Source organism: Serinus canaria, chromosome 7, assembly GCF_022539315.1.
Source record: "Serinus canaria isolate serCan28SL12 chromosome 7, serCan2020, whole genome shotgun sequence".
Lineage (NCBI taxonomy): Eukaryota > Metazoa > Chordata > Aves > Passeriformes > Fringillidae > Serinus > Serinus canaria.
Window position 1 is genome coordinate 9,180,176 of NC_066321.1, and position 1,006,463 is coordinate 10,186,638.

Consider the following 1,006,463-nt stretch of genomic DNA (forward strand, 5'->3'; position numbering starts at 1 on the left):
AATTAATAAATAAATTCTTCATCTGTAGCAAGCATGTTCTGTTATCTGTAGGTATCTGTGGCATGTGATAACACCAATTATATTCTCCTCAGAATGCAGTTGTAAGTGGCCGCAGAAGATGAAAAGTGGGGAGGTTCCCCGGGACGCAGAGGTGGAAAATGAAGCAGTCGGAGGGAAAAGGCAACTCCGACCGCCCTCTGGTGGGTCTCCAGTAGGAGCTCTCAGGGCCCGGCATGCAGGATCCCGCTGCGGGAGGGAGGTCAAGGCCACCTCCTCCCCTCCTGCCCTGCAGAGGTACGAGAGCAACAGCCGTGGTGTAACTGAAGCCTAAATACAAAGGGATGGGTAATCTGGAACAGTTTTCCATGCAGGATTTAGTGCTGAGTTAGTGTCCTGCTGGAGGTTGCTGTTAATAATACTGTGTATTACCCTGTGATTTGCAGCTTGGGTGCCCTTTGGCACAAACTGCCATGAGTTGTACTCAGAGGTTTCTGAGCTAGCAGTATTTTTTACTTATTTATTTATTTTTAATAACTTCTTGGATGTGGTGCCAGCTGCAGGGTCAGTAGGAATGATCTGTGGCCACTTGTGCAAGCTGCAGTCCTGTGTAAGAGATGGCAAAGTCACTCTGCCCCAGTGCTGCTTTGAATGAGGTTTTTCTGAAGTGTGTGCTCTCTGGTGACAGAGAGGCCAAGTCCCATATGGTTGTTCCTGGGGCCAAAAGGATAGACTTCATTTCCAGTCTCCTTTGTTTTGATCAGATTCTAAGCATAGTGGTGGTGGCTTCTGCCTGCTCACCTCTGATGGCACTGCAGACACTGGATGCTCAGAGGGCAGCAGGGAAGAGCTGTGGGCTCCTTGGGCTGCAGCAAGATCCCTCCTAGGCCACATGACAGAGCTGTGCATCCCATCTGCCATTTGCCAACTTGAAGTGGGTGTTGCAACAGCCACAGCAGCGTTCCCACTCCTGTGTGACATTCCCTGTACTCTGCCATGGATTGTGTTTGCCACCAAGGTCACTCTAAGCTACCTCTGGTGCTCCTGCTATTGTTCAGAGTGGCTCTTCCCCCAGCCTGACCACACTGGGACTGCCTGGAGCCTTGCAGGGCCTGCCACTGACCTGCTCCTTGCTTCCTTCAGGTGATTCATCACTGCTTCCCAGCAGCACAGCCTTTTCTTCCAGTGGCTCCCTAATCCTTTCCACTTCCATCTCACCTGTGGTCTCAGTAATGCTCTTACTACTCAGGCTGTCAGTAAGGACTCTGACCAGCACAGAGCCAATGGGAGAACACAGCAGGACCCTGCTTCCCTAGAGAGTTCCCATTTCCAGTTGCACCCTGAAGGCTTTGACCAGATTTTAGTTTATTTTAAGGAATGCTGGGCTGGCTTTCTGATTCAGAGCAGGACTGGCCCAACCGGAGGGAGGAGAGATGCGATGCTCTGGATTGCTGCATTAATGCTATTGCTCCATCAAGGAAGCTGTAATCTCTTGAAATGAGAATTAATTTGACAAGATTTGTTTTTCATGAACGTGTTGATTGGCATTAATCTCTTTTAGCTCTGTATCAACTATTCTTTTCCCAGGGATTAACTTCAGAGTGACAGGCCTATAGTAATTCAGTCTCTGTAGTTATATACTTTTATAAACAGACAAAATATCAGCCTTCTTTTAGACTTGTGGGATTTCTCCTGAAACCCAAGAACTGTTGAAAATCAACATTCATGATTCAGAGATCTCTTGTGTTGAGACTTCTGTAAGCTGGAGAAAAAGCTACAAGGATCTGGAGATACAGGGATTAATTTAAGCAGCTAATGTCTAGTGCTGCACCCTGGGTGTGTCTCAGGAGAAAATATCCCCTTGTAATGGAGCTAAGGCACAACTATGGTTGATGAAGAGCATGCAAAGACCATGATTTGGTTTTAGCATCCTCCTAAATGAAGTGAAAAGCATATTCTTGTGTAGTTCGACACATTATTACATTATAGCTCTATGCTGTTGCTGAAGTTTGGCATCTCAGAATGAAAGTGAGGAATTAACCTTTGAACCACGTGAAGTGTCAGGAATATTCACAGACAGAGTGGACTCGTTTGTGAACTGGGAGCAGCCAAACTATGAGAGGAGATCAGGAATCCTCCTTTCAAAATTTGAAATCATTCTCAGTGTTAAATCTTCCCAAAGAATATCTTGCTTCCTTATAGGTAATTGATCTTTCCTAACCTCTAATTTCTCTTTATGGTTGGCTTTAGCATTCCTCCCCTCTATCTAATACTTTACCTGGTTATATTTGTCCTGTAAGCCTGGACAGGGATTTGAACATGTGCTGCCTTTTTCAATTTCAGGGCACTTACTTAAAATATCCAGAAATAATTGCTGGTGATCATTCACTTTCTGTTCAAACTCCTTCTCCCTGCTGATGTAGTTACTACTATTTTTAGCTTTAAAATGCTAAATACATAGTGCTTAGCTGGGCTTTTTCTGTTTCCAACCAACAAGTATAATGAATTCGATTACAGGGCAATTTAGTGTTTGCTGGGTTTCAGGTTATTTTTCAATTTGAAAATATTTCCTTTTTCTCTCTCGTGTTGGCACCCACTGTGGAACTTCCTGGGCTGGAGTTAAATGAAGGTGATGATGATAAGTAAAATAAAGTGATGTTTGCCAGCACATATGTGAGTGGCAGGACAGATGCCTCCATGCTGGTCCTTGGCAGATGGTCCTGGGGAATTATTGACTGGATCCAGGTAATGTTTCTCTCTATGTCCAGTTACTGGAGCAGGATGGCTTCGGCACTGTGGTGAGATTCCCAGCAAACACACAGGGATCAGAGAGCTGAATCTGATGGAGGTGTTCCTGGAGGGTCACAGGGCAACAGGTTCCTGGTTTGGGGGTGCTGGCAGGATTTGTCTGGTTTCAGGGGGGCAGAGGGTGGTGGGCAGCTGTAGGACCCCACCTTTGGGAGCTAATAACCTCCATGTTGCAACATCTCTCTTTGAGTAGGCAGATCAGGATGTAGAGGGGAAACTAGCTGTTAATAGGAGCAGAGCTGGAGATAAGCAGGGGGAAGAAACCAGAGCTCTGCAAGCCCAGCTGGAGGTTTGGGTTAAGTTGTATTTGGCAAACACACTCTCAGCTGGTGGAAGGGTTTATAAATTTGGCCTCCAAGACTGACTTTCACATGGATCTGCCATGGTCAGCAGCTGAGTTGGGATTACTTTTTCCATCTGAGGAACAACATGTGGGATATAAGAGCTCTGGTCTTGAGCAACAGAGCTGAGAGTTGGTGCCTCAGATGAGAGTGGCCTGTGTGGGTGAGGTGGCAGTTTTTGGTGTCCTGGGCAGGTAGACAGGGTTGTGGGTTCAAAAGTGGTTCCTTACATCTTTGCCAGAGGATGAACCTTTCCTCTCCTGTCACTTACCTTTCCATTGTTGTTGGTGGTTTGGCATGTGAATCTTTTCACCAGGTATTGGTAACACCCTAGTGCTAAGCTTGTGCCTGAAAATGTGTCATAACAGTTGATTTTATGTGTTACCCACTCTGTGGCATGGTGCAGGCAGCTGGTCCATTTCCTTCATTGCTTTTGTTCTGAACACTCCAGCTCCACAACTGTTCCCCTTCAGCCTCTTTTCCTGCTGGTTCAATCCCTTCAAACTTGTTTAGTCTGCCTGAGCCTGATGCTCAGAAAATTTGGGTGGCTCCTGTGGCCATCCACAGTACGCAGCCTTCCCACTGGACGAAGGTGCCACAAAACCTTTATCTATCATTTAAAATGCAACTGCACCCATGATTTCTTTCTGTTCTTCCCATCCACTGGTTAAGGATGGAAAGGGTGTCAGTAAATGCTGCTGGCATATCTGCTTCTTTGTGTTGTGCAAAGTCCTCTAAGTCCTCACCAACCCTCCCAGCCTGCTGGGATGTGTGTTGGCAGGGATGGCACTGCTGCTTTACAGGTGGCTCCATAATTAGCTGTCCCTGGAAACGTAAGCTTAATTACATTTTATATATTGGCTCTAGAGAGGCAGGAACTGAGTCCCCTGAAGGATGTTCTTCTGCTATCCAGAGATTTGTGGTTTTTTGCAGTGACTGAAGAGCTCTCAGGTATCGTGGATTGCCTTTCAGATTGGATTGAGCACCCACCATCAGTGATGCTTCTCATCCCACCATTTGTATTCCTGCCCTTTCCTCTTCTGTCTCCAGTCAACAGTGTTTTGTCCTTTTGTCTCTAAAACCTGAAGAGACTCTTGCTTAGCTTTGATATGAACCATGTTCCCACCAGTCACTTTTCCTTTTCCTCCCATCTTCCTTCCCCCACTGGAATATCCTTTTCATGCCTCACAGCTGTCCCTGAGCAGGGACATTTCTGGATATAATGAATAGAAAAGCAAACTTGCATGGCTGTATGGGAACTCTAAATCCAGTTATTAGATTGCCATCATCTATGGAAAGAAGGGAAAATAAAGCACAAACCATGAAATAGTCTCCTCTTGCAGACTGATTGTGCCATTGTTGTAGTCCCTTGGGTCAACACACACCCAAGGTGTTCCTTCAACTCCAGCTGTTTGAAGAGGCTAAGATTTGGAAGGACAGGTTCTGCTGAGTGTAAGAGTTCAGTCTGACTTGCATGTCCCAGAAGACAGTAATTCTGGAGTAATTTCAGTGTAGCATCCCTGGGTGCTGGGTGTGAGACAGAGTCGGTCACATCCCCAGGCAGGTGTTTCAGGCGGGTTAAAAGAATTGCTCCTTGGAGATCCCTCTTTGTCTGCCTTGACTGCACAGGGAGTTGCAGAGAGATAATTAGATTTCAGATGTAGTCTACCCTAAATAAGGAACAGAAGCAGCAGTGGGTTTGCTTTTTGCTTTGGCCTCTTTTTTATTGGTAAAATTTAGAAAGTGGGAATTTTACAGAGCCTTTTTGGATTTGGTCCAGAAACACTAGATTTGCTGCTCTCTAGGAAAAGGAACCCCTGTCTTTATAGGTGTTGTTTTTTCTCTGTACTTGGGGGAAAAAAGAGAAAAAAAAAAAAAGAGAAAAAAAAAGTTGTTTGCGGGTCAGTGTCCCTGCAGCACCTGGGTTTATCTGCTTGGACCGCAGGACATTAATCCCAGAGGAACCAGGTGCTGGCTGCAGAGCTGGGTGTTGTTTGCTCCTGCGGGTGGCTGTGGGCTGCCAGAGAGGAGTCAGCCGGTGGTATCTGGGCTCCCTGTGGGCAGAGCCGCCGCTAATCTGCAGACGAATGTGTTTCAACAGGAAAAATAAATCCTGTCCGTACCTGTGCTCGCTTGCTCCTGCCGGAGCCCAATCGCGGCGTGGCTCGTAGGCTCCGGCAGCGCCCCAGCAGCGTCACTGCCTGGCTCCGAGCTCTTGTGCAAGCCCCGCCAGCCGGGGGGCTCCGAGCGGGGCTCGGGGCTGCAGCGCCGGCCCGGGCGTGGTTTGGCCATGCGAGCTCAGCTCGCGGTCCCCCAGCCCCCTCCCCGCTGTTTGTTTGTTTGTCTGTCTGTCTGTCTGCTGCGCGCTCGCAGCGCGTTTGCGAGTTCCGCCAAAACTCGGCGTTTCTGCACAAATGCTCGCTGACGTCACGGTCACAGGCGGGGAGCCCCGGCACAGGTTTGGGGACCGCGTGTGGCAGCGGGAGCGAGCGCGCAAGGCAAAGCCACGCTGTGCCCCGCTCTGCCAAGGGACACTCGATCCTGCAGGTTCTGCAGAGAACTCCAAATCTAGGCTAAAAAAGAGCCAGAAAAAGAGAGACAGATTTAAGACATGCTTTTCACAAGCTGACCGATTGTTTTGTGTTTCTGCTTCTTTGGCTTCGGTTTGCAAATCAGACCACTTGTCCAGAATTTTGGGAATGGAAAGAAATGTGGAAGCCCCAGGCCCCAGAGTGGCAGCCGCTGTTATGGGATAAGTGTTTGCAAGTGACAGCTGGTACGCTGCTCTCAGCGTGGTGGGGGGCGCTGGGGAGGAGAAGCCACTTCTGCTATTTGCCAGCACTCTCAGGGAAGAAATGCTTGCTAGACAGACTGGTTTGTGACATAAATGTAAAACAACAGCAGAAAAGAAACCCAAAAGAGCCATCTAAAACCTAAGAAAAGCCACTTGCTGTTGGTCTTTTCTTGCAAGTTGATATATTGTCTTTGCTTTAATGATGAAAACAAAATCCTTCAGCTCAAGTTTTTCCTACTGGACAATGTTTGTGAGAAAAACTATTTCCATTTTCTGGACCTGAAAAGTTATAATCGGCTTACCTGTCAGAGAAGAGGCAGATCTTGGCCATCATGCTTCCACCCCCATCCAGACTTCCTCAGTGTTTGGAGCAGACTGATCTGAGATTTTTTTATCATACATGGCTCCAGATACAAAGCTTTGCTCTAGCTCCTCCAAGACTCTTTTTGGATCTCCTATTTGGCTGGGCACCATCTCTGACAAGATCTTTAGGAGCAGAGCCTGGACTTGTACCTCCTGTTTAGAAAAAAACCAAACAAAACACTCCAGGGCAGAGACTGTGCAGTCAAGGTGCTCCTCTGTCCTGCAGTCTTTTCTATGCTGACTTTCTCCAGCTGAGTGGGAGATGCTTCTTCCCTTCCTCTTCATGTGTAACCCCAGCTACTGTCCAGCCTTCATTTTCTTTGGTTTGGGATTGTTTGGTTTTTCCCTCCTTATTTGATAATTTATGTCCTTTTTCCTTGTGACATGTTCTTTTGCTCATCCTTAATATTTCTGTCTTTTCTCAGAGCAGTTGAAGGAGTCAAACTGTGGGTGAGTCTGTGCCATCCTGGCCATGGCACCAGTGCTTTGGATGCAGCCATAAATCCTGAGACTTGGAAGGAGCTCATCTACTGACAGCAAGGCTCCTGTGGGTCTGCTTGATGCAAATGATTTGTGATGTATCACTGGGCTGGGCTGCCAAGATGTAGGTTAGGGGCAGATGAGCTGGAAATCACTGCAGAAAGATGAGGACAGGGTAGTTAGCCACCTCAATCCTCTGCTTTCAGTGTCCATGGTAGAAAGCAGGAAAAGAAGAGAGATGGATTCATCTGCCAGCAATTCCCTCAATGAAGGGCTGCTAGGGCTGTGGCAAAGGCTGTCCCTGGTTTCTGGAGGTCTCTGTGCTCAGGCAGATGGGCACAAGTGGTGCCACTGGTGGCTGTGCTGCCCCTGGAGCTGCACATTCCCAGGGCTCTGTCTTCTCTGTTCATCCCCTGGGCAGGACACTGGCAGTGTCTGCCCTCTTTCTGTCACACCTGAGTAATTTATGGTCACAAGTTGGTGCCAATATGAGATTCACTGGGACTTGCTGGCATCCTTAAACACTGCTTTAAGAGGGGCTCAGACTTGTGTTCCTCTGCAGTGTGAACAAAATCAGCTTTTGCTAAGTTTCCAGGAAGGGTCCTTTTCCACAGGGGCTGCTGCTCCTTGGGTGCCTTTCCATGGGGAATGCACTGGAGCATTCCTCAGGGCTGGGGAGATGCAGACCTCCCTGTTCTTGCAGAAGTTAAGAGAGGGGGAAGGGGAAATGGAGAGACAAACCACCTGGTGCTGTGGCCACCATGGCCTGTCTGCTTTAGGAAATAAACTGAAGGCAAGTTCCTTCTGTGTACCATGGTCCACTAAACTTGCGTCTCATACCAGTTTAGTGCCTGGTGTCTGCTGATGTCAATTTGGAGGGAAAAACCTGTTGTGAGATGCTACTTCAGGCTGTGCAATGAAGCATGTGACTAGCTGGCAATTAATGAAATGGCAGAGAAGGGTTTTTTGGGCTGAGATCACCCATATTTTGTCCTGTGTGTGGATTGCTCTGCTCTGTGACTGCCCTGCTGCAGATGGCAACTACTCACAACCTCTTCCTCCCAGGGCCCTCCAGTAGCAGACATGGTAATTCCCAGAGTGGGTCTGTGACTGATTGGAAAACACACCAGCTGCCATGGGAAGCTCCTTTTCTGTGCATGTCGTCAAGTGCAACCCATGGCCCTGGAGGCTTCTCACAGGAGTTCAGAAAGTTTGCACTGAGTGTGTTCAGGAGAGTGGAGTATTTATGGAAGAAAACTCATAGCAGGACAGAACTCCAGTGCAGCAGCTTGATGGAGCTGGGCATCTCCAAAGAGGCCCTTGCTAGCTGGTCATTTTGTTTTCCCTTGGTTCCTCTGCTTTCCTTACTGCCTTGTTCTTTGCAAAATTCCATGAGCTTTGCTCCTCCAGGTATCAGCTCTAGGCTGCTTCATGCTCATTGTCAGCAATCCTGTATTTCACCACAAAGCAGGGGCTGCAGGTGTGGCCCCACGTCTCTGGTGCCTTCTTTGCTGTCTCCTTGTTATTTGTGTTCCTTGGTAACTGCAAAGGCAGGGAATCTTGGAAGGGGTCTAGAATAAAACCCAGTGACAGGTTAGTGAGCTTAGCAGTGTGACAGCAGGCAGTATCTTGTCCCACCTTTTCCAGCTTGGAAAAGGTTCCAAGGGAAGAAATCTGGGTAGCTGGTAGCTTTTGGTGGGCTATGATGTGGTTTGAAATGTCCCTGTGGGAGGAAGCAGTTTAAAGAGTGACTTAAGGGCTTTAAGGTGTAGGGAGGGAGGCTGGGGACAGGCAGGACCATCTGCACCAGGCAGTGCCCATCTGCATGGAGGCTACAGCGAGGGGGTGCATTGCAGGGGACCACTTCCCACCTGGTGGGAATGGGGCTGAGCTGGGGGTGGGGGATGCCATGCCAGGGATTCAGGACCCTGGCACATCCAGCAGTGCCCAGGCGGTGACAGCTGCTGGGGTGTTTAGAAGCCAACTCAGGGGTACTGCTCCTCTAACAGGGCTTGTGAGCACATTCCAAGGCTTGGCTGCTGTGCCAACTCCAGGATCAAATGGGTCATCTTGTGTAGTTCAAGTATTTTGTGAACAGTTAAACTGCAATTCCTGTCAGTGTGATTGCTCTTACAATGTGCTGGCAATTACAGGAAGTGCAGTGTTTGATGACCAGTATCTCATTTGCTAGAGGGTGACTGAGATTTCTTTTTCACACTCTGATGAAAATTTCTTTAATTTTAAGGTCTACTGAGGGGAGAAGAGAACAATTTAGCTTAGATGAATTGTAAAAACTTGATAAATACTTTAGGTGCAGTGGTCTGTGTTTGATGGTGGTTTGCAGCTACAGACTTCAGGTCTGAAAAAGCTTCCACCATGCAAAGAAGATTTTTTCTTTTTTGGACACTGAATCCATGACCCTCACTAGAAACTATGCAATCACACAGGGACAGCCTGACCGTGCAAGGTGGTGCTTTTACCAGCAGCTGCTGCTGGGGTCAGGCAGATCACAGGGAAGGATCACAGCAGCTCCCTGTGCTCCCTCTCTCCTCCCCACATTCCCGAGCTGCGGTGATTTAAGGTTAACATTCCTTCATTTGTTGCAGCTATAAAAAATAGACATCTTGCAGGGAATAGTGAGATGATGTGCAAATTCAGCAAGGAGAGAGAGAGAATGTTATATTCCCGTTGGTGGTTGTGTCTTCACATATTTTAACAGACTTGAGGATGGACAGACATCTTGTTCTTTTGATGGCTGTGTCCTGCACAAGCAGGTCTTCAGCTCCAGCAGGACCTCTCGGGTAGTACCCCAATACCAACTAGTTAGGAATGATTTGAAGTGTTAAAAATTTTCACAGGTTCAGACTATTAACAATTTCCAACAGTAACCATCATCTGTGTTTTTTTGCCCTGTGTTTCAGAGGGCTGTGCACCCTGAGCTGCTACCTTGTAGGAATTTTGATCTGATTTAACTGTGAGCAGCTGGTCTTTGTCATTGGCTTCAGGATACTGCTCCTGCAAGGGCAACTGAAATTTTTGTACCTTTGCCTTTTTCTATTTTAGCTTCAAAGGATATGTCCCTATATTATTATGAAAAATCATCTTTTGCTAGACTAAACTTTGAAGCTGCAATATTAACCATTTTATATGCCTATGATCAGCGTTTCTGTGGCAAAGACAGAGCAACATCCTCTTTCTGTTCTAACCCAGACTGTTTGCTATTTTTGCATGTGATATTTTGATGCTGCCTCACCTTATGCTAAACCCCAGTCTTCTACTAATTTTCTTTTTTTGTGATTCAGTTAGCTTTTGTATTACCAACACAATTTACTTCAATAACACATCCTTTGGTATTTTGAAAGTTGAGTTGTGGGGTTTTTTTCACTCTCTTACAAATTATTTTATTTTTCTATTTTGGCACTAAATAAGGCCTGTTTTTTTTCTTTTTAAGGACACTGACTTACTGATTTCTACATGAAAATTCCACCAGCATTAAGACTACTTGTTAGTATGCACAGCTACAGCAGAGGATGTTTTATTTTTTGACAGCTCCAGCTTCGTTAACGTCTCTGTAAACTGTGGAAGGAAAGCTGCCATTTTAGTACATAAGTGGGCTGTACTACAAACAGACACATTTCCGAAGCAGGAACCAATCCACAAAATATTGCAAATTTGCATGCAATTAGATTGACTATCATATCTTTAATTAAATATGCTAAGTGAGTTGATAAAAAAAATGGCCAAGCTGATGAAATGAAAGTATCCTTGATCTACATCTAAAGATACATTTTTTCAAAGGAAGTCATAGCCTTTTATCATGCCTTCATATTCCAATAGCTGGCATTGATTTCAGCCTGTCAGCTTGAATCTACTGGAGTTGATAAGGAGTCTTTGATAATATGATGATATTTTTTAAAAATAAAGCTATTTTTTTCTCCCAGAGGTATATGGATTTGGGTTCACCTTGTTGGGTTTGCCGTTTTGTATTCAATGAGTTACCCAGAATCTCCTGCTCCTGCTTATTTATTTAGTTTTGTGATTTTGTGAAGGTTATCAGCTAGATATTTTATCAGGGTCTGTTTTCTCTGTGCCTCTAGTTTCTGAAAATTGAGATTTAATTTTGTCTGGCAGTTAGGACCTACTGCACAACCACGGTCAGCTCTGCAGACCCTGTCAGCTCACCAGAGGGGCTGTGGGGACCCAGAAGAATGTCCTGGGCATTACCTTGCAATCCACTGTCACCATTTGTCCTCTCCAGATGTGTGCTTTCATCCACCATCACCTCCTTGCCCAGCTGCCCTGTGAAGCACTGATGGGATATTTTCTTCCCCCTTTTACTGCACCTCCTCTCAGACTGGCCAAGGCTCTCTCCTTAAACCCAGGTACCAGTTTTTCTTCATCTGCTTGTCTGTCTTGGTGTGCATTCATCCACCCAGCAAACAAGGGCATTTTACTTCACAAAGAAATATGGTTTTACTTACTACAAGCCATTTTAAGCCATTTATTTGACTTTTAAATTATCCTCAGCATTGAACTCTCATCTGCTTTGCAGATGGAAAGCAGCTCTTACCAAACAGGCTTTGTTGTCTGGGATATCCCCAGCCCACACTCAAACCATTCTGAGGTTCTCCTGACCACTTTCATTTTACATTGTCCCCAAGGCTTAGCCAAGCTCCCTGGATTTCCCAAGCAAGTGGTAATTGCTGTTCTGGAGCTTTCTGAGCTGGATTACATGGACCAACCTCCTGACCAACCTCAGGCTCTCTGAATCTGCCTGGGCACAAAGTGTGGCATTGTGCTCTCCTTCTGCAGGGACAGTTAGTCCTCACCAAAACCTTCTAAAGGTGATTGTGAAAGGGGCTTTGCACCTGCCACACCAGGTGTGATGTTCTAGGAGACCAGCAGAGATGGTGCTTTTCCATCAAGCTTGTTGGAAGCCAGGTACAATTTGAAAACTGCATGAGTGCTGTTAGCTGAAAATAGGCTGGTGTTGCTCCATCACTAGCTCTAATGTTGAAAAACAACTGCTGCCACTCCTGAAGTGATCAATGGAGAGGCCATATCACGTGCAGCATCCCTTCCTTATCAAAGTGGGCCCACAGAGAGAAGTTGAAGAGGGACCTGTCTCCACTTGTGTAAAAGTGTGATGTAGCAGCATTACAAAGGTCACATTTTTCTTAATGCTTACACACAGCACCACATTCCTTCAAAGAAATTAGTCTCTTAAAGTTTGCTTTGTATTTTAAACAAATTTCTGGCAAAATTTCTGGTGTATCTCTGAGATTTCTGATGTCTCTCTGTGTCCTTAAATGGATCCCCTCCAAGTTTAGTTCTTCGTAGGCACCAGATGATACGTATAGGTAATTGCAAATTTCATGGTTGGAGTTATTCAGTAATAACCAGGTTTGTTAAGTTAACTTTGAGTAACACTTAGCCCTGAAGACCTTTGCCCTTCTGTTTTTAGGTAGTCAATGCTGTCATGGGGATTGGAGCTCCTTTGTCACTGTTAGCTCGTTATAGGATAAACCAGACACACAGAGGCACCTCCTTCACACGCACACAGTGTTCTCTTAAGATGACAACGAGACCATGACTTTACAAAGTCTGTTCAAGTTTCTGCTTTTGGGCTAAGCAGAAAACTCAGGACGTGATAAATTTAACACAGAGAGTGCTTGGAACAGACTTTTCCTCTGTTCTTTCAATGATAAGCAGGCATGGCCAGCCAGACCCAGCCCACCAGGATAAACAGCATCCTCTTGGAAACAAGAAGTCTTTTTTTTTTTTTTTTTTTTTTTTTCCCCCTTCGCTGTTTTTAAAAAGAGCCATATATGAAACTTCAGATTTGTCTGCTTTTGTCCATTTTATGCCTGTTCTGTGACAGAGCATGGTACAACCACAGGGTATAGTGCAAAGGGCTGATGTCAAGCAAGAGGAATCAGTTTCTAGCCTTGCAGGTGGCTCAGGTACCCATTTGGCAAGACATTTTTCTTCAGAATCAGAATCCTTTTAGGTTTAGCATAAATGCTTTGGATGTGCCATAGCAGAGAAGTTCCCCATTTTAATCTCTTGTATTCTTTCTTTGTGGATTTTTTTTCTGTACCAGACATTACTTCATGTACTTTTAGTCTGTCTCCCTTGCTTTTCTCTGTAGATAATAATCCAGATAATTCCAGTCTTTTGGGAATTGCCATACCCTTGATCCTACTTGTTGCTCTTTGAATCCTCTGAAGTTCCCAGTCTCTGAGATGGCTGGAGATGGCTGGACCACAGCAGTCTGCTTGAAGTTGTACCACAGATCCATATCAAGATAGTGTATCTTTTTACTGTTCTTCAGCCTATTTTATCTGTTTGCTTACTTTATCTGCACACAAAAACCAAAGCTGGGTGGCACCTGGTGGCAAAGGCTGTGATCTAGGTTACTTCTTCAAGCATTCATGGCTTATTTGTGCAAACTGCTTCTAAAGACTTCTATTGACTCCACAACCCCATAGGCCATTCCAGTGGTTTGTGACCTTTGCTATTAGAAAAACAGAAAAATATCTAACCTAAAGGTAAAAATTTATGTCTTGCATACCTCCCAAGGGAAACCAGTCTTCTCCACTTGTTTGTGTAATGTCTTCTTGTATGTTTGAAGACCCACATCATGCTTCCCCTTTAGCATTGTCCTTGGGAACATGTGCCTTTTGGGTCAGTTTTTTAGACCTCTTGGCATTCCTACTGGCCTTTCCAAATGGGCCATATCTTTCCTGGCCGTTTGAACTCTCAGCGGTCCTTGCAGACTGAATGGAAGTGATTCCCCTGTGTCCCATGAGGTTTAAGCCAGGTCACACTAACAGCATGATGTGCACATCAGCTGATGCCCAGCTTGTGAACAACTGCACTGCCCTACTAAACCACCTTCTGCAATATTGCTGTCCTTTAGCCCAGCCATAGATTCAGGTCTTTTCTCCATCCTTACTGAGCTGAACTGCATTGTCTTCTTCTCCATCCTCATCCAGAGGAGGCTGGACCTGGACCTGGGCCTGCTTGGTGCCATTGAAAATTTACCTGTCCTCATCCTCCTGTTGAATAGTCTGCTACAAGTCCTAATCTAGTCCATTCAATGCATCCTTATGTTTTAAAAGAAAAATAAGCCATCACTACACTCAAGTAGCATTTAATTTGCTTGCTTTGCCCTTATGACAGCTTTCATCCAGTTCACTTCTCATTTTATGAGAAAGGCACACCAGAAAATAACTTATCAACAACTTTACTTTCTTGCCTTTTCCTGCCAAGCCCCCCCTTCTTTAGCTGTACCTTGGCCATTTGTTATTTGTAATGGATCTTAGCAGTTTGCATGAAGTTCTGAATTTAGAAGAAAAAACAGATACAATGAACTTTGTTGGCCATTGTGCTGTCCATTCATTTGGCATTTCTGGAGGCCTCTGAGGTTTTGCTTAGTCCCCGCTGGGGCCTGATTAACCGAATAAATTTATGGCAGCCCAGTCAGTTCAACTCCTGACAGGCACGAATAGGCTTTATGTCATTTGGAGAATGGTTAATAGCCTGTCTTGTTCCAATATTTCCTTATTTTGACACAGTTTTTGAGCATAGTACCACAGGAAACCAGTAATGGGAGGGCAACATTATGATTTTTATTGTGTTTCTACACAAAACCCAAAACCCTTCCTTTTTTTTTTTTTTTCTTTTTTTTTTTTTTTTTCTTGTTGTGTGATAAGCTTACAGAGCTCCAATTCCAGCCTTTTAGAATTTGTCCCTGGTCTTCAAGGTCCATTTGTGCTCTTCTCATTCCCCCTTCCTTCACTGCCAAATAAAAGATTTTAAATTAGAGATTTTACTGCCTTTCACAGATTCAGATTTCTGTACTCTGTTAGCATTTCCATATATTGTTTATTGGCTCAAACAATGTATGGAAACAACCCAATTGGCATAATGGCTTGGTCTTTGTAACCCCGGGAATGTACAACCTCTTGGCCTTAAATATATAGAATCATAGAGTTGTTTGGGTTTTTAAGGAAGGGACCTTAAATGTCATCTACTTCTGAGACCCCTGCCTATATATCCACACACACACACACACACACATATATATATATATATAAAAGCTTAAGTATATGCTTTTGTGTTTGAACTTCTGGTTGGTAAGTATCAATCTCCCATCCTTACCACTGCATCAGAGCCTGGTGTCCTACCTGCTCTGCACATCTTTTGCCTTGCTTTTAATCAGGTCAATGTTAGACTTGTAAAGAGGTGTGAATCTGAATTTAAAATGCTGGGCTTGGCTTGCACAAACTCTCAGCACATGCAAGGTGTGATGCAGCCTACAACAGGATAAAGTAAACCAAGAGTATTGACACAAAGTAGGTATGAAGTAGCTGGTTACCCGTCCCTGAGTAAACTCCCCACCTCGACAAGCCTTTAGCCAATGGTTCAGCTAATTCTGTCTTTCAAATTAGATCCACTATAATATTTCAAATTAAAGAACTCAGCTGCAGTGGGACAGACACATGGGAAAGATTAAGATGCATTAAGTAAAGGTGTGACATTAAATTGCAACAGTTAAAGCCCACCAAATCCCTGTGTGGGTGTTCTCTCTTTTACAGATAAAATATCCCTCACTTCCTTTACATTTATTTCTGAAAAGCTTAATCCTAAAGTGTTCACACTGGGGCTTAAGGCCCTCTTGCTTTCCTATCTGCAGTTAATTCAACTTAAATGTCTTAGGTAGGCTGCCAATCTAAGTTAAGAGTAGATGGTTTTCTGCTCTACTTATAACTTGTGTTTTAAGGCAGAGAAATGGGTTCTTTAAGTTCTGTCTTGTGTCACCTGACAATTTGTGTTAGGCAAGTGCTGCATTATCATCATTTTTGTTGCTTTTACTGTCTATTAGACATCACAGCATGGGACATTAAACATCCTCTCTTCTTTTAGTCTAGAGATTTATAATGCTAATTTTACAGGAATGCCAGGTGGGACCAAGCCAGACGTATTACAGATATCTGAATGTCTCGTGTCTACACCATCCCACTCTGACTGATGCTGCTTTGCTATCTTTCTTTTTTTCTGACAGGTATGTCTCTCATCAAACTTTTTTTTTTTTTCCCTGGGATTTTTGTGCTGTCTTGACCTCAAGTTTTAAAGCACTTCAGGCTGCTATATTATCACAAAATAAATGACTGAGTCAGGCCAGGCATGTTTGTGACATTAGAAACTAATCTGATACGAAGAATTCTTTGTGGCTCAGGTGGAAGTGGAACAGTGCTCTCCTGCAAACAGTTTTGGGAACAGAAAAGGTTCTGGGAATAAGGAAGAGATCTGGGTGACTTGCATGCACCCTCTAGCCAATATTGACTGTAAGTAATTATTTTTGTTTGTAAACATCAGATGCCCAAATGTTTTGAGCCACTGCATGCCACCACATTTCCATCCATTTCCACCCCATCAGTAATGTCAGGACGAGCATACTGTGCCCCTCTGTGGCATTGTCATTGATCCCTGATCTGCCAGCAATATAGGGCAAGGCAGACTATTGAGTCAGGCTTATGTGGGATCATGAATTGAAAGCTTGCTTTAAAAAACATTAAATAATTAAAACACAAATTCCACCAGGGATGCTGAAATGAAGAGAAGCAATTTACAGAAAATGTGAGTGGATGCTCAGACAATGGACTCATTACATTTCTGCATTGAATATGTGTGCTAGTTAAAGCCCTGGTGAAATATTCCAATTGAAAAAATGGATGGAAAGTGATTTTCTAGCTTTCAGTAGCAACTGTTCCCTGATTGACTCCACTGCTGAAATGTCAGGCATTCACCAAGGCATTTCTAAAGCACCACACATTCTATCACTGACACATGCTGGCTACCAACCTGTGACCTGTGTGGACAAGGCAGGAGGGGAGGAAAGAAAGTGAAGAATAATGGGAGTGGGGTGCAGAGAACACACCTGTAATCTCTGAAAGTCAAGTTACTCTCCTCTCCCACCGAAGCTGTGAACTTCAACTGTTTGATGATTCCACAAGTACAGAAAAGGTGGGTTTAGCTTTGTTTAGGAAGATGAATTGTGTCTGTCCACACCCTAACACCTCACAATTTCTCTTGGATTTACAACTTTCTGTGTGAAAATACCTTCGAGAGCATAAAATGTTTTTCAAGCAGTGCTCTCTGTATGTAGACTACTGACATGAACTCTTCACTGATATCTTCAGTCTGTTTTTTCAAGACTTAGCATCATTATAAAATACCCAGTAAAAACATTGATTGCTGAAGTGCAGATTGTTTTTCACATTTCCTTCAGCCTGATCCTGTAACCACAAACAGACATAAATAGTCCAACAGATCTTTATTGTTTTGCTCAAGAGAAGCCAACCGTATGTGTTGGAAGGAGTGAGACTGTTAACGGTGAGTTGTGACATCTGCAGGGGGAAGGGGAGAAGATGGACATGCTGTATCCTTGTTTTACGTGGCAAAGGACAGAGAAGCAGCAGGGAACTTCAGCCTGGACAGAGTCAGTAGGACAGGTCACATCACTGGACTCTGTGCTCCAAAGGCACAGAAAACAGGTGAGGTGGGTAGGTGAAAAGAAGTTGCACTTGATGTTTGTTGATTTACCTGTTTGTAGTCTAAATGATTGAGCTGTAGGCCCACCCTAACAGTATTTTCAAACACACAAAAACCAAATTTTGACAAATGGGAAGGGGAATTATAAAGAGTTACAAGGATAAAGCAAGACCTGGAGAATAGTTAAAAATCTTGATACAAAGTCCTTAAACCTGATAGTTAAAATGAATAATTAGAAGCTCAGGCTTGATGAATGCAGACAAATACAAAGGCATAAATTTGAGGGCTAGGCTACAAGGCCATCTTAAAAGCCCACATAACTGGTGGACTTCTCCCTCAAATTCCCAGACTGGATCTCTCCAGGTCAACAGCTACTTCAGTAGAAGTTACTGGCTTGATGTATACATTTCTGAATTAAATCCTTTACTTTTTCATGCAGGAGTTCAAATGTGTGGGTTCTGCTTGATGTGTGCAGTTACTTCTGAAGCTACTTCCTGCTTAAGACCTTTTAAAACACATGTATTCCCCAGTAATTCCCCAAAGCCACTTTTTAATGCATAAACTACTTGTGCTTCCTGATTTTTTTGTTTCCAGATTTATACAGAAAAGAGAAGAAAAAATATAACAGGAAGGAGGATGAAGTGCTTTTTACTGTCCAGTCTTTAGCCCTCATAAAACTGAAAGGTACTGTGCTCCATGCTGCATACACGTTGCCTTTTAGAGGGTTTCTCATGGGTGGGCAACTTCTGGAATTCAGAAGGGAGAGGAAAGACTATATTAAAGACTATTAATTATTTCACCTAGCGAAAAGCAGAGTTTTTCTGCTATTTACAGAGCAGCGTAAGGAAGGAAATATAGGTCAAAATGCAAATGCTCCTTTTAAGCTTCTCAAGCTACTGAGTTTATATATTTATTTTCTATTTTGCTATGTCACAATACTAAAATTAATAAATAAACAGCACAGTATTAAATATGTGTCCAAACACCAAGATGAACATCAGTACCACAGCTGGGTGACTTGGTGAGGAACTGCCATAATTTGAAAATACATGAGGGAGAGGTCCAGGGGCTGATGTGTCCCTGCCCCACCTCTGCCCTGGTGCAGGGCACTTCCAGATGAACAAAGCACTGTAAGACTCTTACTGAACTTGACAATTTATAGGTGCTTAATTTCTCTTAAAACAACACAAAAACCTGCACCCTAACCCAAACTGTCATTTGAAAATTGGAACGTGTCTTGATTAAGGTCATAGAAGAATGATAAGAGAGTAATGAAGAGTAATGAACAGCACTCAAATATGCTGAGTCTTACTATTTTGCATTAAATACAAGGCAGTCTTTCTTCTTCGTATTACACTGTTAATTGCCAAACAGATATTTTGAAAAGCAGGTTCCAATTGATGTGTCCTTGGAGAAAGACTTGTGCTCACCCTGCAGAAAGCTTTAATTCCTCAGTGTGTTTTAAAATAAGGCTTTAGTGTTGAGCTTTCCGACTCAGACTTAATGCAATTCAAAAGATATTTTTTTTTTGACAGGGAAAAGTGAGTAAAGTCACCAAGTTAACTGTCTTTGAAGGAAAAAAAAAAATCAAAGCTGAATAAATGAATGTCTTCCCTCAGCTTCTAAACCTCTGGTTTTGGAAATGAAAAAGTTTCCCATTTTATTCAATAAGAGAGTTAATGACACTTGTTGTATTTGTGTAAAATTGTAGAGGACTGCATGGAATGGAGCTACATTTTATTAACCCCTTCCTCTGTTCATTGAGATCGAGTACTCGACACCATCATTTTGAAACGTACATATTGCACAAAGTCAGGGCAGACCTTCTTCAGGGTCCCGGTGTCATTAATACTCTCCTCTTAATGAAATTTCTTGCACTGTAACTTGATGGCACAACCTCTGACCCATGTGAGGGTGCAGAACCTTATTAATGCACCTTGCTGAAGGAACTCGAAACCCTGTGTTCAGCTGACTCACCAGGCAGATGCTTCTCACTTCTAACAGGACCTGAGTGAAGGGCATAAGCCTCATCACGGAGACAGGGTGATCCTGTAGGACAGCCTGGGAATAACTAAGCTTGTAGCAAAAAGCTTTGGGCTTCTGCTGATTGAATGAGTCACAGAGCTAAGCCCAGCGAAGCTGGTAAATTTTACCCAACAGAGCTTATGCAGATCTTGGCTTCAATCCAGCAGAGCACTTAAGCACATGCTTAATTATACGCAAATGACATAGAGCAATTGAGGTACGCACGTGTTTAAGTGCGTTGCTGGGTGAAAGACTTTATTTAGAGAAATGTGGAAAAGTTGGTAACCCCTAAAAGAGGTGAAGTTGAGAGGTACAAGTGACACCGTGCCACAGCCCAGGCTGCAGAGGTGCAGCCAGTTTGGGTGGAGAGCTAGTTCAAGGAAGGTGTTGGGTTTTAAGACTGGGCCTCTAGCAATTCTCCAAATAGTTTATTGTGCAGGGTCATGGCAAACATCACGATAATGGAGATTACAGTGCAGAAAACTCATGCTGGGACTTTCAGATGGATTTGAAGGCCCTGAGAGTCCGAGGGACACCACGTGTGTAATGGCACTGGCAGTCTGCAGTGGGGCCTCATCCCAGAGATGCATCACGAGTGGGGAACCACATCAGGCTTTACTTCTTTACAGTGAGGGCGGCAGAGCCAGGGAACAGGCTGCCCAGGGAGGTAATGGAATCTCCCTCTTTGGAGACATTCCAAACCCACCTGGACGCGTTCCTGTGCCACCTGCTCCAGCTGACCCTGCCTGGGCGGGGGGTTGGACGGGTTGATCTCCAGAGGTCCCTTCCCACCACAACAATTCTTTAATAGTTGAGCCTTCTCCCTGACGGCCACCGCGGCCGCTCCGGCCTTGTCTCCTCCAGGAGGCCCTGCTGCGCATTAAGCCGCCGGCCCGACACCGCGGGGCACGGGGGGCCGCCCCACGCCGGGGCCGATGCCCGAAGGGTCTCTCCCGCCCCGCCTCCGCTCGGGGCCGGCGCGGGCAGCGCTCCCACGGCCGCGGCGGCCTCCTGACCCGCGCGTAACCCGGCACCGCCCGCCCCGGCAGCAGCCGCAGCCCCGGCGCGGCTCCCGGCTCCCGTCTCGCTTCCCCATCGCCGTCATCGCCATCCTCCTCCTCCTCCTCCCGTCCCGCCGGTCCTCCGGGCGCGTTTCCCGTGGTGCAGCGCGCGCGCGGCGCTCTGGCCGGGTGTCGCTGTCACCGCCCGCGGACGCTCGGCGGAGCAGCAGGAAGGAGCCGCCGCCGCCGCCGCCGCCGCTCCCCCCGGGCTCCCCCCGCCGCCGCCGCCGCCCCGCCGGCCCCCCCTGCCCGCGCCCCGCCGCCCCCGCCATGCCCGGGGCCGCGGCACGGCCGCTCTGAGCCGCCGCCGCCGCCGCGCCCCGGCCCGGCCCGGCCCGGCCGCCTTCTCCTCGCAGCTCTGCGGCCGGTAAGTGCCGGCGGGAGCGAGCCGGGGCCGGTCGGGGCCGTTCGGTGCGCGAAGGGAGGGCGGGAGGAGGAGGAGGACAGGGAGGGGAGGGAGGGAAGGAAGGGAAGGGGGGGCCGCGGCGCGGTGCGTCCCGCATGGGCCGCGCTTGGCCCCGGCGCGGAGAGGCCGGCGGGGAGCGGGGGATGAAGAGGCGGCGGGCGCCCTCCGCCCGCTGCTCCCGCTGCTCCCGCTCCGTCCGCTCCTCCGGCCGGGAGCCGCGGGGCCGCGCAGGCCGCACCGGGGCGGCGGGGATGGGGCCAGCGGGGCTGCCTGACAGACGGACAAAGAGCTGACGGACGGACGGACGGACAGCGCGTCCCGCCGGCCCCGTCCTCCCGGGCCGTATCCTCCCGCTGCCCGCCTCTCCATTGTTCCCGGTGTAAGATAGGTGAAGCGTGCCGACCTGCGAACAGTCATTTCGTTTGGTTTTATTTCTGCATAACCTTCTCAGAGTCTCCTCTCAGCTGCTCGGAGGAAGCTTTTGCACGGCACCTCTTTTCCCCAGCGTCGGGAGCTGCTAACAAGTGCCAGGCTGGAAGTGGCTTGGGAGAGCAGGGGGGACCAGTAGGAGTTGAAGAGAAATTAGTTGGGCTTCAAACACTTTCACTCATCAACATCATTCCTCCCCCGATTCCTGCCAAACCTCAGCTGGGGTGAGTGCAGCAACGTCTGCATTAAGCTGGCTCATGGAAAGGGAAGACATTTATGTTGCAAACATAAATCATCTCTCTGATCACTTTGTTTTTGTAAACTGTTTAGGGCAGCTGTGAGAGATTTTGCAGAATGATTTAAAAAAAAAGTGGATGTGTGCAATCCAGTGATCACAACTTTAGTCTTGCTTTGAAAGTCTGCTTGGAGCATGACCTATCTCTGTCTGCATACACGTGACATTCTGGTCCAAGAAGTTGTAGATGGGAGAGATGTCTTAGTCCTGATGAGCAGCATCTTTGCCTCTGGACAGGACAAATAAGAGGACTGTGTTTTTTCTTTTGAATAGGATCTCAGTAGCTTTGTTTATTTCTGTACGTATTTGCAAATATCAGTAGTACTTTACAAGCTTGCTAGGAATATATAAATGGGCCCACCCATCATGCTTCACATTTTGGAATGCCCATATGCAATTTCATTATTGTAAGTGGTATAAATTTTGTTGCCATTCTCCATGAGTTTGGTCAATATGCCTTGTGCATGGAAGAAGTGGAAAACCAGTACTACCCTGCATCAATTTTTGCAGCTGTTCTTATCCTGTTCTCAAAATCAGTCCAGATAAACCAGTGGTTTGATTGAGACTTAACATCTATCCTGCTGTGTGAGAAGTTTGCATACCTTCAGGCCATGTTAGTTTTTCAGTGTTCACTTGCAGTGTTGGGTTTGTGCAGAGTCCAGTGACAGCTGTCATCTGCAGGAGTTTGGGCTGCACCGGAAGCTCTGGAGCATGTGAGGCCTGCTTTCCTGTGGATCTCGTGGGATCTGCAGGCTCTTGGTACAGACACATTCATAGGAGAGACCAGCAAAGCCTGCTCTTGTTGCAGTAATTTAGGAAAACAAAATTCAATTTCAGTTGCAGTTTCCTGAAAACTGTTGTCATGGCCTTTCCTCGTGAATACGCAACTGAATGTATGTGTGTGTTCAGTTTCCAAAAGTGTTTTCTTTGTGTTTTTTTCTGGATGTCTGCATGCCTCTCTTCCTCAAGTATACCTGTACTTCAGTCAGTGAGCTGATATAAATGAAGAGAGCTGAAAAAGATGAGGATGATCTCTTTCATTTAGACTGCTGTGTGCATGTGTCCTTCTGTCTTTGCTCCTCAGGCTGAGACCTGAGAGAACAGATGTGTATGTAACTATGCTTCTGTTACTCTGTCTTGTCCATGTGTGCTTCATGCCTACTGTATTGCAAACATATCCTGTTCATGGAAAAACCCCTAATATAATGGATCATGAAATCAAGCTATTAAGTGGGTAAGTAGCTACTTGACAACCACAGTGATTTTTTAAAAAAGGGAGAAGAATTATTCAGAATGTGAAAAGTTATGTTGCAGGCTGAATTGTTCACCTGAAGGAATATATACTTTGGGAATATTGTTTTGTAGTTTTTCAAAAGGTGGTTTTCCCTCTGAGTTCAGTGTGTACAAGTTTATTTGTATGAGGATTTAAAGCACTGTGGAGCGTGGGGATGTTCTAAAGACAGTTAGTGTAAAACCATTGAGGTTGGAAGTTTGTACTTCCCTCTGAGAATTTCTCTGTACCAGTAATGTTGGAGTTGAACGATCAGAATGCTAATAATATATTACTCTAGTGAAATATGGTGATGGTTCATCTTAAAGATGAACACTTCTAGATGTGTTCTCTGCACCACAGAGTCAGTAAAATAGATTTGCAAATAGTGGAGCTCAGGGTATCAGTTGTTAGTAGATGGATTTATGTTGAACATTTAAACATGTACTAATGGGGAGGAAGTGTTTGTATTCTAGTGATTTGGGGAGAGGCATGGTGTGTTTGGTTTTTGTGTCTGCTGCAAGACATTTGTGATTTTTTTGTGACTGGAATCTCTGTAGTGTCTTCCTCCAGGGAGGGTTGCTGTGTGGGCTCTTACAAATGGAGACCTGTCTGTAGGGAGCAGCTTGATGGAGTGGGCCTTAATCTATCAAAACCCCTTTAAGTATTTAGCATAATTTGGGATTAAGTTTGATTTAATTTTGGCTCTAATATAAAATACATTTTTCTCTGTGAATTAGTGGAAGTTAAATAAGAAATAGTACCACTGGTAATGTCTTTTGTAAATGAAGATACTGCTGTTACCCTAAATATGGAATGAAGCATCCAGCTTTCTTGTCCAAACTCAGCATGTCTTATATGTTAAATGAATGGCACAAGCATTGAAAAGTAAGCACCAGTGGAAATATTTTTTACTTTAAAGGCTCTTAAATGGATCTAACAGAGAAATAGATAGATTTTATTTAAAATAAGTACTTCCTCTGCCTTTGCCTGGCAGTTTAATGATAGCTGCCTTTCAAACCAGCATCATTTATGAAATAGATTCAAGGCTTCAGCCTGCAGTCTGATCTGCATAACTGAGTGTTTAAAGACAAAAGTGGTCCCACAAAGGCTCCATGGATGTAACCAGGCATGGGTGTCTGCTTCTATCAGGTTGCAGGGCTTATGTAGAGGATCAACGCTGTAATTAAGTTCCACTTTAATTTGTTTAGTTTTTTTTTGAAAGAAATACTTTTGGGAAAATTATATTTCTTCAAGTACTGAGATTCATGATTTTTTTCCTGCTTTCTGTTCTGTAAATTGATATCTGTGCAGAAACCCTTGTGCTAGTATTGAGTTAAATGTACAAACTTACTGTTTTTTAACAGCTGAGACATAGCTATTGACAAGACGTGTCAGCAAGCCACAGCCATTGGCTATAATATGTAGTTATATGCCAAGCCCAAATTTCTGTCTAACAAAGGAAAATCCATTCAGATTTTCATGAGATTTATTTTCATTTACAGAAATGCTGTTAGTTACTTTATTTCGGTACTTTCCAGTGAAGTTAAATACACAACCCCATCTGTTTAGCTCATTAGCTGGTTCTCTATATACATTTTAAATATACATTTTTTAATCTACATAGAACAGAATGTTTTATACATCAGCAGTAATTCCATAAACTACACAAGTGATAAAATTTTAAACTATTTAACTTACAATTTATTGTACAAATTAAAATACAATAACATATGTGAGTATTCAAATATTATATGTGATTAAATTATCTTCCCCTGACTCCATATAGAGATATTTTTTTGTATATCATTCATCATCTTGGATAAAATACTTGGAAAAAACCTATAATATGTTCTCACAAAACTTGATTCTAAGTGTGTCCCAAGGGGAAATTTGCTGTCTTTTAGAAAGACTGTGCAATCCACAACATGCAGAAGGGTTAGAATCTCCTGATAACTTCTTTCACACTGTCAGAATGTTATTTTGGGAGATAATATAGAAGCTGGTACTGCTTTTGCTCCAAAATAATTTTTAATGTACTCTTAGGATATTATCAGTGTGTTAATGTATTCCAGGCTATGATATCAAGGGATAGCACTGTGAATACTCTAATGTAGTTAATGTATTACTAGGTTATATTATTTTATTATTTCATTGCCCTTTTGAAAGCAGCAAGCCATAGCTCAATAACAGCATGTGTATTGGCCTGATCCTGGAACTGATATACTCTGCTGGCATATTAGTATCACAGTATCTGCATCTTGTCACGGTATGTGCAGAAAATCTTAAGACATTGCTGTCTAATTCTTCCCTTATGACTAGGATGACATTTTTATAAGCGCAGAATTAAACAGTCTGATGATAAAATGAAATCTGTGTGGGAAGAAGTTCCAACCTGCAAACAGCAGTAGACTATAATTTATGAACAGCCTATCAAATATAAACTGTCTAGATCTTTTGCACTGGAAAAAACCAAAAAATCCAACATAAAAACCAAAACCAAAAATCAAGGTGCCTGTAAAATGTCCATAAACCAGTTTCTTGATATAACATGTGATATTACTCATGTGTAAGGCTATTGTGGTGTCTGTGTGAGCTCAGCTATGTGACTGATAGAGCCTTCTGCTCTAAAATAGTTTCAAATGGCAGCTGTGTCTGCAGGGGTAAAAGATGCCCATTCATAAAAACTTGTATAACTGTTTTAAATGTTTTTGTAATAATTTCCCATAAAGGGTCTATGAACTTTTGTTACTTACACACCCCACCATGCATATAAAAGACTTCATTAGAGAGGTTTACAATGCCAGTAACATCATGACCAGGTCACATTTCCTTAGTGCAAGAGGTGAAGTGAGAAATACTGATGCTGTGCAGATGTGTCATAGTTACATGATCACTAGCAGTATTTAAGAAAAGGTAAAACCCACTTGTTACATTCTCTGAATATTAACTGCTAAGGGATAGCCCTGAAAATTTATCAGATTTTTCTTTTTGTGTTGTTAGGATTGTATTTGAATCAAGGAAATTGTGGTAATGCTCTTAAAAAGTGTGTGTGCATGCAGATATGCAAGACTCTAGTAGCATGTATTTATGATGCTGTCTGGCCTAAAACTCTAGTCCTGGAGAATGAGAAATATTCACCATAAAGTGAAGTTTATTTTGCCAAACAATAAGCAGTGTGTTTTAGTGCCTGGGATGTCACTGGGAAGGGGCAAAGCAAGGAAGCAGTTTCTAAGTACACTGGGTTTCTGCAGGTTTCCGTGGGTACTGAAAACTCTCCAGGCTTGCTTTCAACAAGTGATCTTTAGAATTGCACTGCAGACATTCTTCAGTTTTGTAAAGGCAGGAAAGAGAGAGCAAAGTGAGTATGTAAGCTAAGAAATAAATACATTTCACAGGATCCATGGATGATTTTTTTAGTCTGTAGGCATTATAACAGTCAGAATTTCCAGATTCGGTGGATGATTTCAGAGTGTCTCAAATAGGAGTACTCTGAAGGAAATTATCATCTCCTGAGGCATGAGTCTCCTCTGGTTTTGACCACATACACACAGTGGTTTCTAACGTAGGTCTCTGTTGCATGTCAGTCTCTATCAAACAAAATACATGTGAGATGGGTGACAATTGCCAGGCTTTTAAGTTGGGTCATTTATAGCACTGAGCAGTTCTTGATGCAACAGTAACTATATACATAAATTTAAGTCATGTTCTCTTTTGTGTCTGTAAAGTTTCTTTTAACAATAGAAGTTCTTCACAACTCCTTTTTGCTAGAGTAATCTTGCACTGCTTACATTGAAGAAAGTTTTCAATGATGAACTGCAGAAGGAGGTGGTTAATCCTCAGGGTACCAACATGTGATACAATTATTTTACCAAAATTTCTTGCAGATTTTCCAGACATACCCATGAAATATTGGTTTTCAACTTCTGTTTTGACCCTATAACTGTTTTTCTTGGAAATAAAGGCTAGTGTGAAGGTGCCCAGAGTGAATATTGCTTTAACAATATCAAATAAAAATGAATCTTTCATATGGGAAAGACTGCTGTCATCCTTCAAGGAGGAAAGCTTTATTAGGCTGTGGTTCTCAGGAGCTTCCTCTGTCACTGGTGAATCTGACAGTTATATTTTGTGATGAATTTTTGTCTGAGTCAGCAAAAAGATGTCAAAGTTATGTGATTGTGTTCTGAAGAGCAGGAAAGCTTGTATTGTTATGGGGTATAATGAAGTAAGGAAAAGCTACTTGACTTTAGTGTTGTTTTTTCCTGGTAGAGATGATGAAGTTGTCTTTTTAAATGGCTCGTAGAAGAGAATTTTTATGTATTCGAAATGTGTTTTTTATGATCACCAATGATAAAATTAAGTTACTGAGAGGGGAATTAAAATAGAGTTTATAAAAGAGGAGCACACAGAGGATGATCATCCAGTTGTCACAGTATTTTGCTGGAAGATGTGAAGTAGGTGGCAATTTGTAGACAAAACCAGTGGGCTTGTTGTCTGAATCTGACAGTTAAAAGTAGATCATGCAAACCAGGCATGTTCAGCTGGTGCCTGTTAGGAATCAGTGTTACATACACTATATTGGATCAACTGTAGTGCAGCTTTAAGTGTGAGTTTACTGTCACTTTCCAAGGAACAGTGATGTAAAAGGACAAACTGACAGAAAACTTAATCTGTCAATTCTTTGCATGATCTCACATTTTACTGTCTAGTGTGCCTTTGTGTCACCCCTGGATTACATTCCTTGTAGGTCACAGGACAGGCAGAGGGCTTTCTGCAGTTGAGCTGGTGATGAGAGTGTGGCTGCACATGCAGAAAAACTGGAATCTGTTGTACTTATATCTTATGTGCCTAAAATTTGCTGTAACATTGGGCAACTCTTAATTTCCCACATTTTGTTGGACACAAGTTAAGCAGAGAAGTCTTGGCTCTGGTGCTTCTATCTTGGGTACTTGGACAGGTAGTGTTAGGGCAAGGGGTAATGAGCTGAAACAGGGTAGATTTAGAGCAGCTATTAGGAAGAAATTCTTGCCTGTGAGGGTAGTGAGACACTGGAAGAGGTTGCTCAGAGAAGTTGTGGATGCCCCATCCCTGTCAGTATTCAAGGCCAGGCTGGATGGGGCCCTGAGCAACCTGGTCTAGTGGAAGGTGTCCCTGCCCATGGCAGGGGGATTGGAACTTAGTGATCTTTAAGGTCCCCATAGAGCCAAGCCATTCTAGGATTCTGTTACAAATTGTTGCCCTGTTACCTGTGGAACACATCTTTGCATTGAGGGAACCTGGGTGAGTGCAGCTGCATCAGTGTGAGAATCTCAACATGGGTGGATGAGGAGCCAGTATCTGGAAAGCAGTCCATAAAGGCAGAATATGCTGAATTTTTCCTTCATCTGAATCCTGTCAGAATATTTTCTGGCTTTACAGATTGGTTTCCTGCTTGCTTAATAATATGGATTATATGGAATGTGTTTTACTATGACTTGGCCTCATCATGAAGTTATTTGACTATGAGTTCCCAAAAATTTCAGACCTGTTTGGAATGGTAGCCCTTAATTATTGGTCTGTGAGTTAATGGCATCAAGAACCTTCAAGATTTTTATTCCTAGTAATTACAGGAGTTGTTATAAACATGTATCATATCTTTTAATCATTCTGAAATTCTGTTTTAGTGTATTCTAGGACTTAATTAGGGAGAATTAGCTGCAGGGCACCAAAGTCATTGAGGTAGAATCCAATTTCCACAAGCTTTTTCTTCAAGAGGGCACAATCCTGAGAAGTCTGTGTTTTATTTTTTGGATTATTTTCCGTGTTAGCTAATGGGCCAGGATATCTGTGTTATTACTGCTCTTATAAAATAGTTTCTAGACATCTCATGTTTTGGCTTGCCTCAATCTGAAAATGGGCCTAAGTGCCTGAAAATTGTTTGAGAAATTTTAAACTGTAATGAGGAAAAATCACCTTGGGGTATGTGGTAGAAGTCAGTGGGATTCCTTGTTCATACCATTTTTGAAGTATCAAGGGAAAGAGTTACCTGGAAGTTCTTGCTGAGGTTATGGATAGTCTTTTGAAGAGGATACATTGCAGAAGCACACTGGATTTAATACTTGATTTGCCTTTTTTTCTTTCTTTTGAAGTGAGGGTCATTGAGATTAAAAATGAATTAAAAGAGGCTGATTTACAATTCTGGAGTTTTATGTAAGTGGGATAGGAATAGTTCTTAGTTGATTTAATCTGACCACAAGTGTTGGTTAGCAGTAGGGAGGTGGTGGATTTGTTGCAACAGTGTGGAAAAAAAAATCCTAACTGGAGATGAGTATACTCTTAAAAAAACCTTCTTTGTTGTCTTGGCAAATGTACATGGGCTGTAACATGCTTGTGTTCCAAGAGGGGTTTTGAGAAAGTGACCTGATTGCTCATTTCCATGATTTTAGAGTTTGTTTCTACTCCTTCCTCCTCTGGCCGATTTCATACTATCTTTAAATACTAACACATGTCAGTTTATGTGCTGAATCTTCTGTTTATTCCTGATGAAGGTGCTTGATACTGTTCTGATGCTATAACAGAGTGCTGTTTAGGCCACAGCAACCCCTGATCCCACTGATGAAAATTGCTCCTTGATGCCCAGTTTGTAACTGCTTGAATATTTGAAGAGCAGTGATAGATTTTCTTTTTCTGGCTCTGTGTTGGTCAGTGCTCTCCCTAATTTAGCATCACAACATCCTCTGCTCCTTGATTTTTATCATGCTTTAAAGGAAAGAAAGGGCTACCACCAGGGTATACAGGTTGAGATCCTGCTTCTAGTGATACCTAAATCATTGTCACTGCACTGGTTTTATATTCCCGAGCTGCCATCTCTGAAGGGTCCAAATGCTTTATGGAAATGTCATGAGCATTCTGTGATTCTTTTTCTTACCTGATGAGATTCTTATATGGGCTTTTTTTTCCCATTGACTATATTACATGTGTGTTGCCTTGTGTTTATGTTAGGAAATGTGAAGTAGATATTTAATTTTTAGTTGCCAGGTATATTAGCTTTGTGGAATAGTTAGGTAGCTAAAAGGACTTTTTTTTTTTTTTTTTTTTTTTTTTTAAATATAGGTAGGATAAACCTATAGGGCTTGAAGAGTGGAGCAGTGGGTGAAGATCTATGTCTTTGAGCTTTAGGCTCTTTCAGGTCTCCTGGCCCACATTTTTGGCCCCTGAAGGTAACACTGTGGTATTTGAAAAGCAGTACAGAAAGCATAGGATTTGCTTGGTCTGCCTGGTGTGAGTCTTTTGCTCAAGAGGTATTCATTCTGTCATGTTTCGGATTAACTGGATTGTTTGAGTTTCTGTTCCATGTGTAGATAGATGAAGGGTGTGTTTGAAACACAGCTGAAATTAAAAATGAAGTTACACTGAGGTATGACAGTGCTTCCTCTGCACAAGAATGAGATGAGAAAATGTTCCTTGCTTGGTGGAAAGTTGATGCAGAGAGATCCAAACACATTTTGTAGAATTTGTTTTGAGATGTTACACAGAATGTAATCTTACCCTGAATAGGTTTGCTGAAATGAAGTTCAGGAAAAAATGCCTGCTCCTTGCATGGTGATGTGCTGAAGTTGAAATTGGAACTTAGGAGAATGGTTCCTGTGTTCTGAAATACTTGCATTGATTTCACAACCTGAGAGCCCATGTTGAAATAACGTCGAGTGCTGAAGTAAGATTTAGAAATATCACCTGGACTCTGTAAGATCTGTGTTGTTGTTATTCATGGCCTTCTCACCTACGGTTTAGAATAGTGTTGGTTTTTTTTCCTGAAAGTTTTTCCTGTGCTTTCATGTATGTAAATGAGGAATGTCTTTCAGAATCTCTAAGATGGCTTTTGCAGCTAACTTCCAGGCTTTTTGAGCAAAACCATCTTGGTTATACTTCTGTTAGCTGATTGTCCATAGTTATTTAATGTATGTGGATGTTTTAAGTAATTGTCTTGAATTTTTCTGTAATTACTGTTTTTCTTTAGTACATGTAGATGGCCTTTTAGAAAATATTGAAGCTGAAGTAAAGATATTACAGGAAAAGCACGGTTTTAAAAGAGCAATTTTAGGTGCAAGTCAAGTATGCAAGCCTTAAAATTGCAGCATTGAGCTTTACCTGTGCCACTTAATTTTACCATCCTCTTTATATTATTAAAAAATTGCATCTTAATATTATGCCATATTATTTCATGATACGTGAACCCCAAAGCCCCTACCTTTTTGAATGTCCATGAATTGGATAAGCAGCTGCTCTGTACTTTGCTTTCTTCTTTTTGTGTAACGTGCGTTCTCTTATTGTGCTCTGCTTAATCCTGCTCTGAAGGCAGAATTAATATATTTCTTTGTGAAATTTCTGTAATAGTTATCAGTAAGCTTTTGAGGCCCTCAGAGATAATGTCTGCTGCTTGCTTCACACCTAAATCCTTGGTAGATCATTGCACTTGATTTAGAGACAGGAAGTGGAAAGATGGGAGGGCGAATGATTTGCCAAAATAACAGATTTGCCCCAAAAGCAGAGGCAGACCTGCAAAAAGAAGTCAAATCTCTAGTAGTTCTGTTACATCATGGTGGTAAACAATATTTCTCTTTTCAAAGTTTTACTGTCATGCTTACCTTTTCTTGATGGCAGTCCCACTTGGTGTGCCCCATCCTCTAATGATTCTGCTTCAAAGTGGCTGCTCCATGTTAGTTGGAAACCTGCTGGTTGGGCTTTCTGGTCAGTAGCTAGGTCCTGGGGAGGCTAGACCCCCCCTTACCTACCTTCTCACAGCAGTTTTTTCAGTCATTGGTGCAGGTTTACCTTTCCATCTGAGGTGTGCTGTCTTTTCCTCTCAGGCTGCAGGAACAAGAGCACCACAAAGTGATTTGTTCACCCTTGTGACCTATATTGAATATTGCTTGTTGTTACAAGTATTTTACTGTGCCTCAGGGAGAGGAAATGGATATTTCTTATTTTGTGGCTGGAGAATTGGTGCCTGTGAGTAAGATGAAAATTTGTGTTTGGTGTGGATGTCCATTGAGCTCTTTAAGAGCTTTTTTTAAAATTAAAATAGCAGCATTGCATTCATCTTTGTATTTTTAAAGTAGTGCTGTAAGTGATGTAATTGCAGCCCTGAGTACTCAGCATTTTGGGTAAATCTGACCCAAATGTGTCAGAATAAGCAGCCAGAAAATGTGCCAAATATAATTATTGATCCCCCATTTTAAAAAAAAGTTTTGTAAGTGCTTGATCCTATTTTGCAAGGTAGGGTTCAACTGCCTAAATGGTCACGGCTTTCTTTTCATGTGCTCTGTGACTTACGCATGTTTTGGCACTTGTAACAAACAGAACAAGGATCTTATAATCTGTCTGCCTAGTTTCACATATTCTTGTGGAGCATTCCATCCAGTGTGCTGTAAAAAACCACATATGTGTGTGTGTATATATATATATATATATATATATATATATATATATATATATATACACACACACACATGCACATATATTTATGATATTTGTATTTTAAAAATGTACAGTACCAGTATTTGTGCTTGGGATTGTCCTGTCTCACTTGCAGGATCTTACACTTAGCCTTGTTGAACTTCATGAAGTTCACACAGGCCAATCTCTCCAACCTGTCAGAGTCCCTCTGGATGGCATCCCTTCCCTCCAGGGCATCCACCACTTGGTGTCTTTGGGAGCTTGCTGAGGGTGCCCTCAATCCCACTGTCCATGTCCCTGACACACATGCTAAGCAGCCCCAGTCCCACTACCAAGCCCTGATGAATCCCACTTGTCACTGGTCTCCACTTGGACATTGAGCCATTGACCACAACTCTGGGTGCAGCCATCCAGCCAATTCTTTACCCACCAAGAAGAAGGAACAAATGCACACACATATACAGGCCTTTGGTGCTTGGGCCAATTTGAGAGCAACAGCAGTTGTCATCTTCTGTAAAGCAGAAGTAGCATAGTGCTTGTGATGAGTAGAGATGCTTCAGGAATACTTGCAGATAGTAGAGAAGTTGTGCGCCCAAGGAGTTTAAGGACTTGTAAAAAAACCCACATTTTTAAAAATCTGAGCAGTAGAGCAGGCACCAATTATAGGGTGGACTCTCAGAGTTAGGAGGAGGGATTGCCCCTTTCAATGACCTTAGCTGTTGGATTGGCTCAGCTTTGTGATAGAACTACACTGTTGTCAAAATCAAATGAAAAACCATTTGACACACTATCTGAAGTATTTTTATAAAGTTTCAGCTTGGGGCATGCATGAGATAGATGAAATTTCACAAAATTTTCACCAGTTGAACTGATGTTGTAAAATGCTACTAAGAAGATGCTAGGTAAACTTAGTTATGTGTAGTGTTTGTTTTCCTCAATATAAATGTCACCAGAAGTCCCCAGAGTGAGCACTTTTGAGTGTCCAAGTTTCATGGTGCAAAGATAGAAATCCTGCAGTGTTCTTCTGAGGTTAACTATCCAGTGGGAAAAATTCCCAGATAAATTCTGAAAAATAACTATTTTTTAGTAGTTTATGATTTAATGCTACAAAACCAGTGGCTTTTATTTTTTTTTTCCCCAGATAAAAAGTAGCATTGCCTGTGATTTTTGGACTATTTAAAGTATGTTTGTGACACTGGTAATACCCCTGTGGATTTTGACATGGAACTGTGTCTTTTTAAAAACAGCATCACAAGCTTTTCCATATGCACATTTGATATTAAATTATGGTTATGCTGGCGATGATGGAATACAGATTTCAGGATAAGAAAGGTGACAAAGATTTTCACACATGGATAATTTTATGCATGATAAGGAGATTTTCTGTGAGTAATCCTGTTGATTGTAATAGGACTATTCACAGCTCAGTATGAGTGTAAATCTTGGTGGAGTCAGGCCCTGCACTGGCATGTGTTCAGCAACATGGAGCACTCAGAAATAACTGTGCAACAAGTCATAAGAGTGTATCATATGTTACCTTTTAGAATGTGTTGATTTTATGATCTCTTTACCTTTTCATGATGATTTATGTTTGATTGCTTTCTTTTTGCAAGTCAACACATTCTAATTGATTCTTAAAAATCCTTGTGTGTTAATTTAAAAATCGTTCTTTTAGCTGAGTGTTATTTTTCTGAGTAGGGATAAGAGAATTTTATTTAATGTACTTTATTTAGAACCATTAAGTAGGATATTATTCTTTGCTCTCTAGGCTTCTACGGTATGGTAAAAATTGAACCTTTGATATTGTGAAAGCTAGCTGTGTTTCCTTTTGTATTGGACTATATCCATATTTTAATAGTGCAACTAAATATATTTTCTGATGTGATGAGAATAGTCAGCATTTTTCATGGTTTGATAGGGATTTAAAATGGATATTAGGAACCTGTTCAGTTCTAATTTTTGTCTTCCTTTTCGAGGGGCTTGCATTGGTGATGGTTTCGTTCATGGAAATGCTTAAACATTAGTAGTTTTAAACATGTTGTTAAGCCCTGTTGCTATCTTTCTTCATTACCATCAGGAATTGTAGAGTTATTGGTGATTTTTATACTTCATTTTAGGAGGAAAGCATTTGAGATGTAGATAGCCATTTTTCCGTGGTCTGAATTTGGCATAGCCCTTGAGTATGTGTGGCTGGCAGCTCTGAGGTGTTCCTCTGTGTGTGCACATGGCCTTTGTGGAGCAGTTTCACAATGCACTCTGATCTGATCCAACCACTGACCACTCCTGGGAGAAACTGTCCTGTTCCCTGCTCCTCCTTCCTCACTGCCCATCTCCCGTATGTATCCTTCACCTGCTCTGTCCCACTGATCCAAATGAAACCTCAGGGCTTTTCTGTGGGAATGTTTTTGTCCAGCTCCTTTCTCAGCTGCAGAATGCTGTGCTCAACCCAAAGTAGGCAACAAGGAGATCTGAGGGGGAAGAGGTGCAGGACACTCCTCTTTGGGCAGGTACCCCCTCTGTTGGATTGTTTCTTGCCGTATCTTTGAGAGTTGGGTAATTAACAAAACACACCAAATGTCCCACTGGAATGGGACATTTATTAGCTGTAGTTGATTTTGTAGAAGTTTGGCTGTTTAGAAAGGTTTCACTAATCATGCCAGTAAACTGCCCTAATTATAAAGGGGTTGACTTTTTAATTCAGAATAAACCTTTCCAAAGTGAATTATACTATTCCACTAAACAGGGAAGGAAAAAATTCTGTACTAGAACAAGAGTGTTTATTTAGGAAGTTTTATAGATATATATACACTATATTAATTTAAGTTTACAGTTTAGCACAATTAATTATAACATGACCATAGAGATGAGCCCTAAGAAACTGAGGTGTTTCCCCAGCTTGCCTTTTGTAATGTTTATTCTGGGTGCATTTTGCACAAGTAACCTTTTTATGTTTTGTAGTTTGAGCTCTGCATGTACCCCTTCTTCCAAAAGCTCTTGAAGAAGGATGTGGGAGGAGTGCTCAGGTACATGTTCTGTAGCTTCAGATATTTGCTCGTCAGGGATTTTGCCTTGTCTTTAATGAAAACACACTTCCCAAAATGTGGAGCTAAAATAATGTCATCAGGCTACTCCCAGTGTAAGGTTACCCTGAAACCATTTAATACCTTGGGCTGAGCACAGTGTCAGCTTTTGTGAGAGGAATCTTGGAGGTAGTTTTCATCAGGACAGTATCAGATTGCTAAAGGCAAGTTAGAATTGCTGTTGTGCATCCTGACTCTTGTATTTGGGTTGTATCTTAGAAAACATGGTCAAAGAGAGCTTATTGCTATAGTGAAAGTCATATTTCTGTCTCAAGTCTTTGCTACAGTCCTTCAGAAGGAGCTCAGGTTTAAGCTAGAAGAATAGTTATATTTTAACAACTTTCCTTTCATGTTTTCCTTAGCCTTCTTTCCTTCCTTTTTGCCTTGCAAAAGTAGGGAGAAGATAGTATAGGAGACAGGGTGGAGTGGGTTATGGATATAGAAAGCAGCTAATCCTGCTTTTTAACACTTAAAAGGAGTAGTAGAAGTTCTGGAACAACACAGACTTTTCGCAGGACAATGTTTACAAATACAAAAAGTCCATATTACTTCAAAAGGAAAAGCAAAAACATTAATTCTGTTCTACAAATAGATACTAAACTGCAGATGATTTTCATTTTTGTCTCTGCTGTTAATCCTTAAATATGTTTTCTTTTCTCCTCTGTCATAAATAGTCTTTTAAATTGTACAGAATTCAAGTTTCTGCACATATGGATTTTATTTTTAAAGTGAACCCAATTAGTATCTCTGGATACTTGCTCATTAAATTAAATAATGCCTTACTTCATGCTTAAGAAAAGAAGGGAGAAGATTGAATAACCTTTACCATTAATCAAAGTGGAGAACAAGAGCTGGACCAGGTGTTGAACTCTGATGGCTTACAAGTTTTGCTGCTTTCCTTTAGGGTCTCTGTTCACATCTACTTCATAGCAGCCACCACCCCAGCAGACTTTTTGAATCAATTAATGTTTTCTCTTGATGATATTTTTATTTTTGATTCTGAATTGAAATGTTGTCATGCTTTTCATGCAGCATGTTTTCATTTAAGTGGCTGTTTCTTTAATTAGGAATATTGTCTTTACTGCTCAGCTCTCCAGCTCAGTGCAGAACTCTTTGGAAAAGCTGATGTCAGGGCTCCTGAAATGAATAGTTGTGAAGTGCAGCCGGAGGCTCTGGCGAAGCAGCGGTTTCTGAGCGAAGCGATGTGCTTCACTGGCTGGGGATGTGCTGCAGGCAGCTGGGGAGCACCCTGTGAAAAGAGAAGGAGCTGGCAGGATCCTGTGAGATGTCTTCTGGGCAGTCGTTCCCCTTCCTCTCTCTCCTCCCTAGGGAGCTCTGCCTGTAGATGTCTCTTGTGAGATGCTTTGCCTACAGTAAATGCATGGAGAACCTCTATCAAGCAAAACGTATTCTTTAAATGTTTTGTTGACAGCTCTTTTTCTGTCAGTTTATAGAGGAACTATATACTCCAAGAAAAATCAAGATATTACTTGGTGAAGCTTAATAGAACTTTTGAAATTCCATGAAAAATATCTCTGCAATAGGGATAACAATGTCTTATGCCAAGAAATTTGCTTGTGTGTGTGTATGTGGTTTGCATTTTTGTAGCTTCCCTAGAGATAATCTCTAAGTAAGTTGATCTTTATTTCACAAATGCATCTTGCACTTAAAAATGTATTTAATCTTTACAAATTGGTAAAGTGTTCTTGTTTGAATGCTTTTAACTTACATTTCTTTATCACACTGTCATTCTTCCAAGAACACGTCTCATCTTCAATTTAAATGATAGGATTCCTTTTATGTGAGCCGAAAGGTGTCACTTGACAAATTACAAGTGTTTTACTGAATTAATTGCATTTGGGATGCTTCTTGCTTGGATTAATAGCCTGTTTTTGTTTGTGGTTCTTTGTTTTAAAACATTACCTCTTTGTTTTAAAACATCACCTACAAGTCATGTAACTGACATTGTTTTTCATCACTTCTCATATGCAGCCTAACACTGAGTTCTCACTATTTTTCTTTGAAAAGCCTGGTGTTTGAAAGCCTGATTAATAAGCAGTGCACTTACTGCACCACTTCTGGTATGACTCAAGATCATGGCTGGAAGACAACTTGAGGGCTTTCAGTTGCATGACTCTGCTAAACCTGCTAGTCAGGGTGGGAAAGAAACTGTTTCCATATCCGTTGCAACTGCGGGAGCCAGCTAGACCCGTGAATACCAGCCCACAGCTGGCCTGTCCTCTGGGAAGCTGCTGTATCTCGCCACCTGTCCCAAGGTTTGGCATGTCAGGAGTCTTCCTGGCCCTGGCTCTTCTGTGTGGTTAACTCAGCTTCTTAGCCTGCCTAACTTCCTGCCAGGAAGTAGCTTTAAATCCAGGATTTCCACAATTCCTGCCTAATTTCAGAGTGATGTGGCAATATCATCCTTCATGTAGAACAACCTTCTGTGCTGTTCTTGCCAGTGGCCTGAGCAGACAGATTAGGGCCACCATGTTCTCACACTTGATGCTGTTTTTTCTCCCTTGAATGTGTTTCAGCATCTTGAGTTCTTGTGTTCTCATACCTGTCCATGTCATTCCTTTGGAGATTCTGCAGTGACCTGATGCTGTTGTATTTCTGTAGTGTGGAAAAAAAGCACAGTGAATGACAGTCTGTGTGAGGTGTACCCTGAGTATGGATTGAGTTCAGATAAAGGCTGAAATGAGTAGATACATCTCTTTTATTTTCCTTGAAGTCTGTCTTTCAAGCTAGATATTTAGAATGCGCTACCAAAATAACCAGTCTCAGCCCTAGGTCATTAGCACCATCTTTTACCAAATCTTAAGAATTTCACTTCTATCTTACCTTTCTCACTTGGCACAGGATATTCCAAACCAAAAAGATGATAAATTAATCCTTACTTTCTTCTTTTATGATGTTGTTGCAAGACCTCCGGGAGATCTGCATTGGTGGGAAGAATACAGCCTTAGTGCTGTGCCAGGTTTTGTTTGTTTGTTTGTGTTATTGCTGAGAAACTATCAGTTTGGTTTCCCAGTTACATCTGAAAAATACTTCATGGATTATATAATGTCTGCAAGTGGCTCTATGGCGTACCAGACCTGCATTTTCCCTTGAAGACATCTCATTCTCTTACTCTAAATGGATTAATTTGAGAGTCAATTTGTCACATAGCACTACCTGAGCTCACTCAAGGCATTAAGAAATTGTCTGTATTTGAAGACAGATACTGTGAAAATCAAAAGCATGATTTCAAACTTATGTTAGAATTACAGGAGAACAAAAAAGCATAAATGTGCTGAACAGAATTTTTCCATGTTCTTCTCCTGTCATTTTGGTCCCTAAAATGGACTTGTTATGTAGGAAGGAAGAATGCTAAAAAGATTGATGACACTGTCATATATAAAGACATTTAGCTTGGTGACTCTGTCCTCCTGATTTCCAGCAGAGCAAGGCTTACTAAAAATAATAAAAAAAGTATTTGCCTGAAAAACGTCTTCCTTTGGTGTGCTTCTTAAGTATTTGAAACTGAGAGAGGTCAGACCATCCTGGCTGTCAGCCTTTCTATGATGTATTTGGAAGCTTAGAACCTCTCACGGTACAGAATAGGGACAAATGTTCTTTCACTTTTGAATTGTAAGACATGACTTGCCATCAGGATGTGTGAATTGGCTTTTTACTTTATTTGTTGTGGTGAGGTTGTTTTTCTTTCCTTTTTTTTTTTTTAAGACATTGAGTTAATTTTACTTTCAGAATCTTAAGAACCAATAGTAATATTTGAAACAAAGGACAATGTAAGAGAAACTCAGGAGAGTTTTCAGCTCTTTCAGCTGGTGGTTCCATTCCTACCAAGTAATCCAGGATCTCACCCAAAAAGAAACCACTGTTTATTTTGTAAACTCGACGTAGTTTGATATAAAGAAAACTTCACAAATGTTTAGATACACTGAGAGTTTTTGAAATATATTCCCAGAGAAGAAAATTATTTAGAAAGTGATCAAATGGATGAAACTGAATATGGAAGTTTAGACACTTGATGTGCATTTGTTTGATGGAGTGTTTTGGCATGTTGGCAGCCTGTTAGACTGGCAGGGGCTGTTGTGGTGGAATTCTGCTGTGATGGCCCTGCTGATTTCTGTGGACATAACCTGTAGAGAGACCTGATTTCTTTGGTTATGAATAGTCATTGTGAGCTGCAGGGAAGGCAGCATAGCCTCTGACTTGAGACTTGAATGGAGCTGGATCCTTTCTCCATGCTGCACTCTCAGGGAGATGGAATTTGAAGCTGATGTATAACAATGAACCCACATCACACCTGTATCCTAACTCTGAATGCATCAAAGTCAAGGGTGCTGCTGCTGTTGTGATGCTGCCCAAGGTCCTGTCTGGTGCTTTGGCTGGGCCTGCTGTGTGCTGTCCAACTCCCCTGTGCCTCTCCTCCCACCCCTGTGTCTGCTGTGGCCTGTGTGTGTATTGCCTCTGCTCTCTGGCTGTGGGAACATAGAGGGATGGAGGAAGGATGTCTGTCTGTCTCTCTGTTGGTGTGTCTGTCTCAAGGAGCACTGAGGAGCGGGTAGTAGGGATTATGGGCCTGGGGAATAGGGTGAAGGAGACTGACTGCTCTGACTGGACATCCAGTGTGCCAAGGAGAAGAGTCCTAGAACTATCGTGCATATATATTGATTAGTAGAAAGAGAAGATGCTGCCACTTCCAGCTTCACAAAAGCCTCCTGCTCTGTGCTAAAAACTAATTAATAATGTCATTATACTTGTTGGGATATTGTGAATTGTATTGCTTTTCATGTTTGGAATTTATATTTCCTCACTAATGCTCCTGCTCACTGTGAATGTCTTTTATGAACAGCTTTGACCTCTCTATGGTCTTTATTTGATGTATAGATTTAGCTACAAAGTTGCATTTTCATAGAATCACAGAATTGTTTGGTTTGGAAGGGACCTTTAAAGGCCGTCCAGTCCAACCCCCAGCAATGAGCAGTAAATCACTTAAATCAGTTTGCTCAGTCCCATCCAGCCTGGCCTTGAATGTTTTCCTGGATGGGGTATACACTACCTCTCTGGGCATCTTGTGGCAGTGTTTAGCACCCTCATTGTAACAAAATTCTTCCTTGTATCTAGTCTAAATTGACCATCTATCTAGTCTAAAGTGACCATCTCTCCATTCTAAACCATTACCTGTTGTCCTGTTGCAACAGGCTCTGCTAAAGTTTTCTCCACCTTAAAAGCTCCTTTTTAAGTAATGAAAGGCTGCAATAAGGTCTGTCTCCCCAGAGCCTTCTTTTTCTCTCATCCTGTTGGCATAGCAGAGATGTTCTAGCCCTTTGATAATTTTCCTTTCCTCCCCTAGACTTGCTCCAGCATATCCACATCCTTCTTATGTTGTGGCCCCAGAGCTGGATGTAACCCTGCAGGTGGGGTTGCAGGAGAGTGGAGTGGAGGGGCAGAATCACCTCCCTCAACTGCTGCTTTGGATGCAGCCCAGTTTTCTCTCACTTGTGGATATTAAGATGTTCCAGGAGCAACAATGCCCCAGGGTAACTGCAGTGGAAGAGCGCTGGAAGGACAAGGAAGTAGGGAGAACAGGACCAGTATGAAAGAGGTGTTTGTAAAAGACAGTCAAAGTGGAAAAAGAGAACAGAGCAAAGAGGACATACAGGAAAAAAAAAAGTAAAAGTTTTCTAAGGAATGAGAAGGAGGAATTAGCCATTACTTAATTACTGTACTTTTGCCAGAAGTTGGGAGCATGATTTGAAGCCTTTTATTTGGAAGTGTTCAGTTGTGTGCACACAGATGTGCAAAAGGAGTCTTGACATTTCTTGAAGATATCCAACTTTTGGTTCTTACTCAGCATCAATTTGAGGACTGCATGTGTGTTTGTTGAGTACTGACTTGAGTTCTTATAAAATGTTTTTAAGTAAAAAAATTTAAGCAAGCGCACCAATTGTAGATGTTTACTATTAAAACTTTCTTTGTAGGTAATTGCACTTAAGAATGAACATTGAAGACAAGCTGGGAGGATTATTTCTTAAATGTGGTGGCATAGACCAGATGCAGTCATCCAGGGCTATGGTAGGGATGGGTGCAGTATCTGACCAGTCTGGAGTATCGAGAGAACGGCAAGAGGCGGTGCTTCAAGATCGGACTATGCCGCACCAAGAAATTCTTGCAACAGATGAAGTGTTACAGGAAAGTGAACTTCGACAGCAAGAGATGATTTCACATGATGAACTCATGGTCCATGAGGAGACGGTAAAAAATGATGATGAAATGGATGCACAAGATAGACTTCCTCAAGGGCTGCAGTATGCTGTTAATGTCCCTGTAAGCAATTTCTTTGTGAAATATTGGAGAGATTACTAGGAAGCTTGATCTGGTAGTCTAATCCTACTCTGGCAAGAATCTATTAATTGCTTGTTTGGATTTTGATTATCAAAATATTTATGTCATTTGCCTCTGGCTGTGGGTAAATTTTGCCAATTAAGTATAATCTTTAAGTATCTGTTTTATAAATATTTTATAAGCAGGCTGTTACCATAGAAGTAAAGTGTTAAAATGTGCTCCTTTAAGGATATTTAATGTCCAGGGGTAACTACAAAGCGCAATAAATAGCGTTATTAGAAGGTGCATACTGTTTATGCTGTTCATAGTACTGTTTAGCTGCTTTTGCTATAGGAAGCATCTTGTCTGTTTTTAAGGTATGTGGACGCTTAGCAATTGCATTCACACTGCAGGTTGGACTGTGACACTTCATACATGACCATAAATATGCCCCTCCACAAATCTCATAGAAGGCATACCTTGGCTTTCCCAGAGAGCATAGAGATGACTTCCCTTTGAAAACAGAGCATCTGTCTGTAATGCAGCACACCATCACTGTTACCCTTCAAACATAAAGGACAATCACCAGGACTATAAAAGGAGATAGCCTTACATACGAAGAATAATCTTCAGAAACACAGCACTGTTAAAACACTACTCTGTTAGCTGTAGATCAGGTGGCTCAGGTGTTAGAAAAATGTAAGAGTATCATGGTCTTCATTAAAGTTCACATTAGATCAAGATTTTTAAATTTTTTTTTTTCAAAAACATCATTGGAACTGTTTTTTTTTTCCTTAAGAATTCTTCTGTATTAAATATATAATAAACTATTCCGTTAAATCTTATATTGACAACAGCACGGACTAAAGTAAAATAGGTATGAAAAACTGAATTGTTTTACAGATGGAAGTGATTTTTAATATATGAACTGATCTCAAAATCACCACAGGTCAGGAAAAAAGACCTTGGGAGATGAATGAAAGGATACATCAAAATGTTACTGAGGAAATTAACTGTGCCCTTTTTATTTAAGATACATATTAATTCTTTCACTTAAATTTCTGAAAGAGTGAAGCCAGAAGATAATTCCCTTAGGAAAAGGTTTTCTGTTTCAGCAGTTTGTCATCTTCTAAAATTGAAAAATTGCTTTTCTGTAGTGAGAACCTTACCTGAAACTGGCACTTGGTATCTTAACAGATCAGTGTAAAGCAAGAAATTACCTTTACTGATGCATCTGAACAACAGAAACGAGACAAAAAACAAATACGAGAGCCAGTAGATTTGCAGAAAAAGAAGAAAAGAAAACAGCGTTCACCAGCAAAAGTAAGACATTGATTTGGCAAAACCAAGATTAAAAGGACCTGAAGATTTGGTTGACTATGACTAATTTCATTAGCATTTGAACTAGTTAGGCTGGAAATTGTTTGTTTGCTCAGTAAAGATGCAGTTCTGAAGTTCACCAGAGACCCAAAACAAAACTGATATAACAGTGTTTTTCTTTGAACTCCTTTTAGCAACATGAACTCTTGACATATTTTAACATCTGTCTCTCCAGGCAGTTCTCTCTCCAAATATTTTTTTTAAATTATGAGTCAGTAGCTTTGTAGACCATTTATAAATCATTACTCTGTATCTATCTAATAATAGTTGTGCTTTTCTGTGAGCCTGATAATTTTATATGCTTCATGCATAGTAGTGAAAAGTTTAAAAAAAAAAACTAAAATGGTAGTTTTGAAAATTCTAAAAAGCTTACTAATATTTATAAAATAATTTACTGGTAGGGAAAATTCCTGTGGTCATAATCATCTTCATATATGTATTTATTTATATCAAAAGGTTCTTACCCTAGCTGCTGGTTTGTTACTTAAAAATTTGTTTTGTAGATCCATTCATGAGGACTATGTATCCCTGTATGTCTGAAAACAATTTTCTTCTGTTGAGAAGCACTTCAGATAAAACCAGAATCATTTCACCTCATGAGGTAGCAGTGTTACATCTTAGAGTAATTCCCCAAATCAGTATTAATCTTCAGATTTAAAATAGAACATATGCAGGCTGCTCTGATAGAAGTAAATCAGTTATATGTTATCACACAGCAGCATTAAAATAAGCCTACTCAGAAATTAACCCAGACTGTTTGTACATTAAAGAAAAACTCTCCGTAATACAAAGAAAATCTCCCAAACCTCCTTTTTGTTGCCCTGGGAGCAGGACCTTCCAGTCCTCCTCAAAGCACTGTCAAATAAGGTTGCACCTGTAGTATTCTTGGAAAGCTGAGAAATTGCTTCAGATTGGGTGTGGAAGCAAGTTCCAAATGCTGTGCATTTTTTTCTCACTTCTCCCTTTGAGAGAAAAAGGAGATCTAGGTTGAGTACATCCAGAGATCACTTCCATGGAAACATGGCAAGGTAGAAGAGGCGTGTGCCCCTCTTTCTACAGACGTGTACTTGCATGCTTCCTTTTTATTTCCCAGTCTGCCAGGATTAGTCTTTTGAGATGACAAAAGATTGAAAAATGATCAGGAGAATAGTTAAACAGGTTCTTTTTCAGTCTCTCTTCCCCTTTTTCAGACCTGTCAGAGTAGAAAGGCAGAGTAGAAAAAAGCTGAAGGACTGACCTAGGTGAGAACCTACTGCAGTTTCAGTATTTCCAGAGTAGTGGGGTTGATTTTCCATCCAAACAAGCAGCTGGAACTCTGACAAATGGAAGTCCGTTAACATTCTGTTCTAAATTCTGTTTTGTATCAATGCAGTGGTCAGGTAAGGAAGAAGTCATCAGGTATCATGACTCCTGTCTCCTGTTCCCTCTCCCACGCAGACACACACACGTGCACACACGGACACACACGCACGCGCACACACTCACACGCACAAGCTTTTTTGTTGCTTTGGTTAGGGAAGCTGCTCTGACAACGCTAACTCTCATCATTTAAGAGGTGGTAGATTAAGTAGAAGAGCCCAGGTTTAGGATAACCATGAAATTAAGTGTATTTTCTGCACAAGTATTTTAAAATTTCAATATAATATATGAAAAGCATTTCATAACATGCATTTAAATTTGTTTTAAAGACGCAGTTGGCTTCATCAGCTGGATAATGTTACAGAGCAGAGTCTTTACAATTGTCTCTCTCTGTGACTGGAGCTGTAACACACCAATCTTACAAACGTATGAATGTGCTTGTCCTTCAGAGTGAATGCACAAGAATTTGTTAGTCTGAGACTTTCACTCTTGTTTTGATGCAGGAGGATTAAAAATTAAGTAGATCCTACAGTATTTGCTATTTCAGAGATACTGTTTCAGTTATTGACTCTCTCTTTCTCATCGCTGTCATTATCATAAAACCTAAAACGCTGTAGCTAATCAAACTGCAGATATGTTTTCCCAGCATACTTTTATTTTTTTTAATAAGAAGGGACTAAACTGTATTATTTAAGGTTCCTTAAGCTCTTCTTTATAGTTGTGTTTGCAGTTAAGCAAGATTTTATTAACGTAATTTGTTTACTGATTTTCTTATTCTCTTGCCAGAGATAGTAGAGATTTTGAGTTTTGGTTTAGTTTTCTATTTTTATTCTTTTTCGTCGAATTAGAGAAAACCTGTGATTAGCTTTATTGAATAAAGTAGATGTGGTGCATTTTTAAAATTTAAGTTTTTTTATTTTTATATGAAAATAGTGGCTTTGTTTGACAGCAGAGCAATTGAGTGTGGCAAGTTGAAGTCATCAAGGAGATGCTTTAGTATGTATATTAAGTGAGCAATACTTTATTGAGTAAAAAACCTGAAAGGGGAGAAGAATAATACTGTTCTCTTGGTTGTTTGGCTTTGGGATTTTGGTTTTTAAAATATAATTTTACCTTTGAGACTACTGGTTTTATACAGATGTAGATAATATAAATTACTATTCTGGTTAAGCTTTAATGACTTTTAGTGAACATTTAGAGTTGTGATTTGATATAAAGAATTTAACTGTTCGCTTTTTCTTTAAAATATGATTGTCCATGGTTTAGTGCCCAGGAGTGGTTTGATTACTTTGCATCCTTTCCAACAGACGGACAAAATAAACAGTAGTGTATAAAGTGACTCAGCTGTGCCTAGGGAAGCTCTAAGCTGATTTTCCATGAGCTGCCTTTGTCTCCGTCCTGTTGAAATATCTCTTAATGCACAACGAGACACAAGTTGGATTGGACTGCAATTGGAAATGTGTATTAGAAGCTTAACGCATAGTTTTGTAGAAATTAGCATTGTTTTACCTGAAATATTTACATTTTCTGCATCGAAAAAATTAATGTTTTTTTTTTGTAGTTAATAAGACATCTTTAGAGGGTAGTGTGAGAACAAATTTTACTCTTTTTAAAATAGATCCTTACAATAAATGAGGATGGATCACTTGGTCTGAAAACCCACAAATCTCATGTTTGTGAGCATTGCAATGCTGCCTTTAGAACCAACTACCATTTACAGAGACATGTCTTCATTCATACAGGTACTGCTTGACTTCAAATTTGTCTTTTCTACTATATAAAGAGTTGTTTACTTATGTTAAAAATGTCTTCAGCTCTATGCGAATTTCAGTTTAAAGAGTGTAGCTAACTTGGCATCTAAGCTTAGAGATTCCATGCACCAAAGTGTCAAAAGAATATCAGAAAAAAAATCAACATATATTTAATAAACTGAAGAGCTAACTGTTTACAAGGTTTCTTTTCTTTCTTTATCAGAAAGTAATGGGTTGACTTGTAGCCTAAGTGCCAAAAATTGACCCCTTTGTAAAATGTGCTGCAGCTGCTTATTTGCCTGATGAGGTATCTCTGTGTTTGGAGAAGTGAAAAAGGTACTTACTGTTATAACAGCTTGCCAGTATCCTGAATGCAGTCTATGCCAGCATCCTGATTGATCTTGCACTTGAGGAAATTACAGCCATTCCAGATCACTCTTCCGTGCTAGTCTTAATGTGACTCTTAGGATCATGGAGAGAACTCTGCAGTTCATGTACCTAGTAAGGCAAATGTTTTTTGGTATCAGGGTATTTTTGGAATTCGCTCAGATGCTGGTGTTTTTAATAGACATTTTAATATTCCTCGAAAATAGTTATCAGAAACAACAGTGTGTAGTTATTAACTTATGGATGTGGAATTATATTGTTCAAGGTGAAAAACCATTTCAGTGCAGTCAGTGCGACATGCGTTTCATACAGAAGTACCTGCTACAGAGGCATGAGAAGATTCATACTGGTGAGTATAGTGCCTTGAGTATCTTTACTGGCGTGCTTAAAAACTGTTTCCCCACTCAGGCAAGGTTTCTGGTAATAAATATGCAGCCAAAAACCCTGTCGTAGTTTGTTTTAATTTAACACATGTTACAAAGTTATAAAGCTTTTTAAAAGAAATTAGTTTTGTGCTTTCAACTTGTTCCACTTTCCTTCGGCTGTAAAATGAGTATGAAGTCCAGTAAGCGGATCTGAAAGTAGTTTTCTATAAATAACCCCAGAGCAGCAAATCCTGAAGTTTGTGCATTCATAAAAGTCAAAGTTCGTTAAGCAGTTCTGTCTTTTGTTGTATCGAGTTAATTCGGACAAGGGGGACTTCCAAATTACATTTCCATAGATTTATTTGTTTGTTTGTCTGTTTGTTTGTATTTGAATTTGATGGAAAAGTGCCAGGACTAAAATGGCCAAAATGCCTAACCCCAAAGGTATTAGTATCAGCTTTTCTTTTCACTTTTTTTCTTCTTTTAGGTTTAATTCAGAACTGTTCTAAAAAGAAGAGTCTTAGTTTAAAAATATGCAGTATAGGTCAAATAAGGCCCAAAGCTTTAAAACAAAGCAAGTTAAAGTTTATGTATGTTTATTTTTTTTTTTTTACTTTGTTGCACCACACAGAACCACATTCTTTAACAGGTTTGGTTTCATTGGGTTTTTGGCATTTTGGTGCATGGCCTTTCAATCCCTCTTTAAATATTTTGTAATATGGTCCCTTTTGGACTAGATGCCAATTTCTCAGCCTCTTTTTCAGAAAAGCAGAGCTGGTGAATGTGCACAGTGTTTCTTGGCTGTAGCATTTAAATGGATATGAAAGCTACTAACACGCAGTGCAGTGTGTGCATGTGTAAGGGTTGAGAGGGAGAAAAAACTCTGCAAAATGAATTTTCAGAGCAGTGTACAGGGAGTTACATGCACAAATGCCCTGTTGTTTGTGGGATTTTTGTATCCTAGGTTGCCATGAGTCCAGACTAAGTAGGTTTCCTCCAGCCAGTCAGCCACAGAAGAATCTTCCATTCTTCTGTCCAGTGTCTTTGTTCTGCTTCTAGTCTTTCCTCTGGCTCTGAATTGGTGAACCATGCTGCCTCCACTTTGTGTAGATACTTATTCTGAAAAGAATGCTCATTCAGTCTCTTCCATCTATCTGCCCTCCAGCTCCCCCCCAAAAAGGCAAAAATTTAAGAGCAGTCTTCACATTTTTTAGAAGATTTTTCTTTTTTTTTTTTTAAATGAGGATTATTCCCTGTACGTGGCTTTGAAAATGAGAGTCTGGGCAATATAGTTAATTAACACTTGACTGCAAATATTTTATAAATTGATTTAATTATCTTTTAAAATTTAGCTTCTAGCTCTAATGAGAGATCTGTGTTGATTGTAAGCTTTGGAGGGAGGGGGGTGGATGTGGTGGGATTGTAGGTTTTTATGCCAGCTCTTACATATGCTAGTCTTTGTTTATCAGAGAAAAAGGTACCATTTAACTAATTAACCATATCTGACTTTTTTTAGATAACTGTGTTTCCTCCTTTCCTCACATCCTGAGCTATAGTTTGGTTGTTTCTCAGAAAATAGAAGATGGTTTAAATTGTTGAATCATGCTAGTAATGATTAGGAGAAAACATTTAAAACTCAACTTCCAGGAGTGGCAGAATTTTTTCTGAAGGCTGTTCAGTTAACAAGAATTTAACTAGAGTTTAATTTTTGGCTTCACCCAGTTATAGTATAGCTAATTGGCACTCTGCATGCCTGTCTGTGCTTTCACCTCTATAATGACAGTGCTCACTACTGGCCCTTAGCTGTTAGTGTAGTCGCTCTGTTGTTCAGGGCTGCATAACTAAACCCATCCAGAAATGAGAAGGTGAGCAGTGGGTCTATGAAAGTAAAGATCTGTTTGTATTATTCATACCCTTAAAAAAAAAAAAAAGTTTCTTAACTTTATTAGATCCTTTTTTATTTTGCATTTTTATCTCATTTTTATCTCTCTCCACTTTTAGCAACAGCTTTTGGACAGTGTTCAAAATGCTGATGTGGAACAGGAAAGCTCTTACTCTTTTAAAGATTTTTATCAAATTTCCTAGTTTATTTTAAACCAATCAAAGAGAGTAGTAACAGGTAGAAGCCCTGTTTTATGCCTTTTACAAGCCCCCAATTTACAGGTGCTCCAGCTATTTCCAGTCTGATTTGATTTTAGTTCTCTGAACCACTCCTTCAAAGGAAGTGTTGTGAGGGAGTTAGGAAGCAATCAATGAACAGCCTTACTCTGTGTAAATAATTAAACAGTTGCATCTAAAAGCAGACATTGCATTAATACAAAATTTGCTTATAATTGTGTGTAGAGGAGGACAGCAGTGTCGGAACCCTGCTGCTAAACTTGTCCCTAATGATACAGAAAATTGCTATTTTAGTTTTAAGAGAGGGAAGAGTCACTGGTATTCAAATATTTTCAGTTTACGAGGTTGGAGAAGATGCTGAATGTTCTTTTTTTTTTTTTTTCTTTCAAATATGTCTGCTTACTTTTTGCTTAGAGATGTTTCTTTATACCTTACCCACTCATGCATTCATGTGTCCTAATTGTGTAAGCCACCCTACTTTCCATTTTAAACACAAAAACTAAGATTACATTAAAAAAATAAAGGACCATTGGGGCTAACAGTTCAAGTGCCTTCTTATTCAGTCATGCTGCTTTTTTATAGCCTTCTTTTAGTATTTGCTTTTGTCTGTTTAGCCTTTAAAATGCCTGGCTTTATAATTGTTACAGCCTTCATACACATAATATTTGTACTACACTGGATGAGTGGTTCTATTGCTTGACTTTAATAGATTCCAAATGCAGGCACAACACATGAGCTGTTTTCATAAATAATGCATTAATTGTTGTATTGTATTTTTAAATTTTGAGGGGTTTTTTATACATCTGATTATTTCCCAATGACCAAGACATTTCAGAAAAATGTGTCCTGGATTCTCCCTGCATTATCAAAAGGCTGTTATTAATGGTCTCCTCCATTTGCAATAGATCCTCTCTGAAAAGTACAACAAAATTGCAGAAGGCATCTGAAATTTTAGGCTTCTGCTAGGATGAAATTATTATTGGAAGCCTATCTTCAGATTAATTTTTAATCTTTTCCTAAAATTATCTTCCATATGAAGATTAAAGCCAAAATTAAATATGGTTCAGTTTCACAAAGGTTTTCTTAATCTTACTTTCAGAGTGTTCTGGAATTCTACTGAAAAATATTATTTTCTGTACTGTGCTAAGTTAACTCCAGGGCACTGTCCCCAAATTCTTCTCCCTGTTAAGGCATGGCCAGCAGTGCTTTTGTCTGTGCCCTGAAAGTCTCCAAAATAGCTGGTGACTGTAATCCACCTAAAATCCACAGGCCCCTGTTTGGCCCTGTTTAAGCCTTGAAATGGGGATAGGTAGCTGTGGAGTCTTCTGCCAGCAAGTAGTCAGCTTGAACAGGAAAATGTTAAGGAGCTCTGTGTGCATTCACTTACAGAAATGAGTGTAAGGCTGCAGGTAAGTGTGTTAATGAAACCTTCTGCATTTCCTGGGATTGCAGGATGGCTCCTTAGAGGGCTGTTCAAGGCCAGAACAGGACTCAGCTCTCTTGCCTTAAGGCTCAGGATAGTTTTCAACCTAAACAGCCACTCCATTCTGTAAAATAAATCTAAGGTAGTATGAAAGCAAGCTTTGAAACAATTAAGGAGAGTTGTTTGAAGGTGCAATTTAGAATAGTGGAGCAAAGGGAAAGAAAACAGTAGGTAGCAAGGACTAAGTAGTAGTCTTCAGGAATGGAAGAGTTCCCATGTATGAAACAAGAGCAATGAGATCTAAATGTCCTGCCTCAGCATCCTGAAAGTGGAAGGCAAGGATTGGTATTTGATTCAGAAAGTCTGAACAGGCTTGTTGGGAGTAAGGCACAGTGATTTTGAGGGTGCCAAACAAATAAAGAGAACATTAAGAATGAACCTGGAGTTTGAAAGTGAAGAGATAAGCCAGAGAGGAGGATTTGCTTATAGGCAGGATGAGAGGGAGTGATATGTGTTTATAACTTAAAAGGGATGTTGAAAAAAGTGCAAAACTTTATTTTATTTCTTGCTTATTAATAAGCAAGAAATGGTAAAATTCTCTAAGTCAAGTGAAAGAAGAGATATAGAGTGCTGGGGTTGTGAGCCTGTAGAAAAAGAACTGATAGAAGCTGAGAGATCTGAGGAGAGGAGATAATTTGATTTAGGAGAGAATAAATTGATATAATTTCATCCGAGAAAGGGATTGACTGAGAAGCCACATGGAGAGGTAAGAATTAATAATTTGAAATAGGACATAGGCTTAAAAAAGAGAGAGATTTAGAAATTGCTTGGAATTAAGGAGGTTGAAACTGGGCATTAGTGATCTGACCAGGAGCACATGTGTGGGTGATCCAGATATTTTCCATTCTAGTCTCTATAAATACTGGAACCTTATTTTCATGTACTGTATTCCCCTTTGTAGAAGGATGTGGGTAAATGTCTCTACTCTAAATGGAAAATACAAACTCTGTCAACATTTTAAATAATTAAATCTATTAATTTAAGGTTTTAAACTTTAACAATTAATTGTTGGTAATTCAACATTTCATAATATAATTAGTAAGAATAAAACTACTTCAGAAAATAGCAATAGTCTGCATATTTCTGGAAACAGGACATAAATAGTTCATATCCCAAAAATCAGTGCAGTGCAGTACCCAGAACAAAGAGGGTCTTGACAGATGCTGCCAAGACAATCCCTGACCTCTATGTCAGTCCAAAAGATTTAATAGTAAATACTAAGAGGAGAGATCACTGTTGTTCAGGGTGAGTTCTAGTAAATAATAGTGAACTTCTATAAAAGCAGAACTAACTTTACAGTGCATTTGAAATTTTTAGGTTTTGTCAGAGAAACCTAGGAAAAAATATCAGAGGGAACATGTAAGGCAAAAGTTAAAAGAAATAAAAATAGTTACTCCCTGCTCAGAAAGTATTGTTACAGGGTTTCTTTGTGAGGAAAAATAAGGGGAACTGAAGATGAATTCAGGGCAGTGCACATTGTCTGAACGAGTATTTCCTGAAACTAAAGAAAAAATCCCAGAAACCAAAACTAGCTAACAAAACAATCAAAACAAGAAACCTGTAAGTTGGCAACTGCTGGTTCTGCTACAGAGGTTTCTTGGGTTTTGACTTAATTAAAAAAAAAAAAATTAAATTAGTTCTTAGAAAACAAAATTGGGTTTCAACCAAAATAGTAGGACTTTTTCAAAGCAGTTCTCTCCATTCCACATGCAAATAAGGGAAATAATATGGAAAAATAGAAAGCACCCTCCAAAATGTTATATTTGAAGTTCGGATATGCATTAATTCTCTCCTAGTAGGGATGGGTTTGAGGTAATGACTTGGTGAGAGGCTTGAGGTATTTTTATACAGTTTTCTGCCCTAAAAAATGCATACTGTAGCAATAATTCAGGAAGACCATCTTTGCAGTTCTTAATTTGTTAGGTGTAAGACATACGTGCACTTGGATTAGAAAGAGGAGTAAGGATTTCATTTTAAAGGTGGGGTTTTTTTAGCATAAAAGCTTAAAGTGATTTGAGGCATCAGCAACTGAGTATTGAAAAAATAGTGATATAAGCAAGCCCTGTGTTGTTTTTCGATAGCAATAGACTAAATCCTCTTACTGTTTCTAATAGAGAATGTAGTGTTTGGTCTGGTAATTTTATGGAAAAATGTTGATTTATTCTTTTAGATTAATATTGCTATGTGTTTTTTATCAGGTGAAAAGCCATTTCGTTGTGATGAATGTGGTATGAGGTTTATTCAGAAGTATCACATGGAAAGGCACAAAAGAACTCACAGTGGAGAGAAGCCTTACCAGTGTGAATATTGTTTGCAGGTAAGATGACTTGGTGAAATCTTCTGTGCTTGAAAGCCAAAACGCCAGTCAATTCCCCAGTATTGCAGATGGGCTTTCTCCATTTTATCCAAATAAATATATAATGAATGTTTTTTCAGCCCAGATGGGCTGTCTTGGTGGTGCAGAGTCACAGCTGACTGTGGTTGATTTTATTGACTGTATACTCTTGTTTGGCACTTCATTAGAAATTGGTCAAGTGGGTGAATCATCAAGTAAATTCTTTAGAATGAAAGGCTTCTTTTCTTTCTGCTAACACATTTCTTTTTGCAAAATAATAATAATGATGATAATAATAATAATAGTATTAATCAGCACCATAATCTTTTCCAGTATTTCTCCAGGACTGATCGTGTGCTGAAACACAAACGTATGTGCCATGAGAACCGCGAGAAGAAACCCAACAGAAGTGCCACCAAAGTTGGCTTTTTGCCATCAGAGGAAGATTCTGGTTTCTCTACGCCTCTGAAAGACAGCTCCTTGCCAAAGAAGAAAAGGCAGAAAACAGAGAAAACAAAATCTGGGGATAAGGAAAGTTCAGATAAATCAGAACACAAGAAGGACAAAAATGACTATTTGCCTTTGTACTCTTCTAGTACTAAAGTAAAAGATGAATATATGGTAGCGGAATATGCTGTTGAGATGCCACATTCTTCGGTTGGTGGATCGCACTTAGAGGAAGCAAATTCTGGAGAAATACACCCACCTAAGCTTGTTCTCAAAAAGGTCAACAAGAGGAGTCTAAAGCAGCCACTTGAGCAAAGTCAAACCATTTCACCTTTATCTACATATGAAGACAGCAAGGTTTCCAAGTATGCCTTCGATCTTGTGGATAAGCAAAGTTTACTGGACTCTGAAGGTAATGCTGACATTGATCAAGTCGACACATTACAGGAAGGGCCCAGTAAACCTGTACACAGCAGCACTAATTATGATGATGCAATGCAGTTTTTGAAGAAAAAGAGGTATCTACAAGCAGCTAGTAACAACAGTCGAGAATATGCCTTGAATGTAAGTACCATAGCATCTCAACCTTCAGTAACGCAGGCAGCTGTGGCCAGTGTCATTGATGAAACTGCTACAGCCTCAATACTGGACACACAGGCACTGAATGTTGAAATTAAAGGTAACCATGACAAAAATGTCATTCCAGATGAGGTACTGCAAACTCTTTTAGATCATTATTCACACAAGGCTAATGGACAGCATGAGATCTCTTTCAGCGTGGCTGACACAGAAGTGACCTCTAGTATATCCATCAATTCCGCTGAAGTATCTGAGGTGACCCCATCTGAGACGGTTGGAACAAGCTCTCAAGCTTCCTCATCAGATAAAGCTAGTATGTTACAAGAATATTCAAAGTTTTTACAGCAAGCTTTGGACAGAACTAGCCAAAATGATGCCTATTTGAACAACCCGAGCCTTAATTTTGTGACTGATAACCAGACACTTACAACCCAGCCAGCATTTCCTTCCATGGAGAAGGTCTACACATCTATACCCGTCAATAGCTTTCGGTCGGGAATGAACTCTCCATTAAGAACAACTCCAGACAAGTCTCACTTTGGACTAATGGTTGGTGATTCTCAGCACCCTTTTCCCTTTTCAGGTGATGAGGCAAATCATTCTTCTTCCTCCTCTACACAGGACTTCTTGGATCAAGTAACTTCTCAGAAGAAAGCAGAGGCACAGTCTGTTCATCAGGCATATCAAATTAGCTCCTTTGAGCAGCCCTTTAGAGCTCAGTACCATGGGGCAAGAGCTGGAATATCCTCTCAGTTTAGCACTGCCAATGGACAGGTGAACCTTCGGGGACCAGGGACAAGTGCTGATTTCCCAGAATTTCCCTTGGTGAATGTAAATGATAGTAGAGCTGGGATGACTTCTTCACCTGATGCCACAACGGGCCAGACTTTTGGCTAAGAAATTTTTGTAAATAATACTGGCACTTTAGAACACATTTGTCAAAAGGGGGTTGCTCTGTATAAGATGGAGTTCTGTACAGCTTTTAAGAGCGCTATGTTAAAACAGAAGTAAGCTGATATTAGCAAGACCAATAACTGCTTCTTTTTTCTTTTTTTCTTTTTTTCTTTTTTAAAAAAATTTGTTCGTTAGCCATCAGTCATTGAACTGCCTGATGTTGGTGCCCCTATCAAAGGCAGTTTATTATTCACTTGTTTGAATCCAGAAAATATTTTACCTTCTATGAAATTTCAAAATAAACAAAATCCCCAGGTAAGACTTTCCCCCATGATTGTTTCCTTGCTGGTTTTCTTGTATGCTTTGGGAGGACAGTTTTTTGTCTGATACTATTCACAATGTCATTTCTAAGCTTGTCAGCATAGTTGTTGCTCTTCAGCAGGGAATCAACGTGTACTAAACACACAGAATAAACAAGTTAGTTTTGGAAGTCAAACAAATATGCTTTAAAAGGAAGCATTTCCTAGAAAAATCTTCAGTCTCTCTCAAAAATAATTTTAGACCATGTGCCCTTTATTTCTGCTTTGCATTACCTTGAGTTGTGTTTGGAGGGAAAGAAAATGAATTCTGATAGACTAACTCTACTATTTAAAAGTCTAATTAATTTAAAATACTTTAAACACTTTTTTAAGCAAAATGCCTAACTGCTAAAGCCTTTACTTCATTCCAGAAGTAATGTGTATTTCTTTGTACAGCTGAATCTAGATGTAACTTTTTAATGACTTTTTCATATGCAGAAACCAAGATTTTGAAGTTTTAGTTAAAATACTCTGTAGATGACATTCCCAATTGCAAAATGCTTACACAAACAGTGTATTCCAAGATTTCAAAGCTTAATTGTACCTTACCCTACATACTCATAACGATTAACATAGAGCACTTAGCCAACTTTATAGTTTTTGATTTCTCAAGAAATAAAACCATTTTTAGGTGTTTAGTTTTGATACGGTTGCATCATTTTCATCTCATACAGCAGCTCCAGTAATTCTTTTCCTTATACTTGAGATTGGGTATTTTTAGCTTCTGTAAAAACTGTTTTAATTCTCTGTCTAGAATTTTGACAATTCCAATTATTAATTTTATTGAAGTATCCCTGAAAGCTGAAGAAGTGGGCATTCAAATTCCCTATTTTTTATTGTTTGCTTAGTAAAAGTCACTACAGTTTTACCAACACAAACTGATGAATGATGCTAGTGAACGGAATTTCTTTTTCCAGCCTAGGAGAGTGATCAGAAGTTTTTATTGCATTTCACAGTATAAATAAACTGCAAAGTTTATCCCTGTACCATGAATATGTTTTTTTGAATAGTACTTTGTCTTGAAGTATACAGTATGGTACGATAAGTAGTTCTGTGTGCATTTTTAAGGTGGTAAGATTTGAGTAGCCTAACTATTGTGTAGTTTAAGTTAACAAGTTTCAGATTTTTGAACTGTATGTTCATTCTATTGCACCTTCCCTAAAGGGACACTGTCTGGTAGTTCAAGGCAGTTTAAGCCTCATGTAGGCTGATTAACCAGGGAAAAACACACACACACACATACACACACACATACACATATAGGTGGGTGTGTATATGGTGGGTTTTGAAATAGGATTTCATCCAGGTTTTTACAGCACTGTTGCTAGCTAGTGTGTCTCAGATAAAGCCATCAGGTAGGAGAAAAGGTTGCATCTCAAGGGGCTAAAATGTATCCTGTCTTTTAAGAAAGGACTTGAGCAGGACCTAGAACAGTTCCCACCTCTTACCAAAGCAGTAGCAATATTTTTCTGAATTTTCATTACCAGGAAACTGATCCCACTTTGTCTTTTCCATTATGGGAGCACTAATACAGAACTAACTTCACTTGGTACCGTTGAGGGAGAAAGGGCATTTATTATCCATAGCCTACTTCTTCTATTGGCAAGAATACAGTTTATATAAACTAATTTCTTCATACTTTTGTATAAGAAAACAGGCTCTTTTGATTTGTTGACCCTGTGTGTAATACAGTAAGGCATTTCAGCATGCTATGACTTACCGGTAATTTTGTCTGAATATTTGGCCACGACTTGAAAAGAGTGGGCATCAAGGGCGAAGAGTAAATTCCTTATGGATTATTAATGATACATGTAAAGAAATTTCTTTGAAAGAATATTTTTAAACTGATTTGTGGTCTCTCTGTTGTTTTTTTTTTTTCCTTTATGGTCAGTTTGGTTTTTTGACTTTCCATTGTGTGTTGCACAGAAATAGCTAAAGGGTCCCTATATCCCAGGAAACCACCTCTTGTAAGGCATACTTTGTTTTCAGTGTCCATTTCCATGACATCCTAGCTTGTGGTGCCTGAATAATACTGTGTTGGCACTTTTGTTCCTATGCCCTGATGTTGCAAGGAGATGGCAATTGTACTATTTGTTAAATATAGCAAGGAACAAAAGAGGAAAAAAAAAAAAGAAAAAAAAGGCTGGGTTATTACTGTGTTACTGCACTGCTGTGGGCCCATAGGGAGGTAAGAGGAATGAAGCCTCCTTTTCCCTGAGGGGACTGACTCAGCTTTATTTAAAAAAAGTTGCTGCATTGACACTCTGGTGTGAGAATGTGATTGAGGACTTGGAGGGAGTGGCTCTGCCATGCCACTGTCACACTTGGGAATCACTCCGAGAGGGTGTGAGGGAGCAGGCTGCTGCACAGACTGAAGGAACCTGCTCTTCCCTGCAGCCAAATGGGGATCACCAGAGGAACTGCTGTTCCTTCCATCCCAGCTCATTCCCTAGCCTGCTGCTGAGCCATTCCAGCTGTACTCTGTGCTTTAGGACAGGCTGTGAAGTCCCCTAAGCCACAGGGACTGTCTTGTAGGGTTCTTCCACGTGTACACGTGTACAATTAAAGTGGTGTGAGTAGCTGATCTGCTGATGCTTGAAGCTTTCTGCACTGGAGGAGTTAGCCAAATGTACTGCTGTGATTTCCTGAGTACATCCTTTTCTATCCTGGAAAAAGTGTTTATGTAGTCCTGGGAGGTTTAGCTCTGTAAAAAGCTCTTGCTTGTTTAATAATGGCATTATTTAATAACGTTTTTCACTGCTCACATTTTGCTGCTTCTAATCTGCTGCAGATGCACACTCTTCATGTTGATCTGGTCATTTTTGTTAGTTTTCTGTGTATGTGTAGAAAAAAGCAGCTTTGGTTGTCTGTTCTGTTCTTATGCTGTCAGTATAAGGCTGGGGTGAGCGTGGAGATTCCCTGAGCTAACAGCAGCCGTTCTACAAAAGGTCATGTGAGCACCAGATATGTGTGTGTGTGTAAGGTGGAATTTTTGGGGATATCTACTAGTGATAGCGCAATGATAATTTTGAAAAAGAAGAAATTGATGACATTTATTACCAAGCTCTCTCTCTCTACATATATATATATATATATACACACAAATACATACATACATATATATATATATATATATATATATATATATATATATATATATATACACATGCACTTATTAATAGGCCATATTTTGGTCCTAAATTACTTGACAGTGTCCCTTTTAGCATGAATCTTTTGATATGTTTTGCCATTAATATAACAGACAATGAAGGAATCAGCTTGTAATGGTATACTAATAGGCATTTACATTTTCTTCATTTGATTTGAGAATGCATTAATCATAATTGACAAGTTTTGGGGAGAAGGATTAACCATGTGTATTACTGTATGTTGGTTTACGAATAACAACATAAACAATTTAAATTGGATGATAAAAGAACCATGTTTATGATCTTGTGTCTCCTAGTGTTGTCTTTAGGAAAATTGTGTTTCAAGAAAAAAATAGGACAAGAAAGTATTCATGTTAAATAACACTTGTATTATTTTTATATTGTACTTGTTGGTTTTTTTGAATGATGGGAGCTCTTAATTGTTAATTGAGAAGTACAGTAAAATCTTGCTAATTCGCTGACCTCTAAACAGATCATCTGACAGGTTTCCACATCCCTCATGGTCCTTTCCCACCTCTGCAATGGTCTAAAAAGTACTGTAGCAAGGTATCACACAATAATACTGTACTACTTCACCCAAGTATACTACAGCATCTCTATTAGTATACTAGGAGGTAGAAGGAGTATTGAAAACTAAATTGCAGTTGTCAAAATAAATTAACAAAGTACTTTTTGTGATGTGACATCCTTGCTTTTCTTGCCTGCTTCTTCACTGTTTTCAAAATTGTAATTTGTAAAGGGTTTCTAAGGCATTGCTGCAAATTATTGGGGTTCTACTGTAACTTTTGGAGTTTATTCCGAAGTATTCGTGTTCTCTGAAAACTTTCCACCTGAACAGATATGTTGTATTCCACACTTGATCAGGATATTTTTATAGAATTTGTATCATGTCTAGTAACTATTTGAAATGAACCACAATATTTGGATGAATTAACTCTGAATTTTGCAGCATTGGACTACATTATGTATGTATATTTGCTAACTAAATTTTCTTGGCTTTGAGAGCTTTGATTTTTATTCTTTGTTTGCTTGCTTTAATACCATTACAAATCACAGGGAAAATCCTAATGCTCCTGGGAATCCGTTTGGAAATGTTAACAGGCAGAAATGTGTTTATGCAGTCGGTACCAGTACACATGTGAACTTTCAAATTACATGGTTGGTACTGAAGCAAATGAATAATTTTACAGTTTCCTAGAGTTAAATGTCTTATTAAAATGAAGCCTTGAAACTTTGAAAGTTCATTGAACTTAGGGTAATGCATGTTTATGTTAGGCATGTAATGCATTTAGCTGAAACTCACTTTGCAAAGGACAAGCACTAAGAAAGTATTACTGCTAATGAAAAGACATGTTTTTAATTTGAAATTTTAACTTCTGTTCAAGTTCAATTTGCTTTGTGTCAGGGAAATAAATTTATAGTCACTTTTGCTCTACTCAATATACAAAACCTTCTGTTTCCTTTTTAAAATTACATCTTTTGGTAGGAAACACAAACTGAGGCAAGCAAACATTTCTAAGAGTTGTTTCTTGCTTTCCTTAATCCAATGGATGGAAAGGTAATATTGTGTAAACAACATTATTTTATTTTTTTATGCAATATCATGCTGTAAATATGATTTATCAAATAAGGATGTACCTATGATTGAATCTTTGATTCTGCACAGCTAGAGTTTATATATAACTATAAATGTGTCTTGACAATCAAGGACTTATGTCAGTCTTCCTTTATGACGTTTCTTATTGTTATGCATTCCATTTGTTTGACTTGAGTATTTGTATTGTCTGTAAAGTATGTAATGTTTTTATAGCTTGTTTAAAAACAAACAGAAAAGCCTGTAAATATGAACTGATCACAGTACTGCTCTGTTAGAAGGCATATGATGACGTACTGTTTGTAAGCAATAATACATGACAGTGCTAACTTGACAAGTAGCATAAGGATAAGTTCCAAAAATACCTTTGGGAGTTAATAGCCTTGTTTGAGTTAATGAATATTCCTAATCATTTTTTTATAAATAAATTCAGATGTCCTCCTGCTGGAATATAAACCATTGTTTACAGAGCACAATTTCGGTCACAGAGAGGACAGTCTTTAGATCTATGGCTTCACCCACTTTGAGTGACAAATGAAAGGCTTGGCTGCACTTCTGCGAGACGAGGAAGACTGCTGAGGTTGAATAGCTGTGTCTCTAGAGGATCAGAGATACTATTCTGCTTCTGTGCTGATTCCTGCCAGTTCCTCTACATAAATTTGGAGTCTTTTAAGTCCTGATATTGAACTGATGAGGCTTGGGCCACCCATAGAAAGGAATAGTTCTCTTCTTATTTCATATGCAGATAAACAGTGAACTTTTGAGCCACCTCTTCCTTTGAGTTGCATATTTTTCAAATTATGAGCTATGAGATGATGAGATGGGTTTATTCTGATAAACTAGATGTCAAACTTATAGTTTGAATTGAATAGCTATTAGACTGTACAGAGCAGCATATCAATTTGAACAGTCATCACTGCTTTAGAACCTCCCCCCAATTTATAAATGTAAATGACCTACGTTTTATAGAAAAAGAAATGTTTTTAAATGCTAGTCATTTATATAATATGTGCTTTGAAGGATTTGCTAGTCCACTTCTGTCACTTTTAGTACACTGGTATCTTTTATATGTAATGTATGCTTTTTATTATTATAATTATTATTATAATTATTATTATTGTAGACATTTCAGTAGGAGGAATTTTGCAACAGTATGAGGGGTTGAAATTTTCATTGTCAGAAATGAATTATACTGGACTTTGTCTGTGTAGTCTTGTCTTTCTTTAAATACTGTCTGGAAGGGAACTTGGTATTCAATAAAGCAAGTGACTTCCTTTTATTTTGAAGGCATACTATAGAGTGCTGAATTGGATCTGAAATGTAATGAATTTGAAGACAGAGAAATTAGTACAAAATCCAGTGTACAGAAGAAAATGTCTTATGAAAAACCTGATGATATATATAGTGAAACACTGTTACAGTGAATTTCTGATATAGTGCTATTTTCCTGGAGTCCATATGCCTTCTTTGTATTTCAGTTAATAAAAAATGATAATTTGTATAGATAAATTTAGGATAATAGGTTTATTTCAATCATTATACAGTATTTCTTTATCCTACAACATCTATTCCGTCCCTTTATTATCAGACAAAAGACCATAGCCTGAATTCCATTATGTGTATATAGGTGAGAGATGGAAAGTATGAATTTAGATATTCCTTATGTTTCTGACAGAAATCAGTAAGAGTCTTTCATTATTCCTGTGAAATGAGGAATTTCCTGATACCAAGAAGAGTGTGTGTGCGTGTATGTGTGTGAGTGTGAGTGTGTGAGTGTGTGTGTAGGTCCATGGAAGACGTTTTGGTCTTAAGGCCAAAATGATAAAAGTATAAAAGGATTTAATGTAGCTCAACACATGACTTACATTTAATATGTAAAAGAAACATTTAAATTTCATAACTCACAAAAAGACAAAAATAGTTTTGCAGGGAACAAAACTATTTGGATAGCAGGCTTGACCAAATGAATTTTTTTTTTTTGGTTGAACTTGATATATTTTAAATGATTCTATTTCTGCCTTTATTTCTGCCCTAAAAGCAACTTAAAATATTTTGGGAGTTACTCTTCCTGTTCATTTGACTGTGAGTGTAATTTATATCATGGTTTACAAAATGTGGCATGAAGGATTGGATTGTTTTATCTGTATAATACAATGAAAGTTTGCTTTTTTTTTTACATAATCATGGTGAATGGTATTGTATTCTTAGACTGATTTATTCATTAAGTGACTTAATGAGTTTCATCACTTTTGACGTTATTGTTTTCTTATGGTTAACTTAGTCTTTTTGGGTTTATAATACCCTTCTATGTATTGTGATACTAAGGGAAGTTATGTTTTTGCTTTATTTTTAATTAAACTAATAGTTTGATAATTTATATTTGCAAATGATGCATTTTAAATGTGGTCACTTGCTGTTTGAAAAATAAAAAATATAGAATACTGTTTTATGAATAGACTTAGCAGTATTTTTCATGTTAGATAATTTCAAACAAAATCTGCTTTCTTAATGAGACAGATGAAGGCATGTAAAGATACATATTGTTGTGCAAGAGCTGAAGTGGATACTTTTCAACAATTACATGAAAAACTTAAGTATTTTATTTGAAACACACAGAACTTACTTGGGTTTTCTTCTTCTTTGGATCTCATTGCCTCCTTTGATTATAGAAAACAGAATATCTGACCTTAACTCCAATCCTTGTTGTCTGAGAAGAGTGCACTGAAACCACTTTAATAGAAACACCTAGTGTTAGACCAGCTTTCCTTTTGTGATTTTTGTTTGCACTGGAGTGAGTTTGTTCAGTGCCAGCAGCTCTTCGTGTACATGAGAATCAGGACTTTGTTTTAGTCTCAGTTGTAAGAAGGGTGCACTCAATTACTCAAGATTTCAAGTCTATTGGATAAAAGCATGTGTGCACTACAGCATTTTGTAGTATGTGTAGTATATGGAGTATTTGTTACATAGATTTTTCCATTGTTAAAGCAAATATTAAAAAAAATATTGAGGATAACAGCATTTATGCACCAACAAAGCCATAAATATGCCCGGTAACAGAATTACCAGTAATTAATGCTTTCTCCTCTTTATTTGTTTGTGTGTATCAGGCATGAATGTTTCCCTGAATCTTTTGGTAGGGTCCTTTTTGGTAAATACTTGATTTTTGTGGAATGCTTGGCTGTGTTGGTTTTACTTCATGTAAAAAAACAAGTTTTATGTAAGAAGGTATTAAAAGCAGCACAATACCTTTCAAAGAGAAAAGAACTGTAGTGAAGCAGTGTGTGAAGACTGGAGCTGTGATCAGATGAGTGTGGCAGGAAGAGCTGGTGGGTCTGGGATGTCACCAGCCCCTCTCCTGGTGCCCTCATCAGGGCCACTGCCTTGGCATCCACTGGCCACCTCGGGAACCTCCTCTGGGCAGCAGTGGCTGTGTGAGAGGAGCTTCTCATCCAGCCTCAGCTGCACCCTGCTGGGGAGGTTGGCTCAGCAGGATTGGCCGTGGCAGAGAAGGGCACTCAGATTTGCTCTCGTGTCTTACCCAGGGCCAGCAGCCCTGGCAGCGGCGGCCACACACAGCCCAGGGTGTCACTGACTGCAGCACCACAGACTGAAAGTGGCCATAGGAAATGCCCCTGCTCAGTCCCTCTGAGCCGTGGGAGGCACTGCTTTGTGAACCCCTGGAGCAGGGTGTGAACACAGCTCTAGCACTGGATAGGACTTGGTTTCAGTCTTACTCCAGTCTGCAAGTTACAGTATTGCCTTTTGAAAATACCTTATCAACCTCATGTGATATGTTAGCATCCAGCCAGCTTAATAACTGCTTTTAATGGTTTCATGTGTGATAGTTTTAAGTTGTGGGTGCACTCTGACTCTGCAACATGCCTGATGACGTGGTGTCTGTGTACTCAGCCACCCTGCTTGTCTTTATTTTCTCTTACATTGGTTATACTGATTTTCATTTGTTTTAATTATATGGTGGAAATAGGAAATCAAAACTGATCACATCTGCCTATTGACTTTTATGATTGATACTGTCAAAGAGTAAAGTGATACTGAAAAGATACTTTTCAACATTTTGGTATTGAAAAGAATTATCAGAACCTATATTTTGTGTTGAGGGAGAAAAATAGCCCGTTTAAATTAGCTTGCTTTTAGTTTTTGCTAGGAGAAATAAGCATTTTTCTATTAAAATAATTGGTTATTTGTTTATTTAGAGGCATTAAAAATATATCTTTGCAATTAATATTTTTCTTGCAGTGCACAGTGTAAACTATCTTGTGGCTTCAGGACAGACAGCAGTTTATAAAAGTTCGGAGATTTGGAGGTGTGTTCTTAGGGAGAGGCCATCTCAGAAAGTATCCTGTTTGTTGATTATCTTCTGCATTGCACTTGCCAAATCAACAGAAGATAGTCTTCCATAGAATATTGTTTGCTTTTCTGTCTGCTTTAGTTGTCAAGATATGAAGTTCGATGAAGAGAGCTGTTCACTGGAACAGGGGTTTAAAAGGAGCCCATTTGTGCTGCCCTTTCAAAGCCAACAGCCCTGCCCTGGTTGCTCAGGTAAGTTGCCTCCTCTGCAGTGCTCTTCCCTTTCACACCAGGGCTGGTCTTCAGGTTCCTGACATCCCTGCTGTGCCATCTGCTTCAAATGCATACATGTACAAGCCACTGGCAGAGATAAAATAGGATGATTTGGTGAGGTTCCATTTTAAAATGAGTGTGCAGGTCTTTTGCAGTCCAGCCAGTCTATGTCACTTTTACTGTGTCAGCAGCCGTGCACATCATGCAGAAATCACAGAATCCAGTTCCTACCTCTGTTATTTAAACTCACTTCTGGATGTTTGCTGGGTGTACAAGTCACTGTTGTTTTTTCCACTTGGAGTCCGTCTCCCTGGGCAGCTCTGCCTGTCTGCCACAGGACAGCCAAGACATGTTGGTGTGTCATTGCTGTTGGTGTGATTTCAGTGGGTCTGTGGCTGTGTCTTCCAGGCCTCTTGGCTAGAAATGTGGTGCCTAGGCCCAGACCAGGCTTTTTGCTGACATCTTTTTAGATAGATCGGTGCCTTGGCAGTAGCTTGTATGTAGCTGCCTTCATTTAGAGGAGGTGATACCTTCTCAGCAGCTATGGAAAGAAAAGTAGTACCACTGAACATGTTAATTTTCACTTTTATTCACATAAAAATCTTTGTTTTCATTGTCAGATGTGATCATTAGTGCCATTTCACAAAGGCAGTAGTAACAGCTTTTGTTAGATCAAAAACCTGGCCCAAATGAAACCAAAAGGATCCATTACTTTAGGTGTGTAAATTATAAAGAAATACTTCTCTGTTGTATTGTGAATAATGGCTGTTCAAAATGTGTAAGTATTATACTCTGAAAGCTCTTCAGGAGCAGCACATCCTTAATCAGTCTTGTCACAGGATAAACTGAGCCACGAGAGAGGATCAAGCAGCGCTGCGAGTGCTGGGAATGTTCAGGGTAATTGCGAGGTGATCTCGACCATGCAGTGACATGCAACAGCAAAACAGAGGATGGCATCAGAAGCTCAAAGGATGACTTGTTTGTTTTCTCTCAAGTCCTGTGTTTTCTTCTAGTTCTCTTTGCCAGTTCCTGAAATCATCTTTGTTAAAAAGCTAATGTAGACAGAACAGCCTAAGAAAGATACAGCTCAGAAAGACATAAGCAAGTGCAAGGGTGTCAGCGGGACAAAGTGGTCTTTTCCTGCAAACCAGGACTCTGAAAGGGAGATTTTCTTTAGGACTACCTCTGTTCCCTTAGAGGAGGAGAACGGGGGATTGATAATACTCCTAGTCAAACACGTAGCTAGAGTGATGGATGTTGCAGCTACTTAAAAATGAGCCATAAGGACAGTGTGAGTCCCCACAGCAGGTGTGCAAATGTACTTTGCAGTATTGGCTCTCACAGAGCTGTTGCCTGAAAATCCATTTTAAGGAACTGAAACAAGAATGTTGTTTGTAGTGATGCTCCAGTATTATGTTGATAACTGCTATTACACACGCTGAATATCACCAGGTAAAAATCTGTTTTAAAGGCAAAGTATTTTACAGTTTGCAGCTGTGAGTGAACTTGAAGATTGTCTCTTAATTTAGACTGAGAACATTCTCTATGGGTCACAGCCCATTTTACAGTCAGTCTAGGGTTTGTAGGTCATTAAGTGATGTGATTAGCTAAACTGAGTAGCTAAACTCACAGTTTGTGCTGTGTGTGTACATGGAAATTGCACATTGTGTTATAAGATGTGTATGTCTGGCAGCTGAAGATGATGATGAGGTAGGTGACAATATTCATCCTATTAAGAATCAATTATTTTCCACATTTCACAGGATGGCTCAGACTTGTTGGTGTTTCAAATTCTCATCTTCTCTTGCTGATGGAATTCTGCACTGCTGTTTCCTTTCCTTCTTTCTGGAGGCCCTGCTTATATCTTTGACACCTCTATTGTTCCCATACCTGTTCTGTCCCACACAGCCTTTTGTCACCATCTTCACTCTCTTAAATCCATTTCCAGTCTCCGTTCCCTGGAGCAATTTCCAGTCAGTGACACCACATGGACATCAAAAGTCTTCTCAAATCATGGCTCAGGATGTCCAGTGTGTGGGTCTGCCAGGCTTTGGATGGCTCCATCTGCCCAGGACCTTTGTAACTTGAGGGAGAGAATTCCAGCCGGTCTGTGGAATTCACAGTGTCCTTTGCTAGCCCTGAAAGCACTTGAGATTTGGACTTGGAGAAAACAATTTTAACTATTAGTTTCAGTTTTCTCCCCATTTATTCCCTGTAGAGCTAAGGTAGTCAGCATAATGAGAGAGAATTTTAATTAGGGCTTTTAGAAAGCTTTCTCAATTTGTGATAGTTTTCTTGGAAGCCCTTAAAGTGGTGTGGACTAAGACTTACATGAAGACACTGGTTCTGAACGGCAGACAGCCCTGCTGAAGGAGGGCTTTTGACAAGCAGGAGAATGTTGAAAATTGCCATGACTAAAATAGGAAGAGACAGAGATTAACACCAAACATTCCTGAAAGTGTTTCTTAGCAGTGCTTGGTGATTTTAATTTGTCAGTCCATGAAAAAACACCTTTTACTGGTTTTCTCCTGTGGTTCTTCCCAGTGCAGAGGCAGGATTTCCTAAAGGAGTGTTCAGCAGTGGCAAGTGGCAGTAGACGCTGGCCCTTTAGCACTTGCCAGGTGTGCACATGTGTGTGGAAGGGCACGGAAGTGCCTGCAGGCAGGCTACAGGGCTTGGTCCTCTGGGAATTAGTGACTCTTCACCAGTGCTGCAACAAATTCAAGATACTTATTTCAGATTTTTCACTGGCCCTCATGATGGGGGAATCTGGCTGAACCTGTTCCCTGGTAGTTGTAGAGTGTAAAAAGAAGGGAGTGGAGGGAGCTTCCAAATATTCCAGGAATGGGATATCCAGGGAGCTATCCATAGGATTGGGATTGTTCAGCTTGGAAAAGACACTCAGGGGTGACCTAATTGCAGCCTTCCATCACCTGAAGGGAGCTTAAAGGGAGCACTGCAAGAGCATGTAGTCACAGGACAAAGGGGAATTGCTTCAAACGGAAAGAGAACAGGTTTAGGTTAGATCCTGGGAAGAAATTCTTTACTGTGAGGGTGGTGAGGCACTGGGACAGGTTGCCCAGAGAAGCTGTGTGGATGCCCCATCCCTGGGAGTGTTCAAGGTCAGGTTGGACAGGTCTTTGAGCAACCAGCTGAAAAGTGTCTGCCCAAAGCAGGGCAGTTGGAATCAGGTGAGCTTTAAGGTCCCTTTGAACCCCAGACATTCTGTGTTTTCTTCAGGCTTCATCCTCCTCTGAGAAGTCATCTGTCTTCTCTGAACTCTTGCTTTCCTTTTCTGCCACTCGCAGAAATTTGTGGATTTATTCAAGAGTAGAGGCTTGCTCGCACTTTGGCTCTGCAGGAAAATCAAAAAGATTCACTGGATTACAATAATGTCTTGTATGGATCCTTTTTGAAAATTAAAATGGCTCTAACCTATTTTGGAAGTAAATTAAATCAAAGTGTGCTACACGAACTCTGAGGAAGGGTGGCTGGCTCTAGATATGACCCTCTTAATATTGAGACTGTCCAAAATTCCTGCCTTTAATTCAGGTGGAGCTTTGCCTGTGCAGGGTCACAGGGCTGGGAAGTTCGACTGGATGGAGTTCCTATTGAAACATCACTGCAGCCGCTCCTGTGCGGAATCAGAGCTCCCTTTCCCCGTGGCCATCGTTTCCTCAAGCAGCTGTGAATTTGCTTATTTATTCACTTATTTTGTCAGACTCCCGAGAACTGCAGATTGAGTGGCAATCTGCTCCCAGCCCCTGATGATTTCTGTTCCCCCCGCTCGGCGCTGCGGGGTCTCGGCGCTCCCGGAGCCGGCGTGTCCCGAGCACGGCTGGGTCCGGCCGGAGCCGGGCAGGTGCCGGTGCCGCCGCGGGGGCGGGCGCGGTGCCCGGGCAGACGTGGCAGCGCCCGGGGCCGCCCCGGCGGGAGGCGGCGCCGCGGGAGCCGGCGGGAAGGAGGGAGGGAGGGTCCGGGAGCCGCCAGGTGAGTGGGGTCGGCACCGCCGAGCCGGGGTGGGGGACCGGCCTAAGCCGCGGGGACCGCGAAGGTGGCGCCGGGCCGGGCTGGGCTCTGCCCTCTGCTCCCTTCGGTGCTGCGCTGTTCTGTCAGGGAGGAGGCGGCGGGGGGAGGGAGGTAATGGGGGAGAGGAAAGCTAAAAAATTAAAACCATGGTGGGGGCGGAAAAAAATAGGGGAAAAGATCTCCCCCCCTAAAAAGTTAAAGAAAAAAGAAAGACTAATAAAAAAGGGCGCGGGGAGGAAGTTAAAAAAAAAAGAAAGGTAAAAGAAAACGAGAAAAAAGGAAATAGAAGAGAAAAAAAGCAAAAACTGGGAAACAAAAAGATAAAAAAAAGATGGAGAAAATGGAAAATTTGAGAGAAAAAGAGTTTTAAAAATGATAAAACAAACAGAGGGAAGAGGGAACGGGGAGGTCGGAGCGCTGCCCGGGCGGGGTGGGCAGCCCGGTGCGGCCGTGGCAGCAGCCCCCAGGTGATGGCAACGACAACGTGGCCTCTGCCAGACTGAAGCTCTCCGGCCACATGGGAAAACTGAATTGCTGGGGAGAGTCCGGGCTCGTTTCCCACGTCTGGTGTTCCGCAGCCTCCGTCGCTCTACGGAGATATGGGAAAACAAAACGAGTTCGGTAATTGTCCTGGCCGGGGCAGTAAATGAATAACTGGGAATAGCCAAGCGCCGCTCTGCGTGGCGCTACCTTTGTTGCGCTGATGGCTGCTTCATATCCCTTTAATTCCGCTTTCCTAAAAGACTCCTAAATTAGGTGTTTTTAAGAACTTGACCCGGAGAGGAGTTGAAGGGATTGATTAAAACTAAAATGCTGCTGGCTGCTGTGTCCCTTGGGAGGAGAGGCTTTAGGAGCACCTCCTCTGGCGAGGACGGAGGCTTCGGAGGTCGTGGGACCACACGCAGTTGTGCTTGGGAAGGCGTTAACCTTTCCTCTTCAAAATCAGCCAGCTGTTGAGTAGCTCAGAGCAGCGACGCTTAGCTCAGAAGCAGCTTTAATGTGATGATTAGTAAAATAGTGCTTTGAAAGGATATGGAGGGCACAGAAATTTAATCTATAGGAATCTGGTTTTGCAATTAAATATAGAAGTGTTGCAGGAAAAGGAGATGAGCCTTTGTAATGTTTCTGCGAGGTTTGCTAATGCTCTTCTGCTCTCTTGAGTGCTAAATGGTATGGAAAGATTAAAACAGACGTTTGTCTTTAATTTATAGACTGGCTAGTGTATTTGGCAGAAACTTGAGGAAAAATAACAGCAATTTACTTTCAAGTTAGAGGTTCACTTATATTAGAGGAAAATTGAGTCTGTTTAGTTTATTTATCCTGCTGGTGTGTGTGGCAGAAAAAGCTTCCTCAGGGTTGGTGACCAAAATACAAAATAGCACCCAAAAACATCCCTGTGCTTGTAGAGTGCTGTGTGGGGCAAGAGGAGGGCACCTGCCCCAAGGACTTTCCACTCACAGACCCTAAATTGCAGAAATACTTGCCTGTCCGTGGATGGGGATGTAGCTGTGAGTGTGTTTGTTCAGCTCCCACTCCTGTGCTTTGCACCCCCTCCCGTGTTTGCCTTGGCTACCTTGAAAGGACCAATGGATCCAGGAGTTGTGGTGGGATGTAAATAATTACAGAACTGGGTAATGAGATTTTTAGGCAGTTAGAAATACCACAGAGGAGCAGTAGTGCAGAAGCAATTTCCTGGGATTGTGGAGGAGGAAGATCTTATAGCAAGGTGAGCAGTAGCTGAGCAGAAAGGGCTCTAGAGCACAGGGCAGGAGAAGGGTTTTAAAGCAGAGAAAAAGGAAGGAAATGGTGAGATAAGGGGATTTAAATGTCTAGGCAGGTAACATTTCTTGCTAGGTGTGCTTCAGGTTTCAAAATCCATGTGTGCAGCCCTTCTTTTAGCGTTTTGCAAGTTTCAGGTGGGTAATATGGGTTCATCACACCTATCCATGTAATGTCAGACAGCAGACACACTGAGCAAGTCACTTCAGCCCTGAGCTACTGTAAGGGGTTGGAGACATCTCCTTCTGACTCCCTTGCAGTGGTTTGGGAGAGCAGAGGGCTGCAGAGCTGCAGCCTTCCTTTTTTCCACATCTAGATGGGACTGCTGTGGCACACTCGGTTGTGTGACCCCAGTAAATGCTTTACTGAGTGAAAGTAAAGGAAGGACTGCACTAGGGATTCTCAGGAGAATATAGCTCTTCAATTGTAATCTTGTTTCACGTTGTGTATTTTCTTCCATTTTTTCTTTCTGTGGCTATTTGAAAAAAACCAAACCCATGAGCTCTGTTTCTTTAGAGTTCATCTGCTCCTGCTGCTTTTGCCCTGCTTGAAGTCCCAGTCTCCCTGTAACAGCAACCATTTGTGATATTGTGAAGGGTTATTTGCTCCAAGAAATGTGGGGGCAGCAGCAGGGCATCGTGAAATCTCACGGCTTTCGTGCTGCTTAACTGGCCATGTGGGCAGGGCAGAGAAAAACCTCCTGTGCTGACATTGAACCCCAGCTGCAACTGAAACACTGTGGTGGAGCAGCATCTGCTTTGGTTATTTAATACTGGCTATTTCAAAGTAGAGCAGTAAAGGCAGGATGGTGAAAGGCATTCAGACCCTGGTGCAGAAATCCCGAGTGACACAAAGTAGTTTCTCTATGTCTCTGTGCAATAGGCAAAGCACATTTCTGTTGGGTTCCTGCCCTGTGATTAATTTGGTCTCTGGTCTCAGGTAAGGTGTCCAGCCCTTGGTACAAGCCTTGTGTGATCATGGTTGGTTCTTGTAAGCATGTGGGCTCAGCTGGCCAGCAAATTACCTGCCCCAGGAGAGCCAATGATCCAGACAAGCTGCCTTCTCCAAATTTGCGGAACAAGTCTTGCTCCCCTCTGGCTGCACTGAGGAATAGCCAAAAGGTCTCTCTTGACACCTGGTGTGGGAGACTGTGGGTAACTGAATACAGAATCCAAGGCAGGACCTTGGTCTGGAAAAGGTACAGCTGAAGCAGATGTGGTCAAGGCTGTGAAGTGATGAGTGGTGCTGGGAAGTGAATAATCCATGTGTCCCATGTCACTGGAGCACGGGAGCATGCAATGACATTACCAGGCACCAGATTTAAAACCAACGAGAGGAAATGCATTTTGCAGACAGCACTGTGGAGCTGTGCAGCCAGTGCTACAGGATGCTGGGGTCAGGTTTGGAAAAGGCTACCAAGGGCTGTTAAATGTGTGGCTGATAGTGGAGCCTGTGCTGGGGGAGCCTTGCTCTTTGCTTGCTGTGGTGTCCCTCTGGTCCAGCATCTGCCACAAGCTGCTGTTGGCTGTGTGGACAATGGCCTTGTGCTTTGGCAGACTAAGAAAGCAGCAGTCGTGTCTTTCATCTTTCCTGCTTTCACAGCAGGGCTGGGATAAAACCATGAATCTTCTACAACGGAGGAGCCAGCCCTGCAGGAACTGGACTGAGCTGAGCTCCCACCCAGAGCAGCTTGGCCTGTGGCTGTGCTAGAGCTGTGCTTTGGGCAGGCAGTGCCCGGGAGAGGATGCTCAGCCGCACTGGTGCCCGCAGTGAGGGATATGTCCAGGAGCTCTTCCATGAGGAAGCACAGCAGGTATGTCACACAGCCATCTCCTTTCCCAAATTGCAATCTCCACTGCCTCTGCACTCCTGGTCACCTCTGTGCAAGGGAACAGGACTGAAGTAACAAAACTGCCCTTTGTTTTGCTGTGTATATCTGAGGTGTATGACTTAGAAAGGGAAAGAGGAGACTCGATTTCCAGAGGGCAAGAGGAAGCAATTCCATAGGAAAACTGCAGTTTCCCTGGAGTTTCAGATCTTGGTTCCAGCAACTCTGGAAAATCACCAGGCCCCAATATCCAGAGCCCCATGTCTCCTTGAGAAGCAAAGGGTCCTGATCAGATATGGCTGTGATGGGAAAGCCACCTCAACCTGCTCTGTTGGTCCCAGCTGGTTTGTCATATCCTCTAAGGGACTTCTCCCATGCACTGAGAACCCTGCTTGGCTTGGTGGAGTGTTTGGAAGGGACAGGAGGAGAAGCACAGGGTGTGGCTGCAGGCTCTGTGAAGGACCCTTGAATGGTGTTTTTGGTTCATGCTTTGGGGTTAATTCACTGAGGCTCAGTAGGGCTCTGTTGCTGCTTATCCTACAAGAATATAAACAGGGCATTGTAGGAGCCATCTCTTTCAGGGCCCAGGCACCCCAACAGCCTGACAGCCCCTTATCTTAGGGACAGCTTGCAGCAAAGGAGTGTCTCAGCAGCTGTTGGTGTCCATCCCCTGCTGGTGGCTGGCTATGGCACCCCTTTGTGCAGCCTGCCCATGCAACATGAGAGGTAAACCCCAGGCTTTGCTTTTCTCTAGGTATCTCAAACACAGACCAAGCCCTGGTGGAAGATCCAGCTGTTTGTATGGGAGCCAGTGCTTTTCGGAACGTGGGATGGGGTCTTCACCTCCTGCATGATCAACATTTTTGGAGTGGTTCTTTTCCTGAGGACGGGATGGCTTGTGGTGAGCAAGTGCTGACTCGGTTGGATGTTTGAAAAGATATTTTCCTCTGCCCTCCCTTGCCTTGTATCCATCACCACCCAAGGGTTTTGGATTCAATGCTCTTCATTTTAATGTTGCTCATGCCCTCTGGTATTTTGTAGCTTTTCAAAAAGTTCCACTAAAATGTGCACCTGAAGTGATCTTTGTGAGTGGTTTCCTACTTTAGCTTTCAGGAAGAGAAAGGAAAACACAACCACCAACCTTGACAACGGACAGGGACACCCTGGTGTCGTATTGTTGAGGAGAAATTAGCACTTCTCCAGGTAAAGTGGTTACAGCCACTCACCCATCTTCCCAAGACCTCTGAAGGAGGTCTCTTCCAAGCATGCCAGTGTTGGAGTTCCTGATTTTTTGAATGGGGAATCCCCAGTCAGGTGAAATTGTCACTGCTATCAAAGGATCTTCCACTGCTGGGTCCTAAATAGTATCTCTGAGGGTCAGAGCCTGGAATACTGTCCCTTCCTGATATTGTGTTATGCCTCAAAATTTCCTCTTAGAAGAAGAAAAGCTTCCCCAGAGATGGATGGGATTTGAGCTTCAGGCAGAGATCTTGTCACAGGCATGGTGGACACCTTCCAAAAGGAGCAGGAAGACACTTGCACTCTGCACTGAAAATTGCTTTGCTGGAGGTGTTGATGGGAGCTGCAGTTGTTGGGGTGGAGAAATTGGGATGATTTTTTATCTTCCTTTTCCTTCCGATTTTATTTCCTCCACATCTCCTTTTTGAAAGCAAGTTACTTCTGGAGCAAACACAAATATAAACAAAGCCAGTAAATGAAAGAAAAACAGAACCAGCTGGAAGCTAGCATGAAAGGGAAGGGAGGAGAAGTCAGGGTTGGCAGAGAGCTCCCCTGGCAGAGGACAGTCATATGTCAAGCTATTCCCAGAGTCAGGCTTTTGCTATAAATTTCCAGAGCTGGAGCTGGGGCTGGTGAAGCTTTGCAGTTCCGGGGGACCTAATCTTGCTGAAATGTTCAACAGGGATTGCTGCTGCACTAACCCCTTCCAGCATGCATGCATAAATAAGCATCAGTGCTTAATGGGGGCTTTTTCTTCCCACTTTCTCTGCTTGCTATTGTTGCTGTGAGTCCAGCATTCCCCCTCGGTCTTAGTGTTAACCCTTTATTTTGTAGGAACCATTGGATTGCCCATTAACAGCTGCCATAGCCTGGCACCACCTTTCTGGAAAAGCCCAAGGCCAAGTGAATGTTTGCATATGTTTGCTTTTTTTTTTTTTTAACTGAAGCATATAATGTTTATTAACCATTTAACCTGGGGTAAGCAGCTGAAGAAAAAGAACAGAGAATTGACCTTTTAAAAAGAAGTATGGGGTTTGGGTGGGCTGTGGTGCTGACCCAACCACAGCTGTGTTTATAGCAATCCTTGGCTCTGTTCCCCACTGACCAGATAACACCCCTGTCAAAGGCAGCAGGATGCTGAACCAAAATAGGATTTTATGATGATACCAACATCCTGGATATGTTTCTGGTTTTTCACAAAAAAAAAAAGAGAAAAGGAAAAAGAATCTGGGATTTCAACCAACCCCAGAGCAGGGAAGCAGCGGTGATAAAAACTACATCATGGCTAACATGACCTCAGAGATGAGCACTGCTGGAGCAAGGCTGGAAAGAGGGGATATGGACATGGCCTGGAATAGGAGTAAAAGGAAGGGAAGCCAGATGTTAACAAAGCACTGGGCACAGGAGGAGCCTTCTGGTTGCTGTGCACTGGCCTGAGTGATTTGTCAACAGGGGAAGGTGGGCTGGAGCACAAGGGAAAACTCCTGACCCTGGAAAATAAATTACAGGCATGCACAAGTGAGTGGGAAGGTCCTGAGCTCAGAAAAGTTCTTGAATCCTTTTGGAGGTACCAAGCACCTTTTCTTTCTGAAAATCTGACCCTAAATGGCAAACTGAACCCCTCCAAAGAAAGGGGTTACGCTGGCATTTAAATTTGCCGGCGGGGACCTGCAGCTGTGTTTGTTCAGAGACTTCTCTTTGCCACACAGTGGCGGGTGCAGCAGCTCCTCCTGGAGCCCTCCCTCTGCCCCAGGCAGGAAGGGTTGTGGGGCTGAATCCTGTGCAGAAAAGTCTCCAGAGCCCAGGCAGGGCGAGAGCCACCTGCCCCCCTGAGCACGCCCCCGCAGATAAGGGCCGGCACTCGCTGCTTTGTGAGAGCATTATTTATCTTCCACGCTGCCTTGCCTTTGGGGTTTTGTTCTTTGGCATCTCATTGTTTGCAGGGATCAGAGCTTTCAAAGGTAAATGTTCTGAAAAATTAAAATGCAAACTCGATGCTGTTAATAAATCAGTCGTTGCAAATCCCAGGGGTTCAATTTTGAAACTGCTTTTTGTTATGAAAGTGTTCTGGTTTTTTTTTTTCAGTCATGTCATTCTAAACCATGCAGACAGGCAGTGATCCCCTGACTGTGGTGGCTGAATCATTGTTTGACCTCATTCCTTTTAAACCAGTGGACAAAATCAGTGATTCATGGAGGAGCCCATTGACAGAGCAGAACCTGCTCATGCAAAGGTCTGCCCAGCCCCAGGCTCAAGGACAAGACAGGTTCTCATCAAAGGGGCGCTAATAAAGGCTCTAAATTTGGCAATCAATTACGTTAATTAGACAAGTAGGGGTGTCTGTGTGTGTTTCTTTTAATCTGTAATGACTCCAGATCCATAGTTCACTAGTGACTTGAAGTGGTAGGTCCTTACTCTGTCCCAGCAGATTGGTGTGAATTAATCTTCATTTGATTTTTTTTTTTTCATTCCAGGGAAACACTGGCATTGTAATGGGCATGTTTCTGGTGTCCTTTGTCATTCTGGTTGCCCTGGTGACAGTCTTGTCTGGAATTGGGGTGTGTGAGAAGTGCAGCATTGGAAGTGGAGGAGTCTACTCCATGATTTCTACTGTCCTTGGAGGTCAAGTAGGGGGCACCATTGGCCTCCTTTACATTTTTGGCCAGGTAATTTTATAAAGTTATTCAAAGAAAATTTGGAAACTTTGCAATGCAGATATTAATCCTGTGCTGTCCTGCTGCAGAAAGTAATGTTTCAAGTAAAATCTGGGTAATGCAGCATGGGAGAGCACCACAGGGAGCACTCAGCCCTCGCTGCTCCCCAGGAGCAAGCCTGTGCATGGCACTGTGCTGCCTGGCATGGGGCACCCTGGTGGAGGAGCTGAGTGTCTGGACAAGCCGTGCAGGACTTGAACTCCCATCCCAAATTACCCCCATTGCCAGGACATGCCCTTGCTGGTGGGAGAGTGAAATAAAACAAAGCAGGAGAGGCCAGGGTGGCCAAGCAAAGCTCAGTGAGTGGCTGTGGACTGGCAGGTTGGCCTTGGCATGCCCCATGTATCCTTAGGGATCGGGCAAGCCTTGGCTGCTTCTCTGTGGGAGCCAGCAGAAGTGGAGCTGGTGTGGGAGGAGAGCTGGGCAGGGGTAAGGGCCACAGCTAATTGACTTCTTGTGAGCCAAAAGTCACAGTTCTAGATTTTCTGAATGATCCCAAGGAGCTGTTGGGGTGGTGAGGCACAAAAATACACAAGTAGTCTACAAAAAGAATGGAAAATAATCACTTAAACCTGCAGTAACTTAACCCTCTCCCCCCATAAAGATGTTATGAACAGTATAAAATGTGGTGAGCAGAGAAGCATTTTTATGGAGGTTTGTTTTTAACTGACTGGCTTACAGCAATCTCCAAAACCCCTGAACAGCCCCCAAACCAAAAATAATCCCCTCTTCTCCTTTCACTCCAGATTATAAGCAAGTGTCCATAAAACACGAACTGAACCCAGCCACAAGCCAAGATATGGAAATGGGCCACACATGAGAATCCTTCCTGTCAGATTTTCCACTCTTGCTCTCTGAGAGGACCCCATCTGGGGAAGCAATCAGGTTGCAGCCTGTTCTGAGGCTCGTAAAAGCTGGGCTGCAGCAGCCCTGGCCCCTGGCTTGGCATCCTGTGTGCACTGGGGCTGCACAGGGGCTGGGAGCTGGCAGCTCACTTAAAATCGCTTTGCCTGCTCCCAAAAGCTGCTGATGCCTTTCCTTTCTCAGCTGTGCTTTCTGCCCAATGTGCCCTGCACCAGCTGCAGGCTGATCCTCTGCTACAGGATGCTCAGGAGAGCTGTAACCTCTGCCATAAGGCAGCTGCTGCCAGAAGGGGGGTACTCCCTGTTCCCTGCTCTCACGGTGCGGGTGGGGAATGGCTGGCAGTGGGCTGCAGAGGAAGATTCTCAGGGTGCAGCTCCCCTGATCTAGGTGTCTGCCTGTGATGGAGGGGAATCCTCCAGGATCTCCAAGTTGTAGGTGCTCGACTCTGAACGTCTGCATGCCATCAGCCTTGCTGAAAACCTCACCAAGCCTGCAGCTCCTGGGTATGGGCCAGGTTGTCCTGAGCACCCTCAGTGGAGCAGTGCTGGGTCGATCCCAGGTGGGGGATCTGCAGTGAATGGGGGCTCTGCTCCTGCTGTCCTTTGTCCCTTCCAGTCGTGTGGGAGCTGCACATCCCTCAGCTGTGCACTGGGATTGCAGGACCCAAGGGCATGCCAGCCATATCAAATGCAGCTGCCTGCCCTGACCTGGTTTTCCAGGGATGCCATGCACTGGAAGGGCTGTTGCTGGAATGTCAGCGAGTGGGAATTTCTGGAGCGAAACCTCCTGGTGTTTTGGGTTGTTGTGCTGCAGTGGTGTTTGAGCCTGTGCTGCAGATGTCCTGTCCTGCAGGCTCTCAGCCACAGAGTGTGTGTCCTGTCCTGCTGCAAGGCAAACGGGCAGCTTTCCTGGGAGCCCAGGGAGGCATGGCTCACACAACGTGCTCTCCTCCAAAGGGCAGGCTCCATTCCAGCAGCGAGATGGGGAGCCCATGAAACATCAGAGTTTGCATCCAAACTAAACACCAAGCTAAAAATAACCCCCAGGAGGCAGGGAAGGGGGAAACAAACTGCTGCTCTTCAGGCAGGTGTTGAGCTGGGACCCTTTCCTCCAGAGAAACAGAAGAGGAGAAGAAACAGAAGTTGTCTCATCCTTTTCTCTCTCAGAGAAGCCAGTGTGGTTTCTCCTGGATTGTTGATAGAGGGTGGATGTTACAGTGGAACCCAGCCTTCCCTGCCTGCCCGGGCAGGAGCTCAGCTGCCTTGGCAGTGGCAGTGTGGCACTCACATTAAAGGTTGTACTGTGACAGCCAATGTCTGTCTGTCTGTCTGTCTGAACAGAGCCCCCACAGCCTGGCATGGGGCTGTGGATGGGATCATCCCTTTTTCTCCACGGGGCACTCACAGAGCTGTGTCCCTCAGTGTGTTGCAGGTGCCATGTACATCACTGGCTTTGCAGAGTCCATTGCAGGTGTCCTGAGCCTCAGCAACATCTGGGCAGTGCGTGGCATCTCCCTGGCTGTCCTGCTCGGCCTCCTGGGAATCAATTTGGCTGGGGTGAAGTGGATCATCAGGCTCCAGCTCCTGCTGCTCTTCCTGCTGGCTGTCTCAACACTGGACTTTGTCATTGGATCCTTTACACATCTTGATCCAGGTAAACTGGTAAACTGGGGGTTCATTGCATGGGGGTCAGCAGGTATTCTTCTTAGCTGTGTTTGTGAAGTGACACTCACCTGGACAGTGGTAGGGCTCAGGGCTTCCAGATGTGTCCCCTGTCCTTTGGTACTGGTCTTTTAGAGACAACCCATAATTTTACAAGGACTGTTTCCAGTGCATGACTGAAGATGCCTTATTAGTTTAGGTGTTTAACCCCAGAGACTGAGCTCTCAATTTGTGCTCCTGTTATGTTTCACTTGGAGGTTTTCTAACAACAGAGAGCATCTGTGTCTGCAGTGTTCTCTGTAGCCTTCTGCTGCCTGACTCAGCACTGTGCCTGTGAAAAAGGAGGATTGTGAATTTGAGCTGTGGGGATCTTGTGTGGACACCTCTGAGGTCCCTCAGACCAGGCTGTGCTGTGCACTCTGCTGGGTGTGCTGGCCAGGGCTGTGCTGGGGGTCCCAGCAGGGAGCTGGGTGGGGGCCGGTGACTGCTGGGGTTTCAAGGACCCGTGAGTGGGAATTCTCCTGCTGACTTTTCCCAGACTGAGTTCAGCCTGCAGGGACAACTCCAGCTCAGGCAAGGGGGAGGTTCAGGGCTCCCTCCTGCAGCCCTGCTCACACCAAGTCCTGTTCCCTTTCTTCTGTCTGTTTGCTAACACAGTTCAGGGCGATAATGAAGTGCAATTAGCTGAGTAAACAGAAGGTGTCACCTTTTTCTTGGCTTCCTCTGTGTCCAGCAGCACCTTGGGGGGTGGCAAGTGACCTGCTAAAGTGAGTTTAGGGAAAGATCTTCAGTTTTCATTGGCAGCTGGGCTGGGTAGCAGGAGGTGTCATGTGGGCACTCGTAGCACCGATGGCACAAGTGTCATTAGTGCTGCTGTTTTATTTGGTGCTGCTGCTGTGGTGTGCAGGGATGGTGGTGTGGGGACAGAAGCAGCTGCTCCCCTGCCAGACAGAGCCTCATGGAAAGGCATTTGCACTTTATATGTAGCATGTAGGAAATGCACCGAATGAGAGCCTGCGAAAGTTTCAGCAGTACTTGTAAATGAGAATGAAGCAGGGACAGTTGTGTTGCTGTGGTGTGTTTTGCAGAGAAAGCAAGTGACCTGCCCCAAACAGCTGTGTTCCATAGGAAGTTGTTTTCTGGAGGAAACGAGGCTGGGAGGAGTGTGTTGGATTTTTGTTGTGCTCCTAGTAGACCTTCCTAATAGTAGAGAAAAATGAATACTTGAGGTGAGAGCAGGTAGTAGGAAAGTGAACACAGGACCAGGAGGCAAGAATTAAAGGAATACAAACGTCAGCAGGAAACATGCCCAGGTGAAGGCCACCGCAGTTGTCTTTGATTTCCTCCACTGCCGAGCCACTGTCATTTTCTTCTGACAGAAAATAGAGACAGGAAGGGAAAGGAGGAGGCTGAGCATCGTAGATGCTGCAGGGCTAAAGAGAGGAGGGCTTCCAGTGCCTGAGAGGAACCGGGCTGATGGAGCCGGACCCAAGCCCTGCCAGCGCCCCGGAGCAGCTGCCCTGGGGTGGGACAGCGGCACAGCTGGAAGGGAGGGACAGCCGCGGGCTGCTTCCACAGACCCTGGGCGAGTGCTGTTTCCCTCCAGCCCGGGCCGGGGGATCCTCCCAAGCGCTGCATTTCCCCAGAAGGCCTCTGAGTGGTGTGTCAGCACCGAGGGTGAGCGCTGGGCTCCGAGGAACCTCCTCACGCTGTCGCTTTCTGTGCCGCAGGGATGGATGGACGGATGGGAGGAGGGATGGATGGATGCCTGTCTCTTGGGATCGCACCCACCAGCAAAGCATCCCTCCTGCGAGGAGCCTGCAGGTGGGACAGGCAGGTGGTGCTGCAGCTCCAGCCTCCAGAGGCAGCTGATGACAATGGCAGGGTGCAGTGCACCCAAGCCCAGCACCAGGGGAAGCATCTGAGACCCCTTTGGGGTGGGCACTCCACTGATCAGCCCTCAGGAGTGTGCAGTTGTTTTCAGTTTGGTTCTGTGGCTGCAGCAGGAGCTGAGATGCAAGGGCAGCATGCAGGGAGAGGTGGTTTTGAGGCTGGAGCTGTGAGTTGGATTGTAGCTGACAGCTTGTCTGGGTCATGTCCTTGTTTTATGGCAGGTTTATGGGGTTTCAGTTCACAGCCTTGGGTCTCAGTCTCTGACCCTGTAAAATGGGCCCTGTGCAGCCATCCTGCCTTTTCTGCCATGGCAGCCTTTTTCCTCACATAACATTTCCAAGTGCTGCGCACACACGAAGGGACTGCACATCTGCCAAGCAGCAGTTGCTAGAATTTAAATAATCTCCAGGAATGCCTGTCCATCTTGAAGGTCTTAACTGGCTGCCTTTGTGTGGCTGGGCTGGGTGGAGTTCCTGCTCTTCTCCCCATTCCCGCAGCTCACACCCAGGCACACACCAAATCGGATATTGTCCAAGCACTCACTCCCTTCCTGTGGTTTGCCTTTATTTTTAGTCTGAGGACGGAGCATGTTTACACAAAAGGGGGCTTCTCAGCAGGGCTTCCTGCTGCTCTTTCTCCTTTTTTTTTTCCTCTCTCTTACTGTGGCTTGCTCCTGCTCCAAGAGCCAGCTGGGCTCCTGCAGCCAGGAGCTGGGACTGGAGGAGCTGAGTGCCTCCAGCAGACAGGGAGTGCTCTGGGTCACTTGTTCAGACATTTGTGGCCCCTCTGGGCCTGCCAGCCTGCTTGCTGCCAGGCTACCCTGTCCCTCTGCCTGGCCCCCAGGGCTTTTGCTCCTTTCCACAGGCTGCCTGTAGGGTGGGGTGGGACTGGCTGATTTTTTGGAGTTAATCCTAAATCCTCCCTTGGCTTCAGCTGGCACTTCCCCTGGGGCTTGGTCACAGTCCCAGGCTGGGATCTCTGCCAAGGGTGGGTAGCAAGGAGAGGGGCTCCCTGCTCTGTCTGAGAACCAGCCTCCTTGAGCTGCCTCTGGCCACTCAGCTTACAGTTCAGGCCCTCCTCCAGGAACAGAGACCCTCGTGCTCCTTCCTTCAGACAGGACACATCCGTATTCCCTTTCTCCCTAGGCACAGGTTAGTGTTTTCAGCAGACCTAACACAGGTGAATTGAAATCAGTCAGTGCTCGACTTTTAAACCCATCATCGAGACCCAGCACTAGCTACAAATTTTCCTAGCAGCAATGCAGGGTTGTTTTGGCTTGTGTGTGTCTGTATTTTAATGATAGAGGTCCATACCTCAGCATCAACCTGAGTTATTTTGGGAGGAGCAGTAAAAGCAGAGGAGAGGATGCTCCTCTCCCTGACCAGTTTCTCAGAACAGCATGTGAAACTTTTTTGGCCTTTTCACATCCTGAACACCAGAGTCACGGAAAAAAGAAGATAAGCCGTCCGTTAATGCCCACTATTTTATTTTCCTAGCATATCTCTGCTAATTTTTGTGTAGGGTGACTCCCAAATACTCCCTTTCAATTAGGCGCCTGCCTTCCTGTTTGGGCAGTGGCTCCCAGGTGCCCTGTGAGAGCAGAGCGGCTCTGGGAGCTCGGGGGGGGCACCACCGGCAGGAGGGCTGGTGTTAATTTAGTTGTGCTTTGATGGGGAGATGAAAGGAATCACAAGAGGCCCAACAACAGCCTCTTAAATGCCTGGTGGGGGTGAGAAATAAATGATCTTGTTAGTAATTCAGTAATTGTGTCCCCTTGGGCTGGGATTCCCTAGCCCTGCAGTAGATGGTACCACGTGGCTGGGGTGAGCGTGGAGCTTGGCTGTGTGGGGCTAAACCCCTTTCCTCAGGCTGGGAAATCTGGGTAGTTCCTTTCTCAGGGATGCAGGGAGGTTTGAAAAGCGTATTGCTGTCAGGGTGCTTCTGCTTGGGATTATTTTCCATGCAAACCACATCCTTCATGTCACCCGCTTGGGTTTCAGCTTCCCTAAGCTGCTCACACAGAGCCCGGAAAACTCATTTATCATCTTCATCTATTCCTCTGAGGACAAGTGCTTTGGAGGATTCATATCCCTCCAATGTTCTATGGCCGAGCTGGGGAGCTGATGCTGTCCTGTGGGTACCACTGGTGAGGATTTGTGGGAGATGAGTTTTGCCTGGAGCTGCTCCAGCAGACAGGGAACCTGCAATTGTTGAAGTGATTTATGTATATAGACACTCTGGTGTTGTAAAGATGCCTCAAATGCTGCCTCTGGGGCTTCGATGGACTGAATTAATTAAAAATATTTCCAGAGATTGAATATGAAAGTGATCAAAGCATCCCAATCAGGGGCTTCTGCTCGGCTCTGGGTTGTTTTATTTTATTTTTGGGCACAAGGGGTGTGCCCCAATATCATAAGAGAGGGTGCAGGAAGGATGTGTGTGTCAAAAGATGGTCTGCAGCAAATCCCAGAGGCTTTATCCAGGCTGATTGCTGACTTCCTGGCCTGAGACACATCTGGAAACTGGCATCAAATCCCAAGTAGAAATCACTGTGCAAGCGGCAGCAGAAAAAAAAAAAATCCCACTTTGCTACTGAGCAGGGTACACACCGTGGTGAATAAAGGCAGGAGGCTGCTAATACACTCTTTATTTATTAAAAAACATGGGATTGCTTTTCCCAGGTTTTTCCAATTATAGTGCATTGAATGGCCCTGACATCACTCTTGAGTCGGGGCCAGCCTATTCAACAGTCTGGCGAAGACATTTATTAACTGGTTACCTGCCAATTGTCTGGGCTAGGAGCTGCGGGACAGATGTGTTTTGGAAAGTGATAACATTGTTAGAGGCCTTATTTAGATAGTGAGAGGAAAGCTGCACCACTCTGTCCAGGTTCTCTGAAGTAGGTATTTAAAGCAGTTTATTTAGAAGAAAAAAAACCCAAAGCAGTCAGCTTGAGATGCAGCCCTGTTTGTAGGTAGGTTTTCACGGTGTTTCCCTGCTGGAGGACATCCAGCAGTAGGACTGCGTTGAGGAGCAGCAGTCTCGATTGCTGCAGATGTTCAGGTGTCAGCACAGCTGCTGCACCCCGGGGCTGGCGCTGGCATCGCTGTGTCTCTGCTCTGCCGAGCCCAGGCGGGATTCCCGAGCCACCGCCCCGAGGCATCTCCCAGGAGGTGGGTAAAGAGGGGAGGAGGGCTCAGGGTCTGCGGGTCCCGCCCTCCTGCGCCTACTGGGCTGCACTGGGGATGGATGCCATGTGCACCCAATCTGCTCCTAAAAATTTCCAGTGGTGGATCCTTTGCCGCATCCTTGGGGTACCCTGCTCTAGTCACAGCTATGCCAGGTTATCTCCTCTTCCTGCAGCCTAAACCCACTGTTTTGGGTCTCTTGAGGGCTTGGCACAATCTGTTGTCCTTCCTTTTTGCATTGAACCACCTTGCTTGGAAGATCTGTGGTGCTCTTCAGTCTTCTCTGGGCATCTCCATCTGAGCAGCCATGGGAGTGAGCAGCCCTGTGCCACGAGCTGCTGAGGATGAGCAGAGCCCTGGCCTCCCCTGAGACCCTAAGATGTGACACTGAATGGTGCTGTCCTGTACTGGCTGGGCCAGGCCCATTCCTGGAGCCAGGAGAAGGCTTGCTGAGGTCGTTACAGGTTAAACTTGCTCAGTAGGTAACAGAGTTCCTGATGCACACAGGAGGTTTTGTACACATTGATTTAACCTTTAATTGCTTCACTCTTTCCCTGTAAAGCACTGCTAAGCTCATCTTCCTAGAACTTGTAAATAAATCCTGAGATACCTTGGCTGGCTTTGCTCCCTGCTAGACTCTGCCTTTATGTGGGCTTTGCCCATCCATCCCTCCCATAAAACCTCCTGTGCAGGCTCTCCTTCGGCAGCAACTTCTTTAATTCTACAGAACTAACAAAACTGACTGCTTTGAGGAAGATATATATCCTCCCACAATTTCTCCCTCTTTCCTCATTGCTGTGTTTGGATGGGACTGCTTTATTTAATTGTACTGAATTTTTTTCTCTTTTTTTTTGGTGCCACCATATAATAGTTTTCAAATGATGGAGATATTTTGCCCCTTCTTTCTCTCATTTCCCCAGTGTTTAATTCCAATCACAGTTCAGCTGTGCCCTGAATCAGCTTTCCTTATTTAGGGATTTTATTTATTAAGATAACTTCTAGATATGAGATTCTTCCTCCAGCCACTTCACTTCTAGTTTGCATTCCTCTCCTAGGCTAAAGAGAAAACTTTGTGTGGGAAATAGGTCCTTATCTGCTGTTCATCCATTCTCCTGGCTTGTGTTAACAATTTTTGGCCTTTTTTGTCTGTAAGTGAGGGATTTTATCCTGGTTGTACCTTCACTAACCTGGATGGTGGCTCAGTGGTTCTTTCTGGTTTTCTTTTTCACTCTAAGGGGGAAAATTATCCATTAAAAAATTGATTTTTTTAGGGAAAATGTGTTCTATGACATACACAGAATTAAATTAATAGTTTCAAACAAGCAAACAAAAAATCCTTTTAGGTGACAACATCTTGCTTAACCTTTCCAAAATCTAATGCTGTTTGGTTTGATTTGCATTCTGAAGCCAGACTTAAGGCTGTAGCTCTGTGTGTGTTGCATATAGAGATAATAAAAACCTTCCAAAAAGAAAAACAAACTATTGTTTTAGACACAAAATTAAAAAGTCAACAAAAGGAATAGTTTTATTTTGAAGTACCTCTGTCATATGGATAATACATCCATAATTTGTTATGGGAAGCTGGGAGCATGGGATGCTGTAGTCATGAGGATGGCAGAAGGCTCAGGGCAGGATCTGGTGGATTAAGTTGTATCATCTTTCCTTTGAAAGATTTGATCAGGATGGATTGGGCTTTGTCCCAAACAATACATGGAGCAGCTCTGAGATGGAGAGGAGGTCACTCCAAAGTCCAAAGGATGTGTGTCATCACCACTGGGCTGCCACTCATTTTCCTCCAATTGTTGTGCCTTGACTCAGCCTAAATTCTGATCTCTCGAGCCTGGGGCTTTTCACTGGAGAAGTTCTTCAGAGCCTCCCACAGCTGGGCACTCTGGGCATGCCTTCCAAGAAATACCATTCTGTAATTGATAATGGTACCCCACTGATGAAAACTATTTTCCTGGAAGAAGGATGGAGCAAGGAACCTGGTACTTCTTGTCCTCTTTGCAATGAATAAAACAATTTTTGCCAGCTGCTTTGAATACCACAGAATAAGGCAGGCTGAAAATACCGCATCAAAGAAATCAAACAGTAATGGAAGGATTTATATATTATAGCAAGTCTAGTGCTTAGCATTAAATAATGCAAAACATAAGAAGAATTTAAAAAGTTGAAACACCTGTGTTAAAATATTTTTTTTCCTCCTAACAAGAATTTCAGAGTTTCTAACTGCAGAAAATGTTCATTTTATGTCTTTTTTTTTTTTTAATTATTAAACCCCACCAACCTGTAGAGACAAAGTAAGTGCCAAAGATAGAGTAAGTGCCAAAGATCCTAAGTTTCCTTTATTTAAGCAGTGCTTTTGTGGTGAGGAGCTGTCTGTGCAGGCTCAGAGTGTGCTCTTGTGTACGTTAGTGGTTTTCCACTTTCCCCAGAAGCTGAGGCAGAGATAAAGCAGGCGCAGGGCAGTAGGGCAGAAATTAGCATTTCCTCCCAGCCCGTCCAGTCCTGCAGGAGATGTGGAGTGGCTGGGGGGAGCTTGGGGGACCGCAGGCTGTCTCCTGATCTGAGAGAGGTGACAGCATCCTGCACATGAAAATTGCTCCATTAGCTAAAGACAAACATCAGAGACAGATTTGAGCAGCTCCCTTTGTTTATTCTGCCTTTTATGCTATTTTTAGCTGTTGGCTAGCACCCAGTGCTGCAGGTCCATTGCCTTCAGGGAGAGGAGGTGCTCGTGATCTGATGGCTCTCATGGCTGGGATGCTCCACGAGGAGACGGGGGTGCAGTTACCAAAAAGGATAAATAAAAGGATGATGACGCTTTTTTCTCCGGGTTTCCTCAAACAGATCGGCCCTGGCGCTTCTGCTCCAGTTTTTCTTGCTCGCCTGAGGGTATTCAGAGCAGAGATCCCACGTCCCCCCAGGCCTCCTCTAACACAGCAGAGCATTGCACTGGCTGATGTCAAGCCTCTTTCCAAGAAGCATCCTGCAGCAGGCTGACCTGCAGGACGTGCTGCCGAACCCCTGAGCAATTTGAGAAGAGGTCGCCCAGAGTGCTTTCCCTCGACAGCGCTGTCAGCATCCCCGCTTGCTCATTTGTCTGCTCGGCTGAGCCGTGTTTATGCCCGGGGGTGATTCACAGCCCTGCTCCTGCCCTCAGGGACATCCAAACACCCCGGGATTGTCCCTGCCGCTGTGGGTGGGGATGCTCAGGTGCGGCGGAGGCTGGTTTTTGGGACAGGGCTAATGGTGGGATCCCCCGGAGCCCCCAGCAGCAGGAAGCCGCATTGTGTGTTGACTTTAAACAGGAGGTTTGGGAGATCAGCTCTGGAGCAGAAAACAGGGACTCGGGAGGAACAAACACTCGCTGCTTCAGAAGGGCGGCGATTTCCTTTCGGGTAAACACGTCATTAATCTCAGGGAGCACATTCTTTTCCATCAAAAGATAAGGGATTCCAGTTGCCTTTCTCAGGGCTTGGCCTTTTTAGATTGTTTTAACTGTGGCTTTTGCTCCTTCAATTACAGACTGTACATACTCTCTCTTTTTAGGTTTGCCGGCTTTATTGTGGGTGCAGAGAAAGTACTGGGCAAGGCAACTCCTTCCCTGCTTCCTTTAAATTTGCTCTAATCCTTCTTCCCCACCACCCTCTCACCAAACTCTTTTCCCACTAAAACCTGTCTATTTTTTGCTACTTGCAGCTCTGACGAATTTGAAACGTGAGTGTGGTGTTTGTCCTGATTCACAAAACCATCTCCCCAGTGCTGACGATAAAATAGGAGCTTATTTGTTCACAAGTGGAAAAATAGCATGGAGCTTCTCTCTCCACCCTGGGCTGCCTCTTGCTGCTCAGCTCTGCTTTGGCCCTTTTGACTTGCTGTGAGGTGTGGGGCAATGCTGGCTGTGGCAATTTTCAGCTGTCATGGTTCTGACACATTGTGGGGTCACAGCAGTGGCAGAGGTGCTGCTTTTGCTTCTGCTCCCTGGGGCTTGGGGTCTGTGGTCACTCTGAGCCCTTTTGACCATTAATGTGTTTAACTGGCATTCAGGGATGAAATTACAGAGGGAATGGAGTCTCTTTGCATTCTTACCTCTTCTCCCAATCCTTTCTGCTAAGGGCTGCCAACAGCAACATGGGTTGGGGTGGGGTAGAGCAGGAGCTGAGGAGCTCCCACATCCTTCATCTCTCAGTGCCCTGGCAGCTCAGGCAGATGCTCTGCAGCCTTTCTGCACTGTCAGTGTGGCCACATGCTGATGTGTTAAGTGCATAATTTTTATCTCTGCATAATCATTGACCTGCATGTGTTCAATACAAAAATTCCTCTCTATTTTTTTCCCTTGCTCAGTTTGAGATGCTAAAAGCAGAAATACCGAGACTGTGGGAGCTGCCTGCAGGCAGGATGTGGTCCTGAGAACTGAGATGAGGCAAAGTCATGACATCATTTGTGACATATGGAGAGAGAATGATCCAGTGTTTGCTCTTCTCTGTCTGGGCTGGGCTGCACATGCCCCTCTCCAGCTATGGAGCTGTGCTGCTGCCCACAAGTCCAACGTGGAGCTGATGTACTCCTGGCTTGCAGGACATGTGCAGTGCTGCATGCTGACTCACGTGGCACAGGTGTTGCATTGGAGCTGCAGAAAAAGGCAACCTGGGTTTGGTGCATGTGGTCCCCTGGGTGGGTGAGTCCAGCAGTAGCTGACAGGAGACAGGGGCATCAGTCTCATCAGTTTGCCTCATCTCCTCAAGCTCTGCTCCCCTGCAGCTCTTGTCTTTTCCTTCTGCTTCTTCTGAGTCTTCCAGCCAAAACCTGTCTATCCAAAGGTGAAGCAGGAGATGTCCTGGAAAGTGTTAAAACATTTTTGTATTCCTGTACAAGTTCAGCAAAGGTCATGTTTATTCTCTGCTCTTGTCAGCGCAGCTCTGCTGCCCAACACTCTCTGCTTCCATGACTCATCAGTTCCCTCACCTCGGAGAACTGGGACTTTCTGGTGAAAATCTGTTCGTGCATCCTGCAGGTTGAGTGTCAGCCCACAGCAAGCTGAGCAGTGGACTGGCAGCATGAGAAAACCACCACACTGTCCTCTCTCCACCTCCAGCATTACTGCCCTCTGCCTGTTTTCCTTCCCAAACTTTCCACGTTTCTCTCATACATTGCTGCCTGCACCTGACCTGTACCAGGCTGGCAGCTGTAGGGCAGTGCCTGGGATCAGCAGTGGTGGTGTTGGACTTGCCTGGGAAAAAATATTGTGAGGACCTTGGGATCTGGAGCTGGGTAGTTGTGGAGGCATGGCTACAGAAACAGGCTGGCCTTGGAAGAGCTTGGGAATGTGATTGTTAATGCTGGTGTTAAACGAGCCCAAACACAGGAAGCCAGGTGTGTGCATGGAGGGATGTGGAGGCTTGTGACTGCACTGCTTTGATTGATTTATTTTTCATTCTGTTGGGAAAGGTGATTCAGGTGTTATTTGTGACCGTGGTGCCCTCTTCATGCCTCTTTGATTGTGCCATTTTCAGTGGCCATTGCTGGGTGTGCTGTGTGGCACTGCAGGGCTGTGGCGGTGGTCAGCTGGACCCTTGTCATTTTCTGGCACATCCAGCACTTCACTGAGGAAATCCAGAGCCACCCAGAACGTGGCAGTGCTGGTGCACAGCATCTTTCAGAGCTGTTACATCAAGTGATCCTGTGCTGTTTGTTGCCTGAAGTTAAATTTCAGAGTTTGCATGGGGGAGTGGGGGGAACAGAGAGATAAAGTCCTTGGGGTGTGGGCACCATCCATGGCTTTGCACCCATCTCTGCACATCCACAGTTCCTGTGTGGATGGTGAACCCTGTGTACCTGCAATTGCTCACTGAGATGCTGAAAAACCTATTGCTGGTGGTGCTTTGGCATCCAAATTTTACTTCATTTAAGCCAGACATGCCTAACTTGCCTTTGACAAGTGAATATGCTGCTCTCATGTGATAAGCTGTGGGTTGTATGTGTGTTTGGGGGAGTTTGGCCACCACCAGACTATGGGTGAGCTTATTCTGCAGGCAGGAGAAGAATTTGTATTTCAGGGGCTTTTGGGGGGAGAATTTCACTCTTTCCCTGCTGTAGAGCACTCCAGCCTATGTAGGAATTTATTTGGTTTAGGACACCCAAAAGTCACCTGATAGACCACAGCCTCTGAGAGTTACCAGCCTGACAGGGCTTGACTTACCCGTGGGGAAATCAACAGCTCGGAAGTTCTGGGCTTGAACCTTGCCCTCAGCTAAGAGTTTGGAGGAGGAAAATGTAAGCATGTGGATGGTGAGGAGTGGAACTTCATCTTATGCAGAGGTGTGTGTTCAGATGAGGATGGCACGGTGGGGCCAGGCTGTGAGGACCATTCCTGTTTTCTCCACAGTGCTGTGCCTGGATATCTGCAGCACCCACCAGGACCTCGTTCTGGGTGTGTGCTTGGACTGGCATCCAAGGCAAACAGCTGGAATTCAGAACTTATGCCAGAAGGGTTTGGTGGTGGAAGAAGAAATGGGAAAAAGATAGAGAGCAGAGATAATTATGCCAGGGATATATAATTATTCTTTGGCACTCCATGTCTTACACATCACACAGGATCCTGAAAATGCTGAGGTCAGACCTGGGAAATGTGCTGCAAGACAAACACTTCCAGCTGTTCCCCTGAAAGCAAATCTCAGCAAGTACCTTCCAGGAGGGAATGTGTGGGCTCACTTATTTTGGAAAAGAAAAAAAATCTCACCATTTCAAGCCTTCACCATTCACCTTTGTAATTAAAATCTCTAATCACAAGCAGAGTGCAATATGGGACTGTCCTCAGGGAGCTGTTTCTTAAGGTGGTTTTCAATTTTTGCACTATTTAGCCCCTGCCTCGGTGCCAGGCTTTACTTAACCTTAAGCTTGTGAACAGGCTTATTGAATTTGGCCAAGGCTTAACTAATCTGTAATGAGCTCCAGGTTGCCTGGAACTTGGCAGCGCCGCCGTGCTCTGTGCTGTTGCATAATGGCCTGACCCTGTGTAACCACAGCTTCTCCTTGAGCCCCTTCTCCAACCTCTTTGAGTTCCCATTCTGGGCTCCATGGAGGGGCTGCCCTCATAAGGGGAGGCCTGAGTGCCAAAAACCTCCTGCTTTCATGCTCTTCCACAGGGTGAGAGGTGGGGGAAAGTATAAGAAAAGCCCAAACCTGCTGGGGAAGAGAGGGGATGCAGCAGTGGCAAGCAGATGAAAGCTGGTGCCTCCTCCCAGGCATCTGTGATGGATAGAAAGACATCAGAGTTGTGATCATCTTCCTCCTCCTCTGGCTACATTGGGCTGGTGTACAGCCTCCTGTGCTCCCCCTGCACAGGTGAATGGAAGATGCTGGTCCTGAAAGCTCTTCCATTTCAAACTTGTTAGGTGGTTTTTACTGTTTATTACATCATTTTAGTAAGAGCAACTGGAAGGACTTGATTTATGAAGAATCACAGGAATAGCTCAGATGTTGCTCTAAGTAATTTTTTTCCCTATTGTTTATTTAGATCAGCTCAACCACTTGAGAAATGCATTATTTGCTTTCTACTTATTGAGTATCTAATGATGAAAATAAATTGTTACTGCTCTTTATTGTGCATTTCCCATAAGGCTGACACGGCACAGAGAAGGAACTGGATTCTTTTCTTCTAGCATGACACAGGGAAGATTGTTTATAGCACTTCAGCTCCAGCCCTCTGCAAGCCAGCTGAGAGAAACATCATTAAAGGCAGGATTTAGAGGCTGTGGGTTGCATAAATTGATTGAGAGCAAAATTTTCCAGACAAATATTTTGTAATGAACAAGGAGGGAGCAATCTGGTTTGAAAAAGAGAAAGCAGAAAAAGATCTCCTTACAGAAAAAAGTATAAAATGATCTTGCCTCGTTTGAAGATCAGAGTGCCAAATATAGACCCTATTTCATTTCCTTCCCTCCTCCTTCCGAAGCTCGTCCTTTTGAAGTGCACTTTCCATGGGATGTGGATAATTGACTCTGCAAACCACTGACCGAGGGCTCTCTTGGTTTCACCGATCTGTCTCAGTTGCTGATTCCTGTTTTGTTTTGGATGATTTTCAGCCCAGTTGCCCTGTCAGCTACAATTAGTGGCATTAATATTAATAAGCTGAAAGGTCACGGATGTCTTGCACTGGTCACAGGCACATGGGCAGGCAGGAGGTGCTCCCAGCATGACGTCCTCAGCCCCATGCTCGTGTGCCCCTAAATTGATGGTGACTGCAGATCCTAAAGGGATGTGAGGTTTGCTTCAGGAGGGTGATTGAGTGAGAAACGAGGGTGCAATGACAACTAACATTTGGATGAACTTCTCTTTAATTAGTCAAGAAGGTTCCTGGTTTCTGTGTACAGGGGAAATGTGGAATGGCCTCTCACCTGCCAGAGCTGTGAGGAGAGGAAGCAGAAGTGGGATAGTGTTGTAGGCACATCCTGTGGCTCTTTCAGCAAATCCATGGCTGTTGTTTTCTGTGGTGCCAGTGACATCTGCCATGGCTTTGGGCTTTTGTCTCTTCCACTGAGGGTTTCCACTGAGGGGAATAAAGTAGGAAAGGGAACAACATACAAATTAATGGAGCACTAGGGGATCATTTAATTTCTGAAGGTTGATAGGGCTCAGATGCACGCAGGTGCGGGTCAGACATTGGGCTCATGGGTCTCGTGGTCAGTGTGGGGCCATAATATGGCCAAAGTGGTACCACAGAAAATGTAGCCTGGTTGTTCACTGGTCTGTACACTTGGCCTTTTGTACGAGGAAGGAAACAGAAGGCACCCAAAGTGCCTCATTTGAATTATATAGCCCCAAAAGACCATTGGAAGACCCCAGTTGGAGATGGTTTACTTGCAAAGCAGGATGCTGTGCCTGGTGAGGTTCTGCAACAGTCTGGTTTTGGTTTGATGTTATTTGGCATTTTTCTTAACTTCCTGGAGGATGGAAAAGGGAATGTGCAGATTCACTCTGAAGATGAACCCCTGCTGGGAAGAGCTTGCAGCAGCCTGGCAGAGAGGGTCAGGATTTCAGATGGCCTCCACAAACTGGGCAAGTGGTATGAAAAGGACAGTTTGTGATTAGGGAAAACCTGAATGGTAGGAACATGTGAGAATAAATTGTCAAGAGAGGCTAGAGTTCACTTCACAGGAGATTTTTATGAATCAGTGGGGCAAACTTTTATCAAGTAGCATAGATGTATTTGATGCTGCTGCTTCAAAGCTCTGGTTGGAGAAGGTCTGCAGATCTTCATGGCGCGAGATGAGTATTTTGTTCACTTTTCAAATGAAAAATTACCATTTCTCTGAGGGGCACATACTTGGTGAAAAATCCCTTGGCCAAGGACCAACATTTTCCTCGAGCAGTTTGGTGAGAGCTCTGCAGACAGGCCATGGGCTGTGCTGTCATGAGCATCAATTCTGGTTGAAGCCACATAGTTCTGGACTTATAGGAACATACAGCCTACAAAATTTCCCCCTCTATTTCTCCAGACATCTGTGAGGTCCAGAGGTCAGTGTGTTGCACTGAGCTTGTTCCCTGTAAATCTCATCTGGGACTTGTTCCTAGTGAAGAGAGCTAGTGCTTTTACAAAGCCTAGCAGCAGGAGACCTCTTCTATCAGTGTGTTTCCATCCATGTTTGGGCAACACAATGAATGCAGATGTAGTAGGAAACTTTTGATTATCTGTGGGGTTTTCTGTGAAAACTTCAAAGCTCTGTGGTTAGTTATATTCCGAGACTTTAAATGGATATGTCTTGTGCTCAGAGGTCTGATTTAATGTTCTGGTCTAATCTGTTGTCCAAACATCATTAATGTTGTCTTTGAGGCATGGGACAGCTTTGATGGAGCCTTTTTTTAATTTCTGGCCATCACCCTATGCGGCCATAAACAACATCCTGCCTGCTAATGAGAAAATTCAAGTTATTGGAGTCACATGTCTTGTGGAAATAGATTGTAGTGGCAGGAGAAAAAAAGGAACCGACTTTGCTCACCTTCCACCCCCAGCTGGCATAAGCATTTGGATTACTGACAGGGAGGAGAAGTTTCCACAGATTAAGATACTCCATCAAAAAGCAGTGTTGCCTGTTAAAAATGAAATTATTATTTAATAGTCACACGCTTTAATTCCTTAACCTGCTTTTGTGAGTTATCTTTTCTGTCTATAAGCATCAAAAACCTTTCCTAATTGATGCTTTGCATGCCAATTGTCAGGCTTAACCCTTCCTAACAAATTGAGGTCTGCAGAAGGATTCCAGCCGTCCTTCAAGTGTGCAGTGGGGGAGTGGGATCCTCCATTATATACCCAGTAAACCAGGTGCATGACATTGGTATCCCACCCATCGCTTTCCCCCCTCCCCTGTCTTCTGTAAAACTTGTTTGGAAAGCAAAACCTGTGTGTGTGTGACCTTAGAAAGACAGGGCAGGAGTGGCAGCCCTGGCTTCTGCCTCCTCCCCTATCATATAAGTTGATGTTCATCCTTTCAGGTGGTCCTTGGAGCCAGCCCCTGCAGGGGCATGTGTTTAGAGGGGGGTGGTCGCTGAGAGCAGCTGGGGGGGCTCCTGCAGCCCTGGTGGCTCCTGGGGCTCTCCTCTCACCCTCCATGTCTCCACAGAGCACGGCTTCGTCGGCTACTCCCCAGAGCTGCTGTTCAACAACACCCTGCCAGACTACAGCCAGGGGGAGTCCTTCTTCACTGTTTTTGGAGTGTTTTTCCCAGCTGCCACAGGTACAGTTAAATTTTATCCTCATCCTTTTTTCCTCCACAGGAGCATCTCAGAGATGAGCAGAAGCAAGGGGAGCTCCTCTGGGCTGTGAGCCGGACTGCACTTGGCCATAGCAGACCCAGGTGGTCAATTCAAATGTTCAGGCTTCCCTCCAGCATCTCAAATTTTTTGCTCTCCTGTCTTGTTCACTTGAATGTGCTCTTCTGTCTCTGTGGTGAGAAACTGTTGGTGGACTCTGTGGGTTGATGTGGTCTTGTAAATCCTCCCAAGCCAAGGACAAGGCTCAGGCACTGATCTTGGCCAATGCTGTCAGGGCAGAAGGTATCAAGCCTATCTAAAAGAACTGACCATGATTTATCAAATCAGATGAGCCTTATGAGCACTGGGAGAGTGGGAAGAGCACAGGAGGACTTTCTCTTCATCCTTACCTTAGCAGGGGGTTGAGCTGGGCTGATGCCATTGCCCATGATGGGCCCGCCACTCACTGCGTGGTGTCACAGGTTCGTCCTTGTATGTCAGCAGAGCTCATATTTATGAGTCTAATTAGGCACCTTCATATCATCCACTCCCTTAAATTACCAGGAAGATGCATGTCCTCTTTCCAGAGCTGACAATCTCCAGTGGGAATGCAGTAACTATCAGCTGAAGTTACAATACCTTTTGTTGATGCTGGGTGTTTTAAGCTATAAAAAGTACTGATTATAAGCAGTTTCCATAGTGATGAATCCTTGGATTACAGAATGAATTTTCAGAGGATCAGCTCTAAGCAACTCACTGGAAGTTGCAGAATTGCTGCGGTACAGGGAGACAAATGAAAGTGTTTTGTGAAACAGAGGGGACTGGAGGAATGGCTGGGTAGCAGAAGTCACTTTGTCAGGTGCACCTAGTGCAGGACTTCAAATTTGTCTTTGAGATCCTCTCTCCCACCTTATCAGGTTAGCTATTACCTCTCCTGATTTCCTCCTGGAAAACTCACCTGCCTGAACTATTGGCACCACGGAGATGTCTTCTGCTCTCTTTTCTGTTGTCATTTTTGATTGGCCCAAGTGAGTCCCCAAGAGAAAAAAAAACTTTCTTATGAGCTCTGTCACTGGTGTAGGAAAGCAGGTTGATTTCTGGTTCCTTGGTTATAGAAGAAGGAACAGTTATGACAAAACTGTGCAGAAAATGACCATGATTAGCCATATTAAATGAGTTTTTGTCACTGCTAATGCTTGGCTGCTAGGAAGAATGCCAAAGCTAATAGATACAATTTGTTTAAAGCCCTGGCAGGCTGTTGCTCTGTTTAGTTAGCAGTAGTAATACCAGTAGTAATGTCAGACATCCTCTGAAAATACAGTTTGGCATGATGTATAATTACTTTGGTTGTTAGCACAGCTTTTTCATGTGTTCTTTTTAATTGCTTGGTTATTTACTGGATTTAAATTATTCCTTCAGAGTAGCAGTGCCAGTGGTACCATATAACATCACTATCACTCCTGTCACTGCTGTTTGGAGCACTGTGGAGTTCGGGAGCCTCATGAAATGCAGGGCTGTGTTTGGTGCTCTGCATGGAAGAGGTTATGGTCTGATTAAGAAATTCCTAGGATGGGAGTCAAGACTTCTCTGCTGCCAGTGCTGCTGCTTCAGGCAGGCAACGTGATGCAGAGAGTGAGCAAGTGGCACTAAGGAATGACAGGGACAGGCTAGCACTGCTCCCAGGCTGTCCCCTCCAGCCTGTGGTCCTCCCCACCACCCACCTCAGTGGCATCCACCTCTGCTGGAGCCCCCACAGGGACCTGGTTGAAGCACTGGAAGCAAAATCCTTTGCCTTAAGATACAATGGAAATTTGGTTTCAATATGCTGTTCAGTTCTGAGGGGTTACACTGAGCCAGTTTGAAACAGTTCTTTGACCCACAGCAATGTTCTGTTTAATTATAAAATGTTGTGTTTACTATTTTTAATTTGTAGCATGTGCTAGCTTGAAATCCAAGATGCTATTTTGATAACACAGTTTTTAAAAAAGAATATTTCGGAAATTGTGAAACAAATTGTTTGGGCCTTTTGAGATGAAATGTTCCTCTTTGAAGTGAAACTATTTTGATCTCTTCAGGATAGGCTTCTTCCTCTGTCTCTGAGATGGCTATCTGAATTCAACCAGTTTGAGTTTGGTCTCTGGGATATACTGAAAAGTGGCTGCAAGTTGCCCATTTCCACCAGACATGGCAGTGAAGCAGAAATGTCTGAAATGCAGACTGGTAGCTGTAACAGCAAAGAGGGGCAGCCACTTCCCCTCTTTGGAGGGAGGAGGACCTGTGGGTCTTCCCACAGGTGGAAGGGGGAGCAGGACCTGTGGGGAGACCCTGGCCAGGACCAAACAGTCAGGAAGGAGGAGCAGCTGGGGACATGCTTCAACTGACAGGTATAGGATGGTAATCCCAGCCTTTTGCAGACCAGTAGCATCATGCTGCCTCCTAGGAGCATCCTCCTCGGGGTGTTTTGCTCCAGGTCAGGTTGCTTTCTCTGTGTTTTACTGGTATGACTGCAGCAATGCAAGTGAAGTTACTCCAGTTTTATGGTTGAGCACTGGTAAGCAGAGGCTGCTCTGTTTGCTACCTGTGCAATAGCTGTTAAAACTATTTCAGCTGGATGTTCAGTGCAGCTGGCCTAATTCCTCCAAGTTTTTCATTTAATCATAGGGAAGTAGCCAAGGGATCCAAAACATACATCTAGAGCTGGCCTAAATGGGAGAGCATGGGCACAGAAGCCTGGGATTTGCTGGCTTCAGTCCAAAGACTGAAATATAGCTGTGGAAGGTGTGAACATGCCCCTGCAGAGGTGCTGTGCATTAGCCAGCTGTTCTTCTGCATGTTTGTAAATACCTTCTCAGTGCACACCTTTTGCTGCTGTGCTGGGAACACTTGGATACCCACCCAGCCAGGCTTTTTCAACAGGGAGGGAGTCTCAGGGGCAGCCTGCCCACAGCCAGCTCCCAGCAGCAGCAGCCATGCAGCCGTCAGTGCATTTTAAAATTAAGATAAATGCTGTTTCTGTTGTGCAAAAAATGTTTTTCTACTAAATCCCCAAGGTTTTCTGTCTAATGAAAGAAGTGTGTTGTCTTGTGATACAAGAAAGTAAGATGTCATTTGAAGCAGCGTTAGTGGAAAATATCACTGCACAGAAACCAGTTCTGAAATAAACCATATCTGGCACTTGCAAAATGACAGCAAATAGATTTAGAAGTTTTGGGCTAAGTTATCAGATGATGTAAACTGGCACAACTCCATTGAAGTCTATGGCAAGGTGCCAGCTTACATCAGTGGAGAAGTTGGCCCTTAAAAAAAAATTAGCTACAAGCCTTATCTAAGATTTTCCATTCTTCACCTCCTGGGTGAAGGAAAAAAACCCACCTTTTATATTTTATAGTATGCTCACTGAAAAATGCACTGGGCGTTTGCAAGAGTGATCATATCTGCAGCTATAAACCATGGCTGGTGGGGTGGTGGCTGTGCCTGACACACAATGTAGGTGGTCCCCTCATGCACACATCCACCCCCTGGATGATGCCCAGGACCAGATTACACTGGGAATAGCAGCAACGTACAGACTGTCTCAGCCATAATTTCCTGGCTGGGTTGACTGTGTTTTCATGCTTCTTTGTCCAGAAGCTTTGTCACTATCTGCTGCTCTCTAAGATAATAGCCAGTGTGGAAAATCCAGCCTGCTATCTCATTGAAACAGAGAGGTGGATAATTTTCTCCATGGAGAATCTGCAGATATGATTGCTTGAGTTCAGAAGGGATTGGCCATTTCCCTGGGGACAGGCCTGTTTCTGAAGGAAGGAACATCCCAATTTCTTCCTACCTTGACTGCCAGGAAGGACATGCAGAAGGAATCTGCAACGAGTGTTGTGGTAGTTCTGTATCTGCACTGCCTGCCACACGTGTTCTTAACTTGAAAGAAAAAAGAGCATTTTCAGAGGAAAGACTGATTTGTTCAGGAAAACTTGTTAACTCAAAGGGTTTAAAAGGCTGCTGGTGGTGGAGAGGTGGCTCTGGCATTGTCCGTACATCTGTCCTACCAGATTGTCCACACCTTTGCACTGGTCATGTCACAGTCGTAACTGCAGCACAGAGGAGATGGCTTTGGCCTGAGTGGATGAGAGTTTCTGAGTTGCTTCCCTCTGTGGTGGCCTTGACCTTTGGCTGTGGAACCCATGCAACTCCGGTGACCTCCTGGGAGCCCTGACAGAAGCTAGTGGTGTGCAGTGGCCTGGGTGTGACCCCTGGCCACTGCTGGGCAGGAGGTCAATCACCAGCCTCTAGATCCTCTTTATGTGGGCTCTGGGAAGTCATCTCCTGGCTGCTCCCGAGCGTGTGTGGGTCTGTGGGAGGGAGGCAGTGAGGCAGCCCAGGCTGTGCAGTCATCGCTCTGCCGATGACTCACGTCTTCAACTTTTTTATGTTCAGTCCAGAAAATGCCATTTTGGTGTTTCCCCAGTGCTTTGCTGAGGCAGGAGTTTGGATGAGGAAGAGGTGACTCAAGCTGGAAGATTTAAAGGTGGTGCCAGATGTTTGAGAAACTTGGCCAAGAAGCACATGAGATTAACAGCTGTCCTTCTGACAATAGTTTGCTCCCTTTGGAAGAAAAATTCAGAGAATTCTGTTTTCTGCTTTGTCTCTGAATTGCAGAGTAGCATGTCACCAAAGAGTGCTTCATAGAGAATTTATTTAGCATATTTGTGACCGTTTCCATGGACTTCTGCCTTCCTAACTTTTCTTACCTCTGGCTAAGCCTGTTGTGTAACTGTTTGAAAGGAGCAGGGCTTGCACATTGCACGGAATCTTTATCTAGAGAAAACCAGAGCAGCTGACAGGCTTTTAGCTGTGCTGTTCAGAAGTATATCCACAAAATAGTCTTCCAGGAGAAAATTAAGCACTTGATTTGTAATGCTTTCAATATGGTGTCAAGGATTCAAATCTGGTCTGAATTTGGAGGAAAAGCTCTTCCAGGAGCTGAGGAATGCCAGGATTCTGTGGGGACCAGGGAACGGTTGTCAGAGCTCTTGCTCCATGGTGGAGATGACAGGAAAAGATGGCTGGTGAGTGGACTGATCAAGGGGGGAAAAAAGAGATGATCAAGGAAAAAGCATCAATAATAAATAAATAAATAAATAAATAAATAAAGCCCTGGATGTGTTTGGCAGCAGGAGAGTGCCTTGTGCTCATTTGTATGCTGTCCTCATGGCAGAGCAGTGAGGAGAGGAGGTGTTACAATTCCCTTTGAGCAGATGTGGAGATGGCTATGAAGATGCACAGCAGTGCCTGGGACAGAGCAGAGCAGAGTTTGTGTTCCATGATTAGCAGCCCAGCCATTGCTGACAGCCCATCAAAGGCCAAGGTCTGTAGGGAATAGGGAGGCCATCCTGTTCCCTGCCATCTGGCTGATTTGGGTTTGTCCCCTTTACCCTGAGCTTGGTCCCACGGCTCTTGTCTATTTCTCATCTTGGGGGAAAAACCCTTCCAAGCAGCAATCCGTGTCAGAGCTTTAAAATGCGATGGGCTGTTGCTGATTTAGAGCTGTAGTCACTCAGATTTGCAGCTGCAGAGACTGACTTTGTCATTCTTATGCCCTCTGAACACGAGGATTGGCTGCTGGGCTTGGCAGCCACGGTGGACTGGCGTGTGGTCAGTCCCTGCTGCAGGGGCTGCCAGATGCTGTGAGTGCCATGGTGCCATGGTGCTGGCATCCTCCTTCCCATTGTTCTGTGGTGATCTCACCCTGGCCCCAGGGACCGTGCCATCAGCACTGCTGGCTGGCTCCTGGCTCACGTGTCCTTATGGAGACATTAGTCTGACATCCCGGGGGGAACAGTGATGGGCAGAAGTTAGCATCCTAAAGCATTTGGTCTTGCCTTCAAATTGTCCAGATTTTCATCAGGATTCTAAACCATAGATTTTTATTTATAGCACTTACCTGAAGTCTTCTAAGAAAACTTTTGGCATAATGTGACAAGGGAATCTCTGTTTTCTTGACAAGTCTGGTATGACTCCTCCTTCAGCTATGGACAAAGCCCCTTAACCAATCTGTACCTTGGCTTTCTAGTCTTAATGTAGAGGCTCCAATCCTCTGATTCATCCTGTTTCCCTCTCTTGCTCTTTAGCTGGTAATTTTTTAGGCTAAGGACTGTCCCTGATTGTATAATACCCTGTACTCTGGCCTAAAATAACAGTTCAGTATTTTATTCTTAGTCCTAGCATGTGTTTTCTATGTGACACTGGGACAATCACTTGCCCTCTCAGTGTTTCTGTTTCCCTATCTGCAAGGCAGAGATAATGCCTACTTCCAAAGCAGATCCCTTGGCTGGAAGGTGCCACCTACGTGCCGAGAGCCCTGTCATTCCCTCTGCTAATGTGATCATCATTTAATAGGGACAGGACATTCTGTTTTGTAGCAGTGGCTGTCCCCTGTGAATGCAGGGACCTGTAATGGACCTGGGCTGGGGTTCGTGCCACCTGCTGCGTGTGCTGCCCAGATGAACAGTGGCATTTCTCTTTTCAACAGCCGGGCAGCATTGTCTACTGTTAGGTTTGTATGAAGATAAGATGGGTTTTGTTCACATACTGCTTCCCCCTCAGCATTGTTCAAACCAGACAGAGGCTTCTTTGACATGTTGGTGGTGACTTGCTTCTGTTAAAGTCATGAACATTTTTTTACCAAGCAATTGATGGGAGCCAATATTTGTCTGTGTGGCAGTGCAATGAAGTGATATAGTTACTGCTCTGAAGCGACCAATGAACTGATTGATTAAATTATATTACATTGATTAAATTATATTACATATTGCAATGTGTATTATATATACTGTAGCTTAGATTGACTATATATATATTATAACTTAAATTGCACTTGTGTCTGCAAACTACAGGTGTGATGGCTGGGTTCAATATGAGTGGAGATCTCCAGAAGCCTTCTTCCAACATCCCTCTGGGGTCTCTGGCTGCTATTGGCACCTCGTAAGTCATTGATTGGGGAAAATTTGCTCTGGAGACTGCCCTGAGTGTGACCAATCCATTTCATATTCCCATCAGCCTTTTATTACTCAGCCATCTGGAAAATTAAAGTGTGGCTCTCATTCCAATTGTCATCCATTACCACCAGATACTCTGGGTGGGCTGGAGATGTTTGTTAGTGAGGATGTACTCAGTCCTCCCACTGCTGGGTGGGATCTGTGCTGGTGCTGGGTGCTTGTGCTGCTGCAGCCTGGCTGCCCCAGAGTGAATGCAGAGTTCTCCAAGGCTTTGGGGGGGATGATTTTGTCATTCAATGCTGTTGATTTCAAGGGGGTGGTGGGGGGGGGGTTATTGCCCCCCCCCCCCCCCCCGGTGTTTTTTCTTCTATATAAATAGAAAAGAAGTATCAAAATTTTGTAATTTTTATTGCTGGGCAAATGAGGCCAAGAGAGGTGAAACCTACCCACCTGCAAGACAGGGGAAGCAGAGGCCCCTGCATCATCAAGTCATGCTCTTCCCAAGGAAATGCTGCTTTCCAGGAGAGCTTTCCACTGCTGCTTATTAAAAACATAAAAGCCCTCAGTAGGTTTTCCTGCCTGCTTTTATTGCCATCTAAATTGCCTTTGAAATTATTTCTTTTAATTGTGTACCAATGTTCAGTCAGGAAGGAAGATTCTTCACAATTTGGAGGCATTCCTCTGGAATTGGTGCTTGTTTTAAGAGGGGGGATTCCACAGGATGTAGAAGTGTCACATGAATCCAGCTACCTACAGGTGTGGTCATTCCCTGCCTTACAGACAAAATTATCCCCCAGCCTGAGTATGGAAAGGCCAGAACTCCAGAAAAGGATCTGGCTGAGGCTGCAGAGCAGGCTGGCTGTGCTGTTAATGTTGCTGCCAGATGAAGGGACCTGTGTACCTGCAGAGCCACAGAATCACAGAACAGTTTGGGCTGGAAGGGACCTTTAAAGGCCATCCTGACCCAACTCCCCGCAATGAGCAGGAACTTCTTCACCCAGATCAGATTGCTCCATCAAGGTCCATCCTGACCTTGAATGTTTCCAAAGATGGGGCATCCACCACCTCTTGGGGCAGCCTATTCCCATGTTTTACCACCCTTATTGTAGAAAATTTGGTTTTTGCAGCTCATCTGAATTGACCCTCTTAGTTCACACCATTACCCCCTGGCATTTAGCTGCAGGCCCTACTAAAAAGTCTGTCCCTAGGACTGGGATATTTCCCCCCTGCACACCTAAGGAGTGGGGGCAGCTTCCTCTCGGGCTGGTGTCAAATTTATCCCTGAAGCAAAATCATTCAGGAACCATGCAGAGTGACTGAAAACCCAACCTGTGGGCATCTGACTGTCTCCTGGCTCTCCTAGTGGCAGAATTCTCTATGGCCTTGTCTTGCTGTGAAGAAATTGGTTTATTTTTGTTGTTTGCAGGTGGTTTCTGTACATTGTCTTCGTTTTCTTGCTGGGAGCCATTTGTACCCGTCAGTCACTCCGCTATGACTTCATGATAGCAGAGAAGGTAACTCGTGCTTTGGTGTAATGCTGGTTTCAGGTTGCCATCTGCCTCACTGAATGCCTGAGCTTTTCAAAAGCCTAAGGAATTTGGGTACCCATCCCTTATTAAAATTCAGGGGGATTTCCCTTTTGCAAATCCCAGTGTACAGTTGGTTTGAATAGCCTTGCATTCACCAGCACAGCCAAACCTTGGCACTGCCACCCAGCAATAGCTTTAAGAGCTAAAGTATGGTAATGAGGTTTAATGATAAATGCTTTATTTCATTTCATGTATCCTTTCTCGCTGGTGAAAGCTTAGAGCAAGTTGAAATCTCTGAAGAACCCCCCTGCTTACCTTGACTCAGTCAAGCGAAGCTCATATTTCCATATCCAAGGGCTGTAATTGCAGGGGGAGCAATTGGATTGTTAAACTCAAGGCATTCCACCGTTCCACACTGAGTATTTACACGAGTTGGGTTGTAGTGTGACACACAATGAACCTTACCACTGCAGGCCTCTAAGAAGAGAGCAAGAGATTTTGGTGTGTGACATTGTCTTTCTTTGGATGGGATATGGAAGGGCTAATTTCCTGTTCTTAGGTATTATCCAAAATCATGGGTTGACTGTATTTGACACTTTTTTTTGTGATTCATCTGAAGTTGAGAAGTTTAAGTAGTTTGATCTGTGACATGGTTTTAGTCTAAAATATCAATTTGAAACTTGGGTTTTGTTTCTTAACTCTAAACTTCTTCCAGCTCTAAACATTTCCACCCCCCCAAAATAAACTCCCAATTATTGGTAGAGCTCTGCCACTACCTGCTGAGGTAAAAAAATCCACCTCTGTTTCAGGCAAAAAAAGAATGAACCTGCCTTCTCTAAGGCAACCTCTTTGTATGTCAATGACTTAATGGGCAAAAAGTGCAGTGTCCAAAAGAATCAGCTTTAAATGAATCTGCTGAAGAGAAAGAGATTGTTAAAGCTGTGTTTTAACTTCAGAACCCTCAGGGGGAAAATGAAAAATCTCCTAATAATGAATATATTCAATAGAGAAGATATTCAATACTGTCAAATACAAAAAATAAACAAGCAAACACCCCCCTCCAAAAAAGTAAATTCAATTTTCTTTCCCGTAATATGGAACAAACAAATGGTGCAATATTCCTGTTTCTTCTTTGAATTATTACGAGATGCTTTAGATTTTAATGACTTTGAAGAGAGGAAGGGGGGAAAGATCATTGCTCCTCCAAACTCTCCCTTTCTATCACAGGTGAACGAGTGCTTGGCTGCTTTTCTCTGTTACAATATTTGTTTGGCTCTTTAAACATAAAAATGAGATTCAGTAATTTCACCTCTAATGAGCTCCAACTGCCAATTCCTTGCAATGTATTCACACTCTCTATGTTCAAAACTCCTAGCAAAACCTTTCATCAGCCTTGGTGAAAGGGACTCTTCCCCTCTAACCCTGATTTGAATGTCAAGTAGCACATTTAAATGCAAGCATTTTTGGCAGCTAAAATAATATATGATGTCTGGCACAAGTGTTAGTTTCTTCCGAGTATTTCTCGGAGCAGGGTAGGATTAGAGGAGAGGGAAGGGAGGATTCCCCCCTGAGTGTCTGCCTGTTGGGCTAATGAGAGCTGGTATCTGCTCATCCTTGCCTCAGGTTCCTTCTGTCCCACAAGATACAATTCACAAGGCCAAGTGGATTTTCATGGGGAAACGTTGTGCTAGGGAGTTTGAGCAGTTCTGGATCATGACTTTAATTTCACATGTCTTCCCCAACAGCAAGATTTTTAAGGCTTTTTACCCAATCTCCTTTTTGCTGCCTGCAGATTTCATAGACAAAAAACTTAAGTCAGATGGAGCTTGGATCATCTTTAGCCATGTAAATTTTTGTAATTTCTCCTAACAAAGCATGTGCCACCTGACTTCAATGGGGGCAGAAGCAGGGAGGACCTGTGTTCATTTAGACCCTCTTTTCCATGGAAGGAGGGGTGGGAGCAAAGGACTTGTGGGATGCAGGGGACCTGCATTTGGTGACATCCTCTGCCACAAATACTTGTCTGTACCTCCAGCACTGGCTTCAGAGGAGTATGGGCATGTTGGATTTGGACCAAAATGTGAGGTTTTTCTCTCTGCCTGCCCTTTGTGCTGGAGTTACCCCCATGCCTTGCCATTCTCTGTGCCTGGCTGCTGGCTGTCAGACCTCTGTGGTCTTGCAGGGCTTGGGGGTGTCTCAGGTGACCCTAGACCTTGTTTTCCTTATTTTTTCTGTCTAGGTCCTTACACTGCAGTGCCAGGACCACTCCCATTTCAAAGCTTTCTTGCACAGTGTTTATATTGTGGGGTTTTGTGTATTTGGGTGGGGTTTTTTAGATACACTTTCTGTTCTTGCAGCTCTCAGCAGTGGGGACCGGCTTAGGGGGACCCCAGTGCTCACTTCTGTGTGACCGACCAGGAGTTGTGCTTCCTTTCCCTCCATGCCTGAAGGAGATGCTCCCAGCTTGAAAGGGTGCTACAAAAAACAGTTCTAAAACCAGTCTTGTTAGCACTATGACTTTAAATTTTTTCTTTTTAATGTTTCATGCTGGCCAAAGGAAATTCTTTTCTCATTGAAGACAGGAAAATAAGGTCATTGTATTACATCCTTTGGAGCGTGTTTTTTGAGATGCCATTTACTTAAGTGGCAATTTTGATTTGGTTTTACTGTGGGTTTTCCTTCAGGATTGGTTTTCCCCTCTGAGACACAGGGGTTTGTCTTCCTGTTTTGGATGGTGGGAAGCCTGGGCAGCTTTTCCTGTATGATGTGCTCTGTATATAAGTGATCTTGCCTGAAATAAACTCACTTCCAGTTACTTAAGGGGAATCTAATAGCTGCTGCTTTGCTGCACTTGCTCCAAGTGACAAAGAATTCCTTGGATATGAGCTTGTAAAATGGTTCTGTCGGTACAGGATGTTCAGTATTAAATTACTTTTATGGGATAATTTTCCTGTATTAATTGCTTGTACTTTATACCACAGACCAATTAAATTGATGCTTTCCCAGGGCTTGCTCTGTTCGTTTAACAACATTAGAAAATATATGTGATCTGTTAAAATACATGTATTTAAGATTGCTTGGGTGTCTTTAAGGCATAACATGATGAACTTTGCATTCTCTCTGTTTCCTCCAGGTATCCTTGGTGGGGTTTTTGTTTTTGCTGGGGCTGTACATCTCATCCCTGGCCTCCTGCATGGGAGGGCTGTATGGAGCACCCAGGATCCTGCAGTGCATTGCCCAGGAGAATGTGATCCCCATGCTTGCCTTCCTTGGACGTGGGGTTAGTCATCCTTTCTGCAGGATTGCTGTCAAACCTTCACCTGAGCTTCAGAAGCCAAGATTTCTATGTGTCTGTGGAGTGAGATGGGGGATGCATGAAATGCACGGAGGGGAAATCTCAGGCTCTGGTATCCCATGCATAGGCAGAAAAGCCAGGAAATGGGTGGTTTTATGAAAAAACCCAAACATCCAACTGTCTGTGGTCCTTTCCCTGCCTGTCCCCTGTGTGCACTGCCTCTGCTCTGAGCCCTCCCACGAGGTTTGGCATCGTGCAGTGCCAGCACCTCACTGACCCACCCGTGCGCCCTGGCCTGGGGCTCTGTGTCCTGCCCCAGTGCACACACAGCCCTTCCAGGCTGCCATCAGTCCCCTCCCCCTTCTTCAAGATGTGCCCAGCAGGACAGGCACTTATGATATAACTTTGCCTGTGGGGTTTTTTTGCAAACACCTTCTCCGAGCTGGTGCTGATCCCAGCCATGACCGAAGGAAGTACCTCCCTCTCCTCTGCCCTCCTGTCCAGGGCAGAAGCTTGAAGCTTTTGTCTCAGCACTTGGTGAAATAGATGGTAACTGTCTCTTTACCTTGTATCTGTTTCCTTTCTTATTCTTCTTTCCTGTACATTTTCTTTGGCCTGTTGCTGTCCTCTGTGGTAAGCTCAGAGCAGGGTGTGTGACCAGCTGTGATGCTGTGGATTCAGTCTGTCTGCAGTGGAGAAGAAGACTCTTCTTTGGAAGATAAGGTGCCTTTGGGACACTATTAAATAAAAACAAAGAATAGATTTGAAAGGTTAAGTTAGGGGTCTTCTCAGCTTTAGATATGCATTGAAACAAAATCTTGCTTGGAATATGACAAGAAGCTTTTTTCTTGCTTCGTGAATAGTCTTTATGCACGAGTCCTTCTACTGATATCAGTCACCAAGGACTCTGTAGTCTTGGGCTATACATCCATGCATGATTTTCCCTTTTTCTGAATAGGGAGAAAATAATTCCATCACTCTCAATAACCTGCAGTACCTAACTATCTCTACAAAGTGTCTGGAAAAGCCTTATGATGCTTTGCTCCTTCAGAGTGGCTCAAAAATACAGAAAAATATTTTTCAGTATGGATATTTATGAATGTTTAAAAGTATTTAAATATTTTATAAATATAATAATTTTCTCTCTATTGTTTTATGTTTCTCAAAGCAGATTTCTAAACTAAAATTTATAATAATAGCAAAAATAATAGTAATAATTTTAGGGAAATCAGGAACAGGAATGACTGCAAAAACTTCCAGCTCCTGAAGGCAGTTTTCAGGTGATCTCAGAATAAGCTGTTCTCTACTTGGCAACCCTTATGAAATTCTCTTATTCCCTCCCTTCTTTGATAGTTTTCTGTCTTTCTGTCAAGTTTTCTGCTCTGAACTCCAAGCAGAGTGCCATGATGAGAAGGGCTCAAAAAGAGGTGAGAAATCAAAGGCAGATCACTTTTCCCCCTCCCATATCTCCACACCTTGGAAATTGTTTAGATTTGGTATATGGAGGGTAAATACATTTAATTTGTCCTTATCAATCTACTCCACATCAGTTCTTCTTTTTCATGGTTGAAGAAGGTGGTGTGGTCACCATAACCCCAGCTGATGGGAAGGACACAAATGTTTTCTGTGGAGTTAAATCCAAGGCAGATGCATCCTGAGATCCTCCCATCTGTTCCCCATCTCAGTACTCTTTCTGATACTGAAGATGCTCTCTGAGATCTGTGTTCCTTTGGCCCTGAGATGTATTTTTGTTCATTCTGAAAAGATGTAATGGTCCAGAACTTGTCCCCTTTTCTATTAATAAATAAGAGTGGAGGAAACAGAAATAGTTTCCATTTGAGCAGTATGTTTATTAAAGAAGTAAATGCAGTTAAGTGAAAACTTAAGATGCTTTGTAAGATATCTTGCAAGATATTTTTAAGCAAAGTCTTTACACAGCTTGCACAGGCTTGTCAGGTGGCAAAATGGCAAGATGGTGCCTGGTCCAAGGGAGGGTATGTTTGACCTGGGATTAAAGTTCATGAGCTGAAGGGTCAGGTATTCCCACTCCCAATGCTCTTTGTTTTGTGCCTCTTTTCCTTCTCTTTCCCTGCCTTCACGCAGTCCCAAAGGACAGGAGCAGGCAATGTTTCTCCTGCCCTCCTGACACATGGCTGTGGTTGCAGGGGCTGACTGCCACCCCAGCCTCCCCACCTGCCCAGCCTCAGTGCTGCTTTCCACCTGCTGCTGGGGTGGATGGAAGGAAGGGAACCCTGCCTGCAGAGGCTCAGCAGACCATGGGTTCAGCTTGGCTGCCTGGCAGAGCAGGGCAGGGCCAGGAGCTGCTGATGTGCAGGTGGCACTGCTTCTTGCAGGGCTTTTCCAAGGGCAGCATGAGGGAGCCTTTTGGGTAGGCAGTGATGCAGAGTCCTGTAGAATAATTAGAGATGGACAGTTAACTCTAATTAACACGTTTTATTGCCAGACTTCCCATAAGCCCCACAAATCTCTCTGAAGGTTTATTGCTGCTTTAATGACATTGTTTTACCATGGAGATATGAGTGAGAGTGGATGAATTTACCAAATAAAAAGCTTGAATAAGGCTTTGGGATGAAGTGGGAGCTCCACAGCTTTTGGCTTGCAGTCTGTTCTTTAATTTATTAGGCCTGAGAGCCTCTGTTTGCACATGCATGTATTTCATGACTAGGGGGGTACTGCAGACAGCCCAGGTAACCACATGGAGCAGCTGAGCAAGTGGGGAATCCTCATGGCAAGGTTCATGGTTATTAATTTAAACATAATCTTGTTTTATTTATGAACTAGAAAGGTCCCAACAAGACTCCAGTGGCTGCAATTTGCTTAACAAGTCTCATCACCATGGCTTTTGTCTTCATTGGGCAAGTGAATGTTCTTGCTCCCATAGTCACCATCAACTTCATGCTGACTTATATTGCTGTGGACTATTCCTATTTCTCACTGTCCTTGAGCTACAACATTCAGCAGAAACCTGAGGAGACCCAGATGGGAACTGCTAGACCTGCTGACTCTTCCCAGCCTTTAATTTTCAACAAGCCCCACAGCCGTGCAGCGGATGGGGTAATCCAAAGCAGATCAAATGGCACCTTGCTGGAATTCAGAAAAGACATGGACCAGCTTTTCAAACCATTTCTTAGTGAGCCAAGTACTTGCAAAAAAGAAGGGGCTGAGAATTTAACCCAAAAGGGCAAGCAAAAGAAGGTGAAGAAGCCAGCCAAGCAGACATTACAAGACAGCTTTCTCCTGGATCTCCACCACGATGCTCCCCTGGCTCAGAACAGCTGGGATGAGACCACAGAGCCCCATGGCAGGCAGCAGGACATGGATGAGCAGGGTGGTCAGTGGGATGCAGGTCTGGGCTCATCACCCCCTGCAGATGCCCAGCACATACCCAGGAGGCTGGAGCAGAGGGAAGAGCCCTGCAGTGAAGTGATGATGCTCCCTGGCCCAGGAGGAGAAGGTAAGGGCTGTAGGAGAGGGACATCTCCCTTTTCAGAGGAAATTGTTTATAACCTTGGTCCTCCCTGTGCTTTCCTGAAGGCAGGCATGAAACAAGCTTTATATGGGGCTGTCATTCAGTGATTCATGGCAATAATATCATTTATTCCAGGTGAGGGTAGAGTTCATTGCAATGCATCACAGGAGAAGTTCCAATGCAATTTCCTACAGAAGATTAATCACAGGAAAGCAGCCAGGACTAAATTTAGTGCTGGGTTGTTTACGATATACTCATAATTCTTCACAGGCATGCTGAATGCTGTACATTAAAAAGGGTTTAGGTGTATCTTGGGATTTACTTCATCCTGGTGTGGGGTAGGATGGTTGGAGCCCTGTGACTCTAAAAGTCAGGCTGTCTTAGTGCAGTGGTCCCCACAACACAAGTGGAGTCTGCAACTCAGCATCCATAGGTGAAGATCTGAATTTGTTGGTGATATGGGCATTTGATACAGCACGTGTGCATGGAGTTTGTCATTCCCAGTGCTGTAGGGTTTCATCAGTATTAGTCAGTTAAACTTCCTAAGCCCCTCTGAGAGAGAAAAGTATAATTTTTCTTATTTCACAAATTGTGAAACTGAGGTAGAGATAGACAGATGCAGCCTTTAAACGGACTTAGTAGGACAGCTGACACCTTTTTGGTTTTTTCCTTGGACTTCTTTTCAGTTTTCATTTTGGAGGTTTTGGTTTAACTCTATCACACCCAGCTGCCAGCTAGAATTTTTCCTTTGATTCCTGGAATATGGTAATATAAATTAGAGGAAAAAAACCCCACATTATAGCTTCTTTCTAATTTTTTTTTCATTTTCTTTAGAATCATCTATAAAGCAACAAAATCCAGAACTGGGAATTCCCCAAGTACCAGAAACCTTCTACTCCAGATTTTTCAGTCACTGGATTTCCTTTGCTGGTGTAAGTAATTTTCTTTTATTTTGAGCAGTGTTTTGTGATAGTAGAAAACAGAAGGACATTCATTACATACTGCAGTGTAAGTACTCCAGCACCTTAAATAATGGCTTTTCATTCTCGCATTCCAGGTCACCTGAACTAAATAATCAAGGTACCAGGAATCCAGCAGTTCAAATTCAGGGAAAGCCCAATGGCATAATTAATGAAATAACAACAGGAAAAACCCCAAACAAAGAAACAAGCTCCAAAGTACAACTCAAAAGTACAAATTAAAAGTCTTAGGTCTTTAAAGATGCATGGATGCATGGGGAAAAAAAATAATCAGTGTCCCTCTTGTGTGTGCCAGTCTGCTTTTTCTTGTTGTGTAATGAACTGAGACACCATCTTCAAAGCTGGGTTGCTTTTATTAATGGGTCAGATTCTGCAAGCTTGGGGTGGGGTTTTGTTAGAGCTGACTTCCTGATACCAGCAGCCCAGCTATGAAACTCCTTCTTTTGAGAGAGGAGAGCATTCCTACAGCATGTTACTTTAAATAACTTTTAAATAGTTTCTGCCTCAAGTTGTTGAGAAGTTTAAGACACTTAAATTTATCTTGGGAAGATGGATTATTGGGCAGATGACAAGGAAAGGGTCAGATATGCATAATGAATGAGCCATATGGCTTTGCTGCATGGATGAGGATTTCATAGCTGTGCATAAAATGTAACAAACCCACTCAAACAACCAACAAACCCTGTTAGTTTAATCCTCAGATGGAGTTGGACACCTGCTTTTCAAATTCACCACTGCTGCTGCCAGCAGCCAGCTCCTGGTCAGGGGGTCCCACTGGGCACCAGGGGTGGGCTGGGAGTGGTGGCCCCTCTTTAGGATGGCATCTTGAGGAGGTTGTGTGCTGATGCCATCTCTGGGCTTGTTTCTATTGTGGCTCCCAAGTGCATGTCATGGCAGAGCCATCAGCTCTCTCCCTTTGTGGGGGAATTTGCTTATGGAGATGATAGCTGTGCTCATTAAAGCAAACTTGGTTTCCTGTCAATAATCAGGCTTGGGAGGAGGTTGCAACAGAGCTGGGATGGGATTGACAATGCAAAATAAAATCACAAGAGCAAAAATTGGATGTGTTTACTCATCCTGACTCCTCTCCCCTCTCTCTTTGAGTTTCACTTGTGTCAGTTGGGACCATTTTAGCTCTTTCTTTGTGTGCTGCCCCTTGCTGTTCCACACTCCATCTCCCATGGAGGTGCTACCTCTGCCCCTGTTTGTAGGCAACTTGAGCCAAATCTCCTTCTGAGCTGATGAGCCTCTGGATACTTCTCTTGGAGAAGCCCAGGCAGAGACCCACACTGCCCCTGGGACTCAGGGTAGCTCACTGGAGCTACCTTCAGGCTGCTGAAGGTGACACTGTTAACCTCTGCTCTCCCTCCTTTAAAGTGAGACCAAACAAGGCTCCCTGTAACATGGAAACCTGAGCTTTGGCTGTCCACATGGTCTTACCTCCCAGACTCTGGGGTAATCCCAAACCATGTCTTTCCAACAGGCAATTGTGTCCCTCATCATAATGTTTGTCATTCAGTGGATCTACACCCTCGTCAGCCTGGGAGCAGCAGTTATCCTGTATTTCTACATTGGCCAAGTCAGCCCAGGACTCCCTCTTGGTGAGTTTTTTTTTCCTCTGTATTATTAAACCTGCTTAAAAATTAATTAAATTTTAATTTACCTTAATTAGGAATTGAGACTCTTGTGTTTAATATGTGGGTGACACAGTGAACGATGACAATTTGTTTCATTGCTATTTTAATACATTTTCTCTCTGAGTCTTTAATTTTCTGTTAGATTCTAACAGGAACTAGCATTGGTGTGATAGTTTGAACATGGTGCTTGTTGCTTTATTATATCATGCTTCAAATGGCAAAACCAGATACTAAGATTTGATAGGGGTGGCATTTTGTAAATGTATCCCAGCCATGAGAAAAATCTGCCATAAATAAGGTTTATTAAACCAAATCAATCTAAACCCACCTGAGAGAAGTTTAAGGAAAACGGGAATTATGATGAGTGTCTCATCAAATCTCAGCATTCATAGCTGTGGAACAAGAGAGCCTTTTGATTCCAGAGCTAAACAGGTTGAATATGTTGGGAACATAATCTGGGAAAATACTTTAAGGCAGAGGGCATTAGAGAGATCTGTGCACATGATCGGCTTAAACAAGTTCCAAATCAAACAGTGAAGCACATTGAGCAAGCAGCTCATGAGAGCCCACAGCTCCTTGCCAAGGCCAGTGGGGGGGTTTGCAGTGCTCTGTGTCTCTGAAAGGACATGGTGTGGGCATCCTCACCTGCCCATGAGTCCATCCATCCATCCATCCATCCATCCATCCATCCATCCATCCATCCATCCATCCATCCATCCATCCATCCATCCATCCATCCATCCATCCATCCATCCATCCATCATCGGCAGGTGTGTGAGGTGCATAACTGAGCGCATGCCTGGATGTGCAGTTTTTTGTTCAGGATGAAAAAAAATCAAGAGGCTGAGTTCATATGCAATATGTGCAGAAATAGCTGCTGGGTTTATTTAGGTGAAAGATTATTAGACAGTAGGTAAGTATGTACTAGATTTTAGAAATGCACATGATGAGAAACCAAAAACCAATCACCACCTTCCAAACATTGCTCAGCTGTTCTTTTTCTACTTTTGAGTGATTTCCTTCCTATGTATCTGTAGGGGATAGTAGAAAAGAGCTGAGATTGTGGATAGTAGTTGCTAATTTGTATCTTTTGAAATATCTATGTTTTAATCACGTTTTTTATGGCCCCCAAATATCAAACAAAACACAAATAATGTTTTTAGGTGTTGGAGTCTTTTTTGTCTTTGTATACCTCATTCTATTATATCTCTGTAATCTGCTTTTGAAATATTTATCAAAAATTAGTTTAATAAGAATTTCTCTGTCAGTGTGTAGAGGGTTTTGGAAGCTGATTTGAGAAACAGCAGCATGATTAGACTTTTTTTTTCTTGGTTTCTTTTGCACGTGCATTCTCATGCATACAGTGAAACAATGCATGGCATTGAAAATGTTAGAAGTGAATGCTCAAAATTCAGCCTGATTTTTACTTGGGAATGTTATTTTTTGGTCACAAGACTCTGATGATCTGTGAGTTTGTTCTTCAAAGGATCAAACAGCCCTTCTGGCTGGAAAGGCTGGAAGACACTGAGAGAAGCTCTGGATTAGGGGCTAGATGAAGACCTTGGGAGGAGAAATGCTCTGTGGCTGACACATCCCTTCTCCCTCTTCCTCCCCAGCAGCCTAAGCCAAATCCAGCAGGCACTGACAGGGCTTGGTTCTCCCTGCCCCTCACCATAAACTTCTCCTGCTGCTTTTGCTTCCAGCTCTGGCACTTCCCTGCCCCTGCAGGGACCCAGTGCAGGAAACTAACTCTACTGAGAAATCAGAAGAGAAATCAGTGTTGGTGTAATAAGCTTAGCCAGCTCTCTGTGGGGGCAGACAAGAGGAAATGAGTGGTGAGACCACAGCCACCCTGGCTGAGGTTGGTTGAATGGCTCCTCCTGTCTCCCCATCCCTGCAGTGGGAATGGTTTTTGCAGTCCAGGGAGTGAAAGGCAGTGTGGTGGCTGTCTGTGCTTTGCTCAAACTTTACTGGGGTTTAACAAGATGTCAGGCTGGAAATGCATAGCTGTTCTCCATAGGAAATTTGGGTTCATACCTGGACAGCTGTTTAAAAGCCACAGAATGTAGGAAGACTGCAGGAATGTTCTCACTATCACAAAATCTTTGGGTACTGCAGGCTACCAAAGTGTGCTGGTTTGAGATTTGATGCAAAAAATTCAGTGGTATAATGCTATTATGAGAGAATTAGCAGCATACTGACTTCTTGTGCCTTTTCTCCATAGGAACAGCAGCAAATTTCAGTTTCTTTGGCTGGATTAAGTCGGTTTTGATCTCTTCATGCAGGTTGGTACCAGTCACTTGGCAGTGACCAACCCACTGCTCATTGTTCCCATGACCCACTAATGAGCACAGAGAGGGCTGGAAGAACTGACTTGCTTATTTCCTTAAGCAGTCTTTCTGCCCTTTCTTGCATACTCAGGGTTATTCTTCCTTAATTGTAAAAAGGGCTGCTTGCTCCCATTAGCCTGGCATATGGTTGGCTGTGTATGTGGGGAAGCAGGAGTTTCCTCTGCTTTGTGTGTGGGAATGTCGGCTGATAACTGTATCTTGGTGCCTGAAGCTTTATCTTAGCCCAAAGGTTCTGTGCTCAAAATCTATGGCTCAGGTTGAACTGGGAAATCTGCAAAGAAATGAGAAATTGGAGACTCCTTCTCTTCCACCCATCATTCACCGAAAGCAAATTCCTCTGGTAGTGATGGAACAGGCACACATGGCAGCTGTGTTCAGGTTTCAGAGAGGAAATCTGGGGTGGGGGAACTGCAACAACTTTGGGGCAAATATGATAAACAGGGCCTTTGGTGAAGGAACCATTCAGTACTGAGTTTACATGGGACTGCAGTAGCATTGTCTTGGGGTTTTGATTACCAGAAGACCTTGAGGGGGTTTTTTTGGTTGGTTATTAACTAGTTTTGTAAAACTTATTTGATGCTATTAATTATTAATCAATCACATTGGGTTTCCTGTATCAGCTTATGAGCACCTCTGCCTCTGAGCAGTGAGCTTTGTGTTTCTCAGTCTGTTGGGTTTCTTTTTTGCTGGGGTGAGTGAACGCCGTAGTGAGGACTGTGCAACACGAGCTGCCATGCATTATATCTGCCAATTTCCTGGCTCCTTCAAAATAATTGAAAGTCCAGGCAATTAAGCACATTGGGCAGCCTTGCTAGGTCCTGTCTCTGCCCACAGCTCCTATAACATGACCACAAGCTTTTGGTGTGCAGGCATGGCTGGGGAGAGAAGCCAGGGGTGAGGGATCTCTCTGAGACCCCTTGGTAGGCCTTAGACATAACAGCACTTAATTTATACCTTAATTTAAACCACTTAACAAAAGATTCTTATGGAATTATGATGCCTTTGCATCTTCTCATCAAGTTAAGGGTTGAAATTTGAAGAGTGGTGGACTCAGCACAGGCTCTGTCATCGACATTTGGTGATGGTCCTCCAAGTACAGCACACTTGGGAGCTCGCTGCTCTGCTCTGCCCACTCAGAGGGAGGTGCTGGTCTCAGCCCACTGTGGGCCAGGAGAGCTCAAAGGGTCTCACTCTGCACTGCTGCTTACACTGCAGCAAGAGAGTTGGCTTGGTCATGGTAATTTTCCATCCTGGCCACAATTTTTCTCAGTAACTTTCTTTGAATCCTCTATAACAAAAAGGTTGTTTCACTTGGGTTGTTACTCATGCAAGAAAAATAAGTTTCCAAGGATATTCATTAAAAACCAGGAGCTGTCAGCATTAGTTCCCTGGAGCAGACAGTGTTTCTGATAAGCTCAGGAGTAGCTGAGCCCAGGTGCTGTTTGTCAAGGCTGAGCCTAACAAGCATTTCTCAGATCACAGTGCAGCCTGAGGGGCAGGGGCAGTGGGATGCACCACCACATGTGTTTTCTGCATATCTCATTCTGAGTAAGGGATTGTCCCCTATCCCCTTGCACAACATCTGCTGGACTGGTGACACAAACCCAAGCCAAAGGTGAGGAGTTAAGACTGGGAACAGGGAAAGTGGGGCCATGCTGAAATGCTGCCAGAATTACTCATGGCACAGTGAGCCAGACCCTGCTGCTTCATGCCCTGGGCAGTTCTGTCTGCTCCCACCCCAGGCAGATTTATGGCTGGTCATTTTAGCTCGGTGCCTCTGTGATGACAGAACAGCATTTTCCTCCCAGTTGTCCTTTGGTGCATCTCAGTTGTGTCTCCTGTCCGTTGCCAGAAATCCCTGTGGGAGTCTGGTTGAGGTGTGGGGCTTCATGGAGAATGACCACATGTGAAATGGAGAGGTGCTGCTGTCACAGGGGGATTTTATCTTTGGATTACCAGACCAACAAAGTCCTTGTTTCTTTGGTCAGTGCAGTCGATGAGCAAAGACCCTGCCAAGAAAGGCTGAGGGGAGATCTGGTGAGTGCCCAAGGTAGAAACTGATCCTGGTCTTCTCCTCTCAAAGAGTGCAATGTCTGGGTCAGCCAGCCAGCTTGGTCACCTTGTCCTAGTGCCAGGGCTCCTGCTCTTACTGGCACAAAGGCACCTTGGGCTCTGCTTGGGAGTCGGGTCAGTTTGAAGCCCATCTATGTTGTGCCGCAAAAAATTGCGTTGAAGTAATTTAGAGGTTTTTTCCTGAGCCCTGTTTTCCTGAAATCCAGTCAAGATATTTTAATGAATTGGAGAAAAATAATAAGTCCCATTAAGCTGCAAAGGAGTTGGAGGCAGCCAAGGGTTCTTGACACCTCTAAGGCTCTTAGGTGCTTGATGAGGTCTTAGTCAGTGCTATATTTGTCTTACAGTTTCGATTTAAAAATGCCAATAAGGTTTTCTTAAAATCAGCTTCTGGGATGAAGAGATTGCAGGAAAATCTCCTGTTTTATATAAAAGTTACAAAAATTATTACAATTTTTTTTTTATTGCTTAGGAAACCATAAAAAGGATATTTTTCATTAGAAATGGTTTGTGCTCTTTCTCTTGCTCGGTGTGGAAGGTGTTGACATAGCCAAAATCCAAAGAGGAAATCCATTTGTTGCAAAAATGTTTATTTTACAGTGTATATTTGGGGAAAAGGAGAACATTTCTTTTGTGCCTTCTAAGAAAAATGCTCTCAGGTTAACTCTGTGCCTCCAAGGGGCACTGGGAAGGATTTAGCCTCTTCTGGAACCCCTCTGCCTTGCTGGCACAGCCGAGAGCACGGCTGGGAATGGATAACAAACAAGGGGTGATGCAGGCACCTCTGCTTCTCTGTTTGCAGGAGAAGGCCAGCTCCCAAGGAGCAGATCGTGGTGACACCATCCTTTGCAACAGTTGGCATGGAGACCAGGCAGCTCACCGAGGAGAACGCAGACTTTGCCTCTCGGGACCGCTACCACCAGTCCTCGCTCATCAGCAGAGAGGAATTTGGGAGCCAGTTCCAGTGAAGGACACACACACAAACACACCAACCAAAAAAAAAAAAAAAAAATCAATCCATCACTTCAAAAAGCATTTAGAAGTGCTAATGGCTGCCACGGGTGCCTTTTGAAATACTTGAATGTACACACAAGGATGTGAATTGCTATTTATGTATTTGAGGCTTGTTTGTTTATGCAAACTACAGCATTGCTGGGCTTCAAACCTCACCCAAACTGAGGGGAGAAAATGGAAATGAAAGGGCCAGTCTGGGAAGTGATGAGTTACTGAAGACAGTATAACCCTTTTAAGGAATTCAATTATAAGCCCTATTGAGTTCTAAAAAAGGTTGCTGCTCTAAAAGCTTGCAACACCCCATTTCAGATGTCCTCTGGGTGACTGGGGACACTCTGCCTGGGAGCAGTGACGTTGGTAGCAGGAGCCAGTGCCCCACTCCCAGCTGTGCCACAGATGGATGCGACCTTCCAGGTCAATTCACTTCTCCTCTAGGCATGAATTTCCCTGCTTGTAATACAGTAATTTTCTACCTCAGCATTTCAATTACCAAGGTCTTAGAAAGTATTTTAAGACATTAGACAATAGGCCAGAATCAGGGGCAAGTATGAGAAGATTATGAAGTATATTCACAACTGAAATCGCACATTCAAGTGCAGTAATGCAGGATAATGACCTCTTCTGTAAAACTGTGAAATTATGTCTTAGAAGCCCTTCATAGTTATTTCCCACATCCTTTCTGATGTGAGAGCTGAGACCTGATGAAATAGCTAGGCCCACTTAAAACATCTCCTGGCTGAAGGGACAGATGGTTCAGAATTGCTTTAGCAAAATAAGTTTACCCCCAGCACCACACATCAGTTCTGACATTATGAGGAGGGGGAAATAACTGCCTTTCACTTTGTTTCATCTCTGATAATTTCAGCCTTTAGATTATTTATTTCTTCTTCTGTGCAATAAAAGCCTGAGACACCAGGAACTCCTCTCCATCCTTTCTGTGGGCACTCTCAATGCCTTTGAGCACCTTTCTATTTGGTGTTGCTGGGTGTTCCACTGGTGTTGCTGGGTGAGGGGAGTCCTATCCCATGGCCTGGCCAGCTGCAGCTTTGGCTTTTCCCTTTTTCTTACAGAGGGAGGCACAGGAGGCTTTCTGCTGACATGGAGAAAAGAGCCACCTTGGCACACTGCAGAAAGTGTATTCATTTTTCAAGGTTGCAGGTCTTTGACTAAGTGCTTTTAACTTTAATTATCTCAACAGAAGCAAGAGGAAAGTTGTGTTTGTGTGACCTGCTCTGACCCACCTCAAATCAGTCACCCAGTGTTGGAAATACCTTTCCAGGATTCCTTCCTGCCTGCCTCTTGCTGCTGGTTTCCAATGAATCTGAATCTGCTGTGTGGATTTTGGGCCCATGTTGAAGTTTTCCTGGGGCCAGTGGCCCCAGAGAGCCCTCCCTGTCCTTGTAGCATCCTTGACCTTGGCAGATACCCCTGTTGTGTAAGCTTCAAACACTCCTTGGTGCTGCCCCACTGCTGGCCAGCTGCTTGGTGCTGTGTTGCAGTTTTATACCTGACCATAATGCCATTACTGTAAAACCTTGTATTTCACAGAGTCCAGTCACAGGTGTGGTCCCTTTTCTCCCAAGCCAAGGGTTGCTCACCCCGACATTTCTCTGTAGCTTGAACAAAATAAAACACCAGAGCACGGCATGAAGAGATTAAGAGGCAGAAAATCCTAGGTAGCTTCTTTGTTGGCTACTAAACAATTTAATTCCCTTCTTAAAATAAGACATGAGTTAGGAGATCCAGAGAGGGAGGGTGGGGAAGGTCCTTGGCTGTGTATCTCTCTCGCTGAGGAGTTGCACTGGTTGAAACCAGATGGTTTGGTGAAGAGTGTTTGCTTCTTCAACACTGTGGCCCCTGCTTGTCCCCAAAACTGGGATGTGATGGGCCCTTGGTCTAGCAGTACTGGGAGGAGGTCCCAGCTTTGCTTTCAGCTAAGTGTGCAGCAGCTGTCCCCTTCTCCTGCCAGCACCACCCAGCAGTCCTTTGCTCCTGAGCATCCTCTGGAAACATTCTAGTTGTGTTTGTGTGCTGGTCAAGCCTCTGCTGGCTGCCAGGGAAAGGTGCTGTGCTGGGCCATGCAGGGGCCTGGGGAGGGGACATCTGGAGGGCTCTGGGTGCAGGGATGGGGTGTGCCTTGGTGTGTCTGGAGAAAGGCAGCTGCGGTCCTGGCATCGGTCCTGGATGGCTGTTGCTGCTCTTGAGACCTGGCAGTGGAGGGAATGCTCTGCAGAGCACACTGTTCCAGGGGTTTCTGGGGGCTCCACGTGCTGCTGCTGGAGAAACTTTACCACTGCCTTCACTGACACCTCCACCACCACAGCAGGAAGCAGCTCCTTCCATCACCTGGTAAGCACAGGCACCTGCTCCTTCCCTTGTGGCTGCAGGGAGAAATGCATCACACAATCCTTGCTGCACTACAGGTTAAGAGTACAACACCCTTCCTGGGTAATGCTTGGAAAGGGACATGCTGATCTTGCCTGGAGCATTAGCTCTGCTGTAGTTAATGGTGAGAGTGGCAGGAGGCCTTGTTTTAGCACCAGTAATCCTGCAGTCTGGGTAGCACTGGAGACCCCATGAGACACTACAGGAACGCAGGGCTTTACACCAAGGAAACTTTTCCAGCAGGAAAGAAAGCAAGCAAGCAGTTGTACAGCTAAAGACCATGGTGTCACTTCAAAAATCGTTGTAGCTTTGGTTGCACTCTAAAAAAAATGGGTGAAATTAGGTGGGCAGGAATTTATCATCTTCACATTTAGTGGCTGAAGGGAAGAAATGTGGGTGGGGACTGCTCCTGTTAGTGGAAATGTGCTGCTTTCATCCCCTTAGAGCCCAGCTGAGCCTCCACGTGCTGGGGATTTCATGAAGTTTCAGGTTCCCTGAAGTGAGTTTGGGGCCCAGCTCTGAGCATCAGATGCCTCGTTGTATGTCAAGGTTGCAGCTTTGCTAATGTAATTATGGAAAGGCCTTACTGTTTTTTTAGCCAGGTGAGCTTTTTTATCATCTATAATTATTTTTCTTTTGGTTTGAAATTTGACTTTTTAGTTATTATTATTATAATTAGTAGTAGTAGTAGTAGTATGCAAGAAATGAAAATGTTCTGCAATGGGTCAAGGTGTGAAAACGTTTGTTTTTGAGAGAGATGTGGGTATGGTGCACAGTTTGGTTCCTTTTGAAGGCTCCAGCTCTAAACTGGTGGCTCTACTTTGATGGTTTCCTTTGCAGAGCATACAAGCACAGAAGGCAGGTGGAGATAAATATTTTATTACTTGCCTTGCAGTACTGCCTGGAAGCTCATGCTGCATTTATGATCCCTTAGCACTAAGTGGGTCCAGAAATTGGAATTTTCTGCCTCAAAAAAGTTCCAGCACAAATAGTCAGGACTAAGAATGGGTAGAAGAAAAATTAGGTTTTGTTATGATATTGGCATTAAGAGACAATTTCTCTCACTTGGTATAAATTGTCATCCACCTGGATCTGTGTCCCATTAGGAGTCTGCACAGGGAGAATCAAGCTCATTAAATCCATATCTTAGCTGAAACTTGTCTTACTTTTCACTCTCCTCTTGGCTTCTCTTGATGAGCCTTGAGTTTCCTTTGATGATTATTGCTGTGTATGGTGGCCAAAATATCACACACCTGCCATGGTCACTTCTTCACAGCAGAGAGTTGTGACCACAGCATTGAAGCAGCAAAGAAGGGTGACAGTATGAAATGATGCTTGTGTGCATGGCTGAATTAAGGCACAGGGGGCTTTCTGTGCCTTATGAGGTGGTTTGCTCTCACCCATGTGGCTCAGATTTAGATTGAGACAGGCAGTGTTTCTTAAACAGCATCATTCTTACACCTGCAAGGTCAGAAGAGATTTGCTGAAGCACAAGAGCCAGCCTAGGATTAACATTTAGGTTAGTGGGAAATGGAAGTTATTTGAATTATTGCCCTTGCCTGGCGAATTTTAGAGAAGGTAATTACAGGGATAAAAGAGAGGAGATTTTGTAGACAACCTATAAATTTGTTAGCTCTGTATGAAAGTGGAATATAACACACTTGTTATGTTCTGCAGTGGTGTCTTGCTGCAACCCAGATTTGGCACAGCATCCCTTAAACCTAAGACAAGGTGAGACCTCAGCGGTAACAGCCTTAAAAGCTAGGGATGAGAGGCTCTAGCAGCAAACTGCAGGCTAAAAATAAATCACTTTAAAGCCCATACGGCACAGGAGAGGCTCCTTTCCTCTCTGCCTTCTGCTCTTCGTGGCTTTTTTTCACAGGATTTTTATGCTCATATCCCCCAATACCTGGGATTTTCCCTCCTTATGCAAGAGCAAACAGAACCATGGGTGCTCCCAGAAACTTAGTGATAGAAGAGCACACCTGTAACTTTATTGGATCCAAGTGTCCCTTCTAAATTTCACTGGGGGCTTCTTTCCAGATCTAAGAGCACTGCTCTGAAGTGTTTAGCTCAGCTCCAGAATACCTGGGTGTGCTCCAAACCAGAGCTGGAGGAAAAAGGTCCTGAAAGAAATAAATAAGAAATTTAGAATTGCTTCTTCCCAGATAGATTTGGACGGCTGGTTTATTTTTTTCCCCCAGAAAAGAAGGGATTTTTTTTTTTCCAGTGACAGGATTCAAAATGCAACATCATTTCAAGTTGTGCATTTTTCTGTGAGGGATGAAGAGAGATCACAAGACCCATATCCATCCTGACCTCCAAATGTCAAATACCTGGAACAAGCTGCTTCCAATAGAGGTACAAGGCAAGCAGTTTTTGATAAAATAAATCAATAATATACCACCACCCCCAAAATTTCAGGAATAATGGCCACGTATTAAGTGCCTTTTGGATGATTGGTGTGCATTAATGGATGGCTTGTGGCATCAAGAGGAGATGTGAAGGTAATTAATTACTCAGGAACTATTTGTCCACTTTGGAAACTCAGGGCTTTTAATAACAAATTCCAGGAGGAGAAAATATTCACTTCGTACCTTAATTCATCATCAGCTTAAAACTTGTCTGAGGTTTATGAGCCTGATCCAAGTTTTGGACAGATCTGGGATGAGTTTCAAGGGAGCTGCAGGAGTTTCATGACATTGGCTGTGCTGTGAAAGGCTCCTATGGAATCAGAGGGAAGGGACTGGTCACTGTAATCCTCCCAAGGTGCTACAGAGATGCCTCTTCTGCAGAGATTCTCGTGGTTTTTTGGGATTTCAGACCAAAACAATGTAGAAACCAGCAAATTTTGTCACATCTCTAGCCCCTCAACCTGGAAAATGGAAATCAGGGTGAAATAAAAACACACTCTGTTTTTCCTCCCCCAAAACAAGGTGATGGGCAGTTTTCAATCAATCAATATCAATCATGTTTTATATATAGCTTTGTTAGAAGCTTCCTGCATTGATGAGATTGTTTGTTTGTTTGTTTTTAACTCCTTTGCTGTGTGTGGATTGTGCTGCTGGCTTTCAGATGGAAGTGCTAAATGTGTTCTGTACATGGTTTGGGGAGGCGTTTGAGGTCGCAGCCCCTTTCAGGAGGATGCTGTGGCATTACTCGCCATCAGGCTTTGCCTGGCCCATCTGGCTCCTCAGACATGATTTCATGCATTTAAATCTCCTATTACAAGGAGGGTGGGGAGCAGCCCTCAGCCTGGAGCTGCCCTGGGAGCAGCATCAGCAAGATGCTGAGCAGTTGTGCCATGGGGATAAACAGCTCCAGCACAACATGGGGAAAAGCCAAGTGCTGGTGGCCTTCACTGAGAGCTTGTGCTGCACACAGCCACCTTCATCCTGCTGCAGTTCTTCCATCTCCCACCACTGAAGCTTCTTTCCCAGCCCCCAAGGAGGGTGTCAAACTCATCACATGGGTGGCAGGGTTGATATCCCCTCCACACTGTCCTCTGCAGCTCCAAGGGGTAAAAGAGTATTTTTTTAATAAACCCCAACAAAGTGAGGATTTTTTCTCTTTTATTTTCACATGGCTGTTGAAACTGGAGCTCAAAAATATCTGTCATAAATTGACTCCTTATATTCCTGATGAAACCCTGAAGGTAGGAATACAAAATAAGATGGCAGGAAAACACAGTAGCTTTAAATTTACAGGCACTAAACCTTGACAAATCAGACACCTGTGGGGGAAGGGACTGCATTTAGGAAGTCTGAAACTGCCTGAATGTCGGTGTTTCCTTTCCAGGTGCTTGTAAATAATATGCTGCTCATGGAGCCATGATGGAGAGCGCAGGGAGATTATTTTCTGACGGTGAGTACTGGTTTAGGCCCACGGGTTCACACCTCTGAGGACTTTGCTGGGGCTTCAGAGGCTGCAGTGGCATTCCTGTCCCAGCTATACTAAGCCCTGCCAGGATGTGGCTCACCCAAGGGCAGCACGGGGCCCTCTGGCCGGCGTTTCCTGCTGCTGGCCCTGCACTCGGGCACACGCTCCTCATGGTCACCCTGTCGTGGTCACAAGTGCCCTGTCTGCTTCGGAAATGCAGCAGGTCAGGCAGGTTTAATGGCAGATTTTGGGAGGACATCAGCTACCCCCTTCCCCCACACCCAGAAGGGGTTAATTCAGCCTTCTCTGCTTTCCTGGCTAGTGGTACTGCAGGGTGGGCCGTGCTATGGGGGCACCACGGGGAAGGGTGAGACGGAGCCATTCAATACCATTCCACACGGGCTGCTCCTGCAGAAGTGTTGGGTTTGCATTTGCCTGTGTCTGCTATGGCTCTCCATGGGCCTGTTGAGTGAAACAGTAGGAAGAATTTATTGAGACCCTTTTGGAAAAGCATACGATACTGTGCTTCCTGCTTGTTGGATTTACAGCTTGGAAGGATGCAGTAGGAGTGGGGAGCTGCTGTGAGGCTTAGATGTTAGGGAAGTCTCTGGGAAAAGGCAGGGGAAAGGGTGTGAGCTCTAGACTCAGTATTAGGGCCCTCAGGCATGAGAGTGAGTGGACAGGAGAGCATCCATTTCATGTCAGGGCAAAGCTTGGCTTTCATTTGGCCCCTACAGCCCTGAGGATGCATCCTTGACCTCAGAGAGGTTTCTCTGGCCCTGCTGCCTTACCTGTATTGCACAGTTAAAAGTGTCAGATTTGCTGGCTGGCAAGTGTTTCTTTCCAGGGACTAACAAAACTTTCTAAATAATCATATTTATTGCTTTCTGTCTTAGGAATTGGTAGTGTGGAGTCGTGCATTTCATGTAGAAAGATATCCCCAAGTGTTTGAGCTGCTGCATTGCACTACCTGTGCCATCTCCCAAAGTAACAAAATACTTCACAGCTCTTCCCCTGAGCCTTAGCTGTGTATTGGTCTCTCTGTCATATCAAGACAGAAGCTTTGTTTTGCACATCTATTCCATACAGAATGTGCAAATACCTGAATACAGAATGAAGAGGCCTAAAAATGTCCTCTTTAGATCAGGCAACTTGGTGTTGCCTGTGGCTTCTGGGTCACTCCATTTGCCAGGACTGGGGTGCTCACCTGCATGACTAAAGCATAATCATGATTGGTTTGTGCTTCATGTTCTAAACTGACCAGCCTTGACTTGTTCCTTGGGTTTAGGCAAATGTGAAGCAAGAAGATGGCAAAAGGGAGTAGACTAGAGTATGGATTTATAGAGGAGTGCCTCAGAGGTGGCCTTACCCAGGGCTTTCATTCATGATTATTCAAGTACCAGAATGAGGATTTCTGAGTGTGCTTCATGGTGAAGTGTGAGATGGTGAGGGGAAAAAACATTCGCGCATGGAGAGAAAAGCCCAGGGGCAGAGGAGAACGAGTCCTGTGGGGTAGAGCCAAGGCCCTCAGTGGGCTGGTGTGGGCTCATCAGTGCCACCTCTTGGGTGGAAAGAGGCTTCCAGGAGAGTTCGTGTGCGTCAGCCACCGACTTCTACTTTTGGTGAAGAGCAAAGGCGGCAGCGGGGGGCTCGGGACCGGACCCCGGGGTTGTTCGAGGCTGCAGCCGTCCGGACGCGGTGAGTTGTCACAGCCACCCTCCCCTTCGGAAGGTCGGGCTCTGCTTGGCTTGTGGAAATTGTCTGATTCTGAAGCAGCTCGAGGGAAAAGTGTAGGGCCCAGGAGCGACTCGAGGGGAGAGGTTGGCCAGGACGGGTTTGTGCTCCCTGGAGAGGGAGAGCTCAGGGGGACCCTAAACCCGGTAGCCCCGGCAAAGCCCAACCCACTGCTCTGCGGCGTGCTCTCTCCCAGAACTAGGAGCGTAAAATTATGAAGGGGAATTTCAGAACAATGAAGGGAAATCCTTTGCCTCCCGTACAGCCCGGCCTGGGAAATTCACCACTGCCAGAAACTGCACCCTCAAACGCTGCTGCTGGCGTTCAAAAGGGAGTCAGCTTTATGACCAAGAAAAGAGCTGAAGTTATTTGTCAAGGACTCGATTTCGATGGGATTTAAGTCCGGGGCTGTGCAGTGCGGGAGCGGGGGGGTGACCGGGCCGTGCCCGTCGGGTGCCGCTGCCCGCGTTTAACCGCGGAACCGAACCGGGCCGTTTAACCGCGACACCGAACCGAACCGGGCCGTTTAACCGCGACACCGAACCGAACCGGGCCGTTTAACCGCGGAACCGAACCGGGCCGTTTAACCGCGGAACCGAACCGGGCCGTTTAACCGCGACGGCCGCGGCGGTGGGCAGGGGGGGTCACGCTCGCCCGGCGCGGCTGGGAGATGCAGCAGGAAAAATAAAGTAGAAGTAAGAAGAAGCGTTATTATTATTATTATTACTACAACTGCTAATACTGCTGGTGATGCCGCGGCGAGCCGGGTGAGGGAGCGGGCGGCCCGACGGCTGCGCGGGGCGGGAGGGGGCGGCCGCTGGGGGCCGGCCCGGGCCGGGGTGGGGGGGGCCGTGGGGAGTCGGGCCATGCCGAGCCGAGCCGAGCCGCGGCTGGGTGATGTCAGGCTCGAGGAGGAGCCTCCGCCGCCTGCCCTTTTACTTTCGGGCGCCGGCACTTGGCCGCAGGCTGCTGCCGCTGCTGGCCGGGCCCCCCCCTCACCCCCTCCGCTATGGGCACCCCGCACTTTTAAGGCGCCGCCCCGAGGGGGGGGGGCACGGGGAATTCATTAAAAATCGCTATTTACGTGGTTATTCATTGCCCCTCTCCGGGTATGTGAACAACCACCCCCCAGCCCCCCCCCGGCTCCCCTTCCATCCACCCCCAGCGCCATGCCGGCAGCCTGCACCCTGCTGCTGCTGCTGGGCTTGGGGCTGGTCCCGGTCCCACCGGCCGGGTCGCTGCCCCTCGCTTCCCCACGGCGTCTTCCTCCACCTCCCCCTCCTCCTCCTCCGTCCCGAAACCGTCTCGGCCGCCCTCCCTCGCTTCCCGCCGCGGGACACGCCGGCAGCCCGGGTGAGTGCCCCGCGATGGGGATGGGCATGGACACAAGGGTAGGGACGGGATTTCCTCCAGGCAGCGGCCGGAGAGTGCGCGGGGTCCGCATCGTGCGGGTCTCCCGTGGCGTGGGACCCCGCGCTCTCCCCACGGCTGTGGACTGCTGAGCATCCCGACATCACCCAGAGCTGATTCAGCTGAGAAGGATAACACTCCCCCCCCCCCCGCCAATTCCTTTTCCTTTTTAACCTTGCCCAGCTCATCGTGCTACAGGCAGCTGCTTCAGTGGGTGAAGGTTTGGGATGGGAATGGTGGGTGGGAAAGTGTATACACGTTGTAGCTGTGTGGACTGACTGGAAGGAGAGCGGTGAAAACTTCACCGACGAACTTGAGAAAGGTTTTGGGGGGCACCAGGAGTACTGTGCACATCTGTCTACCCGTCCAGGTGGGAAACAGGGGGCTCCTGTAGGTCTTCAGGGTCTGGGTTGCCTCCTGCTTGTCTCCAGCAACGCTCTCATCTCTCCTTAGGTGCTGACCCCTATCAGGTGTGGGGACAGATGCTATCAGCTTTCTGTAAATACCCTCTTTTTCTAGTCGCCTACAGACTGTCAGATTAGTCACGTATAGAGTCAAATTTTTCCTTGCATGCCACATCTCCAGTGCTATTATCACAAGCAATGCCTAGTTTCGTGCTTTACGGATTGTGCTGAATTTGGTTTCAGCACAGGATAAATCTTATTTTTCCCAGAACAAGCAGGGATGTTTCAAGTGTCATTCAGTAAACTGGCCCACTTACTCACCAAAGAAGGCACATAGCTCTAAGGATGACTAATTCTCAATGAGTTTGGAAAGCACTGAGTGTCTGCAGGTGGTATAAAGAATCCAATATGTCAAATTAATCCTGCGTAGGTTTTAAGTGGGTTTTAGTATTCATTGCCTGCCTGAGTTGGACTGTCAAATTTTATCATTTAATTTCTGATGAGGAGAGAATTTTGTGCTTTGGAACTTGGGGTTAAGTTTAGTTGCATGGAGCTGTAAAATTTCAGGAAATGTGACAAAGTACATTTATAGCATTTTCATTTTCTTCACAAACCCAAGGCATGCCTTTGTAGGATGTGTCCACACTAGACCAATGTATAGCTAGGGATATCAGCTGGAATGTAGCCTGCTGTGGATTAGAAAGCTCCTAACTAGCAGTGCTTGTGAGAGCAGCTTTGTGACCAGGATACTGCATGGAAATGAAGGAGATTTGGGTCTGTTCCCAGCTCAGCTACTTCTTTGTGCCACTCCAAGTATCGGTTTGCCCTCCAAACTGGGAGAGAATAATGCTGTCTCACCTGCTACCAACCTTGTGAAGATAAAATCTGCAACTTGCCAGCAAACTGCTCACCTATTATTTGTTGAAAGCTGTGCAGATTCCTCAGTGGACAGAAAAAAATATTTAATTTCATCTCAGCTTTCAGTCTGGCATCTTTTCCTGTGACCTTGATGACTCCTGAGAGTCAGTAGAGGAATGCATTTCCTTTGTTAAGAGTCTGAAAAGCTCGGACTATCTGTCCACATGCTGGAAAAGCCGTTTGTCAGCCCACCAGTGCCTGGCTGGCCAGCTCGGGGGTGAAGGCTTTGCTCTGTGCAGCCAGTGCTCAGCAGCTACAGGTGCTTGTGAATTATGTCAGCCACAGCCAGAAGGAGCAGGACATGCAGTGAAGGAGTGATAAATAGCCCAGCAGTAGCTCACTCCCCAGCAAACAGCATCATGAATTACCCTGGGTCCTGACAGCTGCGATTCACTCGCTGTTAGCGCCAGCTCTATGCCTGTCAGTCAAGGGAATTGTCTGGTGTCACAGGAGCAGGCTGGGGGATCTCCTGAATCACCCTCAGGTTGAGCTGCAGACTCCTGAGCAATCCCTGTTTGTGTCACCACTGCTCCTGCCCCTCGGAGGCATTTCCCACCTTTGAAAACACTTGCTTGTTGCAGGAGGACCATTTTTTGTGAACCCATCACCCTGGCACTACCAGGAAATGAAGATTACATCTCCCTTCGCAACAGTCTGGGGCTGGGTGGCAGAAGCCCTTTCTCAGGCAGGGCTTAGTGAGCAGATGGTGAGGCAGTGGGTGTAGAAATGGGGCTTTTGAGTCTCTCACAAATCGTGGGGCAAGGAAGCAGGGCTGCCCTCGCAGCCTCACTGCCTTCCTGGCCAGCTTGTGCCTCAGCCTGCATCTGCCACCCTCCCTGCCAGACCCTCTGTGGGCTTGTCTGCTGAGACATGAGGACAGATGGCTTTAGCCTGTGTTTATAATACGGTCTGAACCCAAGGAGAGTAACACAGGAAAAAAAAATCGGTGAAGTAGGAAGCAAGAAAGCTGGTGACAGTAAAGTTAAAGCATTAGCAAATGCCTCCATGAAATCTCTTCTGGCAGCTGCTTCACGTGGGCACTGTGTGAGCTGAAGGGCACTGTCTGCCACCAGCCTGGGTCAGGTCAGGGTTTGGTTACAAGCCCTGTCCTCCTGCAGGTCTCTGTATTTCAGGTTTCCCATCTGTGAAATGGGAATAATTCCAGTGACACCACAGGGACAGCAGAGGTAACACTGAGCCCCTGACAAAGTCACTATGGCTGGGGTCTCCCTGTTCCTGCCATGTCCCTTTTCCTGCTACTTCTGCCCACACAGGTGCCCTGCCACGGTGCCCAGCACAGCACGGGGCCTCTGGCAATGGGATTTCCCTGAGAAGCTGATCTGCTTTTCTGCCATCTGTGTCTGTCCTTCTGTCCCTGCTCCCTCTCTCCTATGGCAGGTGCCACCTTTCTATTTGGCTTCCCTGGTAGGAGCCCTGGCAATGAGGTGTGAAATTGCCTGAGAAGGAAACAGCTTTGGTTGCAGCAGAGATTTAGGCTGGCTGCTGGGGGAGAAACTTTCCAAAACTCTTAGAAGGGGTAAACAGTCTGTATTTATTTATGTATATTTTTAACTTTCTGTCTGAAACTTTCTGTGTGAGGAAGAAGCAAAGTTAGGAGTGAGGAAGGAAGGTGCTGAGGATGTTTGTCTGCACAAAGGTATGGTGTTGCCTCCAAACCTGCCTCACATTTTGCAGTGTGTATTTTGTGGCTCCTGGGGGCAGAACCCAGCTCTCCCTGCAGCCACACTGATGGAGAGAGGTGTAAGATGCAGCTCTCTAGCTTTGATGCAGTTTCAGGTGACTGTGGGTGGTGCAGGAAGGATGCTTCCTCCCCCTGTGGTGCAGGGACAAGGAAGAATTGCCTCCTATGCCCCTGCATTGCTATCAAAAGGCTGCAGGGTTTTCCTGTCTTGGGCATCTTTGCTGCTCCTCTGTGAGCTCTAAGTGGATTTGGTTGGTGGACTGTGAGCATGAACTCCCCGGGGTAGTATGGATATAGCTCTGCTCCTTTGGGGTACATAATTTAAAGCAAAAAAAAAGAAAAGAGAAGGAAGAAAAGGCATTTCAGAAACGGAGGAAGATTGGAGATCAGCTTTCCTGCCCGTTCTCCATCTCAAGCCCTGGAAGGTAGCAGGGGTTCTCCACCGAGCAGCTGGGTTCACATCAATTTGTGGAGGCCCTTGATGTGATATTTAGGTGCTAAATGAGTAGTCTGAGGGATAGCTGTGTGACCTGGCTGGCAGGGAGCACGCAGTGATGAGTATTGACTGACACCGCCGAGCGCAGTGACCGCGCCTGCGGAGATGTGAGCAGGCAGTGGGCGAGGGGAGAGCTGCCCATTGCTGGGCTTCCCCAAAGTCTCATCTCCCAGTCCCAAACCACCAGTGCCAGCCTGTGCCCATTCAGCAGCTGTTGGCAGCATGTTCTGCTCCAGCAGCCACCACCACTTCGGAGGGATAATTTAACTTGCTGTCTGTTTTTCTCGTGGCTGGGGGGACGAGAGAGATGGGCTGTTGCTGCCACGTTTGCAGGGGCTGGTGCCAGCCTTGCTGGTGTGTGGATGCATTCCTTGGCAGATATTCTTTTCAGTATCAGAAGTTGCAGATGCTGATCTGTTGAGAGGAGTGTGGAGTTTCTGGGACAACTTTTTTCCTTCACCTGCTCTTACAGATACCAATTTTTGGGCTGCCAGTCAGAAACTCTCCATGACTGAACTCTCAAGCTGTTGTGTGTGCTCCACCCTCCCTCCCTCCATTCTCCCCATCCTGCTCATCTGCAGGGAGCATGTCAGAGCTGCTGAGACTGACTCCATCACCATCACATCTCTCAGAGGTGGCAGAGGATTTTGCTCATTTAACAGAAGGGTTATGATGCCAGGTTAGAAAGGCTGTTAGTTTTGGTGCTCATAGTGAAAATGAATGGATGCTGCTGACCATAGCTGTTCACCCAAAATGTAAAACATGAAACTTTGTAGCATCAGTCTGGTTGTGTTGGTTTTAATGAAGCATTCATCCATGCTAACAAAATAACCCCAGCAGAATACAGAACTATTTCAAATAACAAGCTAATCAAGGCAATGAAACCTGTCAGTACAGCGATAGTGTTTCAGTGCTGTGATGCAGAGATTAAGGCACCACCAAGGTCCACAGCACTTCTGGAGCTGCTGCCAGAGGAACCTACTGGCTGGCACTGTGGGTTCCCCATCCATGGCAGCTGTGTGCCATTTCCAAAATAAGGATAGCTACAGAGTGGCAAGGTTAAGCTCTGGCTGAGCCTGCTGACTTTTTGCAGCACAGAAATACTGTCTTTCTGCCTCTCTCTGTGCCATTCCAGCCACCTGGGGTGCTCCAGGCAGAGCTGCAACCCCTGAAATACCCCCAGAGAAATAGTCTGGAGCTGGATAGATTGTAAATAGTCAGTGTAAACCCTCTGGATCCTGGCTTTCCTTCCTCACAAAGTATCAAAAGGGTTTCTCTGGTATGGAGGGGTGAGGAGTCTGGGGGTGTCAGGATATTTCTAGGCAGACAAACAGCACTGCTGAAACCTGGGCTGATCCTCTCAGGTGTGCACAGAGCACATCTGGAAAGAGGCAGGGCCAGATCCTGGCAGTTGTTCTGGTATCTTTCTGCTGTTGAAATGGTGCAAAGCAGCACTGGGGTAGTTCAACCAGCTGGAGTGTCACAAGGTGCTCCGAGTGAATCAAAGGTTGGTAGTTCAGAATATTCCCTTGAAAATGCTCAATGTAAAAATCCATAGTCTGTAGCTTGTCATGAGGCCTGAATACCCCAACCACAGGCCCTGTTATTTACATTCAATTGAAGATGTAGGTCATACAATAGGCTTTTTCTCTTTCCTGAATGGCTGAACACAGAAGGCAGAATCCAATTTTCAGTGGCAGCAGACCTGATTACAAATTCAAATTTTTATTTCTTTGAGCAGTTTTTGCAACATTTGCATTGTAATTTGCTGTTTCTGTAAACATGAGAGGTTCATTTGCTGGGATATTCATCCAGAGGAGATGCAAGAGGGCTACAAGCACAGGCATGGTGAAAGAATGAAGTCTGTGAGTGCCTCTCAGGAGGAAATGGTTTTGTCACATCTGGCACCTCTTCTTTCTCACCATTTTCTGCATACATGCAGCTGATGTGTGTGCACCCATTACCATGTATTTTTTAATGCCCAGCTGTTTTATATATATATATATATATATATATATATATATAAAACATCCTGCTGCTTCAGCAAGGGGCACAGTTCATGCAGAGTCTGCGTTCATCCTTTCAGGCTGAAATCATTCACATCTGAGGACAAGGAGAGAATTTTCCCACCCAAAAGGGAAATGATGTTGCATTACTGAGCAACCAGCCCAAGTAATAATATAATCTTAGAAAAATGCAGTTCCCTTGAGTAAAGGAAGCTCTGTAAACTTCAGCTCCTCCAAGCTGTTAGTGTAGCTGTTGCCTGTGCTGTAGTATTGCTGCTGTCAGGCCTGGTTTACTGAAGTGCTCTGGAGAGAACAGGGGAAAAAGGGGATAGGAACCAGCTCCTATATAAAATGAGAACCTCTTGTAGGATTTGAGTACTGTGAGGTATATAATACAGATTTTAGGACCTTGGGTTATATCCCTTATTTGCTGTTAATTTGTTTTTTGTCTCATCTGGGTGCTGGAGAGGGTGATGGCCACTCATGGTTATGAAGACTTGGAAAAGGGACAGGCAGAGCCAGGCTGAGCACAGGGATCAGCTGAAGGAAGGTAAAACGATGCAAGGTTTCTACTCACTTGGCTCAAAAGCCTGTGGTTTGTTCTCTTCTGCTTGCCACAGGATGTGTGGCAGTGGTGTGTACTGTGGCTTATCTTGGGCTCTGTGGGTGCTGAGTGTGTGCAGGTCCCAGGGCCAGGGCATGGACTGAGTCATGGGGAGCCCCCTTGGTCTGGGTGCAGCAGCTCCCCAAGCTGGGCACTCACTGGAGCTTTCTCTCTAAAGTGCTTCACAAAACCTGTAGGAACCTGCTGTGTTAGAGGTCTCTGCCTTCCAGGCTAGTTTGTTTTAATGTATGAGAACAAACAAAGCTGTCTCAGGAGCTTCATCCTTTCAGAAACCAGTATGAAATGTGTGAGATATAAAAAATATCATTTAAAAAGTGCCCAAAATGCAGAAACAGGGTGTAATAACCCACAAACTGTTGACGCTGCCATGCTGCTTTCCCCATCCCTCTGTGGCTTTGGATGGAGCTATTTCCAGTTGCCTGTCCTCTGTGCAGACAGGGCTGTTGAGGAGGGTTATATCTGCTTTTGCATCTGCTGTGCCCTTGACTTGGAGTCATTTGATAAATAGGTTTGCTGTTGGTTACTTAAGCATCTCCCAAGCTGCAGTCAGCATCTCAGCTGTGGGCGAGGGAGCACTGCTGCCAAAAGTCAGGATCTGTGTCAAGAGCCTCCTAAGATTTGGCTGTCTTTCCCTAAAACCCCAACTCCTGGAGTTGTCATTACAGGAGAATCACTTAGAGGGGTAGAAAAAGAGCATCTGGCTGTTGAGGTGGTAGATAAAAAAGCCTGGAAACTATTAGCTGCAAAGTTAGGAGTCACAGAGGAAGCCCAGGTTGGGTTTATTTAAAAATACCACTAGCTCAAAGCTGGTCTCCAGGAGCTTCTGTGTCCAGACAGAAGGGTTTCAGACACCCCTGCTTGGCAGGGCTCTGCCACTGCATCTGCAGGAGAAGTGCAGCCCTCTGCACTGTCCTGCTCTGCTAGGGGAAGAGAGAGAGCACAGCAGGAATGCCGAGGGCAAACCCAGTTGTTCTCTGTCCAGCTGTTTGAATACCTTGTGCAAGCACCTTGACCTTGGTGGATTGACTCTCCACTGGGAAAAACAAGCTCCATCTGCCTTGTCACCCTTTGCATGGCCATGGAGCTGGGAGCTGTGCAGCATTCTGACTGTGCTTTGGCTGAGGGTGATCATCTCCCTTGCACTGTGACCAAATGCTGCAAGTCCTTCTTTTGCCTTGCACTGTGGACACCACCCCATCTTGGGCTTCCAATCTGGTGCTTGGAAAAAGTCCTCTGGAAGTGCTGTGACCTTTGCAGTTCTTTTGCCAAGGCAAACATGGAGATGTTTGAGGGACCTTTTACAGGGCGGTTTGGTGGCAACGAGGCTCTGGCCACTGACGTTTGGGAGAAAATAACCTTTTCTTTTTAACTCTGAGATAAAGTCAGTGGGAAAGGAGTGAGGAGGAATTTTAAGTGGTTGATAGAAAGGCATGCAGACTGTGCACAAAGGGTTAAGTCGGCAGGGTTAGCTGTTGTCCCAAGGGTACAGCTCAGGCTGCATTTCCCAGAAGACATCGAGTTGCACACACACATTCAGGGCGTTTTTCTCAGCATTTTTCAGCAGGCTGTGATGGCAGAGGTTTTGAAGGCTGTTACAGGATCAGTCTGACCTCTCGCCTCTATAACCAGGCAGACACTGTGGTAATTTCAGCTACCAGAACCACCCTTAGATTCCTGTGAAATCTCCAGAGCATAGAAGAAACCCAGTGCAGGCATTTTGGACTGATGGACAGGCTTCTTTTGTTACTGGTAGCAAAGGTGGGCTCTCTTTTTCCTTGAAGAGCATGCTAAAAGGCACTTCTGCATCTGGAGTGACAAGAGGAATTTAGATCTATGGAGCACAATTATTCACGTCACTGCTTGTTAGGATGCTGGTGTTAACACCCTTCCTCTTGTGGAAAATCTCTTAAGCCCTGAGGACTGATGTGAAACGTCACGCTCTGGTGAACTTTGCTGAAGCAGGGATGAATCACACTAAGTTTGGCTTCAATATATTGTCCAAAGATACCTTCTCCGATAGCCTAGGAGGAGGGTTCTGCTGCCCACCCACCCAGGGTGTCAGGATCTATTTTTGGGGGAGGACAGCACTTTCTGGAGTATGCATAAATTGGGGGGTTAATGTGGGAGTTTGGATATTTGAGGGGTTTTTTATTTGGCTTTGGTTTTGAGTGCTCTATAAAAGCAAAAGGTAGGTCTATAAGAGATTTCAAGACATTTCCCAAGGGATCTCAATATATCTCCTCCCTATCTTCTGGGATCACCCAGAAAGGTAGATAAAGATACCACTTTTTTTAAAATGAGAAGGGTTTCACTGCATCTCTGAATAACTGTCCTGCTACATCCATGCCACTATAGGTAAGAAAACACTTTCTTATCAGGGAAACTGTAGCAGCTGGTAGTTAAACCTTCTGCAAAGAAATATCCCAGACAAGTGTTGGCCAGGTCTGACCCTGCATTACTTGTAAGATCTCCCAAACTGACAAGGTAATTTAGCAGTTTGGGGAGGAAATGCAAAAGGTAACCCTGTCTATTGAACTCATTTCTCTCCTGTGATGGGAATGATTTCCAGGAGTGGAAGCATCCGCAGACCAACTGCGCATGATTTGAGCTCCTTGTCAGTTGGAATCAAGGACCCTGATTGTGGAGCATAATGCTACTCTTGTAATTCAGCCTTTATCTTTGTGCTGGAGCTGGGTATAATTGTATCTGTGTCTGGAGGAACAAGGAGAAGGGTTTCAGTGGCTGGTACTCACAAAGGCATCTTTAGAAACCTCCTCATCCCTGGTACAAGCTTGGTAGGGCTTAAATGAAAATACCCCTGAGTCGCTTTAGACATTTGAACAGTCATCATTGTTTGACTCAGATTTGGTTACAGGACTAACATCTAAATGTTAATTCTTTTTAGGACATTATCAGCTCTTTCAGCAAGTGCAGAATGGGGATGCAGTATTAGACCATCAGCCAACCCTGCAGATAAAGGCCCTTTGAAAGGATGTTTCTTAGGAGGGAAACATAATCAGAGAATGCAGAAAATCATGAAGATGGTCTCTTCTTAGGAACAGGTAGCAAATGTGATGCATGAAGAAAGCTAAATGAACCAGGTGGCTTTTAAATTGAGGAATGGGAATAACAGCAATTTTGTGGCCTCTGAGGACAGTCCGCAGCATGCAGTCAGAGATCCTCATCATCCTGTCCTGCAAAGGGCTGGTACACCTGGAGAGTGTAGGGTGTTGGATAAGCTGTGTCACATGCTGGGTTGAGACTCAAGTTGGTGGTCACTTGATGGCATGGATGTGCCAAGGTAGTGGATGTGTGGTGGCTCTGTGCTGGGTAACATGTCTTTGTGTGGGCAGGTGGGTTTTGGGCACAGATTTCTGTCCTTTCAGTCTTCTGCACTGCCTTGCTCACCACTCTGTGCCTGTATGCATCGAGGTAGGATGTGACCTGACCATGACTCCCTCTGAGCCCTCAGTGACAGCTCAGAGGGTGACAGCCCAGCCCTGCCCTTCTCCAGCACCCATTCCCACTGCTGCCTACATCTGAAAGAAGGTGTCTATTTTTCAACGTCCCTGAAACATGTGCAGAGAGGCACTGGAAGTGGCAAATCCCTTCCCCCATTCTCGGAAAGGAAATGTGTGGCTACAGAGGCAGTGGCACGGCGGTGGCTGTCGGGCAGGGCCTCTGTTCCAGCTGCCCCTGGGCAGTGCTGCTTCTCTGCTTTCAGTGGGAAAAGACCTGGCTCATCCCCTGGAGGAAGGAGGGCTGGCACCATCCTGAGCTGCCACTGCTGCTTCCGGCGGCAGGTCGGCGCGGTGTCATCTAGGAAACGCGATTTAGATCATCATCCTTTAGCAGCTGATGGGGGAAGGGAGGTGGGGGCCCTTGTCTCTCCTGGGGATTCAGTTCTCTTTGAGCTGCTTTATTTATTTTTTGCCTGTTTGCCTTTTTCTCCATCCCTTCACAAGTCTCACTGCCCCTTGCTGAAGGGTAGGAGCCACGAGAGCATCCATGGTTCCCGCTGCCATGACATCGTGCCCTGCATCCTGCCTTCAGCTGGGTGTCAGCCTTGGGCTACCTTCAATTTTCCCTTGGGATGGGGTTGCATTTTGCTGGTTTACATGGAGGGAAGAATCCACTGAGCCTTGTGTCACCAAATAGCACCTACCTCTTGGCAGTCTGATGATTTTCCTGCATCCAAGAGGGCTCCTTATCCTTCTCATCCCCACAATGCCTTTGAGAAATTGCTCAATTCCCAGGCTGGTCATCATCCCTGGAATGACTGCCAGCCAGCAAAGCTCTTTGGCCTAATGTTAAGCACGGGGAATAGTTCCCTGGGGAGCTCTTAAGTACATTGCTGGAGTGAGGCTCTGGTCAAGACACCTGGACCAAAGCCCACCTGCGTCAGTGAGCAGCATGGCTTGGCCCCCAGGGACTCATGGCAGCCCCTGGCTGCTCCCAGCCTCACCTCTCAGCATTGCAGCACCTTTTCCTACTCCTTCCTCCATCTTCCCAGTATTTATTGTCTCTTTCTGTGTGTGAGAAACAGGTCCTGGACTCGGACCACTTTGGAGCAGGGACTTGTGGTTTTGTTTCCAGAGTGGGATGTGAAAACACAATCTTGTTTTCACCTAGGTCTGCAAAAGGCTGGGTCCTCAGCCCCTGGGGTAGATGTCTTTTGCCACTGCCTGGCATTACTTTTTGATAGGCACTGAGGTTTTGTGAAGAAAAATCTGTGCTTCAGCCCACAGTCCTTGTGGTTTTGAGTAAAAACCCAGGTAATTACAAATACCAATAGTTTGGGTGTTTCTTTCCCCTGCAAGAGCTGTTTAAGTCAAATACAAGTCACTGAACTTATATTGGGAGTAAATAAGCTTCATGGAATGGCTTTGCTTATCATGAGGTCACACAGAATGAGCTAATGCTCCCTTCTGGCCTGGAAATTTGACTTTCCAGACAGCAAAATTTCATCCTGCAGGTTCTAAGCCTCTAGCACCTTTCCTTTCAGGGGAGTCCAAGCCCCAGGTCTGTGCAATGCTCAGCCCCTCGGAGAGATGCTCAGCCCTTATCACCAAAACCCTGCTGGGGGGCAGGTTTCCTGCATTTCCAGTTCCAAAGAGCCTGGACAGCTGCTGTGGGTGAAAGCCATCCCGTGGGTTGTGGTGCCCAGCTGACAGGCAAAGTGCAGTGAATGTCTCCACAGCAGAGTGAACTTGCTGCCCTGGAAATAATGACCCCTGTGAGATCTTCCCAAGCTGCAAACCTTGCAGACAAATTCCAGGTTTATGGAAGTATTTGTGTGAGAGGTCTGGAGAAAGAGCCACATTAGAAATGAAGCTGTGTGCTTGCAGAAGCTGACAGCAGCCTGGTCCTGCTCCCTCCAGCCTCACCAGCCTGTTTCTTACCACTTCACCAGAGCTACTGTACACACCACCATGGATTTTTCTCTCCCCCCCCCCCATCTTTTTTGCAGCCAGGATGTTTTTTTTTTTTTTCTTGCCTTTTTATTGTTCCAGTGACCTAGCAACTCCACTTTGGTGGAGTCCTGCCAGGAGACTTCCTCCCCAAGCCGTCTGATAGTCTCCAGCAGCACTGCCCTCGGATGGGAGCAGAAGTTAAAATGACACCAGGCTGGGTCCCTGTGTGGCTTTTGCTCTGGCCTCATGAGTGCTGGTGAGGGCAACAGTGCCTTCCCAACTAGAAAAGCTTCCAGGGGGCTTTAAAAACCTCAGAAAAAGGAAGGAGAAGCAATGTGTGGATGTTGTTTTCTGTAATACTTCTGCAGGACATTATAGAAAAGACTGGGGGGTTTTAGAAGTGAATTTGCTGATGCTGGGATTTAGCATTTGGGATCTGTGGTGCAGGCAGGGTAGCTGGGGACATTTCAGCATTGCAGGGTTGCAGGAAAGGGGATGGAGAGGAGGTGGGAGTGCTCAGAGAGCTGGGCAGTTAGGGAGATTTATTTTGGCTTGTTTTTACTGATGTTTACTAAAAACAGTAGAAAAGAAATCCCTTTGGTAAGTGCTTCTGGGGCTGCCTTTGCTCTGCTCTGGGCCTGCGGGGGCTTTTCCCACATTAGCGCTGGAGGGACTCTTCCAGGGCAGAATAGAAACGAGCTGTCAAGCAAGAAAATATGGCTGGGTTTGGCTTTCTGCTCAAGAAAGGCTGTCAGGACACAGGGCCTGGGACACTGGAGGTTCAATCCCTGCTAGATGGATGGATTGAGATTTTACTGTAGCCTCAGCATGGTGATGGTTTTTTTAGCAGTATGGTAAGTCATAGCTTATCCCTGTTGGAAATGGAATTTTATATAAATGTGTTTTTCAAAGACTTGATGATAAACCAGGACTTTTTTTTTTTTTAAATACAGTTGCTGAAAGCTGTTTAAATACAAAAGTCTATGAAAAGAGGTTTGAGGAGCTGCCCTGAGCCACGGGCTGGTGGTTTTCAGGCAGCACAGGTGGTCCCATGGATCCATGTGGTCTCAGGGATCTGTGGATTGAACCAAACTGCCCAAGAAAGATAAGTAAGAAGCTTAGGATTTCATGGGCTTGAGCAGGTGATCTGGGAGCCTGCACCTCCCCAGGGAAATGTTTAGGACACCAAAACTAAGAGGCTGTAAACCTCTTGATAAGCAGAACAATATCCTGTCCCTGCACTGTGCAGGTTTTATCCCAGTTGTGGGCTCTCCATATGCATATATCCTGTGCTTTTGGCAAGGATCACAGATTTCTGTGTACTCTTTATTTTGGGGAACCTGTTTCCTTGCTTTAAGGTACTGCTTTTAAGAGCAGTAATTGGATCCTTTTTTTTTTTCTTTTTTTTTTTTTGCCTAATGGCATCTCTGAGCATCAGGCTCTGGGATGGTGAAAAAAGGTGTAGGAAACAAAAATGGCCTTTAGCATCCTCTGAGGTTTTACAGGTGCTAGAGGGGAGGTGGTGTGGAAGGGCAGAGTGGTTTTGTGTCACAGAGCAGAACTGCAAGCAAGGTGCTGTGGCGTGGCACTGGAGTGTCTGAGGATGATGCTGATGTCCCAGCCCCGTGGGCACCCATGGCTGCAAGTGGCCAGGTGGGCATTAGCCATGTGGATCTTGGCATTAACAGCTTGCAGGGGCTGCTGCTGGCATTAAACCCCCATCACTTTTCTTGAGCTGACATATTAAAGCTCTAGGCACCTTTGTTGCCTGCATAAATCCTTCCAATTATGGTTAAAATTACTGAAGGTCCTGTGAATTGCTGTCCTGCTCTGCCTGGGGGCCAGTGGGGCGAGGAGGAGGAGCGGAAGCACCAGAGCAAGGGGATGTATCTATAGGGTACTGCATCCAAACCAACCCACACAAAAGGGTGAGAGGCTCTGGCAAGGCTTCTGCACCTCTTCCTTTCTTCCCCATACACCCTCTCTTGCCACCTTTCTTAATCCAGACAGAATAAATCCTTGTATTGATATTAAAAAAAAAAAAATAGCAGAAGAGGGTTGACTGCATGTGGTTAAAAACCTCTTGCATTTTCCCTGCACTTAGTGCACACGAGGGACCTTCCCCGAGCAGTATTATCAGTGTGTTTACTCTCAATTGACCCATCTCAAGTATGAAATTTTCTTTTAAACTCCATTTCAGCCCCCCCTGCTCACCCCCCCCGCCTTGAACTTCTTCTTTCAGAGCAAGAACAAGGAAGGAAATTGAAAATCCCAGAGAGCCCTGGACGGTCCAGATTTAGGGCTTTAGCTTTTGTTCGCACAAACTCGCTTGGCTCCTAACCGGCCTCCACCCATGATCCCGACATCCGCAGCAGCCGTTCAAAACAGAGCGCAGAGCCCAGAGCCCAGAGCCCGGCCCCGGCGGGGACCGGAGCCGCCCCCGGCCCCGGCTCCGCTCCCCGCTTCTTCTCCCGCGCTGCCCGCCTTTCTTCCTAACCTCTTCCTACGGCCAGCGAGGAGTTTTCGAAGTCGGGATGAGTTTTTTCTCCCCTCCGCGAGCCTCGGATGATGTTGAGGTTATGCAACGTTAACAGATGTGGGGTTTATAATTATAGCTGCCTGTCCTCGGGAGGAGCCTCCGCGGGCGCTCCGCTCGGCACGGGATGCTCCCGGGGCGGCCCTGGCAGAACAGCGGCTCCATGGGCGGCTCCATTCCCATCCCAGCAGGAATGCTTCCCAGGGAATGCCCACCCTCCCGACGAGTGACTGCTCCGGGTAAAGGGCTGCTCTGGACAGCCAGTCAACTGCTCTTGGCTTTCCTTCTGTGCAAACTCAGATTAAATTTGTGTTCCCCCGTGAAGAAAGTATTTTTCTTCTCCTCGAGGGGAAAAAATTCCCATCTTCAGGGGAGCAGTGGGGCTGGGATAGCTTGTGGCATGCCTTGGTGGCTGCAATCCCCTGACAAATGCTGCCTCCTGACATCAGTAGGATACATCCCTCCTCCCTGCCTGCCCTAAGGTGTCTGTGTGTGATCACAGTCACTGCAGAAAACTTGCATTATTGTGCTTTTTGGTGTTGTGCTGACCCGTGGTTGAGTTGTGAGCATCACCTAAACACTGCCTTGGTAGCAGCCAGCTGCCTCTGAAACAGGGCAATGCCTGTGTCACGGATGGAGACACAAGACTTGGCCCAAAAGAGATTTTTCAGAAGTCTCACAAGGTAGATATCCAACTGGGCTGCCAGGGGCAAGCCCAAAGCCTTGAGAAAGCAGCTGGAACTTGATCTGTTTGTCCTGGCTGAGCTGTGTAATGGCTCACAGCAAGCCACGGACTTGTTATGCTTGCAAAGAAAAAGTAACTCCGAGCCTCGACCTGTCTGGTGAGCATCAGTGCTAGTTTTCACTGGGAAGGAAAACACCAATCCAGTGGGTGGCAGGGTTTTGTGCTGGAACTCAAATATTTTTCAGTGGCTGTGTTATGTGGAGTTAAACCATGCAAAGCTGTTGGCAGCTTGGGATGTGACGAAATTGTTAGTGACAGATCAGTACCTCCGCTAAAGGGCCACTCTGCTTTAAGCCTTTAATGCATCAGGGGAGGCCAGATGGTCCCATGGGGAATTTTTTGGAAGAAGTTTGATCTGGTCTGTCTGCTCCAGAGCAGGGTCGTCATTGAAGTCTTAATTTCTGCAGGCAAATCAAAGAGGATATTGTGGTTTTATCTTGCACCTCTGGTAGGCTTGATGGATGTGAGATTTCATGTCTATTTTGTTGAACAACACTTTTTTTTTGGGGCTTCCTTACTACATGCTGTGGGTTGAATTTTCCAGTGTAGCTTGTGCTCTGCACCCACTGATCTAGGGAGCTGAGCCTGTGCTAGCACAAGGTTTTCCTCCCTGCATCAGGACCTGGTATACCTTGCAGGGCAGGGTTAAAAATGCCAGATGACTCTAAAAAGCCCGTGTAAATAATACTTTCTTATTCAGCCCCTCCACTGCCTGGCTGCACTCAAAGCCAGGTTTGCTGGCGCCCACAATAAGGGGAAGGGTTTTGATTCAGTTTATTCCCAGCATCTCTGCAGAGCCAAAAGAAGATAGAGAACGCTCTGAGGTGATTTGCAGGGCAAACAACCACCAGATAAGCAAATAGCAGTGTTTTACTTTTGAACTGGTCTCATTCAATCAAGGAACATAGCTGAAGGCATTGCTTTCTGGCATTTCCAGGGTTACTTTTTAAGAAGTGTCAATGAAATGCCTGCTGCAGTGTGATGCTGTATTTTTTAGCCTGTCTGTCCAGAGCCCTTGTTGACAAATGAGTTGGTAACTTGAGAAAGCAGATTTCCCTTTGTCTATCCTCATACCCTAAGGGTTTCTTTAAGCATCTGCTGCTTTGCCTTCTCTCTGTGCAGCAAAGCTGGCCACAGGCTTTCCAGTCAGCATGGGCTGCACAGCTGAAAGCTTTCAATGAGAGGGGGATGGAGAGAAATTCAGCGCACTGCCCTCCAGCACAGCCACGTTTTTTGAGGCTGCTATAAATGGACTTGTGGGCTTCAATTACAGGCTGGGTATTGGCTTGGAAATGAACACAGCAAGCATCCCTTGCCACTTCCCATCCCCTTGTCCAACTGGTGAGGACCAGGAGCTTGTCCCATGAGACAGGCAGTGGCTCACAGTGGGCTCTGGGAGGCAGTGGCTGCTCGGCATTGCAGCCACAGTGAGGCTGCCAGTAATGCTACCCTGGGGGCTCTGCTCCACCACAGCTCCTGTCTCCGTGGTCTACAGGGGGCTTAGACTCCCAGGATGAAATACAGACGGTCCTACCTACCCCTCTGTTTCTTGGTGAGTTCCCACTGAAGGTATTGCAGATGTAGAGAGGACACCACTTCTGAAATTGCCACCTCTGTTGTGACAGGTACAGCAACTCCAAGACAAGGAGGAGGTGTCCCATAGGTGTTTGTCTTGGACGCACAGTTTTCTTACAGAAAATGTTTGGAGGCCCAGAAGAGGTTTAACCTTCAAAATCAGAGCTTTTGGGCAGAGACTGACTGCCTTTATCTGCTGCCTGTGGATGCCATGCACATGACAGAGACTGCGTTTTGTTGTAAGGAAGATGGACAAAACGGGGACCTTGCCCTTTCAGATGTGGACTTGCTTTTGACTTCAAAGCTTGTTGTGGGCTTTGTGTGAACTGATATGCAGTGAAATCCTCACAGTCCAGTGAAGATTTTTCATTTCCATAAGCTGAAAACCCTGATTTCCCAGACTACCACTCATGCAAAATCTTCTTCTCCATCTTGTTTCTCATATTCTGGTAGACATTAATGTTAGAAGTGCTAAAATACCTCATACCTCAGGGTGCTTTGGCACCTGGGTGGGCCATGTAATCCACACCATACACTGATCTCCTCTGTCCCCAGGCTGCACTGTGGCTGGGTGGGTTATGCTGACCATCCTGGGTGCCCTGCAGTTCTCAGCCAGCTCCCTGCCAGCTCTCTGCAGGTGATGGGATTTGAGATCAGGTGTCCAGCAAGCACTGGCCAAGTGGAGAGAGGGGAAGAGCTGTGGGGCCCTCTTCCTTCCCATCTTGCATTCAGAATGGAGCTGTGCTGGGCTGTCAGCTCTGGAGACCTTCACACTCCTGCCATGGACCCTACACTGCGAGTATTTCCATCAGTTATTTGTTTAAGACTGTCTTTTTGCTCCATTCAAAATTTATTTCTCCTAACACAAAAAAATCCTGAGGGTGCTGAATTGAATTAGTCTTTTGCACAGTGGTGGATTTTTGTATTTTGTCCCACAGACCAATCTAGTTTCCACTGGTGCAAATCCAATAATAAATTTCATGTCTGTGTTTTGATTATGCAAAATTTTTCTCTAGTGTAAGTAAATGAGCTCAGAGCCTGGCCTTGGTGTTACTGCAGTGAGCTGAGCCTGCACATCAGTGCTGATGGGATCTAAGTTTTTTTCTTGTCTTTCCTTTCAGTCATTGAAAGCAGCCATCAGGAGAGAAGTTCAAGCACAGAGATAAGGACTGCTGGTGCTCCTGTGGAGTTGGTGACGATGCTGGCTGGGAGCAGGGAGTGGGCACCACTGCCTGCCAGGCACGGGGCAGTGCCAGCAGCAAGCAGGGTCACAGGGCACACTGGCCCCCCTGCCAGTGATGGGGATGTCACCCCTCCAGGAGCAGGATCCCCAGAGAACCCATCTGCTGGGACAGTGACCCACCTGCTCACCCACAGCCATCCTCCTGGTGAGTTTTATGGATGTGGGAGTGCCTGTTAGCTGTTCCCAGCCCATGGACTGAGCATAGCCAGTGGGTTAGGAAGTATTGCTGCCTCACAGCTAGAAATGCAGATTTCTGAGAGAAATCCAATGTCAGGAAAGCTGGGCTTTGTTTTTTAACATTACAGTGCAGATGATTCTCAGGAGCTGCCACTGTTTTTCACTCAGCAGTACCCAGGGAGTCCTGCCCATCCACTGAGCTCAGGGGCTGTGCAAAGAGCTGAGACCCCTGGGTGTCACCACAGCTTCTCCTATCAGGATCTGAACCCCATTGCAAGCCCATACCACGTTGTAAGAACTCAGCTTAAGGATACCTGACCAGCTGTGATGACGATTTGTGGCCGAGGTCCTTACATGGAAATCCTGCAAGTGAACGCTTACTTTTGGGCTTGTTCATAATCTTCAGTCATAAGTAAACCAATTTACTCTTTTAAATATGAACTTAAATCAAGGCCTGTTTCTCACAGCAGCAAGACAAAGCTGTGCTGATTGCCCTGTTCCCCACTTGAGTTTTTTTCTTAATATCTCCAACTGAAATAAGATATAAGCATAGAGGTTTTCTTTTTTTTTTTTTTTTGATTCCTTGTTTTTTTTCTGCTTAGGGACTAGAATGTGGAGCTGGCATACCCAGGCTGCCAGCTGTGGGCTGTTCTGGCACCAGCTCCTTACTGCCTTCTGCATTTTTAATGTCTCTAAAAAAATCTGTTTCTTTTGCCATGCTCAAATGAAGACAATATTTAAAATGCCATTATTTTTTTGGCAACAGAAACCTTCTGTTCCCACCAATCCCTCCTGCAGTTCAACTGTGCTCTGTTAAACAGAGGAAACGTGAGGGATGCAGCTGTGACCCTTCCTGTTGCGTGTAGTAGGGCTGGGTACCACTGCAGGTGACACTGCTGCCACCCAGCTGAGACAGAAGAACTTTTCCAGGTGAACGTGACCGTCTCCCTGTTGCTTTCCAGACCCTGGAAGCCATCACCATGCTGCAGGCTGGCTGGGGAGAGGCAAGAGGGCTCTGGCTGCTCCCAGCACCCCTGCAGCTTCTGCTGCCATCAGCACTGATTCAGCTGAGGGGACACAGGGAGGGCACCATGGGGTCTGGAACGTGTCAGGGTTTAACACCATGAGGACAGCGCTGCAACCTTCATCTTCAGAACCTCATCACCCAGGTGAGCCATCCCAGTTCAGCCTAGGAACACTGGGAAAGTGTTCCAGCACCTGGGAACAAGGTGAATGCTGTTCCCCAGAGCAGCCAGCATTGGTTAAGCCTGGTTCTCCTGTACTGTAGAGCTTTGTGGACCCAGCTCTCCATCCTCACTGTACACTCAGGGCAGTGTATTGGCTTGCTTTATGCACAAGGATGGAGAGAAGAATCCATGTGGCTTCTCCCAGTATTCAGAATTATGAACTACTTGGTGCAGCTTCTAGACACAAAGTTCCTGTAGGCACAGTGCAGACAGAGGGCTGAGGGGCAGGGGAAAGTTGGCAGTGTGGAATGGCTCAGCAGGCAGCTGAGCCCATCTCTGGGTTCTTATCTGCTTTCTCCTGTTGCCTTGTAGGCACTGACAGCCTGTCTCAACCCGTGAGCAGCTGGGTGGGCACAGAGCTGGGCACTGCAGCTGCTTCACCCAGCCCCTCGGGGAGCAGCTCCAGCTCTGCCCTCCCTGGCTCCCTGGGACAGCCCCAGGCCTCCTCCCAAGCCTCAAGTATCCAGACTGGTGCAGAGCACATCATGCTACACCCCAGGGGTGTCACAGGGAACTTGACCAGCCCTTTGCTGACTGCATCACCTCCCACGGACAAGGCCTTTGGAGGTGAGCTTTGCTGGCCTTTGTTTCTTAGCTTTGAAAAGCCATTTTATGGTATCTGCTTGCTTGAGGCAGAGGAGATGCTCTATTTTGCATGTGCTCTGTTTTTTATTATTTGGATGGTTAGCTGAAATTCCCTGCTGAAAGCAGGAAAAAGCAATGGAAAAAAATAATTTGATCCAACCCCCCCAGCATTTTCCACTTAAAAAAAAAGAAGTTATTTGGATGTTATCACAGTGTTTTCTGCAGGGTGGATGTCTGCAGCTGTGAAATATCTTCACTGGGCCAGTGCCAGCTGCAGAGCAAGGGCAGCTCTGAGCCCTGTCTGACCTGTGCCCAAGTGGTGACGGAGTGGGGTGGGAGGTTGGGAACCCACACTTGTGGCCACATGGGTGGGTTTGCCCTCAGCTAGGCTGGGTGAGATGTGCTTAACAGCTTGCTCAGGGCAGCAAACCTGAGATCCCTGGGCTCCATGGCTTCCCCTTGCTTGCTCTGCAGCAGCCAGCTTCTGGAGCTCCCAAAACCAGAGATTTTGCCCAGCTCCACATGAATACTAAAAACCTGAGTGTTGCTGAATCCTTATCCTGTGTCCAGGGCTTTTCAGGAGCAAACACATCTCCCAGGTTCTGACACTGATACAGCTGTTTGGAGCACTGCTGGGCTTCAGGAAACCTGAGACCCAGTGTCTGAAGGACAGTGCTGGGCCCTGGGATGTGTAGTGAGCTGCAGGGAATGTGGCTGTGCTTAGGCTTCCTCCCTTTGCTGTTTGATGCTGTGCTCAAGCCACAAAAAAAAAAAAAAAAAAAAAAAAAAAAAAAAAAAAAAAGAAAAAGAAAAAAGCCTGAGCCTATTTCCAGCAATATTAGAGCAAAGGTGGGATTTAAAGGCAAATCCCCACAGTCCTTGTCCTGTGGGGTTTCCTGCTGTCTGGGCCATGCCACTCTCACAAAGCCTGGCAGCAAGCCCTGGGTCTTGTGCGAGGTCTTCCTGTAGTGAGGGGAGTCCTGCCTGTCCAAAGGAGCACTTTGTCCAGATTGAACACTTCCTATGCTTAGTGTCTGTATGTGCACTGTATGCATCTGGGAAGAAAATGGATCCATCTGTTTATAATTTCATGTGTATAAATTGATTTTTTTATTGTACTGTAGGCGTTGGAAGCAGCTACCAGCCATCCAACAGCTCGGCTACGGAGAGGTTCGGTTCGGATTTCCCCACCACCAGCACCTCCATTTCCACTACAGCTGCCAAGGGTGGAGGGAGGACATTAAGGTCTCTGCCAGCCAGCACCAGGCTGGTCACCATGGCAGAGATTTCCACCTCTGGGACTGAAATCACCAGCTCTTCAGCCCAGAGCCAGACCCCGGCCGTGTCTGTGGGTGCCCAGAGTGATGGAGGCAGAGGTGTCACAGACCCATTGCTCTCAGGCTTGCCCTCTGTTTCAGGAAGTGCTTCCACAAGTGAGTTTTGATAGATAGCTCAAAACTCTTATTTAGAGACTCTTTATTAACAAAATATATCCTTTTTATTTTAAAGAAAGGAGGAATGATATTGTATTTGGCACATTCTGTACATTTAAAAACATTTCACAGAAATGAAAGTATGGGTAAATATTATTCTTGTTGGAAGGGGAGGATAGATTTTCCTTGAAAACTTCCAGTTGAATTTTGCAAGCAATAACTTCAGCAGTTCCTATTCAGAGACCACTTTTCCCCTGTCTTAATGATTTCCCAGTATTAAATATTTCCGTATTGAATATTCACACATACATTGTCTACATCTACTGACAGTGGGATGAAACCGACCCAGCAGTTTTTATTTATGTTTATGCAATTTTGTCATTCTCTTCTCCTTTTTCAGCTTCTAGCAGCAATTATGAACCCCCCAAGAGCATCCCAGGTGCAGAGGAGGCGACGCTGCACTTGGACATCCAGGCTGCTGACACGTCCAGCATGGCAGTGGGGACACTGATGTCCCCAGAAAATGGCCACACAGCTGGGGTGACAAGGGACTCTGCCACCAGCAGCAACCCCACAAGCTCTTTGGGCAGGACCTCCTCTTCCTTGAGGACTGGGACACACCATCCCAACAGCTCACGGGAAGCCACTGATCTCCCAGGCCTTGCTGGGGCTCCTTTGCTCACAAGCTCCCTCTCTGCCTCTGAAGGTCCTTTCCGAGGTAAATTTGTTTGTCTGAAAGCTGTTTGCCTTGGTGCTCGATGAGATTTCTCATCCCTGTGCTGTTTTTCTTCAGATATGGTCATCAGTCATTATTGGACACATGGGTGTTTATGTACTGGCTGCACTGAGCTGGCAGTGAGGTGGGTGGGAACAGGGAGAGTGGAGCTCAGTTTTTGGGTAAAAAAGTGAAAAACATTGATGGCCTCATTACTGATGAAACTCCTGTCCTGGGAAGAGCCTTGCTAAGGAATGCATGCCCACACTTTCCCTGCCAGAGACACTTGCTGGGGTTCTGCAGCTGTCACCTGGTGCTCTATCTGCCATGCAGGCTGGTCTCTAGGATGTGGGTTTGAGATTTTCCATGGGTTTTTGTAAGGCACATGTGCCTGTACTGAAGAGATTCATCTCTTCTCAGAGAAACCCCTTCAGTTTCTCAATGGGCAGTGTAGAAGTGGGTGCTGAGCACACAGGTGTATGTACAGCTCTGTATGCACGAATCAAACCTGGTTTTATTGTACCCTAGGTGTCAGAAGCAGCCACCAACCAGTGGCAGAGAAAACCTCCCTCACTTCCTCTGCCTCCAGCACTCCCATTTCAGCCACATCCAGCAGTGGGGGGAGGCCACCCAGGTCTGCCTCGGGCAGCAGCACCTGGGCAGCAGCCAAGGGCTCCACGTCCAGCAGTGCCATGTACAGGACCTTGGGCACAACCCAATCCTTGTCCACATCTTCTGGGAGAGAGACCTCCAGAGCTCAGGGGTCCACAGGAATGACAGATTTCACTGAGGTGGCGGGCTCTCCCCTAACACACTCTGGCTCTCCTTTGGAAGGTCCTTCCACAGGTGAGCTCATGTTAGAATTGAAATTTCATTTTTCTTACAAGCCAAAGGAGGAATTCCTGCAGCTTGCACCTGCCTGACTCTTTCCTGCTATGTAGAATATACTGTTTGAATGGATGAAGTGTGATTTTGTGTCTGAAATTGTTCAGCTCTTTCTTGACCAAAAAAATGTGCTTTAGATTTTTTACAGAAAGGGCACATGTGTGGAAAGTTTCATTATGCCAAGAAAAATAATTAACTTTCAAATCACAGTCCTTTTTTTACTGTCTCCAGTTGCTATCCATGTTACAGACAAGAGAACTAAGCAAGTGAGGATTAGATCATGTCCCTGTGGTCCCAGGGATCAGACTTCAGTTCCTACCTTCTGTCCTACTACTGGGACCCTGCTGCTTCCCAGAATTTGAACCAGCTCAACAAATTTAAGGCAACTTTGAATGTGGTCTCTGAGGTCCTTCATGTTGCTGTTTGGTCATAGTCCCCACTGTGGTTCTGAAGGGGTCTGATCCCCCTGATCCTGTTTCCTCAGACTTCTCCAAGACCTTCACACTGCTCAGGGTAGTGCCTTGTCTGAACTAATTTCCAGGCTTTTCTGGGTCGTCACGGTATTTGTTCTAGCAGCATGGAGTGCACTCAGGCACATAATGGTGAAATCAAGTGCACAGCATTAGTATTTCAACAGTTTTTATCTAATAGCACTTTTGTCAGCGTCACACTGTTTTTTAGAAGACAAATTTTTGTAGGGAGGATTTACATCTTTGGAAATTGACATCTTCTCATATTTTCTACTTGTGTTTGTGTACTGTACTTGCTGCCTCTGGGTGCTATTGGAAGAAAGCTCATTTTTATTTATAGTTCCATATGTGTAAAAATGTAAATTGTTTCTTTATCGCATTTTAGCTACTGGAAACAGCCATGTGTCATTCAGCATCGTGTCAACAGAGAGAAGAAACAATTTCCTCACCACCAGCACCTCCATTTCCACAGCAGGCACCAAGGGTGGAGGGAGGACGTTAAGGTCGCTGCCAGCCAGCACCACCCTGGCCCAAACAACAGAGGTTTCCACCCCTGGTACTGAAGACATCAGCTCTCCAGGCCATTCCCAGGCTTCTTTGGGAACCCAGGGTGGTGGTGGCAGAGGTACCACCCTGTCATCTGTGAACCCATTGCTCACAGGCTCACCATCTGCTCCAGACAGCACTTCCCCAGGTGAGCTCTGACCACCCATCAGACACCCATCTGCATGGGGAGGGAGGGCATGCTGGAAGGTGCTGGATGATGGCATTGGATTTATGGAAGAAAATTTCAACTTCCAGAGAAAAATGCATTATCTGTTTCTTACATTTAGGCACCAGGAAAAGCCAGCCTTACTGCCAGAGCAGTGTCAAGATTTGCTGTGTTTTCAGGGGCAGCACAATTTCAAGACTGCCCCACTGGCTGTGTTTATACCAGCAGCAGCAGCAGTCATTCCTGACTCCCACCCTGGGGTGCAAAGGCAGTATTTACTGATGCCATACAAACCTGCCATGCTTTCTTTCAAGTACCAGGGATTTGGGTGCTGTGTGACCTACCCCACACTCATTGTGGGTGCAGAGGTGACAGTGTGGGTGTCTGGTCCCAGGTCAGGCCTGTGGCACTGGGAGCAGCACTGGAGGGAAGCAAACCCAAAAGTGCTGACATACCTTGTTCCTAGTGCCTTCTCCAGGGTGTCCTGCTGTCAGCAGCTCCTCCTAGCACAGGAAAGAGCTGTGCCTTCACAGTTAGCATTTTCTGCAGGATTGGATTTTCTGCCACGTTCTCTCTGTGTCCTCAGCCTGAGGCTGGTGATGGAAGAGAGAACACCTGCTTATTTATAGTTCAGGGTGCAGAAATCATTTTGCTTTGCTCTCTCTCAGCAGACAAGACCTCAGCAACGGGGGGACACCTGCCTCTCACCAGCACACCCAGTGTGGTGAGAGCGGCCACCAGGGAGGAGAGCAGCACAGTGCCCGTGTTGGACACCCATGGAGCTTCCAGTGCCACAGGGAGCTCTGCTCCCTCTGCTCCCCACACCAGCACCCTGGACACAGTCCTGCTCTCCTCACCAGCAGCAGAGCCTGGGACCCCAAGTCATGTTTCACAGAGTGGGGCAGGACTCAGTGAGCTTCCAACAAAGCTTCTGCCTGCGTTCTCTCCCAGCATTTCAGTGCCTTCACCTTCAGCCACACTCTTCGTCCACAAGGAAGGGACACCTCAAGCCCCAGGTGGCCGCAGCATGTGGAGCACAAAAGCAGAAAGCCTCACATCTCAGCTGGACACAGCTGGGGACACCCACACCGGCCCTGTCTCGCCCTCCACGGCATGGCCTCCAGAGAGACATGTGCCATCTGGCCAAGCAGGGTCCCCAGAGCCCAAGGTCACCTTTTCATCCAAGGTCTTCACCTACTTCTCAGCTGCTGCTGAACCTTCCAGTGAGTTTTTCTAAACTCTGGGGTAGTGTTTGACTGCCTCTCCCTGCCCTTCTCTGTAGTATTGGTATGACACAGCTGTTGCAGGTGTCATGGGCAGCATTTATAAGTGGTCGTGGTTCTGCCCTGTGGTGTTGTATATCTGCAGCTGCTGATGCTTAACAAGAAGGGTTTCATTCTTGAGACATGTAGCTTGTTTCTGTAGGACACATCAACTGCCTGTCTGGGTTGGGGTGATAATTACAAATAACATAAACATACCATTTTGACTCTAATGGTACTGATTCCTCAGTATTTGGACAGTCCTGTCTGCCCTGAGATGATAAAATCAGACTCCTGCTTTTCAATCCTTTTCCAGCTATTGGCAGCAGCCATCACTCCATAAACAGCTCAGGTGCTGAGAAGAGGATGTCCAGCCCCATCACGGATCCCGTGTACAGTTCACCCACGTCTGCGGGCGCTGAGGAGAGCATGCTGACAGATGGCACTCGGGCCAGTGGCATGGAGAGCTCTTCTTTCCATGCTGGAGCTTCCAGCTCTCCAGGGCCATCTGAGCCAGCATTGGTGGGGCAGGGCAGGACAGCCAACGCCTCCACCAGCAGCAGGGGTTTCACGGGTTTTGCGACAGAGACTGTGTTCGTACCTTCTGCCAAGATACCCACTTACTCTTCTTTCCAAAATGATCTCACAAGTAAGTTGATGTTTTTTTGGTGTCCATTGGGGGGAATTCACATTGTCTGTTTTTTGCCATGTTGTACATAAGGTTCTCGTTCATTCTACATTCAGTACCCCCTGTGCGTTCACTCAGGGGGATGTTTCTATCAAAGGATTCAAAACCAGACCCCACACAGATGGGAAACTATTCCAGAAGTGGAGCCATAAACTCTCCTGTTTTGATGGATGCTTTTTTTTTTTTTTTTTGCACCCCAGCTGATTTCTTTTGGGTGATGCTTTCAGAGGAGTTTCATGGTGACCTAAGTCATTTGTAGAGTTAAGACAAATTTTCAATACATTTTTTAATTTTTTTAAAGTTGCTTGAACTTAGCTAGTCATCCTGAAATTGACACCATAAGATTGACTTGCAACTTTTGTGTTTAATAATCGGAACTTTTTGCATGCTGGTGTGCATTTCAGTTTTCCTGGCTGCAAAGTTTTGAATCACTGGGTTCATGATAAGCTGCAAATTAACATAATGTAACAATTTCATCCTGCAGAGGCATGAAGTTCACTGTGTCTAAAAACAAATTGGCTGAACAAGATGGATATTCTTTAGATGGGAATGGGGGATAAGAGGGAGAGGATATGAGTTTTGTAAATTATGAGTGATGAAGAGAACAGTGGGGTTTTCCTGCTTAGCTTGCCACAAATACTACAGAAAGCAATATCACTTTAGGAAAGCAATATGTGAAGAGCAGTGATTTGGAAACCTACACATTTCATGGGACTCTTGTGTCTGTCAGGGTTCATAATTTTACAATCAATTAAGGTGTGCATAAGGCTTCTAATCCTATAATCATGCTTGAATGGTGCTTGAAATGCTTAGAAAATCATGGACAGGTTCACAGACAAGAACCTCTTATTTAGCAAGCAGTTTTAATACAACATCAAAATGCTTTCATATTACTCTGTCTTTCTAATATTTTTTGTCCTTTTACTCCAGACTTTTCAGGTAGCCATCAGCCAGTCAGTAGCAGTGATGCTGAGAAAAGGACCTCGGTCTCTCACACAGACGGCACATACATTTCAACCACATACACCAGAGGAGGAGAAAGGACCCTCCTGTCTATCTCCAACAGCAGCACCTCTGCTGACTCCTCAGAAAGTTCCACATTTTTTTCTGAAATTTCCAGCCCTTTTGATGCCTCACAATCATCTGTGGCTCATGACAGGCAGACCAATACATCAAACAGTAGCAGTTTTGTTGAGCCATCTACGGAGCCGTTGCTGGTGCACCCTTCCAAACCGTCTACATCTGCTTCTACAGGAAGCATAGAAAATACAACTCTGTTCAACTCTGCCTCTGAGTTGTTGACCACTGACAGCTCATCTCTGTCTTCCTCAACATTTTCAGCCTCTTCGTCACTGTCATCACTGCAGCACTTGCTGTCATCAACACCACCACCAACTCATCTGTTTACACTGTCAGAATCACCTGAGCCACGCTCGCCCTCTGTGATGGCATCTTCACCCCCTCTGCAGGCTTTGCCATCCTCCTTGCCCACTTCCTCCTTGCCCTCCCCATCTTACTCATTAGCATCTTTATTGTCTGTGTTTTCATCACCCTCATCCGTCTCGCAGTCCAGTGAGAGTGATCAAGCAAGCACCGCTGTGCCTACGGTCAGGCAGGTGCCCTCCACAGCTGCCACAGCCAGGAGCTCACCCAGAGAGACCAACAAGCCCAGTGTCACACGCCAGCCCCAAAAGAGCATCTCCTTCACTCCCACCAGGTCACCTCTCCCTACAGAACCCATGGAGCTGCTTGGCGGGCGCGTCGTGTCCGTGTCTGCTCCCGTGACAGTAACAGAGACTGCGGCGCCCAGAGATGCCACCACCCAAGGGGACAGCTTTGGGAAGGCAACACCGCTGCTCACCACAGCCAGTGTTGCTCCACAGGCTGCTCCAACAGATGGACCCCTTAGTCCCTCACCAAGTGTAACAAATCACAGCAGCATTGTCCCCACAGTGGCAGTGACCACGGTGAAACCTCCTGTGCTGACAACGCCGTCCGGTCACCGGCCCACCCCAGGTGAGGCCAGCACCATGCAAGACCACAGGGCCCAGACACCCACTGCCACTAAGCACAGTTATACCACTGGTAAAAGCACAGAAGCCATGGGTCCCACCACTGCAAAGCCTGGTAAAGTCACTGAGGGAAACATCCCCGTTACAAGTCCTTCTGAAGCACCTCCAACCACCAAGACCACTGGGAGCATTGCAACGACTTTGGCTGCTGCCAAACCAACCACTGCTCCTCTGCCAAGCAGCACAGTTGGGCTGAGGACATCACCTCCAGCTACAGGTAACGTGTGCAATGGCTCTCACCAGTGGTGGGGCCGGGAACAAGCGGGCAGGAATGCCTGGGTCCCACTTCAGGAGTTTCAAAGAGCTGTGTGTGCGTGCATGTATGACAAGGCTGTTGTCAGCAGGGCTGGAGGGCAATAATTCGTCTCTGTGTTGTTTTTTTAAGCTAAGGGTTTAGCAATTAAGTTGAATGGGTGAAATAAGGGTGAGAACTTTGGTCTTTAATCCCCTGAGACACCATCTTATCACAATGGTGTCTGCTCCCCAAGCTCTTTCTGACCCAGCAGGAAGGGCACTGGGAGTGGTGGCACAGGCAGGAATCACTGCTGTGACCATCCCCAGGCTGGCATGGAGGAGCTCTGGAGAAGGAGGTAATTGCAGCCAGGGCTGCCTCCACCATTACTGGGTAGCCTACAGACTGGATCAGTGCTCAAGCACTGCCTTTGGAGCAGAGAAACAGGGCTTGGATGGAAAGGGCAGGACTTTGGTGAAGCAGCCCATTCCCACATGTCTAATATGGGCTGTTGAGGTTCCTTTTTTGGTCTTCTCCTGCATAAACTGTTGGGTTATTTGTCTTTGGAAAAAACCTTGAGATCTTCTGATGAGCAGTGCAGTATATCACTTGGGTGTTCTTATTAACATGGATCCATGCTAGACCTCAAGGGCTTTTGAATGAATATTCAAGTGGTTTATATTTATTCTTTCAGTTTCAACAGAATAATTATGAACAGAATAAATAGTAAGTGCAAATGATGCAATGAAGCATCTGATAATGCTCAAGGAGTGACAGATGGGGAGCCAAGTTCATCTCTTTTAGCCCAACAGCTGATGATTTTTATGATTCTGTAAGTATAATCTGTTTTGTTGGGGTTTTTTTACTTTTATAGAGGTGGATAAATGTCTTTCCAACCCTTGTCCTGCGCTGGCCACCTGCAACAACACCCATGGCTCCTATATCTGTCAGTGTCCTCTTGGATATGAGCTGGAAAAAGGAAAGTGCAATTTAGGTAAGAAAACAAAAGTGAAAAACCAGGGCTGGAAATAATTATCTTTAATCTTCTAAAATAAATTGACTTAGGCTCAAACTAGTTCAAGACCTTAATGTTCCTTCCAACCACCTCTTTTATCAGAGTCTTTTAGTGTTTATACAAGTGGGGTGTCTAATGCCTGTTGTGTTGGGCTGCCTGGGGAGCAGGCAGAGATATCTGAGTTCTTCTTAACAACAGTGGAGCAGTGGGCTCAGGCTGGTTAGTAAGGACAGATGTGCCCCTTCTGTTCCTGATGTGTTTTAAAACAACTCCCCAAAAGCATTCAGCAGCTTATCAGCCCTGCAAACTCTGGTGAAGGCACTTGGCTTGGGAGAAGTGAGTGGGGCTGTTGTGTAACCTGGCTGCAGTGGGATCAGCCATGTGTGCAAAGTTAAGCAGCCGTGGTGAAAGTCTTTGTAAGATCAAGGTCTGCTTTCATACCTTAGCATTTTTTGAGCAGCACAGTTATTAGCTGGAACTCAGCTTCTGACCCCTTCCTGTCTATCAGAGGACTCTCAGTCTCAAGGACTTACAATATTCCATTGTAAAGGGAAATTGTTTTCATAGATTTTCTTTTGACCCTTAATCAACAAGGATTAGAGGCATGGAAATTTTGCTATGGAAACATGGGTGAGGTGTCCCTGAAGAGTGTTTTGGAATATTTCTTCAAGTTGGAATATGTCAGCTTCTAATTTAGAGGCTTGTTTTGATTATGCCTTGGAGTATGGACAGATTATATAAACACTGTGAAGGTGATTCTCTTCATATTTTTGGTCTGGAGTTGTTACATTAGAGATGTCTGATATACAATTTGTGGTGAAGATAGGTTCAGCGGATGGGAAAAAAAAATGGGAAAGGATTGGAGACTTCATAATGTTATCTGCAACTGTATTTGTTTTTCTGGTGGAACATAAAACTGGAATTCTGAGTTCTCAGTTCCACTGAGTATCTCATGGCACTTAATACAAGATTTAGGGGTATTATCTCTGCAAGTCTGGACAACTCAGATTATTGCATTCTGCTGCTGTGAATCAAATATGAATCTAAGCACAGAAAAATGCATCTTTTGGACCACTTTTCAAATGTCATTGCTCATTCTCTCCAGCAGTTTGAAAAATTAAAATATCCTTTCTACAGTGCTTTGTTTTGACTTGCTGATTTGATTTCCTTCCATTGCAGGGAAGAGTAAGAGATTTGACATAATTTGACCCCCAACTATCATAAATAGTTTTGGTACCTGACACTATCTTCTTACTGAATTTACCCTTCTCTCTGTGTTCAGGAATCTATTTAAGTTGTTCTGTGCTTCTGCATGAAATGTATGAATACTGAAGTGAAATGCTGTCTGTTCAGCAACACTGGGCTCTGGAATTTGACTGGGACTGTGGGAACATTGCAGCCCTTGGGAAAAAAAACCCAAGGCTGTGACTTTGCTTTATTGGGGCAGTGACTTTCAGATCTGAGTTTTCTGTATGCCTTGTAAAGGGATTTTTCATGCAAACAGCCTCTCATGTAAGGCAGATGAAACCACATCTACACATGGCACAGAGATGTGTTCCAACTAACTTGTCTTATTCTACTTTTTAGTGAGAATATTTATTGGCCAGGTTCCCCTGAAACTTAATATCACCCATGGGAAGTACACAGAGCTCTTCCACGTCGAGAGGGAGATCCTGGAGGTGGTGAGTGTCCTTGCTGGGACTTTGGCAATGCTGATGGGACAAGTGTCCTTCACTCCTCTTATGATTGTCACATTTCCCAGCCATTCAGTGTTAGCCATGTGGCTCTTGGTCAGTTGAGAGCCAGTGCTGGACAGGCTATTGGCTTCCTCAAAGGCTGTGCTGTCAAGAGCTCCAAAAAAACCTATGGGCTGGGGATCATCTACACATCCCTGTGCAGTTCTTGTCCAGATCCCTGCATGCACAAGTTCATCCTGTTAGTGGTTGCTGGGATGGGTGCACTTCATTCCAGCTCTTTGGAGATGGATTTGGAGATGCTGCCAGAGGAAGGAGGTGCTGGGTGGAGTCACTGTGATGCTGCCTGCACAGCTTGTGCTGGGGAGTTGATACAAACAACTGCACAGATCCAGGGTCAGGGAAGATCTGCAGTCTCCAAGGGTGCTGCTTTGAGGCTGGCCTTGCACAGGGCTCTCTCCCTGCTGACATCTGGCTCACCCCTGACCTTTGTGGTCATTACACAGCAGGGCCATTGGCCATTGATGCTCATGTCAAAATCCCTGGGGCTTTGTTCTTGTCCAAGGCTGTGCAATGGTGACTTTGTCCCCTCCTTACTGACAACAGGGCAGTGTATCTCTCTTATAGAGCAGATGAACCTCTTTGATGCTCAGAGCCCCCTTGGTCTCAGCAGACATCCCTGGGAAACACAGGGGATGGTGTCAGTGACCCAGAAGGACTGTCCCATGCTACATCCCATGGGGCTGCCTCCTTCCATCATGCCCTGGAGCACTAACAGCTGCTCTCTTCCTCCTTGCAGCTCAATGCATCGCTGTCAGGCTTGCCAGGATACCACCACTCCACAGTTAAGGCAAGCAGGTAAGGCTAAGGCTGCCAGGGGAAGAATGAGAAACTTGAGTGTGTGAGATCTTCAGCTTGAGAGCCACATTCTCCATTTTGAGTCAGTGCTGGGCCTGATGCCATCAAGCCTGGCAGTGGTACAGGGCATGAGGAATGCCTAACCAGCCTGCCAGGCTCACCTGGTACTTTCCTCCTGTCCTGAGCAGCTTGGGGATGGGCTGCCCAGGAGGGTTTTATGTCTGGTTCCAAAGTGAGCTACCAGCATCCCTTCTAACTCCATATTCTCCTCTCTGGGTATGGGTTAGTCCTGGTTTTAAGGTCTGTTACAATGCGTGCAGTGCTGTGTCTGTGATAAGCATCTCTTGTGTTAATAGCAGTCCTATGTATAAGGTGCTAATGATGACATCAAACTGACCTGTGATACTCAGGGCTGTTTTGTTTTGTTTTTTTTCTTAGGGAGGCAAATTTTGTGCATGTTTCAGTGCAATCCACGTTCTCTTTAGCATCCAATGTGACTTTCTTCGATGTTATCAGCAGTGTGAAAAGCTACATTCGAGCTTGCAAATCCCCCACTGAAGCCTGCCAGTTCATTTCAAGCCTGAAATCACTGCACAGAGGTAAATAGCATCTGGAAGGACTGTGGCAGGAGGGGAAAGGGATGTTTTATTTGGCTTCTTTTTTAAAAGGGGGACAACATTTTTTCATTTGGAAAAATCCCACTGTATCTTTTTATCTTACTTAAATGGGAGTCATCTTAAGAACCTCCCAGTACAAAAGGGATGCAGATACCAAGCCTTATCTTTGCCACATGTGTGAGAAATCTGCCTCTCTGTGAAAATTTTGTGTAGGACAGGATTAGAGACCTTGTAGGGCAGCCTTTCATCTGTGGGATGTGACACTGGGGCCAGCCAGATCAAAAAGTGTAAGTGTTAATTTCACAGGCGTTGCCGGGAGCCAGGGAAATGGTGTGAAAGCCAAGAGACAAAACCCTGCTGGTGAGCTCCATTAGAGCTGCTGGAGGCTGCATGGCAAGCCCTGCTCTCCTGCCTGCCCACTTTCAGTGTTGCAGGTTGTAAAATGGTTCACAATTAGTGAGAAATGTGATTTCTGTACTGAATCCTCCATCTGCCCAAGGGCAGTGTGGATACAGCTCAGAGAGATGTGGAGAAGGACACCAGTGTTGTGGGTGACCTTCTCCAGGTGGGCCCCAATGCTGTGCCCTGGCATCTCCCAGCTCTCACCTCCTGAGGGAGTGATGGAGGAGATTTAACTGTGAGAAATTCCTGCAAGGAAACTGCTGCACGTGCTGTTTTGTGACTTTTGGGTTCAAGACTTTGAGGTTTGGCCTCGAGGAGTATGAAGGGTGACAATGCTTAGCCTGGCTTTAGTGGGAAACTCCCAGTATCGTTTTGGCAAAGTAAACATGCAGAGGAGAAGTTCAGGGTGTGCTTTTATTGCAATGTGCTGTATTTTACAGCCATACTCTGCCCATGGTTTGCTTTAAATTATTTGGGTAAACCTGCTTGGATTATACCTACCCATTATCTCTGATACCTTCTGTAAAGTCAACTTCTAACTTGAAATAAGCAGAGTAAGAAACGAATGATATCCTCATGTAAGTACCTCAAAGAAAACATGTCAGATAAAAAAAAAAATTGATCTAGGAAGGAAAGGTTTATAAAAGGAGAGTGCCAAACAAGTGATATATTTTCCATAAAATCCTATTTCTCACAAACATTTATTAATTCCATTTAGTCTGACTTCCCAGTAAAAATGTAAATTTGATGTCACAATTTCCATAATTTATCCACAGTTTTGCTGAATGCTCATTCTAACAAGTCTGACTTTCTAAATTAAAACACTGCTTCAAAGTAATGCAAATGAAAGTACAAATTTTTTTGTTTGAAAAATGGAAAAATCCAGTGCTTAATACTGAAATGGAAAAGAATTGGTTTGGTGTAATGTTTTGCTTGATATAAACTTAAAAATTGATTTGTTGAACTTTGTCAGGGGATGAATGTGTTTGAGCTTGAGCCAAACCAGATTTCTCTTTTTCATTTCCCCTTCTGTTTCTGAGCTGAAACATTTATTATTCACCCCCTCTATTTGCCTGTACAAATGATGGTAGATACACAAGAAATGGTGACATAGGGTAATGCTGACTCCCTCCTAATGGAACAAATAGTACTAAAATAAAAAGAAACAGCAGCACATCAGCTGAATGGGATGCCCAGGGAAAGCAAATGTGCATAATGGTGGATTCAGAGAGAACCATGCTGATGTTGGCCACCTCTTCCCAACAGCTGGCAGCTTGTGCAGACAGAAGGACCCTGAATGTGACAAGGAAACTTCAGAATGCACCGACTTTGATGGGGTTGCTCTCTGCCAGTGCAAAAGTGGGTACTTCAAATACAACAAGATGGACCACTCCTGCAGAGGTATTGTTCTTTATGTGGTGTACTTTGCCTGAATTTTCCTCAAAGTTTTTGTTCCAGTGGAAATGAGTCTGTGAATGTAGTGCTGTGCATGCATAACCCTCAATATTATGAATAAATATTAGCAGCTCAAGTTTCTTTTATTTAGTTAGGGGGCTTTTCAGCAGACACTGAAGACACAGTGTCTCTCTAGGAATAATATTATCTCTTTCTGGAGCATGCTGTGAGTCACAGTGGTTGAGGAGAGGGAGAAAGGGGCCTGGCTGCTTTGGGCTCCACTTCAGTGGCAGAGAGCAGAGATGACGTGTGTCTCTGCCTGTTTTGATTTTGTCTGAACTCTCAGTGAACTTAGGGAAAGTGCTTTAAACTCAAAATCTTATATTAATGTATCATCAGTATTTTAAAAAAATTTATCTGAAAATGATTATGAATTTATTTTTCAGGTGGGTTCCAAATAGAATTTTTAAGCTTAAAGATTGTGTTATTTTTTAGCTACTCCTCAGATCAACAAATCTGGTTTTGCTGCATTTTAAACAAAGTCTTTACATGCCAGTGTTCAAAATTACTTCTGGAGGATCAGGGTGTCCATTCCTTAGTTTGTGGTTGCTGTAAGGCTTTTCTGATGACATATCAATAACATTTGCAGTAGTGGTAATATATTGCTTCTGGCACTGCCTGCTGGGCTGCTCTTGAAATAGGCGGAGATGTTTTGTCAGTTCCAAATCTGAGAGTGAGAAAAATGTGTCTGGAAATAACTCATGTGCTACAGGCTCTGGGAGGGACAGCTCAGAGATGGACATCTCTGCTTGCCAGGTCATGGCCCTGCCTCTCCTTCACTCTGTGGCTCCTTTGTGACAAAACCTTTCCCTTTGAGTTTTCCTCCCTTCCCCTCATCTTGTATGTTGGAAGAAGGATTTCTTTTGGGAAATATTGAGCATCTCCACCAACCAGAGAGTCAGAGAGGGGCTTATGTAGTGAGTGAGGAGCTGAGCTGAAAGTTGAGAGATTTTTACCCAATTCTTGTTCCATCATGGACAGTGGGGACCCAGGGAAAGTTACTCCATTTGTCTTGTTCAGGTCTTTTGCCAAGCAGTGAAGATAAATACCTGAAAGACTGTGAGGCACTTGAGTGTGAGGTTGCAGAGGGATAAGAGATCTAAGACCTTGTATGTGTGACTGCTCCATACTTATGAAACTTGTTTGCCGTAGAAAATACGAAACCCTTATCTGTAAACAGTGAGGCCTAAATGCCACCTTCATCTCACTGCTGTCAGTAGGAAACATCTTACTGATCACTCTGAGAGTGTCTGAGGGACAGGGCTGATGTTGGATTTAGGCTGCAGTGCAGAGGCATGGGGGCAGCACTGACTGCATGGTGCCACTCTCGGACAAGATGCCAGATTTTCATTATCACTTGTGCCCATCTGGGCAAGCCAGGTGGTTGGTTTTAAAGGCTTTTCCAAAAGCCAAGCTATGGGTCCCATTCTGATATTTAGGGCTATTTTGCTGATAAATATAGCATACAATATACCAGCCTCTTTGAAAACCTCTGCCCTTTCAGTGCCTAAACAGGAACCAAGGTCTCGGGAGCATCCGACCCTCATTGTGGGCTGTGAAAATGTGGAGTAGTAGCTCCAATTATAGTATTTGCAAAGGGGGAAATGACTATTGTGCTGCCCTGTCCGGTCTCCCCCGTGGGAAGGCTGGGAGAATTGGCTGCCCTGACCCACAAGATTTGTTCTGTCCTCCTTGTAGCATCTGTCCTCAGGGACATGCTTGGGAAAGCATGCCATGGGCCAGGCAAGGGTTGGATCTCTGAGCCACAGCAGGTCCAGCATGTTGGCCAGGGTACCTTTTGCTGTGCTCTTCAGTGTCTCTGAGTTGCTGCTGATTTTCAGCCTTCTCAGTATCTTCAGGGCTATTTCAGTAGCAGAGCAGCAAACCCAATGTGCCAGCCTTTCAAGGGCATGCTATTTTTACCAGTACAGAGTGTTTCTGGAGTGAAGCAAGGAGCAGCAAAGCAGGTTTCCAAAGAGACCCCTGAGTGTCTTTGGGAAAGCAAAGGAATCCTAGGCTGAAGAGCACAACTCAACAGCTTTGCTTGGCCCCTGACACTTAGGCCTTTCCTCTGTTCCCTGCTTGTGTTTGGAATCTTGCCAAGTGAGTGTGACAGTGAGAGCTCTCCTGGGAACGTGTTCAAAGGAGCAGCAAAGATGCCAAAGGAGAAAGCAAAACGGCAGGAAAAGACACAGGGAGGAGAGGAAAATACATAAGCACCAAGTTGTTAAGTAATACAGAGAAATGCATATTCAGGATCTTGCTTTTCCTCTTTTCTGCTCCTATATCCTCCTGACCTGAGAGCTGTGTGCCAGCAAGGTCCCAGGGCTGCTCCTGCCCATGGCACAGCTCCAGCTCTGACACTGCTCAAGGTGGATGTGCCTCACACACATTGCTGAGCTTAGGGTGGGCTCCAGCACCTGTCTGCCTGCTCCTGCAGCCTTCCCAACATGCAGGTGGTGGGCTGGAGCTGGGATACTCTGAGCTGCTGTGCTTGTTAGAGAAGGCACCTCCAGTGAGCTGTGAGGTGATGCTTCCCTCCCTCCCTCCCTCCCTCCCTTCCACTGCACATTTTGTTACTGCCCAGTCCTGTGGTGGAATGTTCACTCCATGATGTTTTCAGTCTGCATTTGTTAGCAAGTGAAAGGAGCAACCCATCCAGTCCCCTTAAGCTAATGCCCCAGTGAGATGAATGAGCCAGGCAAGGATTCTTTGGGATTTACTATCCTTGCCCTGGCTGTTTGCTGACTGGGGCTGCTCTTAACTCTCTTACAGTTACCTCTGCTCTATTCCTTTACTTCAAAGAAATCATCTTAGAGGGAGAAAAATATATCTAGTACAAAAAGCATCACAGTGTGATGCAGCAGGGGAGGTGTACAATGAGCTTCACCTTCCCCATCCCCAGCTCTGGAAAAACAAATGGAATGGGGAGGTGAAGGAGTAGTGGGGCCACATAGATTAAAGAAAGGTGTGCAAGACCAGGTGTTGTGGGCATCAGCCCCCCCACCATCACTGGTGCCACTTGCTACAGCAAGTCTGTGTCTACAGCCACAGAAGTGATGTGAGTGCAGCAGTCTTCTGTGTCCACACATCCTGAGGATTTAGGGAAATTTTGTTATCCCTGGGCTTGCAACATCCATTTCTGGGAATTAGAAATCAAAAGGGTCAAAGAGAACCTGTGAGCGTTCAGAGAAAAGCTGCAATAATTAGGGAGACTCAAAGATCTCAGTGGCCTTGGCTTTATTAAAGATAAAGGAGTGATTTGGTGGTGAGAAGGAGAAATCTGATCATATAACCTTTTCCAATCTAATAAGTAAACATCCAAAGTCTGGAATTTGACACTGGGGTAATTCAGACCAGAAAGAAGGTGAATGTTTTTAATGGCTGAGGAAAATTAACTTTGTGAGCTCCTGACCCAGTGCTGTGGTTGATTGTCTGTCACTGAAAATATTAAAATCAGTCTTGGGTGTTTCTTTAAAATATAGCTCCAGTCCAACTATTTGATTTGAAACTGAAATTAAATTTAGGGAAATTTTGTTTTAAGCAAAAGTGTTTAATGGGGGAGAAATCCATGAGCGTTTTTCTTGAACAGTTCCCCGTGAAATGTGCCACAGGGGGTTTCCAGACCCTTGGGTGACGTCTTGCCCATCCCCAAGGGCTGCTGCCTGTGCTAGCTCTGGCTTGTCAAAAGTGACTCCGTCTGTGTCATTCCTGCCCAGGCCTTTGAGTGTCCACCTTCACTGCCTCTGTGAGAGGCAGCAGATCTGCCAGAGCTCTGGTGGGACTATTGCTGGGAAAAGCAGTGATCTTATCAGTAGTTTGAACCTTATAGTTGTGTGTCCTATGTATCATCCCCTTTGCTGTTCATCAGAAGGATTATCCTCAGATAATTTCCTCAGGATAGCTGTCCATAAGCATGGAAATTATTTTATTTTGAAGTGATGGTTCCAGGTTTTTTTACCAACATTTTGCACATAGCAGTTTTACGGATTATCTAGACTTAATAAATTCATTTTCTATTGTGAAGTAAAATATGATATCTCAAAATTTGATTTAGCTGCAAATTTGAAAAATCAAAATAAAAAAAAGTGACATGAGGAAAAAAAAAACTTTAGCATCCCACTTCAGGTTACCCTGTGTTTGCATAATGACTTGTTGCAGTTCTAACATTTAAATGTAATTAATAACATGCACCAATGCTACAGTAGCATAATTTAAGTGGGCTTTCAAAATGAAAACTGGAGGCACTTGCACATTTTTTACATTGCTGTTTTGTGTGAGGCAGTACAAGTGTGCAGTGAGTTTTCATCTGGGCAAGGAGCTCCGCAGGGAAGGACATTGCCAGCAGCCCTCCCTGTGCCAGGCTCCAAAGTGGCTGTGCTTGGAAGGCCTGAAATGGTTCCATTAAAGTCAGCAGGAGGTATCATTTACCTTATTCACCTGGAGTGCGCGATGTTTTCCCCGAGCCAGAGCGCATCCGGCCGCCCGTCCGAGCTCACGGCGCTCCCGCGGTGCAGCCGCGGTGCGGTCGGGCCGGGGCCGGTGCGGGCGGGGCTGCCCTGGGCGCGGCGCCGGGAAATCCCTGCCTGCTCCACTGCGCGGTGCTCACGGCCCTTCTCTCTGGTTTCAGCCTGTGAAGATGGATATAAGCTGGAAAACGAGACGTGTGTGAGGTATGGTGACTGTTCTGCTCTCCTCCCACCCCACCATCCTTGCTCTGGTGACCTGTTGGCACAACTGAGCTGCTGAAACTCCCTGTTGTTCTCTGTTCCCAGCTGCCCCTTTGGCTTGGGTGGATTCAACTGTGGAAACCGTGAGTACCAAATTTCATTTCTTTCATTTTCTACAGTGTCAGAAATAGGAGATTTGAAACAAATAATTACAAGTGACTGTGTCTAAAGTGCAGTAGGTACACACTACTTTTTTCAGTGGTGTTTGTTCCTTCATTTTCTGTTAAAAGTAATTTTGTGGACCTTCTTTTACAAAGCTGGCTTAATGTCATGTAAGGAAAGGAGATCTCCTTTCCCTGTTTAGTCTGTCAGGATAGCACATATAGTGGGCATTCTTGAAGCAAGATATTTGAAGGTGAATCCATTTGAGTTATTCAGATCTACCAGTGAAGGCAATCTGTTCCTTAGGGAAACAAGAACTTGTTTCTATCTTACTTGAAAACTTAAGGCTATATTGCTTATGCAGAGGGGGGAAGGTGGGAAATAAGCAGCTAATCCCTTTGCATGTGGACTGGGGATATGTTACACTGGGGTTTAAAACCACACTGCTGTTTCTCAGCCTCTGTCTCTCCTGTCTGCAGCCTATCAGCTCATCACGGTGGTGATTGCAGCTGCGGGAGGGGGACTGCTGCTGATGATGGGCATAGCACTGATTGTCACCTGCTGCCGGTAGGTACCGCTGCCAGCCCCGCTCAATCCCCCCCTGGATTGCACCACACTCAGAGCTCCCCGTGTGAGCTCTGAAGGACTAAAACATAGCAGAGCTAAGAAACAAAACACAGGTGAAAACATAGGCTAAGCAAGTGGGTTAATCTGAGATACTGAAGCATCACACTGTGCTTTTATTTGGAGAATTTTTAAATTTTTATTTTCCCCAGCAGCCAGGCTAAACAATGGATTGGGTGTCTCTTAAAGGTACACTTGGAAATCATGTCCTCTAAGGATGGAGAGGCAGGAGAGTCCTTCCCATGCAGAGCTGTAAGGCTCTGAAGCCAGGAGGCAGGCTCCAAAAGTGCAAGCTAAGTAGAAAGGAGCAGTTTAGGCCACAGGAGAGGTTACTTGCTGTTGCTCAAGTGGTGTTTGAGTGTATTTAAGGCTATTTTCATTCACCTTTATGGACAAGTCCTGCATGTGCTCTCGCTCTGTGTGTCTCTCCCTCTCACACACAAACTCACACACATACACACCTTGTTTCCATACCAGCAGGTGGCTTTGGACAAGATGTGCTTGCCTAGGATGCTCTATTTCTTGATCTATGTAATCTGAAAAGGGATGCCTTGCAGTAACACCCTCTCCTCCTCTTCCAGTCCCCAAATCTAGGATTTCAAAGCTCTCTGATAAAGTTGGCAACTGGATTTGTCAGTAATATAGATGTGGCAGTGGTTTGGCTGTGCCCCTGTTACCCCATATTTTCAGCCAGGGGGGTGATAGCAAGCCCCAGCCAGGAGATGAGGTGGCCCAGACTGCAGATCTCCACAGGGGTGGACTGATCTTCTCATGAGCCCTGGCCTTGGACAGCTTACGTAACTTCCTGGAGGATACTCTGCTTTGAACTGGAGGTGTCACCAAAGTCCACTCATTAACCATTATAGTCCTGGAGGTACATTTGGTGTCACTCAGACCAGCTCCTTGCAGGTCTTCCTTCTTAGGAATTAACACAGTGCCTACAAGTGCTATAGTTAATAGCATGGGGGCTCCTGTATGTTTTTCTTCCTCGATTTTAATGATTTTTTCATTGACTTAGATGAACACACATGTTTTTAAGAGACAACAGACATAGCTGGAACAAGCTGGAAGAGGAGGGATTCAAACTGAATGTAGGGAAAAATTCTTTCACCATGGGAGAAGTAAGGCAGTGGAACAGGTTGCTCAGGGAAGTTGCCATGTACCTTTGGAGATTCCAAATCCCTCCAGATAATGCCCTGAATTGCATGATCTGATTTCATATCTGACTTGGCTTCAGAGCAGGTGGCTGGACTATAGTCCTTCTCAGGTGATCTTTGTGCCCAGTCAAGATTCGTAGCATCAAGTAATGATCTCTCCTGAGATCATGTCAGAAGTGTATACAAGACAGCAGGATAAGTTGTAAGTTTTCACTTTCCCTCATTCTTTTATAAACAGGAAGAATAAAAATGACATAAGTAAACTGATTTTCAAGAGTGGGGATTTCCAGATGTCACCTTATGCTGAATATCCGAAGAATCCCCGGGCACAGGAGTGGGGCAGAGAGACCATCGAGATGCAGGAGAATGGAAGCACCAAGAACCTGTTGCAGATGACAGATGTGTATTATTCGGTATCTATCCATAGATTAACTTTTAACCCTTTGTGCCTCAGACAGGAAAGAGGTATATTCCTTTATTTTTGGAAGGGCAGATCCCTTTCCTGCAAGATAAAAGGGCAAAGCAGATGTCTCACATAGCAAGGCATTTTAGGAGTCCTATGGGCTATAGCTATTACCTGTGGTGAATATTACAAAGAAATGTCATTAGGAAGAATGATGAGGAAATGTCTATGAATAGTTTGGTAAAAATGCCCAAAATCCCAATCCTAGACTAGAGAAGGACAGTTAAAGGCTTTGGATAAACTGCTAGGGTTCCCTGTTAAGAGTTTTCTGCTGTCCACTCTCACCGATGAAGCAGAAGGTTGAAACCTGTCTGGGGAACTTTGCCCCAGAATAGGAAGGTGCTGGTTACTGAGGACCCCTCTTTTCCTCCATTCCTTCCCTCCCCAGGGTACATAAGGAGCATCCCTTCAGCTCTGAGGAATTAAGGAGTAATAGGCTGTGTAGGGCACAGAAAGACACAAGCACAAGTTTATGTCATGGTTGGTACCATCTGCTAATGGCTGTATCCAGAGCTGTGATGCTGCTGTATCATCTGTCACTCATTTTCAGCAACATGTACTTAAGGTGTGTGTGGGTTACTCATGAGAGTGAAAGTCGCAGGATTTCACCCAAATCACGCATTCTGGTCTCCTTGCTTTCCAGAGCAGAGAGCATTACTATTTTCCTGGCTTATATTTTAAGTTTTTCAGTGAGCAAATTTAAAACAATTCTTCTTCATGCTTCCACTAAGAATGAGATATTTGAAATGAAAATGCATTTCCTAATTTTTTAGACTAAATAAAGACTCTCATTATGCTGGAAACTAGAAATGGAAACTTTTTAGCAAGCAGTAGGTGATGAGGGTTTTGCATGGATCTGCTCTGTAACAGATTAAACCAAGAGGCTTCATGTTATTCACTGGGTGAAAGGATTTTACAGACTTGATCTTAGACATCAGTGTTCCTCCACCAAGTGTCCCCAGGAGTCTTATTTAGTTACAAGAAGGGGAGAGAAAGGAAAGTCAGATGGTTTTGTATTTGACATATAATTCAAGGGCCTGTGTTGGGAGAGGAGGTACCTATGGTAAATGGGGATAGAAGTGCCCAGGTAATACTCAAAGCATGAGACTACCTTTGATTTTCTATAATTGTCTCCTTTAACGATGGCTCTGGGATGATATCCTTTTAACGAGAGTTGTTTCAATACCTGAACTCAGCAGCAGATTTTGTTTTTAAATTAAAATTTAACTGTGTACTTATAAGCACAGTTGGCAGTGTCAGGTAAACTTCAAGTCTGTTCATTGGCCAGATGCTGAAATTAGATTTCATCATAATAATCCCTTCAGCCAATACCGCAAAAATCGTTCTAGAGTATAGAGATCTTTAGAGATCCCGTTGTTCCCTCTAGCTACTGAACCAACAGCAAAGAAATGTGGTAAGGCTGTGCCTGAAGAAGGATTTGAGTGTGAGAATAAGATTTTTTTTTTGTTGTTGTTGTTTTTTTTTTTTTTTTTTGCTAATACAGCCAACTGGACTGAGAAATCCTGAACTGGAAAGAAATGGACTTTACCCTCCCTACACTGGTTTGCCTGGATCTCGACATTCGTGCATCTACCCTGGACAATACAATCCATCCTTCATTAGTGATGAAACCAGAAGAAGAGACTATTTCTAGCAAGGAGTGGAGAGGGAGTGGAAGATTGACACAGTTGTGTGGCCCTTAATTCCCAGGTACAATCTGTCTCCTGGGTAGTTGAGGCCACATCAATCTTACTCTTCCCATTTAATAGGAAGGACTTTGAACTTCATGCTGAGCATTGCTGCCCTGAGGGACGGTCACAGTTGCTGAGCATCAGAGAGGAGGAGGAAGAGGAGGGAATGGCTCAAGAAGCACATCACTAGAAGACCCAGTGGGAAGCTAACACGTGTACTCCTTATTCATTCTTCGCTCTTTTTGCTACATGGGCAAGCATGGATCAGTACAGGCATATGAACTGTGCCCAGCACTCTGCATTGAATACCACTAGGGAGTGTCTTGTTTACAGATCTCGTTCACTGTTGACTGTGCTTGTCTTCCTAGCCAGCCTTCATGCAAAGATTCACTGTGCAATTGCTTTTGGTCAGGCAAGTTTGTCCACTCCTTTTAGATCACTGCCTTGCTCTTGGCTTTGTCCATGACAGGGAAGCTGGCTTGTGTTCTGGCCCTCACCTTCATACTGGTAAAAGTTCTCCAGATTTCTGGGTCCTTGCCAAAGCCAGGTGTCTGGCAATATTGGCTGAATTTGTGGGTTGATTGTCTCCAAGGAGTGCAGGAAGGTTAGTCACAGCACTGCAATTTTAACAGAAAAAAGGCACAGTTGTTCCTCTGTGCTGCTTTGAAAACCTTCTGTACATAGGGCATGTTGTTGTTTTGTCAACCAATATTGTTCAGAAGTGATGCCACTACAAGCCGTCATGGTGCTTCCATGTGGGATCCTTTGGGGCTCTGTTTCCCTGCAAGGATTTAAATGCTTGTAGACAGAGCAATACAATATTAAATAATTCCTCACAGGGAAGAAGAAGATGAGCTGTGAATTCAGAATGCTTTTTATGAGGAATCTGTGTAGGAGTAATAATGCTGTAGCCTTGGTTGGGCAGAGGACCCTGAATTCTGGGCACTGAAGGTGGGATATGTTTTCAAACCTCCAGAGTCCTCCTTGAATTTGTAGGTGCTGTGGAGACTTTCAGTGCATTGGAAAAGAGGGCTTACTGCAGTCAGTTGCATTTAAGGAAGAGAAAAACATGATGCTTGCAATCCTAGCATAGCAAAGATCACTTATGTTGAAGTGTTTTTCTTTCTTCCATCCTAGTTTCAAGTGATTCAGACCAGGCAAGTTTCCTCACCCAGGTGTGTTCGTTCATATTAGCAGAAGCTGAAGAATGTAAGTTATTGCATTTCTCACCAAAGATCAGGTTGAAACTCATGGACTGTATTCTGACCTAAAGTGAGTGAGGAAAGAGATCTTACTAATCACAGAACCCTGGAATGGGCTTGGAAGGGATTGGCTTGGAAGGGATCTTACAGATAATTTTTTTCCAACTCCTTTACCATAAGCAGATGGAACACCTTCCACTAGACCAGGTTTCTCAAAGCCCCATCCAACCTGGCTTTGAACACTTGCAGGGATTGGGTAACTTCTCTGGGCAACCTGTTTCAGTGCCTCACCATTCTCACAGTGAAGAATTTCTTTTTTGTAACTAATCTAAATCTGCCTTCTTTGCTTTAAAATAATTTCCCTTGTCCTATCCCTACATGCCCTTGTAAAAGTCCCTCTCCAGCTTTCTTGTAGGTCTCCTTTAGTTACTGGAAGGAGCTTTAAGGTCTCCTTGGAGCCTACTCTTCTCCAGGCTAAACAGCTCCAACTTTCTCAGACTGTTTTCATAGGAGAGGTGCTCCAGCCTCTGACCACCTTTGTGGCCTCCTCTGGCCTCATTTCTTCTGATGGGACCACTGAACACAGCACTGCAGGTGGGGTCTCAGGGGAGCAGAGCAGAGGGAGAGAATCTCCTCCCCACCCTGGTTCTGGTGCTGCCCAGGACACAAATTGGCTTTCTGGGCTGTGAGAGCACATTGCTGGGTCATGTTGAGCCTCTCACCAGCCAACACCCCAAGAACTCAGGGCTAGTTTCTATTCTCCAACAGGCTGCATTTGCGCTGGGATTGCCCCGGCTGACATGCGGGAAATAGAATGAAATATCATGAAGTATATTTACCACTTATCTTTACTGCACTGTTAATCTGAGTCATCCAAAGCCTGTTTAGATACAAGGTCCAGATGCAGTTTCTCTTCTTGAATGGGAAAGTGCTTTTAATTCAAGGTGGCTGCTTGTATAAGGATAACAGCACAGTTCGTTCATCACTAACTCACCATATCTGTAGGGTGTACATAAGCTGATATTCCCTTCTCCCCCACCATGCTTTAAAAGACACATGCCTACAGCTGAGTTCATTAGGTAGCTCAGCTCACTGAAGCACTGAGGTTAATGGGGTGCATCCCCCAAAGTGCCTAACCCCAGTTCAAATGCTTGTGTGTTGTGTGCTCACTGGAGGCAAACCTGGGGTGATGAGGAACTCTCCATCAGGAAGGAGGTACTTGCATCCTACAGATGGTGTGAGTTCCCAGATCCTTTCCAAGTGCTTCAAAGGCTGTTGTGTTGCCTACCAAAGGTCAGTAACAGGTATCCAGAGGGAAGTGAGACAGCAACAGGCAATTATAAGCTGTGTTGGCTAAGAGGTTTCTGGTCCCTGGTTTCAGTTCCTTCTGTTTTCTCAAAACTTCAAGACAGGAAAGGTGCCACAGATGTGCCTGAGAAGGCACAGTTCAGTGCACCATAGCACGCAAACACAGTGTGTTTTTTATGCCTCAGCTCTTGTCTTCTATGTAGAAGCAGCAGTGTGAGCTTGCAGAGAAACAGAGCTTTATGGACACCTAGGGCAGTACCCTTTGCACTTACATGAACTTTTGGTGACAATGCATGCAGCTTCACACCTGTCTGATCCATAATCAGCCTTGCAGCTGGTAGTGCACAGCTCATCTCAGCTGTAGGGGAAACGAGGATGCTCATGGGAAGTACAGCTGCCTAAGGAACTGTATTTAGGGAAAGCTCTGCTTACAGTGTCCAAAATATTACAACAGGTAAAGCACAAGAATTAGGTGCTCTCTGCCACCCTGATCACAGTTTTCATCCAGGACAGAAAGGATTGCCTTTCCCCTGGTATGGGGCAGAGCTATGTTTTTGTTACGGAAGAAAAGACGAAGATGCAATTCATGCTAAATCTAAATCCAAAGCCTATAGACAAGCACTGGACTTTGTCCCTTTTCAGTAAAGCAGTTTGTGATAAGGAGGTGTCCCAGAAATTATGAGAACCCCATGATCTGCCCATGTGCCAGCATTTCCTCAGATGGGGAAGCATTTAGGCCTATGCTTATAGGCAAAGGTGTTTAACTGCTTGGTTAGTTCAAAGACTAGGAGATGAACTTCTGCGTGTCAGGTACAAAGGACAAAGTATGGCACACCAACTCACAATTGCAGATCAGTCCTTCTGCACAAAGAGTATATGAACAAAACTTCTGGCTGTATCTCCCAGCACATTGCAAATTGCAAGGGATTTGAGTGGAATTGAGATAGGACTATTTCTAGTGAGAGCACACAAAAGTTTGCAAGTAGTAATTTTAATACCTTAATGGTCTTCAAATTCTTCTTGAATTGTATCTGGATAGAAAGAGTCTTAGTAAATCCAGCAGGATTTTCTGAGTGAGGACTGCAAAACTTGGAATTTTCTGAAAGAGTGTTATTGCACTGAATTTTTTTCTCTGCCAATGCAGGTAAACATTGGAACATTTCTTACGAGGGTTTATCCATCGCAGCCTGACCTAGAAAGGAGTCTCAGAGACAATACATAGTGCCTAGGAGGAGGGGGAAAAGGGTCTCTCCTGACTTGCCACACCTTCTCTGGGTGTCTTAGGAGGCCCTGCCCAGCAGGCAAGAGAGGAGTTCAGGCAGGAGTCAGTGCCCAGATGAGTGCAGGTGCTTTCCCCCAGAGTGTTCCAGGAAGCTTTTGGGAAGGTGACAGAGGTAGCCTGGGGTGATTCAGCCCTTGGGTCTCCACTGGCCCAGATGCAATCTGTGCTGCAGTGCTCCTGTCTTCAGCCAGGCACCACCTGCTCCCAGCTCCTCTGGGACAAAGGGGTGGGTGCAGAGCACTGTGTTGTGTCACAGTTTATGGTGGTTATTTTACTGCAGTGTTCACTGCCTCACCCAGCAGTACAGACTCGCCCAGCCACAGGAGGGATGTGGGCAGTGTTTCAGTGCAGGTTGTCTCTGTGGAAAGCTGCCACCAGGATCCTCTCTGTGTCTGCCATGAACAAAGCTCCCTTTGGCAGTGGAGTGGGGCCAGTTACTCCTCTTGGGTATAAGAAGGGTCTCTATATGCTCTCATGCCCACTTTCAAAATCAGATGCTTCTCTGTTCACAACCTAACTCCCTGTAGGATGTCTAAATACATGCAGCTTATTTCTCATCTCTCTTTTAGATTACTTCTAGCTACCCCAAATTGAAAATTTTGAGCACACTGGATGTTTTTGCTAAGGGGAATCACTCTCCACTATGTTAGAGGATAGGAGGGAAGTGGCATGTCTTTGGTATGGAGAATGCAAGTGGTTCAGCCAGACGTGGGGAAAGGAAGAAAAACTACACCAGCACTGCTCATAAATCTGCTAATGCTCCTGGCTGCTGTGGAAAGTGAGGGGAGCAGTCAGCAATGACCCATGGGCAGTTGTGTGGGTGTATTTTTAATTAAATTTGGGAAAAAAGTGTTAATTCTGTTGCTTGACAGGAAAAACTGTGAAAGGCATGTGTTTGCTGCTATGGTGCTCTGCCAGTTATACTGGCACAATGCCTTACCCACAAAAATACCCCTGACAGTCAGCATAGGAGAGGCAGTCCCAGTGAACTGATCAGCAAAACACAGATTTGAGGAATCTTTCAGAAGGCTTCTTGAACATACAGTCTTCCTGTGTCCTGCTGCTTGCCCTGGCCAGTCCTTCAGGCTGCACTGGGAAAATCAGGCTTGTTTTTTCACGCTGTTGAAACCTCACAGCACTGAGTTGGGCTATAAGTGGAAAAAGTGGGCCAGGTTTTCCCCCACACTGGAAGTGTTAGGTTTTATAGCAGCAATGAATCTCATTGCTTTTGTGGCTTTTCCTGTAAGACCCACTGGCACTTCATGTACTGAGTTACTGCTCATGAACTGCTTTGTGAAAGTTGTCTGCCTCCATGCTGCAGGGTAGTAAAAGTAGCAATAAATTGCAGTTAGAGAGAGATATTTATCATTGTGAAATTGTTCGTGCTAGTACTTGTACAGGTTGTTTGCTTGGACCTGAGTGAGCACAGAGTGGGTTTGGACACTACTGCAGGTATGCTGAGTTGCTTTCCCATGACTTGTCTCTGATGCTGGTCAATGGCCATATCCCTTCCAAACCAGCTGGAATTTTCATTCCCCAATAGTAACCTTTAGCTTTCTTCCTTAAATTAACAAGAACGGATGCATTTTAGTTAAATGCTCTTCCTATGCTGACTAATGTTTTTTCCTCTTTACACACAAAGGATGTAATCCAGCATCCCTACAGTGACTGGGGTAACTCTCCCATGGACTGTAAAGAAGTTTTTTTAGGCCTGAATTACTCCACCACCAGGGTCACCTGCATGTAGTACATGCTTTCCCATGGCTCTGTCTGCCTATTTCTGTGATACTGTTCCTGCCTTTCCATGTTGTGTCTATTTTTTTTTTTTTAAGCTTGCTTATTACTGTAGCAGGACCTGTGTTATGTGAGAATGAACAAAACAGCTTTGAGGCTGGAAACAGTTTCCTGGGAAGACTGAATGTGAATTTTGTGTAGTTGTTTTACTGGTCAGCCAGCCTTTTTCCTATCATGTAATATCTAGGGATGTAGAGATGCTTCCTGCTGTCACACATATCAGCTGCTCTGCAGATCACTCTTGCCTGTCCCTTTAGAAATTAAGCAAGATCTCGTATTTTCAGAAGGGGTATGTCCTATGCTAGTAAGAGTTTGGGACCTTTTCAATGCACATTTAATTCTTCATTCCCTTGAGCTGCTGAAATTGAAAAGCAGGAGAGAAATTCACGAAGGAGTAAGAAGTACCAAAATTAAAAAAAAAAAAAAAAAAAAGAATATGCTTACTTATTTTGCAGAAGTGTGACTTCAGTACTGTGAGATCAAGTGTGGGATGACACCTTTTCTGTGTCTAGTCTGTGTTGCATAATATCCTTGTTGAGGGAACACCTAGCAGGGGTACCTGATGTTCCTCCAAAGTGGTATTGAAATGCTAAATTGCTCAGTCTCTATTTCAATGAAATGCTAGAAGAGATGGGAGTCCTACTTGGGTTAATGACTGCAACAGGCAGCCCCCAGATCAGCAAAATCCTGTATGGAAAAGTCCTGTGGAATACTGTAAATACTGATCACTTCTCTTGAACTCAGCTATAGAATTTTCTGGACATAAAAGGTCTTCAATAAAATCTGTTAGGATTTCTTTACTTTAAAGAAAAAAAAAGAAGCTCAACAGGATAAATATTTATTACCATCATTTTGTAAAGGAAATTCTGTTAAACTCAGTCATTTGCTTTAAACCCATTAAATTCTACAGGACTTTCTCCTAGTCAAAGGTGAAACTTGGTATGTAAAATCATAATGATTTATTTAAGCAGCTTTTAGAATTGCAGTAGTAAAGCTCACCTTTTGTGAACTCTCTTCCAAAAGATAAATTTTCAGCCTTTGTTTGTGCTTCTTTACAACCTGAATGTAAACTGCTTTATGTTTCTTGACATTGCTCCACTCCCTTCCCTCTATCTCTGAATGTTTGCTTCCAAGTCTCTGGGGTTCTGAGGATATTTTCCAAACCAGTATTATTTAAAGTTGTATCATATTTTCAGCCTCCACTAATTATACAGTACTGTAGTAGCAAACTATAATTTTTAAGGATTGGATTATTTTTATACCTGCATCCAATATTATTAAATCTGGCGTTCTAGTCAGTATCATAAAAAGGATACAATAAAACAATGAATATTACTATGTCCCTGCTTTTTTATTGTCTTTAGCTTTGCCTGTAAGGGGAAACATGGCGCAATTTTTAGGTGGTTTTAATTATTATTATACATCTAATCCAGAAAATAAGAAGCTGCATAGAAAAGAAATTGCTTTTGTTCTTCTGATGGTGCTTCCTGATTGAATAACTAAATTGAAAAGCAAAGAGGAAATGGGTATGTTCTGTTAGTTGTGCAAACAAAATTCTGCTCAGCTGAAGTACAAGTTGTGTTCTGATACATTTATCTTGGTGGCACCAAGGGACTCAGTCTAATTTTAATTTTTCCTCAGTTTAATTTTTGCTGGAACTGGTAAAGTTGTGTGTTTATGTGTTTGAGTGCATGTTGAGGGGAGGAAAACCTAAGGAGAGGTGGGTGCAGCAGGGCTGGTTGCAAGGGCAAAGGACTGGACCTGACCACCATGAGATCAGTCCTGTCCCAGTAAAAACCACCAAGGACAGTGAAGAATGCCCAGCTGAGTGTCCCTCAAAGGAAGAAGGAGGGCACCTTGAATCCAGAGGAACACCAAGTCCAGCTCAGGCTGCTGAGAAGAGGCATGACTTGAAAGAGCATCTGGCAGGTAGGTTCATTTGGGGCAATTTTTTCAGTATTGCTCCAGAGCAGGACAGCTGTGACAGAAATCAGATGGGACTAAGGTGGGATTCATCTGTTCTGTGAAAAGTTAGGTGAACAGAGTTTGAACACATGATCTGGCTCTCACAGTAGCCATGAAAAGAGAGACACACCCACAGAGAGCACCTCACCCCATGGTAAGAGACCACTTACCACGACTGTCTCATGTTGTTCTACTTTCTGTGTGAGGTTGGTATCTTTTAGGAGATTGGCAGTGTAAAACCACAGCTCACAACATTTCCATAGGACTAAGTAAAAGGTCTTTGGGGTTATGATTTAACAGCCCTGCCCACTTCAGATTTGCATGTCAGTGCCTCTGAGACCACTGAATGCATCCCTAGTGTGTGCCCTCAAACTCTTGGAACCCACCTGAAAAGAAGTTAAAGAACATCTGCTTCCCCTGATTATATATGAATCTGTATCCATAGCTAAAGCTTTGATTTAGACTGCTGAAGTTTTTTTTTTAACTTGTAGCTAATCAAAACATGTATTTCTACTTATATATGTCATATATAGTGGAGGAACCAAATTTACATGAAATAACAAAATATAGAGAAATCTAGTAAGAAAAAGGATTGAAAAAAGTATTGAGCTGATGCACATAAAGAACTGTAAAAGACAATTTTTCCTACTATCACTTCTGACAGCATGATTGCCTCTTGATTACACGCACTTTCTAATAGATAGATAAGGCCCTTTACTTTCGGTATTTCTTTTTCCTGCCATAAAAAAGTATTGACAATAGAGCAGCTACTGGTACTAAACATAGCATATTTTTTTATTCCATAATAATTGTTCAGTGATCTTGATTGTCATATCTGAGTTTTGACACACAACAGTTTTGTTTTACAGCCTCTGGAAAGTTATTGAGATATTTCTGCAATGGAAGTTTTCTCTGTAGTTCCTTGCAGGACATCACAACTCCTGTGGCTGTGTGAGTCTGTCTGGACTAACAGTCAACTATTTATTGTGCTTAATGACTTAATTAGTAAGTGCAGTTTCACTGGTATCAGTTCTCCTCTTTGGTTAATTCTCTGTGTCTGTCCTCCTAAACCACCATATCTCTATAATTAATTCCCCCACAAATCACCAAGCAATGGGCACATAGAGCCTGTCCCTTTCCTTCCTGGAGAGAGCCTGTTGTGACCACTGGTGTGTCACAAATGGGCAGGGAAGGGCACGCAGAGATGAAATCTGCTAGTCTGTGAAGATATATTACTGTTCAGGGCATTACTTCCTGGAGGAGCTGGGGCCTTTTGCATTGCAAATGACTCACACTGCCAAAACTGTGATAAAAGCAAACAACCAGGCAGGAATGGAAGTAAAGTTTATAAGTATAGGTAACACACCAGCTCCTGATGTGCATTCACTGTAGAGAACAGTTCTAATGTGCAGGACTGCACACTCAACCAGTAGTCTCTAGTGTGGGCAGGAAAGCTGCACCATTTACACCTGCTGAAGACCTGGCCCTCATTTTCTATAGTGCCCTGAGAAGTTATTTTGGTCCCATGCACTTGCTTCACAGCCAACAGGGAGATTTTGAGACCTGGATTAATCTAGCTGCACCTTGAGGCAGCATTGGAAAACTGGAGTGTAAGTCTGGGAGATGGACGTTGCCAGAGGATGGGTGACACAAAGCTGTGCCACTCTCCAACAGCCAGGTTTGTCCTCCTCTGCACACCCACTCCCACCTCAAGCACCTGCTGGGTCTGGGGCTCACAGCACTGAAATTTGTTATTCTGGCAAGACTTTGGGATTAGTTTTTGGATGTCCCCTGAAGCTGGGAGGGTGGTGGTGGCCTGAGGTGGAGGCTGGACACTGGCCAAGCAAGTAGGCACAGGGCACTGGGGCCAAATGTTTCCCAGGCATTTCCTTCTCTTATTCTGTCAGCTTCCTGGCAAAGCAGTTTTAAGGAGGGGCCTGGAGGAACTGAGTGATCTGATGGGCAATGGGAAGGAGCAGCAGCACGGCAGGAGCTGAATCCAGCATGGCCTGAAGGAGCAGACAGAGGGAGAGGGGGGCTGCCAGTGGGTCACTGTGGGGACTAGGGGTAGGTGTGGGGAGCAGGTCACGCTGGAGGGACTTCAGGGACAGAGATACAAAGGAAGGCACATGCAAAACCCCCACATTTCAGGCTCAGCATCCTGAGCACGTTCACAGAGGGACAAGGCTGCTCATTCCTTGTGCCAGCAGAGAGGCACACAACTGTTTTTGCTGTCGGTAAGCCAGCACTGTTTCCTGGTTCAATGCAAGTTAAAAGTTTAAGAAAACCCTATGCTCAGGAATGACTTTGAGAAATACTTCTGGTCTCTCTCACCCTCCTTCATTCAAGGAGATACACCCTCTCAAAATAGGAGATTACCCAAGACTGCATTTCTTGTTCTTAAAACAGAAGATCAAACAAAAGCAGACAAAGGGAGAGGCATTTACTACACTGAGCTGTTACGTGGCATTCAGCAGTGTGTTCACAACATGCCTGTGTTGCTGGCAGTGGGGTCTGCCAGAGGAGACAGACCAGGACCACAGCCATTAGAAGTGGCATTGCAGGGGATATACTGGTGGGTTGTTTGTCCTTCTTTTGTCTGGTAAGGATGGCATATACTGTGTTTATTTCAGAGAAAGACTTTACTGGCCGTCGTGGCAGGATACAGAGTCACTCAGACCTTCAAAATGAGAGAAATTGCACCTTTGCCTGAAAAGGAGGAACTGGAAATCACAGATCTGGCCCAGCTGACCTCAAGCAGTGCATTTTACTGGAGCACAAAGCAGAACAAACAATGGAAAACTTGGGCAGGGGAGGCAGCTAGAAGTAAGAGACTTTGGGATAACCAACTCCTCCCCACAGAGACCTTTTTTTCTCATCTTGGTCTCTCACTGGCCATTTCAGAAGCTTCCTAGAGTACAGTGTTAAAAAGTCTCAGTCTCCAATCTATTTTCCACGTGTCACAGCAGGGTTACCTGGTTAATGGCTTTCTGGGCTTTTTGTCATCTCTAGATCTGCTGCAGGCTTTCTGCTCCAGCCTGACATTCCCTGGTTACAAATGTCTCCCTGGCAAAAATACACTTTGCCTCAAGAAGGGGAGGCTGCCACTCAGGTAAAGACAAAACCAGCTGTCCTGCCTGCTCCTCCTTTTCGACCACTACTTTAGTGAGCCTGCAACACACATAAGAGGGCAGCAAACAAAACAGCCATGATCACTGCCAGAAGGGCCAAAGTCAGTCCTGTTTCTTTGATGTCAAAGGTGCAGATGTTTTCTCTTTCTTTTAACGCTGTTAAGCAGTACGAAGTGCTTTAGCATAAGATTTTGCTTATAAGGAAAAAAATATTTGGACTTTGAGGAATGAAGCTCCTCTGTACTAGTAATTTATTGCACGGGAAGTGAGCATGTGGATCCCAGGTACTCTTTTCCAAGTGCATAATTAGCATGTATTGGCACAGGGTCACCTCTTCCACTTTAAGAACAGATTATACTGCACTCTTCATTTAATTTGCGTGGAAGGTATTGGTATGGAAAGCTGGCAGGGGATAGCTGGTGCACTGTCAGTTCCCATGTCAGCTTATTTAGCAGTAACTTCCTTGTGTCAACATATCTCAAGTATTTATGACTTAAAAGAAGAACTCTGCAGGTCCAGAAATCTCCTCCCAGCCTGAGGAGGAAGAAAAACACCGCTTGAATTTATCATTTGCCACTTGCCACCATGACGTCAGCTCAGGGCTGAGCTCTTTACCTGTGCCTGGGACCTTAAATGAGCTGACGCCAGAAGAGAAAGGCACTTTCTCTGAGGCTCAGCAGCAAGTGGCAGCAGCACCAGAAGTGGCAATGAGACGCTCTGTGTTCTTCGCTGTGTGGCTCAGCCTGGTGCTGAGCCTTTTGAAAGGTAAGAACCACTATCTTCTGTTTTGTGATTTATCAAGGCAGCTATTGTGTGGCAGTGAATGGATTTTCTAGTACTTTCAGCAGCTGTTGAGAAGCCAGTTGTGATACACAATTCAGCATGTCTAGATTTTGATTAATTAATGATGAAAGATGTCACTGTAAGCCAACGGCTTTCCTTGTTAGCAGAACAATGGTAAATCACTGGTGCTTATGATTAACCTAATTCAGCCTAATTCCAAGAGCAGTTTTCAGGACTTTCATACTAAACCCAGGTAATTCAAGCTGTGTTACAGTCATAACAAAAGGTGCAACTGTTCCACCCCAGTACCCTTTTGGCCAGAGGCTCCTTAACCAACCAGTCTGGAAAGCAGCTCCCTCTGAGCCGGCTCACTGAGCTTTTGTTCTTTCCTTTTGAAATAAATTAATGGAAACATCGCCACCAGCTTTCAAGAGGGTTGCACCATAGTCTGTTCAAACTAAAGGTGTCATTCCTTAAGCCACTTAGTACATTTTCTGGCTTTATGCCAAAGTTGGTAGTTGTGGGCCAGAGCCTACAGCTAAACTTGCCTTTTCCTGATACTCAGTGAGAGGTATAACGGGGTGGAGGCATTAGCAGCAGTAAAGCATCTCTATGCAGAGTTTTGTAGCAGCTTGAAGCTGTGAGAGGACAGGAACTCCTAGTTAATACAAAGATAAAATTGCAGAGTTATCAGCCGAATTAAAACCTGTTAAGCTTGCAACTGGCAGCAGATGGTTGTGGGTCTCTGTTGCCTACTGTGAATGAACTGATGTATTTCCAGCAACATCCACAGTGTGCTACAGACCAATTTTCAGCTGTAAATCATAAGCACAGAAGTCTTCAAGATTGTCTGTTGGTTGGTTTCCTGGTTGGAGGCTTGTAGGTAATAGCAAGATGTGAACATTCTTGTGCCAAGACTTACTGAAAGCAATACCCGTTTTTCACTTGATCTGACTTTGCATCAGGATAGATCTGCCCAGAAACCTTTTTCATTCTAAGCAAACACTGTAAAAGCTTTGCAGGATGTGTCCATTTGAATAGCACTGGCAAAGGCCCTGCCCTACTCAGCAGCCAGATGTCTCTGCTATTGTATATGCTTGGTGGTGACATCCATTTCTTTATCACAGTGCTAATGCCCAAGCCCATTAACACATCCTGTTTCCATACATAGAAGGTTAGATCTAGGCACACAGAGCCATAAATTAGCCACCTTTGCTCAGCTTACCTTTGTCAAGTCCATCCAGAAGGTTCTATTGCAGCTCATGCACTCTGCTGGCACCATGGATGTTGTTCTTCCTGAGTCCAAAGGGCACTCCTGGACGATGGCTAGCCAGAGCCTCCCAGCTCTAGCAGCTGTAAGAAAAGCTAGCTCTGCAACAAGTTGCTGTTCCAGCATCCATTGCCTGTGGCCAGCAGAGATTCATATTATCACAGTTATAGGAAAAATACCCATTTATACTAACTGGGGAACAAATACTGCTGTTTATAGAGCTCAATGACCAGTGGAGGCAAGAGACCTGGCAGGGAACTGCCACAATTGCTCGTGTTCCCCTTCACCTAGAGGAGGCTAATGGATTACTTGTCTTTTGCATGAGCCTTTTCTATGTGAGATACATTTTCAATCAGAAAAAATGTCTAGAAGATTTTCCTCACTTTGGATTTTCAAAGCCCTATAAAGCTCTAGAAAAGTGGGGTCTATTTTTCAAATGTCTGCTGAGATGTGCAGACTGTGATAGTGACGTGGTTTTTAGCTACAAATATGTTAGTCTTTCAGCTGCATGCTTTTAATGCTTTAGATAAAATTATGCTTGCAGCAGCCTTCATGAAGAGTAAATAAGCTTATTCTTAACTTGTCAATTAATGATTAATTAATAATAGTTTATAATAATAATTAACTAATTCTGATTAATTATGCAAACGGGCCATTTGTCAGTATCACACATTTATCAGCAAGGTTGGTTTGTTATTTGTTCTTCTTACATCTATGAAAAACAAAACAAACCCCTCAAACCTGAACTCATTCCTTTTACCAAGAGTTGAGAATGACAGGTTAAATAAAGCAAAACCCAACAACTTAAAAACAAATAACTAGAACATTTTGGAAGAATAAAAGCAATAGGGTGAAACCAAAATTTGAGGAAGTATTTTCACCAATTGGCTGATATCACTCAGGGTTCCCTTTATTCAGAAATAATGATGACAGGGAAGGAATAAAAAAGAAAATAGTAATGTAAACTATCAGAAATACATAGAGCTGCAGTCCAGGGAAAGAAGGTCTTGATGCTCCAGATGATGCTGTAGCAGAAGAAGCATTCCTGGAACAGAAATAGCCAGCTGTCAATGTCCCCAGGAATCTGTTACAGCCCAGCACGAGGCCTGGGGCTGACAAAAGGCAGGGTAAGGCTGCCCAGAGGTGTGGCTGCTCAGCCACACACACAAGTCCTCCCAGACCTGTTTACTCAACAACTATCCTGTGTGCAAAGAGTTCCCTAGTGCTGCCATCTCTTTTCTTTTCCCTCCATCAGAAGCCCCTGCTGCAACACCTGCTGACACAGCAATGACAACGAGCTCAATACCTTCAGGTAAGGAGCAAAGCCCTCAGGCAGCCCCTTTGGGGAACAGTCCCAGGGAATTATGCAGCCCCCACAGAAGTTTCCCTGAGTTCCTCTCCCAGGGGAGACAAATGTGCTCAGATCAAGGCTGTGAATACCCTCCACAAGTCCGTATTTCCCTGCTGCTCTTTGCTGCAAGGAGGAAGCACTGGGGAAGAGTTGAGGAGGTGGCTCTTTTAGTGCTTGGCACCTTTACCTCCTGCATCAGGCCTGGATAGAAGTGGATCCCTGTAGAGATGCCCAGGGGAATCCTGTAACCAGATCCTGCAGGGACCTGTGACTGAGGCTGGTTGCCACGGGAAGTGACAGCTTTGGCTGACACAGCAGTGGCCAGAAAGCAGGAGACACTGCAGAGAGTGTGAGGGCCTTGTGTTCAAGCGCTGCCCTAGGGGGACAAGGGGTCAGGGACACTTCAGGTGACATGGGCATCTGAGCCAGGGGGAGCCAAGAGGCTGGGAGAGGGTGCTCTGGGCTTTGACTGCTCAGCCTCACAAGGATCCAAAACACTTCCCTGCTCACCACTTGGCCTGCACACACAGAACTGCCCAAGGCTTTTTAAACAGACCATGTTAGGCCACACTGCCATGTCTCTTCTCTTCCCTTGTTCAGGAAAAAGTACTGATAATGGAACAGCTCCTGAGCCACCAGTGGTGCAACCCCCAGAACCTTCAGGTAAGGAGAAAAGCTTTCAGGCTTCCCTTTCTGGGGACAGCTTGCAGTGACCAGGTTCCAGGGAGCACTGCAGATACTCAAGAAGGATGGAGTTCCCCTGCCTGGGTTTCCCTGAGTTTTTTACCATGGGTGGCAATGTTACCCAGACCATGACCTTGAAAGACTTCCACTCTTCCATCTTTCCCTGCTGGTCTTTGTTGTAAAGGAAATGTGTTTGGGGAGATTAGGGCAGGCTGCTCATTCCATGCTTGCTGCCTTTGCCTCCAGTGCTGGTGGGTGGGATTGCAGGGTACAGGGTGATCCATGCCAAGGGGTGCCCAAGGTCCTGCAGGGAGTTATTCCTGAGGCTGTTGGAGCATGGGCTCAGAGGGTTCTGGGTCTCAGCCCAGCAGGGAGTGCCTGTCATCCTCCACTCCCAGCTTGATGCTGGGGAGCCCAAACCTGCTGACAACGAAGAATGCCTCAAGGCTTTTTGTACAGTCAATGCTAGGCAGTGCTGCCATGTCTCTTTTCTTCCCCTTTTCAGGAAACAGTACTGATAATGGAACAGCTCCTGAGCCACCAGTGGTGCAACCCCCAGAACCTTCAGGTAAGCAGAAAAGCTTTCAGGCTTCCCTTTCTGGGGACACCTTGCACTAACCAGCTTCCAGCGATAATTGCAGATACCCAAGCATGGAGAGGTTCCCCTGCCTGGGTTTCCCTGAGTTCTTTTCCCACTGGAGACAAAGTTACCCAGAGCATGTCCTTGCAAAGTGTTCCACTCTTCCATCTTTCCCTGCTGGTCTTTGTTGTAAAGGAAATGTGTTGGGGAAGATTAGGGCAGGCTGCTCATTCCATGCTTGCTGCCTTTGCCTCCAGTGCTGGTGGGTGGGATGGCAGGGTAGAGATTGATCCATGCCAAGAGGTGCCAGGGAGTTGTTCCTGAGGCTGTTGGAGCATGGGCTCGGAGGGATCTGGGGCCCCCAGGGAGAGGCTGGGGCCATCACGGCACCACAGGGAGTGCCTGTCATCCTCTACTCCCAGCTTGATGCTGGGGAGCCCAAACCAGAAGGGACAGAACTCCTGCTGGGATCACCCTGAGGAGGAGCAGCTTCCTCAATCCCTCAGCTCTTCCTCCATGGTGGGCTTGCATAAGCACATCCCTCCTACCAGCCAGCCACCTTCCCATCATGATGGCCATTCATTTTGAATGTGTTTGTGCCTCTGGCTTCCACCTGCATGGACCTGTGCCCAAGGCCACCATGGGCAGTGCAGGTGTCCGGCTGTGCCTGGACTGATGGTCTACATACTGCTGTTATGGGTGTAGCTGTAGAAGAAGCATTCCTGTAATAGAAATAGCCTGTTCTCAAAATCTGTTCCAGCAGAAGAGTGTGTGTTAGCAAAGGCCGTCATTCTTCCAGTGCTCTGGAAGAGTATAGATGGAGTTTTACAGGATGCTCTGGCAGTGCTGAGTGCAGAGGCTGTGTGCTTGTGCTTGGGATTCCTCAGAGCCTTCTCTGAGAGCCAGTGCTGCTGCAGGAGCCTAGAACTCAGCACTAGTCACCTGGAGGAGAGAGGCAGGAAGGGTACAGAGCTGCTACTGGAAAGGAGGAGTCCAAGAGCAGGGTGTGAGAGAAGGACTGTGATTGAAAGGACAGAGAATGGCTCAAGGCTTTTTGAACAGTCAGTGCTGGGCAGTGCTGCCATGTGTCTTCTCTTCCCTTTTTCAGGAAACAGTACTGATAATGGAACAGCTCCTGAGCCACCAGTGGTGCAACCCCCAGAGCCTTCAGGTAAGGAGAAAAGCTTTCAGGCTTCCCTTTCTGGGGACAGCTTGCAGTGACCAGGTTCCAGGGAGCACTGCAGATACTCAAGTGGGGAGGGAGTTCCCATGCCTGGGTTTCCCTGAGTTCTTTTCCCACTGGAGACAAACTAACAAAGACCATGACCTTGAAAAATCTTCCACTCTTCCATCTCTCCCTGCTGGTCTTTGTTGTAAAGGAAATGTGTTGGGGAAGGTTAGGGCAGGCTGCTCATTTCTTCCTTGCTGTCTTTGCCTCCTGTGCTCCTGTGTGGGATGGCAGAGTACAGGGTGATCCATGCAAAGGGAAGCCCAAGGTCTTGCAGAGAGTTGTTCCCAAGGCTGTTGGGGCATGGGGAGGGAGGGACTGGGTCACAGCCTGCACTCCCAGCTTGATTGTGGGGAACCCAAACCAGAAGGCTCAGAGCTCCTGCTGGGGTCACCCTGAGGAGGGGCAGCTTCCTCAATCCCTCAGCTCTTCCTCCATGGTGGGCTTGCACAAGCACATCCCTTCTGCTAGCCGGCCACCTTCCCATCATGATGGCCAATCATTTTGAATGTGTTTGTGCCTCTGGCTTCCACCTGCATGGACCTGTGCCAAAGGCCACCATGGGCAGTGCAGATTTGCAGTCTGTGTTTAGTCTGATGGGTGTAGATACTGGTGATGAGGATAAAGGAGATGAAACCTTCCTGCAATAGAAGTATTTGACGTTGGACATTGAAGTCAATGTCCAGAGGAATCAGTTCCTGCAAGGAGTGTGTGTTAGCAAAGGCAGTCTTTCTTCCACTGCTCTGGAAGCATATAGATGGAGATTTACAGGATGCTCTGGCAGTGCTGAGTGCAGAGTCTCTGTGCTTGTGCCTGGGATGCCTCATAGCCTGCACTGAGAGCCAGTGCTGTGCAGCAGCTCACAACTCAGGAGAACGGAGGAGAAAGGCAGGAAGGGTACAGAGCTGCTACTGGAAAGGAGGAGTCCAAGAGCAGGGTGTGAGAGAAGGACTGTGGTTGAAAGAACAGAGAATGCCTCAAGGTGTTTTGAAGCTGGGCAGTGCTGTCATGTCTCTTCTCTTCCCTTTTTCAGGAAACAGTACTGATAATGGAACAGCTCCTGAGCCACCAGTGGTGCAACCCCCAGAACCTTCAGGTATGGAGAAAAGCTTTCAGGCTTCCCTTTCTGGGGACACCTTGCACTAACCAGCTTTCAGTGATCACTACAGATACCCAAGCATGGAGAGATTCCCCTGCCTGGGTTTCCCTGAGTTCTTTTCCCACTGGAGACAAAGTTACCCAGAGCATGTCCTTGCAAAGTGTTCCACTCTTCCATCATTCCCTGCTGGTCTTTGTTGTAAAGGAAATGTGTTGGGGAAGATTAGGGCAGGCTGCTCGTTCCATGCTTGCTGCCTTTGCCTCCAGTGCCAGTGGGTGGGATTGCAGGGTACAGGGTGGTCCATGCCAAGGGGTGCCCAAGGTCCTGCAGGGAGTTATTCCTGAGGCTGTTGGAGCATGGGCAGGGAGGGACTGGGGCACACCCAGCAGGGAGAGGCCAGGGGCCATCACTGGGCACCACGGGGCAGACCGTGCCTCTTGTCTTCCACTCCCAGCTTGATGCTGGGGAGCCTCAACCAGAAGGGACAAAGGTCCTGCTGGGATCACCCTGAAGAGGAGCAGCTTCCTCAATCCCTCAGCTCTTCCTCCATGGTGGGCTTGCACAAGCACATCCCTCCTACCAGCCGGCCACCTTCCCATCATGATGGCCCAGCTCTGGGAAAGACTTAGTGCCTCTGGCTTCCAGGTTCATCAACCTGTGCCAAAGGCCACCATGGGGGAGTGCAGATGTTCAGCCTGTGCCCAGCATGATGGGACTAGATACTGCTTCTTGTGCTACATCCTACTGATGAGGATGCAGGAGAAGAAGCATTCCTGTAATAGAAATAGCCTGTTCTCAAAACCTGTTCCAGCAGAGGAGTGTGTGTTAGCAAAGGCCGTCATTCTTCCAGTGCTCTGGAAGAGTATAGATGGAGTTTTACAGGATGCTCTGGCAGTGCTGAGTGCAGAGATGGGCACGTTCGTGCTGCAATGCTGCACATGTGGGGCAGTGCTCCTCCATGATGTCTTCTCTTCCCTTTTTCAGGAAACAGTACTGACAATGGAACAGCTCCTGAGCCACCAGTGGTGCAACCTCCAGAGCCTTCAGGTAAGGAGAAAAACTTTCAGGCTTCCCCTTCTTGGGTCAGATTGCCGAGACCAGGTTCCAGTGATCACTGCAGATACCCAAGCAGGGATGGGTTCCCCTGCCTGGGCTTTTCTGAGTTTTCTCTCATCAGAAAGAAAGTTCCCAGATCATGATTTTGACAAATCTTCTATCTTTCCTTGCTGGTCTTTGTTGTATAGGAAATGTGTTGGGGAATATTAGGGCAGACTGCTCATTCCATAGTTGGTGCCTTTGCCTCCTGTGCTGGTGGGTGGGATTGCAAGGATCAAGGGCTTCCATGCTAAGGACTGTGGGAGAAAGAACACAGAATGCCTTTTTGAACTGTCAATGCTGGGCAGTGCTGCCATGTCTCTTCTCTTCCCTTTTTCAGGAAACAGTACTGACAATGGAACAGCTCCTGAGCCACCAGTGGTGCAACCCCCAGAGCCTTCAGGTATGAAGAAAAGCTTTCAGGCTTCCCCTTCTTGGGTCAGCTTGCAATAACCAAGTGTCTAGTGATTGCTGCAGATACCTAAGCAGGATGGAATTCTCCTGCCTGGGCTTCTCTGCATTCTTCTCCCACTGGAGACAAAGTTACCCAGACCATGACCTTGAAAAACTTCTGCTCTTCCATCTTTCCCTGCTGGTCTTTGTTGCAAAGGAAATATATTGGGGAATATTAGGGCAGACTGCTCATTCCATAGTTGGTGCCTTTGCCTCCTGTGCTGGTGGGTGGGATTGCAAGGATCAAGGGCTTCCATGCTAACCTCTGTGGGAGAAAGAACACAGAATGCCTCAAGGCTCAAGGTGTTTTGAACAGTCAGTGCTGGGCAGTGCTGCCATGTCTCTTCTCTTCCCCTTTTCAGGAAACAGTACTGATAATGGAACAGCTCCTGAGCCACCAGTGGTGCAACCCCCAGAGCCTTCAGGTATGGAGAAAAGCTTTCAGGCTTCCCTTTCTGGGGACAGCTTGCATTGACCAGGTTCCAGGGAGCACTGCAGACACCCAAGCATGGAGGGGATCCCCTGCCTGGGTTTCCCTGATTTCTTGTTTCACTGGAGACAAAGTTACCCAGACCATGACCTTGAAAAACTTCTGCTCTTCCATCTTTCCCTGCTGGTCTTTGTTGTAAAGGAAATGTGTTGGCGAAGATTAGCTCAGACTGCTCTTTTCTTGCTTGGTGCCCTTGCCTCTTGCACCTGGCCTGTGAGGAGGGAATTCTGGTGCACACCGTGGGCAGGGAGGGATCTGGGGCACCCCTTAGCTTTCAAGAGCCAGGGCCCATGGTTGGGCACCACGGGACAGGCTGTGCCTGTCATCCTCCACTGCCAGCTTGGTGCTTTTTGAGCAGAGAAGGCTTTTTGAACAGACATTGGTAGGCAGCCCTGCCATGTCACTTCTCTTCCCTTTTTCAGGTAACAGTACTGATCCTGATGCAACACAGATGCCAACCTCAGCACCTACAGGTAAAAGGCAAAAATGCTCATGCAGCATTTTCTAGGGGACAGCTTGGAGTAACCAAATCCCTGGGAGCTCTTTATCTCCCTCAGACTAGCAGGAGTTCCCCCTGCTTTGGGTTTCCCATACTCCTCTTCCAGAGGAGACAGTGCTGACCAGATGGTGGCCATGAATATCCTCCTTGGGGAGGATTGGAGGAGGCTGCTTTTTTCAGGCTCGGTGTCTTTGCCTCCTTCAGCAGCCATGGATAGAAGAGGATCCCTGCAAAGAGGTGCCCAGGCCACCCCCTGACCTGGCCCTGCAGGGAGCTGTGCCTGAGGCTGTTGGAGCACAGGCAGGGAGGGAGCTGGGGCACACCCTGGTGTGGGGCTGGGGCCAGGAACCATGTCTGGGGGACAGGACATCTGTCTGTCCTGGAGCTCTCCATACCCCACCTTTTTCAATCCCAGTAGGGCCTTCCAGTGTAGGTAAAGTGTCCTCATTTAAAGCTGTATCTCCCTGCCACTCTTTCCCGAGGGCCCTTGCTGCAAGTGGAATGTGTTTGGAGGAGTTCACAATTGTTGTAGCTTTGTGCTCTTTTTCATCAGGAAAAAAAATGGCTTCACTAGGTTCTCTGGAAAAACTATTTGGAGATGAACCTTATAGGAAATGAAAATTCATTGACTGTTTTACTTTTTATTTTTTGGGGTATGAATGAGAATTCCTATTTTTTCCCCATTTCACAGAAAACGTCTCATCCATGAGACTGTACTTATGGAGTGAAGTGTGAAAAACAAGGCAGGGTGAAAAACAGAATTTGATATCTTGAAAGAGAACTGTAATTGCCATCCTATATATAAGATGTATAGAAATATAACTTTTAATTACTTATTAACCACTTAAATTATGTATAGATATAAAATACATACTCTAAAACCTTACAGAATATATATATATATAATTACTCTGAGAAGATATATTATGATTCACTGTGGTGTCCTCATTTTATTGATGTGTCTGCAGTTAAGGACTGTGCTATGACGCTGTCAAAATGAGGCAAGTATGTACCAGTGCAGTATTAAAGACACACAGGCTATTGCAGTCTGTCTTTTTCTAACAGTCACTGCTTTTGTCAAGCCTTGATATCTCTTCTTTCTTTGATTTGCTTTTGGTTGTATTAAGTAGCTCAGTATGACAAATAATGAATTTCAGCCATACTCTGTGTCCCCACTGTGATATCCTGCTGGGCTGTGTAGGGAAAACAGTTACTGTACATTAAAGAAGCCAGATATATAGATGTATGCTCTGCAATTGCATCTATACTCCCAAAAACATATCTGGTAGATTTCCTTACTAGAAGTACATATGAACTACTCCATGAATGACTTTATGAACTGGCTATTGCAGAAATTCACAGAAACCCTAATGTCAATGTGTTTCATCTTGGTATTAGTGGACTTTTGCCATGGAGATCCTTGTGGAAGAAGTTCAGCTACGTGTATTTCCTTACAAAGAAATTATACCTGTGTGTGCAAATATGGATACTACTACAGCAATGAGAATTGTTACAAAGGTGAGTTTCAGAAGGGCATCAATGCTTTTGGTTACCTGCGCAGGTGAATTTTGCTTCCCATATAGCTTGTTGCCATGTTACAATTGAAAACACAATCAGTCTGGGAAAGTGACTGCTGAGTGATTTCTTGCTTTGCAGGCAGCCACTCCTACAATGACCTAGATTGCAATCTTGCAAAACAGTGACAGCCAAGGAGGTTAATGTTCTAGGAAAAGAAGGGGAATTCTCTGTCAGGGTTGCAGGAGATTAAAAGGAGTGAAAAGCAGAAAAAAAAAAAAAAAGCAAGTGTAAACCTGACATTGATATTAATGGCAATGATTTAAAAAGGATCAAACTTGTGAACAACCAGATTGATTTTCCCCATTGCTAAACACTCATCAGAGTCCTGTGGATATGCATCTCTGAAATGCTTCTAAAGGCCAAGCATGTGAGAAAATAGGGCTTCTTATTTAAGGATCAGCAGGCAGGATTCTCAAATTTACTTGTGAGGCTTAAGAAGCAGGTTGATTCTGAGTTACTTTCTCTGTAAACCACAGTGAACCACATTAGCTGCTTAATAGCTGCAGATTTGAAGTACTTGATATACATTTTTTCTCACTAAATTCTGTAACGCCTTGCAAAAAGTCTTGTAGCTTCAGGCCATGCTGACAGTTTAATGTTACTCAGTTTCATAAACAGGACAGATTGGTTGGGCTCAGGATCCTGCCTTCTTCCCTGGCAGCCAAAGTACATCCCCCATCATGACTGCATTGATTTGTCCTATGCTGATCCCTCCCGTGTATGAAAAATAGCACTGATTCATTTTCTGCATTGGATTTCCCCATCCCTAAAAGCTGGAGACATCTAAGGTGAAACTGGGGTTTCTTGAATGCTTTCTAATTTACACTCTCTGTTCTCATTCCAGGGGAAGTATTCCCAGCCACCATTGCAGTGAACATACCTTACAGTGATAATCTTGAAATTGTAAATTCCACAGAGTATCAAGAACTTTTCAACGATGTATCAGAATTTGTGAGTGACACTGGTTTTTTCCCCCATATATTTAAAGCTATATTGGATGTCATGCAGACAGAGAGGACTCTCTCTTTAATGTGGGGCTTAGAAAAGTTTCTCTCTACAAGAGATCTACTTCTTTCAAAGAATGCTTCCCATTAGTTTAGACCTATTTATAAAAGACTTGAACTTTGCCCTCAGATGAGCACATACATGGCTCTTGCTGAAGTGAAGGGAATCCCTGAAGTAATATCTGCATTTTTTAGTACCACTTCTGTTCTGGTCTGGGGAGTTCTCACATAAATTTCTCTGCATCTTTGACCATTCCCTCTCCAGAAACAATGGGGCTGAGTGAAGTTTTCCAGCCTACTGAGTTTCTGATCTCTGCTGTTTGCTGAAGGCTCAATAATACTCAGTGGTATGAGTAAAAATGAACAGCCTTAATTTTTTTTTAAAGAAAATTATTGGTTCCACACTGCACAAACTTTTCCAAATGGCAATCCAGCTGTGTCTAAATACCAAATAACAACCCTCTTCCATAAGTCTGCCAGTATTAGTATTTTAGTGTTTTTAGTGAAATGGATACTGCACATTTTCTATAATTCTATGATTATACATAAAACCTGGTAATAGATATTACTGGAGAATATCTGGAGAAATAAGATGATCAGTTTAATTTATACAGCCATGTTGAAACAAGTGGATTTGCTTACTTCTCTTTCTGGAAGTAAGGAAAAATATACATGCAACTACACCAGATATCTGATTAAAAAAATATTCCCAATATTTATCAGGAATGATCAAAAAATGGTTATAATTTTCTGCATATTATTATATTGCTTACTCTGAATATTGTTTCAGAAAGTGGCCAAAGTTGTTCCTCCAGAATGTTAAAAAATTTTCTCAACTCTTTTTGTCCAGCATTTTTTTCATGATATGGCTACAGAAGAGCATCATATGCAGACTAAAATAAATACATAATAGAATGCAAAAGTGAAAATAGCATAGAAAATAATTTGAATTTTATTACAAAGAAAGAGAGAGAGTTAATCTTTCATTCCAGTTGAATTAGACATTTTATCCTCTTCTCATGGTGCCTCCTGCTTTGGTGGCAGTTGAAGGCAGTTGCCTCCCCTGGTTGTTCCCTGCTTCACATGGCATGAGGGAGAGCAGTGACGTTTCTTCTGATCCTGTTCAGCTGTCAATGCTTTCATCAGTGCTTCCTCCCACAAGACTGACCCTGATGATCCCACTCCACTGCCTCTCAGGGACATGTGCCCTCTGTGAGGAGGTCAACTTCTGCCTCTTCCCCCAGCTTGTACTCAGATTGGTGCTGTGGAGACACCCTCCTAAACAATGAGTTTGCAAAGGGTGATCTGTAGCTATCAGCCAGTTAATCCAGCCTGGCATTCATTCTCCATCCCTCCACTGCCCTCCCATCCATATTCTACAGCACCACCCCACTGTTCCTCTTCTGCAAAACCTTGCCTGGTGGATTTAACACATCACCTTCCTTTATTTGTGCCTATAGTAGCATATTCCGTATAAAAAGTTTAGTGCTGAAGCCTCAGTGGTTCATGTGATTTGGTCTATGTTTCTGCTTGCCTTGAACTGCAATTTCTTTCTTTTTTGCAGTTTAGAAAGGCCTTCGAAGATCTACAAGGCTATGTAGAAACTGTCATCAAGAAAATTCAGTAAGTTTGTTGGTTGTTTTTTGCACAGTACACACTTCCACAAAACTCATTTTAATCTGTTTCCTGTGAAGTTCTCAGTTCAATAAAAGATATGGGATGAGTTCAGCTCAGAATGCTTCCCCATAAAGGAGGGATGCTGGCCCCATTTTACCCCAGTGTTTCTGTGAAATGGGCAGGCTGAGGCAGCTCCACACCGTATGTCCTGCTTCTAGCACCATGTAGGATACAACACTGTGCTGTAGCTAGCAGTCCCTGTGATGTGTCTGAAATTCTAACAGTTAACTCTGAGTTCCTGTGACCATTGGCAGTGCTACCCAGCTTGGAGTCCCAGTTTAATTTGAAAACCCTCCTTACAGAAGGCATAGCAATAAAATGTATTTCATTGTGCATTTGTTGGTGTCTCTGGATGGCAGGTTGAGCAAAGATGCTACTGAATGGGTTGTGGTGTAGCTGTGGGCATGGGTCCCTTGCTGGTCTAGGTAGACCCTGTGAGATGTCTCTTTTTTCCCATCCCTCTGACCCCAGAGCTCTGCCAGCTTCTCTGTGTTTCCTAACCCCTATCAAGCAAAACCTGGCATGCTAGCACACAGTGTCACCCCTTTCAGGGCACTCCAGGGAATAAGCAGCTATGCAGAATGTTGTTCTAACAGAGTTGTGGGGGCGGTAACTTCCAGCAGAGCAGCTGTGGCATGGGGCACAGTAACACCTCAAGGAACTGCAGCAGTCTGCTACTTAAGGATATTTGTGTGCATATCCTGGCAGCAGGAAGTTTAGCTGAAGGACAGGGAAGTCTGCTTCTTTCTCTCCACCTCACACCAGGGAGGTTGCTGTGACCTGAACCCAACCCAGATGGTGTGTAGCCTGCACAGATACCTCTACATGGCAAACAGCCCCTTCTGCATTCATGGGGGTCACACCCTGAATTATCCTCACCACCCTTCAGGCTGGGTTCCCCACATTATGCCTGGATAACACCACAGGCTGATGGAAGAATGGGAAAGTTAGGGTCTAAGAGATGAGGTTCTCCACACTGCAGCTGGTTTGAGGTTAACCCAGCTAGAAAATGCCAGTTGTCTATCAAAAGCACACAAAGGAGCAGTGCTGTTATCATTAAATCCAGCAGCACCTGGACCTACTGGAAACATGGCTGTTAATGTATTCCTGAGCAAGACTTACACTCATTTTCAGGTCTCTTGACAACTACCTACTTTATGGGAAGAAAGAAGGTAGTTCTGGGGGAGAGAGGGAGATTTGGCAGAAATTTTCTCTCCTCTTTGCATCTAGCTAGCTTGGCTGGCTAGCTATCCATATGGATTATGTGAAACTTTAAAATGGTCCTATCTTTCCTTTTCAGACGTCCAACTCAAAACAGAAATTCTGCTCCAGGACTGAATGTAACAGTGACAAACGTGTTCAAAGAGAACTCCAATGAAACTACAGCTGCAGTTAACAATGCAGTACAAAATGCAATCAAGAGTGACCACTCCTTTGTCAATTCTTATGAGGGTATGTAACTCCTTGCTAGGGAAGCAATCAGCAGAAACAGAGAGTTTTAAAACCTGGTTGGAAGATTTCTGTGGGCATAGGAGCCCATCAAATCATTAGCTTTGTTGATTTTAAGGAGCTGAATGTTCAATCTTGGGTAATTTTGACAAGACAACAGTTCAGTGCTAGTCTGTTTTGTCTTATTAAGGATTCCTACTCCCTGTGTAAAGAAGAAAAGGAAAATACTTTTCCCTGGTAAGCAATGGCATGGGGGTTTTAACCTGTTGAGTGTTAAGAAGTGGGAAAAATCAGGATAAAATACATACATATATATATTATGCTTCTGAGAATAAGCCAGTTTTGGACTGGCAAAATAGGATGAAACTCTCTTTAGACCTCTCCCATAATAAGCCATGGTAATTGAAATGAGGCCTCACTGATTAGCTACTGAGCTAAGGGATTTGTTGATCTAAAGCAGTACTCTTGCATTATTAAAGGTGTAATACTGTGTGAAAGAGTTCCTAATTAAAATAACGATGTTTTTCCTTCTTTTAATAAAAGTTTCTATTTTGAAATCAGCTGTTTTAAAAGGCATAGCTAATAATGAAAAGTCAGTTTAATGGCTTAAAGCCGGAGTTTGTTGTCTGAAGGTGACTGTATCCTCAGCTGTGAGAAGGAAATAGAAAACCACAGAGAGCTCCCAAGGCACCAGTGCAGACACATCCCTCTACAGCATGCCATGCCCTGAGGTCTTTGAACCATTCCCACCACAAGGACATGGATCTAAAGAGCAACACACTGGGCACACAGGATACTAATGGTGCTCATGAAATGAGCTGTAAGCCCATAAACGTTTATATCTCTCCAGAACTGTATGGGATCTGGGTCTCAGCTTAGTTGTGAAAAAAACTAGGAGAATAGTTATGGTTTTTCTCTGTAGGTTTTGTTTTGTTTTGGTTTTTGGTTTGTTTTTTTTTTTTTTAAGGTGAGTCAAAAAGTTAGTTTTCAGAAAACGAACTTGCAGGAAGAATGTCTCTTTTCATGGGCTGGAGCCAGGAATGTTTGGAGATAGTTGAAGGAGGCTGAGAAACAGAAGGTCAGAAGAAGTGATGGAAACAGGACCTCAACTGTTAAAGAGCAAGGAGGGAAAAAGGGCTGGTCTGAAAGTCTGCAATATTGATGTCCCAAGAAAAGGAGTCATAATTTTTTTCTATTTAGAATTATGAAATAATTGGTTTATTATTTACTGGGCAAGTGCACTGCTTTCTATGAAAGGGTATTCAACTTTGCTCCCTGTTTCTCTTTTAAAGCGACAAGCCACTGTGCTGTTTATGAATGTGATCTTAAAACCACAGTGTGTGAAGGGCAAGAGTTTCCAGAATGCAAATGCAAACCTGGTTTAGAAAAGACACAATGGGATGATCGTTCTTGTTCAGGTAAGAACCTTGCTGCTTTATCTGTCCCTGAAAGACTGATCTGCTTATTCCCTGTCTCCATCCCTTTTTTGAGAAATGTGCTGGGCAAATGTGCTGACCTCTAAAAATCAGGAAATATGCATCCTGTTAAGAAAGCCATAGAAACATATCCTCATGTTTCACTTTAAACACATCTATAATTGTATTCCAGCAGAATAAATAATTAAAACTTGATAAAATCATCGCTGAAACCAGTGAGTAGGCAAATCCTTAAATGCACTGTTAGAGTCCTAGTACGAACTGAAACCTAAACAGGTAAAGGATGGAATAAATGGAATCCTAAACTCACAGCCTTCTCTGCTTGGACATATTTTGGGAATAAATTCTACAAGTTACTTGAAGGGAGCTGACAGAACTGGAAGTCTCATGATGCACTACAATAATATGTTAAGGCTTTCTCTCTTGTTCATAATTCTATGTTTGCATTACCTGGATTTAGGCAGGCTTTTGTGAGAAGAATGATTTCTGTCACTTTTGGGAACTGTTAGTTGTTAGGGTTTTGTTTACTTTCTTGTTTTGAGTCTTCTAGTGAGTGCTCTGCTTATATTTTAGCTACCCTCCAAAGCCCTGTAATGTACCTAATTTTCTTAGAAATACCTTCTTTTCTTCTTATGGAAACTAAAACTACAGAAGTAAAAAAAAAAAAAAAAAAACCAAAAAAAACCAAACTACTTTTCACACTACAGAAGTAAAAAAAAAAAAAAAGTAAACTTCAGGCCATTGCTTGCCTATGGACGATGCAGCCTAGCCAGATTTCCCTGTTGATGAAGTTGGATGGTTTTGAGCACAGCCTGTTCACTTCTAATTTTGTGATTTTATATTTCAGTTTTTTCTTTACATGGGTACAGTCCTAAAAAAGCCATTCTGATGCTTTAAAGCACAGGAGAGGGGTGGGTGTGTGTTTCCAGAGCAATAAAACAAACTCCTATCTGCAATTCACTTATGTTTTTCTCCCTGAAAATACAGTTTGCAGCAAAAACTGTTCTGCAGAAAACCACAAGTACTGTGTACAAGAAGAAGAGGGTCCAACATGCAAATGTATGATTAACTTTAAAACTGAGGCTGGAAAATGCGTGGCGTGAGTACTGAGCTTTTTATTGCCCTCCTGTGCTGTAGGTGAAGGTAGGGGAGAGGAACATCTGTCACAGGGCCAGCTGAGCCCAGAAGAACAGGCTGCAGCTGTGTGAATCAGAGAGCTGCCCAAGGGAGGAGCAGGGGGTGTCACAAGCTGGGGTGTCACAAGCTGTGGCGTTTTCACTCCTTGGCATTAGTCTTTTGTGTGCACTCATAACACTTTGGAGGAGAGGCAGGAGACCCAAGGTCACCCCTGAGTCAGTGAAGAGGACAAAGTACTTCACCACATCAACACAAACTGCTCTGACAGCGTGGCTGAGCCATGGGAGCTGCTCTGCTGAAGTGTTTAGTAAGCAACAGGCATTGGAGCAAGACATGCCTCCAGTCCCTGCAATGTTTGCACTGCTATCAGTGGGGACTGTTTCCCAATAACTTTCAGATCTTAATTCCTGCTTGGTTTTCTCTCTGAAATTATTTCTGTCAGCTAAGGATCAGAACAGAACAAGGGTGTTTGCTGGTGAGGCCAAGTGAGTGACTGGTTGTGCTCTGCCCTTGTGGATAACCAGAGAGGCTCACTCCCCATATCCATTAATTCAGCTCTTTTTGTAGTTATTACTGCTGCAAATTGAACATTTCTTACCATAAAGTGGATATCTTTTAAATATAAGAAACTACTATGAGAGGAAGTTAGAGTTGCCTGTCCTTATAGACCTTACACTGAGGCTTTTGTTAAAGACATTGCATGGCAATTCTAAGTGGCTCAGAGGTGCAGAGTTTAGTTCTTTAGAAAAATTAGGTCTTTTAAACATTTTTCAGACTGAGAAACTGAAACTTTAAGTGCCAAGATCACCAGTCACTCTGAAAATCTCAGATTGTTTCACTTCAATGAAAGTAACAGTAAGATAGGGTTAAAGAGGAAACCTGTAATGAACACACTTTGTGGAGAAATTGCTGACAAAAGGGGGAAATATGCTATTGTTTTGTGACCATAGAATGGTTTGGATTAAATGGGACCCTAAAGATCATATTTTCTTTCTTTCCCCCCTTTTTTTTTTTTCTTTTTTCTCTCTTGCAGTTGTTCAGTGGGCTACTCTGGGGAGGAATGCACTGACAGTAAGTATAAGAATTTCTGATTTTTAATTATGGTCTTGAAAAATACCTATAATGCCTAATCTGTCTGAGATAACAAAAAAGTGGTGGCCTTTAGGGGTGCCACTATTCTGCATTTATAGAAGGACTATGTTAGGGGGAAAAAAGGTGAGATTTCTCTGTTATCTTATGTGCCTAGGGCATGGGAAGAGCCTTTTTTGACACCTAACTACATAGTTTAGCATCAATACTAGCTTAAACCACTCCTACATCCTCCCAGTTGTTCCTGTCCCTCACCTATAACTCATTCAGTGCATAGCATTAGGACCCAGTGCTGGAGTCAAAACAGCCACCCATCAGAGATGGTCTTTAATGCAGATCCTTAATTTACATCTTTCTGTGTCCACAAAATGTTGTAAGCACCAGGAGTCTGAAAATAAATCCCTTCCCTTCCCTTCCCTTCCGTCCCTGCCCGTCCCTGCCCTGCCAGCTTACCTTCCCGTCCCTGCCCGTCCCTTCCCTTCCCGTCCCTTCCCTTCCCTGCCCTTCCCTGCCCGTCCCTTCCCGGTCCCTGTCCCTTCCCTTCCCTGCCCTTCCCTTCCCTTCCCGTCCCTTCCCTTCCCTTCCCTTCCCTTCCCTTCCCTTCCCTTCCCTTCCCTTCCCTTCCCTTCCCTTCCCTTCCCTTCCCTTCCCTTCCTTCCCTTCCCTTCCCTTCCCTTCCCTTCCTTCCCTTCCCTTCCCTTCCCTTCCCTTCCCTTCCCTCATTTTTCAGTATTCACTGTGGGTTATCAGTTAACACATTTCTTTTTTGCTGTTTTTCCCCCAGACAGTGAACTCATCCTTATAATAGTGGGCACAGTGCTCGGAGCCATTGTCCTGAGTTTACTGATTGCAGTCTCTGTTATTTCAGTCAGGTAAGAATATTTCTTACAGTTGAACAGAAACTGCTTTGCTGTGTGGTCAAAATAAGGGTTTTGCACTAGCTAAAAAACCCCCATGCTATAAAAATCTGTTGCATGCTTCAGAATGGGGCTGAACATTCAAAACAAGGTTGGAGTGGACAAATCTCTAAGTTGGACTTAATAAGTAAGGCACATGAAACAGTCTTTTAAAATCTCCTTTGTTCTTTCATCTCCTCTGAAGAGCAAAGCACAAACAAAATCCAGAGAAGAGGAGCCTGATCAAGTCAGGGTATTCTGACATGAACATCTCTGATGACAGACCAAGCATGTTCCCCAGGGTCCAGACCACCTCTGGCTATGGAAACCCAGGATATCAGCCCAACAACCCCTATGAGATGCGTTCCACAAACAGAGATCGTTTTCCAGAGAGGGATTATGATGATTTGGTAAGTGTTTCACATAGTCCTGTGGGAATGCAATTCCTGAACAGTAGCACTGTGGGCTACAGACATTGTTGGAACCTCATCTCCCCTCTGTACCTCCTTCCTTGGTCTCAAAGGCCAAAGTGACATAAAGGCACCCAAACAACTGTAGCTGCAGCTGAAAAAAATATCTTAATACAGACATTTTCCTCAAGGCAGAGATCAGCACTCATGAAGACCTTTCTAAAGCTCCAGTAGTCATCCTTGAGCCACAGGAGGGATGTGTGAAAAGCAGGGGTCAAAGCAAGAGCTTGGCTGCCCAGTGGTCTGCTGTGTCATAGGATATTTGTCTGCTCCAGCCAAACTCATCCCTCAGCACAGGTGTGCCTGCAAGCATCACAGGCTGCTACCACCTGAGCTGCCTTTAGGCTGCTGTAGAGTCAACAGGTGCTGCAGTGGCACCTCCCAGCTGCAGCCTCATGCAAGATTCACAGCCAGTTCAAGCTGGGACTGATGCCCAGGGGGTTGTGTCCTCCTTCCTGGCTGCTGCTGCATGGTTCACAGCAAGAGCACCTGCAGCTGCTGCAGCATTGCAGAGGGGAAAGGTGTGAAGTGCCGTGAGTAATACAGAACAGGCCCAGGGGAGCCTGGTCAGCAGAGGTGTGTCATTATGTGGAAGGCATGTTCCAAAAACAAAAAGCCTGATTCATCCTTGAATTCTGCAAGGGAGCCACAGAGGAAGCAGAGGCTTGAGATTAGCTCAGTTTGGGTTAATAACACCAAGGCTGTGGGATCAAACCCTGTACGGGCCATTCATATGTTAGACTTGATGACTTTTTTGAGTCCTTATTTCTCTTCTTTTCTTGTCTGAAAATTCTCTTTAGTATGAAGTATCACGGGAGCCCTCGGGCTTTAGGACACAGAGCAGATATTGAGTGACCAGAGCAGTAGAAGGATGGATGAGCACCACAGCCCTGGGTCAGAGCAAAGAGTTCCACAGCCTCTCACCAACGCAGTTACTTCAGCAGAAGAGACATCAAGGATGTTAACCCCAGATTCTCTCAAGATTGTCTAGAGGAAGATTCCTGCTTGACAGAGATCATGGACAACTTTGAAATAAGGGGAAAATGTTAGGGAATAGGGAGAAGAAGAGGACTTCTTTTAAAAGAACTGATGTGCTCCAATAAACATTAGACTTCTTCAATGAGGCCAGTACATTGACAAGAGAGTGAGTGTACACAAGATACCAGGATTTTAACCCTGCTGGTTTTCAGTTCTTCTGGAAGATGGTCCAGGCAATATGTGTGATGCTGCGAAACATCAGGACCCATAGCTTCACTTGGATTTGTGCTCACTTCATTTGAACTTTACGGCTTTGGGCAGATGAAACTGTTTTTCTTGAGAATCTGACCTGTTTCAATTTACGGTATTAGATACAGGATTTTTCACCCTCCTCAACCCCTCAATATTTCCCATCTGAAAGCATTCTGTTCAGATCTCTGCTGACATGGGTTGTGAGAGACAATGGCACTTCTCTGACCTTTTCCAAAGCCTTCTTTCCCAATACAATGGCAAGATACAATATCTCCAAAAAACCACTATTCTTCATCTTGCAAAACTGCATTGATTTTACATTTTAACTCCTGTGGAAAGTGTTAGCATTTTTCTTTCTCCTGCAGTCTTTATGGTTGAATGATAATAAGCTTGGTGTTTGGGTTTTTAAAAAATTTCTTACATACAGCCAATAAATCTGTCTGTAAATGAATTTATATTTTACTGTATTTTACTGAGTGTGCATTATCTGTTGACTGGCATTACCATTATATTTATATAAAGTACTTATATGCACACATATGTACATATATTTATAGATTACAATCATTTAAATAATCATTTAATTCTGTTGTATTTTGTGTTTTGGTTTTTATATATGCAGATTAACTTTTCTTATTAAACATTATTTTTTCTCAGTACCAAGGTTTTCTTATGTTCCTCCCAGTGATTTAAGTGTTTTTGGTTTTTTTTAAACTACAGAGACTTTTATGTTAAAATTTATGCAGAATTTAGACACAAGTGTGCACAGACTAGTGCAGATTTCACTCATTAGTTCAGAAATGTTATTAAGTATTAATGAAGTTAGAATGTTTATTGTTGTGAGACTGGCACCAATATTCAGTGGTTGATTTTGGTGGGAAACTGTGTAGTTAGTGCAGCTGGATCTCCTTTGAAAATGCTGGACAAGCTGCTCTGTCTGATGGGAGCTGTTACTGGCCCAGATGAAAAGAGGTGTCTTTCAGCTTAAAGGACAAGTTTGGGGGTCAGTGGTAGAGAACACTGTTTGTGGCTGCTGAGATTACCAGGGTGTCCATGCAGATGCTTGTTTCCAGTCTCTCCATGATCAAAACCAGCTCCCACTTGCCAGTTAAGGGATTGAAAGCTGGGACCTAAATAGTCCTGATCTTTCTCATGTGGCTTCTGTTGCAAAAGGAGGTAAGCCCTGCTTTCTCAGCCTGGTGAGAAAAGGTGTCATTTTCTCTCTGTTGTTTTCCTGAGGTTTCATTGTTTCCTCCAGTTCACTCCTGTCCCCTTTGCTGTTGTCACCTGGCTGCACAGTGTCTGCCATTGGCAGGGTCTGTAGGAGACCAGGTTCTGGTGGCCTCAGCCAAGCCCACCATCTGTGTGCATCTCTGCACACCCAGCACGGCTCCATGGGAGCAGGGCTAGCTGCATTTAACTGCTCATCACACCTTGCTCAGAGGATGGGGATGGATCTGCTCTTCTTTTCTTGACTTTTCCTCTGAGAGTACTGTCCTGCGAGGAGCAAAGCAAGGCATGGTGGCTACACTTATCATAAGAGGCAGAGAAACCCTTTTTCCTCCAGCTAGAAAAGCCCAGCAAGCTGGGCCAGATCCCTCCCCCAATAATTTAATGTGTGCCTCCCCCCCCCCCCCCCCACTTGCTGCTGCCCCCTTCTTTTTCTTTGAGCCCTGTGTGTCTCCACAATAACCTGGGTGAAGGACATGCTCCCAGCTTCTAATCCTTCTGCTCAGACCTTTTCTTTCCCCCTTTTCTCTGACTTTTCAGCAGCAGGAAAAGGGGCTGGTGTCTGCAGCACTGTGTTAACCCCATGCAGACTCCACCCTGGGGAACATTGCATGTGGTGAGATGCTGGAAAATGGATGGGATAAAGGCAGATACTGGCCAAAAGTCATGAAGCTCAGCTTCATTCAGCTGGCTACTTCGGCTTGGCTATCTCCTCCTCTCAGTCTGTGGTCATCGTGGTCTTCCACTGAGGTAGATTGCCTGGCTCCATGCATAAAATACATGTAACAGTAACCTGCTATGGAGGCATGTGGAAAGGCTTTTAAGTGTTATCTCCTATTCTTTTGCAAAGCAACAGAGGTTGGAAATGCAGCTGAATGCTGAACGAGACACTTTATTGCAGTTAAACTTTATTGAGGGTGTGATATCCCGACATGTGCTATCACTGGTAATAAAACCAGCAAAAACAGTCAGGTGTGAGCATCATTTAACTGCAGAGGAATTTTCATTGCTCTAATTCAAAGCTAATTTCTGCAACCGCTACCAGTTCTCATTTAGCCCGTGCTGGGGAGGGGCAATCAGATACCACTGTGAGCCTGCTCCTTTTTAGCATTTCAAAGGCTGTTACACTTCTTTTATCTGGACTGGAATTCTGTACCGAAAGGGCAAACTCCCAGATATTTCACTTCTGTTTGTATATTAGCAATGTGTGACTATTCTGGGAAATGTCATCATGGAAAATAGCTCTTTGTTGGGTTTTAGGAGTGCTGCCTCTTGACTCTTGCTTTCTTTCAGCTGCACATCCTTCAAAACCCGAGTAGGCATAGGAAAGGAGCTGAGTTGGGTCCTCGCTGTCAGTGTGAGTGTGGACATGCCTGCAGGCAGGCTGAGAGGCTCCAGGGATCTGCCACAACTCATTTTGCATCCTGGGTTCTCCCATCCATCTTCTCCCTTGAGGTGTCCTTGAGAAGCAGAGTGTCCTGCTGGCACATGACCCACAGAAGAGGTGGGAAGAGGCTGCCACTCAAATCTGCCACCAACTTTCATCCTGGACCAAAAGTCACTCTGGAGAGTGTAATTGCTTGGCACGTCTGCACAGAGTGTGCTAAAGGAGCTGGGACAGAGGTTTGCCTGGCTACAACACATACTTGGGAATTTTGGGACAGCTTCAGTCATATTATTTAGATATACCCGAGCATATTCCAGCAATGTGGGGTGGGAGGGGCATGGTTGGAGCAGTGGGTGGCAGTGGGGTAAGAACCTGGGCCTGGGCAGCTGCCTTAGAGGAGCTGCAGCTCAGGAATGTAATGGGATGGCAGGGTAGAAATGGGTGGGCTGATCAGGCCTGCTGCTGTTAGCACTGCTCACACCTGAAACCAGCCTCAAAACTGAGAGCTGAACCTCTACATCCACACATTCCCCAGCAAAGCCCAGCATCCAGACTTGCAGGTGAAAGCAGCACCTTTCAGGCCTGAAAGCAGGAGCACTTTTCCTTTTTTCTGGTTGCCTGTTGGAGGAAGCCAGCCCTTGTTTCCTCTTGGAGACTGTTTTTATGCAGTTTCTGGATGTGATGTGCCAAGCTGGAGGCATAAACAAGCAAAAGTGAACAATGAAGGTAAGATGCCACTGCAGACCAAGGGCTTGACTCTTCACTTCTTGTGCACCTTGAGTCTGATTGCTGGCTGTTTTCAAGGTGAATGACAGCACTCCTTCCAACAGGAGGGACAGGGGTAAGGGAAAATGAGCAAGAGGTTTTCACCTCCTTGGTAGGAATGGCTTCCCAACAGAAACTCCTGGTGTGGAGAGTGGGGAAACTGAAGTGAGGGTTGAAGGGATTCAGGCAGGTGTCCAGGTGAACATGACTGTTCCTGGTTTAGGAGAGACCACCTTAACTTCACCCCAGGCTCAGGAAGGTGACTGGACCTTGGTACAACCCAGAGACAGAGGATCCTGCTGGTAATTTGTGGTTCAATAAACCACAATCTACACCCAGGCCAGCCTAGCCCTGCCTCCTCTGTCACTCCTGTGAGAGGAGGACTGTCATTTGTCAAGTTTGGCAACTGCAACTCATCAGTTGCTATTTTATCCAAATTTCCCATCCTTCAGCCTTTTAGTTTTAGCCCAATAATGCTCTCTGTTTCAATTCCATGTGTCTTGTGTTGGTGGGGGGAGATGGAGCAGCTTTGCTTACTAAGGGTTCCCAGCAGCATTAAATTGACCTCTCCAGGTTTTGAGGTGTGGGCTGAAAAAACTGATTCTTATAGCAACTTCCAAAAAAAAAAAAAAAAAAAAAAATCCTCAAACCCAAAACTAAAAGCTCAAAGTGGTCTAAGAACAAAGAAACCCAATAAAACATGTCAGGTCACAATTAAACAGGAAAGAAACAGGGCTAAAAATAAGATCTGCAAATTGCCTTGCCAAGGATGCTCTAGCTGCTGATAAAAGGCTCTTTAAATATACCAAAGCCACAAAGGCAGCAAGGAAATCAGTGGGAATGCTGACTACAAGGGTATAGAAGGGCAGATGGGGATGATGATGAAGCAGAGAAAGTCAGTGATAACTTTGTGGCTGCTTTCACAGCTGAAGTTGTTGGGGAGTTCCCCATGTCTGCCAGTCTGCAGTGCTGGAAGAGCTGGAGCAATTGGAAGGAGAAGGGCAACACAGAGTCAAGAGATAACAGGAGTAAAGGAAGAGTAAGGGAAGTCACTTTCTCTGAGGTAAGAGGAGGGATAAGGTCAAACAGAAAAAGTGGTTGTTAAAGTGACTGGGACCCGGCACTGGTCCTGGGGACCCAAAGGAGCAGCACATCCCAGTGGTGCAGGTGTGGGGGCTGTGGTACCCAGCTGCATTCCCAGGCACACCCTGCAGACTCACTGAGGGGCAGAGCCATCATTAAAGGGTTTCTAAAGCCTCTGATTCAGAGTGGCAGCCAAACACCCACCAGAATTGGGGTACACAATGCTAGAGAAGGTCAGTGTAAAGCAAACAGAAAAAAAACTACAGGCACAGCTGGTGAGCTTGGTGTCACAGGATGCTGTGGATGCTGTATCTGCAGGTTTAAAAGGAGATTAGGGAAATTCAAATGCATATGCATCCTTGATAATTGTACCCCCTAACAAAAGGATGAGAAAGTGGAGGTGCTGGAGAAAGGGTCTGTCCTGTTGCACTTGCTGGACCAGTCTGGGATGGGATGGACATCCTGGACTAGAGGGACATTTCTCAGCTTCTGAATGCATTGACCTGCTTTATTCAACAGCAGCATGGGCAGAAAGGTGATGCCTGTGGCATATGAACATAGTGGATTTTATGTGCCCTAATTATGGCCAGGCTGTTCACAAAAGAGAGGCAGGGTAAGGTGCTGTGCATGGGGCTCTGCTGGTTGTGTAAAAACAGCCTCATAAAAGAAGCAAAAGGAAATTTTCACAAGCAGATAACTGAAAATATGCAAAATACTTCTTGCTTTGGAGTCTGGAAGGTGCTGCCTTTCACACACAGGCTCCAAAGAGCAACCTCTGGAGAGCAAAGTCTATTCCTCTCCAGGAGAAGCAAACTGAGACCAACAGCTCCCACTCTCCCTCTCCTGGTGGAAGTAAAACATCTTATAAAGGAGCTATGCCTCACCTGCTTCTCACTGCTCCCAATCCCCTGGACACTGTCTCCAAGCCCCAGGCAGTGTCCCCCAGAGCACCCACTACAGTGGGTGACACCAAGGGGAGCAGAGAGAAAACATCTGTCCAGCTGGTGGCCCAAAGATGGCAGAGATTTCCCCAGGGGAACTGGGAGACTTGCAGAGTCAGATAAAGGAAAAGGAAAATAGGGTACTGAGAAAAATAAGAAATGAAAAAAATATTACTCCAGGGAGATCTGTGGAGGACCCAACATTGCTTTAGGTGGGCATTTATGGCAGCCAAGCATTTTCTTTTTTTAGTTTTAGTTTGTTAGGGTTTTGGTTTTGTTTTGTGGTTTTTGGGGTTTTTTTGGTGGTTGTGGGTTTTTTTTTTTTTTTGTTTTGGTTTGTTTTTTTTTTTTTTTTTTTTGCCTGTTCTGAAACTTTAATACCACAGGTGCCACTCTGAGGAAACCCAGCTGGTTTCCCTGTTTGGTCATTTTTTGGCAGCCAGTTTTTCAAAGGTGATATTAACATCTTCCCACAGTAACATCCATCACATCTTGGTGGGTGGGAGGGCAAGGAAAGCCCCCAGCCCTCTTGAGAGAGCTGCCCTTGACCCTCACTGCTGCCTGTTCCATGCTAAAAGACATGAGCCTGGTTAAGATTGGGGAATCTTGCCTCTCCTTTAGTCATAAATGTCTGCATGTAGCTGGGGAAAGAAATTCTGCTGCATAAATGAGAGTTTGTGGGGGGGGGAAGGCTTTCTCTCAAGTTTTTTTTAGCCACAGAGATCTTTTATAGGGTAAATCAGCCAAAAGTTAAAAGAAGAAATGTTTCATATCTGGAACAGTCAATGAATTCAAGAGATCATTATAGTGCTAAGGTTCTTAATCCCCTCTCAGACAGAGGAATGTTTAAATTGGTGAGAAACAGGGGTCAAGTCCAGGCAGGTATTTCAGTGCCTAACTTGTACTGACATTAATGGGAATAGGGGTCTCTGGGGAGGAATTGTGGCCCTGGGCCTGTATATCATTCCTAGAACTGAAACAGGGCTTGTACTGCACTTTTGTTACAACATATGCACATTATTATTTTTTTCAAAGCAAGGTCTTTGCTTGTAGGCTCTTTAGCATTTCTCAACTGTTTTGTCCTTCCAAGATTGGTGTGAACAGATTCTGCAGCAAGCTCATGCTGGGCAAAACCCACTTGCCAGAAAAATAAGCAAAAAACCGGAGTGCAGTGATTGATTTCAGGTAGTGATTAAACAGCCGGGTGTCAGCTGTGATTTGAAAAGCTGCATGGAGCATTGTGAGGTCCACACTGCACAGATCCAGGTGAATTCCTTGGAAACGCTCTAGCACCTCCAGAGTACTGTGCTCATCAAGGTGCTTAAGACAGGAACTTTTAGTCCATTCAGTGGGAATTTTGCCAGAGATTTGAGTGGACCCAAGCCTAGTTGGCTCTGCCTGCTGACATTTTCAATTGTGTTTAACGATGCTCCCCCGACGTGCAGGCACACAGAGAAATCTCTTTGGGCTCTCCATCTCTCTGAACCCCCCTGCCAGATGCATCCAGCATTTTCTCCTGGCTTTTGCGGCTCTCCCGCCGTGCTAACCAAAGTGGGGCCAGTTTATGTGGGGCAAGATGTGCAGGAAGACAGAATGTTTTCCAACTCGCCGTGCAGGGTGGTGAGGACGGACTTTGCGGCTGTCACCCTCTCGCCTCTCTCCGCCACCGAGCAGAACCCCTGGCCACAAGGTGGGGCTGGCTCTTTGCAGTTGCAGAAAAAGGCTCACCAGAGGCAAAACCTTTTCGTGAGCTCGCTTTCCTTGGGGCTAACCATTAATAGATACACAGACAGGTTTCCATGGAGCTGCTAATTTTTAACCCTCTCCTGTGTCCCTGCCTAGTGCATTCCTGTTCCTCTGATGGCGCATTACTTAGCTCTGGGGATTTGGGCTGGTTTTTTTAGGGATGGTTCATGCCTGGAGATATCCATCACCCTTTTCAGTTCAGCACACCAGTGAGCCTCTCCTGTAGACAGCCTCTCAGGCAGCCAAGGGCCTCCCAGCCTGCTCCAGGGGCTGTAGGCACACCAAAACTTGGCCAGGTTTGGCCAAGTTGGCTTCAAGTTTGGCTTCATCATCCCTGTCTCAATTTTATGTACCACAGAGGAAAGTCTCCCCCTTGTACTTCCTTCACTTTCCAGCCCAGCAGCTTCAGGCATGGACTGGCTCAGAAAATTATTCTGAGCTCTGCTTTTTTTCATCTATTAGAGGGCCAAAACTTGACAAAACCACATTGGGTGCCATTCTCTGCTTCCCAGAAGTGTTGCAATGCTGCTCTTCAGCAGGTCAGGAGTCTTTTGGGAGTGGTGTTACTCTTGAGTATCTGAGAACAGAGGTATTTTTACCATCCTTAGATGGTAAAAATATCTATTTTTATAGCAGGCAGCAGCAACATGTGCTGCATCTTTAGCCAGAGAATAGAAATAGGATTAAATTTATTATTGTAATTTTTGGCACGTGGTAGCTGCCTTATTACTAACAAGCATTTTGTGTGAATTGTATTTTTTTTTACAGTTTCCTTGGAAAAAGAAGGAGACAAACTTTTTCCATGGAAGTGAAAGCCCCAGCAGCCTGGTCTGTGGGCTCACTGGTGGGAGGAGGCAGCATGGGAATGGCAAAGCTGCACAGCACCCACAGCTTGTGTCTCTGCTCCCCTATTTCCCATCATGGCACAGCCAGGAGGAACAGCAAACAGCATGGTGAGGACCTGGAAAGGAAAATGAAGTGTTTTCCTAATACAAGGACTGCTTGTAACATAGTGGAGGTTTCCAAGGTTCAAGTGAGTTTGCCTTTTATTTCACATCCCTGATCCTACACCCCAGTTTGACCCTAGCTCTCCTAAAACTCGTTTTCATTAAAACTATAAATCAGTCCACTCTTTTCACCACCTGAATTCCAATCTGGCCATCCTTTGTTGCATAGAGAATTGCTTGGACCAAAGGACTGAGGGATGTTCAGGACCTGCTGTGCACCCGTGGTGCCTGAAACCAGGCTGCACCTGGGTTCCCCATCCAGCCATTTGACTTCTGGAAATAAACAGTCTTAGATGTCTTAGCTGGTCTTTCTTGCACACTAGAGAGCTGTGCCTGGATCCTGAACTTACTGCAAATATGGTGGTTGAATGAGGTATACCCAATAATGTGGCTGTGATGAGTTACCTCCAGACAGATGAGGTTTCTTCCAGTTGGAGCTGCTAGGAAGCAGCAAACCTCGACTTATGCCACAGAGTCTGGAAATGGGAGAAGGTCAGGGATGGCCCAGGATTTTGCTCCTGGAGAGTGGTTATATTTTGTGAAACACTAGGGCAGAAGTGGAGCTTCGCCCTGCAACAGGCTGTGGCTTTGTGCAAGGGCCTGGGAGTGGCTCAGGCTGGTGCAGAGAGAAGGAATCACCACTGAAAATCCAGAACCTCTTCAGTGCCATGGCAGACATCTAGATGTGACTCAGATGCTTTTATCCACCCTTCCTGCCCCAAGCAAAACAGGACAATGAAAACCTATCTGTAGAAGTATCTTAGATAAAGGATGTTTTTTGTTTTAACTGATCATAAAAGAGACAGAGAATCAACTTATAATTACATCACTTTCATATCCATACCCAGGTCAGATACCCTGGGTCTATGTCCTGCTTTAACCACAGGTTAAAGTGTGAGTGATAAGAAAATGAACATAAAGATCAGGCCTTTCCAAATAGGGATGTTCCTCTCTCTGTTACAGAAAAACTGCAATGATACTGAAAACCCAAGTCCAAGAGCCTTGGCAAGTATTTATGGGCTGTGGCAGGTAAATACTTGAAGCAGCCTGAGGGATCTCATGGACTATGTGATCCTCAAGAATGGCATTTTGTAGACAGGAGACATGATGGTCAAGAGAGAAAAGACCCAGGCTGTGTGGTGGCTGTTCCTGGAGATCAAGGGAGACTTTGTTGTAGCTCATCCTTTCACAATCCCAGGAGACAGAGCCCTTTTTTCAATTCTCTTCCCAAAACCTTGGTGCTGCCTCAAACTCATCTTCTACTGAGTAATAATCTTGTTGGGACATGGGCACTAAAAGCTTTTTTTGTCCATCCCTTATTCAGAACAAGGGAATCCCAGGAGGAAGATGAAGGGGTTATCTGCTTTCGTGTGGTGTTACATTTTAATGAAGGAAATCTTTTTTTGGGGCATCTACTGCTACCCCCTGCTTGACTCCAGAAAAACAACCAGGGCATATTGTCACCTGCAAGCAGGAAGGTTTTATACCAACAGCTTCTCTGTGGATCTCATTTCAGGCCACACATTACCCCTGCTCATGCCCCATTTCTTGGTTGGTGGCCAAGCTCAGGGACACAAGGCTGCCTGCTTTCTCTGGAACTGAGCTGCCCATCTCATGCTCACCATGAGCCCCCCCTCTTGGTGTTACAGATGCTTGTTTGGCCATTGGTGCAGTCACATCCTCTTTTGCTGCTGCATGTGGGGCGAGAGCACAGCACCAGCTTCAGAGAAGGGTGTGAACATTCTTCTCATTAGGGAAGCCACAGCACTTCCTCCCCTGTGGCTCCTGGGGTCTTTCCCTGTACACACCACACAGTGGCCTGTTGGTCAGTGGTGCTATACTGGGATAGGATAAACCACCTGTGCCTCTGCAGGACCTTCAAAGGATTTGGCTTGAAAAACGTGATGACTGATAGCAGATGTTGAGCATCAACAACATCTTACTGCTCAAAAAGTGCATAGCAGCAGCTCCTGACCTTCTCCCTCCTCTCAGGGGTTTCTCAAGGGGGCTGTGGGATGAGGACAGCCTGGGCACAGCGAGCACCAGGTGCTGTGCCAGTGCCACAGGCGCCTGCAGAAAGAGCGAGCTCGGCCCCAGCTGAGCCCAGCTAAATATAACCAGGGACTGGGAGCTCCTACGCCTCGCCTGGCTCTGGTCCTGCTGCAACACATTCCTTCTGAGAGTACTGCTTGCCTCCTCAAGGCCTCTTCTCTGCCCCTTGAGATGCCACAGTTCAGTCTCTGAAGGTGGTTCCCTTCCCTCCCTGTAGTTTCTTTACCCCATGGCCCTGCTTTTCCTTTTTCCCCCTTGCTCATTTGCCACTTGCCCCTCGGCATCTGCTCCTCCACTCAGTGTTCCTGGGGCAGCATGGCAGGACACAGGGATGAGAGATGAGTGTCTCCCTGCTCCTGCAGCCAGGAATAGTTTAAAGCTCTCAAACATGAGTCTATCCATGGATAGTTGCAGTTGCAGTTGTTTCTTGGGGTACTTGGGCATGGCCAGAAGATTCAAGAAGGGACTTCAAGGTCTACACAAGGCTTCTCTGGGCAGTAATGCTCTTATTGGGTACTTTATCTCCTGCAAGTGCAGGATCTGCATTTCACTTTCTTTTTTTTTCCCCACAGGAACATTAAAAATATTCCACAGAGGAACAACCTGCTTCAAAGTCCCCACACACCACAACCTGAATGTCCAGGTCAGTCCTAACATGGCCAGTATTAATTTTATTATTAATAAAGGGTGACAGCATGCACCCCATGTTTTTGGGATTACAAGGAGTGCTGATGCTGCCCCTTTCCCCACACACAGCCAACAGCTCGAGGCAGCTTGTAGGTTACTGCCTGTCCCACACACCACACTCCTACCATGGCAGAGGTTTTGGTGAGGCATTTAATCATATTTTTGCACTGGTTGTGAGCAGTAGGGTTGTGATGCTCCCACAGCCACCCCAGGACTTGTTTTGATTTAGCAGCCCTGGGACAGTTAAAATGTTACAACTTTTGTAGGTGTGTATTTCCTAAAACAACAAATAGTCACTTCAAACCCAAACCTGGTTTCTCCCAGGGGTATGAAGAGGTTGAAGAAATCAACAAGGTTTGTGAAAGCAGAGTTGGAAATCAATGCAAGTAAGGGGGAATTTTGGAAGGTGGCATTACAGTTAATCACTTCTGTCTGAGAACAGCAACATAACACGTGTTTTAAACAAAATCTGATGGTGAGATCTAGCAGACATGAAGGTGTCATGAAGGTCTGCAGGTCACGAGTAATTTACCTGTTACTATAAACTGCTTTTGAAACCAATGATCAGCTCTAGGGATGATTTATGATTTATTTTAAAAGCAGGAGAATACAGAAAGCTCTCCAGCAACTCAAACACGATCATAAATCCGATGCCTCCTATGGATACGAAGTGTTGATGTCCCAGGCGGTGGGGGCGTGGACCGTGCCAAGAAGCCGCCAGACCGTGAGTGCAGCGCTGCCCGGGTGCCGTGGCTCAAAGAGCCCTTCAGTAATGGACACAGTCTGTTTGCACAGAGAAAATCCCTGGAGCGGGAAAAACGCCACGTAAGAGCAGGCACTGACCCGTGGGGAATGAGTGCAAGCCCTGCTGCGAGCGGAGAGGAGGGCGCGCATTCCTCGTGTGCCTGCGGGTGCATCTGTGTGCGTGCCCGTGTCCGTGTGTCTGCGCACGCCGTGCGTCTCTGCCTTTGCCTGTCCGGGCGGCTACACGTGCATCCGCAGAGGCAGCCTGTCCCTGTCCCTGTCCCTGTCCGTGGGCCCGGCTGTGCCCGCTGGTCCCGCTCCGGACGGGGCTACGCCTCCCTGCGCGGGGCGGCGGGGCGGGGAGGCGGCAGCGCACCCTGGGGAGCGGGACAGACACACGCACAGACCCACGGACAGACGGAGAGGCGCACGGCCAGGGGCACCCGCACGCCGCCCCGTCCCGTCCGGTCCCGCCGCCCCCGGGCAGCTCCGCGGCGCCGCCCCCGCCTCCTCCTCCCGCCGCCGCCGCCGCGGCCGCACAAAAGGCGGCGGGGAGGGCCCGGCCGGGAAGGGCAGCCCGGCCGCCCCGGCCGCCGCACCATGCCCCGCCGAGGGGGGCTGCCGGCCCCCGCCGCCGCCCGCCGGCCCCCCCCGCTCCTCCTCCTCCGCCTCCTCCTCCTGGCCGCCCCGCTGCAGCCCGGCAGAGGTAAGGGCCGCTCCGCTCCCGCCGCCCCGGGCCCTGCGAGCGCCGCTCCGGAAGGCGGCTTGTCCCCCAGACCCGCCTCGGTGCTCTGTGTTACCGGCTGTGTTCTCCGCTCCTCTCGCCCCCCTTCCCGGTGCCTCCCCCGGCGCCCGCTTTGCCGTGCGCCCGCAGCCGGCGGGACGCGGGTCCCCGCTGTCCCCGCTGTCCCCGTGCCCGGGGTGGCCACTGCCGGGGCTCTCCGCGCATCCCCGCGGCCCCGGCACGGCGCTGGCCCCGGCCCCCTCCCGCCGTGCCCCCGGTTGCGGGTGGCGGGGACCCGCGCTCCGCAGCGCTGCGGGGCACGGACCGCATCCTCGGGGTGTTGCACCTTCGCCTTAAAAAGCTTGGGACTGCTACTTATACACCTCGCTCTATGTATATTCCTAATGGGAGCGGCTGCAGCCACTTCTGTTCAGGGTAAGCACTTCCCGGGATGTTTGCCTGAGCGCGGTGTGATAATCGATGGGATGAGGAGTAGCAGCAGAAAGCACGCAAGCTGTCGCCCTGTCGGTCACCGGTCTCTACGCCCCTCACCTTGTATCGTTCCTCACTTGCACCTTGAACCGTGGCACCCAGAGAGAGGTCCTTGTCCCTCGTGGGGATGCTCCCAGTTTTCACACGCACACGTGAACTGCAGTGCAGTTAGTAACTCTGCTCCAGCAGTAGTGGAAATAGGGTTTCCCTCCTCTCTGAGCATTTGGGGAAACGTTTTTATAAGAAGGAACCCCACAAAATGCCTAAGTCCACCATTCTAGTACTTGATATTTTAATGAGTAATCTTAGGAAGAGACTCATCTTGTCGAGTGCTGTGGCACATAATTGCAAAAGCTCAGGAGAAGTTTTTTTTTTTTTTTTTTTTTTTTTTTTTTTTTTTTTTATGTGTATGTGCCTAATCCATGAAATAGATGGTTCAGTATTGAGGCAGACCATCTCAGGTCTCTTAGAATGCTTATTGCAAACACAGATAAAATGCTCCCTTTTCATGCTTAGCTGTATAAAGTGCATCACTTTTTTTTTTCCTCTGTCTTCCCTAAGCAAGCCAGTACATTCACCTCCGTTTGAGGAGCTGCCCAAACTAGGATTTCTTGCAGAACAGGTTTAAAATGAGGTGTGATTGCCTGGAGCATCTTCATGAGTAAATTTGATGAGTACCTTTCATCAGAGTTTCCTATCTTGCTCTGCATCTGTAGTTTGATGTATTAAAATCTCCGCTGTCTAGTGGGATACACTGTCATCTTCCACTTTTTTGGGCTCTCCTGCAGCACATCCAAGGGAAGGATGTAGTTTGGAGATGTTCTTTGTGCTTGCTGGACACTACTGTGCAAAATAAGTAGGGTGCAGGGTTTAGGACTCAGTGGCATCAGTATGAAGGGCTGTATGTGGGCAGTGCAGCTCAGCAACCCAGGGAGTGGATTATTTACCTCCAGAGTAATCCCAGCTAAACCCTGGATGGAATTTTCTCCATTATAAGAACTTCAGTTGCTTTTTCAGGAGGGGTTTCATTACCTGTATCACAGTCCAAAGAGCAGACTGAGTTCCTTCCAGTCTCAGTGGGTGACTTGCCCCAGCATCTGCAAGGATCTGGACTGGCATGAGCATCATCAGGTCCTTCCTCTGCTGGATTTGGGAAAGACTGCACTCAACCAAGCACAGCAAAGACTTGCATCTGGAAAATCCTGCGTGTTTCTACTCCAACTCAAAAAGCTCAGGTTTCAGTCTAAAATTGGAGGGCTTCACAAAGCTCTGTTTTCACAACAATGCTGGAAATGGTTTAGTGTTGCTGCACAGTGGAAAGAAAAGCATACTTGGAAACTTCAAAAGCTGCCACCGGGAGGAATGTCACCCCATGGCTGGCCACAGGAGCCTGGGCTGCTTTGGTCATGGCACTCAGTGGAAGGAGGAGACCTTGGTTTTCATTCAGCTATTACTGTGACTAAGTAAACTCTCAAAAACCCAGCAGTCAGGAATGGAGGTAAATATTTCCATGCGGATGGGCGAGTGAAGCTGTGGGAGAGCTAGGCCTGGGTAGCCAGGGTATGAATGCAAGTATTTGCTATATAAAGCCCATTATTTTTGCTGGGTTACCCTGTGCACAGCAAAGCACCCAGAGCAGCAGCAGCTCTCCAGGAGAGGCTTTGGGCCATGTTGTAGGGTTTGCAAATGCAAGTGTTAGTTGCTGTCTAAATTTTAACTCAGTTGAAAAAGTTACATTTTGCTTTATGTAATTTATTTGTGTTTTGAGCTCTTGTAGTGTCCAGGAGCTGGAATATACTTCTGAATGCAAAAAAGGAATGAAACGCCTGGGGATGTGGTAACAGCCAGAAGGAAAAAAAAAGCCCACACTCTTAAGAAGGCTGTTGTTTGGTATGAATGAGCCCAAGGAGCCTGTTTGAATGAGAGCCATAGAGAGAGTGCAGGGCTTGGCTCTCTGGGGTTAGAGTTAACCACCTTGCAGGCAGCAGAGACCCATCAGTGCAGGGCTCTGCCACAGCCAGGCCTCTGCAATGACTGACAGGACCTACTTATCCTCTTTTTGTTTTTAGTCCAGGGCATGCCAGGTTTTCCTCCAGCTGTCTAGCTTGATTCACTGCTTCCTGTGCTAACAGCTCAGTCCCTTATGGGAGCGACTCAGGCAGCCACTGCTGTCCATTTCTTGGTACAATATTCACATGGGATACAGCAAAAATCCTTCTTCCAAAGCTCTCGTGGCAGAAAGTTCTTAGGTCAGGAGAAAACTTCATGGGACTCTTCAGCAGCTATTGGCAACTCTGTGGAATCTGCAGATTACAACCAGCAGCAGCATGGTGCACTGGTATCTGCAGATGCAACTGGCTGAAAATAGAGGCCTGACAATGCTTTTATTGACATTTGGGTTGGAAAAAATAGCAGATTGGGAGTTCAAGCCTGAGGCATTTCATTTGGAGTGTGCAGCCTCTGTGCTGAAACCTTGGTTGAAGATTTCTTTAATCATTTATTGACAGTGGAAGTTAATAGCTGCACCCGGGGGAGCTGGGCCATCAATGGCATGGAAGGGCACATTCATAGCCACAGGCATGCTTGAACAAGCTGCTGCATTCAGAGCCCATACCAGTCTACTTTGGCTTTATTTGTGTGGTTCCACTTCATTTTTAAAGCTGAAAGTGCAAATTGTGGATTTTGTAAGTGAAACCTGCTTGGGACCCCTTGTGCTGCCGGACACCAACAACCCAGGAGCAAAGAGCATCAGCCTGGCTGGTGATGCCCCTGCTGGGATCACAGGCAGGGAGAGCCCTTGGTGCCCTTCCACTCCTGCTGCCTTGGACATGTCCCAGTGCAAACACACTGCAAGGCTTAACCTGGATATCCTGTGGAAATGTCTCTTGTAGTAAAATTAAAGTAATGTACTGCAATATGAGTCCACTGTGAGAATCACCTGTGTGGGAAGGAGAGATGAGTATGTTTCAAGAGTGCTTTAATATGAAAATTATGGGGAGAGGCCCTCCCCATGTATTCAGCTAGAAAAAAATGAGAAGATATGCCTAAATATGTGTCTTTAAAAGTCAGCGTCTCAGGGCTTTTGGACAGGCATCTCTGTGTTTCAGAGTGGTCAAACAGTTATTGCCTTCTGCCCACAGCAATGGGAATCTTTGATTAGGCATATGAGTAGCTAGACTCTATGATTAACCAGACACCATTGAAATGGAGTAAAGAAAAATCATCAGATTCAGTCATTTTTTAGAGGTTCTCAGCAAGTTTTAAGAGGTTCAAAGCAAGTTTCTGTCCTTTTCATTTACCTTAGGGAGGGAAAAGAAAACAAGACCTCCTTACAGGTGAAGAGAGATTTACAGCTTCTTCTGCCTTTTAGGCTCCTGGGAGATTATTTAGTCTTGTTTGAATTTACAGTGTGTTTAGCGTTAAGAATGTCTCAGAAACCCCCTAAGTGCTATTTTAGAGTGGAATAACCATTCAGCCTACACTGTTCTCTCTTGCTGAAGGTCTCAATCTGTGCACCAGTGGAAGCGCCACGTCCTGTGAAGAGTGTCTCCTCATCCATCCCAAGTGTGCCTGGTGCTCCAAGGAGGTAGGTGGGCACACCTCATTTGACTTTCATGCTTTTTGTAGTGCTGGAAGGCAGCTCTTTTCTCACCTTGCCTGTTCCTGACTCGTGCCACAAGGGGTGAGCAAGGGGAGAGGATGCTCCATGCTGAGTGTATTTCGGGTATATGGGACTCCTCAGCTCCTTGACATCATAGGAAATAAGTCTCTGACCCCACTCTGACTCCCTCACAGAGCAGCACTGTTCCTTGAGTCCTTCTGTCCCTTCAATTACCTTCTTGTTTTTGGTGGGTGCAGGGTCCCTGCATGGGCTCTGTGTTGCAGGGAGCCTTGCTCCAAAGCTCTCTCCCCAAAGGGCCCCAAGCCCTGGCTAGTGTCCTGCTACGTGTCCCTCCTCGTGTGGCCTGGCACGGGCTCTTTGTCTGTAACAAAGATAATTCTCCTTTCTGAATCTATTGTGTCATTTTGGGGGTGTGACCCATGCTTCTGGCATCGGTGCCATGAGTTTCACAGAGTAACTGAGCACTTCAGAGGGAAAATACATCCTTGTGCTGGTGCTGAAGCTGCTCACCCATAATTCAACTGCACCTCTTTGTGAGCAATGGCAGGTACCTCCCCCTGCTCCCTAGGGGCTGCTCATGAGTTTAGGTCTATATATTTAATCCAATATATGTCTTATCAAGCAGACTTACAATTTCTGAAGGACAAGGTGTGTGAAAGCCCTAATAATGTTTGATGCATAGAAAGCAATTGTCTGCTTAGTGCCTGTCCTAGGTGTTCAGGAGAGAAGTATGGATGCTTTCAGATGCATGGAAAAATCTGAAAAATAGGCTGGCACAGCTGCTGTGTCAGGAACCAGTTTTGGGATGGGAGAACCCCAGAGCAGTAGATGATCTTGAACCTCTCGAAGGGCATGGCCAGTGGTGATGATCTTCTGTTCCCTGCTGACCCTTATTCCTCTAGAGTGGCCATCCCTGTCCCCTTCTGAGCACTCACTTCACCTTCCAGCTGCAGCTGGTGTTGCTGAGCTGAGGATGCAGGCTCTGTCCCCTCTGCTGTTCCCCTCCCTCCTGCTGCCAGGCCTGCCTGGGGCAACTGCCAGCTCCAAGGCAGAGGGTGGGGTTGGGGTTGGAGATGGATGTGGGATGAAGGTGGCTTCCAGTCCCTCTGGTTTGGCTGGGTCCTGGGGAGGTGCCCCAGCCACTGTGTCAGTTTCAGTGGATGTTTTGCTGGTAAAGCACAGCTGCAGCTCTGCAGGGAAAACCCTGTAATGCTGCAAACACCACACTGCCTGACAGTGTCACAGCTTTCCTGGGTTGTTTTTTCCAGCCAGGCAATTGGTGTGCAGAAGGGAAAGGGTAAAGCAATAGATCTTGCTTCTGAGACATCTTGTAAACAGCTGTAAGAGCTCCTCTTCCAGCCAGCTAATCTGTGGTGGTGAGATTGGATCCAGGAACGCTGGCTATTAAGCTATGGGTACCCAATAGTTTGTGCTTTTTTTGGTTTTTTTTTCCCTTACTTGGCATCAAAAGACAACTTTCTGCAGAACGCTGCTAGTGGAAATGTTTATCTGGTGGTCACTGTGACCACTAATTGTACTAATGGGACTGGCAGCCTGACTCTTATCATGCAAACAGGGTAGTTACTGAAAAAAAAAAAAAAAAAAGAAAATTCCTGACTGGAATGGAAGGGCCAAGGAGGAAGATGGGTGTTTACAGGGAAGTCCTGTAATACTTCCTGACCTTTAGCCTGCAGAAGCTATTTAAAAATACGCAGTTCAAGGTGTTTTGTGCCAAGAGCCATGTGTTCAAAAGCTGCTGTTCCTATTACATGCTACATGCTAAAACTTAGCAAGTTCTTATCCTAATTCTGTATTTTTTTGTATTTTTTTTTAGAATGTACTGTTTGAAACTAATTATTTCTCTTTAGCTGAGATCATCAGGTGAGGTAATGGGATTTCAACGATACCGGGAGTTTTTCAACTTCAGAAAGTTTTAAAGTAATATTACAAACTCCATAATATCCGCCTTCGTTTCATAGTCATTTCACCACCTTATTCCCCTTCCCTTCTGCTGCAGCCTAGTCAGGTTTATTAAATTTATTAAATAGCTCTTAATGTGTTTTCCTTAGCATTTTCCATTAGCAGCAGTTTGCTATCTATGTTTCCTCATTGCATATATGCCAGTCAAATTTTATAGCTCTGCTGCTCTTTAAATATAAGGGGTGGATTTGGAGTGTGTTCCACAGATGGCAGCTGTATTAAGGTAGAACCTCAGTCAGCTGATTTGTGTGTATTTTGTGCTCCCTTTGCATTTACTTTACAGGTTTGTGAGCAAATTGGGTCAGCTTTTATCAGCTTTGTAAACAGAAATTAATAATTTTGTCAGGAAATATATATAAATATATAGTAGAAGTCTATCAGTACATGTAGTATAATTCTATATATAATGCATACAGTATGTGTAGAGATGTCTGTTATATATATATATATACACACACACAATATATATATATATACACACACACACATTGTATAGCTATATATGTAATTGCATTCTATAGTTATATGTATAATTGATCTTCCTGTATATCACTTGGTGGTACCATCATACCAGTTTCTTTGGGAGCTCTATCCCAGTAGTTTCCCAGGAGGGATAAGGCTTCCTGAATTTACATTGCCCTGAATTGTGAGGGTAAGGGGATATGTATGGATAGATCTTACAGCAGAGCAGGCAAGGTGCTCTCATTTTATGACTGCCACCTCCTCACCTGTTGGTACAGGGTGCATAATGTCCCCTGGCTTGGCTGGACTTCTTTTCACTTCTGCTTGTGCTCAGCATCTCTGTTCCCATCCAAAGGGATGCTGATGGATGAGCTGATGATAGCAGCTTCTGGTGTGCAGCAGCCCTAGAGCCTCCAGATGCTGCTGAGCTAACCACAGGTCTTTGGGCTCTTGGAAATTTGGGAGCAGGCATCGATTCTGTTGGCTTGTGGAAGAACACCTTGAAAGGCAGGCCTCAAAGGTGGTGATTTCAGTGGCCCTTAGAAGAGGAGGTGTGACCATGTGGTCTTAACCATCACCTGAGCATGCCTTGAAACAGGGCTCTCTGAGGGAGAATGACTCTTGGTGTGATGGAGACTGCTGCAGCCTGTCCATCCATGCTGGAACTGAGGAATCTGCAGGAGAAGCTGGGAATGATGAGAAATTGCTGGCATGGTGTTGGTAAAATATTCTGACTGGAAGCTGCACACTGGCAGGTGGGTTGCTGTATCTCTGTGGCAGCCTGGTTTCCCTGTGTGGGACCAGAGGATGCTTGTGGAATTTTTTGCTGTGACACCTGGTTGCCCAGGCTGAGCAGGACTTCTTGGGTTTGCTGGGGAGAACAGGGAGCTCAGGAAGTGGCTTCAGTGCTGTCTCCTCTGACTGCCAGGGCAGGTGTGATAGAAAGGTGGGGGTTTTGACTGTGATAAACCTTCCTGGGGTGATTGCAGGGGGTGAAGCTCTTCAAAAGAGCATTTGGGAGTACCAGTATGGGGGGGAAATGTCACCATTACGTTTTCTTTTTTGCTGCTTTGGGGAGCAGTGTACAGTGTGCAGAGGCTCCTCTTGTTTGTTAGGTGGATGAACTGTGTTCATCTGTCCATTACCTATGTGGATGCATTTGTGTGTGTACAGAAACCAGAGATACACATTACTTAAACTGAAATGTCCTTTTTGAATAAGTGAACTGAAATTTCCCCAGTGGCACTCTCTGTTTTCCAGCAGGTGCTTTTACCCCATCCTCTTCCATCTCAGAAATGTATGCCTAGAGAATGAGGAAAGAAAATCAAGGTTGTTCCTAAAGGGAGCATGTCAAGGTTTTGTTGTTTTGTTTTGGTTTTTTTAAATGGAGAAAGCAGGCATGTTTCACACTGAATTAAGGCAGAACTGGATTGATTAAAGCAAAAAATGATTGAGATCTTCATCAAAAAGAACAGGATGGGCTGAATGGTAGGGACATGCCTAGTCAGGAATGAGATATTAGATACAGTGAGTGCTATTCTCCGTTTTTATAGCATGAACTGAGCAATTTGTCTTAAAACTGTCAAACTGATGAGCATGTAATTGTCACACTGTTGTCTCCATTCATCCTGCCTGCCTGTGTGCATTTGCCTTTGTGAGCTTCTGAGCACCAACCAGGAGGCTGGAGCAGCCAGAGTGACTGACAGGGGCTGGGGATTTTCCAGAATGCTCCTCTGTGGCACAAAGCAAAGGTTGGGGTGGTTCCCCCTTGTGAGGGGCATCTGCTGCATTTCTTGCCCAAGCAGGCCTGCAGGCAGACAATTGGCAGATGTGTGGGCACACTGAATTGCTTCACTGACCCCAGGGTGTTCTCTGCTTGGGGAGGATTGGGCTTTGAACCATCATATTGTGTCTGAGCTGCTGTGGGGCTGCCTTTTGCTGTGGTTGCTCAGGAGCTGTCTGGACCTGTCCAATGTCCTTTATTCCCCAGGTCTGCTCACCCTTTTTCCCTTTACTGAACCCCAATGAGCCTTGATTTTCTCTGTCACAGAAAACTTTGCACTAGAGTTGGATGGTACCTGGTATCCCCAGTTTTGGCTTTGGGTTTTGACCTATGGGTGCAGCTTGGGTGTTTGTTTGCAGGGTGCAGTGGTGATTGCTGGGACTTTCCCAAGGCCACTGTCACCCTCCTGCTCAGTGTTACTCTGCCTGCTAAGAAATCAAGATGAAGTAGGGGTCAGTCCTGCACCCCTGAGTGCTGAGCTGCACCACCCTCCCCTCAGGCATCTGCAACCCTGAGGGTGGATATTTTCTTCCACCTCAGGTAATATGGCTTTTCACAGGACAAGAAAACAGCTGGATTTGACTGGAGCTGCAGGTTAGCAATTGCTGCCCTTTGGCAAGTCCTCTGGACCCATTTTAGAAGAAAGTTTAGAGAAAATAGCTGGATCAAGCAAGGGGAACCTGGAGGAGTGCAAAGGTACTGCTGACCTAAGAGCTGTGTAGGGGCTTCCCCCTGACCTCCCAGACTTCCCTTGGAATCTTTGGAGTAGACCCTGGGAAGGCTTGGGAACACCTGAGAGAAGCTGCAGTTATGTGAGCAGCCCTAAATATTGTCCCATTTGGATGCTTCTCTCCAATGTTAGTTACTCAAGAGTAACTACAAGTTCCTAGCTGTGCTCCTGGGCTGTTTGTATTGCTTTTTGCAGCACTTCTTGAGTCTCCTTTCTAATAGGTGGTAGCAGAAATGAGCTGGCAGAGGTGTTCACCTGCAGCTGTGGTCTGGGTGCTGGGAGAGTAGGAGAGCATCTCCCCCTGCTGCTGGGTGGGTAGGCCCAGGGGAGCACCGGGACCCCACCAGCTTTTTGCTGGTTTCAGGTAAAACCACATCTGAGAGAAACTTTTCTCCAAGGCTGCCTGAAATGTGCAGCTCTGAAAGGCTGGGCGTTGTTTTCAGTTTTGTGAGGGACTCTGATTTTTATTTTGTCATGCTGGAGATGATTTAAATAGTCCCAGTCCTCCTTTTTTGGAAGTTCATCTGTTTACATGATGCGTTCCAAGAAATTCGTGTTCGTATCCATCTGATGTGCCGTCGTCGGTTTCTTGGCTGGACCCTGCTGCTGGATGCTGGAATGCAAATCTCTCATTTTTCAAATAGCATTGGGACCTTGTAGTGAGAAAAATGCAGCTGGAAGCCTCTGCCTGTGTCCCAGGGCTCTCTATCCAAGCTTGTCCTTGAGGGACCCCTGGAGATCACCCCATGAGGATGTCAGGAGCCTCTCCCTCCTTGATGTCTCTCCTGTCCTCTGCCATGCTGGAGTTTCAGCCCCACACTGGTTTTGGCTGAGCAGCTGAAGGAGGGGCTGGCATGGCTGCAAGCATCTTCTCTGAATTACTTCATGTCACATTAGTCCCTCAGCCCTGGAGCTGAAGAGGGTTGTCTCTATTGTTGTAATGCAGAAGTAAGTAGGAATCGACTGTTGAAAATCCAGTAAGTTTTGGGCATGTGACTTGTTCCCTTTGGCACTTTTGGGGAGAAAAAAAAAAGGCATTCTAACAAACAGGCTCTTGCAAAAGGGTGCATTGTGTTCCCGGCTGTTCCTGAGCGCTGCCCTGCACAAGGCTGCTTTGTGCACCATGCACGGGGCTCACAGCAAGGGCTGGAGCTCTGGGATGGGTGTTGGGAGGCCCCTGGCCATCCTTTGGCAGTGGGCCTCTGCCTGCACCTTGCTGCCTGTGCCTGACTCTCTGTGGTGGGCACAGTCTGCATTTTCACCAGCTCCGTGAAGTTTCTCCCACCTCCCTTATTCCCCACACTGTGCTTGTGTGGGGACATGCAGTGTCTCACCCAGGGAAGAGGGAGCCGCCCAGCCTGTCTTCAGCTTCACATCTTCACTTGGCTCTCTCTGCGTTGGTGGGTTTGTCCTGCTTCCTTCAGTGCCACTTCCTTGTTCTTTCTTCTGTCTTCTGCAATGCTCCTTTGAGACTGTGCATGTGCATAAAATAATAGGGATGGCAATGGGCTGTGCCTGCAGCAAACCAAGTGCTTTGCTTTGCTGTCTTGTGGTCAGGCTGGGAACAGGTGCTGCTGCTGTGGCTGGGCTGAAAACACAGGCTTAGGTTTCTGTTTCAGTGCTCTGTGAGCAAACTCAGTGTTCAAATCCACACAGAGCTTACTTTTTTGGTCGATCCTTTTGAAAGGCTCAAGGCTCAGTGCAGGCTCCTTCCAAGTACCGTCACCACAAAGGACACCAGCTTCTCCTTGTCATAGTTGTTAGATACCAGCATGTCAAAACAAAGCCCCTGCTGTGGGATTGATGCATTCCCCTCCACTTCCTTTTTGTCCCTTCTTCACCCCCCAGGATTTCAGCAGCACAAAGTCCATCACATCCCGGTGTGACTTCCTGCAGAACCTGGTTGCAAACGGCTGCGCCGGAGCCATCGAGAACCCCAGCAGCAGCATCAGCGTGGTGAGGAACGTCCCTCTGAGCAGCAAGGGCTCTGGCCAGAGCCACCTGGACGTCACACAGATCACACCTCAGAAGGTCGCCTTGAATCTTCGTCCTGGTAAGTCCCCAGGAGCTCTGTGTGGTGTGGGGGGAGGGAGAAGGGGTGGCCAGGATGTGCCAAGAGCACACTGTGGCTTGTGGCCTTGTAGCCCACTAAGGCAGGTGACTGCTGGCCCCTTCCATACCTTTGTACTTTGGTGGTGAGTCACAAACAGGTTTGGGGCTGGGGCACGTGTTCTCCATGAGAGGACACCGCTGTTGGGCAAAGTCAGTCAAAGCCCACCCACAACTTCTACCAGTAATGGTTTTAACACCTGCGTGTGTTTAGGAGGAACCTGCTCGGCTTCAAAATGGAATCACTGTGTGGAAGGAGTTAAAATAACTTTGGTTCCTCTGCTAAGCTGACAGGGCATGACTCTAAACTGAGACAGATCCTTCTATAAATTGGAAACAAACCCACATATCTGTTTTCTGTCAGTATGCAAAAGAGCTATGGGATCAAGGCAGAAGATGGAGATTTGAACTTGTGACTCAGGCCTTGGACTGTAGCCAGATCCCTCTTTCATTCTCCTGAGCCATCACTTTTCTTCAATTTCTTCCTTTTAATTAAAAATTAGAAGGGAACAGCTCATCTGAGCTATGCGAGCATGCTTGTTATCAAAAGTTTTTGCATGGTGGGGGGAGGCTTTAATGTGGGTTTAGAATTCTTGAAAAAATTTGGCAGCTGACATTTCTGAAGAGGGAAAAAAGCTCTTTATTGCAAAGATAAGAAGCAAATATAAAAGCTTGATTCATTTTAAGCGATTGGTGTGGGTTTCTAAGGCTTACAGTTTTGTGACAGCTCTCATGAGCATACAGAAAAGAGAAATATTGATGTTTTGCTAAAGAAAAACAGGGGTTTGAGCTGGTGCTTATGCTATCAGTGCTCTCCCAGAGCCTACCAGTTGCTGCAAGAGTATTTGTTTTAGCTGTGTAAGTTAGAAGTTGTCATGTTTTTCAATTAACTTCCTCAGCTGTCGTTGGTCAGACCCTCAAATCTAAAATAATTTGCTTCAAACCTTAAAATCAGATACCTGAGAGCAGTCACCGCTGTTCATACATCTGGATGCATGGCTTCTGCCCCTGAATGTTGTGTTAAAAAAGGGAGCAAAAGGGAGTTGTTATTACTGCTGTTTCTTGAGGCAATTCCTAACAGAAAGGGCTGGCTCAGCCTCCACATCTCATCTCCTGTGCATCCTCCACACACAGTGCTCGGTGCTCAGCAAATTCTGCTTTGCCAGTCCCCAGCAGTTTTGCCCATCCAGTGTCCACTGCTCCAGTCAGTGGCAGGGTGTGGGGATCCACCTCCCTGTGGCCTGCTGGGGTCGGGCTTTTGGAAGCCTTGGGCTGCACTGGGCTGATGTGCTGCTTCTGCCCACCCTTGTGGGGACCACACTCATGGCCATCCTCAGTTTTTCGTGATGGAGAAGCCCTCCAGGTCTGGGCTGAGCTGCAGGAATCACCCTGAGGACCCCTGCAGCAATTCCCTCTCTGAGCCAGTGAACTCCTCTCCCTGTGCTCCTCTTGCAGAGCATCACAGTCATTGCAGGAGGAGGGACAAACCTAGATGTTTGTGATAGTATCTCCCATTTTTCTTCTCTTTTTGATGTTGGGCAACACTTCACCTTCAAGCTGATGACTTCCTAAACCCTTGCATTAACAGGGCCAGTTTAAATCATCCATTAATCCTTGAGCTTGGGAGAACAGGTTTCACCCTGTGAAGACAAAAAGGAGACAACGTTGATTTAATTTTGGGCAGGAGGGGTGTCCTGTTTCAAAGACGAGTTCACGCGGTGGCGGTCTGTGGCAATGGTGATCTTTTATTCTTAGACCACTAAGCAGAAGCAGAAGGGAGTGGATTGTCAATTGTTTGCTGTTCCCACCCAGGCAGTTTGATCTCATCATCCTGTGGCAGAAGTCACATCCCCAAATCTGTGTCCTCAGCTAAACTCCAAAGGCCTTAAATTGATGTCCTTAAATTGAGGCTTTTGGATGGAGCATTGAGTTTTTATAATATTGCTTTTTAATCTTAAGCCCAGCTATAAAGCAGCATGTCCTAGTTAAAAAAAATAGCAATAGTGTAAACAGACTTAAAAAATGAATAGATGCAGCTGTGTTGCTCATCAAGCCATAAGCCTCACCAAGCAGGAATAAGCTGGATAAGCATGATTGTTGAGTTTATGTTCTTAAATTGATCAAAATCAATTTTTCCAATTTTTGCACTGCTTCTGCATGATGGTATCTAAGAAAAATTTCTGAATTAAGCTCTGAGTTTAAAACTTTTCAGTAAAAGCCCTAAGGGAGAGGATGGTGGCAACAGTACATGAAGAAGGAGGGAGCTGGATTATCCCTAGAAGTGTGAGAGTAATACTGTCCATAGAGAATAATAAATTCTTTTGCACTTACATCTACATACATTAGCGAGATTTTCTCTGACATAATTGGTTTGTGCAGTTAGGAATGAAAGAAGAACCAGCTACAGGATCCTGTTGGTTTTGGTGCTTCTCAGGGACTAATAAATTCGTAACTATTAAGAGAAGCACGTTTGATCACAGCATCCCAAATACCCTTTCTGGCAGGAAGAGCAGTGTTTTTGGAAATGAAAACATTGCAAAATACAGAGGACACATCCCCTTTTTGAGTGGGAAAAATATGTAGGAATTAAAAATATGGGCATGGGAAAGAATTTTCCCAGATTTAAACACATTTTTGCAGCACTGAATTAAAGTCAAGCTTGCAATCACAGTCTTTTACCCTGCAATCAGTGCTAAGTTTTTGTGCTACATGAGTTGTGTTCTTCTTTGTTCCCCCACCAAAATGCATGCCAAGTATAACGTGAGGCCCAGCTGGAGCACCTGCTGCACTCCACATCCCAGCTCTGTGCCCTGTCCTGCTCCTGCTGGACAGGAAAGCTGGGGAGAGTAAGGAGGAAGATTTAGGGCATGAGCTTCTTGCTGCCTACAGCTGGGCAATATCTACATGTTCATGGTTGCACATGATGCCTCCTGCAGCCCTGCCTTTTCCAGGTGGGGCTGCAGCAGATTGCAGGGAAATGCTGAGGGAGAAGGAGGGTGTTGTTTGAGGGTTTGAGAAGCTCTGGCTTGGTGCAGCCTGACCCCAGGTGCCAGGCAGGGCTCTGGCACCAAGGCTGCAGAGCCCCTTGTGCTGTGCATTGCCAGCATGGCAGTTTTGGGATGCTGCTGTTGGGCTGGAAGTAAGTGGGAGCAGCTGTGCTGCTGTGCACATGGAGGAGAACAATAAAGCAGTCAGGGAAATGTTTTCACAATACAAAAAAATGTGAGTTCCATTTCTGGGGAAGAAGAGGGGAAGCCACAAGTGTTTTGCAGAACCTGCCACTGCCCCAAGTTCAGCCTTGCCCTCAAAGGGCTGGGAGAGGGCAGAACTGGGAGCTTGGTTTTGAAATGATCCAATTCCCTGGATCCTTTCACTGGGCTGAGACCCGGTGAACTGGAAAATGGGCTAATTTGGAAGCTGGGAACATGGGATCTCCAAAGCATGGCTTGTGAGGTTGGGGTGTGTGGTTTTATTTAGACCCCCCCTTAGCAAAGTGAAAGGCAAACTTTTGCCACCTGCTGTCTGGCTCCACCAAGGTCCAACTGGTGTGAAGTTGAGTTCACTTTGAAGCCACCTCAGCTTTTTGGAGGGGTAGGTGTTACCTGTGGTGGCCTTCCCCAGTGCCCCTTCCAGAGGGTGTCTTTGAAAACCAGTGTGGCAAAGGAGAAGGTCAGGGGCAGGCTTTCCTCTGCTTCTCTTTACATCTGCACAACCTGTGACTCAGCCCTGTCAGCCCCTTCCCTTGTGCTCATCACTTCAGGAAGTTTCACCTCTGCCTCAGTGCTTCCCTGGGTGACCCTAACAACTTTCTTTTCCACTTTCCTTTTGCTCTGATTTCTCCAGCTCCATTTTTGGGGGAGCTCCTTTTCAAAGGTGTTTCTTCTGTGTCTGCTTCACCTTGACTTCCCTACACAGCTCAGAGGACATCTTGCATTCACTTCATACTGGCTGTTTTTTTCTGATCCTCTTCCTTCTTCTGCTCTACTTCCTATTCTCTTTTGTGCAGGACTTCTTGGACTTCTCCTATTTTTCTTTGAGAATCTATGCAAGTAAGTGTGGGCAGGGTCCCTGTTGCAGTAGTTCCTGAAATATCCATTAAAGGTTCACTCTGCTTTTCTTTCCTGTTTTCTAAGAAGACATCCCTGGACTGCACACTGGGCAACAGTGTTTTTCATGTGTCCCTCCCTTAGTGTTCTCTCAGATGAGATGGAAAGACCCTCTCTGACACCTCCAAAGAGCTAAAATAGAGACAAGCACTCCATGTCTTTTTCTTGCCAGCCAATACGCTACATAGCTTAAGAGGACCCAAAGTCAATACCTGTTTTCCTGTTAGTCCTAAGGGATGTATTTGGAAAAGCTTATTGCCCTCACCCTTTTCTTTTGAAAAGTGATCTCTCTGCTCTGCAGGGGGGAAAAAAAAAAAGTGATCTGGATTTGTATGTGTGCTGGGAGTTTGCTGCTCACCGTGCCCATGGTTTGTGCACATGCAGGTGACCGGACCTCGTTCCGAGTGCAGGTGCGGCAGGTGGAGGACTATCCTGTGGACCTCTACTACCTGATGGACCTGTCCCTGTCCATGAACGACGACCTGGACAACATCCGCAACCTGGGGACCAAGCTGGCTGAGGAGATGAGAAAGCTCACCAGCAACTTCCGCCTGGGCTTTGGCTCCTTCGTGGACAAAAACATTTCTCCTTTCTCCTACACGGCGCCCAGATACCAAAACAATCCCTGCATTGGGTAAGTGGTGGCTGCACCTGGAGGGGTGAGGTCTGTGTTTGCATGGAGCCTGGCTGCAGTCTTCATGTGCCTTTTTGCTGTAAATAATGAACCACACTTCAGCCCTGGCTTTTGGAATGATGATGAGCCTGGCTGTCACTGTGATACTTGAAAACTTCAAAATAGGACAGCTTCTAATTTTGCTGTGGCTGTTGGGAGATCTCTGCATCTAGACATGGGAAGCTCTCGTATCAGGGAGCCTGAAGCTATTTTTAAGCACCTGAAAAGGATGCAGACATAGCGGGTGTTTTTTACAGCCTTTAAGGAAAAGGAGCCAGAGCCAGAAATTCCTGATTTCTGATCCTAGCTCTGAGTCATAGTTTGGCGTTGAGTAAATCAATTAAGCTTTTTGTCTGCATTTTACAGATAAGAAGAACAAGGCAATGTAACTTCTTAACAAAAGTGTTTGGAGGAACTGAGATTTGCTAGGGCCTATAGTGCTGATTAATGAGTTTTTGTAGAGTGTTTTTACAGTGGCAGGAGGGTTTTTTCATCTTTATTGCTGTGGAAGGAAAGCAAACTGGTAGTTACAAAAGACCCAAGTGATGTGGTTTACTCTGTGGTGATATCAGAGCCTTTATCCCTTTATTTCCTTTTTTTTTGCTTGTCTCCTTGCAAGTGTCTTTTTGTTTGCCTTTTAACCACCAGAGTTGGGATCAAGTCCATTGAATTGAGGATTATGGCAGAGCGAAATTGGGTGTAGGGAAGGGTGTCCAGGCTCAGATGGGTTTGGGTGTTGGCACTGAAGGATGGATACAGCAGCAAGTGGCCTCCTGGGAGAGTGTCACCACTGACACCTTTGTAGTCCGCATTTTCACCTCATCCATCAGTGGGTGCTTCCTAGTCACATAAGGGCAGTGAGGAGAACCCTTTTATTTGAGCCATTTGTGGATACTTACATTGTAAGATCACCTCGTGCATGGGTGCCAAGCTCTGTGCATGCTCTGCCTCATGTAAGTCAGATAAAGACAGCTTGCATCAGCTGTGAGTTTCTAGGCCAGCTTTTGGCTCTGACCAAGCATTGGCATCTCACTGCACATTGCTTGTTGACCAGACAAAAACTGTCTGTATTCGCTTTTCACCAGTTCTGTCCAAAGTGGAAAGTCAAATGGATTTTAACACTGAAAACTCTTGCTTTAATCATGAGGCAAAAGTGACCACACTGAGCCAGGAAGGTGTCTCTGCCACGGTGGCATTGCACTCCACGCTCTTCATAGTGCCTCTCCCAGAAATTTGGCATAGCCTCTGAGGCATCCTCTGTCATCTCTGTCCTCCTCAGTCTCTGACACCTGCCCTCAGGCTGGGAACAGACTCCAGCTGGAGAAATCTTGGAAACTTTGGCTGGTGTGTGATTTAATTGGAGTGACATGGCTTTTGCTGAGTGAAACATGCAGGAGGAGATGGGTGCAGAAGGAGGAGAGGATGGAACTGGACAACTCAGCAACAAAGGTGTACCTGAAACTTCCAATGACCTTTTATCAAAAACATCCAGAGCCGTCACCTCAGCTTTTCCCACCATGATCAGGCTATCTGTGTGTTCCTTTGGCTTTACCCAGGTGGTTGCTTTTCGTTCTATGGGTTACTTTAAGCCAGCCTGGTCTTGGGAAAACATTTACGAAGGACTGCCCATGGCAGCTGATCTGGTAGGTGCTCCCTTCCAGTTGCCATGTGTCTCTCTTCATCCAAACCAGGGATGCTGGCTCCCAGCTCTCTGATGGAATCTCCTTCCCCAGCCTACTCTGTGTGGGGGCTCTGGCTGCTGCCATGTGTCCCCGGGGCAGCGACGTGGGTTGTCAGGTGTGGTTTTGTTTGCAGCTATTCCTGGTGTCAAAACAAACCATTCAGCATCTAAGAAAAGCACCAAGTCAACACGAGCTGCAGTGGGTGCTTTTTGCACCTGGTCCAGGCTCTCCCCTCCTCTTGCTTGTGGTGGTGACTGACTTGCAAGTCTGGGTGGGGTGCAGCCCTGTTTCCCTTGTCTCCTTCATCACCTCTGCTCCTGACTCAGCATCCTGATGGGCGAAGGGCAGCTTGCTGGAACCATGCAGTGAGAGGTTTCAGACATGGCAGACTCCTTGCCTTGCCCTGGGTGCGAGCGTGATGCAAGTCTGGATGTGGATCATGGATCAAAAGGGATGGGTCTAATTGCCAGCCAAGCCCAGGGCAATGAGAACTGCCCCACAGTTAGGGGGTGTGTGTGTGTCTTTGTATGGAAATCCCTGCTTTGGGGTCCCTTGTGAGGAATTTGAGTTCTCAGTGATGGTAAATTTTAAATACTCCATTGTGTAAAAAGCCTCTTGCAGCTTAACCATAGTGGGTCATATGTCAGCAGAAGCTCTTAATTGTACTCAGGGTTATATGTTTAAAGATAAGAGTGAATTAGTGCCAGGCCAACTCCTTTTTAAACACATTTATTGTTAACCCTTCCCATCCCTCTCTCTTGCACACACTCACTGATTTCCCATGCTACAGGAGCTGCTCTGCTGAGCTCTCCAGGAGAGCACCAAAACTGCCTTCTCATGATTTTGATATGGGGAAAAAAAGGTTTCCTGGTAGCCTGCCAAGACATTTCTCTGCCTTAGGGTGCCCCTCCCACCTTTCTGCTCAGGTGGAACCCTGGGAAGTAGAGATGGTGTTTGCTCACCAGCTTGCAGGGAGAGTGGGAGGAAGCTTGAGCTGGTGTTGGTTATTACTCCGTCTCATACTGGGCGCTTGCCAGGTGCCTAGTGATGTGCAGTAGGTGTAGGGTGGTTTGTACTGACAAGAAAACTGGATGACACAGTGAAAATCTGTACTGCAGAAGAGGGGAAAGCTAGTTCTTGGCAGTGATGCTCCTGCCCTTTGACACCAGCCCAGAGGCTCTGCAGGTGTGGGACACAGCTCCCATGGCCCTCCTGGGCTGCTGGGGAGGGTGGATCTGCCAAATTGCAGCCTCCCTATCACTGGGTCGCATTCTTGGCTGCAGATTCCCAGTGAAAACCACTTTGAGTGCTGAAACTGCAGAGCTGCATGGCCCAGGGTGGGCTGGTGCTCAGTATCCACTAACATGGTACTTGGAAAGAGATGTTCAGTCCTGGTGGGATCTCTGGAAACTTCAGCTTCTTAAAGCCCTTGAGAGGAAAAAAATATGGGCTCTACTGTAGGATTTTGTAGAGAAGTAGCCAGAAGCTGAAGTGTCCAAAATACAAAGCATTGCGAAAGTATTCCAACCCTCTGAACAAAACCTTAGAGACCAACCTGGTAGAGCTGTGAGCTTCTGCAGTTCTTGGCTGCGGGTGTGGTTCCTCCCAGCTGACCAGTCCTCTGTTCTTCCCACAGTTACAAGCTGTTCCCCAGCTGTGTCCCATCCTTTGGCTTCCGCCACCTCCTGTCCCTGACGGATAAAGTCGACCGTTTCAATGAAGAGGTCCGGAAACAGAAAGTTTCCCGCAACCGAGATGCTCCAGAGGGCGGCTTCGATGCCATTCTGCAGGCTGCTGTGTGCAAGGTGAGTTGCTCAAATTTCTGGAGGTTTCTTCTGCTCTGCTCTTGAGCCAAGGCAAAGCTTCAGATTCCCATTTCATGGAAGTAACTACTGAATTTTTCTTGGAGAAACTGAAAAATGCTTTTAAAAGTAGAGGCTTTTGTTTTTATGTGCTTCCGTAGATAAACAGGCATAGGAAAAAAAGTTTTAGTTTTAAGGGATAAAAATGGAGCTTTTGCAAATGCAAATTTAGGGCTGAGATTTCATTACACAGTTAGACCTCTAGTGCTGAGCACCTGGGACAGACTCCTTCCAGAGTCACATACACTTGTGTGCAGCAGTACTGCACATCAGCTCAATGTGTTTATCAAGGGTGTGTCAAATACACCTTGCAGCAGCAGACCCGTGTTGAGGGTTGGAGCTGGTTCCTGCTGCTCATACCCTCCTTCTTTGTGTGTGGAGGCATGATCTCACCTCTGGGTGCTGATAGCCTTCTCTCTCCCTCTTTGTCAGCAGAACTGGAGCAGAGTTCATTAGCTTGGTGCCATGTTAGCCATGTCCCTGGGGTTTTTGGAGATTGCTTGAAGATCTTTCTGAAACAAGTAGTTGGGTTGCTCCATATCCCTTTGTCATGAGCAAAGTGTTTGCTCCACTCTGACATGAGGCTGAGCTTCCCTGCTTATCAGGACTGGTTCTGTTTGCTTTTTCCCCTATTGCTGAAATTTGCTTAGTGTTTGCTTCAGCCTAGCTTAGTCCTTTTGGTTGGGCATGTTTTTTTCTGGGTCTGAATTATGGGAGCTGGGACATAGGAATGGTCTGTGGGAGCAATGGATTGTAGGCATGTGGGAAGCCAGACCTTTCCTTGCCTGGGCTGGCTTTGTTGTGCTTCATGGTCTTGGCAGGACTGAACCTGCCCCACTGGGGCATCTTCCCACAGATATTGTTGTTGGCACAGCTACCGTGCTGCTCCCAATAACTGTCTGGATATAAAGTGCTTCCCAGTTTTGGAGAGGTGGCTCCCAAGGTTAGAGCAGGGATGGCTCAGGATGGTGAGTCAGTTGTGCCATTCACCATGTGGGTTTTTGCACTCCCTTCCATGAAGTTACTGCAAAAACAGGCAAATATTTCCCTATGGTGCAACAGTACTTCAGTGTGTATCACAAGGGCTCATTTCTGAAGTGCTGGTAGAAGGCAGGAGACCTGCAAGATATTTCCTCTGAATTTGTGGCAGTCTCAGATTGTTGTTAAGGACTAAAATCTTTAACTGTCCTTCTTGGATGCACAGCCTGGTCCCTTCTAAATTTAGAAGATGAATTTAGATGCTGGTACCATCTAAATTCAGGAATGAGCGCCCTCAAGGAAGGGTGAGCAAAGGTGAGCATGTATACATGAGTGACTGGCATGATGTGGCAGGTCATGACAGCAAATTTCTGCAGCCACAGCAGTTAATTAATTACTGGAGCTTGGGTGTGGGAAAGGAAGTCTATGGGCCTGGTGTGCAAGGCAGGAGAACTGGCTGTGCCATGACTCATGCTGCATTGGCAGTGCTTTGCTCTGGCAGAGCAGCTGCCTCTCATCACAGCCATGAGCAGCAAAGATTCTGTCTGTCCAGAGTTAAAAAAGGCAAAATTTCAAGGCAGCTGATCGACATTGGGATGTTTGGTCCCATAGTCAAAATGGGAACTTATTGCTTAATTTCCCTTGTGGTCCCCAAGCAAAGGCCCAGACTGGTCAGTGGCTGTGGGCTGTGGTGAGATCAACACCACTGAGATGGGTGAGGGTTGCAGATGTCTGGGGTGGCAGAGAAGTGCAGCTTGCTGACAAGGATGTTCTTGGCATGGAGTATGTCATCCTGCAGTGACTAATAGGGTATCATGGGGATGAAAATCCCAGAAACAGACAGTAATTTCTGTTAACTCAGGACCTATTCCCCCTCCCATGCAAGGAGAGCAGCATATGGGTACCTTGGTGACTTCTGAGGTGGGTTTCCTCATCACTGCTGTGGTACCCCATTGCATCTCACTGGCATGCTCCAGCTTTTTCCAGGGTAGTTATCACCTTAGAAAGTCCCCTGCCTTGGGGACAGGCAGCATGTTCCCCTTGAAGCACTTTGTGTTCAGCACCAAGGGGAGAGGGGGTCACGGCACAGCAGAGCCTCGCAGTCTCCAAGCCATGGTGTCTAAACAAGGCCTTCTCCTCCCCTTCTGAAGTGTCAGAAACAATACCTCCTGTGTCAACTAGATGTTTTTACACTGGAATGCATAGCAAGCATTTCTTCTGCATGAGCTGCCTCAGGGATCTGTAGCAGTCAAGTAATGTTTTGGCCTGGTCTTCAACCCAAGGAACGGGGAAGGTTTGTACAGCTAACAGAGACTAAGGAGCAGGCCCAGGGTTTGGCTCCTTTCTGAAAGATGAAGGTATGGTATTATTCTCGAGGCAATGAAAGAGCCAGAGACAATAAGCCTTTATTCTGATGCTAAAATAGTATGCCAGGAATATTAATCAGCCTTCCATAATTACATTTTCCATTTGCAGTATTTTGGTTTTTTGCCATTCTCTAAGTGCAAGCCTCATATGGCTTGGTGGCATGTGTAAGTTTCAGATCTTATATGCTGAGATGAAGTGAGGAGATAATGCTAGATTGGAAAATAAAGCATCTTTTGAAATGGTTTTGATTAGTGCTTGCTAGACACTGGTAGTTGGAGATAGCCAAGGCATCTGGGAGACACTGAGTTGCCTTTCAGAGCAATACCAAGTGAAGGAGGTTTTGGCTTTTGAGCCCTAAGGCATACTTGCCTTGCACCTGTATCTGTTTCTTGCTTCCAAGAAGGTCTGCACCTGAAAAACTGGTGAGGTTTTAGACAAACTGATGAATCCAGGGGGGTCTCCTGGCAACTGAGTCTTGGCAATTGAATGGCTTTTATTCAGTGCCCAAAGTATAAATGCAGGTATTTTTTCAGGCATGGAAATACAGGCTTTGCTGCTTTTTCAATATTATTTGGAGAGCTGTGCTGAGGCAGCTGCGGCAGTTTTGTCAGTCACTATTGGTGTATGGAGTGAGAAGCTGGTTTTTTGGGGTACAGAAGGCAAGTACAGCTGCTTGTAGGAGTAGGGGCAGGATCCATAGCACCCCAATCCCGGTGGAAGCATGTTACTCTGCTTTGGGTCCAGTCTCACCCCTGCTTTAAAAATCCTTCTTATCCCATAAGGATCAAAAACCAGATGAGAGGGTAGGCATTAGTGCAGGGTTTTTTGTTCAGCAATCCCAGTCCAATAAAAATAAATGAAATTCTCCTTGGTTATTTGCTTTAAGCGGAGTGGAGTGCTGCTCTGGGTTTCTCTGTGGAAACTGCATGCTGAAGAGCTGTATTTTCCAATGCCTTGAGGCCCCTGGCAGAGGCAGTGTGAGATGCTCCTTGGCATGCCAGCCTCCTTGGGGGGCTTTTTTCATAGGTCTACAGCTTTTTTTGGAGTGGGATCAGCACTGGCTCAGTCAGCCCATCTAAGGCACCCTGGTTTGATGCTCTGAGGCATCACATATTTTCAGTGCCTGGATATTGGCGCTGAGACTGTGGGTGCTCATTGCTTTTTGGGAGAGAGTTCCTGAGCTGAGCAGCCACAACAGTTTTGATATTGTTTATGAGGGAAATTGTGTTGGACTCATGGAGAGTTTGTCATCAAAGGAATTCCTAACCCATGATTTGAAGGTGGGCTTAGCAGGCAGGTGACCAGCAGCAGCACCCCTGAAGTGACTTTGTAAATGCTGCTTGAATGCAGCTCCTTTTCTTTGTGTGCAGCACACTTCTAAGGAAATGAAACTCAGATTAATCCTTCTAATCTCTTAGGGAGTTTCTTGGCCTTAATAATTTAAAAATAAATCAGCTTTGGATACTCAAAGAAAAGTGAATTGGATGGGCTTCTGTCTGGTGGCTGAGTAGACTGAAAACTGCCTCTTGCATTATTAGAGCTGTAATCACTTTTGGGTTGAGTTCTTAAGAAGTTACATTTTGGCATGAAGTTTTAGCCTTTTGTCCAGTGGGGTGACTTCAGAGGAATGAATCCTGCTTCCCAGAGCAAAAAGTATTCATTGCTTCCTGAGCTGGACTGTAAAGTGCTGGTGCATGGTAAAGGATGTGTGTTGCCAAAAATTTCTTCCTATGGCCTTATATGCATCATGGGGGTCTTTAAAATGTCAATAAAGAAAAGAAACCTTCTGTAATTAGGAAGAAAAAGGAATCTACTCTGGAATAATGTCCCTGAAGCAAGAGTTATATTTATTGGAAAGATCAGCAGGCTTTGGGCTATGACTCACATTTGGAGGCGAAAATTGCGCTGGCACATGTGATTCTACACCCTTCTCCCTAACCTGCCCTCCTGTCCTGCCCATGCCACTGCTTTCCATAGGAAGGGCCAGCACCTTCCTGTAAACAGGGCAGAGTTTGGGTTTTGCTAAATAAACTGAGCAGTAACTCTGAAGGAGCTGGTTATCTCCACCGGCACCATGTTCCCATCGGTGCCCAGCTTTTCCCTTGTGCTTTCCCAAAGGATTTGTGTGGTGGCACTCTGAGCCAGGTTCTGGAGGGAGAGGGATGCTGGAAGTGTGGGGGCAGGGAAGGTGTGGGCAGTGTCTTTGCTGGCAGATAGTCAGTGTGGCAGCCCAAGGGGAAGCTCTGGACAATGGGACTTTCTGCCTCCAGTCTGTGCCGTGGCAGGATCTCCCTGCTGTGGTCAGCAGCAAGACCCATGCTCACCCAGCTTGGCAGTGACCTGGCAGCAGGAGCAGCCACTGAGGGGAGGGGGTTTGCTTCAGCACAGTGGTTTGCAAAAATTTCCTTTTGGCACCTCTGTTTCCTTCCACTTCCATTGCAACAAAGTGCTTCAGTGTGCTGTTATAACCACAGATCTGCTTCCAGGGCTGATGAAAATGTGCAAACCTTGGGAAGCTCCATGGGAGGGAAATGTTTGTCATCGAGATCTTATCCCTTTACTTGAAAAAAATCTGTCCTTGCATCTCTCTTTGTGCAAAGACGGTGATAATGTTTGGTCCTTGCACAGAGGGACCACGGAGGGGTCAGAGGACACTTCATGTGCTGTGCTTGATGCCTCAGTGCTTTCGTACGGACCACTACAGCATGTCCTGACATTACCATGCTTTTAAATAGACAGAAGTTTCTCAGAGCAGCACTGTGCAGAGTGGTTGTGTGGGATTAGTGCCAGCACCAATGCCAAAGGTCCCTGCTCTGCTCTGGCTGTGTGTGTACCCCTGCTCTCCTGGGCCGTGGTGCAGGGGGACAGAGCTGCCTGGGGCATGTGTACAGTTGTACAATGAAATAGCAGAGGCACCGTGGCTTCCAGGAGATGAGTACAGAAGGGGATCAGGGCAGACTGCCTAGGCATGAGTGTGGTTGCACCAAAGCCCGTCGCCTCAGGCAGGGACCTGACTTTGTCCATCACAGCTCAGAAACAGCCTTTATGGCTGGGCAGCAATGAAAATGCTGAGCGGGGATATTGCAGCTCTTGCTGTTGCATTGGCCGCTCCACAGAGCTGAGGAAACAAGGTCAGATTAAATGTGTGTGGAGGAAATTGGCAGGTCTCCTTTGGCTGTGAAAGCAGCTGAAATTCTTACTCTTGGATCTGGGCAGAGAAGGTCTGGTGGACAGTCCACATACCTCCTCATGCCTTTTAAATTAATGTGTTGGAAGGAGATGCTGGGAAATGCTGGATGGGCTCCTGACATTTTGTTTTTGTACCAGGGCTAGGTGGACAGGAGCGTGGTACTCTCCTAATTAATGCTAATGGGTTTGCTGCTGGCCAGGCACGTGGCTGAGACCATGTGCAGGGTGAGGGGTGAAGCGTGAGCTTGGCAGGGGCAGGCTGCTGTCTCACAGGGTTTGCTTTCCCCAGGAGAAGATTGGCTGGCGTAAGGAGGCATCTCACCTGCTGGTCTTCACCACGGATGATGTGCCCCACATAGCCCTGGATGGGAAGCTGGGGGGGCTGGTGCAGCCCCACGATGGCCAGTGCCACCTGAATGAAGCCAACGAGTACAGCGCGTCCAGCCAGCTGGTGAGTGGGGCACGGGCCCAGCCCTCAGAGACCTCGAGGGCTGGTGGACCTCTCTGGAGACCAGCCAACCTTAGTCTAGCAGCTTTTGGCAAATGCAGTGCCTGGTTTAACCCAGCTTCTGCAGTTTGCAAATAAAATTTGCTCTTCCTTTGGGCATTCCCCCATAGTGAATGCTTCCGTGATGGTCAAAAATGAGTTGGTGACTTAGTGAGTTCCTACAAAACTCGTTGCAAGGGATGGAGAAGTAACTTGGTGTCCTGAAGAGCATTACATTTTTCCTGCAAAGTGTAGAGGAAACAGAATATGTCATCCCTTTTCTAAAATATGTCTGAGGAGGGTGGAGGCTGAGGACTGTCCAGAGGACTCTTCCTGAGAAGGGTGTATCTCCCTTGATGTGACTACACTAGCAAGTACAAGAGAATGCTGCTTTTATTCATAGCCTTTGAGCACAACATAACTAACATAAGTCTTAATAATAAACAGGCAAACTAGCCTTCTTAAAAGTTGAACTCAGTGGAGGAAACTTCTGGGATGAATGAGCACTTGCCTGCCACTTCATTATCCCATCCTTCTGCATTATTCAGCAGATCACATGCACTAATTATGATTTTTGTTCCTGAATGTCACCCTGTGAGGGGAGGGGAATCTGGGTGGCTGTGTTAAGGTCAGAAGCTGGGCTCTACAGTGGAACCCCCTGTGCAGTCCTACCAAGTGGATGTATATGTAAGGGAGCACAGTCCCCGAACTAGCTCCCTTATGTGGAGTAAATGCTGAGGGGATGGTATGGGGATGCTGCCTTGGCTTTTCCATGTTTGAATCTCAGAGGCTCTCAATCAGCTCTCCAGTCTTCAAGTAAATGAGATTTTTTTTTCCAAGGATAGCACTTCAGAAGCAAGCAGGAGTTCTGAACTCAAGCTGGTCTCTAGAAACTGAGCCCTGGTTTGTTATTTTGTTGCTAGAGCAGTGTCTCCCTGCCATCCTCTCTGCCTGGGATATCTGCAGAATTAAAGAGCTTATTGTAATCTCTTTATGGTCCCAGTATGCAGAAAGAACAGGCAATGGATGTTTCTGCTCTGGTAGAAAAAAAATTGCTATATTTCCACTTTCTGTAGTTCTAGATCTCCCTTACCTCGCATCCCTTGAGGTAGCAGCCATTTAGCACATGTGCATGTGCTGATGGCAAAACAGGAAGTGGAAAGAAATAACCCTGTGTTTTGGGTATTGCTGTGGCTAGTGGTGTTGTCAGTCATCATTTTAGTGAGCAGTGCTGTAGAAATATTTAACAGATTTCTACTATTTCAGTCGGGTTTGTGCTGGTACATCAGGGACTTCATCCCACAACAAAACACACCATGTGTCTGGAATGAATTTTGCTATTGGGAAGCGAAGAGCAATGAAATTAGTCTTTGTTTCTGTCTGGTTTTTTCCCCCTAGGATTATCCTTCCCTGGCACTTCTTGGGGAAAAACTTGCTGAAAACAACATCCACCTGATTTTTGCTGTTACAAAAAGTCATTACATCCTCTACAAGGTAAGTGCTGCTGAGTTGCCTGAGCTGGGAGGAGACTGAAACGCCTCTTGAGGCCCTGGGGAGTGGAGGCAGCTGCAAACATGAGTGTGCAGTGGCAAACACGTGTGTGCAGTGATAAGGGTGCATGCATGTGGCCACAGGCTGCCACAGGGCTGGCCACAGGCAAGGCTCAGCCCTGCCGGTCCTTTCAGCAGAAAGCCCTAAAGCTTCTTAGAGCACACAGATATATGTGTGTTAGTGAGCATGTGAAGAGCTAAAATAGAGCCCATGTTAATCGGGATGTTCGGACTGCTGCCAGCGTGCAGCGTGCCAGAGAGCAGAAACCTGCTCAGCCCATTCTGCAGTGACTTAATCCCATTACCTAATCGTGCACAGTGTTTCTGCCCAGCTGTGTTTTTCCATCACGGAGTCCAGGGCCCTGATGTGCCACACACAATTTGAACTCTCCTGCCATTCCTGCTCTCCCCTTCAAAAGGAAAGTTGACCCAAGGCACAAAGACCAACCTGTGTCTAGAGCTGGCCTGTGGGGTTTTGCTGCTCTGTGGATGCAGGGGTGGTGTTTCAGGCGGGGTTGCTTTTGGAAACCTCTGCTGAGGCCCTCGAGGCTCAAGCAGGAACAACAAGCAGCCCTGTTGCTATGGTGGGGATGCTGCTGTTTGCCCATGGGGAGTGGGAGGGCTGAGCTCGCTCTCCACCCCCTCTCCTGGGGATGCTCAGGGTTGGGAGGGAAGTCGTGACAGCCGCCCCTCCCTCCCTGCAGTGCCAGCTTTCCCAAGTGCATGGTGGCTGGGTCTTGCCCCCCCCAGCAGCAGAGCCAGGTATGTTTGTTCCTGACCCATGGCCGTGAGCTTTGTTTAATATTTGACATGCTTCATTAGCAATGCTTTACTTTTGAAAGCTCCACATTAACTGGCGCCAAAATATACCATGTACACTACTGGGTGATGGGGCAGTGTGTGTGGCCTGTGTCCCTGGCATGGGGTCAATCCCTCCTCATCCTCTGCTTTTCTCTCTGCACCTCAACATTTTAATTTTTCTTTTTTTTATTTTTTTTTTTTTTTAATAAGAACTTTACCACTTTGATCCCTGGAACAACAGTGGAGATTTTGCACAAAGATTCCAAGAATATCATTGAGCTGATTGTCAAAGCCTACAACGTAAGTGCATTTTAATACCACAGCTGCTGAAGTGAGAGGGGCCAAGAGCTTGGCCAGCTCAGGTCCCCACAGTGAGCTCCACCCGGCTTGGCTGCCTCCCTCTCCTGTCCTCTCCACACTGCTGGAGCTGGGATGTCCACCCTGGGGAGGGAAACAAGGTGTGTGAAGAGGATGAGAAGCATGGATACCCAAGAGAGCCTGTGGGACCGCAGAAATTTCACCTCATGTGTCTTGTGTGCAGAATTACCCACAAAACACAGCCCCCATCTAAAACAGATCTCTCTCAGAACACCCTACCAGTAGGTAAAATAGATTATTTCTTTGTTATCTGATGTTCAGAGGCCTCTCAAGGATGGGACCAGGTCCAGATAAGGTCACATCTTTGCACTGCTCTCTGTGCAGCCCACACTGGTTTTCAACATGCTATGAGTATCACCATGCTCCCAAAGGAGCCCTGCCTGTGTGGCACTGCCAGTGCAGCCTGCCCTGGCACAGTGACAGCAAAAGACTTGGAGTTGTACTGCTGACCTGATGGTGTCCATCTCCATGGAGATCAGGGGAGCAGATCAATTAGAAGCAGCTAAATTGCATGTTCATAGCATAGTTAGTGTCAACATTTGTGTTAACTTCACCCTGAATTCTTATGGGTCAGGTGCTCATGATCCTGCAAGGATATTGCTGGATGTTGGGCATGGAGATGTGATCCCATAACAGGTCAGCCTGCATGGGACCTGTAGGCACAGCTTTTAATGGCTGGAAGCTCTTCTTGGTACTATGTTCATTAGTGCAGGGAGTCACTAAGAACTTCTTTGGAGGAGTTTATCCATTCAGAATCCATGTGGGGTTGTGGTGTGCTTTATGTAAAGTTCTTTCTTCCTTTCCTCCAGCTCCCTGCAGTTAAAGCAGCATTTGGTTATGCCCTTGGGAAGTGCTTCCCAAAGCTTCACCCTCTGAGGAAGGCAATGAACGGTTAATGCTGCTAATGAGGCCCAGGAGATACTGCTAATCAAAAGCCCAGTTTTCCCAGTTTGTCCCCTTGAGGTAGGAGGGTCTTCTGGCTGAGATGCTTGGCTGGGAAGAAAGAAATTAATATTTATTCCACGTTGACTTTGCATGTGGTCTCAGTGTCATCAGGTGGAAACCTCCCTTTGCCTTGTTTTTGCAGCTGTAAGATGCATCCATGCCTCTGTTGAGATAAGGCACGAAATGATGACACAGACACTGCTGCTCTCGAGGGGAACAAAAGAGAGAGAGCCTTTATTTTCTGACTCCAACATTTATAGTTTTCCAAAGGTGACAGTGGATTGGAGGGTGACAGTGCCACCTCTCCAATGCTACTGGACAGACCAAGGGTCTATCAATTCTCTCCACCTCCATGAAGGAATGCAAAACATAGGTTATTTACAGAATTGTGTGTGAGAAAGTTTGTTGAAAGAATATAAACATCAGAAGGCTTTACAAAGTTTTACAAAATCAGGGCGACATGCCTCCATTTCACCACCCCTCAAGCCTTTGCAGATCAATACAAGCTGATGAAAACCATTGGGAACCCTGTGGCTGCACCACTGCTCCCTTTTTCTCTTTGCTTGTGAGCTTTCCAGCACATCTGGCTGGAAACCACTTGGGTGCTTGACCAAGGTGGCCCATGGAATGAGCTCTGTGGGTTGGCTGACTGCTGGGGCTGGGGTTAGTTTCTTGCCTGTTCAGCTGGTGATGGGTGTGGGTGGGACCCCCAGGAGTGCTGTGGGGAGCTGGCAGCTCCTGCCTGTGCCATGGTCAGCCTGGGGCCACTGGAAACCTGGCACCTGCCCAGCCCGTCTCCTCTTGGTAGCTTTGTTTTTTTCCTGAAATGATGGAGGAAATTCTCACTGAAGGAGATGACTAAAATTCTGTTTCCCAAATGGGAGTGAACCTTTTTTTATTCCCTGTGCAAAGGAAAGTCTGAGCCTGGAGAAATCCTTCATCTGCAAACAGGGACTGCCTTCTCCTGCGGGGTGGCAGTGGCTGATGTTCTGGGCCTGGGCTTAGTCCCTTCCCTTCAGTTTTTTCTCCATCTCAAATCCTCTCTCATCTGCTTCCCCTCACTGATGCACACAGCAGACTTGCTCAGGGCTTACGTTACCCTCAAGACAGCTTTTCCTCATCTCTTCATCTTCCATCTCCCTTTTCATCTGCCCAGTATGCTATTCCCTCTCCCTCATCCCACCAGCTGTGAAGCAAAAGAGAACAGGGACTGCTTTCTCCCTGCCCTTTCTCCAAATCTCAAGATACCTGGGAGATGGAAAAGCTCATGGGAGGCTGTGCCCAGACACAGGGCTGGGTTTGGACTGACGAGGGCAAATGGGATGCTGGTTTAAGAAGCACTTTCCTAAACCAAATCCAGGCAGGTCCTGGGAGTGTTTCTTGTTGCAATCACCAGTTGCCCTCTGTGGTGGCTGTGGTGTTGTCAGAAGACACTGGTGTGTACAGTGCCAAGAGGCTGATAATAATGGCACTGCATTTAGGGTAACAGCAGGACTATACAGGGCTAATAAGAGGATTTGGCATCTGAGTAGGAACACAGGATGAGCCTGTGCAAGGCCATACTGAGGCTTGGCCCAGTGTCCTGTTTTCTGCCATGCTACTGATGGGATGCTCTGGGAAAGAAGACAGGGAAGCATTTCAGTGTAGCAGCTAATTTCTACAGGATGAATTGGGCAGAGCAGCATCCATAGATTAATTGGTAATTGGCACATGCAGTGTTCAGCCCACAGGTAATGGATGCTCCATGTGGTCCCAGGTGCTACCCCATGAACAGCTTCTCCGTTACAGTAGAGAGATGGGAATTATCCTTTCTTTCCTCAAGGACTGTTTAGATTCACCCAGCCAAAACTCATTTATTTCCTGTCCATTTCTAGAAGCATTGGCTCTTTGCTGGCATGTGAACCCTGCTTTTGTCATCACATGTACTGGCAAGAGGTCTGAATTAGCATTTTTCCTTAATCTGGCCTCTTTGGTGAGGGCTGGGGACAAGGGGAAGCAGGATGGAGCTGGAAGCTGGCTTTGGATAATAAGCATATTTGTACAAAAAGCTCCATTTTGAAAAACTTTGTCGTTTTTGGACACCACTGGTATGAAAATCAGTTCCAGCCATTGGAAAAATTAAACAAAACAATGTCATTCCGAATTAATATTTATAAACTTCATTTTGTTGTGACTTAAAAAGTCTGTGTATGCAGCAAGGCAGAGAGTTGAGAAGCAGAAGAAAGAGGCAAAAGCACACCAAAACCTCATAGATGGAAAATGTTCTTCACTTTGAAAAGTTTTTTCATAGAAAGAGATTTTTCATTAATTTTTTCCCATGGTGCTGTTTCCAGCTAACACTTAAGAAAGGGTGCTTTTTGTTCAGCTTTTTCTTGTAAGAGGGAGAATACATTTTTCTGACCAGTTGGGTGAAATGAAGAAAGCAGGACAGAGTTAGTGCAGTTTCACATCTTCTCTCTGCTGCACAACAGACATTGTAGGACAGCTGCCAGTGGAGAATCAGGCTTTGCACTTTGCTCAGGAGCTGGGTTATGGGGAGGAGAAGGTGCAGATGTGCACAGAAAACTCTGACCTTCAGTTCAGAGATACTCTGTTTGTGACCAAGGTTTTCTTCTTGTGCACCTGTATGTTTCCAGAGCTGGCTGCAGTGTCCATCACACCCTGCAGGGGTGGCAGGCAGCTCCCTGTGAATCTAGTTGTGGACCTCAGAACTCTTCTGGGCTGCTTGAGTCAAACTCAAATGTCAATGAGTGTGTGCAGGGGGGATTTTTTTTCATATAGGTGCAGAGATATCCTACCCATTCTCTGAAAGAGCAGGAGAAGAGACTAAAGCAGAAGAAACCCTTCTGTCTTTGGGAGCTTGATGGTTTGCTTTCCCATTGTGTTTCCAGAGTATTCGGTCCAAGGTGGAGCTCACAGTCTGGGACAGCCCTGAGGACATTGGCTTGAGCTTCACAGCCACATGCCAGGATGGGTTGTCCTATCCTGGGCTCAGGAAGTGTGGGGACCTCAAAATTGGAGATACGGTGAGTCTGCCTTTTAATCTGTTCCCTGGAGAGGCTCTTTCACCTGCTTCCCTCCACCGATGAGTGGTCCTGGGCAATAAAACACAGTTTTGCTCATTTTCCTCTGCTTTCCTCATGATGATATAGAAACCCACAGAGAGTGGCCCTGCTAGAAGTAGTTCTGGGTGGTGCAGGTCAGTCCAAGGTGAGCTGTGAGGAAAGGGGGAATACAGGCATCCTGTCTAGAGTACTGAGCTAAAGGTCCTGATCAGGGAGCATGATGCAATGGTGGGTGTGGGTTCATTAGCAGCCTCATTGCCTTATTTGAGAAGAGTGACTCTGCAAACATACCTCAGGGCTCTCAGTGCTGTGACATATAAAAATAGTTTGAAAGAGTCAACAGTAGCTGGAGTTTTACCCCACCAAATAAGGATCATGTGAGATGTTAATCAGGGAAATGGCCTTGCTTTTTAAACTGAATTTACTGGGTCTTGGGTAGGTAGGTAAAAGTAATCCCTGTAGCTCCTTGTTCCTACAGCAAAACTTGAACCCCCAAGGAAGCAGAGTCAATCTGGTGGTTGATCCTGGGCTCCCAGCTTCAGCAGGAGCAGGGGATGGCTCCAGCTGCTGCAGCTTGTGTCATAAAGGGTATGGCTGTGAGTGCAGCAGGGAGCTGGCACTGCTCCATTTTAGGGACACCCTGAGTGTCAAGGTGCCTGCACAGGCAGAGATGCCACAGGATGGCGGGGTCATGTAATGTACCTCTACCCCCTCTTTTCAGCTGCTTTCTGCCCCACTGCTTTCAGGAGATTTGACTCCTGTTAAGGAAGTTTCCCCAAAGAAGATCATGCTGGCACTGGACCCTAATCTGCCAGGGCTTAGTCCTGGGGCTGTGAGTGTCAGTGGGTGAAAGGGAGCAGGATTACCCTGATCCCCTTAGCTCGCTTTCTGATCTCCTCCTCTGTAATTTGAGCTTCTATCCTAATTGCTTCAGGCCTTGGGAATGGGAGGGGGTCAAGGGAGGTGTCCTGGGGGTGCAGCTCTCCTGCCAGGGAAGGCTGCTGTGTCTTCATCTGCACATCACCCCTTGACCTGTGGGACCGTGAAGTCAGTGAGAGCTTGAGGTGACCCCCAGATGTCCCCAGAGAGAAAGCATTCCTTCCTGAGGCCTAGGAAAGGGTCTCTATTCCTTGGAATAAGGTTAATCCTCCTTGCTAACTGGCAGCTCTGGGCAGTGCTGACCAGCCCCAACAAAGAGCAGGATTAAATCAGGGGCTAAGCAAGCAACCAAAGTATGGTCTTGGTTTTCTCAAGGAGAAAATCCCTGACACTGGATTGTAGCAACATAAAACAAGCAGGGGTGTGATGTATAACCATTTAATGATGTGCAGAACCCTTCTGAAGCCAGGCTTGATAGAAGCATCCATTCAAAATGGCCTGTGAGCAGCATGCCAAAAGCTTGGGACTGTGGGGCTGATACAAATTTCCTCATGCAAATCAGGAGTCCCATAAAACCTTTGAAATCCATGATCTTACAGGCTCCTTGGGTTCTTTGCTGTGCGGGGTAGATCTTGTTTTGAGAGAGTTTTCTATTTTTCATAGCATGAAAACTGGGTTATTTGCTAGAGTTTTGCCCTGTTTGTTTCACGGGAATAGGCAGGTTCCTTCCCACTTCACAGAAACCAGTGGTGCCTGATGGGGAGAATTGCTGTGGATGGGTGACAGCAGAGAGTTTTAAAATGCTTTGGATGGCCAGCCCCTCACGGGACCGGCAGATGTTGGTGCACTGAGCTGCAGGTGCCCTTGCTGGATGTGCAAGTGAAGCTCTGACACACCGAGCTGGGCCCCGTCGCGTGGAAGTGCTCCATGGATTTTCCCCAGCACTTTTGCTCTTCCCTGCCGGGGAGCACCACTGGCAGCTACTTTGGGGCCGTGCCCGTCACCTTCCATCTCCCCCCAGGTTTCCTTCGAGGTGGCTGTGGAGGCGCGGAGCTGCCCCGCCGAGGACGCGTCCCACAGCTTCACCATCAAGCCGGCCGGCTTCCGGGACACGCTGGAGGTGGCCGTGAGCTACAGCTGCCAGTGCGGCTGCACCGGCCGGGCCGCGCCCGCCAGCGCCAAGTGCAGCGGCAACGGCACCTACGCCTGCGGGCTGTGCGAGTGCGAGCCCGGCTACCTGGGGGCCCGCTGCGAGTGCCAGGAGGGCGCCATGGGCGAGCTGCACCACGCGCTGTGCCGCGAGGCCGAGGGCAAGCCCCTGTGCAGCGGCAGGGGCGAGTGCAGCTGCAACCAGTGCCAGTGCTACGAGAGCGAGTTCGGCAACATCTACGGGCCCTTCTGCGAGTGCGACGACTTCTCCTGCGCCAGGTACAAGGGAGTCCTCTGCTCAGGTAGGAGCCTTCCCTCCCTTGGGCCCTCCGCGTCGTGGCGGTGCGAAAGCTGCCCCGAAATGGGGCTGGAGTGTGCAGGGAATCTGCCCTGTTTCTGGAGAAGTCTTGCTCCCTTTCTTTTCTTTGTTGGGAACGACGAGGGAGAGGTTTAGAGGCATCCACAGTTGAGAGCAAAAATTGCATTATCCTCATCAGAACGGGGTTTCCAGCATTGGAGTCAAAGCTGTCTCCCTGCAGGTTTTTCTGCTGCCTGTGTCCCACAGAGATGAGCAGAGTCTTGGCTTTGGTGTTGTTATTTTGATGTAACTATGCACATCTCTTGCACACTGAGGTATTTCCCCAGGAAAGAGTAAACCAGCACTGGCATGAATCCCCTGCGGCTTTTTTGATGTTGTCATAGGTTGGATTTTTCCTTTGTGTGCCATCCTTCCCTGCCTAGGCAGAAACAATCTTCTTTTAAAGATGAAGTCTTCGGTTTAATCCCCTGGTGCGTCACAGGTGAAAGGAAAGATTGTTTTTCAGGCTGTTACTTATTGGAGAAAAGCTGTATTAAAGATTCCTAAAGCTGTTTATGTATGGATTTTTCTCCCACTGGGAAAACAAGTCATTCACTGGGAAAGCTGTAGCCAGTCAGCTTTGCTTAAACAAAGGTAGAGGAGTTATTTAGCTGTGTTTGCTAAAATGGTTTTAAAACCTCATCAGTCCAAGGTCAAATAATTTACCTTGAACATAATTGCCTGGATTAGCCCTCAGACATAATTCCCTCAGTTGGATCAGGGCAAAGGGCTGCTTAAAATTTGCCTGCTTTCAAGCAAGTAAAATATTTCCATAGCTGAAAACCTTGAACAAAAATTCCAAACAAGTGTAGGCTTGGAAAAAATAGATACTTTTTATGTTTTCTCCAGGGAAGTGATGTTTTTTCCGCTGCTGTTTATCTTGCCCTCCATATTTCAGAGTGGGGCAATAAGCTTTGGTTGCAAGTTTCTGACTATTTAAGGTGATTGTGTTGTTAGGCGGATAGAGGATGTTTGTGTTAATTTTCCTGTGGCCTGGCTAGTGATTTTGTCACTGCTGAAGATGAGGCAGGCAATACTCTGGGTTTGGAATTGCCCTGGAGATCCCTGCTGGAATCCAGTGGGAAAGGCCAGTTCCACCCTGACAGTGACTGCCCAGACTGGGGGGTCTGTGGGGCTCTCCCTGCTGGTGCATGAGTGGAAAGATGGGTGAGCAAGCACAAAAAAAGTGTTTGAAGGTAGACAGGGGGAACAATTAAACTCAATTGTGAAATAATTAGGAGCACTGCTGCCTGGGAGTTCTCCAGAAGACCACATTGCTTTGATAGCATCATCCCACCCAAAGGAGTATATTTAAAAGCAAGCAGGGCATCAATGCTATAAAAAAAGGTTGTAAGTTACTGGTGTAGCTGTTGCTGCAAGAGGACACACCTCTGCTTAAATTTCCTTTCCAGCAGGAGGGCTAGAGCTCTGCTTCTCCACAGGAAAGCAAGTTATGTATCTTCTGTTGCACCTGTTTGCCTCTGTCCCTGTGGAGGATGTCTGGTGCTGGGAAGCACATCATAGCTGGTTTGGGATTTGCTGAAGTTTTTTAAAGTAATTCAAAAGTCCTTTTTATAGCTATGAAAGAAAAAAAGGGTAGGCTAAGGCTAAGCCAGCTCTTTGCTTGAGGGATAGGATGGAGTCTGGCATGGCTAAAAATGAATTGTAGCAAGCACTGTGCCAGTGACATAACATTTTGAGGTGGTTTTGTCAGGCCAAGAGGCTTGGGATTTCCCAGCCCACCACAAGCTTGCGTGGCAGGGCTATGCCCAAAGCTGCCCCTAACAAACAACCCTCTGCTACACAAACATTGCTGGGGGCTTCCAGCAGACCACACTCTCTCCCCTACAGCTGGGATTTTCTTAGAAAAGACCAGGTGTTTAGCTCAGCACTGAATATCTGTCCACCAGCACAAGTAGACTTGGAAGCCAGAAGAGTTTGGGTGATGCCTTGGGAGCAGGTTGATTCTCAGGGCAGTTGCTGTGATGGCTGGTTGCTGTTTTTGTTCCTGCTGGGGGTAAAATGACACCCTGCCCTCACTCTGTCTTTTCTTGGGCACAGTGTCTGTCCCTGTAAGGCTCTGTCATCCCTGTGCCTGTCACTCTCTGGGAGAGTGCAGGTTTTAGCTAAAGCACAAACCAAAAAAGCAGAGTGTAGGAAGCTGTCATTTTAGTGCAGATTATTGTCTCTGTCCTTGCTTGGAAGTTTCTTGGCTTAGACCCATGAGGGAAACTCATCACTGCTGTCAAGGGTTTTATTTATACTCTTTGAATCCTCTGGTTGCATGGAAGGCAGTCACTGCCTCTCAGTGCATTTCTGATGACTGACTGTGCTTTGAACAGTGGAGCCCAGCCTCAGGTTTAGCTCACAGGCTGTGGTGTCCTCAGCCTCACATCAAATGCACTTACACCTTTCCCAGCTGTTGAACAAGGTGATACCATGAACCTGGAGTGCCCTTCCCAGACAGAGCCAAGGAGAAAACAGCCAGTCCAACCCAAGCTGAGGTTCTGGGGAGCACCAGGAGGAGAGCACAGTTTCCTGAGCTGAGAAGTAAAAATCCACTCAGACACACTGCTTTGCACTTACATGGCTGTGGCATGAGCCCATCACCAATCTGTGCAGGCATTTCTTCCTTTTATGATCTGTAGTAAAGCTGTCCCCATTGAGTCACTGCTATGGCACAGGGATGGGTGGCATGTTATGCTCAGGCATCCTGTATTCCCAGCAGAAGCCAAGTGGGGTTGAAATACTCAGAAATTAACTTGTTTCTTGTCTCTTGGCATTTTGTCCTTTGACTAGGAAAAAAAAAAATTCCTGGGTCCATTTATAAATATTGGAGCCTCATTTTTGTCAGCATTTGAGAGGAGAGATGCCTGCAGACAGTCTGCCTATGGCTCCAGTCCTTTTGTAGTCCCTCTCATGAGGTGGAGAAGCAGATTTTGGGTGAGAAAGAATCTAAAGAACCAGCAATATTTAGTTCCTTTAATTCATCTTAGTGGGAGGTTTTACATGCCTCCTGCATCTGTGAGGGAAGTGGGAAAAGGGAGTAATATGTAATATAGAGTAAATGTAATTCAAGTTGCATCCAACTCAGAATCAATGTCACTTAGTCACTAATAAGTTGTATTTGTTCTGCTGCTCCCAAGTCCAGGTAACAGCTCTGGAGTAGGTGTTTCAAGTCATTAATCCAGCTTCTGGAGGGGCCATAGGGGATGGGTTACACAAGTGTTCTGTTCTTACAAAAGAAATGCAGCTGGGTTATCTGCAGCACTGTGCTCTGACAAAGCAGGCAGAGGCTTCCCAAATCCTCAAATGCTTTACTCCCAGTTTTTCTTTGGGTGCAGAGGTTGCCTTTTTGCATTGAGTTCTTCGACACATCACTCTGTCCCCTCTACTCTGAAATGTGGGTTGCTGTGGGAGAGGGGCAGAAATCCCTCCTGCCTGCAGCTGGGCTGGGGAAGGGGCAGCTGGCTGCACAGCCCACAGGCTTTTGAACTCCTTGGCTGCCTGCCAGGCACTTTGACAAAGGAGGAAACATCTCTGCCCTAATTGCATTCCTGAAGGTCCCATAAAACAAGGTGGCAGGAGGGAGGAGAGGCCCCAGTAAGGGCATCACACACTTGCCTCTAATGAAGAAAGACTGGCTTGTTGGAGGCCAAGCTTCATTAGTTTCAGTTGCTCCAGACCTATTTTTTTGTGGATGGGGGGACACAGAGTAATATGGCATCATATGGGTCTCTGAAGAAATTTCCCTTACCACCACCACTGTTCCCCAGCTCCCTGTGTGAGTGTCATTTGTGTGCTCTTCAGCTCAGGACTCTGGTTGTGCACAGGCACATCACTAATTGCAGAAGAGCACTTGTCATGCTGCAGCCATTCCTCCCCCTAAAACATAAAAGATCTCATCCCAAAAATCCATACTGCCTGAGCAACATGGCAGCTGCTGATGGTGGTCCAGCTTTGGGGGATCAAGTTTCTCTTCATTTTTTTTAGAATTGGACAGTAAATCAGATTTATAAACAGTTTTGCATCTGTAAATGAAGCTAGTCTCTCTAGCTTGTGAGCAGCTGTGAGCACCTGAACTGGTTAAGGTGACTAGAGGTCGTGGCTGGCTGAAGCATAGCAGGATGGGGATGCCTTGGAGCACAGGAGCTGGTCTGGCCTCCCTTACCAGCACAGGGCTTCCAGTGACACAGAAAACTCAGATCAGCAATGGAGCATCAGGTGTCACATCTGCAAGTATGTGCAAGTGTCAGAATCACTTCTGAGATGGGATGTGGGAAGGGACAGCTCATTGAAAATTGGGGGTTTATTTTGCAGAGAGTAGCCAAGCTGATGCACGATGCTGCTCCTGCTGCCCTGTTGAAACCACTACATAAACTGCTGAGCTCATTCAAGTCCTCAGTATTTACTTCTGAATGCTTCCTCTCTTGGTTTTAGCAAGTAGGGAAGCTCAGGGAGGTTTTAGCCTGTTCCAAGGCCCAGGGAGATAAGGCTTTTTTGTTTTGTTTTGCTTTGTTTTAACACGCCTCAAATTAGAAACCTCAGTCATGCTTTTGCAATTTGTTTTCACTGTACCCTGTCCATAAGGCATTTAACAGCCAGTGGGATGATGGCTCGGTGCCAGTGCCCTGGTTTCTGGTCCTGCATTAGAGCTCCATGCTTTGAGAGTGGCACTTGAGTTTGATTCCCCCACTGGTATCTCCACCCTGGGGATTTGGATGGGATCTGTTACTACACAAATCACTGTGCCCTTGGACACAACATCTAGAAATAGACTTCCTTGCACATGGACTTTTGTAGTTACTATTCACCTACCCAGTGGTGAATAAAGCTACCATCCTGGATGGCAATAATAACTGCCTCTTGGATGGAGGATTCTGGTGTGCATGTGAAAGCTCAGATGTGAGAATAAAGGTGATCTACATCTTCCAGACACACAACAGCATTTTATTTTTGATCTTAATTATTTTCATTCCTAATGAAATACTACCTAATTCTTTGACGAGAAGCCACTGTCAAGAAAGAAATGGGTAGTATTTGATTTGTTAACCTCTGAGGTGCAGGTGATGTTTGAGTGTTGTTTGGGGAGGAAGGAGAGCTTCCTTTGTGCCCAGTGTCTGTGGCTGTGCTGCAGGTGGGGTGGCTTTTGACAAATGTACCCCTGCCAGAAGGGAAGAGGGTGGCGTGTGGCAGAAGGAAGAGGGGGAACAGAGCCTAAACCACATCTGCAATGTTTCCTTTTAAGTCACGTCAAGTCTTGTTATCTGTAGGTTTTTCTGAGCACTACTTAGTAAAAGAGAACCTGAAGGGGAGAGACAAAAGGACCATATAGATATGGAAGTTAAAAATAATCCTTTGGCTGTTGCTAAGTGCTAGTGCAGCTGTGAGCCAGCTGCGGGGAGATGCAGCTCCCTCTCTGGGGCAGCTGCCCTGCAGGTCAATCCCTCTGTGCTTCCCATGTGGGAGGAGGATGGGGAGTTCACATCTCCCAGCATATTTGAGGCTTATTTTGGTGACAGAGGATGCAGTGTCAGCTTGGGTCACTGTGCTGTAACCTCACAGTACCAATTGCTTTGTGAGTATTCCCAGTCATTAGCAGCAGGTTGGGGGCACAGGGGTCAGTGGCTGCGGGTGCTGTCCGGGTGCAGGGCATGGGAGAGTGGTTTGGGGTGAGCAGAACCAAGTAAAGTCCTCTGGAACAAAACCCTGTATCATTAGGGTGTTGTAGCACTGCAAATGCCTCTCTTCCCCCCAAAGAGCAGGGTAGGAGGAGTCTGGGCTGGAAGACACAGCAGTCTGTGTATGTTGTCACAGTCTGTGGGGCACAGGGTACCCTTGGCAGCCCACAAACCTGATTTCAGGCACCCTAGGTCTCTTGCCTACAGTGCCCCTTGCAGAGCCCAGGGGACCTTATGCCCAGAACAGACAAGAAGGAGATGGCACTGCTGTAGCATCTCTCTTTTCCAATGTGGTCAAAACTCAGACTGCATGTTTATCTTCTAGCTTCCTAAAGACCTTTCTCCTTGGTGCATTCCCATTTGGCCTTTGCTTTTATCACCTGCATGAATTGCTCAGCCAAGGGTCCTGTCCTGAGAAGTCTGCAAGACAGAGAATAAATGGATAAAACAAAATTATGCCCCTGAATAAGAAGGAAAAATAGACCTCTGACTTGCTGTGTCCCATAGCTGTGAGGAACTGAGGCCAGAGCACCTGTTCCTGGTGTCACTGCTGAGTGGGCATCTCCTCTCCAGCTTACATCCCTCCTCCACCTGTGAAACTGGAGTTTGCCTCCAGTAAGAATAGACTACAGACATTTAATAAGGAACAAATCAAATGGGGCACCTCTGCTGTCCTCTTCCTTTTCTGAGGTTAAACTGCAAAGCTGTTTTGCTCTCATCACATGGACTGCTGTAAAGAAATGGAAGGTTTAGGTCAGTTCCATTTATTCCAATCCAGTGGGTCAGCTTAAAAAAAAAAAGCAAGGACCTGGACAGCTGGAGCAGGCAGGGCTGAGGGCTGTGGTGGGGAAGAGCAGTCAACGGAATCCACCTTCATCTTGCTCAGACTGATGCCACTCTTGTCCTGCTTACAAGCTCCCTGCAAATGCTCTTTGGCTTATGTCCAGTGTCATTTGGCAATGTCTAACTCCCAAACCAAGAAAAATGCCTTATTTTTTTTTTTTTTGTGTGTTTCTGTAAACCAGACTTTTTCTTAGGCCAGCTGTTGAACTGTTGGTATTCCTGCTTGCCCTCCTGTAGAGTGTGGGGCTGCCGTGCTGTTGCAGCATTTTGGAGCGGCAGAATGTGATTGCTCAAGCAGTGATTTAGAAAACATTTCCACAGGTGAGGAAGGAGCTGTGGAGGCACCTGCTGCTGCTGACACATGTGGGATGTTGGTTTTTAGGCCTTGTTCTGGCAACAAGAGCTGGTGTCTGAGCCCTGGGGACAACCAGGGCTGCTTCCCATGGTGCCTTGGGTCTGGCCATGCTCTGCCAGACAGCAGTGGGCTCTGAGAGCAACACTTGAAACCTCTCAGCCTTTAGTGTGGAGAGTCATTAAGGAAGTCTGCTCTTCACACAGTGTGAAGAGGAGCAGACACGACAGGGACATGGCTGGGACATGCTCACCTAAGGCTGTGGGCAGCCTGCAGTGCTCTGTGCTTGCATCATGTCCTCAGTGTTCCAGGGAGGCACCTTCTGTGCAGGGAAGGCTTATTTGAGGGCAGAGACATCCAGCCCTGAGCTCCCAGATGGTTTGAAAGGCTGTAGAGAGACTCCACGCTAGGACTGTGTGAGTGGCTGGCTGGTAGTAGCATTCCTCTGTAGAAGTGTTTGATATTAACCTGTAGTCAGAGGGCTCCTGAGTGTTAGCCAGGACCAAATTCAGCAGGGTGTCCTGTGGTGGTCTGGCTGTGCTCATCTCCAGGAGCTGTGGCTCATAGTCTTAATGCAGAGAGGGGCTGAGAGCCACGTGGGAGGTGTTTGCATTCCAAATTTCATCTTCATGAAGTCTGGTACACAGATCCTCAGTGGCCTTTTGGAGGAGCATGGGGCTGACTCAGTGCATGTGTTTACTCACATCTCCGCCAGTCCTTGGGCGGCTCCTGAAACCGCTTCCTCCCAGGGCATTATTTCCATCCTTCCCCAATCTCTCTCTTCTTCTTTTTCCTCTCAGAATTTATTTTTCCCCCTTTAACCTGGTTTCTCTTCTCTTTTCAGTTTAATATTGAGTCATGTGCCCCTGTCCTCCGAGAGCGTGTGCTTCCCCATCCTGCTCCCCATCCTGCTCCATGCCTGTTCAAAAGACTGAAGATCCCAAAGTTCAAATGGCCTCTGGGCTGGGACAAACAGCATGGGGTGACCCTTGTCTACTGGCTGTGACCTGTGAAAGCATGGCCAGTGCTTGTGGCTGCAATTTAAAAATGCATGGTCCCTTCTCTAATTGCACTGCTAACGACCCCTGTGCTGTGCTTCAGGTCAGAGGTGGCTGCAGGTCAGTACAGGTGGATGGTTCTTAGCTGGAATGCTCTGTGCTCCATGGATATGCTCTAGATTTCTTTCACAGCAGTTAAATGCAGTATTTGTTATTACACCACCAGGCATTAGCATTACATTGTAACCTGGTAAATATTAATGATTATTGTGGAGTTGGACTCTGTGGTCCTAATGGGTCCCTTCCAACTTGAGATATTTGATGATCTTTGCATGGATTTCTCACAGGAGCACAAATGATGATTCCATTTGTGTTAGTTCTCAGTGCTCTGTTTATTCCTTTTGTTCCTTGGTGTTCCTGGCAGCAGGCATACCCTGCCTGCCCCACCTTGCTCACACCAGGACTTTGTGTTGGCATTTCACTGAAACAGCAGCTAGGTTGGACATTCTCTCCCCAGTGTATGGAGTGCTGCTCTCCCAGAGTCTTTATTCCTGGCACGAAAGGGCAATGCTGCCCTTTGTTACCCCTCCTTTCTCCCTGCCCAGGCTCTTATTGCTGTCCAAGCCTTGCGGCTCTCCCCAGATCTGGCAGCAGCTCCTTGAGGGCCAGCCCGCACAGAGCGCTCCTGTTCCTGCCTCCTTTCACTGCAGTTTCTCCTTGTCCCTGAGCGGACCTTTAGCAAGTGTGAATGCAATGCTAATGAGCCATTAAATGCCCGGGCAGAATTAAAGAATACAGGAGTGATGTCTTTGACATCTTTATGGGAGCCAGAGCTCTGTCTTTGGGGCTCTGCTCTTAAAGTGGCATAACGTGTGGGTTGCAACCAGAGGTCATCTGAAGATTCATGCACATACCCAAACCCCCTGTCCTGTGCAGCTGCCCTCTCTCAGGGCTAAAAACCCTATAGAAAGCTCAAAAAAACCCAAGATGAGCTCAGAAAATAAAGCTTAGATGGTCTTAGAACAAGCTCACTTTAAATGCTTTACTGGCTAGCATCTCGGTGAGTTTGGTGTCTGAATTTGGTCTCTCTGGTGATAGTCATTGACAGAAATGCACATTTGGAAATGAATGTTGTATTTGGGGCTTAAAGGCTGAAAGCCTCAGACCAGCAGGTGAGTGGAATTCTGGGTGTCTGTGCTTCTTGATGACATGCACTGACAACCTGTGAATTTTGCTCATTTTCATTTAAAAAATTGAGCTTACATAATTGACCTGAAAGGGAAGTGCAGCACAGCCTGTGTGTTCATTCTTTCTCTTTGTTTTTCTTCCCTTGTCTTACTTTGAGGGATATTCTGACTTTTTCCAGGTACTTTGTTAAGGGAGAAATCTGTTACCAAACCACGGAGCTTTAGGGAGCTTGCACCATAGGAGACCCAATGAACACCTGCATGTGACAGATGGAAGGGAAGGGAAAGTGGCCCTTCTTGATTTAGAGGTTTGGAGGGAGATAGAGTAGGGGCAAAAACCCCAGAGGATTCACGCACACCGCCTCCTTCTGATCTGGCTTAAGGAATAGTATGAATTGTTGGCAGTTCCTGCAGTGCTTTCCATGTCAGGTACTTAGGGGGTAACAAAGCCAAGGAACAGCTCGTGCCCAGAGTGGTGGGATGGTATTTGGGCCCATGGCTCAAAGGAGAACAGCACATCCATCCCACTGCCCTCACTCAGGATAAAGCTCTGTGCCTCTGGGAGGATCTGGCACCAGCTCTTGCCCCATAGCTCTCTCTGCATCAGTAACAGAGTTGGCAGCAGGACCAGCTCCAATTCCCAGCTCTGGGTCTCCATCCAAAAGGCCACATGTGGCAGGCTTGGCTGAGGAGCTAATGTGAGTAGAAGTCAAGGATTTGTGGAGTGCTCAGCTTACTTGGAAAAAAAAAAAGAAAAAAGAGGAAGGCTTTATTTTAAGAAATGCAGCTTTAGATCTCTTTCAGGAAATGACTTCTCACTGCCCATTTTGGCTTTCTGATGGATCATCAGCTGTATCTCGTGGTTGCATTTCAGCTTCACTTCTTTAGCAGAGAGAAGGAAAATGAGGAAAGGCTGGCCAGGGTTGCCACAGGAAATCCGCCTGCCCCGGATAGCTTTCAGCTGCCTTCGTGAAACAGCAGTTTCCAAACCCATGTCTTCCTTGCCCAGTTCTCCCTGAACCCAGAAATTCCCAAGTGAGGAGAAACTGTAGTGCTGAGGAGGATTTTTGTAATGGCAGTGCTGCACTGTGGGGGATGCTGGCTAATGTCCAGCTGGTGATGGGACTTGTGGTACCCATAGCTGAATTAGCATTTATTCCTTCACTGCATTTATTTCTTCACTTTTGGTTTCTTTAGTCTGCATCTCCAGTGCTGTTTTTGGTGATTGGTGGGCCCAGTGCTGGGACTGAAATCTTGGTTAAACCCATATGCTTCAGGATATAAACATCCATTGCAATGGGAAGATGCACAGATCCATGGTGTCTGGTAAATAACATTCAGAAAAGCACTATTTACTTCTTACTAACCCCTTAGTGTTTTGCTGCTCCAGTATTGCATCGTGGATAAATGAGTGTGGGCACTCACACTCTCCTGGTGTGAGTGGAGGCAGTTGGATGAATTTCAGGTTACACGGAAACCTTGTGCCCTTGACATTTGTCTGTCTGTGTTTATGTAGTAGCCTCCTTAGCACAAGGAGGTTGTTATGCTCAGTGGGCTGCAGGGGTTGGGGATGCTCCTGCCAACCTGCCACCCTTGTTTTCCGTGCTGGACTGGCATGACCCAGGGGGTGGATCCTAAACCCATCCTCACTGTTTAAAATTTCTGGAGCTCTCTCCAAGTCCCTGTGGGTGCTGACCATCTGGCAGTGTCCTGGGCCTGAGCTGTGCTGTGGGCAGGCTGCCTGCCCTGGTCTCTTGATGTGCAGCACTGCCTGCTTTGAGCCATGGAAAAAAATTACTGGGGAAGTTGATGATTTATTTGCCTGGGCAGGCACTGTGTCTTACCCTAGTCCTTTCCCAAATGAAAAGCCCTATGTTTCCTAAGCGTTCCAAGCCTTTTCTGCTGCCCTTCTTCCTCCCACTCAAAATGTGCTGTTTACAGAGCCTCTCCCCCAGACACTGAGCACTTTTGCTGAGAGATTGGCTGGTCTGGTACAAAAGTGGTGCTCAAGCAGTGCCCTGTGTCTGTAGGGTTTGACTTCTCTCATAAGCAGATGTTTTTGATCCATGATTGTGGACCCCTTCTTCACTGGGGCTCACTGGGTGAAGAAGTAGCCAGGGCTTGTTAAAGGGATGAACTGGAGAATTTGGAAATCGCTTGCCATAACTTATTTATCTTAGTTGTTTTTCCTGTGGGTTTTTTTCTGTTTCAGACTAGTTGTTCAAATAACCAAAAATGACAAAAGCACAGCCTTTTGGAGATTGTGACCTAAAGTCTGGATGTGAGAACAGAGGCTCAAAAATAAATGGCTTGATTTAATGGGAGTAAAATACAGTATGATGTTTCTCCTCCTGAGTGCTCAGAAACCACTAAACTGACTTAAAAATCCTGACTTGTTTTTCTTGTATGTTAGGCACATGAGTTTAATGTTCTAGAAGATGGAGAAGAAAGGAGTGTTGGAGGAGGCTTGTTTTCAAACCTTTTCCACCTCTCCATAAAAACTAGGATTATGTTTTTTCTTTCAGAAGAAAGATGGTATTTTTTGCATGATTTTGTCATCCCCAGTAGTAGGAGGCTTTAGGAGAACCACCTTCTATGAAAAGCCCCAGTGACAGAGCTTTTAGTGCACTGAGTTTCAGACCTCTTGGTGCAGTTCCGAAAAGGCGCAGTTATCGCGGAGGGCAGACGGGCTGTCCTGCCAAGCAGGGTCACAGCCTGCTGTCAGGAAGGCTGGGATGAAATCAGGGTCAGAGGCTGGAAGCTTCTGCCAGAAGCTGCTATCCTGATTTGGGAATGACTCTGCTTGGGTACAACGAGAACGGCGCTGCTGTGGGGGTGCCAAGCTGGGTTTGTGCGGTGCCATGCTGGGGGCAGGGAGGATTTGGGCTGTGGCTGCCATCCAGGGGGGCAGCTGGGGTGAAATGAGGATTGATGGATGTCCTGGGAAAAGCTGCCTGAGTGACAGTGAGATGTGCAGCCCAGTCAGAGCACAGCAGTGGGATGGGGATGTGTTTTGGGATGGGGAGAGATGGAAGCACCAGCTGGGCTCCCAAGGACCCCACTCTGGTGGGGTCTTTGGGAGCAGTGCACCCCATGGCTCCTGCCCAGATGGATCCCAGACTAGTAAAGCTCAGTCTGGGGACTGCTCTCCCCCCACAGAAGCATTGCTTTCCTCTGCTCACCCTCCCAGCAGGTTTCTGCAGCCTCCTGACATGTGTTTTACGTTAGCCTGGCCCTGAAGGTCAGGAGCTAACTGGAAAGAATGTTATCAAATTCAGGGGGAGCATTTAATTTCCTAGTTAGAACTGGATCTTTAAACTTTTAAGCTTGTCTCATTTTGAATATGGGAACAGAAGAAAACATCTCTTATTATGTTTGGAGAACATAATTAATGTATTTTGGCTTCACAAACCAGCTTTAACAGAGAATGTACAAACTCAAAGGGTTCAAGGGGGTTACAGTGTCCAGGGTGATGTCCTGCACCATGAGACTGCTGCTGGTGCAGAGGTGTCTTGAAACACACCCTCCTTGAGGACACATTGCCGTGGAAATGAAACTGGGAAGTGAAACTGGGTTCATCATGGACACGGTAGTGGAAGGTTTCCTGCAGGCACGATGACACAGGGACTGCTCAGCCACATCAGCACTGTGTGTGACCGTGGGAGAGAGAGCTGGGACTGGGAACGAGCAGTACACTGTGCTGCAACCTGTGAGTACTGGGTAACACTGCAAACCACAGCTCTGGGTCACTGTCACCAAAAAGCCTTGCTGCCGCATTGCCTTGGAACTCCTCTCAGTTTGTGTCCCAAGCGAGAGCATGGAGGGTATTCCCACCTCTGGTGCTCCAGGTGAATGTTGAGAAGTGGGACAACTCTTATTGTGCCCATATGAAAAACAAATGTTTCTCATTCACTGAGTTTCTCCAGTCTTCAGGCTGTGTGGGGGATGGATGGCACCAGAAGTGTAGTTCATGGTGCTTGCACTCTTTCAGTCTGATGGAAGCAGTGGAGACTGTGACATCTTTGCCATTGAAGGACAAGTTGGAAATTCCTGCTCTTGGCACATTGACCATGATGAGCTTCAGCCAGTGACTTCTTGAACACTAAGCCAGTGTGACCAAGGCAGGAAACACATGTCAACGTGTTTTGACATTTTAAGCTCGCACCCCACACTTAGTCACCCTCATACAGAATGGCTTTTTCTTCATCCCTGTCAATAAACAAAACCACATCCTTTAAGATGTTGTTTCTTAAGTTTTTCAATCACAGTGGTTTAATAGGATGCATTATTTGCAAATGGCCATTTCCCTTCCCCAGGACAGTAATTTCAGGCTCCACCTCCAGCCTGCCAGGGGCTGGAAGGGATGTGCAGTCTTTCTAGCCTCCTGTGACCTAGCACTGATGCCTTTAAAAACAGAACCATTTTGTGGTCCAGAGACAGATTTCCTCTGGACTCACATCTTGTGCTGCATTCTGTAGTGTCCTAGGAGAACTGAGGGCTGATATGAATACCATCAGCTTGCTTCTCTTGGCCCTCACAGTTCAAATTCAAACCTGAGCACATTTACTAATCGCCAGCTGCTTTGAATTCCTTGAAATAGTGCCATTTATCAAAACCATAGTTTATAGCTAATTTGGACACTTGCATTGCCATGGAGGCACCAAACCTGCCGTGTGTGAGAGCCCAATCACCTAAATTAATTGTGAATAAAAGCCAGACACCCCATTTGGTTTGCTTGTGAAGTGATGGTCCTGGGAGTCCCCTAGTCTGCAACTGCCCTCCAAACAGCAGCTGCTGTGGATGTAGCTGAGCCCACGGGCTCAAACCGAGAGCTTTCTGTCTGAGGAAAGGAAAGAACAAGGCTGTCGTTTTGAAGGCAAGCGGAGCAAGGGATTTTAATCTCCATCAGATGTAGGCACAGAAGGAGATCACCTCTAGAGATCTTGTAAAGATAATCTCCTTTGTCCAGTAATGTTTGAATATGCAGGCTGGATCCAAAGCAAATGGTGGGAGTGCAGAGGAGGCTGTAGAAGGACAGCTTGTGATGTGCTGGGATATATGAGATGCCTAGTAAAACAGAAGGTGCTCCTGTGACTTTTGGCAGGGAATGTAGCTTGGCAATCCACAGCCTCTGGTAATCTTGGCGGAGTGGGAGAGGCAGGGAGATCCGCGGGTTTGTGTCGATGAAAGGAGCGTGTGTATAATTTATCATGTCTGAGATGCTCGAGGCTCTTTCCAGTGGAAAAGCTGAGCTGTAATTAGGTTGCTGATGAGCCTTGTGTACAAACCCTTCAGCTCTATAAACTATGCCTGTAAGAGGCATCCCTTCTCCTAGGGACTGGCCAGGGAAGAATTTGAGCAGTCCCCAGCAGATGGATGCCTCCCTGAAGCCAGCTGCTCAGGGGACAGCCAATCCACTTACTGACAGCCTTGGAGCCTGTTGACTTTCTCACTCTTCACTAAGCCACACAGCTCCAAGGGGATGCTTCAGTGGAGGATAACTGTTACTGGGTTGGTTTCTCCATCAATTTTTGCTGTGAGCTGCCCTGACCTACTCCCTGGGGGGGACTCAGCTGGTCCCAACAACCTTTGTGGCTCTGCCTGGGACACAGAGGTCTTGTTTGGACACAGGAAATTGTGCTTGTTGATATAATTTTTTTCAAGCTTTCAAGAGAACTTCTTAAGTAAAACCGTTAAGAAGAAAGGGAAGGAAATACTTTATGAAGTGGGCAACTTGATAGGCTTTTTGCTGCTAAACTCTGGGCTCAAAACCAGCAAGGGAGAAGTATTCCATTCCCATCTTAATATCTCTTGATGTAGACAGAGAAAGAAGAGATTATTTCATACAAAAGTAGGAAGGGGGAAGTGCCCATTTGTCTTGAGCAACTATAGAGGGAAGCTGGAAGAGTAATGAGTGGGTTTTTTTTGCTGCTGAATGTTGATATTAATTTGATATTTAGGTGTTTCCCATCATCTGTTTGTTGCCCTGCCAAGTAAGGTCTCTCTGACAGCTCTTCCTGCTGGGCTGCTGGTCCCTCCCAACCACAGCACACGGTGGTGGCCATTGGAATTCTGCTGATACCTCTCCCCTGCTCTCCCCCTCAGGTCACGGGGAGTGTCACTGCGGGGAGTGCAAGTGCCACGCCGGCTACATCGGGGACAACTGCAACTGCTCCACGGAGACGGACAGCTGCGTTTCCAGCGACGGGCAGATGTGCAGCGGCCGGGGCGCCTGCGTCTGCGGCAAGTGTCAGTGCACCGAGCCAGGGGCTTTCGGAGAGACCTGTGAGAAGTGTCCCACCTGCCCAGGTGTCTGTAGCACTAAAAGGTACCCACAGGCAGTTCAGGAGGGATTTCTAATCGCTGGTGGGAAGGGCAGCTCTTTGCTTCCTGGGAGACTTTTCAGCTAAGGAATTACTTCTTCTTTGTTAAATGTGTGATCAGCCCCAAGCAAACCTGCTGCTGCTAGGAGCCCACACTAAGTACCCTGATAGTATCCCACATAAAGCAGCAACAAGTCTTGTTGCCCTAGTGCTCATGGAGATTCATGTCCCTGCTCATTTCCAGTGCTGTCTCATTCTGCAGGAAGGGCTGGCAACCCCAGTTTTGCTGCACTCTGAGCTGCAGATGTCTGGGTGCAGAGAGCTGTGAGCTGCAGAGGAGGGGAGGACTGGAATCAGAATCACTGCCCCTGCCTCACAGTGGTCAAGGTGCCCCAGGCATCAGCCTCAGACTAGCACAGAGCAGTAGGGCTGCCTGCCTTTATCTCAGGCAGGATGGATTTTGCAGTAGCTGACGTGCAGCTCCTCACATCCAAAGGGCAAACAGACCCCAAACCTACAAGCTGCTTTGCACTTTCATGGAATCCTTTGCACTTTCATTGAATTCTACAAGCTGCTTTGCACTTACATTGAATCCTAGAATAAGTCCATCCTTGTGATGGAGATGCCTGGCCCTGAAGCTGCTCCTCCCTTGTGGTGCAGATGTGCAGCTTCCAGACCAGCACCCAGGGAGTCCCTTCCCAAGGGCTGAATCCCTGAGTTCATGCAGTTTCTGACGTGTGCTTAATCTTCCCCTCTGTGTGTGTTCCTGCAGGGATTGTATTGAATGCAAGCTGTTTAACTCAGGAAGACTGGCTGATAACCAAACCTGCCAAAAGCACTGCAAGGATGAGATCATCACCACTGTGGATGTTCTTGGTAAGTTGGCAGCATCAGGACTGCAGGTGGTGGGAGCTGGTGACTGTGGCATTGAACTCTTCTTAACCAGACTAAGATATATCTGTAAAGAAAGCTTCAGGGAGCACTTGGTATTTAGAAATGTGTGTGTGTAGGTAGTATGAATGTGTGTATGTGTGGTATGTGTGATGCTTTCTCTGGGATATAATCCATACTGAAGTAAAAAACTCATTGATTTCAAATAACATCTAGCCACTACTGCCAGTGCAGGGCGCAAAGAGAGTCAGGTGAGGTCCTGACAGAGACAGATGAGAGGAGTTGTGAGAAAGTGCAAAAGGACAAAGTGTCACCCAAGAAAAGGCATTTTCTAATCTTCTCTTGAAAGAAGTGAGCTGGTAAAAGAAAGCAAAGCTGTTTTGAAAATGAGTTCTGCTTTGGTGGAACTGACTGCTACAAGTCCCCCTGGTAATCTTCTGCCCTTTGTGTCCGCTTCTAGAGGTCACCTCACATGTGCATCCTCAGCAGATGACTTTCTCCTCACTCTTTTCAAGATATGTTCTGGGAGTCCCTGGTTGCTGTTTAGGGGAGTAGAGGGGATCCAGACTTGTAACAGATTTGATCACAATCCTGACCTTGGCCTTAGCAATATCTCTTGGAGGGAGGGATGGATATCAAGCAGGGATAAGTTACTGCCTGCATCTGGCATTTCCTCCTCTTCCTTAGTTTATAGAGGTGGGACTCCGGCACGTTGCTCAGCTTTTCACTCACTTCCTCCTAAGCTGTGTGCAGGTGATGTTTTTCCCATTGACTCCTCTCACATCCAGTGCCCCGCTTTTAAATTATGACCAGTGGAGTTTCCTACCCTTCCCTTGGGGACACTTGCTCTCATTCTCTCCATTCACTGTGCAGTGCACCTGCACCAGCACCCTGTGAGAGGTTTGGAAGTTCAAAACATACAAAGCTCCTTTCTAATGCCTGTCTGGCCAGCAAATATTGGGAATCAAAGCTCATTCCTCCTGCCTGGTTAGTGTATTATGCCAAGGTCAGCTTTTGTTCTGCCTGCTCCCTGGAAGGTGAGGTTGTGCTGTAGTTTGCCAGTCCCTTGCATGGCTTTCAGAGAAAAAACAGCAAGATTTAAGACATTTTTGGGAATTTTGCTTATGCTTCTGTTGAACTATTGCAGTCAGATTGCACATAGTGCTGAGATCTTGGGAGCTCAAGGCACTTTGTAGCTTGGAGATCTGAGCTGCTAGAGAAAGAGGTAAAGCAAAATATTCCTAAAGAAAGTTCTTATGGACTTCTTCACAGGCAGACTTGGTCAAATCCTTGTTTTCAAGTTCCTTTGTATAATTTAGCACATATTACAAGTCCCTGCTGAAAGGCAGAATGCTGATATTTGTCACAGAATACATAGGTCTTTATTGTCCTGGCAGAGGAAGATAGGACCTTCTTAAATATCAAATTGCAATGAACACAGCCTTGAGCATCCCAGCTGCCTTTTGACTCTGTATATGATGCAGACAGGGCTTCAAAGTTCATAGAGCAGAGGCCTCTGTAATTGGACTCACGAGCCAGAAGGCTGCCTCATAGGAGGCTTGTATGACTTGCTTTGGATTATGCAGGATCTCCTTTGGTTCTGCATTCCTTTGCATTCCTGGTAATTCCAGAGAGGAGCTTTCAGTATGAGAGGAGCATGACAGGTCCTGCTCCGAGATGAACCTGGCAGCAGCACACATCAATGAATCTGAAAACTCAGTGGAGCCCTCACACCTCTCTCTGTTGACATGTGATCTCTGAAAACTAGTGAAAATCAACAGAAATCATTACTGTTGAGACTTTAATCTCTGTATCTTGTACTGAAATGATGGTGCAAGGATGGGAGTGAAAGCAGCTAGACCTACAGGAACTAAGATTTGCTGCTTAACTCAAAAGGGCATTAGTCAAGAAAGATGGAAATATTATTTATATTAATCTAATTAGTACTCTGCTTTGTGACAATCAGCACTTTTCCAGACCATGTTTTGCTACCACTGTGTAGATAGAGGAGGTTTTCCTGTCCCAGGGTAGGAACAGCTGAGGTTTGTCCACACCAGGAACGTGTCAGGACTCACCAGAGGGGCAGCTGCATCTGAGCTCAGCTGTTGAAATGGAGGGTATTAATCTTTTAACTGGATGCAGGTCAAAGACATTGAAAGGAAAAACAAACAGACAGGAGAGAGCTAAGGGGCTGGCATAGCAGTGGCTAGCATGACAGGCATGGATACAAGAGCTGTGGAAAGCTCCTTTGAGGTGCCTAAGAGAAGGTCATGCATGTCTTTGCTAGCCAACAGCCCTGGGTCCCCGAATTCCTGTCCTGTGAAACTCTCAGCCCTTGCAGGCTTGCAGAGGTGTGCTCCTGTCACAGCCAGAGATGCTTCCCCAGCTCCCTCCAGTCACTGTCCCTGCAATGGGGGCATTGAACAAGCTGTGGCTGTGCAGGACAGTGGCTCTGCTGAAATCACCCCTTAAGCTAGAACTGCAAACCTTAGGTGATGGCTTTGTTCAGTCTTAACTTGCTTCTGTGAAGCAGCCTTCCCCAGGCAGCACTGACAGTGACCAGGCTCTGTCTGGCTCTATGGTGCGCCAGACACAAACACACAGCGCTCGCGTGGCTCTGGGAATAAACTCCTCTCATTTCTTGTAGCTCGCATATCTACACATCATCCTTGCGACCAACTCCTCCCTTACCCCTCCCTCCCTCCCTCTCTCCCTCCCTCCTCCCCTTCCCATTTTCTTTTTCTCTCTCACTCTTTGAAATCAAACTTCTCAGCCGTTTCCGGAGCTGGAGCCATTCGGTACAGCTGGAGCACAAGCTGGCCATGGGCTGCTGCTGCTTCTGGCTCTGTCTGAGTCAGTGCCCCTTGTTTTCCCTTCACCTTCCACTCTTCCAGGAAATTTAGCAAATTAGGAAGAAAATGGCATTTATTGCAGAAGCAGACTTGCATGAAGGAAGAATGTGTGTGCATGTGAGGTTGAGTCTGTTTGCTATGCAATGTTTGCCAAGTGCCACGTTTTCTCAAGCAGTAAATCTGGACACTGCTCAGTTACAATTTGTATGAGTTGTGATCAAGCTGTGCTGCTTTCCAGGCTTACTCCCCATTCCTCTGCTCCCAGGCATCCCTGGAAAGCTCTTCTTATCTTGCAGGGGAGAGCTGTGCTAATTCCTAATACTGAAGCTGCCAGCTAAGTCAACCAAGTGCTGTATTGCAGCTTTAGGCATAGCCTATTAGACAGGGTGACTAGCTCAGAATCAGGGAACCCTCACCATTAAAGATTGTTAGGTGGTAAGTACATTAAAAAATAGAGGGTCTTGGAAGCATTTCTTTGAAAAATTATGGTACAAAAGTTCTGCAGTGTTTAGGATTTTTTTTTTTTTTTTTATGTATAAAAACTTCTACAAAATCCTGTGATTCTTGCATCTGGTTCCAGAAACAGATGACCCAAACGCGATCCTCTGTGCCTACCCAGTGAACAACTGCGTCATGAAGTTCACCTACTTGGAGCTTCCCAGTGGGAAATCCAACCTCACCGTCCTCAAGGAGCCAGGTTGGTCCTCCCTTGGGTTTCCTTTTTGACAGCACTGGCAGCCTCAGGAGAGGTGATGGCCTGCTGGGGAGCCTGGTGGGCTGCAGAAAGGCTGGCTGCATGTGTGAGCAAATAAACCAGGGTGATTTAGACTGACATGTTTTACTGTGATGAAACCCAGCCCCAAATTCTCCCAACTTAGTAAAAAAGAACTGTGAGAGTAAACCTTGCACCTGAGCCATCAGCATTGCCAGCAAGTTGCTGAAGAGCTTTAGGAGGCTGAATTAACTGGAGCCTATTTAAGTAGCAAGAAGTATGCTTGATTTGGAGATAAAGCCCCTGTGAGCAAAAACATCAGAAGAGGACACCTGGTGCAGTTGCTGCTTAAGTTGGGATGTTGGGAAAGCCCTACACCACCTAAGGATTTCCACATTGCCAAGGAGTTCTGATCCAGGCAGTGTTAAGGGCTGTGTGTCCCTACTCCCCTCCACAGGCTGTGCAGACAGCTGTGCTTCCCAGCATTATTTTAATCACATGCAATGCAGTTGCTCAAAGAAAACCTCTTGTGGTATTGCAGGACAAGCTGGCGAGCATCCAGCAGTAGCTTCTTGTGATTTGCTCTGGTCCTCTGAGGCACGGGCCAATATGGGAAAGACTGAGATTCCTCATGTTCTATTTCAATTGTGCTGTAGCTTGCACTTAATTGAAAGACCAGCTGATTAGCTGGCAGTTAATGTCCTTATATAAAGTCCTTAGTGATCACCTGTCTCTGTGTGAGAGAAGCTGAGCTGGCTTTTGCCAGAGGCATCTTAATACTCTGTGTCCCACATGGGTCAGCTGGCATTAAAACCCTGCATCAGTGTTGGACAGTGGCACTGCAGCCCTACTACGTGACATCCCAGCTCTGGTGACATCCATGAGAGGTGTCCTTTTGACCTGCCTCTAGCCAGGAATTAATTTAATTTAAAAAAAAAAAAAAAAACAGTTCAATTTCGGAGGGGACTGTTGCTTTTTCAAATTTAGCCACTGCTGCTAGCGCTGCCTGAGGTCACTTGCTCTGTGGCTGCAGTCCAAGTTATTACCTGACCCGGGATACCCTCACACCAGAGCTAATTAGCTTTTCTGCCTCTCTGCCAGCCTGCAGCTCAGCCCCCAGTGCTGTGACCATCGTGCTGGCAGTGATTGGCAGTGTGGTGCTGATTGGCATCATCCTGCTGGCGCTCTGGAAGCTGCTCGTCACCATTCACGACAGGCGGGAGTTCGACCGATTCCAGAGCGAACGTTCCCGCGCCAGATATGAAATGGTGAGCTTGGGGTGGGGGTACTGCTGGAGGGGCTCTTGGGATGCAGTGGCAGCAAACAGCTCTGCAGTGATGGAAAAGGGTGGCAGGAACAAGGGGTGCAGGTTTCCGTGCCCTGTGGTGCCTTCAGGGTCCAGCATCTTGCACTGCTGTTTCCTAGGCAAGTTATAAATGCTTTGCAAAGCTATACCCAGCCTTTGGTCTCATCATCTATTTCCAAGCAGAGCTGGAGGCTGAAGGAGGTAGGAGAGACTGTGGTGGCAGCTGCATTGGTCAAGTCTGTGAGGGAGCCCTTCTAGGAGGCTTTGAGGGGGGATATTCAGCACTGGAGGGCAGTGCCTCTGCCTGCAGGCAGGATGGAAGGTGGGTCTGATGGACCAACTCTGGGTAAACAACACAGCCTTTGGATCTGAAAGTTCAGTTCACTCAAAGCCAAACACAGCACTGTCACCAAATTAATTGGTGTGTTTTTACCATGGCACAGACTTTGTTCCTCATCTTTGTTCTTTTTGTCTGCTCCTCTCTCCAAAGGCATCCAATCCTCTCTACCGAAAGCCAATTTCCACGCATAACGTAGAGTTCACGTTCAACAAGCTCAACAAGTCTTACAACGGTACAGTTGACTGAAGGGGTCTCAGTGCCTGGCACTGCCGTGGACAATTGCTTGAATGGCTGGGCTGCTTCCCCACTTGAAGATGGGATTCTCTTCAGGGGCGAGAATCCCTTACGACGGGACTGGTCGATGACCAAAGCCTGTTATTTGCACAGTAAGGAGAAAGGTCTGGTTCATTCTGGAGGCACAGATGTGAGGGCAGGGTCCCTGCCTGTGTTGATGGACTCTGAGCCGTGTGCATCTCCATACCCCAGCTTTCCAGATGTATTAAACCTGCCAACTAAGTGAACCAAGTGCCATATTGCAGCTTTAGACATATCCCGTTAGAAAAGGTGACTAGGTCAAAAATCAGGGGAACCCACTCCATCACAAGTCGTTAGGGGGGAATTAGCTTGAAAACAGGGTCTTGGAACCATATGTGTAAGAAATTAAGATAAAAAACTCTGCAGTCTTTAGGAATTTTTTTTATATAAACCCCAAAATAAAACAGTTGTGCATATATGATGCTGTGAATAGAGTGGATTGTTTCTTTGCTGAGACCCCCACCAAAACTGGGGCTTGCTCTTCCTGCCAGCAGCAGTGGTACTACCTGATGGATTTATTAATAGAGCCTTATCAGTCAAAGCATGGCCATAAAACATGGAGCTGGAGCTGTAGGGACTGCCACAGAAGTTGTGTTGATTTAATACACTGGTGTTGACCCAAGGCAGGAAGTTCCTGATCTGAGCCAATGGTGTTAAACAGATTGGAAACTGGTGGGAGCCCAAGAAAAAGGGAGTTCAGTCTGAGGAAACTAATATAAACACCCATTTCTCATGGTGTGCAAGTAGGTGTCCAGCCTGGGTGGCTGCAGGAGGGCAGCTGAGAGCACACAGCAGCTCATCCAGACTTCTGACTTTTTACCAGAGGACTGTTGCTGTGGGGTCCCGTGGAGCCGAGCTGGAAAAGCAAGGGAGCCCTGAGCTTTTGGAAAGGGAGTTGGATAAAGACCAGTGTTGTTGCTTCACGACATATATTTTGCTTTGGTTTTTTGCTTTTTTGTTTTTTTCCCCCCAAACTATTCCCTCAGCCCTGTCTGTTTTCCTCTGGAGCTGGGGTTTGGGTTTCCCTGCTGACAGCTGCAGCTTTAAACCCACACAGATGGGGCTGCAGCCGCCACAGGAGAGAGAAGCTGGAGCAATTGCTACTGCCTGGATTTTTTTTTCTCTTCTTTTTTTAAATTTCTTTTTTTCTTGTCTCTTCATCCTGAACAGATCATGCAATAGTCAGCTGAAGGAAGCTTGCCAGGGAAAAGCAAAAACAAATGGTGTTCATTGTTTTGACTTGCTCTTCTCATTGGAAAAGGGCCATGGGCCCATCCTTCCGGATTTATTTTTTTTAATGTGTTTTTGCCTCTATAAACAGAAGCTCTTATTTGTTCAGTAAAAACAGCTCTCCTTCAAGAACTTTATGGCCCCCCTCCGCCTACAAGCAGCACTGAAGAAATGCAGCAGACCACACTAAAAATATCCAGAACTGGCATTTTTAGGAGGCAGCAAGTGGCGCCTTGGCGGCATCGGTGCTGATCAGGTGGGATAAAAAAACTCAAAACCTCAAGCAAATTAACTTTATGCTGTCTTCCCACTTAATTCCACTAAATCTGCCCTGTCAGGGGAGGAGGGTGCAGAGATCCACCCTGAAAACAAGTGCAGGGCAGGCTCTGGTTAAATGCTGCATTAGTGTAACCCACCATGGGTGGGCTGGAGGCTGTGCTGCCTCCTCCCTGCAGCACCACGAGCAGCAGGACAGGCCTGAGTACTGCACAGGGGCAGCTCTTCAGAGCTCCACATTTCCTACATAATAATGAAGTCCAGGCTAAAGTTTGCAGGCTGAGAAATTGCATTTTGGATTGCTGGAACTAACCCTGCCACCTGGGAAGGAGCATCCTTGGGGTAAATTTGGGGTTTGTGATCATCCCACTGCCATGTGCCAAGATGGCAAGACAGATTTCATCACTGACACAAAAAATAGAAAGCAGTCAGAAAATAATCATCACAAGGAGACAGAGCAAGTTTTAGCTTGTTTCACATGGCTGCCTCACACAAGTCATACTGCCCCAGGCACAGAAAGGGGGAGCAGGAAGGAAAGCCCAGGAAAAGGAAGGGCAGGAATGCTTTAAACCAGCGTTGCTACCCAAAGCAGTAAGTGCTGTGAATACATTTCTGCTTCAGTTAATTTGTGAGGGACCAAGCAGTTTAAAAACAAATCCACCCCTTTGCACTCTGAAAGGAGAGGCACAGGCAGTGCCCCCCTGCCACCCTTTCCCTTGCACTCTTGCAGATTACCTTTGTGCTGTGGCATTTCCCACAACACAGGGCTAGGGCTGAGAGACTGGGCAACCCAGGCAGTTGTAGGGAGCCAAGATTTGACTCATTGCTAAGGGGTGGTTTGGGCAGGGAGAGTGGAAAAAGCAGAGAAAAGGCTTGGGGATGGGACTGCAAGTGCCCTCCTTCCCCTGCCCAGGGAGACAGCTCAGCTGTAAAAGCAGTCTGGTCTGCAGAGTAGGCAGGGAGCAGTGTGAACCAAATAAGCAAGGAAAGGGTGCCACGAGCCAGGCTACTAAGCCAGTGTACAAAAAGAAATGAATGGGGTTGATGCTCTCAGTGCTGCCTGTGATGCTGCACCCAGCAGTGCAGAGCAGGCCCCCAAATTCAGCTTTTCCACTAAGTTGCATTTAAAAAAAAAATAAGGAAGCACTGCTAAGGCTTTGTGTTACTGGGTAAGCAGATCCGCCTTTACCCTTGCAAAAGTAGTGCCAAGCACAGTCATGGGAGTGGTGTATTTCAGTCAGCAGCAGTTTATTTGTGTCTGTAAATACATGCAGCCTGACCACAGCTAGCATTCCTGAATGCAAGCTCCAGCAGAAGGCATCAATGGGTCAGATGTGATGGAAAAATGTCAGTGCTTGTCTAGCCAACTTGGAATCCGGATGCCCTTGCAACATCATCTCCTCCAGTTTCCCCAGCCACGGCTGAGGGCTGCTGCTGCTGCAGGGTTGCTGGAGCTGGGGCTCACCAGTGCCTTTTCCCTGTGCTGTTGGCCTGGGGGAGGAGGCAGCACCATTCCTTGGAAAAGGTCAAGGCTAGTGGCAGCATGATTTGTTTTGTTAATTGTGGAGGTGCAGTGAAACTGTTCTCTGTTACACAAGCCCGAGTGAGGCATGCCTGCCTGCATCCTCATTGCCCTTTACAGTGGACTAAGAAGGTGCTCAGCAGCTGCAGGCAAAGCCCAGGCTCTGGAAGATGAATGCTCCACACTCTTGAACTTATTTAACCTTGTGTTTCTCCGGCCAAGTGGAAAGCCAAGGAGCTACAGTGTTGAGAAAAGGATCACTAAGCTGCCTGCAGGAAATGCCACAGTGAGGTAACTCACTGCATCTGCAGCCCAGCAGCATATCCCAGCACCATCTCCATACCTGAACACAGGAACTGGAATTGGCTGTTGTTCTCCTCTCCACTGCCAGCTTGCAAAGGTCACAACTATACAGCAGAGGCACAGGAGTTTATTTCATCCTGTCCCTTTCTGCATGCCCACTAGTTTCTGCTGGTGTCTACTAGATGCAGCCAGATCAGAACCTTGTCCACTCAGCTGCCTGACCCAGGATCACCCAGTCTATGTGGGGGCAAAGGTTGGAACCACGGGCTTGCAGGACCCTGTTGTGCACAAGGCCATGGAGGCTTTATTTCCTAATCTACTTCATTGCATTTCAATACAAGTCACCACTATCATGGCAAGCATACTAGTGATTAGCAAAACAAGTATATCTGTGCTATGAGTAACTACTGTAAGGCTGTCGTGGTTTAACCCCAGCTGACAGCTCAGCCCCACACAGCCACTCTCACTCTGCCACAGTGGGATAGGGGAGAGAATCAGAAGAGTAAAAAAGTGAGAAAACATGGGTCAAGATAAAGACAGTCCCAAAAGTAAAGCCTCAGCTGCATGGAAGCAAAGCAAAACTAGGAATTAATTCCTTCAGAGTCTGGCTGGCAGGTGTTCAGCCAGTCCCAGGAAAACCGAGCTCCTTCACGCCTGACAGTGACTTGGGGAGACAAGCGCCGTGACTGTGAAGGTGCCCCCCTTCCTTCTTCTTCCCCCAGTTCTATGTGCTGAGCATGATGCCCTGGGATATCCCTGTGGTCAGTGGGGCTCACCTGTCCTGGCTGTGTCCCCTCCCAACTCCTTGTGCACCCCCAGCATCCTCACTGGTGGGGTGGGGGGAGGAGCAGAAAAGGCCTTGAAGCTGTGTAAGCTCTGCTCAGCTGTAACTAAAACATCTCTGTATTATCAACACTGTTTCCAGCAAAAATCTGAATTGTGCTAGCTGCTCTGAAAAAAAATTAACTCTATCCTAGCCAAAACCAACACAAGCAAATATATATTTCAACAGCAGCAGAAATCAATATTAGCATTAATGAATATTAGTCACAAGTCTATATTTAAATTTTACAAGTCACCCTAAAATTACCACTAGTAAAGCAGCAAAAATACTTACCAGTAATTATTATTTAGGACAAGAGGAAATGGTTTCAAGTTGTACCAGGGGAGGCTTAGATTGGATATTACGAAAAATATTTTCACTGAAAGGGTTGTCAAGCATTGTAACAGGATGCCCAGGGAAGTGGTGGAGTCAACAAACCTGGAAGTGTTTAAAAGGCAAGTAGATGTAGTACTTTGGGACGTGGTTTACTGGTGGACTTGTCAGTGCTGGGATTCAAGGAGCATAAGGGTTTTCTCCAACCTAAATGGTTCTATTGTTTTATGATTCTAATGTAACCCTTGCTTATTTGGAGTGAAGAGCTCATGGTTCACTTTGGAGGTATTTGAGCAACAGTGTGCTCAGAAAGGCAGCAACCCTCCTTTTGTGTGTTCAGCTCCTAGGGTTACTGGATGGCAACACAGACTAAAAATACATACTCAGTGATTCTGAAGATCTTTTCCAACCTAAATGATTCTGTGATTTTCTGCGTGCCTGTATATATGTGTGTGTGTGTGCATATATATACATATATGTGTGTATATGTACAAGTGCATATGTAAAATGTTATAAATACATACATACATATATAAAATGTTATATACATTGTTGCTGGTACCAAGTGCTTGTCAAACCCATCCCAGCAATGGGGCCAGCTGACAATGGGTGAAGTCTCACTTGGACAATGTATTGGGTCTGACTGAGATGGAGTTCATTTTCCCTTTGCAGTGCTGGGCTTTGCAGTGGAAAAGGTGTTGATAACACACCAGTGCTTTGGCTACTGCTGGGCATACCTGTCCCTCTAACATTCCCCCCCCATCAAGGGGCTGGGAGTGGGCAAGATCCTGGGAGGGCACACAACCAGGCCAGCTGACCCAAATTAGCCAAAGGGATATTCCATACTGTATGATGTCAGGGAGGGAGGAGGATCAGGGAGGCATTTGTTACTCTGCAGTGTTTGCCCTCTGGAGCCACCACCACGCGTGCTGCAGCCCTGCTTCCCGGGAAGTGCCTGAACATCTCTTGCTGATGGGAAGTAGAGATTGACTTTTTCCCTTCGTTTATGCACATGCAAATTTCTGCTTGTCTATTTTTATGCTTTAGTGAACTGCCTTATCTCAACCTACAAGTTGTTTTCCATCTTATTCTCTCCCGTGTCCTGCTGGGAAGAGGAGCAATAGAGAGATTCAGTGGGCACCTGATGCCTGGCCAAGGTCAACACACTACAGTCCTTTTTTGTGCCCAATAGTGGGGTGAGATAAAGGCAGTTTTATATACATATATATATATTTGTATTGCATGCTGTAGTAAAAAGTAAATCGTAGTTATAGAGTAGCAAGCTTTTGTGCAGGACACTGAGTTTGTCAGCTGCACTGCTTATCTCTTTATTTTGCTGAGTTTGGGAACATGTTAACAAAAACAATGGCTCTGTGCTTTGCTCTTACAGTGATGGCCTTGTTGTGTGTGGGGAGCTATGTTCTGGGGACAGTAATTGATGTGAATGCTTTTATAATGCAGGCTCCCATGGTCTTTGCTCATCCTTATGTAAGCCATTTAATACTCTTAGTAATATTGGCTAATACTGTTGGCATTCTGTGGAGTTCATGTAATCTGGCATTATCCTGGGGTAGGAGAAAACAAACTTTAGGTGAGGAGATATTGAAAGATGCCCCAAGGCATCCAGTTCCTGGGTGGCAAGGTGCATGGAAGGATTTGGGCAGGTTCCTAGGGCGGTTTTCACCTCCCATTGCCTGGGACTTTACACCTGAACAGGTAATCAACCCTGACAAACTGACCCATCAGCTGATGGAAGGGTGCCTTGTCCACCCCACTGAACACCAGCAGCTTCGTGCCCTGTACTGGGGCCTGGCCTGTGCCTACCGAGCCACTGTTCAGTACTCTCGGAGGACTGTAGTTGAGGCAGGAACCCAAACTGCATTTGAGGACACTGTGTCTGAGTCAGGGACTCAAACCACAGCAGCTACAGTAACTGCCCTAGAAGTGAAAGCAAAAAAATGGACAAGGCAAGTTACATCTCCCTTCCATCGATTAGTAAGGGAGGAAGAAGAAGAGGAGGAAGAAGGGGAAGTAACAGTAGGAAAGGAGGGGTTGGATCAAGAGGCAGGTCCTTCAACAAAGAAATCAAAAGGAGTGAGGCAAATCAAACAGGAAACCGAAGTGACTCGGTCCCTGACCTCATCAGAACTCCGAGACCTGCGCAAAGATTACAGCCGGCAGCCCGGTGAGCCGATCGCTGCCTGGCTGCTCCGATGCTGGGACAATGGGGCTGGCAGACAGCAGTTAGAAGGTCATGAAGCCCAGCAGCTGGGATCCCTTGCTAAAGATCGGGAAATTGAAAGAGGAATTGGAAAAGAAGGAGCAATTTGCAGCCTCTGGAGACGGCTCCTCTCAAGCGTGAGGGCAAGATACCCATTTAAGGAAGATCTGGTGAACTCCCCAGGGAAATGGACCACTGCAGATGAAGGTATCCAGTACTTGAGAGAATTAGCAGTGCTGGAAATCGTCTATAGCGATCTAAAAATTGACAGGGTCCCTGAAGATCCAGAGGATGCCCCTTGCACAATGGCCATGTGGAGGAAGGTGGTTCAAAGCGCCCCTGCATCATATTCCAGCAGCTTGGTATCACTGTACCACCCGCAAATGGATACACCAACGGTGGAGATGGCCTCCTCCTGGCTCCGAAATGTAGAAGAAACTCTGGGCACTTCCTCGTCCCTACAAGCCAGCAGCCCAACTTTTAGGGGCAGCCCAAGAGATCGGTCCTCTCCTTCCCCAGTGAGAGGGAAGGGAAGCCCCAAGCGCAGGCCCCGTGGGGAGCTCTGGTTCTTCCTGCGTGACCAGGGGGAGGACATGAGGAAGTGGGTAGGTGAACCCACCTTTAAGCTGGAAGCCCGTGTCCGTGAACTGAGAGGGAAGAAGGCTGTTAAAGGGTCACCCAAGAAGACTGCCAGTGTAGTTGCCACAGAGAGACAAGAAGGCAATCAACGATTTCCCAGACATAAAAGAGCTAAAATCACTTCCTTTCACCCTGATGAGGGGACTTCTGATCTGGCATCACAAAGGTCAGATAGTGAATACTCTGACCAGGAACAGGAATAGAGGGTCTCTGCCTCTGGCCAGGAGGAGGAAAGGGATGACCAGGCATACTGGACTGTGTGGGTTCGATGGCCTGGCACATCAGATCCACAGAAGTGCAAAGCTTTAGTAGATACATTGTACATTGATGCCATCAATGCACAGGAGTGCAGAATCCATCTGGATCTTTGGAGTGACGGGGATGCCAGGAGTTTTCTCTGTTAGAAGCCAAGGTGAGCTTAACAGGGAACAAGTGGGAAGGATGCTGGCTCTGGCTGTGACTGGCTCAGAGGCCCGTTGTATCCTTGGCATCAGCTAGATACTTCAAGGATCCAAGAAGATATCTATGGGCTTTTAGGATAGCTACAGTGTACAGAGAAGATCAAAGAGTTAACCACCCTGTCTGGCCTCTCAGAAGATCCCTTCATTGTAGGATTGCTGCAGGTTGAATGAAGACCGGCAAGTACCAATTGCTACCAGGACTGTGCAGCAGCAGCAGTATCTCACCAACCAAGACTGCAACCCCCATCCATGAACCTCCCATCATTAGTCCTTGGAGAGCAAGGAATGCTCAGCAGGACCTGCTCACCCTTTGGCCAGTGTGAGTCTGATGGGGAATGCAGGGCTGACAGTGGACTGTTGGGCCTGAATGATACACCTGTGAGTGCTGCTGTACCTGACGTGTTGGAAATTCAATATGAGCTGCAGGCAAAGGCAGCCAAGAGGTGCCACACAGGTTATACATGAATGTGAAATGTGCTGCAATCAAGGAGCCACCCAAGTGGAGTCTCCTTGGAAGAGAGGGCAGTGGCTGGGGTTCCACTATGGTGAGGCCTGGAAAACTGACTATATTGGGCTGTTGCCATGAACACACCAAGGCTAGAGTTACATCCTCACCATGGTAGAGGCAACAAATGGCTGGCTGGAAACATCCCCTGTAAAACACTGCCACTGCTTGAGAGACCTTGAGATCCCAGGCCTTGAGGGACAGATTTTGTGGCAACGTGGTACTACAGAGAGGATTGAATCAGACACTGGGGTTCACTTTAAAAATAAACCCATGAACTCTTGGGCAAAGAAACATGGCATTGAGTGGATATTTCACATCCCTTATTACCCACAGGGCTCTGGGAAGATTGAAAGGTGTAATGGACTGCTGAAAACTATGTAAAGAGTGTAAGGTAATGGGCCATGGAAGCACTGGGATGCAAATTTAGCAGAAGCCACTTGGCTAGTCAGCCCTAGGGGATCTGGTAACCCCCCTGGTCCTGCCCAAATGAAACCTCTATGCACTGTGGGAGGAAATAAGGTCCCTGCACACACAGGGAAGTGGGAAAGTCAGTGTGGATTTCTCCTGCCATGGGAAAAGGCAATCCCATTTGTGGGATTGTCTTTGCCCAAGGACCTGGGTGTATGTGGTGGGTGATGAAGAAGGACGGGGAGACCTTGTGTGTACCTCAAGGAGATTTAACCTTGGGGGCAAAATAATCTGTGGTGTGAGTTGTATGTTGCAGGAACTAGCAGAAATGAGATTCATTCTTCATTTTGCAAGGAGCAAGAAGAATGCAACAACAACCAGAGCCAGGCTGGTGTCAATGTCCAACAATTAAGTGTGCTGCTTCTGTCCTGATCACTCATCCTGATGGAATGGAGCCCAAGTCATAGATCTGGAGGGATGAAAGAAGCCCATGAAATGGAAAAATAATATCTTAATTGAAAGGACAGGGGATAGTGGTTAATAAAAATGTATGTTTGGTATAGAGATGGTTTAAGAATGTAGTTTAAGTTGTATGTGTGGGCAAGAAGGCATCCCAGTAATGAAAAATAAATGCAGTGGAACAGTTGGAGGATATATAAATTATGTGGGATCTGAGTATGACGCAAATGGTATGGAATGAGGAGAGTGCAAGGAATAAGGGGTCTGAGACTGGACTGAGATAGAGTTCATTTTCCCTTAGCAGCCCTCACAGTGCTGGGCTTTGCAGTGGGAGCTAGAAAGGTGTTGATGACACACCAGTGCTTTGGCAATTTCTGAGCAGACCTGTCCTTCTAATATCCCCCCCATCAAGGGGCTGGGAGTGGGCAAGATCGTGGGAGGGCACACAACCAGGCCAGCTGACCCAAATTAGCCAAAGGGATATTCCATACCATATGATGTCAGCTCAGATATAAAAGTTAAGGGAGGGAGGAGGGTCAGGGAGGAATTGTTACACTGCAGTGTTTGCCCTCTGGAGCTACCATTATCTGTTCTCCAGCCCTGCTTCCCGGGAAGTGCCCGAACATCTCTTGCTGATGGGAAGTAGAGAAGGACTTTTTCCCTTTGTTTACACACATGCAAACTTTTGCTTGTCTATTTTTATGCTTTAGTAAACTGCCTTATCTCAACCTATGAGTCGTTTTCCATTTTATTCTCTCCCGTGTCCTGCTGGGAAGGGGAGAAATAGAGGGGCTCAGCGGGCACCTGGCACCCAGCCAAGGTCAACCCTTGCTGCATCACAGAACCTGGAGTCAGCCTGGCATCCCCAGTGAGGGTCTGCTCTGCCAAGGAAATACCACTGGGAACAAGGATTTGTGCACACTGGGATGCATCAGAGAAAGAGGCTCTCTTTGGGGTAAAAAGTAAGTCCTTTTTATACCACAGAGAAATAACCAGGCATAGGACACCAGCACTTGGAGCAGCTAGTAGGTGCTGCTGACTTCTATTTTCATCTGGCACAGTCAATAAATGATGATGTAAATGGGACAGAACACAAGCTTGTATTGATTCTGGAAACCTCATGGACCTGTAAGTACAATGTTAAACACTCTGCCTTGATTACCTACAGGGTAATGGTTGTGTTGAAAGTTAAATGTCAGATGAGATGGGAATGCCTAAGGAGCAAGATGTGCTGTGGTACAAGTGTCTCTCCTCTGTGGTGGTAATCTCTTAGTGCCACAAAAACAGAACCATCCAGGGGTTAAAAAGTTGGCCACCAGCTTCACCCAGGGTCATTGTCATGTTTGTAGAATAAATTAGAAAAACATGGATTAGAAAAAAAAATTCAATTTTGTTATAATCAGAGTGCCCAGTCGAGGTTATGATCTATACAGCCAGTTGGGTTGCTTGGGTCATAGATGTCCCAATTACCATTAGTACTAAGCCAACCCTGTAGACAGCATCATGTAGAATAAGGACCGGTGAGATTACAGTATCTTTGACAATTCATGTTACTAACATTCCATGTAAGATGCCAGAGTCCATTAAAACCTCTTTTGTTTGTATTTGCTGATTCATTATTTCAGGTCCATGAGGTTTCCAGAATCAACAAAAGCTTGTGCTCTGTCCCATTTACACTGAAACCATGCTTGGGTGTGATTGTAACATGAAGTGTAAGTATAGTTGCTTGTCTTCCTCACCCAAATTGAATCTGTATACTTGGGCATTAAAATGGACTATGGGGCCTTAACATATGAATGTGCTTTAAAGGTTGTTGGTTTTGATAATTTGATGTATTAGGGAGTAAGTATGCCAAATTAGGTTGACACCAAGATCCTTCAGAGACAGGTTCTGCTGAGCCTCAAAATTTGGCATCTAATGATCAAGGGTGGTGTAAGGAATGCCAACAATCCAATTTGTTGCCTGTTTGAGAAATTATATTCATAAATTGTACAATGTGATCACTATTCCATCCTTGAAATAAGGAATAAGCAATAACATAGTGACAAGGCATGATGTGCATAATATGAGCTATAAAAAAGACTCATGGTGTTGTTTCAATTCATGCCAACTTGCCAAATCAGTATGACATCTGGAGGAGTGGAGACCTGAGAATTATAACTGTCTGTTAAAGGACGGGGGACAGTAGTTAATGAGAATGCATAAATTTCTGGGTTGTTATGAAGGTGGTTTAACTGTGAAGTTTGATTTGCAAGCATTGGTAAGAATGGATTTCAGTAATGAGGACTAAATACAATTGAATCATATCCTGTGTGAAGTGCTGGGCCCCACAATATAAGAAGGATGTTAAGGTCATTGAATGCATCCAGAAGACTCCAGGTTTATCTAGTTTAGAGAAAATGAGGCTGAGATAAGACCTCATTGTGCTCAGCACCTTCCTGAGGAGGGGAGGTGGCTCATTCCCTGCCTGCAGTGTGGTGGTTCCACCCCCATCATGCCTATCCCACAGTCTTTGCAAGGTGACCATGGGCATCTCTCTTTTAGCCAGCCTACTGTTTCTGTTTGCAGGGGACCACTTTGTGTCAGATCTATTGCATTTCAAGTAATTTGTCCCTTATTCTTACTACTCTGAGCTCCCTTAAGCCTCTGGATGACCCTGACCTGACCTTTGGGAGTGCTTCCCTGTCCTTGTTGCCTCCCCTAAGGACTGTCAATTTTCCAGCCCTTCCAGGCCACTGTGGTGTTTCAGTGCCACATTTCATGCCAGAACATTAAGGTCAGGTTTTTGTGGTCTCTCTGGATGCTGTATTTTGCAAGAATTTTAGTTTCCCTGCTGCTGTTGTTGGCACAACCATCATGACCCAGGGTGTTGCCTCTGTTCCTTAAGGAAATCCTGAGCAGTCAGCTTCATTGTCCAGCCAGAGCATCCATCAAGACCACTACAAGGAGGGGAAAGGAGACAGCCCCACACTCCCAGCATTTTTCTAGAAACATTTATATGGATGATAACAGGGAGAAGATTTTCACTCTGGCCTCTGCATCAGTGTTTAGGAGAAATATTCTTTTTGTCAGGAATATCTGTCAGCCTCAGCCTGATGAAGAATCCCTGCTTCAGCCCCCAGCTGGTACCACCCATCCCACCCAGCCCTCAGGAGGCTTTTGGCTGTCCTGCATGGACAACTACCATAACTGCTCAGCATAAAAATTCCTAGAGGTCATTGTGACCATGGGTGGCAGGGGGACCTTCCTCTCCAGCAGGAGCCAGGAGGAGCCCCTGGGGAGTTTTAATGTCATGAGGCTGCATTATCTGGACAAAGCTTGGGCAATGAAGAAGGAGAGGAAGACTCACTGCCAGAATTAAAGCCTCCTCCTCATTTTCCATTTTCAGTATATATCTTTTCAGTGATCTGCTCTGAGACCAGGCACATAGGCTTTTGCTGTAGGTGCCATATAGGTCCAGATGGCTGAGGGTAGTTTTTAACTAATTGGTTTGCAACAAAGCCATGGGATTCAAAGGGAACTGCTCACACTTCTGCATCCTTAGCTTGCAAAGCTGCCAGTTCCTGCCTAGCAGTGCCAAACAAAGCACCTACAGCTGACACCTCTGTGAGAAGCCCGATGAAGGGCCCCTTGCTATTCCCTGCTTTGCATTTGAGTGTCCTGTCACCTCTGAAACTCAGTTTGCAGCCTTTCCAAATTCAACCAATTCTTAGACACCTTATCCCTGTCCCATAGAGGGGTTTTCTACAAGCATCTTGCCATTTTCACTGCTTTTCTACTGCCTTTTCCCAAGCATCCACGACCTGTTTATCACAGATCCACACTTCTGACACCAATTAATGCCACAACCCAGAAGGATGACTTGGCTTATGAGCATGCAAAGATTGCAACTGTTTGTAGTATGCCTGACTCTGTCATGCACAAGGACACAGAGAATTTATTACCTATTTTCTCTTATTCATTACAGTTTGCTACTATCAAGGCAAGTATAGTTACAGTTGGCAAAACAAGCAGATCTACTCTACAAGTTACTACAAATTGCTACCAGAAAGCAAACAGGGATTTCCACAGCAGCTGCAATCAATACTAGCATCGAGTCTGTATTTCAATTTACACATACCACCACCTCATGCACAGTTACAGCCTTGCTCAGGCTTCCCCCTGTCCTTTGTCCTGGCCAGCCTCCACCTACAGCCCTGCACATTCACAGCCTGGCTGTGGCTCACATCAGCTTATGAGAAAATGCTCAAAGGCCTCATGGGTCATGTAGGAACAGAGAACCAAGACTGAGGACAAAGCCAACCCAGTTTTAATTTCTTGCAGCATTCATAGCTGTACTTGTCACTGTGGTACAGACCGACCGAGATCCACCAGCATGGTTACAAACAAACAAACAAACAAACAAACAAACAAACAAACAAACAAACAAACAAACAACCAGCATGTCTAGCCCACAGCCCAATCACAAGTCTTCCAAAACAGACCATTCCCTGAGACAGTGACCTCCAAAAGTCAGATCTGAAAACAAACTTCCTCTGGGTGTTTCACATTCCTTTGGTGCTATTCTCTAAACGCAATGTTTGTGTCTCTTACTAAAAAAATCCACAGCAACAGGCTTTCCACATAAACTTCAAGGGAAGTGATTCAGTTATTTTTCTGGGATTAAGTTTCAAATAAATTTTCATGGACTAGGCTATGGAAACTATAATATGACCTGTCAGTTAACCAGTAATAAAGCAGTGCTGATACTGTGACATACAAATAATACTTTTAAGGATGATGCTGGTTTAACTCGGCTGGTTTTAATTCAGAAGTGGGCTTATCAAGATTTTGCAAGAATTTTAAGTCTGAGTAACGCACTGTATTTATGCAGTTATACTGATTTAAGTGCCCTGGCTGGGTTCTCTTGACACAAATACCCACAACCTCCAAGACACAGAGTGGACTTTGCACACAAATATCAACAGCTACGTAACAATTCCTTAGTGGTTCCAGCTTGTGCTGGTCTCACAGTTCTCAGGAACTGCTGCTCAGAAATAGCAGCAAGCCATGCAGCTTTTTTGCTGCAAGCACTTGGTCACAATCTTATTTCACTATGAAAAGAGTGTTTAATTTTGTTATAAACCATACTCCAGAATGGGTAAGGATCACAATTTCATATAAATGCCTGCAGCCAGTTAACATTAAATTAAGAAATTTAAATATAGCCTTATGCCTCTACCACGGGCTCAATCAGATCACAGAATAAACTGCAAGAGTTTCAGATTCATATATTATGATGCAAATGAGTTTTGTAAATTGTGACCTAGTTCCCATGTTAGGAACAGTTGGGACCAACAGCAGGGACTGTGTGATGAATGCAAGCAGCAGGAGCAAGCAAGGAAATTAACATTTGTTCTTAATTTGAAATGGATTTTTAATCACTTTCAGGTGCCTCAAAGGAAGTGCACACACTTGTTTACTATAATCATTCTGACAGAAGAATGCATATAGGAGGTAACACGTTTTTGTTTTACTAATTGAAATGTTTGCAGCAGTGGTGTCACATGAAGTGCCAGAACACAGCTCTTTCTGGAGGGCACAAAGAAGGACTGTGAAATGAAGTTTCCCAATTGATCCGTTCCTCAGCACTCGCTTTGTGAAGAAAGTGAGTTGCACGTACCCTCTAAAAGTGACTGGATATTTGATCACATCCAAATCCAGTTGCTATTTTTTAAGCAAGACGCCTGATAAACTTGCTCTCCTAAGAGCCTGCTCAGGGATTTAGCTCCACGGCTGTCAGCCACATGCTTAAACACGATTCAGCAGTTAGTGGAAAATACTGAACTCATGAAATTCTGCTTGTGCTGTAACAGTGAGTCCACAACAAACTGTGCTGAGCTTCAGCCTGAGGCAGCTTTCTGATAAACCATTGTTTTAAATGAGCTTCAGAATGCTGCTTTAAATGTTCAATGACAGCTAATTGTTTTAAATACACCCAACAGCACTGGTGTAACTTATTAAAAACCAGACAGATTTTCATTCTGAGGATTATTTAGAGCTGGAAATTATTGGACGCTGTAAAAACGGCAGAACATCAACGCTCCCCAGAAATGGAGTCTCAGCTCCCTCTGGTGGAAAAGGTCATTTTCTGCAGAAAGGTTTACGTGAGAAAATCTCATTTCTGCTACAGGATTCAAGGCCATGAGATACAGAGACAGTAAATAAAATCCTCTGTTCACTCTGAAGGACTGGAACATCTTACAAGTTGATGTGAAATATCCCACTGACTGTTGCAGGGTGTCTAAACAGGATACCTCATAATCAACTAGTTCCATCTTCCACAGGGTGGAACTCTCCAGGTGTGAATTATGATACTTAATCCTACAGAAGCAATTGGTAGCCCCAAGGAAAATAACACACACAACGTCCTAACATTCTCTCCACAACATCTTAAGCCCCACAAGCAGCTGAATCATGGAAGAGCACTTAGTGACTAAAATAGGAGGCCTAAAGCAAAGCCCTCAGATCCCAATCTGTGTCCCTTGGTCTTAGACATCCTGCATAAGTTAAACCAATCAAAAAAAGCCTCCTCCAATCTCCTGTTTCCAAAGACTTGGTGAAGAGCCCAGCACTAATGGCAAAACCCTCACTAAATGCAGTTGTTCCTAGTCTAGACCTAAGTGTATTAACAAAAGGACCCAGCTTTCTGTGTGCTCTGGAACAGCAACAGTCCAGAACTGCATCACCATGTTTTTGACTTCTTGCTCAAGAAAATTTTCAGATACACCTAAAGTTATTCCATACATTACAATCAAAACCAATCATGCAAGATTTTTCTATTTCTCCTTATTTACCATGTACACTGGAAAGTAAAGCCTGCAAGTATTCCAGCTATTGTCTAAAGAAGTCTAATAAAGTATATTTTTATTTCATATTAATCAACAGCTCCACTGTAATTAAGCACACAATTAACTGCTCTGACAAATTCTGTAAACAGAATCATGAGCAACTCCTGCAGTCACAGACACACCAGAATGACTTTTTATTATACTTCTGTCACAGAACAAAGACATATAGAGCCAGTGAAAAGGAAAATGTAGCAAAAATGGTATTTATTAAACAGCACATAATTCAATTTCAGTGTGGCATTAAAACCTGCACTTGCTCCTTGGAAACAGGAGAGCTGAATAAACCTGTGAAGGTGGGGCAGCACAACAAGTGTGCAGGTAAAGTTTATTAAGAATGCAACTAAATACCATTTCCACAGCCAGAAAGAATTTGAGGTGGGGAAAAGAGACCAAGGCCACAACAGCCAAAAAATACCCTTGGAGTGTTTTGTACAATGTTTTTCAAACAAGAAAACAACTTTGTAATAGATTTTTCTCCAAAAGGGCAGTTTTCTACAGGCTGAAGTGTCCACATATTTAACTGGACCCCTCATGAGGGTGCAGCTCCATCAGCTTTGCTTTCTGGCTAGGACAGTGTGTGGTTTTCAGTCTTCTGCAGGAGCACCAAGCCTGCTCATGTAGCTCTCCCACGCTGCCTTCCTGTACTTCTCTGCTTCTTGGAGACGGTCTGAAGCTGCCAAGATGCCCCGTCCCACAATAATGACATCTGAGCCTTTTTCACCAATAACCTCCTTGGGGCTTAGGTACTTCTGTCCAAGGTTATCACCTGAAATACAGACACCATTTCTTTTTGTTTGTACAAAACTGCATGTATTAAAAACCTTCAGGGACGTGCTGGAACACAAAACAGGTCCCCCGTCCCAGCTCTCATCCTAATAATCCACAAACAGAACTAGAAATTGCATGGCCAACCAAAAAACACAGATCAAATTTGACAGCCAGCACCTTCCTTTCTCATGGTTTCGCAATTATTATAGAAGAACAGTTACTCAAAGAAGCACCATAAAATAAGCCTTAGCTTTCTTAAAGCAGGCAAAAACCCCAAACATTAATATAAAAGCTTGTGATTTCAGTTTAGGTCTCATAAAAATTAAGTATTGCAGAGAAACATATCTCCCTTATCTGCTTCAAAGATAATCTCTTCAGTCAGCAAAGTCACAAGACTTTCCATTCACTGATACTGCATCTATATCAATACCCAGTGCTTCAGCTGGACTTCTCTATTTGTTATATATTTTTTTACTACTAAATAGTTTAACAACTAACACATATCTGAAGACATTTTACATGTTTTCAGGAATATGCTTTATGGTATGCACAGATCTCAAAACAGGAAAAAAGGTGGTAAGCCTGCTCACTGCCTTCCGGAGCTCCCAAGAAAGGGATCAGCATATCCAGAAATATGGGAGACAGCCCTTAGTGGGAAACAGACTGCTCCCAGCTGAGAACCAGCACCCAAGCCCTCTTCAGAAGCTACTTTTTCACTGGAGACTTACAAACAGACTAAAAATATTTCAGAAAAAATTACCTCCAGTTTGCAGCTGCACTCCTGGGGTTAAGTGAAGAAATTCTGGTTTATTACTAACTCTAGATCCACATATGAATCCAAAAACGAAATCTGAGTTGTCTTCAGCCATCTGTACCTGAAAAAATCAGTGAACAATTAAAAATAATATAAAATAATAAAATAATAAAATAATAAAATAAAATAATAAATTAAAACTCAGCTGGCCTAGCAATCTGTTTCTCATCCACCCTCTGACACTTTAAGGTGTGTGAAGCAGGGGTATGAAACACCTCTTGCTTTCCCAATGTAAAGTCTTCCCTCTGGCAGAAAAGTGAATATTATGTTTCTTTCTATGTTGTAAATAATACTGCAAATGGATTTAAACTAATTAGAAATGCACTGCTTAAAGAAAGAAATAAAAAAAAAAAAGGGGAGAGTGCTAATAGAAAACGTGATGTGTACTAGAATTCCAAGTGTGAACTCTGACCACCTTACATCACTGGCCTATAGCTGTAACCTTTAAACACCACACAGTCACATTCCTGAGTCTCCAAGGAAAAAACAAACACCTGTAATAGTTAGAGCTGGAGGGACTTTTGGAAGTGCAAATATTAGAAACACATAAAACCTCCCTGTGCCACTTCACAAGCTTTTAACCCGACACAAGACTGCCCACTTACTGCAGCTTTTGTGTATTCACCCATTGCAAGGGAGCCTTGGGAACTCATCTCTGCAACCAGGAGACAGCCACGCTGGAGAGGAAGACCCACTTCCTTCAGACCTTTCACAACTCCAGGGCCTGGAACCACGTGGGCATTGACGATGTCCGCCCAGGACGCGATCCTGAACACGCCACCTGAGAACACGGGCAGGAAGACAGGCAAAGAGTCCTCAGAAAGGTCTTAAACAGGAAGCACAAGTTAGACAAGAACAGCTGCACACCTTATCACTCACATATTTAAAAGACAGTTTTACTGCTGAAGCTTGACTGTTACAAGTTCAGTCTCATCCGACAGTTCTGACAGCTGCCTAACCACCAAGCGTAATCTCTCGGTTTACTTTTCACAAACACTTGTTAGTGTCTCACCTTTAATATTTACTGAGACATTTATGGTAGCCCAGAAATCTGCTGTCACAGGTGCTTTTCTTCCCTGATAGCACATAGATCATATGGGACATAAGGATCAGGAAAAGAGAACAGCAGTTCTACAGCTTTCAAAAGAAAGCCAGGCTGGGCACACAAGTAGTACAGTAACAGCAGGCAGCAGTTTCTCATGGCACACAACTCAGAAGTACTTACTGAGCACAGCCACAGATTCATAAAAAAGTTGAGGTTGGAAGGGACCTCAGGAGGTCATGCTCTCTCAGCAGGATTAACTTCAATGCTAGGTCAGACTGCTCAGGGTCTTATCCCCTTGAGCATTTCCCAAGGCTGGAGACTCGATGCTGTCTCCTGGCAACCTGTGCCAGTACTGCAGTTACACACGCCAGAAGCAAAGTTAGAGTAAATCCAGCTTGATGATAATCACCTTCATACTGGTGTTTCACTGTGTTTCCAATATCTGCAAATTTCCTGTCTTCAAAAATCAAGAATTCATGTTGATCTGCGAGCATTCTCAACTCCTTTACTACCTCTTGGGTGAAATCGTTCAGGATGTCTATATGAGTCTTCAGGATACAGATGCTGGGGCCCAGGGTGGCAGCTAGCTGTAGCAGCTCCTTGGAGCTGGTGGCATCAGCAGAAAGGCACAAGTTTGTTTTCTTTTTCTCCATGAGCATGAGAAGCCTGGCTGCAATAGGATGCACCCCTGGCAGCTGGGCACGAGCGCTGAAGCTCAGCTCCTTGCAGAGTCTCTTCACAGGAACAGCACCATTCTGAGCTACTGCCTCAAACACATTTCCCTCTATGAATTTCTTCACCTTTTCAACCATCTCAGCAGCCACTTCTCCCTGCTGCTGGAGAGTCTCCAGCACCCCAGACAAGGTGCACACGGAGTGCAGGCGAATTCCATGTTCCTCTAGCCTGGCCTTCCCACCCTGCTCCCTGTCCAACAGCACTATGGCATCTGTGACTTTTAATCCTTCTTTCTGAAGAGCTTCTGCAGTTTCCAGTACACTGGATCCACTTGTTACCACATCCTCAATGATCAGGCATGTCTCTCCTGGATTAATGGTGCCTTCTACCATCCGCTTAGTACCTGAAAAATAAAAAGCAAACACTCCACCAAATTAAGAAAGGTTGGACAACCCAAGAAAACCTTAATCAAAACTTTATTAGATGATACCATTTATCACAGCTCTTACCACAGCTCACTCACTGATCTGATCTCTTTTTTCAGTTCATAAAGACTGTTACTTCTCCAAGCTGATAAAATACTACTTTATGTTTCCAGAAGTTATATTCCATAACAAAACTGACACACTGCACAAATTCAAATGTTTGAATAAGATGACTTTGGAAGTTTAGTATTGTCATGACTTGAAAGCTCAGACTTACAAAATTATTCTCTTGTTATTTAAAACATCTTTAAGGCAGCCAAGTTATTGGCACTCTTCAGCATGTCCCCTGTTTTCCACAGGCAGCACTGTGTGCTTGATATGCCTGTTAGAACAACCAGAAGCAGTAAAGCCTCAAGAGCCTTTGTCCTACCTAACAGGCACACAACCATGAAAGGACTCCTGGGGGGAACGACAAAGGGATGCCTGGCTTTCCCAGGAGCAGTTAATCGTTGTCAAAACTGGCTTGTGCTTCACAAGAAGGAACAGCAAATATTTCCATGGCTGTCCCACTGCCTGACACAGGAGCAGCTTTTAGATTTGACAAGTGCACTTTCTAATTACACACAGTTGGAAGAGGATGTGTAGAAATCCAGTTATATGGCAGGTTAATGCTTCAATCTGCTCTCCCACATCCTTTATCACAATCAAATAAATGGTTCACTGAGTAGAAAAGGGAGTGCTGCTCACCTGGCTCACTGATTACAGGACCACAGCATAAGGAAAGAAAAAGGGGTTTGAGAAATATATAAAAAAGAGACTAGAAAGGTTCCTTTTGGTGTCACTGTGCAAAAAGCTCTGTTTGAGAGCGAAACGTAGCTCTGGTCTCAGCATGCTGGAGAATCTGAGAATCCTCATTTCTGGATGAGGCCACTAACCCAGAACCATAGCAAGGATAACAAGAGAAAAAAAATTGGTACAGAAAAGAAAAAACCTCTCACAAATACAACCAAAGAATCAGAAAACACCCTTCAAGAGTCTCCAAATCTCCTACAGCAGGACTAAAGCTGCAGGTTAAACAGCAACCAGCCAGAAGAGGCTGGTCAGGCTGGAATGCTCTGGGAGGTTTGCTTTAGGGGGAGAGGGCCTCCTTCTTAAATTGCAAGGGAAACCTTAAACTGGAAGGGAGATGCTGTGCCTTACAAAAGAACCACAAATTATATAAAGTCATTTCCCAAGCACGGTAAATTGCAAACTCTTGATTTGAAGGCTTTACCATAGTCTTTTCCCTCCTTCCTCCGTATGAGCATGGGAACCTGATTTTCCGAGCAGATGATGGTGGCGAGCGGCAGCGCCGTGTACGGAACGCCGCACACACAGTCGTACTGCAGCCCCGCATCCTGGGCTGCCTGGAAAAGGAGTCCTGCCACCTGGAATGCAAAACCAAACGCTTTTTAGGAGCCAGGCTGGAGCGAACGTGACTAAATCAATGAAAACCCCTCTGCCTGACACGACCCGAGAGCCGACCCTGCGGGGTCCCGGCCCCGGGGAGCCGCGGCAGCGCTGCCGCCCCCGCTGCCCCGGCCGTGAGGGACCCGCCAGCCGGACACACGCGGCGCCCGGGAGGGTCCCGGGGCTCCCGGGCCGCACCTGCCGGAGGAGGCGCGGGTGGGACACGAGGCCGCGCAGGTCGATGTACACAGGGGAGGAGAGGCCGCTCTTCAGCACGAAGTGCCCGAAGCGCAGCGCGCCCGCCCCGCTCAGCGCCGCCGCCACGGCCCCCACGCGCCCCGCCGCCATGGCCGGGCCCGGCGCACGGAGATGATGCGGAGCGGGAGGGGCGCGGGGCGGGGACACCGTGTGACACACGGGAGGCGGTGTGGCCGTCCCGCGTCCCCTCCCTTTGGGCGGGAGCCCCAACTGCGCCATTCTGGCGTCCGTGTGCCGGTCCCGCGTCCCCTCCCTGCGGAGGGAGCCCCTCTGCGCCATCCCGGCCCTGCTCCCCGAGGCCCGCTCTCCCCTCCACGATTCCCTGTTCTCTCGTCATCCCATTCCCCGGGAAGCAGAAGCCGCCGGTGCAGAGGGTTTGGTGTGACCCGAGGGTCTCTCCGGGAGATTCCCAAAGGACGCTCGGTGGATGCAGCCAGGGTGACAGTCCCACGGGCTGGGTCCCTGAGAGAGCCCCCCGAAAACATGAGTTGAATAAAGCCCTTAGCCAGCCCTGAGTCTGCAAGGCCTCACTCAGAAAGATTTGTGAAATAAGACTGACCCGGTCTTCTCTGAATAATTTTATTTAATCAAAAAAGCCCAGAAACGGAGTCTTTAGTATACTCTATTTATGGGAATGCAAGGACAGGAGATGTACAGGTTGAAGCTACATCTGTAGATGACCATATATACTGCAGTATAGTAACAACAACATGGGACAGCAAGTAGTCACCTCACGACAGTACACATGAGTGATTAGACTTACAAAGGAAATATTTACAAACTTGCCTTTACAAACCAACATTGTGTGCATACAAAATGAAATCTGCAATAAAACTGAAGATACATTTAAGGCAGACCAGCAATACACTGAAATAATTAAGGCTGTGGAATTACTTTGCACCTTGAAAATGCTGAGCTGTTAGCAATACTGTTTCTTTTTCCCTCCTTCGGTGGATTGTTGCTAGGATTGAAAAGCATCAATACGTTCCAACTGTTTGCTCTTATCTCGGTGAATAAGTCTGAGATTGATTTTTTTTTTTTTTTGCACTTGCTATTGCATTTGCTTTCCAAAAGTTATCAGCAAATTGACCTCAGTGGCAGAGCAGTGTTGAACAGTTTGGTAGAAAGAGAAGTAAAAGCACCAGCATCAGAAGTTGGACATGAAGGTGAAATATGGCTTGAGTAGAGAGGATGTTGGTTTTTCACTAGCTCCATAATAAAGACTACAGTTACAGCAAACATTCAGCATCCTGACGCTATGGAAACACTCAGCACTATACAGATCCCAGAACGAGAGTACATCACTTGATGGCAGTGTGCAGTCAGCCTAGTAAAATGGGATTTGACTTGGTTTCCTTGGGAAAGCACCATTTTCTGATGGGACATGAGTGAATGAGCTCAAAAATAAACCCACGCCCTGTGTTAGAGGAGAATCCACCTCTGCTGGGAAAGGAACAAGAACAAAAACAGGTGGTGAGCCCCTGTACATGTAAGTTTTCTGCTAGACCTTTACGTGCACAGAGAAGCCTTTACATCTGTCTCTGAAATTTATATTATCCTAGGTTACTTGACACAGTCCCCTCATGGCAAGGGCATTAAAATAGGGTTATATATAGTCAGGTTATAAAGTGTGGTTCTGCATTCAGCCTTTATGCACAGTATTTGTAGCACAGGCCTAATAGCATTGTCAGAAATGCCAATGAACTCCACTGAAGCCACAGCCTCGGGCAGTTGAGGGCACAGACTTTGTCTCAGCATTAACTTAGAAGTAAAAAGATACATGTTACTGAAAAAACCCAATCCATAGTCTTTTAAAAAGAAAAGGCAGTAAGACTAAATGAAACTTGTTGGCATCACTGAGAAGAGAGAGACATAAATTTCAAAGCCTGGATTGCTTTAAAATACTGAAGTCTACGGCCCTGAGCTGGCTGTGTGTCACCCCAACAGGACCATGCACAGGGGGCTTGGCAGCCTGGGGGTACGTGGGCCTCCCCCAGGGCAGCAGCTCCTGATGGGGGCTGACAGTTTCCACTGGCCAGCAGAATTCCTGCCCTGGCCTGGCTGCTCCAAGTGGAGCAGAAAGAGAGGTAAGTTAACTTCTCATTGCACATTCATTAAATGAAGCCATCTTACAGAGCCCCCCATGTCACCATGTCCTCTGGGCTCTGTGTCACCAGCACCTTTGCTGCTGCCCTCCTGTCACCCAGCACCTGGGGACACTGTGAGCCACATTTTGATCTCAGAGCAGGGTAAGAGCACTGTGGAGATGTCTGATGGCAGTGGCTGTGTGCACAGTGCCACTGCACACAGAGCTTGTGGTGCACTGTGGTCAGTATTCCTGTTGGTCATCCTGGATGGTTGGAAGCTGCTGGAGAAGTTAAAGGGTGCAGCTACAACCACACTTTCAAGCCATCTTGGAAACACAGGAAGAGGTGTTCTAACATGAATATGGAAAAAGCAAAACCACAAAAGAAAGTAACTCCAGAACATTCAACATCTTCAGAATTCAGCACCCCCAGCTCTCTCAACAAGGAGTCTTTTTTGATTTGAGCACCAGTACCTAATCATATATCATTTCTCTTTCAGGCTTTTGGGTTTTCTTTTCTGTTATTGGATAGCAGTGAGAGGCTTAAATATTACCTTAAATGGTCCAGCTTTTTTCCCCTGTGCATTCAAAGGGTCTGCTGTTGAAGTTTGACATATGAATGCAGGATGTAGGAAAACAAAATGCTAAATAACTCCAAATTTCATGTGATACATGAGAATTTGTTTGTATTAATGCCAAGAAGAAAGCCTGTGGTTCAAACTGTACCCACGGGCCTAATAAAAACTGTGGGTTTTACAGACCACACTTCCACAAACATTTTTTTAAGGGCAGCACAATCACAGCACAAAGAGCCAGCTTTGACAAATAGGAAGAATTACAGACAGTCCTGTAGTGAGAAAGTACCTGAGGCTGGTGGTAATTAGAGACCCCCCTTGACTGCTGCCTGTATTCAGTTGCTAAGAAATTGCATACTTTGCACGGTGGCTCAGGATGAGAGTCTGGTCTTTATCTAAGAAGTGCTGCTGGATTGCTTAGAAAATCAGCTGCTGCTCTAGAGAGAAACTGAGATAGGTTCTAGATGATTTTCAAAAAGCTTAACCTTCTATGAACACTTGTCTCTTTCAAACCTTTCCACACTCCCTCCCTGTATGAGATCTCTCACAGAACTGCTGCTGACTCTGCTGAGATGCCTGGGCTCACCCTTCTCCCTGTGGCTTCCCTACCTCAAGGGCTGTTCTTTGTTGCACACACTCAGTGTCGAGCACTGAGGGTTTTTGCTGTGCCTCTTCTCCACTAACAAAATTCGTCGGACCACTCTGCTGTAATGATAGAGCAAGCACAAAGAGAAGGGCCAGGTCTCCTCCCTGCTGTGAAAGGGAGCTTGGAGGTGGATCAAAAAAGGGCTAACAGAGCCCTGAGAATTTAACAGTACTTGCAGGGTATCTCCACCACCCACTGGCAGAGACAGCGCTTGCTCCTGCTGGCTCACAGTGCAGTTACTCAGATGGTAAATGAGATTTGACTCTCTCCCTTACCAGAGAGTCTGTATGAGCACACGTGGTCAGATCAAGCCCTTTTCCTTAGGAAAACCTTTGGTAACAACTGCCATTTCCCATTACAGACACATAGATGGTACTCAGCACCAAGACAAAGTCCCCACATGCCAGGGGAAAAAAAATCTCTTTGATTGTAACCCCACAAGGCTGTAGAGCTTTGTGGTGTGGCAGTCGGATGGGGAAGCCCCAGACGGTTTTCCCTTCCAGTCCCATTTCTGGAAAGGAAGATTTGGCCAACCTACAAACTGCTGATTTGTCACTGCAGACTCCCTATGTTGGTTATACTTAAGGCTGGCTCCATCACTGTAACATCAATATGATGATGTTGCAACTTGGCTTGCAAGAGAGAAATGTTTTAATTGTAAATATTATTTTTTTATTACAAATTAGGCTTTGGACATAAAAATATCCTCATGAATGCTTTGGTTATGAGGTGCTAATGGTGGCTGAGAGATATTTACAAGTTTGGAAATGAAACAAATGACATGCTTTAAACACTGAAAACGATTTTCAAGCTGTAAGCACAAGAATGAACTCACCACTCCTACTGCACTCTAAAAGGCTTAGATGGACTTTGGGCCAAGCATTTCTGAAGCTAGAAATGGGACAGGATCCTTTATATTTATATATATTTATATCTATGATACAATATATGTATACTGAAAACCTGTGATAGAAAAAATTGTCTTCATCACCGTCATCATCTAGTTTACAGATACTGCAAAAATTGGACTCTGCTTTTTCTCAATGCACAGGTTTTGCAAAAGATTTCTGTACAATGTGTATAAAATGCTTTTAAAAAACCCACCATAGTCCCATTGTGCTTAATCAGAACCAGCTGTATGCTCCAGTGAATTCATTGCCCTAACCGTAGCTCTGAAAGGTGCCGCACGTTGACTTAACACAGCAGAAAGCCCAAGGAGGGGCTTAATGGAGGATTTTGGTCTGAGCACTACCACGCAACATGAGTGTACCTAATCCACGCCACCATGGGAGCTGATCCAGCAGTGACTGGAGCCTGATCTTGCATGTCCTATGCAGGCAAAGTCCCCACTGAAATCATGGCAGACCTGGGCATATGGGGCGTGAGAAATCTGACTGATAACCTGGAGCAGGCTTGCAATGATTTCAGCAAAAACTGACTGGTCCAGTTCTGCAGTACATGCTAAGGTCAGGCTGGTCTCACTCTCCCCCACTATCCTACTTTTAGTCTTTTGTACATTTTGAATCCAGTTCAGCAAGATCAAGAGGATTTCTTATAAGGCTGCCTCACAAAGATTAAGGCAACTGCAATTTTGGCTCTCATTCCCAGTTGGTGTTTGCTTCTTGCAGTCCTTTTTTGGCAGTGGATGTGTCCCTCACGTGCCCCGAGAGAGGGAGCGTGTCCCTGCTGCTGTCACCACCTTCGCCTTGGTCCCATTGCCACCCTGCAGTTGGTGAAATGCAAACACCGATATGGGATATGTACAGACAGATCCGCACGCTCCCGGCACAGGGCTCAGGACCAGCAGCGTAGGATCCCATGGATGGAGGCACTACGTGCCCGGGCTCATCCTGCTCAACAGGAAGCTCTTGACGCTGGGCACCGGGTGCACATCGTACTGGTGCCTGCGGCGCTCGATGAAGGACGCCAAGCGGGAGGTATCCAGTGGGATCTTGGAATAGCTGCCATTGTGTGGCTGCAGCCACGGATGCTGTAAACAAGTGGCTGCTGTTGGTCTTCTCCTGAAGTCTTCCTGGAGGATAACGTTGATGAAATCTCTGGCGGCGTGGCTCACATCAGAGAAGTACTCGTGTGGGAAGCTGAAATCCACTCTACACACATTGATACAAGTCTCCTCTTTGCTTTCATCCAGGAATGGAGAGACACCGCTTAACATGACGTAGGTGAGGACCCCAATGCTCCAGATATCCGTGCTCAGGGAGACAGGAAGGCCTTGGATAACTTCGGGGGCTGCAAACTCCGGGTTTCCAAGGAGGTGGTGGACATGGTAATGACCTGTGATCTGGACCGCATCTTCCAAATCAATGATCTTGACACGAGGCACTGGGATTCTCAAATCAATGAGCAGATTTTCTGGCTGTTGAAAAGACAATGAAATAAACTTATCTGTAACTATATTTTGGTAAATAAAATGTGTAGGATTCACGTAGGCTTAATAGCTAATCAAAACTTGCATTTAATCACATGTGCAAGGGAGAGATCAGGAGAGTGAATGATAAGGAACCAGCTCAGCTGCTGTTTGCTCTAAATTAAGATCAATGCTGCAGTCACAATGAAAAGATCCTCCTTTGCACTACGGCAGCACACTGGGATTTTGCGTTTTATCCCAAACATTCACAGTTTATTTTCCCAAATGAATCTCTGCAGATTAAGAGCGCTGACAGATTTTTAAATTTTTATAAGACTTATCTGATCAGTTTCTTTAGATTCCATTTGTTCAGATGACAGCTGGCTAAGTAAGTGTGCATAACTTGCAGCAGAAATTTTCCTCATGAAGTAAATGTTCAATTTTGCACCCACTACCCTGGGAGGGATTGATGTGTGCCATTACTGTTGCTGTCAATTGACATGGAGTTCCCCGGCATACACCAGGACACAGTCATGCTTTCTAAGACAGAGTAAAATTACATTTAATCCCAATTGGTTTCTCTCTGTTTTAGCAGCTCTCAGTATTTAAGGTCTCTCTCTCAGTGAGAGACACTGAGCATTGCCTATACGCACTCTTCTGGGGACTTAACATGGATTACATGGATTATCCTTCCTTTGTTGGCTCTGAGATGATTTCTGAATTTACATCTTGGACCGTTCTAGATCTTTTTTTCTCTCCCTTATCTTCATGCATATTTTACTGCTGCCTCATGGCATGCATAAATATATATATATATATATATATATATATATATATATATATATATATATATATATAAAGCAAAGTTAACTACATGGCTGTTCCAGTCTCTCCACTTGCTCTTCTCTATTGACAAAATCAACTGAGCAGGATCCTGGGACATCACAGTCCATGAACAGGTCTACTGTCACTACCAGTGCATCTCCTGCTTCCCACTTAGCAACAGAACATGCTTTATTTAGCATCCCTCATTCAGAGGAACTGCAGATAGGTCACAGAAAATTAGCTTCCCACCTTGTTGCTTTGTTTATGATCAAACCGAGAATTCATTGCAGTTTCTTACCTCAGTAATACTTACTTTTTGACAGGTCACATAAATAGAGCAAAAAATACAAACAATTGCATAGAAAGAGACCAAGATGATTTAGCCTTTTGTGTCTAATTCTTATATAAGGTCCTGTACAAATGGAATTGTAGGGGTAGAGGCAGCAGAAAAATGAAAGTATCACTTCATCTGACATGCCTGGGGCTTAGAGAGATGAGACTAAATCTCCCTGAAGCTGGATTGTCCACTATATAAGAAAGTTAAATCCATTCCTCATTCCCCATTTTTAATTGTCATTTAAGTCTACAAAGTGTTATAGATTATCTGATATCTCTGGCAACCAGATTCAATGTTGCAGATCACAAAACTTGAAACACTTGATCACAATTTCAATGGCTAATTCTCTGTCATCCAAGGTAACTGGGATGCTGGGGAGGAGAGGAGTACAATGCCAAATCCAGGATAGTACAGTGCCTCCTGCCATGTGTGCTCACAAAAGCAGGTACAAGCTGTACTAGTCTGAGTGTGACGTTAGAGAATACCCCAGTTTCTTCTCCATAGTGCAACTTGTCCTTTGTTCTTCCTCTGAACCCTTCCCTGGGAGTATTTCCCACCCAGTTCCCCTCTCAGGCTGTCCAGCACAATGTAGTGTGCTGCTTTCCTTTTCCTTTGCCCCTGCCAGCCTGGCACAAACCAGCTCTGCTCTGGAAAGTTGGTGGCTGAGGTGATACAGTGTGAGCCCAAACCAAACCAAACTCCATAGAATTATTCATAGTTTCCCTTCAGACAGGTGCTAGTGACATCTCACTCTCTGACATCCTCCTTCCCCATCATTAAATCCAGAAAGCCCTTGGGAACAAGCCAGGGAACTAAGGGGAAAGGTGCATTTCTTGTTTGAAGGCAGAGACCTGGTGCTGCAAAGGAGTCAGTAACTCCTTTCTCTGATCAACAGCTTGTCCATTTAGTGATCATCACCGTGGGGTACGGGCTGCACCTCCTCCCTGTGTGTACAGCTGGGAACTCTCTGTTCTAGGGCACAGAAGAACAGCATCATTCTCATTTGTTCCTACCTTTATATCCAAGTGAGCCACTCTGCAGTTGTGGAGATACTGCAAGGCTTCCATTGTGTCTCTTATATAGAAGGCCACCTTCTCCTCCATAAGTTCATCGTGGTTCATCAGATAATCTAGGAGACGACCATCATCCATCCTGCAAATAAACCATACCCTGTGCATGAAACATCACATGGCATCTCTAGGGACAGTTAATATCTGAAAACAAAATTGCAACAGAAACTTTGTGACCTAAAAAAGGGAGGAAAATAAAATGCAAGATCTGACGAGTAATTAATGATATCTCAAGATACTGCAGGCCATGGAAGTGGTAGAATGCTTAATCCTCAATTGTTATCTCCAGTCCTTGACAAATTTAGCAACAGTCTTAAAGTAAACTCATTTGCTTAAGGATAGATTCAATAGAGAGACAATCCCTTTGGAAACAGAGCTTCTTAATTATTTGGATCCATCTATTTATTTATAGAGCTGGTTACATAATTGCAGAAAAAAAATCATTGACATTTTCAGCTGGTAATATTTTCTGTGGGAAAACTAACCCAATAAAACTTTTCCACCTAGTTTATTTATCTGTACAAACAAACAATGAAATAGCCCAAATATACTTTGTTGGACATACCGTAGCAAAGCATTTTGGAGTTTGGTTGCTGTTTCTTCTTATAGGACAAGCATGGCTGCTACACAGGTCTTTTCACCAAAAAGCATTAGAATGATGAAGGCTTTGATCTAGCTGAAACACTTTTACTCAAATGTAAAAAGTGGACAAAACTGCCTGAGTAGGCAGTTTGATGCTTTTCACTGGCACAAATTACCCAAGCAGACAGCAGTTTTATTTGTCCCTCTTAATCTTACTTCCTGTAAAGAAAAGGCAGTGGAAACTCTGCAGAAAATGGCTATTTCATTTGACATCTCAAGCCATAAAATCTTGTTCCTGCTGATCTCAGGGTGATCTTTATGCTTGGCTTTAATAGGGCTGTGATTCCTACCCAGACTCTTAAATCCAAGCTCCGTGTACTTACAGTTCCAAAACTAAGATGTAAGAAGTTGGAGACTCGTAGGTATCGTGGATAGTGATGTACTGAGGATGCTGTAAGTGTTGTAACAAAGCTGCTTCATGTGCTGCCTGCTCTTTCTTTTTCATTTTTTTACTAATGAATTTCACAGCAACATCTTTCCGGGTGGCTTTGTGGACACATTTCTTTACTATGGAGAATCGACCCCTGAAATTATAAAGAAAACAAAATAATGAGGTGCTTCATGAATAAATCATGCCTAGTTTTTAGCACAATAACAGAGTGATTTTCGATTTTGATTCATCACATTAGTATTTCACAAGGCATCAGATTTAACAAGTTGTTCATAACCTTTTCCAGCAAAGGCCCTCCATCTCTTACCCTGGGTGTAGAGATTCTTTGGGGATTTGCAAACACTGAGAGCAAACGGTGTCACTTTGCTTTGTGCAGCCACACTGATATCCTCTAACAACCTCCCCTGGGTTCAATTTGCTGCCACTTTTACACGTTCTATCTCCTTTTATTTTAGCTGTGGGTCTCCCTCTCCAGCTGCTTTATTAAGAGACCAAACCTTCTCAAACAACGAAAAGGAAACCCATGTTAAATAATCACTGACCTAACATTTTGTCTCATTTTTTCAGACACACAGTAAGAAATCAGGAAAAAAGCTGTCAGCATTTAGGAAACTCCTACAGACCATAGTACAATTCCTGAAAGTAAAACTACCCAGTGAAACCATGTGCTGAACTTGAGCTCTTAGTAATACATCCCAGTTTACTACAGAACCAGAGGGACTCCTGTCCATTCAGCCCCAGAATTGTCTCTGACATCTGAGCTGAAGAAATAATTGCATTAGCCAGAATTATTTGCATGCCCCTTATCTGTTATCTCTGGAGAGCACGAAGGCCTGACCACATGTGCAGCTCCTATTTAGGCTCTGTTCAACTCACCCTCCCAATCAGCAAAGATAAGTCAGTCATAACATAGGCCCAAGTGTTTTGGCAAACTCAGTCTTTGAGGTTAAGCTTACCCGGAACCAGTAAATAATCATGACTTCAAAAGAGGACCTCAAATCAGAGATGACAGAGAAGATACCAACTGCCAGAGAGCTGGCTGCCTAATTGCTTACCAGTTTGCCAGTCTGCAATTCTCAAATCAGAATTTACCTTGAAAAACATAATTTATTCAGTATTTTCACCAGTATCTGATATGCAATGCTCTTTGACAAGAGCAGCAGTTTTCAAGCTAACTACAAATGTAACCTAAACTCCTCACCAAGGAAAAAGCTTCAAGCCTTTGTTTGAGTGTTTTATTGCAGTGATAAGCAGGGTTAGTATTACCTCCCAATCTCATGCAGCTCTGCATAGGCAAGGTCAAAGTTTTCCTTCCATGAAATAGTGGCACCATCGGCAGCAGAGTCTTTGAGAGAACAAAGAACACCCAAGAAGGTATAAAGATGGTTTGCTGAGGACTATAAACAACATATTTGAAAGTTGTGTGAGACTTTATTATTAAGACAGGAAACATTACCACTAGGAGTCCAGTTTCATCCTGCTCAGGCACAGCTCCACTGAGTTGGACCACTAAATGCCAGAGCTCCCTGGGGGAAGGTGTGAAAAGGGGGACACAAATCTGTCCTTGCAGTTTTGGGCTGAAAAGGGCTACAGAGATGGGGGTAGAGTGATGTTGTGTGAGCTCTTGCTCCTTCCAGCACTAGCTGTCCAAGCCAGTCACAAACCTAGCTGCACACCAGGGCTGCTAAAACAGGGGGGAAAGTGGGCTCTGCTCACAGCACTTGAGAGTGAGCTGTGCCCCAAATTCCTGCAACACTGAGTGTTGGGACTTGCCTCCATCACAGCATTCCCCTTCCAGTTGCATTGCTCAAGGAGGGAGATTTAGCAAGTGGAATTGCAGCCCCCAGCTGGGCTGCCCAGCAGAAGCTGCAGCTGTTGCTAACATTCCTGAAAAGACAGGACAGACACCTGCCAGGACATGGAGCCCACTGGGCAGAGTTAAAGACTAGAAATAGTTTGGCATAGAAAGCAGGGACCTGCTCAGAATCTTCAATAGCCTCTGTGGCAGAGGCAGGCTCTGAGCCTGGATGGAGGTGAAGACAAGAAGATCCTTTCTGGGGCCAGCAGCTAGCTCTGAGCATTTCCCAGGCTTTTTCTTACATCCCTAGTTGGTCCAGGATCCCTGCTTTTATCAGGACCCATCAAAACAAACCACCCAGAGCACAGGTGGGTTCCTGTGTGCCTCATTCCCTCCCTGCAGGGCGCACTCACCGTACTCCGGGAGCCGCACGAACTCGGATGGCTCGCTGGGCAAGCTGATCCCCCAGGGGTTGCTGGCACTCACTCGGAACTGGTACTGGCAGCCTGGGGACAGGTCCTCAATGACCAGGTACGTGTCTAAAGTTGAGGCTACTGACTGCTCCCAGACCTGCGAGCCTGTTGGACAGAGGGAGAGAAGGGGAGCTGAGGGAAGCACTTGCTGTGTGAGCTCAGGGCTGAGGCTTTCTCTACCCTGCTTACGCAGGACCCTGGGAGGGTAAAATCTACAGGGTTTTTAAGAGTGTTACAGCAGACTGTTAAACCAGAAATGGATCACAAGAAGCTATTTTGTGTTGCAGCCACCTTCCCATCTGGCTAAATGAGAAAAGAAGGAAATGCCCCTCAGTTGACTCAGGATAATGACGGAAAAAGCTCAGCCCAGGGACAAACTGATCTCTCCAGCACTGTAGCTGTGGCTGTGATCTACAAGTGATGTCTCAGGGCAGTATGATAAGATAGAAGGGGAGGGCTGGTTTTATGACAATTCTGTTATGAAAGAAACAGGAGCAGAAATACTGCAAAAAAACCCAAAACCAGGGGCAGGGGAGATAAAACTGAGACAGGGTGTCAGTGCAATCCAAATGCTTTTGCAGATGAAGATATGGTGGCTACAGTGAAAACTGCAGCTGCAGGAGGAGAACCAGCTTTCTGACACTTAACACAGGCAGCTTGCAGGTGAGCAGAACTACAGCAAAGAAATATGTGACTCTGTCATGTGTTTCTTCTCCTGTCAAACTCAGCCACTGTCTAACCTGTGACAACCAAAGGATCAGTACTTACTCATCTGTACAGGATTAGAGAACAGAAAAGGACCCCTGGAACACAGAGCCCTGTCACAGATGAAGATTTCTTCAAGAATACATAAAATTTTATCTTATTTAGTAAGTTCAGGGCATTTTACCCCTGTATTATTTAACATGACCCAATTGTTTTACGTGTCCTTTGGACAGATTCTGATTTCCAGGTTTCACAAGGCCATGATTAGTTTTACAAGAGTCAGTTTTACCTTTGAAGTGGGAGGAATACTGAAAACACTGCCAGGGGTTTTTTATGTTTATTTTGGTGGTTGTTCTTAATAAAGGAGCTTTTATTCTTTTACAAAAATGCCAGTCACTGATGGCACAGTGAGAGTCAAGATAGAGTATTCACTAGGAGAAAGCATTAATATGATGAGTGATTAGGTTTGCACACTTACTAAAATGGGGTAGGATTTTTTGAAGGATGAAGGGAGAAAAACAGAGGCCATATGCCTAAGGCAAGGTTTACTGCCCAGGGACCCTCACACCTTTTTAGGAGGAATGCAAAAAGGGTTGGGAATCATTTCAAATGCCCTTTTCAAGAGCATATGCCTGTGCATATTGGGAAAACAGTGCATTTAATATCTAGCTAATTCTTCAGGGGAAACGGATGGTTGGATTTAAGAAAAAATAGGTTTCAGAGCCAAGCTTGAAAAGTATGCAGGGATCTGCAACTTTATCCAGATAAAAAAAAATAATGAGTTTGATTTGGTTTTGCATTTCTGGGAAGCACCCACCAGAAAGAATGGTGGTAAAATGCAAATGATAAAAAGATGCCTTAGTGATGGATATGTTTTAGCTTAGCACACTTTACTTGTTGTAAGGGACCAGAGGAAACAGAATGGTCTGTAACATATGAGAGGCTGGACTGGATTATAGAAGGGCTTCTTTCTGCCTTAGACTTTGAGATCTGTAAGCTACAATTAGTGGCACACTAGTGGTGACAAGAATGCTTTTGGGACCTGTTGTGTCATAAAGGAAACTTACCTTGTTCTCAGTCTCACAGCCAGCAAGCACAGCTCACACACTTACCTTCTTCTCTGTACTCCACTGTGTAGCCTGAAATGGTGCAATTGCCTGTGCTGGTTGGGGGTAGCCAGCGCAGGATCACAGAGGTGCAGCTTCTCTCCTGAGCAATGGGGCGGTTTGGAGCAGCTGGCACACCTTGGGAAGAGGAAACAATACCAAATCCAGCATCACATCAATACGTGTGAGTGCTTTATTCTGAACATTGGGTGTATCAGGTGTATCAGGTCACTAGAAAACAGCTGCACCTTGTAGAGGGTCTTAACTAAGCAGCAGGTGAGGAGTCAGCTACCACTGAATGCCCAAAGATGACACAAGCAAGGCATTCAGGATTCTTCTGTGTGTAGGGTGCTTTGTGTGCTTGGGAGCAGACTGACAAATGACCAGTAATCCTTCTGTGCTTTGCTTAGGGCTCCCTTCAGCACAGGAGTAGTTAGTGCAGCCAATGACTTGCTTGGATAAATTAGAGAAATTGGATCTCCAGGGTTTGTGAGACCAAATAAATCAACTTTTAAATGCTTCTGACATTGTTGCATCTGTAACTCTGCAGTTAGACATTAATCTCTGGGCCATCCCCTTCAACACAGCTGGCACCTCATCTCTAGAGCTAACAAATCCCTTCTCAGAGCTGGAGGCAATGAGCATCAACTCATCATTTTATATTCATTCCAGTTAGATGGGTCACTAATTACAGTGCTGAGAATTCACGCTTGGAGATATGTCTCCAAGTGGAATCCCTGAAGAACAGTTTCACCCAGGCTAAACCTTACTCTCACCTCCTTTGTCCCCTGAAGAGAAGGGGAGGCAGAACATCAGTGTCACTGGATTCCAGTTCCTCCCATTCCAGGCAGAATCTGAAGCCCAGATTTTTCTGCAGTTTCTGCAGTTTCTGCAGTTGGGGTATCATTCCCCCAGGGACTTGGCTGCCCAAGGGAGCTGAGCTTCCCCTGGCTGACCTTCCTGAGCTCCTGGAAGCAGCACTAGGAGCAGGATGCAGGAGCTGAACCCGTGCCAGTGCATTTTCATTTTCCAAATGTGATGTTTATGGTCAGATGACTTAATCAAGCACAAGGAGTATGCAAAGCCTTCAGCCATCAATGGGAACTGTGGCTGAGGAATGGTGGTATGACTTAAACATCTCAATTCACCTGGCACAGCTCCACATCTGGCTGCCTCTGCATGGGCTGTTCCTGTGTGCTGCCAGCCCCCAAGGGACCACACAGAGGGAAAACTGCATGTGTTAAGGTCAGATGTGCTACCTTGGACTTTGATGGTTGCAGAGGTTGATGCAGTTCCGTGTTCATTGGTTGCCACACAGGTGTAGATGCCGCTGTCCTGAGGCATCAGGTTGCAGATCTTCAAGGTGAGCTCTCCTGAGTCACTGTGGATGCAGGAAGCCCAAGTTATAAAACACTGTTTCACCTGCTAATGGTTTTTATACAGTTCCTGTCCTGCCTCACTGCAAACAGACGTGCACACAAGTCCTGTTAACTCATTTGAAGGAACATCCCTCTGTCAATTTGATGCCCAAATACAACCCCTTCAAATGTCAGAGTCTGTCTGTTAATGAAACCTTTGAGCAAACCTTTGGTCCAAATTGCCAGGCAAATCCTCATGTCTCTTGTGGTCTGTGAAGAGATGTGAAGGATCACTCTAGCAGCAAGCAGTCCAGGAGTTAAACACTGCCTGTGCCTGTCCAGAGCTGGATGCTTAGACTTGATATATTTGGAAAGATTTACCCATGAAGATCTTTCCTATCATGGGAGATGGTAAGCTGCTGTGCCTCTGCAGTGAAGTCCTACACACACCAGACAAACTGGGCTTCCCACAGATGCAGGAAGCAGTCACACAGCACAGGGTGACATTTCCAGGGAGCTTCAGGCCCCTGGAGCATGTGTAAGGGCCCCAGTTGGAAGACTGAATATCTCATAGCAGCCAGGGATAAAGAGCGTAGCACTGAGTTTGTGAGACACACTCAGTCTTTGGGCCAATCTGAGAAAACAGCTCTGTGCAGTCTCATGAATTTATAGCAGGTCTGTTAAGTCACTGCTGTTTGCACACTTCAGTCTCCAATATGCAATTTGAGGGAGCTGGCCTGAATTAAAGGATTTTGCTTGTGTAACTGGAGACCCAGCTTAGAGCCAACAATAAGTTCCCTTGATGGCAAAACTAGGCTAGTTCTTGAATGCCTAATCTGTCGGGTACTGCAGATGGACATGGTTGCTGGGATAACTGTCTGGACTCTGCAGCTTCTGCTGGTCTGACAGTGCTGGTTTAAAACAGGACAGAAATATCCCCTCTCCCTGAAACCCACACACTAGTGCCAGCAAGATTTCTAAGAGCCACTCATCTGCTGGGCCTCTGCTTGGCAGGCAGTGTCTTCACTGGAAAGATTATTTGAGTAACAAGACAATACGAGTGCTGATAGTGCACAGGGAGACAACAGGAAAAGGACTGTGATGAAAACCAGAACCCTGTATGGAAATATCCCCCTATTCCAAGCCCAGACAGAGGCTGAAGATAAGGCACTAGGAGATCTACTGAGCAATAGCTAAAGACAATTTTGGATGCTCTGGGGCAGCTGCGCAAGCCAATGGTCTCTGAAGGAAGCTCTTAAACAGATGTAAGGGTTTTTTTGTTTTTTTTTTTATTGGACATGTAAAATCCCTTCTCTCTTACTGTTCTTTTTTCACTTTCAGTGACTTTGTACTCCCTGGATTCATTTCAGCCTGTGCCAGAAATGCTGAAAAGTTGAAATGAAAGATTGCCTCCTGGAGATTTCCACTGCAGTTTGGCCCAAATTTCTTATATAAGCTGCAGATGAGCATCCAGCAGCAGGCTGTTACCTGACCTGAATTCAACTCCAGATCTTTCTGAATCTTCCCAGTTGTAAAGACAGTTTTCCTCTCTGCTAGCCAAGCCAGGAACATTATGACAAGAATCTTTCTGTCCAAGCCAGATGTAGCCTTCCCAGAGCACATCTGGGCTTTTTTAGGAATAGCTGAGGAAAGGCTCAGGAAAACTGCAACCCCACCACTGCCAGTAGGATGAGAAAATGTCCAGTGACAGGGGTATTGCAAGCTGGTGAGGGCCTGCTCTGCTTGACTCCCAAAGGAGATCAAGGCATCAAACTCAAGCAGAGAAGCCCTAGCTGAGGCAATGCTAGCCAGACTAATGGGTTGTAAACATTCTGCCTTCTGGCTGGCAGCTGGCTTGGGAAGTCAACAGGAGCAAGCCCACGTCTGCCAGCAGCACTTTGTGGATATACCCTACACCAGCTTGGGAAACAGATGCAGCTACCCCAGCCCTAAAGCCTGACCCTTTCCAGCCAATGTTTGCCACAATGATGTGCGGACGTGCCATGCCACACTTAATTAACTGCATCCTAATGAGTCTTGTAGGCAGGCTGGTGCCATATTTGAGGGTAACACAACCATCAGGACCAGCTATGCTGGGATCCACAGGCAGGACCTTACCAGGATGACACGGTGTAAGTGGCCGTGCTGTTGTCATTGTCAAGAATGTTTTGGTCTGGTCCTTTCCAGGTTATAGTTGGTTTGGGTCGCCCACAGACTTTGCACTGCAGCATCACTGTGTCCCCAAGCAGGCAGGTGATGTCCACTAATGGCACAAGAAACTCTGGAGCCACTGTAACAAAAACCATGGGGACACAGAAACACCTCTGTTAATCTCCAGGTGAAGATGTCTAGAGTCAAATAAGGCTGGAGAATACATTACAGGATGAACTAGGGGATCTGGGTCCCAGGCAGCTGGGAGTCCTTGGATTGTGTCCTTGAAACCACCCTCCAGTAAAATCCAGCTGTCTATAGCTCAGAGAAGGAAATAGAGGGGAGCATCCATCCCTCAGCCCTGTGCTCTGGCAGGTGGATGAGACTGTGAGAGGGCAGGTTTGGGGGGTTCAGCCTGGCCTGTGGCCCCAGGCTGTCTGAGCCCAGCAGCCAGCAGGAAGCCTGCTTTGTCTGGGGACTGAACAGCAGAGAGCTGCCTTTGCTGCAAATGCTGCTAGGTGAAGAGCATGCTGTGGCACCAAGTAAATCACAACTGCAGCACAGCTGTCCTCAACTCACCTTCTTGGATGAAATTGGGGTTGATTATCTGAAAAATACAAAGAGATACAAGCATTTATTTCCTAGACAGTGACAAAGAGGCATCTGTTTTCACAAGGTACCATGGTGACTCTGACCAGAACTGCAGAAGGGCTGCAGAGGTAACAAGTGGCACCTTCTAACAACCGGCAGGTGCAGCAAGCTCTAGTGGTAACACACATGGGAAAGTAAAAGAAAGCTATGGCTTCTTGAACCCTGAAAAATCAAAGGTAACAGGCACAGCACCATGGCTGAGGAGGGTGGACACACTTCCTCTTTGTCTATTTGATAACGATGAAGCCATTAACTCTTCCAGAGGTGGTTTGTGCACCCCTGTGGCTGGCCCCAGACCTGTGTCACACAGCACCTGCAGTCAGCACACACCTGGGGCATGTCACCAGCACTCTGGCCACTAACCAGGCCTGAGGAAATGTCTTTTAACTTGTGCTGAACTTCAGGAGAAAAAAGGTAAAGTGCTAGACCATAAATACTGCATTTTGCCCACTTTCAAGCATCAGTCCTGCAACAATTCTTAGTCTATTACCATGAGTGAAAATTCACTCATTTCATTGGACTACTGGAAACTTTCCAGCTTGAAACTAGGTTTGGACAGCTAGGAGTTATTTTATCTCACTAGTTGATTGATCAAGTTAGCAAAGACTTGAAAAGCTACTGTTACTCTGTGGTCCCTGTGTGCCAGTGTAACTCTGGAAGCAAAGGTGGAAAAAGCAAAGACAACGCCATGAGTTCTTACAGAATCGATCCTAACTTCATTGTGCTGTACAATGGTATAGAGGTTTTAGCCTCATTAACTGTTTTAATAATCTCCTAAGGCCTTGTTATTCAATCGAATAATTTCATGTTCAAGCAGTTTCATGTTCATCCATAAACACCAATGTGGTTTATCTCACCTTAAATATTTCTGTTGCTATTTATTTCAGAGTTATTTTGGAAGATGCCAATGAAGCAGTGACCTAATTCATGGCCTGCCAAAGCTGATAGGAGGTTTTTGCAGAAGCTCAGAAACCAGGCCACAAAACAGAAGCAATAACCCTTCAAAATAAAGTAGATACATCTCCAAGATTTATATTTACATTTTGCCCTTATATATAGTTTTCCAAGGTCGATGGCTCAGGGTGCCATTCAAGGAGGCATTTGGGGACATTCAGGTTCATTTTGGTTTCACAGCCTTTCTTTGCAGCTCCAGGCAAAGCTCTGGTACCAGCACTGAGACCTCAGGGTCTGCTTTCCCCAACCACCACTACAAAGCCCAAATGAACCAGGCATAACATGAAAGCACAAAGTCCCTCTGAAGGATGCAGCTGGGCACTGCCACAGCACATGGACCTGCCAGCCCAGGGGTGTGGAGAGCAGCTCCAGGACTCACACACAGCCCCTGGACCCTGCAGACAGGAAGAAATTGTGGCACAATGGAGTACTGGATAGAAAACATCCTCTGCCCTGCTGTGCAGGTGAAAAAAAAAAGATGGATCGTTGTGATTAAGTTGCATCTCTCACACAACACAGCAAAGGAAGAAAAAGCTGTTTTGTGGATAACCATTGCTTGCCACTTTCACTCACAGACACCATCTACTTTTCAGCTGAGTAACCCCAGGCATTGGCTCATTTGCACATACATCTTCATTTTTGTGGTGTTTGCCTTAACTGCAATATCCTTTCTCCAAAGTTCTCCCTTTCCTTCCCTGCAGCATGCACTAAATTCCCTTATTATTCACTGATCTCCATCCCTGTAGGATTAGAGATCAGGAGAAAGAAACACTAGTTAACACTTTATATTAATTTTATTACCCTAAAGGATTCATTAGAAGATGCAACTACAATGATGAATGTAATAGATATCCCTATAAATAAATGATTTTACATTTCTAGTGACTTCCAAGGTACAGTAATTTATAATAATTGCCTTAGCAATTTTTTTTCATTGCCTCACCATGGGAATAGCAGAAAGAAAATTATCACTGCAACATACTATTGGAAAAGTCTGTGGGTAAAATTTACATTTTCTTTCTCAAAACGTCATTTGTTAATTAATCAAATGGTACCTAACAACACCCCCACAGCCACAGCACAGCTTTAGCCTGCTATAACCTTAGCCAAAAATAAAAGTCTGTCTGCATGAGAACATTTAAGTGATTTAATACAGCACCTTATTAGGGAACGGGATTTCTTCCGCTTTGAAGGAGGGTGTCAGATGATGGGGTGAGAAGGGCAGAAATGGGAAAGCAAAGGTTCACAGCCAGATCTGCATCCAGGGGCTGGCTCGGTGGTTCACCCATCTGCTCCCAGGCCTTGGGGTTCTGCTGCCTCTGTCTGCAGGCTGGCCAGGTTCCTGGGCTGTGGCTGGATGGCAGGAGGTGGCAGCCTCCATAGAGTCCTTCTAGATAAAGTGCAAGACCTTTGGAGAAAATTTCCTCGTTTTCCAAATAGGTTTGTAATCCCCGGGGGTGCAGAAGGGGAGCTCCAGAGTGTGTCCTCACTGCCCTCGGAGGATGGGAGCTCATGTGCTGCTTCTCCACACAGCCTCCTGCTGGTGCCAGGGCTGGATACCCTCATGGATACACTTGCCCATTCCTTCTGCAGCAGCTTGAATGAGGATCTCACAGCCCAGCCCTCAGATGAGATCTGTGGCCACAGTGGCCATGAGCAGGGGAAGGTGACCCAGGGTCTCATACTGACAAAGACAACCTGAAGAAATCCCAGCACAAACCTCTGCACCAGTGTGCCTGCCAGTCTGGCTGTGAGAGGACAAACTCATGGGATGGAACCACCCAACAGAAGAACTTCTCACTCCATCTGCAGTGTCAGTCCACACCATGCAAACACAAACCCTAAGGTTTGTGTAAGAAACACGCAGTGCAAACTGCGTGAAACTACGTTTGGACAGCTAGGAGTTATTTTATCTCACTAGTTGATTGATCAAGTTAGCAAAAAAATTATGTTTTTCCTTGAAACATAATTTTAATTGAGATGAGGTAGATTTTTTTTTTGTTAACTGGATGAAATAAATACCTGTTGCATGGCCCAGAGCAGGTTAAAATTTCTCCCCTCTGTGGCCAGGAGAGCTTGTTTCCCATATGCTGATAGCTGAAAATGAAATCCTACGCAAGGTAACAAAAGGCAGAACATGAAATGGCCTCTGCTCAAGTACTGTGAGGTCTAACACTTACCAGGCAAAGCCAGGCAGCTGGAGGGACAGGGGTGAGATAAAGGAATGGGACAGCAGGTCAGAGCTGTTCAATAAAAAGCCAGAAATAGATCTTGCTTCTCTCCTTCCAGCCTGTGCTGTTTCAGGGCTCAGAGCAAGAAAGGCACATAAGGCACACACTTGAATGCCTTTGAGGACCTGCAGGGGTCTAAGTGACTTACATCTAGGTCAATTTAAGTGTAACTTAACAGTCAAGCTTTAGAAAAGTAGCATGGGGGCCTCTCCAGAAACTCTCTGTTAAGCTTATGTTATCAAGATAGAAAGGCATCTGCATCAGTAGCTGCAAAGCCCATTTGCAAAGTGACTCTAACTGCCCTAATTCTTGGCACAATCTTATCTTTCACTTGTGCACACATGCTTTATCTGGTGGGGAGGGAGAAGCCATCCTGCCATGCCAGTGGCCAGTCCCAAAATGCTCTGCAAACACAGCTCAGCTGCTTGAGAGGGTTCTCACCTTGGCCAGGGTTTGTTTCTCCAGTGCAGGGGTGTCCCTGCCACGCCTACCCCACTTCCTTGGAGGGATTACACCCAGCCCAAACACACCAGTGCACAGAAGAGCCCAGCAGAGGCCCAGATTTTTCCAGTGCCATGTTTCAATCCCATTATAAGGGAATATTTCAAAACCAGGAGTGAGGATATTACTTTTTCCCCAAAGCATAAGAATAGTCTGCAAACCAAACCCACCATAACAAAGTCGGTGCCTCCACTAAACAGCAGAGGGCATGTTTACTCCAAGACAAGCAGCTGAGCATTTTGTAAACCATCTCATGGCACCTCTTGGTCACTGAGTTAAAACACAATACTGACACATTTGCTCATACTGGTAGTAGAGTCAGTAGCATGTTCCTTGCTACCTCACTCAAAACCAAAACCTACGATTCTCTGGAAAAAAAAATGAAATTAATTAGAGAGAAACTAGGTGAACTCTAATTTTTAGGAAAATATCTACCTCCCATCTCTGGCTAGGTCAACTTATTTGAGACCTTCAGGGTGACAGACTCACAGTGTCACCAGCCTCCCCTCCACCAAAAAATAAACAAATTAACTAGAGGAATTTCTTGCTAAAATGAGCAGATAGGATTCCACCACAGATGGACAGAGGCTATCAAAGAGAAAATTTAAAATGGCATTGATGAAGCATCCCATGACATCAGCCTTTTGTCAGGGATGGGGGATACCTTCTGGCACCAGTGTGGATGGGCTCAGCTGCCTTTGGGACTAATGGGGAAGGCACAAGGGATTCTGTACTGCATCTGTGCAGAGCAGAAGCCTTCTGGCCTCATGTTCTTGCTGCCTGGCCCTAATGGCTGGTGGCTTCCACAGCTGAACCTGTGGGACTTTGTTGTAGCATCCTACACCTTCCTGAAGATGAAGTAGGTCATTTCTTGCTTTTCCAAAAGCCAATCCCCCATGTCTGTGGTGCTGGCTCAGGCTATGTCACACCAGATGAGCCACCTTCCTGGTCTGCCTCAGCAAGCCCTGGCCACTCCGGGCAGCAGGACAGTGGGGTTGCCCCTGGGGGCTACTCCAGGGAAACCCAGGGAAATTCCCAGGATTGTACTCATTCACACAGTGGTAACAGGCCAGGAAAGACTTTCTTGTAAGAAGATTTTGCCAAGAGAGAGTTAGATCTACTCTGGAGGTGGACAGCCTCAGGCAGGGGGTGAAGGCATAAAGCACTTGGGAATTCTTGGCCTGAGCTAAATGGAGCCAGTGCTGTGTTCACCAAAACATTACTTACTCAACCACGTGGACTATGGGGACGCTAATACAATATAGTTCTTCCACAGTGCATGTTTCCTAGTGCTTATCTTGGTCTAAGTGTCTCTGAGTAGTTCTTGACGTGCTAAAATGTCACAACTGAAAAAAACAGATTAAGAAGCCCAACGTACGTACCTTGGCAAAAGCTCGGCTCACTAATCTAATGATGGCACTTCCAGTGACTTGGCCTGGGCTTCATCTCTGCTTTGCACAGCAGAGACACTGGAACAAACACCAGAGTGCAGTGACAGACTTGGGTCACCAACAGCACTTGTAACACTGCAGCTGGAGTTGTGCAAAACATCTGGAGCCGTGTCAGAACCCTGCACCTGAGGTGCACCCCAAAGCTGGGAGGGGCTGCTGCTGGATTTAGTGAGGTTTAACTCTTCTGACTGCTGGAAGAACATTCCCTTCGACAAGAGACGCATCCTGATGGCATCTGCACAGCTGCCTTTGACCCCTTCAGCAATACTGCAACCCCATTACAACACAGAACTGTAGGACAATTGGTTGTGTCATTGTCCAGGACCCCAGACTTGGGTGTGGATACTGATTCACAAGGGCATGCATCTTCCCAGAAGTGGAGTTGCCTGTGCCTGTGCAGTTACTACAGACATGTGGAAAGAGTCTCTGATGATCCGTAAGTGCCGGTTACTCCTGTCACTCCGTGGCTACATGTGGCCCTTAAGTGCCTGCTCCTACACTCACATACTTAGTGAGTGAGTTTGTGCCCTCTGTTTTATGAAACTACAGCACAAAGCAGAAAACTAGGGGGGAAATAAATCAAACTTCATTTCCATCTTTATGCACTTTCATTATATATTAATAAACAAAGAGGAAAAAAACCAGTCACCAAGAGATGCTATTTCTAGTCAAAGCTACAATGAATAGGAAATCCTCCAAGGCCTGTGTGAACAAAAACCCAGGAGTGGAATTTTAGCTCTTTTAAACAGTCACCCAGAATTTGTTTCCTGCTCCCACAATGTATGTTTTCCACATTTCTTTCTGTCTTTGTGTTCCCTTGAAACAAAGGCAAAGTGCTTCCAGAAACCTGGAATCTACTGAATGGAATCCACTGTGGTAAATAGCAAGCAAAGCCAGATCTGAAAGACCACAGTAGCTGTGAGACTTCATGGGTACTTTGAGCAGCTTTCTGATCTCTTGTGCAGGAAGTAGGGTGGAGATAAATTGCACCCACATTTCCAATTAAAAGCACCCAATTAATATGTCTGCTTTGCATGTAGAGACAACTCTCTCTGTTCTAGCACTGGGTGCATGTTCTCATGCACGATGGGAAGAGGAGGGACATCAGGGGTGACAGTCCCACATGAGAAGCCAGGTGACTGGCCCTGCTATTACCAGACTGTAGTGATGACTCCACTTTAATGACACAGGAAAGGCACCTCTGGGTGTTGCTGGCCATGACACAGCTCTGCAGTCACCACTCCCAGCATCTATAAAACCACTCACGAGCCTGGCCAGCAGTGAGGACAAGGTGTTCCCTCTCCTTGGGCTGTCACGTTGTCCCCAGCTGCCCTGGGAACTCATCAGTGGACATTCCACACAGAGCAGGGAATGCAAACCAGGTAAGATGCAGATGTTCACTGCACACACAGGTTGGGCTGGAGGGGTAGCACAGCTGTCTGTTATTTAAGCCCAGCATACAAGGCCTAGAAGGTCAATGAAGCCCTGAATCAGGCTCTGGTGTTGGAATTAGCTTGTTTGCCCTCTCATTAAATGAGCAAAGGCTTTGGTCTCCCAGGCTGTAATGTAGCCCATTTATTGTAACATGTTTGGAAAGGAGAATCAAAACACTCAAAATGAAGGGAAAGGGAGAACACTTGTGGCTTCCAGAAGGTGAATACTCAGACCTCTACAGACCAGGCTTCCCCATGGCCTCTTCCAGGGCTTCACCAGCATTTTATGAGCCTGCCCTTGCTCTGCTCCCTCCAGATGACTTTATTTAGTTTATACTGGGTATCAGCAATCCATTCTCCCCAGTATTTCTTAGCCAGACCAACAAGATGACCACACTCAATCCTGCAGATGTGCTAAAACCAGCACAAAGCAAGGGCTGTGCTGTTCCTTGCAGGGCAGTGTGACCTTAGTAAGTCACCCCACAATTGTTCTCTTATTTTCTCTTTCTCTGCTGTTTTAAATATTTGCTTGTCCCCAGAGAGTTTTGCCAGAAGCAAACTTGAGCTTTCCAAGCCATGAGGAATTTCTGGTGGACACTGCAGTGCAGTGGCACTGTCACCTCCAGTAAGTGACCTGGGAGATGCAGGATGGGGCTTTCTGAGTGTAAGCAGTCACACAGAAGGCACATAGTTACTCCCCCAATAGCAGACTGATACCATAGCTGAGACTTCACATTGGTGCCTTCTGGTTTAGGTAGAAAGGCTTTTTTTCTCCTGAACTTCTGAACAGTAGACTGTACCATGGCAAAAACCCAAATCAAACCATCAGAAAGAAAGATTAGAAATGCTGACAAGGCAAGGATTCAGACACCTCCCACTGGAAATTCTAAACCATCTGGTTTTCCTCCTGTTGAACAAAGTCAAAACACAGAAATCCTCTGCAAAAGAACAGTGATTTTCACCCAGCTCTGCACAATCACCCTTGTTTCAGCCACCTGTTGGTCCACAGGACAATTTTGAATTTAAATTACACAGACTTCTGTGTAATAATGGGCACTGCCTTATAACAAATACACACACTCTTTGAAAATGTAAACACACTCCTGAGAATAATGCAGCTTTAGAGGTGAGGACCATTCAATCTCCAGGATGTCAGCTGGGTCAAAAGCTTTCCTTTTGTATACATCCCAACACAATTAAAATAAAAGCAGGCTTTCTTAAATAAAAGCAGGTTAACTGCCTAGGTGGTGCACCTCAATACACTTCTCTCTCTTTTTATTTTCCCTTCAGGAGAAAGATCAGCTTTCTTTTGCAGGATGTTTATAGTGCAGCCTGGCTGACAGCATCTGGGAGATCTGCTAGGACACAGATATTTCTGTTCTCCAGTGACCTGTCCTGTCATCACCACAAAATCACCAACTCTCTGAACCATGTCCCTGCCTGTTTCAACAGGAATCTTTTTCAGCCTTGGAAAAATGTATAGAAATGCTTTGTGTGGTCACTATAAACAGGAGAAAAAGAAAGAAAAAAAAGGATCCTGCTAGATTTTAATTGAGGAGAATCAGACACATAACTCTTAATGATTTTAAGCTCTCTCAGGCTCTCTCAGCAAGGCACTCCACTAAAACTGGTGGTTTCACAATGGAAAAACAGTGGCATAATGTAGCATAATTTGGGTCCACCAGTCTGCATCAGCCTCCTCTGAGATACAGGTACATTCACACACCTGTTTTTACCACTCTCCTTCAGTACCTTGACAGAAATGCAATTCCCACTTTGCTAAGAGAAAAGGGAAATGTTGTCTTTTCTGATTTTCTAGACAAAATGCTGGTTGTGGTACAACAACACTTGCCCTGACTGGCAGCTCAAGTGTATATTGCCAGGGCAAAGGGTGTTTTTAATATAGAAAGATGCTACAATTACCAGCAGCTGACACACTTGCATTATTGTTGGAATGAGGTTTCAGGTGGGAAGCAGAGACTGTGAGCCTCCAGCTCAGTAGGAGCTTGTTACTGAGCTCCCTCCACTGCTCCCACTACAAAAGAAGGCCAAACTCCAGTTCAAGGCTTGGCAAAACCAGAATTGACACTTTTTGTGACTCACACTAAATTGGCACACACGTCTGCAAGCAATACAGACCCACCAACTCCCCTTGCAGCAAAGGCATTTCAAAACAGACACACGTTTTTGGGAAAAAATAATCACAAGGATGATTGTCTCTACCTCCATACTAGTATTGGGGTCAAGGTCATCACACTCTGATTCCTCTGAGCTGTTTGTCTCCTTGTTTGGCAGCATGAAGAGGAAGAAAGAGAACAAGAGATTAGAAAAGAGGTTGGTTAGTCAGGGCAGAGCAGCACAGTTGTGAGCAGCACGGAAATGGGTAACGGTAGGGAAAATGCTCCTGAAACACAAACAAAAAACAAACTGACAACAAAAAAAGGGAAGCAAAGGTAAAGACATGCTTTTGCCAGAGAAGCAGCAGTGATTCTGCAATTCATTCAGGTAGTGAAAACAAGGAGGAAGCAAGAGGAGGAAGAACTGTGCCACCATGCTGGAGCAGCGCTTCCCACGGACCCAGTCCTTCCTCATCCGGAGGGTGCGAGGGCGCCCGGGATGCAGTGTCAGGGCTCCTCCCTTTGCACATGCCAGGGCTATTGCACCAGGCTTCTAAGGCAGAAAGCCTCTGCAAAGGAAAACACTTCATCATGGACTCTCCTGGAGAGGGGTGGATCCAAAGGACATGCTCAAGTGCTTTCCTGCATCAAGGCTGGGCTTTGGTTGTGTCAAAATCACAACAAGTGTTTGCTTGCCTCTGTTGGGAGGGAAAGCCCCAGATTAGTCCTGAGCAGGCCTCATGGTCGGTTTATAGGGGTGGATCCTCTGAGTTGGAGCACAGTAGTCAGGCACCCAGAGCAGAAGATGGAGCTTAACCCCACAGTTGTCAAACTTTTCCATACTGGGAGATCTCAGAGAAAGAGAGAGAGACGCAGACACACAGACACACAGAGACGCACACACACACACACACACACACACACGCACACACGAGACCTTCTCCTGGCAAGACAGTCAGCATCTCTGCCCTGTCTGATAACATGGAAAGAAAAAGGTCATTGAGACCATCTCCCTAGACCAAAAGCCTTAAGAATCCCCAGACTGGGAACCCCTTATCTTAACATCTGGTGAAATACTGACCTAAAGAAAACTCATCAGCAAGGCCACTGGTTCACCCAGTGGCTTTCTCACTGCTGCAGCTGCTCTGATGAAGCAGATCAGAGGTCACTAAATTACTAGTGTCCCAATTTTAAGTTATTTAACCATGTATATAGTTGGGTTTCTTAATGAGGATTACTTACTTGCATGTGGGATGCCAGGAAAAAGAAAACAAAAAACAAAGACTGCATTTTATCTTGCATGCAAAAATCCTGCTAAAATGGATACTACAAAAAAGGACCAAAAAAAAGATAACTGAAGTTAAAAAAAAAAAAACAACAAACCAAACCAACAAAAAAAACAAAACCCAAACTCAAAATTGCCACCCCCTCCCTCTCTCAGGAGAGGATGCTACAGGGGGTGGAAAGGATGGGAAGCAGGAGAGCAGCACAGAGCTTTCAGATGGCCTTACTCACTTTAACAGAGACTTTGTTCCCCAGAATATCCTTGGATTTACGAGGCCCATTGGCTTCATTTTTGCCACTGCTCTCCTTTTCCGCCCTCTTTCTCATGCGCAGGGTATGCCATGAACATGACTTCCTGTTGTACCAAAAAACGCAGCAATCAAATGGCAAATCATAGCAGGAAGAAAGGTTTTGGAAAGGGGAACCAGCATCCACATTTGCAATTACTGCAATTCCCTAGAAGGTGAAAGCCACTGGCAGGCAATACGCCTGTCTCAATCTCAGCAATGAGAGCTGAAGTTAAAAACCAAACCAAAGAGTTCTGCAAAGCAGATGTTGTGCCACACTTGCTGTTTAAATGCATGGAGCAGGAAAAAAATGTCCATGATGAAAGCACAGGCAACTCAAACTTGGTCATCTGGTTTCAGGGACTTTGTCTTGCATTGCCACAAATAGAAATTTATTTTAATTTTGCTACATTTAAGACCAACTTGGTCCTTAGTCTCATTGGTTGAAAGTAGTATAACAAATATAAACATGTAAGGATGGTCCTAATAGATTACTCAGTATAATAAACTTTAAAAAATTAGGAAATTCAAGTTTTTGCTCACTATGTGCTGCTCAGAACACAAACAGCTCAATAAATAGGAACTGGTTATTAATTTTTCAAGAGATAAGTAATTTCCTAGAATGACAAGCTCTGCTGTGTCTCTCAAGACCAAGAATTTCTCATTTGACTTTGCCAATTCAGTTAAAGAGAACATCGGTCAGCCATGGATTTTGGCTAGCATTACAGCAGGCACCATTTCCAGTAAGTTTTTCACCCTTCAGTACTGTTCCTACAAACTTATTCTCAGAAAAAATAAAAAAAAAAACCAATATCAACCTTTGTAAGAGCAATGCTGTGTTGACAAGAGAATTGCATATCAAAGCAGACATAAGAAAAAATCAAAACAGTTCTTGATATGGGTTTCATTTGGTTAAAATAGTGGACAGGTTGGGGGGGAATTTGGGGAAGGGTATGTTGTCCAAAGCATAAAGCTCTCAAAACAGCAGTGTGATGAGCTGGGATCCAGGTTCAAAGCATCTGCCCACCTTTAAGTCATGCAAATTTGATTTGCATGTTCAAGCCCAATGTTTGGCACATGTCACGTCTACAGTACCTTGATACATTTTACAAAGGAAGTTGTATGAAATCCAGGGATCACCTGTGATGCCAATAAAACGCAGTATGTTAGCAAGGTAGGACCCAAAGGATGCCCCACACAGCCGACGCTCCCCCGTGAACACTGCGGCTGCCTCCTACACGCCTCCTGCTTTTCCCTCAGCATCTGATGGGGGCTGTACTACAGCTCTGGTAAAGAACAAGCAAACCCTGCCACAGCCACAAGGCTGAACTGGGTCATGACAACTGTTTTTGCAACCAGGGTAAGAGTCTGCACTAACTCAGCCTGTAAGGGCAGTTGTGTCTGAGCAGAGGGAGCACCAGAGCACCCTGCATGGCTCAGACAGGCACTCAGGGCTGACTGGTATTTGGGTGTTTCTGGACAAGGTCCAAATGTGAACTGCACGGCAGGGGAAGTTATCCATCACTTCAGGACTGTTCTGTTTTCCTTTAGGATATATAAGAAGCAAGAACGTGGCAGATGGGGCTCCCTGATCTATATAATGAATATAGGTGAGTAATTCATGGTGCCAACACTGCTGGATCGACTGTATATTTTGTGTACAGTATTTGTCACAGAAGAAACAGCTTTATGACTTAAACTAAATAGTCACTGTGATCTGCCAGACCAGATAGGGTTGAAGATAGCACAGCTCCAGGTTGTTTTTTACTCATAGGACTCCTATTATTCAAGCATCTTTTTGTTTTCAGGGTTGTTTTAGTAAAACATCATTTAGGACTTTAAATCTCACTGCAGTGAGGAAGAAAGAAGTACAATTCACGTGTCTTTCAATTTTGTTACACCTGCCTGGCCACAATTCATCTGCCTACAGAATTTAATGCAGAATTTTACTGTACAGCTGCCATGAAATCAGTCTTCACCAGGAGTCTGGTACCGTGGATGATTCTAAGGGCACGTGGTTGCAAATTGTGGCTAGAGAGGAACCGGGGAATGGCCGTGGCAGATGTGCAAGAGATGTGCCAAGCAATTCCTTTGGCTTAACATGCAATTTCAGGTAGCATTCATTACTGACTGACAGGTAAAGTCATCATTTCTCTTAACTGAAACGGCAGCAGAGATCAAGTTATTATTTTTAGTGAATCTGTCACAAAATCTTTCCTTGTGTTCAATTCTGCGCCTCGAGGTATTTGTGTAAGGTAACACAATTTGTAGCATACATCATGCATTACCATCTAGTCATTTTAGATGTTAAAAGAAATCAACAGGTATTACTGAAAAGAGGGTTGTACCTTCTGTATTTAATACCAAAAAACCACTTCCTTGCATTAGTCATTTCAGACTGACAAATTTCTAAAAATCAGAAAAGAAAAATATATATCCACACATTTGTTAAATAAGCAACAAAATATTATAAACAAAATTAAAATTAAAACAAAACAAAATCAAACAAAAAAAAGGGTCAAACTAATTCTTTTACCTCATTAAAACATGCTCATAGTGAAAATTTATTTTACATATTTAAAATAGTACATTTAAAATTAGTTACATTACAGGTACAATGATGAACATTGCGACTATTCATTATTATATTGCACAACCTGACTTCATCAATGTGAGTTTGTTTCTTTTTTTTTTTTAAATAGTGCAAAATACTTTTTACAGGAATGTACTTGGATGGGGGTCTTGCAAACAAAAAAATATATTACAAAAGTTACTGCAAACAGAAAAAAAACCTAAAACAAATGAAAAAAAAAAAAGAAGAAGATACAAGCTGTACAAGGAAATTGCCATAGACAACAAAATCTCTCCTCCTTGAGAAGCAAATCTCAGTCCAACACAGAGCCTGGATTTTTGTGTTTGTTTTTTTTTAATCTAGATGCTGTTATAACCAATATATAGATTAGTAACTTAATACAACATAAATATAAGTCCAGTCCAATCAGGTCCATGTTGGTGTAAAATGGTGTCACGTAAAGCATATCTTTAACCATCTATGGTTTTATTTCTCTCCAAAGTATAAACAAAATCCCACAAAATGAAAATAAGCAAAACCAGAGCTATCCACCATGGCTGCCCGACGCTGCGGATTGACCACTCAGCTTGTTCCAATGGCACTGTAGATAAAAACCAGCAGGATTTCCCTACCATTTGAGTTTATTTTTTATTCATTTATTTTATTTTCCTCAAAAAATCCACATAGTGCTCCCAGCGAAGCCAATAGGGAACTTACTTGATGCTTCCATCGCTATTATCTGTAGTGGATTTAGGGAGGGGAGCCAAGATACTGCCAGGGATCCATCCTTCAGCAGCTGGAGAGTGGTCATTTGCAGGCTGGTACACCAGGAACATGTTCTGCTGGTTGATAGCAAGGATCTGAACCACCTCTCCTTGATTCACACAGATCTCATCCTCCTTCAGTGCATAGTAATCTTTAATCACCACCATGGAAGAGGTCCCATTGCACCCTCCCAAATCAGTCTGCAAACGGACACAACACAAACCGGTGAGCGGCCGGCACGGAGGAACCTGCCCTTTCTGGCAGCAGTCCCACTACTTCATGTCCAGCCTAACCAGACCAGGGAAAAGGACACAAAACACTTGGAAGTTCACATTGGCAGAAAAAGATTTTAAAGATCTGAAAGGTGGCAGTAACCTAATACAAACCAGTCTCCTATTTCACATCAGACTTCAAAGTTGCTAATGACTGCGTCCCTGGGTGTTCTCATCTGTGGGGGTGTCACAGATGAATGGTCTGTGCTGAGCCAAACGGGGAGAAAGACAAATGAAGCTGAGTGAATACTCACAGTTAAATATAGGTCAGATGGAAAGTGGCTTTGGTCAACCTCAGACAGCAGCAGGGTCCAAACACGGTTGGTGGCCACTGACTCTTTGGTGGGTTGTGTGCAGCACACCGGTACCCCAATTTTACCTTTAGCTGGCACCCTGCGAGCTGTTACGTGGGAAAAGGTCTAAGCTCTTCCCTACCACAGACTTTTTCAGGAATAGGTGGTTAATGGCTATCAGAGAAGCCTGAATATTACTTCTGCCAGTACTGGAAATGGATATCTAATTCACCAGATCTGCAAGCACAGTGCCCTGAAAAACATCGAGATCAGTGCTTAAGGGTCAGGCTCTGTCTCTGTTTCCCAGATGAAGTGTCATCCATGCGGATGCCAGGGCTTTTGCATGAGCTGTTTAATCCCAAATCACATGTTACCCCATTGCTTCAGTATGTCGATTCCTGTTGACCCGGTTAGCTGCTAATTAAAGATAACATCATGGATCACCTGTGGCACAAGAAATGGGCTGTGAGATCATGTTTTATTAGATGAGCTCAGTACCTTGCTTTGTTCATACTTGTCTCCGGGCTGTGAGTGCTCATACCCTGTGCTGCCATTGGAGGTAGGTATCTTCAGGGGTGGGAGAGATGGGTTACGGCTTGTAGCCTTCAAAGGCTTCTCAGACCCTACTGGAATAGAAGAATGGGGCCTGGTGTTGGGCTGGGGGACCCTGCCGGCCTGGGGCCGCAGCACCGCCGAGCTGTTCTCCTTGCGTTGGTACTCGATGGGCGACTGCAGCGCTGCAAGAGAGAACAGGAGTCAGCCACCTGCTCCCAACAGCCTTGCCAGGGGCTGCAGAGGTGCTCCAACAGGTGGGATGGCTCAAACACCACAGACTCATAGGCTGCAAACCAAACAGGAACAGGAGATGCTGCCTATGGAAGCACATGGCGTGTTGATGGCCAGACAGGACACAAGCACTTCACACTGTGCTGTGCATGAACTGAACACAGCACTCCATGCTGATGTGAAGAACAGCTTCTCTAACCTACTCAGTGAGGAGGCTAAAATGTCTGCCATTTACAGCATACATAATTGCATTCATTTTCTTTGAAATCACACAAATTAATCACATCCTGTAGTCAAAATAAATGAAAGCCTGACTAAGAGGTGCACAGCACATTTGCAGAGAATTTTGCTAACATCAGAAAACACAGGTCAGGACCTCTAAGTCTCATTTGCATATTGCCAATAAAGTGTGACTATTAAATACTCTTCAGGTGTGATGCACTGCAACTTGGCTCTCAATGTGCTTTCTACATGAACTGCTTTGGTTCAAGGAAACTGGCACCAAGACATTAATCCCAGCAGTCCAAACCTCTCCAGAAAACACCCAACAGGCAACATTAAACAGCTTCATAAGCCATAAAAAATAAAGTCTGCTTGTGAGAGTAGATTTTATAGTCATGGAGGGAGCTTGCACTGGGAAATGGAAAGACAAAAATTTCAGACCATAAAGAAATAAATAATCTGTTATGTTTGGAGGAGGAAGGATCAGGGCTGGGATTCACAGTGAGCAGATTTGCTGGGCTCAGGCTACCAGCCCCAGACCTATGGGCTTGGTTTTTTGCATGTCATGGGGCTTTAACAGATGATTTATAGTCAGCTAATACTGTGTACATGCATCAGACTAAACCTACTGGAATGCAGAGAGACTAGTCTAGCAAGAGGCAGACAGAGGACATAATGTCACAGCATCAGCCCCACCAGGGAACCACAACAGAAGGAATGTCTTTCCCAACAAAATAAAAAGGAAAGAAAACCAGAAAAGCTCAGCACCATACAGCATACTCTCTAACATTCCCCTTCCAGAGAAAGGCAGGACCAACTCAAGAAATCACTAAAGAACAAATGACTGGAAAAAAAATCAATCAAGGAGGATGCCAGATCACCATTATCTTCAAAAGGACACAGACACAGATCTGTAGCAATCTGGAAGATTACTTGTCTCTAAAACCTGACCCTTGTCACAAAAGCAGGCTGTATTTATGCCATGGTGACTGCCAGTTTCACTTGCTTACCTCAGCTGCAGCTGAAAATGGTTTGGTCCTGCTGCAGACCAGCCACAGAGGGCAAGGAAGGCTGGGGAGAACTTTGACAATGATTTTAACAGTGACATTTTTCTCCTGTATACAGTAAATAAGGCTGCAAGGTAGTTAGCAGTAAGATCTGAATGGATACTTCTCAATCTATCCTGAAACAACCTACTGTACTCAGTACTTTTAAAGGGTATTTAGCTGAGTGTCCATGTCTGCTCATTCCACCACGAACTACCACAGTGATGCCTGGCTTCCAGCCTCCTGTTAAACACCTGCCAGTATTCTTAGAAGCTTCTGGCAAAAGTCAGTGTCCATCTACTTGCATGTTCTCTCTTTCTCTCTCGAATTCCCCCCACAAAACAGGATTAAAAGAAGGTAGAGATGGATGGAATTTTCCTTATGAAACATGTCCAGCAGTGACAGACTTTTGTAACGTTTGCTTCCTAAAGAACAGTCACAACAGCCCATCATTTGATGTACAGCCCGTTTCTCAAGTTTAGCAGCTTTTACTTTTCTGTGGAAAAATATTAAAAACTTGAATTTGACACTTTTAAATTAATGAAGTTTGGATGCAAATCCCTTGCTTTGTACATAGCCCCTACTCTTTAGGACTTTCCTGGTGAAGAGAGAAAAATCAGAGACAGCTTGGGCAAGAACTCAAGGGGAGTATTTTCTTATTAAGTTCACACAGCATTGGCTCAGTGTGGATTTAATATGACTTTAAGGACATAAAACATCTGCTTTAATGAAACTCAAAGCTAAAGATTAGTCAGCCTCAATAAGATTACATTCTAAAAGCCACTTAAAATATTCTGGACTGGACAGGCTCTACTAGATACAGTATCATTTTCTTGGATCATATTTATAATTTTAAGGTAAATCCTTAAGCTTGTGTTTTAATAGAAATCTATTTTTACTTTTGCTTTAGAGATAGTGATGATTATGTTCCTAACCCATCACATTGCTTGCTGGCCTCACAGAAGATAGGATGAGTAGGGGCTATGGAGATGTCTCAGTAGAAAGAGAGGCTCACAGGGCAGTAAGTCCTGTGAAGATAAGATGGAATATTTAAAAAATAAAAAGAACAAGCAAGAAAGATATGGAAGGGACAGGAAAGCCCTGCATCAGTGCCTGCAGATCTCTCCCCAGGCTTTTAAAAAAAAGTCTGCAGCTAACTGTTAGTGGAACCTATTATTATTCCAATAATTCCAAAGCAAACTGCACTGTCATAAACCCATGAAGTTTTGATACCAGCTGGTCAAACTGGAGCACTTAGACTCTTCATCTCACCAGTGTATTCAAGGAATCATTTTGCCATGGTTGTATGAGGCCGTTTCTATTCCAAGTCACAAAAACCCAGTATCAAGTTGTGGCATCATGGGTGAAATATATTTCCCTTCTCAGCCCAGCCATAGATTCTGAACTGTCACAAACAACTTTTGCATGTAACCCCTTCCCAGTAAACTTCTGAAAAGTAAAATTAAGCTGAATTAAAATTTTTAAAACCTCCACATTGAAGAGAAGGGGACCTTTGCTTTGATGTGAACTGAAAGAGCCTCTTCCCATTTTGTGGCAAAAAAATCCACAAAACCAAATAACAAACCCTGCCCCCAAAAAACCACAAAACCTAACATATTGTGTCAAGTCCAAACATCTTGATTCAAACAAATATGTTTTTATTATTGAACATGTATTAAGCTATTAAATATAGAACTTGAATATAAGCTCTATAAAATAAGCTGTTTTGAAATGAATAGTGCAAAGCAATCTTGGAGGCATCCAAGGTACTTTGTTGATTCCAAACAGACAAAAGAGATACTATTTTTAGATTCTTTGTCTAGTCCTGTTCCCTTCTCTTACCCTCATCCACTCAGGAGCAGGAATAAGCTAAAATTGTTAACTGAATTTGATTCCTCTGTATTTTCAAATTACACACTTTTGTTGATTGTGTATGTGTGTGTGTGTCTGATTTTTGACAGATTTTTTTTTTTGAAACTTATCTTTGAAATATTTTTTCAGACCACCTCAGATTTATTTCTACAGCAAAGCTGATACTTTGGAGAGGCCCCTTTTCATGCACAGCTCCCATGGCTCCTAGGAGAAACATGCCCTTGCCCTTGTTTCCTTGCTCTTTCCTTTGTTTTGTTTTTTTTTAATTGAAAGCTGCTGCAGCCCTGCAGAGCTGGGACCTGTAGAGGATGCATGGTGGGGCAGCCTTCGTCCCACCTCACATCCCCAGCTGGTAGCACACAGTGATGTCTAACAGGAGGCTCCTGGGGATAAACCTTGCCCTGAGTAAATGAGAGATGCTGTGTAGACACAGTGGCAACCTGGCTTCGTCATGATCTTGAGATGGCTTCAGATTTAAAATCTCACTGTACAATGGAAAGCAACAGGTGACAGAGCCCTGCAAGCCCCAGTACAAAAGCACCACCCACGGAGGGACCTGAGGAACATGAGCCCAAGTGACACATGCAGAAGTGTCTCAGTAATTTTCTCACAGAGGAAATTCACTCACAAGGACATGAAGATTCTAAATCCCATTCAGCATTGCAGTTTGGGAAACAGAACAAAGACCATGTACGTACCATTTAGGAAATCCCGTTGTGTTTCCAGGACCTGGTTGATGTCCTGTACCCAAGCTTGTTTAATTTCTGGATTAGCTGCCTGCAAAATGACTCTCTCTGATGTTTCCCGGCTCATTAGAGCAAACTTGCAGGGATCATTGTCCACATTTTCTTCAATGATAAGGTAATTCATCTGAAACAAGCCAAGGTAAGCATTTTACAGGGAGCACAAGCTAACATTATACAAGAATCAAAACTATTGTGAAATGTTCCTGAAATAATTAAGTGCCATAATAAACTGTTAGATCATAATAATAAGAATTTGTCTCATCTAGATGTACCCAGATAAATCTAAATCTTAAATATGGTGCTTAATAAAGCTCTGACAGATGTACCAGACATCCACCCACCTTGTCTTGAATTACAACTTCTATTTTAAGTAACACAGAAACTGACTGATGTGCTTTGAATTTACTGAAACCCATAAATAGAACAAAAATGTTCCTATTAATATGTTAATAAAGTCTATCATTCCTCCAATTTAAATAAGTGTTTATATTTCTTGTCCTCTGATAAGAAAGTCTCAGTCTAGAGCATTTTAAAAATGGAATAGACTGTGCACAGAGATATAATGAAAAAAAAAGAGCAATTCTCCCGTGATGCTCCAAAAGATCTTATTTCTAGCAGATTGGAGTCATCTGTGTGTAATCATTTCACTTGACTGTAGTCACAGATACTCTTTATGGAAATCATATGGATGGGAATTTTGGCTGCTATCCTGCCTTTGGGAGGCTTCTGTTTTAAGTGTACTCATAACTTTAGCTTTTCCAGAGATACTTAGAGTGGTAAACAAGAATAAGTTGGCATAGCCTCCCAAAAAAATAAGAGAGGGAGTGTCTTCAAAAGCAGACAGCTCTGAAGACTAAGGCAGTAATGTCCCCTAGAAGAAATCCATCTCTAATTGCTCTGAGTATCTGTCACAGTATGGAGATCCATTCCGAAATATTGTCCAGCATTCAAATTGCAAGATGGAATTAGCATCTTCCTTTGCTCCTCAGGGTCCCTGTGAAGTTCAGTGACAAGCAGGAACTTCCCTGACATGAGGACATGGAAAGGATGAGGGCAAACAGGTGAGCCTGGACAGTGCTCTTGCTCCTGATCTGAGCTCATTTTCCTCTGGTTGACAAAAGCAATCCTGGTATGACTCCAGGTAAAAGATGTGTAGAGTCCCCTAACCTCCTGTTTGTGTCTCAGGGAGATGCATTCACCAAGGCTTCCACTTAGGTATTTTGAGAGCCTGAAAGGTATCCAACAGAGCAGTATCTGAGAGGAGATGTGCCATTTCTCAACACTGAGGACCTGATTGTGTAAAAAAGGATTCTTCCCTAATGCAGGACAAGATGCTGAAGCTTCTGCCACAGTTTAAATGTGACAGACCTTGGAGAACAATATCTGGGAGTCCCATCTTGCTGACAGACCAGAACAGCTGCAATTGAAGCCATTTGCACTCTTTGCTCTGTGGCTGTGACAGAGGAAAGAAATGGGATCTGTGGTGCTGGCTCAGGTGGAGGCCCCGCTGCAAGGTGGGGATGCTCAGGGCCCAGGGAGGCAGGGGATAGTCCTGCTCCACTGAGAGCCACAGCTCTTCCCTCTGGGAAACAGACAAATGCAAAAGCACTGAGAAGCTCAAGTGGGGGCTGGGAGGGAGGGTGTGAGAGCTGCTGGCACACAAACTCCACGCTGAGGTGGGGAAGACACGCATGGACCACAGGGGATCCCACACTTGCACTAGACACCCAACAGGAGAATGGGCTGTTTGCCAAGAGGAAGAAAAGGGGCTGGAAAATTATCATACAAAAATTTTAAACTCAGGCAGTGGGAACAGCATTCCTTTCGTAGGCTGTGTAACTAGAAAAGCAACTCCTACCCTTGAGGCAAGCTAATTTTATTGACATTAGGAGAGATTTATTTTTCTCTCTTTATCTACAATATACAATTCAGGAATTGCTTCCTGCAGATAAAAGCCTCATTGTTAAAGTAAAAATGATTCATACTATTTCCATCTCCAATTTTAATGCGATTTAAATCAGCAAAAATAAAATCAAAGCCGATCATATAAATGAAGATGATTGTTTATTTGTACACTTTGGGTTTTCCCTTTATAGCCTATTATTTGGTTGAAAACTATAAAATACACTGACTTGCAAATGGATATAGGCTTTTCAGTAAATGCTGCTGTTTCCATCAGCCAAGAAGACAACCTCATTACAGTTTACTGTAAATTTGTTTAATTATATATGTTAATATGCATTGTTTCAGCTGGTAGTGTTCTCTTCTATTTCATATTAATCCATCATTTAAAACTTAGAGCAAACATAATACATTCCCCCATGTCTCTTACCCTGTATCTTTGAAAAGGAAATCAATGCTAGACTGGTTTCTTAGCTTTGAACAAGCCAGAAATTCAAATGAATCAGTGATTTTGCTTTTTCTGCAGGCACAGCAAAGGCTGTTCTACCAGGAGATGTGCAGCACACAATCACTTTCACTGACCATTTCACAGGTTAACTTTGCATTTGTTAAACAAAGAAGTATTTCCACTGGTTACTTTCAGCTTTTACTTTTAGCGCCAGCCCCATAATCTGGACAGATTATTTAAAACCAAAATTAATTTCTCAAAACTCTCTTTATAGTTTATCTGGTTTTGTAATTCCTCACAGCTGTATTTTTGGAATTATGTGTGGTTTTATTTGTCTTTGAAACATTCTTGCAACATCCAAATTTGTACTAAGAGCCCTCACCCAAATTAGGGAGAGTATTTCCAGAAATATCGTACTTAAGGCTTAGTATTGACTTACAGTTTGGCCTAAAATGACTGGTTTGGATACTGTACCTTCATTTACCTTTTATAATCATGCATAAAAGCAACTATTGTAAATGTCCTTTGACTACTGCAGGTTTTGTAGCAATATTTGCTAATTCAGAGCTATGAATGACAGAGGATCTGCCCTGGCTGTGTTCCTTGTAAAAATTACCCAATAAATTTAGACACCCATGGTTTACTTAGAGATGATCTCAAACAGCCTCTGATCCACTGAAAGGTAAATGCAAATGTTTTCTGCACGTTGCTGTCCCCTATGACAGACTGAACCTTACATGATCATCAAAGGAGTATGCTTCTCCCTCTGCATTTCTTACCTTTATGCTCTTCTTGAACATGTAGCCTGGTGTCAGAGATCCTTTTCTAAGGAGTTCACTGAAGATAACTATTTGCTCAAAGAGAAACACCCTGCGCTCCTTGGGTCGAGACTGCACCCCGGAATCCTGCTCTGTCACGTAGAAGGTGTCCTGCTGCAGCAGCTTGCCTTGAGCTGTCAGCTTGCCCTGGGAAGCAGACAAGGCACCAACATTACAAACTCTCACCCACTGTGATCCCACAAGGTGATATGATCTACTTCATGCAGCCCAAATTTTCCAGGCAGCCCTGCATTCATGTGAGACACATCACATCCCCTCTGAGTTGCCCAAGCAGCAATCCTGTAAATCGTGACCTCAGCTGAAGACAAACAACAGAGGTTTTCCTTGCTCTCATTGCCACTGAGTACATAAAACCTAAAGCAAGAGGTCTCAAGCAGACAGTTTAGTACACTTCATTCCAAATCCTGTTCCCACTATGTTCCTGTAGTGCTCCAGCCAAGAGCTCTCCATTATGCCCTAAGCCAGCAGTCACTGACACAAACCTCTCAAAGGTTTGTGCAAAGGCCAGGACCTCCCTGTTTGCAGTGCATAAGACATTAAGACAAATCTTAGTTCATTTTGGAGATAAGACCTCTCCCCAAAGCCTACCCTGGCTTATTTAAAAGCCACAAGCTGTACCCTGTGGGGTTGTAACTCCCAAGTCTCCTCTTGGATGTTGTTGAATTCGGCAGGAGCTGTTAATGTGTTAATAATGCCAGGTGACCTTACTAATAAGCAGGGCAGGTTGGTTCATCACTTATTTTGCTCTGGTAATAGATATAATAAGTCTCATTAAAGCTTCCAGAAGCTTTTAAAGACCTCCCATTTTGAAGAAACAATATGAATTGTCACAAGTTTAGAGTGTGTCATTCCCCCACCTTTGAAACCTCACCAAAGCATAGAACTCAGCACTGCAGAAGAACAAGCCCTAGATAAGTAGCTTGGGTAGATTGTAGAGACACTCATAGAAAGAGAAAGCAATTTTCCTTGCCTAGTTATTATTCTAAGAAGAATGCAAATGCATTACCTCAAAGCCTTGGAGGCGACCCAGGTTCATCATGTCATTGCAACGTTTTGGTACAAGGCACATTAATTCAACTGCTTTCTGTTGAGGAAAAGGGATGTTGCATTATTACAAGAGAACCAGAGGGCTCCTGAAAGCACAGTGTCAAATAATGAAGTTCAATAGCAGGATTGCTGTGCTCATGGCAAAGCCTTGATGAATAGATATCTAAAAGAGGATGGTGCAGGATGAAAATGCAGGACTGCACCATCCTCTTTTAGCTCTGGTTTAAGCTAAGAGAAATACCACATTTAGAATACCAGCAGGATCTTCAGCTATTGTCAAAGGAATATTGGGGTTTTCATTTCTCCACACAGAGTCCCATTAGTCCTATTGTCCAGGGCATGAAAATGTACCTCTATCTCGGAGCACTCCAGACCAGCTTTTTCACTGTACCTCAGGAAGTCCTGGAGAAAGCAGAAAGGTTTGCATTAAGGCACTTCAGGAAAGACAGAACAAAAGGCACCAGTTTGAAAAGGAAAAAGCATATTCAGCATGTGATTTGAGAAGAAATTTGCTAATATTAATAAATTCATCTTCAGAGATTGCTGAACATCATAACCACTTTAGAAATATGGAACAGGGGTGTGGATGGTTGTTGAGAAGATCACAGAAAATAAAGCAAAGCTGGGGTTAGACCTTGGGATTGCTTATTTGGTCCCTGTCTTAAGCCACAAGACCACACAAGCACACACTCATGAAGATTTTTCTTTTCCTTTTGGCATTTTGGGGAACACACTGCTGTGCCTTTGCTAGTGTGCAATTCCCAAACCCGGGCTGATGGCAGCCTGCTGGGGTCTAGTTCATAAAGAGGAGAAACCAGCTCAGAGCCCCAGTGCTGCTGGAGATTACAGGGTAGGTTCAGACATGCCTGATTGTAGATATTGGCTTCAGACCCCTCGGGATGAATTTTCAAAAGTGCTGAGTAACCATCATTATGGATAAGTCAGCATAAACCAGAGTGGTCAGGCTCCTTGGGAAAAAAATTGTGGTGAGCTCCCCAAATTTTAAGACGACAGAATATTCTGAAAATAAGTTTCTTCAGCTGATTTGAAGGCAGATATTCAGAAATGGAGGCTATAGCATTTCCTAGAAGCATGCCATTCAGCACCTAAGACAGACTTTAGCAGTACACTTCTGTATCTTTGTTCCAATTAAAAAAATTGAAAGTTTCCTCTGAAACTTCAGAGGAAGAAAAGTCCTATTCGAAGCGTACTCTTCCATAAAAAAATTTCAAAAGAAAGTTAAAAAAAAAAAATCTGTTTACGATCCTAAATTACAAACCACTCACACAGATGTGGCCTCCTGCTCTCTGGACACTTTCCACAGACCTCTGTCACTGCATGCCCAGAGAGCAGACCTCTTTTCTTCTAATTTGATGTATTTATTCCTCACTTAAGTCTAAGGCTGATTTAAAATAACAGCATCTAGTGCAACATGCAGACAAGAGTTAAATCCAAACTCTATTTTTTCACTCACCTTGAGAAGAAGCTGGTATTTAGTTATTCTTTGAATGGGTTTAATCAAAAAGTCACTGATGGTCAGCCGTTGGCTTATTTCCTGCTGAACCTCCTAAAAAAAGAGGATTAAAAACAATTGCAAACAATCACAGAGTAAGACAGACAACATGATAAAACGTCTCAGCAGAGACTTATTTCCACTGAAAGTTGGTCTGTTCTTAATCTTTTGTTTGCAAGAGGGAATTTCTGAGGATTTAAAAATCTGGCATACCCTATTTAGGCAAGGCCTGGGTAGAAGCTGTGACCGAGCTGGGAGGCGTTGGGAAGCTCAGGATCCCTCCTGCTCTGAGCTGAGCCAGCAGCCCAGCAAGGACTGAGGGTCACCCTCCCCTCTGCAGTGGGGATTAGCTCTCCAGCGAGCCCTGCAGAACAACCTCCTGCTCTGGGGTGAAAGGAAACATCTTTCCCTTGTTAAACAAGCTTCTTTCACATTACCATCGAAATGTGTCTAGTCCCAAAGACTTCTTGAAACAGACAGAGTTACTGGGGATTTGTGAGAGGCACCACCCAGCTCCAACAGCTTTTACCTCCCCTGTTGTTTGCACACCACTGATTTAAAAGCCTTGTTTTACTTGGAACAGAAATTAGTGCATTTGTGGTACTCTGAGGGCCACACACAGTTAGTACTGAATTAAATATTTATTAGAAATTCACAATATGAGAATTTGAAAGCACTAAATAACAACACTTTCTCTGTATGGCAGAGACCTCAGCACCACGTGCAATATCAAAATCCTCAGGAGTTTGTTTTAGACAAACCCCACAGGTTACAGAACAGTCTCCTTGACCTGGACTCAGAGCTGTAAGCAGTAACAATGTACACTGAGCTGTGCTTACCTCAAAGTAGGTTTCATACTCAGCTACTATATACTCAGAGCGGGGCTTGTTTTGGCAATACACCACATACATGTGCAATCGCCGCTCCTGTGAAGGCAAGAGGCACAGCAGCCTGGTGAGATACTGGCTACCCTTCTGGCATTAAACGCTGGCAGAAAGTTGCTGTGATATTCTCCTTGGTCTCCCTTATTTGTGGTCTAATCAAAGATTTAGTTTGCTAAAGCAGGAAAGAAAATCGGTAACTGCTTCTGTTCACATCTGCACCTAGGCAAGGGGAGATTTCTGGGTTGTGAGATTTGTGGCCAGTGAGAGATGCTACACCCACACTGACAGGTCTCAAAGCTCCTCTAGAGTTATGCTTTGGCTAACATCACATGAACATGTAAATTGTAGCAGTTGGCAAGTACCTGCTGTAATTGTATTTTGGCAGATGTCCCTGACCATATCAATTTTGCCCCCCAAGTAAGTTGTCTGCAAGAAGACAATGATTAATGCCTTAGTGCAATCCAGCTGCCCAATGAAAATGTGTAACTATAGGGAAACTTTGTGTTTAAATTCAGTAAAAGTATGGAGTCGGCACAAACAGATGATTTTGAAAAGGAGCCATTGCACCCTAAAAGACAATTGTAGTAGATATAGCAAACAAAGTAAAACTTACATGCTTAATAAAGAGCTGTGCTAAACGCTCAGGTTCTTGAAGACATTTTTCCAGTTCACCCAGGAAAAAGCTAAAAGAAAGGATAGGAACACTTCAGAACACTTGTTTAGGCCATCCCAGCAGCAAACCAGTCATCCTTCAGACGTAACAGTGGCATTTTAACTCCAGAATTCAGTAATAAATTAAAAGGTAAGCTTGGCTTCAGCCCTTAATGGTGGGATTTCTAAATCATTAGATGAGAGCTGTGAAATGTGGAGATCTTGTCTTGCAAATTGTCTGCTCTTTTTTCCTATCAGAGTGGTTTCAATTCCCAGAAAGTGCTGATCACTATCTAATTCCATGACTTGCTTTCCTTCACTGAGAACTCCCAAAGTAAAACCCTCCCAGATACCAAAATGCTTGTGAAAACTCAACTTATGAGAACTCCCGTTTTACCAGGAGTTCTCAGTTGCATGAGCAGATTTGGAGTCAACATGAAAGAGATTGCTCTATGCTTCCACCTGAATAAATGAATCAACATGATTTGCTGGTGGAGTTATGGTATGTTCTATTTCCCACTGGTTTTAATTTCATAATAAATTGCAATATCTATTTCACAATAGTCACAGTAATTCATAAACACCATCTCCATCTTGACTTGCAGCTTCAGGGAGGTCATTCACTCTAGCTCAAATGCCCTTATCAAGAATATTCTGGGATGCCTCAAAGTGAGCTGAAAACTTCAGACACATTGATAGATTTTTCTATCTGGTAGGCAAATCCAGATAATCATCCTGTCCATGATCTTTTTCATTTCAGGATTTCAGTCTCAAATGACTCCACAGATTTGCAACAGCAGCCAGATTTTGTGAGAGGACACGCTTTTTGATCCCAAGAAATCCCAGAACTTCAAAAAATGATGTAAATTGGACAGATGTCCCAATTAAAAATCACCATTAGATACAGCTGCTTCCATAACCCAATCCTCTATAAATGCTACATTCATCTGCATTTAAATAGTCTTCTTGACCCAGATATACAGAGCTAAAAATAGGGAATCTTTCCATTTGTGTTTCAGAAAACTCCTATCCTCACATTTACTCAAGGAAAGGCACTGATAAACACATTCCATTTTCTGGTATCAACTTCATAGGAAGTGAAGCTTTCTCTGACATTTTTTAGCTTGTGCCCACAAGGTCATCTGTCAGAACATAAGGACAGGCACAGACATGGGATAAACATCTATGGGGGGACACATGACAGCAAGGATACTGTGATTCCTAGGTGAGGGAAATGTCCAGAGCTGAAGGAAGATCCAGCCCAATGCCCATTGTTCAAGTCTGCATATGCATACTTAAAGTTTAGTTGGTTGGAGCTGCAGAGAATTTATGAGTGGCAGAACTGAAATGATGACCATATTGTCCATAAGCAAGACATTTTTCACAAAGTTACATGGGAAATGGCCCAGGGTTTGTGTTTCCAGCAGCTTTTCAAAATCTGCTTCTAAGGAATGTAGTTCCCAAAAAGCATCAACTTGGCCAAAGCATGCTAGGGCTTTCAGGTGAGAAGGACCTTGAAGCAATTTGCATTTTATCACCCTTCTAGCATTTTATCACCCTTCTAGCCAAACACCACTGGTATGGTCAGCCTTTGTGATCCCATCAGCTGCATGTGAAGGTATTGCTGAGAAACATCTTAAAGAGGAACAAAACCAAAAACTTACTCTTTGTGCCAGTCATAGATTTGGTGAATATTGCCAAATACAATCTTGTCTTTCCCTTTCATATCTTCAGAAACTCCTTTTTCTTCCATCCTCTTCATGAAGCCCTTTAGGATTAAGGATCATTGATTCAGCAAAGGATTCATTTGAAGGGCGAGCACAATTACACTCTTTTTTGAAGAAGCAAAAGTTTAATGCCAGGATTTTTTACACTGAAAATGCTTAAAATATCTTTCAAATAATTTCAAACCAGAAACCTAAGTAGACACTTTAAATTACACAGTTTGATTAAAAGAAAACTTTAAAGGATCTGTTTAGACTATCTGCAACACTTACACAACACATTATTAAATGTAATTGAAGTGACAAGTGCAATTGTAAGATAAAAGTTAAAGTAGTTTGTCGAACTCTTGGCTTCTCTGGTAAGAGGAGGAAATCAGACTTTATAGAGCCTATACAGTCTATAGACTATAAAGGTCTTCCATTCATCACCATGAGTATCTTGTGGGAGCACAAAACCAAGCAGTGAGTTTAGAGTCACAAGAACAGGATTTCTCACACCTCCTGGGAGTTTCTTTGTAAGTCTTTGGAGCATGACAGCCCTGTCAGGTTTGCCAGTGGTGCATACATAACACAAATGTTTTCAAGTTTGGAAGCTGCTGAAATTCTCTAAGGACTAGTGAATGCCACTAGTGAATCACATGTCTCCAGTTCTGAGTTCTTGCTGGGGAAAAAACTGAACCTTGCACTGAGTTAGATGTGACAGGTGATCCCTAAGGATCAGCCAAATCTTTGCAAGTTGAAACTTAAAAAAGACATTTTTTAATGCTAAAAACCCTCAAACTCTCTTTTATTTCAGGCTTTTTTTGAAAAACAATAATCTACAGGACACACATGTACCTCAACACAGTTCCAGGCCCAGCTTCTGGAAAGGTACTCAGAGGACATAAGTCCAGGTGCAAATTCAAGGAAAGCATGTGTTACCATTACCCAATATCATGGGAAGAAAAACATGAAATAAGTGGTAGGGTCATAAGTTAATTTTCCACCCATGCCTCCAAAGCTGCATTACAGCAAAAAGAGTTTGTCACAAGTAGGGTAGCCAAGAAAAACCTCTGCACACTGGAATTGAACCTAAAATACAACATTTGCTAGATGGAAACAAAAATAGTTTCCAAAGGCATTTCTTCTTGTTTCTGTCAACATGAGAAGGGGACCATGGAAGCAGACTGCAAAATAAAGCAGTTTGTTTCCCCTGCTGTATTTTTTGTTGTCACTTGTCAGCATGGTGCTTTTTAGTGGGAAAACATTTTGCATAGCAGGGTTTGCTTCAGCTCACCTCCACAACAATTCCCAAGTCCTTGACGTAGTCTTTTTCAGTCTGCACCAGCTCATTTAAGACAAACCTAAATTAAAACAGAACACACAAGTATTTGACCATAATTCTCGATGTTACCATTTGCTCCTTTACCACATTCGAGCTCACCATAAAACCCCATCATCATCCAGATCACATAACACAATTCACCCTTCACTCAGAGCTCAGTGGAATGTAACAGACAAAAACATCACATGTCAGGTCAGAGTAGTTTCAAACCTCTTAGCCATTCTTTCCTGCTATCCCTCTTCCCTCCCCATGTCCCAGGATGGTGCAAGAGCAGCAGCACAAACAGCTGCCTGTACCTTACACTACCCCTCCCTGATCTCCTCTCCCCATCCCCTACACAGCTTCCCTGAGAATGATGGACACGTGTCCTGAGCCACTTTCCAGCAAGCAGGAGTGGATTCCTTGCCCCAGTCCATCTGGCTTCACCCAAGATTCATCAATTAAGTACCAGTTTGGAAGTTTCAAACACTTGGAAAAAGAATCCCCTCTCCTGTCACAGCTAAGAGCTTAATCTTTTAGAGCAGGTAATCTATGTGTGGGTGTCAAATGTTTGAACTCTGACTTCAGAGCTAATAACCCCAGGTAGGGGAGTCATCTGATGAAGGCCTGATGCATGCAAACAACAGCAAGCTAAAAAAAGCCCCTCCTTTGTAACTCCGACTGACTAATCACATAATGTTCTTTTGAGGATAATTTTAAAAAGTTACAGCTTGCTGCAGACAGTTTGTCTCTCAATTATGCCAATACACAGATTTGGCATATGACAAACTCCATCTGTCCTCAAGTTTGCTATGGCAGTAACAAGGCTAACAAGATAGAGGAGTGCTTTCATGTCTGGTATTGCTCTGTCCACATCAAACACCAGACTGACCCACTTGAAGGGACAGGACTGAGGGCTAACAGTGCTAAGATAAAGCCTGGAGAGGAAAAAGACAACCAGACTGGCATTGCAGGACAGATTTAGTCAGGAGAGGCTACTGGGGAAGTAAACCCTGCTCCTGCTGCATTTGCAACACGTCCCTTGCTCAGACAAAGCAGAGGCAATAATTTTTCCATGTGGCAGAAAAAAGTCAAACAGCTTCTTGTTGGTTTGAGAGTGAAATCCAGCCCCCTTGGCAGCAGGCAGGGCTGGCAGCAGCCACACCAGACCCTTGTGCTCTCCAGAGCACTGTGCCAAGTTGTGCCCGGGCAGCAAACACGTGTGAGCCAAAAGGCAGGAGGCTGCTCTTTCCCAGAGCACATGGCCTGAGCAGGCGTGTGCTGCACAGCCCCTCGGGCTGCCTGACCCACTGTGCCCTTGGGACAGGCTCCACAGTCCCCTCTGCCCAGAGAGAAAGGCCAGGAGGGGACCTTGCAGCTGGCACCACCTCTGTTTGCATTGCTCCCAACAGGCACAGAGAGCTGCGCAGGGAATGGCAGAACCTCTCCCACCTACAAGGTTACTGCAAGGATCCACCCTGCCAAGTTCTGCTCTAAAAATGAAGCAGCAGGTACTTGTAGTACATAACACTGCAGGACATGCAGGCAGGTGTGTGTTTATTAAAAATCAATGCAGCAACCAGGTTTTTGGTGAACAGACAAAACCTGCCAATTCACACCTCTACTATGATTCGGGGTCTGCACCTCCATTGCTTACTTTAAATTCAGCACCAGGGTTCCCTCTGCTCCTCTCTTCCTACCAAGCAGGAAAATCAGCCTTGACCATCTCTACTCCTTCTCTGAAGCCTACCTGACACAGCACCTTAGAGGTACTCCCAAATATAAGGTTTCTAAGTTGCATGTAGGCAAAAATTCAAGTTTGCTTGTCTCCTGCTCTGATAACAGGGAGCAAGGGCAGGGAGCTGTTTGCAAAGTGCCCTGGTCACCAGCAGGTATTGACTACACAGCTGCATTTAAACTGACATGAACAGGATTTCTGACTGAGTCTGAATAGCTGGATATCTTGGAAACTCTGTATTAGACCTATACTGAACAATGACACTCAACAAGACTATTGTCCTACTCCTCACAGAAATGCAGCAATCAAGCCTGATGGAATAAGGAGCTTCCCCTCACTAGGGCTAACTGCTGGCATGGATGTGCTGCCAGGAACAGAGGACATTGCTGCCCATGCCTGTACAAGGGTTCAGCTGCTGTTTTGTGGGGATTGGAGGGTCACAGATCGAGCTGGGAGATCAGCTGCTTCACATGACTATGGAATTAAACCCAGCAAGCTGCAGGGACACAGAACACAGACACAAAGGAGCTGGAGGGGAGACAGATGTCTTGTGCTGAAAGCCACTAGCAGGTGCTCCTAAACATCCTGGTGTTTAGGAATTCTGGCAGCTACTAATTGCACATAATAGGCTGCCAGTCCCCTGCCAGAAGTGTTCCTGTAGCCGAGCTCACAGTGGCAGAGGTCGCTGCACTAAAACTGCAACTTGCAGTTAGCTGCCAGCCACCTAATTAATGAATTGCTACCAGAGGAACTCCAGATCCTGCAATACTGAGGAGCCTCTAGGAGACAGTTATGGGCAGAGGTTCCCTGCGGGAAGGCTGACAGCTGCCCTGTAGAAAACTTCTGCCATTGAGAAACACATCTAGGACTGTCATGTCTTTGCTGTTGGGAGTTGCTCCAGTCTCCCACTGTATCCCTTCTCTGGCTACCTGCAACAAACTGCAGGAGCAAATGCAGGAGCTTTCACAGACCTGTGACACTTTGCTCCTACTTCATCTTCTACTCTTAACCACCTCCTTGTTCTCCCTGACTTGGCACCTCTCCCAAATGGGGTGCTCTTTTTCCTCCTCTCACCTTACCACACTCCCATGAGAGCTGTATGGAACATTACTTTTCCCCTCAATCTACCATTTGATTAGATCATTGCAATTACTGTTGTTAGTGTAAGAGGTGATACAAAGAAAACAGCCACCTCAGCTTTCTCTCAGATAATTCTTGATCCTGCTGCTCAACTTCTCTGTGTTCTTCAGCTGAACACACATTTAAGAAATGCTTTAATCATTACAGGCTTTGAAAGAAATAAGCATTATTTTTCTTAAATTTAAAGGGGTGCATAGCTAATTTTAAAAAATAACTTTCATGAGCTGTCACCACTTCTTTTTTCTCCCATTACCATGAATATGAGGGTTTCCCAAATGGAACTTTCTTTGCAGTGATGTGTTTCCACGTCAGATGCATCTGAATCCTGTCCCTTCCTTTGCTAATAATGAGGGCAAAAAATATATCTTTCAAAAAATCCTAGAGGGATTTTTCTTTTTCTCAAAGGTAGCTAATAAGGTCAACCACATAGCCCCTCTCTGAGAGCTGATTTCACCTCTGGCAATGCTGTAATTACCAATGCAAACATCTCAGTAATACCCATTGAGCACTTCAGAGGCTTTTACAGCAATAGCTATTTGCTATCTGGTGTAAAAGCTGTACATTTTCGAATGATGATGAATTTACTGTGTGTGGAAGTGCTTTTATGAGGTGTTTTTACCGGTTAAGAAAACCAGGAATCAAGCAGAACACAGTTTTACTCTCAGTTCCATGGTCATTCACTGCCTACAAAGTACTCCTTGAGTGCTGCTGTGTGTCCTCCTGGGGTACATATTTTGGAAAGAACCAGTAACACAACTTACATCCTGCCTCTCATTGCTTTGGCTTTTTGTTCCTCTTCAAGGTTTCGTGGGGGAGTTGAAGGCGTCATTCCTTCATTTAAGCAGCCAGTGGCATCTTTTAAGCCTCCTCGGTAAGATCCTCCTTCAAGGGTCTAAAAAACCCCAAAGAACAATAGAATAAACATTCTCCTTGAACTTCAGCATCAGTATTCAAGTCAATTCTGCAGACAACACTACAAAGTATTCAGAAATACTCTCCTGCAAAATTTCATAAAACACAACCCAACTAATTTTAGGTTGATGTAGGACCCCACAAAAAAAGCCTTAAAGTGCAGTTGTCATCCTCTTGTTATAAGATGGAAAAAGATGTTCCAGTAGATCTGAAAAAAAACCAAAACCAACTTCTTCCAAGTTATTTCAAATCCACCTGGAAAAATCCTGATGTCTCAATCAGCACCACTGTTAGGCTACATGTGGTTAAAAGCTCCTCTGCCAAAAGCTGAACGGGGGATTCTTGTAGTAAAATAAAACATGACATAGAGATAGATGGACACCTAGTAAGGTTCTACAATAATTAATGTTTGCCCCAAATCCCTTGAAAGTAGTTGTAATAGTCTAATAGACTGCATGTGGGGGAGAGAAAATAAAATATCATCAAAAAAATATGTATGACTGGATTAATGAAATACTTTTCAGTTTGTTAGTCCCGCCATGGAATAAAACTATTTTAAGTGAATTTTCTGGGAATAGCCTTCTTGGTTTCCCATGCCACAAAGAGCTCCTTTACCACTCACGCCTTATCAAGCACGTTGTAAACATTGACTCTTTCATGTACCAACATCTCAAACTGAGAAAATACCAAAGTCTTCTGAAATGATTCACTAGGTAAAGATGCTTGCTCAGAGTTGCACTAATTTAATGAACACTGTGGGGATTTTTAGATTTTTTTTTACTCTCTTCATCATTCCAGCAGATGTAAGAAAACGAACCTTTGTAGACTCATCATATCCCTGCTTGTTAATTATGTTGAACTTGTTCAGATAAAGCATTTAGCTAATTTTAGAGGTCCTGGGATATGTAGAAAAAGGTGTAGCTTTGATATTAACATTTTTGAGCTGCACTGGGAAAACTTAAAAGGAGCCAAGACATGACACAGGATTTACTCCTTGTCCACCAGACACGGGGATCAGACAGTGAGAACACACGATATGAAATTTTTGAACAAATTAATCCCAGAGCATTTTTATTGCTTATTCCACTCCCTGCAAGAAAGAGTTGACAAGGCAGATTAAAAGTGACACATGAATCTTTGTAAAATTAAAGCACAGCTGTGATACTTCAAGCAGTTCTACTCTTTAGAGAGTCTTTTCATCGAAACCAGAACACCAAACAAATTCACGTTGGGTAGTAAAACCCCTGTGCCTCAGAACACGCTTTAAAACAAACAAAACATCCCACTGTGTAAAATATTTGAATACTAACAAGACCCCAGAAATTGTACTGTAGCTCAAGTTCTGCAAAGCCCACTCCAGAAGTGACTTTTGACTATGCAGCGCAGAGCCTATGTGAGATGTAGGCTTCATCTCACAAGGGAGCAGAATATTGGACACTACTGAGAAGCAGAGCACACAGGGTTAATAAAAGCAGAGCAGATGAAGGTAGAAAGCAAGGAAACCAGAACAAGAAGTATCCTTTAAAGCCCTTCCTTGGAGTCACATTGAGCCTGTTGTGTACACAGTTTTCACAACACTAAACTTACCAGCTTAGTTTTGACCAACTTTTCTATTGCACTGACAAGATCCGCAGCAGTTGGGACATCGGAGGAGCTCTGTCGAGCAGCTAGCAAAGAAGAGGACTGCAAGACACCAGGTGGCAAAGGAAAAGCAAGTTAGCAGGATGAGAAGGGAGAAGGAAACCAGGAGGTCAGTGAAGAAGCTTCTGAGACAGGAGAAGGAAGGTGGAAGGGGAGCTGGAGGGTGAGAGGGACACATGCAGGTCAGGTGAGCGAGTGCTGCTGTGCCAGACAAGCATGGGATTGCCATCCACTTCTGGCTGAACATCCCCCTGCAGCAGCTCCAAGACTGGAACCAGGGAACAGCATCAAAGAACTGAAGTTCATTTACAAACAGGTTACAATTCTCTTAAAAGTTGGTTCCTCCTTCTAAGGCCATCTACAGTCTTACAGGCTCCAGAAAATTGATTTTCTTACTGCAAATGTAACAAATTATGCCCTCCCCCGTACATGCATATTTGATAAAAGCAGTTAAGCACAAGGTACACATGGCATTTCAGGCAGTAGGGGAGGGAGACAGGGAGGAACTAATCATCCCCCATCCTTTCCTCACAGATCAATTGCAACTCCAAACGAACTTAAGATGACATCTCCCACTCATGCAACCTCAGTCATCTAAAACTCTTCTGTACCTTCTCTGCAATCACTGGAGACAAAACACCCCTACACGCCCCACCTCTCCTGGGTACCTGGCACAGGAGGGCAGAAAAACTCTGTTTTAGTTGAAGGTTTTTGCTGTACAAGGGCAAAATCACCCCTTGACTGCTGTCCTAAGAAACCTCAGTCTGAACATCCAAACCCACTTGATAGCTGTGGGAATTGGGATTTATTAGCTCACCTGCATGTACATTTCTTCCGATGGCAACACAAGCACTGACTAAAACTACAAGCCCTTGGACAACCTCCTTTTGTCGTCAGGCTGACACAGACTAAAGCATGGCTCAATTTTTATAAATTATGAAGAAGCTTATTCATCCCTCAGCTGCTAAATGAAAGCTTTGTGGAGGGCAGCTATTTCAGTGAAGTCACTGTGCAGGTGCCAGCGAACACGCATCTGAGATTCAGCAGTGCTGGGGAGGGAGATGAGGAAAGGGGATGGCAAGAATTAGGCAGCTGGCCACCGTTTTTCAGCAGCCCTTTGGGGAGCTGCTCCTGTTGAGTGACACATGTCCAGTACAAGGAAAAAAAAAAAAAAAAGCAAAGGAGATTAATCCTAACCAGAAGCCTTGTAACAGAACAGAAACATGAACACCCTGCTACTCATCAAGTTGTCTTTCACAAATGATACATCTAATCAACAGTTCTAATTGCAACAACAACAAAAACTACAGGTAATCAGGCTGTAATTGAGGAATTAGGCCGGCAATGAAGGAATCTCATACTAATGTAAAAACTCAGCCTGCCTGTTTCACCTGCAATGCAGATGGATGTGTCTAGGAAAAAAAAAGAACAACTGAAAATAAGGACTTTGTAGAGATACTGGACAAATACTTCGATCATAAGTGCCAAACATGGCCATTCTAGCAGGAGGAGTTCAATTTTCGGAGGCACTAAACAGCTGTTGCTGTCACTTATTTTAACTGAAATTGCTCAATATCTCTGAAAAGTAAATAACTGCAGGATTCTGAAGGAAGCATGAAAACATTTGCTGCCTACAAGATTTCCAGGGTTAAATAAAACTTCTGTGATCGACAGGAGTCTGGTCTGAGTGGGGAAAATAGAAATACAGTATTTCTATTCTTCAGGAAACAAATTATGAATTTCTAATATGAAAAGATCTCACAATGTGTCTTCATGAGAACCTCCAGGAGCAATGAGGCACAATTGCTGCTGTCTGGGAGATGGACTCAGGGAAAAGTGTCACCTCCCATCCATGCAGACATCTCCTACCTACCACAGCTACTGCCCCTCGCTGCTGCTGCTGGTCCAGCCTAAGGCCATGCCAAGCACAGAGGGAGGACATGAGCAGGAGACTGTGCTCAAATTAACACCATGAAAGAGCTTTCAGCTCCAGCATGGCTCAAACATTGCTAATGTGGTGCTCCTGTGACAGGAAATTCAGGACCCTATGGGCTTAATTTTTTTACCCCTTTGAGAAAAGGTTGAATAGGGCAAGAAAAACAAGAGGCAAAAAAAGGGGTTTCAGATGCATCTTGCTCTATCTAATCTTCTGTTTTAGGAGTGGGTGAAGAAAAAGGATGCCAGAACACTCTGTAAAGCTCAGACATCTGAAGCAGAAAACAGCTTAGTTCCATGACATTTATGCTGTCAGAAGCATATTTAAGAAATACTGAAACCACATGGCATGTTGGACACCAAAACCAGTGACCTGAGCTGCAGTACTTCTGTTTTTCTTCAAAAAAAACCCCAAAATAAAACCATCTCCCCAAAACCAAAAAGCAAACCAAGCCCCAAACATTTAGCTGAACACCAAGGGGAACAAGCCAGGAACAATTGTGCTGGGCATGGATCCACCAGGGCTCTGCTCTGCCGACCTTTCGCCTCTGCCCCTCACCAGAGAGCCATGAGCACACAGAGCACTCCGAGGGCAGGAGTCCACAGCTCCAGCTGCTTCCTTCTGCTCCTGCTGCCACCACAATGTCATAACATTTCCTGACAGATTAGCAGCAAGCCCCCAAATCCTTTACTCCATCACTCTGCTCCTTGAGTCCCAGAAATATTTACATCCTCCTCTCTCTGTATTTCCAAACTTCTGCTTGAACCTTCCCCAAGAACATTCTGGGTTGTTTTGGTTTTTCTTTCCTGACAATTTATTAATCTCTCCTATCCTTGCCTCTTTGCCTGCAGCAATTACAATCAGAGGACAGCAATACAGAAGTGGCAGTGCTAAAAACAGATGCCAGCAGGAAAGCAGGAAACTGAAAAACAGGAGGATGGTTTTCTACAAAGGAGATGACAGCACCAGGAAAGGGTGGGGGGACATGTACAGACAGAACTGGCTGTGAATGCAAATCACTGTCTCAGCCATATTCACAGGTTCTCACCCCAAGTCCAACACAGAACTCTGCAAGCCATGGGGCCAGTTACCACAGCAAATCCTGACTTCATGTCAGAGAACTATCACCACCAGCATGGTGCCACCAAACACCAAACACCAAACACCAGCATGGTGCCACCAAACACCAAACACCAAACTTCCACTGCTACAGCCAGACACCAGCAGCACTTTTCAAACAGCAGTAGCAAACACAAATTATTGATCTGAAGGGAGTTTCTGCCCACACACAGCACAGGCACACCATCGACCTGCCATGAAATGGGATGCCAGGGCTAAATTGCTTATCTAGCACTGCTTGTAAATTCACTTGGAAAAAGGTATTAGATTATGATTTGTACACAGGAGACTCTTATAACCCCAAGTCTAGGCCCTTGAAACCAGAAGACCACTATGAAACCACTGTGATACATCTATGCAAGAAATGCACTCAAACAGAAAAATTGTAGAGTAAGGGAGGCCTTACCATATCATCTTGGGTTGGATCATTGTCAAAAATCTTCATAGGAGGAGGAAGAGGTGTGTGAGACTCTTCATCCGCTTCATCTTCTCCCCAGCCCTTCTTGCTCTTCTGAAGAAAAGTTAAATACAATTAGAAACAGGGACAGGATTCTTTTATCTTTTCAGTTCAATATTGTGTTGGACAGAGGAAATTGCAGGTAATGGAAGAGAAGCAGTAAAGACATAAGGTTTTGCTGGTTAATCCTGGTGCATTCTAAGGCTTACAGAAATACAGTTTATAGGTCATTCATACAGCTAAGGCAACTACATCTGTCTGTGTGCTGACAGAACAGTAGTTTTTCCATTTACATAAAAACTGTTTGATGTACAGTTTTTAAAATGTGTTCCTCTTATTTGTGTTCAGTTAGTACCTTCTGCATTTTTGGCTTTTAATTCCTCATTCACTTTATCAGGAAAGAGCCATTCTGGTGGAGAACATGCCTGCAGAAAAGCTGCAGGCACAGCTACATAGCAGATTTAACAGAAACATGGCTATTTCTCAGAGTATTTTCTTTCATTAAGGAATTACACTGCCACGGTAGCATAAAGGTGATATGAACCTCAGCAAACTGCTCAAGAATAACTTAATTTCTGTCCATGGCAGCTTTCTAATAGGCTATTAAAAAGGCTCATCAAAGGACAATAATATAGGCAAACTGTGAAGCACTATTCCTTATATATTCCATTGCTCTTTGGATCATAAAGCTGTTTGCAACAATGCAGTTTCATGTATGATTCGCTGTTCCCTCCAGACCCAAAGGGAACTGCATTTACTCCAGCATGACTCACACCCCACGGAGGAGATGATATTTCCCGTAACAAACACCAACAAACACCAACACACACCTCATCTGCACTGTCTCCCTGAGGAGTGGTTTCATCTCCAGTCTTTGGTGAGCCAAGGTCAAAGCTCTTCCTGCCATCTCGCACCTTCTTCTGTTTCTTGATGTGGCTCTCGGTCTTGCCGCTGTTCAGGCGGCGCACGGGACTGGTCAACCATTTCTTCAGGGTGTTGGTCGAGCGCTTGGGGCCCGGGGAGCTCTGGATGGAGTTGAGGGATGGCTGAGGCTGTAAGTTGGCCACCGAGTCAGACTTGCCCCCGTTGTCGTTGGCAGAGACCGAATACGCGTCTGCAAGGAAACGGCGCAGGTGAGACCTCATCCCAGCAGCCCTCGGCTCCCGCGGCACCGAGCACAAGAGCGCTGCCTGCCTTGGGGAAGGGCTTCCTGACCTATGGACTTTATGCAAACTTTATTGCACACCAGAGAGAGGAACATGCCCTGCAATGGGCATTTCCCACAATCTCACACGCCTCTCTCATTTCCTACCACACTATCTGTCCTTATGAAAGATCGCAGACAGCAGAGTTTTTTATATGCAGGGTTTTATTCAGGTTTTTTTATGGAAGCCTGATTTTCATGCTAAGTGCTGAATTTCTCAGCTTCTTCCCACAATTTCATTGTGAATTGCTAGGAAGAAAATAAGCACAAAAAGGAGATCTACTACAGGAGACCTGACAGCCACCAACACATTGTCAGGTTCCATAATTGTTTCTCAGCTGTTTCCTGACCCCAATGACATGATTTAGTTAGACTACTTATTAACTTTGAAGCACCTTAAAATTATCTCCTTTGCCTCTGAAAGCAATCTGTCAGAAGAGTTCACAAATTCGCTAGAACTAAGAAACTGGAATGAACAATTACAAAAGATGACAAACTGTTCAAACCAAAGGAAACTCAATAAGGTTTAAAATTAAAAAATAGTTTCATTATATGGAAGCAGGAGGTTCTGCTGAACTGCATCCAACCCCAGTTACTGATACACATGTTCAGACTGGCACCTTAGAAAGGGCTGCAACCTTCCTTACTCCCCCCAAATGCAACAGACCAATGACGTGCCAATGTCAGAAAGGCTTTAAAACCAAAACAAACAAGTTGCACAAAGATTTCCCAATTGCCCTTCAGGAATAAGTGCCCTGCTTTCAACTTTTTGAAACCATGTTAAGGCAACTCCCTCCCCTCCCTATCAGGGTCTGAGATGTTTAATCCCACACAGTTTAAGATGAAGGTTTTTTTTACAAAATTCAGACACTGTCATACTCCTATAAGAAACACCTCAGGCTGTACATCAGAAGGAGCCAACTGATGTGATTAAACATTTTTACATTGTTATCTCTGAATCTTTTGTCTGTCCCAGCAGAAACCAAAAACCTAAGTTACAACACATGAAAATAGACTGCTGCACCCAGATATGCTCAGTTCAGCAATAAATACCACTAGAGATGCTGGGTTGCACACATATTGAGAGAGAGCTACTCTTGCAGAGAATCACTACCTCTATTGTTTTAGAAGCCAGTTCCTGCTACCTGCATGAAGAGATCATATCCCCTCTGGGCAGAGCTGCTGCTTGCAGCTGTCTGTGGACAGAGCAGAGATTGCATCCTGCCTTGTCTGCAGCTTGCACAATGCAGACCACGAGAGTCAGAATGTTTTATAGCCATACACAGCATCAGTCAGAATTTGAACCGAAGAGTTATTACATACCTGAGGTCAAAGGTTAAATTTTGGAAGAGACAGAAATAATTTTACCAAGCTAGAGAAAGTCAAAGTTCACTTCCCAGACAAGAAGAAAATCTCAATCATCTGTTTTTTGACAAAAAGACTGAGAGCAAGAGGAACTGAGAGGAGGACAGGTTCCAGGTGGAGCTGCTAGAGATTTTCTGGCATTCCTCTGTAAGGGCAAAGTAGCAGTCTTATCTCCAAAAGGCCTGGGGTTTAGCCAGCTCCTGCTGATGTTATTTCATGTACACGAGGTAGCGCTAAATCAACGAGCGACAGATAATGTTTGTCAGGGGCCAGCTTATCTTCCACTCAATAGGCTTTGGATAGCTCTCCCTGCAGGCTCCACGTGATGCTCTGCGAGTTTACCAGTGGCCTTGCGTCAGCAAATGCAGGGTTTCACCATGGTGGGCTTGATTTTCCAAGTGCCCTCGTGGCCCTGGCAGCACTGAAAGCCCCACAGGCGGTGGGGAAAGCTGGAGGGTTCTTGGCCAAGGGACTTTGCTTCGTGCCCTGAGGTGCCCGTGCTCCTACTGCTGCTGCAGGAGGATGAACTTTGGGAATTCCTGCAGCAAAGGGAGCTGGGCTGCAGTCAGAAGGAGAAATGCTGTAAGTGATTGATCTGGGGGGCTGCCACTTGAGGGATGATTTGGGGGGAGCAGCTGTATCACAGAGTTGCTGCCTTTGCTGGGAACTGGGCTCAGTGGGAGGTAGAGGAGAGCCAAGGATGAGCTGATCTCACCCCATCTCAGCTGATGTACAGAGAGGTTTTTACTACGCCTTGTAAATAACACAATCCAACCTCCACCTCCAGTCCACAGCAATTGGACTTAAAGTTAGCCTCCCTTCCCTCACCAAAAGTTAAACTGGTAAAACTGGTCAAATTCCCTTTGTTAGCCTCCCTTCCCTCACCAAAAGTTAAATTTCTAATTTAACTTTTGGTAAGGGAAGGGAGGCTAATGAAGCCAGAGACAACCCCAAGAGTTTGTTACTGCGATGCCAATCCTATCTCAGCCCAGTGGGCTCAAGGCAGGGCCAAGTCCAGGAACCCTGATGCCTTGAAGGGGCAGGGACCTCTCTTCCCAGCGGGAAACACCCCAGGTTTTACCAGCAGGGTCAGGCCCCAGCCTTGCTGCCTCCTTCTCCTTGGCCCAGCAGCACAGCCACAGCTGGGGCACAGACAGACATACAGCACATCTCCTGCCGTGGCACTCTGCTCAGCTCTCCTGGGGAAGTGATGGTCAGTAATCCTGTCACTCCCAGGAAGGCAGCACGTGGGCAGAACCATTCCCAGTTCCAAGCTGGCCCACAGCCCACCGTGCCTGCTTGTAACAATTTTGATACCCAGAGCCAGGAACCCTCTGCAGACTGAACATCAGAGTTTCAGAGCCACCAGCCATAACAGAAGCCAACCCACAGGTTTCCAGAGGAAGGTTGTTAACACTGTCCAATGATCCCACCTGAAAAAGGCTCTGGATTTTCCTGCTCAAGGTCATGCCTTTGGTGATGAAATAGGCTGTTCACCAAAGGGTTACTGCATGCTGGTCATGCCATACAACCCTGTCAGATGTGAAGTTCCCTTCTTTCCCCTTGTTAGCTGAACTGCCCTGGCTGAGCATGGTAAGGCATCTGGGACAGAGCCCATGCTGTGCCTGGCCCATGCAACCCAAGACTGGAAACATGGCTTTATTTTGCCTAGTAAGGCAGTTTCTGCTGGCTAAACAGGCAGGGAGGTGGGAGAGAAAGGCCGGCATGAATTTCCCTTCTCCCCAGCCACCGCGAGAGCCCTTCGACCGTGGGTGACTTATCTCTGCCCACACCCTACACTGGTACAAAGCACTTCCACCTCACCATCCCAATTCCTAGTGCTACCAAACATGCCTTATCCAAAAGCCACACCGAGGTTATACTCATAACCTTTTTTTTTCTTTTTTAAAGGTACTACAAATTTGGATACATTTGTGAGCAAGTCACATTTGCAGTTTGCCAGCCCTGCTGAGAACGATCTCCTTCGCACATAAAGGAGGTCACATCAACATGGTTGCAGAGGCACAACTGGAGCTCAAGGAAGAGCAGAGCTCACAAAATGAAAGAAAGAAACAAGAAAAACAAAAAAAATCCTGCCAGGAAAGACCTTGCAGACAACCTCCTCAGCCATGTGAGCTCTGTTCTGCAGCACACATGTCTACAAACACATTAATCATGACACCCGATACTGGCCCGAGACCCAGACACCAGGTGGATCGAGCGGAAGAGGAGGACACGTTACCGTGCTCTTCTTGCAAAGCACTAGCACATATGTGCTTTGAAAACTGCATTATCAGAGCTCTTTAGAAACTGTTTGTTTAAGAAAAGCCAGAGAGCTTTTGGGAAAGATGCAGCAGCTCACTGCGTGATAAACGAGGCAGCTGCTGCCGCCCGCCAGCACCAGTGGAGCAGCGGCTGTGCTGCACTGCAGCGGGTCTGCCGAGGAGCTGTCCTCCCACCAATGTCCCAGGACACATGTCTAAAAAAAGGTATTTGGTGAAGCAAAAAGGGTGTAGGGAGGTCAGCAGACTCGTGTGGCTAGATTGATTTCCTGGCCAAACCATTCATTCAGACAGAAGAAATGATGGTTTCCAAAACACTCCTAAGCAAACCTCCAAGAAACTTCTGGCAAGAGGACTGTGAGAGATACTCAGCCAGACCAAAGGGCTTTAACATTCAGAGCTTCTGCACCACTGCAGCCATGAAATGTTTGTTATTGTTGGTCAAACGAACAAACATCTGTAAAAGCACAGCTCTTGTACTTGAAAAATAGAAGGTTCCAGTTCTGTGCAACCTCGGGTGAAAAGAAAAACGATAATCTCATAGACCTGGTTTTAGAGGCACAGTAATCTCACTTGAGCCAGTAGGAATTCCAGTTAGAACATAAATACAAGGCATTTTATTTTTACCTCCCTGTTCCCCAGAGCACACATGGGAGGGAAGGTTTGTCTGATCAGACTCAGGTAGCACCAGACTCCTTTGTAGGACCTCAGATCTCTAACAGGGAAAGGAAAAGGCTTCTCAGAGCAGCTCAGAAGAAAACATAGGTCTACTCTATTTGATACATAACAATTACAGATCATAAAGGATAGGAAAGAAGTATGTGCCCATAAACAGAAGATAATACAGAATATAGCTATAAAAACAGGCCACTAGAGCAGGGCACAGTCTTGCTTTAAGTGAGGTGAATCCTTTTCTGATTTATCTATGGTTCCATTTACATCCCAGAAAAACACCCTGAGAGAAAAGGATTTTTCCACAAAAGTCCAAGAAAATGAACCAGAATGGGAACTCTGAAGTCCTACTGGCATGCGCATTTAAATCAACAATTTTTATTTCACAGAGATAATGCCACTTGTGAATGAAAGCCAATAATGACAATCTGACTGATGAACACGTAAATCAGCTCTGCTGTGCTAAAGAGAGCCCATTTTCCACATTCAGTGGTTCCTGTCACCACTTGTGACAAAGACAGAATTTAATCAGATGTGGGTAAAAGACTAACTCAGTCTATACTCAAGTAAATTTCCTAAAGAACAGAAATCTCCATCCCAAAAAATCTTAGAAAGCAGGAATCGTCTAGACTCATCCTGTGCACAAACAAAGCCTCTATGTTAGTATTTCACACTAAACACTAAAGAACCATCTAAACCATAAAAATGCACCTTCTCCTGCCCTTTCCAAGAGCACCTCCATGATCATCCAGGCTGCAGGTTCCAGTTCACAGTTCTCAGCCCCTCGAAGCTTTATGCTCTCCCTTGGGAAATGCTGCTTTGAGAGTCCCCTTGGATCTGCTCAAGGGATTTGGGACTAAAGCTCTACCTGATGGATGCAAAGGTGGCAGAATGAGGTATGAACACTGCTCCTTTGGTCTCTTCTGTGCTTTTGTATTAAATGTCCAAAACATGCTCAGTGAAACATTTTTATTGGCACGAGTCAGGGTTACAAAATTTTGTGGCTTAGGCAGATGACAGTACTAGTCCTGGATTTACTGTTAGAGCCCATTCTGCCTGTAAAATCTGGCATGGATTTGCAAAAGTTTGGGAGGCAACAGCATTCGGATAATATAAAGTCACTTTACAGCTATTCCTTTAGTAAAAACACTAGGTGTTAACAGTGTAAATAATGTATCTTACAACTTCCAATGTAAACAGGTAAGTTGTCTCCTCAGGATGCATCTTTTTCAGAGGATGTACCCTCAGATACATCCTCTGAAAAAGGCTCTAGTGAAGAATATAAGTGAACACAAGCAAATTTTCAGTGGCCATGTCAGACAAAGACAGAGGACAACAGGCTTGAAAAGCCCTTTAGATTAGAAATACATTAAACTTTCGCAATGGAATTGCAAAACGTGCCCTGGAGACTTCCATCCGCTCCCAGCTCTGCTCAGCAACTCCACACGTGTCCAGCCCCAGACCTGCCCTGTGCTCCAACCCGAGCTAAAAATGAGATGGGACCATGAAGGAAAGAACTTCACACCAGAGGCTATAAACATGTTCAAACTACACCACTGAAATCTAAATGCAGATTTTGTTCAGAGATTCAAATGCTCTCCCTAAATTCATAATCTCCTGGAGATGAACAAATTGAAAAGGTTTAACTGAATTTTCTGTTTATCATTTGAAGCTTCAAGCTGGAAGTAGCATCAAAAGGTACAAATCAATCTGGCAGGACTCTCACAACTTCACTTACATGGATGAAATTACTTTGGTCCAAACTCAAGAATAATGGTATGGAGTTAAATATTTTATAAAATAAGTTCCTAGACCAATAGAGGAAGCAGCAGACATATTGGACAAACTTTCTGATCACTGTAATGTAAAACCTCAAAATCGGACTTTCTGTTTCTCTGCCAAGCATGCAAACATGACTAACTTCCAAAGAACAGGGGGAAAAAAAGGACTAGAATCTAAATTAATCACACAACATTTAGAACACACTGTTTTGCAATTGAATAGCTGGCATTTCTTGGAAATATATAAGAAGAGCTGCTTTGAGATAGAGAATGACCTGCAGAATTCCCTTTAACCACACTGCAAAGCAGGGGATGCTCCAGAGGGATTTTGCAGATCAGTTTTGTCTTTGGGAAACAGACACCAACCTGTTGGCTTCAATATTCAGCTTTCTGATCATTATCATTACTTCAGGTTGAAACCTAATGTGAGGAAAACAAGCACTCACCCAGCTGGGGTGAGTAAACACTGTCACTTGGAGCCACTCATTTCTGTGGCAGGCAGCAGCTTCATCTCCTGCTCCCGGCAGTCAAGGAGCTGTGCACGCTCTGCCCAAGGGCGCTGCAGAGTGGGACACACCCCGTAGGAGCCTCTCTCTTTCCATTAACTACAGAGGGAGTCCGAGGAAATTATACCCTCTGCTAAATTTAGTTACTGTGAATCCCCTTCCCACATCCGAGTACGTTTCATACCAGGCCGATCTCGCAGCAGGGAATGATTAGCTGAAGTTAAGCATCTGTCAATTCACTTTAATGAGCAATAACTTGTGGCAACCTGCCATTAGCTTCAGCTGAATAGCTTTTATTTTTAGCTGGTGTTGCTCAGATGCAGCTTCCATCCAACATGTGCTGGGAAAGCTGACATCCCAAAGTAGTCTCCAGGTCTTCATTGTGCCAGTCGGAGTGTCAGGGCTCAAGAGCTGCAGTTCCTGGAGGTCAGAGAAAAGTCACTGCAGTTCTGGGAAAGTTTCAAAGAGTGAGATAAAACCAAAAGCCTGAAGAAATAGCACAGAGGCGCATGGTCCCCAGAGACCTTGCAAGAAAAGTTACTGAAATCCTGAGAGCGTGCTGAATGAGTGAGCTGGGTCTCCAGGGACAGAAACAGCACAAGGGGAAGGCACAGAGAGAGAGAGCCTGCTGAAATAAAACATGACTTCAGTACTGTCCAAGAGTGCCTAGTGAGAGGAACAAATGCACAAGTTCTCTGCTGTATCTGCTGCTTCATGTGGATCTAGGCTTTTATCAGAGGTGACCACGGGGAGGGCAAGATGAGTCCTCAGGTGAGTATAGGGCAGGGTCTCATTCCCTCCAGAAAGGAAACCCAGTTAAACTAAGGAGCTGCTGCTGAAGCAAAATGCTAAACATGAAGGCAGAACATGTGCTTGTGCCTCCGAAGAGACCCTCAGCAAACTCAGCTCCATGGCACCAAGTGCTTGAAGAGCAGCTGGAACACCTGAGGTCCTTCCCTCTGAGTGTCCTGCTCTGCAATGGGTTTCCACAGAACAGCTTAAAACTGTAACAACAGGTATCTACAACTTCTCTGGTTGGAGGTTTGAGCCTTTTTGTCTCCATGTACCAGCCTAATTCATCCTGCTTCAGAGTCCCCTCTGAGCCCTCACATAAGCTGCTGTGAATTCACAACAAGGATAATAGGACAAATATTCAGAGAGAATCCACCAACCTGTTGGTGAGATACTCCTAGCCAGCTCCTATCCTAAACCACTATGAGACACGAGGCAAGGCAGGGCAGTAACAGACCTTCAGGGGAACCTGGAAGCAACATCATTTTAGAACAGGCTTTTACTGCATAAAAAGGTGTGGAAAAGCTAAGAAATAAAGCAATTGCTCCACACAGCAGAGTTGGAGGCCAGATGCAGTATCTGTGCGCACTTGATTTCATTCACCCATTCCCTTGACTCGAGTTTGTGCCCAGCACAGGTCCCAGGCCAGCCCTGAGCACAGTGACAGCAAGTCCAACACATCTGCTGGGAGTGCACGTTGGAGCAGCCCTCCCGTAATGCCTCACAGCTGGCTGAGCACATTGCTGAAGTCAAGAGGCACGCATTTCTTCAGCAAAGAAAGGAAATAAAAAGTCAAGATTAACAAGATCCAGAAAGGGCATGCTTTTTTTTTTTTTTTTTTGAACAAATCAACATTTATTTCAATGTAGTGAAACAACTTGTTGAAGCACTTCTCTCAGTTCTACTTTACATTTTGTATTTACACTGTCCTCATTCTGTGACAAAAATAAAATAATCTCCAACCCTGAAGTTTCCGGAATAAGTGTCGCTAGCAGCAAAAATAACAAAGCCTCAAACACAAAGCAAAAATCCCCCTTGATATATTCTGATGGGAGATTTTTGCATGTTCCATAAAAAAAGTTTTAACCCTGAAACTTTTTGAAAAGCTATGTGGGATGACAAGGAGGAAAATGTAATGTGTTTGAAGCTGAATGAGAGCAGCATTTGCTGGCCTTTGCAAGCACACTGTTACTTTTAGCATAAGGAACTGTGAAATGCTTAGACACCCACATAGAAGCAGACTTTTTAACTTGGATCAAAGCAGTTCTGCTCTTCTGGGAGCGTAAGGGTACCAGAGTCAGCAAATGCCATCTTTTATCCTGGATGTTGGGCACAAAAACAAACTTTATTACACATGGTTTCCAAGCAGCTGTTAGTAAAACACAAGCCTTATTCTTTTGTCAAGTGTCAAGGGTCAGCTTCATTCAGCAGCTTCCAAATTGAGCTACTGTAAGAATTTTGAAGTAATTTCTCAGTTAAATGACATCATTGCTAAGGTCAACTCTGCCTTATACTTGAAGTCAGCAACCTCTGTGATAAGGTGGGCGACTCTGCTAAATGGGAGGAGAGGAGGGAAGACAATGATGTTTGGGTATCATATTTAGGTCTCCCTATCTCAAAGGAAGCTGTGGCTATGTACCCAAACAATTCTCCACAGAAACAACAGAAGAGTATCAGTGACAAACTTGGAATTGGAAAAATAAAAAAAAAGGCAAGAAGAGAACCCAAAGCTTTTTGGGATAGGAAATAAAACTGCATGTTGAGAAAGAAGGGATTGGTTATTAAACTTTCCAGGCACAGAGAGGGCTCGGAAAGCACAGAAAACAAGCAGAACAAACAAACACAACTGTGTGCATCTTTGCATCAGCTTCTTTTGCCAAATGCAGTAGCTTCCAACATTCAGCAGCTGCCTCTTGCTTTCTAGTGCTGTGGAGTTCTCTTTGGTACTTGGAGGCTGTGAGGAGCTCCGGGCAAAGAGAAAGTCTTTGTCCATTTACCAACCAATTCCAAAGGCGCTGATCTTGAATAACTTTACTAAGCAAGAGTGACACAGATGTCTAGGAAAGGGGACTTTTCTCTTAGCAAAGTTGTGGTAGGTGCAGTGGAAACCCAAGGCAATCTACATGCTTGTCAATTTGTGCCTAGGTAAGAACAGAGTCCTCCATGAACGTCTCTCATTTGTTCACTCTTAAATTATTCAGGCTCTGACAGCCCCTGAAAAGAAAAGAACGGAATAAGGATAAGTTGCAAGTGGCGCAGGGCAGGAGCGGACACCACGAAACCACCAAGAACAACGGGGTTGGGGTGTTTGACAACAGACACACTGCAGCTGCAGCCTCCAGGGCTGGTGCCCAAAGCAGCTTCCTCCACACCCTCGTCCTCCAGAAATGCCAGCAGGAAATACAAGCTCACAGCAAAGGTACTGATTGGGATGAATTAAGAGAAGGAATGAATGAAGTCAATGCAAACAGCGGTTTGGAAATAAAACACACAGATAAGAACTGCTGGTGCTCGGGACACTTTGCTCTTTGAACACAGCACAGGGAGATGGCTAAGCAGCTCGGAGACTTTTAACTGCACACTCAAGACTATCAGTTAGGCTTGTGGGAAGCTTTAATTCATTCATCTTAAGCAGCAAAACCAGAACACCACTTGCTGTCCCATATAACAGGCTCACACAATCTGTGTCTTGGTTTTCCGTTTGACAGCTTGGCAGGGAGCAGCTCTGTGAAGAAGCTTCCCCGTGATGCCAGTCAACAAGTTTATCAAATTTCAGGTGACAAAGTCTCTACTACACTCTATCTGCGTCAGCAAGAAAGATGGACAGGAACTTAAAGTCTCAGAGAGCATCTGCTACATGGGAACAGGAGAGCTGGCTCCCTGCAGCACCCTGCCGAGGTCTCAGCCCTCTGAAGCTGTGCCAGTGCCTTGACCCAGACACCAGCCTTTCCACTCAGGCTAGCCCTAAGGAACTGATTGATTGTGACTTCTGAAGGGCCACACAGAGCCACCCACAGCTTTTATGGTGCCTACATCATTGCTCCTTACCAGCAGCCTCCTTATGGAAAAAACCCCCCTACATGCAGCTTTGCAGAGATGTGGAGGGGTGCCCTGCATAAAGTGCTTCATTCCCTTCTGCATCACCAAGTCTCATCACAAACAGCTGTAAAAATGGTCTACCAAACAACATGTCTAATAAACTTTCATTACAAAAGCCACCTTCTCTATTGCTGGGTGGTTACTTTCTTTTGGCTCCATCTTTCAAAGGAAGCAGGAAAAAGAAACACTTGAACACAACAGCAAGGATTAGTAGCAGAGACTCTTTGATTCTACAAAGGCTTTGTTGAATACAGGTGACCTGTTACTGCACTTTAAGGTGATCACAGACATCACCTGCCTGACAGTTGAGTATCTCCAGGACAAGTGACTACAGGGAATATTCAGTAATAATCAGCCTTTCAATGTTTCTCTGGAGCTTGCCTTGCTGTAGGTTTGTCTTAGCCACACTGCCAGATCCAATTTTACAGCAACACAGCTCTGAGCACCTACTGTCCTGCCATGAGCAGCCTGGAACACTCAAGCCTGGGTAATTTCTCTGATACTAAGACAAAGTCAACTAAGATGCTGCCCTCTGCTCAGCACCTGCACCCTGGCAGGAGCTGTGCTCTGCTAATGAGGAGCTGAAGTTACTGCTAACATTCAAAGCATTTGACTCCTCCTTGCCTAAAGCTACGATTTTCCTGCTGCCATCCCAGAAAGAATCCCTGTTGATTAATATTTATTTCATTTCCTAAAGAAATCTATTCAGCCTCCACATGCTTCAGCTGAGAGAGATGTTTGAACATTGTGTTGATCCTCAGAGTTCAAACTGTAGAAGGTACAAAGAATACCAGACTTGAGGCACTTCAATGGTATTCACTGTGAATCTTCATTTTTCATTGTACCACTCAGACACATTTGGATCTAAAATACATTTGCATTTCTAATTAAAACAGATTACCATTAGTAACTAAAGAATGTCTTAAATCAGAATCCCTAGGCCATAAAAGCTAATTGCACGATGCTAAAACTGGATTTCAAAAATATACATATTATACCCCCTGCAGGATTAATTAAGCAACATCTCTTCAAAAGAGTCCTCAAAAGTGTATTTATTCAGCATGCGGTGAAATTATACGGGTTGTGCAACACTTCCCATGGCCTGCCTTGGCTCACGCTCCCAAGGCAGCGGAGAGCTGGAGCCTTGCTCATCAGGGGTGCTCAGCATGGACAGACTGCATTCAGGACTGCAGTCCATGAGCAGGGACACACACTGCGGGAGCAGGAACTGCTGCTCTGGCCACAACCAAGCAGCACCCTGGAATGAGGTGATCTGGGGTGCATGCATGATGGGCTCCCCAGGACATGCAGGCCCACAAAGAGGCTGATATCAGCTGGTCAGTATGAATCTGGAAGCTCCAACTCCAAATGCTCAGTTGGTCACTGGTTTCCTACACGACCTCAAGGAAGGTTCTAAGTGCTGACTGAGCTGTAAAGTGTTTTCAGAGAGGCTATGGCTGTACCACGTCTTGAGGATGTGAGAAACCTCTGCTCACCAAAGCTGTATGTTTCTTATGATGGGATGAGGGAAAAAACCCAACAGAGTCTAAGAGGTCCTTGGCTGCTACAGTCTGTAGCTGTAATGGTCAGCAAGCCTCAACTGCATGAAAAAGTGTCCTCAGAAGATTTAGCTGTAGCTGTGCCACTCCCATCTTTCTTTTGTGCCTGCTCCATGTGAAAAATGAACATGGAAAAATTCTCAGAAAATGGCAGAGACACCTTCACAGTCACTAAATTCAGGCTCTTATTATCACAGTCCATCACTTTCCCAAATGTTTACTTCAAATGTTTTTTTATGAAAGTGAACATGAGATCTTTGCTCAAAACTCACACATAGACTGTACTTGTGCTTTCCTGTACACAGCAGCTTTCAATTTCCATGTTTAACTTGCTTCCAATACAAAAGATATTCTCCAGAAGAAACCACCTACTGGTTCCTCAGGATGATGTTTGCTAATGGGTTCCCAGCAGGTCTGGCTCCCAGGCTTCACTCCCTTATGGAACTTCACAGCCTGGAATATCATTTTGCAGGGGATCCAAGATGTCAAAGCTGTTGAGCTGTCCCAGGACTAGCAATGGCTGTACCACATGGGACAACCAAGTGCACTGGGGTGCAATAAGGGCAACAGGATAGCAATTACTGATTCATCATGTGGCAACACACAAAACCTGAGACACACTTCTTCCATTTCCCAAAAGCAGCCATGGTTTCTGGACAGTAAAGGAGCACCCAAAACCATTGGGAAGTACTGGGAGGTCAGGGAGCAAAATCCAGTCAGGACCTCCTGCAACATAATCTTTTGTGTGCTACATTATAAAAAAATAAATGACAAACACACAAACTGAAGTGTATATAATGGATTTCTCCCCATCAAAGAGAAGAACCCCTATGGCTGTTCTATTATTAACTGCTGTAATTCAGCTTGCAGGTTCTATTTTTCATCTCATTAGAACTTCAGTGGAGACATTTTCATATTTTGCCCTAATTACATGAAGGGAGTCTAGGTGATGTGTGTGATTCTCAAGTTCTCAGCCTGCTGGGGAGAGCACTGTGGGGCTGGTCCAGGACTGAAGAAATGCAAGGCAAGTCAAACTCAACAGGGGACCCAATGGGATGCATTAACTACCTTTGACTCAAAGACTTGAGTTTTGTGTTTCAGCACAAACAGCCACATCAAACAACAGGAGCTAAGGGCAAACACATTAATTTTTGTTTTGTGGTTTTCCAATGGCAAGGAATGGTCAAGGGAGATGACTTCAACCTTATTTCATTAGAGATAATCTCATTGTTTTCTAATGATTCTTGAAGTCCTACTTGTGTTATATGCACTTTTTAAAGAAAACATCCAGATGTGCTTCTATAGTTATATTAAAAAGTAACTTCACATGACACAGAATTGTGTGACAAAATATTAGCAATTGAACTCTTCTGCAATAGCAACTGATGCAGTGGCTAAACTGGCAGAAAATTGGATTTCCTTACTGAACTGAAAACCACAGGATCTGTAGATCCCTGCTGCAATCACTAACTGCCCAACCAATTCCTCTCTTTTGAAAAGAAATTGCAACTTTTGCCAAATATGAAAATGCTTTCATAAAGCCTGTTAACAGACAAAAATTAGACTGAACTGTAACAGTGTTCTGGTGTGCTTGAGAAGTATCTTGATGCTATTTTTAGAATGAAAACTTTGGAAGTTTGGAAGGCTTTAAGTTTGAAATGATAGATTAGTTTTCCTAACACACACACAAGTTTTAACAAGGTGTGTGCTGAAACATAACAGTTTGGGAAAAAAACCCAAACAGAATCCTTCTGGGGTCATGTGAAATAACTGCCCTTTTTGTTTCACTTCAAAATGGAGAGATTTTATTTCAGCATCCGTGCATTGAATTCCTGAACAATACATCTATCTGGCACTTATTTTATAGGAAAACAGCATGCTTAATTACCCCACGTCTTCACACTGAGCAGGGAGAGTTATCCAAGCTATATTTTTCACAATTATCTGTTCTCTTTTCCCTAAGAATAAAGTCTCCTTTCTTTAGGTTTTTGACAAGATGAATAAAGCCTTGTGGGTTCTTATTTGCTCCTTGGAGTAAAGGGGAAGTTTTGGAGCTTTGCCTGCATAAAAGCAAATCCCATGTTTCCTTACAGCTGGAATTTGTATAAATTTAGAAAAGTTGAAATCAACATAGCAATCGGAATAATAAGGGTCCCCACCACGTATGCACACCCAGACCAGTAACTGAAAGCTGATGTTTACAGAAGCTCTTGCTACATTTTTTTTTTTACATATGAATTAATATCTGAAAGTTTATTTTCTCTATCACTTCTGTTGCATCTTGCATATAACCACATGTAAAGAGGCTGCAAGATCAGTCACAACAGGGAGACATGAAGCCAGAGGTTGAGGAGCCAGCTTTTATCAGGAGAGTTATAGCAGCCTAGCAGTGCATGTAACTTTCAAGAGAGAAAATAATAACACTGTTATTGCTTGGATCTTGGAAACTGAGAGAAAGCTCCTAAAGCATCCCAACACTGGCACTGACATGAGAAACATTTGATTTACAGAAAGGGCTGGTGGCGGATGAGAGCAGGGAGCACATGTGCAGCAACCAGCACTTCTGAAAAGCTCAAACATTCTGAGCTCTTGGACAGTTTATTTTTGACAGTAATACAGACCCACTGAAAATATGGCCTGCTGTATCTGTGAACAAGGTTCCTACCCTCAAGAAGCCCCTCTGCAAACAGGTAAGATTTTACAACACAAAGTAATCCTACAAGGAACTCACTGTTCCCCCAGCCTGCCAGCAGAGCAGTGGCCATGCTTCTCCTTTGACTGTCCATACTCAGAGGTTACTCATCAGCCCCAGAATTTCTCCTGAACTCCTCCTATGTGTCACTGCCACACAAATGCTAAGATGTTCAGATTAGTGAGGTTCACAATATTTACCACAAAAGGCTGGCATGGGGACTTTCAGTCATGCTTTTGGGACAGGCTTAACTGAGGACTGTGTGTCAGGAAGGTGTAGAGCAGGTGTGAGAAAGCAGTTTCACACCAACAAAAAGAGTGTGGGTTTTTTTTTTTTTGTTTTTTGGTTTTTTTTTTTTTTGCTAACAGTATTCACCTTGTCACGTTAATCCTGCTTGCTCAACTGAGCAGCATTTTCATCAACTCTTTTGTCCCTTCCAATAACTCTCTGCTATGACCTATTCTGACTCCTGACTCAGCCTGCAGAGGTGGGAAAACACAGGACTTGGAAGAGATGTTCCTGCCATGGGCTAACCAGTTTTCTCTTAATAGAACTGGAAGGAAATAACAACAACTCTTGCAAACCTCTCCACAGCCATTTGCTCATGAATTTGCCAGGACAAAGAGCAGAGCTCAACTCTGGCATGAGAGGGAAGGAGACTGCCTACAGAGGACCAGTACACTTGATCCTCTTAACTTTGCTGAGATACAACTAATGAGCAACAGATGGACATCACCCAAGGAGTTTATTTGGGAAACCTAAGAGTTTCCTCATATTTCTCATTCAAGAAGGACCAGGAAGCTAAGCAAGTTTTGGTTGACACCCTTTATTTTACTATTGTTTTCTCCTCTGCCTCAATTTTGACAGAGCTGCTTTGGCCATGCATTCCATTATGTTTTACACAGTGCAACGAGGGCTCAGCCCAAAGCACTAAATAAAATATGTTCAAATTAGGAAATGTTATGGGCTTGAATATATTGCTGCAGATCACTCCCTTGCTACCACTCAGCACAAAGGTACCAGTTCTCTTAGCAAAGCTCTGCAGCTCCCTGTAACAGTGTCAGCACCTTCTATAAAAAGCACCATCAGATCTCACTTTTTACCTAATGAAGAAATAACTTTTATTAATGTGCTGTTGACAGCCCTTGTGATGATGCTGGTTTTCTTAACTTCCAGTTAAGGCTCTGTTTCTGCCCAGCTAGCAAAGATGTACAGGGTGGTTGGCTGAGCCCCCTTCACTGCACAGAAGTCATCACCACTCTGTCAAGACAAGCTTGCTTTGTTCATCTTACAGCAAAGATCCAGTAACAAATCCAAGATTTAGGCAAGAAGAGGGAAAGGAAGGAAGGAGAAAAAGAAAAAGAAGACAGTAAACCAGAAAATTGCAGAAAGAAGACCAAAAGTGTAGGAGATAAGACCAGCTGGAAGAACAGAGAATTTAAAATAAGAGCTTTAATAGCAGCTTAACACAAACAGAAACCCACTCAACCTTTCAACTTTAACACACTGAGATTTAAGGTTTTTAAGATCTGACATTCAGATTAAGTTTCTTTTGTTCTGAAATCAGAAGTTTGCATACAACCAACAGCCTACTCAGAAGAACAACTGCTCAAGGAGGCACAGGATATGTTCTTTATCAAAGCCATCAAAGTGCATCCCTTTAAATCCTCCTCCTGGTTTCTGGCTACCCTCATATAGAAAGCATACTGCTTTCTCACTTGAAGCCACACTGCAGCAAAATGTTACCCATCTGAACTTTAAAGTTATTCTGCCAATTGATTACCTTCAACCACAGACCCTTTTCTTTGTCTGTACCTGGTACATTCACAGCCAGCTCAAGTCCAGCAGATGGGAACATCTGTCTCCTTGTGCTGAAAGAAAAGCATTTCCTACACCTTGTTTGTGCTTTCCACCCTCCTGGTGTCCCTTAGGGCAGTGAGATCCCAGCATGCTCCAGTTTGGGCTAGAATTGAATGAGCTGAACTACTGCAAAAAAATGTCCTTTAAATAAGGCCCTGGGTTTAAGGCAGCACACAGAATTTAATTTCCAGGTTAAATCTGAGGCATTGGCAATCTTTACAGCTCCCTGTGCATCAGAGCCTGGAATTTAGTCTCACCCAATGTCCATGTTCCCACTCTCTGACCAGCTCCAGTGCCCTGTGCAGAAGGTAGGGCAGAGGAATGACACTCACACTCTGGACTTGGCTCTGTTCTTAAAGGCAGCAGAGTTTTGATCTTCTCAGACCCAAGGCATGCAGCTGCCCATTTGCTTTAGAAAAGACATTTCACAAAGAGGGAATCCCTCCCATCTCTTCATTTTCACTCTTTTCCCTTTAAAAATAATTTCTAATCTGAGCCACACAGATAACTGAAGAGATAGACTTCATGTAAAAAAACCAAACTGTATATTCAATTGCAAATCTGGGGCTGATTTCTAAGGAGAGTTCAATGACTTTCTAGCTATTAGAAGACCATCAGAATTTGAACCCTTTCACCAGGGACAGTTTTGCAGCATTCAGAAGCATTCTGTTACACTAGGTCACTTTGCACTTCTGCATTTAGGAGATGCAGCAAAAAGCCTTACTTGCACATGCTTGGCTTAGTAAGGCCACTGTCCTAAAGGCTCTGCAAGTGTGCTGCTCCTCACTTACCCCTTTTGGCTGAAAGCAAGTGACAGACTCTTGCTCTGAGGCACTCCTATATTAGGATTCGTGTCTCTCTATACTGCAGAACAGAGAAGTAGTCCTTATTTAGTTCCTGCAGGCAACTATCAGGGTAACAGCAAAATTGCAAGTGCTATTGTCACTGGCTTTCTCTGGATGGATCCCAACAGCTCTGTACATGGGCAAAGCCGACAAGATCAGAAACTCACCAGGAGAAACAAGCAAAAAGCAGCATCTCTACTGCTGCAATAGACAGTGGAATACTAATGCAAAAGAGTTTGAGTCATCTGTCAAAATCCTTCAGAGAAATGCCCAGTTACACAAAACTTACGTATTGCATGATACACAGGGGACCTCGGGTTTGGGTTTTTTTCAGCTCTGCATTATTGCTGCTATTTAGGAGATCAAGCATCCACATCACTTCCAAGCTCCATGGAAAGCAATGATGCAGCTCGTACCAACTATCTGAGCCCAAAACCTGTGTTTGACACAGAATGCAGGCTCATCCTCCCTATTTCTCTCACTGGACAGTTCTTATTCACACACTAAAACCTACTGAGCTGTTGCAAAAGATCAAGACACATCAGGCACTGGCACCAGGAAAAAGCAGAGTCAAATTTCCAAAGAAAAAGGTAAGGTCACCTATGGGGCGGCACTGAGAACAGCTCTGAGATGCTTCACACCCATCTTTGATACAAACTACATTCACCTATTTGCACTGCAAGACTGAGATTAGTGAGGAGCCCTTAGATGAACAGTTTGCCCCCCAGGTGATCACTGACAACACAGAATACATGAAGTTAGAGCTTCAGAGCTCTGGTTCCACATGAAAACATCTCCAAGCTCAGTGGGGGAAGTTGCCAGCAAAGGCACACTGATGCTGTAATCTGGGGCACCTGAATCCCTTCTCCAATGCCAGGTTTGGTACTTGCTTAAATCAGGGAGCATTTCCACCATCTCTGGTTTTCTATAATAAACACAGCATGACAGACAGCCTTTTAGAACTTTTTGCCCAAAGTTTACAACCAAGGATAAGAAAGAAGTAAATCAATCTGTATCACAAAACACCTTTTGTTACCAACCCAGCAAACTAGAACTGCAAACACAGTTAACATTTCAAGTGGAGAGAGAAGAGCCAGCTGTTTCCCCTTCCCCCTTCTAGAGACCTCTGTAGGCAGGACAGGCAGCAGGGAGATTTTAATCCCTTAGAATCAACATTTCAAGACCAGAGCTCTGTCAGAGAGCTTCAATACTGCTCCAGCCTGCTGCATGGGCCAACACATTAAAGCACGGGCTGTCCAAGAGACTTGGCTTTCCCAGAGGTTTAGTACCACAAGCTTTCTGCAGGCAGCCCTACCCCTACAACCAGATTGCATGTTCCTTCTTAAAGGCTGCAAAACAGTGGGGTGCTGTGCATTGACCTCAAGAATCACTTCCTCGGCATGAGGTTGTGAGTTGTGAGTTCTCCCCAGGCTAAAACAGATCACATCTTAGAAGTAGTGGCAAACTCCATCACCAACTAGTTTGCTGCTGTCACCACATAAGTGTGACTAATTCAGTACCTGGGGAAAGAGGGCTCCTGCACTGCAAATGCGTGCCTCAAGAAATCAGCAGGCCCACCCATCCTCAATGGCATCTTTATCTGCTCTTTATTTGGGTTCCAGAGTTACCAAAAGACTGCATGTGAAAGTTTTAGTTATTAAAAAAAAAAAAAGGCACAAAACAAAAGCCAAGTCTTGTTCAAGACATTTTCCTTGGCCATTCAGAGAACAGGAAACATTGAGATACCACAAGCAGAACTTTGAAAAACCTCACATTATCCAGAACAAGTCCAAGAGCCATATCACAGCATAAAGCCTGTAGGCTGAGAAACCTTCAGTCAATGCATCTGAGCTGTGCTGCTCCACATAAAAGCCAGATTTTGATTTTATTTTTACAAGGCACTCCAGCTGCCCTGGCTTTCCCACATCTCTCTCAGCATTTCAGCTCAGCCAGCTTCCCCAGACCTTCCCCCATCACCATTCAGAGATTTGTGAACTGTGAGAAACAGATGTTCTCAAAGCTTTTTGCTCGTACTGGAGCCCAAGAAAGACTAGAAAGGAAAGGGGAAAAAAAAAATATCATTCAAGCAAATATTTCTCCCCGCCCTATTGACCCTACAATCGCAGACAGTTATCTACGAGCAATGCTAAAATGTAAAACTATACTGTAAAACTGTATATATATATATATACACTGTAAAACTGTATCAGCTCCTGCCCTCTCGCTCTCGGTGACCGTTACCGGCTCACCCGCCGCTGTTCCCCGGGCCCGAGGGCACCGCTGTCCCCCGCTGTCCCCGGGCCCGAGGACACCGCCGTTCCTCGCTGGCCCCGGGGCCGGGGACAGCGCTGTCTCTCGCAGTCCCCGAGGCCGGGGACAGCGCTGTCCCCCGCTGTCCCCGAGGCAGCCGGCGGAGGGACGCTGCCCTGCCGGACACCGCGGAGTCCCCGATCCCCCGCAGCCCCCCGGGCCAGGCTCCCCCGACGCGGGCCCCACCGACCTGTGCAGGAGCAGCAGCAGCACTTCGCCAGGAGCCATCCTGCACCGGAGCGGGCGGGATAGCCGCGCCTGCCCGCTTTCATGCTGCCTTCGGGCTGCTCATGGCAAGGAGCCACCGGCCCGCTTGAGAGAACCAACGAAAGAAATACTAATAATAATACTAATAGAAAAGGCCCTACAGAAAAAGAAGTAAGAAAGCTAGCCGTCGGCAGGCGAGCAGCGCGGCAGAGCCGCTGGCCGCGGCAGAGCCGGCAGCCGCTGTCCCCCCGAGCCGGGCGCGCTCCTCCGGGGGCGGCGCCTGCGGCGGGGGCGGCGGGGGCGGAGCGCGCCCGGCCCGGCCGGGGCGGGGGGGCTGCGGCCACACCGGGCTCCGCCACCGCCTGGAAGGAAAAAAAAAAAAAAAAAACAACCCAAAAAAAGAGTTTTCGGGAGGGTGAAATGCAGAACTGCGGTATCCGAGGTCGGGAGCGAGAAATAAAAAGTGCCCGGGAGGAAGTTTGCTAAAGCTCCGATACGTTGCGGATGAGGGGGGTTCCACCAAAGCCTTTAAAAGGCAAAACTTGTATTGCTGTGGGGTTTTTTTAAACTTCTCAGTGTTCTTGGCTTCCCTCCCCGCCCCCAGTGCCATTCCTTAACTTAAGCATCTGACAGCTAAAACTCTTTACAACTGGCTGAAAATACTGCCCAGCCGGCGGTGATCCCAAGGGTTCTCTCTGCTTCCTGCAGCAGCAGAGCTGCCTGAAGCACTGCAGAGGGAATGCCTACCCTTCTGACACACGGACCGAGACACTCGAGATGCAGGGGCACAGCTTGCTGTGGAAGGTGCCAGCCTGTTGTGTCAGGATTTCCCACCTAGAGCACAGAAAATTGGAGGTGCCAAAAACATCCCGAACCTTGCTGGAGGCAGCTGGTAGGAGAGGTCAGGCAGGATTCCAGAGCAACAGCATCATAGTTTTGCACTCTTGCATCAAAAGCTGAACAAACTCAACAAGCTACTTCCCCCAGGCCGACGTAGGTATGAGAGGGAAGAGCAGAGGGGAGATGTGCCATGCTTTGTGCCACTGTGTGCCAGGGCTTCAGCCCAGGCAGGCACAGCTCTACTGTGCTGCTGATCTGGACTACGGTTTTTGGCAATGGCTTTGGGTAAGTGCCACTCCCGGGGGGTCAAAGGCCATTTCTGGACATGAGGGGAGGGTTTGGGTGCTCACAAACCCATCTCAGGGTGCTCTTGTCCAGGGGCAGGCCTGGACTGAGTGATTCCATGTAACCTTTGGGTGGGATCGTGCAGACCCTGAAGAACTCCTGGCAGGAAGACCCCAGTACCTGGTGCCAGGAGAGCGACCGAGGAGAAACTCCCTCCACCACACTGGCAAATATGAAACCTTCCTGCTTCACTTCTGGCTGCTCTGCAGAAACTGTTCTTTGACTACAGCTTCACTGGAAGCACCACCAACCTTGTCACACTTGTAAAAGGCCTGAAGCATGCACATTTTCTTGCCAATGCCCTTGAGTACCAAGGTGTTTTTAGTACACGAGAACAAAGGGCTCTGTAACCGTTTCCCATTTGCTGTGCGTTGTGTCTTTCTTTGACTTGGGTCTTTGCCTATCTGGGAGCTGCAAGGGAATGTCTCCAGGGGGCACTCAGGGCTCTCGTGCCTGTAGTAGGGAGATAATATGTCACACATGAAGCAGAAACCATCGCTGCTGCCAGAGAAGGAAAAGCTGGGCTGGGGACCAGCTGAGACACCCTCATTGTCTGCACCTCTTCTTTCTGTGTTTGTCCCTGCCATGGCTCTCCAGGCAGCAGCTCAACTCAGGTCCTCTGAGTGATTCAGGAAACTTGCAGCAGGGCTCTTCTGAGGAGGCAGCTCCTCCCTTCTCTGCTTTCTACTTTGAACTACATCTCTCTTTTCTAACCCCCCTTGCACAGCATGCCCACCTCTTGCCCCATGGGCTGGCTGCCCCCACCTGATCTCAGTCTGCTTTGTGCAAGCAGAAAAGGGGGTAAGGTCTTCACTGGCATTTCCCTGTTCGTGTGGCATCTGCCCAGATGTGCAATACAGGACCTGAGGCAGGAGCAGGCCATACACAGATCCTGGTTTGCCACATCCCAGCTCTTGGTTGGTTTTAAAAAATCATCTTTAAAAAACTTTTAACACTCCTCATTTAAGAAACTAGGAAACAGCCTAAGCTGTTCACCTCTAGCATTCCACCTCTAAATTCCCATGACTCCTGGAAGAGTTGTCCACCCTGAGGAGCCTTGTGGGTCTCTTCCAGCTCAGCATGTTCTGTGATTCTGTGTGAACCTGGCATACTGTGGGGAGCTTGGGGAGGCAGGGGGGAACTGAGCTGATCAGAGCCATCAGCTGAAATTCAGAGTGATGGAAAACATGGAGAGTATGCCAGCAGAGGCACCACAATAACCCTGCCAGGGAATGAAGTTCACTAAACCAGCACATGGACATGGAGTCTGAGACAGTGAGGTGGGCTGGGAAGCAAGGTTGCAGCTCTTGTAATTGCAGCCAAACTTTAAAACATAATTAAGGTGCAATTTCAGGTCTTTAAAAAACCTCCTTCCCTAATTAAAACAGAATTGAAGTAATTATTGTGGGAGGAAGCAGGCTCTGCCCCTCCCCAGTCTACAGCTCCAGCAGTGTTGTGAAGATTATCTCTATAAAGCTGCTCTTTAGAAACATGAACATCCACACATACTCACTGATGAATGATACAGAGAATAAATATTTCACAAAATAAGGCTGAAAGGCATATCCTTAATAACCACACCATATCAATTAGCTCCTATAAAGAAGAGGAGGAGACATGCTGTGGGCAGTCTAGTGCAGCTCCAGCCCTAGCTGGGAAAAACATCTGTCAGCAGCAGCAAATTGGCAGTATGCTGCCAACTGTACTGATTCTTTAGCTTCAAGTAGGGAATTCAGCCTTTGGGATGTAGAAATATTGCAGACATTGTGTGGGGGATGGAAATCTGTACAGCCCACTTGCCCGAGGTGAAGGGCAAGGAGCTGCTTGTCTGGGACTAGAAGATTATTGGGTAGGATGAATTTATGTGTTACTGTGGTCCCTGAATTATCAGTATGTCACCTGAGAAAGAAAAGATCCCTGCCCCTGCTCTAACCTATGCCTGAGTCAAAGAATAGTCATAGAATGGTTTGGGTTGGAAGGGACCTTAAAGGTCATCTTATTCCAACCCTGCTGCCTTAGGGAGGGGCACCTTACACTTGATCAGGTTGCTCAAAGTCCCATCCAACCTGGCCTTGAACACTTGGCAGCCACAATGTCTCCAGGCAATCTGTTCCCATGCCTCACCACCATCACAGCAAAGAATTTCTTCCCAACATCTAACTTAAATATCTCCTTTTTTACTTTAAACCATTCCCCCTTGTCTTATCACTATCTGCCTGCGTAAAAAGGCACCCTCCCTCTCTGCTATAAGCCCTCTTTACTGGAAGACTGAGTCACAGGAGTTCTTTAAGGAAACATCTCCTGGAAACACACTCCAAATGCTCCAATCATTACCTGCAGTGGAGTGAACAAGAAAATTTTATGGCCCTGGCTGTCTGCATCTGAAGCTAAGTCTATTAGCAGTGTGCCTGCTCCATGGACCATGTGTGCTGCCCTGCCCAACACTGATGATGAACAGGATATCATCTCAATCCAGTGTCAGGATGACAAGGAAAATACTTCTGCCTGCTCTTAAATATTCCTTTAGAAATTCCCCAGGCATATGAATTACTTTCATATGAAATCTGAGATAGTCTGTAAAAAGTACTGTTGTTGTAGAGGGGAAATAAGTTCTAATAGTTTTACCCAGCCTTCCTGAGAAAAAATTTGGGTGAAAGATAGAAAAACAAATTTTTTCACTGCTTTCAGTGCTCCCTCAAACCTTCAGCAGCAACTTTATTTTCTTAATTTATGAACTGAGGGACCTATCTGAGGGAGACAAAGGACAAAATGACAAGGGGATGTAAACTGGCATGGCTTCATTTTGGGTCAACACGAATGCAGTGAAACACGCCTGGCCCAGATTGCCCTGGAGGTCTGTAAGGCAGAACAGCAGTGACAATATTTCTCCCATAGTAACAGGTGCTGTTTCCTTCTCCCCATCACATGCACAGGGAGATGAATAATGTAATAGCTGTCAGGAGCATCTGTTCATTACTTATGCAAGTCAATCCTACATTGTGCTTTAGGGTGTAAAGTGATCTCTGCAGAAAATCCATCCCTATGGACATCACTATCACGGAATAAGATGTACCATGGTTGATTTATTTTTTTAATCCAATGAAGCTTAAGTATTAGCTACTCCTTTCTTAGGGAGGAATTGCAAACCAGCTATCTAACAGAAATAATTGATGGACAGCAAAAGGAAGATGGATTTGTACAGTTTTAAAAACATATTTTAAATATTTGGTGCCTTGAAGTGTCAAATTCAGATAGTGCAAAGACAGGCATGAAATTTAAGTTTTGTTAAAGGAACATTTAGGTACCTCTACAGAGCAATTCAGAGGGTGCAGGCAGGACAGTAAATATGGATGTTCTGAAAACCAGTGCAAACCACCAGGACTTAGCAGAACTTGTTTTCAGATTATGGTCTTGCTTCAGTTCATGGAGAAATCAGGACTCATACTGCAGCTTCAGGAGCCCAGTAGATGCTGCTTTCATTACTCATTCTGTCACTTGCTTTCTGGGTGACTTTAGGGGAAAAAAATTACCATTTCATGCCTCAATTTTCCTATGTGAAATAAAAGGATATCAGCATTTCACATTCCCTTTAAAGTGGTCTGAAACAGATTAGACATCCTAAAGAAGAGCTGTCACTGTTAGCTGTGTCTTGAAATGAGTGTGACAAAATATGTCTCTGGCACTATTGGTCTTTGTAATCAGTATTAAAAAGCACCCTGATCAATACATCTTGCCTGCAAATGCTACTTGCAAAACCAGGTAAATCTGAACAACTGGAGGAAAACAGATTGGCAGAGTGAAGCAGTCCTTGCTCAACCAGCACATTTCAGTACATTATTCTTGGCTCTGACTCCAGCTATTTTCAACAGCACTAAACATTCATTAGATTAAATCAAATGAACCACATTCTTTAAAAATAGCCAGAGCCTTGTCGTGCCAGTTGGAAAAAACAACAAGTTTATTGGGTACTAAAACAGATAAAATAAATTAAAAATAAATAAATAAATGGAGTCATATTCCCTCCTGGTGCAAGACAGCACAACTCCAAGGAGAGGTTTTTGGCTCCTCAGTTCAGCACAGTGGTGGGCAAAAAAAGGAACATTTTGAACTAGCTAAACCAAACAAATTAAGAAGAAATATAGACAGTCCAGCACAACCTCCATGCTGAACTGCAATGTAGGCATATGTTCAGCAAATATTAGGATATATCATCCTTATCTCTCTGCTGTGGATTTCAGCACGGGGTGGATTTATGGCAGCTTAGAAGAGTTGCCATGACCTAACAGCATCCTGGCACTCCAACTCTACTGTAAAGCCAAAGGCCACAGCCAGACCCATCTGCTCTGCTGTGATGGACCTCACCTTTACACACTGCTCACCCACCTCGCCCAAACATCCTAGCCCCCCACTGACACCAGCCTTTCTTTCCTTATTTACAACCCATCTTTTCTCTTTCTCTGCATTCTAGGAAGAAGGAAGATCTACAGAAGGAGAGAAGTTGCTTGGAGACTTACTCCTGACAGTATCCTATAAAGAGCATCAAGTAAAGGTGAATGACTGTAGAGCAGACTACAGAATAAGGTACACATATTTGCTTTCATGTGATTCAGTCTGTTTCAAGAGAATTTAGATTTGCCCCCCAAATACTCAGGCAGGTACAGCCCAGGATAGTTTCACCTGCATTTGGAGCAGAACACACCTGCAGAACACATTTGCCCCTTCAACCTCCAGCCTAACTTTGCATCTCAGAGATCTCAGAACAGATTTCTACACTGTCCAGTTCCTCTAGTTTCCTGGGCACAGGACCAATTCTCCCATATACACAGGTCCTTCCTAAGCAGTGACCATTTGCTGACAGTGAGAAAACAGTTACAAGCTGGTGTAAAGTACAGCCCCCCCGACCGTCCTCCCTGATCTCACTGTAGGCTCACCTGCCCCTGGACTGGCTCTACAGCTTCAGCAAGGTCTTGTGTGAGCAGAGAGGACTTCTCTGGCCTGCCAGCAGTACCACCAGATGAGGCTGCAGCAAAGAGCCTCTCCTCACAAACCAGTCTGACCTGGGAGGCCCCGTAAGCGAAACCACAGACCACACTCTGCTGGTACAGTATCCATTGGCTGCTGGGGAGCTCTGCTGGATGGTGAGCACATCCTGAATGAGCTACTGGTCAGAACAAAACCCCAGCCCTTCAGCAGAAAAGAGTGAAATAAAAATTTAAAGCAGGTTTGTGTTGGTTTCCTGAAGCACTTATCTCCATTAGAACAGAGACCTATCTTTGGGAGTTACAGCAATACCCAATGACAGAAGACAAGAGGCATCAAAGTGCTGCCTTTTGGACATGTTTTGGCTCCTGTTTTACTGTGTTGGGCCTTGGTGGGGAAATCAGGAGCCTATCTCAGCCCATCATAGTCTGCTTCCCAAGACAAACAGGAGCCTTGCCCGCCGGGGCATGACAAAGGTGAGTTGTTCTAGCAACTACAAACTAACTGTGTAACAAAAATATTCCTGGCCTGCTTGTCCCAGCTCGCCTGAGGTTGTTCTGTTTGGATGGTAGAAGCCACAGCTGATTTTCCTTTAAATACTATTTCTCTTTCTTTAGAGTAGGTTGTTACCTTTTGGTTTGTTTGTTTAACGGAATGGTCTTATTCAGACTATTTTCCTGGGATAATCTGGGCAAGGCGTGTTCTGCAGCAAATTGCAAGTTCTGTTCATCTCCTTTCCCCACCCAGTACCCAACACAAATGGGGTTTAAGGCAAGCTAAAAGAAAAATTTAAAAACTGGCACAGACAGTTTGCTGCTTAGGGTGGGAAATTTTCTCTTTTTGGTCCATCTGGAGGAATTGCACTCAAATTAAAATAAAATTCAATGTCAGTATTGTAGAAGCTTGTATTTATTTGGGCCAAATTACTGCATTAAGTGTATTTTCCACTTCCCTTTTATTCTAAAGTAAAAAGCACGCAAAGGAGTTCTTACCAGGCAATGTTTAAGATGGCAAAGCTTTCTGATTTACAATACCAGATCTAAGACAAGCATAAAAGAATCTGTAAAGCTGCTATTGAAACTTATGGTGGGTATAAATAACAAGGGCACACATAACAAGCAGCCTGCTGTGCAGAGAATTGGAAAAAAAAGTACTTTTAAAGCTATTTTTATCAGCTGGTGGAATGACTGGCTAGAAAACAACCCTTCTTTTTTCAGCGTGGAGCACCTCTGCCTGCTTTCATTCTTTGGTGTCCATGTACCAGCAGTTAGGATATTTTGAGGATGTTAGCTCTCTGACAGACAGGATTTCTGCTGATGTTCAGTTCTGAAATGCTGCTCCTGGGAATGCCAGTCTAGCACTGAAAACTCTGGAAATTCCCCTTCTGCTTGGTACCATCAGTCATTGCCAAAAGCTGGATTTCTACACACTGGAATTTCCAGTCACCACAAGACAGAAAACCCTCTAGGTCTTTCTGCAAGAGGGACAAGTACATTATGCCATGGAGTACTTTTTAATTCCTTTGTTCAGGCAGTCTCTTGGCATGTAACAGTTCCACATTACATGATAGTTCCATGAGCACTTCGAGTTGTCAAGAGCCAAGAGTCCTGCCAAATCCCTTTGGTGCCTTTTCTGTCTCTCCCAGGTGCCTGCTCCTTCCTGCTGCTTCCCCTGTGCCAACAGAAATGTTTGTGCAGCCTCACAGTGAATCTGACCTGCAAGTGGATCCAGGTTAAAATTAGCCTAGTAGGGAAAAAAAGTTTTGTTTTAGCCCAGATTGGTTCCTTGATCTGCCTTCGTTCTCCTGTCAGCATTGCTCAGATTTCACTGCAAAAGCCTCAAGCCGTATGGCTGTGGCATCACCTGCACTGCTGTGCTGTCTGCTGATCTGGGGGAATCTGGCTGCTCAGGTAGGCACAGGACACATTCCTCATGCTCAGGGAGGTTCAGCCTCCTGGTGTGAGACAAAATGGGTACTTCCAGCTGGCTGACAACCTCCTGCTTAGCTGAGAGAAGCACCAGCCCCTCGTGCTGCTGAGCTGAGCCCTGTCTCTGTTGTGCCTGCATGTCCCATTTTATGATGGCAATCAGAAGCTGATGGGAGAGGAATGAGCATTTTTGCATTTTTATGTGCTGAAAGGCACATCTTTGGTATAATGAAAAGCTGCAGCAGATTGAACATTGCAGAATGTGCTGAGCTGCCAGGTGAAGGCAGTGTCCCAGCAGTTGTCCTGTGGAGCTGCACTGTGTGTGCACAGCACAACCACAGCAGATGTGTCTGGACAGATGTGCAATGGCCATGAGGGTTACAGGGTGGAAAGCCTGAACTACCTTCACCAGCCATCCATGCACAAAGCTTTTTTCATTAAGGTTTCTCACAGGTCAGATTGGCACCAAGAGCACCCCGATTCTTCCCTCTGCATGGAACCTAATTTGACTTTTCTAGTCAGTGAAAGGAAGAATGTTCTTATTTCACTGAGTAGGAGTCCTGCAGAGTTAATAAGTTCTTCGGTGCTTTTCTGAAGAATGCTATTTGGTTCTTAAAGCCAGAATCTGCTCTCTGGTAGCTAAATGCAATTCCCACAGATTTCCAAAGAAACTGGATGTATGTTCCTTGGCAAAATGCAGCTATTAACTTAAAATCCTGAAGATACATGAAATCTAAAGAAAATAGTCTTCTTTGAGACTGTACCCAGCTCTTTATTTTCTAGAGAAAATAAAGAGCTGGGTACAGTCTCAAAGAAGTAAAACTGAACTGTACAAAGACCTAAAAATACCTTTTAGAAGTGTATCTTGACTTCAAATATTTTGGTATTCCTCCCTAGTCTAGAAAAGAGAAAAATGCCCTTGAAATATGATCACTGGTTGCTACTGTTGAACTTGTAATCTTTTTGGCTTGAAAGAGAAAAGGGCAATTAAAAAACCTGTCAATTGGCATCAGGCAAATGTTATCAGTGAGAAAAATGGAACTTGAGGTTCACTTAATGAAAACGGGAGTCACCAATACTCAGGAGCTGCAAATTGTCTTGCGGAGGAGAAGTCAGGGCTGCTTTATCTGTGAAGTGTTGGATAGTGTATGACTACTGTTTTTCTTGGAAGGCACACGTTTAGTGATGCTGGAGGCCATCCCAATCTTTCCTGCAATATGCAAGCAATTATCTCTATGCTGTGTAAAATTTAATTTGCATTTTGCAAACTCTGCGAAGAAAAAAACAAACTTATTCAACTGCATTGCAGTTCTGCAGAATCAATGAATGTTCAATGCATATGAAGAATATACGATACAAATGTAAAGTAGCACCTTCTAATAAATACTTTGGACATTCAAGGACAAGAATTGTTTAACATCTGTTTTCCTGTTCTAGATTGTGAGAGACTTATTTAAACAGATTTAAGGAAAATGCAGTCAAATATGGACTCTGCCTTCAAGAAAAGAAAAGTACAATTCTGGACTTAAAGATGACATTTTTATAAAGAAATAATATTCTTTATGAGGCCAGCTAATATGAATGGGAAAAGATACACTGGCATTTATGTAAATGACCTCCTGTTCTAGACTTTTAGACCATCATAGTTGCAATAACATTAACTCTACTTTATGAAATTTGGGATTAATCTGAACTAAGCAAATTTGACATTGTTTCAGGCTCTTTTGCAAAATGTGTAACCTGGGAATAACTGCTATGGAAAAATACTTGCATACATAACAGGAAAAATCAGGCTTCTTGTGTCAGGATCAATATATCAAATCTGTGCAGTGTGCTGAAGCAGATACACAGAAACATAATTTCTGTTACTGGAAATACATTATTTAATACACATGTGCATCATGGTTTGCCTGTTTCCAGCCCAGGCCAGTCAGGGAAATGGGATTTTTAGCAGAACTAGTTCACTTCAAAACAGGCTCATAAAAGAGTTGTTTAAGATTAGCAACAGAAGGATCAGCCCAGCAGCATACAGACCTTGCAGGGTACAAATACCACATTTAGGATTAGTGCCTTTAACTGTCTGGAAGCTGAAAGAGCAGGGAGGCAACTTTTTGGGGAACCCAAAATCATCAGTCATTAGTATTTGTCTTACTGCAATTCTTGCAAGAACCAGTAGTTATAGGTTCAGTCTTTATGATGGTGCTGTTGAAAAGTACATCCACAGTCTGACATTAAGTTAGTAGGGATGTCTGAACCCAGAACCAGCAGTTTACTTTTCCTTTGTGCTTAAACTTTTAAAATTTCAGGGAAAAGGATCAGGCAGTAAGTTACACAATATTGAGCAAAGCAGAAAACCCTGAGGAACTCAGTAAGTGGTGGAGCACTGAAGCTGGTTACACAGCAAAAAGCCCAGGCAAACAGCTCCCATCCCACTTTTCACCCTGCAGTCCTAGATGGATTATGGTTCAATGTCCATCTGTGAAAATGCTAAATTTAGTCTGTGCTCAGAGGAAACACAAGACGCAAGTCATGCACATGCTCCTGCTGATCTTTGAGGATGACCTTCCTGTCAGCTCCATGGGCCAAGTGCTGCACAGCCACACCCCCCCACCACACTACTGTATTTTAAGACACTTGACTAAATACAGAGGAAATAGACTTTACCCAAGGAGCTGTTCTTATACCTACTGGGTGCTCATTTTTCACTGGTGGGTCAGAGCTGTGGGGATGCTCTGGCTGCTCCCTTTGGGTCAGTGCTGTGTAAAACCTCGTGGTACAAACAGAACTGCCTGCTTGCCCTCGTGTCCCTGCACTGCACTGAGGCACCACAGTCCCACCAGGAGAAGGAACAGAAGGCACCCATTGGTTCCTTAGCAGTTAATAAAAAGAACATTCAGACCATTTTCAGCAGGTACCTCCCCTGGCTAACTGTGCAGAGCACTTTGGATAATCCATGACCTGATCTCTTGACCCTGAGTACCACAGCAGGAGAGCTGAGTCCTTTCTCACTACAACAAACACTGCTCAGCCTCTGTGAGCACCACTTGTGGTGCTTCAAAGGCCCCTCTCTCTGCTCTGATCCTGCTAGCACAAGGGAAGGCTGAGCTCTGCCATTCTATGAACAGACACATGCTGGGATCACTGAAGAGCTGGGGACTGGTTTAGAGTCAGGAAGATGCCTCTGGTCCTCCCCAGGCCAAATGGGATGCTGCATAGCCCACATTACTCTAGAAAACTATCTCAATTGATTACAAGTCTAATATTTACTTAGTAGAACAGTCTTTGGTCTTTGTGGTTTCCCAGCAGCTGGGACATCAATAAGTGAGCAATAAAAATTAAAGTTTCCTTTTCCAGCATGTGTTTGAAAACAAGCTGGAAAAAAAAAAGGATTGATGCAGTCTTGTTTGTCAGCATGTATGCTCAGCTGAAGTCCTCTCAGACCATCCCCTCTCAGATGGCTTGTGGGGCCAGGAGAGGGCTGTGGCCACCCACTCACCCATCACCTGAGCAGCCAGGGGCCAGCTGGACCCTCCCCTTCATGAGCTGCAGCTGGGGAGGGAAGTTCTCACTTCTCTGCAGGATAGCAAAAGGGATATTTCTTGGTTGGCTGAACCTGGCCCTGAAAAACATGGGCTGGCCCCAGGAAAGCAGACTAGGAAGGCAGGCAGGAGAACCAGGAGAATTTATGACCCCGATCCTCCTCAGGGGCTGTGCGAGGATCTGCACTCCTGAGCCTGACACAGAGAGGGATACCACGACTGAGTTTCTCTGCAGTTTCCTTACCAGACCAAATGCTGAACCCTTTGGTGCTCTTGGTGAGTCTCAGTGGTCCACAGCATTTTAAATTCCCTCTATTTCTCTTTTTTCAGTGATAAAAACAGCATAGACACTGTACTGTGAAATTTGGGGTTAAGCTGACAGGGACTATGTGGATACATTTTATCCACCCCCTGTCAGAAGGGGAAGCAAAGGCAAAGTAAACAAGAAAATTTGCGGGCCTTCTCTCTTTTAAACAAAGAATCCTGTGTTTAAAATAATAAAAATCCACTGTACAAAAGCAAAGCAACTTCCCCCAAAATAGCCTTTCCTGTTTTATCAAAGCATTCATCAAAATTGTCCTTTTCCATAAAAACAAAGTCCCAGGTAGAGTACTGGAGGCCTTTGTTTTGACTAGATAACTGTAGCTGAAAGAAGTTGAGGCAATAAATATAAGTGACTTTACTGGTACTGGTATGTCCCCATGGCTGCATGTAGGTGTTGCTATCTAGTGATGCCATACTGAAAATAAAAAAAATAATGAAACAGAAATACCACATCAGTGAAATAGGGCCATTCACAAACCATGGAACAGCCTGCACACTATCTGGGCCTTGAAAGCAGGGCTCCCACAGCCTGCATATGAGCTGTGTCTGTGACTTGTAGGGGAGGACACATATTTCCCAAGGACTCGTCAGTTTAGTTTTGTTTTCTTGATGTACCTGACAGGTAAAACCCCTGGCAGGGCTACAGGCATAGTGATATGAATACCCATACACAGATATGGCTCATCCTCTCAGCCTTGGCTTGGCTTACCCCTTAGACACAATGAAAATCATATCTCATCACCCATACTGCTACGTATTTGTTAATTTTTTATTACTTTCAAGATAACTGTGCCCAGGAGAAGGTACAAGCATGGATAACTCCAAGGATGGACACTTTACGGGTGCCTGAGTTCTTCTGCAGGGTGATTGTGAGGCAGGAGAAAGCACAGAAGTGTGGGATCAAAGTACCCAGCAGGGAGGGGAGTCAGGCATCAGCAGCTCTCCAGCACTGCGGCAGACACTGCCCACTGAGGTAGAAAGGAGCAAGATGATGGGGAGAACTGTGAGGGGCCATCAAAGTGAAGGCAGACAGACTTTGTTTGATGAGAGGAGGGAAAGCCAGCAGAGAAAAAATAAGGCGAAGGGTGACGTGACTGAAATAGCAAAGTGGTTTTGAATTCTTTCATCTTTATTTTCCTGCTCCTTTCACAGCTGCATGGAGTCACACCTGGATACTGAGGCAGAGCAGCAGCCCTGAGCTGGGCTGTGGCAGACCTTGGTGCCAGCCCAGAGAGCTGCCATGTGCCACCACACTCGTGACTGACTTGTTACAGTGACTCTACTGCAACTGAAAAGGAATGAAAATGAACATTTTCTGATGTGATTTTTCTATGTAAGCCATGTCTTGAACTTGTAACAAGGACGCCATGAGGCACTTAATGCCAGCAGAAGGGGTCCATGTGACCTCACTTGAAAGACAGCCTACACTATAAAATTTTGACTCTGAACACCCTTGTTGGATCAGTATCAGGAACAGAAGTGAGGGTTTGGGTTTTTTTTTTTAATTTAAATATTGCATATTAATGTTGACAATGGGAGCCTGAACACTGTTTGTTTAATAGGAACCCCATGACCAGCTTATGTACCAGTTAAATCAACTGTGTTACCTAATGAAATGTTTCCTTTAGTTCAGAGCCGTACAAACATTTTAATTGACCGCTCTTCATTGAGACTCTCAAAACCAAAAACAATTTCTCAGCCTCCACAAGGACAAATGAAGGTTTGATGCAGTGCACTAAAACTTCTGAATTGTCCTCACACAGCTCCCCTGGGACATCAGCAGCCATTACCATGGAATATGTTCGCAGCAGAGATTGTTTAAAACACTACTGAGAGAGTGCTTGAGCCAATGCAGATCACAATTTAAAGCTCAACAGGAACAGGGATGTAACAAAAGCAGCCTAGACTCCTTTCCAGCACTAAAACCCAGGATGTTCTTAAAAAACAGAGATGTGGGAAGAAACAATTATGCTTTTCCCTACATAGATGATTCTTCTGAGATCAGGAACTGGAGGAAAGAGTCTTTCAAACACAGCAAGAGCTGGATCAGCATCACCAGCTTTGCACACCAATGAATTAAATGACCTGCTCTTTCCCACATGGAGAAATTACCAAAATTTGACCTCTTTCATTGATACCACTCTTCTCACCAGCCTTGTTATATCCTTATTCTGCTTCCTGCTGTCCCAGCCCAGCCTTCCAAGGCACCTACCAACCCCAGGCTCTCTCAGGCTGTAGGTGACCCCCAAGCACGTGAACAGCAGTGACTGGTGCAGCACCAACACTCTCATCCCTCCTGCCCAAAGCCTGGTGCTCTGCAGTGACTCCTGGGCAAAGTGCCTGGGAAAGACAGGCAAGATGGTCACTGTGCTAACATGCACCTTGCAAGGTCTTTGTTTCCTCTTCCTCTTGGAAAAATCCAACTATTTCTCAGTTTGGTCTGGTACAAGGACCAACCTCTGCCACCCTGCTGTTAAGTGGACTTCAGCCTGCACAGCAAGATGTTTGCACAGCATCTTAAAAAAATATATTCCTCATCTCCTCCAGAGATATGCACCAGACACAAGTATCCTGTGGGCAGGATCTGCTTTGGGGCCCTGAACAGGACCTTCCTCTAATGTATCATCAACCCAAAACAAATGCCATGAAACCCTATCTCTTTTTTAATGTCCTCTTTTTCTTTTTGTGATGGAGGTTGCTTAAAATTACTGCAAGAACTAACCTCTGTTACTCTCTGTTACCCCATGTGCTTGATGTTACAAGGAAAAAGCCTGTGTAAAGGGTCATCAGACAATGACTTTTAAGACCAAGAGTTCATCTAATTCTTTCATGGGCCAAATTCAAATTTGAAATCACTCAAAGTTAACAGGTTGCCGCCAGGAATATGCTTGGCTCAGTGGGCTTAATGAAGGTCATTAAATTAGATTTCTCTCTCAATTTGAAATTTATAGCTTAATACCTTAGAGCTCAATTATTGGATAAAAGAGACAGAAATAAAAGTCACAGCTTTCCTGTATATATTAATGTGGGATAGTTCAAAGAGAGCTTCATTTCTAGTACCAGAGATCTTTCTTTTTCCTTCCTAGGAATACTAGTCAGAAAAAAACCCCATCCTGCAAATTCTGGAGTCCAGTAACAGAGACTGCTGACAAATTCCTTTTACTCAATCATCTGTATATCACTTGCAAAAGGTTAATCCCAGAAACCTGCTTGCCTTTTTAGAGAGGGTAATTGCAAACACTGTCAGATCATCAGAAAGGAAGGACAGGCAGGAGGATACTTGTGCTCTGAGCTGCAGTCGGGTCATGAAGAAATCAAATGTGTATCCTCCAAAAGAACACAGCCAGGAGTCAGACAAAAGGCTGGAGACCAGTCCTTAAAGTCTCTGCACTCTTAATCATCAACAAGAGAGATCTGTGCAGATATTTCATTACAAAAGGAAAAGGTAGGAAGTGTTCTCTTCTGGGTGTGTTCTGTTATATTCACACCATGTCTTTCCTTTTGCAATATTTTATGTTAACTCACCACTGATTTTCAAAGGAATAGTGTAAAAGAATGGGAGCCAGACAGAGCACATGTTTAGTTGAGAAGTTTGGTTTTGCATTTCTAGTGGCTTTCAGTTAGACTGTTCAGAAAGGCTTGATGAGGATCATCATCACCAAATCATTCAAGCCTTCATTTATTCAGATGTTGGCTGACATATTACTTTCTTTAATCTTTCATTTTAAGGGCAATAGGTAGGTTCTATGAGCCATGATTTACATTTATCCTCCACCATTATTTATAATAGGACTAAACAGCGTAATTTGCCGTTTCTGCCTATGAAGATGTAACTATGTTTTGATACTTGGCAAAACTCTGTATATTTCGAAAATAAATGGTAAATACTATTATTAGAAATGTTAAGTTTTGAGTACAGGTACTTTCTTTTTCTTAAAATTACTTGTGCTTGTTAGAGCAAAGAATTATGTGCCTTGGTAATTGCAAGCAAAATTCAGCTATTAACCTGGTTTTCTGCAACTGTGTATGTTTACATACTTGAAGCAGACCAGGAGCATCATTAATGTTGATATGAGATGTGCTAGGTTTTATTCTGGGTTGTAGAGAAAGGCAAGAAATTGTGGAAGCCTGGACCAAGGGATTCTGCATGCAACCAGTGCCTAAAGCTACTGGAAGTAGAGAAGGGCACAACGCAGAATAGTTAGAAACCATTTGTCATGCTAATCTTTCCAGCACCTCAGGAGACCAGCAGGCTCTTTCAGCAGCTACTACATTTTCCTCTGTAAGTTACCCCTCTTTCTTTATTCCCAGCATCTGTTCTTTCAGTTTAAACAATTTCCTGTTTTCCTAATAGAGGGAGAACTGATTAGACACAGAGCCTATTTGCTGTACACTGGCCAAAATTGTGGACTGAGTGGTTATTTTTATTATTTCTAGCTGCACTTCTGGAGATCCCATTAATTCTGAGGCTCCCTGATACAGCTTTGGTATGTGCAGGAAGAAAACTGAGGCCAAGGGGGACAGAGATATAAAGGAAATAAAGGCCATGAACACATGGCTGGAGCCAGCCTGCCCCAGACTCACTTGCTCAGAGATGCTGGGCCAAGAGGCAGCTCCAGCCCTGGAGCAGTGGCAGAGAGTTAGGTGAGAAAGCCTGCCCACAGGCAGGCAAGGCAGAGTGTGCCAGCAAAGCCTTGGTGCTCTGCTGACACAGCCTGGTGCCTTCTAGCTATCAGTGGGCGCTGCTCCACCAGGCACAGCCCAGCACTGTCCCCATCCTGTCTTGCCCGTGGTGCAGTTGTGCCCTGAAGCTCACAATCATGCCAAAAGCAGAGTCTCCATGCCCCCTGGCAGCCTTCAGCCCCTGCACCAGCCTGTCTTCATCCCTGCTTCCCTTTTCACAGCCTACTCTTGCAATGTTGAAGTTTTATTTCATTTAAGGAAAAGCTCTACAACCTGACAGTCTCCAATGAGGTTTGGCTGGTGTTTCACAGTGCCCTTGAGCAGAGACACCAGCCCAGCTGCTGGACCCAGCTTCCTGTGAGTCATGCCAGCCAGTGACTGCTCTCATGCAGACCAGGCTGGTTTTTAGCTTTACCTTTCTGTTAAGTCACAGATAATTTGCATGCAGGCAACTGCAGCACTTCTCAGCTGAGGGCCACAGGGTCTGAGAAGTGCATGAGGAGTTTGGAGCTCACACTGCAGACAGAGCTGACAGCTGAGGGGATAAAATCGGAGATATTTGAGCTCTTGTCCCCCGGTTTGGATCAGATCCTCTTGCAGGGAAAGTCTGAGAGCAGACTCTGGCCCTAGAGCAGTGCTCTGTCCTGGGCGTGTGTCCCACTCCCAGCCTCCGCAGCGGGAGTGCAGGCAGGGAGTGAGGACAAACTACAGCTCAATTTCAGTGCTTTTTCTCCAAACAAACAAAACCACCAAGCCTAACTTGCTCAAGCAACAATGGATCATATTTTATTTCTCTTAATGCTGAGTGGAAAAAGAATTTAAAAAGACAGTTCAGGTTGCTGGCTTCCAGCTGGGAGTGGGATGATAGGAACCTTTCCTCCCTGGACATTACTTGTGTTGTGCCTGGCCAGAAGTGGGGCCATAGCCAAAAGGAGACCTGCTCTGGCCACACTGACCTGACCCAATCCTGGTCTATCAGTCTGGAGCATCTCCTAAGCCTGGTTGCATGGATGCTGTATGTGGGACACACGTTGCTCAGAACAGAACATTAACCAAAGAGGCCACAGACACCACAGAGACAAACAGTATTCACCATTTGTTGTGAGTGAAGCCCAAGCTCTCAGGATAATACCAGAGATGTGTTTTGTTCCACATTGATTGTTAAGGATTCTTTCCCCATTGTACTGTGCCATTACACACAATGTCTCCAGTTCACAAGGTACCAGAGTGTACCAGTACTCACTGGTGGCCTCTTTGCATTTACAGACAAGGATATACTAAAGAACATGAACTAGTGTGCACTATGGCAATCATAAAATAACATATCCACAATTTGGGGCATCCTGGGTGTACAGACAGCATGGCTTTCCCTCATTCTAGGCCTTTAGGCACTGAAAACAGTCCCTCTGTTGTTTAAAAGTCTTATTTTTATCCAGAATCTCAAGACAATGATTACCACATAGCAGAAGACGCACATGTACAAACACTGATTCATGGACACGGAGTCAGGCTGGTGCTGTGCCTGTTCACAGGGACCTGGGAACAAAACTCACCAAGGACTGAACAGCCTTTTACCCACTGACTGCAGGAGCAGCCCAAGCAGCTTTGCACTTACATGATACAAAAGGGAAAACCCAAAAACAATCTCAAAGCAGCCGGGCTGTTGCCTACCTTTTCCTGAAGGGAAGAAGCAATCCATCTCCACACTGCTGCGGGAATGGGAGATGCAGAGAGCGCTGCTGGGGACCAGACCCTCCTGCGGCGGGCTCCGCTCCGTGGTCCGCACCAAACACCAGCCTGGCCTCTCGCTGGGCCTCTCCAGCAGCTCCACTGTCTGCCCCACCTGAATGCTCAGCTCGCTGCTGTGGCCCGCTGTAAAGTCCTGGAGCACCACAGTTAGTTCACACCCTCCAGACAACTGCCCAGGTTCAACAGGGAAAAGAAGAGAAAAAAAAAAAGAAAAGGAATAGACGTTAGTGAGGGTAGGATGAAAGCAATCATCTGTGCATCATATTTACACTGGCAAAGACAGGATTTGTGTTCCTTAGGAGCCAAGTTAATAATTTGTTTTGTCAAAGTTCAACACATTGTGCCCCTGGTTTCCTTTACTTTTTATTGATTTTGCTGGGCTGAAGTGAGACACCTAAGCTACCCCCCCAGTAACCTTTTGAATACTAGCTGTGGGGGAGTTTTTGAGCTGTGAATCTTCTAGCTGTGAGTGTCCATCAGAAACCCTGGGTTTTTTTGTTGCTTTAATTTCTGGGGTCACTTTCCAGCTTGGCAATAGCCCAGGATGTCTCAGTGCTGTTCTTCATGGTGTGACAAATACCAGCTCATCCCTCTACAGCATAAGTGAGGCACATTCCCACTGGCCACCAGTGCAGTGGCCAGTGGGAATGAGGAAACAGCTTCTCTTTTCTTGGAAGACAAGAAACGTACCCTCATCTTTCCAAAGCTGCTCTAGGGACCTCCTGGGAGAGTAAAATCCTGATGGGGCAGTCCAGAAAAGCTCCTCCCATGCTCTCTGATGGAACCCAGAGGTGTGAATATATAAACACAGAGGGATTGATTGTATGCTGACTTTTAGGATTTGTACCTAGGAATAAATGTAACATTTTACTTCCGTACTGAGTGCTGGAACTGCTGCTTTCCTTCAGCCTCACACCCTGGGCTGTGACTCTTGAAGGACAACACTGGTCTGTGTAATCACAGTCTCTGTATGGCCAGAGACTGGGAATATGAGCACTTGTGTACACATAAATCAGTGATTGTACAGTTTTGTTCTTAACAAAGCTTGGGGTTTCTTTAATGGAATTGGATCTCAGGGTTGGATCCCTGCATGTCAAAAAGGTGCGAGAATGAATCTAAGTTTTTCTGGCCTGAGGAATCTTTCTTAATGCTCCTCTGCAATGTGCATTTCTTGCTGCCTGCCTATTGTTAGGGACCTTCTTTCTTTGTCCTGTGTGCTGCATGCTTCCCTGAGGTATGCAGGCATCTTTGGGGTCCTTTTTCCAGTGTCAAATTTGATAGAAATTTCGATAGAAATTACTTCACTGATTTGATTCAAAGGTTGTTAAGATGAGGGTAGTAGACAAGTATAATACTATAAACTTTATTTTCTTAGGCTATGAAGCTAAAACCAAGGATATTATACAATATTTTTAAATAAATTACTTGTAAACCCAACTGAATTGGAAGAAACCTTGACAGATGCACATTAACTGTGGAATCAGTAAAAACTGGGGTCTCCTTCTCAGTTTGAATGGAAGAGCCCTTGAGGAGAGCACACACATCTCTAGAGAGTTCACCCTTGAGCTGGTACAATCTCAGAATCCCTTCTCTCAGCCCAAGCAGCCCCCAAACACACTCCCATGGGAACAGCCTGTCTCCCCACTCAGCGGCACAGAGGTTTTTGTGTCCAATGCAGATGTGAAAGAAATCCCACTCACAGGGGTGAAATTCACAGTTACAGAAAGGGGTCAGTGGACAAGGACTGGTTCTCACCTGTCCTGTGTCTCTGCCGTAGACGAAATGCTAGATTTGGGGAAGAAGAAGGAAATAGTTCTCTGAAAGATTATTTGTAAGTAAATAGAAACAAACAGACAAAACAAACCATGGCAGCTGTTTGAGGCCTTTCAGACAAAGTGCTGGCATTAATCCTGGCAGAAGGAGCTCAGTGCACTGATGGGAGTGCACAGGAGGTCAGTGTGGCACCTAGCTGGACAGCTTATCAGCAAACCCACCACTCATCATGCTGACAAAATCACCAAAACTGGAGAACAGACATTCACAGGGATGGTAAGAAGGCGATACTGCTATAATATTCACTGAGGTTTCTTTGCTATGGACTAATTTGAAGAGTAGAAACTCTTCCTGACACAATATAGTACATGTTTTGGAATGGTGTGGGATATTTAAGACAGGAAGAAAAAAACTGATTACTTCTTGCTAAATACACAGACATATCCTACCAAAAATGATGGATTTCTCCCAATTCTTCCACTATTCCATGCTAAGTAAACTTTCTGTCCCAGAAATTATGCTATCTACAATATCTTTTCTGAAGATAATCAAATCTCTCCTTCTTTTAGGGGAAAATGTGAACAAATACTCTGCTCTATCAGCTTCTCTCCCCCAGAGCTGTTTAGAGCATTCATGTCCTGTCCCAGAGCACCACTAGGTGTCCGTGTTCACCACCACACAGCAACTGAATTTGCTATAAAGAATTAACTCTTGCTTGTCTCCGAGGTGCTAATCTAAGAATGAGGTGAGGTGCAGTGCCTGGGCATGAAGGAGCTGACAGCATCCCCAGACTCATTGCTCTCAATGATATGGGCAGAGGATGTTCAGAATATTAAAAAAAATGTCTTTAAATGGTTCAGGTTGAATTTTGAAAAAGAAGTCATTTTTATTGCCTAAGCAGGAAAGGTGAAACAGCTTGGGAATATTCCAGGGAAAAGGTCTGGTCAAGAGGACACCTGGGAAAGTTTGGGACAAACAAGGCCCTTTCCAGGGAGCATCAGCCTGGGAAGTGCTGCTCTAAGCAGCTGCCTGCCCTCCTCTCTGGGGACTGAGGGGCAGCTGACCAAACATCAGTTTATGGCAGGCCTTGTCACCCCTTCCAAAAGAACTAAACAGCTGGGACACAAACAGATGCTTCAATTTGGGCAACACCTGTAAATGTCCCAGAGGAGGCAGGTGTGCTCTATGAGCCTCAGGTACCTTCCAGCTCTGTGTGCCTGTTTTCTTTGGTTCATTATAACAGCAATTTAATATTTAATATTTAATTTAATTAACAGGAAGTGATCATCCCCTGGAGGAGCTCCTGGGCACCTGGTGTGATCAAGTTCTGCCTCAGCAGACAAGATTCTTGCCCTCCCCATTTCAGACCATACCCTTGGTGTGTGAGGGAGGGAGCTTGCTTCCCTCAGCTCCCTGGAGGCCTGAATATCCCTGAAGGCAAATGAATTGATATCATCTGCTGCTCCAGTTTCCACTGCATGGAAATGTGGACCAGGGCTTCCACATGCTCCAACTGACTGGCTGGAGGCAGTGCTAAAATAACACATTTCCAGGGAAAGAGCTCCCCTCTGGCAGGTAGAATTAAGCAGTTTCCCTTTTACAGGTAGGTGCAGGTGGTGGGTACAAGCAGTTAGCTCAGGGAGGGCCCATAGATCATTTTTAGGTGCCATTTCCAAAGAACAGAAAAGGAACAGATCATTTTTAGGTGCCAGCTCCAAAGAACAGAACCCTTCCTGTTGCCCAAGGGCTTCCAAGCATTTCCCAGGCCTGTTCCATGTCTTACATATCACCACACCACAAAGAACATTTTCTTCCTAAATTAACCCACAGCAAAGTAATCTCTCTGGAAAACTAATGTTATACTGTTATACATACAACTTGTAAGCCACTGAGGAATAATGCAAATACATCTGGTTCCCAATGACAGAAATTATTTCACCTGCAAAGTGATCACTCAAGCTGTTGGTTAGTTACTTAATTTGTTTTTAGAGAACAATTTTCCAACTTCAGAGAAGTATATCATGCTTCCCTCTATGCTGGAGCATGGAAATAGGAATACAGATGGACTGCTGGTTTCTCACACATATTGCATTTGTTTTGGAAAGAAAATAGAGAATGCCCTTGGGGTTGAAATTCACAGGTAAATGGCTTCACATTTTAACATGTAGTGTTCACTTTTATTATTCCTGTGATTAAAACCATCATTAAAGCCACTGACTGGATACATTTAGAACCCAGACAGCATCTAATCTGTATATGGCACAATGAGACACATTAAAATAAAAATAACAATGCAACATGCCTTTGAGAGCACAAGGCATAACTGAAAGATCTGACACAGGGACAGATCTAACAAACTACACAGCAAGCAACAGCCTTAAAATCAGGAAGAAAAGGAAATGGTAGAAGCAAATAGCAAAATGTAATGAGGAAGCAAGAGGGCCCCAAGCTGTCTGGAGTGGCTGTATGTCCTGAGAGAAGCTGGCAGGAGCCCCAGCCTGTCTCCACAGTGCCTGCCATCAACAAACCATTTCCCATCCTCTGCCTCCACGAGTTCCTGGGCTAAAAACATCACTGTGCATCCAGTGTGTAAATACTTTCATCAGATTATTTTAATCTAGTGATCAAATCTGAGCTAGAGGGGAGCCCTGCCCATTCACCGGTGGGGGCAGGGACCCAGGCACAGCTCTCAGGATCTCCCCTCTCTGCTGCAGAATGCTGCTCACAAACCTCAGAGCATTGATGGGAGCAGTTTATGGCAGAGACTGACTCTGGGGAATGAGCTCTGTCACCCACATGAGCCTTCCTGCTCCTGGGAGCCCCCACCCCAGTCCTGTCAGCTGCAGGATTGAAATACAAACAACCAAAATGATCCCAGGCATGGTCACCTCCTGCTGTGGGGCTGTCCAGGCTGCTCCAAGAGCAGGAGCCAGCCCAGCCCCAGTGACCAGCAGGCAGGGTGACCATGGGATTGTCCATCCTGAATCACAGTGTGTGTGCATGGTCACTGTGCACCTGTTTCATTTTCAGCCACAAAGCAGCAGCCAGAGGAAGCAAGGCTGAGCACCAGAGGCAAATTCATCATCAAAGTGCAGATGGAAAACACCTACCAGGTCACAGGCTGTGCTTCCTTCCCTCAAATAAATCCCTAAAATAGATCTTAAGAAGTACTAAATCCACTCCAGGTGAAAGTGAAGTAGCCATGGTTAGCTTTCCAACAGGGGGAGCAGGTATTTGGAGGTGGGTGTCTGAAGTCTGTGGAAGTGTTTTGAAATATGCCAACTCTGCTGTGGAAACCCACACGAGCTGGTTATTTACAACTGTTCAAGAGGACACAGAGCTCAGCTAGTTTAAACAAAGCATTTTGTGTTCTGCAGCACTATGGCCTAATATAAATTGCTGTTTTCTGTTGCTTTTAGGCTTTCTGCCTGTCTAGTTGTGGATGAAAGCCAGTTTTGAATAGAAGCATTTAGTCACCATAAACAGCCTATTTCAAGAGGGTGAGAGAAGCAGTGGGAGCAAGAATGGGATTTGCATTCTTATCAAGAGATTAAAAAAAGTGAATAAAACCACTTAGATGTTGGTTCTGTCTGCACTAAAATAAATCCAGGAGCTGTCAATTTAGCTGGGGGATGGACATGAGAAATCTTATCCCCCATGGAGTTAATTGTGAAAATTTCTGTAACTTCATAGAGATTTTCTTTTAACTGGTTAGAGACTGAGAGATCAAATTCAGAAAAAGCCTTTGAGGAATCTCAGTGCTAGAGAATTGCTTTAGTTTTTTTACTCTATAATAGGCTCTGTTTGGAGTGTGAACTCAGAGTCACCCATGTTTCTCACTCTGAAGCCTCTCAGCTCTAAAGGATGCTGAGCTCTGGCAATGCTGGTGGATGCTCTGTTGCATCTAGCCTGATGCCAGGTAGTTCAGGGCTGTTTCTGAGGAGACAGCCTGTATTTCAGGAGCTATGGGCTAACCAGCAATAACCTGCTACAGTCAGTAGCATTGCTCTGGACTGAACAGCTCTGAATTGAAAATTCAGTGGAAAATGCTGACTCATCTGGGTCCTTCTCAGTCCTCAGGCCCCACTACCCATCTTTAATGAAGATGGAGTTGGTGCTTCCCACTCTTTCTGCTTTGTCTGACTGAACAGAGAGGATCAGAGCTTCAAGGGAAGTTCTCTTTATATTTAGGCAATTGATCAAACACATGCTGGGATAATGGTGACGTCCAGTGGGCCAAATGTGCCATCTTTGCTCCTCTCAACAAGGAGATAACAGAGGTATTTGGGTGTGCAGCATTATAAATATAAGCACAGCAAGTTGTTCCACAGCAGGAAGAATAGACAAGTGGCATGTGGGACATATAAATATGCTAAAGGAAAAGAAATCTGGTGTTATGGTCTCAAATAGCACATACCTTTCCAGCATCTCTTGCTGGAGTTCCTACTACATGGCCATATCCTGACTCTGCTGGATTTTGGACTCTGGCACATGCTGACATCTGCAGAACAGCTTGAATGGAGCTGTCTGAATTATTTCTGGAGCCTTTTTTCCAGAAAGTAAGACTAAAGTTGATCCAAATGAAACAGCATTTCTAGCTATAAAAAATGCTTTTGAAGATAAAGACAACCAGATCCACTTTGTTTCACGCAACAAATTGAACCAGAGCATGCCTGTGTTTGATCTGAGGGTTTCCTCATGGCATTTGGCTCAGGGAGCTGTTATCCAAATTCCATTCTTTTCCCTTCCCTTGAGAAGCACAAAATGGAGCAGATATCATTTGTGTTCCTCAGTGACACACAGCCAGCACATCTGGCTCCAAAACCCTTTGGTTTTGGAGGCTGAGCAAGGCAGATGGCTGAAACCCTCCAAGGTAAGCCCTACCTGCTGTCTTTTGCAGCCACAAGATGTTCTAAACCAACACAGGGTTAATAAAAATGCAAGAGTAGACTGAAATCAGGGAACTGACTAGCTGCTTTCTTTCATGTTTGGCACTATTCTGAACAAGGGATCAAGAGTTCCAGTCACAGATGATTCATCAGACACCAACTCCTGGGACACTCCTAGCAAGTACACAGAACCTGATCATGTATTCTGGTCAGGAACTTTGGGAAACACCTCCAGGTTTAAGCAGCAGAGGCAAGTGTGCACAGTAAAAAGTCTTTTTTCACAGCTGATGAGTTTAAAATAGAAACCCAGCTGCTGGCATAACAGACCTGGTACTGGGGGAAAAGGAGGATTTGAGTCTGATGGAAGCTTTAGAAACAAAAGGGATTAGAAAATGAGCCCTTGCAAAAGGTGGGTTACATGAACATCTGTCTTTATCTGAGTGGGGCATTCTGCTCTGAGCAGAATTTTGAGAAGGAAGACCAAAAATATCTTCCAGGAACCTTCTTACTTCCACAGTGCTCCCAGCTATGTATGACCCCCACTATTTGTTTCTCTGCAAGGAACCTACAGATTCCCTGATATCAACATCAGGAAATAATTAGGACCTTAATTAACCACCTCAGCTTTTCAATTACACCAAAAGGAAACAGTTACCTGAAGAACTGTGAACAAGGGTTGACAATAACCAGAGGAAAAAATCTCAGATGGCTCTCTTGGGAAGGAAACAAGTGATATGACAGTAAATAAAAAAAAGCACAAAACGAGCACCTAAGAATGCTTTAGAACAAAGTAAATCTCACTTTGTACACTAGACCAGATTTTCTTAATATGCTATCCCCAGATTATATTTCCTTTATAATCTGGATAATTATTTTCAAATGTGTACATTGCTGTCGGAATAGTTATACTTTTAATGGACTTATGAAAAGTGATATCATTTCAATCACACCCAAGAGATCTCCCTCCCCCTGTCAAGTAAAAAGTAGACACTTCCAAGACAAGAAGTTGTGGATTGCTTCAAAGCTATGTTTTCCTGGTCCTGCTATAAGAAGTGAGGGCTTGAAGGTAGGAAAGGGATAATCTCATATTCCCTTCCTCACCTCTGCCAGCATGCAGGAATCAGGATTTAGTAACCCAGTACCACTGTGGTTTAGACACAAATATGACTGATTGCATTAGATAGGTATCCTCTCCAGGGACAGGCATGTCCATCAGACCCTCTACTGACCTTCACTGAGCTGCCCCAGGTGCTCTGGACTCTCCTAAAACATCCCCCTTCCCCTGCAATGAATGCTGGATATCTGAAGGCAGCAGGGATGGGGAGCCCAGCACACAGAAACACAAAAGCCTGCCCTCATGCCTGGTAGCATCATAGGAAACCACAGCACCCCCTCTTCAGGGATATTAACCCCCTCAAAATGGGTGGGAATCTGCACAGAGAGACCAAAATCATGATAAAGTACCTACAATATCCTCTGGTGTTCTTTTTTCCTAAATTGATGCATTCACAGAACAGATGTTTGACATAAAACGGGTTTTGTTTTTAATTGGAGGAGATTATTTAAACTATGTCTAAGCCATATGGTCCTGTAAGCCAGACTCCCCTCTGCCATTGCTGGAGAGACCAGCTTGGCATCCCTCTCTGTTTCCAAGTCATTTCCTCTTTACAGATTTAATAGCTGCTATTTTTTTTCTTATTATTGGTCCCTAGGTCCCATTACTATAAATCAGGGCCTTAGATCCAAAATTGATTCAAAGGTGGATTTGGACAAGCTGCTTTGCATGATTTTTCAGTACTAGGCTGGTTTACTAGAACATAAAGGGGAATGCAGATGTGAATACAGAAAACACACTGGGGGAATGGTGACAGTGAGTGGTGTTCATCTCCAAGCCACTAAAGGAAGACCTGGCTCTGGCTGGCGTATTTTCCTGCCCCTTTTCCCTTTGCAAGTGTCACACTGAAGACTGTGAATTTTCAGAAGGATGTAGTACACACTAGAAAAACCATGGATGTTACCAAATGACTGATAGAAGGAGGTGCTGGATGCCAGGCAGGCTTCAGGCTGAAAGAATGTGTGATGGCTGAGGGCATTCTAATGATCTGCTTCGGCTCAGTCTTCCCATTAATCATCACATAAAACCAGGCCACTGCTGCTGCAGATAGGCTGCAGGGGTGAACTCTGCTTGAAGCAAAGACAACTTGAGTGGGAGAGTTTGCAAAACTGTTGCATACCAGTACCCTCAGATGCTGTTTGGTACTGAGGAAAAAAGAACTTGGGAGAGATGATCACCTGTGTTTGAGTCCTCCCTACTGCTTGCCTGGTCCACTGCACCCCCTGAGCCTTTCCAGCACTGCTGCAGGATCTTCAGGCAATGATGGGTTGCAGCTTGATTCCCAACAGTTAAACCCTGGGGTTTTCACTCCCTTTTCCATAATACTGCCATTTACTTGAGGTGACCTCATTTGCCAAGTGATGTAACAGCGTGCACGATCGAGCCTGGCACGTCAAAGCAGATGTTTCAGTGGACACAGAAACAGTATTATGAAATAAAAATATTGCCTAAAACCTGAGCAGCACCAGAGATTACAATGGCCTTTATGAAGATCAGCTTACCTAAAATAGCATTGAAAGGCCTTTGGCTGCAGTCATATGCTTCCCTCCTAAAATGAGAGACTGTTGCTTGTACTACTGTAATGTGACTCCCAAAGGAACCAGCAGCTGCAGGTTTTGAATTTTATAATTTTTGGCCACTCTGTTTGACAGAGTTGACTAAAGCATGCTCAAAGGACACTCCTTCCATAAAATTTTCTTCTTTAAACTCCAATAACAATAAATGGTTGCATACTTTTTTATGGTGTGTTTTGCTTTAGTTTCTAACAAGGTAATAAATTCTATTTCAAAGAATGTAAATCCAAAGAGTTTGATAGTTGATCTCACTTGCTTTGTTTCAACTGAATAGAAATGCTCATTGACTCTGTCGTTTACATTTCTGTCATGTCATATTATCAGGGAGGGCTAAATATGAATCAATGAAATTGAGCACAAACAAGTAGAATATCGAGAGGAGCCTGAAAGAACTTGCTAGGTTCATTTATCAAAGGTTGAGCAGAATAATAAGGTCTATTGATAATCACATTCCCAGCCCCTGCCTAATTTCTTTCCCTGAAGACACTTCCAATAAAATGCTCTGGCTTGTGCAATCACTGTTACATGTAAATTGTTCCCAGATGAATACATTCATTTCTGTTCTTCCTACACTTAATTCAGCCAATATGGAAACCTCAGTTTTCATAGAGAGAGATGTGGGTTTATCCACAACACTTATACATGTGCTCTTTTCTTCCCTAAAACCACATTTCTCTTTTTGTGCTCAATGCATGCAGAGGAAGGTGACATGACCTGAGCTTAAAACATCCTCAGGGTATTTGACAGTGTGTAATGCAAGAGTGTCCAGGAGAAACAAAAGATTTTGGTAGGTGAGTGTAACATTTTCAGCTTGAGAGCCAAGTACATTGGCACTAGTGCGTGCCAAACCATGGGGAGGACACATCCAGGGCAGCTCAGTCACAGTGCTGCTGCTGGAAGGGACAGAGCCTGAAGTCAGTGAAATTCAGTGTCAATTGGACACTGCTTCCTTTGGGTTTCTTTTGCAAATCCTCAATGAAATCTCCATCTTATCCTTAATTGACAGATATAAAGATATGTGCTCGGGGGAACCACATTTAATTTTTTGCTAGTAACTGGGGAAAAAGATAAACTATTAGAAATTCTCCGTCAGAAAGATAGTGACTCAATTGCATGTGGCAGTGACTCTGAGATAGTTTATTTCAGCTTGAATAGTAAGGGATTTTGTGGCATCCTAGTTCAGGAGGGATGGCCAACAGGAGCCCATGCATGGAGGGACAGAGGCACTGGCAAGGACCAGGGCTGTGGGAGCACTGGACTGCAGTGATGGAGGGAGGACAGCAGCACAGGGACCTGGGGCTAGGCAAAGAAAGTGGTGAATAGCAGCAGTGATAATCAGCCAGGCTGATAAACAACCTTGTAACGAAACTGAGCAATTCCCTTGCACAACTTTAATTCACTTTGAGATCAGGTTCTCAAGCTGCATACTGGGGAATCTTAAAATTAAAGAAAAAAAACCTCTTAACCTTTGTTGCTCTTGCTTTAACTCCACTTCTTGTTACTCTTACATGGACAGCCTGCCTGCCATGCTTGTGCCTGTAGCCACTAACATGGTATTACCCCACCTACTTAACCTGAGTAGCCAATAGAGCACTTCCTCAGCTGAATATTTCCTTTTTCAGTCACAGAATTACACTCCCTTAACAAATTCTGTTCTATGAATTCAGTATTACTTCATCTCTGCTGGAAGACTTCTGTCATAAACATCTGTTTCCTTTCATAAAATAAGAATGATAAATAATAAGTAAGCAATTTCCTCTATTGCAGGCAATACAGTAGCAGAGCTGTGTGTTCAAACCTCATGAATCCCCACCCATTCCAAAGAAGAAACTGCTGAAATGCTCTGTTTGCCAGAATGAGTCCTAAGTGGAGGGAATAGAGGCTTGAAGTAGAAGAAAATGAATTAGCCTTTACTGCACGAAATAGGAATTTATTGTTGCATCACCACACCTAACAATATGGTTATGAGGGGGTGGCTCTTCCAATGACAAATTTCTGCAAGGAAACCATGAAAACCCAATGAAAATCATCTTTCCTTCTCAGAATTCACAAGGCCTTAGTAAGCAGTGACCCTGTTAAGGGCATGTACTTATCACAGCCTGCACTGCTTCCTTCTCTTCTTTCTGGGTCCCTTTTCTATCCCTCCAGCAAAAAAGGGACCCTTTATCACACTGCTCTGCACTGTACCATAACTAATGCCTGGATTGATCCAAGGTGCAGATAAATGAATCTGCCTCTCTCCTCTATCAAAGGTATTTTTGTCAGTAATATGCACCATTGAGGCATGGGAAAAGAAAAAAACAAAGAGAGTTTGAAAAGAGTCTGAAAAGGCCCTGCAGAAAACAGAGAGAAAACTCAGGGGACCCAGGATTCAGAGGCAGGCACACTCTTGGCAGGCAGACAGAGGGTTTTGGTCAGTGGCACAGCACTGCCCAGCTGCAGCAGCAACAGCAGCAACAATCTCCTTCCTCCCTTCCTGAGCTGAGAGGGTCCTGGGCTCCCCAAGGACAGCCTTTCCCCCTGCCCTGCTCCTGCTGCTCCTCCTGCAAGAGGCTGAGAGGTGGCAGCAGAAGACATGCCAGTGTCTGAGACTGGCCCCTTCCCTGGGGGTCAGGCAATCCATCAGAGGGAGTGAGAACTTAAGAAGATTCTTATTTCAAAATGTCTGTAATACCTTTTTCTAGCCTTCCAGTGAGAAAGTCACAAATAAAATTGAATGATACTACAGAGACTTTAGATCACATGAAATACCTTTCTGTTAGGCTGAAATCACCAGTAATGAGTGTAAAGAAAAAACATAGATGAATGTACAACATTTTCCAAACTGAAGCCAAAGAGAATTATAGTTCTTCACAGATATCTCCAGAGAATTTACACGTACCACAATGGCAACAATACTAATGTAGCTAAACCTTATTTCTTTCATATGAAGGACAATTTCATCTTCTACAGAAAACACTGTTTATTGCCCAGTTTTAGTTTTTCTACCTCCTTGAAACTTGGCAGCCATTTGACATCATCCATCTCCATTAAGATACCATGGGTTATCAATATTGCCTATTTGGGCAATGATAATCCCAGACAGTTCCTTTCCACCACTCACTGGCACCATTACATACAGCTGGGTTCTAATTGTACAGTTGGTTGACTGCATTTTCTTTTCTGATCACTTTATGTCATTTTATGCCACTCTTTTTCTCAGCCCTAATTCTACTTTGCAACCCAATATAATTTGACTCATCATCCCAATAACAGGTCTGCTTCTCCTCTCTCAAGCTAAATAATAGGGAATATTCTGCATCATGCATACTGGTTAGCAATAACAAGGGCACACTTCAGGAGAATTATTATGTGTTACCATAGATAAGAAATGCAACTAATGTAAATTCATGTTCTAGCCATAGTAACAAAACCTGCATCAGCTGTTGACACAGTGCAACACTTCAACTGATTCAAAGTCTCCTGCAAACACAATTTCTATGATTTTGCTGGTAAATGTGAATAGTGCAGAAAAGATGGACCGCTCTCCCTGTTTACATACTTCTCTGATGAAAAGAAGTAAGCCTATTTCTAAGGAATTGTTAAAGCATTTTTTGATTACTAAAACAAGGAAGGTAGTCACACAAGCAATGCTGAAGAAAGCAAAAAAGTGACCTAATCTCTCTTTACAAAAGAAAAAGCAGCCAATCACCAACACTAAACACAAAAGCACAGCGCCCACCCAACGGGCAGGAGAATGGTCATTCCAAAAATGGGCTACAGTGTAATGCTATACATCTACAGCTATAGATCTGGCATAGTGAATTTGGGTTTCTCTTTTTATAGAAATGTTTCTAAATAGCTCATTTGGTAAACACCAGCAGAGCCTTTACTCCCAAGCAAAGCAAACACACTGAAGGAATCTGGTGCTGTTCTTTTGAAGTACAAGTCTGCTCTCCTCACCCTCTAAAAGGATACCCAAAACAGGAGGGAATGAATGGCACTGCTTGAGCAAATGCCTTTTAGCAGGATTTCTCAGTGAGTGAAAGCTCCAGCACCACCTGCTCGTGGTCAGAATCTGCTACAGCCCACAAGAATTGCCTTGGGTCTTGAAAATAACACTTTTTAAACTTTCACCAAAGTTGTTTAGAATCAGGGACAGAAAATGTAAAAGCCAACATACCTTTCCCTCTGGCAGTTCAACAGGTGTGTGCTACATTAACTAACCCAGTCTCTGTGCCACTGCCACCCTGACGTCATTGTTACTGGGTTGACAAAAGGTTTCCATGACAAACTAGAAAGCTGATCTGTTATCTCCTCTTTGGAGGAAATTGAAATGGCCTCTCTCCCATATTCTGCTAGACCCACCCATCTTGTTTTTGGCACACAGCACAGAGAGTGAGCTTCTGTGATTGATTTAGATTTCCCTCTGCTCTGAAACAGAGAAACCAACTTGTTTGTTGTTTTTCCCCTAATTTAAACTAGAGGGTGTCACCCTCATCCCATTGCAATCCCAACCACCTCACCCACAGCACAACCTTCTTTGTAGGCATGTTGACTACCGTGCTCAAAAAGAGAACAGATAACACAGAAAGAGGAAAAACTTCAAGTAACGAACTAAAAACATTATTAAGACATTTGATTCTCTTCTTGGCTATAATTTATTGCCTCTACTAGCAGGCATGACCCATAATAGTTAGCAGATGTTTGAACAATCTCGTTTTGAACTTTGCCTAGGATTAAAAAAGATCTCTAGAATTTAAATAGCAGCTGCAGAATGAAATAAGGTTGCCTTTCTTAATGTGACAGAAATGTTCATCCTAGCCTTAAACAAGGAGGACTGTTTTATGTTCTGTAAATACTGAGGAAGCTAAACTTCTGTGCACAGACACCCACACGTTATAAATTTTATAGGTGTCTGATTTGCAGCAGTTGACATGAAATAACCTCAGTGGAAAGGCTGGCCCAGCTGCCTGAATGCTTCTTAGGTTTTTGCTACAAAACCTGTAGCTCAGCACAAACAGGAGAACAATGGACTACTGTGGCCATGAACATCAGGTTAGCAAATTTGGTGATACGAATTTATTCATTATCATCATTACTATTCTCACAGCATCAAGGGAGAACCCAGCAGTCCTCACAGAGGATCGTGTCTTGGATATGGAAATGAACCCAAACAATCTCCAGGGAGCAATAAAATACACTTCCCAACAGCTGTGCAACCCCCCCAGCCTTTCTGCCATGCTGGTGCCAGCAGGGTTCCCACCCTGTGCAGCAATGCAAAGGCACCCTTTGTTTAAGTAGTGAGATTGATGCTAAACTCAACCCCGTGGAAATAGTCCCTGTGGATCCTCTGGGGCTACTGATTCCCCTGCCTCTTGTTCCTACCATGATTAGACTTCAGCCAAAGGCTAACTAGTTCACTGACACAGATGGCTAAGCTTCTGAATGGAGGAAGTTAACATATAAACAGCTAATTTAAAAACAAGTTTAGATCTCAAAATGAATTATTGTTCCCTTTCAGACTGCATGCATTTCTTCTTTGCTTGACACTTAATGATTTTTCACTAATTCCCATACTTGCAGGTTTCTCAATGTTTGCAAACAGAGATCTTATATGGCAAACATAAGATCTGAAACAGGTTTTGAAAGACCTGCTGTAGTGAACAAAGATGTCCCTAGCTTTTATGCATCTGGTTTGAGTTAATATTTGTATCCCCTTAGAATACACAAGATTTTTTCTAAGCTAGGCTTTTCCTAGTACACGTGTTTTAGTAACATGAGGTTGTAATATACTGCACATCAAGCAGATGTGCTTCTGGAGGCTATCCCAAGGAGAACTGCTCACCTTCGGAGGGAGGCAAAGTCTAAACCAAGACTGTTCTATTGTTTTTGGGGTAGACAAAATGCCTTGATTCCCATTAAGATTATTTTAAATCCTGCTGCATGATGGCTGCTTACAACTAATGTGGCATGTATTATTAAAGATGTTATTGCTGAACATGAAAATAGCTAACACCTTTGCAAATCTAATCAACATATTTAATTCATTGTCCCACTGTGGTTCACAACTCTAAAAGACCTTCAAACCAGACTTAAAAACATATACTTAACCAAACTCTGTTCCTGTTGAGCAGAGCTCAGCATATGCTTAACATCAAGGGCATGTGCTTAATGGGCTCATGAAACATGTCTGGGTTTATGGCTCAGCACAAGCAATTTGCAGCTCTGTTTTCATCTTCCTTACAACCACTAACATGCCCAGGGAATTATGACAGGCCAGTGGCAGGAACCAGAGCTTTGGCCTCCTCAAGGGGCCCACTGGGCTGAGGGAGCCCAGCACACAACACCAGCCTGGGACACACCAACCTGTGCCAGCCCCAGTGGGGAGCCCTGGTCAGGGTGCTCCATTTACAGCCAGTGAATGGGCGAAGGAAAACCACTACAGCTAATTACACACCACAGGTATTTAGCATGAAGAAACTACGTGCTGCAAGAAGACCCCCAGGTGTTTTTACTGCAGATTTACTGTAACTCCACCACTCCCAGCAGGTGTCAACACTCCTGACTCGGAGAGCACACCACCTGCATGTAGTTTTTATTTAATTACCATGATTTTCAGAAATATGTTCTGCGGTGCTCAAAGCACAGTCATTAATCTTCAGTAATCTCTCTGAACAATTTCAACTTTTCTGAGCCTGAAGCCCCTCTATAAAGCAGGGGCTGTATTGTCTGAGCACAGGATTTTATGCAAGGCTGTTGCCATGGCAATGTGACAAGAAAGGGCAGAACCCAAACAATATTTGAGCATCAAAGAATTTTAAGTGCAGGGAAAATTCAGAGGTAGATTCTATGTTAGAACTATAGGCTGTCCAAACTGCAGATTTTGAAGCTTAGGAAGACTGGATATTATTATAAGCTCTCTTGGGGATAGCTGTATTCCAGCAATGCATTATCACTGATCTGTTCCCATTATAATCCATCCATTTCACAGAAAACGACATGTTTTGTAGGGGAGTGGAAAAGCAATCTGAAAAGGAACAATTGCACATCTCAGCTTTGGGTAGAGAAAAGAGAAAGAGGGAAGAGGAAAAAAAGGTTATAATCCAAACTGTGTTTCAATAGAAAGCCTGGCTGTTATAAAAATAATAATGGTCTTGGCTAGTCAATTGTTGTGAAATAATGAACCTTGTGCACCTTTATAATATTATTGCAGGCATTGTATAGAGCACCCTAATAAAAATGGATGGCTAACTAAATGAGAAAAGGCTGCTGCATTGTTTTATAAGGCAAGAATCCAGTTCCAGAACACATAAATCGTAAACTCCAAACCAAAGACTTTATACCCAAAACACAACATAGCTTTATTGTTATTATTACCCTGTTGCTCTTGTATGTGCTGCTACAAATGGGGTTTTCAAAATAATTAAAAATCCAAAAGCCTTAGCAATGGAGCAGAGCATAATTGTGTCTCAGGAGTGCTGAGTGCCCCAAGCTGTTACAAAACTGCATCTAAGAAAGGTGCTGCCTTTATGTTCATGTGGATTGCTTTGCCACTTAAAAATAGGAACATACAGATATGGAAGGTAAAAAAACCTAGCAGAAGGCCTGGGACATAGATGATCTTTGTTCTAACTCCATCTCTTTCTTGTCCAATGTTTAACTTGGATGACTCCACTCTCCTATATCTTCTGAGTCACAGAAACAGGGATAGTGCCAGTCATATTTTCATGAGACTGAGTACAAGCTTGCATTTAACTAATGGTTATTTTTTGCAAGAAGCATGCTTTTTGGATTAGCACATTTCTAGCAAGAGAAAAGCCACTGAGTGCTGGGCTCCTGAACACCACTACTGGCCCCTGAGCCTAAAAGAGGACTGCTGTCCTTCCCTCCATGACAGTGAGATCTGCAGTTTTGAGGACTGCTCCTGTTTACCTATGGAAAGCCAGCCAAGCTATTTGCATCAGCAGCCTGTTCTTTTTGCTCCTGACTGCTCATCCAGCTGCAGGCATTAGTGACATACTTTTAATTTTTTTGGCTTCTCATGCATAACTAGCAGTCCCTAAGGAGCAGACCCAGCACAGGCCAGCTTCCCACAGAGCTGGGCTGTGTGGACAGTCTCCAGCTACAGTGGAAGCCTCTCCTGAGGGTCAAGCATCTATGAGGTCTCTCAGCCATGTGTAGTGTCTAGTAATGTGTGTGTCCATAAATACATGTGTTTATACTACTGCATTTCTTCTAATTAGAGCAAATTGATGGTTGCTCTCCCTAGCCTTATGTGGATTTTCACAGAAATTATTTTTGAGTTTAAAAGTTTCTGCCAAGTTGCTTAAAATTTGTTCAATGGGTATAAAAGTTGTCAGAGGGCAGAGCACAAACAGATGTGGAAAACATGAAAGAAAATGTTGCTTTCTTATAAAACGAGGTTAAAAAATTTCTCCTATCATAAAGGTAAGGATAAGTCTCTCCAGGATTTCTCTACAAAATTGCCTGCCCTGTAATAATTCTATTTTATCTGTAGCTGTGAACTAGCCAGGTTTCCATCATTTAATACATCACATGTTTATTTTCTATTGTTCTCCTCAGTTAATAAAAATATCACATGGCCCAAATCAAATGCCTACAAAAGTCTTTCACTATTTCCTCTATTACCTGAATTATAAACTCATAAAAAAATCAAGCTAGCTTAATTTTATTTTCTATAAAAAGGTGCTAACTTTCATTACTTAAATGAACAGGGTTTAATACATCATTAACTCATGCTCTTTATTTGTCATTTCACTGTTATTCCTAGAGAAAATATACCAGGTTTGCAATTCAGTGCTATTAACTATAAATGAGACAGCAGATTTTGAAAACTGTAATGTTTTTATCAGCTGACAGGTGAGGTGGAATATCTGACAAGAATCCTCTTATGGTTTTTATTTTAGGTTAAATACAATTTCTGAAAGTTTCTTAGGCACTTTTGTATTATTTATATTTCATGCAGGAACACAGCCATTACTATGTCAGTAGAAACCATACCAGCTTTGCTGCTGTAGCTTAGATGTTCTTGTAGCATAAGAGACCCTGCTATGGAAACTTGAACAGATTTGGAAAGCAGCTCCCTAATAGACCTGTGAATTAATATGATCCCTTGTCCTGTTCCTCCTGGACAGGACCAAACTGTCCCATTACATTTACAGGTTTAAAAGCTGTCTTGCAACAGAGATCAAGGATCACCTGTTCCTGAGAGCTGAACTGCACTTTAATGTTAGCCCTGAACCCCAGAGTCTGGAAATGACTCAGGGTGGGTATAATCTGCAGTTGCTCAATGCCAGGACATTAAATCAGGTGTAGGTGCCTGTCTGATTGCTTGCAGGCTGCAGTTGTGCTCCTTTTTCTGGGCCATGCTAGAAAACACCTGCAGAGCCTCCAGGCTGGAGTGGTACCATCAGTATTGCTCAACACAAACCACAAAGAGCTCTTTGCATAGCTCCAGGATAAGCAACTTCCACTCACACACTACTGTAGTTCCTAAAGTGCCAATGAGGCAGGCCAGTCTATGGTATGGTGTCTTGTTTTACTGTATTAATCTCTGATTCAGCATTATTTGGTTTTACTGTAACCAGCTGTCTTTGCATTTCAACGTTTAAAGCTGTTTCTTTCCCTATCTACTCCTGACTGCCTCTGCAGTAATAACAAAGTCTGATCTTGGACAGTTTGGCATGTGATTAACAGCTGTTCAGATTGCCTTGGCAGTTTCAGAGTATACTAATTGGGTTAACAAGGTACTAAGTGCTCCAAGGTGTTATGAATATGTTGTAAAATCAAAAACTCTGCTGTCAAATGCATTCATTACTCACAGTCTGTAATTTGCTTGCAAGGAGCCTACTCCAAAGGCAGTATTTCCAGCCATTTCTCCTACTCATCTGTGAAAGACATTAGCACACCAGCACCAAGAACACCTTTAATCGATGCTGTCTCATTCCTAGAGAAGGAATCTCAGCCAACAGGCTCCTTGGTATCTTTGGAGAGTGTCAGATTCCTCCTCAGCTGCAGCCAACAACTGGGTCCCACCAGGCCCCTTGCCATGGGCTGCCCTCTCCAGTCTCCTCTCAGAAAAGCAAGACCCAATATGCCACCTGGACACAACCAGTCCCAATGGAGCATGGATCTGATCCCATCAGGTCCAAAGTCTGGAACACCCAGCCACGGCCTGGGGCTGTAACACATGCCTCACTTCCTGTTTATTCTCCATCCCAGCCCCTTTATTGCTGTTCCCATTCTCCCACTTGAGGCAGCATGCCTCATTCCCACCTCCTGCTATCCAGGCACACTGCCTGACAGTGTTTCTGATTTTTGCAAAATAACAACCTCAGCAATCAGACCAAAGGGCTTTCACAAGCACCCTGTGCTCTCCATTTCACAGGTAAGATCAGACCAATGACACTACATTCAAGCCAAGACAATCACAGTATCATTTGTTCCCATTACCCCTTGTGCTGAAACATGCCCAATTTGTCCACTGACATAAGAGACAAGTTCATGTGATTCCTTCTCCTGCTAGTTCTTTCTTACTAAAGGTCATACCTCCTGATTTCATTTCTTTGGAACAGAGCAACTCATTCTTTATTGTCTTCCCTTTTCCTGTTCCTTTCCCATTCCATTAACATGAAAGCCTCACCCAACAGTGACATTCAAGTTGACATTAATTTCTGCTGAATTTGAAGTCAATGTAATAAGATAAAACCTATACAACCTATAAAACCTTTGCCTGATACAACTGAGACATACTACCCTGAATAACTGGGCCAGTTATCCAGCCAGAACACTGGCTGGAATTAAAACTAGAGGTTTTTGGTGGCACAAAAACAATTCCTCAGCCAACTAGCATCAGTGAACAAAGTTCCTGGTAACACTGAGGTTGGATCTAGATGTATAGCAAAATGAAAGATAGAAAACTTCATTTTTTCTTAAAAAAACTGAAGATGGAATAAACCACTGCACACTATGCAGCAGGCAGGGGAATAACACATGAATATGAGTAACAGGTAAGGAAATGATCACCTGGTGGAGAGTTTGTTTGCAAAGAGTGAATCAGCCAAGAACGCACTTTAGCGGAGGCTGGAAAGGTGAACAGAGGATGGCTTGTTCCAAGGAACAGCTGATTGTACATGGTAGCAGCTCTTGATGCAGCCAGCACTCCTCAATGGAAACAGGTGTGACAGCAGGATGGAAATGTTTAATCTTTGGGTCTAAAAACATGACTCTTCCTTGCTTGACTAAAAGACTAGTGTGGGCTCAAAGCCAATAGGAGGCTCATAACATTCTCTTGTTTCAAAGCAATAACCTGCTTGAGGACACAGATTCAGGCCCCACTAAAGTCAGTTCTCATGTGCTTAAAAGAGACAGAGTTTGGCCTGGAATTGGTTTCCAAAAGTGGAGGTGGCAATGCACAGGTGGGATAGGCAGCTGAATGCAGACAGCTCATATGTGCATTCCAACACAATACTTCTAACAGGAGAGAATTCTGTATTTGTTATATTGCAGTTGAAGAAAAGAGAAACTGTCTTTTTTCTGCACCAAAAAAATCACTGAGACCAGTCATACAATGGAAACATGCTGACCCTCAAACAGCTCCTGGAATAATCACTTGCTTTAGCACATTGCATCAGCTCATAATGGTAGGCAAAGAAAAAAAATGCAGCATAGCAATCACAACCAAGCACAAAGGTTCAATCTGACTGATTTCAAAGGACAGTAACTAAATGCCCAGCATGGAGCTTATATTGTGCTAAATTGAGGCTGCCATTCCCTCTCTCTGCCTGCTGCTCATGAAAGAGCTTGGTCACCTACCCTGTGTGGTGAGTGAAGGCTGTGCAATCCAAGCTGCTTCCAGTGACTTCTTTCCTCCTACTCAGCCCCCAGAACCCCTGTAACATATCACAAGGCTGTGCAGGGGGAATGACTGCAGCTGGGTAATCTAACACTCCTACACTCCTAACCCCTTTAGCTCCAGCAATTTAAAAGGAATGCTCACAATTTATTTAATCCTAAAATAATCCATCTTGTCACAAGAGTTAATAGCCAGATAATGCTATGCATAACATTCTAAGCATGGTGCCATAAATATGAAAGCTTTTAAATAAAAGAGTTTGCAGCAAACCTTCAGATCCAAGGTTCACTCGTTAAAAAGCAAACCAATGTATTAATCTCCATTGCTGCATATTTTAAAGACATGAAAACCAGATCTAAGATGGATACAGAATATGAGACAGACCTCTCATGCAATTCAAGTCAGTTGCTCTCTTACAGCTTGTCAGCATGTTTGTTAGGACAGGATTTACCATCAAAATACAACAAACAGCGAGACCCCTTCTGTTAGTGATGATAATGTGAAAATGGCAAAAACTCTTCTTAATTCTGCCGTCATTCAAGGCTCATTTAAAACTCACTGAACTGCTAATAGCCACCATGATTTTATTTCATTTCCCTCAATCATACAGATGCTGTCTTGGGAAACTCAGAAACCCTTACTGAGCCCCATCATGAGTTTTATCTTTACAATTAAAGTTGTTTCTCTTTGCCAGATTTATTTTCTCCTCTAGAGCACAATGAAATTTAGCGGGAGAGACACAATCTGTTGTGACAAAAAGCAAAGTTAGAAAAGTGTTCTAGCTCTTGCAATGGTATTTTTTTATTGTTTCCCATGAGGGGAATTATCCCCATTAATGATGATTGCAAATCCCTGTATACTGGGACATTAGCCTCCCTTATGCTTGTTACTGAAATGAAAAGAGACAACTAAAATATTACAGAGCTGTTTTATAAAGCACTTATCCTATTAAGCCACTTAGCCATAGTCTTTACATAGGGATGGGATGCCCAGAAGAGTTCTTTGGGGAATTAAGCAGTTACAACATTAAGAAAAGCAGAGGAATGGTCTCATTCATTAGGATTAATTTCAGCAGTTACTGTATTGCCCTTATCAGCAAAAATGCCAGGTTTGTGGATGCAAGTGGTCACCTTTCAGATCTGTACCTGGGGAGTACATCCTGGTTCTCCTGAAATGCAGCAGTGCTGCTCTTTGTCTCTCACAGAGAGCAAGGACTTGGGAACCAGCAGATGGAAAATAAGTTGTATATTTGTTTAAGAGACATCCGCTTCAGCCCAGCTCTTACTCAACTATCTTATTCTTTTATCTTTCCCCCCACAGGCAAAGTGATTTGTTCCAAGGCTGGAGGCAAATCCTGCTCCTAGTGAAACAAAACCCTGAGCAGCTGATCCTGAAAGGCTGGATGTGATGAGAATCTGTGAGAGGCCCAGAGCCACATACCTGGTGAACAGTGAGGTGCTTTCCTTGACTTGAAATAAAACTGATTTACATATCACCCTGTTTACCTTGCATTTCTTCAAAAGACTTACCTTTCGTGACCATAACTGACCTTAGCATCTGCCTAACCTGGTACAACTGCACTCACCATCCCCCTTTTTGCCCTTTGCAGTGCCACATAATTAGTTGCACTTCAGCCTCAACAATAATTTTTTTTTGTGGAAACAAGCAGCCAAGTGCTCATAAATAACACACAGGCATCACACAAAGAGAAGGTCATAAGGCAGGAACTCGATGAGCCTGAGAAAGGGTTGATTTTTAAAGTCCCTTCTCAGTCCTCAAATTTCTCTGAAAGAAAAAAAGAAAGTCTGAAGGACAGAGGTTTCATAAAGGTAAAAAGGTACCAAAGGTTCAGTTCCCAGGGAGGCCAGCAGAACTTCAGAGTTGGAAGGAGTTTCTGCAAAATAACTGCACTGAGGCCAGGACCAAGGAAAGAATGTGAATCCTCAGAGATTTCAAAAGGCAACCCACAAAACAACCCCTGGAGGCCTGGTTCACACTTCTGTTCTATCTGAGAGGCAGAGGGATGGGGATGCTGCCATAATCTTCTCAGCCATTGCAACTAAAGCCAGCTTGTTAAAGAACCTCAGTCCCCAGCCTGTCCCTGCAGCCCCAGCCGTTTAAGCCAGTACAGAGCTGGGCAAGGCTGGATCTGCTGCTGGGGAGGTTCAGGGGACCATCAGCCTTTAAACTGCCCCAGCTGACACTGGAAGCCTGCAGAGTAGGGACTGTCCAGGATGTGAAGGCAAAGACTGGTCAGCCAAATGCCATTCTGCCCATTTGAGAGGTAGTGATGGGTAGAGAACACGGCCCTGGCATTTCTAAGTACAATCACTTAAATTCATACAAAAGTCAGCTCTCACTGCATTATCTGCAGCAAGCCAGAAAGCTGAAGTTTCTCAGTGTGCATTTCAATTTCCCTTCTTTTCTCTGTATAAATGTCACACTTCTAACTGATGGTTTAATGACTTGATTTTTAAAGGAAAATCCCATGGCTTGGCTAAGTGCTCTGTCCGCTGGATAGACCCCTGCTGTCCTTTCCTATTGACTGTTCAGGATCATGCAGTAAATATCAACACTGGAGAACTTCTAGTAATAATGCCAACTGGGGCCCAGGACCTGTGGGGCACAGCTGACTCCCACCCTCAATTCCTCCTGCAAGCTGAGAATGATCAGCACCTTGAGAGGTGGTGCCCTTAAGACACAAGAAAAAACCCAGCTGACTCTTGTGAATATAAATAATCAGCAATCAACCCACAGCTTTTCTCCATGCCAGTGGAAAACATGCATGTGTGGTCCAGCCTTGTGCTTTCAATAATTGTTTATTTGCAACCATGTTCAGGAAGGGATGCTGTAGTGTCAGGAAAAATTAACCCAGGCAGAAAAGGGCTTGTGGAGTTGTGCCATGTTTCACACACTCCTCTGTTTCTTGCCTGCACACATTTGAGAAAGGAGAGTTTGATTTGGATTGTTAGGAGATTTTAAATTAATACAAGACACAAACAGAAAAATAAAGTTGATCTGGATAACCACAGCACTTGGATCCTGGACAGGGAGGCTTGGGGAGATTTGGATGCCTCTCTCCCTTCTGTTAGCTGCCAGTAGCAAGGCATGCATGTGGTTTACAAGGTAGGGAGAATGCTGAATCCAAGTCAGGGAGGTGCCTTCTGGGGCAGCCTGCAGCAAAAATACTTGGCTCCAGAATAAATACTGCCTCAGATCCCTGAAAAGGCCGTGAGTTTGTGGACAAGCAGAAGAAACCAGAATAGCCCTTCCCGTAACTCAAAGCCTTTTCCTACCTACTTGACCTAGGGGTGCGAAGGAGAAAGAATCCTTTACTGGGATTTAAGGGGAAAGAGAAGACAAAATCATGATAAATCCAGTGGTGTGATTACTTCCTCCAGTCCTCTTGCATGGACCATTTCCAGTTCCAGCTTTCATCTCCCTCAGCTACTTTGTCAGCTCTGTGCTTCCCTGTGGCTTGCCCTCCATGTGCCTCCTTCTATTGCCTCCCAGTCCAGTATCTGTGTGCTTCTGATACTTCATGGTCATAGCTGTGCTCAACCAGGCAACACACAAAGACTAAAGGAAAAGAGTTAAAACAATTATCTCACTATCTGGCTGCCCATAATCAGGCATTCCACCTTGTATGAGGGCCATGCCACAGGAGAATGCATCAATGAGTTTTATAAAGTTTTATCTACATGTTTGGATGGAGAAACATTTACCAGCAGACAGCAAGGTGAACAGAGGAGAAGTATGAGCTGAGATGGTGGGCTGTGAAATTTTCTCAAGAACTGATGAGCTCTGGAGACACACAGTCTTGATGACTCTCCAGGAAAGGATGAATTCACCACCCCAAGAGTCAGCCAAATCTGGATAAGGCCACCAGCACACACCAACATCACTCAGAAGTGATGCAAGGTGGCAATGGCTGCTGCTGCAAATAAACACTTAATGAAAGCAGAGACCCTTCAGCAGAATTTCTGAACACCACCTAAAAGCTGCTACATGACTGTAGCAGCTTTTAGGTGGTGTTAATTAAAGGTGTTCTTATAAGTACTGTTTGTGAACTGTATTTTTCTGACTTGATCACCTTGATATGAAGTAAAAAGGAATTTGGAACTGTTTCCTTTAGTCCCCCACCTTCATACACAGGTTTTTTTTTTCCAATATCAAACCTCTTGCTAATATTAACTTCCAACTTGAATGATCTCCAGTGTCCTCTAATGTCCTTAATCAATGAAGTTTAGTGTTGTTCAAAGGTCAGCTCCTAACACTAAGTTCTGATCTCACTTAAATTTTCTTCATTTCTAGACAGTTACTCTGTGTTATCCCTATGTGCCCTTTATAGCTGGAACCATCTTGTTCCAAGGTTTTTTAAGTTTCTTGAACAAACCTGGCATCTCTAGTAAGCATTAACCACACACAAATGATGAATTCTAAAATAAAAAAAAAAACCTATGCCAAAAAGAAAACATATTGTTCCTCCAGAGGGATATATTTTATATTGTACATCCAAATTAAACAAACACACTGTAATCACCAGAATGAAACCCCAGAAACAACTCAAAACAACAGCACAGGAAAAATAAACATGAACTCAAGCTCTTTGAAGAACAGGAGGAGAACAATCAGATTGAGATGAGGAACAACTTCTTGCTTAATGACAACAGAAAAAGTCGAACTTGAGATGAAATTATAAAAAGAATAAAAAACCCTTTTTAAAAACACATTCTGAATACTGTTTGCTCATTTCTTTCCATGCCAAGTACTTTAAATGATCTAGTGGCCCAAGAATGGATACAGAGACAACCCCAGAATACTGATGGACGATTCCTATTCTATTTATGTCTTCATTTGGACAGGACCCCATAATCTATCCACTTTTAATTAACTATTCTGCCCCTTTAATCAACAGACTAATTTGGATCACCAGCCCAAGGCTGAGGCAGGAGTGTCCCTTTTATGTCCTGAGCAGTCTGGTTTCCAAAGTGGTGTCAGATTTTTGGGAAGGATGTCTGGGGAGGTGCTGTACACCCCCATTAGAGGTGATGGGGCAGGTCAGTCTGTGGCAGCCCAAGGTGAGGAATCACCTCAGCACTGTCACTCCAGGACTGGCATCCTCTGCTGTGCACGAGGTGCAAGGTCCAGGGTGAAAAGGAATTGCTTACGAGGAGAAGGGGAAGGAACACAGTGTTAGTTTTGATAAGCAATAATAGGAAATGGCCTTTAATGACTTACATTAGCAGATATAGAGGAGGAAGGCACTCAGTCACTTGATCTCTTCTAATACATATGCTTTTGTCTAACCATTTTTGCTGGAAAAAATACTAATTTTGACTAACATGAATCACTTTGAACTTTTCCCCAATCAAAGACCAGTTCAGAGAGAGAAACTCCTCTCCCACCTGAAATGCAACTCAATTTCTAATGCAAGGTAATTGGCAACATAACTTTGACATCTGATTCTTTGAAAATCACAGCACATTTATAAAAGTCAAACAACAGCTGGTCCCTCTGCAGAGCTGAAAAACAGAATATCCTTTAATTCATCTGTGCAAATCAATAATTTATCTTAATCCTTCTATTTTAAAATCACTGGGGCTGGTTATGTCTTTGAAATAAAGACAGAGATTTTACTGTACTTCCTTCCTTCATAGTCTGTTTTGATTGCATCAAACTCATTCACTTAAACATCCCCCTAACTTAAACATCCTCTTTCTTCACAGCAGGCATCAAAATCTTTTTTTGTTGTTTGAATGGTAATATAGATTGATTGATATGGAGCTTATTTCCTGTCATGTAAAACCACAGTGTTGTCCACAGCTGAGTTTTCCAGCCATCTTTTAAAGGGCAGCACTCTCCACCATATTCTGTACATTTTAAAACTACAGCCATCCTGCCTAAGCAGATTCACATGTGCTTCAGAAGTGCCTTGTGATTGAGAGATGTGATATTTGCAGTGGATTTAGGATACTCATCATATGAACTAAGATTATATTATTATACAAACTCCAACTTGTGTGCCTTGCACCTCTCTGGGGAATGTGTCCATCAGCACATCAGAAATCTGATACCAATCCAAGGAAGACCAAAGTCCATTTTTTCAAAATTCACAGGGAAAAAAGTGCCAAAAGCCCCAGAATTGTCCTGGGAGATCTGTGCTGTAGGCAGAACCAGTATTAATACCTGAGCTGGAGATTCTTTGCTACATGCATTATACATCACTAACAAAAGAGCTGCTCTGCCTGCAGATGGCAGGTGGGTAAATTCCTGTACAGCTCCAAGCCACAGTGCCCCGTGTACAGACAAGTAAAGGCATTGTGAGACCTATCAGCCAAGTCCCAAAGCAGAGATTGTTACACCAAGGTAGAGCAGAGGGCCAACACTGAGCAAAGAATGGGTGTAATTATTTGTATCCCTCTGAGCTTCAGTTTGCTGTGAGCGCCCATGAAAGTTTGCACAATTCAAAGTAGGTGTGGCACTTCAGTCCACATTTCCTTCATTTGGAACTCTAAAAACGTAGTTTCTACCTTGCCTGTTTGAGTGTGTTATATTTCACTACAAGAGCCTCAAGTTAATTTTCCAAGAGACTGAAAAGCATCAAATTTAGAGAGACAAGCAGAGCTCTGAAAATCAAAAGCTGGAACATTTCATGATGCTGGCACTGCTGCATTCCTGATAAGAAATACAGGAAGCAAAGGCAAAGTCCTTACTTATACTTAGGAAAGAGAGAAAAAAAAATAAAAGTGTCACAGTAATATTATTGAACATTAATGATTAGAAAGGCAAGTTCATGCCAAATCAGGCATTGCCAGCAGAGATAAACCAGTCTCATTTTATCAACTCCAAATGTCACTTCAATGACTTCAGTTTCAGGGAACCATTCACAGTGAAAAAAGATACATATATTTGTATATTTTTCTCATAGAAGAGCTGAATTTACAGGGGTCCTAAACAAGATACAGAGCCAGAACTGAGAGGCAGCCTCCCAAAGCCTAAGGAAATGTTAAGAAATTATTATTAGAGAGACAGAGAGATGTCAGCTCCTGGCTGAACAATTTATTTCCTGGTAAGATAAATATTTTGCTACTACATGACAGTATCTTCAAAAGAGTTAACCACCTATAGCTAGTGAGCTCTCAAGCAGGGCAATTAAAATGCCAAAATGGTTTATGTCAGCTTTTCCTTTGATCACTATCATGTTTTCTCTTTTTCACAGGTGAGGGCAGTAGGAACTCAGTGTGAGAACTGCTCTCATGCTAGGCAGCATCTGAGCAATAGAAACACATCCTCTGGGGCCATATTTCACTGCTCTTTATCATACCTTCACAGGCAAAATTCACTTAACAGTCAGCAGTCATTTTCTGTTACATAAATTTAATTTTACTTGTGGTCCCATAAATCACCAGTCCCTGCAGGGAAGCAGCACTCCAGACAGTACAGTGAATTCTGGCATATTCTGCTGGGACAGTGGCAGAATAACCACAACAGTACTTACAAAAATGAGACCAAATCAATCCCTTCCTTTCCTCTTTAGAAACTCACAGTTGTTTAATCCAATTTACTGAGAGTAAAATATCTTGCTTGGAGGAAGAAACCTCTTCAGGTCAATGCCTGGCAGATAAATTGATGGCACCTACCACAGTGCTCCAGAAAACAGGAGGACTTTGAAATAATCCTGATTCTGTACTTAAGTGACTTCCTGCTTCACCACCCACTCCATATTCCCCTGATCCTGCTCTCCCTTGGCTCTGCCACAGAGTTTGCATTGCACCTTTCAGCCTCCTTCCCATCAGCTGCCACACACAGCACCCACTGACCCCTGCAGAGAGATTTTCCCACTGACAGGCGTTTGCTGTTCAGGTCAGTCCCACTGCTCAGGTGCTGCACAGACTCCAGGCCATGGTGACACATGTTTTGGCCATACACAAGCACTGCTGGGGGCCAACACCCCCTGTCCCTTGATATTCCCCCAGCACTGCAGTAGAGGTGTGTCTCCTGCATGTGACACAGAGCTCACGGGCAGTGAGTGAGCTCTTCCTGCTTCAGCAACAACATCAAAGCTGTTTTACCTTGATTAGAATCTTCTCAAGAAAAGAGAATTTGCCCCAAGTGGCTTGTTCCAATAAGCCTTAATTCTAAAATCTCCTCTCTTGTACAAATTACCTTCAATTAGAAGAGTGATTATTCCCAGATTTTATATAATGCCACCAATGTGGAAGAGGTCAAGATCTCAGTCTCATGGATGCTGAAAGATGAGCTGAGTATAGTATCTAATGGAAAAGATAAAAGTGTATAATGTAGATTTATTTTTAGAGAGTAAAACGTTTTCAGTTCACATTTCAGAGCCTTTTTCCACATCCAAAAACAACAGAAGGAAATGAGAACTGCTCTCCTCAGTATTCTGCAAAAGCCAACAAAAAGGAGGCCATTGGAAGCTGGGCCAGTATCACCAGAAACAGCTGTTTCACAAGCCAGCAGCTCAATGGGCTTAACAAATGAGAATGCCCTGCATGTAACATTTCCTTTATGCAATTCCCCACTGCTTTGAATCCAAATATAAAGACTGAAATCCTGTCTGCTGTGAATAGGGCAAGGATTTCTCTCTAAGGAGAGGATTTTAGGTAGCAAGCTGAAGAGGGCTTGTATAGAACAAAAGCTGTCTCCTTTGCCTTTTGGAAAAGGATGAAGAAGTTTTGTGTAGTGGGTTACCTAGGACCTGACCTGGATGCTCAATGGGAATTGCAATTACTGTAATAGTATTCATTATCTATTGATTCTTTAGCACTGAGTCTGGGTCATCAACCCATTTTCCCCCTTCTATATAAGACTAACACAATCCAAATGACAATTCAAATAATTATTTTCCTGTGTATAAAGTATTTTAGATTATAGATTGCATATAGAAGTAGTCATAGATTGCAAATGGGAAAAGAAACATTTTATATGTTCTCTCCTTCTTTCATTTTACAAAGGTGCAGAACTTAATTGAAGTCTGTTTTTCTACTACATAGTATTTCATGAAAATGAAATGTTTGAGCCTGCAGATAATTGATCTACATATTTTTGACAGAGAAAAGCTCAAGGAAAGTAAAGATATCAAATACTCATATCCAGATGTAAGAAGCTACTTAATCAGATATTAAACAGACCAGGACATTATTTTATTTATTTTTTTTTAATCAGAAGAGTCTTTATATATAATCACCTGACCTCTGCCTATAGTCAGGAAAGTCTGAATACTTAAAGGCTTAATAACACCTCTGGGCTCAGACACATAACTGAGTTTTTTCAAAGCAGAGTTTGCCACCATAAGGCTACAAAAACAGGTCTGAATTCAGCCCTGCATTGTGTGTTGGGACAGTGGAGGACAATGCTGTAATTAATGTACTAATGTAATGTTTACATGAATTTGTGTCTCCCCCTGTAAATTTCTCATCCAAGCAAGGGAAAAAAGGAGAGGGCAATGTGCCATCAAATGTACTTTGTGATGGCATCCAACATGTGAGTGACAGAGCAGAACCAGGACGCAGCCCCCAGTCAAAGTGCTCTATCCTCTGTGCCAAAGGATCCCCCTGATAAATGTTGTGGCCACTTTCACATGTCTTGAGAGAAGACAAATCCCTGCTGAATTTACAGTAAGGCTATTTCATTCCCACTTAGCAACAAAAACCCTTTTTGTCTTTTTAGGAGTTTGAATGCAAAAATAAAGCTTAGCTCCAGGGCTGTGCCATGGTGAGAGAAAACAGAAATTGCTACTTACAACTCAGGAGGAGTTGACTCACAAATAAGTTGAAAGAAATACATATGAATTGAGGCATGAGGAGTGTTGTTAAGCAGAAGTGCTACTTGAAATTGAGAATCTTTGAGGAGTTGTGATTTTCTTTGTCTAAAATGTTGTTTGACATTCTTGTCTGAACATAAGACTAATGTGTTAGGCAATCCTCAGGCATAATAGCAAGGTTTAGGAAAAGGACAAAGTGTGTCAGATAAATCTTTGAACTTTTTTGGCTTCAGAGAGTGATATCAAGTCTTACATGTTACTTGAGCATTGCCTCTGGCATGGAATTAATACATAGATGGTCCCAAGGCAGGATGAATCTGCTGCCATCCTGGCCCACTGCTGGCAGTGCAAAGCTCTTGGCATGGGTTTGCAGACGAAGCCGCTCTGAACAGCCAGTTCTAAAGGGAGGAGCTCTTTCCATTGGCTCCTCTGGGTGGAGAGCTCACTGGAGCACAAAGAGAAGTCACCAATGGAGGCTGCAGCTAAAAAAAGCATCTAGTCTTGAATCTGAACTCATGAGAACAAGTCTACTGACTATGCTGGAGTTAAATAGGCAGGAAAACCCCTGATTGCTGAACCCTGTACCCATTGGAGCTGCCATCAGCCCCACAGGAGTTAACTATAGCATGTATGCTACATGAACTCTAGCATGTGTGCCATGAACTGTCAGCTCTGCCAAGAAAACCTACGTGGAGAGCATGATATGGCCCTGCCTTCCAGTGCTGATAACTACCACCCATCCATGTGAGAATATAAAACCTCCCAGGCCAATCACATTTCATTCCGACCCCCCTAAAAGTAAAACTCAACTACATACTGAAGGAAAAAATCCCATGTGGTAAAATGCCACCATTAGGAGTCCTTTCAGAGCTTTGGATCTGCTGACAGGACAGTCCCTGCACAGCAGGTGCCAGCAGGGGAGCCCGATGTCTGAGTGGACACTGAACATGGGTGTGACTCTGCCAGTTCAGCAGGAGACAAGGCAGCTCAGCCTCATCTGCCACTAATCTGGGTAACACTGTGCAGAAGAAATGAGAACTATAAAGAGATGCAGGGAGTTCATTCTCCTTGGAGCAAAGACATGATAAAGCAGCAATCATGGAGCTGAATTCTCCACAGCTTTAGCATCAGAGACAACAAGGAAACTGTTCAGCAGGAGCTGCCTCTCTAGTTAAGGCTGACACACTGCTACCTCAGGTTCAACAAAGCACATACAAGCAACCTTTAGCCTTAGCTAAGGTACACTCAGATTTGTTTCTATTCATTAAATGTATAACAGGACACAAAACCACAAAGCCTTAAGTCAGCAAGTCAAAAAAAGGTAAAAGCATGACACATCCCTTTCCCCAGTGGTAATAACTTTTTCCTTGTACAGTCTTTACTCAGTTTATCTCATACACATTTGCTGTTCAGTACAAACAAGGTTCTGGAGAGAAATTCCTATAAATGTTTCCAGTCTTTCATCCTTAAACCAAGTCCTGCCAGGCTGGGCTGTCTGTCAGGGTACACAGCCTGTGTTGGCACCATAGCCCTTGTATGCAGCTGCAGCATGCAACATGGAGCATCTTACCTAGACGTGGCCAGAATTCATGCAACCGACACAATGGGCTGGGGGAACGAGCAAAGCTTAGGCGAGTGCTTAAAATTAAGCATGAGCTCAAGTACTGCACTAAGTCAGAGCCTTTCAGCAGGAATGATAAATGTGAAAAACACAGAAAGTAAGACAAGTCCCTGTGGATTGAAGACTTCTTGGACATTGGGTAAAGTATTTGCATACATTACAGTGGCCTTTGGATTGTGAGGCTTAGTACTTTTCCAATGCACATTATTGGGCAAAAAAGTTAAATCACGGGGACATGCATTCAAGATAAATACAACAGATGGTCTTACAAAGGTAATTGTTTTGCAATTAACTTATATTTCTGAGTCCAGCTTTCAAAACAGTGTCTGCATTGAGCCTTACCTGTGAACTTTACAACCAAAGCTTGGACTTTGATTTTGTGAAGACACACTTCTACCTCGTCTGAGTGGCAGCATAATTAAAGCCCTGACAAATATGTAAATCCATAAAGACATGGGAGAATTCAGCTTTTTTCAAGTTACATGTGATTCCAAAACAATACATGAAGAGAATATGGGCATTCTCTCAGGGGATATGACAAACACCATCAGTGTAGTGCAGGGAATTATTAACTGCCCATTTTCTCCTACAATCAACTGCTAATTCAGTGGAAGAGCACAGCTGGAGGTATCAGGGTGACAAATTCAAGTGAGGCATCCTAGTGGAGCTGGGGATCTGGACTCAGATTGTCTGACAAGTAAAATGACAAGTATGTAAGTGCTGACAGTGTGCAGCTTTCCAACAGAACCCAGCATGTCTCAGGGCCATCCATATGCTCCAGCATATGTCTGTGAGGAGAGGGTCCAGAATCACAGTCTCTGGAAATGGGAGGTCTCCCAGGCTCTCAAGATACCAGCCAGGATCCCAGTGTTGCTGCATTAATTGTTGTCTAAGTACCTGCATTCCCTCCCACAAACAACTGATTTCAGCTCAGAGGGAAATATGTGACATAACCAGCTGTTTGTTCATTCCAAAGCTGGATCTCACAGGACAGATTTACTAGGCAAGAAAAGGTTGCTCTGGGCTCTTCCTTCAGAGCCAATTGAACCTCTGTGTATTAACCACGAACAAGCAGCAGTAACAGAGATGTTACTGTGTAGAAGAGCAGTACTGACAAGCACAGAAACAGACTGGGTTTTAATAACCTAGCAAAGGGGAATACAAGTTTCAGCTCACTCAGCAGAAGACAGGTTGCCTTCTTTTGCCTTCTATTCTGCTTTTCACTTACATTCTTCTGGGGGCAATTACCTGCCAAGCATTCTCACATTTCAGTCCTACCTTATCACTGTCCACTGTGTTCTGTGATGTCCTGGAGGCAATGGAAATGGTGTCAGGTTGACTGCTGCCATCCCCTTGGCTGTCTGCATCATCTATTCCATCTCTGCAAGAGAGGTGATTGGCAAACAATGACATTCCTTAACACACCACCAGTGAGCACAAGGTGAGAGGTGGAACTGAGAAGTGCTGAGTCAGCAGGACAGAGTTGGATTGTGCTAAAATTACCCCTCTGGGCCAGCCCATGATGCTATAGAGCTCTTGCAATTTGGAATGATGTCACCCTCAGCCATGGGATTTGGATTTGCACATAATCACAACATTTGCTTAAATTTTTTGGGGAATTTAATACTAAGCCATGAAGATGCTATTCAGATATAGATAAAGACAGTATAGAGCTCTACCTATTTACCTCACTGAGGCTGCTAGCACATTTTCTTCCCTTTGGCTGTACAGATAAAAGTATCATGAATGTTTATTGGTCTTTCAAAGTAAATAATTAAATAATACAAAATATATACTAAAGGACAAAGAAAAAATATCTCTCTATTCTGTACTAGAAAACTTTTGTATTGAAGCATGTTCTTGGAGGAAATGTCTGGATCTCTGCTATGCTACAGGTCTCCTGGGTGACTTGGTTATTTATGCTTTGGACATCTCTATGACACAGCCTGAAGTAAAAGAGGGATAAGATTTAATGAGGAAATGAAGATGCTCAAATTACAGGTGGCTTTTGGGAGCACCACAACAGAAAAAGAACAATTCATTATCTATGATTTCTATTTAATCCAGGATTGAACAAGGTGACAAAAATATTTAATATTACTTGACAGGCTGAAACAAGTTTGTATTAGATGATGAAATACAGATTATTCACTATATATTCTTCAATATATTGTTAGGATCAACTATGATTTTGATTGCCAAACAATTAAACATGCCAAACAAGGAAAAAAATCTGGTTTCACTGAAATGCGAAGAAGTAAAAAGTACTTTAGGAAAGAACTATAACCTTGGACTCTGAAGAATTTTTACTGTTTCTCTCTATACTTTGGAGCATAAAACTCTTTGTATGTATATCATAAAAAAGATTTCTACTTTTGCCAAGACAACATAAAAAAGCAGAGACAATGAAAACTGCTTTGACTACAGTAAAAACCAGTAAAAAGTCCACAGACACCCCATTGCTGTGGGTTGAGAGCACACTAGTGATTTCATGTTTTGGGGAATGAGGTTACCTTCTGCTGTTGTTTCTCTGCTTTGCTGGTGTCTTGGGGAGCTGAATGGGCTCTTTCAGAGCTCCTTTCAGATGAATGATCCTTTCTTGAATAACTTCCCGGATATTTTTGATCCATTCCTGTTTTGTTTCAATGCTGGATGCCTAAAGTTTCACAAGGCAGAAAGATAGAGGTTTTATCATGTTCTCACCTCCTGTGTAGAGGGGACATGGCCAGCTGATGAATGTCATGATTAGCTGTTTGTTCTCTCTGCTGCACTGCAGCAGCTGCTGGAGTCCCTGGTAACCCCAGGGAACTGAGAGTTTTCTGACCAGACCTACTTGGCAAGCAACAGCAAAGCAGCTAAGCTCTGGATAAATACATTTAATGCTAGCAGTACAGCATGCTCTGCAGAGGGGAAACAGGTTATCAGTGCACAGCTGGAAATTCCTTAGACAAAACATCTATAACATGGATTCTTCAGCAGAGACTCAATTGACAGAACAGGCTGTCAGCTCTGGAGGTCTGTGGAAGAGGTTGGTTGTTGAAAAGCCCAGTGGCAAAGGACTAAGAGAATTACACCTCCCAGCCAAACACACCCTGAGACCTGCCCTGTGTCAGTGAGCAGCTGCTCAACCCAGGCTGCAAGAGGAGATGCAACTCCAGCAAGGCTGCACAACTGCCCAGTTGCTGCTGAGACCTTAGAGCTCAGCTGCTCCTGCTGCAGGCATGAGCCCACAGGCAAGAGGGAAACCTGACCTTTCATTCACGGCTCCCAAGGCCTGAACTAGAAGTGCTAAAGGCAAAGAAAACAAACAGAAAAGACTTACTTTCAGCACTGTTTTATTGTCTGAGGATGGTGTTCGTCCAGACCACAAAGCAAATTTGCAGGGATCTCCTTCAACATGCTCAGTCACTCCCAGTTCTGAGGTCTAGTGTGGAGGAGAGATGATGAAAGATTTCATATATATGAAGCTTCATGAGTCCAGAAAACTTTGGACTTGTAGGAAGAAGTGAGGAGGCTGGGATGGGTAGGGGAACGGGATTTTATCTCCGTTTGCTACACACAGATGAAAGGAGCAGAAAAGCTCTGGGGTGGCAGGGAAGTGAATGGCTGGAGTGATCCTGCTTGCATTTCCCCCACCCTTCACATCTCACTACCTTAAACCTCTCCAGACTCCCTGCAGGCTGACTTCCAGGTGAGTCCTGCAGGACTCAGGGCCAGCCCTTCCAGGGCCAAAAGCATCCCCACCCCAGCAGGGGACACGTGAGCCTCCAAAACACCACTTCTACAAGGAACACAACACCCAGAATATTTTCTTTGCAGCCACACCTACCAGTAACTTGTTCTTGTAAACATATTTTGTGTGTCCTGAAGAATCTTTGATCTCTTTGCTAAACACCAAAGAGATTTCAAAGAGAAACAAATGCCTCTCACGGCCTTTCCGAATGAGAGACTTGGGATCCCACACTTGGAAGGAATCCTGAAGAATCAGCTCTCCCTGGACATCAAGGTTCTCATCAAACCCTAAAACCACAAAACACAATCACTTGTATGTATTATTGAGACAAGCAATTCACAGAAACACCAAAGTCAAGACTTGAATTAAAAGGGTCTTTGCCCCAGTGATAATATTTTTCATTTTCTTTTCCTACTGCAACAACGTAGTTCCTTCATCAGAGGTCAAATACATCATATGTGCTAAATGAGGCTGCTGCTGAAGTCTTGTAATAATTACTCAAAAATAATATTATGAAGGTTTCAGTGCTGGTTACTGTACACAGAAGTGCACTGCAAGAAATTCTATGCATTTCATTACAGATTCCGTTTGCCCTCCTGCAGTTTTAATCACCTGTGCTGATTGTACTGCCCAACTACTGGCACTAGTTCCTTTTTTCACTTGTTTTAGTATTCTGTTTGTTTCTTGGTTTTCCTCAAGCCAGGCTGTAAATTATTTTCCCAGGCCAAGAAAATGTGTGAGACACAATAAAGCATCTCAGTCCAGAATAAAATTTTTATATTTCAGAAATACTCCACACAATAATGAGCCAATAAAAGACTTCACTTTGTGCCAATCAAACTTTTTTCCTGTAGTTTTAAAATATTTTTTTAGTGTTTTTTAAAAAATCGTTGGCATAACTATGCTAACATTTTTAAACACAAGCTGTTTTGTCTCAGAAAACCAGAACTTTTAAAATGTTGAAACAGTATTGTGAAATGTTTTCATCCAATAATTTTTACAGCTGTCAGCAGCTAAACTGATACTGTTTCAGGAGGGGATTTTTTTGTTTAATGGAGAAGGAATGTTTTAGCTAAAAATATATGTACCCATACATTGCATATATATGTACATACATACATACATACATATATATATATATATATATATACACGCACACACATATATACACAAAAGATACAGATCAATAAATCCCCTCCCCCCCAAACTTCCTAGCCATCTTTATTCTTTCAAGACTTTTGGAGAAATATCAGAAAAGAGCCAGGAAGTACCTGACAATTATGATGAAAAAACAATATTGCTACAGTCAACCTCTACTAACTTCCACCCCAAGTTCCTAACAACACTAAAACATTTCCCAGCAGGTCGCTGCCCACCTTCCAGCATGCTGACGTGCATTGCATCGTTGGCCTTCTTTGGGACACTGAGCATCACTTCCAGACCATCCTTCAGCTCCCCTTTGCCCTCCTCACAGCAGGTCAGCAGTTCCTAAGGAGCAATGCAGACACCATAAACAAACTCTGATCCACGTGCTGCCTTCACACCCAGCTGTGCCACCTGGTCCCTGCAAGCTGCTTCAGAGACAGGAGAAAGGTGAGCTGCAACAAACCCCTCTGTGGATGCTCACAAATAGTGGGGGTCAAATAGGAACAGCTATAAAGATAAAACAGGGTGCTCTCAAGGGAGACTGGTGCCCTTGGAAGATTTCTGGGGACTTCTGCTTACAGGTCATGAAGCAGCTCCCTTGAGCAGAAGGTAACTCATGAACCTGTGACCTTGCTCTGCACGAGCTGATCTGTGCAGCTCACTGAGGTACCTTCAGCAGGAGTTGGTATTTTGTGATCCTCTGGACAGGCTTGATTAAATAAGAAGAGATGGAATTGGCCAGCCCATGTCTTTGCTGGATTTCCTAGAAGGGATAAAAACAGCAGTCAGCCATGGAAAACTGTTAACCCTTGCCAGACAGAACCACCCATAACTAAATTTAGTGCTGCATCCCTGCATTCTATGTTTGGATTTTTAACCCTCTTTAAGCTCACATTACATGAATGTGGTTTCAGTGAGGCTGGCAATAAACAGAAGAGTCCCCCTAGGGCCACTTAAACTGCAGAGTCCCTCTGCAAGTCAAGCTAAAGCTCTGCTGAGTAAACAGGCCTTGGCTTAAGTATGACTTACCTGTCATGTCATCTGGTTTCCCCTAGCTATAAAGGCTGAAAGCAGAGCCTTAACATTCAATTAAAATGAAGTGACATTAAATTAAATTGCATGAGTAAGGTGTAATTTAACTGTCTAAACATAGGCATTGAGTCCCATTTGAGAGCCCTGGGGCAGCTGAAATATCCACATGGGAATAACAGGTCTGATACAGCGCTGACAGATCTGCTCTGCTCTGAGGTGCCACCTGGGGGCCAGGAGAGATAGCCCCTCATGATACCTCTAACAGCACTGTTTCATCACCTGAACCTCAACCAGAATGGCTTGGCTGATCACTGTGATGTGCTCACAAATTGCTGGAGACATCACAGCCCTGATGAGGGCTGCAAAGGGCCCAGCTGCCTCCCCACAACTGTCCCAGGGGGAGTCAGGGCTCCTGAAAATTCTACAGGACCCTGATGAACATATTTAGCAATCTAAAAGACTCCAAACTCATGCCCTAAAGGGGCAGATTCTCTGCTGACATAGAAGAGATTGGAAACCCTTCTGTCTCTGCCATGCCCTGGACATGTTTTGCCTTGTTCTTGGCCACCAGGAAATCCTTGATTCCCAAAGAAGCAAAAGGAAAAGTGGAATGGGACTTTTCTCCAGCTACTGGATTGTAAATTTGAGACGGTACAGTGAAGAAGTTATGGAAGGGTGAAGGGAGAAGAGCTGCCAAGAACAGAGATTTTCCTTTTGTTTACAATCTGATTTTCTGCTGAGTACCAGGGAGGTTACTTCTTCTTTTTAGCTCCAGTGTTTGTCTTAATGCTGGGATGCAAAAGCATCCACTTTTCATGCAAGGTGCCAACAGATCTTTTGATTGCTGGTTTGGTTTCTTTCACTAGAAAAGTTTGTTGTTGTTGTTGTTTTGGTTGTTTTTTTTTTTTTTTTTAATAGCTCTGGTGCCATGAAGAACACCCCAAAGGGAAGGGGCTCTGTTTGGGGGTTAATGGAGTTTGCATGAAGCTGAGTCATAGCTGACTTCACAGAGGAACTGTGCCTGCAGAGCACATGGCTGAGACTCAATTCACAACTGCAGGAGCCAGCAAGACCTTGACCACGTCTGTGAACTTCCTGGAGCTGGAAAAGCACCCTTGTTTTTGTAGGATCCAAGTAACAAAATTAGCCCTGCTCCTTCCCCCCAGCTCTCTGAACAGCAGGGCATGCTCTCAGCAAGATGCTCCCCTTTGGGCACTCCTTGCTCAGCCTGGACACTCCCTGGTCAGACTGTGCAGACACAGCTGGCTGGGGGAGTGACATTTGACCAGCACTGGGAAGGGACATTCTCCCTGCAGCTCCTCCCTCTGATCCCTGAAGTGTTGGAGTAAGATCCTGTTTGTGCCTCTGCTCATTTCCTAAGGGACATTCTGGCTCAGCAGAGAAACTGTCCAAGAGCCCTCCTCCATTCAGAAACACCATGCTCTGCAATGCTCCCAAAGTCTCTGAGCTTTACCTTTTTCCATGCTGGTCATGCAAATCAAAAGTGCCCTGTGGCTTCTTGAATATAAAACCACATCTTTTCCAAGATTCAAAGCAAAAAAAGTATTCCAAACAGCAGAAGCATGTACATGTCTCAACCAAACTCTGTCCCAAAGACCAAAACTTGCTTGACTAAAGACACTAAAATCAACTTGATTACTTCAGTAGCATGCTGGTTCTATCAATTGAAGTTGATAGCTGACATATGTTGGTAATCAAAAATATACCTTACTAGCCTAAAGTATATGGTATTACAAATATTAAAGTTTGCTAAACATGACAAGCATCAAACTACTGAATAAAGAACACAGTTTTAAGTAATGATGAACAAGACAGACACAAAAACTGGAAGAGTGAAATTAATAAGTCTATTGCAATTAAGTCAGAATAAACACACTGTTCTCATTCCCTGTGCAATTTCCAGCTAATACAACCATACCAACAACTTCTGAATTTTACAAGCAAAGCACCATTTGTAGGGAGGGAAGATGTTAATCTTTATGCTTTATTAGACCAATGCTGTAGGATAAACTAGGCACGTTTCACAGCTGAGAGTTTGTGCATTGTTTTCCACCTGTCTCAACTGGTTCAATAAAATACATTGCTTTTCTCTACATACATGGCTTCACTTACAGCCTGAGAACAGCCCAGCTCTCAGCATTGCTCAGAATTCTCTTCATGGCTTCAAATGAGATAGGTCACCTGTCTTTGCTCCTTCTCCTAATCATTTAACCCTTACAGTGAGCCCTGTAGCTGCAAGCTTCCCATGGACTTGAAGGGTTCAAACAGATTACTGGGACTGCTTGTTTTTATCTCAGAGGTGGTTTTCTATGAAAGCTTATGAAATTTGAGGAACACTTCTGATTTTCAAGCAGGGTTCTTCCTAAAGGGTGTTATTCTAGATAATTCACTCTCATCATCAGGGTTTTGGGAAATTCCAGGTTCTGCCTGGAAAAAAAAGAAATCAACTATTCCCTCATTATTCCCTGTGACAGGCTGTCCTGCCCCTGAACTACTGCCACTCCAAGATCAAGGTAAGAAGGATCCACAGGTACTTGGCATTACCTTAGTCACTCACACTGAGTGCCTCCTTGAGGATTTTTTGGGGGGAGACTTAACTTTCTCTTTTTCATCACTGGGTGATGGCCCAGCACCCATGGGAGGCAAACACCTCCCCCTGGCAAACCAGCAGCTGCTGACACACGAATATTCACTACTGAGCAATGTCAGGCAGCTTTCCAGCCCCTGCAGAGAGCAGCAGTGGAAAAGCTTTTAACCTGTGCAAACAGCCGTATAAACCAGTACAAACCATTGTACAAACCATTCCACAGGCTCAAGCGCCACCTCCTGGAAAACCCCTTCCAGCTCCACTCGGCTTTCAGACCATTTGGTAACAAGGCAAAAGAAAAAGGCCCTCATCGCTTTCCCTGGGGCTCTTGTGAGACCTTTCACCGTCGAGTGAGACTGAAATGCTGTAACCATTGGCATGTGCAAACTCCAGAGGAGCTGATTTCTGTCAGCTGCCAACTCCAGCACAGCTTGGATCCTGCTGATCTGTTACATTTGCTACTTTCAATGGTTAAATATGAGGAAGAACTTGGTTTAAAGGTACTCAAAAACTTGATTTTTTTCTTAGCTTACAAAATTGGAATTGGAGCCTAAAATCATTTATCACTGGCTGTAGCACTTGTATGGGAAATAGTCTAAATTGGAGTCTGTGGAGTTCTTTATTAGCACAATGAAGTAAACCTGGAATAGGCTGGGTAGAATTTGCAGAACAGGAGGCTAGGAGCTCATTTTAGATTTAGGGATTTCAGGTCATAATATAGAATGGAATCTGAGATTTTCATTTTATCACTAACTCAGAAACAGAGATTACCTCTAAACCAGATCTTTAGAAAGGATGAGGTCTGAAAAATGCCCGGAGGTTCCCATAAGAATGTGTCTCCACACCTCAGCACACACCACACCACAGTTCTCACAGCACATGATATTTGCAGTGGAATGAAAAACCCAAATGCCCAGGCACAGAAAGGAACCCATAGCTGGAGTGTAAAAAAGCCCAGAGCTGCACCAAGTGTGTGGAAGGAAAACAGCAATGCTGCTTACATCAAAGAAAGTCCCTGCATGTTCCAGGATGAGCTGGCTGGAGTCAGGCTTGTTTTTGCAGTAGGTGACATACATCTGAAATTTATCTGCCTGTGAAAACAAACATCAAGGGAAAAGCAAGATAAGCTATTTCTCTGCTCCCACAGGTTTTTATTAAGGCACACCAGGATAAATACAGGTGACAACTCTCTCCCACACACCCTCCACCACCCCCACCCTGCCACCAAGCAGCACAAGAACTGTAAATTAGAACAGAAGACTTTAAAGGTTCATACCTTACTTGAGCAGTTCTGAGGGCTGTGGGAGGCTTTCTTTAACAAATATCACAGAGGGAAGGCCTAAAATTTTAATCCAGCTGTAAAATAATTCCTAACAGCTCTATGAATATTACACAAGAGTTTGAGGGTCTCAGAACTCAGTCATGAGGTGTTGACTCTACCACCCACTTGAAGATAAAGCCAATCTAGAAACTGGGCAAGTGACTCACCTAATCTAAACTGGCACAAGCCAACATTTTTTATTTGAAATTTGTGACACTTGGCCCAGACTTGCCTTTCCTACTTTGGTTCAAACTTCAATGGCTCAAATTTTATGTTGTTTTACATTTTATTTCCTAATTTGTTTACTTTTAAGCAGAAATTAAAAGCATCTGTGCACTCCCACCTCTTATTAATGTTCTCTGGTCTCAAGAAGAGGGAGGCAAATAAAAGAGGAGGATGTTTTCCTTTTATTGCTATTGTATTTTTTTTTTCCAGATATCTAAACAACAGGACCCTGCAATTGTGCAGGCAGCTTTGTATGTCCATCTGTAACCACACACCCAGCTCTGGACATGTGCCTTTGTTGAGATGATGCAGCAGTATCTTAAAGTATCATGAAGATTTGGCAGAGAATGATGCATAAATGCATTCATCTTTCCTAAACAGGTAACCTGCTCTTTGTAAACAATATTTCTGAATCCATTTCATCAAGACTTGTGACATGTTTTTAAATTAAAAACCCATCTGAAATCATCTAAACATGCTCATTTTCTGCATAAGTGAAAACATTCCATCTTTACCTTTAAAATACTAATTCCTAGCTTTGATATATGAATAAAACAATCAGACAAAACACAAAGATGGCTGACTTGACTGGTAAATATTTTGAAAAGAGAACAGATTTCATACAGATAAATTACTGTAGCCAATTCCCAGAGCCTCCTATGCTCACAAAGACTCTCTGCACCAAGAATTCAAAGTCCTGTTGGAAATTATGCTGGCATTGCATAATGCAATGAGTGAGCACAGTGGCTCAGAAATTTGACACTAATTTCTTGAGGAAAAAAGTCAATAAAATATTCTTCATGCCTTTGTGGAATTCTCATGGCATGACTAAAATTCTTTAAGGAAGGTGTATTAAGATTTTAAATGTCTGTGCTCCCAGGGCCTCTCACAGGGAAGTGAATGTCACATAAAACCAGGTTTGGTTTGATGAAGTTGTGCTAAACAGAAACCAGCAGAGGTAATAAAAGCTGTGTGGTCAGTACAGGACAAGGAGAAAGGCTCTGGAAAGCCTTCACACAATTGCTGAGGAGAAGGGTGGAAACTTTCCCCCTGGGCAGGTGAAGGACAAACCAGTTGTAGTTCCAGACTAGCTCCTAATCTCGTTTATCACTGGGGACATAGCCCTTGCACCTATTCCCAGCTTGTTCCCATCTGTGCTGGAGGAATTAATTTGAATAAATAATGAGAAGCAGCAGCCTCATTACCCAGGTGACAAAGCAGTGGCCCACATCCTCAGGCAGTTGTTCATATTTCTCCAGCTCCTTTAGAAAAATGCTGAAAAAAGAAGACACCAATGTAATTAGTTCCAGTCAAATACCCAGGAGATGCAGGATAAGCAATGAGTCAATCAGAGCTAAGGATCAATACTTGTATCTTGATTATGGGACTACCCAAGTGTCCAGCCAGCAGGAAGAGTGTCCCTTGCCAGGGTGTGCTTTGTTTTGTGAGTACAGTCATGCCTAACTCCAGCAGAAAGGAAAAGAAGCAATCCCTAGCAGGGAGCCAGTGTGCTCAGGACTGTTCTATCTGAACACAGATCTTCAAAGAGTTCTTGTGTAGTGGTTCACACAAAGAGCAACAAGGGAAGCCCAAAGCTGCCAGGTGTCCAACACCCAGCTCACACTGGGCAAAGGACAACAACTTAAACAAGCTCAGCATCTCATAGGTAAGTAATCAACTTTCAAAATACAGATTTTTTTTTTTTAATCAACTCTCTCTGAACAGCTTGTACCTCAAGTGACACCTGTTTGCATATAGAGCCCTGCACAAGGCCTGGGTGGAAAGAAGAATATGAAACAGTTTCTTCAGCTAGAACATGTTGTGTGTTCTCCTAAAACATATTTTCTGGACCATTCACCAGCTTTGCTGCCCTTCCCTGGACATGGGTGCTGAATCAGGCTGGAGGATGCCTCAACTTCACCCGCCAAAGGAGGAGGCTGTGCAGGACACTGGTGGAGGGGACAGGGGAAATTTATTTTAGCATTGCTAGGAAGAAGTTTTAGAGGAAAATAGATTACATAGAAACAGCAGGCTGCAGGAGGAGGGCTCAGAGAAAAGAGAAATGACAGCAGTGGGAAGGTGTGGGACATGACTGAGGGCTGGAGGGATGGCAGCTGGGAACAGTGCAAACTGAAAGAGGAGGGCAATCAGATGGCATCAGTCAGGGTCAGCAGAACAAAAATATAGCACCACAGGAAAAGGGCAGGCAGGAAGGCAATCAGGCTTCTATCCTGACATGCTTTGAAGCTGCTTGCACAAAAGCCTGCATATGGCAAGGTCTGCTGGGCTGTATTTATGTGATTGCATATTTATCTGACTGAAGCACTTGAAGTGTCCCAGAACTTGAACAGAGAAGGATTCTCGGATTTGCTTTGAATTCCAAATCTGTCTTCTAACCTGAAGACAGATTTGGAATTCAGACTGAACTTGTTGGACCCAGCACCCCTAAATGTTAAGTTTATAAGTGTTGTTTCATTCACATTACACCATGGAAACAATGCCCTCTAAGCTGCTCTAGTACACAGTCTTATCATAACAAGATGGAGTACTGCTAGGTACAGATTAAATACAGAAAGTCTCCAAGAAGTGGCAGAAAGCTACTTATTAACCCAGCTTATGCCAACAATTCCACTTTCTCCCCTTTGTGTTTTCCAAGATCATATTTTTGACAGGCAAGTGTCCAGACTAGATCTTGTGTTATGAGATGGAAATCATGTCTCAGACTGCAAAGCATTGGTATAATATGACTTTAACATTGTTAACCAGCTGAAGGTGAAGTTTTGAACTAAGTTCCAATTCATTTTTGTAAAAGAAACAAAACAGAAATCAAGAACTATTTTGCAAAATCAATTACTTTACACTCAGGAGTGCACTGTGCTGTAGGGGCTCTCTGCAGACACCACAGAGATGCACAAGTGCCTAAACATTAACAGAGCTGCTAAGAAAACCTACTTGTTATGGAAGTCATATATCTCCTGAATATTGCCAAAGATGATGTGTTCTTTATTAAGGATCCCAGCTGGTATTTCCTCCACTCCACTCGTCATTTCCCAAAGGTAAGTCTGGAAAACACCAGAAACTCTTAATTTTGTGAATAAAGGCAGTGGAAAAGAATAGATCTCCCTGTTTTATTGCCAAAGACACAGGCTGAATAAGAACTATGTATTTTGAGATTAAACAAACAAGCTAAAAAAAACCCCTATTTCCAGTGTTACAGAAAGCTCTCTAGAGAAATTCAAAGTGCTGATGCTTTGAAGTTGTCTGAGGAAAAAGCACAAATGTGCCAACAACACCTGTCTTTGCTGTCTACCTGATGGTGTCCAAAAACTGCAGGCAGAAACAGCTGAAAGATAAGCCAGATTTGCCACTTCAGTAGCATTAGATACATAAAAATCTCTGTCAGGCTGCAGGAATGTGAAAGCTGACATATTTCACTGAATTACACTCTAGTTTTTGCCTTGAATATCACCATCCACTTTAAGAACACTCTGCTGTACAGCAAGGCAAGGTATTTGACTGTGCAAATCCAGAAGTTTCTCTAGCATGAGATGATTCAAAGGAGCAGATTTGAATATTTAAGGAAAGGCTCCATGAATCAAGGTGCACAGCCTGCAGAGGACAACACATGCTTCCAGGAAACACTGGAGAGCTCCTGGGCCATAACTTACCTCTAAACATTCATGTAAATCCCTGACATAAGCTTTTTCTGTCTGCAGCAGCTCAGCCATAATGAATCTGGAATAAAAGGAGTATTTTAGGTGGTTTGGACATTATAAGCATTTCTACAATGAACAGAAAACAAAACATCCTCCTGTTGTCTTAAAGAATAAGGGTATTTCCACCCTAGACATTCAGCTGCCTTACTTTGCACCTTTCAGGTCCATGACCAAAATATCACTTCATACTCCAGTCCCTTGTAGAGGTATATTCCAAATATCTTTTCTGCACAACATCCTATTAAGTAGTATTCCTGCAACCTTGAGTCCATGGGATTTAGCACCTACATGCCCATCCTTAACTATCAGCTGATTCTCAGAAATTCTTTTCCCCCAGGATTAAGGAACTGTGATTCACCATCATTTGCACCTTTGCTGACAGTCAGTGGGAAGTCACCCTAAAACTTTACCTTCAGAGGCAACACAGATGGATTTGGGAGATACCACGACTTTGAACAGACTTCAACAGCTTGGTATCTGACCAGAGAAAATCCAGATGCTGTGAAATGCAATAATGGCATCTCTAGAGCCTGAGGCTGGGCCCCTCAAAGTTGAAATTCCTGAAATTTGCCACAGGCAGACCAAGCGTAATATTTCCTAAAGTATAAGTGGTTTCTTATCAGTCATGACCTGTGACAATTTCAGAGGGCTGAGAAATACTTTCCCAATATTCTTACACAAAAAAATTAGACAATACTGTGAAAATATTCTGTTCATGGATCTAAGTGCAACAAGCACTTCTCAACTATTTCCTCTAGTATGAACTATTTCTAGTTCCCTCAGTTCTATACTTGCTGAAATTTGAACTTACACTTCAAGTGAACTCTTGGGTCACTGATGTTTAGATAATATTTAGACACCCAAAGATGCTCTGTATTTTTTCCTGCTCATGTTAATTTTTACATACAAGCAGAAAGAAATTAGCAAGTCCACAACATCAGAGTTAATCGAAGTGCTTGACTCACTGCTTTTCCTTTCTAACTTCTGATGAAAACCAAAAGAAATTCAACCTTTATGTTCTGAAATTTTCCAACCTACAAGAAACAACTTCTGCCCTACACCTGCAGACTTATCTCAATAGCTCTGCAGGTGGAATGAGTTACAGGACTGTCAGTCAGTTCTGGTGATGCAAATATCACAGAATTATTCTTCAGCAGATAATGTGCCATGCAGACAGAGTGTTTGAGAACATACTCTTTCTTTCTGGCTGACTTCCTTTTTTCTTCATTGACTTCATGATTTGCATCTCTCAGCTTTACCTCTCGGTCTGAAAGACTTGCTGGAATGATATCTAGTTCTAGGTCTTTGTTATCCTAGGGAAAAAAAAAAGTACAGAGTTTCACTTCATTGTAATCCTACAGTTGTGCAAAGGGCAGCATGTTCATGAGATCAAAGAGGTGAGAAGGGACAAAATAAGATAATATCAAAAAGAAGGAAATTTAGAGAGAAATAGAAGTACTTTGAGAAGAGATAAAAAGCTGAGAGAGAAATCTTAAAAACCCAGAAATTATATTCATTGTAATCTTCACTGTTTCTCCTAACTAGGAACCAGTGCTGACAAAAAGGTCTAAATTACCTTACACTTTCATATCTAAATTAGTTGTCCAGTATGGGACTTCATAAAAAACAGTCTGATAAAGTAGAGCACCATGCAGAGACAACTTTCAGTGGCCATTTACCATGGGATACCTTTCCAGGCTGTGGTTAGAACTCTGTGTAAATCAGAGACCCTACAAGGAACAGTGCACTTAAAGTATCATGAAAGTGTGAAGGAATTTATTCCTTTTTCCTGATACTTAATTCCAAAGAGTCATTGACTGAAAGGTTTTCAAGTGTTTCTCCTTCTGGCACACTCCCTTAATACTTTGGCCAGGGAATTGCAGGAAATCCCAATTTTTGCTTCTTATGATCTACTTCACCTGAAAGAATTCAGAGATGAGGTTGGGGTTCAATTGTTTATATTAGTTAAAGGATGAGAGAATAAAAACTTGAGAGTCAAAGTTTGCATTGGATGCAAAATAATGGTGTGGGAACAGGATTTATGGTTTATGCCAAAATTAACACAGACTCAATTCAATTAGGGTGTTTTCTCCCCCTTTCCTCCTGAAAGTTGAATGGTCTCCTGAAAAATGGTGCAAACATTTGTTTAGAAAATCTTTCTGATCTTCATCTGCCTCTCCTCACATCACTGACCAACCACAGCAAAACCCTTGAACCCTTTTTCTCCAGAAGCAGTTCTGGCCATGGCCAGGTGGGCTGGCAGAGTTTTTAGTGTTTCTAATGGGCACAAAAAAACCAACAGCATTCATTCTGCAGGCTTCCCTTCCTCTGTGACTCTGGTATAACCCCCCAACAGGACAGGGTCTCACTGTACCTCTGGGTTGATTCCAAGGGCTTTTTCCAGGGAGTAACGGTATTTCCCCATCCTGAGAGAGAAGTCCCGGTAGCGCTTGTCTACGGTGGTGACCCACTTCCTAATTTCTGTGGCGTGTATGTGTCCTTTTTCTACAAAGCTGTCAGCCAGCTGGATGAGGAGCTTCACTTTCTCCTTTGTTTGCTGCCCAAAATATGGTCCTTGGTTATGTTTTATTATTATTTCCTTTGTTTTTAACTCACAAAGCAGTCAAAAGAAGTTCACAATTTTTATACATCATTTAAGAGTGTCTGCATTTCATCTTATACAGAATCAGACACTTCAAACTTTCAGTAAAACATGAAAGGAATGACATTTTTGTAAGGACACTTATGAAGCTGAAGAAGATAGAAAGTCAACTTTTTGAAACCCTGCAGACACAAACACATAAAACATGTTGGAAGTTACACATGCCTCCTTCCCATAAGCAAGAGCTTATTTTTGGTGAGCCCTGGAGTAGAAGACAGGATTTTAAAATCACAGCTCATGCAGTACAACAAGTTACTCTTAATCTGTATCTGGTGGATCTACAGACCTGTGGAGGAAGGTCACTAATACACCATATATCAGCCCAGGAAGTGATTTAGAGTCATTACTTGTCTGTTTCAAAAACAAAGAGAATTTAAATCCAAATTCATGGCCTACTATAAAATCCTCCATTAGTATTTCAGATCCAGTTAGAACATTACCAGCTAAAAGAGGCCTGAACTCCAAAGCAGACACTGAGCCCCCAAACCTTCCAGAGGTCTTTTCTATTCCACTTAGGCTCTAACTGCCCCTTAGTCAAAACTGGCACAAAGGAACTGGTTATAAACTCTAGCTCTGATTCCAAACCTATCCCAGGAAATGAGGCACTGGCAAGCCTGTGGTCCAAGATAGAGAGGATGTTCCCCCATGCCTGAAGCAAGACACACTGTCAGGCACTTGGCATTAGCAGTGATCTGACCACAAATGGACAAACACATGTCAGACCAGAAAACATCCAGCAGATTTCAGAAACAAAACTAAATTCAAGAAATTCCACCACTACAATAGATTAACAGCTGAATTAGACATCACCCTAACAAATTAAATGAGTACCTAAGCAAGGCTAGGTATGAAGATGTAAAAATCTAACTTCCTGTCATATTTAAAGGATGATTAATTCCCAAAAGCTGCTGCTGATTTTGCATTTCAAGCAGTTGGTTTGGCCAGAAAGTTATTGGGATCAGGAAAGCTTTCAGCTACAGCTTAATTTGAGAGTAACATCAGTCTGGGAATGACATGCATTTACCAGATTGCACATGGCAGTGAAAATATTCTACATTAGCAGTAGGAGCAGTAGGACAGCCCAAGGGAGCAAGACTTAGATGTGTCAGTGTAAGAAACAGCCAGTAATGGCTGATAACAGACAAGGTCTAAAATTCAATTCTAGGCTAAATCAAGAGTCAAAATGGTTTGGAAACTTCATTATGAATTTGGATTATTCTGATAAAAATTAAGTTATGAACCAGAATGTAATTTCAGGTTGACTAATTATGGGTGGTTAGAATTCAGAAGCAGTTAAAAGAATTTCATATGTGTCCTGTCTGAAGAAATTACCTTCCATTCACTGCTAGCTATCTCACATTTTCAGAAACATGCAAGTTAAGCTAAAAGAAAAGGACAAGAACACCACAAAGCCTGTGAATCAAACCCATACAAGCATAGACAGCCTAAGAGGGAATTTAAGGATTACAGAAGATCAATTTCAGGACACAGTGAAATGCAGCTACATAATACCAAAGCCATGGTCTTCCTGCAGTCCAACTCGGCAATTTACATCCTTATCAGAGACTCTTAATACCCCTGTGGATTCACTGTCTATGAATTACCTATGGTTTGAATTAATTTGTCTGAAGCAGATTCAATCACCATTCCTGTGTGAACCCTTCTAGATTTCCCAGAACTGCTCCATATAAATTATAATATTCTTGGTAATGCAGTTTTGTATTCAAAAATGTTCACCCCAGAGTTTAAAGAGTCATCTATTTAAAGTACTTTGTTGGGATCAGCAGATTATTTCTAATGAGATAAATGATCATCTGTGATCAACCCAGCTGGAATTAGTGAGACAAATGGTGGTTTTTAAGACAGGAGAAAGAGACCAGGAGTCCATGGTGACCTTGGATGTGTGCAGATCAGTTAGTCACTCTATGCCATTCTGGAATGATTGCTTGAGGATGGAATGTCTTATTAAATTGCTGTGAACTCTGTATGCAAATGGACTTTCTCTTCTTTCTGATCAGAACAGAAATTTTCTATAACCAGTACTAACCAAAGTGGAGAAAACCTCCTTTTCATTACTATGTCTTGCTAAAACTTCTCAAAAATCATTTATCTTCAGGGCTAGGGTTTTTAGAGGGAAACTATAAAAGCAAGGGAATATTATTACAGAGATTTGAGGCATTGACACAAGACCATAGAGACTAAAGCAGATAGCATAATTAGATTAAAGTCACTGTTTACTTTGGCAGGTACTCTGAATTCCCCATATTCCTTCAGGAGTTCCTGAGTTTCTTCTGCTGATTCCCCTGTGGAGTTGTGAGTAGAGAGGTAATATTCTCCTGTTTCTTGGATCCAGTCTAAGGCCTGTGAAAGTCAAAACACCAAAGGAAAAATAAAACAAACAGTTTTTGTACTTCAAGAATTAATCCTCAGACAAAAAAAAAAAAAAACCCTGCCAAAGAAAGAATATCAAATACATTGGGACTTTATACCCTGTATACTAAAACACTTTCTAGGAACACATGAAAAAAATGAAATAATGAAAGCAGGTGGGAAAGGATACAAAACGGTACTCTGTGTTTCCTAGGCAAAAAGGAGTGTAGGGAATTCCACCTACATATAGATAGATCTGCAGGGAAAGCAGTTTTCTCATTCAGAAATAGCTCAATAAAACAAATTTGCTCTTATAATTATTTTCAAACAAATGAAGAAATACAGAAATTAATCTGAGATGACAAAAACAGTGAATCTCATTGTCGGGTTTTGGAATTGTCTTAAGTTGTTTTAAAATCTGTATTTGCTATGTTTTCAGAAGTTACAGTGCTTAAACACAACTTGAGATTGCAACAGGAGCCCCACACAGAGGCATTGTATGGGTACAGGAGATTTTACACAGTGCCAGGAGAGAAGGACAAGGTGGGGTTTTCACATTACCTGCTTGGCACTGCGCTCAAAGACAACATACTGCTGGCACTGATCTAATCTTCTCTTCTTCAGGGTCCAGAAGTGAAGGACCCGATTCTCCCTCTGCAGCAGCTCGCTCAGAATGGCTGCAGGGCAAAGGAAAACATCTCCATGAGTAGGGATTCCTTGAGTGCATACAGAAACAAGTTATGAAATGATGAATTTCATCACTTTGCCTGGACCTTGCTCCCAAAAGCAGAGAGCCCAAAATTGCACTTCCTAAAAACAGGCATTGATTCAAAGTGGCTGCTAAAATAAACCCCAAAGCCAAACCCCCAAACCACATACACAAGAAACCACCACAAAGCGAGCGCAGTTGCAGAGTGATCTGGTAAAGGAAATGATGCTAGAACAGACTTTGCCTTCTGAACACATTCACAGACTTCAGGAGGACCCCCCTGCAGAGGGGGAGGCAAAGCAGACCCTCAGTGCTGTCTCTGCACCAACCTTTGACCTGCTGCTCGGGCCCTCTGGTGTGGCTGGCCACGCCGGGCATGCTGACGTTGTTCCTGTGGATGTACTTGAGGAAAACCTCGGCGTTCCTCCGTGCCAGGGTACAGGCCTAGGAAAAACAGCCCCCACCAAAGAGAGTCAGCAAAGATGAGCAAAGAAAGCAAAAAGTTCTCTTTCTGGGAAGATGAGAACTTCAGCTAAGAGTCAATAAACTCAGCTAATAAACTAACAGTCTTACAGACCTATGAGTGATATTTAATACAGTGGCTCATTTTATATACGAAGGCAGATTAATGGCAGTAATTAAACAACTGCTTGTTAAGAACTGGTACCTCACACATTTTCTGTCTGACCAAATCTAATCCATCTCTCAAGAAAAGTAGTCATTGTTTCAAAAACTGTCCAAATATAGAGGCATAATTTCTTAAGCCTTGACTGCAAGTGTAGTTTCATGTTGTGTATCAGTTTTAGTGGCAGGTCGGAGGCTGACTGACAGTTCACTTGTCAGCCTGGGAGATCCCTGTTTCTTCCAAAGCAGCACCTGGAAGGCAGGAAGAAATTTTTGTCTCCATCTTGGTGCTGCCTTGCAGAGACAAAATTGTTTCAGTTATTATTAGTTCTTCAGTTGTTGGCTTGGAGGACAAAATCTGAAATGCTGGATGGCTTTTACAAGCCAACACCAAAATGATATGTAATACCTGTCATTTATAGTGCAATTTTAAGAACTGAACTTTGAACCAGCACAACAACTAACATCCCCCAAGTGCAAACACCCCATAATTGGTCTCGATGACATCTCTCTGAGATATGTATTGATAATAAAGCTCATTACCCCTGCTACAACAAAGTAAAACTGGACTGGGGTTTATTCAGCCAGCCAGTAGCTGAACTGGAATTATTCATCAGAGCATCCTCTCAATCTTACCAACACTGCTCTAAATTGTCTATTTAATGGAAAGTTTTCCTAATTTATTAGAGGACTAAAATTATACCTTGAGAAAAGCCTCCTTCTGTTCCAGATGTTTGCTGATGAGAGGGATGACATGGTCTATCTCAGCTGCTGGCCCGAGTTTATCTCGGCCTCCACACCAGTCTTCATCCCGTCTGTATTCCTGCTCCAGACTCTCTAACACGCTGCACACCTGAAACATGCCCACAGCACAACTCAGTTATCCACAATCATTGCCAGGAGGAGAAATTCAGTAAAAGTCTGTGACCAATGGCACTTCATTTTTGTACTATGGGGCACAGCAGGGGGGTAACTGGGTATAAAACAGGCCCTAGACAGAGTGATCAAGGTGTTTTTCTTACCCCAGGGATCTTTACTGTTTGGGATACAATTTATTTGGTTCAAGGCTGATAAATCATTCTTCTCTTCTAATGAATAACGGGAGGAAGCACAAAAGGTTGAGTCAAGGCAGGAGTCAGTCCAACCCCAGCTGATCTTTCAGGAAACAATCCCTATTCTAGAATGTGTTTAAATCCTACTGAAGTCAAGGGACTTAACACATACTTAAGGAAAAGCACATGCTTAAATACCTTCCTGAAACAAAGTCTGAAGCTGGAATTAATTCTCTTCAGCTATATTTTAGTTGCTCCCTATACAGCTTTTTTAAAGGCTGATGGAAGCCAATAGACTTTAAATCAAGGTCACAATCTAGGTGGATGCAGGTGCTCCACTGCACAGGGCTCACACACATATGTTCTATCTTGTTAGAATAGTGGAAGAGTGGAATTGAGGAAAATAAACCAACAGAGCCTGGAAATTAGGCAGTTGCCCCAGGCTGAGTCTTTTATGTTGCATATCCTGAGAATATTCTCTTTGCAGACACAGCAAAAGTTTTCCAGGACATTTGGAACTTTCTTCTTCTTTCCCAAAGGACTCTTCCAACAGACTCTGCTGCTGAGATGACCCAGTCAGTTACTGCTGGGATCCAGGTAGCAATGTCCATCCTTTTCTTGCTCACTCTTGCAGCTTTAATATGAACACAGATATAATTCAGGAGAACCCACATTGTTAAGAGCACAGTCTGGAGGAAACTCCACAATTACTCCCCCATCATCCTCACCATCACAGGCCATTTTCATGTAAATCTGATCAAAAGCACATTGAAGTCCACTTTAAAACTGGGGAGTTAAGGTGAGCTGATAACTGATCCTGCTGCCAGGCTTATGCACTATGCATTATGCAAGGACCTCATGCACTTGGCAATCTAAAATTATCTTCTTGCTTGGATGCAAACCAGCATTCACCCTCAAGCATTTAGTGGAGAGCAAGTGCTTCATGTGTCATGTAGGCACAGAAAAGCATTTCCATTTCACTTCTTGGAAACCTTGACATTCTATTGAACTTGGGTGATTTAAAAAATGAAAATAAATGGACTGCCTGGAATTCACATATTTCCAGGAAGAACTGTCCCTGCACATGCAAGGATTGTCTTTCTGTTAAGGTGATGAGAGAAGTGAGTATAACATGGGCTGTCAATGAAGTCAGAGAAAAACTGGGCTATTTGAAATCCAGGGCTTCACCACTAACATCAAGAACATAATATACTTGGGGAAGACAGGCATGAAAAAGTTTGGCTGCATGTGACACTCTCTCTGTTCTTTTAGCTCCTTTTCCTGGCTACTCAGAGAATTCAGGACCCAGTAAATGATTCACTCCACTGTCAGGCAGTCACGGAGCAGACCCTTAAGGACTGTGGATCAGCTGTGCAGCCCAAGAGAAGATGACAGGCTTGCAGCATGAGTTCATGAGCATTCAAAGACTGAATGATCTTTGCCCTGCACGTTTGCTGAATAGACACAACCAATGAATGAACTGGTGGGCACTGCAGTGGGCTTGTCTGAGACTTGGAAACTGGAAGAGAGACTGAACTGATAAATTACTGCCAATGCATATTTTGGCCAGTACATTTAACTGTCTAAAGCTCTAATGAATCCCCTAACAGTTTTCATTTCTCACACTCCTCCATCAGCAGTAATTCATTTTGATCTTGAATGCATCAGGGACTGTAAATCTGTTTGAAACTCTTCACAGTGAAATACATTAGTTATAAGGAATGCATTCCTCTTAAACAGTCTTAAAAATACATTCAACAAATGACACCAAAAAGCAGCCCAAGGATCATCTCTAGCCTCCAAGTTAAGGAAAAGTACACTCTTTCCCTAATGACATATCTAGTTGTGTTAAAAATCTTCCCATGTCTGGTTCTCTAATTGAGGATCAGCTGTGTGGCAACAACAATAGAAAATGTCCTGGCAATCACTGCTGCCTTTTGTGTAAAACCACGGGTTCCTGCAGTGTCCCTGCTAACAGCAACTGCCTGGCTGCAGTAAAAGACATCAGGCAAGGCTGCTTGAGTAGCCACACTGTGACACTAATTCCCACTGACTACAGTATAAAGGGCACCTGCTTGTGCAAGGGATGAATAATCCCACCGTGCCAGCAGCCAACTGGAATGCGTTTTGCAATTCATGAACACCTGGAATGAAGTAGAGTTGGGATAGCATATAATGGGCTCCTGCTGTAATTATGTGTGTTGCAGGTGGATTTAAGAGAAATCCCTTCAAATCTTGGCATCTTTTTTGGCACAGTGATATTTAAGTACTAGTGAAAACATTGGCTCACAAAGTAATAATTAATTAATTGCAAGCAGTTATCAAGGAAAAACAGATTTATATTCCTCAAAACTAGGTATCATGAGAACTTTAAACAAAAGTGGTGGGATTTCAAAACTATTCCTGTTTGAAAGGGGAAAATTGAAGAAAACCCAACAAAAACAGCCCCTTCAAGAATTACATTTCCACACTGAAAACTGAGATGAAAGTTATTACAAGCTGCTTGCTGCTCCTTTTTGTCTTTTTTTGAGGGGTTAGTGGGTTACATTTTTTTGTGTTGCAATACTTGTCAAAGAAAGAATTTTTACTGTTCAGACTTGGTTTACTGTGGCTCAGAAATGGCCCTGTCCAGCTCACCTGCTCAGAGGTTTTATAAAAGGCCACGGAGGCATTGACGAGTTTGAGCCTGTCCTCCATCTTCAGCATCAGCTGCTGCCAGTGCAGGGCCACCTTCTCAGCACATTCTCTGATGGCATCAGCATCATAATGGCCAGCCTGCAGCAACACTTCAGCCTTCTGCTGGACCTGCAGGGCACTCTGGTGTGTCTTCTGTAAGGAAGTGGCATGAAAGAGGGACTGTGTATGAGGGGAGGAAAGAGAGGTTGTACAGATGTGCCAGATGTATGGTAGGTAGAAAGGTGAAACGAGGCGTGAGCATGGGGATGTGAGAGAGTGAAATATTTTCAGAGTTATCTTCAGTTAACAGTCACTTTCTGCAAAGCATTTTAGTTTCAGTTATTCACAGACACTTGCAACATGTTAATAAAGCTTGGAACATGGAAGCACTGCTAAGATGGGTTGGCTCCACTGGTCAGCTACTCCCCCTTGGGCAGTAACACAGGGTGGGGCTCCCAGGGGTCCATTCTGACTGCCTGGTGCAGGCAGCTCTCACTGAGCTCTCACCCAGCCTCAGTGCTGACTGCATCCTACACAATCTGCAGCCCAAAAGCCAACTCTAAACAGCTGGCAAACTGTGGGCCTCATCACCCCAATTCAGCTCTTGCCAGGCAGTTTACCTGGCATCAGCAGCTTTACTTGGGCAGTTGTTCAAAACATCAATCCCAGAAAATGTCTTACTAAAGGCCATGAACTTTATCACAAGTAGCAGCCCCTACAAGATGCATTTCTGAAAGTCAGTTTGCTCATACTGGAGATTAGACTTCTGCTCCTACCTTTAAGGTCAGAGCTGGGGAGAGTCAAACCATTCTCTCCACCATTCCCAGTTTGCTCAGTAGCCACTTTACAGGCAGGACTGAGTCATCTGCCCCATTCCTCAGCCTACACCAGCTCCTCTCAGTTACCAAGTCTTCCTTTGTGGGCTGCTAAAACAGCCCCCATCCCTTCCCAGCCTCCTGAGTAACTGTTCACACATGGTTAAGTCAGGTATTTGATTTTAATCTCCTGAACAGAAGCCCTAAAATCTCTCAGACTCCTCTGTGCTATGTCCCATTTGTAACTGCTGCTGACAAATTCTCATGTGATATTTTTATGATCTAAGCCATGAACCTGGAAAAAAGCTTGAAATCATCTGGCAATACACTGATGAATAATGTAATGTAGAGAAAGCTATTAGGAGGAAAAAAGGATTAATACTTGGCAGAAACTTAGGAAGATGTTCAAGAACAACTGGTTAAATTTAATATCCAGCTGCTTTACTGATGTTAGAATTGTAATACTTGTTTGAAATAGACTTTGAAGGATTTCAACTGAAAATCAATTCTACATCTAGAATGCTTTTAGAGAACTTCCTGCCTTGTGTGCTTTGCTGATCTCTTCCCCATATTGAGCATGAAATACTTTAAATATTTAATCTACTGTTTTTTCTTTTTGAAAACTTATTTTCCACTTAGTATGGTGTAACCCTCTTCTCCCTCTCCAATTTGCATTCACCACCAAATGCAAGCACTTCCCCAATGTCAGAAGCTGTGATAACTCAGCCAGTGGGTGTCTTGTTCCCCACTGCTGTCTGGTGGTGGCTGCCAAGATGTGGTCAGCACAGCTTGGTACCAGCCAGCTCATACAGAATTGATAAAAAACTTCTTCCTTTTCCTTTAGGAGCTGCAACAGCTGCTCCTTCATTACTCTGAGCATAGCTGGATCAAAATAAGTCAGTAGCTGAGATTTAAACTCTAGAATTATTACCATCACTGTAATGTATATTGACTAATTTCTAGTTTACCAGGAGACATCCCTTCCTCTTCCCCCCACCTCCCATCCCCAGTCAAGCATCTCTTCAAATCTCCATAGTTGCAGAGTTCAAAGTTTGGTTTAGTTTTCAAGTATAAGGGTATTTTTCAGCTGTTGTTTTCTCTGTAAAAACCTAACAATCAATATAATTTGGGAAGCACACACACCTTTTAAGCTGGAACAGGAAAAATAATGCTAGAAAGCAACCTCTTTCTAGCAAGTGATGTGAGCACACCCTGTGAGAGTTTGCTCACAATAACAGAGATATATGAAGCACTGAGCTTAATTAGGAATATTTTACTGCCCTGCTCAGGGCAGATCTTAGTCCTTCACTACCTTCTCATTCAAAGGAAAGCTGCTCAGAGCAGGGACTCTTCCTCCTGGCCCCATGAGTGAGGCAAAAGGGCTGGCTCACAGTCAGTTTCCAAGGGCCAGGTCAGAGATGTGTTGTTACTCCACAGCAAGAAGGGGAAAAAGCAGTTTAGGAGTCAATTCCTAAAAATTGCCCCTCTTACTTCTTTGTCAAAATTGTTTGAGGCTGAGAGTTGGAATGAGTTTCTTTTCTGGGGTTCATGAAAGGAAAGCTGAATGAAAGATTATTTAGTGTGAGACATTATCCAGTAAAAAAACATTCACAAATGAATGGAATGACCTCCAGACTGTGGATGTGGAAAGAAACTGACTTGACAAACTTTTCCCATTTCAGATCACTTTATGAATTTTAATCTTCTTAATTTTTTTTATCAAGGAAATGATCAGGGGATGCCTGAGTGTCATTTTCATGAATGGCAAAGCTGATATCTGGCAGCAGAAGAATTAGCTGCAGGTGATAAATAATTTGTTTCACTATTAGCTGCTGGCTACATTACGAGATTAATGATAAGTTGATTCTCTAAAGCCTCTACTCCTCCCCTTCCTTCAAGAAAGCAATGATTGATGCCCATGAGATAACCTTTTGTGTGCTGTTCACCTGGGAGTGAGAAACAAAGAGAAGGTGTTGGTGTTACCTCTATTGCCAGCTGAAACTGCTCGTGCTCCCGCTGGAGCTGCTCAGCCTCCGAGAGGGAGCTGGCGTTGACCAGGCTGGCGTTGAGCATCGACTCCCCGTTCCTGATCCAGCCAAGCACCTGCAAACAAAGGATGTGCTCATTGAAAGGGGCCTGCAGCGCCAGGGTTTATGCAGTCACCTGTCAGAAAATGCTTCAGCCTGCCTGTACAAGTGTGAGCAGAAAGAAAGCTTTTCTGTGAACAGAAAGAAATCCTGGCATAAGGTCTTAATGGCACACAGTTTTGAGAGGCAAAGATCTTATTGATAAAAGTTGTTGCTTGAAGAATTCAACTTCCTTTACAAGGATATTTGGATAGCAAAGAACACTCATTTTCAAGGTTTGATCACAAATATGAATGTGCCCCTATGCAAACACCCCAGGGCAAAACCATATAGCATAATGAGGGAGATTTGAATTTAAACATATTTTCAAATTTCTGACAGGAATCATAGATGTTGCAACACCTTTCTGTTTCACTTGCCTGTGTGCCTTTCACACAAAAGTCTGAGCTTAGGGGGGAGGAGGGAGAAGACACAGTTGGATTCATTTGGCATGGACTTAAGATGCAGTAAGAGTTTCCACCTGCACACAGCTAGGAAAAAATGTCAAATCTTGCATTTTGTGTTTAATCAAGAGGCTTTACTGCAGACATGTTAAATTATTTGTAGACATGCAATCCATGCTGTAATGACTGCAGAATCACATCCTAAATGTACATAATTAATCCATCAAGCTTGTACTCACTCATTTAAGCAGCAACATTTTCTGCTATTTTAGGACACGTGTTTAGGAAATTAGCACCCAGAACACACATGCAAGTTCTTTCCTGTGCTGTCTCAAAGCCTTTTTCCTACCTGTGAAGGTGTCATATTAGTCCAGTAAATCCAGAAAGTTGCTAAGCCCAATTCACAGATCCACAGGGAAGCCTGACTGCTCAATCACTGCCCTAAATTTGGCTCATGATTTCCAAAATTGACTTTGCTGAAATGGTCTACATAGCAATTTCCCTTTTGTACTATCATTTTCTACAGGTGATCCATTAATTGCCTGGGGGAAACAGGGATTTTTTATTGCTTTGTTTTTCATCCCTACATCAAGCATCACCCTAGTTAGTCCCATTCAGTTCCCTGTAGGGTAAAACATGAGTTTTCCCTAGGAGAAAAAAGGGAGATATCTATACATGTAGCTGACCCTAATTTGTAGAAAATTACATTCTGCTCAGTACAACAGTGTGGCAGATTTAATTTCATTTGTTTCTCTTTCATCAGCAGGTGTAATTGTTTCTGTGGTAAATGCATCACACATTTAAAGAAAAAGCAGTTGAGTTATCAGGTGGAAATTGTATTGTCTGGCATTTTCTATAACCCATCAGACTTGAACCCTGCATTATTATCAGCTACATGGTACCAAACTCTGAAGTTAACCAAAGGATCACTGGGAAAGGCCTGAATTGAGGACATCATGAGGCAAGAAATGCTTTCATGTTTTACATACTGCAATGCACCCAGCATTGGACTATTTGGAATGTAGAAAATATTTAGTGTGTATGCTAAAAATGCAGCATTTTTTTCCTCTGTGGAACATCTTTCATTTCAGCTGAGTTTTTCAAAAACTGCCACAGACAGTTTGACACAGATTTCACCCGTATATCTGAGCCTCTAAATAGAGAAAATATATATAAACTCAGCCTTACAACAAAGGAATTTGATTAGGAAGAGGGACCACACAACCAGTCTGCCAGGTTTCCTCTTGTGTTAACAACACATATTCATCCCTCTCTTCAAGAGTCTTGCAGGCTCAAATTATCCAGGGGAAAGCAGTTCAGGTGGACTGGTGGACTCCATGTGCCAACAATGCTGCCAGCACCACTCCTGACCAAGGCTGCTGCCACCCCTGAGCAGCTCTCATTCCCCCAGAGCTTGGGGCTGGACACCCATTCTGGTTCCTACATCCCCTTTTCCAGGCCCAAGGAGCACCCAAGCACCAGCAAATTTTGCTTGGAAGCATTTACACAGTCCCCCCTATCCACTTTGATAAGTCTGGCACTCCAGTGTTGGAGCCCCATCTGGGATTTGCATCAGCTATTTTCACAGTAATGTTTCTCTCTTATTTGTGTTGTTTACATACAGTAAGGAAAAAAAAAATCAGTTCCACAACCAAAACTTCTTAAGTCAAAATTCAAAACCCTGCAGAGACATTCCTTGTGTCCCTGGTTTAGAACTGGCTGGAAGGGGGCATTTATACATTTGTGTCTGGTTTACAAGACCTGCTCACAAAGTGGCTTCCACTCATTTAGTGCTTAATACCTTTTCATTAAAATATATAGAAAAGTTCCTAATACAGGAACATAGCACTTCTATGATTATTTCCTGTATTAATAGTTTCACCATTATTTTGCAACTTGCAGACAGGCCAACCCTAAAAATACAGCTTTAAAAAGATATTTTCTACAAATTACAGATTTTATCAGCTTTGTAGAAGCAATGCCTAAATAATTCTGGAGTGAAATAAATCTTCAAAGACTTTCTTATACATCCTAACAATTTTTTATAACAGAGAAGCAGAAACAATTTTATGGGATCTTATATAAAAGCCACTTGTCCCTGGAGAACAGTTTTACTTCAAGGCTTGGGTTGTTTAACAGGGCAACCACCACAACTCTGAAACAACTCCCACCTTTGACTCCAATTTGCTTTAGAGAGGCTATGCTCCTGTACAGGGATTCTCTGTAATTAAATAATAGTACCAAATTCTTCTAAAACCCCTAATTTCTTCTCTGGAACTCTGCCATCTTCACTGAGCAAGGAGTCAGACTCTACAGGAAAAATAAAGATTGAGGCTCCCCTTGTGCAGCCATCCTTAAGAAGTGAGAGCTCTGTGCCATGCAGTGCTTTTGTCTACTGCTCAGTTTAGTCAGAATGTTTCTAAAACTCTTTCTTCATGTTTCTAAAAAAGACTTTGGGCCTTGCTATGGATACCTGTCCAGTCAGATAAGAAAAGATTTTGAGGTTTAGAGGAGAAAACAATCTAAGTGAATCTTTTACACCTCCAGACCCTTTGTAGCTTCCTTCAGAAACTTTTACTAACACAGACCCAACAATCAAGGACAGCTTCTGGTAATTTTAACCATGTTTAAAACTTCATCTGTTTTCCAGGAGCTATTTGACATTAGATTAGGAAAAAAAAAAAAATATTCACTGTCTCTCAAATGACTACTTCCCATCATCTTTTGGGCATATATATATTTTGAAGCAAATCTAATGCCAAACAGCAAAAATAGATGGATAATAAGCACATCAAAAGGATTAAATATACTTCAAAACAACCTGGAAAGCAAGTGTAGTGGGACACCTTGAGGATATCTTGGAGCAAATTAGGTCAAGTTCAAAATTTATTTTTAAAAAAAGCCCAAACCATACAAAGATAAATTAAGGGGATAGGGGAGCCAAACAGCTGCAGGCACAGCATTAGAGTTTGTTTTTTTAAACTGATCTCCACAAATCTATTCAGATATTACTTTTATGTAAGCAGTCCAAGCTCTATCATTCTGTCAGAAATGAGTAGGATCCAAATGAGGGAAAATCAGGCTTGGGCAGAATTTTTATTATTAACAAAGACCTTGTGAATTACTGATCTTTACTAGTTCCACTCTAAAGCAGTTCACAAAACATCTCATTTGGAATTGTTCCACTTTAATGGCCCCAAACTTCAATTCATTGTCTTGGCATTCAAACCCTTGGTGCATATGATATAAAGCAGAAATCTCTGGTAAATGAAACTTAAATAGATAGAGACAGTTTAAAGACTTTTTATTTCCATGAGCCATTATATCAAAATGCAAACACATGTACATGTAGCAGCTTTGACCAATTTTACTCTGTCAGCAGAACTTAACACAGCTAAGGAGGTGTCTTGCAACAACCACATCTCAACTCATTCACAAGAGAAAGCAATTTGGTAATGAGATCATCCATCATCTCAGATGCACTAAACTGAAAGTGAAGGAAACCTGGTCCAGACTGGAGAGGAACTACAAGCCAAAATCAATACATTTCCCAATTTCACTAAATGGTTGGGAATATGACTCATCTACAGGAAACCAAATAGATAAGACACAGAAATATTTTAACTTGCCTCTTTCTAAGGGAGGTTGTAGCTCTGGTAATTTATAGGTTAACAAGCAAAGGGGCTCTTAGTATTCAGCTGAACAAATAAAATGTTTTTTTACTACTGGTTTGCTGGGAGGTCACACAATAACAAAGGCTCTGATGGTCCCACCTCTGTTAAGGAAATAATAATTGAAGGCAGCTGTTCTCTCACAGTATTAGCTCAGGCCTATAACCACACTTCCTTTGGGTAGATTTCAGTTGTAAAATAGTTAAGGACCAGCAGATATTTGATAATAAGGCAAATTACATCAGGTAACTGCAGAAAGTGCTGCACTGCCACTGAATGGCTGCAGGAGCAGCCACAGGGCTGACTGCACTTCTTCCCAGACAAGTGGGCAACCTGCACCTTTAGCCTTTCTGCTCCACATGTCACACCTCTCTGCTTTCTGTCATAAGTTAAAATGGCCCTGCTTTACCACATATCTACCACATACACCTCCAGGCTTAGCTAAGCTAAGAAACTTCAGGAACCTATTAAAAAAACCAAAGTATATACTTCATAATCATGTTAAGATGGTTGTTATAAATATCACAAAGTGTTTCTGGGTTTTGCTTGGTTTGTTTTCTTTTTTTTTTTTTCAGAGTAAAGCCAAGCAGTCTACAGAACTCCAGAATTTCATGAGGAGCTGGTCTTCAATAATCACAAATGCAAAATGACCATATTTTAAAAATAAAAATTAGGAGAGTTCTATGCTACTTTTAGGTAGAGTTGAAAAATATTCACATCAAAGTGGACTTTGAAAGAAAATGTATACACTGCTGTTAGTGCTGCCAGTTTACTGAGAGTAAAGGATTTTTTTTTTGCTGGCAATGATAAAGCAATTTAGATAAAACATCACTCAGTTATTCTGTCTTCAAAAGTGAATATTTATGGTCATATGTACTGAGCATTCAGAGGGTGTGTGTATGTGTTTACTTAAACAAATGAGCAGATATCTCTCATGAACACCTTGTAGTATTTGGACACTTGTCCCAACACCACCCCCCAGCCCACCTATTTGTACAGTAAAATGGAAAACTGAATATTCCAGATGTCTGGAAAAACATTCCTGGTTTTCCTGATGAAATCAAGAACATTCAATAAAAAGACAGACATACACTAGAGTGTGAAGCCTCCTATGGGCTAGGAAGCAGGAAGTGTAATGTTATCCTGTGCAGCAAAGGAAAACAAAGAAACACAAGGCATACAAATGAAATATTAGGGAAAACCAAGGGAGGCAGAACATGACTGCCTATGCTAGGTTGAAATCTGAAAGAAAACAGTGTAACAATACTAAGAGGTCTGAACAAGTCCTGGGATCTAGAGGCCACTGACAGAATTTTTTAAATCACTGGAAGATGTTAAAGATTCCTGCAAGACAACAGATGTATAGCAAGAAATGAAAAGGTGAAACTACCATAATGTCATACTTAGGCCTCACAGCTCAATTTTCTTTGCTTTGGGCCTGTTTTCCACCTCAGCTTAAATCTGGGTCACAAATCAAATACATATATTCCCAGAGCACTTGGAGTCTGAGGCCGCTTCTCCAGTTGAGAAGCTACGTGGTCAGTTCTGCACAGAATTCCCATTACTACTCATGAAGCCAAAACCAGGCACACTTGGGAGAGCAGAACCCCTTCTTATTGGCAAAGGGCCATTCTGTACCCTGCCAGCAAATCAACTACTCCTGAGGAAAGGGGGATTTAGACTGCCCACCTAAAGGTTAGTCCCTTAGCAGACTCTGGCTTAGCAGTGGGAATGTCTGTGATGGCTGAAAACCCTCTCAAGCCCCTTTGTTATTGTGTGGTTAAAAACTCTCACCTGCTTGACCTCAGCCTGGAGGTGCCTGAGCTGTAGGCACTGCTCTAACCTCTTGTGAGTTTGGTCAGCATTCAGCTCCAGCTCGTGCTGTTTCTCGTGAAGGAATTCCAGCAGTTCTTGAACCTGGGTTGCAAGATCAATGTCTTTTTCACAGATCAGCTCAATGCCTGTAACATGCAGAGAGAGAGAGAGAGATTGTTGCACTTACTCGAAATTTCAATTTTGCATAACTGGAAGCTTTAAAATTTTCTGCCATTTAACACACTGCTTTGCAACTGAGTAATTCTTTCTCACTTAACTTTCTCACGTGTAATATTTGGCTTTCACAGCTTCCTAATCTTCATCACTACATTTTTCTACAAAGTGGTGTTTCTCTGGTAGTCATTGCTCATCTGACTCATCAGCATCTGGCCAGTTGGACTGACTTAAGCACAGTCTTACTCAAAAACTTGCATGAACATCAAATTTTAAAAAAGACAGAAAAATCCTCAGTTTTTTAGGGTAATTAAAAAACTTATGCTTTAGAAATGCATGTTAAAAAAAAAGAAAAAAAACTAGAAGAAAAAAGAGAGAAGGAAGAAAATAGAAAAGTCTAATAGATCTACAGCAGTGCAGGGAGCTCCACAGAGAAAACCTTTTTCTGTCTGGATGTTTGTAGAGGAACATCAACAATGATTTAGTTTAAATCAGACTTTAGTTCATTCAGAATTATTCCACAGACTGACTTTTGTCCACTCCTCACACAGCAGACAGAAAGGGTGTCTTAGTACCACATCCCCCTCTCTTGCATCCTACATGAACTTGCTAACCCCTCAAAGGCCTGGTCTGATTTCATGGCCCTGACTTGATCTGGAGATTGAAATAGAGACTTCCTGAGGCCCTTCCTACCTCCTGAATGTTTTTCTGACACTGTGAGCCTTGTGTGCAGTGTTTATATGAAATAAATACAGTGCAGAGCTTCACACCTTCCTTCTGGGTGCCACTGATGAGATTGCGATGCTGGGTTCACCACCAGTGCAACTGGAGGGTTTGGTCTGGAGGAAATATGATGTCATCCCATGTTACTGCAGTCCCTGGGATTGCAAACTAATAAAGACCCTTCCGTTTTGAAGGTCTACTGGAATTTTGCCATTGGCCTCAAAGCAGGAAGGATAAGGAACCTAACATAAAAATAATATGATTGCAGTAATGCTGACAAAACACTGCACTTTCCACCAAAGCTATTTGATTTAACAAAATAAGACAGCATTAATAAAGAAATGTCTTAATTAGAAGTTGCTGAAAAAAAGTCTTGGACATATTTTTAAAACCATTTAGAAAGTTGTCTTTACCTCCCTCTTTGTCCTCCTCAGAGACTCATGACTTTCATTCAGCGGTATCTTCACAGTACAGCACACAAAATAAATACGACCTTATTACTAACCCTATCCCTTTTCCTGGTTTCTGGTTTTATCAGAAAAAGCACATGGGAATGCAAATGATTGGCTTATTCCCTTTCCCAGCCAAAACAAAACAGTTCCTTCATTACCAAATAAAGTGGAATGGCCCCTGGCTTCCCATTTAAAACTGGAAATTTAATATATGTTTCTATTCTTGGGAGTGAAGTTCTTTTCAATTGCCAGACACCAGGCATTGTTGCTGCAATTAGCCTGCATATGGTTCTGTATCCCGAGGACATGATGGCTTTTTGTATGCTTGACTTCACCACACCTCTTGGATATTAAATGCACAGCTTTCCCTCCTGCACACTCAGCTGGTGCAGCTCTGATCGTGCTAACTCATCAGCAGCAACCAGGGAACAGCCTGGGATGCCATCCAAGGGCAGTGTGTGCTCCCCATGATGAATGATCTGCCCTTTCCTGCTTGTCACATGTCACGCAGATTTATTCTGCGGTGCCAGCACGTGCGGTGAGAGCGCTTTTTCTTCTCAGGTATTGGCTGGCAAAATAGAAAGCCTTGTTTCCTGAATAATTTCATACATATTATCTTTACATTGTGTTTTGACAGCTAGAAAAGCACAGCTGACTTTCTGATAAAATGAACTTGGTTGCCATTTTCTTCTACTGCCTCAAACAGTGCAGCAGATGTCAAGTGAGTGATATTGAATTGAAAATGTTTTTTAAAAATCCTACAGGAAAGAGTACTGAGCCACACAAACTGGCATTCTACAAAACATACATTAGTGACACCTGAACTGCTTGCAGTGTGAGATACAATTCAGTCTAGGGAAGGGGTATTGCTTTTTAATCTGTACAAAACTGTCCTGAAACTGCTTCAAATCTGCTTTGTGCTGAAATATCAAGAGCCTGTGATAGCAGAGTTTATAGTCTCTTCTTTGCAATATAAACTACAGTTATAATTAACTATAAAGGACATCACAAAGCAAATGAAATAGATTTCTGTTTCCCTTTTAAGCAATGCAACACTTGGAAAAGAGGTGAACAATATTAGCTTGATGGCGGGAAGCAAAAGGACTTTGAATCTCACACATATGAGGCAGGTACTGAATAAATATCCCCAACTTCAGCTCTACAGTGTATTTCAGGTTTGACTTAGAAGCAATTTGTCTAAGATATTAAAAGGAGCTCTGTAAACCATTAGAGACCCCCAACTGGGGGCTCATTATCACAATGATATTGACAGTGCAAATGGACTTTATTAATCAAATAAATTTGCACAATCAATTAACTAGCTATTAGAGTGTAACTGCTTTTAATGCCTAGAATCAGACTAACTAAGGTGCATATGCTAATAAATTACCTGATCATGTCATCACCACAGCTTGGGCCCAGGTGCTGAATTACTCCTGAAGAATTATCCTAAACTTTCTGTGGGAAATGGATTTCTCAGAAGTGTCCAAGTTGTCACTTTTGGAAACACCAGGTTCCTTCAACGTATTGAGTTAGGCTTCCAGAAAAATCAACAACCATTTCTGAGAGTATTTACCCACATATTTAGCTTTGCTATCAGCAGTAGAAGTAAAATCAAACAGGAAAATAGCAGATAGGTTCCTTGAAACAAAAAGGGCTGCCTCATTAAAAACTTCAGTCTTGTTGAGAATATTACTATAATATTCTCTATATACAAATATGTTTCCTGATTGACACAGATTTTAGCAATGATTTGCAAGCACTGCAAAATTTCAGGAAATGCAACTGACTTCCTGATCTTACCTACTCCCTAACAAAACTAAATATTTCTTTAAAAAATAATTAATCTGCTGGAGAAAACAGTCTAATCCAGGCTCACTCCCACATGCTGGAGCATTGGAAGGAATCACAGGAACATAACCCTGAGCTGGATGGAACTCTGGAAATACTGGGCTTGCAGAGAAGCCTGATTGTGTGGATGGCCTCAATATCCACAGTCTGACATGGTGCATCACAGAACCACTGGATTTATTGTACCAACACAAGAATGTTTACAGGGATTGCCAGACACTCCACAGCCTACTAAGGGTCAGTGCTCCAAGTCTGCATCAGACATGCAAAAATCATGGCTGAATGTCTAAAACCTTCTTTTTCTACTTCCTGAAGACTTCCAAGTGAAAAAGACATAATAAATTGCAGTATGTGGATGTAATTTTATCTGACAGACTTGCTGGCTTAAAGACCTCCAAGACAAATGAGAGAGTGATCAAAATCAAGTCAGTCTCCTGTGTGGCATGTTGAAAAGAATGAAGCTCAAAGAGACTTATAGGGAAGCGAAGAAACTTGGTCAATTAAGTGTGGCTGGTTAGGTAGAATGGCTCTGGAAAATCACACTTTTCCTGGTTGTATCTTCTGTGGCTACGGCTGAGTTTTGATTGTAGCAGTGGTGACAGTGTACAATAGAAAGCAGCAATAGCAGCTGATTTCCCAGAACTTCTGCAAATTTCAGCTCTGGCAGTTAAGAACAATCATCCCTACCCTATACCCTGAATGGTAATGATAAAGGATTCCAGAAGAGGGAGTAAAATTCAATCACATTTTATGAAGTATAACTGCTCTTTACTGAAGTAAGAAGCAGTAGGCTCCCAAGTACTACCTTTCTCCCTTATATTTCTATTCTCCCAGGATTTAGCATTCCATGCATACTAGACATGGGCATTACCTTTGATTTACTATAGTTACTCTACATCCCCACAGGACTTCTGCTTCCCTGCTTTTGAGAGCAGTGGATTTTTATTAGGTAGGCTTCATAGAAAGTGGCCTCAGAGAATCTTACAAAAACATTTTACAAGTCAATTCATTGAGTTGCTAACCTTTTGTCAGCAATCCAAAAGAAGTTGTTTGTAACTTCTTGACAAACACAGAATTTATTTTTTATTTTTTAAAACTCAGTCACTGAGGCTCCTAACTGTGCTCTGCTCTGGATCATATTCTTTACCTCCCGTGGATTCCTTCAGGATGAAAAAACAAATAGACAAAGCACAAACATCTTAACCAATGTCTCAGGAGGAGTTTCCTAACTCAGAAAGCAGGGAGGCTGAAGCACAGGGCCAGGCATCGTGTGGGCAGATCTCAGAGGGGCTCACAGAATGCACCAGATTATCTAGTTCACAGCATCCTCTTGAAGCAGTCCTCAAGCCTCTGTTGAGTGCAGCCTGCCAAATCAGGCTGGATACTGCCAGATTGTTCTGAAGGTAGGTGCCTAGAGGTAAAATGTTTGCCAAAGAATAATACCATAAAATCCTTTTTATTTCAAACTAGGGAAAGAACAGGAACTGCTCTTGCTTTTCAATTTTTCCAAACGTTTTAGAAGGTTAAAGCACTACACAAGTAGCATTCACTTCTGGGCTTTATGCAGTGATTAATCTGAATTATGATATTCCTTTTCCAGATGCAAAATCCAAGGAAACAAAAATTTTGACTTTAGGATGTATTAGATATTCTCTTATGCTGAGAAGCAGAGTAAAATCAGACAGCATCCCTACCAAAATGAATCAAGACTTTAATTTAAGAGCACATCTCAAAGGGCTTTTTTACACCTAAGTTGCTACCCTTAAGTGCACTCTGAAACGGAGAATTCCAGTATGGTTTATCATATTCCCTTTTTACACAAAACAATTCCAAGTAGAACTGGCTAGAAACAAGAGTTCCATTTCATTACTGGTTTGAAGGCTCTCACATTTGGATTCTTTTCCAGAGGACTCTTAGATAACTAGATTCTTTCTCCCCTTACTCTCCCTCTCTTTCCCTTGGGCATGTTTTCACCCTGAAATGGGGAACAGGGAAAAGGTTCTCTTGAGTCTGCAGAGAATGAAGCCAGCCCATCTGGTCAGTTTGACTCTCACTAAAGTCAATCTGCAGTCAGATTAGCAAGCTTAGGAATCTAGAACCACTAGAATGCATCCAGATCAGAGGTTTGACTGCCCAGCTCAAGGATCTGTAGCTCTTGACTTCAGTACTTGTTTCTGAGCTGGAGCAAGGACAAGGAGCTTGTCATGCCCTCCCCTCTCCATCCAATTTGGAGTCAATCACACACTCCATCCTGCAGCTGTGAAACTTTCTGAATGAAACTTGAAATTCAGCTTCATTTTCTCAATGAGTTTCAGTCTCAAAGAAACAGCAGGTTTTTACATAAAATCCTGAATCAGAATTCTCAAAACTTGTGGAACAGTTTCGGGAATGGAGAGACAGGTATTGCCTACACTTATGTTAAAAGCTTATTTAATATGTAATGTGGTATTTTGGCTTGCTATGCATTTTGGGGGTTTGGGCTTTTTCTTGTTTTTGTTTTTGGTTTGTTTTTTTTCCACGTAAAAAAAAGATCTAATTGTTCTTCTCACCTGAAGCCTGGACCTCCATGATGTATTGGTGCAAGTCTTGCCCTTGCTGGATGACTTCAAAGGTCATGTTGTTCATGGCCAGTTTCCGCTCAGTGTGACGCTGCAATCGCTGCTCAGCCAGAGTCAGATCCTCAGTGTTGAAATCATTCATTTGCCTCAGCAGATCTTCATTCCAAGCATCCAGCTCTGCTGTAACCTTCATGGGCAGAAGACAGACACAGGATCAATGAAATGTCTTACTCTCAAACAATGTTTGGATTAGAAAATACTTCACATTTTGACTCTGATCCAGAAACCTTCAAACTCCAGATCCTGCCCACTTAATGGTGGTACTTCACAGTTTTCTTAGGTGAGGATCCATGAAAAGAGTATCAGTCCAACAAATACTGTCACCTTCCTTATCCCTTACATATTCCAAATGACACTGGAAGAGAATACACACTATATTCTCCTTGATGGTAGAGCAAACATTTCTGAATATATTCAAATTAAATGAAAAAACAATGCTTCTGGAATTACAAAATACCCTGCAACCACACAATCCCAAAATGGCCTGAACATTTCTAAAACATTCATTTTTCAACATATTATATGTTACATATCACAGATGTAATGCACAATATAGAAACATCACACTCAAGGTTTAGGTTAATCATCTACAGATTCACAAATGAAACCTGTCTGTAACCAAAGACCTGCCAGTAACTCCTGGGAACATGCAAAATCTTCTTTGCTTTCTCTGCTTCCTAATTGTGACACACAGGCTGATAATTTAGGCAGTCCATTTATTTTATCTTCTGCATTTTACATCTTTTTCCACAGAAGCCAGCTGGTATCAAAGTCCTACAGTTTTGCCTGTGCAATTAAAGCAAGATCTAGCCTCCAGCTAAGCAGCCCAGTCTCACCTCAACCTAGGTTCTGCTGCTGCAGGAAAAAAAAGAGGGAATTGTGCTAGTGACAATGAATGAGAGATGGGGGACAAGGGAAATGGGAATTAAGTTGTACAGTGCAGAATACAAGTCTTAGAAGGATTGAAAATGATTAAATAAATGCCTTAATTCTGATTAATAGGTCAATTCCTCACAGCTAAATTCAGGAGAGCTAAAAGTAGATCTCTACATTCCCACTTGTACATACTATGATGCAGTGAAAAGTTCTCTGCTTCTCACGAAAAGTGCTCTTCAGGGCCTCTGTGCAGAGAGATGTTTAACTTCCTAAGGAACCAAGATTCAGAATTTTCCATTCAGCTTTCCTTTTCAGAAAACATACATTATGTGCAGCGCAGGCTTAGGAAGAGGACCCAAATGGACCAGTTCTCAGCCCTTCTCACAGTAGAATGGACAAAAGCACAGAGTTTTGCACTAGAAGGAAAAAGGGCATGTTTTAGGCTCTTTTTTGAGAGAAGCAGAAAAGCAGACTTACTCAGTGAAGAACCTGGGACGCATCTGTGAAAGAGAAGGCAGAGCGTGGATATCCTGAGGGGTTTCTATTTTTCTTCGGCTTGTTCCTTTGCCCATTCCACTCAATTACCTTTAAATAATAGCTATCTCTCCACTGTCTTTGCCCCCATTCCTGGTTCCAGCAGCCTCTGATTCATTCACATATCACAGCAGGAGTCCATGGACTGAGGAGACTTATTGGCAGATTTAACAGTTAGGGGAAAATGTCCAAAGTTGATAGTGGAAAAGAATTTTACCAGATACATTTACATTTAGGGGCAGATGCTCAGCTAACAGTAATTAGAACTGAGGTGATCTTGACCTTCTTTCAAATTACAAACAACAGATTTAATTTAGAGTGAGTGCAGGTTCCTACAGCCATGACAGCAACACAAAGTTCAATGGAAATGTTCACTTGTTAAATGCAAATGTTCAGTGTTAATGTTCAGTTCCTTTCTGCTCTTTCTATGGCAAAGCACATGACACAAGTGAATCAGAACTTTCTCTTGGTAAATTCTTCACTTGGCTGCAGAAGGTACACTGACCACTATTGCTTTTATTGCTTGTGGACAATGGAGCTAAAAGGGGTTTTGCCCCGTTATCCACACTCCCCAGATCGAGCTAAGGAGGAAAGGATAGTACAGGCAGTGGGGATGCAAGCTGATAAACAATGCTGGATGCAAGGCCAGCAGCCCATGGTGCTCCATGTCACATTGTCAGGGCCAGGAACAGAGGCTAAGCCTGCACCTGAGCAGCTCTGGACAGCAGGACATGTCCAGCAGTAACAAAGCTGTCAGAGTGGGTGCCAGCTCTGCCAGACCAAGAGCACAGCCACCAGCAGAGGGAAGCAGCCTTTGAGTGAGGGCTGGTGAAGGAGTGACACTCATTCCCTGTGCTGGGTCAGGGGAAGAGAGGAAGGAATCAGGCACAGCAAGAGGTGGAACAACACCAAATTTCTCAGGCTAAGTGGGTACAGGAAGGATGGGTACATTGCTCTGAGTAACAAACAGATGGCTAGCCGGGAATCTAAAGCACACTAAGGCAAGAAGCAATAGCAGGGCTGTGATAACAACCCAGGCTTTTTGAATCCCAATCTGGTGCCCTGTTCCAGAGACCATGCTGCTTTGCATATCTCATTAGGACATTTCCTTTTCTCTCTGTACAGACAATGTCTCAAAATCCCAGCATTTTCTGTACTTCAAACAGAACCATTTGGAAATAGTGCCAGAGTCTGAATGTACTGGTTTGATTTAGGTATAGGGAAAATGATTTTTCTTGAGGGAGATGTAATTAGGCAGCTCTAATAACTACAGCCAAATACTTTTGAAGTCTAAAAAATAGATGCTTTCACAGATGAGTCAGGGCTTGATATCTCTGATAAAACTTGGGCTGCATTAAACAGAAGTGTCCTATCCCCTAAGCTGTGGTCTCTCTTGCACTGGGCCTCTGTCAGGAATTCTCTCATAAATGAGGGTCACTTGGCCATGAACTTGTTTTATTCCCTTTTCACAAAGAAGAATTGCTGATTAATTTACCCTGTTCATGTATTTTGGTGGGAAAAACTGACAGTACTTCTTATTTTACTCACTTTATTTACCAGTGTTAGTGATTCTAAATAGACCTCAGCACCCCCCACATGCAGTGAGAGAAGGGAAGCCCTGCTGTAATAGAAGACTGGAGTTCTGCTCTGTTCTGCTATGGCTTGAGAAAGCAATTTTACCAAAGCAGAAAGGTCCTGAGAGTAGCAAGAGCAGGAGTGCAAGGTCTACACTAGCAGAGGAACAGCCTTATTATCCCCTGGTTCCCACACTGTTCCAAGGAAAGCTACATATGACTCATTGTCAGCTACACTTCAGCCAACTCCTTGGAAGGAGCCACCCTCCTTTTCTGTGGGTCATATGAGGTCAGTGGCCAAGAAAGAGATCCCTATTATTAAAGGAAGATCAAACAACCCAGGAGTACTGATGGGAGAAAGCCGTGACAAAGCTGTTGATTCCAATGAGCCTAGGAAGCCCATTTTGTCATTCTTCACCTGAAACAGATGCTCCTGCTGCCATGAGAATGGGAGGAGCAGCAATGCTGGCAGTGAACCCACTCTACAAAGTGAGATATCTGAGATATCCTTATCAGAGAAAGGGAGGAAGCATGTGAGTAAATGCTGGGTTTGTGTGGGCTCCATGAGACTGTCCCAGAGAAATTATGGATATACAGACCATGGCAGCCAGGTCTGTGTTCGTGCAGACACAGTGACCACAGTCTAGACCACAAAGCTTTTAGGCAGGAATCCTCCTAAAGCAGCAACTTAATATATCCAAATTCCCACTCCTGCAATACTGCTGCACTGGCTGCCTCCTGGATTTGTCATGTTGCAATATCAGCAGGAAACATGAGCAAATGCAGAGGGACATGTTCTTCAGTCCTGGAGAATAATGACAGCTGTAGAGAGGAGTACACAGGTGAAAAGCTGCAGCAGTAATTATGACAACAGGAGCAGCCAGGCATCTCATGCCTACATTGCAGCTTGCTTGTGAATTAGGCCAAAGAGCCTACCAGAGCTGCAGCAGCTGCTGTACAGGCAATTGTACATCTCCAATAATTTCATGTCTAAATCCTAAAGTATATATATTTTTTATGATGCTGATAATGAGATTTTCTACAAAAGGATGCTTGAAAGCTGCTTGTTTGGCCCTAATTCAGTGTTCAACATCCAAAGTCATGTTTAATGGCAACCAGAAAATTTCGTTTGCCAGTTGAAGGAGGTGGAGAGGGGAAGTGAGGAATCAAGTGAAAGGAGATAAATGCTATATGGAGAATGAATCACAGAGAAGCTGATATTCTGAAGTATGGGCTGAGGAAGGTCATATGAGGAGGAGGGAAGAAAATTCTATCCTGGGAGCACAAGCCATCAACACAAAGCGAGTGGGCTTGAGAAGGATCTGAAAAAGAGTAAAGATGCCTGGGAAGAGTAAGCAAATGTAGGAGGCAGGCTGGAACAAAAATGATGGTGCAAGTAGGAAGAGAAGCGAAGGTGAGAAGAGTGGGTAGAGCATGGGGATGAGCCAGGACCAGAAGAACAGTCACACAGGCACAGAGCAGATCTGCACTGAAGACAAGATCTACCTCATTTCAAGAGAAAAAAGGTGACAGCCACACAGTTGGGATTAACAGGGGGGATGGATGAGATGACAGATAAGATTTGATCCAGGAAGGAATAAAAAAAAAAAATCCACATCCTGGATGTAGAAGGAATGTCTGTGAGTGCAGAAAGTGAGGAGATATAATAGAATTGATAAGACCAGATCTCACCAGAGATTGGGCAACAGGAATGCCAAGGGTAAGAACATTCAGAGCAGGCTGAAGGAGCAGAGGACTGGATGTGACAGTGTAAGTGGGTCTAGGAGCAGACTGAGATGGGAAAGGGTAAGTGGAACTGTCATTTCTACAGATCGTATGAGCAGAAAGTTTGCTGTTCCTCTTTCTCTTGGTTTTGGCTGATGCTGTGCAAAATGACAACACTGTCACCCCATTTTTTTTACAACAGACAGAGATGCCACACTGGCTTAGTGGGGACCCAAGCCACTGAAGTGTGAAAGGACTGTCACAGTGATGATTCTGCTCCAGTGCTTTTGAGTCCTTTGAATCCCAAAAATATCTGGAGCAACAATGGGATTCAGCTCCAAAACACAGGGTGCCCAGAACAGCTTAGAGCATTCTTTTCCTTAAAATGAAGTGAAATGCAGTTGAAAAACTCAGTATAGATGGAAAAGAGAAACAAAAACTCCCTAAGCATGAAACAGTACAGGATCCCATCTTATGAACAGAAAAGGTGGAAATTTCTTTCAAATCTATCACAAAAGCTCTGCAACACTTATTTCTAATAAAGAAGTTCACATATGAGAGCCAGCTCTTAGTCAGTGAGGGGGCTACAAAGCATCTTGTACCTTCATGCAAGCAGCTAATACTCTTGAAAGGTACAGCTACTGTTATAAACAAGAATGAGATGCTCAAATGAGTGGTAAATAACAGTGAAATGAGCTGCTGTGAAAGCTGGCTCCTGCTTCCTCCTAAATTCATGCTCAGGGATTGTTGTGAACAGCCAGAAGAGGCAGCAAGAGAAATCAAGACTGAAAAATTTAATTGGCAGGTGAAATGGAGCCAAAGAAATTGAATGGGGGAAAACTACATATCCACCAGGTGATGATTTTAGTGATCATGGGTTTTTTGAAATATAACAAACAGCCTACAAGGCCCAATTTATACTGTGCAGTGGGAAGTCCCTTAATTCTTCTCAGGACTGTCCTGGTGTAGGAATCACATCACTCTAAGACTACAGATAACAGGTTCTGTTGAGCATTTTACAACGTAGGAAAAGAAAAAAATACACACAAGGGAAAGAATTGGATACTTACAGGAATGGGAGAAGTGTTACAGCACACTTCAGAGTTGAAACAGCCAAGATACATAGAATACCACCACACAACTTCAGAAGCTTTAAGCATTTGCTCATACAGAGCAACACCACACTAAGTCACAAACCTGCAAGCATCTGCCCTTCTTGTACTTTAGCCCAGCCTTTCATCCCCCCATGTTCATGCATTGCACCTGTGGGCCCTCTGTTCCCTTCGCTGGTTGGTTACTGCACCTGGGCACACCATGGCTCCTTGCTTTCAGTGCTGCTCACCTGTTTCTTAGATCTGTACCCACTGGGGATGAGGCTGCGCTGCAGACCCACTCCGAATGACCACAGACTGTGTACCTAAAAGTATGGAAGGTTTTCTTGGAAATAACCAACAAATGTTGCAGGATATGGATTGGCTGAGATCATTTCTGTTCTCAGTAGTAGCATTCTACAGAGGCCTACAGGGGAATTTGATATTCGCTCTAAAAAAGCTTAAACGGAAAAAAAAGCATAAAATTCTGAACGGAAGTATTTTTTTAGGGGTTGGCACTCAGTACACTTTTCAACATAGTTCCTAAATATTTACTGAGCATTATACTGTAAATTTGAATTCACTCAAACAAAGGATAAAAAGCCAAATAGGTGTAACCCTACTCCTGACATAAGGCAAGAAAAGCCGCAGAGGCCTAGGGCTGCCTCCCAGGAAAAAGCCGTGGAGGCAGGCATCTTGGGGCAGTTTTGCGCTCCCCTTGGAATGCTTTAGGTGGCTGCGCTGTGCCTAGAGCCCTGGGCTTTGTGCTTTCCGAAACCCTAACCCTAGGCATAACCCTAACCCTAGCTCCAGGCAGCCCTGGCCTAGCGTTGCCTCCCAGGAAAATCCGTGGAGGCAGGCATCTTGGGGCAGTTTTGCGCTCCCCTTGGGATGCCTTTCGCGGCTGCGCTTTGCCTGGAGCCCTGGGCTATGTGCTTTCCGAAACCCTAACCCTAGGCGTAACCCTAACCCTAGCTCCAGGCAGCCCTGGCCTAGGGCTGCCTCCCAGGAAAAAGCCGTGGAGGCAGGCATCTTGGGGCATTTCTGAAGAAAGTGGGAAATTATACTTGACAGGTGTTCTTTAGGATATCACTCTGGAGGAAATCTGTGGTTTGTGTTAAAAATGTGTGGTGTCAGCACAGCTTCTTATGTCTGCCAGCCCTCACCCCTCTATCCCTTCTCCTAATTCCCTGGCAGCTGATCAGCTCCCACAATCACATTGCATGAAATCTCACGAGTTACCTGGCTGGCTGCACAAACTCAGTCAAGTTGTATCGTAGAGAAAGAGCAATTGTATAATCCCAAGGGATCCCGTATTTTTTTGAAATGTGCTGGGGCTTGGTAAAGGAATCAAACCTATCAGGCATCAGAGGTAGACACATTTCATAAATAAAGGATGGGCTGTCATCTTGTCTGTTAAAACTTAGGGCAGAACAGCTCCCATAGGGACAGCCAGGGTCTCTCATGTTTCTGTTATGTCTGTGTTCAGGTATTGCCATAGCTTGGATTTCATAACTTACCCCACAAACCCAGAGTGTAAATATCAGTCAATATAATGAGATTAAGGAAAGAAAGAGCAGGCAGGACATGCAATTGGCCTGTGTGTTTGTACCCAAATTCATATCTGCCAAGCCTGCCATGAGTCCAGTGCAACACAAAAGCTCCCTGTGAGGCTTAAAATTCATAAAGGAACACAGCTGGTCTACCCTGCCAAAGAATCAGGCAGGTGGCTTCTCTTAAAGGAAAGTATTTTTCCTGAAGACAAAATGCAACAATAGTTGACAGATTTCACTTAAGTACAAGATCAATAATGCCTAAATAGATGGAAATAACCGCTGATTGCACAGTAATCATTAATCTTAAAGTTTGTCTGGACTCCAAACCTCTGTCCGGATGCAAAGATTATAGAAAAGATCAAAAACCTAGGAGGGCTACAAAACAGATGGGCACAGTATAAGTTTAGGAAGGAGTGCCAGAGGAATGGGTTATGTGATCAATGGCACAAATTTCAGTATTTGTGAAGAACAGTCGAAGCAGGGGAGGTTCCAGAGAACAAAAGACAGACACTTCTTAAGCAAAACAAAAAGGCACATCACTCATTTGCCATTTGTTAATTTTTAAAAATCCAACTACTTTGTTTGCCCTATTAATTAGAAAGAGGAGAGAGAAGAAGGGAAAATTAACAGAATTGGAAATGTTCAGTACGAAAACTGTATGGAAAGAGAAAACATGAGATGTTTTCTGAGGCTGAACTCTAAAGTGCAGCCTTCCCTAAAGCTGTTGGAAGCAGATGGGCTCCCACAGCTGCATCCCTCCAGCTTCCACTAGAGAGATGCCAGGGAAGGGTCCTCATTTCAAGGAATTCCCCAGAGCACAAGAACCAGCAGACCCAAGAACACACAACTGAGGGGGGGAAATGGGAAACTGGGTGCTTGACAAGGCAGAAGTGGCAATGAGGAGAAAGGTGTTCAAGTTTGGGAGGAGGACACAGGTTTTGCAGGCAGTTTGTGTGAGTGCAGGAAGGATTAACATAGCTGCAGCAGGTACAGGTCTTTCACTAAGGATGTGTTCAATATGGCACTGCTCTTTGGACAGATGGAAGAGAGCTTATCTAGACTAGAAAAGGAAAAATTAATTTGACAATCAATCATACTGGTACACATTATTTCACAATTCCTAATCTATGGAGGATCTAGGCTGTTATGGAAAATTAAAACCTAAATACATCTCATAGCTCAAGCTACTTGTCTTTAGTAGAAAAAAATACTTAATTTCCTGTTTTAAACATCATCATCTTTTTTCCTCAATAGCTTGGAATAGTCAACCATCAGAACTACTACATGCTTTTAAATTATGGTGATGAAAAAATCTTTTTGTTTCTCAACAATGGCATGAGATAATTCTGTTAATTCTTGTAACTGTTTCCTACTGAATTGGAATCTTCATTATACAGCTGAGGCAACTGACTGCAATCTACTTTCTAAGCACCATTACTGTGTCAATTTGAGCCAATTCAGCTGTTTGAAATGCATAGCATACATGTGTTATTGAACATTTTATATCAAACTGCCTTTGTTTTATTATCCATCAAACTGCCTTTCTTGTTTAAGCACTAAACTGTACTTAGAGGATTTAAGACACTGGGTAAGTTTTTCGTTGTGTTTTCAGTAGAAATTGCCATACTTACCCTAAAATAAAAAATATTTTTCCAAGAGAGGGAGCTTTCTAAATAAAATCATCTGCCCACAGACTCTATGAAGCATGCTCTCAGATTTCCCTGTAATACTAATCTTGCAGAGGGAATTCAGATGTTCATATGATAAAAAAATAGCAAATCTACAGTGACAACTAATGGTGATTTTCTTTAAAATCCTTTCTTGCTAATCTGATTTTAGAAGACTCTGAAGCCCATTTCCCATTTTAAGTATCTTAATGCATCACAGCCACTCCATTCTGGGAATATACAGAAGGAAGATCCATGCAGAAACAAATCAAAGGTATCCACAAAATATCTCCATATTGATATCCCATGTGAGGGGAATAATGTAAGTCACATTCCCTCCTGATGCCTTGGTTGCCCCACCAGTAAAGTAATGCCTGGTAGTGACACTCTTTGATTGAAAGACTATTTACAAAGAAAGAAAAATTTGAGAACAGTGATTTGTTTTAATTTTTTAAAAATACTTTTACTTAAATCAGAATAATTATAGGTTTAGACTTGAATCTGCAGTGAAATAGGCTGAGACCTTAATGAGCAACTCACATGGGTTCACCACATACTGTCTACGACACATTTGGGTGCTCCAGAGGCACATATAGGTTGTCTCTTTCTTCTTTTTTGAAACCACAGATGCCATTTATGGGTATGTTCAAGTACAGCACTCACACCCATTTACATCTTTAAAGTAAAACTCTAAATTATTCAGCATCTGCCCCACCAACATGTATAAAAAGTATCTTCTATTTAAATACAGGAGATAACATACTCTGCTGAAAGAGCAGTATCTGACATGAAATAGATACATTTATACACAAATACAAAGAATACTGCCTCTCAACAGCAAGGAGGCTGCACATAACTGGTAAGGAAACGAAACTATTCTAATTTACATAATTTACAAGCACTGTAGGACAGACTGCAGTGGAATACCTCACTGTGCAGTCACAGCAGAGAAGCTCAGATACTCCTCACTGATTCCTATGTCTGGCATTCAGCAATAGAACAGGACACCTTTTAGGAAACTGGACACCTGCTTCCTGCCTTCTATTCCACTGTAATTCATCATGTCATGTCTTAAACACAAAATGTAACACAGCATTCTAAACCTCCCAGTTACCAGCACCCACCTCCAGACTACCTACAGATTTAAAAGCAATAAATAAGTAATAAATAAACCTACAAATTTACAAACAATACCTCCAGGAATGTATCATCCTCAAACACTTACAGGTGCTCCCTGAACTGAACAAGCACCAGGGGAATACAGCAGGAGGAACACACCCCATAAAGGACGCAAGCACTGACATCAGTCTCACAGACTCTGTGTACAAGTTAATACACATTTTTGTTCTTTTTTCATCTCCTATCAGAACTACAGAAACTAATTACTGAGATTGGCTGGAATATCATCAAAATTTCTCACTCCAAGAATACCCAAATATTTTCCATCCAATGCTTTTGACTCCAAAACAAAAGTACAAAACAGAACTGAAAGAGCCTTTTTTTTTCAAAAGGACATATAAACATCCCTTTAATTTTCTAAGGGGCACTTTTTTTCCTTTTTAAATAAATCCACTGCAGTGTCTAAAAAGCCCACCTTTTAAATACCCTTTCCTTTAATGCATAACATTCTTTTTCACTCTGTGGCTTAGAGACAGGCGTGTATCTGTTTGTATCTGAAGAGACAAACCTCACAAATAAGTTTTACAGAACTTTCAAATCCCTGAGTGACTCCTGTCAACAGAGAGTTATAACAGGCATCTCATAAAGCCTCTCTGCAAAGCAGGCAGATTCCCAGCATAGTCAGGGAAGCACCCATGTGCCTCTTCCAGTGCATTCTGGCACTTTATCCTAAAGCCTGCTTTAGGTCCAACAGTGTGAATTAAAGCACAGTTGTAACTGTCTCTCCCCTCACTGGACACATGAGCAGAATCAAACAGCCCAAGATGTACCCTCACAGGGTATGTTCACATGTTCTCTCTCTCTCTCTCTCTCTCCCCCACAACTCCCCCCAGCCAGGTCATGCAGCCAGCTCTTACCTCAATGGTGTACTGCTCAAAAATCCGGAGCTGAAGGAAAATGTCTAGCTTAATCTTCCTCTCATGGAAGAGCTCTTCCATCTGTACCTGGGCCTCGTCGAGCTGCTGAAGGACGGATTCGATGTGGCTGATGGAGCTGTTGTGGGGGGTCTTGTTGTTGGAAACAGCAGAGTCCCTGTGGCAAGGCAGAGGGCAGGGTTGGAGCTGAGCTTTGAGGCAGGCAAAAGAGCAAGAACTACACATCTGTGATTCTGTGTGCTGCTGAGGAGCAAAGCCAAGCACAGAGGGCTGAGGGAAGGTGTGTGCAACACTCATCTCCTCTGCTCCCTGAAATCCTGCAGCTCCTGAGCTTGGCATAAAGTTTGTGCAGGGAGATCATCCTTTCTTGTGTGGTGGACACTGTGACCTTACACACTTGGGAGGGGCAGGGGAGGAGATGTACATCAGTCTCAAGGGCTCTCTTGAGGAGACTGGCTGGCAATCACCTTTAATGCTACAGGGTCACTGGCTCCTGCCTATACTTACATCTACTGAGATGCTATTCAGCCTCCTGGACCTTTACAAGTTAATTTCCTGCATTTGCCCTATTACTTACAGACTAATTGAATCAGAATTATGAGTATTTTAAAACAAAGGCTAGTGATGACCTGGTATCCTCTGGATAACACAGTACAGCAATGGGTACAGAATACAGTGCAAAAAGTCCCCAGCACACCTTTCAGAAACTGCAAGAGAGATCCTGACTTGTCTTTTCACTGGGGGAAGTGAAAGGAGATGTGAATGTGACAGGCCAGATTCTGCTCCATTTACAGGCAGCAGAAGGGAGCAAACCCTTTACTTGTGGGCCAGGACCAAGGGAGAATTGCTGTACTTGAAAGATTAGCATGGGCAGAGGAAAGCCCTGATGGTTCCTTTCCTATTTGTGCTCTCATGTATATTAATTGGCTCACCTATAGTCTGCTATGTCTTCAGCAGTTTTCTTTTTTTTTCAGTGACTGTTTTACAGATAAATACCATTTGCAGACATAAAGAACTGAAATTTATCCTCAAACGCTCCACACAAGGCCCCTCAACATTCAGAAGAGCCAGAAAGGAAACTCTGAAGCCAAAATTTAATCTTGGCTTTGACACTTTGGCTAAAACAAGATTTAGATGTAAGTTCTACTGATTTCCCTTGCTTATGTGGGAATATTACACTGAAATTTCTCTCTCTAGATAATATGGTTTCTGCCCCACTCTGACTGTTTTCACATTCATGGTGATCACAGGGTCTCTGCCTCCACATTAGAGCTGCACAGAGGAAGGAGGAATTAAAATAACTAGAGATGTTCAAACTACAGCTTAATCTGAGGCTGCATCCAATCAAGTTCTGCTTCCCTCAGTCAGCACCTGTCTTCTATAAAAGGACATGAAATAAGTCTTCACTCAGATGCAGGATTATTACTATTCATATATTATCTAAATTACTCAATGAATTATTTAAGACCGGTGTTGAATAATCTCTCACGGGATCTAGAGGCACTTTTAGTTTTAGAAATTCTTTTTCATTAAACATTTCGCTCTTCAAATCAAGCCACACTTGCATTTCAGTGACTGATGCAATACAGAAGTTTAAGAGTAGTACTCTGATGGGTTTTTTAAATCTCCTTGGATAAGGCATTGACAACCTTCTAACTAGTCTGGTCTGAGAAAGATCTCCCTACAGAAAAAAACATTTCTGAGGTTGCATGCGTCTGTCACAATATTTCTTGTTCTGTCTGGTGATGAGAAACTCTGGGAAAGAATAAATATAAGACCCTTACTAATCTTTGAAAGCCTATGGATTAGAGCTTTAAAATTCAAAGAAATTATTGGAAAAAAAACCCTAAATAAACTCTGGAGAACATAAAATTGGACTCAGTACATTGCTGCTGACTTTGTTTAAAATGAACACTGTGCTCCTAAAACCACTTGCAGTGCTTTCACTAGGAGAAAACTCAATGAGAAATATCTATTATCTAAGGCTTATATGCTGAACTGCTGCAAAAAAAGCAAGACACCTAGCTCTTCAATGGCTTTTTTTTTTACATTCCTGCTTTTCACATCTCACTGGAGCAAGTCATTGTTTTGTCTTTCACAGATGACCAGAAATGTTGCCCCCAGCAGAACCATTGGAACTGCAGTTCAAAAGGTTTGCTTTGTGTTGACCACCGAGAACAACAACCACCTCAGTAAAGCACTGATAAGGAAGAGAGAAAAGTGTTTCCGATGTGAACCCTGACATGCCCAGAGTTTCTAGGCAGGCCTGTTTTATTCCTGATAGGTTTGGCCTCCTGATGGAGTCACTGAGGTCCTGAAGACCTTGTGTGAAGTGCAGTCCCAGACATGGTATTTAGTTCAGGCAGCTGAGCTTTTCATTGCCTATCTGGAGGAAACAGAGTGCTATTACACAAATGATCTTCTCTCAACCAAAATCTGTTCTCTCAAAGATAAGAACAAGAAATGTAAAACTTTCCAAAGCTCCAGTAATTTTATTGCTTTTAACCTGTGTTATGACATGTTTGATAAGAGCAGTGTATTTCATGCTTTTCATTGTTGTAGCATTTGCAGTCTTCATCTATTCTTCATGGCAGGGACAAGGTGATCCAGACTGAAACGCAATCCTGGGTTAAGGAAAGACTGCAGTAATTCTAGTTTTTCCTTTATCTGTGTGTTCTACCACAGCCAGCAGCAATGAAAGCTGGTAAGAGTGGGCACACACAGAGGCAGCTTCATTGGGGTTTTTCTTCCACACTGTTCTGCTTTGAAAGAGTCCAGGATCACATTACAAGCTTTGCAGTTAGTCAGAGTGCTCAAATCCAACACTTGAACCAGCTCATCACTGCAAACTTTTGTGTGCATTCAAATGCTTGGTATTAACTCCATCCGAACCAGGGGATCCATTTGCACAAATATGTTTACCTTGTTCCACCTTGCTCACTTCTCAGAGAACAAACCAGACCCCAAACCCAACTCTTCTTTGTTAAACACAGCTACCACAAAACCTGCCTTGATACTTTGCACACATTGGAGCATGACAGTGATTAAAACAACTCTCAAAGCTGAGGCCACTGTCACTTTTCCAAGACTGAAGCAAAGAATTTACTAGGTTCACATTAAGAAAAAGCTCAAGTCCCACACACCACCCAGCAGTTCACTTCTTTCCCATACTCCACTGACTTCTCAGCTCCAGGTATTACCCTGGCCACTCTCCACACTTCTCTTCTGACTCAGGTACAAGCAAAAATCCTTTAGGCCAAGCCCAGAACCAGGATTCTTTGAATGTCGACACTTTCTGCAACCCCCAAAAACACTCCAACTCCACCTGATGGCCTTGTACAGGGTCCCTTTCAGGCTCTACTCCATGACTGTTCACACTGAAGTGATGCCATTCCAAGAGTTGGGAAGAATAACAAAAAAAAAATTAGCCCACAATTTAACTGAAATTTTTTTTGATCTCATAGAAATTTTCTAAACTTTGCAAACAATTTCTTTGCACAAAAGTAAGTGACCATGCAGACCTTTGACTGACCTGCTGCAGCTGGCCATACACACATTCTCAGCTAAAACCCCTTCCCCTCTGGCAGCTCACTCACCAAAACCAGCACATTTTTATGCTACTGATCTCATCAGCAAAGATGAATAGAAGGATGGAATATCTACTCCTGATCCTTCCTCTCCAACTCTAAAACTGGCAAGCAATACCACAACTCCAGTCCCTCTCCCTCCCCTGTGGTGCTGACAAGTCACACACAGCAAGGGTAGGAATCTCCATGAGCTCTCTGGTGTGGCTGCCTAGGGCTGAATGACAATCTAGAGCAGTCCTTTCAAATCCCTCATTTTTTTTTTTTTCTGACCCAGCAGAGAAAACTCTGCACCCAGGATGACAGGTAAAAGCTTAGAGGAAAGCTCAGCATATGGCAGTAGGAAAATGCTTAAGGACTCCAGGAGGGCTCTTAAGGGCAGAACTCCACCAGAGCCCTCACTGTCCATTGTACTCCAGAGCATCTTGGGCTTTTCCCCTCAGGTTCCTATCATGGCTCATGGTTTTCTGCACATCTCAGATGAGAAGTAAAGGCATCGAATTAGGAAAGCTCAGGGTGAGGAAGATGATGTCACTCTCTTGGACTGTCTGGTGAGATGCATAAAACCTGGGATATTTGCATATTGTAATGTATACAGAACATGCACATTGTATACATGTGGTTAAGGGTAACCTGTAACAATACAAAGATCTAAATGATAAGTGATGTATTGGACTTGGTTCAGTGCCCAGCAACAATCCTAAAAGGCAGGAAAACTTCACTTCTGTCAACAAAGCTAAAGGCACAGAAAAACCACATTAACAACAAATGAGAGAGATTTCACAATTACAAATTCTGTATAAGCTTACTCTGCAAATATTCATTTGACAATACTTGCAGAATACTTGCAGATTAAGAAAGAAAAAAAAACAAACCACCAAACAGCCAACAAAAACCCCAACCTTCCCCTTCCCCCCCACCCCAAATTCTTGGGACTAGCCTCTTCATGTATTTTAAATTAGGCAAAAATGAGCTGGTTTAATTCATAGTGCTAGTAGAAGAACCAGCAGTGAAAGAGCCTCTTTGACACTATGAATAAACCCCACATACACAAAGATAAATAGAAGGGTGCTGCATGCAAAATGAAACAGTGAAGACCGTTAGACACGTGTGTATTTTATTAAGAGGAATACACTTACCCTACATCGGGAATAACCATATAAATCACGAGGCCTCAGTTCACAACCATTTAAAAATCTTCTATAAATACCAGCTAAAAATATTCACTTCAAACACATTTGGTTTCATTCACTTCCCAGTGCCTATAAATAATCTCTCAGTCAAACAGGAAACCAATGCTGATCCACAGACTACTCTAATCAGTCCACACAAATCACTCCCTGTAATTTCAATAAAACACTCAAAGGATCTGAAGAATTATAAATAAGCAAAGAATTACAAACTCTCCCAACTGATCCTAGCTTACAATTCCCTATTTAGGCACCCCTAAAGCACAGCATGCATCAGATTTCTCAACACCTGTGCCCCAGGTGGATGCTTACCTGAGCTGCTGGATTAGATCTTCCCCTTCTTTAATAACGTTGAGGGTAGCATCCAGGGTGGCTGTTTGCTGCTGCTGAAACTGCTTGATAAGCTCCTGAACTGCATCCACAGAATCAGCACAGACATCCTCTAAGAGCTCCTTCTGCAGATCTTCCATCCATGTCCACAGCTGGGAAGAAGGGGAGGGAAAATATAAATCAGAGAAGGATTGAGATTTAACCCTTTTGCTCTCTAATTCCAGATCAATAGGCATCAACTCAGGCTACATGTTTCACAGGAAAACTGACCCAAAATTTGTAAACCCAAAAAGATGCATTTGTTATTAATTCTATTTAAAGCAAGAAAATAAGATAAATAAAATATCAGGTAGTTAAAAAAAACCCCACAATTCAATTTCTGTTTATTATACAGCAATAACTAATTATTTTATTCTGATTAACTCTTTATACTGGTAACAAATTAAAATCTCCTACAGCTTTGATAACCTAACCCTTTCAGGAGCTGAGCACTATCAGCTGCTATTAATTTCACATGCAGCTGAAGCCTGTTGCAAAAGAGACCTACAATCTTTGGTGTGTATGTATGGTAGTGATTGAAGTCTAAGTGTGCCTGCTCAGCTATGCCTTCCCAGGGATTGAGGTTTTGGGGTTCCTTTTTTGTTTCCAGTACTTAAAACCCCTCCTCAAAATACACTCAGACTCTCCATTTTAACTCTGGGAAAATCCAAACATAGGAGAGAGCAACATCACTAATCGACCCCACGAAGATCCATTAATTTTGAATAGTTCTGACTACCAGTTTCAAAGCCACAATCACAGCAACAAATCATTGCCAGTGCCTAGATGAGAATTTGCAGCCAGCTGTTCATCAGAGGTCTGGACAGGGGCAGGAATGCCCCAGCAGCCTCTCGCTGGATGTAAGGCTTAAAGCGAACAGAGGATTCCCCTTTAAGCTTGTGCTGAAAAGTGAGTGTAAAATTGCACCCACCGAGCTGGCAGCCAGCCAGCACACCCTAATGACTCCACCAGAGACTTCGCCGTGCCACGCCTGCCCCATTAACCCACATTTTGCTGGTATGCGCTGGAGGTGGCAGCGAAGTCCCAGAGTGGGAAACACCAGCGCACCGGGAAATGCCAAAGGATGCGGAGCGGCTCCTCCCGCTGTCCCAGAGACTGCAGAGCTTTGTCCCTCAGGGACATCGGGGTGAACACGAAGCAGAGGAGGACATTGTGTGTGGGTGGCAAAGAGCTGGTGAAAATGTTTGTGTTCAAAACGAGTTGCGCTGGATCCCCATCCTGCAGCATTTCCTCTGAGACTGAATTCTGCACGTCCGCATTAAACGAGAGGAGGAGGGGGATGTCTAAAACTCCATCTGCCAAAGTTTCTCACAGCCGGGACCCACACCTAAGGCCAGTCACTAAGTTCTACACTATACACATGCTACAGACTTCAAGGATCTTACCCTGGCCCAAATCAAAATGACCAAAGCTAGAGGCTGTCCCAGCACACTCCTGATACCAGAAAAGGGAGAGCCCAGTGCCTTTTGCTCTGGCCCCAGCTCTGCTACTCAGTCCTTGTTTGAGCATTACAACATATGCCTTACTTATAGGTTTCTCAGAGTCAGCTTTGAATATTTTGGGTAAATGCCTCTGTTTAATCATAATTATTATAATGATAATGGCCTGCCTAACTACTGGCCTGAAACAGAATGTCTTTGCTTGGGATATTTACATATTTTCACATTCTTAGGAAAAAGGCGTAGTATAGTAGAGGAACTATTAATCAAAGAAACAAATGTAAGTGAATAGGCATGAGAAATAAGTGAAAAAAATGAAAATGTATTTAATGAGCCAAATAGAGGGCTCATTTCAGTTGTAGTCTGAGGTCCATGTGCTGAACTTTGGGAAGCTACCATAAAGGAAAATCCATTAGTGCCTTTATATGTTAATTATATTGAGAATCTTCCTGGTTTTGATCCAATCCTTATACCCACTCAAAGAGTAGGGGCAGCTGGACCAAAACAGACAAGGGCCAGGTTGTTCAGGAATATTACTTCTGCTTCTCCGATCTTCAAGTAATAGAGCACTTTGTAAATACAAAAAAATAGCTATGTATAGAAATGATCCTTCTTTTTGGAGGTGGGAAATCCAGTAGTTTTTAAACTTCTTGTAATTCTTAGTTCCTTTTTCAACTTAAAAAAGCTCAGGAAATTTCTTTATAAAAATGAAAGTAAAATCAAGATTTTTTTTCATTGTTAGGAATCTGCTGTTTTCTTCAAATTATTTTGTTAGGGCAGAGGAGAAAGATTTCAACCTTCAGAGGAAAATCCTGTACTCTAAAGTGTCTCCAGAACCCAACTTTTCAGAAGCAGCATTGAACATTTAAGATCTTACTCCACTTTTTGAGTAGGCTTCTAAATCAGTTTCAAAATACTTAAAACATAAACTGTATTGTATTCACCTGGAATCAAAACACTCACTAATTTCAGAGAGCACTCAAACATATTAACTCATATTAGCTTCAGATGTTTCCATTAATGACCTCTGTCTATAAGGATTTGCATATAAAATCTATCAGAATCTAGGTCATCCTTGACTCAGAGGCCTTTAATCCTTTAGACTCCACCAATCCCTGGAAAACCCTAATACAAAGAATCAGTCAATATTAATAAGATTAGGAAGATCTTTCAGGAAAAATTCACAATAGGAATCTGATTCCAAAACCTCCCAGGTTATGTGCTACAATTATTAGCACATGAAATAAATTGCTACCATGCCCACTTGTGAATGCCACAGGAATGAAAAGACCAATTCCATGTCACTGCAAACTACAGTCAGAACAGCTGGTAATCATAAAACAGAAATCACATCCTGATTGTCACTGCTCAGGAAAATCAGTCCCTCTTAGGGCCTGATGTTTCATCCCAATGCAAGTATTTGACTGATTAAAAAAATCCTGACTCTAAAAGCCCCAAATCACTGGATACCTTGTGCATTTGCAGTCCATGCTGTGACCTACTCTAAGCTAGATAGCTTAGACCAAAGAAACTGCTCCCATTAAAATCTGAAATATACACAGCACAACTTTTATTTAATATTTGCAGAAATTGACTTTTATTTCTAGCCTGAAAAAAATTTGTGAGTACTTGTCCCATTCCCATACATACTTCAAAGTATTACTAAGGCACCATGTGATCCCATACAGGGGATGTATGTAGATATATGCAGATATTCCAAATATAGAGGCAGAATTTCCACATCCACCTGTTGTGACTTCCACTAAGTTTGCCAGTCATGCATGTGTCCAGAAAAGGAGATAATCTCTGCATTATATTACTTAACAGGTACTAAAAAAATACAGAATCTTAGGAAGCAATATAGAAGTATCACAGAAGTAAGTTTTGTTCTTCCTTCAACTGATCTATGCTTTGGGGTGATTAATTGGGTATGGAGAACCTGATGCATTAGTGGCAACACCTGAATTCAGTCTTTGAGAGATCTGACTCATGCAAACTACATGTAAAAATGTCACAGTTGTTAACCACGAAAAGTCTCAGGTAAATCCCTAAGCTATTAATGCCAAATATTCATAGTGGCTCCACAACTGAAGCTTTATTTTATCAAGGCTTTACACAAGACAACTAATTCTCCTCTGATTACTAAAACAGTGGGAAAGAAGAATGACACCTCTCCTTTCTTTTGGGAGAGCATCTGGTGCCCTCATGTGCTTTGACAACAACTTTTGCATCTTTCTTGGATATGGAACACAGGTAGTTTTCCTCCATCCAAGAGACAATACAGCTCTTTATTCCCAGCTACTTCATCTGATGTAATAGCCTTCATTTTACTCAATTAGTGAGACCACTTAACTCGAGGTCTGAAGGACAGCTGTGCTTATTACCTAAAATTAATGCTTTTGACTTAGAAAAAGGAACCACTTTAAACAAAACCTAAAGAGATTGCTAAGAAAATCTTGCCTGCATGATTGGAATAACTATTAAACATCCAATGCTTATATGCTGCTATTTGTAAATGACAGAGATGAGTTATAATCCCCTCAAAGGCAGTTTAAAAGCACTGAGTTATGGAGCAGTGCAAAGAACCAGTTCAATCCAGGAGATTTACCATTGTACAGCATTTTTGCTAGTTTTCAAAACAAGGATGTTAATGGAAACAAGCAACTTCCCAGGGTGTATGTTCTGCCCCTTTACTATGTCAGAGAAGCATCATGTATTGCAGGGCAGGCCCCAAAAGGATGCTCATGAGAACTCAGGAAGAGAACATTCATCACAGCAATGGAGACTAGAGCAGAATGCAGAAGAATTCAGTGACATGCAGGGACCCTGCTGCCACTCCATGAATTGCAATGTTCAGAAAACCAAGGGCAGGCTGAAAACAACCCCCCAAAACCCTCACAAGCAGAACTGCTCCAGAGAGAGATGTCCATCAACCCTATTTCCCTCTGCTACTATGCCAGGCTTTTACAAGCCAATTCTGTGGCTTGTAATAATATTTAGCTTTGTCTTGATATGCACTAGGAAGTCACACAGATCCCAAGTTAGGTTAATTTATGGCAGAACACAAGTCTGCACTTGTGTTAAGTCATCTGTTCAAATGCTGTTGTGCATCCAGCTTGACTGTACAGTCTTTAGGAAATTGTCCCTACACCAACATGGGGTTGAAAATAAAACTTTCCAGCACAATTAACCTTCATCAACATGCAACATTAGAATGCATCCAGTCCTGTTTCTGTTAAAAGAACTGAGGGTTGTTGTAAACTGGAAGAATATTTCAGCAACATTGTCCAAAGTCAGTCAACAGAAACACAGAAAACAAGGTCTGTAATGATGAGCTGCAAAGTGACCTCATGCCACCAGCGAAGTGGCACATAATGGCAGCACACCTAATAAAAGGTGACAGGATTGGATGTGCCCAGACACTATGTAGGAAATGCCACCACTTCCACAGTAAGACACAACTCATGAGACTCCCTGCTGCAAGACCTAATGTTGTCAGATACCACCAAACTGGTTGGGAAGAAATGACAAGTGGGAAGGGAACATTCTGTGAGAAAACTGATCTCTCACTAACCTCCTTCTTGCTTTTTTCCTTTTCCTCGCCAATTTCTTGACATTTATCCTTGGCTGGGCTGCATCTGGTGCTTCTGTATGATCAGGCTTTTTAATTAGTAACCTTGCCTATGGCAAAAGGATTTGTACTGCCTAAACATCTGATGCTTTTTCCAAGTCCTGCATGGACCAGATTGATATAGCACAAAATAATCTCCTCTCAAGGCAAACATGATTTGGGTAGCTAGGCTTACATCAGGGAGTGTGTAGATCCCCAGTCCAAGGTCATGTAAATGTAATTCAGGGACTTTTTGATCTAGAAGAGAAAATTGATTTGAAAATGAAGAATAAAATGAACAAGTTCTATGCTTCCGCCACCATCATGAATTGTAAAAACATGTTCCTCTTCTAGTATAATTTTAATATGTTATTTGTGATTAGGAATCTTGTTGTAATTAACTGCAGTAACTGTAATAATCAAATTCTGCACTTGATCACACTGGCTTAGAAAAGTTCTTCCTACACTGGAAGATTTACTCAGTTTTACAGCAGTGTGATACAGGACAATTTGGTGCAGGGCGAGCTTCCCACAGTACAAATGCAGCAATCTACTAAAATAAACACAGGTACCCTCACATTCTCCTGTATATTGCTCATTGGTTCTAAACATCACTTCTCAAATGGAAGCTGCAGCACCTCTTGCTCTGTGCTTTTTCCATCCAGTGACTGGCTGTATCTGTCACTTGCAGTCCTACCCTGATCTGCTGCTTTGAGCCTTTGGTGTAACTGCGCACTGTGCCCTGAGAATCACAGAAATAAATAATTCCTGACAATTCTGAATCATTCTGACACTTGCTAAGGACTGAAAAAACTACATGAATATCAGTCTGTCTGGCTGGATCCACTGACTTGAGCCACCCCACTGACACCATTTTCAAGCAGTTAAATAGACTCCAGTGCATAGATGTACTTTAGGTGAAAGACATAACATGAGTGATGAGTGAATGACAGGAGTGTACCTGTATGGCTTTGATAAAGATTTACTCAGTACACAGATTATTGCTGGCTGCCCACTCTCTTGCTCTTATACACAGCACTGAAGCCCACACACTGGAACTGGGAGAAGCTCATCTTCCTCAGCTTCAGGAAATCAGAATAGGCAGAAATGTGTCTAATAAAAGAATGCTTTATGAAAGTTGGCACATCTTATTTAAAGATGCTTGTAAAACTTCCTTTTAGCACAAACCACTGTTATCTGGAGAGTGAGGCATACAGGCTCACATTTCCACAACATGCACAACACATGCAAGGGCCTCAAAAGCCAAGGAAAATATTTGAGGGGAGCCATTGGTCTGTAAGAATGCTGGTGAATGGCCTGAAAAATGTGAATAACAAAGTATGAACTTAAATGAAGTCTACAGGAATCCTTTGGCTAGCACATAGTGGAAGGATGGAAAGAACTTCTCTTCCATGCACAGGTTTGACTTCCTGACATTTGGTTTATGTGGCTCCATTTACAAGCATTTAATTCTCACTACTTTGACTCTGTCTCTTTTACCAATCTTTTGCCATCACAGATGGCAGAATTTATTCAGTAGTGGCCTGGCTGTGCTCCAAACTCCCCTGCTCAAGAGCAGGATGTGCTGCCAGAATACCACAGCTCTTTTCTTTCCTAGCTTCTTAATCCTTCATGAAAAAAACTCGCTTGTGGGCAACAAATGGACAGGAAAGAAGGGCACCCTGTACCACCCCAGCTGTCCTAATTCCTCAGTCCCAGATCTTTGGTAGCTTTACAGACATGATTTAGCTCTGCAAAAAACACCACCAAAGTTAATGACCTGGCATTCTGGTCCAGGCCACAGCCTACCCTCTGGAACTGGAGGGGGATTTGCTTTTATTTTACTGCTTCATGGTAATTGATTGCTGATAACCCAGAATGTACTTGGATATAACTCACACAAAAATAACACATTTTACACCAGAAGAGCCCTTTCCACAGCTACAATTATCAGAATGCTAAGTTGACAGGTGATCTGCCTTCTCCAAGGAATCTGCCACCCAGGCAAGGGACAGCACATGTGTTGCTGTATGGGCACCTCTGGCAGGTCACTTCTACCACATTCTCTAATTTCTGCCTGCAAATTCACCTCCAATGGGAGTAGGAGAATATTTAGAAACTGAGTATTTCTTAAAAATACGAAGCAAACACAACAAAACAGCTTTTACTTAGAATCACAGAATCATTAAAGTTGAAAAAGGCCTTTAAGATCACTGAGTCCAACCCTCCATTTAGCACCACCAGCACACAGATTCAGCTCCCAGCAAAAATCATGTTCATACTAATAGGAGGCATAGGTCTAAGGTTTGGCGTTTCACAGCCCTGCTGTGAAAAGAGGGGCAGATATTTTCAAAGTTTGATTTTGCATGCGGTTGTGCATCTATTTCAGCTGTTCATATAATCCTAGTGAAGGACAAAATTTCTAGCTTTTGAACAAGACACATCGTGCTTCATTCTAACATAGAAAATTATGGGGTGTGAATGGGCCACTCAGTGAATATTTTATGTGCAGTGAGCCAGTTTGGTTCATTTTAATATTTCATGCTTTCCTTTTTTTTTTTTTTTTTTTAATCTGGACATAATATGAAAAAACGAACAGAAGTGTTGTTCAGGACAGGAGCAGTGTGTAAGACAAACACATGTTCAGAGAACAAGACCTTTTCAGAACTTCCAGAAGTTGCCAGCAAGTGGAGTTGCTAAACTAAATATCCCCTGCATCACAAATCTTTATTATCTAGTGGGTGATTGCTCTGGAAAGTCAATATTAGCAGTAAAAGTCAAAAAACAAACGTTTAAGTTCAGTAACATTAACTTTGATTCCTGTGTCAATTCACAGTGAGTGACAGGATTACAGGATATATCCCAGAACCACTGTCATGTTTGCTCCATGATTAACTTTGATACATTCTGTCAACTCTTCTGATGGGAGTCAATAGCAGCTGACCTCAGTCCCCCGAGCTTTCTGCTCCCTGTGTCCCAGCAGCTCTGCCTCAAAGTGAAGAACAAGCCCTGTCAGAATTAGTGATCTACACTGAAATAATCCTCTAATCACAATATTCAACTCAAGCAGAGAAAATTTAATTTCACAGGTCTTGGTTATCGAGCAAAATTAAGTTAGCAGTGCCTCCAATACAACACTGTTACCATTCCTGACAGGGCAGCCCCACTCCATTACCCAGCTGAGTAACCCCACTGATGTCTGTGGGGTGACCAAGGTGACCTACTGACCACAAATAAGACAGGTTATAATACAGGAAGATGTCTGACACTTAATGGTCCAGGACTTGGCTCTCACTTTCTCATGCCCTTATCAGACAAGATTTTCAGAGTGAAACTTTCCATACCAGGTATCTGCCTAAGGCTGAACTTGATGAATTTTGAGGTGAAAGGGCCAGAATGAGAGAAAGGGATAGAAAAGGTACTTTGCCTGTGTTAGTTTTATTTCTGTTCAAATGAGATGCTCCAGACCCTTCATGCTTTTAAGCAAGGGTTTGAAATTTTGCAGGGCTTAGCCTTGATGTCAAGAATACACATTATGTCATTCATGTGAACATTTTCCCAAATTTGGTCACTCAGAAGACCTCTGCCAAGTTCCAGCTTGCACATGTTCATAGTAACCTGTTAGGAGTCTGGCAGTTCCTTTTTCTCAACATTAAATATTTTCTGAGCATACTCATCCCCCATTCTGTGGGCCAGGTAGGCATGGCAGGTTCCACATGGAAGTGCCTGCCCTGAGCACCTCATCCTCCTGCTCTTCTGACCCGCTAAACAACAACAAAGCACAGGGCACGTGATCTGAAAACACAATTCTCTGCCTCTCTGGTTTTTCATGCTGGATTCAACACAGAACTGGTAATCTCAGGCCCATTCAGAAATGAGAAACCTAGAGGTGGTGAGACATGCTTTTCAACCCCAAAGAACTATGAAAAAATTGCAGAACTGTTTTATAGTTTAGTTAAGGACCATATGCTATAAATGGATCTAAATTCAGTGAAGTTCCTTCTCATTCTTCAGTTAGCACCTGCATCACCAGCCAATACCAGTAACACAATCTAACTTACGTAGTAACACAAGTAACACAACCTTAACTATGCAAGAGGATTTAAAAATTTTTAATGATATAGAAGTGGTCATAGTGTTCTTTCCTGTCTACATTTTAATACTTGGAAATATAAAGTACACTGCAGAACCTTAAGTATAAAACTGTGAGACACTAAAATATTAAGATTCAGACAATGAATTGCAAGATGATTTTCTTTTGTCCTTGAGGGTTTTGAGTCTTCAGGGTGTGATTTTATGACATCTGCAACCTCTTCTTCAGGAAGCTCAAAAAAATATTCTCTTTTAAACGAAATCAAATGCCAGCCAAGAATCCTCTATCATCATTTGATCCTAAAGCCAAAAGTTCACAGAAAACATCAACTATCATGAGATTTGTGATAAAAGTGCAAGATCCGACAATCCTGACAATAATTGATTCAGATTTGAAGAAAGAACCTAAATTCAATTACACTTAGTCCTGAGAGAAATTATTCAGGTATGAGTCTGTTGAATGCATTTATGCCAGTGATAATAATTTATAACTTTACCCTGCCATACAGATAATTGGATTTGATTCCCACGGTACAGGTGGGAACAATAAAACTTTCCAGCACAACTAACCTTCATCAACTGGTATTTATTCACACCATCAGAAATGCCTTGGTGCAAAAGGGTATAAAAATATTGACTATAAACTAGAAAAGCATAAGGAATGCTATAGGACAGTGGGACACAAAAATCTTGTTTACAGGCATGGCAATAGGACACCTACATTATTCAAGAGTGAACAATCACCTAAAGCACTGCTTCCAATTCATGCCTCCAAAGTGTTATTACCACACCAAAAAGTCCTCCTTTCAGCCTATTGTATGTATTGTTCAATAAGGTCACTTTAAAAACCCATCAAAATTATTCTTATGCCTAATTGACTGCATTTTTGATATTCCTTCAGCTGTATGAGTCAGTGTTTAGCAGAAGGGACCCTCTTTAATGCTTTCACATGAAATAAGCAGTGATTCAAGTCTACTGTACTATAAAAAAGCCACTCTGAACTTACATTACCCATAGGGATGTCTACATTTAAATGACTCCCTAATTTAACACTACCTATTGTCCTGAAGAAAATACAGGAAGACTGACTGCAAAAGGAGACATTTGTTTGACAAGAGAAAAAAGGCAGGAGCAGTTAAATGTTTCTCAGGTGGTGAGAATTTGAGCAGTTGCATGTGGAGATGAAGAGGTGGGCAGAGTACAGGTGAAGGAGTGAGAAGTTCACCGTCAATGAACTCATCCACATCAGAAATTCACAACTCACACAACCCATGCTAGGAAGACTGTCAGAAGAAACATGTTCATTGCAGGAAGATCTTTGGAATATTTCCAAAAAAAGAAAAAGTGCCAGTAAGACCAATTCTTTCTACTTAATTTACCCTTTCACCAGTTGTGTCTCAATAGATTAATACAACATGAATCATAGAATAGTTTGGGCTGGAAGGGACTTTTATAGGAGAGAGGCACCCAGAGTCTGTCCACTCTGCACCTCCTTAAAAATGACGTGAATTAATTACTGAACTTTCCAAAAACACATCACAGAACCAATCTGTGTCACAGGAAAACATTGATGAGGCCAATACTTAGCATTTACTCTTAACATCTAGAGAACAGCATTGATGCTAGCATAGAGGTCTGGTTTTTAAAATAATTTTTAAAAAATGTTGTTAATTTTAATACATCTGCATTTTTATTCACCAAAACAGAGCTCGTTAAAACCAGGCGTGTAGAGCAGGCAAAGTCCCTTCTTGTGGAAGAAGAACAGGAGTGTAATGCACTGCAATTCCAATTCCTTCATACAGGGAGGCTTTATTTCCCAAATCCAAATTAGGCATCACAATACCACTAACTGTCTTTTTTTTACTAATCATCACCTGCATAGGTGAATCAAGGTTAATCACAGCAGGAAACTGTTATAAAATCATTTTTACAGAGGAAATAACCAATTAAGTTTCCCCAGTGGCAAACCAGCATAGCTGCAAGTGTTTGAGCAACTCTGGAAAGAACAGCATTATCCACAAGCTGAGAGTTAACTATATTTTGGTATATTGCAGAAGCAGGATGTAAAAGAAAAACAGCTATAACTGTAAACTCCATCTTTCATACACATATGAATAAATGTATGCATGTACCTTCTACTTCAGGGGCTCCCCAACATCCTGAAGCCTGATAAATGCAACTTGTTTATAACAGGTAAATCAACAAGCAGAGGCAAAGCTTTCACATTCTCAGAGTATCTTACTGATCAAGTGTGCTTTCAGAAACAGATGCTGCAGAGCATGAAAACAACCATCCTGACTAATTCCACCTCTCTCAGCAGAAACCCTATCTTTAAAAGTCACTCACCACTGAATGGCCTTTGGACTGCAGAAAATGTGAAGTATGCTTTAATTACATCCCCAGTGGCCTCCCATTTGATGTCCTGTCCACTGTATCTCCTCTGGCAAGTCAGTCTTATCTCTGGATATTTTTCAATTACACTAAACAGCATTTATTCAGATCCTCACTGATTCACTGCGTCAATATGTGGCTGTTTTTTTCTTTAACAGTTGTCTTGAAAAGTCAAGCCTGCCTCATTAAACAATGTAAGATTTCTAGTAACACATAATGACATAGGATGCATTAATTAAAAGTACATTTAAATGGAATCCTTAGAGGATCATGCTGCTGGCATATTTGCAGTTAAAGTGTTAATACCAACTCACGTTCTTACAAGAGAATTCTTGCTTTCTAATAATACATTCTATTTGTGATTAAGCACCACTGGAGATGGTGTTGCTATATTTTAGTGTACCTGTAACATTCATATGTTTCATTCATATTTTATTTACTCTTTACAACAGTTACTTATATGCATGAAATGAACTGGATAATATCAGCCCTGTGTGGTGAAAATGCCTTTTCTCTGAGTTTTCAGAGACAGCCTCTTGCAGCACTCTACAATACACAGCAAAATTCCCTCGTGCACCTCTTACCTCTTTGGTGTGGGTATGGAAGGAGACTGACATGTCCAAGAGAAGTTTCCTCTGTTCCACCCTCCGGACAAAGTCCTGAATCCGAACTTCCAGATGCCGGGCTGCTTTATAGATCTCTTCAGGGTCACATTCCCCAGTCTGAGCCAACTGCTCTGCAGCCTCCAAGAGCTTGTCTGCATTGGTGTATGTATTCTACCAGCAAACAAAGCAAGAAACACAGTATGAGTAATACAACTGTGGCAAGTAAACCCCTGAAAGAGGCTGTTTATCCTTAAGGCATGAAAGCAAGTGATTACCAGAGTTTTAAAACAATCACAATATTTCTTAGTGGCATTGCCATTTGTGAAAGGAGAACATATAAAGCCACACAGACTAATGCCTGAGTACACATGAAATTATTTCTTATTTGAAACATTCCACCTCAACCAGGCACAGCAATAGGACTTCCCATTTGTTTATTTCCAAGTTCCCTGCAATTTCTCAAAGATAATGGCACGAAGCAAGTGGGACTCACGAGCTCAGAGGGCTCCGGTGCCTCACGTGACACTCAGCCACCAGCTTGCTGCACTGGCCTCCCAGCTGCTCTCACATTACAGTGTGTAATCATGGTAGCCAGAGATGTCCCAGCCATATTTTCTTCAGAAATATTTTCCTTTCACTGGCTTTTGTGAGATAGACCATGTCTTCAAGCTCCTTCTATTTTTTTTTTTCCTCTTGTCTACTGTTCTGCATCCCATTTCTAGATGGACTGAGTCCATGTGATTTGCTTGCAGCTGCCAGTATGTAATGCTCAGTTCCAGTTTGCCCAGGACAGGTACCTACCCTGCATTACACAAGAATTTGAACACTGCACTATCCTGAATACATTTACCCCACAGCCACAGTCTTTATAATATGAGGAGTAGGACTCCTACTTCACAGAGAGGGAACAGAAGAACCCAGAAGCAAATTAATGTACCCAAGACATGCCAGACTGTCAAGTAAGAGAGGGGAAATCCATCCAACTTGCCTCAGGTTTCAAGCTACCTGCCCATCCTTTCTCTCTTTTTTTCACATCTCTGGAGAACACCACTCAACTAATACAGCAGAGAGTCTTATGAATAACAGGAAAAATGGAAAGTGAGTGCAGCCATCTTCTCCAGAACCATAGAGCTATGCCTTAGTCAGCGTAGGCAAACTAAACAGAGCCAGCCCTTGCTGTCATCTAAAAGCTTTCTTCACTCAAGATGAGGCCAATAGCTCTTTGGTATTCCACACTTAACAAAAATAAGGAGAGACAAAGATATCAGCTTCAGGGTGTTTCCATTACTGGGCTAGATCTTTGGAACTGCTTGGCATTGGCTTGAGACTGCTCTCACTGGGAATTTTAACCTCTGCTTCAATAGTATAATTGTAGCACCTTCCTTGTCAAAATCCTCCTCAGTTTAAAAATGCATTAACTTGATGCACATAAACAAAATACTTCTAACACTGTGGACACACACATATTTCTGAGCATTACATGAACACTGTTAAAAATAAAAGCCATGGATCAAGCCATTTTGTTCCTGCTTAGATAATGTCCTGCTGCTGTCAACAGTTATTGTTTGAGAAAATGTTCAGTACAGAGATGGAGCACTGACCTCTGAGTGTTTAATGGAGTAAAATATTTCCAGTTATAAAAAAGCAAAAAGAAAACATCTCATTCACTGTTCATTTTCCCAGTTTCTGAGCGCTGACTATAAATATTCGGTATTTGCATTTCTCCTTTTGGACTGTGAAGAAAATACTTGAGACAGTTTTGTTACCAATAATAAATTTTTATTCCCTCACTTTCAGGCTACTGCTATAATGGTTAGGCTGTTAACAGCAGCAAAATGTTATGTTTTAATAATCATTTTTTGGAAACCTCTTTAGCTGAGAGTTTGTAAAAAATGTTCCATTTAATGTCATCTGAATTAGGGTCCAGTTTCACTTAACAGTATCCTTTCTGAATGATCCCCTTCCAATAGCATTTGGAGTAGATGCCAAAGCTAGCACAATTTTTTCAAAGTCTAGTCCACACCAGTGTTTTTCACACATTACCACTACAACAACTCACACACCAGTCCAGCCCCCTGAGCACAAGACTGTTCCTACTTTTACATGTACTATTTTGTGTACTTGTAAGTGCCTTCCCTCTCTCCTTGTTGCACAGATTTGGGGCACAAAACAGTTTTGTTGAAATACAGTATGGACCCAGATTTGCTGCATTTGTCCCTGAGACATTTAGGTCCAGCTCTGCTGAAAGCCACACAGTTTACTGACTCCAGCATGTCTTATGTTGAGTTACCTGCAGATGAGATAAGTTCACAGATACAATGACCAGATGTAAATACACTGGTGAAAAGCAGATAGGAGGGATCCTAGACTTTGGGGGAGAAAGAATGCAGACTGGCCTCAACAGAGCCTCTGGCCTCACTGCACAGACAAAAAAGGATGTAGCAGCCCCTTTGCATTGCAGAAGGTTTTCCAAAGGCAAAGGAGATTTTCTTCAGGGAAGCTGATGGGGTGTGGCAGGAGCCACACTCAGTGTTTTCCCTGGTCTGTGACAGGCACTGTCAGCATACAGGGATGCTTCCTAATTTTGGATGTGTTTGCATAAATGTGTTATGCACAAAAGGCTTGAACACAGTGCATTTTGAGTATGGAGACATTTTTCTTCATCTCTGTTTCTGTCTTTGTCCACTGAGGTCACAGGTAAGTGTCTGGATTTAAAAACAGGTGCAGTTTATGATAGGAGAAACAACTAATGGTTATATTCCTGCCATTCTAGAAGGAAGGTCTGGTGCTGAGAGATTTCCAGCTCACTGTTACAGACTTAAGAGATTTAGATACATTTCAGATAAGCAGCCACATTTGGGAGCTATCCACCCTCGCCTTGAACTCCTGAGCCTGATGTGCTCACGAAAGGACTGTCCTCCCTCGTCAGCTGTCGAGATGTACACACAGCACAGGCCAAATAGGCCAGAGGTTACTCAATTGCTGAGGGCTTGCTCTACTTCTCTTCTGTTTGTTTGCTTAAAGTGCATATAAATCATACCAGATGTTGTTACACATATCAAATATTTTCATGTACATCTATTGCTCTACAAGCATTGAACCAAAGTGCTGTTGAAGCTGAGAGCTTCATTCTCATTGGTGCTATAATGCTGCACTGCTTCCCTGCTCCCTACATTTTCATCCTGACCTTGCTCTCTTATTAATAAGCTCTTTGGAGTACAGGCCCTTATTTTATTTATTTGTTTGAAGCACTTTCTACTTTTTTGGTGTGACGTAACCCTGGGTCAGGCAGGGTGAGAATCCAAGAGAGAATTAAGTTCTGCAATGAAGAAAAACATGAAATGCCTCCTTGTCCCACCATCCCATCCAAAAGAGGTTAGCTCAGATTCCCAGCCCTTCTGAGATCTGACAAGGAAAAAAAAATCCATGAGTTATAAAATAATATGCTTTCTGAAGTTTTAGAACTGTGTGGCATTTTTTCTTAATGTTGTCTTAACCCATGAGAGAACTGTCATATGCAAACCCTTGAAATTCTTGGTGAACTGCTGACTGGCATTCCACACTTCTGCACCATTTCATGCACAAAACCAACTTCCACCTTATATCTCTTAATAATATTTGTAGACCAATCTTTGCATAATGACCTATTTCAATCATGAAACCTGCAAACACAAAGAAATCTATCTATATCTATCTATATGTATCTTTGTGAACTTCCTCACATTTTTAAGGTATCAATCAGTTTAGCACATCACTTTGGTTTTGGCCCATGTGCATTTACAGCAAATTATTCCATGTAGTTTTTATCTACTGCTAGGAACTGCACATGTAAGTAGTTTATTGCTGCATGTTTTAAGGCTGATTACATTGAAAATAGCTGTGTCTAGTGATAGTCTAGGACAAAGTTCATGCCCTTAATCTGGACAATTTTTTTCCAGAACAATCTGCCCCTGCACACTCTTTTACAGCTGTTTATTTTATTTGAGGGATTTTCATGGTAACTGTCTCTGAGTTCTCCCAAGTGTAGTGAGCCATTTCCACCAGCCAGAGAAAGATGTTTGTTGTAAACACTAGGAGAAATATGGAGGAGGAACTGGGCAGGTGATGAGGTACATGATCCCATTAAACACAAACTACAGACCCCAGACCTCACATCCCAAGTAGATGTTGAGATAAGGGGGATGAGGTAGTCTGTATTGACCAAGTTCTGGGGCTGTGCAAGGCAGTTCCAGGCAAAGGTTCCTTGTATTGATTCAATCTTTATTGATTCAGAGAGCTTTGTCACCTGGGTTTTACCATGAAAAAGGCATGGAAGAGAAGGCATCTCTGGAGGCCAGGAAGTACCAACTAGAGGGAGAAAGAGGACTAGCTTAGACCTGATATTCTTGACTGAAGACTAGTGATGTGAATCCCTCATTATGTCTGCAGGCTGAAGTTTAGGAGACTTATTAGGCTTTCTCTGATATGATATTTCTCTGATATGATATCTCCCTTATGTTCTTTAGAGTTGTGACTCTCCAGTACCAAAGATGAAATGTCTGTATCAGCACTCCTGCTGGGAACGCAGGATGTCGAGACAAAGTTCAAAGCCTGATCCATCTCTCACTGAAAACAGTAAAAAGGATTTTACTGACTTCAGGGAGAACTGGGTCAGCCTTCTAACCATCTTCCCAAGATCACAGGAGAGAAAAAAATGGCAAAGGGCTAAAAATAGAGCTCTGGAGGACTGGTACCTCTTCTGTGCATAGACAGCAGTAGAGCTCCTGCCCAATGAAACTACAGCACTATTCACTTTGGCAAAACTGTGATTACAGAGCTGATTCTGCAGGTCTTGTCAAGCCTTATAAACTATTGTTATCTTTAATTATAAATCTCAGTTACTGCTATCAGATTCTTTGCTCAAGCTACTTCATTAAAATTAGCTCCAGTGTTGAGGTTAAGTGATCTCACAGTCAGGCCTTTGTGAAGAATTACATCTTTAGTAACTTGATATTCTAAAGCTAAAATAAGTGACCACAGTGAAATATTTCTTTGATAAATAAATCTGGGGTTTAACAAAGCATCCATCTTTGTCAAAATTCCTCCTCCCTTAAGAAGGGCAAAGGCTAAGTGCATATGATGATCTAATATAAGTTGTGATTTTATTCCATTTGAATTGTACATAATCAAATCAAGACTTATATTCTTACTTGTACTCTGTGGTTGTAATTCAAAACAGACTTACCAGGAATTACAGTTACAGAAGTTACAGGCAGAGTATCTCTCTGAGGTAATGCAGCCACTCACTCTGTCAGTACAAGATTGTTTCCCACTATAAACTAGAATGGAAACTTCTTTGGACCTTTTAAAAAAATATCCAGGCTAATGAAATTTCCATCAGCACCTTCTTCCTCAGACTGTTCTTCCCTTAAACATGGAAATTCATCTTTAGTTTTCCCTGTCACAATTTCATCCCAGTTCTCCTTGCACTGATATCATGCTGATACTAATGACTTCTTTACACGTCCAATAATTCCATTATTTCAGTGAATTGTATAAAATATTATGTATAATATACTGTGTTTTAATATATATGTTTTAAATACAAACATATGGCATTTTTCAGTATTAATTAGAAATGAAATATTCCCAGGAATGACAAAGTGGATACAACCCAGAATCCTCACTGACCATTGTGAAGGATGAAGGACCAGATATTTTTCTGTGTATTGTTACTTTTATTTATGATTTTCCCCCAGGGTTCACATACAAACCAAGGTGAATTTATTATTTGAATTTAAAAGGGTGACACTTACACATTACATGAACTGCTAAAATGCCAGACAAATTGATTAAAAGCTACCTCATACCTTCAAACTAATAAATAAGCAAGATTAGAATTAATAGCTGGGAATGCATTAGCTAAAAGAATTCTGCTTTGTGGTATTTCATATTGAGTGCTTACTTTAGATTTAAAAAAAAAAATTGTTGGCTATGGTGTAATTCATCCCAACAATTGTTCATCTCAATCAGTAGTGCACTCATACATCAAGTAGAAAACACTTCCATTACCACAATCATGCTAATTAACTCCAGTGTGATCACAACCATTATTCAATGAAATGCCAGTGAAATATATAGTGAAACAATGGTTTAAATTACATTTAAAATCACACATCTCATCCACTATTAATAAGTATATAAAGACACATAGGTGTACATAGTACAAGTACACAAAGAACAAAAGCTTCCTTGGCAAGGATGTCCACTTCTCAACCATCTTCAGTGATATCTGAGACCAAGAGAGGTGGACAGCTGGGAAAGCAAATTACATGTAGCCTCATTTTGTGCTTATAAGGATATTTCAGTTTTTATTTTCGGCCACCTTACTGGTCTTCTGGTAAAAGCATATCCAAACAGAATATTAAAATGTGATTATGAAACACTGCTGTTCCAATATTTTATGGTCTTTACAAGGATCTATAAGAATTAGAGAAGATATTTGAAATTGATGATTATTGGCTAGATTTTATTCTAGTATTCTATCCTTGGTAACATACATGAAAATAGCTTGGTCCTTTACCTTGGGAACACCCTTGTACAGGAACAGGAATGTGAAAGTGAGCAGAAGAAAGGAAAGAAGGAAAATGAAGAAAACAAAACAGTAGTTGTGGTGTCAAACATGAAACCAAAGTCATACTTCTTGGTGTTATCCAGCACAGTGAGTGTACCACTAAAAGAGAATTATCACTGCCCAATTTCAGAACTGAGTAACTTGCAGAGTGTACAACTGAGAGCTGCTCAAGTGACTGTATGGTAAGTGAGCCTTTGAAATTCAGCAAAAATGAGGAAAGCATTTTCTTTTATGAAAATGACAAGGGAGCACAAGAAGGCAGACTGACAGGAGTGAAATGCAGCTTGTTTTGAAGGCTTCTTAAATGATTAATATCATCAGAAAACCCAGGTGGTTCACAGCAAAGCTTCACAACTTCTTTATGATAGGGGCAAAAGGGAAGGCAAGTGGAGAAATAAACATGGAGCAGCTCCAAGGTGAGCAGCAATCCAGGAGGGCATGGTATTGTTTTCTGTCCCAAAAGCTCAGATCACATCTTTCCTGAGCCCTACAGACATGAGTGCAATCATGACAGCTTTATCAAGTCTGGTTGGTCTCTGGAATTGAAATAACTCCAGGCATTCTGGGTTTAATATCATGGTCATGGTTTGGAGATTTCAAAGACATTGCAACAATAGTAATAAAAGACTTTGGACTGTCAGCAGCACTGGGAAAAGTCATCACCAAATACAATTGGCATCATGGTTGCCTTGAAAACAAAAGCAGAAATAAACTTGTGAGAATGTGAATTCTGTGCCTATATTTTTATAAAACCTACTTTATATAAGACAGCAAAGCATTTCCTCTCCATTTCTTCCACAACCACTACCCTGACTCAGCTATGCTCTTATTTCCATTAATATGAAGTTAGGTTATTACACCTTTCCTGAAGCCCATTTGGAGTGGCATGGAACTGTTCACAGAGTGAGATAATGTTTAACAGAAGAAAATTTGGCAAAACTTTAACCCACATTCACCTGACCTTTCAGCTTAAGAATTCAGACACAGCTGAACATTGAGCACAATACAGCGCTGCATATAAATCACATAACAATCATTCTTTTTGTCTGGTAATAAATGACAAAAAATGCAACACAGGCTGCTGCAAAAAGTTAAGTGTACCACTAATGCATCACAGGACCTCCAGATTTGCAGCATTTTTTTTTTTTTGCCATAAGTGAAAGGCCACCTCTGACAAGGAAACTGATTGTTGGCAGAAAAAATACAGAGGAAGATACGCCACATCATTTTAGCACGGTCAGTGCACTGCTGCTACCTGAGGAAAGATGCAGAGATTCAATTAAATTTTTGCTGCTGCTCCTTTGTAATACAGGTTTCCACCCTGACAGGCTGCAGTGCATCAGCTCCCGTGCACCAGCCCAAGTGGGAGTGGTGCAGGAATAATAAAATGCTCTCAGTGAGAGCATCACATCTTGTGGTGCCATCTCCTAGCACTGTCTATACTCCCTTGAGATTCAGAGGGACCCCCTTGGTTCTCTTGGGTCCCTCCTATTTGCCTTGTTAAATTTAACTTCTAGCAAAGAATCACTTAAAAATTCATCACTTTAAAAAAAATCATCAATTTCTTTCCAGAATAAACCTCACAATTCAATACACTGCCTTCCAGAAACAAACACACGATTAGAATAAAACACCAACACTTCTGTTCACAATTTGGGTATTTCCATTTGGCAAAAGGAGTTTTCTCAACATACTCTGCCAACAAGAAACACATCACCTGCTCACCACTCAGATAACATCCATCCCCAACTCCCTGCTCTCTGGACCTCAGATAATTGCATGGAGAATGCCCCTCTGCTATCTACAACAATAAAACAGCCTCCCCCAGCTTTAATTAAAAATGAAGTAACTTTTTACTTCATCTCCTTGGTTTAGCTGAGCATCTTTAGGAGCAGGTCAGCAAGACAGTCCCTTTGGATTCAGAATCTCTTCACTGTCAACATTAATTCATCTCTTTGTCATGGCTTACACATTGGAATTTGTTTCAAATGAGTAGAAACCATTCTCTGAATCCTACTAGATTTATAAACCAATTTTTCACCACTGTCACTTCCCTGACATGTGAACTGTCTGTATGGCTTGCCCATCAAATTAGTTCTTCAGAGGTGCCACCAAAGCAGGATGGACTAAAGGCTTTGTCTTCCCTCAAACTTCAAAAGATTAAAATCTCCTGTAACATCTAGGAAGTATTGCATACTTATATTGAGGAAAAGTGGAAGGAGGTTTCACTAACCTAGAAATAACAGACCATTTTATTTATTTTATGCTAGACTTATTCCTAGACTTTAGAAAAGTTCCAGACAGGAACTAACATTTTTCATGTTGGCCAGAAAGCACTCATATGGGGTGCACCATAAAAATGTGTTCTACTGTGTGAATGAAATTCAGTTCAGCTTATCCATAAGCAAAATAAAGACTTAGAAAGATATTATGCTTTTATTTCTGGCTCTTATTAGGGGGCCACACATGATCTAAGATAAATATATCTTAATAATGACTTACAGTGAGAGATCTGGTACAGAGGCATTCCCACCAGAAATTTTCATGCTATAAAACATACTGGTTTCTGGCAAGTAGTAGATCCATGAATATTGCAGGCACATGAGATCCTGCCTCTATAGTCAACATCTGCCATATTTTTTACTATTAAAAAAATCCCAACAGCTTTCTAGTCTATTCTTTATTTAGTGTTGCTGAGTCTTCCTTCTCCCTATCCAATCCCCTTCAAAAGTCCCAAATCGTCCCCCAAAGGATAAGACTGGCCATGACATGAGACAAAAGCAAAGATCAGAGAAATTCTCTTTGAGTTGTCTTTTGACTCTGTCTGCCTGCTGTACCTTTGCCAAACCCCACCCTGGAGGCATGTGCAGCAGGTCCAAACAGCAAGTCCCATTCCTCCCAGCATTCTCATTCCAAAATAATCTCCTTTTTTCACATCCCGATGTTAGCACACAAATCAGATTCTGCTCTGTGCTCTGAAATATCTTTTGTTTTTCCTGTCCCACATTTACATGTGCCTACAAAAAACCTGAATTTGAATGGTTAAATGACCTAGTGACCCAATTCCCCATCCCAAGGGGAGCACACTGAGGAGAGATGACTGGCATTTCAGCATGGCTGCACAGCCCTGGCCGTGCTGTGGGGCTGCTTCCCTCCTGTTTGGTTTCCAGTGCATGACAGAGCAGTGAAGCCTGAGCAGGGCCTAGCACTCAGTGTGCACTGAGGGGCTGTGCTGTGGCACAGATAAAACTGAATCCTTTGGGAAGGGACCTGGAACTGGGAGGAGCAGCTCTCCACTTTCAGTAAGAAAAGGTTATTTTTTTCCAAAGGACAAATGATCTGAATGCATTCCTGACTAGGTAGTATTTATCTGAGCCACCTCTTTTGGTGGGAGCAAACACCTACCTTTGATTTTTAAGAGGTTTCAATTAGGTCTATTTTAAGCCTAAAGCAAACCCAAGAAGACAACAGAAAAAAAGACTCAGATGGTACCAGACCCTTCCCCACCATGGAGCACTGCAGGTTTCCAGTCCTTCCTGCACTCAACTTTGGTATGTGGCCATTGACAAATCCAAGCTCTGGTTGTCAATCTTGGCCACTGGCAAAATACCCAGGAGCCAGAAGCCAAACCCCAGTGCTCTCAGCTATCTCTCCTCCCCAAGCAGGGATACCCTTCATTCCACCCCACAGTGCACCCACTCAGCAGACACATTTAACATCAGGGCTGCACATCCTATTCCCTGATCCTAAGGAGTCACAGCCACCCTTTTACTACCACTGTGCACTTCTGAACTGAGCCTTGACATTATTCCAGAGGAGGCAACAGCAGGCTCAGCTCTCTGCTTGCTGCAAAGCCGTGGATCTCACCAATGTGACAAAGACTCACCTATGCAGCACAGAAAAAAAACAGCACTGACAAAATCTCATGCATTGGACAAAACACCCTGACAAAAATGAGAGCTGTGTGTTAATAGGAGCCAGTGCTGTTGTTCTGCAGTGGTTTCCATTCTATCAGCTGCATACTAAAACAGGCAGTCATGCTAAACTAACACGTGTGCGCACGCTCACTGACAGTTCAGAGACACCTCTTGTCTCAGTTCCTGACTTCTTGCAAATTCTGCAATTTCTTTCTCTCCAAATAAACTTCATTTCAAATGGAGAGGCAGGAGAAGGCTGATTCTGACTGCTTTTCTCATGTAAACGTTAGAATTTCTCTCCCCAGCTCAGCAGAGGAGGAGAGAGCTCTGTGTTTCTGCATGTGGTGGTGCTCTGAACCAGACACTAAACAAAGGTGCCTGAATGCCTCAAACCAGAAGCCATTTCCACAGTGACACAAAGCAGTGCTTCTTTGGGATTTGGTTATGCTAAACCAGACCTCACAGACCACAGTTATGGAGGGCAATATTAATGGCTGGGTTACAAGTACTGAATCACCAAGTGAATTATTTATATGCACATTAGGATTTTTGTCCCTATTCACACATGTAATTCCAAAAGTACTCTGTAAATCCACTGAGGTTGCCCTATCTTTATACAGGGGAAATTGAGACCTGAACACTATCACAGGAAAGTAAATTTTAAAAATAGGTTTATATGCAATAAAAAGATGGTTGAATACTTTCAATTTATATATTGTCAGTATAAAACCTCTGCAATAGCCTCATAATGCAAGTGTAGTTTTTAGACAATTCAAACACCTGATGAGGGACTAAGAGAACATCCTTCATCTAGATAATCAGGGATCCATGATAAGGAAATAAGAGAGGCACAATCTCACTGCCAAGCAGCTTCTCTGGATACTCCACTCTTCAGAACAAGTTAATTATAAGCAATGTATCTGAAATTGGAAGTGTGATTGTGTTCTAAATCTGGTGCAGCAGAGTGATCAATGGAACTCAGTCTATTTCCAGAAAATTTGCACAATGATAACAAATACTTAAAATCTGTCCTTGAAAATTGTTTTGTTCTGTCACTGCATACAAATCCCCGATATTGGATTAATCTACATTAAATTTCCTCTTTACTAGTGCCTGCAAAGCAGCATATTTGTGATTGGCAGCAATGTCATAACCACTTGTGCCATTCTCCTAAAGCCATCACTGGCTGGCCCAGAGGCAGCAGCACAGCCTGGGGCAGCTCCTTCTACTGCACTAGAACAGAATCACAAAGTAAAAATGCTGATACGATTCACAGTGTCACTCCTGTCCCCTTGAGCCTTCCCATTATCAATAGCTACAAGAAATTGAAGAGTACCAGTCCACCATCATTACAAATGAGACTTGGACATTGCTGCAATTAATCTTCTGGAATCGATTTGGTACAGTTTGATAACCCACTGACCTGCCAATAAGAAGAGCACAAAGAAAAATTACCAGAAAGTTTTAAAAGCCGTTAGATGATGATGGTTTTCATCAACACAGACAGGTCAGTCAGAAGAGCAGTGGTTTTTTTAAGTGGGTATATTTCACCAAAATTGTCAGAGGGAAATACCTTTTGTTTCAAGCTCTAGGTTTATTCAGTTGAATACATCAGTACCATACTGAATATATTTATAGTACTTATTTTATATAAGTATAGCATATCAGTGCTATAATTTTCTGGTGTTCTCTTTAAGAACTTTGGAGCTTTAAAAAAGCAAATTCCAGAATTTATCTTCTTTAGGAAACAGTGGTTTTCTCCTGATCAAAAAGAAATTAATTCAAAATCTCAGAATTTACCACACAATGGAAATTCTGTTTTCCAGAACCCCCAGAATTAAAAATATGTATTTCTTAAATAGCTACATTGTCTCTTTTTCTGCCATGAGAACAGCATTATGCATTTACAGGGAATTAAGGGATGATATTTTAAAGATACAAAAATAAACCTACCCAAATAAACTGGTGATAGGAAGCTAGCTCCTGGCAATTGTAAAAATATGCACTGTGTTGCCAAGACTTATGATTTTATAGGGAGCATTTAGATTGTGAATCATGCAGCAGGAGGTTTAATGAAAAGATCCAGCTGTCAAGTGATTTTGGCAGAGAAGAAATAGGAAAGAAAATCACCTTGAGCTGGATGAGAAATACACTGAAATGCAGACTCAAAGACATGGCATAATAGGTAGAGCCCATCACACAACTGCCAGGAAGACCTCTGTGCCATTAAAGAGCCTATCTAAAAAGAGGTTCCCCACTACCAATAGATCATGGGGTACCACTGGCCACCAATTCAATGCCATTGCTTCCACAAGATTTGCCAGGCTGCTGCTGCCGGAGTCTCCATGGGACTGAGATCCACGATGTGCTCTGAACAGTCCTCCCTTCACACCCCCCCCAGGGAAAACATGTCTCACATGTCCTGCTTCTGACTTAGCTCTGGCAGACAAGTCCCCACAGCCTCACATCTGACCCAGGCAATCTGTCCAACCCTCCCAGCCTTTCTGGCTCCTGGCCCATTTCAGTTCTGCTCTCGCACTGCAGATCGGTCCCGAGTCACCCAGGGGCTTCATGCACAGTTCTACCACGGCCCCCCTGATAAACTATCTGGGCCCTGGTTATGCTGTTAGAAGCTTCTGGATCCAGCAGGCCCTAGGTGACCTCCACAGAGCCCATGTTTTGGCAGTTCCACTGCTCTCTGCTGTCTGTCACTGCCAGATGCAGCCTGATGCCAGCCAGGAGGAGAAACCAGGAGTTCTGGAGCTCCTGCACCACGGTACAAAGGCCTGAGTAATCTGCTGCCAGTGGGCATTTTTTTCTCTTTGTCTAGAAGAGAATACATTTACATAAATTAAGTGAACAGGAAAATGCAGGTTATAGCCTCAGATCTTTCTAATGGCCATGTAAATGATGATTAAAATAAGAGTAGGACTGATTTTTTGTTGCCTGTCTCATGCTTTTGTTATTTTAAAAAAAATTTGGTATTACTGAAAGTACAGTTATGATTGCCAACTTTGAGCATATTTCTCACCAGGTTTAATGGTCTGCTTCTCCCTGTTTTGGCTTAATATTTCACCCTTCATAGGATTTTAGTCACTCAACCCAAAGGGAAAAAACCCCAGTGTGCCCAGCAGGCTACTCCTTTCAACAACCAGATAGGTTATAAAATTGTAAAAAGTGAATCAAAATAAAAATTTAAAAACCACCCTAGGACAATACTTCCTAAGTGCTCATTATCAACATGGACTCTTAATTTATTCCTAGCTGGTTTACATCAGTACTGAACTTCATGCCAAACTTTAGAACAACGACATCCAACAGAGCTGGAATTTGTATGGGAAAGCACTAGGTTTTTATCCTGAAGGCCAAACAAGTAGCTGTTTGCAATTCAGCTTTGGCCTGACTATTCCATTACCACACACAGTTTTAAAGCAGTTCAAGTAAAACTATGTGGGACTGAGAGGTCACAGAATACTATTTTTACCTGCAAAATTTCTTACTGGATCCTGTCGATATTTCACATGACAAACAATGTAACTGTATTTTTTCAACATATTTGCACCTGAAGTTCTTTTCATCTGCAAGGGCTTTTCAAAAACTCTGAACTGCCAGTATTTTAGGAACAGCACAGTGGAGGAAGGGAATACTCTAGAAAGGAATATTGGAGAACAAATTGTTTCTTAGATGAAGAACATCATCAGAGCTTTGATTTCTTATAGCTGATTCAGGCCTTTGGCTTTCAAGGTCTCTGCCGAAAGCCTTCACTTGCAGAAAATCCATTTACCTCCCTTAGATGAATAAAAGGAAGAACTGAATCTTAAAGGAAATGTGCATGTACACAAAGGTTAACTTTGATGGTACAAAGCCAGTGTTCAGGTGTTTAATCATCATCTTCCAAAGCTGGCTTGGAGGAAGGCAAACACAGACACCCAAGAACTTTTGAATGGCTTCCCAAATGCCAGAGTGCAAAGTCCAGCAGTTTTCCTCACATTTTGTCTGGCTCTTCTTCTTTGCAATAATTCAAGAAGAGTCCCCTGCACTGCAATTATGCCTTGGCAAAAGGGATCCCATAAAGCTTTCAAAGTTGGGAATAGAGGATCCAGCCTTGTACCTACATCAAATCTGTTCTGAACACAAGGCCTGAACCAAGAGCTGCTGCACTGGACAAACCCCATGAATTCTGAAGGCCACACTCAGCCTCCAGTCAACCTTCTTACTGTGTTTGATAAGAAGGGACAACCCCACACATTTTGAGCCAAGGCTGTTCAGAACATGATATTTGACCTCGTAAACATCAGTGCCTTCAGATTACCATGAAAAACACACCAAGTATTGCATGCACACAAACACACAGAGGTACTAAAAGCAAACCTAGTTGTAGCTGTGAGCTTAATGTGGCCCAAGAGCCTTGAGAACAGCTCCAAAGATCTGAGAGCAGCTTATCCCATAAACACAGATGACAAGCATCACCTTGACTTAAACCATGGACCGCCCAGCTTCGCATTAAAAAAAATAAAATATTAGGGGGGGTTGTTTTTCTGGGTGACCTTGAACAACGTGGGTTTTGGCAGGGGTGGGAGAACACCATGGGACAGGGAGTGAGCCAGCTTCCACTTCTGTTTCATTTCACTGCGAGACAATGTTTGGTTAGCTTGGATGAGAAACAGCGGCTCTGTTTGCCATTAGGGCTCCAGGCTCTCCAGCGCATTGCGAGTGCCATCTGCAGGTGGAAATCTGCACTGGTTCCCGGCCGAAACGGGGTAAACGAGAACCACAGGAAATCTTAACTAAATCTTAACTGCACGACTGAGGGAAAAGCTCGTAAAGGCAAAGAGGCTACAGAAATGCTCCTTTCAGACTATTCACAAAACCACTCAGACCTGTGGCAGCAGAATGCTAGGGATTATCAGAGCAGCTTCCTATGACATTTCCTAATTCTGAGCAGCACAAAGGCAGCAAGGCTCTCTGTGAGCGGGGAGGATGCTGAGAAGGCCACCTTAACCTCTGACTGCTGGGACTGCCAGAAGAGAGGAAAAGGGTACTGGGAACAGGAGAAGCACTTCCAACACGTGCAGTTCAGCTAGATAATGCTGAAATGTTGGGAGACTTTTCCAGCTGGAAGACATGCTGTTCTCAGGATAAAAGCACTGAATAAGGAAAAGTTACAGAGCCTAAAAGGAAATTATCTTTTGATTTGCAACTGTAACTGGCTGGACTACAGTTATCTGATTTGCAAAATATCATTCCAGCCAAGCAAAGAGGCCATCATTGGAACACTGTAGCTACAACCAGAGCAATATTCCTTTGGTGATGTCTTGATAATGCCTGGCTACAAAACATCAGTGCAGGGCAGGCACTGTGCTGTGCGAGGTTGGCACTTCCATAGAGGCAGCCTGCGAACGGTACCGGCACTGACTGGGAAACAGTTGCAGGTACGCACAAGACAACAACCTCCCTCCCAGGAGCTCAGGCTTTTTAATCCAAATTCAAACATTTGCCATCTGTGCGTTCCATGTAGCATAAATACAGTCAGAAAAATTGCCAGAGCTTTGTCTAAACAGCAGTTATGAGAGAAAGAGACCCCAAATTACATTTCCTATTGCCCGCAACACAGTGCTGTAAAATCACTGACATTTTCTGAGCACAGCTGTATGCAGGAATGTGATCTATTTGGGCCATGCCTGATTGAATCATTACATCCAGATTTATCAATCTGCAGTTTCTAATCAGACATAGAGGGAGAATGTTCCACCTCTCAGTCTGGTGCCATGGCAGGTCAGTCAATCAGAGCATTTCTCAGCACAGCAATGCTAGACACAAGACTCTGGTTTACACACAGTAAGGCAAAATTAGGAATGTTTGCCCCCTGTTAAAAATGTCAGGAAGACTCCTGAAAATTGCTTCTAGTCTGACCTTTGCAAATGCCCTCCTGAAACAGCAAGAGATAAGAACAAATATGTCAGAGCCAAAGAAAGTGGATTTTTGAGAATAAATTTATACTGTAGGGCAGGCTAAGCACTTTTATCAGAGAACTTCCAATAAGAAATACTATTGCTTATATTGTCAAGATCACCAAGTGTGTCAGGAGAACACTTTATTTATATATATATCGACACATTTATTTTTTTAAGAAAAACAAACATAACCATTTGTATTACTATTAAAACTAGTAATTAACATCCTGATGAGAGGAATGGGCAAACTCAACAGCTTTTTTAGGATGGTGTCATATCTGCTTTATTTAATGGTTATATTGGGAAAAAGTCATGCCAATTATCCACCCTAGCCATTGCAAAGGTGTTTGCTAGCTTGAAAAAAATAACAAATATTTAAACTTAATTTCCAACCAACTGCAAAGTGTTAAGCATCAAGAAGGGAGTTAGGAAGAATAAAAATTGGTCATAATCGAAGTAGAGAGGGGATTTATTCCCAGTTGTAAAACCAACCCCACTAGAAGCTTCTGGAAGAGAATTCCAGGTGTGATAAATTTATGGGCTCTCCTCTTACCCTCACTATTACTCTGTCCAAAGCAAAGAGTGTTGTATTTTCAAGTCCTTGAGCTCAGATAAAGCCTGAGATTCCTTTCACTTCCCCTCACCGTGTGCCCCCATGTCCATTTGCCAGCACCACATTCCTGTGTCCCACTGCAGACAGGCCTCATAAATTAGCAATGATATTCTCATCTGATTGCACCAGAGCAAAGTGTTCCTGTCAAAGCTGTTGGGAAGGGACCAGGTTCAACTTGTGTCAATTATTTGTAATTAGCATGCACCATAAACTTCATGTTCACAACAGTCCAGGCAGAGCAATGAGCTGCTCAGTGATTCTACCCATCAGCTGTAAAGGAACCAGATTTAGTGGAACCCAAAAGGTTCTATAACCACTTTTTTCTTTCCTCTGCATCCCCCTTTGAAACACCCACCTTCACTTGAACACTGCGGTCACCCAGAGAACAAGATTCATTTGCTCTGAATTTGGCCTTGGGAAGTGAAAGGAAATGTGTCTGAAATTATGCTCAGAGAGATGTGCTGAAGTGGTAGAGCAGGAGGCCTAACAGGGAGGTTAGAAAACCCTTCAGCAAAGTAATTACATTCTGACTTACCCTAGCACCTACAGGTGCCAACTGCACACTCTAACCTTCCTCAACCCTGATGAGGGGATGGATCTCCCAATTCCATCATCCCATGGAGCAAGCCTTAATGAGCTGCTATTTCCATGTGCAGACAGTTACATGGCTTGCTCTCATCTCTACTGTCAGGACTCTGTAATTTTTCTGTCTCTTCTCACCTGTTCTTAATTTGTTTCCTACATCTCTAGTTAAAAAGTACTCAGAGAGGAGGTAGGAAAAAATGCTAACTATGATCCAGAAAATGTGAGATGTAATGAGAATTATGAAGATAATGTATCAGAGGAGGGGGATTTAGAAAATATTAGTGACACAAAAGACATGAAATAACCTCGTTTCAGCTCCTGTATATTACATGATCCTAACTTTCATTTGCTAGCCCAGTATAGCATCCAATATCAGCAGACTCTAGCACTCACTCTGGAAAGGACTCTAATATTGATTTTAGGATTAAAACTAACACTAATTTGTGCTTCTGATGAGGCTTTGTAGAACTATGCTTTGCAACCTCCAGCCTAAAATCCATTTTAATAAATTTGCAGAAATTTAAGTTTTTAGAAATTCAAGCCTATTACCAGAAAGATTAATTCCACAGGTGTTTCCATGAAATTTTAGAAACCCACCAATGCAGAACTATTGTTTTCAGGCTGTGAGATTTTTGAAAGGTATGTAAGGATTTCCCATCACAGCTGAATGGTAACATTGAAATTCATTAGCAAGCTAAGCAATGGGATGTTCCATCAAGAGCTGAACATCTAATGAAAAGAAGGATGTTGGTAATTTAAATTTCCAACAACATAGATAGGAAAAGATTTTCAAGGGACTGGAGAATAAGAATAATATTAGTAGAATTAAATATGTTGGACATGGTTACAAAGCACATATGAGAAAATATGACAACATTATATAGATATTTCAGGACTGTTAATTCATCCCATTTCCTGGGATTTATCCCCTTAAGGGACATAAGTAAGACTACAGGGATATAAACAAGGGAATAATAATAATAAAGAAAGAGATTGAGAGAAATATAAATGCAATATGAGGGAGAGGAGAAAAAAAAAATCTCGTCAGTAGCTGCCATCAGGCAGTGAAATATTTTCCCTGAGGAAACAGTGAAAGAGGCATCTCCCTGTTACTGGAAATATCTTAAACTAAACTAGGCCAGCACATGGGAAATGTTTTGCAGAAAACCAAAACTAAAGTCTAGTAAATTTTTTATATTATGCCACATTGAAACATTTGAGCAATAATCTGCCCTGTGTGTATCAGGGGGACAAAGGAAAAATACATTCTGCTTTACATGGATCAATCAGGAATTTATCCAAAACTCCCAAAGGAGAAGTACCTTTACAGATTATCAGTTACAGACAGTAGATGTTTCAAACCTACCCCAAAATGGTGTAGCATGATCTGACAGTCAGAGCTGAGACTGGGTAATATCTGACCATGGATACTTAGGGGAAAAAAAATCTATTCAATCCATGGAAGAACTTAAAAAAGGTCCTCCTTATTTAAAATTCTACAAATAAGGACAGCGTGTATGCTTAAACATCTACTATGACTCCACTTTGAGGAATAGTTGTAAAATTTTAGTTTTCTACAAATCCCTGGAAAATCTTGCTTACAGTGTTCTATGAGTTAAATTAAGAATAATAATAATAATTTCTACCTGCAATTACTGCCTCTTAGTCCAAACTAAAAATCCCTTCCACACAATGCACTGAAGGATGGGAAGGATACTTGTCCTTACTGCAAACTCTGGTGTTTCCCCTGTTAATTGACAGCTGCTCCCCACCTTATGCTCAAGGCCCTCAGTCTCCACCTAGGAGTTAGGATTGATTTTTCTATCACTCTCACTCATAACCATTCTCCTCTATGTCCCTACAGAAAGTGCTACTTTCCTGTGAGCTCTTTGTGATTTCTCATGGGCTTTGAGACCTTTCATCAACCCAGTGTGGTGATTTTCTGACTGTATTTCCTGCAGTGTGCATGCTGCCCTCCAGACCTTGGAGACAGGATCCGGGGCAGCTCCAGATCATTGAAGAGAGCATCAAACGTATGGGTCACCAAAAAAGTGATAGCCTTTTCTGAATATGCAAAAGGAGCAACAAAAATCAAGTCAGCAGAAGTGTCCAGTTCAGACTCTTACCTGTGCTACCTCTTCAAAATCATCGTGTCTTTTCTGCAGTGCACGTGCTCTGTGTAGAGACTTCCCCACTCCCGTGTGTTTGCTCAGAAAAGCTTCCCCGTGATTTTCAATCCAGTCCAGGACCTGCCAGAAAAGAACAACATCCAGTTACCTCTCCTACCTCAGAAGCACAGAGAAACCCTGTGAGGGTGAGGATGGAACAGCTGCAGAGGAATGCCTTGGGCTGGCTATGGGTGAACACAAGCAGCTCTGTCAAAATCCATTCTAACTGGAGAGAAGATAAATGCTCATGGATGCTACTGCTAAATTAGATTTATTGAACTTTTGTTATTCAATTTATTTTGAAGTCTAGCTTAGTTATTGGAGCCTGGCAGATATTAAATATTTACTTTCACATAGATGACTTTTGGGGAAAGGGAATCAGAAATCTGGAATCTTTTACCAGAAGTACCCTCCTCTGATGAGCTTGTGCAAACTTCAAGACAGCAGCGACTGATTTCACATCTCAGTGTGAAACTCATTCTGAGTTGTCCCAGGAAATTGGCAAAAGACCAGATGTTGTTATGAGGCTCTGATAACCTGATAGGCCTAATTAACAAAAGAATCCTGAGCATTTACTAAGATGTTAATAAAAATAATATATTTTTCTGTATATAATGCACTTGGATCTAATAAGCTCACAATAACCTGCAAGCATAGAGAAATATCACATTTTTCTTTCCATCATAAAAGACAAGAAAGTTGGTACTTTAAAAAGCTGAACTGTGGAATAACAGAGTGAATAAAGTAACAGCATAAATATAAATCTGTGTGGACACAAAGCACTTAATCTGCCATGCAAACAATGAAAAATATTTAGCAGTCTGTGGCAAATGGAAGAAGAACTCTGAAAGGTCCCAGTCAAAGCTGAAATCACCAGCACTTGTAAACATCTATGTGTCAGCATATTTGGAGAAACTCTCCCTTACCCTGAAGAAAGGAAAAGTCTTTAGAACTAGAATAACTGTGTAATAATTCAAGATAAACATTTAACATTTTAATTGAGAGCATGGACTGTGTAATTTACTCTACTGCAAAAAATTAACATCCTGAGATACAGGTAGAAATTAAAGTTACAGTGACTTAGTTGAAATAATTTAATTACCCCTTAAAAACTTCAGAAGCTTGAAGATGCCATTAAAACTGCAGTTAGGAGTGTTTTCTAAATTAAATCTTCAGATTTCCTAATTGTCCTTTACTGCCAAGCTGTATTTTATTCTAGCTAGGAAAGGACTGTAACTCATGAGTCCGCTGGAATGAAAAGAACTATTCTGCTCTGTTAAAAGCTGTTTCTGTTCACTGGGGTAGCTATAATATGTTAATATCTCCATTTTAAAAATTATTTTTATTTCACTAGTTTAAGATCAACATTGATGGAAACATAATATTTTCTATTATGATGTGCATGTCCTGTCTCCTTATCTTCTCAAGGGCACAATTACACACCCAACAAAATAAGCAGCAAACCCAGGTCATGGAGAAAATGAAATAAAACTCAGTACAGATGCAGCAGGCTGACTGTGCCAGCTATTAGAGTCATTATATGGCTGGATAACCACAAGACTCAAAATGCTACCTGGAGGAAGAATAGCCCTATCTGTCCCTGCAGAATGATCTGTTAAAATAATGTAACTGTTAAAATAATAGCAGTGGCAATTCAGACAGCTTTCATCTGAGCAGAGCATTGGGAAGGAGGTATTTGAAGAGAGCCACTTCTAGAGCCCTTTCCACACTCCTTTTTGATGAGGATCAAACTCCTGCCTACAGCACAATTAAACTGGCAAAACAAATCCTGGCCAGGTAGGGCCAAGGAAAAACACACTTGAGAGTCCACTGGCAGGGGATGCTGATAGTTTGTATGGGATACCATAGGAAAACATGGGAACAAAGAGATGGAAGAATGGTTTGAGAGGGAAAAGGTTGAAGAAGCAATCAGACAATAATTTAGCAAAGTTCTGGGATGACAATTGCTCTTCCTCTAGGCTAATTTGTATGATAGGAATATGGCAAGATGATCACATTAGTGCAGTTAAGGTCAAGCCTTTTAAAAACTTTTAAAAAGTTAATTTAATTTTTAAATAATTAAATAAAAGCAACGGGACTCCATTTTAAAAGGGAAAACAGACATTTCAAGGCAGCACTTTGAAAATGAAGTCTCTTTCTGTAGGTATCTTTCCTAATCAGAAAATGTGAAAATTAAGAAACATCTCATAACTTTATCCAATTTAAATCAAAATCTCCTTGGGAACCAATTCTTTCCCAGCAAATCCTCTTGATCTGCACCCATTTTACAAGAACACAAAATGTCAAAGGAATAGTAAATCCATTACTTTAAGGAACTATATCTGCCCTTGAAGTTAGTTGAAAAACTTCTGTATTTTCAAAGCTTTTAAACCATATTTCTTTTAGCAGAAATGAATGAAGATGAAATAAGGATGACTTTGGCAAGAATCTAAGTTTCATTAAAGTTGGAAAAGAACTTGAAGATCAATAACTCCAACCCAGCACTGCCAAGCCCACCATTAAACCAGGTCCCTAAGATTCTGCATGTCTTTTGAATACTTCCAGGAATGGTGACTCCACACTTTCCCAGGCAGCCTGAACACTGAGGGGTGCCCAAACTCAGCAGTCACAGACCCCTGCCCTCGTGCAACAGGAAGAGATGAGAAGGGTGAGCAGGTGACTGGGATGCAGCACATGGTACCAGCGGTGACACAGCACCCTGACTTCTGCATTTGACCCAGGCCATGTCCAACAGCTCCACTGCTCCTGACTCAGGGACCCACTGAAGTGCCTTGGCCAAGGGAATCATTACTCTTTGCTACCCTGAGACCCACTGTTGTTGCCATAGTGACTCATAAAACGAGGTTATTCTGAAAACAGAAAATAAATTATACCATTTTACACTTCCAGCAGTTAAGAATCAGATCTTGATCTCAAAACAGTACAAACCTGGTATAACTCAAAGAGGTTAATTTAACTCTTTGGTAACAGAGTTGTAATAAATTCCAGAGAAATTCCACCTAATTTATTCAGCTTTAAATGAGGCTCCATTTCAAATAGGTGCATAAGCATTGCCTAACTTTAAACACATGGACAAAGCCTCTAAATCGTGTGGTGAAAGGAAGCCAGGCAGTATCAAGCTGCCACTATGAGCACTTTCTTGCTTTCTCCTGAGGCACTATGGGCTAACTAAATTCTGGTGAGATACTAGGAATTCATAAGGCACTTCAAAATTCACAAGAATAATATCTTTACTTTCCTGTAGCTGCTGTTATGAATACTCAGTAGATCGAAGGCCCTGCATGTCTGAAACTCCTATTCCAGAAGCTCTGCCTTTACCAAGCCTGCTTTTTGTACCCAAGAAATGCATTTCAAAGGTTCATGTTTCAGATCATACTTTACATCCAAAGCTTATTACAAATGCTTTGTTCCACTGTGCAGCAACAAAATCCAATCTTTTCTGTGAAAGCCCTTCAAAACTGTACAAGCCTAGTTAGTAATATTTACTGGATGTACCAGATTTTGCAATTACAAGACGGAATCTCTTGAAACTTCATTTTCTTCTATCAGAACTAGAAGCTACACATCATATATGCATTTATGAGTGACAAAGTTCAAAGAAGACGTGCTCTCAGGTCACCCACAAACCACTCCTTTACTGGGAGGCAAAAGTGCCCTGAAGAGATACCTGGCACATTTGCCAGGGGGACCACTGACTGTGAGGAGAGGCAGCAGCCAGTGTGGGATTGCCAGCTTCTATCCATTGGAATTCCATCTAGTGGATAATGCTCTGTGCAGGATGGCATGGCCAGCCCAACCCCTGGCCTGCTACCAGGCCTTAGAGGAGAACTTGGTCTCAGCAACAGCACCAGGGAAGGCAGAACAAACACTGAGAATCAGAAGAAAAACAGAATGAAAAATCCCCCCTAACTCACAACAACTCAAGGAGACTTAGGAAATACTAATCCTCTGTAATGAATAAAATGCACACATAGTCTGATTTAAAACAGTTTCTTTTTGTGTTCCAAATCATTGCTGAAAATAGATTCCTTTTCCCTATTATCCTGGCCCTGTCACAGCAGGGTAATGTCAAGTAAAGGTCTAGCTGAGAAAATACACTGAAATACAAAGGAACTTATCCTCTGGCTTTTCCTGCTATTATTAATGGTTTATAATAGAACCCAAAACAAAACTCAGCCATTCTCATCTGTGGTTTCTGTTTCCTAATAAAAACTCCCCTTTTCACTTCTTCATTATAAATTTATGTTGGTGGCACAATAAAATATTGTTACAAAACCTTTTAAAGATGGGGATCACACCTCATGTTTAAACCAGAAATATCAACTTTGTCTTCCACAAAATGATTTTTATTTCCAGAGGCATCTATATCTGACTCTAAAACTCAGATCTTGTTCCCACCAAAAGCCACAGTGAAATTTCAATTGCCTTCAGCAAAAATGGATCAAAGACCCCACATGAGTCAAGTTAAGAGGCAGGAACTAATTGTGCATCCAGCAGGATCTGAGCCTCTAGACACACATGTCAACCCCATGTTCTATTTTCCAAGTAGCAATGTGTGAACATGTGTAGTTCATAGGTTGCAGTGCAAAGGTTGGAGCAGTCCCCATGGCCAGGTACAGCTCTGCTGATGCAGCTCTGGGAGGGAACAGGGCTTTTCTCTGCTCACTGCCTTTGGTCAAATATGTCAAATCATGAAAGAGTTTCAAGAAAGAGGTAGAAAGCAACAAGGATTTCATATCAAAAGTGGACTGGAATTGGAGTGATTTTGTTCAATGCCCAGCATGGCAGTTGAGCAAATGACTCAACAACCCTGCCTCCATTCACTTTTCTCAAAATGACATTAATCACATTTGCAATTGTAAAAAGGAAGACTGACAGAGAAAGTGGAAAGCTGCCTTCCACTTTAAGTTTTTGAAGCCTCTATGTGGTTCCAAATTTGGTTGGGGATTCTAGGAACATACTGAAATATTATAAATAATAAGCAATGTGGTGGCAGCTGTACAAAAGGGAATAGGCAATCCACTGAAAGGCAGAGCTTTAAAATCAGGTGTCAGCTGCTCCAAAACCACTCAGGTACAAATGCCTAATTGCTGAATGTATACCTATAAATCCTGAAATACCATAGCTTGATCTGCCCATGCAGCAATGACTAGTTCATCTTCAGAAAATAATATAGCCAGCCTACCAAGTTCTTCTGTATTTAATTCAGCTCAGACTCTAAGTAATAAGAGTCACTAATTTCATGTCTTAAGACATGGTGTTGTCCACTATCAACAGACAAGCAATCTGAGGTTTCAGAGGGGTTTTTGGATTTTTTGTTTGTTTTAAGGTGGAATTGAGTGAACAGAGCTACAATCATTACCATAGTCTGAAGACTGGACTATGATAGAAAATAGTTCATCCATCCTGGAAGAAGGATGAACTTTGGTACTTCAATCCTTTCTCAAGAAAGTGTTCTCTTAAAATGCTACAACAGACAACGTTCCCTAAAGTCAGTTAAAAAATTTTGACCACCATTTTGCCTTTCCTTTTCAGCACAACTGCTCCATGTTGTATGTGTAGACTCAACTGTGCCTGGGTCTCTTTGAAAAGCCAGAGAACTAATACAGCTGCTATTAAGTAGGAGTTTTTAATCATTCCCTGCTTTTGCTCTCTAATTGTAGCTATTCCAAATACCATGACATAATTAAAGAGGTCTTTTGAAAAGAAAAAACATACAGTCCCATTTACCCTTGGAGGGAAAAACAACCTTACAGACCTATCAGTATTTTGCTGCATATTGCAACTAAATTAACGAGGGGAATTAAATGCAGAGCCAATTAAAACTTTTTTTTAAATTTCCTTTATTCCCTTGTCTAAATTCTACCACAAAAAGAAGTCCCTATGAAGTCAGATTGTAGGTGTTTTTATGAGCTTCCTGGACATTATGTGAAAGTTTCACCTCTGCACAATTTTTCATTTGAACAGTAAAAATCTAAACTTTGTAGTTTAAAGCCCCACTAGTTTGTCAAAACAGAACATCCATGTTCTGTTCTTTGCAGTGGGGGCAGCTTCACAAAGCACAGCTGACACTGCTGGACACATCTGAGTAAACCATACAGCTACTGAGACATGTGAGTCCAGAGGACTGTCAGCACGTCCTAGATGTGCAAAAATACATGCATATAGTCTTATTCACACTTCTCACTGCTTGTAGCACCCACAGATATCCTACAAGCCCATCTGGAAACAGGTTTGTAGGAGTTTATCCAGAGAAGACAGTCCCTGCAGCAGGATGCTTGATCATCAACAGCTTCTGCAGTGGAAAACACTACAGAATAACAACTCCCCCAGCAACCCCCTTCTTAGAAGTTTCTGTTGCAAAAATATGCAAACTGGTTATGAAAGGGCTGCAGACTTAACAGGATGACTAAGTAAAGACATCTTAAATATCTCCCCTAGCAATGGACTGCACATCAACGAGACTGTTCACAACTTCCCTAGCAGAGGCTCAAAAGTTCATGGGGACTTGCTGCAGCATTTCCTTGCCATTCCCCACCCATCTCCAAGAACTTTCATGTTATTGTAGACTGCAGACCTAGGCAATAGTCCTAGTTACTCATCTGAGTATCCCTGATTATCCCAGATATGCCACCCTCTATGGGCAGCACAGCTGCTACACTGATGAGATGGTGAGGGACACACTGCTCCCACTGAGCTGCTCCAGCTGAACTCCTTACCTTTCCACTGGCTTGAATGGCAAAAATAACCTTGTGTCTGCTTTCTGTAGATGGCTCCTATGTACTTGCACAGTTCTTCACATCTATAAAAGTATCATGATGGTTTGAAATGGATAGGAGTTTGGAGAAGAGTGAGAATACAATGTGTTCTGGTCCCATCCACCTTCTTGTAAAGGAAAGAACTGGTCCCAGCACTAGTAATTAGCAAAAGGTAGGATTTAGTTATGTCTCTCTTGGAAACAGCACGTTCATTCTGGGCTGTGGCAGAGCTGGCTGGGTGTAGGCTGGGCATTTTGAGAGCAAGGCTTGTCCCTTTCCTCTGGGCATTGCCTGAGGGCATGCAGCCCCAGCCTGCTCCTTCAATAAATGCCATCATCTGGGATGTGAGCTCCCCAAAAGGGAATGGGAACATTCACCACATGCCTCTCTTACCCTGAGTAGGAACTTCTTTCAACTTTAACATTGCTTTGCTTTGGTAAAGTTCACATTCATCAAATGTACCAATTATCTTTCATTTCTTGATTAAATATTTTACTTCATAAAATTTGGCAACCGCCTCTCTAAAAACATTCCAAGTAAGAGAACAATAGACAGACAAATGAAGAACTAATGTTTCTTCCTTGAGAAGATTGTCTGGATTGTTACTAATGTTCCCAGATTATTGTTTTTTTAAGGAACTCAAGAAAAGGAAAAACATATCTTCAAGTTAAAAAACTTGTTGTATTCTTTAAATGCTGAACTTCGTTTAGACAAAATTTCAAAGCCGAGTGTAGGTGGAGAAGCTATAAATAACCACATTTGTGCATGTTCCTTCTGTACAAGACACAGAAAATGTGCTCTGCATCAGCACAGAAAGATGCTGCTGTGCTCTGCATGAAGCTCCTCCAGGCTGACAGGTAAATTATTTCTTTTGCAGTAATGCTGCTGGGTTCCTATTTGTGAGTCTTTTCTGCAGCTCTCAGGAATCACACCTGGCACTTGGCTGCAGGGTAATGCATTAGCAATACAATTAATCAAGTCTGTCAGACTATGACCAATGGTAGTATTCAGAAATATCTTCTTTCTTAGAGCATACAGACACTTTTAGTTGTTGCTGTCCATAGCTCTAGTTAGAACAGTGATTTTGCTCCTTCTGAGACCAAGACATTTTTTCCCAGGTCTCTCTTTCTTGTCCCTTATTTGTCCTTTCACATCATTTTTCCAGAAGCAGCTGCTGGGTCAGACATGACTGTGGCCAGCTGTAGTTTGCTCTGGCTCCCCCTATCTGGGCAGTTTGCTTGGACATATTCAGAGTTTCCTGAAAGAATGTCACAGGTCTCTCACAGCTCAAGAGGATGGGAAGAACATTGTCCAGGCAGAGTAAGCATTTCAGCAAGGCAACCTGAAAAGCTCTTGATTTTTTTCTCAAGCAAATCTCCATTTCATTTCCGTCTGTTTCCACCACTTTAGCTTAAGTTTCTAAGTTCCCCAGAAGAGAAACACCTGAGCATGCCCAATGTCTGGCCCAGTTTCTTCCTCATGTGCCCTTACATAGGGGATTTCTACAGCTCTTTAGAACCAACAGATAATACAATATCTTAATTATTAGAAATATCTTTAGCAATGCTCAGACTCTGCTGTGACCACATGCACTTGAAGTTTTATTAATTCCTCAAATAATTATTATTACTCAGACTTATGAAAGCCCTTTCCAGCAAGAAACAACCTTGAGCTGTTCAGAGAAAAGAGGAAACACTTAAATGATTCCAGAAGCGACACTCATGAGAAGAATGAAGGGCAGAAGTGTTTGGGGACTTTCCTTGAGCACCTCTTTAAAGGAAAACTCAATTTTCCCCAAGCCAAAATTTTCTATGAAAAACTTCCTTTCTTATTTCTCTTCTAGTTTGATAGCTGCAGCATCCCCTCATCCTGAACTTCCTTCTCTTTTTGTTTCCTAACACCCCATGGACTTCAAAAACCTGAGGAGATAAGCAAGCAGGAACCAAAATACATTTTGATTGTTTAAAGTTACTTTTGTTGGAGGAACAGGGAAAATAATATTAATAAAAAAGTTTCATTTTGTGGTTTCCCTCCCCCCCCCCCAACTTTTCTTCCTTATTTGGGAAGGGAACCATCTGAAGGTCAGAATATTTTATATGTTGCTGAAGCCAAAAACAAAAGTAATTTTCTCCATCCCTCAATACACATTTCATCTAAAAAAATACAAAAGGCAGGGGAAAAAACCAAGTCAAGAGCTTTCAAAACAAAGGGAGTGGAAAGGTGAAAGACCAATGGATAGACCTGAAATGTGTTTGGTTTGCATATTTTCACATTTGAAAGACATTTTTGTTAAAGGGAACCACAGTGTAACATAAAAGAAGTTTATAGCTGTAAAAGTATACAGGAGTTGGAGCCAAGCAGCTCTGTCTAAATGTGCCTGAAGGGTTACCCCAGCCTAGGCAATAGCTTCCAGAACTACAATCCAGGTTACAGCTTCTAAAAACAAGCAAGAAGCTTTGTCTAAGAGTTCCCTGTGAGGAATATGAAACAAAAGAAGTTACCTAAAAGTTTCCTGTGAGATAAAACTCTGCATTTAGTTCAAAATGGTGCACAACCTCTCTTCCATGGAAAAAAAATACCAGAACTCTTCAGTCAAGCTGGTTTGGTAAGGCAGCAAACAGAGCCAGGCCCAGCCCACAGGAGATGCTACCAGGGCAAAGAGCTGCTGCCCAGCACAGCCAGGGAAGGCAGTTTTGTGGCATGGAGCAAGGCAGAGCTGTGAGGATGAGCAGAACTAACTGGAATGACTGGAATGGAGAGGAGCACTGGGCAGAGACAGGTCATGGTGCCAGAGCAGTTCAGCCTAAGTTGGCTCTTGCTACCCAGCAAGACAAATAATCTCAAACCATGAGTGTAATTCATTACAGAGGGGAATGTAACCAGCTGGCTGAGCAGCTGCTCCATGGAGGAAAACACAGGGAAAAGTGTTAGAGTTATACATTAGCAACTAGCTTTCATTATGCTCTTTGTTGCCTGGCAAGGTTTTTTTCTCACACAATGAAAATACCTTTTGTTGGCCATCAGTCAAAAGCAATATGAAAGAGGATTGATCACTCTGAGTGACAGGACCATGAAAAAGCTGTGAGGCCAATGTGGAGATAATTGAAAGGAAAGATCAAGGGAAAAGAATGAGTATTTAGGACTCCTAAACCAGGGCCTAAAATAGCATATTTATTTCTTAGCATAACATACCTTTATTTAATTTTTAGATAGTCCCAATAAATCCTATAAGATCTTTCCATAACGGGTAAAACTGGAGTAACAGTGACTTTGTTGGTTTAGAGCAGGGATCAGACATCCTGACATGAAAAGTTCTAGTCATGAAGCTTGAAGTGACCTTTGGCAGGTTGCTCAACATCAACATTTTAGAAAACCCATAATCCTGAAACTAAATAAACCTTAATAAGCAAGAAACACTACTATTATTGTTACTTCTTAAAGTTACAGGGCAGAAAGTTTTCTGGCATTTCAGTCTACATCTACTCATAGACCTTATTTTTCTCCTTGTCCTTATGACAATTACTCATTCTAGCAATTGCTTTCAAAAAATATACATATAGCTGGAGAAAACTCTATTTTATTTCTCTTTCTTTACCACTGCAACCCTTCTATTTTGTAGGGCTAATCAGTAACAGACAAGCCTAATTCTCTCTCCTCCTTTGCCATGACACTAGGAGCCAACAATGCCTTTCAGAAACAATAAACTACACATGATATTTTCAGGAATCCTGACATGCAAACAATCCTGGGACAGAAATAGATAATGAGGACAGGATACATAATGACTACAAATTCTGTTTAAATGCTACATCAAATTTTAGCAGTGTGCTGAGGACTGACTTCCCTGCAGAATGCTGCAAAGCAAATTTGGGGTCAGGAAGGCAATGAATGCCCAGCACAATGGCATCACACTGGATTTGGGCTCCTGCATCCTAATAAATCCCACCCAACATTAGGTAGTGAAATGAAGGTCTTGTCTGAAGAGCCTACATTATCATTATTTCCCTGACAGTCTGGAGTAAGAGAGGGAAGTATCCAGGGTACAATGAGAGTAGGTGATGCCAGTGTCTCTCCATTAACTGTAAAAAGAAAACTCTGCCTTAGGCTCCTGACTTGGATGATTCAGTTATGCTTCTAAAGACAGGCAGGATAAATACAGACCATGGATTATTACACCTGCCTACAGAGAAGGAACTGCATCTTTATATTGCCTTCTCCATCTCTCTATGCTATGACTTGTTTTCTCTTCATCCACTGAAAGACAGACCCAAATCCTCAATGAGTCAGTATGATTTCAGAGGGTTCTCATGAGAGCTTCTTAGCCTAACAACCCAAACATTTGTCATTCAAGAAGGAGCAAAACAGACCACCTGAGAGGAACTAGGTCTTGAAGGACAGACAGTGCTCTAAACAAGAAAAACACTTTTTGACAGACAAAGGAATTTTTTTTCTGTTCCTCTTCTCACTTCAATAGGTTCAGAGATCAAGCTGGCTCGTTCAGATTTCTTCAGATCTTATCTCCCAAGACAGCTGTAAAGCTCATCAAAGTGTTCTTGCACTGCTCATACATCAGTGCTAAGTAAACTTCAGTTGGTAACTGAATCTGGTCCCTGGAGTTGGATATCCCTTGCACTACTGCTCTGGGTATAAATTAAAAAGTGATCATTATTATATTTTCATCAGTGAATCTTGAGGAGCACAAAGAACAATGGTCTGCTTGTCTTAATAACTGTGTAAAGGAAGAATGAGACAATGGTTGTTTCCAGATAATTTCAAGTTACACTTTAAGTCAAATTATGAAGAGGATAGTGTATTGTTAATAAGTAATCTCTAAAGGACTTCCAGAATAAACATCTTTAAATAAGAATTTAAACCTATAGTTCTTTGTGAAGAATTTTGGCACAAAAATAATACAAGATAATATTGGTCTAAACTTAAGAGCATTGTCAGACATTAAGAACAGAGCTCCCTTTCTTTTTATGTAAGTTTGAAGTAAGTAAAGCAATTTACTTTGTAGGCTGATAGCTTCAGACATCTGAAGTGTTCTTTAACCATAAGTGATGAGAGGTTAGAGGGTGCAAACATCCCAGGTTCGGCCTGGACAGAAGGACAGAACCTGCATCTATAACATCAGCCACTGTCTGAATTTGCCCAACTAGCAACATGCCACATGATTGCACCTTCCCTCAGGAAACTCTGCTGTGGCCCTTCAAAGAGAGGATTTCTAAGACAGAGTTATTGATAAAGAGGAAAAGTGCTCATTACTTCTTTAAGTTGTGCTCTTTTTCCAAGAACCCTGTCCTGTTAGTGTTGCACAACCCTGACCACACTGCCAATAAATGCTCCAAGTCTTTGCAAGCAAAAGGAGCTAGAGAAACATCCCTATGAAATCACCAGAAACTGAAGAAATATGTCTGCAATATTCTTCTTCCTAGTGTGGTTCCTTGTGCAGCAAATCCAACACAATCTGGTCAAGGAGTACCAAGGGTTGTGTAGCTGTGCAGGATGCTCCTACTCTATACTCTGTCACCACTGGAGCTTAGAGACACATCCACAGTTATGGAGGAAACTCCTGCATAATCCCATGTCACTGTGGGTTCAAATTAAGGAATGAGAGTCCTTTTTTAACAGATCAAAACAAGCAACTAAATCACTCAGCAATGCTTGTTATTTAAGTGGCCATTTTCACTAGATTTGCAGGATACTAATCAGCACAAATAAACCACCACTTTACTTCCAGCACTGGATACTTATAAGACCTCTTCAGAAGATGAGTGGGGACACAGATCCCTTCAATGCCTGGGCTCACACTCACATTGCCTGAAAACGTTCCCATTCCTTTGGCAGGAACAACAGGAATGGAATGAAAATTGCTGTGAAAAGCAATTGACAAAATGTTTAATTGCACGGTCTGTGATGTGGATGGAAGCAAACAGAAAACCCTTTTACTACAACTGTACATCCTTTATTGCATAAATAATAAAGCAGAGAAGTGCTGCATCAGAGGTGTTAGAGATTATGTGAGTCTGGACACAAGTGCACATAGTATTAAGTTGGTCCTTTACAGCTGTCTAGGTAAAAATTGTATGGTGCTCTATCAGAATTGTCTGGTGAGATATTCATATCAGATAATAAACCAAGGGCATCACCAGCTGCTGGAAGAACAGGTTTGTGAGAACAAAGGTATTTATCTCTTAGCCATGGATAACAAAAGCTTGTTTTCTCTCCTATTGCATCCCATTGGAAGAAGGTTGCCAAGAAGTTTAACCAGTAGTGATTCCTTTTTCATTATTTTTGGGGAGCAGTACAACCATAATTAGAAACTCTACTATCACTTATGGCCAGTAAGGCCACACACACCTTCTAAGCTCAGAGAAAGTACAGCAGTAATACTCTGAAAATGTAAACATGTAAGTGACAAACATTAAATGCATCTCAAGACCACATCAATTTAGCAAAGGAGCTGTGAAAATTCTCTAGGATGCTTTGAATTGTTATGTTTTAATTAATGACTGACAGTGGGAGCTATTTACAGGCTAAATCTGTTCAGATGGCACACGGAGCATGTGATGTATTCTTGCAGGATGATGTGGCTGAAGTCATCTGGTAGTAAATATAATCTTGACTTAATTATAATGTTCTTTTCTCTTCCTTAGCAATTGTTTATGAATAAATCTCTAGTTTTACAAGACCCAGTGAAGGTATTATTGTAAACAAAGCATAAAAGCAGGTATATTCTTTTATTTCCTTTCATTTCCTTTGTCTTTGAAACAAACTATGACAAGCTGGAAGACTACAGAATGATGGACAACTCTTCACTGCCTTGAAGGGACCAAAACAAGCAAGTGTACACAGGCAAATGGGGGAGTCATACACAGACTTAATCCTCTAAAATCTTGTGTGAGTGCTAAATGAAACATAAACTCAAACATCCAAGCATTCTTCTGCAAATGGACTACATTGATCACATGGATCACATGGAGTGCTCAGCATTCTCAGATAGTGCATGGAGACAGACAGATGTTGGCAAGACATTTTTCCATACAAATGATGTCAGGATCATGCCCTGATCTGTTTTCTCTGCCAGTAAAAGCCAGACACATTACAAGTTAAAGTGCTTGGTTATGAAGAGAGACAGCCTTTTCTCTTCAATACTCTGCAGTCTCCAACAGCAATGGCAGCTGGTAAATGTAATGATATCAGAATGGCCACATGGCCTTTTTATCCATCACCAGAAGGCAGATAACAACGTAAGGAAACCAAAACTATGTCCCTTAATGTATCTGGGCATGAAGCCAACAGAAGGCAAATCCCAAATTTAAAGAAATCAGATGAACCTGACACTAGTCTAGCTTGACCTTCTCAGTAACCAAGAGGATTTGAGACATCACTGCAGCTGAAAAGGCAACAGCTCCAGCTTTCTTAGCACTGCCTACCCTCTCACCAGTATATGTTTTCAGTGTCATCTTGCTGTTCACCACTGGTCTTCATCTGCTCCATTCTGCCATGCAGAGCTACCACAGCTAACTCAACAGTGTTCAGAGCCAAGAAACCACCCGCACACAGTACCTCCACATCCACCTATTCTTCCACTCTTCATTTACAGGCAGACATCTCAACCAAAGTGAAACAAGAGGAAAGTAGCACCAGCAGAGTTCTTCAGCTAATCATGAGTCTATGGAGAAACAGGCTGCCTCTGCCAGGCTTTGTTGGCATGTAGGTGGAAATGATGGAAAGACCGAGAATTTCCATGAGAAGCAATGAAGGCTGCAGAATGAGAGTACCAGTGACTATTCTGACATGAAAGTGTGCTAAAGTACCAAGTTCAAGGTTTGTCCAGACCATTTCAATAATGCATCAAATGGGTCTCCTTTCTTCTACTTTAACAAGTGTGCTTCACATGAATGAGTTTAGAGTGGAGAATTCAGATGAAAGTCTTGCCCATGTGAAACAAAGACGATGGGGAGGCAATGGGGTGAAGAACAGCCTTATAAACTTATTTCAGCTATTTCTAAGGCTGTTTGATAATATTTCATGCTACAAGATTTTTGCTGCCCTTGCTGTTTCATGGTGTTACTGTTCATGAGGCAAAGGGAACATGTTAGAGTAGAGAGATGCACGAAGAGGCTGAGAGGATAAATCGGGACCTCACAGTGCAAAGCAGTGGGAACGTGAGAAAATATGAGAACAGTTTCAAATCTCAACAGAAATAGAAATGGTGTTAATGGGATGGTAAATAAGGGGAAGACCCAGAAGGGGTCTGCAGAAGTGGAAGACCCAGAGCAGAGAGGAGCAAAAGGGAAAAGGTACCAAAAATGGGCCAATGCAGCCACTACAAAATAATGTCATGAAAGTCAAAGGGATTTTTCTTCTCTCTTGCATGACAGAATCTCAGCACCTCCTCCCACAGCTGTGTTGTAAAAGGATCAAACAGTGCAGTTCTTCCCTATCTGAAACCAGAGAACTTCTAAAAAACAACTGAAGCAATGAAGTATTTTACACACTCAGCAACCCAACATTTTTATAATGATCCTAAATACTTTTGGTGTTAAAAGAGGTTCTTGTCAGTGCCTGCCTGTGTTGAACCTCATGGCAGCTCACAAATTTTCTTAACTGCTGTTGCTTTTGTGTGAATGGTGCTCTATTTCCTGGGAAGGCTGCAAATGCAGTTTCACACCATTTATTTTCTTTCCTTCTTTAAAACACTATATATTCATAACTCAGCATCCTCAGCACACCATTATTTATCTTGGTTCACATGTGCAAATGGATGTAATTGTATTAATACATAGATGTAGTAGCAAATAGTCTTGTAAAATGTCTGATGGTGTGAGATAGTGATTATTTCTACTGATATTTTATAGCATAACATTTCTTACATTAATATTGTAACTTGACAATCCACAGTGTTTACACTGTATTTTTATACAGCACAATGTGTATTTCAATTATGCTGTAACTGTAGGGATTTTTTGCAGTTCATGCTGAAACCCAGCTAGAATCAGAAGTATTTCCTTGACAGTGTGAACCTCTGAGAACACAGCCCTGACATGCCATTAGTGCATACAGCAGGCAGTCTTGCCTTCCAAATGAATTTCTGGATAACTAGAAATTATATGAACGAGCCCTGTTGAACACAGTTTAACTCTCAAATCCAGTTCAAATGGCACACACTTGACTTACACAAAGCCTGCATCCAGCTAATCAGTTCTGCAAGACTTCTCTATTATCTCTTGATATTCCATGTCCAAATACTCAATCCCTCTGACAAGACTAGAGGGATTAGTTAGATAAGTTAGATAAGCAATTACTGGTCTCTCAGGGTCCATAAGAGTCTCTTCTTGGAGATGTCTTTACCAAAATCTATAATGTTGTTGGTAGCAGACTGAGAGGATGCAAAATAAACTTGCACTCTTTATTAAAACATGCAACACAACAAAACCTGTCCCTATTAGCATCCATGTGTGAGACAAGATTGATGCACAACAGGTGACACAACAAGAAAGGCATGGATGAACACGGGAAGGAGTGCAAGCTCTGCCACAGAGGTCATCTTCCACCAGAACTTTTACCGCACTGGGCAACAGCTGGTGAGGGTGAGCCACAGCATATCCTGACAGGAAAGCTGCACCTGTGAGAAACTGTTTAATTCTGAGCTGTGTGAGAGGAATATCTTCCTCAGAGAAACTATGCCGTATCATTGCGCGTTTAGAAGACAGAGAAGTACAATAAACTCAGGGCTCTCTTGTCAGGATTTCTTCTCCCACATCTTTTCATTTTAGACTTGAACTAGGAGGAACTCCGTTGAAGGTTATTAAATTTTGACAAGGCAAGAAATTATTAGAGATAACTGTTGCTTATGATCAGTGACAATATACAGGTAGACAGCTTCATCTACCAACTGATGGGTATTGAACAAAGTAACCGTAATAGGAATTGCATGACAGATATACAGGAGGTGATTAGTTTCAAAAAAAGCCCCCATCAACATACTCAGATATCTTCCTCCTCCTCATGGAATCTACAATTCATATTTCTGTTTAGCTGATAATTTCATTTATGAGTTACAAAGCATTTATCTTGAATAGTACAGATGTTTAGTGAACAGAATGATTCATCTCTTCCTCTCTACTTCCTAAGTAGGACAAAGAGATGCCTCCAGTGTGTGCTAGGATGGAAGCATGTCTGTCATTAAGTTGTTGCTTCCCAGATAATAACTACCCATTAAGAGAAAAATTTGGAAAGACTGCTGCCAACAGAACTCACACAGAGTAATGCTCTCTCAAGTGATTGTGCTCCAGAGACTCTTACTGCCTGTTTCTTTTTCTCTCACCAAAAGCCACAGTACGTACAAAGATCTGCTTCTTTTGAAAACCAGTGACACAGCTTCATTGCCTTGCATGAGTGGGAAGTAAAAGTCTGAATGGGTTTCATGAATGAACCTCATAAACACCTTTACCAAATTCAGAAGATGTAGAAAGAAAGTTTCAGTTTGGAAAGACTGAATAAAAGTGGTAATCACCCTAGGGAATGAAGAATACCTAAGATTCTTATTGATGTTATTGACCACAATTAGAAAAAGTATAAAACTACCAGAATTTAAAAAACACTTGATTTTTCAGATTTTAGCCCAAAACCTGTATTGACTTCAAATCATTTGCTGAAAGTATGCTAACTGAATACCAAATACATGCTCTGTTTAATATATAGCTTATAAATTTCATTACCATGCAGTATGTTTACTGACACATAATGAAAGAAAAGTTGCTTAAATTAAGCATCTGTTACATTCAGTCCTAGTTTTAATTACATATATATCTCATGAATATTTTTGTGGTTTTAGAAGAAAACCTAAGTAGGTAAAAATACTGGCAAATTTTTGAAGACTGCCTAAGAAATGGTCACAAATATTTGCAAAAACATCTACAGCTACAGTTCTGTCTGTGCTGGTGCACTCCAGTTATGGCAATAATAGCACCACAGATTTGCACATTGAATAAGTTGCCTGTCTCCTCTCCTTGTTGGTTCATGTCTGTTTTGCATGTGAACAGCTTTGTTGCTCCATCTCTGCCTCATTTTTCACTTGGAGGAAGGCAGTGGCATAAAGAACCCCAGGGACATTAGAATGCTCCATAAACATGATGAGAGCATTCAGCCTCTTCATTTAAAGCAAGTACCATATTGCTCCCAACATCTGCTTTGGGCTATAATGGGGCCCTTAAGCAAACCACACCACCCTGAATGATCAGAGCCCTGGAACATCTGTGGATTGTGCCTGCATAGTTGGCAGCTACAAACATGGCATCTCATACTTACTGTCACTCACACCCTTGTGCTGGCACTCACATGGACTCCTTTGGGACAGAAAAGTTATCCACCTGGAGCTGAGGTTCTCGGAGACAAGCCTGTGCTGTATAAAGTGTATTTCTGTGAGGAGGGCTCTGAGCATTGGGGTGTGCACTTCACTGGAGCCAGCAAACTCATAGTATGGCTATGTGGATTCCATTAGTGGTAACAGTGCAAAGACCATGTAAACACTAAACTGTCAGTTTATGTTGTTTCCACACTGAAAAGTGAAACACACCACAGTTCAATTGCTTTTTACACTTTAAATTCTTGTTTCTATTAAGCATCACTTTTTTAGGAACAGTAGAGTGCCTATAGCTAATTGCTCACTTGTGACAAATTAACCACTGAAAACAGTGTCACATTCTTACAGGGAATGGACTGATCAATATTCAATGGACTGATGGATGATTTCCAACATGAAACCAAGAGATACCAAAAGATGCATTAGGATTTTAGAAGAATTCTAGAGCTGTGTGTGAAATCTTGCTTATGGCACCAGGCTCTGGATGAGTCACTAACCTTTATGGCTGCAAATAAAGGGTCATTTTTTTATCTCTTTAGTAGGGCTATTACCTGTTGAACATCCTGCTGGAAAACACAGAGCTGCAGCCTTTGATGTAGCCGGACCTTTCTGTGTTGCCAGATGCTTTCTAGGCGCCGCTGGTGGTGCAGGACCTCATGTACCACATCCAGCACCTGGTGAACAGCCTTGGAGTAGTTTGCAGTAGCAGTGAGGGATTCAGAATTCCCAGGACTCAAGGGACGCTGTAGGACATCCAGCAAGGCTTTTCCATCCTGGCTCACCTGAATGAAGAAATAAGTCTGCTTCACTGCACTGGTATTTAAATATCTGCCAGCTGACAGAGAACAGCCTAGCTCATTCTTTTTCTGCTGTGTGTTTTCCTTATTTCAGTCAAAAAGGAAGAAAGAGCTCATAACATCTCTTTTTGACTTGTACTTACACATGCAGCACTTGCCTTCGCTTCCTAGTGGCCCTGCTGTGTCACTCAGCAGGAGCACAGGTACAGCACTGCTGGGGCTCCACACAGAGATCCCAGGGCTTTATTCCATTGTGACACTTGGGCACTGAAAATTCCTGACACACACTGCTTGGTGACAGGTGGCATTTGCAAGAGCGGGCCTATCTTTGTGAGGAGGTGGCATTTTAAGAAAACCACAGATGGCAGAGTCATTCATATTCTGTATAATAAGGGAGAGTCCTTCTTTGTAGGATTGCTAAGTATGTCTATACATTGAGAAGTGTGACATTCCATTCTGTATTTCATTCAGTGCCAGTGAAAAATAAATTGGTATATGACTGATTCTTTTCTTCCCCAGGAACAGCTCAGAGGGACCTATGGTCTCAGTTTTCAATAGACTATGAAGATTGCTGGGAAATACAAAGCCCTTTGCACACATGTAACCTTTTTCAAGCATATTAAAAGATATTTACAGATGCAAAGGCATTTGGGCATTAAAAAAAAACCATCAGAATGCCTGGGTTTTTAATGTCAGATTTTTTTTTTCTGGAACATTCCTGGACCATTTTCATATTGCAGGGGCAAAATGACAAATTTAACCATAAAACCCAGATTTCTGCTAAAAAAATGTGTGCATGCACTGATTCTCAAAAAATAGCTTTTTGAAACAACTTTTCAGTTCCAGATTGCAAAATTAAAATATTTTGTTCAACAGAAATGATAAATGAGGACACTATTGGAATCCCTCTCCTTTGCCAGCCTACTTTTTGCTTTTCCCTCTGAAACAAACTGCAGTGAAAATGACAAGTTTTCCTGAGAAGTGCATTTGTAAGCAATCACAATCACCGATCCTGACAGAAAATAGGGTAATGAATGGTTTTCATCCAGTTCAAATTTTGAATATTATCAGTCAAAGCTAAAACACATCTCCAGGATTTCCATGTCCCATTTATTTCTGTATTATAAGTTGCTTATTTAAATGTAGCTAATACCCTTTTAATGCCCAAACCTGTGTCTTCTGGCAAGCCATGCCACATCCTGGTCTCTGGCAGCACTGGGTGTCCAGTGCATTTTCAGAGAAGCCAAGAGACCTTTTGAGATGCATACTGGTAAAAATTGGAGTCAAATCTCATCATATTTATAACTATTTGGTGGCCTTAGGAAAATGCTTGGGTTTTTTTTTAAGTATTCAAGGTAATTTGGAACTAGATCAGGAAATAACTGGAGAGTACAAAGGGAGTGGCTTCCCATACTCGATTTCAGTTGCTGCTGAAGATCAGCTGGAATAATTTCCGCATGCTGGAGCCTTTTAGGGTCACAGAAGGAACAACACCAGTGGAGAGTGGTGATATGATGGAGGATTTTGGGAGGAAACATTGAGGCACAGGTGTTACCTTGGCAAGATTATGGAGATGGCATTAGCTGCTAGTCAGGAAGAAGCAGCTTCCAGAGGAAGAAGATAAGGCACACTACATCCTATTTTATCTGTGGGAAGACAAGCAGCAACTACTTAATTGCTGGGAACAGGAAACCAAGGCCATGGACACATGTGGGTGCAGATTCTTAGACCAGAAACTCACTGTTTGCACTGGCTAAATCCACTGTGTAATTCACAGTTTCTGTTACTGGGATTTGGGCTTAGAGGTGGTTTGAATCACTCCCTGGGTGGTGTTCCAATGGTTTTAATAGAGTCCCTGCTGATTTACACTGCTACAATCACAGCAGAACTGGGATTAAAAATAAAGGTTCAAAAGTTTAGCAGTAAGAGATGTGATTGCACAGAAAATATAACACACATGTTTTACTCAGGAAAACTTTCTTACAAAGTTTGTGCTGTAATACAGACCTATTAATAGCTACACTTCTGCATTGGTTCTTACTCCTTTCTCTTCTGTGGGATGTAGGTTTTTATCTGTTCCATGGCAATTTGCTTCTGTTGTCTGTCTAAAAAGCCTCAGAGATTACAAGTGATGATTTTTCCCTAATGGGGATAACCTCCTGGTTATTCTCTGGACAGACAGAGATAAACCACCAGATGTGAAGTCATTGTGTTGTCCTGGTAATAATCATTAATACAAATCAGAGGCTATAAGAAGTGTTCTGCTCTCCAATTTACACCCCTGTCCCATCATACTGGACTAAACAAATGAAAAGGAGCATGGTGACCACCAGGTAACCAGTGGTACTCAGTATTCTCAAGGATAACATAGATATTCCAGGATTTCATATCATCTGCAGCTCTGAAATTCTTCAGCTTAAAAAATTTGTTTTCCAAAATTGTGACTATTATTGCATTCCAAATCAATAGCTCAGAAGATCTGTGCTCTCAGAGTTCCCCAATGAGCAGATTTCAGAAAGGAACAGCCTCACAATTGGAGAAGCCACCTACTGTGCTCTTTCATTCATTTCCATGTTCTCCTCATAACTGCAAAAATAATTCAACAAAACTCTTTTCATGTGAATCTTTTTTGAATTTTTCAGGGATTGTGCAAGGAGACAAGCAAAACAACCTAGGTTAGTCACATCAATTCACTTACATCTTATTTACAACATATTTTAAAGTATTGCAAAAGTCCTAAGCTGAATAGACCCACACCCCATGACTTGCAATCCCAGTAAGGTGTAAGATCCAGTGTTGCATTTGTCAAAGCAAACTGCTGCTGGACTCTGGGAAAGTTTAGCTCACCACCTGGCACAAAACACACACACACTCCTATCACTTGTTGATATTCCTGGCTTTGTGGTAAGGAAAGGATGGGCAGAATGCAAATGCTTCTGAAAGAAGTTATGTAACCTTGGGCAAACGAAAGGGTAGATTTTGTTGTGCTAGTGGAATCATCCCATGGCTGTTCTATACAAAGATAGGGAATAAGTGAAAATCTGCAGATATCCTTTATATCCTGAGGATATATACATCCCTAGGAAGACCTCCAGAGCCTTGAAAGTGACAAGACTAATGGTGCCATCTGTGAAACATGTACAGTTTGCACTAGGGAAAAAAAATAGGGTTTAGAGAAAATATATCATGCCTCTATGATGACCAGAGCCAGGCATGAACAAGTGTGAGATACATATATATATATATATATATATATATATATATATATTCTGTCCTGGAGTCTTCATTTGTTAACTTTCTAAGCATAGCAAATGCTACCACAGTCCTCCAGTCCAGCTTGGAAAACCCTGCAAGAAGCAAAATCCCTTCACAGTCAGAGAGACACTCCAGTACAGCACAGGGAAACTGTCTTTTTGTCAGTAGCTTTTGCTCTATGCTGTAGCCTGAATGGGGAAAAAAGCAAGAACTTCATGTGGGTTTTTTTGACAAAATTCCAGAGAATTTGTCTCAGCATTCTTGGCATCCTCTTTTAAAGGAAAAAAGCACATACCCTATTTAGGTCGGTGATATTTTACAACAGTATATGCAAATACATCTGAGATGGTGCTTAGGGACAGGATTTAGTGGCAGATAATAATTTTAGCTCAGCAGCTGGACTCAGGATTTTAAGGGTCTTTTCCAGCCTAAATGATTCTAGATTCTATGTAAAGCAGCCTTTTAAGCATTTGTTGCAATTAGGAGTTTACATCTCTTTGTACATTGAAGGAAAAAGCCTTTGGCATCCCTTGAGCCATTAGCATACCTGTGCTAGAGCCAGGACTCATCCACAGAAGGAAAGCAAAAGGAGTAAAAGTGCTGGTGGCACAAAGGGGTTCCCAGTTCAGCAGAGACACAGAAATGCCTCTTCTTTGGGGTGCCAACACTGGTTCTAGATTTCATTTCTGTCTGGTTTCAGATTTGTCCTTTGGTTCTTCCCCTACAGCAAATTGCTGGGAAGTCATGCGCTACAGCCTGGGATTGGGTCTGACTCTATCTTCGAAAGAGTTGCAGGAATGGAAAGGAAATCCTACCTCATTTAGAAAAGCTAAGCTGCTGAATGCAGCCATGTGTCTGTTGTCACTTAGCAGACACTCACATTTGCTCTGGGAAGCACATACCTCTGTGTAGGCCTGGGTCACTTGCTCGTAGAGGGTCTGGTGATGGTGGATGGCCAGTTCCAGGTCTTGCATTTCTGAGGGGAGGCCTCCATCACTGCACATTTTGCACCAGGCATCCACACCTGAAAGGAACTGAAACAATTCCAGGAACAATGAACAACAGTGACACAAAACACCTCATCAACACTAGAAAACTTTGCAGGGTGCCACACACGACTGCAGCAATGACTGAGGAGAACACAGAAGTTACAAAGGAGTTCTTTTGGGCACCTTGGAAAGGCACATTCCTGTCACCTCCTCAGTACTCAAAGGATGCCTAGATCTAAAGGAATGTTTTCTGTTTCTTCTGGATTAAAAATAAATGCTTATTTAAGCAGGTTCAGCAAACACCCATTCTAAAAGCCTTTGCAAACCATCAGGGAGGCTACAACACTGCAAAAGGGAGGCTGCAACAGGTTTAGAGAAAAAAAACACCAGTGTGAAGCACAAAAAGGCACAGTGACAGCTCCAGCTGCATTTGGCATTGTCTCATCTGTCTGTATTCCCTCATTTACCTGTCCTTAAAACTACTCACATGAGAAAACTCCCATTTAAAATCACTGCTGACATTCATTTCAATGAAAGGCAAACAGTCTGCATTCAAGGAGCTCCATCCCAGGTCCAGCTTGGTGGGGTTACTATTAAGGTGCCGAGGCTTTAAGCCCCTGTGTCACATGTGCTTCTGGCCCAGGTCAGCAGTGATCAGATGTCATTGCCATCTGATGGCTGCTAAGCAGCCAGCACAAAATGAGCTGCTGGTCTCAGCCCAGTTCCTGGTGGGCAGATGTCCATGAAGAGGGAGGGAAAAAAAAGCATTGCCATTGCAATTGATATGGTTTAGCACCTTGGTTGGAAGCCTTAACAGCCAGCCAGAAACCGAACACTTTGGGGTGCAAAGGGGTGGAAAAAATATTTTTCTACTCTAAAGGCCTCCAGAGCAGTGCTGATGCACTTTGGCAGAACAAACTGGAGGAAGCTCTCCTGGGTGCTGCCTGCTCTGTAAAAGAAAAGAGGAATTTAGTCTCTAAGACTCCCACCCTGTTTTTCTTTTAAGCAGAGCTTGGTTCAATGACACAGCTCACATGTTCATATTTTGTCCATATGAGCTGCCTAATGCCACCTCATTATTTCTCATTAATGCTTTCTCTTCCTCCATCTTTCTGTTAAACCAGCCTGCCACACCTTGGGCTATTTATAAAAAAGAACAGCTAATTATATAACAGATGTAGTGCCCTGTAGGACGAATGCATAATGCCACAAAAGCAGCCCAGGATCACAGCTTTGTCACCTCCTGAAGTGTTCACCTGTGGCTTGTTAGTTCAGCACTCACAGTGTGAAGGGCTGTGAGATTCAAAGCAAACAATTCCAATTCAACTCTGTCTCTGGCATCAGCACCCTTTTTTATAGGTAGTGTAAAGCTATTCACCATGCTGCTGTGTATTAAAGGCTCCAAAGTGTTTGCACTGTGAACACTTCTGTGCACAAAGATTTGTGACAAAAGATGAATTCCTAAGAGTTCATGTCTACAAAGTACAAATCTACCAGTGACGACTGTGCTTTCTAGAAAGCTAGAGGCAAGGATGGCAGGCTCTCCTGCACTGGTTTGACTTATGATCTGTTGAATCTGTTCAGATGAAATCCCCAAGCATCCCTGCATAAAGCTGAAGTCATCACATTTTGTGCCAAAGTAATGGAATTCACATGATTTCTGATGCAGTTTAAGAGCATAGGGCTCTTAAACTGCATCAATCCCTTTTGGGGCTGTTCCATGAACCTCTTGGTCAAAACAGTGAACAAAAGACCTTTACACCTCACAGATGAGTGCTCCTGCAGCTGGAATCACACTGTTATGGTTCTTATCAAAACTGCTGAATTCTACCCATTTCAGTAAAAGCTCTTACAGTCATGTTACTCATCTCTTGTCACATCTCCAGACTGTGATTTGCACAGTACATGGGAGAAGTCTCAGGAAGATCCACTGCACATGTCCACCTTGCTGTTCTGCATCTATCTTTTCTATACAGACAATGTCACAATTACTTTGTTAATTTTACTTCTGTCACTAGCAAGAGCAGTTGACATCATCTGTTTTAAAAAGTTTAAAGAGATGCAGCTTGTCAGAGTTTGATATTCTGAAAGAGTGCAGAGTGATCTGTGCTGTGTGTGCAGAGTCATGCAAAAAGTGCAAATAGGGTTTTTTCAGGGTTATTGTTGCAAAGTGTTAGTTCAGGCCATAGCCCTATTGATTTGATATTTTCAAAAGAGCAGCTTTGTTAATTTCTATTATTTGCCACACACTGTGGCAGACAAAAAAAAAATTAAATGTAATCCTTCACGTTAAAAGCAAATTCTTATCACAACACAAAATCACCATTTAACTGAGTTGCAAAAACTTGCATTTAAAATTATAAATTACTAACTGTTAGTTTGGAACAGGAGTCATTACTGTTTACTAGAACTCAATATCATTTAAATGAAATGCTTACATTTGTAATTAGTTTATTGACTAGAATATCCACTATTAGGAACATTAAAACACCTTAAATATGATTTGAAATGACAGACTAAAATAATTGTCCATGCTTTATAAGGATTTAGGAAAGATTAGGAAGAATGACTCTCAAAAATGAAAGAAGTCCCTACAGTACCTTTGTATCTCTGATACAATCCAAAAACATCTTTAAAATGATGACCTACACTTACTCCTAATTCTCAACCTGAGTTGCAAATTCTGTATGTAAATTCTAACAGGTAATAAAGGATTCTCAGACTTCTTACAAATTTTCCTCAGGGTCTGCTCTGCTGTACCAGGTGGTTGCTCCAAAACACAGCTCCGACATTTTGTACTCTGCATTTCTCTAGATTTTTTGCCCAGTCCTTGCTCACTGTTTGCTTCTGTGTAGAAGCTGCAGGATAACCAGGGTGGTTCACCAGAACCCAGAAAATCTAAAACAAAATTCTAGTGTGCTTTCATGCCAGAATAGCTAAGGAGAAAGATGGGAAGACAGCCATGAAGCCACTTTCCTCAGTGGCTTCCTTTATTCCTTAATTTCCTGGTATTCCTTTAATACTTCTCGCTACCCTGAATTTTTCAATTTTTTTATATGAAATTGTATTTTTCCTGATGCTGTTTCTGGAATCTCACTGTATATCTTGGTCTTAACCCTGAATCTTATCAATATTAACTGGCTTTCTTTTTTCTTTTCCTTTTCCTTTTCTCTTCTTTCATTTCCTTGGAGTTGAAGATGTGCTTAGAGAGATCCAGGCAGAGCTGAGAGATGAGAACAAGAAACTTCCTAGCTGGGGAGTAAAGTAACATGAAACAAATGGTCAAGGGTCACTTTTCTGAGAATCAGCATAAATATCTAGTGTGTGCACTTAACACCTACTACTTTAAACAGTAATTCTGCTCACACACTTCTGAGGGTAGACTCTGAGCCAGAATTAATAGGTTGAGATCTCTTGGCTCATTCAAAACATTAATTTGTTCATTCTGACAGGACATGTAGAGTGAACATCTTATGAACACTTTAGCCCATTTAGAGATTACATCCAAAATGGGGAAGACACCTGTGTGGGTGCTTCCCCCATGTGGCGGTTGGCAAGCTGGAAGCTCATCTGGAATAAATCAGCAAGCTCTCTTGAAATCTCAGTGAGATAAGACATGTTGTCTTACATCCTCCTGACACTTGGAAGAGCTTCAGACGTACATAAACCCAGAGAAGCAGATTCTCTTTTGCTGTAGAACACTTCCATGTTAGCATGAGAAAAGGAGGTGAAATTAAAAAAAAAAATAGGAAAGAAGGAAAAAACACCACAGAATTGAGAGATTTGTAGTAGGTGGAATGAAGGACATTTGGAAACACCTCCACTGAATCTGTTGAGTTGTACCTTGACCTGGACAAAATAGTTGTTTTGAATGCAGTCTACTGGCTTTTGATCACACACTTGTGTTGAAGACTGCCTAGCTAGAGGCTAAGTAGTTGGCAAGGTTTGTCTTGTTTTCTTTCTTTTCTTCTATTTTTTCCTTTTATTTACTGTTTTCTTGATGATGGTTTAGTACATACTAGTTGTGCTTAAAAATTTAAGAAGGACAAGTATGTGCACACACACTAAAGAAAAAAAAAAATAGGAAAAGAATTAAATAAAGCATCCAGGAATTAATTCAGCTGAGTCCCATTCATACATGCCACATGTATCTGCAATAAAAGCCAGGAAAGCACTGTGATTCTGAGGCACATGAAGACAGATGTGAAGTTCAATTCCCAGCAGGGTTGACTTAGCCTTTCATCCTTTCAAACCAGACAAATTGCATTCTGTGCAGTTTTCTGTGTGGGGTCTTTAGGAAGAACCTTGAAAAAACAAGGTTCTTCCTGCTCAGGTTGCCTATTGTAGATATTTTATAAATCTGTGTCCCCAGCCAACAACTCCCTTGCAGGCTGGGGTGGGCCAGAGGCTGAAAGATTATGGTCCTAGAAGACTGGCTTCCTGTTGGCACCACAATCAAGAAGGGATGAACAAAGAGACTGCAGCAGCTTATTGCACCAGAGAAGGAATGACAATCTGCACCAGAGATCCATGAGAGGGAAGCAGGGATACACTCTGGGAGAAAAGGCTGCATCTGCAACAAGATTACCCTTACTGAGAGAACAAAGGGAGCAAAAATAGATTTGATCTGCAACAGAGGAAATAGTGGGTTTATCTGTATCTTTGCTTCACAATAAAGCCCTATTTGACAGTAAGCCCTATTTATTGTAAAATAATGAAGCCCTGATTTGAGTTTAAAAAAAAACCCTGGCTGATGCCAACTAATAAAGAGTCACATTTGGAATGAATATTTGATAGACAACAGACTTAGTTACAGACCAAATCTCAAACACCTCACTATTTATACTATACAGAGGTTAAATGACCAAATTGTTAGCTCAAGGCATTGTTTTATGCCAGAGTTACTAAGGCAGGAATGAAATTTTAGTCTTGGCTCATGGACACAGTGACACCCACACTTTATTTTTGTGGCTGAGTTCACAGGTTTCACTTCAGCATTTCTCTTCCACTGAGTTTTCTCTTACTGCAAGAGAGGAGCAACTGCTGGCACAACTAGCAAATTTTTCTATCTGCTAATAAAGAGAGATTGGCTCCTGTCAGACAGCACAAACTTCAGTTTTTTGGGAAGAGGTGCCAGGCACGTCAGTATAGTTTTCTGGTTTATTACCTTTCATGCTGCACAATACCTCAGCAGCACCTCAGAGACAGAAAACAAGACTGACACTTCAGAAAAATTGGGAGTCACTCATTTATTAAAAAAAAAAAAAAAAAAGGAAAAAAAGAACAAAGTGGTTAAAATTACCCCAAACATAACCAAGCAAACAAGAACTATCTAATTCATTAATAAACCCTAACATTTTCACTGTGACTACAGACTGCATATGTATTCTTTCTTTGATTTTCCTTTATAAATATATGATGATTGACCAATTATTAACATGAAGATTACACCTAATCACTACAGTGCCCATTGTAAGGAGATGAAAGGTTTTGTACTGGGCATCTTCTTAGATTATCAGTCCATCAAAGGCACTGAGTGTGCTTACACGAGTAAGTGCCCAGTAGGGTGAGTAATTGCTCTATGCTATTGCCTGTTGTCAATAAGAAGCACGGAATAAAGAAAAATCCATTGTAATTTTACAGTCAGAAACAAACAATGGGTAAAATCTTTACTCTTTAAGATAACCTTTTCTACACATGTATTCTGGCTTAACAGATACCATTTCCTTCTTAGCTCTTACAATTTCTTCTTCAGATGCTTCAAGTATGGGTTATTTTAAAAATATCAAGCACACCCACTTAGTAGTTTTGGTATTAACTACTTGGAAAAACAAGCATACAACACTGAAGAGAGCCCCAAAGCAGTGTTTGTCACTGGAAAATGAATGTAATCAACATATCATCGATTTTGAAGCATCATCATTAGGTGAACCTGGCTTAGATGTAAAAAAAAAGCACAAGGTTTAGTCAGAGACATTTTAAATTTTTATTCTAGCTATGAACTATGGAACCGTTCTAGTAGTTGTTAAAGACACAAAATAGAGTTCAGGGGTATGGAAAATTTTCTTTGATGTTCACAGCTGTCTCTGAAATCTCTGCTCAGTCTCTGAAATCTCTGAGCTCTAACAAAGTCTGGGGCTATGGAGAGCACTCTAAGTGTTGGAATGAATTCCATAATATTCATTAAACAATAATCTTCTTTGGCTCCAAGAAACTGCCTGCTGGTCTACACCTATGTCATGTGTGTTATGTTCCTCCGCACATAGCACATATACATGAGTGCAGATACTGTTTTCCTGACCATAATAATCCTGAAATTATTCATAGCACTAATGAAATATTAGAAATAAAACAGCTTGTTAATGCACCAGTGTACTTCAGTTATGATCAGATTCCTCCTCATTAATAAAGTGAAAAGATGTCTTACCCACCAGGGGACATGGGACGTTTTTAGGGTGGAAATATTACTGTTTGTTTTTGGGACACTGAGCCCTCAAGAACAAAGCTCTCAGCCTCACTACACATAATCCAAAACCCATCAAGCAATAACTGCAGCATCATTTTATTGAGGTAGCAGGGAACCATTCTGCCTCTCCCCAAAGCCACTCACCTGTTCAGCTTTCTGGTGGAAGACAGCAGACATGGCTAAGATGGTGCTGCGCTCATCCAGAGCTGCAGCAAAACTCTTCCACTCTTGATCCAGCTGGCTGGATATTTGTTTGATTTGCTGGGAAGCATAGTGGCCTGCCTCGGAGAGCCTCGACGCCACAGACATGATTCGATTGATGTTGACATAGGCGTTCTGAAAATTAAAAAAGCACACATCAATAAAGAGAAGGAAGAACTGTGACCACCCTCTGCATTCATAACACATTCCAAGCACCATCAGTTGGAGTAAAGCCAAGCAGTTCAGTGAGAGCAATCAACCACCTGTTTCAATACGCATGAATAGCAGGCAGAATACCTTCCACTCTAAAAACACATCCCTCTGGATTCTTTCTGTACATCTATGCCATTATCTAACACTTTTATCTCCCCCTCTCTCCTTGAATTTATTTATGTAAAACTAATTTGCCATACTTCAGCTACTCACTCACCTGGTAGGGTGTACTCATTGCTTCTATATTATTCCTGATATTTTTGTTGTTTTAATTCATATTTCTGGATGCTATATCCACATATTCATAAGTAAAAGGTTTGCTTTGTGCCCTTTGAGAACTGTCTGATAATCCTTTATAGACATGTAGTGTCAACAAATGGAAAAGTCTTACAGAATTTAAAAGAGCTTATAAGGCTATCCTATAGAAATAGAAGTGTTTCCATAGAAATGTCTATTACATTATGGTGTTCAGTTAAAATGTTATCTTTTCTGCAGGCTATTTTAAGCTGTTCTCCAGCAGAGATAATATTCAATTCTATTCTGCATTTAGAAGGATTCAAAAGCCTCTAAAAGGGTTATATTTTCTGTTCTTTCATAAGAATTTTCCATTATTGTTTTTATTCAGCCTTGAAGAAGTGGAAGAAGAGTTTTTTCTCAAACTGAACCTCAGACAGCAATGTAATTGCATTACAATACCCCCATTCTGCATAGGAATGTAAGCTGAAAATAAATAGCCATCATGACAGTGTCCCACACTGATGCACCATCACAAGACAAATGACAGCTGTCCTGCAGATTCCTGGAAAGTCACTTGATGTAAGCACTTTTCCTTTCTCTTTCCTCCTCACCAGAGGAAAGGAACATCTCAAAATTTGAGATGTTTTGCTAATGATGACTTACTGCTGCTTTCTTGTCTTTCTAAAATATTTCCAAAGGGCTTTAGAAATTTCTGGGAGTAGAATCTGTAAGACCCTCAGGCACAAGGACAGACACAGCCCTGATGATTTTAGCAGCATTAGTCATGGGCAAATAATAAATCAGAGATGGAAGTGTTTGTTGGAGCAGGATCTCATCAGAGTGAGTGGGAGCAAAACGTGGAAAGGTATCTGCCAATCCAAACATGAAATGCAACAGAGCACTGCCAAGGTAGGCACGGGTCCAAACTAAGTTGTAAAGCAGGGCAAAGTATGTCTGCAAAGTGTGTGGGATAACTATGAAGTACATTCATCATAACTCTAGGTGCTAAAGGGGAAAAAGATTGGGCTCCAGCCCTTTGAGCCACTCAATTCTCCCTGGCAGAACCAAGACTGTGACAACTGTCACATAAATAACATAGATCTACAGCAATACCCAACCTTCAACCTTGTTTTTCCTCTTATCACAAAGCCTTTTCTTAAAAATTGGATTTGGCTCAAAATTATTAGATTGATTTTTAAGGAATAGCCATCTTTTTTTCACTACAACTAGAGAAACCAATCAAAACTGTTCTGGAGCTTAAAGTATACTAAAAAAAGACACTATGATTTGAAATTTTGACCACCAGGCACAGTCCAACATTTCTCTGTGTGCCTCTAGGCTAGAAACTGGAAATCCTGCTAAATGTTTAAGCCTTTTTCCCAGAAATCCTTCAGGAGTAAAACCTCAGCCAAGATAATTTTGCAACATTTCAGGTCAATCCTTTGGTGGAAAGTAGTGCAGCATAACTACAGGTGCTAAAACTTAGATGAGTTGTGCCAAGGTCATGGAACATTGCTGTGTTTGAAGAAAAAGTTCCTGAAGAAGTTTCGATATCCTGTAGAAAATGGTTGTTGTCATTCTGATTTTGTTTATTTATTTTTATTTTTTATTTATCTCAGCCACTGCAATGCAATGGGCATGGAGGGAACAACTGTGAATTCTGTGGTTCCCAATGGCTCCAGTGCACAGCTGTGTTAACCAGCAGGAGGGTAAGGGAAAGTTTAGCTGAACTGCAGCAGATGTTCTGAGAGTCTAGTTCTTAAGTCAGATAGATTTACATATTGTTATGTCTGTTGTATTTTTATACAGGGATAAGGATGAAACTGTCTCTTTCCTATATGAGAATTTTTCATGGAAGGGTACCAACCCACTAACTCCTTAGCTTTTTCAGCAGGAAGCAAGAAGCAGTTTGGGAATCACCAGCTCAAACTTCCATTCTTTGTGCACCAATTGGAAAAGGCTCAGAAAACAGAGACTCCTGACCTTCTCCTGCTCATATTTGAGCAAAAAATGCACCCAAGTGCAGTATCACCTGTGATGGGCTCTTCTGTATTGCTGTTACAGATTGAAGTAAAATGCAGTTTGGCCTCAAGGCAATCCATAATTTACTTTCAGGGAAAAACCCAACATTTAACTGATCACAATCCACAAAATGCAAGACATTTATTTTCCACCTTGAAGAAGAACAAACATTGTAAGCCAGGTTTTTTTCTTTCATCTTCATCTGCCAATGTGTAACGTCCTGAGGTAAAATGGAAAATCTATGCTGACGAAATTCGTCTGTTGACATTTCACAAAGTTAAATTTTCCTTTCCCTCTGGTGTGTTCACTTCTATAAACTGAGTGAATTGAGATTTCTTCTGTGTCACTATTATATAGATCTTTCAATCTTAACAGGAAATAAATTCAATACATCAACTAATGTCTGTGACTTTATTTTTCCTTTAGGCTTGGAAAATTCACAATAGTAGGTGCATGGAAAGGTTCACTTTAAATTCAACCTAACCTCATCTTTCTTTCAAACTTGAGAGGGGTCCCCAAAGAAGACCACTCAGGAATCACTCATTTATAGCTATATAAGAGCACAATAGGTCAAAAAATGAGGAAACAATATATTAATGTCTAGAAGTAAAAGCACTTCAGTTGACATTCTGTAGTCATGACACTAGGACGCACTGAAATTTTAGCTAATAAATACCTTTCAGCATGGAACAAAATTTATTTCACATGTACTTGCACACTTTTCAAAGGCACTTCTCATGTTAATTTTTTATTTGCAATATTTCATCAAAATCAGGATGAAAAAAACCTTTTTCTACAGGAAATCTAAACTTCTTCTGTAACAACTTTTTCAAACACAGCAACGTTCCATAACTTCGACATAGTTCATTATTTCAACTTTGAAACTTTAGTCCAAAAAGGGGGATTTTTGCCTTCTAAAAATCACTGGGCTGGAAAACAAAACAAAAATTTCCCCGCATGTACCTGGATATCATGATGGGCAAGAGTTTCTGTTACAGTTGTCAAAAGGCTTGAGCAGTGCCTTGCAAGCTCCCATTCCCCTCTTTGTCCACCAACTCTCAGCCCATTTCTGTGGCCCAGCCAAGACCCTGATTCTGGTCCCTAGTGTTGACACAGCTGTCCCACCAGCACAGCAAACACTGTGCATGTCCAGGTCCCTCCCCAGATCAGAGCCCTCAGTGTCAGCAATGAGCACTGACAGAGGTGGAGCTGAAACTGTGGAATGATCTCCCTCAGGGAAATACAGTCATTCATCCCTGATCACCTCGTGGGCATGCTGGGAGACCTCCCCTCTGAATTACACCCTCCAAGCCTGGCTGGGACAACACTTTCTTGTGACTCACTTGTAAAAAGAATGCCTGACACTCACAAAAGAAAAATTATAGTGGAAAGCACTAAATCCGCAAGGAATTTGGAGTGTTCATCTCATTTCCTAGAGGACTAGTTGAGATACTGTGATGGCAAGCAGCAAAGGTGGGCTACAAGAGAAGGGTTCTGCAGATTAACTGAAAGTGAAATTTGATTGCTGAAGGGTTTTTCTTTAAAATAAAATTACAAAAATATACTTTACACTGTGCTACCAAGACTTTATATGTGAAATGAGCCTAATGCATAAATCCAAAGCAGAATATTTCAGTGACAAAAAACACCTCATGAGACATCTTTAAGATCTTTAAGTTTCTATAACAAGACCAATTACATGTAGCCTGTGTAATATTGGATGGCATTTTAGCTCAGCCTACATACAGAAAAATACCATTCATTGAAGTAAGATATTGGGAATTTTCAACAGATATTATTAGCCTTTACATGATAATTGTAACGTGTTAGAAATATATTGTGATTTAGGACAACATGGATCTCTGTGTGGTGTCAGGTAATGCCCTGACAACAGGACAGGCAGCAGCACTGAATACTCTCTTTTTTGTGTGCAGAAAGCAGGAACTCATAATTTAAGGAAGTTATCAGATCCAGGCATAAAAAAGTCCGGGCAAGGGAAATACAAATAACTTTAGTCAGAACAACTGCCATGTACACCAGCTATCCAAGTCAGAGCTACACCCAGTATGCTTTGTGCCATACTGGAACACTGAGGATTGGTTTTCTAGTGAATTTATTGGATTATTGATATTGCTTGAAAAAGGTCTGAGTTAAATGTTCATCTTTGTGAATAGTATTATTGCTTCAGTATCAACATTATACAGCTGTGATAAAGAGTAACAATTTATTTTGAAACTGAAGTGAAAACAAGCACCGCCTCAAATCACGGGGAAAAAAAATAACCTATGCTCCTTATTTGAAAGAAAAATAGCACATTACTGTTTATTACCTCAAATATATGATTTCCCACATCCCACACTGATCATTTAGAAAGAAGAATTATTGTAACAAACAGAGTAGCAAATTGTTTTTCCAAAAGGGAGCTTTGGTCACAGCATGCCTATGGAGATGCACAGGAAGATCATGCAACAAAAGGCATGACCCAGTAAACATTAGGATGTGTATTTTCTAGAGGAACTGAAGACTGTATTTTAATTATAATTAGTTATGCCAGGCTTAAAGGACAGTAGGCACAGTGTAAAGAAAAAAAACATGAAAAACAAATACAACCGAAACAAAACACCTTAGAGACCCAAGATCTGATCCAGCTTTCACTGAAGTTTGTAGGCTTGTCCCCTGCTAAACATGCAGCCATCTTTAGCTACTTTGTCCTCCTCCAGATCTCCAATAGATACTGATTTTAATGTATTAAAAAAACAAAACAAAATTCAATACAATAAAAAAGCCCAAGCCCCACAACCAAAAAAAGTGCCTCAAGATTTCATTATTTTACTACTCATACTTCTGAGTAATAAACAGCTGAGCTATTCTCAATCCAACAGTTGCTGATGTATTGCATGTAAAAAGATCCAGCTAAATTATACATCAAATTTCTACCAAAATCATTAATTTTCTGTTAACAGCAATGATCTCTTTCCAAGCCTAACTCCCAGTTATTTTAAGAAAATAATACTAGACAACATTATTTTACATTACCATATTTTGTTATATTATTAGCACAAAAAAGGATAAAGGGAGATCCTCAAGCCTGACTCTTCTAATGGAATTTCTGAAGAATTATGACTGAATTTGCATATTTTACATGTCAAATGAATTCTAATGCACTCACCTCCAGGACACATTTACTTATTGGGACTCTGAGAGCAGCAGTGTTATATGGAAGCAGCGTTATCCTGGACTTTGCTAGATGGCACTGTGAGGGCAAGTTTAACTATCAGGTGCCTAGAGCCTGGTTTTCAGTGCTCTGCTCTGATATAACCACAATAAACACATTAATAGGCATTACAAACATTTCTCATCTCCCACTGTTATGCAATGCCCTAGTGAGGCACAGTGCTGGAAGTGGGGAGTAGCTAGCTAGCTGCAAGTGGCCTGTGGAATTCAGGTCAGAGAAGTTAATTACCTGACCTGGAATTTGGCCAGAACCCCAGGGTTAATGCCTGTAACCTGATGAAAGCAGTTCCTGGGGTAGTTGGGATCTCTTTTTCCCATTTCAGACAGCTGCTCTCCAGTGCCATGCCCTGGGCAGCAGAGCAGGTGGGGCTCTCCAGTGCCTTACACCACCAACTTCAACCACCTCTGAGCTGTCAGCCCCTTGCAGCTGCAGCCTGACCCTGCACAGCAGGAGGAGGCTTCACCTGCTGGAGTGCTTCACTCTGAGCAAGCTTTGCTGTAGTTGGCAGTGTTCAGAGAGGGCTCATCTCTGCACTGCACAGTTGCAGCAGGGGGTGTACATGCATTTTGCCATCCCACTGCAATGATCAAAACATCAATACATCCTGTCCTCATTTCTGTGCTGAAAGCAGGGCAGTTTCCAGGACAAATAACCTTATGTCTGGAAAGAATAAGAAAATTACCAAAGTACTAATAAAAGTATAATGATGGTTTTCTTTTTTTTTTGAAAAAGAAAGGTAAATTGAGTTGGATTCAAAAGTTCTGACCAATTAACTGAAAAAGGCAAAATCCCACTGTGGCCACAAGTAACAGCTTGATTAGTGTCTCCTTTTCGAGGTTTTGAAAAGTACCTTATATTTAAGGTGTATACCTCCACCCTCTGTGGAGGAAGAAGTATAAATTAATAAAGTGCATCCTACAGCTCTCATTAATTCCCAGTCAAAGAAATGTCAAAAAGTTAAAAAATATTGTATTTACTCTTCAAAATGCAAACAAACTCCACAGGACTGAGCTGCTCTTAAGTCAATGAAGTTACCATACATCAGTGTCTGGCTGGACAGAGCAACACTCTGCAGCTGCCACAGCCAGCCTGACCTTCCTTACATCACCTCTCACAGGTCCCTCACTCCCTGAGCACTGGAGGTGGCCTCCTGTGCTGGCCCTCTCCTCCCTCCTGTGCTGCTCACAGTGCCCTCAACTCACCATGGAATTCATGGCAAAGTGGTTGTGCTGTGTCTGCAGGTCCAGGGCGTGTTGGTAGCTCACACCAATCTCTGTGTGACTCTGCAGGAACAACTCTTTGTTGTGGCTGATCCAGTCGAACATCTGGAAGGGTTCCACACAAGAGAGGGAAAAAAGACAGAGTTAGACAAGGAGGGAAACAGTAAGAGACAGTGCAAAATATAAAAATCCTCTTCTGAGATAGATGTGTATGCAACACAGCCAAAATCATCTCACCTATGATCCTTAATAAAATTAACTGTTGCTGAGCAATGGAAGCATTGAAGTTATCACCAAATTTCACTATGAACAGAATGATAGGTCAGGAAAAATAATTTATTAAACATGTTATTCAGTAAGCTTGATTCCACAGTCTTGTCCTATAAGTAATGGGAATTTCATATATAGAAAAATTTCAGCAGAGGGAACTGTAATCAGGGATTGCTTCATTGACCAAAGATCTAGCAGTTGATAAAGTACTTTTGATTCACAAATGGACCAAAAATTCAATAAATATTAGTGATGCGATTTTCTCAAACCCCTTTGTTTTTTATCTATATATATAGTATATAGTTTCCAGATATTACATTCAAAGAGCCAGCTGATTTCCTACACTTTTATTTCCTAGATCTTTCCAAGTTCAAAGTCAGAATCCAGCCTGTCTGGCATTTACTATTTTTGGGAATGAAGAGAAAAAAAGAATAAAATAATTTTATTAATATCTATAGAGAGCACACATTTCAACTTCTTCCACTTCCAAATGTATTCCCAAGCAAAATGGATTGTTCAGTACTTCAGACACAGATAGAAATATATTGAATAAAGCTGATGAAACTCATTTCTTATTCAGAAACACATCAGTGTGACATTTCAATCTGCAGCCCATTCATTCATTATAAGCTGTCACAAGTCAGCTAAGAGACAGTTCATTTATGTTTTAGCTTGTTCTGTGTTGTGCTAGAGACCAAATGCATTCAAAGTGAGAACTTTTCATTCTTTACTCCTGACTGCAGCTCTGCAGGCAATTGCAATCTCAGATCTTTTCTGCAATTTTTTTTTTTGCAGAATCCCTTTAAAACCATGTTTTCTTATCTCCATCCCAGTAACCTGGGGAACTGTTCATTAATAAGGACTCTTTCATCATCATCATCATCATCATCATCATCAAACCCAATTAACTCATTAATTCATTGCAAAAAAGAAAAACTAATTACGGAGGCTGCACAGGTCAGGTCAGTGCACTCCCTGGTCTCAGACAGTCTTGGAGAAAGTGTTTTAGGTGTAAAAAGTTTAAGTGTTTTAAGGTAAAAAGGCAGTGATGCAGCTTCTAAGTAACCACCTTAGGGTCAAATATCAGTCCAGATCTTTGTTATATCATTTACATATCCTCCAATAAAAAGCTGGTTTGTTCTTTAGCACTGCATAGCAACTTTTAACCTGTGACAGCTGAAGAACACTCAGAGCCCACTGCTCTGTTGCTGTAGTTGCTCAGGGTCAGTTCCCCATTCCCTGTGGAGTTGGGGCTCCTGGGAGGAGAGCAAAGGCCCTGCACAGGTCACCTGAGATTTCTGCAGGAAAAACAGCATTTCATGCTGAGCACTCAATCCAGTTAGGAGTGCTCGGCTTTACAAAGGGGATTTGCAAAAATAACACTGCATATCCCTTTCAACAAAAGAAAAATAAACATTCCAAGTGTTACCAGACACACCACACTGACCTGGTCCCCAAGAAACTGTCACATATGCCTGAGTTCTTAATCTTTTATTTATGAAAATACACTTGCAGCTAGAGAGTCTACATCAGCCTTGTATGTTCTGTTGATAAATAGTCCTAAAAGCCAAATTTGGTTCAAGTTACAAAGATGCAAGTCTAAAGTAGTATCAATGACACAGATACTTTCTACCAATGGAGCTGATCAGGCCTAGCATCATTTTTTCAGGAAATATAAGTAACAACATTTTTGCAAGGATGAGGTCAGAGTTTTCAAACTTTACTGTCAATTAAACAAATGAAACTACCTACAACAGTTAAAGCTTTCTCATCTGATTCCTTTTTCTCACTTTATGAAGATTTAATAAGCAACATTAGCACAACAGAATTTGCCACACTTGTGGGCTTAAAGGGAAAAAAAAAAAAAGGACAGGAAAAACATAAAGGTAAAAAAAAAAGAAAAATTCCATAACAGTCAAGTTCAAGTCCTAACAACAAGATTTTATGTCTCTGCGGAAAGACCAACAGAGATTTCTTGTAAGTAGATATATGTTTGATGAGAACATTTTTTTTTTTATGTTTTAAACAATCTAAAGACAGGGAAAAGAAAATTGGCAGCAATCCACTAAAAATAAACAGTAAATTTAATATTTTACGCTCAGCAAAGCCAAATCAGGATCTTTTAAAGACAAGTAATTTAAACAAGTAATCTATTGTTCTGTGGATAGGGAGCATTTCTTTTATCTAATCTATACAGTTATTGCAGGATGAAAACCTAGCTTAAGTTAAACCATGCTTCTCCCTTTTAATGTAAAATAATAAACTATTAAGAAAAAGAAAGGAAGTTTAAGAGATTATTTGCCTTTTTTTTTGTCTTGTTAAATCAGCTGAAATGTAACAACAGTTTAAAGGATGTCCTTCAAGAATTTTGAGCAACACTGAGCATTAGACCTCAATGATGAGATATGTAAGTATTACACAGTACCACAGATCACAAGATTACCTTAACAATGATTCAAATAAACACTTAAAAATGGGGTCTTATTTACTTTTGAGATACAATGGATTGTGTTTTCAAACTTTTTTCTTTGACCAAAACCTCTAAAATGGTCTTAAACAATTTTCTCATAATAATGTGCCTCCAAGCTGAGACTCTGAAAGTGCCAGATGAAATGTGAGTTGTGATGGTGCCGTGAGAGTTTGCAACGCGTGGCCAGGAGGTTTTGATATGAAGGTTTGTCAGCATTGTCTGGCCTGGCCCCTATTACCAGCAATATTTCCTGAAAGCTTTCAAGTGAAACCTGTTTTCCACATGAGAAACTCTGATGCTTCCTGTGTTCCTGAAGCGATGTGCTGCCTCGTTTGTTTAATTAAAATGCACCATTACGGATGTGAACATGGCAATGACCCAACAATTGCTGTTCCTCTCAACCCTGCAAGGACTGCCCCAGTTTCAAGGGGCTAATGTGGGCTCCTGGAAAAATGTTCAAGATACTTTGACAAGTCAGTTTGCCTGTCAAAAGAATGAGTTTTTAATACAATAAATATCAAAGAGAGGAGAGTGTGCCCCGTGAGATCAGTTTAAGCCAGATAGAGTGTCTCAGCAAACAGATTTTCTGTGTCACTCTAACATTGCTATACAGCGCTGTATCAATTGATCTCATCCCATCCATGAAAAAGACTCTCTTAACAAACCTAGTCTAGTGATTATCACGAAATGAATGGATTTTTAATTATTCCTGTGACTTACTTCCTAGTTGGAGTCACGCTGACTGCCAGTGAAATAATTCTGCTCTCAAGCCTTCTAATCACTCCTGCAGTCATGAATTCACACTAAACAGCAGCACAGAATAACTAAGATTGGACATTACATCACTAAAAACACATGAACCAACTGTCCTCAGTGTCTCTCAGACTGGCACTTCTCCACAGTGCTGTAGATAATCTGGAGACCAGTTAAGTACTTAGGAGTTTTCCAGTGACTGAGAAGCAGGGGGAGGGGTTAAGCACACTTAAAAAAAAAGATAAACTTTCAGCGTGATTATCTCTTGCAGTCCTGTTTCTAAGAATACATAAAGAAAATTGAATGTATGTGCTGAAGAATGTGAAGTGCTACATTTAATTAAAGAAATTAGTCTTTTATGAGAGTCAGAAGAACTAAGAATGATCCAAAGAGTCTCTTATGCATTTTTAAGAATCTAGCCTCACTGTCACTAGTTGTCATATATGCACCAGTAATTATTATAGATGTAGTCTTGAGGCAACTTCACTCGAGATTAGAGTATCAGATCACATCTCCAGCATCAGTCCTGCTGGCAACAAGAAGTTCTTAACCTCATGTTTTGTCATCATAGTTGATGAGTTACTAGAAAATCCAGGTTAAGTGTTAGACCAAACAGCAGGTCTCAAGCTGGTCATGAGTAAGTCCTACAGAGGGAGAATGTGACTCCATATTTTCCCTGGATTTGTAACATCTGGCAGGCCAGTGAGTACAGGGTGAGAACAGCTGTTTGAGAACAGACAAGAAACACACGGATATGGAACAACATGTATGCAGGCTGTGCACAGTCCAGCTCTACATCAGCTAAAATGAGATTTATAACATAATTTCAGATAAAAACCTCTGCTCTCTGGCTTTTGTCAGTGCTTGCTGAGGAGCATTAGCACTGGATTCTGAACACAGTGGTGCAGAGCACCACAGGTTGACGTGCCCAGCACATGGCTGGCAGCACACACCATGCCAGTGGTATTGATGGGAGGATTACAGTCCTCATGGCCTTGGCAGCCAATGAAAATGTTTATAAATGCTGCAAATAATAAATCCCAAATCTATTGAACACTATACTAGGGCTGGAATTAATTATGAACTGGCTTATAGCAAATCATCTTCTCTTTAAGTTCTGAGCTATATATATCAAACTCATATGGTTAATTAAGGGCAGAATGATAACCATTATAGCCATGTAATCTTGAGGAACAATACAGGGTACATATAAAGAAAACGGTTCCAAAGGGACATTCAGGTCAAGTCCAATCCCTGCTTTTGGCAGCCAACCACAGGATAAAATTTCCTTTCATAAAGGGATGAAGCTCCACCTGAAAGCTAGTGAAGTGCTACAGCCCAGCTCCTCCTATGACAAGCAATTCCAAAAACTTTCTGCTCCTGTTACTGAGCTCTTCACATTCTCTCCGATCTACACAAGGCTCATGTCCAGTTTATACACATTTTCTCTTAGGTCAACATTTCCCTACAAGTTAAAAAAGTTCTCCCAGGTGTTAAACCTTTTCCACTGTGGACCAGGTGGGATCATTATCTCTTGTGCTGTTTGTTTTACTACAGCCTAACTCTTTTGAAGCTTCTTAAGATACACAGTCTTTCTCCGAGCTTGTTTTAGTTCATGGATATCTTTCAATCCCAACTGAGATTCTAAGGACTAACCCTAAGGACTTTGTGAAACGTTGATTTTATTTCTTGTTTGGAAATACTCCAGCTGACATCATTCAGGATAACTTGTGCAGTGCTTCTGGCATCAGTTCTAGAAAAGGAGATACAAAAATGGGAGGGCAACAGCTGCTGGATCAACGTCAGTACCTTCTGCTTTGCCTCACTATCTTTTCTCTTGGTAGTTCCCTGCACAAATACTGACAAAGACCAGTAGTGTTTATGTGATTTGCTCTGACAAGCACAACTTGGGTGATGTTCTGAATAAAAGCAAGTTCAAGAGCACTTAGGGAAAATACAAGACAGGGTTTTGAAATCCAGGTAGTCATAAATGCATTCTCACAATATGCCTCCATATGCTGCTAACAAAGAGACAAAAAATGTTAATCTAAAAGAATGTCTTGCCTGTAGTTGTGGAGTGGGAAGATCAGTAATTATATGCCAGATGAAATCCCTGTTAGATCTCTTCTGATCTGTGGACCCCATAATTTTTTTCAAGGCAAGCACTGTAGCCACTTAAGGTCTTCAAAGAATAAATCTGTTTTATCAAATACCTGTATCAACCGCTAAGGAACTTAATATCCATGATTCACAGGCTGGGAAATGCTAGAGGTAAGCATACATGGCTTATTAAAGAGAGGTCCATTTAGGAGTCCGTGTGCATTTTGTATTTTCAAAACTGTCCAGCCAGTGTTAAACTGAATAATCTATAGCAGAAAGTGGAAAGTTCCACTCTGAGAGCATCTAGAGTTAAGCAAGTTCATTTTCATGTATTTCCACAATATAAACAATAACACACACACAACAGTAACTGCCAGAGTCCCTCTCTTGAGGTTTACAAAGTTTCCAGCTACAAGGTCTATTCCTATCTCATTAAGGGAGTTCAAGTATTCTCAACAACTCAATTAAACAAAAATCAAGGCATATTTCTCACATCTTTTGCAAGTGAATTTAGCCAGCATTTAATCAAAAAGAATACTGAGCAACAGATTTGTGGTACACACACAGTCTACTGACACGCAAGGGCACGATCCAGGAAAAATTTGCATGTGAGCTAACTTTATAAGAGACAATCAAGAAACTCCCCCAGTGTCTCCAGACTAGAATCAAAACTACAGTTTAATTGGAACCAGCCATATGTCTAGGTCACCTAAATGTCTGGGAAAGGCCAACAGAAGTGCAACACCTCTGTGAAGGAGCACATGGGAAATGCCAGCAGTCTGAAGAATCAGGACTTCTACCTGGAATACAGAAAAATCCCTCCAGTCAAGCCTCTGAGCTAAATTCAGCAGAAGAGAGGAGTGATGCTGGCTGTCCAGGCAAGCTGATCCCAAAGGGATAAGGAGTCAGACATGAAGACTCAGTAGGTAGAACAGGGGGGTCATTAACCAGAGCCTGTCACACAGCCCCTGATTTTTACAACTGACAGTAACAAGACTTAACCAAGAGGACATTGCACAAGTTCTGGTGACAAGACAAGTTCAAGCTTAAGCTATGAAGTCAACCAGCAGGCCAGGATCAGGCCCAGTGAGGGTAACCAGGCTCAGCTGTAGCCCCAGGTCATGCCACAAAATGAGTGGATGGATCAGTGTCTGGCTCAGCGGGGGCTGTGGCCAGGCAGAGAAGGGCTGTGGCAAAGCTGGCAGTGAGGTTGGTCATTAATGTCCACCAGTGCCCACAGGGCCCTTACAGTGGGCTGAATAGCTCCACAGTCACTAGGAAAAGGGCTGTGCTCAGGTAAGATGGTACTGGCTCCAGAATAAATTTCGGACTTAAAGAAAACTTTGATAGCACATCCAATTTTTTTTTCATGAATCAACAAATTTTATGAAAATTATTTCAATAAGAAAACCCTCCAATCTGCTGTAATTCCTGTTGCCACTTTATAAATACAGCCTTAATTAAATCAAAGCACTTGTAGCTTTAAAACAGAACTCTGCATACATCTAAATGCCTTGCTAAGCCAGGGCCTAAATGCAACATTGTGTTTGTTTTTGTGTTTGTCTCGTGTTTACAGATGGTGACGGACAAGCCAATACTTCTGCCAGATCTTTCCCTTTCACATGTGTTCTGTGCAGTCCACAGCCAGGATAAATTGGTGTCATTCCAACAAGGCCAATTTACACCAGCTGAAGATTCAGACCCACAGCTGTATTTGTGTAAACCTCAATGCTGCATGAACACAGTTTTTCCATTATGAATATCTGTGTATATGATTCATGGAGTACAGTAAGTAAGGCTACAGCACATTAAATTATTCCAGACAATGGGCCCAACTGTCAACCCACTAGAAAATTAGTGAGATGTGTGACGTGACAAATAGCTTTGTATTTATAGCAGAGCACCACTTCCAACATACTCACACTGAATGTTCCCACTAAATGCCAGAGTAAGAGATCTGTGTATTTTTTCCTGACACATATCAAGCCACAGCCATGTACAAAGTAATGCATGTGATTCCTACAGAGAAGCAGGAGTTTTATTGTTGAAGGTGGGAGAAAATTACAGATCCTGAACATATAAATACAACTAATGACGTCTGGGCATGTTTTATACGTCTAAATTGTTTGCTTGCTTTTTGAGATACTGCACCTTTCCACCACACTTAGTAACATCAAACACTAAGGCATTCCTGGAAAGGATCTCTGTTCCTTAAAATGGAAATGGCCTTTTCTGGGCACAGATCATCTACAGAGAACTGCTTGATGTCTAGGTGGAAACTAATTCATTGGTTGGATAGGAAATATAATACTAAAAGATATAAACAGAAAACAGCCACATGAATGGAAAATACAGTGTAAATTATTAAAATTTCCCCCCGAGATGTGGATCTTCCTTTCAGTTTTCAGAAGAAATTTTCATTCAGTTGAAAATGCTGTAGGAGTTTGGTGACTTTGTTATAGACCCTGGTTCTATTCCTGGCTGAATGTGTAACATCGCAGTCACTCCAAATAGCTGCCACTAAGAACAAACCAGCCAGAGAGATGTTTGCTGGTTTGAACCAGAATCGTGGCATTTCCTCTACCAAACCCACATGTGTCTGAGGTCCAGAGATGCAGCTGGTGTAACCACAGCTTTAAACACCTGACTGCCCCCTCAGCAGCGCCCCTGGATCTCACAAGGTGGCCTTCAGGGGGTCCTGAGCTGCCACCCCCCATTTCCTACCAACTTTGGCACCAGGGGAGGCCCCATCAGGGAGAACCACCACATGCCAGTGCCTGACCATGCTGCCAGAGCATCCATCAGACAGAGAACACCTGAACACAAAGTGTCAGGAAAAGAAAATGAGGGCTGCTGAGGTACACTATGGGGTGCTGAGGGACACTGTGCTGGAGACACACTATGGGGACACACCTCAGGGACAAGGGGCCCATGTCAGAGCAGGAAACTCTAAAGAACAACAGCAGAAAAAAATTAAGAATCAGAGAATAGCTGTAATAGCAGCAAAAAGAAACTTATGTGAATATTATCCCTGACATGCTCCGCTGCCCACCAAAAAAGACTTTTGATGGACTGGGTATAAACCAAGACACAAATGAGGGAAATTTAAGCCGGTGAAAAGTAGGTGTTTATGGCAGTGTGTCCTGCTTTTTCCTTTCAACACCCAAATCAAGATCAGAAGTTTGTGTTCATAAGCTTTAAGCTGAGCAAAATTCCCGAATTCAAGACTGTTTTGTCTGTGACACCTCTTCAGCACCTGTGCAGGACATGAGACATCCAGGACTCTGGTGCCAAATAATACAGAGGAGTCTTGCAGGACATGAGGGCTCAAGAAAATATTTCTGAATTACTTTCTCTGCAATGTGCATGATTTGTAAGAAGAAAAGTCAGAGCCACCTGGTTTAAAATTACACTGATACTTCTGGAAGCTATCCACAGATCATGCTCCTGGTTTTTCCTCTTCAACCCTCACCAGCTCTAGAGAAGACAACCTCTCAGCTGTACACCCACCTTTATCTGCTCTCTATAAATAGATATGAAGGGTAATTTAAGACACACTTTTCAGACCCCAAGCCCTGCCAAGTGTGGGCTATTGAAAGCATTTCCAGGCCAGGAAGACATTAATTTGGAAATAATCACATCGCTACATCTGAAAGATGCTGCAGAATAAGTCTGTGAACCTCATGTACAGCTTAATTACATTATTTCCTGACAGCTAGTCTCTTGCCACCTAACCTTTTTGAGGATCAAAGCAATAAATTTAAAAAAACCCAGCTTTCTCATCTTTTTCTAGATGTGTGGGCCTTGTTACCCTCTAGAGCATTTGGGTCTTCTCATCTTTATTGGCTAAAGCTAAAGAACTTTGTGGTTAAGAGATGCTATAATAATCCTTAAAAATGAGTTTTAAGTCTGTATTCAGGTGCCCAAACTCATTTTTGTGCCATACTGATCAGGGGAGCATTCCTGTGCCTCCCAGCGGTGCCAAGTCGGAGATGCTGAAACAGTCTCAAAATGCTCCCTATCAAAATTGGCAAGCGAAAGAAGGAGGAAATTTCTGCAAATGCAAAAATATTCCATCAGAACATACTGCCTTCAATTATTTTTGGACCCATTCTAATGTTGAAGGAGGAAGCAGGAGGAATAGTAACTGCGTATCCCGTGTCGGCAGCAGGAAACTCCAAATAGCAGAGCACACCATGTTCCAGTTCCAGCGGCTGCGGAGCCGCTTCCTCACGGGCAGGGGCGGACGGGCAGCGAGGCGGCTGCTGCCGGAGCCTGGAGACAGAGCAGGAACTACGCCATGGCTCGGGCAGTGCCCCTTGCACTGAGAGGTCACGAGTTGTGCTGGATGCTCCAGTGCCAGTGGGACAGAGCGGCCCCAGATGCTGTAACTGTGCTACAGGGCACGCTCAGCATGGAGGAAACGCGCAACTCTTCCTCACCCCGAGCTGCAGCAGGCAGTGAGGCATTGTTAGTGTTTTTACATTCCCATCGAAAAGATCAGGTTCAGTTCCAAGTGCTGTGGAGGCAACGTGTTTATCTGCCAATAAAAGAAAAAAAACCCACCGGAATTGGCAGCACAAGGCAGAATGAATTAATGGAGAAAGAAGGGAAGCACAGAGATGTTTATTTTACACATCAGATCAGGACTCCCACTGCAGGACAGGCTTCCTGTGTGACAGGAGGCAAGGCAGTTAACCCCTGTGGTTTTTAATTCCCAATTTCTAGCTTTGAACTATACATCCTTTGCACTTAATTTTGCTGCTCCAGTGCCAATCCATCTCAACAGAAATCAGTGTCTGGCAGAAGACTGCCCTTCCTGATGGACAGCTGTCCACATCTGAAAAATTAGTACAAATCCCTTCAGAAGATTCTTGTGTTCTTCGCTTCTGGAGCCTGAATTCAGGTCATGGAAGTGCTAAGGAAGAAAGTTTGTACTCTCAGAGCTGTTGAACCAGCAGCAGACTTGTTGCAGGAGAAACAGAAATGTCAACAGGACGCTACAAAAGCATCCTGCCCCTTTGTCACAGAGAAAGAAATGATGCTTAAAGCAATGGAAGGTGACATTCACCACTAGAATCACAGCCACAAGGAAAAGAATTTCTGATATATACATATATTTACCCTGATCCCTGTATTGCTCTGCTCAGCAGGCAAGGCAATCCCACACTTCCTCAAACCAGATGGCAAAATAGGGCTTGTAGTTGTAGGAGCAGCACAAAGCATTTGGTGTGTACTTGTGAATTTGTCCTGTGGTTATTAGCTTTGTCCCCAAGCTTTCTACTGATGGATGGAAAGGCAGAAAAGCAATGTTCACAATGCTATTGGCACACAAGGGAAGACCCCCCTGGTCTTGACTGATAAATAGGAAAGTAGCAGGATACAAGCTTGACACGGTGGAGAAGCTGCAAGCTCCTTTGGAGCATCACTAATAACGAGGACTTTTTTCTTTTGCAGTCCAATTAGCAGAAATAAGCTCTCTTTGTGCTTTGAGGAAAGTTAAAAACATCTATAATGATCTCCTGATCTTGCAAAAATCTAGTGGTTTTTTTTTTCCCCCTACAGGTACCAAGAACAGGATCTTATTAAGTGTGACCAGCAGTGGTCAAAGTAATGAACGCTTCCCACAGAGCCCACCAGGATCACTTCCCGCTCCGACAACTCTTCACTTTAGATTGGGAGCAACAAATTGCGGATGGCGTTAGCAACCTGTCAGAAAGCGACTTCCGATTAAAGAGAGCAGATGTCAGCTCGCTGCATCCTTCATTCAGAACTGCAGCCTGCAAAGACAGCAAGTGCCAGCATGCAGGTGCTGAACTGAGAGATGCAGGCTAGGCAGGATTCATCCTTCCCTTAAAGATGAACGGGTTTGCAAGTAATTTATTGCTGTAGATGCTGAAGATTTGCCCCCACAGTTCCCCAAGGATTCTCTGGTGCCCATGACTAGGCGATGGAAATGGCAGATTTGACACAGTTTAGCTGCCACTCTCAGAGCCTTCCAAAAGGAAAGGTGCAGATTCCACTATGAAATCTCTTTAGCACATGACATCTACGCTCACAGCATCACAACGAACTGTCAACACATGCTCCGTGCACAACCACCCTTTGTTATAATGTTTTTTCTGCTTCTAGGCAAACTTTGTTCTTTTATTTGGTTTGTTAAAAAAAAAAAAATTAATCTGAGACCAGGTAAACCCAAGTATTAGGGGAAATCCATGAACCTGTTATGCCACCACTGTGGTTCCAAAAAATATCAGTAAAGATACATTCAGAACATTGTACTGTTTATCCAGCTGCATTAGAACACCTCATAGTGGCTTACCTATGACAGCGAGTACTGAGGTGCTTCAAGAAAAAGCAGCAGTACTCAGTAGCAAAAATTCAATCATTTTAAAATGCTTCAGCAAAAAAACATGATAAAGAACACATTTGAATAAATGCTGAAAGTTAATTAAAACCTACTACAATAGAGTTACTGCTACATGCTTTCCATTCTCACCTGTTTATTAGAGCCTCCTTTGTTCTAAGAAGTGTGAAGTAATTAAATATAAGTGATTAGAACTGGCATAGGTTCATCTGGGGAAATACACAGACTTTTAAGAATAGATGTACAGTTTCCCCCTTTGATATGAACTTCCTGTGTTGGTCTTTTGTCCATCCTTGATCGATGCTATCAGAAGAGTTATTGCTCAAAACAGCCTAAGTGAAGCAGAATATTCCCAGAATATGCCAAAGCAACCTAAATCCTCTGTGGATATACATAGGTGTTCCATAGGAATGTTTTCATACCCTTACATGTCCAAGGGCCATTCTCAACTGAAAATCTGCATTTCTTTGTTGGAAACAACCAATATCCCAGTCAGATTCAGGACCTCACTGTGCTAGATGTCATACAAACATACACTCAAGTATTTATTGTTTAAGCACCAGCTCAGTCCCAATTCAAGCCTCCTTTCCATATCACCTATGTAATCATCTTTTCAACATTTTATGATCTGATACTGTAAAATGGTGTCTGCTACTCCAACAATTTAGGGTCCTTTCTGCACTTATTTTCTGTGTTCTGCCTGTATTAAAAATGATGTGTCAGAGCAAACACTTCAACCTGAACATGGGGCCAGCCCTCTGCTGTCTAAGTTTCAGAGTGGGCTTAAGTACAAAGCATGGGATGACATGATGACCACATGACTATTCACATGGCAGCTTATTTCAGCTGATAGCTGACTTTCTTTCCCAACACTGCCATCCCAAACCTGATTTTATGAACAGTTGTCTAGTGAGAATCTCTAAAGCAAAAGAAGGCACCATATGCTAAGGGAAACTTCAGATTATAAAATAAAGCATTTGTCATTGGCAGCATGGGAGAGAAGATGCCAGATTTAGAAACAAGGTTTCAGGAGAGAACAGACACTACGTGCTCTGTTTAAGAGTCCATTGCATGAAAAAAGACAAAGATGCAACTTAAAGTATTTTGACTAAATTCAAAGACTCTTGAGCAATGTCTATTCCAGATCCATAAATGTAGAGATCTATATATTTATTCTATCTAATAAAAATAAGAACCATTTGTGTCAGGAATTGGTTTCAAAGCTCATTATTTATATATAAGGAGTATTGCAAGCCATGGCAAATGTTGCAAATGTGAACATAACTGGAATCCTGGGATGGGGACACCAGCATGGACAGGTAGAGATGTGGTCTCCTTACCATAAGTGGTGGCCATGGCTGGCCCTGCCACCAGCAGGGCTGGAGCCAGAGCCAGTAGCTGGTTCCAGGGAATGCCACACTGCTCCAGCTCACTCAGTGCTGTCACTGGGAGCTCTGATAGAGACCTCGAGTCCCTCACAGATTTCAATAGTAGCTGAAACTCTTTCTGCTTTACAAGACCTGGCTTCTGTCTGTTTAGCAGACAACTCAGGGAGACCTCGAGCATCAAAATGCAACTAGATCAGGGCTGCAGCTAAAACTACTCTGAAACTGAGTTGTTTCACCTGAAGGGAGAAGCAGTTGCTTTGGGCTGAGAGGGGTAGGTACTACTAGCAGTTTGGTCCTCTGAGAACTCTTTTTCTAGAATTATGGGTAAGAGATTTCCTTTTTGCTTAGCAGTAAATTCTTGGTCACTCTTCTTATAAAGCTCTCTGCAAAGACGTGGATGTTCAAAAACATGACAGCCAGTATTCCCAGGCAGAATCTGTACCCCAAGGCCCTAACCTTTCTCTGCAAAGACATTTGAAATAGTCTAAGGATGACAGAAACATCCTTAAATGAGTTTCACTTAGACCCTCAGTCAAATACCTCTATAGAAGACACTAAGCTTATTGAATCCTTTTATGGCAGAAGTCTTATGGAGCTTACCTCAGGTCTAACAACATCCCCCATGCTCAGAATCTCCAGGAAAGCTCCTTATTGCAATGCTCACTCACTGTGCTGTTCTGATATTCATGGTGTAAGTACTTAGATGGAAAATCCAGGGCATGCTGAGTTCTGCACACCAATTCAGTGTTCACGTAACTTAAATGAAATCTAAATCCTATACAAAAATCCATGTCTAATCCATTATTATTATGCCTGTATGATTATTACTGTTAACTGCTAAATACTATTCATTCAGTAACAAATCCCTTCATAATCAAACAGCACATGGGGCACATGTACTTCAGATGTGCCCTCATTACTAATCTTGACTGTGGTTCTGTCCCCTCTTAACGTACTTCCTGCCTCCTCCCCAGTTCTAATTATCCACCTCCCCAGAACTCCTTCATTTTTTATTCATTTCACATATGAAAGGTTCCTCTGCCACCTTCTCAGAACTCTCCTCATTGGCTTCCCATTCTCACTCCCTGGGACACATCCCTCTCACAGTAATTGTAAGCCAATAATTCACATGAAATCTTTGAGGTGATTGTATATATGGCACATAGCACAGATCAAAGAAACCAAGTGCTTCCAGCAGTGAAATAAGAGAGAGGAAATGGCCCTTCACTAAGTGGATTTTATCTGTCAGAGAAGCCTGTCCCAGGTGCTGTGCCTGGTGGAATTAGCAAGTCCTTAAGGGTTAATATGGCATGTTGCAAAAAGGAAAACTCTGTATATTTGCTTTATGCATCACTTCAAGGGTCTTTTGACACTGCTAAAAGAAGAGAACTTAGAGGTGATGTGCAATGTAAAAGGAAGCAAAGTTGGTTTTTAATCTTTCTTATACTGCTTTTCCAGAAAGTCAGCTAGGACCCATTTCTAGGAAATGCTTCCCTTGACTAAAAGGGCAGCTACAATTGCTCTACTTAATGGACTGTAATAAAACAAACTGCCTCCTATTAGCAAGAAGGATCATATCATCAGTTTTGTAATGCATTTTATTACAGAACATACAGCATCAAAATTTTCAAATGCAATGTGGGGCAGTAATGTACAAAACAGTTGAAGTGGATGCCATATAATCACAAATGTACTGATGTTTCCTTTCTCTCAAACATCAAGATATCAACGTTTCCTCTTTAATGCCATCTTTTCCCACCTGAACTACATCATGAATTTCCACATTTTTGTATTCTGTTATCCACCAAAGCCACCTTGCATCTTTTTAGACAAAGAGTAGCTTGCAGACCATTCCTTCCTTCTGAGGAACATGAACCCTTGGCAGGTGTAACACTCCAAAACCAGTATGAGCATGGTTCAAATATTTGGACTATACATTATTGGATATTCCTGTCTCCCACTGACTTTGCTGTTGAGCTAGAGCTTATCTGTATTTTTCTAGACTAACTCTGCCTGGTGTTAACTGACGTTCTGAATTAGGAACTCCTAAATTTTCTCTGGCACTTCAGAATGGGTACACCTTTAGTTAATGAGTACAATGTGCACACTTCTGCTGACAATTAATAGGAGTCTTCTCAATACTTTCATTAGGAATTGCAACTGTACACTGGACAGGAGCCAAGTACAGCTGACATATCTGTGACTTTCTTCCTTGAGAAACCCAATGTCACATCATTTATTTCACTCCGTAGGGCCTGAGTTTATTAGCACCTACTCAGGAGAATAACACACCAGTTCCCTTATTCAAGTGGACCTGCCTGAGGAAGGGGCCAGAGGTGGGTGTGAGAAGGGAGGAAGGCAGTGCCTGCTCAGTGCCGTGGTCTCACTGCCCACACTTGCACAGGGATGCAGGAGAACTGCTGCTACTGTTACTGCACCCTATTCCTCTTAACCATTTCCTTATACCCCCCTCCAAACCTGCCTCCTATCCATGAACTTTGCATTGTTAATCACATTCCCATCACTCTGTAAACTCTTTCTGTTGTTCCAGGCTGGTCACATCACCTGGGAAATGGGAGCTACAGCTGCTGTGGAGTAGGAGCTGCAAGTTATCCATGCTTTCTGCTCCCTCCCCCTGCAGACACGCGCAGAGCAGCAGCACCAGGGCAGCCCCAGCAGCCTGCACAGCTTCCCATCGCCTGCTCCACGGAGAAAATCACTGGCAGAGCTGTGTTTTTTCAAAGGGAAGCCTTGGTTTACACGGGGCTGATGGTTTTAACTGTAAGCCTGCTACTTCACTGCTCCTTGAAGACTAGATGTGGCCTGTGGTTTGCCACTAGACTTTCTACAAAGCCGGCCTGATCCAAATAAAATGTTTCTCCCACCGCAAGCTTCCAATGAAATTCACTTGTGGCATTTCTAACTCCATCTTTGGGAGTTCTCCTTTGTGTAGTGGACTGCGTGGGAAGTCAGGAAGCAGAAGGGGAGGTGAGGACATAGAGAACACGCCAAGCCCCCTCTGCCTCCCGTAGGGGCTGATCCCCACAGTGTTAGAGCAGCTCCTCACTCTGCTGTGAGCAGCTTACAGTGCAGACCCTCAGCTCAGTCCAGCTGGTGACTGTATTGTTTATACTTAACATGGACAACGCTGATTACATCATGATAGATGGTTTTCATTCACATCCATGTTGGGGTAGTCAAATTGGTGTGGAACCAATACAGAATGATGTGGAAATTCCTACAAAAGTCAAATTGGGTGCCAGTTACAAATGATTTCCAGAAAAGCTGGAAAGTACAGAGTGTGAGTATAATTTTTTGTCTTTTTTTGGTATTTATTCAAGTGTAAAACATGTGGACTCCTGACTGAATTCTTCTCCTTGTCCAGATTTCCACCAACCAATTATCATTTCTCAGATAGTTCTAATACTTGGATCTATGTTGATTGTGGGGCTTTTGTTTCAAACAATATTCAATTTAGACTGGGACGCATTTTTAAATGTTACTGGTGACTAAAAATATTTTCCCTGTTACCCAGTAAAACACAGTGAAGCCTCAGTTCTAGTTTCAAAATTATATATATATCTGTACAGATGTATTTCTCCATTAGCTGGCGAGGAATAAATTTGTTGAACAGTGAGGGTCAGGGCTTTGCCAGCAGCTGAAATGTGTTATTTATCAGCAGATCATTACAGTCAGCACTGCACAGCATGTGAACTTCCTCACACCCCTCTGCCAAGCTCCCCACATGGCTGACCTGCCTGCTGACTTGAGCTTCAAGGAGCTTCTAGTCTCCATCTGGAGATTCAATCTCAGAGCACGGCTTGTGCCTATGTGATAGCCCCACTTTTCCTTTCCTTTGGCCCCAGCACAGGAAAGTAAAACCCTAAAGGCCTGAATGGGGACGAAGTTTCTCTACAGAAAGCCCTGCTCTCTCTCACTGATTCAAGTGGGAGAAGCCCAGGCTCTGACTGCCACCCCCTCTGTTTATTTTGGCAATAATATGAGTTGTTCAGCACACAACTATACAGACTTCTGTAAGTTGTAATGCCTGTAATTTAAATATTTTGGGTGTCCAGGCAGTGACTGCCATTTCTAAATGTTCCAATGCAGGGGATCTCTAGGAAGAAGAAAAGTAAATTGATTTGCTTTTAAAATCTGGGATACTGTAATACCAGAGGGTTCAAAAATTAACCTTCCTTAAAATACTGTGTGTTTTAGTCCTTGTGTCCCTTTTTTTCCCCCCATCCAATTTTTAAGAACATTTCAGGCAATGAGGACACCTGAAATTTTTAAAATCAGAGATGTCCAGAAAATGAAAGCCCTTGTCTATTTTCTTCTTATTAGAACAGGTTTCCTAAAATATCATCCAATGAATATAGAGAGATATTTTAAAAGACCCTGAAACCTTGTTTGTGTTCAGAATTTTATCTTGGAGTTTGAGCTTTCACAGGTTATTAGAGTTATCATTTGATTAGAACTAAATTACATGTCCAGGTTATACAAAAAGAGCTGTGTCTCTCTCCAGGAGATGAGGAGTAACTGGGCTCTGCTACCATACCTGAGTAGAACGCAACTGAGAAAATGAAGGTACTAGGAAACTTTAAAATTCAATACACAGACACACTGGTGGCTATTTCTACAGTGGAGACAGCACTCAGGCTGGATTTAGCTCTGGACATTTTATGAAACAAGTACTTTCCAGTCTAAAGTGGTGAGACTTCTTCAAAGAGACCTGAGAAAGGCAGCTACAGAGGAGAAAAGCACATCAATGTTTTACATCAGTCTACACGTGTGAAATGTGATGTTAAAGGGTCTGAAACCCTTCTGGGAAGAATTTTAGGGACTCACAAACTGAGAAGATTAGAAGCACAGATTTGGGAATATAAAACAAGAAAATATTTTATATTCTTTAAGAAAATGTAGAATGAAGAAAAGGCAAGCAAAGCCTGAGTAGGGAGAAGCTGATTATGTGTTTAGTTAATGTGAGGCAGACGAAGAAGAGAAGAGCAGAATCCTGGTTTTGTCAAACTGGAATTGCTCAAGACAGCCAGTGTGACCAAGGCTGAAATCCCATTCTCACCGCTTCTTCCTTCATCTCAAAAGTTTCATGTATTTTCTGACTTGCCTAGACCTTACACATATCAATCTCAGAATAACACATGCAAAGAGCTTTGCTGTCACATTGCCTTGACTTATATCACACCATCCTTTCATGCCTTTGCAAGAGGTAGAAAGGAAACTCCCTGAAGACTTGCTTCAATGCCACAGAACAGTGCTTGACATCGAGGATTTCTCAAACTTGAACTGAACTGAGAGCCTTTCAGCTTTTAAAATTATTAATTATAATAAATACTTCCTTAATAATAATAATAATAAATAATAAATAATATTATTAAAATAATATTAATAATAATTTATGAATTATATTAATAAGCAGTGGTCATCTGAATAATCCCAAAGAAACAGAAAATCCAAAGTGATGCACTGACCAAAGTACATCCACTGCTGGGAAGGACAGAAATGAGTGTCCTCCTTATAGCATATGACACAGAAGGAGAATGCTACTGTTGTAGCATTTGGAATTAAAACTCTGCTCTTATGCATCCTTGAGTGGTTCTGCAGTGACTCTTATTTTAGAGGGACTCATCTGAATTCTGAAGGTTTTCCCAACAGGAGGATTGATTATACAATGATGGAGCTTTTTCAGGCCTAGCAAGTCTTAGAAATATTTAGCAAATGCAGTGAAAACCAATGTCAAGTATCTTGTTCTACAGTACTGAAGATTAAGTTTGTTTCAACAATGTGCTTCGCTGTGATGTTTTAAAATAGCACTAACTAGTAGCTGATTAAAAAAACCATCCTCATGAGATCCCCGTGCTCATGAGTCTGCTTTTCTTCTGCAACTCCTCTTGGGTCCATCCAGGCAGACACATTAGTGAAACAACTGGGTAATACATTAAGTTGAGAGAATTCAGAGATTGGTGCTTTTGACAGATATACAGACTAGACAGACACAAGTCTGAGAGCTCAGTACCTTCCACTGAGAATAACCCACCTCTATGGCCTGGAATTTTACATGTGCCACAAAGACTTATCACAAAATCACCTAACAAGGTACCAAGCACTACATTAAGAAAGCCAAGGCTTTAGTGCTACACAGTTTTCTAAAGTAAATTCCCTGAAACCCATACTTGAAATTTCCCACAGACTCCAAGAAGTGCAAACAATAATAACAGTGAATTGAACTACAAAAACATTCTTATTTCGGTGCTGTGACAATGAGATAAATATATTCATAAGCTTAGTAAAAGAAGCTTGAAAAAAAAAGCCAGATTCTTGCGCTAATGTCTTCCAAATATACTCATTATATGACAGAAAAGCAGATTAACTTTCACCAAAAGCAACACAGAAAAATTACTCTTGGATATTACTATGCCTGCTACATCCAACAGTTTGGGTGAATTTGGTTTACGAGTCACATGAAGCGTATCTGCTGGCAACACGAAATGTAACACTGGTGACGAACACCTCATGTTAGCACTTATAGAAAAAATGGTCACCCTTGCAATAGAGCCTTGTTTAAAGCATGAGAAAAGGAACAGATTACTCCCTACCTTCTCCGCATCTTGCTCAAAAAGCCGGAGTTGAAAGCACTGGTCCAGTTTCAACTTGCGGACATGCCACATCTGATGCAAGTGTTGCCGGGTAGAATGCAGCTTGTCTAAAAGGCTGGTGATCTTTGGCACGAGACTTTGAAAATCTGCACTTCCAGGAATGCAGTTCCTACCAGAAAAACCATCACTGGATCTTATGCATTGTAATAACCTCTGGCCCTCACGATCCAGTTCTTCCACAGGAGCTTTAATCACTTTTTTCTTAAGCTGTGTGTGCTCATCAATCAGCCTTCTTGAGCCCTCAACATCAACTGGAAACTCCTTCCTAGCCAACATTTCCTGGAGATCCTCCAGCCTCGATAACAAATGGATGGCACTGTTGAAAAACTCTTCCAAGGAGACACGCAGCTCTATCCATTCATCGTGGTTGTAATCCAAGGACCCTTCAAACTCATCTGTCAGTTGAGAAGGATCCACAAGCTTCGCCAGGCCTTCCACAGACACCATACTTGTCTAAGGAAGGGAAAAGGACAGCATTTAAATCAGGGACCATCCAATCAGAATTAACAGCACAACCTATAAACAGCATGGAGCGAGTATTTTCCTCATCAATCCATAACTGAAGGAACATTGTAAAGGATGTCAAGGACTGTGCTTAATTTTAATACATTCATTGGACAGAAAAATTTTCTTCGAATGGTATTTATTTAGTTAGTTATTAAAAGATGTGATATACACTGGAATAATGCCTATCTTTTACATCTGGCCTGACTATCAAAAACATGTAGTGAAAATGTTTCTGCCAGAGATTTCCTCAGCCCAGTTGGACACTGAAGACTTCTTACTGCAGCTTTTGGATATCTGGACATGGTTGTTCACTAAATGGGTACCTGGCATTGCAGGCACTCTGCTACTTATGTTACACCACAGCTAGCAGCTACACAGAAGCAAAAGTTTCAGGTATATGAACTGAAGCAGGTATTGCAAACTGCCTTAACAGTTGGTTTCTTATTCCAAATTATTCCAGTTGGCTTTTTGCCACTCTTTCATATTAGCAATTTCTAATGTAATTAAGTTAAAATCAATGTGAAAGTGAAATGTCATTGAAGTATTAACAACTAGAATTTATTGCCAATAGAAAGTACTGCTCACGAGTCATACACAATCAATGAGAAATGGTTTTAATTCATTCAGACTCAGTAACTGGTGATAGAGAAAAGCACTGGCTGTCTGGAAAGCAGATTACAGTTTAAGGACACAGCAACTGATAGATTTTCCCATTTGTTTTAGACAAAATACTTCTTTCTGAAATTAGGAGCATAGGGTTTCATATGTAACTAGAGATTTTCAGTGCTCTCATGTTAACACCCAAGCTGGCAGCCCTTAAAGGCTTTTCCCTTCATCAGTGACTGCACATCTATCCCCTAAAGATCAGGCCTCTAAAGAATGTCAGAGCTTGTGCTCTTCAGAAATGGAGGCACCCAATAATCACAGCACTCTCGTAGAAATCATCTACAAAGAAAACCACCAAAAATCCTGACCAAAATCCTAAATAATGTCCAAAATAGTAGGCTAGCCACTAGTTAAAGGTTAATAATAGGCTTTTTCTTCCAGTTTGTATCCATCCAAAAATATCAGGCATTCTGCAATGTACTGAAATTGAGATTGTATTGAACTTAAGCTCAAGAGAAAGATTATTTTAAAATGTTCTTGCAATATTCCTTGCTTTGAGGAAAAGGGAGGACAGTGGGAGGAGCAAACAAGCATTGGGAAGGTAAGTATGTTGCTTCAGAACATTTTCAAACTTTTATACCTCCTGACCTGGAGGTATATATTATCCTTGAAGATAATTCAGCTTAGAGTTTAACTGCCTGTAAGGGAAATAACTTCTCTTCATGGCTAACACTTGGGCATTCCCCTGCAGTCTGTCAGGCTAATGGAAACATTACTCTAATTATGCAGAGAATTTGACATTATGAGACAGTAGAAAGGCTTTAATTTCTCAAATTCAACATAAATTTTCTTTATTCAGGTTTGATTTTATATGTAGTTCTTCAAACTCTAATGAAAACAGTTTTAGAGAGGCAAGTAGGTGCTTATTGTTTCCTAGGCATTGCTCATCCTTCTTTTTGAAATCAATTTTAAAAGTGCTGTCCACTGTTTAGCCTCTTTTAGCAGGAGAAGGAAAATAGTCTTGAAGGCACCTCTGAATTAATGCTAAATAAGCTGCCTGGTACATTCCTCAAAGTGACAGAAAACTTTGGAATCCACATACATCAAACAAGAACTTTTCTTTCTCTCTTTGGGTGAACGTCTATGTACATACTTCACTCTGGACTGTGACACAAAAACACTGTGCCAAAATCTCACTCCCCAAATTCCAGCTCATCAGCATCCACTAAGGGTCCCACAGTGCCCTGGCACACACATAATGCTTCCTTTAGCTCAAAAAAGAAATCTGGCCTTAAAAGAATCCTTTCAATAGAAGTTCCTTGACTGTGGTGTGTGTATTGCAGGGTGGACCACAGCTTTGTTTGAATCATGGAATGAAGAACTCAAACCATTCTATGGTTCTGAGTGTCTGCAGGTGGTCCAATACACAGTAGAAGCACTGACTCTCCTCCTCCAGCCCAAAACTTTGTGAACCATTGGACAGGCATGTGAACAGCCCTGCAGACAAAGGTTCAAAGGCACTGATAACACACACAAAATGAAAATACCCTTAATGAGTTCCAGCATGCACAGCAAACAAATCCAGAGCTTTTTAAACAATACAGACTCAGAGCTGTAAACATGAAGCATAACTTGGTCACAGTTTACTCTTTGCTATCATCACAACAACTCCATATAATAAAAATATATGTCAAGCCTCCAGAAGGTATTTATTAATTTTAAAACCAAACAAATCTTGTAAAAATACATACTTGAACTCTGTTACTTTATCTGTCTTCAAGGAGTGTAAGGACTTATTTAATCAAAGCAAAATTTATGAGTTGACTGGATTTTGTGAAACAGGGGTAAAAATTTACAAGTACTTAAAATAACAATGAAAAATTGTGTTAATGAGTAACACCAATCTAATTCCCTACAGCAATTCAAGGGTCCTTGAAAGAACAGGTGGAAAATAAGGACACATTTATATAACAGTGACCTCAACAAAATTTAAATATATACTTAAATACAGTCTTCCATTTCAGTAAACATTAAGAGCTATAGCCAAATTCTCTTCTGCATTCCAGAGATGCAAAATCTCTGTGTCTCTCTGAATTAATGGATTGGTAAAACAGCCAACAATATAAGTGTTTCTCAGTGAATTATGAAAAAACAACACAATGACTAAGTCATGGCATGGCATGATTATTGTTTGAGTTGAAATTCACAGAAAACTGAAGTGCTACAGAGAAGACAGCTGGTTTGTCTTCATCAACAACAAAATTCCCCTTAATTATGCAGTAGTTATATACTGGTTACTCCTCAAAGGACATGCCTGAGGCACCTTATCCTTCACACAAGTTGCTAATGCTATCTCTGAACTGTAAATCTCAATGAAATGAAAGAGGTGAAAATTTAGCAAATATCTTACAAAAACCAGCCACTAGTGGAAGTTGGGCAGAGGTAAACTAACCCATATATTTGCATCTAGAAAACTGTATCTTTAGCATTTTGACGGATTTGGTGTTGTAGGTTATTTTGGGGTTTTTTTTCTATGAGAAACAAAGGAAAGACTTAATGCAACATCACAAAAATAAATACCTCAGAAAAAAAAAAAAAAAACTCTGCAAAATGGACTTTGTGAACCTCTGGGATGAAAAATGCAACTCATTTCAACAGTGTGCTTAGAAAACAACCTGATGCCAGGGCATCAGCCCACTTCTGCCCTCAGATATATTTTTTGCTCTCAATCACAGGGAGTTTTTACCTGAAGAAAAGTTCTTATCAGAAATGATGCTTCACAATTCATTTCTACATGGCTCTCACCTCAAAGATGAACTTGGAACTGCCGAAGTTTGTTTTCTGCTTCTGCCAAAAATTATCAGGTTTTATAATCAGGGCAACATGAATCTCAGCAGGAAAGGCTTCTTGAAGGGTTTTTAGGAGAGGCTTGATCAAATCCCATTTGGATCCCCGCATATCGATAATAACAGTGAATCCTCGTTTGCAAACATCTTCACTGCAGGAATAAAAGCACATCATGGTAATTAATATTGTGGGCAGCCACAGTGAGACTTGGCTTCTGTTGCTGGTGTTTGGTGCTTCAGAGCAAAGCAAGGAATGATTAACATGAAAGACAAGAGATAGTACAGTATAAAGGCTATAAGAAAGGCCATTTTAAATTGATGATAATGTAATTTACATGAAATGCAAGTCTCTAGATTACAGTTTAATCTCTAATTTTCCAAACACATCTAATTCAAATATTCACTAAAAAGCATACATACTTTCACACATTTGGAAACAGAATCAAATACATCTGTATAGAAGCTCTTTATGTGTACATACAATGGATTCTGCTTTCAACATATTGAACCCAACCAAAGTCAACAAGCAGGGTCCTGTGCCTTAGCATTACCAGCCACTTTTAAATTTGGGTGCCTTCATTTTTAGAGGCCCCTTAAAAAAGTTAACTTCCAGAAAAGTGTCATGTCCAGAAAAATGCCTTGCAATTACTCCCTGTCAGGAAGGCCCTTGTGACTCAGCATGTACACTGTTACCATTAGGGCCCTTCTCCCTCATGACTGATCTTACAAATGCTGAAGGACCTTTTTCAAACTGCAGTCAGACTTTTCCCCCAGCCCATGCTCCCCCCTTCTCAGAAGTCCAAGGCAGCTATCTGGCCTGGTCACTGGCATTGCATGGGGCCCAACAACACCACAGCAGTCCCTTGCAAACACATCTCTTCTTTTTCCTCACAAGGAGAGAGGACAAAGAACAAAAAGACAAGTCAAGTCAAGTCTGTATAGCTTTCAGCATAACTTTTCAAGGGACATAGTAGTATTAATCCTCAGGAAAAGAGGTATGGGTATAATGTAGAAATTGAAAAACTGTTAAGACTCCAAAGAAATATTCCCAATGCACAAACACACAGGAGGATTTTCACTGCACTCTACCTCTTTAACATCATAAAACACTCTTTCTGATAATAAGATCCATCTCCTACATATTCAATGGAAAACAGCTCTATAAAGCTTATAACTAGGTTTCTGGGCTGGAACAAGGACAAGAATATACTTCAGAAGAGGCACACTGGATGGATGTATTTTGAGAGTTTGCTAATGTGAACAGTCTCAACATAGTGCCAGACAGGAGCACTCAGAGACAACAAGCTTGGTCCTCTGCCTTAACATTACTGGCACATCCAGAGCACACTGCATACAACAGCCAGTGCAAAGAAAAACAAGGGAGACCAGGCACTTCCAAACACTGTCAGGAGTACAGATATTTTTATTCTCTTTTTTACCTACTGCTGAAAGGTCAGACATCTGATCCTTTCATAACTAATGCCAAAAAAAGGCTGTAAAGGAAGCTTTGTTGGGGGTGCTACCACCTCTTGCCTTTTGGAACAAGAGTTGAGACAAGGAAGCAAATCAGAAAGCAATGAATAGAAAGGGGTTTGTGTTTTGTGTTATTTTTCCTCTTTTTTTCTTGCAAAGCTTTAAAGGATCCTTCAGGAACTTCTGCCAAATCACTGATCCCTGTTATCCTGAGTATACTTTCCCAAGGACTTCTTCAAACACTTGACAAAGAGTTGCGGGAGCCATACAGACACATGGAGAGCCCCAAGAGAGGACAAGTAACAGGTAAGTGCAATCTGTCTTTTCTGATATAAATAAATAAATACACCACCACCATCCATTGCAACCACAGTAAGGCATAAAGACTATCAGCTTCATTCCAACTCCCCTCACCACTGCCAACCTGACAACTTACCTAATCTGATGTAAAACAATAAGTTAATACTTATTTATAAAACCTGTTTCAGTAAGCAGAACAGGAAGGTCCTAGAAGACTGAAGTTTTTTGTTTATGAACCTGAAGTCTTAGACACAAACAGATGCAAAAGCAAACTCTAGCTGTAGAGCAAGGCAGTGTGATACCTTGGCACTCTTAATTATATACCACCATGTCTAGAAGTTCAGCCTGCATTAAAACAGATATTCCAGACAGGGAACCAAGAAATGTCAATAGAGGCTGGAGTCTGTCTGCTGAAGGTTTACAGCCTCTCCAGGCCTGTGAGGTGCAGAGAAGCAGTGCAAGGAGCAGGCAGTACTGCCACCCACTCCCATCAGCACATGATGCCTAAGCGTGTGCGTGTAAAAAATGCTCCAAAACCCCCAAACTCCTACTGTCCTGCCTCTGGAGACTTCACAGCAGGTTTTCAGTAGAAGAAGAAATGGCAATGATTCTCCAGATTTTTCTGGTGGACACAGGAGAATGGTCACTGATCCTGAGGACCATTCCCAGGCTGGGAATGCTTTCTGATTCTTTCCCTGGAACAAGCAGTTATTTGCTGCCAGCACTATCCACAATCCTTGTAACTAGACCAGATTTCCAACAAGCTTAGTACATTTTCAAGTATGAAACTGATGGGAAAGAGGGGTGGAAAGGGAGGAAAGGAAGAAGAATAATCACAGAATTCTTATGCTCAAAACACATCAACGTGTAAGCACTCTTACACAGAACTACAAACAATGCTCTTTAAAGACAATTTCCCTACTTCATTCATCACATGGGCATGCAAAGACCTGTATGAAATATAAAAGTGCTAAAGTGGATGCCCCTTTTAAATTGTAGTGGAGGAAAAATACAAATGGATGGTATTTATCATTTTGAGAAAATCCAACTCTATTTCAAGAGTGTTGGTGACATTCTTGCAGAAGTAATTCTGCTTGCAAATTTTTTCTTTAATGTGATGAATGGTACTAACCTGTAACAAGATCTGTGGGTCTTAAGTCTCATCTACATAATTTGATTCCCCAAGCACAGGGATAACTCCACATTGCTCTGACTTTTTGCAGAAAATTAGCACCTGATTTCTAAACCTGCTTGTCAAAAGCTATTATTTAATGGTGTTTAAACTGTTGCAAGACAGAAAGCTGTCTGCTCATAATTTCTACTTTCAGTTGCAGAGCTTGCTGCAGAGAGGATGCCTTAGAGAGCACTTACCTTGCACAAACAGGTAGCCAGATTCTAGTAAGGTACTAATATCTCAAAGAAAGGCTTGTGAGATAAGAAAACTATCTAGAGTGTAACCTTTTCAGGACAGGGACCATCTGCCATGCTGTGTTTGTTTAAGGAGCCTGCCTTGCTGGAGGTCTTCAGCTACCTATATTCATACTACAGTCTTCAGCTGCCTGGAATAAATTCCAATAAATTACTTTTCAGGAAACCATAAATGCAAATCCAGGGAATTAAAAATAATGAGTAATAATGGTCTGGAAAACCAAAACTGAACACGGATGTGAAAACACAAAAGACTAACATAACTGTGGGGCAATTTATTAAAAAAAAAAAAAAGTTGTACTATCCAAATATTTCCAGCTATTGACAGCATCCCAAGAAAGTTGGCCTAGACGTAATGAAGCTCTGATAAACTCTGGTGAGGCAATCTGGGACAATCTGTCATCTCTGACAGTCAGTCATTTTTCTTCAGTTAGCTCAGCATGGATTGAGGAAATGATGCAAGGTTCCTTTTGAATGGACCAGCCATGCTTATTAACTTTATTGCTTAAAAGCAACAACTCAAACCCTTCCCAATTTAGCAATTGATCGGGAAAAGCATCAGTAGCAATCAAGCTTCCTCCACATTTCCCAAGCAAGACATGCCTTATTCCTGGCTCTCAAGATGATACATCAATACACATATCTATTACCCACAAGTAGCCACTTTAGTATGGCAATTAATGTTGATTGTGCTGCTTAATTTTTTCCGGTATTGATATTTGACCAGAAACTGGAAAAAACACTCAAATCAAGGCATTTGGACAATCCATCAGCCTTTTGGCTGTGCTCATCTGGACTAGATTTGCAATGGTGAGCAGAAATTATTTGATAGTTGATAAGTCATTTCAGTTGCTCCAGTGCTTTTAAGCAAAGAACATCATCTAAGTCTAATAAAAATACCCAAGAGTATTTGGGAAAATAATACTTATGATCTGGATTTAAAAAAAAAGAGCATACAATAGAAACTCAGAAGGACATGCGATAATTTTGTAAAAACAAATGCCTCTATTTTGGTTTCTAGGGTACTTTCATAAGGTTATTTTCTCAAATTTCCTCTTTAATTCAGGCACGCTCTAAATTGTATTTTCTTTGGCAAGAGCTGGGTCACTGGGCACCAAATGAATTTAAGGACTTCATGCTTTCTGATTAATCTTTCAGATACCTATTGATTATGTGTATTTTTCACCCTTATGGTTTGGCCCAAGCTTCTGGCATTTGGAAGCTTCAGCACTTGATTAGCTGAAATAACATAATATCTCCATTCTCATTTTGCAGTCATGAGTTAATGATGAAGCAGCACATTTAGCATTCCTGTTGGACCACTAAAAGCCCAGATCTGACATGTCCAGCATCTCATTCTAAATATGATTTGTTAACAGGGAGAACAAGGTCTCTTTTAAGGCAGGTCAGCATAACCTTGTCAGGAGACACTGTCAGAATAACAAGTAGCTCTTCAGGCATCAATACATAAGAGCAAAATCTGCAGGAAATTAATTATTTTTGAGATCACCCTTCCTTTGATAAATGTGGCTGTAGTCAGCCAATTGGTTCACAAGCTGAGGGTGGAAAAGGGGGAGGGAGAGGAGAAAAGCAGGTATGTAAAAGCTTCCAAGCACAAACTGTTATCCCATAGGTCTCATTTCATATGAGAACTCACTAACTCTGCTGCCTAGCTTCCATATCAAAATGCACCAAGGATCACTTCAGTGATTTATGTGTTAATATTTTTGATTAGTTAGAAATTTTTATTCATTTTGTGTGTGGTTTATTTACTCCGCTTGGAAATAAAACTAGACAGAGAGGTTTATAATCAGCATCACTTACAGACTTTCATTCTCTGGTTTCACATCACCACGTTGAGCCTGAAGTTCACCTTGACAACAGAAACAGTCAGTACCTGTATTCATAATTTACTTTCTAGTACATTTAAAGGACCAGATAAAGCAATTTTTAGTAGACCTGTTGGCCAAGCAAACAAGCTGGTTCTACTCCTGAACCAGCATTATTTATCAAAATCCTTTGCTCTATTTAATACTTCTCAGCAAAAGGTACCTTGCTTTTTATCCCAGTTAAGAAATGTGCTCCTGTGCTGTCAGCCTGAGCTGTCACCCACATCCCCAGTGACAGTGGCTGCCCAGCAGCATGAGACAGACTGTCTTTTCAAAGATCCTGGGACACTCGTGACTCCTAATCCTCACATCTCCCTTCTGTGCTGCTATATCAGACACCAGGGGAGGAACTCAGTGATGCACAACCCAAGAGCACCATCACTCTGGATGCAAGCTCCCACCAGAGAACTTCAGCTACCTAAAAGACTGTAGGTGGACAATCATCATCCTAGATTTTCCTTCTTACAGTTTTGAACTTGGTTTCACAATGCTTTTTTACAATTAGAAAAGAAACAGCCACCCAGACTCCACTTCCAATTAATCCATTCTTCCTTACTGTGACCGAAATTTGTTTATTCTCTTTCAGCACTGGAAAGGAATTGATCATTGTCACTTTTCTTTTTTAAAAAGAGAGAGAAAGAAAGAAATCAAAGCCAGTTTCACAGTGGCTGGAGCTGGACATAAAACAGTGATCTAGAGAAACTTCAGTGACATGTTGTAAAAAGACTTGGAACCAGTGAGGTCCAGGCAAAGACAAACCTCCTGTCTCTGGTTTCCAGCCACTGCTCTTAGGGGACATGAGGTGTGTCTGTGAATGGCAAAAGAATGCAGATGTGTGGGCTGCACAACATCCACATTCAACCCCTGCCTCTGGCCCCAAGACAAGAGGAAGGGAACAGAAAGGCAGAAAAATCCCATATACTGCAGCAGGAGCTAACTGGTGCCAGATGGGTTCTCCTGATATTCTCAAGCAAGTAACTCATTTTGGTATTCAGTTTTTACATCTAAGAAAAATGGCTCTGAACTCCAAGCAATTCTGTTGTAAAATGATGTAAGAACAGGAAGAACAGACACCACCTAGGTATAAGAAAACCTTTTCCAATATGTAACCATGATTCCATGAGAGCCTGGGGGTCATTCTGAGAGGAGCAGGTCCCACTGGCATCTCTGTCAGGGTTCAGCAGGGCTGTGCTGAGCTCTCTTAGACACAGGTAAAAATCCTGATCTGTATTGTTACAATCCAGAGCAGAATTGGGACCCAAAGCTCTGCAGGCGTTTGGCCTCCTATTTAATTGAGCAAATAAACACTATTTGAGAAGCTTCCTGTCTTCATTCAAATAGCAAAAATATAAAACACAGCTGTGTCCAAAAAAATGCACGATTGCAGCTGTTAAAGCCAAATCTGGAGGAAAAATGCTATAATTTTTCACATTCCTGTTAAGTTTCTGCTGGTAAATGATGCCTTCATCTAAACCCATTTACCCTCTTCCCCTTTTGTTGCTGCATGTCTACTATATTTGGATCAATATCTGGCAGGTCTTCCTTGAAACAGCTGCTGAGATAAATATGAAATTAATCAGGGCTTTGTTCTTGTTAAAGCAGGGCTACATTTAAAGATTTGTTACTACAACAAAGAAATATTTGAACAGTAAGTACCATTCAACTCTCTCTTGAGCATTTAAAGTCTTGCATTTGAGATGATTTAGCAGAAACAAAACAAAAATGCTTTACCAAATGAAAATTATATGTTATTGACATTTTCTGGAAAAAATAAATATTAGGGTTGTGTTGAAATAGAAGCACGCCATTCTTGAAAAGGTTTGGAGGAGCAGAGGCTATTGGAAGTAAATTTGAAGACTCAAATCCATTGGATTCCAGAGGAAAAATAAACATATAAAGCTGTGCTAAGCACAGCCAAACTACTAAGATTCAGAAAATAAATGGATCTTTCTGCCTGTACTATGAGTTTTTTTCACAGTTCAAGCAAGGAGACCATCAAGGTTGTTTCACCTGCCATCACTGTGAAGTTTAGTCTATGGTCAGCACTGTCAGATTTTCACATGAGGAAAGGGATACTTTATCTGGGCAACGAGGGCTTTGGCTCTCAGACATGGCATCCTCATCTGTCAGTTCTCAACATCAGTGACTTAACAAGGGAGTGAATGGTGCAGGGTGAACAGCTCCAGGAATTCCAGTCAGTGCCATAAAACAGTCACCCCAGAGTGGAAAGGCTCCAGATTGCAAATACATACATTTCCTTGAAACACGTCGTGGGAGGCAGAGAAACCCACTGGGGAAAGACCTTTACAGCATAAAGAAGCCTGCAAACATGTTCAGCTCATGCAAAGAATGATTAATGTAGGTCTAGACAGTTAACAGCAGCACCTGGTAAAATCCTGTAATGTCCACAGGCAGACACCATGCCAAATTCCTTCCTGATGCAGGCAGGTATAACCACTCTGGGACTTGCACATTTGATCCAGAGTTCCACTGAGCTCAGAGATGACAAGAGGAAAAAAACCCTCTTCAAAGATAGTAAAATCACTTTTTCTGCATAGTACTGACATCTCTTGCAGTAAGCACTCATCAGTTCCCTTACCCTGCCCTGGGCAGTGAAGGAGAGCAATGCACACCCATTTACTGAGGAACTGTAATTAAAATAAGGAACTAGGGAGAGAAGATGAGATGCTACACATCAATTCAAAGTAAGATATTTCATGATGAGAGCAGGTTCTCATGAAAGTATTACTGAATTTTAAACTGAAAAAAGGCTTTTATAAGAGCAAAATATTCTGGTTTACCTTTTCAGATGATTTTTTTTCCTATTTTTTCCTTTCTTTTGATCAGTCTACTCAAAAAAAAAAAAGGACAAAAACTTTGAATTTTATCAAAATATTTTGACTGATGTAACATTTTAGAGGTATGTTTGTAGGAAATTTCTAAATCTTTTGGATTTTTCCTCACTTAAAATCTTGCACTACAAAATAGCAGATTCTTCCACAACTATCTTGAACTACAAAATAGGAGATTCTTCCACAACTATCTTAGCTTCTGCCCATTTGCAGTGCAGAGTTCAGCATGAGATTCGCTTCGCACTTTATGTCTTCCAGGCAAAAATGGCATAACTATTCCTTAAGACTTACAGGATTTTTGCCAGAATCCACAGACATAAGAGCAAACACTGGATTCCAGTGCATCTGTCAGGAGGCATGGTTGAAACCCAGAAAATCTCCATGGTCCATGGGTCTGCTCAGATACTCTACAAGAATTTCAGTTCTCTTTAGAATTGCACAATTAAAAAGCTGATGCCTCTTTTCCCTGGGCTGGACACTGAGGACTGACCATGACTAATAAATGAGTGGTACTCTTTTTTTACTTTTTGAGCTCCACCCATACACAAACAAAGCAGGTCTTTGTAGGCACAATGATTTACCTAAAATAGTTCACTTATCAGATAGATGCTTCCTGCCATGCCAGGCTGGGTGAAGACTGCCTGTTGTATTACATCCAGAAGGACTTGCTCTGAAGCTACAAAATCAATTGATGCTTTAAGATACACTTGCAAAATCAATTTTTGTGTATTCATTCATACAGCAGACTTTACTCATTCTTTCAAAAAAACATGATGGCATTGAGAGTAGAAAAAGTTTTTTTTACAGAGTCCTCAGGAGACAGGGGAAACTGATGAGTTATTCCCAACCCAGCTCCAAAACCTCTAGCTCACATCCAATATATTCTGAATCTGCCTCCTAGAAAGGCCAGGCTCTCTCACTGTATCTAGCAAGAGGGGCAAAGCCATGCCAATGAAGCCATTGGATGTATCATCCCTCTTTACATGTGGAGACATAAACGTGGGGGAGATCAAAATCACTGGAGCTGGCTGAGCACAAAGAGGTTGATAACTCAGTATTTCAAAGGTAGTAGAAGACCCAAAAGACACCACTGACACACTGAGTGAGAAAGCTGAATCTAAAAAGCTTCTGGAAAGCAAAAATGAATCCAACAGTCAAAACCCTGGCAATAAATGTGCAAAACCCAGGTGAGTCACTCTCTGAGCTAACACTCTCTGACTGTCTTCCCAAGATCACTTGAGGTATTTCTCTAGGTTCAGATACTCCCATCTTTGCAGGAGACTGAGCTCCTCAGGTGCCATGTGTGGTCTCCTCAGGTTTACCATCCATCATGCACTGTCCCACATGATGGGAACTCACACTTTACTGTCACAGCAATGCAGTTTTAATGCTGCTTCCCTTACAATCCTGAACTTTCAGCACCATTGCAAATAATTTCAGTTCTCCATCAGTACCTTTGCCTATCAGTCACTGATAACTGGAAAAACGAGAGGAACTCTTTTATCAGCTAAAGCAGGTTCAGATAAATGCTCTGAAAAGTAATTGCCCAGTTTCAACTGCTGGCTCCCTTTTCCTTATTAGCTATATTGGTTCTCTATCAAAAGCACAATAAAACTTCACTGTCAAATCCATCTACAAGTGCCACATGTGAATGATCATCAACCTCTTCATCTCAGGAACTACATACCCTAGGTGGTGCTTTTCCTGCTGACAGACCTGAAAATTATATTGACAAATTAACATATGCCAGGTTAGTAATGAAAGGAATCTGTTAGTCAGAGAACTTACAATTTATTGTAGATGTCAGCAAGCCCACAATAATGAAAATCAGCGAGAGGAGATTCTTTAAATACTGCACCTAAGGATATTGGCCTAATACCGAGGCACTCATTTGGGCTGGAACAGGAACATCAAACACACAACAGGCCACATCTATTCCACCAGACTAATGGGTTTCCTACCTGTGAGTTAAACTAATGCCAGTATAACATCCAGTGCAGAAATGGGCTCAATGTGATGGGTTTCTGTAGCAAGTTGAACAACCATATCTAGCCCTTCCCTTCTCTGCCAGGCACAACTGATGAGGACCAACAGAACCCATTTCACAGCTGCTCTGCAAACCCCTAGCCTCACACTGGACACATCCCCCAATTTAAGAAACGCCTATGGCATGTGAGTCCCTGGTACTGAGATAACACAAATATATATAGCTATTTTCCTTGCAATTATAGCTTCACAAGTTATGCATTTTTTTTACACCTGGCTGGAGCATCCCTGGCTCAGTCCAAGGGATGAGACTGAGTCAGGTGAACCTCACTGCAACCCCTTCTTGTGCATGATACCACACTTCTCCTTGCTGAAGTCACTGCATTCTTCCATTCAATATAGGGTATCGACCACATCTTCAGACACAGGGAAGATCCACAATTGCAGAAAAAGTACAAATAGTTGTGGCCACTTCAGAGTTAATTTTAAAAAGCTTAAAAGAGATCAGTTAATAATCTAACCATGTGCTTATTTATCCAGGCTGGGATATATTCTTTGTTCCATGTGTACTGATTTTATATAGGAATCATTTATTGCTCTATGCATATGCTTATCTAATTGTACTGAATACACATGCTTTATTAAACTCACAAATGAGCCCATTTATGGGTCTATGTGAAAGTAGACCCCTTCATATTTTATTTTTAAGTGTGACAATAGAATGGCATTGACAGAGAACATCCATTTAATTCAGAGGATTTAGAGTTGTCCTACAGACTTTTCTAATTTTTTTGCCAGAATCAAAGCTTTTGGGTTTTTAAATTAGATTTCTAGCCCATCTGCTTGCAAAGATAGCCCTGACAATATAAACGAATGTACATTTGTCTTGCTGAGTCTGCAGCCAGTGGAAGAAACAATGAGACTAGAACATGAACTTGCATTTCCCATCTTATTGGGGTGCTAACTGAAAACCCAGTTCTGGCAGCCTAAATACAAGAATTCTTAACTATTTCACTACTGCTAATTTTGCCACCAAACCTGCAGATACTATGTTTGTCAAAGACATGAGTTATTCACAAAAGCTCCTGCCCATTTTGATGACCATGCTGCACAATTCAGGTTGTCAATTAGGACTGGGCAAGTGCCTGGCTAAATAAACATGCCTGCAATTATAATCAAGGATTTTGCTCCTCTTGTATTGTGTGGAGTAAAAGCAATGATCACAGCATAATAAAACTAGTACTCAAAGCCTCTAGTGGAAAACACTGCAAAAGCAAAATTACTGGAGATTTGATGTAAAACCCACCAGAGCATTAGCTTAATGCATAATTTTAAGTGCTTTATAACATAAAAATAAGGAGAACAAGTTAAAACCTCTTTTGCTATAACAGGCTTGACAAACAGCAGAGAAAACAGCTCAAATACACTCAGACTTTTTTTGCTACCACTTGAAAACAAAAAGAATACTGCACTTGTCTCTTATGGGGGTTATGCTATGCAAACTGCTAAAATTATCCACAAAACTAATGACTCAAATGAAAAAAAAACAACCAAAATCCTTATTCCAAATGTAAATAACTGTCTCAACCTTCTTTTATATACACTCTTCTAAAATAAACGTCAGTGTGTGCTTATGACCCTTAAGCAAGCTCAGGATGTTGGTATCTGAAAGGGGAGGTAAGATTGAGTCTGGGTTTATGACAGTGGCTGCTGCCTGAATTACCACATTGTGGGGAGGATGCATGGATGCAGTTGTATCCCAGCCCTGGGGTTTTTGAGGACAGCAATGTTCAGTGACCATGTTTCTTTAGTCCTATGGCCCGCCTGATAAAAATATCTTCCATCTGGTTTCTGTTTGTATGGTTGCCTCACAATAGAAGGAGCTTCATTAAGCAATTAAGATGGTGCATGAAGCACTTGCTGGATGTGGATGGACACATGATCACACTTGACTGCTTTTCTGGAGGAAGATCACAGGATTTAAACAGGAATTAGCAAAAGGACACAGTAAGTAGAAGCCTGCAGGCCAAGCAGGCCTTTTACTGCTTTGGTTGACCTCTTGCATCAGTTTCCAATCTATTGTACTAAATTAATGTGTTAGCCTGAAAAAGTATTGATATCCTCCTTTCATGTGGGACTAAGAGCAGACATGGTGAATGCATGTTTCCACCTTGATGATTTCCTTCTTATGCCCCTGGCTACAATGAATAAAAATCTTTATTCTGTCTACGAGACTTATGGAAAAGTCTGAAAGCTTGGTAATGGCTGCCTAGAAATCCTCTCTAGTCTGTTATCTTGAGATTCATTTGTTGCCTGATTGTGTTTGCAGAGCAGATATATATTTCAAGTTCATTCAGATTCTGTTGAAGTCAGCTGTAGCCTGGAAGAACCAACAGGGGAATCCTGTAATTTTCACAGGAGGCACACATCAAAGGTAGGAAGAACTAATGGTTTGATAAATCAATTGAGACTAACTCATAAAATTACCTCATATATTAATTTGCTTCCAACTACCTTAAAATCCACCCCAAAAATCCTGTTACATCATCTCGTGATAATGATTTCTTTGATCTTCTCCCTGCTCTATCTACCTAAAAAAGTTCATCATTAGCTTTTAGAACTTGACCAATATTTGAACCTATGTGATGTAGAACAGAAAGTGTCCCAGCATTGGAAACATTCAATTTTAACACTACAAAAACCAACCTACATTATAAAAATGCTAACATAACCTGTTGTATCATCTTAAAATGTAACATCTTGTGAAGGATTTTAAAGAAATTTTCCATGAGCCATCAGGTGTTAAATAAAACAGGGTCTAATATTATGCTTTAGAGTATTTCACTCAAAAAAAACCCCTTGGACTTTGACAAAGAACAAATAACACCCCAGAAGGTCTATGACAATTTCCTCTGAAAAGGACCTCAGTCCTTGGCCAAGAGAACAAGAAATACAAAAAAGAAAGCAAAGACACAAAAAGCTATCTGCCAAAAAAATGTTCACAGGTATAGGAATTAGACTTTTAACAGAATCCCTAATTATACATTTGACTTCTGGCGTCTTTTCCAGGCAGCATGGACACAGTTAAAAACTCCTTGCGCATCTGTATCTTCCCACAAATAAAAAGGAAAAATATGTTTTCATTGTAGAAACAATTAAAAAGTCAGTTGCCTCTAAAAGAGCAATGTGAGCACAGGACTGACAAAATGGACTTCAGCTTCTGGAAATACTGACTTGTCACTAATTTCAAAAGCCCAGTAAGGGACACCAAGACAGACTTGCATTGGTATTGTATCCAATACATTCATTTGATTTATGTTGCTCAAAGGTCTGTACGTTATTCAAACATTTCTGGTTTACTTTTCCAAGCGCCCCTGGGAATGTAAAAAATATAGAACGACGACAACTAGCATCTTATTTGCTAAGATGAACATTTTTACATCTAGCGTCCAAGTTAGAGCAGGTGGATTCTCAAATGGCCTCTTTCTCAAAAGTATTGAGTGGATTTTACCTAACAAAAATTTATGCCTTCTTTCCATAATTAGTAGTGCCCAATAAGTCATCGGGTAAGTGCTGCTGATGCTAACGCACACAGATACAATTTAACAGTCCCTAAAACTACTGTGGTGAAGGGTCCTACAGAATTCCTTCCCAAATGAAAATCCCAGGAAATCCTTTTAGCTGACCCTATTTCCATGTCATCTTCAGTTTATGATCCGACACTGAAAAATCATTAGGGTGGCTGTTATGGAAAGTGAAGAGAAACTGAGATTTCCAGTAAGCCTGGTAAGTGAGGAATGATGTAACAGTTGAGGTTTGCCTTGTGAAGAGAGAAGAATAAACTCTAAAAAACCTGCATATACTGCTTGTGTATTTGATTCCTAGTCTAACAGTTCATTAAAAAGCAGAGCTCCCAGACATTCTTCTTATGGGTAAGATTTTTCACTACTTTCCTATGTATCTGATTTTTAATTAGATTTTGGAATGGAATTGCAGTTCCTGCCCACAAATCTCCAGTGGGGAGCAAAATCTTAACTAATCTGTGATCCCAGAAATGTTTGCTTCTCCAGATGCAGTTTCTGAACTAAATTACAAATGTTGTAGAAAGAGACGAATAGAGAAATAAGGGGACATAACCGCAAAATTGGATGTCATTAATCAGTGTTGTGAGAGTTTAGTTCTGTCTTTAGAACAAAAGCAAAAAAGAGGCGATTAGGAAAAAGAACATATTGCCTATTTGAATCCTTCTTAGACTAACAGTTTATTAACAAGCCATGCTTCCTATGTGCAAGATCACCCATTAGTTAATCAGATACCTTTGCAATTACTGTTCTCCCTTAAATTCTTCTTCCGCTCCCTTGAACTACTGCATGGTGAAATGGTACATTTCATAATGAGACAGGTTTTTCCAAGGGCATGTTCTAAGATCAGGCAGCAACATAGTACATGGCCATTTTCCTACAGAGTGCTCCCAATTCAGGATTGGGAAAGGCAGCTTTAAGACCCTGCTTCCCAGAAATTAGGGGTCTAATCAGGGATGTGTGCTTCTGCCTCATGCAGCATATTTATAAAAAACCCACTTGGGGTTTTCTATCTTCAAGATGTAAAATATCAGTTAATATGGTTTAATATTAGTTTAATAAGGTTTACCAAGCAAAAATAACTTGTAATTAGTAATTCTTTCAAACTAAACTTCAAAAAGTAGTATTTATTTAATCCTCAATGACAACATCCATAGCACAAGCCTCTGGCTTGGCAGACCCTCAAATAAATAAACCATAAAACTTAACTTATCCTTCTAGAGAAAGTTTTCTAATAATATAGCATTAATATTAAAGCCTGTCAATTCTGGTATTCCCATGTGAAATGGGAAAGGGACAGGAAAGGCATATGAAAGCAGACTGATCTGGCTGGAGATGAATTGCTGCTATGATTTTTGGAGAGAGATGCAATTATTCTACAAAGCCCATGCTCTATTACAATGTCTATTCACTAAATTTAACCAAAAGGACCATTCAGCAAAGATGTCCCTTGTAAATATGGCATCAAGCTTACAGCAGGTTCCTACCTTCTCTTGTTTGCACAGTAGTGTGGGCATGTTTAAGAGGTTTCCCTGAAAACAGTTGCAGGACAAGGGAAAGCTGTTTTGGTGCTCTGCCTTGTTGGTGAAGTACCACAAAGGATCTTTCTAAAATATTACATCACTGGAAAATTCTCTAGAGACTAAGGTTTCTCTTTAAAGTTAGACATAAAATAAAGCCCTGTGTACACAGTCAGGGAAACCAATCCTCCCCTGTTAATAGCAGAAAAATACACTGTGGCACACGTTGCTGACCAGACAACATTTGCCAAGCCAAAAGCATGTCTGAATTACACTTTGCTGCCTTTTCCTAGGGGGAAAGGAGAGAGTCTGGAATTATTTCTCTTATTTATGATTTTACTTTGCATTAAAGAATTTTTTCTCTTTTTTTTTTCTCTTAATCTAAGTAGCCCAGGAGTCGCACACCATAGAGTTACAATTATGTTTTGCTGCATGCAGTGCTGCAAGATCCATAGGGAACTCTGAGGCAGTGCCAGGATCCACAAGGAAGGCATAAAACACCACAGACTTGGTTAGGAACACCTTGTGGAAAATGACAAGAAACCATTGATGAGATTTACAACTGTCTACCCAACTTGGATACCAATTCCCTTTGCAAATAGCAGGGAACTGAGCATCCTAACCTCTGAGACAAATCTTGCCAGTCCCAAGCCATACTTTCCATGCTATAAGAACATCAGCATGCTCAATCCCACACGTTACCATTACCTGGTCATTGTTCTATTTCAATATGATCAAATTTTCTCATACCATAAACTTACATGTGCTTTTATGAGCATGGGAACTGCCAAACCCTTGGTAGTGGTTTGCACATTGACCCTCTAATGGTTAAAAACAAATGTGCCTCTTACATAATCTAGGGATACCTAGACACATCTCCAGTCTCTGAGAAGGGCTGAGTTCAAACAACCTTTTCCTCTCTGTGGACGCTAATTAGGTCTCTTTCTTTGATGCAGCTGTCTATTCTCATTAAATTTGTAGAAATGTAATATTCTTGAGCATTTTCTCTGACAGACTTGGTTTAACAGTGACTGATGGACAGCATGATAGCCTCAGCTTTTTGTTATTCATTTGGAGATATGGCTAAAATTATATTCCTGAAAACATATCCTCAGTCCTACCCCAGCTGTGCTCTGGGGAACCCAGACTTTGGAGCAGCATCCTCAACATCTCCATGCATCCAGTGAGGATATGGATCAGCCTGTCTAGGCTGAGACAACTCCACTCCTGTGTCTCCCATTACTTGCTTCAATTGGCACACGGTAAAGGTCTCATCCATCCTCCATGGGAGTCTTCCCACTGACATTGAAATACCTTGGACAATATGCCCATTACAAAGCAGACTGCAAAGCACAGCAGGATTTTTTTTTTCTGCTTCTAATGACATCCATGAAGAGATGGCATAGGCCACTTCCAAACTGTAATCATTTCTAATAGTGAAAAGGATATAGCACATACTGGAGTTACTGATGAGGAACACAAGCATCCAGAGTGGAATGAGACAAAAACTATTTTACAGTCTCTGCAAAAACTGTAGGAAAGAGATCACCTAAAAGAAAATTCAGGATTGGCTGAACTGCTGCATGTTCCACTGATGGCTGCTGACAGCTTCAGGAGGGAACTGTGCACAGCCTGTGCCAGCCCTGCTGCCAGCGAGACGCTCCCACAAAACCTCTCTGTCTGCTAATTTTAGCTTCTCTGAATTACTGCTCACATTAGCACATGCCTGCCTTCTCCAAGGAATTCTGCTAGTCACTGCTGCCTGGACCTCTTGGAGCATTGTGGAGCCACAGGTCTGATGGTTAAAAGGCCCACGAGGAACATGCAAGAGCTTTACACCAGGACTAACGTGGCCAAGGCCAGGGATGGCAGCATGGGGAGGTGTGCTGCAGAGACTCACAAAACACTTCTCAGAGAGCCACTGAGGAAGAGGATGGAGAAAATGATGCTCTGCATAAAATTTACAGCAGGCTGGGGTGCCCGCCAGCTCCCTCACCAGTGAATGGGTGCAGAATATAACCTAGTTTACAAGTTACTGCCTTTTCTCCATCACCTCAGCTCCTTCTTCCAGGCAGCAGATGCCGGTACAACCAACATGCAAAAGCCATTTAGGAGGAGGAACAATGCTGATCTAATCCCCAGACTGAGGGCCTGGACAGAGCTCAAAAGCAGAGTGTGCAGCACAGCTCTACGTGAGACAACTCAGGGAATGGGATCAGGCCCCAGACCCTGCCAGCACCGCTGGGTGGCACTAAGCCATGGTGGACAACCAGCAGTGGTGGCATGCATGGTGGCAGGGGTTGTTTTGCTGTTTGATCCAGATTTGGAGAAATCCAAGCAGAATCCTTCCCAGACAGAATCCTCTGTTGGAAATGCAGTGAGGTAAGATGCAGAACATTGCTAACAGAAGTACAGCAATAGAGGGAGTGGCTGCATAGATTGGGCACCATTCTGTGTGAGAGAGCCAGAATCAGCATCCCACAGCCCCTGCAGGGCAGCTGAGTAGCACCCTAGGCTCCCCTGAGAAGATAGCCGAGGTTTTCTCAGGGCCTTAGAAAAGCTCAGACCCTTGGCAAAGGCCACCAAACTTTGAGAGGACCGAGGTGATGCCACTGCATGGAATCACCACCATCTAGGAGGCAGCTCTGACTTTGCTCAGAGGGTTAACAGCCCTCCAGTGGCTCTTCTCCCAGTAAAAAAGAGAGAAGCCAGGTGTGGTGGCACTGCAGAGCTGTGGCTGGGCAGCAGCACCTTTTGGCTATTTTCAGTACAGAGGACATGGGCAGATGGGGGCTGTGAGAGGGAATCCACCCACTGCCATCCTTCTGGCTGCTCTGAGCTTGCAGCCTGAATGCACTGCCTGTGGGGAGGAGAAGCACCCTCTGCAGCTGAGAGCACAGGGCTGAACCAAAAAAGGCCAGACCAGTAAAACCTGAAGGCATTGGACCTGAACTGGGTAGAGATGCTTACTTTGTTGTCTGGGGGGAACACAAAGTAAAACAGCAACCTTTAATTCCATTGGACATGTGCCCTCCACAAGCCCTAGCCACTGAAGAAGGTACAAGTGACCTCCCACTTGGCTGGAAAACAGCCAAGGAAACAGCCAGTACCAGCAAAGGCAAATTCTCTTCCAGACCTGGGCTTTCCCTTCTATGCTAAACTTGGCCTGTAATCCTCTGCAATCCCAAATCTTCAAATTTTTAACCCATCGAATTTGTGTTGGAGATGTTAGATGAACCAGAAAGAACCCAACATGACTTTGAAATCTCAGCATGAGACTGGCAGTAAGAGAAAACTGAACTCCCCTCCCCTACACTGTAAAATAGAACAATTGCCTTGGAAATAATTCAGACATAATAAATGAGGGATTCATTCATATTAACTGTTTTCAATTGCAGATTTATAGCCTAAAATTAAGCAGATGTTGAGTGTTGAATACAATACTTAAGAACACAATGACAAGTTGAAATCCCAGTTTCTCTGCATGTGGCAATCAGTAACTTCAATTATTTATTGGAATACAATTAAAATATAATTAAATGGAGCAAGCTATACTTAAGATAAAAGAAATATTGTAGACCTTAGTGGGGAAAAAAACAGTAAGAGATTTTCAGGTCTTCCAAAACAGTACAAAATGTTTGGATACAAGATAAACAACTTAGAAAACACTTTGCTAGTCTCCTTGGAAGTACTTTAGGGAATTTACTTTAAATAAGAAACTCACTCTTGTAAGAACATCAACCTTTACATTATTTATTTCAATTCTGAAACAAGATAATGAAATCTTCATAAGCTTATTTCAATATTAAGCTAATCTCATTTCTTCTATTTCCCAATAAACAGAGACTTCTGTTAGACCCATATCAATGATTACTGATAAAAGTGAGATGCAGAGCCCAGCTTACCCTACCTTTTATTATTCCCTTTAGAGGGAAAGGGATACACGAACTGTGCAATTCACAGTACATCAACTGCAAAGCTTTGTATCATGCTCTTTGTACTGCTCATCACCAAACCAGTCTGAAAACACTTGCACTGTTATGGAGTTGGACAGCAAAACAGGGCTCAGCAGGTAACCAGGCTGGACCCACTCAGAGAGCACTCTCAGTTCCCACAGAGGGCAGAGAATAAGAGGACATCTGCTTCAGGTCCAGAGCTGTGCAAGATGGGACTTTACACTAGCCAGAAAAACAGCAACAGGCAATGAAAGCAGGAAATAATTTGGAACCAGATACTGTTGTGGTGTAAAGCTAGGTTCTTCCCCTCAGCTGTGACTACTTCCTCCTTGCCTGTCCCCTGCCCAGTTCCGGATTACTGTATTAAGATCTACATTTCAGGAAGGGCATCATGAGATTGGCCGAAGTTCAAAAGATGCCCTTCAGGCCTGCGGTCATTGGCCTGTCCAGATGTCATTGTTCCCTGAGACCCTCCCCCTCCCACCTGGTTGGTGGCTCACCTGTCCTCCCCCCCCCCCACCTTCCTGTGAGCTTAAAAGGCGTTGGAGCCATGCGGTCGGGGTCTGTTCGGAGCAGTACTGAGATTCGGAACTGTAATACCTTGGAATAAACTCTGGATTTAACTCTCCGGCAGAACACGCTCTCTTCCTCTTCACTATCGCCTGGACTTTTCTACTAGAGGTAAACTGAGTTTTGCTTTGCATGGGCCTATCTCGAGTGCTTAATAGTAACTGCTTGCGAGCCGAAGGTGTCTCTGAGGAGAAATATCCCCAGTAGCCACTTTTAGCTCAAGAGAAAGCAATAAGATACCACAGCCCTCCCATTTTCCTTAGGTTTGGGCTGATTTAAAAACAAACATAGGAAATTGTGTATCTATTTTAAAAACCCACATCTTTATACAAAACAGTATCACAAAAGCTGGAGTGACTGTTGTTTTTATGCCTCTGTGGCAAGACAGAAGTGACAAGACCTGGGTCTCTTCTGACACACCTCCTAACAGGGTCTCCAAGATGGAGAGGATACAGAAACCTGTTCCAGTTCTTCAATCTGTGATTTTAATCACCTTCTTTTTGTCCCATTTTCCATGTACAATGAGACTAAATTGTTTACTTTAGCTCGGGCTTGCAGAGTGTATTTTAACAGATCACTTTACTTTCCTTCTCTAACATAAGCATCCCCAACACCTTCAGTCTTTTCTCATAACTCCTGCTCTCCAGGCTCTGACAGCTCTTGTCACTCTCTCTGCACTTCTAGGAAGTACACATTTTCTAGCAGCTTCTGGTAAATGGGAGTTTCCAAGGTTGCAGCTGTAGACACTTGCTGCAGAGTTTCAACATCAATTATAGCCACTGCCCACTCACCCAGGAATAAAATGCCTCAACAGGTTATTAACACAGCTGGAGATCAGAGATCCTCTTCTGAAGTGCTGATTTCCAACATGCAGTGAATGTGTAACTTGGCCCAAAGGTGGTCAGTAACGGGACACGGGAAGCAACACACATCAGTGAGCTCTGAAGCCTTTCAGTAGGACAAAATAAGAGCACCAATATTTCAACAGAAATCCCCCAGTTCCTAACAGAGTGATAAAAACATAACGCACAAATACCACGTATGGTAGAGGCTGGATTTGAACTGGCCACAGAGCAGCAAAACACTCTCAAATTCACCAGCACTCAGGTCAGTTGTTTACTTCTAATGAACCCCTTCGTCCAAAATACCTTATTATTTGTTAAATTATATCTGAAGAAAATATTACATCTCCTTTAGGCTCATTAGCTTCACTGCATTTTTACTGCTGTATTTTGAAACAAGTGTATGGTGCAATAATTATCTTATCGATGGCACCAGATATTTAGTTACTAAAATTGGTACGACGTCCCTGGTGTTATTTTTTAAATAGATGGCTATTTTCGTAGCTCTACAATAGCCTCCAGGAAAAAAAAAAAAGAAAGTCCTCAAAAGCTCCTTCTATGCTAAGATCACATAACAGAAAGCAGAGCTCTAGGGTTTAATTCCTATCAATCAAAAAAATGAGTTTCGCACTACTCCCGGCCAAAGGAGCTAATATACACAGTACCACAGGTCACCAGAGAAGAGCTTAAAATAAATCCAAGTGTGGGTGAGTATTGCTACATTCTGCCATCCCCTGTATTGTTCTTCTAATTTTACAAAGCCCCCGTCATTCAACTAATTATTATATTAGGGACACTGCAGTTGTTTTACTGCTCCTAGCACCTCTCATCCAGTTTGGGCAGCTCTGAGGAGCTGTTCAAACACACAGGGCTGGCCCTTGGAAACAATTTGCTGCTGTCACACCCTGGATGTCCCCCAGAACAGGGAAACATTTGAGCAGCTTTTTGAACAGAGCACAAATAAAAAGTAGATGTCTTTAAAAACACGGGCCCCTGAGGCATCTCGGGTTTCCCCTCTGCAGAGAGCACAGAAGATTGCTTATCTTGGCTCCAGAACAGATTGAGGTGTTCAGCCGGAAGGTTCACTCTAGCTGACAGAGAACATTTCCTTCATCGTATTGCTTCACCATGCGAGCAGATAACTCAGCCTAATAATATTCTGTCTCCTTTTTATCCTCCTATAGCCTACGCATAACTTAATTCGTAATTCCAAAGGGCTCGCAGAGGAGATTGGCCTGGTGCTAGTTTCATTTACGCACACATAAATCAAAGCTCAGTTTACTGGAATAGATGGCACTGCGCTGGTGTTAAAATATAAAATCTTCAGCAAGGCCAGAAAATTCTCCCTCAGCTCCCCTGATCATAAACACCATTTTATCCTAGATTCAGTCACGCCCTCCAAATTTCTAAACATTGCATCCATTTAAATTTGCATGTAAATAGAAGCTATCCTGAGTCACAAGAAATACAGCTTCGCCTACCCAGAAAGCATTAGTGCAAATGTAAACCAAGCAGAAAATGGCAGTGGTAGCAACTTGGCATCCATGGAATTATCTTTACATGCAATGAATAGTGTCTTCATTCCTTAGTAACTAATTACAGTGGAACTGCTTAGAGAAAAGGACCTTGTGATGTGCCTTAAAGAGCCAGCGTAGGACACCGAACCAGGGCTGCATTAGTTCACAGTGTCAGATACCCACTCACAACCGCCTCCTCCTACTCAAAACTGCAGGATCACACTTTTGAACCTTCCAGGAGCCTTAAATTACCCCAGGCACTGTGGACTGAAAGGTTACCATTTCAGGATAGAAACAAGCTGTGTTCCTAGATCTTCACCCCCAGGCAGTAATCCTCAACCACACAGGAAACCCCACTGCCTGCAGGCACCTGCCTGACTGTGCCTCCCAGCTGCATGAAAGCCCTCACTATTCTGCTCTAACTCAAGCACACATAGCGGCTTTCAGAAAGCCCACATTATTATTCTGGTTTTGAAGAAGGAACTGCAGAAAGCTGAATCAGAAATTTTGAAAACTGCTAGCAAGACCCTGGTTTCACTTACCCTAATCTATCATCACATTTCATCACCAATCTCATACCTGCACCAAGCTCCCAGCACTGCACCACCTCTGCCCCCTCCATTAAGATATAAAACAAGGGTTAAGTGACAGATAGTATCAATGTGGAGAGCAATCTGTCTCACTCAGAAACCAATGCACCAAGAATAAAGAAAGAATTATTATCCTGGTGTCAATATGATAAATTACAGTCTCTTTTTCCTAAAGAATTTCTGCTTTTTCAGCTAACACAGAGAACTCGTCTCCTTTTAGCACTCAACATTCAAGCAGTTTCTTCTGACATCCTGTTCAGAGTTTCTGCTAATGAAATGGTTTATTTTGGTGGATGGCTGATGTGGATAGTAGCTACAGCACTCATCTTGGAATAAACATGAACTGAGAGCTAGTGATAGGAATTCCAACTGTTCCTTCCTTATATTTGTTTCCAAAACATAAATAAGTTTGAAAGCTCTGCTGCTTGCCCTTGTTAAAGTGAACAAAATGTTGAGGGAAAATGAGTTTTCAGTGTTTCTTTACACCACACAGGTTATACAATCCCACGTGCCAAATCTATGAAGTTTGCGGTCACGTTTCCCTCCTAGAGCAGCAAGTTCACAGCTGTTGCACCAGACAAAACAGGACTAGGAAGAACTGGGAGACATAACCTCCTGATTTACCATACCCTCTCCATAACATTTATATCAATGCCAAAGGCTTGTCTATACAGCAACAGAAGGATTTAAGAAAAAAAAAATTGATGTCTTATAGCGCTAATGGGAATCCATTAGAAAACTTTTCCTCATATCCAGCCTAATCTTTACTTGCTTTGGTGTAACACATTTGTTTGTCTTCTCTCTACAAACCCTTTTCTTTTGCAGCATCACAACATTTCATGTTGTTCAGTCTAGAGAGTGAAAAGCTTTCATGTGCTTTTCACTCTCTAGACTGAACAACCTCTACCCTTTTAATCCTTCCTTGACAGGCCACATTTTCAAGATCTCTGATCACTCTTGCTGCTTTCTGTTCCACACTTCTCAATGTGCAAACACAGGCTAATGCAGGGAAAGGTGGTGGTTTACATTCAGAACAATTTGAAATGCCTTTCTTTGAAAGCTCCCTCTTTGGTCCACCCATGTTCCTTCCCCAGCCTGGAGAAATCTCCATTAAGTACTGGAGCAGGAAGATCTGCCTTCTTGTACAAGCACTCTCTTCTCCCCAGCAACTACAGCCCCCTACCCCAGCTCTCCCAAACCTCCCACAAGGTATTAAAAAGCAACAACAGACAGCAGGCTCTCTCCAGCTTGCTATATTTAACTGCAGATCTCTAAGCATTCCTGCCTTTGCACTCCTTTAAAAGAGTTGCACAGAAACATGGACAATGAGAGCTGCTCCTCGAGGCTGTGAGGAGCCTGAAGCTCAGGTTTGCTCCCGCTGCCTCCACGCTGGGGCTCCTGCATTGCCCCGTGTGCCATAAAAACCACCGGAGCGCACACAGGAGGAGGAAGGGAACACTTTTGTTCCTCCGCCCCAAGAACTCAAGGTACTAAATGTTAATACTTGGAAATCAGCAACTGCCAAGAACAAGTTCCCCACCCACCCATCCACCCTAAGCTTTCAAGTGTTTTCTTTCTAGCTTTACCTTGGCACGCTGGCCAAATAAGTCACAAGTTTACGAAGGTCTTCCTGCCTTATTCTGTCATGATTGCTGCGGGCTGGGAAGGTCAAGACCGGACCACCTCGTTTATCTCGGCCACCTGTGGAAAATAAAGGATTGTTACAAAATCAGACAGGAAGCACACATCAAAAAAACTACGTGCACTGAATTGATAAATATAAATTACAGCACATTTAAGAGTCTGCACACCCGTTGTAGCTTTCAGACTTGCCTAATTGAGGAAGACAAGCTTGCATTTGCTGGAGCTACAAATGGGAGATATAAGAAAAAAAAAAAAGCCCACACAAGGAAAATTGCTACTAGCACTTCCTCTTTCACCTAATCCCATCAAATCTAATATATCTGCCACTCCAAGCAGGAGATGCTACTGAAATCCTACTGTGGGGATAGTTTTAAGCTGGTCAGCACCAAGAAAGTGAAAACATTTTTCACTGTTGCTGAGTGTGTTGCACTGTTCATTCCAAGATAGTTTACCACATCCTGCCAGTTTGAAGCGATGTACCCCAGAAACGTTTATGCAGCACAATGTTCTAATCTATCAGGTACTTCATTTGAATTAAAATTTTGATTAGAAGTTCATGTCTTCTAAGCTTTTTATTTATAAAGTGTTGCTGGCAATCAGAATATTGGGGGGGTTGGGGGGGTGGGCAGTGTGAGTTCCTATAGCTTTCCTGTCTTAAAAATCACTTATTTTAAACTGTCAGTGTCTGGCCCTTTGTCTTTTACAACAATTATCTAAAGGATTACCATGAAAGGAATAACTCTACCCTGAACTGTACAACCACAAATACAGGGGCAAATATAATCTATTTTGCAGCACCTTATTTTATTCTCTCCTGTAAACAAAGTTTAAGAAGAGTGAAACTGAAATCTAGTACCTCATTCAATGTTTAGTTCTTTCTTTACATATTATCTCAGAATTTCTTCCAGGAAATGTGTGGTTAGATACATGTTTGCACTTTTTTCTAGGGAAAAGTTACAGCTAAACTAGAGCTCCAAAAGCTAGTACAGAACTGCAAGGACCTCGCAAACAAGCTGCAAAAATGCACATGAGTTTGCACTTCTCAATGGAAAGTATAATCCCTTTAACAGAAATATCACTTCTGAGAAAGGAAACCCATGTGCTTACTGAGCTAATTAACTTGGCCAACAAGAAGAAAAAGCTACACAAGGACATGAACCTCTTTGGCACTGATGCACGCTGTGATCTCTCATTAGGAACTTGGGACACCTGCAGTCTCTGCTACTGCCACATTCTTGTTACTAAATATACTTTTACTTAAAATACAGATAATTTTTAATTGCTAAGATCTGTCTGAATAGTTTTCTACAGCACTGCTGCCTGTACAAGACAGAGTTTCTTACACAAACTTCATCTATACAAAAAGAGATGCCACTGGCACCCATGGTTTTCAGCGGATGCCATGCATCTGAAGGGTTACATTGTGCCAGTCTCCATTGGAGCTAGGTTGTGTCTCAATTGTCCAGGGATACAAATGGAGAGGCAAACAACAGATGTCATCTTTATTTTGAGCCCTCATGCAGACAGGAGTACATATGGAGTACAAAAACTGTCCTGCCTAATCTCCACCAAAATCTCTGTGCTTTCTAATTGCCTTTGGCTTTGCACTATGAAGGTGATGAAGGTCCACTGGAATTCAGTGTCACCTTGGCAGATCCATGCCTCTGCCACATAGCATGAAAGGGGGGACATAACAAGGAAATAACTCATCTTCAGACCTTTTTACGAAAAAAAGGATTCCTCATTTTAAGTACATTTTCCCTTTGTTGAGATTATTTCACACAGCACATCAATGCCAAACCATTATATCATGCAAGATATGTGTCCAACAGAAAAGCAAGCCAGCCTATAGAATGGCAAATCAATACAAGTAACTAAAGCTGGAGGGAAATACTTTTTCAACACAAGAGGCTTTTCAAGGTTTTGAAACATTTCCCATCATATCTAGATGCAACCAAGGTTTTCAAGAGCTTCCAGATATTTGCTGAAGCAGAGACCTCAACTTGAACTGCATCCCAGAAGAACATGCTACCCGCTACTCATTCAGGCTCCCTCTCCTTCATTCACAATAATTCAAATATTTGTACAAGGTGGAAAAGCACTAAGATTTGAGATCAGAAGACATCCAAGCCCACATTTATAATCCTCTCTGAGGATATGAAACGCCTGGAAAGGGCCACGAGCTTCCCACAGCCCAGCAGCACTAATCACTCTGACGCTCCCCATTCACCTTGGCTTCGTAAACCAAAAATTGTTTCTGGTCAGGGACTCCTTTAACACCTACCATTCCACCAAAGTGAGCTCTACAAAATAAATAAATAGAAACCTGTGCAAATTCTGGTAGGCTGAAAACATTAAGTCAGAAAATTCTTGATCCTTTCAGTAACAGCAACCCAAAGATTTCAGCTACAGAAAAGAAAATAGGATCCAGAACATTCCTGTCCTGTCTTTGCTTCAGGATAAAAACTATCCCTCAACAGTTCATCTAAACTGTCCTCAGGGGAGCAGGATAAATAAGGCTCAGGCACAGGGTAAGAAGTTACCAGGACAGACCAGAGAAAATGGGTTAATTCTCATTGGAGGAGGAAGGTTACATGCTGACCCAGTTGGACGTTTCTGGATGATGGAAGGATAAATAAGCACCCAGACTGACTCCTTCTAGTCTTACAGCGCACAGAAACAAGGAGACTTGGGTAAAATACCAAGACATGCTAAGTTTAGAAACAAATGTTTCTCATTTGTGATAAAAGTGCAGCTCTAGGCTTTGAGCAATAGAGTGAAGTTATTACAAATACATCATACATACTAGAATCCTTCAATTGCTTCCTTCAAGTCCATGCAATCCTAGTTACTGAGAAATTAATCATTTTTATGAATGCCTACATAATTTACAATTGTACCAGGAGCCTGTATAAAGAAACATCAGATTTCTTCTAAACCAAACTATTGAACACTAATTAAACACTGTATGTTTAGTTCACCATCAAACTTGCAGAGTTCAGTAACTGCGGTTTACTCTCTTAAATACTGATAATATGCAGAGTTTTTATACATTTTGTGACTCAAAATCTCTGCTTTTCTAGGAATACTGAAGGGGATATTGCCACCATCGAACATGCCTACATAAGGATGCTCATCTCCTCTAATGGAGCTTGCTAAGAAGTAGCAACACTCAATGGAAGAGAAAACAACCTTCTGGCACTGGCTGTGCAGGGAGTCTGTCTACACCATTCCTTTTCTTTATTATTATCTTTTTACTGAAGGGAATATTAAAGTACTAAGAGGGGAAGAAGTTCAGCCCAGAATCAGGAGAAGAAATGAGGTTTTCTGACTTGATCCACTGTGTTGGAGCTTCACAGCGCTCGAGACTCTGCTTGTTACTAATCCACTCAGGGAGCCAAATCCTGCCCCAACTCAGCAATGATCTCCACACCAATTGTACATGCACAGTCTTCAGAGAGCTACTAAGCACATTGTTTAAAAAGACAATAAAAACTAGAAGGAAGCCAGGAGTCTCAATTGCTCTAATCAATAAGTCCCATCTCCTGCCTCCCCCTGGACTTGAAGAACAGTGATGAAATAATCAAACATGTCATTAGGTTTGCTAATTACAGTTATTAAATGCTAAAACAAACAGCTGATAATTTCTTACTGTTTTTCAAGTTGGGTTTTCATGAGCTTTGCTCTGATTTAGAGAGGCATACAGATGGTCTGGTTATTAGTGCTCTGGAAAAAAAGAGTTAGAAAAACACATGCTCTTCAGGGCACAAGAGTACACTGAGAACAAATATTTAGCCATGTACGCCTTGCATTTCTCCTACAAAATCCTTTGTTGATAGCCTTTCCTGTCAGTAGCTTCTTTGCCAGTTCTTCCCATCTCCCTTTCTTCTATCCAGTAAGAACCTATGGCTAAATTCAGGGTTTATTCCCAGAAGTAAGATCACATAATTCTTCTTCCACAAATCATCCAGGGGACATTGCAGTGATGGCACAAGGCATTGTGATGCATACCACACTAAAAGGAAACTTTAAAGAAAGTTCAGAAACCTGCATGCAGATAGGCAGCACAGTTAGTGGCCTTCTGATGACCACTTTTCCAGTCAAGCCTGCAACCAAGAGGAAAGAGACTCCAGTGACAGGATCCCTGTTCTGGCAGCTGTCTGAACATCTTAGTGGTGGGCCCAAATATTTCTGCCTACAGTGGTCCCAATTGCCCACAGCTAAGCCAAGCTGGTCATCCCAAAGTGTTAGTAATGTAAATTCTGCATACAGGCTTTACCAATTTCAAAATCTCTGTGTCCTGAGGCACAGCCATCCCTGTTAATACACAATAAGCTGAAATTCCAGCTATGTGTAGTCCTGCTGAGGACAGGAAATTATTAGTTTCCGTTAATGCAGACTTGTATACAGCCGATAATGATTTTATCAAGCTCTGTTTTCAAGCTGCATCTCTCCAGTTCTATCAGCCCTTCCACTTCAATCCTTACCTGCTTGCAGAGATACACAGTTAAGGGTTTCAAACCCTCTGCTTCCTTTTGCACTCCCTCCATAAGCATTAATTCACCAGGATTAGCCAGAGACACAGGCAAATGTCCACACATGTAAAGGTTCCCAAGAACCTTGTCTAACATCCTGCAGCGCAGCAGCAGCGGAAACAGGAGCAGCACACGGTGTCTCTGGCCCCTGTTCAGATGTCTACTGCAGTTCAAGTGAATGCATCACTTCATCTGACCCTGCAGATCATAAGCTGATCAATCTTGATGCTGAAACTCTACTGAGACCATAAGTGAGTTTCCAGAGGAGCTGAAATAATCCTCATCAGGTATTTCAGTCCAAAATATGGTGAAAAAATGAATTATAATGAAGACAGCCAGGAGACAGACGGAGCTCAGCTGGTGTCAGGCGCTTCAATACAGTGATAAACAATACACGCTGGATTTCTAAATCTAATTGACAGACTTCCTAGGAAAGGAAAGTATCAAGGAATTGGTATCCAGAGTCTTAAAATAACATTCCTTTCTCTGTCATAGCTGAGCTCTGTGAGTCTGCTCGCTACTGGACTTACTGTGAGCAGACTTCTGTACTAAAACTCCCGCAACTTCAAGACAGACTAATTTGTTGCAAGGGTCACACACAGGATTAGCTGTGTGACCACCCTCCAGTTCTGTTGGTTCCAATCAGGTAATTCTAGTACAAGTGATGGAAATTTAAGCTCCCACAACAAGGCAATTAACACAGTTCTAGTGCAATCACCAGGGCCTGATCATCCACAGTGCTGCTATTCAAAGCATCCATGTCTGAGAGTCAATTCCCCAAATCAAATTCTAACGGCAAGCTTTCATGACATTACACTTATAGTTAATGACCCCAAAAGAAAGGCTAATTGTTCTCACCAGAGGATCTCCTGGCAGAGCAAATCAAACACTCTAGATGGGATACCCAGAGCAGCCACTCAGCGATCCCTTTTCCTATCAACTAGATTTGTTCTGCATACATCCAAAGCCACTGCATGGATTTGAAGAGACAAACTATTGTGTCTTGTAATTAATTTTCACTGCTTTATGCAAGTATTTTGGGATAATTCTTTAATTTTAAATGTATACTGGCCAATAAGCCACAGCACATGGCGATGCCAGTCACTGCTGATAGTGGTACAGACTCCAAACCCACATCCCAGGGCACAGGGCTGGAAGCTGTACAGAATAAGAAGAAACAAAGAGAGGATAGATTCAGCCTGATAACACATTCTTTCTCTTCCTCATTTGAGACAAGCATGGAAAAATAGTCAAGGAATACCATGTCTTTTTAATAGCAGATTTCCCTTTTTTGAACTCTGTTGATTTCAAACTACACCAGAAAATGGTATGACAAGGAAGATATTTTTCTGCAACAAAATATAGAAGAATTGTTGATGTTTCATTTGAAATTTCCATTCCAGAGGAAAAGGAGAATTTAAACTTTTATTTTAAATCAAAACTTTTCGTGCAAATACAAAATGCTTACATCGTCTAAAAATTCAGTATTTTGGTTAATTTTATCCCCAACCCAATACAAAGTCCAGTGCCCACAAATCAGCACTTGTGACCTCCTGAAACCAGGATGTGAACTCTTTCAGTTCCCAGAAGCACTGGGAGTCTCATTTTAACCCTTTCTCAGAGTGAAATGCATCTACTGCAGAAAAAGAAAAAACATGCACCTCCACATGCGGTATCTCTGGCACTAAGTGACCTGTGGTGCCTTTGGGAAGGTCAGTGTCTTATTCTCTGAGCTTTCCTCTTTCATTAATGCCACTGGCCTCAATTTGGTGGAACCTAATTGTAAAGCTGTCCTTTAGACCTATTTACAGTGAAATTGCTTCTCTGAAAGACCTTTCAGGAAATCGCCGCTTTTTCTTAAGGCTCCCAGTCATGTTCAGATGTTGCTGTGACCCAGAACATAAGGCTCCACCCGAGATGTGGGGTTGGGGACTGTGGACTACCAAAGGATGGAGGTGGCTGAGCTGTTAGTGCAGCCACTTCTCCCTGCTCTGTGCCCTTTTGGTGCCCAAAGCCCACAGGAAACCCTCCTGCTTTGCAGACACAAGCTGAGAGCTCTGCTTGTCACAGCTGCAGCAGCTCACCAGCTTATTACACCCTTCTGCTGCTGATTCCTCTGTGCTCAACCACGCTCTCAGAAACCTGGCCAGCCTCCTCCTTTGTACTCCTGCCTCGGCAGATGAGCAGACAGTACCTGGGTGACAGCAGGAGCCCACGCGCCACCGCTTTTCCGAGCCCTCCAGCGAGCGGAAATACCGGGAAGGATCCTGAGCAACTCTTCTGGGTGGGATGGGGGGAAATGCTTTCAGCAAGACCCATGACATAAGTCAACTATCAAGCTTTTTATAGCCTAAGTGCATGAAAATTTCCATGCATGGGAAGGTAACATGGTAACAAATTCCCTTCCCCTTCCTGAAAGTTCATATAATTCGTTCCATACTGCTTTGATCAATAGAAAATCTACCATAAATATAATCAAGCAGCTGAACAACGCCCCAACTTACACCACTCTTCTAAAACAGCGTCTGTTTCCCAAGAAAGACTATAAGCCCAGTTTCCAAAATATTTCACCACCTCTCACTGAAAAAAAAGCACCTAAAATAATCTACAACCTGTTTTATTTCTTCTCCTCAGCATTCATCTCCCTCTTAGAATACAAAAATCAGTCTCTGGCTTGCAACTCATTCCCTAATGGCTCCCAAAGCCATTCCATTGCTGGAAGCAACACATTGAACCACCCAGGCAAAGCCAAGATTTTATTAGAGTTTAGACAACAAGCAGGTGGCCAAAGCCTCCCCCTGCCAGCCCCCTGCTTAATCTCCTTCCAGGAGACCAGCAACAGAAGCAATCAGCCACGGCTGGGATGCGCCTCACCCACAACTGCCCAGTCCATTGCTCTGCATGGGAGCCAAGGAATGGGATTTTCAGGTATTCTTCAGACACACATGTGAACTTTGTTCAGGTTCAGCCTAGCTCATAGATGAGATCACTGGAAGAAACCAAGAACCAGTTCCAGGAAAAAGTCCTGCTATTATCCACCACCCCTCAACTTTCCTGCAGTGCAGGGATGCAGATGCAGAGCCCTGCGCCTGCTGCTGGCTCAGCTGAGGGGAAGTGCCAGGCACAGAGCCCCAGACAGCAGTTAGGCTGGATGAATCCATGCCCAGACAGATCTGTATGTCAACTCTAAAATTAAGTGCACTTGTGAGGGCCTGAGTGCTCCTCTGAGATGACACGGCTGTGCAGACAGGTCCTGTTGTGCCTGCTCTGGAGCAGGCAGCAGCTGCTCTGCCTTGCCTGCCTGTTCTGCCCTTTGGCTTTGCAGGGTCCAGGTGTGTAGCATCCACCACACTGGAACACAGAGCAAAGCGTAGCCCCTGCCTGAAGGGCCTTGTGCGTCCTCTGCAATTTTCCTGTTGAATCACAGACAAACAAGCTGGTGAGCCACAGCTGATGAGACAAGCAATAAACTCTGTAACTGACATGTTCAGCTGAGAGTTTTCGTGTGTGCTGATAAATTCTGCTGGTGTAAGGAGAATCTCCTTGACAACTTTACTGTACTGTTATCGTTAAAATTAACTGTAGTATTAAACTCTGAAGAAGATTCAATAAAACTCTCCTGTTCCTCAAGGAAGCATGGTTAAAACACAATGTGCTCCCAGACTCTGTGCTAACTAGAGAATTTTTTTTTTTTGTTCATCTTGGAAAAACCCAGGTATTTGATTTTTCTTTTTTGCCAAAAATTTCCTTCTGTGCTTAAAGAATACTCTAGGAAATTATTCCATTTTAATTAAAAAGAACCTAGTCATCAGCTGAAATGCTGAAATCAATTTCTTAATCTGCTTTATTACAAGAGTCCTGGGAAACATTGGGCAGTACTTACATTGTGGGCTGGAAGGGGATGCTGGGGCTATTGCAGTGAACACCAGCAAAGTGCTCTGCCTGCAAAGGGACCTGCTGCCTGTAGTCATTGCATTTGGAGACCATGAAGAGGAGGTGTAAATCCTAGGACCTCTAGCTGTGTCAGGAACAGCACATTTTGAGCAGATCTAAGTCTGGAGGCTGGTGAGTCTATATGGAGCAAGCTGTACCCTGCCTGCAGCGGATCATGGTGTGAAAGCCTGGGGGATTGTGCTGGCACTGCTTATTTAACCCCCCCTCCACAAGGCAGGCTTGGCACAGGACAGTGTCTAACGAGCTGATGATTTGATGTGAGACCCTCTGGCTCAGAGCTGAACACAGGCACCATCAGTGGAAGGGGCTACATAAACAATCCAGACAGGTTGTCATTAATAAATATTCCATGAATTACCAAATGATCCCGCAATCATTTCCATGCAAAGCAACAGCAGGAGCCAAGAACTAAATTGCAGTACAGTCCCTGCATAAAATTCCTCCCCTTCACTTCCCCAGAGCACCCAGTTCAGCTTCTGTATCTCAAACAAGTGTGCAGGTACGCTGTGGTTTTATTACTATGCTCCCCTCTTTGGAGCAGTGAAAGCCAACCATGTAAAACACTTCAGGACATTCAGCAGCATCCAGCATTCTTGCAGTGCAAGATAAAGTGCTCCTGCACGTTAGTACTGTGGGAATTGTCTTGGGTTTTCACAAAAGACTTCTGGTGTTTCAGAAGCTTCCCTCAAACTCTTGTATTTTCATGTAATTGATAAAAGTTTAGTTAGTACTTATAGATCCTCAAATTGTTCCCCCAAGTCACAGCTGGACTTGTGATCTGCAGGGTATTTAACTGTTAAAATATGGGAAGACATCTCACAGCAGGTATGAGTAGAGGGGAAAGCTTTTCTTGCCTGGATGACACATCCATGGCTCAGCACAGTGATGAACCCCATCCTTATGGGACTGGGGGCTCAACTCCCACAGAAAGAGCCAGGGAGGAAGAATCCAGGCACCAAACAGCCTTGGTGCAACCTCCTCCCTTCTGCAGCCAGCATTACTGTGGAGACAAAGGAAGCATAAAAGGAAAGACTGCAAATAAGAGGAGCTGGTTGTTCGTGATGGAGGTTTTCTCATTGCAAGCAGCCTGAAGAGTTTGTAATCATCAGAAATGCTGCCACTGGAAATACCCTGGGTTTATGCTGCCAATTTGAGTGACTTCATGTAAGATTCTGATTGCTTCAGACTTTCTCTTCCCCCTCTCACTGACAAGTTGTAATTCACACCAGAAGCAGTATCATCCAAGCTATTCTCAAAGCCTCTTCCATATTGTCTAGTCCTCATCCACCCCCAGATCCTTGAGATTGTCTTCTGAATGAAGGCTGTAAATCTTCGTACAGAATGGTAGGAGAAGTTTGAGCATCTGAGTTATTATGTAAATGCAGGATCAATGGTACTTTTAACTGCAAGCTGATTGGGACTGTAAATGGAACAGCAGTGATTTATAGGCCTGACTGCTTCCTACATACAGGAATTGAATGCTATTCATTGACCTTGAACCAAAGGCAGGATCGCTGAACTGTCCTTCATGCTGAGACAACCCACGACTGGGCTGGAGCTAAGCAGCTGCCTTTCATCCTACCTGTGCTGCTCATTTACCCTTGCCTCAGAATATGAAGAAAATGAACATGGACCAGTTTCCCATGCTCTGAGTATTACTGGATAGTTCTGGTCCACATACAGCCCTTTTCTTAGCAGAAGAGCTAATTTAGGTACTACCAAGTTCAAACATGAAACCAGTCCCTTGAGATTCTGCAGCATCATAAGGACCAGCAGACAGTGGTTACGATGGGCTGGAGGGATCAAGTAAAGATGTGCTCACCTGACACAAAGGCCACTTTCTCCTTCAGTATAGGAAGGACATCAGCAGCTTTTAAACCATCATTTCGAAAAGAACCTGCAAAACAGAAAAACAGGAAAGTCACATTAAAAGAGAGCATGTTCTTGCTCCCAGCTTCATGGACATGCCATGCTTCTCAAAACCAGACTGGAGAAAGGCTCATTACCTTCAGTGCTGTTCACCTGCTCTTAACAGCTGTACCCATTGGGGATGAGGCTCACCACAGCCCCACTCCCAATGAGCACAAACTGTGTACCTACAATTTCCCACCAAGTAACCAGATTAATCCCTGCTGCCTTTTCCACAATATTATCACCTGGGAGATCCCCATCTTGTAGAGCAAGCCAGGAGCCTTCTTCCTTCACTGTTCTGAACATAGCCAGGCAAAATTGCAGGGAACATTATAGCATATACACATCCGTTTAGCATCAACCTTTGAGACAGATTTGCACAGGGGCTGGCCTAAACAGAGCTTTTCCCCTTTGCCCCTTTCTGCTGTGCATAGCACAGCTGGAATGCAATGGCTTGAGGTGGGACCACACTCAGAGGGAGGACACGCTCCTCACGAGTGGTTTGAAGCCCCAGCACATTCTCAGGTAATTCATGCTGTTTGATTACACATGAAGCATATCTGCACAGGCCATTACCTTTCCCTGAAGTACCAAATTACTTCATGTATCCTAAATATTCACCCAAGAAATCTTTTACTCTCTTGGGAACAGAGCTGCCCAGTTTCAGGCTCCATCCCTCTGCTCTGCAAAAGGCCAGCAGTAAGGGATTATCCAAGAGCAAGCCAGACTCTGCCATTCCCAGAAAAGGTGGGTTTGAAGGACACGTCTGCAGTTCCCCTGAAAAATAACTCATCCATCACTGGGTAGTGAATAAAAGCCATCATGACAAGTGATCTTCCATATGGCCTTAGATTTGTTCCAGCTCACCAAAGAATATAACACATCTGAAACCCTGTATTTTCACTTTCTGCCTTTCACAGGCAGGCAGTAACCACCACTCTTCTGAGATGGTGCCAGGGTAAGAAAGTCTTCTCACTAAGCAGTTTTCTAGAATCTGGGTAACATTGCTGCAGCCATCACACCCTGCCTGCTAAACATAGCAGATGGTACCTGACCAGTTGGGTGTGAAAGTGGGACTGGGGATAAAAGCTCCCCCTTTACATTGTCACCTTTTGCTGCCAACATGCAGCCTGCAAAGGCAAAGTGGTTCAATCCATGCAGACATTTGGAACAGACAGGAAAAAAGACCAAAACATCTATTTTCACCTGCAGCTGATCTACAAGTGTTAAGTATTATTATGGTAAAGTTACTGGTTTTTGCCAGTCACAGTCAGATTGTGCAACAAGGCTGTCTTGTACATGTAAATATGTCCCTCCCTGGTGACCAAAGGCTACAGCTACCTCTCTGTGTCCCCACTTGCTCTCAGGTGTCACCTCTGTGACACTCAGCCCCAGGAGATGTGTAAGCTCACCAGCTAAGCCTTAAGCTAGTGAAAACTAGCACTCAAAGGAGTGAGGTAATTCAATACAAGGCCAAGACCAGCATAACTGCATTTTGAACAGGCACTGCAGCAGAGTCCCAGAGGATGGCTTAAGTGTGCATTGTGCCAATAAAGTGTTTTGGGACCAGGGAAATGAGCCCTGATTGCTGAATTCTTTCTGTGTTCAAGTAAACAGGACTTTGTGCACTCTGTGTTAAATATATGAGACTTTGCTATTAACTTATCCTCTTAACAAGAATAACCCCTCAGATTCCAGGCTGTGGCTAGTTCTCACATCAAAGCTAGGAAGTGCTCAGCCACAGGCATCATTTGGAATTCAAGAAGCTTTGTATATAAGCATCTCATCCAACCAGGACGCAAATAGGAACAGCCAATGTGTGAGACACATCACAAGGGTCTGAAGACACTCAAGTGGAGTACAGGGCCAGAGAGCAACAAGGCTGGTGAGGGACTTGGAACACAAACCGTATGAGGAGTGACTGAGAGAGCTGGGATTGTTTAGCCTGAAGAAAAGGAGACTCAGAGGTGACCTTATCACTCTCTTCAACTTCCTGAAGGGTGGCTGTGGTGAGCTGGGGGTCAGTCTCTTTCTCCGGGCAACAACAGAGAGAACAAGAGGACACAGTCTCAAACTGCGCCAAGGGAGATACCAGCTAGAATTAAGGAGGAAGTTTTTCACAGAAAGAGTGATCAAACACTGGAATCATCTGCCCAGGGAGGTGGTGGAGTCACCATCCCTGGATGTGTTCAAAAAAAGACTGGATGTGGCACTTAGTGCCACGACCTAGTTGAGCTGTTACAACATGGGTTGGACTCAATGATCTTAAAGGTCCCTTCCATCCTAGAAATTCTGTGATTCTGTGTCAGTGCAAGTTGAGTTTTCCCCACTATTTGTTAAATATGTCAGGAAAATGGCAAAGTCAATTCTGAGGCACCCAACTGCACAGCAGACAGTGTACAACTGAAATCTTTGTGAACACTGCTAAAAAAAGCCAGTGGGCATATGTAAAGCACACCATAAGTACTTCTTAGCAAGAACCCACCATACTGAGGGCTGAAGGCCAGTTTCAGACACTCTCCTTCAAGGAAGGACTGCATTTCACAGAGGAAATACATGGAGACCAGGAGAAAAAGGTACGACTTTAAAAGATGGTCATCTCCTGAGCTATAGCAGGGCAGGCTGCAGGCAAGGGGCTCTCTGGAACTAGCCCTGATGTCCTGACTGGGCACAGGAGAGGCAAAGTAAGATTTGAGCGGGGACAGTGCTGCAGCAGGTACCTTCCCCTTTCTCAGTATTGCCCAGGACAGGTCAGACACACTCTGAAGTAAATGATGAATGAATTGAAAAACTGTGAGCCTGTCCTACAACCAGGAGTAAACAATAATGCCCAAGAGCTGCAAAACTTCCCTCAGGATGAAGAAGGAAGCTCTGAAAGGTAGATCAGTGGCTAAAACAATGCACAGTACTTAAAGTGCACCTCGTGACCTACAGAGGCAGCCATGGCCAGTGCTTCCCGAAGTTGCTCCAGTTCCTGACAAAATTCCTGCATTGGAGGCTACATCTCAGAGCATGCTGTCAGGTTTCCAGCAAGATCTGGGGCAAGGAATGCATAAATGGGAAAACCAATGGCTCTAATAAAAACTCCAAAAGCAACAGCCAATCTGTCTCCAGGAGGGGCCAGCACAGCAATGATGCATTCCCCAGTTCATAAGTTATTATAAGCATGTCCCTAATGATGCTCATTTTCATCCTCTTCCCCAGCTGTTTCTAATATATTTGTCTTGTTTGTTTGCGTGCCGGATCCAAGGCCATGTCTGCAGAGCACCATCTCATTTTGCTGCAGAGCCCCATGCACACGAAGGCTTTGTAGCCTGCCCTACACCTCTCTGCTGCTTCTCTCAGACAGCCCTTCTACAGCAGATGGACACAGACTGACAGAGGGATGAAGGAAGGGCAGGCTGAGCCATCCTGCTATTGTCCATGCATTGTTTTGCTGGTTCACCATCCTCATAAATGTGGCACTACACAACAGAGCCTCTCTTGCTTTCCACCTGCATGATCTGCCAAGACGCTCGAGCACTGCAACCACCTCTTTACCAAAAGAGAGGCACAGAGAGCATGGTGCTGTGACCTGGCCACCCTGCAGCCCCTCACACCTTCATCACATCCTAGCTTAGTGCGCTCTGCACGGAGCAGGGACACTATGATTGGCCACAAACTTTTATTACTCCCAAGAGTGACCCAAGAAGAAAGCACAGCATGCCAGCCTGAGCAGCTGACAGCATTACATGTTCTTGGAAGCACTGAAGAATTAAGAGTGGATCCTCAGCATGGCTGATTCACATTTCAAGGCAGAGCAGCATCACACGTGCACAGAACATCTCTTAGCAGGGATTCCCAGGGTGGCAGAAGCAGCTCACAGTTTTAGATGAGATGCTGTAATGAGCAGCCAGATGGGTGAGCTGAGAAGCTTAAAGCATGCTTCCACGGTAAATGCAGCAACCTTGAAATTGAGAAAATTTGTTTTTTCCTTGCACAAATGCCCCAACTGGCCTGGAGAGCTCCCTGCTGAAGGACAGGGAGGTCAGCAGCTCAAGAAGCTTCCTGAACAGGTTGGAGATCAGCAAACAACAAACATCTCCAGAGAACTGTAAAGATTGATAAAATAAGCAAGAGTTTCGGAAAGAAAGTAAGTCTGCAGACTTTGAAGTGAGAGCCAAGATCTAACTCTTGGAGTGATAAATAAATTATCCCCAGAGAGAGCCCTGTGAGCTTGAGCATTTCTTTCTCAAAGCAGAGTGCAGGGTCTCTGCTGGAGACACCGTCATGGGCTAGATGGATCAATGGTCTGCTCCAGAGTGGCTTTTCCTAGAAAAGCTTCAGCTCTAATCTGAAAAATGCAGCTCTTGGCTTCAAATAAAGATCAGCTGCTGGAAATATGGAAATACTTTCTATACTTAAAAAAAGTATGCGTAGGCAAGAAGAAGGCCTCCTGTCAGAGCACTGCATGGGGCTTAATCACTTGGCTCCTGATGCCTTCAGCGAGAGTTGTTCATCCCAAGTCCCATGCAATGTTTCAGGAAAGGCAGCCCACATTCTCATAGTTCTCAGAACAGATTTGACTATTTAAAAACTTTGGCATAAAGTTTCTTTAATCAAACAAAACTGAACTCCTTGGGCTAAACCCATCCCTCGAGGAACTCCACTGGAGTCCAGGATGCAAACAGTAGGATTAATCTGGTCCATATTTCTTCTTACCCCAGCAAAGGCCTCTCTTGTATTCCTATACCCCCACACCACAGTTTTTGGGGCATTTATCTCCCAGGTTTATCATAGCCTATTGCCTTCCTACCTTTTTATTTCCCCGCCCCCCTCTAAGTCTCAGTGGAATTTATTTGTCTTTGCAGTACTGTAGCATCTTGGCTTTCTACAGCACACAAACAGAAGGGACGTCTGATGTGAGCAGAGAGAGGCAGAACAAAGGAGACTTCAGTATTCCCATTGTAGCCTTTGCAAATTGAGACACAGAGAGATTGACTTGTCCAGCGTCAGACAAAGTTTGTGCAGAGCTGAACCCTCATTTCCCCAATGCTTTTCTCATACAAACATCCCTTTGTTTTCCAGCAGAATATAATCCTCCTTTTTCTTCTCTTTACACTTCTGGTTTCCTCCTCCTGCCCTTCTCTCTCCATTATTCTTTCTGCATTTATGCCTCAAATATTTACTCTGTGGGTGTGCTAAATTCCCTTTAACCCCTTCCTCCCCTTACTGCAGGCTATTGTCTGTCCCGGCAGGGCTGTGAGCCTTCCCAGTTTGATTTCTCTGCTTTTTCACAAGCCACACAGAGGGGCTTAGCCAAAGGCTGCTGGGGCCTTTGCCTCTGGGATTTTGCTGGCTGAGGCTCATTGGTTCAAAGGCACAGAGGCCACAGCATGGCACAAGCATTTGGTTGAATAGAAGCAACATGTGCTCTGGACTAGTACTTTAGCACCATCTGGCAGAGATAAATGAGGCTGGACACTCTGCATCTGCCAATCGCTCCTCTGTGGACAACAGCCTGATCCCTGATGGAAAGAAAGAGCATTTTGGTGCCCTGAACTCCCCAGGAGCCTGCAAGGCTCTCCTGCCATCCTTCCCTACTGCAGGCAGCAGAAGAGCAGGCTTTGATTTCACAGAGGAAGGAAGGAAGGGTTAAATTCAATTGAATCTAAAGACAGCACCAGAGAGAAAAAAACCCACAAAATTAAGCTATAAATATTATTACCAATTATTACTGAAGACTAACCCAGCACTATATACTTCTCCTTAATAACCAATAAAAGGTAATACCTGGTCTCACAGGAAGCATTTAGGACTGCTGACTGGAGTGTGGCAGGGACAGGGTGAAAGGCAGGTTGGATTAGCACCGTAGCCTGGGGGTAAGGACACTGGCTGTGCCCCTCCATGCTCCTATGGTCTCTTTCTCCAGCCACCAGATCCAGTGTGCAGACTGACATACAGATCCCTGCCAGAGCTTCAAAAGTTGCAAAAACCTTGGACACCAAATGGATAGTCTGCACAAAAGATTAATCCCACTGGACCACGTGCCATCCCAGCTGAGACCAAAGTCACATGCATTACATTGCTGCATTTATTCTAAAATTAAAAGATGAATGTTGGGTTTATATGTAATAGTTAGGCTCAGTCCAAGAGTAATATTTTCTCCATGTTTCTTCATACTGTCCTTCTTTTTATTAATTATACACCACTCCTGCTTGCTGAAATATCCTTCTGGTCACATCTATGGGGTGGCAGTACTAAAGGATACTTCCCCTTCCAAGTTTTGCCAGTGTATGTTAAAGGTCTGGCTGTTTTTCTCCCCCTCTACACCAACAGAAGGGTCCCTCTGATTTCTCACTGCTCAAATCCCTGCACAGGGACAGCCCCTGCCAGCACAGCCCCTTCCCTCCCTTGCCCCCAACTCCGAGAGAGGCAGGGCTGGGGTTCAGGGAACCCTGCTAATTGCTGAGATTGTTATTCCTTCCACGGGGTACTTGGCAGCACTGAGCCTCCCAGCACAGCCTTTGAATGTCCACACATTTAAACAGTAGCCTCAGCTTGAAACCAAGCCAAAGAGTAGGCAAGGCCTCAAGGAAGATAGTGAGGCTTGCAGCAAGCATGCAAATTCATTAGCCTGCGTGCCGTGTTCAGCATCTGAAGCCCAAAACATCCTGCCCTGTGCATCCCACCTAAGCCATCAGCCAGGCTTTCCTTTTCATGTGGTACAAAATCATTCAAAGCATCACAAGGACACTGAATTTATGCACAATCTGCAGTGGAGGTTCTGCTTCAACTTCATCCATGGGGGATTTTACTCATTTAATTTTAAACATACACTAATAGAGATGCCAAGAGAATGCGATGGCCATGAGTCAATCTTCTGCACATTTCCTTTTCATTTGCATCAGGACTTTGGAATCAGGCTGAGATCTTTCAGTTCTTACACTGAGAACAATAATTAGAAATTATAGGTAGCCCTGTGGACACCACATCTGACTGCTAGTCAAAAGACTTGGCTCTATTTTTGGTTCTGCTCCTAAATTGCTTTATGATTTTGAACAAGACGTTTTAACTGTGCCAGATCTTGGTTTCCCTCTCTACAGAACGGAAATAATGACTGCCCACATTAGTAAAGCACAGTCAGGTTCACAGACCTCAAAAGCACCTTTCAAACATGAATTAATTTTGCCTGAAAAAACCTCTCAGAGTTCTCTAAGGCAAGGAACTGCATTGCACTTTTACAGACAGGCAAAAATGAGGCATCAACAGTAGGAAAGACTTACTCCAGGGATCACAGAAAGAACTTTCTGGGAAAGAATGGGAGATGTTAAGAGAACTGGAAAAATTAGATCATCTGACACAAAATCCTGTGTTTTATTTCTTAAAAGTACAAGGGATAAATGTGCTGCCCTAGAGGGAAATAAGTATATTTAGCACCTTGAGATTTTAGTGGTTAAGTTTCTTGCCATCTACAGATTGCTCTGATCTACAGATTGCTCTGCACATCAGTGACCACCCAGATGCAATAGTTTTTTATGGTGTTAATAAACAGCTATGGGCCATTTGTAATCTGAAGTCACATTTTAAAGACAGCCATGGTCTCTATCCAGGCCAAGTGTGCATGAATATTTTCTTTTCATTTCACTCCCCTCTCAATTACAATTGGGTTTCTTATGGAAACATTCCTCAGAATTTTTATAATCCATAAAAAGTTTAGAACTGCTGATGGATTCCTGCATGAAGGATGCAGGCCCTCTCTGAAGCTGTAGAGGCTGGGTACCCCAGGTCCCATCCTCTATTAAATTCTGTAAATTTGAATAATATTCTTTAACTGGCACTGGTTTAGTCAGCAGGCTTTTCCCAAAAAGCTGCAAAAGGGCATCTGCCAGCACCTGTCCCACAGCAGTGACATGCTTAGGGTTTTCCACCCATATCCCAGAAAGCCTCCTACTCACATCCTGGAGGTCCCCAGCCATCAGTAACTTCTCCAGGACAAAAAAATAAAATATCTAATTATGTACAACATTGAGGAGGCACTTTGCTGAAACGCCAGCCATACAAAGGAACCATATGCCAGTGCCCCCAGTGTGCTTTGCAAACATCTGCCTCTCAGGGGGATTTCATGCCAGACACTAAGAAAGCAACTTGAATTAGAGGCCAATTGAAATCCTTGTCCCAAAGCCTGTGACTGCCCCAAAAAAGAAAAAATACATCCTAAAAAACCAAGGCAGTTGCATTTCCCCCCTCCTCCATGTTTAAAAACACTCCACATTTTCTCTTTTTAATTTTTCTGACACATTTTCTCTTTTTAATTTTTCTGACATGCCCCTTCCAAACAGACAGACAAAGCTCCCACTGCCTTCAGAAAAATCCCTGTCCAGGAAGGATGGTTGTGTCAAATATGAATGTCAGAGTGGGTTTTAAATCAGTCATTTTTGACTGTGGTTCATTCAACATTCACAAACCAGCACCTCACAATTAATTAGGCTTACATTTCCCCTGTCTCATGTCACCTCAAATCCCTTCTGACCGGATACATTTATGCCTTTGCTCATCTCCTTTGGACCCTCTTTCTTTTTGCCAGGGCTTACGATTTCAGCTTGCAGCTATTGTGTCATCCTGGGAAGCTGATTTGAAAAAAAAAAAAAAGGAATAAAAGAAAACCTAAATCTGCAATTCAAAGGGGAGTTTTTCCTTCCTGTGCATGAATTCCCTGTTTAGGGATAAAGCAAGATCCAAGCCCTAAGCTCTTGACGCTGGGCAGGCAGAAGTAGGAAGCGTCGCTGCAGAGGGGTACAGGGAGAGTAGCCAAAGCCCTGGTGGGATCACAGAGGCTGCTCCCATCCCTGAGCAGGACACAGTTCATCCAAACAGGGCAGTTTCAGGTCTCTGGGTAATGCATCTCTGGACTATCTCAGCAAAACCAAGGCTGCAAGAAGAGCAGCAGAAAGCACTCCAGCTGACATCAGGCAGAGCTTGGGGGCACATCAGGCAGCTCCATCAGGAGCCAGGGAAAGGCTCACAGGTGCACTGTCATGCTGGGCATCTCCAAGAGCTGCCTCCACCTGGGGAACAGGACCTCCTGTCACACCCCACTCTTCTGTCTTTATTACAGGGTCTGCTCCTCTGCAAACCAATCCACAGCCAATGCCAGCCCACCAAGAGGGCCTGTGCACAACCCACTGGCAGCTTGCTTCAGATTGCCCCCACCTCTCTGACCAAGCTGAACTGCGAAGCGACAGCAGCTCCTCTGAGGCTCTGGCCAGGAAACACTCTGGGTGTAACAGCAATCCCTCAACTCCCCCAGCAGCATCCCACATCCAAACAAAACCAGGGCAAACATTTTGCATACATCAGTGGGAGGGGAAAGCAAGACACTCACAGGACTAAATAATTTATCTGCCTCTCTTACAGATGCTGACATTTTTGACACACATTAAACATTAATGAAAATCATTTTATGGATGGCTGAGTCATGCCAGTCAATGGATAATCTCCTGCCTCTCCACCTGCCCCTTTCACCCTCATCTGGCTCCTATCTCAGAATGCAGCCACTTGTAACTGCCCTCTGAAAGAGGCCAGGCTCCCCCAGATGCCAAAGAGCAGAGCAAAAGCACCGAGGGGGCTGAACAGACCCCAGTGAATGCCTGGATGAGAACTGAGCCCACGGAGCCCCAACCCCACTGCAGTTAAATTCACAAACCTGCTGTTTTGTTAATTAGCTAACACGAGATGCTGTGAATCATTTTGGAAAGCAAATTACCTCCCTGATTTCCAAAAGCTTCCTAGCCGCATTTCTTTTTTTAACTTACTCCTTTTTCCTCTCTCAACGTATAAATGCCAATTAAATTACTGCCTGCCTCTGTTTAATCTAATGTTAGCCTACTCATATTTTCAGCTGCTCCCTGATGCCAGTATGGCCCCTTATGCCCAAATCTATTTAGCATGCTAGTATAAATTTTTATAGCCCTAAGACTTAGTGCTGTAAGAACCTTGACATTTTTGTGCTAAAAACCTGTCATGTTATTGTAATGATGAATTTAAAAGGATCACCAATAGGCTGAAAATGCAGCTTTCCTTTAGTTTGTTCCAGCTAAGGACACCTATAAAGAGATCACTGGGATTAAAGTCTCATGAGCCGTCTGGATCTCTCTCTGGACAAGCAGCCCTTGAATTCGCTGAAATGATGTAACTTACCAAAAGGAAAAGTTACAAAAAGCCACTGGGCAGGTTTTAAACACAGGTGGTATGTATTCAAGTTCATCTTATCTATCACAGAATCATAAAACCACTGAAGTTGAAAAAGACTTTTAAAATCATCGAGTCCAACTGTTAACCCAGCACTCCCAAATCCACCATTAAACCCACTGGACTGGGATTCTGGATACCAGAGTTACCAGGAATATTTTCTTCATGCCAAACATACCTTTCTTTATGGAACAGGCTAAAAGATTAGCACCTAAATTCAGCAAATTGCCTTCTTTTTACTAAGGGGGAGCTCAGAGCTACACAAATAACTGGCTACAGGTTAATAAGATCTGACTGATCTCCAGAGGGTACAAGCTGCTGCTCTATAGATCCCGGACAGCTGGAGCCAGATGACCATCTAACTCCTCCCTGAAACACAGGGAAATAGTCTGGGGCCCCTTTCCAGCCCACTGCCAGGTTGCATTTTTTCTTTCAATGGAGGTGACAGAAGTGCAGTATATTGGCAGAGATATTTTAATTTCACAGATTGAATCATAAAATCCTTTTCCCACACACATCTTCCCTTCTGAACGGATTTTACTGGTTGGTGGTTTCACTGAGCAGCATGCCCTGCAAAAAACAGCATTTCCAGGTAGGAGGAAATTGTCACATTCAACATGTCAGTAACAGTCCACCAAGTTTATTAGGCAGGTTTTTAAAGATAGGGAAATTATATTTTGATCTGAGATGACTTATTGCAGCCTTGCTGCAGGTGGCTGTTGAGCCTCCCTGGAGTATAACATTGTGGAACAGACCCCAGTCTAAACCAAGCTAAGTCAACCAAAGGACATTCAATACCTTCAGTAAATAAGATATGAGGAGAAAACACAGTTTCCCCCACATTTCCTACTGCAGGTGAGTTTTCACTCCTTTGGCTGCAGTTTTAATAACCGATTTTTCTATTTTTCCCTAGCCAGAAGTTCATCCTGCACAAACACCTCATGCCAAGCATCCCTGCTCTCCCTCACAAACATGCAACCACACACATCTTCCTATATTTAGCTTCCAGCTTTGCTGATAGAAGTACCAACCACGTATGCATTTCCAACCTACAACTCAGGCCAGGGTTTCCATGACCTTTTCCTGCAAGCTCCAGCTCTGCTGCTGGAATGACTTGTTCATTATGTTAGTTCTTCAATAACTCTTAGGCATTTAATACTGCATTGAATAAACAAGTCACAGTCAGAAGTCAGTGAAACATTAGGAGAGATGACAAATCAAAAATAGCAAACTAACTGCACAAAGGAAAAGAAAGAAATGCAGTGATGTTTTTCTGCCTGCTTACAAAGAAAATCAGAGTGAAAAAGGGACTGGAGAGAACAGGCTCATCATGCTTTGGCTTCATTACTATAATAATTAATTTATATTAGCAGGTGCATGTTAAGAAGATTTGTTTCCACCCCTCTGCCACCACCAGCTGGTGCAACATGCGTGTGTCAGTCATGGGAAAGAGTGGTTGTGCTGATGCCCCCACCATCTCTTAGGTCTACATCCTGCAGCTTTGTCTTGGCTGCAGTTAGCAGCACTGGTAGGGATGCATAAACACATCACAGAGAGCAGTTTTACCCCAAAGAGCTTCAAGTGACCAGAGCCAGCTATGGTGGGACACAACCAGATGCATACCGTCGTTTCCCATATTTCATGGGAGCTGACTGATGGCAGAGGGCAGGTGTCATGGCCATGGATTCGATTCAGGACATTTGTATTAGCCTTTTATAAACCTGATATTTATAAAACTGCACCAGAAAAGTAGCTATGACATTCCATCCAGAGCTTTTTCTCCTGAGGAACAGAGCATGAAAACATTCATGATTCCACAGATCTCTGGTTTATATCTTACCCAGTAAATCCCACTGCAGGATTTGGTCCAATATCAGAGTTCTCAGATATTACTTGGGATTGAGAGGTCCAGAAAAATATCTTCTTGCTAATGCCTACTTGCATATTGTGATCTGATGGAAATTCAGCCTGTGGAAATACATCTACCCTCTCTCTCACTTTTCCTAGGAAGGCCTATCAAATGTTGTGATATCCATTTATAGCAAACCCATAAAGCTGAGATACATGACACTGGCTACTAATGAAAGCTGGAGGATAAAGCAATAATGACATCTTGGGAACAAAAAATGCATACTGAAATATTATAGAAAAAAAGTTATCAGGCAGGAGATGTACAAAATTCAATTTTCTGAGTGCTATACTGGCTTAAATGAAACAAAAAATCTTTTCATGGCCATCAAATGAAGCTTTTCTGCAAATGTTTTGTGAACTCACACACAGAGAAAAAAATCAAAGAGATAAATAAAATGTCATCATCCGCTACACTGAAGTGCTACAGTACTGAGTACACTGCCTGCTATAAGACTTTTGACAATTAAGGATGTATCACCCTGAGCAGTATCTCTGTCTGCACGTATCTGATCTGCCCATTACAATCATTCTCTGCTGCACAGCACAACCATGCACTTCATGGAATAAATACCCATTGAAGCCAAAGTGGCAAATCAGCTGAGCACATAAATTGCCCAGGTTCTACCCAGGGACAAGAACAATTATCTTTCCAAATCCACTTTAAAACCCTGACTACAGAATACTTTCTGAAGAGGTCAAGCCCTGATGATAGCTAGTACTTTCAAATGAATCTTTGTTATTGCCCAAATACAAAGAGCTGTTTTAATGCATCATGACAGCAGAATGCCTTTTCCAAGAGCAAGCTCACCCGCATTTCTGCAGATCATCACTTAAGTGTTCCGTAAGTCATACAACTTTCTGGCTTTGAAAGATTGCCCTTTGATGTCCAACAGACAGATGTCAGCATAAAAAGACAGAGAGGGGAAAAAAGTCCAAGCTCTGTACAACCAGCAATAATCAAGAGAACAGCAGTGAGCTTGTCTGTGGAGACCAAGCAAGCAATAGCAGCTGAGCTATCTCCTCACCCCTTTGCTTCCAAAAAGTATTTTGCAATAGCACAGCGACAAAAACGTCAGTAAGGTGAAGTGCCCTAAGTCACCAGTACCTGTCAGTGGCTCTGCAACCACTTAACAGCACCAATAGCTCAGGAGCAGCCACTACGGATAGAAATCCAGCAAAATAATGCACTTGAAGCCATTACACAAGTCAGTCCCTTGGGTGTCAACTGTTTGGGGAACAGTGTGATGTAGCTTACACTACCACTGTCACTGCTGTTCCAGGGATAAACAGAAGGCTTCTGTCATCACTGTTTTCAATCCAGTCCTTTTCATAAGCCTTGACATTCAACTATAATGATTGTTTTGTTACGTGCGGTTCTACTTGGAAAACTGACTCCATAAAAACAGAATCATGGAGTTCATGTTTATTGCATCTCAATGATTTCCAGATCAAATGCAGTCAGTTTACAAGTAAAAAAGATGTTTGGTTTGTTTTTCCAACTACCAGGTCTACAAACTCATGCTGGGATCTAGAAGTTAAGTTGTCATCTTTTTGGCTTGTACGATTGCAAGAGGAATGAAGCAGCTGTGTACTTCCAGCTTCAACAGAAAAAATAAGGAATAAAAATGAAGACAATATTTTCAAACCCACTTATCTAATTCTGCGCTCCAGGGCTCTAGAAAGGTAACCTGATTTTAAAAGCTACTCCAAGGGCAATTCAAAGTAACAAGACTTAAGCACCACTTAAAATTTTACTGCATATTTAGGTACATAAATAGTATGTACCTAACTTTAGGCACCCATTTTTCAAAACTGTTCCCCTTAATTTAGTCAGCAAATTAATCAGATTTGCATGTGATTACACATAGATAGAAGATCATTTCTGTAGGAAGGTGTTATTTTTATATAGACACTTGTCGGAGAAGAATCGCATGTTAAACTAAGATTTATGAGTCCGCAGGCTGAGTCGACATTAACTATTTGACAGCTGCAAATTACTGCATAACACACATGGCCAATTTGCTTACAGAGACCCATGTGCTCACGTGTAACTTAACCATTGCTCAGCTGTCTGTCTGTAAACCCCGGTGTTGTAGGGGTTAGCAGGTTTCCCTCATGGCAACTCTGACAGGTTGCAATCAGGTTTCTGAGCCCCATTATCCTGCACCTGAAAGAAACAAGATGTTCTAGAGGCCAAGGAGCAGATTAGCTTTCTACCATGTTGACTTACAGATCCTCTAACTCTTTGTCACAACTTCTGAGTTCCCTACAGCAAAAATTTTCAGCGATGCCTTGGCTTCTCCTCATTTCATCCCCCAATATATTCAGCTCTTTTCTCTGGCTCCCGTGCCAAACAGTTTTGGATGCCACCAGTCCAACATATATTATACCCATAGGGCTGCTCTGTGGATCCCAGTGTCACCTTGAGCCTTCCAAAGGGTTTGCAGAAAAATTAGCTTTGAGGCATTTGTGAAACACAGATTCATGGAGGGCAAACTGAGGGAACATTGGCTCTACTACCCAGTTGTCACAAAGCTTTCCTTCGTGTACAGGTGCATGAATGCTGACCACCCCATCCGGATCCGTGCTTTGCCTCCTCCATCCTTGTGCCTTAGGGAGTTAACAACAATGTCTGATGGCAACCAAAGAGAAAATGCATAAGAGCTTGCAGAAGAAGTGGTCTGAAAATAAAGGCTGGGAACATGGCCAGCATTTGCAGATGTACCGAGTTAGTGAGTTCTGAGGAACGTTCCAAAACATTAGCCAGTGTTACACACCCGGCCTTTCCACGCTGGTTTCATAAGCCAGAGGTGCCTGCTTGCAAGGGCAGTCCTGCCAGGCCATTTCCTCCCTTTGCTATCTCCCTCCAACAAGGAGGAGCAAGGGTGTTTAATTAAATCCAAATGCTAACATTTTTAGCTAAGTGTAAAATTGTTGATTTGGAAAGCAGCGCGCCTGGCTTTCATCATTAAGGAGCGCTGTGATCAATGTAACATCAGGCCAATTATGGCTGTTATGGTGCTGAGAGATGTATTTCTGTTCTCTGGATCTCTTTATGTATTCAGGTGTAAGCTAAGCAAGTGCAGCATCAAATGCTAATTGTGCTGCTTAGGACATACTCACTCCCAAGGAGTCCCATCAATCACACAACCTTTTAGTGCCAGGCAATTGCCAGTCCTTTCCCAGCCAGCCCCAGCCAAGGTCTGGCCCATGATGATCAAATCTGCCTGCAGATTTTAGAAGCTCACAGTCACACAAGGCAAGGCTGCTGCTCCTGCAACAAGCCACTGCTGACTTGCCTTCATAAACTGCCATGGGGACTCTGAAACAAGCACAGTGAGAAGGAATGGGTGTACTTGCGGCTCCCTCCGTCCTCCAGATGATATCTTCCCAGCAGCAGTCACAGCATGTGCTATTTGAGTCATCCTCATCTGAGAATGCAAATAGCTCCCCACCGGTAGCACAGCGTTTCTGCTTGCAGGCTGAGAGCTCAGCTTCTCCTCCAGTGCTCCAAGCTGAACCCAGCCCTGGAGAGCTACAGGCTGCTTCATGTCAGAGGAAGGACCTTGTACAGATGGCATGGAAGGATGGCAGACAATGAAATGCTTGGGGCTGGAGGGAAATGAGCCCTCACAATAACAGTGGCTTTAGACTTTGGATTAAACCCTGTCCTTTGTTATGTTGATGCAGACAGGAGCAGCACTTGACAACATTCACAGAATTGTGAATTTACCTCACTGAAACCATCCTTTGACACTTCTATGCAACTTTCATCATGGTCTCTCTGCATATTATTTTAATTCTTTATAGGAAGAAATGGATTTGCCTTGTCATTTACAGCACAGAGTGTTGCATAGTTACTTGAATTTTCATGAAAAAATAACATTTAATTGGAATCTAAGTTGAGTAAATTCAGATATCTGAAAGCAAAAGCAGCATTCTGTGAGAAGTTGCAATTACTCCAGACACCAAAAAAAAAAAAAATCCAGAAAATTCGGAACTGAGTTAAACGTAAAAGCAAACCACTATGACTGAAGAATGAAAGCAGTATTTAGGCACACTAGCAACAATGCAGAGCCTCCAGGGATATAAAGGAAGGAGTACAAAGCTATGGCTGGGGCACAGTACTTCTCATAGCTGCAGACTAAATTGATATTGAAAGCCCTTTCCAGATTAAATTGATACTGAAAGCCTATTTCATTTTTTATCTTTCCCTTATTAAATTATTTTAGGATGAGGAAAAAAAAGACCATATATCAGTCTGCTAAGAGTAACACAGAGGTATGCTATATTAATCTGGCAATAAAGCCATCATGGACAATCCATTGGCTAAAAGCCTCAGGATGTAGATCTTACTCAAAGTTGCTTATAAATTAATTTAGCCAAAGAAACAGTTACTGCCTTATAAACATGGGATGTTTCTCACCATTTATTTAACTGTTATCCTGCAAAAAAGTAGCAGATGAGGAAGATACCCAGACATCAGAGCAGGTCCCAAGCCATTTTTGGGGCTCGTTTAAGAACACTCCTGAGAAATTAACACTGAATCTGCACTTGCATTTTACTCCTTGGAAGGAAACAGCCTCCCCTTCCTCCGTGTACCCTCTCCAAAAGCCTGTGAAGAACATAACCCATGTCACAGGGAGGCAGAAAAGAGCTGCAGGTGGCCCAATATGTGAAATCTTCCTCCAGTGCCATGAAGCTCTGCCTGGGGTCTTGCTGTGCCAGCTCTCATCTCCAGGAAGCTCTGACATTTTCCTTAGTGGTCCCAAGATGAGGAAGGATAATGGTTCTCAGGGTTAGCCAGAAACATTTGGTCTTTAATCCTGGCTACTGACATAACTTGTGATCACAAGCAAATCGCTCAGTCTTCCAGCATCTTGGTTCACCCATATGCTGGGGACAGTGTGTTTCCTTGCCTCCCAAGAGCAGCCACAGAGCCTGGAAGCAGCATCTTGTCTTTCCACTGGCCAAGAAAATTTCTTACCATCAGTACTAAGTAGGTGTTTTTTCTGTATGGTTTGCTCAGAGGGAAGTCAAAAGGCGGAAAGCAAAGATATAAAGCTGTTCTGGAAAGAAAATGTCCCTTCTAGAAAAGTGAGAAAGTATTCAAGTGCCACACATTAGCACTGCTGCCAAGTGAAGTCTTGAGCAATTAGTCTGCTGATGGCTTGAACTTCACGGGGTGTAATCTAATTTACTATCAGTGCAAGCCAAGTATGTTCCCAGCACATGGTGGTCAGAGAGAGCTACTCCCAGCTGCCCCACTGCCCTCTTCCGACCCAGTGAAGACCTTCAGTTGCAACCCAGCACTCAGTGCAAATATTTAGTGAAGGAAGCAAGAAATCAGAGAGGCAAATACTGCATTCAGAAATTCAGAAAGAAAACCAGCTTGTCTGAGTCATCCCTGAGCTTTCAACACACACATCTGAGTAGGGTTGCTCCAATTCTAGAGCAGCTGCCATGGAGAACAGTAAGGCAAATCTACTGTGCGGGTGAAGGGAGACAGGCATGGGAAAGCCAAGTCACTCTCTGGGGTCACGCAGGGGGTTATCACAGGCAGGGATAAACCCTTGTCCCTTGCACAGAGCGCTCTGCCATGCACTGTCTGGCCTCCCCTGACACAGACCAGGACTCAACCAGGCACTTGCTTATCCTCCATGCTGCAGATGTTTATGGGTGTTTTTACTAAACGCTTCAAAAAGGTGGCTGTCTCAGAAGCATGTTTACACATTCTCAGTCTTCTGAGCTTTCAAACATTTCATTAGATCTGAAATTCCCACCACAGCAAGTGGTAATCCTCAGAAGGTACAGAGTCTCATTGGTAAAAGAGGCATTTAAGCACAGAGTGGGTGTTAGCTCAAATCTATTCCTCCTCATGTCTTCCTTATATCTGACAAATTCGGCACAAAATTTCTGAGTACCAAAGTTGGCAGATTTGAAAATAAAGCATGAAGCCGCACATTCAATTGCCTGGATACCAGAGCATATAACTCCTCCACCTATGAGCTTGAAGGCTGCCAAAACAGTTGCAGAGAGGAACTGCAGTGTGGGGCAACAAGCACAAATCTTTTGTAAAATGGTTTTTGCCAATCAGGAACACTTGGTCACCAAACCCATCACCTTCAACTTTTAAGGTATATGCCCCAACTCGGTGTGGCATATACCTTAAAAGTATATGCCACACATATCTCATGGGCTGAGCTAAAGACAATAATAGAGCATTATATAACATGACAGAAACCCATTTTCACCACGATCCATTAGTGCAGTTGAATCACTCAATTCTGCAAACTGCACTGACTGTTCAACATTAATTGGGGCAAATTAAGTTTTAATTTATGACTGTTCTACTTCATAATTACTTATGGAAGGAAATAGTGAGGAGCTAATAATTAAGACAATGAGGAAAAGTTTCAGAATAATTTGTTAAACAAGAGTGTCCTTTCTTTTCTTTCCCCTTTCTACCTGCTTAGAAACAGCCTAGTAACTTACCTCTTGGTTTCCTGGGCTGTCATTTACAGCTGTGCCTCAATACCCAACTCACAGGAAACAGAAAATTCACAGCACACTGTCTCTGGATGCATGGGCGGGACCTATGTCCATACTGGTATGAGAGACACCCAACAGCCAGTGGGCATCCTTGGATGATACAACTGTGGAAGGTGTTTTTATAAACAGAAAGGAAAAATAAAGAGAAGAAAGCAGAATAGCCAGGAGATCTGGAAACCAAGGGAGGAATCCCTGAGTTTGAGGCAGATAGAAGGAGTCCATGAGTCTGAAGCAGACACATCATTACAGACCAGTCCAGGCACAGTGTGCCTGCCCTGGGCCTGAGCCTCTCTTTTTCCAGAATGATTTGGACCCTTAATGAAAAAAAGAAATCCTTTCAAACAAGATCAATAACTACTGCTTATCTGATATACACAGAGAAGGAAATTTAACTTAGGCTCAAAAGCAAATTAAAACCAAAAAGAAAACATCTAGCTATGTAACCTCATTCCTTTCACTGCCTATTATTCCTTGCATATTGTCAGTCCTCTTCAACTAAATGCTCTGTGCTATTTGAAAGACTATTAATCAGTGCCAGTTCAAACAGATGTTGTAAATTCATGCAGATGAGGAAGACAGACATCCAAGCCATAATTCTTTATTTCAGGCCACCTTGCTCAAGTTATAAACTGTCTTTTTGAACATAAAACAGGCCTGGATGATCCATTTTTCCATGGTGATCAGAAGACAAGGTGTGGGGTTGATAAGACCATCCTGATATTTGGCAGTAAAACCTCATCAAACCTTTCCAGACAAGATAATATTCAAATTCAGAATCTGAAATAAAAGCATTATGCAATTTCTTTCCAAGCTGAAAATCCAAGATCATTTTGTTCCCATTTTTCTCCTGTCAGACACTGTTTTCTAAAACAGAAGTTATCTGTTGTAGAAAAAAACTAAAGGAATTGACACACATAAAGACTTTGGTTCCCACCCTGCTTTACTGTTTACCAAGAAGCAAATCTTGCCTGAATTTTTCCACAGTACACAAAGATAACTAGCAGCTAAATAACACACTGCCAGCAAACACATCATTACAAGGCCAAGTCAGTTCATACTATCCATGCATGAAACGCCCACTGTAAGAGATGGGAAATCTTTCCACAGAATCACTGTGGATTCAGGACCAGGTGGTAGCATGGAGTGTATTAGTCAGAAAAGTTGGACCTTGATTTCTATTTTTGAAGATAATATGTCTTTAAACAAAAAAATGGAACAAGCTAGAGACTGGTGATAGACTCAAATGATGGCTGTTTTCCCAGCAAAGAACACAAAACCATGTTACTGTAAAGGATGATGATGGCTTTTCACTTTGCTGGAGAGGCAGAGAAGGATTTTGAAGACAGCTCACAAGAGGATGTCTTCATGTCAAAGAGCAGTGGAATGTACAGACAATCAGGCAGTTATAAATGCATTTGATAAGCTACCACATTAAAGAGCTTGGCAGAGCCATTACCTATCTTCTAGGCAAGAGAAATGTGTGCCCCAGCCTGCTCAAGCATTCTGTGATGCCCAAGCTGGCCCCATTTGAGTCAGTCTTTTTGTCACCTTGCCACAGTAACCACAACAACAATTTCACCATCTGGAAATTCTTACTGGAGCCTATTCTCTGCAAGAGTTTGGGTCTGAAATGAAGATACATAGGGCAGTGAAAAATCAGAGCCTGAACAGCTAAAGCTGGACATGGCTTCAGGATAAATGTGCTCCTTATTCTGTCCCCATGGTTCTCCTTCCCCTGTATTAGCCATGCAGGCTTGGAAAAGGAAAAAATAGAGTGAGGTGGGATTGTGTTATGTTGGCTCTGTGTACATGGACCAATTTTCTCATATTACAAAAGCAGCATCCTCCTAAGTCCAGGGATGATGAACATCCTTTCCTCTGACAAATTTCTCAAGTCAGGTGTCTCTATGAGAAAAGATGGTTCTTTTTGTTGTTGCCCATAGCAGCAAGCCAAAAATGACAAAAATAACAAAACCCCCAAACAAAAAACCTTACACACACACATCAAGCCCCCCTCCCCCCCAAAAAAACCCAAACCAAAACAACACAAAAACCCTATGCCTACCAAATAAAAACCCAAAAAAAACCAAAACAAAAGATAAAAGTATTCAGCATTTTTTGCTTTCTTTGAAATACCCCAAATACTTCTGACAATAAACCAGGATTTTCAAAGAGATGTCCATTTGGGGAACCTAGTTTCTTAGCAACTGCAAGACACCTCTTAAGGAGTAGAGATTTCAAGAAGAGAAGCAATGAGCATGCTCTAAACCTTGCTTTATTTTAGGAGGTTTCAGAAGGGAAATTTGAAAATACAGACGCTCAAAACATCTGCTTCCACTGAAAGAATTTCATCTCGTTGTATCAGACACAGCCTGCTGGATCCCCTGTGCATCCTCCTTCTGCTCCCACTAAACTAAGGTGCTATTGTCAGTTCTGTAAGCAGGTCCTGTTTACATTAAGATGAATCTTTCAACATGCTTAGGAAGTTCAAACAAGCACTTGGCTGTAAATCTAAGAGGTTTACCCAGACAATGCTGTTAGCTGCTTGTGTATGTAGGAAATGCTGCAGGTTGACCTAACACTTCCTCTGAACAGGAGTTTTACTACATCACCTGTGTCAGTCACAAAAGTGATGGGTGGAAAAAATGTTCATTGTTATTAAAAAAAAAAGTTCCCAAAATAAGATATATCACACTCCATCACTCCTCTGCCAAACACTCCTGTGTACTTAATGACTCCACTAGGAAAAGAGATTAAAGAGAATTGTATAGATTGGATTACCAAATGACAAACTCTTTCAACCTGCAATTCTGAAAGAAGAATGTTCTGGCATCCCATCCCACCCCATGCTTCAGCAGCCAGAATATCAGATACAACCAAGGCTTGCCTAATCTACTGCTAGAAAGATATGAGAATTTCCTTTGGTATTGGAGCAGAGATTTTCTACTAGTTTAAAACAGAAAGCAGTGCAGATGAGCAGAACACAGGGCAGTTTTGTCCTTTTCACTTGCCCTGCTGAATGGACTGTCATGTATCAGTCCATGTATCATGAATGCTAAAGCACTGCTTCAGAAGGGAGTCCTCAATAGAGCTGCTGTGGTACCAGGCAGCCTCCTAATTCCCATTGCCTCAAGAGCAGCACAGCATACAAAAAAATCCTCTCCCCACAAAAAACCCAAACATTCTCCCTTCTCCCACATTTAACAACCTTTCTGCTCTCCATTTCTGCCTCCCCTTTCTGCATTTCTGAATATACATCTGGGATGGGATCAGTCACATTTCAGTGCCGCACACTTTACCCCAGCTCTCCACTGGGAAACAGGAATCACTTTAGGTGCCTCTTCAGGCAAATTTCTTTAGTGGCCTCTTGTTTCCCCCTTCTCCCCTGCCTCCTAGCCTTTTCTGATTTCTGAATAATTTGTTCACACAGTATGGCTTCCTTCGCTATTAGAAGCCATAAATCAAAACACAAGCACTTCAAGGTCTTACACTTTCCAAATCTATTAATATTTTGTTTCTTTGGAAAGTAAAAATCTATGTGACAAGTATGAGGGAGTTACAATTTCTCTTTTAACACAGGCTGATGGAAATGGAATTGAATCCAAATTTCTGCCAAAACCAAAGATTTTTTCCCTATTACTTTAGAAACAGAAGAGTTCCCTGAACCTTGGCTCATCAGGCTTGTATTTGCAGATGCTGCCCAGTACAGTGTGCTTACCTGCTGGGCTCCTTCCCTCCACGGTCCCACCCCAGCCTCTAGCATTCCTTGACCCCAAGAGAGCAATTTGAGGAGGGTTCTCCCAGGATCCCAGCATCTCCTGTCAGCTTTGCTATCTGTCAAGTCAGAGCAGCATGGAGTGACACTGTGCATGAGGAAATCACCACTACACACCTGGCTCCAGGAACCTTAAATCAGGTTCATATAGCAGGACAAAATTACCATAGGACAGAGAACTGCTGAACCAGGCAGCAGAGAGATTTGCTCTGGTAGCTGCTCAGCAAGAGAAATGTTTACTGTCCCCTAAATTGTTTTTCCTGGTCTTCTAGACAAAATCTCCTTTTGCTATTAAATTTGTAAGTCACGTTACTTTCAAGATGGCTGTTATTCTGGATTGCTTTACAGATGTCAGGATTATTTACTACAGAAGTTCCTTTCATTAAGAACAGAATTTTTATAGTTGAATTTCACTAGTTGCAAATAAGTGAGACACCATTCAAAGCACCAAAGAAGGGCTTCCACCACATCAGAGCATTGGTTTTTGTAACCACTTTTGCAAGTCTGCAGAATTTATGGCTGAAGTGTGTTTGAATTATTTGGAACCTTGCTTCTTGGAATCTGGCATCACATTATACAAAGCTAAACAAGGTCTCACACAAATTATAAACTGTGAGGTTCTGTAGTGTCTTTTTATTCAGGGAGCTTCTGAACATAAAAGAGAGTGTAGCCAGGGTCATTAACAGCTGGCTGTCTCTTCCCAGGAACTCACTGGTAGGAACCACTGAGGTCCATAGTCACTGTTGGAGGATGCCAGCACAGCTGAATGCTCCATTCATCATCTGCATGCCTTTAACAAAGACTACACACACACAATCTTCAAAAGGCCAAAGGTTTAGCCAATCTGTGAAAACTGGGCAATTAGTGCAACATCTCCTGTTAGAAGCTGGTGTCCTCAGCTAACAATCCAGGACAGATCACCGAAAACAATTAGGACTGTTAACATACAAGACACTAATGACATTTTAGTGTGAAGTCATGTGGCACCCCAGCATGATGTTGAGATTTTATACCAGAGGATACATATGCAAGCACATGTTATAAAGCTGCTCATTAGAGACTACCAGAAATGTCACCTTAGAATCCCCACTCCTCTGAATAAAAATGTAAAAGGAGCCACATGTTTTCAGCTGGTGATGTATACTAAAGATCACTGGAGTTGTACATTTAAACACAAGAAAAAGAGAGAGACAGAGGTCCCTGTCCTTATTTGTAGGAACAGTGAGTGGGTCTTGATGAGCTCTGAAGCTAAATGCAATGAATCAACAGCAATAACAGGCCATGGAGATGGATTTGAAACTCTGTTCAATCCCTCTACTTGTCTCATCTTTCAGAAAGTAGCAGAGTTCCCTCTCTGCTGCCAATTATGGGGTTTGATTACTGCAGTCTTTTTGAGCTCTCTCACACTTTTTAATGATGATGGAAAGATGTATTTCACCTCTTACTTTGCAAATTCTTTTCTAATGGGAAATTCAAACAAGGTTGGTTTTATTCAAGTTTTGAAAGAAAACAAATTTTGTAATGCCAAAATTTTTCATAAAACAGACTTTCAAGTGCTCACTAACTGCCATCCTGATGCTTTAGGGAACATTTAGCAGAGCAAATTTAAAACACCTGAGATATCTGGAAAAATTAAATAGCAACTCTTGATCTAAGAAAAATATAAATGGATGGAGCAACCTGCATTGGATGCAGAATTAAAATGCACATGGGAAATAAACTGGAATAGCTCACTCAATTTTTGTTCATCACAGGTCATCAAGTTAAAATGAGAAAAGCAAACTTACAGTGTTTTACTAACTTAAATTATGAAATAGCAAGTGGTCTAGGACTGCTCCCATAGAAGTTTGGAAAAAAAACACATTTTAAAGAGACTGATTCATCTGGCAAATTCATAACAGAGTATGGCCATGGGCTGTAAAGGACAGACCACACACACATTTTCTGGACAATCAATGACTGGACAAAAGTCTTATTTCTGACTTCATGATATAAACTTAATGTTTGCCAATTATTTGCTTACTCTGTAAATAAAGGTCATGATTTGGTGATATTTCTCTTCTCTGCATATGCTTAAACAATACGAACATCAATGCACCATAAGGGCAGGGCCATGGCCTTTTTTCAAGCAGGAAGAGTTCCTTGTCACATTTTAAAAGCAAAAATCCAAACCCAGAGGAGCACAGATGAGAAGGTCTTCGAAGAGTTCAAAGTGAACTGCAGCCCAAATGTAAAACACAGATATTTTCTGTCAAGGCTTGAAAAATGCATTTTCCCTATTGGCTAGTGGTGACTCGGTGGCTTTGGCTGGTACTAACACGTCATGAAGCCATCACACATTTCTATGCTTTTAGGATTCCACCTTTAAAATAACCACCAAAATTGCCAGAAGCCCAAAGCATAATTCTCCAAACTGACACACAATTTGAGACCTTTTACATTTTTCCCTTCGTCACATGAAATGCATCCACTGATTTGCAGAGTGTGGCTTTGTCAGAAGCTTTATGCTATAATCACTCTAGGAAAGCAGAAGACACCTTACAACACCCACCCCACACCACCCAGCCTTTTCTTTCTTCTTTTGTTCCCTTCAATGGCAATAGCAGGAAGGAATTCCATACAGCATTGAGGATGAACAATCCAGTTAATAACATTGCTGGAAATTCACACATCTGGGATAAAAGCAAGCTTCAGCCTGACAGCTGTTTGGAACATACAGATAGTCTCATCCTGTTGAACAAGAGCTCCCCAGTACAAATTTTAGATGACTCAGACAACATTTTATTCAATTTTACTAACGTGGGATTTAACACTTTGTTGTGAAAAACTGGCAAGGTAATTTGCAGAGGTCTGAAGATCTGTGGAGATTAAAAGACCTTAAACTAATCTGCAGTTAGGAGAGAGCACATCTGAGCAATGTGACTGTCAGTCTGGTTTAACTTCCCCAAGAGCTCTGGGTTTGCACCACCCAGCAGAGGACAGAGCCTGGTCCTGGCACTCTCCTCTCGTGCCCAGCCCCATGAGGGATCACATCCTATTAACATCTGCAGCCCCGGGATCCAGAAGGCCAACTGGAGGAAGCCATGGGTCATTCACTACATCTGTCATACTTGTGTGAGCCACTGCCGTCCAAAGGAGTTTCTCTACTCACAGAAATTGGGTATAAATTGGATATAATGCACTTGCAGATCCTTGTCCTCAGCACTAATAATAATAATTGTGCTGTGTACAATCTGCTGGCCAGGAAAACCACTTTCATTTACAATATGAATAATAATAAGCCAAGAATTTCCTCTTCTCTGCAAGCAGAACCCACTTCTGCTCACTTTTGGCTCTGTCTACCCAATGTTTTGAGCATTTCCTGCAGGCTTTGAGAAGGCAAAAGCTGACCACTCCACTCACAAGCTGACCATCCCAATAAAACTTCCGGTGCTACAAACCCCTCTACAATTCCTTTAACGACAGTCAACAAAGAGACATCTCCAAAAACCTTTCAGCTGTCCCATGAGCAAAAATGATGCTTTCAGGAGAGATGATGACCCTGTTTTTTAAGCAAGAAAGATGGCTCAGACCAAAGCAAGTCATTTCAGCACATGGGAGGGAGTAGGCAGGAGGCAAACGTGAAGGCATACAGGGAAAATACACACACAACCAGTATTTCACTGCAAGGATCTGTAATCTGGCAGTTGGACACATCCAGCTTTTTTTTAACCTTTTGTTCATTGTTTTAGTAATTTTATCTCTTGATGACAGATGAGGCGGATATTACTAGGAAACTAAATGATTTCTTTGACTCAGTGTTCTGCAGGGAGAATGAGGGAAACATGCCAAAATTGGAGAGAAATTTCCCGGGGGCAGAAAATGAAAAATTAATGAAATGCTAGGCAACATGCAAGTATGTCAAACGACCGAAAAAAAAGGAATAAGAACAATTAAAATCAAACAATGCTCTGGAGAGGTCAGGAAGATCAGCAAGTCAGGAGCAAGAGCCTGAAGAACCTTTATGGAGGAAACCCTTTAACTCCCCACGAGGAGCAGATGAGACACCAGGCAAGCTCAGGTTCAGGACAGAGAGCAGGAACATCAGACTCCCTGAGCCTGGCCTAAGCACTGGGAAAAGTTACTGGCAGTTAACTTGAATAAAAAGTGATACACATTAACAGGAGAGGTGTCAAGGTGAACAGACCTACTTTTTTTTTTCCTGTAGAGAGGTGCCAATGAGGACAGATCCAGAACGAATAAGCCAATCATGCTAAATTAGTTTTCAGCACTCAGGTACCTTCTCTATAGTCAATAACCAAGTGCAGAAGACAGTGCAGATACGTGGTAACTTAGGAGGAAGGAGGAAAAGTAATATGTGGGCTAAGTTTCCTAATTGTACATAAAGCTGTGCACATATTGTGTATGAGGTGTTCTGCACCCATGACCCAGTTATTGAAAGGCTGTGTCAGCACCAAGCCCAAATTTGCTGCTCCCATCTTGCAGTCACTCAGCTGCCTGTGAGCCGAGCAGTCAACAGCTCTGAGTCCCAGCCTCTAACCCAATCCCATAGTCAAACTGGCTGTGTGCACTGATCCTGCAGTGGCCCTGCATTTGTGACTGCAGTCCCAGCTTGGAAACTGCCCTCTCTTGGTGGGAGAAGCAGGAGAAGGCTATAGATTTAGTTTTAAACTCAGAACGCACTTAGGAATACGGCTATGCTACTTTGGGACAGGGCTGTTCTCCTAGATTAGTGAGTGACACCTCAGCCAACTGATAAAAAGACACAAAACCACAAAGAAATTAGAAAATAGGTCAATCACTTCTGAGAACAGAAGAGAAAGGGGATAATGCTGGAAAGCAAATAGTTGAAAGGAAATCTGACTAGATGATGATGCAGGATATTGATCAAGAAAGAATGGCCAGTGACAGCAGAAAAAAAAAATCAAACAGGTCACTGATGGAGAAGAGAAAGCACTTGCTTTACCAAATGCAGAAAAAGCCTTCTTGTGGTCCATATCCCAGAACACCAACATGTTTTGCCAGGCACAGTGCCTCCAGTCTCCTTAATTATCTTTTAAAAAGATTAATTAACTATCAAGGCTGCTTACCAACAAGTCACATGGTGAGCATAGAATATCTGCTGGTATCCACTAGGCTGCATTCCCCTACCACAAGCAGCCAGCATTTCTGTTTTACAGAAGCAGAGTGAGGAGAATTGTCAGATGGTGAGAAAGGTGCCAAGACTTCTTTGATGGAAGGTGATAGACAGGTCTCACACTTCCATACCAACTGTTTCAAAGCCTGATTTTTCAATCACTTTTAATAATTTCTCCTGGATCCAAAACTAATGTGGACAGATGACATGATACCCAGACAAAACCTGACTCTCCCACTGGGAGGAGGAATATTCCTGTGGTTTGTATGAACTCAACTTTTAAAGCCAAAGAAAGTAACATTTTTCCTACATGCAGCCATTACATTTCCTTTCTATGCATCTCCTCCTTCCTGTAAAAGAAAAACACTCATGAATTAGTGAGATCCAATATATATACATTTATGTATATATATAAAGTGTGATGCTGGAAGAAACTTGCTGCCAGAAACCCTGCATACTTTAGGACTGAAGCCGTGCTGAAATCCAATGGAGTTCTCCATTCACAGCTTGGTGGGCATCTTCCAAAACCCTACACAAAGCTGTACCCCAGGGCCTCTCCTGCAGGTGCGAGGAAATTCATGAATTTTACGTCAGAAATGGCACAACATGAGAAATATCCCCATTCTTACCAAACTGACTGGCAGGCTTTTCTCACAGCTGAGTGTTTCACTAGTTCAACAAGAATAAACACATTGTAAAATGGCTGTCCACCAGCAGTGTGGGGGTAAAGTGATGCTCACCAAACCCAAGCCAGACAAAAAGCAAAGAGTCAGCTGGCACCTGTCAAAGGAGGCCAACAGTAGGCAGAAATTGCACGAGGTGGAAAAGGAAGTGCCAGATTTTGACCTCAGGTATGTCTGTGCAGCCTTTTGAGTCCCTGGGTTTGGAAGTGGATTTGTGCAGCTGTAGCCAGCACTTTCACTGTATTTATTAAAGCATCAGGTTTAAAGCACTGGTTCAGTGGCACAATGATGAGCAATGACATCACAGCCCAGATTTGCTTTTGGGTCTACAGCTGCTCATCTGAATTTTTGGCAGCCATCTCCATGAGCTAAGGTTTTCATTGGGCTCTTTGTTTGGTACCGGCTGGATCCTCAGCAGCTGGAGTCAGCAGCTGTAATTTCACATTGCTGCAGTGAAACCCAGGGGAGCTGTTGTGATTTGCCCCAGCTGAGGATCTGGCCCACAGAAGGAGAGAGATCACATCATAAGGGAAGCAGCTTCGCCGAGGAGCCATCGAGTCTGCCATCTGGCTTTGCAGCACGAGGGGCTGACACTTTACCAGAAGGAGAGGAAGGAAAGATTCCACTGAGCCCCTGTCTGGATGTGCAGCCCTGCACCAAATTTGGCTGGGGATGTAAATCCCTGCATGGGATCCTTTCCTACCTGGAAGCACCAATCTTTGCCCTGGATATTGCTATGCATTTTTCTGCATATAAATCAGCTGCATCACCACGACTCTAATTCATTCACTGGCACAGTAACTCCTAAATAAAACCCAGCACTTTTCAGATTTGAATTACACACACACACACGCACAGAGAAATTAAAAAGCAGCCTTTTTTGCTTTCCTCCAAAATCCAACACAAATTAATGACCTGAGGAGGCTGTGAGCTACTTGGGAAGTAATGTCACAGGGAGAGATGAACCTCAGTGAAATGGCCATGTGGGGAGAGGAAGCTTTGTGCTGGATCTGGCTGCCCAGCTCCTGGGGAAGAAGTGTCTCCAAAATCCAGGGATGAACCCACCCACAGATGCAGCCCTGCTACTCAGGGCTCTTCAGCAAGTGAAAGAATGTGTACAACCCACAACAGTTTATCCCTGGGCCCTTTTTCTGCATTTACGCCTTAGATATCACATCACCTTTTGATGCACCCTGATCTTGGGGTATCCTACAGCTTCTGTGTGGTCCTGACATCCTTCCTGATTAACATTAGAGAAAATGCTCTGAAAAACCCCAGCAAGAGGCTGCTCCATCAACAGATATATCCCCAAGCAAGCTCCAATCCTCACTGTGCAGCTCACAGGCCTCCTTGGCTCACTGCATAATTACAGAGAAGTCCAAAAATTTAATTTGGATAAGAGGTGTATTTGGCGGGCAACCACTGAAATATTTCAACTTGTCAGAGCATCTCCTCGTGAGAAGACCTCAATATTATGAGGTTAAGAAAATCTGAATGTGAAGCAGAGCCACAAAACAAAAACTGTGCTATCTGTCAAAGTCATCAACAGCCTTGTCGGTGGGATTTAACAATCAAACTCCCAGCCCAGGGCCTGTCAGCTCTGTCTCCCACAGCAGATAATACATTCAGCAGCAAAACTTTCACATGAGACAACAAATTATTTGACCACAGAAGTGAACTTTGGATTTCAGATTCTCCTTCTCTTCATTGGTGATGAGCATGTAATAAGGAGGTGAAAAAAAAGAACTGCAAAACAACAGAAAAACAGATGTAAGTATTTCTGAATTAGACAGGAAGCTTTTTCTGCCAGAGGATTGTACACACCTGACCTGCAGTACTTTCAGGACTGCATCCCTAAAAAATTCCTAATTTACAAGTAGGTTTGAAACTTCTACGGAGTAATAGCTGACCTTGATAATTATTGATCAGAAAGCATTTTAGTGTGGAGTAATCCCCTTGCAATCCATGTATAAAAGCTTTTGTAGAGCTCTCACCATTGCTGAAATGGTATGGCTAGAAGGAAACAGGACTTACGCTCAGCCACCCCATTCCCATGCAGAAAATGACAGCAGAGTGTAAAATCAAAAATTTGAATTAGCCAAGTCTGGGAAAGCTCTAACTGGGGAATTCAGAATGTCTGCAATGGAGTGAAAAGCTGCTTCCTGAGTAGCTGCACTCAGTGCCACAAGGCACAAGCCAGCCCTGTCTGAGCTGAGGGTGATGAGCAGCACGCAGGTTTGCTCTGTGACAGTGCTCTGAGTGCCTGGGCTGCAGGGTGACATTTCCCCCTTTCCTGTGGGCACATGGTCACCTCCAGCTGCAGAGAGCTCAGCCTGAATTCCTCCCCTGCCCCACTAGAGTCAGTACAGCACTTCAAACTCCAAAGACACATCATCACATGTGATTTCTCAGACACACACCTGAGTTGCTACAAGAGCTGGTGTCCTGCCTCACCAGCCTGCACACTCCCAGTGCTGAAGGCCCAACAACGCTGCTCTGAAAGCTTTTGTAATCACTGGAATCACTTGTTACAAGCAAAGGATAATTTGCTAGCTTCTCTCTAGAGGAACTAGCAAATTAGCCTCTAAACCTGCATCAGTTGGGCTGTGCTAAAAGAGAGAGCCTTCAATCTCTGCAGTAAATCTGTAATTCAGTCAGCGTGCAGAGCAGTGGGATAAGGGGGGCATCTGACACCAAACAGATGTCAGATTTTATCCTTTTTTTCCTCCTCTCTGCCTAGTCTAGACAGTGGGTCTCACGTGCTCCCACTTGGGGACACATCTGCTTCATCAGGCTCCTGGAAACAAGCAGTGATGCACCTCTTGTGGATCAGACAGAGAATCTTCTCTGAGAGATCCAACGCCTACATCATCGAGGGGTGACAGTGACACTGCAGCACAGGCTGCAGGCAGGGTGTCCAGGGGAGGGTGAGCTGATCTGCTCTGCCTTTCAAACCAAGCAGACAAATCCAGAGGCAGCACACAGCAATGTTCAGTGGTGGAGGGCAAGTGATCACCTCAATGCCATAACACAGGCAGGGGAGTGTATCCTGCACCAGGCACCCCAACCAGCCACTGCCATCCCATTAGTGAGGACAGGGAGAAAACAAGCCACAAATCTCCTCCACCATCTCAGTCTGAGACATTTGAAAGACTATCCTAAAATTCTTTGCTCTTCTCAATGTTTGCAGGTCACATCTTTGATAAACTAGTTCCCAATAAACTTTTAATGACAAGTGAGGCATTTGTCATTAAGGCTCTTGTCAGTGCTCCCAGGGCAGGGGAAGCCTCTGGGCTTGTGGCACTTCACAGTGAGGTGCTGGAGGAGAGGCTGCTGGGCTGGGGGCCCCAAATCTCCACCAGCACCCCCTGCTCAGCTTCCTGAGAGCACAAACATTGCACCCTCAAGCATAGCAGTAGGAAAGAAGTTTAAGATGTTTGAAATGTTAAAGATAAGTGGGTCAGTTAGCAAGGCTGCACAAATGGCATTTCCAGAAGGGTGTTGTTATTTATACAGCACCACAGGGGACTCCAGAGATTCAAAGACAAATAAATCATGACAGACTGCTTCCCCGAGGGACTCTGTAATCTACAGCTCCAGCCCTCAGGGATGGTAAAGGCTTCCTGTGAGGTGATTAGTGCTATCAACTCCCACTGACTTTGTAATAGACACAAGGATGCTTAACACCTTGAAAGACAGCACTTTCAAATTACTTTCATCTTCAGCACTAAGGCCACTTACACATAAACATAAAGTTCAAACATAAATCAAGTAGCAAATTATAACTATACCAAAGAACAACATTCTGCAAAGGACAGGTGGAGGACAGGACTTCCTAGATTTTCATCTCCAGCTTCTACACCACAGGGATTTGCTGACAGATAGACATCTCTGAGGGGCTGAACAGAAAAGTGACCTCACATGAGAGTGCAGCAAGACACAAGGGAAAACATCAAAACCAAAGCTGACCTTCAGCACTGGCCGGGACAAGACACCTCCCTGCTCTAAACTGTTTCTGGGCTATTTCCTTACTTGGGGTTTTTAAGTTGGGTTTCTTTACCATTTCCATTTCAGTAACTTCAAAAATGTTAGTTGTATAATAGTAAACCATCTACAACAGAAAAATTCCTTTCCTAAAAAATAAGTGATCCAGATGGAAGAAATGCAGGAGTGTCCTAGATCTTCAGACTATAAATCTGATTCAGCTGGTGCCTCCAAGTTCAATCTTTAACTAAATTTTCTCCTTTTATAAGTGGTTTTGTGTTTGGGAGGGGAGAGGGGGATTTCTTTCTTTTGAGCATCGAACCTTGAAGCAATGAGGTTGCTTTTTTTTTTTTCCCTTAAATCTTACACCTCCAGGTAATTTAAGCTGCTTCCCCCATGTAATGATTGGCATGCTGTAATTCCATAAAAATTTCAGCAGAGAGACAGGTCAATCCTTATAATGAAGCTTATCTTGCTGAAGCTGTATTATTTGAGGCAGATAATCAATTTAATATCTATGTGCTCTATTTATTAACACCTTTGATGACTAATGGTAAAAGTTATTTGTGTTTGTTGAGGGGTTTTTAATCAAATTGCCTATATTTCTGTATAAACAGGGAGAGATTATGATGCTGTTCTGCCAAGTGGTACAGAAATCACTGTACAGAAACCCTTCAAATCACAAAGAGAAATAAGGACATTATTTTATATTCAGAAGGGAAAATACTGCTCACCTTTTTAGCACTTTTCATTTGGAGAACTCAAAGTGTTTTGAAGAGATGAAGGATGGGGAAGAGACAGTGTCCATTAGAATCAATTTAGTTACCCTTTAATCTTCAAAGTGATCTATGTTCAAGTCTTACAAGCAGAGGGACAGAGAAGTATAGCCACTGTGGGGTTTGCCATCACAAATATCCCACAAGAACCTCACTGTGAGCAATGCATACATGAGAAGGGGACACAGGCCCTGCAGCCTACATGCCTCAGGAGCAGAATCCACTTTCCTGGGCTTCCCTCTCAGCTGCAAAACTTCCCCAGCACACATACATCACTCAATACCCTATACCTGTTCTATAAGCAGTTGAAGATGTGAAATATATTGGGGGTTTAACATCCAATTAACTCTAGAAAGGAACAGGACAATATTTCATTTTTAATGTCCATAGTTTCAAAAAGTTTCAAAAGTAAATCCTGTTAACACAAGAACAGCTTCTAGATCCAGAGACAGTCATATAAATACAGGTAGTGTCCTAAAAATAAACATCGCAGGTGGATATATACTGGAAGAGACAGAAGAGAGGTGTGAGCTTATTTACAGGCCAGCATGAAACTGCACAAGGCTTTCCAGCCTCATCATCCTCTGCTTCCCAAAGGACTCCCTAAACATGTTATTGTTTTCACTGGGATTTCATTCCAATGTGGAAAAACAATCAAAGATATTTTCTGCTCTAAAATGCTGCTTGTCTTTATGAGGTAATAATAAACATATTCATATTAAATTTTATTCCTGTGAGTGATGAACAGCAGCAGCACATACACGAGCAGTTCCTCCAACTTAAGTTCCACGTTTTCCCAATTCACTGAAAAAAACAGATTTCCTTTTTGTCTTGCATTTCAGACAGGGCTAGATTTCAAATGAGGAATGTCTTTTGCAGGTGTAATTTTTGCATAATTAGGGCACCCTAATTTGTGTGGCAGCCTTGAGAAGAGAGACAGGTTAAATCTGCTTGTTTCCTTCTGCCTGTGTGTGGCTGCATATCAAAGACCAAGAAAAATTCTGCACCCTAAATTCAGTTAGAAGGCTGAAAACCTCAATAAAGGCTCAGGGCTTCAAAAGCCATACCTGAATGCTCTGCCTTAAGCACCACATCTTCCATCCAATGATCTCAAATGACTTTGACTACTTGATACACAGATCAGACTCAGATTTTTGCTCCTATCTTGTTAAAACAACCTCTCAGTCACCAGCACTGCTCCAAGACAGCAGTGAGAGCACTGCTTAGAAACTCATCCAGATAAGAGAAAAACACAAAAGAACATAACTGGTGTTATATATGCATTGCTCAGCCCACTTGCAAAAGTCAAAGAGTTGTGAAAGCCAGAGAGAGAAAACTGAGCATGTATGTGTATGTAAGCGTTTATACCATCCATACCTAGACAGGCAGAGTGACACACATTTATAGATGTGGATGATAGAAACCTGTCAGATTAGCAGCCTATACAAAAGCAGTACAAGATTTGAAATAGACACTTCTTGGAAACTCTTTTTGCTTTGCCATCCAGATCTGTGAGATACACAACTTTCTGCAAGATGTGGCCTCACTGTGGGTTGCTCTGGCTTCCTGGATGCCATAAGTTGTTTGTCCAGGTCACAGAGCATGCATGGCATGGCTCTGTTTGGCTGCCACCTGGTTAAGATGTTGTGAGGGACATGGCTGATTCCAGGGGATAAGTAATGCTGTGCTCTTACACAGCAGATGAAATGTGTTTTCCACTGTAACTCCTGAAAACTTCGAAGTCCCCAGTGCCCTTTCACTTAATGTCTCTGGAGTGGAACTACCATCCCAATTTTACAATGGATTTGTTTGTACTTTGTACCTGAATACAAGGCTTTCCTGTACACTTATTCCTCGGGATGTGACAAGCAGCTGAGGAGCAAGCAGCTTTTTGCCACCTACCTGCTTTTGTGTGCTTAGAGAATGACTCCAGTGCTGTTTCACAGAATCTGAACTGGCTGCTGCTGTGACAATAATGAAGATAACATTTTTATTTGTTTCTATTACATACAGTAATAGGGCTCCATAAAACAGCCAGTTGTATGCATGCTGTGCCCTGCCAAATAACCCAGTTTAAATTTCTATGAAAAGACATAATATATCCCATCTCCCTGTCCACAGAATTCTTCTTTTGTCCATAATATGCTTTTGAACAGTTTTTATTTGCAAATGAAACTGTCTGAGAGGCATCATCTTATTTAGTTAGGCCCTGCAAACAGCAGATATGGCTTGAACACTGGCTGATAGTCATCTGTCTTCCAAATAGTAACTGCTTGCAGATCTAGGAAAGCTCTTTAAGTGGATTTGGCAAGACACACAAGGTAATATTTACACTTCTTTGTACAGAGATCTGTCCTTGATGTATTTAGGGATTTTTTCCCAAGTCCAAGAGTTCTGTTATAGATTTGGAGACTCAAAGGTCTCCTCAGCTGTTGAGTAGGATCAAAAGCCACTGTGCCACAGGCTCTGCAGTGTCCAAATACCACTGTCATGATCTGCAAGCAGTTGCTGGGTGCTCCAATTTAAATTGGAGAAAGAAAGACGTGCTTGCAGAGCACCCATCTGCAAAGACAGATCCTCCTTGGCTTAAACCAGTGCAGAGTACTGAAAGGTAACAAACATCAACTCATTTTTCACACAGAAGGAAAATGCAGAGGAACCAGCTATTTCCTGTTTTCCTATGTTTTTGGTCAAACCTGGCAACAGGAGATGCTTTCAAGCCTCCAGGTAGCACCTACTCTCATTTCTGAATTTGTATCATTCTACAATGGATTACGCCAAAAAAAGAAACAAATCAGAAAATATAAAAAGACACAAAGGTCAATAAAACCTGCTTTGGAGTATCCATCAAGTGATGTTTACTGTCATGAAAAGGTGCTATTTCTCTAACAGCATTGCAGACTGAAGCAGTTTGTGCTGTGATGCATGGGAGGCATCACAGATGTTGCAAACAATCCATAGACTACAGAGCACCCTCCACCTCAGGCCATCTGGGGCAGGAGGACAATAAATCCTCCTCCAATCCCATTCACAAGTCTTGGCACATCAGGCGGAATCTGACTGATAAGATTGTCAGGAGTAATATCTAATAAACCTGATCGACTGCCCAGCTTCTCAACACCCTCAGCAGGAGACTCTGCACATTCACCTGGGCATCAACCAGTGACTCTCACTGTCCTAAAAGATCCTTTAAATTTTGGAGCCAAACCACAGGAGAGGAAAAGGGATAACCCTCATGAATTCAATGCTGTAACTTTGAATGGTTGGGTCACTTCTTAGAAAACGTTGTGAAAAGCAGAACCAGGGACCTCAAGACCTGATTTGGTCAATGCCACCCCTACAAGTGGCAAAAAACTTCTCTTTTTATTTAAAAAAATCACATGGACATAGCTCTCAGTTTAGAAGGGAGCAGTTGAAAATCAATAGCCTCCCCCCCCTTGCCTTTTTCTTGTCTAGAAGAAAAAAAATTCCCTCTACTTCAACACAGAAAATTTACATCAAAATCACACGTATGTGGAAATGCCAAAGTTTTCAGTGAGGTGTACACCTGCCCTTCTGCCTTCCAACTATCTCTTGACTTCCACAAGGATTTATCTGGGTTTGGCTTGTTCTGCTCAGGGAAATTGTAATTTCTATTTAAACTACAGCAATGGAATGTTAAAGAAAAATTATGGTACCACTTAGACCCCTAATCCTCACTAACATTCAGGACTCCTTTGTATTGAGCTGACTTCCCTTATTTTCCCTATTTCCAGGCTCAGAGGTGGCATTCAGCACATCACAGGAGATGCTTTTTGTTGTTTATTACTGTTGCCTTGAATCCATAACAAGATGAAGATAACCTGGCTCCGGAAATATTCACAAACCTCAAATCTGGCTGTTTATCTGCAGCCACAGAAAGCAAGAGGAGCAGGCAGCAGCAACACAGGACAGAGTATAAGAGAATACCTGGCTGGACTCACTAGGGCATGTGCAATTCCTGGATTGATGCAGCTACAACCCATCCATAATAAAATTTCCAAAATCTCTGACAATTGAGCCCAAAGCATAAAAGAAAAATTTTTCCTCTTAAATAAGGCATCAAAATGCAAAAATAGAAATCTACTCTGCCATAATGCATGGGAGCAAAATATATCTGAATAGCCAAGCATCAATTAAAAATCAGGCACTTCTAAGCATATCAACCAGGTAGAAAATATGCCTGGATTGACTGAAAGGATGTCCACCCTTAGTAAGGCTCATTTATTCACTTAAAGAAATACAATCTTAAAAAATTTGCTCTAGCCTTTGATCTCCAGTCATCAGTACAAAAGGCATTTGGAGTACTGCTCAGACCTAATTAGCTTGCTCCTTTTTAATACATGATCTCAGTCACACTCCAATTAATCCATTTATGGTTTAAAATCTATCAGTCAAATCCCATACTTCATTCTTAAGACAAGTTCAGAAAGAGATCCACTCCTCCTCCTCCTAATTTGTTGCACTACAAGAAACATCTACCCCTCCTCTGGACAATCCCTCTTTCCCAGCCAAGGAGAAAACCCAGAAAACAGACACCTCCAAGGAGCAGCTGAACTTGGATCACCCGGAAATGGGCCTCCTCAGTACATAGAACAAAAAAGGAAATATCAGCCTTATTTTGCAAAAAGGGAGAATGATGAAAAGCTGAACTCCACCTCCTATATTGCACTGAGCCACTGATGCACATAATGCAGAGAGCTGTCAAGAGATTTAATTAGGATACAAAATCCAGCGATTTAAGAATTCTCTCTCCTTAGAACATTCTTAGGGATTTGCTCAGAATTAGAAGATGGTTTAAACATTAAAGGGTTTTTTCCCTTTAATGAGATCAGCTGCATAGTGGAAAATGAGACTTTATTTATCTAAATATCACATGAAGAACTGAATAATTTAATAACCTCGCTCAACTAAATCCAACCCAATATATTTACATGTCTTTTTTCTTCTGCTTATAAAATAGTTATTTTTTGTTTGATTTCCAATGTATAAACAATGTTTAGCTTTACAAACCATAAAGATAAATAATAAGAATTCTGTATTAAAAAATCATCAGCTATGTTTGGTAACAATAAAATCTCTTAAGTTTCTACTTATATCCAACTCCAAAATCACATGATTATTCATTTATCTAGATCGCAGTGAATATTTCTGGACACAAAAAAAAAATCCACCTTGTTTAATTGTGTTATGTAGCATTCTAAAATCAATGATTGTCCATTTTAGATCAAGAACAGGACTGGGATTCAATAACAATCAATAGCTCAATCTAGGATTGACTGAGTTACGCATTTGGTTAAATAAAGTTTTCTCTAAAACTTCAACATTTCAAGGTCTAGAAAATAAAATCTTGTACTTTTGTTCCCTTTTGATACTGCTTTATCACAGGGGCTGGTTGGGCCACCCTTGCAAACATTTACTATCTCAATGAAATGATCCATTTAGCTTAGGTTTGTATTTAATTTTAATTGAGTACAAGCACTGCAATCAGTTCACCCAGCAACAAGAGAAGGACTGAGTATTAGGGAAAAAAAAAAACCAGAACAAACATTTGTTTTCTCTTGCTGTTACATCAACAAGAAATGAGTGGAAAACTGGGATCTAATAATTTGGAAGGTTGCCCAAAAATAGTCAGTCTACTTTATTACATAAAAGTAGTATTTTAAACCTTTAAAAGTACAAGTATATTTGGATTACTAAAAAACCCCAAACCTCTTCATCCAGCAAAAGTAGATTTACTTAACTAATACTAAGGCAATTTCACAGTGCAGGTTCTCTGTATTTTAACTGAAATCCAATTTCCATTCTTAGCAAGTTTGGTATAAACTATGAATGAAAAGTAACTTAGTAAATAAGAATAAAATTGTTCACTATTTTCTAAGTGATTAAAGCCTAAAAGTTGCAAATAGGAGAAAGAAATTTGAAGCTTTATAATTGCTTATGTTTAAGTATAAGGTATTCTCTTGCTGGCAAAACTGCCAGATTTGGAATAAACTATACACTTTGGCAAATCATCATATCCGAAAGTTTACTGAACCAGACCAAGTCTCACTTGTAAAAAGATCAAAAAAAAAAAATAAAGACACTTCTGATGTTAATTACAGAGACTGGATGGACTCCGTGATGTGATGACTTTAGGGTGCATCTGCCCACTTTGGTGCATCTCCCCTCCCCATGTAATTTTGTGGCCACGCATGAGCTCAGCAAATGGAAAAGCTTAATTTGTGCCCAGCTGCCAGTGTGCACTCTGCTCACCAGACACCTTCTTAGCAGAAAGCACACACTTAAATTAATATTTATTAAGGACCCCTAATGGCACTGGCTGATTTGTGTGCTTCCACTTCAGTCCATGGCTGCCTCACAAGAGCATGGTATGAAATAAACCATATATCTGCAATAGCTGCTTCCCTGGCAGTAAGATATGGCTTTGGGAGGGGGCAAAATGCAAGTGAGGAAGTTTCCACCTCAAGTAGCTTCCCCTTTCAGCTGCCACCAGCACGGAGAGTAGTAGAGTGAGGATTGCTGCATCTCTCACTGCTCCCTTCCAAGTCAATGATGTTTCCCAGTCAAGAAAAGCAGAAGAAAAGTAAGAGAAATAGAACAGGTTGCAAAGACACACTGCACAGAAAGAAGTAAAGCCCTAGACTGCTGTGTGGGCTCAGGAATACCTTCAGTTGTGTGTTCCAATCTCTGTTTTTTCAGGAAAGAACACTTTAGAGCATTTCTAACTCCCTGGTTCCTGCTGATCCTTCCTTTTGCATAGGGTTGGGCTGGGTGAAAACTCTCCCTTTGCAGCACAGTGCTGGAAGACAGCTGGAGAGGCCAACATTTGGTGGTTTTGCTACATGGGCTGCAAATGGCTTAAAACAGAATCAAAGGAGAGAACAGAGAAATCACACAATATAGGGGAGAATTAATCTCATTTGAAAGACATCTAAAAAGAAATGGAATGCATCACTCTCTAAAAGCGTCTGCATCTCAAAATTAGCAACAAAGAGGTTCACGAATAGCCCAAATGAAGCTGTAAATGTTGTAAACTTCTGAAGTGGGATCTATCAATCCCACCCACAACACCTTCAGAGAGCTGAGATCCCTGGTTGCTTTTGAGTTCCCTCAGCGCAGAGTTTCACCATTAGAAGCAAATCAACATATTTAGGCCAAATAGCACCATACACTCTACTTCAGAGGGGGAACACTTTGGGAAAAAAGCATGAAGAAATATTTTCAACAGTTTAGGCAAAAGCTGATGGCGTAACCACCATGAACACATTTCAAACCCCTGTGCTGACTAACGTAAGATCCCAAACTTTGGGTGCCTGACACTCAGCAGACACCCAAGTGCACTGTGCATTGCCTGGCCATCTGGGCACCAGCACAGCAAGAAGCTTTGCTCTCCAGCAGGCTCACAGCTAGAGGTTTGTCTGTAGCAGAACAAAACCAGGGACGAGGGACATGCCATCCCGTCCTTTGGCAACCTCTGCTTGCATTAGCTTGGAACCTGAGGAGGACAAGACAATCTCTAAAGACAATACACACAGAGTAGGAGAAGGCAAGGTGCAGAATCCTATTTATGCCATGAACAAACTGCAGCATCAGAGAGAGGAAAAGCTGGGAATAAAACCATCTCAATCTAGCATAGTCAGAAGTTCAAGTAAAGGGCTGTCCTTTTTCAAAATAAAAGAAAAATATCAAAATTCTAATAAATATTTCTCTGGGTTTTTTTAAAGAGAGTGCATTTATATAAGATTGTGAGCAGTGAGAACACAGCATCAATATTGGTATATAGATACTTAAAAGACTGATGTTCTCAGGATATAAGTAAGAAGCTGACTCTTTCCCAGCACTAGCACAGTCTCAAGATGAACTGAAAATGAGACTATGCTATCAGTAGTTCACTTCTGATGCCAGGTTCTCGTAGTCTGCTTTTCATTTTCATCAAGCCTGTTTCATTACCACTGCCTTGATGCAAATGAAGATGAAGTCATCATTCTCTAGACAGATACACAATTTTTGTTAGAAAGGCGATGAACCCAGTTCCTGTTCCTGCAAACAATTATGCAGTGAGCAGTCTAATTCTCTACAGATGGCTTAATGAGGCTGCATATGCATAAAAAGTTACCCATAGGCATATTTGCAACAGAAAGGCCATGGTTATCTCTTAGCTGCAGGGTCTTCCAGAAACCCATGTGATTATCATTGTTGAGAGCAACAGAAGCAATGCTATGAATGCATCATTAGAACAAATATCTCAACTCGGATTTACTTTTACACCTGGTGCTAACAGACTTCATGATAGAGCAGCACTCGGGGGGAAAGTTCCTGCACTGTGTGGGAATGGAAAATGAGCATGGACACAGACAGCACCAGCCTCTGTGATGCCCAGAAGTTCACAGAGAGTTCTGACGCCAGGATGGCATTGGTGACTGAGCTGCAGAGCACCTTAAATCCTTTCTCTGAGACTCACAGAGAAATGGACGGAACCAGTCCCTTCATGGACCAACAAAATTTCTACTTCTCAGTTTCAAACACATCTCCACACTCTTGGCTGTATGAAGATTTTGGCACTGAGCTGCTAAGGAAGGATGGCTACCTCTGTGGCATCAGTCATCCCAGGATGGTGGGCTGAGACCAGGCAAGGGCAGCATCAATGTAGTGGGAGCACCAGACATATTTTTGCCATGGAGATGGGAGAAGTGCTTATGGGGAAAGCTTCAGCAGCCTGGTAATAACCCCAAATGCAGGGGTTATTACCATGCCCAGAAATGCACCAGGGCCCAGTCTGGACTTTATCCTAGCAACCACTCAAGAGTTTTCCCCTGACTACAGTGGAATGTTTCCAGGATCAAGTCCAGCATTACCACTCCTACATTTCTTCAGTGGCTGCTCTCAGCAGGTGTTTTTAAACTCCTTGGAGGCTGAGCACATTTTATCTGCTGTAGCCCTTTATTCTTAAAAAGACCAGCTGTGGTAATTTCCACCTCTCCTGTGTAATTTTTGTCCAAATTCTGCCTGCAAATTGCATATGAATGCATTTTCTCACTTTGCTCATATTTTGCCTTGCTGCTCTTTAACATGGAGGCACACCTCACAGGGACTGAAAAACAGGGATTTTTATCACCGACAGTCACACAGATGTCACATGCTTTCACCATGGTAGGACTGGGATGTCCAAGTTGCCACAAGTGACAGACAAGTCAGCCCCAGGTACTCTTGGGTGAGACTGAGAGGCTGGAAACTGTTCCCTTGCAGTCTGAATAAGGAGTACATGGCCCAGGGATCTTCAAAGAGATCTTGAAAGGAAACAGCTGGTGTTTAAAACTCCCCTGTGTGTTTCTGAAAAGCTGCATGAAGCATGTAAAAGGAAGGGAAATATTTGTCTTCAAAAAGAAAACAAAAAGTCGTTCAAATCTTGGAAGATATGACACCATACAAGAAAGTAGATAGAAGTAGTTATTGGAAAATATATAATTCAATACTTGTTCCATAGGTTCCCACATTAGACCAGGAGCCAGGAAGACACTCTGCTTTGCTCAAACACACACCAAAGACCTGGTAAGGGCTAGTGGATGAAGTGACTCTGAGCTGGATTACACCCATGTAGGAATGGATAACAAAACCCACCCAAAATCTGGGGGAATCCCATAAAGGAAACAGTAGTGATATGAGAAACGCTTCCATATTTGTATATGCAATGCAAACGTACTGAAAATACCTACAGAAACTGGAGCGAGAAGAGACTGATTGGATAAGCCCAGGGTTAACAAAAATAGCACTGCAAAGCACACATAAATTGGACAGTTCTGTTACGTAGAACAAATAGATCTCCTGGCTCTGGACCCAGAGCTGTTGTCGAAATAATTATGAGTGAGAGAGGCAGAATCCATGGTCTGTTATACAGATGGGAAGGAACCTCTCAGGGCCTATTACCAGCCCAGGGTTAGACCTCATTAACCCTCATTAAGCCAAGGCAGATTATATGTTGCAAACCAGATCTGAATTTGGCTTTAGATTTACTGCTTGTTTACAACAGCAGATCAAACAGCCTATTTCTGCTTCCAGACACTCTCACTGACCACTCCATGCTTCCCTGGGAAAAACCTAATAAAGTAACTGTGCTACTCTGCATTGGCACAGCTCTTTCAATCCCAGTCAGACTGGTCTAACCACAACTCCCAGATACTCTTTAGACAACTGTGCTCTCCCTGCCCATCTTGCAGGATCTTCTAGGGAAGCTTGGCCTCCTGGAGTTTGTATGAGTTGAAGAGCAGCTCTTCCCTCCTCCAGAGCTGGAATAGATGGTCATTTCTTTGAACTGTGACAACACAAGTTGCATTTGATGAGTAAACTGAAAGTAGGTGGGAAGGCCATGCTCTCTCCTGTTGTATAAATGGTGCCTGGCAGGATTTTAGCTTGGTCTGTTCCTAAACGATTTCCTAGCAGGGTAGCACAGGCCATGTACTATTATCAATGAGCAATTTGCATGTAGCCACCCTGCTCTGGGAGCTAAACCATGGTATCAGCCCCATGCCAGATGCCCTCACTGCTAGAAAATTGTCTGAACCACATTCAACTTGTTGGCCCTGATGCACTCCCAAGTCCAAGCTCAGTGGCTTTCTCAGTAAGATGGTGAATAATTAGCCTTATGCTGCAGTATGGGAATTACTTCTTGCTATATACTGTGAACACACACAGAGATGCTGGATTCTGGTCATGGCTCTCCTTCCCCATCCAGAGATCACAGCATGCAGGGTGGAAAGAGCAGCCCTGCACAGCCTCTGTGTGCAAATAAACCAAAGTCCTTCCCCCATCACCTTGCAAACACAAATCCTACAGCCCTCTGGGACAGCTGAGACAAGGCAAAGGAGAGGAAGGGACAGGTAGGATGATGAGAACCGGAAGAGTTCAGGTGCAAACCAGATCTGCACTTAAGCCCCAGGCTCCACTGCTGGGGAGCTTCAGCTCAGTGCATTTCTAGGGTGAAATATATCCATCCCTCCATGCTGTGCAAACAGCCAGTGACTCTGAGGGTAGCAGCAACACAATCAATCTGCCACAGCTGAGAGCATCCAGGTCTGCTGCTGTCACTGGGGGATTCGAGCAGTTGTGCTTTGGGAAACAAAACAAACAGCAGCACACTTCTGTACACACCAGCTCAGACAACTCATCAAAATCAAACCAGATGAGCGAGGACTGCTCAACCTGGAGGATTTAATTAGAGTTGCCCCCCCCCCACCCCAAACCATCTGAAGGATTCAGTTTTATTCTTACTAACTTGCAAATTTACTGCTCTACTTCGAAAGGAAAACTCACAATCTCAAATGTCAAGAAGTTATGTTCAATTTCCTTATGGTGTTTTGACCTTCTCAACATGAAGGAAGTAACCCTTAAAGAGCCAGTGAAGCAGGGCTGCAAGAATATTTATGTTGAAAGGCTTCTGTAGGCCTGTCAGGACAAGGCTCTGTGCTGGGGATCTCTCACCCATCTCAGATCCAGGAGATGCCTTCTCATTTCAATGGACAAGGCAAAACAAATATCAACATTTTTCATAGAATTTGCAAACACAGTGAGCAATCCAATCAAGTTCAGTTTAGATTTCAAAATGGAAAACCAAAACCATTTCTTTTCTAGTTTAAATTATCTTTTTAATTCACTGTAAAAAAAAAAAAAAAAACCACAGGAAATGGGTCCTCAGTTCTTCTGGTTTTTAGTGAATTGGCATTTCATGCAGCTGAGCAGGGTTATAACATAACTCTGTGAGAAGCATTCTGACATTGCTGGGTGAATTTTGGATAGGTAGCAATTTCTAGGAGTAAATAAATCACTGAGTTTCACTTTGAGCTTTGCTGAAAATGTCTTCCAAGCTGAGAGGTAGTCCATATTCATTAAATAGTAATCCCGTTTGCGAAAAGGAGAGGGGGATTTCACCACACCATTTGTAGAAAGAAACTTAGCAAGAAAAATACAGAAAAAGGGAAAATCTCATCTTGTCTTGTCAATTATGAATACACTCTAAAATGAAGAGGACAGTTCAGTGTAACTGCCCCTGGAAGTGCATTTGTTTGCCTGCTGGGAAGCAGCAATCAGCCAGCACAGTGCTTCTTCCACAGTGGTCTAGTTCAAATCCAGCCTCAGAAAAGTATCTGCATGCAACATCTGGCTTCCATGAACTTAAACTCATCCATTGGCTTTTGGAAAATGGAAGGCTGCCCACATGCCAAAAGCCACCATCATAACCTGCATCTGTGCCTGCATCCTCTCCTGCAAGGCTGAGGAAGCAAATGTGCATGCAAGTTGAGTGTCTCCCTTCCCCTTTGATCCCAGTAGGTTCACTCAGGGCCTCTGTTGTGTCTCAACCCAGAGGCAACACTGGAAAACGTGCCCAAATGTCTTGTGGAAGAATGTGAAACTGCAGATATTGCATGCCAACAGCTTGCAACCAGTCACATCGAAACTGTCTGGGGATTTCCACAGAGATAGCATAAGCCTCACTTCCCAATCTGTGCAGAGTTATTCCAATGATTGTCACCACCTTTGCATGTTCAGCCATGCCAGCGATTCAGCCTTCCTTGCAGGACTTGCTACATGGACAGAGGATCCCAGTGCTAAGGAAAATCGCTTCTTCCTGTTGCACCAGTGTTACTGCTGTTGTGGCACAACAAGAGCGGAGCAAAACTCAGCTCCTGCAAGAGATCTGTGGCACAAATTTGTGTTGGTTTTCACCCACTGCAAGAAATCAATGAGGCACAAGAGCAGAAGAAAGGTGGCCCTCACTGGCATGAAGTTTTACAAGCACCCTCCTGCCGTTTCAGCCAGCTTGCACATTTTGTAGCATCATGAAGTTTAAATGCCATGGATAGATCTGTCTGGCAATAAATTCAGCCCAAGGCAATCTCTTAAAAAGTCATAATTACATAAGGGTGTGCTTGCTCATTACAATGAAGGATGGAAAATACAGTATGCATCACATAGCATAATTCAAAATTGATTTCCTATCGTGACACATTTTACAGAGCCTATTCTGCACACAGTTTTTGCCATGGTCTTTTTGCCAGGATTTTTCTTCCCTTTCTTCTTCTCCTGTTTGCCTAGTGCAGGAGACTATTTCAAGGCAATGCCTTTATCTTTGCCACACATCAAAAGCAAAGATAAGGGAGGAGTGCTGCTCCTATCCTGGCAGTTCTCCATCACATTTTAAAACTCCTTGAACCAAAAAAGCACATCACTCATTTCATTTTCCTACTCGTCAAAAAAGAGCTGGTTGCTAACAGCAAAAAGAGCCACTCGTGAAGCATGCCAGCTCCTGGTCTCATCCTGCCAGGAGCTCTGTCATGTCAGTTCCCACCGACGCTCTGCTTCCTACAAGAATCTAGACCATGCAGGATTGGCCTCTCTTAGAGACTCAGATGGTGCTTCAGTATATGTTTCTATGTTGAAGACTGCATAAAAACCCTGTCACAACACCCTAAGTTTTTCCTTTCTGTTTATTTAGATTTTACCTTTTCAGTTGCTTCAAATTTGTAATCTTTTTTGTGCTGATGCTACTAAATAGGTCCTTATATCCCAAAAATCATTTTAGTGACAACACTGCTGGGCACCCTTATCTGCAAACTCACCAGAGATGCCAAGGGTCATGGTGAAACCTGTATTTCCCACATTCAATCTTATGTTGGATGCTGCCCTAGACATTACTGTATCAGTACAACTTCACAGGTTTGTCAGGTGGTTGCACACCCAGCCATGGTCACACCTACACAAGGAATGAGTTTCAGCCAGTGTTATACAGGTACAACCTACAAGACTGCAGTCCCTGTGGAAATAAAAGCAATGAGCTGCCCATGAGGAGCCACTTGAATAAGGTCACCTGATGCAAACCATGCTATGCCCATGCTAAAGCGAAAAGCCAATGCAGCAGAGCAGCCGTGGGTGGCTCAAAGTCCTCTTTGCTCACTCCAAATCCCAACACCTTGGCACTGGAAAGGCCAAGGGCATCACTCAGTGATGATTTCTCTGTGTCACAGCCTTTCCCTGAGCCTGCCCTATAAGGAGCTGTGGTTGCACTGCAAGATGTGAAATACTCAATCACACCCTCCTTCCTAACTCCAGGTCCCTTATATGCCCTTGCCTCCTGCCTGGCACACTTCAAACCCTTCCTGCAGGACCCTGGGGAAGCAGCTGGGTTCCAGATAGGGAAAGATCTGCCCCAGCTGGGCTGAGGCACTGCCCTGCTCCTTGTAGCAGAACAGAGCCAGGCCAGGACTGAGCAGCTCATACAGACACCTGGGCTTCACCTGCTACAAAGAAGCTGCAATTCCCTATCTTCAGAACTTGTATAAATCATTAAGAGATTATTAAATGCCTGAGGTCCAATGAAAATTGGAATTTCTATTATTTCTATTTCTAAAAAATAATTGAACTATTATTACTTCTATTCTGTAAGACAGAAAGCTCACAAACTCAGCAGTTGAACTGGAGCAGCTCAAGAAAACAAAGCAGCCTGACAGCCACACAAAAAGCCTGTTGGGGTGCAGCTCTTGAAATCCTGCCCTGTGCTTGAGCTACAGCACCATACTTGGTCCCTTTTGTCTTCCCAAAATAGCAGCTAGCAGGGCTGGAGAAGAATCAATTCCCAAGTAAATCTCATGCAAATTGGAACCACACAAAGGAGGCTATTAAACTGCAATGGACATAGGCAGCACCACTCTCAGACCTGCATGACATGTTTCAAAGGAGGCTGATATTAATTAAAAACAGGTCTCGATTTATTTATGTTTCTTTCCACTGTGCTTTGTTATTTTAATCACTGAAATACTGGCACTCATGACCCATTCCATTATACAGTTTTATTCATAATTAATACATGCACATAATCTGCATTAAGTTACATAAAACATAATAATGGAGTCTTACCATCAATATAAAACTACAAATTAGGTTTTGTTTGTAGTTTCAATTTGTCCAGTAAAAATATTTAAACATACCTGAAATTAACCAGCAGAGATGTTAATCAGCTAGAAGGGAGTCTGCAGTACCTTTGCATGAGTAATGCTACATGAAATAATTGAAATTTCACATTTATGCAACACTTCCCATCTCCAAGGGATCCCAGAACTGATTAACAAGTACATCAGAACAGACATATTTTGCAATATGTTGCCTTCCCGTGACAACTTCCTTCCACGGATTTCAGGTCACCAAACAATCAGCAATCAAGCCTTCACACCCTGTGCTGCTGCACAGCCACGGGGATGGGCTCTGCTGAGGGCACCCAGCCCTGAGCATGGGCAAAGGCAGCAGCTCCACAAGGAAGCCTGACATGGCACTGACTGCCCCAAAACAGCAAAGATTTCTATTGAATAAAGTACTTAATCATATGTTTAAGAGAGCTTTAAATGATGTAAGCATAGCCTCAAGTACCTTGCTGAATGTGAGTATGGGGAGAAAAAGCAGAAAAATGTGTGGTGCAGAGTGTGAACACCAGTGGCTCATGAAGGCAGCTCCTGCCTGCCAGCTCTTTGTCATAATTACTTCAGTTTACACATGAATAATCCCAGCAAATTATTTTAGCTGTGCTTTACATGTAATGAAAAATCACTAAATACCCTCATACCCATCACCATTTTTTTCATAGATCCCCACATCTTTAACAGGTCTTGCAACTCAACTTTCTTTTCCAACTGACAAATTTTCCAGCTGACACTTTCTAGCAGGGACTACATTTTAAATCAAGAATTGTTCTCCAAAAATGCACTGAATGTTCCTAGCAGCACTCTGTGTCATGGATAGACACAGTTAGGTGAAGCAAGGGCAGAATGTCCCATCCAACCACTCTGATAGATCTTTCCCAATTTAAGTTTTTGCTCCACTGAGCTGAACCCATGAAGCACACCAATGTAGGAACACAGTTTTGGCAGCTTGCCATGGCAGCCTCTCTTTTAGGCATGAGGAGGAGCTGACTAAACGCAATTCAGTTTAATGTCCTCAAACTTCCTGTATCTTTAATAATGATTTTCTTTAAAAGATCATGGTTTGGGGATCATGATAAAAACAGACATATAGAGAAAAAGATTTTCACATAAACTGTTTGTTACAACACCAAAATAATTTGAAGCTTTGTTCAGAAGCCTGAAAATCATATTGATTTGTGGGCAACATAAAAGCCATTGGATTTTTGTTTCTGAGGCACCAATTCAACACTGATTTTTCTCCCATCATCTTACAGAGCACACAGACAATTCTGTGTAAGGCTTTAGCTGGAACTCACTTTTTTTATCCCCTGTGTTAAGAGTAAAGGACCATATTAAGAGGTCTGGGAGATTGCAGCAGACTGAAAAAATTATTATCTTTGTCCTTTAGGAAAATGAGAGCAGGGCCTGGGAAGAAATGCCTGATAAAGTCGATAAATGTCTATCAAGTGCTAAGCTGAGGACTGTAAAACCTTCCTCCTCTCTAAGTTCTGTACTGACAGCAAACCATGTCATCCATCAAGTGCAAGGATTATTTCAGACTAAGGTTTTCTTTTATTTTTTACTTTTTCTTAAGAAAGGATGGAAGTCTATGGTTAATTCTTCACCTGCAACCAGACTCTGCCAAACTCAGAAGAGGAACAATTACATTCTGTATTTTTCTGCCTATTATTAAGTGCTGGTTTCCAGTTTTGTTTAAATGCCAGTTATCAGGATTCAATTTACCCCCTCCGAGGGGGATGTCTGGTATCATTCTGAGAGTAGTAACTGCAATATATTATGTTAATTGAGCTCTAATAAGCCTCACAGTGCTTTTGCTTCCAAACAGGAATGGAAATGTCATTTTTTAAACAGAGTGCACTAAGCAGCTGCCTATACCTGCACCTCCTTATTTCTGAATCTGAGAATATGGGGCAGCAGCACAGATTTCCTAGGCATTACAGAGAGCATAAGGAAAACCCAAAAGGTCTAACCATTATTAACACTTCTTCTCTAAAGCCCAGCCCTATTTAGGAAACTAGGAAATCTCACATGAAGAGTTCTTTTCACTGAGAAGGCCTCCCCTGTCAGCAGCCTCCAATGAACTTTAAATAATGAATTTTAAGGTTGTTGTCCCACATAGCATCAATCTTAAAGACAAGGAATCTCCAGCAGTGAATTTCTCTTTTGTTTAACTCTCAGCAGAACTGTATTTCATGCAATTAATGTCAGATGCTGCTTGTGCATTTTGATCATTTCATTTACTTACAGCACAAGAAACGACCATGACCACAAATCCAAGGCATCTTTTGCACTCACTAAAATTTGGCAGCAAGCCTGCAGGGTTATGCAGGCTTTAGCAGACTGTCAGGGATAAACAAGGATTATACCAGTTACTCTAATTAATATTTTGTTATTAGACAGATTAGGGACAATGACTTTTAAAGATGAGCAAGAAGAATTCCCTCCTGTTTTGAAAAGAGATGAATATATGCAACTGCATGCATTTGTCTCAGTATAGATTTCAAGACATTGTGGCCACCGCATAGTTCTCATTTTGGCATGGCAAAAAACAAACAGAAGAGTTGTAATGCTGCTTCACTGCTTCAGTTTGCACCTTTGCGCCTGAACAGCCCCCTCCCACCACCAACTGCAAAACCAACCCCCCAGAATCTTCATGATTTACACTGTTTTAATAAATGCAATGAGACCTCAAGAGATCTTCCTCCTCTACCCCAGGCTGCAGTAGTCAGTCCCAAGCAGACCGCCCTGGGGGGAGCTGCCCCATGTGCAGACGGGCCCCCAGCTGCAGGAGGCCTGGGAGTCTCCAGTCTCCCAGCACATCTGCCCTGCTGCCTCACCAGCTGGTGAGCCTGAGCAGAGCTTTGCCACAGGGTTCCACACCATCAAACCCTTTCAGTTTTGGATTTTGCATCTGCAGTGATCAGCTGTTGGCATGAGCCCAGTTTCCAGCAGCATGCGTTTTCCAAAATCTGTCTCTCTCTATTAGGCCTATGTTCAGTTCTAAAAAATGCTCTTCCTCTAATATCCTGTCATCCCCCCAGCCAGCCCTCACCCTGCTTGTCCACAGTGAAACAACACTTTTCCTAGGGTTTTCTTATCACACCATTGGAGAGAGCTTCCAAGAAGTTTCCTGTTCTAAAGTAAACCTGCTTACGGTTTTATGGTTTGCTCTTAACCATTTAAAAAATAATAAAAGTATGTTGTCTGGTCCTTCACTTTTCTCAGAAATCCTTCTGGGGACAATACTTTGAAACAGGTCCATTTATGGTTCACCAACCCCACTGCACATTCAGGTCAAACAATGAAAGGGAGGTTTCCCTTCCACACCTGGAAGGCATTATTTAAAAAGATAAAGGTAAAAATCTCACTAGGGTAGGAGAACTTTTAGAAAAGTAGAAGCATTTCATCTTTCCCTAAGGAGATCCCAAACTAAAAGCTCTACTGGTACAAACTTGTCACTTGTAAAAATTTAAGAGCTTTACCCAAGTAACAGGGAAACCTAGACACATCTGAAATGTGGTAGTTCTAGTCCTGCTTCAGCATTATTTTGAATTTGCTCCAAATCAGAAGGGCAGCAGTAGACCCACATGCTATCTTATATGCCATGAGTTCTAACATCATTATAGTGCAAGGATTTCATATCACCAGAGCTTCCTACCTCCTCGATGTTCAGATGTTTCTTGCCAGCAGCTCCTCTAAGCACCGACTGTTCCATGTCCTTGCAGCAGTCATCTGACTCCAGATCCCACCAATCCACTCTTTTATACCACTTGCTCTAATTGGCTACAGGTGTGGCCTATTAAGATCAGGCCTGCTTCTAATCTTTAGTAATTGGTCCAGCTGCAACTCATTGGGGGATAAGATTACCATCTATACTACCTTCATTTACCCATGCTGTATCCCCCTACACCCACAAGCATCAAAGCATGCTCATGAACTTCCTGCTCAAGGTGAGAACGTGCTCAAAAGCTTTGCTGAACTAAGTCTGTAATGATCAGTCCAGTCTAAATAGGAAAACTGCACACCTCCACAAGGGGGACAGTGGTGTTCACTAGGAGGAAAAATGTAAAAGACATCTCCCCAAAATCCTGCTCCAGCATGGCTCCAGCAAAGCCATGCTTATGCAACAGCTGAGCAAAGCCAGGGTGTTTTTGCTGAGCTGGGGCTGAATGGTGGCATCTCATTTGCAGGAATACACAGTTCTTCTCTTGAGGAATAAATGCTACTGCTTGTTTGTTGTCAAAGTTATACTCTGGACACAGGGAATGTTGCTTCTTCTTCCACACATCATGCTCAATCGTTAAAACATCTTATCTTGCAGCCATATAATAAAGATACAAGCTGTTGTTAAAATAATTTAATTTATTATATAGCACACTCATTTAGTAATGACCATTGATTTTTTAAAACCACAGGGGGAGGTAATTAGATTTAGTAGGTAGCAAAGCTTCTCACTGATGGTGTGGAGTCCAGGTTTTCAACACTCTCTATAAGGAAAGTTGCCGAAAAATGAAAAGAAGTTTTCCTTCTCACTAGGCACAAAAATAAATAAAACAAAATCAACATTTCACCAAAGGCATGAAATTAAATACGTGTTTGCTGGCATGTGCTCTGAAGGTGTCACCCAGGAGAGCATTTAAAAGCATATGCTTGCATTTAATGAGTTATATAAGTCTTAGGAGTAGGTTTAACTTCGAGCATGTGTGTCTGTGTTTTGCTGCACAGGGGAGATGTGGTAAACCAGAGCCTCAGGAGCCAAAGAACCCCAGGGGAACAGGGCTCAGCAGTGAGGAAAGCCAAACGTGCCTTGCTCCTGGAGAGCTGCTTGGCCTGTTTCATGGCTCATCCCTCGTGTTTCACAGGAAACGCGCACATCAGTGAGCTTCAGCCGCGCTTGCCAGCAACAGTCACGGCGGCCATGTGGTGGTTCTGGCTGTGCGAGGAGCAGCCGATACCTCCTTGTCTTGCAATAACTCTTACCCCTCTAAATCAAGTTGACTACGATACATAAATCCCCTTTTTTTTCATGTCTGTGGACAGGTTAGCAGATGTTTTCAACATCCAGGCTGAAATCGTAAATGATGAGACAAATTTGGACCTCAGGAGCTTCGTGGGAGGCTTGATGTGGGAGCGGATTTGTCTTCACCCGAGCCTGTACTGCTGCCTCAACCCTCGTCTGCAGCTGGGGGAGAGGAAGCCTGAACCCAAGGGGGAAGGAGGGGGATGCCACAAAGGATAAGCCCCTAACTCCTCTGCACCCATTCTTGACCTCTGGGCTGTCTCCTTAGATGTCTGATTAGATAGGGAAAGAAAAAAAACACAAACCAAAACAAAACAAAAAAACCACAAAGTAATACCAAACCCAAAAAATAAAACCAAAAAAAACCCCAAGAAAACCACAACAGTGATCTCAGTTCAGCTTTAAAAATAAGTGAAAAACTGTTTTTTTTAAAGGATGATCCATGTAAGCAAAAAGAGTAAATTCCTGAGAGATTATTTAAGGCTTCTGTGTGCAGCTTCCCTTCAGGATCCCAGCATAAAGTAAAAACTTCACACTGGCTGATCCTTCTGAGGGAGCCTCCTGTCCCAGATGATGTTTGTTACTCAGATGCACTACTTTTCCCAGAGCAGTTGCAGATGGAAGCTCAGACAAAATTCAGGAGCCAGCCCAGACACCGGCATGCAAACACACAGAAAAGCCTGAGGAAGAGCTGGCAGCTGTAAATACCCACAGTCAGAGAAGGACAGGACTGGAGGGCCTACAGCAGCAAAGCCAATGCTGGCTGCTCAGAGATGGCAGGGGCACAGAGGGATGGGCATCCTCCTCCTGCCTCCAGATGGAAACATCTTCATTTTTCATCTTGGTTGTTTTTTCCAAGGAGTTTTGTCCTACTAAAAGTTCTTCAGTCTGGACACAGCCAAGGAAGGTCCCAAATGGGCACCAGGGAGGTGGCCTTGCTACCCCCAGCCGGGAACCAGCAGGAGCATCTTTGCAGTTTTATTGCAGACTGGTAATGATGTGGGGGGATGTTTTCTGCTCATTAAGTGGCAGAGGGAGGGGACCACTGCTGTACTCCTTCCATGCATACACAGCACTGGGCAGCTACTGAATGACACAATGCTCCCTCATTAGGGAAAGGGTCAACAAACACATCTGTCATCCTTCTGTTACTATTTCCAAATGAACTCAATTAAGTTAATTAATTTTTTTAGCGCAAGAAAAATGCCAAGGAAGAGAGTGGAACATTAAATCACAATAAAAATAAAAGATCGCTCCTCCTTCTAGAACCCAGATCTCAAGATTGTTAACTTTCAAATGAAAATAATTTTCAAAACATTAACTTACTTGAAGAAAATCACTAAGAGTTTTTCTCTGTGGCTGCTTAAATTGAAAAGTCGCACCCACACTTCTCCCCACAACCAAGTATGATTAGTGCAAAGCAACTTTCCTAAAGACTAATTACTGTCACACTGTTGTAATCTCAATCAATTATGGACACATCAAAAAATACAATGAGCTTACACTTGATCACAAGATTTGAAAGGAAAGGTTATGTTACATGCTTTGGTTATACAAGGATATGGGCATATAATTTTCATTGGGATAAAGCCTTCTTTTGAGGGAATCTGGTAGGTAATTTACATATAAAGAAACAATTTCCTAATTTACTATTTCATCTTTGTCTCCTGATGGGGTCTTCAAAATAATTTAAGATGCTAATTCACAAACAGTTTTGTCTATGTGCCTATAAGTTTTGCCTAACATACAGCTTTCTAGAGTGTGGAGAAAGAAGAAAAACTTTCTAGATTTTGTAATCTGCCATAAATTTCAGTCAGAAAAGAAAAAGGCAGACACACAGTAATAAGGCAGATATATGATAAATCCTTAAATATTATTCATTAGATTATTTCCATTCAATTTCTGTGATATCCTTTTTTATGTTAATGATTTGATGATAGCACCATGGAAAACCACCAAACTTGTTTTTTCTATTTTGAAGAAATGACAGTATGAGAGAACTTCAGTGTAAGAAAAACCAGTACTGTAGAAAAAAATATTCTATTTTTTACTGATGCATTAAAAGAACTCAGCAACAGGAGAGGCTGCCTTCTGCTTGCAAACTGGATTTAGTTATCTTGCTAATAAAAACTTAGATGCATTTGAAACTTCTTCAAGTAGTTCAATCAAGAGGAAACATTTTAGCCAAGAAGCACACGTATAACATGCCCAGTAACAGCACATAATCCCTTTCCACAGAAGAGTTTCACTGTGCCATGCCCTGTATGAAAACCAGGCTGAAAAGATATTCAGTGCTTCAATAAACTTTTCAAGCTGCTCTGAAGTTGTGTAAGATTTCAACTCTCAGTACAGAAACTGAGAGACCTCAAGCAGACAAAAAGCCTTGCTTCCACTTCCTAATACACCTTTATGCAACCATTACAAAATTAGTATCATCTCTACTCTATTGCACATGTTTAAAAGTAAATATCCTCATCATCTCTGATATTAATTTTACCTCGTGCTTTGTTCCCTCCAACATCTAACCACCAGTCTTCTTGCTGAGAGATAGTTAACCAGAATTATCCTCCATCTGGATGCAATAGAGTCAGCCACAGTAAGACTGAAGATGTTTTTTATCTTTTTGTTCAAGGTCTCTCTAAACAGTCACTGAATGAGTTCTTATAAGACTCCTACAATGCACTTAAGGAGCATTATTGGATTTTTTCAGTTTTAGAAAGACATGTAAAAAATCCTCCCTTTAGAAGTTGCTTCTAATTTGATACTTAGAGGCTCTGAATTGCCACTGGAGACTCCAGTGAGTTCATACAGATCACCTAAGCTGGTGATTGAAGTACTCGGATCAAATGCATAAAAGTGGGATGTGAGTATTCCCTGCAGGAGATGGAGTTTCAAAGGTACTGCTTAGCATTATAGAAGTTTATCCAGGTGACATCGTCAAATAAATCAGGAAAAGCAGACAGTGTTTACATGGGCACATCTAAACCATCATGTCTGGGAAATTTTTCCCACTCCTCTGGATGTATACTCTGGCCAGGTCCCAACTTAACATCAGGGAAAGTGCTAAGTCCCACTGTCTCCTCTCCAGGTCCATGCTCTCCAGCATTCAATGGAAGAAAACGAGGTAATTCAGGAAACCCACGTTATGCTTTAACACATTGAATAACTGGGACTTAACACAGCCTTCTGTGCTTTGGAACCAATTAAATCATCTGGGACTCCTGATTAATGGAAAGTTCAAAACACTCAGCACCCAGGAAGCTTATAAAGGTCTTTAATAGCGAAACAGCCTTTGCTCTACCATTTTGCAACCTTATCCCGTAAAAGACACGTTGTTGTTGTTATTATTATTATTATTATTATTATTATTATTACTATTACTATTACTATTATTGTTGTTATATTGTTATTATTGTTATTATTGTTATTATTATTACTACTACTATTATTGTTATTATTATTATTGTTGTTGTTGTTGTTGTTTACCTGTGACCCTTATTTAAGGATCAGACTTCTGGTGTCTAGTGTGGGCTGCAGTTCCTTCCTTTTACACACAGCTCACAGGAGATCTCAGCAAGTGGCTCTGCCCTGTGCCAGCAATAGCCCAACAGCCAAGGCAGGCTCTGATTCTCAGGCACTTCAGTTTCTCGTGTGGGCAGGGGATGAGGCCGGTGGCAAAGTGCCTGGTTCATCCAGGAAATGGTCCATAACAAGCCCCTAATGCTGCCCATTACAAGGTCAGCCTTTTGTCTCACCATTCAATACTTTCCTGGCAATTGATGCCCCCATCCATAGCTGGCTGGTAATAAGCACAGCATCCTGCCAGCAGCTCTTTATGCTGACTACCTACAGGCTGATACCGTTCCCAAAAGCTTCCCTGGATGTAAGCTTAATGGATAAAGCAATCAATGCAAACAAAATCAGACGCTGTCCAACATTTTTCCTTCAGTAAGTAGAATCTTGGGCTTTTGTCTGAGCTGCTCCTGAGTTCCAGGATAACTAAACACATTATGGATATTTACAATTAGCCACAACACTTTTAACATAATTATGATATGGGGGTAATTTCCTCAACTATGTTTACTGTCCAGCAAAAAGAATCTCAGTGGTGAAAACCAGTGTGGTGCTGTAGTGCTGCAGATCATCAGAGGAGCATGGGACATGAGCCCTTGAAACCAGTATTTCAGGTGTCAGATCTCACTTTATGTCAACCCAGTGAATCACAGATCAAGATTCAGAGTTCTAGCAAAACTGCCTTTTAGTATCTGTTAAGAAAGAGATGAAGATAAACATCTACATGCACTTGCTTGCTATCACAGTTCTCCTTGGGCTTTCGTTCCACCAGTAAAAAAAGAAACAGGGCTGCAAGCCAGGTTTTTGTTGGAAATTCTGGGTTGTTTTGATCTACCTGTTGCAGAGAAGCAGAGTTATTCATGTTTTGATGTACTGTCTCCCATGCTGTGTTTCGCCAGGAACACATTCTCCGCAAAGGAAAAAGGGTGAAAAGATGAAGTGAGCTTGAGAAACTCAAGAATATCAAGTCCTCAAATACCTGTAAGAGTAGCAACACAACACTGTGTGACCAAGGACTGGGTTTTTTTTGCATATTTCTCTGTATGCACCCAGGATGTCATTGAAATCTGGTACAAATGCTAACAAATCATTTCATATTTTGCACTCAAAAGATTCTCACTCCAGAGTTTCTACCCTGTTTTACCCTCACTCCAGAGTTTTTACCCTGCTTTACCCTGCAGCACATAACAAGGTTATAATCACCTAGAGACATTTGGGAAGTTCAGTTTTTTGTCTCATTCAAACTCATGAACATGTACAAAATCCTGCACTGAGGACAAACCTGGCAATACCTTGCAGCCAGACAGACCCAGTGCTCAGTTCCCCTCTGCTCCCCACTACATTGCTGCACCTCTGTGCGCTCTTTGGGAAGTTCTGACACTCCTCTATTTCTGTCTTAAAATTTCTGTTTACTGCCTCTGTTTGGTCTGAAAGTTTTTCAAGGCAGAAACTGCTTATGCCAGAATTGTGCTGTACCCTCACTACCAAAAATGACCAAGACATGCTTGCAGTTTTGACACTCATTTCTCTGCAATTTAAAGCTTTTCCTTAGTAAGATTTAGGTACTGACTACAAACTACATGCTCAACAGGACTGAAACACTTAGAAAATTTGCTGGTGCAATGGAAGATTAGCCCAGTGAAGGCATTATCCCCAGCACAAATGTGTGAGCCTGGCAGGGCAACAGAGGAGGCAGGAGCTGTGTTTTGTGAAGAGTGCAAGAGTTATAATCTTACTGATTTATGGGACACTAACTGCCTTGCAAGGCAATAATGATTTTCCACAGAGGTCATCACAAATTCTGTTTGTCAGTCTGCTTTGAGCAAATCCCATTAAGAAATAGGTGACTGCAATGTTTATTAAGAAAACCATGAGCCACATGACAGAGCTATAACATTACAATTTCAGTTCTACTGGATGGCCTGTAAATACAGAGAACTTGATGAAGCAGATATTCCCAAGAGAGGAATACTAATTAAAATAGAGAGAGATGCACTGATAGACTGGCACATTTGTGTGCTTTGCACTGCTTGAATTACTTCCACATGAACACACTTTATACTTTCCTTTCCATACATCAAACTCTGAGCCTAGATTTTACCTCCTTATCTCTGGCCATCAGCACATAAGAAAGATTTATAGCATGTTACACAGGGTGAACCTGTGAAAAAGTAGTTACCATGGCAACCCAGTATTTCTTTTGTGTATAAACTTGAAGTACTGAAGCAAAGGAAGGGCAGAACTCCATACCAACTTCAAGTTGCTTTTTACTTCTATTGTGTTGTTTTAAAGCAATCAAAATATTTTAATGCCATAAAGCATAGAAATTGAATATGTCCTTTAAAACCTTTTACAAGAAAATGGTCAGTCATTGCAGAGCACCTCTACAGATATGACTTGCCACACATTCAACATGTTATTGTTACAGAAGTATTTCAAGGGATGCCCTGACCTTGCACAGCTGTGGAAAAGCACATGAAAGTACAATAGTCACTTCACACCACCACAGGAATTCAGTATTACAAGGAAATTGTACCATATTAAGACACATTATGGTCAGATTCCTACACATTCCTCTACTGGATCACAAACAAACCTTGACCCATGAAGATGAATCACAGCAATATTTTTGAAAGGTGTAAACCCAGGCTCTATTTCACTGTAGTAGCATTACACCTCTGCCCTGTCATTTATCACAGACTACTTTATCTTCATGTACTTAGGCTCCAGGGCCCCAACTTTATTATTTCCCAGCAAATTGCATCTTAATTCAGGGCACCCACATATTTGCATTGACATCAGAGAGCTTTACTGCAGAAATCATCAGCAGAAATCTTGGGGTCAGGTTGCCTGAAAAACCCTCAATCCCCCTCATGCCTCTACAATTAGCCAAGGCTACACACAAGGACAAGATGAGCAGAACAGGAGCAGAACTGGGGTCCTGTCTGCACCGTGGAGCAGAGACTCCCTGTTCTCTGTAAGGAGAACTTTTCTGCCTCAGGTGTTCAGGATCTGTGGGCCACACAGGGCTCAGCTGAACCACCACAAATAAACAAATGTCCACTAACGTGGCCTAAACATCTGCTATGACCATTGTGACCAGACCTTTTGATACAAAACACTTCTTAAGAGAGGGAGAAAATATCCAAGAGGAAAAAGTGTTTACTTTCAGGGAAAACCAGATAAATGGTACACCTGCCAATAGTGAAACACTAACATCTTTTTTTCTCTGCCTTATTTCATATGAGGAAACAAAGGCATAAATGGTTTTGGGCACAGGATATATCATTCACCTTGGAATACACAGCCCCAAATTTATAATTTTCACTGGGGAGCTTAAAAACTCAGTGTCCTTCAACAGTGTGGTGCTGGCATCTTCATGTCTCCATGAAGCACTGCCATAGAGCAAACTGAGCAGCCATCCCAACTGCTTCATACCCTGGGACTGCTTTGTATTTTCCCTGCTGCACTTTGTTTTCCACACAGCCACAGCTCTTCCCAATGGGAAGACTTCCCACTGCTGCCCAGCTCCCACATCTTCACATCCCTGTAGCGGAAACTGCCCACTGCACTTGTCCTGAACTCCCTTCCAATTGAAATCACTAACTCTTTTTTTATTATTAGAAAGAGCTGAATTTCCTGCGGTGCTGGTAGTGTGGAAACACAATCTCTGATTCACAATATTAAAAACACATTTCCCAACCAGAATGGAGTAGAAAAAGAGGGAGAAGGGTAGTGGGATACACATGCATTCCATGGAAGACACATGAGTCTCAGAAAATCACAGATTAACTGGAGACATTGCCACCTTAGGGAAAAGAACAGTGGGTTTTTTTCAGTTACGGATTGGATGGATATAGCACATACTTGATTTGCTCTGTAAACTGTGAGGTGAATGATTGTTTTTTTCACCTGGAGGAGCACTCCTGCTGCATGTTCTATAGCATTTTGTGTATAGATTGAAACCAAAGCTTGGACATTTTCTTCTCCAGTTATTAAGGGAGTCTAATAGTGCTCCCAGTGAACCCAGCAGTAACACAGTGTTATTAAGTGGAGGCTCACTGCTGATCTCACTAAGACTGGTATCAGAACAAAGTCATTCCTTTTTTACGGCAGAACTCCATTTCAATTTTATTTAGGGAGGCAGCATGATCTCATAGGCAAGGCATCAGGAGATCTGGGTTGTGTTCCCCACCATACCATGTGATCGCTGGCAAAACATGCAAGTGCTCTCTGCTTTCCTTGGTTGTTTTAATCATCTGCCATGTGCTGGAAGTGATCATTATTTATTGTCACAGAGTGCTCAATGAATGATAAACCCTGAAGAAATGCTGAGTGTTACCAATGAAGTGTGTGATTTTTATATGATTAGAACAATATAAATCAGGACTAAACCCACTGTCACCGATGTAAAGCAAAATCAAGCCTCCAGGTGAATGGGTATAAAGTTCTTGGGAACAGCAAATGACCCAGGGAAGCACAGGTCAGCAAATGAGTGAGGTAATGGCAGAATAAGCTTTGACAGAGAAGACAAAGTGCCATAGATCAAAAAAGAGAGTTCATCATATTTTGTTCATATTGTGTCAATTTTCCTTTCCTTTTACAACTGCATTCTCTTGCAGACATATTCTACCTCTTTTTGTTCCTTTGTCTTATGGCCTCCTCCTTTCCTCCCCTTTCTAAATTCATGCTGTGCATAAAATTGTCTCACTGATTTAGAGTAAGATTTATTCTTTTTGGCCCAGTGCTCTGTTCCATTGTAGGCCACCCGTCCCAAAGCAGGGAGATTTAGCATGTGTTTCATAAAATATTTCAACTCTTGGTTCATGTTTTATTCTTTTCCATTTCTTCCATTTTTTCCTTTTTATGGAATTTCATCAACACCACAGGATTGGTACCTGGCATCTAAAACCAGCTGATTCAACAGTGTGCTACCCTATCGTGCATCGGGATAGCTCATACAAATGATAATTTTCTTTCAGGTTTGTCTCTCATTAGTCTGAATTTTCTAAGAAAGTCAGAAACAGAATAACCATTGTGGGCTGTTCCTTGAATCTAATCTAATCCTCAGAATATCATCATTATATCTATTGTTAATAGCTAAATTCCCAGCATCCTATCACATCGGTGGTCTGAACACTTAAAAGACAAAAGAAACCAGAAATATTTATGTAGCAGACATTTGCACTTACAAAAATAAACCTCACAACTCTGGTTGAAATGAGTTTTTAAAAAGAAAAAGGTCACCACCTAGAACCAATATTGTTGGTAAAACAGAAAATAAGATCATATAGGGTGCTTCAATGGGCCTAGGATCACCCACTCTTCTGGGTACCCACTCTGGTACCCATTCCTCTCCCAGGAGACAAGAAACTAGAAGAGAACATCAAGAATATTAAAAAAGACTTGGGCAATTTGACTAGTTAGGATTTTTAAATATCTGGAGCCATGCTGACTGCTTCAAATATATTGGAAACTTATTATCAGGAGCACAGCTATGATGGAGGGACTCCAATTGAAAGTCTTCCATTAAATGCAAGAGGCTCTTTGAAAGCCAAAGTTTTCTGTTAAACTTGATGGCAAGGTAGATACTGCATTATCCATAAGTTAGCTCAGTTCCACTCTGTATTTGTCTCTAATATCAGTAGAGCTCTGTGGAATCAAAGACAGCTTTTCCTATCTTTTTGGAGAGGGAAAGATATTTGAGTGCTATAGAACAAACACATCTTCCATGGGCTATAACCTCCAGCAGGATGGTGGGATATGATTTCTGCAAGAGAACTGCCAGGTTCACAGGAGGATTCAGCACAAGCTCTTCAAGGCAGACCAATATCAAACACCTGAATAGACTCAGCTTAAAAAAACCTAGACAAACAGGCCTCCAACTCCTGTGTGGGTATCTCACAAACTGCCAGCCTAAACACAGGAGAGATTGAAATGCCTTCTTAGTGAATAGAAGTTTAAAATCCTCCTGGTTTTCTAGGTTGGGTAAGCAATTTCATTTGCCCAGATGGAAGAAATGAGCTCCTAGAAAGCTCAGCTTAAATGGCCAGGTAGCACTGGTAACAACAAATGGAAACCACTTTAAAATACTGAAATTGATCTGCTGGGTTTTGAAAACCACTCAAAAGCATTTCCAGCTTGCCACTGCCAAGTCAAGTTTGGCCTGTAACAAAAAAATCAAACTCTTAATAAAACCAGAAAGCACAGGCATACTCCCATAACCAAAAATGATTGAGCTATTACAGCTCAGCAGCTGACTGCCCATCCTCTGAGATGCAGTAAGTATGTGAGCACCTGAAGCCCACTTTAGTACTGAAATAAAACACATTGGCTGAAAACGTGCATGGGGGATATCTGCAGCTGTTTCACAGAGGTATTAACCACCAATCTAAGAGCACACAAACAGCAGATTAGCATGTTTTGGCTGATAAAGTAGAATTTGTGAAGCCTCTGCTATGTGACTGCTTCCAACCATGCAAATTAACCATTACTCTGTTAGCTGAAAGACTGGGTGCTCCCAGTGACACCAGCTCAAATTAAAACTGCTGCTGATTCAGAAACCCTAGAGACTGACAGTCATAGATAGACAAAAAGCCTTTGAGACAGCTGCCCTATGGGATATGTAGCATAATCAGACATTGAAGCCAGCAGAATTACATGGATCATGTCAATCACAGTTCTTTAGGCTTCTTTTAAACACATATATCTGAAAATTTGAAAACAAAACATGTTTCTGTATGTATTTTTAGAAAAGAATGATCCACTTTGTGGGGTTTCCTAATGCTCCTGCATGCAAATCTACATATTAATCAGTCCCAAGTCACACCCTGGCATATGATAAATATTTAATTCTTTGCACTGACATTACAGGTTGAACACTTTTATATTCCTACCACATTACTAAAGCCATGAGCAGTGAGAAAATGTCGGAAATAATAAATTATATTTGATCATTCTCTGCCATAGTCACTGCACAGATAAATCTGCCAAGGGAAAGGTAAATGTGACAACACAAGAAGGTGACAAAGAACTTGAGAAACTTGTTCATTTGGCATTATGTGACAGTGGCAATGTGCTGCCTCATGCCTATGTAGAGAAAGAACTTCTAAGAGAGTAAAGAACTTTTCCTTGGCCTCAAAGCATTTAAACTTCTCATCCAGTGTCCATGGAGAAGCATGGACACTGAACGAGACATTAATTTTTCAACACTTTCTGAGAAATAATTATATTATCAACATTTGCCCAGTCATCACTGGGCATGTGAAGCATAATTACTTTTCCAGTGCATCCATAAAGTCTGGAGCAGGCATATTTTCCAAAGGCAGGACTAAGACTTGGATTTCTCCTCCAGCAAAGAACCAGGAGGTTTGACAGCAAAGTTCTGCTTTTCCTACTGTGAAGAGATCCCACTCTGAGGAAAGAAGTATTTGCATAAATGTGGTCCCGTGGGAAGATGCAAATCCCCTCCCTCCCAGCTCTGCCTTGGACTGGCTGAAAAGTCCCAGACCTCAGCTTACTCCCAAATCTCCCATGCCCAGAGTGCCCCAGGGTCCCACCACCACCCCTCTGCCACCTGTCCTCTGCTACCAGAGTAGCAACTGCCAATTTCTCTTCCAGCTCTTTTCAGTCAGAGAGCCAGAGCTGTACTCACAGTGATTTTTCCATCATCTTTAATTTACAGGTTATCCAGCTGCATTTGATCAAGACAGAGAGAAGAAACCAATGATATAGCAGAGCACTTAGGAACACTAATTGCAAATTACTCTTAAATAATACATCATCTCTCTCTTAATTATTGCAACTTGCACTCTCCTCAGAAAAGTGCACATCTGCTAATGTATTTTTCCAATAATATCGATATGAAGTTGCAGAGAAAGGGTAGAGTAGTGGTTGCTTTGTATCTCGACCAGCTCTCAGCCTAAGTTTCCCTGAATGTCCATAAAGCTTCTCTATTTTTTCTTTTCTGACTTAAAAAAATCATTCTAAAGATACATTTCTTGAGCCAAGGACTGCTTCCTAACACTCCTTTCTGAAGGAAAGGGTACACCAGTAACCTTGATTGCCTTAATAACTAACTAAATATTCTATTTCCCATTCATTTCCAGAGGCATTTGAGGCTGGACCGCTGTAAATTCTGGATATTTCATGTTTCTACTTGCCTTAATGCACCAAAATCCTTGAGGCCATTTTCTCCATTTAATTTACCATTTTTCTCAGTACTTCTATGAGATATTCAAAGATGCTGAAGCCTTGACTGCCATTCCAGTTCTACATATATCCATTGCCACAGACTCCAAAAGACATTCATGACTCTGAGTTCTTTAATGGCCTCTGGTTAAATATGAGGATGACCATGACAGATTCCCAGCAGTGGCAAGCCCTAAGCATTTGCACCAGCCAGTCCCTGGCTCTGGAATTTAAAACCAAACACACAGCACATTAGCTTCTGCACCCAAAGAAAACAGACACCTTTGAAAGAAGGTAAGAAAAACTGTTTTCCTAGCATTGTCCACTGTCTAAGCAGTGGAGCTGCAATATGAGCTCTGCTCTTCTTGATTGAATCCCCTGGATGTTACTGCTTCTTGGAAGCACCACAGTCCAAGTTCTTTAATTTGAATTTCTAAATAATTCAGAATGTTGATTACTAGATATTTCCATTTTTATTCAGTTGTCTAATATTTCCATCAAGTTCCAGATAAACCTATAACCTGCTGTTACTATAACCCAGTCTTGCTCTGGGATCATCAGGTGGCTGCATTTAGCTGGTCAGCTGGCTCACCACACCACCATCACCAAACTAATCATCTAAATGAGCCACCCTTCTCACTCCAGGCAATTAATCACACATCTGACATGCACAGGCTTGAGATTATTGCTCTGAGCAACCAGTTTTCCTCACCACAGAGAAAACCAAGAATAAATAATGAAAGGGGAAGTAAAATACAACCTCAGTCTTACAGAAAATTGCGTGGATCTTAAGAGATTTTTCAACCTGCAGTACACAGGGCGTGCATCCTGTTACTGACTGAAAATGTAAGATGGCTTTTTAGGTTCTCAGAAGTGCTGGCCTATGAATCTCCTTGCCCTGACACAACCTAGGGCTGAACAAAGAACAATTTATTTTCTTTTGTAAGAGTTCATCATTCAACTGAAAATCTTTCTCAAATTTTACAGGAAAACCAGTATAGTCAAAATATCTGTTTCAAGGTAGAAAAGGTGAGAGGCCTGATGGAGACATTTGTCCTTCTTTTCAGAAGTAATTACAGTCTACATTGGTTCCCAAATAATTCCTTTATAAATCATCCCCGAGACCAGTTACACAAAATATTTCAGCTTCAATGCACAAAATGCGGTCTCTGCCAAATTTTTCTGACCAGCCCTAACAGAGCTGCAGCCCCAGCAAAGCCACTCTTCCCAGGCATCCTTGAATTTCCCTGTCATTGGCAGAGGGAGCCTGTTCTTGTGTTTCCTCAAAGAATGCAAAATAGGAAACAGCCCTAATGGTGACACGTCCCTCATAGATAATTAAAGAGAAAATCTGGCAGATTTTCAGACAGGCTGCTACCTGCCTGTGAATACCAAGTAGCTTTCTTGACAGTCAGCTAATGCACCGGGCCCCCTGCCTGGGCTGGGTGAGTCTCCTGGAAGACTTTAAACAAATGTTTATGATAGATCAGCATTACACTGCTCACTTAGTCTCGTCCAAGAGACGTGACACCCACATCAGTCTATGATAACTCTTGTAAAAATCCCACCCCCTTCCCGGCAGCACTGTGCTTGCTCCTACTAGCTTTTCTTTCTAGGCAGTGCCCTGCCCATTTCTGGGTATTTTCACTGGCAATCCCCTACATCCAGCTATTAAGAGCCAGGCTATTAACTGATGCTACTCAGCTGCATTTGTAGTCGGATTTCCACTTGTTCTAGACAATGATTTTAACACTGACTGTCCTAGCGTGGGGTCTGTTAACCCCACAGTATCCAGGCAGGTAAAAATGAACAACTTTCCTCTCCTCCCAGCAGCCGTAACAGCTGAAGTGTTAAGAGCGTACTGAGGGCAATGCTCTTTTTAACAGCACTTGGCACAATTAAGCTTTAATTCAGAGCTGTTATTTTACAGCTTCATTTGTTTCTGCCAATTTTATGTTTGAAAGGTGGGGAAAGCATGAAGGAATAACAATTTAAGTGCTCAGCAGATGGAGAACTAGTACCTCTTATTCTCTCCATCACTGCTGAAAACAGAAGTTTTCCACCTCGCAGGGTTCCCTTGCCAGAAGGAGAGAGTTACACTCAGCAGTTACCAGAGTGTTTGAACCACCACAGACAGGTATATTTCTTTGCAATTCTGCGCAGGGAATGGAGCTGGGAATAAGACAGGCACCTCAGCAGCACCACAAACAATGGGTTGTCAGCATAGGGAATTGCATCTTCTAGAGATCCAGGCACTTTTCAGCCTGTCTTTTTTCCCCCTAACACTATGGATATGATACAGAAAACAGTGTCCCCGACATGCCAAGTTGCCACCAAGTGTCTGGGCTGGTTGTGCTTCTACTTTTCTGTGCACGGCTCTTTGCCCTTCTCTGTATCTGGCAGCAATTCACCTCTGCACCAAGGAACAGGACAAAACCCACTCTCCTCCAGGTATTTCATGTATGACACAAAACGCACACTCAGGCCTTGTGACTAAACCCTGGCATGGGCAGATGGCACAGCAATTAAAGGATCATATCAGCTCATGAGAGGGAAAGGGTAAAGACCTCCTTGTAGAAGAAATGTTACAGTTCACAGGTTGCTATCCAGGCTGGAAAGGGAGTAGTCCAGAGCACAAATTACTCTAAAAGAAACAAGACTTTAAAAATCACACCACTCTGAAACAGTCCAAAGCAGAACACATGCTGTTGATGGTGGGGCATATCCTGGTTTGTACCTCAAGGGTATTATCTGGGCAGAACTGCAGTAGCCCCACCACAGTTGATGTCATTTCAGTGTGTTGGACCCAGAGGTCCCAGTGGAAGCCGCCATACAGGAAGTCCTCCAGCACATGGTGGTGGGACAGGAACCACAGGAAGCAATAACCATTCTGGGCCAGATACAGAAGGTACAGAAAGGGAATGGCAAACTCAACAGTTTCCCCACCCCCAGCACCTCCCTGAAAAAAGAGAAGCAGAATATGGTGCAGGACCCTGCTGGGGGTTTTGTATGTGACTCTGCTCTTCAGCTCACTGCACAAAGTGCTCACATACCACAGTAATGAGAGCAGTAGAAATGCCTCCAGAGGTAGAATAGATTAGAGACAGACAAACAAGAATGTGGCAGCTAAAGGAATAATCAGAGCTTCCCTCCACAGGGAAAGGGCAAGTCTCGGCACTTCTCTCTCTGCCAAATCACTTCTAAAAATAAACTAGGGAGACAGATCCAGGCCTAACGGTGTGACATGAGTTAAAGTGCAGCACTGGGGACCTGTCATGCCTCACACAGCTACAGAATTGATCCACTCAGAGAACACAAATATTTCTCTGGCATCCTCCACTATGGGCAGGGGTCAGGTCCTAGCCAGGCTACTGCATCAGCTACCACCCTACACTTTGGAGCGCAACTTTTACTTTTTCTAGGAAAGGGCAACTTTTTTATCTTTTTCACCCCAGTTTCCAGTAGAATAAGGCACATACTGAGCACAGGCTTAATAAGTTTCACTTGTAGCTCATTACCCCATGGCTTTTTAAAAATCTACCCTTTTTTGTGCTACCACCTTAGTATCACCTACAAAGGCAGGACCCAAATTTCCCTGTGAGCAGGGGCTAGAGGAATGCACAAACCTTGTTTGATTCCCCTTCAAATGAATTGTAGCAAACACATTTTTTTCCTGTCTATGTAAGAGCATAAGAAAAATCAATGTTGCAGCTAATATACTCTTCCATGGAACCACAGTAACCAGTAGTAGATGTCTGTGCTACAAAATAATACTTGGCAAACCCACACTGCTTTAGGGTCAACAGAGAGATGTCATTCCTTCCTGCACAAAATCATTAACACTGACGCCACAGATATGCTACTCGTAATGCTGAATAAATACTCCAGAAAGATTAATAATATTTTCATTGAACTCTCTATTGAAAGGAATATAGAAGAACCATTTCATTCCTAAGCTGATAATAGGGTCCACGTGTGAAAACAATAAAATAATAAAAACAACATGAATAAGACTTCAATGGAAAAAGATTTACCCAAGGAAAAGTTTCTACATCAAAGCAGGCAGATAATTTGACAATATTTTCTTCTACAAAACTGGATAAAGTTACTTAATGATTTAAACAAGATACAGTATTATAATTTTTATTAACCCCTAATGAGCTCCAGCTAAGCTGCAGAGGAAAATTGTCTGCCTTATCCTGGTAGGAAATCTAAGGTAATCATTCTTTTTTTCTGTTTTGCATGATCATGACCAAAAATGCAAACAAATAATTGATTTCTAGAATTAATGACTGCAAACATTAGTGGGTTTGGTGCAGAAGTACTCAGAATTAAAGCATGCAAGGACCTGATCAGTTTTCCAAATCAACAGGAGTAGGAGACTCCATTCTTTCTCATGTTCCTTGTGCAGCTGTTGTTCTTTGACCAGCAGCTCACACCAGGGGCATAGGCAAGACATGCAGGATATCAGAGAGAACAAGATACTTCTCAGCAGGATGTGTCTGGACTCATCAAGTAGGGAGAGACCTTTCTAAACAGAAGAATTACAAGTTATTCTCTCTCAAAACAACTAAATACTAACTGAATTCTATTCCAAAAGGCAGAAGAGAAAACTAATGTACTTTCCCTTTTGCTTAAACAAGAGAGATATTCATGGTGTAAGGGATAAGTACCAGCAATAATAGCTGTAATAAGCAGCTCAACTGATATCAAATGAGACACATTCCTTGTCTCTCTTTTGGGCCATTGGATTTTCTCCAGTGCATCTGACACTTACTGCAGCAACAGAAATGTGAGATTGGTACAGGTGTTGCAAATTTAGGACCAGTAAACTACACAGAAATTGGTCATAAGTGAAGAAACCACTTGTAAAACCATGGATCTGCTACCATTTTTGTTACATTCTTAACAAGTTTTTTTTCCTCTCCCATTTTTTCACTTGCCCACCCTTGCCACAGTCAGCATTTTGCTCAGTGGGATATGTAGAGCGTGGCATCTGATGACAGCCTGGCCTTGAAGCTTAGGCATCCATTCTAAGTCTTCCCAAGACAACGTAACTAAAGATCTCCAGGTTAAACAGCTGCCAAGATGAGAGGTAAGACAACAGTAACTTACTAGGAGCAGAAGTTGGTGCATTAGGAGCATATTTGTAAAATGAACATCCTGTCACCTAATTCCTACAAGATCGGAAAGATCTTGCTGGTTCTTTAAGCATGTTACAGCTCTCACTTGGCTTTGTGTATGTGTATGTAATCCTGGTCATAATTGCATACATATGTTAGGTATTATTTATAATTCAATGACAAGAGACAGATTTCATTGTTCTGTGGTCACTGCTGCTCTCTATGTTTGTGCTACATAAAGCACAGATTTACTTTGCCAATCAAAAGCTGATGTCTGAGGTCCTGTGGTGGACGGACCCTGACTGGACACCATGTGCCCAACAAAGCCGCTCTATTGCTCCCCTCCTCAAATACACAGGGAACAGAAAACATCATAACAACTCATGGTCAAGACAAGGCAGGGACAGATCACTCAAATTACCACTACAGGCAAAAAATATTTGACTTGGGGAAATGAGTGCAATCTTTATTATCAACCAGATTAGAACAGGATAATGAGAAATCACCTTAAATCTTAAAACACTTTTCCCTCATCCCTTCCTTCTTCCAGGGTTCAACTTCACTCCTAATTTCTTTCCTTCCTCCCCTCAGCAGTGCAGGGGGATGAGGAATGGGGGCTGTGGTCACATCATCACGTGTCTCTGCTGTGCCATCCTCCCCAGTGGGAAGACTCCTCACACTCCTCCCCTGCACCAGTGTGGGCTCTCTCCCATGGCAGTCTCCTGTGAACTGCCCCAGTATGAGTCTCTTCCATGGGGTGCAGTCCTTCAGGAACTGACTGCTTTAGTGTGGGTCACCTGCAGGTCTACAAGTCTTGCCAGAATTCTGCTCCAGCACCAGCTTCCCATGGGGTCTCAGCCTCCTTTGGACATCCCCCTGCTGCAGTGTGTCCCAGGGGCACAAATGACTCACCACAGTCCACATCATGGGCTGCAGAGGAACCTCTGCTCCAGCACACATCAGATGCTCAAACTGTTTCTCTTACAGGTAGCTTGGGGACAACTCAGTCTCCTGAAATGCTTATTTTGAAAGTCTGTCTGGTCTATTAACAATACAAGTGTGCATTGGTTTATACCACTGATGCTGCTCATTGCACAGCCAGCCTATAAAAACAGAACCAACCTGCTGAAGAGATATTTAAGACAAAAAATATGTCAATGGATTACAGCTGGGTTTCTTCCCTCTCCTTTTGTTACTGAGCAGCCTATTGACAATGCCTCTGCTTTTAGTTTTACTCCTTGTAAGTTCATGATGCAGAAATCAAATATACTGCAGATTTTATAGGAGATTTATAATTTCTGTTGTTCCTGGAGGAAAGATGGCAAACAAGGTATGTCCGTGAGAGGATTCCTGGGTAAACAGCAGGCAAAGTACGTACAACTCTAGGAAATCCAGCCATGCTAGTCTAAATTATTCAACTTGACCTAGTCAATAAATATTGCATCAAAATTCAGAGTAAGAAATAGAAAGTTTTTACATGAGATTTATGTTTCACTCTACGATTCTCATTTTAAGTGGTTTGATTAAATATTTATTCTAATTTTCACTTGGGTTAAGAATTACACCAATCTGTCTATACAAAGCTATGCATAAGCTCATAGGAAATTTTACAAATACAGCAGAAATGCATTATTAACCTCCTAGTTTAATTCTAATACCATTTTTTTCCTTTCTTGATAAAAAATCCCGCCAATATAATTTATTCCTTTTACCAGTGAGCTGTTGATCTTCACAGCTGTTGCTCATGGGCTAAATCAAGGGAGGTTTTTGCTAAAAGAGAATTCAAGTTCTCAGACATCTCAAATACCTTCAGAAGCAGAAGTCTGGTAGAGGGAACATTAAAGGAGAACTTTCGTAAAGTTCAGGTAAGCTCTGCTAAATCACTGTGATCTTTGATACATTTCAAGATTTAGATCAAATTCTTCAAAAAACTTAACTTCTTCCCTCTGATATTTCAGATAACAACATATTCTTTCTGCTAGAGGGAATGATTATGACAGCTTGGCTTCTCTCAGCAATCAGCCTAAAAGTACATGTTATTTTCTTGAGAAGACAAAGAGATCAGCAACATTTATATGAAAACAGATCTGAATGTTTAAAACTAGCAGGTGATATTGAGAGACATTTAATAAGACTTGCTCTTAAAACTGTTTATGGCTCAAACTCTAAAAATGAGCTCCAGTTATGTGTGTCACTGTCATTACTCATATCATCAAACAGAAGCCACAAGTCATGATTGAAAGTGTTGATTATTGGTAGCTGACAGCTGCTTGTACATGGATCTGAACTTGAGGAACTTTGTTGTCAGCTCTAGCACTGTTTGATTCACTGAATTACATGGTACTCACCTTTAATATTCTTCCTCTGGAATAACTGAAAAGGTTATTTACCTGTTATGTGTTCTAAAGCCGAGACATGAAAGGCACTATATTGCCATTGTGTTGCAGTTTATTAATTAAGGTAGTAAAACGGCACAATTGACCATTTTTCTTTGTTTAGAAACATAATGGGCAGCCTGTGAAAGTGCACCTCAGTTAATTTGATAGTGGGAATATCACATCATTAAGTACAAAAATGGCAAGCACATTATTATTCTGATGGACTGTCTTTGCCAGAATCTATCAGCAGACCTGCATAGATGGTCAAAAGTTATATGTAGTGAAAAATATTCAATGTCTCTCATCTGCTTTTACTATAACTTCTCTCAAGGTTCTTTCAGCCAGCCACGTAAGAGTATCTGCTAACAGTTATTTAAATTCATGAGCTAAACCCTTCTTTCAGCCTAGGAATGGGATGAAAAATGAATGAGGCTTGTCTTGCTTTTCCCCCCCAATTATTTTTTAGCAATAGACAGAGAACTCTCATTCTCCAGATCACCAGACCAAGTATCACTATAACTGAGCTAATTTAACTGAAGAGAATATACCAGTACAGATGCTATGGGCTCACCTCAGTCCCAGAAAAAATTATATTAAAAAATCAAGGTATATTTCCAGTCTCAGTAATGTCACCGGCCTCCTGTATGCCCTTAATCAAGGAACTTTATTTCATCATGCTTTTTTTTTCATTAGTTGAGACATATGAAATAAATAAGTCTGAGACAAAAAGTGTTTTGAAACTAATCCTTTTGAAACTGAGGATTCTTTAAGCCTAAAAATACAAAGTAAAAAATTGGTGTTATTCCACTGCTTTTTCAACCCCTTTAATTTCCCTGCTTAGGTATATGCAGAAATAATCAAAGCATGAGTAGCTGTGTTCTGAAGCAAGAAGAGACTATCACAAGCACAGGAATTTAGATCCACCACTCAGACAAGCTGCAGATAATTCCTTAACAGTTCTTGGAAACAGAGCTACATGCTGCGGTCACATTAGATCATTTACTTCAGAAAGCTATTAACTCTTTATTGAAATATTGCAGGTAATCAAGAACTTCCAACATCCACTGGTAAGCTGCTGCAGATGCCATAAACCTGACGGCTGAAGCTTCACCAATCTTTCCTCTTTCAATTTAGCTGACTACAGCTTCCGGAGAGAGGATCTCAGAATGACCCTTCCTACTAATTAAACAACTGTTTGATATGCTGTGCCTTCCTTTGTTTGAATATCCAAGGGGCAGTTCTGAGCCTTGTTTTCACATCAGGTCTGGAGGGTCACTAAAACAGCACTCTCAAGGATGTGCTGTCTACAAGCAGTTGAAGCTCCTCCTTGCACATTTGTAAAGGCAAACCCATGGTTGCTTTTGCCTGGCTGGCTCAAGGAATGTATCCTGGCACAGCCCCACTGTATTACTGATAGGGCACAATCTCCCTAACCTGCACCCAAGCACTGGATGGCATCCAGTCCCCAATGTCCTTGTCCAAGCAAACCCTTTCACCACCAAACCCAGCTGATATGCTGCAACCTCTGCTCCCAAAGAGACAGAGCCTTTTATGGGAGAAGTTTGAGTGGCTCTCCAGCCTGCATAGAAGCATCTGTAAAGATCTGTGTTTGAGAAGACAATCTGGCTATACAATCCAGATTATCTTTTTCCTTATTTCTCTAGTTCTGTGTTTGATCAAGCAAAGAAACTACAAAAAAAATAGAAGATTATTTAACAGAAAATATATTCAGATACTTCTCTCTCTCAATTAAGTCTGTCAGGCCCTCTCCCAAATTTGGCTGCTCCTGAAAGCTGGCAAAACCATCATGCAGTTGTTTGCTCAAAGCTCAGTGCCTGGGTATTCACAGTGCACAGATTCTTTACTCTGCATTGAAGAAAAGGAAGGTTGAGTGAAGAATGGCACTACCAGGAGAATGGTGATCTCAAATTCCTTCTCCTCAAGAAAGGTGTGGTAGGTAGACAAATAGGACAACCCCATGACAACCCTGCCTGTTGTCAACTGTGGACAGGACAACCACAGCACTGAACACATATCCAGGTGAACACTGTCATCCCAATATGTGAAATCATATCAGATGTCTTCCTTTTCAGCATCATTTGATCAACTCATCCAGTACTGCTACATCAGCATTTCCTCCTCAGCAAGGAGCAGACACAACAAACTGTCCCAAAGAACTAGGCCTGTGTAGGCTTTACCACCATTCTCCCTTGATTGCCTTTCCTAGCTGTGAATCATCCAAGTGCCTGTACAAAGGACTAAGGTTTCTCCATTGCTATGGGAACACAGTACTCTGCAGCTACTGAAATATTCAGCCCACCTCCATAAAATACCACGATTCACAGATATCAGCCAAGTACCTGAGCAAAGAAAGGTTTTCAAAAGCCAGTGTGCTATTAGCATTTCATAAGGACAAAGGAAGGTTATTCTCTCTGAACAGTTTGAGACTACTCCAAGCAATGGAATTGCTGCTGGCCTGCCGCACTCAACAACCCTTCCTCCCCCTCACCTGAGATGTTCATAAAAAGGCAAAGTCCTGGCAGTAGAAAAAAACAAAAAGAAACTCCTACACTCAGAATAACACAAACATCAGCCATCCAAATGTGACTGAATGTTTGTGGTCAGTATCCAGCTATTACGCACCCAACAATTTGGATTGTCTCTGGCCTGAAATTACCCTCCCACAGACATCCAGGATAGGTACAGACAGCATTCAGACATCTGTCCTGTACCTCCACGTGGGCTGAGGCTAGATGGCATTTCTTTCCAAAGAGCTGAATTTTTCCTCTTTTCTTTTACCCGCAAACTAAAAAGTTAAATATAAAAAGAAAAAAAAAGAATTTGTTTCCCATCACTTGCTGGCACAACTTTTATGTATTCTGGAACAATAAACAAGGACACTTGCATGGGATTTGGTTTTTTGTTGGGCAAGAATATTACTGGGATTTAATGGCTTTATTGGGCTATCCTGCTTTAATAAGCCAGTTCTTACACAAACATATTTTGCCTGTTAAGTAGTAAGATGAGGCATAAAAACTAAGTTGCAACAGAATTGAGTTCAGTGGGAAGGGAATTAATTATTTCTCTTTGAACAAAACAAAATAAAAGACAAAAAGTCTTCCACACATATTTTCAGGATCATCCTGAATCTATCAAATTACTGATCAGTCAGAAAACACTGGGGGGAATGGAGATGATCAACTGTATGACAATTAAATTCACTGAAAAGCTACTCTCACTGGAAATTTCATGCCTGTTTTTTCTGTCTTCCCAGTGATGATAGTGATACGCAGAATGACTCTGCAACTCGTAAACTTGTAAAGTAGGTATGTATTTATTTGGTGTAGGAGCTGTAGGGATTGAAGGAGTACAAGAGGATCTGCCACAACCACAGCCTTTGCTGAGCCACACCAGTCACACTCACTGAAGTTTGAGTTTCTGGATGCAAGGTCCAGCAGCATAGGAATGGGAGGACCAGTCCCATGAGGACTGGCCAAAATCCAGAATTTTCCTTTCCCTGAGGTAACAGCTAGCCATGGTTTCCAGTCTCCCACTTTTCTGTACAGGTTGATAGCAACAATGTTGTGACACCATTCCAGCCACACAGTGCCATACCTGGTGCATATGTAGCCTCACGGGACCCTGCATCTTCTCCTTTTGGCTATCCGTGAAAGTATTCACATGATCCTCACAAGTCACAGGAAACTGAGTTATCCCAAGACATCTGATCCAGTCCACCAGACAATGGCCATGACTTGAAAGGATCTATCTGGACCTTAGAAGAAGCTCACAATAATCTCACAAATGATGATGAAGTTTAAACTTCTGTTTCCTAGAAAACTCTTAGAAAATTTCCAGCTACTAACTTGACTTGAAATTCTGCATTTGACAATAACATGAAGTTCAGTCTCTTTTAGTGGTGGTAAAATAAATTATCTCACCCTTTATCTACAGGAATAAAACCCTTAACTCCCCTCAGTCTTCGTTATTTCATAGAAATAAGCAACCACATATTGAGTATTTTTTTTCAACAGGTACTTATATATAGCTTTTCTATTTTTTTTATCATCCCAGTAGCCATTATGGGTGCCTTTGTTTAATAGAGACATCCAGGCTTCTGTACTTATTTCATTAATATCATCTTACAGTGAGCTTAGAAGTACTGTGTGTTAGTAGTTGTCAGTTAGCCATTAAAGCACAGTAATTATTTCAGCTGTGGTAATGCTGTCATGTGTTTCAGCTCTTCAGTTTGCCTAATGCACCACTGGAAGACAGTCAGCTCTGGATATGGTGAGCACAGTACACATATGTCAGATAGGACAGGATACAGCAGGACAGAAGGAAACACAAGTTACTGGCCATGCTGCTACAGATCACAATAACATCAAAGACTAAAAGTTCAAATAGCGAAAAGAAAATACAATACAGGTCACAATAACAGAGGCCTTTATAATGAAAAAGTAGGTGGCTTCAGTTTATGCCATGCACAAGTACATGAAATGATAGTGGTTTATGCTTTTTAAACAAAAGAAGTAAGTATTTTGATTAGGCTTGTGGGGGAGGGAGTACAGGCCTTTGTATTTAAAGCTTCATTTTAACCAGGGAAAATTACTGACTGCTGCATGAGGCAGCATTCAGCTCCTTTCCCTTCCCCGAGCAGGGCGCCTAGCTTGCCTCGGGAATCCAAAGCCAGCAGGACGCCTTTCTGACATCTCCCTCCTGAGCAGCCGTGGGTGTATCTGCTGACATTAACCAGCAGGAGATCTTCTCAAGGAAGAAAAGCCCTATATGAAAAGGTTTCACAGCAAAAAGGAGGAAAAGTCTTTAAAGGGAAAACTACACAGCGTGCTGCTCCAGAAGCCAAGTTGAACTTTCATTTTAGATCTGAGCATTCTGTAAGAGCAGAGTGCTCATCTACTTCCTACAGTAAATTATTCTTCCTCAGCTATATTTCTGAACACTTTAGACTTTTATATAAACTTCTATAGAAAAAGAAATCACAGCAATTATAATCCTAGCAATTATGTGAACCCTTTTTGCTAAATGCCAGAAGTTGAATTGTTACCAGGGAAAAAAAGCACTGTGCCCTGAGAGAAATGGGGCAATGAATTCTCATCATGCAAAGATGATTAACTCCTCTCCAGGTAATCAAAACCTGAACACATTTTCCGGCAGAATCTATGGAAAAGAAAAGCAGAACCAAAAAGCAGCAAACCTCAAAGGTCTTAAATCCAGCTAAGAAGTTTGGCCTGCAAATTAAGCCAGGGAAAAATCTTTAGCAGAATAATGCTGTGCCAACATTGAAATAGTACAAGCACAGAGTTAGGAGAACTATAGAGTCTGAAATCAACCACAGGGAGATGAATATAAAAGTTAAGACAAAATGCAATTCATAAAGATGAATATAGTCAATACCTCAGTGCATACTTCAATCACTGAAAAATCCTGTCAAATAGACCTGACTTGATATTTTAATGAGCCAGCAAAATGTGGCTGCTTAAGTCTGGTTTTATTGGCACAGTGCACTTATCTATTTATAAAATTTTAAAATTAGTATGGTGCGACACCCATATTAAAAATTAGTGTGATAGCTTACCAATGAAGTATGCATTAAATTAACTCAGACCTGCCTGAGATCTCAAACAGCACATGAAGGATGGATGTGTGCAGAGGTTTTTTTCAGGAACTATTATTATTATTATTATTATTATTATTATTATTATTATTATTATTATTATTATTATTATTATTATTATTATTATTATTATTATTACTGAATATTTTCACCAGTGTTCAGGAGGTAAAAGCAACTTTGCTACTACTGTAATGACTGATTGATACAAGGCCTGGTAAAGCAGCTAAGAGTGCAGGACAGCAGCAATCTGGGTTGCTTGGGAATCCATGCCAAAACTGTGTATTTTTGTAAAGCAAGGTTAAAAAATATACAAGAAACAAAGGGCACAGGAAAGTGGGACTTGTCTCTGGAAGGCAGCAAGTCTGAAGGAATTTAGGTTAATGAGCTACAGCAGCTGACCCCAAGTTCTTCATTCAGTGACGTTACAAAAGGGATCTGCAAACAGAAGACTGCTAAAGGAGAAGAACTATTGTAAATTATAATCACTATTGCTACAGTGAAATTGAAATTGTGAAAGTGATGCAGAAACTGCCATAAAAAAAATCCAAGTATAGAAAACAAAATCTAAAATGAGATTTTAAAAAACTTAATTTACATAGTTTACCAGGCATCTGACTGCATCACAGGGTCTAACTACTGCCAGTTTTAGAAAAAATATTCAGATGAGAAAGCCTATATAAAGAGCATGACCAACCATATGTTTGATTCTTGGAAGCCCTATGTCAGTTCTCCATGTGTCACTATCTTTGTATCAAAGAGGATTTTGTTCCAGAATAGAAAAAGAAAAAAAAAAAAAAAAAAGAAAGTAGAAAGAAACAGGGGGGGAAAAAGGCCAAATAAACTCAACTGCTAAGCCTCAGATGGCTGAGTAAAATGTTTTCCTTTAAAAAGTTGTGCACTCAGCATCACAGTCAAGCCTGACCCACAGTTCCCTACTTAACCCAGCACACAGCAGCAAAGCTCGGTGGTGTGATCCACTCTTGGTCACACAGCCAATGCCCTGATGTCCTATTGGGAACTTCATGCACTTCTGCAGTTCAGGCTTGGATCCCTTACCTGGGCAGCACTCACCTGCCCTTCAGTTGGTGAAGGCTCAATGTATTTGAACCATTTAAATGAAAGACAAAAAGGGGAAAAGGAGTGAAGATTTTTCAGATACAGATATACACATGGAAAGGCTAAAAAAAGAGGAAAGGAAAATGCTTCTAAATTAAGAATATTTTCCACGGTCTTTTGATGGGTGGAATTAACATCTCCACTTCACAAATAGGACAAGAAGGTCATCAAGGAGTTAGGACATTCTATTCTCTGAACACCCTGTCAGGTGCCTTAACTACCTCTCACAACTAAAATGTGTTACAAGACCTAGAAATAAATCAGTATTTGTGGATACCAGACCACGGCATCTCAGACAGAACATGGAGTCAGTTCATGGGTCTGTTCCATATTATGTTCAATTAATTTCATGTTTAGCTTAATAGCATTTTTGTGCAGTTATTGCATAATAATAACAACAGAGGACAGCCCATCTGCATGTTCAGTGCTCATACACAATGTCTCGGGTGTCAGCCAGGCTGCACTCCAAGCCCAAGACCAGCAGAGCTTTTCTCTGAGTCCTGACCAGGCAGGGCAACACGTCCCCTGTGGCTGCTGCCCCCCGATTCCACCTCCAGCCCCACAGCCCAGCACAACCACCAGACAGCAGGGCAGTAAAAACCAGACCTCTGGGCTGCTCTCCTGAGCTTCTTACAACTGGCCCAAAGTGACACTGTGTATATATGCACAGCTGAAAAATCTGCACACATTTAAGCTGCTAAGTACTAGGTATGTTGTTACACAAAATATTCACTGACCTCTTGCTGAATGTATTTTAATTGAAGTAATTATTCACTCAGCTCCAGCTGCTAGAACTCCAACCTGATATGTCTGAAAGTAAATAGCTTTTCAGATTGGTTGCTCAGAAAGCTGGAAAGTATCTGCAAACTGATATGCAGCTGGGAAAGAAGTCTTCCCAGACCCATCTGTTTGCACAGCTTCTCTCAACAATTTATCAATAAGTTTTTAATGCTCTTATCAATGAGTTCCTATCAGGTTAACAGCCTGAAATGGGGATGAGAAGCATAGCCAGGGAGAGGCTTATGCTTTGTTGATTTCCAGTTGACTCTGAACTCTTCAACATTCTCTTGTTTTCATCAAAGTGTAAACTGAGTTTAAACTTTCAAGGTAGAAAGTGTGCTTCTGGAGTTTCCTGGAGAGTATTTTTTCTCATTAATTAATCATTTCTTTAAAGGCTTGATTTTTCCAAAGCAATTGGCAAAGCTTTCACTGATTTGACTTGGAATGATTTCATCCTCACCTTAACACTGTTTGTGCTTCCCTAGAAATAATATGGTGTCACAGAAGAGCATTTTTTTGCCCCTCCAACCTCTGAAACAACCTTATGCTGATGCTAGATCAAGCTTCTTGAAGGGTGAAATAATTGTGTAGGTATGCAAGTTCAGTAACAGTGCCCTGCTCCTGTGGCTGAATAAGAGTTTCCAGAAATATCCCCATTAATGAGAATATACCAGTGTAGTGAAAAGTAGGTCTGGATGAAAAAAGGGCTAAATGCCATTTCTCTAGGTAAAGCACAGTGTTACCACTCAGAGTAGAACAGATAGCAAAGCATTTTAATCCTTTTAAAGATTATCCAAGATGGTAAAAAAAAAAAATTACCCAAACAGTAAAAGCAAGTCAAGGTCAGAGTCAGGAAAAAAAAAAAAAACCTAACCAACTGAAAGATTTACTGCTTCCCAGCCTCATGCTCTAATGAAACACAATCAACACTGGCATTAACAATGCCCATTTCTTATGGGTTTCTGTCTTGTGGAGGAGTTCCCTGGAGTGTCAGATGCATTTTGATCCAAAGTCTTCTCTACAGCACAGCTTTCAGAACCACCCTTTACAATAGGACTTCTCTGCAGTCTAATAATGATATAACTCAATTCATACTCAGTCTTTTCCCACTGGGCTCAAAAATTACTCAGAGAACTGTCAGTATATCTCAATCACCACAATGTGGTGGTCTTTCAGAAACTGGGCTAAGGAACAAAGTGAGTTTGTTCAGCTGCTTATCAAAATGTTTTGCAAAGCCTTTTCTACATCTTCTGTTCTGTATAGATATCACAGTTTGCACATCTCATCCCAGGTATTTCTAAACATGCCAGAGGTTCAGCTGAGCTGATTATGCTTTGTGATTAGCTAACTAAGACCTATATAAACAACTGAAAACTTAAACTTTCAGAAGATCTCTGTCTAGCAATTGATACCAGATCCATCACTAGGGATGTTCGTTCTTGACAGTGTTTGGTCATCTAGTAACAACAAAAGAATTAAAAGATCTGTTTAGTTATCTAGTCAGGATTCCAAGCATTGTTTACAACACAAATTAACTTATTTATACATTAATTACATTCGATTTTAAAAATTTAAACTCATGGCGTTGAAGAAGAGATTTATAGTGCAAATGACCAAGGCAAAAAGAATGTTTAGAGAAGGCATAAAATCAATTATAAAGACTTACACAGTTAATAATGGCTTTGCTCATAATACTATCATGTTTCTTTTTCATAAGTTAAAGCTAGAAACTGATTGTCATTATCAGAGAGACCTCAGCTTTTTTGATTTCGTTAGACCTCTGGCAATTGCACTTTTACAGGTTAACAAAGGCAGAAAATTACTCAGTTTCACATTATAAATAAAAATCTGACACTTTTTAATGCACAGTGAACCCTTCTGGAAGTGCCTTTGTTGTGAAGAAATCTCCCCTACTAAGAGAACACCCTGAAATTGCTCTACATGCACAGAGTATGTTGAGTCCCTCCTTTTAGGCAACTGCTCTTTGTTAGCCTGCAGAAGGATCTATTAAGACAGTGACTCCCACATTGTCCCTATAGGACCCAGAAGTAATGGTTCAAGGAGAACCATTATCAAGGAGAAAGGAGAAATTTGAAGTAAGCTGTATGAGGGACAGAACATAAAACTTTCTTTAAATAAACATAACTAGTGCTACTTAGACACTGCAGACTGCAGGACATGGCACGAAAGTGAGGAGAGAGATAGGAGAGAGTTTATCTATCAGCCATGTAAACAACAGTCACAAAGTTATCATAAAAATAAACCACTTTCAGCTTTGTAATCTCTCCAACCCAATCTTTCTCTGTTTATAAGAGAGGGCCTCTTGCTGGAAGATGCCAGCCTGCAAATCCCCTCAGAGGACCCTGAGTTACACCCAAAGAACTGCCCAAGGCAGACACCCAGTGCTGGCCATGGCCACCCTGTCCTGGGGCTCAGCCATGGCTTCCCCCCCACCCACCATCTCAAGGACACCCAAGCTTGGGCATCTCCAGAGGGTTTCCCACCAGCCCACTGTGAGCTGCCCACCTACCACTTTGGCTTTCAGGTCATGTGCATGAGAAACTGCATTTACAGGTGTCATCTCTCCTGTCCCAGTCTGCCTCTCTGCCTCATGCTCTGCAGCTGCTATCAAAGAAAAATCCAACATTTCTCCCATCACCATTGTTTCCCATTTACACTGGGAAAAAAAAAATCCATCTCTAAAAACCTTATTTTTTTTCAAAATCAGAACACATATTTCATGTAAATATTTTTTTATAGGGCTGCTCTCTCCCCTTAGGTTAGGCTGAGTGACTTCTGAGTGTCCCAACTCAGGTGCATATTTTATTTTTGTATTTTCTAAGTTGTGAAATATCTGAGGAAAGGACTACTTAATATTTGCATCTTATACAGTCTTGAGAATATTATGAGTGCTTAACAAATATACAGCACATCCACATACATGAGGGAGCACAAGCAGAAGAACCAAGATGGAAATGTTGCTTCTATCTAGGAAATGAGATATAGTACAGCAGAGTATTCAGAGCATTGCATTTCTCATGCTCTATCCACTGTGTGTCTCCAAGCTTACTTTGGCAGAGAATTACTACTTTTTAGGGGTTCTTTGCTGGTGCTAGCAGGTTTTAAATGAATATAAAATGAAGGAAAAATACTCCACATCAAAATAGCATGTGACACTGTACTCAGATGTCATATTCTAAGAGACATCTTGTCAATAGTACTGGATATAAACCTAAAGGTATCTCACCTAAGAGACAGTACAATATTTTCACAGAGCAAGAATTAAAACATATATAAATCAATTATAAACTTTCAGTTCACCCCTTTGATTTCAAGAATCCAGATTTCCCGAAACAAAGAAATTCTGCAAGTTCTGTTTTGTGTACACCAGTGGAAGCCACACATCTGTTATTGCCAAGAAGTTTAGTTAAGCACATTCAGAATAGATTTGCTGCACAATGTTAGTGGCGCTGAACCTGAAAGCAGTCATTAAAGAAAGAATTTATTCTTGTGGTAACCCCAAGCAAGAGTCACCATTCAGCCAATTTAATATCAACAGCAGTAATTTCAACAATATGATATTTAACCACAATCCTAAAATGGCTCAGTCTGGAAGCAACACAATATCAGCATTTGAAAGAATGCATCCCCAGCAACATCTGAAGAGGGAGGAAAGATCCAAGGCCACAGTGGCTTTTGCATGGAGTTGAGTACACAGCTCTTGCTTGAACTTTTTCTTATTGAGGTTGCAAAAGAGTAAGCTGAGGAATGAACACAAATACCATTCTGTTTGGCAGCAGAGTGTTCAGAGAGTAGCAATAAAGGACAAGTTCTTTGCTCATGGACCCTCTGGATACAGTGCAACACCCCAGCCTGTGCATATGCCAAGTGACATGCAGGTACCCACCAACCCCTTACAGCTTTTACAGTGCTAACTCCTAAATGCATCTTCAAAGGAGCCCACAAAGCCCACAGATAAACTCTTTTTTTCCACCTGCAATTCTGTCACTTGCTTCCCTTCTCTCTTCTCCAGCAAATTCCCCCTCCCCATGGACAAATTCCCTTCCACTCCTGCTCCCCTGAAAATGTCCACCAATGGACGATATTTTCACTTTGCTCTCATGACCCCTAAACAACCCTGACTCAGTGAAGCCCAGACTCCACTCCCTGAGCCAGACGCAGTTTTTCATGACAAATCATTTGGCCTTGAAACTTTCCTGCGGCTTTTGGGAGGGAAGATGTAAGTTCAAAAAAGTTCAAATTGTTCAAATTCTGACCCAAATTGACAATGGCTCTATGAGGCTGTCCTTATGAACCCTCTCCTTGTGTCAATGTATTCATGGTGTGTCTTACCAAGCTACATGATTAGACCTTTCTGCAACACGTTAGGTGAATTTCTATTTCCACTAAGATCAAGTTCATTTTACAGTGAATTTCAATGGAGAGCATTGCAATCATTAAGGAAAAGAAGTAGATATAAAAGCTAATAGAAACGTCCATTTCTCAATATCTGCTGCAAACAAAGCATGCTATGAAACTGTTCCACCCAACAGACTGAAAACAAGGGGACAAATGTAACATCCTGAAGTAAAATAGCAACACTGCTTTTCTAACGTGTTTCATATGCACTTCCATCTCAATAAGCAGAGAGGAAACAAATAAAAAGACACCTAAAAAAGCAAAAGAATATTTAAAAACTTTTATTTTTAGTACAGAAATTTGCTCATCTAGAGATTATTGGTCTGATCTTTATTAGTCTCCATGCTCTTACAAGTCCCTATGTTCTCCTTACTATAACACTGAAGAAACACTGTTTCATAGCTGGAATTTCTTTGTAGCATTCTTTGCCTCCTGAAGTTTATTGTACTTTGAGAAAGGATAATCTCAAGATGCCACAGACAACAGAAATGTAAGGATTCCTACTGATAGCTCCTTGACTAATTGCCATGAATGCGTCTGCCATACCAGCAGGGTTTTCTTTTGGTGTCAGCATCTATTTCTCCTCCAGACCTCAGTAAAATAAGAAAGTTGTGCTGCTGAAGCATACACTTCTATCAGTTTTTCTGTACTACCTGTGGATAACTTGAAAGGCTTAAAGTATTTTAATAAATTAAATAGGATAAGTAAACACAAGTTCTCATGAAGGATCAGATAACTTTAGGGCATTAGGAGAGAAAATAAGATTTAATCAATGTTTCAGTAGAGGGTCTCTTGTTCCTTTATCACTTATAAGAAAACAAATGTACTGGTCCTTATAAATCTTTGATTTTACAGGCTCCAGGAGCTGGTTGTGACTAAGCATTCCCATCTGTCAGCACAGTTGCCTTGACTTAGCATTATCTAACCTCTGATGACACAAATTAAATACACCCACTTCTCATTCAAACAGTGAACAGAGCTCTTATCAGACAACTCACTCTAAGCAAACTGATGTAGGGAAGTGCATCACCACGAACAAAGAAGTTATCCACTGGCTGGATGTTTTCAGTGTCACTGTCTACAATCAACTATCCTTTACCAGCCTCCAACAGTTCTGTCTGAAGCAAAAGGGTTACTGTGCTGTGACCAAAACAGCTTCTAGTTATCTCCTGTAAGACATTCTCTTTAAATTTCTTTTTTTTTCTCATGCATGTACACATGGTTGAAGTTTACCATAGCTGGTTCTGAGCCAAGCACACAATCTTCATTTTTATCACATACTATAGTTGAAAGGTATTAAACAAGCATACTCCTCTGATAGATCTCTTGAGGGGAAAAAAAGGAAAAAATAGAACACCCCAACCCCCAAAATTCATAACCAAGTGTTAATTTGATACATCACAAAGACATATTTTAACTTTTAACAGTTCTTGTCATCATTTCTTTGCAGCTGTCACCAAAAGAGGACACTGAGGAATGAAAAACCCACTCCAGACAGACCACAGACTTTGCATTTAAGAGCACCCTGGAAGTGCCAGGCACTCATCCTGGGAGGTGCTGCTCCTCTGAACAGCCCGTGCAGAGCTCTACGTGTGCCACAAGCTGTCTGGTGAAAAGGATGTCTCCAAAATGCAACTTGACCTGGGCTAAGATTACCTTATGATGACATAGATATGATTTTTTTAATTATTATTGTTGCAGCAGGTGGCAAAAGCCAAGGAGTGGATATAAAATGCATGTCTGTATAAAATCCACTGTACTCAAACGTCCTGTAAATTCAGCTTTTCCATTAAGTTCTCAAAAGAATATTGATGGATATATTCGCCAATTTGGATGGAATTCTGAGATCACTTTTGATAGAGATCTGTGAGGTCTCTGTGTGATATATGCACAGAAAAGACTGGAAAGGAGCCCTGCTGTTTAAGCTTTGTAGCTCTTCCATTCACCTCTGAGAGGAATGGAAAGAATGACGACTGTTGTGAAATTTGTCTCAGAAGTCCCATCAAAATTGAGTTATGGGCCCTGGAAGACGCACATTTCTTTATTGAATATTTTAATTTCTTATCTTTGCAGGAAGCAAAACCAGATCATTTCTAAACCAGAACTTCTGGTGATCTTGTTGGGAGGCCTGACTTCTCTACTGGCAGGCTCAAAACACCTTGGCTCTGTGCTTTGGACAGAGACAGAAGATGTCAGTGAGCCAAACTGAAATCCTTTCCTACCTTGCCAGGTAAGTGCTCATAACTGAGCCCTTTCTGCTGCTGGTAAGAATGCCTTGAGTATTTATATGAGCTCCTTCTTCCAAAACAGCCACTCCACATGTATTTGGTGAGATAGAGAGTGAATAAAAGGATGGAGAGAAATTGCAAGAAATGGATGGAGGGAAAATGGAAGAAATAACCAGCATCTGGTGCAATGGATAAAGTCTTGTGCAGTCTACATCTTAGTCATGTTGCCACTCATATCTGCATCAGCACCAACTTTACCCTAATGAGTTTTTCATTAGCATGGAAGATAACAAGATGGACATAGGAATATCACATGAAGAGACAGGTTTTAGCTGGACAACACACTGTCTGTTTGTGTACAGGTGTCTGTGCTTCTCATCCCAGAGCAGATGTGTGTCATGGACACTAAGGAGAGGTAAATCTGTTATTTGACAGTGATACATAAAGAGGATGTGAATTACTCCCATCAGACGAGGTTAATTTGATAAATACAAAATCATCAACCAGCTCCAAATACACTGTTCAGTAGTCTGGCATGTTGAACTACCCACATACAGGGTGGTGTGGATCCCAGCCAACCTTGGCAAGATCTGGCTACTGAGGTTGTGTGAACTTGTGAAGTGTTTCACAGGTTTCAGAGGGGACTAAAATCCTTTCTGAAGAGCCAGCTGGCTGGTGATGCACAGTCAGCACAGACACCATGTTTCACATGATCGTACCATTTTTCTTTGTCTTACTCTGTACACAGCTGAGCAAGGAGGAATTGGTCCAGAGAGATTCCTGATTTTACATTTTAAATTCAGTGAAGCACTTGAACACCGAGAGCGATGAAATAAGACAAAACTCACAGCATCCTTTTCTTTACAGCATTAGAAAGAGGTAAAAAGAGGTCATCAGCAGCAGCCATCCCTGGATGCAAACACATATAAACTCTTAATTTTCTTAAAATCCCAGCTCACTCAGCACTCAGACCTATGAGTTTTCTCATGATGAGCCAACCATGACTCAGCTCTTCTCCTCTCACAGAAAAGGTTGCAAGGAGACAAGCTGGTAACAGCCAAATGCTCTCTCCTGCACAGACCAGCCTTGGACACAAATGGATGTGTTCTGTTGTATTAGTGTCACCTCTTTGGGTCAAGATGAAAACAGAGGTTCACCATTTCCACATCTTATTTTCCATTTACTCTCATGAGCAGCAACTTAACCCATTTTGGTTTTCCATCCTCTACAGTGCCTTACTTGCATTCCCTCTGCTCACCAACACTTGCTCTCAGCTCTGTCATTCAATACTGCAGGTTTGGTCTGAAGATTGCACAGCCAACTTCTTCCAAGTTTTATCTTCCCACAGGCAAACAAACTTTAAAATTCCATTTATAATTTTAGGCCACTAAAGACAGTAAAGAAGAGATACAGCTTTCAGATGAAGTAGAAATAACAAAAAGAATGTCATTGCTTATTTCTGTAAACAAACTAAAGCATGAAGCAAATGAGTGTGTTCTTTCTCTTTTGAAACCCTTAACCATCAAAAACAATGATCTCATGCTTCTGAAAACAAAGAGGAGTTTTGAGACATTTATTTTAAAAGGATGAAGACAGATAGGCTGCAAACAGATTCAAAAGGCAAAGCAAGAAAGGTGGAAGGTACTGGATGGCAGAACTTTAAATGACTTTAGTGGAAGCTATGAATGTCCTATGTGGCTCAGAGCTTGGCCCTCACTGAATGCTGGTGGGGACCCTGCAGTGTTTCCATGTGGTGTTTGGCTCTCACCAACATTATCCCATACCCCTTCAACACTGTGTACATTGAAATAATAAAAGAGTTAGTTTGAGGGAATACAAAGGCAAACTTTTCCTACTCCAAATAAACAAAATGAGTTGAGTAAGATAAAACTGATATGGGTTTATAGCATTATGAATTGGGGTTTTTTTTCTAAATTCAAAAGCGAACAGAAAATTACTTTATCTTCCCTTCCTGTTTTGTTTGTTGCTTTTGTTATTTCTTTATAGTGAGTTTTTTTCCACTCATCCCTAAATCAAACCATAACTGCTACATGTAAAAGCTGTAGTTTTCACTGTCTCTGCTCCTGGGTTTGGGGACAGAGCAGAAGCTGAGATTACTAATGGAAGAGTTGAATTCAAGTAATGGAAGTTGTTGCAGAAGGCCTAAAAATCTCTCTGTAATATGCTATATTATAACCTATAGCAGCATCATTTTAGCCAGGTCCAGAGCACAGAGAGGCTTATTCTTTGGAGGCAATGCTCTGCTACCCAAAGCTTTTCAAGACCATCTAAACACAGAGAAGTCTGGATGGTTCCCAGCTCCCAAAACAGCTTCCCCAGCCACACCTGCTCCCCACATCCTGGGGCCAGCAACAGGCAGACAAAGCCTTGATTTGCTTCATGGATATAATAAATAAGGATTCATGTTTTCTTTAAGATACTTTCTCTTGTTGCTGCCCCTCCAAGCACAGGGCAACGTGGCACTGAGTAAGAGAGAAGTATCCTCTGGCAAAAGTCCTGTTTGGCTGGAGGTAAGCACTCTCCAGGGCCAGAAGGGAGAACCCAACACTATGGAGATACATTGCTCACAGATAGGAATTCCAACAACAACTTCAGTCTCAGGATTACAAAGGACTAAGATGGACTTAACACCCTTAAAGCAAATAAGAAAGATATATCGTGATGGCCATTGTGCAGGGGCTTTAGCATCCAAGGGTGCTTAAGGAATTTCTCTCTTCCCGTTAATACTGAAATTGCACCACAAACAGGCAGTTAACCTAAAACTATCTCGGGGTAAAGTCCTACCGGGCTCTCTCACACACACACACACACACACACACACACAACTTCTTCTGCTCCATGAGAGTTCAGGGCCAGGCAGTTTATGGAATCAGACCCATAAAATCTAAAATTCTTGCAAGTGGCCCCTGCTGGTGTCCCCCCAAACCACCACTGACAACTCTGCTCTCGGCAAGAAAAGTGGCTCCTTCCCGTGCTCAAGGCAGGCCGGCTCCAGTTCAAACGTTCAAGCTCTGCTGGGCTGGCTCAGGCAATGTTTATAGTTCAGTGGTACGGATGAAAACTTACACAATGCTTTATGCTGTCAAAGCAAAATGTGATCGTTCCAGACTGTGCACTGACATTATTAAAAATATCAATTAAGGCCAAAAATGCACTTTTACACTGAGCTGCTTGGATTAGATTGTAACCAGCTCAAGGATAAGAAACACTGCTTGTTTATCTTAATCACATTTAAAAATCCAGGCCTTTATATTATCTCCCCCCACAACAGCCATTTCAAGTGACAGTCCAGTCGGAATTCTCCAGTGGCTTCAAATGGATTTTTTCTGCCAACACATTCCCTCTTCACTTTCAAAGTTTTGTCTCTCCTATTTTTATAACTTGTAGGAAAATACTACCAACTGGTGATTCCCCAAAAACAAAGACACAAAGCGGAATGAATAAAAAAGTCAATATACATCCAGAAACACACAGGACAATTTGCAACACAGTGCCAAATAATCGCTCATTTGCCTCCATTGGAGGTCAGTGAGGCAAATCGGTGGGAACTATTTCTAATTACAGGTTGATGAGATAGAATTGTGGCAGTTGTGTGGCCTTTTCATGATGCCTTTTGCTCTAATTTAGTTTTGGAGATCTTACAAGAAATGGAAAACACCCACAGATCTGCAGGTTCCCAGAGTGTCTATTTAAATGTGTTCAAATAAGCCAGACTAATTTGTTTCCAAACTCCAAAATTTTATCTCTGTAAAATCTGTGAAATGTTACTGCATACGATCAGTGCATTGTGTTGGATGAATATCAACAAGTCCCATTTGTGTCACATCTGGAAGTACATATATTACACATATGAGAATATGATCTAAAACTTCAGTTCTCCACAACTATTCCTAACAGACTTAACATACTGTAAAACAGAGATTGGATTGCTCCTGATTTTACCACAAGCCTCCTGACGCTTCCCTTGAAACTTGGTTATCAATGTAAACTTTAAAAAGAAAAGATCCTCAAAGCCTAAAGTTCAGGATACATATACAAAAAGTTAGGAAAGACATCTTGCAAATCTAATTTTGAAGGCATTGGTAAACTCAATCCACAGTTTTTGAAAGCCTGAGGTTCACAACATTGTCTAAGGCTCCCAGCTGACTAAGTTGATCAAATGATACCTATCATATGCCAGAAAGGAAGGAGAAACCTTGCACCCCTAAACAACCTTGTGCCTGGTGATACCTTTTGCTGACAGGAAGATGAGAAGGTACATTCACAACTATAAGTAAAGAGCAGTTCAGTTGTTTTGAAGCTTTCCATTATTGGGCATCTTATTCTGTTAAGACTACTGTTTTTACCAGGACACTATTGATGCATATCAAGTATATGCTTAACCAAACTCTTTGCCTGAAGCTCACTTGCAACATTTCTCTGGGAGTAAACTTCCTGATGCATTGCTTCTTCCTACATATCACTGACCAAAGGAACCATTGCTATTTTGCCATTTCTGAGAGATTAGGTTTTTGGCCTGTTTAGGACTGTTTATAACAATAATTAACAAAAGCAGGCCAGAAGGATGGCTACACTTAAAGAATGCATTTCTCAGTGACAGGAGATCTGGTCTTAGTCCCATGTTATCAAGGCACATATTTAATGCAAAAATTACCTTCTAACATGGAGAAAACAGAACTCTTGTGCTGTAATCGACTACTAGCCCCAAGCAGGGCACTCATGTATAGAAAAGAAAATGGAAACTCTTTCCTCACCTCACCTCTGACTTCTCACCCAACTTCTGCAATGGGCATTGGGAGGGCATTTTCCAGCTGGGACGGAAAAACCAGAAAACATAATTTCTGTGCCTTTTTAATAACACCTCTGTCCACAGCAACAGTCTCTATGTACATATAGACTGCAGAACAGTCAATTGGACTCTTGGCAGACATAACCTCGTGGAGCAGCCACACATGAAGCTGTTACCAGCAAGAGCAGCTCTGTGGCTACACTTACACCAAGATCTAATGTTATTTTTACTGCACACTGGCTGCTTAGTATTATTAATTATGCAAATTTCTGAGGTTTCCTTTCTGCATTTAAAAAAAAACAACCCGTAACAAACAAGGCAAACACTCAGGATCCTGCAGCTTGAAATACCAGGACTGTAAGGGCTTTTACAACCTCCTGGGTGAGATCCATTGTGTAACACTCAGATTCTGTTAGAAAGTGAAGGACACTCCTCTCCTGCAGGCATGGTGAGACTGTCAAACTCAAGGATGTAAAACAGAAGGGACACTAAAATAAAATTCCTTTTTTTATATTATCTATGATTCTTTCCCCCATTTTGATGACAGCCTGACACTTCTTGAATGCAAACATCCCTTGACTCTACACCTTCAAGAAGTTAGCTAATGAGCCTGTGCTTTATCCTTTAATGAGCAAAATAGGGGAAGCTTTCTGACATATTCACATTCATTTAAACCTGTACAACTGCACTCACCTAGATCCATGCCATGCTGGTATAGTTCTCTCCCTCCTCACACCAATGTTTCTCCTGAACAAGACTCTTTGCCCATAATATATGCCAAAACATTCTTAAATTAAGGGCATAAATTAAAATAGAATAAATATGAATTTTTTAAAAAATCTATTACAGTCTTAAAAACTGAACAAACTTTGTAATCTACTGAACTTTAAGTCAGGACTCCAGTAATGGGGAGGAGAAGAGAGCTATACAAGAAGTCATCAGCTTTTCCCCATCATGGTGTCATCCCAGTGCCTCCAAAAAGCTCATTCTTGGAGGCTTAATCCTGACTTGTAGCAACTGACTCTATTTGTCCTAAATATTCATCTGAAAATATGTTCTCCATTACAGTACTGCACAGAGAGTCTTTTAAAAATCTTGCAATCATTGAAGTTAAAAGTCTGATGAGTAATGTTGTTCTGTCTAAAGTATATGTTGTTCCCTTTGCCTCCCTGCTTTGAGACAGATAGACTTAAAATAGTTTTAAATAAATATGGAGATTATTATCCAATCTAAAAGATTTAATTTAGCATTTATATGGGTTTTAAATGCATGCCAACACTTTCCTTCATTTCAACCTTTGGCAACTGTTCACTATTCACAATTCCAAGGGCTGCAGACTCATGTCTGATCATTTTAGGATATATGCAGTTGTAGCCAATAAAGACAGTGCTGATTTTAATTAAAGTTTTAATTGCTTTCTGAGACAACAACAAGAAATCCTGATCACGTGAAATTGTGACTGGCTCCTTTAAGAGCTGGTGGGTGAGGATTGCCAGAAACAGCATTGTCCATCACTTCCTATTGGGTGAGTATAAATAAATCCTAAATCATCACCCCTGATAGCATCAGTGGCAGTTTGGTAATCCAGCCCAACTGTAAACATCTTTCTTTCCAGAGAACCAGAATATGGCCTGGACAAAGAAAAAAAGCAATCCATAAATTTACTGTTCTGTCAGTCTGTCCCTGCCTTAGGAAATTCTTTGCTGAGGAAACTGGAACAGCTACGACACACGTAACATATATTACAGCAGTTCTTGAGGTGGACTGGAAAAATCCAGGCTTAGGAACCCATGCTCCATAACTTCCATGTCACCAGTTTGAGTCTATCCAATGTCTCCTGGAAGCAAAATCCCTGTGCTGCCATATGGTTGTACTATAGCATCCATGCTTCCTAGACTTCTAGACATGCTTCCCAAGTCTTACTTACTTTTTGCTCTCATTTGGAGATACCTCCCATGCCATTCACTTACATGCCCACTGCAGCCATTACTGATATGGAAATCTCCTGCATTTTGGAAGCCACCCTTTCAGGTGCTTGGGCAGCTGGAAGCACGGCTGTGGCTCAGTCACCCACCGGAGGGACCACCAGCAAGAGTCCTCCCAGTTTGACCCAGGCGCCACGGGTGGGTGGAAGGAGCTTTACTGGCCTTTGGATAATTTCTCCAGGCACACATCCGGGTCAGAAGTTGCTGGGATGCCCAGGACAGCTGCTCCCATGCAGGCAGCCTTGGGTGCTTCCCCATGCAGGGCCAGGCTGCGCTGCTGTGTGCAGGACACCGCATGCATAAATAAATGACTTCAGCCTTGGGGCTCTCTCCAGCACTGAACTGCTGTTCTGGAACATCCATCACCCACTCAGCCAGGCTGTGGCTGGACAGACACCCCAGAGCCATCAGCTGCCACGGTCCCTATCTTAGAGAAATGGAGATTATGCACCAACTCTGCACCTAGGCACCAGCCAGGGCTGTCCCACGGGCACTGGTGACCACCCCGAGCACACTTTTCTACATGGAAAGCAAAGGTAATGTTCTGTTGCTTTTTATAGGCTTCCTTAAAGTCATTTGGAGAGCCACTTACAAAGTTTACATATTTAAACATATTACATCATTCTGCTGGGAAGATTTTATTTCTTGTTCATTATTACAACTATATTCTGGAAAACAACAGCAACTTGGATATATCATTAGTATTTTGTGACAATTAGACAAAACATTGCAAGGTCTCTCAGTACAAAACATTTTCAGGTTCATCAAACATAACTGTGTGGGCCATGCCAAGAAACAGGCTTTTTATGTGGTTCCTGATGGGAGCTGTTAGCCTGTCTATAAATGCTTACCAAACCATCCCCATATAATTTTTCTCTGTGCTGAAATGTAAATACATTTTGTCTCTTCTGGGCAACACAAGATATAAGCTCCTAACCACCAGCCAATAACAACGCTGAGTTTTTGGAGGGCAAATATGCTTACACATTTATAACCAACAGCTGTTTTGTGAAATGACCTGCCAGAGGTTAACACGGATGGGATGTTTTGGGTGTGATTATACAGCTACTTCAGGCAAGAAAAGCCTTGCCTAAGGGCTACAGGAAGGAGCTTTCATGGTCAGCAGTGACTGGTGAAGACATTCCCACCCACATCTCTCAGTGATTAAAACCTCACAACCCTTTCAATTGCTGACAACCTCCCTAGCTCCCCTAAAGCACCTTAAAGCTGTTTGGCTGCATTTCCCACAGACTATTAAGTTATTCAACACTGACTCCTTGCTCAAGACCTCCTGTATCTTATTGCATGTAAATCACTCAGAATTCCACACTAAGCCTTTTTTTACTTGCTACAGTCCACTTCAAGTGCTCCTATGCACACTACAAGGCAGCAGCAAATGTTGCCCGGAAAGACTTACAGGTTTCCAAACCCCTTATTCATTAATGGAAATGCTGAAAATCTCACTCTTTTGGTCAGAACAGCTCATGATGGAACAGAAGAAGACCTTTTGTAACTACAGGCAACAACCTTCTGCATTTCCTTAGTGATACCTGAGAGCATTTAAATGCAAGAGAAGAATATGTACGTGACTTATGATTATCTGGTTGGAGCCATTCCTATGACATAGATACATTTTTCATTGTTCAAATGCACTGGCATCTGAACATTACCTGTGTGAGGGAGCTTCCCTGGTACAAACAGTTCAGCAAAGTACTGTCCAATCCAGTTGAGGGAAGAATTCTTTTGTGACCAAAAAAAAAAAAAAAAACCAGCAAATTATCCATCAAATGCTGACAAGGCTTGATCAGTTATTCCCAAGATCAAAACTTGTTATTTCTTATATAATTTTCACTTTTTTGCCAAGCTCTGCCTGCTTAATTCCCCCTCATGTAGTTAAATTTCCTTTAGCCTGACTGATGTCAATTGGTTTACATGTGTTTAACTGGGAATGGGATTTTTCCCCCATGTTAAGGCCAGAAGAATGGAGTACTGATCTCCTGAAAGTCAGGAAGACCTTTGGGATGCAGCATCATGGACCCCATACTTGTTCTGTCCGTGACACTGTTGATTTCAATGATTGCTTCATAGCTGGGGCCATGTATTGGCTACAGGAATCCAGGAGAAAGACCAAAGGCTAATGTTGCTCTCTGTTTTCAAATCGAATAGGGTATACATCAAATCAATACTGTAGTCTTCATTTGCAGAGCATTTACATTAGTATTCTTCAGAAGCTCTTGAGCGGTACAGGGCATGTAATAAAATCCAGGCTAAGTGATTGATAATGTACCACGCAGACCTCAAACTCGGGGGCATTAAATTGGAAAGTCCTTTAATTACACCTCACCTACAATTATCACCAAACTCCCAGCACTGTAACCCAACATAGAGAATCTGTGAAGGATTCCCCTTAATTAACCTGTTCAACACCTTTTCAGACTGTTGGCTGTATTTTCTGCTGCCTCTGTATTTTGTGCTGCTTTGACAATTATTCATATTTTATGCTTCTGAAATATTGTCATATACTTGCAGTCAAAAGCAAGCCCTAGGTAATGCAAGGAGAATCATTCCATCAACTTCAACAGACTTCCAGGCAAAGCCTGAAGACCTAAAATTTCAAGCCGTATTTACCAGGCATGTCGTTTATTCCTATGTTTTTGGGGAATATTATTATGCACCTTTTTACATCATCAGTTTCTTCTGGAGATATCATTTAGCTGGTTTTGTATTTGAATGAATTTACAAATGAGGTATCTGCATGGTCAGATTAATATACAGGTATAAACGCCAGAGACTAATTTTTCCAATTCTAGCTGCAAATCACACTTTAGATTCTGCATCAGTGAGAACTGCTGACCACAAAACTACAGCCCCAGTATTGCAACCCGCAGAAACAGCTATTCATGTACTAGTAAAAAAAAAAAATCTTGTGATTCACTGGCATTCAAGAGTTTTAGTGGTGCCTTATGCATTATGCAATGGTTTTTTGGTGTTTATTCCCAGGGCTGAATGTATATTCATGACCTGGTAGCACTGGGATCATCTGCAGGTTGGCTGGATAAGAAGAAAAGGAACCATTCAGAGTTCTTTGTTGGTCAGGCTTCCCTTCAGATATCACTTGTAAAGCTTCAACAACCAAAAAGGCTGAGGTAGGCTGACAATAAGGAAATTCCTTCTCTATACCTTAGCAATGTTTAAAGCTGAAAAGTGGTGCAAGATTTACAACACATTTTGTTTCTTTTGATAAAGAGACTTCTGGGACAGCTCCAGGATAATCTGCAAGGACTTAAACAAAAAAGCCCATCTCTTTCAGCTTCTGACTATGAGTGATGGGTTGCTGTCATTTTGCGTATATTAAGAACATTTTTTCTCCACCTTAAATAATCTTATATTTAATTCCTTCTGGTTCTTTTCACTTAACTTTAGTAATGCCATGTGTCTGTGTCAAAAACGCAAACAACTTTAGCAGATCATAAAATGTCATCTTACTCCACCACAAAGAACTACTGATAGTATAGAGATTAAAACATAGACTTCTACTGCAGTTCAAATAATTGATTAATTCTACCCAGTGAGTAAATTTTTCCATACTTCCTGATTGATTTGGAAGCTACATCGCACTGAAGCTGAAATGCTGAGTGATGAAGATGTACTTTAAACACAACCTCATGCTTTCTGTGTTAATGCACAACAGTATTATGACAGCACCAACATCAAGCAAACAAATATAATTTTATAGTTATATAAAAAATATTACAATTATTACAAGATGGCTTTCATTCTTTAACCATTTCCTTTGAACTTACTCTGTGGTGCTACTAAGGTTTGTTTGGGATTATTTACTTTCATAGGCTAGGTCTTCTTCAAACAAAATTAAATGAAATTGAGATGGGCAATCTCACAAATGACAAGGGCCCATTTTTCTTTACATTTTGAGGTATGACCAAACAATAGTACATTGGTTCAATCTTGCTACACAGGGACCAGGGAAGAAGATATGCAAGTCAGATGTCCTACAGAACTATACAGTTTTAGCACACTGGGCATCTGGTTAATAATGTAGGTGCTTCTAAAATCATCCTGCAATTTACAATAATCAAGTCATAAAAGTATATGAACTACAATGTTCTGTTATTTTTATTCATTTGGAAAAAAAAATAAATTACTCTGCTGGCTTAATTCCTTTTGTGTTAATGTTGTCCCACAAGAAACGATGCTGTTTCCCTAAGAGATGCTGAAGTTCTCCCAGCTCCTGCTGGTACCACTCTGATGACCTGCACTGCTCAGGGCTGCAGGGTTGGACACAGTGCTCCATGGCTTTACCTCACCAAGGGCCTCATCGAGACCACCACTCAAACTGTGTATGCTCCTTCACAGGATTTAAGTGTGATCAATATGCCCTTTGGTCTTGTTCAAAAGGCTTTTAAGCATGAAATGTCATTATTATTTGAAGGGAATATTACATGGTAAAAGTAATTAGTATCATGTGTGGAATTGTAAAACAGATGATTTTTCTTTTGTGTATGCATTGGACAACATCTTTACATTTCTAAAAGTTCTGCCCTCAGGGAAGATTTGTTTGTAGGTCTCATGGTTATCCATTGCCATGGTTCTTTATATCTAAAATAAGCTCATTTAGATGGAAAATATGTGTTTAGATCTTGGGATATGGAAATACCAGCAGCAGTATTAAAACTTTTTCAGCTTTTCGACATTGGACTCTGTTCTAGAAAGCCCAGACTCTGGATATGCAACCAATGGGTAAATGAAACATGAAGCAGAAAACAGGGACCTGAGGTCCACAAAACTTTGTAGAGATTTGCCCACAGTCCAACAGGACATTTATAGCAAGGACAAGAACTGAACACAGACTTTCTGTCACGTACTATAAACACATTACCACTCTTCCTCCATCATCTTATGCCTCTACTTCAGCTGAAAAATTGACTGTAAGTTTAAGCCAAGTTACAACAGCTGGAGAGACATACTGGTTCCCAGTTACTACAAAGCCTTGTGTCCCACATCTGACAGACATCAGTGACTTTTTCTTTAATATGACAATAACTTTCTTGTTTACTCCCTCTTCTTCTGGATTTCCAACATCTCCTAAGTTGCACACTTGGGCTACTTCAGTTCTTTAATATTATCTGCATTCAATACTGCTTATGCAAACAGTATTTTTATTTAATATGCAATTTGGATAGGACTAGCATTCAAAATCTAACATTTATCTTGATTATTTTAAGCTAACTGTACCCACAGGTTCTAAAATGCCAGTTTGGAAAATGCTCTGGGCACAAGATAAAATGAGATCACTAATTAACTAGGAGGTTTTAAAAGAAGATCTGATTTAGGCCCTGATTCAGCAAACCAATAACATTAAGTGTGAGTAACCCCATGGAAAACATGTGAAGTCATTGCATAAATCACACAACATTAGGTGCAAGCTGAAAGCACCTTGTTGAAACAGAGCCGAATTTAAAAGTCTCGTATTCTCTTTAATGGAGTGCACTCCAACCAAGTGCCTGGTGTGTTGTGGTTTTCTCTTCTCTGCTAGGACAAGTGGTCTGAACAGAGGGCCAAGAGCCAGGAATTCCTGCTCTCTTAATCTCCTTCTGAAACCGTCTGCCTTTTGGATGAGCGCACTAACATGACTGCATCCTGGACTACCACTTGAAAAATGGGCAATAAAGTTTCTACTCAGCAACTTCCTCTACAAAATTATGGTGAGGATCAATTATTTATTTAAAGGTCTGCGTGATTCACTTTTAAGGTCTTCTAATATAACACATTTTCTACTGTCTCTAATCAACTTTCCAAAGTTACGCACCCTCTGCATCTCTTCATCTATTGGATTTTGGGGGTTTTAATTACTAAATGCCATGATTTAGGCACTGACATCCACTGGAACAGCAACAGAGAAGCTGCTTTCCCACTGCAAAAATCCAGCACAAAAGGCTGATGAGTCCCTGAACTGGGCGGCCCAGCCAGGAGCCCTTTCAGGCAGACCTTGGCACACCCTGGTACCAATCCTCTCACACCAGCTCCTTATTCTCCTGCTAGACACCACAAATTCAGTACTTACATGTGCCTGGGAGTGTCACCTCCTCAATCTCCCTGATATCACCAACTTTCATTGAGCCTTACAAAAATAACAAAGTGGAAATAAACTCTATAGGCGCCTAAGGAGATTTGACTTGCAATTCCAGTGTCATGCCTTGGTTCTTCCTCAAGTGAGTAGTTCTTGCTGGCATGCTCATGCCTCTGATTTTAATGGAAATTCTCAGGTAATTACTTAACTGGCCACTACTGGATTCATGGCACAGCAGGAAATACCAAGAAAGGAAAATGAGGGAAGCTAAAGATGACAATGGGGGTTTCTCTGGTTTCACCTATCCTGGTGCTCCCCGTGAAGCTGTTACTGACAGCTGTAACTTCATAGAACTGTCAGAGAAGGGGAGTTAGTGGGAACAGAGGAGGAAGAGCAGTTTCTGAAGAAGGCTCTGATGTGAGGGATGAAGTTTAGAAAAAGAGAATCCCGTTGTTTTTCCCTTTAGCAAATGAAGAGCAGAGACTCTGCTGTTCATATGAGCTCATGACATGGATTGTGCAGCAAAAGGAAGGGGACTTGGGGAAAACAGGGGCCAATGGGGAAAAAGCAAGTGTGGTATGTCCTAAACTACCTTTCTTACTTAACTCCTTTCCTGGTCTCATATTCTTCAGGCAATGGTACACTGAAAACTTTCAGCAAGTCCCCATTCATTCTCACAGCAGATATAATGATACCTGACCACTGCACTGTTACCTGGTAATAAGCATGTTAAGAAAATGGAAGAATATCATCCCAGGCTTTGTGACAAGACAATGTTGTCTTCTTAGCCATGACTTAGACATTTTTCAAACAGTATTTCGTATACCATTCAGCTGATGCATTTTTTTTTTCTTACGGATTTTACCTTGAGAAATATTTCAGGGTCTCTGATCAGTGTAAGAACAGTAATCGCTGGTACGATAATTACCAGAAAATGCATTCCCACCACTTAGGGTGGAGGCAAGATATTTTCTTAATTGAGTTCCTAGGATAATATTTTTCAAAAGCACAAAAATCTTAAAAAACTACAACCTGCAAATTATGTTTTAATTTGGAGCTTTACCAAAAGCGAACACTTACACTATTGAAGAGGGACAGAGAGAGTGAGACAGGCTTCCCTCCCATCCCTGCCTTTTGAGGCTGACTTGAATTTATTTTGAATTCAGAAATCTGTCAGCTCGTTGTCTCACCCTGAGCCACTGGGAGCTCAGGCGTGTGTGAGCTCCTCTGTGTGAAGGCAGCCGGGTGAAAATATTTTGCCTGATCTCCATATTTAGGGGTCTGTCATATTCCCTGAACAAGCTACAATTTCACTCATGACTGAAGAAAGCCGGTAGAGCCACACAAATGTAAGCAGCTACATAATGGATGCATCTGTTTTAATTTTTAGTGGCTTTTCAAATAATGATTGTTATTAAAACAAAGTGTATTTTGTCACAGATGCTCGCAACAAAGACTAATTGGCTGCACAATTACCAGGCTTTGACTGAATAGGCACTGGTGCAGAAAACTGGGTCTGCCCAGGGTCAGTGCCCTGGTGCCCTGCTTGGGTTGAGGAAAACCCAAGGGTCATGATGAGTTCCTGGTTTAATCCCAAAAACACAGGGTCAGAAATCCATCCCGCATAGCCAGGAAGCACCAAGGAAAAGATACTTTGATTTGGCCCATTTCTGGGTTAAGATCTGAAGCCTTATGAGTGTGACAGAAGCACTCTCCAGGTTCTGGAAGATTTGGGAAGTGTGATGCCAAGGAAGTTAGCCTTGTGACCCCCACTTTACACAGCCCTGTAAAGCAACAAAAACCAGGAGCTGCCATGAGTCACTTTGCCTTGATCCCAAGGAGAAGAGAGAATGAAGCTGTGACCCTACAAGCCATTCTTCAGTCCCACATCTCCTCTGTCCAGAGCCTAGGATGAAGGGATTTTTTCATACAAAGCTTTCTTTTTTTGTCTAGCTTTTAAATAGAGATACCAAAACTTGTTCTCCTCTGAAAGGTCTCATCCATTCTGGTTGCATATGGTCTACATAACTGGAAGCCAATATTTTTTAGACAAAACACTGATCTTTGAAAGCTCTCATTACTTCAATGAATCAGACTAAAACCCAACATTGTTCAGAAAAGTGAGCATTTAAAAAGGAATTTTCCTTATTTTTAATGCAGTATGATTTTTTCTTCTTTAAAAGCAATTTTAATTATATTTCAGTTTTGAATTCACTTTCACATGATGCATAAGTTATTATTCTTCATTTATACGGTGTCACTGGAAGCATTTCATTACATGATAAAAAACCCCACAAGCCTGTCTGGCCTCGGGGTAGAAATGACTGGAATGACATCTCTGTATTTTTAGTTCAAGAATCAAATGTGTATGGGCTGCAGCTCCAGTCCCTTGTGGCAGGCATCCTCCAGGAGGAGATGGCACAGCAGGCATCATAACAAAGGAGAGCAAAGTTGGTGACGGAAGGCAGGCAAGAGACTAATGACAGCCAAACTCCTCTGAATTTTACAGACACATGGAAAACCCCATGGAAAACTACACTGGAGGAGCAACCATCTCGTACATCTGATGGAATTGCAGTAACCCATAGGAATATATAGTGCCAGATAATTGCTAAGCATTTCTGCAACTGCACTAAATGGACTTGGACTGTGGGTGCACAGTCCTGACAAGCTTTAGCAACCAGAGTTGCTAGGCTGTATTGTCTGCTCAAAGATCTGCATGTTCAGGTACAGAAAACACTTCCCTCACTCAGCACTGGTACTACTTTGAGTACAGATTATTCAGCATCCAAATTATATGCTCAGCAAGATCACCTCCATTTTTATAATTGCCTTATGAATGCATAACACAGCAGTGTGGGGATTTGTATTCCCAGGAATGTCTGCTATCAGGCATCAATCATTAGTCTGCCAGGAATGTGCCTCACCAGTTGATAAAGAAGAGGCACAGAGCACTCTTGGAAAATTATCAGCAAGAATCTTATTTAAGCACAACTCTGTGTTCTATGTGATACAACAAATTTCAGAGGGGCTATGCAGGAAAAGGTCAGGTCTCTGAACAATTTCTGCAGGTCTGGTAGAGAGCAAAGCCCTGCACTCTTCTCATAGAGGATGCAGTGTGCAACACTCTCTGCCCTTGCTGACACCTCCAATCAGTGCAAAAGTACATTTTAGAGACACTGCTAGTATTGTTGAGGTAAAAAAAAATACTCCATCTATTATATATTTTTACTGAAGGTTTGCAAATTACTTCTCTCCATTGGGTGCACAAGAAGACAGGATCTGGCATCCCTGAAGTGAAAAAGACCTCAATTACTCATCACTCCCTTAACCTCAGATACCCCAGTAATTGCTGTGAGTCAGTGAGGCACTTCCAGTAAGTGCTCCATACAGGGGCTGATATCCTCTCTGCTCTTTTCCAAAATAGCAACCACTTGAGTGGAGCAGTGCTGATGTGTGCACACAACTCCCTGGGAGAGAGGGAGGTGGAAGAGGCCAGGCAGGGAAGCTGGGTGCCTGCTCTTTGCCTGCCTGAGGGGCACAGCAAAGCCCCCAGGGACAGCAGGAGGGGCTTTACTGCCCCTGCTTTACAGGAGCTTTACACAGGCTGCCAGAGACAAATTTGTCACATGGAGGAAGAAATGCAAAGAAGGAGATTTTTGGATGTGCATTCATCCTTCAGAGCCACAGCAGTAATTATCACTGATTAGAGGAAAAGGAGTGAAAAGCTGGCCCCTCACCTCTCAAGGGTGAGAGCAGGTACAGCTACCTCAGCATCACAGCACAGGTCCAGAACAGGCTTCTGAAGCAGTCTCCCAGCAGCTTTGATTTGTGCTGCCAAGGGGGCTTATGGACAGCCAAAGAGCATCTCTTTGGATGATGCTCAAATGACTGACACACACACCCCACAACTGGATGCTCTGGGCATCCTTGGGGCCAGTATAAAGGGCAACAGTTGAAATGCACAATGTGCAGCCATCACGTCCTTCACACCAACCATCTCTCAGGTGCAGATTTATTCCCTCTTACATATTATTTACTACTGTATATGTAGCAGCATGTACCAGCTGAGGATTCTGCAGCATTTCTGAGTGTCCTGAGCTCCAAATGCAGGAACAACATTCAATCCACTCCACAAGATGTATTTTTCAAGACTGAAAGTCCAAGCTAACTATTCTCTGTCCCTTACATGACTGTGGATTGGAAAGTGCTGAGCACAGCTAGTAAGTGAACAAAAAAGATTGGTCAGAGACATGGTTTCCTTCAGCTATAAAAAGAGGACATTCAGATCTTAACGTACTTGAGGCATGCAAAAATATTCTGCTCTAAGAATTATAGGCCCAGCCAGGAAATGCCTGTTGTCACCACACTGCACCATGTGGCTACTAAACTTGCAAAAGAGAGGACAGTCATGATGGTCTCCATCATCCATTTCATCATCCCAAGACACACTGCTCTGAGCTTGGGAAAGTTCAGTGCTTTTTTTTCTTTAATTTTTTTTCTGCACACAAATATGAAATAAATTTATTTTATAGTATTAGGTTAATGAAAATTTCTCTCACATTTTGCTAAAAAACCAAGAATACTTTAAAAAAACATGCAGCTATCACAGGAGGTTATTTCACTCAGAGGCTTGAACAATTGCTGTGGTTGCTGCCTCCCTCCTCAAGGGCTGTGCTTTGTGAGATGGTTTTGTTCATAATCTTGTTGCCAGCTTAGGTAAGAGCTGTTCCTCCCAGCCATCTCAGCATGACTGCAACTCGAGCATTTTCACTGCACAAGCCCAACTTTTGGCTTCCACGGGACTCCATCCTGTTTGGCTGCTTCCCCTGACAGAAAAGAGCCTTCAATCCATATTCCTGCAAATATTAAGTCTATACATGTGGCCCTGATTTGCAACCTCCCTGCAACTCCAGTGCTGAATCTGGGCCATTTGTTCAGTGGAAAGGGCCAAAGTTATTACTGCAGGTAACCACAACTCAGAGCTGCAAATCAGCATAGGAATGGTAAGTCAGTAGAGGCACTAACAGTCAAGAACCCTGATACAGATCCCATAAAACCAGCACTTTGCCAAACTGCTTAGGCCAAAAATCCTTCAGCAGATGCCTTATGAGTAACTTTTTGGAAATCATAATTTGAATTTGAAAACCATTGGACAGATCAGCAACCAAAAGATAATATCACTGAAAGTCCAAACTATGTGGGTTTTCTTTTTTTTTTTTTCTATAAAGAAGCAGGACCATATTCTGTTCTCATTTACAGCCATGAGGCTGGCTAGGGTCAGCAAACAGCCCGTCAAGATTTACATTCACAAAACACAAAAAAATTAAGTCCAGGTTATTTCTGTGGCAGAATTTTTTGATTTTCAACACATAGAAAAAGCGAAGATACAATTTCAACAGTCTTAGAATAGCAAGGAAACTCAAGAGAAGCTTTCTTATGACCCAGACTACTGCAACAACAGCAAAGAGGCCTGAATCAGAGTTAGAAAGTAGAGAGGGTAGCTGGCTTGCAGATGAAGAAAGAGATAAATCAGTGTGTGGCTGGGATGGAGCAGAGCAGTCAGTAAATTTCCACTGCCTTGTGCTGGATCTCTTCGTTTTGTTCTCAGTTACCCAAAAATTCCACCTGAAAACTAGCAGCAAGTAAATGAAGCAGAAGAGAATAAAGAGAAAATACATTTGGGAAATTAAACCATCCCAATCACTTGCATCAGAGTTACAAGAAATTCCTTAAATTGGCATTGGGCCAGCTGGAACAAGCTGAATTACTTGAACAATGAAATGCTAATTCTTTAGTTTTGCCTTCTATTTTACTCAATTAACTGTTTGAAAACACACTTTAACTTTGACACTGGCCAAAAAAAAAAAAAATAAAGCCAACCAAAAAACCACCCCCAAGATACAAATGTGCAGGGGTCCAGAGCACAAAGACTCCAGGGAAAGACTGAAAGAGCTGGGGTTATTTTATCAGTGAGGACTATGAAAAGACACACAAAGGGTTTTAAAAAAAAATCATAAAAAGGTAGCTTCAAACTTCAGATTCCTGTTTAAATTTCTGCAAATGAGATAAAGTTTTAGGAAAAAACATTTACAAACAGTGCATTAATGAAGTGCTGGAACAGATGCCACTGCAAGGGTGCCAAGGTCCTAGGTAAAATACAAGAGTCACTGTCTCCACCATGAAGTAGGGAATAAACTGGGCAAGGGCAACCTCTCAAGGTCCATATTTTCCATGATTTGTTTTGCACACAACATGCTCCCAACTTTGGCAAGCAGCATTTCCAAAGGTGATCTGTTGATGATGAACAATGAGCCGCACCTGTGTCGCCTGTCTGAAGCACTGGGCTCTCGTGTGCCTCTGGTGAGATAAAACATGGGGGACTCTCTATGCAGCATCCAGCTGTGAAAGATCAGACATTTGAGAGCATCATCCTTGTGACAATTCTGAACCACAACTAAAGGATCCCAGGAGTCTCTTCATCAATATGTGTTTCCTTTAAATTTCCTTTAAAATATCCTTATAATTCATTTTGCAGTGGTGGGAAAAAATGATTTAAACATTCAAAGGGTCATTTTAGGTAACTCTCCAAAGTGTACCCTCCATTACCTGCAAGTCTGAGAAATATCTACTACAGATATCCTTTAAACTTGATAATGAGCCATGTTTAATAGGTTGTGGGATTTTTATGTAAGTAAATTTGAAACAGATTCTCCAAGTAATGAAACAAAGTTGGCGAGCTAGAATTTCACCATGTGGCTGAGTGCTGGCATCACAAGTACGTGGGGGTGCTCAGGGCCCTGCGTCTGTCCCAGGCATTTGGCAAAGAGCCTCTATTCTGTTTCTACTGCCACATGAGGCATTTATGTTCAAAGAATTTAAATGCTTCCTGTTCCTGCCCATCCATTTATCATTTTTCTCAATGAAAACCCATCAAAGATTTTAACAAGCACATAGTTACTTCAGGTATCTCAGATTTAGGCACCAGCTAGAAACAAAAGATACAAGAACCTGAAATATACATTACTCATTCTGGCACTCGAATCTCAAATTAAATCTGACTAACCAAAGGGCAAGTTTAACTGAATACTTGAATGAAAACATTGGGAATAATTCTGGACAGGACTGTATAGCACTGTCTCTGCCATGATGTATCTATAATCTGCTTTTCCCCTAGGTATCCCCTGGGCACAGTTAGAACTAAATAGTATTTTACTGAATTTTGCATCTCTGATTATCCTGTGCTTTATCAACCTTTGCTCTTCTAAATTTCCCAGTCTGCAAAATTAATTATCATGAATTGGCCAGCATGTGTGAGCACTGCTGCCCTTCACTGTCCCAAATAGGGCTGCCCAAACATGTACTACGGGTCAACTATAAGCTAATAACCCCAGACAAATGTGAACAGATGCTGCAAGCAGAGGGCTTGTGCTCTTGGAACTGGAGATCAATGCTTCATCCTTGCTGCCCTTTTGGAATTTGACTTATCTCTTATTGCAGATAAGAGATCTTCTATTTAGACAAATACAAAGGTAGAAAGATAGATAGAAAGATAGAACGATAGATATCTAAGGACTGATTTTTTAAATTATTACTATTACCATCACTAATCATAGTTGATCTGCTGTATTCATTCACATTATTTTGGGGAAATACCACAGACATCCCCCAAGCATGTAATAAATTAATGCCTCCCACCATCCAATTAGCAGGGAGCCACAAACTACACTGAGTTTTAAAGTAGATGTGCACAGACTTCACAAGGGAAAATCTATGGTGCAAAATTGCGCTGCTACAGTAAAGCACTCGAGTGAAAAACACATTCAGCCTTGCAGCAACACTTAACATTTTTACTCTACAGAGCCAGATATCTGTCCTGGAGTATTTTTGCCTCTCTCATCTAGATTATAACTCCCGCAGAATAAAAACTGTCACCATCAACATAAAAAGATCCCTTGACTGTTGACCTGATTTTTTTTTGTCCCCTAGAAAACAACCATTTGAAACTCTGATTAAACAGGACATGCAAGAACCTGCTCTCCTCTCCCCAGTGGTGACAAAAATAGCTTTTCTGAGCCAGCACGTCAAGAGTAAACACAAGCTGCTACAATAAAAGAGAAAGTTTGATTTCATAATTCTTCCTTTTGCGAGGAAGCCTTTTAAAGAGAATATGAGGCAGGACCCTAGACAAAGCAGGGGAAGTCCCATGGCAGGCACACAATAAATGGCAGCACCATTAACATTAGGTCATAACCTCCGTGTCGCTGAGCCTTTGTGTGCGCTGAGCCTGCTGCGCTCAGAGCTGCCGACAGCTGTTCCAGGGCAACACACGGCCAAGGAGAAAGCAGCAGCCAGCAAGGGGTTAAATCCTTGCTTTGGGATTTTTTGCTGTAAGCAGCACACTTTACACTTGCTATTATCTTCCTGCCAGCTCCTCCAGACCTGTCCAAAAACATGGGTGGATGATGTAGGTCTCTGAATTCAATGTAACCATGCCAGGTGCTTTCCTTTCCAGTACAAAATAGAATTTCCTTTCCTGTGTTGCTTTTAAAATGGTCACTAGTTTCTAGCACTTGTGTCAGAAATGAATCACCCAGACTTACTCAAGGAAACTATCAGTTTTGCAATGAGATTATCTGCTCTTGTAATCTGATTTACTGAGATTCTCTTCTTCAAATTAAGAATAAAATGCATTTATAAATCCAAAACTTTGAATTCCTCCATTCAAAACATCAAACAACAGACCAGCATGCTGCTTCACACCCCAATAACAAGTTTATCTCAAACATCAGATGCATCATAGACATTATTTTTAAAACCTTTTTTTTTTTTAAGTAAGAAGAACAAGCATTCTTTAGTCTCATGGCTTTTCTCAAAGTGCTGGTAATACATTATTTCTGAATAGAATATATTCCTGAAGTCCAAGCATTGCAGATGCAGCTTTTTTTTGACCATCTTGCCGCTACTGCCAAAAAAGTATAAAACTATCTTCCTGTTAGGAGTTCATATTTATTCCTGAGAAACAACATGCACTGGACAGAGCTGATAAATAATTCAATAGGGAAATACTCTTTTCCTACAACTAGGAGAGTATGCACTCAGAATGGGAAGTACAGGGGGAAAAAAAAAACAGGAGCAAGGACAAAGTTGTGCTGGAAACTGATTCTTCAGGATGTCATGATGGCATTGACAAGGTAAAACACCTTCCTTCATAATACAATTCTACATCCTCATGGACTGCAGGGAAGCTTACCCCAAGGGGCTTTGGTAAACTGGAGTGACATAAAATGAAAAGGAAAACTGCATGGATTTCTCTAATTACCAAAGCTAGGTCTGTACCAGTTTTCCTCCATGAGCAACTACTGGTCAGGGGTGGGATTTTATACCAATACAGCTATAAAGGCAGCCTCACAAAGTAAGCTCTGCTATGGCATCACAGGATGATTACAGTGCTCACCCCTGTCCATGCAGACAGAATTTCCCCTGAGCACCAACCTTTCCAGGGAAAAGCACCTTTAACTATCCAATCTGCAGCTACATTAGGGAGTGATAGATTGCACTGCTGGTGTTACAAGTGATACAGCTCCCCAAGAGAGAAGGCCTTAGAAAACTACCTTGGGTGTCTGATGAACTCAGGTGATTTGTCCAGCACCAGGAACGAGCCATAATCAGACATGGCTGCTGAAACACCCAGTCTGAGGTTACTGCTGCTCTGCAGAGCATAACATCAGCAACAAACACAGCCAGCAAAGATTGCTGTGGGCTTGAGACAAAACAGAAACTTTTTTAAATTTAAAAAAAAAAGCAAGAAAAAAGCAACTCCCATCAACCTTGCATTCATCAGACATAAAAACTGTTTGGTTTTCTATCAAGATCTAGCCTTAATCGGGTAAAATCAGGTCTCTTGCTTCATGAAACAGGCCTGGCACAAGCCTCCCTGCTCTGTTCCATAGACAGGACAAGGTTCAAGACTTCACAGCTCTTCAGTCATTCACTGCTTTCCAAATAAGCTTGCCATTAATTCCCCCATTCTCTCCCTGGAGTCCTACATACAAGATGCACAGCCATTAGTAACTATTAACTGAGTCTAATCAAATACTTCAGCTGAGTTTGAATGTTGCTATTCAGTTTGGGATGTTTAAACACAATTACAGGCAGCAAGACTTTTTGACATGACAAATATTTTTTAATAACATTACCAGAATAGTTAGTTCTGTTTTCACTGTGAAAGCAAACAGAGCAATTCCAGCTGGAAAGTTAACATTTATACTTGCAGTAGGGTAAAAAAGACAGACTCTGGCAGCCATACAGCCAAGGAAACTGCTTCCACTAACCAGAGAGAGATGGTGCTTCCAGGGACACTCTCCTACTGCCAACTTTCCTGCAGTTCAGAGTAGTGAACTGTTAAGAACTTCATGTACTAAGAGTTCGTTACTTCTATCACTTTTCCCCCCAATTCCTTCACAAGATCTTGCTTCTCCCACACCCTTTGACATGTATCAGGTTGAGTTTTGATGAACATTATTATTATTTCTTCAGAAAAGGAAACACTGAGTTACTCAACATGGCAAATCTTCCAACACTAAGACTCAGCCTAATGCTGAGCACAGAAGGTTCAGAAGGAAGAAGGTGCACACTAAAAACCTTTGCAATCAGAACCAACAACAATAGAAGGTTTTGGGGCTCATTGTTCAAATTATATTCTACTGCAAAGAGTCTAGGCGCCTTTCAAATGTAAATATTTTACAAGAGAATACCATATGGGAGACCCAGCTGTTTGTTTTTATTAGGAAAAAAAATTAAATCCTTTCATTTTGCAAAGATTTTTTTTTAAAGCCCAACTCATAGTTACATGCCAACATTTGAATTATCTTCATTCAAATGAATCCCTAAGTAGTTGCAGGAAGTGTTTGAAGTTGGGGTTTTGCAGTTGTTAAGTACTTTAAGAAGTTGTAAAAGAAATCAAGACTGCAATATGTTTATGCGTCAGTATTTTCCCATGTTTGATAAAAAAATAAAACACGTTGACTCTGTACACATTATTATAGGTGCCACATTTAGAGTTACATGAGGCACAATGACACTTAAATAGGTACATAAACAGTATCAACTATAAAAATAAACCTACCTAGCCCAAAATCAGAGCAAAAGTTTCAGAGTAAGAAATTCCCCTGCCAAAGTGTCTAATTTTCTTCACAGATAACTCAAACAGATTTTCTCAAATGTGTTGCTGCTTAGAATAATTTGCCAAAAAATACTCATACAGTGAGTCAAGGCAGAAAAAAATTGCTTCTATACCATCTTTAAAGCTCAGTTTGCACCAGACACACCAGGAGCCATGAACAGGATCACAGCATCCACATCCCCAGCATTTGTGCTCATGGGTCCCAGAAGTTGCTTGCTTTTTTGAGAAAGAACTTGATGTGCTGGTCTCTAGAGACCAGTGAGAATATACATGCACATCTCACCTTTTTTAATCCTACTAACTCTTTGATTTTTAGCCTCATACCTACCACAATAAAATAAATAATTAAAGCATGAAGGAATCACCATCCTGTGAACATCCGTGCTGGAGCACTGCGCTTGTTCAGCCCAAGGCTGACCATAGGAAAAGACTGATATAACCAGAGGAACCTCACAAAAGGGGGTATAAAACCCAGACACCTGACAAGTGATGACTCCCCAGGATGCTCTTCCAGCAAACAGTTTTCAGTCATCTCTGAGAAAAACTCAAATTGTTTTGCAAAATTTTTTTTGCTGGAGTTCTTTTAATTCCCCTGTGAATGCATTTATAATTTTGAGCCCTAAAACCTCCTGTGACAATGAATTCTCTAGTTTAATTATGTGTTGGGCAGGAAAACTATTTTCTTCACTTCAATGCTTCCTTGTCATGCAACATGCCCTCAGACTTGGGAAATGTGCTGCACCCTACATAGTCAGCCAAGAGCAAAGATTTTATTGTGAGGTCCAAAAGTGCAGAAGCTGAAAAGTGCTGGGAGATTCGTCTCCAAGGCTCAGGGAATCAATTGCTGCCTGGGGCTGTGCACTAGAGAGAGGTGGAGGGAAAGAAAACATGATTTTGGAGGAAACATGCTTACACACAAGAAAACATCATGTTTTTTGTTAGCTAGCAGAACCAGGTGAGCAGGGATACAAATCAGAAAACAGCCACTAAATCATCATTGAAGTCCCCAGTCCCTCAGCACCCAAAGCCCTTGGCTTTGCAGCAGCTGCTCCACTGTAGCTGAACTCACAAGCTGGTGATGGCAAGGTAAACCCTTCTCCTTTTGTCATATTTCAATTAAACCCTTCCTGCTCCTGGTCATGCTCCTGCTGCTTTTCTCATCCCAGGCACCCTGGGGCCTATTTGATTCTCAGAAAACAAGGACCAGCGCAATGGTGTTGAGTGAGGAAGGCTGCTCTCCTCTTGAGGGTCCACACAACCCAAACAGATGGAAGAGCAGGTTCCCCATCCCTGCTGCTCCAGGCCAGTGGCACAGGCTGCACATCTCCCAGCAGCATCTCTTTGCCTTTTTACTATTGTTTGTAACATTGTTTGCAGCAGCAGGAGCTTTCAACCAAACTCGAGTTGGCCACCATACCCAAAGTAAATACAACATCCACTCCAGACAGCTCAACATCAGAAATAAAATAATGAGCAATGGCTGAGAGAATTCAGGCCAACATCTCCATGTCCCAAGCAGGCAGCAGTACAGGCTGCCCAAGCTGCTGCAGTGACTGTTGTCCTAGGAAGGTTGTTAATTCCACAAGTTACACCCATTTGGCACTCTGGAGGAGGCTGTAAATTCAGCGCAGCATTTCTGCACTGGCCTGGAAGTAAGATATGTTGTGGACAGACCACACAACAAACATTAATTTTATCTCTAAATATGACTGACACTCATGGGTCAAGATGGGAAGTTTTTCTCCCAAAATAGGCTTGGTGCAGACCCTGCAGGAGAGCACATATGACAAAGGAATGACAGTTTGCCTGGGGTGTGTCTACATAAGGCAAATCTCACTGATGCTCATTTATCTCTCCACACACTCTCTGGGATTGTATTTTCTTCCTGATGAAGGCAAATTGTTCCTACAGTACCAACACAGCTCACTCTTCTATGAAGTAAAATCTCTTCCTGGGGAAAGCTGAAACCCAAGTCACTTGAGCACTACCCTTCTACCTCCTCACACAAGCAGTGCTATAAACCACTGCTAAAGCCCACCCTGCATGCTCTTCCTATCACAGCACCCTCCCAAAGAGCATCTGGAGGCTTTTCCTGAAGCAAGTGACAGTGGCAAAGCCTTTTGGTGACAAGCTGGCAAGATCTAGTCACACTATAAACAGTGCATCCTAACACTGATTTACACTAACAGGAAGAAATCCGCATGTTACAGCTTGTTTAGTAATGCCACTGAAAAGCCAGTCCACATGACAGCCTTTGCCTCTTCAGTAGGTTTGTGTTTGAAATTCAGTTGTAGTATTCAGCACAGAAAAAGTTTTACAGTATAAGGAAGAGGGATTTCTCTGGACAATTGGCAATGGAGGGGTTACTGAGGTTCTAATGTGTGCTCCAGGCAAGAGTTGTCTTTCTGATACTGTGCCCCAAACCATGTTGTTCTTATAATAAAATCATTCAGGCATCAGTCGTGAGGTGGAAGATTACACTGAAATAGTACTCCCCACACTGTATCTTTTTCATTTGCATCATTTACTGCTGGGCATCTGAAAAGAAAGGACGGCTTATGTAAGAGACTTACCCATGTCTGGGAATGTTTTTCATTTCTCCTTCAACACAAAATCTTTCTTATAAAGGGAAAGCCAATGTTTTTTCAAAACTGGACTATACAAATTCAGACATTTCCTCTTTCTGGTTGAAGTATTTTGCAAGCGTAAGAGCAGTTATCACTTTAGCCCCATGTTCGGGTTGAGAAGCACAAATAATCTTTTAGATATTAATGAAAAAACAATATCTGTAGAAAGGAGAGGTCTCCAGAATGAGTCTCCTTTGCCTACAAATAATGAATCTATTCATAATGACACAGGGACCCTCTAAATTTAGTGCACACCTTACAAGCCTGTTTCTCCTGCCAACACCACCAGGCTGCACGTTTGAGGCTGTGCTTGAAGAGGCTGCCCCAGGTGTCCTCAGCTGGTCTGGCTACCACTGCCCTGCTATGATGGCACCAGAACTATCACCAGGCTTTGAGAGGCACCTGATGGCAGCACAGGAACCTATCTGAGAGCTACTGTGGGTTAATTTACACTTCAGACACAGAAGAGAATCAGTATGTAACTGCACTGGCCTCCTTAACCACTGAACTGACTGCATTTGGGTATCAGCCTACTTCACTGAGCGCACTTAGTTATTATTTCCCTTGAAAGGTGTCAGGCTGTATGCTGGCTCCATCTCAGAGCCTCCCATCAGCACTCTGAGAAATTGTATTCAAATGTTTATTAGGACTGAAAAACATCAACAGAGATTTGGTAAGGTTTCTTAATTTCATTTGCAGCTCAGGCCTGCTTGTTAATATTAAACATCAGTTTTGTGTGCAGACCACATCTCCACACTCAGGATGGATGCAGGCTGAAGTTTCCATGAAAGCCAGGGGAAGGTAAACCAGCATTAAGTTTCTAATGTAACAGCTTCAAAGTCATCACAGAAAAAATTGTTATCACGGGTTCCAAGTTTCTGCATAGGCCATTGCCCCCATATCCACCAGTATTTAATGAGCAATCAGAGAAGACACTCTAAAAATAGAAAAATACATTTTGCATTAATGATAAATTCACTACAAAATATTTTTAGTAAATTATTATTAATAGCATGTTCCCCACTTAGGACTCAAGTGCCATCAAATAAAAATAGGCTGCTGATGCCAATTGGGAAAGTAGCTCCATATGTGTTTATTGGAGCTATAACAGCACTAGTGTCCAGGTGTAGGGGTTGTGATTTGGCAAGAAAAGCCCTAAAACTTCTGGAAGTACCTGATAAACATAAGCACAACTTGGTGTGCTGTCCCTCTGATACCAGGCCACTGCACACCTCAGCTGCAGCAGTTAATGCAGCAGAGCACAGATTTCAGATGGCATTTTGACACGTGACTCAATAATTTAAGGGTTTACTCATGGACAGCTATCAAAATACTTACAAAGCTACAGCACTCACTCCATAACCTGCATCCAGACAATCTACTTCATGTTCACTGCCTGGCTTAGCAAGCCTTTATTTATCAGGTTCTGGCTACTGAAATAAGTGGAAAATAAAATTCTTATTTTCTGATGCATCTAGACCCTTAATTCTTACTCATTTCTGTAGGAAGCTAAGAGCATTAAAAAAAAAAGTTTGGCACTTAAATACATTTTCAAATCTGGATGCCAGGCACCTTTATAGGATCTGGGAAAGATCTCAGATCCTCTCTAAGGCTTTTGGTGTCACCAAATGATGAATAAATAAAATTACCAGAGTTATTACTTAGCCTGTTGTCATTAGCTTACCGAGGATTGGTCTGACACACTAGGAATGCAACAGCACTGAAATTATAAAGGAAGGGAAAAAGAAAGCTCAAGCTAATGCTTCAAAATAAGGCAAGGACCTGGGAAGTATATTATGCTAACACGTGACACAGCATTATTCATACAAATGACAGAAAGAAGTGAGGCTGGAGAGAGCAATTCCCCAGTGTGCAATACTTTTTCTGTTAGTTCAAATTATACATGATATAGGTAACAGTTATTACTTCAAGAAAAGAGATGCCATGAGGCCAGACTCTCATGAGCTGGTGTAGTACCAAGTCTTCCCCAGCTGATTAAAGAGATAATAAAGGCTTTCTTCCCAATCCCTGACAGCTTTTTTTTTAAATAAAATTTTTTAAAAACCTTAAATCATAGATTTACAGATCCTCTCTATTTAATCACTGTAAATGTCACTAAAATATCAGACAAGACACCTGTATGACAAGAGGGAATCAATTTCACCTCCTTCCACAGAGTGTCTTTGGTTTTCAGTTTAAATTGCCAAACTGGCTTCAACCCTCTCCTGGCCAGATGATGTTATAATTAAACACTCTGTAATTCTCAAGCCCTCACGATGCCAAACAGTCTCTCCTTCCCATCCACCATCTCAGTGACAGAACTGGCATAGAGCAGGACACACAGCTGATGCTGGAAGCCCTGCAAGGCACTAGGCATGTGCATTTGCTGCCATGTGACCAGAGGGGTGCTTGGCTCCCCCCAAAATCACCTCTTCATCAGAACACATTCACAAAGGTAACACCTAGGACACAGTCTGGCTCAGTGTTTAATAACTCCATCGTTATGCTGTGAATTTGGAAGTTTACATCTGAGTGGGAGCAAGACTTGGGCACTGCAGTTATAATAATGCCAATCTGTAACATTCTCCTGATGCTGCTAGTTGATGGTAAAGTCTTGGGAAAAAGTTTCATTACTACATGACAGAGTTATTCTTCTGCCATTAATATTACACCCTTTGACAGTTATGGTTTACTGACAATAGCTTCACAGTCGACATTTTGACTGATCCTTTGTCATGTTTTTATCTTCACAAGGTGCGAGCAGTCATGTAATTCAGGTCTGGCAGCTACAGGTAATCATTCAGCAAATCAGCTACAGGTAATCATACTGCTAGCCAAGAACAAACAAGGAATATTATGCCAGTAAATCTCATCCATTACAAGAGAAAGCATGGATGTGTTATACTGCATAGTTTTTGCAGTAAATTTGCAGCAGTGAAAGTGAGGAATTTGACCCACATTGAGAGAGGCTCTTAAAAAAAAGAAGTGAAACATCCAAAATGTCATCATGCCTTGTGCACAGCTCCACCAAAATCATACAGATCCTTGATCAGAAGTGCAAATTGGGAATACAGCCTGGAAAACCTGTGCAGTGAGACACACCACAAACTGTTAATTGTTAAATGAGCAATTGCTGGACTTGTTAATTTCTAGAAGAGATGAAAGGAATCTCATCTTCTTCATCCACAATTTAACACGCAAAACAAACCTCTGAGCATTACAACACTAGGTGTAATCAACCCAGCAGGCAGCATTAAGTTAAAACAATAGCTCAGATATCACTAAGCTTCTTACAGGAGTTCAGTTAAATCCAGACTTATTTGGATTACATGGTAGTTTGGGAAATAATGTAGTGAGGATCATTTAACTTCCAAATCCAAAGAATATGAATTTTTTCTTCCCTTACAAGGAAAAAAAAAGAAATAATTGCATCAGCCTTCTATGAAATTGCTGAACTGAACCAAATTGTAGCCAGTCTAGAAGCTTAGTGACTGCATCTCAGTGCCAAGCCATGTTTGAATAATGGTTCTTGTCTGCTGTTCCTGAGGCTGAGGACACTCAAGAGGCAAGAGAAGCTACTTATTTCAGAAAAAGGTGCATCTCATCCTGTTCAGCAATAGCTCACGCTGGCCCTGATCTTGGGGTCTGGAAGATAGAACCTAGATGATAAGGGAAAGCACTGCTGAGACCTGAAGAAAGTCTTGTCATAGTCTTCTGTGCTTTCAAACCGGTTCATTTGCTCACAAATTTTGAAAGCTGGTACAGGAAGTCCATCAAAAAGAGAGAGAATGGCAAGCCCACCCACCCCAGAGAGCTGGGAGCTCAACATCTGGCTCTAAGTCCTGGATGTTCCAGTGCTGGGCATGCACATGTGTAAAGCAGACCCAAAGCCTTCCACGAGCATTAGTAACAAACATCTCCATTTCCATTTATGCCAACAAGGACTGCAGAGATTCAGCATGTCTGAAAGTAGGCATGTGCTAAAGACATGTCCATATATGGATTTAAATGTCTAAGTTTTTTAGAATGCTGTGCTGAAAATATTGGCCCTTTCTCCTTGTAACTGTTAGCACCCGATAACTCTTTAGATTGAAGAGAGAGATTTCCCTTTTACTTCATTCTTATGACAATGTGGCATTGTTGGCTTCAAATGAACTACAACAGAGTAAATCCAAGTGTTAACAGTGAAAATTTAGGCCATAAAATTATATTTAGTAACTAAACACTGCTGAAGTAAATAAACCAGAAGACTTGCCTAGGAGAACAATTTAACCAGCACTGTCTGTGCTTTTGCTGGGCTGTAAAGGCCAACTTGTGGAAGTTGTGACAAAACTCAGCTTGAAGCTATTAATTTTCCAACATGACATACTATGATGTTGATCTAAAAGTTGTGAATTAGGAGATGGAAAGAATTCCTGGCTTTCAGATTCCATCACATATTTTCACGGTGGGGTGAAAAAAAAAAAAGTTTTGTTCTCCTCATCAGAGGACTGTTGTGTTTTTAGAAAGAGCTTTGCTGTTGTTTAGGATTGCAATCTTCCCTGTGCAGTGTCAGTCAGCCTTGCACTGTGACTCTGTACAACAGGACTACCCAGCTTATACAGCTGCTAAAACCACTATCAAATGACACTGAGGTTAAAAGCAAAACAGCACCACTGCAAACTTCACCTCAAGTTGAAAGTCAAATTCTTTTTGTTTTCTGGCTCATGTATCATCAGTAACAATACAAATCCTTTCAGGTCCAGTGCTGTGTAAATCCATTACTCATGTCTCCCGTGTCATCTGGCCAACACCATTTCCTTTCTGGGGTTGTACATGTGTCACTGGGAGCATAATTTGAAGACAATAAGTTTATACAGGTGGCTTTGCAAGATAAATGCAGGTACCAGAAGTTCCAATAATGCAGAAACAAGGGAAACTTTCAGGATTTTTGGCTGTACTTGTAGAGCAAAGTAACAAACTCCCAAAACCTGATTTTCACTATGTGCAGTGAGCAGATCTCCAGGGCAAGACCAGTCAATATCATTTCTTTACAAAGAATTATATCTTGATCACTGGGAAAGTCATGGCCTGAAGGAAAGGAAACAAGGAAGGCTTAGAGCAGCACAAAGGAAGTGTCAAAATACCCACATAATTTTGCCACTGTGTCTGCCAGGGATGTGTTAAGGTCTTTCATCCAGCTCACAGAGCTACACAGTTGCAAGGGTTTCACATCAATGCAATTAAACCAGGACAACTGTGCTGATCAGGCTGTGGATGCAACGTTTTTAAGTAAGAAAGGTAAAACTGCTTGACAGATTTTTGCTAGTCTTTTCCAGGGCAGGGTGAGCACAGCTGCTCTGGTAGAGGTGCATCTGTGCAAGGGCCTTTGGTCAGAAGAGCTGTGATGGATACAAGAGCTTAGCAGTGACAGCCACATGGCATTGAGGCTCTAAATAGTCCAGGAAGTGACTGAAAATGTCACATAAAAAAATTCACATTTCTCCCTGATGGCTTTCTGAGTGATGAACCATCACCTTCAAGACCAGTTTATCCTCAGGCCTTGCTAAGTGGGAGTGCTGGCATGACAAGTACACGTGAACAGCTCAGAGCTGCTTCTAAAGAAGTCAGTGACAAAGTTCCCAGTGATCTTGATGGAAACAGAAGCTGGCACAAAAATGCTGCAAGTCATTGCATGATCTCACTGTTACAGTACTCTGAACAAATCAATATTTAGGTTGAATTTCATTTTGAAAATTGAATCAAGGATTCAATTACTCTGTCTTGCAGGAATTGTCCTTGCCTTACAAGATATCAGAAGAAATAACTCAAATGTACCTCATAATCATTTGCATGCACTCTAGGATCACAACCACTAAAATTCCTTAACCACACGTTTGACATTATTGCAGGACATTAGTATGAAGACTGATTAATTGTGCATTTCATATTATATCATAGTGATTTATTTTAAGTGTCTCTTAAACTTCAAACTCACTGTGATTACAGTGCTCAGATTTGGGGAAGTTATGATAAAAGACTCTCTGCCCTCCCCCAGCCCCCACTGGGAGGAAAACCTGTCTGGGATTTTATAAACTCAAATGGGACTCTGGGTGTTTACTTCAGCAGTTTGGCCCAAGGCATATAGTAAAAGCTCAGGATGGGAAAAAGGAACAGCATGTTCCAGCCTGGAAAGCAGGTCTGAAGGACATCGAACCACTCCTTACTTGTACTTAGATTAAAACAGCTGATACTGGGAGTGTCCTGAGCACTTTTACTCACTCTACCCCTGCTAGAAAATCATATGATGTGCTGGGAAGGAATGTGAATTTTAAATCACAGTACAAGCAAACATTTTTAGAAATAGATCAGTTTTAGTGGGTTGGACACAGGGCTGCTGAAAGCCATTAACTCTGTGATGGAGGTGTTACCCCAGCACTGCACCCCAGCACCCCTTTGTAAGGTGTCTACCTGCTCTCATTCCTCATGTTCCAAAGGGCAATGATATTTACTGAGTTTAATGGTCAAGAAGAATTAATTAATGACCAGGTTCTTCCCTTAGTTATCTTGCAACTCTGATCTCAGCATCAGTCTTGACTGCAAACATGAACATTTGTCTCACTGTTCAATTACCAAACCTCAGGAAACCAAAATACTTTCCCTAACATTAGAAGAATCAGAGATATAATATTAAAAATAACCAGGACCATATTTACTGCTATCTGATTTAGAGCTAGCTCTACCCACCTGCTTCCTTCCTGCTCCTAGCTTCAATAAAACACTTCATTCATCATTGTTTCCTCGAGGTCCTCATACATCATAGGTTACATTCCAGTCCTTGTTTCCTTGGTTTGATTTTTATGATTACTTATCAGCTATATTTTCAGATGATTTAGTGAACTTCATTCTTCTATCTTTTTAGAAATTGATGAGAGCTAAAACGACTTTTGCTATTAAAAGCACAGCCAAAAAAAAAAAAAAAAAAAGAACATTTTACTTTGGAGAGAATCCATTTGGACGCAGTCACTCCCTTCTAGAAGCCCTAAACAGCTTGATCCAGGAGACCTGCTAAAAAGAATCATAATTTCTACTCATAGCAAGCTGAAGAAACTTTTCCCTCGGAGATTACATTACTTTGATTGGATATTATGTTTTCCATCCTGATCTCTCTAGTAAAATGAAACTGTAGGAGAAACATATTGCTCACTGAAAAGCTGCATCCAGAACTACTGCAAAACAGGGAGCAAAGTACCAAAGGAAATAGAAATCACTTGAGCAAAATTCTTTTCTGATTCACCCCTACATGGCCAGACTCAGTTGGAAAGAGCTGACTTCAGTACAGGAAAGACAAATTCCATAACCTTTTGCTTTGAGTATTAACTGTTAAAACTCAAAAGAAAAAATAACTCCTGCATGAAATCAAGAACAAATAACCAGATTAAATCCATGACTAACATTACAAAACATTTATTTTTGTTTATACCATGTGCATATAAATAGAACTCAGTCCAAACACCACTCCGAGGCAATGAGAAGGTTGCACAAAATAGCATTCAAAAATCAGGAAATTCCAGAATTAAGGTTGCCCAGGCAACCTTAATTTTACCCCCTGTGCATATGCATTTTTACAACACAGCCCTTCAATGCACCATAGCATTCCATTTCTCAAATAGTATCACATACAGAAGAAAGCTCACAACAGCAAATGCCAATTTGTCATGTTGTACATGTTGGTGGCTTTTCCTACAGGGAGGGAGCAGATTTGGTTGTAGTATTTCTTATTTCAAAAGTGAATTAATTTCACTCAAAATTTAGCACAAAAAATGTACCTTGGAACACAGAAGAGGATTTTTATCCTGGCATAAACTTTGATTCAAACATATTTTAAATAAATACCTGTGTGGGCAAAGTTGTCTTTTTTCACAGGTAAATTAATGTTCTTCTGTGCTAAATAGATTCCATGTTTACCCTGCAGTCAAAAAAAAAAAAAAATAAAATGGCATATTGCCCAGAAGAGACTAGATGAATTAGTTGGGATAAATCCAGAACTTATGAAGGACTGTTCCAAGGAATAAACCAGCTCCTGTGAAACAACAGAAATCTCCTTTTCTGAAGATGAATGGCTTTAAAGGGAGAGTAGGTTTAGATTAGATATTAGGAAGAAATTCTTCACTCTAAGGGTGGTGAGGCATGGAAACAGGTTGCCCAGAGAAGTTGTGGATGACCCATCCCTGAAAGTGTTCAAGGCAGGGATGGATGGGGCTTTGAGCAACCTGGGATAGTGGAAGGTATCCCTGCCCATGGCAGGGATTTGGAATGAGATGGTCTTTAAGGTTCTTTCAAACCCAAACCATCCTATAATTCTGTGACATGGAAACCACAGAGCTGTAGAGAGAATAAATCCAAGTACAGGAATGAAATTAATAAAATCACAGCAGTTGATAAAATCAAGGAACTCTCACTAATAATGAACCAAATAAAAATACACATTTCCTTCTCTCCAACAGAAGCTGATGAATAAAGAAATGCAAATGAAAACACCTAAAAGGTGTTTGACTGTCTAGAGTGACTGACTGTAAGGGTGCATTTTAGTTCCACAAGACCTACTTCCCTCCTGTTTTACGAGGATCTTGGGCATTTCTGAAACACCAATAGGAAAAACAACAATTAATTCTGTTTCCCTTATTAGCACTCCACCATGCAGCACACTTAATCACTCAGTATCAGGACAACTTTCCTGAGAAGGTAAATGGTTATTCATGGGATCAGATAAGCCAAAGAGAAATGCTGTGTGTGGCTGCTATTCCCCATGATAACAGGCACTGTAATTCCCCAATACACGAAAGTCTGTCCCTTCTCCTCCTGCCCTTCAATAGCAAGGGGCAGATAGTGCTCCAGCTGAAATCAATTTGAAAATTCCTTCAATCCCATCAGAATTGATCCAAAATTAGTCCAGAACAGAATAGTGTGCTTGGGAGCACTGAACCTGGACCAAAAAGGCTTGGCTGCACTCCTCATCCTTGCCTGCCACTCCAAACAAGCTGTGTCCCTTCTGCACAGATCTCTTTCTTTGCCTGCCAGCTTTCCCTTATCTTCCTATTTACATTACAAGCTCTTTGGGGCAAGCTTCCTCTCCAGGTACCTGCTTGTACAGTGCACAGCATACTTAAGCTCAGTCAAATAATAATGAAAATTTATTATATCAATAATAATGAAAACCATAGCAATGAGGAAAGAAATTCAAAACCACAACAAAACAAAAAAACTAAGACCTTGATTTGTGCGAAATAATCAGCTCAGATAGGCACAGCTTGTGACAGATTCTTTCCTACTCCTATTTAGTTGGTAGAAAGGAGTTGGCAAAGCTCCCATTAGCCTCAGTAAGAGCAGGATCAGACCCAGGCTGTGTATGCTGAAAACTTTCAGAAGGCCAAAAGTTGTCTAGCTTGAATGACATACTGCATTAAAGTTTCTATGGAAATTTGAAATTCCTACAGAGTGTGGGATGCAGTCAGTCCTGAACCATAAGATACATCCCCTTCCAAGCATGGAAGCTCCTCAGGGAAAGAGGCACCTCAGAAGCACTGGATGTTTTATGAGAAACTTCAGTCATCCAGCCAATAACGCTTACAACAAAAAATAATATTTTCCATTCTCACATATTGCTAAGTTGTAAACTGTTCCTTAGATACCTGCACATGCAGTTTATGGGAAACACATGTAAAATCTTGACAAGCAAACCCTGTTTATACCTTTATACAAAATAACTACTGAAAGAACCAATTTTCAAAAGATGCCTATTGGGGCCTGTCAATTATGCAGTGTGCCAAAGTCATCATCAAGCAATGCACTTCAGATGCTGCTCTGCCTTCCCTGAGATGCCAGCACCTGTAACATCCTTTGCTTTCTTCCAGTGCAGGTAGCACTCTGAGAGTTGCCTTCAAATGTCGCCAAAACTCAAAAAGAGTTTGTTGAGATTTCCCAGTAAAACAGGGAAATTCTCAGGTTTAGAGAATTCCTCCTAGGATCCACTGTCTGGTTTAAATAATGCCTGGGTGAACACCACATCTTTGGGATGTTCACTGGCACATGACAAAGACTTTCCTACTCAGAAGATGCAAGACCTGATAAACAGCTCCACATTCACAAATCAGCCAGAGAACTCTGTCATGTCCTTCTTGGGCTACATCTCTGTTTTCAATTATAACACCAAAATAAAAAGTCAGCACAAAAAGGACTTTCTGCTGCTAAAGCCTGTAATTTCCAAACACAATACAAATTAATCTGATTGAACTGGTTAAAAAGTTGGTGAGAGAAGGGGTTGTGTTGTTTTAGTTTGTTTTTTAACCCATGTGCTTCAACACAACACTGTATGGACAGACCTCAGGCACAGCAACTTCGACTGTGTATTACTGACATTACTCCATCCCTCTCTCACCACTTATGAAGTGTATGGGAAAAAGTTACCTGTTTTCAATTATTTTCTCCTACTGTATCTTTTCTGTATCACTTCATGACCTCCTTCAGTTAACTTGACCTTTGTACCTCCCCACACAGCAAAGATGTGCATTCAAAATGGGGTTTGTACTTCTTGTAGTGATGCCTCAATGTGACTAAGCTGGTTTGCATCAATGCTAAGATGACAGAAAGCTTCTTTTCCCTACTTAGATACACATATCCATTGAAAGCACACTCCTTTCAGCTTTGTGCTGTTGTGGGATTTTAATCCCCAGAGCAGTAAATGTGGCTCTAATATATCAGTCACTACTTTACTGATAAAAGTGGGTTCACTGTAGATGAGCAATGCTGAAACAGAATAAAATGTGGTGCTGAAGAGCCTGGGTTTACTCAGCAAGAAATCTCCATTTTCTAAATTCATCAGAATGTGCTTCCACAACTAAAATTAGACCAAAATACTGGAATTTCACTTCCAGTCTTCATCTCTTGCTTTTAGCTACCAGCTTCCAAGCACCAAGAAAGTGCTGTGAAACTTATTCTCTGGCAACACAATCTCTCCAAAATTATGATCAGAAGAGTGGCTTTGTTTTATGTCATTTTTATTATCTTATATATTGCCATCTAGACCCATACATCACCTAGTATCACCATCTAGTACACACATAATCTGGCCTGGCATTCCCTGCATTTTTTGAGAAATTCAATTTCTCAGCCCATTTTACAAGTTGTTTGTTTGTTTTATTATTAGTTTGCAGGTAGGAAATATCCTGAGAAAACAACTATGCTCTAGAAGAACTGACAGATGTGCAAATAGAAGTGTCTCTTTTGTTGCATACAAATAATATTTTTAGCATGAAACCAGCAGTGCAATGTCCCTACTGAATTTATGATACAATTAGAAGAACCGTGTTGTCTTGGACCTTCGGTAAATTCTCTTTGAAGATTTCTGAGGCCCTTTGTGAGCTGAATCTGTTTAAATCAGCAGTTATAAACATAAAAACCTAATGAGGATGCTGAACAAACCGCAGTTTGTCTAATTTCAAATTATAAAATTGAAGCTGGGAGCTGACAAACAGGGGCATTAAGTTTATCACACACGTAGAAAAACAACAAACTGCGTACCCCTCTTGCCTTGCTTTTCGAATTATGCACCAGTGCAATGGTGAATGAGAAATCCAGCACTGCCTTAAAGAGAAATATGGAACTACAACCTGGAGAATTTCAGCCCTTTCAAAAAATTTTGAAGAGTTCTTAATTCACGAGCTGCTTAGACATGTAGGTAATCTTCAGCTGTTAAAAAAATCACCCTCTAAAACTGTCAGTGTTAGAAAGGATACCCAGGATTCAGAGAAACTCAATACATGACAACAAATAAAAATAAAGAAAAGTTAGGGGAATCCTGTGGAGATTGAGGGATCACAATAATCAATTATCCCAGATAACTGAGGAAAGGATGAAAACAATGACTTTAAATGGAATTTCAGAACCTCAGTCATACCCTCCAAATGCAGGAGAAAATTGGATCCCTTTCTGTTCTCCCAACCACTGTCAAATCCTACCAGTGCATCCAACTCTCCATACTTTGGTGCCATCTGTAAAACAGAGATGCTAATAATCCCCCACATCTCACAGCTGTTCTGTGAATTAACTCGCCAGGGCTCCGTGGTGTTTCCATCACAGGACACGCACAGCCTCACCCCTTTCTTTTTTAACTTATTAATCACTGCAGTATTCCCCAGGTCTTGTAACTGAGTATCTTTGAATTGCTGAAATAAATAAACAATTGAGAGCCAATAACCTTTCCCTGATTACAAATCAACCATCTGTCACATTCCTGGGTATGACAAAACTTTTAATCAATATATAATTTTCACCCTGTTTTAATGAGTGTTCCTGTATCTGTACCTATGGCTGATTGCAGTTCTGGCTCCTGTTGGGCTGGTATTAAACAGTTCTGCAATGGGAGGCAATGCCAGCCCAAAGCCTTCCTCTTTCAGCTGTACCTGATAAGCCTGCACACATAAAGTGCATGTTTATATTACATATTCCACTCAGTTTCCTAAATGGGAGAAAGCAGCAGTTTAATAACCATAGCAGATCCTCAAAACTGAAAAAGCAGTCTTGGTAATTTTTGCAGAAATATTTTAGGGAATAACCAAGGAAGTTTTCATTGAGTTTATTTCAGACTAAACGAACTTCTCTCATGCTGTCTGGGCTGTATCTCCTTCTGTCAGGATCTGAGGACCACATTTAAAAACACTTAAATAGGAAACATCCAAGGAATAGTTAACTGTTGAGAGAGAGGGATTTGTGATGGTTCTCTTCCTTCTGGGTCAGGAACAACAAGAGCTGGGAAGAAAAAGACTATTGCCTAATGCAGCATTTTAGTATTTAAAAACCTGGTTTTCTTCCAAAAGAAAAATGGGGCCCTAGTGGCTTGGCAGCCTGCTCCTGAGCCACAGATCCTGTGATGCCAGGATCCTCGGCCCCACAGCGGTTTGCTTGCCCTGGCACCACATCCCTCCCAAGAGGGCACTGCCAACCTCACGGTGGCTGGCAGAGCTGGCAGGCTGCACAACTGGGACCCTGGGAAAGGTCCAGCTTCTCTCACAGTTTCAGCAATGGCAAACCGTGTAAGCAAAATCAGCAGCTCCTTTCAAAGCAGGAAATCCAGTGAAATAAATTTCTCTTATCAGCTTTAATGAAAATCTTGCAGTTCAGGATGGTGTGGGGTAAAGTGAGATCTCATGATCTCAATTAAGATGAGGTTTGGGACCACATGTGGTCTCCTTGCAGCTTGTGCAAGAGTAGCCTTTGCAGTCCAGTTTGGGTCACACTCTGCTTCAAAGAAAGCATGACTGGAGATTAAAGAATTTGAAAAAAAACAGGACTGGGTTTTATTGGTAAGAAGAAAAAACAAAAACAACAACCAAAAAACCCCCAACCAAAACCAAGAGAAACAATCACAAAAAAAAACATTAAAAGGCCATAGCCAACAAAGAACAACCACCAAATAAATATCATTTCCATATTTCCATATCATCACTTTGTAGGAATGTGATTTAAAATTTAAATTCTAGCTTCCCTTCCATAGCCTCCTAGTCCAGCACGGAGCAGCAGAGAGAGAAAGCATTGCAGAGCAAGAACAGACTTTTTCAGCCCTGGCACTCTGGAGGATGAGCAACACTGCAGATCTGATGAGAGGAACAGACCAGCAGTCCCTTGTTTCATACACAGAGAATGGCCTCTTGTAACATTCTGCTTTATTTTTTGGTCCTCAATACATTTAAAAAGCACTGTGTGACTCGGTATAAAGACAAAATTAGAGACAGGAGCAATTAGTCAGCCCAAGTAAACTGTTATAGGCTGTTTTGTAGGGGCACAACTGTGAATAAAGTGTAGTGGGTGGAATGGGATGAAGGGCAGAGTAGATGTAGGAGCACAAAACACGAAGAGTTCAAACATTTCAGCTGCCTTCCCAACAGCAGCCACACTGTTTGGGAGGATCCAGTTCTGGAGGGCAGTCCAGCACCAGCTAAGGCTGTGTTGATCCTGGATGAAGCAGAGTCACACTGAGCTTTCCCTTTCCTGGCAAAAGCTGCAGAGCTGAGGGGCTGTGGCTCACAGCACCCAGCCCATGCCATGTGTGACTGAGCTCAGGCCACATGCACCAGGCAGCAACAGGGAGGCCACATAAAACCCCCCACTTCACACACAGATACACAAAACCCAGATGGCACTGGGGAGAGGCAGAGGGAAGCCTCTCTGTGTGTGCACACTTTATAATTTGGGGAAAACTTGCAGATAGCAGGACACAGAGCTTTGCTACGTCAGCAGACAGATGTGAATTTAAGCAAGCCTCAATACTGCTGCTACACTACTGCTTTTAATGTCTGCTAGAAAAGCAATGAAAGAAAGTATCAGGGACTAGAGAAAAGGGGAATTTTTGGTGGTTGGAACAGACCTGCTTTTTCAGTGAATCACTGAGTCTCTGTTTCTGTCTGCTGCAGAATCACCTAAGCTTACCAAAGGCAGTGGCAAAGCTCTCACTGACTTTACTAAAAGGAGGATTACTGAAAATAGCTAACTAGAGGTGTCAGGAACCTGAATTCTAACTAGCATTTTAAAAACCTACAAAGGTATTGCTTCTTGCTTCTTTAAAGTGTGAAAACTTCTAACACCATTGACAATTTACTATTTGTGAATTCACCCTAAGAAGAGCAAAGTGGGGGGAACAAAAAAGGGTCTGAGACACGTCACTGCCAGAGCAGTGCAGCAGATATTTATCATTCTAAGTTCCTAATTACACTGTTTAGGGAAAACATATTTTTCCTTCTCAGATTTTCTCTGCTCTAGGCTGCATGTCTGAGACATTAAGTGAACTGCTCTATCACAGCACCTGATCACCAAAATAAACACTAAAAGCAACCATGGCCAGCAAGTCACAGAAAAATTGACCTTTTGCTGTTGCCACAGCCTTATTTGGTGTGGAAGCTCCAACAAGCCATTTTTAATGAATCAGAACAGAAGTATTTCTATCTTTTGGCTTGTTCAGAACAGACAAAACTACCTCGTTGTTTGTGCTGCATGAGCACCACCACAGACTGCTTTCATAGGTCCAGCCCCCCGCATGGGTGTAAGGATGCTCCAGGTAAACACCAGTAGGAGCTGAGCTGCAACTCAGAGACTGAAAGCTACAGCCAACACCTTGGATACAGTCTTGAGCAAGTGCTCAAAATAGCTGTGTTATTGCTCTTTTCCAAAATGCAGTCTCAATTCATATCCAAGTCCAAAATGTACTTATATGTCTAATATTAGGAGCTGCAGTTGGAACTTTTAGCATTAGCATCCCCTAAAGCTCTCCTATCAAAACACATTTGCACAATGATGGAGAAGACAAAACTTTTTGGTGTTGCTTACAAATTGCACATTTGATACATGTAACAACTGAGCTGCTTTGGGTAGCCAATAGGGCTGGTGGGGACTTTTGCTTGCTTGTTTGTAGTTTTGTTTAATGAACTAGTGATACTTGGAATATTAGTTACTAAAGGCTCAGCAATACTGTGATTTTTTTTTTTTTTCAGCATCTGTACATTTCAGCAGCTTATTGAATGAGGTAACAAGGTTTCATATTTTACTTAAAGGTGTTCAGTTGTTACCAACTCCAGCCGGTCTAAAGGATAAAAGATAGATAACCATAAATTACATACGCCAGGTAAAGCACATGTTAACTTTCAGAAAACTAAGAACAAAAAACTTTACCCAAGGCACAATATACACTGATGTTGGATTGAACCAAAGGCACCAGAAGATACTGAACACATTTTCATATTAGGTTTTTAACAAAAGAGCTTGATAAATACAGAGGTGAAAAGGAAAAAAAAAAAAAGCAACTCAAGCTTATTTTCCCAATAACAATATTTCTTTGCGAAGTACCAAAACTATACAAATAATGAAAAGAAGCAAGCATTGCAGTCATTCAATTTCTGGTTTCTCTGTGGGCAAAGCAATTTAGAAATCCATTCACTAAAAAATGGAGCAAATGTCAAGATTTTCTAAGCAATCATGAAGGTTATATTTTTTCCTTTTTAGGACATCTATCTTGGACCAAGACAATGAGTTTCTTTTTTAGATGACTATCAGAAAAGCAGTATTATTTCATATCTGTACACAGAGCAGCTTAGTTGTTGGGATACCAAGAGATATGTAAGGGGAAAAAAACCCCCAAACATCTGGCAGCAATTCTCCAGAATGAAGTTAAATGTTTCAAAGGACACCTCACAGCAATACATGGTGCCAACCTGGCAACCTGGTAAATGCAGGACCTGCACTAAAGCCAAGGTGTTCCAATTTGCCCCTGTAAGTCATGCCCAGAGTAGACCTGGCTGTATCTATTGACAGCTCTTCTAAGCAATCCCAGAGGAATCACCCCAGCCTGAAGGATACACATTTTTTTGGTGCTTTAAGTCACAACCAGGTCAATGTTCTCCCTATGGTTCTGGTCATGGCCATGTGACAAGTCAAAACCAGGCACAGAGCAAATAAACCCAGTTTTCCTAGATTAACTTCTTTTTCTAAAGAGCTGGACAATAAATTAGACAAGAGTGTGACCATGATGTAGGAAGAAAAGAAAAAAAAAGACATTTGCCAAGAAGTCTCTAGAAACTGATTTTCCACTAAGGAAGTAGTAAGTATTTGGAATCACCTGTAAAATTTTTAAAACAAATCCACTGGAATATCCAAGTGTCACAGGGATTACATTTTTCAAAGGAAATACAGTAAGTGGGGGAGGAAATTACATAATGAATTATTTTTTTCCTTTTAATTCTTCACATTTTATTTCAGAGACAGAAATACACTCATATATACAGGAAAATATCCTTTTCCTCTTAGACATCCTAAATCACATTCAGTGGACAGGTTATGGGCATGCAGACCTACTGTGAAGGCACAGAGAAGGAAAACCCCTGACCTTCATTTCACTACTTAGCTTGCTTAAAGCAACAGCTTCTGACACAAGCAGGCACATATATGGTCTCAATACATAAATACTAACAACAAAAAAAACCAACAAAATCAAACACCACAAAAGGCACAAGGACTAGCCCCAGTTCCTAAACTCCTTTTCAAGAACTACCAGCAGGGGCCAGAAAATTTAAGAAGTTGGTAATAACTATTCAAAATCTTGGCTTAAAACCTAGTTTCCAGGTTTTTCCCTAATTGCTTCATTTTCATGTGGTGTAGCACATCTTCCCACGTGAGCAGCCTTGTGCAACAACCTCTCAGGGGGCCCAGGCTCAAGTAGCCTCCTGCATCAGGATCAAACTGCTCTGAGAAGTTACCCAAGGGAGGGTTTTGACAGCTGCCGGAGGGAAGACAACAATTCACACATGAAAACAATTTCAATAAAATTGTGATAACCCATTGCAGGTGAGTACCACTCACATTGCCACAAGTGAGAGTTGGGACTCTATCCCCAGAATGCTGGAGCTTGTGCTTGTCCCTGCCTTGTACCTCTTCCTCTGAATCACTTAGCTGAGATGATTTTTTAAATCATCTCTAATCAGTAGAGAAATTCCTCATTTACACCAACAGGAAAATTAGGCTCCCTTTACCGTCAAATATCCCTTATTTCTGCTCAAGCTTTGCACTCTATCACAAAATAAAATAAATAAAAAACAGCTTTATCTCACCTAAACTGCTATGAGACATGACAGCAAATCTGTCAGTCTCATAACCCAACACCACATGTATCTGTCTTTCCTTGCCATAAATTTCTGCTCGAGCAGCAGGACTATGACAGCTGTACCATGCACTGGCATATTCACAACACTAAACCTCTCCAGAGTAGCTTGATGAAGGGATGAAAGCTCCATACCCCTTAGTGAAACAAAGCCAGCCTGGGAGATAAATCCCCAAGAGCCTTGGTGGTAAACAGCCCTCTGCACAGTTTGGTGGATAAATACTGCACGAGAGCAGGCGGAAGCAGAGCTTGCAAACTACAGCCTCTGCTGTCCTTCTGGAACTGTGATACTTTTTGACTTCCAAATTGCATGAAAATTGACTGCAGCTACAATGCAAATTGCTGCTTTCCCACACATACACTATATATTCACACTGTATTCTGCAATATTTGTCAACAGAAACAGGGAATTTTCTTTTATTCCAAGACTTATCTTTGAAGTAAATAGGAGGGAAAGGGTATTTGCAATCTTGAAAGAATTGCTTACCCTAAAGGTCTAATGATTTCCAAGCTTCCTACACAAGACAGCAGCCCTGGGACCACTTTGACCCACCGTACTACCAAAATAATTTTTTTTAGAATTAAAAAAATTTTGGGGGGAACTATGTTGTGGTAGTGAGAATCTTGCATTTCCTACTTCTTGTGTGCCCTCCTCACACACTGGAATCACACAGCAGTAGTTGATGCAAATATCTTAAGGTCTTTTGCAGTGTTTGAATCAATTCCATATACATGGGTGGCAGATGTCCCTGAAGCCCCCTTCCTTCCATACTATTAGATCTCCAGTCTTGGCCCATGCTATTCACAGTATCAATTGACTTTTCCTGCTTAAATTGCTACACCTAACCCAGGATCTCTAAATTGCCCTTGTCTTTTAAAATATTTATTCTTACTAACAATGTAACCAAGGGCTTGTAAATTTAATAATGTGCTGAGCTGGCCCTACTGTAAATGCCTATATTAGAGACAGGAATATCAAGTAGGACAAAAACGAGGTGCATGGCAGCAGAGAGCCTGTCTGCCTCATGCCACAGAGAAGCGAATAAAGAGTGATCTGGACCATCTTTGTGACAAGAAAGAACTCTTGAAATCCTAAAATCATAGAGTTATTTAAGTTGAGAAAGAGCCCAAAGATCGAGCCCAACCATTAACCCAGCACTGCCAAGGCCATGACAAAACCATGTCCCTAAGTGCCAAATCCACACATCTTAAACACTTCTTAGGATAACTCCACAACTTTCCTGGGTGGCCTGTTCCAATACTTGACAACCCTTTCATTGACAAAATTTTCCCTAATATCCAATCTAAATGTCCCCAATACAACTTGAGGCCATTCCTTCTTCTACTATCACATGTTACTTAGGAGAAGAGACTGATCCCCATGTTGCAACAACCTTCTTCTAGGAAGCTGTAGAGAATTAGGGTTGGTCTGGGGGAAAGGTGGGAAGGGGTGGGGGGGATTGATTTTTTAAGCTTTCTTAACTGTTTTCCAAACTATCAACAGAAACACTCAAAGATTTAAAATTCATTGATACCTATTGGATTTAAAGCTTTCTACAAAATACTGGCAATCTGTATATTTGAGATATGTGGTTCATGGGTAAAAATTAACCACCCTTATGGATGACTTTCCACAAGGAGTCATGTCCACACAGTGAAACATTGCTTCTGATGGTTAACATGAGCTTCAGATACCCGTACGTAAAGCGTAAAGTCAAGTGAATCCATCATGTAAGGTATAACTCAGCCAGCACAACCGCAAGGGAACCACATACAGCTGCACTGGTTGTGTCCACACTGGTCATCATGAGTTGGCTCAGGAGACAAAAGAGGAAGATGGGCACAGATCTCTCTCTCTGCACTCTACTTTCAGGGGCGTCCCCACAAGCCGCCTGGCGAAAGTCCTGCAAGAAGCTCCCAACATCCCGTTGTGTGCCCCTCCTGCCCTCAAACACACATCTCTGTCACAGTGAAACCACCTATACCAGGCAGACACATGCAATCCAAGATAAGGACCTCATCTACCCCCGGTACCAAATCTGCAGATTCACTGAAATATCACATGGCACTGTTTTACTGGTTTGTGTTCCCATAAAACAAGGACATTCTAATCTCCAGGTAAAATTCCTCCTGGCCAGAAGCATGACAGGTGCTTCAGAGAAACATAGACATAATCCTGGCCCTGCCAGTGCTCAGAAACAAAAATAAGACAAATCTGTATTGAAGTGAATCATTATTCAGTGGGTGGAGACATTAACATGCAGACAAGACAGAAAGAGAAGGAAGAGGCCACTCCATCAGAGCACCCATCAATCACCATGGCACGAACACAGCTGACAGCTCCATTATCTCTGGCACATGCAGGTCACGGGCTTGCCTGCTTGTTTGTTTGTTAATATGTTATTGGACGTCATTTTGAACAAGAATTAAAACATGGTAGTTTACTGGGGATGCAAACAATGGCTTTTTAGGAGGTGCTTGAGGAAATAGTTGGAGGAAGAGGGCTGAACAAGTTTTCAGCAAAACTTTCTTTTCACTATGAAATATGTCTTTGACTCAGAAAAATAACCAAAGTGCCCCATGCTCTTGGAGATAAGGCAATGTTTTTGTTGGAAAATGTACAGTACTTACTAGCTAATAATTTGTATTCTAATATTCTAAGTAGTTTTCAAACAAAATTTTTCAGTTACAAGTGTTTTTGTCCAAACAGGTCAAATTATCTGATTTTCTTTTTTTTTTTTTTTCCCAAGAAAAGCTGAAGAGATTTCTCCTCAAATCATCAGCATACACGGACATTTTTATTGTTACCACCAAAATTTTCAGGACAAGATTATGTGGAGACCATTGCACTGAGAGGCAGAGATGGCATGGAAAAAGCATGAGAAATGGTAAGTGAAACAGCCTGCATACCATGAAATTGGACTGAAATTCTACAAATAAAAGACAGTTGTTGCAGAAGAGTAGTGTTTAAGGCTGAAGGTAGCCAATTCCAGCTCAAGCCATGAGCTCACAGGGTCCTAGCCTCCAGGCAGGTATATGATTTGAAGGAGACCAGACAGTGCTATAAATGCCAAGTATTCACAGAAAACACTACCAAAGCATAGCAAAAGCATCTGGGATGCAGCTTTTCTTGTGTTTTTGTGTCAATCAAGCCCATTTCCAGATGTGCAGATAAACCATTCATGCAAAGAGGTTTCCAAAATGCTGGAGACAGCCTGTAGGCTGCATGTAGACTTGTTTCTGCACATAGCACTGCAAACAGGGGACCAGAGAGCTGGGAGCACCTGCTCATAACACAGGAGAAATTGTACATTTGCCAGATGCAACCACCTGAGGTCAGACTGTTTTGGGACAGCTCACCCCACTGGTATGCAAGTACTGCTGTAGGATTTTGTACCTCACCCTCTTGAGAGATTGCACAGCACGGGAGCTGACCCTCTGGGATGGACTCATGGCCTTTGCCTCATGCTAGAGCCCTGTGGGAGTGTGTGCATGAGGAAGTGTGCTTCCAGTATGAATCAGTTCATTTCTCCCATATGAATAATGCCTACTGACAGAACCACAGAATAAGCTGAGATGGGACAGACCCATAAGGATCATCAAGGCCATCCCCCAGCCCTGCACAGCACCATCCCCAAGAGACACACCATGTGCCTGAGAGTATTGTCCAAACACCTCATACAGCTTCCCCTTGAGGCCCCAAAATGACTGCGCTTAAAAGACTAAAACAAGCTAATGGGCTGAGATGAAAGATGTTGTGTTTGTTCTTTGAAGGACAAGCATACAATGCTTTCAATGACCCAGAAAAACATTCTGCAACATCTAGACCTGTTTGTTACGAGTAAATGTCACAGGAGGTGAAAAAAGGAGAGGTCAAGCCTTCGCCTCAGACAGCTGGAGGAAGCCCTGCGTTGCGCTGTGAATGCATTCGGAAATAATTGCCAACAAGGGAAAGTCTTTTCTTTCTGGTTGTCCCAAGTTTGAGGGCTACAGGACATGAAGCTGTGACAAGTCATCATCCACACACCTGCAACGTGCACCAGATGGGACTACTGAAGTCACTCACATGGGCCTTGGTGTTTGGGGAGGACCCATCCAATGGCCCAGCCATCTCTCTTCACCGCCATGCACCACACACCTCACTGCACCAGGGCTCCCTCTGTTTGTTTATATGGGTGCTCAACTCTCCTGAATGAGTCTACACATAAAACCAGGAGTCTCCTATTGTTGCCTCCACCAGAAACTGAAAGAAAACAAGTCACATGGTGGCAAAACCACGATGCCCTGGTGAGGAGCTGGACCACAGCATCCAGTGTGTGTGCTATGGGAACAAGGGGATTGTATTTCCTGGGGAGAGAAGACAGGGTGAGAAAATGATTTTTCATAGCTGAAGGTATCTGAAATATCTAAAGCCAAGTGACAGAGTGGTGGCTTGTTGTGCAGACAGGTCATAGCATGTGGACATGACCTGCATAACCACTGCCAAAAGATTCCCCAAGAGGAAAGAAAGAGCATTCATACTTTCAGCAGGCCTAACTCTACTCTCAAATGCACTGATGTTAAACCAAAGTAATTGAGTCTGAGCCCAGCAGAAATCAATGGGATCACTGTCAAGTCCAATGTCAAACACACACATTTACAAACTTGCCCAAGAGATTTTCATACTATCCTCTGTGAACTAAAATCTCAAATGTTTTCATTCAGTTTCTATAGAAAGTCTTGCTGTATCTGCCTTTTATCAGCATGCTTAGAATGCTGTGAAAACCCACAGAGTATCTCTTGTGTCAAGATTACATGTGTGTCACTCATGTACATAAATATCTGAAAATTACTGATGTTATACAGAAAATACTGCCTGGGTAGTAGCTTCCTTACAGCCCAGGAAAGCAAGCACCTGGGAAAGCAAGCTCAGCAGAGCCTGAAAGTTGCTCTAAACTGCCTATAGAGAAAACCTAGCCATTAACAGGCCCTTAGGCAGGGACATACATCTACAATAGATGGCATCAGGCAGCAAACTGGCCATCAGAGGCTAAAACTATGGAACACCAGCTGCATTTCTCTCCCTTAACCTATTCCTATTTCCTACAAACAAGACTATTGCACAAGATAAAAGTCAGGGCAGCTGATCTCTCACAGGGCAGTGTTACTCGGTCTGTGGTCCCAGTCAGGGTTCAGCTGCAGCAGAGCTGGGTTCTGCCCCTCCAATCTGGCACTATATCTGCATGCAGTCTCTCCCTAACCCGGTTGTGTCAAAATTATCCAGGTTGGCTTTCTATTTAAAAGCATGGAGGGTTTTCTTTAACCCAGATCATTTTGACTGATTTAGGTTAGAGAAGGACTACATTTTCAGCTATGCTTGCAGACACCAACCCCCAGAAGTGGGGACAGTGCCCAGGCACTTTAAGCCTGGCTTGGGTTCAAAGTCTTTGAACCCAGCTCAGCTGCAAGCCAAGTAGCACATCTGGCCACAGCTGTAGATGCTGTGGTTCAGGAAAAAAAATGGCAAATGAGGCTACATCAGTGTCCCAGATAAACTATGGAGTGTAAAAAGTTAGGATATGATTCACAGGAAACTCAGAAACTCAGCTTCAGATTCCATTATCACAATTTAACCTCCCCCTCCTTTGCCCACCACCCCCCCCCCCCCCCCCCAGTTCTGGTACTAATGGTCTTCATCTTTCAACTAAATTCTTCATTTTTGGATAAACTTGTTAATACTACAGAGCCACACACCAAGACAGGCATCCCACAGTAATTCAATCACCTCTCAGACTAGAGCTATGTGGGTATTTATTTCAGCCACCCAACTCCAGAAATGTGAATTTTAAAATGGAAGCACACTAGAAGAGCTGAGAAGTTCCTCTCCCACAAGAAAAACTCTGTGTTACCTGGATGGTAACAAGGCAGTTCAGATCTTTCCCTTCCTCTATGCTGGCAGTGGATACACAAACCAGAGCCCTTGTCTGGCTTCCTAGGCATGGGCAGAATGCATAAAGGATTCATATGCAAACATAATCTGCAACCCAGAGTGGGAGACAAACAGTTTTGCACCCTTCTTTTGTTCACCCACAAGAGGAACCAGATTTGTGACCACGATCACATTTGAGCCAATGTGAAACATAGCAAGACTCCAAAAATCTGTTACCCAAGTTTCTCACCTAGGCATGCAATCCCATATCATCTTCCAGCAATCTCTGCTACCAGCCTGACTTGAGAGTCAGGTCATGTTTTGCTGCTGGCTAACATAGCTTGAAAATGGGAAATTACATTTTCTTGTTTCACACAAGTTTGGTTAAACTGAAAATATTTGGCTTTGTAAAACACACGAAGATGAAAGATATTCCTTAGGTGCAAAATACTAAATGTTTCTCTGTATTTAAGAACACAAATTCAAGTAATCCAAAATTTTTTTGGGGATATTCTGAAGGATTAGACTCTTCAGAATCATTCTAAAAAAAGCAGAAAAACTGGTTGCACATATGCTTCATCATAAAAGTATTTATCTGACCTACAGCCAAAACCATTTTATCTCTGTAAGCAATCCTTAAACACTGCAGAATGCATTCACTGCTTTCATTACCAAATTACTTTTTAAGAGTTCAGCAGGTAATTGAAGTTCCAAATGTCTTTAAATGGTTTGGCAATGCTGAGATTTCCTAGTGGACTAGCTATCCAAGAACTTTAGAGGGAAAAAAATCAGCTGGATACTAAATATATACCCTAAAGTAAGATGGATTCAAATTACACTAAGACGCAGGCTTTTAAAGTGGGAGGATGTTTTATATGAAGAGTAAAGCTCTGCTCAGAGGAGGTTCCATGATGTTGAAGCTTCAAACTCACATTCAAAAAGTCCTGTGAATTTTTCAAAGACACTATATTGGCCTAAATCTATTCCTACTGGACTCAAGGGCTGTTAATTTTTGACAGAAAACTAATTAGGACAATGCTGTCCCATATACTTTGTACTACTTAGCAGATGACTGTTAAATCAGAGGGCTCTCAAACCTTTTTCCTAGATAAAAACCATTTCATTACTTTTCCAATTCACTCAGTGGAAACAGTGGAAGGAATGGGTCTAATTCTGTTGCCCACACTGAAGTCCTGTGCATTCCCCCAAGGCTGCAGTGCTCGGTGGTAGGGGCAGGAGGGCTGCGAGCAGCACAAATCCTGCAGGCTGGGCAGGCAGCCCCCAGTTCCAGAGGTCTAATGAGGACTCTTGCCCCAGCTACATCAATAGCTTTTGGCAAACCATTTTCTGCCTCAGTTCCTCACATTTATGGAGTGGAGATGATGACAGAGTTCTGTGTTTGTAACTGTAACATGCACTGCTTTAAGTGTTATTATTTAATAGAGCTTTGTGTTCACAGCCAATTACCCAACTCTCAGAGGGAAACTGAGGCACAAAGCAACAGTGATTGCCTAGTGTCATCCAGCAGGCCAGAGAAGAATTAGGGTTTTCATGTACAGAATTTTACATTATCCTCTAAACCTATCTACAACCTTGGCATTACACAGCAAAAATTGGCTTGTGTTTGTCCAGCACTGTCAGATGGCACAATACTTGCTTACTTCTGCTAACACTGCTGTTTAGCTGGCTTGTTGTTGCTCTTGTTCCTGCAGAGAAACATAATATTAGATTTGTAAAATCACACTGTATGTGAAGACACTGTGATGGTAAATGCAGGATTACTGTCTCACTGCAGGCTCCAGCAGCAGGGAAAGCCAGTGATGATGTGGGCTGCTCACAGTCTAACACAAGAAGATTTAATGATGACAAGAGGAACACAGAACAAGAACACCAAGAGCTTTACTTTTCACAGCAGCAGTCTTTTCTCTTAGGATTACTCTAAGGCAAAAAAAAAATCCTTGTTCTGCAATGGATCTGTTTTCACAGCAAGGGGACAACTAATATTTAAGATGAACATGAATAACTGAGGAACCTTCTGGTCTGGCATAGATCAGAAATGAGATTAATAAAATTAGAAGCCTGGATTCCCCTCTACAAATTATGGCTCCCATCCACAAATGTACAACTGTTTCACCTTACAGGGATGCTGCACTCCTTACCACTTTATGCCCACTTATTGCCTTACTGCTGAGGCATTTCTATTGCAAATGTAATAGAATTCTTGTAAATGGAACTTGGGGATACCCACAACTTTAGGGTGAAGGTTTCTGGCTGCACCTGACACCAGGTAAGTAAATCTTTAGAAGTATCTATCGAGCTGTCTGTCAGATAAAGCATACCAGACTTTTCCTTGGGGAGCCTCAGGGAAGTTACAGATGCAGAAGCTCAAGAGCTCTTGTCAGAAGAGCTTGCAACTTGGCTGCTGCATCCTAATTTAACCCTATAAGAACATGACACACAAAACAGCAGGAGAGAGCTGAGATATTGGAAATTCAATTCCAGTCAGCACCAGAAAAAGTGGTCGTTGATTTGGGATGCTGGAGACAATCAGTGCCTACTTTTCCCCTTTTTTTCATAGCAGCTTTTCTCTCACAAGCCTCTTGTCAATCAGCATAAGTAGGGAAGCTCTGTCTGACCAACACATGGCATTTAACCATTTACTGTGTTATTCAATAACAATTACATCAGAGTAAAATAACATTTTCCAGCTCCTCTCATGCTGCAGAGCGCAGCACACTTTGAGATGTGAAACAATGAGCTGTGACATGCTGGACCCACGTGCAGCTGGACAGGAAGAGCTGAAGATCCAAGGAGGTTTCCTTTAGGCACAGAGGCTGGGGCGTGACGCAGGGGAAGCCCGTGTGTTCCCGGACGGCTCTGGTAGCAGCTGGGAAGGATGGGGTGCCTGGACACGGTGTCTGCATGTGCTGTTCCTGACACAGCTGCCAGAGACTGTGTTTATTTTACCTTGACTCATGCAAGGGACAAAAGACAAGCAGAGGTGCTAAAAATATGATCTTCACACTGAAGCCCTGTGAAAGAGTCACACATACAAATCACCTCTTGAAAATGCAGCAATGCATGCAGTCAAATTCAGCAACTACTCATGCACACCAACACTGCAAAGCATAATCAGAGTAGAAATGTGGGAAAGAGTAGAATAGAGCTACCCCAAGAGGAATTTAGGCAAGACAAAGACATGCAGTCTTCCTTTCCAGAAATTGCTCAGGGAATGCCTTATTTGCACCAACAGCTTCAAAATGGTGAACCTCGAGCCTTAACTTCAGAAGGAATGCACTTCTTATAGCTAAGTGCCACTTAGGGGCTCAAATGGATGGGTGCCAACAACAGAGCCATTAGCACCTACTCATCCATGGAGGCTTTCTATCTAAAAATCCCATTTGTCAGCAGAGTCTCAGCAGGACTTTGGTATGATAAAAACTTCCATGACAAGTTCTAAACTTACAAATTAACATATTCATTTACTTATCCATGTGTAAAAGTGTGTCCCTTAGCTTTCTTGAGCATCAATACCAAATCCAAGGCCATCCATTACAGCTTTCCATTTGTTCCTGGATTGAGAATCAACTCAAGTTACTTCAGCACAATTTAAATATTGTGTAGAATTATACAACAGAAATACTGAGACAGTTTCAAGGGACTGAATGCAAGGTTTATATTCACTCCTACATGCTGAATGCCTCCTACAAGGAAGTACAAGCCCAGGCTGGTACCTGCCAAAATCCCACTGTAAAGCTCCTGTGCCACTGATGTTTAAAGGAGCTTTGCAAGGACCTGTTCCAGACAAGGCATCAGGGACTGATGCTGCAAGAGCCCCTGGCTTTCTGGATCAAGTTTCTTCAAATATCATTCACTGTAGTTGAGAGGTCTGGATGTTTGTGTTTTAAGGTCTTAATACAGTACCTGTAACTCTATAACAAAATTAAGGATGAATCTTATGTAAATTCTTGCATAAAATCTTTGGTCATAGAGAATTTCAAAATATTTTTTTCAAACTAGTCAAAATAGGCATAATAACAACAGACAGACCCAACCCCCGACTGCCAGTGCTTGAAGGCAAACAGGACAGCCAAGGAACTGCAATGTAACAAGTTTTATTTTCCTCAGCAAAAGATCTGCAACTTTCCACTACTGCCACACAGGAAAAGTAGGACTGAGAATGGAGAGAATAATTTGGCACTGCCTGACACAGCAAGCAAATAGGATTGCAGTGGCAGGATAGCACATATGGACACTCCTGTGGGTCCAGGCTGCAACAACATAACAGGTGGGTGCTCAACACCAGTTCAGATCAGGTCATAAAATCCAATTCATCAAAATAACCTTTTAAAAATAGATTGCTACAGTTGGTTTCCTCTGTAATCTAACTGCTTCAGGCTCCTGCCTGAGCCACTGTTTGCAAGGTGTCCTCACACCAAAAGGAAAAGTAATGTCTAGGGAGGTTTAAATGCAGTTCTTGGAACACTTCTCAGAGAAAATACAGACAGAGACTGGAAGAGTAAAATGGGAGCCAAGAGAGGAGATGTCTCCAGAAGTCATTACCTGCAGCTGCTAACATAGCTGCACTGTTAGATTTAACACTCCCCCCCTCAATAAAAAAAAAAAAAAAATTAAAAATCACCCACAACTTTAGTCCTGTTTGCACTTTTAGTCTGCCCTCCATGCTATCCTATTAGTTTCAAGATTTTCAGTTTAACTTGTATAAAGTCTCTGTCTTAATCATCTGACCTTTACCCACTTTGTGTGCAAACAGAGGTCACTGCACATCCCCGGAGCAGAACAACAGGAAAAGGAGTGATAAACTCCCCCCACAGCACTCCCTCATTCAGTACAACCAATTGGAGGCCCATTTGGATTGGAGACATCTAGAAAACAAAGCTAAAGCATGGGTTTGCTACTTGTCTTGAGGAGCACAAAACTAAACACAGGATTCAAGGTGCCTCACCAGTGTGAAGTACAGGGCATTAATCAAGTTACTGGTCCTGCTGGCTGTCACAGCATATGTCACAGTTGAGATGGCCATAATACACAAAGTATCATCACACAATTTCAGAAGGCATCAACCCATACAGAGTAACACCAGACCACTTCAGAAGACTTCAAGAATAGGCCCTTCTTGTTCTTTAGCCCAACCTTTTATACCCTCATGTTCATGCATTGCACCCGTGTGTCCTCTACTCCCTTTGGTGGTTGGTCAGTGCACCTGGGCACTCCATGGCTCATTGCCTTCAGTGCTGTTTACCTGCTCTTCACAGCTGTACCCATTGGGGATGAATCTCACCCATAGCCCCACTCCCAATGACCACAAACTGTGCACCTACAGCTGGCCATGCTATTTCTGATACAAGCCAGGATGCCACCGATCTCCTTGGCTACCTGGCACACTGCCAGCTCATGGCAGCCCTCACAGTGTTGTGCTTTGCACTGGTAGCCAGAAAGGTGCTGATAACACATCAGTGTTTTGGCTACTGCTGAGCAGTGCTCACAGCACCAACACTGTCTCTCACATTCCCTCCCTCACCAGCAGGCTTGAGAAAGGACATACTCAGGACAGCAGACCCAAACAAACCAAGGGGATATTGCTGTATCATGTCTGCTCAGCAATAAAAGCTAAGAGAAAGGAGGAGAGGGGGTCATTTGTTATTATGACTCTTGTCCTCTGGAGCAACCCTTACGCACACTGAAGGTCTGCTTCCCAGGAACTGGCTGCATGTTTCCTGCTCATGGGAAGTAGACCTTAAAACGTTTGGTTTCCCTTTGCTTTCGCATACAAACTTTGCTTTTTCTTTAACAAGCTGCCTTTATCTTGATCCATGAGGGTTTTCCTCTTATCTTCTTCCCCCTAGCCTGAAGAGGAGAGTGACAGAGTGGCTTGATGGACACCAGCCAAGGTCAACCCACTAGAGACGTTTACAGGGGGAATAGAGCTCCTACACAAATCTCTACAGGCCTCAGACTGGTGATCACTGCCTGTGCTATACCTCCCTCAGCTTCTGTCCCTAAAGATAACTTCCACAGAGGAACTTTCCTTTGTCTATATATTCCCAAAGGAAGATGCAATGTGACTTTCTGTTGGTCAGTGTGAAAACTACTCTTTAGAGTAGCACCTAATTAGAAGCCTCTGCAGTTGTCTCATTCATATGTTACAAAGAGAACATTACTGGGCAAACATAGGTGGGATGTGCAATTAATCAGTGCTCTTTAGAAGGCCACAGGTATTTATTCTGCCCTGGACAATGCAACGTTAAGCAAACATTTGGAATAGTAATACACATGTTCTACATTTGCTAGATATAGTCCAAGAGGAAAATGTACAAGGAAAAATGAGACCAAGAAAAGGAAATCATATACTATGGTTATAGATCCATTAAATTTGACTGTGTGGAACCAGTCAGGAGGTACCTTCCTGTGCCCCAACTAACTAGCATGCTCATGGGACATATTCCTAGCACCACACTCTATTGTAGAGTGGGTAACTCTGCAGCAAAAAGGAACCTGGTACTTCTAAACAATCACGAAGGAGGATGAGAGCTGTAAATGGCTCCTGACAGCACTCTCTTCATGGAGAGATCTCTGGGAAATACAGAATGTATTAGCAAACCTGGGCTAAAAGGCAAAGCATTCCTAGGTAGGTGGAACTTTTTAATAATATGTCATTACACTTCCCTTACATTTAGTGTTTAACAGATGCAACTTTCATAGCAGCACACTCATTACTAAAAAGCACAGGGACCTCACCAAACAGTGAGAAGAATGGAACCAGAGCCCAAGTGCCTTCTTCTGTCAGCATTTGGGTACAACGGTGATGAGCAAAATCATGTGGATATTTTAACACATTAAATTGGAAATATCCTTACTCTGCTACCAGTCTTCTTTGGCCTATCCCCACACAAGTCTATTGGCTGAACACAGGCCAAAATTTCTGCCTGGGTCAGTTACTGTAGCTCCTCTGCTATCACTGGCATTGGGCCATTTCTTATACCAGCTGTGGCTCTGACCTAGGTATATTTAAAAACAGGGCCAAGTGTCATAAAAATCTTAAGACCATTTGACTTCTTGGTGTGGACATAGGCAAGGTGTGTTAATCCCATTTCCAGGACTAAGGCAAGAAGTACAACCTGTCTGAAGTAGGTCACCTGCATCCATATACAGGAAGGCATACCAAATGGTTCAAGAATAGATGAGAGTTTGCATGTCTCTGATTTCACCTGTCATTTCAGCATGAGCTTTTGAAAATCCTACAGTAAAAAGGAATTGGTGTGCTTTTCCTGGCCTATGCCCTGCCAAGAGAAGGTGAAGCCTTCAGGGTGCTTTGTCAGGGTTTGCTCCACCACCAAGACATGAGCTTCTCAAGAACATAGGTACCAAGCCCATACAATCTCAAGAACCACTTACTGCAGTGCTGTGGCTGATTTTCCCCTTTTGGTAGATGAAATCTCCCTGTTTTACACAAAGACTGCAAAACTCAAAAGAATGTTCTGAAATGCTGCACTAATTCTGTGTACTATTTCTAATTACTGTTATCTCCATTATCACTGCACAGCAAGAGGAGCTGAGGATGGCTGAGCCAAGCAAAGAAATTACTGTTCACCCTGCTGTATGTCAAGCACTTCTTGATTTTGAAGGTGGATGCTGTAGAAACTTGCTCTTTGTCTGCCTGAGAAAGAACCTACCAGTCAATGGGTTTGAACTATTGCAAATGAGCTTCATAAGGCCCCCAGGCTGAAACATCATGATGGAGCTGAAGCTGAAACAAACACTGAAATCAATCCAAATTACAGCAACCATGTCTAAGCTTCCAGTAACACCTTACTGCACAGCTCAATGATGAAGACAACCAGCTTTAAAAAAAATCTTTTCCTATTATAATGACTTACATGCTGGGAAGTGTTATTTTTACAAACTCCCATTACCACATGGATCAGTTTCAATTGATTTAAGCTCTTCCAATCAACAGGGTTTCCCCTCCAGTTTTAGCATCAGAGGTGTTCTAAACCAAGACACTCTTAAAAACTTTCTCCTGGCTCAAATAGTTCAAGACAGTCTCATTAGGGATTTGACAAATAACCTGAAGCAGCAGACAGATTACAGATATATGTAAGAGATAGCTGGCCTATTTAACAGTCCAGCACACTTTGGAGCAGGACTGAGTTGAATAGGAGCAAGCTGTTAACAGGAGATTCGCTCACCTTAGATCTAACTCCTTCAAGTTCACAAGATCATTACTATTTACCCGGTAGGCCTGAGTTTCTCCTTCAGACTAAATTTATCTGAATGCTTGAGACTGACTCAATTAGCATCACTCCTGAACTCTCTGCCTCAGCACAAAAAAGCAGAGCAAGAAAGTTAAATTGCTGCAAACAGAGTGGCAGTCAGATCCTAGGAGTCCCGCTCTCCATGACAAGAGGCATTAAACATGAAGCAGAACACGCAAGGATTTTGGCTCTGTGTCTTCACTTCATATGGAAATGCCTTCTCTTCACAGCATCAAAGCAAGGCAGGCGTGTGGTGTACTAATATTAAAAGACTGCAGTGTGATAATAACAGTCTTCAGTGGTGAGGGACACCTAGAAGAGAAAACCTTGCTACTTTTCCTGGGCTTTGTCATAGCTCTTATGGCTGCCTTACCCAGTCTGAGCATGGAATATGCACAGGATTTGCCTGTTCCTTCCTTTTACTATGTACCCGGGCAATCTTGGTTTTTCTCTAGTGTGCCAGAAAACCTGCCTTTGGCTTTCTATATCCCAAAAGCTACTCCAATCAAACCTCTTATGGTCTCATTCCTGTGATTTCCTCCGGCTTCTGACCTTTCCCACACTGACATCTGCTTCCCTTCCATGGAGGATGCAGGCTGTGATCCCTTTCTCAGCCAAGTGCCCTCCAGTTCTGAAGTGCTCTGTTAGGTAACTTAATGGCATTCTTCCATGCTTTCCCGACAGTTTTCTCATTTCTTCCCTATCTTTCAGCATGTACCTTATTCACATCCTTTTCTTCTGCTCTGCACCCAGTGCTTGACTCTGTAACTGCTCAGACTTGTCCTTCAGACATGTTTAAAAACAAAAGCAAAACATGACTCTTTGGTTAAATGAAATCACAGTTTACTTGACAGCTTTTGTCATAAGCACTCAATGGCAAGGATCATCTTTTTGTTCAGTGTTCATGCAGGATCTGCTTCAGAAGGAACTAATCAGTGGCTGAGAGAGCAATACAAATAATAAACCCTGGTAGAGAACCATCATAGCATTATGACAATATCGTAGGTCCTACAGGAGAACAACCCAATTGGAAGTTTTATTGCATTCACTCACAATCTTTTGAATATTCTCAAGCACCTACAGCTTCAAAAGCTGTGCAGACTGACAGGTACAGCACTTGAATGGCCTGCTGAAAATGAAAGGCAACTCACTGAAAGTTCTCATCTGGAGTCTCCACTAAACTTGTCCCATGGGAAAAGATAGTAGTAAACAGTTGAAAAGAAACACAGTCCAGATATTTCCACAGAAAGTAAATCTGCTTCCACAGAGAACTGCATATTTCTTGCTAGCTATTATTTTTAACCTCTCGCAGATTTATTTTTACTACAATTTAAATGTATCTGTTATATGCCATAACATTATTATTATGGGAGACACTAAAATAGCAAAGTATTCTAGGCACTTGATACCATTTTACAGAACAGGGAATTACAGCCAGCAATGACTTGACTGCTGCTCACTGCAGCAGCCACCAAACACTTGTGACCCCCCCCTTCCAGCCTTACTGCCTATAGCTCATTTGTGGAGTTACTACCAAAGTTGTTTAACTGGCTGGGGAGAGGGAGGGGGCAGCAAGAGGAAAAAAGGGACTAATCTAATTATTAGGATGAACTTCTGAATTCTGCTGCCAGGCTGTGGACACAGCTTTGGGCTCACAGGCCACAGCCTGAAACCATCAGCTATGCCTACACATCTCATACCAAAAAACTACCTGGGATACTTTAGAATAAGAGAACAGTTTGGATGGAAAGGGCCCTTTAAAGGTCATCTAGTTCAACACCCCTGCCACAAGCAGGGACATCTTCCACTGATGAGACAAGTTACTGAAGAGTCCCATCTAGGCTTCCAGGGAGGGAGCATCCACTACTTCTCTGGGCAAACAATTTGAGAGTTTTATCATCATCATAATAAAAAAAATCTTCCTTATCTCTACTCTGAACTTACTCTCTTTTACTTTAAAATGATGCTTCCTCTCTTTTTGCAACTGATCCTTGTCTGATCCTTCTCCAGCTCTCTCAACCTTTTCTTATAGGACAAGTGTCCAACTTCTAGGAATCAAATCAGAACCAAGGCTTTAGCTCTGATTTTTACTAAACTTTTTTAAATAAGCAAAAGTTCATTTGCGCAAGGGTCTCAGGCTTTGCCTCTATTGTGCATACTCTAATAAGAGCAAGAATATATATTTAAATAAATAAATTCCATCTTTGATAACCAGCTTAGCTTTTCAGTGCTCCAACACTAAGGAACATCTCTTCTTATAAAGTCAAGCTATGGTAGGTCATAACTTTCCACTCCCAACACACACAGCTGGTAAAGCTCTTTGTGTTCAGCTTGGATGCTGTTTGGCACAACAGTCTGACATTGACTTACAAGACCAATGAAAAATATGCACTGCTAATTTTCTTAAGTGCCATGCCAGCGCCTTTGGGGGCCATGCATTCACCTACCTTCCCATACAGTAACAGGATTTGCTCCCAGCTAATAAAGCAGACTTCATATCAACCGAGATAATACTTTAGTTAGGATGTCCTCCTCCTTCATTACTGAATGATATATTCATGGCAAAGCACTAAAGTTGATGACATCTTTAAAATACATTTTTTTCCGTAGTGTGGGGGATACAAGCCGCTAATCTCTGCAGATCTCCTTTTTCTCCCCCATTGCCCCCGTGGTTTATCATGTCCAATTAGCCATCTGCCATGCCCGCACTGCCACACAAAGGAAGCCCCCTCTCCTGCACCGCAGCCCATCAGCGGGGCTATTGTCCCTGCTGACAAACAAGAATCAGACACTATTGTTTCCTGCCGACGGTGCTGCTCCCAGAGCAGGCTGCCAGTTGCCACTAAAACAGCGGGAGCACCAGGGTCCGCTCCAGGAGCCAGGAACGATGCCAGCAGCACCGATATGACCGGGGAGCCTATACAAAGCACCTTTTGAGATATATACATATAGAGACAGATAGATATTTTCTGATTTCAGGTAACAAACCAACTACTGCCCTTTTGTTGCACTGGAGCAGGCCTGACCTGCTCCCTTTACTGCTTCACCAAGGAGTCACCTGGCAAAGAAAGGGTCACAATCCCCAGAAGAGAGCAACATCTTAGAGTCAAATCTTTCCTTGTTATGTTTTTATTATAATTATAATTTTAAAGATAAGGCATGTCTTCTACCACTTCAGGACAGCTAATTCCACACACCCAAACTACCCTCCCCCCCTGCCACCCAAAAAAAGTATTTTAAAAGCCTGAAAACTCCACCTTGTCTACATGGGTACTAATTACATAACAAGATTAATTTAATTTCTCTCACAAACAACATACATTCACCCTTTTTCTCAAGGCCCCTTCACTAAAAGAAATGACCAGAGCAGCTGGTCTGCCAGTCACCAAGATGTTAAATTGAAGATCATTTCCTCTTATTATTCTCAGCAAAGCATGATGTGACCTTACACTAAAAACTACAGTCTGCCTAATTATGGTAGTTTTGTTCCATCAGTGAAACTGAAATGCTGGTTCATATAATTAGGGTTATTAAAAAAGGAATTTCATTTCTAGTTTTAAAGGTAATTTGTTGCCTTGAAGTTGAAATGTAACAAATTAGACTTATGTACCTGAATGTTTTGATTTTGTGCAACTTGAAAGAAACAAAAAAACACTCCTAGATTTTAGTAAGAAAGCCATACATTGATAAGAGACAAAGAACAAAGAGCCCCAACAAACCACAATTTATTCCAGGCATTTGTTAATGAAAATGAGCAAACAAAATGAATATTTATATTTAAAAGCAGAAACAGAATTATCATCTAAGCCCTAGATTATGCAACACAAATTACTTAAACTTCAACAAATGTTTTAAATGATATTTAACACTTCAGCAGTAAACATACATAGTTTCAAAATATTACTTAGAATGTTCTCTGAATAGTTCAAATTAAAATAAATAAAAAACAGCTGAAACTAAAGTCAATCCACGGTGATCACATAGGTTAATGACTTTCACAATGACTTATAAACAGAGGAAAGTCTTTGCCCTGGATTCAAACACGAGGATCATTCTGAATCAAACATGAAATACGACATGAAAACTTAGATATTTTGCTGAAATGTTGCTCCATTCCTAGCACGAAATGCTCTAAATCCCATTTTAACACACTGCAGGCCACATATCACACAGGTGACTGACTTAAACCTAGATTTATGATTGCCATTGCAATGCCTGGGCCAAGTTCTGTTTTCAGTTACATCTGTGCAAACTCCCAAGCAATTCCTCTGAAGTTCTCTGGATCTGTACAGTAGTAACACAATCCATCCTAGAAGCAAGTGGGAAAGAAATAATTCAAAATATTATGACTTCTTTTTTTTACAGTCCTTTACACTTTAAGGCTCTCCATTCAGACAATCATATTTGACTTCTCTTTTCATATCCAGCTTTCTTTTGTAAAACATGTATTGGAATATTCCCTGTTATTCTTGCCAGATTCTCTAGGCAAAATTCCCCAAGTGGCAGAGTCCCTTCAGTTAAACACAGGGTGTGTGAGCCATGCAAGGCTGTAAAACAGGAGTTGTTTATCCAAAGAAATATTAAAAGCAGGACACCAGTCCAAATCAAACAAAAGCACAAATACCTCTAAGTCGTTTCATGACTTTAAGTTCCAGCTGTAAAAGGCACAGCACTATGGGTTTATAAGGCCTAATACTCCCTAAGTATTTTCTTTGATGTAACTATGAAGTACTTAAAATACCACTGGGTACTGTATGGTACATGTCACCATGGAGCAATAAAGCTGCTCTACATCCATAATCAGCCTTTCCAGAGACCATAAGGTCACAGCAGCTGAAACAACAGAATACTTCATTCCCAACCTTCAAGAGGCCCAGAGCACCTGTGCAGCCAGAGGACTCCCTAAAAGGCTCTTAACGTGGGGGTGTGCCTGGAAATTACAGCAAAGAAAACCCACCAAACCCATCAAAGCCGTTCCCATCTTTTAAACCTCATGTTTTCCCAGCAGATTATTATTATGAGACTTGATAAAATATAGTATGGGAGGCAGGTGGTAGGAAAGAGTGATAGTTATATTTGCCTGGCCAGCTTGGATGCTCACTTGTATCCAAGCCACTCATCATTCCAAGACTCTCACAGCCATCTAAGTCCACATGTAAAAGGGTCTCCACAAGCACCAGGAGTGTTCCTCTTTTGTGATGACTACAGGATTATACTTTCTTCTTTCAGAGTTTCAACCCAAAAACACAGTGTAGGCAACTCTGGAAGTAATGATGTTCAACATTAATTGAATTATTATCAAATAGAATAAGTATCTTCCTACTAGCCTATACCACAATGCAATCTCATCCAGAATAAACACATTGTAAGTAACTATCAGATATTATCCCTGTTGCCCTGTACATATTCTGCGTGAGAAGGAAAGAAGCAGTATGGGAAAGAAATGCTCTTCTGAACATAAATCATTCATTTAATTGCTCCCTTCCAGCATCAGACAAAAATGGGTCCTTCTTTTTTGACACAAGACCCCACAATCCATCAGTTTCTGCCCCATTTCTTGGCAGCATCTGCATGGCAAGAGAGGGAAGAGGACAGTCATTCCCACCAAGACCTCTTGAGTAACCTATGTGTCCTCCCCCATGTCTACCTGAAAATTCCTGAACTAGCAGATCTGCCTGAGTCTGAGGTGGAGGAGATAGGACAACCACAGGGCAGAACCACACAGCCTTCCCCATGCACTGGGGAGGTTTGGAGAGACCTGGGTTCCCACCTGTAGTAAAACAGCAACTCCTCCCCCATGTCAATCACATGAAAAAATAAAAACCACCTACGTTACACAATAAAGAAAGAAAACAACAAAACTCATATTCCTGACAGCCTCCAGAGCATGGTACAGATTTTGATTAAAAGCAAGACCTCAAAGAACACAAGAGCTTTCCAAATGGTAGGACAGACCTGACAGTCTTTTCTGCAACAGAGCCTTCTCTAACAGCACACATTACCAGACCAGGCCTTATGAATTATAAAGTCTCAAGGTAAGGAAGCTGGGCATCACACAAACACCTCACCCCAGCAACGACTCAATTGAATCAATTTTCCTGCTCTACAAGGAGACACTTGAGTCCATCAACCTCAAGGAGCACTTCTCTTCTGACATCATTTCAAGCACATCTTTTGATCAAACAGCCTGGTCAATGCCAATCATTTTAAAGTTATTTAACAGCAGAACTGCCAGTCACTTGTGCACAAATGAACAACTCTAGAAGTATAGCTGGCTGAAAAGCAGAGAGCAAACAGAATAATTCATCGCATCCAAAGGAGATGGAATAACGTCAATTTTCAACTCACAGCAAGTATCAATGACAAAGTTGGGATCTTCATATCAGACATAATCAATGTTATGCTTAAGTGCCAAAAAAATAAATTAGAAAATAAAACAGTACCTGCTAGTGCATGAGAAATATTGATGACTATTTCTGCTAGTAATTGGTAGTTTGCTAAATTGTTCTGTCACTGACCTCTATAAATATTTAAAATTTGGTCACCCCTGTATCCAAAGCACACTGCAGAAATTACTGCAGCTTAAGAGGGAAGCTAAAGCTTTCTCTGGGTGTCTGTATTCAAGGGATATCTATTTGTACACTTTAAAAGTGACTTAGTTTATGTTTGAAACTATAAGTATTTGCATTCTGTTCCACACAATAAAAAAGTTTCAGTACACATTTAATACAGACTATCAAGAATTCCAGACAACCTGGTCATATTTTACCTGTCAAAAAAAAAAAAAAAACACCGACTTAAGAAACTTGGTAAGGCACACCTAGGCATAGATTGGGGTTTTTGCTCAAACAGAAGAGATAGACATCATGCAGAAATTGCTGCTACAATTCAGCAGATGGTCTTATCCTAGAAATCAGAGCTGGAGACAGCAATAGTAAATTCTGCCCTTCATGTCCCTCTGCCTGCTAATTTTTATCCCAATTACATGAGATTGATTCTCTAAAAGAGTATTCCTGAATTTCTTACTGCATATATCAGATGGTGAAAATTGGAATAGTCCCTTTCCTGCCTGACTCCAGGGAGGTTTTAACTGACTGCCAGCATCAACTACACAGTTGTTAAATCCACCCTTTTCTTACAAGTTACTCCTAGTTCTCATCAGTGTAAGCACCAGAACAGACCTTCCCTTATAACTTCACGTTAATTTCTTCAGTTCGCCTTTCCAGGTACAGCTCAGAAACCTGCTATCTCAGGTGTCCCGCTGATAAGGGACGGGTACCTCGAGTGTTTGGCTGTTGCTGCGGGAGCTGCTCTGTGAGCGGCGCCACTCCCAGCGTCAGCCTCCTCTGCCGGTACCAGGGAGCAGCCTATCGATCTTCCCGGCTCAGTGCAGAGCCCAGCTGGTTGCTAAAAGCCTCGGAGAGAGGTTTAGTTGTTTCGACTCTGTTTTTTTAACAAATGATGAGTTCATGCTTTTCCATGTGGTAACAGTGAATTTGGGAAGAGTTTAGGCTGTTCCGTATAAGCTTGAGTTATCAGAGCAGCTAATCTCTAAACAATATACACTCATTTTTTATTTGATGTGAGCATGTAAGACAATGGTTATGCTTTACAAATCCAGAACACAAATCAGGACAAGGTATAGAAACAAAAAAATCTAGTATTTTTTGGGGAAAAAGAAATGCTAAGTCAGTGCAGGTCTCTGTAGCTATTACACATCAGACCCCATCTCACAGTCCTTACTCAGACAGGATCACTATTGTCAACCTGAGAGGTGTGGGAGTCAGATGTATCCTGGCTATGATAGTTCTCCCAAGCCCCTCATCACCTGTCCTCTCTCCACCATCCACTGAACCCAGCTTTAAACAGCACAACAGCAGTGCACAAACCCACAAGTAAAAGGGCCCCAAACAACTCAGAGAACGAACACTCTCATTTCATACGAGTCATATCTGTGCTCATGCTTTTCCCATTTCTCAGGGATCTTGCCAGCAGAGAGGCAAAATTGATTACTAATAGTCTGGAGTGTTTGTTTTGTTTTTTTGTTGTTGTTGTTTTTTTTTTTGTTTTGGTTTGGTTTTTTCCTACATCATCATTTTGGACACAAGATGCTATGTAATGATGCAGAAACAAGATCTTCCTTGTTGAAGTCTAAGGTGAGGCAGACAACCATCAAGGATGGCCTATGCATACATGTTTTAGTGCAAGGATAGGACCTAGGCACCTCTCCCAAGCCCAGGTTCCTGTTGTTTTGTTTCCTCAAGAAGCAGAAGTGTTAGGAGACTCTGAAATCACTGGGCTGAATGTATAATGCAGGTTACAAGTGTGTTCACAGATCTACAGGTGAAATTTAAGGTGAAGGAGGCAGCTTGGGAGAAATGTCTAGCCACATGGCTCCCTGTGTTTTCCCCTTATTTAGGAATACTTTTTTATATAAGCTAGACAGATTTGACTGTCTCCAAATTAAATTCTGGTAACGTGCTTACGTTGAGAAGGCAGTGTCACAGAGAAATGATTCAGCTTTGGGTGAAGGAGGGGAGAGAGTGAAAAGGTAGGGAGGAACCTTAATTAACACATGCCTTTTAAAAAGAAAATTGGTGAGTTGTTTTTCTTTTCTTTTTTCTAACAAATCTGTCATTGTTGAGACTTAGAAAATTATCTTGTAACCAGGTAGGCTATAAACGGGCAAATATCCTATGGCTTAATGACCTGTGGATCATAAGATACACACAGCCAGACCTTATTATACTTATCCTCTAGATCAAAGGGTTTTCACATAAATGGGGTGCAGTCTACCATAGCAGGGAGCTGCTGCAGGCCATCAGGATTTTACTTCTTTAAAGTTTTGGTGATTACATAATCGCTTTTTTGTAACTGGAGCTCAAAGCATTGTGTGTAGCTAATGAGCAGGTAGAAGAAGGAAAACAGCTGAAAAGCAGTCTTGACAAACAGCTGTGGCAGTGTCAGTCCTAGCCCAAAAGGGTCAATCCCCTTATGAAACAAGTACTTAATCCTTTAGAATTTTTAATTAAAAATCTACCAAGACTATAATAAACTTTCTTAAGATTTTGCTGGGGGAGGGAACAAGGGAGAAGAGGGGGGTGTGTCATGCAGACCACAAGTTGCTTCAGCGGAGATGCTCATCCTGTGCAAAGCCATGTTTCAGAGCTGGGGGCTCCCACACAAACACCACCTCACAAAGGAGGGCTGCAGCTGGGACCCCAGCACATACCTAATGGCCACAAAATTTACTTAACCACTGTTTCATTAGCAAAGGCTCCCTAAGCTCTGTTGTAGTCCAGCTACACTTTGGCTGGACTTCAGCATCCTCTGAATCGGGAGAGTGAAACACAGGGCTCTCACCCAGCCCTGAGCTACTTAGCGAGCCGTCTCCGTGCGGTCAGCATCCCCGACCGGCAGCGGGGCTGCGGGCGAGCGCTGCCCAGGGCGCCTCTGCGCTCACTCACTGCCCACCCGAGGGCGGCAGGGGTAGCGCCCGGCTCTTCGCCCGGCTGGAGCGGGGCAGGCAGCCAGCTCCGCTTCCAAATACCAGCCGGTACCCGGGTGGCCGCCGCCGCCCGGGGCGGGGGCCCGGCGGGGCCCAGCCGGCGCCCAGCCGGCGCTGCTTACTGCGGGGGTGACAACGCGACCGTTCTCCCCGAGCATCCCCGCGGGGCTTTTGTGCCTGCTTGGAGCGGGGGCCTGGCCGGTCCTCTCCCGAGGCGGTGGGAGCGCAGCCCTGCGGTAGCATCCTTCCAGGGGTGGGAAGGGCGACGGGGCCATGGGCGCACCGAAGGGCTGCGGCGGACAAAGCGAGGAGGCAGGCGGGGACCCCCTCCATCCCCTCTTCTCCCCTCCCCGCGGCTCCGCTACTGGCGGTGCCCGCGCCGCAGCCGTCAGCCCCGCATCCCGCGGCGGAGGCAGGGCCCGGCGCTGCCCTGGCCCCTTCCCCGCGGCTCCCCTACCTGTTCGGAAGAAAGCATCCACCTCGGAGTCAGGGACAGCGCCTTCCTCCGCCGCCCCTTCGGCGGGATTCATGGCTGGGGGAGAGGCGGCGGCGAGCCCGGCGGCTGGTAATATCCAGTGAGTTAGGGAGGAGGAGAGCCGAGAGAGAGAGAGAAAAAAAGAGGGAGGGAGAAGAGGAGGGAGGGAGGGATGGAGGCGCGTTCAGCTGCGAGCCCAGCCGAGCGCCTTTCGGATCATCCCTTCCGCGGTGCCTGCGGGGCGGCTGCCCCGGGGCTGGGCTGCGCTGCCCCCGGGCTGCGCTGGGCGGTGCGGCCGGGGCGGGGTGCCGGTGCCGAGCCCCGCCGCCGCCGGCCCCCTCCCCTCCACCCGCTATTGTTCCGACCTGCTCCGCTCCGCTCCGCTCCCCCCGCCGCCGCCGCCGCTGCCCCTCGCCGCGCTGACAGCCCGGCCCGGCCCCCGGCGGCCGCCCCCGCCGCTTCCCTGCCGGCACTTCCTGAGCCAGGCCGGGCGCCGGCCGGGGAGGCTGCGGCGCCCCCCGCCGCCGGGGCAGCCCCTCTGCGGGGCGCGGCCGTTCCGGGCGGGGCGCGCCGGGCACAGGTGCGGGCACGGACGCCCCGCGGGAGTCCGGAGGGAATTTTTGTTTTATTCCCTACCCCTCTACGCTCCGCAGGCGTGTCGCTGTGCATCCCTGGGCTGCACCGCTGCCATGCCGCCCCTCTGATGAACAGCCGCGGGGGCACGGCGCGGCTCTCGGCTGTTAGACGGGCAGGTACTCGGGGGCCGAAAGTGAACGCTGATGTGATTATACGGACACAAAAAATTGTTCTTTGTTTTGGGGTTGGGTGGAGGGATCAGGGTTTTTTTTTATGTTCAGGAGCTGTTGGGCATGATTGCTTTGGAAACGATCAGCAAAACTGCACGTTGTTGCAGGTATGCCTTCATATTTTATTCTTTACAGTCCTCGGTGACTAGAGAGCCAAAAAGGAATTTGGAAAGATCCAAAGCCAAGATCTTGGTCCCAGCTCAGACATTGATTCTGCTCGCGAAATGATTTTGAATTCTCTACTGTAGCTCCAATATTTGTGATTTGGGACAATAATTGTCTCAAAAGGAGTGCTGTGAGGAATACTTGTTTGTTAGCCGCCGAGTTAAATATTCTTCCCTGAGCCCAGCTATCAAGATTTCAAGCACAGACAGGCAGATATAGATGAAGACAGATGTTTGCCATTTGGGCACTTTCTTTTCCTGTTCACCTATTTGAAGTTTCCCCAGCTCCTCATTCTTCTATGATCGCATAACAGCTCTAAATGAGCTTAAGGAAAAATGTTGCTTTTTCACCTAACCACCACTGTAAAATAGGAATGTTACTCTCACATCTCACAGTTGTTCATCTTTGCTTCCTCTACCATTAGAAAGAAAAAGCAACTGTTGGTGTGATGACCCCTCTGGCTGTATTACCCTTGGATAACCCATTCTTGCTGCAAAATCCCATCCATCACTCTCAAGAACAGCAGTCTTTGAGCCAGAACATTCCCGTGGCCTCACTGCCTTTATCCTTTAGGGGTAATGTGCAATCATCACTCATTTGCCACTGAAAATCTCTGATGTTTAAGAAACTTAAGGACAAAACCTCTCCAAACCTCCAGCGTGGAGGGATGCACTGGAGCACTTCAAAAGTGGTATCAGTCTAGTGCATTTAAGGAATAAAATACCTTGTCTACAAGAAGTGTCAGGGCCAACTGGTTGTAATTGACACTGTTTGGATCAGTTCTCAGTCTGCAGGTAGTTTAGCAATTGAGGTTAGCAAAACATTTTCTGTTTCAGCCCAGATTATTTTAGATGCCAGGGGAACATGGATTTCCTCCACCTGATCTCTTCTCAATAGAACATAAGGGAAAAATTTCCCTGCAGAAATTTAACTGCCAAAATGGTATTGACCAGGCAGGATGAGTACAGAGATCCCAGTCACATCTCCTCTGACCTTACTGTTTACTACTCCAATTGAAACAGAACATGTCGTGCCCAGGGACTCAGAAATAAGAGCAAACATCCTAGAGAGATCCACCTAGCATTTCATTTCTTCATTCCTTCCTTCATGATATCTCATGTAGTGCCATTTCTTGTGCCTACCTCTGTCTGATTTTAACTGAAGCCATTTATCTTTTTATGTTTATGGATTAAAAAAGGTAATTTCACAACTATCTGCAGGAAGTAGCAAAACAAAGTCTACATCCAGGCTGCCAAAGCTCATTACGCACCCCTGTGCAGCCTCTGACTTCTCTCCTTAGGACTACCAGGATGCCAGAAGCACCTCCATATCAGGTGTGCCAGCAGTAGGGCACTACCACAGTACAAGGTCATGAGGAAAATCAGTCTTTCAAGCACCAGACTTTCTTCAGTGACAATTTACCCCTTCCACATCACAGCACAGTGTAGAAAAGCCTTCCCTCTTCCAGGCTTAAATAAGCTGCACCATTTTGGATCCCATCTCAAGATCTCATTTCTGAATATTCACAAACACAAAGCAAATTTGCTCTCCAGGAATCTTACATACAGATACTTTCAGGAGTGTGAGCTTGGCAGCTGGGAAGATTGTGGTTTCCTCATGAAGCTTCGAATCCACTCAGGATTTGGTACAACCTGGTTGATTTTAGAGTTAAAGCATTCTGGAACATCCTTAGAAGCTAGACAGGAGTTATGCATAAGCAAGGAAGGTTTAGCATCATCCAAATGGAATTATTTTTGTCAATAGCAGAGAAATTTATATTCCCCTTTCCTTAGGCCCTGCAGATGTGTTCTACAGCATCAGTTGTAGAAGTTATATAGACTACAGAAAGCACATTTGTCTGTATAACCTCCAATCAAAGGTGTTAGAAAATGCAGAGGGCAGGGAGAGCAGTTCATTTTCATTTCAGGGAGAGCAGTTTCACTTACCTGCCATCCCCAAACCTACACAGATTCCTGGTTAATGATTAAACCAGGGAAAATACTCATATTTATCTATATAAAATACCAGTATCTTCTAAAAAAAATTATTCATAGAAAACCTTCTTTGCAATATGAATTGTCCCAAATCTCTCATAATTTAAAACAAATGGGATTTTCCACTTTTTAAAGAATAAAAGTGTTTGGAGACATTTTATATTAAAGTCTATTAAGACTTAGCCATGCCTTTTTCTTGCTCATCTCTGCTGTGTTAGACACAGCAAGTTTGTTCTTCTCTTCTTGCAGCTCCTCTGGCTAAGAAAGCCCTCCCCAATTTAATCAATGTTTTCATGGCTTTTTCATTGAAGCAGCAATCCTGCTGTCACATTTTGCACACACCTCTCATATGCCCACACCATGGCAATGCAGGACGGGCAGTACTGCATCCAATATCAGTAAACTTTAGTGGAAACCCAGACACTGAGTGAACTACTGTTTTTCTTAACACTGCAAGCAGAACAGGGCTGTCACTGTAAAATATCATTAACAACTAGGAACCACCATGACTTCAGTTCAAGTCCCAGCAATGAGTTTACAGTTTTTGTTGTTCAAAGAAGAGCTGTTAAATATAAAATGAAATACTATGTGCAATGTATAATTCCCTTTTTAGATATAATGCTGAAGGCACCTACAGTTTCCTTGAAAAGCAAAACATGGGAAAAAACCCTGTAGAATTACATAAGCCAAAATACAGTAGTTTCACTGACAGACATTGCTTTAATCTTTTGCATGGCTCTACTTGACAAATACCTCAATCCTTACCAAACAACTTCATTTAACTAGGTATGACTGTTTTTCTTTTTGACAGCCCCTAAAGTTGCTCAAAGATCAGAAAGTGTCACACAGGCTTTTGATTTAAGGCCTTTGCTGCAGTCAAGTTTTCCAGTGGGATGGCAATAGGTGGTATCTGAGATGATACATTTTTTACCTAAATCTCATGAGCTTGCATGCTCCAGGATGGGAGGAGAGAGAAGGATGTGAACAAGAAATAAGTACAATTCATCTTTCCAAGACAGCAGAAATATATTTGATGGCTCCAGGACAGCTGCACTGCTGGAATCAGAGAACTCTGAGAAGGCACATGCAAAGGTGGGTCCTGCACAGAGTCTCAAGAGTCCACTGCTACAAAAGACAGTACATGGGTCAAGAGTTGTCATTCAAAAGGGACAGGGAGAAAAACCAATCTGCCAGACTCAGCAGATGAGCTGCAATCTGTAAAGTGCTGCAGAGACTGTTGCTTGTGCAGAAGTCCCTCCCATTCAGTGACACAGCAAAGTCTAAATAAAGAGGGTTTTAGGAGTCGAATCAAGAGGAAACCTGAATAGTAGAGCAGGAAAATCTAAGTCTTAAAAGCACCTAAGGCTGCCTTTTTAATAAGTTATTTACAGCTACATTCTGGGTATGTGAAAAGAATTTCTCACACCTGTTTAGGCCTATGTCTAGGTATTAGACTTAAAATTACTATGCTCTTATATGGGACCAGGCACAGTGGGGTGGAAATTTCCATCTGCATCTGTATGCTAGACTATCAGGGATCCTGCAAGGGAAAATCTGCAAGTTCCTGGAAACAGGGTGTTCAGAGATGCCTCCAGGGCAGGATGGAGGAGGCTGAAGACATGCTTCATATGCTTAAACTCAAATGCCCATATATATGCCAAAGATTATTTCTGACTCAACAGACAACATGCACACATCAAGGTTGGCTTTGCAGCACCCACATTCATACTCACACATGTGGCTTAGCTCTACTGTTTGCTCAGATGTGGAACAGCTGTATGGGCAGGCATAGAGCAAGCTCTAATACCATGCCAAAGTCCCTGTCCCAGTACCATCCCTACTCTTTTTATATTTCCCCTCTGGATCACAGCTGAAGGGGGAATGCTCTGTTACCATCTAGTCTCCTGCTTTCAGAGCTGTAACAAATTCCATTTTACCCAAACTTGGACAGAAAGCTGAGCAATAATCACTTCTCTACAGAAAAATCACTCAGAAGAAAGCAATAGCAATTAGCAAAACAATTTAGAGAATATAGAATTTTTTTATCATGGCGGCAGTGCAAAGGTTTACTAGTATCATCAGTCAGACAAATGTGTCTCCTCCATGAGTTCCAGAACTCCATTTGCCACTCTGGCCACAGAAGCTTAGACTGAATTAGCAACAAGCAGAACAGCTGATGCATCCAAGAAGAAGACACAAGTCTTAGCTAAGCTTACAGACATGAATCTGGAAGAGCCAACAGTGACTGAAAATTCTTTTCTCCTTGGTAACTTATCTGGATTAATTTCTTAAATAAGTTGCTAATAAGTGCTAGTGGATCACAGATTTTGTTAACTAATGAAATAAATAAATCTAAACACAAAAGTGATATTCCTCAGCCAGGCTCCATTTGCTGCATCAGGCTTGAAAAGTGAACCTTGTTCTGGCCAAGTGTACCCTGTGCTTTTATGTACATAAAGAACATCAGTCTTAAGCACTGTTAAGCTGGAACATTTTATTCTGAGTTTCCTGCAAACTTTTAATCCTGATTCTGAAGTTCTGCCAGATTCTTAGTGATACTGAGTAGTACCTATTTACCAGTAGCTCCTAAATTCCAAGCAATGTACTAGGCAAGTTTTGACCAGTGCAGAAGGAGTTACAGAACCAGACCAGAAAAAGGAGGTATTAAATATTGAAGTGTTTTGGGGAAGAATGTAAATGTACATAGTAGCTATTCAGAAAACCAATTTTAAAGTGAAGCATGCATTAAAATTAAACAGTGACTACTACTTTATTACCACAAGCATTCATTTCAATGCACTTGTAGGATACTAATTTCACACATGGTTGGACATAAATACTAACCTGTTTTCCATTTCACCAGTATAAATTAGTGTGAGAAAGAAGTTTCTTGCTTTGATAAAACTAGTAGTGGTATATGCAAAAACAAAAACAATGTGAGCCTGGTTTGGGGTTTTTTTTTCCCACAAAGTCAGAAAACTAAAGTTTGGCTCTGTAAATGTGCCATAGTGTTTAATCTTTGGATTCTCCTCAAAAGCCCTAGTAAACTTAAAATTAATCAGCTAACACATCAAATGAGTCATGCATTCCTATTGAATCAGGTGACAACCTTTCAAAATCCCCTAGAACTCCATACTACAAAGTACAGTCCTTGAAAATCCTGCCAGCACCCGCTGTAACTGGCAGCTGTTTATCCAGCCTAGTGCTTTGCAAGAGCTGTAACACTGAAAATGTATATTGTGATGTTCCTACCAGACTCCACCCACTAAGGGGAATGTTTTTTCCATTAATTATTCAAATTATTAAATTTAATCAAATAAACTTTATTTTGCTATTAAGCAAACATCCCAGTATTGCTCGTGTAACAAGTCTTATCTACAAATCCTTACCCGAGGAACTGTCAGAAGATTCCCCTCAGTGGTATTTTTTGAGGCAATTTAGATTTGGTTTGTTGCTTTGGTGGGTTTTTGGGTTTTTTTTAGGGGGGAGGGAGAGGTTTTAAAAAAATTGTGTTTTTGAAGGCAGCAATAAGTAATAAGCAATAATTTCTGAGACCAAATCTGATGCACTGGAGTCATTCAGTGACTTTGAGTTTTTCCTCACACTCCTCACAGACACACAGCAGTTCATGCAGCCACATCTCAGAGGCAGCCATCACTCCTCCTGACACCAGGAGTAGGGCTCAGTTACTCAGTGTCCCCCTGCTCTCAAGTCATCACTTCTCTGCAGAGGGCTTTAAGAACCTTGCTGAGCACACTTCTACTTCTGACACTTTCCCCAGGTATATTTTCAGCCTCATTTGCAGCTTCAGCTGGAAAGGTTCTAGATGTTCTCCTTCATTTATTATCTTTTTTCTTTTTCTTTTCTACTAATAGCAAGTCTTCTTTCCCTGCTGCCTATAAACAGAGATTCACAAGGATGGAGAGTAGCTCCAGCTTTCTCCCAGTATTGCTTGCATCAGGCAAGTGTGATGGAGGGGAGGTGTTGGGATACTGGGCATACAGGAAAACCACATGTGACTGCAACCAGAAACTTGTAAGTAGATAAGGAGGAAGATGTGCCCACACAGCCCCATCCTTATGCTTCCCAGAACTCCTGGGGGGTGAGGGGCTGAGGACTAGCCTTCCTTCCTTCTCCACAGTGACTCTGGACCTGGTACTTACCTACCTGCAGTGGTACTTCACATCTCAGTTCAAACCCCAGCTTAGCTCTGAACTTTAAAAGTAGGTCTCTACTGCCACCATATCTAGCTCAGAATATCTTATATTTCTCATGCTTTAAAAAGTCAGGGATGGATTCCTATGGCTCCCAAGGAGATCTAGAGAGTTAGGGATGATTATGTACATATGGTATACTGAAGATTCCTGATGAGGTTTGTGCCCATTCCAACAATTGCCAGAATTAATGTTTTTCACCCTAGAAGAGATGCTTCAGTGGCAGAACATTCAAGAAAGAACCTCTGTATAATTTGAGTTTTCAATACATATTGCCACTTTGATATCTGTATTTTTAGTTCCAGTGCTGATGGGGCCAAGATTCATACAGAAGTGTGAGGATCTGGTGTGCTGACAGCTTAGAAGGAGACAAAATTAGGAACCAGATGGGAAGTCACAGATGATACTGTTCTGCAGAAGGGGCTAGACAGTATCTGCAGATACTATTTTCAAAACAATATGTTCCAAACCACTGTGACACTTGCTCTGAGAGGGAGGTCATTTATATAACAGCAGGTAAGACTGACATACTTTCAGCAGAAGAGCTGCCTTCAAGGTAGGTGTTTCTACAGCCCCATCTGTCAATCTGATAGAAGCTGGTATCAAAATTGACCTCCAGGAAAGCTGTGCTATAAATTCTTTAGGACCACACATGATTCTGAGTATCTTTGAAAACATAATGCCTCACAGCTGCTGGAGCTGAAGTACTGCCTTCCTTCAAAGGGTAAACCCTCTGTGGTCATCTGGATCTGTTTAGAAACACTGATATCTGCTAAAAAGAAGTGCTCCGTATCACTGACTGATATAATGAATCTAGAAATTGTACACAAGAACCAACCATCTTCCTTTCCTTGATTGTGTCATGTCAGCTCTTCCCTGTGCTCTGGTGAACATCTGGAAGAGACCAATTCTGTGCTATGCTATGCTAGCCTGCCTTATTGCATAGCCAGCATGAGACAGCTCATGCTCCAGAGCTGCCAGAAGTCTGAGCTATAGGCCACAGGCCATCTGGCTACCAAGATCCAACAAAAAATACATATTAGAAACAAAGATTAGGAGTAAGGATTCTTAGATTCAAATGCCAGGTTTCAAATGCTGTGAACTATGATGTTCCAGAGATTAATTAACCCTTCTAAATAATTATTAACCTCTCTGCAACAGGGCTGTAGTATAGTCCTGCCTTCAGGTAAAGGCTAAATTCATTACGGCTCAGTGAAATACTCTTAGATCTACAGCTGAACAACACACAACTTTGGGGTGAATTTTACTCCTGCAAGAAGCCCTAGTGGATCTTATACATAGAGGTGATTTTCATATTCCTATTTATGGCAGATGGTAGAGAGCTTTAGCAGGACACTTTGGTGCCCAAGAACACACATTCCCCTTGCAGTTTCTGTCTTCTCCTCTATGCCAGCGCGCTCTGAACAACAGCCACATTGCTCCCTTTGCTCATAGGAGTGACACTCAAAACCCAGCCACCCCTGCTCAATGTCTGATGTTCTGCAAGTACAAAAGAATAACTGATTTTAAGCTCTGCCAGGAGCTTTTATTTCAAAGATGGATCTCTTCATCAGTTATACAATCGAGCAGCACAACAAGAATTTAAGATTCAAATGTCAATATTGCAAACATATGCAGTTTTCCTAGGCAACAGAAATAAACAATATAGTCATTATTATCATTCACACAATCAAATATAATTTGGAATTAATGAATTCATATTTGTTTATCTGTAATGACATTTCAATCCTTTTATTTTAATATCTTGCCAAGGCCATCCTTCCTGTTCCTTTCATATATGTGTGGGTACACATGCATACTTGTGCTGATTCTCCCACAGTCAATGGAAAGTTTCACACACACTTCTTTTTTTAATATCTGTATTTTTCTAAAATATGGGAAAACAAAACTAGTTTTGGCAATGAAGATTAATGTTCTCTACTAAATACTTTTCTTTATTGACCAATGACTATCATCTTGTCTATCATCTAACTTATTGGACTGAATACTTTTTCTATGCCTTGTATCTGGCCCAACAGCGGAATTTAGTTTTCATCAGTAGGGTACATGAGTGTCCTATGTCTATTACTGACTAATTGTGGGACTCAAGTAATGTCCCTGGTCTGGTGAAATTAAAAGCCAAGCATCAAAAAGACCATTTTTCATCCAAATGCCTTTCAGTTTAATCACTGTAAGATATTTTTATTGCTGAAAATCTCAGGTTCAAATACTACTATCAGAACAACTCATCATACATTTAGATTACATAACCAGAAGAATCCTAGGAAGCTTAATTGGGAACAATTTCTTACTTGAATTAAAAATCAACATGCTCACATTCTACATGCTTTCAGTAAAGTGGGTTGTTCAGAAAATTATTCTTCCACCTTGTATTAATGTGGCCCAGAATGTCCTTTAATATTCCTTCTGCATCAGTTCTTGGACCTTGCACTACTCTCAATAACACCAAGTTCTTACACTTGAGAAGTCGCAGTTAATTCTGAATACATGAGTGCACAGGAGCAGCTTCAATTATTTCCCCCAATGCATTGTTGTGTGTTTATCTTCTGTGAATTTCATTTGCCATCATATTGCCCAATCATCCAATTTATTAAATCCTTCGAGACATTCTCCCAGTCTTCCATACTTTCTTGCTTGGTTTCACCACCTCATTATTCAATTAATCTTCTAGATCTTTGTGGTGTGTATTGAAAGGTATACTTTCCAAACTACAAAGTGATTGTTCTTGAGTTGGATTTTGCTGTGATACATTCAGTGGTGCAAGAAACACAACCATGAAAGCATCAGACAAAGAAAAATACTCCAACATACGTCCTCAAAGAAAACAAAAGCTTGATGGGCTTCCCATGTCCACTAAGGACACAATACTTTGTTGTTCCAGGCCCAATAACACTTTCTGTGGTTTATGATATGCTAACAAAACAGCAGCCACTTAAAACAGAGCATAAAGCTTTCAACCTCTCCAGAGCAAGGGAGCTGAACAACCCCACTACATCAGCAATAGCTGTATTTGCCATTTCCCAGGAAGAGCACCATAAACTGCTTGCTGACACATTCACCTTCCTTCTCCTGCAAACCCAGGTGGGGAGAGGGAGATCAGTGAAATGGAAAAGAGGAGAGAAGGAAAGCATCACCATGCTGGGATTATGCCAGGAAAGCATCACCATGCTGGGATTATGCCAAGAGCCTGGTAGACTTAGGCACTCCATTCCCACTACAGTTCTGTAGATGTTTAGTGCCAAAGAAATTTTTATGAAAATAATTTCAAAAATCCCTAAAGAAATGACTACATCTGCCACACTTTTCCAAGGCATGGAGCTGTCTCCCTGCTATGCTATGGTTTTGTCCATAACAGTGTAGGTGGACATTTTTAGACACTAACATCAGGCAGAGGAGCTACTGACTCAGAATCTGCTCTGAACTTTCAACCTAACAGGAATCTCCCTCTGAAAAACTTTGTCAGTCTTGAAGAAAACAATCCATGAAAAGGTCACAGAAACCTCCCTCTAAGCCTACCCAACAGATGTTGCTTTTAGTTCACCCCAAAAGCAAAGACACTCACTTCTTTAGAGTCCAGTATAATTGTCATAGAAGTCAGTGCAAGTTCCAGGGCTGTCACTTCCTTACTCATTTTGGGAATACCCTCAGATGAAGAAAAATTGTCATTAGCCTTGTTTCAAGATTTCAAACAGGGAACAACAGCAGAGTTTGCCTCTTATTTGTAGTTTCTGATTCTTTAGGGCAGTGTTTTCTATTTCCTTGCAACTGGCAATTTTCTACCCATGGTTTTAGGAATCTCATTTTCCCAACTTTTGCTGTATAATCTTAATGAAAGCATCTGAATAAAAAACAGAGTTGGAACTTGATCAGTAAAACTCAAGAATTGTGTGACAGAGTTGTTTGAAGTAAGTAGAAGGACTTGATGGCTCTGGGTGGTTTGCACACACGAGTGTGTGTGTGTGTGTGTGTATGCACACATATTCTCAATACACACAGGAATCTCTGGATCTTCTAACAATTCTGCTATGGGTCTGCAAAGCAACCTCAAGCAATTCACATTTCTGTGCCTCTTTTTTAGACTTCTGTAAAATGGGTATAGTGATTCTATTTTCTTCACAAGAGTGGCAAGGAACTCTTGTTCTAGTTTACAGTGTTCTGACATGCTCAAGGAGTGCTATTGAAAAGTGGAGAGTTAATTGGTTCATAAACTGTCAACCTTGTGGTTAAAAATAGCTTTAATATGTCAATTCTTTCTGAGTTAACACAGAAAAAGGCAATTACTTATGACAAGGTAGGAAGATCGGGGGGTTTTTTCTGTAATGTACCCAAATGCTAATTATTGTGTAAACATTTATTACAAACTACCACTCTTTGGAGGCCTCCAAAAAAAACTTCAGTACAAACCAAACAAAAGCTACAGCACAGTCTGCTAGGCACACATTGCATACACTTTGTAACATACTATAATACTAATTGTTTCAAGACATTGCTATGTAATTATTACACCGTTACAGAGACAAAACAATGTTTCCATGGTTCTGTCACGGTACCCAAACCATTCTGCGAGTCTATCAGAATGAAACTCTTAGTGTGCACACATGGAGGAAACACTGGGCTGCCAAAGTGAAATGAAAGGGTGATGCTGTGAATTGTTGATGAGCGACCTTCAAGAAGAAAATGGAAATGACACTAACACGATTCTGCAAAGATGGCAAGATGTCCAAATTAAACTGAACTAAATCAGAGGCATTCCATTTAAATCATGTTATGAACAAGAGCCATTTATGCATTAGTGATTCAGCTTTTTAAATGAGTCAGTGACAATAAATGACAATGTTTTGACAGTTCATCTTGAATGGCAAGAGCATCATCTGAGCCACAAGCCTTCTTTTTCCACCCTTCCTCTGATCACCTTCCAAAGAGACTGTAAGTAGGAGGAACGGTTTCATAAAGACAACACTCTTGATATCTTTGTTTACTCATTGTCAGTGACCACAAGAAGAAAGCTCTATTTCTCTTTATTTTTTTTTTTCTCTAAAAAGTTATATTTCTACTATAATGTCTGGAGAACATGCTAAGACCAGATCTTATCTTTCCTCATACTATCTAGACTGTAGTTGCAGACAGTGCCTTGTTTGGAAGAATTTGTAGCCTGAACACCAGAACTCACTAGGAAGTTTCAATCAAAGTATTACATTTTAAGAAAAACAGTCTTCCAAATTTCAGAATTTCCTTATAAGAATATTCCTGATTTGCTGACTTTCTTTATTTTCTTTCATTTTATGACAGAAAAATCAAGTTTTTTTTTTCTTTTACTTTCAGCTCAAATTCCTTACCCTTCCATTGTCGCCTAATATTAATGCTCCAGCCTGAACCACTTCCCATGATAAGTCACATCTCTGCCCTTCATAAGACACCACATGTTGCAGGAGCCAATCTTTTAAAAAAATCCCAACCATATAAGAGAAATATCCTTCCTGTAATTGTGCAGAAGTAAAGATGGGGCAGAAGCTGGAATCCAGACCAGCATTTAGGCACATTTCAGTTCTTGGCTACATCATCCAGACCTGTGAATATGGAGAGGCACTAACACAAACCCTACACTGATGTGCAGCCACTGCAGCCTCACACAAAAGCTTCAGCTGACACATCAGTGCCAAGCTCATCATCCTCCTCCTTTTCAAGAGTCTCTTCAGTTGAAGGAAACACATTGTACAATGGAGAAATCTTTCTCAAGTGACCACCCAAAGGATTAGTGAAAATGGGCTGCCCAGTAATGGCATTGATTTTTATTTGACCTGCAGTTAAAAGTCCGATCTGGGAAGGCTGATGCTGGAAATAGCCTGTGTGGCTCATTGCATTGAATAGAGAGAGGTCTTAAAGACACATCCTGCATTAAGATGACTTTACACAAATAATTTTCTCATTTTTCTGACTGTCTCCTACTTCAGGGAAGTGCGGTTGATCAAAGAGACTGAACCACCATCACCTCTTCCACTACCATTTGAGCGTGGAGAGAATCCAGCATGTGCATACTGTAACCTCACAATTTCCATAGCAACACCAGAAGGTTCTTGTTAACCACAGGTAGCACAAAACACTCAGAGGTTTTAAAGCATTCAGCAAGTTTCAAAAAAAAAAAAAAAGAAAACCAAACCAAAAAACCAAGTGCTAAATATGCTAATTAGAATTTAAAATTTTCTGATAAGAGCATAATTTTAATGTAGCAGTTGAAAAAGAAAATCTATTTCAGGTTGAAATAGTATCGCTGTTACACTCATCCAGCTTATGATGAGACAATTCCATAAGCATAATTTTCTGCTTTTTAAAAGGAAAGTACTAGTTCAATAATTAATATGAATCATGAGGGAAACTTTACTACAGAAAAGAACACATCATTACATCTCCGTAATTGTTGTTTTTCTATACATCTGCTACATAAAGCTATAACACAACCTACAGCCAAAGAGAAATAGTCCAGTAATGGGGCTATTGCTCCCTCTACTGTAAATATTCATGATTTCTTATTACAGGTGATACAATACAGTCCATGTCATTAAAAATACTTCAACTAATAAAAAAAAAATCAACAAAAAACATGCTTTCAGGATGACTTAACCAAATTATTATGTTTCCAAGCAATGCAGTAGAAATCCTATCCAAAGAAATATGATTCTTTTAGTTTGTTTTTTCACTATACAAGAAACCAGCAAGGTATCTGTAGGTTTTAACTTATAAAATAAACACATGAGGAAACCTTTCTGCCGCTGAGCACACTTTTGCTTCCTAGAGGCAAATGAAAAAAAGAAATAAGTGCCCAGTGAGAGGCATTTTGACCTTCTGAACAGCCTCCCATTATAAACATCAGCACTGAGGAAATCAGCAAATTAATCAGGGAGAGTGGAAAATAAACAAGAAGGTGATTCATGAGGCGATTTACGGGGCTGAATTATACATGTATGGGAAAGCAGATTATTGAATCACACAAGCCTTCCGTTACCAGAACTGCCTCATTTCTCAGCTCAGCATCGGAACGGGATCTGTGCCGAGGTGCTGGACTCATCCAAAAAGTCTTCAAACAAACTCTGACTCTCTCTCAAAGGCCAAGGAGGCCAAACATAATTTTATCAAAACCATCTAAAATTAGATTGCTATTGAGCAGAGGACAGAGAGGAGCTGTCTTAGCACTAAATTGCTCTTTCAGAGGCTTTATTCCTTTGCAACCAGAGATTCGTAATTTTTAAAAAAAGCTTCTTCTATCTTTTCTGCAATATTACAGTAATGGAGAATGAGAGTATAGCCACTAGATTTTTAGTGCAAGATTCCTGCTGGGAGGAAATAAGAAATTGCCTTCTCTCTTTCTCAGTCTCTGTTACGGCTCGAAGCAATCAGCAGCAAAGGGAGCCCAGCCAAGGAGGGGCTGATGGCAGGCAAATACCAGAACATAATTCCTGGACTTGGTTGGTGTGTACATAGGCAGCAGAATCTTCAATAAAGACCAGAAAAGATTCATGCACCTCCAAACTTCCCATCTAAATATTTCCCTTCTATCCTTTCTCTAAAATACTTTACAGGAAGGAATGAGATAACTTCCATTTTCTGCTGATCTGAATTCTGTAGGATAAGGTTCCTCAGCTGATTAGTTTTAACACAATCTCCACTCTTCAGCTTGGACAAAGCACCTCTTCTTGACTTATCACTGATTAAAATCAATAGTAAAATCCTCACTGATTTCACTGAGTGATGGATCAGCTCCCTGTGCTCTGCAGCCTGCAAGGATCTGAAATCGTGACTATTTAAACATAAGAGATTTTTTTCTTTTGTGCCAGAAGGCAGTGTCAGGCACTTTGGGGAGTGTCTTCCAAGTGTCTTGTTCACTCTGGGCTCCCTGCTTGGGGAAGCATATGGCTCTTTGTGCTGAAAGCCCTATAAATCTGCATTAGTTTCAAATCTATGAATATGAGTCATTAGCCTATGATTTCAGGGCTAATAAAAGAGAACACGAAGTCGACATCACTTCTAAGAATTTCTGAATTTGACATTATCGTGTCACTGACCACTCTTAGGACAGCTTTTTCTAGTGAGAAAATCTTATTTGCAAGTTCAAAAGGACCTTTTTTCTTTTGAATCTTCATGGACAAATACCTAAAATAGCAGTGCCATCACTTGAATCTAATTTAAACCATTTGTCAGAAACATATTTTAAAATTCAATGAGACCTGTATAGCCAGCCTTGAGATCAAGCAACATTTATCCTGGCCTGAGTATAATTGGAATCACAGGGATTAATGAGCATGTACAATTGTGATGGGTTTTTTTTTTTTCCCTTCCACCAAGGCTTTTCATTTTAGAGGAGGAAAGAAATAAGCCACAAAATAAAAGTTGTGCATTTCAGAATATGCTAAAGTAAAAAGCATTCACAGAGAATAAAGGGGGTTTTGGTATGAAAGAAAGACTTGGCCAAGTCTGGAACTACTTACAAAACTTTTACTTCTAAACTCTTTTCATAACCTGACTAGAAAGATTTGATATTCAGGTGTGTTTGTTTTCAGACACAAGGATTATTGTCTTAAATTAAACTTGAAAGTTCTAGGTGTTTAACCGCCAACTGAATTAACAAAAGCCATTTATTTCAAGTAAAGAGAAAACAAACATTAAAATACAAGAAGGAAATTCCTTCTTTACATGTACCTCCTTTCCACTTTGATTATTCCTTATCTAAAGACAAAATAAAATAAAAGTGAGATATAATGCCAAAGTGGATTTTCACTACCTTAATGCACCTCCCACTTCAAGCTTTTACCAAAACCTTGCAGCTGTTCCTTGCTTTGTGTTGGGGCACAAAGGACAGAACAGATAGAAAACAATGAGCTTTTACTAAAACTTCTCTCCAACTGTAATTTATTAACTCACCTGACATTTCTTCCATGGTAGATTAGAGGTGAGCAGCAACAGGCTACTCCAGCTGCTCCACATCACGGAAGATGAGCGGAACTAAAAAGGATAAATTACAAAGATCCTGCATCTTAAATCACACTGCTATCACAAAAAGAGATATGGTGTGCAAAGGCAAGGAATAGCTTTTATTAGTTTACCAGGTGTAAGTGGGAAGCAGCAAATATGATTTTGGGTGCAGAATTCTTCCTTTAGACCTTTGAAATACTTTTCCCTAAAAAGAGGTATACATTCCCCGAAATATATCTGTTTTTTACCAGTAATTTCATCTCATCTAAAAGGTAGAATGTTTTGCTCTATTATTTATCTATATAACCTTACTTATACTTTAAGGTTTGATTATCCCAGCTGCAAAACTGCATCCTACATTTGTTGTTTGTTTTGCAGCCAGCTGGGAAGGTACCAACAGCCTTTCACCACCCAGAAATAATTCTCCAACAGTAATTTTAATGCATTTCCAGGCACAAAGAAGCTTAGTGACAAGAAAAGAAATCTCCAGGTCAGATGTGTGAGTAAAGCTCAGGACTCTGATTTGGTGATTATGACCATTTTAATTAATATGTGCTATGGTGTATCAAGGCTGTGTCTTTTCATGGTTTTGTTACCCTTCAGTTAACCTGATCCAAAGCTTACATTTTTACTAGCTTTTTATGGACTCTGGGTAAAACTAAAGTAACTAATCCAATTCAATCAATATAGAATTTATCCCTCATTGGCGTCATATACTTGCTTCCCTTGCTTTTCCTTTAGAAGATGCTCCTTTAAAGGCTTGATGAAGACTCAACTCACAGTACATAACTTGTGGATATGCAGATTACCTATGTTTTCACAGCTTTCCCCCATATATGTAACAAATTGTGCTTGCATGGTGTGGGCAGAGTTATGCTACTGACAACTTGTCTTTATAATGCTTCTATTTGGTATAAGGAATCAAAACACTTTTATCAAAGCAAAAGGTGAAAAAACAGGCTCTGGCTGCTAAACTAATCAACAGTAGTTTCCTTCCAACTTTCACTGCCAACTCATTTCCTCCCATGGTCATTATGTTGTTATTTGTACAGCAAAAGCTGCTTCACAGGAGAAGTAGAAGAGGCTGCTTCTTTTGCCAGGGTCAGTAGGTGATGGGAGGAGCCCATCTCAGACCCTTGGGGATGGACTCACACAAAGGGTCTTTGGGCAGGAATGTTTCCAGGACCAGAAGAGAAATCAGGCTCTCATTTTCCAATGATCCGAAATAGAAAAGAGATAAATAACACAGGGCAAACAAAAGAAGTACTGCTTTGTAACAACATAATTACACGATTCTCTAGTTTCACTGTGTGTTCAAATACATCAGCTCTTTCTCTACAGTAAAGCTGTGATTTAGCAGCCTTCCTTATTAGCCAACTGCTATACAGCAAGAGCTGTCTGATAATTAAGTCAGTATTAGATTCCAGCCTCTTCCTTGCTAGCACTGAAGGCCACTGAGGTGGTTTTTCTCTCTGCTGCTACACCAGCTCTGTTCCAGGGCACCCCAGGGCTCCTCTCTCAGCACTGCCTCCATCTCCCACTGGTCCTACAGAAACTTGTGGCACCCCAAGCACCACCTTGCTCTACCTCTTCCCTTGTGCCTCATTCCAAGCCCTAATCTTTTTTCCAGGGAATTGCAATTTAGGTAAAATACAAAACTTTAAAAAGAACCTTATTTGATTTCATCTTGTTTAGGTAAAGGAAGGAGATAGGCTTTCTGAACTTAAGGGATTTAGGATAGGTGCCCAAATCAGCACTTTCACTACAATGCTCCTCAAGATCACAAAAGGCAAGGTTTTATTTTATTTTCATTGAAAAGTTTGCAGTCATATTGCATTTCTTCTTATTTATCAAAGAAAAGCTCCAGAATCTTTCTGAACCTTATTTACATTAAAACAATATGATGTCAGTCTAATTTGTCTGAATCAGTCTGAAGGATGTCAGTCTAATTTGTTCATTTACAATGACATTTACTAAATTGGGCCCTGTGGCTAATTTGGGAAACAGACAAAGTGGCACTTTAACCCCACTTGTCCTCTCCATTATCCCAGAAATTCTTTCCTCCCTCAGCATGGAAGGGCAAGAAAATTCTGTCTTGGCTGCAGAACTATTGAGTTTTGAAACTGAGCAAGAAAGAATCATACTGGGCAAAATGTGGGGCAGTAGAGACACCTGAGCTTCAGAAAAATCCAGTGTAAAGCAGGGAGTTGAAAACACCATATCCTATTTGCAAACTGTCATTCCCAGTACACAAAACCTGTGGGGTAAGGTCTCAGGCTTAAGCCCTGATTGCAAGATGCCAGCACCAAAGGTGTCATTGATGCAGCAAGATTAAAACCCAGATTACTCCTGCAGAGCACTTCCATTTGGGCTAAAACTCACCAGCTAATGCTCCCTCCCACGCAGAAGGTGACAAGAAGCCTTGGCTTTTTCATGCTCAGCCTCACTTGCCACACACCTACACCAACATGCCAGAGGAAGTTGCTACAGCAGCAGTAGCTCACTACAAAATGAGACAAGTTTCCATGTACCTTTTTTTACCCTTAATGCTGTTTAAGCAGGACCCATTTCAGAACTCTTGTTCATTAATGCATCTGCATGGGTGACCTCATGATTTGAGACAGGTCCATGACAACTGCAGGTGAGCACAAAAAGGGGTCAAAAGGAGAAAGTTTAGAGGTTCTTTGTAAGGCAATGGACTTTTTTTTTAAAGTCGGCTAATGTATATCCATTAAATATTTTGTCTGCTTATAATTTTTGTGAGATTGATTCAGGTTTTTTTTTCAATTCACTTTTTTGGGTTTGTGATATTGTTCTTTGACTTCCTTTGTGCTACACACACACATGCATGTACAAGTCTTCCATAGATCAGAAGACAATCTGTTGAGATGCCCATCAGGTAGAAATCATTAGAATTATCACTGGAAGGGGATAACACCTCCTGCATATACACATCAATTCCTTCCATTTTAATGCTATTTGATTTCAGTATATTTGCTGCTGATGTATCACATTTCACATATTTCCCTTGTTAGTGGACAAAACTGTAAGGAGAAAGGGTGAGCTGGAGGTGTTCTGCCATTTTTCATTAATGTCACTAAAACTGCAAATGTTAACATTGTTATTGTGTTTATTGAAAACAGGCTGGAATCTCACCAGTAATTATGATTTAGTGAAGAGAGGTTTTTAAAACAATACATTTTCTCTCTTGACACCATCTTTCTTTTCTCCATCTCCAAGGAAAACACTGTGTCTATTCCTGACTTTTCTGTCTGTCTTTTGTCCATCACAGAAATTTGAGGGAGGACAACCCTATGTTGCTTTACTGTGTTTTTGGCTCAAGCCAAATCTAGAAGAGGTGCTAAAAATCTTGATAATTTCTTATCCTCACAATGTAGAATAAAACCCTCACAAAAGATTGCCACGTAGTAGGAAACAGAGAAATAACTCTAAAAAATACAGTGGGCAAAAAAGGGCATAAGCAAAAGAAGACATATGCATAGCAAGTTATTTTGCTGCCTCATTTTCAGCATAAATCCACAGAGAATCTAAGGAAATTATGGATTCCACTGCAGGCTCCAATGATAAAGAGCTTGAATCTCTCTACCACCGACACAGACTGCAACAAAAGCTGACACAGAAAAAACTAGAGCCAGAAAATGAGAAAAGTCATTCTTATTTTCTCCGATTCCCACCTGATAACCTTCCTGAAGGTCACTCCATTCCCACATGAAGATCATTATTCAGCTTCTGCTACCAGACCTGTCCTTAAAAGCAGGATCAAATTTATAAGTCTTTCATTAGTTTCTTGATTTGTAACTTAATGCTTTAAAAGAAATGTTTGTAAGTATCATGTGTTAGCAAAAACGGGGCCTAGCAGACCAGTATCCAAAGAATGCTGCACCAATCAGCTGTGCTAATTGCTTCCACCAGCTTGCTGAAGTGCCTCGGCTGAATGAAATATGGAAAATACATTTCTCTTTGCACCACAGCAAAAGGATTTCCAACACCTCTCCCTGAACAGCTGAAGCTATTACTGTTCTTATGCCACCATCCCTTGATACAAATGACAGAATGCTTCTCCATTTAGCAGACACTTTTATTTGCTCTTCTCTGTTGTTTCCCCCACAAGTTCTATCTTACTATAATTTTTTGGTTTAGTAACTTTCAGTTTCCTTTTCCAACCGTACACCAGGAAGACTCTCCTATTCTAGTTTGTTTAAAATTTTAATTCTTTCTTCTGCTACTTGGCTTTCTACCCTTTGATCCTTTTTTTTTACTTTCGAAGTAAGCCATCTGACCCTTTCATACCTCCTCCATGCTTTTTTGCCTCATTCATCCCCTCCTCTTCTTTCTCAATTGCTTTCATCTTACTTCATTTATGTGCTCTGGCTGCCCTGTTCCTCTGCAGCTGAAAATGTAATTTTTTTCCTAGAGACTGATAAAGCCCAGAAGTCAAAAACTTCATCTTTAATCTTATTTTCTTATTTTCAGTATGGATTCTATAAAATGGAAACCTACGAAAATACTATTGAATAGTATATGTGAATGTAAATTACATAACCAAGGTGTGTACATTTAATGACCAGGTTTGCAGTGAATCTGTTTCCTCATCACCCCACTGCCATGTTCTGAAGCCAATCCACTGCAGCAGCAAGCCTAACCTGGAATAACCAAGCAGTGTAGAAAGTGTAATACACTGAATTTTTCTCATTAGCATCTTCTGACAAAACTGATTCATCGTACTGTAATGCTAACATTGAACCAAAATGGTAATTGAAATGTTTGTATTATTAATACTCTCCTGATAGGAAGGGAAAATATTTGATATATGAATTGTGTTTTGGTTGCTACATGTAGGTAGATTAAAGGAAGCAGTTTCAGATCCTGAGGACCTAGACAATGAAACCTAGACTAAAACTTCCTTTAACCTTTTATAACAAATTAGAAAAGCCCTGTGGAAAAAAGGTAGCTATTTAATACAGGAATGTACAGCATTCTACAGTGATTCAGAATTCAGCAGCAATATGTACGACATAAAGAATAACTGGATTGCTTATGCTATTGCAGAAAGTTTTGAGGACTATCGTGAAATTCAAGTTTAGCATTAGTTGACAACATTGCTGTTGCAAAAGAGAAAAACATTGTACTAAGAAATATAAACAGGGGTAACATTTATAGACAGATGATGTAATCCTCCTGTTATTCTTAGCATTGGTAAGTCTCAGCTGAAGTGTTTTGTCCCATTTTGGGCATTATATTTCAAGAAAGATGCGTATCAGCTGAAGTTTTCAGCCGAGAATAACTAAAGTTTATGAAACACAACACATAGGCAGTATTGAGCAATTTCAGGATGTTTAGCGCAGAAAATGGAGTACAACAACGACATTGCAATTACCTTCAAATCTTCAAAACACTGCTGCAAAGAAGAAAGGGAATTTATGCCCTCCAAGTTCAGGAAGAATATAAAATAAAACAGTAAGTTTGAATCCATCAGGGACGATTTAAGATAGGCACAGGATAAACTTTTTCACAGTGAAGCATTGCAACAGACTGCTCAGGAGGATGGTAGCTCAAAGTGCACAAGGGCTAGCTGCTCCCTCAGTGGTGTATGCCAGGAGCCACCTTCAGTTCCACAACTGGCAGGGCAGAGACCCCCACCCAGGGCCCATCCCACTGCCCTGAGCAAGGAATCAGCTCAAGACAGCTCAATACAGCATTATTCTGGGGATGCAGCAGATGCAAGGCCAAGCCAAGAGCCAGCCTGCAGACTGGGATTAGGAAGGCATATGGCCAAGCAAGGCCTGGCTGTGCTTGAGCTTGGCACCCTACGGCATTGCTGGGGCAGGGACTGACAGTCCTGGGCTGGGCTGAAATAAAAGTCCCTGGCCCAAGGGCAGGCATGAGGGCTCTTCCAAGGATGGCTGGGCAGAACCATTAGGGCCACTGATGCCCTCAGGGCTGCAGGACATGGAATGCCACATGGAAAGGCTGGAGGTCTTCAAGAGCAGGCTCCTGACAGGATGGGCAGAGACATCTCTGATCCAGCCTTGTGACCTCTAGGCTTGCCTTTTTGTTTTGACATCTCAACTTTGATGCCAGAGATCTGAATCTCTGTATAGTACAACTGCTGAGGCCCACAGTGATGTTCCCCATACATCAGGAAAGATGCCTTGGACGGAATGAAAAGACATCACACCAGAGCTCTAAAGGTCTCAAATCAAAAAGCAAGACATACCTTCCCCACTTCTGGGGCAAATATGTTTCACATTAACAATTTACATCCATAAGCTTCTTATTCTACAGTAATAGTGTTAACACTGACTACATTTTTAGTTTGGATGATTTGCTTCCACCTGTATGTCCATAAATATTCTACATGGATAATATAGAGATGGTGAATACTGATCTATTAGCTGTTTCTATACAGTGGAAGGTAGATTATTTCTTCAGCTGTGCTTCCTCTGGTCCTGAAGATTTCTGGTTTTCATACTCAGATCACTTGCTCCTCCAAGTCATATCCCCACTGCCAAAGAAAGAATATGCATGACTAAATGTCCAGTAACAAATATAAAATTATAGCCAGGCCACACTCCTGCAAAATTAACATCCTTCCAGATGTTACAGAACTAGCTATTTTCTACACTCACACTGTTAAGTTTACCTGTATTTTTATGACTTATAATCATTTATGTGCTTCCACTTTATCGTCCTACTTTATTTATGGAGTATTTTTGCTATAATCTTTTTTTAATGTACCCACCAAATATGTACTTTGGGCACTAAATTAGTCTCTGATGCTCCCCACATATCACAGTACACCTTGAAGAGAAAAGCCTGAATCAAGCCAAATACAATTATTTTGGGGGATGATATTGGATTACAGAAAATTTTTCCTCCTCTAAATGGAGGTAAATAGGATGCATTTTTCCTGTGATGCATTTTTAATTTGTGTTTATCCCCAGATGGAAGGGAGTGACATATTGCCTGTAGTTGGACTGGCTCACAAGTAGAAGGCACTCAGTCTCCCACAAGACTTATCTGAGAGTGCAAGGAATATTGGACACTACTGAAAGAACTGACTGGCTGAAATTTTTAAGCCTGGCATATAACCTGCTAAGAGTTGAAAATTTATTCATACTTCCATAGTGTCCTGAATAAATATGCTGTGTATTGTGATTTGTGTTGATGTTTATATTGAAAAAGGAGATCAAGGTTTTAACCAGGTAACCACTAAAAGTCAGGAGGAAATCTTTTCTCAGGAATGAGGGAATTACTTTGACTATCTTCTTTCAAGGATCAATGAAGCAAGAATATTTGTAATAGCTTCTTCCTTTCCAGACAATTGACAACAAATTAAGCATTAGGGAAGACAGCTGGAGAGACAGGGACAAAGCTGTAGGCTTCATGTAACAGTTTGCTACAGCTGTTCCTGCAGGGCTGTGCCTTTGCTGTGAGTGTGATCACAAAACATTTCCCTTGTTTCCAGAATCACTCAGCAGCCAGGACTGATTGCTGAACCAATATCCTGGTTCTGTCTTGCTATTCCTCACTCACTCTGATTTTGTATGGCTAATGAAGAAGAGTGGAACAAACTTCTTGTGTCAAAGGAAACATCAGCATCTTTCCACACTACCTCATATTCAGGCAGTCTCTGTCAAAGAAACCCAAGAACATGAGGGGAAGTCAGTACCACAACATGTGTTTTCAGTTACTAAGAAAACCAAAGGGCAGATAATGGGTTTGGATCTAATGGCAGCTGATAGTCAATACATATGGAAAGCAAACTGCAGTCTTCTCACATTTCCCCAAGAAAACAGAATTTAAAAGCTTATCACTTAATGCTGTCAACACAGGAAATACAGTCATGGGTTTCACTATGGATTCAAAAAAGTACCTACATGCTTCTCAGAGCACTTAAATGTGTGACTTCTTCAATTCCTTAAACTATTCAAAAGAGAGAAGAAAATGGATTTGTGAATTTCTGTTATTAGTGGAAAACAACCAGATTACAGTGCTGAGGTGACTAGTTAGTGGTATTGGTGTGATTGATTCACTGCTGATCTTAAGAAAGGACCTCTCAGTCATCCAATTCAGCCCAGCTGAGTACACATTTACATATATAGTCCCATAATTTCCATGTGTGATCATGAGGAGGATTAACAGAGCACTGATTATAGCACTGCTTTTATATCAGTATAGCCGGCTTTATTTCCCAGGCAAAAAAACTTTAATTCAGATGAGGTTAGGCCATGGATGTGAGCAAGGCAATAGATTACACTGAGATAATCAAAAGTGGATGTCAAGGAAAAAAAAAATTAGAAGAAAAAAGTTTTGAATCAGAATCACAGAACCATTCAGCTTGGAAGGAGCCCCTGAGATCATCCGAACGGTCTGGTACAGCTCAAATGGAACTTAAAGCTTCAAGCAGAAATTGGTGGTTAAAGCTCTGCTGGCTATTTGCAACACTAGTATATTATTTTTAAGTCTCTCAGATATTATAACTTTCTTATCTATGAATTTTCTCCTAAAACAATCAAAGTTACAGGATTTAACCTTGGGGGGGGGATAAACTTCATTGACCTTTGACCTCAATACTCTCACTGCTAGTTCAAAACTTGCCTCATGGGAAATTTGAAGAAATGCTCTAATTAGAGACAATTCTGTTCAGATATTTTATTTACTGTTCCTCTATTGCTTCAATACTTTTCATAATTTAGAATGAAATTAATATCTGAGATATTAATCTGTAGTTTGTTTTACCCCTAAACCAATCACATTCTAGATCTCCTAATAAACTTGCAAACTGTGAAAGCTGTCTATGTGGTTTTAAAGATCAGTTTGATATCAGAGTAGATTTTATATTTAGTAGAGCAATAAATAAATAGTGCTTTAGGTAAAAATTACTATTTTCACACACCTCCTCTAATAAAACATTACTCTTGTCAGTAAGGTTGCCTGAAAAGACAACTTGTGACAAAAATTCTATGAAATACCAGTGGGATTCTCCTAGTATTGCCTAACCCAAGATGTGCCTGGATTAATCTCATGGAAATTCCAAGTCCCCTTTAGGTTAAGCGCAGAGCGAATTTTCATGGGCCTGTGCCGCCATCTCCTGGAAGTCAAGCCTCCTTCACCAGTTCTGGGTCAGCACCGTGTCACCGGCTGTCTGAGCACTCTGTGTGTGACACAGTCATCAGCTCAGAAAAGCTGTAACAGCTCGACTCTTACTGATGTCTCCTGCAAGTCATAACTCAACACCCTTCTGATCTCATCCTGGTGAGAACCTCTCAGGATGAAGAGCATTTAATGAGTTTTACATAAAATCCTTCACTTAAATGTGGGCAGACAGTCCAAAGCCAAGACTTTTCCCCCTCTATATTTATATGCTATGAAGAAGAAATTATTAATTTATAGACACAATAATTCCAAAGGCATCAGAAAATAAAAATGTGGTGGCAGGCTTTGTGAACCACTGAGACCACAGGTCTCCCATGCAGCAAGTCCTGCTGTAGCTGTCACTATGCATGGTTGAAATTGGAGTGACATTGAAAATCTAGTGTAGATAATTTTGAAGCCTCTTTTACAATTGCACCTCAGTTCTAGGGTCCATAAAATATCAATCTTTACCTCCTCATTATATCTCTACCTGTCCAACTGAAACTTTCTCTATTAAACTTCTGCTTCCTCTAATCATATTTCGCTGTAGTCACGACATCCCTTAAGCCTGACTTTGACAAAGAAAAAATCTGTTTTCTATAGGTTGCTTTCTTAGCTACATATTCATTGCTATCCACCTGCTCTTTTCTGTTGGCTCTCTGTAGCTTGAAGGACAGGTGGATAAACAAAAATCTGTTAATTTGCTTTCTGTTAGCCACATTGTAGCTTATTTCCCTAATTCTACACATAAAGGGACTTGGAGAAGTACCAAAATAATCTCAAACAATAATGACTGGTAGTCTTGACCTACTTGTCTTATAAAAAATTCCTTATTTTGTGAAATGCCCCCTTGTTAAGACCACCCAACTTTTTTGAAAGCTCAGAGTAAAGTTTAACATTAGTTTGTGCTGGGGCTCAATCATGCTTAGGTTAGTATTTAATTACATTACTAGAACTTGTTAGTCGTGGTAGCAAGAGTTCAGACTTACACTGAGTGTGAAGTTTCCTTGGTTTTCCTAGGTAGGTATTGGAAAAGACCTGATTGATTGATTGATTGATGAGTGTCTTCTCTCACATTTATTAGCTTCATTTTCTTCCCTTTCTCTCCTTCCTGCAACAAAGAAGCATTGATTTACTTTATTTGAGAATTGTTCCCTCAAAGATCTCTGCTCCTCAAAAGCTTGTGTTCTGTGTGTATTTCTTCATCATTATTAAACACATCAGTCTTGTACTGAGTTTTCTGTAAGACCCTGGTGTTTCAACTCACTCTGTAAATAATTTAGGGTAAGAACAAGCTTTTTGTTATTTTCAGTGATGCTTCATGCAATATGGACAGCACCTCAAGCATTAAGATTACAAATACAACCACATGTATGTTTTAATTATTCATCATTCAGGCAGCTCTTCTTTGGCTAATCATTTGAGTCTTTTCTTCCACATATACTATGCTTTTATTTATCTCACATTAGCCAGCTTTTTTTCTTCTTTTCTGATTGACATTAGCATTATTTCTATACCAAATAGGGGCGAAACCTGGAAGATTGTCAGTTTTTTCACAAAGGCCTCAGCCATATCCAAAATCATGTCCTGGAATTGTTTGAGGAATGTTAGTTATCTGTTAAACAGGAGGAAAAGATAAAAATGGTTTCAATAAATGGAATTAAATTTTCTTTCCGAAAGATATCTTGATTATAAATACAAGTAACACTATAATATTATACATGAATGCAGCTCACAGCTTTGAAGCATTTCAGTATGTTAGACAAAGAATAATCTCTTTTTATTAATTCAGTTTTACCATAACAACCAGACAGATCCAGAGATATTCACTGGTTCCCCACACTGTTTCAATAAAGAAAGCCAGTGTCAGTCAGAAGAAGTATCCATCTTCTGCTGGGTGAGTCTGTGTTCAGCACACACTGCTGCAAACCCTTGCAGCTCTACCATGAGTCTCAAAACAGCTTGTTCTTGTCTTTAAAGAGTGACAGCCTGGAGCTCTGTGACCATGACAATTTTAATTATTTATGCAATTTTTAATCCTTGTGGTTGCATTTTTAAAAATTATTTATGAGGCAATCGTGCCTGTAGTTTCACAACGGTTCAGTTGGCAAGAATGGGCCCTGATTTCTTTCTGTATTCATTTTCCTTCACATGAAAATAATGACATGCTGGCTGATCTGTGTGTCTTCAAACCAAAGGATGGAATTGAGGGGGAATTGGGTTTTTTACGTTACCTGTTGCTAAACACTTGGGAATAATTCTTCCTTATTTAAATACTGTACCCACGCCTATCAGTTGAGTAAGAATTGATCCATAAACTTCCAGAAACTACCTTAAAAATAAAGTATGCCAATGGCTTTGGCTCTAATTTGGTAGTTGCCATACATCTTTTTGAGCTTCTTTCATCTTTCTCTTTTATCTTTCTAGTTTATATTCTTTCCTTCAGCTGTTCTATTACAGTGATCTTGTAATTTTTAATTTTCAATGAGAAGAATTGAAGAAGTCTCCAAATTCCTGCCAGAAAACCCTTCTCTTTTACTTTTTGTTTGGGGTTTTTGTTGACAGGATGATAAATATATTCACAACATATTTTTAATTCAAGTTTGTCATAGTTTCAGCGTAAATGTTAACATGGTAATAACAACACAATTTACACATTGGGAGAGTAGAGATGTTGAATATTTATATACACTTCTGCTATAGTAGCCTTAACAGCATTGTAATGCAACCACATTTTCAGCCTGAGTAAATGTAATTGCTTCCAATTCTGTGTGTTCACAAGGTCTATTTCTTCAGCTAATAAAAGCGAGGACATGCAGAATACTGATATGCCAGTGATAAACATTGTGTGTGTTTGTGAGTGTGGAGCTTGAGGCACCACCCTGTTGATCCACGCACACAGGTGTTCTCTGGGAATGCCACAGAAGGTTTAACAAGCGTGCAGGACCAAGAACAGATGGATACAGCCTGCACACCATGACCCAGCAGCTCCTTTCCCAGTCAGCCTGCTTTACCTTGTGCCCTTGCAGCACAGGCAGGCCCAGGGGGGCCAGGCAGGACAAGAGGACTGCTATAGATACATATTATAATATTGGCTTTTTGCAAATATTTAAATGGATTCTACATGTATGGTGTTAAAGTAACTTTGTTATAAGGATATTGCTTTTATTTCTGTTGTTAATTAAGCTTAGACATAGTAGTGAAATAGCTGATATAAGTATGCTTGTGTTAAAATGCCTGCTTGGATGGATAACATCCAATGAACCTAGGATTAGGACACCAGCTACAAATATTTCAGCTATCAGCACTCACCATCAGAAGATGGTGTTGCCTGGGGCCAAAACTGAAGGTGATGTTTAAAAAGGATTAAAACCAAAACCAAGGAATACACGTGCTCTAGAAAGGTGGATCCAAGGAGGAGATATGCTAAACAATTATTGGAACATGTAAACTAGTTTGGGGGAAAGTTTATTATGCATAAGGCTCTATGAATATGCAACAGGTTGATGTAAGGGAAAAATATTTAAGGTGCATCTCCGAAGATAACAGTGTGCTCTTGACGCACAAGACGCATCTAGCTGTAATAACCTTTGCTTTGTCTTTGTCTCCTATCGTCCTTTATTAAATTTTTTTAATTTTCACAGGAGACTGAACGTGTTTTTCACAGCACGTAGAGCAGAGCAGCGTCAGTGGTGATTCAGGTGGGACATGAGGAGGTATTTCTTCACTGAAAGGGCTACACAGGGATGTGGTGGAGCAGCGGACCCTGGACGTGTTTAAGGAAAGGCTGGAGGCGGCATTAAGTGCCAGGGGCTGGCTGACATGGTGGTGTTCGCTCACAGGCTGGACTCGATGAGCAGGGAGGTCTTTTCGAACCCGACTAATTCTGTGACTCTGTAACCACTCACCTGCAGGGCCCTGTTTTCCGCTTGTTTCATGAGCGTACGGCGCCTCTATACCGGGAGAGCATTGCCCTGCCGAGAGCCGCCGGCTCCGCAGGGGCGTTCCCTCAGGGAGCGGCGGGGCGGGGCCGGGCGCGCACCGCCCCTCACGGCCCGCCTAGCCCCGCCCTTTCGCCTCTCATTGGTCCGCTCCGCGCCCGCTCTCCGCCAATCCCCGGCCGTGCTGCCTAGCTCATCTCCTTCCCCTTCCCGCGCCCGCGCCCGCCGGCGCGCCGCGAGGCGGGGTCGTTAGCCCCGCCTCCTCGCGGACGGACCGGGTGGTGATTGGCTGGCTCTGCCGGGGGCGGTGCAGGAGTGGGCGGGGCCGGGCCGGGCCATGGCCGCGCGCGGGGCTGCGCGACCTCGCAAGGTGCGTGAGGGCCGGGGGAACGGGCGGGGCGCGGTTCTCGTTCGGGGCCTCCTCGCCAGAACCCGGGGGTGCTCGGGGGGGATGGAGGGGCGTCGGGGGATCCCCTCCCCGCCGTCCGCATAACGACTGCTGCGCGAGGTCGGGCCTTCCGAGGCCGAGCCCGGCTTATACCGCAGCCACTTGACGGAGGTCCTGAGGCGCTGCGGGCGGTTCTGGGCCTGTCTCTCTGCCCGAGAGCTCCTTGGGTGGCTCCAGCGGAGGGCAGCGAGGATCAGTGAGGTCTGGAGCATCTCCCTGAAGAGGAAAGGCTGAAGGGGCTGTGTGTTCAGCCTCGAGAAGAGATGGCTGGGAGCGGACCTCACCAACGTGTATGAATGGCTGAAGGGGGTGTGGGAGGATGGAGCCCGGCTCTGCTCGGTGGGGCCGAGCAGTAGGACACGAGGCAGTGGGCAGAAACCGATGCACAGGGAGTTCCATCCAAACACGAGGAAAAATAGGTTGTCCAGAGAGGATGTGGAGTCTCCCTCACTGGAGATGCTCAGGAACAGGTCAGGATGCAGAGCTGTGCCAATGTGCTCTGGGATGGCCCTGCTTGAGCCACTGTGTCCCTTCCAGCCTCACCCATGCTGTGGTTCTGTGACTGTCATTGTGTTTCTCTGCTGTGTGCTTTGGCCAGAGATGATTCTTCAAGTCCCCACAGTTCATGTCTGCATTTATCAAGCATGGTTTCCATTTGAAACATGTTTGTAGCACGTTTGGGGAGTCGTGGAGTGGCTGTGTCTGTAGTATGCTGTGGAAATTTACAAAGCATCTTGCTGTCAAGGCATATTTTGTGAAATGAAGCCCACAAATCTCAGGCTCTACTGGCAGCAGTTGCACCCTTGCCTTAAGAGCTGTAACGTCCCTAGGGCTGATCCACCTTGGAAAAAGTTCTTGGCATTGGTGGGCAATAGTAGTCTTCAAGTGTTGTGAAAATACTTTAATACTTTTAATATTAATACTTTAATCAAGGTGTATTTCTGTAATCAACAGGCTCTGTCTTCTGGAAGACTGTCAGGAGCAACTAAACTAACAAATGGAAGAAATCAGTAAGACCTTATTCACTAATACTGTTTTAAATTGAGCGCATATATGAGCATTTGGGAGCCTTATAATTGTCATAGCTCAATTGAACAAAAAATCCTTGTGTGTATATATAAAACATTTTGAACTGAAAGGTTCTAAGTAGGCCTTGAACAGACAGGCACAAACTGAATAGAAATTTTTGCATATAAAAATACAGATTTCTCTCTTCATATTCTATTTATAAAAAGACTGAATTTATATAATTACTAGCTGTAGAGAAGACTGTTGAGTAGAGACTGAATTCTTCTTTGACATAAATTGTTATTATCTGCTTTACAATTTTGCAGATGCAAAGTTTTCAGAAATAGGAAGTTATTTTGTTTCATGAAGAAATAATTTTCTTTTTCTTGCTATTATTGAATGAAAGTAAGTGGTTTTTTACTTTGTTTCCCATTAAGGAGTTGATATAAACAGTAAATTTCACTTTTTCAGGTTTGGCTTAAAGAAAGGATGTCACTCTGATGTAGAATTCTATTCCAATGAATCTGCCAATCAGGTAATTAAATGGCTTTTTAGCACCGTTATCTAAAGAGAAGGGAAATTGGAATACCTTGAGTAACAGAAGAAAGCCAGATTGATTTAGATCCTAATTAATTTTCATCTGAACCTGAAATTGCTACTGCAAGGCAAGCAAGAGTGTCTGTACTGCATCTTGCAGATAGGAGCAAATGGACCTTGTGTGAAGTGAGTTTGGCTCTGACAGATCTCCTCAAGGCACAAGATACATTTTGCAAACACAAATAAGCTGCTTATGGACAAGGGCTGGCCCTCACAGAAGAGCAGCTGCCCATGTTAATTTTTTGTGCTGGAAAGAGAGTAGCACAGTCAGTACTGGTTTTGTGTAGTCCTGAGCCAAAATACAAGTAGGCTTTATTGTTTAAATGTTCATGGAAATAAGAATAAAAAACATACATGTAATTAACCTCAAATTGAGCAAATGGACAGGAGTGCAACAGCACAATTTAGTTATTTTGCAGAATCTGTGTGTTTGCAAACTTCCATGTAATTGCAAAATAGTACATGGGAAATTATATTTTTTTTTTTGGTTATGAGTTGTTCTTTGTCAGGTGGCAGATTGGGGTACACTCACCTCTAGAAGAGCATCTTAGTTTACTGAAAGAAACAGTGCTACTCGTTTACTGACTGCCGTTCTCTTTGTGCAGGTTGATACTATTCATAATGGACTTGACCATTGTGCAGCTTTACTGAAGAATATCTTGCAAAAGGAAGCTACAGGTTGTACCTATAGAAAACACAAGTTACATTTTTAGGTTTTGTAATACTCTCTTGATTTGTTTTGTTGACCATTTTTTCTTTCAATTAATACTAGGAAGGGAGACTGTGCATAAACAACCTGGGAAAACAAATACTTTTAAATTTACTTCCAAGCCTTTGCTAACCAAAGGAAATACTTCCAAGAAGAAGGGGTTTAAAAGAATCATTACTCCTGCCCCTATCCAAAAAGAAATTGGTAAGTGGGCTTTCTTAGGCTTCCTTTATTTTTTATTCAAGCAACCTTGAAAGACTCCTCAACGTAGTGAGATTCAGCAAGGCTTCACATAATTGTTGCCATTTGTTACAGGTTGATCCTGGGTTGGTTCCACAAAAGAATGTCTTATTTCTTTTTAGAAACCTTAAATGTTTACTAAACAATTACTGAAATTCACAGGTGTTTGAACTTCAGGTACATGAAAGTTGAATGTGTTTACAAGTTTCAACATCATTGGGTTTATCTGGTAGGAAGTGTGGAGGAGAATGGTAATACCCTTTCCCTGTTTCTCTTGGACAGGGAGGCATTGCAGTCCTTGGACTCAGTTTAGGATCCACAGCTAGAAACTGGTCTGAAGTTCAGTGTCCAGCCAGGCTTTTCTCAAAGAAGGATTTGTGGAAACAGGGAAGTGTGGCTAGGAATGACAAGACCTCAAATGGTTTAGTGGCCTAAGCACTGAATAGAAAGGTAGATGGAGTGCTGTCAGCTGACTTGCTCCCAGGGGAAATATTTCATTTATTATCATTTCTGCCTCTCTGCATCTGTTTCTTCTGTGCAATTTCTAATCCAGAAGGTGAGTGGGGCCTACAGACAGGTGTGTAGCAGGATGTCCACTGGGAACTGTAGGAAGTGAGCATGTAGCTGATATCTGACCAGCACTGTAAAATTGCAGTTTTAATTATACCCAAGCAGAGATTTCAAGAATTGTTTTGAAACTGGCCTTCTGTAGGATTAAGTCTCTGTGCTTCCTTCAAGGACTGCTGCCCTTTCCAACTGGTTTAGGTTGCTCTATCTGGTAGAAAAAATTGATGGATTCATTTGCTGGTGAATTGAAATCTGACGTGTCCTGGGCCATAGGATCTTTGTTTCTGTTCTCAAGGGAGCCTTCCGGAATCTGCCAGACAATACAGTGGTTTGTGTAGATCAAGAAGACAGGCAACTTCAGCTGGATTATTCTGTTCTTTCTTTTTCTGCAGTGCCAATATCAAATAGAAAAGTTGCCTCATCTACCACACTTTCTGCTGAGAAGGAACTTTCAAGTGCAGCACAGAATGAGATGGTTCAATCAGTTCCTGTGCCTTGCAGTGAACACTCTCCTGGGGCATATCAGAAAATGTATGAGCATGTGCAAACTCAGATGTCTCTGATAACTGGCCAACCCCCACAGAAGAGCAGTGAAATTCCTACTGTAACTCCTTCTCCTACCTCAAACCAGGGTTAGTGGAACTGTTAATGTAGAGTTGACTATTTAACTGCATGAGTTTTGCCCATGTTGCCCTGATCTATAAGTGTTGTTTTCTTTTAGGATGTCAAAATGTTACAGTTTTGAATTGTCAGTTACCTACCTCCACATCAGCACTGTCCCTACAGCATTCAGCTAATCCCTTATCCACTCAATCAGTAAGTAAAGTTTAATTCTATCAATAAACATCGAATTAGCACTGCCTGCTTATTTATACATGTCCTTGTGTCAGTTTTCCTAAAGATTTAAAAATCATGTTAATTTTTTTGTTTAATTAGAATATCTTTTATGCAGGGAGTTCCTGTAGACAGTGCCAATGAATGTGTGCCAGAGATGGGAGGACCTGTGGTTTGCCCAGTGGTTTCTGCTGCTCCTGCTGCTGCACAAACACAGTCTGGAACTGCTGTTCCTGGTGTGTTCCCCTGTACAACACTGGGAGCATCAACCCCTTCGGTGCCTGCATTGGTCCCAGCATCTTGTGCCAGAGAGATGGCCCCAAGCCAGGAGCAGCAGGTAAAAGAAGCAGATTTGATGCGGTGCATACAAGCCCTGTTACAATCCCATGACATGCTGAATGGCAGGACTGAACAGAGGGGCCATCATCACTGTCCTGCAAAACATGATGGCTCATGTGACACAGAGGAGGATACTCCTGAGGAGCACAGTGAGGACATGGTCAGTGAAGAAGATGAATTGGATGTATTTGATGTGTCTCCAGTGAAAGATACAAGCTGTAAGACAAGTTGTGTGAAGAAGGTTCTAAAATCTAGGAAAGAAAGTCCGGAAGAAACAGCCCATAAAGTTAGGACTGTAAAGTATCTTATGGGTGAGCTCAGAGCACTGGTAACAGATCAAGGTGAGGACACTTCCATTGTGCAGTAGAGTTATTACATACAAATAACACAAGAGCTTGATTAAAGGAGTGAGTAACTTCAGTTTCTGGAAGTTGTATGTGTCAGATGATGTGTGACGTCTTACTGTGGGTTTTCACAACTGTAAAACCTTCAGGATTCACTCTGGATAAGTATTAAATTATTTTTATAATATTTTAATCTTATCGTGACAGCGAGATAAAGATTGTTGCTATTCCATATACTGAGCTTTCCCCTGAGAAGGGTCCTGGTGTAGACAGATTGCAATAGCAGCAACCTAGGCTGGTTGGAAAGATGGTGGGTTGTGTTTTATTGAGGATGTAAAGCATAGTTTTCATATTCAAGCTCAACAATTTAAAATAAATATAAATATAGTTAAAGATGAAGTTTTCTTGGGTGCAAAACCCCCCAATACTATTAAATCACTTTGCCTATTGCTTAATCACATGTAAAACATTAGTTATAGTGCAGATTTATAGGTTTATGGAGTCTCTTTCTTCCCTCAATTCTTGCAGGTGACTCAGAAATGCTGAGGTTGATGAGTGAAGTAGAAGACTCGGTATCCTTGCTCCCAGCTGTGGTGGGAAGTACAAATATCCAAGCTGAAATAGCTCTGGCTTTGCAGCCTCTGCGCAGTGAGAATGCCCAGCTGCGCAGGTGGGGAGCTCCTCAGTGAGCCTGGCCTCACTGCTCGTGCACCTAAAGCATCTCTAACTGCTCTGGCTTAAATTGCCTTTGTTAAGTCTCTTCCCTTCTTGTCTGTGCAATATTTGTGAATTAGAAAGTGTGCTGGTAAGGCCATACACTCTAAAAAGCAATAATTACACACAGCATGGCTTTGATATTTTAGGAGTATCAGTTACCTCATGATGGGGCCTTTGGCTGGGGTAAATGCATCACTCTGAAAACTGCACTAGCAAGATAGCCTGCTCATGTTCTTTTTGTAGTTTATTCTCAAATGCAAAGGTGTCTCTCATTTCAGAGGATTCTCAAATAACTGGGTAGCCTTTACTTCAGAAGAGGGTTAGATGCCAGGTATTTAGCAGATACTTGGAAAGAGTCTTTTGTGTTGAAGAAGTACCAGAATGTAAGAAAAATGTGTTATTAAGGCTTCTTTATGTTTCTGAAATATTCCCTGACATTTAATTCTCAAAAGCAACTTCTCATGAAACTAAACTAAAGTGCAATCCTTTTGAGTGTATTCTAATATTTCTGAATTTGTGCTTTTTCACAATTCACATTTAGGAGACTAAGAATATTAAACCAGCAACTTAGAGATCAGGAAAGCATTGAGAAGACATCTGGAAAGAGCTGCAACTATGAATGTAAAGTACCAATAATGTTGCTTGATAGGGGTATATTTTTTAAAGCTTTATTACCATAGATATGTAATTTTTAATTTATATATCTGTAGTTTCATATGTCTGTATGTATTGTGGCCTTTAGTGGTAGCTGAACTAAGTGGGTCTAATGCTGGAACTGCGTTTGCATGGACTGTTGGGCCTTTTTAGACTCCACAGACTAGGATTTGGCTCTTCAGCTGCCAAGCAGGTTATTTTTGCTTATGTGCCTCTGAAAATGAAGATGACTGATTAAATCATTAAGAAGAAAGCTTGAGCTTTATCTTGTTGCAAAAAAACCCTCAACCCTTCTGTTACCAAAATTCATATTACCAAGATAATTTAAAAACTTAGTTTGGTTTAGAAATTCAAGGTACCACACAAAACACTTAAACATTTTATGTTTTGCTTTTGGTAGTGGTTTCTTTGCAGTCCTTGAATATGATGCTCCAGAGTCAATTGAAAGAATCGCAGAAAGGCCTTGATTCACTGCAGGCTAAAAATGAAGAACTACTGAAAATAATAGAAAGTCAGAAAGAAGAAAATAAACATCTTGCAAAAGGTATTCAAGAAAAAGAAGAAGAATTGCTAGAAAAGAAACAGCATTATGACATTCATTCCACCAAGCTCAAGATTGGTGCGTGTTTTCAGTTTGGTTATTCTTTGTTTAGCATATTAAAAGTCAAAAGAAGTAATTGTGTAAGTTCTTGTTGACATTTCAGAAGTGGAAGAGGCGTTAGGAACTGTGAAGAGCCTTCAGTTTAAGCTGGAAGCTGCAGAGAAAGAAAATAAGATTTTGGGCATAACATTACGTCAGCGTGATGCAGAAGTTAAGAGACTGAGGGAATTAACCAGGTACTATTGGCTAAGGGTTTTTTTTACTTCCTGACATTATTTTTCTTTTTTAAAAATCTTTCTTATTCGTTGGGGTTTTTGTTTTTTTTTCCATCCTGTGGATTATTGTAGTATCTTGATGGTGGGAGATCATATAAGCTAAAACTTCTCTTTGCAGTTCGTTTTGTTACAATGCTGCTATAATTTTGTTTTAAAATAGAGTTTGTCATATTCTGTGACTTGAATTCTGTGGTAAAGTAAAATACTATCTTCCATAACTTATGTGAAGTCTTAACTCCTAATAGCAGATCTATTAGGTCTGTAAGGATCTATTAGCCAAAAAGAACGATTGCTGTGAATTTATTTTATCTTGCTCTTTTATGCTGAAAATAGTGGCAAGCTGGGAGATATAAATAGCTTTTTGCAGCTGCATAGTGGTGTGTATCTACAATTGCTTTGGATGTGTTGTGCTGAGGAAACAAAACTGCTGTCTGCTATATTTTTAGTTGGGACTGATTGGAACAGCAGAATATTTTGAATAGACATTTCAAATGCTTCAGTAGTTTAGACAGTTCTGTGACTGCTGTCTGCTGACCACCAGGTGGTGGTAGAATGATGTCACATTACGCGTGTGTGTGTGTGTATGTGTGTGTTTTTGTGTATGCTAGAGACAAATATAAATATCTAAATGTTCATCTCTTTTGATGGACAGAGCAGTAAGTTAGAAGAATTATTTCTTTTATTATATTTTTTTTTATTTAGATGCAATGGGAAGAATAATTCAGAAAACCTTTCTTAGTAATTTTGGTGACTGCTTCTATCTGCTTTGTAGCAGTTTCTTTGCACCAGTTTATTTCATTGTGTGCTGCTCAGAGCAGGTACACCAGGAATAATCTGGAGAACTTCATTGGGTTGTGATATTTTTGTTACTTTTTAGCCACAGTGAGCTGAAGAAGAAATCAAAAAAACTTGGAATTGGTTCACATTTATTCTGCATTTTGTAACAATATCTAGAAAGTGCATTGCAACTTTGCCACAGCCTGATAAATCTAATGTTTTGTTTCTATAGAAAAGTTTTTAACTATTTATTTTGGGTGACTGATTTTGAATCTGTTTGGTTGATTTTACCCTAACAGAACCTTGCAGGGCAGCATGGCCAAGCTTCTGTCTGATCTCACAGGGGACAGTGTTAGACCCAAACCTGAGAAATCTCTCTCAAAGTCTCGTTTGGAAGACCATGAAAAGCAGATGCAACCTGAGCTGTTTCCTGGGAGTACTTCAGTAATGACGTACCTTAAAACATTAGAAGTGGATCATATTTTGATAGATCCGGATCTTCAATTCCCAAATAAAATTGGAGAAGTAGAAATGCAAAGTCTGTCCTATGACAAGTTTGCTGCTGAAGGAAGTAAAATTAACAGTACATTCACAGAAGAACAAACATTAGCTCACAGAGGACCACCAGCTCCATTGAAGCAAGATGCAGAAACAGGGAGTGATTCTGGAACTTTACTAGGTGACCAAACCAAGTTAGATGAGACAATTTACATTCCACTGACTAGTAGTGCCTCTAAAAAACAGCAGCCAGTCTCTGGGAGAAGTGGTGTGCCACCCCAGAGCAGAGGGGCTTGTCAGAGGCTGGATTACCATTCTGAGCTCCCAAGCTCTGTGCAGCAGTATGGATGTGAGGATCCAACTCTACTGGATAAATTAAATGGTGGGCACAGTGTGAAAAAGACTGTGGAAAACATGCTTGAAGTTACAGGGGGTAAAGCAAAGCCAGAAGGAGACAAAGTCCCAGTGAGACCAAGAGGCATTCCAAGTGGGGCTGCAAAAGATTTCATGGATAAACCAGACCAGCCTCAGCCTGGTCCATACCCTTGTGCATCGATGCCATTTCCAGCAGGGGTTTCTCAGAAAACAAGCAGTAAAGCAGCTGATTTTAGCTGCATTTCATTTGAGGATTTCTCAGGGAGGTCTGACTGGAGTGCATCTTCTTTCTCAACATTTACTTCTCGAGATGAAGAGGACTTTAAAAATAGCTTAGCAGCCCTGGATGCCAACATAGCCAGGTTACAAAGGACTCTGCAAAGTAACATTAGAAAACAATGAGTATGAGAAAGCAAAATGGGCTGCAGCTATTTGGATAAATTAAGTTTTTCTGAAGTATATTAAGTATGGTATTGAGATGTATATTTGTATGTAACAGCTTTTCCTAGCTGTCTCAATTATGGATAGAATTTGTTCCTCATTAGGCTGTGGTGCTGTTCCCCTTGATGTGAACAACTTGAAATAGCTGGCTTTTTATATTAAATAGAAATGGCTTTTTAAATTATTATTTCTTTTATACACTTTACTTGCAAAATTAAATGTACTCGTTTACTTGTGGTTTTTTTCCCTTCCCCAAGAACTGTTGTAAGGTGCTGCACATGAGCAAGAGGTTCCACAGGTAGAGACCAGGGAGGAGCAAGTTACAGAGCAGTGCTGAGAGTTACAGTTGCTAAGTCAGGATAATGCTATTCCAAAAATAAAGACAGACATCACTATGGGATTTTTAGTGTATGATATATCCTATGAAATACATGAAGGGATCCCTTTTCACTCACCACTACTAGAAGTATTTTCTCTTTGCACTTCACTTGAAGGAAGCTGATGAAGTGGAGAATCCAGACAAAGGCAAGAAAATGATCATCAAACTTCCATTGCTTTCTACAGTCCTGTTAAAGGGCATGCTTTTACAAATGTTTGCTTTTATCTAAAGTAAAAGGGGATGTAGTACCAGTGGATAAACACAGAACAGAAAGATGCTGAGGAATAGGAGCAGCAGAGCTGACACAAAAGAGACAAAGGAGGCTTTGGCTGAAAGTTGGCAAGCCAGGACAGTTAGGAAAGCACCAGGATGTACAGCCTGAGGAAGGCATGAAAATTCTACAGTTGTTGAGGGGGTCAAACATCTCTTGTACATTAATACAGAGAGTCTGACTGAATCACCTGAATTGGCTCTCACAGCAATGGGAGTGGAGCAGGGAATGATTCCAGTCTGTGGGTCTCCCTGACAGGCTTTACCACATCTCAGTCTCAAGAATATGCATAATGTAAGTGTTTAAATTACAGGTGGAGGAAGGTACCATTGCTACCATTCTGTGCCTCATACCCTCAGCAATGCTTCAGAGCTGTTTTCAGGGAAAATATATTTGGAAAAGGAACAGCAGTATACAGACCTGAATTTAAGACTGCTTTTTCTGCAGAATTGCCTATTATTTTTTTCCTAGAAAACATGTTGTCCTTCCTGGCACTCTTTTCTTGTATGTTTCCATGTAGGAGAAAAGTCCCTCATGGTCATCTGCTTGTGTGTACATATTTGAAGTTAGGATGCTGCCCATGCATTGTGCTGGGGAGCAGCTCTGATTATTTTTGTTACTGGTAACTGAGTCATACAAAGGTATGAAGAGAGCACACACTACAGAAGATGCCAACTGGCACTCCTGCTTTGAAAAAGGAAAGTTAGACTAAATAGTGACTTCAGTCATTTAGAATGCTTTTAAGGCTTGGCCTGGATTTCTCAGTATTCTCCACACTCATCGTGCTCAGATTGAAAATAAGGTTGGTATGAAAGTGAAAAGGTTTTAGTTAAGTATTTACAAGTAGTTTCAGTGTAGAAGCTAAGCAACATTTAAACAATTATTATGGAGTGGGTTAAAGACAAGCTACAATAAATTTTAATCTTTAGAACTCACAAGCAACCTGAAAAAAGATGGGAAGAACATTCACTAGTAGACAACTCATTCAATTTTCTTGCACCCAAGACTTGAAGGAGGGTATTCCTGGCCAAAGCTAATTGCAGCATGTAAAAGGCAGCTGTGGTGTCAGGATGCCCAAACATGTTGCTTTTGTATTGACAGCATTTACATTCACTTTTACTGTGGGGGAAGATGTTTCACCATCTTATTTGTTTCCTGTTTGCCTTTATGAAGTCAGTTCTATGAAAGCAGGAGGTGACTACTGGAAAACACTCCTGGGCATAATGACATAGGAGCAGGTTGGAAATATGTCCCCAACTTCCAAGGAGGAGAAACTTAGAAGAAGTGACAGGAAGGAGGAGACTTTTTTTTTAATGGTCCTTTGTTTTGTACTCCAATATGTCAATCAGAGCTATGGCACCTTAATGAAATATACAATTTCCCATATATGGGCATTATAACTGTGCACTGTTAGGTGTTCAGTAATAGCTGCTGTGAAACACCTGTTCTATGGATTAACTTGAACAACTCAAACTGCAACATCAGTGATCATGATTTAATATTATAAAAAAACTTCACTATGAGGCTGGTGAGGCACTGGAGGAGGCTTCCCCCAAAAGTGGTGACTGCCCCATCCCTGGAAGTGTTTGAGGCCAGGCTGAACAGGCTGTTCTTGGCTTTGAACAACCTGCTGTAAGGGACCACATCCCTGCCTAGGGCAGGGGGTTGAAACTAGAGGGTGTTTTCCATTCCTTCCAGCCCAAACCATTCTATGATATGTAGCATCATCTAGGTTTTTCTTGTAAACACAGAAGTTACAAGAGTTTCATTTTAACAAATCATATTCTGTGAAGTTGACATCTGTGTCTTCCAGTGATGTGGAAAGAAAAGAAACTCTCAAAACATGTCATCAAGCTCTTTTCCCTTTATGAACTCTCTCTTGTGGAACATGGAAAACATGGGGCAATACTCCAGAGTACCTGAGTTTAACCCTGCTCTGCTTTCTTGAGCAATGAGTGCCTATAATCCAGTGTCCCATTCCAAGAATTGGGGAATGGTAATGGCTCCCTGCAAACACAAAGGATTGCTGTCTTACTACTGTGTCCAATTCCATCAAAAACTTCATAAGGAACAAAAGCTGCCTTATCTGCTGAAGTAAAGCCTGCATCTGTGTGTGCTAATAAGTTACCTGGGACACCAGTTGAGGTCAAGTGGCAACATCATTTACTTACTTATGGAAGGGAGGTTTTAGGCCTCAATATTTCACAAAATGTGTAACAAAAAAACCCAAACAAACCAGGAATTGCTGCTGTTACCTCAAGTACCTTTCTTAAGTCTCTGACTTAATGCCGGCATTCCTAACAAGGGTGATTTTTTTCCTTAAAAGGGAAAGAAACACTTCCTTTGTTAGATCGGAGAAACAGGCTAAGGCAAAAAAAAAAATTAAAAAAATAAAGTCATAGGTTAGTCATGTCAGTGGTCCCCAAATAGTGTAGATGATTATTCAAGTTTGGGCAGCCAGGACAGGTCTGCACACCTGCCACAGCACCAGAATTTACCAGAAGAGATGAAAATGTCAAGTCTGATTTGGGATATTGAAGTGGGTATGACAGATAATTCAGTCCAAACACAGATTTAGCTCTAAAGCATCCTAGGTAGATCAGACTACCCACATGAATTACCTGTTTCCAATTAAGCTCAGGCAGGCCATCTCAAGTGGTTCTTCAAGATGTTCTCCTTCAGCCAGCTGTAGGGATATTCTGAGTGTTCAGTTACATGAGTTGGGGCTTTTTCCTGCAGAGCCTTGGGTATAGAGGAGTCAAGTAGGAGATGAGGTCTTATTGCTGAGCTCACTTTAACCTCTGCTTTAAGATGAAATCAAGAGTCACTGTCACTTTCATGACTGTTCTTGCAATTTAAGCTGTAACCAGACAGGAGCCTTTGGTCTGGTCTCTCTTCAGCATTAGCATAGGCTGAGTTTGTTTTTACTGAGAAATCTTTTTGGTAGAGAAGAAAATTGATTCTTTGGTCTCTGGATTTCTCTTAATCTGTGAAAATGGATTGTTTCTGTGTTCTTTAACTGTCTTAGGAACTGTATTCACTGTAGCTTTTTGCCTTTTACTGCAGTGAGGTAAGGGAAATGTGCCTCTCTGTAGGCAGTCCACACTGCTTTCCTTCTCAAGGCTTGGTTGAAATTCCAGTTACATGGGGATCTTTTGCATGGAACAATCCCCAGTTATGAAGTGACACCAGTAGTACTGCAAGTTCAGAGGCAGGGGGGCGGGCTGAAAATCTACTTTGCATTCATGGGAATATCCATTACTGAAGTTTTTACACTGTGTTCCAAAGACAGTGTAAAATCAGTGCTTTACTGACTGCAAAAAGAGCAGCTTAAACAGCTCAACATGTAGTGGCCATCTGTGTTACAGCTAACATTATGTGGTTTATGGGCTCTTTAGGCATTTGAATGTCTAAAGACCACTTAGAAGTATTATTTCTTTAAAGACTCCTGGTTTTGTCCAAGCCCATGATGAATTCGGGCTATTTCTCCGCTGCAATCATAAAGCCAAAACATATATTTTTTCTTACTGCCTCCTCCCAGATTCTATTCTATATTTAGAAGCTAGCAGTGTTTTTGGACTTGCAATTATGATATTAAGCTAAGAATAAAATATTTTTCTTGGCATAATCTAGAATATAAATAGCTTTATCATCAGTTTCTGGTTCTCTTTATTCCCTGGAGAATGCCAGTTCTCTTCCATAGTTAGTCTCAGTAGTAAAATCATCCCAACATCACCCTTGCTCCAGCACCCCCTTTCCAAGAAACACAAGCAAACCAGGGCCAAGTACTTTCCTCCACTCCTCAAGGCTTCAGACAGACAACACTGGGAAGATGTTACTGTATATTCCCTGAACCTTCATCCCCCTTCCCTCCCAATCTGCAGGGATGCAGCAGTTCACCATGACACTGAGCTCTCTCCAGCACGTCTTGTCTCCAACCAAAGTTTCATTTCCACGCAAAGAATTTTCAGCATGGCATTTTTATGTTCCACACAGGCCCCTGGGCAACAACATGACATTCAAGGACTACTGATTTTCACCTTTCCTCTGTGACACCCAAATGCTTGGGAATGTTGGCACCTAGCCCATCTTTTAAACCATGACCCTCTGTGTGAGAGAGCAGTGGAGCCACCCTGTGAGCACTGAAGCAAGAGTTTAAGTGACTCCTTTAATAGCAGTCATTGACAGAGGAACAACAGGCTCAGATCAGACTTTGAAGTGAGTTTTTTCAAAAGCACTCACTATTTTTATTTTAAAAACACTATCCATCATCAATCCAATTTGCTCAGGGTAACATATGCTGAGCAAATATAGGCATCTGCCTGTTCAAGCTTCCCATTTCTTCCCAGGAGCATTCCTGAACAGGGTCCTGCAAACACTGCTGTGCTGTTGGGAAGCCTCTGAGAGTCACTAACAGCCTTCCCTCTGCAAGCAGTAATCACACCTGCAATCACAATGTCATGTGAGACAACAGTGAGCAGTGTGGGTTCAGACTGTTGAGTCACAGCCCTGCCCATTCGTACCCCGGGTGGGGTGAGCACACATCAAACACTTCCTCACGTGCCATCACTGTCTTTAATCGACTTCTTCTATCATAATCCAGCCCTAATCCTTACAAAAGTGTTAAGAACATCCCCTGCTCCAAGATCTGGGCTCAGCACAGTCACTGCAGCAGAGCTCTCTCCCAGCAGCTGGCTCTGGAAACAAGAGCAGGAATCATCTCCCCAAAGCCACGGAGAGGACTCAGGCACTGCTCGTTCCTGCAGGCTGCCTCAGTCTGTGCACGGCAGAGCTGCTATTGTTGGTGCTGCTTAGGAAATATTCCAGGGAGTGTGTAATTGTTTATGCTCAGATTCTTTTATCAACGCTTAATTAACTGCAGTTACAACACATGTTCACCATTAATATTTTAAATTACTGAGATGTTTGCTAAATCTGTTCTGATGGCCTTCTTGGAAACTTCCACCAAAGGTTCCAAAAGTGACAGGGTGTAGTCCTGTGCCCGCAGTACTTGGTCCCTTCTTACTTAAGGGTCTTCAGGCATGGTCTTGGGTGATATCTACACTTCATGCCTGTGACACTATAAAAGGGGCCATTTCTAAAAGTTATCTGAAGCTGATTTTCCTCCTTTGTTAACAGCTCTGGGCATTTTTAAACCACTGCTTTACTCGGCTACAACAAAAGCTGTTGTCATTCAGCCATGCTGCAGAAAGTGGTTGCTTTGGATTTGGCCACATCTTCCAAATACACTGTTTCATCAGTCATTTTATCCCACAGAAGCCACAATTAGAAACATTTTGCTCCAAAATTCCAGAAACAACTTCTAAAAGCCTAGAAATTTCCCCTCAGTTGGCTCCTTCAGCTGGATCCCCTCTGCTGAAGTAACTGAGCAGCAGCTTTTTCACCTTTTAAACAGGAATGCACAAAATGCACCCAAAGTCTGGTTTCCCTTTTACCAACACCTGGGAGGACTGAAAATCATTCTAAAGTGCCTGGGTTTTGTTGAAAAATTGTTCAGGGCTCCAAAAATTAGGAAAAGAATCCTTCTCCTTTTGAAGTTTACTTTACAGGCTCGCGACAAGATTCATTACTTGAGTCACAAGGCTTGTAATTGATCATTCTCAGCCTGTGCTCAGACAGCCTGGCGGTGCAGCATGCCAAGTCACCAGGGATTTAATGTTTGTGGGTTTGCAGGGTTTTAAATAAGTTATTCTGGCAGTTTTAGGGGACATTAACTAGTCTTGTTGTTCTCATCCACCTCTTGTGAGTATTGACAATTGAGTCAAGGTTACAATTAATGTGTTCCTTCTGTGTGTTATTACACTGAATAACACTGACAGACTGTGCTCTTTTCCTCTGGAGCAGTTTTGCATTTCTTGGTCTAATCTTTGTGGTTTTATGCTTACATATTAAAGCCTTTCCCTTTCCTTCCTGCCATACATCTCTCATTGCAAATACCACATTGTATATGAGTCTGCTCCCATCTTCCTTCCAGTGCAACCCTTACCAGGAAAAGACTCTTCCTCAGTTCTCCACTGGAGAAAACAAACTCTTACCATAATGGAGTCTGAATGTCTGTGGGTAGTTCATTATAAATCATAGCTCTAACTTCCAGGGACCCTCCAAGCCAAGTTCCCCAAAGAATGCTTGTAAAAGTCTGTGTACTTGTAATCAGTCTAAGTACCTCAGCTCTGAGCCTGTGAAGGAGCTCTGCATCTCAGTTTTGGGATCAGGACCTGTATTTTTTAGATGAGTCAGATTTGTAACTAATCAACAGAGAAGCTAATAGCTGACAGGATGTGTTAGCTAAGCTTGCTGATTCTGGTCCTCCTACTGCATCCATAATTGATAATAAATTGCTATATTCTCATATAAATTGCAATATTCTTTGCCCCCATTGTGCTCCTGTTTTTCCATTTTCTAATTAGGCTGGGCAATGAATTGCTGTTGAACTTCTTGCTAACCTGCAGTTTTCAGCAGGATTTTACATAAGCACTTTTCCCATATGTGATTATATTGTTTGTGTGGCAGTGGAACTCTGTCAGCAATCTCCTACCTGAGCCTTGAATGTAGCAAACATATTTGGAGGAAATCATGCTTTTGTCCTATTTATCTTCCTTGTAAATAATTTCTATGTTTCAGTGAAAGCTTAAAAGAATCCCTAGATATCTGTAGAAGGTAGAAGCAGTGACTGTGATAGCCCTGAACTCTCAGGAAAAATTTCCATGGAAATTCAGCTGCTCCTTCACCACTGAGGCCTTTCTCTATCCCCACTGAGCTCTAATGCTGGACCTGCTGCTGGCACCATTGCACTGGATGTGCAGTTCTCCTGAAGAGCTCAGAGCACAGTGAAGTCTGTAAGTTTTGTGAGACATAATACAGCAAAAACTTGCTTTGTTATATGACTTTTGGAGCTTTGTAGCTCTCCTGGTTAACTCTGGCCATCTGGAGTCATTGAAGCATGAAGAGTGCTCTAAAGGTGCAAGGTAAAATAGTGCTGCCCATCTTCTGAGACAGACACATCTAGGAATAGCATTGCTTCCCTCATTTCTCAAGGAAAGGGCCCAACTTATTATGGTGACAATGAATGGCAGTGAAAGTCAGACTGGGACTAAAACAGATGTGAAAGAGAAAGAGAGAAAAGGAGGGAGAGATTGGAGACAATCAAAGGAAATAGGGAGAAAATCTCTTTTGCAGATAAAAGAGGAAAAAACCTTCTGCACAATGGACAGCAGCAGACACCAGGCTGGTGTCATTGTCCATCTTTCCACTTCCAGGATGGCTGAGTCACTGGAACACCTGAAGGCCACCTTCACAGTTAGATATCTTCACAATTTATATTCTATCACTTTCAGGCTTTTCCTCTCCACTTTTATTTCCAAAAATCTGTTGCTAGAATGCCTTTGTTTTCAGTTTAAGCATGCCTGAACCTACAAAGGATTCCAGTTAGCTCTAGCAGGCACAAGGTATGTTGTTTCTTTGGAAACATCAACTCTAATTAAAACAGCAGTGCAGATAGAATGCCCTTGGGTGTCTTCAATCCAAGGCATATTTGGGATAATGGGAGATGGGATAATTTCTCATCAAAGTGTAAAGGTCATTCTGGGGACTAGTGGCATCACCTGCTCAGCTGTAAATAAATTTCCTCAAAGTTTCAGTTGAATTTCCATAGTTCAGTACTGGCAGTCAAGCCCTTGACATCCTTTGATACAATGCACAACTTCACAGTCCTACTGTCCCTTCCTCATTACCCTCTCTCTAGACTGCACACATGCATAGTCACATTAAAAGCAGATGATGCTACATGCATTAAAATACTAATATTTGCTAACATTTGGCTGTATTGAAGCCAAATTAATTCTGGACAAAGCTGATACCTTGGACAAAGATTATGTGTACAGAGGAAAGGGGCTTTCCTACAGCCATTGTCCAGCCAAAAGCCTCAGGTAGAGGTGTGTCTGCAACAGTCAATCTGTTCCTATTTAGGCTGTTTTCAAACTATAATGAAAGCATATAATTTTTTTGCTAAGGATTTGCTTTTAGATCTCTTTGATTAATTCATTATCCTTACATTTGCCTTAATGAGATTACCTTATAGCCATAGTTCCATGGATAACTAGTTCATTTGTGTGCTCTTGTCTTTAGAAATAGCAAATTATTTGAAATGTTCTCAGAGAAAAAAGTCTTTTGCACTAGAAAAGCTGTTAGAGCTTTAATTACAAGTTTTATTGCAAATCATTTAGCACTTGAATGCCTCTACTGATGAATAGAAGTCTGATCTGAGTCTCAGACTCTAGCTCATTCTGTTAATTAATTATGGCCATTTTTATGTGCAATCAACATAATTATTTCTATTGTTAAAAGGCTAAAAGACTGCAAACTAGATTTTGTTTTAGAAGATGAGGGATATATATAGAGAAAAAGTCCTGAAAGTCTAGTACAAACAGGCAAAGATTATGTGTAATTAATTATTATTAGAACCTCTATTTAAAAGCAGGGAGGTTGAGGTACAGAAAGCTGCCCAAATCAGATTACATTGTTAGACTGTGGTAAAGAAATTAAAATGTTTCTTGAGCACCGTAGCTGTGGTGAAAACATTTCCCTTTGATGTGACAATGCCTCTAATTTCCCATCTCCAGCTCACATGAGAGACACGTTTCTGTTCCTAATGAACCCACACTCTGGGATAAAAGCAATGTGTGCAACCTGCAAACACGTCAGAGAGCTCCAGTCAAAAATAAAACTCTGGCTGGAAAACATATAGGCTGAGGGGTTTTCTGAAGTTTCTTTTAGGGGTGGGTTTTGGAGTCATTTTTTGGTTCTTTGTAACCCCAGCCTCTTGGCTGTTTAGGAAGTGATGGATGCAGTGTTGCAACTGAAGTGAGCATGGTTCCCACCTTACATGTATGCAGAGAAAGACAGCTGGTAGGAAGCCTCTCCCTTAAGAGGTAAAATTGCAACTGGCTATTTGTAATGTATATGAAAGCATTGGGAATTGGAATGTCTGGAGAGCAACACTTTCTATTCACATGTGGAAACATCTGCTCCTCTTCTATACTTCCCACCTCTATCTGGAAAGAGTAGCTGATCAGCAAGGTTGTTCTTTCTGCTGAAACCCTCATCACCTCTGGGGTGGCCCACAAAGGTGCTAAATCAGTACCACTGGGGAAATAAGTCTGAGAAATAATCTGATTTAAGAATAGCCAGAATGTACCAGCAATAATTCTAGACCTTAAAAACTTACACTGCACTCATTAAATTATCAAGGGATATTTTGAGAGACACTTTTTGTGTAGGAGTTAATGAGTGTGGAAGGAGCATTGACTCTCATCTCTTGCAGCAAGCATACTGATAAACAGCCAGATATTACCATAGTTCACTGGATCTCACTTTTCAGGGCTTGGTTTTCTTCTTCTTTAATGTAGACATTTTGCAATACTCCAACAGAAACATCCATTCTGATGAAATGACACCAAAGATCTGGGGATGTAAGCAAGCTGTGGTTTGTATGTGTTTGAATAGCAGAAAAGCTTGAAAAGTTTGCTGGAAGAATCTGCTGGCTATACTTCTGTTCTGCTTTGCTCCACTCCTTTATTCTGCAGTTCACCAGAAACATATGTAGCTTTTTGAGCTGTCACAGCCATCAATCTTAAAATATTTCAAGCTCATTCAAAGGAACTGTTTTTGAAAATAATAATCAGAGTTGACATCTGCATTGCAATGACATCTTAGTCTGTTTTGGAGATCAGAGGCACCTTTTCCCAGATTAAGGCTTGGAAAGATAGTGCTCTGCTTAATGAGTAAATATTGCCTTCATGCTAAAGACAGTGGCACACATATACCTGCATATAGTTATATATGTACTCATATAGAGGCAAAAAAGTCCTACAGCCACAACAGAATTTTTAAAAGACTCTAATATTTTGTTAATCCTTATGGTGGAATAACAGAGCATTAGTCACAGTTTTCTGTGTCCAAAGCACTTCCAGAAACAAAATCCACCAAGTGCACACTTTCAGCAGAGTGGAGTCCTGGCAGGGATCTCTCCACTGGATGTCTTAATGAATGCCAGGTACAAAATTCAGACCCACAGCTGCCCTCCTTCCCAGCTAACAGCTTGTGCTGGAGCAGCATCAAAGCTGGCTGCAGGCGTAGCAAATGTATGCACCTGCACTGAGTAATTACTGAGTCTAATGCCAGTATGGATTAGCTTCAGTGCTCTTGTGAGAAAAGTATGGATTAACTCACAGCATTCAGCTTGTTACAGCTGTCTTACTGCACATCCAGTTTTTATAGGCACTTATAAAGCAATATCCATCCACATTCTCTTTTGATTTCTGATGATGGAGTCCTTCAGCTGTGACATTGGAGTGTACTTCAAAGCTACCCCTTTGTCTGCTTTTCTCCTCTTTCTTTTTCCATTTCAAACTCAGCATTAATTTGTAGGTTACTGTTCATGTCCTGCCACCACACATACACCTAATGTCTATTTCCAACTTTTATATGTAAGTTACTTTTTAATGCTTTTGTACGAATTTCTTCCTCTTCATCTGGAACCAGTGGGAAGAATGGATATCCATAAAAAACAGTTTAGAGATTGCTTCCAAAAATCAAAATGGCTTTGACAACCAGTCTGCAGTGGGTACCCATCTAATGAGAGCTCCATTTAGACACTCCTGACCTTTGATTCGTATTTTCCTCTTCTGGAATAAATCTAGAAACATAGAAATAAACAGCTGCTACTTCTGTAGTCATTGTCTTGAGCTGTCCCTGAAACCACCTAAAATTATTCTTAGTGTCAACTTGCAATTTCTTTTCTGTGAAAATGTAATAAAGATAAAAATAAATTTCAGCTCTAATGCCCTGTCTGTCTTGTGTATGCCTGTTTTGTCTAGACTGTGAGCAATGAGAACCAGACACCATCTGAAATGTTAATTTACTTTATTAAGGAAATGAGACTTATATGATCCTGGTATCTGTCTGTGTCCCTTTAATAGCTTTTGAAGTCATTGCCTGATTTTGAGCTAACGTGACAGAAGGGGGGGAATAAGATAATTGACCTGCTACAAGTTTCAAGAAAATTAGAAGTTCTATAGAAGAGAGCAAGTTGTAAATGCCCTGAAGGCCTGCTGCAAGAATGCTCATGTAGGCTGAGATTATTCATACAGTAAAGATCTCTTACAAATTTCCCCTCTGCAGGAAAAAAATGAAAACCCAAACACCTAGAATCTGAAATTGTAGCTGATCAAGAAATACAAACAGCAGCTGAAGCCTGAGTTAGGCTGGTGCCCAAGGAATTAGTCTGCTTATCTGTCAAAAAGCAGCACCACACCTTGTGAGCCACAGGAGGAACTGTCACTAGAGTGAGAAAGGGATCAGAGTTTCCTGGTGCTGGGCTGGGGCTGGCAGCCTGTGGAGCTGGCACTGCTTGGAGCAGACAGCAAGCTGCATCAAAGCTGTGCTAAAACAGAGTTTTCTATAAGTGTACTTGTCTGGATTTGGCTGCCAAAATATTTAGGGACTGCAAGGGATAAAGCAGCCCATACAAAAGTAGTTCTTTTGATCAGAAATAACTTGAATACCCAATGTCTCACTGCAGGGCTGCAGAGAAAAGAGATGCCAACTGTGATGTCTGCAGAGTCTCTGCTGCAAGGAAGACAATCTGTTTTTAAATTACTCTTTTCCTAGCACAGGTGAAAGGAAGAGCATAACTGGTATTAAGAGACTGCCCCTGGAACTGTAATTTTTAGTGACACGGGGCTAGAAGAGCTGTGTTGTGAGTTCAAGCAGGTACAATGTATTTTACACTGATCCTGTGGGATGAAGAACAGAGAAAAGATCAGAGTAGGGAAAATGAGTTGCATTTCTTTTCAGTACTATGTGTGTCTCTGGACTGGTACTCATTTTTGTGCTCTGTCATTTTAAACCTGAAAGTTCAGGGGGGGCACTCTAAAGTTATCCTGTGCTTAGCTCAAGGGTGAACATGAGACAGAGTCAGCTCCTTTCCATCTATTTTCCTTCTCCTCGGGGAGTCCTGTTCCTCCCTAGCAGAGAAGGCAGCCGTTGCTTTGGAGATGGAGGAGAAGGTCTAACTCTAGGACTGGGAATTTGGCTGTGTATAGGGTGATGGTGTTGAGCCTCACCAGCAGTAGTTGCTGCTTTGGAAGTTGTCTAGAGAGGGAATGATTTCATTTAGAATATAGTAAATTAATTTTCTCTCCATAATGGGAACTGCTCACCTGAATGCTGCCCTACATTCTTTTCTCCAAAGCACCCTGTGGATGCAACACCCCACATGGAGCCAAGCCCCTAGTTACAGACCTGGTTTATTCCATCAGGCACAAGAGGGCACTGTTAAATGGGGTCTCCTTTCTTCTACATGACAGGTTGCCTGAAGGAATATGAGAGAGTTTATCCTATCTCCATGCCTGGGAGCTGTGGCAAACAAACTTTTTAAAGTTGCACTTTAGAGACAGGTCTCCTCTGGTGCACTAAGATGCCAGCAGCACTGGGATGTATTCATTGTGTAAGTAAACTAATAAAGGACACAACCACTGTAATTTACTCTCTATTTTGCAATCACAAAAAAGGAACAAGAACTTGCCTCATTTAGTTCTCATCCTGCACCCAGATTCTAGGCATCCTTTAGCTTTCCTTGGTGAGGAGATGAAGGAAGGTATAGGGTATTTTTCTAAGAAACAAAATTTAACCTTGCACAAATTATTCTTCTGGGTTTTGTGGTTGTTTTGTTTTGTTTGCCTTTTTTTTTTTTTCTTTTTTTTTTTTCTTAGAAGTGGTACCAGACAGGCAGTAGCCAGTACTGATTTAAAATATATTTTCTCAGCACAGGGCTAGATTATGGAACTCCCTGCCACAGGACACATTGGAGTCAGAGTCCTAGCATGACCTGAAAGAATCTGAATGTGTTCCTGGACACCAGCAAATGCTGAGTCTTCAAAAGGAATAGGCACAAGCTTTAACAGGGGAATATTTTAGGAAATAGGGTTCAGCCATGTTGCACTATGAAGAAAGAGCTGGGCAGCCTGACTGACAGAGTAATTTGGCACTGCTGAGGTGATGGCTGTGAGGCTAACAAATACTGATTTGGCATTCCCAGGCTTCTAAGGAATCACAGATTTGTTTCCTACTTGGTAAAATTTCCCTTGTGCTGACAAAACTCCTTGTCTTGCAAAGATCAAACAGTTTCTATATTTCGAAGAAAGAGAAGCCGCCAAAGAGAAGGACCAAAATGTCCTCTATTGCTTTTACATCTTATTATTACTATTCCACATTTTAAGAACTTGAAATGCTGTTTCTACCATGGCCCATGTGCCAAAGTTCTTAAATAGTTGCTCAGTTGTCCTGCGAGCAAATGGAGGCCTTCACACTTTGTTCTCCAAGTGTTTTCTGGTTCCCAGTAGTTTAAGATGTGTATGAAAAAAATACACAAATGTGTAACATAAAAATGCTTTGGAGAAGGTTGTGTTTAGCAAAACAAATGGCCTGACTTGGCAGTTGGTTATTTGTACTGCAGGAGGCCTGTGGAGCCCCACTGGGTGAGGTATTTTCACAGGTCTGTAAAAGAAAATACTTTGCTTTGGGGAACACCTTCTGTCCCCCTTGTGTCACAGCCTAGAAGTGGAGTTGGACTGTGAATTGCCCCTTTTATCTGGAGTCTATGAGCTCAGCTAAGTGGCCTGATCTAACTTTCTTTGGTGTGCCAAAATCTTCCTATAGTTATTTTCTTACTTGATTTCTCCAAAAACTACATTGACACAAACAAGATTAATTCCTGGCTTCTGCTGGTTGTTGGTAGAGTTGAGAACTGCATTTGCTGCCTTTAGGAGTGCTATGATAGCCTCACTCTTCATGTGGATGATGCACCATGTTTTACCATGTTTGGACAGGTAAATGCCATTCCCTGTGTGAGGAAAGGTATGCTAAGAAGGCAGATCCTAGCTTAAAGTAAATAAAGCTTCACCTTCCAGCTAAAGGAAAGCTAGAAATTTTTTTCAAGATTTTTTAAAGAAAAACTTGATCCTGCATCAAGAAATTTGAGTTAAAAATAGAATGTAAATGGGAATATCACAAGGGGAGGAGTCTGTAACTTTCCAACCTGCTCTCTGGGTTGGAGAACTCAGTGTGTCTGTGGTAAGTGTTTGCCCTACATGCTTTTAAATGCCATGGTGGCAGAAGTGGATTTGAAGCATATGAAATGTTCTTGGTCTTCTGTAATTCTTGGTATGTTGACAGAGCAGTTAATGAAAGGCTTTTTCAGCTGACCAGTTGGAATATAGATAGAGAATGTGCATGTGGTGAGGAGATCTGCATTCAATTACCCTCCTACCACAGACTGGCTGCAGACAAGACAATTATTCTGTGCCTCAGTTCCCTAATTCTAAAACAATGAGCTTCCTTTGTCTGACTTGTCTGTGTAGAGGAGATGCTCCTTAGGGCACTGATTGTCTCTTTAAATGCTTTTTTATTTTAGAGGTTAATACAAAGCAGCTCTGACTATCTGAGTACTACTGGAATTTTCCTGCTCCTAATCAGAAATGGTTAATTAATAATTTTCTATATCTGTGTTTAATTTTTGTTTTCTTTATCTAATATTTGCAAAAATGTTTTTTTCTTGAATAACAGTGTTACATTTGTTTTTGGAAAACTGTCTCACGTGATGTCTTTATTTCCCTTTTTTCCCACTCCATCACAATTTAAGAATGTCAGCAATGGTGGTCCAAACTGCCATACTAAGCCACACAGACAATTTTTTCTTAGACTAAAAATTTTTGTTCTAAATAAACACATACAACTGCAGAGCTGCAGAGCTGCTTCATTGCCAGTTATCCTCCCGTGCATAAAGTTAAATTGAAGCTTTCAGAGAAGATTTGAGAGGCCAAAATATTACTATCCTAGGTGAATTTTAATGCAGTTTCTTGTGCATGTGTTTTATTCACATTAAAAATATCACTTTGGCACAGAAGCCACTGGGGCTGACTTAAAAATGTTTGACCAGATAACAAGGAGATGTAACAGTCACTGGAAGCATTTCCAACTTGGGATACTTAATTAGACCTTATGACTGAAAATTCCTATGGTCATCAGAAGATCAGCATTCCAACATATTCCTGGTTATATTTATTAAGTATTTCCTTTTTTGGTCCTAAGTGTGAATGTTCGAAAAAATGTTAATACAACCCACTTGACTTCACTGGCACATTTTACAAAAGGAGGAGGAAAAAATGTGGAAGCCACTGAAAACTAAAGGGTTCTTGCTTTGGAGAAAAATAAAGTTCAAGCCAGTGCTACAGACTGGCTGGAACTCTTCCACAGTTTTAAAAGGAAAAGACCCTATTGAAGGCTCTTTTCACAAAACTCCTTTACTTCCTTTGAATAAAAGAGGAACCAAGCACACTTAGCAGTGTGTAAAACACATTTCTTTAAGAGAAGCCAGATTTATCTTCAAGTCTCAGCTAGTTAATCTGCTCAAAGTAATTTTTAACTTAAAAGTCTGAGAAATCTGACACCACCACAGGGACTTAAAGCTTTTGGTCCAGATGGAATTTGCTGACAATACTTTCAGCTAGGGCACAAATAAAGACAGATTGGTTTCTCTCATTAAATTTGGTAAAAATGAATGTTTTCCTCTTTCAGGGAAAAAAAAAAAGGAAGGGGACAAGTATTAACTTTCTTTCTCCCTAAATCTGTAAACTGTGCTAGCTCCATCTACGTGGTATCTTCAGGTACATGTGCCATAGATGAATGATGTGAAAATCCAGTTGTTTTGGTAGTGCCTGGGAAATCCTGCATCCCCCTCCTGGAGGAGAGCATTCCCCTCAATAAGTTGCATATTTTCACCTGCTCTGCAGGTGAAAAAAGGAAAATAGAAAATAGACATCAGGCTATAAATCCAGAAGCCTGGGTATAACTGCAGCATAACTGGGGTTGGCTTCCAAAATATAGATAGTGAACTACTTGTGTGAAACTCCTGCTGTGGGAGGTTGGAAATGCCAAATGTGCACTGGAGCATGGTCAGGTATGTGCTGCATTCACAGGTAACTATATCTTCTTGCATTTTTACTGTTTGTGTATTGGTCGATAACTGAACAGGATTTCCTGGCAAAAGCTTTTAATTACAAATGCTACATTACTCTCCCATAACTGTTGAAGTTACCTAATCTGAGCTTTGTCAACTAACAACAATTTTATTGCCATGAATTAGGCAAACTTCAAATATATCTCCCAATTTATCATGTTTACTTCTTGAAGCTACAAATATGTGTTATATAACACTTGCCAGACATTGTTTCTATCACACTGTTCTTCACTTTCATTCCCAAGGGTTGGGGTATCTGCATTGTTTAGTTTGCATTAAAAAAGGGGGGAAAAAAAGAACAATAAAATAAGAATACTGTGCATTTCTGTAATTATGCTGTAGCCATGTAGCGATGACCAGTGCTTCTTTCTTTAGGCCAGAAATTGAGATTAGAGACTGAAGGTTGTAATAAAAGTAAATTATACTCTGTAGCTGGCTTGGCTGGTCTCTGTATGCATAGCAATGGGTACTAACTCCAGATGTAATGGAAGCTCTCCACTGCAGATTAGTGAGAAGAATATAACTGTGCTTTGGTAGAAACAGTAATAGGCATATTTGCTAAATTTTCCTAGCCTCTGATGCATCTCAAATTCCCCCTGTCAATTTGAACTTAGCTCTGCTGAAGTGAGAGCTTTAGGACAAAAGGCTGTATCTTCCCCTTTCACAGGCACTGTTCCCATTTAATGAGAAAGGACACAGTGAACTGCACAGTGCAGACTGGGAAGATTTTCCTTCTGTTGATTGTCTTTACAGTAAACCATAAGAAGGTTTGTGTAGGATATTAGGAAAAGGCTCTTCACCCAGAGGGTGGCTGGGCACTGGAACAGCTCTCCAGAGCAGTGGTCACAGCACCAGCCAAAGAAGTGTTTGGAAAGTGCTCTCAGGCTCATGGTGTGAGTCTTGAGGTGTCCAGGGCAGGGCCAGGAGCTGGACTTTGAAGACCTGTAGGTATCTTTCAGCTCAGGATGTTCTGTGACTCTGATTGATTTGGAGGGTCAATCTGTTTCTCTGTGTCCATTTGCACAACACTGAGGAACCACTCCCTTTATCTACCACATGAAAACCAATAACACCCTGCTGAGGGATTTCATTCAGCAACAGTCAGAAGTAGTTACAGAAGGTTTTGATGCTGTAATTTATGAAAGCTGAAGTTCTCTGCCACCACCTGTGGCTTTAGAAAAATGAAGATGCAGGATATTTGTAGTTCAACCAAATATTTGGTCTGCTAGTCTGAACAGTCTGTTAGCTTGAAACACAAGTTGTGCAATTTAGTTGTGCTATTAAAATCACTCAAATTGCTAGATCTTCCTTGTTTATTCACTAGCTTATCTTATTCTAGCCTCTAAATACAAGATGATAAAACAGCTGCTGAGTTTCCAAATCTGAAATTTCCCCAGCAGCCAAATGCTTACAGCCCTGTTGCCTCTTTCCATCAAGCATAGAAGTATAAAGGCTCAGATACCTGCACAAGTCACCAGACAGGCATGAACTACCTGTGTGGTCTTTTGCTGGCACATCTAACCAAGTTTTCTTTCTCCTGAACCAAATAAACTGATGCTGGCCTAAATGTTGTATGTCGATGTCATTACTACTACTATCGTGCTTTGCCCTCTTGGCTTCCTCCCTCCTTACATACTCAATCTCTATTTACAGCATGAAACTCACAGGCTTTTAAAGCTTTCTATCAGCAAAGACATAAGCAGAATGAGGATGATAATTTAGTCTGCCTGCAGATTTGGGAAGATATTATAGAGGCTCACTTTTTAAAAGATTATCTTCTAATCTCAAGAGGATAGAAACTGCATTGCTTTTAAAATGTGTGTTTACATTCTGAAAAAAAACCAAAACAAGCTCTTGTATCAGAAAGAAAAGAAAGAATGGGCTCTGGGAAATGGACAAATGTGTTCCTTTCCAATAAAGTTAATTCCTAAGTATCTTATTCTAGCAGTTTCCCTGATTAATTAGGGGTCATATCAGGAACAAGCCCTAAACTTGAGCAATTTCTGGAGCAGAAGAGTAAGTGAGAAGGAAGCACACATCAAAATACAATGGTGAAAGGAACCTAAAGGATTTTACAGAAAGATTTCCACTGAAAGAATGAATGGGGAAGAAAGCACAAGGCAAAAGGAGAGGTTATATTTACTCCTTCTATGCAGTACTGCTCCTTGTTCTCCTAATCACCTGATAATCATCTGAACCCCGTAGTTCAGCTTCAGTAACTCACTTTTCCTAACACTTCAGCTGGGTAACTTCATCCTTCACTCATTTCCTGTGCCCTGCCCTACAGAAGCTATATAAGCTCTCTGAGGGTTTTGTTGGTTACAGTCCGTGGCTTGTAAGCTACAAAAATCTAAATGTAGGTCAAGATGAGTTGAAATCGTTTAAACACAGCAACCCGCTGTTTCCTAAACATGTCCCTGGAGCAGCAGCATGGAGGATGTTTACAATTAAAAAACAACCCTCAAGCAGCCAGTTCAGAATGCACAGGATTACTGTAGCCAGCAGCATTCATTAAATGTCATATCTGAACTTTCATTATCTTGAGCTTGATCAGATTTAAGATCAGCATCTAAAGAAGTGGAACTATTGACTTCCAGCATCCTAGAGGGCTCTGAGGACAAAGGACTCTGGGGATTGGACTTTAAGTGTTATGTCATTCTGGTTTCTACTAGAATGGGAGATCCCTCACTTGTTTTTTTTCTTTTCCTTCTTGATCTGACTTGTGCAATTAAAAAACCCAACAAAGCAAACCCAACAAAAAACTCAGCAAAACAAAACAGGAAAAAAGATGAACTGTGCTGAAAATGAGTCAATCCCTTGAAACCCAGCAGGGGCACCGTCTGCTCTCCTTATGGAGTTCAGTGGCTTTCATCAGGATTCAAGTGTCTCCTACTCCTCCCTCTCAGCTGAAGGCAGATGTGGGTTCACTGGCAACACTGGGCCTTGTTCTTTGTGAGTGTTTAAGGCCTGAGCAATCATTTTAAATTGAAAGCAGAGACGTTGATGTTATTACAAGATTGTCTAGAGCAGCAATTCCCAACTGGTAAGACATGAGAATATTTGCAAGAAAAAGGTTTAATGAAGTCTAGTCTAGAAATCAGCACAGAAAAGCATAAGCATGATGCAGAGCAGCATCTTCTTAACAGTTAAAATATGTTGAGAAGAAAACTCCTTCTAAGAGGGTTTTGGCAGTACAGTCTTCAGTCAGACCATGGAGAAGGTTGAAGCAAGCTTGTCCCTGGCTCTGTGTGCCTCTTTGGTTTTCATGTATTTTCTATATTCTAATGCCAAATAATCATTTATCTGCAGAAAACAAGTGTTCATGCAACAATCACCTTGCTTTTAACAGCTCATGTGCTGATGGGTGTGTAGCTGTGGAACTCTGTGTGCATGCACTGCCATCTGAAATCCACTATAGACAGACAGTCATGAACGTCAGCAAAGATCAGGGATTGATTTGGGCTAAAGCAAAAAACATTTGCCAATCCAGAATTTGCCACAACCATGCAGTGAGAAGGAAAAAGCCCAGGAGTATCAGTCTGGCTGGATGTAACCAAGAGGAAGAGAGGTTTAAAATAAAATAACTTTTCTTTAGGATTCCCTTCTCAGTGATTCTGGTCAAAATAAAAATAAACAAATAAATAAGTCTTTATTAACCTATTTTCAAAGTCTCAGAGCCTTTAAAACAGCAAAAGCATTTTGTTGTCCTAAAGGAATTAAGAAAAAGAAAACTAACACTGCCTCCTCCTGATGAGTTAGCAGCAATTTCCCTCAGTGCACTCCATTTGTACTGCACCTGAAAAAGTCAAAAGCGATGGCTATGACTTTTTATAGACTCATGCTGGAAACAGCTCTCATCATTCACAGAAGCTCAGTACCAGGAATGATGCACCAGGAAAAGGCAGCAGCCTGCACTGCCTCCATGTACAGCCTACTTGGGCTGCAGGACACATGCTCTATCAATGGCAGAAAAATTCACCTCAGAATCAAAATGGAAAATATTGAGGTCTCTGCAAATATAAAACTCTTGGCATCACTGCAGCCAAGAACAGCTTTGCTGTGACTTGCTTATCTTAGCCCCATTTTTCTGAGTTGATGGCTGTTAGGATGAAACAGTGAGGGAAGAGAAAGAATTGTATTCTGGGCTGTGGTTTGCTCCATCACCCTTAAAAGTATCTTAGTGCGTGTGGATGAGGCAGGTTTTCTACAGCTTGTACTTTTCCTGTAGCAGTTCAGAACCATGTATTAACACACCTAGAAGCAATCTGCAGCACAGAAGAACGTCAGAGGACAGAAAAGGAAAGCTTAATCCATAGAACCTGGGCTTTTTGTATGTCCATGTGTGTTTATGATCTGGCTGTAAGTCCATTTCAAATAGGCAGTTGATTGGGTTTTTTAAATGCGCAAATGAAAACAAAGTTAAAATATCAGAGTAGAAAGGCTTTAAGTTCTCAATTTATGTGATTATACTACCTGTCCTCTTCAGAGTCTCCACATTATAAAACAGCAGTTCTAAGGTCTTATTGTTGAAGAGGACTCAATTTGTCCCCATCTCCCATTTGCTCTTCTTTCTATACTACTTTAGCACTTAACACAATTAACTGTAAACGGTTTATTAAAATAAATCCCTTGCCCCAGATTTGGATGTCCCTTGGCAGATGTGCCAGAGCATGGGCCCTAGGCAGGCCCATGGGAGTGGACAAGTCAGGGACAGCCCAGAGGCCCTTGTATGCCTGAGAGAATGCCCTGTGGCTGGCATCAAAGCACTGCACGGCAGGGCTGCAGCTCCACACGCATCTCTACACTCCCCATACACACCCCTGGGGCATCCTATCCCACTCCCATGCAAACCTGCACATACATCCTCTGTGCTCTCCCCTATATGCAAGCTATGCAGTTCCTGGAGAACACACACACAGATCTCCCATATGTATTTCATTCCCATCCCATGAGAGCCCATAAGCACATTCCTCTACACTTCCCATACATGCACCTCATAGATACAAGGTCTATAACTCTCACATCCCCACAGGCACTGCAGCGCACAGCTCTTATGGCACCCATGTGCATCCCTGCACACCCCTCATACACCTCGCACCCAGGTCTGGACATCGCCCATCCGCAGCCTCCCCACCTGGGCGAGCCGCGCTCCACAGGAGCTGAGCTGGGCTGGGCCGGCCGTGCCCCTCCCTTCGCTGGCCCTGGTGCGCCCGGGGCTCCCCCTGGTCCCCCGGCTGCTGCCTTGGGAGCCGCCACCGGGAAGGAGCGAAGGGCAGTCGCGCCCACCGCAGGCGGTATCGCCTCTGGGCACCGCTTCCCCTGCGGGCTCCGCGCTTCCCCCGCTGCCGTCGTGCGAGGGGCAGCGCAGCCCAGCCCAGCCCAGCCCAGCCCAGCTCAGCCCATCCCGGCCCGGCCCGGCCGAGCCGAGCAGCAGGTGGGCTGCGGCCGGAGCTGCAGATCCAGGGCTGGGCAGCTCGGGGCCAGGCGGCTCCGGCAGCGCTCCCCGGAGCCGTGGGGCTCTCCCTGCCGGCTGCGCCCCGGGACCAGGAGAGAAGGCCGTGGGCGGGCACGGGTGGGGGGTACCGCGGCATCCTCCGCAGGGGGAGGTGAAGTAGGCGGAGAAGGAGGAGGAGAAGAGGGAAACCTGCTTCTCCGGAGAGACGAGGTAGCGGCGCTGCAGCGAGCCAGCCCAGCGGCGCGGGCTGCGCGCACATGCCGGGCTTGGAGCACCGGAGCCGCGGGATTCCTGCGGGTGTCTCAGCCCAGCTCCCGTCCCTTCCCCGGCGAGAGCGTCAGCTGGGCTCCGGCAGGGAGGAGGGCTCACCTACGACTCCCCTCCCGGAGTGCGTTAATCCCAGAGCAAGCAAACCTGGTAGTAAGTACTTGTCATCTTTTATGAATGATTTTTTACAGTTTTATTTTTCTCTACTGGCAGGTAGTAAAGGATTTCTAAGATGAAGCATTTATAGGCTCGGCTGTAAGGATAATCTCTCTGGCTCTCTCTTGGCGTCCTGAGCCTTTCAAATATAGAGATGCATATGTGGAAGCTCATGTAGCAACATTCCTTCTCTACGCATCTACATCTTTATTGTTTCAGACAAAATGTATGTACTGGGATTTTTTTTTTTTTTTAACTTCTGCTGTTCTCAAAGTAATTTGTATCATGTTGCACAACACGCTTAGTCTCAGAGAAGGATAAATCCTGGTGACACCACTTAAACGTCCTGCATGAGGATGGGGGATGGAGATGAGTGTTTAAAATCATTAACTTGGCAGAGGCGGTGAAATTACTTCTCTGCAGGCTGCCTTCACGCTATGGAGCAATATGTTTTTGGGGATTCTTTGCCTTTTAATCCTCTTTCCTGTATGTGCACATCTGGACTCTGGCCTGGCACTGATCCCTGCACTCAGGCTGGAAGGGAGTGGCATGGCAGACTAGCAGGGGCTGGAAACCAGGGATGAAAAGAGAGGGGACCCTTCCCTCCTCTTACACTTTAAAGATACTTTTTGCCCTAGTCTTGTCTTCTGCAAAGTAAACCCACAGGAATACTCCTAGAGTCAGGAAGTGGAATCAAAAGTGTTTTGAAGGCTGCATGATTCTCCCTACAAAGGGAATGGCTGGGAAGATAAGTGCAAATACCTGATTCCACACCCTTCTTCTAAGGAGTTTCCAAGCCTTTGGGTTGGGGGGGGGGGCGGTATGAGTGTGGAGTTGCACGACATGCAGAAGGTGTGCTCCCCACTAAGACTCTACAAAATTATGCTACCTCTCTGTGGAGTGCTGCAAATGCCATTTCTGTCAGTGGAGCTGTAAGAGAAATAGTAATTTCTCTCTCATTTTAAATGCCTAAGAGAATAATTATCTTTCTCCTGCTACTTCCTGCACACATCTTTATTTTATTTTATTCTGCTAATGACTTGTTATTTGCAGAATATAATATGTGTCTTCCTGTGCAACAATATGTTTGATGAGATGTTTCTGGAACTAGGTTCTAGGATAGCATTTTAGGAGCCTTCTGTTTTTATACCAAAATTATATTTACTAATAACTGAATATTTAATTTTCATCTGGCACATATCCGATATTTTCTGTTTCCTTAAGTGATACTATTCTTCTGTAGCTGGCTACTGTGTGCTCTGCAGTTTGTAACAAAGTGCTCATGATAACACATTTTCATGGTACACTAATGTTACACCCATCTTCCCCTTTTACAAATGAATGCTATTCATTTGTATTCAGGACAAATGTTTTAACTCCAGAAGTAACTGGAGGGATTTTGTTGGTTGTAGCAGAAGAATGTTTGCTACCAGAGGACCGGCCACTAGAAGGATAGGCAGAATGTCCTGTGCTGGTGTGTGACCTATTACTGGCATTTAACCTTTTTAGATGGACATGAGCAGAAAGGAAATGCCTGGTTTAATAAACATCACAACTAGAATTTTATATAAACGTGGGAGCTCACACCAGTTAATGGCACTGACCCCATTTTTATTTGTCTTGTAGGGAAGTCTTAAAAGGTCTGCTGCAAAGAAAGTTATAAATCAGATACTCTTCTGTTGCAAGCCTGTTTCCATAGCTTTAGTTGCCCTGCTGCATGGTGCAAAGGAGAATGAAGGAAATACTTCAGTGAAGTTCTGTTGCTTTGCTTGTATAATGCTGAAAGGGAATTTATAAAGTCTGAAATAAGCTGAGATTACGTATTGCCATTGGCTTAGGTTAAATGTAAGAGACGCATAATTTGTCACCAGTTTTTGGTCTGTTTCGTGTTCTCTGTTCTCCCTGGCTCCTCCTTTAAGTTCATTAGGACTTCCTCTGGGCGATGATCCGATTTTTACAGTCAATCAAAAGCCATACCAATATCCTTACGCAGGCCAAATACACTGTACTTAGAAACACTATAAACCAACAGCTACAAATTGCTTTCAGAGCCCTCCTAAAACAAAATGCAGATGTAAATAATGTTCAGAACTGCTCCAAATGCTGTGCCTTAAAGCTGTGGATGTCTAAATCCAGAAATGTGCTCAGAAGCTCTGTTTGAGAGCCATGTAAGGAGATGGCTGAAGTTTCTGGTTAGACTCTGGAGAATTGGTAACCACAGTCTGTGGTTGTTGGACTCTTCTGGGTAGTTTGAATTCAGGTCTGAGCATGGGCTGGAAGTGATCCTGGTTTTACAGACAGACTCATCTCCTTTCATTCATAAACTTGTCAAGTACATAATAAAACATGCTGTGGTTGTTTGCCTTTGCTGTGTTTAGAGCTGTACTCAATAGCTTTTCCAAACTTTATTCCACAGGTATGAGTTAGGAGTAAGGAAGGTAATTTTTTTCTTCCCTTTGCTGATTACAGACTCTTCTCTCTTTGATGCTAAATTATTCTGGTTTTTTTATGACCTCCCGTGGAAGGTTAGGGGATCCTTTCTCTCATGGCTCTAGAAACACCTTGCTGCACCTGTTTCAGCAGACTTTCTAAACGTTTCCTGTGGCATCCACTACACCAAACAGGATCTCAGCAAGCTTTGTACAGCTGCCTTCATCCCACTGATGAGAATGCTTCCATGATGTACATTAGGGCTACATATGTTGTTTGGATTTCAGCACTGGATGCAGGGAAGATATGATTAATCTATAGTGCTGAAAAGAATTCATCAGTCAAGCCAGATGGTTCCAGGTAGGATGGACTCTGGAGGTTTTTTAAAATTTAGCACAGCTTTAAATGCCATCCACATTGTCTGGGTGTTACTAAAATCTGTGTCTTTTGCAGGATGGGTTTTGCTGAAATCTGTGTCTTTTCTGAGCAATTGTACAGGGTCTATGAAGTGTGCTAGACCAAGGTCTGTCTTTAATAATGTTTTCATTAAGCCTCTCTACAGACAGAAGAGTAAACTAATTGCCAGACTAACATGTCATTTGGCTCTGTGAACAAGCTTCTGAACACTAACTTATGAATGGAAACTTAAAAGGCTCATTAGCAACCTGCTACTTGAAAGAAATGACAAAGTGAAATGAAAATACATTTATATTCCTGTTGTTGTTGCTATTAAAGCTGATATAGAATTCCAGTTTAGTTTTCGTGGGAATCTTAACTAATTTCATAAACTTTTTTTGCCTCTGAACTTTCAGCAGCTGCTCCTTCTATAAAAGCTAGGAATAACTGGTTCTGCTTTAGTAGGAATGAAAGGAGAATTGAGCTCTATAGAAATGAGGAGATTAGAGCTCCATGAGGCATATACCCATTTAATGCTGCTGGAAACCAAACCTGCTTGAATAATCTTAACTCTCACTTCTGGTGAGCAGAAATTCTAGGGGAAAAAGAAAAATTCCCTTAGTGACTTATTAACAAAGGCTTTTCAGGTTTGCTGGGATTTACCATGTGAGCCTAATCTACCTTTTGTTCATCCAGTTGGCAGGCTTTAAGATTTAAAAGGGTCTGCAGAAACACCTCCCCCAAACTCCTTATTTAATTAAAGAGGCTTGGTGCATTATTTACTTTTAAGTCTTCCATTTATGTGGGAACAATAAGTTTGGGTTAACATATTGTAAAATATTTGTGAATGCTGCATTAGAAGCAGGGAAAAGAAACAAACTGGCTACACCTTCAAATTCACACTGATCTATATGGGTTCAGTGAGAATGACTGAAAGTGAGGCTAGACATATGCAAATGCTAAAGTATAAACACAGGTGTGTAGCTCTACAACAAATTTGTCAGCCTCTGCAGGTGATTTAAAGGGCCTGGAGGAGAGTTGGTTTAATTTGCTTCTCTGAGAGTCATCGGATATGCAGATCAGGCTTTGCACATACCAGTAGTTTTTATATTTTGCTTTGGTAGTTCATCAAAAACAGTCTGGTAACTGTAGTTCTCTCATTAGCTCCCCCAGTTCCTTCTCCTCCCCCACTCCATTCATCCCTGTAGCTGTGAGCATCAAGTTGCAGATAAAACGACTTCTGAGAGAGCAATGGGATGCAGCTCTTGCCAAAGGCAATTAAGTGCTTAGGATTACAGTGTGCTTTACAAAGTGTGTTCTTGCTGAATCCCTTTCCTCTTCTGTTTGCTGGCACTAAGCAGTTTCTTGGCACTTACCTTTGTTGTAACAAGTCTGAGCATTGCTAAACTTCACTACAGCATGTGTAGCAAGCTGCAGTGTCTTCTGTTTTGAGGATAGTCTTTCTGGTGATTCTTTACTGGGAGTCAGCTTGACCTCATCACCTTTGCTGTAATTGGATTAAATTCACTCACTTGCCAAAAACACGACCAGCTGACAGCATATTAATTCCTCAGACTGAAGTGCTGTTTTGTATGCATAGGTTCCATGGTACCAAAGACATTTTTAGGGCTTGTGATGCAGCCAGTGTGTCACAGGATACAGAATTGTCACAGAGGGATGTTTTCAGTTATTTTCTTCATCAGAAAAGAGTTCAAACAGACCACACATTCTCTGTGAAAGCAGAAGATCTAACCTGTGGGAGAAGAAATACTTGCTCTATTTGCCAGTCCCGTGCATCACTTGCTGCTGCTTCTTGTGAAATGTGATAAACTGCTGAGAGCCCACAGACATCCTGGCTTAGGAAAGTGAGTGATGGCGTGTGCTGTTTTACACACTCACTGCAGTTTATTTCTAATTATTGCACAGCAGGTTAAAATCATTATTCTGAGTTGTTGTTTTACTGCTTTTTTTCTGTTATTGTTCAGCAATCCTTTGATTTGAGGTATTTGCAGAGTGGCAGGATGATATTTGAACAAAAGAAATGTACCCAAAAAGGATACTGGAACTGTGTAGTGAAGGATAATCTGGTCACCAAACTGTAGTTTCACCCAGAGACCTTTTATATACTGTTTAAACCAGTGTAATCCAGCTTTCAGTGGGAGCCACTGCTAAGCAGCAAAAATCACAATCCTGATTGTTAACCTCAGCAAAATGTTAAAGGATGAGTGAGTAATGGGGAGACCAAGGACCAAGTTGCAAATACTCTTACAAAGAGGATTTGGGAGACACAGTATGGCACAGGCCCTCTGAGATATTACAAATAATGAAAGGATCCCAGTTTTAGCTTTTCTTATCTGCCTGGAAGTACTGCAAGTTTCCTGTTTGCTGCAGAGGCCTCTGAGATCTGTGCTTTGCAGGCAGCATGGGCCAGAGGAATTAGAGCTCCCAGCTCTGTATTCCGAGCAGGGCATTGTTGCACTTGATTTCAAGGTGATGTTGCTTTCTCTAAATTCTATAAACTGATGAACATTTCCGGTGCAAAACAATAGGCAAACAAGGTGAGACAGGGGTGTGAGATTTTCCATATCTTCTAAATGACAGTCACAATTTAATTTACTATGTGAATGTGCAGTGCAAATAGTAACCAGGATGTCTGCTTTAATAACCCATTATAAAATGCACGTAGTTGCCTAATATTTTTGGCAGTGTTGACTATTAAGAAGTTGCTTGTCTCCTAATGGAAGACATATATAATTCCTTTAATTCTCTATAATGGTATAAGCTGTTCATTAAATACTGAATTAAAGGGTTTTTTTCATTCACATGTTTTATGTCATGTAATTGGAATCAGTGGCATTAAAAAAAAAAAATTAAAAAAACCCTCAGGACCAAAATACTGACCATCTCTCCTGGACAAAGATTAAATGTGACTGGGTAGAAAGAGTAAAGTATGTGGGCATGTTCTGTAAGAAGCACTCACACAGTCCAGGTCAGACATACACTGTATGTTCTTACACTGTTGATTGTATCAAAAGGAAAGTTTTTCCAGTTTCCCTTTTCCAGTTTTGTTTTTCAAAACGAAAAGCAATAAGCAATCTGTGTTTAAAATACACAGGAAAGAGAAATTTGTCAAAAAATGTGCTGCTTTATTTAGGTTATTTACCTCAGACCTTTTAGGATCATAAGCTTTCCTTTTCTTGGTGAAGAAGATATTAAGTCAGTGCTTCATGTCTGAAAGCGTTACTGACTCATCACTAGTTCAAGTCCAGCCTGGTTTTGGAGGTGAGAAACCTCTTCTGTTCTGTGCAAGTTTACAGCAGAGCTGTTGTGGGTTAGGCTGTGCAGCACAGGCTGCTGCTGCTGTTTCAGAGCTGACATTGTGGTCCTGGTGGCCTCGGGGGTGTATCATGGGCAGAGCCTGAGAGAACATCGCAGAGGGAGCCCTGGCTTGGAAACAACAGCCGGTGTCTCACCCCCAGCATCACAGCAGTGCAGTTCCTCTGACCTCAACAGAGTTGCAGCATTCATGGTTTTCAGTGACGTGGGAGCAAGACTGGGCCTATATTCTTTTAACTGGTCTATTTAGCAGCTCTTTTCCATATGCAGTCTCCATGCCAGTGACAGGAGCTTCCTGGAACTGACAGCAGACACAAAAGACCCTCTTCTCTAAACCACTGGACCTTAAGAATTTTGAAAGGATGTTACAACAAGCCTCATAATACACCATTGTCAGGCTCTCTCTGAAGAGGCCTGCAGTGGTATCATACCTCTAAGCTTTCCAGAGGGGGTGTGATGACCCCACATGGAAAAAAATACAAGAGTAATGGTTTGGGTGGCTATGAGGAATTTTATGGTACTACTTCCCCTGGCTGTAACTTGAAACCAGCTGGAGGCATTTAGTGCTAACTGAACTCTATATAAAGAGGCAGGCAAATATCTGAGCGTGTATCCTGCAGGTTTCTTAAGATGAGATCTTGGCTTGTGAGTCTGTGCAGTCTGGCTGCCTCTTTCTCACAGACATGGAGTGGTGAAAGAAGGTTTGTTTTATTTTCTCCTACATTTCCCTTTCTTCTTCCTACTCATTTTCCTGTTCCTTTGCAGCACAGCAGTTTTTCATGTTGCTGTGAAAGTGACTGTGCTTGTGAGTAGAGTGAGCACATTTGAATGGAAGAGGCCGTGGGTTTGGGAAGTCTTGAGCTGCAGCATTCCCAAGGGAGGGGCATGATTTGCATTCCCTCCCTCAGCCCTGCTCAGGGATGTGCCTAAAGGTGTGTCTGTGGGATGGCAGTGGGTATCCAGGAGGGAATCCCCTCATGGCGAGGGGCAGGAGCGGTGCTGTGCAGGCCTCACCTCCTGCCATGCCATCGAAGCACTTCCCGCCATTTTCCCTCAGCCCTGGCCTGTGGGACCAAGGTTTGCTGCAACTGATGGGGAATTATGCTCAAATTTTGTGCTAAAGTCAGCCTGAACACAGGCACTGGGGTACTTATTGATCAAATATTCCCATCTTGTACAGAGTAGAAGTCAGTTTCATGTGTGTTTTCTTAAAATACTTCTAAACTCAGTCAGCAGAAGCATTGCCTCTTCACTTTACCTGAAATTGTGCCTTTATCAAGTTCACCTCAGATAACAATAAAGTGTTGAGCTCCCATTCGATTTATTTAGTTCTTCCCTGATATAGAGCTCAGTTATATTCCTTTTCCAAGGCATTTCCAAGCTATAGCTGTGGATGTTGATGTGGCCCTGGTTAGCCTGAGCAGAAGTGGGGGCTCACTTTTTTTTCCTGACTGGACCACAGTGACAGCCAGAAAATGAGGTTACAAAAATAAGGACTTGCAGACACCTCACCAGCAAGGACAGTTGGACATGGTCAGATAATTCTTCAGGTAAAATAGTGTGGGCCTTGTTCCATTGTCCGTGTGTGCTATTGACCTTAAACTTAATGTAGGATCCTCTAACTGCGAATGCTGTACCACTTTTTACTTTTTGCTTTGTCTCAGAGGGTGAAAGTAAACATATATGTGTAAATAAGTTTTAGTCCTTGTTGTTACATTGTTTTTATATTATACTGTACTTTGCTGGACAACTAAGGCAACCTTTGAACTTGCTGATCAGTTCATAAGCACTGCAGGGTCCTGTGGGTTTTTTATATGCACATACACCTATAATACAGGTATATTGTATTAGTAATGTGTGGCTATTGATATCGGAGTAGGGGACTGTAGTAACAAGCCTACTCACTAAATTGCAAAGAAAAATGTGTGATGTTTCATGTCTGTTCATGCCTGTCATGATTTCTGTGGTGAGCTTTCCAGTGCTAGCTCCTTTCTAGCTGGTTTTCTTACAAGTGTAAGATTTTGAGACAGATTATGTCACAGACAGGAACAAGAAAACTTTGTCAAACTTGGTTAGTTTATCTGTGTAGCATAGAAATTTTTTCCCTGAAGGGCCAAACAAAAATATTTTTTAAAACTGCATGAGTAACAAGGTAATGAAATAAATTGAACATCAAAACAAAGGATTTACTGTCTTAAACCCAAACTTGCTGTAATTGCATTTCTTGTGAGGTTTTTTTTTTCTTTTGTCCAAGCTTATATTTCACTTACAAGACTGGAAATACAGCCTTGCTGATTGAATTTTTAAAGATATAAATTATTTACTGTCTTCAAAGATGATGTTAATTTAAAAAATGCTTCTAAAATGAAACTTTGATTAATTTAAAATTAAAGTGGGTGGGTAAAATAATTACTTACTGTACTGTGTGTACAGATGTTAAAGGTGTTTTTAGGGAAAGGGTGTTACATGTGAAGTTCTGGCACCTGTAACTGGTCCAAATTGTTTCATTTCCTTTTCTTTGCTGGTTGTATCTGTCCCTGTCCCATTCTCACCCCTGTCATGAGGGGGAATGAATATGTTTGCTTTCTATCACCTTGCTGTTTTGTTGGGATCATTGCTTATCCTCAGGAAGTAGTGTGATGTGTGGGAACTCTAAGTTGTGAGTTGTGGGAACTCTAAAAATTAATAACTTGAGAACTGCCTCAGTGCTCCAGTTGGCCCACTGTTGTGTCTGACAAGTTAACAGGAGAACCTCCAACAGCTGTTTCTTGAGATCCATTTCTCTCCAAACATCTCCATTTTCTGCAGTTCTTGTGTTAAGGATATTAGAGGATATGTACCTGTTTAGTCATTTAAGTGTCTATTTATGGACCTGTTGACTCGAGTTTGTTTAATCCCTTTTTGAACCCATGAACATCCTTTGCCTTTAGAGTCTTGCGTGACAGCAGGTTCTAGAAGCTTGTAACCTGCTGGATAGAATGTCCTTTCTATTTAAATGAGTTGGTTGCCTTTAAATGAGTTCTGCCTTGTTCTTCTTTTGTAGGGTTGGGCAAACAACTGTTGTGCATTTAGTAGCTCATGGGTTTTATGTTATACCTTCTCATATCCACTAAATATGCCTTCTTTCTGAACTGAGCATTCCCAGCCTTTTTAGTATCTCCTCTGGTTGCCATTTTTGACAGCTTGGTAGTGTCCTCCTTAGTCTGTGGAGAGCAGATCACAGTGCTAAAGTTGCTGGACTGCTCAGGCTGTGAGGAGAAATGTCCTGCCTTCCTCTTTTTCAGAGGATTCCAGTGATGTTGCTGGCTTTTTTTGACTGCTATTGAACACTGAACTGAGGGCTTCAGAGAACTGTCAAGGATGGCTCTGGCTTCCAAGTAGGAATATTTAGAATTGATATTTCCTTGAGGAATTACTACACTAAAGCCTATCTGCCAATATTTTCCTCAATCATTTAATTTTGTAATTGATAAACATGCTGAGTAACACCAGTCCCAGCACTGATCCCAGGAATTGCATTGCTGATTCTTCTCCATCTTTAAAAGCCTGTGAAGCACTACTCTTTCTAATGTTCACTCTCCTACTTCAATGAATTCAGACTTGCCAGATTGCAGTTTTCAGGTTCCCTACACAGCCCTTCCTGCAGCTGGAAGTTATGCAGGCAAGATTTGTGATTCTCAAGCACAGAGACTCTCTGTAGCTCTGGCTTACATACCTTGGCTATTGGTCTGTAAAGTCATATTTGAGTTTCTTCAGAACTTGTGTGAAAATTGTTTTGTCTCAGTGCTTTATTAACATCTAGCTTCCTTGTTCGGTCTGGTATTTCCTGATTTTACTTCAGATTGGTCTGGTTCCTCTACCAGATTTGCAACAGAGAGTGCATTGGATGTGGAAATCTCCCCAACAATTTCATCAGTAAAGGCTGATGTAAAGAATTCCCTGAGCTTCTCTGCTACAACTGTATCATCCCTATCTGTGCTTTGTACACCTTTGTCATCCAGCAGCTGGACTGCTTTTCCTAGCTAGTTTCCTGTCCTTGATGTATTTCAAGAGCTGTTTACTAGCACGGTCATCTTTGTTTGTAGGCAGTTTTTGGATTGTCTTTTAGCCTTTTTAATTTCCTGCTTACATTTTACTTGCCATGTTTTATGGGCTCCCCTGTCTTTGCTTAAGCAATCCATTTTCTGTGAGCTGACCTATGCCCTGCAATACTCTCCTAACTCTCCCTGAGTCTTCCTGCTTTTTGAACTGCTCCTTTTGAGGGTCCTCTTTTTTTTTTTCTTCTTTTTTCACATCCTTATATGATTCCCCTTTTTAAAATTAAATAACTGTACATAGGTTTTGTTTGACTCTTACATCTCTGTTCTTTGTGTTACTTAATAAGTATCCTTTATAGCTTTCTCTGGTTTGGATGGTCCCTGTACTTAGAAGTTTCTTTTCCACTGGAGAGTTGGATCTAGAAAAATGATATTATATCATCCCTTTCTTTTGCACAGGGGTTGGTACTGAGTATTTCTAAACATCCTTATGTGCACAGCACCTATTAATATTTTAATACTCTGTGGAAGCCATCTATCAAAACTGAAGGGGACAAGCTTTGTATGAAACTGTCTGGTGCTAATGAAGCTGGATATGTTATTACATTTTGTATGCATACAGTATGTGCAGTGGTGATGAAAACTTTGCATTTCTAAAATCCTGAACTAAATTATATATAAAATTCAAAACCCATGCACTTGAAACATCCAACAGGAAGAGAGCCCTGCTTTTCCAGTTTTGCAGACATGAAAGAAAACCTGAAGGAGAACTCTGTGGTTATATGAGAAGTCTCTGTGGACATGTTTACAAGAGCTCAAGTGTGTTTATATTCATTCCTGTGCAATTACTGGAGGATTGTCCTTATTCCATAAAACATGTGCATGCATTTGAAGGAGGAGTACAGGTGTTTACTCTCTACAGATGCATTTTGAAGGACTGCTTGTACAGATGTAATCCAGCACTGAAACAGAATATGCAAACAAATTATTGCTGAATAATAGTGCTTGGCTAGTTGAAGCTAATATTAATCAACAATATCTAGGTAGGTGAATAAATATAGGTACTGTCTTCTTTTTGCCCTGACCACAGGATTAAAGTCTTTGTGGTTTTTTAATTTATTTTTATTTTTACCACTGTGGCACACCCTGTCCCCTGCTAATTGCAGAATGTCTCACATTCTGTAAATGGAAACACCTAAATTTGCAGAGTTCATCTGTTTGAGCCTTTACTTAACGTGTAAGTTCTGGACCAATCTTGCTTCAAATCTAGCTATGTGTCCATGCTTTGTTGTTGAAACTCTTGGATTCAAGCCTGCTACATTCCTTCTAGGACCAGAAAGCTGTTGGAAATGTATATGCTTTCTCTGGGCGATGACTTTACTGATGAATTGCAGGAGTTCCCCATCCTATGATGAGCTAAATAATGAAGCAGAGTTCTATATTTCTATAGTTACTGAAAAAAAAAAAAAAAAAAAAAAAAAAAAAAAAAAAAAAAAAAAGAAAGTGAAATTGTCCAGAGCAATTTTTTCATCAAAGCTGACCAAAATAACATCTGTGGTGAAAACCTCCTGTGCCTCATCACTTCATTGTGACACATGCAAAGGAAATGATGTTAAGTACAGTCCTGATCTGACTAACCCATTCTCTTGAGTGATTTCTTATCAAGTGAAATTTCTGTGGCTGTCAGGATCTTTTGTGGTCCTTGACTTCTCTGGAGGGCTTTAGCTGTGGCATTGTTCTCACTGCCAGGCTTCAGAAGATTTTCATTGTTATCTAGAGAGCATCTTCTACTTCGCAGTTGGATTGGTAGCTTTATATAGCTACTGCAGCCAGACTTCACTTGTCTGATATTTAGGTATCAATAATTTCAACAGGATAATAATTCATTGCTTTCAATTGATTTTTAAATGTACAGTACATTCCTTAATTTGGATTATTTGCAGGATCTCTACTAGATTGTTTCATGAGTGGTATGGTCAAATACATAGTCCTTAATACTTTCATCACTAGGTTTCAAAACACTTTACAAAGGAGTATCAGAGAGAAAGGAGTTTGAAAGGACTTCTCTAAAGCCTGAAAAAAGGTAAGAAAGATGAATCTTCTCTTTTTATGTCTGAATGCAAAGTTGTCTTATTCTAACTAAAGTCAGTTTAGGAATTTACTGAATCAAATTTGTGAGTGAAGATATTTGCATTACCTTTAATGCAGACTTAGCCTAGATTTAGCTTAGAAAAGTTACTTAGAAATGCAAATGGATCCATGAGGTTGTTTAGGTATTATCAAATATTTAAACTCTTATCTTTAAACTACATGCTTGGCATGCAGAATTTCTGGAGCTCACTGGAGAATCTTTTGGGGGTGAATTCTTTAGCCTAATTCACTGTGAGTCTCCAATATGCGATTCTTTTTTCCCCTACTTGAAATTTAATATTAGTTCTATTGGTTCAGCTGGATTAATTAGCTCAAAAATATGAGCAAGCCAAAATAATAATTTCTTCCAAAATGAGAGATTCAACTTCTGAAACTGTTTTCACATTTACTCTGATGACTTATCATCCATACCTGTTCTACTCTGTCTGCTGATCAAGAAGACTTTGAGGTCCTTATAAAGTAGACATGAAGCTACTACAAGCAACTTTTGGGAGTTTGTAGCTTGAAAAATTAACACTTTAAACTTTTTACATGGATTCCCTGTACCTTGCCCCTTCTAGATGACAGTTCACTTTCTTCTTCAAATTAGGCCGTTTGAATGTAGTTTGTAGAAAAACTGCCCTGCAAAGTTCCTTTTAGGAGAAAGAGAAATACTTCTGGAAGCAGAACAAAAAAAAAACAAAAACAAAAACTAAACCACCCAACAAACAACAACAAAAAACCACAAAACCCCCCAAAAACATACTAGATAAATGAAAAGTTTTGAACTGTCTCACAAATATTGAATCTCAACTTGTGTAAACAAAACCTGAGTTGAGGTCCAGTATCAGAATTTGATACTGTTATTTTGAATAGCTCTGGTTAACTTAAACTCAGAATAAGGATTGACTGCTCCTTTTGTATACTGGAGCTACACAGTACAGCAATTAACTGGGAGTTGTGATGCCAGCTTGATGTGCAAACGCTGAGGAAAGCCTTGTCACTGCCTCTAAAGAGTTTTGTCCAAGATGATGAACAGCTGCTTGCTTCTAGTGCAGTGATAAATCTACAGATAGATAGATATGTATATATTTTTCTAATAGGGAGCTGTACTGAACTGATTAAACTGAGTATTTGTGATATGTTTGTTTCTTTAATCTCAGGATTTATTGTACTTCTGCTTTTACTCTGCTGTTTCTCAAAAGTGTGTGTCATTTCATTCATCTTGTACCATATTCAATGGTGTTGTTAAAATAGATACCTCAGAAAGTCATGTGGAGCTTTTTCTCATTTGAGGAAAGATAGGCAACCATAATCTCATGTAACACCTTTTTTTTTTTTATTACTATTTTTTCCTCCTGAGTTGTTTCCTTTCCTCATACTGTAGAAGAAAAACATTTTCAGCTTTAGATGTCTGCAGCTTCAGTTTCCAGCCCCTGGGTTTTGGTATGTGTTTGAGATAACTTTAGCATCTGGTACTTCTGGGTTTCCTCTGAAGGTACTGCTCTGTGTGATAAGAAAGCTAGTAACCCTCTCAAACTGAACTTTGTAGGGGTTTTGGCTATAATATGCATATATGCATGTATTTATGTTTTTTAAATCTATTTTCCTGAGTCTCCGAATCATTGTCATGTCCCATTTAATTCTCTCCAGACTTTTTCAATGTCCTTTTAAGGACAGGAGTGAGGTGGAAGACATTTTCCATTATGTGTTTTGCGTCAAACTGAGAGGCCTTGCTTGAGCTTCGAAGTTCTCCAGAATGGTAAATTTAAACCAAACGCTGGGGAACAAAATGCTAATGCTGTGTGCTTTTTAAAGAAAAAAGGAGGAGAAGATCTAACTAGGCCCTGGGGATCCATCTTCACTGTGCCTTATTACCACAGCTTTATCCTTTCCAGTTCCTAAAGATGCTGTCAGTATTGAACTCTAATGACCTGATTAATGCATTGGAGGGATGCCTAAACATTGTGGTATTGATATTATTTCCAGATGGCTTCCTGGCAGGCAGATTGGCAACAAGATGTCATCTTTGTGGTGATGAGGAGGAAGAGTGTGGATATTTTACTTTTTATTTTAATGGAGCTTGTCTCAGCAAATAAATACCAGTCATTGGGTCAGTTGGTCTGAAAAACAGTAGCCTTGTGGTAAGCTGAATTCTGTAGATTTATTGGAGTCTATAGACTATTACAGGAAAAGGGTATGATATCTATATTGCTTGCAGAGACTTAAGAGCCCTGTAATACCTGCTCCTCCTTCAGTCAGCAGGGAGCTGTCTTTTGAAGCTACATGTATCCTGTGCTATGAAATCTCTGGGATAATCCCAGCCGTGTTTCTTGGGGAAAATACTGGATTTCACAGGATTTAATTCAGAGAATTGAGTTCAAGCAATAAAGCAGGCAGCAGCTGTTAAAAAATCCTTAAACACCACTGCTTAGAATTTTCTTCCTGTATTTTGTGCTTCAATCAGACAGCACTGATCAGGCTCAATCAGAGCCTAACAGATGAGAAAGGGTTAAATTGAATTACTGACAGTATCCAGTGGGTCAGACTGAACGAGCTGCCCCTTTGTGACAGCAGTGTAGTGTCCAACCCACTTTTCTGACCCACAAAGAAATGCTTTTTTTTTAGTGGCAGTGTTTTGTGTGCATGATGGCCACATGTACAGCAGGTTCCATTTAACCCATGAGACTGAAATGTGAAGTAGCCTCTTATTTTTATTGTTAAAACAAAGATTAACCTCTAATCTCCTTTTTCTTACGTGAGGATTTCTTCCATACATCAATATATAAAGTGCAGACTTGTTGGGCAGAAGAATCAGCTGGGAGACTTGGAGTGTCACAGTGAATCTGCCTTTGGATTTGAGTCTTCTCAGTCCTAGAAAAATGTTTCAGTTCCCTGAAGGAAAAAGAGACTGATTCAATAAACTGAAAATTTGCTTTTTTTTGGTGGGATTTTCAAGCTGTGCTGTTTCACCACTTCTAACCAGTTCAACTGTCTGGAAAAGCTGTTCCCTGTGCAAGCAGTATTGTCCATTTGTGTTGTGCATCAGAGCTTACACAGAAATTTCCCTGAACTTTTTCCTTTCTGCACCTTCATTGCATTCCTGTTTCACACACATCAATGCCAGATACTGCCTAGGGACTTGCCAAGGCACAATTTTCTTTTTTCTTACCTGTGATCTCTTTTAATGTCAGAAGAGATTAAGGTGGAATGAGATGTGTTTTGATGACTTCGAGACCACACATGCCCCCAGTGGTTTGCACAGAAAGGGCTTATGGAGGTGGATGCTGCAGCTCTAAACTGTTATTGCACACACTTTGACATTCAGCTTAGGGAGAATGTTGTGCTGTTGAACTTCCTGGGTTAGAAGAGAGGAAAATAATAAACTGCTATAGGAATAAAAGCCTTGGCCAGAGTTTCAGGCCTTAATAACAGTTTTTGCTGTGAGGAAGCTCTGAAATTGCAGTGATTCTGAGCCAGGCCATGCTATAAATCTGAGATGTTGGAGACAACTTGCTCATAATGTTCTCTGAGATTTTTTTAGAGACAATGTGGTTCCTATTGCAGTATGCCTCCTCATTTCTAAGAGGAATTGCAGCTGATTCTACTACTGCTGACATAACAATGTTGCAAATCCTATTCTTTCTCTTAATCAGCATATATTTTTTTCTCCTAGACTGTGAAGCAGTGGTTTCTTTTTAAGCATGGGCTTCTGCACCCTACCTCTAGGCTGGTATGGTGCAGAGTAGCAAGTAGAGGCTCATGGTTTTAGCTAAGTTCCATTTTTCTACTTTATTTAAATTCAGTTTGTGACCTGTCCCTCATCAGCTTCGCTCCTGAGTTCTACATTGCTTCTTTTTACAGTCAGATCAGCAAAAACACCATAGGAGTTTGAAATGATGGGTACAAGACACAACATGAGAAAGCCAACTCTTTCTGCCATAGCTCTAAACCAGCTAAATCCCTAACGTATGATTTTTGTCTTGTGTATATCTGGCCAAATGTTTCCATGCCATAATTAATGGCAACTGCCTGGTGATCAGTTTGTAGTGGAAGGATCAGTAAAGCTTTTTTGGGAAAGCTTTTGAGGAAATCTAGTTTTCATTTCACCACTTAAATTGTCTTTCAAAGACCCACAGTAGCCTGAAAAATACAGAAGCAACCCAACTATTGCACTAGTTTGGATTAAAAAATGGAATTAATGTGGACAGAAAATAGATATCAGTGTCATTGGCTAGTTTCTTCCATAGGAAAATAAACTGGGTTCATTGCTATAGATGTTTGAGAGAGGCAGGAAATGTCTTGGCTTGGTCCATCTAAACCAAGGAAATCTGAAATGGAGATTTATGTTCCCAGTGTAATTCTTAAAGTTGCGGGCAGGGAGGGAGAAAAGGAAGTGTATTCAGTGGCATGAGGCTAAAGGCAAATTGCCCAGATCTGCCCTTAGAAATGTAAGCACAACTTTCAGTAGTTTCAGAGAGAACTGCTGAAAATAATGAGAGGATAATGTGGTGCACAGAAGTATCCAACTCCAACACTATCCTTGCAGTGAATGAGACCCAGGTGGGCCTGTCCAGACTTATTTACAATGGCTGTGCCTTACAACCTCTTTTGTAGTCTGACAATTAGGTGAAGTTAGGGTTCTTTGTTTAGAGGGATTCTGCTCTCTGCCATATTTGAAGTGTTCTTCTGGTTTCTCACCTGAGTATGTTCATTTTGCACCTATGACTGTTATGCCTCTGGTTATCCTATCCTCTCAGTACTCAGAATTATTTTAGCATTTTTCTGTCTGGTTTTGGTGGTATGATATCAGTTAACAGTGGCTAGCAAGAGTGGGACTCAAACTCAAAAGAGGAATGTTTACCATGAAAAACAGAATGAGCCTGGAGGTTATATACACATGGAAGTTAATCCAATTAGGTTGGAAAGACCCAGCTTTTGGTGTGGAGCTGTTGCTCTCCAGAAGCACCACTGACTTCTCACTGTGCTTCTCTGCTGTCTGTGCAAGAGGAGGTGGGAGCACTGATGATGTTATGCCCATGGTCCCTGGAAATGCCCTGATTTTACCCAGTGAAAAGTGAGCAGTGCCAAAAAGTTAAATTAGCATAATTCTTCCTAGTTTCTCACTTTATATCTCAACTTTTAAGTTCCCGAAAATGTGTGTTTAGTCCTCTCCTTGGCTGTACCTCAAACTTGTTCGTCAGTAAACCAAAATTAGCTGTACAAAATATTACTTAAAGTTCATTACTGTGATTTTTCACGCTTTACACCTCTCAAAAGCTGTTAGGTGGTATATTATGAAGAGAGTAAAGAAAATAAATACTCATCTGCAGAATCAATGCATGAAAGCAACTACGGTTTTCTATGAGGTTCCTAAAATTTATTTCCATTTGAAATATTAACTTGGCTCCAGTAAATATGGCCTGTGAATTGTGCTGCCCTGCTTCCACCAGAAAGCTTGCTCAATTAAAGCTTAGAAATAATGCAGTTAAATGTAAAAAGGGGAGTGTTTGAGGTGTGTCCTTTCTTCCAGTTTCACCTTCTAATAAAGCCTTATCACACACACAGGTGCTTTGTCCCAGTGGAAGCCATAAGGAGGCTTTGAAGCTCATTTCCACAGTTAGTGGAAATTGTCTCTGTGTTTATACCAGTCCCCTTGGGACCTGTGAGAGCCACAACATGTCTTAGGCTACTGTGTGGCTGTATCTTCTGCTTCCTCAGCCAGCCCAGAATACCTAAGGTAATAAAAGAATAAAATAAAATTGTTTTATGACTCCCATTCATCTCTGCACTGAAGTTTCATGCAAACTGATAAAACTCCATCTCTCCTCACACTAGAAAGTATCAAAAGATCCCCTTAAAATGTCTCTTGGAGCCTCATTTTAAATTACAGTTGTGGGCCATATTAAAAACTCAAAAGGTAAATAATGCTTGTGTCCTGTCTATTTAGGTGGAAAACTATAGCATGAATTTCAGTTACTACTGCAGGGGCACTTGCAGGATTACAATTTGCTGGTTTGCAGAAGAATTGCTCTGATTCTTGCCTGTGCACCAGATTTGGATGCAGTGAGGTCAAACCCAGATTTGCCTTCTTTCATTTGCATAATGTAACATTGACGCTTCCCAGCTCCCCTCCCGGTCTCTGTTCCCCAAAAGTATTCTACTATTTGGAATTTGTAAACACAGGATTTTGGATTCCATATGCATCTGGAATTGATAAACTGTTGGTATTACAGAGATGTAACCCTTTATACCTCTAACCTAGGAATGCTCTAGAGAGAACTCACAGGCGCATCTGATGTGGATGCAGGCAGATTCTAAACAGCTAAAACCAAAATGAAAAAGCTGCCGTTGAATGAGTGGAATTTTCATTGAAAACTATGTACCCTGGGGGGCAAGATGGGGGAATAAAAACTGCAGAATCCGTTTGGCAATAAATGCAGCCATAATATTTTTGAGCCAGTAACTGAAGAGGTGTGAGTCAAATAAAGCCTGTCAGATGGCATTAGTGGGCGAGAGAACCTCTTGGAAGAGATACGATAGTGAAGGCAAAAAAAAAACCCCACCAAGCAAAAACCTCACCACTAACAGAATCTTGGATTAGTTGAGGTTCAGTGAATGGCTTTGTTAAAAACACAAGAAAAGAATTTAAATAGAGAAGGCCTGATAAGGTGAGGGGCATCAGAGATCTGTTTCCATAGTGACAATGTTCAAACAGGGGCCTAGAGGGACATAAATACCGTTGCAGATGAAATCCATAGAAGACATCCGTCTGCCAGTGGGATACTCCTGTTGATTGTCTGAGGCTTTTCCCTGTTAGTTAGATTTGGGGTAAAGGTGGTGAGGGGAAAACAAGGCTCAGACAAAGTAATGGGTTGACAGACTACTGCTTCCTTCCATCTCCTGATTGCTGAATTTCGCATGTCCTCTCCAGATATTTTTACTTCTGTAAATTTACTGTCATAATTGTTAAAAATTGCGGTCAAGTGTTTAGATAAAAGAAACAGACACCTCCACCCCTACTTGCCTACTGAAGCAATCACGAGTTTACACCAGTGTGGGATTAAAGTATGCATGTTCCTTTATGTCTTTGTTTATTCTCCTTTGATAAATAGGTGCACTAATCTAAGTGAGCTCCTTGTGAGAGTAACATGGTACATTTCATGTTTTGTGTTGCCCATTGTCCTGATCATCTTGTACTGGGAAATTCACCAAGCATCAGCATCACCTTGTTTTCCTAATTGATGTTTTTCCCTTTGAAATGGAAGGCAAAGCTTTGGTTAGAAAAGAACTGTTTGATGTAACAAACATTGCGGTGTTTGAGTTCTTCCTTCCATCTTTCTTCTGAAAATTGCTATTCTGTGGATTTTTCTTAGTTAAGCAGGCTCTGCAAATAAGCATAAACACCTTAAGCTGTATATAGCAGATTTTAAGATTAAAAGCATACCAGTCATGTCTGTCTAAACCATGATACATTTTCTTGAAAAACCCCACCATCTTTGACTAAAACTGCAGCAGTTCATGGACTTGAACTTTTTTACTATGGGCTGAATAAACAACCTAGTAAAAGAAATTTATGTAGAAAAATGGTAGAAAAAACTTTTTGTGGGTCTTCAGCAGCTTGACTTCATTGCATAAAAGACTGAGGCAGTATGGAAGTGCTGATTTTTATGAGAATGGCCAGGTTAAGACAAATCTCAGTCAGACATGAGCAGCTTCGTACTTTGGATGGATCAGCTCATGCTTATCATTACCATGACAACTCCTAAAGTGTTTGAGACCATATGGAGTCATTGGAGTTGCATCTAGTCTGGATCTGGTCATTAACCTGTTTTCATCCAAGAACACAAATAGATTGAATTGAGAATGTTGCGCACTCTTGACCTTAAGAGTTAGGGAGAATTACCTAGGGAGGAGTTTTGGCTTTAGTGAGGTAAATGTATTAAATTTTCCCCCAAAATCAGTTGTTGACCCAAAATTTTACCTTTAGTTGACCCAAAATTTTACCTTTTAAGGTAACTTGTATGCATATTGCAAAATACTAACTTTCTGTATGTTGATTCAATAGCTCCTTTATGAAGACACATCCCAAAGGTACTCAGAAGCAGAGGGAAGAAAAGCAAATAACAGTGAAAGTGCAGTGTCTTGGCATGAACACACTAACTTTACACATACTATTCTAGTTAGACTGTGTGTTTGTTTTGGTTAAGGAAACAGGCTAGTACAAACGTCCTGTAATGGCATAGATTTGAATGTGTAACTTAGACTGTGATGATGACATTAAACTTGGAAAAGAATTCATTAAAAAATGGATATTTTTGCAGGAACTAATTATGTTTTGTAATGAAATCCATTTCTACATATTCCGTGGGGTGTTTTTTCTCAATCATGGCCTCTCTGAGTGCCAACAGAGCAGATAACACTCATTAAATTCTTCCCCTTTTCCACTCCTACATTAAAGGGGTAACAAAGTTTACATTGAAATTTCTTGTTTTATTTCCTGGGAGGAACTGAGAACTGCAAATCACAGCCACCAGGGTAAAAGTTATTTGTCTTCAAAAAGCATGGAAGAAAATGTCTCTTTTAACTAAACTCTATCTAATGAAAGATATTATTTTATTCTGTGCTATTGTATTTAATTTAGAATTCTGTAAATTACCAGGAAACTGAAAATTTAACTCTTCAGTTTCACTATTTCCTTTTCTAAGAGATTTCATTGCTAAGTGTATCCTACTCTAGTGATGGATTTACAAAGATTTCATATTTATTCTTGCTACTGAGCTGTCAGTCAATTCACAGCCTGCAATTACTTGAAGAGGAACTACAACTATGGAACACCCAAGCTTTTCTCAGTAGTGGCAGATGCAAAAATGAGGGGCAGTGTCCACAGGTTGCAGTTTGAGTGGTTCCTATAGAAGCTTCTGAGTTTAGTGCAGATGTGAAATTTGTTACCCAGAAATGACAGAAGTGGAAGTTCTGCTTGAAGCAAGATTTTGGGTTAGGGATGTGTAGAGATCCTTTCTAGCTAACATTTTCTGGGACTCAGCCATTATGTTCCCTGCTTATTGATTTTCCTTCTTTCGTCCTTATTCCTGAATAAGGGAAAGGCCTTTTACAGCATCTCACAAGACTGGTGAACTCTGTTCACCGGTTCATTGAGTCATAGATTGGTTTGGGTTAGATGGGCCCTTAAAAATCATCTCATTCCAAACCCCCTGCCAGGGCCAGGGACACCTTCTACAGGACCAGGTTGCTCAAAACTCCAGTTATCAGTTTATAAATGTGGACAGCTCATTTATTGGAAAGTTTCTGAAGCAGTCTCTACCATTCCAGTTCTGCACTGTTCTGGATCTCAGCAAGTAGTGGTACATTTTTATATTTTTATATGTGGGGCTTTTTTTCTGATCTGACAATCTTTCTGTTCATGGAAATGATACTGTCTTACCTCTCTTATTCTCCTCAATAAAGAATTTCAGGAATTCAACCTAGAATTTATTATTAAGACACCATATAGAGAGGGACCTTTGAAAAGTTGCATCTTGGAAGACAGGAAGATATTCAAACTCTGGATTCTGTTTCTTTTGAATGTAATGTGATTTTATTTTCAGTCCTGATCCAGATCCCTCTGTGCTTGGGTTAATGCTAGAGTTATTAAAAAGGGAAGGGTAAGAATATTGAGAACAGGAGATAGGGGGACAGGAAGGAGAAGGTGAATGTTTTCATTGGTAACTGCTGATACTTAAAATGTGGATCCAAGGTCCTTCAGGACTGAAGATCAGAAACGTGTTTGTGTTGTTTTTTAAGCACTAACAACAGACACAGCTCCTGGGCTGAGGAGTTTGCACTTAGAAATGCAAATGTCCCATCCTTTTATAAGTAAAAAAATCAGGAACTCTGTCCTGGAAAAGATGAAGTACCTTAACAAAGGTCACTTAGCTACCCCTTTTCACAGAAACTGATAGTGGCACAACTCATGTATTCTGAGTCCAAGGCATTACTGCCAAGTCATGCTTTTCTTTCCCTAATGATTTCCAACAGTCTGGTCAACAAAACAGAGAGCTGGTTACCAGGGAGCCGGCAGAGCCCGTGCCTGTGCGATGGAGCGAGTGCGTGTGTGGATTTGCTGCATAGGATAAAACCATACTGCTGCCCTCCAAGAGCCTCTGGAGTATTGTTCTCTCGCTTGCTGTCCAGGCAAGCAGCATTCCACCTGTGGATTTGGTACCTTAGAAGTCTCCTGAGCCAGCTGCTGTTTTGGAACCTACTGCTGCATGTGCAGAACCCGGAAGCTCTCAGTGGGTGAGCAAAAAGCAATCTTTTCCAAGCACCCTTTGAAGTATATTTAGTTTTTAGGAGTAGATTAAAACTGGTCAATTTCTCTGAGTTAACCCTGAAGAACTAAGGAATTAGAAGCTTTCTTCTACTTTCAAAGGAATCTGTATTAATTTTGCTTGTTCTGGTTATTCAAAATGAGAAAATTATTGGAAGTCCTATTGCAAGAGAGAAAAATCATAAAAGGCAGTGAATGATCTTGCAAAGCAAGTGTCCCACTGTACAACTTGGCAGCAGTGGGGTTTCTTTTCCTTTGTGTAGGATTTTTATTTATGTTCTCCCCTCCTGTCTGTAGTCTCCCCTTTAAGTAATATGGAAAATGTTGGTGCCAAATAAAAGCTAGATGAAATATTGATAAATGTGGGAATCGCTTAGAACACAGGCAAATTAGAATACAGCTGGTTTTCATCTTTTCTGTTAACTTGGGAGGTGTGTGTGTGTGTGAAGCATTGAGGCTACTGGTTTATATCCATATATCATGGTCTTGGAGAAGGGGGGAAACAAGAGTGCTAAGAGTGGGAATAGAACACACAGCTTTCCTTGAGAAGCCTCAAGAAAAGCTTTTTGTTGCTCTATACGTCAAATACCTCTGAGTGTTAGGGATGGTAAGATACTAGTTCATGCTATGTTTTATTCCCAAACCAACTTTCTACTTGAAAAACTTTATGGAATGGGAATGAATGTACAGCATTGCTGAGATGTGGTGCTGAGATTTGTGTCTGGGTTAATTCTAGACAGATTATCAGAAAGTATTGTAGTAATAAATACAACTAGGGATTTGAGAACCTGCATGCAATATGTTAATGAAACATGTAATTTAAATTCTTATGTAGAGCAAGAGGGTTTGTCATTGCTGTGGATAGCTCTATCAAACTGTCAGTTCCAGGGATGGCCAAATAACAAAGTTCTGAATAAATCAGAAACGATTATTCTGGTATTCTCTTAACTTGTATCCACAGCTCTGACTATGACTCAGAAAGGCTTGATAGAACTGTGGATTCAAAGATGTGCAGAAACTCCCTAGGTATGGAATGACAGCCATAGGACCAGAGGGTAAACTAGGACTCTCCAGTTTGAGAAAAAAATCTTGGTTGGAGGCCAAGGATGTAATAAAACTAGAAATTACGTGGAGAGGGTCAACAAGGAATAATCAGACATAGCTTCATTTGAATAAAGTGAGAAGTCAGTAAAACTCAGACAACAAGCTTCAAACAAATCTTATATAAATATTTTTAATTTTTTTTTTTCTTTAAATACAAGGCATGTGAAATCGATTGTGGAACTCACTACAATAAAATGTCAAGAAGGTCAAAAACTGAGTTCAGGAAGAGGTTAAATTAATAGAGGTTAAACTCAGGGACTATGAAACGTGATGGTCTGACTTCTTAAGTCCATAAACTGCTGACTGCCAAAAGCCAGGAGGGTGTATTTGGGAAAGAATTGCTGTAAGCTTACTCTGGCTTTGTGTTCTTTCCCAAGGCAAGTGCTACTGATGGTCACTAGAGATATGATATGCATAAGAATGAGACATTGGGGCATTTTTGTGGCTTGCTGTCCAACATCTCTGGCTGTCTGACTTCATTTGCAGACAGTGATAGTTTGGTAATGTTGCACTTAATGATCAAACTACATCCTATCATATATTCTCTACTCCTTTCTTCATACATTAAGGCTCTCAGTAGCCCTGTCTGCCAGAACTTCATCCAGGAATTTCTCAGTTACCCATTCGGTGTGGCTTATCAATTTAATCAGATTGATTTCTTTGTGAGATGCTGATCCCAATTCTGTTTTATCTCTTCTGTAGCATCTATACATTCACTTCTGTTTCACTTGCTGTTGCTTTAATCATCTTGGAAGCCTTTTCCATTTCTGTTTATTGAAGTTATTTACTGTTGTTATCCAGGTATTTTAGCTGTTGCTTCCCTAATTGGGACCCATGCTTCTTTCCAGCTAACATTTGTGATTGTCCACTTTGGGTTCTAAATACTCCTTCCCTGAAATAATGGGTGGGGGGAATTTCCTGCTTTTGTCATGGAAGGGATGGAAGTGTGGTGCTCTGGTTCATGTTTGTGAATTTGAAGGAAGTGATACTGTAAGCTGTTAGTTCTGTAAAGCTCCCTTGACTAGTGACAGACAATTGTATTTCACGTGGGCAAAATGCCTTTGAGATGTGGTTGCTCTGAAGTTTGCTTGTTTAAATCTGTAACTGCCAGGAGGGAATTCCAGATCAATGCCAGTGTCCCATTAGTGGTGTGTGAGGCAGTGTGGTGAAGATGCAGGGCCAGGCAGGTTTGTTAACCTCTGCAGTGCTGTGCTCAGAAAGTCTGTATTTTTTTGCTAGTGTCCCAGAGACTGGGAGTGGGAACTTGGAAGTTTCCCACTGCAGTCAATAGGAAACCAGCAAGTACTTAGGAATGAGAATTGCTTTGCTTTCTGGGATCTGGCCCACTGCCTGTTTTTGTGGTTTGTGTCATAGTCCAGCTTTCACACTCCTCTGGGGGTGGAGAGGTGACAGTTTTCCTCGCTGGTCATGCACATTAAAATACAGCTCACATATGGTGTAAATGTATGCAACCCTAAGCAAGCCATTAGGGAGCATAGAAAATGTTTGTGCCCTCCTAAGAAGGCTGCCTTGCTGTAAAATGCTGTCCTGATGAAAACTGTAGGTAAACACAGGACTTTTAAACTAGGGAGACAGACTACCCCTAAAAAAGAACTGGGTAAAATTTGGGGACTGGACAGATACCACAGTTATACTCTATTTTCTGTGAGTAAATTTCTAGTTTTGGGAGTTGAAAGAGATGTTTGAAAGAGAGCAGCCACTCCTGCAGCCACCTGAGTTGGCAAGCAGCCTGAAACAAGAAGCCTTGAGGTGCTGAATTCCTCTCATTCATTCAATGGATGGCTAATTCCAGTGGCACTGATACAGCTTTAACAGTGAGCATTAACTGTTTCACTGTGCATCACAGCAACTAGAAAAACAGAAGAGTGTGTAATGAGAGTGAGTAGTTCTGTGTTGGGCGCTCTAGTAACAGCTCAGGGTGAGCTAAACATTGGCTCTTGAGTATAGGTGCAGCCCCAGTCTGCTCAATCAAACATTAGCTAATGATGAGCAGCAGTAAACAATGGCAAATATGAAGTGAGTAAAAAATAGGAAAAAGAAACCTTTGTAATAACGTTTCATTTTTGCCTGTGGGAGGTCTCATGCTCACCAAATTATTTTTCATCCTTGGCCAGTACAAAGGCTTTGTCTACTTGCTGGATTTGGGGTTGTTACTTGTCTGGTCTGCTGGAGAGATGGCATACTCTTCCCACCTGGTAAAGAGAAGTTTGAGATAGGGATGTGCCTGTGGTATTTTGTTACTAACAAAAGTAAAGAATAATTTCTATACCTCATTTGGAGTAAAAGTTTAATTTGAGAGGGACAGTGCTGTTGCTGAGTAACCTGACTCAGGAGTAATTGGCGTTCACATTAAAAATGGCTTTGTGCTCATCTGAGATAGAAAACATGAAGGATATTTACATTAAGTTTATTAAAAGAAACCATTAATGAAGTAATGAAATAATAAAATTATTTTAAAATTATTAACTTGGTAATAAAATAAAGTTTATTAAACTATTCTGAGAAGCTGAGATGCATCTAAAAATCTCCTTTCTCTTTCTCTGTATCAAACATGGCTGAATTCCTCTAATTACAGATTGATATTGATATTTTTTGAATTGCTTTTATGTTGAAGGATTTCAGTGTTCTAATTTGAGGAAGAGACTGATAGTCTCAAAGTTCTTAAGTCTGGAATGAGGTCAAGTAATATGAAAAGAGAAGAGGAAAGTAGTAAAGCTTTGCAAGGCATTCAGCATAGTTACTTTATCCGTGAAGAAGAGCTCTTGGATTAACATGCAGGTCAGTTCTGCAGAAGCAAGGATAGACAAACATTGGAAACTGTCAACAATGTGGGAATGTTAATTCAAATATTTATAACTGGTTATAGCAAAATCCTCTTAGGCTGTGTCCTCCTTCCCTCCTTTTACAAAAGCTTCTTGAAAGCAGATTCTCCTTGTCCAAATCTATCTGGCCATTAATGACATGGTAGATTTTTTCCAAGAGTCCTGGAAGATCAAAGAGCAGATTTAGCCCAGAATACATCTCCTGGACAACATGAATTCTAGTCAGTGGGCCTTCAACAGGACTCCAGTTACCCCAGGAAGTTTGAATCACTCCTGGGTTCATTATCCTGGGTGCCCACTGCCAAGCACTGGCCTTCTGGACTGTTCTAGAGGTTTTTCCAACCCAGGAGGTCCATTAACACAAATTCTACCTTTTGGTTAGAACCTCAAACCCTCAGTGAAACCAGGCAGTGCAGCTTTCTTGTGTACATATAAAACTGTCTCAAGATTACTTTAAAATCTGCCTAGTTTCACTCTGCCTTGAGTCATTCTTTTCCCTGGGGTATCACATATACTTTCCAAATAAAGGGGCCAAATGCTGTGAAACTTATTGGAAGCATTTAAAATTTTTGACCTGTTCTATGTTCCACTTGTTCCTGTTTTTCTTAGACTTTCTACAATTGCTAATTCCCTTCAGTCTGTCCCATGTTCTTCTAATCAGTTCCTACCTAGATCTTTTTCCATTTGGCAGTTCTTGCAGACTTCTGATCTTGTTGCCACATTTTCATGGCTTGTGTTATAAATTTTTTAAAGGGTGGCCAGTATTTCCAAACTTTCCATATTCCAGTGTCTGAATCTGAGAGCTGCCCAGCCCCATAAGCTGATGCAGTGTCTGCTACTGCTCTATCAGATCCTGCTGATTTTGCAGAGCTAAATCTGTGCATCCCACCTCAGAGATGGCTGCACTCCAGGGCTGGGCGTAACAACTCATATGTAAAACTACAATACCTGGAAAGCAGTTTGGGACAAAAAGGACACATGCATGTGTCAGATATTAATGCTAGTGTTCCTGGAGGCCTCACTGTCCCCCAGAAAAACAGGTCCAGATATTGGCTTTGTTTCTCTGTGGATGAATTCAGCCAAGAGCATTCCTATCCAGCTTCTTAAGTGGCTTGAAAACATTGAAATAAATTGCTTTAAACACTAATAAGTAATTTCTATTACTGAGAAGGGTGTATTCAGTGCCAGCATGGTACTGGTGCTGAAAGTGGATTACATTAGCCTTTTGTTTGAAATCAATCGAGTTTACAACTCCACTTCAAAGCCTTTAGAGTTTTAAAATAGAGCCAGCAGAAACTGTTTAACAAGTCAATGCTGCCCTGTGATTTTCATTGTTCTAGCTTTAGTTGTGAGAGGGAAAGACTTCATTTTCCTCTACTTTCACTTCACCCGGGGAGTGTGGTGCAGTACAATAAGCAGCCCATTCAGCTTTGCCTCACCACTGTGTGCTGGGCTTTACCTAGGCACAGATGCCTCCCTTTACATGGCACTGCAATTCCTCCTGCAGAATTTGAGTATCTTCTCACTTTAAAGATTGATTTATTATTAGATTGCACTGTCCTTTTTGGATTGTTGCACTTTTCAAAACATGAGTTATGATGAAGAATCCCTTAAAAGGAATTTATGGAAGAGGGGAGCCCTATAGACTTCACACATTAACTTCTTACTTCTTTTGTATAAAGAGCAGCACATTCTTTCAATGACCCTGGGAAAACAAGAGCAAGGGTTTAAAGCGGGGATGATATCCTAACATTTCAAATTCATAGATTTTCAGACATTGTGTGTGTTGTTGTGAATCTAACAAACCAGGAAGCTATATTTAAACATCAACTACTTCTGAGGTGGGGGAAGTGTTTTCCTTAAGGGCTTCTCTTTAACCCTCACACAATGAAGAGGCTCCTGTCAATATAAAGAGACAGAAGGGGGAGCAGAGAGGGAGAGGGTGAGTACCATTGTTTCACCAAATGTTTGCCTTTGCTTTCTAATTTGTGACTTCAGCAGTGAGAAAGCTGAAGCTTTCATTTTACCCTAGTGAAAGGCTACAACAGTCTTGGTCTGCTTTTTGAACCTTCCTTGATCTGTGTTGTTCCAGCTCAGGAGAAAAACTTCTGTATTTCTCAAGGTCCACTGACTTGGAAGAAGTTGAGATGAAACATAAAGTCTGTGGAAATAGAAATCATAGCTGTTTCCTTTTTAGGGCTGAGTATAATTTGTAGTTTGAGGAGAAGGTATAGGGGCTGGGTTATGCAGTCTGTCAGAAATGTAACAGGTAATGAAGAGCAACATGCACTTTTGAAATTGAGCCTGAGGTGTGTTGAGCACGAGGATTTTCCTTCTGTTCCAAAGAAGGAACCCCAGACAGTTCTGGATTCTCCCCACCTCTTTTCCCTTGAGGACAGGAGAAAGGGGAGACACAGACTCGTACTACTAAATGACCTTTTAAATGCATTGAGGTGCTTCCCATTCATGAAGTCATATGAAGACTGAGGTACACAGGTGGCCTGTGAATGATTCCAGTAGACTCTGAAGCAGTCTTCCACAGGCTCTGAACACCTGTGCACTCTTGGATTCCAATTCCTTTAGGGTAAGACTGGTTTTGCACTTCTTTTCTTTGATTTGAAATTAATTCCTTCACACTATCCTGAATGAAATACTTTAGCTCTGACAGAGGTACTGTTTTCTAAAACAGTTTTACCAGAGAAGTTCTTACTCACTCCAGCCCATTAACATCCTGTCTTCTTCAGAGGAAGAAAAAGAGACCTTGATTGTCATGCTCTTACACGTGGTTTCTGTGGCACCGAACACAGACATGTAACAGCTCTGCCTTGCTGCCATGAAGATAGAGGAAAATAGAATCAAAGTTAAACTGATCTGACTGCACGAAGTGCTGAAGTTTTGAACAGCCCCGTGGCATTTGCTTCTCAGGGTTTCCTTGTTCATAGAGCAAATGCACAAAATACTAGTGATGGAGCCAAACAGGCCTCAATGTGTGTTGAAGTGGTACTTATGGATAAAGCAGTGTCTCCCCTTGTAACTGTTTTTTTTATAAATCTTGCATAAAAATCTGTTTCATCATAATTTCACAGTACTGGCAAAGTCAAGGGGGTTTAAATACCAAGTGAGTAAATGTGGACTTGGACTTTTTACTCTGTTCTAGGATGTGTAAAATTGATGATAAGACTGGAGATTGTGAGCAAAGGGTATTTATTTTTCCTTTTTCCTGAAGACTTTTGCAAGGGAGCAAAGGGGGATGGGGTATCTAATAAACCCAGGCCTCGTGCTTAGATCTTAGAAAAACATGCTAATATCACAAAATGGCTTTGAATGAACAATAACTGATGTTTACAGATAGTTTTTTCTCTTGGAGTACAATTTGCATTCTAACACAAGCTCTTCATTATAATCACTGGCTTGCCTGTGCTGGTACAGAAAACACATCAGTGCCTTATGCTGCCAAGGACTGTGGTTTTTCAGAAGGAAGAAAAAGGCTTAATGCTATTTGTTCAACCCAGCCAGAGATCTACTGTTTATAATCTGAAATATCATAAAATGTGTTTTCAATTACCTTGTGCATATTTTTAAAGAATTAAATTTCCATCAAAGGATTTTGTGAGCTGTTTGATCTCACTGTGTCTAAAGAGGCCAATCTGACTGGAGATAGTTTTGTCTGAGCACATACAGCACAATTGTAACAAATGTGCCCTTTGAGTGTCTGTGACTTTAAGAGAAAGCACGCAGTTTATTAGTGAGAGAAGAGGATGGTGGGGGTCTAATTTCCAGTGTTAGCTGTAAAATAAGTACTTAAAGACTGGGTGTGCAAAGGCACTGTGATTCTTTGTGTTAAATGAATGACTTTTGTTTTCTTCTGTGTTAATCTGAATATTAGTGTTCCATTTTCCAGACATCTTTGAGACACAGCTCTAACCGACTGTGAGAGCCTAGAAACAAAAAATGTAGCGTTTTTGTTGCACTGAAAAAAGACCACTTATGATGCCATTGTGCTTAGCTCTGTAAAAGCACACAAATCCATTGCACCGAATAAACTACAAATAAAAACTGAAAAATTATATAGATTGATCTAGAAATAGTGTCAGCTATTCCATTTCTTAGTATCTGATTGTTCTGCCTGCTAAACCAAGTTGTTTTTTCAGTGTCAGACCTTAAACAGTGTAATGATGGAATTCAGATTTCTGCTGCTCTTGCATGGAAAATGTGTTCCCTAAACTAGAAAAGCAAGGTAGAATATTGGGAGCCCACAGTTTTGTTTTCTGTGCTGATACATCTTATGCAAAGAAACACCTGGAAAAATTAGCTTAGGTCTCAAGAGTGATAATTAGTCCAGTGGATTAACGTGTTCTTGTTGCTATTTTAGCTTTGAACTGGCCTGGATATGTCTGTAGAATACTGTACTGCCCTGATGAGGCTTATGTGAGGTGTAAGAATACCTTTCCTGTGCTGGTAAAGTACCTGGCATGTCTCTTTTATCAGTGCAGCTATTTGGAAATAATTCACTCAGTCAAGTGTGGGTCACAGCTTTTGATCTCCTTTATTTCTGGGGAAGCCTGACATGAAAGCAGAGTTTTTCCTACATATCTTCTTCCTGCTCTTCCTGGTCATCTTAAATCCAGGTCTTGTTTGGGCTCCACTGAAGATTGGATAGCTCTTAATATCACTCTTCCTATGCACCAATTTTTAGTTGTCTTAGAAAGCTGTTACCTGTCTGCATTTAAGCAATTAATGAAAATACTTACTACAGCAAGTTAAACTGAAATTAGGTTGAGAACACATAATTATATATGTGTGGTGGCTTTTTATCCACCTTGCTGGCACTGTAATTATTCCTTGGGAAATACATGTGATATCACCAATAGATGTCAGGTACAAAATAAGCAGTAGTAGGTAAAGCTTTGAAAAGACAAAGAGCCTTTCTTTGCAGGTGTCATCCATACTGAGGAGGAGGGAGAAATCCAGACAGTCTGTACAGCAGCAGCACAGCTGTATCTAAACAGAGAGAGTCCTGTTTTTCCAAGGTTTCCAGCTAGTGATAGCAGAGGCAGTAATGAGATACAGGGCTGCTTTCCATCTTACTCTGCCAATTCAGCTCCAACAGAGATGCCAAATAAGTTTCCATTTAGGAGTTTTGCAGTAGAAAACAGCTTTAGCAAAATCCCTTCTCCTTTTTCCCAATGAAATAGTCTTTCCCATTTTGTGTTATTTGCTACCTGTCTGATTGTCAGCAGATGAAGCAATGGAAGATTTGTATGAATGATGTGTGGAAAATCCCTAACTCATTTACTTGCCTGTTCTTAGTATTTCTGGAAGAGAAAATAGCGACATCTCTAGGGATGGTTTTTCTATCAACTGTGCCTTCACTAATGGGATTAGCAGGCTAAAGGCTCTAAATAAATCCATCACTGGCATCAGCTGCATCAGAGGTGATGTTCATCTGTTAATACATCACTAAAAAGCCCAGTGTTTGTTTCCAAGAGTCACTGGAAATGGACCAAATTCAATACTTTTATCCGCACTGTGTTTGGAATCAGCATTTCAATACAACACGTACAAACCCTTTACTGCCTCCTGACCTTTGTGTCTCCTGAAATCTTATGGGAAATTGCCTCCTTTCAGAACCCTGACTGCAGCACACCATGTTCTGATTCTAGGTGAGTGCCGAATTCCAAGGACTTGTTGACAGAATATGAGCCTCAGTGGGGCAGAGAATTGGGGATTTCTTTTCCTTCTTTCTTTGTTTTTATATTTGATTTCTAACCAGTAAGGTAGGGAGTGCATATGTGCAGTTCTGGATCTTATTGCAAGACAGACCTATGTTTGATAATAGTCACTTGTTAGATCATGTATAGGGGAGTGGAATGTGGGTGACGTAAAACAGGATGTTACATCTGAGAAAGCAACTTTGGCAATGTTTTGGGAAAATAGTTATGGAAAAATAAGAAAATATGGTTTGATTTTGTGATGCTGTATGTAAGAGATCTGATTAAGCCCTAATGGATATGTAGTGAAGTGAAGGAAAGGTGAAGAACAGAGGTGGTGATGTTACAGTTTTGCAACACAGGGGAGATAATGGTACACTTAGCATATCCACTTCTGGTAGCTACAGTTCACAGAGGCTGGACTTGGAAATGATTCAGGAAAGAGAGAAAAGGATGATGCCTTGTCTGGAATGATGCTGTGAAGACAGAGACTAAAGCTAAGTCCTTTTAATGTTTAAAAAAGTTAAGAACACGACTGTGATTATAATTGTACCTACCTGGACAGACAGTTACTGATGGTAGAATTAGACCCCGAGGCTGGAATCCAAAGGAGATTTTAATTTTCAGTAGAGCTGAGATGTGAAAATGTTCAACAACCTTAAAAAGTAATATGTCTTTAGAGACATCTTAGGATGACTGGAATGTATGACTAGGTATGTCATGGAAAAATTGGAGTAGCCAGCCAGCCAGAACACAGGACAAGGACATATCTTTCAAGCTTTAATCCCACTTCTGCAATTTTTGAGAATGTACTTTGGTCAAAAATGTTTTAACGACAAGTTAAAACAAGGACAAGTGTGTGTGTCTGTCCCGGACATGCCCAAGTGTGAGATTGGTGTAGAAGCAGCAAAGAAAGCTTGGGGAAGTGTTAGTTTGCTATGCCAAAGAAACTTAAGCAAAACTCAAGTTTCAAAGAGTGATTTTGGTTATTTTGTCCACTGTAATGGTGACTTTAGAAACAATCATAGTAATTTGACTGAAGAGAGCCACAAAGAGCAGCTGGGTAGTATTACTGTAGGTGTGTCAAACCATAGGAAGGATGGCTGTCTCCTTCTGTCAGAGCTAGGGGAAAACTGGCAATCTTTTAAAATGTCTCACTTCTCAGCTCAGACTCAAACTGAAAAAAAAAGAGGAATAAACTGTCTTTATCCTCAGTCTGGCTGTGTTGTCAGCTACTGATAATGAAAATGTGTATGGAATTGCACAAGGAGAATTACTTATTTAGTATTAATATGAAATCTTTTAAAGAGGATTGCCACTGTATGAGTTACAGGTAAGCCTAAATAACATCTAATTATTAATGTGTAGATCTGAGTTTGAGATAAAAAGCTGAAAAACAATGAGGTTTTAGTAAGCAAAATTACCAAGAGTAAAAGCCCTGTATTTCCACCATTGAGTGAAAAATTGTCTTGTGCTAGTGCTTTTCATGTGAACACATTCTTTTTTTCAAGTAAAAGATTAATGAGACAGTTTATGCCAAAGTCAACAAATCACCCTGGGTGAAAGCTGTAAACATTGTCTTACTTGTTTTGGTTGGAAAAAGCCTTGGTTTCTCTCAGACCCATAGAAATTGAATAGTTTGGTGATTGGCACAGTGGAGAAGCATTTAGGCTCATAGATTGCAGTGGGGAGTATATGTGGAAGAAGGATGCATTGGAGTTCTTGGGGAGTCTAGGGAAGAGATCATCTTAAGAAAGGTGGCAAATTCTCTTCTATGGATGCTGTCAGTTTCTTTTCCTCAATCTTCTTGTGGACTTTTTGTATGTCTCTTGGAAATATCCAGAGGCAAGGGGTAGTACTGCATGTTTTCAAATTAGATTGGTTTTTTTGCTGGATACCTCTCAGAGTAAAAGTATTCAAAATCTCATGGGGACCAGGAGGGGTTCAAGTTTCTTTCTGTACTAGCAGTGGCACAAATTTTTGCCAGATTTATTAACATCTTTGATTAATTGAAATCCTGATTAAAGGGAAATTCACTGTGTTTTATGTGATTGGACTTTCCTTCCCAGCATGGTTCCCCTCCAAATACCCGTTCAGTGCAATAAAAAAAAGAACACAGACTCCCTTTAAGAGACTACATTGAGGGAACTATAACTTTCAGAAAACTGCTGCAAGTCATTGTAATCCTTCCATTTCCCTCTCATGAATGTCTGCTTCTCAAGTGAATTTAGAAATCCCCAAAGAATTTCAGATAAACAGGATTATATTATGTATATGAGCACATACTCAATGAAAGGACAAGCAATGAACCATTACAAGCATTAAAGACAAAAAACATGAAAATTCTAGATGAAAAGGTTTTTGGAAACTAGAGTCATCAGCTTTAAAAATACTGGAATGTCTGATGTTCTTTTCCTTCCTTTTATGATTAAAAATGGAATCTGGTGTAGACTTCTCCTAGTTAAAGATATGTCAGTGCTTACATTTTCATGTTCATGGGTGCCTGGACCTCTAAATGACATCTGTATAAAACTCTTGAAGGCAGTAGCTCCATTCTTGTAAATTTTTTAATTCTGTACAATTTGGATCTTGAATCCTTTAAAGGGCTGTTAATTAAGCTTGTGATGAGTTTCCATTTTTGCTATTATTGGGTGATGTCATTGCAGGCATAAAGAAAGAATATGAATAGAGATGGAGCAGCCAAAATTCACAAGAGCAGAAGATGTTAATTGTTTTTTCTTTGATTAGAGGTTCATTTCAAAGAAGTAGGTAAATTTTCCCAGCATTTAAAGATGTTAGGTTTTTATTTAGGGAAGTTTTGACACTAGCAAGACGTCAGGAGCACCAAACAAAACAAAAACAGGCCATAGACAGGTATTGCTTGATCCTTTTTCTCTTCTTGCTCATGCTGTAATAATTTCATTGCAGAGCCAGTCTCTTGATCCACATATGATAAAATGCAGATATTGTGATTCTCCATCAGCTGTAAAATCCTGATTTCTTTGTAGTTTCACGTGTCTGGTTTGCATTGCAGTGATAAATATGCATTTTCACGAAGAAACAAAATAGCAATTGTACTGAGTAAAAGCAAGTCAAGATAGCTCCTGGAATTCAGAAGGAGCTCAGTAGTTCAAGTTACATATCTCCTTTTCTGTCCTTACTGAGTGAAAACATAGGATGTGCCAAGAACTGGCAATATCTGACCTGCAAAGGAGGTGCTTTGGTGCTGGGCTGTCAACACTGGCTTAATTGTGTCTTTTTTTTTTTATGTATGTGTTTTTCCCCTCTTATTTTCATCTTTATTTCTGACATGTGGGGGTTTGGAGGGATACAGAAGTGTTTGTCAGTTGTTGCTTCATGTGCACAGTGCCTCATTAGGAGAGGAAGGTTAAAGGCATAGTCTGGTGCTGACGCCTCCAGCTTAACCACAGGAAGGTGCCAGCACTGCTTGTTGCCAGAAGACTTTGAGTCTTCAATAAAGAAAATACACCAGTTTCCAAACTGTTAATTCAGTACCCTTATTAGAAAAAAGTTCACCTGGCTGTTTTTAGGGTGTTGTTAAATATTATTTTTTCCTTTGGTATCCTTTCCCAGTGAATGAGATTTTTCATGTATTTACACTGTAGCAAGTGATATGCAGCCCTAACTAGGGTCTCTAGAGGAATCAATCCAGTTTAGAAAGCTGACTTGAACTTGGAAGTTAAACAGTTTGTTTGGATGGAAAATTTATATTATGAGGCTGATTTTGATTGTTTTCCTTTAAAACAGTGGAAGACATTCTTATGTGCTGCATTTCCTTATTGATTTGTGCTAGTAAAGTCTGTGGATAATTCTCTTCTCAATGGGATCAGAATGAAAAAGCACACTACAGAAAGCAGATGATAGTAGAAGATGCACTAGTGAGAAAACTGCTTGTGGTGAGAAGGACAAATCTACCCCTCGTTTTGGATTTCTTACTCAGATTCCCTTAAAAAAGGTTTGTGTTTTTAGGCAAATTACTCTCTGGTACTACATATGTAGTAGTACAAGCAAGTTGTCTGTTTTCTTTATAGATGAGTAAGTTTGTCTCCAAAGTATTTTGAAAATGAATCTTCTTCTGCTTAAATGATTTTTGATTGTTGAGTCTCTGGTGTAATGGTGAGCATATGGCTAAAATTATGATGTCCTTTGTTGCTAGAAATCATGTTTTCTTCTTAAACATAACTCATAAATTGACCAGTGAGAGTAGAAAATGAAATGGAAAGAGAAAAAAGGTAAACCCAAATAAAGGATTCTGTAAACAATTTGGGTTGGAGAGTTCAAGTTAACAGATGTCTTTCTGCAAGAGGCATTTTGAAGGGTGTATTTTTCCTAATGATTTAACTAACAACAGATTTGCCTGATTATTTATTATATTTATTTGTAAACAATGCAAACCAGTGTCACCCTGTGGATGAACTGAGTAACTTGAAGCAGATGTCTCACTTAGACATGTTTATGTGCCTAAATTTCAGTGGATGTCTGATCCTGAGCCCTAAACCTGTCAGCAGTGCCCCATTCTGTGTTGCAGTGATGTTTCTCATGCCCTGTAGGTTTAGAACCAATCACGGCCATTAAAACATTTATTTTCCTCAATATTTGCTTAACTCAAATGAAAAGTACAGCACTACTAGTCAGATGCCAATAATATTATATCCAAAGGCTTCACAAGACCATGCTTCTTCTGACTGAAAGTTGTACTAAGATTTTTTTACCCTTATTCCATGATTATTGCTTCATTTCCATTTTGACCTAGGTCTGCAAACTTCCTATTACTTTAAGTAAGACCCACTAAATTAACAAGGAGCTTTATGTATGTGCAAGGCTACAAATCTTGCAACAAAGTCCTTAAGGAAAGGAGCTGACACGAACTAGGACTAGGAATTAGGGACAAATGGCTGGTATTTTCAAACTGCTACATTCTATATAGTTTGCATGTATCTGTTTGGTGTATTTACCATTAACAATACAATTATTTTTTTTCTTCCAAGATGTAAAATTATTTTAAAAACCCTTCAGCAGTTCAGAGCTAAAAGTCAACTTAGCCATCTCCAAAGAATGGGGAAAGAAATAACTTTGTAACAGCACAGATAGCTTGCAAGGCTAGAAAACTGTAAGTAGACATTTATCTCTTTTTCATCATTCACCTTTTTTTACCTGAAGCTACATGTCTTTGTGAAGAGCTTGTTTTTAGCTTATTCTGAACACTGGAAGTCCTACATTTTTGGAACAGTAACAGGCATTTATTAGTTAAGTGATGTGTAAGTCTTTTTGTCTGTAACAGATGATTTAAGGCTCTGGCGATTTGGATCTCCCATGCAGAAGTCACAGCAGCTCTGCATAAGAGGGGTTAAAACACAGGCAGCACTTCAGTCTAAAGAAAGTAGTAGTTAAAATACACATAGCATGGGGAAATCTGGCAAAAAGAAAGCCCACAAAAATCCTTTTCTGCTCTCTGGGAGATTTATAAGGTACCATAGGATCTTCCCAAAGTAAATTTAAACTATTCTAAAAATGTAGCAGGATATCAGGAAAGTTATTGCTAACAGTTTTTTAAACTTATGGCAGGAAGATAGAGAAATTAAATATTTAAGAAGAACAAAGTCCGAATCCTCTGGTCCTTGAAAACAGTTGCTATTTTAAAAACAAAACAAGCACACTTGGGGAGGAGCATTTAATCAAATTCTCTTCCAACAATGTCCAGTTCCTATGAGAATACTTCCCACTTTCCTGGATGGATGTGTTGCACGGAAGAATGAAATACTGTAACTGATGGAGTTTGCCAAAAAGCATGATCCATATTCTTCTAAATCAGGAGAATGTTCCCATTCATTGCAACAGAACTTGAATGGGAAATATCGACTGTAGTTTAGTTTGAGGCAGGTTGAATAGTGAATCTAAGTATGAACTTGTTGCTTACATGTCAAGTTTTGGCCACTTGTTTTAAATTTGAAGCCCTTGCCAATATTGGGTCTGTTCTTTCACAGAGCTAAGGCCTGGCATATAATAAGAAAAATTAATATATTGGCCTTCAGCTGTCTTGCTACAAGAATGCAGAGAACAATTCAGGCCCTCATCATATGAGGACTTGCTTTCATGATTACTTTGATTCAAAAGTGCAACCATGTTAATCTTGGTGGTTTTTTTCCATTTTTTAACAGCTAATTTCTAGTTTATTTCACTATTTCTTCTGTATAATGCAAAATACATGTGCTAGATCTGGGAAGTCTTTTTAAAATAGCTTAAACCAAGATTTTCTCTCCTGTGGCAAGTGCTGTTGCTGAAATTGACACTTGTTTAGTCCATAGGCCTGTCTCTGGTCTCCTTAAAGACCAATCTGATAATTTTCAATAACTACAGTTGTGTTTTGGTGCTTGTTTCCCACCTCTTCAAAGTTGTGCTTTGTCACACTTGCAGTGCTTGTTATAGAAAGTTTCTGTCATGGTTTGGTGTGACGTGGTTTAAGAGAAAATTAACTCTATCCCAGTCAAAACCAGGGCAGTACCTAAGCTTGTAAAGCAAAAAGAGTAGAAGTAAAATTGGCACCTTTTCCTAGTAGCATCTTGAAGATTGTTAGTGCATGAAAATCCAGTGTGGCTTTAGTTCCTGTCTCCCCTCGATATGAGATAGCCCTGCTGTTCTCCTGGCATCTGTTTGGGTCCTGTACTGCCCCAAGGCAATAGAATATTGCTGAGTGTTGATACTTCCATTATTCCCTTCTTGCTTCCAAGTATCTTTGATCATTGGATCCACATGGTTGATTGCAAGTGGAATTAATATCACTTTAAGCCTCCAGGCTCGTTCAATTTAGTGTGCCTCATCCTTCATATGTATTTAATATTAAAGCCTCCTATTGAACTGAAAACAAACACAGTGCATTTGTCTGCTTAATTCATTTTACAAGCTTCTAAGATTCTCTGCTGCTGTGTCCCAGATAACATACACTAAAAAAAAACTAGGAGAAGGCTAGCTTCACTTGTATGTGGCTTTGTGTGGCAAAGCAGAAAAGCAGCCACTTGCTGAAATGGACCAGTAGGTTTTAAGCTGAAGCTATTATTGTGACTAGAGCAGCAAGAATCTCTGCAGCTTTACCCATTCAGGCTCAGCATGGATCTGTTTTATCCTGGTTCTGCTTGATGTGGTTTTGCATTAAGCTTGGGTTTCAAATTCAGAGAAAAGCCAATACTGGAAGGAAAAACTTGTTGTGATTAGGGATGGCAATGGTAACTGAAATGTTTGCCAGCTTCAGGAAACTGGCCAAAGTTTTAGACTTACAAGAAACTACTTCAAATTAGGCAGTTGTGTTCTTTATTTGAGCTTTGTTCCAAGGACTTCCAGTTGCGATATCAAAAACCTGTAATCGTTGGTTAACTTCTTATTTTCTTCTGGATGTCTCTTCTGGCATAGCACAAATAAATCCAGACAGTGTCTGTCTTTTCTAGCACAGAAGCAACTATCTCCTTGTAATAAATGGTTAATAATTGCTTCGGGTATCTTAGATAATTGTGCTTGGAAAAATTGTTCTTGTCTGTTAAACCAACAAACCAATTCTTAAATGGAATTCTGCTGCATCCTGTTATTTGTTCTTGCTGACATTCCCCATCAGAAACTTAAAAATAGAAAATAGGGCAGTAGCAAGTCTTTTTGGTAGCTGTCCTGAGTGGAATTGTCCATTTTTTTCCCCTCTGACTTCTCAAAAGAGAATTCTTTTCCTTATGTGTTCATGAATTTGTGTGTGTTAAAAATTTGTGTGTGTTAAAAATGCTTGCTGGGCATACTTTGTAATATCATCTTTAGAATCCTAGAAAACCTGTTCTCTTTGTCACCTGTGGGGTGAATCTTTCAGGTGTTTGCTGTAGAACCACACATAAGCAACAATACTGGGAATCAAGTTCACAAATCTGGAAGTTTGGGTTCCCAATCCTCACTTCAAATTACTAGATTTTGTCGAGGATTTGCTGGGGTTACTCTGTTTAAAACTTATCTGTTAAAGCAATACAGAGATGCTTTAAAATATCTCCACTATTTGAAAGCAGGACCATCTATTTGATATAAAGTAGAAAACGCTCTCTGCTCTGCCTCTGGTCTCAAATAACTGAGTTATTCCAAATATAAGGCTGCTGCCTCAGAGGCAGAAATTGTGCATTGTCCCCTATACCTCACCAGGCAGATTCCTGGAGGCTGCTTTTCCCTGTCAGATAAGAAACAGAATAAATACTGCAGGGTCATGGTGATTGCAGATCTCACAGAACTGTAGTTCTTTAGTTCAAGATTAATGGGTTTACACTGAGCTGCCAAAACTTTTACAGAAAGATGTGCTACCAGATCCCTGGCTGGTGTAAGCTGGCTCACTTCTGTGGCCCTCTGAAAATAGCTGTGCTCATTGAACAGATACAGTGTGGAAAGAGGGTCTAAGAACTGGATGGGGTCCAAATTTCATGAGAAGAGCCATTCTAATGAATCCTCAAGCAGAAGAAGGAAAACAGGCCCTTGACTCCCAGCTGGAAGCAGGGCAGTTAGGACAAACCTGGATTTCAGACAATCCAACCATTCTTCTGTCCATACAAGCCCCATAGAAACATGGGGGGAAGAGACTCCAAACCACTCATTCACATTTTAATCTTCTTTTATTATGCACTTTTAAACTCTTACCTTCAAAAACTCCCATTGTGTGATTTTGTAGAACACAGCTGAAGAAATGTGATGTGATCTAAGTAACTTACTGTAATTCTCTACTTTACAAATCCAGTAAAAAGTATTTAAAAGGGCTTTTATATGCAGTGTGGTGTTTGAAAGTAACAGGGCAGTTTATGTTTGAAAGTGGAAACGTCATTAAAGCCATTAATATCTCTGCCTGCGTGTCCCACTCTCGGCAGTCTCAAATGAAAGCTGTTTCCACTTGTTATGAGAAATGGACATTTGGTTGAGATTTGAAAACTGATGCTTAAGTGAGATTAAACCAGATTCCTTCTGTCTCACTGCTTCTCACTAAGCTCTGCAATGTTAATGATTTATATATTGATATTGTTGACATTTTCATGGGCTGATTTTTTTTACCTTATAGAAATTGGTTTTTTTCAGATTTATAGTGTTCTCTACAGAGTAAGAGTTCTTTTACTGGCCCATATCCAGCATGTGAAAGTTCTATATTGTAGTTCAAATTTAACATCAACTGTTAGATGAATCACAGAGTCATGGGCTTGGAAGGGGCTTGAGAAGGCCATCCAGCTTCTTCCATATCCAAGGCTTAATCAACTATATGTGTCAGTCCTGACAGACATTTGTATGACTGCCAGCACTGAAGACTCCACAGACTCCTGGAGCAATCTCTTCCAGGAGTTCATAAATTCTTAATAATTTAAACTTTTTCCCATGTCTGAATTGTCCATGGTACAATTAAAAGCTTATGACTTCACACATATTTCCTATGTACATTGATATTAAATTTGTATTCATTTTCTTTGTAGCAAGCTTTTAATTGTTTGAAAATAATTGCTACCTTAACTTCACCTCGTGGGGCCCTTACAGGGAATTATTATATTTAAGAATTTGTAAAAATGCTGCCATTTTTGTTCAGTTTTTTCTGAAGTCTGAGGTGGTTTAGGCTTGAAATGCAGCAGGTAGCACTGGATGTGAAACCTTACTACCTGTGAGAAGAGAGACAGATGGCTTCAGCGTTAGGAGTTCCTCTTGTTTGGTTACATCATTGCTGAAATCTGGGCAGTAGAGGTAAGGGGAAAAAGAAATTCCCAGCCTGAAGGATGCATGTAGGGGTTCCCATTTCATCATCAGAAGAGTGCTTAATCTTCTTGACCTCTATTACAGCTCTCTTGGAATGCCACTCTTAAAGGTTTCACTTCCATCTGCCTATGAATACAAATGGGAAGAAGATCACAGGAAGATGTTCTGTGTCAGATGAGAAATGTGGGTGTTGTGAACCAACCATTCTCTCTGATAGACATTGTATTATCTTGAAGTTTTCCCTGTAGAAAAGTTTAGGAACTATTGTATAGCCCCATGTCACATCAAGTTTCTAACTTTTTATGCAAGGTTCTAACTTCTTTCTCTTTATTTTACAGTGCCATATACATTGTTAGGGATTGATGTATACCCAGTGATTGTTGGAGTATGTTGGTTTGCATGCATGAAAAAAACTTCTCTTTCCAGAAAAAATAAACCTGCAGGAGGTCTTAGGCTCTGGGATTTCTGCTGACAGTTAATGGGACTTCATAGAGTAGAAGTCAGCTCAGAATTCGGCCTCGTGCAGAGTATCTCAGCGTGGAGGACCGGTGGCTCCTTCAAATGAAGAACTAATTCCTTTAGTATTAAGTATTTGCAGTATAATTTGAAACTTAGTGGTGTTTATCCATGGCCCTGTCTGTCTCTGGCTGAAGTCAACAGGTTTCTTTCCAGTGTTACCCCAGGGTTCACGCACCTCAGCCAGTAAAGTACATGTGTTCATTTTCCCAAATGGTTTAGAACTTGGCAGACTTGGGTCTGTCTTTGTTTTTTTGAGTTCTGGACATATTTGAAACTAAAGGATAAAGCAAAATTTAGAGGCTAAATATTCTGTGGTTTATGAACCACTAATCTTCCATGACTCACCTTTCATGCAGTTTTATGGCCCTGCTGGCTTGGAAATAGGCAACAGCAGTTGACCACCTGCAGCATCAGCATCAAGGAAAGTTAATGTGGTAACTCTTTGAAATGTGGAACCTGAAAAAAAAACTGAAATCAACAGAAATTTCACTGTAATTTGCTGATTTAGCCTAACCTTCCACCACCTCTAAGACATCGCAACAATAGGACTTTTACAGAAAAACTTTTTATTTAAATAAAAGGATAGGCAGACCTCTCAAAACTTGTCCCATGCTAATGTGCACCACAATAAAACATGTTAGCTCTGATAGAAGTCTTGCTGAAACCTGCACTCAGCTAGAAGGAAGTACCATACCAAATAAACAGAAAATAAGACTTTTCTTTCTTTTAAGAAGTCAAATTCTTTTTCACCTGCCCTTGGTTCTTTGGGATCTTGTTTTTACGTTTTCTTTTATAGTCTCCCAGCTCTGTAATCCTAGACTAAATTATTGAAGCACTGAATCGTTCTTCTTCCTGAATACTGAGAGTCAGTATATAAAAAATTACATCTTAGGGGCTTAAATGGAAGGTGTTGTTTAAATACTAGCAAAGCAATATTGTTGGACTTGCGTATATTGAGTATAAAGGTCTGAAGCCAGAGCTGTAGTTGCAAATTTATCTTCTGTACTTGAAACTTTATGCTGCTATTAGCTTGTATTGACAAGCTTCACATCCCCTGGCACTGAAAATTATTCTATCATTGCAAGTTCCATTTCAGGATGGTTTAAAGAGACCCTTTCCAAGTGTTTCATGCAAGTCCTCTTAAATACATTCTCATCTGGGTTTCCAGGTGCTGCTCAGGTGTTCTGTGGTGTTCAGTCACTGGTGGCAAGTAGAGATTGTGGAGAAACAGTGCAAATTCCACCTGCTGTGAGAAGATGACCTGGAACAAGTATCTTCCTAGTGGTTTCCCTGCTGCTTGCATCACTGTATGTCCTGAAAGGCAGCGCAGTACTGGGAAAATTGTTTTCCTTCCTGCAAAAAAACAGGTTACTAATCTACGTCCTGCTGTTCAATGATCAAAGTCATACCCCCACCCTGAAGTGTCCCTGAATTTTGGATGGTTTTTGTCACATACGTGTTTCTAGCATAAACACCAACTTGTACCAGTTATTCTGTACTTGTCAAGCACAAGATACATGACACAAATTAAACACAAAGGTTTATTGGTAAGATGAGGCCTGGTGCAATCTCCCTTCAGATATTTTGAGTGCATGTTCTGCATATCCTGAAAATCCTTCTTTAAGGACTATGAATGGTGTTACTAGAACTTTGATCCTTTATGAGACCTGCTGTCAATGGTGAAATTCAGATTGAGATTTTTAGTCAAAACCTTCTCTAGACAAAGTATTTGGGTTTTGGTATATATTAAATACTAGAAATGGTCCTTTAAAGGAAAACCAGTAGAATTTTAGTGGCAGTGACCTGCTGCTTAGTTCACTGAAAACATTTCTGGAGATCTTGCCTTTTTCTTCCCCCTCCTTTTTTAACTGTTGCTTATTAGCTAGAATTGTAGGAGGTTTTGAAGTGAGATTGAATTACTCTTCCCAGTGTGTTTCTTTAGGAAGCTCCTTTGGAATCAGCAAGAACAAGCCCAACTTGCATCCCGTTTGCCATCTGGGTTTCCCTCTGGCTTCAATTTGCTGCTATAAAACAGTTCTTAGGTATGGATGCTGTACTGAACCTGCCCAATTCATGTCACATTTAGCTACTCGTATTTCTTCCAAGATAATGACTACAAAGAAGCTGTTTCTTGTGGTCTCTCTTGATTTACTGCTTCTTAATCTGATGTTTCAAATTAAACCTGAGACTTCAAATGTCATTGCATTCTTTTAAGACATGTTCCGCTGCTTTGTAATGGGTGTGCTCTTTCCTAAAGTTTAATGCTCAGTGGTTATGGAATGATTGAATAATGTAGTATATCTGTTTTTTATCAGGATGATTCTGTGTTATGAAGAGTACACACTTATTTCTTACTTTTCTTTATACTTCTGCAGCCTTCCTTGTACCTGAAATACCCTTTGCAGCTGCTTTAATTTATCAAGAAAGCTTTAAGGTGTAATTGTTCAAGGGCAAACGTCAGGGCTCATGTTAGACATTCCATTGCAGCCACATGAACTACTGAGAGTAAGTGAAGTTAGATATTTGTACAGATCCAGTGGGCCTGGTATCTTTATTTAGTATCCTAAATAGCACTGATCAATTGACAAAATTAGAGGACATTTACAACTGTTTGTAATTGGAAGAAAGTCATCATTGCTGGTGAATATTTCCTCGGCAGCACAGACTTGTATGGAGGGCATGATTTTCCTTAAAAAGAACATGGGTGAATTTTCATTTGTTTGTTTTCTTATAGGGTTTTAAAAACAAAGATTTTTACTCCCATTCCTGTCCTTTAATAAAACTGGCTTTAAATTAATGTATGTCACTTAGCATCATCTCAAGGTATACAAGATCAGGATGAAACTCCTCACCCTTCTATGCCATTGTACCATGGGAACCATTTCAGTTTAAAGTTCATGCTGCAATAGTTATGCAAAGATAGTAAGAGCAAAAAGTTTATTGATTAGGCAGATCAGCTTCTTGCATCTCTCTCCACCAAAAATAATTCTCTGTCGTGCAAGCTGTACAAAATATTTTAGGCTCTTTTGGACACTTATCATCTGAATATTAGTAATGATGTTTGTTCTGAGTCACACCAGATTAGCCACTTCTACCTACAGACTCTTCTACAGTAGCCATTGTTGTGATTTGCATATTCAAAAGAAACTAATCAATTGAACATCACTTGGAAAAGTACATAGGAATAGCTGTACTTCTTGGAAGGATACACAAGACATAGAATAAAGGAAATATGCCACAGAACATCTCTTATCTCTAACACTGTAGGCCAAACTCCTAAAAGATATCATACATTGCTACATTAAAAAAATGGCCTCACTTCATTTCAGAAAGCTCCTTCTATATTTCATAGCTCAAACCCTATCAGAATCTCACATGCAGCTAAATGAGAGCTTGACAATATTTCAGTATTTGAAGCATCCTGGAAAACTTTATTGTTTCAGGATGGAACATAGGGGTTGCAATAGTATTTTGTTAAAATGAGACCTGGAACTGTTTGAACCTGTTCTTTCCTTTTTCTGCATGGGCAAGATTTATGCTAATGCAAAGCCTCATGGCTGACGTGCTGAATGTGAAATTCAAGGCACTGAACTTATGGGATTTGAAGAACTGGCTTCTGGGAAAATCTGTGACGTGATTGTCACAAATCAAATTGTGACTTAGTTTGGAATATTTTTGCTGTCACTTTACTGAGTCTAAGCTTTAGTAAAAATTGCCACTTGATCTGTAATTCCCATTTTGTGTGGGTCAGTTATGCAAAATATTGTGGGAACATACTCAAGGATTTTACACACATTTGCCAAAATTTCGGTTTGCAAAACTCTTGGATCATGGAGTTGTGCATGAAGATTTGGCATTTCATCCTGTTCCTACTGTGATATCTAATAGTAAATTTTACTGGGAAAAAGATAGGACATTTAGGAGTCTGGGTTGAAAATTCCTAATTTTTTTTTCATTTTTTTGACAAACTGACTTTTCTAGAAACAGGTTTGTAGAGAATAAGAAACATATTGATGAGGCAACAGAGGAAGGAACCCTAGTCAAGTCAGTACTGATAGGAAATCTCTCTTAGTCCTATAGTGTGAGGACATATTCAGGTTTTGCTTGACCACAGCACTTAGAAAGTCCTACAAATAGCAGAACACAGGCCCAAGATCTGAACATCACAAAAAGAATGATTTGTTGGCAGTATCCTATCATCCCCTCAAGAGAGAAAAATACTGATTTCACTCGTATTAATATTGTTTCCTGTTCAAACTAGTCCTACTTGTAGCATCATAATCCTTTTCCTATAGAGTCCAATTCCTGTTACAGTTCCTGTGTCTGAAGGAGAAGCTGCTCAGAACAGCATGGCCATGACTGGTGGCATTCCAAGTTCCCTGCTTCTTATTCCAGCTTCTAGCCTCTACCTCTCCACTAAAATGACACATAAATTTATCACCTTTGCTGATCCTTTATGGTTTATTGTTCTTCCTACATGCTGGTTCTTGAGTATCAGTAGCTGACAGAAGGCAGGATACTTCCTTATGTGGTCTTGTAGGGCAAGACTGAAAAGATAGGCACAAGTCATATGGATGCAAAAATTCATGTCTGCAGTTCAGGGGAGAACGTGTTAAGTAATAGATTTGTGTAGAAATATGGCAACCGTATGTCAGTCCTGGTGCATGCTAGTCCTTTGGTAAAAAAGAAGCTGTAAGAAAGGAAATAAACTGTGTGAGAAAGGGAGAAGCAAGCAGGTTTAGAATAGAAAAAAAAAACTTAATTTAAATACTGAAGATTTTGAAGTATAATAGGTAGCATTTAGTCCCTGGCAAAAGTCTGAGTTCAGTGATCTGTGTAAGGAAATAAACTGTACCCAGTGTTTTAAAATATGTGTTTTAAAAAAAGACCCCCAACTGATTTTAAAAAAAGAAAGGTATAATGAGATCCAGCTTCCTGTAAGTTTATGGTAATTTTGTGCCTTTTGCTAGTTGTTCTATTTATGTGGTCCTTTACTGTAGCCTGGCTCCCACCCTCTAATATAGTTATCCCCACAGCACTTCTTTGTGGTAAGGAAGTACAATAATCCCTACTTTACAAATGGGGAGCCACGGCAAAAGCCAGGCTTAGTGACTCGCCTGAGGTCATGCAGGCAGCCCATTATGGAGCAGGGAATTCAACCAGGACTCCCAAACAGCAGACAAATGCTCCAACCCCAGGGCTGTCTGTCCTTTAGCTCGTATCCAGATTTCAGAGATGGTTCAGGGGTTATTGAATCCAGTCTGCCTAAAAGAGCAGAATAGCTGGACCAAGTGAAAATGTGGTGCTTAGTGTAGAGTTGCAATATCAGTAAGTCAAATAAAGGTTTTTCCGCTGGCAGCTCTGGTTTCCTCTCACTTGCCTGAGCTTGCTCTCTCATACACACACACAGAGGCACTCTCTGCAACTCTTTTTTCTCCTGCCTCGGAAGAAGGACTTGGTGAAAGGAAATTGGTATAATTGAATGGTTATGTAGGAAGCTGATGGTAAGTATTTACTTTTATAAAATAAGTGGAGGAGGAAAAAACCGATGAGATGGATTTCTTAGTGTTTGCTTTTTTGGGTTTATTTTCGGGAGCAGAGTATTGAGTGACAGTGATTTGTTCCCAGCAGAAAATGCTTGAAATGCATTAGTCTGCTTTGGTATTAGAAAGATTAGAGGGCACATTGTGAGAATTTGTATGGATTTATGTGCTTTTTAGAGAGGATTAAAAATAAAAAAAAAAAAAAATCCAGATTAGAAATGCTGTCTAACCACATCACTGCTCTACAGACCAACATTTGCATGGTGGTTTTCTTCTGTGTTTTAATACCACAATGTTTGCATTGCAACTTCAGTTACAGTTGGTTTTGTTTAAAGAATATAGTCTAGGTGTGCACAGAATGTGAGATGAAATGTTAGGAGTTGATGTAGCATCCTTGAAATCTTATTCAGGAGCAAGCTTGAGCAAGCAAGAAATACCTAAGAAAAATATTTTAGGTATATTCTTATTCTGTGGAGTTGCTTAAATAAAATAAAAAAAATCGGGCACATTTCATGGCTTTTAAGTGTGTGCTTTCTTCCTGTCTGTCAAATTGAGAGCTTGAACAAGATTTGTTCTCTGGAACATTATTTCTTTAAAATGTTTGGACATTGTAGTTCCCTTGTAACACCAGGCTGCGCAACATGGAATTAGTTATTTGTTTAGGAACAGAATTGTTAAACATCCTCTAAGCTGTAAAAGGATACTTCCTAATTATTTACTAAAAGCATCCATAGTTAATTAAAGTCAGACTGATAAATGTGGATAATTAGAGGCTTATGTTGCTAGAAAACTGCTTGTGCTGATTTGAGCTAGTATTTAATTTGTAAATTCAATCCTTTTTAGACACTTTATTTAGAAAAAGCTTAAATCTTTGCAAGATGTTCTCATGAGAAGGACTAGCTATGTCTTTATTCTTTACAGTCTCACTATACTACACAACAATTTGTCCATGGTTTTTGTCCTTACCTACATGCAATACAAGTGTAACTTGGGGTGGCCTAATTGTTCAGGGTTTCTTTTTTTTTTCTTTCTTTTTTCTTCCTTCTACACTGTTTCTTTCTTTCTTCTTTCTTTTTTTCTTTCATTTCACTTTGTGTAGAGGTTGGAGTTGGACTTTATCCACAGTATTGTTTGTCCAATGCATACCTGAGCCCAGTGATGCTTGGAGGATGAGTGGATGGTGAGTGTTGTGTATTTTCCAGCCATGTGCCAGCAGCTGTTTCAGGTACTTGGTGCCTGGATCCAGGCTTCTGTGGATTTCCATGTCACAGTCACCCTGTGACAGTGACAGCAGTGCATTGACCAAAGTATAGACACTTGAGCATTTTGTCCCTATAGAAGTCCTGTGAGCAGCTGTAGTACCTGTAATTTTCCCTCTTGCTCTTTTCAGGCGTTGCAATGGCACTGACCAAAGTGGAGTGCTCTTTGCATGGGTAAAACATTGTTTGGATTGGATTCTGGGTGTTGGCTGTTGGGTTTAGCTTTGTTTTCAGTTTTACTTCCCTTACACCATTATTTTTGAAACAACATTTAGGTGGCATATGCTTTCTCTGATGTTGGTTTGTCATGTAAACATTGTGTAAAGTCAGTACAGATGTGTGGGGTAGATGTTTTGTAACTGGCCTCTTATGGTTCGTATTGCAGCTTCACTGTGATTTAAATTGTGTTGCATTATAGCGCCTCCTGACAAGAAAAGATTTCCATACCATCTACATGATACCTGGCACATTATTGTCACTACTGGTGATCTGAAAATTTTATTGCAGGTTTTTAGTAGTGGACTGATTTGTTAGTTAAGAGTTCAAAGCTAGGGAGATATTGCAAATACTGGCATTTATAGGCTGTGGAAAGGTGCATATTGGGAGGGGAGAAGGACGTGTGAAGAAGCACTGAAGATTGATTACTTAAAAAGTTGGTCATCATCTGTAAGGAAAAATAAATTTTAGAAGTGTGCTGGCAGATATGGACTCAGTATGCAGCAGTTTACAGCTGTGCAGTTGATTGAAAGTCCACTGGGGTAAATTGTGTTTTAGCTGAGCAGAGAACTGAATTTGAAACCTTGTCATTAATGAAAGAACAATTAGCTGAACAAATCATTCTTCTTCTTTTTCAGGGAAATTGTTGTTTATTGCAGTGACTATAGCTGTGAGAGACTTTCATTGTTTGTCCCTTCAGGTACTAAGTACATTTATTAGAAGAGAAGCAAGGCCTGTATTTCATCTTCTGTCTTTGGAAGTGCAGTCAGTTTCTTTCTTATTTAGATGATATTGTGATTTCACAAAATTCTTTAAAGTACCAAGATTTTTTTTTCCTGTGTGTCTTTTAAAGAGGTGCTTATACTGGAAAGGGAGACTTATGCTGTGCTCTCGAGCGACTGTGTGTCAATAGAGACATTCACTGCAAGTTTGTCTTGTGGAAATGAAGGCACACTTTCTCCGTTTGAAGCTGTACATCATGGTTAGGAAATCATCTTTATCCCATTTCTGTGTTGACCTCTGCAATTCAAATGCTGGAAACACTAGAGGATTTTCTGGGGGTTTTGATGTCAATATACAGAAATGCTAACAGAGCACTATGCCAGAAGAAATCTTAAGTCCACATCATCTGTGTTCTTATGAATGAGGAAGGAGATTCCAAGCTTTATTTGAAAACCTGTGTGCATAATTTATCCAATATCTTGAAGGATTTTCCTTCTAAGCTGTAGTTCCTGACAAGTGCATACTGTGAAGCCCAACGCTCTGTGGCTCCCACACCTTAGACCAAAACACCTTCTGGAGGTGCCTCTTTCTCTTAGTTGGCTGTGAGGGAGGAAAAAACTCAGATGAAATATGTAATTTGTAGACTAATATCCTCTGTGAGAAAAGCTCTCCTCTTAAACTGTTTTGGATAAACTTAGAGAAGGTGTTTCTGTTTGTTGATGAAACATATCAGATATGTTCTGTGGAAAACTAAATTCTCAGACTGGATTTCCAGGTGCATACATGTGGCATTGGAGTGTAAGTCCTGTTTAGAAATGAATGAGTCTTCTGTTCCCCTACTCCCTAGATAACTGCAGCCTATTCTAGAAAAAGTATACTTCATACAGTCAAGAATAATGTGATGTTGGTTTAATTGATTTTTCTCTTTTCAAATTGAAGTTTTGCTGTTTAGTCAAGTATTGTTAATTGCAACTTTTGTCAGAATCAGATGAATAGATACATAGTCCATCACAGATTGGTGTGTATGGCAAAGGATTAAGACCGGAAGTTCAGTATTTTCATTGGCTTAACATGACTTATTAGTGGGTTGAGTAATTTCTCAGTTTTTTTTTTTTATTAAACTTGTCTATTAAATAGGCATTTTACAGTTGGTCTTCTAATTTACATAGAAAATTCAAGGAATTCAAGGTACTAGGGTCAGCTACTACATTTTTTCCTGAAAATCATGTAATTTTACTTTTAAAAAATAAAATAATTTTTGCTTTTTTTTACTGTTCAGCAGAAGAATTTCTTCTGGAGCAGATAACTGTAAATAGTTGTCTAAAATGCTATTCTTGTAGCATTATGAAATTTGATTTCCATGCTATTTTACTAGTCTATGTGCTGTAAGAATGATTTGCAGTAAAGACTTTGAATTTCTGCAAAAGCATTTGTTCTGTACTAGCAGTACTTTGCAGGGAGATATCCAGATATTTCTTAAGATCTTGAAAGCTTGGTATGAAAAAATCAGATTTTCCACATTCCCGCTTGCAACTTAAATCCAGTGCAAACAGAGGTCTCTTTATTTCATAAGTACTTTTTTAACACTGGCTCACTTTTGAGACTTACTGATTTTGTTGTATTCCAGGCCAGGAAAATCAAAGTCATGATATGAAAATATCCTCCTGAAATAAGTTATTACCTTTTAGTGCAGTTGTAAAGGATGACTTCTTGGTTAAGGCTCTGGCCTGGGACTTGAAGGTTCAAGCTGAGTTCACCTCAAGACTGTGACCCTGACCACAACTGTGGGCACAGGCACCATTCCTGGGTCTCAGTTCCCCTCCCAGAAAATAGCACCTGCCACCTTATGCTGAAGATCCTGCCATGTACACAAATACAGCACACATACAGAGGCCCTGTTCCTGGTCTGATTCCTAGCTGGTTCTGTCATAAAGGTAATTAAACATCATAATTTCCATATTACCACTTGTTTCTCTTTTGCAGTCCACATCATGGGGGATGTGAAACTGGTGACATCTACTCGAGTCTCCAAAACCTCCCTGACACTCAGCCCCCCTGTCCCTGCTGAAGCCCCAGCATTTACTCTTCCTCCTCGCAATATCCGGGTGCAGCTGGGAGCCACTGCCAGGTTTGAAGGAAAGGTAAGAAACAGACTGTGGAGAGCTTCTGCATTGGGTTTTGCCCTCTTCTGAAGCTGACCAGGGGGCTGCAAAAGTACTGAAGTTGCCTCTGCAGTGTGGGACCTTTATTCAAGAAGAATACACCAGTATTTACCCTTCTGGGGAGGGAGGAGCATTACAGGTCTGTTTCTGTGTAGAGGAGAGATTTGTAGAACCTGAGCATTGCAAAGTGTAACCTTGTTGAGCATGCAGGGAACTGAGGTTATTATCAGTGAGAAACTGCTTCAAGGGCTGTTTCTGGTCAGCACGTTCCCCTATTGCAATTCTACATTTTCTCCTACTGCACATTCACATTCCTGAATCCCAAATATCTACCTGTTTCTGTGTGACACAAATCTAACCCTGCTGCAGCATGTTCTTCCTAGCAGTCATGTCAGGAATCTGCAACGAGTGTTGTGGTAGTTCGTGTTCTTAACTTGGAAGAAAAAAAGAGCGTTTTCAGAGGAAAGACTGATTTGTTCAGGAAAACTTGTTAATTCAAAGGGTTTAAAAGGCTGTGTAGTGGGGTGTGTATCCCCCATTCCCCTCAGCTTTGGGATATTGAATTGTGCATCCTGGCATCCATATTTTTTTCATGTGTCAATTTTTTTTATCTGTCATCCTTGTTCTAGCTATCTTCCTTTCTCCTCCCTTAACCCAGTTCTTTTTCCTGGAGCAGTGAGCTTTCCCTCCCAGTCCTTTCAGCTTCCTTTGGTTCGTGTCACGCTCTGATTGCATGCTGACAGCTGCACCATCAAACTGACCGCACTTTTAGTCTTTGAAGTGCTGGGACTCGTCTGACACAGGCAGGAAACTGCAACCCTACTGTAACAAAAGCAAGGGCTAGAAGGAATTTGGGAAATTCTAACTTCTGAAACTCTAACTTAAACACAGGGCCGGTAGAGGGCATCTGATATTTATCTTATTTGTTTATGTAAGACCAGGCCAGGAACTGGGATTTTTTCAACAGGAACTGTGTAGGAAAACAGGTTTTGGAGTATATTAAATTGAAGTTCTGAAGCAAAACTCAGAAGCTGTTGTTAGATAGATTTGACTTTCTGAAGAAAAGTTGGTATTTTTCATACAAAGCAAATTTCAATAAAGTGCATAAAACAAAGAACAGTTTTTTACCAAACATTCAAGATTTTTTTTGAAAATTTGCTTACTTTTAGGTGATTTTAAGGCAGCAGTCAGAAATGCTTTGTGTGTATGACATTGGCCAGTCCCCATGAGCACTTCTGTTCTTACTCTTTATGTCTTATTTTTTTCTTCCCCTCATTGTTTCATCTTGTTGCAAATGCAGTAGGAAAATGGCAGTGTGTTTCTACTTTCTCCATGTGCCACCTGTGTACAATGCTATTCTAATTCCAACTGGTTCTTCCAGGCTATGCTGCAATAACAATTCAGTGAAATCAAAGTTGAAGCATGTGTTAAGATTTGGTTTTATAGTTCTCATGTTTCCTAATTAAAAGCTCAAGTGGGATATTTCCAGTTTTTATTGCACTCTGCAGAATTTTTATTATTTAAGTCAAATGGAAACAATTGTAAAATATAATAACCTACAAGCTAGAGTGCCATCACTGCTTTGCATTTATTTTATATCTGGTTTTAAAGTGTTAATTTTCCAGGGATACATATTCCCTTTTTAAAGCCACTTTGGAAACTGGAAGGATGAAGTCTGAGGGGTTTTTTTAGTAGCTTGGAAAAAAATACACAAATTCAATACTAATTAAACTGTCAAGTTTAATTTCCTTGAAGGAACAAAACTTTGATTGAAGTCCTGACTTGGACTTACTTGATGAAAATCGAAATATCTTTTCTGGCAATTCAGTATATGAGTGTGGCCAAAACCTTTAATTTTCCATCCTTAAAATAGGGGTGACAGTATTAGTATTTTGTTTGTGCCCTTACTGTAGTAACAGGGGCAAAGTGAGGGGGAACACAGCAGCCCCTTTTGAAAGGTGCTGTGGCTGAACAGCTGCAGGAGCCTGCAGAGCTGTTAACATCTGGCTCCATCTTCAGCTGGGTAATACAATGTTGCTTCTTCTTCCACTTCAGTGTTTCAGAGCTTCAGAAGAACAGTTGACCTGTTTAGAAAAACAGGTTCAGAAGGACAATCTTAACAAAAACAATTTATTAAGATTTAGTAATAGAAGCTACTCAACATATTTAGGTTTTTCTATCCTGGAAAACCTATCTAGGCTACAGATGTTATGATATGTTGTTGCAGTATAAATATTAAACCAGACTCAGGCTAAAGAAAAATAAAAAGTTTTTTAAATGGCTAGACAGGAGCTTTTCTTCAAAGAGTTTCTTTGCAGTGGAATTGATCTTATCAGAAAGAACAAATATTTTTAGAATCCAAGACAGGATATAAATCTGATATTGTGATGATCCTGTATTCTCATTAAGTGAACAAGGAAGAGAGGGCCCCAGAATTAAAATTGTTGGTTTTCTTTCTAGCTGCATTATTAGATAAGTTGTGTCAAATGGCAATTCAAGATCAAAGAGAGTGCAGAAATTGAGAAATAGCCCATAAATGTAGGAAATTTGAGGTAGAACGAAACTGGGGCTTCCTTTAACAGGAGATGGTTTTTTACCATTTTCCTGTTCCTTCAACTACCACCCTGATTTTCTTACTAAAATTTCAATAAGTTTATTTATATCTAGTTTATATCAGTTATATCAGTTTATATCAATTTTCTAGTGGCATCTCAGCATAGAAGTTTAAATCATCATCTTTCAAGAGTATGAGCACGACTTTGTCTTGGAGCACAGAGTGGAAACAGTAAGGCAAAGCCAAGGTTACTTTCACTAGATACTCCCCAAAGATCTGCTGGATGGAACATCTCAGTTGTTCATCAATAAATTGCTGAGGTGATTTTTAGACAAACCACTCCAGACAGCTGTGACATTGTGTTGGATGTTCCCCACTTTTTAGGACTGGGTTGATAAACTGTTCTTCAATGCCACATCATGTGTGAGGTGAGCAGCTCAAGGCAGTAATCTCGTGCCCTGTGTTAAGGCATTTTAGCTCATCTGTCAGAACCTTTAAGACACTCCTGGAAAAGAAGAGCAAGCCAAAATGTTACCAGGCTTGGTTTTAAGCTATTTCTTTCTCGATTGGATTGAACACTGGATGTTAACTTGTGCATTTGATTGCAGCAATCACTTAATCTGCCTTATTTGCACATGTATTGATGGTCATTAATTTTATGAGCCTAAAAAAATACTTGTGCTATAACTCTGCTTGGAAGGAACAGCCAAATGTTCTACAGACCACAAACCCATTGCGTAGGGGTCAGGAAAGAGTTTTCCTCCTCGGACAAAACATTGTACAGTTCGCAACAGTGCAGTATGGGTGGTTTTTCTGCTTCATGTGGGCCATCATATATGGTCCACTGCCAGAACCAAGATATCAAACTACTAAATCTAGTCTGGTATTCTAATCCCAGGGAGCTATCATGTAGCTCATGGTTTGAGTAGCTGTTGGGGTACTAAATTCATTTTGCTGCCCACTGAATACTGTTCTGCCCTTCCCCTTCCATCACCCTCCAGGTAAGGGAGCTGGATGGTAAATTTTAAGGCAAGCCAGGTCAATGTCAAATTCTACCCCTTTTAATGTGCTTTCTGGTTGTTCTTCTCCAATGTGGTATCTTCTGCCACCCTGCTGTTGAATCTGTTTGAATCAGTAAAATCCAATGACTTACAGTTGCTTTTGCTGCTGGTGGTTGCACAGGTACTGTTTAGAGAAACACACCTGAGGAAATGAATTGGGATCAGGCAGTAAGAAACAAAAGGCAGTGGGAAAATCAGCAGTGATTCTGCAATCTGTTCTGGGATAGAGAGGAGACCCATTTGTGCAGTGTGTTAAGAGGTAAAGAATAGGGAAGCTCTACAAGAATGAAGACTGTTAAGCACTCCCACAGCATTTATAAATTCTTTCAACTACCCACTAAAGTTGAAACTAAATTTAGCCTTTTTTTTTTTTTTTTTTTTTTACTGTGGCATGTTTTACATGCATAGCGCAAACTATGCATGGCAAAACCTTTGGTATCTTCCCTTAGATTTGGTCTCAAGGTAGCATTGTGTGAGTCATTTCCAACCCTCAGTCAGCAGGCTCTCCAGAAAAATGCCTTAATTACACCACATGCCTGGATTTCAGATGGCAGAATCTGAGAAGGGCCCGTGTAATGACAGAAGATGATGACATGGCACAACATCCCTTGCTGTTGGCCTGAGCTCTTTGCTGTTACAAAATGTACTGGGCAGCTCAATGCATGAAGCTGCCAGTGGCTTTGGATCTGTACTTTCTGGAGGGATGACTGTTCTGAGCCATATAAGGGAAGAAATTCAGGAGAGATCCATGCTTTCATGGGAGACAGCTGTCTGATGGAAATTAGTGCTGTGAGAGGACTTCTGCTGATCTGTGATACTGTGATACTCCCAGAAACTTGATATGAAACACTGAGGCATGTTTTGAAGGGGAAAGAATTGAAAAAGTTCTCAACTTGACTGTGGATTTTATTTGATCTTCCTTTCCACGTACCACTGGAGCATTTTTGGGAAAAATGTGGTGCACTGAGAAGTTACTTAGACATTTTGTGTTAGGCAGACATTGAGGTATGGACAGCTGAAATAAAAGAAAAAAAACCCCACAAACACAAAAATAAACACAAAGGGTGGCTGTGACCAGCTTATGGTGTGCTGTTTTCTGTTTGTATCTTCTACTGGTGTGTCTTCTTCCTTGGTGTAATTGACCTCCCATCATATTCACTCACCACATACATGTTCTCCTGAGTAATGCATGCATGGTTTTATTTGGGTCTATTTTACTCTATAACCCTGTATGGTATATGGAAACAGTCTCAGCCTTATATGAGTCCAAAGTGAAAGTGGCTGCTCTGCTGGGAAGTGGTTAAGGTGGGATTCAGTCAAAAGGACTTCCCCACACAGTGTCACCTACACCCAGAATTATTCAAACACACTTCCTTTCATCAACTGACACAAGCACCCATGTGTTGATGCCCATTTTCCTTGCCTTGCAAATGATATATCCTTTAGAAAAATTGTAGGTGTTCAAGTTGCTGCTCAAGAAATTTCTAGGTTTTAGGCAGGAGTGGTGGCCCATGAGCTCCACTTCTGTCTCTCCACATCTGTCTTCCTGTCACCTGTGGCCATCACAGCTATACTCAGGATTTCCATGGTAGAAGTATTTTAGCATTCCTTGTGTAGTCTGTGTGCAGAGCATGTGATGATGCTCAGTAGTGCTGGACTTAAAACACTGTCCCCTGCAACTGATCTGTGCATGTGCTGAGGCCACAGCCAATATTTCTGGATACTTGGCAGCAAAGTTTGGTCAGACCTTTTGCAGAGGTTTTTTTTTTTTTTTTTTCAATCTGCCAGATGTTCAGAAATTCTAGACAATGCTGAATATCCTCAAATTCCACCCAGACAAAATTTCTACACAGGAAAGAGGCCATGACTGGGGAACACTGAACATACATATATATCCCTGTTCTGAGTTGTCTTTTCTCAGGGCTGGTTTTATTATTTTGTATAATTGAGCATGTGTTCAGTAACCCCCCACTTCCAAACTGTGGAAGAAATGTGCTGTTTGATCCTATCACGTTTATTTTTCTATTTGCTTTCTGTCTCCTTTCCCACTTAAATTGCTTATCTACCACTAGTTGGTGACAGGAGTTCTGCTCCACACAGTGCCAGAAAGATTTCCTCCCTATTTTTGATTGTTGTGGTAGGAATTGCTGTAATTCAAGGAATATAAAAAAAATTTATAATAACTGTGATGGTAATAATAATAGAAGTTTTTTAAAACTCTTTAACTAATGTACATAGGGAATTATAAAGAATCTTGTATTATTTTCTGTAGTATCTACCCAAACCAGTGTTGTTTTAGCTGAAGTCAGACTACATATTTGTGCTGCTTTTGACCACCACTTTCTTTATTTCTTTACCTGTTTCTTTAATGTTTTTCTAAATATTTTGTATTTTTAGGTGGAAGCAATTAAAATCACATGACAAAGTTGACGGTAAAAGTCTGTGTGATTTCATTGCATCTACCTGCCCCCGGTTTGCTTTGATGGAACAAATGAACTGTTGACTCTGACAAGTTTATTTTAGGTATCTTTTTCTTTTTGTGACCACCCACTACTGTAGTATATTGTTTGAAAGCATGGCTTTGTGTCAGCTAAAGAGGAAAAGAGTGTCCATATAAAAATTTATCCATAGGGATGTTCCTGTGGAGAAAATTTTCTTCATTAGCAGGGATTTCTGGACTTGCTTTTTTTCTATAGTCATTTAGCAGAAATTAAAAAAAAAAAAAACAACCCAAATTCTAAATTATGTATTGACAAATTTGCTGAGGAAAAGGAGACATATGGTGGTGTAAAAGAGATTCAGTCTCTTAGAAAAATAAGGATGGACTAAATGCCGTGGCTAATCATAAAGTCCACTGTTTAGAGTTGATAATACACATGTATCTGAAAAAGAAATAGCTCAAATCTACCTATTTCCAAAGAGAAAAACAGAAGATCAGCATGTCCTAAACAGCTGAACAAAGAGATGCCCAGAGACTGAATCCATGTAGGTCAGAGTAGAACCAGTCATTATAATTCTTCTTGGGTTTTCTGTCCCATGATGGTTAATCATGAATCTCTCGGATTTCAACAATGTCTCATTAAGTTCTTCAGTTCTGCTTTTAATTTGAAAAATATCATCATCTTTTCCAGACTAGTCTCCCTTGCTCCTCTGGGTCAGTGCAGAAGGCTTTGTTGTGGTTGATTCCACTGGCAATAAAACTCATCATGTAGCATTGTGCTTTCTTACTTAAATAAACGTTCTTACCAGTACATGAAACATGAGTGCAACTTAGCATTATGATGTTTTAAACTTGATTTTTTAGGGAATTGTGCCTTTATCACACTCATATTAAGTTTGAAAGTTAAAAAAGATCTAGTAAGTGTAACAGAACTGAGAGTAGCTGACTTTCTTTTCCTTGTGCTGCAATAGCCTCTATTGATGTGAGAGGTATGAAAAGGGGGGAAAAAATATTTTGGTTGATTTGATTTTTTTTTTCTTCCAGAAATATGTCTCTAACTGGAAAGCTTTAAATTTTATTTTTCTAGCTCACCCTAAAGGTAGGATAGAGTGTTTATCATCAGATGTGCATTTGGCTAACGAGTAATATATTTGCTTTCTGCCATCATAAACAAGGTTTGAACGTCAAGCTCCTTGCCTGCATCTGGCTGATGAAACCAGAAAGGTCAGGGAAGGGTTCAGTGCCATATGTAGCAATGAGAACCGCACATAAAATAGCAAAGTGTGCTTTTGACTGTCTGTAAATGGGTCCTTGAGAATTTGCACCAAATGACTCCAGGTCACACTTTTGATATAATTCTGCTTTGTCCCTGTGGGAAAAGAGAGTAGTCAATAGTAGACAGCAAGCATTATGCATTCAGAATCTGCAGAAGGCCACATGTGGAGAAGGTTTATAATCAAAACACATCATTACTCATTGTGGTTTTGCTCAGTCCATGCTCACTCTAGCACCTCGACTCCAAAACTAAAAATTTCTGCTTTTGACATGTTTCTTGGCTGTGTTCACTTATGGATATAGTATGAAGTTTGGAAACCTACTGGGCAAAACCAGACAAAATAATATTTTACCATGTAAAATTTGGACTCCCCAGTATCTAAATGCATGCTGAACAGAAAATTACATTGCTGTGAATTCAGCCCATTCATGAGGGGGAGAAACCTGTCTGTCTGACAGGGAGCAGCAAGGGCTGGCTGCTCCCCAGAGGAGTGTGAGCCAGGAGCCAAGGGGAGCCATGCATGACCTGTGCCATCACCAGCTGGCCACAGCCCTGCATTGGCCACAGTCCTTCAGGCTCTGCTCCAGCAGGGCACTGCTGTGCCCAGACACGGCAAACTATGAACCAGGGTCAAGATCCCAAAGGAGGATACAGTCAGGAGCAAAAGTAGGCGAGGCAAGATTGTTCCTCTGTAGGTTTCCAGTTCAGTTTTTAACCTTCAGTCTGTAAGACATTATCTTGTCACTAGAGGTTACTGGATCTCCAGCAGGGGTCTGAAACAGCATCCATTTTTCTAGCTAAGCTTTCAGAGTTCATTGTTTTGTCTGAGGACAAATGTGCCTTGATGATGATTCTTAAGCCAGAAGTCATCCCAGTCCATAATTCAGCATCACACGTGAATGCACATCTCTTGTGTTCTTCTCTTATGTTGGGGAAATAAGCTTTGGAATGGGAGTGATGTTGAAGTGTTGGGCTAGTGCTGAGGGAGCCACTGCTGCTCCTTTTGGGGTCAGAGGTTACATGTCAAAGCTCTGCACTGGTTGGAGCCAGAAAATCAAGGCATTCCACTGACTGGTTGTCTCTGGGGTGACTAGTTCAATATAAGGGCTTTGAGTGACCTACCTAAATATGTTGACTTTATTCTTCTAGGGAACCAAACAGGCAGGCTGTAGGTTAGGAGCTAAATCACGTTTGACTCACAAGTTAGTAACCTGGCCTCTAGGCTAGCCATCCCACATTAAGAATATGTTGCAATGAGATTCTATAGATCTTCCACCTTTCTTTTTCAGAGGAGTTTTAGGAATAGACAGTGTGAAAACCTGTAAATTTTTCTTTTAAAAAAACAAGATTCTAGGCTTTCTGATGGTGGACATAGTTTTATTCTCTGTAAGTAAGTACATTGTTGTAAACCTGTAGTCAAACAGAACAAAGCAGTCTTTGTCTTCTGAAAATGCCGTGGCCAAAACTGGTACAAATTCAAAGTCAGCTTTGCAATTTTTTTATTGCTTAGATGGAAACCTTTGTAATTCATTTGAAGAATGAGGCAGAATGGAAAAATATGTTATTTTATCTTTTTCTGAGTTTTCCGTGCTTGTCTGCATATTTTAAGAAATACTATGGTAAATGTTATTCTATGGAATATACTGTTTATTGTAAATGCAACAGCTGAGCTTACCAAAACACTAATTAAAAGTCTTACTGCATTCCAACTGCAACTTTTCATTTAAAGATGACAAAAAGCTGCACATGGAGCCCAGAGAAAAGGGAGAGGCAAAAACTGACAAATGAAATAATTCTGCTCATGGTTATTTGCCTGTTGGCAATGGCATATTGAACTTACTTCATCCAGCTCTGTGCTCTCTCAACTCACATTGAATGAGAATGGTAATTTTCCTCCAGCTGCATGGTACAGTTGAATCATAACTGTGTGGCTTGAGAGTTTGCCATTCCTTCAGTATGTCCCATAATACACAAGCAAGCCTTTATTTATGGTGCATGTATTATTTAAATTGCTTTTGCAAATCTTAGAATATTAATGCAATGCACACTGTTTTCTAAAAGATTTGTAAAAGCACCTGCACACACATGGCAGTATGAAATCTAACTTGTATCTCAAATCTAACTCATTTATATCACACTCCCATACTGGCGAACAGCGAATAAAGATTTTTTTTCTGTTCTGTGAACTCTCTGGAACAAGAGTTCAATATACTTAAGGTTGATTTTTTTTTGTCTATATAAATTCTGGTGTTCTTTTATAAAAGAATAACTCAGCAGTTTGTCTCTGCAGGGAGGCAAATATAAATATTTCAAAACAAAGTTATTCTAAAAGCCAAAGCACTGAAAGAAAAATTATGATAGAATCTTGGAAGTACAGATTAAAGAACTATTGCAAATGGTATTGATTTCTGCTCATTTCATGGTACCACTTAAACAGCCTCATTCAACTGGAATCCTAGTATTTAACACATACAAAGGCCAGAGTAGAGTTGGATCCTTCTCTGATGGTCTTTCTAGCCGGAACAACAGAGGAAATAATCATTGTTACTCCCTTGACATTTATGTGGGGCACCAAGGCATGGTGAGATTTATTGTCTTGTGCGAGATGACACAGAGAAACACAGAGATACATACCTGGATTCAGATCAGAATGTCTGTCTTCCAGAGGTTCAATTCCCATCCAGTATCCTAGATGTTTGGGAGATAACTAACTTCTGATTTTGGAAGAGAAAATGAAGATGTGCAATGGGTGCAAACATCACAGCTACCTTAGTGCCTCCTGTTGGATGCAGAGCATCACAATGCCAGAACTGGGTCTTCAGAGCCTTGACTCAAAGCTGGTTTGTTGGGCTGTGCAAATGAGCAGAAGGTTTGTCTGCTTGGGAGACTATTGCATACCCACAGGTTTAATGGAAAACACGATGTTGGGCTTGTTCAGACCTCTCAGTAGGAATGGAGCAACTGCAGTTAAGTGGAGCTCTATTGAAAGCATATGCAGAGTAAGCTCTTTTTCCACAACCCAAACAGCTACTTTTGAATGCATATGTGTTTCTCTTACCAAGATCACAGCAATTTTAGTTTTGAGAGAAAGCATTAGAAAGGAGAGGTGAGCCCACAGACTTTCTCTTAAACTTAGCATGACTATAAATATTTATCCTGAATTGTTGAACTAGAAATTTATGGTCACAGCAATTTATACTTAGTATTTCAGTTAGTAGTTTGAGATTTTTTCTTTTAAACTGTTGTTGCTCAGCCCTTGGTTTTTATTTTTATTCTAGACACAGCCATTTGTGCATTGTACTATCTGAGTTACCTCTGCCAAGATGTTACTAAAAGGGTGTGTGTGAAGTTAGGAAAGCTTATCAATTTCACAGATTATTACAGGGTAAAAGAATCACAGACAGTTGCTAATGAGCAGTTGATGTTTTTCCACAGGATTTTGTACAGAAGTACTAATTATTTATGGCATAGCAATAAGTTGCACTTGGTGGAATAAATGGTGCAATGGGAAATGCCAGTTGTTTAGGATGTCTGATGTGTTCACATCTTCATGATCCAACATTGCATTTTATATCTCTTCATAAGCACATCACCTTTTAGTGAAGTTTGTAACAAATGACACTTCATGCCCAGTGCTTTCTCAGCCCTACCAAGAAGCACTAACTAAGCAGAACACATACCTGAGGAGAATTATTACAGCTTCTCCAGAACACAGCCTTTTCCAGTAGTCTTTGTCACCATCAGCAGACAGTCATTAACTGTGCAGGCAACCCAGCAACAAAATCCAGTTTCAGTGTTTTCTGTGGCCATGGCCAGACTCCTAAATTGCAGGAAACAAAATCTTGTCTGCTTGAAAACTGATAAAGTATGGGCATGTTCATTTAAAGCACATAGTGTTTGCTACCACCTTACACTTCAGAAGTGGATTGCTGTGCTTAATTGTAAATTTTGTAACTCCAAACATATTTTCCAGTGGCTGTGTGTTTTGGGCACAGAAAGAAAGCAATTTTTCTCAATAATTTTTAATAATGGGTTATGCATAAATTGTGCACTCATGTAAATTTGTAGAGATTCCTCATCTGTTGATAGCATGCTAAGAACAGCATCCCCAAACGAGGAAAGTATGAAGATTGTTTGGTCAGTGGCATAGCTCCTACATAGTATGCAGAGACATACGAGATAAATTCTTGCCCTGTTAAGACAGAAACTTTACACCAGTAAGTAAAAATGCAAACAAACAAACAAAAAAAATCCCCTTTCAGTATTCCAGAAATAATATGCAAAGGAGAAATCTTTTTTTTTGCAAGTTTTATTGCAATAAATGGTGAACATTCTCTTGTTAAAAAAAAGAAACAAGGTGAATTGCCACCTTTAAAAAGTGACTGCCGGTTCCAAGCCCAGGTATTGCAGTTATGAAGGGATTGCTGTTATGAAAATGATTGATGGTGTTTGATTGTGCTGCTTTCCTGTGGTATCAGTAGCCTCAGGCTGTGGCTTAAAGCATCTGGATTCTGTGATCTGTTCTGTGAGATAAAACAGCTAAATGTTCTCCTTCTAAGTGGGGACACACACACATTTTGCTAATGACAGCCAAATGTTGGTGTTGATATCATCTTGTAATTGCTCAGGGAGCTTCCTTCTCTTTCTACTTTGTCTAAACAATAATTATCCACCTGTCTGAATTATTTCTGGATAAAGGATGAATGAAGGATTGAAAATTGAAAGTAAAAATCTTCAAGTCTTAAAAGTTCAGCTTTTTTTGATGAGAAGAGGGGAGAAATTTTCCCAACAATTTATTTTTATTGTGTTAAACTGTTTTATGTTTCAGTCTTTCTTCTAGTGCTGTCACATAACATTTTTGAACAAAATTAGTGGCAAACACCATAAATCAGGCTGTCCTGGTGAACTGGAAATTATTGAACCACTTCTGTTCTGACAGCTTTTCAAAACTTTGTTCTGATTCCTCAAAATCTTGTTTCCTGTAGCAAAGATTGCTGCTGCTGTGAAATGAACACCAGTCCTATCAGGAAACTTCTGACATGCTCCTAAATTCACTGTTACTGACATAAAGCAGCTGCTTCATCTAATAATGTTTGATAGACATCTTGACTCAGAATCACCAAAGAGGGAAACTCAGAGAAGGATGGGGAAAGAGAGATAATTTTAGGGACTCGCTGGGCTATGTAGAAAAATTAGCAAGAGCCTTATTTCCATTCCACAGCCACAGTTCTTTCCCTTTGAACTCTCTTACATTTGTACTGCATAATCCTAAATTACTCTTAACCATGCACAGAGGTCAGCTATTTCTTAGCAATTTTTTAGGATTTTAAGCTATTCAGCACCTCATAATATCTAACACTTCTTAAAATTTGGAGCATGGGAAGAAAGCTTTGTCTTTGCAGTTTGCCTTTTCTTCTCTAAAGAGAGACTTAGAACCAGGGAAAACTTTTATTAAAATTGATGAGAGTTTCACTCTAGAGAGGGCTGCAAAGTTTATCTTCACTCTTATGTTGAGAGCTCTTGTACTGGCCCTTGCCTTTGGAATCTTTTTGGCCCATTCTGTATGGCAGTGCTGAAGTTATTGAGAGCTGACAGAGTCATTTCTTATCGTGTTGCTCACATTTTCCTGTGGTGGTGGCTTTACTTCTCTTATTTTTAAGTCTGTTTTGTGTGGTATTTATTTCATTGCCAAGGCTCTGGACTTATTCTGTCTGGATCTCTTCACTGTTCACTCAATGCTGTGCACTTTGGTTTCTGAATACAAACACATTCAGTCATTGTTCATCTAAGAAGAGCAGTGGCCCCTCTGTTCTGCATCTGCAGACTTTGCATTGATTCCTCCAACAGCAAATTTGTTGGCAAGGAAGAAATATGGTCAGATTATTTCATCTAATGGTACTAACTATTGAAATCTAAGTTCCTTTAAGTGTGAGTTTAGCAAAATCTCCATGTCTCAGATCCTCAGCCATGAAGTCAAAGTTACACTTTCCCAAGTGACAGCTACTGCTACCTATTTTGGACTGGAATTATCTTCAGCTTCTACAGAACTCAATTTCCTGTGCACTCCTACTTTGAAAAATGCCAGAATTTTACCACTTTATCGAGACCTTGTCATCTTTGTGTGCCAGGACAGCATCTGGATGGCATTGGAGGAAATAGCCTAAGCTTTCTCCTAGACTTTATCCAAGGTTTATGGCATCTGCTTTTGACTTAGCAGCCAGAGGATGGCTTTTTAAAAGTGGGAAAAATCAGACAATGACTAAATACAAATATTAAACAGATCTAAAGATGGATAGATATTCAGTCTACCTATAGTCCCACATTAAATTCAGAAAACTTGTACTTACAGAAAAAAAAGTCCATGTGAACTTTATGGGTGGTTTGCATAAAACTCTCATGACACACCTACTTGCTGCAGGTCAACTGGCTACAATGTGGGAAGAGTAAAAAGGCAGATGTTGCTGCTGGCAGAATGATTTATGAAAGCTGCATCAGAAAAGCTCTGCCAGTCTGAGACAGCAAAAGCTGTCTGAAAATGTCCCCATTAGCGTAGCAGAGGTTTGCAGCCCCTGATTCAGTTGCTGATTGACATCCCAGCTCCCCAGACGTGTTCCACTATACAGTGTGTTCCCTTATGTCCTCTGTACAGGAAAGGGTAGAATCCATCATGGCAGAGTTCTGTATTTCAGCTGACTGATGTTTCAGGTTATTTTGTGGTTGTATGATGATTCCTGTAACAATATTACTTTAAAGCAGTACAGTTAAACTTATTCCTTAAATTAAATCAAATTTAATTTAGGAAAAGCACCAGTACATGTGATTAATTCCAAAAGACATAAATAGGGCTTAAACATACTCTTAAGAGCTGCTTAAATTGGGACTGGTGTTTGAACTTGAATAAACTCAAGGTAGCTTGACACCCAGTGCTACTCTGAAATTCCACTTGAATCCTTCAGAAAAAAATATAACACAAATGGACTTGTTGAGGTTATGGTACCTGGGATAGCAGTGCTTTTTTCAAACAGTTATAATCTGGTGATTGAGCATAAGGCAAATACTCTGTACACCTCTGGGAGTTCTTGACTCTGAATTAAAAAAAAAAAAAAAAAAAGAAAAAAGATCAAATGTAGAAAATTGAAGAAGAAATTATGTGCAGCTGCTGTCTGCTTTTCAGTTAGCAGACCATGTCTTCCATGGATGGGTCATAAATTCTTCCCTGCTGAGCACCATAAAAACTGGTTCCCCTAAAGACCTGTGGTAGTGTGTGTAGTATTCAGCACCTTTGCAATCTGCAAAAAGGGTCTGAATAGTGTGATACTGAATAAACAGACTATGCAGAACTACCTTTCAAGTGTCAAAACTAAAATTTGTGGGATGCCATCTGCACAAGGATCTTGTGTTTGGTGCTTGGACTATAAAGTATCAAATGCCATTTGGCACTGGCGAGGGCAAAGTAGAAAAATAAAACATGTCCTAGGTTTACAGAAAGACCATTGGTTTTTCTTGTATGTACAGAGGTAACACTTTGAAGTGAGCATGTTTGCTCCTGCTCTGTATTCCATTTTTGCTTTAATGACACAACTGTGGATTCTAGACTGTTCTGTAGAAGAGGGAGGTTTTTCGCTTTGTTTGCAAAGTCATAGCTAAATCTCCAAATATTTAACATTTTCATGTTTAACCTTGCCAGGCAAGTTCTCTGTTTTAGAAGCAAGCTTTTAAAAGGGATAAACTATTCTTGAGATATGGTTTTTGTGTGTTTAAAGTCTCAGAAGGAGCTTAACAATGTATCATGTCCACTTTCCTTTATCAAGAACATCTGCTGTTCATTTGTTAAAGCAAACTGCAGTTTGAGCCTAACAAAAGCTTTGTTACAAGACTTAAAAAGAGCTGCATTGGCCAGAACCATGTTTCCCACCTGCACTAACAGTAAAAATTAAATCTAAATCAAAATATAGCACCTATTACGTGGGCTACAGTTACAACATCCCATTGCCTTAAACTGCTACTGCAACTATGTTTAAGTAGGCAAACCTATGTTTTTTTTAAAATTGGTACATAAACAGCTCTTTAATGGAGCATAGATAGAGACCAAGTTTTAGAAAATGTTTCCTGTACTTTTGAACAAGAAGAAGGATCACTAAATGTATTTGGTGTTTGTGGTCATTGACTGCCTTTCAGTTTGCGACAGTGGGGAATAGTTTGTAGGGGCATATTTTCTAATAATGCTGTCCTATAATGTACAGCTTCCATGGATTTGTTGTATTTTTTTCCTTTTTTTTTAATCCCTTTTCAATAGCATTCTGTCAGACCCAGATGTGGAACAACCTGAACTCTGGGAGTTTCACACACCACAGGTTCTCTCTCAGCTCTTTTCCCTTGCTACTGATGCACGGTTTTGCTTTACCAAACCTTTCCAGGAAGGCTCTAAGCATTTGAAGGGTCCAGACAAAAACTCAAAACTCGTGTTTGTGCTAATGCAATGGTTATTTGCTGCTTGCTGTCAATTTTCCACTTGTTATTGTTCTAGAGCAGGTAAAGAGAAGCTGCAGCCTTGCTGGGACTGGCAATACTCACACAGGCCAAGTTATAAATAAGGGTTATAGCATGCTGCTGCTGGGCATTAAATAAGCAGATAAATTTCTCTTTGCTGTGGATTTATTCAAGGCAGATGTTTTTAGTGAGCTCTGGAAAGGTTTGGAGGAATATAAAACCTGCTGCAGTTCTGGAATTGATCCATGAGGATCAAAATCTGGTAACCAGTGATTTGTTTAAGGATCCCTGACACTTTTATGGCATATCCATGTATTTCAGAGAGGGTTGGCTCAGTTTGAAACACATTCCAAACCCAAACCTGAAATAAGTCCTTGCAACAGAGCAATTCTGTAAACTTCTGCTTTCCCATTATTTCATTTTTGACAAAAAATTCAAGAAAAAAGTCATAGGTTGGGAAGGGAATGACTCAACTTTTTGAAAGGAAATGGACTGCTGATAGTCTGTGCTTGTAGCTTTTGGTGTGGCATTTCCTCAGTATAGAGATGTGGATGAACGCATTAATGCAGACAGAGCAAGTATAAAACAAAGACAGAGAAGAAATGGAAAAATACTTAATGTAGCCTCAGCCATGTGATACTGGAATTACATACATAATGGTCTACCAGAGCTTGAAGGGTCAGCTAAAAATGGCCTTGTGTGGTCCAAGAGGGACTTAAGAATATTGTAAAACAAAATTGAAAAGGAAGACAAGTATTTCCCATTGTTTTGACCCCAATTGTTCCCTGTTACAAGTGATGGAAGGTTAATGCTTGAGGCCTTTGGAGCTGGACTGAAGAATTCCATGAAATCACCAGAAGAAATTATTATGAACTGGAAAAAAACAGTAAATATATTAGGTGACGTGTAATTGATGACTTTGTTTTGCAGGCCAAAATCTCAGCAGCTGTAAACAGATGTGGCTAGACTAATGCTAGTAAAGAGGCTGTGATGTGAAGACAGAACCACTGAAAAGGTGCTTCTGTCTTCACATCAATTGAAGTGCTACTCTTCCATTTTACTGTACTGTAGATACTTGATACATCGGTGTAAAAACAATTTTGCCTCCAATATTTTAAGTAAGTCTTAACATCCAACCATTCTAATATACTCTCTGGCTTTGGGTAAATCAGTTAATCTCTCTGCTGGTTTCTTAATCCAGAATGAAAATACAGATATGAGGGCATTGACAAGTTAATAGTAAGAGACAGTTATTTGGTGCAAGTCACTTTCTGTGACAGTGAGCACATTATCAACTACCTGGAGTTAGAGTATTGTAACAGTCTCATATTGCTGCTACACAACTCCCTTTTTCTGAAATTGAAATGTGCTGAGAAAGATATGCCCTGGAGCCTGTGCTCTGAGTAAGCACTAAATCAATATACTGGAGTAGGGTGAGGAGTCTGGGACAAGAAGGAGCTGTTGTTTATCAGAAAGCACTGGAAAAAGACATGACCATGAAGAGCTTTAGAAAAATGCTTTGACATTTTTAAACAGACATCAGCTCCCCATTGTGCAGGATCCTACAATTTGTACTTCATGGAAGATGGCTTTTGTTTAGTTAAAGATAGACTTAAAAAGAATTTGAGAAGTTACACCAGAAGTGGAAAGTTTCTCCAGTTTATTCAGCATAGTCAGCTCATGGCAAATGTCAATGTCCCTAAATATTGAATAAGTAATGCCAGCGAGAAGAGGTCACCACATCATTGGCAAATTTAAGTTGTATGAACTGATATCCCAAGATTTAAAGGAAAGAGAAAAATTCTGACAGCTGTAGGTTAAGCTGCAGCAGATGAGAAACCCAGCTGGAGTGAGGTGGGGCTGGATTAAAAATGAAAGGTTTTTTAAAGAAGAGAGCCTAAGAATGTGTAAGGGCGGTTGGCTAAATATTGTAATTTGCAAAGGAAGTGCTGTGCAGTCAGAGAAAGCAGAGCTGAAATGAGAATTGGAAACTGAGAGGAGAATGCTGGGAGGAATTTGCCCAAACCACAACCAAGCCTTCTTCACTTCAACACAGATAATCAGTATTTTGCCCACCTGGAGGTTGAAGGGACTTCCTGCTTGGATGCCAAATTTTGATATGTAGTTCAGAAGGCAAAATTGCTTCTTTCCCAGTGAGCAAACACAGCCATGACTATTACTCATTCCAGCTCATCTTGATTCACTCAGTTACTTCATGGCTTGTAGGCAAAGGATCAAAGTAGTCAGGAGATGGAGAGCTGACATACCTGAGGGGGGATAGGAAAGTAGTACCGCAATCAGCAGTTGTTATGATGACTTGGCAAGTGTGCTAACAATTAACACATTCTAAAGTGACCCTCAAAGAGGATGGCATTTCTCACAAAGCAGAGGAAGAACCTTTGCCTGAGTAGTTTTTTTATTTGCTGGAAACTGGTGTATGTCTGCTTTTCCCTTTTTTTTTTTTTTCAAAAGAAAGTCACAGATCCTCATCAAGTTTCAAGAGGTCCATTTCAAATCAATAACTCAGTTCGCAGTTACAGCAGCCAAAGATTTGCCTGTAAATCTGAAGGTATCATAATGCCATAGGAGGCAGGGATATACCAGTATGGTTGTTATTTAATGAGAACAGGACTGGTTCATTTTGCTGTAAATTCTTTCTTTGGGTAGACAAGGAGTCTCTTTAAGTTGGGCTGTATGTTTGTGTGTGACTATATGTAGGTACTCATAATCCTTTTCTGCAATAACATGAGAATGGCCCTTAATGATGCTTTCTCAAATTACACCTCCTTATCTTCTACTTCTAAAGATCAAGACAGAATGTGGTATGTGTCTGCCTTTTTTGCCTGTATATTGTCAGGAGCCTTTATGTCTCAGCACACTTGAAAACTAGAAGGCTGATTACAGATTTACATTATAAGCCCAATCCTTGGCAACCATGCTAGAAGTATTTGGTCCAACAGCCTTTCACTCTTGCTTATAAAGACATGTAGTAGCATTACTGCCCTTTTTTCATTGGCACTCTCACTGTGTTTTTGCAGAGGAACCGTTCTAGTGGGAAATTTTTCTGCATGAGTATCTATCTGCCTGACTAGCCTCATGATTTTAAGTTTGGCTTAGCCAAGAGTTTTTTTCATTTCATTATCTTCTGCCATTTGGCTTTCAAAGAGTATGTCTTTAACAGACATATTAAAGAGTATGTGTCAAGAACTTTCCACTGCATTGCTAAATGCCCAACATTTCTTCCTGATATCATCATCTGTTAAGTTTACCTTCTTTCTCCACTCTCTCTCACATCTTGCCAGGTCAGAGGCTATCCTGAGCCACAGATCACATGGTACAGAAATGGGCATCCTGTCCCAGAGGGAGACCATTTTGTCGTGGACCGCAGCATCCGGGGCATGTTCAGCTTGGTCATCAAAAGTGTGCAGGAAGGTGATGGTGGCAAATACACCTGTGAGGCTGCAAATGATGGTGGGGTTCGTCAAGTGACCGTGGAACTGACAGTGGAAGGTCAGAAGACTCTTATACTGTTGTTTTGGTGATTATAATTTAAGTAAAAGAGCAAACAGTCTGGTTAAAATCACAACACATGCCTTCTCATTGATGCAAGAGTAAGGTTCATTTACTGCATTGTTCAGGGAGCTACATGTCTACAATTAGATAAAGTGTGAGTTCTGTTTCAGGTGTGGGTGATGACATGCAGGTAACAAAAGTCCTGGCTTTAAAGACTTTGTTCTAAACTTTGTAATTTTCATGGAAAATTACCATTCAGGACAAAAACTGTGAAGCTGCATGCCTGGTTGTAATTGCATGCTTAATGTCAGACAGGAAACAGCCAGGATCAAACCCAGAAATTTTTAAGAGCACATCTGCATATTAGATAGTTGCAAACTGCCAAGTTTAAAATTTAAAGAGTGACACAAAGCCAGGGAAGGATTGAAATCAATTGTACTGCTTCTCCTCTTGCAATTTGGTCATATCAGAAACCTGCTGAATATAAAAACCTCTCAGGTCACAACTTTGTCTTGTAGTCCTGAAGAAAAGAAAAAAATCTGCAGCAGTCCTAAAACTATTAGTATTTGTGTATACTCAGAGTACATACTGAAATATGCATACATCTGACATGATTGCTACCGCAATTATTGTTGTAAAAATTATATGAAGTATTTATTTTTCCCCTTGTTTTAAGTTGTGACAATTTAATGAATGACAATTTACATGGAGGTGGAGGATTTTTTAAAAGTCATTTTCATATCAGTTTTTTTGACCTGGGTTTTGCTGCAGTTCAAAGCAACTTCGGGGCAGTACCCAAAGACTGAATTTCTCAGAGTTTAAGAATTATATGGTCTTTATTCTAAAATCCCTATATCCATCCAGATAGCAAAGCACAGAGGTTTTTTGGGCTTTTTTTTTCCCTGTTCTTAGCAAAGATAACCACGTGGGGCTGCCTGCTGCGAAAAACAAGTGACTGAAACATGATCTGTTGTTTCCATCTGCATGGCTCTCCTGTCTGACAGTGATGTGGGCTCTGTTAGCCTCTAGAACAGGTGTTTTTTCCCAGCCCAGAGCTGTGTGCATGCTGCTGCGGTGTCCCCGGGCCGGGCTCTGTGTGCAGCAGATGGCGCTGGGCTCCCGCGGCAGCGTCCGCAGCCAAGGTGCTTCGGGCTGGCACAGGACTGAAAACCCAGCCAAGTAAAGACTCTTTCAAAGTCTGAAAACCTCCTGCTTTCTTAATTTGAATTACTGGTGCGTTGTAGAAGTTAGACAGTGTTTCGTTCAAAAAAGTATTTTTTCATGAATAATCTTCAGCATTGTTAACTGAGACTGGGGATTAGACAGCAACGGTGCTAATGCTCAGTTTTGAAGCTGGAGAGCCTGACTTTGAATTACAGATGACAAAACCTTATACTGCAGGTATTGCATTCCTCCTTTATGTTTCTAACCTGGAGAAATGCAAACTTACATAGTATTTATTATCACTAATTCCCAAATTACTGATAATTGACAAAACTTTGGTAATTAGTGATAAAAATTGATAGTTAGTGATAAACTAATTGATAATTAGTGATAAACTAATTGACAAAACTGTCTTTCTGTCCTATGCTTACAGGAAACTCCTTGATGAAATACAGCCTGCCATCCAGTGCCAAAACCTCTGGGTAAGCAGTCTACTGGCTTGGATATTGTTTAACAGACACTTAAGTGTATTTTGGTAGGAAAACAAGTAAAATTACTCTTTCTAAAAGTCTCCACTTACCCCAAGCAGAGTAGCTACTGTGAGAGCTGCTGGCTAAGCAGAGTGGTTGGGGCAGTCGGGAAGATGCACAGCTACTGCTCCAGCATACTGACTGAGGAATTAATGTGGCTGAAAACAGAACATCCTGCTGATGCCTAAATATTGCACCCTCCTCTGCTGTAATTTTGCACCCTCTTCTCTGCTCTCTGATATTCAAGAATCCTTCTCCAAAACTTCCAGGAGCCAACAGTCTCTTTTTAAAGCCAGGGCAAATACTGCTTAAGGAGCCATCAGTAAGAAATAAAAGCAACTGAAATCAGCACTCTTGCACACAGAATTTAAATATTTCCAAGCAGCACAGTGGGTAAACTGTAGTCCAGAAGAAATAATTGTTCTGGTTTGAGTAACTTTACCAAGAACAGTTGATGGGGTGATGTAAGCTGGCACACAAAAGCCTACTTGTACTTTCTGCGCTTCAGTAAGCATTTACAATAATGTGAATGTCACTGTTTTGAAAGCCTCAGGCCTAATTCTTCCAACAGCTGAATTAATTTCTTTATAAATAGTTTGAATTTAAGCAGAATTTTCTCCGACTTTATCTCTGGCACTGAGTCACTCTGGATGTAGGCAAAAGCACAAGTTCTGATTATGTTAGTGATTAAAATACAGATGGTTAAAAGTGGAGTATTTAATTTCATCATTAATATGAAAATTGTTTATTTTTTTAATTTTAAAATTAACAGATTACAACACTGAAAATGGTAAGTAAAACTGAGTAGTCAGGATGCATGATTTTACATGATAAATTCTGTATTGCAAATTACCTAGAGACATACACACAGGATAAATACAAGAAAGGACAGTTCAGGTTGCTGTTGTATACTCAGACTTCACAAAGCACTATCCTAATCCATTGTATTGCATAGAGCTAGAGTGATTGTCCTCACTTTTCATGCTCCTGTGTATTCCTCCTCTTCAGTATTAATAATTCTATGGTAAGAGAAGAGAGAAGAATAAAAAACTTACACATTTGCATTTGTTCATGTCTAGGAAGTAGCCATAAAGTTGCAGGCCAGCTACTAGTTGATTTTCTTTTAAATTGTTATCTGTATAGATGTATAAATATAGACTCACCACCTAAAGATGGTTACTAAAAGATTCAAGTACACATTTATGTTCCTCTTTAGTGGTAGTATGAGGGAGATGACATTAAAAGTTATCAAATATTTAATTATATGATAAAGTGATTTTCATTGTAGCATGTTACAATCACCCTTCTCTCAATACTTCTTCTGGTCCTCCTACCCATTTAAATCCTTTCATTATGGTGTCATCTCTTGCTTAGAAACCTGGAGCTGCCCATATGGCAACCATCATGTCTTGGCAGCAGCTTGGACTGAGGTGATGCGGTCTCTGTTAGTATCTGACACCTGGTAGAAATGGTGAGGTATTGACACATTTTACTTGCATGTGGTAAAAGGCCATCTGGAAAAGAAGGCCTTAAAAATGGTTCCATTTGCTTGAAATTGAATGTTAAAAAGAAAATAAATCACCATCTGCTATCTGCTAATGTGTCTTTGTTGTACCAAGGCTTCAGAGCAGAGAGTGTGTGTTTCCTTTGACATTAACAGACCTGAAGTTGCACCTTTTTGGTTTTTTTCATGCTATAGTGCTGTTTCTGTTTTATGTTTTATGGTTGTGTAACTGTTCACAGTTTTGGACTACAGTCACTGATGCCATTTTACTTTCATCCCACATGTCATTTCCCAGCTGTATCAGCCATGTAAGTAGAGCTGGACATTTACACTTAACAGTAATTTACCTGGGACAGGTGTACTTTGGTTTTCTGCCCTCTTCACATTTGCTTTGAAAACATTGTAGCAAATGAGGTTAGAAATAAAAGTCTTCCCCAGACTGAAAATAGTCACCAGGACTATTTTTGTCAGAAATGCTGCAAAACCAAGGTGCTGATTCATAAACCAGAAATTACTGTGTCAATTGCACTCAAGAATGAAACAAATTGTATGATAAAAACCTGTAAACAGTAAACAAGTGTGCACAAATAAACTCTTAGGAGGCAACTAAAAAACAGAAAATGCAGAAAACGAAATGCATACAGTGTTTTCTATCTTTTGGTTTTCCCAGCTCTGCTTATGAACAACTAAAATGGTCTCCAAGATCTGTTCTGTGTATGCCAGATGAGGGTGCATAACATAACACAGTTGCATGAGGAGTCAAGAGCAGTCATCACCAGCATTTCCAGTTCTTCCATGGCCAAGAAAAATATCTTGCAACTATGGTCTAGGTTACCACCAATGATATACCCTTGTTGGCAGACCACAGGTCTAAAATGCTTCCTGACATGTGCTCTAACCATAACAGCTTCCAGCTCTTCTGTAAAACCAGAATGTCAATTGAATTTGCAGGGCAAGACTTGCTGTTCCATCTGTGGAGCAGAGGCCAAGCATCTGGGGAGAAAGTCCACCCAAGTTTGCTACAAAACCCAACCGAGTTGTTGTGCGTGAAGGCCAAACAGGCAAATTCTCGTGTAAAATAACAGGACGACCTCAGCCTCAAGTAACGTGGTTTAAGGTATGATTTCCCCAAAAGTTTATGTTTTCCTTCTCTTTTGAAATTTTGTGACTTGAAAGGATGAAATGCACATTGAAGTCTTAAGTGCCAATGTCCTCTTTGGACATACAGAAGATTTCAAAACACATTTTTTTCTTTGTAAGGAGAGAGCTTTCAGGTGAAATTAGGTATTACACTGATTGGCCATTTTTACTGAAACTGTCAGTATTTTAGAGAATTACAGTTACTTTCTTTGATTTGGAAGGGCAAATATGTGACTGCTGTGGTGGCATCCTGCTCCCCTTCACCCTTCAACAGAGTAATGCCTTATATATAGTGAACAGAAAAAACCAGAACTCTTATCAATGCTTCTATTTGCTCTTGATAGCTCCAGGTTTGGGGGGGAAGAAACAAAACAAAAAAAATCATCAGAGAACAGGGAAATGCTTCCAAGTCATTGTCTGCTTTATTCCAGACTTACCCTTGTCTGTAATATAAGAAGGTCAGGGTACATCTCCAAACACAAGCAGCCTCTTGCAGTGTTTTTGTTTGTTTGTTAGAGGGTTTTTATTTTGTTTTGGTTTGGGTTTTTTTGGGGTTTTTTTGATTGTGACAGTATTTTGGTTTTCTGCCCTCTTCACATTTGCTTTGAAAACATTGTAGCAAATGAGGTTACAAATAAAAGTCTTCCCCAGACTAAAAATATTTACCAGGACATGTCAGAAATGTTGCAAAACCAAGGTGCTGATTCATAAATCAGAAATTACTGTGTCAATTTCTAGGAATCTGTGTATAATAAACAGGGAAAAGCCGAAACCAAACTGAGATGAGTATGTGGCAAAATAGAGGGAAAAGGAAGTCTCCTGAAGATATGAATTACAGCATTTTGGGCACAGTTTATTTTTTTGTTTATAACATATGAATATTATTCATAGAAGGAATTTGGCTAAAGGATAGGAAAAAGGCAGTTTGACCTAATGTTTTACTAAAAAATTCTTGCTCCCCTTCTCTTGACAGTAGCTACTGTCTCATGGTGCCTTGTGGTATTTGCAGGGTGATATTCAGTTACAGCAAAATGAGCGCTTCAACATGTATGAGAGAACAGGCATCCAGTTCTTGGAGGTCCAAAATGTTCAGCTTGCTGATTCAGGAATTTACACCTGCACAGTGGTGAACAGCGCTGGGAAGGCGTCTGTGTCTGCAGAGCTCACCGTTCAAGGTACAGCTGAGAGTTTGCAGGAGAGAGAAGAGGGGCCACAGATATTCTGATAAAATGTCTCTGTTGTGTTCTTGATATTTACAAGAAACATTCACTTCTTCCCATTTCTTCTCTCTTTCTCCCTCTGTTCATTAAATGATGCTGTGATAGCTTGGAACATGCTACAGCTGTAAAAATTGTGTTGGTTCAATGGGAAAAAAAGGCAATCCAAGTGTTTTGTGACAGATTTCTTTAAAAACACTTTTTCCACTTTTACTGTGACTTTGACTTCTATGTTTTGAACACTGATTTGATTTTCAGCAAATGGAACCTGGCACTTGTCATTATAATCAGCAATTAATTTTGTATTTGTTGAGTACTAGCACCAGATGCACATTTATACCAACTCCCTTATGGGAGGCAAAATTATATCTATATTTGTAGAACTATGAAAGTAAAGTAAAAGAGCGTAATTCTAAATTAAAAGAGAGGGAAAAACCCCATCTTGATAAGATTAAAATTCAGTCTTCTCTACTCCCAACCCAGCCTATTTCACTGCTTGTTAAGGAAACAAATACATTTGCTTAAGTAGAATGTTCTATTTCATACATGCATTATCATGTACAGCTCATTTTGCAGTTTGATGCTTCTTAGGGTACCGGTTGCATCATCCTCAAAATCATACAGCCTTCAGCAAGCACACTAAAGAGGAAGTTCATCAGTCAGTGGGTAAGCAATCACTGGGCCCAATTAAATAATTAAATCCACAGCTGCTGCCTTCAGCAGCAGTCATGAGCTCAATGGGTTACATGTGCAGCCAGCAGTGACTTTTTTGTTGCAAGACTTTTAGTTTCACATCCATGCTGTCACTCTGTAAGGTATCAAGAATATAAATAACAAGTGGATGTACATTTGGGATGCTCAGAACCACAGCTAACCTTTCTACAAATTAAAGCTGTACTTTTTAAGTTCCAATCTGAAGCCATTGTAGAAGAAGCTTCTACAGTTTGCCTCTTCAACAGAGGTTGTACAGAAAGTCCTGTTTCTTTCAATAAGCCTTTTATCCAAACATAAAACTCGATTCCTAATTGCTCTCCCTGGAGTGGTGAGCTTTCTGTTCTGTAATGGCTGCATCTGCCTTGAGAGATGATGCAGAACTGGGGTCACAAAGTCATTTGTGGTATATTATTGCTTCAGATGCTGACCACATCTCAGAATAATCCATTCTTTCTTGGATTAGTGCAGGTCAGTAAAAAGGGCACTCTTTTGCAATACTCTTGATTAATTGGATGGTTCCACTTACCTAACCTCAATATATAATACCTAATTCTTTCGTTATCAATTAGATCAGTTTGCCAGAGTTGCTGCAAGATGTTAGCAGACAATCAAGTGGCTCAGAAGTACTACATGTTCTTTCAAAGATATATAATCTCATATATAGATATTTTCATCCAATAGCTATCCTTTTTCCCTGAGTGGAAGGTGAAGAGGGAAGAGGAAATATTCTTTTAATAGACAAGATTGCATGGTATTGTCTTGCCAGTAGTTACGAAGCTTCCTTTTCTGCATTTATCCAGACTTTTCAGTTTTAGTGTCTATATTTCTGTAACTATTTGACAGGTGTATTGAAACTAGGTCAATGGGGTTTTTTCCCTCTCTCACCTCAACTTCTGTTTGTGTGTAAATAGATTCTTTTGGTCACTCTGAATGGCATAGCAAGTACAAGCATTTAGATGTGAATTTTTGCTTACAAAACACTGTGGAAATGAGGATATCATCCATCACATGATTTTGTCTTTTCCCTGAGGCAGAGACTCTGAAAGGATTTTTATAAAGTGCTTATTGATGACTTGAAAAATTTGTTATCTTGCAAATAAATTACATGTCTTTCTACTGTAGTTTCTAGTCTCACAGCTGACAACAGCATAGGTGCAGCTTTGATCTGACCAGGAGAAAACGAATTCCATCCTGAAATCTTAATTAGGGGGTAATGCAATGACGTGGTTGATATTTGGGCTAGAATGGCATTTCTCTCCTCTCAACCATTTATCTCATCCTGCCCCCAAGAGAAACAAACACTGTCAAGGTTTTTGAGAATTCATGGAGGATTACAAACCAGGAGACTGACTGTGGGTCAATATGTGCTCAGGTTTATCAATGCAGCTGATGAGGCACCTTGGCAAATCACCATAGCTCAGCCACATTCCCAGATTTCCTGGTGGTGTTGCAAAGTGAAGAAATGCGATGCATTAGCTTTTGAGTTGTTATTCATGTGAATCATAATAATTCTTGCTACACAGCAAATGGGTTGGTAAATGTTTACAGGTGGGTCCAGGTTTTGTGAGGTTTTAGTCCTGTTGGCTTGGTTCTGTGTTTTAGCCAGAGGACTGCTGCTGTTTCACTGTGAGCATGCTCAGGTGAAGAAGGACTGACTGATGGCTTGTCTTCCTCTACCTCTAAAAACTCTGTGGAATTACCATAAGATTTGATAAGCTGCTTCCCAGATGGAAACTCTTCCATATATCTCTCCCCCAACACAGAGCTTTTGGGGGTCCCTGAACCTTTAGTTCTGAAGGGTTGTGAGAACATGATGCAGCAATGACACAAAATGGACTCAGACCTCTTTGTGTTTCAGCTGAGCAGCTTCCTGTTGTCCATATCAATTCCAGGTGTGGAATGCATAGAAAATTTGAAGAGTGAAGGTTCCTAAGTATATTTTTGCTTAAAATCTTCCAGATTTTTGGAATTGTGCATAGTATTGTGTGTATAATTTGCCTGTTTCTTCTCTTACATTTCAGGTCTGGATAAGACCGACATACACACTCAGCCACCTTGGTATGTTTTTACTGGAGTACTTTCTCTGACTATTTAATTGCAGTGCCCTGATTTTGACATTTAATGCATGTGCTTTCTTCACAAACTGATAAATTTTTTTGGGGGGTCAGTCTATATTAGAAAGTCAGAAAATGTTTTCTTGGAATAAGACTCTCTCTTGCTGCCTCATTAAGCTGTCCTGGTAGACTCATAGGAAATAGCTGGTGGAACTGGTGGCAACATTATGAAGTACAGAGTTCTGGTCTGGTTCAGGAAAGCAAAATTTTAAAAAAACCAAGCTATGTGAGCAGAAATTCTACATTGTACCAGAGGGTCAAATGTAATTTCTGGAGTTAACACTGAGTGCACCTTGTCAGTACTGAGCTAGTTGTTCTTTCCTGTCATACACTAAACATGCTATGGCCATGGTCTTTGCTGTTGTCTGAAAATACATACAAAAGTAGCGGTGAAGTAACAAGAAAGAAAAAAATTAGTATTTAGGCCTTTATCGGGATTTTAAAAATTAAATTACTATAATTTTTTAAATTATTTTACAGAATTACTTTTCTTCATTAATGGGAAATGCAGGAGTGAAAAGTTCAAGGCTGTCTGTGTAAGACACTTTGATGAAGGCCAATTGCTCTATAGTCGTTGAGATGTTTAATCTGTTCTCACATGCCCTGTAGGAGATTTCTAAATGGCATGCTCACACTGTCCTAACTGCAAAGTGGAATTGAAAATGCTGTGCTATTCTGTTTTTCAGATCTGTGTGATTTTTAGGAACATACTTGAAAGTAAGTTTAGTGTAAATGAAACTGTGCAGCACTAGAAGCAGAACTCCCTATGCATGTGGTTCTCCAGAGTAGTTCTGCATCCTCCATCATTTATTCACACACACACACAAAAAAGATGTTTTGTAAAATGAAAAAGTCTTTTCCTGAAAAGTAACTGCAAATCTCAAACAGTACATCCAACTCCAGCTGAAGAAAGTACCCCAGTAAATATCCCAAGTCTCCTTGAGAGAATAAATTAATGGCACCAAGTGTAGCAAAACAGCTGGGCTGGAAATTACTGCCCTTATTTCAGATGTGTTCCAATTCTGCCTTGGAGTAATTCTGTGGATGTGTGAGACACAGACTGTACTCTACAAGCAACAGCTTAGGTATCAAGGCAGTCACCTTCAATGAAGGACACTTAGATTTAAGTCCCCAGTTGGTCAGCTACTCTTGTTCCCCAAAGTACTGAGCAGCAGATCAATCATACTTCTTAGAAACTCTTCCTACTAAATGCATAGCTGATATTGTTACATCCTGTCAAGTTTTTAAGGTGCCAACGCCCCTTCTTCCTCCCCAGACTTTGGTCTGGTTTCCTATCAGTCCTGTTTTGGAACTACCTGAATTACAAGGCACCATAATTAGAAATAAAAAAATTACTTCACAATTTACATTTTCATTTCCCTTTAGGGAATTATTTCATGTGACATTTTGAGCTATATTATACATGACCTCAATTTATTAAAGCATCAAGTAGTATTACATCATGGTCATTCAGATCTCGTGTAATTGCTTCCCATCTAAAGCAGTGCATGCAAGGTTAATGTCTGACTCACAAAACATGTTAGAACTTGAGCAGTGGAGTTATATCCAGATATTTCTGAGTTGACATAGTGTCTGAGCCCTGATTTCATCTAAAGAAGCTTTTCACTTCACCTCTTTGACCCATCTTCTTGATCTGTGTGAAAGAATCTAAAGGTTAATCAGTTCACCTTCTTGCTGAGGGCTTATATATTTATTTCATTACTGATAATAATAAAATGAGTCTTTATAGAGTGTCATGTATCTCCAAACTTCTCATTTTTCTTCAGCATGCCACCAAAACCAACCACACTTGCTGTTAAAGCTGTTGAAAATTCAGAATTCAAACAGGCAACCAGCAATGGGATTGCTAAAGAGCTGAAATCCAGCAGCACAGAACTCATGGCTGAAACCAAAGACAGGGTGCCAGCAAAGAAAGAGTCCTTTTACATCACCAGAGAAGCCAAAGAAAGTAAGCAAGGACAGCAACAAGAAACCAACACAGAACATAAAGAAGGAAAAAAGGGATCTCAGGTCTTGCAGAAAACTTCAAGCACCATCACACTACAATCTATCAAACTGCAACCAGAACCAAAGGCAGAATCCCAGGCCCCTTCCATCAGACAGGGTGAAAACAGGAAAAGGGGTGTGCAGCTCCTGATGTCAGCTCAACAAACTCCACCTCCTACAGGGCACGTCAGTCCCAGGACTAGAGAAGCCGAAAACAGGTCTGGAGCTCAGGGGGCTGTCCTGGAGGAGAAGAAGGAGCCCCTGGGAATTCCCCCTCAGTTTGAGATCCATCCGCAGAGCCTGGAAGCATCAGAAGGCCAAGAGATTAAATTCAAGAGCAAAGGTAAAGAGATGAAAATTATTGGAACCCCTGGGTTTAGTCAGAAAGGGGTTCCCTTTCTATGTGTAGAAGTGGAAAGCAATTCCTGGTTCTTTGAAAGTTGCTCTCCTCCTAAAGCCTTTTGGAAACAGATGCAAAATCCAGTGCTGTTTCCACAACACTTAGTGAAATTTTCAAACCAACCTATGCCATGGTGTCCATTTCCTCTCTCATCTGGGGTTTCCAATGCTGCTCCTTCTAGGAGGTAGTTTAGACCCTCTTATATGAGGCTGCAAGAGAGAAAATGGATGGTACACTTTCAAGAAGTGTAATTAGTGACACTGCCCTTGAGCCAAAAAAAATCAGAGGAGAAAATGCAATCAGTCACTTCCTGTCCCTAGTGGCATCTATTTTTATGTCTCGTATTTGGTCAGCATGATCTCAGAGCTTCCTAACAGCTTCCTCCCTTCCTAAGGGAGGTTTATAGTTTGCTCCACAGAATATCAATGGGTTTTAACCTCTTAGAAGAGTAATGAGAGTTGCATTTTGCTGAATCTGAGTAGTAGATTTGGAACACTTCTCTTTTTTTATTTAATTGCAATTTTAGAAAATAATCTGGAAGCATTTTCCTTTTTTTTTTTTTAAATAACATTTACACTTCAAAGTGTTTACATAAATGAGAAAGAAATTGGTTTTTTGTTTCTCTAGAGGCAAAAAAAAAAAAAAATCACACAACACCAGGGTAATTTATATCATTTCTTGATGAGTCTTGCCCCTTGAGTACAGAATATAATTTCTATCACAAGTCTGGAGTGTTTGGAGTGGAGAAAAGATTCCAAAGATCCTGCCACATTTTTAACAGTTTATTTTTCAGGTATATTACTAAAAACATGAATTGTTTTCTGTTAGAATATCTCACACACTTTGCACGGTTTAACTAATTCATGACCCTGATTGGTAGGAAATAGAACCCCGATCACAGAGAAACAAGGAGCTCATCCAGCTTTTATTGAAGCCAGTTAATGTCTTTTTGTTTGGCTTTGGACCCAAAGCACAGACTCTTACATTCAAGGCAAGGTGTCTGCAGGGAAATAACAGTGGGACGTCCCTAATCCCTTTAATAAGTAATCTGAGAAACTCTCCTGAGAATCTTCTCTGCAGATGGTGACCAGGGTTGCTTCCACTGGCCCTTCTCCCTGCTCATGCAGCCTCACCTCAGGCAGGTCCAGGACTGTATCAAGGTGACCTTTGAATATCTCCAGGGCAGGGAAAGTCCACAGTGTCTGTGGGCAGCCTGTGCCAGTGCTGAGTAAAGAAGAGTTTGTGTTGGGAAAGAACCTTCTCTGTTTCAGTTTCATATCCATTTTGTCTGTGACTTCTAACAGTTTTTAGCCAGAAGCTTTTTTTCAGATATGGTTTTACATGTTACCAAGTATTTGTTATTTTAAAGAGATGGACTGGCTGAGAAGTTTTAGAGGATCAGAAATGTCAAGATTTCTGACAACAGTTTTGTGTATTGCCCATTAAGGTTTATACAATTATGTATATGTAAAGTGTACCTAATTTATACTAAAGTAAATAATACAAATTAAATATATACTAAGTAATACTAATTACAAATACCTGTTGATAAAAGTCCAAATGTCTGATCGTCCAGTTTCAGGGAAGCCAAAACCAGATGTGGAGTGGTTCAAAGAAGGTCGACCTATTAAAGCTGGAGAAGATGTCCAAATATATGAGGAAGATGGAATTCATTGCCTATGGATAAAGAAAGCCAACTTGAGGGACAGTGGATCTTACAGCTGTACAGCTGCCAACCCCAAAGGCCAGAGTTCCAGCAGCTGGTCGTTAACTGTCAGAAGTAAGTAAGTTTTTGTGAGCCCATCTGCAATTTTGAAATTGTGGCTGGGCTTTTTTTTAAGCTGTCAGAGGGTGGTTATTACATAATTTTTGTTTGACTTCTCAGTGTAGGTTAATTCTGAGCCCTACCTCTGTGAGTAGAGTGGTGTGTGATAGCTGGCAAGCCACTTTGTGCATCAGTTTCCCTTCTGACATATTGTGGGTTTTGTTGTTTGTATAGCTAAAACCATCTCAATACATGGTTTGTACACAGGGAGGCCTTCTCTCTACTCAGGTTTCCTGTTAATGCTTGCATTTAATGCAGGCTGTCAGTAGGTTTATTATTGTTGTTCTGAATTTAGTTTTTTTGAAGTTGCTTAGCATTTCTACACTCCAGATTTGAAATGTTTTTGGAGTACAAGCCAGTTCTGTGCAGTAGCGTGAATAAGAAGGAAAGGGAAGGAATGAGAATTATGATTTGCTAAATTCAAGAACATGTCCCAGTCACAAATTATTTTAAGCTTGCAGGCAGTATCCTGCTGGTCTGCTTGAAATTTTTGTTGGCTAGCAAATCCTGTCCTCAGTTGTAAAGTTTTCACCTGGTTTTAAGTTTTGTTCTGGATCCATGTTGATGTTAATGCAATTTTTCTCCATTTACTGTACCTGAAGTTCAACCAGGATACCCAAGAAAATTTTTTTCTGTCTCATGAGAGACCTTTAAACTGCATCCTTAAGTCACACTGTTTCTCACTGTGAGAAGACAAACAAGAGCAGAGAATTAGCCATTCTCTTCTTTGTGCTGAGCTTTCTGCTAATATGCTGCATACACTTCTAGTGATGAGCTGCAAATGATGAATTATGGCATAGGAAATCACTACCTAAAACAGAGCTTGAGGCCTGGCAATGCCTGCCTAGGAGATGAGGGAAGAATGACTTCTCTATACCAGTCCACTGCTCAAAATGATTTCTATCCCCCAATAAAACATTTTACTATGGTTAGTCCAGCCGTGTCATCTAAGCATATTTAGAAAAAGGCTCTAAGTAAATTAGTAAAACTAATTTCATCAATTTAAGTTAAAGGAATTGTTTTAATTTTGTTTTTCAAGGGCCTAAAGTTGAAGAGGTTGCTCCATGCTTTTCCAGTGTCTTGAAAGGATGCACAGTGAGCGAAGGGCAAGACTTCGTGCTGCAGTGCTGTGTGGGAGGGGTCCCTGTGCCCCACATCACGTGGCTTCTGAATGGTAAGGAAACCCCTGCTCTGCAACACCTGCATGAACGCCCTGACACCCCAAAGCGCTCTCAATCACCCTAATACAGCCCGCTGGGAGACCTGAGGAAAGCCCTTTACAGGGGCACCAATGCACGGAAGGCGCTGGGCGCAGGGGCTGTGCTGCCGCAGTTCTGCCAAGTGTCCAGCAGGGTGCGCTGGTGACACGGCTGTGCCAGGTGCGTTACCTGGGCTGTGTCACTCGGCTTGGCTGCTGCTGGGGACATCCCTGTGCCAGGTGAGTTACCTGGGCTGTGTCACACGGCTTGGCTGCTGCTGGGGACATCCCTGTGCCAGGTGAGTTACCTGGGCTGTGCCACATGTCTGTGCTGCTGCCCTGTGCTGAATACTGTGTTTTTCCCCTGCCTTTGGCAGGAGCTTCTGCTCGAAGCGTAAAAGGTTGGCATCATGATCCCACAGAATCCTGCAGTTCTAAGCAAAGTATCACAGAATCACAGAATATTCTGAGGTGGATGGGACCCACATGGATTATCAAGTCCAACTCTTACATGAATGGCCCGTACAGGGATCAAATTTGCCACCTTGGCATTATTAGCACACAGTCAGACCAGCTGAAAACAAAGTGCACAATTCCAGCTGTACAATGCCAACAACCTTAAGGTGGATATAGGAAAGCAAGTGATCATTCAAGCATCATTAATTTTTCAATACATGTGTTTATGCTTTTCAGTCTGATTATTTCACTCAGAGGTAGGGAGGAGACCAATGCCTGATTCCACCCTTCCATCAACTGGGTAGGTCCTAATAGGTGTTAGCAGCTCTGTTCCCAAGATCTTGAAATCAAAGCTCTTCTGGTTTCTTCTCAACTAGAATATTTTCCTTGACATTCTAACATTTGCCTAAAGCTGACTGAAAAACCCAGTAAAATATTTTTTACTTTTATCAGACTGTATAATCTCCTACCCTACACTGATTTCACAGCTGAATAGTCAAGTTTCCTTAACTGCCTCCTAATATCAGAGCTAGACCTAAAAATCAGTGGTTTGCTTCGATTCCAAATTATTTCAGTGAGCCAGGCGCTACGGGCTTTGGCTAAGGACTCTTTCCATTAAAAGCCATATCTGTAAAACACTAGAAAAATTTATTCAGCTTAACTCATGATCACCTCTTTTACTCTGGAAGTGCAATTGATTTTTTTTTTTTTTCAGGCTCTTTCAGGCTGTCTATCATGTGTGTATGTGTGTGTGTGTGTGGTTATAAACAAAGAGTAGCATACTTTGCCATAAAGATGTTTGCTCCAGGATTATTTTAAAATTAATTATTTGCACATGATCACTGTTTTCCTTTAGCTATTCAGAGTAAATGGACTAACTGAAAAAGGTGGCAGGGCAAATGAACCGTGACCTTGAGATTGGCATGTTCTCACAGCCTGGGCTGTTCCCCTTCCCAAAAACTCCATGTCCAGGATAGAAAGGCCAGTGCTTTATTTATAACACAAAACATGTGAGTAAAGGTTCCGACACTCTCCCATTGGACATCATTTGTTTCTCTGTCTGAAGGCTATGCTGAAGTTCCTCCTTTGCAGATGTGAGTAGAATCTCTGTGTTGCAGTTCAAGAATTGTCTTGCAGCTCAGGAGCAACTCTGAGTGAGTCATTTCATGTTCATATTCCAAGGTACCCTTGCTCCTAGTGTTTCCTTAGACATTGACTGATGTAGTTAAATTCAGTTATCTTCACATACAGACTTTCTTCCTGTCTCAGATGACTGACTTTGGGTTGATTTTCAAATTACTTACAGCTCATCAGATACAGATACATGGTCTCCATTTATCTAGCTGTGTTCTAATCAGAACACTGTTGTCTCCTGAGAAACAAAGCCTAGACATAAGTAACCCACATGTTCCTGTGATGCACTGTGCCCCCCCTGCCTTTTTTCAGGTCGTTTGTTTTTTACTGACCTTTCTTCTCACTGAATCCATATGTCTGCCCTGTTCAGGTATAATCACGTTTACATTGCATCCAAGCTTCTAACTGCAGTTGGCTCAATATCACAGTGTAGGTGGGGGTTTTTTAGTTAGCTGGATTTCAAACCATTAAGGTTCTGTAAGTGAGAGTCAGTGCATTAACTCTGCTCCTAAATCAAAAGACAGCGATGAGTCTGTGTAACAGAAGCACAAGAAACTCTAATAATAATAAAAATTAGACACATCATATATTACTCTGAGGACACAAGCACACGACTTTCATTCCAGGCTGCTGAAATATATCACTATAGTTTAATGCTTTTCTGTCTTGCATAGGACTGTGAGACATAACTGTCTATATACCATTTTGATACATGTGAAAGGATTATAAACAGTTGTTTAATGTTGATAATTCCATGTATGCTCCTAGGGTTATTATTTTACTTAAGGATCAAATTGGCTGCTGTGATATCTACTTGAATGCAAACATTTCCTTCCTGTCTACCACCTAGCTAGATACTACAAACTCCTCATATTTATATCCCTGATCAAATAAAGGAGAAAGTTGTGAAATATTACTCCAAGCAGACATAACAGTGTTTTTGGCAAAATGACATGTGGAGCCTTTCATCAACTGGCCCCATGAAGAAAACAGTATATTCACAGTATATAACTGGAGGCAGGCAGACCAATTCTGTTTTAAAAAAAGGTTTGTTAGCATCTGCTCTCCTTGTCTGCAATATAAAGCTTTTTATATTCACAACTGAACTCTATTAGGACAGAGGATAAAGCAATATGCTGTGAGTAATCCCACTACTGTTCAAAATACAGCACTTTTGCAGAACTCCATAGAAATAAAAATCACATGGAACAGGATGTGTAAAGTTCACTAGAAAATATCAAATTCAAGTTGTCTTCCAAGCATGACAATAATAACAAACTAGAATTAATTTGAGCAGACTAGTGGAGAAAGAATGTATATCTTGGTGAAATAATGAATGCAAAGGCCAAGTTATCAATCATAAGAAACAGAAACAGAAGGCTACTTTGAGAAACAAAAAAGAAAAAAAAAAAAAAAAAAAAAAGGAAGGCAGCAGAACCTGCTCCCTCCCAGGCTGGCCATCCCTGGACACTGAACAGGCTGCATGGTGTCCAGTCTGCCTGCCCCAATTTCCAAGGAATCTACACCACCTGAGAACTGAAAGCCTTGCAACAACTTGTACAATGTTACATCCAAGTACTACTCTAGATACCAAGACTATTTACCAGCTGTGACTACATACCAATTCAAAATATTTTCCAAGCATTAGACAGATTGACCTCTCCTTCAGGTCAAGTGAGACAAAAAATAGCTGATGTATACTCTGCATTGTCTGTAATTACTTCTTACCATCTGTAAGGATAAGTAGTTTTCCATATTCATAGAGAGTCCACAAATAAGAGCTACCTCACTGAACTAAGAGTTTCATCCGAGCTCTTACTCTTCTCTGCCATTAAACCTTTTTTCCCAACTTTTTCAAGGTGGTTCTTTTCTCTTTCTGGTGGTTTTGTGTTCTCCTTCTACATTTTATTTAAGTTTCTTTCTGAATTTTTAGATTTACTGGCAACTTCCCTGAAAGTAAAATTCCTGTGTTTTAGTTCTGTGACAATACCTCAGTGTTTAACTCCAATTTACTTTATCTTTTTAAAATACTTTCTAATTAACTTCTTTTTCAATTGCAGGAATAATGAGTGTATGACTGTTTTAAGTAACTTTTTATTCATTTTTCTTTCTTTGTGGGTTTTCTTTCTCCTTAAGTTTAATTGAACTTCTTTCTGCTGAATTTAAGAACAATATGACTGTGACTTTAGCATAACAATTCTCAGTAGTGTTTGGTTTGAGGATAGCTTTGTGATTTGTCCAGAAAGCTCTTAATAAATGGGCCAGGGGAAAATTTCCTTTCTTCAGGCATAACATGCCAGCAGAAAGGTATTTTTTGTTATTGTTCCTGCTGCCAAGCTGTCCTCGAGATTTGACTGTTCTGCCTCTGGAGAAGGGAACATTTCACTACTGGGAGAGTTGTTTTTATTACATCAAAATATAAGTACTGTGGATATAACTTAGAGTCTTGCTGCAGGTTATTCCTTAAGGGTTGATATGCTTGTGTTCTTTTTCTGGGGTCTAATGAAAAGTCTGTTCTGTAAGTGAATTCACTATTTTTTTGAATAATGCTTAAAAATAGCCAGTTTTGTTGGGAGCTGAAGTAAAAAAGACCCCTGGCAAAATTTGAGGACATGGTAAAGGAGTCCACATTTTGCTTTTCCATGCAGAACACTTTCCCTATTCATCTGGCTACCTACAACAGAAATATAAATGCATTGTTCTGCTTTTCATGGTGCAGCTTTTATCCTTGGTGTGTTTCTGGTACAGCAGCATGGCATCATTTGTCACCACTAGCAGCTTCAATGTCAGAATGCCAGGCAAGGACCCTGTCAGGTGAGACATTCTATAGGTGGACTAGGAAGGCAGCCCAGTGTCCCTTGTCCTCTAACAGAAAGCTTTGTCTGCTTGGGCTTTAGCTCAGGCTGTACGTATTTGAATGTAGTGCTATTCCCACATGCAGAAATGCTGTGGTTTAGTGTAATAGTTCCAACAGTCTGTGTGTGACTGAGTGAAAATGAGCTCAGAGGCGCCAATAACAAGAATATGTGACCTGTGACAAAGGTTGGAAAGATTTTATTCTAAAATTCTTCTGAGTAGAAGCAATTGAAAATTTACTAACTTAACAGATGGTTATAAGCAAAGGATGAATATTATCTACTGCATTTTATAACATGTGCAGGTATTGGATGATGCTGATTTTGGCACATGTTTCTATTTCAGAATGAAACTGTATGCATATAGATAGTGCACAGATAACTGCCTTCTGAGTTGGCTTCCTTTGAACATCAGAGATGAGAGAAAAATCTGTCCCATCATTTAATTAATCCTGCTTATAGTGCAGAACTGTTCATAAAAACCCCAGAGCTGTGTCCTTTAAAATTATTTTGGCAATGAAATAAATTTTGATCTTTTTTGACTACAAACTCCCGAGCAACAGCCATCTTCAGATCAGTCCTGCACAATTTCTCTGCTGTTTCATCCTCTTCTCTTAGATGACCATGATTTCTATTTCCAGCATGATGTTTATGCACAGGTATAAGGCTGGCTTAAGTATTGCATATACTGGGAAAGCAACCAAAGATGAGTCAGTAGTGGAAACTATTTAATATTGGGAAAATAGATTGCAGAAGCATTTCAGAAAGTTAAGGCTGACACTCATAACAGTTCCTGAAACAACAGCAAGACAACTTTAAGCCATCTATACTAATATTTTAGCATGTTAAACCAATGCAAGGAAGCAGTTTCTTAAAATGAACTTCTTTAATAACCACATCATCATAGATGAGACTGCACCCTTCTGTTACTGGGCATACTGTAGTGTAGATTGACTGCTTCTGTAAATCAGCTTCTCTGTTCCATTGCAGCTTTTACTGTCTCTCTTGGAATGTTTTCCACTACATAATACCCCTTGGAGGACTTCAAGTGCTTCTCCATGCCCAAAAGATTTTGCACATCTAGCTTTCTCTGCATTTTAGCTAGTTTGAGGCAAATTACAAGATGGAGACTGTGTCTGAAGCAAACACACAGTTCTGATCTTATCCACCTGAAAGAGAATCCAAAATGAACTTTTATCCTTTTGCTGCTACTCAAGGTAGCGCACAGTGAATCTGTGGTGAGCTTTGTCTGACAGCCATGCTGTGCTTTGTGCTTGGGATGCTGCTGGATGTAGTCACTAGAGAGCCATGGCTGTGCACAGAGTGGGATTTGGCTCTGCACTTTCATAGGCTGGCTGGCCTTAGGCATCCAGATTTCACTGAAAACTAAAGTGCTTTTGAAATTTGTGGCTGATGTATTAAATCAGTTCTTTTTCTTTCTATCTGCAGACCAGCCAATTCAATATGCCCATTCCACTTTTGAAGATGGAGTTGCAAAACTGACTGTCCAAGATGCCCTACCAGAAGATGACGGAATTTATACTTGCCTGGCTGAAAACAACACAGGACAGGCATCTTGCAGTGCTCAGGTCACAGTCAAAGGTGAATATCTCTGACTATTGTAATAACTACAGTAATATAATCTTTTTTAACAAAAAATTACTTTGGATCCTTAACAGAGATGGTTGTGAGTGGATTCCATGTTTTTCCAAGCTTTTTTCAGCTGGGTACCTCTTCTCCCATTTGGAGGTGTGTGCAATATAAGTGCTTAAGTGTTGCCATGATATTTTCTGAAAAATCTTTTGCTCGGTTTTTTTCTCCTGAGCAGCTGAGAGGCCTCAGAAATGAAATGTAAACAATAATTATTTGCTGCTGTGGAATGCAACAGATGCATCTGTGATTGGTCCCATGTGGCTGTTTTTAATTAATGGCCAATCCCAGTCCAGCTGTCTCAGACTCTCTGGTCAGTCACAAGATTTTATTATCATTCCTTTCTATTCCTTGCTAGCCTTCTGATGAAATCCTTTCTTCTGTTCTTTTAGTATAGTTTTAATATATCATTTTCTTTTGATATAATATATATAATAAAATAATAAATCAGCCTTCTGAAACATGGAGTCAAGATTCTCATCTCTTCCCTCGTCCTGGGACCTCTGTGAACACCACCACACTTAAGTGTAGTGTAAAGTAATAAGCACATTTCAGAAAAAGGTATAGGTGCTTTGACCTTCCCAAGGGCTCAGTGTAGAGGGCATTGAAACTGTTCTGGAAAAGATTTACGAGTGTAAGAAAGGACCTGGACAGCTGAAAGAAAAAAATAACTGCAGTATAACCAATATCACCCATCAGAGAATGTTAAAGGGAGGAGGCAGATGCTTCTCCTTTCTCGTGAAAGAGAGCAGAGACCAATGCCAGGGACTGCAGCTGTGATAGCAAATGCCAATATTCTTGTTCTGTTGCCAGGATTTATCAGATAGAATTCTGAACAGGCATCTATCAGCTAACTGATAGATAACTCTAAATCAGTGGAATTTTGGTAGTGAAAGTACCAGCAGAACATTGTAGTAAGCAATTGAGGTGACTTGTTGTCTCAGAAATCTGACAAAGTGCTGATTTGACAGAATTGATTTGTTCATGAAAGCCATAATTCTGTACTAGAATCTCAACAAACACATTCTAAAAGAATTCAAAATGAAGACAAGAGGTGACAGAATTCCATGGATAAATTCAATGGTGAGGTAGTATCCATCAATATCATGGTCTTTATTCTTTCAATCTCACCTGGCATCAGTCTATTCAGGTGTTTTGTTTAGCGGCCTGGAGATTATCCCCTCCTGCCTCTCTCTTCAATCCCCCTCCCTCAAACTCTCCCTCCCTCTACACTCAAGCCTGTATTTGGTATTTTTCACCTGAAAATGATTTTTCCCCAAAGTTATAGCAGTTTGTCACTGCCTGTCCAACAGACTGCTGAGGGACAGAAAGAAAAACAGCTGAAAGGAAGTTATTGTAGGAGACATTTTAAAGGTCCTTCTCCCAATAAAGGGTTACTGTTCCAGGTCCAGTTAAATACAAGAGTGGGATTTTTTTCCAGTAGTTTCAGCATGTTTTGCATTGGGCCCTGGATACTTAGCTAAGCTAATTGTGGCATAACTTTCCTTCTAAGTCATCAGTCTCAGATTCATTTATGGTTGTCTTTTTCTTCCTTATTTTTGAGCAGGATAAATTCTGTTTAGCACTAGGCAACCTCAGTATTGCTCCTTAGTTTTGTATGGAAAAGGGTGAAGGTACTCAGTTGTTTCTAAGAGGCTTTTGGCACTGTATCAAAAAAAGTCCCACATCTCATAGGGATGGGATGCATATAGAAATGTAATCGTCTTAAAAAAATTCAAATTCATCCGTCTTCTGCTTATTTAAAGTGAGAAATTACCATATTCAGATCTCTCTGCTTAGGTAAGTGATCTGAAGGCTGAGCAAGTTGGGGTAGATCCATCAGGTAGTCTGTGGAGAAACTAAGTTAATCGAGGTGAAGCTGATTTTGGCTTGTAAAGGACTAAGTAGATGAGGTGAGCCCTGACAGCTGTCCTCCCAGCAGTTTCTCAAAGCTGACACACAGGTAGAGAGGAGCTACAGAGACTCAGCAGGGCTCCCTAGAAAAAACACCTTAACAAATATCTTCACCATGAGAATTATTTTACCTGAACCTTGCAGTGAGTGGGGTGCACTGGGTGACTGCTAGATCAATTGGCCTAATGCATGTAAGCCTGAGAGGTGAGAAATATGGTTCAGTGTTATTCAAACACTCAGTTATAGAAATCCCTGAACTGGTACCATTTGCTACTAATTGTAGGATTTTTTTTTTATTATGCATTATTTTCTACACACAGGAAAATCAAAATCTGGGAGGCTTTGGGGCTGATGCACATTTTATTTTTTAAGTTTTTAAACAACAAGTGCATAACTGATTTGTTTCTGTTATTGCATGTGCAAGTTATTGTATTTGGTGCTCACATTTTCACATTTCATATAAAATATTCTTATTGTTATATGATGTGAAAATAGGTATACAAGCCATTCTTAAATACACCAGGCATCCTACTTAAAAAAACAAGCAAACCAACCAGCTCTTAACAGGGATATCCAGAGTACATTCAGGTCACCTGAAATATATGGTGATTATACACTGATGGGGATTGCAGATACTCAGTTTTATTTATGAATTTATTAATCAGGCTATGAATAAATGATAAAGTTATTTATTATGAATTTATTAATAATTTTTAATCAGGATGGTTGAAGAGTTTAATCAGTTTTTTATGAATAGGAAACTGAGGTGAGGAAAAGTTAATTGACTCTGGAAGCACATGAGTAGTGAGTTGGTGTTACTGTTTTGCTGAGGCTGTGACAATCAGAGTATAAAAGCAAGGCAGATGGAGGAAATAACTGGTATAGTTGGCAGCCACAAATTCTGCTGGTGCTTGTTTTCTGCACTGCTGGTTTTTTGTTTGTTTCTTTCTTTTTTAATACAGGCCTAATACTCTTTGTAAGCAAACACTATTCAGCAGAAAGCGCTGCTCCGGCTTATTAGCTCTCGACCTCATTTCTCTTTCCCTGCCAGCAGTGCATTTGCCTGGACTCACATCTGTTCCCCTTTCTCCCCCACCACTTTCTGTTCATGCTTTTTTTTTTCCCCAGTGCAGCCTCCCCAGCATAAGTGTCTATGTTGGGCAGCCTGTAGCCCTTCCAAGCGGATTACTGTAGTCATTCATTGGTCACTGCACGAGCAGATTAGAGCCACCTGAAAGCCTGCCACAGTCCCTGCTGCAACCAGTTTATCAGAGCAGCAAAGGGAGATGCTGTCTGAAAAACCAGTTTGTTTAGTTCCTGTCACTCTTCCATCTGGAGTGAGTGGGACCATAAAATATAACCAGGTGGAAGAAAACCTTTCAGGTAGGAATCTTTTCCTTCAGTCATGAGAAATGCTCTCTTCAGGTCGTGGGTTGTTTTTCTTTCTGTCTCAGAATGAGCCTTCTTAGACATTAATCGTTTAAAGAAGGTTATCACTGCAATAAGCAGCCTCTCTTTGGGAGGCCACAGCTCTGTTTCTCTGAGATCCATAGTTCTGCCAAAGGTAAGCAAAGAACACTCTTACTTGCCAACATTGATGAAATGTTTGTGACAGCTTATCAAAGTCACTGCTTATTTGAAAGCATTTTGCTTTATTTCAAGCATAATCTAAGTGACTAGAGATGACTTTACGAAATATGCCAGTCTAGTCCTATTAAATGTCCAAAAGGCATTCCAGAGCAGTAGCTGGCTGGGACCAGTTGTCTTTTAAGAATTGGTTTCAGAGCACTAAGTGAAAGGGAGAGGGGTTTTGTTACTGTATTGAAAAATCAGAAGTAAACTGTCATGAGCATCAAAAAAACCTCTGTTGCAAAGCTTTCAAGAGTGCCCCAAAGATCTCAGTCCAGCATTCTGTATGGTTCATCGATAGCTATAACCCTTCTAAGTTAGTTTGGGGTTATTTGTTTTTTTAATTGCCTTCTTGCAGGACCTCAAGACCAAATTTGGAACAGAATGCCAGCTAGAAAGCAAAACTGAAAGGCAAAAGCAAAACATGTGTGAAAGCTCTTAATGATAGAAGATGTGACATCAGTGTAAAAAATGCACTCTAAAGACAGTTTCTTATGATAAATCATTTCCAGAAAAAGGGGAACCAAATTTGGATAAAAGTGAGGGATGAGTGCATGCAGAATAGGAAAAATTTAAATGTCAAAAATTGCATTTACATTTCTTATAAATGAAATTAAAAGGTGAAATGCTGACAGAAAAAAATTATAAAAAGACAAGAAAGAAATGAAAAAACTTACCCTTAAATCAACTGTGACACATGATCAAATACTGTGAGCATTAAATTATTATGTACTAGAATAACAGAAAACAGATTATTATAACAGTAGGGAACAGCCCTGCACTGGTCAAAGGGCAAACTGTCCCACCTTGGATTGCCAAATTCTATAGTGCTCAAAGTTTCAGCTGAAAACTGGAAGTCATCAAAATACATATAAAACCTGTTTACTGAATATATGCCTGCATAATTTTGAAAGCAGGGGTGTGATGTTATCCCAAAAAATGTTTTCAAGAGCAGCTGATGTGGATTAGCTAATGGGAACTCCAACACCAATCAAACTACCTCACAGGATCAGCTTAATTTTTAAAACTCTCCAGAAGTTGCCTAAGGGAAGAATCTGTCATTCCTTTGCAGCAGAGGAATAGAACAGAGGGTAGGAACACACCTTGTACACACCTCGTACATGTGTGTGCTACTGGAAGTTCTTCTCTGCAGCTCCATTTTAAAGAAGGCTTGACTGTTGGGCCACATACACAGACTCTGTTTTTGTTTTTTTTTTCCCAAGAGTAGTGTCTTGGTTCAAAATATTTTTAGTACAGATTAATCAAGAAGAGAAAACTAACCACAAGCAATGCCATGCCAGAGCTACCTTATCTTTTATGGACTTAAATGCCAAGCAGGTCTTGCTTTAAAATTTACCTTTTTGACACTAACTATACCCAGAAAAACAATGTGGTTGTGTTTTTTCTCTCTTTTTTTTTTTTTTTCCACTTATATTAGTCTAGCTTCAGATTTGGTTTCTTAGCTCTCAGTCTGAGTCTTATTTGTCTTTGAGGGATTTCCTAACAGCATTCTTAGTACAGTATCCTTTTACCCAAGAGAGGAGCTGAACTGGTTTAATATTACCACAGGATAACTAATTTTGTTTCCAGTGTGGATTTGCCAGAGAAGGGAAAGGCTGAAGGGGCTGTAACTCTTTAGATTGGTGGCATCTTCAGGGACACATGTGCTTTATGTGACTGCCTGTTGTAACTGTGCTTCCATTGCATTTCAGCTCATGCACAGCCCAGGTTTTTCTCTAATGGAACTGGTATATCTATGCATCATTACTCCCTGCAATTAAATTAAAATCTACCTGTGCAGTCACACAAAAATTGAGCCTATACACGTGAAAGTGAAATAGGACTGCCTCAGCAGAATGCCTGTTTTCACTGTAGAGCTGACCTGGCTTGACCTAGTGTGCATGAGGCACCTTTCCTGAAGTTCTGCTTGTTAGACTGGTCTCTGATGCTGGGGAATTTGTTACAGTGGACAGCTGAGCAGCCTTATAAATGTATTTGGTAGGTATACAGGCTCTCAGGCCTTCCATGGAGTTGCTCTCTGTGACAGTGACAAAAGAGCAATTACTTGATGTAAATAACTTGCAAACAGGGTAAGTCATTAATAAGGCAGACAGTTCTGAAGGCAAAAGCAAACACCACTTTGGCTGCAGAAGCTTCCAGTGAGACTGTCAGGGAGGAATTTGGTCTGCTGACTGCAAAGTGGTCTGCTATGAACCCAGACATCCATTTTGTATCTGACCCCTTCACTCTTCTGGAGCTTTCTCTTGAGGAGGGGAAGCAGAGAGGGAGTTAGGGGGATCCAGTTCTCTTCTCTCTAAAATCCAACAATTGGACTCAAGGGATGGTTGAGAGCTGTGCCTGGAGAAGTTCTGGCTGGACATCAGGAATCATCAATTGAGAGGGTGGTCAAACACTGGAACAGGCTTCCTAGAGAGTTGATCAATGCCCCAAGCCTGTCAGGGTTTAGGGGATATTTGGACAATGTCCCAAGCAACAGGCTTTAACTTTTGGTCTGAACTGGTCAGGCAGCTGGACTAGATAATCCTTGTAGACCCCATTCACTTGAGACAGTTTGTTCTATTCTGACTGTTCACCCACATCATGATTCTTACTGGTGCACTCTTTTGATAGGGGAATTTCTGGGGTTCATCTCAGTTGCATGGAATCACAGAATGTGCTGAGTTGGAAGGGATCCATCAGGATCATCAGGCCCAGCTCCTGGCCCTGCACAGAACACCCCAAGAATCCCCCCTTGTGCCTGAGAGCCTTGTTCACATGGCTTTTTAACCCAGGGAGGCTTGGTGCTGTGACCACCTCCCTGGGGAGGCTGTTCCACTGCTCCACTGGAACAACTCAGAAGTGAGTTGGCAAAAGAGGCTAAAATGCTGACCTGGTGGTATCCCATACAAAGGAAAGACTCTGGAAAGAAGAAGCATACATGGAGCTGCAGGATAGGTCTTGAAGCCTAGCCCAGAGTAAAATAAAGATTTCCAGACAAGATAAAGTGGAACTTGGTCTCCTTTGTACATCCCCAACCACCCTGACTGGTACAGGCTTAGGGCATTGTCAGTCTTAGGTTAACAGTTTTTCTGTGTCATGCAAGAGCAGCATGCAGCCTATAACTTGTTCCAGCTCTTAAATCTTACCTTCCATTTACAAAAAAACAGATTATAACTTTAAAAAAAAAAAAAAAAAGGGAAGTAAATATGTAAATAACACTGCTAGGTCATTGAACACCTGGTCCTCATGACCTAAGTTTGCAAAATGGCACACTAACCTGAGATATTTAATAAAGCAGAAATGTTCCTAGATATCTCAGGAACACAAAGGTCTGATACATTTTTATGCTATTATAAATCAAGTTTTGAATTTTTGAAAAGCTCATAGAAAATGTTGTGCCTCAGGCCTGAGGCAAGGACACTTTACATAAAGACAAATGTGTGTCTTTATATCAGTTTTTTGCCTTATAAAATTTCTTAACTTTACAGATAGCATTGTTAGCTTAAGATTTAGTAATGGCTGGATTTGTTTACACCAAAAACATTTGAGGATGTGAAACTCTTTTCAAGCTTGAAATCTGTGTGTGAACCCAAGTCTTGTTTTGAGTGGTTTTAGTGGAATCTGGTGCTTCTCTCTCTGAGCCTGCTCACACAGAGCTTTTTGAGTTAAGCATTCTCCTCAGCTCAGTTGAGTTATTGGCCTGTGAGCCAGAATGATATTTAACCACCATAAATGGTAAATGTTGCCGAGGCAGCCCTTCCGCACGGCCCGGAGCAGGCATTGCTTGGCAGTCAACCTCACAATGCTGGCAAACAGATTCCTCCAGTATAATTAAACCTCTTGTAAGACTAAACACTGCGAGGTTTTGCAGGGCTCTGAACATAAGGCAGCAAACTCTCTACTCTTTGCGTGTCCTTGACTTGTGACCAGTTGTAACCCTGGCCTTGGCCACTGAGCTGCTGCACTGGAGCTGTGTGTAAATGCTGTGCTGTAGCTGACCAGCTTGAGCTGGGGGCTGGAAAGGCCAATCTCCAGAAGCTCCTTCCAAACTCAATTATTGTGTGATTCTGTGCGGTGCCCAGCATGCTGAAGTCCTGATATTTCAACAGGAGATGTCAGCATTCTGCAGCTCACATGAAAATGCCTTCAGTACATCAGAGTAGGCAAATGAACGAGAAAATTTCCTAGACTAGATGATGTCCATAAAATGTGATCTGGTTTGACTACAGCCCAGGTAAAACCCAGGTCTGGTCTTTGGAAACCCTAAAGTTTGCATCCTCATATGGATATTCCTCAGTTTCAGCAGCAAATCTGGGAATGGCACAGTGCAATTATTGCTTCTTTTTTTCCTTCTCTCAAGGATATAGATTTATCTTAATTGCCCTTAAACTGGTACGAGTGTATTGTGCAATTGACTTGTACTAGGTTAACTGTTCAGTGCAGCATGAATTTTCCCCTTTTCTATTAGATATGCACCTTCAACTCAATAATTCACCATTGCTTATCAATATAGATATGTTTACAAATATGCTGAAGTCCTAAGTCTAGGTCAAGGCTTTTAAAAATTCAAGTTTATTTTGGTTTAGACCCACAGCTAACATAAAGGCTCCTTTTGCAATAACTTCCAGTCTGCACATATGCAGAGGTTAAATTTATCTAAGGACTCTTTAAAACCTGAATTGAGAAAATTCAAAAAGGAGAACATTTTTTATCGCTCTAAGTTTCTAATAATACAGGTTAATAAATAATCCATATTTGTATATAGTCACTGTAGATAATCTTACTATTGATTACACAAATCATGGAGCACAGAAAAAGAGATTAGTAGCAATAGTTTTACATCAAAGATAATATATCTTTTCCCATTGCCATCCTAATATGCTGAGAATTTGTATGTTTCCTAAGAAATTGAAAGAATTTAAATTTTCTTTAATCTCTGTGGATTTAATGCAGTAAGTGGCTTTTTAAAACATAGATTTGAGTGCTTATTAGAGTGCCTTTCTAATAAAAAATGAACCCTCAGGGGTAAGGGAATGTGGTGGGAAAAGCCTGTATTCCTTTTGCTTTGTTGGAAATATATGTGGGTATAAAAAGTACCATTTACATACTTTGCTTACTATTTCTGGTCTCCCAGGCTGTGTTTCCCACTGAGTTGTGCATCTTATTACTTGCTGTTTCCCAACATTCATGCCTGTTAAAGCCTGAGGAAAGGCAAAAACCAGGAAACATAAGTGGGATCATTACGATGGACTTTTAAATCTATCACCCTGTGTAATGGAGGCAGCTTTTGTAAGCTACAATAAAGTAAACTAGACACAAGGTCTGAAAAGAAGTCATTGGAATGTACCTGTGTTTTATCAAGCCCATCTGTAGGAGCAGTAGGTAGAGCTCTCTGATGTCCCCCATGAACTGCCTTGGCATGATGGGGGGGAGGGAATTGAGTGCACCAGCAGAGGGTGATTGAGTGAGGGGAAGGGACAGAGAAAATTAACTGACAGAGACATTTTTAGTAACGATGTGTTGACTCTTATATTCTTTGTTTTCATTCTTAGAGATGAACCTACTCCTATGTGAGAGAAATAAGAATTAAGAGTAATGAGGGAGCTATTAAATGGCTATAGGTGATTAGAGAGCATTAACATAATAGACAGAGATCAGATCTCCTCTTTTTTCACATCCAGCTGAATAAGCTTGAAGATGCATAGATACATAATGAAGTCATGCCTTTATGCTAATGTCAAAATTTTCCTTGGGTTCCAGATTTCCTTTCTGGTGCCAGATGTGCTGTATTTTTATTGTCTGTAGTTTTGGCAGCAGAAGTACCCTGCAGTGTTACGAAGGAGGATGTTGCAGCTAGAAGCACAGTGACTTGCAGTATCTCAGCTGGGAGCTTTGCCTCTGCCTTCTTCCTTTCCTCCTGTCCTCCTGCTTTGGGCTTTGAAGCCAGCACTCCCTGAGAGCATATGGATTTTGAACCCCAGCAGAGTTTATGTGGTTAAAGGGACTTCGGAGGAATGAGAGAAAGCAAGTACTAATCCTGGCCAGGACTTTCTGTGCAGTTTTCTTATTTGTGTTCTAATTTGATTTCTGGTTCCCTACTATTTTCCTGGTCCAGGTCATGGATTTTGTTCCTGTATGAAGCTAGCAAGCACCTAGCAGTGGCTAGGGAATGTGAACTTCTATGATTGTTGCACTTGAAGCCACCCTTTTGCAAACAGTTTCTAGTTTTTTGTGTATGGTTTTCCTTTCAATATTTTAGTGTCAAAAAAAGGCCAGATGTTTTCAAAAGCAAGTATCTTTTCAACATAAATAGGAATAGGAGTTATTTGCTTAATCTCAAATGATCGGCATCCCGTCTTTTGACTCCAAAATCAATTCTATTGTTGTTTTTCCACAGAAGACCTGCAAGGCTAAAATTGAAGGAGCCCTTAGCTATATTATATGTAGAGTACTGCTATTACTTCGTAAAATCTGAAATGTTAAAGCATTCATCAGACAAACACTGAGTCACTGCTTAGTGCTATCATAAATAAACAACTAAAAGCATTTACAAGCTTTAGAAGAATTTGAAAATAGTTAACATTCAGACTTTGTAATTTGGCATCTGCATGATTGTACCAGTCCCTTCTGAGAAAATGCAATGATTTTATACTAAATAACAGAATTAAAATGGACTGCATTGTCTTGTGTAAAACATCTGTGAGAAACTAAAATTGTTAGTAGATAACTTTAATTATTTCTAAGCCTAGAAGTCCATAACATCAAATTTTAAGTAAAGGAAAAAAAATTACATGAAATCAGACTCCATGGTTTCTTAATGAAATAGCATTTATGGGTTAGAACTAAAGTCTTTTTAATTGTTGCTGCTGAATCAAGAAATACTTAATGATTTGTGTGATATTCTGATTAAATTGTTGGTACAGAATGCTACTGATTAACATACACTTCTAAACAACAGTAGCATAAGATTAAAAATCCCCTTTAAAATTATAAATTTTTAGAGTAGGGGGGAAAGCTTGTGATTTGAAGAAACCCTGTTCAAGTTGCCATGAAATCAGACTTATTAGCCGTATATTTGCTGTATCCTTGATGACACATGTTTGGGTAAGAATACTGGCTGGTTTAGCCATGATTTCTTTGTTGGTCTAGAGCCACAACTCTGCTTTTGTTTTTCTTTCCCTTCTTTCCTCTTCTTATATATCTGCATTCTAGATTTGCAGTGTTTTAAGTTATTTCAGTAAAAAGAATAACAAGAACTTTTTTTTAATGATACTTTTCATTCTTTTTTTTTCCTATGCCTTTTGCCTGTCTGACAAAAACCCTATTTTATTGGGTTTTTTTTTCCTTTTCTTTCTTTCTTTTCCACCTTTTTTCATTATGTAGATTTCTTCTTTCCCCCACATTTTGTGACAGAGAGTTTCCCTTTGAGGGACAAAGGGATTTCCTGCAAGAGCACTGAAGGTGCACATGCTGATATTGCTTAGTACAGCAGTTTCTCTGAGTAACCATTACAAAACAGAGGGCTATGGTGAACCACAGGAGTTTATTTCTCTAGATGAGTTTCCCCCAACTTCTTGGCTATTTTCTGTACAGCATTAGTCACTTCCAAGCAGGTGCTGTGGGAAGCCCTAAGGCTGATCAGTGTAGTCTGATGGGGAATCAGGCACTTACGAGTTGTGCTTCCATAGCGCCAATCCAAATGGGTCTCACGCAGGTCCCGTATTTCCATTCTCACATGCATCAATGTCTCCCTGCTCAGTGCCAAGAAAAGACCTGCAGCATGAGCCAGCGAGACAAGATTTTGGCTAGAAAAAGCTTTGCTAGAGAAGAGGGAAAACTTCCCCTCCAGGCTGCTTCCAAATTTATGTTGAGCTTAAATTACCCCAGTACAAACTTAACTTTTTAGCTCCAGGAGGTTCAGTGGGTTTCTCAGTGAGTTGCTGTCTTTCTTTTTCTAATAATCACTAATTTTATGAATTGTGGTTTTCCTCCAGCCTGGCACTTTCTGTAATACTATTTTGGATGTGATTGATATTCCTTTGAAAATTTTGAAAGTAGGGATAAGCAAAATAAAAATATTTTCACATGTGGATAGAACGTAGGGCTGGAATTTTAAAGGCAAGACGTAAGAGGTCTGAAAACAAGCTAAACCAAACAAAAAGTGTATCCAAGGGACTGATAAATATTTATGACTTTTTATATTTGGTCCTGATCACTGTTTGGGCTTCAGAAATGTCTTTGCTCAGGTTTTTAGAGCAGGAGTAGACTCCTGGTCCAGTGTACCATATAGATCACAGTTAAATGGTCTTGTTTCATAGCCTCTGAACGGCTGTGGCTAGTGGAAACAGCATATCACAGATAGACCTAAGAGTGGATTATTTAATTCTAAATTCCATCAGTATTTGATTGTACAGCCTCAAAAGAAAAACTGTAAAAGCCCTAATCCAACAGTTTTCTGATATATATTGATAACCTCAGGTTTCAGTCTTTCCAATCAGCAATCGCTGAAGTGAAGTACAGCAGAGGAGTGTGGTGGCCTCAAACCTATTGGATATTGCCCATTTAACAATCTAAATGGTTTGTAATTACTTACAGAGTTACAAATCCTGTGCTGCAGTGAGCTTGCATTTCTAACTCATCAATCACAATAATGCAACTTGTAACATCCCCTAGAGTTTTCAGATTAATTTAGCAGTGATTACAGGCACTGAATTTTTGGTTACAAGTTTTTGGGTTGCTTTGCTTTTTTTTTTTCACCTGAGCATGTGCCCTTGGGGAAAAATGAGTCTGATTTCTCAGTGATACTTTCTGATACCTGTTAACAATGATTTAAGAGGATTCTTGGAAGGAGGACAGTTCCATACCTATTTCTTGTCTTTCTGCTTGTAATACTGGCAAGGCAAAATAGCTATATTAGGTGGTTTCAGTTATTTTTGCCTTCTGAGAGCTGAAGCAAAACCACTGTCTTGAAATCATGTTGAGCCTAAGGTTTGTCATGAAAATTCCAGTAAGAGACCCCTTTTGTTCTTTTTTTGACTTCACAGAAAAGAAGAGCAGCAAGAAGGCAGAGAATGCACAGGCTGCAAAGTTAAACAAGACTTTTGCACCCATCTTCCTTCAGGGCCTGACTGACCTCAAAGTAATGGATGGAAGTCAAGTGATAATGACTGTGGAGGTATCAGGTGTGTTGCTATAGAGCAGTATTACATAAAAAATTTAAATCCTGCTGCAAAGTGTGTGGTTTTTTTCATATTTTTAGCCACTGTCTTTGCATTTAGAAATAATATTTCTAGGAACCAGTTTTTAAAACTAGGTTGGTTGAATGTGATCTTCAGTGTGGCTGAACATCATCCATTTTTAACATGTTCAGACCTGTAGAAGTGTTTCTTAACTGGAATGATATAATGATATCAGTTTAATGTGGGTACTCTTGTTGAAGTGGACTTGTAATAGCTTTTATTGTGAACCAAAAAAGATTGAGTTCCTGTCAGCTGGGGCAAGATTAGGGCTGCAGAAAGAGCAGTCCTGGTATGAACTTTGGTATCAGAAACTCTTAATAACCATCTCTGTGGTGTCTAGAACTCATTCTCCCTCTCGTGTTTTATGCATGCTTCCCTTATTCATTTGTAATTTAATGATAATAATACAGACCATTTCACATTTCACGGCATTGACCGAGTTAATAATAGAAATTCCTGAATGTTTTGAAGATGAAATTGCAGAATCAGGTGGCAAAAACCCCCAAACTTGTTCCTTTTTTTAATTGAGATATGGTGGGGTTTGGTGTGTGTCTCAGATTTTTGTTGCTTGCTTATTTTTAGCTAACCCATCTCCTGAAATTATCTGGCTGCATAATGGGAAAGAAATCCAGGAGACAGAAGATTTCCACTTTGAGAAGAAAGGCAACGAGTACAGTCTGTACATCCAGGAGGTGTTTCCTGAAGACACAGGCAAATACACCTGTGAAGCCTGGAATGAAGTAGGAGAAAGTCAAACACAGGCTACATTGACAGTTCAAGGTAGAAAGTTCCTCTTCACCTTATAAAATGGTGAAAGAAAATTATTATTCTAATGTGCTGGAGGAATGTCAGTTTAAAATACATGAGTGTTTATAAGGTTTGTTGTGAGGGACGCTCAAGTTCTCAGTCTCTGCATCTGAATTAAAAAGGATATTGAGCAGAAGCAGCTTTAAAAAAATCTTTTCACTCTGGAACATTATGTTACTATTTCAAAAATGCATTCCTGAGTCCTATTTCTAGGGACAGTGCAAAACTTCTGCTAAATGAAGCTTTAGATTACGACTATCAGGCTTACTTAACTATGGATTAAAGAAAACCTTTTAATGTTTTTGTTTCTAATTGAAGCCCTTAGGCTTTGGAAAAGCTTTCTAGGAGCTAGGTATCCTGGCTTTAATGTTAGCATTGTAGTGGTAGCAGGTGAGGAAGACATGATTTCTGCAATCTGAGAACGACCTGCAAAAAATCTGGCTTTGAATCTTCTGACTTGATGTTAACCCCACAGCAAACACTCAAGTACATACAAACTTCCTGTGACTGGGCACACACTACCTTTGTGACAGGGACTTCTTCTAGTATTACTGAATACTGACATTTCCTCATAGCCACTACTGAGAATTAGTGGAAATCACTGTGAGACTTTTATTATTTTTAATGTAGAATATCTTATCTGCAGTGTTTGAGAGAGCTGTTCAGTCTGTTGTCACTGTCTGCTCTGAATTCAGACCTTCCTCTCTCCTCCAGTCCCCCCTGAGATCTGGCCTTGGGGTCAGTCTTCTGTATTAAATCCAATTTTATGCAATTGTTAATGATGATTTATTGCATGAGCTCTCAACTGCACAGCAGTCCTAGTACTGTTACTTGCCCTTAAAGCTATTCCTACCCACATTCTCTAAGGACAAATCTCCAAGATTCCTTTTAGGGCAGCTTTAAAGTCCCTTTGTTGTACTCTTAATATAAGCTTGGATCAAGCCAGTAAAGTGCCAAGTAAATGATTAATTTTAGTACGAACACAAGTTACTTCCAAAATTAAAGTCTGGCTTATTTTCAGATTAAAAACTTATACCATGCATGTTCAAAAAAACTTTCCTTGCCTGTGATTGCCTTCCCTGAAATTAGTTAGCTTAGTGGTGACATTTAAGCTTGGCATTTTCTTCTGACTTGTAAACTGTGTTTGTAAACTACAGAACCTCAGGATGGTATTCAGCCCTGGTTCATTAGCAAACCGAGATCAGTGACAGCAGCTCCTGGGCAAAATGTCCTGATATCCTGTGCCATTGCTGGAGATCCTTTCCCCACTGTTCACTGGTTTAAAGATGGGAAGGAAATAATGCCAGGAACAGCGTGTGAAATCCTGCAAAATGAAGATATCTTCACACTGGTCTTGAGGAATGTGCAGTCTCGTCATGCAGGGCAGTATGAAATTCAGCTCAGGTATGTTGGCTGTGAAAAAGAAGTTTGTTCCCTTTGACCAATTAGTGATATTTACCCTCAAGTTAAAATTCCTACTCGAAGAAGTGGAGTCCCATCCTATTCAAGTGGAATATTAGGGTACTAAAGGAACAGAATATTTCTGAGGGATAAAAAAGAACTAATAAAACTCCAAGAGAAGAGAGGAAACACAAGAAGAGTCAGAAAAAAAGGACAAAGCAGTATGGCTTCTTTTTGTGATCCTGTAAAACAAAGCTTGGTGGCAGCAATGTGGGAAGCAATTTCTAGAAAGGAAAACCACAATCAATGTCCTAAGTTTTGGAGCTATTGTTTATCGTGTTTGGCATCCCTCTAGGTATTTGTAAGGATGCCTCTTTCCATGGGAACAAGCCGTCTAGGGAGGGCAGTTGCACAAGATCCATACCTTTAAGGGAAAAAGTGTTTCCTGGACATGTTTGAAATGTCTGAATCTTGTAAGCTGTAGTCTCCTTTTGCTGACCTATCTTTGAAATAAGGTACCTTGGTGCTTTGAGCATCTTGTCATTCCTACAAAATCTGGAAAAGCTGTTTTGAATTTAATTTTATTCTGGTAGAATAATTGTGCTTTAAATGAAGAGTTAGGTTTACTGGATCCTCGCCTTATAGAAAGTGCCGCAGCACTTTACGCCTGCAATGGAAATCATTCTGTGCTATTTACTGTGGATAGATGTAGTTGCTTTACTTGGCTAGTGTTTGGGCCTTTCTTTATTAAAATTACTTCATCATCACGGTCATTTGAGTCCATTACACTAGAAGAAAATTATTTGGTTTTTTCCACACACTCACTTTTTAGTCCAGGTGTACTAGTCTGAATTGTCCTTTGCCTACTTGCAAATAAATTACCCATATCTTCTTAAAGCAAGAAAGGAGGGGATTTCTTAATAAATTCAACCTATTTAGCTTGTAAACAATGAGTTTAATTTTTTATAGATATAGGTTTTTTTTCCAACCAGTGTGGCCCAAATGATGCATATGTCACTAAGTAGATGTTTCCTAGCTCTAAGTTAAGTTTTCATGGACTATCACAGGCAGATACAAACTAGCTTCAGTATATTTTAGAATTTAAAGTCAAATGAAGCACTCATTATTCACCAGAAAAGGGCATTTTAGAAAATTATAGCTGTTGAATATCAAGATTTCCCGCAAGGAAGTTTTTCTATGCTTAATTTTGAGTTTTATTAATAACATTTTTGTAAGTAGAGCCACGTGTGCTATGACCTTCTTGCAGATGAGCTCTTCAGTAGATTTAGGTCCTTTGTAGTCTGCAATAAGCTGTGAACTGACTCATTTCAGAGCTGTCTTTTTTGCAATTGGCCCAGGTCATCTGGGACATTCATAATGCTCATTTGAGCAGCTCATGTCTACAGAAATCCTTGAATTTATTTTCCTTTGGGGATCAGGGGTGTTTCTACCATTCAGTATCTCTGGCAGAATTAGAAATGCCAGTTCAATTTCATTCAGGTCACCAACCTCAACCAGAGAGAGCAGAAACTGTGTGAATTGCTGCTTGCTGCTGGTACATTTCCACACCTCAGTGTGTGTGCCCTGGGCAGGGGCATCTTCTCTTATGATATGCTGGTTGTTTCATTTAATCTGAAAAGAGAATGAGGTATTTTAGCAAAACCTCAGGGATGGAAGAAAGAAAGAGGACAAAGGAGAGCCAAGAGAGCTTTGTGGAGAGTTTTGTTGGGACTGATGTAGGAAGTTGACTGTATTGATCAGGTGTAGTTGGTGATCACTCGGGCCAAATTCATCACTAGAGCCCTTTTTTCAAAGTGGAAGTCTGATATTATCATAACTCTAGGATGTACACTTAGAAAATAAATTATTTCAGACAATTAGTAGATGAGAGGAATTTTTTGGGGGGAAGGAGAAAAAGTAAAGTTGTAGCTATAAAACAAGAAAGCAGATTACATGCTAGTTGCAGCTATTCCCTAATCCTTTTACTGCAGAAATAACTGGGGATCCCACAAAGATCAGTGCAGACATGCTGGCTTTTTCTGATCAATAATGAGTAATGCTGTGCTGCAGTTAGAGCAAAGGGAATGCTGATGCCTCATTCTACCCTGCTCTCACTTGTAAAATTCCAGTTAATGTTCAGAGAACAGAAAGTCATATGTTTTTAGGCACTGGTTGTGTACTATGAGTAACAAAGAGGTAACAACAGCCTTGGGCATATCCAAGGAGCCAAAAGTCAGCTGTGTAACTTCAAGTTTGCAATAGAGTTGCAGTAATCTTCAGCACTAAATAGTCTTGGCTAGATAGCTGTTGAACTGGCTGCATTTGTCTTGAATACTTGATTAAGAAGTGTTTATATATTCAGAAACGGTTTTAACAGTATCTGAGAGGAAACAAGCTGTGTTTTGTGTCTTTCTCTCAAAAACTCCTATAAACTGCATTAACAAATATGGAATAACTGGGAAAACATAAGTCAATTCACTAAAGAGTTTACCAAGTTGACAGTAGGCTATTTTTAAACATAATCGTTTTCATTTCAATTAAAATGTGCAGCTCCTTTTCACATATTAATTTTAGAAGCAGGTTGCATAGCTGTTCTTAGGGAGTCACTCCTTCTCCAACTCTCCTAATTCAGTCCAGGCACAGTTTCCCACTAGTGTTAATTATTTTCCCATTTTGTTCTCCATTATTCTTAAGCTCTAAATTCTGTCCTGATACCTCCACAAATCATCTGTTGTGTTGGCTGCTCACAAATTAAAACTTTGGTCTTAAAAATGTGGGTTTAACAAAAGATCTGTTTGACTCTTGCTGCTTCTTTCTCCTTTAGTTAGAGTGAGCTGATAAGGATGTGGAGCCCAATGTGATCCCGGTGTGATCCATCCATGATTGCTCATTGGCTTTCTGTCTTACCATTCCTCAGCATTATTTAGAATACATCTTTTCTTTGCCTTTTACTATTTAGCAGACTGCTAAGTCTGGATTTTAGAAGAGTAGTCAATGTAGCCCCTCCTGGTTCTTTTTTTTAAACTTACACAGGCCTATGATTCCTCTACATTTACATTTTTCATTTTAATTTTCTTAATAATGTTCCATTGAGCCTGTTATGTCTCAGACTCTGAGGAATAGTGCTGCATAAATATTAAAAGAGATTCACCCACTTCTGCAGTTCATTATTGAAATTTGGACATTTTTCAGCCTTTAAAATGCTTAAAATGGAAAATAAAAATCCTTTTTCTTACTCATAAAAACAAAGATACCTATTTCCTCTCCTACCCTTTGCATCCTTCCAGTGATGCAGGCACTGGTATCCTCTTATCCCAATATGAGTTTTCTGTGTTCTTTCAGTGTGCACATCATAAATGTGAGAACTGGACAGAGACTGTGATTTTTGAAGAAAACCTTTATCTTTATAGCAATACAGTCATCATGAGACACCTCAGAAATCATGCTGCACCTCCTTAAACAAATCATCTGCTTTGTTATCCTTTGTCATCTCAGACATTAAGTGTTCTCCCACACTCCATCTTCCGTACAAGCTTGATTAGTGTTGGTTAGTATTGATTTAGATATTTTGATAATCTGCTTAAAATCAGGGGAAAACATTCATTTTATAAATCAGTGGTACTTTGAATACTCTGCAATTTAGGTTTTGTAAAAGCACTCCTAAGATTACATTTCATTAGGCTTAACCATAAATATAGACCTGTCTTTCTGTAAAATTCAGTTTGCAAACCGTGTTTTCTCCTATTAAAACATAGTCTATTTTTAGAGAAGAAAGCCATTACTCCTTCTTGTTCCATCCTCCCACTTAGTGCTGTAAAATGCAAATTAAAATATTGTTCTTTCAGGTATAAAAAGTTTTTGGCAAAACACTCAAGTGAGGTAAATCAGTGCATCCTCTTTGAAGCCAGTAGAGCTGTTCTGCTTAATACCAGCTAGAGTCACGATCCAGTAGATTAGTTGCTTTCTTTGGGGCTAAAGCTTCATGGAGTCACAGAAAAGTTTCAAAACCTCTTTTTTGAATATTTGCAGTTACCTGCACTGAAGCACCAGCTATAAGTAGGGATCAGCTTCTTTGCCCCTTTCAGTTCATTCTTAAAAAAATGTCATTTACTCTGCAATATTTATTTCACACTTGCTAGGCTGGTAGGAAATTTTAGTATGTCCCCCCAGTATAATTACAACTGCTTTTTTTCCTGTTCCTCCAGGGAGTGCTTCCTAGGGACATGCAGACAATAAGTCTCATCTAAGGTTCAGTGAAAATATTTGAGTAGGTTCTGCCAAGAAACTAGTATTTCAAGATATTTTGAACATAAAAGCCATTCCAGGGAAAACTGATCCCACAATAGGACACAGAGCTATTTTTAAAATTGCCTCAGGCTTTGCAGCTGGGGTTTTATTTGTTTTTGGTGGGCTTTTTTTATTAATATTCCTTGACATTTTAAAGATAAGTCCTGTGCACGAGCATTCTACAGAATAGTCCTGCAAAAGTCAACACTTCCAGGCACTTCTTCACAGCAAAGCTACTAAGCACAGGTTTTATCCATGTCTATCATTATTCCACAATAACAGAGACACTAAGAGCTGTCTGGGTTTTTTTGACAAAATGCCAACACAGAGAACCTGAAGCTGCATAAATAATGTTGTTATTGCCAAGATTCAAAACAGCAGAGACGTTGAAGATGTGCCCATGTACTGCAAGGCTCTCTTTTTTCTGACTGCCCCTATGCATCTTTGCCTTGCCTGGATTCTGAAATTGTATAAATGTAAAAAATATGTACCAAGGTTCTGGAATTATTCTTGATTGAAATTGGTATCTAAATCACCCAATCCTTCTTCATTTTTCTTGGCTTGCTTCTCTTTTTCCATCCTGTGATCTCCAAGCTGGGTCAGTGTTTTTAACTTCACCTTTTTAGACTGTCACTGGATTCAGACAAGAGTTTGTTCTCCCGGCTCCTAAAATCATCAGTTTGATTTCAGGCTACACTTTTGAACAGACACAGGTTTGTATCCAGTGGTCTGCTTTTCAGCCATTCACTTGAATCAGAAATCATAATTAAGATCAAGAAACTACCTTGTGAATCATTTTTCCATCTAGGTACTTGTCTGTCCCACTGTTGCCATAATTTGTAAGTGCTTCCCAAGGTTTTAAAAATAGAAAGAACAAAATGCTCTCCTACTTTCTTACCCCCTCCTTTATTTTCCAAACCCTGTGAAAAATAGCTTACTTTAGAAGGATTTACTTTGCCTGCCTTATTTGCTTCTTCTCATATGCAAAGAATTTGCAGAGGGAAAGATGCCTTGCAGAAATGGGTCCTGCAGAAATGCCACCATTCTTCACAGTGGTCAGGACCACATGCAGCATCCCCTGAATTCCTCTCCTGGGACACTGCTGTCTCTGTTACTTCAGCCTCTCCCACTGGTGACACAATTCTTGTGGACAAATATTTTTACCAAACAGTCATGACAGAAGCTGAGCAGGGCTGCCTCAACATTAATGTACTCTGCAAATTGTCTATACTTCAGCATGGATGGCTTGTCCTTTGTCAGCTTTGGATTGGTTTTAAGTCCTGAACAGGAGGGTTCTTCAAGTAAACCAGCAGCCTCTAAAGCCCTGCAAAACTGGTGAATAAGCAGCTCCCGAGTGTGTCTGCTTTCCTCAGAAACTTTGGAGAAGCAGAGAAGAAAACTCAGGAGTTCCAATAGCAGCAAAAGGGGCCAGTTTGAAATGCATTATATAAAAACAACAGGTTTTCAGCAATGTTGCTACCCTGCCATAATTTTATGCCAATCAGTATGTTGGGAGGAGGTGACGTGCCATTCTTTTTATTTATCTTTCTATTTGTCTTAGCTTCTTTCTCTTGCTTCCAAATGGAGGCCACACATATGAGTGAGTAAGAATGGCAGGTCTCCAGTGCAGGGCTGAGTTCAACACTATCTGCACTGACTCAGATCCTCTCCTGCTCTTTGGACAGTTTCTGTTTGGTACTCAGATGTTATCTGGTTTTCTGCCTTGAAGGAAACGAGGCTTTCAGTGCTGTCCTCATGGCTTGCCTTCCATTGGCTTTCAGTGCATGTTCTTCAATAGCAGTTTGTAGTGTACATATTCTGACCTAATGGATGTCAAAGTGTTTAAAACATTCCTCTGGTTTCTTGTTGTTAGTGATCTTAAGATATCTTTCTATCAGCAGGGCCTTTACTTTACAATCCAGATACTTTGATCAAACTGACCAACTTCTGTGTAGTTTTCATGTTATGCTGATCCACTCTTTCTTTTTCTAAAGCAAGAGAAATCAAGGGAAATCTATCTGAGAAGGTGATGGCACTTACTGGTCTTATAAAGACAAAGTTTTGTGCTGAATCTGTGATTCTGTTATCTGTGATAATTATATTAACTTGCCTTCGCTGCAAGTTAAAAATGGGTGAAATTATAGGGGATTTTTCACCCAAACAGTACCATATCTAGGAAAGTATTTCCATGCTCTATTTAAAAAACAGGCCAGACAATAGATTTATGGCAAGCTAGCAGTCCTGAGTCCATGTTTTAAACATGGACTAAGTGGACTTGAAGGTTCTCTTATCTAGCAAGTTCAAAGCAGAACACAGCTGAGAAAACCTGCCTCTCTTGCCTTCCTCCCCTCCAAGGCATGTGTTTTGTTCATGTCCAGGAAATGTTTTCAGTAGCAAAAATTATTTTTGCTCAAAAAAGATAACTAATCCAGGACTTTCTAGTTAATTTACAAGCTTATACCTAAACTGGGAAGGACAGAAGTGTTTTCACTAATAAAAGGTATTTCTAGTCCTTAATCAGTTTAAGTCTGGTTTTTTAATAGCAATCAGGGGAGTGGTGGCAATAGTTACACAACTGCTGCCCTGGGGGAGTTAAATTTTGCTTTTGGCATCTCCAGTGTTAAGCAGAGAAGAGCTGTTTGGGGCTGGAAGAATGATATATATCTGTGGGAGGGAGGGAGCTGCAGGGGAGCGGGGAGCACTTTAAATGAATTCTTTAATGGGAGCCCTTTCCAGAAGGCATCCATGGTATTCCTCTGCAAAAGGAAGAATAAGTACTCAGCACCATATATGGTGACACTTTTATGTTTTTTAATATAAACATGTACAGGCTGGAGCAATCCATGTAGATGGGTTTTGCTGATTGGTTGGGCCAGAGGAGAGGGAAGGAAATGAGACCCTGTTTTTAATATCTTAACATTAGAAAACTTAAGAGCTTGGGTTTGAATAAATAAACAGTAGGCAGAGTTGGAAAGATTTTCAGCTTTGTAAAATATCCCTTTCCTCTGTCTTGATTTTCCAGCTTTTGTATTTATTTTCCTTTAACTTGTTTGTTTGCAGCTGCTTCGTTCTGTAAATTGCTTTGATTTTTGTTCAGGGAGTATGTTGTTCCCAGTGCAGATAGCAATAGATCAGTAAAAACTATTTGAGATAGCTTGGCTCCAAATATAAGGGGACCAAACCCACTCAGTCAGTCCCCACAATGCTGGACATAGAAAAGGGGCATGCCACACTGGGTTTGAGCTGCTTTAGTGCAACACACAATCACTTAGCTCAGTTACAGAGGAAGAAACCCCTGTTTTTCTGATTTCACTTAAATATTTCAGGAACCAAGTTGGAGAATGCAGCTGCCAGGTGTCTCTGATGCTGCGGGAGAGTTCAGCTTCCACAGCAGAAATGCTCAGAGAGTGAGTATTTTTCCCAGGGACTTGCATGGGTGGGTTCTATTTTTTGCTCCGTTAATTCCCTGCCCTTACAGACCCAGGCTGGCTGCTGTTCAACCTAATCCCCAAATGTGACCTAACAAATTGTTTTCATCATACAAGCTAAGCACATTGTACCAAGCCAGAGTAGAGAAGATCTTTTTTGTTTGTGCCCTTATATGGCTCCTGAAGTCATCATTGATGCAATAAACTAATGGAGTATGCTCCTCTAATCAACCTCCCCTTCTATAAACACATTTTGTTCCTGCTCTGAGATTGTTCCCTGACATTTTTAAACCAGCCCCTTTCCTGGCTCTCTCTTTCTTTTCTTTTTCGGATCATAGTGGGAGGGAATCAGCCAGCTCTGGAGAGCAAAGAGATGGTGGAGATCATGGTAAACTAACATTTGGTAGAACAAGTGGCTTCAAAAAGAACAGCAGTGTAACCAGAGTAGCTGAGGAAGAGCAGGAGGACGTCCGAGGCGTGCTGAAGAGGCGAGTGGAAACTCGGGAGCACACAGAGGAGAGCCTGAGGCAGCAGGAAGCTGAACAACTCGATTTCCGTGATATTTTAGGCAAGAAAGTGAGCACCAAAAGTTTTTCTGAGGAGGAACTGAAAGAAATCCCGGCCGAGCAAATGGACTTCCGAGCAAACCTGCAGCGGCAGGTCAAACCCAAGACCTTGTCAGAGGAGGAGAGGAAAGTCCATGCTCCCCAGCAGGTGGACTTCCGCTCTGTGCTGGCCAAGAAGGGCACCCCAAAAACCCCATTGCCAGAGAAGGCACCACCTCCTAAACCTGCAGTTACAGATTTCAGGTCTGTGCTGGGCTCCAAGAAAAAGCCACCTGCGGAGAATGGCAGCGCTGGCACCCCTGCACCAAACGCTCGTGCCAACTCTGAAGCCCAGAATGCGACCCCCAATTCTCAAGCCCCTGTTGCCAAACCAGCCCTGAAGAAAGAGGAGAAGAATGACAGAAACTGTGAACGTGGGTGTGCAGTGGTGGATGGTGGAATAATTGGGAAAAAAGCTGAAAACAAAGCACCAGCAAGCAAACCACCAGCAAGCAAAGGAACAGCACCCTCCTTTACAGAGAAGCTTCAGGATGCTCAAGTAGCTGATGGTGAAAAATTGGTCTTACGATGTCGGATTTCCTCTGATCCCCCTGCAGCTGTCACCTGGACTCTAGACAGCAAAGCCATCAAATCATCAAAGTCTATTGTCATCTCCCAAGAAGGTAAATTAATTGCATTACAAGCCAGCTGGATGGCACACTGTTATATCTGGCTCTTGATTAATAATATTTAGTTCATTAAAGGTAATACAATATTTATTTAAGTCCTGTGCCAGTAACTGTTTCCAGATGCAGCTTTCTTGTTATTTCAGTGGAGTACACAAGGAACAGTATTGTTTGACATTTCTTGCAGATTCTCCTTTAACAGCCTGCAGATGTAAATTTTATAAAGTTGAACTTCTTGCATTTTTAAATGCTGTTTACATTGCTAACGCTGTTTAAGGAGCTGGTACATGATGCTTATTTAAACTAATCTTTAAGGATTTAGAACATTGAAAGCATAATACTATTATTGCTGGTTTACAATTTCTAATTGAATTCTTCTGTGTGTTTAATATTTCAGGCTTTTTATTGCAATAAGAAACACAGAAGCAAACAGGGGCTGTGTCATAGAAAGAAATCACTACAACTACAAGTTAAGATCAGAGTAGAGAACAGAATTCCAGTGTATTTAAAACCCCACCACAGATGCTTCTGTTGCCATTACAAGCACTGAAATATTTGAACTCCAGTGGTTTGGTGACTTTTAACTAACTTCAAAACTGTATAGAATTTGGTAGAAGTCCTTAGAGGGAATACTTACTATTTTCAAGTTGAGTGATTCCCTTATATTTCACATTTTGGATGATCAAACCCATCTGTCTTTTGCATGAAAGTTAATGTTGTATCTAGACAAAATATATTTTCCTTGGGACAAAAATACGAAGGAAGGAAATTGATAGCACAAAAAAAACCTTCTTTACTTCATGTGTGTTCCATAAAACACTGGGAAATTATCTGGAGAATTATATCCTCTGGCACATTGTAGCAAAAAAGTTCATGTTCACAGTGAGAATTATAGCTTGAAACAGGAGTCTGCACTCTTACTTTTCAATCTTCATTTAATCCAGGTTATTTTTAGTGTTACTAAATGAGAACCAAATTAATATGCAGAACAGTTCAGCACAACCAGTGAATCCTTGTGCAGAGTAACACAGGCATTGTGCTGAAGTGGATGCAGTCAGAAATTGCATTGTCTTCAAAGAGGCTTGGGGTGCTTGAGTAGTGCATGAAGGAGATACCAAAGTAAGCAGATGGAGAAAGGCAAATGGTAGCAGGTGCTTAGTGTCTGGCCTGTGTCTGAAGTAGCATAATGTGTTTTTTGGGGGTTTTTTTGTGAGTACGTGTTGATTTTCACCTAAGGGGACTGTACAGAATAAGTGTCATGTGCATGAGAAAACATTGACTGGTGGAAATGTCATTCTTACATAAAGGACTGACAGAATCAGTCAGTTTAGCCAGCCTTATGCTGGAAGCAAGATTTCAAGGCTTTTCCTGGAGTCACTCAGAATGAAAAAGAAATTATGCATCCCAAAGTTCCATGGCTCCTTTCAAAGTACATCAGGTAGACAGCACCTCTGTACCAAAGCTTCTGAGCTATGGTGGAGCCTCCTAATGTCCCAAAGCTTTAGTGTTATGGTGCTGCAGAAAGTTGTTTTCTTCACTGAAGTAATCTGAGTAATTGACTATTATTAATCCCCCAACTCTTATTCACTCTATAAAATGGTCCTGTGGAGCTGCAAATTGAGGGTAGCTGTTTATAGTGAACTGATCCTGATGACCAGAAATGCTCATCCACCTGCCAGAGCAGGGCAGGAGGCTTCTCCCATCCAGCTTGTCTGGGCTGGGTGACACTCCTTGTCACAGCACTCCAGGATGTCAGGCATTAACAGTGCTTTCCACTGAGGTCAGGATCAAAGCTCAGTCCTCCACTGTTCCAGGACAGCTTCTTGCAGGGGGTGAAGACACTGTCCTTGTGTTCCACTTGTACCTGCACTGTCGCACTTGAGCCATGCTCAGGAGTCAGTGTTATCAGTATCTCAAAGTTAGGCTTTCTCCTGCACGTATTTGCAGAGGCTCTTGGAAAAAAATATTACACATGGCTCTAAGTTTTGTCCTTTAATGGAAAGACAAGGAATGAGGATTAGAACTATTTTTTTTAAACCTTATTACATAGCCTCTGGTTCACTGAGGCGGTGCATTGCATGATGGTCAGTTTTGGTTTTTTCCTGACTGTACCTGCTAGCTTTGGCTCTTGGAGCAGAATGTGTTGCTGTTCTCTCACTGTAAGATTCTTTCATGCCAGCTATTAAGTAATTAACTAGGTATGCATGATACTTTAAGTTCAAGATTTCACAGAGATTCAGTTTTCTCTGTTTCCCTAATTAGGAACACGTACTTACTTGAGGGAACCAAGAGAGGAGAAGGAATGACTGAAATAACAGACTAGAACTGAGAAATAGCAAATTCATTCAGTATCAGGAAATACTGTTCAATGGGGAAACTGTATGGATTAGTCTCACAGATAGTGTTTGGAGCAGCTTTAAATGCAGAGAGCAACAATAACACTGGATGCAGCACACAGCAGGCCAAAGGCAAAGTCCCAGTTTCCATCCTCTGCCCCAAAAACTGAAAATGCAGCAGCATCCCACCCACAGGTGTACCTCAGCAGCAGTGCCTTTGTCAAAGCTTGGAGCAGCATTTAGTGGCCCCTGGAGGTAATGCCCTAGAGTCATCCTCACCTGGAAGAAGGTTGAGTCTGTGGGGAAGAAGAAGAATTCAGAGCAAACAGACATAGCTCAATTTATATCTTGCAAAGCCATTTTTTTATTACTTTGCTATGACCTTGCCCCTCCTCGTGTTCAGCAACAAAATCTCCTATGGAAGAGAATAGTCTAGATCTGTTCTTAGCCATTTCACCAACTGCTTTAGTGCTGTAGTGATGTTTGGTGGTGACCATGGGGTTTTTTTCCAGATTCACCAGAGGTATTTCACAATAGCTTACATGTTCTTAATGAGCTGGATACTGGAAAATTCCTTATCTAGAGTAAAGCATGTCCATCTGCTTCTTAGCCACACTACTAACTCATCTTAGTATGGAATACTGTCCACAAACTGGTCAGTGTATATAATGTATGAACCCCCAGAATGCTATGTAATTCTTTTAGAAATGGAATTATTTCTCTCTGTCATTCCCAGAAGAGAGGGGGAAAAAAAAGGCAAAAAGAGACAGAAGTTTGCTCATCTTCTGTTGCCAAATATGTTGCAAAGATAAATACTTAAAATTCAGTTTCAGGAACATGTGATTAAACAGTGACATATTTGGCCAGGAAGGTCAAACTTAGAAAAATACTTGTTTGTAACATGTTCACAGGACAGGCAAACTATGTAAAAACTATGTGTAGTCAGTCACTGAAAATAACTTTCCTTGGCATATTTGTCCTAGCTGATCTTGAGGCCCTTTACCAGTTAGAAACAATGCTGTTCACAGGTCTCCTCTATGCTTGCAGAGCCTCACTGACACTAAGCTGCCCACCCAATGCAGTTTAGCCATTGGAGGGCAGGAGAAGGGAGAGTGCTATCCCTGCTTCTGCCATTGGAGAAGCCTGGGTACAAACACCAGCATCAGAATAGTCTCTGAGTGGTAAGGCCTTTGCCAAAAGAAAAGCTAAACCTTGCTCCAAAAATGACTTTCATCTTCAGGCATATTTATGCAGCATTTGGGCTGATTTCTGGTAGTTAATCTGGGGCTTGTAGTGTATTTCATTATTCCAGGGTTAAGTTAGAAATCAGAATCTGGGCAGCATTATCCTGAATGTCACAATCCTAACAATAGCTAAGAACATGTCATGTTCCCCCCATTTTGCATTTCAACTGTTTTCCCTTTGAAATCATGAACATCAGTACATTTTTTCTTCCATTCTTTTTTACACTTTCCCAAATAGTACTATGTTGGTTGATTGGCAGGATTTTTTGCTTAATGTATCATTTTTATGATGAAGTGAGCTCTTGCACTATTTTTCTGATGTGGAACAATTTTATTAATGGTTTGATTTTATATTTTTCTTCTTTTAAACCTGTGAGAGTGCAATTATCTACATTCCTGAGAAAGATATTAATGTGCTTTTTGCCCATTAAAGATCAAAATAAGTGGTTGCTAACAATAAAAAGAGGGTCCTCATAAATTGGAGCATTATACATTCATACAGTATGGGGTAGATGATGCATGGTTAAGAGGCTCTTTATTGAGAGCCTTCTTTGCTTGAAGTCATGGGGGGCTTTTTGTTTGGTAAAAAGTTTTTAAGAAGGCTCTAGCAGACATTGCAGTGAAGTTAGACATATAAAGACAGAGTAGAACAATTTTCCTCAAAGGGTGAACCCTTTAGAGCAGGACCCATTTTGTTTTACATTTGTATAGCACTGGCCCAGCAGTGCCCTGTGCTGCTGTCCTTCTGTGTGACTTGCTCTTGGACAGAAAATCCACTGAGAAAGTTCTTGCATGGTACCAAAAGTCATTCTATGAGATGGCAGAGATGGCAGTTGTGCACAGCATCCTTAGTAAACTGAGGTGTACAAGTGCACACAAGTCTAAATTCACACATTTGCTATTTTTTAAGTCAGCTTGCTCTGCTTTTTTTGGATAGATTTAGTACTCTGTGACTGTATAGATGGAAGAGGAATTTCTAATACAGACTCAGGTAGCAGTGATGCTGTAGCTTAGAAAATGCCAAAAGTTTGTATTGCTTTGTCTAAGCCAGCATTTTTTTCTTCCCAAGTTTCTTGGCAGCATAGAGATTTGGTAATCTTATTAGCAATAATGCCTTAACGACTTTCTTGTGACTTAACTCCTAAATCTTCCTACCAGTCATGCAAGTCTACCTCTGCCAGTCTAGCTAGGATCTGCCGTGACTTTTTTGTTTTCTTTTTAATTAAATTTGCTGTATAATACAACTCTATGCACTGCTGAAAGTAGATTCATTTTGCACCCTACAAGAGCTTCTTCAGAAAGTTTAAGGTTGGGGAGATCATCTGAGCATCAGTTCTGACACAATACCATGTTTGTCACAGGCCACATTTCCCTCTGCATTGTCATTTATGTCTGAATCTATCCTCTTCCATGAAGTGTGGATTTAAATACAGCAGAAGAGAGATATTTCCTATAACCACTGGCAATTTATTGCAAAGTCTAGCTATTCTAGTAAGAGTGTTGTTATTAAATCAAGAACCAAAACAATGCCTTATTTCTAACTTGACAGAAAGGCTTTGACTCTGTAACCAAGATAGCTTTCTCCTTTTTTTTTTTTTTTTTTTTGTGACTTGACAAGTCAAGCTCTTACTAGCTTTCTCTCCATGATGTACTTCATCCAGCCCTTGGAAGCTTGGGATTGTTTTGGCTTGGCTCTCTTTTCTCTCTTGCCTTCTCTCCAGTTGCTGCTAGTTTATTATCCTATTTCGAAAAGAGGAAGCAGAATCATGTGTGGGTATCAGCATCAGTGAGAAGATCACCTTCCTGTTGCTGCCCTTACTGGAGGTTATTGTTCCTCTTTCTACCTCACAGTGTTGAAACTCATGTTTGTTATTTCTCTATTAAACCTTTAAACCTCCTGAAAATACAGCATCCCTTGCTGCCATCAGAGCTTTTCTGTTCACTCTCTCAAGCTCCATTTTCTTTGAGTGAATGGGACTCAGCTTAGCAAGTAAATGAGATTGTTTAGGACAACTACCCTGCTATCTTTTCCCTTTCCAAGATTCTTTCTAGCATCTGTAAATTTATAAAAGTTAATTTATTAGTACTTCCATCTCATAGAATATTTAATAATTTGGGTCCTAGTCTGATCACAGAGTAAACCCACTAGAAACAGACTGAGTGATGATTTCCTATTGTCAGCTTGTCGAATGTTGTGAATCATGAAAGCAGGTTTCTTACATTGTTTTCCTTAAAACTCTATCAATTATCAGTAATTACATTTGACATTTTTTCTACTCTGAAATTCATGTGGGTTTTTTCATTCTTTTTTCTGTTGTCATTGTAACTGTAGTCAATATTTTCCTGGTCGATCCACTTCTCATTTTCAGACATGACTGTGACCCTAGCACACGTCTGAACTTGCCCAGACAATTTGAGATTTATTAGAAAATTAGCTCTATAAGCCAATGAGTTCCTTAAAAAATTATTATGTCTCCAAGGCACAGTTTTTCACAGAATAATGTTTAATTTTTAATTTTTAATATTGCCTAAATATTCCACAGTACTTTCTTATACCATGGGATACAAATGAGATAGCCATAAACTTGAGTCTGCATCATGGGCAGGAATCAGGAGGTTGGCCAGCTGGGTGCCAGTGTGGGGAATGAGACTAAGGAGCTGTTTTTTGTTGGTTTGTGTATTTGTTTTATATCTGAGGTTGACTTTCTGTGGAGTTTCATGGAAAGAATGCAGAAGCCTAGAGATATTTTAAACTGTCTTGCACTATTTTTAAGTCAGAGAACCCTTTAATAGCTCAAAATTCAAGGGAAAGGCTCTGTGCATCTAAATGAGAGTCTCCAGTAAAGTATCAGCTTCTCTGGCTGTTAAGGTCTTTTCTAGAGCTGCACCAATCCCAATGTCTAAGTGGTAGATTCCAGTATTCATTTTTATTCCAATCCTGCATTTTGTGCCAATGTTTAAGCATCATCCATGGCCTGCTTCCTAAAAACAAGAGACGGTTGGGGTGACAAAATATATAGCAAGCATTTTTAGCTTTCTGGGATTTGTGAAGTGCCAGGATTTCAGACTACCCAACTGGAGTAACCAGCCTGGGCTTTCTAGCAGTTCTGAGAAAATAAGCTTATTTCAGGTCATGATGGGGTTTGCAGAGGAAATACCAAATACTTCATTGAAAGACATTTGGCCTTCTAGCCCCGGGAATTGACTGTAGCTCTAGATCACAGAACATAGGCCTGGTTGGGAAGCTTCCTGTCTTTATGAAATCTCAAAAGTTTTGCCTGGGTTTCAACGGTTTGGGGTTTTTTCCTGGTTTTCTGTGAAAATGAGGTTTCAACAGCCATGCTCCCTCAGCCTCCCCTTATACTCCTCATCCAACCTTGCCAAAAGTTTCTGATCCATTGGCCAATTTCATACCAAGTCCTAGTAGTCCACAGTTTTATGAATACTTATGGCTATATAAAGGAAAGTGACCCAAATTTTCCCTCCACTCCTCCATTGAGGGCTGCTACCATTGTATCTGGTGGCAGCAAGAAGCCCAGCAATCCCCATGTGTTTTGCATGTGCTGTTCCTGTGGAGTTCCTGGGGAAAAAGAAGAAGTAGAGGAGAATAGGATGCAGATTATTTCTTCTGGGAGGTGGGAGTTAGGAGAAAAAAGGAAATAGTCCTTGAAAAAAAGCACCTTTCCTTCACCTTCTTTGTCACAAAAAAACTTCATTAAATGAGTGTTGAGGAGTAACCCTGTGTCACATTAGTCTTCAGTGAGTTGAGGAAGGGCTTTTGGGCAGGTAGAAAACTCCTGCAGAAGCTAAAGTAAATTCTTCATTGTTCTATTTCTTTAATGACTCAGTTATTCTTACAGGTTCCTTTCCTGCAGTAAAGTGGCCCATGGTCTCCTTCACATGTATGTGTCTTTGTTCCATAGTTTATGGGTTTTGTAATAGCATCTTTAGGTTTCAATGGGCAGTCTTTTCTAATCATGTTACATAGATTTATATAAATTCTTAGACTGGAAGTTATCTTTGGCCTGCTCTCCAAATGTCTCTTTAAACAGCAGAGACATGTGAATTTATATTTGCTAGATGCCTGCAAGAATACTTTTCTAATGTCTCTCCTCCATTTGGAATGGAACTGCAGCTCGTGACATTTTTGGCTTCAGCCTGACTCATGGAAAAGCGTTGCCTCAGGGAGGGCACGTGGATTTCCTTTTCACCCTGTGGTTGGCTGAGCACAGCCCATGTGAGTGAGGGGTCAGTGCTCCTCTTCTGAGACAGTTTTCACATCATTTCTCAGGGGAAAATAGTCATTATTTAGAGCTGCTTGATTTTGTGGAGGATTATAAAGAGGGGAAAAATAATTTTCTTCTAATGGATGTGTGTTTTTGGCAAACCAAATTTGTTGGAAACCATTTGAATGTTTTTTTATAAGATTTTTCTTGAATAATGACATCCATGTTTAAAATGAGAGAAAAATATGAATGCCAAGAGCATAAATGCCATGTCCAAATGGAGTTCATCTCCAAAGAGAACCAGTAAACTCCCAAAGTTCTTCAGATGGAGGGGAGTTCTTTTGCAGATCCTTTTCATGGACTTGTATTGCCTGTGCCATCTCCCACATCACAGGGGTTACATTTGATGGGGAGCCTGAGCTCGAGCACTCTGGGAGTCTTCCAGTTACCACAGAGAGAAAGGTGCTGGGAAATTTCCTTACATCTCAGGAAACAGGGTAAACATCTGAAAAAAAAAAAATCCATCTCTTCAATTCTTGAATTAGGAATGACTGTGAAAAAGGTAAACAGAGGGAAGGGGAAGGTTTTACTGCAGCAGAGGTAAGTGGAGGGTGGAGGTGTTCTGGACAGGCCAACAGCAATGGGCAGAAGTGCACAAGGTCTCAGGCTGTGTTTAGGGAACAGACCCAACTTTTCAATGAAGAAGGAGAAAGCAAGCCCACACTTCACCTTCACGTAATGAGAGATATTTGGAAGGGGAAAGTGTGGAGCATTTTAATTGGGGTTCACCCTGGGGAGGAAAGTACTTCATTGTTCCAGTCAATGCAAGTGAAAGTAAGGGACAAGGTTCTTCTTCCTCATCCCTCATCTACTGGGAAAAACTTCTATTTTGGTTCACAGAGTTTTCATTTTTAAGAGGAAATGTATTTCCCTTGGGTCATACCAAGCTTCCCTTGGTAAATAACAAGCTTATGTCGCATCCTGTGTCTGCAAACCCAATTAAGTCAAATTTTATGGTTTTGTTTGGAAAGAAATGAATTTGTTGCAGTGATAAATTTGACAGCCACTAATATATTGGACTTTCTAATGGATGTTTTACAGGCAGTTATTCATTAGGCAATTCAAGCAATAAGAAAATGTCTTTCAGTTCCATTTTAACACTTAGGCACCGAGCTGAAGTTCTGCTCTTACACGCATGACGGGAGTGCTAGAGACAAGTCTGAATCAAAACTTTGATGATGGGCACTGGACAGTAACCCTCTTAGTGACAGTCCTACACTATAAGCACTTTTAGGACTTTTGATCTCTGCTGTAAGACAAGAAGAGCAGCAGTGGTGCTGCTCTGGGCCTTCTCTTCCTTTAGCGACCAGTTCAGGGCTGCAGGGACTACTTGGAGTATCCTAGGAAAAGCAATAAAATTCAATTTTTGATTTACCTACCATTAATAAAACTCCAGTAAGGTTAAATTTTTAGGGGCAGCTTTTTCTAGCACAAAAGATGACCTGTCAGGAAGGACTGGCTCATTTGACACCTTCTGCTCCTTACTAGCACTAAGGTTTTTGTGAGCTGCAGCCTAACCTGCATTTGATCTCTCCCTCCTCTGTACAGGGACACTCTGCTCACTGACCATTGAGAAGGCCATGCCTGAAGATGGGGGCGAGTACAAGTGCATAGCTGAGAACCCAGCAGGGAAAGCTGAATGTGCTTGCAAGGTGGTGGTAGAAGGTAAGTACTGTGCTGGGTACAAGAAAGCCCTTCCTTAGAACTTCTTCCTTTCCAGCTTATTTCCCAAGAATGACCTTTAGGGGCTACTTTTACACACACACACACAGAACTCTACTCCCTTCCCTTCTGCACTTTTTGGTCAATAGGTAATTCAGTGTCTACCATACAGTAGCATGAGCAGAGAGACAGTACAAAACCAAGGGCTCTGGAATCTTTGTGGAATAATCTGTATTCTGCTGCCCACTGTATTTCTAGAAGGTTTTAAGAGCACTAAGCTGAACTTGTCAGATTTGTTTCTGAGCTGTGTGCATCCTTTGAGAGCCAGTGAGAATGGCCTGTGTGAGTCTGGGTGTCAGTCTGCCTCAGGACTGCGTGTGGCGCATTTCTCACTCTACAGCTCCCCAGTTCTTTGCATTCATAGATGTTTGGTTGTTTGATTTTCTAGTGTAAGTGAGAAAAAATAAATTAGCAACTCAACCACCCTTGTGTTCCATAGTCTTAGACCATGGACAATTTACAGGCTGAGGTACTTGTTTTCAGCCATGGTCATGCTGATGACACTGTACTCTTGTTCATTAGTCTTGGCCTTGGGCAAGGCCTAGATGAGGCTGTGTGACACAGACTTATAAAGCTGCCATGAAGTTTAAATTATTTAAGGGGCTTTAAGTAACCAAATGTCCTTCTTACCAACTCACCTTCTGGTGAACTTATTTCTGAATAGTGTGATACTTTCCATTGTGATCTAAAATGAACACAAAACTAGACAACAAGCCTAATAACAGAACTTGGGTACTGAACCTTCACTGCTGTGTTGCAGATGTGGTATTTGTGGCAGAAGGTCTAAAAAAGAAAACTATTATTTTTTTTCCTAATGTTACATGACACAAGGTTAGAATGTGGTTCTCTAACTCCTCACTAAAGGTCAGTCTTCATGTAACTGGAAAAGAAATTGATTAAACACTGATTACAATTAATATACCTGTACCTTCTGTGATACTATGGTCACAGTGTAATCTGTCTTAGATATCTGATAAGCTATTTTTTATGGTTCTGTAATTTAAAGCAATACATTTTGTCAGTGCTGAAGTTCAAATAATGGGCTTTAAGCAAAATCCAGTCCCTGAAACACCGTAAGCACCACAGATAGAGTGTTGAAGGATCAGATCACCAAAAGCTTAGCCTACAGTATTTCTCTAGAACTGCCCTAGCAACTTTTAAATGTCTCAGTCATTTATGTGTTTTTCCTCTGTCTTCTGATCTCCTTCAAGTAGTTGCTTTTCTTCCTCAATCTTCCTTTAGCCTATTTCCCACATCAAGTTTCCTGCTGGACAATGCATACTCTAGGAGGCTGCAGGTAGAGTTTGGCTTGCCAAGTCTTGTTCCTGGGAGGCTGTGAGCTGCTGGCCTGGTGATGTGAATGGCATTACCTCAGCTGCCTGGCTTTCTGTGGTGGTGGCAGCCACGGCTGTAGGAGCTCACTGCTCACATCATGTTGGGCACCAGGGTGACCACATTCCTTACCTCCATGCTGGCTGTCTCCTCTGCCTTTTTCATCCTCCAATGGCAAGCTACTGAGAAGAGGTTTTTGCACCATAGCAAACTCCAGCTATTTAGGAAAGACGCCATCTGATATCCCATGTCTGAGACTGGCAGAGGGGATGACTGTTATTTTTAAATTAGAATTGTGATCTAAAACAAGAGTTCAGATTTCTCCCTTCTTCAGTCCACTGTCAGGATCCCAGATGCTGATTTTTAGACTAAGTAACCACAATCATTATATTTCTTTTGACATTAGGGACTCAGGATTGGAGGAATGCTTGACTTCAGTTGGCAGATCTGTAGAATCTGAGTGTCTGAACTCTCACACAGCTTTCTGCTTTGAATTATTTATTGGGAGATTCTTGCTTCCTCTGTTAGGAAGGAAACTTTGATGAATTTTCACACACTGGCACCTAGAAGAAGGTGACTCAAATAGCTGTTTCCATAACATTTATGTCATCTTTTTCTATGGTAGCTAACAGCTCTCTCCCTAACAAATACTCTGAAAGCTGAATATTTGAAGGCTGTAAAGTGATACAGCCATTGCTGAGATCATAATCTATAATCATACTCTTTCTTCCAAAGATAAATGTCAGTATCAAACAATGTAGCAAGCAGAGCTTGTTAGGATTTGCATTTTAGGTCATAGAATCCTAGAATAGTTTGTGTTGGAAGGGACCTTAAAGATCATTTTGTTCCAACCCCTACCATGGCCAGGGACTACTTCCCACAGATCAGGTTGCTCAAAGCCCCATCCAGCCTGGCTTTAACACCCCCAGGGATGGGAAGTCCACAACCTCTTTGGGCAACCTGTGCCAGAGCCTCATGACTCTCACAGGGAAGAATTTCTTTCCAATATCTAATCTAAATTTTGCCTCCTTCAGCTTAAAGCCATTCCTGCTTGATGTGGCACGACAGATCCTTGTGAAAAGTCCCTCCCAGCTCTCTTGGAGCTGGTTTAGGTACTGGAAGGGGCTCTCAGGTCTCCCCAAAGCCCTTTTCTCTTCAGGCTGAACTGCCCCAGCTCTCTCAGCTGGAGAGGTGCTCCAGCCCTGTGATCATGCTCATCTTGGAATAACCTTAAAAAAAAGTTGCACCTTTTATTTATATCTCATGTGGGATACACATGGAAAGGAGCTTTATTGACTCCTAGCTGTTGGTGTAGCCTGCAGTAATGAGCAGTTTTTGGATAAGAGCTGTGCAATTGTGAAAATAGTAGAATCCATCCAGTTTCAGTCCTGTGGTGTCCCTTTTTCTCTTTTTATTTAGGAATAAACAAATAGCCAGGAATATCTTCTTGTAAAGATTTAAACAGATGGAGGAATTTATGCACTTCAAAATGGGTTAATCTGAATTGATAGCATAGACAAATGAACAGAAGAATTACTTTCCATCATTTCTTTTGAATGAAACTATGTTTTGATATGGTTTTATTTCCCTTTTCTCTGCACTGCCTGACACACCTTTGTGCACATTATATTTGGTCTATTCAGCTAAAATACCTGTCAGCTTAGATGAGACCTCCTGTCTAGCTGCTCACTTGGCTTGGATTCTCAGTGCAGCTGCTTTTGTAGAGGGTTTTTCCCTCTCTACTCCCTCTTTCTTTCAGAATGTGACAGCAAATTTCCAGCAAATCTGTGCAGAAAATTCCTCTTAAAACCCTAAAGGACTGCAATTTCCTCTAACTTTGCAGAAAATCCAAAATGAACCTTTAATTAGACAGCTTTTTCATTACTGATTTTCAAATAGGATTTGTATTTTATTATTTGTTTTGATTGTAGATGCCTCAAAGACCTCAAAGCCTACCGAGAAGAAGACCAAGAAGCCTACGACCACTCTTCCCCCAGTGCTGCCAACAGAGAGTAAGTGGCTGTGATTTGATTTGCTTTGTTTCCAGTGGAAACAAAAGAGTGCTTTGGGATTCTGTGGTCATTCCCTTCTGTTTGCAGACATAGGATCAGAAGCCTGTGCTGTTTCTTTAGGCCTTGCACTTAAGTCATGTGAAATGAGTTTTTGCCATGTGGGGATTAGAAGTAAGAGCCCAAACTGCGAGTTCAGACCTCACCCCTCTACTCTCTGTTTTTCATAATGGTGCAATAAACTTGTGACACAGATTTATTTTTGGCTGCCTCTCAAAGAGCACAGAAATACTCGAGTAGCTTGCTTCAATTTGTGCTGTGTCCAGTGTAGACGATATGAAGTTTTACTATTGGTGAGCAAAGCTTCTTGACTGAAATGCGCTGTAGAATTATCTGTCCTTTTTTGGCATGACCATGGAGAGTGGTTTTGCAAATTTTGCATTCTTTGTTTTAAGCCTAAATGCTTAACTTGCTTCTAATCCTTTCAGAAACAATAAATTAGCTATAAATTCCCATGTTTGCTGCTCAGCATACATGCATTTCTTTGAGAAGAAAGTTTAAATGGTAAAGGCAGCACAATAATGTCAGTTTAGGAATTCCTAACACCAGTACAACTTATGAAATTAAGGGATACAAATGTCTCTTAAATCAAAACTGGACTTTGAAAATTGTTTATCTAAGATGGTCCACCATGTGAGTTCCTAAAAAGATGTAATGATGTGGTTTAATGGAAATATGGAATATTTTATCCAGCTCTCTCAAAAAATAAAAAACAAATAAACTCTAATCTGGTCTTCAGCAAGAACACTTTTAGCTGCTTTCAGCAGGACTCAGAGCAGTTTTATAGTGATTGATGATTGCAGGTAATAATTGTCCTTCTGGAAATGCGACTTACATAAAACTATGCCCTGGGCTACAGCTATTTCTGAGTTGCTGGCTTAGCATTATAACTCTCTCTCCAGCTTCTCTTTGGGGATGTGGGAAGAGTCACACTGACATCCTCCACCTCTGCACCTGAGCTTCAAGTGCCATAAATAATAACAATTAACAACAATCATTTTGTTATTGAACATCGATAGAAAAGAAAATTTTACAGCCATTTAAATCTCCACAGAACAGTGTTTTAAATTGTGTTTTCTATGCACACAACACACACATTTCCTCTGATCCTCCCAGCAGTGTTATCAATTATAGCTTTCCCAGGAGAAAGTGTGAGTTGGGAACTAAGTCTAAATATGGAGATATATGACCTGATCCACATCCTGCTTCTTCTGCTTCTAGTTTTAGTGGAAATTAAAATAGATAGCAAAACAGAAGCTACCAACTCTGGCTGCCAAAATAATTGGGAAAAGAAGTTGAAATAATGGGCAATGGTTTTTCTACATGGCATATTATTTCAGTATTTCAAGTTCTTGAACTTCTCATAAGCTCTTTTTTTCCAAAATACCTTTAACACATCTTTCCTGCTGCACAGTAAACATCAAGGTGACTAGAGAGAATGTTAGGAAACTGGGCTTTGAAAGAGTTTTTGGAAAAGTTTTGAAAAATACATATTTAATTTTTAAAGGATTTGGCTGCAGAGATTTCACAGGTGGTTTTTTAACATCTGAGTCTCTGAGGAATGTGAATATTTGTTCTGAAATAAGTTTTTATTTGTATGTTTGTCAGGGGCAAAATATACAAAACAGATCCAGTGGACTACACAGTTCCAATCTACACTGATAAATTCTTATCAGATACAGAGACTGTAAAGTTCCTTACCTGAGAGAGAATAGGCTTTACAAGTCAGATGTTTGTCTGTCTTTACTGTATATTTCTTGAAAAGAAGGTTAATAGAGAATAACTGTGAATTAAGGTGTCTCAGTCTAATAAGGAGATACATTTCTACTCTTATCTTTTCTTTGTTTGCCACATCGAGTTACCAGCAGCCCTAAGGGCAAGTAGAGTGTGCAGATTGTTGTTAAGAAGGAGAGAATAAAAATTCCTCATAATGTGATTAGAATTATGAATTAATAAATTATGAATTTTGAGTTGTGAATTCTGTCACAGCAGTATGAACTCTATAGGATAGACTATATATTCTCTGTACTTTTTAGAAATACTTTTCAGGGAAAAGATCCCTATTTTCCACATTGTGTAAAGCAGTGCAAGTCAAATTTCATGGTTAGCAGCTATGTCATCCTTTTCTCTCTTCAGATAAATTACAAGTGATCCTTGGGTTTTTTGCCCGAGTAGAAACTTTCAGGAAAGTAATTAACTTTAGGTTCCTGAAAGCAAAGATCAATACATTTCTTTCTGTGGAAAAGAGTGAATGTTGTCAGTATGTTAACCTGAGGAATTTGTCTCATTGTGAGCTGCTGACTCAGGTCATATGGCTGCTCATTCTGACAATGTTATTTAATTACTGGAAGCTTGGGGTTTGTAAGCTGCAGAAAACCAATAGTAAGCAGAATTTGGGCCATTGCTTCCTTTGATATGCAATACATACTGGATTCTGGTGCAGAAAAAGAACATCTTGAAGGAAGCTGTGTGTCACTCAGTGATTAACAACATCTCTCAATGGATGCTTGCAGTGTTTACTGCAGAAAGATTGCTCCCATGCTGGCAAATTACAAAACTTACAATGCATTTCCTTTTGCTTAGAATTAATATTGTGTCACCAGAATTTAGTAATAATTATGCAACCCTCTAAGGATAAATAGAATAAATAATACTGTTTCTGAGAATAAGAAACAGATTCACCTTTGAATCTGGGTGAAATAAAAGGGAGAAGAGAGGAAGGGCACCTCTGGAATTAGTTCATTCTTTACTGACTGCGCTGACTTGGGCTTTTTCACTTGGGTCTTTGCTCAGTGGATGTCAAATGTTACTAAGTTAGAATAACAGAGTGTTGTGTTTCTTCTAAAAGAGGCAGTGGAAAGTTGGACCCTTTTGTTATTTATCATCCTGCACACTGTGTGCCATGCCAGACCAATCAGTGGGTAATGTAAGGGTCCTCCTGGCTTGACACAGCCATGTAGCAGAAACACTAAGCCAAAAATTTCACCACTTGAACATTTCTCTAAAAAGCTTTGAAACTGCTGTGAAGGGACTTAGGCACCCAGTTCCCTTTGAAATTAAAACTTATTTCAAATTAGGCTTAAAGGGAATTGCTTATTTCAATTACCAAAGCCACTTGCAAAATCTTCAGTGCTTATTAAATAAATGTTTTTGTCGCAACAGACTGTGGAAAAATCAAAGTTCTGCTTGAGATTTTTAGGAGTAAATAAAGATTTGAATGTTTACAAATAAATATTCCTTTTTTAAAAAAAATATATTGCTACTCCACACTTGCAAATATTTTGTTGTCCTTAAGCAAAGGACCAAAATAGAATGAATTAGCCCAAGACAAAGCAGATTTGTTTGCAAGTCTAGAACCCAGATTTCTTGATCCTCAGTCTCAGGATTAATTTGCATGAAGCATTGAGGATAGTACAGATTTTTTTAAGTGGCATCACAATAGTTTACATAAAACATGAGCTTTCCAAAAGGACTTTTTTCAAAGGCTTTTTTCAAGATTTGCTAATGAAGAAGGAGTATTACAGCAGTTATATTCTGGTTTTTTAACTTCACTATGGCTGAACCATGCAACATAACTTTACTATAGTAGGAAGAAACTGTATCCCACTTATGGGTACTGAGAGAAAAAAAATACTTTAATGCTTTAGAAAATAATGCTCATAAATCTAAGCATTGGATTGAAGTGTTCAGAAGGAAATGCCCAATGTTTTTGTAGGGCTAAATCACAGCACTACTTCCAGTAAATATTAGAAATTGCAATTATCACCTGTTGCAATTATTGTTATGAAAACCTGACAGGATATTCTGGATTTCCTCATCTGAGTAATACTTCTTAAACCCACTGTTCTCATATTTAGACCACATACATTGAAGGGCTGACCCAGCATAGAGTTTGATTGCACAAATGTAAGTTCTTCTACTCATTTAAAATTAAATTGCATCAAAGAAAACAACTTTTTCTATACACCTGTAAGTTATTTAGCAGTATTTGGTAGCTTGTGATAGAAATCTTTTCTATATTTAAATCAAATGTTCTACTGTATAGAACATTTGATCTCATGTCAAACACATTTTTGGCTGGGTAGCTGTATAATAATACAGCTGTATTCTCTTGCTGATGGTTACTAATAAATGTCATCACTGGCACTATCCAGATCAAATCCTCCAGAAGGTTTCACTGTCACCTTCCCAGATCTGAATTTTTAACATTATTGGTACTTGAATGCAAGGCTGAGCAGTGACATCTCTGGAACAATGCACCATTAAAGTAAATATGCTAAACAGGACCCCTTATTATGTTAAAATATTCTTGTCCAAAGTAGGGAGAATTCTAAATGTTAATCACCATGAAAAAGTTATGAGTCAGTGGCCAAGTGATTGGCATGCACTTCTGTTATTTACTCTGCAGTAAACAATCTTGTCAGAAAATCCAAGTCTGCAAGCACCATTTTAAGAAAATGTTATTAAAGCATTAAGCTTGATGTGTCCAATTTAGTTAGTATATAATTAAATCAGTAAACACTTCAGGTTTTCTATTGATTTCTGTTCTATGAAAATAATATGAAACACAGCTTAGATGAATATGAAATGTTTCAAAATCTTCATTTCGTGACAGATTGTTTTGCCCTAAGTGTAAAATGTGCCACTTTCTAAGGGAAGAACTCAATTACTAAGGAAGTTACTGTTCTGGTCAGAGATGTTCTTTTAATTGCAGAAGTGTGGGCAGTGGGTAGCAGCTGTGCTCTGTGGCTGCTGCTGACCTCTTTGGTGGCTGGGATAGTCTGAGATGCTCTTGAGGGTCAATGAGGCTGTCCAAGCCAGTTCCCTCAGTCCCATTCATTTCCCAGAAGGCTCATGCTGCTCTACTCCTGGCTGTTGTGAGATCCAAGACATTTTCTGCACAGTGAGTGCAAGTACTTAGTGTGTTGGAACAATATGAATTACATTGTCAGAGAAGCCTGTAACCAAACTTTTCAAGGAAAAATTAATCTTTTTTCCTAAGCTAAAAATTCCGCTCTTAGTCCATGTAAATCAAACTGCCATTAGCTGTTTTTAAGACCTAAACAGGATTTCTCTGAAACTCTAAATTGTGAAAGGTGCTGCCTTCATTCCTGAGCCTCGAGGGTCCAGAGGTGCATAGCTGTGCCACAAGGCCTGACAGCCAAGTTGGGCTGAGTAAATGGGCAATGCAGGATTTAACCTGGTGACTCTGAAGGTTGGTTGCTTCTACAGATGAAAAATAGATCTGTTACTTTAGTATAAAATGAGCAATGGAGAAACACTAATTTGTTGTCCAAATCCCTTCTTCTGAGTGCCCAGTTCAGCACTGTTTCTCTAATGTTGGGCATGTATTTTGAACCCCTGCCAAGTTACTCCACGGTTCTCATTGTACTGACATTTTCTGAGTTAATCTTGGCACGGAACAGTATTTTCCACGTGTATTTCATGGAGTCCATCCTACATATCTGTATGTTGACATAAGAAGACAGAAATGTTTATTGACTGTCTTACAGAGAGAAAAAGGAATAGTTTTTGCAATGTGGCCTCGAGCTGAAGAGGTGTCATGCTTCATGAATTTACAGTTAAGTCGTTGGCTAGAAATTGCACATCTGAGGCATAAAATAGAAGCATTTTCTCTATAAAACAGGGAACTAAATCCATTGGCTTAATTAATGTCCAAAAGCAGATAGCACCTAGCTTTTCCCACTGAAACCATTTGGAACTCCTGAATGTCCGGATGACCTGGCAGTGTTTTCCTATGGAACAGAGTGGGCAGCAGGGTAGTAACCTACCCTAGACTCCTGCCTTTACACACCTGGGCACAGCCTTTTAGTGTCTAATTGTAGATATTCTCCCAGGATATAAAAAAGGTTATACTTAAGAAACTAATCTTGCTGTCTTGTTCCTACCAGAGCTCTTAGAGCATTTTACATGGCCTGGGTGGTTTGTGAGCTCTTTTTGATACTGGATCTCTTCTGTGCTGCTCAGATTTGCTTTAATTGTAGAAGTTGCTCAAGAATGGTGCTGCTAAACTGCTATGGAATTGTTTATTCCTTCAGCTGAGCTGTTTTCAAATACTGAGTTATTTTCAGTGTACCAGATCATATTATTGAAGCTCTGAGTGTGGTGGTATATCCTAGCTCTCTCGTGATTGCCAAAGTGAGTATTTCCTGGGTTTTATTTTTGTTTTCAGAAGGCAGAGGCTGTATATTTCTCAATTAAAGGACAATCTCTGCATGATTTAGAAACTGAATATGGGATGTTGCAACAAAATGGCAGTTGTTTATAATAAAAAAAAATATAAAAGCTTTAAAAAACCGTTATGAAGCACACAAACTCAAGTAACTGACTTGCATGGAATTAAGTTTTCTAATTTCTGCTTGTCATCAAATTTAAGCCAGAGTTGCTTTCTGGTTTATTGTATTTAGATACTAAACAGTTATTTGGAAACACTATAGGAAATTTGCTCTCTGCCATGCAATGAAATGAAACGGTTTAAACTTCCAAACCTTGATGAAGTTTTCAAGCTACTGAAAACAGTGTGTGCATTGTGTTTGTCATTTTCCTCTCCAGCAATTAGCACAGGTTCATTAATGTATGAATAAACTTTCTGCTACACTTGTAGCAATCATTTGTCTCCTGTTTCATCTTGTTTGTGCTAAAATCTGTAATGAGTTTTTGTACTATCAGTTAGGTCTGTGACAGAAGCAAGGACCGAACAGAATCATTGACTACTTTGAACACAAGGCCAAACGTTTCATGTTTTTCTCTACTTCTAGCTCTCAGTCATTCCATGCTTTCTGGCAAAGCAGGCAGGAGTGAAGGTTGGCAGAGAGCAGTCACTTTTGATTCAGACCTGGATATCTACACCCAGAAGGGTCTGAAGGAGGTTACACTGGGATTCATTTACATGGGGGAGAGAAAGACCTCATGATCTCACATTCCATAAGCCTGAAGGATCCAAGTGAGATGGGGAAGAAGGAGCAGATACTTGAATCTGGGCTTTCCATAAATTTTCCATAAATATTCTTCTTACCATGGTGTCTGACACATTATAGACATGACTTTTTTCAGTTTCTCTTGAACTCTGAAAATGCTGAAAAAGACCCAGTTTAGTTCAAGATGAAATCTTGACATGTTTTGCATGAGGAGAAAATGGTTTTTTATGTGCTTGTAGTATGGGCGTATGTCATTAACCCTTCTTCTCTCCTGAGCTAAAATGAGGCTGTTCCACAAGCAGACAGAAGCAGGGATAGGTCTTATTCCTTATGCTAATGGAGTTAGGTATTAACTGTACTTGTTTACCAAGTCCTAAAATCCATCACTACAGAAGACATGCACATAATTTTAAGCATGTCCCTTAAGGAAGACAGTAGGAATTATGGATTCCTTGGAAATACTATCTTGAGTACTGATTTTTTTTTCAGATCCTAAGAGTTTTCCTTCATGCTTTATGAAAGCAAGTTGTGCAGAGAGCCATTTCAGGGGAGGGCTATTCCTATTTTTAGTAAAATTCCAAAAAAGGGAAGCAAAAAAGAAAGACGGAGGCTTCTGAGCACATCTGCTCTCATGACTGCACCATCAGGGAAGGGAAGAGCACAACCAAATGTCTGGCAACTACCAGCCTGGGTGGGGATTGTCCCCTTTTTGCTTTATGTCCCCCCACTCAAAAACAAGCTCTGTAAGAGGCAAACCTGCCTTGTAATGTTTATGTTGTTTCTAGAAGGCAGATTCATTAGTCCTTTTACTTCCAGGCTGATTTTCAGCACTGGCCTGTTTCAATGTAAATACCAGAAAAAAGACAAACCATCTTTAAAAAAAAAAAAAAAAAAGGCATCAGAAGCAGACTTGAACTAACATTTCCAAGAGGCTCAAATATTTTAATGAAAACAATCATTTGACCTTGTCAACTTTGAGTGGATGTTTTTTTCACTGTCTTCAGCAGCCTTTGAAAAAAGAAAAGTTGCATTTCAAAGAGATGCATAAGATGAGCTGGTATTTTTAACGAAGATCTGAGAACAGTGGGGTGTACACTATTGGGCAAAGAAGCAAGCTACATAGAGCCAGAGACCTGTCCTTGTACTCATCCCCTTCCAACCTGCCCCAGCCTTTCATTTCTGCTCAGGGATATTTGTGTCTGCAAAACAGGATATTCAGCCAGACCTTCCAGCAACCCTTGGCAATCTGCATGGTTTGATGAAGTCCAGTGACAGTCTGTATATCCTCAGTTCAGTGAATATAATGTCTTGGTGGGTGAAAACTAAAATTTAAACAAAAAAAATTGTGCCTACATATAAAAAGCAGTGCCCTAGCTGATTGAAGTGATGAGTTCATGTTTTCTGCTTTGCTGCTATGGAAATCTTCACTGAGGGGAGAGTCTTTTAAACTGGCTTAAGCATAGTTGTTCCAGTATGCATGCACCTTGCCTATTAACTAAGGTACTGCAGCTAATACACAATGTTGGCCAAGAAGTGCTCTTTGAGTGAAAATCATGCTGGATTCAGGAATTTGCTCTTTTTTTCTGAAAAACAGCAACAGTATCTGCAGCCTGAGATGGCACTTGACAAATGGTGCTTTTTCTTCATCCTTGGTGCTCTTTGTTCATATCAGGCTTGATGGAGTGTGGAAGCAAACGAATTCCTGTCACTGTAGCTTTTATTAAAAGCCATTGCAGCTCTGAGGAGAGACCCAAGAGCTATTTCATTTCAGTTTAGAGAAAAGCAGAGAGTCTGATGTTGAATACAGCATGCACACAAACAAAAATGTTTACGCGTTTCTAAACCATGTAACTGAGTGAGTTTACATGGGGTTATGCATCTAATTAATAAATAATGGGTTATTTCCATTAATAGGGATGTTTAAGGGCAGATGAGAGGCCAGACTCTATGGACCTTCCAGCTGGCACCTGATCATATGCATAGTTTCATCCACATAATATAGCTCCAACCTGAAATAAGAGTTTCAGCTCAGAGTGTGACCACACCACGACAAAGAGGAAAGCTGCTCTGAAAACAACACTTGCTTGGCTTGTACAACTCAGGAAGGAAAGAGGCTGTAGAAATACATTTGCTGTCACTTACCACAGCAGCCAGGGTACATGTCACTCTGTTGGTGGCCCAAAAAGTAATGTGTCCCTTTCATGAGTAGTTGTGCTCTTTGAAGGCCTCAGTTTAAAGAGGGTTAAGGCCCCATGGAAGATGTGGCAGGACAGATACCTTGCTTACAGCCTGGTAGTCCAGTAATAAGGATAAACACCTCACAAGTACACATTTAAACCTTTAACTAGTTCTGTTGGGCTGGCATTTGTCAAAAAAAGGCTTCTTTGGGAAATATCCAGCTATTCTTTTTTGTCTCAGCCATAAGTACTGTGAGAATATCCTGCCTCTCCATTTTTGTGTTTCTGGTTGCTACAAAATCAATCCATTCAGAGCATACAAGAGCCAAGCATACTTTTAGAGAAAATTACTAAAAAATGGAAAGAAGGTGGAAAAAACTTTTCTGTATTCACTGCATGAAGTTCTTCATAATGAACTGAATAAACACTGCTGTTGACAGCTAAGCCATTAGATATTTTTTAAGTAGTTTGGTCTTTTGACATCCTATGCCACATCACCTACTGTCTCCAGTTACTCTGAAAATCAATCTGTCTGTTGTTTGAGCTCCATAGCTTTAGATTCCCACAGTGGTTTTGCAGCTCATGGCTCCTGAGTTTCATGGACCATCACATGATATGTTCCAGGGTATCATGCACAGCTTGTAGTTTGCTGCAACCAAAAGACTTAAAATCAAAAAACTGGTTTTATTGGTCTGCTGAAATCAGGGGATATTTTGCTGCTCAGTGTCTTTCTAATTTGAAATAAATAAATAAAAGAATGGACCAAAAAATTCAAAACTTTTTCATCTGTTATGACCCTCACTAGGCACCTCTGTATAGTCTGCCAGATACACAAAAGCACTTAGCACATGCTGCTTCTGTTGGAGACAATAACATCTTAGAAGCCAGACTACTTCAATCATGCTGCCTAGTTGAGCATAAGAAAATAAGAAATGTTCTTTCACAGCAGAGGCCATTCTCTGACCAGGATGCTTAGAATAGTAGGCAAAAAGAGAGTGCTGTAAAAGGAATGAACCCCTTCAGTTCTGGAATTCAGTGGTTTGAAGGCATCCAGACTGTTGCATTTAACGGCCACCACTATACATAACTCCTATTAATTTGTCCTTTTGAACCTGTTTGTGTTTCTGTATTGTAAAACATTACTTGTTTGTGAGGGTAGATTATGGATGTTATATTTAACTTGGTGTTTCTCTTATCCCTGCTGTCTGGTAATTTAATTGGGTAGCCTCTAGTTCTTGTTCTGTGAAAAATAGTTAATAGCCATTTTCTCTACAGTTCTTCTACTTACCCTACACAATTTGTAGAACAGTGTCTTCCAAAAGTTTATGGATCCAGATTTCAAGTTCTAAGCCATATTTTTGTAGCTATGACATTTTCTTTTGAGAATATAGCAAAAAGTTGTCTCTGCTTAAGGAAGAGGGTGAGGCAAAGGGGTGGTACTAATACTTACTTTTGGTGTATAGCTGTTTCTTTGTGAGCTCACAAGTGGTATGAGGAGCAGCATATGGTGTTAACTACACTACTTTTAACTGAGATCATTCAGCATTGATTATGCTGGAAATCTGAGTAGAAATTCACTATGAGATGGGTCTTGGCACAGTATTTTCACCTCTTAAACTGCTGTAAGGAGTGGATGATGATAGATCGTGGGAGAAATGTAGAAGATTTCTTTGATTCTATTAAAAGTTCCATCTTCAACTCTGAATAATATGAGGATCATCCAGGATAATAAAAGTGGTTTTTAAGGGTATTTTTAATTCTTTAGTTTAATATGCTGGAAGAACGTATTATATTTTCAAGTGCCAACAAAGCATTGCTTTGGATGTTTGTGGTTAGTCTGGTTCCTTGCAGAGCTCATCTTTGAATTCACATGGGTTTTTGTTTGTTTTTAACTAGGTGAAGTAACAGTGAAGAAGAAACCAGCTCCAAAGACTCCTCCAAAAGCAGGTAATTTGTTGCATGTGTCACCCACATTTACCAGGGCACTGTTTGCCTACTAAGTTTGTTTGCATGTGTGATTAAATGGTAGGTAAGTCCAACTTGTTAACAATATGCTAAGAATTAAATTATGAGCATCCCAAGAAGTTACTCTCAGATGGACTATAGCAAGATCCTACAAAGTGTCAGTAGTGTGTAACTGATGCCCTTTTGCATATCCACAACAAACCTCGGCTTCCTGTGAAAGAATTTTTTCTGTGTATCACAGAATCCTCTGCATGAGTGGCTACCACAGAGAAGGTGATAGATTCTACTTTTCCTCATCACTGGCATTATGGTAACCTGCTTGTGTGTTTGCAGTCTCTGAGGCAAAGCTATCCATATTTAAAGTTACAAGGAAATTTCCCCTATAGGAACCTCTTTTCAGTGTCTTAAAACTTACCAGACTTTTAAACTGTTCAAGCTGCTTTCTATGCCAGGTATACACCTCAGCCTAGCTTCCTTCAGATATTTTCAAAACAAAAACACTTTTAAAAGGTCAAGTCTAGAGTGGGGGGAACCCCCTTTGTTTTAATTCCTTTGAAAAGGAAAAGAAAGCACTTTTTTCATGCCCAGTAGCCCTGTGCTTTGTAAAGAATGTTTCATTTGGCTGCGAGGTCATTGTAATGTTAGGGAATGCTCTTACCATTTCTGTCAATATGTCCTCAACTCTGCCCCCTTCAATACACACACACAAGAATAATTTTTTTATCATGCTGCTTTTATAAGCAACAATATAGGTTTCACCCTGGAGTTGTCCAGCCTATGATATTTCTTGCCTCTGTGCTTAGCAGCTACCAGGGGTCTGACACTCAGCAGCACAGCTGAGAGCCAGGCAGGAGCAATGCTAGCAGGAGATGTTCTGCCATCTATTGATACTCAGGCAGTGAGAGGGAACAGAAGGAGGAAGGCCTGGTTCATGAACAGAGGGGAATGAATGGGACTGCAAGATTTAAAAGAAGCACTGTGATACAAAAAAGATCCATCATTGCTCATGGCAAAATTTATTGTGATGGAGAAAGACATCAATTTCCTTCCTTATCTCTCATGATGTTTCTGTGCCACATAATGTTTATCTGGCTGCTGAGATAACTGTAGGCAGATCTTGAGTTTTAAATTTTCTGAATTCTGTGGATGACATCAGGGGGCAGGTTTGCAGACCCCCTCAGCACATGCAAATTGATAAGAAGGTAGATGGAACCATTCTTCAAAAATACAAAGTTAAAAGAAAAAGAAGATTTACTGAAAAACCCACAACAAAATTTCATAAACTGTATATTTGGAATTGGTGGTAGGTGCCAGTGTTTTTGTCTTTTGGATGTCTGTACCTTGGTCTTGCATGAGCAAACTTTGGATGGGTAAATTGTTATTGCTTCACTTCTCTAGAATTACCAAATCCATGGAATTTTTTTCATTGCAAACAACAGGTAACTGCTCATCTGAATTTCAAATGCTTCTGTGACACAGTTGAGCTGAGAAGTGTATGTGTTTTGAATTTTATGAAAACTTAGGGTCATATTAAGGGTTATTTAATTTATGTTGTTTTTTCCCTTCAGCTGCTCCTCCTCAGATTACTCAGTTCCCAGAAGACAGAAAAGTCCGTGCAGGTGAATCAGTGGAATTGTTTGCCAAGGTGGTGGGAACAGCACCCATAACTTGCACCTGGATGAAATTCCGTAAGCAGGTAAATTGTTTTCTGGTCTCTTTTGACAAGCACTGAAAAGGCAGAGCTGGAAAGGAGCACCAATGACTGTCTCCCTTCCTGAGGAACTGGCAAAGTCCATCTTGTTCCTGCAGATGTTCTCCTCACCTCTACAGAAAACATTTCACTGATGAAGATTTCACAAGCTCCACTGGCAAGTTATTGCAGTGTTTATATAGCTACAGTGTTAGAATTTTTTTCCTAACGCCAAACCTAAATCTTTCTTGATACAGTTTAGACCCTTTGCTGCCTGTCCCCTCCTGTAACAATGATAGTTTCTTTGTGAAAAGTCAGACCATGAATTAAAGGATAAGTGATGGGAAAGATACAGGTATCTGAAAAGTATCTGTCCCAGGGGACATTTCTCTCCTTTGAAAATGACCTTTTCTGTGTTGATGCTGGGCCTAAAGTTATATCAGAGGGGCAAAATACCATATAAAAAACGAGTGAATTGTCTTGCAACACAAATGTCACCCTACAGGGCACAATAAAAATCCATGCCATGAGCGCTCTCACTCCTTAGTTTTAAAGTTCCTTTTATTTGAATCTTTAAACTGTATCACATTTCCATAAGGGTAGTGTCTAAAGAGAGTTGCTTTAACAAAGCTATTTAAAATCAGTTTAAATCAAATAACACAATATGCAAGTTCAGATTGGAAGATGAAGTGTCACGCTAGGACAGAGCAAATATAAATATCTGCTGTAGCTGCTGTTCTGTTTATTTTGTTCTGAACTTGTCATGCACTCTATAGAACACAAATAAAAACATCTCCTCCTAGAAGGAAGTTTAGACTCTAAATCCAGACATGTCAGCATTTAATTGAAAGAATTCAAAACAGTTTGTTTGTGCAAAGGGTATTCCAGAGTCCATCCTTGCTAACTCCAAATGACCTCTTACTTTAGGGGAAAGGGTAGGTTTTTTCCTGAACTCTTATATTTTCTTATATTTCTTTAGCTTCAGGACTGGAGTTAACCACTGCTTTCCACAAAAAAATAGGTCTCAGAAACTCTGATTTTGATAAGCTCTGATTTTGATAAGCTCTGTCTTAACATTTAGGTAAAATGTGCCCCTCAAAACTGAGTTTCTGGTTTGTGCAGAATTCTGAGTTCTTTGTTGAATACAACAATCCTATTTACCTAGATTTTAAGGCCTTTTTTACATGCAAGGTCTGTGTGATAACAGGGACTAGCAGCTCCTTTGCCCATATCAGATCCACAACCTGTGATTCAAGGTACTTTCTCCTTTGTAAAAATGCTATTTTTACCATCTTTATACTTTCTTCTTTAGTTGTCCACTATGAGACAAAGTGAAGTATTGCAAAATTATAAATTAAAATGACAATTTTTTTAAATTATTCATTCTGGTGCATGAGGTACAAAAGAAAAAAAAACTTCAGGAAGGATACCAAACAATGTAGGACAACAAGTGAGGGCAGCAGTCTCTCATTTATTAATTTAAAAGGGGAGCCACTTACTCTGTCCTGTGCTGCACCATAATTTTGCTTAATTTTTCACTTACACTTCATCACATATTGTTTTACACTTGGATTTCTTCCTTTTCTATAACTGTGGTTGATTTCAACTCTGTTCCATTCCCAGTCCTAAAAGTGAAAACCAGCCAAGTGTTTTGACAGTTTACTGGGAGTTATTTGTAGTTGTTATTTGAGCTGACCCAGCAATTGGCGAGCTGTGATTTCAGCCCTGCCACTGTTTGCTGCAGCTTCCTCTCCGTGGTTCTTCCTCCCATTCCCACAGGTGCAGGAGAGTCTCAGTGGCCTCTCTATCTCTTTTGGGTATTCCAAAACAGTATCTTGTGCTTGTAGAAAGGGAATGTCACAAATCTGTGACCCATACTCTTGTATGCCATGCAGTGCAGTGGAGGGATTCTGGAACTGTGCTGAGCGAAAGAGGGGAGAGCCTTGGAAAGCCTTGGAAAGCTGCTTCATCAGCTGACTCCATCACTGAACACTGCCAGCTGTTGAAGCTCCTCAACTATAACCAGTGACTTTCTTTCAGGATCCCAAAGATCCAACCCCCTGTTCCCCACAACCACTGCAAACCACTGAACATCCTTTCAGGGCTGTCTCTGCACCCTTTCAAAGATTTCTCTGCATCCCTTCAGGGCTTTCTCTGTATCCTTTCTGGGCTTTCTCTGAATAATGCAGATCTAGTTCTACTATCACCCTTGACTAATTTTAGTGAAGCATAAAGGAGCAGTTTAGAATCTCAGAAGTATGTTGGCAAGGTGGAACAACTTTCAGTAGAGTTTAACCCTACATAATCCCATTTGCTAACTTTTTTTTTGAGTTATAATCTTTCTAAAGTTACTTTTGGACAGATAGCAGTGCATGTGTTTTGTCTAAGTTGAGGAAAGAGCAGGGAAAGTCCTGTTCTTAAACTTTTGATTTCTTCTTCTCTGAATATATGGGACAAGATAAGGCAAACTAAATAGCCTTCATTTTTAATTAAATTCTGAGAATGGCTTGGAAGAGTCACTTATCTAAGAAGGAAGTGGTGGGAGGAAGAAGGGCATTGACATTATGTTGTCTGTTTCATAAGAACACAGTGTACAGCTTCTGTAATTGCAGTGAAGCATTATGAGGTTTTTAAAGAACTGTTATGTCTCAAGTTAATGCTGATTAAAATCTAATTCACCTTGGCCATTTATGCAATGATAGCTCCGTTTCAATTAAAAACTAGCTTATAATATGCCTATGGTATTCAGCAGAGATTTGGATTTTTGCTTCTCCAGAAAATTAATATGCTATGGGAAAGCTCAATGTGCTCTTTGAATTTCTCTCTGTACAGCTGTACTGTTGTATCTCCATTTCATCCAACATTGTCCTCAATTGTTCAAACCCAAAAAACTGCTACCCTGGTTTGTGTGGAAGTACAGAATGAACCTGGTTAAAACAAGAGGGCAGCAGTCCCAGCTGTGGATGGTCTGCACATTGGGCTTCTGAGGGGATGGCAAATGAGCTGAGGCTAAGCCCTTGTTCCACTGTGGCTTCTCTAAGATATGTGAGACCAAACTTTGCTCTTTTGGCAATTGCACAGTTTGCACTTTCAGCCTGTCAAAGAGAATTTAAAAAGTGACGCTCCTGTTCCCTAGTGGGGTTCCAGCAACACCAGTGCTCCCTGTGGCCTTTGCAGGACTGGAGCCCTTATAATATTCCACTGCATTTCTAGATGATGTGTGTGGATTACACAGTTTTATCAGCTGGACATACTTCTGTAATAGAGTTATCTGCAAATAACACTCATATGATAACATTGTATTGTGCTTTGAGCTCTTTCAGATACAAAGAAATCTATCACATAATTTTTCTTTTAATTTGGCAGATTCAAGAAAATGAATATATTAAAATTGAGAATGCTGAAAACAGCAGCAAGCTAACAATATCATCAACAAAGCAGGAGCACTGTGGATGTTACACCCTAGTTGTAGAGAACAAACTTGGCAGCAGACAAGCACAAGTCAACCTTACAGTTGTTGGTAAGTCCAAATTAATATTTTATTTATATACTTATTCTTCAGACATCAGTCTACATTTGCATTTTATATAATGATATGCAACAGGTTAAATAAAATAATCAGTTACATTAAGAAGACTGAAATAAGAGCTAGTATTTAAAAAAATGGATAGTGACATTGTAATAAGGACTGTAAGTAAGATCAGAAGGGTTATACTGTGTTTATTTGGAAAAATTCCTAATTCCATGGTGATGAAGGTATAAAATAGATAAAATAGCTCATGCAAAGAAATCCCCCCCACAAGATAAAAACAGGTCAGGTCTCCATTTTAAATTCCTACCATGGTCTATTGTTTCACAGGGACAGAAAGCAGTGAACAAAGACAGTCTGTTTTAAATATTTTGGAGTCCTTCATCTGTGGGCTTTTGCACAAGTATTTTAAAGCTTCAAAGAGCCTTGTCAGGTGACACTCCCAGGCCCTCAGGTTTGTTGCAGCAGACTCTGGACAGCTGCACAGACGTGCAGACTGGCAGACAGTTGCAGTTTATTTGCAGATAAAACTTTATATTTCCCTCCTTTTCACTCTTTCCTAGGCAACTGCTGCAGGCAGGTAATTGTAGCAGGTTATTGGGCAAGATGGATTTTTTTTTAGCTGCACAAGGCCAGCATTTCCTATTATCTTGTTACTGTGTGAGCCTTGACTCATTATATAAGTCACTGCTTTATATCCTTTGGAGTTAATTGGTTTGAAAGTCTTTGAATTCTATAACCTTATAAAGCTACATCTCAGCCTCCTGCTTTGCTCTTCCCTAAGAAATGTGCCAGAGAACCGTGGGATTCCCAGAGATGCTTTTGGGAGAGTTGGGTGAAGAATCCTTACAATGTGCAGGAGTTTGCCATGTGTTTTGGCTGATGACAAGCTCTCTGTTTCCAACTAAAAAGAATAAATTCCATCTTGTAAAATTGCCAAGCTCTTCAGTGAGACATCTCGCTGATGTCAGCACTGCTGAAGGCGTGACAAGGCCTCCTAGCTTGCTGCACATGCATTTTAAGGCCAGATTCTTCCATCTGGGCACTCAAAAATGTGGGAAAAAAGAGCAAAAATGTCTTCCTTATAGGAAGGGGGTTAGAATCTCACTATGAGATAGAATCCTTCACACTCTTTGCACCTTTAAAGGTGTTAAATGTTCACTGAAGTTGGAAGGTACTTTTCTCTAAAGCCTGTCAGTCAAAATAGGGAAGCTGTGTTTCTCTGAATATGCAAAACCTGGCACTTCTGAGCCTACCAAAGCCCATCCTTAGTCCTAAATTCCTGCCTGTCCATTGTCTCTGCTCCCAAGGACTGGGAAGAAACTTGCTCTCCCTGCCCTGACCCCACTTTCATAACAGACATTGGTGGAGAAAGTCCTGGTGCTAGAGATCAGCTTTGTTTGCCTCAACCCTTTATAATTGGTCTCTAAATTCTGTGTGAGCTGCCTCCCTGTAAGTTTACTGAGAAAGGGCACATCCATGTGTGTGTGTTGTGTGCTCAAAACGCTGCTGCCTGGCCACACTGCACAACTGAGCCTTGAATGTGTTGAAACTACAAATACAGAACATTTGCGTGTCTGAGCGTGTCTGAGCAGACCCAGAGCTGCATTTCTCAAAGGACTAGCTAACAGGCTTGGCTCTTCTGAATTCTAGCAAATCAAAGACATTTGTTAAAATATAATCCATATTAATTTCATTATTAATATGGAAATAAGTATGTATTTATTTTACCTCTTTAATATTGATAATTATTACCTCTTTTAATTTATTATTACCTCTTTAAACCATGTAGGTTTCAAAGTCTTCATGCTGATGGGCAAGTTTCTGATGTGAAAGACTCCAATAAACATTTCTCAAATTAAATTTGGACTGTAACACATGTCAAGGAGCAGGTTGCCCAGCAAAGTTGTACAGTCTCCATCCCTGGAGGTATTCAAGTTCAGACTTGATAAGCATCTGAACAATCTGGTCTGACCTTATACCTGATCCTGCTTTGAACAGTAGGTCTAAAGACCTTCCTGAGGATATTTAAGATCATCCTGGATCTTGGTTTTATACCTGCAGTTGTCAAAGACCATTCTTCACAAAAAAATAACATTATTGATTTAACCTCCAATCAGAGGACAAAGGATTGAGCTTATCTGCCAGGATTGAAATCAGAAATGATCCTGCTATGATTTGAACTCTGAGTCCTAGATTGCAAACTCTATCTGAGTACAATTTGTAGAAATTATTTTTAATAATGACATTTAGGGAAACAAAGATACCCTGCATTCCTTTGAATTTAACTCCCAAAGTCTTAAATTTTACTGTTTAAAACTCAGGCCTCAGCTACAGTGTTCCTTGAACTGTGCAAGGGTTTTGACTCCTAAAGCATTTAAATGATTTATGATTTGATGCTGTTTGAGTCATGGGAAAGGATGCTCTTGAAAGAAGCCCAGCTTCATCCTATGGGTTTTTATCTCCTTTAATGAATATCAATGAACAAAAATGTCCATTACATTCAGCCTCCAGTGTGAGCTGTGTGCAGTCCTCACAGCAAATGCACTGATACATAAACAAGTTAGAGGAGACTTTTTAAATTATGGTGTGGTGCTGAGCACAGAGTCCTCAGCCACAAGGACTGAGCTTTGTGATTCATTGTGTAACTTTGTACAACACTGATAACTGGGAGACCTGCAAGTCTGTGAGACATCCAAGTTAAGCAATATCTTCTTCTAAAGGGTTGACTGGTCCCAAAATGTCCATGTTGAGGTCTTCTCTATTGTTATGATCAGCTCTCTTAAATAAGCAATTTCCTTAGCTGACTGATCTCTCTAGAGAGATTTTGTAACATGTTTCTGCTCCAAAATCAAAACAGCCTGATGTGAGATTGAGCTCTTGATTTATAGCAGGCAGTGTGGCAGATGGAAGTGGACATGTGTTGCCAAAGCTGTTAAATGAGCCAATTATGAACTTAGTGTAAAATATGACTGATTTAGGCAAGGTAGAGCCCTCAGTTTACAGTGACAACAAGGAATATGCATTCCTTTTGTGCCATTTATTTGATGTATTTGATACATTTATCAAAATTACGATTCCAAACATTTTAGCTGTGTGATAGCCCCAGGTCTGTAACCACCTTTAAAAAAGAAACTTGGTTTTCCTACTGGCTAAAGCTGGGTTCTGTGACAGTGTCCAAAGGATAACACAGAATTCAACAAGGGTGTCTGGCACTAGAGAAATAATCTGTTCTGCAGCTATGCCACAAATTTGCCACATGCTTTTGGGCTTATTGCTTCACGTTTCCATGCCTACTATTCAGGAGCTTTTTGATGATCAGTTTTTAGTGAATACTTTGTACATCATTGCTGTCTTTTAGTTTTTTTAAAGACAGAACTAGAAACACACATACTACCTAACTGGGGCCTGATTTTGAGCAATCTTGTTTGTCTTTTATAAATCCTTTGGGATCTTTACAGTTCCTGATGTGGTATTTTGTGTTTATATACATATATCTATTTATGTATATATATATTGTACATACACACACACGTTTATGTAAGTTTCATGGTGATTGATAAGCTCTATGGTAGATATATGCAAAAGAATAAGAGCAATGTCATTAGACCCAGAGAGGCCTAAAGTCAAAAGTGATGGTGTTTTTATTACTCTCAGCACTGGTGCACGTACTGTGATTTGCAGATTTCTCTGCTGTTGGAAAGTGATAAATGAAGTACTCAAGGACACACATATATATTTATACACAGGCATGCAAGTAGTATACCATGAATTCACTAATACCTGCTTCTCTGCTCCATTCCATACTTGTCTTGGGATGGGGAAGTTACTTGCTGTGAGGAAGGTGTTACTTCTATGCCTGTAGCAGAATGTGTGAGCCCAGTCTTTCCAAGCACAAATGAGAAAATACAACTTTACTTGAGAACAAGGTCTGATCACCACTAAATCTAACAGTCATTGTATGTAATGTCAGGATTATTAATTACTTCTATGAAGGGCTTGGTTCTGCTTCTACAAGTCACATCGATGCAAGCTTAGAATTTGCTTTCTCCCTCGAAACTCTGTTACAAGGAAACGTGGTAGCCAAACCAGCAGTGCACAGTGACCCTTTCAGCACGGTGAATGCATTGTGGGAGATCCTGAGACATCTGGCTCAGTGCTCACCACTCAGACAGAGAGGACACAGTGGTCAATGTTCTGTGCTCCCTCTCTGGAAAAGTTAAGTGCAGACATCTGGGAAGCAGACAGTGAAGCGAGACATCCATAGACATTTTGACACTGAATACTGCAGCTCAGAAGTGCAAATATGAATGATTCGGAAGTTCTTTTTTTGAAAAGAATCAGATAATATCTTGCAGTATCCATGTGATTCCCTGTTTACAGTCAGGTCAAGAATGCAGTGAATTTCTTAAGAATATGTGGGTGGACTCGCTCTGTAACCTTCAGCCTTTCAAATTCCTCTGGATTGCTGGAGTATTTTTGTCACTGGTTTTATATTTAAAGGGCAACTACACTGGTGGTTAAGGAAGAGATGTTTTATGTTGCTGCTGTTGTAGTTCAAGAGTATAGTTACCTCCACTGTCAGCTTACTACTAATGCATAGTGGCTCTCCAGCTGTACCAAAACAAAATTTTCAGAGAAAGACAAAAATGTGTAGAGGAAAACCAGCTTACTGTGCTCTTTGCCTCAGTGCTGGCACACTAATCCAGGTTTATCCCTTGAAAGGCCATGTAGTTTCAATGTCATTTCTGTTAGGAGAAATTTCAGTAGAACTCCATGCATAGTTGCTTCTTCCTGATGCTTACCTTCAGTTTGTTTTTGAGGAAGAAAATAAATATCTTGACAATTGCAACAAAATTCCTATATTTCACCTAGTTACTCAAAAATGATTAATCACAACTCCTGCAGGCAGACATGGGGTTCCTAAGACCAGGACTCACTCCAGTGAAGACTAATCCACTGAAAGTCCTTCTAGGGAGACTCCTAAAATTTATTGTGCCTTTCGGTGGGCAGGTTTGGGAGCTCTAATTCAATCAGTTATCAAAGCAGATACCTAACGTGCAGCACATGAGTAATCTGAACAGCTTGTTGATTTAGGCTCAGGAGCAGATGGTTTAGAAAAAGGCTCCTGAGAATGCATTATATATTTGTTTGTTCCATTAGGCCTGTGGCAGAAGGAGATGTTCTTGTGCTGAGGGCATTTGCGTGGGAGTGGTGAGCTCTGGTTTCGTTCCCAGCTCCATTCTCCTGTGTGTCCTTGGGCAAGGTCATTTTACACTTCCATGCCTCAGTTACCCCAAGAGCACAAAGCGATGCTCTGGGCTACCAGTATTTGTGAGCTACTTTATCCACAGGTCTCAAAAGGGCAGATTTTAAATAACTTCATTTTCTGTCAGAGTTGTCAGGAGAAGCAATCTGGTGAGAATATTCTGCAGTGTATTTTACAGGGGAGGTGTAAATTTCAAAGTCTGGACTAACAAATCTTTACCATGGGGTCCTTGTCTCTGCTGTTTGTTAGGAGAAAACTCACGTTCATGTCAGTTTCTCTTGAGTTGTTTTGCAGGAAAATGCAGGCATTTTTAAATTTAACTTTATCCTAAACCTGTAGTACACTAACATACAGGGTGTACGTTAGTTGCAGGAGTTAAGAGGTAATATCTCTACTTGTAGCACTCCTCTCCCTTGGAAAAAGAGCTGCAGGGCATAGTTTTCCAAGCAGAGCAGCGAGGTCTGCCATGACCCCGAGCCCTGTCAGCAATAGTGCCGAGTTCAGTTATGACCTTTTATGGTTTCGCTTTTCTCCTGCTGATGGATTTCAAATGAAAGCTTTGCCAGCACTGTCGGCATGGACAGTGTTCAACTGGCTTTTGCAGCATATTAAATACCTTCTCTGGCTAAACAGCTTGTGGAATGGAATTAAATTGTTTCTTTCTGTCTGTTCTTTATCTGGCAGACAAATATCACAATAGCTAATAATAGTATTATACAGTAATATGATAACTGGATTTAGAAAGAAAACAAACCAACAGATAAAGAAAACTACTTCAGAGACATTGCTTCAGTGCTGTCTCTGTTCATAAAAGAAAGGAAAAAAGAACTTTTCAGAGGCTGTGCTTATACTGCTCTCAGTTTTCAGAGGCTTTCTTCTGGAACAGTATCTCTGCTTAAGAGCCAGGGCCGTGCAAGCTGTAATGCACAGCAAACTCCATTGCCTCGCCTTGGCTCTGCCTGACCCTCACAGCAAGTAGCAGAACAATTTCCATTTCCCTGCACTCAGTTAGATAAGGAGATTGCTGCCTTTTTTGGTCTCTTGGAATGGTTCTTGTGTTCTGAGGGCTCTGTAAACTGAGCCATGTGGAGAAGGCAGTGAGGTCTAGATAGCACAGCCTCATGTCACGTGGGTGTCCTGCATGAGCTGTGGGTTTGCCTCCACTGCAGAAAGAGAGAAAGTCCCTTTGCTTATGCAAAGGAATTTTCACAGAAACACAGAATATTCTGAGTTGGAAGGGACCCACAAGGATCATCAAGTCCAGCCCTTAAGTGAGTGGCCTGTGCAGGGATTGAACCCACAAACATGGTGTTATTAGCAACGTGCTCTAACCAATACAGCACTGGAAAAAAAGCAATCCCATCAAGTCAAATTTGTCTGATAAATAGCAATGATTTAAAGGCTGAGCATGCTTATGTTTTATGCTTCTCAGAGTGCACGAATACAAATTAATAAAGTTTACTTCAGGCTGTATATCAAAGCCTGTTTACCAAAATATTCCTAAGAACTTATCTAAGGAAGGAGTGCAGCTGAATTCAGTTTGAGAGTAAATAACAAATGTGTGTTTTAGTGCTGGTATGGTCTTAAAAGTGGCTTAAACATTTCATGTGGGGCCAACTCATCACATGATCATTTGCCCTAAGGAATATGTGCCACAAAGAATAAACTGGAATCTGACCTCATTTCTTTTGGGGTAGTGGTAATTTACACCTCCCTTTGTTGAGAAGCAGAGGGGTTTAATTTGTGCCTGGTTTCCTGGAGCACAAAGAGCTAAAAAGCTCCTTCACGTCACCTCCAGTCTCCTCTTACTCCTCTCTGCTTGGCTTATGGCTCACAGCACACAGGAGTCACTCCTGCTGCTTCCTCTGTGCTGCTGGTGTCAGCAACTCAGTGCAGCCTCTGTGCTGCTGTGCAAACAATCCCTGAGTCAGGTTTGAGACCAAATTAGCTGCTCCTTTGCCTGCTACAAGGCCTTGGAAGCCAGCTTGGGGCAACCCAACTCATATTCCTAGAGAGATTTACGTGCAAAGGCATTGGAGTTTGTAGGATTCTGACCAGGTTCAACAGGACTGTATGGATACAACCAGTCTGACCAGGATCATCTAGAATATCATGAGACTTGATTTAGGGGTTATGTGGGTGCTGTAAGGTAGCCAAGGCTGGAGTACCCCTAGTTTCATATGGTTAAGGTACCTTAATGGTGGCTTTATTTTGTTGCATGTAACAGTGAAATTGAAGTTAGAACTCAATATTTTAAATTAGTTCCTTCTCCTATAGAAATGTGCACAAGTGCATTTTTGGATGCCCTGCCTTTGTTCTAGCTTACATATTGGATTTAGCTATGAATTGTTCCAGAAGAAGAAGAAAATTGTGGTCCATTAAAGCAAATGTAAAGCCATCATAATACAAGCCTAAGTATGAAACATGATTGTGCAAGTCAAAAACTGCACATGACATGCAGTGGAATATTGGAGACAGGCAGCTCAGGGACATGAATGGTATAGTAAACACTAAAACAGAAGGGCAGAATAGAGAACTGTGCTTGTCTTCCCCACTCCTTCTCAACTCATGGGATGTTTTTATTGGAAGTAGTTTATTGTGCTGATAGAGATTTCATATTCCAGAAGGGAATGTAGTTTGGCAAAATATTCTAATTTTCAATACAGACAGATGAATACAGGGTAACCTTTAAAATCCCCATAGAATAAACTATTGAGAAAGAAAACAGACACATGGAGAGACCATCTGCAGGTTCTCTGAATGTGCAGAGCTGTAGAATACCATCCAGTCTGATATCAAGTAATTTTTAAGCATGTTAAAATGGTACATATACATCTGTCATATTAAAAAAGAGCAAAGATTAGGCTTTCATTCCTGTTTAGGATCTCCCATAGCAGCTTCTACAGTATTTATACACTGAACAGATCTGCAAGCAGCAGCACATGATAGACTTCAAACAGAAACATGCATATTTCTGGCTCTGTAGAGTCCAGCCAAGGTGGCAGGTTTTCATCTCTGCCTGTTGAGAAAAATGCCTTAGGGATATAGAAATGTTTCCAAGGCTAGCAGATACTAGTCTACGGCCATGTGGCATTTCCTTTGCCACTGCTATCCCCTTGGCCATGAAGGTTTTCTCTGCAGTGCTCACATACCTAAGCCTTGCTTCTGTAAACCATGCAGGCCAGAGGGACTCCAGTTGTCTAGGTGAGTCATGGAAAGAGAGCTTACTGAGGGAACTGGGGCCTAGGAAACTGATAAATCATGCCCAGAGTTTCATTTGGAAACAGAAGTGTGTTGGAAGTCAGCAATGAGAGAGTGTATTTTCGTGTCCTGCTCAGGAAGCAGGCTACTGTGCTCTGCAAATGCTGAAACATTGAACACTCTCCATATCGATTCAGTGCACAGCAGTAAAGCAACCTAACACTTGATTTTTAAAGCAACACATACATCCAGGTCTGGCTGTGTGCATAGCAGATGTCAGAGAATCTGCACTGCTTTGAAAAACTTCAGCAGATGCCACTGTAAGGTGATGGACTACTGGCTTGGCTTTTGCTTCAAAGTATTTTCCTCCTGCTATCTGCAACTCCTCTGTTGTGTTTGGATGTAGGATTAATCGGCTGTTACTTACTCCAGGTCTGTCTGCATTTTGAAATGATGCAGTGATGGTTACATAGGAGGAAAACAAGGCAGAGGGCTGAATATTCCGCTCCTGTAAAGATTTTGAGAAGGACAGAGAATCATTCCCAGCAAGGTCTGCATGTTACTGAAACTTGTTATCACAAGTTTCAGTGAAAAGAAGATGCTGCTGCCACTGTCTGACTAAAATCATCCAATCCATGTGTGCCATGCCAGCAGCTCTCTGATGGCTGCTATGGGTATGGTACAAGCATGCTGATACTGCAAATGGTGTGGACACTGAATCCTCACTTCTTGCAACTCCAGGGAGGCTGGGACAGGACCAGTACAGGGAAGAGGGGTGCTGCTGTTTGGGCACCAGGAGATCAAGACTCAGTTCTCATTTTGGCTACAATCTCTCTTTCTAAGCTTAGACAAATCATGTAAGTCCTCTGTGATTCAGTTCATTATATATCTACTCTATAAATTCATGCTTGCTAATAGCCCCTTCCATTCTGCCAGAAAATGAGGTGAGTAAAATGTGACCACTAAGCAGGACAATAAGCTGTTCCAGAGGTTAAGGACATCTGGTCTCTGACATGTGTTTAACAAAACATGTGCTGTATAATGATGACTCCTAGTGGAACGGTGTTTTAAGTGTTGCCAAAATGAACAAAGATAATCTTGATTCTGGCAGTTTTTCTTCCACCTGGGGGTTCTCATACTGAATGCAGTGGCATACTCAGTGTCCACCTCCCTTCCTCCCTCTCAGTCTTTTCCCTCATACTTGAAAATTTCTATTTATATAGCATCTAATATGTTTAAGTTGTGGAGGGAGATAGATATTTCATCGCAACTGAACTAAAATTTTTTTTCAGGGAAGTCACTAGGCAATGAAGTTTGCACTCTTCCAAAAAGTGAACTGATACTTAACTATCTTGATCAGATTAGACTGTCCTAATTTCCCTCTCTATGAGTTAAACCACAGGAGTCAGAGTAGAGGTTCCTCTGTCCAAGAACCAAAGGCATGTTTCTGACAAATTGTGGCTATTTCTGTCAGCTCAGTCATTTTCCAAGGAATGATAATTTGAGTATAGAGGGATACAGTCTGTCACAGTGAGGCTTTGATCAAAGTCCACAACAGCTTCCCCCAGCATTTGGATGTTTTTATTTCTGAGAAAGTGGCAGTATTTTTTGGCTGCTTTGTCAGCTCTGCCTTTCCTACAGAGAAAGTGCTTATGTCTGTTAGCAGCTTGAAAAGCAAATTGGGACAGGATTTATCAGTCCATGTTCAGTGTAACCACTGTTTGTAGCATCTCACACTTTCTATCCTTTTTGTTTTCCTCTTCTCTCATTTATCCCATCCTTTTATTTCTCTTTCAACCTTTGGCGACTAGTTCATCCATATCAACATCATCATTAGTTTGTAGGTTTTGCTAGATTATTTCTGAGAGGATTATTTCCAGAGAAGCTATTGTTCCCTTAAAAGTCTTTTGAAGTGCTTAAATTCCACAGTTATTTTCTAGCAAATTATTCTAAAAGTCATCGTTTTTCTGTCTTAGAAGAACATTAATTTAAATAATTAATAATTCTACTAAATCTTGAAATAGTCATTTAACTGCAAGGCTGTTGTCTTTTCTCAGGTATTTGCATAGTTGGCTGCACATCTGCACACCAGGTTCTGGTGATACTGGTTCTACTCATCTAAATAAGGACTTCAGTAGCAATCCTCTAACTGAGGAAATACAGAAGTTTCTATCTTCCACTTCCTGAACAATTTCCAAAAGGCATATGAGATTTTTAAAATCTCACTATTTAAATTATATATTCTAAATTGAACTCCTTCTTCCCAAAAAGTGCGCTAGATTTCCAAAAAACTTCACATAGATGAATTTGTTCACTAAATTGTTGGCAGATAGACCTGTCACCCTTCAAGGCCTTGCTTCCATGCCAGCAAAATGGTTCCTCTATTTCTGCTACCCAGGTGTACTTGGATGAGTGGCACTTTCTGAGGCTGTGAAAGGTGAGCAGTGGCCCTGAAGTGTGGAAGCAGATGAAGGGAGCTGAAGAAAGCACATCACAGCAATGGGACTGTTGCAGGGGTGATCCTCTAAGGAAGATCACCAAGGAGTGCTTTGCACCATTGTGGGAGATTGCAGGCATAGCTAGGACTGGTTTTAGTCTCCACAGTTTCTATAATGATACTGTGAAACAGAGCAATGGAATGGAAAGAGAAGGGCCGGGAATACCCTGCTGAAGTTCTGTCTGCTCCTCACGGTGTGCATTGTGTGCATTTCTGCAGATAAACCAGACCCACCTGCCGGAACTCCTTGTGCGTCGGACATCCGGAGCTCCTCCCTCACGCTCTCGTGGTACGGCTCCTCCTACGATGGCGGCAGCGCCGTGCAGTCCTACACGGTGGAGATCTGGAACTCGGTGGACAACAAATGGACAGACCTCACCACCTGCCGCAGCACCTCCTTCAACGTGCAGGACCTGCAGCCTGACCGCGAGTACAAATTCCGCGTGCGAGCTGCAAACGTCTACGGCATCAGCGAGCCCAGCCAAGAGTCTGAGCTGGTAAAGGTTGGAGAGAAACAAGAAGGTAAGTTCTTACAAGATAAAAAACATCTCAATTCAACTGGACTCTTCCTCAAGAGTTCCTTACGGAGGCCAGAGAGCTGCACACCCTCCTTCCCACATGTCTCTGTGGCTGTAACTGTGCTCAGGTCCTTCACAGACTTCATTTGGGGGTCTGAGCACATCAGTTTTGCATACTTGCAGTGTGGAAACTTGGCTTCAGGGATCCCAAATCCCTGCCTTGTGAAAGCAAGCACTAATTCTCATTCTGGCTTGCTGGATGAGTGCTGGCTGAACAAGTTCTGCAGTTCAGTGCACAGGTAATGGGAAATTAAACCTTTAACAGATGTTACACATTCAGTCCATGCCCAGTTGGAAAATGATGGTTGGTAGCTTACCTGAAATATGCCAGTGGATTCATTATAGTTTATACTGGACACACCATGGAAAAACCAACCATAAACACTATCCCAAATTTGCTCTTGGAAATAATGAATGTGCTTGCTGCTAGCCAAGCACAGAATATGCAGCAGAAAATGAACTGGCACCTTGCAGCTAGCTGTATTTCCCATGCTTTCAATCCCAGCATGATAGTGTACCTCAGTCCTGTGTCCCCTAGTACAACCAGCCCATGAATTCAAGGCTGTCCTACTTAGCGTGTTGGTTTTGCAGCATTAAGGGTGCCAAAATATTTTTTAGGGTTTTTTGTTAGAGTTGCATGTACTTTTAAAAATATTTCTCTGTATATTTTACTTCTTAATTTTTGTTTAAGATCTTCTTAAAGGACTAATAGGGAGAGTTCGATCATTGTAGAAATTATTCAGGAACTGGTACAAAATTTGAAACACACAAATCTCGGCATTATTTTTCAAAACCAGAAAGGGACTACATATTTTTGTGCACACCTCCATCTACCTACTGTGCAAGGATTACTTTGATAGTCACCTTACCAAAAAGCCCAGACCGGGAATAACAAATTTTACCATTTTTCCTGTCTTTGAGGAGTACACTGTGTGTTGTATTTCTCCCTCTTCATTTATGTGTGCAGGGCTTTGGAGCTTGAAGTATTCCACATAACCCTTGTGAAGTTATCTTTTATTGGTAAAGGATGACAAAATGACAGCAAAGTGATGCAGCATCAGACAACTGTGTAAAGTAAATCATATTTCTCTTCAAGTGCTAAATTGGGTGCATGCTGAGGAATCACTTCCCTCTATTTGCAGGATTTAAAACCAATCTAAATCAAGATGCACCTTCTCTTCAAAGAGGGGAAAATAACATTAGGAGTAGCAATAAAATTGAAAGGAAGCTAGATGGTATTGGCTCTTCATAATAAAATTCCCTGTGTTTTAATGCCCTCTTTCTTTAGTTGCAGGACAAACACCTTCTAGGGCTAGAGACCTGAATCTTCTCTATGTTTTTCCTAGAGCAACCACTACCTATACTGGACCAAAGCAAACAAGTTATTTTTCCATTTTAAGTCTGAGCATTTTCTTACATAGATTTAGTACAAAAGGCTAGAAAGTGTATGAGTCTTTGCAATACACATTAAAAAGAAAAAAAAAAACAACAAAAAAGTTGTTTTGAGCAAAAAGAAAATATGTTCTGTTTGCAGGAGGGAGGAGGTTGTCTTTGTGTTCTCAATTCTAGGGCTTATTGATTTCAATTCTTGATTTTGCAGATAGTGTGGAAAAAGAGCAAATCATTTAAAGTGTGATTTTTCAAGTGTGAGAATATAACTGGTGCTTTAATTAAAGGCAGTGGAAAATACATGTGTTCAGCACCTGTCAAAGTCAGGACTTTAAGCTGCCACTTTTGTGAACTTAGATGAGTAACTAGGGATTTTCTAGGCTGCCAGGAAGTCTTATTACTGATTTTCATACTGATGTGGCCAGCACATATTAGCAATGTCAGTATGATCTTAGTGAAGAAAGGCATGGCTAAATTTTCACAGTGCATTTGAAGAAAACTAAAATAAGGTTGTAAGTCTCAACAGATTAAAGCGTGCATTGCCATGTTTGAGGAGAATTTGGTACTGTTGACTCACTTCCGAGAAAGGTTTTAGCACAGCTGCTCAGCACTTACCAAGATCAGATATGTACCACTTAGATAATTTAGGCTTCCACAGGTGGACCAAACTGTTCCTGTTCTGTGGCTTCAATGCAGTGCTGCAGAACCGGGCACTGACTCCTTGTCTGAGCAGTATTTGGCAGACATTACCTACTGGCAGCCTGGCTGGGAGCAGCTCCCTTACACAGCCCTTAAAAGGGGAGGAAAATGTTATGTGCTCTGTGCAGGAGTGGTTTGTAGCTGAGGAAGGTCTGAGAACAGCTACCCTGGGTGGGGAAGGCTCCCTTCCCTCCCTGCTCTTCTGGTAGATCTCTGCAAACCAACTCTGCTGTGCCAGAGTATGCAAGGGTTGCAGCTCCCTTGCATATTCAAGACAAAAAAGAGAGGAAGACTTTAGCAACAGACTTTATCTATTTGATTGGCTTTGCTACCAGCACACAGATGCAGCATTTGTGTAGGATGTGAAAGGCTGATGCCTCAGACCAGATATCTGCTCCCCCTGCACCCTTTATTTCTGTTGTTTTCTGGTCATCCTCTGCATCCAGCTCTGTGCTCTGAAGCACCTAACAGCACCCAGAGTACTGCATTAATTTAATAACAGAGATCTGCTGACACAGGGGGGATAAATCCCTTGGTTAGGCTTGCACCCCATGATGGCCAAGTGCAGCTTCAGCAGATACAGGAGAATTAACAGGTCATTATGTAACAGACAGACTTTGTAGTTTCTGAAATCACCCGTGGTCACAGCCACAGGTCTTAGGAGCAAGCCCAAGTGGTGTTAGGAATGTATAACAACATCCCAGCTAAGCCCCTTTCCCGTCATACCTGCAGGCAAAAAGCAGTGCTACAGGCAGTTCATGTACATGAAAATTAGAAACTAAAATCAGGACCCTCAGGCCAGCTTTTACTCTGACTTAGGTCACTGGGTTCCCCTGTCTTTGAGTCTGCCTGCAGAACTGAGGCTCCTTTTGAACCTCAATGATTACAGAATTCAGCCATGCTCAGGGGAATGCATGCTGTTCAGATTTTCTCAGTATTTTGAGTCTGAAAAGTTTGTCTGGATGCTTTGCAGGGAATCTTTTCATCTACATACTTGCCTAACTTTTGGATTCACAATTCAAAAAAGGCACATCAAAGCCAAGAAAAAAATGTCATGAAACAAGAAGTATTATTGATTTTGATATTTTTAATTTGTTTTCGATTTCCCTGAGGCATTCTAAAGGTATTTATTAGATTACTGTGAACTGATGCAGTATGCTGATGTTTCTCATAGGCAGGTATAATTGAAAGGTACTGCAAACTACAGAAATGTGATTTATTCGGAAATGGTGACTAGATTGTGACTGGATAGTCAATAGTGATGAAGAAGTGGTGAAGAGATTTTAATTGTGAAGTTAATGCACAAACTCCCTGACTGCTTTTTGCTGTTTTGCCATAGGGTCTATCAGTTTTCCATGTCACTTTGAATAATCCATGTCACTTTGAATATCTTATATGAGTGCCATATCCCATATAAAATAGCTATTCATGTCTTTTTATTTTCATCACAGAACCTAAAGAGGATGAAGCAGAGCTATCTGACGATGGTAAGAAGTGCATGTTTTAAACAGGACAAATAAAAATTTGTGTCCTTCATTCACGTTTTCTGGAGGTTCATAATCATGGTCCTTAATGCTTATTTGTAGAGGAGAAAGAAACAGAGGTGGAATATCGGACAGTTACAATCAACACTGAACAGAAGGTGTCAGATGTCTACAACATCGAAGAAAGACTGGGATCGTAAGTACTGGGCTGTGCTTTTGAAGACACACAATTTTCAAGGCTACCAGCCAGTTATGAAGATCATGTGCATTTATTCTTTGACTGTCTTGCACTTTAAACTCCCAGTTGGGCTCCTTTGTTGCAGTAAAAATAGTTTTCAACGTATTTTGGCTTCCACTCCATAAAGAGCCTTTGCTCCTATTAACTGATAATTTTAAATAGGCACTACATGTATTTCTGGCAAATGGAGCCCACATATGAACAAAGCTGGAGGATTCATTCGTTTTTCAATGTCCTAAAAGCTATCTGAAAAAAGAAGTACACATTGTGTACTTGCATTTCCATTATATCCATTAGTGGTAATAGGATTATCCTGCCCACGGGCTGGAATCTCTGTTGACAGCGGCCATAATCCCAAGAGCAATAATACTATTGCTGAGAGAAGGTCAGTGATTAGCCTGGCTGTGTTTCTCAGGGCCCCAGCTCGTGGTGGTGTGAACTGCAGGCCATGATAATCCTTCAGTGATCGGCGCTGAAGGCCGGGGGATCCTCTGTGCTGCCGTGAACAAACCCTGGGAAGTGTAACACAGAGGTAGAATTGTACATTAAAGCAAAGGGAAACAATAGTACTGAAGCCTTGAGCATTCAGATTCTGATTTCACCTAAATCCTGTACCTGAGATGTCCCATCTTCAGAGGTGTGTGGCCTGTAGAAAACTGTGTGCAGAAAGACCTGAATTAAAGCCTGGTAGGAGTCCCAATTTTTGAACCCTCCGATACAAGACTTGTTAACTGGAATGGCAGAGTATCCTAAACATGGTATTCATTCAAAAGCTTTTGCAGATCAGTATAGAATAATGCTTGATACTAAAACATTTTAATTTCAGAATGGAATGGTTGTGCTGGAATATTTAGTAAATTGTTGCTATTTGTGGTGGCCCCTATATTACAAAAACATTTTATGGAAATAGTTATATATTTTCAGGGGAAAATTTGGACAAGTCTTCAGGCTTGTTGAAAAGAAGAATGGAAAAGTTTGGGCAGGAAAATTTTTCAAAGCATATTCTGCTAAGGAAAAAGAAAATATAAGGGAAGAAATCAGCATCATGAACTGCCTACATCATCCAAAACTTGTTCAATGTGTAGATGCCTTTGAAGAAAAAGCCAACATCGTTATGGTTTTGGAAATGTAAGTATAAAGCAGAGCACACTGACAAAGTTAATAATGTTGAAAATAGTTGTGTGTACAAAAGTAGCAACTTATAGACACAAGACTGTCCAACCCTTCAGGATTTGCAGAGCCTGGATGGTTTTCAGATCTTGCAAGTTTTTCCAATTATTTATCCAATTTGTTTAAACAGTGTAAGTGAATCTGTGTTCATATTTTTAAAATCAGTCAAAATCTGCTACAGTTGTTACTGTCTAGTTTGCTTGTTTCTTAAAGTACATGTGGTGGGGGTTTGCAGCTTTACTCTTATTGCCCACTTGGGAGAGGTGAGAACAAAGTTAGCTGCATTTTGGACTTTCATTTAGAACCTAAAATATGTTTAAGGAGGAGAACTTCTTTTACTTTAGGCAGTTCTAAACACGACTTGAACGGTCTTCACAAACAATAATAGCCAACATGAGCAATATTTATATCATCCATAATGCACCTGCTTAATGTGGCAGTATCAACTGGAAAGAAAATTAAATCCTGATCTGTGCTGATGTTTTTCCCAAAAAGTTACTTTAGTTCTGCTGCCACATCAACTTCATGCACTCTCTGATGCAAGGACAAGCAGGTTTTTTTTCTGGCTGGAAGTTCTAAGTAAGACATAAATTGTTTGAGTCAAAAAGAGACTATATGTCTATTTTGCTTCCTTGGCACTTGCTTAGATTATGTGCAAACTACTACTGCACTGGCATATTTCAGAGATGGGATTTTACAGCCCTGGAACTTATGTGCAGGAAGGTGTTTTTATTTTTGAATTGAGCAGTTGAGCAAACTGCTGATGGTGAGGGAAGGGAACCCTACTTAGCTTGGAACTGAGAGCTGGCAGACCTAATGGAAAACAGGGAGAAGTAGAAAGAGTCTGGAATAGCATATGGCTTGACATTCCATTAGTTCCCCCTGACAGCAAAGCGGGTTTACTCTTTAAAAATGTAGAAAACTGCAATCAAATTTGAAGTAGTTTTGTCACCCAACCTCAGTAGGATGTGGTTTTAGTTTGGGGTGAAAACCTTCCCTGGTTTTTGAGCCCCCCCAACATTTCCACTGCGTGGAGCAGCAGCAGAGCAGGTCTGGGCAGTGAGGAGCTGGTGTGGCACCTTGTGTCAGGTGACTTGGTAGCCTCTCTGCTGTCATGTTACCCAGCTGACACAATCCCAGCCCAGCAGCTGCACCTGTATTGATAAAGAGCCTCCAAGGGATCATTTCTGCTGTAGCAATTAATTATAATAATATTTCTTTGCATATCAAAGAAGTTGTGGGAAATAGCTTTAGAAGTTATTACAATCCAAGCTGTTTGTTTCATTTCCATCAGAGTTTAAATGCATGGATTTCAAATAAATCAAGCTCACTTGCAATTGGTCTGCTTTAAATCAGATTTTAGCAGTGACTGGCATTTAGGAACTCCCCTTCTACTCAAATTGATGAGAAGCACCCTGTGATTTTTCTTCCTGTTCTTTATTCTAAATTGTTCATTTTAATTTTATTCCCATACCTTTCCTGCAACCTTTTAAACTTCATACTCTCTGCTTTTAGTATTTCTCATTACACTATTTTATATGATTTGATTTCATATTCAAAATAAAATCAGGTTTTTTTATTATTACATTTAAATTAAACACTATAATGATATGCTCTTGCCTGGAAACCATTCCATCTAACATTTACTGGAAGTCAGATGCAAATCTCAGGCGTTTCCTTTTCAAATATAGGAACATACTGGTTACACTGTAAAAATCTCAGTGGAATAAGTAAATCTGAAAATAGTAGCATGTTGTCACTTTAATTCAGCACTGGGGGTTAAGTGTCTTGAAGTTTTATATACTTCAGATAGTCAGTTTATTTTGACATAGAACCAAAGGAGATTATTGTATTGCAAATTAAGATTATTGGAGCAAAATGTCAGCACTATTTTCTATCATTTGATGTGATTTAAGCTAGTACAAGTTAATTGGGTTTTTTATTTTTTTCTAAGGTAGATTTTTAAAAATGCAGTTGAGTGCTTGCCTGGGCAACTCCAAGGTAGATTCTTCTCACTGTTCCTACTGGACCAAAACCTTAGATGAGTATTCTGTGATTCCATAAATAGAATATTTTCCTATATGACTCATGTAGAGAAGACTGAAAAGAGGAGAATCCAGAAAAAATAGGGATTTGGATTCTGAACTAGTTGTGACTGAAGAAAGCCAACTTCTCCTCCTGTGTATGTGTAGAACCTCATTCACATTGATTTTATGCAGCTTCTTAACCTGGCAAAAATCAAACTGGATTTGGCTCCTGATATAAATGCAAGAGTATTCATCCCATAAATGCATTGCAGTTTAATCTACCATTGCTACCAGGGTGTTGAGAGCTCCCGTGGTAAAAACAGCAGGCAGGTGTATTAACAGTGGTTTATTTACAGAAATGTACTATAAAGTGAGGCTTGAGACAATGGTACAACTTCTGAAAAGTGTTCCCTTTAGGGATCTGAGAAGGGTGGCACTTTTATAGTACAAATAAGTCGTCACTATCTGCGTTAAACAGTCAGAAACAACTGGTGCATTTTAGTATGAGGATGATTATTTGGAATTGCAGAGTACTCCACATGCAAACATTTTGCCTGCAGATGTTTTCATAAACACCCATACTGGTCAATGTCTTAGCAAAGCAACAACACACTAGATCCCTGCATGTTTATTCAACAGGTTTGGCAATACTATTGCTTTATGTTACAAATGTGCTCTAATCCAACATAACCTCTCACTTTGTCAAGCACATGCTCTTCTTACTATTTTCATACTCACAGGAAACTGCAATAGCCTTTCTAATGACATATTTTCTGAAATTTTATAGCCAAAGCAAGAAATGCATCCAGAACTTCAGATGTTTCAAATTCAGTTTGGTTCATGGGGGATGTAGCCATGTATCTGGCAACCTGCAAACATGGCAAGGCTGCCTTTCAGTTGCGTGTTTTCCTTCTGTAACTGCAATGTGCAATTGCATTTGGCAATAACCACGAACGCTGCAAAATATAAAACCAAATAAAGACCATGGTGTGTTTAATTTCTAAAAGCAAAGCTGCTCTTCACTATGTGCTCCTTTCTCTATGCGTCATTCACCCACAGAAAGAAAAAAGTATTTCCCATCTTTGGATGCAAGCAGATAAACCATTGAGTGATTAATCAAAATTTAAAAACAAAATAAAATCAACAAAAAAATTCCAAAGGAACAAAACAAAACACAAACTCAAACAAAAACAGAACGAAAAAACCTACCAAACCCAGTAAGCCACAACTTAAATTATGCTTTATTAAATCTAGGTTAAAAATGTCCCACTTCAGTTGCACGAACAGTTCAATCCAGGAGAAGGTACCCTGGAAAGGACAATTATTTCACATCCTAAATTAGCATTAAAATGGAATTGACCTACAAGGAGTGTGATCAGGGCTCAGCTAAAAATACCAGCACAGAAAGTGTTGTGGGTTATATCCTTCTCCTGTCATGGCTGAGGAGGAAATTCCCTCTGAGCTCACTTGGGTCAGTAATTTACCCTCTGAGCTTTGCATTCCAGTTAACCATACCATCAGAATTCTTCCTCCTTCAGCCTTAGTCACTCTCAGTCTCTCTTCTTCCTAAATTTTTGCTCATCTGCTTGCAATTTTGTCCTCTTTCCCTGGGACCCATTCCATGTATTTTAGTTTTATTTCTAAATTATGTTATCTGCACTTGTGCAGGGCTGGATCATAGGAGGGAAGGGAGAAGTGAGAAGTGTGTGCTCAGAGTTGGGAGCAGTGCTACGAGCACGTGTCTGCAGGGTGGCAGTCACAGAGCACACACTCCACTGTCAGCTGCAGGTGACACAGTCCTAGAGGCAGGATGTAAACCCCTCCTGCCTGGAATAACAGCATTGGTGTTTCACAGTCCTCACCTGCAACACAGATTCAGAAGAGAAAACATCTATTGATTTATACCACACAAAGATGGGATTCTTCCCATGTGACCCTTGTGTCTAGGGAAAATGTCATTATAAAACACAGATTGCATCCTGAAGTGACTGCTGCAAGCTGGAACTCTCTGTATTGCTGTGAAAAGAAAGCCTGATTATTCCCCAAATGAACATTACAGAAGTCTCTTTTTATTCTGTCTTTCATAGGGTTTCTGGAGGAGAACTCTTTGAACGGATCATTGATGAAGACTTTGAACTGACAGAGAGAGAGTGCATTAAATACATGAAGCAGATTTCAGAAGGAGTTCAATACATTCATAAGCAGGGTATTGTCCACTTGGATCTGAAGCCAGAAAATATTATGTGTGTCAACAAGACTGGTACCAGCATCAAACTCATTGACTTTGGTCTCGCAAGAAGATTGGGTAATGAATTCTCTGCCTATTTCAGTATCATGGGGGAAAGGGCAGGACCAGCAGTAATTCATGCTACCTATTATATAGAGAGTACATGTATGTTTCCTATAAATATTTCTGGAAAAAATAGAAAAGGGACAAAGAAGACACTCAAGAATGAGAGTAGGGCACCTCATCTTCAAGAGGAGTTTGCAGTGGGGTGTACAGAATCTATCTGTTCCCACAGCAGGATATCCCTGTAGATTCCACCTAAAATACACAGTAATACTAATATTAAGAAATATTTACATTTGGTACCATAAAGCACTAACTCTCTAGCTAAATACTTCATGAATACTACAAATCCTTGAAACTTTTTTAACAGCAGAAATTAAGGCGATGGTCTAGAAGCCTTTCAGATAATTACAGTAATTTTACATTTTCCTGTCATTTTTATCATTTCTTATCTTGAACAGCAGGATATTGTCATACATGTTAAACATAAGAGGAATTCTGTAAAGAGCTGTGTAATAGCAGTACTTAAAAATAATGCATCAAGGGGAAATTGCATTTGACAAGCCCTTCCTCTTCCTACGCTGCAGTTTAGCTGCTTTCTATCATTCATGTTGGTCTAAGCTTCCAACATGATCTGCAACTTGAAAGCCAAAGACCTTCAGAGGTTCTTGTCTTCATATTTTTCAGCTCTAAAAATCAGCCCTCCAGTTGTATTTTCAGTGTTAAACAATACCAGCATCCCACACTGATCTTATTTTATCTTATTTCTTTCTCAAAAGAAATAAAAATCATTGCAGGAATTAGAAGGAAGAAAAATAGTTTTTGAACCTGTTACATTGGGAGAGCTGAGATTTGTGGTTGCCCTGACATTAATTGATTGGGACAACTTATATGAATTCCTACTCTCTATGTAACAGGGTCCACAGCTGGATTCTTGCTTGAAATCTTTTGCCTTCCCTCTTTGAAAACATATTAATTTAAAATTTTTAAGTACTTATTTAAAAGTAAATAATGAGTTTTGAGAGAGTACAAGTGAAATACTACCATCTACCTTTTGTTATCTGCCTAAATGCAGCTCATCCTACTTCTTTTAACACTTAAGTAACAGACTACTGCATTCCCAAGAATATAGTTTTACTAAAACAAACTAGGAATGGTTTGTTCAATAAATAAGGGAAAAAAAGTCTGCTTTGAAGAATTTTAGATGATGATCTGCTCCAAAAGTGTATTAAATGAATCTTGGTCAAGATCACTGCCATTTCTGTTCCTTCACCAATATAGAGCCAGTAGTGTTCTGGGAACATGAACTGATTTAGTTCTTGTTCAGGAAACAGATGAACTGTTAACTAAGTTCCAGTGCTGGTATTTTTGTGTGAGATGTGTGGGAAAGATTTCAGCCCATGATGTTCCAGCTGTCAGCCTGAAAACTGTACATATACTGCTGCACTGAGTGGATTTCATCAACAAGAGATATAAAGTAAACATGGAATGGCCTTTTTATAGAAACTTCTTCAGCTACCTTTTTAACTTCAGACCACAGTTGAACCCACATTTAGCAAACAGAAGATCCTGTTCACATCCACCACTTTCTCAATTTTCTGGTAATCTTGTGGCATCACAGTGCAGGCATGGCTGACAGCAGCCTGTGAGCTGCTCCAGTCATGCCATAGGTAGGAAATCTCTAAACTCCAGATAACTTCTTTCAATGTAGAAGGATGACAGCTGTGGGCAGTAATGCTGATTCTGATTTTACAGCACTGTACATTCATTCGGTTTAATATGCTGCTAATTCTTGCCAGGTTCCATTGTAGGTATTTGCTATTCATCAGCCTGCCATTCTGGGTAACTCCATCGTGGGTGGCATTCCCTAGGAAGAGAAAGGTCCTTTCCATTCAATGCCCAGCAAGCATAAGCACTGTTTTAATTGCAAAAAACAATTGTAACATTTCAGTTCCAAGAGCAGAAAGCAACTTCTACTGTTTCATTTACTAAGAGAAATAGCTAAAAAAACTTCACTAATGCCTGCTTCTTGCCAGTTGTCTTATGTGGTGCACTGAGGGCACATTCCTCCTCCTTGTGTTCCTTCAAGCTTTGTGACTTTGAAATTGCTTGTCAAATTCACTTTGACATTGATAGATGTGGGATTGGAGCCTCACCCTTCAGCTCAGACCTGAACCTGACTGAGCAGAAACTTCTCAGCCAAGGGATTGCTGAAGGAAGCAGTGCCTGATTTTGCACTTCAACCTCTGAGATTTAACTTTTTGTAACTAATGCAAACTAGTGCCTCTAAATATTCAGTGTTTGGATCAGCTTTAAAGATATTAGGATCAGCTCCTTCTGCAGTCATCTCCTGCAGCTAATTAGTTCCCTTGCACTGTCAGGAAATACCAAAGCTGCAGTGGGATATTTTCCTGACCTTTTTTGGTGTGCTGAGGAACACATGTAGAAAATTGTTTAAGATAAACTTCTTGAGGAGAAAGAGAATGGGTTTTGAGTACTGTAAAGATATATTTTTTAATCAGTTGATTATATACAGTGTCAGCAACAGTTTCCAGCTAGCTTGTCAGCTTTCTATCTGAACTAAGGGATATCCAAACACAGATCTTACTTGTGTACTACGCTTGTAAACATCTGGGTAAAGACTTGACATATTTCTGCATAGAAAGGGTCTTACTCTCTTACTCTCTTTTTTCTTTTATACACAGAAAATGCTATGTCAGTTGTTTCACACTGTATGCTTGCACTCAAATGCCATGTTTTCAAAAAAAACCCACATTTCTCTGACCTGTGGGCAGCACATTTTATACAGCAGCCTTTTGCATACACAGTTGCTCATGGTAGTTTACACAGTGCACAGAAAAGCCTCCAAACTTGGATGTGAAAATCTCAGCCTGAGATTTAGATGATCACAGTGAAGCTTTTAAAAAATAGATTTAATGTGATAAATTTCAGTAATTTCTTTTAAGGACAGTTTGAAAAAAAATTGTTCGTGTTGACTTTAAAGTGAAGGCAGATGGAAAAATGGGATCTTAGGCTTCCTGTTGGCACTTCAGAAGGGAAGGTGATCTCTGACTCCTCATTGCCACTGAGGAGAGCACATTGCCCTGCTTTCAGGCTAAGTTATTTTAGATGCCATGTTAGAAAAAGTATCATACATTTTGGAGTAAGAAAACTCTGGATATGTGGTTATGTGACTATAGGGATATTGTGCAATACTTTTTGAATGTGCTTTTTAAAGGACAGTCAGAGAGCAGGAGGGTCTTGATGGTAATAAATTTGCATGGATCTGGGTAATTTCCTGCAGCTGCTCCCAGGCATCCTTCTCTCTATTTCTGTCTCTAAAATTGGTGGGAGCAGAGAAAATGTGTGAAAATGAGGTTTCTGCAAATAATTTACTATAACCATACCTGACCATAGCAAAAAAGGGTGTCACAGCATTTGAAATGAGAAACTGACAAAACTCAAGTGAATTGTTGTGGTTGTGCTCCAAAGTTGCCTCAAGCATGGTGTTCAATCATTAGGCAAGTTATTAACACCATCGATGTTTCAGATTTCATTTGCTAAGTTGGGGATTTGGGAGCCTCAAAAGAGCACTAGCTCAAGTGTTTGCATTTCATGAAATGCCTTGAGAGCTTTTAATGAAGCTAAGTTTGGGAGTGGAGTCTGTACTGGGATCAGTATTTATGTTGCAAAACTTCATAAATTAAGTTCTGGTAAATAAAAATATTCTGTTCAGATTCAGTGTTGTGGACAGGTTGCTTCTTTTGTAGACTTTTCAAAACTTTGACTTGCTGTTGTTTGAGGATTTTCTAGCTTTTCTCTTGATTGCAGAGCTGCAAATTCCTGCACTCCTGGTAACCTTAAGAGGAGCAGGACTGGAATGTGTTACATCTGTTTGCCTTCCCATCCATATCTGTTTTGTTTAGATGGTAATCTCTTTGGGAGAGCAATGGTTCCTCACTAGGACATTCTACTGTGCCTAATCTGGCTGCTGCTCTTGCACAAAAGATAAACCTAATGCAATGAATCTCACTGAAGGCATACACTGATGGTTCAGGCAGACATGCAGACTGGACACGAGTTTCTCAACCTAAATACAAGCCTGTTTCAAGTCAGACACAACTTATATTCTGACATTTTTATATTTTTACAATACAATTCTATTGCTGGGATGTGGGCTTTTTTCCCCTAAACTATACCTAAACTATTCCTTAGTTTTCTTTTTCCCTGACCTTGCTTATTCTTTTCTTCTTCCCATCAGGTTTAGAACAAGCATTGATAAAAATGAGCCCACTGAGATTTGCCTAAGAATTTTTAGCTTAATCACTCTGTGTTGCACACTGTGCTAGAGGGTAGACACATCACTCACTTGCACACTGGCAGCATCATCTGGCAGCACTTGGTTATGAACAGGTTTTTCTCTTACCTCCATCACTTTGTTTTCCAGCAGGGCAATACTGGTGGGTCAACACAAGAAGAATGTCAAGCCAGTTCACATGTCTCATGACCTCATTCTTTCAGTTCATATTGGAAGCAGTAGCTTCACTGTACATCACATTAAAAGCATCCACAGAGTGTTTAAGCAGAGCAGATCTAAAATACCTGTGCTACAGGCCAGCTGAACAGGAGTTTGAAGCAGATGGTTATTTGTGCTTCCCCTTGACCACAGGTGTGCTTGTAGGCAGCCTGGTTTTGAGAGCATGCCCAAGTTCAGTTTTACCTGTGAGGTAATGATCTGACTGGTGCACATCATCTGCTCCTTCTCTTGTTTTACTGTTGGCCTCACTTCAAATTTAAGAGGCATGCAAACCACTATTGATTTTCTTTCCTGTTTACACTAGAAGAAAATAGTATTGTATTGAAATAGTTATTTTTTACTGTTACAATTTTATCATGACTGGTTCTTTTTACCACAACATGCAGAACTCCAAGCTTTGATAAATGTTCAATAATTTATGAAAACTGTAGTTTCTTTCTGACACTGGAGTGCTACAGTTCTCTTGTGAAACTGCTAAAGGGATGGAGGCTCAATCACTTTTTTACTTCAGGACGTGCAAATCCAAATTAAGTACTGATGGCTCTCCTTTTTCATAGATTTGGTCTTGTGGAAGCTCCTTGCAACAGAAACTTCTTATGTGCCTTATACAATGCTGTATGTGCTTGAGCATGCTTAATAAATAATTCTTTATTGCTAGACATACATCAGCTAAGAAAACAGCAATCCAGGCATCATTTATTCTTTTTTATTCTGATACAAATCCTTAACAAAACCTCAAATATTAGGACAAATCTGCTTTTCCAGTTACTGAGAACTGGTTTTTAAAAATCTCCATGCAGCAGTTAATGGTTTTCTCTTTCATTCTTCACAGAAAATGCAGGCTCTCTGAAAGTTCTCTTTGGAACACCTGAGTTTGTGGCTCCAGAAGTTATAAACTATGAACCGATTGGATATGAAACAGATATGTGGAGTATAGGAGTTATCTGCTACATTTTGTGAGTACTTTTCTATTCTTGAATTCACAAATCCTGACAGTTGCTGAACATACAAAATTTTCATCAACTTCTGAAGTTTTCAGGCCTTTTTTGTTGCAAATTGCATCTCCAGCATATTTAATAAAACTTTGCTGTTCTTTTAAGGGTGCAACTAGTAAACTGCAGAACTGGCAGTTCTGGAAATTCAACTATTTGTTGTTGTATCTCTTATATCACAAACCAGCAATGCTTCATCTCATTTAAAAAGACAGCATGACTGTTTTATTATTAACTTTGAACTGCTTTTCCTTTCCAGATGTTAAGAGAAATATTTGAGCATGCATGAATAACCAATAATTCCAATTATTTTATTCCATGAGAGAAAACTTTTGTGAAATTTTGGGCTCTCGTGGGACACACTGAAGTACCCCAGCATTGCCATATCTGTTCACAGTGCATTTTTATTTATTATCAAGTACAAGCCATTGTATAAATACATTTTATAAGCAGCAGGGATTAAGCTCGTGGAAACACTTTAGCAGATGGTTGGCTGCAGCTCTTGGTTACATATTTGAGTATTAGATTTGTTTTTTATATATTATTTGATACAGCATGTTTTTAAACATCAGTGAATCTAGAGAAATGTATATGGAAATAGTATCTCCATGCTAGACCAGCAAGTGGTTTTCTTCCAGCAGTGATTTCACACACTCAATGCCATTTAACAAGTGAAAAGAGAAGCTTTGTTTGGAGCATGGTTCCTTCTCCCTTGTTCCAGCTTCAGTAGTAAGTCAGTGGCAGATCTGCTTTGCATTGGTTCTTTTAAAAGACTCCTCTCAATACCTTTTTTCCTTTAATTATTAAAGAGTGGCTATCCTGCTCCTTGACCTGGCAATGCACAGTTGTTTGCCTCACTTTTACTCAGTTGTTCTCTACTCCTGCTTTTCTCATGAGCCTGCACTTGTTCATGCTCTTCTCATTCCCAAACCAAGCAGCCCAATTTCCTTACTTGGCCTACGCAAAAGCGACCACATCAACTCCCTCTTGCTCCCAGCAAAGCCTCGGAATATTTCTGTTATCTTCAGTTTCAGATGTGAAGTGTACTCCACGCTTCAAGGTCGCTTCGCTCTGCCAGTTTATTTACAGGACTTCTATTTTCCATTCACTCCCAAGCACTTCTTTCTAGATCTGGAAAGCTCCTTCGGAAGGTTCCGTAGCTGCAGTCCGGCAGCCCACCCAGGCAGCAGCGCGGTGCCAAACGCCCGTGCTCGGGGACGGGAGCGGGCTGGCGGCGCCGGGAATGGCTCGGTGCTGCAGCGCCGCCTGCAGCCCGCCCGGCCCCCGCCGCATCTCGGGGAGCTGCTCCCCTTCGGGGCCGCTCGGTGCTATTTACCGACGCCCCTGGCGGGTTTCCGTGTGTTCCCGGTCCGAGCAGCGAAGCACACGTCGGGGTTGGCACCGAGCGTTCGGGGAATGCAGCCAGGGCTGCCGCTGCAGGGCGGCGCTGCTGGGGAGCAGCGGCCTCGGCTGAGACAAAGCGAAGGGAACAGTGGGGAAAAGGCGACCTGTCCTGTCAAAGACCAGCCTGCTTCTTCCCAGTTTCTCTGTGCCAAGCAGGGTATTTGGATGCTGCACCATTCAGCTGATGGGGTTGGGTCGTGTTACACTCATTCAGCTGATTGGATATGCCCTGAGAAATATGTTATGAAATTACTTGTTTGCCTTTTAAGGTATATTTAAGATCATTTAACCCGTCATGAGGGAAAATCTACATTACCCAAACACAATGAAAAATATTTATTTTGATGCATTGCTATTGCCACAATAATGATTAGCGGTGATAATCAGCTTTTGTCTTTCTTGCTGTAAGAATAAGGTAATAGAAGTTAGGGAACACCCATGAGGCATCACTTGGACTTTACCTCTCCACCCCAGACTGTTCCCAATCTCCTAACTTTCTTACAGCCCAGCTCTTTTCACAGACTCACAACTATGAGCCATTATCCAAAAAGAACATCATCATTACAGAATGCAGATGAAAGTCAGTGAGAACTGCAACTCTCTTTAGCTGCAGCTCTGCTTTCCGGTTTTGATTGTAAGCTCAGAACTACCAAATCTCGCACCTGGAGTGCGAGACACACTCACCTGGTGTCTGTCTCATACACCATCACTGTGTCCATCACCTGGGCATGTGCATCCCCTCTCCCCTGCCGTGGGAGTGGGGCCGTGCAGGCAGAGCACTGGATATAAGGGCAGCTCTGCTAGAGGCAGCTGATGGCCCAGAGCTGCTGTGCCCACCCTCTGTCCCAAGGGAAACAGCAGGGAGCACACAACAGCTTCACTTGACTTAACACCTGCCTGGAAAGCGACTGCCATGGAAAGTGTTCGCATGATGTGCTGCACAACAATGAATACAAACTGGCTTTAGCAGAGAGCTGCCTAAGTGATCTCTGTGAGTGAAGGGTCTTCCCTGCAGAGGAATAAATGGTTGGGATGTAATCTTAAGTAGGAAGCAGGGTGACAGCACTCCTCCAAAGCCCTGCAGCAAAACCTCTCCCCAGCCCTCTGCTATGCAGATGTAAGTACAGATACTGCACTCCCTGCTGGGATACTGCATCTGTCTTCCTTATGGCAAGACTGATTTAATTCCATCCTACAGTTCATGGGTTCCCTTTCCACATTTCTAAACTACATATTAAATCCTTTTTATCTTCCCGGATAACTTATTCAGTCCTGTCTCTTCATCTGTCTTTGTTCTTCCTTAAATTTCCGTTTGTATTCTCCACCTCATGTTTTTTATCTTCCACTTTTATCTTGTACTCTGTCCTGTTCTGCATCACAGTACTGTTCCACATACTTAAGTTGATCTATTGCCTTTGAAATAACAGACCACAAATATTATAGCTTGTGTATATCATCTCCATTTATGTCTATTTCAATATTTCTTTCTGCATTTACAATAATCTGCATCTAATGAAGATTAAACCTCCTGAATTCTTTCCAGCTCTTTCTGTTCCATTTATTCTTCTGGGCATTGCTGAATTTGCATCTTTTTTTCTATTTCTAGTTCTTTTCTGATGATCAATTTGGATAGTCATTGTTTTGAATATTTAGTAATCTGAAACAATTTCTAGTTTTTGTTTCAAACCAATTTTCAGTCTAAGGTTTCAGCACTGCATGGGCATTGAATGTGGGTTGCCCTTTTCCTTCTGGCAGCAAAGGCTCCAAGTAGTTTCAGGGAGGAATTGTCTGTGGCTGATTCAAACCCCTGCTTGCATTCCAATGTGTCTCCTTGCTTTTATCAGTGCCAGGCTGAGTTTATCGTTTCAGCATAGTGGATTTCTGTCAATTAATATTTTTTAATATACTTTATCTTAGGTTGTGTTTTAATATCATATTTGATCTTGCTGCATACTCTTTCCCTTCAGCACCTTTCTAACAGTACACACCCTGATTCTTCAAACATTCCCTTTCCTTTTTATCCATTGTGCCGTTCATCACTGCTGTTTCCCCTCCATTGTTTGGCAGTTTGGGTTGGTTGAAAGATCTTTAAGCATCATTCATCTTTTGGGTGTGCTGGCTTGGAATCTGGATAAAGCAAGGCTTACACTTGGCTCTATGTCATGTTAAAAATGTATACCTCTTTATATTAAAGATGGGAGAGCACTCCTTGTTCTTTCCTTAAATCAAGTTAGGAAGGCTTTAATGTCAGACTGTACCGCTCAAAAGAAAATGTTGTGTTTCTTCAGTGGCACTGGCAAACTGTGGTTCCTCATTTCCACTGGACATGTGAAATAAGGAGAACAGCATTAACACCCTTGCTTCAGCAATGAGCGGTCTTCCTTTACATGGGTTCAGTGGCCTGCTTCTTCCAGGGAGGACCAGTGTGGGCTGTGTCCCAAGGATGTGTGTCCCTGACAAAGTATCCTCAGACTATTTATTTGCTGCAGTTCACTTGGGAAAGAATTAATTCTCTACTTGATCTCCAGGGTGCAGGTGTCATCCTCACATGCTTATTTGAGATGCCCTGCACAGGTTTATCAGAAGTGCCATGCAAGCGCTGCTTGCAGAGGAGTGCTCACAGCCTAACCCTTTAGGCAAGCAGCAAAGCCATCCTCCCTGGATTAGTGCGAGTCTTAATGTAAAGATTTCCTTTTCAAATGCCGTGGTGTTTGTTACATATGCAATGAAATTTGCATCCACATTGGACCCTTTTCATTGTAACATTTCTAAGTCTGCACTCAGAGCTTTGTTAGAACAGACCAGTAAATGTAAAGGAACTCCTAGAGGATAAAATATATTTCTTCTTTATTTAGAAGTGGAAACTTCTAATAGTAAAAGACTTTCTAAACAAATGGTTCTTAACATGCCAGGAAGATGCCTGGTAAAGTAACTGGAAAAAGTTTTCAGTAAACAGCCTGCTGCTTTTCTAAGAGTAACTTCACATTGTAAGCTCAGAGTTAATTTTCTGGAGCGGTAGCTCATCTTTATCACTTCAGCATTCCAAAAAGAAATTGTTTCCATTATCTGTCAAAAGAGTTGCTGGACCATTATTACTTTAAATGGCTATTAAGAAATGAACAACCAAGACTTCGGTCAGTGAAATCTGTGCCAGAGATAAAAATTGCTGGCTATAATCTACACTAGCTGCTGGTTTTTTTCTGACTGTAGACAAGGATCCATTTCTCCTTAGAAGTATTTCCACAACAAGGCAACTGATTCACAGAGTAAAACTGTAGTAGAGAGAGAAAATTATTTCAGCTTTGTAAATCTGCAACAGCACATTCAGAAATACGAAAATAGGTTCATTGAAATGTTTGAATGGGCACTGTTACACTGGTGTTCAGAAATGACAAAGTGAGTGGAGGCTTAACTGAGATCCACCTGGTAGTTTAACAAATGCATGGGATAGAGCAATCCTACTATAGCATTTAAAATTTTATCAGATAATTCTGTTGTAGAATTCTAAATTTAAAAACAAAAATACACACACAAAAAACCTAAAACAACAACCAAAGAATTTTTTTCCTTCTCTAACCTTCTTATCCTTTAATTTTTCCTCACCCTTCAAAAGCAGTGTGGGACATGCAGCACAAGTGCAGCCTCTTACAGCACCACGGAACAGTGGTGTTTCCACATGAAGCAATGTCCCTGTACCTAAAGCAGGATTTTTAGTCTGCATATGATCTCTCACTACTGCAGCTTTAACCTCTGGAAATAGGCCAAAATCTTGCCCAATGTGGTGCAAGAGCTGCACAGCACTATTTGTGGTAATACTGTGCAGAGGTCACCTCTGGCATACTTTGATCAAGTATTGAAGGGAAATGTGATTTTTATTGCTCCAGCTGCCCAAGTGTGGGCACAGAGCTTAACTGGATGAAGAGAAAATGTACAACCCCTCTTCTGAGCTAAAGGAATTTCTTCACAGAAATTCCTGTCATTGTATGAGCTGCTGGCTTGGCTGAGACTGTTGTTCTCACACAAGGTAAAAATGAGACAAACCAGCAGTCAGTATGTGGAACCCCAAATCAGAACTGTGGTCTGCAGGAGATTTTTTCACTTGCTACAACATGATGGAGAACATTGACATTGTCATAACTGAGCACATGTTCAGATGTTGGAGAGGAGGTAGGTTTGAGGCCCTGCAGGAATACTCTGTGATTCCAGGACAGATTCCCGTGCCTCCTGGCCATGAGGGCTGCAAGGGGTGCGGGCAGAGCAGAGCCCACGCTGCCCGCAGCTGTGCCAGCTCTGCAGTACTGTCCTGCCAGGCACAAACCTGGTAAAGCAAGCATCAAACACAGGGAGCAGTTGTGTAAAAAGGCTTTGTGGGGGCATTTCTGGTACGCTCATCTTTCAGCTTTTGGTAACTTGTCCTGTTATATCTTCATAAATGACTTTATGCCACCTTACCCATTTACAAAATCAGGATTCAACGCATTTGAGTGCACCACATATAATGGAAAGTAAGACAGCAAATACATTCTGTTCTGATTTACCTTGTTCTGCCTGAGAATAAACAAACCTTTTATCTTCAGCTCATGTATTATTACTAAGAAGCTTCTGAAGTACACACGTAAGATTCTAGAGTCTGCTGTACTGCACACAACTTCCAGAAATGGTAAAAGATTTAGTGTCTGCTCTGTGTGAGACTTCAAAGAGTGTGTGTTTCTGCTTTGCTTATAAAATAAAATGCTTGGGAACAAATCAGATTTTGAATGTACTAAGAGCCTAAAAAGAAGCAAAATAACTTTGAAGAAAATCATTTTATCATTAATCTAATAGCTCACGTTTTTTTGACCCCAGTCATTTTTAACCAGTCTGTTCTGTGATATTCACTGGCACCGTGATATTCATATAGTATTATTTCCATGTAGTGTTTTCAAAACCCTAATAAGTTAGAGTTATTTTTCTATATTTAAAAGAACAGAGTAGTACTGGTTAACACAATTGTGCAGAGACATCATATAAAGTCTGTAAAAATTCATGAAGAATAGGTTATTCTGTAAATTGCATGCCAGGAGGGCTTGGAAAAGTGAATAACTTGTAGTTCTAGGGAATAAGCAACCTTTCACCTTCAAGTTTTTACTGAAAGTTTGATATATTCAGGCATCAAAAATATCCAGATGCACAGTGTAATAAAGGATAATGCTTGACTGGAGAAAAAGACTGCAAAAATGACACCATGATGTTCTGCAATTGCCTTTCACTGGCAATTTATCAGTTATATTGTATAAAAAGCCTAGGAAGCTCAACTTAGGTTATAGGAGAGCATTATTTCCATTTCACGAATCATCGTGACTGATGGAGAACATAAAGACCAAATTACTTGTGCATGCATCTGCATAACTCCACAGCCTGCAGTGATGCAGCATTGCTTTATCTGTCTGTATAAGTCAGGGTGGGTTTGTTTACAAAACAGCCTTGTAGATTTCATTATTTCATTATGCATCTTTCTTCTTGGGGTCTCTCTGCAGGAGTAAATGAAATAAAATGTACAAAACCCCCCTTGGCTTGACAGTAAAGGCAGTAAAATCACCCTGAAACTAGATAATCTCCAGAAGTCCCTTCCAACCCTAATTCTGTGATTCTGAGGAAATGTCAGGGGAGAAAAAAGATATTCCACCAAATTTGGTGTGAAGAATCAAGTCTTAGTTATGCAGAACTAGACAAGTCATTTAATAAACTACTTTGCTCCAATTTCACTTAATTCTAATTCTCCTCAAAAATGTCTTGGGAAAAGAGAAGGAAACTAGAAAAAAATGCCTTTCAGTTTTGCTGGCAAAATTCCAGTTTCCTTCCCGTAAGACTATCTGTATTTAGTTTTGAGTCATTTTTAATTTCATTTCGTTTTTAAAGCAAGCTTTTATTTGTAAAGAAGTGCAGAGCATGGGAGATGTCACACGGGATTTTAACTCGCTCCTCTGGTAATTTGCAAATTGACGTGGTTTGTTCTGTGTCTGTGTCTGCTCCGTCCCCAGGGTCAGCGGACTCTCTCCTTTCATGGGAGACAACGACAACGAAACCCTTGCCAATGTCACCTCGGCAACGTGGGACTTCGATGATGAGGCTTTCGATGAAATCTCTGACGATGCCAAGGACTTTATCAGCAATCTCCTGAAGAAAGACATGAAGTAAAGGCTGGATTTACTTGCTGCACTTTGTGTGTTTGCATTGAGCCGGAGCTGCCATTCGTGTTCCCCCGCTGTGCATCTCCCCAGGGCCGCAGCACCTCTGGCCATACTTTATAAGGAGCTGTTCGTGCCCGCCCGGCTCCGCGTCTGCAGCTCGGGATTGCACTCGCAGGGTGCAGGGGCTGAATGGAGCTTTGGCTTCAATCGCCGGCTCTTTGTGCTCTTCCCTCCCCTCGGGCGAGGTGCCCCCGGGGCTTTTGTGCGGCCACTCTGACCCCCTCTCTTGCGTGACACACATTCCTGCGTGACACGTTCTGCCTTGTCTGAACGGGCTGCAGTTCTGCCTTGTGTCACCTACTTTTAAGAGTAGGCAGCTTTCCTATAAATGCAGTAATTGGGCAAGAAAAAAAAATCAGAGTTGGAATCTCTGTTTGCAGAAGTGCCTGAACGAGCCAATGAAAGGAAACATACTTCTTCCAATGAGTTTACAAGTGGATGGATGGAGAACAGAGGGTTATTTACATGTGCACCCTGATCTAAGTGAAGAATAGGTAGCGAGAGATTTGGACATTTCTGTTCTGTGAGATGTTCAGGAGGCTGTTAAGTGCTGGGATGGGGGAATCTCTGTAAGTGAAGAAAAGGAGATCTGGGACAGGGTTCTGTCAGCATGAAGCAGCTGAATCACTGCCATTGTGGCTCTTCTGTATGTGTTCCTTGCCTAAAACATACAGCTTTTCCTGCTTTGTTTTGTAATGCTTTATTAACACTTAAAAATGCACAGTTTTGTCTCAAAAAGATCTACAGAAATTGTGAAATTGAGTTTAAGTTAGTATGGCTGGGAAAGCAAAACCATGTGATCTTTGTTGCTAAATTTAGGAAACAGAAAAATCAGCTCCCAGCAAAGAGAGCACAAAAAAAATGTTACAGCAGGTAGATTCCTCTCTTTTTATTGTCAACACTGACTGGTCTTTTTATACAAAAACAGGAGTCGTTTAAATTGTACTCAATGTCTTCAGCATCCCTGGCTTCAAAAAGACACCAAAAACATGGAAGCCAAAAAACTTTCCAAAGATAGGATGAAGAAATATATGGCCAGAAGAAAATGGCAGGTAATGAAGAGGACGTGGAATTGTGCTGGATAGCCTAACTAGCCTCTTTATTTTTAATGTTTATGATTCTGGGGAACACATCACATCAGGGGGTTTCTGCTGCTGGTGAAAGCTGCAGAGTGGCCAGGGTGGGAATGCCTGGCAGCAGGTCTGGTTCCTGCAGCTGGGCAGAAGGAGGGTACACAGCTGCACATGGATTACAAAGGATGATCCCATTTCAATCTACTGAAAGGCATGAGCTCAAGTATAGCTTTTTTTCTATTCTTCTGGGGTTCTCTCCCTTCCCTGCCCTCTCCATGTCACTGAGAGCTGGAGGATTGTGTAATTCTTAACAAACCTGAACAGTACAGGTAAAACTTGCCCAGCCTCCCTAAAGGTGCCTTAATTTATGGCAGTTAAATTCTACTAAGCCAAGGGTTCAGTCTTGCTGGAACCTCCCCAGCTTCCCCTGCATTCAATCAGACTGGTTTTCTGTAATATATTCAGTCTCCCTATCTTCTTTTTTCCTAATGCTTGAACTGGAGTAGCAGGTCCATCTGTGCCACACTGATAGCTATAGGAGTTGCTGTGTGAAATCCTGGGTCCTTTTGAGTAGCCTACGAAATACTAATTTGTGTAGGTCTACCTTATATTCCCTCTTGCATTCCACTCCTTCAGGAAGAAGCTCATGCAATACAAGTGCCTGTACTACTGCCCTCATAGTTTGAGCATATTTTAGTAGCCTGGTGGTTGATCCTGGATCCTGTCAGAGGTCTGCTCCCATCATGCAGATGGTGCTTTCTCATTCATTTCATATCAGCTCGTTATCCATGTTGGATGAAATTCAGCCCAGCCCAGCCCAGCAGGCTGTGGAGAGGCGTTCCCCACCAGAGTTCAGTTCCAGTTACACAGGACAGGGCTTTCTCTGTTGGCCCTCCTCTCGCACAGTGCTTTTTATCCACAGCTAACAGAGACATTCATTTAGGTATGAGTTCATCAGGGGAAGTTTATATCTGCAACTAAATTTGGTAATTCAGTCCAGCCTGCTCTGTCTCTCCTAGAACAACTGAGCTATATATAAGCAGTTTGTCCACCAATTCCAGTGAGGTTTGCAGAGATCCCAGATAATTTGTCTGAAGCACGATTGTTGCAGAAAATCACATGCCTGTTGGACTGGATTGATCAGAAGCCTTTTCTGTTATGTCTTAGAAAACAGGCCATGCTGTCCGAGCAATAGGAAGACTGTCATCCATGGCAATGATTTCTGGTATGAGTGGGAGGAAGGCCTCTGGGAGCTCACCTACAAGCCCTATAAATGCAGACAAAGCAGAGAATGAAGGTAAGGATTTTTTTTCTGTCCATATTTTCACCTGTCTCTGAATCAGTCCTACTAAAACTTCTAGCAAATTGCTAGAGACCAATTGAGTTGGATATTACTGTGCTCTCGCTCTCTTTTTATCTTCCTATTTTTTAAAGAAATCTGTCAAAAATTCACTGTCCTTATATTGTCCTGCTACTCAAAATGTCACAGTATAAGCACAGGCAATAAACTTTTCTTTTTAAAGCCAAAGAATTAAGGAAGATTTGTCAGCTGCACTTTCTCTGGGTTTGGGAATGCATGTTTAGACAAAGATGACAGTGATGTATTACCTTCTCATGCAAGCAAGCAAGCAGTGAAGTATTAACACTTGCTGTAACCATGGCACACACCCTGCATTAACCATGCTCCTCAGACAGGGCATTTAAGGAAATGTCTGCGTTAGTCCCATAGGTCCCCAGATGAAATGTGAATTAGTGGTGTGTAACAGTCAGAGGTGCAAATGGTTGACACTGCTGAAAATCAAGCAATTTTGACAAATCCACATAGACTGTGGGCCTGATACAAGTGGAGCTCATTTATCCCTCTGACTAGCAAAAGTCCAGCTTTGGTTAGAAACAAATTCAAGGGAAAAATACTGAGGATTTGTAGTATGGTGGCCTTGCACATCCATTTCTTTCTATTTATGGCCTGAATCCTTTTCCAGCTGCAAAAGACTGGCACAAAGCTAAGCAGCCAACGTCCTCGCTGTCCCATTAGTTTGACAGAATTAAGTGAAATAAAGGGTGCTCTCATTACCATCTGGTAATTAAAAACTAAAATACATCTTTTGTGAACATGCCCTGTAAAATTGTTCACTACCTCTTTGCTCTCCTCCAGATGCTTTCCTCGAAGAAGTGGCTGAAGAAAGGCCCCACGTAAAGCCATATTTTACTAAAAAAATCCTTGACTTGGAAGTTGTGGAAGGAAGTGCTGCTAGATTTGACTGCAAAATTGAAGGTACTTCGAATAAGCATACCTATTTCTTTCTCTCCTTCCTTGTCAACTTTCTGCACTGGGTAATTGTTTTACTTTTTCAATTTTTACTTCTGTATTACTGTTGAGTTGGTGCCATTTTGCTTTACCAGTATCTGCACAAATAGCACAAATGTGTTGCAATAACAGAAATTATTTGGAGCTTGTTCCGTACTTGCTATGGAACAGAAGTCTCCAGGAGTCCATGTATGAATCACTAATTAAGAATAGCAAGTGAGAACTGTAATTTGATTTTTGAGGGAACAGTAAGAGCAAGATGCAAAGTAGAAGCATAAATTCCAATAGTATACTCTTAGAGAGAGCCAGCCAGACACCAAGAATTAGTAGGAGGTCAGTTGTCTGAAAGGACAGACCAGTTTCAGGTCACCTCAAGATATCTTTAAGCCATACATACATTTCATTAAAGGCAAACAAGTCCCTAACTGTATATGCATAAGAAGGAAAGATAATATTCTTGTGCTGGTCACTTAAGTCACATCTAGAAAATACGCCTCTGTTCTTTGGGGTTTTTTAACTTAAGAGTTCAGGAAAGAAACCTCAGACTGGAATATGCAAAATATAAGTATAATGAGAAGACATGTAAGGGGCATGGGCATGGTTAGCCCAAGAGTCTAAAGGCCAAGAGCACTGGCACTTCTCCTGCAGTGAGACTGAGCCTTGTGTATCTCAGCTGCAAATGGAAACTAGTAATTCTCCTCCAAAGAGGAGCTGTGAAAACAAAATGGGTAGGGCCAGTACTATCCTGCCTGTGTAAGTTAATTTATAATCTTAAAATGAGGAAATCAGAAACTGCCTGGTCGACCTTCTGCTTGTTTCTCTGTTCCCAATCCTTCCCTGCCTGGGTTTCCTATCTCACAGTGGAGATGTGAGGATGGATTATTATTGCTGATGGATGCTCAGCGTGGGGGGTACGTGCACAAGTACTGCATGGAATAAAACAGATGGATGTACCACGGCTGATGTTCCAAAATTTGCAGTGTATTGCTGCAATGTTCACTGTGTGTTAGGGATTCCTGCACTTTATTTCTGCTCAGTGGGGAGCCATCCTCCCCTGGGAGTTATCCTCCCCTCCCAGTCCAGAACTTGGCTGAGACCACAAACCTTCAATTTGTTACAGCAGCCAAGAGTACTGTATAAGGGATTGTTCTGCAGCAGGCGTTGTACAGCGCTGCTCCGAGGCTTAGCAGAGCCATTTGCTTCACAAAAGGCTCTGAAACTCCTGTTGAGATGCACAATCAAAATGCTTTTCTTAGACTTCCTCACCCTAACAAGTACAGAAAAAGGGAGTGCAACGGGACAGGCTGGCTTTTAAGGAGCAGATTAGGAGAAGGAAGATTCAGAATAAGCACAGCAAAGCAACCCGAGAAAGGTATTAAATTGTAAACCCAAAACAGTTTACCCTTGAAATTCTAAATCTCGGTGTTAGGAACTGTTGTCTCCGGAGAAGTTGCAGTGTAACGTGAGCCTCAGATGCACTGTCAGGAGTTCGCCGCTGGCTGATGGCTACAGCACACAAAAAACTGTCTGCAGGCACTTCTCAGGGACTGGAAGGAGGAATCCAGCGAGTACCGCAGTGCTCACGTGCAGTTTTTGCTATTTTGTAAAATTTTGCTATTCAGAAAAAACAGTTTCAGGTAAATGTGAAGTAAAAAAGCCTCACATCATCTACATTTATTTTCCATAGAAGTCAATAAAATATTTGTCTAGCAACACATAGGCACGTCCCTATACAGGAACCAGAGCACAAGGTAATTAGTGCTGAGTTAATGCTCGTTTATTGCAGTCGCTGTTCTCTCTCTGCTCTTGCAGGCTATCCCGACCCTGAGGTGATGTGGTTCAAGGATGATCAGCCTGTCAAGGAGTCCCGTCACTTCCAGATAGATTACGACGAGGAAGGGAACTGTTCTTTGACTATTTCTGAAGTGTGTGGGGACGATGATGCCAAATACACCTGCAAAGCTGTTAACAGCCTTGGGGAAGCCACGTGCACCGCAGAGCTCCTTGTGGAAACAATGGCAAAAGAAGGAGAGGGAGAAGGAGAAGAAGATGAAGAGGAGGAAGAATGAAACAAGGCTAAAAAAATTATATATTTAAAGACTCTCCTTATAAGGCTCAAAAAACCAAGTTATCAAAAGCACCTTGTGTGAAACGTAGGTCTTTGGGGGGTTGTTATTTCAGCATGATCAGTTGATACCTGTTAGCTTTATGTATGGGCATTACTTCAAACCAGCAGGCTTTTTAAGTTGCTAGCATGATTGGATTGACTTTAAGCAAGCCATCAACTAAGTTGCCCAGACTACTTTTAAAATCACAAACTAAGTTGTATTCTGAATATCTTAAAGAAAAATAGTCTATTTACTGAGCTCATTGCTCTTTGCCATCACTTTTCTCAGCCAAAACCGCAGCTAAGTTGGCTCCCCGAGATCTACTTTAAAGGAATTGTTGGCCAGACATGCAGTCAATCTCTCCAGTCCTGAGGAATAGGCTGAGCTGCATCTTCTCTAAGGGAAGGTTTGACACAGCCAGCATTGCAATTTGTATATTGGCGTGGTTCATTTCTTGTTTCCTTTAAGCAGAGTCTCACAGCCCAAACTTCAAACATTTTCACTGCCTCTGACAGTGAGCTGTTAGTGCCCTTGTATTTTTGGCAAGCATTAAACATCCAGGTGGTTTCCTGAGATACTCCTGATCTTGCTTTTAGCCAGCTGATCCCACTTTGTCATCTTTCCCTTATGGAGCCTGTCACTTCAGTGCAGTTGCAGCTGCCTACTTAAGAAACAGACTGAAAACACAAAGACTGAAAATATTTTCTGTGTTTCTGGTCACTCTGATGAAGACTTACAATTCATATATGTGCTGCTGTGAAAAAACAGGTTATTGCACAATCAGTGATTTCTCTGTGCATGTCTGTGAATGGAATCCCAGGTTAGTTAAAGTTTTACTTGCATTTATTTGGCAATTGCAAAACAGATTTCAACTGATGATAAGCTGGAAACTCCCACAGATTTTTTGAGTAGCCAAAAAGATAGTAGCCTGGATTACAAACTCCTCTATTCTTAGCAATTTCCAAAGAATCTTAACCTATATAGGACCTATTTCTATCTTATGAGCTTGACTGTCTTGTTTTTGTCTTGAACCTGCACCAGTAAGGCTGTTGCGTTTTTTAAAAACGCAGAAAAACAAAACAAAACAAAAAAAAATCTAAACCCCATTTTTTTCTCAGAAATGGTTAACGCACTCAGACTTTGTAACTTTGCTTTCCTTTCACAGTATTGGCACTTTTTAATTTTTTTTTTGCTGTTGTTCAGAGGTAATATCAGAGGCTGCAAGGTGATTATGCATAATCCAAAACCAGTGTGTCTTATATCTATGTATCATTCCAAAAGTGATTCTTTTTCTTTCCACTTTTTGTGTGCAAGTGCAACCATTTGCATTTCAAAGGTTACCTCTTTTAAAAAAAAAGACATTACCTTAAATCCTCACCATTAAGTAGTCAGTGTACTTTAATACAGGTGTGTACATTACCAACCTTAGGTTGTTTGATATTACCTAGTTGTGTATGTGTTTCATATGATTTGCTCTTCTACATTCAAAGCTCAACTAATGTGGGTGACACGACGGTTTGTAACTGCTTTACTCTTTGTTGCTAAGTTCAGATTGCCAGCATGTCTTTTCTTTTCGATTGATAAAAACCTCTTGTTATACTAAACACAGTATTGCCACAATTCCTTATACAGAAAGGTTTTGAATCTGATTTAGAGCATACAGAGCTTTCCTCACTATTTTTTTTAATGTTTTAGGCAACAACGGGGTGTATTTTGTACCTTAATAAAAACATGCTATTGTTCTCCCTGTTCGTTAAACCATCAGAATTGCAGAGATGAGACTGCTACGGCTGTAGTTACTCACGGTTCCTAAATAAATACTACCACAAAGCACAGTCCTCGTATGCTCTATCGCAGCGTCACCGCGCCCACCTGGGCCAAGCCTCTCCTCCTGCCCCTCAGAGCTGCTGGCCACACAAACCCCTGAGGCGGCAACACTGGAGCCTCCCTGATGTCTGTGGTGGTGCTGACCTTCTCCTGCCCTGGCTGGTGCTGTGTGTAGGCTGCTGTGCCCCAGCACCACCAGCTACAGCCTGGGGCTGGCACTCCTGGCCAGGTGCTCTGCCACATCCCCAGTGTCACCACAGGCCCCAGTGGGAATGTGGATGGGGCACCAGGGTGGCTCTGGGCTTGTTTCACAGTTGGGAACTCCCATATGGTGGGGAAACATAGAGTTCTGAAAGACTGGGAGGAAGAGAGAAAAAAATCAGGGAAGACTCAATGTAGACAGGGACTTAAACAATGTTTCTAAAAACTGTAAAAGAGATAAGGACAAATCTGCTTGTGCTGCCTTCATTCAGACTTCTGCTAACATGCAGCACCGCACAGACTCACCTTAAAGCAAAGACTGTGCAAACACCCTGCTTGTAGCAACACACTTCTTGAGCAAATCCTCAGCCCTTCCAACAGCCATCTTTGCAGGGGTGCCCCACTGTCTTGTGAATGTACCTGGCTTTGTTCAGTGACTGCTGGTTTCCTACTGCAGGGAGGCACATGCAGGAAAAGTCTGGCTCTGCTGGGCTGCTCGGCAGGCACAGCAAGCTCTGTGGGTGCACTGGGTATCAAAGCCCACACACTCAGAATTGCTGTTCCTGTACAGATCTTCCCTTCCCTCTCCTCTCTCACTAGTCCTTTTGTGTTCCACAGGCTATAAACTGCCTATTTTTCTTTTGCCCCAAGGATATATTTTGCCCCAAGGAATTTACCATCTCCCTCTAGCTTCCCATTAACATCCATTCTAGTCTGCAGGAAACAATGACCTCTACTTCCAAAATTATGTGACATGCATCTGATTCAGCTCTGAGCAATTGGCTGCAAGCTGTATTTGACCTTGAATTTTTTGCTTTGTTTGATGAATAGAATTCTATTTCGACCAAAGAAAGATATTTTATTTACTTGAAACCCAGTCTCATTTAGCCAGCTGTGGTTTAATAAAAGGCAATACCTCTTTCTATAAACCTTCCCTTGCTTGTATAATGTTTGCAAAAGTCCAGTCTTGGGGTGTCATAGGGCTGAAACCCCAATAGCAGAGGTTGTGCAAGACACAGGAACTGCCTGAGGTGGACCACTTAATTCTCCTTGTATTTCTTTTGTGTAACATTCAGTCTTCTCAAGAGACAACGGAGAATTTGGGGCTGGCTGCTGTTTTTCACTACTAGTGTTTCTGGATTTGCAGAAATGGAATTTACTTAATGACCGTCCTGTCCAACCTCCCAAGCATCCTGTGCACATTTCTGCTTGATGAGAAGACCTTTGCTAATTGCATGTGTGGCATGCAGTTGCTGGGTCCCTGCTTCCCTTTACTGACAAGGAAAACAACACTGGACTGCACACCCCTCTCCTCTGCAGTGACTGTCAGACTTTGCACAGAGACCTTTTTTTTTTTTTTTTACTTGCATACATGAATAATGATTTGTTTTTCTAAAATTTGTTACATTTATTGAAATATTGCAGTAAAACATAGCTGTTTGAAAATGGAGTTCTCATAAATCATCTTTGCCT

The 1,006,463-nt window shown here is 42.4% G+C and overlaps 9 protein-coding genes across 20 annotated transcripts; 7 read left to right on the top strand and 2 right to left on the bottom strand.

Moving 5' to 3' along the window:
• Nucleotides 1-20,681: 20,681 nt before the first annotated feature.
• Nucleotides 20,682-56,982, top strand: ZNF148 (zinc finger protein 148). 4 transcript variants are annotated; one of them, XM_030241648.2, is made up of 7 exons: nucleotides 20,682-20,796; nucleotides 41,335-41,680; nucleotides 42,875-43,000; nucleotides 46,035-46,158; nucleotides 46,820-46,903; nucleotides 52,719-52,837; nucleotides 53,189-56,982. In XM_030241648.2, the coding sequence occupies exons 2-7, from the start codon at nucleotides 41,351-41,353 to the stop codon at nucleotides 54,776-54,778; spliced, it is 2,373 nt and encodes a 790-aa protein (XP_030097508.1). In that variant the 5' UTR covers nucleotides 20,682-20,796; nucleotides 41,335-41,350; the 3' UTR covers nucleotides 54,779-56,982. The 4 variants fall into 4 exon arrangements, with proteins under 4 accessions (XP_030097508.1, XP_009086074.1, XP_050832826.1 ...); XM_009087826.4 differs by lacking the exon at nucleotides 20,682-20,796 and adding an exon at nucleotides 21,123-21,488; XM_050976869.1 differs by lacking the exons at nucleotides 20,682-20,796; nucleotides 46,820-46,903 and adding an exon at nucleotides 21,123-21,488.
• An 11,412-nt stretch (nucleotides 56,983-68,394) lies between these two features.
• Nucleotides 68,395-118,700, top strand: SLC12A8 (solute carrier family 12 member 8). 2 transcript variants are annotated; one of them, XM_050977098.1, is made up of 14 exons: nucleotides 68,395-68,469; nucleotides 71,890-72,100; nucleotides 72,870-73,016; nucleotides 75,829-76,020; nucleotides 78,354-78,585; nucleotides 94,297-94,410; nucleotides 101,317-101,404; nucleotides 102,845-102,932; nucleotides 106,081-106,227; nucleotides 109,045-109,717; nucleotides 110,567-110,664; nucleotides 112,196-112,313; nucleotides 114,574-114,634; nucleotides 117,576-118,700. In XM_050977098.1, the coding sequence occupies exons 2-14, from the start codon at nucleotides 72,032-72,034 to the stop codon at nucleotides 117,739-117,741; spliced, it is 2,193 nt and encodes a 730-aa protein (XP_050833055.1). In that variant the 5' UTR covers nucleotides 68,395-68,469; nucleotides 71,890-72,031; the 3' UTR covers nucleotides 117,742-118,700. The 2 variants fall into 2 exon arrangements, with proteins under 2 accessions (XP_050833055.1, XP_050833054.1); XM_050977097.1 differs by having other exon boundaries at nucleotides 68,425-68,469; nucleotides 71,893-72,100.
• An 8,039-nt stretch (nucleotides 118,701-126,739) lies between these two features.
• On the top strand, nucleotides 126,740-177,066 carry HEG1 (heart development protein with EGF like domains 1). 3 transcript variants are annotated; one of them, XM_030241793.2, is made up of 21 exons: nucleotides 126,740-127,138; nucleotides 144,738-145,004; nucleotides 145,999-146,205; nucleotides 146,596-146,850; nucleotides 147,993-148,301; nucleotides 148,702-149,019; nucleotides 149,545-149,862; nucleotides 150,757-151,065; nucleotides 151,752-152,306; nucleotides 152,662-152,994; nucleotides 153,964-155,322; nucleotides 156,212-156,331; nucleotides 157,940-158,034; nucleotides 158,846-158,904; nucleotides 159,343-159,503; nucleotides 161,190-161,324; nucleotides 166,009-166,051; nucleotides 166,154-166,191; nucleotides 166,690-166,777; nucleotides 168,230-168,404; nucleotides 169,959-177,066. In XM_030241793.2, exons 1-21 carry the CDS (start codon nucleotides 126,955-126,957, stop codon nucleotides 170,106-170,108), a joined length of 5,478 nt encoding a protein of 1,825 aa, XP_030097653.2. In that variant the 5' UTR covers nucleotides 126,740-126,954; the 3' UTR covers nucleotides 170,109-177,066. The 3 variants fall into 3 exon arrangements, with proteins under 3 accessions (XP_030097653.2, XP_030097654.2, XP_030097655.2); XM_030241794.2 differs by having other exon boundaries at nucleotides 151,755-152,306; XM_030241795.2 differs by lacking the exon at nucleotides 168,230-168,404 and having other exon boundaries at nucleotides 169,959-170,106.
• Nucleotides 177,067-184,167: 7,101 nt separating this feature from the next.
• On the top strand, nucleotides 184,168-202,019 carry MUC13 (mucin 13, cell surface associated). Its single transcript, XM_050977013.1, has 18 exons — nucleotides 184,168-184,192; nucleotides 185,421-185,483; nucleotides 186,604-186,666; nucleotides 187,757-187,819; nucleotides 188,807-188,869; nucleotides 189,258-189,320; nucleotides 189,733-189,795; nucleotides 190,283-190,333; nucleotides 191,758-191,877; nucleotides 192,782-192,888; nucleotides 194,506-194,564; nucleotides 195,919-196,070; nucleotides 197,360-197,485; nucleotides 198,491-198,602; nucleotides 199,674-199,711; nucleotides 200,514-200,601; nucleotides 200,831-201,035; nucleotides 201,896-202,019. The coding sequence occupies exons 1-18, from the start codon at nucleotides 184,168-184,170 to the stop codon at nucleotides 201,944-201,946; spliced, it is 1,512 nt and encodes a 503-aa protein (XP_050832970.1). The 3' UTR covers nucleotides 201,947-202,019.
• Nucleotides 202,020-214,567: 12,548 nt separating this feature from the next.
• ITGB5 (integrin subunit beta 5) lies at nucleotides 214,568-271,557 on the top strand. The gene is made up of 15 exons (XM_030226199.2): nucleotides 214,568-214,673; nucleotides 218,684-218,769; nucleotides 225,609-225,813; nucleotides 230,360-230,609; nucleotides 233,967-234,135; nucleotides 240,017-240,178; nucleotides 241,613-241,708; nucleotides 242,776-242,865; nucleotides 246,780-246,914; nucleotides 248,854-249,283; nucleotides 264,506-264,728; nucleotides 265,496-265,599; nucleotides 269,047-269,163; nucleotides 270,280-270,446; nucleotides 270,975-271,557. Exons 1-15 carry the CDS (start codon nucleotides 214,568-214,570, stop codon nucleotides 271,068-271,070), a joined length of 2,436 nt encoding a protein of 811 aa, XP_030082059.2. The 3' UTR covers nucleotides 271,071-271,557.
• A 15,765-nt stretch (nucleotides 271,558-287,322) lies between these two features.
• On the bottom strand, nucleotides 287,323-292,747 carry UMPS (uridine monophosphate synthetase). Its single transcript, XM_050977053.1, has 6 exons — nucleotides 292,587-292,747; nucleotides 292,213-292,366; nucleotides 290,249-290,917; nucleotides 289,400-289,575; nucleotides 288,741-288,855; nucleotides 287,323-287,978 (listed from the first exon to the last, which is right to left on the bottom strand). The coding sequence occupies exons 1-6, from the start codon at nucleotides 292,734-292,736 to the stop codon at nucleotides 287,797-287,799; spliced, it is 1,446 nt and encodes a 481-aa protein (XP_050833010.1). The 5' UTR covers nucleotides 292,737-292,747; the 3' UTR covers nucleotides 287,323-287,796.
• Nucleotides 292,748-293,209: 462 nt separating this feature from the next.
• Nucleotides 293,210-757,404, bottom strand: KALRN (kalirin RhoGEF kinase). Of its 3 annotated transcripts, XM_050976704.1 has the most exons (59): nucleotides 757,175-757,404; nucleotides 602,068-602,142; nucleotides 591,699-591,813; nucleotides 567,568-567,760; nucleotides 563,590-564,102; nucleotides 543,610-543,732; nucleotides 536,644-536,835; nucleotides 529,947-530,078; nucleotides 525,544-525,774; nucleotides 506,801-506,923; nucleotides 486,972-487,163; nucleotides 474,778-474,947; nucleotides 469,674-469,848; nucleotides 458,546-458,741; nucleotides 452,776-452,942; nucleotides 446,764-446,883; nucleotides 443,927-444,118; nucleotides 440,941-441,090; nucleotides 439,943-440,057; nucleotides 439,466-439,581; nucleotides 438,773-438,895; nucleotides 436,247-436,429; nucleotides 435,067-435,185; nucleotides 433,825-433,891; nucleotides 433,109-433,218; nucleotides 431,362-431,431; nucleotides 429,612-429,701; nucleotides 425,641-425,733; nucleotides 425,201-425,312; nucleotides 423,921-424,111; nucleotides 423,414-423,515; nucleotides 422,605-422,747; nucleotides 421,370-421,472; nucleotides 389,232-389,261; nucleotides 387,399-387,645; nucleotides 348,745-349,028; nucleotides 347,864-347,968; nucleotides 342,611-342,741; nucleotides 338,945-339,011; nucleotides 337,609-337,712; nucleotides 335,907-335,976; nucleotides 335,249-335,335; nucleotides 334,371-334,463; nucleotides 333,248-333,298; nucleotides 332,856-332,933; nucleotides 331,790-331,975; nucleotides 328,613-328,784; nucleotides 324,487-324,725; nucleotides 323,376-323,623; nucleotides 320,031-320,154; nucleotides 309,757-309,784; nucleotides 309,145-309,316; nucleotides 306,928-307,049; nucleotides 305,675-305,806; nucleotides 303,798-303,962; nucleotides 302,853-302,931; nucleotides 301,519-301,719; nucleotides 300,497-300,635; nucleotides 293,210-298,330 (listed from the first exon to the last, which is right to left on the bottom strand). In XM_050976704.1, the coding sequence occupies exons 1-59, from the start codon at nucleotides 757,245-757,247 to the stop codon at nucleotides 297,785-297,787; spliced, it is 8,769 nt and encodes a 2,922-aa protein (XP_050832661.1). In that variant the 5' UTR covers nucleotides 757,248-757,404; the 3' UTR covers nucleotides 293,210-297,784. The 3 variants fall into 3 exon arrangements, with proteins under 3 accessions (XP_050832661.1, XP_050832663.1, XP_050832662.1); XM_050976705.1 differs by lacking the exons at nucleotides 293,210-298,330; nucleotides 300,497-300,635; nucleotides 301,519-301,719; ... (3 more) ...; nucleotides 306,928-307,049; nucleotides 320,031-320,154 and having other exon boundaries at nucleotides 309,249-309,316; XM_050976706.1 differs by lacking the exons at nucleotides 387,399-387,645; nucleotides 389,232-389,261; nucleotides 421,370-421,472; ... (30 more) ...; nucleotides 602,068-602,142; nucleotides 757,175-757,404 and adding an exon at nucleotides 369,072-369,354.
• Nucleotides 757,405-786,745: 29,341 nt separating this feature from the next.
• Nucleotides 786,746-796,061, top strand: CCDC14 (coiled-coil domain containing 14). The gene is made up of 13 exons (XM_018911338.3): nucleotides 786,746-786,826; nucleotides 787,859-787,914; nucleotides 788,384-788,447; nucleotides 789,115-789,187; nucleotides 789,282-789,422; nucleotides 790,418-790,657; nucleotides 790,747-790,841; nucleotides 790,978-791,539; nucleotides 792,071-792,212; nucleotides 792,801-792,880; nucleotides 793,314-793,532; nucleotides 793,618-793,750; nucleotides 794,866-796,061. The coding sequence occupies exons 1-13, from the start codon at nucleotides 786,794-786,796 to the stop codon at nucleotides 795,839-795,841; spliced, it is 2,814 nt and encodes a 937-aa protein (XP_018766883.3). The 5' UTR covers nucleotides 786,746-786,793; the 3' UTR covers nucleotides 795,842-796,061.
• A 22,188-nt stretch (nucleotides 796,062-818,249) lies between these two features.
• On the top strand, nucleotides 818,250-1,004,797 carry MYLK (myosin light chain kinase). 4 transcript variants are annotated; one of them, XM_018911340.3, is made up of 34 exons: nucleotides 818,381-818,501; nucleotides 840,872-841,132; nucleotides 870,824-870,981; nucleotides 890,126-890,333; nucleotides 891,934-891,982; nucleotides 894,486-894,651; nucleotides 895,684-895,849; nucleotides 896,483-896,557; nucleotides 898,627-898,663; nucleotides 900,507-901,069; nucleotides 902,703-902,906; nucleotides 903,991-904,125; nucleotides 910,044-910,196; nucleotides 922,832-922,969; nucleotides 923,609-923,806; nucleotides 924,991-925,237; nucleotides 932,848-932,928; nucleotides 933,288-934,177; nucleotides 943,595-943,711; nucleotides 947,032-947,112; nucleotides 958,181-958,231; nucleotides 959,818-959,945; nucleotides 963,306-963,459; nucleotides 974,655-974,957; nucleotides 978,553-978,588; nucleotides 978,688-978,781; nucleotides 979,748-979,951; nucleotides 984,108-984,325; nucleotides 989,680-989,803; nucleotides 997,264-997,416; nucleotides 998,402-998,525; nucleotides 999,714-999,843; nucleotides 1,000,702-1,000,821; nucleotides 1,002,667-1,004,797. In XM_018911340.3, exons 2-34 carry the CDS (start codon nucleotides 841,105-841,107, stop codon nucleotides 1,002,921-1,002,923), a joined length of 5,790 nt encoding a protein of 1,929 aa, XP_018766885.2. In that variant the 5' UTR covers nucleotides 818,381-818,501; nucleotides 840,872-841,104; the 3' UTR covers nucleotides 1,002,924-1,004,797. The 4 variants fall into 4 exon arrangements, with proteins under 4 accessions (XP_018766884.3, XP_009086078.3, XP_018766885.2 ...); XM_018911339.3 differs by lacking the exon at nucleotides 840,872-841,132 and having other exon boundaries at nucleotides 818,250-818,501; XM_009087830.4 differs by lacking the exons at nucleotides 840,872-841,132; nucleotides 896,483-896,557 and having other exon boundaries at nucleotides 818,251-818,501.
• Nucleotides 1,004,798-1,006,463: the final 1,666 nt, after the last annotated feature.

Excerpts from the sequence above, each read along its gene's own strand:
- ZNF148 (XM_030241648.2), top strand. The coding sequence starts at position 41,351 with ATGAACATTGAAGACAAGCTGGGAGGATTATTTCTTAAATGTGGTGGC. Across the intron at positions 41,681-42,874 it reads AGTATGCTGTTAATGTCCCT|ATCAGTGTAAAGCAAGAAAT; the intron begins GTAAGCAATTTC and ends GTATCTTAACAG. Across the intron at positions 52,838-53,188 it reads AGTGTGAATATTGTTTGCAG|TATTTCTCCAGGACTGATCG; the intron begins GTAAGATGACTT and ends AATCTTTTCCAG.
- SLC12A8 (XM_050977098.1), top strand. The coding sequence starts at position 72,032 with ATGCTCAGCCGCACTGGTGCCCGCAGTGAGGGATATGTCCAGGAGCTC. Across the intron at positions 106,228-109,044 it reads TTGCCTTCCTTGGACGTGGG|AAAGGTCCCAACAAGACTCC; the intron begins GTTAGTCATCCT and ends TTTATGAACTAG. Across the intron at positions 109,718-110,566 it reads CCCTGGCCCAGGAGGAGAAG|AATCATCTATAAAGCAACAA; the intron begins GTAAGGGCTGTA and ends CATTTTCTTTAG.
- HEG1 (XM_030241793.2), top strand. The coding sequence starts at position 126,955 with ATGCCGGCAGCCTGCACCCTGCTGCTGCTGCTGGGCTTGGGGCTGGTC. Across the intron at positions 149,863-150,756 it reads TTTGGAAGGTCCTTCCACAG|CTACTGGAAACAGCCATGTG; the intron begins GTGAGCTCATGT and ends ATCGCATTTTAG. Across the intron at positions 159,504-161,189 it reads CCTGAAATCACTGCACAGAG|CTGGCAGCTTGTGCAGACAG; the intron begins GTAAATAGCATC and ends TCTTCCCAACAG.
- MUC13 (XM_050977013.1), top strand. The coding sequence starts at position 184,168 with ATGACAACGAGCTCAATACCTTCAG. Across the intron at positions 184,193-185,420 it reads AACGAGCTCAATACCTTCAG|GAAACAGTACTGATAATGGA; the intron begins GTAAGGAGCAAA and ends TCCCCTTTTCAG. Across the intron at positions 200,602-200,830 it reads GTCTCTGTTATTTCAGTCAG|AGCAAAGCACAAACAAAATC; the intron begins GTAAGAATATTT and ends TCTCCTCTGAAG.
- ITGB5 (XM_030226199.2), top strand. The coding sequence starts at position 214,568 with ATGCCCCGCCGAGGGGGGCTGCCGGCCCCCGCCGCCGCCCGCCGGCCC. Across the intron at positions 264,729-265,495 it reads GGTGTCTGTAGCACTAAAAG|GGATTGTATTGAATGCAAGC; the intron begins GTACCCACAGGC and ends GTGTTCCTGCAG. Across the intron at positions 265,600-269,046 it reads CACCACTGTGGATGTTCTTG|AAACAGATGACCCAAACGCG; the intron begins GTAAGTTGGCAG and ends ATCTGGTTCCAG.
- UMPS (XM_050977053.1), bottom strand. The coding sequence starts at position 292,736 with ATGGCGGCGGGGCGCGTGGGGGCCGTGGCGGCGGCGCTGAGCGGGGCG. Across the intron at positions 290,918-292,212 it reads GAAGGAGGGAAAAGACTATG|GTACTAAGCGGATGGTAGAA; the intron begins GTAAAGCCTTCA and ends TTTATTTTTCAG. Across the intron at positions 289,576-290,248 it reads AGTGAAACACCAGTATGAAG|GTGGCGTGTTCAGGATCGCG; the intron begins GTGATTATCATC and ends CCGTGTTCTCAG.
- KALRN (XM_050976704.1), bottom strand. The coding sequence starts at position 757,247 with ATGAATCCCGCCGAAGGGGCGGCGGAGGAAGGCGCTGTCCCTGACTCC. Across the intron at positions 342,742-347,863 it reads ATCCAACCCAAGATGATATG|ACCCTTGAAGGAGGATCTTA; the intron begins GTAAGGCCTCCC and ends GGGGTTTTTTAG. Across the intron at positions 302,932-303,797 it reads CGTGCGGCTCCCGGAGTACG|ACTCTGCTGCCGATGGTGCC; the intron begins GTGAGTGCGCCC and ends GTTCTCTCAAAG.
- CCDC14 (XM_018911338.3), top strand. The coding sequence starts at position 786,794 with ATGGCCGCGCGCGGGGCTGCGCGACCTCGCAAG. Across the intron at positions 787,915-788,383 it reads CTAACAAATGGAAGAAATCA|GTTTGGCTTAAAGAAAGGAT; the intron begins GTAAGACCTTAT and ends TCACTTTTTCAG. Across the intron at positions 793,751-794,865 it reads AGACTGAGGGAATTAACCAG|AACCTTGCAGGGCAGCATGG; the intron begins GTACTATTGGCT and ends TTACCCTAACAG.
- MYLK (XM_018911339.3), top strand. The coding sequence starts at position 818,339 with ATGCCGGGCTTGGAGCACCGGAGCCGCGGGATTCCTGCGGGTGTCTCA. Across the intron at positions 943,712-947,031 it reads TTGCAAGGTGGTGGTAGAAG|ATGCCTCAAAGACCTCAAAG; the intron begins GTAAGTACTGTG and ends TTTTGATTGTAG. Across the intron at positions 978,589-978,687 it reads AGCAGAGCTATCTGACGATG|AGGAGAAAGAAACAGAGGTG; the intron begins GTAAGAAGTGCA and ends GCTTATTTGTAG.